Source organism: Triturus cristatus, chromosome 6, assembly GCF_964204655.1.
Source record: "Triturus cristatus chromosome 6, aTriCri1.1, whole genome shotgun sequence".
NCBI classification, from domain to species: Eukaryota; Metazoa; Chordata; class Amphibia; order Caudata; family Salamandridae; genus Triturus; species Triturus cristatus.
In genome coordinates, this window is record NC_140589.1 from 820,298,485 (window position 1) to 821,451,917 (window position 1,153,433).

At 44.4% G+C, this 1,153,433-nt stretch overlaps 1 protein-coding gene across 5 annotated transcripts; it reads right to left on the minus strand.

Moving 5' to 3' along the window:
• Positions 1–390,049: 390,049 nt before the first annotated feature.
• Positions 390,050–960,170, minus strand: RMDN2 (regulator of microtubule dynamics 2). 5 transcript variants are annotated; one of them, XM_085611419.1, is made up of 11 exons: positions 959,867–960,170; positions 942,588–943,056; positions 797,708–797,903; positions 773,161–773,263; positions 762,621–762,681; positions 619,697–619,772; positions 591,497–591,574; positions 459,829–459,927; positions 425,722–425,775; positions 425,538–425,618; positions 390,050–390,559 (listed from the first exon to the last, which is right to left on the minus strand). In XM_085611419.1, the coding sequence occupies exons 2-11, from the start codon at positions 943,040–943,042 to the stop codon at positions 390,506–390,508; spliced, it is 1,257 nt and encodes a 418-aa protein (XP_085467545.1). In that variant the 5' UTR covers positions 943,043–943,056; positions 959,867–960,170; the 3' UTR covers positions 390,050–390,505. The 5 variants fall into 5 exon arrangements, 4 of the variants coding, with proteins under 4 accessions (XP_085467545.1, XP_085467543.1, XP_085467546.1 ...); XM_085611417.1 differs by having other exon boundaries at positions 773,161–773,266; XM_085611420.1 differs by having other exon boundaries at positions 942,588–943,053; positions 959,867–959,972.
• Positions 960,171–1,153,433: the final 193,263 nt, after the last annotated feature.

Genomic DNA, 1,153,433 nt, shown 5'->3' on the forward strand with positions numbered 1-1,153,433 from the left:
GGAAACACTTACACCCATTAGCTGGAACCATACCGTGCAAAATTAGGTAGTTTCCCGCCACTATGTAAACTATGAAACAAAGTAGTATACACATTGAATGATGCCATAAGTATTGTCATCAGTGATGTCATCAATGCTGTCATTTGAGATGCATCAGTGATGTCATAAATGATGTCATAAAATATGTCATGGATGATGTCCTATGTGAGGTCATAAGTAGTGCATGGCGGGACTCAAGTTATAGTTAGCTCTGTTAGCTCTGTTAGCTCTGCTATTTTTATCGGACCATTTTCCCGTTCATCTATCGGAAGGATGCCATAGCCAGAGCTTTCCTCGATTGGCCGTTATATATTATTTGTGCAAATCAGCTTCCCGAGACAAGAGCAGCTATCGCCCCTGAACCTTGCTTATCACAGACTTTGCCTTTGTTAACATTTCAGAGCGAATTTCCTCGAATCATCTTGAGTGCATCCTTCAATTCATCCCGACGGAACCCGAGCATTCTCCAAATTTTCAGTACACGTTTAATTCATACGCTTCTATAAATAAGCTGATTTGATGTATTAAGAACTTCGACGGCCCGGTGGAGATCAGGACCGCTTTCCTTTAGCCAGTTATAGTCTGATCAGTTCCTCCCATTCTATACAGGTCCCATTACATCGTTAGTCCGTTTCATACGGTCTTTGTACGCCCTGAGGAAGGTGGTAGCCGAATTAGGGTGTGGTCACCGAAACGCGCGTCGGCGCATTTAATGAGGCCCTCCATTACAACTTCTTTTGTTTATTTCTTAAAGATTGAAATTATATTTGAAATTACATATATTATATAAAACAAAATATGTACGATTATGCACAGTATTGAATATCTATATACTGATTTTTGAATATTGAATTTTTTTGTATGTGGGACCTTTATGTTCATTTGAGGTTTTGTCGGTATAAGTGAGATGTATGTATTGATGGTGCTGTATGATATTGGTGTGAGTTTGAGAGTGTGTTGTGAATGACTTTGTATGGGACCTTGATCAATGTTGCTGTATATAAAACTTTTTGTCATTTTAATGTATTATTATAAATAGTGTCTATATGATTGCATTGGAACAGATCATTTTGACCGTGATATAACATGAAAAATAAAATCCAAGAATGAATATTTTCTTCTTTCGTGTTAAATGGTCTTTCCTTTGGTCCAGTCAGAGTGTCAATGCCTAAATAGACGATACGGTGTACATATTGAAATATATAGGTAGAGAAAGGTGTTTTTCTTGGTGAACTTTTTTTTTTCTTGGTGAGCTCTGCTAACTATAACTGGTGAATTTCTGTGTTTTTTTTTAGTTCAAAACGTTAATGTTGTTACTGACAAATTAACTTAATGATAAACATTACTTCAAACTTTGTTTTTTTCAGTGAATATATACATATATATGACCAAGGCAGCAATGCCGAAACGCATTACAGCTGATGTTTCTTTCGGGAAGGGGGGGGATGTTGGATATTACCTCTCAGCCTATAACTCAAAATCACAAAGGTATCCTACTACCCTCTCAACTGAGCCGTAGCTTAGCTTGATGCAAGTCCTTCTATTTGGAGAGTGTTTTTTTAAGGACCCTCACACACCCTATTTGTGTCATGCTTGATCATCAGGTCTCACCCTGGTCCCTATAAACCAGGGTAGGCTCAACTATATTGCAGGGAGCATTTTGAATGTTCCTCCCAACAGGGTCTTGAATTATAGATAAATATACTTAAACGACGTCCAAGTTTACCATTAATACTGAATGCTTTTGGTATGCTTAAAAACTCTCTCTTCTGGTGAATATTGCAGTGGAGGGGTTACTACCCCTGCACACTAGTAATTTGTTGGCATGTTTGAGTGCTTTCGAATGATCTCTATAGGTCCCGGGCTGTCATCTGGACTAAATTCTCAATTCCACAAGTGTTATTAGCTGTTACCTGCAGACTGGGTTGTCTCGTCTGTATTCACTAAGGTCTATGCCGTACATTCGACAACACACTACATGCAAGAACTGAAACATATCTACTTGCCTGTCTCCTGGTAAGTAGTGCATATAGTACTGCATGTAATCACCATGTTCATCAATGATTTAGAAGTCCAAAAAAGGAAATTAGTTCATTAAGAAGGATAATTTCAATATACAGACAATGGCTACATAAAACAAACACCACACGTTCCATGCCACAAAACACTTAGTAAAGGAGTCTTGAGTTTGAGAAGAAAGACGTTAATTGAAATTACAAACTCCGCAATTTGTCTTGTGATGTGAATTGCACTGCAAACACAAACATATTCTACTGCAATTGTGAATGGTGTGGACAGCCTTTACACACACACACACACACACACACACACACACACGCACACACACCTACACACACCTACACACAAACTAAAACAATGCCCTTTCAGGCTTAGAGTGCTGTGGCCCCTGACATAAGTGCTTCACTCTTATTAGAGCTCGTCAGAGAAGCATAGCTTTGTCCTGGCACACAGGGAGCCCCAATACAAGTTCAAAATTTGTCCTTTCAGTGTTAGAGTGCTGCATAAATTATGTTAAAATGAAGCGGGGAACCGTGGATAGTTCTCGAGTTTTAGTTGGAAAGCAACTCCTACAGTCTAAATGTTCTCACCTCAAATGTCTGTTTTTTAGCAGAGTTTTTAAGCACTGGATTACCACAGTGCCATCCATACTGACCTAAAAATGTGATGAAGCCCTTTGCCATTTTTGTGGCAAAGTCTTTAAGCATAGGAATAGCTAGAGCTATTGATTACAAGCTGAAAAATGACTTAATGCTTTTACCATTCCAGGCACAGTACTACAGTCCACACCAACCTGGAATGAATAACAGCAGCTCCAGCCACGTATTTTGCTGCTATTAAAATGTATGGTAGAAGCATAGCTTTGTCCAGGCACAATGGAGCACCCACTACAAGTCCAAACAATATCCATTCAGGCTTAGAATTCTGCATAAAGTATGCAAAAGAAATAGGGAACCCAGGGTAGTTCCCAAGTTTTAGGTACAGACCAAGTCCTTTGTATGGAATAAGCTACAAAACCACCAACACTTTAAATGTGCTCACCCCAAATGTCTATTTATCTAACATAGTGTTTAAACATTGGACTAGCCAGTGCCATCTATGCAGAGCTAGGAATATGACAACATCCTATGCCATTTTTCAGCAAAGTCTGTAAGCATAGAATTAGTTAGTGCTATCCAAACATATTTTTCCATACCAGGCACAGTATTACAGCTTTGGATTGGTAAAATACTGTCCTAACCAACTTTGCAGGTCTGCCACGCGGTGTTGAAAAAAAGTGGGGGTCCCAATAGTGACATCTCACATTTTAATTTGCATAGTAATCTTTGTTCCTTGATACAGAACATACAGCTGAAAGTATTTACCCCAAACTTGATGTGAAAGTGGAACTTTACTCAAGGAGGTCACTTTGCTTGGTTTGGTGCAAATCCACTCAGTAGCTTTTGAGTAAGTAGTATTAAAAAAGTGCCTTAGGCTAGATAGGAAGAGGAACCATTTTAGAGATATCTGGACTGCTAATTCACAGAGCCCCACAAGCCTGGTTGCATGGACCTCTACACATCCCAAAAAATAAAACAAATTCAAATCTAATTGGACAAAGGTGCTTAGTTTGTGTAATCCATTTTGGGTTCACAGATCCGCACCTGGATCCCTGAATCCAAAGCAATCTCAATGGGGGATGCAACTCTGAGAAACATGTTGCAGCCTTATTACAGGACACAGGGATTCAGACCCCATGTTCTGAAAATAAAATTGAACGGACACCTAAGGGGGCAGGATGATCACACCCTGGCCCCTCGCTCTAGGACCCATGCGAAGGTGCCCCAAAGAGATCCTCTCTGTCTTTAATTTCTAAAAGAAACATCTCCCACTGGGTAAGCAGATCCAGGGGCCAGATCCGTGGAACCCAGCGCCCAAACATATCTACAGAAGCTGGCAATAGAGCACAAATATGGTGCAAAGGGCATGGACAGCAAACCTGTGGTAGTGGCGGGTCTGTGTATCTGAAAATAGATCCATGAACCTCACAGTAGATCGAACATGCATACACATACCCGCACATTCTGTAACAGGATCTTTTAATGCTGAAAAATTTAAATATATAAAAAAGCAGAGCTCAGTCTAAGGCTTGGCTCTGAAGGTGACCCCAGTGCCCAGTGCCTTAGAGCAGAACGGATGCATGATCTGTCCAAAAGACCAGGCCCAGCTAACTTGCTGGGAGCAGCTGAGTGTGGCTGCCACCAGCAGGCTGGGGGAAGGGCCTGCCAGATGCCAGGCCCAATGGCTACCACAGCTGCACGAGGCTGATGGGTGCGTCCTGTGATGATGGATGCATTGGCATATGATGTTGTTTGTGTGGATGTTATGTTATATTAATTTATTATGCGCACAGCTACTCCAGCCAAGGAGTGTCCCGGCGCAGAGACAAGGAGAAACATAACACAACAGGAAAAAAAGACCTAAAATGGACAACTAAAACAAGAATGAATGAATTTTGGTGGGTGTTTTGCTGTATGATGTTAGCTATGTGTACGCATGACAGTGGGCATTCAGCAACTACACTGCAGTGCTACTGTGTAAAGCTCTCACATACCCCAGCAGCCCCTCTGTTTGTAACCTCCTCCCATGCCAGGGTTACCCAATGGTGGGGGCAGTGTATGCCCTTACTTTCTTGCTTCGCTCAGGTTGGGGGTGAGCCTGTTCTTTACTTACCTCACCTTGGTCAAGGGCATGGGTAGTGTGTGCTCCCATGCTCCACTCACCTTCAGCAGGGTGTGCTTTAAAAAATAATATTAAAAAAGAAGCACACTGCTCCTACTTGGCCTGCAGAACGCTGCGAACCGTGGAGATGTGGTTAACAAATATGTTTTTTAGCTATCTAATGTAGTGCCTTGCTATTCTATTTTATACATATCTCTCTCAGTCATGCCCTCTGTGAGATATTGGGTTTTTGGATTAGGGGAGTGTGAGCCCTTCTCATGCAACAACCACAATCCCTGTCAGGATGAGCCAGAAAAGTTACTAAATTAACCTGTCTTTAACCCCCTGGTATCTTGGCACAAAAGCAGTCAGGCTTAACTTAGAGGCAATGTGTAAAGATTTAGGTAGCACACAAACAGTAATAAAGTGAAAACACAACACAAGTAAAATCCCACACCAATTTAGAAAACAGAGTACAGTTTAACAAATAGTTTGAGACAAAAACGACAAAAATCCAATCAGTAGAACCGGTCAGTGAAATCTAAAAGTTTTGGGTAAGTATAACACCTACAAGCACAAACCGCCGCTTGCGGTTATCTGGTTATGCTAGACGATGGAAAGCCACAAGTTCAGTGCGACCTCAATGAAGCCCAGATAAAATACATGGACCAGGTCAGTCCTGCTGAAAAAGTTACCTTTTTGAAGTCTGGCGTGAATTGTGCAGTTCACGGTGGAGAACTAGCCGTTCACGACGATCAACAATGTAAAGCTATGGGGGGCCCAACACTTTGTGCTACTGCGTCCGCCAGCAATGACTGGCAATTCGAGATCTGCTCTTCGTGCTACAACATTGATAGTCCATTTTGACTACCAACGCAAAGCTCTAACAACAAAAAATTGATCTTTGAGCTACAGCGCATGGCACTCCATGGCTGCCCAAGAAGGGAGTCAAGAAGGCCTGGAGCCTGGAAACACAGTCCAAGCCACTACCAAAAAGAGGAAGCGCAAGGGGCGTAGGAAACCAGTTCTGGAAACTCCCACGGTCAAGGTTGAAGGGGCGTCTGAGGAGACCACCCTGGAGCCTATTGGGGAGGACATTGCAGCCTCGGGAGACTTCCTGAGCTTGCAGGATGGAAAGTTGAGGGTAGGCCCACCAGGGAGGAGTTCTTTAGATCTCAGAAGGAGTGCCCACCTCTAGAGGCTTGAGACAGCAAGCTGAGGCCCAGGTAGCTTGTGACACCTCTGGAGATCACCTTAGTTATTGAGAGAATTACCTCCTCTATAATGAGACTTAGGTTCCTGAACCTGGGTCAACTCATTTGTTGGAGTCCCCTACTGCTACAGAGCCTTCCTACTGGGTCTGGCTCATGTCATACCCCTGGCAGGACATCTGGGGCAGGACAAGATCTTTGCCATGCTTGTCCCCATTTTCATTGGGCCTCAATAAAGAAAGCCTCTGATGCATTCTGCAGGTCATGCACCACCTTCCAGGCCATTTGGAAAACATGGAAAAGGCTCATGCCTTCACTTGTTTCCTTACCTGTTATTGGCACCCCTGTGAAATTGTTGGACCCCTGGACCCTAAGACTACATTAGCCAACAGATGTATCCTGCTCTTGGTGGACCATGCCAGCAGATACTCAAGAGTCCATACCTCTGAGGTCTGTGACTGGACCTGCAATGGCCAGGGCCCTGATAGGGATTTGTAACTGAGTAGGGTTCCCCAAGGTTGTTGTGTCTGACAGCGACACCAATTTCATGTCTGATTACATGAAGTCTATATGGTATGAATGTGGGGTAACCTATAAGTTCTCCACACCCTATTACCCTCAGACAAATGGGATTGATGAGAGATTCAACAAGACCATCAAGGGCATCATTATGGGCCTGCCTGAACCCATGGAATGGATGTGGGATGTCCTTTTACCGTGCCTCCTTTTTTCCAACAAGAAAGTGCTACAGACGTTTAGACCATTTGAGCTCCTCTATGGCCAACCTGTTAGGGGAGCTCTCAGTTTAGCGAAGAAAGGGTGAGAACAGGCTCCCACAATGTCCCCCCAGGATGTAGTCAGCTACATGTAGACTCTTGAAAAAAAGCAGTGTTTTTGGAAAAAGACCTCTCAATATCTGGAAGCCAGCCACAAGGTGATGAAACTCTTGAATGACCAGACGGATCTCAGGGCCCAATATTTATACATGGTGTAAGCTTTGAAGTTTGAGAAACTTCTAGACTTCCTCCCACATCTGGTTCCAGAAGTTCCTTCCTTCCCCTGCCCAGGTTCCACAATGTCTGGGGTGACAAAAGGCTAGTGTGAAATCCTTTGTGATTGTACTGAGGCAGGTCCTTTGAGTGCAAGTATGGTAGGTGACAGCTCCTCCCCCATCTATCCTATCAGGATGGTCCATCCTGCTAATTCTCAGCCCCCCTTTGTGACACTATCTAAGAGGAATACATAAAAGGCCAACTGCATCCACACCTAGTCAAGTGACCCAGGAAACAGGCTGGAGGCACCAAATGGTTAAGACAAGATAAATGCCAACTATCTAAAAGTGGTATTTTCAGAATTGTGACTTAAGATCTTACTTTACCATTTAACTGAATTTTAAATTACAATTCTTTAGAGACCAAACATGACATTTCCACTCATTTTTAAGCAAAAGTCATCACTTATTAAATGTAATAAGATAACCCAATGTTATCCTATGAAAGAGGTACTCCTTGCAGTAGTCAAAAATGAATTAAAGCGTTTTTCACTACCAAGACATGCAAAACATAAAAGTACACGTCCAACTTTTAAAATACAATGCACCCTGCCCTATGGGCTGTTTAGAGCCTACCATAGGGGTGACATACGTAAAAAAAAAGGAAGGTTTAGGTCTGGCAAAAGGTTTATTTTGCCAGGCCAAAAACATGACAGTTTAAAACTGCACACAGGCTGCAATGGCAGGCTTGATACATGTTTTTAAAAGGCCTACTTAAGTAGGCGGCACAATAAGTGCTGCTGGCCCACCCGTAGCAATCAATTTACAGACCCTGGGTATAAGTAGTACCAATTTACTAGGGATTTATAAGTACATTAAATGTGCCAATTGGATGTAAGCCAATATTACCATGTATAAAAGAGTGAACACAATTCCTTTAGCGCTGGTTAGCAGTGGTAAATTGACAGAGTCCTGAAGCCAGCAAAAACTAATTTCAGGAAGAACAGGAGGGTAGAAGGCAAACAGTTTAGGGAAGACCACCTGAAGGCTGTCAGGTCTAACACCCTCATTCTGAGATTGCCGTTAGTAAGGGGTGGTAATACCAGGCCTGGTGTTACCGATTCCAGGTGGGATGATCATCCCACTTATCAGTGAAGTTTCACCCCAGAATGGAGAATAACATGCAGGATCCAGACTTACCAGTTTGATTCCTGGATGCGATTCCTGGATTTGGGAACCCTTTTAGGCACACATTTTTCAAGAAAGCACTTCATTTAAGAAGGTACAAGTCCTCAGCTAGTAAAACCCGTAATCGTGCAGGCCGGTAATTACACAAATGTATGTGGAATTACCACTCTGCACAATTTAGAATGAGGGGTTAAGTGCACATAATTTCTCACATTCTAAGAATACATTATGCTCGCATGTATTTGCTTGAGAACATGCAAGGTTTTCTCTGCACACATCAGATGAAAGGTATTACAATGTGGGCAGCTACAGGTTGTATTTTGTTATTGACAACTTGTTTACTCATACCGTTTTACAAGGCTTTCCTTTACTTCTGGAAGCAGGTGCAGACTGAGTGAAATTTTGCCAAAAGATGTGTAATAACAATGTCATTCTTCAAAAACACATGCACTAGCAAGCGCAGACGAATTGCAAAACATATTTCATGCTTGGTTGTTCTCACCAAAATAAATAGCCAAGCCTTTGTGTGTCAGAACTCTTTGAAGATGTTTTTGGTTGTGAGCTGCCAAGGAACCCAATTAAAAAAGCCAGGTAAAGTGTGAAACCTTTCAAGAAAGTATACCACAACAGACAGTTGTGGGATATCTTTGCAAGGCACATTAAGGTTGGATTGCTAAAATAGCCCTATGAGTATGTCACATAGAATACAAGAAACGTGAGATGGAAAACACAGGGGCATTTGAGTGTCATACTTAAATAACCTAAAGGCCTCGGAGCAATGTCTGATCCCCAGTTTCCTGCACAGCTGTACCAGCCAGTGGGACCTTGGCCTAAAAGTCCAGGCATTTAAGTTTCCTCCACATTCTGGCACACAGGACAGTCCCGAATGCGGTTGCCCAAACACTTAGTGGTGAACGATCGGAGCGGAAGTGCCCCTTGTCTGAATTGGAGGAATAGCTTCTTTGCAAGAAGTGGCTGGATGTCATCTAACGCCAATTCTAGCCTATATTGCAATTTAATTCCATGAATCCCAGGGCTAAGCGCCCAGGCAAATTCCTCCATAGCTGAATCAGTTTTAATTCTCTATAGTTCTCAGCGAGTACCTTTCTGGGGTCACAATGCTTGATTCTTCAGTAGAACTCCAAAGGTTTGCCCTCCCCAGGGCCTGGCAGGTGTTCCTTATATACGGCAACCATGGACATTTTCCCGCACCTTGTAGGCTCATAACTTCTCTGAACTCGTCCCTATATGGGGCAAGTTCAGGAGTGCTCCATAGTCGTCGCCAAAATAGGAGGGGTCTTAGCGCTACTTCATCCGCAATAGGGCTAATCCCAAGATCCATTCTAAGGGGAATTAGGGGGAACTAGAGGGGAGACACAGAAGTTGCCTGGCAAACGAGTTCTCTATAAGCGATAAGGGGATGGTAGAGCAGTGGCCCCATAGTTCTGCTCCATACAATGTAGCACCCATAGCCTGTGCCTTGTAAAGTTCTGCCGCAGGGCCTATTACTTCATGGGTGCACTTATTATACGCCTTTAGAATACCCCCAGAGGACTGGACCAGTTTTAAGCTAGCTTTCCTTATTTGGGTCCCCCAATCCATTTTCTCAGTTAGTACTCAGTACATACTTGGGTTTCTGGAGATTGATCTTCAGACCCCTGTTTTTACAAAAGACACTGAATGCATCAAGGACCCTTTGCATGCCCATGGGAGACTTCGAAAGCAAGAGGGTGTCGTCTGCGAACATCAGGGCGGGTATCTTATGGTTCGCTAACCTAGGGGAATCAATATCTATTCCTGCCATCAAAGACTCTATTAAGCCATTTAAAAAAAGAGAAAAAAGAGTAGGGCCAAGACCCAGCCTTGACGCACACCTTTCTCTACGGGGAAGGGGTCTGAAAGTTTTCTATTTTTACCATACCTTATTTGAGTGAAATTGCCTTGATGAAGGCATTTCATCTTGTGACAAAGGTAATCTGGAGCTCCGAATTCCATTAGTATTCCCACAATTTGTCCCTCGGAACTAGATTGAATGCGGATTTATGGTCCACGAATATAAGATAGAGGCTTCCACCCTCTATAGTCACAGTTTTCCAACCCCTTAAGAATGAGCTCTGCCTTACCCACTCAATGGTCAATCAATAGTGTCAATCTGTCAACCCGGTCAGTTAAAATATTAAGTTCATCCTTTACAATGGACCTGAATTGTGTTTGAAGGTCCATCACCAGGTTAGTCACCCAGGGTGGTTTGTTAATTTATGCGCTATTTGCTTTTTCTGCTTTGGACCCGAGGTAGTAGCAATTTTGTGTTTCCATTTTTTTTGCCGGAACCGGGGTTAGTGAAAGGCGCATTTCCGATTTCCGTAGCAACAACTCCAATTGCCCTATTGAAGTTGGTTGTAAAGGAGGTACAGTTTGAAGGGCGGCTGTAGTTCTTGTTTTACCCATAGCTGCTAGTGGCAATGGCTCAAAGTTTATTGAAGACTGAAAAGGAGTTGGCCAAGTTACTGCTTCCAAATGGTTCGTGTTAGGATGTTGCCCAGGGGGTACTTTAATGTTTGAATTATAACTATAGCTGGCCACAATTAAAAAGATACTCCCTATGACTTCTAAGAGTGGAAAAATACATATCAATTGGAGATAACACTTCCCTTGGGTGCACGGTCCATTATTGTTGATAGCCCAGGCAAGTCCGCTGTCAGAACCAAGAGGGGTGGCCCAGTCCAGTCTCGTACGGGCTCTGACGGGTGCAGATGGGCCCGCCCTTGGCCCGAGGTTCGGCCAGGCGCGGCCTGGGAATGCCCATGTGTGTCCCACGCTGCTGGAAGCCATGGCCGCTTTTGTGCACCTCCTGGCATTAAGCAACGCGTTGGTGCCTCCCCCGGCACTTGGAGTTGTGGGGAATGGAGTCCCCCTCACGGCTGCTGCAAGGTAGTGGCTGGCTGGCGGCAAAAAAGGAAGACAACACGGGCTCCCACGCTGTGGGAAGCCTTGGCCACTTTTTTGTGCCTCCTGGCGCGAAGCAATACGCTGATGCCTCCCCCGGCGCTTGGAGTTGTGGGGAATGAAGTCCCCCTCACTGCTGCTGCGAGGTAGTGGCTGGTGGCAAAAAAGGAAGACAACATGGCCTCCCACGCTGTAGGAAGCCCTGGTCGCATTTGTGCACCTCCTGGTGTGAAACAATTCGTTGGCGCTTCCCCCGGTGCTTGGAGTTGTGGAGAATGGGGTCCCCCTCACAGCTGCTGCAAGGTAGTGGCTGGCGGCAAAAAAAGAAGACAGCATGGGCTCCCGCGCTGATGCCCTGGCCGCTTTTGTGTGCCTCCTGGTGTGAAGCAGCGCTTTGGCACCGCCCCCGGCGCTTGGAGTTGTGGGGAATGGAGTCCCACTCACGGCTGCTGCAAGGTAGTGACTGGTGGCAAAAAAGGGACACAACACGGGCTCCCGTGCTATGGGAAGCCCTGGCCGCTTTTGTGCGCCTCCTGGTGCGAAGCAGCGCGTTGGCACCTCCCCCGGTGCTTGGAGTAGTGGGGAATGGAGTCCCCCTCATGGCTGCTGCAAGGTAGTGGCTGGTGGCAAAAAAAGAAAACAGCACGGGCTCCCACGCTGCGGGATGTCCTGGCCGCTTTTGTGCACCTCCTGGCGTGAAGCAACGCGTTGGTACCTCCCCCGGTGCTTGGAGTTGTGGGGAATGGAGTCCCCCTCACGGCTGCTGCAAGGTAGTGGCTGTTGGCAAAAAAGGAAGACAGCACAGGTTTCCATGCTGCGGGAAGCCCTAGCCAGTTTTGTGCGCCTCCTGGCGCGAAGCAACGCGTTGGTGCCTCCCCCGGTGCTTGGAGTTGTGGGGAATGGAGTCCCCGTCACAGCTGCTGCAAGGTAGTGGCTGGTGGCAAAAAAGGAAGACAACACGGGCTGTTGTTAAGGATTATGTGCCTTAGTTTTGCTCCAAGAGATCTGAATTAATAATGTTTATGTAAAACCAAACTAGATTGTATTCAGAGCATCAGATATTAATGTTGTTATTTTGTATAGCACTTACAGAACTGCTTGTTATATTCTTGTTCACGTAAATTTCTTTAGGAGACTAGGCCTCCCTGTTGTAATACAGTATCTCTACAGTTTAATATTGAGTGATTAATTCGAGCCTGATGGCTATAGATTCATGGTCCTCATTTGTGGCCAACTGACTGAGTTGTAAATGTATTGATCAAACAAGTGATGCTAACTCTCTTTCCCCTCAGTAAGACCCATGAATGTCTATCGGAGGACCAAGTTAGCAGGTAAATAAGCAGAGTTAATGATCCATCCAAGGAGTAAATTACAGGTGGAATAAAGTGAAAATTAGGGCCAAGTATTGCGGGGTATAAATCGGCTAGATCAAAGGGAAACAATTGAACCAAGCAAGTCAATTATTTATTTCTATAAAATCATATCATAAAACAAGGACATCGTCAGATTATGTTGTGACAAATTGTAAGAATAAAAATAGTGCTTGGTGCTCAGGGGATTTATGCAACGAAATACATGAAACTAAAGAATTGAATAAATGTGAGAAAATATACAACCATGTGAAAATGATTCTGTTGTGGAATTGTATTTCAATAAAGGAGTAACTACAACACAAACAAGAGTCATTCAACAATAATGGGCACAGTAGACAACGTTTCAACCCCATTACATAGTAGGGGCACCATCAGGATAGAGGCTTCTGACTGCCTGCAGAAAAGCTAAGAGAAAAGATGCCTATGATGAGTCATGGCTACTAGAACAAAGTATCCGTGGTCTTGATTAACAAAGTTAACTTATGTGACACTGAGAGCCACCGTTCACTGATCCTTAAATAAAGACAAGAGGTTGAAAACAGCTAGACCATTAAAGAATTGAGAACGCATGTGATATTGTTGAGGCAGGCACAAAGGCTACTTACAGAATAAAAGAATATCCTGGGATGAATTCCAATGGACCAGTTGGTAGTCATAAGGTAACAACTGGTAATACGGAATTAATTCAGTTAATTAACATCCTTACTAAGAAGCCAATAGCAAGGATGCTTCAGTGAATGAATCAACAAAGTATGGATAGACTGCCAAGGGTAGCTGATTTGGAAGACTATCTGCTGGAAATTATCATAAAGAGTCAAAAATAAATAAACCTTCCCACACAACACTCAGAAATAAAAGTGAGTGTATCACCACTACCTATAACATAAGGTTTCATGAACCCATCTTCACCTCCTGCCTAACCCTACTTACAAACTGAAGAAACGAGGCGGTTGTAGATTTGCAGTCTTTGCCCTTCACTTTTGAACCCTCTTCCTCTTAATATTAGATCTTGTACAAACTACCCTATATTCAGGAGACTCCTAAAAACCTGGCTGTTTTACCATGCATATGAATGACCAACTAAACAGTGGGCTATTCCTATGTTTTAGCGCCAAGAAACCGTTTGGTGTATGTGCGCTCTATAAATGTTTTTAACATAACATAACATGCAGAATGGAAAAGGTTCTTCTAATGTGCATATATAGAACAGTGTTGTGTTAAATTACTAGATTTAGGGAAACAGTCATTACAACACAGCTGTTACCTTGCATTGCCGTTACAACGCGGTCATTACCATGCATTTACCATTACAATGCATAACCCTCTCCACGCAGGATTTTACAATGCATATGCCTTTACAATGAATTTCGTTGTAAAGGCATATTCATTTTAAAAGTGAGTGATAGGTAAGTATATATATATATATATATATATATATATATATATATATATATATATATATATATATTCACTGAAAAAACCAAAGGTTTCACACACGTTATAGTTAGGAATTAGCATTTTAAAAACCTTGCAAATTCACTGAAAAAACCATAGGTTTCACACATGTTATAGTTAGCTGGACATTTCACTCGTGAAAAACCAATGAAATTCCCCCGTTATAGTTAGTTCAGCTAACTATAACTCGTGCCCCCGCAATGCACTGCTCATGACGTCACATATTACATCACTCATGACATGGTCAGTGACATCACTCATGACATCACTGATGACATCTCAAATGACATCACTGATGACATCATCCAGTGAATGTGTGTTTTTCTGAAAATTAAATATGTTTTATATATGTATATCTCACGGACGATGGAAGAATAAATGGGTATATAAGTGTCTAAATGGATGATTTCTTTTTGAAAAATTGATTGTATAACTGACTGATTAAGTGTATCTTAGTGAATACATGGCTTACTGAGTAATGTTTAAATATGTAAATATCTTTATCAGTCTCTCACTTTGTGTATAAGTGGCTGCATGGGTTGGTGAGTAGCTACATGGGTGTTTATATATGTTATTAGTTGGTTTTTTTAGTATTAGTGTGAGTGTGTGTATGGTTCGGTGGGGGGTATTACGTACTGCATAGGTACATGAATGAGTGACTCACTGTTTGTATGTGTTGAAGACAGCATGTCTGCAGGACTGTATGGGTGGATGAGTGTGTGCATGGGTGTGTTAGTGAGTGAATGACTGTCTCAATAGTGTCTCTATGAGTAACTACATATGTTTTAAACTAGTATATGTGACTATTGGTGTATATAACTGAGTATATGTGAGAGTGAGAGATTGAAAGAGTTCCTGTATGAATAAGTATGTGTTTCTATAAGTGATTGTTTAAAAGACTAAGTATGTGTAAGTTCCCGTAGAAGTAAGTGTGGTTGTGTGTGTATAAATGTATATGCAAGTAAATGTATGTTTCTTTCTTTATTTTCATGAGTGACTATGTGTGTCAGTAACTCTGTGGATGAGTGGCATTGTGTAACAGGATGTATAGGTGTATGAGTACATATGATGAGTGAGTACATGTATGAGTGACTGTATAGGACTGTTGGTGAATGAGTGGATGTGTATGTGGATCTTAGAATTACTCAAGAGGTTGTTGTAACTGGTATTGGTATGTCCATTGTTTTGAAAATTTTAGTCTCTATTTTTGAATGTGTGTATCAAAGGTTATATTAGGGTGAGAGGAGGTCTGCCACTCTGTCACAAGGATGATGTCATCAGTGATGTCATTTGAGATGTCATCAGTGATGTCATGAGTGATGTCACTGACCATGTCATGAGTGATGTAATATGTGACGTCATCAGCAGTGCATTGCGGGGGCGCGAGTTATAGTTAGCTGAACTAACTATAACGGGGGGAATTTCATTGGTTTTTCACGAGTGAAATGTCCAGCTAACTATAACATGTGTGAAACCTATGGTTTTTTCAGTGAATTTGCAAGGTTTTTAAAATGCTAATTCCTAACTATAACGTGTGTGAAACCTTTGGTTTTTTCAGTGAATTTGTACGGTTTTTTAAATGCTAATTTTTGTATGATTTAATTAAAAAAAAAAATTATATTAAAAATAAAATTCCTATGTATTCATTTATATATTATCTGTATCTTTTTTGTTTTTTTTGCTTTTTTTTAAAAAATTTCAATTAGAATAAAGTTAAACAGTTTTTTTATTTTTTGCAATTAATTTTTCTCCACTTTTTTTTTTTTAATATAAATTCTTGGAGTGCGCGCTCTGAGCGCGCTCCTAGTACAATTTCGTAAGTTTTTTATGAATACCGCCGTATGTTATCTACGTACGCAAATATACGTTATAGTGCACGCTGGGAGCGCGCACCCAGTACGTATGCATACGTACGTACGCATGCGTGCGTGCGTCCTACGCGCTCCACGCGGTTTACTTCCGCATACGCTAAAATTACGCGCAATAACGGTCGCGTATACGCGTGTTCAACGTATGCGCGTTACGTGCGCGCATATGACGTATGTACATGCGCTCTTACGCGTTCGCGCATGCGAAATCACAAGGTGCGCGCTCTGAGCTTGCTCAGTGCGCGCACCTCGGGTATGTGCATAATAAAACAGCACTTCTTATTGGTTATCATTACTTTCAGTTTCTGATTGTTTCAACACCACACCCAATCCCCTCATGGCAAGTCATGTGATCAAGAATCATCACTTTTGATTGGTTTGAAGTACTTTCAGTTCCAGATTCTTCCCAAACCACACCTACTCCCCTCATTATTAGTTCTGATTCCTTTGGAGAAGGAGCTATTCTGTTGTTGAGAGACAATGGCTGAACAGCAACCATCTTCAGACAGTGACCAGGACACTCTTGAGAGGCAGAGGAACAGGAAGCAGAAAGACAGCTTTATATGGCAGTTTTTCACTTTTCCAGAGGGACAAAAAAAGGTAAATGCACCTAAAGTTACATGTGTACTTTGTCAAAAAGTCTTGTCACGTGGGAATCCTAACAAGAAATATTGTTTTAGCATTCACACTATGTTGAGGCATGTTGACAAAATGCATCCAGTGACTTTTCGCCGAGCTTCTGGAGCAAACACTCCACCTGCTCTACCGACGACATCTGCAGCAGCTCAGCCGAGCACATCTTCTGCAGTGGTGCCTTTGCCTTCTTCCACACCTCTTTTTGGACCACCTTGTTTGGCTAGGTTGTCCACACGCTGCACTGATTGCGGTAAACTTATTTCTGTGGGTGAGACCAGTCTTGATCTCATTCAGAGAAAATTTGATGCCCATGAGTGCAAGTAGGCCATAGATGTTTTTTCTTTTTTTTCGTTTTTCTATTCCTGTTTCCCTCCATTAACTCAAGAGCTCTTTTAAGAGCCACTTATAAACTAAACCCCCCAAAAAATTTTTTGAGGGATTTATTTATTTATTTTTTTGAGGTGCGCGCACCCTGCGCGCACCCAAGGGTTTTTAAAAAAAATTGTTTTTTTTTTTTTTTAAATTTAATGTTCATAAAGAGGTGAAGAAATGGAAGCATGAAAAGGGAGGATTGAGTAATACTAATATTTTTCACTTTTTAAAAAAAAAAAAAAAAAAATTTCTAAAAAAAATTTTTTTAAAGTATTTTGCAAGGGAACAGAATTTTTTTTTTATTTTTTCTTTCCAGTTCTGCAAAAAAAGAAAAAAAGTATTAATATTCAATCATACATTACAAAAAGCATTACATGTTTTTACATATTTTACTAAGCAATTTTTTGCCCTTTTTTTGCTGTTTTCAGAATTTTTTATTTTTCACTTAAAATAGTGAAAACAATTGTATTCATCATTTAACAGCGGGCAAAAAAAAAAACAATCTGAAAGATTGCTTAAAAAAAGCCCTAAAACTTTCCTCACTAAAATATACCTTGTTAGAAATATTACATATATATTACAAGTACTTCTCTAGATGAATAAAAATTTTCTAGACAAACCGTCTTTAAACCTTGTCGCAAAAGCACACATGCCAAAATAATTTCTGTCAAAGGAGTCCACAATTGTTTTTATTACTTTTCCTTTAGGCCAAATAGTAATTTCAAAATCCTTTTTAAGTGATATCTTCAATTATAATCCTTTAAAAATACAAAAAATGCTTTCTTCAGATGCAGTTTTTAGTTTTCAAAATTTAGGTTTCAGAAAAATTAAGTAAGAATTGGGTAAATCATAAGGCAAACGTTGCTTGAAAATCAATTGGGAATCATTACACAGTGTCCAGCGTTTTTCACATTTAAGATAAACTGTGTAATGTCCAGAAGTTACAGTAGGTCCTTCATGAAAAATTATTGCAACTGTAACAAAAGTTTTTCCAGAACTTGATAATTGCTGTCCTGTAAACTTCTTTATTAAAGTGTCCAATTTTGAACCATCAGTTCTACAACGTTGCATCATTAAAATTACATACTGACCATATTTCTGTAAAAATAATGTAGAAAACATGTCTGATTTACATTCAGAACATTCCATGTTGTGATTGGCATCTTTAACTAATTTACTAAAAGTCACTGATTTACTTTGTGGTAATGGTAAAAATATGAACCTTTCTGAATCAACATTACTACTACATGTGTTCATACAGTTTTCACAGCAATGTTCCCATTTGTAAGAGACACCAAATAAGTTTTCTACTTCTACTCCTTCATCTTCTAGTACACTCAAAATATATATTAAGAATTCCTGAGCATCTTGCTGGACATTTTCTTTAAACTGTGTAGAACCACAACATACATCTAAAAGATTTCTAACATCAGTAGCACTTTCTATTTCAGTTTTATCATTACTCAGCTTCTCATAAAGGAGACTCAGCAGAGAACACAATCTTTTTCCATGATTTACTATTATCTGTTCTAGCAACTTTTCAAGATAAAATACAACATTCAGCACTACATTTGCATAGCAGTTGACACCAGAGCTATTTTCAAAATGGCAACCAACAACCTCTTCAACACTGTCCTTTTTCTTTTTCCTTGCTATCACATCACTGTCCTTTTTTTTTTGTTCTGTTCATCCACATTACAGATATTCTCAAATCTCCTTTTCCGACAAACAACATGTTTTTCAATCACAGGATACTGACCTAAATGAGGAGCATAGGTTCTTCTTAATCTGTTATACTCCTTTACACAGTTTGTATCAGCACTAACTTTTGAGTCATCAAAGTCTATCATAAATAAACCAGATAATGTTTTCACTCGTGACAAAGCAACATATGCCATACCTTCTTTGAACACAGTAGAAACAATGTTTACAAAAGCACTATCTACAGTTAATCCTTGAGACTTGTGAATAGTTACAGCATATGCTAGAGAAAACGGAAACTGCTTCCTACGTACATATAAGTCTTTCACAAGCATGAAACGAACTGAACAACGACAAATGTCTTTAACTTCTTCTATCTGATCAAATTTTATTTTTAAACATTCAATTCCATCTTTTTTTGGTAATTAATAAAACCCACAACTCTTCCCATAGCTCCATTCACTAAACCTTTTTCTACATCCAAATTTCTCCTTAAAATCACTCGACAATTCATGCAAACATATAGATTTTTTTCTAATCCAGTTGTTTTGGAAATATTCTTCTCTAGTGAATCCAATTTATTTTTCAGTTTGCATGTTAATGTAAAAGTAATTCTTTCATACTGAATTTTGTCCTCTGCTTCCATTTTCTTAATCTCTTCCTTTTCCAATTTCAAAGGTTCCTCATTGAATATTGAGCACTCACGTAGTGTTGGCATTAAGAAGATTACAATATTTTTTTCTGCAATGTTCTGGTATTTTTTCTCTACAACTATTTCTTCATTTGGAAATAAGTTATGTAGCAACCGACTCTGTAATGCTTTTTTGCCAACTTCTGTGAGTAGTCCAATTCTGATATCTTTCAGAATACTTGCATAATCTTCGTCGTTTGCTTGTCTCATATTGGTAGTGAGTTCTTTGTACTCAAAGAACGACCAAATATTCGCATTACCAATGCTTCCTAATGACTTTTTTGTGTCTTCATGTGTCACAGTATTAAACACTGGTTGTCCTTTAACTGGAGTAAGCTGTAGAAGATCCCCAAAAACTATAACATGTTTTCCACCAAATAACACATCATAGTCTGTCCTTAGAATTTGCTGCATTCTTAAATGCACAAAGGCAAGCATTAAGTTTGATACCATGCTCACCTCATCAATAATGAGAACTTGCATCTTCTTCAACACTCTTGAAACTTCGGGGCATGCTTCTCCAGTTAGCTTGTGGTATTCTATTTTGTTCTCATGCTCCACTGGTAACATTAGCAAGCGATGTAAGGTAATTCCTTTTATGTTATAGGCTGCTAACCCAGTTGGAGCAGTTACCACACAAGACAAATTTGAAGCTGTTTTTTGCTGTAGGTAGCTTCTGATGACTTTTATTAAGAAACTTCTACCAGTTCCAGCTTGTCCACTCACATACATCCTGATTGGTTCAAATGATGTGCATGAGCACTCCTTCTTTTCATGTAGTAATCCATGATCAATTTTTTTGATGACTTCTTCATAAATTTCTTTTTGTTCTTCATTCAGTTGTTGTTCCAGATTTAGTAAGTCGATTGAATCTTCCTGTGCTTGATTCATAGCCGTTTCTACTTCAGTCATGGCTACTGCAGCTTCATTTTCTATGATTGGTTGTCCTAGGGGATCTTGACTAAGTGTTACTGAACTTTGGCTGTCTTGAGAACTGTCTCTAGCTATCTAGCTACTTCAGCTGCAATTTTTGCTTCCTGTTCATTTTCTTCATTTAACATTTAGACATAAGTTGTGAAAGTACTGCATTCTATGCTGTCTTTGCTAGCATTAAAAGAATCTTCATAGCTTTGAAATTCTCCCAGTAGTTCGTCCTCTGAACGCCATGGTTTAAACAGCTGTAAAAGAGCCAAGTAGTAAAATTCCTTTTTGTCAGTAGTTTCGCAACTGAGCTTCCTGTGATTTATCAAACTTCCTTTTGTTTGCTTCACCAAACATCCTTCCTCACCAATGACTTTATATTTTCCATTGTTGATGTCTTCTGTGGCTTTCCGTGAATAAATGTAGTTCTGCAGCACTTCATAGAGACACATGTTCTCAAGATGATGACTTCTCTTTGGGAAATATGTGTCCAACATGTTTGATTTCAAAATATCTGTACTTTCTGGGTCATTCTCGGCCAAATATTCAATTTCTCCAACAGATTTCAGTACCCGATTTCTCATTCCTGCAAGGCCTAAGCTTACCCAAATTATTCTTCTGGATTTCGAGTAAAGACTTGCAGATGATAACCTATCTGAGCATTCGTAGGATCCAATTTCTCGATGCGATAACATCTTTAAACTGAAACTGTACAGCTTCTTACTGACAGTCTTCTCGTGAGAAATCTCTTCCCACATTTCCTTCAATTCTGTTTTCTCAGATTTAGTGATGTAAGATGTCACATACCGAGCAACAGCAATAGAATTGTCTGCCACATACTGAATATCCATGTTAGCATTCCACATGGATAAAATGACTGGGTTGAAGTCATTTATAAATTTTGACTCTTCATTTCTTTTTAGGTTGTAGGTATTTTTGGGAGATTTTCTGGTTATAGTATGTCGCACAGCTGACATAAAACTGTTGACTCTTCCTTTTGAAAGAACAGGTCTAGGAAATCCAAATCGACACTTTGTGTAGAATTTATCTTTCGTCTTGTACTTCCGTTGACAGTATTTTCCACACCGATGACTTTGGAAACGTAAAACTTGCTCTTTAAACTTTTTCTCTTCTGTGCTTTTAGGTATAGCACATGTTGCATATTCTTCAATGAAAGATAACACTGCTTCATCAGTATCTGCTCCAAACTTTGGGGCATCCTTGATCCACAACAGCATATGAATATGAGGAGCACCTCTTGCCTGGTACTCTTTTCTCCAAAAGAAATCCACTACTTCTCCAAGAGGTGGATTTTTTTTATTGCAGATGAAGGACATCATAGCCTCAAATCTATGATTGAAATATCTGCAAACATTAACTGGATCCAATGAGCACAGTTCTCCAGCTGTCTTGTATTCAATGTTTTTAATGTTTGAATTTGCCTCTCTTAGAAAATCCAGTAAATCATCCCAAGCGTACTCGGCACAGCTTAGGGTTAGAAACCATGTAGGAGTTCCTAAATTCCGTAACATGCATTTTAATTCACCATGGTGTCGGTACCAATATTCATTTGTCCCACGCTGACAAGCCATCAGATTGATCAGTTGTGTTTCCAAATGATCATCTCGGTGCTGCACTTTCTCCATAAAATCCTTAGCAGACACATTTTGTAAATATACTCCACTTTTTAAAATGTGATTTACTGCATAAGATAATGCAGACAAGTCGCTTTCAAATAAAAGATGGAACAAATAAGGAATACTTTGACGAAATCTTGGATCTTCTGCATATAGTCTTGTAGTCCGATACTCAGAAGCTGGAATCTGTTCTGGACGTTCATCGTATCGTCCTCCTTTTCCTGTAGGAAACAGTTGGGGAAAACATCGAGCTTCCAAGCTCTCCTCCCATACACTCACGGGAGTTCATTTTGCTTTCTTCATCTGAAACAGATCAATAGTGTCTCCCATAACTTCTTTTGAATGAAGAGGATGTATGCTAAAATGTTCATAAATTTCTTCTTCCTTTGACTTGTCCACTTTTTCAATTTGACCAGTTGGTGTTTCTGTGTCTTCTTGTAAATCTTCTTCTTCTTCTTCTATATAAATTGATTCATACCATTTATTATTTTTTTTCAAATACAAATTTGCTCTTTGTACTTTTCGTACATCCACCAGCTCTTGCCAAATCTTCTTATTCTTTGTAGGTACACCATTAACCAGAATTACTAATGGTTCAGTTTCCAAAGTATCTGCATCAATAGTTTCCATATTTATTTTCAAATCCAAGGGTAAATACACCACTCTTCCTTTTAAACCTCTCAGTAAATCAGAAGGAGGTAATTTACCAGTTTTGGGCTCCATACGTACTATGGTCTGAAACGGATGAACACATTGAATGAGTATAGACTCATATGTATTTAATTCAGAAAGTTCGGCAGGAATAGCATCCAATTCTAAATTATTATGTACAGCTCTGGTCGGCATTCTATTTTCTTCTAACGTATTATAACAGTATTTACAAATACGCTGATCTTCACCCAATTCAAAACAATTTTCAAGAAATATATATGTTGCAAAATCCTTCCACTTATAATTATCTTCATTTTCACTTTTTTTATACAGATCAACACTCCTTGTTTGAATTTTATAATGACTTCTGCGGCAACAAATACAAGTAATGTTTGGTCTTTCATTAGAGGTGATAGTAAATTTTGTCATTTCATCCTCAAAATTTTTAGTAATAATGAGTTCTACATTCTGTTCCTCATTTTCCTCATTTACTGTGTCCTTTTCTGCACTTTCTTGTTCTGGACCAAAGTAACAAAACTGAATCTCATCAGTAACCTTCACTACATCTGATACAGATCCACGGAACAGAGCATTATTTAACTCATTCAACTTTACTGCTGGACTTTTAGCAAAATACAATGTTCTCAAAAACTTTCTCATTTCAGTATGATGAACAGCCAGCATCCTAAAATGATGAAAAACACTTTTACACACTTTTCTAGATAGACAAGCCAGAGAATGTCCCTGCAAACCAGTATTTTCTCTCACTCTGCATGGATCTAGTGTTTGAAGCACATTCATCTTCTGTTTTACACTCTTTTTACTATATTCTCTTAGAAAGTCACGTAATTTATCAATAGATTCCTGACGCACAGTACAAATACTACTACAGTCCCAAGTGTACACTGGGGCTTTTGGACGTCTCCCCATAGCCTCAGCAGCCATTACTTCTTCCTCATTTCTTGGGACCATTTTCTCTTTTTGCATCACACAACCATCCTTAACTTCATATGCTCTACCATTGGTGTCAACTGCATGCAACAAACTATTACTTTGAAGATAACTCTCTTCATTAAAAAATGGTTCAGTACTTGAACTGTGTTTCCATTCTCCCAAGAACACTTTACAAAAGTTACTTTTTTTCACTTCTCTTTTCCTTTTGCTTTGTGACTTAATTGCATTCACTAATTTTTCTAATCTACGCATCCTATTCAAAATTAGAATAAAAAGTTTTCTTTTTATTTTCAAAGCCTTACTTACAACATTTTCTATAAAAAAAAATTCTTAATAAATTTTGTTTTTTTCTTATATTTTTTCACATCCTTTAGCAAATTTAACATCACTCTTCTATGAAACATTTTTCGACGAATGTTTTTAAAATCTAATTTTCGTGTTAAATCAGTTTGACATACTTCTGATTGTACATTAGATTTTTTTTTTGCTGTTGACTGTGTTGTTGCTTTGTACATAAAACTCTCTTTGTTTTACAGTTCTTTTTGCCATTTTTTTGTTTTTTGAAAATCTTTTTTAAGAAATCTCTGGTCTGCTTACCAGTAGACTTTTTCTTTTTGCCATCACCAGCTTCTCCTGCTATTTGTTTTTCCCAGTTTTGTCCAGATATACTTGTTGTTGCTTTTCTTTCCTTTTTCTTGTCCTTCAAGGCATTTTTTTTTGCACTGTTGCTCAGCAATACCTGCAAGGAACTAAAAAAAATCCTTTTTGTAATTATAATTTATTAAAATATGTTTTTTTACTTTTCATTTATTTCAAATGTTTTTCCATTTGTCTCTCATTTGTGATTTACTAATTTGTGCACAGTACTAACCACCACAGTTGAAAAAAAACAAGCTGCCCCTTTCCTGCAAGTGCATTTTTTAACAGAACAACTGCAACACAAATTATATCTGTGACCACAATTCCTGTGCGCACACAGCCTCATGGTGTGCTTCTAAGCAGAAAACAGAATTTGATTTGCAAATTCAAAGCACATTTACTACTCTGGTAGATCAAGTGATAATTGCTGTTACAGCCTTACACATTTTACCTGGAAAATCACAGAGGCAGAAAAGAGCACATTTCCTAACAGCTACTTCATACCATAAGTATCTGCAACCTGGGTGAGTGTTTAGAGTAGAGCAAAGAAAATGAGGCCTTGGTGACGTTGAATGTGTTTGCATTACACACAGACCTGAGTAGTACGCATGGGAGTGTTGGAGAAGCTGCTGCGTGTGTCCCAAGAGTGTGTTTCTGCAGACTATGTATTGTCAGCTGCAAGAGACATGAGCAAGGAGATTTCCAGAACTGCATGAAGACTACAGGGATGTACGTAACAGTGCATGTGTGCTAAGGGATAATTTGTGTAAACACAACAGGCTGCCCCTTTCCTGGGACTGCAATTCTTACTGAACAACAACTTCACAAACTAAATCTCTGCCCACAATTCCTGTGCGCACACAGACTCATGCTATGTTTTTTGGAACAAAACAGTGTCCCTGAATAGTACCAAATTACTGTTACAGCCTGACACATTTCCCTTATCATTTACAGAAGCAAAAAACAGCACATGTCCTAACAGCTCCTTAAGACCATGACCATGTGTTACAGGCTTGAGTGATTAGACTAGATCAATTTAAATGAGGCCTTCGTGACGTTGAATGTGTTTGGATTACACAGTGCTATCTGAAACAGCACACAGAGCTGAGTACTACACATGAGAGTGTTGGAGAAGCTGCTGCGTGTGTGCCAAGAGTGTGTTTCTGAACACTGTGTATTGTCTGGTGCAAGACAGATGAGCAAAGAGACTTCCAGAACTGCATGAAGACTGCAGGGATGTATGTAACAGTGCATGTGTGCTAAGGGATAATTTGTGTAAACACAACAGGCTGCCCCTTTCCTGGGTCTGCAATTCTTACTGAACAACAACTTCACAAATTAAATCTCTGCCCACAATTCCTGTGCACACACAGACTTATGCCATCATTTTGGGCACATAACACAGGCTGCCCCTTTCCTGGGACTGCAATTCTTACTGAAAAACAACTTCATAAATTAAATCTCTGCCCACAATTCCTGTGTGCACACAGACTCATATCGTCATTTTAGGCACATAACACAGGCTGCCCCTTTCCTGGGACTGCATTTCTTACTGAACAACATCTTCACAAATTAAATCTATGCCCACAATTCCTGTGCGCACACAGACTCATGCCATCATTTTACACACATAACACAGGCTGCCCTTTTCCTGGGACTGCATTTCTTACTGAACAACAAATTCATAAATTAAATCTCTGCCCACAATTCCTGTGTGCACACAGACTCATGCCATCTTTTTACGCACATAACACAGGCTGCCCCTTTCCTGGGACTGCATTTCTTACTGAACAACATCTTCACAAATTAAATCTCTGCCCACAATTCCTGTGCGCACACAGACTCATGCTATGTTTTTTGGAACAAAACAGTGTCCCTGAATAGTACCAAATTACTGTTACAGCCTGATACAATTCCCTTATCATTTACAGAAGCAGAAAACAGCACATGTCCTAACAGCTCCTTAAGACCATGACCATGTGTTACAGGGTGAGTGATTAGACTAGATCAATTTAAATGAGGCCTTGGTGACGTTGAATGTGTTTGCATTACACAGTGCTATCTGAAACAGCACACAGAGCTGAGTACTACACATGAGAGTGTTGGAGAAGCTGCTGCGTGTGTGCCAAGAGTGTGTTTCTGAACACTGTGTATTGTCTGGTGCAAGACAGATGAGCAAAGAGACTTCCGGAACTGCATGAAGACTGCAGGGATGTATGTAACAGTGCATGTGTGCTAAGGGATAATTTGTGTAAACACAACAGGCTGCCCCTTTCCTGGGACTGCATTTCTTACTGAACAACATCTTCACAAATTAAATCTCTGCCCACAATTCCTGTGCGCACACAGACTCATGCCATCATTTTACACACATAACACAGGCTGCCCCTTTCCTGGGACTGCATTTCTTACTGAACAACAAATTCATAAATTAAATCTCTGCCCACAATTCCTGTGTGCACACAGACTCATGCCATCTTTTTACGCACATAACACAGGCTGCCCCTTTCCTGGGACTGCATTTCTTACTGAACAACATCTTCACAAATTAAATCTCTGCCCACAATTCCTGTGCGCACACAGACTCATGCTATGTTTTTTGGAACAAAACAGTGTCCCTGAATAGTACCAAATTACTGTTACAGCCTGATACATTTCCCTTATCATTTACAGAAGCAGAAAACAGCACATGTCCTAACAGCTCCTTAAGACCATGACCATGTGTTACAGGGTGAGTGATTAGACTAGATCAATTTAAATGAGGCCTTGGTGACGTTGAATGTGTTTGCATTACACAGTGCTATCTGAAACAGCACACAGTGCTGAGTACTACACATGAGAGTGTTGGAGAAGCTGCTGCGTGTGTGCCAAGAGTGTGTTTCTGAACACTGTGTATTGTCTGGTGCAAGACAGATGAGCAAAGAGACTTCCAGAACTGCATGAAGACTGCAGGAATGTATGTAACAGTGCATGTGTGCTAAGGGATAATTTGTGTAAACACAACAGGCTGCCCCTTTCCTGGGACTGCATTTCTAACTGAACAACATCTTCACAAATTAAATCTCTGCCCACAATTCCTGTGCGCACACAGACACATGCTATCATTTTACGCACATAACACAGGCTGCCCCTTTCCTGGGACTGCATTTCTTACTGAACAACAACTTCATAAATGAAATCTCTGCCCACATTTCCTGTGTGCACACAGAGTCATGCCATCATTTTAGGCACATAACACAGGCTGCCCCTTTCCTGGGACTGCATTTCTTACTGAACAACAACTTCATAAATTAAATCTCTGCCCACATTTCCTGTGTGCACACAGAGTCATGCCATCATTTTAGGCACATAACACAGGCTGCCCCTTTCCTGGAACTGCATTTCTTACTGAACAACATCTTCACAAATTAAATCTCTGCCCACAATTGCTGTGTGCACACAGACTCATGCCATCATTTTAAGCACATAACACAGGCTGCCCCTTTCCTAGGACTGCATTTCTTACTGAACAACAACTTCACAAATTAAATCTCAGACAACAATTCCTATATACACACAGACTCATGCTGTGTTGGTAGGCACAAAACACAGGCTGCCCCTTTCCTGGGTTATCAATTCTTACAGAACTTTTGCTTTTTTCAAATGTGCTGCCATTTTCCTCTCTTTTCTTTCAAAGTGATTTCTGCTAAATGCTAACCATCACAATTAAAAAGAAGCTGTCCTTTTCTTTCAACTGCAAGTCTTACTTTTCAACAGCAACACAAATTAAATCTCTGTCAACAATTCTTCTCTGCACACAGACTCATGGTTTGATGGTAGGCACAAAACAGTATTCCTCATTGTTACCAGTACACATTAACTTATGGTGAAAACATACTCCATAATATTTTACATATTCAAAACAGTTAAATATCTCCCAAAACAGAAAATGTAAATCACAACTTTAAACAAATAATCACAATTCTTTTTTTTATATCTAAATTAACCACAAACACCCCCTCTCAAACTCATAACTCACCTTTAAAATTAGTTAGTTGTGAAAGAAATGTGGCAGTCACACAGCAGTTTATCAGACCAGAATCTCTGAGCTGAACACCTCTCTCCTCTCAGCAGAACCAGTTAATGGCACAGTTTCCCTCTCTTTTTTCACACATATACATGTTAATTTCAAATATCAGTGCTTCCCACATTTTTTCAAATGAAATCACACATTTCTATTGGTTGAAAACTTCAACCCCTTTCCAAATGTACCCTTCCCCCAACTTGACTTCTGCCTGCTACCATAGCAACAGGTCATGGAACACAGGTGTGAGCAGAGAGGTCAGAAGTTCAGCAGACAATGTTTCATTTCCAAAGAGCAAGAGTGCTTGACTTTTCAAACCTAACAGCAAATCCAAACTAATGTTCTTTGTTCACACATTTTTCTGAACCAATACAAAACATGCTTTTTAAAATTTAAACATACAGCCTAGTTTTTAGTGTAGAATGGTTTGAAACAGCCAATGAGTTCTTTTTATTAAAAAAAGTATGTGTGCCCCCATTTTTCAACTGTCTTTCATTTCTTTTTGCCTTTCTACTGAAAGACACCTTCTGAGTGCATCCAGATCTCCTTTGAAGATGTTCACAGTGTGGATTGTAGGTCACAGCTATGTCTTCTGGAGTGAAAAATTTGCAGAAAAAAGAGGTATGGTGAGAGACCTTGCTTTGCCAAATGTAGACATTAAATGGATTGGTCAGAGAGGGTTAAAGTGGCACCAATTAATGCCTTTGGTGAAAACCTTTCTACATCTCCCACAGCCTAACCTTATTATTGTGCACTGTGGTGGAAATGACCTAGGCACTTTAACTGGAGTAGGTCTGGAAATGCTTATTAAGGACACCTTTGTGCAATTGATGTCGCTTTTTCCACAAACTGCCTTTGTATATTGTAACATATGCCAAAGGCAAAAGTGGAACTGGTCCAACCAATTTTGTCCGCAGATTGACAAAGCAAGGAAGCACGTCAACAAATCTATTTCTGCTTTCCTCAGAGACTATGGTATGGGTTCTATATACCACAACAACTTGCGTTACAACATGCAAGACATTTATAGAGGAGATGGTGTACACTTCAATGATGAAGGGAACAGAGTCTTCCTCTTGAACTTTAGACTCTGCATCGGTACTTACTTGTAGGTACCAAAAAACACACAATAAACACAAGGGCTCTTTTTAGAGCCACCTTATATCTTTTTACTTAATTGCGAATTTTTAAAAAAAATTCGGGTGCGCGCTGGGTGCGCGCACTCGGCGATATTTTTTTTCAAAATATAAATCTTTTTTTTTGCCCTACAAGGTCCTACTGTGACCCCCTTACAATGCCTAGTGGGTCAATATCTCCCCACTCTGCCCCCTTTTCAAGTTCTCCCCCTTTGTTTTTCACCCCCTCTTTATGCGAGAGACAAAATGGCGGCCGCCGCTTCCTGATTTCCACCAATTCGAATGTTTACTGACATCTAACAACCAATCAGAAGTGCGCTCGCGATCGGCAAGGTGCGCGCACAGGACTTGCTCAGTGCACGCACGCTGCGCGCTTACAGATATATATATTGATTTAAATGCTAATTTCTCAGGAAATACTGAACAGATTTACACCAAACCTGCAAAAGGCACTTCATGGACCTTATGGCTACCTCTCTGCCAAATTTCACATAATTCTGTTCAGCCGTTCGGGCTGTAGCTGCGACTAAAGTCCCTATGGAAAAATGCATGGGGAAAACGCGTTTTGGGACCCCCCTTTTTTCTCGGCCCCCGCTTTACAAATCACCCTGAGACTTTCAGGGTAGGAGCTGAACGGAGCGCCCCATTAGTTTTGAAAATTTCGCGAGGATTCGTCAACCGGCGCCAAAGTTATTCAAAATAGAATTTTGAGATTTCCTATGGAAACACGGTCCTAACTATAACTACCTACTGGCGACCGCCAGTAGGTAATATATATATATTATATTATATATATATATATATAAGTAACTTAATTGAGATTAAACTCAAATATGTAAAGGAATTGACCAGATGGCGAGATCTAGGCCTAATTAGTAAGACAGAGTTTCTATTTCTGAAAGTTGACAATCCGGTGGTACCGATTTTATATTTGATTCCAAAGGTCCACAAGAACAAAGATACACCCCCAGGGAGACCTATTATTTCAGCGATTGGTAGCTTATTTGAACCAACCTCCAGATATCTTGACTTGTTTTTACAGACCTTCGTGAGGGCACTCCCCGCATACATACAAGATACAAGGGATTTTTTGAACAGTATAGCGAACTTAAAATGGAGTGAGTCATATTTATTGATCACTTTAGATGTGGTCAGTTTGTATACTAGTATCTCCCACGATGATGGCATAAGGGCAGTTAGACACTTTTTAAATCAAAGACCCATCAACATGTATCAACACACGAACATGCTGATTGAAATGTGCAGACTATGTCTCAGTAACAACCATTTCCTATTTTGTGGCGACACCTACAGGCAGTTACAAGGAACTGCGATGGGCACCTGCTTCGCCCCCAGCTATGCTAATTTGCATATGGGCTGGTGGGAGGAGCAGGTGCTCAAAGTTGAATACAACATTGAGTGGGATACCCATGTAATTAAGTGGATACGTTTCATAGACGATCTATTTATAATATGGGACGGCTCCAGTGAATCGGCACATGAGTTCATTGACCGAATCAATGTAAATAATCTTAATTTGAAATTTACTGAGCACATTAGCAATACGAGTGTCACTTATTTAGATTTGGAGGTATTTATCTCTCAAGGCGAAATACACACACAAACTTATCGTAAGCCAACTGCAGGCAATACGATATTGCATGCAGAGAGCTTTCATCCTCCAAGCCTTATAATGAGTATCCCTTATGCGGAAAATCTAAGGATGAAACGTAATTGTAGTGACACAGAATCTCTGGTAGAAGCTCAGGGAGCCCTAACTAGGAGATTTCTACAACGAGGATACACTCCTAAAATTTTGAATCAGGCTAAAGAAAAAGTAAATAAGATATGTAGAGAAACACTATTAAAACCAGATGAAGTGAAGGTAATTGAAAAGAAAAAACAAACACAAGACCAGATCAGAATGATTACGGGGTACAGTGCCTACCAGGCTAATGTGAGAGATAGCTTGTGTAGGCACTGGCACCTGATCAAACATGATCAGGTATTACATGACATTGTATCAAGAAGGCCTATGATAACCTTTAATAAAGCAAGGTCTATGAGAGAGGATTTATTCAAAATCAGTCCAAGTGTGGAAAAGGGAGGTAAAAACTGGTTACAAACTACCCCAGGTTTTCACAAATGCTTTAAGTGCAAGGCCTGTAAACATGGTAAAAATGAGAGACAAATAGTATCTCCTCTGTTGAGTAAGCCATGGAAGATAAGAACCTCACTGAACTGCAAAAGTGAATATGTTGTTTATGTACTACAATGTTCATGCCCGAAATTGTATGTTGGGAGCACCATACATATGGTTCATATTCGTATTCTTCAACATTTGAGAGCAGTGAAAAATAACGACAAAAATTATGTGGTAGCTCGCCACATTAATGAAGTACATAAGGGGAACTTAAATGACCTGATTTATTTTGCAATAGATCAAATCCCTAAAAATCTGAGAGGTGGCGATAGAGAGAAAAAGTTGCGCAAATTAGAGTCTAAGTACATACTCTTATTTAATACCAAAATTCCGAATGGTTTAAATATTGAGGAGGATTTGCATGTACATTTGATATGAAGAAATATTTTTTGTAATGACCCAATCTGTTCAATGATCCATTTCCTGACTTGAATTTTAGCAAATATTTTTTAATCAAAATATTTTTAACACCAAATAGTAAACACCTAGAAACAACATATAGGTCACACATTGGTTCAAATTGATTTAAGAATGAGCATGTATCATTATGTAAAACTAAAGTGGTACGCTGAGCCAGTTGATGACAATTTAAAATAAAAATCTTTTTTTCTAAATGTTAAAGCATGTGCCTACAACAAAACGGAATTGGAGCATATAAATATCTGCACTAGCAGAATTATTTATTGATTCATAAATACTTATGTCCCTTACAACTCCGTGGAGCTATACTATGATAATGATTATACTTATATTGATTATTATAGGCACTAAATCATCATTTTTATACATTTAGAAAATTTTATAAATATTTTAACCTGTAACAACCTTTCAAAAAAATCTCTTTTTTAATAGAAATGCTATTTTGCACAGAAATTAAAAATGTTGCACTATAAATCAGATGTACTGTAATGCACTTGCACTTTATTAATAATGACTCTGTCTAAATTGAATCTGTTTTTATTTAAAGGAATCATGGATTGAATATGACTGAATTTTTGGGCACTTGCCCGATACTCCGTTGCAAATGGACATTGTGACTGACTATATGAAAGAAAAATTAAGGCAATTCATAATATATCACAATTGATATTTGGAATTTTCTATTTATCCTAAAAGCATATTAGGAAATAGTGACTGATTGTATAAAGAAAAAGAAAAAAATGCAATTTTAAAAAAAATCTCAAATGAACTAAGTCTTATAATTTTATAGAGTATATTTTCTTATATATGTAATAGGGAATTCTAATTACTATATATGTGATTTATTAGTGATTTTAAACTAATGAATTATAAGTTGGTCTAACCAAATGCAAGTGATGTTATCGATTTATGCAGTCTTTTCACTATATCCATTGATTCAAACAAACCATGTGACCCTTTTTGTGTGTTTAAAATTGGTGTTTTTTATTGACTTCCCAGTGTGAGAAAGGCAAGTGTGCCGAAACGCGTCAAGCTGATTTAATAAACTTAAGCTGAATGGTGAAGCTCACCCAAGTGTCGGAGTCTGATTTCTGCGGTGGAATCGGAGGTGGTTTGAATATATATATATATATATATATATATATATATATATATATATATATATATATATGTATATATATATATGTATATATCCTACTAGCAGTCGCCAGTAGGTAGTTATAGTTAGGACTGAGTTTCCATAGAAAAAGCGTTTTTGTTTTCCCAATAACTTTGGTGCCGGTTGACGAAGCTTCGTGGGGTAATTCCACAAGCGGGGGGCTGAGAAAAAAGGGGGGTCCCTAAACGTGTTTTCCCCATGTAATTTTCCATAGGAAACTTTAGACACAGCTACAGCTTGAACTGCTGAACGGAATTACACCAAAAAGGTAGGTCTTTTTTCAGAAAGAGCCCTTTTTGTTAAATGGTGTAAATCCGTTCAGTAGTTCCTGAGAAATTTGTGAAAGAAAAAGTTTCGATATATAGGGACGCAGTAGATTCGCGAACCCTCCCGGGCACGAGCTTCATTCTCATTGGCTGCCAACACTCCAAATTGGGAACTGTTGGCAGCCATTTTGTGACTCGGTAGAACCGAGTCACAAGAAAACAGTAAAATAAATGTTTAAAAACAAGAAAAGGGGGCAGGGTAGAAACACTCTGACCCCATAGGCCTGTTCAGGGGGCCCCACAAGGACCCCCAAGGCCCAAAAAAGTATTTTTTTTTAAATATTTTTCGGCAGAATGCGAGATGTGGTGGCGAATCCCGCCGAATTTTTTTTAAAAATGAAGCCCCCGCTTGATTTAAATGAGGCCCCCGGGTGGGCCATGCCCCGGAGACCACCTCCTCCCCAGGGCTTTTAAACAAACAAAAATTAAACCTGTGTGGGGGGGCTTGAGCCCCCCCACATGCCCTGGGGACCACCATCTCCCCAGGGCATTAATAAAGTAAATTAGGGGGTCTGTTACGGACCCCCGAACCCCGGGGACCACCACCTACCCGGGGCTATGTAAATAAAGGGTGGGGGGCCGCTTGGTCCCCTTCCTGGAGCCCTTGGTGGCCCTGGGGACCGCCACCATACCGGGGCACACTGGAGTGCCTTTATGTCACAGTGAACTCACTAATCACTGTGACTCCTTTTAAATAATGGCAAAATTGCGGAACCCACTGTGGGTAAAATAATAGGCAGTCTAATAACCACAAGTCCCATGATGCACAGCAATCAAATCACGCTACTAAGCGGGCCGTGACTACTAAAGACACGATTACATGAGACTGTGAGAAAGCCGGAAATTAACTGCAAAACAGCCATCACACCCAAGAGGAAGGAGCGGACAGCTCTGAAACGCGTCGGTGAAAGGCTGTTAATTACGGATGAAATGCCACCTTCAAGCATGAAATAAAGTATGTTTTCATACCTGCTGCTGTCGAGTGCTTCTTCACTGCAGAGCACTTTGAAATACATAAATTACGCGACGGCTTCGGTCGTGGAAGGAGCACCACCTGGTTAAAGAGGATGGAGCCGGGGGCCGTCACAGCAGGAACTTTTCAAGTTGTGGAGACGACACAGCAGTGCGAAAAATATGAAGGGAAGCAGAGCATACCGGGGCACACTGGAGTGCCTTTATGTCACAGTGAACTCACTAATCACTGTGACTCCTTTTAAATAATGGCAAAATTGCGGAACCCACTGTGGGTAAAATAATAGGCAGTCTTATTGGTGCCGGTTGACGAAGCTTCGCGGGGTAATTCCACAAGCGGGGGGCTGAGAAAAAAGGGGGGGTCCCTAAACGTGTTTTCCCCATGTAATTTTCCATAGGAAACTTTAGACACAGCTACAGCTTGAACTGCTGAACGGAATTACACCAAAAAGGTAGGTCTTTTTTCAGAAAGAGCCCTTTTTGTTAAATGGTGTAAATCCGTTCAGTAGTTCCTGAGAAATTTGTGAAAGAAAAAGTTTCGATATATAGGGACGCAGTAGATTCGCGAACCCTCCCGGGCACGAGCTTCATTCTCATTGGCTGCCAACACTCCAAATTGGGAACTGTTGGCAGCCATTTTGTGACTCGGTAGAACCGAGTCACAAGAAAACAGTAAAATAAATGTTTAAAAACAAGAAAAGGGGGCAGGGTAGAAACACTCTGACCCCATAGGCCTGTTCAGGGGGCCCCACAAGGACCCCCAAGGCCCAAAAAAGTATTTTTTAAAAAATATTTTTCGGCAGAATGCGAGATGTGGTCGCGAATCCCGCCGAATTTTTTTTAAAAATGAAGCCCCCGCTTGATTTAAATGAGGCCCCCGGGTGGGCCATGCCCCGGAGACCACCTCCTCCCCAGGGCTTTTATACAAATAAAAATTAAACCTGTGTGGGGGGGGCTTGAGCCCCCCCACATGCGCTGGGGACCACCATCTCCCCGGGGCATTAATAAAGTAAATTAGGGGGTCTGTTACGGACCCCCGAACCCCGGGGACCACCACCTACCCGGGGCTATGTAAATAAAGGGAGGGGGGGCCGCTTGATCCCCTTCCTGGAGCCCTTGGTGGCCCTGGGGACCGCCACCCCCCAGGGCCGGCTCCTGCAGTGTCCTGGGGTGCCTACCCCCGGGACACTGCTGTTTGCTGTGACAGGGCGGGCGCATGGCTCCCGCCCTGTCATAGCAAACTTGCTTTGGATTTTGGAAGCAAGAGCAGGGAAACCTGCTCTCTCTTCCAAAATCCAAAGCAGATTGTTTTTCCACATGCGGAGGTGCATGTCAGCAGCTGCCCATGTGGAAAAGCAATGCCATCTCCCGCAGGAGGCGGGGAGCCGGCGGGACTGTGGGGGCATTGGGGCTCCCACCGCGGTCCCTAACCATGAGGCCAGGTCCCGGAAGATGGGGTCCCCTGGGCCCAAAATAGCCGGGGAGGGGGGTGGCAGTCCTCCCTCCTCTGTTTTTTTTTTAAACATAAAAAATGTATATTTGGGCATGCCCCGGGGGATGGGGTCCCCGGGGCGAATGTAAATTAATGAAAGTGGACGGTTTAAAAAAAAAATTGGGGTCCTGACCTTAGCGCGGTGCCCAGCGCGGCCCCCTGGTGTGAATGCGGGGGGTGTGCGGCTCCTAGCACGGCCTCTGGTGTGAATGCCATGGGTGTGCAGCACTCAGCGCGGCCCCTAGTGTGAACACGATGGGTGCGCGGCTCAAAGTCACACTGGGTGCGCGACTCCTAGCAAAAATAATTACGATTTTTAAATATAAACCTGGGTTATATGTTGGGTTATTGGGTGGCTCTAAAAAGAGCCCTTGTGTTTATTAGGAGTTTCTTGCAGCTACATGTAGGTGCGGATGCAGAGCTTTAGGGTGTTGAGAAACACTCTGTTCCCTTCATCAGTGAAGTGTACTCCGTCACTCCTGTAGATGCCCTCCATATGGGAACGTAGATTGTTTTTATATATGGAGCCCATTCTATGGTCTCTGAGGTAAGCAGAAACAGCTTTATCGACATTTATTCTAGCTTTCTGAATATGAGGACAAAATTGATTGGACAACTTCCATTTCTGTCTTTTTGGCATATGTTAGAGTATACAAAGACAGTTTTGGGGAAAAGCATCATCAATTCTGCAGGGGTGTCCTTCATTAGCATCTCCAGACCTACCCCAGTCAATGTGCCTAGGTCATTGCCACCAGAGTGCACAATCATGAGGTCAGGGGGTTGGAAATGCAAAAAGGTTTTAACCAAAGGCATCAATTGATGCCACTTTAATCTTCTCTGTCCAATCCATTTAACCCCTTCGCTGCTAGGCCTTCCCCCCCCCCCCCCCCCCCCCTGTGCTTAGCCTTTTTTTGGCTATCTGGGGTAGTGCGTGCTTAGGCCCCTGTACATTTTTGACCACATAAGGCATCCACGCCAAATTTTCGTCCTTTTCTTCCAACATCATGGGGATTGTAAAGATACCCAGGGTTTGTAGATTCCCCTGGAGGGGTCCCAGAAATTAGCCAAAATACAGCAAAATTTAATTTTTGGGGGGAAAAACGGGCTGCAATTGAAAGCGTCTGGGTTTTTCTCTGCAAATAGTATCAAAAAAGGGTTTGTGGGGCTGAACTCATCACTTTCCCAGCTTTTAGGGAATGGCAGACTTTTGTCAGAAAACCAACATTTTTTACACAGTTTTGGCATTTTTCTGGGACATAGCCTTTTTACTGCTATTTTTTGTGCTTTCAGCCTCCTTCCAGTTAATGGTAGAAATGGGTGTGAAAGCAATAATGGATCCTGGAAAGCTCTACATTTTAGAAAAGTAGATACAATTCTGAATTCAGCAAGGGGTCATTTGTGTAGAACCATCAAGGTTTCTTTATAGAAACTAACAGTTAAATATAGGAAAAATTGAAAATTAGTTGAAAAAAACAGACTTTTGTGTCAACGTTTTCACCTGTAACTTCTTCTAATTATGACAGCTCTTATACCGTTACATCCGCTGGACCTTCCTGGTTGTAGGGATATATAGGACTTGTAGGTTCACCAAGAACCCAACGAACCCAGAGTCAAAAACTGAGCAGCAATTTGCAATGGTTTTTTCTTATGTTCCGGGTATATAGCAATTATTGTGGGAAAATGTATACATGAAAAAATCGGTATGAAGGACACCTATGTATTTCTGAAATGGGAACAAATTATAGAGTTTAGAAACAGTACATATTTGCACATTTTCGAAATTGGGAATACTCATACTAGCATGAGAATTATCGGTCATTTTTCAAAATGACTTCTTTTTTACATAATGTCTTTCATTTGGAAGGCAGAAATGCATCAAAAATCAATAGCTAATAACAGTTGCTTTACAAATCTGAATTACCCTAAGTCTCCTGATAAAAATGGTACCTCACTTGTGTGGGTAGGCATAGTGCCCACGACAGGAAATGGCTCAAAACCCAACGTGAACACACCACATTTTGACAATGAAAATTTACCCTTTTTTTGTGAAGTGTCTAGCTGTAGTTTTTTAACACTAGCTCTGCCGGCACCTTAGGAAAGCTAGCAAACCTATAAATGTTTGAAAACTAGACACCCAGGGGAATCCAGGATGGGGTGACTTGACTGCCTCCCACCAGGTTCTGTTACCCACAATCCCTTGCAAACCTAAAAAATTGTTTAAAAAAACACATTTTCCCCACATTTCTGAGGTGGAAAGTTCTGGAATCTGTGTGGATCCACAAATTTCCACCCACCCCGCGTTCCCCAAAGTCTTCCGAGAAATATGGTACCTCACTTGTGTGGGTCGGCCTAGTGCCCGCGACAGGAAACGGTGCAAAACGCAATGTGGACACACCTCAATTTCGCAGTGAAAAATGACCCTTTTTTGGCAAAGTGCCTAGCTGTAGTTTTTTAACCCTAGCTCTGCCGGCACCTAGGGAAACCTACCAAACCTATACATTTTTGAAAACTAGACACCCAGGGGAATCCAGGAGGTGGTGACTTGACTGCCTCCCACCAGGTTCTGTTACCCAGAATCCCTTGCAAACCTAAAAAATTGACAAAAAAAACACATTTTCCCCACATTTCTGTGGTGGAAAGTTCTGGAATCTGCGTGGATCCACAAATTTTCACCCACCCCTTGTTCCCCAATGTCCTACGAGAAAAATGGTACCTCAATTGTGTGGGTCAGCCTAGTGTCCGTGACAGCAAATGGCGCAAAACACAACATGGTCACACCTCAATTCCGCAGTGATAAATGACCCTTTTTTGGCAAAGTGCCTAGCCGTAGTTTTTTAACCATAGGTCTGCTGGGACCTAGGAAAACCTAGCAAACCTATACATTTTTTAAACCTAGACACCCAGGGGAATCCAGAATGGGGTGACTTAGCTGCCTCCCACCAGGTTCTGTTACCCAGAATCCCTTGCAAACCTAAAAAAGTGTAAAAAAAACCACATTTTCCCCACATTTCTGTGGTGGAAAGTTCTGGAATCTGCGTGGATCCACAAATTCCCACCCACCCCGCGTTCCTCAAAGTCTTCCAAGAAAAATGGTACCTCACTTGTGTGGGTTGGCCTAGTGCCCGCGACAGGAAACGGTGCAAAACGCAAGGTGGTCACACCTCAATTTCGCAGGGAAACATGACCCTTTTTTGGCAAAGAGCGTAGCTGTAGTTTAACCCTAGCTCTGCCGGCACCTAGGGAAACCTAGCAAACCTATACATTTTTGAAAACTAGACACCCAGGGGAATCCAGGATTGGGTGACTTGACTACCTCCCACCAGGGTCTGTTACCCAGAATCCCTCGCAAACCTACAAAGTTGTCCAAAAAAACACAATTTCCCCACATTTCTGTGGTGGAAAGTTCTGGAATCTGCGTGGATCCACGAATTTTCACCCACCCTGCATTCCCCAAAGTCTTAAGAGAAAAATGTTACCTCACTTGTGTAGGTCGGCCTAGTGCCCGCGACAGGAATCGGCGCAAAACGCAACATGGTCACACCTCAATTTCGCAGTGAAAAATGACCCATTTTTGGCAAAGTGCCTAGCTGTATTTTTTTAACCCTAGCTCTGCCGGCACCTTGGGAAACCTAGCAATCCTATACATTTTTTAAAACTAGACTCCCAGGGGAATCCAGGATGGGGTTACTTGACTGCCTCCGACCAGTGTCTGTTACCCAGAATCCCTTGCAAACCTAAAGAATTGTCAAAAAAAAAACATTTTCCCCACATTTCTGTGGTGGAAAGTTCAGGAATCTGCGTGGATCCACAAATTCCCACCCACCCCGCGTTCCTCAAAGTCTTCCAAGAAAAATGGTACCTCACTTGTGTGGGTCGGCTTAGTGCCCGCGACAGGAAACGGTGCAAAACGCAACGTGGTCACACCTCAATTTCGCAGGGAAACATGACCCTTTTTTGGCAAAGTGCCTATCTGTAGTTTTCGTACTCAGCTCTGCCGGCACCTAGGGAAACCTAGCAAACCTATACGTTTTTGAAAACTAGACACCCAGGGGAATCCAGGATGGGGAGACTTGACTGCCTCCCAACAAGTTTTGTTACCCAGAATACCCTGCAAACCTAAAATATTGTCAAAAAACCCACATTTCTGTGGTGGAAAGTTCTGGAATCTGCGTGGATCCACAATTTTCCACCCACCCCGTGTTCCCCAAAGTCTTCCAAGAAAAATGGTACCTCACTTGTGTGGTTCAGCCTAGTGCCCACAACAGGAAATGGCGCAAAACGCAACGTGGTCACACCTCAATTTCGCTGTGAAAAATGACCCTTTTTTGGCAAAGAGCGTAGCTGTAGTTTTTTAACCCTAGCTCTGCCAGCACCTAGGGAAACCTAGCAAACCTATACATTTTTGAAAACTAGACACCCAGGGGAATCCAGGATTGCGTGACTTGACTGCCTCCCACCAGGGTCTGTTACCCAGATTCCCTCGCAAACCTAAACAATTGTCCAAAAAAACACAATTTCCCCACATTTCTATGGTGGAAAGTTCTGGAATCTGCGTGGATCCACGAATTTCCAACCACCCCGCATTTCCCAAAGTCTTAAGAGAAAAATGGTGCCTCACTTGTGCGGGTCGGCCTAGTGCCCACGACAGGAATCGGCGCAAAACGCAACATGGTCACACCTCAATTTCGCAGTGAAAAATGACCCTTTTTTGGCAAAGTGCCTAGCTGTAGTTTTTGAACCCTAGCTCTGCCGGCACCTTGGGAAACCTAGCAAACCTATACATTTTTTAAAACTAGACACCCAGGGGAATCCAGGATGGGGTTACTTGACTGCCTCCCACCAGTGTCTGTTACCCAGAATCCCTTGCAAACCTAAAGAATTGTCAAAAAAAAAACATTTTCCCCACATTTCTGTGGTGGAACGTTCTGGATTCTGCGTGGATCCACAAATTTCCACCAACCCCTCGTTCCCTAAAGACTTACAAGAAAAATGGTACCTCACTTGTGCGGGTAGCTCTAGTGCCCCCGACAGGAAACGGCACAAAATGTAACGTGGTCACACCTCAATTTCGCAGTGAAAAATGACCCTTTTTTTGGCAAAGTGCCTAGCTGTAGTTTGGGAAGTCTAGCTCTGCCGGCACCTAGGGAAACCTACCAAACCTATACATTTTTTTTAATTAGACACCCAGGGGAATCCAGGATGGGGTGACTATGACTGCCTCCCACCAGGGTCTGTTACCCAGAATCCCTTGCAAACCAAAAGAATTGTCAAAAAATAACATTTTCCCCACATTTCTGTGGTGGAAAGTTCTGGAATCTGCGTGGATTCACAAATTTCCACTCACCCCGCGTTTGCCAAAGTCTTACGAGAAAAATGGTACCTCACTTGTGTGGGTCAGCCTATTGCCCGTGACAGAAAACGGCGCAACACGCAACCTGGTCACACCTCAATTTCACAGTGAAAAATTACCCTTTTTTGGCAAAGTGCCTAGCTGTAGTTTGTGAACCCTAGCTGTGCCGGCACCTAGGGAAACCTAGCAAACCTATACATTTTTGAAAACTATACATCCAGGGGAATCCAGGATGGAGTGACTTGACTGCCTCCCACCAGGGTCTGTTACCCAGAATCCCTTGCAAACCTAGGAAATTGTAAAAAAAAACACATTTTCCCAACACTTCTGTGGTGGAAAGTTCTGGAATCTGCGTGGATCCACAAATTCCACCCATCCCGCGTTACCCAAAGTGTTATGAGAAAAATGGTACCTCACTTGTGTGGGTCGGCCTAGTGCCCGCGACAGGAAACGGTGCAAAACGCAACGTGGTCACACCTCAATTTTGCAGTGAAAAATGACCCTTTTTTGGCAAAGTGCCTAGCTGTAGTTTTTGAAAAATAGGTCTGCCGGCACCTAGGCAAACCTAGCAAACCTATACATTTTCCAAATATAGACACCCAGGGGAATCCAGGATGGGGTGACTTAGCTGCCTCCCACCAGGTTCTGTTACCCAGAATCCCTTGCAAACCTAATAAATTGTCCAAAAAACACATTTTCCCCACAATTCTGTAGTGGAAAGTTCTGGAATCTGCGTGGATCCACACATTTTTACCCACCCCACGTTCCCCAAAGTCTTACGAGAAAAATGGTACCTCACTTGTGTGGGTGGCCTAGTGCCTGCGACAGGAAACGGTGCAAAATGCAACGTGGTCACACCTCAATTTCGCAGTGAAAAATGAGCCTTTTTTGGCAAAGTGCCTAGCTGTAGTTTGTGAACCCTAGCTCTGCCGACACCTAGGGAAACCTAGCAAACCTATACATTTTTTAAAACTAGACACCCAGGGGAATCCAGGATGGGGTGTCTTGACTGCCTCCCACCAGGTTCTGTTACCCAGAATCCCTTACAAACCTAAAAAATTATCCAAAAAACTAAATATTCCCCACATTTCTGTGGTGGAACGTTCTGGAATCTGCGTGGATCCACAATTTTCCACCCACGCCGCGTTCCCCAAAGTCTTACGAGAAAAATGGTACCTCACTTGTGTGGGTTGGCCTAGTGCCCGCGACAAGAAACGGCGCAAAATGCAATGTGGTCACACCTCAATTTCGCAGTGAAAAATGACCCTTTTTTGGCAAAGTGCCTAGCTGTAGTTTGTGAACCCTAGCTTTGCCGGCACCTAGGAAAACCTACCAAACCCACACATTTCTGAAAACTAGACACCCGGGGGCTTCCAGGGAGGTATGGCTTGCGTGGATCCCCCAACATTTCCTTACCCAGATTCCCCTGCAAACCTCAATTTTAGCTGAGAAAATCACTTTTTTCACACATTTTTGTGTGGGAAAGTTGTGGCATCACCGGGCTCACACAGATTTTCCACCACCCAGCGTACCCCCAGGTCTCCCGGTAAAAATGGTGCCTCACTTGTGTGGGCGGCTCAAGTACCCGCGACAGACAAGGGACCAAAACGTCCCTAATAAAAATGTGCCCCAAAAAATCCCTGGCATTTAGTGGGCTTTTTGCCCCCCCCCCAGGGGGGCAGATTGGGGGCTACTGCCCCATTTCCCCCCCGGGGGGCAGGAAGTCTGTAATCTTTGCAGGGGCGGTGGTGGGGGCATGGTCATGCCCGTTTTGGGCTGCCCCACTCTAATTCAAATTTGCCCCACAATGCCCCCATCTGCCCCCCAGGGGGCTAAAAGTCCACTAGACGCCAGGGAGTTTTTTGGGCAAATTTTAACTAGGGTGGGGGCTGCCCAAAATGGGCATGCCAATGCCCCCACCCTAATAAAAATTTGCCAAAAAAATCCCTGGTGTCTACTGGGCTTTTTGCCGCCCAGGGGGCATAAAGGGGGGGCAGGAAGGCTGCCATTTTTGCAGGGGAGGGGGTGGGGGCATGGGCATGCCTGTTTTGGGCAGCCCCCACCCTAATTCAAATTTGCCTAAAAAAAATCCCTGATGACTAATGGGTTTTTTGCCCCCCCCGGGGTGCAGATTGGGGGCTACTGCCCCATCTGCCCCCCGGGGGGGCAGAAAGACTAATTTTGTGGCGGGGCATTGGCATGCCCGTTTTGGGCAGGCCCCACCCCTAATTAATACCCCATAAGAAAATCCCTGGTGTCTAGTGGGCTTTCTACCCCCCGGGGGGCAGAAAGGCTGTAGTGGTGGTGGGGGGTGGGGGCATTGGCATGCCCGTTTCGGGCAGCCCCCATCCCCCCAAAAATGGGGCAAAAACAAAATCCCTGGTGTTTAGTGGGATTTCTGCCCCCCCCCCCCCGGGGGGGCAAATTGGGGGCTACTGCCCCATCTGTCCCCCATGGGGGGCAGAAAGACTAATTTTGTGCCTGGGGGTGGGGGCATCGGCATGCCCGTTTTGGGCAGCCCCCACCCCTAATGAATAACTTATTATGAAATCCCTGGTGTCTAGTGGGCTTTCTACCCCCCGGGGACAGATTGGGGGCTACTGCCCCATCTACCCCCCAGGGAGGGCAGAAAGACTAATGGTGCCAAAAAATGTTTGGGGGAGCAAAGGCCCTTGCCCAAGGGGCCGGTCCCCCCTCCCTGGTGCATAGTGGGTGGATCCCTGCTTGGGGGTCGCCCTCCTGAGGCAATCCCCAAGCAGAGATCTACTAGGGAGGGGTACCATTGGAAAGGGGAGATTCTCCCCTTTCCAGCGATACCTCTCTTGAGTTTCTACGTGCTCAGGGGGCTGAGATAGCCCCCTGAGCACATAGAAACTGAAACTAAAATGAGCCTCTTGGCTCATTTCAGTTTCGGTTTCACTGAAATGACGTCAGTGCGACGTGCGCGCCGTTCGTCATTTCAAGGAAACCGGGGGGGGGGGGCCTCGGGAGTCAGCTCCCGAGGTTATTTTAGCTTAAAGGGAATCCCAACGCGATGTTTCATGGCGAGCTGGACTCATCATGAGCACACGACCACTGTGTGCCATGATGAGTCCAGCTCGTCATGAGCATCGTAGGGGTTAATGTCTACATTTTGCAAAGCTAGGTCTCTGTCAATACCTCTGTGTTCAGCATACCTTTTGCACCAGAATACATAGCTGTGCCCAACAATCCACACTGAAAGCATCTTGAAGGGATCTCTGTACGTAATCAAAAGATGTCTGTAGCTGAGGTAGTCAGTTGGTAGATTGAGAGATATCTAAAATGGTGGAGAAGATGCTGTTTTTAAGAAAGTAGAGATTTGATTGGCTGTTTAAGAAGATTATACATAAAAAATAGGGTGCATTTTACTTTGTTTAAAAAGCATGTTTCTTATTGGTTAGTAAAAAATGTTTGAAAGGTACAGCAGAAAGGATAAGGGCATGTTTTGCAAAGGCAACCACACTTGCTGTTCTTATTTGCAACATTCTTTGGTGAACTTGTGACCTATCAGTTAAGTTGAATGTTGCATGACCTGTTGCTATGGAAACTGGCATTAAGCAGAAAGGGTGAAGAAGTCAGTTGAAAAGGGTTATTATCTATGACCAATGGAAATGTGTTTTTCAATTTGAAAATCTCTGGGAAGGAATGTCATTTGTTGCTTATGTGTATTTCTATGGAAAAATAGAGAGAAATCTTGCCATTACTGGTTTCACCTTGCAGAGTCAGGTGATCTATATACACTGTGTGTAAAAAAAATCCTGTCTGAGTGTGTGAGATTTTTCATTCAACTGATTTATTTGAAAGGTGAGTTATATATTTTTGAGGTTTCTTTAAAATAGATTTGACATTATTGTAAAACTGTGTTGTTTGAAATACATTATTAGATGTACGGATGTATATTGAAATTCGTTTAATTGTACTTGAAGTTTCTTGGAAAAATAGTTTGTACAATAATATATATATTTTTAACTCTGTTCAAAGGATTAGCTGAATGATGCTTCATATTTTTAGATAGTTGTTTGAAGATGCAGTACAAATGTGTATTTTGGAAGATGGTCATATAAGGTGTAGTTTATTAGGCAGCATTTTTTCTTCTCTCTACAAAGGTATAGTTTAATGATACTACATAATTATAGATACTTTGGTAAAGATGCAGCACTCTCCTTGCAACACTCTAAATATCCAGTCACTATCCATGTACTTATGCAGTCCTCTAACCACCTCCACACTGCTGATTCACTCCTCCAATTACCCAGGTAGTACCCATGCAGTCCAGCAATCTCACTGTCACTCTCCGTGCACTCCTCCAATCATCCTGCCAGTACCATGTCCTTATCTAATCACTGTGCCAAAACCCAAGCACTTATAAATTCACCTTGCTGTCAACTTGCAGCACTCTAAGTATCCAGTCACTATCCATGTACTTGTACAATGACTCAGGCATTGACACATGCAGTGCTACATTCAAATGTGCACTATCCATGCAGTCCTCTAACCACCTCCACACTACTGATTCACTCCTCCAATTACCCAGGTAGTACCCATGCAGTCCAGCAATCACCATGACTCCCCGTGCACTCCTCCAATCACCCAGCCAGTACCATGTACTAATCCAATCACTCCGCCAAAACACAAGCACTTAAAAATTCACCATGCACTCACATTGCAGTACTCTAATCATCCAGTCAGTACCCATGTACTCATGCAATTACCCAGGCACTCATTCATGCACTTCTACATTCCTTTGACTGTTATCTATACAGTTTACTAATCTCACTGTTACTACCAATGCACTCCTCCAGTTACTCAGCCAGTCCCAGTCCTTATCCAATCACTCTGCCAAAACCCAACAACTTATAAATTCACCATGCACTCTCCTTGCAACACTCTAAGTATCCAGTCACTATCCATGTACTCTTGCAATGACCCAGGCACTAACACATGCAGTGCTACAAGCACATGTCCACTATCTATGCAGTCCTCTAACCACCTACACACTACTGATTCAGTCCTGCAATTACCCAGGTAGTACCCATGCAGTTCAGCAATCACACTGTTGCTTTCCGTGCACTTCTCCAATCATCCAGCCAGTACCTTGTCCTTATCTAATCACTGCACCAATACTCAAACACTTATAAATTCACCATGCACTCTCCTTGCAACACTCTAAGTATCCAGTCACTACGCATGTACTCATGCAATGACCCAGACACTAACACATGCAGTGCTGCAACAACATGTGCACTATCCATGCAGTCCTCTAACCAGTTATACACCACTTATTGACACATTCATTTTCCCAGGTAGTACCCGTACAGTCCAGCAATAACACTGTCACTTCCCGTGCACTCCTCCAGTCACCCAGCCAGTACCATATACTAATCCAATCACTCCGCCAATACCCAAGCACTTATAAATTCACCATACACTCTCCTTGCAGTACTGTAATCATCCAGTCACTACCCATGTACTCATGCAATGACCCAAGCACTAATCCATGCAGTGCTACAATCATATGTGCACTATCCATGCAGTCCTCTAACCACCTACACATTGCTCATTCACACCTTCATTATCCCAGGTACTACGCATGCAGTCCAGCAATCACATTATCACTCCCCGTGCACCTCTCCAGTCACTCAGCCAGTACCACATACTAATCCAATCAATCCACCAATACCCAAGCACTTATAAATTCACCATACACTCTCCTTGCAGTACTCTAATCATCCAGTCACTACCCATGTACTTATGCAATGACCCAGACACTAACACATGCAGTGCTACAATCACATGAGCACTATTCATGCATTCCTCTAACCACCTACACGCTGGTCATTCACACCTTCATTTTCCCAGGTAGTACGCATGCAGTCCAGCAATCACACTGTCACTACCAGTGCACTCCTCCAATCACCCAGCCAGTACTATGTACTTATCCAATCATTCCGTCAATACACAAGCACTTGCAAATTCATCATGCACTCTCTTTACGATACTCTAATCATCCAGTTAAATAGGCACTACTCATGCAGTCATACAATCACCCATGCTCTACCCATGCACTGTTTGAATCAATCAACATCTACAGATATACTCATGCAATCACCCACGCATTAGTTTACAGTTATTTCCCTTGTTTTAACCAGATAAGGTAGTTCTGAAAAGAACTCTTTTTTTTCTTCTTTTTTTGGTTTTATATTTTCTTTGTATTTTTTTAAACTATTTTGTATATTTTTTTGGTGTTTTTTTCAAAAACAGGCAAAACAAAAGAACTAAGGGGCATATGTATCAAACGATTTTTTAATCGCAAACGCTGCGATTCGCAAAATAACAGCGTTTGCGATTAAAAAATCGGTAATCGGGATGTATGAGCCAAATCCCATCGCAAAATTAAGGAATTGCTAATTTAGCGATTTCTTGATTTTGCGTAAGCATTTAAGAAATCGCAAATTGCGATTTCTTAAATGATATGTAAAAAGCACCCAAGTTGTGCGAATTATCCTTAAGAAATCGCAAATTACCACCAACTTCCAGTTGGTGGTAATTTGCGATTTCCTTTCAAAATGTACTTTTTTGAATTTTGCAAAGTGCCACGTGGCGCTCGTACATGCCCTTAGGGCATGTATTTGCGCCATATGCACACACATGCTCATTTCAGGGGTGCATCAGGGTGTCATCATGACACCCTTGCACCTTTGAAATTATTCTCAAATAGCGATTAGCAAATTGCGATTCGCTATTTGAGAATTACTTCCCATTCATTCCTATGGGTCTCCTGGCCCATAGAAATGAATGGGCAGGTATTCCTTAATTGCGATTTCGCAATTTGCTAATCGCAATTAAGGAATTTTAAGAAATCGCAAAAAGTTTGCAATTTTTTAAATACATCCCGTTTTGCAATTCTCAAATAGCGATTCTTTAAAAATCGCTATTTGAGAATCGCAAATGGTGATGTTGATACATATGCCCCTAAGTTTGAACTTTGGCAATTAAACAGTCATTGCAACAAAAAAAAAAATTAACTGTGGTGATTTCTTGTTGTAGAAACCACAGCATCTACGGATTGCTCCCCACAGCAAAGCACAGTGAGATTGTCAAATTCTGGACTAATGTCCGGGCCTCGAGATGAGGAGCTTGAGGCTCCTGAAGTGCTAGGACCAGCTCGCTGGTCATCCTGCTGCATTTGTTCTTGCGCACGTCGCAGTTGTTCCCGTGCAAATGGTCGAGGGTGAATTGTCTGCAGATGTTTGAACATACTAGATGTTCTGCAGGAGTATTTCTTATCACTCCCCCTCGAGAATACTCTTGAACAAAGAGTACAGCTGACCTTTCGCGCGTTCACTTTTTTTCACCAGGTGGAATAGTGAAAAATGTCCACACAATGCTTTCCTTCTTTTTCCTCAATGGAATGTCCAATTATTATTCTTCCGATGGAATATCCAGCACAAAAGAGTAAAAGAAGCCATTTCAATGTCAAAAGGAAAACACCAAAGAAATATACAAGAAAGCTAAAAAAACACAGCAGGTGTGTCTCCTGGGATGATGTATCTAGAATGAGAAAAATGGTTGTGGTCCTCCAACTTCCAGAATGGAAATCCTTATGAACCAATGAAATGCTTTTTTTAAAGTCATATGGGGGCCACGCACCCAGCACGCACCCAGCACGCACCCAGGGCGCACCCGACGTGACTTCGCAAAAGTATATTTAACAGTAATATAACTTTATTGCAATTAGAAATATATCATTTTCATTATTAGTTAACATAATCTCTTGGTCTAATATACATATTCAACTAGTATACATATAGTTTTCAACATAAATTTTTTTTCACAGAAGTCGCGCACCCAGCGCGACCGCACACGTTCATTACGTTACACAGGGTGGGGACCCGCACTTCCATCGCATAACAAACGCGCACATGAAGCGATCTCGTATGTATATGACGTTACATGGGGCCGGGCACCGCGCTCCCGTCGCTAACCAAATGCACATCCTTCATGACTTTGCCAATATGGCGGCTTGAATCCGCTCACCCTCTGAGATAGGTACACGATGGGTGCGCGACTCCACTTTTTCTCCCCCAAAAAATATTAATACGTAAGAAAACAGAAGAAATTATATAATTTTAGTTTAAAAAAATAACAAAAGCTATTTTTAGGATATTAAACTTACAAAATATCACACAAAATATCAAAATTACTAAACAAACCATAGGTTTCAGGGACGTTATAGTTAGAAATTAGCATTTAAAAAACCATTGAAATTCACTGAAAAAAACATAGGTTTCAGGCACATTATAGTTAGAAATTAGCATTTAAAAAACCTTAGAAATTAATTGAAAAAACCATAGGTTTCAGGCACGTTACAGTTGGTTGGACATTTCACTCGTACAAAACCAGAGAAATTCGGCCGTTATAGTTAGTTCAGCTAACTATAACTTGCGCCCCTGCAATGCACTGCTGATGATGTCACATATTACATCATTCATGACATGGTCAGTGACATCACTGATGACATCACTGATGACATCTCAAATGACATCACTGATGACATCATCCACGTGAAAATCTGATGCACCTCCTCACACTCTAATATAACCTTTGATGCACCCACTGTAAAATACAGACTACCATTTTCGAAACCATCGACACACCAATACCAGTTATTACATACGCACTCACTGATTCCTAGGTCCACACACACATCCACTCATTCACCCATACAATCACTCATAAATGCAGTCACTCATCAATACAACACTATCATATGCACTTGTATACCTATACAGACACTAACACACCACCACTCATCCAGAATTACTCACACACCTAGTCAGTCTTGTAAAATCAATCACACTTCCATTTACTGACCTATACAGTTGTACACACACCACATCACTTTTTCAAACAGATACTAACACATAGTATCGCTGATCCAAGTACACACTCATCCATACAACCACTCTCACAATCACTGACTCTCATGTATAGTCATTTATATACTCCAACTCTCACATACAATGCCTTTCACATATGCAGTTACTCACACATGTACCACTGAGACATCCATTCACTCATCAACACACCCATACACACACTCGCCCACCATACAGCTGTTTCCACATGCACTCTTGAACCCATACACCCAGTGAATCAATCACTCACACATCTATGCACAGAGTCACACACCTTCCACCCACCCACACACACACTCAGTGTCCCATACAAATACTCAGGCAACCAATCAAGAACCCATATAGACACTCATGTAGCTACTGACCAACCCAGGCAGCACCTTACACAACAACAAACAAACTGATACAGCCATTCACACAGTTTAGTCACTGACCCATGCATTCACTAAGACACATTTAATCACTCACTTATGCAGTCGGTCATGCACCTACTAAATCCTCCATCCAGACACTTATACACCCACTCATTCTTCAATACTCCTTGGCATATATATAGAACATATTTAAACTTTATACAAACACACAGTCACTGGATGATGTAATCACTGATGTCATTTGAGATGTCTCTTGAGATGTCATCAGTGATGTCATCAGTGATGTCACATGTCATGAATGATGCAATATGTGACATCATCAGCAGTGCATTGCAGGGGCGCGAGTTATAGTTAGCTGAACTAACTATAACGTCCGAATTTCTCTGTTTTTTTACGAGTGAAATGTCCAACTAACTATAACGGTATTGGAGGAAAGAGTATTTTTCGGATTTAGGAGTGGATCGGGGTATCGGGTGACAAGGTTATGTTTAGGGATTAGGGGTGAATACGAGTATTAGGTTTTAAGGGCATTTTTTTAATTTAGGGGTTGGTAAGGGTATTGGGTTATAAGGGCATTTTTAGAGTTATGGGCAGGTAAGAGTATTGGGTTGCAGGGTGTTTTTAGGGTTTAGAGGTGGGTTAGGGTCTTGGGTTGTAAGGGCATTTTTAGGGTTTAGGAGTGGGTAAGGGTATAGGGTGGTAAGGTTATTTTTAGTGTTTAGGGGTTGGTAGGGATATAGAATGGTAAACATATGTTAGGGTTTAGGGGTGGGTATAGGCATAGGATAGTAAAGGTATTGTTGAATGCTGGGTTGGGATGGTAGAGGTATAGAGTAGTAAGGGTTTTTAATAAAGATGGTGCTTGGGGAGTTCCCCCCAATAAAAATAACATTACATTTTTGATTTTAAAAATTGGGGGGTTTGGAGGGCCTCCCCCAATAAGATGTAGAAAAATATACACATATATGCACATATATACATATATTAAACTTACCTTATTTAAATTAATTTGCGTGGTAAAGGCAGAAGTGTGGTAGTTCTATGTGAAATAAAAAATGTGTGGTAAAAGCATGCATAGTAAGGTCATACAACCCTTCCAAGGTACTACATAACACTGACCCAGCATACCTCAACAGTCGCATCTGGTTTCGCAAACCTCCCAGACATCTCAGATCGTCCAGACTCCTACTTGCACAAATGTCATGCATACGGAAAACCAGATCTGGCCTTCTCCTAACACGCTCCTAAAGTATAGAATGACCTGCTACTACATATAGGAACCTCCTCTTCGCTTCAAGAAGTCTGCAAGAAGCTGAAGACCTGGCTTTTCGAATAGTCCCACTAGGCCCTAGGTGTGGCTAAACCCACACCTGCTCTGCCCCAGGATACCCTCCTGGTGATAGTGCACTCTACTAATCTGCGTAACTTAACATGCCAAATCCATTGAAATTATCATGAAAAGTGGAAGAAACCTTTAGGAAATCTGAACTGCTTGCTCTGTAAACTCATCACATCCACTTAAACTTCCCCTGACCCATTCTAAAGAATACTGAATACTATAACTTGACTTGAAACTTATTCCTCCATTTGCCAGTTGGTCTGTTTCACCTCCCATCACATTAATTAAATCTCTTGATCAGTTTTAAGGATTGTTGGATGCTTGGGTTTGACCTAAAACACATCCATCCAGCTAAATGTCAATTGGCATCTGCCTTGTGACGTCCTTCATAGCTCTGGGAATTTATAGCTCTTAATCTTGCCCCTGGATTTTAAGGGCAATAAGGATGCTTTTGGAGTTGTTTGCTTTCGTATTCCATTATTGAACTATTTTAACAATGAATGATGTCACCAATAAATCTTTGCAATGTTGTTAAATGCTTAGAAGTGTTACAGGGCCTCAGTACTCATAGAACACATTGGATGGTTTCTTTAACAGACTGTCTACTTCACCATTGCTGAGTAGTACACCAATTACACTTCTTCATTATTTTGTTAAATCCCTTCACGTATATTTTGCATCCATTTTCTTTGCATTACCCTTAGAATGACGCTGCTTATCATTCAAATTCCCTCTTATCCTTTTCAGTTTATAAAATCGGACTTGTCTATTTTGATGTTAGCATTAGTCTAATTGTTGGTTTGGCCATTGTGGCACTTTGTACCACGGGTAGGCAGATGTTATGGCATTAGTATTTAATAAATAGGGAGTTGTGCAGAAAGTTACATAACACATCATATTTCATGTCTCGGTGCAAGTAATCCTTCCATTGCTATGCATCTTGCATCAGGTCATGTTGGTGTAAGCACAGCATATTAGTCTACTAGTTTAGAAAGGGATACTGTTGATTGGTTATTATTAGAAATAGGGGTCTCTAGTTGGCTGTGGCTTACACACTGTTCAAGTAGGGACACTTCCTTCATGTCAGGGTAAGGGAGTTACAGACCCAAGACAACCCCTGTTCACCACCTTGGTAGCTTGGCACAAGCAGTCCGGTTTATCTCAGAGTCAATGTGTAAACATACAGTAACATTGTGAAAACACTATAAATGGACACCACACCAGTTTAGAAAAATAACAAATCTTTATCTAAACCAACAGGACCAAAATCACAAAAATCCAACATACACACAAGATTTCACTTTGAAAAGGTTTAAAACATTTAAATCTATATCAAAAAATGGATGCGTCACTTTTAGCACAAAGTATCTGGGATGCGTCAAAATCAAAGAAGAAAACAGGTGCAGGGGACGTGAGGCCCCGGGAAAGCAAAGTGATGCGTTGTTTCCTTACATGCAGAGAAAGTGCTGCATCATTCCTACGTGCAGGGAAGGTGACACGTCAGTTCCTTACTGCTATGCAAGGGAAGTGCTGCATCAGTTCTTTAATGTGAAAGGAGGTGATGCATCAGTTTCTTACTGCATGGGGAGGTGATGCGTTGGCTACTTACTGCGAGGGGAGGTGATGCATCGTTTCTCCAGACACGCAGACTCAGTTCATTACTGACGCCCAGCGCCAATGTTAACTTCTTGCACAGGTGCGATGCATGGAAAATCCAGACACGCTGACGGCGGTGCAAGATTGTGAAACAGGTGCTGCGTTGATTCTCCCAGTTGCGAACAGAGCATTGATCCTTCAGCCACAGTGTGACGATGCGTTGGTTTTTCGACCTCACTGCAAGCTTACGGTGGGAAAAACAGGTGCAGTAGGTTGCTGCCTGGTTTTTCCTCTTCTTTCTGCAGAGTAGTCCAGGGGCTGCTGGTGAAGTCTTTGATGGCCCTGAGACTTCCAACTGAAGGCAAGCATACACAAGCCATTGGAAAACCTTGATAACCAGGATACAAAAGCAAAGTCCAGTCCTTGTGCTTGTCCAAAACAGAAGGAGCAAAGAGTAGGCCAGCAGAACACTGCAACATGCTGAGTGGCAGTTCTCCTCCTACAGCTTCTCCTGCTCTTCTTCTTCGCAGACTCTCCTCAGAGTCCAGAAGTGTTCCAAAAATGTGGGGTTAGAGGTCCAATACTTATAACCCCTTTTGGTCTTTGAAGTAGGCATACTTCAAAGGATAGTCTTTGTGATGCACAGATCCAGCCTAGCCCTATCCTGGTTCCAGACACCCTACAGGGGGTGGAAATAGAATTTTGTGAGAGGACAGACACAGCCCAATTTATGTGTCAGTGACAGCTCCTCCCACTACTCTAGCTCAGGAAGGATCGTCAGTCTAGTGATGGACAATCAATATATGCAGGGCACACCTCAGCTCCCTTTGTGTGACTCTCTAGAATGAATGCACAAACAGTCCAACTGTTAGTCTGAACCAGATATTGATTCCACAGGCAGGCAGAGGCAGAGAGTAAAGCAAGAAAATGACCACTTTCTAAAAGTGGCATTTCCAACTACACAATTTAAAAACCAGATTTACTGAAGATTTGTTTTTACATCCTGTATTCAGGGAACCTAAACTCCAAATCTCCATCTCTTTCCAATGGAAAGTTACACTTGTAAGATGTTACAAAGCAGCTCCAGTGATAACCTATGAGAGAGATAGTTCTTGCAATAGTGAAAAATGATATTGGCAGTATTACACTATCAGGACATGTAATACACACCAGTACATGTCCTACCTTTCACAGACACTGCACCCTGCCCATGGAGCTACCTTGGGCCTACCTCAGGGGAGCCTTACATGTAGAAAAAGAGAAGGTTTGGGCCTGGCAAGTGGATGCACTTGCCAGGTCGACATGGAAGTTTACAACTGCATTTGCAGACACTGCAATGGCAGGCCTGAGACAGGTTTACAGGGCTACCCATGTGGGTGGCACAACCAGTGCTGCAAGCCCACTAGTAGCATTTGATTTACAGGCCCTGGGCACACACAGTGTGCTTTTCTAGGGACTTACCAGTGAATCAAATATTCCAATCATGGATAACCAAACATAATTACAATTGACACAATTTAACTTTAGCACTGTTCAGCAGTGGTAAAGTGCCTAGTGTACAAATACAAAAACCACAGTTGATGGACAGAATGCAGAACAATGTCATACATTCACCCCAGTACAGAGATCTGGGCCTAAATTCATCGTTTTTTTGCTCACCATGTACAAATACCAGCAAAAACGAAGTCAAGCATTCAGTCAAAAATACAGGAGGTAGGGGGCGTGGCTTCGTCGATGAGGGAAATGGCGGCGTGCTGAAAGAGCTCGGTCCTTCGGTTCACCAAAACCTGATAAATCCGCTCAATCCAGCCGTCCAAAGCAACTAACTCAGCAAATTGGCAGGCAGAATACTGTAGGTACTAAAGTACTGAAAATAAGCAGCAGCCTGAGGAGTCGCTGGCCGGCGTGCTGCAGCAGCGCTCGCCACAATATCGCAGGCGACCGGGCTCGAGTGGTGACTCCGACCGGGACGATAATAGGCAAGAAGAACCCCGGCACGTGGCGTGGTGGGACCAAGTCATTGTGCTAAGAAGCAGGCGAGTGCTGTATGAAGATGTACTGTGGATTGGAAGTGGCCCCGGGGCAGTGAGTGAAGAGCGGCTGACTGAGATCGTGGAAGTCGTAACCCGCCCCATAGCCCTTCTGCTGTTTTCAACTGGCGAGAACGACGCAGAACGGCAGGAGAAGAATCGGATTGAATGGTACACTTGAGTGGGGATGGATGGAGGGTCCGGAACCAGAGACTGCTACACCCGGACGTACTACGATCTGTAAAGTTACAGTTATAGGGTGTGAGTACTGAATTGGGATGGGAAGGGTGTGTGTGCATATGGGCACACGGCCTCAGAGGCCCTCAATACTCCAAACTGTCAATATGGCTGCGATGGGACTGACATACTTGTGTTGCCAAGGGAAGCAGGGTGGGGATCCGGAGTGGGAGCCTTAGGAGCTCTGCATCGACCCACCCCGCTTTTGATGGTTTTGTTAAGGGCGACAGGCACCCTGCGAGTTGGGGTGGTGGAAATTGTTGTACCCGCCAGCAGGGTAGCAGGGAGGGGGGTTGGAACAGGGTGGGGGATGTTAAGTTTTGTTTGGTTTTCTAGTTGTAAGGCCAGCTATTTCATGATACTTGGGCAGGATCATGGGTTGACAAAATTGGCGATTTACATAGTGAGATAACTAACACAGGGATGGATACACAGGAGGTGGTAATCAGCCGGGGATCAGCTCAGATACCTCACTGAGGGCAGCGGGCGGGCACACATGGAATTACTAACTTACGTATTTTATCTTGGTATGTGAATGGGCTAGGAAATCGTATCAAGCGTAGTATTGTGCTACAATATTTGCATCGACACTACCCGGGTATCGTGCTGCTTCAAGAGACGCATCTTAAGGGGCAGAGATATCGAGCACTAGATAGATATGGCTATAAATTGCTAGCACATGCTGGTTATACATCCGGCTCCCATGGAGTGGGGATATTGGTGAAGTTAGGTCTCCCGCTAGTAATAGACAAATTTGGCATGACCCATTGGGCTGATTTGTGGATCTCGCAGGGAACTGGAAGGGACAAGCTATAAATTTGATTCCCATTTACATCCCGCCAATGGCCCGCTCTGAGGCATTTACGGCGCTCGGAACTATGCTGGAGGGACTTCCCCCGGGCTTGTCAGTGCTGGGGGGAGACATGAACTCTACTATGGACCCGGGGCAAGACAGGGACACTCTGACACTAAGAGACAGAGGGATTGAACTGCTACAGGCCTTTACTGAAGCATTAGGGCTGATTGATTTCTGGTGGTTGCATAATCTGGGCATCCGACAGTATACCTTCTACTCCGCTGCCCATGGAAGCTACTCACGATTAGATCATATGATGACCCATCAAAGAGGGGAGGGGTGGTTCTCTAATGCACGGATAGGGCCGCGGGGTATATCGGATCATTCCCCTGTGGAAATAACGGTAAGAGGACCGTTCCGCCAATATACTCTGCCACCCAGACTAAACGCCTGTTTTTTTAAGAATAAAGATAATGCCCAAAAGGTAAAAGAATGAGCGCAGCTTTACTTTCAGGATAATGAAGTGTCAGTGGATTAGGCGGTATTCTTTGGGAAGCGTTTAAGCCTGTCATGAGGGGGCATGTCCAAGCCTGTATAGGTGCAGAAAACAAGGAAAGGAAAATGATTTGGGAAAGGTTAGAGACGGAAATACTAGAGATGAAAGCAATCTATTTGGCGGATGGGAGAACGGATAAGGATCTGGCACATCAATTAGATCTCCGGAGACATGAGTTGCAGGACATGGCAACTAATGCTGCACAGTCGGTTGCACTGGCGACACAGAAAAGAGTATATGATTTGGGGGTTAAAAACGTGAAAGAGAGAGAAATTGGGTGGCGGAAATAAAGGACAGCAGCGGGACTACACACTCAGCTGGGGAAGCCCTGGCACGAGTATTTGCCGACTATTATGAGGAGCTCTATAAATCGAAACCAGTTAGGTCGGCCCAAGACTGCTGTAAATTATTAGCAGAAATGCGCCTACCTACACTGACGGAGGAGGACAGGGACTCTATTGAAAGGGAGATAATGGAGGAAGAAATTATGGGTGCCATACAAGATTTGCAGGCGGGGAAGGCACCGGGACCTAATGGGTTACCCGTGGAACTTTTTAAGTGTACAGCTAACACTGTGGCCCCATATCTTTTAGCTTGGTTTAATGAGGCGAGACCGAGGATGTCTGCTGATTGACCAGCGGACAGCAACAATAGTTGTAATTCTCAAAGTTGGTAAACCTGCGGACCAATGCAGTTCGTACCGGCCGATATCACTGTTAAATCTAGAAGTTAAAATATTGGCCAAGGTCTTCGTGAACAGACTTCTGGTGCCCATTATGACTTTGTAAAAAAAATGTAAATGTAGTGCTTATATAGCGCACGTATCACTCCCAGGACCAGTCGGGCTTCATGCCCCGCCGAAGTACCAGGCTCAACTTGCGTCGATTGCATGGGGTGATGCAATTAGTAAAGACCAACCCGGGGGTGGAGGCTGCACTGTTGTCACTAGACACCCGCATGACATTTGATAGTATTGAGTGGAACTATTTGTTTGAAGTCCTTAAGAGATTTGGTTTCGGCCCTCCGTTCCTCTCATGGATCAAGCTACTATACACGCAGCCCCTGGCCAGAGTCCGTGTAAATGGTTCGGTGTCTCGCTCTTTCGCTCTACAGAAGGTTACAAGGCAGGGGTGCCCTATATCGCTGATCTTATTTTCACTGGTACTAGAACCACTGGCGACATGGTTCAGAGGTGATCCGGTAGTATCGGGTATATACGGGGGTGATCAGTGGGAAGAGAGAATTTTGTTATATGCAGACGATGTCCTCTTGTACACAACGAGACCACGGTTCACAATCAGCCGGTTACTCCAGATTTTCAAACTTTTTGAGGGATACTCTGGATACCAGATCAATTGGGATAAGTCCCTCCTATATATGTTGTCGAATGGGCCGCCACCACAGCTCGGTGCTGACTCCAAGCTCCAGATTAAAGATGGGTTCAAATATCTGGGCATACATACTGGAGGAAATTACCGATCTCCCTTATGAGAAGAGCGGTCCTCTTCAAGATGATGTCCTTACCACGATTATTGTATATAATACAAACACTCCCTGTCAGATACCGGACAAATTCTTCAGAGACGTGGATAGCGAGTTGAGAACGTTGTTATGGGACGTGGGGCGCACAGATCGCACTGGCCAAATTACAGAAGGGGGTATAAGAGGGAGGTTTAGCCATCCCAGACATTCAAAAGTATTATTGGGCGTCGCACCTAATGGTCATTAATGACTGAGCTTTTGCAGATAGGAATGACCCGGCTTACAAAGGGGACCACTGGGCGATGGGGGCCGACGGCTATTTAAGGGCACTGTATGGCCGGGAGAGAAATGGTGGAATGCCCCTGCACACTCAGTGTTGACAACATGAGCCAAGGCTAATCGGTTCCTGGGTTGAGCTGGCCGGCTGACGGAACAGACTCCTCTGTGGACTAGTGAAATGCTTCTGGAGGTGGGGCGATTACAGGGCTTCTCAAAATGGAAATTAATAAATATGATACGTCTGGGAGACGTGAGGCGGTGCTCAGAACTACAGATAGATTTTCAATTGGCACCCACGGAACACTATAAATACTTGCAATTGAAGCATGCGCTGGGCAGGTACCTCACACATGGGGATCAGATTTCTGAATATAGCCCACTAGAGGATAGGTTATTGCTGGACCCAATTCCGGAGAGAGCACTGTCCTGCACATATAAGAAAATATTAAACAATTCACCAGACTTACTGATAATGTAGCGGGAGGCGTGGAAATCCGAGGTGGGATTGCTAGAGGATGATGATTGGGCAGAGGTAGTGCAGAGTCCTAGGGAGGTGAAAATTCCGGGCACAATTTAGATTGGTCCAGCTTAGGATACTGCATAGGTCCTATTACACCAGCACACTTATGTTTAAGCTTGGGCGCATATTAATTGAGGAATGTCAGAGGGGGTGTACTCACATTCTTCCATATGTTGTGGGACTGCCCTATTATACTATTCGAAGAAGGTAGTTCTGATTATGTCAGAAGTAATACAACAGGAGGTCCCCCTGGACACCGGGTGGCATATATTGGGTGTTTCTGCGGAACAAATTTAGCCCAAATATCAAAGAATCTGGCTACAGATGGCTGCAATGGTCGCCAAGAGGAATATTGCAGGGGCATGGAGGGCAAGTCAGCCGCCAAAAGTGTCCCTATGGAAAAGAGATCTGGATTGGTGCTGTGCGGCGGAAAAGACAATCTAGGAGAGTCGGGGATGCCCCAGGAAAAGGGGGAAAGTTTGGCAGCAGTGGGAAGATTATAGGGGGTATGGGGAGGCATTGAATAGCTAGGTGGGGAGGGGGTGGGGAGGGCAATTTTACAGGGGATCGCCACTTGTATTAGTATTATTATAACATATCTATAAATTGCAAATTGTGAAAGTCACTGTGAAACATGCAATTCAATCTATGATTATGGAAATGTTTATGGATGCTGACACCTGGTTAATAAAAAGAAGTGAAAAAAAAATACAGGAGGTAGGGCAGGAAGACAGAGGAAACCATGCCAAGGATGCCAGGTCTAACAGTTAGTTACTGTGAATTAAGTAGCTTTCTTCAAATTGTGGCATTCCTCATACACTGCAAACCATGTCTTTGCTCTCATGTTCTGTCAAAGTACCCCCGCTGCTGATCATTGTGCAATTGCCCACATAGACAGTATCTTTGCAATGTGTTTCTTACAGATTCTTATTGCAAATTGCATCACCACATGCTGTCACCAGGCAGGGTTCTCCCAACAACATTTCATTTCTGGGTATTGGTCACTGGGATCTTTTAGTCTGCTCTTGTGTGCCAAGCCATTGTTACAGGCTGTCACGGTGCTCCTAAATCTATTTATTTGCATTTTTTTAAAACAACTTTGCAGCCATTAAAACACATGCTATAGGTTTAGGGGAGAAATACCTCTTCAAATTTCAAATATGAGGTATTTTTTTACTTTTGTCATATTACCGGTAAGGCATACTATTGCACTGGTATTAACAGATTAGGGTTTGATACAAGCACAGCTTTCTGCCTGACAAGAAAGTGTGTGTCATTTTTCAGTGCATGTTGGTGTGATCATGGCACACTATTCCTCTGGCATGCAGGTTGGCCTTGGCCGCTTTAATTGCCGGGCTTATTACTCTGCATTGGAAGTGGGTGACCCCAGATGCGCAAATGGCGCCACTGAGACGATAGGGACATACAAAATACACCTCCTAGAGTATGCCCACTGCAGCCACGACATCATGTTTAGTCACCACAAGTCCTGTGCTCAATCCCATCTCCCACAGGTATATACTGCGTGTTCCTAATAACAAGCATTGGCAAAGACAATAGGTCTCAGCTTTAAATAGCAGAGATTATGGCTTTCTCAAATCTGTAGCCACTAGTATGCAAGCACATGCATTTAGATTAATGTACATTCAGGGTCGGCAATTCTGGAATAGGTTTCCTGCAAAAGGAAATCCATTTCAAGTTGGCCGTCATATGTTGTGATGTATGTAATGCATGCATTACAATGCATGCATGCTTTGTTCCATAAGGCATTAAGAGGTGTTCCTCTTACATCACATACAAGTTTTTTAATGTCTACGGCTGAAGGTGCCTAAAGACATTACTAGAAGTCATGAGGTGATCATTACTGCCTCAGTATCAGGAAACAAGAAAAGTATAAAGCAAGTAGACCTCCTGTTTTTTAAGTTTAAGATAGCTTTATTAGCATAACTTCAACAAAAGGGGTACCATTTAAGGAATCATGTCAATAATCAATAATAATATAACATAATAATGGAGTTATATACAATGAATACATAAGCCAATATTACGAGAATATTGAAGATAAAAACATTATAGGTTAAACAAATCAAATATAACAGGGGAACTTTCTGAATAAAGAATATAGTACCATAATAAAATTACTTTTTATATTATAGAGTAAGAGGAGAGAGAGAGAAAAGGAAAAGAAAAAGAAAAAGAGAAGAATAGAGAGAAAACAAGATGTAAATGAAAGAGTGAAGTGAATAGCAACAAGAAAGAAAAAGAATAGTAAACTTAGTAATAATGAAAAATTCAAGTATTCATATTGTGGACGGCATCAGGTAACCAAATATTTATAGAAGAAAATAGTGAATAACAATAAGCAACAAGCTAAATAATCAGTGATAAATAATTAGTTCAGGGTGGTTAGAAGATAGAATAGCTACCTCACATCCTTACAGGAGGAGTAGAGAGATAAGTGGCCAGAGGTGACCAGAAAATGTCCTTCTGAAATAATTGAAGAGCCGATGATGTGGAGGCTCTGTCAAGCCTATGGCGATGACACAGTAAATTCCACCATCCACTAAAAGTAACTTGGGTGGCATCTTTCCAGTAAGTAATTATTTGAAAGGTGATTGTAATAAGAAAGTCTGCAAATGTACCTAGCTTAGGAGCACCAATCCAAATAGGTGAAGAAGAGCCTGAGAAAATTGACTAAATATCAAAGGGGACGTTTACAGAGCACATAATGGAAAACAGATTTGTTTCCAGAAGGAAAGAATATATGGGCAATTAAAAATACATGTACAAAAGTACCAAGAGTGCTAGTTTAGTTCCAACATGAATTTGATAGGCTAGGATTATATTTTCAAATAGAAGTAGGGGTCAGGATTAGTCCATGATAAAAAATAATATAATGTTTGTGTAGTGCTAGCATTACATGAAGTGTGATGTATTTTGCTCCAGATGGAGTTCCAGGTATGTCCTGAAAAAGAGCATTGTGGGTCTGGTTCCTATAAAATCTCTGTTTTGCTTTTGGGATGGTTTGGTATAGAGTAGTGAAGATTTTTGTATATATAAGAAGCCTTAAAAGGGAACTATAAAATAGATTGAGGAGCAGACAGAACAGATGTAGAGGAATTAACTTGTGAAAGAGAAGAAATGTGTTGTGTTAAAGAGGTCTGTAGTACTTCATACTTACAAATAGAAGCATATGAGAGAGCAAATTATGCTTGTAGTCCATGGGAGAGAAAAAGGAGCTTAACCTGAAGTACTCCGTTTGCAACACAATCTTTCCGAATAATTGTGCGATTTGATATCCTAATATGTTTATTATGCCATATTGAGGATTCTACAAAAGCATATAATGGTGTGAAAGATTTAGTAAAAATTGGAAAAAGGGTGCAGATGGAATGTGTAATGGTGGGTTATGCAAAAGAACGAGGTGGATGAGAAAAATAGGCAAGAGAATGATATGGCAAAGAAGAAAGCAAAGAATCTTCCAAAAGTCACCAAACTGATAGTGATTCACTAGTGGAATGAACATTTATCAAAAAAGACGAATGGTACTGACGCAAGTTAGGAAAATGTACCCCTCTCTCAGCCTCAGGTTTACACAGACATGCCATGGAGATTCGAGAATTACGTCCATTCCATAAACATTAACTAAGTAAACTATTGAGAGATTTAAAAAAATTAAGAGGAATTTTAAGAGGGAGCATAGATAAATAAAAGTTGAGGACAGAAAGCATCATCATTGTTATTGTATCAAACCTACCCCATCAAGATAAATACAATGGAAACCATTTCTCAGACATAAGGAGTATTTTTTGAAAGGGCGTTCTCTAAATTAATCTGAACAGTTTTATTAATAGAAGGAGAATATTTGATTCCTAAGCACGTAATAGAACTAGAAGTCCACTTAAAATCGGTTCCTGTAAATATCTCCTTTAGGCAAAATTTATTTAAGGGAAGGACCTCAGACTTCGTAAAATTTAACTTATAGCCAGAGACCTTTGAATAAATGTTCAAAAGATTTGTAAAGGCAGGAATCGAAGTTAAAGGATCTGAAACATATAAGGTAAAGTCATCAGCATAGGCTGTTAATTTGATCTCTGCATGTTTATGAACAAAGCCCCAAAAGAAGGAGGAATAATGTAAAAATGGTTCTAGGGATAGAATAAAAAGCAAAGGTGATGCGGGGCAACCTTGTCTGGTTCCGCGATGAAGAGGAAAATAGGAGGATTGAATACCATTTACAAATACAGAGGTAGAGGCGGAGGAGTAAAGAAGACTAATGCAGTGCAAAATTTTAAGGCCAAAACCATGCCATTTGAGAGCTCTGAACATAAAACACAAATCAACACGATCAAAGGCCTTGTACGCATCCAGTGTAATAGCGGCTATGGCAGTAGAACTCTTTGGTGCAGGGTGGATAATGTTAAGAAGGGCTCTGGAAATAACAGTCAAATATATACCCATAACAAATCCAGTCTGTTCAATTCCAATGAGATCTGGAATATATTGATAGAGTCTTATTGCTAACATTTTTGCAAAAATCTTGCAAACCACATTGATAAGAGATATGGGTCAATAGTAAGCACATGAAGAGAGGTCCTTAACTTTTTTGGGGATCAGGCATAGCATTGCTTAGAGAAATGTACCTCAGGCTTCGTTGTTGAAAGGAAAAGTATTCTACAAAGAAATGATATGAGGAAGTAAAATGTGAGAAAATGTTAAATCAAATTTAGTTGTAAACCCATCAGGACCAGGAGCTTTATCCATAGGTAATTTAGCTAAAGCAGATTTAATATCCACTAGAGAGATAACTGTATCCACCATGGAGAAATCTTGAGCAGAACAGGAAGGAAGAAAATCAAAGAAAGAGTCTATATCAGCATCATAAGGGGAGAGTTCTGGTGTATACAAATTCTGATAAAAATCTGTACAACAATTTAGGATTTTATCATCTTTGAAGTGATTGAACCCTTTGTTATCCACAATATTTGTTATTTTAGATGTTTGGGATTTAACTTTACGATAGTACGATAGTTCACTAACAATTTACCTGCTCTATTTTTTCCTCCATTTGGAATTAATTTTTAGAACCACATCCGAAGCCTACTCTGTAGATTGTTTATTAAAAGCCAGTTTGGCTTGGATAAGATGTTTAAGAGAAGTATCATAGTTAGAGGTATAATATTCATGTTATAACTTTTTAATAGATGAGAGTAAGAGTGCAGATTTCTGTAAAGACTTCTTCTTTTTGGCTGCAACAAAATCAATATGAACTCTAGCTGATGCCTTAAAGGCATTCCAGATACAATGAAAAAAAATCCAGAGCTATATTCAAATCAAAATAATCCTTCAAAAACATTTCAAAAGAATATACAAAAGTTTGGTCTTTCAAAAGATAGCTATTAAGGGTGCCATTTTTAGGTTTAGAAAAGACTGCAGAAACTACAAGATCAATATAAACCGGTGCGTCATCTGATATTAGGATAGATCCAATCTCAGCATGAAATAAAGCAGGGAGTAATTTAGAGGTTACAAAAACATAATCAATTCTGGACTTAGAATCATGCGCAGGGAGTGAAATATGAATTGTCTGGTTTGTAGATTCACCATCAATCTACCAGGCTTCAAGACTGTATTGCATTCTTGAATGTCTTTTGCATTCTATTGGGGACATATCGAACACAGTATTTTCTGTCAATAAAGGGATCCATAATTTGGTTACAATCACCACCCAAAATAAGATTAGTGTGTGAGATAGTGTATAAAATGTGAGATGTGTGTTCCCAAAATGGACTGTCTATTCCTGTGGAGCCATAAATGTTAAATAAAGAAATGGGGGTATTATTAACAATTGTATGGAGCAGAAGTCATCTGCCATTATCATCCATTTCCTCCTTTTCAATAGAAACAGATAATTATAGATTATAGTGCATAATGAGATACAATACCAAGCCACCGAACTGAGCAAACTGTATTACCGCAATGAAAAATAAATAAAACTAAAAAAGAGAAAAGATAGAGAGAGAGAGGAAAAAGACAAGAACTTGAAAATTGTTCATAGGAAAGGTGAGGATGGTAAGAAACCAAGTCAGATCAGGTGGCAGTATATTTATGGATGAGATTAAAAGTAGAAAGACAACATGGGGAATTGATAATGTACAGCTCCATTTCTTCAGTTTTGTTTTTGAAAAAAAGATATAAAAATGATGTCAAATGCCATTGAGAAGTGTAACATGATCAACACCATATTTATATTTAGTGTATTACACTAGGCCAACAGCCCCTGTCTCTCTCAGTACGACATGAGCAATGTGTATGAGGTGTGAAGCAACTTAGACAAGAGCCGAACGTGACAATGGGAGGTATGCACGGACCCAGGGAGGCAAGGGAGGGGGAGGGAGTGTTACGTTTGTTGATCTAAAGATAAGCAGGTCAGATATGTGCAAATCCTGTTATTGTAATGCTGTAAATGCATATAACACAAATGCCAATAAAATCTGTTTAAAAAAAAAACAGCCCCTGTCTCTGTTAGGGATTTAATCTTTTTTGTTCAATCTGATTTTTCTCATTTGATTATTAAATGGCGCTGAAATCTTAGGACATTGCTGGTACCATTACAGGAATTATGGGCAATAATGTGTCTGCAAGAACCGGCAAGGTTGAAAATCATTGGCCGTGGGTTGCACATCTTTGCAGTGAAGAAAGCGAGGTGCAAGAGTTGATCTCACAATAGTGACATCTGAAAAAGCAGACTTGCCCAAAGAGGAATCTGATAAATAGAGGGTGAATACTGGACGTCTAAGTGATGTTAAGTAATGGCTATGAGTAACTATGGTTGCTAAGAATCAGAATCATTTTGGTTTTCTTTTGCCGCTTCTTATTTTGGTATTTTCTTATTTACTCCATATGGTGTTATGGTGTTTAGTCGGCGATAGGAGGTACAAATAGAAGTGAAAAGGAGGTTGTTTGTAGGTTGGCAGGTGGGAGCAGCTATTCCTTGGTGATCCTTCATTACAGCTGGTATTGGGTTGTTTTTTCCATCAGGGGCAGGAAAAGATGCATTTAAAGTTTTATAAGCAGTAGGAACACACAAAAGAGGGGAGGGAGTTTGGGATGCGGCTTGGGCTGAGGGGTGGCGGTACAATGCAGAAAGTATAAAATGGAGACTAGGTGGGTTAAACACATGTTCAATATTGTTGCTTATTATTAGGTGTAAAGGATTTGGGCATTATGTTGAGAACAGTTAGGGAACAATTAGGTGATTCATAACAATTGCTTAAGCATGAGTCATAGTAAATTAACCATTTCTAGTGGTAATGTTGGAGGCATTAAAAGCTTCCATTAGTAAAGGTTAGTACATCAAACAATTTAGGGCGAACAAAGCAAACACAAAGCAACACTGCCCTGGGGTGGCAAAGAGAGCTAAAGAACGATGATGGATTCAACCAAGATCTGTGACTGGGGTGAGTGTCTGAAAAGTTTCAGTGCTCCGTCCATCATCTCCTTGTGTTTGCTTTGTTTGCCCTAAGTTGGCAGGGCAGGGTATGCCCAGACGTGGGTCCCTTGCTCACTTTGCCACTGGATTCAAGCTAGCCTGGTTGATGAGGGGTGTTACCCTGAAACGGTCCCAGGATGCTTGTATCTGGTCCAGGGAAAACCTGGCTTGGCAATTTGGGCTGGACTGTTCCCATGAGGCACAGGGTTAAGATTGATTTGCATATAGCTAAAGAACGATGATGGATTCAACTCAGATCTGGGACTGGGGGTGACTGTCTGAAAAGTTTCCGCGCTCACTCCATCATCTCCTTGTGTTTGAATACAAAATCAAAATCCTGCTTGGATCTTCAAATAGAGTAAAATTTGCCATGTGTTACTGTTTTTTAATATATGCAGATATGTGATTATTTAAAAATAAGTGGACCAGTTCCAAGCATGAACGAGTTGAACTGATTGAACTTCCGAAGCAATCAAACATGAAGGCTAAAATTCAACAGCTTTATGCCATTTTTCCTGATACTCTACAAGATTGCTTAGATTGTTTGGGCGTTACATGGTCAGACAATTGAGCTGTTATATCAGTAAAAATTGAATTTTGAAGACTAATAGCTTCTGGCTATAAAACGCTGTATGCTGCTAATCTGTGGTTTCAGCAATTTAGGATTACAAATATGCTATATTATACCCCTTTTTAGCTGTTGAAATGGAATTGTAGATCAGACACTAAACGTCATAGATGTGGCTCTGCTGAGTCAGATATGATTCATAATGTTTTCTGATTGTATTTGTTTGAAAGAATCTCACAGCAAGTGCAATGCAAGCAACCAAGTTTTAACTACTAAAAGTATTATGCTTGGTGAAGATTAGACTATTTCTGTCAAATAGGAATGCTCTGTCTTTAGGGCAATTGGATTATATGATGCTTTAAATTGGTTTAGCCCTGGTATTGAGAATTGGTGGACCTTGTGATATCATATGTTGGCAAAAGGCCCTACAGGTCACACACGGTTTGCTAAGAAGTGGGGTCCACTTGCAAATGCTTAAATGTCAATGATATTTAATAATTTGTCTATAAAACTTGTGTATTGCTAACAGTAATTGTTTTCATTTTCATTTTTTATGATTCTGTTGTTCATATTATTCATCTAAAATGTACTTGAGTTATAAATGTGTGAACACTCATTGTTTCTACAATTAAAAAAATGAAGTATTTAGTGTATTACAATGGCTGTAGTTTGTGTTCTGTTCAATATTTTGTGCTCATCCACATCAGTTTTAATTTTGTGGTGTGGCCCTTGACTCTTATCAAATGTGAAAATGATGTCCAATTACAGGATATACTGAATGTGCTGGGGACTTTTTGATTGAAGGTATGATTATAGTAATTTTTATTACCATATTCGTTGTCAATTTCACAAGTAGTGGAGTTGTTGAAATTTTGCCAAATCTCATCACCATTTACATGGTTATTCCAAATGGTATAACTGAAGACTGGACGTTCAGTAATGACTGAAGGTGTGGTTTAGATGTTTTGCTGACGCCTTTAAACATTCATGTAACATGCAGGAGAGTTACCTTAATTACAAGAGGGCAGGCAACATGAAAATTTGGGAATTATGAATGTCCCTGCAAATATTTCACATACAGAATATGCACCAGGGCAACTCATCTGCTGGGATGCCTTAAGACCACACAGAAGATGGTCTAATTTTTCATCACTATGAGAGTGGGAGGCATTTGACAGATGATAAGGATGTTTTCTGCTTAAATTTAGCCCGAAAGCAATATTTAACTGCATTGTTTTTTCTCTACTATTGTATGTAGACAGGTAAACACAGGAAATACCATGTTTTCTTGTCCATCTGATATGTTTTTTATGGGAATTTCACTGACTGCTACTGAGGGTGGTGCAGTCTTTGTACACAGATTAACTCTAAAGTGTCTTAATACATTCTCAGCTAAAACAATTTAAGAGAAGCACTTTAGAAAATCTCTTGAAATTGTAAATTGGAACACTCGAAGGGGCTCATTATGATGTCGGGCAGACACACCTATGTGTTCTGGAGTCGGCGGTTCCGACCTCACAATTTGGATGCAACCACCCTTTGGACAGTTGGATACATCAATTTCTCAATGGCAGCTTGTGGGGCGGGCGGAAAAGGCCCGCAGAACAAGCTGCAATTGAAAAATGGATGTTGATAAACATCCCTGCACTATGTGGCAGGCACCATGCGGTGCCTGCCACATAGTGCCGGGATGTTAATGGGGGTGGGATAGGTGCCCCCCAGGCCCCATAGTGGAGGCCGCAGAGGAACAGAGGCTCTGCTAGGGACCCCCAATGACACTTTCTGACAGCCTTCGCATGTCGAAAAAAGGCCGACATGGGAAGGCTGTCAGAAAGTGTTATCATAATTCAAATGGCGGAGCTGAGGCTGGCTCCGCAGTCATTAATTTACAGTCTATTTAATGCTTTTACTTAAAATACAATGTAAAATGTATTCTACTCTCAACAAACAATACAATACTGTTCCTAAATGTTAAAGGGAATGAATATGGTATGCAGTTAATAAGACAATACTTACTACTTTAAACCTGTGGCAGCTATTACTGACGTAGGCTGTTCAAGTATCAATATACTCAGTGCAAATCCAGATACATTGCCCTCCTCAAAGAATGGTGAGTGCTATTCTCTTCATCTCTCTTGGCTCCCCTTAACTGCTTCCAAAGGATAGTGATCAGGTAGAGTGTGACGTGTTCAAAAATATTCCTTGCAATGTCTCACCATGATGCTCCACCTTGTTTTTGTCTTCATAGTCCTCTCCAGTCCAGGTCAGCTGTTTGAGGACTGAGGGTGAGCTCCGTGGGGCTCCTGGTGGTCTGTCATCCACATGGCCCACTGTGTGGGTCCACAAATACTCTGCCTCCACCCATTTGCTGTGGTCTGTTGATGGATCAGGAGGTCACACTTCGCTGAAGCTGAACACAGTCAGGTGAACCTTCACCGGGGGATTTTCCTGCAGCCCGAATAAAAACCCACCACCCAAGAAAAAAAAATTATTATTCAGGGTCACTGTGGTGATCCAAATGGAGGTTGAAGTATCAGTCAGCTGTGGGAGCGCTAGGTGGCACCAGACCGACATGGCCGCACACCCGCGAGGCTCTCGCCAGCCGGGCGAACGAAATATCCTTAAGTCCATCCTGAGGCACGGAAACCCATTTCCCGTTGGGAAATATGAAACGGATCGAGTTTGGGCACGCTCGGTGAAAACTTGGAGCCGAATGGTACAGGCGCTCCGGAGTGAGGAGCGTTTCACTTATAGCAGGATGAGCAACGGAACCTCACTGGAAGGTGTGGCAGCGAGCGCGACCACGTGAGAACGGGGACTGGCTGAGGCCGGAGGTCCGCGAGGTTCAGGCGGTGGCGGAACGGGCCGTGGAGTGGTGGATTGGTGCCCTGGTGAAGCGGAGGCGACGCTGCAAAACCCTCGAGGACACTGTGGTGAGACGGCGGCAAGCGAGGGAGGAAAACTCATATTCAGATCCCGACGGCCCTCCGAGGCGGTGGAGAAGGCCGCGACCCGCCATTTCTAGGCACGTCATACGTGGGGTGGAGAGGCGGTGTTGGCCCTGGGTGAGCTGCATCCGCGGTGCCCCATTAACCTTTAGTGATCGTGCCCACGTGTAAGCACGCTGTCTGGATCTTCGATGACACGGTGCCCCACCGATTGCAAGGGAAGAGGGAGTTACCTGAGAGGCGGCCACATGTGCGCTATGTCATTCCTTTAGCTCGCAGGGGGGCCGACCTGTCGCTCATCTGGGACATTTAAATACTCTACATCCCCTCTGGCCATCTACTGAGAAGTGGGGTACGCACCGAGAGGCGCCACATACTATACGCTACTAAGGTGAAATTGCGGGTTCTGCTGGGAGAGGGAGCAGTCGGGGCGCTCCGAGCCTGAATTCCTGTGCCGGGGCCTGCCCTCCCTCCGCCGCCAACATGGGGAAAACTGACGCCAGGCAATCTAAGCTCCCTTTTGAGTCCCACAAGAAAAAATCCCGCGCCCCACCAACGGAAGATGGTGACTCTGATGGCGGTGATGACGCGGAGGTGGACTGGAAGGCGATCCTGCTCAATATGCAAACAAGTCTCACCTCAATAGACTCTAAGATAGACAACATGTCCAAACGTCTTGATTCTGTGGTGCATAGACTTGATCAGCAGGAGGAGAGAATGAAGGAAGCACAGCAGAGGGTCTATGGGTTGGAGGACGGGGCCGCGGCCAATGCCACCAAAGTGTCACAAATGGAGAGACTCTTAAAGGTAATCGCCGATAAGAACGAGGATTTAGAAGCGCGCTTGCGCCGAAACAATGTGCGCCTTATTGGTCTTGCCGAGTCCACCAATGTGGGCAAAATGGAACTCTTCATTGAGAAGCTACTGTCTGACCTCTTCAGCCTGGAGGCCTTCTCCCAGCAACTGGTGGTAGAGCGGGCCCATCGCTCTCTCGGCCCCAGGCCCATACCCGGTGCACCCCCTAGGCCTGTCATCATCAGATTCTTGAATTACAGGGACCGGGACACCCTACTACGCCTCGCCCGTGAAAAACAACCGGTTCAGTTTGAAAACACCACGCTCTCCTTCTATCCAGACTTCACACAGTCTGTGCAGGATGCACGACGCAAGTTTGCAGCAGTTAAAAAAAAAGCTCCTCCAGCATGGCATTCAATACTCTATGTTGTATCCGGCCAAGTTGCGTATAATCTACCAAAGCAAGCAGATCCTATTCCAAGACCCAGCACAAGTGGAACACTTTCTAAAAGAAAATGGACGGCTCCCTGGCACTACCCGGTCCCCTTCAGGGTGGGCCAGATCCTGCTCGCCTACCTCTGCATTGGACTGATGGGTGGATCTATTTTTTGTATCTTTTTGTATGGTGTTCTTCCTCACTCCACTCGTTTGTCTGTCTCTTTGCTGCTGGCAGAGATGGGTATACATTTTGGGTTAACTTGCTCTCCCAAGAGCTGTAAGGCCCCAGCAATTCAAGGGTTGCCATTATGCTTTCGCTACTATTCGCTCTGGCACTTCCCTCCCCATCCCGCACTGGCCGCTAGTTGCTGAAACTGGCGTGCAGCGGGTGCAATATTGGGGAGATGGAAGGCGGGTCTGGACCCCTTGGGTCCCCCACTATGGGTGTTCCCCTCTAGGGTGATGATTTGGTTTTTTGGGTTTGTGCGGGGAGGGAAGCATTCCCGACATGATTGGGATGTCGGTGTGGGTGGGGGGGGTATTTTTTGGGTATTGTATATGTTATTGTTGTGAATGGAAAGGACTGTGATGCGAATCACAACGCTGAATTAATCCCTAACATGGTCAGGGCAAAGGAAGCAATGGGACTGGCTGTTGACGGTGCCCACATTGATCAGTTGCATTGTCGTGGGGGACATGAGTCATGATGGCAACACTGATACTAACACGGGGGGACTGATCTCCACTCTTACTTGGAATGTTAGGGGACTGGGTGACCCCAGGAAGCGCAGACAGATAGTGAATGCTTTAGATAGACTAAATGTGCACATAGTATTCTTACAAGAGACCCACATGGACCCGCAGCGCAGGGGTAGCTTCGCTTCCAGATGGGCGGCACACTCTGTCTTCGCATCTTACTCTTCCTATGCTAGAGGTACTGCCATCCTGATTAAAAGAAATACCCCCTTTACTCCTTTGGGGGATGCTGTCGACCGGGAGGGGCGGTATTGTATAACGTGGGGCAGGATTGGTAATGAAACGATCACTCTGGCCTGTTCCTATGGTCCCAACTGCGATGACCCTAGCAGTTTCATCGCTCTCTGGAATAAGATACAGGACATAGGTTCGACTCATTTGGTATGGGGAGGGGATTTTAACGCAGTTATTAACCCAGTCGTAGATAGATCGAATCACTCTGCACATCATTACACTAACACGTACAGATATTTGCGGGACCTATGCGACCACCAAGACATCATAGACACTTGGCGGCACTTACACCCGACGGTGACGGAAGGCACACATTGGAATGTTGCACACGTCTTTTAGGCTAAACTAGACTACATCTTGATCTCCAGGGGGCTGGCCCCATCTTTGGTAGCGGCGCAACATGTGGGCCATACGTTCTCCGATCATTCCCCGGTCCTGGCTAAGTTCTGGTTACTGGACAAAGTGGGGAAACCACTCCCTTGGAGACTACAACCTAACATTCTACTAGACGAACTCTTTTGTACTGAATTGGGCCAAGAACTTGAGGAATTTCTACTGCATAATAAGGGGTCTGTGGATTGTATGGCAACTATGTGGGAGGCATTGAAAGTCACAGTGCGGGGTATCTGTATTTCCAAAAGCTCAGGAGTGCTGCGCGCGCTGCGTGACACATTACATAAACTGGGGCACACAATGCGCACGCTGGAAACCCGCCCGACTTCGCTTCTAACGTAGATGCACAACACCAATTCAGAACAGCCTTGACTGATTATAAATCCACTGCTGATAGAGAGGTTCACTTCCGAAGTAAGTATTTCATGGCTAGGGCATACGGAGAGGGAGAACGCCCGGGAAAGATTCTAGCGGGAGTTGTGAGGTCCCCTCAGCGGTCTAACTATGTTTTGGAGCTGGAGGGTGAAGGAGGGATACCGTTGCGCGACACACAATCGATCATGGCCGCCTTTACAGCTCACTATGCATCACTCTATACCACTACCAGAGAGGGCACCCTGGAAATGGATGAGTATTTGAGTGAGCTCACATTGGGATGGCTACCAGACTATCAATGAGAATTCTTGGCAGCGCCCATTGGCCTGGACGAGATCAGGGATGCAATAGGGCAGATGACATCCGGGAAGGCGCCAGGCCTGGACGGTCTGCCCATAGATTTTTACAAGGCTTTTATAGACCTACTGGCACCAGTGCTTCAAGAGGTTTTCCTGGAGGCACATGAGTCTGGTACACTCCCGTCGTCGATGCAGGAGGCCCTAATCACCTCCCTGCTGAAGCCGGGGAAACCCCTCAGTCCTGCGACTCCTACCGTCCCCTCACCCTCATCAACTGTGACGCTAAGATCTTGACTAAGGTACTGGCCAATCGCCTGAAGTTACTGATAGAGGGACTGGTGTTATCCGACCAGGCGGGATTTATTCCCGGCAGAGCCACCTCACATAACCTGCATACCCTTTTCTCGATCTTGCAAAATGTCGACCCTGGCTTACCAATGATGGCAGTCTTTTTAGACGCCACCAAAGCCTTTGACTCACTGGCGTGGGACTACCTCCTTTGTATACTACGCAACATGGGGCTACCCGTAGGATTTCTGAGGTGGATCACAACCCTTTATCATAAACCAGTAGCCAGGGTGAGTGGTAAACGCCGAATGTCCGAGGCCTTTTCGGTGTCGCGAGGCACTCGTCAGGGGTGCCCCCTGTCTCCCCTTTTATTCGCCCTGGCCATGGAACCTCTGGCGGCCAGGCTCCGTCAACACCACCGGGATAAGGCTCTGCGTTGCTTCCAGAGACAGGTCCTGATATCTTTTTACGCGGATGATATTACGCTATATGTAAGGGATCCATCCACCAATCTCAATCCTCTCTTGAGGGAATTCATTTGATTTGCTGTATTGTCTGGTATTCACATTAACTGGGGAAAATCTACTATACTCCCTCTTACTGTGGCGGCACAACCCTTCCCCCTTGATTATCCATTGCAGTGGTGCGACGGTGAAGTCAGATATCTCGGAATAATGACATCTCGGGACCGAGAGGAATTAATGCGGCTAAACTATGGCCATGCACTGGCCCATATTCAGACTTGTGTGACACGGTGGATCACGCTCCCTCTCTCCATGGCGGGACGAGCGTCCCTCATTAAGATGGTCATTCTCCCGAAACTCCTTTATTTGTTTTTAAACATCCCTTAGTACCCGGGCAAGCCCTTTTATAAAACCTTGCGTACCAAGCTCATTCGGCTGGTCTGGGGAGGTAAGCGACCTCGGCTGAGCTGGGATACCCTTACCCGTCCGTTTGCCCATGGAGGTATTGATTTACCGGATTTTTAGCTATATTATCACAGCGCGCAGGCCCACTTCGTCTATTATTGGATTCATCCCCCCCCTTTTATGCCCCAGGTGGCGGTTGAGCATTGGTTGGCAGATCCAGTCCCGCTTGAAGGGGCATTATTTAGTCAACCTGAGACACAAGCTGCATATCACACTCCTGTCTCCTGCTCCATTCTGGCCTGGCGTTATATTGCGCAAAAAGCCCAGACGACACTGGTCTACTCCCCATTGCTCCCACTAGCGTATCACCCTTCAATGCCCCTGCTGCAGGAACAATTGTTTAAAAATGTTATGGCCAAACTTAAAATTAAGACATGGGGGGACCTTTATCACGGGGGCGTTTTCGCTCCTTGGCGCATATGTTTGGGGACCTGACACCTACCTCCATGGACACATTTCTATATATCCATCTACGCAGTGGGATTCAGGCGGTGACTGAGACGTTTCCTGACGAACAACCCACATTGGATCCACTGCATCAGCTGCTCAAAGTGGATTCTCCAGCACACGCGGTCTCTAAACTATATCATTCACTGCACACCTCACTTGACTTTGGGCCTTGCAGAGCGTGCAGTAGATGGGAGGAAGAGCTGGGTACACTCATAGAAGACGCACTTTGGTGTTTCTGCTGCCAGCAAACGGAGCAGATCTCCTCCAGCAGTAGATTCAGGATTATTCACTATAAATTCCTGCATAGACTCTATTGCACTCCCGTTCAACTGCACAGATTCGGTCTCCGAGAGGATGACCTCTGCGTGCGCTGCCGCGTGACAACAGCGGATTTCTTGCATCTGGCCTGGGAATGCCCCGACATTGTGAAATACTGGCAGCGGGTATGCTCGGGCCTCTCTGAGATGATTGATACTCCACTGATTTCGTCTCCATTTCAGGCGCTATTGGGATATACCAAAACAATAAGGAGACCTTACCGCAGATTCATAACGGTTGCTCTTCTATTGGCGAAGAGGCGGGTGGCCTGTTGGTGGGGGAGGGGCAGAGCTCCAAAGTTTAAAGAATGGGTACAGGATATGTTACATTGTCAGGACACGCTGCTCAGATACTCAGAGCTTCTGCCTACTGTCTCTAAACCCGTGGATATTTGGGGTCCCCTAACAAGTTATCTCCTGGCACAGCCCATTGACAATAACGACGCCACCGTCGCGGCCATTATAGGATCCGCAACATAATTCTCGTGGAGACCACGGGTGATGGACAATAGTACTCCTGAAGCTTTGGGGTCTGGATTTGACACGTATTTCCATTAATTGTGATATAGTACTCATCTGAGTAAGGTTATGGATTCGTGAATTCTTGTGGATGGTATGTTTTGCTGTTGCTGGGGGGGAGGCCCGGTCTTACCCCGCAAGTCCAGGTTCAGACAGACTGTACTTTCTTAATATTGTCCTGACTCCCCCCCCCAATCTGTGAATACAGAGCTGGAATATTTTTCTGGACCCGCATGGTCTAAATATGATGATTATGGATCACTGTCAATGCTATGTATGCTGTTTGGAATTGCTGCACCTTGTAATGTCCGACTATGTTAAAGCTGTGCATGTTTATTGGAAAATGTATAAATAAAAATAAATAAATAAAAGTATCAGTCAGTTGTGGTGAATGATCTGTGTCTAGCTGCAAGTCTCCCAAAGTGTGTTGGTCTATTCTAATTAGTCAGCTAAATACAGTAACACATTTCTAAGCATCAAGCCATTACAGGCACTATGACTTCTTTGGGGGAAAATCACAGTATGTTATTTCAGTTTACATGTATGCATGGCCATTATAGGTACTACGACACAGGGGCACCAGGGTCACGCGGCCTAACCACACAGCCAAACTGTACAGATCTTTCTCCTGAATGCAGTAGGTAGGCTTTCCGTTTTTCGTCCTTCAACTCTTTGCAGCTTTTCTAGTTAGTCTCTCTGTGGGGTAATGGTACGTCCAGCACCTCTCCTCAGCAGTCAGTGAGCTCCTTAACTCAAGGGAGGATCAAAGCGGCACGTTCCTTGGTAGGCTGCTAAACGTCCATGTTCCTGTTCCCAAATCTGGCAAAGGAGAGTTGGCAGGAGTTGGCAGTTAGCAGCCCAAACCTTAGGGCACAGAAGAGTTTCCTTGTTTCACTTGCAGTGGGACTCTGGATTCTGGTTGCAGAGAAATCCTGGTACACTGGCTGGTGGTTTCTGCCCCATACTTACACCGAGCTTAAAGACAGAGTTTGTGTATTCTACAAGTCTAACTCTGGGACCAGTTTTCAGGCAGTTCCATAATTTTGTACATCCTCCCAAGACTGCCCCGCTACAGCCTTTGTCTTGTGGTGTCAGCAGGATGGTGGGGTGGAGCTGGGAGACCCCGAACAGGGACACCCACAACAAAGGCACTAAAAAGGGAGAGGCTCCCCACTTAACTTCCTCTCAATCTATTGTGGGTAACACTTCTAGGGAACAATGGAGCAGGAAAGGGCAGATGAATTTCCTTACAATTTAAAAGGATTATCTGTCTCCTCTCCTCCACACCCTAGATTTGGCCCACTGCAAAAGACCCTAGGTATGCTTTGGTGGAGCTCAGTGATTCTTGTAGATTTTAGGGGACTTGCTCAATTCACATTCTAATGTAACTATAAACTATACAAACGCCTGTCATCTATGTCCCACGTAGGTGGAGGACCCAGGTGGAGGGACTGACTGATCAATTTAAAACACAGAGGAAGTCTGTAAACATTCCCTGGCATATGACAGGTAACGTGGGGCTACCCCGCAGCTAAAATCTGTTGCTGTCATTACTGTTATTTTTCTAAAGTCAGATGAGTTGATGGTAGTCACACTCTAATAAAGGAGAGCCCACTTGGATTAATCCACCAAACTACAAGCCCCTACCCAGGGTTTCATTCTTTTTCTCACAAGGTACCCTCAGGCACACATGCAAGATTATTGTGCGCCCTGAGGTATAAATATAGAAAAAACAGAAGAAACTTACTATGGGGGCATCTCACATGCTTCAGCATGATACTATCAGTATTTCTGGTGGCATTGATCCACATGCTGGTGAACCTGATGGTGAAAACAGAGATGTCTCCATTTGTAGGTTATTCATCATGAAGTCCTCTTATTACACAGAAGATGTACTGGTAAAGGCAAAGGATCCATGCTTTTTTAGGTGGATCCTCTGTGTTATGAAGAGACACTTCTTATATTTCCAAAGTTAATAAGTGAGGGCTTTTACACTTGATACCTGAAAAGGAGTGTTATGTCCTAGAATGTAATAGCATGCTACACAGTTAGCTATGAGGGCCGTTTGCACTTGCAGGTTGACAATGAACACACCCTGGATGTTGGCCCAAAATAACATAGGAAATGGAAAAAGGAAACACATGCCCAGACTTTATAGAATTTTAAATGGGCATTCAACAAGATGGCAGAGTTGTGGGTAATTAGAACATAAATATGAGGGATATGTGAGATTAGAGTGACAGAGTGAGGAAATAATGGAAAGAATTGGAACATGTGGAGCCATTTCAATAGGGATACGAACTGCACATGAGTGACTCAAGACGCCCACACACATAGTACATGCACACATACAGATGAACAGAGATACTGGTAACACACTAAATGCAGCCAATTGGGTAGGAAACACACATACGAATTGAAGCCAGTTTGAAAATTGTGAGCAGTTATGTACATAATCCCCTTTTAATATCTCTATGCAATCAAGAGTAGTTGTATTTGAGCTGTGTATGTATTAAGATACCATCTTTGGATCTCTACCATCTACGCGGCCCTAAATTTCCCTTCTCTACTAAGATTCTCTGGGCTAACTTCAAACAGTGTTTCAGACGGGTAGGGGCACAGAAAATGCCTTTTTGGCATAATATACCAAATGCTATTAACAAAGTATTCTATGCCATCTTGTTCAAATAGGAACTTGTAATCAAATTAGATCTCTGAACATCTTCCTCAAGTGGATTTCCTCATTTTATCAGATCAATGTAAAAGGATTTAAAATGCGCTTCTACTTACAACTGGTCTCTAGTGGTATTTCAGAGGGGTTTTGTTCAGCTCCACCATGTTCAATTCATATGTGCACCCACTGGCTGACCCTATGCATAATGGACAACCATTTTTTCTCTTAAACAGATGTTCCTTAGATCCTAATCCAGTTGATGAAAACCTGGCTTCAAAGACTTTTACTTTGCTCAATGTCTCTACCTTAAATAAGGTGAGGGGGACTGTGTCTCCTTATGGTAGCACAGGCATACTAAACATATCCCATCATTCCTTTACTGTTTAATTAGTTGTTGTTTTTGTATTAACAAATTGTAAAATGATTTTGCAATTACCAATTCAAATTCATTAGTGGTATCTGTTATGTTATGTGTATTTGTAAAGTGGTTTAGGCCCCCCACTAAGGCCCTCTGAGGGACAGTTGGGGGGGAAAGGACCTACTAGTGCACCACAGGAGCTGTGTATGGGTAGTCCGCAGTATTCGCAGAGACCTTCTGGCTCCCCTTTCAGATCCTAATGAGCCCCCAAGCCTGTGGGTGTCCTAGGGTTGGACCAGGGTACCCATCAACAAAAATAAATTGTGGAAATTAATGGATTGCAGTGTCCTTTGGCTGCATTACGTGGCCTTGAGAAAGTTGAGAAACACTGTGACACACATGTTTTGATTTAAAAATGCTTCATTGTCAGTACTGCTTATGAACACTACAATGGTTATACATATAATGAATGCATTTGAATATGGTTATTCCCCCGTTAGTTTTAAAGGTGAGACAGCGGTGAATCACGACACATGGTATGGCAGTTTATTCATGTGGTTACACCCTGACAGAACCAGTAGGCCTGCCTCATATATTTTGATACCCCTTATATTGATGCTTTTGGTATAGCTGGTGGGGGCATTATGATTGGTTCAAGACCCATTAGGACTGTAGTGTGATATGATGGTGCCACCCAAGGTACGTCCATCTACCTGAATGTATATACTGTAATTTAATGCATAATATTTAGTGCGTGTTTGTGTGTGTAATAAAAGTACTTTTCATTTTTAAAAGAAAAAGCACTGACTGGAGAATAATGTATTGTATACTGTTGTGTGTCGGTGAATTGAGATTGTTAGCTTACTCCTCCTCCCCTTAGAAGCCTTGAACTGCTCTGCTTAACTTCTCTGAGAAAGTTAAGTACTACACTGGGGTACCTAGTTTCCAGTAAAGAGACAATTACAGATCTATTACTTGTGAAGGACTCACATTCTTTGTAATTAATGACCCAATTTCTTACATACCACAATAATTTATATGGCATACGTACAAGCCTTGGTTGCCTACCAACTAAAATCGGATTGTTATAACCAGCCTTTGTAACCTCTGTTCAACAGGACACACAGATGTGTATTAATGTACAATCTCCCCAGATATTAAATGTAGTCTGCTGAAATTGTACATGTTGTATTTTGGCTCTACTACATTGTGCCATGCCCGGGTGAACGTGTCACATGAAGTGTGTGTATATCACTGTGTTCACTGCTTTTAATACGGCAGGAGAAAAGGGAAACAAATCTCATGAAGCTTGATCCAAAAAAATTGTCAAGAATAACACATATTGTTTTTTGTATTTGATCTACTAAATTAGTTATTCCAGTATATTTTGTGGCTTTAAAAAAATGCTTAATTTGAGCCAGTGGTTTCCGGTGCTTGGCACTGGTACTTTATTGACAGCACGGACACAGTTATGACAGTCTGCCACATGGTGGCGTTGTTTCTCTAATTTTGTGATGAGCACAACAGTTGTTTAATAAGTCAATACACATTAAAACAACTAATACCTGCCACACAAAGCAATAGGAATAGCTTGGGCGGCAGGTATTAGTAATTGTTTATGTATATTAAAAGTCTAAAGCACTGGTGGGGGCAGTGGGTGGTGCAAGCTGCAGTAGCCTCCTTCCACTTATGCTTTTTTCTTTTTTACAAATTAAGCACTGCTTTACAGCTAAGATTATTAAATATGTTTCTGCATACTTTTACAAAAACCATATTCTGATTCTATTTCCGATCTCGCCAGTCTCGTGAGTCTCCTTATCTTCCGTGAATTCTCTTTTTTCACCTTTCTTTCTTTTGTACTATTATTTTAGTTATTTAATTGTGGTTCTATTCCCTCCTCATTTAAACCGAGCTACATCCGGTTCTCATTTTTACCAGTCTGTACATTTCATGATCACCTGCTTCCATCTCTTTTACTCTCACGTTTTCCTTCTTTATACTGTTTTAAGTCCCAAGCTTTTTTCTCTCTTTTCTACCTTTCTTTTTTTCTTCCTTCCATGCTTTTATTCTTTTTTTCTTGCGATAATCACTCTCTTTTTACCTGCTTGAGAAATCAGTTTGGGTGGACCCAATTCATATTTTCACACTGCCTTCCCTCTTTGAACCTGGTGGGAATGAGGCAAGGCACGCACGCATAAAAACACAATACAAACGATACATTCTGTTCTAAGAGGGACGAGATCACGTACACGGCAGGTTATCTAAGACACTTAGCTTTTGTAAGTGTGCCACTTGGACAGGCTGTGTGATTTGGTTTCCTGCGGGGTACTTTGCAGTATGGATGAGATCAGTAACCCTGTGCCAAAGGAAGAAACGGAATGGGCAGGTTGTAGCAGGTCCCAGGCCGGGTTCCCAAGACTTTAACTTCAAAGTAATTTGCCAACCGGAAAAAAGCTCTTACTGCAGATTATATCTGAGAATTTCTTCAGACACCTCAATCTCGTGCGTAAAAGAATGGAAAATGTATGAAAGCGATATGGTAAATATATTTCTCTTTGTTTAGGATTAGTAGGTGTAACGTTTCTTCTGCCATAAAAGGCTCAATTGAGCAAGCAACTGGATATTTCTTTGAAGTGCATTCCAAGTACTGCGAAGGTTTTAGGGATTTCATAAAATGATACAATTAAGTGAGGACTAAGAAGTTACAAAGGTCATAAAGTGAAACAGAAAGGGAGGACAAGAATATGTTTTTCTCGAAGGAAATTTGCGGAGTAATAATCCACTTTATGTGCATTTGCAATCTTCAGCTGAAGCAAACTTCACAAAAAGCAAAATCGGCTTTGAAAGGACCACCAAAACTAAGAAAATACGAAAACAGTATAAAACAAGCAATGAAAAAGCCAATTGGTCTGGTCTGTTATAAGCATGCACAGAGTGATGGTTGTGCCAGTGCTGTTTGCTTAGCAATCGTGCACAGCAAAAAATATATAAATAAGTGACATTCAGAATGGCTGCAGGTGCGTCAGCACGCATGCCATAAGAGGGGGTTGAGGTGGAGGGGGAAGGGGGGATATTGGAGCGCTTTTATTTCAATTTATTTTTAAAAAAAATAAAAAAAATCCAAGATGCTCAGTGGTGCATCAGCACTTACACACAGGGATGGCCATCTTGGAATGTTTTTTGTCATGAAGAAAACATTCCTTGATTGCAGCCCGTGTATACACATGCATGCGTATTCACGCTGACGCCCCAGGGCCATCTTGGTATTTTTTTATTGTTATACTTTATTTTAATTCACTGTTCCAAGATGGCTGACGGACATTTTTAAATGGCAATTGAAAAAGAAAATGCTGTGCATATTGAGAGCGGTGAGCGGCCCAAGGCCAGCGTGCAGTAGCCAGGCCCTTACAGTGAAGGTTAAAAAAAATTAAAAGCAGATGAAAAAGGAGATGAGTAGGAGAACCAGCAGTAATATGAAGAGCCTAATGGAAGGTAGTTCAGGGGTCGGTGGTGGGAGCAGGAAAAAAGAGCAGCAGTGAAAAGAGTAAAAATACAACTGAGGGTAGAAGACATGGAGCCAGGGGTGTGGAAGAAAAGCAAAGTGCTCCAACGGAGTGCTAAAATCTAAATCTACACAAAAATACTTTATTTCACATCAGAAGTGAAAATGGACAACTCAGCCAGCTAAAGCCGTCTGTGGTGGTTGCCAGTAGGTAGTTATAGTTAGGACCTAGTTTCCATAGGAAACTCATTTTTTGTTTTCCCAAGAACTTTGGCGCCGGTTGACAAATCTCCGTGAAATTTTCACAACTTATGGCCCGCTCCGGTCAGCTACTATCCTGAAAGTTTCGGGGTGATTCGCCAAGCGGGGGCTGAGAAAAAACGGGGTCCCAAAACGTGTTTTCTCCATGTTATTTCCCATAGGAAACTTTAGACACGACTACAGCCCGAACTGCTGAACGGAATTACACCAAATTTGGCAAACAGGTAGCCCTTGGATCAGAAAGAGACCTTTTTGTTAAATGGTGTAAATCCGTTCAGTAGCTCCTGAGAAATTAAAAAAATAGAGGTCAAAAAATCAATTTCCCATAGGAAAGTTTAGACACGGTTACAGCTCAAACTGCTAAACGGATAATACCCCAGATTTGGCAAATAGGTAGTGCTTGGTTCAGAAAGAGACCTTTTTTTAAATGGAGTAAATCCATTCAGTAGTTGCTGAGAAAATCAAAAAATAAAAGTTTTTATATATAGAGGAGCGGTGGATCCGCACACCCTCCCGACCACGAGCTTTATTCCAATTGGCTGTCAACATTCCAAACCAGGAAGTGTTGGCAGCCATCTTGTGACTCGGTAGAACCGAGTCAAAAGAAAACAGGGAAACAAAGGTGAAAAAAAGAAAAGGAGGCAGGGTAGAAACACCCTGACCCCCTGAGCCTGCTCAGGGGGTCCCACAGGTACCCTCAAGACCAAAAAAAGTATTTCAAAAAACAAAATCGGTGAGATTCGTGCAGCCAGGGTGAATTTCGGCCAAAAATAAAAAAACAACACGAAGCGCGGGCAACCGTGCTTCGTTTTAAGTTACCCAATGATACCTATTGCGTCATTACAATTATGGGAAATGAAGGAACGTTAAAGTGGGGGTTCATGGCCTGACTGCTGGGGTTACCTACATGGCTGTGACCTACAGGTTGCGCGAAGGTTTTACAAGCGAACACATTGCTGTCGCCTTTAGCTAATTCCAGGGTGGAGGGCCCAATGACGCTCCAACTCCCATGCCTGCTGCCACCTCCCCGCACCCGATCTTTGTGCTCCAATTCTGCGAGCATCTGAGACAACCTGTCAACACTGCGGTGATAAGTTCAGTAAATGCCACTGCAGCTTTTATGAGGCTCGAGGACCGCGTGCGCATGCCACTGGCAGCCCTCCTGGGAATTTTGTCAGGAGTAGAGGTGCTGCTGCTACGAAGTGTTAGGTGAGGGGGAGGGTGGGGGGTGCAGGGAGCAGTGGGCCTCATGAAGGACGAGGTGCCGTGGCACAAGGGAGAGGGTGAGGGAAATGAGGGGCAGCTGGCAGGGCTAATAGTATGATGAAATGGTTAAGATGCGTCAGGAAGTGATGGGTAGTTGGTGGAGGGTTAAGGGAAATCGTTACATTGTTTTCTGGGTATTTGTGTAACTCACCTTTCATCGACGGGCAAGGGGTGCTGTGTTGAGGAGGTGATTAAAGGGAACGCACAGGTGAAACTTGCAGCTTGCTGCGGTGGCGTTTCCCAGTGGATGGTGTGCCGCCGCGGTGTCTGTGGCATTATGGGATGTGCGGTGTAGCCCCCCCTGTGTCAGTCAGGGCTTCTCCCCCAGCAATTTGCCCTGATGTGAGGTACCCTCATGCCATACGTGAATGATCCAGCCGGCGGGATGGGTGCTCTCGGGGGTCCGAGTGCGAAGGCCGAGGCTGCCAACACACATGTGGCAGGGATGGGTGTGTTGTTTTTTTTTTTTTTTTTTTTTTTTTTTTTTTTGAAAAAGTTTTTATTGGACAATAATTCGGTTACAAGTACGGGCCTACAACCACCCGGGCCGGCCGCTAGGTACAGAAGGAAATCTACACATATCAAGGCTGCAATCAGTTCCCAGGGCGCTGCCCCGCAGTGGCTCCAGATAGTTCTCGAGGAACAGGAAGCGTAAGTCCAACAATCACAAAAACAAAAGGAAAAACAATAAAAAACAAAAGGCGAGTTATGAGGGAAACCAGTGCGGATCAGGCTCCCCCCGGGAAACTCCCGTCAGAACAATTGAGCAATCCGCTAAAGAGAGGAGTACCGGGAGGCCGGGGACGGAGGGGGGGGGAGGGGGTCAAGGGAGACGGACGTCCATATGTAGTTGTTCCAAAAGGCGCCAGGAGCCATCAAGGGTCAGGGGGACATGGCGATATCAGTGTCTACCAGGGGGGGCGTACAGATGCCTCCGCGATACGCGTTCCATTGCCCCCAAATGCTACCCCATGCCCCCGGCTTGCCACGGGCCACATACACAGTCTTCTCCCTAAACATACACCAGTCCATATTCTCCTTCCATACTGACACGGTGGGCGGCCGTTGAGCGCCCCAAAGTTGCGCTATATCCCTCTTGGCAATCATGTTCCCTAGGGCCGCCCACCGAGTCTGAGCCGCGCTGTAGTCATTGGGCTCCCACACATTCAGGACACAGCGACGCACCTCCGGCAGCAGCACAACCCCGGTGACCTGTCCCATAACCGTGTGGACCCGGCGCCAGTAGTCCGCCACCTCACGGCACTCCCAAAGGATATGAAGAAAGGTGGCGCTGAGCCCACAGCCTCGCTTACAGAGCCCGTCGCCGGAAAATCCCATCGAGACCAAGCGCGGACCCGTCACATACACCCGGTGGAGAATCTTGAGCTGTACCAACCGAAGACGAGCCGGAATGGCAACCTCCTTGGGGGACGACAGTGCAGACTGCCAATCTTCGTCGTCCAATTCCACCCCGTCCCCAGTCCAAGCCTCCCGAAGGCGAACAAGAAGGTCCGCCCGGTGATTGATTAATTTTTTATAAATTAAAGAAATAGTACTATCAGGGACATGTCCATCAAGTATGCGGTCCTCGAGGGGCGATGAAACAGGGATCTTGGTCCCCTCCCCGAAGACCGAGAGCAGGGCGTGCCGAACCTGGGCGTAGCGGAAGAACTCCCTGTCGGTCAGCTCGTATTCGGCCTGGAGCACCGCGAAAGTCTTTACCGCGCCCTTGTGCCACAGGTCTCCCACTTTGCTGATACCAATCGTGTCCCACTGGTCAAACCCCTTCGTGGTCCACAAGCTTCCCAGGCGGTCGGAAGCAAACAAGGGAGTAGCACATGTTAATCGCTCACTCCAGCCCATGGCCGCAGTGGCAGCCCTCCAGGTCCGCACCGCAATCTTAGTAGGACCCGTAAGAGTCCGGCCAGCCAGGCGGGAATAAAGTGCCCTGTTGTAGTTCCCGCCGGGAAGCAGGAACTTGTCCATCTCATACGCCGGATTCAAGCCGGGCGCATACGTGGCGTGGTTAATGGCAGATAGCTGCGAGGCCCAATAGTACCTGCGAATGTCAGGAAGCGCGATGCCCCCGTCATACCAGGGGAGAGTGAGCTTGGCAAGAGCAATACGCGCCCGCCCGTCCCACACCAGTCTCCTCTGCAGGCTCTCCACCTCCCGAAAATAGGCCACTGGGATAACATCGAAGGAGTTCTGGAGTGCATAGAGGAACCTGGGAAGGGACATCATTTTAAACAGCGCGGCCCGACCCAGCGGGGACAGGGGGAGCCTGCACCACCGGGCCGTGTCCTCCCGCAGCCGCCGAAGTGGACGCAGGAGATTCTGCTCATAGCGAGCCACCGGGTCCAGCGAAACGTATATCCCCAGGTACTTAAAGCCGCTCAGAGATATCTGAATCGGGAGCCGAGGCGGCAGGAGAGGAGGACCACCAGAGATGGGATAAACGCAGGATTTAGACCAATTGATCGTGAGACCCGAATTGTTCCCAAAGGAGGTCAGAACGTCAAAAAGGACGTTGAGTGACTGCCGCGGTGAGGTGAGATACAGGAGAATGTCGTCCGCATACAGCGAGACCCGATCTTCGAAGCCCGGGCCCCACCGGATCCCTCTAAGCGAGGGCTCCCAACGGAGCCAGGCAGCGAGTGGCTCCAGGGCGAGAGCAAAAAGCAACGGGGACAACGGGCACCCCTGCCTCGTGCCCCTGCCAAGGGCAAAGGGCCGAGAGACCCGCCCATTCACCACCACTTGAGCCATGGGTCCCGTGTAAAGGAGCCTCACCCAGCCAATAAATCCCTCTCCAAAGCCGAATTTATCCAAGACGGCCCAGAGGAATGGCCACTCAATAGTGTCAAAGGCCATCGTGGCATCCAAAGAAACCAGCACGGCCGGTTCGGAGAGGAACTCCGCCCTGGCAAGAGCACCGTGAAGACGCCGCAAGTTAAGAGCGGTGTTGCGGTGCGGGATAAAGCCGCATTGGTCCGGATGTATAAGGTCGCACACGACACTCAACAATCGATTGGCCAGGACTTTCGCCAGGATTTTAGGCTCCGCATTGAGCAGTGAAATAGGCCGGTAAGAAGTACAGCGGTCTCGCGGCTTGCCCTCCTTGGGGATAACGACTATGGTGGCCAAGCGCTGGTCGGCCGGAAGGGAACCCGCCGCAAGAGAGTCGCGAAACATGCGGCTGAGGAAGGGCGCAAGCTTATCAGGACGCAATTTGTATAGTTCAATGGGCAGACCGCTAGGACCCATCGCCTTGCCCGAGCGAAGGGAACGAATCGCGGTCGCTATTTCATCCGACGACAAGGGGGCGTCCAGCCGCTCTCGGTCCTCAACGGACAGGCCGGGCAGAGCAATATCTCTCAGTAAGAGGCGAGAGTCATCCTCATCCCTGTCAGTCACCGGGGAGTATACCGCCCGGAGGTGGTCGGCGAAACATTCCACAATCTCATCCGGCTCAGTCACACACACACCATCCGCAGCACGCAACTCGGGGACCACACGATTCACTCTCTCCTTTTTGTCCAGCCACGCAATCAACTTTCCCGCCTTGTCCCCCGCGTCATACAATCGGCCCTGCTGCTCCCTATACATAGTTTTGGCCGCGTCAGTGACCAGGGACCTATATTCGAACTGTTTCAGGCTAAGGGCATGTAGCCCGTCCGGAGTAACATTCGCCTCCAAGGCCGACTCCAGCCCCGAGATGTCAGTCTCAAGCTTCACCACCGCCTCGCTCCTAACCTTCTTGGCCACCACTATTTGGGCGAGGGCGTGTCCGCGTATCACAGTTTTAAAGGCTTCCCAAAGGGACAACGCAGACGACACCGACCCCTCGTTTTCACTGAAATATTGGTCCATGGCCTTAACCAGGCTGTCACGAGTCACAGGGTCCCGCAAGTACCAGGGGTTAATGGGCGCTATCCGCCCTGCGGACCGCGACCCGGTGTCAAAGAGAAGCCACAGCGGAGAGTGGTCGGAGATACCACGCGCCAGGTGTCTGACCTCTCGAATCCTACCAGTCTGCGCCGCGGGCATAAGGAAGTAGTCTAACCTGGAGAGACTCCCATGCGCCCCCGAATGAAAGGTGAACTGACACTGGGTCGGATGCATTAGTCTCCAACTATCCACCAAGCCGAAGGTCTCCAACATCCCACCCAGCCATGACTGGGCAGCGGGGAGGGTCCTTGGTGGGTGACGATCCAGTTCACCCGAAACCACAGAATTAAAGTCCCCGCCCATGAGCAGGAGGCCGTCCGGAAGGTCAAGCAGCATTCGACCCAAGTCAATAAAGGTGGAGTTCTGGAGGCCCGGGGGGACGTAGACTGAAACCAGGGTAAGGGGCTGCCCCTCCCACCTCCCAATCAAACACACATAGCGCCCTCTGTCATCCGAGACTATCCTCGTGATCTCCACCGGAAGGGAGGTTCGCAGGAGAATGCCCACCCCCCTGGAGCCAGTTGTGAAACCAGAATGGGCTACGAGGCGGTATCCCCCCCTGTTCATCGCATGGCAGACATTGCCGACCAAATGCGTCTCCTGGAGAAACACCACATCAGGAGTCAAACGACGCAAATATTGCAGTACAACACCCCGCTTAATACGGTCCCCCAACCCATTGACGTTCCATGACATAAGCCTCAACCCGTCTCCCCCCATCCCCTCCAATAGATCAAGAGGCCCCCAGCCCGCCGCACAGCTCCCAAATATGGACAAAAATCAATACCTCGCCCTGTAAACAAAAAACACACAACAAAACAACCCCTCTTCCCCCCCAACCCCACCCCAAGTCCAACTCCCCCCACCCTGCACCCCTGCGGGCCAAAGACCCCCCCCAACTTGCAGTGTGCCTGTCGCCCCACTAACCCCATTCTACAAAAAGACCCCGGAGGAGGAAAGGGACCCGAACCCGCCCGCACCCCTCACGGGTCCTGGTAAGACACAGTATGCAAGAGAGTAAGACCCAACTGTACAGTGCAAAACCGCAAAAGCAAGGACCAAATGTCAGTCTAAGGGGACCCGTCACCTGCGGTGCCCCCAGAGGGCCCGGGCCGGCCACCCCCGTCCGGCAGCGAGTCCAGCCAGTCACTTGCGGCCACAGGAGAGTCAAAAAAGGCTGTCCGCTCTCCATGCTCCACTCGTAGTTTCGCCGGGTAGATCATCGAATACTTCAGGCCCAGCTCGCGGAGACGGCGCTTCACCCCTTGGAATCCCATCCGCTGTTTCTGGACCAGTTGTGTGAAGTCCGGATAAAAATTGATGGTCGAGTTCTCGTAGCGGACCGGGCCACGGGTCCGTGAAGCCTGCAGAATAGCGTCGCGGTCCCTGTAGTGGAACAGTTTAGCCACGATAGGCCTCGGGGGGGCCCCCGGCTGCGGCCGGCCGCCCGGCACTCGATGGGCCCGCTCCACGGCGAAGAATCTGCTTAGGCCAGCCGGGGACAGCTGTTGCATGATAAGTTCCTCGACCACGAGGTCCACCGGGCGGCTGTCGGAGGACTCCGGTACACCAATGATGCGGATGTTGTTGCGTCGGGCCCGTCCCTCGAAGTCCTCAAGCCGCCGGGCCATATGGTCGTTGACCACTCTAATGTCCCCAAGCGCGGCCCGCAGATCCGACACCTCCGCACCCAGGGTGGAGGTCCGTGCATCAAGGGCCTGGACCCTCTCGTTAGTTTTGGAGAGGTCGGCCCGAATCAGGGTGACATCGATCGCGACAGTGTCGATCTTACGGGCCAGGGCCTCATATTGCGTCGCGATGGTTTCCCTGATGCCCTCGATGGCGCCCATAATGTCCTGCAGGGAAGGTTCCGCAGAGACGGTCGTGCCTCCCCCTGCAGCATCCGGGGAGAGGCCAGCAGCGCCAGGGGACCCCCTGCCCTGGGTGTAGCGGTCCATGTTGTTGCTCTGGACCGGCCCCCCGCGCAGAGAAGCCTTGGTCTTGCGCCCCTCCGGACCCCCTTTGCCCGCCATGTGAGCGCAGTCTCTCAATGGGACCTCCGATCAAGAGGTGTGCGGGCGCCAGCAAAAGGACCACAAACTGTCGGTGTAGGGGTCGGAGGCGTCAGGCCCACCAGTAGCAGAGGGAAGCAAGCCTCGGGCAGAGGCCCAGGAGGCACCTCGCCACCCTGAGCACGCACGCCAGCCGATCTCCTGAGGGCCAAAACCGAAACCGAAAGTGCTGAATCGGCAACTGGCACCGCGCTGAGGCCGCTGTTGTTCAATTGCAGCCCGGCCCCACGGGTCACCTTCACCCCGGCCACCTCCGTCGGGTGGGTCCCAAAAGTTCCGACGACGACAACTCAGGATTCCCAGGTCCGATTAGAGTTTTAACAAGAGATATAAGATCAGCTGGTCTTCATCTCCCAGATTCCATAAACCAAATCAGGATAGTCTCAGGATATATTCCGAGGAGCAGAAAGGGTCCGGGGAGCCCTGTGCTCACGCGACCATCTTGGATGCGCGCTAGGCTCCTCCCCGATGGGTGTGTTGTTGATGAGGCTATCAAGTAGAGGGTCTGTGGAGGGCAGCATGAATGGCTTAGTTGCAGATTTGGGGTGTGGGCGGCGGTCAATTGCACGCAGGGAGTGGCATTGTCGTTGCATGGATCTTCAAGTAAGTGCAGGAATGAGGAGACGGAATGAAATTGGGGGTCGTTGCTGAGCAGCTGGCCGTAGAAACTCGCAGGGTTTGGGGATGAAAGGAAGGCGACGCGAGAGTGACAAGGAGGTTACTTGGAGGATTAGGAGGTATGGGATGGTGGGGAGGGAAGCGGGGGCGATCAGATCGCGGGGAAGAGGAGAGGCATTATGGGTTGGGGTGAGAGTAGGAGTGCTGCAGGAGAGGGTGCGGGATGTGTAACTGTGCTGGACAAGTGGGACGTGTAACTCCAGGTGCACAGTACTTGAAACAAAAAGCTTGATGTGCACAGTCTTGGAGCAATGCCTTTCCAAGTGTACAGCATTTGGAAGGCATACTTGTATGTGAAGAGGACCTGGGGCGTGTGGAGAGCTCGGATGTATACATGTGTGCAGAGGACTTGGGAAGTGTTATTACGTATGCACAAAATGATTTGCATAAATAAATCGGGTGTGTGGTGACATGCACCTTTCAGATGATTCCATGTCGAGAGCACAGGGCATAAATACTATGGGCCTCATGTAGGTAGCCAAATACCGGTCGGTAACGGCCGATATTCGGTAAATATGCCGTTACCGACCGGTATTCAGACAAGTGAGATGTAGGAGTCCAAAAACCACTTTTCGGTAAATATGAGGCGGTAAATACCGATTCATATTTACCGAATTCCAAAATACCGAATCAGAGTTACCGAATACATAATTAACGATTCGGTAAACATGAAGTGGTAAATATGAAGTGGTAAAAATTAAAATGACATGTAGGAGCACTCGGTAATTAAGAAATCCAGGAAAATCGGTAAATAAGAGTCGGTAATTAACACGGATTGAAAGCAGGTGGTAACCATCAACAGTGCAGATAAGCAATCCCAAAATGCAACAGCGTGGACAACATGGCCGCTATGTACGTCATTGCAAGGCGCCTACGTCTACAGGCAGCAGGACTGAGGGTGTGGCGACGGGAGGAACAAATCTACAGACAGCGCATCACACTATTCCAGCTGACTGATGCAGAGATACATGAGAGGTACAGGCTACACCCCGAAACCATCATGGACTTAATCAGGGACCTACACCCACTCCTGGACCATCCAATAAGAAGGGCGCACGCCATACCCCCACATGTGCAGGTGCTCTGCAGCCTACATCTGTTGGCATCCGGCAGTTATCAGGTGGTGATAGCTGCGGTGGGTGGGGTATCCCAGAGTTGCCTGTCACGTTTCTTCAGGAAGTTCCTGGGTGCCATGATGCAGAGAATGCACCACTACATAAGCTTCCCAAACACACAGGCTGCACTGCAGAAAACAAAAACAGACTTATATCACATGGCACAGTTCCCCCATGTCATCGGCTGTATTGATGGTACACACATCCCAATCTGTCCACCAGCTGACACAGAGCACATCTACAGGAACAGGAAGTCCACCCACTCCATCAATGTGCAGGTGATCTGTGATGCAGGGAACATCATCACAGATATTGTTGCAAAGTTTCCTGGGAGCACCCACGACTCTTACATCTTCCAGAATAGTGGGATCTACACACGACTGAGTGCCGGAGAATTCGGAGAGGGATACCTGCTAGGTAAGTAACAGTGACGCCCCTTGAAACCTGCAAATCATAGTGTATAGAGGCATGTCACCGATGGTTCCCTTTTACTCATCCAGGCGACAGTGCATATGCATGCCGTTCATTCATCCTCACTCCCTACCTACACCCAGCAACCCAGAGTGAGAGACGATACAACGTGGCACACAAAACAACACGCAATGTGGTGGAGCGCACGTTTGGACTACTGAAGAGCAGGTTCCGCTGCCTGCACAAGAGCGGAGGCGCACGCCAGTACAAACCCATCACCTGCTGCAAGATCATTGCCACTTGTGCAATGCTGCACAACCTTGCCACGAAAAAAGGTACAGATGTGGAACTAACATATTTTGAGGACAACGAGGATGAGTCAGGCCAGCCAGAGGGCAACGCAGCTAGAGTGCCAACTGCAATCGATGGGAGAGAGAGACGGGCAGAGATCACATGCAACTATTTCTGAGTAAGTGAGGGGACACAGCGAGTTGTGAGAAGTCATGACGTAGTTTTAATGTGGCACCACGCCATGAACACATGAACAGGCCAATCTGGCAATATACCATCTATACAAGGAGTATGTCCAGGGTTACGTCACCCAATGGGAAGTGGCTAAGCAGGGCTACATCAATGTTTGCGCATACGCGCTGCAGTGGTGGATTGCACGGCCTGTGCATCCTCACTAGAGCCAACCCCAAGCCGCCTGCTGCTCCTGCGTGCTTCTGGGACGGGGGGTGTGATGCTGCTGCTGGTGTCGATGCTCTCCGCAGCATCCCCTGCAGCAGTTGTCGACGCCTGACTAGTCAATAGCACCCCTAGTGCACTTGTCACCTGCACCATCCCCCGAGACAGGTCGCTGCAGCACTGTGTTAGGCCCTCCTGCATCGTCACAGAGCGCCGGCACAGTAGAGAAGTCGCAGTTGCCAGACGGTTGAGTGCCCTGCTGGTAGTGTCCCTTCTCTGGCGTTCCCGGCGCCGTGCTTCGATGTCAGCATCTAATTTGCTGCACAACTGCTGGATTGACTGGGACATGTCCCGAATGCCCGCAGCCATGCCGCTAATGTTATTGTCCATGTTGACTAATGTTGTCTTCATCACCCGCATGTGCCTCTGGACTGACATGACTGCCTTGGATTGCAGGCGCTGTTGTTTCAACATTTGGCCCTCGAGCCCCAAGAAGACACCATGGCCGTCAGTGGGTGCTGGTGGACTCTGGACACGCGACCTGCGGCGCCCTCTTGCTCCCGTCTGTGCTGCCTGTGAGGTGTGGGGCACAGTGGCATGGCTCCCTTCCTGGGGCCCGGTGCGGTCTTCTGGGCCCATGCTGTCGTCTGACGAGGTGTCTAAGGCTCGTAGCCTGGCTGCTGGACGCCTCCTCATTCTCACACCTGCAAGCGGAGATGTGGCCGGTGATTCGAACATGAGTGGCGATGCTGGCTCTGGTTGTGGTGATGCTGGCTCTCGGTGAGGTGATGCTGGCTCTGGGTGCGGCGAGGCTGGCTGTGTGGGTGGTGCGGCTGCCAGTGGGCCTGCTCCCTGGTCTGAACTTGTGCTGGCTGGAGGTGATATTTGTGGCCGGTGTGCCGTCTCTCCTGCAGCATGCCCTGTCCTGCATGATGTCACATCTGTGGACAGAAATACAACATTGGCTCAGTGTCCCCGAAGGGCTGCATTGCAAGCGTCACAATAAATCATTTCACATTCCAATATGTCCTCTGTCTCCTTGTGCCTCGAGTGCGTGACATGCCTTGTTGCCCTGTAACATTTACGTCATGGTTAGTGTTGCCCTGACTACATCTCCCGGAATGCATTGCCTGTCTGCACTGACACGTGTGGACTGCAGTGTGATTCTCGTTTCACAATGGGGGATGTGGGATAGGGGTAGGGGGGGCTACATTGCTGTGCTTTCGTCTTACCTTGGTGTGTTGCGGCTCTGGCAGAGCTGTCGGCGTCCCCAAGGCCCACGACGCTCTCCTGCTCGATTGTGGCCGCCACCAGCTCCTCCAGTTCGGTGAGGGCAGGTGCCCTGTTGGTTCCACCTCCGGTCTGGCTGGCCTCCTTCTGGATGTCGCCCATCTTCCTCTTGGTTACAATCCTCAGGTCATACCAGCGCTTTTTGAGGACCTCAATGTCCCTGTGGGTCACTCCCACAGCATTGACCTGCGCCTGGATGGCCAGCCATATGTTGCGCTTTTCAGCCTCAGGCACTTGCAGGGATTGCCTTCCAAACAGCTTCTGGTGCTGCTTCACCACCTCCTCCACCAGCACCTGGAGTTCCTTGGGGCTGAATTTCAGCTTCCTCCTCCTTTCCCCTCCGTCTCTCTGTGTTCTCTGGCTGGACATGCTGTTCGTTTACCCGCTCGCACATGCAACGGCTCCCTGCCTCTCCTCTGCACTCCAAGCCTCTCCAGGGTCGGCTAATTATGTACACCTGCCTGGGTGTGGCCACTTCGGCTAATTATGTACACCTGCCTGGGTGTGGGCACTTCCTGGTTGGGTGGGCTGTCGTTGCACAGGATTAGCTGTTTCGTCAAGTCATGTGATTTTATTTACCGAATCCGTACATACCGATTCGGTATTTTCCGATTCGGTAAATACCACCTCGGTATTTTCCGATTCGGTAAATACCACCTCGGTATTTTCCGATTCGGTAAATACCACCTCGGTATTTACCGATTCGGTGAATTCCGATTCGTGATTACCGAATGTTACCGAATCGGTAACTGTTACCGAATTTTTACCTACATATAACTTACCGATTCTAATTTACCGATTCGGTACGGCTCGGTATTTAAGAACCGGTAAAATTTATTTACCTACATGAGGCCCTATATGTGCACGGCACAAGCTTCATGAAGTCCAATGTGTCGAGTATCTGGGGTGTGTAATGGGTGAACTTACAGGGGGAGTGAGTTGCCATGTGACAGCTGTATTTTGGGACATGTAAAGCCGGGTGCAAAGTACCTCGGTGCGTAACAAGAGTACTCGGGAAATAAGTTTCCATGTGAGCAGTACTGTGAGATATGTAAAGCTGTGTGCAGAGTACCTGGGGTGTGTAACAAGATATTATCTAGGCTGAGAGCTGCCGACTTTGCAACGAGGAATAGGTTTGATATCGGCGTTGCTCAACATATTGTGATCTTGGTCGGATGATTAATTTCCCAGGGTATTACAATAAGGAATTTGGTCTCGGGGGTGACGCAAGCGTGTGAGTGGGAGCTGCGAGGGGGAGGGTCATGAGGGCTCTCGTTTCTTTGGCTGAGGAAGATAAGAAAGGGTCTAGTTACAAGATTAAGGCAGGGAGCCTGGCTGCGCAGGAGGGGGGTGGGGTTTGCTGATAAGAATGGAGGGGGTCGGTGGAGAGTACATGGGGTGTGCCTCCCACATCTGGGGGGGTTGGCGGTGCCAGGCACTATAGGGCGCATCAACAAGAAATGATTTAGGCGCCATTTCTGAGAATGGCGAGAGTAAATTGCACACTGGGGGGCACAGTGGCACCAATTCGGCAATGGGAGAAACATTGGGGGGCACACTCGGGCAGAGGAGTGTGCTACAGTTGGTCAAGGTACCATACGGCAGCAAAAAGTTGGATGGGCTAGGGGTGCTGTGTTGAGGGGGTGATTATAGGGAGCGCGCAGGTGAAGCTTGCAGCTTGCCGCAGTGGTGTTTCCCAGTGGATGGTGTGCTGCCGCGGTGTCTCCGGCATTATGGGATGTGCGGTGTAGCCCCCCTGATTCTCCCCCCAGCAATTTGCCCTGACGTGAGGTACCCTCATGCCATACGTGAATGATCCAGCCAGCGGGATGGGTGCTCCTGGTGGTCCGGGTTCAAAGGCCGAGGCTGCCAAAAAATGATAGGGCGCGATTCACTCTCGGGGCCACCATCCCGGGGGGCCCTGCAGTCCCAGTCAATGGGGGGGGGGAATGAGAGTAACAAAGCGCCACCAGGTGGCACGGAAGGCCCAGGTCCGGGATGAGGGGGCGTTAATGAGTAACCTGGCGATACGCCCAGTGTTGAGGGGGAAGTTTAGGCTGCGCGCAGGTAAGGACACAGCTTCACCCAGTCGTGGTAGCACGTTGGCTCCTATTTTCAGCATAGCATCTCTATACACGCAAGAGATGCGGGAGTCTGTAGAGCGAATACGAGGACCAGAGAGTCTCCAGGGCACAATGCCAAGGTTCACTCATGTTGCTTACAGTGGAAACAGACGACTTGTGGACGGGTGCAGGCTCGGCGAGGGAGCCGAGCAAGTTCTACCGGTGCAGCACTAGTGCACGGATGGCGGCGGGGGGGCGTTATGGGTTGCTGAAGTAGGGAGTAGGGACAGAGACAAAGCACGCCAGGGCGAGGGGCGGGCACTAGGTGAGGCAGCTAGTGAACAGGCGGGCACGGGGCTGGCAACAGGGCTCATGGAGGGGCGGAGCCGTCCAAGTGAAGACATTTCAAGATAAGAACAGGGCGGGGGTGGCTACCATACATTAGGTGGTTCCTCACATCTAGTGGGGGAGTTTTGGGGCATATGGGGGATTGCAGTGCACCCAGACAGGGGTTTGTATGTCAGCCGCAGGGGAGCAATGTGCAGGAGGGGTGGGTGAGGTGTGAGGACAGTAGGGCATGGGGCACATTTGCACAGTGGTGAAGAGAGGGGGCTGAGGTGACGTGCGCAAACACGCCCTGTGGCGCGTTTTAAGTTAGGGAATTAATTCCCCTTCAATCCTGAGGCCAACTAGCCCAACAGGTGCCTCCTGTAAGTGCCACAGACCTGCGTTGCACAGAGGTGGTCCAGGTCACACCCCTTTTTACACCTCTCTGCAATGCAGCTCTGTGGCGCTTACAGGAGGTACCTGGTGGGCTAGTTGGACCCCAGGGACCCTCAGGATTCAAGGGGACTTAATCCCCCAACTTAAATCATGCCACGGGGCGCGTTTGCACAGTGGTGAAGGGAGGGGCGGGGCCTGAGGTAACATGAGTGCAAACATGCCCTGTGGTACGTTTTAAGTTGGGGAATTAATTCCCCTTCAATCCTGAGGGCCCCTGTGGGCCAACTAGCCCACCAGGAACCTCCAGTAAGCACCACAGACCTGCGTTGCAGAGAGGTGGTTCAGGTCACGCCCCTTTATACACCTCTCTGCAATGCAGCTCTGTGGCGCTTACTGGAGGTACCTGGTGGGCTAGTTGGACCCCAGGGACCCTCAGGATTCAAGGGGACTTAATCCCCCAACTTAAAACATGCCACGGGGTGTGTTTACACAATGGGGAAGGGAGGGGACGGAGCTTGAGGTGACGTGTGCAAACACGCCCTGTGGCGCGTTTTAAGTTGGGGAATTAATTCCCCTTCAATCCTGAGGGCCGATGGGGGCCAACTAGCCCACCAGGTACCTCCAGTAAGTGCTAGAGGCCTGCGTTGCAGAGAGGTTGTCCAGGCCACGCCGCTTTTTACATCTCTCTGCAGCTCAGCTCTGTGGCGCTTACTGGAGGTACCTGGTGGGCTAGTTGGACCCCAGGGACCCTCAGGATTCAAATGGACTTAATCCACCAATTTACACCGCGCCAGAGGGCGCGTTTGCAGAGTGGTGGAGAAAGGGGGCATGGCCTTTGTCTACCTCTCAGCAATCCCACTGCTTGGGGTTTACTGGAGGTAAAAGGTAGGTTAGTTGGCCCCTAAAGGACCCCAGCAGTGAAGGGGACTTCAATCCCCATCCAAGAGCGTGCCAGGGAGTGCGTTTGTAGAGTGGTGGGCAAAGTGGGCATGGCCTGGTACGAGTACTTACCAATGCTGCTGTGTGGGACTAACTGGAGGTAATAGTTTGGTAAGTTGGGCCCCAAGGATGTCCTCGGGGGCAACTACCCCTCTTGTTATCTCCAGTCAGTCCCACACAGTGGGATTGCTAAGACGTCTTCGGAGGCCATGGCCCCCTTTCTCTACCACTCTGCAAACGTGCCTCGTGGCAGACTACGGCATGGGGGATGAAGTCCAATTTAGTCCTGAGGGAGTTTGGGGGCCAACAATCCCTCCTGGTACCTCCTGTAAGTCCTACGCAGTGGAATTTTTGAGCGTTGGTTGGATGCCAAGCACCCTTTCTCCACCATTCTGCAAACGCGCCTACTAGTTAAAGTAGCATGTTTCTGCACCTCTGACTTAGAGGTAGTTTTAATCCCCCTGCCCTATTATGTACTAGGGCCTTACAGAGGAGGTCATGCTAATCACAGGGGTACCCAAAGGCATAGTGTTCCCTAGTGTATGTAGGTGGTTTCACTGTATTCTAAGTGTCTTTTAGCATAGCACTGGCTCTAGGCCTGGTTAGTCAGAGTCAGTTACCACCAGTATCCATCTGAAAAAGTTGTGGGCACAGGATGATTTTGCAACAAGACCTCTTTCTGCTCCTCTGTTGGTTCTTTCTACACATGTCTTGCTTCTTCCTGCACTTTTCTTCGTCTTTGTGGACCTCTGTTGCTTCTTTCTGCATTTCCTTTGCTTCTTTCTGTGCGTTTTTTCTTCTTTCTTCACATGTCCTACCTCTGTAGGCATAGTTAGAAACTAGCATTTAAAAAACCTTAGAAATTTACTTAAAAAACCATAGGTTTCAGGCACGTTAAAGTTAGAAATTAGCATTTAAAAAACCTTTGAAATTCACTGAAAAAAACATAGGTTTCAGGCACGTTATAGTTAGAAATTAGCATTTAAAAAACCTTTGAAATTCACTGAAAAAGCCAAAGGTTTCAGGCACGTTATAGTAAGAAATTAGCATTTAAAAAACCTTAGAAATTCACTGAAAAAAACATAGGTTTCAGGGGCATTGTAGTTAGTTGGACATTTCACTTGTACAAAACCAGTGAAATTCCCCCGTTATAGTTAGTTCAGCTAACTATAACTCGCGCCCCCGCAATGCAGTGCTGATGACGTCACATATTACATCACTCATGACATGGTCAGTGACATCACTGATGACATCACTAATGACATCTCAAATGACATCACTGATGACATCATCCATGTGATAATGTCATGCATCTTCTCACACCCTAATATAACTTTTGATACACCCACTCTAAATTACAGACTGCCATTCTCAAAACCATAGACACTCCAACACCAATAACTACATACCCACTCACTAATTCTTAGGTCTACACACATCCACTCACTCACCCGTACAGTCACTCATACTTATGGTCACTCAGTACAGGACTATCATATGCACTCATACACCTATATAGACACTCACACACCGCCACTCATCCATAGAGGTACTCACACACCTAGTCAGTCATGCAAATAATTAATCACACTCCCATTTACTCACCTATACAGTTATACACACACCACCTCACTTACTGATATAAATACTAGCACATTCTTATGGTCTTATACAATCACCGATAAAAGCACACACTCATCCATACAGCCACAATCACACACTCACTTATTTATTTAAATACGCTAACACACGTATATCCTGCCTTTCACATATGTAGTTACTCACACATGTACCACTGAGATATACATTCACTCACTAACACACCCATACACACACTCACCCACCCATACAGTCCATCACAGATGCACTCTTTAAACCATGCACTCAGTGAATCACTCACTCACACATCTATGCACAGAGTCACACACACCCCACCCACACAAACACTCAGGCACCCATACAGATACTCAGACAACCAATAAATAACTCATATAGACACTCATATAGCTATTCACAAACCCATGCACCCGCTTACACACCAGCAGACAGACAGATACAGACATTCACAGAGTTTAGTCACTAACACATGCAGTAAGATACGTTTAATCACTCACTTATAGAGTCAGTCACGCACCTACTAAATCATACATTCAGACACTTATACACCCACTAAATCTTCAATAGGCCTTTCCCTATATATATTAAACATATTTCAACTTTACAGAAACACACAGTCACTGGATGATGTCATCAGTGATGTAATTTGAGATGTCATCAGTGATGTCACTGACCATGTCATCAGTGATGTAATATGCGACGTCATCAGCAATGCATTGCGGGGCACAAATTATAGTTAGTTGAACTAAATATAATGGGGGAATTTCACTGGTTTTGTACGAGTGAAAGGTCCAACTAACTATAACGCCCCTGAAACCTATGTTTTTTTCAGCGAATATATATATATATATATATATATATATTCTCTCGTTTCCCTCGAGTATTCTTTGCCCCTCCTGACCGAGTGTTGCGTCATTGTTTGGACTCCTCAAGCCGAGTCCTATTTAATTATTCAAAAAGGATAACGATGCCATGTGCGATTTTTAAATTTTATTTCCTGCCGCCACCAAACGCGTTTCGACTGTAAACACCAGTGAGCAAGACTGTTTACAGTTGAAACGCGTTTGGTGGTGGCAGGAAATAAAATTTAAAAATCGCACATGGCGTCGTTATCGTTTTCGAATAATATATATATATATATATATATATATATATATATATATATATATATATATATTACTATGTAAACAACTATGGTAGCTCAAGAGAGATATCATTTTTTGGGAAAAAATCCTGTGCAGCACCTGAGCAACCAAAGTGTCATTATAGGGACCTTTACAGATGAACATTATAATATTCCCTACTTTAAACGATGTATAGAAGTACAGTCTCCTCTGAATACCTACCAAATGCCTGTCAGATAAATTCATCAAAGAAATGTTTTGAAGTCAAAGACTCAAAGTACCTCACTGCTAAAGAGAAAAGCCTATCATTGAGGGTTCACCAGAGTCTATACTATAGCCTTATAGCCCGCCGTAGCAGGCTATACCGGCTATTAAAGGCCCGCTGCAGCGTTAAAGGCCCGAGTCGAAGGAGAGGGACTTTAACAAGGCAGCGGGACTTTAATAGCCGGTATAGCCCTGCTACGAAGGGCTATAAGGCTATTAGAACATTCTGCCACTAGAGGGCAGAGTGTTCTAACAAATAAAACAAAGGCCTCTCGAAACTCGAAGGGATTTAAATCCCCTCGAGCTCCGAGAGGCCTTTGTAATGTTGCTCTGCGGGACTTTACCGGCCCGTAGCAGCATGGAGCACTCCATTGTCTACAATGGAGCTCCCAACATTCCAATGTTCTAATACCAGGTAATGACAAGTAACTGAACTACATTGAAATAACCTGCATGAAACGTTTAATTGGAATTTAGCTAGTGAAGTGGCAAATAAATCTCACAACTGAAAAAACATCAAATGGGTCAACATATGTCAATAAGGCCTTTCTTGCAAGTAATAATAGTATTATTAGTAGTAGTTAATTATATTAATCAATGATTATAATAAAACATACATTATCTCCACAGCCGTACTGGGAACCGAGGCCGGACTGGGAACCAAGCCCGGTCCTGGCAAACAGCTCGGCCTTCTGGGGGAGAGGGGGTGGGGGGGATTCGAGTTGGAAGCACCACTCCTGTCTCACGCTGCAGCTTTTGTTACAGGGGGTCGATATTGCATCTATGCTGCAAAATACAGCCCGGTAACAAAAATGGCCCCCCAGGGGTCAAAACCAGCCACCACACTGGCAGCCCACCACTTTCAAATCTGACTAAATTTGTGTGTTTCTATTTTGCGGCTACTGTCAGATCGTCTGCCCACTGCTTGGTAATAAATGTATCACAAATACTTTTTTTCCCAGCATGGCGGTTCGTTTGGCCCAATGTCTGTGTGTCAGGCAGATCATAGACTTATAGACTTTTCGGTAACTTGTGCAATTCTGAGTCTTTATATATAGCTCTCCTTAATTCTTCACATGATAGGTATTTTAATGAGGTTGGGTCAGCCATGGCACAATCGACAATATAGTTCACAGTACTTCTATAATGGAGTGTTACTAAAGATTTTAGGTCTAATTCCAATCTCATGATACAGTGATACGTTGCCGACTGTAGATGCAATAAATTGCGTACACATTTCAATAAGATTTTATCGAAATTGGAAATGGTCTTGTTGCTCCTTACCAGGGATACATACAATAGATATAGGACCAGTTTCATGTGTAGTGCTTTGAGCGACGGGTTAATCGCTTTTCCTCCAAACATATTCATGAATCTAAGCACCAACCTAGTAATCACTGGTTACTTTGATTTCCTATTGGCCTTGTGACTTGCCCAAGATAACATATTATCGAAGGTCACTCCAAGGTATTCAAAGTGGTTTACTACTTCAATTGATGATTCTCCTAGTACCCACACCCTAGCTTTTGTGTGATGTCCCAAGATCATGATTTTTGTTTTAGACAGATTGACGGTTAGTCTATTCTCCATAGTGTACAAGTGAAGTTGATTGAGTTGGTGTTGTAGTCCATTTGGCGTCTAGGACAGGATCACTAGGTCATCCACATATGCTAGATCTATTATTTTTGTACCTCCTAACTTTGGAGGAATACCCTGGTCAGCCTTTAGCATAAGTTTTGGGTCAGCAATACATAGGAAAAATAATAATGGGTCTAGCATACATCCTTGTCTAAGGTCGTTTTCAGTACAAAATGTAGGTGATAATGTATTGTCGGTTGATAGTTTTACCTGTATCCAAGTATCGGAGTGCAGTTTAAAGATAAGGTTCAAAAGGGTACAGTCTATATCCAATGCTATAAGTTTGTTGCATAGCTTTTGCCGATTAATCTTGTTGAATGCTGTGGAATAATCCACAAAGCAGTCATATAATGTTGTTTTCTGTATGCTGCTTTTTTCCTGAGTAAGGACAATGTTAAATGTTATCGACCGCTAGGCATCCTGAGCGAAAACCTGTTTGAGTTATAGGAATTAGTGATTAATCCTCTGCCCATAGCCTTAATTTATTTTGAAGGTGTTTAGCGAACAGTTTCCAATCAAAATCCAATAATGCAATTCATCTGCAACTAGTTGGATCTACTTTCGGCCCTCTTTTGTATATTGGATATGCAATTGCCGCCTCACAGGCAGATGGAACTTGCCCTGACTTGATTACATGTGAGAACAACTGTTCTAACAATGAGCTCCAATAGGTTATATTTAATTTGACCAGATCTATTGGTGTACCCTTGGGTCAAGCTGCTCTAGATGGACGAGAGCTTTCTATTAGGTTAGATATTTCTTCCTTCGTAATATCAGGCTATGTTCCAACATTTTTTAAAGGTGTATAGTGGCAGATAAATTTTGATTTGCACAAGGTTTTAATATGGGTTCCCCCATTTATCACTAGAGATAAACAAGTCGTCTGGCTGCTTATACAAAGTTGTACCATATCCTACATAGCCAGGTCCAATAAGCTCATTCATTTTGGGTTTAAATAGCATAAAATAGCTTTCCATAAGCGTTGTCCTCATTTTCGCACTTTATTTGTTGGTTTCTGTTCTTAAATTCCCTCTTTAATTTTTGCAACCTCAGATTACGATCCTTAGACTTGGGGAGTTTTAGCGTATGCTGCACCATATTACAATATGCTCTCTTATATTCTGTTAGTTGCTGCACATTAGTTGGAGTAAAAGTATATAATCGTGTTATTTTTAATTGAGTTGTCAAGATCGATAGTATATGCTTTAAAATGGATTGTCAGGTGTTCATCCAATCGTCTCCTGCTTCCAGTTGCAAGGCAGCTTTTTGAATGCGTGAAGACATAGTTCAACCCAGGTTAGATGCCTCATTCCAGATCAACTATTTTCCGTTAACAGAAATCATTCTATCGTTGTTTGCCGTAGTTTGTGCCTTCCACCAATCATATCTAATATTGATGACTAATATTTGCAGGTCACGATCACTCTCAGGCCTTTGTATGATTGTATATACTTTAAATAGGTGAAAATATGAATAATGTACGAATTAATAATCTATGATGGTTGAGGCTATGAGTCCATGGTAAGTTGGTGTCTCTGGCTGGTCTTCTGCCAGACTTCCGTTTAGTGCTCTGTATCCGGAGTCTACTAAAAGGTCATACATCATGCTAAATGGAACAGTGGAACCCTTTGATTTTTTTCTGTGATAGGAATTTTGGATGAGGGATGTTATGACTTAAATCTGGCTCTTCCATGATTTAACCCTGATTTGCAAGGGACAGTAGCGTTTTATTCAAGACCCCTAATACAATACCACATGTTTGACTGTGTGCATTACTAATTTGTTCCAATTCCTCAAGCATTTTCTGATGTCTATATCTTCTCATAAGCCCTGGGGGAAAGTAAATATTTATAATCAGCCATTTTGTAGCGAATTGGTTCGTTAAAAGGACTGCCAATATATACCCGAGGATGGTTTTATTTTTTTCACTTGTCATACAGAGTTTGTTGCTGATTGCTGTTGACAAACTGCCACTCGGTCTTCCAAAAGGATTCTTTTTTGCTCTAATTTTGAGCGTAGTATCATTTGAAATTGTTAAATTTGAGGATTGCCAGGTCTCCTAAAAAACAGGTTAAGCACTGTTCTTGAATGAAACTAGTAATTTTTGTCCCTGTCTTTGTCAATTGCTGTTCACACCCAGTGACATTCCACAATAAAATGGCGAATTCATAGCACCAAGCTTCACTTCTTTCCTGTTCATTAGTAGTACTGTTTGGTCGGATGTGGATGATACAGTATCCATCCATGGGTTCCCTGGTCCTAAGCCTGATCACACATTAGGATCTGTTTCCCTTGAAGTAATTTGTAATTCTTCAAATCTTATAACTTCCTCTGAACCTTTATATGGTTGTCCGATTGTCGCTGTTGATCTTTTGGTAATTTGGTTGCCTGTATGAGTTTCTTAACATACACGGGTATTTAGGTTTCTCTGGTTGCGTAACTGTAATTGCCCCAGTCTGCTAAGGTTTCTGATACAGACAGTATTTTTAACGCCACCTCTTGTAATGCCCATGTTGTTCTAGAGGTTTTGTATTCCGAGTTTATTTTCTGGCAAACATAGAATAAAACTGCTAGGAGACACTATGAGTCTAGATCTTTTGATTCATCAAAAGAGTTTAAAATCTTACGTATATTTTGACGATTTGATATATCATGCAGGCCTTCTGATTTGTAAAAGGGTGTAAAATCAATTATATATTTTTCTTGGTTGAGCATTGCTTCCTTATTTCGTGTCGGCTTGCTGTCCTGGCTGGAATCTCCATTTGCTGCTGTTTGCATCTCTTATGTTCCTGTTTGCTGTGAGCTCACAAAACCCTCTGTTTGATCATTTTCCATTTCTGTATAACTTTTAATTTCCATGGTAGTTTGCATGTAATTTGAGGTTGCTAAAGTTGGCGACCTAGGGTGCTTATCTTCAAAAAAAGTTGTTAGCCCAGCGAAACCTTCCATTATCAGCTACAATTACAAAGAGTTATCACTTGTAGATATAATTCGCTTTATCATTTGCTTGGATATTCAAACTAATAATGGGAAGCTGTACGTTATAGGTTGTACTATATAATAATTCGCTATACATTGCTTGTGGTACTATTTTTGCTGCACTAATGTTAGAAGTCATATTAGTTCAGATTTAGTGTATGAGGATTTGCTGTCTGAATCTGATTAGATATTGTGTCCCGAATTTTTGTTTTCTTTTTCAGTTATTGTACCTCTACCTGGTTCTTCCTTGGAATGTTGTTCTATTTGAGCTTGATTTATTACATTCATCTTGGTTGTCCTCTCAATGTTTGAAATGACATCTTGGTCAATAATGCTTCTTATCTGTTTCGGAATAGATTTTTATAAATATAGGGACATGTTCTCCTACTGCTGGTGGTGGTATGTCTACAATTTCTTGTTTAGAGCCTGTGTTGTTGTTGAGTTTTTTAAAGTTTTCAGTTGTCTCTTACTAAATAAAAGGCAAAGCTATCTTGATGTTCTGATGGAGCCCTATCACTTTGCATTTAGTTCGAGGAATCAGTTGTTACTGATGTTAATACTATCCTACTCATAAGGCACTCTCTCCGCTTTAGATTTTTAGGACCAGGTTGCTTATCTCATTATTTGTCTCTTTCATTTCATTGATCTTCTCCCTAATTGGAGATAGAGCATAATTCTTTCCGTGGCCATTTTTAGATTTTCTATTTTTTAGGAAGTAATTGTAGCAAATTGACGATATCATCCAGCCTCTCGAGGTTTTTTGATGTAGTAATTAATTCATTCCTATTCTGTTTAATTGACAATAGTATATTAGAGTTTTCTTTTATCAGTGCTAGTTCTCCTGCAATTTGATTAAGATAGTCAACCTGTTCTGTCAGGAGCAATGATTGCATTGTTAGGGTATCTGACATTTGCGACAGTGTGTTGCTAATTGCCCCCATCACATTCAACACACGAAATATAGGATTTGATGTCTTTATTCTCCTTATTCAGATATTTTATTCCTTGACTCACTTTCAGATGTTGACTTAAATCTGAATTGTTTTGTAAAGAGTTATTTTGTAGTACAATTGGGTAAATGTACTAAATGATACAATTCCAGCAACTGACCAGAAGTTAATGAAATGTTGAAGGACTCATACGAGATTTCAAATTGATCAGATTCTGGGTTAATGTCACCCCGTCCCCTAATGTGTTTGATTCCTCGCGACCATATATTCTCTGTTTCTGAATTTACCTTATAATTTCCTATGACTGTGTTTGCATGATACACTGATTTCCCATTATCCTCTTCAGCCACTCCATGTAGCACTAACAATGAAGAGCACTCTTGTCTGGCTTAAATCATATCCTCTTCCGATCCAGCAATATTATCTTGGGTAGTTTGCGTGCCTTCTATGATTTGGGGTAACACAGCTTAGGCCAGGGACGAGCCCAAGATTGCATCACTCCTTGATTCTCCTACTATGTCTACTCTGTCTAATGTATCTGGTGCACCTGTATTAAGCTTTTTCATCAGATCGTCCTTGTGTCTCCTCGTTTTCTTTTGATTTTAAGAACTTAGATTTTGCATAAGTTGTACCGAAATGTTAGCTGATCGGGTTTTCGTACTCTAGTTGTTCAAACAGGGTTATCTTAGCAGTAGAGATTTGTAGGTGAGAGTAAAATATACGCATTCACACTTTGGCTTGCTCCTTGATCCTTTGCATCCTTGTGTCACCTGACACTTGACCCCAGATTAAATAGGTGCTGCTCTTTATCGGTGCCGACCCCTTATTACCCCTATTTTCCAGATGACTTGGAATATTGAATATTGAAATTTTACACAGCAGGCAGAGGTACAGCCAAGAGAAACCATAAGGACTGTGAAAAGCTGTAGTTGTTCTCCAAGTTATTCTCCACCCCCCTGTTATTCCAAGAATAACAGTAGCAGCGGCAACAAGCAGGGCAGATACAGAAGCAGTCCAACCAAAGAAGCTGGCCCACCTTACCCGGTAATGTTCCCCTACTCCTCCTTAAGTATTTAAGCAATCATGGAAATACTTGTTCAGGAGTCAGAACACAACACACACAAAATACAAACAAGTGAGTATCGGCACAATGGCTCAATGGCTGAACAGCCAAGCAGCCCCAGTAGTCCAACAGCCTGAGCTTCATCCGATAGGCTCAATGGGGGCCAAGTAAGGTTTAAATAGAGGTGCAAAGCAACCATTAGCAAACCATTAGCAAACCAAATGACTGATTGATTGATTGATTGATTGATTGATCTCATAAGCGTATCAAAAAAAGTTGAGTAAAAGTCATGGACATTTTGTCTTTGACTCACATGTATTCCATGCATTCCATGAGTTTCCAGCACATGCTTGTGCAATCGATGTGACGCAATATACAATAAATGTGCACCTCGGAAGATGACTCCACAGCAGCGGGGGGGAGTAGGAACGATCCCTCTGATGCGCAAGCTGCACCGGTCTAATGCCAGTTGCCTCCGTGCAACACAGACAAAACCGCGACTCTAGCCTCCCCCTTTCTCACTCGCTGCTGCTGCCGGAGCATCTGCAATCCTTATAGGTCCTTATCCGCAGTTCCATCGCCTCTATCACCAACTTAAAATAACTCTGCCGTGGACCCCGTCGTGGGCCTGTGCTCCGACCCCCCTTGGCTCCCATCTCTGCTCCCATCTCCAACTACAGACTCTCTGCAATGTCCCGCCACATCCAGTTCCTTTCAAGTAACTATACTTTGATTATTGAAACCAGCCTTGGCAAAAATCAATTGTTCTGGGTTTAAAGTGGTAACCTATGCATTCAAAGATATCATAAAAATAAAAGGATGTTTATAGTTCAGGCTTGCTTATCTTTCATCCAGTCCTCTGTTTATTTCTTCCAAATGAAGGTTGTATGTATGGCAAGGGATCCTTCATTACAGTTTTTAGGTCTCGCTGAGCCCCAGCGCTTGCGCTGGCTCGAAGAGACATTTTGTATGTGGGCTCCAAAAAGTGCTACCAGGCCAGCCTAGAGGTACAGTGCATGTGCGCGGGCGCGCGCGCCGCGCTGACTTTCACTTTTGCGACCGCACGGCCGCTTTGATCGCGATCACGGCCAACTCGCGATCGCATGCCTATCTGGCTTTCTCGCGTTCGGCCACCAGGTTTGTTTACATTTGCTGAACCGTGCTCATCCCCTCCCCTACCCCCTCCCTTACCCCCTCCCTTCTCCTACTTCCTCGTTTCCTAAGGTGGTAGTTTTTGCTCCCAATCTAGTACGAAGAGGAATAAAAGGCAAACAAGCTGATTGTTTCTGTGATGTCTGACTTGAATGCCCTTGTGTACATGGTGCAACCCTTCACACACTGCCTCAGGGTCCCCAGTGCTGTAAGAAGGATGAAAAATGTGTAGGGGTCCGGGAGTTCTTAAAGGACTGCTGCCAAAGAAGCAGAACTAAGAATCCTTTATCAGGGGTGTGGCCCATGTAATCAAGGGCATGGCTTAAAACAGGCAACCTAAATCAAGTGTTTCATACAATGTGCTAATTGAAAGTATTTGGGTGCCTCTCTGTGTTTCTGATTATTGTATGCAGACATGTCATACCTAAAACTAGCTAGTCGTAATGGAGTTGAAAGTACTCTTTAGTTGTATCAGATAAATTAATGACAACAATATTGCTGTGACTATTACAATAGAAAATGTTTCTATTTTAAAAACATGAAAATATGAATTAGACATTAGCAAGGTCTGTGAAATGGGTAGTGGCCTTCGGAGTGTCTCATTCACTCCCACTCTCTCCTTCACACCACTTTCTTCTGCAGGCTCTCTCTCCGTTAGACACTTATGCTCTTTTAATCTCAACATCGCTCTGTAAGCTTCAATGTGCATATCTCACACTTTCCCACAATTACCACTGACACATAAGTGACGGTCGCTTTGTGCGCTCAGCATTAACAAGGATGGAATATTCATACAGCCTACACACCTCAATGACACACTGACCGGCAGTGCGAATAAGCTGCACTGCCTAATCCTAAAATGCAGAACTTTCAACTGTATGCCATCAAAAGCACCCACCCAAAACCTGAGCTCACCAAGACACCTGGAGGTGACTCCGTTCTAACTACTATTACAAAAGTTATGTTTCATGAAAACAAATTACAGAAACACAAAACGTCTGGAAAAAACAAACTCAGGAAATGAAATATTTAAGTAAAAGATGTGAAATTTAAACAGGGATTGCATCGATGACAAGGAAACCCTTAACGGTTTTTACAGTAATTGATGAAAAAGCAATCAGTCTTTTTGCCAGTAAAGTTAAATACATTAATGTAGAGCCCAGAATGGAACTGTTACAAAATCCGTTTATAATTGCTGTCAGGTCTGAGACCCAGCAGGACCTTGACGACTTAAAGCTGAGTGCCCTATAGGTTGAAAACCAGTGACACATAAACCATTATTTCCATGATTGATCCACATACCATCAGTAGAATGCAAAACATGGAGACTAATTTCAGCAACCAACTCAAATGGGAAACGAATAGGACGCATGCCTTTATTATTCTTCATAGTCAGTTATGATACCAAGATACAAATACTCTGATACAAGAAAGGATCATAAAAACATATATAGTTGACTATCTCAGAGACATCTAGAAGTCCTATGTGAGTGACCAACAAAATGTTCAGTTCCCTAAAAAAGCTATACGCCAGGGAAACCAATGGGGACCAGATACTACATAAAAGAACAAGCATTTGCAATGCAATAGGTCTCGTATTTATACGAGTTTGAGCTATTGGCATTGTAAATGACAGTGCCTTTTATTTATGTTTTAAAAAAACCAAACTTAAAGAAAAAGCATTGTCATTTACAATGCCAATAGCTCAAACTCGTATAAATGCGAGACCTATTGCATTGCAAATGCTTGTTTGTTTTGTTTTATGACCTATAAAAAAATGAAGGACTAGAAGGAAGGCCCCTTTGCAACCTGGTGTTCATTTGGCTTTGGAAGAAACATAGGACTGTACTGGCGGCGGCGGAGACTTCACTACAGCTAGCCTTTATTTTTTGGAAATGGAAAAAAAGAAGATAAAATAAAATGCATCAAATGTTGGCGGCATTCATGAGAAGGGAGAGGAGAACTGGCATGGGAAGGAGAAGCAGTGGCAGGCAGGGAGAACAAGGAGCACACAAAGGAAACAGCAATCGATGTGATGGAGGAACCAAAGGAAGTAATCGGTAAACGAGAATCACACAAGGTAAAATGTCAATGGATGGAGGAGGTGTTGGGCGTCTGAAGAAATAATGAGTGGGACACGTAGGAGGAGCTGGAGGGAGACAGCAAGAGTGGTCAGAGAGGTCTATAACTGTTAAGTAATCCTTCAAGTCAAGTCAAGTCAAGTCATCAACACTTCTATAGCGCAAACATATCACTCCGAAGAGTCTCATGGCGCTTGCAGCGGCTGGAAGCGGAGAAAGAATTGGACAAGATTACTGATCAAATAACCAGGTCTTGAGCTTATTTCGAAAACACCCTAGAATGGGGATGGATCGCAAGTCAGCAGGCAACTTGTTCCAGGAAAACGGAGCTAATTAAGAAAAGGATCTACCACCCTGCCTGGTGGTGTATATTCTGAAGGGGGTGAGCAGGGACTTAATACTCGACCGCAGTGCCCTCTGAGGCTTATACCAGCAGAGTTTTCTGGACCAGTATTGTGGTTTGTTCCCATACAGAAATTTATGGGTAAGGCATAAAACCTTAAAGAGAATGCGCTTTCTCACTGGAAGCCAGTGCAGAGCTCTAAGACATGGGGCAGAAGAGGTGCGTTGAGGGAGATTCAAAATCATTTTGGCCGCAATGTTTTGCAACGTCTGAAGTTTATTCAGAAAGGATACGTTTATGGACTGCAGGAGTGCATTACCGTAGTCCATTCGGTTAGTGATCAAACCCTGAAGCAACGGTTTTCTTGCTTCCAGGGGGATCCATTTAAAAACTCTCCGCAGTGTACGCAATATACCGAAACAGGAGCTGACAACATGATTAACCTGGGCCCTCATGGACAATTGATTGTCCATGTAAAAACCCAGGTTGCGGACCACCTCCTTGGGAACAGGACAGGCACCAAGGTCAACGGGCCACCATTCTGAGGACCAGTATTCTAACTCTTTCCCAAAAAGCATAATCTCCGACTTTGCACCATTCAGTTGAAGATGGTTGTCCTTCATCCACCTGTTGATATGGGACATACAGTTTTTGAAGCGTGTCATGGTTTCTTTTCGGTCAGGACCCAGTGTAACTATGATCTGAGTGTCATCATCATATTCTATATGACCTCAAATCCGTATGCTCTAATCACTGGGGCCAGAGGAGCCATATAAAGATTGAAAAGAGTGGGACTCAAAATAGAACCCTGCGGGACACCCATCGTGACAGGTCTAGTAGAGGAAGTACTGAGTCCGGACTGAACAGTGGTGCTACGGTCTGAGAGATAGCTTCTAAACCAATTCAAGGCCGTACCGCTGACACCAATCTCCCCCAGCCGATGTATTAGAATGCTGTGAGAGATGGTGTCGAATGCGGCCGACAGGTCAAGGAGTACGAGAATTACTGGTTATTGTCTATCCAAAGCCTGCCTGATATTATCAGTGACCTCGACCAGTGCCGTCTCCGTGCTGTGAGCCACTCTGAACCCTGATTGTGAGGGGTCTAATAACTCATGACTCTCCAGATAACCGACAAGTTGCTGATTAGCAAGAGATTCCAATACTTTCCCTAAATAGGGGAGTAAAGAGATCGGACGATAATTGGAGAAGAGGCTGGGATCGGCCGTGGGTTTTTTCAAAATAGGCTTCACGCAGGCAGTTTTCCAGCTTACAGGGAAAACAGCTTCTGATAATGATTTGTTAAATAGATCAGTAATATTGTCAACCAGAGCGGGGGAAATCGTTACAAGTAGTTTAGAGGAAATCAGATCGGTGGGGGAACCGGATTTTATCCTCTGTATAGTCTTAAGGACTGATCCTGGGTCAACCTCAATAAATTCCTCAAAAAGATGGGACGGAGCTAAAGGGACGTAGGGCTCATTGACTAAGTCCGAACTGGTGATATTGGAAGTCAAAGACTGATGGATGGTTAAGATTTTATCTTCCAAAAATTTAGAAAGAGAGTCCACCCAATGTGGTGAAACAGGTGCAGACGGCAAGTTCCTAGGGATGGTAAATTCTTTCAGGACCTTATAGAGCTCCTTGGTGGAATTGCCTACCTTATTTATCCTGTTAGTGAGGAACAGTTTTCTTGCCGTTTTGATTTCCAACATATAACTATGATGAACTTCTTTATACCTGGCGCGGTCCTCTAAGCATTTATTCTTACGCCATTTGCGTTCCGCTATACAACACATAGTCTTAGTGGCTCTAAGCTGGTCCGTAAACCAAGGGGCAGTTCTAATCTTGGTTTTTACCAACGTCAGCGGGGCGATAGTGTCCAGCACATTTAAAACTGCTTCCTCCAGTGAATCCAGCGTCTGGATTACCAATTGATCGGATCTTATTAGGTCACAGGGAAGATGTTCCAGGAAAAGAGGCAAGGTTACTTTATGCCAAGATTTCGCCAAGAGAGATCAATTTCCAGAGACTTGTTTTCCCTAGATATGTTGGGAATTAAAATTTTTAAAAGGCAGTGATCAGTCCATAATAATGGGATGGGAGATAATACAACTATTTCGGACCGATTAGTAAAAAGAAGATCCAGAGTATGGCCGGCCTTATGGGTGGGTTCATGCACCAGTTGAGTAAGGCCTAAAATACTCATATTGGAGATCAATTTTTCTGTGTCAGGGTTACCATATGCATCAATATGGTAATTGAAGTTCAATACAACCTTGTGCTGGAGGCTGCAAGATACGCCCGATGAGCCAATAGTATCAAGTGGCAGAGTATTTAATCATGTAAGCTGTGTAGAAAGTGCATGACTGGATAAAGGATTGGCTGGATATATGCATAAGCTGGTAAATGGAAGTTTATAAACAAACTTGGCAAGCCAGACATATAGCATCACACTCAGAACTCTATGATCGTCATACAGAAAAAAGCCTCAAGCTGTTGGGGAAGTTTCCCCTGGCAGGCAGAACTTAGGCTATAACAAGCATTTGCAATGCAATCGGTCTCGCCTTTGGGACCTTATATGTATTTAGCTATGCAGCCCATTAGCCCCGGGTGCTGAAACATCTACTGTTCTTTAACATGGAGTGAAAGTGAGCACCAAACTGCGTGACACGCCAGGATTGGGAACACATGGAGAGAAATATTCCCTTTCAGCAGGAAATGGTATAGTCCAAAGCCCTGTTTTTTAATATAAAATCAAGGCCTTCGGTTGTCATATCACTGAGAATACAAGATTTGAAAAAATATTATTGTCTACGGGTTCTCGCGGAAGACAATTTTTATGGGCTGGAATCTAGAGAATGCTAAAGTGATTCTGATATTTTACTGACTTCTGCTGGTTGTTTTCTATCAAGAAAGTTAAATAGAGGCAGTTTCCAGCAAAATAAAAATAATAATGTCCCTCAGCAGATTCTGGTTTTTTACTGACCTCTACTGGTCGTTTTCTATCGAGGCCATTAAATAGAGGCAGTTGAACAAACAGAAAGCAATTCTGGTATTTTACTGACCTCTACTGGTCGTTTTCTATCAAGACAGTTAAATAGAAGCAGTTGAACAGAAAAAAAAGTCCCTAAGCGGAAGCAGACAAGTCCTAGGGATGATCACCAGAGCCCACAAAATACATACACATATAAGTATATACAAAAGTATATACAAGAGGTCTCGAATGCTCGACCTAAAAAGGGAATCCCTCTTGTTTGAGCATCTGAAGGATTTCTTCCCTTTAGTGGGACAATGAGACATTCATATATTCAGCACTGGTGAGGTTGTGCTGTGGATGTCAATGTCTCGTTCTCCACACTAAAGTGGTCCATGTTCAAATGAAGAAATGTTTTAGCTCTTTGCTAAATGTTGAACTGGCATAGAGCTGTGCAGCACTGGATTGTATGAACCTGTTTTGCGTGAACCAAAGCATTGTGTTACAGTGCAAAAATGAGCAAGCAGAATCTAGCAAGAGATTTGTGCTTGGTAGGTATGTCTTCCAGTACAAATTTCTATTTGATTATAACCATACGGAGATAAACTATGTAAGTTATATATTTCCATAAAAATACAGTTACTTGTAGATCACTTGATTGTGCTTGGTTTCACTTGGGATTTCATAAAAAGCTTGGTCAGCTGATTTTAAATGACATGGCGTTTTGCTAAATTCTTTTGCACTGTTCTGTCATTTTCGTGCATCCTTTGCATATATTAAAATGGGTATTGGTCCTTTGTCGCTGTAAGAAATGCCTCTTTTTGCATGATCACCCACAATGTTTGGACTGATGCTGCTGGGTTTTCGGCTATGTAGCACTGGGGCCATGCTAGCAAGGCCCCAGTGCATGTGCTCTGACTCCTGAAACATGTACAATTGGCACATCCTTGATTGGCATATTTAACTTAACTGTAAATCTCTAGTATATTGTACCCGGTGTAAACAGGGCCTGTAAGTTAAATGTCACTAGTGGACTGCAGCACTTATTGTGCCAACAATGCAGTGACAAGATAAAACATGACCCTAGGGTTGCCACAGCAGCCTAGCTGGCCAGTTTTAAATACGCTAGTTCAATCTTTTAAAATTACTCTTTTAGCAGTCCTAAACCTTCCTTTTAAATAGGAGTAAGTCACTCACAAAGTAGGCCTTACTAGCCGGGTGCATAGTATTTAAAAGTAGGACAAATGTATTTAATGTTTTTGTTCAAACAGTGAAAAAGACCCCAACCCCGTTTTTCACAAAAGCAAGGCTGGCGGTGCCATATAAAACACCAGGTTACTTTATTACTCTTAATAAACTTCAGATTGGATTGGCACGAGCTAAAAAAATACTCCAAACACTAATTTTTAACCCATTTTTAACTCACTGTAAAACAAAATCCAACATAATGCTAAAGTTGAATTTTGTCTATTTCAGAAATAATGACATTAAAAAGTCACTATGTTCCTTCATCAAGCCTCTGGTAGCCTTGTCAGAGTTAATCCCCAACTGTCACCTGGAGGCCTGCTGGCACCCTTCAAGGAGGTGTAAATGGCTCCCAGAAAAGGGAACAAAAGGGCCTTGCGTGGGAGGTGTGACCTCCTATTTGCAGGGTACACTTGGGGATGCACCTACCAACCTCAGAAGCTTCAAAGGGGCATCTCCTGTCACAGGCAGATTTAATTCACACCTAGGCCTGACCATTCCATTACCCAGGTAGTCAGGCTGACACTAACCTCAGAACTGCTTTAAAGGGAAAGTGTCTAATTTCCTTAGACACGGCCCAGGAGTATGCCCAGAGCTCTGCCCAGGAGGCGAAAGGTTCTGCCATGTTGGATTTTGGCAGAGCAGTGAACTACGAGATTTAGAACTGGACCCACAGGAAATTATGTTTCCCTTGGAACATTTTCTACCCCACCTACAAGCCAGTGGCAGGCATAAATACTAGATACCTTCTTCAGAAGCCTTCTGGGATTGTGGAAGACAGAAGAAAGACTGCACCTGCTGGTGAACCTGTGGGAGAAATCACATGAGTTGGACCTGCTTCCACTTGCACCCACATGACAATCTACAGATGGTTCAGTTGGATAAAGCAATTTCTTTGTATACCAATAGCTAATATGTTGAAAGGAACACACAAAGATAATATTCCAGAGTTCAAATAATAATTTATTATTCTTTTGTATATGGCTGTCACAATAATCTTTTATTATCAACAAATAAACAAGGTACATTGGGAATGTAACTTTTTGTGAGTATGTGACAAGGGTGACAAGGTGATGTCATATGTGAAGGAAATTAAAGACAAGGGCAAATATACAGTCATACAAAAAGAAAAGGAATCGCTGTCCTATTACAACTTATCACTAACTCTCAGCCACCCTAGTACAGATCCTATTTCAATTTCAGGGGTGAGAAAAAAGTAGGACATGAGTTTAGTGTAGAGCGTCAACGTTTCGACCCAAAGGTGTGCGTTATTGAACCAACGTCACGGCGGGTCTTCTTCAGGACAGTAAAAACGAAGAAGGACAGCCAAATGTAGTGGTTCTTGTTCCCACTTTTGAACTCTTTGAAATGCAAATGGCAGCAATTACGCCAGAATCCACCATCCAGTTGGACTTTTTTCTTAGAGGACGGTTGTTTGTGTACAGACTCTCCTCAGTGAGACCACTATGCAGTCGTGGTTTAAGTATGATTAGATTCCATCATCCTGATTGGAATCTATTTCTTAGACACTTATGTGTAGCCAAAAGGGCTTTTCAGTAAAATATTCAGATTCACCATCCGGTTGAGCTCTTCTCACATATCCGTCAATGAATGACAACCCTGCGTTGTTTTTACTGTCCTGAAGAAGACCCGCCGTGATGTTGCTTCAATAATGCACACCTTTAGGTCGAAATAATTGGGTCGAATAATTATAACTATTTACTTCTGAACCTATACCCATACAAAACCCACAACCTGCATGTTAATTATTTTTTTTAATACAATTAACATAAATATTTATCAAATAAATAATTAGAAATAATTAGAAATTAACTATTAGAAAATTACAATTAACTTTCCACTCTATACAAAACACAGAACCTTCCACTCAAACTCAAAAAAAAATAATTATACTATTAACATAAATAATTATCATTTAAATAATTAATAATTAAAAGTTAATTATATATTAATTATTATTAATTTACTTGTCACCCTATCCCCATACAAAACTCACATTCCACCCTAAAACTTTAAAAAAAATATTAATTATAAAATTAACATAAAAAATTATCAATTAAATAATAAATATTAATTTAAAAATATTTATTTATTAATTATTATGAATTTACTTCCCACTGTATATACCGCTTTAAACCCCACTACCTGTACCTAAAACTTAACTAAAAAATATTAATTATACAAATAACATAAATAGCTATCAATTAAATCATTAATATTAATTATTAAAGAATTCTTAATTATTTTTCATTAATTTACTTCCCACCCTATTAACCCCAGAACCCGCTACGGTACTAAAAATAGCAAAAAACAATTACATTAAATTTAAAATCTATTAATTTACAAACCATATTAAAAAACTAACACTATTTAAACACATTTTTTAAAAGATATACAATTAACATATATGTTAAAATACACAAAACTAATCAGAAATCTATATTATTAACAACAATATTTTTAACAGCGGTATTACTTACCTTAAAATTGATATTCTTGTCCATGGTATTCTTGCTCACTATATTTCTGCGTCAAGATATTTCCAACTTGATCATTGTTTTTTTTTTTCCAAAATACTTTATTGATTTTCACAAGGTATACAGAAGGCATATATTCGGTCAAGCGATTGTGTCCAAATTTACATGTGTGTATGAGGCTTTATACGCCTTTATGGACACCATTAGCCCAACCAAGCGTCCATTGGTAGAAGAGAAAGGGACAGGCTAAGGAAGAGGAAAAGGAAAGAAGAACAAGTATTGAAGAGAGGATGGGGGGCACAGTTAGACGGTACATATTTTGATACGCAGGAGCATTATTGGCGACTTTACATACTTTGACGTACTGGTACACATAATAAAGAACAATTCGCTTACATACAATAATACAAGTGTAACGGCAGTGAGGTCACCGGTTATGTTCACTCTGGTGAGGGCTTGTTCATGGGGGTTCATAAGAGTCTAGAAACGCGTCCAAGGAATTCCACATCGCCTGGAGGACGGCTTCCAGGGGGAGTTTTGTAGTGCTATGCTGTCCGCCCCTCTGAGATGGATAATCCAGATTATCCAGCTCTTGTATGCAGTCTTGCTAGTGTCCTTCCAGTTGTCAAGAACCATTTTCACTGCCAAGGTAGGAGAAGGTCATAAAGGTCTTTGTCAGAATCACTTCTCAACTTGTGTTTATGCATGCCGTGGGCAAGTTGAAGGAGTCTCTGACCATAGTACACTGAAAAACACCACTTATGAGGGCAAATACTTTGTCCCAATATGATTTAAGTACAGTACACTGAAAGATAAGGTGGGTTAGATCCCCTGTCTCCTGATTACAGTTCCAGCATGTTGCATCCTTTCTAAGCCCTAGTGCAAATAACCGGGCCGGGGTCCAAAATGCCTTGTGTAGTAGCCAGTATTTGGTTTGGGAGAAAACCGGCGAGATCTTATTATGTGAGACGGATCTCCATATTGCGAGCCAGTCCTTTTCTTTTAGTGGCTCTGGGTTCAGTTGCCCCCAGAAGGCCATGACCTTACTATTGAGTCTAGAAGACTTTGGGCGGAGTAGTTTGTATATTTGCGAGACTTGGTGGGCCAGTTTGTTAATATTTGTCACAAATAAGGAGATTGACGGTTGGGCGGTAGGTAGTTTGGCTTTTGTGAGGGCGCTTTAATTTTTAAGAAGTTGTAGAACTCAATGTCCGCCAGGTCATACCTCGCCTAAAGGGCTGAGAATGTAATTGGGTATGTGTTGTCTTCTATTTGATGGGGGAAGAGTATCCCTTTCTTAATCCATGTGTCTAGGGTTAGGCTTTTGCCTTTGTATGTTATCTTGCTGTTGGCCCAGAGTGATTCCAGTTTAGACCCTTTCATTGCTATGTTCCAGCTTTTAATCAATTTTAAGTAGTGCTACTTTTGTGTTTTTAAAAATGGACTTGGAGGTAAGTGGGTATAATCTATTTGTTGTTAGAAGTGCAAGGGGACTTAGATTATTAAGAATGGCCCTCTCAACCTCTAGCCATGCCGGGGTGTAGCCTACAGGTGGGGTAATCCAGTATGAGCCTTGTTTCGCCAGGAAAGCCATCTGATATAGTCTGAAATCTGCTAATCTCTCCCAGTGTTTTTTCTAGTCTTAGTTTTTTGATGCTGATCCTTGCTTTTTTCCCCCGCCATAGGAATTTAGATATGAGGTTATCTATTTTGCGGAGGAAGTTGTCTGTAAGGAGGAGCGGAAGCATGCTGATGAGATAGTTAACCATCGGGGTGATCATCATTTTGATAGTCTTAATTCTGCCCCACCATGTAATGAATTTTGGTGACCAGGATTCCAGAAGCTTCTTTTTTTTCTCTAGTAGTGTTTTCTCGTTCTGGTGTAGGGTATCTATCATGTTGTTACCGAATTCAATGCCTAAGTATTTGATGTATCCTGTTTGCCATGTTAGCCCCGACTCTCCCAGAATATCTCTCGTGCAGTAGATGTTTAATGGTTTGAGTTCTGATTTACCTCTGTTGAGTTTGTACCCCGAGAGGCTGTAGTATTTAGTGATTGTGTCCATCAGGGCCTCGGTTGTTCTGTTACGATTAGTATGTCGTCTGCGTAGGCGGCAAGTTTTATTTGAACGCCATTGATGTCCACCCCTTTAATTTTAGTGTCTGCCTTGATGTCCCTGATAAGGGGTTCCAATGCTAGCAAGAACAGGGATGGGGATAGTGGGCAACCCTGTCTAGGACCTTGTTGTAGCTTGAAAAGTTCAGAGAGGGATCCATTAACGACAATACGGGCAGATGGGTTTCTATAGAGGGCCATAACCATACGTGTATAGTCCTCTCTAGGTTGAAAGATTGCATGCATCGTTCCAGGAAGGCCCAGGAAAAACCCTGTCGAAGGCCTTCTCGGCATCTAAGGTGATTGCTACTACCGGTTCAGCCTTAACGATAGCATGTTCTATGATGTGGCACAATAGGCGGGTGTTATCGTTAGACATGCGAGTGCGGAGGAAGCCTACTTGGGAGTTACTTATTAATTTTGGGAGAACTGAGTTGAGTCTGACCGCTAGGATCTTAGCGTATATTTTACAGTCAACATTCATCAGGGATATAGGCCTGTAATTTTTTGTTGAGAGATGGTCCTTCCCCTCCTCCGGAATGACTATTATGTTAGCTTCCATCATAGTAAGTGGCATGGACCCTTTAGTAGCTGTGTGGTTGAAAACTTGTTTCATGGTTGGTTTTAGTTAATCTAGAAAGGTTTTGTAAAAAGAGGTTGTGAACGCATCCGGGCCAGGGGCCTTGTTGTCTTTTAGGGATCTGACTGCCATTTCAATCTCTGTGTAACTAATTTCCTGTCCTAGCTTAGTTTTCTCTTCTCTATTTAGATGCGGCAATTCTAGTTTTTCGAGGTATTTGGTGCATTCTTCTAAGTTCAGCGGCTGTTCATTCTTTTAGAGTTCCTGATAGAACTCCTTGAAGGTTCTAAGGATGTCTTTGTGTTTGGTGTGTGACTAAAATCTTCGCTTGTCGTGGGTGCAGCATCATAGGTTGTATATTCACACGAGGTAGCAACTGAGGTAGACAATGAGGTAGATGATAAGGTAGCTAAAGAGGTTGGTATTGGTTAAGTTTCCTTAGTAGATGTTTTATTGGTGATGTTAGCAGAGGGCTTGGCCCGCCCAAAGGTGGTAGTTGCTGCCTCTTCATCCCGAGCCAGGGTCAGGAGACGATCTTCTCTTGCTAGAGACGGATTGGTAGGCTTCCATATCTTGAACTGTTGGACCTTCCAGAAAAGACGCAAGCTCCCCAGGGTCATTGAAGTAGTGCTGTCTACCTCCATCGGCTACCCTGAATTTGGTGGGACCAAAGATGGAGAACTGCCTATTTCTTCTTCTGAGTTTATCGCACAAGGCAAGGAATCCTTTCCTTGTGTCCACCGTGGTCTTTGAGTAGTCTTTTGTGAAGATGATCTTGCACCCATTCCATGTGATCTGGTGATTTTTCCATGCGTAGTTAAGGATAGCTTCTGTGTGTTGGGCCCTCAGCGGTTTGCAGATAATGGGTCGGGCAGCTTGTCTTGCCGAGGGATTAGAGATGGTTTTATAGGTGGGTACTCTGTGTGCACGGTCTAGTTCAAATTGGCGATCAAACTTTACATTGGTGAGTTTTGGAATGCAGTCCTCAAGGAAGATTAGGCATGAGCCTGCTGGGTCTTCCGCCCTTCCGGGACCCCCAGTATCCGGATGGTCCCTCTTCGATTTCGGTCTTCCAGTTCCGATGCTTGACGTTGTAGTGTTGAGGTAATTCTTGTTAGGGCCTTCACCTCTTGATTTGAGTTGATGGTGGTGTCCTAAATATCGCTGATTCTTTGTTCGGCCGCTGTTAGTCTGTTGTTCACTGTGTTCAGGTCAGCCCTGACAGCCGCAGTTTCAAGCTGAATAGCGTCAGTGGTTTTCTTTGTGGTTTTTGCTAGCTCGTGGACGTCCGATAGTTTTATTAATATCATGTCCAGGGTGCTGTTGAGGTCTGGCTTTATTTTGAGAGGTAAGTCTGAGATTGCCGGTTCCCCCTTGCTTTATTTTAGTTGTTGTTGTTGTTGTTGTAGCCTTGCTTCTCTGTCCGCCAAGCTTGCTTTCCTTGTGTTTTCCTTTTTATTTTTTGCTTCCTTAGTGGTTGCTTGGTTTCTCTCAATACCGCTACTGATCTTTCCCCCAGCTATTGTCTTCCTGTCCATGGTTGGGGCTTTCTTGCCGGTGTCCTTGCCCCCGAGTTCTCTGCGACGACACTTCTCACCCCTGCGTGACATGCACGTTTTGCTCTTGATGGGGAGTAACCCTACTGCTCTTCTACTCAAGGCAGGGCTCTCTGCAGAGACTTCGGTTGTGGTAGTTGTTTACAGCTAATAGTAACTGTTTGCAGTCAGAGTAGTGCCAGCTAACCCTTCGTTTGCACTGCCTGTGTTTCCCCCCCCCCAACTGTGGCAGCTTCCTTCCTTCCTCCTCTGGTGATAACAAGAGAGTGCAGGTGATCGCAGGTGATCGTGAACTGGGAAGACACAGGAGTGCACAGAATGCCTGTTTAGTGCTGCTTCGTTAGGGTCAGCCACCCCCAATGTTAGCTGGCCGGTGTTTAAACTCACCAATGTGGCAAAGCGGCGAATGCTCACAGCGGGAGCCCTTGTGCTTTTTCGCATTTGCGTTTTGTGTGGCGTCGGTGTGTTGCTCGTGTGAGCATGCATGGTCTGTTTTGCAGGAATCTGAAATTTTGAAAGACTGGTCTTACCAGAGCTGCTGCTGTGTTGACGGCGCCATTTTGTGATGCAGTCCCGCAGTACTGGGCTACTGTTTCACTTTCGGTTTCCTCCCTTTATCCTTAGACACACATCCTGAGTGATCTTGGTGGAGGGCCCCTGCAGTGGGAGGATTGCTCCTTCCGATCTCTGGATGTCAGTGTTTACCACACAGACCATGACACCTTGGAGGACAATTTGCCTAGGACAGTGTCCTCCCTATGAGCACAGGTTGCCTTCTGGAAGACCCTCCCACTCTCTGTAATAGAGCATATAACCCTAGCAGAAAATGGTGATGCTCCCCACCTGCTCTACACTTCTTTGCCACCCTCCCAATATTCCTGCTCCTTCTTCCTGCTCCGATTATTGTTCCGTGGTCTACACCGGATGCTTGGTTATCTTAGTTGGTATCACAGCAGATGAAGCTGGGCCATTGCTCAGCTCTAACTCCAGACAGAAGCAGGAGGCATGGGGGCTGCTAATTTTGAATTATCCTTCCTCATGTCCCAGTTGCAGTGGCTGGCTCGCTGGCTGGCAGGTCATGACCTAGGGGACACTGGGGCCGTTGCGCCCCCTGACCATGTGGGGGCTGCATGCCCTTTTGGTCCCTGAGAAAGGGCTCTGTGAACATTCCTGAAATTGGTGCAAGTGTCACTCCAGTGTCTCTTATGAGGTCACCGGCTCACAAGTATGACCCCTCCTTATTCTTCCTTTTTGGGCCTTCCGGGCCTCGCTGGGGCTCTCACTAGACAGGCTCTTCAAGCCTGGGATGCAGCTAGTAATCGACGCTTGGGGCCTTTTTTGCTAATGGTCAAGTCCTCTCTTTTTAAGAGCTGATGGAGCAATATGGACTACACCAGGGAGAGATTCTCACATATGGCCTTTTCCACAAACTACGGAGAGAGAAGTGGAGGGAGGAGGATTCTGAACCATCCACCAACACCCTGTTGGACAGTCTCCACACTTTACGAGACAGAAAACAGTTGGTGACCTTGCTCACAAGTGCCATGGTTGCACTCACACAGGTCCCCCTCCAAACACTCTGGGATACATGGGAAACATAGGGCCAGATTTAGATCTCGACTGACGGGTTACTCCTTCACAACGGTGAACGATATCCCATCCGCTTAAATATGAATCCCTTTATATCCTTTGGGATTTATATTTTGTAGACAGGATATCCATCACAGTTGTGACTGAGTAGCCCATGCGCTGAGATCTAAACCAGGCCCAGATATTGGTCTTGATCCTGCATGATAAGGAGGGGCAGAAGGCATCAACACATCCACATAAGGTCTTTCGCAATGCTAAGCTGCAATTAATTCACTCTTATATACTACATAGAGCATAGCTTTCACCACAGCGCATCCACCGCATCTTCCCGGATTCCATGTGCCCGCTGTCTGGCTCCAAAAGCTGAGCTCCGGCTCGTCTTATGGAACTGTACTCAGCTCACCGAGGCCCTACCCCCTCCCCAAGACCTCCAAACCTTGACTCATCCCCTCACCCCATACCTGTCCCAGTTAAGTTAGTGCCGTTTACTTGGGCACTTTTCAATAGCACTTCGGGTCTACTGTTATCCCAAGATTGTTGATTGTAATTATGCTGGCCCCACCTCTATGAACATGTTTCTGTCTCGGCAGCCTCATTATTTGTAGGCTGTAATCTGTACTGTTTTTGGTAAGGTATCCTAAGCTCATCTGCCTACTGGCAAACACTATACAGCATATGTGCCCTTTGTGTTTTGTATATGTTTGCAAAATCAATAGAAATAGCACAATAACCTCTACAAATCTGAGAAGGATCAGTTGTAAGCAGTGCAGTGTGTTTTCTATATAAAAATGTGAATGTGTAAGCTATCAAAAACTGATTTTTAAGCAATGTCCATCTACCAAGGTGCAAAACTGTTGCAAGCAGTGGTAACATGCAGCACACTCTTTAAAATTATGTTTACATGTTAGGTATTTTGCACTTCAAATGTGCAGACCAAAACAGTTTAAAATGTCAAAAGGACTTTTAAAAACATAACCTTACAGTTATGAACAGATAGCATGAGTAAAAGATCCAAGGCATTTCTCTCTGAAGGGTAACAGCCAGTGGTTTTCATGTGCACATGAAGTGGCTTCTCCCCTGTGTGAGAAAACTGAGCCTCCAGCTTCCAGAAAACTCCTCCACCCCTCAAATTCCATGCGTCAAACCATAATATAGTGCGAGCAAACCAATGCATGAAGCACATACTTCCTTATAAAACCCATTCAAACCAAGGTGCTGGAAATGACAAATAGTATTGCATTTGGAAAACCAAAAATATCGACCGGTATATTGTGCACACAAATCTGTAAGTGATTTTTTGGAAAACAGAATATTTTGTATACAAACTCTTATAGTGTGCTTGCAAACCAGTGTTAATTGTGGTAACCTTATAACTGTGCATGTCTGCTAGTATTGTATGCATTCAAATCAGTATGGCAAACGTACAACTAGCAGGTTATGCTTAAGAACAAGTACATCAAGTAAGCAAATTGAACAGTAGTGCCTTCAAACTAATGGGTTGTACATTTCATCCAGCATATTTGGCACACACATCAGTATATTACAAGAATTAAGCCATATATTATGTATATGAAACATGCAATTGTGTGTGGCAATGAGTAGGGTATACATAACAAAATCAATGTGGTATTCATGCAAACCAGTAGGATATGCAAGTGAACCAGTGCATCACATGTGTAAACAAACATATAAAGCTTTTAGACCAATAGGTTGTTCCTTACAACCAATTTATTACACTTACAAGTCAAGAGGGAGTCAATACAATATGAATGTGAGCTAAGCAATTATGCTTGTCAACCAGTACATTATGAATACAAACCAGCAATTAATGCTTTTAGACCAATAGGTTGAACATTTCAACCAATATATTGCGCACAGAAAACAGGATATTACAAAACTGAGTCAATATAGTATGTCTATGAACCAGTATATTACTGCACTCATGTTACTCTTGCAAAGCAGTACAAAATGCAAGTGAATCAGTGTGTTTTGCATACAGACAGTACATTAGGTGGACAAACCAATATATTTTGCATCTGAACCAATACATTACACATCTGTACCAGTGTGTTATTCAAGCACAGCAGTGGGGAATGCGAAGGAATTGGTTATGCATATAGACCAGTTATGAGGGCAAACAAATAGAGTATGTCTGCAAACCACTATATTGTTCAAACACACCATTGTAGTATCTCCACACCAGTATTTCCTGTGCACACACCAATGCACTCAGTGACTAGACACAGTAGTGTATTTTTCATATAAACCAGCATATTGAAACATAAACGTACATTTTGGGGCCTATTACGATGCCATTGTCAGTTTCTACTACGACCGGCTCGTAAAGATGCAGCCGGTCAGAATTGAAACTGGCCGGTCATTCTGGCTGGCAGTCAGGACCGGCTTGTAATCCCAGGGGACGGGCCTTTTCGCCCTTGGGATTACGATGCACAGTTTCCGACATGGTTTTCATGCCGACCTGTCCTACATAGAAACCATGTCCAAAAGCATGTTTGGGTGCCCCAGCAGGGCCCCCATTGTATGCGCAGCCTCCGGTTGGGGGCCAAGAGGGCATCTATGGTGACCTCCTGTTTATCACTGCACCCCATGGCAGGCACCTAGAGGTGCCTGGCATGGGGTGCAGGGATGATTAGAACCTCCCATTTCCCTATGGGAGCATCTATTACGGCCGGTTTACAGCCGTAATGCATGCACCCATAGGGAAATGTAGGAATGAGACCGAACAGTGTCCGGTCGCATTCTAATTAGGTGGTCGGGACCACCGACTAGGTATCGGTCAGTCCCAGGACCAAATCGGTGTCGGGCGGAAGCAATTCCACCCAACATCGAAATAGGCCCCTTTGCGTTAAAAAACCACACATCTTAAACCATTTGCTTTCTCACATAAATGTGCTTTCTTCATGATCCAATGGTTTGTTTTGTGTTAGCAAACATACTGACTCCTCAAACCAGTGTTACTGTATGCCTACCAGTATAATGCATGCAAACAAATAAAGCTTGTGTGAAACAATGCAGTAAACACAAAGGCACATCCAATATGGTGCTTTTTTAAACCAATCAATGTAGCTGCTATGTAAACCACTATGATTAACATAAACCAGTATGTGTTTTCACTGACAGTACCTTTGTAGATTTATAAAAATATAGCGGGACTAATCATGCTTTTCATAACCTTAAAGAATTCAAAAGCTTTCGGGAAGGTCACCTTACTCACAACTTATTGTGGCATGCTTCATCATAGGTGATCTATCCATGCCAGAGTAGGTAGGTACCACTCTGACAAACTCAACCAGTAATGATAAGTTATTCCTGGATTACGGCAGAGATCCAGATAAATCGCAAAAATCTCAGGTTAAACCCTCCGGAATTCCCTCTATTTATTGGGTATCCTGGGCATGGTTGTAAATTCAGGTAATTTTGGATATCTGTTGAGTTACAATGGTTTATCTATCCACAGAATCCTGTCAATGCTCTGGCTTATAAGTGCCTGTGGGACAACAGTCTTTTTCAGGGCTCTTAAACTCCCTGTCTTTATATTGCATTCATTCCTAGCATGCAGATGAGGCCTAAGGCTCTTCTACTTGTCTCTTTCGTTTGTTTGGACAGGCAGGCAGGGAATGCTAAACTATAAGTGGCAGCATTTACCACTTGATGAATGTGTGACTAGAGGACAAGTGCCCCATCTCGCTGACCAGAAACGATTGACTCAGCCCTAAAGTAGGGTGTTCAACTTGTAATAATGAATTTTGATTCGGCACCCAGAATTACTGAATGCGGAGTTAACAATCGTAACACCTTACCTGGAAATATCAGGTGCAGAGAAATATCTAGTAGTCCTTTTTCTTTATTGCAGCCCAGTATTTCTGGATGGGGATTCAACTCAAAGTTTTGAGTAGAGGTATTTCATCCACATTGACCAATACAGGTGAAATAGACTAATTTCCAATCTGGCCAAAAAGCAGAAATGCAAGCGCAATTTATTAAAAGACAAACAAAAAAGGTAGCAAACACAAAAGGAAAAGCCAGAGACTAAATAACTAAAAAGGGGATTGGCCTCCCTGGGTGTGCGTGGTTGTCTTTGTGTTCTATCACCTAGTATGAATGTACAAAATGCAGCCGCTCGGCTCATTATTGACATTCCCAAAAATTAGCCAGTCTCTCAGGAGCTTACAAGATTCCATTGGCTCTAGGTGAGGAAAATAATTCGGTTTAAGGTCTTGGTCCTTGCACACAAGGCCTTACACAATCTGGGCCATACAATTTCAGATCTAAATTTCAGTGGTACCCTCCTAGGCATGCCCTTCGTTCTGCCATGGGTAAGACAACTGCTGTGCCCAGAGCTCGCTGTCCAAGATGGGGTGGCAGATCTTTTTCTTTTGCCACAGCTAAACTTTGGAACACACTGCCTCACCAAATTATAGTAATTGACAGTGGCAACTCCTCCACTATGACAGAGGAGTGTTGCCCCCTGCTGGCTAGCTGAGGGAAAGGAAAAATAAAATGATAATAAAACAGTATTATTATAATTTTATTTATCCTCTGTCGGAGCCGAGTCTTTGGGGTCAGGGTCATGCGATGGCAGGCACGGAAGGGGAGGGTTGGGCAGCACTGCTGTCAGTGCGCATGACAATTTGGTTGGCTATCTTAGGACAACCAAACCGTCATGATCATTGACATCTCCCCAACTCGAGCTGCATTGCCCAGTGGAGAGAACAGCATTAGTAGGCTTCCAGTCCCCATTGGAGCAGAAAACAAGCCTGCTAAGGCCAATCCCAGTGCTTCTTTCATGCTGACCAGCATGAGATAAGCGCTGTGATTGGCCGTGGGGAGTCTGGGAGCCTCTGCATGTACACAGCTGGAAGGAGAAAAGCGGCAGAGCGGCAATCGGAGAGGGGCAAGTAAGTTATTTTATTTTTTTGGTTTATGTTGTCATCTGTCTGTCCATCCATTCCCCTCACCCAATACCTCTTCCTCAACCCCCATTCTGCCGCGAGACCAGCCATTACTGGTAATTGATCATCATCTGCTGTTTAGGAGAAGTCTTAAAAACTGACTCTGCATCTTGTTTATTTCGGTCGGGGGTGTTATCTTACTTTCCACTGTTTGGGTTTGAGCTTAGCACCTTCATGTATTTGTGCGCTTTATAAATTACTTTCCATTTCATTATGTGCTGCAAGTGTACCTTGGAGGCACCCACAATTCACGCGCCTGGCCCTGAATTTGCAGTGTTGGGTCTCTTTCACGAAGAAGGAACCGGTTTTCTTTCCACAGCACAAAGCGCACATCCTCAACAAGGTAATAACTCATAACTGAAGGGAAGCCTCAGGCCAGGAAACAGTTCACACCATGCATGCAAAAAGTCCATAAAATAAATGCAGCATAAGAGCAATGTACAAACTGGAAACACAAATTAATAAAAAGGGATGTACATTAAAAAGAATGACAGCGAAAACGAGGACAGGAAAGGATAAGGCATGTTAGGACAAACATTTGTAAGTAAATTGTGCCAAGTAAATGAGTAAGAGTAGTTACTGAGTAAAGAAATGAAGACACTAGCAAATATAGAAACGCTTTAAAAGTAGGCTAACTGTATATATATTTGTGTGTGTGTATATATATAAACATCTTGATATTGTTTTATAAATGATCAAATTTGAGGGTTTTTATCAAATGTATTTTATAATTTTAGAATGGTTTTTTAGCTACCCCCCCATTTATAATCAAATATCCTATGCAACTATTTGCAGTTTACACCTTTCTCAGCATATTTTGCACATAACTTTCATTTGTGTACTTCAACCCAAGCACTTTAAATAACTAATATTTGCACCTTATCACTGATCATGTATTTGTACATCTCTATCAGGCTACATAATGACAAGCAAATCACAAGTATCTCTTCTATATCGTTCAACACCAATCATCACGTGACTTTAAAATGCTGTATAAAAGGGTATTCAATATGGTTGTTACTTTATGTGATCAAGGCCACCTGGTGGCCGAAACGCGTAATGACATGCCTCGCCACCACTAACCTTGAATAAATCTTTATGAAGCACGTCTGGTGTCCGTGTGCTTTTCCTCCTCGCCCGCTGGGAAGTGGAAGGATGCGCCTGATATTCATATATATATATATATATATATATATATATATATATATATATCATAATCACCTTACGCTCCTGCAGCATAAGAAAGAGTCGCACTCAGGATTCCAAATCAGCGAAAAATATTTATTTGACTTTGACGCGTTTCAACAACCCAGTCTTTGTCAAAAAGTCATTCAGTGACCCGGAAGTGGGAATGGGCTTAAAACCACTTCCTTGAAAGTTACTAGACATAGAAAACAGTATGTATTACACTCAATACAATTGGCATATCCAACAGAAGACAGACTTTCAAAAAACTTTTAAGAAAACCCATACATTGGATCAAATTAATTCAAATGCACATACACAATTCATCAGAGTGTAATGAAATGAAAAATGCAATTTGTGTGTAAATAATAAAAAACACACTCACCAAAGTATCGCTTGGAGCACACAAAATTAAATGCCAAGTGGCAAAGATAGTCTGATTTTAAAACCATTTCTTTGTTTACATATTCATTACTGTTATCTTGTGTGCTATACACTAATGGTGCTGATGCTCCACTGGTCAATGAAGAAATCTGCCTCATTTTATTTGGCAAGTGCCAATGCTAGCAAATAAAGACCACACTTATGTCTAAAAAGGAAGGATCAAGCCACTCTATCCATCCCACTGCGGGTCTCTTAAAGTGAACAAAAAATCACATTAAGTGTACATCAAGAGCGATATAATCCAAAGGGATAAGGAAAAATTTAGGCCAATTCTACTGTGAATAGAGCAGCCGCTCATAACACAAATGGCCCAAAGGAATATGTATTGCTGTTATTACCAAAAAAGTATATAATCCATGTTGTCAGGACATGTGTGAGAAGAAAGTAAAGAAAGAGGGAGAGAGACAGGAACAAAATACACAAAAAAGAAAAAAAATATATATATATCCATTTGTGTTTGTTTTTGATTATAAGTGTTGTTATACAAGGGGGACCTCAACTAGACAAAAAATGTCAATATACCAATTACATCTATTACAGACAACAGAAATGTCAGCCTTTGTCTATATCAGCCACAGGATATAAATATATATATGATAATAATCCTGTTAGCCTAGATGTACATGAAGGTCCTCCTCGTGGTTAAGCCCTCCCGGGGTCTTACTGCACAGTTTAATGATGTATTCAGATTCTAGGCGTCTCAATTGTCGTTCCCGATCTCCACCTCTAGCATTCACAGGAACCCTGTCAATACCAAAAAATGTGATTTTAGTATTGATGTCCTTGATGTTCGCATGCATTATTGACAATGTTTCGCTATTGCATATGACATATCGCCATTTTTAACTGCACGCAAATGCTCCAAGATGCGTTTTTTCACAGGAAAAATAGTGCTGCCTATATATCGTAGGCCACAAATACAAGTTTTCACATAAACAACATATTCCGTGTTGCAGTTGATAAAATTACGTATTTTCCCCTGTTTGCCATATATATATTCACTGAAAAAACCATAGGTTTCAGGGGCGTTATATTTAGCTGAACATTTCCCTCGTACAAAACCCTAGAAATTCCCCTGTTACAGTTAGTTCAGCTAACTATAACTCACGCCCCTGCAATGCACTGCTGATGACGTCACATATTACATCACTCATGACATGGTCAGTGACATCACTGATGACATCACTGATGACATCTCAAATGACATCACTCTAAACTAGTCTTAAAAGTAATATATTTTTACATCTAATCCTATATTTCTTTTTAATTCAATTTCGCGGATGCGCGCTGGGTGCGTGCTGCGTACGCGCAGGGTGCGCGGATCCCATGTGACCTGCAAAAAAAGAGATTTGATTGGTTCATTACACTTCCTCTTCTAACTATTGAAAGACCCCACCCATTTCAATCATTCTTCTTTGACCTTCTTTAGAGCACCCTCTCCTTGGAGAGAAGAAGATTTTTTAGACTAAGTTTACACTTAGCTCTAACTTTTTTCAACCAAGAATGGCTTCAGGGCAGCAGGCATCACCTGCATCACCTCATACTTCTGAGGATGAATTTTTGCCGGAGGCACCACCCAAAAAACGTTTTTCTTCAGTGGTGTGGAAATTTTTTACTTTTCCCGAGGGGCAGAATAAGACCAATGCCACCTTGGTCACGTGCAAGATTTGCAAAAGAGTCCTATCGAGAGGGGATCCTAACAAGAAATACTCTTGCGGCACGGCAAGTATGATGAAGCACATGAGGACCCTTCATCCGAACAATCTTGCACGAGAAGAGTGCCAACGGATGAGAAACACTCCTGCTCCTGCGTCATCCACCTCATCGCAGCCGAGCACATCAAGAATGCATCCATCAGCCCAAACCTTGGACATCCGTCCTCAATTTCAATTTTTAAAAGTACTCTGCACTAAGTGCAATAAGACTTTGTGCTATGGTGAGCAGTCGATCGATCTGATCTGCCGCCGGCAAGAAAGTCACATTTGCTAGGTTTTTTTGTTTTTTTTATTGTTCCCTTAAGTTCATTGTTTGGTTTCTCCTGTTTTTTTGTTGTTTTTTTTTTTTGCAGAAAAACCAAAAAAAAATAAAAATTGTTCAGAAAACCCAAAAAAAATTATAAAAGAAGAAAGAAGAAAAAAATAAGTTCTTGTAAGAACTAACTTTCCTGGTTTAAAAAAAGAGCAAAATTTCTTTGTTAGTGTTAGTTTAGATGAATGTATGTGTAGTATGTAATTGACTGAATGAATGCATTAGTAGCGTATGGTGAATGTTTAAGTGCAGAACTATCAGGAAGTGCTGCAGCATCACACAGTAACCTCTTTAACTGCAGTGTGCTGTAGTACTTCCGAAGCACAGGGATGCAACATATGTACATAAATATGTTGCAAATCTATGCTTCTCTCTGCACGGCTGCTTAAACTGCAGCCATGTGGTGACACAGGCACCCTTGCACCATAGTGCAAGGATATCTGTGTCATGTGCTGTTTGTTTTTCTGCAGGAAGACACACCTTCCTGCACAAAAACAATGAGAAAATGCATTTTTCTTCTTCAATGTATGCTGAACATTTCAGCATGCATTGAAGATATAAAAATGTGGAGAAATTAAAACACTTCTCCTTGTGCTTTCCTACACCAATTTTAGAATGGTGCAGCATTCACACACATATCGAGATTTATGATCTCTGAAAAATCTAGACATGTGTCTTGTTCTATGAGTATTAAGTGCAATCATGTACAACAACACTTATAGAACACCCTTTCAACACAAAGTGGTGTGCATGATGAGGTTATATTTACATGGAGTATAAAAAGTGCACAGAGTGCCTTTTCCCCTCTTTGTAAATATAAAAGAGTATCTTGCACAATAACTATGTTACAAAAAGTGACATATTTCCGTTTTTAAATTTCCTTGCGAATGATAGAAGGTAAGCACAGAGTTTTGTCTGCAAAGATGTTCAAAGAAGAATGATTGAAATGATTGCGGTCCTTCAACAGCTAAAAAGGTGAAATATTATGAACCCCTAAAATCTCTTTTTTTGCAGGTCACATGATGTCTGATTATGGTCAGATTTCAAAACTACATAAACAGAGTGTTTTTAGAAACGTGTTTCAACTTTGTAGCTTCTTGCAGGCCTCTTCATTCTGCATATTGAGACTTAGTTAAACTTACCTTCACAGTAATAGGAATAAAAAATGGTATACATTTTTTTCTGTTTTTCATTCAAATATATATTCATATAAATTGCTTATTTTAAAATTTGGATCTGTGAAAGAAAAGGAAAAAAAATATATAACATGTAATAATACATTTTATACAACACATAATTTCCACAAAGTAATTTTTTTGCCTTTTTTGCTGTTCTCAGAATATATTAAATTTCACTAAAAATAGTGATTTCAATCATACTCCTCACTTAACAGCGGGCAAAAAAACACAATCTCAAAGATTGTTAAAAGAAAAACAACATGCCATTCTCAAAATAAAAATCAGAGAAATATAAAATGCACACAGCTAACAAAATTTTTTAACTTTAACTTACAAAAACTGTAAATGATGTCGCTATAAAATATTCACCAAATCTAAAGTTGAATTTTTGGAGGATGCACCACGCCCACAACGTTTTCCTTCAGTGATGGGGAATTTTTCTACTTTTCTCGAGGGGCAAACAAAGACCAATACCACCTTTCTCATGCACAAGATTTTCAAAAGAGTTCTGTTACGAGGGGATCCTAACAAAAAATACTCATGCGGCACAGCAATTATGATGAAACACCTAAGGACCCTTCATCCAAACAATCTTGCACGAGAAAAGTGCAAACAGATGAGAAACACTCCTGTTCTGTATCTGTAAAAAAGAATCACAAATAAATGTATTTTAATAACTTTCAAAATTATACTATTCCATTACTGTACAAACACATTTTATATAAATACTGACTAAGAAACTATGTCCCTGAACCACAAGTGTGACGATGGTTAAAACACTACATGCATAGTGCATATTACTTTGAAGCAGTTTATGCCCTAAAGCCTACCTCACTAAGGGCCTCATGTAGGAAGCCAAATACCGGTCGGTAACAGCCGATTTTCGGTAATTATACCGTTACCGACCGGTATTTTGGCTTTTGAGATGTAGGGGGAGAATTTCATGATTCGGTATTTACTGAATCGGTAAAATTACCGAATCGGTAATATTACCGATTCGGTAAATACCGAATCATGAAATGAGATGTAGGGGGAGTGTGTGGTGGGTGTGGGGATTCGTTATTTACCACCAACTAAAGGTTGGTGGTAAATGACGAATAGGTGAAAAAAAGCATTTTTGTGCATGTTTAAGTGTGCAATGTGGCAGACATACATGCCCTTAGGGCATGTATGTGCGCCACATGTGCACACATGGCCGAATCAGGGGTGCAACAGGGTGTCAATGTGACACCCTGCCACCCTTGCATGTGCTCCCCCATTACCGAATCGGTATTTACCGATTCGGTAATGAGGCATACCTTCCCATCAATGGGAAGGTATGCCTCATTACCGAATCGGTAAATACCGATTTGGTAGTTACCAAATTTTTCCGAATCGGTAATATTTACCGACTCATTACCTACATTGCATTTACCACTTCATAAATAACGAATCGGTATGATTCGGTATTTATGAAGTGGTAAATGCCAGCCCACCTACATAAGGCCCTAAGGGCCTCATGTAGGAAGCCAAATACCGGTCGGTAACGGCCGATTTTCGGTAATTATACCGTTACCGACCGGTATTTTGGCTTTTGAGATGTAGGGGGAGAATTTCATGATTCGGTATTTACCGAATCGGTAAATACCGAATCATGAAATGAGATGTAGGGGGAGTGTGTGGTGGGTGTGGGGATTCGTTATTACAATCAAGCGAAGGAAAATAAAACCGGGTGGGCTATGTTTAACGAGGTCCAGTATACAAGCCCTGAAGTAGTTATGCGAGAAGGGTATACCGTTCCTCCTAGTCTGGGGAGTTAGTGTGAAGAGTACACTTACCCCTAAGATTGAGACAAAGTGGGGGATAATGTCTAGACAGCCTGGGAGCTAATAGCATGTGATGGGTGGGGGAACCCACACTGGTGGAACTAAAACCCTCACACACCCAGCAAGCTAGGTGTCATGCTTCATCATCTGGGTTTTGCTCCTCGTCGGGTCGGCGCTGCAATTCCCAACGGGCTCCCAAAGATGGGGCTCTTTAGCGGAGATCTTTTGTTCCTTGCCGAAGGTGAGTGCAAGTGAGGGCCAGGTAAGTGTAGACGTTGGTGAGTGTATTCTAAAACAGGGTTGGTTAGTCTGAATAATGAATTTTATTCGGTCAGTAAACCACCCTATTAAAAACAAGATGAGTGGCGGTAGTCTGGACACAATGGGTCAAGGACTAACTCTGCTCTACTCAGATGGGATTCGTTATTTACCACCAACTAAAGGTTGGTGGTAAATGACGAATAGGTGAAAAAAAGCATTTTTGTGCACGTTTAAGTGTGCAATGTGGCAGACATACATGCCCTTAGGGCATGTATGTGCGCCACATGTGCACACATGGCCGAATCAGGGGTGCAACAGGGTGTCAATGTGACACCCTGCCACCCTGCCACCCTTGCATGTGCTCCCCCATTACCGAATCGGTATTTACCGATTCGGTAATGAGGCATACCTTCCCATCAATGGGAAGGTATGCCTCATTACCGAATCGGTAAATACCGATTCGGTAATTACCAAATTTTTCCGAATCGGTAATATTTACCGACTCATTACCTACATTGCATTTACCACTTCATAAATACCGAATCGGTATGATTCGGTATTTATGAAGTGGTAAATGCCAGCCCACCTACATAAGGCCCTTAAACTCTACATGCTAACTGACTAAATGATTACAGTACTATAAGGAGACACACTGGGTGAGTGACAGGGTGTTTGCTAGAAGAGTATGAATACTAACTAGGGAATTGAAGGTGTGAAACACAACTGGGTAGGTGATTAAAGGACTGCATCCATACTGCAAAGGCATTTAAAGCAGTCCATGTGCTAAGGCCTGGCTCACTGTATGACTACTTGGGTACTGACTGAATGATTAGAGTACAGCAAGGAGAGTGCCTAGGTGAATTTATAAGTGCTAGGCTTTTCGCACAGGGAATGGAATAGTACTTGGTACTGAATGGGTCACTAGAGGAGTGCAAAGGCAGTGCTGGACTGTATGGATACTGACTAGGAAATTGAAAGTGTGAAAGACAAGTGTCTAGGTGGTTAGAAGACTGCATGCATAGTGGATAGGGGTTTGAAGCAGTCCATGTGCTAAGGCCTGGGTCACTGGATGAGTACTTGGGTACTGACTGAATGATTAGAGTAATGCAAGGAGAGTGCCTGGGTGAATTTATTAGGGTTTGGCGCAGTGAATGGATTAGTACATGATGCTTAATAAGGTCACTAGAGGAGTGCAAGGGGAGTGACAGGCTGTTTGCTGGAAGTATATGGATACTGACTGGGGAATTGAAGGTGTGAAACACAAGTGTGTAGGTGGTTAGAGGACTGCATGCATAGTGGATAGGGGTTTGAAGAAGTCCATGTGCTAAGGCCTGGCTCAGTGCATGAATACTTAGGCAGTGACTGAATCATTAGAGTACTGGAAAGAGAGTGTCTTGGTGAATTTATAAGTGTTTGGGTTTTGGCACAGTGAATGGATTAGAACATGGTGTTGAATGGGTCACTAGAGGACTGCAAAGGGAGTGCCAGGGTGTTTCCTGGAAGTGTATGGATACTGACTAGGGAATTGAAGGTGTAAAAGACAACTGTATAGTATGTTAGAGCACTACATGCATACTGTATAGACATTTGAAGCATTCTATTTGGTACTTAGAAACTGACTAAATAATCAGACTACTTCTAGGACAGTGCTTAGGTAAAACTTTTAAATTTTCAGTTCCGCCACATTAAACAGAATAGTACATGGTACTGCACCTTAGTGTCAAACCCTGACTCATTTCATCAATGCATAAGCAAAGACTAGCTTCTAATGCTACTAAAACTTGACAACATGACAGGTTTTAAAAGAGTTATCTGCTAAAAAATACACGATGTTACCAAATGCTTCTCTCACAGTGGTTCCCAAATGCACACAGACTCACAGTGTGATTCTAGACAACAACCACTATACCTAGGAGTTTACCAAAAATCATTCACTACTGTGGAAGTGGTAAGGGAACTGCACACAATCTTCATATTTCAGGACTGCACTTTTGTGTCAAAGCCTGACTCATTTAATCAAAGCATAAGCAAAGACTGGCTTCTAATGCTACTAAAACTTGACAACATGACCAGTTTTAAAACAGTTATCTGTCAGCAAATACATGATGTTACCGAATGCTTCTCTCACAATCCTTACCCAAATGCACACAGACTCACAGTGTGATTTTAGACAATCAACACTATCCTAGGAGTTTACCAAAACTCATTCACTAGTCTAGAAGAGTTAATGGAACTGAACACAATCTACATATTTAAGTACAGCACATCAGTGTCAAAGCATGACTCATTTAATCAACGCATAAGCTAAGACTGGATTCTAATGCTACTAAAACTTCACAACATGACAGCTTTTTAAAAACTTATCTGTCAGCAAATACACGATGTTACCAAACACTTCTCTCACAGTGGTTCCCAAATGCACACAGACTCACAGTGTGATTCTAGACAAGCACCACTATCCCTAGGAGTTTACCAAAACTCATTCACTACAGTGGAAGTGGTAAGGGAACTGCACACAATCTACATATTTCACGACTGCACTTTAGTGTCAATGCCTGACTCATTTAATCAACGCATAAACAATGACTGGCTTCTAATGCTACTAAAACTTGAAAACATGACCGGTTTTAAAATAGTTATCTGTCAGCAAATACATGATGTTACCAAATGCTTCTCTCACAGTGCAGAAACATAACTCATTTCACAAATTCATAAACAATGACTGGTTTCTAATTCTACCAAAATATAAAAACTGCATAGTTAGCTGTCTACAAACACATGAAAAAAACAAATCCTTATCACAGAATGGTTTCTACATGCACACACATTGTCAATAAGATTGTAGAGAAAAAAAGTACTCCCTACACTTTAGCAGAAGAAGTACATTAGTCTGATTAAAATAAAAATAGTCTACATACATCCTCTCACAATTAAATAACTCACCTTTCAAGATGTTTTGTAGATTAAGAAGTTTAAGAGTCACACATCAGATATCAGTCACACACCAGATTTTCTTATACAGAATCTCTGCACTGTGCACCTGTCAGCAGAACCAAAGAATGGCAAAGTTTCCCTCTCATTTTCCACACATATACATGTAAACATCAAATCACATTCCTTCCCACGTAAATTCAAAAGCAAACACACATTTCTACTGGTTAAACATTTCAACCCTTTCCAAATGACATAAACTTCAACCCTTCCCCCAATCTGCCTTCTGCCCGTTACCATAGAAACAGGTCATGGAACACTGTACTGAGCACACAGGTCACAAGTTCAGCACACACAATGTTGCTAATCAAAACAGCAAGTGTGCTTGACTTCTCAACATATCAGCTTATCATATATAATGTTCCTTACAATCAGTTTTTGTTAACCAATAAGAATTATGCGTTTAAAAAACAGAAATATGCACCCTACCTTTCAGTGTAGAAGGTTGTCAAACAACCAATGATTTCTTGTCTTTTTTCAAAATTGCATCTTAGCCACCATTTTAGAAACATCTTACTTTCCAAACTGCCATTTCATTTACAGAGACCATCTGAGTGCATCCAGACCTCCTTACAAGATGCTTACAGTGTGGATTGTGGGACACAGCTACATTTTCTGGAGCCAAAGGTATTCAGAAAACAAAGGTATTCACAAAGACCTAGGTTTGCCAAATGTAGACATTAAATGGATTGGACAGAGAGGGTTAAAGTGGCACCAATTGATGCCATTGCTGAAATCCTTCATGCAAATCCAACACCCTGACCTCATAATAGTGCACTGTGGTGGCAATGACCTAGGCTCTTTGACTGGGTTAGGTCTGGAAATGCTTATGAAGGACACCTTTGCAGAACTGATTTCACTTTTCCCTAAAACTGCCTTTGTGTATTCTAACATATGCCAAAGGCAGAAATGGAACTGGTCCGATCATTTTTGTCCACAGATTGAGAAAGCTAGGAAACATGTGAATAAATCTGTTTCTGCTTTTCTCCGAGACTACAGAATGGGGTCCATTTACAATAACAATCTGCGCTTTCATATGCAAGAGATGTATAGGAGAGAAGAAGTACACTTTACTGATGAAGGAAACAGAGTCTTCCTCAACAACTTTAGACTCTGTATAGGTACTTACTTATAAGTACCAAAAACTCTCAGTGAACACAACGGCTCTTTTTAGAGCCACTCAAGAACAAAACAGTTAAGCTTAATCTTTATCTCCCAACAATTTAATTTTTTTTCCCTTGGATCTGCGAACCCATCCGCGAGAGAATCCGTGCATCCAACGCGATAGGATGCGCACATCGTGCGCGCATTTCGCCGTTTAAAAAAAAATAAAAAAAGGGGGGGGTCCTTCTGGGACCCCCTAAGCACCTCTAGAGGGTCAGAGTATTTCCACTCTGCCCCTTTACATGCTTTACACACTTTTTCCCCTTGCTTCTTCAGCCTCGCTTCTACCGAGGCAGAAAATGGCCGCCAACAGTTCCTGGCTTCAAATGTAGAGACACTCGACAGCCAATTAGCATTCAGCGCGCGATCGGGAGGGTGCGCTCTCGGTTCGGGGAGGGTGCGCGTACGGTGCGTGTACGGTCCGCGGATCCTCCGCGGCCATAGATATTTATGTACTTTTAACTCTAATTTTCTCAGGAACTACTGAACAGATTCACACCATTTATGCAAAAGGCACGAGTCTGAACTGAGGACTACCTCTTTGCCAAATTTGGTGTCATTCCGTTCAGCGGTTCAGGCTGTAGTTGCGACAACAGATCCTATGGGAAATTGCATGGGGAAAACACGTTTTGGAACCCCCCTTTTTTCTCGGCCCCCACGCGGTGCGGAGCTGGTCAAAAGTTTTGAAATTTCGCGAGGATTCGTCAACCGGCGCCAGACTTATTGGGAATAGAATGTTGCGGATTTCCTATGGAAAATAGGTCCTAACTATAACTATCTACTGGCGACTGCCAGTAGATAATATATGTATGTATATATGTATATATATCACCTACTGGCAGTCGCCAGCAGGTAGTTATAGTTAGGACCTAATTTTCATAGGAAAAGCGTTTTTTGTTTTCCCAATAACTTTGGCGCCAGTTGACGAATCTTCGCGAAATTTTCAAAACTAGTGGCCCGCTCCGGTCAGCTCCTGTCTTGAAAGTGTCAGGGTGATTTGACAAGCGGGGGCTGAGATAAAAGGGGGTCCCAAAATGTGTTTTCCCCATGTAATTTTCCATAGGAAACTTTAGACATGGCTACAACCCGAACTGCTGAACTAAATTTCACCAAATTTGGCAAAAAGGTAGCCCTTGGTTCAGAAAGAGCCCTTTTTAGGTCTCGCCTGACCCAGCGCATGCGCTGGTCTGGCGAGATTTATTGAGAGGGCTCCAAAAAGTGCTACCAGGCCAGCCTACAGCTACAGTGCATGTGCGCGGGCGCGCGCGCCACGCATTACCGCGATTATTTTCACTTTCGCGGCTGCACGGCCGCTTTGATGTTTGATCACGATCACGATCACTTTCGCGGCCACACAGCCGCTTGGCATAGCCAATAGGTCTCGCTTTTGGGACCTTATAAGTATTTAGTTATGCAACTGTTGCATGGCTAAACACTTATAAGGTCCCAAAGGCGAGACCTATTGGCTATGCCAATGCTTGTTGCTTAATGGTGTAAATCCGTTCAGTAGTTTTTGAGATATTAAATATATATATATACACTTTTATTTATATATATAAACAATGTATTTGTTGGGGAGACCCCCCACACTCCAAATTTACCTTAAATGCATGGTATAGGCATACGTTGTAAAAGAATATGCATTCTAAAACCATGCGCCGCAAAAAAAGTGTAGTAAAGGTACAACGTGGTGAAAACCTTCCAGGTGGCATATCACTATGGACAAACATAGATGTCCTGTTTCTGGACTCGAGAATACTAGGTCTTGAAACACCAGACCAGCAATTTCAAGATCAGTGAAACTTTATATTGCACCCGCCCCACACCCTCTTGCAATTAAGGGATACCAGATAATGCTCCCTCCAGCATTTCTTTGCCTTTCTGTGCATTCCCCCACCTCTCCTCAAAGTAAGAAGTACATGTCAGTGGTAAACTACCCATTACAGTGCTCTGAATCAGTAATGATATGAGTCAAAAGAATTTGGTATTTCTAAAGTTTGTGTAATTCTCACAATTACGGGGCAACACCTTGTTATTCGATGCGGGAATACTGACCAGAACTGGGAATTCTGTCCTCTCACGATCTTTGCACCAAATATGGAGCTATTGGTAATGAGGACCCTAACACACAGAGGGCCCAATTTTTAAATAGCTGAAAATATGCTCCAAACGTCGCTGTGGCCCTGACAGATAGGTTCCTACTACATACCAACTACATACCACCTGCCTTATGTAAATGATCTGGAGTCGTATCCCAGGCCTCACTCGGTGTTTCGTTCTCCATGGCTACCTTGCTAAGTTGGTACTATATAAATTCCCCTACACACATACACGAGGGGGTACATATTCCAGACTATTCCACCTTTCATTTTTTGAATCAAACTTCATATATTCCGTGCCACCAGTGCATGGGTTAACATTATGTACTTTACGTATAAATGCTAGAAGGGCGGCATTTCAATGTAACTAAATCGTAACATATATTGGTTTGACTCCAGCACAGGCTAGTGCCATCTTTTTTTTATACTTAACAGGACTAATGTAGCACTGAAAATAACATCGGAACATGAAATAGCATTTTGTTTCATTCCATAAATGCAATAAACTTCTATTGGCATAGGTATTATGTAACACTTTTGCCTTCTTGTTGCACACTGAATTAAAGTCAATTCAAGAACTATCGAACAATTTATTTGTTTGTCTTTTTTCTATGTTGGGACAGAAATATCCCCATGTATGTGCCCCTTCCCCATAGTGTCTAACTGCATGTATCCTGATTTTTGTGTGGCTGTGTAACCACACTAATGTAGCGTGTGCCCAGAGGCCTAGGTCTGCCATAGTAACGCAAGGTCCAGAACCTGTTCTATGACCTGGAGTGGTGCAACGTGCTCGCCCTCATAGCTGGCATAGGACTATTGTGCATATCCTAGATTTTTTAGATAAAGCAGTGGTGGCAGGAGACAGAGTTTTGTGAATCATTAGGTATGAGACCTTTTGTTCTATGTCAGAAGAGCACAATGGCGTAGCTAGACCATAGGCCTCCCGTGGCGGCGGCCCCATGCAAGAGCGGGGGGTGCAGGTGATTCTTGCATTTACCACCCACGACTGATGCAGTTAAGAACGGAAGGGGAGGCTGCCGCCCCCAAAATTCATGCAGTGTGATGCAGACCGGCCCCCCCTCCATCCCCTCTCCTTGCTATGCCACTGGAAGAGCATGTGGTCTACTGATACTATTCTTGTAAAATTCCTCGTTGCATCTATTTTGATGGCCCCTGGTTCAGCATGGCACAAGATGGAGGATGGACACAGCTCCACACAAGGTGACGTTTTTTGACCGCATTCCTCTGGCTGGAGTGTGAAGACCCAGACAATGAAGTGTAGGAGGATAGAAACAGAGTTAACTTGGAAATTCAATTAGGTCCTTCTTAGTAAAGGGCCACTGCTTAGTCCTTTCTGAGTGCCACGCGTTTGTATACCTCAAAGCGGGATAAGGACCCGCCGCTTCCCCGCTGCTCCTTGTCTCTGGTGTCAGCAGAAGGTCGGGAGCAGACGGCTGGTATGGTAGAAGACGGGCTGTGCTTAGAAGCCTCAGGAGGTGTTTTACAGCAAGGGAAAGGCCGCTCAGTCATCAGACCGTTGGAGACTGGGATAGCGCCAGCGGAATAGCGACAACAGTCCTTATCCTGATACGCACCAATTAACCCATTAATACTGACTGCTGCTTAACCTGTTGAATCATATTGAAGATCTTTAAATGTGTATTGCGTGATGTTAAATACGTTTTCCTGCTACCTTTAAAAGCAAAAGTAAGCGTAGTGCGGGCACAAGTGGAGGACAGTCAGCAGGGAAAGAAACGTAGTTTCGTACAGTACCTGGAGGATGGCATATAAAAAACGAAGGAGCCGAACAATATTTATGAAAAGGTTAGGAACAGAACAATCGCTGAGGAAAAGTAAAATGAGATCAGCACATATTGGAGCACTATCAAAATCCCATACAATTACAGACTTGTTTCCTCCCTCAGTATCAACATGCACCAAGCTAACCAATTTGGAAATTGAAGAAAAAGGAAAACAAAATGGTGTAGAGGAAAAAATGGAAAATAAGGAAAATCAACAGAAGGCTCAGACAGAGTCAAATGGAGGAAATAACCAGTTAGTCATTTCAACTCCAAATAACCCAATTAGACAACCTCATTCTGATCTTGGAAAAGGAATTCACATCCATGATTTTACACTACTGGATATAAGCATAAACCAAAACTCCCTACAAAAGTGAGGTTAAGTGCCCGAAAGAGACGCTGGAACTGTTCAACAGCACCCTAAGTAACCCTACAAACGCAGAAGAAAGTTTTTCTCACTCTCCAGTTTTTCCGTTTTTGTCTCCTGTCCAAATTGATTCTTCTTGTAAACAAGAAAATCTATCAGATGCCTTCTTTACCTTCCAAAAGATACTTGAATCAATTTTACTTCTCTTAGAGAAATCTACACTAAATATAAACCATCTACTAGAAATGCAGTCAATGGTGATGCAATATCTAGTGAATCACCAAATTAGCCTCCCTGGCGAAAACCTGCAACCTAAAACGAAGTTAAAGGAAGCGCTACATGTAGAAAAAATAACTCAAAACACAAAGGAAATAAATACTCTAAATAAGAAAACAAAAAATGTGACCTCAAAGTAGATAAATCAACTAGAAAGGTGAGAAAGGAATAGAAAGAAAATAAAAAGGAAAAGACAGAGATAATATACTCTCCACGGAAACTATTTAAGGAGGAAATAGTAAATCAAGAAAATAAAACAGCATTGACGAATGACTCAGGAGGGAATATTCTTCCAAATTACCCGATTTTTAATGTTAAAAAGAAATCAAATTATCAAGAACCAATCTTCAATAAAAAATCCCCGTATCAGAACGAACACAACGACTACAAAGAAAAAGAAAAGGTGCAAACGAAGAATTGCAAAGAAAAAAATGTGGGAAATAAAATTTAAGGGACCTGATAGCTTGATCAGTGACAAAAACATTGAAAGAACGAGTGACGGAAAGAGGGACACAAGTTCCATTAGATATACCCCAGAGTGTACTATCACAGAACTATCTACTGGTCATGATCCCTCACAGGAACTAAACCCTCTGGCACCTGAATTTAAAAATATTGGCTCAATCGAGAACAATGATTGGCTGCAGCAGCCTACAAGTAATAATAGCACATGAGTAGATCTGACACCACAAACTGATTTTTTGATTTTCCCAAATATCTTAGAGATAACCGACCTCTTTTCCACAATCCATTAAATAGGCAGAATATTTTGAAATTATTAAAAAGCCTCTCTTCCTTACCATCACTTACTTCAACGGAGATAAAATTAGTGGCATTCCCCGATAAGCTGGACAAAAGCAGAGCCCTAGTAGAATTCTTGTCTAACATGATCCCAGCCATCGTCGTGAAAGAAAGTGAAGAATTGCATTAAAAACAGTTGGACGTAATAATGGTAGGGAAAACAACAGCGTTAGAGACCCGAACAAGGTCTTAAATCAACTACCAGAATATAAAAATGCCAAAAGAACAAGGCAACTTGGGAAATCCGGATAAAATAATAATAAGTATCAAGGATGGAGGTAGACTGATATAGAATCAAGAAGATGATCAAAATCATTACATAAGTAACTCTCAAAATGATAATGCATGGTCATGGTTATCACACAACTTAAATGGGAACAAGCAAGATAAGTCTGCTAAACTTCCTGTTTAACAATAACTTCATTGTCATCTCATGGAATCTAGTGGGTCTAAATCAGGACAAAATATCTTGTGTGTTAGATACTCAACCTTCCATAGTCTGCCTACAGGAAACTTGGTTAGTAGACGACTTTGGACAAAAAAACTTCTTTGTCTTTAATACTCCAGCTATAAGGTCCAGACGGGTCCATGCAAAGGGAGGCTTGGCAATCCTGCTATTACAAGATCTAAACTGGGACTTTAAAATATTACATCTACCTAGTCCTAATGTTCAATGTCTTAAAATAAAACATCGAGATAAAAATCTTCATGTTCAGCCTATCCTTCTCTTTAATGTTTATGTTCCCCGGGGGTCTGAACACGATACAATACTTTTAAATGTATTTGATCAAATAGATAACTCCATAGGCTCAAATGAAAATATGCAGGTACTCCTAATGGGGGACTTCAATGCAAAAATCTCTTCTTCCTTACTCTATGCATTTCGGAATTCAGAACTTGAAGAATCGTGCTCCATTCCAGCGGCAATATTCCCAGATCATATTAGAGCAAATAAATGGGGAAAATTATATTGGAACAAATTAATGAATTCAACGGATTAATTTTAAATGGGAGAACGAGAGGAGATGTGCCAGGCTCATATACCCGAAAAGGTCCAACTGGGTTATCTATATTAGACTATGTCATCAGCAGCTATGATTTGTTTAATAACTTTTGCAGACTCTCTATAGAATTTGTCCAAAGCAGTGACCATGCAATACTTTGTCTTGAAATAGATCTCCACCTTCCACCAACTTCCACATGGTCCCTATCATCCGGTAGGGTGGAGGCATTAATTAAACCAAAGCCAGCTGGAATACTGTGGAGCAGCAAGAACCATAAGCAAATTTGTAATTAAATCAATAAGATGATGGAGTCCCATATGTATGAGTAAACCAAGAAGAGCGTTAAACACATCTCCTGTTTTGAAAGTTTAAAAACATCAATAGCTACAATTTTGGAAAATAAACCTCTTCCCAGCACAGTCAGCCCACTAAGGACAAATGACCCGACAATAAATCGTCTGTCTGAAAAACTAAATCAGTTGATTAGGTTACAATTTATGAACATCTCTAGGGCTAGGAAGGCCGAAATTTCCACCTTGAAAGGCTGAGCAGGAAAGAGAATAGAAACAAAATGGATAGATGTTGGGTGGACCTTCAAGAAGCTGTGCGTTCAAAAAATTCTAAAGCCTTTTGGGATATAGTTGCTGAAGCCAGTGGAAATAAAATACCACCGAGGGCTACGCCTGTCTCCCAAAAAGAATGGGCCATTTATTTTTCCAAATTATATGAGGAAAATATACCTTCTACGGACATCAGGAAATCCATATGCGATGAAGTCGACAGTGAGATCGACCCGCAGATAAAGCCAACTACTGATCAGCAAATTGCTATGTACATTAGGAAAGCAAGAGACACAGCAGCAATGGGACCAGACAGGATCTTGGTAAAGGTCATAAAAGAAAATATTGAAGGCTGGAGCAAATTCCTCGGCCCCCTATTTATGTACTGCTATCAGACTGGGAAAATTACGAACTCATGGAAAGGCAGCATAGTAGTTCCCCTTCTGGAAAAAGGTTCTCGCTTCTTGATGCCACAGGAAAAATATTTGCAGTCAGCATTTTGGAACATCTGAACAATGGGGCCAAATCAAGGGGGTAATACCTATGGTACAAGCAGGTTTTCATCAAAAACATTCTGTTATTGATAATATTGCTATCCTTCAAACTATTATTGATAAGTATGTGATTAATAAAGCCCAGGTTGTCTATAGCTCATTTGTAGATTTTTCAACTGCTTTTCACAAAGTAGAAAGGCCTTCCCTGTGGAGGAAATTACTGAAGTTAGGCGTACCTATAAGTTTGCTAAGAATAATAGTTGCACTTTATACAACCACATGATGTAAGGTACAAATGGGAGGAGATAGGGGCTTAACCCACGAGATATCCACGCAAAACGGCCTTAAACAAGGATGTTTACTTGCCCCCCTCCTTTTCTCACTATTCCTTCGTGATTTACCAGACTGTTTCCAAGAGGTAAACAATTTTCCACCACAATTATCATCGGAAAAAATACACCTCTTAATGTATGCCGATGATGTGGTTTTATTCGATCTAACCCCAATTGGACTGCAGGACAGCATGGTGGCTCTTTTTAATTATACTGAAAGTCACTCTTTAAAAATAAATATTTTAAAAACAAAAATAGTACCATTTAGGGGAAGAAAAAAAGCAATACCGTTTACCTTGAAACTAGGAGGAAGAATAGTAGAAATAGCATCTACTTACATCTATTTGAGGATTTTCTCTCAGTCCACCGGTACAGCCTCGCACTTTCAGCATATTGAACAAAAAAACGTATCCCACGCAAGTGCTATAAAGAAGTTCTACTAATCCATTTTTCAGCTCTCCTCAAAGTTTATCGAACAAAGATCACCCCAATCCTAACATATGGCTTAGAGGATATTCCAATAAACCGTTGGGGCTTTTTAAACCTCAGGGAGGGAAAACTTTTGCATATGCTTATGACTACAAGCCAAGCAACTCCGGTTCAGGCACTTTGTCTAGAATTAGGGGTGGTGAGTGCATACGCAAGAGCTATGGCAAATCTTGTAAGATGGGCATAGAATATACTCCATGCACCAGGCGGTAGTTTAAGAGCAATTTTACGTTAGGAGGGGCGTGGCTAGCAGCCGAAGAGAATGGCGGCTAGTTAGGAAAGCTCCTGCATCCCTGCCGTTTATCCTACACCATCCTGTGTCATCGAAAGCTGCAAGCCCACTCAGCGGGTGACCCACCGGCTATGCGATCCGCTGCTACCAACAACGAGGTGACTGGACTCTTCTGCGGCGAATAAAAAGTGAAACTCTCGCAGCCAGCGGCGCGGGCACCAACATGGCGGCGCTGTGACTCCCGATCGAAGAAACGTGGTCAGAGAAGGAGCCGTACGCCAGAGACTCCACTGGAGGCATACCTCAGCGCTGGACGTGGAAATTAGTTGCCTCGGTCGAAAAAAGCCGAGGAAAAATCGTGGAGCTGGAGCGGCTGACCAGAGGTAACGGAGCGGGCGCCGCGGAGTAGAGACTCCTACTTTAGGTCCTGGCTTTGGCGGCCTGCTGGGCCTGGGCCCGGCCTGATTAGTGCGTGTAACTGGTGACCGGAGAGACAGAGGCGAGACGCGCTGCACCAGAGTCTGCAGCAGAATAAGCATTGGTGGAAGATGACCGGACCATGCCGTCGCGGCGCCCCCCCCCCCCCTTCCCCCTCCTGCTGCATGGGGCAAAGATCCGACCTCCGACGCTAGCGCAGACTGCAGTGGTGGCCTAGACGGGGCCAGAGACCACACGCAAGTAAACAGTGGAGTGTGTACCCCCCCCGTGCACCTACTCATCACCTGCAATCACTGGATTGAGAAGCTGTGGCTTGAGACGAGACCTGTGGCAGACAAGCTGGACGGTTTGCGGCGGCGCTGCCGCCTGAATTGTTACTGGAAGTGGCATCCCCAGAGAGACCCAGGTATGGGTGGAAAGGGTGCAGAAGGTGGATAGTCAGAGACCTGACAGTTGATGCCCGAGGCCGCAACTATCCGAGGGGGAGTGTGATACAGATAGCGCAAGTGGACCTTCCCATGTACCTAGAGCGCCAATAGATCCCAGAACAAAGGGGCGAACTCCCAGGGTCGGCCTTGGTCCCTGTGCAGACTGAGTTGGAACTGTGACAGCAAGAGACCCAACTTCGCCCGGCTAGATGCCCTTGGGAAGACAAGGCAGCTGGTGCGCAGTAAGTAGAACCCCAAACGACGGGGTGTACTTGGACATCGTTGGTGCTTTTGACCAGAGAGACCACTTAAACACAGTTGGCATAAGAGGAGGAGCCCTGGGGAAACCTGACAGGCCAACGGCGAGATTGCATTACTCGCTGGGTAGGCGGCGGGGATTACCAGGCCTGTTCCTGATTCACTGCCCACTCACAAAAACTGCGGCGCAACTATGGCAACAGGCAGAGGTCCAAATGCTAATGCCCAAAACAAACTAGCTAAATTCGCCTGGGGCAAGTCCAGGGAGGACCGTGAAGTACAACACACGGAGATGCCAGGGGTGCAGGGAGCTCCCAAGCAGGTGTCGGAGCCCACGCTTCACGACGTCATGGAAGCCATAAGCGGAGTACGCACTTCCCTCGATTCAGTCACACTGGAAGTGTCCCTCATAAGGGCGTATTTTCGCAAAATGGATGAAAGGGGTGAAGGAACTCAAACTTATTGTGACATCACTGCAGACTGATACGTCCCAACTCCAAACACAGGTGGCGGAGCTGCAGAAGAGACAGGAGAGGATGGCGCAACAGCTGGATGAGTATGAGGGACGGGCCAGACGAAACAATACACGTATACTGGGTTTTCCAGAGCGGGCTAAGGGGCCAGCAGACGACCTCTATGTGGAAGATTTAATAACGACCCACCTAAAACCCAAGAGTCTGTCACAGTACTTTTCGATAGAAAGAGCACATCGGGTACCAGGGGGTAGGCCGGGGCCCCCCGGAGGCCCATCATAGCCCGTGTCTTCAACTATAGAGATAGAGATATCATATTGCAGACAGCACGATCTAACCCTCCACTTAAGATCGACAAAAACGAGGTCACGTTCTTCCCGGACTTTACGGCCAAGGTCCAGGCCCAGCGACTAAGCTTTCAGGTGGTGAAAAAAGAGCTTCGGGACCGCGAAGTAAAGTATGCCATGCTCTTTCCGGAGAAACTCAGAGTGGAATCTGACAGCAAGTCGTGGTTCTTCGCTTCGCCAGAAGAGGCGTGGGACTGGTTGGAGGGATGGTGTAGAGTGGGGGGCCACTGTCGAAACCGTAATGGAGGACCCAGGCCACACCGAGAGGACAACGGGTCTCCGCCGTTGGATGATCCCGCTGCCCCGAAAGGGAAAGAGACATTGCACAGCTAGAACCTTCACCCGAGGTCCGGATCGCACAAAGTTTGACAACATTGCAAGTACTGTAGCGGTGGTGAGACTGTTCCTACGAATTACTTAAAACTGTGGGTTACCCGGGGTTTTACCTTTACCTGTAAGACTACCAGTCATGAACATACATAGCTGAGAGGTGTGCTCCTTAGCCATCTTATTTCTAGGTAAGGCAGAAAGACTGCTATAGACAAGACGTATAGTGAAATTAGCGGGGATTGGGGCGTACTCAGCCCGCACCTTTCAGTATTTTTGGGAGGGGGAGAGGCACTCTGCCTAGTTGGGGATTGGGTAGTTTTAAATCCACGGGCAGGGAGGCAGGGAGGGGGTTTGGGGAGGAGGGGAGGGATAGGGGTTTGCCTTTGCAAGATTTGGTTGATTAGACACAGTAATAATTGTATATTGTCCCGTACCGATGTCATTGCTGGCTTCAGTTATGGGGGAGACGAGAAGGGTTGAGTTGCACTAGTTCAGCTTGTACCAAATGTAAACTACACACTACCATTGATCTGTCATATTGTGATTCTCCTTGTGCTAGATGATGGGGGATGAAATAGATTTGTCACTCTCTGTCCTTACCTGGAATGTGCATGGGATGGGGGATAAAATCAAACGTGGAATTGTTCAACAGTATCTGAAATGGCAGTCTCCGGATGTGGTGCTGCTACAGGAGACACTTCTGGTTGGGAACAAAAGTAAAGCCCTTACACGATTGGGGTACAAACTCCTAGTGCATGCTGATTACACCTCAGGCTCTCGGGGAATGGGTATTCTGGTTAAAAAGAACCTGGCTGTTATTGTACACCATACCTGGGAAAACCCCGGGGGTAGATTTGCCGTTTTAGAGGCCCAATGGGAGGGAAGAGCGCTCAACGAAATCTCACTGTATCTGCCGCCAGCACTAGGTAAGGAAGCTCTGGCAGATCTCGGCAAAATATGAACTGATCTACCTGTGGGCACTTTAATCCTAGGAGGGGACTATAATATGACCGTAGATGACACAATTGATAGACACCCAGAGCGGTCGGGGGTGAGACCAAATGTGCTAATGGCAGAATTTACCACAGCTATGGGCCTAACAGATGTAGGGCGTGCACTTCAACTGATTGAACCGCAATTCACCTATTTCTCCAACACACACAAGAGTTCATCCCGTATTGATTATTTCCTGACACATACTGCCTTGATAGGTAACTTTAGACACCCCCAGGTTTTGCCGAGAGGGATTTCAGATCAGTTCCCGCGTACTACTATTGTCCTCAACCCATGGTTGCTGAAAATACCAGACATCAAAGAGGAATTATGCACGCAAACCGGTAACTACTTTGAAGAGAATTTGGGTTCGGTCAATTCAGCACTCACTATATGTGAGGCATTCAAAGTGGTTTTGAAGGGGCAGGCCCTATCTCTAAAAACAGGCTACATCCAGAAAAAACATCGCCTAGTAGTTCAGTTGGAAGATGAGCTCAAACAACTGGAACTAGATCACACAAATGGGCCAACAGAAGACACGCAACATCGTCTTGCACTCAAACAGGAAAAATACAAACTCAAAGCTAGGGAACATATGATGGCCAAGCACTTTAATACACAACACAGACTGTATGAATTGGGTGATAGGGCCGGCAAAACATTGGCGTGGTTAGAGAGAAGAGAACAAGGGGAAAGATGGGTACCGAGGCTAACGCTACCAAATGGCGAGACGCTTACCCATCCCAGGGATATAGCGGAAGCATTTGCAGACCACTTAGAGGAAATATACTCCCCCTCTACCAATTACACAGCGGAAGATTCCCACCAATTCCTCTCTGACAGTGACTAACCAACACTCTCTGAGTCAGATAGAAACACTCTTGATGGTGACTTAACAGACGAAGAGATTCAGAAAGCCATTAGTCAAATCCGCTCTGGGAAAGCGATGGGGCCTAACGGCACTCCCATCGAGTTCCTGAAAGTAACGACCTCCCAAGTAGCCGCGCATCTGCGAGCTATGTATAACAAATGTTACAAGACTGGAAAACTGCCCAAAGACCAAAGTCTTGCCACCATAGTAGTTTTCTGTAAACCGGGGAAGCCCGGGGATAGGTGCGCCTCATACAGACCGATCTCGTTGATCAACGTAGAAGCTAAGATCTTAGCGAAAGTGCTTGCCACTAGACTAGATGCAGTTATCTCCTCCTTAGTCCACCCGGACCAATCTGGCTTTATGCCAGGTATGAACACGGCGCTTAATATCCGTCGTCTCCATAACGTGCTCGCACACAGAGAATACACGGAGGAAGACGCAGTGGTTCTTTCATTGGATGCCTCTATGGCGTTCGATTCTATAGAATGGCCGTACCTATTTGCGGTTCTGGCGAGGTTGGGATTTGGTCCGAAGTTTCTGGGCTGGGTGCAATTGCTTTATACGGATATATAGGGACAAATAAGAGTTAACAATTACACATCCCGTGCCTTCACACTGCGAAGGGGTACCCGGCAGGGCTGTCCTCTATCGCCTCATGCTAGAACCACTCGCTGCATGGATACGTCAGGATGTAATGGTAAGGTGGCTGAAATGGACGGAAGATCAGGAGGATCGAATATCATTATATGCTGATGATGTACTGTTATATTTTGCCTCCCCCTATAAATCCATACATGCTGTTTTGAACATCTTCACGAACTTTGGAAAGTATTCCGGTTATGCGATTAACTGGAGTAAAAAGTCGGTACTGTTTGTGCGTCGGGGATAGGTTCCTCGTCTTCCGGCGGATTGTATGATAGAAGTAACTAGGGATGGTTTCCGATATTTAGGAATCCGGCCCTGTTTCATAACCGTAAGTTGGCCCCTCTGCTAACCCGGTTGTGAGCAGATGTAAAAAAATGGCGGTCCCTGCCTCTGTCCCTAGTGGGCCACGCTGCCCTCTTTAAGATGCTGGCTCTCCCGCGGTTTTTATACATTCTCCAGAACTGTCCGAATCGTGTCCCAGATACATATTTCGCAGCGGTGGAGAGTGAAGTCTGTACACTGTTGTGGGACGGCAGGGCCCCTCGTGTGGCACTAAAAAAGTTAACGAAAGGGTGGAATGATGGGGCATAGCCCTCCCTGATCCTAAACTCTACTATTGGGCTTCGCAACTGGTAGTGGCGAACCACTGGATGTACCACCTCCCTCATGATCCGGCATATGTGCTGGACAGATATCAAACTGGCCGATCCAGTAGGAATCTGGCACCAGGTGAATTCACGCCTGGGCTGGGCAAATACCCTCACAAAAAAGACACGACTGTGGCAAGCCCAGAGACTAGACACTCTATGCCACCAATGAGGGTTCGACAAGTGGGACATGATCGGGATCTCAGTGGTGGGAGATTTGATTAAAAAGGGTTCTATTCTTAGTTTTGAGGAACTCCGGGGGCGTTATCAAATGGCACAAGGGGAACTGTTTCGGTACCTACAAATTAGACATGCCCTTACGGCGGTTATTTCAGACCACAAAGACATACCAGAATTGTCGCCGTTAGAGGATCGATCGCTAGATGGGCCATTACACTCAAAAGCCATATCTTTAACCTATAAAAAATTATGTAACAACTTGCCCGACACTTTTGAAAAACTTATAGAGCAGTTGTAAAGTGACCTGGGGCCTATCGATGATGACGACTGGCAAACAGTCCTGATGTCCCCTAGAGAAGCGGCTATCACTCTCTGCTTCCGACTGATTCAACTTAAGATTCTACATCGGTCCTATCTGACAGGGGTCACTCTGGCCAAAATAGGCGCCAGAACGGATGCGCTCTGTCTTAGGGGGTGCAAGCAAATAGCCACCTTTTACCACACAATCTGGGAATGCCCTGCTATAAAGCATATATGGGAGGGAGCTACAACTCGCTTTCAAACTGCATTGGGGAAGGAGTTAGCTCTTACACCGCAACTGGGCTTACTTAACATATGGACAGCCACAGACCTCACCTAAATTGAACAACAGATGGCAACATTAGGATATACATTAGTTAAGCGAGAGATAGCACGAAACTGGGGGGCGGCGGACCCACCATCCATCCATGTATTGGCGAAAGAGCTCGACAAATGTATGGTAGCGGAAAAGGAAGTATTTACAACATGCGGATGTCCTAAAAAGTGGGATAAGAAGTGGATGAAATGGAATGTATACCCGGGAAGTGTATGTATATCCCCAGTGGTGGAACTAGAAATGCGAAGAAGTAGAGACAGAGTTGTAACAGATTTGTAATTGTGACTTGTTCTCCCCTGATTCTGGTATAATGTGTTGGATAATTGTAAAAAACAATGAACGGTACAAATGATGTGATTATTGTTAAACTTAATAAAAAGATATTTAAAAAAATGTTACGTCAGGAAACTTTTAAGGCGGACTCGGGAGTATATACTTTTAAGGAAAATTTAGAGTTCGCTCTAGAAAACTTTCAATGCTCAGAAAGCCTTTTACAGAGCCGGTCCCCAGAACTTTTAAAGTTCTTTTTGAAAAAATCTACCCCAAGGCTGAGCTTCGAAATATATAAACTTTACTGTCATCAGTTATCGCACTACAAGGTGGCATTAGCTAATGTGGAGTATAAAGAGCACCCAAAATACTTGAATTTCACACTGGACCATAAGGTTAGGCGGTGCATTCTGATGTGAAGGCTGAGGATAAATTGGGGTGGCAATTTTAATAAAACAGGCAAATGTGATCTATTTAAGGGAGGGATCCAAGACTTGGCACATGTTTTATTTGTCTGTCCAAGTAGTAATCTGGTTGAGGCAGGTTCACGATTTTTAAGACCTGTCTGTACAAGACATAGTACTCTTAGAAATACGGATTTCATTGAGGTTTTAAGAAACCCTCCTGATGAATTTGTATGCTATAAAGTTTTTAAAAAAATGTAAAGTGTTATTTCCGTTATTTTAGAGATATACAAGTTATTTAGTTATATAATAATTAAGTTTGCTTATAAAGTTTTTATGATACATTGTAATATAAAGTGACTAGTAATTTGTATATGTTATTTTACTATATTGTGGATCTCAGATGAGGTCTAAAACAATAAAATTTCATTTAATTTCAGAGTGCCTCCTGATGGTAGACGGATGAAGACTGTCCTTTTGTCTGTCCCTTATTACTGCTTCAGAAAGGCTGATAACAGTCAGGTGCAGAAATCTCACAATTCATGTGCCTTTATTTAGGATCCTCGTGCTTGAACCAGCATCATTGCTGCCTGCTGTGAGAGCCATCACCGTGCACCAAGATGATGGCTCTCACAGCACATATTACTCAGTGACTATTAGATAAAATCAAGTTAATTAAACATAATCTGATTAACCAAGCAAATGCTGTGCTGATGTAGATGTTGCTACTCCTGCTGGACCTTCAACCCATGAACATATTATGGACCCTGTTGTTGGTGACCCAGACTTAACTAGTACTACTTGTAATGTCCAATTCTTTTCCTCTTTCAAACTTCACGGTTAAAGACTGATCCTCATTAATTGCAAACAGTAGATCATCTAGTTCACCAGGTGACCCAACACCTGGTCCTATTGGGAACGATTAAAAGATCAAGTGGCTCCCTAACTTACATCATCAATTCCCCATTATTAACCGGAATTTTTCCACAAAAATTCAAAAGGGCAATAGTCTGCCATCTATTAAATATGTGGGATCCAGCCACACCACGTTGTTCCAGTTCCAAGTTCTTCTTAACCAAGGAAGGGATTGTTTTCAGAGTACCCAGAGAGTTGCTGTGAGACCAGTACTGGTGTCTGCATTACAGCAATCTCCTAGAGGTGAGGAGACATCACCTGAAATCTGTACTTCTTGCTGGAGGAGCTGAGGGTTTGGCTAGTGCCTAGAAGCCTGCCTGCCTACTGAGACAGGAATGAAGAGTGTCTGGCCCTATAAGAGAAGAGACAGTCCAGGAGCAGAAGCTCTGCATGCTCACAGTATGATAAACACCAAGTACAAGCTGACTTTTAGTGACAACAAAATCAAGAGCGGCCCATGTTATGTGGAGTCTACCTATCTCCCTAAGTAGTTCCCCTAGGGAACTGTGCCATGCCATTCAAATAAGAAGCAGAATGATGTCATCCAGTGCCGTGCCAAATGCCAGAAAGTCTGGTGCAGCCACTGCCTGAAGTTAGACATGCCACAAGAAACACCCCAATCATCACCAATATGAAAGCCCTGATTTGGACCAGAGGCCACAAATACCTAGGTAATCACCCATTGCCGACCTGGGCCAGAGGCTACAACTGTAATGACGGGTACTCATCTTTTCCCGGCTTGGGAGTCCGGAACCTCCAAAGTGGTCTCCACTATCTTTGTCCTGAAGCATTGATCTCTGCCCAGCAGTCCACAATCAAAGTGAGGCTGTTGTCGCAGCCCACACTGTTGACGCTGCGGTAAGAATGGGTGTGCTGAATGTACCTCCAGTGTCTCTAGAGTTGCAGCTGCACCACACAGGTGAAGCAGGCTATAGCTGTGAACAGACTGAAAAACTGAGCATGCTGAAAACATCTGCCATATGAACATTAGAGTTTTGGCCATGTGAACTATGCCTATACAACAAACCAAGGAGCATAGACATTAGAAACTCCTAGAGAGAGGAGGAGGCACTGGAGGAGATGTAACGCCTCACTGGGTATCATAGATGAGAGTACAATCCTGTAGCTGTTCTCCATTTACCTGTTTGCAATTTTTTTCTGCTGTTAGAATAAAGCACTTTCCTTTTAACTAAAGTTAAGTACTGGGTTGGACATTATGATATTGTGTCTGTTCATTGAATATTGGGTCCTCAGCTCTTGTCCCCCACATTACCTACGTGAGAAAACTGTGACAGCTATCCTTCACAACCCTGACAGTCAAATGCAGAAAGGGTATACTTGTCCCAACGTGCAGAGCCATTAAGTAGGACAGACCTCAGGATCCCAGTGGAAAACGACTGCAACCACCACGGTTCTGGCTCAGTAGCCCCTGCCTATCCTGTGGCCCCAAACTGGATCTGACATTATATGTTCGTCTATCACTTATGTTTGATCATAAACCTTTCAGTTGTCCTTACCGTCTTTTACCTCCTGTTCCTTTTGGAGCATGACCAAGTCTGATTTGCTTATGGCAAAACCCTGCCCAAAATGGCCTAGTCAGCAAAAAACAATGATCTGGAATACAACCTCAAGTAATCATCAGCGGCTGAGATTATTTCAATCATTCCATCAGTCACTATTTTATTTCCTTGGTGCTATGCCCTAAATGTGACAATATAACCAGAAGTGAGTCCCATGATAGCTTTGTCATAGAAAACAAGCTGCGCCTAAACAATGAGGTCCAAAAAGGGTTGCTTGGACTCCCATTTGGACAAGTCCTGGCCAGGTACTTTGGGGTGGGCTGTTTCTATTGGAGTAGGATGGACCAGGACTTGAGTAATTACCAGTAATTACCATCACCACGTTTTCCTTGTGTTAGGAGTGAACCATCTACACAGAGGATTGAAATTTAAGGGTGGCCACTATGTTGATGTTTTGGGGTATAACCAGAAGTATTTTTAGGGAGTTAAGAAAGAGAAAAAGTAAGTTTAGGAGAAGGATGTCCTGAAACGGAATCATATTTCCGATAGGTGAAAATGGTCACAAGCTACACCTGAATATCCATAATGCATTAATTAAGAAACACTGCACATAGATTTTCCAGATTTTATATGGGGGCTAAGTACCAAGGAGGATACAAGGATATCCAAGTACCTGACTTATTTGGTTTTTCTAACCTTGTCTTCTATGAAATAACTGCGGTTCTCAGCAGAGGCCAGTTCAAAACAATAAATTACACTGCCAAACTGAATATAACAATAGCCCACAGTTAAGATTGCATTTTCTAAGGTAATTAACCTCAGTGTTTTTCACTGGACTTCAAAAATGTTAACATTCTGAATTGGCAGAATCAGGGAAACTTATTCAGAAGCCCTGGTTAGAATGACTGAGCCTCCCAGATTTTGAACCACATTTATTAAAGAGAATTGGAATGAAGACCAGGGCGTAGCTATCATTAGTGCAGTAGGGGCCAAGAATGTGAAAAACCATCTGCACCCCAAATTTTTTTTTAATACCCTTTAGGCGAGGATGAGGTTCCTTTTTTGCCGAAGGGCCCCTGACACTCTGCTATGTTAGTAAGATTGGTAAAACATATTATTTGAGTGGAAGGGTTATTAAGATCGAGAGGGATGTAATTAAAAGGTGGAAAGTGGGTTATATATGATTTTAAGTGAAGGATGATTTAAACATTTGAATTAAAACCGCTAATAAAGGTGTAAAAACATAATTTTACCTCTAAAATGATCAATCAGGGCTGAAGAATTTTAAAGGACTAACGCCTACTTCAGCGATGGAAATGTAGGTTGAGTGGTGTATGCGATGAGTGAAATAGTCAGAACTTGTCAAGTTAATAAAACATGGGCCCCTAAGACTCATCAACCCAAATGAAAACATTTTATTATTGGAGGCGTGCCAGCAGGTAGCTGGCTTACATCATAGTGGAACTGGTTTCCCAACATTGCAGCGACAAAAATACTTTTTTATGCATCTGGTGTCTCATGTAATAATGGAATGTTTTGGACTAGCAGTTGTTCATCTGACATTCAGCCTCAAATTCTAGTCACACATAATTTGGCTGTTGACATAAAGTCGAAAGAGTACTCATGAAGCGCATATTAAATTGAGCGGTTGTCATTTTTTTCAAAATGTTTACAAACGAATAATCTTAATGACAATTCACTGCCAGACTACTACAGATAAGAATAAGATGCCAGCTGTTAACTCATGCAGAATTGACAGCAAGCTTATTTTGGCACCTACTCTATTGTGAACTGAAACACAACTATGCAGTATCTGATTGAGGAACAACTTACCCATTGATAGGCAAACATTTCTGATGCCCAATTACCCCATCTCTTTCACATGGGCTTAGCTTCAACGGAGTGTATGGGGTGTGACACCCTCCAAATAAATACATTCTTGGTTTGGTAGTTGTACCTAGTGACCCTGAGTATAGTCTGCTGTGTCTGTGTCGGTTTTTCTTGTCATCCTGATTTAACTATGAAGTTTTAATTTGTTTCTTTTCGGATCAGGAACTTAAATATATTTAGTGACTGGTTTACCAAAAAAGTAGTAAATCGGCACCCACAGAAGTACTCCTTGAATGGAGCCAAGTTTCCTACTATTTAGAATTTACAAATATTGGCTTGGAAACCTACACCAGTCTAAGGTTTCCAAGTATTTTTTTTTTTAAACATACTTTTTTGATTACCTTGACAGCATATCCAGTGCAAGGAATACCATGGAGAGGTGGTCTTTTGTTTTTAAAACAGATACAACATATACATCGCATGAGTCTATCATACTGTGTTTGTACTATTTGGTAAGAAATGAAAGGCAAAAGGTTCCGATGACAACATAAGTTCCATATCATTGCAACTGTATCAGATAAAGTTACATTATAAAGCATATACATTTCCAATTAATGAGAACAACAATCTCAACCATATCGCTTCCCTCCCTAACCCTCCCAACCCATACTCCTGATCGGTCAATGCCTGAGATCCATAATAATTGGAGGAAGATGCTAGCAGTGTAGTTCAGAGGGGTCTGCAGTGCCCATAGGTCTTAGTGTATGGATCTGAGTCTTGTAACCTAATGGCGGATAATCGTAAAGCGACATTGTGTGTTACGGGGGTAGGGTACTTTGTGGGGGTAGTAAGTCAAGTAATTCGAACTTGTGTAGCATGAAATGGGTTGCTTCTGTAGGCCTTTCTTTTCCTCCCGCCAGGGAGCTGCACCCTCAGCTTTCCCCCACTGAATCATGTCCTCTTGCCAGCTGGACACCGCTGGGCACCTGAGGGATTTCCACCTCATGGTGAGGGCTCTTACTGCCAAGATGAGGGCTAGGTCTAAGAATCTCAGTCGTACCTTCTGTACTTTTGTACGTCTACGAAAGCCTATGAGACAGTTTAGGGTGTCATCCGGGATAGGAATTTGTGTGACTTTACCCAGAGACTCCTCTCCAGTAGTCCTGGAGATGGGGACAGGACCACAGCATATGTAGGAAGTCTGCCTCGTCTCCTTTACAACGGGGGCACTGCAGTGTTGAGCGTCAGGGAACATGCGATGAATCCTCCGGGGGTTGAGATACGACCTATGAAGGACCATCGTCTGAATAAACTTCAGTTTTGCATTACGGGACACTCTTTTTGGGTGTTCGAGCATGCATTTCCAAGCCTTGTCAGTAAGTTCCTCAGCAGAATCCTCGGACCACTGTGTTCAGAGGGACGCGAGTGTGGTTGCGACATGAGCCCGTATCCCCGTGTAGAGCCATCGGACCAAGTGTCCCCCGTTCCCCATGTAGTATAAGAGATGTACCAAGGTATGTTGTGATGGTTCACTGCGTTGTGGGGCCCATGTGTTCTTTATGTAATGGGATACAGCAGCGTGTAGTAGGTATAAGCGGGTTGGTGCACCCATAGCCTGAATAAAGGAATCGTGATCGAGCAAACTGCCATCCCCGAAGAATGCCCCGACGTCTTCCACTCCCGCCTCCACCCAATCATGGATTCTGGCCTTCGTAAGCTTACCCTGTGGTGTAGGAATGCCCAAAAGGGGGATGTTTGTCGAATAGGGAGTCGTCGAAGAGGCATATGACAACGCTCTCCTCCAGCATTGTAGAGCCATCTTCAATAGGGGAGGGCTGTTCACGGGCATTGTGGCCTTAGGTAAGAGCAGGGAGTGTAGCGCACCCCGGTCTAAATCCCTAAGTGTGTAACCAATTTCCTGTAAATTCCTCCCGGCTGTCCAGTAAGATAACCATTGGAGCTGACTAGCATAGTAGTAGGCCCTGAAATCAGGAACTCACAGGCCGCCACTCTGGGTCTCACGTTGAAGTTTCCGTAGGCTCACTCTTCTGCGGCCCGCAACCCAGATGAGGCCCACCAACATTATATTCAATGTATTAAAAATAGACTGTGGGACTACGACAGGTAAGTTCACAAAGTAGTATAATAGGCGAGGGAGCATCACCATCTTTGAGATGGCAATCCACCCCATCACCGACAACGTCAGAGAGGACCAAAAGGCCACACTGGCCGTTATTGCCCGTATTATGTTACCCTCAATTTGATCCGCCTGTGGTCTGTAAACTTCAATGCCTAAGTATTTAAAGGTGGTGGTGGCCACTGGTAAGGCGTATTCGCCAAACGGTAGATTTTTTGGGTGTGGTGTGTCCTGAAAAAACTAAGCTACAGATTTTCCCGGATTTATAGCCAGACCCGAGAGACGCTCAAAATTAGCAAAAGTATCGGGACTGGGAGTATTCTCAGCCGTCAGATCACGTGAATACAATAGGATGTTGTCTGCGTAAATGGAGATTAGGTGGGCTGTGTCATCAATGGGTATGCCGAGAGGGTCAGCTGATCGTCTAAGCGCTATTGCCAGCGATTCCAGCGCAAGGACGAATAGCAGGGGAGATAACGGGCATCCCTGCCTTGTACCCCTGTGGACTGTATATTGGTCTGAGATGTAACGGCCTGTACGGGCTCGGGCAGTGGGGGAGGTATACAGTAGGCGTACCCAGTTAAGGTATATGCCCGGGAACCCAAAGCGTTGTAGAGTCGCAAACATAAAATCCCAGGAGAGGGAATCAAAGGCTTGTCAAAGGTCTAGGGCTACGCATCCCGCGTGCTGGTAAGCGGGCGGGGTGGCCTGAATGACAAAATGTGGCCGCCTCGTGTTGAGAGACATGCTACAGCTCGGTAGGAATCCGCATTGGTCAGTATGTCTAAGTGTATTAAGGTAGGGCTGTGTACGGTTGGCGAGAGTCTTACTTAAAATGTTGTATTCGGTCGCTAGCAGGGAAAGAGGTCTATAATTGCACAAATCCAGGCTTTCACATCCTGGTTTGGGCAATGATGTGACCAACGCTTGCATGGTAGAATGCGGTAGATGGCCAGCCTCGAAGGCAGCCTTATACACCGACTCCAGCGTGGGGACCAGAGCCTCCGAGTACGTATGGTAGAATTCAATAGGCAGCCCGTCGATCCCAGGCGCTTTGTTACAATTCAGACCTTTTAATGCGGATCGAATTTCGTGTTGGGTTATGGGGCCATCTATTCCTTTTTGTATCACCTCTGAGAGTACCGGAATGGGAAGATCCTGCAAGAACTCTGTAATATAATGGATCTCATCCTGTGTGGGCACAGCGTAGAGTGTACTAAGATGCTCATAAAAGGCCATATTTATCTCTCGTTGGGTTTGGGCTATATGTCCATTAGGTGTGCGGATTTGAGTTATGATTGGTGGATCAGGCCTATCCCGTATTATGCATGCAAGCAGTTTACCAGACCTGTCTGCCTCTGAGTGTTTGCGCTGCAGGAATGCTCTGTGATTGATTGTCCGTAGTATCTCTAGTGTTTCCGCATGGTCAATACGGGCAGTCTGCAGTGCCTCTTTTTTTTCTGGGTCAGTTACTGCCCCCTTTTCCAGCGTGGTCATCTGTTGTTCGACCCTGAGTAAGTGTTGATGTGTCTCCTGTCGGGCCCCCACTAGCTGTCCTATCGATGCCCCCGTACCACCACTTATAGTGCATCCCATTCAATTAAATTAGATGAGGCCGTGTTCCAATTTTCAGCTAAATAATTAGTTATGGTGTTGGAAAGGGCTGTTCGAAACGTAGTATCCTCTAGTAATTGTGGGTGTAATTTCAAGGTGGGTACTGGAGTTGGTACATTACCCCAGTTAAGTGTGAGCTCTAGGGGGTTGTGGTCCGAAAAGGTTTTAGCTAGGTATGTGGACTGGCATACTTGTGTGGTAATGGAATTGGAGCAGAGGAATCTATCGATTCTGGTATGGAGACCATGCACCGGTGAATAAAATGAATATTCCTTATGAGTAGGGTGTAGACATCGCCATGCATCTGAAAGTGCCCATCCGTCTGCCCAGGTAGCAAACAGGTCAGCTAGTTTACTGGCGTTCGTGCCTTGTAGGAGGGGTGAGATCTGTCCAAGTTAGTGTCTAGAACCGCATTCAAGTCGCCTCCCAGCACCCAGGGGATACCTTCCCAGTCAGCCAGTGCCGCACCCAGTCTGTGCAGGAAGCGATCCTGATCAAAGTTAGGGGCATAAACACTGCCTAGAATCACTAGTGAACCGTCCAGTGTGCATTTCAACAGAATGTACCTCCCCTGGTCATCATCCAGGCCTTCTAGCTCGATGAATGGGACCCTGTGACGTATCCAAATGGTCGCTCCCCTAGCAAATGCCGAATAATTAGTGGAATATATCTGTCCCCTCCATTTTTTGCGTGTTTTTTGCATTTCCGAGTCAGTTAAATGGGATTATTGTAGGAAAACTATATGGGCTTTACGCCTGAGGAGATATGCATGTACCCTGTGTCTCTTCTGAATCGCCTCCAACCCGTGTACATTCCAAGTGGTTGGGTTGTAAGACCCTAAAGTATTAGCTGTTCTGGGCATGCAACTGTATGTGGGGTGGAGCTCCAAGTTACATGGAGCCAGCATACCGAGATCGACCAGGAGTCCCTTATCTCATGAACATTAACAAAACATGGCTCAGCACCCGAACTATGCTGGGCCCAACAACAAGTTACAATAATCATAGAACAGATGACGGTGCGTACGCTTATAGGGGGGTTGCTGCCGTCAGCCACGGTCATGTTTTACTATGAGGCCGGGTTCCTGGTGGCTCTACGGGACCCAGCAGGGGGAGTTATAATTAGACATGTCAAAGACAGTATTTCCACAGTAAATATTTTTAGGCAAGGTTTAGCCAGAGTCCTTGCAAAGCAGTGTCCGAGTCACATGCAGATATAGGCAATCCATGTATATAGCCCCAACAAGCAATCCATACCCTCCCTAATCACACACAGGTTATGACAGAATGACAATGTTCAAATGCAAAAGTGTGAAAAAAAAGGATACAGGGGGTGCCAGGAGTTGGAGCCCATCCAATCTGCAGATGCGTTCATAGAGTAGCAGTTCTAGCAGAGGCCCATGTTCCTCAAGTAGCCCTCTTCGCTTTCAATTATCAATTATGTCATCTGCTGCTCGGGTTGTAATGGTAGGGAATAGAGTTATACTGTGCTCAGAATCTGAATTCAGGGTGCTGTCCTCCGAGTCCGTGGGGACTTTGTTGGAGTCTTTTCAAAATGCCCCAGCAGCAGCAAGGGCCCCTTCCTGGTCACGACGTTGTTGTTCGCGTGATGGTCCATCGCCACCCATGCCCTGGTTGGAGGTCTGAGACCGGCGAGAGCTCAGTTTCGGGAGTTTGTCAGAGTTCTGCGAAAATGTGGCTGAACTGGTCGTAAATGACTTTCAGCCTAGCAGGGTATAAAAGTGTGTATTTGAGTTGTGCCTTCTGGAGCTTCTTTTTAACAGATTGGTATGAAGATCTCTACTTTTGTATCATGATGGTGTAGTCGGAGTACAACGAGATGTGGTGGTTTTCGAACTGAATCAGAGTTTTTTCTCTTGCTTTCTGCAGTAATTCATTGCGGTCCCTATAATTCACGATTTTCACTATTAGTGGACGAGGCGGTGCGCCTGGCCTGGGCGGTGCGGTCGGTATTCTATGCGCCCGTTCGACACAGTTCGACACAGAAGTACAGAGAGAGCCCTTCCTGCGCAATATGGTCTCTGAACCACGCTTCCATAAAGTCAGCCGCCTTCGCACCCTCACTGCGCTCCGGTAGGCCAATAACGGGTATGTTGTTGCGCCTATTCCTGCCCTCTGCATCTTCCACTCGATCTAGGAGGCCCGCCATCTGTTGTTGTAGTTGCTGTATGGTTGAAGAATTTTCTGCAACTCGAGGCTCCATATCTTCGAGGGATTGGCCGTGTTCCTTGACGGTGTCCGCCAGTTTCTTGTGGTCCGCCCTGAGTAACGTGAGGCCTGTGGTGAGCGTGCCAATCTGCATTTCCAGCGCTGCCCTGGAATCACGGATTTCTTTAAGAATTAAATCCAGTTTGTCAGGTGTACCCTCCATAGGCTCCGAGGAAGCTGCTCCTGGCGAGGAAGGTCGAGTGGAGAGCTCCCCCGTTGTGGAGGGGGGGCCCGTTCCTTGGTGGCCATCTAGTGTCTTCGCTTTGACTCTGCTCATGGTGCGAGTCTATAGTAGCGGCGCGGGGCAGCCTCTTCCGGGTAAGTGACTAGAATGACTGTCGGCGGGCCACCTTGTAGTTGTTACTTGTAGGTGTGTGGCCAGTCTTCCCCTTGGTAGGTCAACAAGTGTGTCAACGTCGGACCCTCGCAGCCTGAGAGGGAGCCAGGTGGCCAGGGCGCCCCATGGAGAAACCAGCAAAAAACACCCCCTCCTCACAGAGCGGTAGCCAGGGCCGACACACAAGAGGACCCCACTGTAGTAGGCAAAGTCAATTAGGCCAGCGTAGTGTTCAAGAACATATGGTAGTAGCCAATGTCTCAGGGAATACTACTTGTTTATGGTACCGACCGGATTCAGCAGGCCAGGCCCCTCCCCATATGTGCAGAGTATCGCAGCACCTGGCAAGGCTCCCCAGACCGCTCCGGCCGATATGAAGGCACTGTGTCCGTGACGCGGGCCTTATCTCAGGGCGCGCACACAAAGTCTCGGTAACCCAGCGAGGATCAACGACTTGCAGCGCAGGGCTCTTGCGGTGATGTTGCCCACCTTAGGAGGGGGGTAAGCCTGCAGCAATCAAGGGGTGGGACCAGCAGTAGGTTTTATTCTTGCCCCATGTTCAAATATTTTAGGTAATTTTGGGCATTAGACCGCAGGGGGGGTGGCCTCCAGCATCGCGCTCCGGCAGCGAGGTCCGCCACAAGGGTGAAACGTCTATGGCATAGCAGGCTAATGCGGGCGCTGTACCTCACCACAACAATCTCCTGCGGATCCACCAGGTGCTCCTCTGTCACCTCCCCCATCGCCGGGCTCCTCAGGGGCGGTACAGGTCTTAGGCCGCATGGCCGTCCGCAATCGCCTCGCTGTAACCGCCGCACGGCATGCCTGTTCACTCATGGCTTGTCGCTGCTTCTGTGTGGGCCACACCGGGTATATGGTGCCGAGCCGAGGCAGGGAGCATATGGCCGTTATAGTGCCAGGCCAGGATTTGCACTACTACCGATGTTTCCAGGCTGGTAGCGGGTCTCGCACAGCGGCGAGCTGGGCAGCCTGCGCCGTGCACGAGCCCGCGTCACACTGCAGATCCCGGCCTCAGGCCGTGCGCAGCGGTGAGTAGGCCTGATCTCCAAACCCCACCGTACCTCAGTCTTATGCGCCGTAGAAGGTATGTGGCTGTGCGGGGGACTCCAGCGCTTCAGTATTGATGCCCCAAGTCGACAATGGACCGGAGATTGCGGTGCAGGATAAGTTAATCCCCCCTAAGGGTCAGGAGCTCTAACGGGACCCGACCGCCATCTTAGGCAGCTAGCCACGCCCCTAAGTTTTGCAAGTATATTACTGGTATTAAAACACACAAAAAGTGATTGGACGAATGCTTACATATAGTCTACTGACAATCCCTCAGGTAGCATTCCAAACCATTGTTTTACGCCCACTGTGCCAGAGTAGCGTCAGACTTTACTGCCTCTAATCCAATTTCAAAATTTAGAGATGTCCACCAGCCAAGTGGACATCTCTACACAAAAGCTTTATGTGGGAGAACCGCCTCACCTCACCCGGCTGACTGCTCGGAGGAAGAGGCACCGCTCTATCCGTCGGTACCTCAGACCAGGCTGCGAACAGTCTGGGAGGACCTCCCAGACTGTTCGCAGCCTCGTCTGAGGTACCGACGGATAGAGCGGTGCCTCTTCCTCCGAGCAGTCAGCCGAGGCGGTTCTCCCACATAAAGCTGGGAAAGAAGAGGTGATTTCCACCTTCCTACTACTGGGTCCAGTCATCTGGTAGGGTGGCGATTGCCACAAGTCTTGTTGGACCAGTACATGCATAATCATTTGTCATAAGAGTTGTCTTATGTATGCACCTGCACTTTCTGCGTTTATTTTTGCAGTAGCCATTTTTTCGTTTATTCCTTACATTTGTCTAGGTCCTGAAGAAAGCCGGGTCGAGTGACCCTTCCGGCTGAAACATGTCGACCACAATTGCATCTAGTCAGGAATTAGTCTATATATCTTAAGACTATTAGGTGATTTTAGACATGACACTTGGACATATTCACAATAAACATAGTTTCTTGCCCCAGTAGTCATTTTTAACTAGCACACACACTAGAGCACTGCACACACATTTACATAAATTTCTTTGGAGTCCACATAGTTCGGATATACATCTGGTTAAGAGTCTCTACAGGAGTATCAGGGTCAGGTTTCCAGATGGGCCTGGTGGCTCAAAACTATGGCCGGTATCCTGCTCTCCTATAGGTCCAGATGACGAGGCTCCGCCATAAAGGGTGGGCTGATGGACTCTATAATCTTACCAATGTGTGAACAAACTATCTGATCTCCCAGATCTCTAATTTGAGTTTCTCTTTCACCAGTCTCAGTAGGTACCTGTTCCGTTTCATTAGACTGAGCATCTCTTGTTAGTTGTCAGGTTTATGAGACAAAAGGCTACTGAATTCCCAGCAACGTGTGAAACTATGAGGCTGCCAACGATCCAGAGATATACGAGAAGGCCATACACTGCTAGGATCAAACACAGTTTTATATCATATGTAGACTAGGGGTAAGTGATAAATTCCGCTCCGCTGGCAGAGTTGGGTGAGTTTTGGCCAAGTTCCAGCCAAACTCCGCCAACCGCTGCATAGAGGAGTTTTTTCTCACACGTGACTCACCAATGGTAAGTTGGGCGAGCGAGAATTGGTGTCCCCCAGCACAATTTTCGGGTGTTAGGACTGTACCCGGCGAGATTTTGCAGCTCGAGCAGAAAATCAGTGCAAGCGGCAGCAAAACCACGGCACGCCATGTGGTGTCCTGCACACTGGTTGTTCAGTGCGGAACAAGCTCCCAGCGATATAAATCAGCGCGATGTGCCAATTTCTGCCCGATCACAGAACTCGCGAAATCTTGCACAGATTTCATGTAATTCCTAGGGATTCCGCGGAGTGAAACTCTGCGAATTCCACCCACCCCTAATGTAGACACTACAATAAAGACCCGGTTCTCATTTTGTATATGATGTTCGATTTACAAATGACATCTTGGAAATATCCAAAATGCACACTCTAAACAATCATCCTTCAGCAATATTTACATGATTAGTGGTACCACTAAAGAAATATTGTGTTGTACAGTATTCCAAAAATTATTATAAGTCATGTGTTAGGTCATTTGCAGTGCATGGCAGGGCACGAGTAATGGTTTTTGCAGCTAACCATCTAGCCTATTTCGTGAATTTTCAGGTTGTTTTCATTGCCATGATTTTACTTTACTGTGTGTTTTTAAACTGAATTTCTGAGTTTTTGTATTCTTAAATATGTTCCTTGTGTTATGAGTAAATTTGGGTTTTACAACGTCAACCCCAGAAGCGTACATCTTTTGCCTGTGCTCAGTGGAGGTTGGAGCACATTGTCTTTCGCCAGACCATGTGCCCAACCAACTGAGTTACCAACCACCTGAGTTACCAACCACCCACTGCTGACTGTTTAACCAGGCCTTCTGCACAACCTCCTACATGGTCCACACCCCCCACCGTGCCTGGCCTTTGACCAGGCACAGCGGGGTTGCGATTTGGGCCTATTCTATAGCCATGTCAGTAGCCTGTATTTGCACATCACAGGAACAGCGAAAAGTGAGATGATACTAGCTCTTCAGTCACCTGCACCTTCAGTAATTCCCATGTACTCTGTTGAAAAAAGCACAGAAGAATATACATGAGAAAATGCAGCTCAAGATGTGTGCTGATGCCTTCGCCATTGGTTCCTGTTGGTCTTTAGGTAATCACTTCTGTTATTATGTTGTATGTCTGGAAAACCTAGAAATCAAAAACATTAAAAGTTCACCTAACTTTCTAACTCTATTGATGTTTACCTTGCTCTCTGTTGTTATCAGGCACATGCTCGTTGAAGCCCTCAATACGTTCGAAGAATAATTAAACCCTACTAAACTTAGAATAATTGTCGAGTCAGTTATTGAATGATGCATTGGTCACTCTGAAATGAGATGCTAACAAATGATAGTTTTCTCCCTTTACCTCTCATGCAGCTATAACGATCATCAATCTGGAGATAAATGTTTGAGTGGGCCCGAGCTCCATCTCTTACATCATACTCTATATAGTCTAAAGATCTGAGGGCCTGATTCACAAAAGTTAACTTACACTTTCAGGTAAGTTTACAATAGTTTGCTATTCACAAAGGGATTTATGAGTAGTATCTTTATGAGTGAGAAGTCTTTCCACATAAAAAGGTCAATGTTGTTATGTGCGGAGACTCCAATTTCGTAAACATTCTACTCGTTAATCCCTTTGTGAATAGCAAACAATCGTAAACTTACACAAAAGTATAAGTTTGCCTTTGTGAATTCGGCCCTCAATCTCTCTAGATGGGTTAACATATGCGGTAATTCTGTAGCTTATATATCCCTTGTGTTACCTGAGCTATAGACTTCTCTGAATCACATATTTTCTGTTCTAGTTCCAAAGTCTCCTTTGTGAGCACCTTTTTTGACCACACGTAATATTTTAATGCGTATTCCACTTTTGACTATCTCTAAGGCTACATGTTAGATATCTGTGTTCAGGGTCAGGCCTTCATTTTTAGCAAATTAATTGATTATAGAATCACTAACCATCTCTTGAAACTTCCTGTCTTGCACCACCATGAGTTGCAGTCTTGATGTCGGGATAGCCATTCTGGGCCTATCCCAGTCTGGAGTCATCAGGGATCTATGTTCTACCAGTAAACATTCTAAATATTCTGAGTTATATGCTTTGTGACCCAGACCAGGTGTGCACAAGATCATATCAAGACATGTGTGGAAAGCATGTGTGGAAGTGCAGTACGAGTACTGTCTTGCAATTGGGTGTATCTCCTGCTAAATATCTATGAGATTTCGGTGTTGCATCCAGCCGAAGAGGTGTGCTGAATTTTTCTGCGCCTATATCTTGTGTAGCAGGTGAAGCAATGTATTCATTGCCACAGTCACCTCCCCATATCTTCGGATTGTCAGCTCAATGTAGCCAGTTTGAAACTAGGGTTTCAATAAACTGTGGTTAATTTGTGTTTGGGGTGTATATGCTGGCCAATGGCTTTGCCTCACCATCTAGTGTACCTTCTGTTGACTGGGTATGAGTGTTTGATTGGTTCTGATGCTCTGTCCATCACCACCCCCTTTTGTACCGCTTTGTTCGCCATAAGTTGGCAGGGTATGCTCAGACGTGAGTCCCTTGCTCACTTTGCCACTGGATTCAAGCAAGCCTGGCTGAAGACAGCTGAAATGCCAGAAACCGGTCCTAGGAAGCTTGTTTCCGGTCCAGGGAAGGCATGGCTTGGCAGTTCGGGCTGGTCTGTTCCCATGGGGCACAGGGTCAGACTGATTTGCATATGGCCATGTCTGAACTGGGGTGGCAGAGTGGGCTAAAGAACGGTGATGGATCAAACCCAGATCTGTTGACTGGGTATGAGTGTTTGATTGGTTCTGATGCTCTGTCCATCACCACCCCCTTTTGTACCGCTTTGTTCGCCATAAGTTGGCAGGGTATGCTCAGACGTGAGTCCCTTGCTCACTTTGCCACTGGATTCAAGCAAGCCTGGCTGAAGACAGCTGAAATGCCAGAAACCGGTCCTAGGAAGCTTGCTTCCGGTCCAGGGAAGGCATGGCTTGGCAGTTCGGGCTGGTCTGTTCCCATGAGGCACAGGGTCAGACTGATTTGCATATGGCCATGTCTGAACTGGAGTGGAAGAGTGGGCTAAAGAACGGTGATGGATCAAACCCAGATCTGTTGACTGGGTATGAGTGTTTGATTGGTTCTGATGCTCTGTCCATCACCACCCCCTTTTGTACCGCTTTGTTCGCCATAAGTTGGCAGGGTATGCTCAGACGTGAGTCCCTTGCTCACTTTGCCACTGGATTCAAGCAAGCCTGGCTGAAGACAGCTGAAATGCCAGAAACCGGTCCTAGGAAGCTTGTTTCCGGTCCAGGGAAGGCATGGCTTGGCAGTTCGGGCTGGTCTGTTCCCATGAGGCACAGGGTCAGACTGATTTGCATATGGCCATGTCTGAACTGGGGTGGCAGAGTGGGCTAAAGAACAGTGATGGATCAAACCCAGATCTGTTGACTGGGTATGAGTGTTTGATTGGTTCTGATGCTCTGTCCATCACCACCCCCTTTTGTACCGCTTTGTTCGCCATAAGTTGGCAGGGTATGCTCAGACGTGAGTCCCTTGCTCACTTTGCCACTGGATTCAAGCAAGCCTGGCTGAAGACAGCTGAAATGCCAGAAACCGGTCCTAGGAAGCTTGTTTCCGGTCCAGGGAAGGCATGGCTTGGCAGTTCGGGCTGGTCTGTTCCCATGAGGCACAGGGTCAGACTGATTTGCATATGGCCATGTCTGAACTGGGGTGGCAGAGTGGGCTAAAGAACGGTGATGGATCAAACCCAGATCTGTTGACTGGGTATGAGTGTTTGATTGGTTCTGATGCTCTGTCCATCACCACCCCCTTTTGTACCGCTTTGTTCGCCATAAGTTGGCAGGGTATGCTCAGACGTGAGTCCCTTGCTCACTTTGCCACTGGATTCAAGCAAGCCTGGCTGAAGACAGCTGAAATGCCAGAAACCTGTCCTAGGAAGCTTGTTTCCGGTCCAGGGAAGGCATGGCTTGGCAGTTCGGGCTGGTCTGTTCCCATGAGGCACAGGGTCAGACTGATTTGCATATGGCCATGTCTGAACTGGGGTGGCAGAGTGGGCTAAAGAACGGTGATGGATCAAACCCAGATCTGTTGAATGGGTATGAGCGTTTGATTGGTTCTGATGCTCTGTCCATCACCACCCCCTTTTGTACCGCTTTGTTCGCCATAAGTTGGCAGGGTATGCTCAGACGTGAGTCCCTTGCTCACTTTGCCACTGGATTCAAGCAAGCCTGGCTGAAGACAGCTGAAATGCCAGAAACCGGTCCTAGGAAGCTTGTTTCCGGTCCAGGGAAGGCATGGCTTGGCAGTTCGGGCTGGTCTGTTCCCATGAGGCACAGGGTCAGACTGATTTGCATATGGCCATGTCTGAACTGGGGTGGCAGAGTGGGCTAAAGAACGGTGATGGATCAAACCCAGATCTGTTTACTGGGTATGAGTGTTTGATTGGTTCTGATGCTCTGTCCATCACCACCCCCTTTTGTACCGCTTTGTTCGCCATAAGTTGGCAGGGTATGCTCAGACGTGAGTCCCTTGCTCACTTTGCCACTGGATTCAAGCAAGCCTGGCTGAAGACAGCTGAAATGCCAGAAACCGGTCCTAGGAAGCTTGTTTCCGGTCCAGGGAAGGCATGGCTTGGGAGTTCGGGCTGGTCTGTTTCCATGAGGCACAGGGTCAGACTGATTTGCATATGGCCATGTCTGAACTGGGGTGGCAGAGTGGGCTAAAGAACGGTGATGGATCAAACCCAGATCTGTTGACTGGGTATGAGTGTTTGATTGGTTCTGATGCTCTGTCCATCACCACCCCCTTTTGTACCGCTTTGTTCGCCATAAGTTGGCAGGGTATGCTCAGACGTGAGTCCCTTGCTCACTTTGCCACTGGATTCAAGCAAGCCTGGCTGAAGACAGCTGAAATGCCAGAAACCGGTCCTAGGAAGCTTGTTTCCGGTCCAGGGAAGGCATGGCTTGGGAGTTCGGGCTGGTCTGTTTCCATGAGGCACAGGGTCAGACTGATTTGCATATGGCCATGTCTGAACTGGGGTGGCAGAGTGGGCTAAAGAACGGTGATGGATCAAACCCAGATCTGTTGACTGGGTATGAGTGTTTGATTGGTTCTGATGCTCTGTCCATCACCACCCCCTTTTGTACCGCTTTGTTCGCCATAAGTTGGCAGGGTATGCTCAGACGTGAGTCCCTTGCTCACTTTGCCACTGGATTCAAGCAAGCCTGGCTGAAGACAGCTGAAATGCCAGAAACCGGTCCTAGGAAGCTTGTTTCCGGTCCAGGGAAGGCATGGCTTGGCAGTTCGGGCTGGTCTGTTCCCATGAGGCACAGGGTCAGACTGATTTGCATATGGCCATGTCTGAACTGGGGTGGCAGAGTGGGCTAAAGAACGGTGATGGATCAAACCCAGATCTGTTTACTGGGTATGAGTGTTTGATTGGTTCTGATGCTCTGTCCATCACCACCCCCTTTTGTACAGCTTTGTTCGCCATAAGTTGGCAGGGTATGCTCAGACGTGAGTCCCTTGCTCACTTTGCCACTGGATTCAAGCAAGCCTGGCTGAAGACAGCTGAAATGCCAGAAACCGGTCCTAGGAAGCTTGTTTCCGGTCCAGGGAAGGCATGGCTTGGGAGTTCGGGCTGGTCTGTTTCCATGAGGCACAGGGTCAGACTGATTTGCATATGGCCATGTCTGAACTGGGGTGGCAGAGTGGGCTAAAGAACGGTGATGGATCAAACCCAGATCTGTTGACTGGGTATGAGTGTTTGATTGGTTCTGATGCTCTGTCCATCACCACCCCCTTTTGTACCGCTTTATATCTTGTGTAGTAGGTGAAGCAATGTATTCATTGCCACAGTCACCTCCCCATATCTTCGGATTGTCAGCTCAATGTAGCCAGTTTGAAACTAGGGTTTCAATAAACTGTGGTTAATTTGTGTTTGGGGTGTATATGCTGGCCAATGGCTTTGCCTCACCATCTAGTGTACCTTCTGTATTTGCAAATCTTTCCTTCATGCTTTGGTACTGTTTTATGTGCACATACAATACCCCAGGTGTTGTACAGATAAATTTCCTCTAGCATATCTAGAGTACGTTGTGACATATATTTGTCTACACCTTCTATGCAATTTAATGACCTTCTCCTTGTTGAGGTAGATTTCCTCTAGGTATACTTTTTGTTCACGTTGGTGCTTTAGGTAGGCATAAATCTTGTGTTGCTTGGTCAGCTAGCCATACCTCTCACTTTCAAGTGATGACGTTATATTTAGGCTGTTTAACCATGGTGTGATTTCATGAGGAACACGTTCTTTCTTGGCCCTCCAGGTACCAAATATTTCTCTTTCTATCTTGCTCTTCACAGTGTGCATTTTAATACCTTAAGGACATCCCCATTGCGACTGTGTTTGTCTGAGGGCAACGTGTGACGTGATTCTCCCCCTGCCCATATTTACTCATCATCAGCTCAACACAACATTACACAACTCCCTACTCCAGTACAAAGTCGTAATGAGAACTCAACTATTTTTAACACACATCCAACGTTCCTGCATTGCATGTTCTTGAGTGTCATCAGCCTACTTGGAGCATAAGGGGTACCAACATTGAGAGTTCTGCCTGAGCCCTGGCCCAAATTCCAATTATTCTATCTACGAAAGGATACAGAGTCTCAAACATTTTAAAAGTTTGGTTTGAAATCTTCTCACAACCAGTACACTTCTCAGTTTCTGCTGCATCAGAGGCCCAACTTCCTGCTGTGCCTAGACCATGTTCTCCACGGTCGTAGTGGTAATCAGGAGTTCGATCCTTTTCTTCTTCTTGGGGGCCAAATAACCATGTGCCTGGTGTTTCTGATGATGTCAGTTAGTCGCTTCCTGCAAGTATCATTATTGAGTCCTGCAACTGGAGACTTGTGCCATCTCGGCCGCTGCGTGTTTATTAGTTGGGCCTCTTGTTGCTTTAGACCTGTCTCTTCTTTGGGCCTTGGGCACCAATTTGATTTCCTTCTCTAGTTCTGGGAGATCCTTTTATCTGTATGTTTTCTTCCAGCCAAGTCCAAGCCTCCTGGACCTCAGTGAAGAAGTGTGTAGTGCTGTTGATCATAATTTTCAGATTCACTAAGAATACTAAAGCACGAGTTGCATTAACTTTGCTCATTCACAGTATAGTCCGGAAAAATTAGGACCATGATGTTTTTTCTGGACCTTAGCCCTTCTATCTAGCTATCTGGAGTATGTTGTACTGTTCCCTATAATTAAATAGCCTGGCTATTACTGGTCTAGGGGGAGGTCTTGGTAAATCTGGGAAGGCTGCTAAATGGAACATCCATGCTTCACCCATGAAACAGCTTTTCAAGGCAGAATAATGCAAGGCGGCCACCTGCGCTGCCTTACATTACTCAGATTTACCAAGCAACGCAGGGCCACACATGTAGCCAATTTAGTGGCTTGGACGAGAGTGAAGTCCCCCCTTATTATATTATCTGTGTCAGCTGAGGAAGTGATGAGACCAAGAGTTTTCAGGATTAATTGCTCCTGGTGGTCATTAGGTGTGTATAGGGTGGTGAGGGTGAATGTGTAGTAGTGTACTGATATCCTGAGGGAGAGTAGTCTCCATGGAAGCTTTGCTGGCTCTGCAAGACGAGGCCTCGGAATTTAGTGGCCAACGGGATTGCCACTCCTGCTCGTTTTGTGGGCCTGGACGAGAAAAACTGCCTGTTGAACCAGGAAGATCTCTTCTCTGTCGAGTCCTTCTTCAGGAGGTGTGTCTCCTGCAACAGGCATATATCACAGTCCAAGTCTCTGACAAGGGATAGGGCTGCCAGACGTTTGACCGGTCCATTCAATCATCAAACATTGAAGCTTAGGACCTTAACCATTTGTGTTGGGTAATGGTGACGGTGTGAACTTAAGGTGTGGGGGGGTGACCAACTTGGGGTTTAACATTATAACTGCACCGCTCCCTTCATGCAAACAAGAAGTACTCCTGGCTTGGGGGTGTGGTGCTGAGCGTCATAGTGAGTCAGGTGTAGGGAAACTATGTGCCCTCTGCCAACCTGATGCCAACCAATGATAACATACACCTGCAGCTTTGGGGCTAGTAGGGTATTTCAGTTTCTAAGTGATAAGTCAAAGGACCTAGTTATTGCAAATATCTTCCAATGCCTGGAGCCATATAGCTAGCCAATGTATTTTCAGCCCCCTTCCTTCCTCCCCTGGCCTTTTTTGTGGACCGGTTGTAATTCTAAATGTGGTGCTCTGGGGTAAGCAGTGGGGTTGAACAAAGTTAGCAGTTTTCGAGCTGTCTCTGCTGGGACCGATCTGGAACCTGACAACTTCTTGAGATTTGTAATATCTGTGTAGATAGAAAGCGCTTCACAGCAAAATATGTGTTTAAGGCACACATGGTATAATTAATGAGGATACTAATTGTGGTGCTGTCTCCCAGTGAAAAAGAGAACGAGAAAGGATGGGGAAAGGACCAAGATTAATAGTTGTTATTTGAAACAGCTGTAGCGGCATGGATGTGATAGTAAAGCCGTTGGTATCAACTAGGAAATGTTTATGTCAATTTATTAATTCAGAATTTTTGTTTACCACTACTTGTCTTAATGTCAGGGCAATATATGTTGCCCATATAAACAGTTGTACCCTATGTTAACTTCAATTAAAACACGCACTGGCAAAGCCAATAGGCCAAGCAGCCTTTTGATTTTGCCAATGTTTGTTTTGTTACTTCATTGCTTTTGCAAAACTTCATTGTTACGGTAGCTGCTGGACTTTCACCAATATAAAATGGCTAAAAACAAAAACATTTTTGGTATCCAAAAGCACACATTTTCACACTAGCCCTTTCCATAAGGTAACTACTTTTTGTGTGGATGAGCTCCCTGTGAAAGAACAGAATTCTGTCACTCAAAGTGGAGTTAGCCAATGGCTGAAGTGGGCTAAACAACTGCCCCATGATGTATGCGGCTGAGGCCCGAAGAAAAATGTAAAGGACACAGGAACAGGCCAATTGGTGAAGAGGGCTGTCTGAAAGCCCCTATAAATAAGTATATTACATATTGAATGTTAGTCAAATCAAAAAGTCTTGGTTAATGCCAGAACTCAAATTGTTTTTAAAACGTTTTCATAATATGTGGGTGTTTTTGGCAAATACTGAAAACAGAATATTAAACTGAAACACTGGGGAACATGGCGTTCTTCATCCAGAACCCCTACTAAGCTAATGAGAAACTCGTATTTAATTTAAAAGTGCTATTTGGCGTGAGTTGGATTCTGGGATAGGATCCGCGTGACAGGGAAACATAAATTGCATTAAATGACCATCAATCACAGTCATATTACCGCTGCCCCGTAACAAATGGCCACACATTCAGCACAATGAGCACGGCGATATTCCCAGGCAAATGCTAGGGTCTGTTGCTCGTAATTTGACAGCAGTTTCATCATGGCCGTGGGTTAAACTGCAGGAGCGAAAGGCAAACAACTTTAAAGGGATATTTTCCATCATGATCAATGGAGACCTCTGGCTTAGACTAAACCAAGCTCAAACAGGAAGTTCCGTGACATGCTTTAGCTGGAACACACGCAAAAGCAAACACAACTTTCCCCTCTCCTGCGACTTTGGAAAATAGTGTATTAGGGCCGGGATGCAATCTGTTTGCTCTCCCTGTACATTTCAGCTGATCTTTCCGAATGCATTAATGTTCTGTGCCGGGCCCAGCACTACAGCCATCTGCTGCTTCTGCTTGGCTTCCCCTTATTTCCATCTCTGAATCGGCTTGTGTTGGCATCTGGCTGTGTGACTTCTCCAGTGGCTTCCAGGTGTTCTGCGCTCACACGAAGGTGTTCTGTTTCATCCAGGGGAGCGGAAGCACTGAATGCAGCTACAGATTGCACGACTCGGCGGCTGTGTCACATAGAGTGAGCACTAGGGGCAGTATCACATACAGTGCCCCTGGGCGCAACCGGCGTTTGCGCCCACTTTACACACACTTGGGGCGTAACACAGGCCCCCGCAGCCCCCGCGGTGCGGGGGGGCCCAAGCTCCAGGGGGCCCCCTCTGCACAGCACTCGGTCTGCAGAGCTCCTGATTCAGCTCGGAGGGGGGCCCTCCATGTGCCTTGCAGGGAGGCCCCCTCGAGTTTCGTTACGCCAGTGACTTGGGGCACTTTGGTATTACAGAAGGGCTGGCGCATATAAAGCACCAGCGCTATCTTCAAGGGGGCGTCTCCTCATTTGTATTGGGGCGTGCCCCAGGCAAATGAGGGAATCCCTTTGCCTCTGTGCCCGTGCTGTATTACTGACGTGGCCGCCGAAGCACAGAAGCCCTCAGGGGGGTGCTTTGACAGTGCGCCCCCTGATGGCAGACCTCTGGCGGGGGAAAAGGGGTCCCATGGACCCCCTAGAAATCCCCTTGCAGGTGGGGGCAGTCACTGACTGCACACGCCTACAAGAGGTTCTCTAATCCCCTTTAAAAGTGCAGGCGGGTTGGCGTCTGCACTGCGAAGACGTGGAGCAGCTGTAAAGCATCCACTGCATTTTTCACCTGAATGCGCTGCCCTGGGGACAATGCAAGTTCCCAGCTGCCCTGGGAGCAGCGCATTAATCATACTAGGGTAAATTTTCATTGTTAACGCCGAGCGCTGCTTTTTAAAGGTGCGCCTGGCGCAAACTTTGAAAATGCGCTTTATGTGTAATGTTGCTCTGGGAGCGCTAAGTTAAGACTGAGGGCCAGATTTACTACATTTTCACGTAGCACAACAACGAAAGTTGCGCTAACCCTACTTTGCACTACTTTAGGGCTATTTTCCAACGTAAGTAAAGTTTTGTGCATCAAAGTAAATCTCAAATTACAATCTTCACCAGTTTGCATCATTTTTGTGATGCCAGTTCGACGAAAAATATTATTAAATCTGGCCTATTTTACAGGCTTAAACAGTGGTAAATGGTGGCTTGGCAAAGGAGCTTTCAAGGTACGTACTGCTTTTTGTTGGAAACACAGTAGTATGTGTTGAAATATCTAAATTAAAAAACCGAACATTACAAATAGCATACACAGAGCAATGTAAAAGCAATTCAAACATAACAAGGGACATCACAACAAAAGAATCAAAACAGAATGCAAATAAATAAATATATTAAATAAATAATCCATATTTGTGAAGCGTAAACATTTCACCCATTCAAGGCAAGACTAAGGGCCTCATGTACGTAGCCGAATACCGGTCGGTAACGGCCGATTTTTGGTAATTTTACCGTTACCGACCGGTATTTAGGCTTGTGACATGTAGGGGGCTCATTTCTGTATTCGGTAATTTACCGATTCGGTAAAATTACCTAATCGGTAATTTTACCGATTCGGTAAATTCCGAATACAGAAATGAGATGTAGGGGGAGTGTGTGGGTGTTGTTTGGAGTCGGTATTTACCACCAACTAATAGTTGGTGGTAAATAAAGTATGGATGTGTAAACGCATGTTATAGCGCTTAGAAGTGTGCACATGTGGCAGACATACATGCCCTTAGGGCATGTATGTCTGCCACATGTGCACACATGTCCGAATCAGGGGTGCAACAGGGTGTCAATGTGACACCCTGCCACCCTTGCATGTGCTCCCCCATTACCGAATCGGTATTTACCGATTCGGTAATGAGGCATACCTCATACCTTCCCATCAATGGGAAGGTATGCCTCATTACCGAATCGGTAAATACCGATTCCGTAATTACCGACTCACTCCGATTCGGTAACATTTACCGAATTTTTACCTACATACACTTTACCGATTCTTAAATACCGAATCGGTATGATTCGGTATTTTAGAATCGGTAAAGTGTATGCCACCTACATGAGGCCCTAAGTGAGCTATTGCCGAGAGTCACAGGATGCTGAGCTGGGCTGCCGCTGGCGATCGAGCCGTGCGCCCCACTCTCCGGAGTCAGCCGCTCTGACTGCTGTGCCACACCTCTCCAACTTCATAACCACAGGAAAATTACATTGCAACAATGTCGCACAAAAACACTGCAGTACATAGAGAAAGAGGTCCCGGTGAACCGGTACATGGGTGTGAGAGAGTGCAACAAATCTTATAATAATTTAGAAGCAAAAGATGAAGGAAATAAGTTATGTTCAATGTACAGTGTTGTTTAATCACACTGGACAAACAATGATTAGTAACATTCAATAATACAATTCAGAGAAAAACAGTGCTCCAGAGAGGGGAAGGAGGATGGTGAGGGTAATGTGATTGTAAGTGAGGATGAGGGAGTGAATACAACAAAGTCTGATTCTCAAAATATCTTATTTACAAAGTAAGAGGGCTCATATTTAGAGCCACATAATTTACACAATATCCAAACGTTAAATAGCCATGTTATATAGAGGTAACACAGTGAGAAATCGCTGTTGGTCAAACTGGCTAGGTTGTCAGATGTCGACGTTTCGACCCCAATAGATAGGTAGGTTGTTGTGTCCCTTACGGCGGGGTCTTCCTCAGGACAGGAGTGTTGTGGGGGGGAAAAAAAGGGGGGTATACCATGGGAAGGCCTGTAATTGTGGCCTGGAGGTGGTAGTAAGGGCGCGTAGGCTCCAAAGTGGCGAGTGAGACCAAAAACTTTTAGAGGGTATTAATCCCTGTAAGAATTAAAGGACCAATCATGAAAGATCATCTGGGTCTTGGAATTCGTGTAAATCTCATCAGTATAAGAAATTGGGCAAAGGTAGCTCCATAGGCAAACGTCTCGCTGCTCGTGAAAACGTCTTGTTCTGTGTGAAGGAGCACAAAAACACAGCAGCACAAAAAGAAGAGGATACATCACGACACAACAAAATGTCACACCTCCAATTTCCACACCATGGCCGGAAGAGAAGCTGTCCTAAGCAGGTGGGAAATGTGTCAGGATCTGAGCCAAGAAGAAGGAAGAACATGCCGAACTGGACCCAGTTTTCTCTTGCCTCATTGAGGGGAAATGACTTGTAATCAATGGATCTAGGTCTGGGACCAAAGGTTGGACACCAGCCCTCCAGTATCTTCACATCTATATCATGGGAACTTGTGTCCTAAGTGCTAATCAATAAGTGATTGCGACTCCAATGTAACATGCCTTATACGTTTTATGTTATTCTCTGACTGTTTGCTGATGAGTTAACTAACACAAGTGGACATTGCATAAATAAATTCACTGATAGCATATTGCTTTTCTACTTGGGGTAACATTATACACTGTATAATCTTTTAATGTTTGACCTTTAGATTCCTGTCGTAAATAACAACAGGCCCAAAAACATTCACACTGGGATTCAGGTATGTATTCGCCCAGGGTTTCCACCTTAGTGTGAAAAAATATGCAATAATGTGTACAAACTGTTTTTGCATCTCTTTTTGCATATGCCAACACCCAATTTCTCATTGTTGTACACATGCTGGAATTGAAAGGGTCCCATTACCCCAGAGTAGCTAGTAACAAGGAGAACAAATTATTTATCCTTATATTGTTGGAGAGAACTCCCTGATAAAAAATGCTGGAAAAGGAGGAGAGCTAATGTCAGGTCATGACTTTCCAGTTACAGCAGCTCTCTGAGGGGGCCATGTCCTGCCTACTTCCACAGTACCCCTCTTAAATCTAGATATAAAATTCCAAGACAGCAACTGATCCAACTTTTTATACTGCAATTTATTTTCAGTTGCAGAGCTTAAGACACCTTTTTGGGTCCTGCCCAGGGACTTGGGTAGTCAAGAAAGAAAAGATTGAAGCCATCCAGTGCATTGCGAACTCAGCCATAACCTCAAACCCCATTCTGCACCAGACTGTTTCCATGCAGCTGTCCTCTCCTCAGCAACATTATCAAGAAATGTCTTTGGAGATATTTGATGCCATTCTGTTTCAAAACCTACTGGGAATGCACTGGTACCTTTCCACAACGCATGGGTAGACTGGAGAGAAGGGTTGTCACCTTTCAGAGCAGTTACATCTTGAGAAATGTTCTTCATAGAAGGTAGCCCATCCATTGAAAGCCATGTATTGCTGTCCTACTCTTTATATCACAGGAAAAAAACATCCTGGTACTGGTAAAAGGTAACCCCAAAAACGATATTAATTGCCAGGATGTGCTTAGGACCAAGAAGGCACACACTCTTCCCCTACCCCCAGCTCTAGATGTCAGACTGACCTTGCTAAGTAAACCTTAATATTATATGGAAGAATTCATGCACACGTGACTGAAGAAAATCAGATACCCCACCAATACAGATGACCAATTCAAGAAAGTATTCACAAGACATTCCACTTCACCAACACAGACACCCATTTTCTTTAACACTCAGTAATACTCACAAGTTAATCTATAATGTTTCCAAATCAGGATTATAAATTTATGTGGAATACCACACTCCCAAAGCTTTTCTGTTGGACTTTTCACTCAGGAAAACCTTGTGAAATATGTGAGTGACAAAAGGTTGAATATTCAGGAGATAATTGCAGGGTTTAGTGCCATAATACAATTTTTAAACTTAATTCCCTATTTATGAGGGGTAGTCTCAGAGCAGCAATGCATTCCCTCACCTCAGAGTTACTGATCCTAAAAGTATTGGTCACTGTGGGTAGTGGGAATTCTGCATAGGTATTCGTAATAAACCTTTGATGTGAACCTAAGTAAACAAAAACCTGCCTCAACATTGTTTGGTTTGATTATCATCACCTCAGTGGTAGTGAAGGACTAATATCCTTAATAAATATGTCAGTCGATCAAGTCCAGGAGGCAAGGACCTGCATGAAGTTCACTCTAAAGAGAGTACACAGTCTTGTTCAGGTATACAGCTAGGACGAGTGGAAAACTACTGGGGATACAAGTATCAATGCCCCTTTGCCTTCAGTATGTGGCGTCCGCTTTCATTCTTTATTTGAGCACAGTTTCCAAGTGCATCCTTGACTATTTTGAACTTGGCTACCTGGTGGACATGCTAATGTGTCCTTCTCTTCCTAAGGATGCATATGCATCAAAGATTATATAGCTGGATGTCACTACTGTGTAGAGCAAAACCCAATTATCAGGCATCGTTCAGTCTTCTTCCTTGTCTAAATTATTTGTAGCATTGCAGACAATTGCAATATACTTTTTAATGGCTCTTTCTCTGTTGCCTGGTTAAACAAACATCTGGTTGGTAGCTGTTGTCACCCAGGTATACTGAGCGCGGAGTCAGGAGCGACATTTAGTGGGTATTTTATTGGCCCATCTATATGTGCTGGGGAACAGGACATGTGGGGTTAAAGCAAGGACAAAGAAGAACAACAAAACAGGAGGGTTCCTTTGACGTCAGTCCAGCCATTGTATAATGTGGATGTTCTTTCTTCCAATTCTCCTCGAAAGGGGGGGTTTGAGGTCTTGGGTTGTCTTCTTCTTCTTCTTATCAGGACGCCAGAAGAGGGGAGTGTGGCCCGGACCCTCGGCTGCGTTCGGCCGGGGTGGAAGGAGCGGATCCAGTCGAGGGCCTTGTCTTGGATCCCTGCGTTGTGGAGTCTGCGTATTAGGGTGCGGTGAGAGACTGTGTCGAACGCCACTGAGAGATCGAGGAGGATGAGGGTTGCTGTTTCTCTTTTGTCCAGTAAGGTATGGATGTCGTCTGTTGCGGCGGGTGGTTTCCATACTGTGGTTTTTTCTGAAGCCGGATTGGGAGGAGTCAAGGATGTTGTGCTCTTCGATGAATGTGGCCAGTTGGCTATTGATAGCTTTCTCGATGCCTTTCGCTGGGACCGGGAGCAGGGAGATGGGTTTGTAGTTTTTGAGGTCGGTGGGGTCTGCCGAGGGTTTTTTCAGGAGGGGGTTGATCTCAGCATGTTTCCAGTCTTCATGGAACAAGGTGGTTGCCAGGGAGCGGTTGATGGTGTGGCAGAGCTTGGGTGCGATGGTGTCGGTGGCTCTGTTGAAAATGTGATGAGTGCAGGGGTCCGTGGGGGCCCCGGAGTGGATTGACTTCATCGTCTTCAGTGTGTCTTCGGTGGTGAGGGTTGTCCAGTTGCTGATCGCTGGCTTCAGGGTGTCGGGGGTGGTTGGTGAGGGTTCAGTGTGTTGGTTGTCTTCGTCGAAGTTGTTGGAGATGCTCTTGATTTTGTGGTGGAAAAAGGTGCTGAGTTTGTCGCAGATGGTCTGGTGAGGGGGGATGTCGGTGGACTCGCTGGTGGGTTGGGCAAACTCCTTGATGATGTCGAAGAGTTCTTTGCTGTTGTGTGCATGAGTGGAGATTCTGTCTTCAATCGCTTTTTTCCTTGTTTTCCTGATGAGTTGGTGGTGAGCCTTGGTGGCGGCTCTGTAAAAAATGTAAAATGTAAATTGATACTTGTATAGCGCACTACTCACCCGCAAGGGTCTCAAGGCGCTTGTACGAATACCGCTGTGGAACCCATCCTGGCTTTCCCTGTGAGGTGTCCACTCCTGGGCACCCCCAAGGTGGAGGCCAAGCATCCTTAGCGTTGTGGGGGCCATTGTGGAGATTAAGCAAGCTATTGCCCAGAGTTGCAGATTGGGACTCCATGATTGGAATAGGCACCGAGGCAAGAATTGTCAGGTACGTGGAATTTTGAGCCCAAGACCCGCCGAGGAGGGGAATTGAACCCTGGTCCCGGGCCAGACCTCTGCATCAGGGTTTGCCGCTCTAACCATTGAGCCACACTTCTCCACTCTGAAGTTGTTAAGGGCTTCTGTGGGCTTCTGTGGATTTGGTGTTCCTCCAGGCCTTTTCGAGGCAGCGGCAGGTGCGGCAAGTGCGTCTGGACTCTTGAAGTTCGGTGGTGAACCATCTAGCTTTCTTGGTATGGGTGTTGTTGTTTTTCTTGAGGGGGCTATGGTGTTGGCACTGTCGGAGATCCATTTGTGCATGGCTCGGGCTGCGGTGTTGGCGTCGACGTTTTCCACGATGGTTGGGGTGAAGTTGCTGAGTGATGAGGTTAGCTGGTCGTCGGTGATTCTGGTCCAGTTTCTTTGTGGGAGCAGGTGCTGGTGTCTGTGGATGGTGGGTGTTCTGAAGGTGAAGTGGACATATCGATGGTCAGTCCATGGGAGTTCGGTGGTGTGGCTGAAGGTGATGGAGTTTCCTGTTGTGAAGAGGAGGTCGAAGGTGTGTCCTGCTGAGTGCGTGGGTTCGGTCACGATCTGGCAGAGTCCAATGTTGTGGAGGTTGTCCAGGAGGGATATCGTGCTGGGATCCAGTTGGTTGTCGAGGTGGAAGTTGAGGTCTCCCAGTAGGGTGTAGTTGGTGGACGCGATGGCATGCGGCGAGATGATGTCCATGATGGAGTTGTTGGAGATGTTGCGACTGAGCTCAGCGTATAGCGAAATCAGGTCTGTTAATGCGTCTCTCCTTTTCTTCGTGTTTTTCCAACCAGGTACGAACCTGATGCGGGACATCCTTTGTGGGGAGGTCAAAGTGGAAGGAACAAGGGAGCTGGCAAGACAGAGTCCTTGAAGCCGGGAAACAGGTAGGTGCAGGCAAAGAAGTTAAGGGAAGGGGAGGAGTGTGGACAGTATTTTAAAAAGGCTGCTTTAGAACATTCATAAAGGTCACATTCTAATTGTTGTATCATGGAACAGGTGCAGATAATTAACTTGATGAGGCTGTCTTCTAGAAGGTGTTTTAGAATGTTCACAAAGGTCACATTCTCATTGCTTATAGCAAGGAACATGTGCAAATGATTAACTTGATGAGGCTATCTTCTAGAAGGTGTTTTAGTATGTTCACAAAGGTTGCGTTCTAATTAATTATAGCAAGGAACAGGTGCAGGGAATTCATTTGACGAAGGCTGTCTTCAAGTTGAGGTCATCTATGCTGGTTGCTTAATGCTTATTCTGGTGGATTTTCTGGATGTTTCCGTGGTGCCAGAAACCTGACCTTGAATATGTATGGTAAACATTTGTAAAAGCTATTAAGCCTTTTCAAACAAATCGGGAACACCAGCTGCAGCTAGCTGTTACCAACAGCATGTAATATGGTCAAACGGCAGGGTACAAGAAGTTTGTTCATTCCAAGTGTTGGAAGGAATTATATGAGTCAGCCCGTTAGTCTAGAGTGGTGAGCTGTGGCAGGAATCCGGACACTGACAGAGGGACTCAATTCAGCTCAAAATTTTGGAAGACCTTCACAAAAACTTAGAAATCATACGTCACTGCGCCTCAAGCTATGACCCTCTGATTATGGCGAAACAGTACTCACCAACCAAGTATGGAACAGTACCTGACGTGTTTTTTATAGACTATGAAACTAAGTGGAAAGCATAACCTGTACTTCCCCTACACACCACTAAAGGCACCATCCCTTTGTCATGGTCACAAGTCTATATTAAAAGAATGATCCCCAAACTCATGTCTCTAACGTTTAGACATACATTCAAACCTTGAAAAAAGGTTTGGATCAGATTTTATCACATTTCCAAAAATCCAAGAAGAACAGAATATTCTCTGATTGATATTGAGTGCCTGCATGCCCTTAACTCTAAAATGCACATCCTGGTTGTCCACAATAAATAGCCAATTGAGTGTGTAGGCAAGAAACTTCTCATTGCCTCACTTAATGTTTTTAAATCAATAGTAATGGTATTGGCGTGATCCATGGAATGCAGACGATGAGTTAAAAAATGGCTGTAGGCTAGAGATAATTATCACTTCGGTCATTAAAACCTACAGTCCTACCATAATGGTATGCATCCACATTAATTTTTATAAAACCTTTAGGGTGTCTCATGTAAATACCTAAGCAATATGCTGCAAGAAGTGTGTGGAATTAGCAAAACGATAGGAGGAGAGAAAATGTTTTTGGAAAATATTTAAGGAGACCCAAGGATCATCCAGAAATATAATAAGAGGGAGAAAATATGTTGCCAAAAACACACATACATTTTGCCCATTTCTCTGGAATAATAGATTTGTTTCCTGGTTACCCCACACATCTAAGAAAAGTATGTGCTTTGGGTACATTTTAAATAGTTTATTTGGTCACTTTAGTCAACAATCTATACTTAAGGACAGAACCCAAAGCTAGTGTACTAAGGAAGGACTCATACATCAAGTCATCCATTCATCCAAGGCCAATGCCCAAAATTAGCTACACAAAGCAAATTGCTGCAGGCCAGTCTTCCTAGGCTCGTCTCCAAGGCCGGTCCTATGAGGTCATTGGCAGGACCCTAATCTCCTTATACCAGTGACCATAAGTCTGTTCCTAAAGGCCAGCAACTCAGGTCGTGATGCATGGACAACAATCGAAGATGTGGAGCAAGCAGTAAATCCAGACATCTAAGGGAGCTGAGCAGGCAGTGGACCAATCACGGCATTGAGCCATGCTATTATTGAGGAAAACAGCAAGCAAACTATCAGCTGATAAGCTGATATGCTAGTAAGATGTTTGGTTCAATAGATCTGCAAACGAAGTACCGATGTGTCTATGTGTATCCTACAGTCGCAAATCCAAATCCAGGTTGGGTCCTCTAAGGCTGTAATTCTTCTGAAGTCAATCAAATGAGTCAGGATATAATAACCGTGAGTGGCAAGGTCGAATAAATTGGGTCGCAAGTACTGTACAAAATTCAAAAGTTTTTGTTCTGGGTGAAACTCGCTCTGAATTTAGTACGGAAAATGATAGAGGTTAGTCTTAGATTATAAATAATCATTTTAACCTCTATGGCAGACACAACCTGGCCCAAATTGCATAAAAGTTGGCACGACGTTAGACACCAACCAAAATGGGGCACATCATTTTGTTACTCTCGTACTGATTGCATAATAAGACTTGGAGCAAAATAGACTTCTCCAATTTTCAGATGTGAAAGTTGGAACTAAGCTTATGCTAAAGTCTTCTTCAAAATGGCCTACCTGGGCCCTCATTACTAGGGGCCCAGGAAAATACTTGTTATTTGCTCTCCAGAATATCCATTCCGGGTACTCCAGTAAATCCGTGGTCAGGGGGAATACCAAGCATTGAGTTGCAAAAAGGTGCGATTATCGCTGGAAATCCAGCGATAAACGCACAGGGACAGGAGTTACCTTGTTGATAGGGCTGGGTGTTGATAGGGCTGGGTGGTCCCAGCCCTATAATCCACCACCCATTGGCTAACATTGCTTAGCGACATTTTCCTAGAAATATCTCTGTGTTACGCCCACTTTGCATTTCATTAGCGATGCAAAGCTGGGCATTGTTGTAACGGGCGCTAAGTCAGCAAAACACGCAATAGCGTGTCTTTGCTGATAAGACGATGAAATTATCGCCGCTTTTCGCCCGAAAACGGACGTAAAAGCGGCGATAATTTCATAGCGCCGCCTTGATGATATGCCCCAAAGTCGTTATGGTCTACTAGCACTTCTTCAAAGCTGGTCCTGTAGTTCAATGCAGAATGCCTGTACAGCGCCGTATTTAAATTAGAAAAAATATTGTTGTACTACTAACCTTAAATAAACAAATGACACTGATCCTATTCTGGATTCTATTGGCCATACTCAGAAAGCTCTTTCTTGATAACATTCCAACTGTACTGTCTTCATCGCAATTGAAGTATCTGAATTAATGGAAAAACGAAAACTCATAAACCACATTGGAGGAAACCAAATAATGGAAAACCAATTTTAAGGAAAGACAATTTTAAGGAAATACAAATAAATCAAAAATTAAAGGAAACATTTTAAAGGAAAGATAATTTTAAGGAAACATCTAAAATCAAACACTTGGGTGATGATTAGGGGTAGGGAGGGTTTTTAGGTTCAGTGATGGGTGGTGTATAGGGGCGACAAGGTGTTTTTAGGGTTCAGGGGCAATGATGTGCAGCAGTGGTGAGGGTTTTTTAGAGGTCAGACATGGGTTGAATTTTTGGTGGTGAGGGGTTTTTAGGGTTCCTAGATGAGTAGAGTTTAGAGGTGGTGAGGGGTTTTTAGGGGGCAAGGGATGGTTGGCTTGCAGTGGAGCTGAGGGCTTTTGGGATTTATGGGTGGGGGAGTTTAGGAGTGGTGAGTGTTTTTCGGGTTCAGTGATGGGTAGAGGCTTGGGGTGGGGAAGGGTTTTTAGTGTTCAAGACTAATCTGCAACCTCCCTTCACGCTCGCCTTCTGCTCCACTCCTCAGAAAGCTGCATTGGCTGCCTGTTGGGAAGTGTGTCATATTTAAACTCTGTATCTTGACACATAAAGCCCTCTTTAAGTTAAGACCAGCTAACTTGGCATACCTATTAAACCCTTATCTCCCGTCTAGATGCCTGAGCTCACCGGACAAATCTTTTTTGGTGATTCCTCGCATCCGTACCTCGAGATATATAGGGGGCAGATTGTTCTCCTATACTGCTCCATTTCAATGGAATAAGCTTCCTTTCGGCCTTCGCTCCTGCCCTGATTTCACTTTTTTCAAGAATGGGCTAAAGACCTGGCTATTTTAGACTGCCATCTTTTTCCTTGTGCAGCGCAGCACCGAGATGCTCCTTTAGGAGCAATTTGAGCACAATACTAAGGGGCTCATTAGTATGGCAGGCAGACTTTGTCCGCCCGCCATAGGCCTGGGAAATGGGACCACCCACTATGCATGCGGTGGTCCCGCATTGGGCATTAGGATGCCCCAGCCATACTGGCGGGCGCATCCCGCATTCCTGACATTGCGGCGGGCGGTGCTTTCAGCATCACCCTCCGCAATGTCAGAAATGCACGTTGAGCTATCCTGCGACATGCTCGCCTCAATAGGGACCAAATGGTCTATGACTCGCATCATATTATGGTGTTCCCAGACTACACGGATGCAGTCCAGTGGCAACGGCAATCCTTTACTGCGGCAAAGCAGAAACTCATGGCCTTGAACATCTCCTATGCCCTGCTCTTCCCGGCCAGACTTAAGGTGATTTTCCAGGATAAAACCTTTTTCTTTGCAACCCCGGAGGAGGTCTTCGCCTGGACGGATGAGCGGCGGACCCTCCGGCCGCATTCCCCAATACCTCTGGACTCAGATTCCTCCCAGAACTCGACCAGGGGAGGTCGGCAGGGCATGCAAAGAGAGAACAGACGTCGCAGATCGAGATCCAACTGGCGTGGCGAGAATTATCCGGAGGCCGCGGGACGGAACGGCCCCAGCTAAGTGTACATTGTTGGACTGATGGGGAGCGCTAATAATTGTATTGTGATAATAAATGGGCCAGTCAGGGGTGACGAATGTCATCATGTTCAATGTGGGGCAGCTACAGCTCCTCCCCACTAAAGTTGGGAATGTTGGGGGAGGTGGGGGTTGGGGGGATCCATTGGTGGGCAGTTCGTAAGTCATGTAATTGGGGCAGGCTTAGGACATCCGCCGCAACAGGTACTCCGGGGCTCCGGGTGTATGGGGGAGGGTGAGGGGGGGTTGGGAGGGTAGGGATGGGTTGTTTACAGTTTTGGGATTGTTGTTGTTTTGCGACATGCCACACACCTCAGCAGATCGGCCACACCCTGGGTTTAGATATAACTAATCCATACAAGCTCTTCAATGACACACACGTCCTCTAGCGTAGCGGGTTCCCCCCTGGCTGAACTTAAGATAGTTACATGGAGTGTTCGGAGGATGCTCGACAAGATCAAATGGAGTGTCGTGCTACGCTTGGCGAAGCAACAGGCGGTGGATATACTCTTAGTGCAAGAGACACATCTTCTGGGTAACAAAGCGCTGTGCCTTTCCCGGTTCGGATACTCTACGGGGTATCATTCTGGTTTTACTAGGGGGTCCCGGGGTATGGCGGTCCTGGTCCATGGTCGGGTGCCCCTGCAAATTGTTAAGAAGTGGGAGGATACGTCTGGTAGATACACGATAGTCACGGGAACGCTGCATGGGGAACGTATCACAATAGGCAGCGTGTACGCCCCCCCGCCTTTAGGCCAAACTCTGATTGACACTCTCACTAAGGTCTGGGCGGAGCTCCCTCTAGGCCTGACAATACTGGGTGGGGATTGGAATGATGTGATGACTTCGCAGGACAGGTGGCACGAGCACCCCACTGATGCGCCTCACTCCCGTACGAAAGTTCAGAATCTAGCACATACACTAGGCTGGGTGGATGCATGGAGGGCAATGCACAAGGAGGTGGGAGGTTACACCTTTGCATCTTAGGTACACGCCACATTCTCCCGATTAGATTATGTCTTTCTTCCCCACTCGTATGCATCCCGCATAAAGTCCGCGGAGATCTGGCCACGGGGCATCTCGGATCATTCCCCCCTTCAGGTGATCCTCCGCCTCCGGGTGAGCAAACCGCGGTTCCGCTGGCGGCTGTCCCCCTGGTCCCTAAAGGATCCAACGTACCAGGAAATGCTCGCCTCGACCATCGGGGATTATCTTGGGCGCAACGTGGGTTCGGTCCGAACGGCCGGGGGCGTATGGGAGGCCATGAAGCCAACACTGCGGGGGGTGGATATTAGCCATCGGGCGGCGTCAAAGGCGAACCGGCTTCGACACCTGCGGGAATTGGAAGAGAGTCAGTCGCAATTGCAGGTACAGGCTACCCAAGGAACGAACCCCGCGGTCCGGCGTAATATGTTTGCAGTCCAACAGCAAATCCAGGCCCTCCATACGGAGGCGGTCAAGGAGGCATGGCTGGCAACGCAACACAGAATCTATCATTGGGGAGATAAGTCGAGTAGGATGCTGCACAGACTGTGTCAGGCGCGTGCGTCCCCCACCCAGGTACCCGTGTTGCATTTCCCGGAGGGTTCCCAGCATTCCTCCCCGGAGGCGGTAACGCAGGCCTTCGCGGCCTTCTATACAGAATTATACGCCGAGAGGGAAGTCATTGCCCTGGAACTCATTGACGCGTTCTTCTCGGACATTCCCCCGGCTCGGCTGTCGGATGCGGTGCGCACCGAACTGGACAAACCTATCACGCTCGATGAGCTCCGGGCTGCTCTCGTGGCTATGCGACCGGGTCGGGCGCCGGGCCCCAATGGCTTTCCTATGGACTTCCTGAGACCCCACATGACGGAATTAGGCCCTCATGTCCTAGAGGTGCTACAGGAGGCCCATGACTCCCGAGCACTACCCCCAGACTGGAGACACGCCAAAATTGTTGTGTTTTTGAAGCCCGGTAGACCCCCGGAAGATCCTGGGTCTTATCTCTCTTAAACTTTGAGCCAAAATTGTTGGGGAAGGTCCTGGCGGACCGCCTACGCACCTGCATTGGAGACCTGGTCCACCCAGATCAATCCGGGTTTATGCCGCAACGAGCAACGCGCCACAACATCAGGCGTCTCCACAATGCCATCGCTGAGGCTCCGACACTTGGACGCCCGGCGGCGGTGATGTTGGCGGACATCGACCAAGCATTCGATACACTTAGCTGGACGTACCTGTTCAAGCTATTAAACGTCATAAACCTGGGGCCGCGATTCCAAACCTATGTTCGACTTTTGTACACGGACCTGACGGCGTCGGTCCGGGTCGCGGGACACCAGTCGACCTCGTTTCCGCTCCGCCGTGGCACCCGTCAAGGGTGTCCGCTTTCCCCCCTACTCTTCGCCCTCGCTATTGAACCCTTGGCGTCCTGGGTGCGCCGGGACGCGGTGATGCGGGGAATGGAGTGGTCCAGTGACTACATAGAAAAGATTGCACTATACGCTGATGACGCCCTTTTTTATATGACCGACCCCTGGGCATCGGGGCCGAGGGTCCTTCAAATTCTTCGTGTCTTCGGCGAGACGTCGAGACGTCGGGGCTCCGGGCTAATCCTGTTAAATCTATCCTATACCCGATCTGCGGTGACCAGGGTCGTACGGCCTGGGCGGACCAATTGGTTATGGCCACGGAAGGCTTCAAGTATCTAGGGGTGTACGTCACCAGGGACCAGACCACGGCGTGGACGAAAAATATAGCGCCGCTTCTCCCGATGGTGCGGGATGAGTCGACGATCTGGTCGCAGCTACCACTGTCTTTCTACGGACGCTCGACCATCTTTAAAATGGTGTCGCTGCCCCGTTTATTGTATCGGGTCCAGAATTATCCCCACCCAATTCCGCAGTCCTGGTTTGCTCTACTGAACGCGTTGTTGAATAGATTTTTGTGGCAGGGCGGGGCAGTGCGGGTGGCCTTGGCAACGTGCACCCAGTCGACCTTTTGTGAGGGTATAGCGGCGGCCGATGTCAGGGCATATTATTGGGCGGCGCAGCTACAGGTAATCAACGACTGGTGGTATCACCCCCCGGGAGATCCGGCTTATGCGGTGGAGCGCTTGACTATGTCCCACTCGTGGCTCCATTCTCTCCTGTACAGCGCCTCCTCGCTAGACGCGCATCCCCCGGCTTGCCGTACAGTGATCCAGGTGTGGCGGCGAGTGGTACGTTTAATGGGCTGGTGGGGATGCCTTACGAAGAGCACCCCCCTGTGGCAAGGCACGTACCTGCGGCAGACGGCGGCCTTGGCGGGCTTCCGCCGCTGGGACGACATTGGCATCTCCACCTTAGGGGATGTCATGCAAGGCATGGTACTCAAATCCTTTCAGCAGCTCCAGACCGACTTCGCCCTACACAAATCCCAATTCCATCGCTATCTGCAGTTGCGCCACACGCTATCCCCAGCCATTTGTTCATTGACCACACTCCCGGAATTTCATCCCTTGGAGGGTAGACTGTTAATGGGAAACCTCAGCCAGCATAAAATCCATCAGATATACCAGTCCCTAACGACACATGCTAAGACTACACTACACAATACGCGAGAGCGGTGGGAGGCTGATCTCCCAGACTTGACGGATGATGATTGGGCCGAGGCGCTGGCGAGTCCGCGTAGGGCGGCGGTTTCCACCAGATACCGTTTGATCCAATTTAAATAGTGCACCGGGTCTATTATACACGAGTTCGGCTATGGTGTATGGGAGTGATCCAGTCCCAGGCCTGCTTGCGCTGCCGTGCTGAGGAAGGAACGTTCCTACATACAGTGTGGACGTGTGGGGCGTTACAGGTCTTTTGGCAGGGGGTAGTGAATTGTTTGAGTGAGGTACTGGCCTGGACCCTTCCCTTAGAACCCCGTTTGATCTTACTCCATAGTACTGAGGACATAGGAGGGAATAGGTATAAGCGGCACTTATTGTTTCTAGGTCTCACCTTGGCCAAACGGGATGTGGCCCAGCACTGGAAGGATGATTCTCCCCCTAGACTGTCTCCTTGGAAGAAGGCGTTGGACCGCTGTATGATTGCGGAAATCGCGGTCTTTCAGGCCCGGGGGTGCCCAGCGAAACATGGGAAAATATGGTCCAGATGGGCTACATATAGAGGTATAGACCTGGCGTTGTTGGAACAGCCCGATATGGGAGACCCCATAGAAAGATTGCTGAGAACCACGTAGCACGACTCGCTTGCTGTGTCAAGGAGGTGTCTAAACCCTACAGTATTGTGGTAATTGTCATGTTGTGCAATGAGGAAGAAGAGGGTGTGGGCATGAGTTGGGAAGGGAGGGGGGTGTTAGGGGTCTGATGTTTGCAGACCAGGGAAGTGGGAGGAAATTGCAGTGAAGGGGTTTATGTGTTTCACACTATTACGAAGTCGCCTTTCTTGATTGACCCTTGCACTGTACAAAACAACAAAGTTTGTTGTTAAAAAAAAAAAGAAATGCATGTTGAGCACGTGCATGCACAAAGTGGTAGGTACCCCCCATGTACCCCCCTACCCCCCACAACGGGCCCCCAACTTCAAAGTCCGCATGCCTTTGAGTGGCAGCAACGCCGCCACGGAAAGGCTTCCCCCTGCCTGCATCCTGATATGGATGGCAGTGTCTAGTAGACACCGCCACCATATTAAACCCTTTTCTGCCCGGTCGACCGGGCGGAAAAGCAGCAGACGGTCTTCCCATCCACCGCGGTCCCCCCGCCATACTAATATGGCGGGGGGAAATGGGTGGCGGGCGGGGAAGGATGTAGGGAGGATCGACACCGCCATGTGGGCGGTGGCGATACACCCTACATCCTAATGGGCCCCTAAGTGTCCAAATAAATAAATAGGGTGGTGTGGGGTTTTAAGGGTTCAGGGACAGGTGGATTTTATGTGAAGAAAGCAATTTTAGGGTTCAGGGATAGGGGAGTTTAAGGGTGATGAGGAGCTTTAGAGGTCATGATTGGGTGGATTTCAGGGATGGTGTAGGTTTCTTTAGGGTTCAGGGACTTGTGTAGCTTACGGGTGTGACAGGATTTTACAGGATCAGGGATGAGTAGGGTATAATAGAATAAAGGGATTTTTAGGATTCAGAAATGGGTGGAGTTTAGGGGTAGTGATGGAGTTTAGGTTAAGAGATGTGTAGAGTTTAGGACTAGAAAGGTCTCTAAGGCTTCAGGGATAGGTGGAGTTTAGGAGTTAGAGATGGGTGGAATTTAGGTGCGGTGAGGGGGTTTTAGGATTCAGGGATTGGTGGAGTTTAGGGTTAGAAAGTGCTTTCAGGGTTCAGGGATCATTGGCATTTAGGAGTCAAGAAAGAGTGTAGTTAATGCATGGGGAGGCATTTTCAGGGAACTGAGATGGATGGTGTTTAAGGGTGGTGAGGGTTCAGCGGAATAAAAGCATCCAAAGTAATAGTTTGACAATATAAAAGATATAAATCTGAAATAAAGGATTGAAATAAATGCTTTCAACAAAAATGTTTCTGAAAGAAGGACCTGAAACCAGTTTATTTACACCATGAAAAATAATTGTACAGAAGCTAATTTCAGAAAAATAAGACATTGTTTAAATTGTTTTCTACGAAATGGCAAATGCCATTCATGCTGAAAACCTCCATTAAACCATTGAGGTGAAATTGTTTCTCAGTAAGGGTATCCCATTAAATTGTTTTTGTATAAAATCACATATAAGCCATCGCAATAGCTTCTTTTAGGATAGATTTTGACTTTACGCATAAACCTTTGGCAAAGTGCTAGTACGAGATTTCCAAGATGAGGCGGCCATTCCTTTTCTGTCCAATCCATGGAATAGTTAGTGTGCCAAATGTGGCTTTGTGTTAAACCCCAGGAAGATCACACCATGACTTAACAAGACAGTGAGGCCAAGATAGGTTTAAAGTTTCAACAGCAGCTCAGAAATATGCAGACAAAAGCACAGTCAAACCGTGGCCATGGTTGACCTCTAATAAACCTAGAATAACCATGGCTTGTTCATAAATATAAAAACAGGGTTTTAGACATGGGAAGATTCCCAGTAGATGCAATACATGGCAGGTAACGGCTGGAAAAGTGAAAGCTTTAATTTTACAGAGGTTAATGTTAAGGTTAAAATTCTTATATTAAAATTAGATGGGACAGGTGTTTATTTATTTATTAAATCACTTTTTCCAAAGGATTCATGCATAACTAAAAGGTGTAAAGGAAGAATAAATACAAAAGGTAACAGCAGTGAGGTTTAATCGTGATTATACAGTAACAAGGAAAGAGCAGATCTCAAAGAAAATGGAAGCTTCTTCCATAAATTAAGAGCTAACAATACAAATGAACGAAAATTACATGGTGAACAGGGAGGACAGGGCACAATGAGTAAACACAAAGCAGAAGAACATAAGGTTTGTAGATAATTATACAGACAAATGGGGAGAAAAGGCATGTAGAAGCAGTTAAAGGAAGACTCTTTAAAAGAGTCAAGTGTGATTTGGGGAAAAATGACCGCAGGAACGTAAAGAGAAAAAAAAGAGAAGTACAGGTATTATAAATGGACTATAGTGGATTAGTTGGATATTAAGGAAGGCCAATATATAGCAAGAACTGTAGTTAAATTTTGAAAGAACCAATGCTTGAATAACAACTTCAAAGAAGAAAATCTATGAGATGTATTCATTTTACAAATGGTATACAAATGGAAGTGAGAGCCTTGGCCACAGAAGACATCTGAAAAGCAATATAACAAGAGAATAGTTTTAAAAAATAGGTTGTGAGCAGTGGAGAAGAAAGGAAGCTGAGTCAGAGGAAAGAAAATAAATGGTTTGACAGGATAAGAGGAATCAGCCGAGAATTAAAGATTCTTTTTGTTTCTTCAAATTAATCTTAAGAAAATGAGAGGCCAGCCAGGACTCTACTGCCGAAAGGCAACTAGATACACATTGATGTATGAAGTAGGAGGGTAAAGAAAAATAAAATAAAATTTGTGAATCGTCAGCAGAGAAATAAGACTAAGGACAGCAGTTAAAAATAATAGAAAGCAAATTATAGCTATAAAGACAAAAGCAAGGTATCTAAAACGGTACCATTAGTAACCAAACAAAATCAGGAGGAACCAAACTGAACAGTGAAGAGAGCATAAAAAAGAATACATTTCTGCTATCAAAAAATACATGGGAGTAAAGAATTAGGCTGAAAGTTAAACCGATCATCAGGATTCAGAGATGGCGTCTTAGGAAAATAGAGTACAGTAATAGACTGGGATTAAGAACACAGTGAAAGATTAAAGAAAATAGTCAAATACAGCCAAGTGAGGGAAAACCAATTTTATAAGTGATGAGGCTAGATGATCAAAAGGCAAGCTAGTGGGGTTGTCCCTATAAAGCAGGGTCAAAACCTAAGTCTTAGGAACAGTCTGCAAATAGTTAAGTGAAGGACAAGAAGTGTAGAGATAGGAATCAGTACAGAGACTAACAGTAAAAGGCACAAGAAAAATAAAATGGAAAACATGCATTAATATTATGAGAATTTCAAAGTAAAGTATGAAGCAATATCTCCCACAGAACATTGAGAAGGATCAGAATGATAAAGAGAATAACAGTATGAAGCAGTCACCAAGGGACGTAGTCCCAATCTTGAAAAGGGGGTGAGGGGGAGAATCTTTGACAGACTTCAACTGTGAGACATAGATATCATGAATTGCCAGAAAACTGTGGATGAGGTCAACATGAGAGGACCAAAATTTCTTGTAATATACCCAACACTACAATAATTAGTCCATACCTCTCTTGAAAGGGTTAGTTACAGTTCCTGAAGATTGTCAGTAAATAACAACCAATTACTTTCCCCCAGATGCAATTTGTCTTTTTCTGTATTTCAGGTTTTTGCACAAAATGGCATACCTAAGAGAGTCTGAGACCAGCGTAAGTAAGCATTAGCTGGTTGCCCAAGTATAAAGTATAACTGGGAGCCTTACAGTAGCCTCTACAGTTTATTTATGGTATTTAATTGTTTGTCACCACTGGAGCAATTTTTACCCACTGGTTAAACATTGATCTACTGACTGCTGTTATTGGCTGATTAAGTTCTGAGTCTCTACTCTAACCTGCCTCTTTGAGTGAACCCTGGACTGCTTGACTTTGTTAGCCTGGGGGTCAGGTGCTAAACATGTGTTCTTGCTTTGCAGTTTTGGGGTACAACAGTCAGCTAAAGTCCAGCACCCATGATAAAACCCTCTCATTGCTACATTGTAAGCCTAGTAACTCTGATTGTCCATGGACTCCTGGAAAAATTCCCACAGCCCTATTTCCTACGTTTTACAAACAATTATACTTTTATCTGCTTTGTATTGATCAAAATATGAATTGTATGCTGTCAACAATCAAAGTACATATTTCTAGACATATCCAGGTTTACCTTCTAGTTATATCATTCTTAATGAAGTTATTTCCATTAAAAAAGCGATTCAACATGTTTGTCATTTTTACAATAAAACTGACATGTATTGTTAATTGTGTGGTGTAGAGTAGTCCCTGTGTCTCTAAAAGTTTTACATATTTCCATCCTCGGGAGTACTGGAGGAATCAATTATCCTACCAACAACATGTTCTGATCTGGGAGTGAAAGTTCTCCCCTAAGACAGCACACGGCTGTTATTCAGTCTCCCTAGCATTTGACATCTAAATTTACTGATACTGGTGGCACAGTCGATTCCTTTTATTGCAGCTATCTGTAGAATGGAACAGGCACCTGTGTTTAGCTCACTCTTAAATTGCCAAATGCTCTTTTCTCTTGGTTCTCTCCAATGGGGGGAGGGGGGGGGGGGGTTAAGGGCAGAGTGTGGTGTGATAACCAGAGATTTGTATTTGGTTATTAAAATCAATTAGAGACAAAAAGTGAAGATAGGGTTTAGTGGTCCCAAAGCAGCTTTGGGTGCTTGGGCCCATGAAATTGGGCCAGTCACTCAGTGCACCAGGGTTTTACGATTGAACTAAACAGAAGACTTACATAGTGTGGCACACTTCCCCTTGACATCCTCATCAGAGTACATCAATGTCAACTGAAGTAAAAAATCATGGCAGCAGCAAAGAAGAAAGACTCATTTGAAGGACACTTATTCACCCACTTGCAGGAACTTCCAGCAGCAACCCTCCAAAAGAGGAAGGTTTTTCAACCCATCACAACATTTTTTAAAGCTCATGACACAATATACTGATCGGGATTGTATTCACAATGCAGGAAGTGCTACATTATATCACTTACTTGGCAGACGTAAAAGAAATCCTTGGAATACAGGATGAAGCACACAACAACAACAGCAACAACATAGGGACTGCCTGAGATCATCTCATAGATCATGGCCTCAGAGGAAAAAATAGAGACTGGTATTGAAGAATACAAAGATGGACAAACCACCTTTGCAGGCTATAATTAGAAAGCAGAAAGCAGCTGTTCATGAGGCGATGGGTTTGAAGCAACCTTCATTGATGAAGTGCTGGGACACTTCTAAGGTCAAAGCAAAAAAAAGTGACTGAATCTATATGATATCTCTGATTGGTTGGTTCATTATTGGCTCTGAGAGAGGAAGAGGGGAGGGGTAGTGGTGGGGGTTCAGGGCAGAGAAGCCACATAGGGCTTCTTTCTCTTGGCCTTCTGGTATGCCCTCAAAATGCAGATTTGATCAGCGACTTCTATCCTCTATATCTTTGAGCTCTGTCTTCAGACCATCAATATCTTCTCTGAACTATGCATACACACTGTCAAGCTGATTGAAGTTGTCTTCCAGATCTGAAACCTTCTGCTCTGCTTGCTCCAGACAAGCATTGAACTGAGTCAGATTCTCGTTAATGACACACAGTTGTTCGTTGAATTCTTTGTTAGCTTGGTTTGGGCTGCTCACATCTCTCAAGGCCAGTTAATGCTCAATGTGGCACCTTGAAGCACTGATTGATCTGACTTTGTCCATGATTCAAAAAGTTGTTGAAGGTGGAGGACCTTACTAGGAGGCTCATTGCTCTGCAGACTGTTCAGATCAAGGTCGGGGACTTCTAGTGGATGTTCAACATCTGTGTATGGCAATGCCTCATAACGAGATGAGGTTTCAGAAATTGGGCCAAAACAGTTGATGGAACAACCGGGACTGGCTTGGATGGATGCGAAGAGTGAACAAAGATTGGACATTTAGCTTTCAGAGACTGTGCACTACACACTGAATTGGGCACTGGGCCATATCTGTAGCTAATGCTCATGTGTTGAGGTTATAGTGGCCATGACTTGTAATAAAAAAATTACTATTTCACTAGTGGGTGAGTCATTGCACTCCCCAATATCCTGAAGCAGCTGTTGTTTTAACCGCTGCGAGGTAGATATCCCCATTTCATCCATACTGCCGTCTGTTGCTAAAGTCTGTTCACTGACCTTGGGTTCTGATACATTGGGGTTAGAGACTGACTGAGATGATCCACCGATCATGGTTGTTGGCTCGGGTTCTGATGCACATCTGCCTGCTCTTGTAGTTGCGAGCCAATTATGCCAACTAGAAGCGTTTGAATCTTGAAGGGAATAGAGCATTATTTGGGCGAGGTGCTCTTCATTCCTAGTACCACTGCTATCGCTCCCAATCGCATGGAAGCCACTGCGTAAAAGCACTGCTTCTCCTAGGTTTTGGTGCATCACCACAGCATGTCCCCTATGAGTGTGAGGGAGCACGTAAAGGCTTCCTGAGGGCCGAAAACCATGCCCACCTCTAAATGAGACACTTCTGAAATCGCCAAAGGGGCCACAGGCCTAAGGAGAGATGCAAACAAACCACTTCTAAGAGCTCAACTTCTGCCTCCCGCTGTTGTCACTGAGCTCCCCGAATATTGTCCTGTACTTCAATCAAAATACTAGAAATCTAGTATTATGGCTATCTCTGCACTCGTAAAGATAGTCCCCCCTCATGATCAACACAAGTCTCAGAAGGCTCAAAAGTCGAGTAAAGTCAGTTGTGTGATAAAATAGCAGAATAAAGCGAAGCAGTGCACCCTTGTGAAAAGCTGACCTGGATCTTAGGTGTTTTCTCTCCATGCCGACCATACCACAGCAGGGGGAAAAAATAATGACCGGCAAATGCTCGCACCTCCAGCTCGCCTTGCTGCAGGAGATCGTGCCCCTAACTCCTCGCACTTCAAAGACTGCTTCCACTGCTGAGTATGGCTCAAGCTTGGGAGCTTGCACTCGACACAAGCTCACAGGTCCACCTCATTCCCCTGGACACTGCAGCAACACTCGCCGATTGTGCAAGCCTCTGTCATCAACTCTGCTGGTCAAAACGCCATACTTGGAACTGCTCACCCATGGAGCATGACAGAAGCTCCTTGCGACCCCAGCTGCTAACACTTCATGCCCATTGGCCTTTTTTTCTGTTGATGATCCATATGTAGTTCCAAAAGGTTTGATATGGGGGGGTGGGAACCTGTCCAGGTTTGGACAGGGACAGGTTTTGTCTATGGATATATAATAGGTGTAATAATTTGGGTATTCTTTTTAATAAGGGAGTTATTAATGGGGGGATGAGGATACTAGTAGCAATATTTCAGTGTTTCTATGTCTTATTTTTTCTGCAGCACTGACACGGAGTCCCACAGCACCTGATGTGCCCTTGAAGCAATGGTATGGCCATTCATATCACATTACTCCCTTATTATTGGGCTGGTCAGAGATTACAAGACTGGGAGAGATATACTTTGATGGCTCAGGACTTTATGCTACTTATCTGGAATCCCGGGATTTGAAGGAATACATTACACATTATAGGGTCCTCTCCTACATTAGGTGCAGTGGTCAGGGTTGGTGTTTTTGCAAGAGATGCAATTAACACTGTAGGAACATAACAAACTGGGTACGAAATGGTGGGGGTCAGCTCTTTTCTGCGATCTTCTCCTCATGTGCCGCGGGAGTCTTTATTTAGATAGATGAGTGGTTTGCCTATGGTGGTAAGGGAGGTGCTTGGAGACTTAAGGGCCGTTATCTCATGCTGGTGGGGAACTTGGATGGGGAGCCTGTTTGTTTACTCAATGTCTATGGTTCTAAAGTTGATGATGATGCTTTTATTCCACATCTACAGGAACTGACAGTACTGCATTTAGGGATCCATATGATCTGGGTGGGTGACTTTAATTGTGTCATGTCCCAGCGACTGGACCAGCACCCAATGAGAGACAGCACCCAACTAAAATCACCCTGCAACTTACTGACACTACCATACATATGGGGCTAGAAGACCCTTGGCAACTGAGAAATCCACAAGCTAGGAGCTACTTATACTTTTTGTGGCCCAATAGCTCATATAGTTGATAGGAGTACTTTTTTATCAGCCAAGAACATTAGTCTAGGTGCGAGGGTGTGACACAAGTGCCAACCTGAAGGCTGTGGGCACAGAGAGCCTTGATGTAGAGTTCGATGAACACCTTTGTTGCACTCTCACAAGATATTTTGAGGAGAACTTTGGGTCCACTGCCCACAGGGACACTGAGTCAGAGGCCATGAAGGTGGTAATATGAGGGGGTGCCTTCGTTCTTACAGTGGGAGTGGCTGGAAGGTTAGATCAAGAAACACAAATGGGGCATCAGCTGGGTGACTTGCAGGCAAGTCAACCTTTAACAGGAGAGTAGACAAAAGCTGTGGTGGACATAACGCGCTACTTGAACGAAGGATACCATAGACTTTATCAATGCACTCACAAACAGTTCCAACTGAGATTACACAGACGGAGGATAAAGCTGAAACCTCATTGGCCTGGTTCCTTCTGTAAAAAAATTATAAACTTTGCATTGCCACAGGGACTGATATTGCGGCTAGGGTGTCCCATAACCAGGCGGATATTAACAAGGTCTTTCAACAGCATCTCCAGCAGTTGTGCACTCAGAGAACAGTGCCAGATTGCCACCGGATAGCTGCATATTTGCAATCAACGAACTTGGTCAGCCTATAAAGTGAGGCTAGAGAGGAACTAGACCGCCCAACGACTAGTGAGAAACTCTGCACAGTTCTTAAGGACTTGCAGAACAGAAAACACCTGACCCAGATGGTCTGTCCCCTAGAGTTTTATTAGTGCCCCCCGGATTGTTGATAAACTCATGTAGGTGGTGGAGGAGACATTTGACGGACTTTTACCTCCATCGATGAGGGAGGCATTTGTGGTGCTGATCCCTAAGCCTAACAAGAACTCAACATGTTAAGTTCATACCGTCAGTTCTCCATGATTAACACTGGCACTAAATTTGAAGGTTTTATATAGCGCGAACAAGCCTCTTGCAAGTATCAGAGCGCTTTACAGGTCATAAGAAGGCAAGATATAGTATACAAAGACACAACCAATAAAAAAATACAGTGAATAGTCATAGAGGTCATGTGAATTTAGCCATGATGATAGCTTTCACTTCTCTTTTGAAGGAGGCAGTGGAAGGGTTCATTCTTGTTTCACTGGGCAAAGCGTTCCATATCCTCGGAGACATACCAGAGAAGGACCGGTTATACTTTTTTTTCTTGGCAAATCGTTGAGGTTGTAGGAGAAGAGTCTTGGCACTCTGGAGGCTCTGCGCTGCCCGCAGAGAGCACCAGTTTCTGAGCTAGGTATTGTGGGGCTTTGTGGTAGAGGGCCTTGTGCGTCAAACAAGCGATTTTTAGTTGAATTCTGGCTTCAAACGGTAGCCAGTTGAGGGCTGTCAGGTCTGGGGAAATGTGAGCGTTTCTCTTAGAACCTGTGATGAGTCTCGCAGCTGAGTTGATCGTGGATCTTAGCGGGGCTGTTGATGATCTTGGGAGGCCGCATAGGGTTACTGCTCCATATTCCACGCGGGGATTACTAGGGCTTGAACTGCTTGTTTGAAATTGTGTGCGGGCAGAAAGGGTTTTAGTTTTCGCAGGGTCTCTAGGTGGAAGTTGGCTCCTTTAGTTGAGGCGCTAATGTGTTTCTGCATCTTTAAGTTACTGTCTAGCGTTACCACTAGAGATTTCGCTGAGTCGACTATGAGCGGTTGTCCATTGAGAGCTTTTAGGTGCTTAATCCAGTCCAGGATAGTGTGAGTTTTGTTCGGGGGAGCGATTAAAAGGAATTCCGTTTTGAGGGAGTTAAGTTTCAGATGGTTTTCGGCCAACCACGTTTGGGTTTTTTGTAGTGTGGTGTTGAGCGATTTGATGTCCTCCAGTGAATGTATCTTGATGTATATTTGGGTGTCGTCTGCATACATGTGGAAGTGTATCTTGGTGTGGCTGAGAAGATCAGTAAGAGGTTCCATGAAAAGGTTGAACAAGGTGGGTGAGAGGGAGGAGCCTTGTGGGACTCCTAATGTGACTGGCATAGGGTTGGACAGGGATTGGTTGACCTTGAATCTTTGGGATCTATTTTGGAGGAAAGAGGCGAACCAGTTAAATACATTTCCAGATATTCCCATTCTGTGTTTCATGAGATCAAGCAGGTTGTCGTGTTTGACGGTGTCAAAAGCTGATGACAGGTCGAGTAGGATTAGTAGACAGGCTTCATTTTGGTCTAGGATTTTGAGAGCGTCGTCTAATACATGTGTCATGGCTGATTCGGTGCTGTGACCTGCTCTGAAGCCTGATTGAAATTGGTTCAACAAGTTGAATCGATCAATGTGACTGTTCAGCTTTGTGTTAACGCATTTTTCCAGGAGTTTAGCTAACATAGGGATATTAGATATCTGACGATAGTTATTAGGGTCCGAGGGGTCTGCAGTGGTTTTCTTTAGGATAGGTGAGACCTGCCCAGTTTTCAGGATGTCTGGAATGGAACCCTGAAGAAGGGAAGTGTTAATGATCTTGGTCCAGCTGGGTAGTAAGAGAGGAATGAAGTCTTTTAGGTAGTTCACAGGTAGCGGGTCAATGAAGTGATTGGAGGGCTTCAACGTGTTTAGCGTTTTTAATATGGAGTCTTCACAATAAGTGTCGAAGCGGGACCAAGTTGCATTGTTTTTTAGTTTAAATAATGGAAGGACATTAGCTAGGGCACCAGCCAGGGGCAGTGATGGGCTATTTTTCAAGTCCGAGATGGATATTAGGTCCTTGAGTAGATCAGATTTAATGGATTCTGTCTTAGAGGCGAAGAAGGAAGCAAATTCATCACAGTTGGGTAGAGAGAGTGGGCTGGCATTGAGGGCATTAGGTAGGCTCTTAGTTTGGGCTTTGAAAAGGTCGAATAGCTTTTTGGGGCGGTTCTTGGCTAGGTCTAGTTGAGACCTGAAGAAATCTGTTTTGGATTTTCTGATCTTTCTAAAATAGGCGTTTCTGGATGTCGTTAGAAATTTGAGGAGGTCAGTTGAGGGTGTGTCTCTCCAGCGTCGTTCAATTACTCTAAACGAGCGTCTGTCATCATTTAGCCTCCCATCATACCATGGTTTAGAGTCTTTTGAGGATGTTCTTTTCAGTTGCAATGGGGCCATTTTGTCTAGCAGGTTGTTCATGGAGTGAAAGTAGTGATTTGTCAGCCCCTGTACATCGGTCAGGTCTTCCGGGGAATGAAGAGGGTTTGAGTTAGCTAAGGATGAAAGGTCAGATCCGACGTTTTTCAGGTTTCTCTTCCAGATCTTAGTTCTCAGGGGTTGTGTAGGGAGTCGTTTAATGGTTTCTAGGACTTGGAAAGTAATGATGTGATGGTCAGACCAGTCGCATGGGAGTATCGAGTCGTGCTGTGTGGAGTCCGCTTTGGAGATAATTAGGTCAAGAGTTGCACCCTTGTCGTGTGTAGGGCTGTTGCATATTTGGTTTCGATTGAGGTCTGTGAGGAAGGCTTTGAGGATGTTAGCCCCAGGATCGTTCTGGTCGTCCCAGTGAAGGTTGAAGTCCCCCAAGAAAATTTGCTTAATATGTTGGTTGCCATTTGATACTAATATGACCTTGAAGTGTTCTATGAAAGTGAGGTTATCTCCCGGAGGATGGTAGAAGGTGTGTAAAGAGCATATTTGTTTGTTGTTGTTGGTGATGTTTAAGCATAGGTATTCGCAAGATGATATAGCGGGGGCATTGGAGTTGGTCACTGTTAGGCTGATCTGGTGTATGCAGGCTATTTCACCTCCTGGCCTGTCGGTTCTGTCTAGTCTGGTGATGTCATAGTTAGGTAATGTCCATTATGGGAGTAGATGTTTCATTTATCCATGTTTCTGTCAGGATCATAATGTCAGGTTCGTTCGTGATAAGTAGGTCAGCTATATCAGCTGCATGTCTGGAGGCGGACCTGCAGTTTAGGAGGATGCAGCTTAGACGTGGCTGGGTGATTACTGTGGTGGGTTCGGCTGTGATGGGGAATCTAGTGAGGTTATTTTCAACAATGCCTCTGGAATTGAGTCTGGAGGCTCTGTGTGTGTTGATCAGAATAGAATGAATTCGGGAGTCTGATTGAGGTCTAACTGGAAGTCCCGCGTTATGTGGAGGGTTGGGTAGCTCGTAAGATCGGGGGAGGGACCCTAGATCTAAGTCAGATAGAAGTTTTAACCCCCTGATAGGGCGGGATGTGGCATTAGGGTGTGGGACTGTGCTCCAAGGTGGAGACCCATGGGCTTGGGAGTTTACAGGAAGACGTTCAATGCGACTATAGATCTTGGGGTGTGGGGACGGACTGTATTCTTGTTTAGTACAAGTGGACTTGGTTTGTTGTAAGATAAGGTCTTGAAGGGTTCGGTTGTCCGATTTGACTTGTTGAAGGGCTGAAAATATCAGGTAAAGTCTGGTGTCAGGCGAGATCATTTCGTTATTGGATGGGTGGACAGAGGGAGTGGACGGTGAAGTAGTTTCTTTAGATATGGCTGTGTTAAGAGCCGTGGGGGTATGTGTGGGGTTGATGGGTCAATGGGAGGAGCTGTAAGAAGTGGAGCGGGGGAAGGGTGAGATATGGAGAGCAGGGTGAGTGGTTTGGGGGTGTGCGGGGAGTCAGTGCTGGGATCCGAGGGGGTGAAAGTGGGGCTGTTAAGCTGACGGGAGGTGCTGGGAGTAGAGGTGAGGGGGGAGGGTGAGATATGGAGAGCAGTGTGAGTGGTTTGTGGGGTGTCAGTGCTGGGATCCAAGGGGGTATAGGTGGGGCTGTTGCACTGAAGGGAGGTGCTGAGAGTAACGGTGAGGGGGAGGGAGGGGGAGAAAGTGCAGGGTGTGGGGGGATGGTGAGTGAATTGGCGATGTTATGGAGTGGGGTGGTTGTAAGGTGGAAAGTGTTGTTAGGTGGGTTGTCGTTGAGGTCTAGAGATAATGTTGTGGTGGATGGGGTCATCTGGGAGTTCTGACTTACTTCGAGAGCCGGATGGGAATTGAAGATGTCAGAGTGAGTGGAAGGGGAGGAGGGGTGTGTAAGAGTGACTCTATCCTTAATGAGTGGAAAAATATGATCGATCAAATTGAGGTTGTGGTTGGTGGATTGGATTAGGATGATACCATTATGATAGATAGTGACGGTGGCAGCAGCATTGAAGAATAAGGAGGGGAGGATAGATAAGGTGCAACCGTGCGCTGTTTTCTTCAAGTTAGAGACCTTAAAGAGAGCGAGAAAGGCTTTTCTCCATTGAGCTCTTCTTTTAGTGTAGAATATGGTGTCGTTCTTAATGAGCCCCTTGTTCACTGAGAAGTAAGGGTCAGAGATAGAGGTTTCTGGATGAGATTTTAATAAGTTGTGTTTGAAGCCTTTGGCTGCTTTTTTAGTGAGGTTAGGAGGGTATGTGATGGAGTAGGTGCATTTCCCGGTGCGCTCCATAGTGTAGGTGCAAGTAGATTAGCAGGGGTTAGACCTATGGGCAGAAGTCTAAGCAAGATGTTGCCCTTAAGGGGACAGTTAAACAGGGTTAAGCCAGAAGCTGACCTTTAGGGGGAAGAGAGACAGGGTAGTGAGGGATGCTGCCCTTACGGTGGGGAGGGTTTCGAGGCTGAGAGAGAAGCTGCGCTAGGCGAGGAGAAGGTAATAGGGTTTTGATAGATGTAGAATAGATGTAAAATAGTCCAGGATGGCTATAATGTTCACTGGCTAGCGTAGAGCTAGTGATGTAGTCCTTTGTCGATTTCAGGTTAAAGAGTCTCAGAATGGCAGTCCTTTTTCTATGTTAATTTGTAAAGTCCAGGATGGCTATATAGTTAACTGTCTAGCGTAGAGCTAGTAATGTAGTCTTTTTTCTATTTTAGTTAAAGAGTCTCAGAGTGTAGTCCTTTTTCTATTTTAGTTAAAGAGTCTCAGAATGGCGGTCCTTTTTCTATGTTAATTTGTTGCGGCCATTTTGAGAGCTCTGTGTAGGGTGCAATGAAGTCTTCTTTCTATTTCAGATGAACAGTAAACCAGTTGCGGCCATTTTAATATCTAATATTTGAAGAGGCAAACTTTGATATTTTCGTGTCTTGAGGCCCAGGTCCCGGGCGTGATCCCCAGAGTCAAAGCTGTTTGGTGATGTGCCATGTCCCACAGAAGGCCCACTGACCTCAACCCCCACCCTGAACCGGCATCCACCGCCGATGCCAGGCGAGGACCGGAGCTGTCTCGAGGGGAGAGCGGGAGGGGTCATCCTGAAAGCACCACTGCGCTGCAAAGAGACCGGGCGGGAGGAGGGGGGGATAGGGCGCTGCCCCGTTACCTTAATGCAGCCATGGTGAGAATGGGACCGCAGTGTCAATCGCGCTTGCTGTGCTCCTTCTTGCTGGCAAAAGTCTCCTGTGTCTCCAAGTGGTCTGCTCTGGAGCCTGCCCACCTTACGCAGCTCCACAGTCAGCGATGATCACTGCGCTGTTTCAGAACTCCTCCGCTCCCTCCAGGCAGTGTCTCGACCTCCCGAGTGCTCCCAGTGCAGCGCCTCATGGAAGCTCCAGAGCCCGTAGTCTTGAAGCAGCTCGAGAGTCCCACGACCAATGGGTGTTCAAGAGGTCCCTCGTTCGGTCGGAAGACGTGTTCAGTGGTCCAAGGACAGCCTCGACCGGTCGACAGTGAGGGGGGAGGCGTCCCGCACTCAGGAGCGCTCAGGTTCAACAAAAGTCTCCAGCCTAACGGAGGGGTTATCTTCCGATGGTGGATCACTCTTCGCCAGCCATGCTCCGCAAGTGCAATCCTGTGGGGACCGTCCGTGTTCATCAGACGCGACGACAATCACCCTGGTCACAGTCGTCTCTTCGTCTCGTCAGAAGGGGACGTCTCCCGAGCCCAGATCTCCGCAGTCTGCCCGGTTCAGCTTCGGTAAGTCCGGGTTCGGATCAAGATAATGTTCCTGTTACTCTTGAGATGCATTTCTTAGTTTGGTTACGAATGGGGGGGGGGGGTCTAATGGAGCTAAAAGTAGGGATATTTGGCAGATAGATCCCACAGCTAGGGGAGCTCTCCTAGTAAACTCCTCTCCCGTCGGCCATCTTCCTGTCAGGAGTTATGCAAATGTTAGTTATCAAAGATCAGATAGGTTGTATCCCACAAAGGAGAACAGTATTTAATCTTTGAAAACTGACACATGTAGAACGCACCTCACAGTGGTCGCTATCCTGCTGCCTCCCTAGATATTGAAAACGCATTCGATACAGTGAGCTGGGACTACATTTTCGTGGCCCTAAGAGGGATGAACTTTGGACTGGTGTCACAAAATGGATCAAAGTAGCATTTACTTGTCCTGGGGCTAGGATCCGCACGGAGGGATGGTGTCCCTTAAGTGGGAGCCTGAACGAGGCACACATCAGGGATGCTCATTGTCACCACTCCTGTTTGCTTTAGACTTTGAACAACTAGCCAACACTCTGTGTAGAGAGACGATGGACCGGGGAGTGTGTGTCTGCTTGGGACTCATGTGGTGTCTATGCAGAGGATACCTTGGTTTACAAGAGGAGCCTAGGTGGACTCAGTGCCATGCTACTATGGCACCTAGAGGAATTCAGTCAAGTGTCTGGATTGACTAATAACTGGAATAAATGTAGACTATTTCCTATGGATGTCCTTGCTGACACGCCAGAGGGGGATCTGCCTGACCTGAGGATGCTGTGTCAATCGAAATCATTGAAATACCTAGGAATACATGTGACTCATGCCCCCTCGGACGACCTCACGCTCAACATTAGGAACCTCTTAGATGGCCTAGAAAAGTCCATCCCATTCTGGAGGAAACTACCACTATCCCTTCAGGCAGGGTAGTAGTCAGTAAAAGGATCATATTCCCCAGATGCCTATGTAACTTCCATGGCAGGATGAGTCTTCTCCTGTGGTCGGTGTTCTGACAATTAGATCAGATGATTACTACATTCTTCTGGGTCGGAGGGCCCCCCAGGATAAAGCTGGACACACTAAAATTACCCTATGACATGAGAGGGACGGCTCTACCTGACGTAGAATGTTATTATATAGCGACGCAAGTGCAACACCACCCGTTTTGGTAAGCTGATATACCTACACAGGAGAAAAGGTTCCTTGAGGGCTGTTACCCCCAAAGGAAATTATAAGGGGCAGACCTAGAAATACAGCAAGCAGGGCAGGTGGTCCTATAGCTGGTATATATGCAGAATGATATGACATGATGTAATGTGAAGGTGGGAACATCTTTGTGTGAGCGCTGCTCCTGTTAGTTTGATGATATATAAAACAAATGAAAAGCTTTGTTTTAAAAAAAGAAGTAATTAAATTTAATTTGGATTTCAGTCTTGACGACAGAGAGATATTTTGCTACAAAGAGCTACACTACCCCTGCGTTATAGGCTTCCTTTAAAGCTGGGGCAACTAGACCATTAACCCTCTTTAAATAATATGAATAGTCAGCAAAAATTACAATGTCCTATATTTATAAGATGTTAAGTGAGCGGGCCGTGTGTTAAATGGAAGTTTTAGACAGCCTGCTGCAAAGAGCTGGGGATATCTTTATATGAAGAAGTGTGGCTGGACACATTACATGTATGCAAAAATGAGGGATTTGTAAAACAGCTTATACTTTCGCAGTAAAACTGTGTGTTTGTTGGTCAACATAAACATCCAAACTGTGCAAGAGTGATCCTTTGCACACCATCAGAATATGTTGGCCTTAGTCTTGCTAACTCACAGTGCACCACCTACTAACCTTGCAAGGTAACAGGTGGAATGTGTAACCTCAGAACTTGACAACACTGCATCCCCAAGGAAATCATGGAAACAGATCTAGAACATTTTCGTGTAGTAACTCATGCATATCCAAAGAGAGACATAAGAAATAGACATCATGGTGTTTCAATATTTATTGAAGCATTATGATTCTTGTGTAAAATATGTGCGCTGCAATAATCAATAGAAGGAAACTGAATAGCGTTATGAGCATTAAGAGAATGGTGAAGAAAAGAAACAATTCAACTGTTTTTCTGTTCCAGAGAATATATGCTTACATATAAGTACTATTATATTTTGCAGTCCTACCTAGCGCTACTTATCCTAGTCTGGCTAGGTTAGGTGAATCTGCCAGGATCCCTGTAGGGTAATCTAACTCCCCTGTTACCTGTAGGGGTAGGGTCATCAGGCAGCCCGTCTTGGTGGAGAGCCGGACATCATCCCTCGCAGGAGGTAAACAGGAAACAGCTGGGCTGGAATTCCGGCTTAGGGCGACCTCACAGTGCCAGCGAAATGCTCCTCTAACTAAACAAAGGAATGATTTAATTTATATAATAAACATCACACATGTTCCCATGCAGAATCAAACTCAGTCTACAATTATTGATTCTACCGTCAAAGCTGTTGCAGAGCAAACAATAACAAACAACATAATTTTGCTCATTGAACTTTAGCTTTCATGCACAATGTCCAAGGTTCTGATAACGTGCTATGAAAATGTGTTAATGTAAGCAGAGTTGTTTCATGGAACATTATCTGTACAAGCACGCAAGCAAAAAGTGTGTCAAGTGACAACATTCAAGAAAAGATGTCAAGTTTAAATGTGAGCATGTAAAATGGCTGTGTTTCTGCCCAAGCCTCAAGTGACCACATGACAGATTCCTCAAGCACACAAGATACTGGGGAAACACGAAAAAGTGGAATTATTCTTATGGTTGCTTTACACTCATTGGTGTTCCTTTCACATCTGCTATGGAACTACCACCAGCTAGAGAGGTTTGGAGGACGTTTCTCTACAATGTTACAAAAATGACAAATAGCAAGGTTCTCCCTCTTGGCTCTTGAAATATTTCTGAGCTGGTCACCGGAGAAGAAGCAGCAACCAGGAAATAGGTCAAAGAACCATCCTTTCTCCTATAGTTAGTAACTAAATAATTCATTCAGAGCAAATGGGAGACCCCTTCTCCACCTACTAAGATTGAATGATGTCACCGACTCTGGCAGGTTTTGGAAATGGAAAAGGCAGTATATAACATTGCATGTACAAAATATATTTTTGGTAAATTTTGGGACACACTGCTGACTTTCACTCCAAGGATGCCAGATTTCTCACATTGCCAAAAACCTTGAGGGAAGATCTGAGTGGTGATGGATGCAATCCATATGAAGTAATTTGCTTAGTTGCAAATATATTTTATCGTGGAAGGCATTTAAAGTTCTATTTTTTTATGCTATTTCGGGACAAAGGGACTTTTAAGTCCCGAAACATCGGAGAACAAGGGAACAGGAATTTTTTGTTCCATCTCTTGTTGGAATAATTGTCTCCAAACCCAATAAAAATGTATTGAGCCATTAAGAAGCAATCAACTCCTGTTAATTGCAACGTATGTTTCCTTTTACAGCTTCCTGAGTTAATAATGTGGCAGCAGTGCCCTCTAGAAAGAAAAGTCAGGGAGAGATTTCAGCACATGCTGATAAGGTTTAAAAGCCAAATATATTTACTCATTTAGTTGATTCTAAAGCACGGCTTTTGATGATTGCTGCTTCGTATGAGTAACCAAGATCCATCCTGCCCTGCGGTGTGCCCATGATGTGGCATACTATGTGAGACAAAGCCAATAGGTGAGATGTGGCATACTATGTGAGACAAAGCAAATAGGTGAGATGGTTGCTGGGATGGTTGCTGGGATGACATCACCCGGACGGGGATAAATGTGACGGAACAGAGGACTAAGTGTCAGAAATATTGTCAGGCCAAATACAGCCAATGTGATTTGGATGGCAAGTGCCCAAGTTCTTGTGTCGGGTTGCAAGAGTGTGAGCCCAAGCTACGCGCATGTAGCAATCCAACATAATTATAAACTAATCATGATAAATGTTATTTTTCAAGAACTCAAAAAAAATAAAGAACATCTGGTTATAATTCATTTCAGTCAGAATTGAAATGCTGTACATGAGTTTGGGAAGTAGTTAAACATAAATAAAAGCAGCAAGAATGCCATACTCCGCACAAAGTACACATATATTAAAAATATGGAAAAAAATAAAAATACATGTAAAGGTACACTGAACATTATAAATAAATATGTTAAATAACAAAGGCAATGACAGACAATTATGAAGAGATTGAGGGAATCCAATTCTGCTTTAATTGAGTGAAACACATATCAGTCTGAGTGGGTGATTTCTATATATTTCAGCAAAACTGGTTGATTGAGGTATCTAAATGTGCCTCAAATGCTCTCTGAGGAGTCACAGTATTCATCAGACAGACAGGATACATGAATAAGGTGAATATTTAAACTTCAGATGTATCAGAGGCTCAATAACTGATCTAGCAGAAGTATATGTAAATTAATATGTACGAATGAGCCTTTAGAGTGTAGTGATCAATAAGTCTATTGCTGTGTATCAATTAGTATTGGAAGAAGCATAAATACAATGTTCAGTTATGGATTAATGGATTTCTGGCACAGACAGTGCATTTATGCATATTTGTATTATTAAAGATAGTACTGTACTGCAGCTTGGTTGGAATATTATTGTTGTGAAAATATTTTAGTTGTCCTGAAATCTACAAAATAAGGTGCTGAGGTCTCGCATCATGCTCCTCTTGTTAGCTATGGTTTTTTTCAGCTTCCTCTCTCCGACTGACAATCATCCCAGACATTATCCTGATGTTCAACGGGTCGAATACCAGGTCCCATCACATAGTATTAGAAAATGTTTGCACAGAGACACCAACTGAAGGTGGCGGCACATTTCTGAAGCTCCATGCGCCAGCACCAGAGGTGGTCTCAGAAGAGCGGGTTCCCCAACATAGAACCGACTTTGCTGTTAGGTTGTTGTTCTGGAATTAAGCAGGATGCTGCTCTTTATTTTCTTTAGTGACGGGAAACTCGTAAAGCTTTTCTACGCGTCTTTCCCTTCATCTGCTGCCAACAATTTGTGGCGCGCTGAGACGCATCGCAGCATGACGCTTGTCTGAGCAATCTTTAATGAATTTGAAATATTGCAGCATGTCAGTAGGTGTCTGTCTTCTTAACTTTATGACCTCTTTCGGACTGCAGTTTTTATCTATTTGGAATGTTTCCTCTTTTTGAATGGCTTTATAAAGTTACACTGCCTTAATTGTGCCTGCATTTACTTCAGCAAGTATTTGACTATTTTCCACCCTGCCTATTCTTGCTAAGGTTTAAAATAACAGATTATGCTATGCTTTCAATTCATTTAATGTCTCCTCTGAGGAGAATAATATTCACATAGGGGCATATTTGAATGCACTGGTCAAGTTTGTTTTTACCATTTGAGATACTTCTCAGCTACTCACAATTGTCTTCTATATATGGGCAGATTACAAAATAAGAAGTACTTGGCAAGACTTTTTACAGGCAAGTCCCTTCAACTTTCAACTTCCCTTCACAATTACTTTAAAATGGAGAACGCTTCACCATACAAGAGTACTTGTGCCTCTTATTCCTCAGTCACACCTGCTATGGTTGTCTAGTCTAAAGGTGGCAAAGCATCAATCAAAAAGGCTTAAGAAAGATTCATCGTCCCCATCTAAGACTCCTCCTAAGGATTCTCTGGATTTGTTATTGGAAGAAATAGGAGCTTTGGGCCTCTTCATGGAAGAAACTAATGTTATACTACCAAATCTTTTGGACATATTGAATCTTATGGAGGAAAGTGTCTCTAATGAGGAACAACAAATTTGCGATTTCAAGGATACTCCTTCTGCGGTCAATCTTCTCCAGGAACAAGTAACTAGCTTAGGCAGACAGGTGAAGATTTAGAAAATCGCAACAGAAAAAACAACCTTTCCATTTATGGCCTACCTGAAGGCACAGAAAGAACAAATCCTATCTCTTTTCTCATAACTTCCCTACCGCAGGTTTTAAACCTGCCTTAAGCCCGTCACTTAAAATACAACGAGCTCATAGACTTGGACATTCTTCCTAAGTTCGGAACACCTATAGGAAACCTGGAGAAGTCATCTTGTATTTTGTAGAGGGCATGGAACTAATGCAGGTTATCTGAGCTGCCAGACAACTCAAACATATATCATGATCTGGTCATGATTTACTTTTCTCCCAAGACCATGCCAAGATTACTGCAGATCAACTAAAAGAGTTCTTCAGTATGCGACCGATGCTGCGCTCTCTTGGAGCTCACTTTGGGTTTTTTCACCCTTGTCTTTTCAAGATCACATATAATAATAGAACTACCAGCTAAATGCTTGGAGGGTACACCCGACCTTATGTACACAGGCCCATGGCAGAAGTTATTACACTGTACGTTCATTATGTGCATTGATGTGCTATAACTGTATGATAAAAGATAAAATGCAATAAAGATATTCAAACAAAAAAATAATAGAACTACCAGCTATGAGGATCCATCTTGTTTGAAAGAATTTCTTGCAAGTCAGAAAACAGAATAGGGATTTTACTGCATCACCTTATTTGCCGAAATAACGGTTTATGGTTTTGACTTTATGCTCTCTGGTTTTGTACTGGTTCTTCTTTTGAAGTATGCTAGATAGATGTGTTCCCATTATTATCTTTCAATTTTGAGTATTGGAAGCCTTCTCTGGATAGTATGTAATGGCTCCCTCTCACGAAAACACTTTTTTCCTTACAGGATTTATCTCATGTTATCTCATGTTCCTGTTCCTGTCTTCCATCATGTGTTTCATTGCCCTTCGCAGTGGTGGCCACCATATACAAAAAGTGGTGAGGCGGGGTAAGAAGGGTGGGGGGAGAGGGGGATGAAGGACTATAATAATATTGTTTTTAATTTAAAAGTTAAACTTACCAGCTGCCGGCCACCTCCCACGTTGCGCCTCAGTGCTGGGTTTTCCTTGTCCCAGCATACACTGTGACTATGTCACAGACTCCATGTCTAATCCCTGCGCTTCAGAGCAGCACAGGGATTTGCCTGAGTGGGCTGGAAAGATGCTCCGCTCAGATCAGGGAGTCTGTGGGGATTCTCTAACAAACCTAAGTGTGCATGTGTGTGTTTGGTCTGCCTGATATGGCTGGCCAAACACACATTCACACTTAGAGACTGCACATAGCACTCCTCCTACCCCTTCACATGCCCAAGCCCGCCCCTCCCAGCACACGCTGGCTGAGCCAGTGGCTTAAAAATAAAATTATAATGAAATATTGTTTTATTTTTGTGCTCCTGGCTCTGAGCATGTGGGGCGACGCATCCTCCGTCATTGCAGAGGAGCCACCCCTGGCTCTTTGTGTGCCTCCCATTCCTCTGGGGATTTGATGTCTCATCTTCTCATGTGGTCTCCCCTCATCCTCATCAACATTTCTCGTGGGTAGATTTATTCTTTTGTTATCTTCTTTTTCTTACACTTTTTTTTTCTGTTGGATTTGACCCTTTTCTATCCCTTTGAACTCTCCTTTTTAACTTTTTTGCTTTAATTTTCAATTCTTTCATTCATCGTTTATCTCCTTTGGACACGTAACCTTGTTTTCTCATTATTATTGATTTCATCATTTCTGAAAATGTGTATGATGCATTATATTCATTTTAAAGATTAGTCTGATTGTATCAATTGTACTGTTTCTTTGCAATGCTTTTAACAGTGGTTGCTTGGATCGTCAGGGGTTTAAACTCTCCTATCAAACATCAAATAATCCCAACACACTTGTCGAAACTTAGTGCTCAAATTGCCTTTTTGCAAGAATTCCATCTTAAAGAACAGGAATGTATGAAAATATATAGGGGAAGGATAGGCAATGTGTTTTTTGCCAGGTAATGGTAAAATAAATGGTGTTATCATTTCATCCCACAAATCTTTACAAGTCCAATCGCTCGCACAAGAATCAGATTCAGAAGGAAGGTGGTTATTGCTTAGATTATCTATTAACAAAGTTTGCATTGTTTTGTTACATGTGTATGGCCCTAATGTTCCTTACTGTCAGTTTTGAACTACTATTGCCCAAAAACTCTTACAACACTTGGACGATAATTTAATATTAGCAGGAGATTGTAATCACTGCGTTGATCCAATTTTAGACAGGCACTCATCAGGACACTATGTTCCCAACAAATCACAGAAAGCATTTGTACATACTATTAGTCAACGTCACTTGACAGATGCTTGGCGATTATGTAACTCTTCCCTGAGGGAATACACGCATTTTTCTCCAGTTCATCATACGCAATCTAGGATAGATCATATTTTTATTTCACATCACTTTACTCAATCTTTACACACTGTGGACATTGGGAAAATCCTAATTTCTGACCATGCTCCAGTTTCAATTCAACGTGACTTTTTACCTAAGCGCGATTATACTAAAAGGTGGAGATTCCACAGTTCCTTCCTGTTGGATACCAATTTCACCTCTTCTTTTATTTCATTTGTTTCAGGAATATTTTCACTTCGATGTTTCTGATACTATTCCCATTCATACCATTTGGAATGTTTTTAAAGCCACAGCCCTGAGTGTTATCATTCATTTTGTCTCTAAAAAAAGAAAACATCCCAAACTCATTATAAAAAATTACTTCAGAATATTAAATCTCTTGAACATACATATTACACCTCTCGTACACAGAATTCCTTGCAATAACTAATTAAACCAATGTTAATTCTTAACTACGTTTCTACTGACACAGCCTCATCTTAGCTATTTAAAAGTAGTGCCAAATTATACAGGGGCAAAATAAGTATGGTAAGTTGTTAGCAAATTATCTTGAAATTAGACAAAATAGACTATTTATTGAATCAATTATAGATGACACTGATCAGACTTACTCCATTGACTCAGACATTCTAGATCAATTTAGTACTTTTTGTACCAACCTTTACACACCTTGCATTCACCTTCAGACCAAGACATTTTTCAATAACTTTCCTCTGTTCAAAAAAACAGATTTTTCCCAAATAAATTTTACATCTTTGGAAAAAGAGATATCCTCTACAGAATTTCATCTTGCTATGATTTCCCATAAAAAAGAAAAAGCTCCAGGACCGGATGGTTTTACTGTGAAATGTGATATTCATTTTTTTAAATCCTCTTTAATGCAATCTTTTTCGGACTCCTCCATTTTTTCCTGATCTTTTCTTGAAGCTCTCATTTGCCTTATCCCGAAAGATGGAATTAGACAAAACAAACTTACTAATGGTTTTTCATATAACGCTCAACAAATGAAGTTGGCTGCATATGCAGATAACATTTTACTATTTATGTCAAATCCTCACTCTTCCCTTCCCGCTTTTTCAACTGAGGTTGCATTTTATGCTTTGGTTTCTGGATATAAATGAAATACTGACAAATGTGAAATTTTACCTTTAAACAGTTTACCTTTAAACATGACTTTTCTATCTCAAACTTTAAATGGCTACCTAACATGAGGAGTCTCCTAAGGCAAAGCTTACCCGGCTCAAATAGAGAATGTTATACACTTTTTTTTCAAATTCAAGCTAGTATAAGAAATGTTGTACCCCTTCAGATAGAGCGTATAAGAGAAATTGTGAAGGAATTGTTTAAACCTCGAAATGTGACAAGAAAGATTGGCAATTGGGTAAGGTGAATTTTAGGGATGTAGCAACTTCAAAGATAAAGCCTTCCACAAAAATGGTTGATAAAAGAGATCGGTACAAATCTTACCCAAGTGGAGTTGGAAGAAATATCTACTTTTGCCATATGCAGATATATCCTAGTGGTTAGTCTATTATTCGCCTCAAAACTGCACAGGTGGAACATGAGGATTTCTGATAGCATTGAATGGTTCCTCCTAATTCAGTAAGACTGTGCATTTCGGCAAGATATGTATCAAAATTATGGGGGACTGTGTCTGCTCATACCATCAGAATATATTGGCCTAGTTCCTAGATACCTCACAGTGCGCCATCTGGACCCCTAATCCTTACAGGGTACCTGATGGTGTCTGCAACCTCAGAACATGACGACCCTGATACTTCCAAGGAAATTGTGGAAACAGATCTACCCTTTCATGGTCAACTCAGGCATGCCCAAAGGGAGACACAAAAAGTGCACAAATTGGCATTGCAAACATTTATTGAAACAATTGGATTTTGTATAAAATATGTGTGCTGCAATGATTAGTAGAAGAAAACTAAGCATAGTAACTAGCATTACAAGAATGGTGAAAAGTATGAATAATTCAACCATTATAGCGATTGCATTATATATATTCAAGTTCAAATCTTTATTGCGTGATAAATTAAAATCATACAATGGGAAATCATCAATTACACAGCCATATTAAAAACAAGACTTCAGTTCCAAGGAACACATAAAACCATAGGCAAACAATAACCAACTATGGGAAAAAGAAAATACATAATATAGGCACATTTAATTCCTCCCTATTGCAAGTCAACGAGTCATATCTTAGTACAAAAGGGGCAAGTTACACTTAGTAAAATCATCAGTTATGTGCAAATTCTCCTGTGCAAATTAAATTTCCATTCCAGCCATTTTCAACTACCATGTTTACTATTCTCATTTGTGCAGTCCAAGGTGTTTATAGATAGGGCTGGGCTTTAAGGATCTTATACTCATTCACAATCATCCATTTATGTGCTCGCTTAGTAAATAGCCTTTTATCTTTCAGGAGTGACAGATGTTTTATTATTCCGTTAATCGTCTTTCTAAAGGATGTTGATGTTATAGTCATTTCCCAAATCTCATGTGCCCATAACTCTTTCAGTGCTGTTTGTAGATATTTCCAAAATTGTGAACTTTGATTTATCTGTATTTCTTGCCAAAGTAAGCAGCTCATTGGATTAAAAGTATTAGTTTTATTTGTTTCCATACCTTTGCATATTGACCCATCCTTGCAATTTGCTGATTGCATATTCCAATTTCTAATCTAATTTGTGCAGGTGATGTGTTAGCAGGGAGCCGAAACAGATACTTGAAAACTTTTGTAATAGCATTATTCAAGAGTACAGAGTCCTTGCCTCAAAGTGCTTCACTGCCATAGGTGAGACTGGGTAGCAATTTTGCTTTTATTACCTTTAGTAGTGTGAGATAGGTAGGCCCTCCCAAAGAACTAAGCAATGATCGAAAAGCCATAAGAAGGGAGTTACTTATTTTTGTCAGTTCTGTTTTATGTTGTAAAAATGAGCCCTTGTCATCAAACAGTACACCCAGGTATTTATAGGTTTTCACTTGTTCTAACGGTTGACTTTGCAAATACCATTCATATTTACTATGTTGCAGTGCCTTGTTATTAACTTCCATTACTTTAGTTTCTGCTTCATTTATTACCATGTTGTTCTCAATTGAGTACTTTGATATGTTATTTATAAGACGCTGTAGACCTCTCTTTGTTTGACTTAGCAGAACGTCATCGGCATATAATAGATTTGAAATACGTTTATCTGCCAATTTAGGTGGATGAGCCAACTCGTTATCTAGAGTTTCAGTTAAATTAGATAAAAATAAATTAAATAGGTATTGAATATATGGATAAATATAATTGTACTCTTACCTAGCACTTCCTATCCTAGAGAGAAAGGGTGGATGCAATTCTGCCAGATACCTTAGAGTAGTCTAACTCCCCATTTACCTACATGCATGTGTCATCTGGTAGCCAGTCTGGTGTAGAACAGGGACCGGGCAATCACGAGAATCCATAGAAAATCTCCTCTGCCGAACAAAGGATTGATATAGTTTATACAATAAAACTGGACCCGTTGGTTCTGTGCCTTAGCTCTGGTCCGACTGTCATTGTCGATTCTACCCAACTAGAACTGTCGCCGAACAAACAACAACTAGGACAGTTTGCGCAGTGTTTCCAGTCCCTGGACAGAATTTTCTAAGGTTGATAATGTGGCCACTACGAAATGTATTTATAAGCAAACCTTTCCCGAGTACACTATGTCGTATGGCCGCGCAAGCAAATGTGTGCTAAAAGTCATGGTTTAAAAATATGTCAACTTTAAACATGAACATGTAAAATGGAAATGTTTGTTTACATACCCTATTAAGCTCACAACACCAGCTGCAGTAGGGTGGACACATAAGAACACATAGTCTGTTGTTGTGTGATGTTACATGGGTTCTGGGAGAAGGTCATTCTGTTTATTCATGATGCTTTGGAACCCCAATATCCCTGACTTCAAAGGCTTTATTAGTTGTAGACATGTAGGCTTGAGGATGAGGAACTTGGATCCTGGCGGTTTATAGCAATGTTAATAGCTTGATCATTGATTATTAATAAGTGGAAATCAAATGAACCACCAGACATTCAGTAGTGGCTTAACAAAGTACTAGCAGTTTATAATAAGAAAAACCTATACACTAAAAGAATTGGAGGAGGGAAAACATCTCTTAATATCTGAAACTGTTTTAAGAACTATGAAGGATGTACGTTACTGTGATACATTTCTCTAATCTTGGATTGATAGTCAGACCAGCACCAAAACTGCTGATTTGTACTGATAAAGCTTACAGGTGTATTAGAAACGACTTTGCACTTGTAATAAAGAACCCTCCTAGTGAAATTTGGTAATGCACTTTACCTATGAAAGCATTTTTTCACTGATTATTGATTTTATGCAAATGAACTATGATCGAATAAAGGGAATATTGATATTGCTATGAAATAGATTCTCATATAAATTATGTGTATTAGGATATGGTGTGGCAAAGGGTATATGTTAGAAATGGCGATTTCTGGTTGGCTAGGGCTTGCGCCAAAGCCAGGCAGAAACCACCACTCTAGTCAGGGCTGGGGAGTTACACGCCAAAGATAACCCCTGCTCACCCCCTTGGTAGCTTGGCACGAGCAGACAGGCTTATCCCTGAGGCGATGTGTAAAGCGTTTGCGCGCGCACCCAGCAACAACACCCAAGGCCCACCACAAAGGAAACTCCACACAAGGTATTCTATAAAAATAGCCTTTGTATTATACACAACACATTAGATAAAAACACACACTCTACAATGTGCCAACAGGCACGGGCAGAATTTACAAGGGATTATATGTACAGGGGACAGGGCCACATGGACCGCTGTCCGGAATTAGCACTCTTAGAACATAGCACTTGGAACATAGGAAATAAAATTACTGTTGCACAAAATTACACCTAGCACACAACCAGTCACTACTGGTATCAGGTAAGTACCACCTACGCAACCCTAACCACCTTAGGACAGTATTGCGCAGGGAATCAGGACCTCACTAGCACCACCTGTACTAGGGAGAAAACAACCACCTAAGTATCACAATACCTGTAGGGGTCTAAGCACCTAAACACATGATGCATCACATTCAGAGGTGTAGAACAAGGGAAACACATGATGCATAAAATAACACATTCAGAGGTGTAGGAAAGGAACACTAGCGCAAAAACTCACATTAGCCACTATCTGTGGCAGTCCCCAGGCCAACTGGCCTGGTCGGGGCTAGGACGCCCTATGTCCAGAGAAGTTAGGGCACGGCTGCGCCAGCTGCGCCAGCCAAGCGCACAACCAAACGCAGAGGTCACAACCTAAACGTTGCAGCTGCCCACTAAGTGCTGGGCAGCTGGGAAAAGGAACGTGGGCACCACTCTTGCCCTCTGAACACAGGTCACAGTCACGTGGGGCCCCTCTGGGCTCTAAGAAAACACTTGTGGCCCCCTGAGCCTCCCAGGCTCTACACAAGAAATGCCCCTGAGCCTCGCAGGCTCTGATCGATAATGCGCTCCTTCGTTGGAGCCTCACGGGGCTCGTGGTCGCCAAGGAGATGCCCCCGGACTTCGGTGGAGCCTCGTGGGCTCTGAAAACAATAGGCTCCAAACAAACGATCTGGGGGACGTTGGAGCCCTCTAGGCTCTTTAACCTCTCTGCCCCCTTCGTTGGAGTCCCTCTCGGGGGACTGGTGAGCCTCGCAGGCTCGTGCAGCAAATGGGAGAGGGCGAACCCGGTTCCCCCCTCAGCCCCCACTCACCCGGGCTTCCCCGGACTGATCCGGTCTGGCGATGGGGACAGCTGCCAGGATCTCGCAGCGCTCCTACCTCCTCGGTGGCTGCGGGGCTCTCCTTTCTTGTCTGCCGCTTCTTTCTTGGGCAGAGTGCCTCGGGGCGCAGGGTAGGCTCCTGCCTGCTCCGGGGCTCTGATCAGCCGCGACGCTCGGTAGGAGGCGGGGTAGGCTCCCGCCCTCCTTCTTAAGTTCCGGTTGTCCCGGAGGCCCGCCCTCGGCCCGCCTGACTTCCGGCTGAAGCCCGGCTGCGGCGGTGATTTCTGGATTGCGGTGATGCGGGGTGGGCACCCGCGAAGGCTGGCAATACGGGGTGGCACCCGCGTTCGTTGTCAAGGCCAAAGGCACGCAATGAAGCGGGGTGGGCACCCGCTATGGAGGTAACAATGCCGGGTGGGCACCGGCTTCCAGAAATACAGCGCTCCTAGCGCTAGGGAGAAAACGTGAAAGCGCTCTGAGCGCTAAAAGGCAATTACAAGCGCTTCCAGGCGCTTGAGGGACAAATAAAGCGCTCCCAGCGCTTTGGCAAATTAAAGCGCTCCCAGGTGCTTTGGGGAGCAGGAAAGTACCAAAGTCCAGCAATGTTCTTCCCTGCATGCAGCAGGGCAGGGGTGGGGGGCAAGGCTGGACCCAGAGCCAGCTCACTGGGCCTCCAGGCAGGGAGGTAGTCCAGGTGGTGGTCCTCTGGTCCAGCAGCAGCAGCAGCCCCCCTCAGGTAAGATCCTGGCAGAGAACAGTTTCTGTGGGGACACAGCCCCATTTTTATACAGGCAAACCCTTTGTTCTGGGTTCATGGTGAGGGGGAAAACCAGTCGCAGCTGGTTGGGGAGCACCCTTGATGTGCTCAGCCCCTCATTCTATTCACTGGAAGGGCTAGGGTCGTCAGTCGCACCACAGGGGGCGGGGCCAGCATTGTGTTTGGAAAACCCTGTCCTATTCAGGACCCAGGTGGACTCCTCCCACCCATCTAGCTGCTGATCTCCCCATTCACCACTGGGTGACTCATCCTGACACTGGGGAATCCCTAGCCCGTCACATGACACGACCAGCCAATCACGCGACAGACACACTGCACACAGAAGTGCCCACTTCTAGAAGTGGCACTTCCACACTAGGTACATGCACGCCGCACACATCATCGCGCAGCATTCACTCCCACGAGTCCGCACATACCAAACTCGGGCCTGCACACCCCACGCATCAGGAACTACTAGGGACACATACATTCCCCATGCATTCCTATGGGAGGGCAGGCCTATCTCACCACATGCACTCAGCGCACGCACGCACTTTACCCTGGGACACAGGGAAAGTGCGCAGAAACCAAAAAATTTACCACACCAAGTCACCAATAAAAAGCCAAAAAGTCCAGGGGTGAACCTGCCAGAAGGGCCAAGTCCAACACAACCCCCTTCCAGCCAAAACGCAGGGCAGACCAATCACCACCGTGATGGACTTCCCTGCTTGGGGCGATAGAACACGGACGCGGGCCCGCAACTGCATGGACACCCTCCGGTTCTACGCCACGGTGAACCCATGGAATTCTTTTTAACACCACTGTCCGGACCAACTGGGCTACCCCACTGGTACTCCCAAGCTGTCCGCGGCCAAGACCAGGCCCTAGGCCACCCAGGTGCCACTGGTCTTTGCCTAACCACAGAGTGGGGGGTAGTAACCCCTGGCACATAGCGGCCATTCTCCACTCTTCCTCTCTGAAAGACAGGACTAGACTGCCACTGGTTCTCCAGCCTAGGGTCTACACCCTCAGGCGGACCAGGAGTCTCAGGGAAGGCTCTCCTCCCCCTACCTCTTCTCCTAGGGTTCCTCCTCCTCTGGCGAGGGGTACACCTAGAACGCCATTCCAACCCAGGGTTTAACCCCTCAGGTTGTACCGGGGGCAGAGGTGGGCTCTCCCACCCTCTGCACCCCCTTCCAGAACCCTGCTCCCTACCAACTGGGGCGGTACCTCTGGAAGAAGAACTGGTCGGGACGCTGATTACAGACGTCCCACCCTTCAGGTCAGGCTGATCCTGAACCTGGCCTCCCAACCTCCGGCCTAGAACCTTTGGTGGAATAATTGCCTGGCACTCCAGGACTTCTGGGGATTTCCACTCCATCCCCCTGAGGCTATCAAAGGACACATACGTCAAGCGACTGTCTGTCTGGCGCTGATCTCCCGTCCCCTGTCCACCTGACAGTGCGCGGAGATCCCCCAGAACAGAAGTGGTGCCACCCTGGTCACTACACGGGATCCTAGCCCAACTGGGTAGTCCCTGACCCACAGGCTCTTCCACTGGGAAACTCATCCCCCAATCACTCCTCACACTGGACTCCTGTACCCTCCCTACCGGAGCGGTACTGCCAGACTCTAGAACCACAGGAGCCCTGGTTACAGGTGCTCCAGGTCCTCTACTCACCAGGAGATCTCCCTCAAATGGGCTAACAGGCCAGCCTAGGTCCCCAACTTGGTGTTCCCTCATGGAACCATCCAAGTCCTGAGGCAGGGTTTCGTACGTCAGGGGACCCTCGGTCACCCTCTCACTCCTGCTCCACTGAGCCAGGCAGTGAGCCCCTACACCCTCCTCGCTATCCTGGGACCTAGCTGGGCTACACTGAGCCTCTTCCACCACGCTGGGCTGGAAGATACCTGACCCACTACTTTTGGAGTCACTCCCTAATGACTCTAGAGAACCTCTAGCCCTTTCCCAGCGCTCTGCCTCATCCGCAAGGTCAAATGGCTCAGACAATCCACACCCCAACAGGTGTTGGCGCAGCCCCGGCACACAACAACTGAGCAGGTGTTCTTTGAGAACCAGATCAAACAGTTTATCAAAATCAGTTTCTGCGGGAATTCTTATCCAATCAGCCAGTGCATCCTCACATTTATCCACAAACTCCTCCCAAGACTGGTGAGACAGTTTCCTACTGCCCCTGAATTTCAACCTTAACTCCTCCTCCTGGGGAACAGGTACCAGACTGGGGGAACTGGGACTGGGATTTCCTACACTGGAATCTATCTGGCTGCTACCACTGGACTCAACCCTCCCTGGGGAGCCCAGAAAATTAAAACTGTGCGCAGGGGATAGTCTACCCTCCAGAGCTACTTTGCCTCTGGTGGAGGCCCTCTCAGCCTCCTCTACCCTCTCCCGCGCCAAGACCCACTCAGTCTCTCGCTGTTGCTTCCTGGCCTCCAGCTGCGCCATAGCCTGAGCATGCTCTAACCTGAGCTTCTCTAACGCCAGCTGGTGCTCCCTTTCTTTCCTCCTATCTTCCCACTCCTCTGGGGACAGGGAAAGGGATGAGGCGCTGCCTCCTACGCTGGACCCAGCAAGGGACGCCCTACCTATGGGGTCCTCACTCTCTACTGGCGTCCAGGTATTGTCATCCTCTACCTCCTCTTCTGACTCTTCCTCTGTACAGTACCTTTCTAACTCCTGCCTCTGGCGCCAAGCTAGCTCATAGGGATCACAAGCAGGCTCCATTCTGGCGGACGTTATGGTAACAATTATACAGGGAACCTAGGGGTCTGAGTTTCACACAGGAGCACACAATTCACAAAAAGATTCAGCAAGCTCTCTAACCCAGAGAACTCACACTCACTTGCCTAGTGCCACTCACCACTCATCCACACACAACCCTCCCCTCGGACTGGTAAGGCAGTTTCTACCACCCCTGATTCCTCAACCTGACCACCACGTGACACAGGTACCAACTCTGGGCGCAGGGCGGGGGACAAATGTACTGGACACTATGACGCTGCCACCACTGGATCCCACCCTCTGGTGAATCCAGAAAACACAATGCACTAAGGGGGATGATCTACCCTCCCGAGCTAGGGACACCTAACTCACAGTGCACAAAACCACATTTCCAAAGAAATGACAATTAAAAACAAACTTTAAAACAATAATCCCTATACCATGTGATTTATCTAAATGCAGAGTTTTGTAGTGCGGCCAGTCGCCGCTGCGGTACAGCGCAAACGCAAGTCCAAATCCCACCGCTGATCACCAATGTTAGAAATGGCGATTTCTGGTTGGCTAGGGCTTGCGCCAAAGCCAGGCAGAAACCACCACTCTAGTCAGGGCTGGGGAGTTACACGCCAAAGATAACCCCTGCTCACCCCCTTGGTAGCTTGGCACGAGCAGACAGGCTTATCCCTGAGGCGATGTGTAAAGCGTTTGCGCGCGCACCCAGCAACAACACCCAAGGCCCACCACAAAGGAAACTCCACACAAGGTATTCTATAAAAATAGCCTTTGTATTATACACAACACATTAGATAAAAACACACACTCTACAATGTGCCAACAGGCACGGGCAGAATTTACAAGGGATTATATGTACAGGGGACAGGGCCACATGGACCGCTGTCCGGAATTAGCACTCTTAGAACATAGCACTTGGAACATAGGAAATAAAATTACTGTTGCACAAAATTACACCTAGCACACAACCAGTCACTACTGGTATCAGGTAAGTACCACCTACGCAACCCTAACCACCTTAGGACAGTATTGCGCAGGGAATCAGGACCTCACTAGCACCACCTGTACTAGGGAGAAAACAACCACCTAAGTATCACAATACCTGTAGGGGTCTAAGCACCTAAACACATGATGCATCACATTCAGAGGTGTAGAACAAGGGAAACACATGATGCATAAAATAACACATTCAGAGGTGTAGGAAAGGAACACTAGCGCAAAAACTCACATTAGCCACTATCTGTGGCAGTCCCCAGGCCAACTGGCCTGGTCGGGGCTAGGACGCCCTATGTCCAGAGAAGTTAGGGCACGGCTGCGCCAGCTGCGCCAGCCAAGCGCACAACCAAACGCAGAGGTCACAACCTAAACGTTGCAGCTGCCCACTAAGTGCTGGGCAGCTGGGAAAAGGAACGTGGGCACCACTCTTGCCCTCTGAACACAGGTCACAGTCACGTGGGGCCCCTCTGGGCTCTAAGAAAACACTTGTGGCCCCCTGAGCCTCCCAGGCTCTACACAAGAAATGCCCCTGAGCCTCGCAGGCTCTGATCGATAATGCGCTCCTTCGTTGGAGCCTCACGGGGCTCGTGGTCGCCAAGGAGATGCCCCCGGACTTCGGTGGAGCCTCGTGGGCTCTGAAAACAATAGGCTCCAAACAAACGATCTGGGGGACGTTGGAGCCCTCTAGGCTCTTTAACCTCTCTGCCCCCTTCGTTGGAGTCCCTCTCGGGGGACTGGTGAGCCTCGCAGGCTCGTGCAGCAAATGGGAGAGGGCGAACCCGGTTCCCCCCTCAGCCCCCACTCACCCGGGCTTCCCCGGACTGATCCGGTCTGGCGATGGGGACAGCTGCCAGGATCTCGCAGCGCTCCTACCTCCTCGGTGGCTGCGGGGCTCTCCTTTCTTGTCTGCCGCTTCTTTCTTGGGCAGAGTGCCTCGGGGCGCAGGGTAGGCTCCTGCCTGCTCCGGGGCTCTGATCAGCCGCGACGCTCGGTAGGAGGCGGGGTAGGCTCCCGCCCTCCTTCTTAAGTTCCGGTTGTCCCGGAGGCCCGCCCTCGGCCCGCCTGACTTCCGGCTGAAGCCCGGCTGCGGCGGTGATTTCTGGATTGCGGTGATGCGGGGTGGGCACCCGCGAAGGCTGGCAATACGGGGTGGCACCCGCGTTCGTTGTCAAGGCCAAAGGCACGCAATGAAGCGGGGTGGGCACCCGCTATGGAGGTAACAATGCCGGGTGGGCACCGGCTTCCAGAAATACAGCGCTCCTAGCGCTAGGGAGAAAACGTGAAAGCGCTCTGAGCGCTAAAAGGCAATTACAAGCGCTTCCAGGCGCTTGAGGGACAAATAAAGCGCTCCCAGCGCTTTGGCAAATTAAAGCGCTCCCAGGTGCTTTGGGGAGCAGGAAAGTACCAAAGTCCAGCAATGTTCTTCCCTGCATGCAGCAGGGCAGGGGTGGGGGCAAGGCTGGACCCAGAGCCAGCTCACTGGGCCTCCAGGCAGGGAGGTAGTCCAGGTGGCGGTCCTCTGGTCCAGCAGCAGCAGCAGCCCCCCTCAGGTAAGATCCTGGCAGAGAACAGTTTCTGTGGGGACACAGCCCCATTTTTATACAGGCAAACCCTTTGTTCTGGGTTCAGGGTGAGGGGGAAAACCAGTCGCAGCTGGTTGGGGAGCACCCTTGATGTGCTCAGCCCCTCATTCTATTCACTGGAAGGGCTAGGGTCGTCAGTCGCACCACAGGGGGCGGGGCCAGCATTGTGTTTGGAAAACCCTGTCCTATTCAGGACCCAGGTGGACTCCTCCCACCCATCTAGCTGCTGATCTCCCCATTCACCACTGGGTGACTCATCCTGACACTGGGGAATCCCTAGCCCGTCACATGACACGACCAGCCAATCACGCGACAGACACACTGCACACAGAAGTGCCCACTTCTAGAAGTGGCACTTCCACACTAGGTACATGCACGCCGCACACATCATCGCGCAGCATTCACTCCCACGAGTCCGCACATACCAAACTCGGGCCTGCACACCCCACGCATCAGGAACTACTAGGGACACATACATTCCCCATGCATTCCTATGGGAGGGCAGGCCTATCTCACCACATGCACTCAGCGCACGCACGCACTTTACCCTGGGACACAGGGAAAGTGCGCAGAAACCAAAAAATTTACCACACCAAGTCACCAATAAAAAGCCAAAAAGTCCAGGGGTGAACCTGCCAGAAGGGCCAAGTCCAACAGTATATTAATGCTACTATGGTACAGATTGCTGCACAAATTACATATCTAACGGTTCGGGCAGAGATTAGTTTTTCAGTCTGATATCTCTTATTGAAATATGTAAAGCCCTTTATTTGGCTACAGTATCAGTGCTAATTTGAGCCGTTTGTTTCTGGTGCACTTAATATCCAACACCGGCTCAAATGACAGTACTTCACCATGTGGCATTGTCTGTCTAATTTTGAGATGAGCACAACAAGAGTGTTTAATCCAATCTACAAAAAAAATTACAATTCAGACTATTCTGTGTCATTCTTATAGCTTTGGGTGGCCTGGAATAGTCGGCATTGTCACATTTGTAGGAGTGCGATGGTAAGTAGTTGCTTTGATACTGTTACTGGCAGCGCTCACAGGGGCAATAGGTGGTCAGTCTACAGTGGCCTCCTGAGAAGCACCTGTCACATATGTTTTTACACTTTAAGCACTACTGTATTCCGTTGTGTGTTAGTGTGTACTCTACTTTTCCTTTGCGAAGGATCAAAGGAGCAAAATGCGATGCAGCGCGCGCGCAACGAAATTCGTTTTATTTATTTAAATGTATACTTACCTCCGTTCATCCATATTCCGGTGTTTACATTTGTCCACCCTGCCCCTCCCCCGCCCCGCCTCACCGCCCCACGGAACTCCCTCCACGGACCGGTACTGGTCTCAACATGCTCAAACTAGCTTATATTTTCGAAAGAAGTTTGAAGAATTGCACATTTGAGAAGGCTACAGGTGATGAGTTGATGAATGCAAAATATATGTGCCAATATTATGAGATGATGCAGGAAAATTAAGATCCCATGACAAGCTTAGAGACACTTGGGCAGCTGAATTGGGTATTGAGGTCCCATGGGACTTTTGGGGAAATTGTTGAAATAATTAAACATGGTAATGAGATCTCACGGTATTCCATATAAGTACTTACATGATGTACAGACTATATTGTTCAGTGGATAACTTGTATAAAACTACAAAAAAATGGTACAAACCAAAAAACCTCAATCCAAACTAATAGATGCCCAGGCGCTCAACAAGCATGTGCACTCTGAGTCTTAATGAATATAGGGTGTTTTGGACAATATTGAAAACTTATTTCCTTACCATTACCGCTTCCTGTAGTGTCTTTGAATGGATTGAGACAACTGACTCCTCTCTATAAGTGAGGCTTTGTATTACATTTTGTTGCAAGGGTACACTCATGAAGAAGATCATAATTAGGTATGGTCTAGAGTACTTTAGATATTAGATGGAATACAGTAGTTGAACTGTGCAAACATCTTCTTTTTTTAAGTTTAAAAGAGAAGTTTATAGAATGTATGTAAAAGCACTACAGTCATAGAAATATGTATAGATACATCAATTGAAAAAAAAAAGAACAATAAAAAGAAGAAGGGAAAGGAAGAAGGGAATGTATTCATAAGTTAAATAAATTGCACTAATATCTGATTATAAATAACAGAAAAGCAATAAGATAAGATATGAATCAAATAGTAAATAATAGATAAAAAATAATGCAATTAAAGATGGAAGTCAGGGAGGTTTAAGTACTTCTTGTGCTGCAGGCAAAGATGCAAACCATCGTTTGGAAGAATAATCGAAAAACTATGTAATAGGTGTCCAAAGTTCTTGCCGTTTTAAAACAAGAGATATAGGTTGCATATAAGAAGTATCTAATCCACGATTATAACAGACTACATACCGCCATGCTTTAGAGGACAATTGTTTAGAGTGCTGCCAATGCTCAGTAACTTGTTGAAAAGCAATTGCTAATAGAAGGTCTACTATTTGCATGTTTATTTATTTATTTAAAGTTTTGTATAGCGCGAACATGACCCAGGTGGGTATCAGATAAAAAACAGTCATTAATAGTCAGTAGGAGCATAGCATCCAGAACAGCGCATTGTTCGTTTGAGGAGTTTGTTCAGTAGTTCAGATATTACTTCTTTTTTGAAGGCAAGGGTAGAAGGAATCAGTCTTGTTTCCACTGGAAGGGAGTTCCAGATCTCGGGGCGATGCCAGAGAATGAACGATTGTAGGTTTTAAGCTTATTAAATTTCTTGGGCTTGAGCAGCAAAGTGCCTGAGCTCCTTGTGGACCTGGACCCACTAGATAGCTCAAGCTTGTTAGTCAGGTATAGTGGGGTGTTGAAGTGTAGTGCTCTATGGGTCATACATGCAATCTTTAATTGTATCCTAGCTTCAAAGGGAAGCCAGTTGAGCGATTTCAAGTCAGGTGAAATGTGATTGGTCTTCTTAGAGCCCGTGATGAGTCTAGTGGCAGCATTAAGAGAGGCTCTGATAGGAGCTAGACTGAGTTTCGGCAAACCGCAGAGAGTGGCACTGCCGTATTCTAGCCTGGAGATGACCAGTGCTTGTACCGCCGCTTTAAAGTCATCATGTGAAAGGAATGGTTTGAGTTTTCTTAGGATGCAGAGTTGAAAGTTCGCTCCTTTAGTCGATGATCTGATGTGGCCTTGCATGTTTAGGTTTTTGTCAAGCACAACTCCCAGAGATTTAGTAGAGTGAACAATGTGAGGAATGCAGTTGAGGGCGGTGAGGTTACAAAGAGATTGTAGCACAGTGGGAGATTGTCTAACGGGTGCAATGAGGAGGAATTCCGTCTTGAGGGCGTTTAATTTGAGGTGGTTGGAAGTGACCCAGTTGAGGGTTTTGCTAAGGGTTCCTTTGAGCGATATGATGTCTTTGGGGGAGAGTTTTTCATGTAAAGTTGGGAGTCGTCAGCATACATGTGATATTGGATGTTGGAGGTTTTAAGAATTACAGTCAGAGGTTCCAGGAAGAGGTTGAAGAGGGTGGGGGAGAATGAGGATCCTTGGGGGACGCCAAGTGTGCAGGGACTCGGGTTGGAGAGAGATTGGTTGGATTTAACTCTTTGGGTTCTGTTGTCGAGGAAAGATGCGAACCATTTAAGGACCGTGCCTGAGAGCCCCATTCTGTGTACCAGTAGGAAAAGAACATTGTCTTGTTTGACAGTGTCAAAAGCCGATGAGAGATCGAGCAGAATTAAAAGGCAAGTTTCATTTTGGTCGAGTAAAGTGAGTGCGTCGTCAACGATGTGAGTGATGGCCGTTTTGGTACTCTGGCCACTGCGGAAACCCGATTAGAATAGGTTGAGAAGCTGGAATTGCTCAATGTATTTGCGAAGTTGTTCATGAACACATTTCTCCAGAAGTTTGGCCAGGGTCGGAATGTTTGTGATTGGTCGGTAGTTGTTCAGGTCATCAGGGTCAGCCAAGGGTTTTTTAAGAATAGGGAGCACCAGGCCCGCCTTCAAGCAGTCCGGTATCTTACCTTGAAGAAGTGAGGCGTTGATTATTTTGGACCAGAGTGGTGCAAGTGAGCCTATCATTTCTTTAAAGAAGTTGGGGGGATGGGGTCATTGTAGTGGTTGGAGGGTTTAAGGGTGGAGAGAATGTTGCAGATTGAAATGTCATTGAGGGGAGTGAAGTGACTCCATGAGGCATTGTTCTTGAGTGAGAGTACCTGATGCGGGGGCAGGAGAGTGGAGACAGGGTCGTAAGGAGGAGACACGAGAGTTAGCACAGCAGACCTTAGGTCTGATTCGATTTTGTTAGTCTTTTCAAGGAAGAATTCAGCCATCACATCGCAATTTGGTTGCGTGCGAGCTGTGAGCTGAGTTTGGGTAGTAGTGTTATTGGATTGAGATCTGATGAGCTCAAAAAGTCGTTTCGGGTGATTTTTGGCACTGTCCAGTTGGTGTTTGAAGAAGTTGGATTTCGTCGTTCTTATGAGTTTGTTGTATCTACTTCTTTGTGATCTATGAGATTTTAGAAGATCTGTGGAGGGAGAGGATCTCCACTTGAATTCAGCTAGTCTAAGACTGCATCTGTCAGCATTAAGTCTGTCATTGAACCACGGTTTGGAGTCTTTAATGGGAATTCTTTTTAGTTGAAGGGGAGCCGTATCGTTCAAGGCAGAAAGCATGGTGTTGTTATAATGGCCGGTAAGGTCGTGCTTGTCAATCATGTTGGAGGGCGGGGGAAGGGAGAGATTGCAGCGTTCTATGAGCTCATTAACGTTTGTGGTGTGAAGCGGTCTTTTCCACAGTTTAAGTTTGAGTGGCTGACCTGATTTGTGGTTCCAGCTTTCAGTTATCAGGAAGTTGATAAAATGATGGTCAGACCAGTCACAGGGGAGAATGGATTCGAGTTGAATGGAATTGTGGTTGGAGATGATGAGATCAAGTGTCAAGCCTAAGTTGTGGGTGGGGGTGTCGCAGAATTGGGTAAGAGACATGTCAGTAAGGAAATTTTTTAAGGTTGTGACAGCCTGATCGCATGGGTCATTCCAATGGAGATTGAAGTCACCAAGGAAGATCTGGGGGGAGTGTCTGTCGAGGTTGGAGGAGATGATTTCCATAACCTGTTCGATTAGAAGGAGGTTATCTCCTGGGGGGTGGTAGAAGATGTGAAGGCAGCATAAGGGTTTGAGAGTGCTGGTGATATCTATGCAGAGGTATTCGCAGGAGGAGAGATTGGCAGAAGGGGACTGTTTTGCTGAGAGAGAGTTGCAGAAGATGCAGGCAATGCCACCTCCCAATTTATTAGCTCAATCAAGTCTAATAATGTTGTGACTAGGAGGGACTAATAGGTCAATGATAGGGCCAGAGGAGTCGTTGAGCCACTTTTCTGTGAGGATAAGGAGGTCTAGGTCTTGGGCAAGGATGAGATCTGCCAGGTCAGTGGCATGTTTCACCGCTGATCTGCAGTTAATTAGCATGCTTTTCAGATGTGATTTGGGAAATGTGTCAGTGAGCGCGGGGTGTGTAGTGGGGATCTGCAAGAGTTTATAGGCGATAATGGTATTGGCGTTGAGCTTGGTCATTCTATGTGGGTTGGGCGAGATGGTTCGGATGGGTTCCGAATTACCGTGTTTAGGGAGTGTAGGGTTATGAACAATTCGAGGGGGTGTTAAGGAGCATAGAGCGGGGCCAGACATGGTCGAAGGAGGGGAGGTGTAATCGAGGAGGAGGGAGAGAATATCATCTTCAGAGTATAGAGAGGTATACTCAAGGAGTAGGGAAAGAATATCTGGTTCTGGATAAGGATTAAAGGATCTGGTAGATCGAGACGGAGCGTTAGGGTAGGGGGTGGTGTTCGAGATTAGGGCGGAGGGTTTCGGGCAGATTAAATGTGGGGACTCGAGTGTAGGCATGTTGGAGGAGAGTTGGTGGATCACACATGTGGACATTTTGGGAGAGAGATCATGGGCTAGCTCTTTTGTGGCCTTTATGAGTTTAAGGATGGCAGTTTTGAGAGTTAGCAGTTCATGGTTTATAGTCTTGAGTTTAGAAGCCGGATCGGAGTGAGGAATATGGGTCACGTTGAGGTGAGGTGAGGGATTTGTCAATGGGGAGGGTGAAGGGGAGATGGGGGAGGTGGACGGGAGGGGTGTGGGAAGTCCAGTAGAGGAGAGTTCCATTTCCGAGGTAATGGAGCATGAGGTGAGAGGACGATGTAGGGACCGGTTTCGGGTATGCTCAGACGTGAGTCCCGTGCTCTCCATGCCACTGGAATCAAGCAATCCTGGCTGAAGAGGGGTGAAACCCCGAAACCGGTCCTAGGATGATTGGTTCCAGTCCAGGGAGGGACCTGGCTTGGCAGTTCGGGCTGGACTGTTCCCATGAGGCACAGGGTCAAGACTGATTTGCATATGGCTGGGTTCAAACTGGAATGGCATGGTGAGCAAAAAAACGATGGATTTAGGCCCAGATCTTTGTACTGGGGTGAATGTATGACATTGTTCTGCATTCTGTCCATCAACTGTTGTTTTTGCATTTGTTACCCTGAGTGGGATGGGTATGCTCAGATGTTAGTCCCGTGCTCTCCATGCCACTGGAATCAAGCTATCCTGGCTGAATAGGGCTGAAACCCCGAAACCGGTCCTAGGATGCTTGGTTCCAGTCCAGGGAGGACCTGGCTTGGCAGTTCGGGCTGGACTGTTCCCATGAGGCACAGGGTCAAGACTGATTTGCATATGGCTGGGTTCAAACTGGAATGGCATGGTGAGCAAAAAAACGATGGATTTAGGCCCAGATCTCTGTACTGGGGTGAATGTATGACATTGTTCTGCATTCTGTCCATCAACTGTTGTTTTTGAGAAGTAGATGATAGGCCAAAGATTGTTAGAGCTTGTGAAAAAGAAATAAAAGTATAATTCTCATACAGTTGTTTGACTCAAATTAACCCTTTTGATCTCCAAGCTGGCCAGTTGATAGTCCCATTATTTATTTGTATAAAGTGATTTTCCTAAATTGTAGAATCTAAAAAAGTTTCCAAATCTGTAGGGTAGCATGGAGTAACAGAGATCAGTAATTTACAGGTGTGTCTAAAAATTAGGCTGGATATTCTTTGAGGTTTTTGAATAAAGACAATAAATTCACAAAGTAAGAAAGGAGAAATAAACTCTTGTTTTAAGTCTACCCATAATGAAGTGAATGAGGATGGAGACAAAATCGAATTTACAGATTGTTTTGATATAAATGCTTAATGGTAATTAGCAAAATCTGGGGAATTTACTCCTCCCTCTGCTTTAAGGTGCTTCAATGTAGATAATGACATACAAGGCTTTTTATCATTTTAGAGGAAAAAGGATAAAATAGAGTACATTTTCTAAAATGATTGAAGCAGAATATCTACCGGAATGTTAGAAATAGTAAAATGAATAATAGGGGCTACCATCATTTTAATGGTGTCTAACCTACCCCACCAAGATAAGTGTAGAGGATGCCATCTAGTTTTTAATGAACTAATCCTATGCATGCACACATCTAAATTGGTGGAGATTGAGGCAATAAGTTATTGAGTGAATTGAAGACCAAAGATTTATAATCATAGGTAATTAGCTCGATATTACTGATCCAGTCACCTTTTTGCCCATTTTAACGTTTTCCCATCTTCGGATTGTAACTTGCCGTTCTGGTGGGCTTTGGGCTTCTAGAGGGGTTTTGGGATGAACTGAATGCCAATTAAGGTGTTGCAGCAATTGCATTTGTTTTGTTTAAAAGCGGCAATTGCCCTGTACCTCACCAATTTGGGTTTCCAGTAGTGAAGTCTTGGGAAGTTAGGGCAGGGAATAGCTGTTTCAAGCATTTTTGCTAAATAGAAATTATCAAAAGTGTGTGCACCCGGTATAATATAAAATTTAGTAGGCGTCATTAGAAAGGCAGGCAGGTACTAGGCTTTCCAATCCAGAAGGGTCAAAACAACCTCTTTTTGACAAAGATGTTGCTTCTCTAGACTCATCCGTGACAGATTCTTATTCCAGATAAAGTTCTATTCTTGGGTAGTTCCCACCAAGACCCCTTCATCTAGCTCCTGCAAAAAGGCACCAAACCTCCTCTACCCCAAGGCTACTGAGTGAGCACTCGGTTTGTGTTATCCAGGGAGCTGCCCAACCAAGTCAAAGCTTCACTTAAGCGACAGGGTGCTAAGGGGAAGGAGCAGTCCACTGCAATGGACTGTGATTGAAAACTCTACACAAGGCAGATTTTGAATTATTAATCACATGAATTTGAACTTGCAGTTGGTGCAGGAGGGGTAGCAACCTCAGTGGGACATTAAGATCTCAAATATTTTCTATCCATCACCATTAAATATCTCTAAATTAGGGACTTCACAAGAAGAGAGATTAATCAGTAAGTATGGAGTAAGCTGTTAATCACTCTGTTTGCAGGCTACAAAATACAAATGCCCAAAGTCAAACAATTCCTGCCTCTCTTCAGGAAAGGCCCTGGCCACTCACAGAAAATCAGTACTGAGAGACATCTTGATGCTAAGAAAACCTCTGTGAGAATGTCTGGCAAAGTAAAGGTGCTCATTCATGGGGTGATGGAGGAGGACAGCCCCAACATGGTGGAAAAAAATCCACACTGGAAAGCAGGAACTCATCTGCTCTTTGCACTCTCCCTCCCCCTAGCCTAATGTGACTATTCTGCTAGCCCAAATGTTCTAGGATTCCAGAAAGGCTCCTCTCTCGAGAAATTAAACAGAAAAGTTTTAGATCTTCAGGAGAAAATATTTGTCAGGTCTTCCCAGACATTACGTTTGAGACACCAGAGAGAGTTCCGGCCTCTGAGATCGTATTTCAAGCCTCAAGGCATTCAGCTATTTTAATGCTGTCGACCAGACTCAAAGTTTTAGTAAATGGGTTCTCTAGAATATTTCATGAGCTAGTCAGTCTTCTACAATGTTTCATGTTCATTGCTTCTTCTCTTTTTTTGGGAAGGAGGATGACCATACAAGCTCCCGTACATAGGTGCAGACATCGCGCCAGAGAAAGGAGGGGCATCAATGCAATAGGCAGTAAATGCACAAAGGTTCAAGGGAAGGCTTTAGGGTGGGTGTTATGGTGGGCAGAGAGTGGAGAGGGATGTGGTGGGGAGAGGCGGAGGAGGGGGAGAGGCAGGGACCCGGCAGAGGTGGGCTCCCAAGGACCAGGTGGGGGGTTGGGAGACGCTGAACACCAGGGCAATCAGCAGTCTGTGGTAAAAAGGACAGTTCCGGGGTGAAACAATTTAATTTATGAAGCAGAGAGGTTGTTGTAATAAGGCTGTGATAGGGCAGGAAAGATGCCATAAACGGGGTGAAGAGATGTACATACTTAAAGAGCTACCCTCGCAGTTCTCTCTAAATTAAGTGTTATTCCTGTACATGTTAATGGGCTAAATAATTCAGAAAAACGGAAGGCAATTTTGAGGTGGCTCAACAAACAAAACCTGCCGTAGTCATCCTTCAGGAGACTCAAATTAGGAAGGATAAGACTCAAATTAGGAAGGATAAGAGTAAGTCATTTAAATGGGCTCCCTTCCAGTTTCTACAGCTCTCTTGTGCCTCAGCAACTTTCAAGGATGTTGCAAGATTGGCCAGTAAAAGGTCTGTAAGGAATATACTTAAAAACTCTTGGATGAAGCTCAGAGATGGATCATAGCAGAACGTCTAAGAGAGCAGGAACCCACCAAGCTAATCTCACTGTATGGATCAATCCTGAATGATCCAGGCCATATTGAAGAATTTAAACTTCAATTTGCCCAGTCCCCACCCAAGAGATATAACGGGGGGTTTCTATTCAATCCCACCTTTGGAGCAGGATTTAAGCCAACCAAAGAGAACCCAATTAAAACCAAAGGTAGGAAACGCCAGTAGCACATAAAAGGAAGAACTTGGTTTAAAATACCCATGGTGCATGCATAATCCTAAACAGTAACAATACACTTTCTTTTTGGCCCACTTTCAATCTGCCTCTATGATTGATTTTTCCCATATCAAAGTCTTACAGCCAAGTAACAATGTTGCATATGCCTACCTGTTTCTCTGATCACACAGCTGTCAGGTTAGAATTTCCCCTGCCATCAGTGGCTGCTTCATCATACAGGTGGTCGTTAAACAAATTCTTGCACTCAAGGGAAATATAGCCGGAAGAAATGGGGAACAGGGCTTAGGTCTTTTTTGGAGAAAACAAGGGCACCTCTTCTTTGGAGAATGTTTGTGAAACCTATAAAATAACATTAAGAGGTGAGATTATATCTTTTCAAAACACACTTAAAAGGAGCCAAAGTAGCCATTTTGAGAATTGCACAGTAGCCCTCCAGCTTGCAGAGGCCAGATTACACCCATTGAATGACAGACAGAGTTATCTAGACAGAGAGACAGCTAAGAAGATGCTCCAGGACTGTATGTCAGAAAAGGAAGGTATCAGCATGCAAAACTTCGGTCAACAACTTTAAGAGGAGGGAGAATTTAGTGGCAAATTACTAGCTCAGGGGACTCGGTCCTGAACAATTAGAAACAGCATTTTTAAACTTAGGAATCCCAAAACAGAGCTATGAAGGTATAAAGCCAAGCATTTGAGTATATATTTTTGAACACTATCAAAACATTTATGAGGAAAACTTAAATCCTTCAGATGAAGAAATCTCATGTTTCTTAGCCCAGCTCCATATGCCCTCAATCAATCAGAGGTGACTTCCAATCTTATTTATCCAGTTGAAAGGGGGAGGTAGTGAAAGTGACTAAAATGCTGCCCAGATGGTTATCCATTAAAGTGGTATCTTTATATGCTTAAACATCTAAAAGGTTCACCTTTGGAGCTTTTCAATCACATCCTTAAAGGAGGGGAATCCCCATCCTTATTTCTGAAAATGGTTCTGATATTCTTCCCCAAAAAAGATAAAACTCCTGATGATGTAGTCTTTTCACCCTGTTACTTTATTAAATATCGACTATCAACTTTTTTTGAAAAAAGCTCTAAGGCTATCTGGGGTAACAGCAAGATTGACAGAGGCAGATCAGAATGGTTTCATACCATCATGTATTCTGTATTCTAATACGCATTTTCTGTTAGAGGCAGTCGATTACGTCACTGAAAATAAGATACCTGCAGCATGCTGTTTTTGAACACCAAAAAAGCATTTGAGTTGGTGGGGTGGACGTTTTTGAGGAGATTAGATTTCCTGGCCAACTCACCAAGTCAATTTCCCAAATACATCACAGTTATTTAAATGGAAAACTATTTCTCTGATCAAGAACACACGAGGCACTAGGCAGAGGTGAATTCTATCGCCTCTGCTATTTGCGATCTTAAGAGAGCTCCTTGCAAGTGCCCTGAGGAGAAAAGAGGTAGATTAAGTCAGCTATCCCTCTATCCCCTAGACTTAAATTTATATGCTGATGATCTGGTGATATATCTCCACATGAACGCAGATGTAATTGGCAATCTTTTAGCCCTTCATGCATCTTTCTCAGTGCTAGCTTAGGATACAGTTAAGACTGACAAAACAGAAGTATTACTTTTTATTGTAGATTTACATCCATTGCCTCAATCTCTGAAAATGGATGTTCCATAAAGATCAAGTTTCAGAAAATCTGCAGGATTTATGTAGATTAAACTATACCAATGTTATGTGAAAGATTGAGTTTATGCTAGAGAAATAGCAAAACTTACCAAGCACGTTCGTAGGAAGGGTGGTGATGATTAAGATGCACATTTTACCTTATCAGAATTTCTGGTTCTCTGCAATCATGGGGCACTTATAAATCGAATTGTTTCACTAGGCTGAACACATAGATCAAAAGTCCTCAATTCTCGGAACAGGCTAACAACAGTTTTTCTCAGCTTGGACACCTGAGACTAATCCACTGCTCCTTCGGTTACAGCAGATTGATGGCAGTCATTAAATCCTGACTACATGCTGGGCACCTGAATTACCTTATTCTTCATGTCCATTGAAGCTTGCTTCTCCTTGAATTTTAGAAAATTCAAACTCTACGAAAGTTGACCTGAGCTCACTCAACTGGCTCAAAGTAAAGAAAGGATTTTTAATGATAGCCTGCTCTACATCTAAACCTTATCATGACCTAACCACAAACTACTTAACAGATAGAATCCAATATTACATCCAATAGCAGATATCCTAACATACTCTTTCCTCCAGCATCCAAGTCAAACCAGTAATTTAAAAATATATGCTTTGTACTCTATATAATTGTGCTTAACCTTATGAGAGATATGATTTCATTGGCTAGAGGGCAGCTTAAGAACATTACAACTATATAAATGAAATTCAAACATTATTGCCTGTAAATTAATGCCTACCCAATGGGATGATGGCCTTTCCTAGAAAGGCACACAATTGGCTCGAGTCAAAGCTATGCAGAGCTTATAGTCTGTTTATTTCATCTCCCAGACAGCACAGCTCTGGCGAAAGTGACACTGGAGTTTAATCTAACTGAACAAGCTATAGCACTGCAAGTTGCATTTGTGTCATTCTCCTCGAAGATGCGATCAGCTCCGCTTGACTCGATATAAACGATATAAAATGGCAAGCGATAACGAATGAGACCAGCCTTTGGAGTGCTTTCTTGAACAGAGAGCTGAAAGGGCTAAAATACATAGAGATCTGGAACAAAGGGCTGCTACTTTATCAAATAGGAAACTGGCAAGAAAGCATAGGCAAAGCCAATATGTCTCGCCTGTACAAGCTATTGGCTTCGGCAATGTGTTTTTGCCATGTTGTACACCAGCGTGGCTAGTGTTCAGCATGGCTAAAGAATAGTGGTGGGGAGTGTGCTAGAGTGGATTCAGGGGAGTAGAGTGTTGCAAACTGGATTTTGCTGGAGTAGAATGTCGTAGAGTAGAGTAGAGGGGAGTAGAGTTCAGTGGTTTTGTTGCAGAGAGTATAGTAGAGCGCAGTGTCATAGAGTGGAGTGGCATAGAGTGGAGTGGAGTAGAGTGTAATGAAAGACTGTAAAGAAAAGTGCCACACAAGCCAACAAATGGTAAGCAACGTGCGAGCTCCAAGCCCTATTGGTTAACAAAATTGTCTCACGGCTCGACTCTAAAAAGCAGGCAAAACTGATACCCTTCTACGATGCGCTAGGGCAAGCATGAAGCAAGAAGCCCCATCTTGATGGTCTTAAGATCGTATGAAATACAATTAAAACAAAAAAAAATGAAATTAACTCTATCATCAAAGCAAAAGAGGGATTTGGTAATACTCAGATTTGGGTTAATCCTGCTATGGTGCTATCGTTATGGGAGACCCAAAGGTGAAGCTGACTGCCCTTTTCGCTTTCGTGGAATGACAAAAGAAACTTTAATACATATTATCTGTTCGTGTGATCATCTTAACTCCCCTGAGAAGATTTTGACTTAAACTGATTTTATTAAACTGAATGGAAGATGCCCTCATAGGGTGTCTAAATGGATCAGACTCACAACTAATTGGTCGATTTCTTAAATATATGGCAGTGGCCAAAAAGTCACCATAAATAGACACACTATTCTATGACATCATCTTTGCTTTTGTTTGCAGAATGACGTAATGCAATTTTCTCTCCTCATTTTATATTTCTGTTTGTAAATTGTTTTATAAATCATCAACCTATTATTGCTATAGAAGAAAGACAACTTTTCAAACTTACTTGAATCAGAAAAAAACGTATCTTTCAGTGAAACTAATCATTTAAAATAAAAGGATGCAATTGTTGTATTCATGTAGTTGGTTTGCAGAAGCCCTGATTGTACAAATCATACTGCAAAATGATTCATTTTTAATGCTTATTATTTCTTTGACAGTATTGGCACAGAGTAGCAATAAGATATGGTATGGAATAATCCCAGTTGTTAGATTAGCTCAAGCATTTCCGCCATGTATATGTAGTTGTCTAAGTGATTCTGAACTCGCTGTCCATAGGCCTCAAGCTGCACCTCACTGAAGAGTCCCAATAATGCAGAAACCATTCTAGAATTACTCGTGTTTTCATACCCATGGAATATGCTGTAGCAGTCGGAGAAGAACAGCCCCCCATAAAGTGGGCGTAAAATTAATTTGCTTATGATTCACCCTTGTCAGTAATGGAACAAACTTTAAAAGACAATGGAATATATGTGCCCTAAATGATTAACAATAGTTTGGGTTAATTTGATCTCTTCCATCTATCACTTTTTGCCATCCAAATGAGTCCCCCTAAGTGGGATGGGTATGCTCCGATGTGGACCCAAGCTTTCTGTGCCACTGAATTCAATCTGTACCTTATTGATTGAGGTGCAACAAGGCCAAAACAAGTATTTGGTTGCATGTTTTCCTGGTGACCTGGTGTCGCGGCGTCAAATTCTAGATGGTTTCCACTTCTCATTTCCTAGCTTAGCTGACTTGCCCTGCTCTCTATCTGCATTCTGTTCTAGCTTACCATAGGTTTAAGCCTCAATCATTGACTCAGGCTGTGATTTGCACCACTCTTTTTGATCCTTCCAATTCCACCTTCTCCCTCTCAGTCATCGCCAGTGCACCTTCAGGTTTTGCAATGTCTTGCTTGAAGAATTTGATATGTGCCCCTCTCGTGCCCTCAAGTGCCCTTGGCTCTCGCCCTTCCATGTCTAGTCACTCACCTGACTAGACTGCAATGCTCCTGGGTTTCAGCTGGACAAGTAAGTCTCCCTGGAAAGGCGGGAGCACTCCTGTCTCCTATTGGACTATCCCATCATGGTGGGTATTCTCCACTGAACCCTTGAAGAAACCTCCTGCTCCATTTGGGAATTAGGGGAGGGATTCGAATTCCTCCTCAGCTTGGTGCGTTTTAATTTTTTTAAATTCTTCTTTATGCTCTCTCTCCTTTACTTTACCTGATTGCCTCCCTCGTGCTTTATTTACTAAGTGACTAAGTGAGCTGCCTCCCTTTCACACCCCTATCAATTTTTCAGATCAAATTATGTTTTTATTCCAGTGAACGTGTTCCAATTATTGCTAAGTGGTGCTTAACCTAGCTATACTGACCAGAGGTTTACACTATGTACCTGTCAGACAGCACTTAACTTGTAGCACGGATCCAGTTACAGAGATGTTTGCTTCCACACTCCACTGTCTCCACTACCAACCCAATAAAGCTGCAATGTGTTAGTTAGCAGTAGGCCTGGGGACATAAGATTGGTTAAGAAAGAGAAAACAGAGGCGTCAGATATTGTCACTCTGACTCATCAGTACTGCTGAACATGGACTTCAACTGGTCACAGTGGTTATCTCAAATAGATAAGAATATTAGTGCCTAAGAATTATGCTGTATATAATTCTATATGTATATACAGACAGCAGACCTACAGATTATCTGTATATCTCTGACCCTCTTGTGAAGTAGAACATTTTATATGTCTGAAAAATGAAAACACAGATAAGAGTTTGATTTCCTAAGTACATTGCAGCCTGCCCTTGTATAACCTCTTTTTTTTATACAAAATAATGGGGTAACCCTGTGTCCCTCAGAACCTGGGTATATGTATTATACGGATACAATGGTTCTGTCGGGGAATTACAATTGCTTTGGGATGTTCACAATATAAATGCATTACATGTAACATGTATCCATGATTTAGGAAAAGCAATGACACCACCCAAGCAATACTTTTGAATCGATATTTTTAAGAAAGAATAATGAATAATTAGGGCTACAAAAATACAATTGACAGAAATGTGAAGAAGAAGTGACATGTAAAGGTGAATACAAACGATACACTTAATACACTTAATATAACAAACACGATTGGGTAGAAGTAATTTTTGGAAGATTGAGTCCATATACTTGATCACATACGCATCCTGTTCATGTATGAATTGGTTTTGGAACTGAGACGTTGTGTGGACTCATGGTGTACGTCGACGTTTCGACCCTATGTTAGGCGCAAAATTTTAAAAAAGCGTCACGGCGGGTCTTCCTCGGGACGAAGGGGTAGAAGTGTAGCCCTGCGCAAAAATCAATCACTGCGCGTGCATTGGGCTTCTAATTAACGAAGGTCGGTATGAATTGACCTCCAGAGTGACACGGGTCATGAAAGTCTGGGAGGGTTGCCAGGTGATTAAATCCTTTAAAGCCAGTCGAGTAATTTTACATGATCTGGTGAAAAAGCATCTCTCCAGCTCTCAGTCCGAAGCAGCAGTGATTGATTTTTGCGCAGGGCTACACTTCTACCCCTTCGTCCCGAGGAAGACCCGCCGTGACGCTTTTTTAAAATTTTGCGCCTAACATAGGGTCGAAACGTCGACGTACACCATGAGTCCACACAACGTCTCAGTTCCAAAACCAATTCATACATGAACAGGATGCGTATGTGATCAAGTATATGGACTCAATCTTCCAAAAATTACTTCTACCCAATCGTGTTTGTTATATTAAGTGTATTAAGTGTATCGTTTGTATTCACCTTTACATGTCACTTCTTCTTCACATTTCTGTCAATTGTATTTTTGTAGCCCTAATTATTCATTATTCTTTCTTAAAAATATCGATTCAAAAGTATTGCTTGGGTGGTGTCATTGCTTTTCCTAAATCATGGATACATGTTACATGTAATGCATTTATATTGTGAACATCCCAAAGCAATTGTAATTCCCCGACAGAACCATTGTATCCGTATAATAAAAACTTGTATAACCTCTATCACACTTTCAACCCTTGATGTGTATAATATGACTTCTGTGAACTGAAATATACAGCATTAATCAGTATTCAGTATTGTGTTACCTTATGGATTACATTATTTACCCTCCTTGGAATTATCAATACCTTAAACACAATATGCATATTGTAAATATTGTAAAGTTCTTGCGTTAAAAAGAGCCTGTCCAATAACTTCTCTTAATATGGATCCAAATGCACTGGGAAAAATTAGTTTAGAAATCCTTATTAATTACAGCTAACTTTTTGTTTCTTGTTTGTGACTTATCAAGTGGAATAGTATCAGAAATCTTACTACGATTCCCGGGGATCGTGTCTTGTGTCACAGGGACACAGTCACATTTCTCAGACTCCATGATACAAGCTTATTGTGGGCCGGCCTTGGAGACATTTGCAGACCGCCCGGTGATGGCTGGGGAAATGAAGAAGTATAAAATCACAGGGGACTACAGAGCAGCACTTCCTTGGCAAAGTGAAAAGAGAAAAAACATTCTGGATGAGCTGGAATATTCTGAAAAAATCAGGAACATTCTAGAAGTAGCAGAAATGTTCTGGACCCTAGGAATGCCCCAAAACTGCTACGCCTCCCTTGTTTTTTCCTCTTTCTTCGTGTGCTGCATTCTGCAGCACATATAGAAAGAGGAAAACCCTCAAGGGATTGTTTTTGTGCAGGAAGGGACACCCTCTCTGCCCAACAGCAAGCTGACTGGCGGCATGTCCTGGGGCAGTATGCTGGGCTCTTTACCCTAACCCCCGGTCAGACACAATGGTGTACCCATGATTTGGACACTGGGGACAGCATTCCTGTTAAACATAAAATCTACAGACAGTCTGACCAAGTTAAGGAAAGCATCAGGGCTGAAGTCAGCAAGATGCTGGAGTTAGGAGTGATTGAGCCCTCTCACAGTCTTAATTGATAATCTGGCAGGTTATGGGATGAGGCAAATCGTATCCAAACCCACTCATCTAGCTGGACATACACTGGATGGGATTTTTACTAGTAATGAACATATTGAAGTAAAAGACGTACAGCCTATTCCTTGGTCGGACCATGTGGCAATTTATTTTAAGGTTAATCTAAACCTACCTGTTAACGGCCGGAGGGATTGCCCCCTGTTAGCAAAAGCTCGCCCATGGAAATGTATACAAAGTGACGAGCTAGTCAAAATTTTGACAAGTAGCTCCCCCTTTATGGAGGATAGTAATGGAGGAGCTACTAACTTTGATTTATGGATCAATCAGGCAGTAGATAAGTTGGCCCCAGAGAAAACAATACAACCTAGGAGACGACTAGTTACCTCGCCATGGTATACAGCAGAGAAATAGCTTTTTAAAATCAAATGTCGACGCCAGGAACGGATCTGGAGATCTGACTATAGTGCTGAGCACAGGAAGGAATATAGTAGGACCTTGGAGGAGTATAAATCTATAATAAAACAGGCCAAGACGGTGTATTTTACAAAAAAAATTCAAGAGGCCGTAAATTCCTCTAAGGAACTATTTAAAATAGTATCTACCCTAACTAAGAGTCCTTATGACACAATCTTTCTTCCAGATCAAACTTTATTGACAAACTGGCTCTTTTTTTTCAACAAAAGGTTCAAGTAGTCTATAATGAACTTCAAAATTTACCGGTAAATCTGGAAAAAGATAAAAGGAAATTAACTGAGGTCTCTGCAACCCTGAACTGTCTGTCCCAATTTTCTCCCCTAAGCGAAAAACAGGTCAGTGACCTATTAATTCAAATTAAGTCAGATTCACCTCTTGAACCTTGCTCCCCCCATATATTCTATTTGTCTCCTAAAGAGATACGTGCCTCTCTGGCTCCTCTCTTAAATGAGGTTATAAGATCTGGAGTCTTTCCTGTGAGATGGAAAAAGGCCTGTATAAGACCTATTCTTAAGAAAGACTCATTGGACCCTCAGGATATCAAACACTACCGTCCCATATCCTGTCTCCCTTTGCCATCTAAAATACTGGAGAAGGCCATGAACCAGGAGTTAATGGAATTTGTAGATCTAAATAGTTCCCTGGATTCTACGCAGCACGGTTTCAGATCACAACACACTACAGAATCTGCGTTAATAATGGCGACGGAGGAAATTCGCAGGGCAATGGACGGGGGTAGTAGAGCTGTCTTAATCTTACTCGATTTAACGGCAGCTTTTGACACCATAAACCACAGGGTCTTATTGGAAAGACTTAAAATTGTGAAATTAGAGACACCGCACTAGCTCTACTCCGGTCCTTTTTGGACTCCAGAGTACAACAAATTCATTGGGAAGGAATTCAATCTGAAGAGTTTTTTCTCTCATGTGGAGTCCCTCACGGATCCTCGTTATCCCCTACATTGTTTAATCTGTATGTGACGCCACTGGCAAAACTAATAAAAGATCAAGGTTTAAAATTGGTGTTGTATGCTGACGACACCCAGCTAGTGGTGTCTCTTACACAGAGTGTGGAACTTACAGCGGAGCGATTTAGAAATTGCCTCTCTAGTGTTATGAGCTGGATGAACATGAATTTTCTAAAGCTCAATACTGAGAAAACTGAGGTGATTGAATTTGGCCAAAAACCCTCTATCTGGAATCACACATGGTGGCCTCCAGAAACAGGCACCTGTCCAGTCCCGGCACAAAAAGTAAAAAATGTAGGTTTCCTATTTGACAAAGATCTAACACTCACTTCTCAAGTCAATCAGGTCACCTCGGCTTGTTTCTTTACGATCAAGGTCCTCCGAAAAATATTGCCTTTCATACCTTTTTCATTCAGAAAAACAGTAGTAGGAGCCTTAGTTTTATCTAGTATCGATTATTGCAATGCATTGTATGCCGGAATTGGAGAAAGACAGCTCTCCAAACTCCAGTCGTTGCAGAACACTGCTGTAAGAGTACTGTTAGATCTTCCGAAACACCATCCAACGTCAACTGGCATAAGGCTTCTTCACTGGCTCCCTGTACGTCGAAGGGTGCAGTTTAAGGCTCTATGCCTAGTACATAAAGCTGTAAACGGAGGAGGTCTAGAGGACATGAAATCTCTCTTTCCCCGTCATGTACCACCTCGTACATTAAGATCTGGCAGTCTAGGTCTGGTTTGCCTACCTAAGATCAAGAAGGCCCGATGGGGTGGCAAGGCTTTTTCATTTCAAGCAGCAAAACTGTGGAATTCTCTACCTACAGAGCTACGACTAGGAACAAATAAGACTCTGTTTAGAAAGGATTTAAAAACCTGGCTATTCACTAAATTCTAGACTGGATGTAGCTAATCTTTACCCTCATACAGCGCCAAGACGCCTCAGCAAAAGTGCGCTTAATAAATAATTCAGTCAGTCAGTCAGTCACAGTCCCTGGGTTAGCCCAGTGGTCTTACTCCCCAAGCCTCATCCCAAGGGTGGTAAACAAGAGCAGATGTTTTGTGTGGACCATAGACGTCTCGGTGCTGTCAGCAAGATAGATGCACACCCTATACCAAGAGCTGATTAATTGATTGACCAATTGGGGGAAGCCAAATTTCTCAGTACTTTTGATTTGTCATGTAGGCACTGGCAGAATGGTCTGACCCCAGTAGCATAAGAAAAGACAGCATTCCCGAAACCCAAATGGACATTTCCAGTTCACTGTTATGCCATTTGGGTTAAAGAGTGCCCCTGCCACCTTCAAAGGTTGGTGGATAAAGTGCTTGCCGGGTTGGAGACCTTTAGTGAAGCATATCTTGAGGATATTGCATCTATAGATCCCCTTAGTAGGATCATCTGATCCACCTTGGAAAGTTCCTTGAGGCTCTGCAAACTGCAGGCCTCATTATCAAGGCAAGTAATTGCCAGATAGGTCAGGGCACAGTTTATACTTGGGCCACCTTGTAGGTGGAGCCAAGTTCAACCTTTACAGCCCAAGATTCAGGCCATTCTGGACTGGGAGGCAACAACAACCCAGACCCAAGTCAAGGCATTCCTTGGCTTGACTGGGTCCTACAGGAGGTTTGTGAAGGGGTATGGTACCATAGTTGTACCCCTCACAGAACTTACCACCAAGAAGCAACCAAAGAAGGTAAACTGAACAGTGAGCTGTCAAAACACTTTTGATACCCTAAAGGAGGCAATGTACTCTGCGCCAATTCTCAAAGCTCCAGATTACTCCAGGCACTTCATAGTGCAGACTGATGCCTCAGTACACAGAATAGGAGTGGTCCTGTCCCAGACTAACGATGATGGCCATGACCAGCCTGTTGCTTCTATTAGCAGAAGGTTACTCCCAAAGGGACAGCAATGGAGAGCCATTGAGAGGGATGCCTTTGCTGTGTAATGATCATGAAAGAAGCTAAGACCACACCTATTTGGTACTCATTTCCTTGTATAAATTGACCACAGGCCACTCAGATGGCTGATGCAACTGAAAGGTAAAAACATCAAACTGCTGAGGTGGGCTTCATCTCCCTACAGCAAATGGTCTTTACAGTGGAGCACAGACCTAGGACTCATTATGCCAAATGCAGATGGCATTTTCAGGATTTTCCACCTAGACAATGAAGCCAATCTTGGGAAAGGTTAGTTTCATCCTCTTTCATTCGGGGGGGGGGGGGGTGTAGGAAAGGGCCCCTTTTTGACATCGTCACCCCCACTTTTTGCTTGGTATTTGATGCAATTTAGACTGAAGTGCACTGGGTACCTGCTAACCAGGTCCCAAGTGCCAATGTTCTTTCCCAAAAACAAGGTAAACTTTGCAATAGCTCCCCAATTGGCAAGAACTTTAGCACCCCTGTAAGTCCCTAGTAAATAGTACCCCTGATACCGAGGGCATGGGTACTAAAGTGGGTCTCTCAGTGCTGCAGCATGTATTGTGCCACCCTAAGGGGCCCACCACCAAATTCATGCCATTGGAGACTGCATTAAATGGTACACCCAAAAGTGAAAACAATGCATGGCACACACCCTGTGTGCCATGTCCACAGACACTGCATGACATATATGTATGTCACCCCTATAGCAGGCCTTACAGCCCTAAGGCAGGGTGTGTTATATTCCCTGTGAGGACATATCTGTTTGAGCATATATGCCCTGTGCTATTTAGTCCAATTACTGGATAGTACAAGTTAACAGATAAGCCATCTTGAATACATGTACTGGCCACAGGTCATTACCAGTTCCCCAGCTACAATATGGTTTCACTGAAACTTATGGCATTTAGTATCAAACACCTTGTCCTAATAAATCCATATTAATGCCAGTAGTGGATTTATTAAAACATGCATCCAGAGGGCACCTTAGAGGTATCCCCTGAAACCTACCAACCTTCAGTGTACTGGCTAACTGGTAGAGACCAGCCTGCCACCACAGACAATTTCAGTTTCAGTTAGAAAAGTGCAAAGTTAATTAAAACCATTACACTAATAATAAAGTCAGAAACATCGTTCAACAATATAATACAATTGCGTTAATTTGAACCCTTACACTAATAATAAAATCTGAAAAATGATTTAACAATAAAATATAATGTTTCCAAGCAGGCATATCATGAGCATCTTATCTGTCTCACTCATTACATTAAAGAAACCTTGAGGTCAGAATTAAAGTGCTAGAGTGCCCATGCACAGGTAGAATTCACTGTGCAAATTTATCATGGCCCATTTTCACAGAACAAACTTATTGTTTCTTAATGAAGTTCTTATTATGTTCCCATAATCAAAAGCCACAAGATGAAGAGGTCTAACTTTTCTAACCAGCCCCATGTCATAAAAGATAAGGGATCACAAATTGTAAAAAAGCTCAAATAATTATAATAGTGATAAATATCTGTGTTGAATAAGAGGAATCGTAAAATGAACTAACACTACACCGTCTCGCAGAGTTCCAGTTTTATTTCCGCTTTCTTTAAAAATTTCGTAAATTTACAGTTGAAGGATGTGTCCCTTACTTTAAAGCATGCAATCACAGCTTGCCTGCACGAGCTAATTCCTCACTGATTGAAGGGTGCCCTAAGCAAAGCCTTCCTCTTGTTCAGCAGGCCACGGCAAAGACAGGTTAGAAGGATAATATTCTCCTCCCCAGATGTGCACAGTCTACAGCTGACCTTTTTTGTGTGCCGAAGCCAGGGCCCAACATGGGCAAGACCTGGGAGTAGGCCAAAGCGATACCTAATAAAAAGATCTTTTTCTTTCTTGCCCACCCAGTCTCAAGATAGGGCTGAGGCTTGAGGTTTTTATATTCATTTATAATCACCCATGCATTAGATCTGACTGAAAGAGCCTTTTTATCTGTTATTACTGAGATTTTTTTCGTCCTACATGAGATCACTTTTTTAAATGCCTCTAGAGGCATTTGTCTTTCCCATAGTGTTCAGGATGCCAAGATCTTCCAGCACTCTGTCTAAATATTGCCTGGAAGGTGCACTTGTGCTGGTTTGAGCTTCTTCCCAAGGAGATTAGAAATGCTGGCTTTCAGTTGTTTATTGTATTCATTTCCATACTTTAATACAGCCTTCTTTCCTTGCAATGGTTTGATTCTGTAGGCCAAACTCAAGCTTAATCTGAGCTTGAGAGGCATATTAGGGAAGACGGAAAAGTGTCCTGAAAATTATCATGAATATCCCATTTGAAGTTGTTGCATCTCTCCCTCACAATGCCTCACTCCTATATCCTATACTCTGTAGAAATGTATCTGCTCATACTTTTAGCAGTGGCAGGTAACTGGGGCCATCTAACGATCACTGTAAAGTACGGAATGGGAAGGGAGCTGCGGAGAAGGATAAGGGCTCCTTCTCCGCAGATCCTGCCTTTGCTGCGGGAAGGAGCCTTTATCATCAAATATGATATCTGTAGGTTTTAACTGAGGATGATGTCCTTACAGATACCACTTGTACGTTTTCTGTGATTTTTTTTACTCACTTCCATAACATTTGTTTTCTTCTCATTTATCAGCATTCCATTAGCTATTAAATACTGAGATAGCTTGTCAATGAGTCGCTGTAAGCCTATTTTTGTTTGGTTTGAAGTATCACATCATCTGCACACAAGAAAAATGATATGCACATACCTCCTAGCTTAGGAGGATTTGCATTTATGCCATCGAGGCCAGAAGTGAGGTCTGCTAGGAAAAGTACACAGCCTTGCTTTAACCCCAGAAAAGTTGTAATTTTCCAAGACAGGAATGAGTCATTCCCAATCCTCACTCTCGTCCAGGTGTCTGAATAAAACAGCTGTATTGCTTTTAAGATACGTGCGGGATGCCCCAGAAAGACAGTTTGTGTCAAAGGAGGTTGCGCTGCACGTATGCCAACTTAAAATCCACTAAACAAAGATAAAGAGGTTGCTTTTTCAGATTTTACTTGTCCATATTTAGAGCAAAGAATAAATATTGGGTGCCAATTAGAGGGCACTGTTGAAAACTACTGCCAGTCTGTCTGCCCACAAGGCCGGGTTGGTTTTGTACAGTGCATTTGGTATTCCATTCGAATCTGAGGCCCATCTTGTCTGCTTTTTCAGATGGTCCCGCAGATTTGTTGTTCAGAAAAACTGATCATGGAGTCATCTGGGCATATCAGAAGTTTTATAGGAGTCGTACTAGTCCTTGCATTGCTTCTGGGTCCTGTGTCCTCTAGGGATGGATTAAAGTGCTTGATAAGGAAGTCAACCCAACCTGCTTTAGCTATGTTGATGGTCATATTTGTCGTTGGAGCCCTGTTCAAGTTGTTAACCATTTCCCAGAATCCCCTCAAGTTTTTCTTTTTACTAAGATAAAGTGCTTTAGCCCAGAGGTATAGTTTCTTTGCTTATTTCTCTTCCCAAATTGATCTCCAGTATATTTTGCTTAAAAGCTTCAGTTCGGATTGAATTTCACAATTCCCTGGCTTCCTCTCACTTAATCTCAGTAGTCTGTTAGGGTTCTTCCTTATCAAGGGACTAGAGGCAGATATGTTAATCCTATTTAAGTCTTGCATCTGCTCTTTAGTTTGAAACGTGCTAAGATATTTTTTTGAGGGTAAGTAGCCAAAAGTTTATACCTAAAAAGTGACCACATAGCAGTTTGATTGTGCGTATCCTTTTTAAAACATTGCTCTATGAGAGTAGAAGCAGTTGCCCCAATTGACTCTATTGTGCCATCCGGTCAACGTAACCTCCTGTAGTTTGTCATGTTTATACTCCCCGGTAAAAAATGTGCGTGCCTGTTGAGAGGGCATTTGGCATTGATCTCTATTATTTGTTGTCCAAGATCACTTTCTCCCATTTCAATAATCTGATGAAATAAAATTAGGCTGAGTAGTAATAGAGTTACCGCTGTATAATCTATTGCGGAACATACCCAAGATGAGTAATAAGACCATGCTGGGTGATTGTTTTGCTCGTATCTCCCATTCAGTAGTCTAAGCCCAAGAGACTCAAGGTCTTTTACCAGTGGCACCGCTTTTTCATCCCTGAGTCTGTTACTTTGGGTTCCACCAGACTGGCTTGAGACAATCCAGAGGAGATCCTGTTGTAATGTGTATTCATCAAAGGAAAAAGGTCAAAGCAGGTTCACATTAAAGTCCCCTGTAATTAAAATTTCCAGGTTCACTAGGTCTTTTAAGTAAGATGTTTACCAGTTTACATGGCATCGACTTCCTCGATCACGTGTCTGGGTGTCTGTAAAGAAAACTTATCGGGAGAGATCTCTTGATATCTGTATGCCACTTCTGTAATTTGACTACAAAGATGTTACGGCAGTCCACTTCCACCTGTTCACTGTGTATATTTAGAGATGCAGCTATGAAGATTGCCTCAGAATCCCCAAACCTCTTTGATTTTTGTACTGGAATGAAATAACCGATATAGCCTTCTATTGTGAACAGCTGCATTGCCCATGTTTCTTGCAAAAGAATGATTTAATATTCTCTCAGAAGGTTTAATGTGTTCTTAATATGGTTCCTAGTACAAACACCAGTAATGTTCCATGAGCACAATTTCAATTTCAGGGATTTGGTTGCATTCCGCACTGACGTTGGTCTGTGGGGGCTGCACATTAGCACGTCAGGATCGTCTGCCATCGTGTAAGGATGCTGTTAGCCAGTCTATGTTGAACTGACCAGCATTGTCATAGCATCTTGGAGACTGCAAGTTCTGCTGCAGCAATGTAGAGGATATTGTTTTGCCAATAGGGTTCATAAGGACGGAAAAAGGTTGATTGTGTCTTCTCTGTCTTGCTTCAGTGTAGTTTCATTCTGAATTATAAGAGGGTCGGAATAGCCTGAATGCTGAGGTATACTGATCTTAATTCCCCATTCAAGAAAATGCTCCTTCTCATGAAGGAACTTCCTGGCTAGCTGAGCAGTGGCCCAAGTCACAAGGCTTGACTCTTGTTTTCATTGGAGGCAGGATTTCAATAGATTCAATATCATTCGTTGACATCTTTGCAAGTGATGGATCTGACTTTTAAGATGTTACCACAATTAAGCATGTTGTGTCTCCTCCTGGACTGGTATTCTGGTGTGAAGACTATTTGGTTGCCCTCGATCCATGGGCCAGACAACTTGTCTCCACTGTTTGAACCGGAACTAGATGGGCCTGAGCCAGATTGTTCTTGAATCTGAGGAGGGTTTGGTAGCCTGGTCACCTGGTCAATAGGCTTGTGACAGCTACAGAGTCTTGGCGAGCAGGCAGACTTGCAGAAGCCTTGAAGGTAGCTGTTCTTTGTATTGCTATAAATTGAACCTGTCCTGTGTTGTTTGAAAGGGCTTCTAAGTTGTCCTTATTATTGGTCATAAGATGTTGACGTATTTGATCTGCCTCCTCTGACTCTCATCATGTGAACTCGAGGTCCCAGGGGAGCTTGGGGTTTCCAGGGCCAGGGTTTTCTCTAAAGTGAGGGCTGAAACCTCATCTAGAATTATGCTGCTTTGAGCAGTTTTTCCTGCTTTTTTTTAATCAAATAAAGGATAGGGTTTCCTTCTCTCCTGCAGTCCTTTGCTGTCTTGCTTTAACTCTTGCATTGGCTCTACCCTGTGATCAATTTCATTCTTAACTAATTTACTTGCAGGGGTACAGGTAATAGCTATTAGGTTAGCTTTAGTTTTGTTTCTGGCCTTGCATAGTTGTTCCTGTTTTTTTATCTTTAGTTCATCAAGTTGCTGCAGTGGAAATGGATGTGAATTTCAAAGTGAGGCCTCCCTTTTATTTATGCTCTCTATAACAGGACCACTTTTCTTCTCTGTTGGCACTGCAGGTTAATGGCCACTTTTCTCCTCTGTTGATCACCTTCTGCAGCAGTTGTACCTGTGCTTGTGTTATTAGAATCCTAAGGCCTGCCACTCTCCTGTAATGGTTGCACTATTGAAGGTTAATTGTTTTTCCAGATTTAGTTTTAAGTCTTCTATTAAGCTGGTAATGACCTCTGGAACGGTTGCAAGCTTGCTGATTATTGGTGCAAAGGTACAATCAAAGTTAATCACTTCCTCGTAATTCTTTGCCCAGATTATGAGATTATTTAGGTCGGCCAACTTTTGGTTGATTCCTGAAACTGATTTTGCCATAGTGTTAAGCAGGTCCATCTGGACGTTCATTTTGGTGGTTTGATATGTGAGGGCATCAAATGTTAACTGTGAAATAAGGTATCCCACACTGCCCCATGGTCTATTTTTCCCAGGGGGGCTTTGCTTTTGGTATTGCTCATTCTTATTACTTTCACGGCTATTATGCGCTATAGATAGCCCTACTTGAGATCCATTGTCTACTCACTTATTGGCTTAGTGAATTTATTATTAGCTTGGCACAGACTGTTCCAGCAGAAGGACTCCATCTCCTCTTGTAGATGTAGTTGATTGATCCTCCATTCTAATCTACTTAGACTTGTATCTACATGACACTGGTCATCTGCTATTTGTTCAGTTTGTAAGTATAATGGATTTGAAATAAGTTGCGGAGAGTCATTGGGGCTTAAATGACGCTGCTCCAGTTGTCCAGTCTCTGAGCAGAGTGTTTGTTCTTTTTCCTCCTGGAGCAGATGTGTTTCCAAACTATTTTGCCCTTTTTGGACGTTTACTCTGAACTCTATTGGCAGTAGAGCACCATTTTTCAGTTGTAAACTATGGGATTTTAAAGGTAAGGATGGTCTGGGAGAAATCGGTGGCAATGGTGACCTCAATGTAAGTAACTCTAGGTCACTTATAGATCCCCAACTTGTTTCCTTGTTCTCTTTCTTTTCCACCTGCGCTGAATTTAATGCATTGGCCATAGACCCCGTGCAGGACCCACTTTTACAGTTGAAGTCTAGAAGGGGACTAACCCCACTTATAGTTGGAGAAATTGGAGCAGAATGAGTGGTCGTGGCCTCAGAGATGAGAGGATAATCCCAATGGGGTCCTTTAAGAAGTCAAATTAGTGTGGCATTTTAGTGGATTTTTCAAACATTCGAGACACTAAGAGATTAAGGTCTGATTTTACCAGATCAGGTTTGCTTTAGAACTTTTTTATTACAGTCTGCAAGGATTGCAGTTTTATCTTCCTCCTAATGAGATGTTGTGACACTCTTTCTCGTCCCGACCACATGTTGATCCTGATCCTGCTCCCACAGTCTTGATTGAATTATCAGGCTGTCCTGAATTTCAGTCTAAGTAAATTAAGGTAAGAGGGCAAATGAAGGAAAAAAGGCAATTGAAGGGCTCATGGAACCTTTCACTTCACACTATATTAGACCGTAGGCAGCTGGTGCTTAAGCACTAACCAATTTGGCAAGTATGCAGAGATGCAGACAAATGATGAAGCAGGCTGCAGAGGCTAGGCAATTCTATTTAGAAAGTAACTGCTTAGAAGGTTTCTGGAGTCTGTAGAGCTGGGCAGTGTACGTGAGGCAAAAGGGGGGATGGGCAAGGTGCCAATGCGCGCACAGGCCGCACCTGTCGAACGCCGACCGCCTCCATGCTTTGCGCTGCCCCCACAGCATAGTGCTTTCTTAGGGGTAGATTTACAAGCCCCCTGTGCATATCTTACTGATCCATATTTACAGGACAGGAAAAGCCACCCTGAGTGGCTTTTCCTGTCCTTGTAAATATGGCCCCTTTACACACAGCCCTTTGCATGAAAGGGGCGTTCCATGGGTGTTGCTGTGGGTGTTCCCACGCAACACCCATGGAACGAGACATATTTCCAGATTTATGAGGAATCATAAATCTGGAAATGTGTGTGAATGCTACGCCTCCCCAGGGAAGGCATAGGGAGGCGCCACGAGGAGAAATGTTTTCATTTCTTCTCGTTTTTCCTTTTTCAATGCGTGCTGCATTTTACAGCATGCATTGAAAGAGGAAAATGCCTGTAGTGATTGTTTTAGTGCAGGAAGGTGCCCCTTCCTGCACAAAAACAATCTCCCCACGACGCAGGCATCCTTGCACCATGGTGCAAGGATGCCTGCACAGGCGCATGGCTGCAGTTTGTGCGCCAGCGTAGGGGGAAGCACAGAGATGCAACATTGTTGTAAATATGTCTCATCCCTGTGCTTTGAAAGTGACTCAGTGCAGCACAGCCAAATGGCTTGCGGAATGCACTGAGTCACTTTCATTGTAAATCTGCCCCTCAGTGTTCACAAACGTTAGCCCCCTGCAGAGTGCCTGTGTCCAGTGCACTAGTCCCACCCCAGACAAACAGGATTTCACTGCCTTTACTATATGCCAGTTATACACTACACTGCTACAACACTATTTATTTCCGACTGCCTACTCACCTTCTATGTCTGCTTGTTTACTTGTTGTCAGTTGGTTATCGATTACTCTGTAGTAGCATTTGCATTGGTGTTGTCAGCTGTTGTAGCTAGTTTACAGATAAAAGTTAATTCCAGCTCGCTTTAATTTCTTTTTTAGTATAAGGCTTTGGTACTCTCATCGTCAAGGAATTGTCTTGTGCCCTGAATTTTCCTGGAGATGTGCTGTGTGCTGTGGCTCCCTAAGTGCTCCACAGGCCACAGGACAAATCCGTGCTGGCAGTGCTGGTGATGCCTTCTACCCACATATATCACTGGCAGTGCTGCAGCAGCGGGAAGGCACGAGCACACCAGTCTCTGCTTCCTCCAGCGTCCTTCCCTGTTGCCCTTTGCAGAGGTAGCAGAGGATGTGGAAGTTCTCGAGAGCAGCGCACCTATGGGGGCTGGGAAGTCCACTGGAAGTCTACGGCTGCGCTGCCAAAAACGTGGGAGTACATCGGAGAAGCAAAGAGGCTTCTCACTGGTGCCTCCTTCACACTTGCAGGCAGTGGTGGAAGTGGGGAAAAAAAAGTAGGGGAACTGTGGGCGGAGAATCGAAGGGCGGAAATATCCCGAGAATGGGGTCAGTGGGCGGAGTTAGAGGTGTGGCCAGGATTGGCAAAACATCCCAATCTTTAGTATTTGTTTGGCATTTCACTGACCAGTTACAGCTTATTATGTTATGTAATTCAACCAATGGATACACATGATTATTTAACGATTAATATGAGTTATTGACATTAAAATAAATTCACAAAGTGGGATATGTTTCTAATCACAGAATGTCCCAAATATGCTTAAAAGTGGAAGCACAAGCCATTTGTTTCCGAGCCATGGAGTTTCTGTCGTCAGCAATATACACAGCGACAATCAATTTTACGTGTGTAAATCACTGTATAGAAAATGTTACATAAGACCAAGGACTACAAGGTGTAGGAGTCACATGATAACCATACTAGTAAGCAGTATTGTTTAATAGTGATTGATCTGGAGAAACACAAACTCAGAATTTAAAACTTAATACCATGATTGGGGGTTCTCTTTAATAATCATTATTGATTTCTATCCAAATGAACACTTTTTGCAAAATTACGATAATCAAAGACTTAGGGAAAAACCATAAAGCTCTAGTTTATACCTTGCAGTTTGTATGCAGCTCTTAGATGAAAGTTAATAGCTCACTGTTCTTTGTTAGGATTTTAACTTATAAACTGCAAGTAACAAAAGGATCTTACTGACAAAAGCAGTAACCCACTGACCTATTTACAATATGTGCACTTTGTGATGGGCATGGTACATTTTCTTTGCAGCAGGCACATTAACCCTCTGCGCTGTCTTTCCCTGAGTCAAAACTTCCACTACACAAAACTCCGATCTCTCTCTAGGAAGAAGTGATCATGACATTTTTATTATTGCCGAAAATTGCTGTAGGCCAGGAAGGAGGCAGCAAGTGCTTTTAAAACCATAATTTACAATGCCCCCACTCAAAGTCAGCACCCGTTGCAGTCACACCGGTCGCACCGCCCTAGAGTCGGCTCTTCTCAGGGGTCCTGTGACCTCAGTGACAGAGTCACTGTTGCTCTAGGGTCTGCTACTTCGTAGGCCTGCCCACAAGACTGGAGGTGAACTTCAGTATGGATTGTGGTGGGCAAGCCTTCAAGGTGAACCCACACTTGTCACTGCTCGGGTCCACCTACTGGTGCTAAGACACCAGGGCTTTTCCGGTTTTGCAGGGCCTTCTAAGGTCTAGCGTGGCAATGTGCTCCCTCAGGAGAGTAGTCTGGGGGACTGTTCATGAAGGCTGAACCTGGTTCTCTAGTTCTAAATTCGGCTGCTCTGCCCCCAGTGCTTCATCCACTCCCTCACTGAACACCATACTGCCCCACTGAGAGAAATTCACACTGCCTTCAACTACAATCCAATTTGATCTGCTATAAACAACTGGATGCGACTCATTTCAAATTACGCACTAGGCAAGAGCAATATGCTGCCTAAAGTAAAAAGTAACAACATCCTGGAAAAAGCAAACACTCATAGGGAATGAAAGATTAAATAAAGCATGTGAAATGTAAGCAGAAACAACATGGTGAACTTAACGCTTTTACATTTTTGCAGAAATCAACGAGTATTTTTGCCTGAAAACTACATGGCCCAGAAAGGACCCATTTCAATGTCCACTGCTTATATGCTTACAAGACGTAAGCAGTATGGTTTAAAAAGACCACAGGGCATATTATCAAGAACGGCGTTAAAAATTATCGCCGGTTTAGCGGCAGAAAACTGCGGCTAAAGCTGCGATATTGGGCTTGATAATATGCCCCTGAGAATTTCAATAGAAGCCCATGTTCTGGTGTGAACCTGGGCTTCTATTGGAATTCTCTATGGCATGATATCAAGCCCATTATTGCCGCTGTAGCGGCAATTTTCTGCCGCTGAACCGGCGATCATTTTAACGCCGTCCTTGATAATATGCCCCCCAATTCGTGAACACAATGCCGCCGTACACATTTTGTTTTCCAATCCACCCATCAACCAGGTATTGCAGTACCTTCAGATTTGGTGCACTTCCCCACCGGGGGGGAAATCAGCGCTTCACTGGCAAACTCAGTAAAGTGACGCCAATGTTTTTGGGGTTTGAATAAAACCAATCTGGCCACTTTAAGAACACTCCATCTTGTTTTTTTATTGATTTTTCATATTATGAACCTTTTATTTCCGAGGCTGCACTTTGGAATAGAAAAATGTAAAAATGGCATTTCCAGCAAAAGTTTTCTTTTCTGCATCCATTTTACAGCCGAACAAATGAACGACAGAAAGGAAGAGGGTGAGAACCATTTCTTGAGTCATGGTTTTCGGTAAGTGAGGAGGAGTTAGACAGACAGAGAGGGAATAGGAGTAAGAAAGAGGGTGGGTGGTGGGGGCAGCTGCCAACGGCAGAGCAGAAGTGGACACTGTCCTTGTCTCGTCTGGGCAGGAAGCAAGAGACGGAGACCTTTTCCTTCCCTGCTCCCCGCCCGTCCCCAAACAGCCACTAATGCCGAGCCCTCTCTATAGGCCTTGGATATTTCTTACGTCCCGGGACGCATGTTCAAAATAAAAAAGTAGGGGAACGGAAGCTATAGAATTAAAGAAGTAGGGGCACGCCGTGCCCTGCCGTTCCCGCCCACTTCGGCCACTGCTTGCAGGCCGGGCTACCAGCCAGCGCCGGGAGTACTCTGAGCAACTCCGAAGCAGTTTTGTGGTCCGACACGGGCTGCAACAGCTACAGGAGTCCCGGAAAACCCCGACTGCCTAATTAGGCACGAGCACACCAGCACTTCAGGGGCTGTCCATCCACCTAGTGTCCGATCCCCAATAGCCTCCCTGCTGCGTCCTCTGCTGCTGTACGGCACTTCACTGAGCCTGCGTACGCAACCACCTCTGCACATAGTCATGAATCATCAGAAAGCAAGTGGAAAACACACCAACCGCCACAGACAGGTTTTTGACCCCTGTAGTTGAGTGCCCAAGCTGGCTGAGGTCCGACATAATGCCTGCTCTGGCCGTAGGTGTTGTCACCTCCTCCAAGAAGGATTGCTAGTAATCAGCATATCAAAGCAGGAGACTTCAAAGGCCTCTGTCGCCTTTCATATGCGACCCCAAACTGCCCCCAGACTGGAGAAATGCCACCCCCTGCCCAGGGCCCATTTGGCACCAGGACCGAATTAGCTAGTCATGCGGTGTGTTCGCTATCAGTCTAGTTACACCCCTAGGGTGAGCTACCTGACATGAACATGAAAAATAGAATTCCACCATCTTGGTCAATTGTGAAATTTGATATGAATACAAAAGGAGGGTAGCTGTTCCTATTGAGAAAAGCTAAATAAAGGGGAAGCGCGGTTGGAATGTATTGTGTCATGCTTCATCATAGGGCTTTGCTACTCGTGGCTCCGGAGCTTCAATGCCCCACGGCCCTGCGAGAGGGCTGTTTGGTAAAGATCTTCTCTTATTGCCATTATGATGAGTGAGGGAATGTGGAGGTAGGGTGGTATGTATATTGGGGTGTATTTTAAAACTACCTAAGGGGTACCATTAGGTTTTAATCAGTGGTTCCCTTGGCAGGTCTAAAAACAAGAATGTGAGTGTTGTCAGAGGAATATTATGAACCGTGGTAGTCTCACAGTGTATCTACTAAGGTCGACATGTTACAAGGCTGAGTGGTCCAGGAGGGATCCATGGTGTTTCTTCAGGACCAACGGAAAAAATAACCCTACTCTACACCAAAGTGGGATATGTGACTGGGTTTAGAGGTAACCTTTAGAGATGGCTGAGGTTTGTTACACCTACATGTATGTAGATTCCCTAACTAGATCTCAAATTCCAACCTAAAAGAATAAAGAAATAGTATAAGAAAAGAGGTTCATGTGTATGTGAATCACATACCACAAATAATTTCTGGGAGTCCTGCTTAAGAAATATAGATGGAGACTCCCCATAGTCATGATTACTATATTTTTCAAATGCACAAAAACATGCTTGAAGAGCAGCTGTATCTCCTTTGTGAAGAGTGAATAAATTTACACTGCAAACCAGTCAAATTACATAGTCATGATAACAGGCACCATTATAACAAGACCGACAAATATACATATATATGTATGTCAATCATACACCCACGCAATATTATATCCCAGCTAAGGGTAGGGAAGGCATCTTACTCTGCTGGTGTTTTGGTAAATGCACCTTAGATCAGTGCAGAGAACCACGTCTTAATTGCGGCTCAATCTGCAAATACAAATAGGTTGGAGTAGTTAAAAAAGCAAGTAACATACCAGGAGAAGCCAGGGGCATGCTGCTATGATCGTAGTACTCACGTGGTCCTATGCAGATTTGCGTTTGTGACCTACCCCCTCTCTGCCCGTCTGGTGGTAGTGTGCAGGGTGGAGGATAGCTGCTTTTTTATCTATCAAGGATAGTCCACAGGTGTGGTGTGTTAGCAAATGCCCATCCCATAGCGAAGATCGCGGGAGGGAAGTATTACTCAGTGTGGCCATCTTGGCCGAGTTTTTGTTGTGTGAGGCGTACACTGTCTTCTTAAAAATAAATAGAAACAGACTGAGCCAAGCCAAGTGAGTCACAGGCGAAATCAGGGGATCGTCTGATCCTCTGTATAGTGGTGGGCGTCCCGGCTGCAATCGCCATGGTACGGATAATCTAGATCTCCGTACCTCCTTCACCTTTCAGGTGCTTTCTCATGACACAGCAAAGCGTGCGGAATAACCCAGTTTGTTAACACAGAACTGACAGATTAGACGGCGGCCATCTTGGTAGTCTTTGGCTCTGGTTAATTGCTGACACCTTCATTTGAAAAAATGAAAATGTTAATTGAAAATTAAAATACATTTAAACAATGTAGGTGGGTTTGAATTTTAGTGCAGGTATCGGTGTTAACTAAAGTTGCTAAATGGAACAGATGTCACCCAAACAATGTTGTGGTGTTGACCCAGGCTACCAAATGGAACCAATGTCTCCCACTCAATATTATGGGGCTGCCACTAGCAAAAAGTGGCCTTGCGAAGATATGTGCATCTCAATGGAAAGATCCATACTGCTTTGCACGAAAGTGAGGCGCAGTGGGCCGCAACATGTGCCCTTGAAGAGATATGTAAATCACAACAGCAAACCCAAAGTGCTCCGCATGAGATTGAGGGGCAGTGAGCACAGCCGGGTCTGTGCTAATATTGAAACGATATGGCAGCCATGAGTGCTTGTGGTTGCTGCGTAGTTATGAGTGCTGCATTTGCATATGGGGAGATAAGTTATAGATGTGTTAATCTTGTACACATTGATGTGTTGTGAAACGGTACCTTGCCCTAATGAAGGTTTGATGTTTGTCATGTAGGTGTCTGGAGGGAAGGGTTTAGAGAAGAATCATCCCTTTGTTGTATTCATATGTTGTTCTGAATAAGTTGCACATAGCATCATCTATTGCATTCATGCCACAGAATGTCATCATTAAGTCCACCGATGTGGGTCTTCAAGCAAAAGATCCAGCATTGTTCTCTGTCGAAGAAGGTTCGTTGATACTAACGATCAATGGCTTCCAAAATAGTCCACTTGAAATCATCTGGTGTATGGTTGATAGTAAGGAAATGCACAGACATCTTGGTAGTACCATGCTTGCTGCGCACGTTGCAGCAATGTTCCATTATCCTAGTCTTTATTGGTCTTGTAGTCATCCCTACATAACTTAGCGCACAGGGACATGTAATTAGGTATACACAGTTTTTGGTATTACAATTGGTGGGTCCCTTTTGTATCCATGTGTGTGTTTCGCCTAAGTGGATCTCCCTTGTAGCTTTTGTGAACGGGCATGCAACGCATGTTCCACACAGGTAATGTCCCGTTACTGGTGGGAGACCCCAGAGAGTGTCTTGGGTGTCACATGAGGGCTGGTATGAACTAGAAGGTCTTTCAGGTTCTGAGTCCATTTGAATGTGAATAGAGGGCATGGGATGCTGAGGGAGACGGACTGTAGTATCGACCAGTGTTTCCTGAGGATTTTCTGGATTTTATTTGAAGTAGGAGTGAAGGTGGGCACACAAGTGATCATGTCCTCTGGTGATTATTCCTTGCTCTTATGCACGCTTGAGTGAATATTTTGGGAGGATAGTCACATGAGTTTAAATTGGTGCTAATTTTTTTGGCCTGAATGTTGTACTCCTTCAGGGTGTCATAGTTACGTCATAGGCGGAAGATCTGAGAAGACAGTCACATGAGATCAAATTGGTACTTCCCTCACACAAGGGAAATGCCACCCCCTGCCCAAGGGCCATTTGGCACCAGGACAGATGGGAAAATTAGCTAGTCATCATGTGTGTTAACTATCAGGTTATTTACACCCCTAGGGTGAGCTACCTGAAGTGAACACAGAAAATAGAATTCCACCATCTTGGTTGTTGATGAAATTAGATATATTGGGTCAGGGATCCCACAGGAAGGGGTTATATAGGGAGTGTAGGCACCCCCAAGGTACTTAGCCCATTGGCTACTACCTTCTGCTTCCCTTAATGCCCCTAAATTAAGTATTTAGATGCACCTCTAACACCAGCAACTCAGATTCAACGGACACAAGAAGAAGAGGACAAGGGATAGCGAAGGAAGCAAAAACTGAGAACCAACTGCTGACTTTTTGGCACTAAGCCCTGCCTGCCTGCACCTGTCCCGACAATCACAACAAACCGACTCGTCTTGCCGCTGTGCATCTACCAAGAACCCCTATGTGCTGCCAGCACTTCACAACTTGAAAGCAATCTGCCTTGAAGAAGAGGAGCTACTCCCCTGTACCAAAGTCTGGTCCACCGTCCTGCTGCTCCCAGGTCTCACCAATGCAGTGGCTGGCCAGGAAGAGATTACTGTACTCCAGGAGGTCAGATCCGTCTCCCCACCAAGTGAGAAGAAACCAGGACCAACCGGAGCCGCACAGCACCAATACCCAAGCTACCAAACCACTTCCAGCAACCAAAGCCTGTTTGAATACAATCCGGACTCCAACGACTCCAAGACTGAGCAGCCATTGAGGGACATCAGCACCGTGTAGACCCACTTCAAGAGTGGCCCAGCTATGCTGTTTTTGTCCCCTCAACCGGTGAAGACCCATAACAGTGAGTGCCTGTGATGCACAAGCCCAGCTGACCTAACCACTCTGCACCCAAGTGCCCAGGCCTGGATTTTCAAGAACTGACTATGCTCCCTTGCTCCCAGAACCCTCACGAACTGGACCTCCTGTTGGGAGCTCCTGTACTTGTCCCCAAGGCCCCCACTGCAGCTTCTTTCTAGGTGCTCCCCCCTCTCCAACCCAACCAGCATCTCTACACCAGGGCACTCCAGGCCAGGTAAAGATTAACTCCTAGTGGTTCTTTGGACTTTGGCCTCCTACCACCTTAAGTCCTGAAGGGAATCCCCGTAAACCTATTGCAAGTAACTGTATGGAGTATATGCCTTTTTTTTTCAATAGAAAAGCAAAGCAGCATAAAGACGCATTAAAGTGAACGTTTTACTTAACTGTAAAAATCAATATCTCGATAAGTACTCTTTTGATCCCAAAGTTTTTGGTGTTGAAATTTAAATAAAATACATGTTATTTTTCTAAATTGGTTTTGTTACGTGTGCCTCTGTAAACCAAAATGGGTTACTTGGACTCTCCACACAGTGTACCTCGTTGTGTTGCACTCCATAGAGAGCCAGCTTCCTACAATCCGTAACAAACCAATACGGGTTACTTGGACTCTCTACACAGTGTACCTCGTTGTGTTGCACTCCATAGAGAGCCAGCTTCCTACAATCCGTAACAAAGGATGGACCGCGCCTTGGCTCCCAGACTCCCCCGCTGGTCACTTCGCAGGTGGCAGTCATTAAAGTCTGGACTGCCATCCACATCGTTAACCCCTATGAGAATCCCCCATCTCATTCCTCCCCTTCCCACCCCATTCCCTTGTCTAGTGTCGGACCTGACCATGTTCCTAGTACAGCTAGGTGAATGTCCACCGCTCCCATTTGTTTCTTCTCCACAGCCAAGTTGCAACCCCACCTTCAGATATAGAACAAGGTTTCACCCTGTTTGGATATGCTGCCCTTGCAGCACGTCCAGATTGTTGTCATGTAGCGTTTTCCTTACCCTCTCTCCTCGAGACCTGACCAGGGACACAATGTTGCCTCCCCCTGTTGCACACTGAGTATAGTTTGGGCTCACACACACTCTGTAGATGGCCCCAGGCGGAATGCCCCCGGGGAGGAAACACCTCACCTACATCATGGCCCCTCTAGCAGAAACTCATGTCCTGACCCTCAAGGTTAGGGGAATGCATACAGCGAAGAACACTATGCTGTCTACTCCTTTGCAAAAGGACAAAACTCCCAGATAATTTTCCCCCATGAAACACATCTCACACTGACAAAACTGCAGCGCTTGCGATAAAATTTTAGGGGTCACGTCATAACCACTATCTACTCCCCATATGCATGCAGCGCCTTTATCTGGATCCATCTCAGAGTCCCCTTTCAGGCCATCAACACTATAGTGGACAGGGAGGGACATTTTGCTAAAGTAGAGGGTCACCTCAATGGCTCCAGGGTCCTCATGGGCAGCATCTGTGCCCCAACACAAAGCACAAGACTATCACAAGCACTTGCACACAAAACGGGAACCCCTTGGATCCTGACAGGCGACTATAATTGTCCGCTGTTCGTTTCTCTGGATCGCTCCCGTCCTCCACTCCCCCAATCAATCCCCACACATATAAATTCCATCTTCAGAAGTGGATGCATGGAGGTCGATCTACCCTCACACAAGTGTGTGATGCTTCTATTTGACAGTACATGTCTTGTACGTATGCCTTGAACGCATCCTCATGTCAGTCATTGTTCTAGATTTTATAAGTCTGGCGGACTACCTGAACCGCATCCTGTCTGGCGACGGCACGTACGCGGTCGATCTGTCCTGGAACGCCCCGCCACCCCGGGTGTCCCTGAGGCGATTGCCCAAAGAGACATTGGAAGTTCTTTCCTTCCAAGACTCACACGGTAGACACATCACTCAATACTTCGAAAACGGTGGAACGGCCTCCTCGCGTGCGGTTGAGTTGGATGCCTTCAAGTTGGTCACTCGCTGGCATTGAATACAGGAGATATCAGGGGTCTGCAAGACACTCGACCAAGAGATAGCCAGGTCCTAATATCCATCGAGATATATGAAGGTCAAACAACTACCTCCATCCTTATGCAAGTCTGTACTGGCATCACTCCTGAAGCCCGATCAAGACCCGACTCTCCTCGCATCCTACTGCCCAATTACCATTTTGGGTATAGATTACAAGATCCTGGGGAAAATATTAGCCAAATGCTCTGCTCAGATCCTGCCAACCCTAGTCCACCCTGATCAAATGGCTTTGTCCCCAGGTGGAGAACCTCTCAAAATATATGCTGCCTCTTTCTTCTGATGGACCAAGCCCCCACCACTTTCCCTATGCAACATGCCTCATTCTAGATTTAGAAAAGGCTTTCAATACCCTGGGGTGGGACTGCCTCTTCCAGGTGCTGTCCACCCTGGGGGTTGGTGAGCGTCTCCGTGCATACACACAGCTGCTATATACAAACCTGACATTTAGAGTCCAGCTGGGCAGATTGATCTCCTCAGCATTCCCAGTGTAAAGGGACACTAGATAGGCCTGCCCCCTTCTCCCCTGGCTATGTGCCCTTGCAATCGAACCCCTAGCTGCTAGACTTCGACTGGAGGGGGAGGGCCTGGGGGACAACCCTAGATGGCACGACTCATGCGGTCTTCTTCTATGCAGATGACCTACTCCATTACATCTGGGACATCCGTGCAGACCTCTCCCCCATCTACACCACACTGCACTCTTTCGCACATTTAGCTGATCTACAGGTTAAGTGGACAAAGCTGTGCACATTCCACTTGGGTGGCTCTTTGCCCCCCATCAAGGTTTAGCTAGGGGAACATCGCTAGAGTGGAGGGGTGACACTGTCTGGTGCCTTGGGGTGCAGCTGTACCACTCTCCTGCTGACCTCTTCGCAACCTCAGGAGGACGTTCACAGCCTTGAAATCGCAGGTCCAATTTTGTAAAACACTCCCACTAGCCACGACAGGCAAAATGATTATCCTCCCCCGCCTCCTCTACTACTTCATCAACCTTCCCAATGTCCCCCGCAGTTTCCTTCAGGGCCTCAATAAACTGCTTGTGGAGCTTATCTGGGGCAATAAATGACACCCCATAGCACTGCAGAAACTGCAGCTGACTGTGGGAAAGAGGGGCCTCGGCACGCCCTTGTTCAAAGTTTTCTACCTGTGTCAATTTGCAAAAAGGGAGGCTCAGAAGGTTATGGAAGTTTTCAGGGTTGTCCCTTGTTTATTTCGAAAACACAAAGAAAAAGTAGCCGTTTGGCAGGGTTTAGGGTCCTTGACGGTCTGGTCGGGGATTGTCTTGTCGCTTTCCAGTACGTCTTTCTTCTCAGGGTGGCGGGAGGACTCAAAAACCAATGAAAAGAAAACAAAAGGAGCACATATTAGTGCGCATTCTCTCTGTAGCCTTTAGGGAAGGGAGTGAGGGAATCACCGTTTTATGGCTGAGTGCGGGAGGGAGAGAAACCACCACCAATGAGAGCTGGATAGCAGCGGGCAGGGTCTATGCGGCGGCGGTGTTCAAGAGCCTGTCGTTGCGTAGCTTTCTCCGCCCTTTTCTGGGGTTCCTAAACCCACCCGACTCCCGGATCCCCGGAGACGTGCATGCACCTGTTGTAGCCACGACCCTCCGGGGCCGTGGCTGGGCGATGTGTCCTCCTGAGCGTCCCGGCTCTCGTGTAGTCGGTCGTCCTCTGGCTCATCTCTCTCTGGGAACACCGGCCCTCCTCTTCTTCCTCCGTCGGAGTTCTTCCTGGTGCGTCTTTCCTCCTCCCGGGCGTTGCTGACATCTCTCTCCGCGTCACGAGTTGAAGATCTCTCTGTGGTTGGCGCGTCCGCCCTCCAGGGGGTGTGTCCTGCATCGGTAGGGAAATCCTTAAAGGGCCAGGTGTTCTTTTCTCCCTGACTGCTCTCATCCTCTGTTGTCGGTAGCTGTGGGGGAAAGAGGAGATCGCTAGCCCACAACGTCTTCTCTTTGTCCCTCCTAGAGGGTGAAGCCTGACACACCCGACCCCCAGAGTCTTCCCGATCGGGGAGGAGTGGATGTCGGGAAAGAAAGTCAGCGTTTGCGTTTTGGGTGCCTTTACGATGGAGAAGTCTAAAAGTAAACGGTTGAAATGAAAGGAACCACCTCATGACCCGCGGATTATTACTTTTATTCCTACAAATCCACACCAGAGGGGCGTGGTCAGTGTTAAGAAGGAATGGACGTCCTTCCAAGTAATACCGCAGTTTTTCTATGGCCCATTTAATGGCGAGGCATTCCTTTACAATAGTGGGGTATGCTTCCTCTCGAGGAAAGAGTCTCCTGCTGATAAATGCTCCTTGGCGTTCGAGACCGTCCTTTGCTGTCTAGGACAGGACAGCCCTGATACCAACATCGGATGCATCTCTTTGGACTATGAAAGGTAAGTTGTGGTTGGGTGACACAAGTACTGGTCCTTGAGTTATGGCGTCTTTCAGGTTTCTGAAAGCTGTCAAGGCTGCAGGAGGTGTTTGGGTTTGGAATCGGCTTGGCACACCCTTTTTTAGGAGGTCTGTGAGCGGGGCAGCTAACTCTGCATAGTGGGGAATAAACCGCCTATAATAACCAAGGAGTCCCAGAAACACCCTAACCTCTTTCTTTGTGGTTGGAAAAGGGACCTGTGTGATGGCTTTGATTTTTTCTTGTTGTAATTCGATGCACCCGTTTCCCAACAGATACCCCAGATACCTAACCTTAGAAAATCCCATTCTGGATTTACAGGAGTTTATGTGTAACCCGGCCTCTTGCCAGGCAGAGCATACTCGCTGACAATGTTGGAGGTGTTCTTTCCAGGATGAACTAAAGATAATGATGTCATCCAAATAGGCAGCGTAAAGCGCTTTAAGTGGCTGTAGTACTTTATTCATAAGACGTTGAAAGGTGGCTGGCGCACCGTGGAGCCCAAAAGGTAGTACAGTAAATTCAAAGAGACCGCCGACGGTGATAAAAGCGTTTTTTTCTTGGTCGCATTGGCGCAGGGGAACCTGCCAATAACCTTTGGTTAAATCTAGAGTGGTTATGTATTGTGCTTCTCCTAGTTGTTCAATCAGCTCATCCACCCGAGGTAAAGGATAAGCATCCAATTTGAAGATTGCATTGACTTGACGAAAATCGATGCAAAATCTGATGCTTCCGTCGGGTTTAGGCACTAGAACGATGGGAGAGGCCCAGTTGCTGTGTGAGGGCTGTATCACTCCCATTTTCAACATGTTCCTGATTTCGGAGGAGATAGCCTCTCGTCGTCCGGCGGGTATTCGGTAGGGTCGTAGCCGAACGGTTTGATTGGGAGGGGTTTCTATATGGTGTTCGACCAGGGATGTCCTTCCGGTTAGGTCTGAAAAGAGGGTCAAAAAGGGAAATAATGTGTCTAACAGCGACTCCGTCTGAGCGGTTGACAGGTCTTCATTTACTGTTAGCAGGTCTAGAGTGGTTGAGACGGCTGATTGGGAAGGGTTAGATGGTTGTTTACAGGAGGGGCGCCTATCCATTTCTTCAGAAGGTTAATGTGATAGGTCTGAGTACGGTGTTGGGTAAGCTGTAGGCTATAGGTGGTATTCCCTATTGTGTCTACTACTAGATAGGGACCGTCCCACTCCTTTCTTCCTTTACCTAGGGTCCCGGGTAACTTCACCAAGGCCCAATCACCGACTTGAAGGGTCCTCCATTTCTTTCCTCAATCGTATTGTTGTTTATGTTGGGTTTGGGCCTTTCTGAGGTTTGTCAGAGCCAGGTTCCTCAACTTGCCTAAACGGGTTTTGAGGTCCTGCGTGTAGTCGAGGACGGTGCTAGAGGTAGTTGTGTCCTTCTCCCAGGCTTCTTTGGTCATCCCTAAGAGTGTTCTAGGTTGTCTACCGTACAACATCTCGAAGGAGGAGCAACCCAGACTACTCTGCACCTGTCCTCGAACAACAAACAGGGCTAAGGGTAGGAGTCTGTCCCAGTGTTTCCCTTCTTCTGTTAACATTTTCCTTAATGTTAGTTTTAGGGTCCCATTATATCGCTCGACCAGGCCGTCGGTCTGGGGGTGGTAAACCGACGTACGTAACTGCTGGACATCCAATAGTTTACAAACCTGTGCCATGAGTGGAGAGACAAACGGGGTCCCTTGGTCTGTTAAGATCTGGCGAGGGAAACCCACCCGTGAGAAATATTCTAGAAGTCTATCGGCGATGACGGCCGTGGTAGGGGATTTCAGTGGAAAAGCCTCAGGAAATCGGGTACAGTAATCTACCAGTACCAAGACCTATTGGTAGCCCTTGCTGGATTTGGGTAGAGGACCGATGAGATCCATGCCTACTCGTTTGAATGGTTTTCCTATAATGGGAGGGGTTGGAGAGGGACAGCGGGAGGATTATAGGGATTTTTTTTCTGGCAGATTGGACATTCCTGGCAGTACCGCTTTATGTGCGCATAAATACCGGGCCAGTAAAAATGCCTTAACAGTGTTTGGGTAGTCTTCTGGGCTCCTGTGTGTCCCCCTAGGAGATGGGAGTGTGCAAAGAAACATATCTGTTCTCGGTATCGCTTCGGTACTAGAAGCTGGAGCTCCTCTTCCATACTCCCTATTCTGTATATCAGGCCATTGGTTATCTGGAAGTAAGGATACCTGAGATGAGTGGGGTCTTGTGGCAAGCGAACCTGTTGCCAGGCGTGATGTAGGGTGGGATCATTGAGTTGTGCCCAGTGGAAGCTTTTGTCCCCTTCCCAAGGCTCCTGGGTCAAAAGGGTTCTGGGGATTGCCTTGGTCGTAAAAGGTCTGCTAGATGAGGGGCTCCCTACTTTTGTCCGTAACAGGGATGGGAATCGGGGATTATCAGTACCTAAGATGAGCTCCTCCGGTAGGTTTGGAAGAACCCAAACAGTCACTTGAAGGATTGCCCTGTCCGAGCATTTTAGAGGCAACGTTGCAGAGGGATACACTTTCACATCCCCATGCACACATCGTATAAACACTTGTTTCCCCTGACGGACCTGCCCTGGTTGAACCAAGTCACCCCTGACCACAGACTGTCTACACCCAGAATCAAGAAGGGCATTAACGAGTCTGTGATTAAGGTAAAGACTTACATAAAAACAAGTCCTCAGTTCCTCGGGATACAGCAGATGGCGGGGAATATAGCTGACATCCATCGGTTCCTCAGTCCGTCTCTTTGGGCACGTACGGGAAATGTGGCCCCATTCCCCACACTCGAAACACTGAGGTCCTCTATTAATGGGGGCCTCATATCTAGGTTTTACTCGCTCAGGTTCTTTGATAGGGCGAAGGGGTTTTCGGGGTGCTGGTAAGGAACTTGATTGTTTCTCAACCTCCCACGAGGCCCCTCTGGTTTGTGCTCTGGAAAAGGAGGCCGCCATTTCAACAGCCTGTTCTGGGCTGAGGTTGTTATGTTGCCGAAGCCAACGCTGAGTGGGATATGGCAACGCCTCGATAAATTGTTCTAAATATATGGCGTTCATGACTTGTTCCTCTGTGTTTACCTCTGGTTTGAGCCACTTGTCTGCGGCAATCTTTAGTTTAAAGTATAGTGTCTTCACTGAATCTCCGGGGGACCCCCTTTCCTTTCGAAAGCGTAAGCGGTTTGTCTCAGCGTCGAGACCCAGGTGATCCAGTATAATGGCCTTGACTTCTTCGTAGGGGGTAACCCCAGCGGGGTTGGCCTCCTGGTATGCCGCCTGGGCGTCCCCTGTTAAGAGGGGTGCCAAAAAAACGGCCATTTGGCCACTGGCCAACCTGATGCCCTAGCTGCCCATTCAAAATTCAACAGGAAGGCGTCGGGATCCTCGCCCACCAAGTTTTTTTGTAGGGACAGAAGCCATAGTCCGGTTACTCTTTTGGGCTGTAGAGGGATGGGCTGCCTCCTCCCCAACCCGTAATATGGCCTCCATCTGTCCCTTCATGAGGTCTTTGAACATTTCGCGGTCTGCCTACGCAGATGTGAGTTGTCTTTCCACAACCCATTCCAGTTTTTTTTGACCCTCCATCATGTGTTGTATTAGGTTCTCCATTTCTGGGCTCCCAATGGAGGGTACGAAGACCGGGCAGAAACACCACTTGTCAACTTGCAAAAAGGGAGGCTCAGAAGGTTATGGAAGTTTTCAGGGTTGTCCCTTGTTTATTTCGAATACACAAAGAAAAAGTAGCCATTAGGCGGGGTTTAGGGTCCTTGACGGTCTGGTCGGGGATCGTCTCGTCTCTTTCCAGAACGTCTTTCTTCTCAGGGTGGCGGGAGGACTCAAAAACCAATGAAAAGAAAACAAAAGGAGCACGTATTACTGCACATTCTCTCTGTAGCCTTTAGGGAAGGGAGTGAGGGAATCACCGTCTTATGGCTGAGTGCGGGAGGGGGAGAAACCACCACCAATGAGAGCTGGATAGCAGCGGGCAGGGTCTATGCGGCGGCGGTGTTCAAGAGCCTGTCGTTGCGTAGCTTTCCCCGTCCTTCTCTGGGGTTCCTAAACCCACCCGACTCCCGGATCCCCGGAGATGTGCATGCACCTGTTGTAGCCACGACCCTCCGGGGCCGTGGCTGGGCGATGCGTCCTCCTGAGCGTCCTGGCTCTCGTGTAGTCGGTCGTCCTCTGGCGCGTCTCTCTCTGGGAACACCGGTCCTCCTCTTCTTCCTCCGTCGGAGTTCTTCCTGGTGCGTCTTTCCTCCTCCCGTGCGTTGCCGACATCTCTCTCCGCGTCACGAGTTGAAGATCTCTCTGTGGTTGGCGCGTCCACCCTCCAGGGGGTGTGTCCTGCATCGGTAGGGAAATCCTTAAAGGGCCAGGTGTTCTTTTCTCCCTGACTGCTCTCATCCTCTGTTGTCGGTAGCTGTGGGGGAAAGAGGAGATCGCTAGCCCACAACGTCTTCTCTTTGGCCCTCCTAGAGGGTGAAGCCTGACAACCTGGCAGCCCAGCTTCAATGGGTCCCGCGGTGGCTGGCTCAGCGTAATCTGGCTGAAACGCATGCAGGCATGTGCCCCTCACCCCCACAGAGCTTCAGAGTCTCCTACTGTTCAAGACAGCCCCCCTACACCAGCAATCACAATTAGTGATAATCACACATAAATGGATAAGGCTGGCACTAAATCTTACTCGCCACATCATCCGGTACGCTCCTGCCTTCCCCCTGCAGGACCTCCCACACCCTCCCAACTCTCACTCATCCAGAGACCTAACGCTCTGCATACCTGTTCCCTCACCACCATTGGCGACTTATTCCAAGATGGCCAACTTCTTACCATCAACCACCTAATCAATGATCTTTGCCATCCTCAGGGGTCAATACCTACTGTTCTACCAGATGCAGTACATGCTCCGTTCACAATGATCCATAGTTGATACCAAGCCTCCCACTCAGTCGGTCATACAGTGCCTACTAACCATAGGAACGGGACGCGGTCACGTGACATGACTTTGCAGGGCAATGCGGGAACATGCAGGGACCCAGTTAATGACACTTAGAGATGAATGGGAAACAGATTTTGAGTGAGCTCTCCACGACACTGAATGGGACAGAGCCCTTGAAATCCGGCACCCAATTTAAAAGTATGCAATTCACCATCCTACATAGCACCTGCCTAACACCACATCAGCTCAACCATTTCTTCCCTACTACCCGCCGGGGCTTCTTGCACTGCAAAGAGCTCTCGGCTAACCTACAGCATATGTTGTGATCCTGCCACACCCTTTCCACATATTGGTTGACAATCCACGCAACGTTCCACAAAGTAATGGAGCTCCCAGACATATGCACTTGGGAGGCCTGCGCACTGGGCATTTTCAAACATGGAAAGTGCATAGTGGTCAGTGTGCTCTTTGCTAGCCTCGCATTACTCATAGCCTTCACCGGTGATCAACCCAGCCCCCCGAGCTAGAGGCCCACTACGGGGCAATGCAGTGGTGGGGGAGGGCCGAGGTCGAGGCCTTTCACTTTGAAGAAGTTTGGTGTATACACAGGCACCCCATCTTCCCTGCATGATACGCCCTTCTTGACCTCTTCATCCAACTCACCCATGATGACATTTACTCCCTTGAACCCAGGTTTACGGCCTTTCACATGTCATACCCCGCTCCCCTCTCCTAACACTGCACCGCCCCTTTCCACCATAGCGGCTTTCTGTACACCTGAAATGACTATATATAACCCCTGAACAATCTATGTTCTTGTAGTTCTTTGGTTCAGTAACTACAGTAGTTTATCCCATACTCAATATTCCTCATCTGAGCCTCTAACACACTCCATCCGCCATCTTGTTTCCCTCCTCCCATTCTTTTCCTAGATCATCGACAGGACCATTTTCACTAGCTTACCAGGTACAATTCCACCAATCACCCATGCACTTCCTCCAATCCCAGTCAACGTTCCAAAAAGGTACACTGTTATCACCATTGTTCATCCTAGTTATATCTACTCCTTCACACTATGCATCACAACCTCTTCCAGTCAGTTTTGCCTGAATTAGGCTCCTCTGGCTTGTCCCTCTTCTGACTCTACTCCTCAGTCTTGGTTCATTATTAAAAACCACGCCCATATGCTCTACAAATAAAAAATACACTGGTGATGCACAGATGGATATACATTGGAGCAAGGGGTCTGCACGGATCTCACAAGTAATCAACACATAAAGGACATTTAAGAAAACTATCTGGGGAAGCAAATGATAATTATACTGACAGATCCGTTCTCACAAATATCGAATTAGAAATAAATAGTAATGACATCCTCAGATATCAAGGTTCTTACTCTATTGATGAATAATTGCAATAAAAATGATTGCTGCAAAAAGTTTACAATTCCTCACAGTGCCGTTTTGCACTTTCAAGTAAGTCACATTTTAAATATGCAACTCATGTAATCACCCTAGATTTATGGGACTTTTTGCATTTCAATGTCAGTTGCGGATTCTGCAAATCTAAAGTACTGCGGTGGAGGGGAGATGCTAGGGGAATAATATATTTTTTTTAAACGTACCTGGCGCTGACGCTGACGCGGCCAGTTACCTCAATGTTCCTTTCCTCCCGGAAATCACTGGGAAACAAATTATAGACTCCCCACCCAACCCAGACGCTGCTCTAATGCTATATTTTTTTGGTTTCAAAGACCTTCATTACAGCAATCCACAGCAGTACATCAACACGCCTACAACCACACGGGCCGGCTAAAGTTTCTACTACCCCCTTCGACCACCACTGATATTCACAGCCATATGACCGACAACCCGGAGGTCCGGAGGCGATGCCCTGCAGCATGTCATGCATACTATCTCTGCTTGCTGTTCATCAGTCCAAGGTCCATGAAGTTATTTTAGAGTCCCTATAATGCCCCCACCCTGTGTAAGAACAACGACAAACAATCTTGGGGTATTAGTATCCAAAAGTCTGATGCTAAACAGAAGGTCATGGTTGCTGTAGTTCCATTAGACGGCCAGCTGTAGCCACCAACAGACCGAGTTCTTCAGCCTAATGGGCCATAGGCCAGGGAGTAGCTCCCACCACAGAAGCCTCGAGAAGCAGCAGCAATAATGGGTTACATACCAATAGGATATTCCACAATCCTTGCAGCGCAGACCACGCCTCCCACCCCAGTGGTCCATCTAATACGTCCCAGCTGGTGACCATCTTACCAGGACCTCTCACCTCCACAACATCCACGGCAGCCCCCGCACTGTACATACCGACCATCAAACCCGAAATCATCCCCAGATCCACCAAAACTACAATGCATCCCTCAAGTAGGACCTCTCAGCAGTGTGCTCCACTCGTCACAAACCGACACATCAAGCCCAGCAGATCTCAAGCCAACTGCTCCTAACTTCGTGCTGTATGTGCAGGACTAGTCCCCGCCGTTTCCAGGTTTCCAACTCCATCTGACCCGGCATTAGCTACCAGGTATGCCCTGAACGGATCCCATATGTCTCTGGCCCTACTACTCATTGGCTGCGTGTCGGCGTATATTGTGTTTTGTTCTTGACAATATAGTAAATCGTCTATCCACTCCTTAAATTTCGGCGCACGGCCTCTCCCCCACCGACAAGCAACCCTTCGTTTCGCCAGCAAGAGTGCGATGTTCCCAAATTTCCGATGCACCTTGGGTATCTGCATAGTATATCCAAGTAGCATCATTAGCGGGTCTCGGTCAACCGTATCGCCCAACATAGCCGTAAGTGCTGTGTGAACCTGCGTCCAATACTCAGACACCCATGGACCCAGCCACGCCAAGTGCAAAAAACCGGCCCCCTCCGAGTGGCAACGTTCACATCTGTCGTTGTCCGATATACGAAACCGCAGCCGCCTAACAGGCGTGCAGTACAGTCTTTGCAAGAATTTATAATGGATGATCCGTAATCTGCAACTGGCCGAGATCTGCGAAGTTAGCTCGCAGCAATACGCCCACTGCGCCTCCGTTATGTGCCTGCCTATATCTTCTCTCCACTGCCTTAACGCTCTACACTCTCCACTTCCACTTTGCCCTCGGATACTCCGGTACAGGTGTGAGACCAAATGCCTACCATCCGAGGAAGTAAGCAAAACCTGCAAAGGCAATACTATGTCCGGTTCCTCCGGAAATTGCGGTATGATAGCCCTAAGCCCCTGCCGCAGCCGGGTATAATAAAAGACGTCCAGCGGTGTAGTCGGACAGCCCTGAAACCATTGGTCTTTCCTTTTGAACTTACCATTCAGAAATAAATCACCCCAGTATCGTATCTTCAACTTAGCCCACATCCCCCGAAACCCCCCTTCCTGCAGCAAGGACAGACTCGGGTGGTAAACCAACGGCAAAGTCGGTGCATATAAAAACTGAAGCGCGACCCTGCGCCGAATCCGTTGCCACGCATCTATCGTGCATGTCACCGTAGTAGCCGGTGTATCAATCACGCTCACCGGGCCTTGAAGCACGCCCCTCAACGGCAGAGGCCGAACTATCCAGTCCTCCACAGCCAGCTGTGGCATGAATGGCGTAGGTGCGAACCAATGGAAAGCAAACTGAGCCTGAGCACTCAGGTAATAGGCCAGAAAATCAGGGACATCAAATCCCCCAACAGCGTACGGTTGGGTAACAATCGACCACGCCAATCTAGGTTGCTTCCCAGCCCAGAACAATCTAATCATCTCTGAGCGTAGCGTCCGGAAGAAAAATGCCTCCGGGTAATACGGGACGTTCTGGAACAAATATAAACAAGCATTTGCAATGCAATAGGTCTCGCATTTACACAAGTTTATGCTATTGGCATTGTAAATGACATTGCCTTTTATTTATGTTGTAAAAACCAAAACATAAATAAAAGGCATTGCCATTTACAATGCCAATAGCTCAAACTTGCGTAAATGCGAGACCTATTGCATTGCAAATGCTTGTTCTTCATTATCACATCTGAGAGCACTGACAGATATGTACGTCCAGGGTAGGGGGTAAGCTGCACAAAAACCCTTCTGTTTTATTTAATAGCCCACAATTCTGCACCACCTACAATAGGAACATAGGCTACATTTAGGGTGTATATGACAACTGACTTGCCTATTGGTTAACTAAGGGCATTGTCATCGATTCAGTGCTGGTGAAGACATTTTCTAAATTCATATTTAAAAACTATCACTTCCAATAAGCACTCTTAAATGCGCTTTTATGATCTGTTGAAAAAAATGTGCTAAATATATTTGAGTGTTGAAGAGACTTTGGAATTTTTTTAGATGACTTTTTTGCACGTTGTACATGGCAAATATTTTCACGAACTCGGCTCGTGCACAGCTCTTGGGCCAGAGCTGCCCGTGGCTCGGCTCAGGCTTGGCTCTCTCAGTTAATTTGCCAACTCGGGCACATCTAGTTTTAGCCTTATCCCAGATACAGGTACCGAGGCTCCTACTCACAAACTGAGTGCAACAAAACTATGAATAAATTATAAAAAAAATGAAAGCCACCCCACTGCCGCACCCCTTACCGGACATTAAACTGAAGAAAGATTTCCACAGTGGTGACACGTGTACCCACGGCGACGCTGCAAAGTTCGGCTGCTTCGAAGACTTTCGTCCTGTGTGAATGTCTTTTATAGGTTCACAGCCGTAAAGAAGTCTAGGGCTGGGTCTGCTGAATGCTGGCGGTACTGACCCAGCCTGAATCGACCGGGGAAGCGTGTAGGTTTCCAAGGAATTTTTGTTCCATTTACTGCTGCGCTGTGAAAGGCGTTAAGGGAGGGGTTGTGTGGTGCCCGAGGAGGATTCTTAGATCTTAATCAGAAAAGCCTCACGCACGCACAGACAGACTTAGATAGAGTGGCACAGACATCCATGCCCATGCACTTTCAAAGAAATACACAAACCCGCACACTCAGCTAGAAGGGAATTCACACACAGAGGCGGCCAAAAAGATCACATTATGGACTTGGCCCATTTAGAGGTGCTGGCAATGGTAAAATCGACCGAAAATTATGTTTTCACTAAATGTAAACGCAGGTACGTAGCTTCAGATGGGCTGTATGGGGCGGGACACCCCCTTATGATTTCTCAGTCCGGTCATGCTGCTGAAAATAAAGATACACAATACCATCACAAAACACATGCCAGCAGGGGATGGGGAGGCGGTCAGGCCGGTGGCACCCACCTTCCTGTGCAACCGCAGCTGGCCGGTAAGGATCGCCAGCAGGGGAGGGTCAGGCTTGTTACACTCACGCACACATGCCAGCACGGGGTGTCATGCCGATCACGCACACATGCCAGCAGGGGGCGTTAGGCTCGTTCACACTCACGCCAGTTGGGGGCGTCAGGCTCGTTCACACTCACGCACGTGCCACAGGGGGGTGTCAGGCTCGTTAACACTCACGCACACATGCCAGCTGGGGGGGCGTGTCAGGCTCGTTCACACTCACACAAGCTAGCAGGGGTCTGCCGGGCTCGTTCACACTCACTCACACATGCCAGCAGGGGGGGTGTCAGGCTTGTTCACACTCACTCCCACATGCCAGCAGGGGGGTGCCAGGCTTGTTCACACTCACTCACACATGCCAGCAGGGGGGTGCCAGGCTCGTTCACACTCACTCACACAAGCCAGCAGGGGTGTGCCAGGCTCGTTCACACTCACTCACACATGCCAGCAGGGGGGTGTCAGGCTTGTTCACACTCACTCCCACATGCCAGCAGGGGGGTGTCAGGCTCGTTCACACTCACTCACACATGCCAGCACGGGGGTGTCAGGTTGATCACACGCACATGCCAGCAGGGGGTGTCAGGCCGATCACTCTCACATGCCAGCAGGGGGTGAGGAGGGTGTCTGCCGGGGGCACCCACCTTCCTGCGCAGCCGCAGCTGGCCGGCAAGGATCGCCAGCAGGAGCATTTTGAGCAGCAGAGCCGTGTGTTCTCCATCCTTGTGGCCGTACGAGGGCTGCTCTCTGCTGAGGGTCACCGAGCAGTGCGGGGCTACGCGGGGAAGATGCACAAGGTAGTCAAAGGGGGGAGGAAGGTGACTTAAAGGGCAGGGAGGAAGACAAGAGGGGGTCCAAGAGGAGGCAGGGAGAGAGCTGTGAGGGAGGAAGAGAGGGGGCCACAGTGGGCGGGAGAACCTGAGCGCGGGCTGAAACGTCGGAGGGAGGGAAAGTGAAAGCACGCCATGCGTGCGTTGAGGGAGACGAGTACGCGTGCACTGGCTGGGGGCGGCTGGTGCGTGTGTGTTTGTTGGTGCAGGACGCGTAGAACTCAGCGAGTCAGGCGCTGCTGGAGTTCAGCAGGTGAGAGCAGGCCGAGTCGGAGTCCAAGATGACCAGCGGGTCTTCCCTGGAGTACATGCCGGCCCAGCGACTGCGAAATGTTCGTCGTTGCTTTGAATTGCGCTTGCGTTAGTGGTTTGCCTACCAGGCACTAGGACCGGGGGCTCATGTCGATGTGTTTAGCTGCCCGGGGGCTGCCCCCAGGGTAGCCAGCAATGGGGGTGGCTGGCCCACTTTGGATTACACTCGGGCAAGACTGCCCCCGAGTTTTCTCTCCTCGCTTTCCCCTTCAGCCAGACCGGGTTTCCCGACGGCAGGGATCACAGATCCTTTATCCTGTTCCTGGGAGGGGAGGGGGCAACGGCCTAGGGGTGCAAGGCACACTGCACGCGTTGTGTAGAGCAACACAGCAGAATGGCTAGAGCGTGGGACTTTGAAGCTGGGGAACCCAGTTCGAGTCTCGGCACCGACCCTCAAACATCTGGTGATTCTGAGCAAATCGCCTAGCTCCCTGCGCATAAAAAGTTATTACGCTTGAATGAAGAAGGCAGTATAGGGCGCCCCAAGCACCAAACCTCCCGTTCACTTGGCACTATTAGCGGATGTAGCGCGGCATGTAGTATGGCGGAGCGCACATAAGGCTCGCACCTGTTTAAATGTACGCATTGAAATGGCGCGAGGGGCGCAAGCACTGCAGTTCGAGTGCTAGGTAATTACCGCAGCATGTGGGTACCAAGGTACGGGTGGCGCGGGTCCATCGTACCTCTCTGGTTTGGTGCTCGTATTTTTACCGCTGCGCCATAGCCATAGTTCAGCAATTGAGAGCGGGCCGAGTCGTAGTTCAAGATGCCCAGCAGGGTCTTCCCGGGAGTACATGCCGGCCCAGCCGGGGGCCCACAGGAGCCACAGCACGCGCATCTTGGCCATCATTCTACTGAGACCAGCGCTGCAGGGCCGGTCGAAGAGTTCACACAGAGAAGGCTGAGCGTGAGCTGAAACGCCGGAGGGAGGGAAAGCGAAAGCACGCCATGCGCGCGTTTAGGGACATGAGGCTGGTGAGGACTGAAGGGGGACAGGAGATGTGCACATCATGCGTGTTCACGTGCGCATACACAGGCTCCAATCCGCCGAGAGCCTGCGCGTGCCCATCTCCTGTCCCACTTCCGAGGCAAGTCAGCAACAATAGATCTCGCTGGCGACAGCGCTTCGCGCTGCGTTCGCCAGGCGAGACCTAAAAACGGGGCAATACCACCATTTTAATCAGGGAGGCTCTACCACCCATGGTAAAAGGCAAAGAAATCCAGCGCGTCACATCCTCCGACAGTTTAGTGATGGCAGTACCATAATTCAAGCGCAGCGTCTCCTCCTTAAGCATTGAGATCCGAATCCCCAGATAACGAAGATCCGAATCACACCATTCAATTGGAAAGTCCAATGCAAAGCGGACCACCGCGGGGGTCAGGGGAAAAAACTGCGACTTCCTCCAATTGATATGTATACCAGACAATCGGCCGAACACCAATAATTCTCTGAGCAACGGATTGAGGTTAAGTTGCGGATTCACCACATACAGCGTTAAATCATCCGCATAGAGTGACACATCAATTTGTCGATGGATACATTTAAAAGCACTGTGCTTGTGCAGCTGTCGGATACGGCATGCTAAGGGTTCAATCGCTATCGCGAACAGTAATGGGGACAATGGGCAACCCTGTCTGGTGCCTCTGGTTAACGAAATAGGATCCGACATCTCCCCATTGATTAGCACTCTCGCCTTTGGTTCAGTGTAAAGCAGCTTCACCCATGCCACAAATATCTTCGGGAACCCCATCCTATACAATATAGCGAACAAATAATTCCACTCAACCGAACCAAATGCCTTGGTGGCGTCAAGAAATATAGCAGCCACCGGCAGGTCAGGCGCTATGGTATGGATCAATGAGAATAGGGTTCTCAGATAATTGGCCGTAGACCTCCCCGGAACAAATCCAGACTGGTCTGGAAGAGCTATCTTGGACATGAGTAGAGAAAGACGAGTGGCCAGGACCTTCGCCAATATCTTATCGTCACAATTTAGCAAAGAGAGCGGTCTATACGCATCGCAATCCGTAGGGTCCTTGCCCGGCTTCAACAAAGAGGTAATCACCACCTCCCTCATTGACCCCGGCAGAATTCCAACCTCCCGAGACTCCTCATAGACCTCCTTGAGCACTGGGGCCATAATATCAATGTAACACTTATAAAATTCCGCCAGCAGCCCATCCAGGCCCGTCGCCTTACCATTATTCAGGGACATAATTGCTTCTCGGATTTCATCCAGTTCGAACGGGGCTCCAAGAAATTTCCCATGATCATCACTCAACCAACACAACGCCACATCATCCAGAAACCCTCCAAAATCAACCTCCCCAACGTTATGCGCCATGTATAACTCCTTATAATGTGCAGTGAATAGGCCCAAAATACTTTTCGTATCCTGATGTGTTACATCTTCCGATGTGTGGATTTCCAATATATGGTTAGTGCAACCCGGATGTCGAGTAATCTCTGCTAATGCGCGCCCCGGCCTCTCACTCTCACAATATCTGCGAGCCTGCCAGTATTTACCTCTGAATTTAGCCTCCCGATCCGCCTCCTTTTCGTATTGCGTAAGCCTCTCTCTAAATTCCCCATGACTTGGGCCAATCGGGTCCTGTACCATCCTAGTCTCCAGTTCCTTAAGTTCCGTCTCTAATTTCCTAAGCGCCCCGCGTATGTCCCTCAGTACCCCGAAGCTCTTTGAAATGTAGTATCCCCTGACCGTCACCTTAAACGCTTCCCAGATGGTCTCTACACTAGCAACCGAACCCTTGTTGCGAGGGAAAAACTCCGCAATCTCCTCTCCCAGCTCCGTTTTAAACAGCGGATCCAACAGGACCGTGGGTTGCATACGCCAAGGTGGGGCAGCCCTCCCATAGCCCGGGACCGCCACCTGAACCAGAACCGGACAATGATCCGAATATGACCGCGGCAGATGCTTCACTCCACCCAAGTCCGACAGTAACCCACGGGACAGAAAACAATAATCAAGTCTGGCCCACGTGTTCGCATACGTTGTAAAATGCGTACCCTCCCGAAGCCCAGCATGCACGAACCTCCAACTATCTATCAACCCTCCTTCCTCAAGGATACCCGCTAGAGCCTCCCGTGCATTTTTATTGTACTGGGGACCGCCATCAGACCTGTCCAGTTCCGGGGCCAGGGCAACATTGAAGTCCCCACCCCATATAATATGCATGGAGCCAGCGGTCAGTATCTCTCCCCACAGCTGCGTAAAAAAGGCGGGCGAATCCACGTTAGGACCGTAACAATTGACGATCGTGACTGTGTCAGTGCCGAGCCTGCCCCACAACACAACAAACCTGCCCTCTGAGTCGGTATGCTCCCCTAGTTTTACAAAAGGCACCGTTTTTTTTATCAAAATCGCAGCCCCCCTGGCATACCCTGAATACGAGGAGAAACTTCTACCGCCGCCCATTTACTGGCCAAGGCATAGGTTGGTCGGGGGCGAAGGTGCGTTTCCTGCAATAATGTACCTGATGCTGCTCTAAATAGGCCATCACCCGTCTACATTTTCTAGCGTCATTTAAACCTCGGACATTCCATGATAAGACTGTGACTTTCGCCATCCGTACTATATTAGCCATCAGTCCTCAACTCCCCACATCCCGATGAACCACCGACCAGGCAGCAAGGCCATTGTACCATGAACATGTGTGTCTAGCAATAGACACCACAGCAACCTCAGCAGTGGACCCACCCAAAGCATCAAAGCAGCATTCCAATAAGCTTCTGACACCTCCCTCCTCTGTGGACAAAAAACCCCACATAAATCACAAATCCCCCACCCCCATAACCAAACTCCCACCGCCGAACCCTTCAACAAACCCCAGAAACCCTCCCCCCTCCCACTGAAGCAAACCCCAACCTGCCAGCCATGTTCCCTCCCCGTCCCCCCCACCGTCGCCCCAACAACCAGGGCAAGTCACGTTCCCATATCCCAACAAAATTCTAGGGTATTTCCCTTCGGGGGTCATATCTAGGTGGCATCACTAATTCCCCCTCATCCGTGCCAAACCTACAATGTACTTGTAGTCTGACTTGATGACCCAGAGGGGGTGTCCGGCGCTATATTAATAGGCAGCTGGGGCACCCCATCAGCACCCAGCACCGACCATAGGCGAGAAAGAAAAAACCCACCACGTATATCCAGTGAACTTGCAAATAATTTGGGGTTATCAACATTCCCATCCAAGCCCCCCAGCTCCCACAATACGCAATAGATAAGCAAAATACGGAGTACAACGCTATGGAGGACTCGGATGAGGTCCCCAATCCCGTCTCCCATGCAAAGTACTCATTTATCCCCCTGGTACAGTATACGAACAATGTTCACCCCACTCACTGGTCACCATCCGCCATCTCCACGTTTGGCGCGTTCAGCTCATCGTCCGTCCCAGCCACAGTCCTGTGCGCTCGCTTGTATTGCTTGAGAAACTCCTCCACCTGCTGAGGGTTCGTAAAAAAATTTTGTCGTCCCTGGTACGTGACCCGCAGCCTAGCCGGGTAGAGTAAAGCGTAGTCCAGTTGCAAGTTCTGCAGTTTGGCCTTCACAGCTAGAAATTTCCTGCGCTCCTCTTGGACCATAGGAGTGAAATCCGGGTACAGAGTAAAGGAATTTCCATCATAAGACAGGGCGCGCGTGCTGCGCGCTGCCTTCAGGGCCGCGTCTCGATCCCGATAATTCAGAAGCCGGGCAATGATTGGCCTAGGGGTCGCACCCGGCTTCGGACGAGGGCCCAGGACACGATGCGCCCGTTCCACTATAAATTGGGAGGAAAAAACGTCAGGACCAATCGCCGCAAGCAACATCTTTTCTACGTACTACTCCATTTTGCCCACATTTGTCGTCTCCGGAATCCCTACTATGCGCACGTTATTGCGCCTGCTTCTTGCCTCCAAATCCTCGTTCTTGGCCGCGATAACTTGCAGTAGGTTATCCATCCTGGAGAGCTGTGAAGTGTGCTGTGTCACCGTGTCCTCCGAATCCGATATCCGCTGCTCGGCTCCCTTCAGGCGTTCCTCATGAGCATCCAATTTGTGCACCACCGCATCCATACGCGACGACATCCGATCTACTTTGTCAGCAATCGTCGCAAACCCCTGGCGCATCTCTCGTAGCACATCTTGTAGGTTAGCCGCCGCTTCCGGGGAATCCCCCGTAGCCCCACTCGCACCATCCGGGCCGCGCATCACCTCAACATCTTTGGTTGCCTTCTTGCTGGAATCAAACGTGAGCTTGGGCTGTCTCGCGTCCGTTCTGCCCATGTTGAACGGTAGACCGTGCAGTATAGCGCTCCAGGACAAGGGGCTCTCCAAGATGCCCCAGCCAGCAGACCCAAAACGTTACAGGCAGCCGGGGGTAGCAAGGGGGGGAGAGGACGCCCCGACGGAAGGCAGGCCCCCAGTGCGACCCCACTCCCAGGCCCACGCTCCTCAGGGCAGACATCGCCACTGTCACCAGTCGATGTCACCAGCGCTCGGGGGGTAGCGCACTCCTCCTTCACCAGCAATACGTGCAACTGGATTGCACCCGCCGCATCAGCAGTAATGGCGCCAAGTCCCACCAGTATCCCCCCAGCGTCAACAGCCAGCTTCAGCAGATCCTTGCACGCTCCTCACCACAAGAAAGCCACGTGCAGTCCGCCCGGCTCTTTAGACCTCTCCACAGAGTCCCATCCCAGGGCACAGAATCACAGTCGCCAGCACACTAGCCAGTCCGCGGACCGAGGCCCAAGGCTCCCTGCCACCACACATGTAAGTGCGCCAGGCCCGGTCGCGCCGCTCGGACCGTGGGATCTTCGTTACCTCAGTGCCGCTCCCGCTCAGTTCACTGCACTATGGGCTCCACGGTCCCAGTCCGAGGGCACCAGCCCCAACACAGCACTCCAACGTCGGCGGTGATAGGGGAAGAAGCCAACGAGTCCCCGATGCTCGCCGACCTGCAGAGCACCAGACCTCCGCGCAGCTGCGCCTCCCACACTCCGCCGATAGCTTCCTGCGGCAGCCTGGCCCCCGCGGCCCTCGGTCCCTCAGCCTCCGGCCCTGCGCTCGCACACAGTCCGCGTTGGGGGGGTGTAGCCCCTCCGCCCCCACCCCCAGCAGTGCCACCGCAAGAGGCTCAGCGCTCCGTACGCCACACCGGCGTGGCCCTTCCAGAGGCGTCCCGCTGCACCCCCCAGCCAATGGCCTGCTTCCGATGCCTCAGCCGCGGTCTCAACCAGGAGCGGCAGCCCGCCAGCATCTCCACGTCAGCCAGCCGCTCTGTCCGCCAGGGCTTTCGAGACGTCGTTCTCCCACTGCGGACCTGCAATACCGCTCACACTTGGACAGCCTGCACCGGGAGCCACACTCAGTCGCCGTGTGCGACTACAGCACCCACACCTGCCGTTTTAGGATAACGGAACGGATAAATGCCGCCGGACTGCCGGAGCCCTACACGAAGGCAGCCATTCGCTAGTGCGCCACCTAGCGCCCCCCTGCTCTAATGCTATATACCAAGCATGAGAGCAGCGCTTGGATTGGCCTGAGTAGGCTGGCCTGACGTTTGCTCAAGGCACAGGGAGCCTGTGCCTGTTCTCCACCCAGCCGTGCAACACACCTCGGTTGGAGAAATGTAAATGCGCATGTCGGTTTGGCCGACCTAAAACGGCCGGCCAAACTGACATTCACACTTACAGTACCCATCACTCCTCCTCACTGCCATGGCCTGACATCAACAGCCCGCCTCGCCCTAGATTCCATGGCTCAGTCAGTGAAAAATAAAATGATAATACTGTTTTATTATCATTTTTGCTGACTGACTCGGAGCAGTGGAGAGACCATCCTCCGCCATAATGGAGGAGCGCACCTGTTCAATGTGCTGTATTTTTTGCCTTCTGCTCGCCAAACTTTGACTACTTCAGGTTAGAGTTTGGGCTTCCTTCTGATTGCCCTCAGTTTTCCTCATGGAGGTAGTAACGGAAGCTACTGGTCCCATCTCCTCCAGCTTACAAGTTATGTTGTTGCACCTGAAGGCTTTGTCTGCTAAAAACAAAAAGTCCGGATGAAACACTGGCTAAAAAAACGAATACTGGTTTACATACACAATCCCCACATGATATTTCCCCCAACACACATCAGGTGCAGTATTTACATCCTCCCCCCGGAGTTACTGATGCCTCTAGTGTTGGTAACGCTAATCGGAGGTGGGATAAGGGCTGATTTACAGGCCACTTGTAAGATTTACAAACATTTTCACTGGGTTTGCGTTACAAAATTTAGTAAAACCTGTGCGCATTTTTTCCCATTTATTTTCTAGTTAGGTGCGTGACACAGGCCCCTCTAACCCCTGCAGATCAGGGGGGTGGAGGGGGTCCTAACTCTCCATGGGCCCTCAAATCCTTGAGGGGGCCACATTCAGCTCAATACAAATACCAATAAATATATGTAAGATATGAGAGACCCAGGGTCCCTTCTTCATATATTGCAGGGGGGCCCATCCTTTTGTGTTAAGCTCCTGTTTCCGGCGCAAAACTTACTTTGTCCTGGAAAGGTGCCTGAAAATAATGCAGAAGAGCACAAAGTTCTGCTTTACATTAATCTGCATCAAGAGGGCATTCCATCGGTGGTACATGGGCATTCCTGTGCAACCATCCATGGTTTTGATGCAAAGATAGGGCTTTTCACCAAAAATTAAGGCCACTTGAAAGTAGGAATTAAAAAGGAGAAATGCTTTTATTTCTCCTAACTTTCCCCGCTTTACACATGTGCTGCTCTTTACAGCTCACATCTGATGTGGAGAAAGTTTTAATGGTTGTCTAAGCATAGTATTTTCTACTGCAAAAAGCAGTGGTGGCTGCCATTTACCGAGGGCAGTGAGGTGTGGTGGGGGGAGGGGGAACGCAAAAAAAAAAGACTAAAAATAAAACACTTACCTTGAGGCGTGATGCGACGTCCTCCTCTACTGGTCAGCAATCTTCCACGGGACCCATCTAACTCCCCTAACCAATCCTGCCGCTCGTTTCACCAGCATAAGAGCAGCACCAGGATTGGTTGGAGTGGCCTCACTCAGCGCTCTCAGGAGCACTCGAGGCCTGTGCTTGCTCTAACCCAGCTGTCTAAGACAGCTAGGTTAAAGAACTTTGAAATGCACATGTCCCAAGACGGCCGGCCAGCCAAAGAGACATGCACATTTTAAAGGACATAGCTCCCTGCTGCTGCCACTCAACAGCATTGTTCCCGCCCCGTCCTATCACTCAGTTCAGGACGGGTCGGTTCCAGAAAAATAAAATGGTATTAATAAACGTTATTACCATTTTATTTTTCAGCTCTGGCCTGTGGGGCGACGCTCCTCTGCTCAAACGGAGGAGCCGCCCCTGTGCAAAGGTATATTTCCAGTACAAAATCTATGCTAGACTCAAGCAGACATCTTCGCACTATCGCGCAAAGGTGTATGGGTGGCAATCGGCAGGGTAATTGTGCACCAGCATTGGGAGAAGGCAGGATTGCGGCATATCTTGGTAGATATAACGCCTTCATGCTCTCTCCCTCCCGGTCACGCAACGTAGCACAGCAGCTTTGGGTGCTGCGCTGCGTGACAGTTTTGTAATTCTGGGCTTATGTGCATTAAGCAAATAAATATAGCAATCTAGGTATAACTTGGATGTGGCATATTGCGTGACATGTCAGAGGTATCTTTAGGACGCAAACCATCTAGGGAGCAGCCTGTCTACTGAGACTTTTTGGTAGTTATGCAACCTGTTATTAGTTACCAGAGACAGTTCAGTATGCACTGTGTGCCACACAAGGGATCACAGTTATTATTAAACTGCACATGCTGGTGTCCTAATCTCATGGTTTGATGAATTGACTTAGCGCCAAGAAGCTTCGCAATGGTCATAAACTTGACACAACAAACTGAAGGATATTATTCAATATATGCTTTAATTATGTTTAAAAATAGTACGCAGAGTGTTTTGCGTTTCTAATTCATACGTTCTTCTATGCAGGGAATTCATATCTTTCATAGCTACCTTGTGCGCCTAGAGTCCTTTATTTTAAAGATGAATATAATTACATACTCATTCCTTAGGCCAGTCCACAGAGGTTGGCGTGGAAAAGAATCCATATGCTTTTAATGCCAGACTGTGAGGTATCCAGGCAGGTGATCAGAGGGGAACCCCCTAACCTGCCCATAACTGATGATTTAAGAAGGCAGTAGCAGTACGTAATAAAAATATTTGCAAGGGAGCAAGCAGAGCATGTCGGTTATAACCTACAGAATTTTCACATTAGGGCTGTGGCTCTCTGCCCACAAAAATATTTGTTGAATGTTACTTGAGGGCTCCTACACTCACGAGGAGTTTCTCAGCATATGGCAGTCATTAAACGGCTGTTCCCAGATGTTGTATTTCTATGGGAGATTTGGATCAATGCACAATTCTATAATAAAAACCCAGTCCTCAAGGCCTAGAGTCAAATCATATGTAATATTTGTAGACAACAGTCAAAAGTGTATCCATAAAAACGCAGGTACTGCACAATAAAAATGTATTGGGATTAACTCAGTGGTATTGTGTGTTGACATGCTCCAATGGCACGCAGACATTTTGTTGTGGAGCAAGCAACAGATGTGTGCACAACATCTGCGGGAAAGGATACCCTGGTAACGTGACATCAGGCTCCCGCTTCCTGAGGCGGTAGCCATATTTCTCTACTTATCCATCAGCATTGCAGTCCACATCTGTAATGTATATGCACACACAATGAACTACTTGCGGCAAACATACACGCACACATTAAGGGCATTTCCTCGACTTCCAGTTAACGTAGATTGAATAAACCAAACCAAGTCTGTCCGCCTAACTTAAAACCAGAGACTATGTGTACTTCTGTAAATGTCTTTATATGTTTCTGCATCAGATCAGTAAATGCTTCTGTTCCACTGTCTAGACAGAACCTTGCAGAGGTTTCCCTTTCCCCAAGAATATCAATAAAATATGTTCAGAAATGCAAATATTTGAGGACCTTTGTGAACTTTATCTGGACCTCAGACGGTGAACAACAATCTTTCGGAGCCATTTGAACTATGTCTCTGGTGTACCTTCTCTGCTTAAGAGACACCCTGGCACAGATAGTGAGTTTGGAGGGTACTCTGCCCATCAGGGTAACAGAGGTCATTATGTCTGCTACCTTGATGGACAGACGACCGCCATATTTAGAGATCACCGCCAGCTCAGAGGTGATCTCTGTGCCTTCAGAGGCACCTCAGTGGTTCCCATGAACGTACAGAACGTTTGGTGCAGAGACACCGCTCTCCAAACCTTTTTGGTTTTCAAAAACAAACTCCCACTTTTGGTATTCAAAAGCAAAGAACTAATTACTCTCACATCCTGGGAGTCTTCTCCCAGGATATGGGATCAAGTTTTTTTTCTGTCGGGATGGGTCCGTTTTTTTCGTGCAGTAATGGACAGGAAAAAGAAACACAGCAGACTATCTGCTCTAAATAGGACGGGACGTCTGATGTCCTTAAACTGGGGTGGTGTAGTGAGCAAAAGAAAGATGGATTTAACCCAGATCTCTCGACCGGGAGTGAATGGTTGACTCGTTCAGCATTCCGTCCATCATTTGTTGCTGCGGCATTTTTCACCTTAAGTGGGATGGGTATGGCCAGATGTGGTTCCCTTGCTGCTGTGTCACTGGATTTAAGCTAGCCTGGCTGATGAGGGGTGCCACACTGAAACCAGTCCCAGGATGCTTTTTTCCAGTCCAGTTAGGACACGGCTTATCAGTTCAGGCTGGACTGTTCCATGAGGAGCAGGGTCAAGACTGATATGTATATGGATGGGTCCAAACTGGGGTGGAGTAGTAATACAAAGAACGATGGATTAAGCTCACATCTCTTGACTGGGGGTAAATGTTAAGTTTATTCAGCATTCTGTCCGTCATTTGTTGCGGCTTTGTCCTCACTCCAACGGCCCCTACACCATCAGTCTGTCTGAGTAAGATTTCTGAAGGCAGAGCCACCAACTAGGAAGAGGGTTTCTAAAGCAATTGTAGGTACCACAGGAAAGCTAAAATGGAAAAGGAAATATTTTTTTTGTGGTTTTTTTTAAATATTTTTTTTTTTTTTTTAATTGAAATTCTTGTGTCAGAGTTACAATTTAACAATAACATAAGTTGGCAGACAGAGAAAAAAGATAAAAATGGCATAAACAGAAAAAAAAGGGAAAATAATAATAATTGCATAAGTTGACAAGCAAGAAATTAGAAATACAGAGTAACATAAAAATTTTTTTTTACAAAATGCAGAACTCGACCATTAGTCAAAGTAAAGACTCCAAATTCTATTGAACTTCATAATCCCACCTATTCGCTGTGCATATCGCATTTCAGTCTTTCTAATATTCCTAATTTTTTGGAGCCAGGCATTAAAAAGGGGGACTTGGGTTGACTTCCAGTTCTGCAGCACCAATGACCTTGCCACTGCAATGAATAATAGTTTGACAATCTGTTCTGTCAAGCCAAGATCGGAATCGTATCCATACAATATTAATTTAGCATTATACGTAATCAGAATCCCGCAATACTTTTGCAAATATTCGAATATTTCATTCCAGAAAGGCATAATTTTAACACAGTAAGCTATAGTGTGGGACCAGTTTGCGGGAGTATATTGATGACATCTAAAACAGGTGGCAGTGGTATTAGTGAACATTTTAGCAATGGCAGCAGGAGTACGATACAGGAGCCATTTACTGAAGAATAGCATTCTTCTCCAATTAGATCCTCGAAGAACACTAAAATTCAGTTTATTAATACTTTTCCAGGTATTAATGGTAAGTACGTAATTCTCCTGTTCTTGCCATTTTTTAATTGCTTTTTGGCTAAGATCATCCTCAATATATTGTGCTAAGAAGCGTTTCCATACCCCTGGCTTCCGTGTCCTACAAGTCGTAAACAAATCATCCCATAGCTGATTGGAGGAACAAATGCTTACTGGCTCCACTTGTACCAACGTTTTAAAGATTGAAACATACGAGCCAAGTAACATGAAATTCCCTGGAATAATAAGTTGCATCTCTCCAGGTAGCAGCCATATCCCCTCCCTTAAGAAATCTGACAAAGAATGAAATCCCAGACGCGCCCATTGTAGTGCGATGTCAACTCCAATTTTCGTTTCCCCAAAAAAGGAGAGCATTTCTTAAGGGGGTTCTAATATTATATTGCGGGAGAGAATATCTTTTAAGAAAGACATCACGACGCTTGAAAAACCAAAGCGGTACAAAAGGGGGTGGTCACCACCCCCTTTTGTACCGCTTTGTTCGCCATAAGTTGGCAGGGAATGCTCAGACGTGAGTCCCTTGCTCACTTTGCCACTGGATTCAAGCAAGCCTGGCTGAAGACGGCTGAAATGCCAGAAACCGGTCCTAGGAAGCTTGTTTCCGGTCCAGGGAAGGCATGGCTTGGCAGTTCGGGCTGGACTGTTCCCATGAGGCACAGGGTCAGACTGATTTGCATATGGCCATGTCTGAACTGGGGTGGCAGAGTGGGCTAAAGAACGGTGATGGATCAAACCCAGATCTGTTGACTGGGTGTGAGTGTTTGATTGGTTCTGATGCTCCGTCCATCACCACCCCCTTTTGTACTGCTTTGTTCGCCATAAGTTGGCAGGGAATGCTCAGACGTGAGTCCCTTGCTCACTTTGCCACTGGATTCAAGCAAGCCTGGCTGAAGACGGCTGAAATGCCAGAAACCGGTCCTAGGAAGCTTGTTTCCGGTCCAGGGAAGGCATGGCTTGGCAGTTCGGGCTGGACTGTTCCCATGAGGCACAGGGTCAGACTGATTTGCATATGGCCATGTCTGAACTGGGGTGGCAGAGTGGGCTAAAGAACGGTGATGGATCAAACCCAGATCTGTTGACTGGGTGTGAGTGTTTGATTGGTTCTGATGCTCCGTCCATCACCACCCCCTTTTGTACCGCTTTGTTCGCCATAAGTTGGCAGGGAATGCTCAGACGTGAGTCCCTTGCTCACTTTGCCACTGGATTCAAGCAAGCCTGGCTGAAGACGGCTGAAATGCCAGAAACCGGTCCTAGGAAGCTTGTTTCCGGTCCAGGGAAGGCATGGCTTGGCAGTTCGGGCTGGACTGTTCCCATGAGGCACAGGGTCAGACTGATTTGCATATGGCCATGTCTGAACTGGGGTGGCAGAGTGGGCTAAAGAACGGTGATGGATCAAACCCAGATCTGTTGACTGGGTGTGAGTGTTTGATTGGTTCTGATGCTCCGTCCATCACCACCCCCTTTTGTACCACTTTGTTCGCCATAAGTTGGCAGGGAATGCTCAGACGTGAGTCCCTTGCTCACTTTGCCACTGGATTCAAGCAAGCCTGGCTGAAGACGGCTGAAATGCCAGAAACCGGTCCTAGGAAGCTTGTTTCCGGTCCAGGGAAGGCATGGCTTGGCAGTTCGGGCTGGACTGTTCCCATGAGGCACAGGGTCAGACTGATTTGCATATGGCCATGTCTGAACTGGGGTGGCAGAGTGGGCTAAAGAACGGTGATGGATCAAACCCAGATCTGTTGACTGGGTGTGGGTGTTTGGCTGGTTCTGATGCTCCGTCCATCACCACCCCCTTTTGTACCGCTTGAAAAACCAAAGCATCGTCTTGTATCGAGTAAGTTTCGGTAATTTGGGAATATGTAGCGGAGAAGGGATCTGAACCTCATGGCAAATTCTATCAAAGAAAAAATTAATAAACACAGTTGGGGTCTGCATTCCAGATTTGAACCGCTCTAAATATTGGGCAAAATATGCACTATAGTATTCTTTAACATTAGGTACGGCTACACCTCCCAATTCCGTATCGGCGTAAAGAATCCGCATTGCTATCCTAGGACTTTTTTTTGCCCATATAAAACCTGAAAACAGTGATTGCACTTTTGAGAAAAAGCCACTGGGCAAAAAACAGGGAATAGCAGAAAATAAAAAATTAAATAACGGAAGAATAGACATTTTTATGAGTGCCACCCGCCCCAGAATAGAAAATGGCAACAAGTCCCATCGACTAAATAAGGATTGAACCTTGCGTAGAAGAGGGTCAAAATTCAACCTAACTAAATCGGAAACCGAAACAGAATACATAACTCCTAAATACCGCTTCGGTCTTGAATTAATAGAGCCGAGTAAATCAGTATGTAGCTCAACCTCACTCCCACCACAACAAACTAATATTTCAGTTTTTTTTTTATTAATTCGGTAGCCACCCAGATGTTCGAATTCTTCAAAAAGCTGAAGAGCGGCAGTTTGAGATTGAATATCCGACTTGATCAGTAGCAAAATATCATCGGCATATAGTTTGATTTTTGCCATAGAAGGAATAGGAGGAGAGATATTTGCGGATTCACGAATAGCTGTGGCTAATGGTTCAATTAAGAATGCAAAGAGAATAGGGGACAAGGGGCAGCCTTGCCTGGTGCCCTGTTGAACCGATACTTTACCAACCATAACTGAATTAATAATTATGTTGGCTTTGGCACCCGTGTACATATTCTGAATTAAACTAATGATCTGTGGAGGAATACCAAAGTGCTTTAAAATAACAAATAAAGTAGTCCATACCACCAAATCAAAAGCTTTTTCCGCGTCTAATAATAGAATTAAAGCAGATATTTTGTTTGTCTGAAAATAGTCTAAAGCCTCAGTAAGAAAATGTGTATTAGTAGCTAATTGTCGGCCTGCCACGAAGCCATTCTGATCCAGGTGAATAAGATCCTTAGCAATATGATTAAAACGTATTGATAATAATTTAGTAAGGATCTTATAATCAGTATTGAGTAATGTGATTGGCCTACATGAGTTGGGATCTTTGGGATCTTTGCCTTTTTTGAGAAAACTAACAACTGTGCCCTCCCCGAAAGAATCTGGAACTTGCCCACCCATTAACATATAATTAACTAATTGTAATAATAAATCAGCAAAGGCACAAAAGAAAACCTTAAAAAATTCAGCGGGGAGGCCATCCGGGCCACAGGCCTTGCCAATTGGGAGGTTCTTTACCACTAATTCCAGCTCTGACTTTGAGAATAAGCGCATCATTGCTCCACTGTCTGCTTGGGATAGGGAAGGCATATCATATCTCGCCAAAAAATTAAAGAGCCTAGAATGGTCTATTTCCTGATGATGACTATATATCTGTTTATAGTGAGAGAGCATTATAGTACCAATGACATCGGGCTGTGATGTGTCTATCAAAGTGGTAGGAGACTTCAAAATACGAATTGAATTTGCAGCGGCTTGCTCCTTAGCCTGCCACGCAAGGAGTTTGCCTGAAAAATTACTCTCGTCGTAACTCCTTTGAGATTGTATAAGAAATTGCTGTTCACTCTGTGTAGCAAAAAGCGTGCTAAGTTCGCGTTTGGCCTCGTTTAATTTTTTTTGCGAGAGACTAGAAAAATTAGATTGTCGAAGCCGAGTTAGTGAGCAAATTCTTAGATAGAGTAAAGTCCTAGTTTGTTTTATAATACGCCATTCTTCTGCGTCTTTACCGATGATGATACCACGAATAAAGGCTTTTAGTGAGTCCCAAATGATATGTAGTGAAGCCGTGTATAGATTACGAGCAATGAAATCATCAATTTCCGATTTTAAAAAGGAAACCCAATTACTATCTTGTAGGTGCATTTTATTAAATATCCATCTCTTGGAGGGCCTAATTTCTTCACCTACTTTAAACTCGATTACCAGCATTGCGTGATCCGAAAAGCCATTATGCAAAAATTTCTGATATGAAAATTTAATGAACTAGAGGCCAAAAAAGAATCAATACGAGAGGAGGATCTATGTCTTCCCGACCAAGAAGTAAATTCTTGTTTATGAGGAAATTTTAATCGCCATGGATCACAGAGATCGAGTAAGGCGGAGTTCTTCATAATAGACCTTAATGACTTTGGTTTAGATTGTTTCTTTAAATAACCAGTAGAATCTAGTTTTATATCAATAAGAATATTAAAATCCCCGCCTATAACTATATCTCCTCTAACCAATAGTAGTGATTGAAATAACTCCTCGTAGATGGGGGCACGATCTTCCACTGGGGCATAATAGCTAACAAAGGTAATCGGCCTATTCCTGTCTTTTATTACGCAAGTAGCCCAACACCACCGCCCTGCTCCTCCATCTTCAAACTGAATAATTTCTGCACCTAAATTACGATTAATAAAAAGCGCAACTCCCCGTTGAGATTTTTGAGCACATGAGAACCCACGATATGAAGACCAATTTTTAAACATGGAAAAAGAGTTGATTTTATCCACGGAAATATGAGTTTCTTGCAGCATCACCACTGCTGGGCGCTCTGTTTTAATCCAAAGCTCGATAGTGCGCATTTTTTTTTTATTATTCAATCCATTAACATTGAAAGAAATAACTCTAACCCCTCCAATAGACATTAATTATTAAGAGTAACTTCTTGCTAACATATTTTTCAGCACAAACCACAAGAATTTCCATTTTCCATTTTTGCCCCCCACCACCCCTGCCCCACCCAGGTGCTCTCCCCTCCACCCAAGTGCTAGCCCCCCTAACCCTAGTCCCGTGGCCCTGTACTACACCTATATCTCCCTCCCACGCTGGCCACATGGCACTAACCCCTCTCATAAGGGCACCTTGGTGGTGCGCCCTGTTCCCCATGACCCCTAGTTCCCACCCGCAACCCCCCTCCCCCAATGCACAGAGAAAGGAGAAAAAGAAGTAAAAGAAGAAAAGAAAGGAAAGGAAAATCTTCAGTAGCCATTAAAGCAAATCAGATCGCAATCCAGCATTAGCCTAGCCCTGGACCAACTTATCAGGCATCTCACGTGCCTCATCAACATCAGTAAACAGGTAAAATTTACCCTTAATCAGAACTTTTAACTTTGATTGCTGTGCAATCGATGCTTGAGCACCTTTATCCTTAAATAGCTGGAGAATCTTTACAAAGTCTTTTCTCCGTCTAGCAGCAGCAGCTGACATGTCAGAGAAAATCCGACACTTGGTAGTAGGATTGACGTGAAATTGTCTTTGCTTGAAGGCCTGTGATAGGATCATTTCTTTAACCCGAACATCTGCAAAATTGACAATAATAGTTCGAGGAAACGGAGAGTTGGGGAATGGACGAGCTGGAACTCGATGCGCCCTAGTGATTGTTAAGTCACCCTTAAACTCAGGAACAACCTCTCGAGACAAAAAAGAAGAGATCCATTTCATCATATCCGTACCTGCGACAGTCTCAATATTCTCCGGTACGCCAACTATTCGAAGATTTGACCTTCTGTTATAATTTTCTAACTCGTCCAGCTTGGATTCGAAAGCTTTTGAAAATTTAGAAGCAGTGGTGATTTCTTTCTGCATAATCATCAGATTGTCCTCCACCCTGGAAATTCTGGTCTCAGACTCAAGCAATCGATTTGAGAATGAAGCCATCGAGTCTTCAATTTTGTCCAGACGCTTACATATTGCTTCCATTTCCATCTTTTGAGATTGCTTCATCTCTCGGATTTCTTGCAGAATCAAATTCAACATATCCTTAACTGAGATCTGAAAATCCCCAGTAGTCTCGGTGTCAATCCCCATGATCGAGCTCTGAGGCAAGGTAACTCCACTGGAGACAAACGTAGAAGTACAACTGGGGAGAGTGGAGAAATCTTTATCACTGAGAGATCTGGCTCCTGGGTCCAAGGGCGGAAGGTCTGTTAAGCTTGGACCACCAATTGAAGAAGAGTTTTCGATGGAGGGAATGATGATTGGAGAAGTAAAGAGGGTGGAACCCCCTGATAGTGCAACACGGGTACCAGCAGTATTAGTAGGGACAGATATTGCTCCTTTTCGCTGAAATAACGGGAATTGTTTAGAAGCCTTAAGAGCAGAGACTGACGTAAGGTCCTTAGACACCTGTGAATCGAGTAAGGCCACTGAATTAGAACTCGGAGTTGTCTCAGATACTTTGGCTTCTGAGCCCAGTAGAGGCATATCCATTCCCTCCAGAGATGGCACCATTACCTCCTTTACCACATTGACAGCGGATTTGCAAGGATTCTGGAGATGAACCTGAGTCGGACTGGTGCCCACGAGGCCGTCCTCACCTTCTCCGGAACTCTCAGAATTTTCAACAGAGGAGGTTTCTCTCTCCGCGACTGACCCAGCCCGCCTGGCCCTTTCGGAGTTTTCCTTTAATTGCTGGCGTCGTATTTTAGCCTTAGCCCTGGCCGTCAATTGCTTGCCCATTATTGAGACCGGTGACAACGTGATATCTCTTCAGCCTCCAATATAGCTGACAGAAATACTACGAGTTGTAATAGAAGCAAACCCAATCTAACAAAGATTGCTAGAACCGAGAGTTTAGCCCACACAGCGGCTGCAGCACAAGTTATTAGGCTGCGACAGCGGGGAAAACAGCTCAAATCGACTGGATTGACACCTCGCTCTGTCCGAGTAATAAGGTACGTAGGGAAAGTCAGCAATCAGCGCTTAAATCCCTGCTGTAGGAATGACTCCACATTTCCGTTTCCACAATCCATCACACAATGAATGCTGGGACTTGTAGTCTAAACATGCCGCCCATGCTTCAGCTATGACAAGCGACTGCAAAAGCCAACACCAATCTTCATGAAGAGGTGAATACAATGCTGAAAAAAACCTGCCACAGCGGCGGAGGCAGAGGAAATCTCTTACCAAAGTCAGTGAAAGTAACAGCATCAACAGCACTCCCTGAAAGAAGTATGAGCCTCAGCATTATTATGAGAGGCAGACCATCACGCCGATAGCTTCTGCGCAGAGACGAACTTCAGAGCAACTTCACTGCTGATTACAAGGGAACGGAACCAACGCAGAAATTCTCCTTAGAATAGCACAGGCCTCGACGTTGAGAGGAGAGAGAAAACTCTCTGACCGCCACCGCTGCTGCAAACGCCGCCATCCGCCATCAGCCGCATGAAGGGAGAGGGAGGGGCAAGGGAACCAGGTGCAGGTGCTACGTGGAGGCGTGGAACTCCACCGTAGCGAGGATAATAGTCGTTGGCATTATGGAAAAGGAAATATTGCACAAAAAAAATCAAGTACAATCACACCGACTTTTATGCTCATTCCTTAAGATTCTCCTTAAAAGACTGAAACCCTCAGCAATTCTCAAAATCAAACTATTTTATTTTCTTGCAATGGATCATAATTGGAATTTTATACTAACAAGGAGTGATAAATATAATAACTTCCATTGAAATAAGGAGATTAGTAACTAAAATGTATTAAACCAGGTCTGTCTACTTGTTCTCACTTAAAATGTTCCCTTCTCGTGAATTCAATTTCCTGGCGTCAACATTTGTGGCGGGATCAATCAAAATCAAATGCCAACTCTAGATTAAAGAGCTATTTTCAACGTTTTATAGCCTGGTTTTCTTAAAGCATCTGACTATAACATCTGATTGGCCTGTTAAATAGGGTGACTTGAGCATAAATCATCAATATGAATTTTTGTATTTTAACCATGCACCTTATTGCGTTGGACTCGGCTGAGCCAAGTTAGATTTTAATTTATGCAAGGTAGGCGTTCCGTGTGAAACGCCTACTGTAATACGCCGCAGTGGTATTTACACTTTTATTTTGCCACTTGGGGCCGCTGCGCTGCCATTGTGTCTCAATCCTTACGCCTGCTAAACCCAGACTTAGGGATGATGCATTGGCTGTGCCCAGGGGACCATGCCAGCTGTAGTGACTTGATTGCAATATGCAATCAAGTCACAAGGTAAGTGGGCCACAGAAAGTATGTGCACGTAATGTCACAATTTGTGACATTACGTGCTAATGTCACACATACAAGTGGGCACTATGCCCACTTGTATGCATCACATCCAGGTCCAATGCGCTTGAGCACAAGGTGACTTTGTCACCTTTTCACGCTCTAACACATTGGTTCTTATTCAATAGGCGATGCGTCAGTGAAAACTGACGCATTGCCTCTGTATTGTGATGCATTCCTGGAGTTGTATCGATTTTCCTACCAACTATGGCAATGAGCCAAAAAATCATGCAACATGGTGTGCCGTATTGTAAATACATCTATGGTGGCGCAAGGGTTTCTGCCGCAAGCGCATGTAAACTAACGCATTGCTGCTTTAACACAGTGATGTGTCCGTTTCTTGCAAATGAGGCCCTATATTTAAATGTCTTTTCATGTCATTCCAATGTGTCTTTGGTCACCACGAGAGATGCCCTGTCAAAGTAACAGCCCTCTCTATTAGGCAGGTTGCAAGATGATGATGCTCAAGGCAAGTTGAGTGTGTGTGTGCACAAGGCAAACGCAGCATGAGCTCACTTTGCACCACGTGGCATAGCCTGGTGTGATTGCGATAGGCTACCTCCTGCCACTGGAACAAACTTAGCGCTGTAGGTCCTAAACCTCAAACACAAGCAGATTTAACTGCAGCAGGGAGCGTACATGTTTAAATAATGTGCTTCAGCAGCGGATGCAGAAGAGAGAGGAGAAGTAATTAGAGCACCACACCAGGAAGCTAAGGATAAGTCAATGGAATCATCATACCACTCACTAGAGGCGGAAGACACTATGATAAGAGTAACTTAGGGGCCTATTAGTATGATGGGCGGTGGCACCACCACGATGGTGGCGGAAAATGCTTTGACCGCACGCCAGCAGCGGTCATCGCGGCCGCTATATTAGCATAGCCAAATATAGCCTATTTCCCGTCCGCCGCTGTGCGACGCGAACCGCAATCAAAGTGCGCCCGCCACCGCAGTGGTGGGAGCCAATGGAGACTCACTGCCATGCGGAATGACGTCTGGTCCGCCATACAAATCAGGATGCCCCAAACAGCCAGTCGCACCGCAGCAGAGAAACCGCCCAACCAGAGACGGCGGAAGCTCGACAGCGGAGCACGATACCAGATTCCCGGGCCCTTCCACCCAGCCCGACCGCCATGGATCCAGCTCTACACGTCTTCCCGGTGCTGTATCTAATACATCACCAGCAAATCATGGACCATCGCGGACGCCGCCACAGGTGCGTAATAACACAATCCCGCACACAACCACAACACACAACTCATGGGCTGATACAGGGTCCCTGTCCACACCAGACACACTGGTGGGGACAGGAACACATCCATAAGTGTACCCACACATGTCCTACCTGGCACCAAATCACCCCTCTGAATCCAGGTCACCAATCTACCGCGATCATTAAGTAATGTCCCGGTCACATCACCACAGCGGTGAAGACACAGAAAACCATGCGCACAATGCAGAAAGCAGGGCCAGGGCCAGGCATTGGCAGTGCACAAAGACCACAGGGCCACACCTCCACCCTCCACACACTAGGCCCCGCCCCAACATGAAGGAACATGCCATGTGCACCTCCTGTGCACCCCCATGCACAACAACAAGCTAGGTGAATCCATACCCTTCACCACACAACAAACAACTAGGGAGACAGTCACAGTAGGAGTGGCTGCAGAGGAACACACAGCACAGAAGCACAGGCCCAGGGCATCCCACACAACACCACACACATGACAAGAAAACTGAGTCCAAGCACAAAGGAAAACACACAGATAATGAACAACCACTCCACTGGACACACAGCCTGACAAGTCACACATACATACCCCACACTGACAAACAGCCACATAACAAAGACCACATACCAGCAGCAATGGAGCCCAACATATAGGAAAGCCAAAGTGAGGTGCACACAAATGGTAGGCCAAGGAGATAACCACCAAGCATATGTACATCATATGCAAGACAAGGAACAGAGAACAACACCCTTAGACCATCAAAGCACATATGGCTGGCACAGTGAGTGAAGTCAAACCACAGTCACCTCAGTGCAACAACTCAGGGAGACAGCAAGGCAACCCATGTATAGGCACAGGGATGAAAGCAAGGCCCTGAAGTCAAACTGTGAACAGCCACACATATGTATACAATTACTTCACAGGAGTATGCCAGCAGCACAACCCACAGGGCCCATTGACACACTCCATGACTGTCAAACCCAAGTAGGAATCTCCACACACCCCCCTCACACCTGCAGCACACAACACCAGTGTCAGACACACATAAGTGTGTAAATAATGCCCAGTCAATACACAGACAAACAATCACACTCCCTGGGGGTATCCACAAACATCACACATACACAGGGATGCCAGAACCAATGTCTGCACAAAAACAACAGCCAAAAACACACACAGAACCACAACAAGACCAGACATTATCTGTGCAGCAAAACTGTGGAGAGGCGATGGGAGCACAGACAGAACTGGAGTGCACAACCTCATCAGTCAGCAACAATGCACAGACAACATATCACAACACAGACAAGAAGTGCACCGTCACAGAACAACACATAGCAAACACAGCAGGACATCAGCGGATGCACACCAGGCAAGGACAAGGCAACATACACCCACAGCACTAGATGCACAACAAGCAGTGTGGGCACACAAAACATATCAGTCCCACACAGAGTAACACACCATGAACACCCACAACAACAATCAAAACAGCACACTGACAACATCACACTCAGGAAGTCAAGCAGTACCTCAGCATACACACATACATCCAACACAACACCCACAGATACACAAGTCTGGGACACAAAAGTGGAAACAACTTGACCAGAGGACTAGGCAGCACAAACAGTTGAACTGCATATGAGCAACCATGACTGCTAAACAGTACAAGAACATCACATATAACCAATTGGGAAAATGTCCTGAGTGGCACATTGCTCCTGGCCAAAGTTCTGCACCACAAAGCACAGTGTCACAGATGAAGTGATGGGGAGGCACACACACAGGCAAACAAAGGGGACAGCTGACATCAAAGTGAAGTGTTATGCACGTCAGTAGTGGACATAGTAGGAGTGTACCATACACAAATAGAGGGAGTGCAGACTCACAATGGGTAGGCATCTGAAGCACAGGGGATGGTATGACACCACACACAACATGCCATACTGGAGGCAATAAAGCACCATATGACAGCAATGCATGAGATAACACACCCACAATGTCAGCATGGATCATCAGGTCTGCACAGTGAGTACAAACAGTATCAAGACACATGGCTGCTCAACAAAACACAACACTGAATTGCCAGTCACACACACTGCATACTCACATTTGCAAAAAACAAGTAGGAGTCAGCCAGAACTGTAAGGACACACCAACACACTGCACAGTGCACAACATACAACTCGCACATGTGCACACAATCACAATCACAGGGCTGAACAATCCAAACAACAGGCAACCAACTCATGGAAGCGTGTAGTTGACAATGCAGGGGCACACACAAATCAACACTCCCGACAAAGTCACCCCCTTCACACTACACACTTCTTGACCACCCAAGTGCACACATTGAAAGTAACCAATGTGACTAGGATGACTGACCATCACAAGATGAGCATACACCTACACTACTGAGCACACATGAAAGCAAGAAAACACATACATGATGACCCTGGCCAGCCTGCCTGCAATCCTGTGGATAGAATCCCACTATGTGCTGGCAGTGCCCCCAAACCAGACATGTGTACAATATAGCCAACAAGAACAAAGAATGAATATGATAACGGTATGTAATCTAAAAACAACATCAGTGAACCCACAAATATCAGAGTCAGGAAGAACTGAAGTCCCTGTCACTCCTGTAAAAATAGAATAAGTGAGACAAGCCATTGGCTAAGTTAAAGTGGGACACAGAGCATGTGGCACAGTAAACCATATACAACACAGAAAAAACTTCATTTAGTAAGGACTCTGACAAAACTGACAACAGGAGCAACTGTCTTTATTCACATATTGCACAGATAGGCACCAAGATTAGAGAAGAGCAAGGCACAAAATGCACAGTATGTCCATGAGAAGCAGCACAGGCAAGGGGAAAACATCAAGGTCAATGGCCAGTCCAAGGTGCAGAGTATGTACATGAGAAGAGGCACAGGCAAGGGGAAAACAGCAAGGCCAGTGGCCAGTCCAAGGTGCAGAGTATGTCCATGAGAAGCTGCACAGGCAAGGGGAAAACAGCAAGGCCAGTGGCCAGTCCAAGGTGCAGAGTATGTCCATGAGAAGCTTCACTGGCAAGGGGAAAACAGCAGTGAACGACAAGGCTAGTGGGCAGGACAAAGTGCAGAGTGAGACCATGAGAAGCTGCACAGGCAAGGGGCACACAGCAGTAAATGAAAAGGCCAGTGGGCAGGACAAAGTGCAGAGTGAGTACATGAGAAGCTGCACAGGGAATGTGTACCCTGCCATGGTCAGCAACACAGTCAGGGGGGGTTACAATGGGCAGTACAGGCACCAATGTGGGAGAGAGAGGTGGGTGAGGGTGACTACCACTCAGACTTGGCTTTCAGTTGGACTGGGAGCTGGCTGTGTGTCGGGGACAGTTGGAGCACTTGACCAGGGAGATAGAGGCCCAGCTGAGGTAGAGCTATCAGTGGCTTGGGAAGCCAGAGGGCTGCTTGGACCAGGTGGTGTAGTGGCACGTGGAGGTGGAGTCATGCTGACGTGAGAGACAGTGTGGGTGGGAGATTGTGGAGGGGTGCCTTTCCACTTCTTGGGGATTTTAAATGGCTTCCCTGTTTTGGGATAAATGGGAAGTGGTGTGGACACAACAGGCACACTCACCACCAAAGTTGCATCAGGTGCATACACTGACCCTCCCTCTGGGGACGTGCTGGATCCAGCGGTACGCTTCGCCTGCCCTTGCCTTTGCCCCTCTATCCCCTGTTTCCCAGGTGTTCCCCCTTGAGTGCCCTCCTTTCCCTGCTTCACTGGGCTTGGAATGGGAGATGGGGTAGTGGGTGAATCTGCCTTTGAGCCCTTCTTATATGTATCAGTGGGCATGGAAACTCTCTGCTTGTCTTTGCAAGATGCTTTTGGGACAGGAGAGTCCTTGGCTAGGGATGCCTCTGAGGCATATGACCCTGAGGTCTGCTTCTTTGCTTTATGGGCCTTGGTGTCGGCTTTTGTCTTTGCACTCTGGGTGGCTTTAGATTTCTGTGGGAGTGGTGTCTGCGCCCTGGACCGCTTGGGCTGCTGCTGTGTGCTTAGTGCGCTGTATTGTGACCTTGACAATGGGACTGGAGCTGGACTACGAGATTGTGTCAGTTGAAGGGCTGCTGTCACTGCCGCGGACAAAGCCTGGACAGTCCGGTGCAGCCCACCCACGTCTGAATGTATGCCCTCCATGAAAGCAACCACCTATGACAATTTTTTGTCATGGTCTATGAAGGCATTGAGGAGAGCTGTCTCGCCCACACACAGCTGCGCAAAAGGTCCACAGACTCAGCACTGATGGCAGCAGGGAGGACAGGGGCAGGGACAGCAGTGCCTGGGGTGAAGGACACTCTTCCCTTCTTACTGGGGTGAACAGGGGCCGCACCAGAGGACGTGGCTGGGAGGGTGGGCACTGTTCGCTGTGTGGTGGAAGAGGAGGCAGAGTCCCCCTCCCCTGTGCCCGCCAACATGGAAGCATCACTGCTGGCATCAGATGAAGTTGAGCTTTGCGCCTCTGACTGTGATTCCTCCAGAAGACTCCTGTCCCCCTCCGATGCGCTGGTCACATCTGTGTCACTGTGCTCATGTGCAGCTGTTGTGCTTGATTCTCCACCACTGGTGTCCATCCCCTGTCCCTTCGTGACCACGGGAGATGCTGCATGAGAGAGAGAAGTAGGGTCAGTTCAGTGTCAGCAACATTACAAACATATGCAAGCAAAGCATCACTGAAGACGACTAAATCTACATGTTGCACACCACCCTGTGCAATGACATTGTGCTAACTCACTTTATTGACTCAAACAGTGCGTGTAAACAAGAAAACCAGGCATAAGTGAGCCATGTGATGACCACACAGCACAACAGCCTGCTGGTGGCTCCATTCAACCAGACACACAAATAGCTCAGAGCACACCTAGGGCCATGATGGGGGAAAGGATGAAGCCTACAACATGTTGCCACTGTCAGATCTGGATGGAGCAAGAGGGGACAACACAGATACAGACTACAACATGGCATTCCACATTGGACATGAGCCCATGCCATCCACCATGTTGTCCTTTGGGGCACAACTACTGTTGCACATTGGCGTCAGATGTCTACGCCTCACAAATCTGATGTCAGGCAATACACGCATTGATGAAAGCACACTCAGAACAGGCACACTGCTGTTCACTTCCATGGGATTTCCCAGACTACCCCAATGCAGACGATACCTGAAGCCCACGACTCAGAATGCAATGGAAATGCCCAGTACTCAAATTACATTAGGAAGTACAGGTAGGGCAAATGCATGACAGCTACACCCAGCACAGAGGCCACTCACAAGCCACTGCATCACACTACCAACATCACATAGGCCAGCGCTGGCACAGGCTGTGTACACATGCAGCCACTCACAGCCAAAGTCACCCTTCCCAGAATACTCACCCCTAGCTTGCTGCTGATGCTATTTCAAACGTGCATCCAGCTCAGGCTGTGTCACGGCCAAGATGCGGCCCATCAGTGGTGTCATGCTGCACCGTGCCAACCTGCCGGTGCGAGGGAGCAGCCCCAGGGTCATCTCCGCTACGTTCTTTGACAGCCGGCAGATGTCGTCCCACCTCTTGTGGCAGTGGGTGCGCCGTCGGTTTGAGACACCCAGAGCCCGCACCTTGGTCGTAATGGCGCTCCACACGGCCTTACGCTGGTGCACTTTGAGCTGCATGCATGGGAGACAATAGTGGGAAAACATCAGCAACACAGTGTTATGTAACAAAATCCCTCAGGACATTATTATGATAATGACTCATCCCAAATCCACAGATCTGTTTTTCTGAGACAAAAATGAATCTCCCATTCTACATCTGCATGGGACAAGCACATGTAAATGCATGCAGGTGTGAGGGGGGACACAGTATCTGCACATCTCATACACATGCAGGATGCTAGCACAGAAAGCCATGTGTAGTCTGCCCACATCTACTGTCCATATCTAGGTTGAGCAAGACATACATCACATATTAACATGTGTTTGGGGGTAGACTCACTGTGTCCAACACTGTGCAGCCCTCAAAGTCCTCGCCCTGTGACTAGCTCACTGTGTCATGGATGTCACATTGAGGGACATGATCTCACAAACCCACAACCTTCCCACGAGGCCTGTCGTGTGCAATATACAGGGCTGAGATGGCTCATTGCTGGAGTGCAATGAGATGAGACACGTATAACTCTGTAAGTTCTGTGATCTGCCCTTGACATTTTGGGCGGTGACTGTGCAGGCCATGTGGGCTCACACTGAGATGGACAACAGGGACCTACACAGTCATTCACATAAGCAATCACTGTCCTGACTCCTGCATTACCAACTTGCAGCGTCACTGTATGGCTGACAAGAAAACACACGTCCCTCAAATCTTGATGTGCAGGCAGGGAGACATATGGAATAGGGTAAACCCCCCTTTCCCCTGGAGAAAGCATGTTAGGCAGTGCATGACACACCCTCAGGCACATACTGCATCAGGCCAACTACATGTGTGCTCCCACTGCACTCTCACCCCACTGTTGAAGACTTAGCACTACAGGGGCACCATATAGCCTTGGGTACTGTGTGAGCACCTCGTCCACCAGGACATCCAGCTCCTCGCTGGTGAAGGGACTGGAACGGATCTTCTAAGTCAGCGGTCTCCAACCGGTCGATCAAGAGCTACCGGTAGCATGCCGAGGCCCCATGAGTAGCTCACGATGGCATTTTCAGTTTTTTAGCCCTATATAGTCTTTATCGTTTTTAGGCCTTTTTTTAAGAGTCGTTGCCCACCCTCACTCAAACCAGCTGCTCTGATAGGCCTAAGCTTAGCTGGGGCGGGCTGAAAAGGATGACGTTATTCGTATCTGAGTCATCGTAGTGGCCGTAGCCCATCCGCTCCCCCTGCCTTTAAGAGCCTGCCACCGCCCTTTTCATTGTGTGCAACGTGTGCACTGCTGGAATGGAGCTGCTCCCACTGCCTTTAGGAGCCTTGCACCGTGCTTACATCCTGTGCGACGTGCGCATTTCCGGTGCAGAGCAGCAGGGGCCGAAAAGCTTGTTGGCGTGCAAGTGGCATGGCACAGGCAGTACTGAACTGCTCCCGCTCTATCAGTGCCTGCACCACTTGCCTTTTCCAGTCCGACTCCGAGCCTTTCTGGAGGTAAGTCCTGTCTTGATTTATTCGCTGCACCATGGCCACTGAATTAATTGCTGAATAGGTGTTAGCTCCTGCACTAGTCTTTCTCAGCACCTGGCGCCAAAAATATTCTTGCCCAGAGCCACTGTCAATACGAGGAGAAGGTGTGCCGTGGAGAGGGTGAGGAGGGGAGAAGAGATTAATGATGCACTCGTGAATTAAAATATTTTGTGCAATGAGGAGTCAGACATGCCTCTCTGCACATGAACTGCTGGCTTCTAAAACAGGCAGACATGATGGCTGAATATTTGAAGTGCAGCAGAGAACAGGAGCTCTGTATGTGAGGTGAAGGGACAGATAAACACGAGTCTATGTGTGGTGTAGGGAACACACTGATACTGCAAATGTGGGGCACAGGGAAGGGGGCAATTAAGAAGCTGCACTTGAGGGGCTGGCACACATGATGATGACAAGCAGAGATGACACTGTGCATGTGAGGTGCATGGAAAAAACTTACATGACAGTGAATGTGACGTGCAGGTGCAGAGGCTGTACATGTGCAAAGCGGGGTGGCATACATGAGGCTGTGCATTTGAAGTACAAGGACAAGCTGGCATGATGCTCTGCATGTGAGGAGCAGGGAGCAAACAGAGTACTACATTTAAGATATGGGTAACGAACTTATGATATCGCATGTGAGATGCAGGGAGCAGGCACGCATGAGGCTGTGCATATGAGGTACATGGAACACCCTGTTTCTCCTGCTGTTCAATAAGTGTTGTACTCCAAGGTATTGTTTTTAAGAGCACATGAAACTCAATATGGAAGTACTGAGACACCTTCAGTACTAGCCTCCATCTTCCCATTCCAGGGATCAGAACCCCATACTCAGCTGCCCAGTCTAATCCGGGAAGAGCTTTTGTCTCATTTATAACAGCATCCAGGTGTTTTCCTTAACCCTATAACACTCTCTGCTTTGTTTGTGGCTCAACTGGAGGGTGTACTGCTTTAGTGTGAGGGTGAATTGTAATGTTTTATTAATCAAAGATGGAATGAGTACTATGGAATCATTGAAATAAAGCAGACTTTTTTTAAGCGTTTCATGTGCCCTAGAGTAAAATGTGCCACATGAACATATATTCTAGGGAACTCTAAGTATTTTGTTCAAACCACAGTATGGGCTCCAAAGAAATTAGACTTAAAGTCAATGAAGCTGGGTAAGCGGGGTACCTTGAAAAAATGCGCGCGTTGCTTCGCCTTTAGTAGCTCACGACGATTTTCACTGATCAGAAGTAGCTCTCACTACAGAAAAGGTTAGAGACCCCTATTCTAAGTCCTTGCCATCACTGTGGACATGAGACAGCAGCGGCGGTAGCAGCAGGTGAGGGGTCTCAGGCAGCAGTCTCTGGAGGCAGCGGCAGGTGATGGGTCTCAGGCAGCAGTCCCTGGAGGCAGCAGCAGGTGATGGGTCTCAGGCAGCAGTCCCTGGAGGCAGCAACAGGTGAGGGGTCTCAGGCAGCAGTACCTGGAGGCAGCAGCAGGTGATGGGTCTCAGGCAGCAGTCCCTGGAGACAACAGCAGGTGAAGAGTCTCAGGCAGCAGTCCCTGGAGGCAGCAGCAGGTGAGGGGTCTCAGGCAGCAGGCTCTGGGAGCAGTGAAAATGTGAAGCTCTCTCCCACACATATATATCCCCCTGGGGTCGTTTCAGTGGTGCTAAGGTGCTGCAATTGGTGTTCCAGGTCTGCCTTTTTCAAATTCATCCAATGACCGGCTCTGCGGTGGAGAGCACGCCTACTGCGATTTTCAAAATTGCATCATGCTACCGCGATTGCACTTCCCATTGGCTGTAAGGGCATGGTCCATGGCGGTGACACACCGCTGGTGCCAGGCGGTGGCTACAGGGATTTGGGTGCCATACATTGATATGGGTGGCCAGGATTTGGGTGGTGGAGCATGCCAACCGCCATTTAGCGATACATATGTACCTATCACTACCGCGATTGTGCTTCCCATTGGCTGTAAGGGCATGGTCCATGGCAGGGGCCAGGCGGGCACAACCGCGGTGGTGCATCTTTCAATTGCATTCAATGACCGGCCCCGCCGTGGCGGAGCACGCCTACCGCGATTTCCAAAATTGCATCATGCTACCGCGATTGCACTTCCCATTGGCTGTAAGGGCATGGTCCATGGCGGTGACACACCGCTGGTGCCAGGCGGTGGCTACAGGGATTTGGGTGCCATACATTGATATGGGTGGCCAGGATTTGGGTGGTGGAGCATGCCAACCGCCATTTAGCGATACATAGGTACCTATCACTACCGCGATTGTGTCATGGTCCATGGCGGTGACACACCGCAGGTGGCAGGTGGTAGCTACCGGAATTTGGGCACCAGGCATTGACATGAATGACCGGGATTTGGGTGGCGGAGCACGCCAAACGCCATTTGGCAATACATACATATCTATCACTACCGCGATTGTGTCTTGGGCATTGGCGGTGACACACCGTAGGTGCCAGGCGGTAGGTACCGGGATTTGGGGGTCATACATTGACATGAGTGACCGGGATTTGGGTGGCAGAGCATGCCAACCGCCATTTAGTGATACATATGTACCTATCCCTACCGCGAGTGTGTCTTGTGCATTGGTGGTGACACACCGCTGGTGCCAGGCGGTTGCTTCCGCGATATGGGCACCATACATCGAATATACTGGCTGTGATTTTGGTGGCGGAGAATGCCAACCGCCATTTGAAGCTATGTATATACCTATCCCTGCCGCGAGTGTGTCGTGTGCATTGGCGGTGACACAGCGCTGGTGCCAGGCGCTTGGACACACTAGTAACTCCTGAAGTGTATGTCCACATGTACATGTGGGTGATCTACATACTCAAGGATGTTAAGTACATCAGCACCACACTTGGCATACTGTACATTCTTATTCTTTGTCACTTGGGTATATGCCTTAGTGGATGTTTTGTCTACATGTCTGCCACCTGTTACCACAGTGACTTGTGTTGTTGTGTCTGGTATGTGCTCATGTTGTTAAGCCTGTCGTATGTGATTTTGTCACATGTATATTTCCACAATAGTGAGTTTGTTGATATTGGATTTGAGTTGTGTGGTGTGTTCCGTTGGTACTCACCAACGACCAGTGCATTTCCATTGTTCACATCCAGAATGCTGCGTTGGATGATGGACTGTAGGCAAAATTGGGGATGGTGCTCACTGCCTGGGAAGTTTGATATGGCATTTGTGAACAGTCAACGGTGGTCCACTATTGCCTGCACATTGATGGAATGGGTGTGCTTTGATTTGCAGTAATTGTGTGCAGTGTTGGTAGGTTGCACAAGTAGGACATGTGTGCAGTCAATTGCCACCAACACGAGTGTATGTGCCTGCTATGGCGAGGTAGCCTTGCTTGCTCACCAGCTTTTCCTGTGCAGTGTGGGTGAACTGAATGTGCTGGTGAATCAAGATGATGAGGTGGTGTGCAATTACATCCACTGGTGTCATGTGTCTGAGGCTGTTGTGCATTTGTAAGGCACCCAGTCTATTCATGCGCTGACTGGTTGGTATACTGGGGTGGGTTTGTCCTGGTAGTGTTGTAGGTTGGTGTATTGGCACTGTTGTGTCTCAAAGCAGCTGGATGATTATCTCCATGCATCTGTTGTAGTTCATATGTGTCTTTGGGCAGTGCTACCTTAGTACTGCATGTCATTGTTCAACATAAGAGCAGAATAAAAGTGGTCTACAGTCCCTGCTGATCACGTAACTTATCCACTTTTTGTGTGCCACATTGATAATCTGTCTGCTTGTTGAGAGTATTGTGCAGTGGTGTAATGGTGGCTTGCTACACGGGTACACATACTCTGCAAATGCTTTGCATTATCTGTCACTGTCAAACTTTGAATTGTAATTAGCAGCAGATATGGCCCGTCTACTGATGACAGTGGATATTAGCACATGCTTGTGAATATGTATGTGAATGTCTCTGAACTTGCGTGGATTTGAAGTGGCATTGAATCCAAAAACAGTCCTACTGAACTAGCCACATTGTGTTGTTAATGTGTCCCCTGTCATGATTGCACAAGAAGGTGTAGCAGGTACAGCAGCCACGTGGAAGCCAGCAGTGTCTCTGCTTCCCACATGTCCTGTATCATATACTCTCAGGGCTGGGTACACAAGAGCTTAAAATGTAACTATTAGCATTCACAGAGACAGTTTCCATATTGGTTCTACTCGCTGTGCAAATACAGAACAGGTGTACGACTATTTTGTCTCAGGATGGCACAACATCTTACTTGCGCTGTATGCTTTAAGTGATGCCAGTCAATGTTAGTGCTGTGACAGGAAAAATGTACGTTTTTGCGGCACATCTAATTGTGTGTTGCAATGACGTGTCCCCTTTCATCTCACCTAGGAGGCGACCTAATGTGTATCGTCCCTTCACCCTGCTGGCTGACATGGAGGATGATGATGTAATACCCTGATTCCGTCTGGACAGAACAAACCTACAAGACCTATGTGCAATGTTGGAGCCACACTTGTGTCCTCGCAGGACACATCCAACAGCACTCACAGCAACGTCAAGGTGATGGCGTTCCTGCATTTCTTGGCTAAAGGGTCATTCCAGAAAACGGTGGGCATTGCAGGGGGTATGTCTCAACCAACCTTCAGCATGGTGCTACGGGATGTCCTGTCGGCTATGATGCAATACAAGGACCGATTCATACATTTCCCTGGGAGGCAGGAATTGACGAATGTAAAGTGTGATTTGTATGCACTTGGACACATCCCTAATGTCGTTGGTGCAATAGACTGCACACATGTTGGCCTAGTTCCACCACAGGCATGGGCGCACATATAGAGGAATCAGAAGCATTTCCATTCCATCAATGTGCAAGTGGTGTGCCAGGCCTATATGACCATCTCACACGTCTGTGCCAAGTTTCCAGGATCAGCCCACGATTCCTACATCATGCGCAACAGCATTGTGCCCCAGCTGATGGTCAATCTCCTTCCAGAGCGGGCATAGATTGTGGGTGAGTACGCAGAGTCAAGTCGTGTGCTGTATGTGTGCTATGCTGTCCTCGGCCACAGTTAAGACACTCAATCTTTATGTGTATTTCACACTTAGGTGACTCTGCATATCCCAACGGCCCTTGGTTGCTGAGCCCATTACGCAATCCCAGGACACCAGCTGAAGTCCGCTACAACAATGCCCATGTCGGGTGGTGGAGCGAACATTTGGACTCCTGAAATCGCATTTTCACTGCCTGGACAAGACCGGAGGGGCTCTGCTGTACTCACCCAAAAAGGTGTGTCAGATAGTAGTAGCATGCTGCATGCTACACAACCTGGCCTTGCAGAAAGGAATCCCCTTGATCCTGGATAATGATGACCAGCCGCAGCCCCCACCTGCAAATCCACAAATGTCGAGTGACGAGGATAGTGGAGAGGAGGAAGGTGTCGACCTGCATCAGCAGCTCATCAACAACTACTTCACTTGTGACAATGTACAACGGGCCGTTGTTTGCTGATGTTGTGCTTGGTGAAAAGGTCTATGTGAGCTTTGTGACTGCAGCCTGTTGTTGAGTCAGTGCTGGCTGCAAATGTGTTGGGAACAGGGTAGTTTGGCACAGCTACTTGATGTCTATGTCGGTACTGTTGCTCATTGTAATGTGTGCAGATTGGAGTAACTTAATGACAAGTGTTGTGTGATGGTTGATAGGCCACCACCTGAGTAGCGACTAATGTTCTGTTGTGTTTTCCTAGGTCCCTTCAGCCTCTACTTGCTTGCAGAGAATCCCTGCTCCTGTGACATTGTAATCATGGGTAACATTGCACATACTGTGATAAACATGGAGCAGACACAACTACATTGGTGCGTGATTAGTGTTTATTTACAATGGGTATCTGTGAGAGGGAAGTGGTTATTTACATAAATGTGAATGGTGAATCAATGATTTGGCAGGGATGGTAGATGAGACAATCGAGTAAGCACCACATTGATGTGGTGACACAGTCCAACATGGCAGTATGTGTGAGGACAGTATACAAATTCAATGGCAGGGTGAGGAGGGGTGCCATCATGGCTGACTCCTTGACTGGCGTTTGGCAAGTGCTTTGCCACGGGATACTCCCAAGGATTTCTTCGGATGACCCCTTGATCTTTTGGTCGGGGGGGAACACAGGTGCAGGCTCATGGGAGTCTGAGGAGTCCCCCTCTCCGTGACCGCAGGGGAGGATGTGGAACTGTCATCCTGCGGGCCACCGGAGGGAGGTGGAGGTGTTGGTTGTGTTGGTTGTGCCGCAGGCCTGTCCCTCAGTACCGCCACTAGCTGGCCCAAGAGGTCCACGATTTGGCCCATGTGGCCCACGATTTGGCCCATGCGGTTGTCTATGGACCTCAGCAGCTGTTGTTGCTCACGGGCATCTTGCTGAGCCTGGCCCATTTGTCCCTGGGCCCGTTCCTAGTCCCCAAAGACTCTGGCGATGTTTGCCAGGGCCTCGGTCCCAGTGTCCTGTTGGCTTCGAGTACCACTTGGCCTCCCACCTGGCCTGCTGTCACGGACCTGTTGCCTCACCACTGTAGGCACCCGCCTACTCTACCTGACCACCGCAGTTATTGGGGTGGGCTGGTTATCCTCTGGGGCAGGGCGAGTGTTGCAGGCAGCAGTGGTAGTAGTGGTGGTGGTGGTGGTGGTGATGGTGGTGGTGGCGGCATAGGTCATTCCAGCAGGGGTCAGCGTTGATGTTGCTGGGGGGGGGGGGAGGGCAGTGGGGGCCAGGGACAGATTGCGCGCTGGCACACCAGATGGGCCGGCTTGGGACTCCACATTCTCAGTATCCTGGTAGTCCGCATCTGAGTGTCCATGTTCCGGGGGAGGAGACTGGCTGTGCAGGTTGAGGTTGTCGTCCTCTGCAGTCAGTTGTTTGTCACCTGTGGGACAGAGGGTAGATGGTCATTGACTTACACCCCTCAAGCTTGCTGTGTTTGATGTCCCTTATTCACATGTTATGCTACACACAGTTAAGTATTTCACACATTGAATGTCTGCACAGTGATGTGCGTCATGACATGATGTGGAGTTACATTCATTATTTTCCTCAGTGTGTGTGACATGTAATTGGATACCATGCCCCACGTGTAGGACAACTGGTGCAAATACAACTTGATGTGAAGCATCTTTGCTGATTACTCTGCTTGGCAGCCATTACATGTGCGCATGAACTAGCCATTGTCATATCATGCATACCTTTGTCATGTCCTGTGCTTGGATTTCTTTGTACAACAGACCATGCTTGTTTAGTTTTCCTATGGTCCTTCATGCTCAGCACCCATGGAAGTTACAGATGACATCCGAGCAGTGCATGTATGGGCCCGGATTTGCTTACACATGAGTTTTGAGGAGTCACAGTTCTGTTTCTGTCACAGTTACGTACGCTTAGCTGTCTGCATACTGTCAATTGATATTTTGTTTTGTTTCATTTTGGTGTGAAGTGAGGCCTTGTGTTGTCATATGGCTCAATGCTTTTGTTGAGGGATGGTGGGGTGCATGCACTGTCTGCTTACCTGTCCAGTTGTCATTTTTGGGGGGACTTTCTGACACATGCTAAGGGGGGGGTGGGGTGCTCCATCCTGCTGAGGGGGGTACAGGGTGGCCTGGTGGGAGTTGTGGAGCAGGCCACCCTACCCCACACAGCCCTCCCTGTGAAGGTGGCTACCTACCTGTTAGGTGAGGGTGAAGCAGACAATGGCTAACACATGCTTCTGGGTGTAGTGTAGTGCTCCATCCTGCTCAGGGGTGGGACAGGGGTGGCTGGTGGGAGTTGTAGTGCTGGGTCCCAAGACACATTCCCCCTCCCTGTGAAGATGGTTACCTACCTGTCGGGTGAGAATGAAGCAGACAATGGCTGACACATGCTTCTGGGTGTGTGTGGAATGTTCCATCCTGCTCAGGGGGGGGAACAGCGGGGCCTGGTGGGAGTTGTGGAGCAGGCCTCCCTACCCCAAACAGCCCTCCCTGTAAAGATGGCTACCTACCTGTTAGGTGAGGGTGAACCAGACAATGGCCTACATCTGCTTCGGGTGGGTGTGGAATGCTCCATCCTGCTGAGGGGGGGCAGGGGTAGCTGGTGTGAGTTGTGGAGCAGTCCTCCCTACCCCAAACAGCCCTCCCTGTGAAGATGACTACCTACCTGTTAGGTGAGGGTGAAGCAGACAATGGCTAACACATGCTTCTGGGTGGGGTGTAGTGCTCCATCCTGCTCAGGGGTGGGACAGGGGTGACTGGTGGGAGTTGTAGTGCTGGGTCCCAAGACACATTCCCCCTCCCTGTGAAGATGGTTGCCTACCTGTTAGGTGAGGGTGAAGCAGACAATGGCTGACACATGCTTCTGGGTGGGTGTGGAATGTTCCATCCTGCTCAGGGGGGCCTGGTGGGAGTTGTGGAGCAGGCCTCCCTAACCCAAACAGCCCTTCCTGTGAATATGGCTACCTACCTGTTAGGTGAGGGTGAAGCAGACAATGGCTAACACATGCTTCTGGGTGGGATGGAGTGCTCCATTCTGCTGAGGGGGGTGGCAGGGGTAGCTGGTGGGTGTTGTAGTGCTGGGTCCCAAGACACATTCCCCCTCCCTGGGAAGATGGCTATCTACCTGTTAGGTGAGGGTGAAGCAGACAATGGCTGACAGATGCTTCTGGGTGGGTGTGGAATGCTCCATCCTGCTCAGGGGGGACAGGGGGGGCTGGTGGGAGTTGTGGAGCAGGCCTCCCTACCCCAAACAGCTCTCCCTGTGAAGATGGCTACCTACTTGTTAGTTGAGGGTAAAGCAGACAATGGCTGAGACATGCTTCTGTGTGGGGTGGAGTGCTCCATCCTGCTCAGGGGTGGCTGGTGGGAGTTGTAGTGCTTGTTGGCTGGACACATACAACACAGTTGATGTTGGGTACCTTTGTGGTGAATCAGGTTGAGTGGAGGTTTCATCTGTGAGACCTGTGTTGGGTATTGTGGTGCAGAATAATGGACTTGGGCCTAGGAGGTGTAGCTTTGTAGTTGTGCAAGACAGTACATAGCAGTGTGATGGTATACATTTGTTAGTATTTACCAACCTCCACTCCCCCGGCTATTCCTTCAAGACTCTCTGGATGCAGTATGGCAAGCACCTTCTCCTCCCATGCAGAGTATGGTTTTGGTGGAATGGGAGGGCCTCTGCCAGTCCCCTCAGCCAGCTCACGGTTCTTGTCCCTCTTCTTCTTGACAACTCTCTTCAGGACTGCTTCTGTATTTCCTGCTTGTTGCGGGGGATGGTCCCTACTGCATTGACCTTGTTCGCTATCCTTACCCACATTTGGGTTCTGGTGGCTATTGGTGTCTGTTGGACCATGTTACCAAAGAGTTGTGGTTCAACTCTGATTATCTAATCTACCATGACTGTCAACTCTGTTTCTGTGAATTTTTGCATTTTCTGTGGTGCCGTGGTGTGTGCTGTGCTGATGTTTTGGGCTGCAGTTGTGAGGGAGGTGTGGGTGGTGTGTGTGTTGTGGTGGTGGTGTGATGTGTTCAGGTTTGCCTCTCCTTTGTGCTCTGGTGTTGGGCCCTTCATTTCTGTAGTTTTGCAAAGGATTGTGGTCAGGGAAGGGGCTAGTTTTATGCTCAGCTATGTGGGTGTGGCAAGTTAGTGTATTGCTGTCAGGTGTGTTGTGTGGGTTGTCCTGTGATTTGTTGGTTTGAATTTGCCATGGGGGTGTGTCATTGTGATGTTTTAGGTTAATTTGGGGGCAGGGCTAGTTTCCTGTGTGCATTTGGTGGCCTTATTGTGTGTTTTTGTATTCGGACGCCATTTATTTCACGGAGCCTCCGTAGCGATGGCTATGCTGCAGCCCTTCTGCCGGATATCACATTCATTACTGTTTGCGACCGCAGCGGTCGGATACAGCGGAACGTACCGTTGTGGAATCGGGGATATCATAATGTCAAGTCAGTTTCTCCGCGTGCCCGGCGGCGTTTTGTTTATTTTTCGCTGCAAATCTGACCATCGCGGTCGGATTTTCACCTGCTCCGCCGGTTACGGGCAGATTTTCAATGCCTCCTACCGCCGCGGTCAGAATATTTTGGCGGTTTATTATAATCTGACCGGCGTTTTTCCCGCTGGTCCGACGGGCGGTCTTTTCCCACTACCATGGCGGTCGGGATGGTTTTCAGACTGCCATCGTAATCGTAATCGGCCCTATTTATTTAGAAGTTTTATATAGCACTAGAGGTCACCTAGGTAACGTCAGAGGACTCATTTGCTATTCTTTAGTCCCTCCCATGCGGGTATTGGCTTTACTAGAAAGCTTGAAAGAAAAATTGGTATTCAAGGGTTTCCTGAACTGAATCTGTTTTAGTTCATGGGTGGGGCTAAAGCTGTTCCATAATTTCAAACCCTGCCCCTCCAATGATCCTCCGCCATATTTAAAACTCTTTTTGGGCCATTTTTGGATTAGATGTGCAGACAAGAAGCTGAACTCTGTGAATTAATAGTGGGAGACAATACCAATAAGAGACTACAAATGGCAAATTCAATCATAGCATTTGAGCGGCACACTGATTCTCACCAGCTCTTCCATTGGGGTATAGAGTAACATTGCATTTGTCGAACTTCTTCATCATTTTTAACAAAAAGCGCCACCTATCTCGCTGTGAGGGGTTCTCTAGGGCATCTCAGCTGATACATAGTCGCACTTCGCTTGTGCCTCCTTATTGGAACTGTGATAACAACCCTGACTTATTTTCGAAAGAGGCAATTAGTGGAGGTGTATTCACATGATTGAGAGGAGGTGAATGGGAATGAAAGTTTCTATTACTAAAGCTCCCTGGCACATGCAGTCAATGGTGGGTTTCATTAAGCTTTGGCATGCTCCACTGGGACTCCATGTATGAGCATAATCGCACATGGATAAGCCAAAAGGAAAATTGGCATAACCTACATACTGACTTCTTTAACTGAGATTACATGGGCGACTCACCCTCAGGCTTTATCAGCTATTTGGTGTAATCATGATTTTTGATCATATGCGTTGACTAGTAAGTCTATTTATGTTCCAACACTGACAAGAGTTTACATACAAAGGAGCTATGCAACTTTACAGGTTAAGTTATGCTGCACTATATACAAATGTGTATGCTTAAAGTGATGACTGACAGTAGCTTAGCACACTTGCAACAGAGACTCATTTCCAACATCCTGGTAATGGCACTGCTGCACGTTGTCACCTAAACTCACCTCTCGCCTCATGGCAAAGTTTTATTTAGACCTGCTTATGATAAAAATAATTTACATATCGAATAACACGCCTCAGTTTACCACACATTAATTCTACACATTTTCTAAATATTGCCCAAAGTTCAGTTTTTTTAGTTACTTATTCTCCTAAAATCCCACACCCTATAGCTCGTCCTAGATTATGAGAACGACGCCCTAATGAAATTCATCCTCCTGAAGAAAGCAGTAACAAAAACCCTAAGATCACTATGAGCTTATTAAAATCACAGTGCAAACCCGGACTAACTTTCTGGACTCTTAATATTTCACCAGGGACATCCTAGTAGTGTTACACATTGTTGCAACCACATGCATCCTGAATATGCCTTCTGATTGGGCATCCTTACAAAAAAACATAAAAGAAAGTAATTTACTCTCTCTTTTTCATCACACTGATCCCGAAATGTTATTATTCGGCATCAAAGTCACAGAATACACATTTTCATACTTTCAATAGGTATTCCATATTGACAGTGACTTGACCAAATATAGGAGTGTGGGCATAACCTGCACATAGACATTCATGACATCAGTGAAAAAATCTCAAGGCATCAAATGTCACATTCAGTGATTTGGTGCCAAGGTAAGGTGCCACCACATCCTGATGCCAATACAATAGCACAAGCATCCCAAGTAACACATTAGAGGTACCAGCAGGCGCGGCACGCTCAGGATTGTGGCAGCCTTCTTCAGGATCTCTTCCTGAAACAATTACTTGACACAATAACCATCTTATATCATGTCACCAAAACACACATTTTGGGCAATAACTCACAATAACGTCCACAGGTTTTTAGGGAGTTATCTTGTACCTAATAATCCTTAATCTTGGATCCTTTGGACAAGCAGCCTATTCAGCCCTTGGGCCATCCAATGGTATCTTAGAACTCTTGACACAATAAACGTCTGACAATACTTCTCCACGTCTAGGAACCACAACAAAGAGTGGAGGGGAGTCTCCTCACAAAGAATCACATTAGAGGAGTAGGAAGATGTTTCCCATTCAAACAGAAAGGACAGTCAGAGTCTCTTCCTTATTGTGTTGGTCAGACAAGAAAAACAGTGCAGGAACTAGAGTTTCCTTAATCTTTGCCTGGAGATAACTTTCTCTAGTCCTGGATACCAGCCAGAGCAGCTGACTCCGGAGCACGTGGCTCACGGTTCGATTCCCGGCGCTGGAGCAGCTCAGCATCATGTGATTCTGGGCAACAGCTCACTTAATCTCGCCAGGCAGCCCCTGGCACCTGGATACCCTTGGGGGTGATACGTTTGCACTCTACAAAATGTGGATATGTTCCCTAATACAACCCTCCTTCTCTGCACACCCACAAATGGATGTAACATCCATTCATCATTGCAACCAGAATGAGGTTTACTGCGTTTGTACAAAGCCTTGTTCTGACCACTGTCGAACAGTGGTGGAGGAAGGGTATCTAGGACAATTCAATCACGAGAGAAAATGCACCAGAGGCCCCATTAGGTAAGAAAGGCAGCCTTCGCTGCAATGTAGGTGGCCTCCCCCAGTCTTGGGCCCTGGTGCTGCTGCTAGGCTAAAACTTGTCTGGATGTTGCTTGTGTTCCCATTCAGAGAGGAAGCAGATCTGTCAACACACACGGTGCCTCCGTGTGTCACACGATATTTGCCCCCTTCACATGGCCTCATGAAGAGGTACCAATATCACACAGTGTAACACAAGGTTAGCTGGATCCTCCTGTCTTGAGTGGGTACCCAGCTTTTTAAAACTTTTTCAAAGGAGATAAGGGGGAGAGGGTTGTCATGCCTCAGAGGCTGTGCTCAGCACAAAGATCGTCCCACCAAAAACACTTTCCTCTTCACACAGTAAGAAATATTTAGTAGTTGGCAGGTTTGAGAATGTGGCCAGGCAGTTTGGGCTGGACTGCTCCTTTAGGAGTAGGACCAAAACTGATTTGCATATTGTTGCTCAGCATCTTGAGTGGTGCAGTAGGCAAAACATTGATGACTAAAACGTCAATCCAAGTGATTGTCTATTGGTAACAACTTGCAAGCTTTACATTAGTCACTGTTTGTTGTACCCTGATGTGACTGCTGCACTAATTATAGCTGCACACCCGCTTTAGACCACAGGTACTACCACAACACGCAGCCATGTACAGCAAACATCCACACCTATATCAGCTACCAACAACTCCATCAATTGTCTCCAAACTCTTTAAAAGTCTTAGAGGCTCAGAGAAGAAGACCACTGTCTACGTCTCACTGGGCCCTGTTGCCATCTAGAAAACGTCAGTGAATATTTGGCCTAATATTTGCCTTTGTTATGCACCTGTCGATGTACAGTTCCCATTTTCTGTTTCAATAGCCAACTTTCTTTAGTACACTCCTTTGGGGCAAAAGGCTTTCTACTACCACACCGTATGCCAGTCCTGTGATATTTGATTTGTAAACCCGTGGCTCAGATAAATCAAGGGAAGCCAGCACAACAATGACAAAAAGTGGACCAGAAAATCTTATTTTGCAATTCTTCATGGAAGATACTTTAAACCAACCTTTACAAAATGTACAAAAAATATGATTTCATTTGAGCTTAATGAATTAACAAAAACTCGTGCATCTGCTTCATTTGGATTCCTTCTAGCTCAATTTCCTCCAAACATGCATTTAGATACACTAAATGTGCCACAGCCCTAGGCAAAGTTAGCAAACAAACAATAAAACAATTAACTGTATTTCCTGCTTTCCTTACAACTTGCACAACAGACTTTCGGTATTAAGTATTGGTCAGTAGCAGAGATATGTGATATATATGAAATGAGGCAAATTTACAGAAATACAATAAAAGAGATTAAAGGAGACAGGCATGCAATTTAGAGCAGGCTATACTCAGAGACAGGAGGCTAGCAGAGCATAAAGGATAAGGAAAGGGTCATTTGAAAGAAAGATAAGAAAGTGAACAACCGAAAGCAACAGAAGAGATAGTTTTGGACTGTGGAGGTGGTCAGACTTACTATTCCCATTCCAACCGTAAGGACCATTTCGAAATTTTCCAGGGGTCAGATTTACCATTCCCCATCCAACATAAGCAACAGTAGGGAAAATGATGGATTTTGGAGGGGTCAGATTTATCATTACCACTCCTACCTGAGCAACAGTATAGAAAGTGTTGGACTTTGGCGAGACCACATTTACTATTCCCACTCCAAAGTAAGCAACATTAGGGTAATGTGGAACTTTGGAGGGGTCAGATTTACTTTTATCACTCCAGGGTAAGCGCCAGTAAGGAAAATGTTTGATTTAGGATGGCGCACATTTAGTAATCCCACATCTCCGCTCAGATCAACTTCATTTAGCGGCAGTCCCCAGAATCAGAAAGGCCCGATCAGGAGGTCGCCTGTTGTCCTACATTGCCCCGAGACTTTGGAACACCCTCCCTCTCTCCCTCCGCAAGGAAGCCAACCATCTGTCATTCAGGAAACAACTTAAGACCTGGCTATTTCCCTAATTCCATCTCCTCCTTGACCCTCTCCGCAGCGCTGCGATGCCTCCGGGTAGCCATGCGCTATATAAGAACATCTTCATTCATTCATCTAATTTATAAAAATAAATATGGATACGATAAACATAAAACATTTTAACAAATATAAAAAATATACATTATTATATAATTTATATCAATAATTAAGAAATTCAGTTACTAAATTAACAACTAAAATTTTATAAACAACTATATTAAAACATTTTACAAATTAGAAACATTTAAAAAATATTTAAAACTCTTCCCACCCGATTACCCTAAAAATATCACACCTACAAAAACTAATATAAATTAAATTTATTTATTTATTAATATGGTATTTGAAGAGCACGATATTCATCCACAGAGTCTATCACGGCGCTAGAAAGAATTAAACAATACACATTAATTAAAAAATAATAATAATACTATAAAATTAATAATTACAGAAAAGCCTAAAATATAATACAATGAATTAATATATACATTTTTAACACAATCAAATGATTTGCAAAAGCAATTATCTGACTAAACACATAATCAAAAAATGAATTACATTAAAAATATATCTATAATTAGCAATTAACATAATTTACATAATTAATAATCACATTATCAAATTTAAAGCTATAAATGAAATTATCTATAAACAATTAAAAAATAGATATAAGAATACTTCCCTTTACTTCCCTTCATAACGAACAACCCAAAAATAAATAGATGAAAAGAAAATAACATAATAAAAACCTTTAAATATATTGGCAAACAAAAAAATGAACTAGTTTAAAAATAATTAGACATATTTAACAGTAAAATAGTAATAATTTAAAACACAAAAACTAATAAAAGAAAATGTTTTTGAAAAAAGTTTTTATATACAACTATATTTAAAACATAATATAAAGTTCTTAAAAACGATATTCTTACCATCTATATTCTGGCCCACGATATGCTTGATTTCACTATATTTTTGACACAATATGTGTGTCGACTGCGGGGGGCCTTGGGCTTGGGATTCCAGACAGGCCAGTGGGATACCGGGGTGAGGGTGGCTCCTGGAAGCGTTGAGAGTATCTCAGTTAAGGAGGTAGAATCCGCGATTACTAGGCAGCTCCCTAATAATGCACCAGGCCTTGATAGGGTACCGGGTGACCTCTTTCGTTCCCAGCCAAAAATCTGGGCACCGTACCTGGCCGTATTGTTCAATGCGGTTCTCTTGGGAGCCAAGCTACCAGACACCGGGGCGGGGGCTGAGATCGTCCCCATTTTTAAGAAGGGCTGCCCTTTAGTGCCTTCAAATTGCAGGCCGATTAGTCTCTTGGATACCACCCAGAAACTAATGGGCCGGATTCTCCTGGATAGAATACTTGGGTGGGCGGATGAGCACGAAGTAATGACCACCCTTCAGGCCGGCTTTAGATCTGGGATCTCGACCCTGGACCAACTCTTTAGGCTGCAGGTCCTTTTCTGGAAGACAGTAAGTGTTGAGGGTGGCAGCCTCTACCTGGTCTTCGTAGACCTGCGGGCCGCTTTCGATCTTGTGCCCAGGGAGAGTTTATGGAGGGTCTTGAAAGAACTAGACCTCCCGCCCTATCTATTGGACGTCCTGAAGCGTTTCCATGCAGGGAACTATGCCCAGGTCAGGTGTGGGAAGAACGGGGAATTATCAGCCTGCTTCCCCGTAACCAGAGGCGTACGCCAGGGTTGCGCCCTGGCCCCTACGCTCTTTAGTCTGGACATAAATGGCCTGGTGGGTGAACTAGATAGCGTTAGGGATAGTGATGCCCCTTGGTTGGCGTCAGGTCGGGTGCCTGCTCTGATGTTCGCAGATGATACTTTATTGTTGTCTCGAACATCAACAGGCATCCAACGGGTCCTGAACGGTTTTGTATCATTCTGCGTCTCGCGGGGACTCAAGATTAATTTAGAGAAGACGAAGTTCATGATCTTTGGTCCCCCGAAACGCACCCGCCCTAGCCCTGTGTTAAATGGCACCCTTCTTGAAAGGGTGAGAACTTTTGTATACCTGGGCGTCACCCTGACTGAAGATTTCTGTTGGGGCCCCCAGGTAGCCAAATCTGCCCTGAGGCTTTCACAGATCGTAGGGGGTATTGGCAAGTTTCAGAGCACAACCCAATTCAAGCCAGTCTCCCCAGTGCTTATAATTTACGGCGCCCAAGCCAGACCTGCTGTAATGTATGGTGCAGAACTCTGGGACCATACGCGCACATCAAGCCTTCTTAGGGTTGAGCAGGCATTTATGAGGAATTTGATAGGTCTCCCCCAGAGTACCCCGCTCTTACCTTTGAGACTAGATCTATGTCTAGAGCTCATTTCAGAACTGTTAGCGGCTCGACCTTTCCTGTATTGGAGAAGGCTCTGGACAGTACCTGAGCTTGATGATTATAGAGCTGAGTTTTCTGCAGTTTGGGGGCGGTTGAAGAGCAAAAATATACCCTGGTTATCCCACATTAAAGCTGTTGCATACCAAATAGGTTTGCCCCAATTATGGGAGACCCCAGAGGAGAGTTGTCCAGCGGTGCGGAGAACTGAGCTGCTGGCCTCCCTGAGACAGTATAATTTAAGTTTGCTGTACTGCTCGTCAACTATGGGCAGGTTGTCTATAGAATTTCTGCAGGTAAAACTTGTGCCCAGGAGGGAGGAATTTCTGGATTTAATACAACCTCCCATGGCAAGAAAACTATACACACAATTAAGACATGGCTGTCTGCCGATTGGGGCATTGACTTGCAAATGGGCTGGACGAGAAGAGGGAATCTGCCCAGCTTGAAACAACAGCAAAGAAGATATGGTCCATGTTTTATTCTTCTGCCCTGCCTATAGTGCAATACGGAGATCCTGGTTGGCACCATTGTGCAGAAATCTGGGCCTAAAACAATGCGCTCAAGCCTGTAGAATTTTAAGATATGATACTTCACCTCCCATTGTGTTCTCTGTCTCTCGTTTTTTATATGGTATGTGGCGTAGAAGGTCTACTTTGATTAATTGTGTTAAATTGTGATTAATTGCAATGATTGCCATCCGCCATTTGATAACTTATTGTTTAATAATCTTTTAACTAAGGTTCTCAACTAATTATGTATTTTATCTTGTATGTACATATTTTATCTGTGCTTTTATGGTCTTTGACCGAAATAAAGTTATCAAAGAAAGAATATTTAGGAAACGATACAATGGTGGAACATGTTTAAATCAATAGCGGGTCAGCCCTGAAAAATTTGATGCAGTCAGCCCATGAGGCAGTCGCCTGGTGAAGGCACGGGGATGTCTGACCCTTGATGTAGACCGTTTATAGAGGATTCTGGTGTAGAGTGACTTGACAGCAGACATGGCTCTGGCACAGGAGGAAACTGAGGATACCAGCTTGCACTAGACGCACAGGGGCAATAGGCAGCTCTGTTAAGAGTGCATCCTTGTTCAGCTACATTTCACCACCCACAGACCCCGACTGAGGATATGATATAAGCACAGGAACTCCTCGATGATAGCAAACATTTTCGTTTCAAGGAGTCTGGTGTTCTTATTGGTTTTTAGATTTTACTGATTTTAATCTGTGTTTTGTATCTTAAGCATATTCAATTGTAGATGTACAGTTCTTTGGTTAAAATTGGTTGGCCACATTTATGAACTGGTGTGTTATGTAAATTGTTTTCTTTTTTTATGATGTATTATGCTTTATCTATTCTTTTATGGCTATGTGCCGAAATAAAGATTTTTACTACTACTAAAAAATCGCAAATGATTTGTGTAATACTGCAAGTTCCTGTGCAGTAGTTTCAGAGTGCTGAAAGAGCACTGTGCAGAGTATGGAACGTAAAGGCAGCAGTTATAGAATACGTTGCCATGTGAGACCAGGAAATATTTACAGCTAGCTCATAAAGTGATTTGTAATTACAAAGACCTCTAGCAGAACTAAGGCAGCCCCCAGGAATCCTGTCAATCGACCAGGAATGTATTACACTTGCTTTAGATTGCATACTCTCAACTCGTGCAGCTCAAACAGGGTTTTTCTTTTTTTATTACATTTTTTTTAGTTTCGGCGAACAATTTGAAATACAACACTGAACACTACACTTCACGCCAGACTCTATTAACAATCTACAGGTGAACTTAAGTACACTAGGCCTCCCTGCCTTAACATTTAACCCCATTGAGCCGTGGGCCAAATCGTAAGTCTTCAGCCCTCACAAACACGCATTTTCTTTGCCTCACAACAGTATCACAATGTGACGTTGTGCAGTATAAAGTGCTTACTGGAGGCATTTTGTCGTTTTCTGTGGTAACCGTCCCCATCCCCCGTTGATCACTGACATTGCACAGGTGTTTACGTTCCTCTTTGTGTTTAGTACCAGTATCTCTGTGACTGCCTTTTCCCCCCAGATCACGTAGCCAACACGAGTACTGCCAGGGAGTTCACCCGGGAGCTAGCCACATGAGCAACAAGGCTCGCTATTGAAGCAGGACGCGAGTATAAACTTTTTTATTCAAGCAATTCAACAGCTACATCTTCAGCTTGCCACCATCCACTTCCAGTACCCCACAGGGCTCTCCCAACATTCTATCAGAGCCTTCCTTGCAGGGTTCTAAGATAGAACCACCAGGATAAGGAGGGAGGGGGGTGAGTGGAACAAACCAAGTAGGAAGGATATAACACATCTTCCTTCCCAAAAGGAAAGGGGACCCAGAGAAGGCCAAGTGGAAAAGGGGAGGAGAGAGGAAGAAGGAAACACAATGGGGAAAAACACTGAAGCAGACCCAGCAACCCGTAAATATGAACAGGCGCTACTAGTAAAAGAAACCACAGAATTAAAACAATTTCCCCCTCAACACATTTTGTAATCCTTGTGCCAAACCGGTGAATTTCTGAGTCTTTGCCTTCTTCTTTTCTGCTCCTCCTCTAGCCTGCTACCATAAGCCTGTGCCTTGCTTACTTCATTGGTACCTGACCCCTCGGGACAAGCAGCAACTCTATCCATGCTCCACATTTTCCCATTTTCTAGTATGACCACATTATTCTTAACCTCTCTGATTTTCTCGGGAGGAAAGAATTTATCTCCTTTAGTACCTATGCCATGGGGTTTTTTAATCCACACCCATTGCCCTTTCTCAAGTGACTTGTTCCTGGTACCCCATTTCTTATCATACCACTCCTTGTATTTGTGTTGTTTGATTGCAACCCTCTTTCTGAAATCAACAGGATTGACCACCATTTCCTTTTTCTGAGGTAACCAGTTAGGAGATAACTTTGAGCCTGCCTTCCTCCCCCTCAACAACTCAAACGGGGAATAACCAGTGGCCAGGTTGGGTGTGGTATGGTATGACCACATCATGTCTCTAACAGCTGCCTCAATAGGCTTATCTGAAGTAGCTGCTAACTGAATGCACTCTTTTAACATCCTATTAGCTCTCTTCACCTTGCCATTGGCTTTAGGGCAATATAAAGGTGTACATATGTGAGCAATAGCCATGTTTGCTAGAAATTCCTTCATTTCGTCTGATGCAAACTGTACTCCATTATCTGTGACGATATTGGTAGGAATACCCTCTTTGGAAAACACCTCTGTTAAAAACTCAATGAGGGACTTTGTGTTTATCTTATTCACAAATTTATGTGTGATCCAGTTAGAATAATAATCGACCATAACCAAAAGATACACCTCCTGTGGACCCATCCCATGTAGGGGACCAGCGATGTCCAAACCCAGTTTGTTCCAAGGAACCTTAGGTACCTCCACTGGTCTCAGGGGAATACGCCTAGTAATTTTGGTTTTGTCACTCATTCTGCATGCCTCACATTCACCAACTTTCTCTTCCATCAATTGATCCAAGTGTGGGAACCAATAGATCTCAGTTTCGCCTTACACAGACTTTTCCCTAAATGTCCTTCATGCGAAAGATCTATAATGTGGTTCCTGAGACCACCCGGGGGAACCAACTTTCCTGACTTGAGTAGAAAGTTCCCCTCCACTGACAATTCCTCTCTTACATTCCAAAAGGGCTGTACTTCCTCAGGAAGTGTTTTGCATTTGTTTGGCCAACCCTTAGTCACAAAGTTTTTTACTGACTTAATAATGGTATCTTGCTCCATATGAAGATCCCATTGGGTTTGTGAAACCGCTTTTAGGGAAATATCCAAAATAACTTCTTTAGAATCTAGAACCCCCTCTTCTGACTCAATAGGAGACCTTGACAAAAAATCAGCCACATTATTCTGCGGACCTGGTATGTAAATCATTTTGAAATTAAAACCTTGGAGACCCAGCACCCATTTTGTAATTCGAGGAGTCATGTTCTCCATGTTTTTTTTTAGTGAAAATAGCCAGCAGTTGGTCCTTTTCCACAGTAGAGTAGTTTGACTCTGCTACTGTTAGTGTCCTAGAAGCGAATGCCACCACCTTCACTTTGTTGTCAAACCTTTGAGCAAGAGTGGCCCCTATTCCCTTACAGCTTACATCAGTTGAGATTAAAGTGTCCCTTGCCACATCAAAATTACCAATGAACGGGGCCGAGATTATAGACTCCTTTATGGTTCTGAAGGCATCTTCTTGTTCTTTTCCCCAAGTGAAAGTGGAATTCTTCTTTACTAAACTCCTAAGGGGTTGAGCCAAATTTGAAAAGTTCTTAATGTATTTTGACATAAATTCAGCCAAACCTAAAAATGACAAAATGTCCTCCTTACAAGGGGGAGTGGGCGCTTTTCTCACAGCTTCCACTAAATCAATTTTAGGCTTAATACCTTCCTCCGAAATTGTGTGCCCCAAATAGTCCACTGATGTTACACCCAATTTACACTTACTTTCTTTAGTAGTAAATCCTGCATCTCTCAACTTATTAAGTGCCATCCCCACATTTTTACCATGTTCATCCTCATTAGAACCATACACCAAAATGTCATTCTGAAAACACATTGTATTCTTATAATCTTTCAGAATGTGTTGCATAATCCTTTGGAACGCTGAGGCAGCGGACGCCAACCCAAATGGCATCCTCAAGAACTTGTAGTTGCCAAATGGAGTAGTGAAGGCCGTCAAAAGTTGAGAATCCGGGTGAAGATCGACTTGATGATAGGCCGATGAGAGGTCCAGCACACTGAAAAATTTTGCACCATGAATTGTGCTTAACATTTCATTTATCCTTGGTAAAGGATGTCTATCAACAAATATATTTGCATTTAAGTCCCTCAAATCCACACACAACCTGATACTCCCCCCCATTATCCTTGGTTGTGAGAACAATGGGTGCCAACCACTCTGAACTCTCCATTTCCTCGATCACCCCTTGAGTTACCAATTTTTGAAGTTCCACCTTTAAGGGCTCTCTCATGAGAAGTGGTATGGAACGAGTTTTATGCAACACAGGAACTGCTCCTTCTTTTAAAACACTTTTAAGCATGTCATTTTTTAATCTTCCCAGTTTTTCAGAAAACACTTCAGGGAACTCTTTAATGAGATTACCCCCAACCTCTGAGGGCTCTACTAGCATGACCTGTTCCTCATTGTTGGGATCTAAAGTGATACCCAAATCCTTCTGGTGCTTCCACCCTAAAAGACTCGACCCTTGATGTAGACCTTACCAACCGTGTGTCTCTCCTTAAAAGAAATTCTCATTCTCACCATGCCAACTAAGGGAATTGGTTCTTTGTTGTACCCTGAAGGACTGATTTCAGCACACTCTAACTTTATCTGTTTTCCATTAAACTTTTCCTTAAACACCTTCTCTTCAATGAGCGTGAATGGTGAACATGAGTCCGCATACATTTGGAATTTCTCACCATCAAGAATGTCACAAGAGGGATATTGTATATTCTCCCCAATATTCCCTTGGCCTATCTGAAAAATATACGTTTTTCCTTCAACTATCTCTGTCTCCGAACAACCAATTTCATGTACTTTTGGCATAAATGCTTTGCAAACCTTTGAGAAATGTCCCTTCTTATTACATTTCCTGCAAACAATATTCCTAGCTGGGCATTTCCAATTATTTGCTAAGTGATTGGGACTACCACATCTAAAACACAACAGACCCTCACTTACTTTTCCTGGAATTTCTTTTGATCTATCCCCCACTTTACAAACATTCTCCTCCGCTTGTGTAGACTTGGATTCCCCTTTCTCCCTACACTCACCAACCGATGCTCTCATCTCCTTCATGCACAAAGCTGTGTGTTCTAACCCTTTAGCAATGCTGATCGCTTCCTCTAGATCTGGGTTCCTTGTTAATAATTCTTCTTGAACTTTCATGTCATTTGTACACCTGACTAACTGGTCCCTGATGACCGAATCGGTAAGAGCACCAAATTCACAGGTGGCTGACATGTCTCTCAATACTGCCACATAATAAGAAACCTTCTCATCCTTCCTTTGACTCCTTTTAAAGAACTTGTGCCTCTCTAAGACCACATTTATTTTATGTTTGAAGTGCTCTTCCAATTTCCTTAATGTGTATTTATAAACATCACCTCCTACGTCTTCATCATCTGTCTCATCATCAATTAATGTCCTCAAAAACCTTCCTTCCCTGAACACCTAAATTGTGTAAAAGAATGTGCTGCTTCCTTACATTTGAAAAATTTCCCCCACCAATGGCAATAAGGTACGATTTAAAAATACCCTCCCATCTGTGCCGAGGTATGTCAGGTTCCCCTACTTCATTTAAGAATGCAGGTGGTTGACTCATGCCCGCTCCTGCCATATTTGCTTATAAAGTAAGCTTCCTTGCTTTAACCTCAAAACTCTCCCCAGATTATAGAATGCTTTTACCAAGACCAGGAGAAAAAAAGATTTTTTTTCAAAAAATGCGAAGAAAGGAAACCATCCTTAGAAAAAGATAATGAAAGTCAATACCTATGCCACAAATGTCAATCTGAAAAGGAAAGGGGTTATGTAAATCACCAAAATGAACTGTGAAAAATGCTTCTCCAAAATGCTTAAAAAAAAAAATCAACATTTTTCCTTCAGCGTTTCAAGAGCAACACATGAATGATACCTTGTGTGTTTCAATGAAAAATTGACATCACCACACGAAAATGTACATGCACTTAAAGACGATCCTTTTTTCCTGTCACTGCACTTCCTGTCATGAAGGACTTTACCCCTTCAATGAACTCCGTGTGATGAACTTCGCCAAATCTGTTTTTTCTAAATGTTAGCCGATTTCTTCCCAGCTGAAGAGTGAAGCCCCGCTTTCATAGTAATGACTTTTCCGACGAATCTGCCTCGTAACACCAAAATTTGTTTTACACGAAGACCACCATCTCCATCACAACGAAGAACGAAGGGAGAATTACTCCGAGATAACAGCATACGGAGCCTCCTACGGTCAAACGCCAACACTCCACACCGCTGCACCGCTGATAGCCCCCAAGAGAACACCGGGGATGTGCGACCACACCAGCCTCGCAAGCGGGACCGTAGACCTTTCACTTTCACACTGCGTACCTCCTCAGAACAGCGCCAGCACAGCTGCCTCCTCAAAAATTCCGTTCTTGACAGGAAACATCGCCGTCCACCACGCAAATCAGTCTGTCAGCAGAGAAAGCACCACAAGTACGTTGAATACGTTGAATGCTGAGGGACGACTCACCCTGCTTTATAATTCGTAAATCAGGATGGAGACAATCAATTCAGGAATAGTAGACTCACTTCATGAAAATGGAGTTACAGATGGTCGGCAAGACGAACATCACAGGGGAAGATGCAGCGCTGCCCCTGACACAGCATCCCGTAACTCGTCGCCAAAATGAAGTAATCACTGAAGCAGGACGTGAGTATAAACTTCTTTATTCAAGCAATTCAACAGCTACATCTTCAGCTTGCCACCATCCACTTCCAGTACCCCACAGGGCTCACCCAACATTCTATCAGAGCCTTCCTTGCAGGGTTCTAAGATAGAACCACCAGGATAAGGAGGGAGGGGTGAGTGGAACAAACCAAGTAGGAAGGATATAACACATACGTTATGCTGAAGTCAGTGTTAGTTGCACTTTTCTACGTCTGACAGGTGTTTAACTACGTCAACTCTAAAAAAAATAAAAAATAAAAATAAAAGGGATGCTTCTCTCCATTTTAGAAAACCTGAGTGTGTCTATTAAGGGGCTGGCATCGCATTACCCCGTGGAAGACTGATTCTTAGACCCAGTGACGTAATGAAAGTTGAGGGGGCCCCCCTACAAGGTATACAGAGGGGCCCCCGCTCTGGATTTAATTCAGAGCACTCAGGCCTGAGTACTGTGCTGAGAGGCCCCCTGCAGCTTGGGCCCCCCGCACTGCGGGGGCTGCGGGGGCCTGTGTTACACCCCTGCTTAGACCAGGGGTGTAACACAGCCCCTACTACGCTTCAGGAACCCAACCGTTTATGGAGGCTCCATTCCTTCAGGGGGCCCCCATTGAGGCCAAGATCAATGAATGTCTGTGAGACGTGGGAGACTCAGGCGCCCCTCATCACATTCTGCAGGGGGGACCCATCATTTTGCATTACGCCACTAGTTCAAAGTGCTGGTCATGGGAAATTTAGACTCCAATAGGTGCTGTGTGCAAAACATGGCACTGCCATGGATAGAGGGGGTTAGGGGTGGAGAGAGGGAACAGCAATCCAACAGTAACCCAGCAGGTTACTGTCCTCTCCAGAGACTTGAAACAGACTGTGAATTAGGTAGGCACAAAGGAGGCCTCTTCACCAGTAGAAAACAGCACTGCATTATTGTCAGAAAATATATTTGTATACACACTAATTACATGGATACCTAGGAAATGTGTTAGAGGACTGGGGAAAGCATTCTAGAGGGAGGCTGTATTTTTATAAGTAAAGTATTAGTGTGTTTATCCCATGCATGCATGTTGAGCAGGAAATGGATTGTCTAATGCCAAAGTCAGTGAGAAATGTAGGTGGTATATCTAAAGTGGGCTACTGAAGCTATGCAGGTAACCAAGTTGCTCTCTTCCTTTGCAGTACTTTCAACAATTCTACACTGGACCACTCATAGCTTAAGACCTTCTCTCACATGGAATTTATTCCAGGGTCAGCAGAGTAGCAGAAGCCTCCCCAGGCTTATTTGCTGCCCATGTCAGTAACTTTGCTACCCCAATGTCAGGGGTCACGAAGAGAGCGCCACGCACATGCAGCACATTAGACTCTATCAGCCATGTCTGCTCTAATCCACCTCTTGCTATTACCTAGCCCACTAACAGCTGGAAGCATTGGCAATACCAGTAGGTCTCACCACCTTCTTTGCATTAACATTGTTCTGACATTGCGACATTGCTGGGAACCATGTTTGAATGGTGATACTGCTAATCGGGAAATACTCCGAGGCTAAGGGCCCGATTTAGATCATGGCAGTCCTACCATCATCCCGCCACAGCAGCTGTCCCAAGTAATCCATCACGCTGACAGCGGTACACCTCCTCTATTTAGATGTATGCTGGCTGACTCTCCGTCCGTGTCGACAGAGTGTTTACCACTGCCGACCCTGCGGACTCCAGTGCTGGTGAATAGTACTCCATCGCCGTCGAGGTGGCAGGATTGCGCTGAGACGATTTAGATTTCACAGATGTAATGGCGGTCTTCTAGCGACAGGCTGAATCCGTTGCGGGACGGAGTCATAATTGGAATATTCCTGTTGCTGCAGGTTGGATGCTAGCATCACACACTTGATGCATTTTGCCTAATTGTTTGCACCTGCATACCACACTATAAAATACACTCCAATTCAGACCATGATCCTTTGCCATTCTACAGCACCACAGCATTTGAAAGGCAAAATTTGGTCACTGAATTCAGGTTATTTTGTTGCTTTTCTCAGTTTCTTACTGGTTTTTCTTCTTTCATGTATTTCCTTGTGGTTAATTAATTTGATTTCATCATATTTATTTGGATAATGCCAGGGTACAAAAATCTGTGATTCACTGAGGAAGAATTGTCAGCCATGGTGAATGAAATCATAAGAGTAAAGCCACAATTGTTTGGACCCCAAGTCAAAAATACACTATCTCAGAAAGGGAATATGTGGTCCAGAACAGGGAGATGTGGAATGACCTGCGGGGAAGAGTGCGGTCCCTGGCCTTGAAGCACCACCTGGAGGTGATGGTTTTCCCAGGCCCCTCTTACAACTCATGTCCTGGGAGAAGGTCTCACAGATCCTACTTGACAGGAATCCTAGTGGGGTGGAGACTGGTAAGTCACTGAACCTAAATGTCTTGTTTGCTTTTAAGTTAACTGTTGCAAATGTGTTCAGCATCATTTATTTTACATAGACACCTACATATATCAGTAACATCTCGTTTGTTTGAAAGTATTGAGTTGTATTGAAGATAACAGGTTTCAACAGCCATAACATTTCCGATGACGTTATGGCGCTTAGAAGTGTTTGTACTCCAAATAACAAATACCATATAGGTGTTTCACATAGTAAATTTCTGTTCTCCTTCTACTACAGATTTACACAAGGTATTTTCAAGTAACAATTTTGCAAGTGCTGTGAATGTTTCATTGAAATAACTACAACTACCATGATGCCTTGTTTCAGTTTTGTGAAAATAATATTGCCATTTAATTTTGATTGTTCTCCCTTTTCTATCATATTTTCACCTATGGTAAAGTGTTATTTATTGAACAATCTATATTTAATGCTCTCGTTTTAAAATTGTTTGTGTTGAGTTTTGTATGTTGTCCTTTTCTTGTCATAAAGTTGAATTGATGTCATTAGTTTTACAAATCAACGTTTGTTGGCTTTAAAATTTTAAGGCATGTAAAATTGCATCCTGAATAAAAGTAGCATATGCGAAAACTGAACTCTGCACTGTGTATATGATGACTAATGCTAAACATCTCCCTAAATTATGTGAATGTTTGTTTGATAGCCTGCTATGCTTTAGAATGATACATTTTACATTTCTCCTCTCTACTGTGTTGTGTTGAATGGTTGGTACATTTCATGTATACTTACTAAGTTATCCTGTTTCATTTCAGAACATCTTCTTACCTGTTTATTTGAAGTAGTTTTGTATAAAACAAACTGCTTGTGTAATGAAATACACTGTGTAATAATTACGTGTAATCCACGCTTTTACAAATATTATTTTTGCTACATTCATTATAATTCCAACATTCAGAGCACGTGGCTAAACGTGTGTCTCAGGATACCTTCAATCCAACCCAGGATCAAGTCTCCAGGGAGGACTCCACTCCTGAAAGTCTGGATGAAGAGGAGTGGGCTGGTCCATCTGGTCTGCCTGGGCAGAGGGCCCCAGTGAGTTTCCCTCAGCCCACATCTACACCTTCCACCCCAGCTATTACAACATCTCAGCAGACCGATATCTCCACTTTCTGTGTCCAAAGCAACATAACACTCATCTTGTGCCCCCTAGTCCATTTATAACCAGATGTGCTGGGATTTTCCTGCACCACCTTCCATTTTCTGGGGTCCAATCACATCTGCCTCAGCCTTAGAAAGGGAGGCCCTGTCACAAAGGGCAACACGTGCAGTCACCTCAGTCTCTGCAACTGTGGGTCCACCAGCCCCCTGCAGGAGCACACATTCATTCAGACCACCAGGAGAGAACGGCAAGACCCCCACCACCACCAAGAGACATCAAACTTAATTTCCTTCAGTGTGTTACTACCATTCACTCAGTGGACAATTTTCTGGTCACATTTACCTTTCGGTGGCCAGTTGTAGGTTGGACATTCAACTTCAAACAATTTTGGCTCAACAATTATGGTTTCATCTACCATGACTGACTTTTTCTTATTTTGTTTGTTTTTTTGGTTTACATCCACTTTTACTTTATTTGCTTTTGTTCAATGAAAGCAAAAACAAAAAACAAAGTCCAAGACTGGTGTTGTAGTTATTTTCTGTATTCATTCAATTGTTTGCCTTCCATCATACATTTCAAAATGTAAATAACGAAATGAATTGCAAGTAGGTAATGTTTCTCACTAATTTCTACCATGACAATTACATTTGAAATAGTGTTCTGTCAATTTTTATTAAATATAGCAAACCTTACATAAGACAGATACTTAGTGCCATTTTTACATTTCCAGTTCCACACCTTGCCAGCATGGAAGAAGGGGATATAATCAAAAGAATCAGATTCAGTTTTATGGCCACATGATCAGTCCAATACATTATTTCAGAATCTGCGCCAATGTCACAACCAACTTTAAGCGGTGTGCTATAAGAAGTTATTTCTAGAATGATGCGACACAGTAACATATTCATAAACTTAACACAAAATGTGCATTTGGACAATGTGAAGGGGGATGGCTATGCTTTTGGTTAACTACCACATGTGCTTAGAGTAAATTCAGCAAACATGCTGGCTTGGTGCCACCATTCAACAGAAAACAAGTCAAATGCAATCTTTAAAACTTCCATTCAATCACTGTGCAAGTTGTCTCAGTACCAGATATGCACACAAAGTATGTGTGTGTCTTCCACAGGAACAACCCATGGTCCCTTTGTACTTTGAAACAGCACCATTTAACTACAAATGTCACAACTGTGAAATGTCCAAACGAAGATGACATGGTGAAGATATCTAAATCAGATTAAAACAAAAAGATGAATAATGAAACATAATAGAATAGATACATTTCTAAGTCATCTTTTTGAAGACACCCTTTCCTAAAAGATGTCCAGCATATACTTTTTTCCTCATAACATCAATAACTGTTTTTTACAGTTAATGTGATAATATGTAAAGCGATACTTACACTAATGTGAAGAAGTCAGTGACATCCTGACGTAAGTCAACTTTTTCCTCCTCACCACTATCATCTTCATTTGACATTTCAGCATCCTCACCCGTTGGCTCTTCATGGTCCCCATCCTTTGAATGTTCCGTCTCAGGGCTATGTTGTGCAGTATGCAGCAGGCCATGGTGATTTGACACACCTTATCGGGTGAGTAGACTGGGGCTCCACCACTCTTGTCCAGAAAGCGAAATCTGGCCTTTAGAAGACCGAAAGCTGCTCTAATAGCCTCTGTGTTCTTCCATGGGCCTCATTGAAGCAGACTTCCTCTGGTATTGCTGGATTCCTCTGCGGTGCCAACAAGCATTGTCAGTTAGGATAAGCGCAGTCTCCTAAATAGAAAAAAAGAGAAGAGCCAAGATATCTAACACAATTTCAGATGATTTACCTTGAAATTACCCAAACAATCTTATTTCAGATTGTACATACCAACAATCCAAGCCCTCTCATGTCCAAGTCGTGACATTTGCAGGGGTTTGCTGCTGTTCCGTAGTACAAAGGAATCATGGACTGATCCAGAGAAAAGCGCACAGATACTTGTGATGTACAAATCAGCTAAGCAGACAACTTGCACATTGAATGGAAGCGCTTCCGATTCCTATTGACTTGCTCCCTGGCATGTGGTGGCACTAAGGCAATATGTTTGCCATCAACTGTACTAGTCACATGTGTTAGGCGACCCAAACCATAGAAATCACCCCTCACATTTGCAAAATCCTCATGTTGTGAAAACTGGATGAACTGTTGATGTGTCTTATTGTTTACAAAATAAGTTCTTGTAGCACACCACTGAAAATTGGTTGTGCCATTCCACAGTGTATTGGAATGATCTTGTGGCCACAAAATGTAATGCTGCTGTGAGTTTGGCAATTTATGTAATAGGTGTGGGATTTCTGTTGTGAGGCAGAAGACTGGGCTCCAGTAGATAACATAAATCCAGTATAGATGGCCATTCAATCGGAACTTTTTGATAATATCCCGTTCATCCATAGTGGCAAGGTCTGCAAATGGGTGGTACACTTGAGGCTGTCATCTCCTCACTCTCCCAGGGTTCAAATGGCTGCATTGGAAGAATTCTGGACATTTTGAAAAATTTTCCACATAAATTCTTTTTGATTATTAACACAAATGTAATGTCCTAATAATATATATGGTTTCACAACATATTTTAAGATTACAGTTTTTTTGCCATTTTTACTTCAAATGTCATTTTGTATCTGTCAATATTTTAAATATGAAAGAATGTGTAACTAATACATCTAATGTATTATTTGCATTCTTTTTTTTCAACCTAAATACCGTCAACGGAGGATTACACAACTATCACATTTAACCACAGTACACACTACATATAAATGTTTTGTTTTTTTAAATAACATAAGTGTCTTTCGAAGTTTGAATATGTAAACAAATTAGCCACTATTATGAATGGTGGTGATGCACTTAACAGTCACAAACACACTATTTGACCTTCTAAAATGGTGGAAGCCGTCAGGACATTTGTAAGCAGGCATCCAGGGCGGAAGTTAACCATGTAGTGGGTGTTCAACTCCACGACGGACACAGCCTTAGGCTAACATCTGTGAAAGCAACATACGAAGGTCAATGGCTGTGTCCGTCTACATGTACGTGGCGATTCAAATAAAATTCACTTGCCTCTTAACACTGCAACCTCCAAGACCTCCTCAACTTTTGTTACTGTTCGTGACCTCCGAGAGCAACTATGCCAGGTCGAGCAGGTGAGATGACCCCTGCCTTCTCACCAAAGGAGCTGGAGTTACAGGCACAGGCGGTCCTCTTCCTGTATGGCCAGTTCTATAGCTCACCAGAGGAACGAGTACATGTTTGAGATGTATATGTGAATCTGCCTAACTGTTTTTTTTCCTCCCATTAATATAGGCTACAATGTCTCTTTGAGTTCCAGAGTGAAGTGTAGTGATTGATGTGAAGTGTCATACGTTTTGATCCTTACATAGGAAAATGATGTTGGGGATTTGTAAGCACTTCACAATGTTAAAAACCAACAACGTTAGTATGTGTTGTGTGTTTAAAGCCCTAGTTTCTATTTGGCGTGTATGTAGAGAAATATCTATGTAGAAGTGTAAATTACATGTGAAATGTAGAAATCTTACCTCACGTAAATTATAAAACACATTATATATAGTCATTACAACTGTACATATATATGTTTTTCTGTACAAATCAAATGAAAATGATTTTAGCTATGTGTATTGTCCCACTTATCACTGAGCCTAGATCATGGGTTACAAACAGTTGATTGGGAGCTACCAGTAGCTCACAGACCCCATGAAAGTAGCACACAGTCTTGAGGTCAGTTATTAGATGGGCGCAACATCCCTTTTTATATAAAAGTTAAGGGAAGGCTATGTTTATTTGACATTATGATCTTCAGGCTACAGATAGCAGGGCCTGACAATGAGCTATCCTGGCTGAAGAGGGGTGAAACCCCGAAACCGGTCCTAGGATGCTTTATTCCGGTCCAGGGAAGACATGGCTTGGCAGTTCGGGCTGGACTGTTCCCATGAGGCACAGGGTCAAGACTGATTTGCATATGGCCATGTCTGAACTGGGGTGGCTTGGTGAGCAAAATAACGATGGATTAAACCCAAATTTGTGACTGGGGGTGAATGTTTTGCCAATGTGCAACATTCCGTCCATCATCTTGTGTGTTTTGATGTTCGCTCTATGTGGGAAGGGTATGCCCAGACGTGGGTCCCGTGCTCACTACGCCACTGGAGTCAAGCTATCCTGGCAAAAGAGGGGTGAAACCCCGAAACCGGTCATAGGATGCTTGATTCCAGTCCAGGAAAGACATGGCTTGGCAGCTCGGGCTGGACTGTTCCTATGAGGCACAGGGTCAAGACTCATTTGCATATGGCCATGTCTGAACTGGGGTGGCATGGTGAGCAAAATAACGATGGATTAAACCCAGATCTGGGGGTGAATGTTTTGCCAATGTGCCACACATCATCTTGTGTGTTTTGCAGTGCTTGGTCATAATCATGGACCAGGCTGGGACTGAATCACAGAGACAAACAACTGAAGCACTGAGGTATATCTGTCATAAAATATTTCCTTGTCAACTCAAATTGGGAGGTGTGAGCAAACATATGCCCCTAAATGCTTTTAAAAAGACAATTGAAATGAAGAGTTACACAAGTTCCTGAAATAACATTTAATTTCATTTTACTCCCACTTTGATGTGTTTCATGTCCAAACTGCAGGTCATTTACTCCCAGTGGCCATTATTCACTTTGCCTTAAGTATTTATGCAAGATATAGCCCTTTTTTACATGAGAGTTTTAAAGTGCAGAAAAATGTTCCATGATATGAAGTGTTTGGTAAAATATTTCTATGCACTTTTAAATTCCCCCAATTCAAAAGGACATACAACTGTATGTTTGTGTCATCCATGTAATGGTGCCACTTATGGAAAAACCTGTGTCCTATGATACAAGTACATACCCCACAGACGGTTACCCGCACAATTATTTCCCATTCATATGTGCATATGTTCATACATTCCCAAAGAGCACACTCTCACTGACACACATGGCAGCCCTTTCATAGTGCCCTCAGTCATAGTATTTTGTTCAAACCATATTATCTGGCTCTATGGACTTTAGGCATCAAGTCAAAGAAGCTGGCCGTGAGGGTGCCTGGTAACATAGCGCAAGTTGTTTAGCCTTCAGTAGTCCACAATATTTTGCACTGCCCTGAAGTAGCTCACATCACAGAAAATGTAGATACCCCCTTGGCCAGATGATGTCACTGGGTTGAAATAGTGAGTGTATTACATAATGAGGGTAGTCAACAGGTCACTACAAAAGTGTGTATTAATATAATTGTTTTGGTCAGCATGTGGAAATACACATGTTGTATGGTAATTTATGAGCTGTGCTTGTGATAGATGTAGTAAAATCTTGCTACATCAATACAGGCAAACATAAGATGACAGAACCATTTTTTTGCTTTCATTTCTTGTATCCATACAGGTCAACGCCCAACAGAAGCAGGATATCTGGAAGGCCATCACCAGGATGGTGTGGACCCTGGGGTTCTACATGTAGCGCAGCCTCCATTGCAGGAAGAGGTGGGAGGACCTACGACGCTGGACTAGAAAGTAAGCAGAAGTCCAGCTCGGGTAGTCCTCCCATCATGGAAAGTACTTGCACTGCACTCTGACTCCCCCTCCCCAAATGGCCTGCATTCTTGTGGGGGCCTATCGTCAGCTTCATGGGCAGTTGATACTCTGTCAGCTGTTCTTGAGTTGCTGGGAAAGAAAGAAAGAAAGAAAGAAAGAAAGAAAGAAAGAAAGAAAGAAAGAAAGAAAGAAAGAAAGAAAGAAAGAAAGAAAGAAAGAAAGAAAGAAAGAAAGAAAGAAAAGAGAATAGCCATTCTGAATGATCTGCAAGACCCATTTGTTTGATGTTATGGACCTCCAGCGAAGGAGATGATGTTGAAGTTTCCCTCCAACTGGAGCGGCATGGTCTTGCAGAACCAAACTAGAAATGCTTGGAGGCTGCAGCTGCCGGGGGCTGGGAAGCAGACTGCTTCTGGCTACCAATCCCATGAGTTCGGAATGTACCGTGTCCACATCCTCGCACAACTTGAGGAGTCCATTCCCACAAAAAGGGAGAAATGTAGAGGCCCAAGGATCTGGCATAGCACGATATTCCTTGAAGCGCTACAAAGCTGAATCTGCCTTCTCACCAAAGAGACGAGTCCCATCAAAAGGCACGTCCATGAGGTTAGCCTGGACATCACCAGAGAAGCCAGATGTTCTCAGCCAGATGTGGCGCCGTAAGGCCTCCATCGATGAAACCGAGGCCGTCATGTCTAAGCCACACCTAATGGTAAACTTTGCTGCATCTCTCCCAACCTTCACTGCCTGGGAGACCAAAGGCAGCACTTGCGCAACGTTTTCCCATAAGGTGTGCGAGAAACGGCCCAATAAGCATGCGGTGTTCACCGTCCGCAATGCAAGGCTTGTGGAAAAAAATGTAAACTTCCCAAGTGCGTCCAGCCTCTTGGATTCCGTATCCAGGAAGCAGAAGGGAACATACCAAAGGACGGTGAAGCCTGAACCACCAAGCTCTCAGGGGTGGGGTGTCGGCTGAGGAAACTTGGATCACCTGTTATAGGGCTATCGGGGTGAGCTATTGTCCTGTTCACAGGAGCCCTTGAGCTAGGCTTGGACCATGTGCATAGAAGGACATTGGTCAGTGCTTGATTAAAGGGCAAAAGGGGTTCGGACGAGAAAGACCCAGGTTGATGCTCTTCGGACAAGAGATTAATCTTCACCTGCACCGAGGGTAGCTCTAAGTTAAGGACCTACCCTGTCCTCACCACAACCTCCTCGGTAGCCACATTAGGTGGAGAGCATACCAGTATCTAGAGAGGTGCCCAGTTCACTGGCCTTCCCAACTTCCTTATACCAGTCCAGTTCCTCAGCCGGAGCATCCAACTGTATTTCTAAAGGGTCCAGAGACCCCTCCCATTCCTCTCCTAAGCCTGCAACCTCTTCAAAATGCCCAGGCAACAGCCTAGAACCTCTGGGCTCTGTCCACACCAGAGTCGACGTTGACCGACGTAGATCCGATTTCGAGTCATCGGGTATCAAAACGGGGCTGGCGCCGGAGGCATCAATTCAATCAATCAATCAATTAAAACTTTATTCGGATACAAATTTTGTGTCCATAAAAGTATACAAAGGTTAAAATCAAAATATTTTTAAACACTTAAAAAGAATTAATATAGGTTGAGAAAAAGTTCTTGTATGTGAATGAAAGAAACGCCAAGTATATAACACATTATTACTTTCAACTTGGATCCAAATCACGATCTGTCGTTTTTATAAATCATAATTTGCACGGTATTTAACACAAGCTTTTAAAAAACAGGCTATTGGGAAAATGCTATACTCAGTGTCCAAACATTGTAAGGCAAGAAGGGCCGGGCGACACTGGCGTAAGCCTATAAGTTTTACTAAAGGAATAATCCACTTCTTGCGAGGGAATTCGTAATAACTACAGAAAAAGACTACGTGCAGTGGCGATTGTTCTGATTGCCCATTACAAGGACAAGGAGTTAGGTTACTAGACCAATGTTTTGTCTTCGGGAAAGTTATCAGGCGATGGAAAGTATTAAACCGGAATCGTGTTAATAGATATTTTTCATAGGAATTAACACTGGATAGTAAATACGGCTGGATCCCAAATGAGACTTGTATCGAAGCAAGATGGAGGTTTGTGGGCTTTAAGATCTCAGTTGTTAAACGAAGCTCACGTAAATGAGATAAACACGCTTTTTTCAGTTTTTTGCGTGATACTTCAATTAAGGTCTCAGGGAACGTAAAAAAAGATTCCAGGTTTACGTCTCTCAAAAAGTTATGGACATATAGCAACCATGGGATGTTTTTCCAATTTTCCAAAGTAAGACAGTCAGAAATAAGCAGACGAGTCATTTTACATTCTATAGTTTCCCAGAGTCAATGCCATAAGAGAATTGGTTGGATAGCAATGAGATCAGAAATATAATCCTCCCCCAACTCCATATGGCAACCGTAAGTTGGCGAGCTTTTGGGGGAGCGGCCAAAAGGTACCGCAAAAAGCCATTTTCTACCTTTTGGATAATTTCCGTGTTGACATAACCCCAAACCACAGCCCCATACATTGCCGCTGAACGGCACTTAGCCCTATAGATCTGGATCAACTCCCGTGAGGGACGCTGGCCTAGTTTTTGCGCAAATGTGACCAAGGCTGTTGTAGTTCTAAGGAACCCCATCTTTCTGGCCAGAAGGGCTGGACCCCAACTAGAGGTATTGTCTATCAGAATACCTAAATAGGGGTAGGAAGTTGCGGTCTCCAGGATGGTATTATTTATCTGGATACTGCCGGAATGTTTGAGGCGTTTCCCCAGGTGCATGACAAACGTTTTCTTTGTTTACTTTTAGATCTAGGCTTGCCATGAACTCACAATATCTATCAAGAAGAAGTTGGAGTTGGCGTGGGGTCCTGGCCATGATCACCGCGTCATCCGCGTAAAGCAACGCGGGTATTGGACGGCGATCGATCATGGGCAGGTCCTGGCTTCCTACTAACATCGCAGCCTCCAAACCATTCGTATATAGATTGAAAAGAAAGGGTGCCAGTACGCATCCCTGTCTGACACCCTTAACTACTGGGAATAATGTTGTAACTTCCCCCCCAGACCGTACCGTACTTTTGCTGAAGCCCCTATATAGAGACTCTGAATGAAACTCACCAAGGGGGGATCAACCCCCATAGTCAGAAGGAGTTTCCAAAGTTTGCCATGGTAGACGCAATCGAAGGCCGCCGAAAGATCGACGTAAGCTAAATGCAACCTCCCCTTTTTCGCCCATACATATTTACCTATCAATAATGAAAGGTTTAATGCCTGCTCCACTGTCCCCAGTCCCTCTCGAAAACCATACTGGAGGTCAGAAACCACTTGGTTACTTTCAGCCCAGTCTTGAAGTCTTTTAAGAAGTAGCCGACCCATCACCTTGCCTGTGGAGTCCAAAAGAGAAATTAGGCGGTAACAGGCAGGGCTATTACGGTCGCCTTTCTTAAAAATGGGAAGAAGGATAGAAGTTGTCCAAGACTCTGGTGGGCCAATTTTAGTGGCTGCTTCAAAGACCTTTGTAAGAATAGGGGACCATAAATCTAAGTTGTTTTTGAATAGGTCGACGGGAACCCCGTCAGGACCTGGGGCTTTGCCACATTTAGAAGCTTGCAATGCCGTGAGTACCTCGACATGGTCAAAATGAAGGTTAGAGTTAGAGGAGAGGGATGGTCTTCTATAGTTTTGAGTAGCCAGCACCCCCAAACTTTCTAAGGGGAGCTCTGTCGAAGAATCCTCCAAAGTACCAAAGATCCTAGAAAAGCGATCAACCCAAGCTGCCTCACCCACTGCTACCTCAATCCGTGGGATCTGTCCTTGGTCGGTTAGGAAAGGTGTTCTTACTATTTTCCAGAAGGAGGCAGAATCCTTGAGGGAACAGCTCTGATGTAACTTAGCCCATAGTTCCTTCTTGATATCCACCTTACAGGATTTAAGTGCTTGCTTATAACATTTTCTTAATCTTATCACTTCCCCTTTGTCCCTTACGGAATTAGTCAGGGCTTTCTTCAGTAAGAGGTAGGCGCTCCTTGTTTCGGGATTAAACCATCCCTTTTTTGTTTGTTTAGCACCCTTAATTTTACGAAACAATTCTCTCTTAATTTCGGATGTAATAACAGAAAAGCTAGCCAGTACCTGATCAGGGACAGATTGGGAGTTTAAGCATACTTCGATATGTGGGAGTGTACGACTCAACACTGCTGAGGTAATCTTTTCAGCATCCACTTTATCCCATTTAATTACATACCCGTTCAGTTTATTTTCCCCTAATGTTTCTTGTGTTAGGAGAGTTCGCTTGCTGGGCAATTCTGGCGTGTCAGGAATAGTTATCATGAGAGTGTTAGGAAAGTGATCACTGCTAGGATCGGTACCTGTTCGAAAGCTTCGTAGCTGGTCCTTAGAAGCTTGTGATACCAAAACAAAGTCAATCAGACTAAATAGTCCCCTGCCATTAAACGTGGGAGTAAAAGAAACTGGGGGGGAGACAAGATCATTTGCAAAGCCGAGATCTAAATTAAATATTATCTCAGTCAAAGTGTTCCCTAGTTTGGTATGAGGAAAATGTGTTAAATTATAACCCAGATCATCAACAATACCACAATTGTTTGTAACGCCTCCCTTACAAAGATTTAAATTGAAGTCCCCACCCCAGACTATGCTAATACTAGTACTAGGATGTTTAAGTCGCTCCTCTGCTAAGAGTAGGGAAATGTTTTCCAGGACTGGGAGTATATCCTTTGATGTCAAGTTGTTATAAAAAATTAACTATGTAGAACACGTGTTTTACTAGGTATTAATTTAAGGATCTGGGAATAGGGATTGCTGTTAATGATTTTGGTATCAGTGATTAGGAGTTCATTTGAGAGATAGATTACCAAGCCACCTTTCGGTCTCCCACATAATGAAGGTTGGGCAAATGAATTAAAGGTTTTATATCCTTGCAGATGGATGGGAACAGTTAACCATGTTTCTTGCAAACAAATAATGTTATGTTCCCTAATGGTAGAGAGCCATGGTGGATGGTCTGCCTTAGAGCGCAAGCCGGCGACATTCCAGAATATTAATTTGAGGGATAGGTCTGGTTTAGCCGAACCTCCCCCAATTATGGTATCCTAGACAGGGAATTTCGTCATAGTCTTTGGAGAGCCTGGATCTAATTGAGAATTTGATATACCCTGCAATGAGGGTTGAAGCTCCTCCCTGGCCCTACTGGGGGATAGTAGTTGAAATACTTGGTTCTCTTTTCCAGAAAATGAACAAGTCGCACAGACTGAAAGCTGCGAAGATTGAACCAGTCAGTCATTTGCGTCCAGACCTGATGAATGGTCGAATCTATAGGGAGCTTGAAAGGGTTTAGGGCAATAGAATGGATTATAACCATTAGTGTTAAACAAACCGTTGTTGAGGCTGAACATAGGACGCTCGTTAGGGTAGCTAGAAAATAGTCCCAGATTAGGTGTAAGTTCTACTGCAGATCTTGGGTAGAAAAATATCAGATCACGTGTCATGATGCCCCCTGACCCAGTTTCCTGGAATTCACCTAGGATGTGTCTTACAGTTCTACAGTCTGAAAAATTAATGATAATAATGTCACCGGATAGGTTTTTCCTTCGACAGCCCAACCATGGCAATCGCCTAACATGAATAATTTCGCCATTCAAATACAAAGGGAGCGGACGATTTTGACAAAGCCAAAAAAGCACTTTGTTTTTCAGTTGGTAAAAATTTTCCGTCTTACCTTCCTCTAAGGGTGGAACACCTGTCAGAATGACTACATACGGAGCCGCTTCCGGGGGGAGGTCTACTAGCCTAGTCCTAGGCTCTCTCGTTACATCAAATTTTGAATGGGCATCTTGATCAGGGGCAAATCTTAGGTTTGTAGGGTTCCCACCCCCCTGTTTGATGTTCGCCCTGGGCTCAGATGCTAGACGTGATACGCGAGGCGCACTTAGCTGAGAAGATTTTGGGTTCGAAGGATTAATGCTCTTTACCCCTCCCTTTTGGGGGGGGGGGGGGGGAGATCGATTATTATTTATTACACATCTTTTTTCCACGGGGACAAAGGCAGGCTTTGATGAAACAGGTGTTAAGGATGGTGGTAACCCTTTCTTTAAGATGACGGATGTAGGGGTCGGTACTGCCGTTACTGTTGATGGAACACTGTTAAGTTAGACCTTATTTGCTACTGTGTTCTCCCTAAGTACTTGTTCTAGGGACCCTAATTGGAGAGTGATTCTATTCAATCTCTCTATAACTGGGAGGATAAGAGATCGTACTATTTGCTCGATAGACCCAGTAATATTGATAGTAGGGGTCTCCTTAGATAAAATGGGTTGAGGGGTAGGCAGGGTAGAAGTCATATGCAATTGCGGGGTGGATAGTACAGGGGTATTATCAGGATCAGGATTTTGGTTTGAAGTTTGAGTAGGCCTGCTTAATTTACCCCTTAGCGTTCTAGCTCCCCACTTTCTCCTTCTTTTTGTTGGCGGGGGACCTTGGCAAAGATCAAGATTGTACTTCCGAGTGTGTTTCTCTTTTTGGGCAATCTCTACCACAGGTGACGAGGTGGGCGCCCGGGACTCAATAGGCGAAGAGAGGTTACAAGAAGAGGTAGAGATAATGACACTTAATTCATTAATAGAGTCAGCAATAACGTCAGTAATGGAGTCTATTAGATTGGATCTGTCCCGGAGAAGCAATGGAGTGCTTTCAATACTAGAAGATTCACAAGCTGTTGGAATTATACGAGTCCCATCATGGACCGACATGCTTGGTTGAATTAAGTGCTGGGACGTGCGCTTGTTCTTAATAAGCTCAATCGAGCGGCGCCTGTCAGCTCGCCGCTCAGCGAGAGAGTCCTCCCTGTCTGTGTCCGGAATTGTCCTGATGACAAAATGGTCCAAGGTTCCTTTGATAGCCCTTTTTACCAAAGGGGTTTTACCCGTTACACTTATTGTTCGTGATGTTTAGAAAAAGGGACTGACAGACTGGAATAGGGGATATGGTAAGTAACCCACGGAGCCTTATGAGGAAATTTAACAGAGTAAAACGATTGGACTAGGTAAAAATGTTATGCGGGTACAAACACGGAATTTTGATAGGGCTTACTTGAGATGACCGTTTCAAGGATGACAGAGGGGGGGCCCAGCCAGGCCTTTTCTGGCCTAGGACGGCCGATGACCGACCGCCCGCCCTTTGCCCGGGATTAGCCCGCGCGCGGTCCCGCGACGCGGGGTGTGGTGTTGTATTTAAAGCGCCTCCGGGCGCTGGGCAGGTGACACTGCGTCCGGTGTGAGAGACCCGGGGAGCCTGGGTGATGTAGTCCTCACTCAACCTCCCTCCGCGCTGCGGCCACGGTATTTTCTCAAACGCGGCGGCGGGAGGGGGGGAGGGACAGTGCAGTGCAGCAGCAGCGAGATGACCAGGCTTCAGGATTCCAGCAGGGGCAGGGACAGCCCAAAAACGACAACAGGAGGCATCAACTTCGGGACAAGTGTAGGTCATTTTGGCCTGATCAATGAGTCTCACCAAGTGCCGAGACCGGAGCCATCAGCGTGGAGCCTGGTGGGGCCTCACCCGACCCCGGAGGACCCAAATGAGCACCAGAGGTTTTGGCCCGCTCAAAAGCACAGCGAATAGCCTCATAGAATTATTTCACTTGAGCGGGAGCCGCTCCGGCTGCTGGAAATGGGGGGGGGGGAAGGGGGGGAGAGTACAGAGTCGGACCCCGTAACGATTCTGTGGAACCGTGCCTTGAGTATCCATAGTCCTTACCTGTCTCGTTAAAGGATGGCAGACGAGGTGAAGTCGAAGTCCGTTTGGACAACTTCATTTTCTTCTTATGCCTCTTCCCAGAGTGTCCCGAGGACCTCGAGTGCAAAGAAAAGGACTAGGGGCTCCTGCAACGGCCCTTCAAACTTCTCTTGTTCAATAGGGACCAGGACATCCAACGAGCCATACTGGATGTCGACCACTGTGCCGCAAGGAGCTTCAAGGATTGCTCCTGCAAGGCCTTCGAAGCCATGGCCCGACAATCCAAGCCCGAAATCAAGTTGTGATTGTGCTCAAGATACTACAAACAGACCAGATGGGTGTTGGTTACCGACATGGCGTAGTGACAGCCGCCACACGGCTTGAAACCTACCCGTCCAGACATCATCCCTTGACACACAAGAAAATAATTCTCTCAACAAAATGTTGAAAAAAAAACTCTGTCAAAAAGAGACAGAGGGGTAGCTCTTCTCCGGATCAGCACTAACTTCCGCAGAAAGAAAGAACTGACACCGCGTGCCTGGGGGGTGCCTACATAGGAGACCGTGAAGTCACAACCGACGGTGCACCAGGGTACTGCTCATGCAAGAACTATCTGGATTAAGTCTGACACCAGGGAAAATTCAAAGGTAAGGAATCTGCAGCTAGAAGTCTCTTTCAGATAGCATAGGTATCTCATGTGTGATACATTGATAAGCTACGTCAGTGCAGAATACATATAATATTTTTTTTACAATCAACATATACTTAAGTTACTACTTTAAGTGTCACCCTTGTGAAATGCCCACACAAAGGAAACAGGTTTTCAGTTTGTACACATTTTGGTACAAAATTGCAGTATTTGTTGACACACAGTGATTGATATTTTACTTTTTGAGAATGAAAATAATGCATATTATAAGACCTTGTGAACACAATGTAAAAAGGTATTTTTGGTTTATATCCTTTTTGGTGACATAAGTTCACTATTCTTGGCAACACAGCTCAACCATTCAGAGGTGTTAAACAGTTCCTGGACAGACATCAAAATGGATAAGAGAGAAGATCATATATGATATAGGAGCTGTCATGGGGAATGACAAAACTGTCACCAAATGGTTTCTGGAAATGTAGCGTACATGCATGAGCTTATGCTAATGTAGAGCCAAAGACTGAAAGTCTTGAAGCAAGTGAAATATGAAAATGTGAAAACTTTTTTGTGATCGAAGTTCATGAGCAGTTCTGTTTACACAGCTTTAATAAAACTATAGTATAGGCAATTTCAGCATCATCAGTAGCAGGCAAAGGAGACATTGGCCACGGAGGCATGGAAGCAGCCTGCCACTGTGGTTTGGGTGCTGACACTGAGGGACGATGTGGCACAGAGATTGAGGGGAGGGCAATGGAGGCTGCCGGCTACACAACATCCTCTTTGGAGGCCTCCAAGAGTGAGCATTCGCTAGTGTGGTGGCAGACCCGACAGGAACTTTGCCAACTGCATCCTTGCCTGCCACCCAGAGTACCATCTCTACCCTCCCTCTTGCCCCCTGTTGACCAAACCTACCCCCTAAAAGCCTCCTCCCTGACTGCAGCCTCCCAACCTTGTGCCCCACCTCCCGCTCCTTACCCAGCCTAATTCCCTATTCCCAGACCTGTCCCAACCACATTCCCACCTTTACACACATCCACTTAACAGACACAAGCAGCACACCCACACAGAAACCCAAACACCACAAAAAACACAGGCAAACAACCAAACATATAGACAGCACACCCACATGCACATCGCACCAGCACTCAGACACCCCACTGCCAGCACACCTACAGACATCGCAACCACCACCACACCCATATGCACCACCAGCAGCACAACCACAAACATTGCAGCAACCACCACACCCACACGCACCACCCCCACTACCAGCACACCTACAAACACTACACCCACCAGCCCACCCACATGCACCACCAGCACACCCAGACACCACATCTACTGCCACACCCACATGCATCACCACCAGCACACCCACAGACACAGCACACACCACCACACCCACATGAATCACCACATCCAATGCACCACTTCCACACCCAGCACCTCCACAACACACCCATCCAGACACACACACACACATTAGAGTCCACACCTACAAAACAAAAACACCTACACTCAACCAATCAACAGACATCTAGGAAGCAAGACACACCCAAATGTGAACATACACCAGACCCACAGGCCAATTCACCCTCAAAAGACACATGCGCATAAGCCACTGCCACTACCTTTACCTCCCAAACCCAACTCCCTGCCAAACATAATACCAGTTTTCCCTGTGAGAGTTTGTTGTTTGCCCTTGCCCTAACCCCTTCCAAAGCCCAAACCACCCCAACCAAATGCAAAGCTTTCCCTTCCACACCCCAATCCACCCCTTCCACATTCCAACCCACCCCTCCCAACACATAAACCACCCCTACTAAAACCAAAAGTACCATTCCCAAAAGCAACCCCCCTCTCTAACCCAGGAGCACCACTTCCAAACACAACCCCCCTCCCAAATCCAAGAGCATCCCTCCCAAACCCAACCCCCAGTAAGATCTTTGAGGTGCCTACCCCACCCACTAGATGCCCCTTCCTGGGGAGGTTCCCGTTAACAGTGAATTTGAAGGCAAGCTTTATGCCACAGCACAACAGTGCACAGGACTTAGCTGATACTTTATGGACTGCAATTTGGCTTTGAGGGAATATTGAGACACATTTTTTGCAATAAGTCCATTATTTTGAGTTCACCAAATTAGTCCTGGCATTAATTTTCCTTTGCAATGGTTTCATTCCTAGCAATGCTTCTGACTAAAATGTAAAGTACTTTTTTTTTTACCATGATGGCAGGTTATACAACAGATTACTTAAATGTCTACTTTGTTAGGTACATACACTTGGTTAACATAGTACGTGATTGGAGCATTTGGCGTGCTCTTTTGCCATCAAAATGCTGGCCCCCACTCTTCCAGATGTTGTAGTTTCCTGAGGACAGACGTTTCTGCGGTCTAATACATCAACAGACTGGGTGGGACCAAGTCCCAGGTGTTAGTGGAGATTGCCAAAGAATTTTGGCACTACTGTCTTCAACATTACATTTCTGTGATTGCAGAATATCTCCCAGGCTGAGGCAATATAGTGGCGCACTGGAATTCTCGATATCTACTCCAATGTATCCCAGTCCAATTTACTCTATTCCACTCCAAATGAACTCAATCTACCCCACTCCAAACAACCATGCTAATCTACCCAACGTCCGCACTTCAATCTACCCCACTCAACATCCACTCCACTCTACGCCAGTCTACCCCACTCCACTCTACCCAACTCTAATCTACCCAACCCAACCTCACTACACGCCACTCTCTTGGACCTCGCCCGCAGATTCTGGGACTAATGCTTGGAGAACCAAGTCTCGTGATGGCAGAACACCTCCCACGAGTGTTCAATTGGCACTCCCATCACCTTCAGGACATGAGCCTTTGGCGTTTGCACCCACCGGTGTTTCAAGCCCTTCACAACAGATGGGGGTCTGTTATCGGTTGACCTCTTTGCTTCTTGTCTGGGTCCCCAACTCCCAGGATATTAAAGTTGAAGACCAGATCCAGAGGCAGTGGCCACGGATGACTTCCCGCAGGATTGGCAAGTCGAACAGGGTTATACCTTTCTCCCTTTCTCAATGATCAGCGCATGTGAGGAGACAGAAGGCAGATGTTGTCCTGGTGACTCCGTCATGGAAATCACAAGCATGTTTTTTTCCAATCCCTCTACCCCTATTTCCGGATCTCCTAAAGGATCCAGAGGGAGAATCCCCATCATCTGGTCATTCAAGGATCTCTGTTGCTTATGGCCTCGAGGATTACTGGGAACATTAGAAAGTCCCAGGCCTTTCGTGACAGGCTGCATCTCACTTCTCAAGAGCATGGGACGACAGCACTATCAAACGCTACAGGTCGGCGTGGTCTAGATGGTTGGGCTGGTGTCACCAGGGACATCAGGATCCGGTGGGGGCAGACATTGTCCATATTCTGAATTTCCTTGCTTCTCTGGTATCAGACGGCCTAGCCTACAGATCCATTAACACCTTTAGATCAGCAATTTAGGCAGGCCTTTTTCCGGTGGGTGACCATTCAGTTGGGGAACACCCCCTTGTATGTAAACTGTTGTGTGGCATCCGCCTATCCCTTTCTCCGGAGCTCAGATACTCTGCCCTATGGGATGTGAACACAGTCCTTAATATGTTTCTGTCTTGGGGATCAAACAAATACCTGTCGAGGAAGGAGCTCTCAGCTAAACCTCTCTGCTTGGTTTATTGCCAGCGAGTCTCAGATGTACTCGCTTTTGAGGCTTGAGCCGAGAGCAGGATAGCGCTTACACTGTTGTAGTAGAATTATCTGTTACGAGGCGATTGAATTCATTTCTGCTGTTTTTATTTTTTTAACTGTATTACTCACTCTTGCCTATTTGCACACCAGTCCCTGACTGTCAGTTTTTAAATGTGAGCTATTGCTAATCAATTGATGCTGCTAAAAACTTACTCGTAACCTTCTGTTAGTCCCGAACAGCTGCTCTTCCGGTGAAATCGGGCGCCTCCAACCTGCGGCGGCCATTTTGGGGAAGTCTGGTGGGCGGTCTAGTTTGCCAGGTAGACTATTTCTGTGGCACTGGCGCGGTCGCGCAGCGTCCACTCGCTCTTGAGGCTTGAGCCGAGAGCAGGATAGCGCTTACACTGTTGTAGTAGAATTATCTGTTACGAGGCGATTGAATTCATTTCTGCTGTTTTTATTTTTTTAACTGTATTACTCACTCTTGCCTATTTGCACACCAGTCCCTGACTGTCAGTTTTTAAATGTGAGCTATTGCTAATCAATTGTTGCTGCTAAAAACTTACTCGTAACCTTCTGCTAGTCCCGAACAGCTGCTCTTCCGGTGAAATCGGGCGCCTCCAACCTGCGGCGGCCATTTTGGGGAAGTCTGGTGGGCGGTCTAGTTTGCCAGGTAGACTATTTCTGTGGCACTGGCGCGGTTGCGCAGCGTCCACTCGCTTTTGAGGCTTGAGCCGAGAGCAGGATAGCGCTTACACTGTTGTAGTAGAATTATCTGTTACGAGGCGATTGAATTCATTTCTGCTGTTTTTATTTTTTTAACTGTATTACTCACTCTTGCCTATTTGCACACCAGTCCCTGACTGTCAGTTTTTAAATGTGAGCTATTGCTAATTAATTGATGCTGCTAAAAACTTACTCGTAACCTTCTGTTAGTCCCGAACAGCTGCTCTTCCGGTGAAATCGGGCGCCTCCAACCTGCGGCGGCCATTTTGGGGAAGTCTGGTGGGCGGTCTAGTTTGCCAGGTAGACTATTTCTGTGGCACTGGCGCGGTCGCGCAGCGTCCACTCGCTTTTGAGGCTTGAGCCGAGAGCAGGATAGCGCTTACACTGTTGTAGTAGAATTATCTGTTACGAGGCGATTGAATTCATTTCTGCTGTTTTTATTTTTTTAACTGTATTACTCACTCTTGCCTATTTGCACACCAGTCCCTGACTGTCAGTTTTTAAATGTGAGCTATTGCTAATCAATTGATGCTGCTAAAAACTTACTCGTAACCTTCTGTTAGTCCCGAACAGCTGCTCTTCCGGTGAAATCGGGCGCCTCCAACCTGCGGCGGCCATTTTGGGGAAGTCTGGTGGGCGGTCTAGTTTGCCAGGTAGACTATTTCTGTGGCACTGGCGCGGTTGCGCAGCGTCCACTCGCTTTTGAGGCTTGAGCCGAGAGCAGGATAGCGCTTACACTGTTGTAGTAGAATTATCTGTTACGAGGCGATTGAATTCATTTCTGCTGTTTTTATTTTTTTAACTGTATTACTCACTCTTGCCTATTTGCACACCAGTCCCTGACTGTCAGTTTTTAAATGTGAGCTATTGCTAATTAATTGATGCTGCTAAAAACTTACTCGTAACCTTCTGTTAGTCCCGAACAGCTGCTCTTCCGGTGAAATCGGGCGCCTCCAACCTGCGGCGGCCATTTTGGGGAAGTCTGGTGGGCGGTCTAGTTTGCCAGGTAGACTATTTCTGTGGCACTGGCGCGGTCGCGCAGCGGACGCGCGCATCGGCGCGCCGCTGGCGCGCCGAAGGCGCGCCTAAGGCAAGCCCGTCTGCGCCCGTCCGCGCTCGGACCGCGCTCAGTGCCAGAAATGCTGCCCGACCAACCCCCAGCTGAGCAGGTCCTGGACGAGAGATCAACTGCTCGCACTCTCTCAGCCTCATTGTGTAGCGCCTATGTGTTTTGCTCCTGACACCATATCACCCTTAGGCAAAGGATATACCAGATTTCACTGTGAGTCTTGTATGTATGAGCTAAATAGTGGTATCAGGAGGGAGGCCACTATCCATGAAAGGGAGGCATTGCGGTCTCAGGATGGCCCCCCACAAAATCTAAGGCACGGCCAGCAGATCAAGGCCGGTCTGATTAACTGTAGATCCCTCCCAAAACACGCTATGGATATTTGGCTTCTACTGGAGATTCACAAATGGGATATACTATTCTTGACAGAGACGTGGCTTAGAGATTGCTCAAACCCGGATATTTACTTAGCGGTTCCGTTGGGCTATAGATTGGTCAATGTAAATAGAGCAGACAATAGGTTAGGAGGAGGGCTTGCAATAATTCTAAGGGAAGAATGGGACATGACTCATATGAAAAGTGAAGGCCTGGGAGCCATCGAAGCCATGGTTTTTCACATCAAATTCTCCAATAGATCTTCGATGGCTGGTTTATTGATTTATAGACCCCCGAACACACTGGCCACCTACTGGACAGCGCTGTTTGACTGCATTGCCAACCTTTCCTTACGCTATTCTAACTTCACCGTGTTGGGTGATTTTAATGTACACATGGACAATGCAAGCTGCCCTCTAGCCAATCAATTAGAGGACTCCCTAAAGAGTTTGAATTTAGCGCAAAAAGTACTGTCCCCCACTCACTGTGCAGGCCATACCTTAGACCTTCTCTTCACCAATGATCCTCTTCTGAAGATGGAAGAATTGCTTCCCGTTACATGGTCTGACCATATGATGGTCCAGTTCAGGTTGAGTCTGAAGTGTGAGTGCAATTCCAGTAGGCCTGTGACAGAATATAGAAGAAATTGGAAGAAAATTACGCCTCAATCTATGAGGGATGAACTACTTAATTCCTCCCCCATATTGACGGGGAATCCTAACTTGGACACCTCCCTTATTAGTGCATGGATTACGGCAGCCTTAGATAAATCGGCTCCAATTAAGTCATGCAAAGTGGTCAGGAATAAACCATCAGCACCCTGGTTTAACATGGAGCTCCGGACTGAAAAGAGCCGCTGTAAGAGACTCGAGCGAGTCTGGAGGAAGAAATATGAATCTACTGCTAAAGTAGCATATAAGCAAGCCCTAAAAGAATTCCATACACTTAAAAGGAAGGTGATGAGAGAGTATATGGCTAATCAAATCCGGAATGCGGACAATCCAGCCAGAGAGATTTTCAAGATAGCAGAGGGCTTCCTGAAACCTCAGGTTTTAAAGAGCTCGATCCCACCCTCTTTGAACCTCTGTGAGGAATTGGCCGCCTTTTTTCAGGACAAAATTCTGACCATTTATTCCACTTTTCCCACAAATGAAAATCAGGTTATACCTCGAATTAGTACAGCAGATAACTGGTCAACTTTTTGCAGGTTTGAGAAGGCAGCCTCTCTGACGGAACTTTTGAAAATTAAGTCTGGCTCTCCCCTTGACCCGTGTCCAGCCAGAATTTTTAAACTTTTAGCACCTCTTCTGAATGACACCTTGAATGCATTGTGGAACTCCTCCTTGGAAACCGGTATCTTTCCATCTGATTGGAAAAAGGCATTGGTCCGCCCCATCCTGAAAAAAGAGGATGCCGACCCCTCGGAGCTGAAACACTTTAGACCTATTTCCCTATTGCCGGCCCCCGCTAAAGTCCTGGAAAAGGAAGTCCAGAGACAACTCTCTGACTTCCTCGAATCTAACAACCATTTACATGACTCACAATCTGGATTTAGGGCCGGCTACAGCACGGAAACCGCCCTACTGGAAGTTTCTGAATCCATACGTGAAACCCTTGATCAGGGTAGCTGTGCTATGCTGGTACTTTTGGACTTATCGGCTGCGTTTGACACGGTCTCCCACAAGATCCTCCTAAATAGACTATCTGGGATAGGAGTGACGGGGACCGTGTTGAGTTGGTTTCAATCTTTCCTGGAATGTAGGTCTCAACAGGTGGTTTTACACCCACATGTTTCTAGCTCTAGATCTTTGGCGCAAGGGGTGCCACAGGGCTCGGCATTAAGTCCGACGCTCTTTAATGTGTACCTTGCGCCCCTTGCTGAAATCATTGAGAACTGGGGCGTGCGAGTTGTCTCCTATGCTGACGACACACAGCTGATCTTCTCTTTCAAGGAATATGACGACACTGCTTTTACTAATTTCAAACAATGCCTACTAAACATCTCGACCTGGATGACCGAGAATTGTCTTAAACTAAATACGGATAAGACAGAGGTCTTATTTTTTAATCAACCTACCCCTCCACGGGCGGAACTGTGGTGGCCAGTAGAATTGAATCCACCCCCGATACCGGTTCCGGTGGCAAGGAACTTAGGGGTCAGATTTGACTCACAACTGTCTGGCAAGCCACAAATCACACATATCTCCTCTCTTTGTTTTTGGAGACTGAAAACACTTCGAAGATTTCTACGCTTCCTTCCTATGGACTGTAGGAAGGCAGTGGTACACGCCCTTATCACTTCCCAACTTGATTATGCCAACAGTCTCTACACTGGTCTCCCAGATTTCCTAATGAAAAGGGTGCAGCGTATCCAAAACGCTGCGGCCAGACTTTTGAGGAATGTGCCTTTACGATATCACATTTCGCCGCACTTGGAAAGCCTTCATTGGCTGCCAGTAGCGAAAAGAGTGCAGTTTAAAGCTATCGTGCTGGCTCATAAAGCCTTCAGAGGGGTAGGCCCTCGGTATCTGAAACAAAGACTGCAAAAATATCTTCCACCAAGAACGCTTAGATCCAGCAAACAAAATCTTTTGATTATCCCTAGGTTCAGAAAGTCGAGGACAGGTGGACGTGCGTTTTCAGTAAAAACGGCCATGTTATGGAACAATCTACCTAATGATCTCAGACTCATCGATAAGGAACTCCCGTTCAGAAAGGCCTTGAAAACCTGGCTATTCAGACTACCTTAGAGATCGGCTCTGGCTGCTCTCCTCTCAATTTCTTGCGCCTGTTGGACATTAGCGCCGGGACACTTCCGTTGGAAGTAGCTGTCGCGCTTTATAAATATATAATAATAATAATAATAATAATAATAAGAGCTCTGGATCTAACAGGTAGAGTTTTTATATCGGATGGGGTTACTTTCCATATCTCAAGGCATACAAAATGTAATTTCCGCATAGTTACCTATCCTCCCGTTCTAGAGTTTCCCAAAGGTATGTGTAGTAAGATGCATAAAGAGCTTTGAGATGATGACGGCGGATGCCTGTCCACACAGAGAGAGACAACTCCAGTTAGCCCTAAGGAAGCCATTCTTGGTAGTCTCTTCATCCACTATTTGCAGATGAGTCATGCAAGAGGCTGGCATAGATACCAAATTGTTCGGAGCTCACTCCGCCAGTGGGCTATGGCTTCAAAGGCGTTCTCCCCTGGAGGCCCTTTAGAGGATATCCTCAACGCAGCAGTCTGGTCTTCAGACTATCTTTAAGAGGTTTGATTTCAAACCAGTCCTCTCTCTGGCTTCACTGGTTGTGAATAAACTTTAAACAAGCGTAATCCTTGCCTCTGGTCCTGACATAGAATGTACAATGTCCTAGCTATCATAACGGAAAGTTTCAATTCCTAGTAAGGACACGAAGGCCAGGATTAACCCACATGGTTAATTTACTTCCACCCAGATATGGGAGAACTATGTAAGTATGTTTTATTCTCTTGATACTGATTCTGTATAAGAATTTCTTGTTGATACTGTGTAGTTTTCTGACCGAATATACTCCTAGTCATTAGCTTATATTGTTGGCTATAACCTTGGCTATAATCATATTCCAGATATGGTTCATATATCTCCATTCGTCTCCCTGGGATCTGATGGGTCAAAACGGGATTGAGAACGTCTGCAGTTCCAGGAAGAAAGAGGAAGAGGAGATAGTGATGAAGGACTATGGAGATATTGCAGAGCCAAATGATTGGCCATTGTTGAGGTTTGAACTATGACTTTTTCCCCAAGGGTTGTGGGAAACGAAGTCTGTTGTAAGGTTTTTCCAACGGCTGAGCAATAAAAGTGAAGAAAGAACAGCGTAATCCTCTCCTCCGTGTCTTTAATAGAATTGAAACTTTCTGTTACGATAGCTAGAAAGTTTTGCATTCTAGCAGTCACAATGCACTCCTTACAGCACACACAAAACCACATCTTAATATCAGCACTTGCCACATAAGAAAGTAGGAATGCATAAATTACTTGCAGGTAATCTTAATTACTCCAAATCCCAAGCTTCCTCATCATAATCCTTACCTGTTGAACAGTAAAGCCTACCTCATGAGACAGCTTCTTCCCCTAACAGTATCTCTGCGGAGTTTACCATTTGAGCCCTCCCCATCTCCTTTAAATAACAAGGCCAAAATTGGCACTTCCTGTACTATCAAGTTCTACTGCATTAAAGAAATGGTGAGATAGGAACATTTTAGGACTGTGATGAGGAAGTTAGGAATCAGGAGTAATAAATATTGCCAGTAGGTAAAAAACACAAGTTACTTACCTGTATACTGTGGTTCTCCAGTATTGATATCTTTTATAGATTCACTTGCTTGAATCTTCCCCGTCATCATGGTGGGTGTCCCACGGTAACAGTAAAATAGCAGAGCATAGGCCATAGGGTCTCCATCCCCTGCAGGGCCACCATACCTCAGATTTTGAGCACAAGAACAAGTAGAGGAACAATAGAAGTACGGAGGGTGACCCTGCAAGGGAGGGGGGTGATCTGCATGTGAATCTATAAAAAGATATCAATACTAGAGGACCACAGTGTACAGGTAAGTACCTTGTTTTTTCTACAGTATTGTATCTTTTATAGAAAGCAGTTATCAAAGGTCAACGGGTAAGGAGAATCATCCCACCATGTGACCCAAAGCAGAAAATATAAACAAAAGTCATAAAGTGCAGGCATTATAAACCTATATAAATATGTACCTAAATCAGAAGTATTCGAAAAGTATTAATCACTGATCATAAAATAATAGTATATGAAGAAATAGACACTAAGAAGTTCATACCTTATGCGAACAGGCATCGCACAACAGCTTGCCAAATCGCTACATCCGCCTTCTGCCATGCATCCAGGCAGTAATGCTTTGTGAAGGTATGGATGTTCGTCCATTTCTCAGCCTTAGAGATGTCAGGCAAGGACACTCCAGCAAACAGGGCCGAGGAAGCTGCCAACTTGCACGTGGAATGAGCTGTGACCTTGGTAGCCAGAGAGCGGCCAGCCCTCTAATGAGAGAAGAGTATAGTCGATGAGACCCAGCGAGCAATTGATGCCCTTGTCAAAGCCTGGCCCCTTGGTGGCAAAGAAGGCGATGAGCAACTGAGTAGATTTTTGGAAAGGCTGAGTCCTTTGCAAGTAGGACTTTAAACAACTTTTGATGTCCAGTGAATGTTGGGCTCTTTCAGCCGGCGAAGATGGCACAGGAAAGAAGGAGGGCAGAATCACTGGTTCATTTAGATGAAACGTGGAATAAAAGAAGGATTGATGCGAAGAATTATGCTATCCTGATGAAACCACAGGTTTCTAATGCATTAAAGGCCTGGATTTCACTTATGTGTCTAGCTGACCTGATGGCCAACAGGAAAACAACTTTCCACGAAAGGTATGTTAAATCACATTTGTGTAACAGTTCAAAAGGAGACCTCATAAGCTTTGACAGGACGAGGTTTAGTTACCATAGCACCAGAGGAGGTCGTATTGCAGGGTAGGTCCTAAAGAGACCCTTCATAAACTCCTTCACCAGCCTGGTAGATGACAAGTGACCAGAATGTCATCTGTATCCCGATATTGCCTCCAAGTGCACCCTGAAGGACGTATGCGCCAGGCCAGATCTTGTGAGACATAATGGGTAGGGCAAAACGTCCTTAGGAGGCGATGAGAGAGGATCACAAGAGTGCTTGACACACCATGAGCAAACTCATTTCCATTTGGCTGAGTAGCACTTGATTGTAGAAGGAGCTCGGGCTTTCTGCAGTACTGCTTGACATTCTTCAGAAATTACTAGCACTCCGAATTCTGTGTGATGGAATGGAATGGAATTGAATAAAGATTTGTATAGCGCAAACTGTCACCCTGGCGCTTCGGTTGAAGGATTGCTCACTATAACAGTAGAGACCAGTTGTCAATGAAGGGATCCATCATTCGCCCCTTGGAAAGGTTTTCAGCTCCTTCCTAAAACAGGTCAAAGAACTAGCCTGTCTAAGATTCTGGGGTAAATTATTCCAAAGACGCGCAGCGGCCACACTAAACGCTCTACCCCCCATCTTAACTTTTTGGAATTTGGTGGTTGTAATCAAATTTGTATTTGAGGAGTGACGATGCCTCCCAGGAGTATACCAAGTGAACATCTTCTGCAAGGAAGATGGACCCAGGTCATGTACTGCTTTGTGTACAATACAGAGAGATTTGAAACAAATTCTCCCCTTAATGGGCAGCCAATGTAGGTCTCTCACAGGCAAAGTCGTAGAGGACCTGCGTTGTCTATTTAGTACCAACTTGGCTGCTGTAGACTGGACTCTCTGCAGGCCCTGCAAAATATATTACGGTGCTCCCAAATACAGGGAGTTGCAGTAGTCCAGTCTACTCACGATGGTACTCCTTACTACAAGTGCGCGAGAATCCTCTGGTAGTAGCGGAAGGACCTTCCGAAGCATGCGTAGTAAAGAAAAACAGCACCCGCGGTTTTATTGGCCTGTGATTCCATTTGGAGATTGTCGTCCACCATGATCCCCAAATTACGCACCGTTTTAACAGGGATCAGGGGTTCATCCTCAGGGGTGAGCCTAAACTCCACCGGTATAGGTCGAGATATTCTGGTGGCTGGACAGTACACTACCTCTGTTTTCCCCCCATTGAACTGCAAGGAATTTTTTCTGAGCCAACTCGCGGTTTGGTGCATACACTCCTGGAAAATGTCCATGGATATTGCTTGTTTCCCCTCAAGGGAAAACACCAATTGGGTGTCATCCGCATAGTTGCCCAGATCAATTCCATACGATTTAATAATGGGGAATAGAGGGTGTAAATAGATGTTGAAAAGAACAGGGCTGATTGCCGAGCCCTGTGGCACCCCATAGAGTACCCGAGGCTTATCAGAAGTGAATGGGGGATTGATGTGGAGCCAAGATGAAAAGTGAAGTGTGTGAATTTGTGGATGAACCACTTTGCCCTGGTTCATGGAGAGGAGATTTTCCTTTGGCTGGAACAGAATTGGAGAGGACCCTGAGAGGTGATACAGCTCTGTGAACCAATAACGTCGCACCCACGCGGAGGCGATAAGGATGATGCAGCAGGGCTCCTGTTTGATCTTCTGCAGAACTTTTGGAAAAAAAAGGAAACAGAGGGAATACTTAAGCAAACGTTCCCTCCCAAGAGGAATGGAAGGCTTTTCTAGAGAACCTAGCTGAAGAAATCTGCTGGCGCAGAACCTGCATTTTCTGCTGAGACGCAGCAAACAGATCTATGGTTGGAAACCGTAAACGGCAAAAGACACCTTGCAGCTGATCCTCGTTTAGCTCCCACTCATGACATTGTTTGGTGCCTCTGTGGAGGGAGTCGGGCAATTCGTTTTGGACTCCTGGAACATGTTGAATTTGTATTGAGATCTCCTGGGCTATCAGCCATTCCCAGATCTGCTGAGCCAGGACTGAGAGGGCATGAGATATTGTCCCAACTTTTTTCAGTAGATAGAACATCGTGGTGGTGTTGTCCATGTGAATGAGGATCGACGATTTCCTGATCCTTGGCAAGAAAGCCCGGAGGCCCAGAAAGACTGCTTTCAGTTCCAACAGATTTATGTGACACTGCACTTCCTGAGGTGACCACTTTCATTGAATCTGCAATTCCTGTAGGCGGGCTCCCCATCCGTTTATGGAAGCGTCCAACGTCATTACCAACTTTGGTTTTGTCGTCAGGAAGGATAGACCTTGAGAAAGGTTGTCTATGACTGCCACCCAGGACATCGATGAGGTAATCTGTGGTGTGATTGAAACAATGTCTTCGAATGAGCCCTGAGATTGAGTCCAATGAGCCTGGAGAAGTCTCATCCGTAGGCGACAGTGTGGGATGCCATCATCCCTAGCATTGATTTGTACATCCTTACTGAAACACACTTTTTTGCGGATAGGCATTGCACTGTCTTTTGGACATGTGAACGCCTCTCTATCGTGGGGAAGGCCTTTGAAAGCGTGGTATACAGAGTTGCTCCTAGGAACACCAGTGACTTGGAAGGAATTAGAGGGGACTTTTCCCCGTTGAGTTTGAGGCCTAGGGAGCGAAAGAGCTAAAAACAGGCATTTGTAGATCTTCTGGCAGCTTGGAACGATGGAGCCTTGACCAACCAGCCATCAAGGTAAGGGAATATCTGTTGACCAGATCGCCAGAGAAAAGTTGCCACTGGCGCCAAGCCCCTGCTGAAGACTTTTGGACACAACTTTAACCTGAAGGGTAGCACTCTGAATTGGTAATAGCACCCTGCCACCTCAAACCTGAGAAAATGTTGATTCTTCAGATTTATGGAAATATGGAAACGAGTGTCTAGAAGATCGAGGGAGGATATATAAATCCCCGCATCACTGAGAAGCAAAATCTCCTGGAGAGACAATATCATGAATGGTTGACTTTTGATGAACTTGTTTAGCAATAGCGGTCCATTGTTTGCCTCTATTTTCCTGTCTTTTTCTTTATTAAAAAGAAATGAGAGTAGAAACCTAGATGTTGCTGACTGTGCAGCACTTCTTCCATTGCTTGCTTGGTGAGCAGCAATCTGATTTCCCTCTTGAGAACTTGCAGATGACGATGAGAAGTTCTTCACGGAGGTAAATCCAGAGGCTGTTGAGCAGATTCTAGGGTGTGACCATAGTGGAATACGTCTAACACCCATTTGTCAGAAGTAATGAGCTTCAATTGATTGGAGCAAGCGGGGCCAAATTGAAGAGGGGCTACGGTAGCAGGGTCCTGCGAATCCTCATTGCCTCTTGCTGGCTTCATGAGCTCTTTCTCCTGACTCTGGGCGCCGACATGCCAATGCTCTAGGGTAGGCTAGTGTTAAGGTTTGACGAAAGGACTACGCAGAGTACTGCAAACGAAATTTCTGCTGGTAATAGGGTTGAGAATGCTGCTGGAGTTGAGGTCGAGAGAGATATTGAACTCTACCTCTTTGCCGAAATGAAGAAAACGTCTTTTGCTGTAGATTCATCAGCGATTTTGCCGTATCCGTGTCTGACTTAATCGATTGCAGCGCGTCATCAATGTGTTTACCAAAAAGGAATTTGCAGTCGAATGGCATATCCAACACCTTATTCTGAACTTCAGGGTGAAATGTTGTAACCTTTAGCCACCCCTGCCGCCTCAACATCGCCGCTCCTGCCATCTGTCTGAAGGTGGTCAATGAGCTGTCTAGAGCCACATCAATGATCTCGGAACAGGCTCTCTCCCTTTCTGACAGAACATTCTTGTCCTTCGTATGATACTCCAACAAGGAAGAAATGTATCTCCCGAGGATAACCATGGCATTGGAGGCCCTGATGGCTGTGGCTTCCAATGCAGAGAACCTTTTGCCGATGTTGTCCAGACAGCGCACTTCCTTGTCAGGTGGAACTGCACATGGAGAAGGATTTTTAGATCTTCTTTGAGCAGTCTGCATAATAACTGAATCAGTCCAGAGGATGATCAATAAGGCATGCAGGAGAGACTTCTGGTGCCCTGTACTTTTTATCTAATTTCGGAACCACCGCAGGAATAGAGGCTATTAACTTGCCAAAACTAGTCTACGATGCGTATGGCCAGAGTGGAGTGTTGCACAGAAGGTTTAAAATCATATAAAATACACTCCAACTGCTTAGCCGGCATAGAGAGGTTGAAGCGCCTTGAAGCGCATTCCAGGAGAATGTGGAAGCACTCGATATCTGCAGGTGGAGAGTCGGCTATAGGTGGAGTAGGCGAGGGCAGAGTAGGAGTCACGTAATCATCCCATTCATCATGGACATACACATCCATGCTCCCCTTCTTCTAACTGCTGGTCATCACTGTCCTGCATCTGAACAGTAATTTCCAAAGGTGGAGGAACGTTCTTTATTCTTGGAGGCACAGCACGTGGCAGAGAATTCTGTGTAGGTGGTGGTTGCAGAGCAGATTTCGCCTCAGGAAATCGCTTATAGTAGTCATGAAGCATCATACGAAGGTCAGAGACCAATGAAATGGGAATATTGATGAAAGGCTCTTGCGCATTATCCTCCTGTTCTTCGCATGGGTAGTGCTCTTGAAATGCGCTGAGTGCTGGGGCGCCCTGCATCAGAGAAGGAATATTCACCCTCTAAATAAGCAGATGGTTCATCTAGCGCCTCATCCTTCAAGTCTCTGAGCTGTGAGGAGCTGTATGCAGGGCCATACGGACCACCATCCTCAAATTCCTGAAAATCCAAGCGACAAGGAGGCAAGGGAGATATTGTTGAAAAATCTTGTAGGAGTGAAAGTATTGCCTTTGAAAGCACAATGTCCTTTTCCCTCGTCGACGGTTTTTACGGAAACAGTATGACAGTACTTACATTCTCAGGGCTTGAGGTCAGGATACAGGCAGTAAAAGCATTCTTTATGTGGGTCCCAAGAATTCAGTCTGGACTTTTCACAAATCTTGCAGGACCTAAACAACACTTTTTTAGACTCGGAATAATAGGCACTCACACTCCTGGATTGTACCTCAGAAAAAGAGATGAAGCGAAGAAATGAACTGCAAGCTGGAAGTTCAAAAGGGCAAAGTAGAAACACTGTGACTGAGCAGAGCTCAGGAAGACTCCCTAACACGCGACGTGGAATAAGAAATCTGAGGTATGGTGGACCTGCAGGGTCTGAGGTCTATGCTCTGATTGGCTGAAATTTGGATGTTTAAAAACAATGGTAATAGGTTGCTAAAGGCTATAGATTTTCTTGGGCTATTAATTGTTAATAATAAAAATTATAATAAACAATCTCATTCGGCAGTAAGAACGCCGTAAAAAAATCGTTCATTAAAAACACTATTAAATTTATTAATGACATATTTCATCATACAGAATCTTACCAATGTCATTATCATTCAACTAGGAAACTGAACAAACCTTGGCTTAAAATTACTCTTAGAGATACCTAAAAACAGCACTATTCTTTACATAAGTTCCACATGCCATAAACACAATCCTAAAATCTTTCCTATACATTTAATTCGATCATTCCAGCCTGGTTTCACAATGTCCCTCCCTAGCTCAATCATATCTGGATTTTCTTGATCTTATCATTGCTCTTAGTAAATGAATAACCACACTCAGTGTACGAACATCTTGCATGAGCTGCAAATGTAAAAGAGCAATACGAGCTTGCCTAAACCCCATATCAGTCAAATACGGTTTAAGAAATTGATTTCTGGGCAGCGTAAAATATTTACATAAAAGGTTTAAATATAAAATATCTTGTGGAGACCTAATGTCGCAGCCACAGGGCCCTCTATACTCGGTACATACTACAAAACCAGGAGGAGAGGCAACTAAATGGTGAAACATATTCAGTCTAAAACAGGTAATTAAAAAACGCTCATGGGGGCTAGTTATTATGGAGAGGTAAGGCTCCATAACCGGCACTGATTTAACTAAAGCGTGGACTCTTACCATAGGCTTCAAGAGCTCCTTTCCTTCACGATCAGTGCTAGTTGTTTCAAAAAAATCAGTCTTTAATGAACGTTTTATCCTCCCTTTTCACGGTCTAATAACTTGAAAATATATCTGGTCTACCCAGGGTACTGAATGAATCTTTAATGCACCTTACCCAGGGAAGTTTTAATGCGTGATCCAAGGAGAGGCAATCCACGATTACTACTTGATTAAGAGAAGCCTCTTTGTTGGACCAAACATTCACCCAGCAGAGCAAAGGCATGACTGCAACTAAGTCTGTAATATATTTGACCCCCAATTCCTCGTGTACAGCATATGCAGGTGTTTCCTGTGACACTTTTAAAATCCTTTTTAGAAATTTATTTTGGCTGATTGATGAGTACAGGCCCCAGCTAGGCCCGCAGGACACAAGGGTTCGCTCTCCTGTAATGGAATCTATAAGGAAGTTGGCACGGAAACTGCAAAGTATAAAGACAGCATTTATTAACCCTTAAGGGTGGTCCTACAATCCACACAACACTCTTCAGTATTGCATAGAGTAGCACAAAGAACTTACGTACATGGTCCCCTTTTATACACAATAGAGGGGCTCATAAGTGGGTGGATACAACATGAGGCCGAAGAACATTACCATTTATGGTCATTTTCGATACTGAATCAATATGTGGGCGGAGCTAACACACTCCTTGAGCCCGCGAAAACATGGTCAAGCAAGGCTAACTGATAACAGATGTGGTCAAGTCTGGGCATGTACCAGATGGACAAAAGAGCTATTTATAGACTGTTACTAGACAGATTACAAGAGCAACTAACACAGAGGTTGGACTCTTCTCGTGGGGAACACGTGGAAGCATGACAATACAAAATGGAGTCCGAACTTCGGTCAACATAACAGAGAAAACATGATCTAGAGGAAGGGGATTAATGTCTTTAGTAAATGCTTAATCACATCGTTGTTTCAATTTACAACAGACGACCCTTTCAGCATTTACTGAAGACATCCGGTTTATTAGAATAATCATCATATATGTCAATTGTCATCATTTCTTCAACTTCTTTAGCTAGACGTTTCTGGTGAGCAACATCGGCAATAGCTTTCTTATCAGGGATACAGAATGATACGCATAGGGAGCAGAGCAAGGGACCACATTGAACACAGATACAGCACGAAAACAGAACTGCTACAATAATGCAGAGTCCAGTTAAAACCTTCCATCCCCAGGCAGTAATTAATGCCCAAAACCATCCAGAAAAGGACCAAGTGCCGTTTTCTGTATGGATTTCAGCTGCAATTTTATGTAGTTTGTTGATGGCATTATAAACTGATGGCGTATGATCAGGGATAAACACACAACAGCTACTTCCAATAATTTTACATGCTCCTCCTCTGTCAGCTAGCATAACGTCTAATACCATACGATTCTGCAATGCAACAATTCTAGTAATTTGCAATTCCTCCGTAAGATTCCCAAGAGCAGCAGCAGTCTGATTTGTCACAGCCTCTACCACTCTTGTTAATCTTCGGATCTTCCTACTGTTCAGGGCAGCTCCAACAAAGAAAAACAATCCTAAGTTAAAATCAATATACTGTTGCAGACTGGTATCAGTCTGATCTACATCATCAATTGATAAAGTACGTTTATACCTATTTACAGTCACATTATTCAATAATTTCAGATCCTTATGATAAGATGCGGGTGCTAAGAATACAGGAGGTAATAGAAATGATACATAGCATACCCCAGACCACCCAGCCGGTAGACGGTAATAACCTTTATTTCCACACACAAAGTACGTATTATGGGAGGCTAAAAAGGTACTATTGTTCAACCCATCAATGTTCAGAACAGTAATACAATCACTAACACCAACAGGAATAAAACCCACACTCTGGACACACAGGTCCGCTTGGGCTTGTGCTACTTGAATCACAAATTTGTCCTTTCCCACAGTGTCTCTTGTGTTCGTGAAGATGTAGGGAATGGATTCATTGTCCGGTCGGTACTCTTCCCACTCCCAAATTGTCCCATTCGCTTGCGGATACCCATTCTTATCTTGGTGACATTCTTTATTGAGTCTGAAGAGCAATCGTCCCACTGTCGGTTTCCGAGTGGCAAAAAGCAAAGTATACCATGCTCTACAAGAGCCATTATGAGAGAAAGGAAGTGGTATAAATGGCGTTCCTCCTTTCTTCTGATGGGCTGGCATCATCCCACATATCCAACAGTTCGTAGCGTTCGTAGCAACGTGGGTATGATGCAGCATCTGGATGAAAGTGTTATTCAAATAAGACTGTCGATGCTTCAACTCTTGATACGGTAATGTATAAAAGTAGTGCTCCTCAGGCACCGGAGTTGTCAACACAAGTATTTTCCGAGCGGGAGTTACATCCTCCACAAACCATGTGGTTATCCCAACAATAGCTACTGTCAACATGAACCCTAATGCACAAAAGATTTTCTTTTTCTCCATGTCAAAAAATAAAAACCCAATATCTTCCTGAAACTAAAAGTCTGTCAGAACTCTTCCCCTTGGGCAGCGGTCGATTTCTTCACCAGCGGGCCAAGACGGGTGTCGCTACACTAATGCAGGGCTGATCCCCCCCCCTTGCCTCATCGGCTCTCCGTTTCACTAACCCAAGGGCCGTTCTGACAGTATGTCCCGGTACTGGAGAACTCACTTCCTTGGTCGAAGATGATATCGCCTTCCTCCAGGAGTCGCGTGGTCCGGAAAGAGCTCCTCAGTGGCGTTTGGCTCCGCAGCACGGCCTGTCTCTGCAGCCAAGATTTCTCGTTGATCGGTCAGCACGGCAGGTTCCACCAATCCGGGCGGCACCTTCCTACAGTGCAGGGAATGGATCCAATTCTTTCTGTTGGAGACTCGCACAGCCGTCCTCGTTGCGAGGAGGACCTGCTCAGGACCCACCCATCTCGGTTCCAAGCTGTTTGTTCTGTCAAATATTTTCACCATCACGTGGTCACCAGGTCGAAGACCATGTCCTTCACCGGTGGACCGATCAGGGAGCGCCTCTCGGACCTGTTGATGAATAGAAACCAAGTTATCCGTTAACTGTGCCAGATAATCGTTCATCATTACACAAGGTACATCATACACAGCTTTAGGTTTTGGTGGACCCCAAATATTCATTGGGCGTCCAAAGACAGGCCCTTCAAGACATACTTTATAACATCCGCTACAAAGTGAGGCCCATTATCACTCCACAGAAGTCTACAGACGCCATATCGAGGGAAGAACTCTTTCAACAGCAGCTTCGCAGTAGTCATTGCAGTATTGTCTTTCGTAGGGTACGCTTCAACCCATTTACTGAAGGCGCAAACCACTACTAGAACATACTTCAAATTGTTACAGCGCTCAAGCTGGATGTAATCCATCTGCAAAACCTCGAAGGGTGCAGTGGGTGTCACGAATCCTCCTGCTGGAGTTCGAGTACCCTTTCCTGGGTTATACCTCAAGCAGATCATACAAGTCTGCACCACCCTCTTTGCCGTGCTAGCAATCTCTGGATGCTCCCAGACTTGGGTAAGCAATTTTACAATTGCGGAAGCTCCAACATGTGCTAGCCCATGTGCCATCTGAACCATAGGTTGTACAAAAGCCGTGGTTAATTTCCATCTATCCATCTGCTTATTTCTCCAACAGCCCTCGTCATCCAGTTCTCCCTCACTAGCCCATTGTTCCCGCTCTTTGTCAGAAGCGGCCCTTTGCATTTCCCGCACTTCCTCCTTCGCATCATGCCATCTTTCCACCCGTGACTTTACTACATACATGGCAGTAGCACCGGGCTGCATCGCAGTCTCCCGTGCTACTCGATCTGCTAACGCATTCCCTTCTCCAACTTTGTCAACTACTTTCCTATGGGCGCTACACTGAACGATGGCAATTTTCTTTGGGTATGTCAATGCAGTTAAAAGGTTGTGAACTAACTCTCCATGCATTATCTGTACTCCATGTGACGTTAAAAACCCTCTCTCCTTCCAGAGTAGGCCGAAGTCATGCGCTACTCCGAAGGCATAGCGGCTATCTGTATAGACATTCACACATAATCCTGTACTGAGCTCACATGCTCGTGTTAATGCTATCAGTTCCGCTGCTTGAGCTGATTTCTGTGGTATGCGTGCAGTCTCCACTATCGTTTGCAACGTGGTAATTGCATACGCTGCTGAAGTCGTACCATCTGGTAGCTTCAGACATGATCCGTCCACCCACAGTTCCCCATCTACATCTGGAAAGGGCGTATCCTGGAGATCAATACGACCCTTTGTTTGTTCCTCAGTCACGAGAATACAATCATGTGCTCTCCGCGCCTCAGGCTGGGTTTCGGGGTATGGCAACAATGTTGCCGGGTTTAACGTTACGCACCTTTTCAACGTAATATGAGGAGCCAAAAGCGTCAACTCATATCCCGTTAAGCGGGCACTGGTCAAATGCTGCGTCTTCGTTTGATTAAGCAGGGCATCGACAGCATGGGGGACTAATACTAACAGCTTATGAGATAACACAATTCCCTCACTTTGGCGTATTGACACAGCTGTCGCCGCAACCGAGCGAAAACACCCTGGTAATGCTCGGGCGACAGGATCAAGTACAGCCGAAAAGTATGCACAAGGGCGCTGCTTATCGCCGTGCATCTGCACTAAAACTGACAATGCACATCCATCTTTCTCATGCACATACAATGAAAAGGGTTTTGCATAATCAGGGGTCCCTAACACTGGTGCCGAACAAAGGGCCTGTCGTAGTTGCTGGAAAGCAGTATCACACTCATCTGATCAAGGGATTGGGATAGGCGTGTCCTTTGTCAAGAGGGCTAACAATGGTTTAGCTATATGTGAGAACCCCAATATCCATTGTCTACAAAAAGAAACAAGACCCAAAAATGCACGCACGTCCTTCTGCGTGGACGGTCTCGGTGTGTCCAAAATTACTTGGATACGATCCGGTGTGAGTGCACGTCCCTCCTTAGACAAAAGGTGACCCAAATAAGTCACCTTTGGTCTACAGAATTGCAACTTCTTCCTAGATACCTTATGATTGTGGGATGCTAAAAAGGAAAGTAAGGATAACGTACTTTTTTCACACAACTCCAGGGTGTCAGCCACCAGCAAGATGTCATCGACATATTGAATGAGGGCGACCCCCTCGAGCAGAACAAAGGAATCCAATTGTCTTTTCAAAGCCTGACTGTAAATGCTAGGGCTTTCTGTGTAGCCCTGGGGGATCCTACAAAAACGATAAGATCTATTATTTAATGTAAACCCAAAAAGATATCGGCTATCAGGGTGAATGGGAATGGAAAAGAAGGCATTCTTCAAATCGATCACTGAGAACATAGTCGCCGTAGGCGGGACCAAAGTAAGCAACGTCGTGATATCGGAAACCACTGGGTACTGAGGTATCACGATCTTGTTTACTTCTCTCAAATCAATTATAAACCGATAAACTCTGGCATCCGTGTCCTTTTTCAGTATGGGAAGAATCGGACTGTTACAGATGTTGTAGGGAACTTCCTCCACTACCCCTACCGCCATCAAATCCTGCACTATCTGTATGAGAGCCTCCTCGCCCTCCTGGGAAATACGGTACTGTGGGAGGCGTGGTAACACCGCCCCCTCCTGGACACTAATGTGGACCGGTGGAATCACCATTTGTCCCACATCAGTATCCGACGTTGCCCACAAAGCACGAGGGAGGGTAGCTAACAGCGCATCCTCTGACATCGCACACATCCGTTCAGACCGGGGGTAATTGTCATTCAATATTACCCGCACACCAGCAGGGGAGCAGCGGATCGTAGCCCTAAAATGCTTTAACATATCAAGGCCCATAATGTTGTCCGGTGTGTACGGGGCAAGCAGAAACGGACAGGGTGCAGAAAAAGAATCAACCTTAAACATGAGGGGCTGCGAAAGAGGGCTTCGGGAGAGTGTACCGTCAAACCCTACCGATGTGACCATTAAGCCGGATGGGGGAGCCCCCGGAACCAATTGCTTAGACAGCGCACTACGTGTCGCTCCTGTATCCACTAGGAACTGATCAGTAGAGCCCAAAACCTCAGCCGATACATAAGGACCCTTCTGATCGACCGGCACCTCAACTGATTCTAACCCCCATCCAACGCATTCCTATGCATGCTGAGAGTCATGGTACCCCGATCGGTCAATCCCCGACACTTGATACTGATGCTGGCGATCGAAAACATTTGATCTATCTCGGTGCTGCCCAGCAGAGTCAAAACGAGCCTGTTCGTTAGAACTCCCTCTAAAGTTCGAGAAACCCCCTCTACCTCGCGGGCCACCTTGAGTATGCTCCTGACGCAAAGCATGCAACACCGGGCAGTCCCTAGCCCAATGACCCGATTGCTTACAATACGCACATTGGTTCCTATTCAAATCAGATCGGCCCGAGGGAGGACCATAAAATCCTCCCCTACCTCTATTACTACCCCGTCGGGGCGGGCCATATACTTGTGCCAACATCACCTTTGTTTTTAAATCCTTCGATTTCTTTTCCTCCTGGCCCTTTGCTTCTTGCTCCTGACGCTCATAATACTGGGCGATAGTCAGGAGGGCCGTCGGTGTTGCGGAAGACCAAGAACTTTCACTCGCTTTCAAACGGGTCGCAACTGCCGGCAGCAGATTAGCCACATATTTATCCGCAAAAAGGTGGCGACCCGTATCATCAGTAAGCGACTGGCCACTAAAATCATGAAACGTCTCCTCGAAACGCGTAAAGAAGTCCGCAACTGACTCGTCAACTTTCTGTTTACATGAAGCTAACATATTCCAGTCAATCTTTTTAGGGGGGATAATTGTCTTCAACTTAGTCAGAATAGCAGCAGGGAGGTCTAAGATACTCTGGGGTGGTTTCTGCGCGGGCTTCCGTTCCCTATCCTCATCCTCAAGGTCAGACCACCGAGCCTTAAAGGCAACTATATCATCTACCTTTCGGACAGATCGCCACATATCCGGTGGTAGAATAAGGCCAAAGAACAGGTCTATATCTGCTAAGGTCATAACGCAAGAATTCAAGGCCCCCTCGACTTCTTCGTAGAAGGCCGCTGGATTCTTGCGGGGATCAGGCAACGCATTCTTTAAGGCCATAACATCAGCTCTATGCCAAGGAGTATAAACCCAATTATACACAAAATATCCCTTAGCATCGGCGGAGGTAATGTCCGAGCTAGTCCCCGCTCCTTTAGGAGGAACATACAAAGGCGCCGCCTCTCGCATTGGTTTAACATGTACTATGCCATCCTTATCTGACTGGGAGGTGGATGAGTGGCCTTCTGCTGTACACGGATCCGACTGCTTCACCTCCCCTGCTTGTTGGCGCGCTTTTCCTTTAAGGGCCAGCACCGCGTCCCGCAAAGCGAACAGCCGCCGAGCCGTGTCAGGAGCCTTAGAGGGAGAGAAAACACCATTATGCAATGCTTTAGCATCCAATGTCACATCATCAGGCTCAAAAACACTGGAATATTTCCGGTAAGCAGCAGTCACTTCATCAGCAAAGTGACCCAAAAAATACAATTTCTCTCTCTCCTGCCACGGCCCCCAAGTATGGAACAATTCATCCAGGGACACCTTGCCCTTAAGTGCACGGAAGGAAACTTGCCGAAGCTCAGCCATTTGCTCAGCCGACAGCATGGACCGCGTATCTACCTTACCCGGAACCGGGTCAGAATCTTGTGGCCTCGGAGCAGATGCGCCCACATAAGGGGGCGGAGAGCGATCTAGTAGATAAAAATCATCATCAATATTATTAAGGACAGGATAAAGTGGCTGCCGAACAGCATATTGACCCGAGACTTGCAGCCTACGCTCTTTCTCTTGTCTCTCCGTTTGTTCTTTGTCCTCCCGACGCCTCGCTTCCTGTGCTCGCACATGATCATTCTTCCGTTGTTCTTTATCAAACAGCGCTTTCTCACGCTTCTCTCGCTCACGCACTTCCTTCACCCACAACCGCACACACTCAAACATATCCTGCCGAGCACGCCGTTTACACATACACTGTTCCACATACTCAATCTTATGTATATCAAACGATCCATACAAAGGCCATCGCAACTCAGGATCTTTTTTAGTATATTTCCTCCATACTGTGCTGTACATTATAGAAGAAAGACCATGCTTCACATACATATCCCTATTAGGAGTCCCCTCTGGGGGAGCCGGAGCAGATTCCTCGAGGTTCAACCGGTTTCCAAAGCAGCAACACCACTTACGGAGTGCGCTAAAAGCAGGCATGCTCAGAAATAATGCAAAATATGCAATATTATAAAGAAAATGGCACTTAATCGTTGCGCCGTTCAGGGTTACACAGCTCCGGAGAAATCTCTCCACATTACCTGCCTATATGTGTTGCAACGCATATATTTTCACAAAGACAAATACAAAATATGACTAGTCATCACAAATCAAACTCAAATAGCCAGACCAGGCTTCAAAAAAAACTCGGAGCAAGTACCGTACAACGGTTCTTACCAATCAAGAGTCCAGATTCCAACTGCCAAGCTCCAAAATCGCCCAAACGGCTTTCACGGCAGGACCGACAGAAGAGGTCTCAGTCGAGGACCGGCGCCACCCAGACGGTCAGCTCGGAAGGGAAGGAAGAAAAACCTCGGGATGCCAGGGCTAAGACGCCGCTGGCAGTGATCACGTCCCTGGCCAAATTCCTCACCTTCGTCGCGACCAGTCCTTCGAGCATCCGAGTCGCCGATGAGCCCCACGTGACGGGCGCCAATTGATGAGTACAGGCCCCAGCTAGGCCCGCAGGACACAAGGGTTCGCTCTCCTGTAATGGAATCTATAAGGAAGTTGGCACGGAAACTGCAAAGTATAAAGACAGCATTTATTAACCCTTAAGGGTGGTCCTACAATCCACACAACACTCTTCAGTATTGCATAGAGTAGCACAAAGAACTTACGTACATGGTCCCCTTTTATACACAATAGAGGGGCTCATAAGTGGGTGGATACAACATGAGGCCGAAGAACATTACCATTTATGGTCATTTTCGATACTGAATCAATATGTGGGCGGAGCTAACACACTCCTTGAGCCCGCGAAAACATGGTCAAGCAAGGCTAACTGATAACAGATGTGGTCAAGTCTGGGCATGTACCAGATGGACAAAAGAGCTATTTATAGACTGTTACTAGGCAGATTACAAGAGCAACTAACACAGAGGTTGGACTCTTCTCGTGGGGAACACGTGGAAGCATGACAATACAAAATGGAGTCCGAACTTCGGTCAACATAACAGAGAAAACATGATCTAGAGGAAGGGGATTAATGTCTTTAGTAAATGCTTAATCACATCGTTGTTTCAATTTACAACATGATTTTTAATTTATTGGCTACCTTATAGCACCAGATCTCACTCCCGTGCAAGGCCTTTGAAATGCAAAATGATTGATATAATTTTAAAATCTCCCCCCAGGGACCATGTGCCTAACCTGTATGCATAATTTGCAATAGCACCCAGGGCTTTATTCATCAACTTTACCTTTTCCTCTTTCAAGTTATTCCATTTTAATTGATCATCAAATAAAACTCCCAGATATGTTTAAAAGTAGGGACTTTGGCTAAGCTAGCAGTGCCTGTCTTGTAGGTTTTTGTACTAGTCCCCCAGCACCCTATTTCCTTAACAAATGATTTAGTAAAATTGGGGGATAAGTCTAGCGTATTCATGACCACTTGTAATGCTCTCGGTGTTCGTACCCTAAGCACAGCATCGTCTGCATATACCAGGACTGGCAATGATCTAGTTCCTATTCTTGGGGTATCAGCGTGCAGTGAAATCAGGTGGGATTCTAGCCCATTAATATACAATGTAAATAAAAAAGGGGCAAGAATGCACCCTTGACGCACTCCTCTAGAACATCTAAAACTATCAGTGAGTCCCTGCCGTCCCGTGTAAAATGAACTACAGCTGTTGTATTGGCATAGAAAGACATTAAAACATTTATTATTGCCCCCTCGATGCCTATCTCATCTAATAGAGCCCACAATTTACTACGGTCCACTCTATCAAATGCTGCAGAAAGGTCCATACACCCCAAATACATAGAACCTTTTTTGGCAGTTGTGTATTTTGAGGTCGACAAATAGAGGTTCCGGCATTGTCCTACTGTTGATTTGCCTGTTCTGAAACCATATTGAGCATCTGAGATAATTCTGTTACTGTCTGCCCATTCAGACAGCCTATTTAATAAAACCCTACCCAAAACCTTGACAGTACAATCTATCAAAGCTGTAGGGCGGTAACACTGTGGGCTGTACCTATCATCTTTCTTAAACATGAGGACAATGACAGCGGAGAACCATGACTTAGGCATTGAATGTCGAAGCTGCTGCATTAGGTACCCTGGTCAAAATCAGAGCCCAGATGTCTAAATTGTTCCAAAACAGGTCCGGGTGATCCCATCCGGTCCTGGGGCCTAATTCCGTGACAGTCTGTCAATGGCTGTTTTAACCTCAGCCAACAGGAAGTTAACCTACTCAACGCCATGGAATGACACCAGGTCATCAATATCTTGATCAACGTCACCGTGATTATAGACCCCCTGGAAATGTACCTTCCATTCATACTGGGTTATTAGATAAACCATACTCGGTTTATCAGGATCAGAGAAACAAGGACTCTTGATGAACTTCCAAAAAAGAGTACTGTCCTTTAATTTGCTAGCTTGAACTAGCTCTTCCCAGGCCTGGTTCTGTAATAACAACCTCTACTGTTTTAGCACACTTTTATAATTTTTACTGGAACTAGCTACCCTGTCTTTATTACGGGGATTCTCTTTCAGGGCTGCTTTTAGCTTCCTTAGTCCCATAGAGCACCCACTATCAAACCATCTTGGGTTATTCGAGCAGGGAGGGCCTGCCGACACGGTTAACACCACCTACTGCCTGTGCAATGGTGACAAAGTAACAAAGTACCTCCTCATCTAAGGGGGTTGATTCGAGGCATGTCAATCTCTTTTTGCCGTAGTTTGAATAGGGAGCTGTTGAGAGCGTTAATGTCTACCTGCGACCACAGCAATCGCCTCCCCTGATCAGTTTAATTTATTCCCCCTATCCTACCATTGACCTGTGCTACACTGCAGACCTGTGCCCCTAGCATCACAGGGTTATGATCACTAAACGGACTCTCCAAAATGCTGGAGGACTGTACAATATGACCCATGGATGATAAAACAAAAATAAAATAAATAATTGTGGGGTGACCCCTTCCTTTATAAGAGGGTGGTTAAAAACGAATAAGGTTCCCAAGTACAGTGTAAACATTAAATCATACGTATTTAAAAGGGCATTTAACTCTCGACCATCTGGGGAATGCTCCATATGCCATTCCTCTGAAGTCTGGGAAAAGGGGGTTTCACTCGAGCTTAGACCAATATTGGGACACAGGTGGCAAAGTCACCAAGCAACACAAGATTGTCTTGTGCGAAATCATCACCTATTGATGGTTCCAGAAGCCCAGAAAACTCTGTCAAACTTGAGGGACCCTGAGTCTTATTTTTTGCATTATAAAAATTTACCAATATGAACCGCCATGTTCCCCCCACCCCTATCTTGATGCCCTGTGCCACTCTAGAGTTCCTCTTCAGCTGTTCCATATATGCTCCAATGTCAAATGCTGTAAAAATAATTAGACCCCCTTTTGCAAGTCCAGATGGTGCACTTCTGCTGGAAGAAAAAAATGTCTCATAACCTTCTAAGACGAATTTATTTTTCATCTCCCAAGTCTCCTGTAAGCATATGCTCTTATAGGAGGTTGTAAAATTAATCCATCTCTAATCTCCCAATTTGGAAGCTAGGCCTGCCACATTCCAAGATATCAAACTAATATTTCCCCCACAGTGGGCATTATATAATGTGGCACGGGCTGTCTCTCCCCCTCGAGTATCTATCTGGCAGGGAAGGATGATACTATCAGCAGGTTGAGCTAGAATGTCACTCACATGGTGTTCCCTGGGCATCATGTCCGGATTTTGCAATTCAATATGGGTTATCTGCGATGTACTTTGTGCTGTGTCCTCATCAAGGCAGTCCAAATCATTTAAATCTGAGAAAGCAGCATAAACATTTGGTGTTGTTACTAGACCCTCCCATACAGAATCCCCCCCCTTGCCCATAGGCAGGATTCTTCACTACCTAAAGGTAGAGGTTTGATATCTGAGGCATAGAAAGGAAACTCAGCAGAGTGTATTAAGATATTATGCGTCAATGCTGTGAATCTGAAAGATACAATCACGACATCAGCTCTGAAAGTTTTCTTCGACCGACCAATCCAGTCGACCCTTCTTGCCATCAGAATGTTAGTGTGATCTGAGACATTAAACCTGCTGTGTGTCCCTAGCCAATGAGCTACCTTATTGATCATGTTTTCTGTAGTGTCCATGTTATGTGTACCCAGCCCTTTAATCCTCACCAAAATCAGTGTAAGGGCAACACTCCAGTGGCAAGTCAATTATCGGCAGGCCTATACTGCTCTGTTTCACCTTTATTGGTATGATGCTCTCCCCTTCCTCCCAACTCCCCCAATTTCACTACTCCTAGTGGAGAAGTGTGGCTCAATGATTAGAGCGGCAGACCCTGATGCAGAGGTCTAGCCCGGGACCAGGGTTCAATTCCCTGCCTCGGCGGGTCTTGGGCTCAAAAATTCCACGGACCTGATAATTCTCGCCTCGGTGCCATTCCAATCATGGAGTCCCACTCTGCAACTCTGGGCAATAGCTTGCTTAATCTCCACAACGGCCCCCACAACGGCTAAGGATGTGTGGCCTCCACCTTGGGGGTGCCCAGGAGTGGACGCCTCACAGGGAAAGCCAGGATGGGTTCCACAGCGGTATTCGTACAAGCGCCTTGAGACCCTTGCGGGTGAGTAGTGCGCTATACAAGTATCAATTTACAATTTACTCCTATGGTGAAAAGAGTTACCATAGGGTATCATACTAGGGACCGGCACTTGACCCTGAAACCCTTTCTCTACAGGCAACTTCTTGTGTGTCCCTTCAGTTATATTACAAAGCGCCTGAGGTTGCGCCATTGGGGGAGGGGGTATCATGGACAAAGTTTTCAGCAAACGCTCCACTTTGTTAAATGTCTCCTTGGTCTCAGTTAAAACTTGGTCCCAGAGCTGCGATACCAAGTCAGTCAATCCGTCCGTGAAAATTTTCTTCAAGGTGCTCCAGAAGTCCCCCATATCTATCATGCTGGTCTATCTAGTTTGTACCACTGGCACCTCTCCTCTCCGCATTGGCTTGTTTCTCTTTTGTTTTACGGGGTCATTTAGGTACCGATGAAACGTCTAGCTCTGTCTCCGCCTTATTGCTAGCTGTAGGCAATTTAGAATGCTCTTCTCCCCCCTCTTGCAATATATCAAAGATAACCGAGGCTTGTGATTTGTCAGAGTCAATAGCCCGGGGGTCAAACCTGTCGTGTCAGCTACTTCTCCTGACGTGAGTACTGGTGCGGGAGGACCAATAGAGTCCATAGATAGTCTCCTCTCCGCTTTTTCTATTTCTTTTTAGATGGCCCCCACCGCTTTGCCCAATGGAGTCGATAGTAGCCCTCCTATTACTATTGGAATGATCAGTGTGTGCAGCCTTTCTTTAGATTCTACAAGAGATTTCTGCCGTATGAAATGAAAATGAGCCTCTACCTCCAAAACAATATTTGCAAAGTTTATGGTAATACACTGAGCATCGACATCGCTTTAGGCACTTATCCGCAATGCACTCCTCAGGTACTGTGTCCCTCCAGCTGAAGCCACCTCGCTGATGACCAATCAAGAGAATGGGCCCGGCCTCGTTCAGCCACGGATGGGCACAGACGGGCCAGCCCTTGCCCGGGCACGCCCGCTTGTGTCCCATTCTGCGGGAAGCCCCAGCACTTTTTCTGTGCCTCCGGGCGCAGGCAAGCGTCACGCTGGAGGCCGTCAGCTGCGGGAATGCTGGGAGTGGAGGTCCTCCCCTGCTGAACTGCTCTCAATGGGCTCCCGCAGTGACGGAAGCCCCAGCACCTTTTCTGCGCCTCCAGGCGCAGGCAAGCATCACGCTGGCGGACGTCAGCCACGGGAATGCTAGGAGTGGTGGTCCTTCCCTACCAAACTGCTCTCAACGGGCTCAATTTTAACTTTTATTACTACTCTTTTACTGTTACCGTGGGACTCCCACCATAACGACGGGGAAGATTCAAGCATGTGAATCTATAAAAGAGACAATATTGGAGAATTTATGTGTTACCTCCAGGTCCCTTCTTCCTAGTCAGGCCTTACTTGTTGAGGATATACCAAATGCATTTTTTTCTTTATAAATGAAAAACACAGACACTCTTCTTTTTTTCACGGGAAACAGAAGAAACATGTAATTTATTGCAATATATAAAATAATCTGAAATTAAACAAATACTTTGGATTCAGTTGAATCACACAGATCATACCTGCAATGTTTCACCAAAAGTGTTTTGCGATGATCAAGTAGCAGATAAACACATTTCATCAAAGAAACACATTTGAATTCTAGTGCTCAATTTACTGATATTATATATAACCCCTTCTTTTTTTTGTTTTATTGAAGACACCTAGAAAGATCTCAACATAGATGTAAGATTTCTAATGTCTGCCAATAAAAGTACATAGTTTTGAGTAGCAAGAAAGCATAGGGAAAACCCAATACTTCAGTCACAAACTGACTGTATTCATTCCACAGTCTTGGGTGGTGTTAAGATCCCGGCCCTGCTATTTACGATGACACCCTTCTGGTGTCAAAACCCCCCAAAGGCCTGAAACTATTGCTAGAAAGATTCAACTTATTTTGTACCATCAACGGGCTAGCAATAAATGCAGATAAAACCAAATTTATGGCTGTGCACCCACACTGACAAATTCAGGGAACAGTCAGACTAGAGGGAGTCAATCTAGAGAGTGTCTCAGACTTTGATTATTTGGGTATACGCCTTTCCAACACCAGCTCTTGGAACATCCAGATTGTTAAGAGTAGATTACTTCTTAACCACAGGACAGTATCCACGTTGATCTTTGCTCAGGAACACATCTTTCCATCCTATCTCCCCACTGTTGGAAATCTGGAGAGCCCAAGCCGTGGCTTCGGCCGCGTATGGCTCTGAACTATGGGGCTATAGCAATGTTAACCAGTTGGATATTGCTGAAAACAACTTTTTGAGAACCGCACTTAGACTCCCATAAGACACACCCCGGGTTTTTTAGAGTTGATGAAAATGTGTGCGCCCTATTGATGTCATAGTGAGACTGAAACCAATCTTATACTGGCTGAGATTATGGTTGGTCCCAGAGCTGGAATATTTTAGAAATGCACTGAACGATTTCCTTCTAATCCCAAGATGTGCCAACACTTTGTCGTGTCACAACGACATCAGGGAATCGATCACTGCACTGGGGGCCTCAGACCTTTGGCAACGCTCAGAGGGCATCTCTGCCTTCTCTGTAAAGGGGATCTGAGAGGCCTTCTGGACAAAAGAATGGAGGAAGTTATTGGAAACCACCGCCATTGGCAGTTGTGCTGATTCTTTGCTGAATCAAAAAATTGAGCCAAGGTTTGAAACCTTCTTGGATGAAATTGACCAGTCATTCACTACTTTATTTATCAAATTTACGGCTGGGTACCCTGCTACCTGCATCCTTTACCAGCAAATGGAGATCCCACCCAAGCGGCAGTGCTGTCTACTCGGTCTGTGACACAGCCCAGGAGACAGATGCCCACTTACTCTTTTTTTGCCCTGCATACACCAAACAGCGAAGGTTCTGGATTGTCCCCTTGTGCAGGCGCCTAGGACTAAGGCTACACAAACAAGCAATGCGCATATGCAGGTCAGATACGGGGTCCTGTGTTGTTTTCTCAATAGCTATATTTTTAGATTCAGTCTGGCCTACTTGCAGTAGGATACTTATGCAAACGCCAGAATCCAACCATTGAGCATATAAGTTGACTGTAATCATGACACCTTAGCTACAGCTGCACACCACCATTCGATGAACAACTAAATATAATCGTCGATGAATAGACTCACTTTTAACAAGATATTGATTTTACACAGCATCACCTCCAAATTTATGTTTAAAAGTGCAAAAGCTTTTATCCAGATTCTATTTAAACCTAAAAACCAAATACTTTTTACCATGGCATTGTCCCTTTGGGAAACTTCAGCTTTGAGTTTATTTAATCGTTTGTCATTCCAATGTGACTTTTATTTTATACTGCTTTAAGGGTCGTGACCGGATTTAAAAAAATAAAATAAAGACTATTAGCCTACGATTCAAAACTTCTTAAATGTCAAATATGCCAGATTTGAGATTAGATTCACTTGCACACCTCTTCCAGTTAGAACTATAGCTTCTGGGCTTCCTTGGCAGCAATGCCAATATTTTGTCAGCAATTTGTTAATAATTTGACAGTATTCTGCAAGAACATTTGAATCAAATATGAACTCTACCTGAAAAAATACATAAATTAAGTCATCAAAGCATGTTTTTACCCTAATGTTGTTGAAACAAGTTCTTCCTTTCATGTCCATCGCTCACTATGAAACTGTAGGAAACGTCATTGCTGCTAGTCTGAGGAAATTCTTGGATTTCGGTCTTCCAAAATGCTCAGTTGCACATTTACAGCAGGCTTGCACTACCGCAGGCAGGACTCGCCTCAATCAAGTTAAGCACCCCTGTATCAGTCCAACACATGCGCACCACCACCAGCTTTCCGAAGGGGAAACAGCACCACTGACAAGGACTGGAACACTGCTCTCATCACCTATCGACCCGAACACAGCAACATCCTACCCAAAGCATCAAGAATTTCAACAATTGGATCACCTCCTACACCGATTCCCTGGCCCAGAACAAACACAGCAATAAAAGAGCTAGATCCCAGGTTAGTTGGTACATGTAGTAACTCAGACTGATGAAAGGCCACTGCAAACAACTGGAGCTCAAATGGAGAATGAACCAGGGCAATTCAGACAAGAGCACATTTAAATCTGCCCTGAAGTGCTACCACCAAATGATCAAACCACTAAATGTGCCGCTCTAGTGGACCGCATCATTCCAGCACTAACAGAAGCAAAGAAAGCTTCACCATCGTGAAGGATTTCACCTCACCAGTGGCTGTTTCAAACTCAATCACCTCCTAGCAGGACCTCTGCAACAATCTCCCTCAATTCTTTAACAGCAAAATCTCCGACATTTACAGCAATTTCAGCCCGCACCCAGACCCAACAGACTTTTCCAAATGCCTCCCGATCTTATCCAAAGAACCAATACTAACAACATGGCTAGTCATCACTCCAGAAAAAAACGCCATCAAAATGAAGTCTACTCACTCAGGGGCCCCATCAGACCCCTGCCATCATCACATATATTCCTGAGGACTACAACCCAACAGTGCCATGCTCACAACCATTCAAAATGCCTTAACCTATTCCATGACCTCTGCAAACCCCCGGAAACATGCAACTGTCCTCCCATTGCTGACAAAACCCAACACTCGCCAACCACAGACCGATGTCTCGGAGACAATCATCAACGGCCTCAACACCGCTCAGGATTGGTTTCAGTGCCGACCACAGCATGGAAACTTTCCTCTTCGCCTTCATGGATGACATTGCATGGCTCTGGATGTAGAGGACACAAGGTCCCTCATCCTACTGGACCTCTCCGCAGTCTCACACGGTCTCCCAACCCATCCTCATCCAACACCTACACAACATCGGAATCCCAGGACATGTACTCCAATGGATCTGCTCCTTCCTGACTAGAGGGATACAGTCAGTCAGCCTGCACTGTATACCGCAGATGCCTGTGATCTCATCCGTCGAGTTCTGCAAAGATTCTACCTGAGCCCGACCCTTTTCAATGCTTACGAGCCTATAGCCAGTAGCATCCACTCTCATGACATCGTCTTCTCCTACGCTGTTGGGAAGTAGCACATACCAATTCATTGGTCTCAGCTGGGCTTTTGACATTGTATTCTACTTTGAAGACTTCTTCCTAAATTGGACTGAAAGGCATTTGATGTTATTTTGAAGGACCTGCAAGGATCCTCTACGGCCTCCTACACTAGATAACCATTCTAAGTCAGGGAGGGTGTACAACAGACCAGACTACTGTATCATCTATAAAGACAATGAATCGGATCTTGAGGATGTATTCTTTCTGGGCAGCTCATTCCAACTTATCTCAGTGCAATCCTGTCTCTGGAATCAGCAGTAATGGGAGCCTATTCTTTAGCTTCTTTTGAATTAACTTTATAGTCATGACTCCAGAATAAGTGGTAATTAAGATGACCCCCTTTGGGAAATATTGGAAGGATCCTGTCCAGGGCCAGGATTGGGGCCATCAGGAAGTACAAGCAGTTCTGTTGTCACGAGACCTACACCTGCGTACCTAAGTGAAGTTTAGTACCAAAAGCCTCCACATTACCCTTCCCGATCTCCGCACAATAAAGTATGACATCAGATGCAAAATAAACAATATATAAGTATAACCCAAATCAGCTTTAGCAAGTACCAGATGGCAATTCTTATAAGATCTCCAGTTTTCTAATTTGTTATTTCTTTCGCCTTCTATTCAGTTCCCTCTCTTTTATTATTTTTCTTTCTTCTCCCTTTCTTCACAGTTAATGGTTAGTTTAATAAAAGACAAAATATCGAAGAATCCTAATACTGCCCATAGATATCAGATGGACACAAACATTAGTAATGTTCCGGCACAGAACATCTGAACAACGTGCACACACAAGATAGTTGATACCTTCGCAAAATCACATTAACAGACAAATGAAGGCAACCATGGGAAGTGAGTGTCATTTGCTAATAGAGGTGACAGCAAACACACGGAGATAAAGTAAGCAAACGCCTGTATCTTTCTGAAGTTATGCATGCTACAAATGTAAACACAGCTTTAACCCACAAGTAGGTATGTCTTCTACTGTAACAACAGCAATGTCAATGCATCGTTTTCATATCATATGGCAAATGCGTAATTGTATGTTTGTATACATAAAAAAATCAGGATGTACAAGCCGTAGACGAGACTTTGCATGTAAGCAGTAACATTTTTGAGAAAAGACAGTGGAATCACATACTAGTGGAAATCTCAACAATTTTCAAACGTATGCACTGGAGGCCTACGCTGGACTTACTGGTCCTGCAATCATGTAGGCACATTAGTATTGATGGAACTACCTACAATAAGAGCTGTATGGACACAAGCACAATTGGAGGCCTGATCTCTACCACTTGCATTGAATCAAGAACAATGAATATGCCTATTCTATAAGGAAGGTGGGATGGAGAGTGGAAAGAGGACACAGAAGCAAGGTGTTCTGTGGCCCATTTGCTAAAGACAGCAGTTTCAAGTTAATACACATGTTCGATTGAGAATGTTTGCACGGACACAATTGTTATATCTCAACGTCTAATATAATTTGTTTGCAGGACAACCACTGGGGTGAGCCGATCGTCACAGTGTCAATTCTCGCACCCTCACTCACCCAATCACTAACTCACAAACCAGCCACACTGACTGGCTGTGCTGCATTTGTACTCCTAGTTACAGCAAATTATTTCTGAAATAAACAGTCAGGTCGACCAAGTGAAGAAGAAATATTACATTTTTCTAATAAAAATATCATCTTTATTGATTCAATTTTGTGTTATATTATTGCTTTATTTATCTCTGTAAGAAATATAAAATATACTTAAAGGCTATGATGTGCTTTCTTTTCCTTATTTACTTACACTGTAAAAGAAACATATAAAAATGTACAAGCGGCGATTACTGACTTTTACAGTTTTTCCATGGTTTTACTCTGCTACTTTTTGAAGACAGTCCTACAAATCTACAACGATTTATACTGATTCACAGATAATTCCCTAAACTCTCTATTACTGAGGTTAAATAGACATTTTTGTTTTTTACCAAATGATTAAAGAGTAGATAAAGATCTCAGCATGTACATGATTATTAATATAGTTGTATCCTAAACTTCAGGCGGTCATCAAATCAGCAAGCCTCTTGGACTCCATTCAACTGATTTTAATGACTTGATGTTAGAGAAGAGTTCTTGTTATTGCCTCAGTGTAGAAAGTAACGCCTCCAAATCTTTTTGAGATTCTTTATCCTACAAAATAAACATGAGCATCAGTATGGCACATCTGGAATTCAAACATTTTTACTCATAGGCCAGTAGCAACATTTGCTTAGAGTTAATTGGTACAAAAATATAGACTTTTGAGCACTATTTGCACACATAAGAGATATTTGTTTTTGCAAAGATTTTCCACACATACGTTAAATAGGAAACATATTTAATAACTGTGGTTGCACGAGTAAGTGAAAAACAGTTTATTAAATGGATACACACAAAACCTTTGCTGATCTACCGGTTTAATTTTTTATTTGATTATTTCCCTGTTGATTACTGAAAATGATTGTAAAAATGGAACTGTGGGACTATGTAAATATAAGAGATTAGAGTAAAATACGGAGTTAGGCATTACACGTTTACTAGTAACTTGTGTAAGATTATGACCACATGGTATGTATTATATATCACTCAGCTATATAGATTTCAAGCATTATCAAAGCCAACATGTCTGCCCCTCAAAAGCTGATAGAATGGTTATTAATTTTCTTTTACTGAAAGCATATGAAACAAAAAGAAAAACAAAAAACAAAAATAGAAAAAATGCTGCCACTTTAACATGGTAGCTATATGCTTGCAAAAAATATTTAACCATCCGATACAAATTCATTATAACTGCATATTCCTACCAGGCTGCAGTACATAGAACATATGTCGAAATGTTTTTTAATCGTAATGTACTATCCAGGAAAATTTGATTCTTCTTGGTATAAGAAAAGTAATCTTGCCTTTTGACTACTGTAACCAATAACAAAAGAAGAAATACAAAAATAAAAAAAGAATAACAGAAGTAAGGAAAAAAGCATTGGCAAAATAAAGTGTAGGCGGGTCACCAGCTTTGGCACAGAAATGCATTTCGTTTTAGGTGGATAGGAGGAAGTGATAAGGAAAGAAATGCTGTAACTTACAGAGCAAAAGATCAATTGGCTGAAGTGGGTTGACCCACAGCCTCGCAAAATGTGGATGACAGTGGACAGGCCAATAGATGAAGAGCGCAGATCCCAAATTTCCTTTAAAAAGAGGCCAAAAAAATATTAGAATCTTTCTCAAGGCCAGAATAAAAAAAAACACTGGCAAAGCCAAAAGGTCTGGCCCTGGAACCCTGGTGTGAGGGCTACTGGCGTTGTGAGAAACTGCTGATAGGCATTGTTATTTTGGGAATTTGTAGCTGTGAGGCACTCTAATAGCTCAGATACACGGCAGAGGTTTGTAAACCACTCATTGAAGATCATCCTTGAAGATACAGTGTTAGACCTGCCACCTTGGCGAGGGGCCCCCTTCCACTTTTTGCTGTCGCCCCATGTATTTTTGCTGGTGTTAGATGCTCAGGGCACTGTGCCACTGCTGTCCAGTGCCACAGTGCAAGTGCTCCCTATTGTAAATTGATGTATGAATTAGTGATTCCATGATTGGTTGGTTTGGGTTACATATCAGACCCTAGCACAGTGCACCAGGAGTGCCTAGGGCTGGTAATCCAAATACTGCTGGTGAGCTTGCAGCACTGGTTGTGCCATCCACAGAAGCAGCCTGTAAAAGTGTGTCTAAGGCCTGCCATTGCAGAGCCTGTGTGCAGTCTGGTACTGTCATGCTGACTGAGCAAGTGCACCCACTTGCCAGTCCCTAAACCTTCCCTTTTCTTCATATCAGACACCCCTATGTTAGGCCCAAGGGCAGGGTGCATTGAAAAGTATAAGGTAGGATATGCCCCGGTGTGTGTGGCATGTCCTAATAGTGAATTACTGTCATTTTCGTTTTTCACTATTGCAAGGCTACCTGTTCTCCATATGGGCAGTTTAGATTATTACATCTTATAATCTTAACTGAATCCGGGAACATGGTAGAAATTCGAATTTAGTATGCCTGAACTCAGAATGATAAAATACATATTTTAGTGGAGTTGGTTTTAACATTCAGTGTTTGAAAATACCACTTTTAGAAAGTAGGTATTTTCTTGCTTAACTGTCCAAGCCTGCCTCTGCTAGGTTGTGTATTGCTTGTCTGGAGTTTGAGTGACAGGGCTGGGGAAGTCCAGGAGACAGGGTGAGGTAGCCCAGTGGTGAATAGAGAGATCTGCATCTAGATGGGAAGAAGGAGTTGCATCTGGGACCTGAATAGGGCTGTGCCTTCCCTTCACAATGCAGGCTCCACCTCCTGTGGTGTGTCTGATGTCTCTGCCCTGCTCTCTGAAAGGGAAGAAGGAGTCATGTAAACAAAGTGCTCCAGGACTGACTAGAACCGGTTTGGACAAGGCAAAGGCCCTTCTGCTCACAGAGGACAAAGGATTTTGGGGTATGATCCCAAGAATTTAGATCACTTTTAGAACAAGAAGAAACCTTTACTGAGGAGAGACTATCCCTAAGCTGAAGTGCTGCTTGGGGGATTGGCCTGCAGTGGTTTGCCTGAGTGCTTATTTCAACTTGTAAGGATCTCCAAGGGCTTGAGAGAAGAGCTTGCCTCCTGCTGAAGTCTCAGGGACAACAGACTTCAACCACCAGCTCCCCAAGAGTTCTTTGGAAGTGCCTGCTGCTGTTTTGGGCCTTCTGAGGGACTGCATGTCGCAAGGAGCTGGAAGCGCGATTTAAGAGAAAGAAACGGGTCGCCGTCACGGCTGCTGCCGTCGTATCTTGGATGTCGCTGCTGTAGCTGTCGTATTGCACTGAATCAAGAGAAGCGTCTCGCAACGCCGAAGAAGCGTGTCGCCTGTGCAGCCGCTGGGCCTGTCACATCGCACCGCATCAAGAAAAGCGCCTCGCATCCACAGAGAAGCGTGCTGCCGTCGGAGCTGCTGTTGTCGCATCACGGAACAAGGGTGTCGCCGCTGCAGTTGTCGCATCGAGCGGAAGCGTCTTGCAACGTCGGAGAAGAGTGTCACCGCCAAAGCCGTTCTCGTAGCATCACTGGACAAGGGTGTCGCTGCTGCAGCTGATGCATCGAGCCGAAATCTCTCGCAACATCAGAGAAGCGTCCCGCATCAGGAAGATCTTCACGTCTATTTCTTTGCACCAAACTTTCATTGCATCAACATCGTTGCAACACTTTCGTTGCCCTGCGTGTCGCATCTAAAGGTACATTGACTTAAAGTGTTGCATTTAAGAACTAAAGAGAACTAAGCTAAATTCTACCATTTTAAAGTAACAGTATTGTGGATTTTTGTCGTTTATGGTCTTGTGGTAAATCTATATAAAGAATACTTATTTTTTTATATAAAACTGGTGTGGTGTCCATCTGTAGCGTTGTCGCTTGATTACTGTATGTGTTCACAAATACTTTACACAATGCCTCTGAGATAAGCCTGTCTGCTCGTGCCAAGCTACCAAGGGGGTGAGCAGGGGTTATTTTAGGAGTGTACCCCTTTACCCTGACTAGAGGCGAGGGTCCCTATTTGTCACAAGTACCTACCTGTGCCAACTAGAGACCCCCATTTCTAACATACAGACTAGTGAATATTGTCCCCAATCAATAAATCCAGCCACAAAACTTTGCCCTCACTATACTTTAATTCTTCTACAGTATCTAGTACTGACAGAAAGGTGGCATTGATCTTTTACATTGGGAATTGAGGGACGTGGTGTAGCAAAAGAATGAGTATGGTGATATTGCATTCTTATTGGAGAATCCACTGCCAGCAACATCAGCTCAGTGCAATCAGGAAGTCTGCAACGTGACTGGCAGAGGCCATTTAGCTTTGTGTAAAGTTGAACATTTACACTGTTTACTGTGTGCAAGATAAAGTCGAGCCCAAGCCTGTCCGAGGCACCGGGGTAAATGAGTATGAGGACTACGGCTCTAGTAACTAATTCAGCTTTTGCTCATGGCAGTACTAACAAGCCTTCTCCAATTTTAATGCTCACCCACGCAGTATTCTAACTGTTTGAGAGCCAAAGCTAGTACACTGAAAGAACACAATTTCACTGTGAAGATATGGATGTATAGTAAAGCACATAGTTGCCTCAGAGCCAGGGTGTCCCAGGTGTTGAATCCAGGAAGAGCAAAGGAAATAGATGGAAATCTAGAATAACCAAGTTTTTGATTGTTTCTTGAAAGCAACCCCAGAAGGGCTTTGACGAATATGCTGAGGTGGGTTTGTTTGAAGTACTGAGGCTTTGTCATGGTGAGAGTACGATAGTACAGACAGACAGCCTTGAAATTAGTTCTCTTGGCAAATGGAAGCTAATGCAAGGTGTTTAGAAATTGAGTGGAACCTGGGGTAAGAAAAGGGCTGCAGCATTTGTAACAGCTTGTAAGCATCAGAGGAGAGTCTTACTACTGCCTACGTAAAGAACACTTCCACAGTCTAGGAGAGAGATGATGATTTCATGGGCATATGTTTTCTGGGTAGCCGTAGAGGAAGGATTTTCCTGATGCACTGCCGACAACAAACAGCATGTGGCAAGGGATTTGATCCGGTGGTCTTATCATCCAACCAAATACCAACAGTTTTAACAGCTTGCTAAGGAATCTGTGGGGACTAAACATAGTTGATCACTAATGCAAGGACCAAAGGTTGAGCTGATTGCCCACAACCAGATCTTTGTATTTTCTCCACTCAATTTTACATAACTAAGGCCAAACCCCTTAGCCACCACTGACAGGAACATTTGAAACTGAAAAGAATTGGAGTGGAGGAGTCACTGGTAAGGGAGACAATAAGCTGGGCATCTTTGCATATGAAAAAAGGGGGAAACTGAAGGCATGAATTATTCCGGCCACAGGTTGGAGAAGAACATTGAAAAGGGTGGGGTCCACTGATGAACCCGATGGATCCCCCACATGTCAAAGAGTGGGTGGGAGATGAAGAAGGTTAAATAGAGACTTCAAAAGATTGGAAGAAAAGAAAACATTTTATAGTGGTTTTAGAAAAGCCTACTTTCAAAAGACTATTAGGTAGGGTATAGTGAGACAAAGTACTGAAAGCAGCTGTGAAATCCAGAAGGATAAGGGCAGGAGTGCCACCCTGCTCTAATATTTGGCGCATGTCCTCTGTGACTGTGAAAAGAAGTGACTCCGTACTGTGCACTGGACCGAAACCTGACTGGGAGGGATTTAAAAGATTCTGAATTCTGAGATGTGTGACAATTGTTTGTTTCAATATTTTTCCTGGGTTTTAGATAGGAGCGGGAGAAGAGAAATGGAGCACAGTTTCCTAATTGTGAGGGATCTAATGAAGGTTTCTTAAGAGGTGGAATCAATACTGCATATTTCCAGTCCTAAGGAACTGAGGCAGTTTCAATAATAGGATTAAGAAGCTTGCCTAAGAGAGGATAGATGGTCTAGGTACCTAAGGTCTGTGCATGAGAAGGGGCAGGATCTGGCAGAGAATCAGATTTAACAGTATTAATGAGACTAGCTAGAGAGATGTGGAGACCTATCCCTATTATGTGACTTGACCACAACTAATACTAAGAAGAAAATGTATATAATTCAGTATTAGGATTTCAAACCTACATTCATCAGGGTATCTTGCTTCTTCATAAATCCAGGCAAGCATTAAGGACTAAACCAGAGTGTTTTTGATGCAAGGAAAACACAATTATCCGATACCTGAGCAGCACCATTATTTTGATTACAATTCTATGACTTCTAATTTTAGACACTGTTTAGGATGAAAAATCAGTTAATGAACTAATAAATTAGGTACTTATATAGCACCGAGACACACCAACCTGGTTGGTGACATGCTTCATCATCGGGTTCCCACCAGAGAGACCGAATGCCTCCCTGGTGTGCTACGACGCCTGATTTACAGCGGAGCAGGTTTTTTTTTTGGGGGGGGGGGGGGTACAAGGATGTGAGTGTTTGTGAGTGATGTGAAATTTTTAAAGGTAATGGGTTTTTACCAAAAATGAATTTTAATGGTGGAAAAACCGGTGACCGTTAAAAGAAGTGTGACAGATGTTGGCTGGCTGGTTAGGTTGACCAGGACCATCCGATTTGGTAAAGTGAGTGAAAACAAATGGTCAACATGTTTCAGCTTATCTGTGCACGTTCGCTAAGCATTCTTCAGGACTGAAAAAACGTTCCATGGCGATATGCGCTCGCTAAGGCGCATCCTAACCTATGGAACTGTGTGAATGGTAAAACTCGCGGTTCTACCTCAGTGGACTTCCTGGGATTTCCTAGGCCACTAGACTCTGTAAAATAAATAAACATGACACACAAAGAAAGATGACACACAAAGAAATTGTACAATACATTCAATGGTCAATACTTTCAGTGCTATCAAGAAGATATCTGTGCTTAATAGCAAACTTGTGCTGATTACGAGAAGCGTTTATACATTATGACTATTTTGTTCATCTTCAAGCAATTGTATTCATTAGATGCAGCTACTCCGTAAATAAACGTCATTCCTTTTTAACGGAGGGATCAAAACTACAGAACAACATCACTGTAGTAAGTACAGCCCTCTAAATGAAGGCGATTACGTGCATTCATTAGCACGTAGAACTAACGTATGTAATGGAATCATTACTCCTGGTGCTCACCCGCCTTTTGAGGGATCCATCTACTGATCTTCGAGCTGAAATTGTGGATCTTGTAAAAGAGGCAGAATCTTTGGGTCACATTACCAAACATGAGGCGGATTTCCTCACCAATAGTAAGGGTACTATACCGTACTTTAAGACCCTTCCTAAAACACACAAAAACAGATCACCCCCACCGGGTAGACCCATCGTGTCGGGAATTGATTCTTTGCCGGAACCCTTGTCACACTACTGCGATTTTTTCCTGAAGCCCTTGATCCAGGCAACCAACACCTACCTTAAGGATACTAAGAGTCTACTGGCATTATTACAGGATATTGTGATTTTGGACGAGCCGTCATTCCTAGTCACAATGGATATAGAAAGTCTCTATACCTGTATACCACAGAATGATACCATTGAAGTTATCAAGACGACTCTAGAGGCATCCACATGGAATTACGTCACACCTAAGGAGTTCGTGGTTTCATGCGCCACCCTTGCACTCAAGAAAAACTTCTTTGAATACCAAGGAGAGCTTTATTTACAGTTGACGGGCACTTCGATAGACAGCACCTTTGCCCCTAGTGTGGCCGGGCTGTACGTTTTTGATTTTGAGTGCAAGCACATTTTGTCAGCAAGGAACCCTTTTGCTCCCTATGTATCCTTCTGGAGAAGATACATAGATGATGTTTTGATCATCTGGCAAGGCACCGAAAATGTACTTTTGGAGTTTTTCGATTGGGTTAATTACATGTGACCCCTACCTGAAGTTCACTCATTCTTATGATAAAAACGAGATCGTCTTCCTCGACGTGGTCATAACTAAAGCTGGTAACCACTTAGAGACCAGGACACATCATAAACCCACGGCCAAGAACAACCTTCTTCACTTCTCAAGCTACCATCCTCGTCCTTTTCGGGAGAATCTCCCTTTTGGCCAATATCTACGGCTTAGACGCAACTGTAGCGAGGTTCAGGACTTTAAAATACAGGCTGAAGACCAGACACTGAAGCTGCAGAATCGGGGTTACCCTGACAAGACCCTCAAAAAAAGCTGTAAGAGGGCAAGGAATCAAAACAGGGAAGCCCTTCTAGAACATAATCCGGTAAGACCTACTGAGACTCCTCCTTTGACGTGCGTAACCACATACAACGCAGTTTCCAATGCGGTCACGCTCGTGCATACATGTCCCAGAAAACTGGACAAGAATTACGATAGGACGATCCAAGGTATATGGGGCCTTCCCCCAGTAACGGGACATTTCCCCTGCGGGTCATGCAGTGTCTGTCATTTAACCTCCATGACGAAACAACTTCCTCTGGAATCTGGCAAACAATGGGTACAAAGGCTTTTGGGACCTTTTAAGTATTTAGTTATGCAACTGTTGCATGGCAAAACACTTATAAGGTCCCAAAGGCGAGACCTATTGGCTATGCCAATGCTTGTTTTCCATGTCACAGAAACTAAAGAAGAACTATTATGAACGTTCCTTTGCTTTTCTAAACATTGTTTTGACAGAGAAACAAAAGCTGAACTGAATTAAAAGCAAGGTTCCTTTCAATGTACAGCGACTTTTATTACAGAAACTTCCTTCCCTATATACACTGAATAAAATGGAGGCTTGGACCAATTAACACACAATATGCACTATTTCTCCAGCATTTTTTGCCCTAAGAGTAGGTAGTATATGCCACCGATAATGTTGATGATTACGCACAATGTTATGAATTTGTGAAAATTCAATGAAATTCCGAATAGCCATCTAATTGCCCTTCTGCAAAGAAAATTAGTGGTTCCCACACCTAACCATAAATTTACTATATTGGAATATTTGAGCAATCATAGACATTACGTGGTTATAAGCCTCAATAGTGAGTATAAACGTCACAGTCTTTCACAAGGGTAGGCAAGTGATTTTGCTACTCAGCCCTTATAGCGATTCCTTTATGAAGCGTCACAAGACTGAATATGGTATATTCATTTTCGAATTAACTATGCATTCCCGTTAATTTTGCTGATTCCTATTTGTTCGAGTAAAGAAAACATTTTGAAACAAGAATGACAATCATGGATAATCAAGCACATCTTAATTATATAAACAAGGTAGGTGATTTTAACACACTAACAAAATTGTGGTTGGCGCAGGCAAAGGCGAAAGATGTTGTTTTTCTTCAACTCTGTGTAAAGCGCCAAGTAATGGAAAGATTAATGATTCTTCCCTCATGCGAATGAATTGGCTTGATCTTCCGTGGTAAAAGCAATATGGCTTGCCAATATCAACAGTGAATGAAAAAGCTGCTCAAACTCTGTGTATGGTAAGCATACATATCATGCCTTACTCCCCTGTGCCTCCTTAGACCGTGTGAAATCTACTAACATTCTGCTACTCTCCTTGTTCTCAATTCATAAAAGTCAGTTCAGTTCTGAAGAGTTGGAAAGCTTTAGTAAATGTACTCCTACAATCAGTGCCGGAAGAAACCCTGTTGACGCCCCTAGGCAGTCGAAATTTCGGGTCCCCCCTCATGCACCAAATTTGTTTTTACAAACTGACAGCTGCCAGAAAATGCGCTTTTAAGAGACAAACTGTTATGTGAATCTCATGTCTCTGGGTTTATGTTCTTTTGTGTTGTTAATGGGTACATTACATTATTTTCTATATAGAGTATTTAATGTAAAGTTTTTGTTACTTTGAGTTGATTCATTTTTTTCCATCTTTTGGAAACAATATTTAAGAAAGCTCGATTGTAATTTTCTTTCAAGCTCAAATCAATATTATTTTGATCCGTTGTCGGGGGGCGCCAAAAAAGAGTGGGGCCCATAGGCCGGTGCCTACTTTGCCTATTTGGTAATCGCCACTGCCTATAACTGGAGCAGATTTCTGAATTGTATGGGATTAAAGACAATTCCGAATAGTATGCCTAGAAATTTACGACGGAGTTCCAGGGCACGTAAGAAGTTCACTGTCCCTGTTTGGGTCATGGCGCTGCTTTAAACAGGTTTGCCAAACAGGGACAGAGCACCTATTACAAGTAATGAACTGAGAACTCGTGCTGCTCTGAGGGAAGCACATCAGTGAAATACAGAGAGACTCAATCAGCTGCTCTATCTTCTCTGTGCAGGAGGCACATGCCCGCACTTGAAAGAGGAGACAGACCACCCTGTAGGTAGGTGTATTGAATGACTGCACTCACCTGCCGGGGAGATGACTGGGGTGTCCATGTGACCGGCCCCCGTCATCCCACTTTAGGGGCTGCATGCAGGGGGCGCTCTGACTGTGCACGATCTTTCTGTGGCACTCAGTCAGTGCACCGCCTGATGGTCTCTATGCCTCTGTGTCCACATCTATAACAAGGGAACGGACGCAGTGCAAAGTGTTTCCCTCGTATGCTAGTAAGGGAATGACCCCCGAAAATAGTGCTGGCGCTACACGTACACCGGCATCTATCTGCATTACAGAAGAATACGCACAAGCGTTTGCACTTTCTTTTGTAATACTACAGTGCCCTCTGGGCAAGGAAACCCATTGCGCCCTCAGGGCCCGGTTTGTAATATGGTCCCAGATAGCATAGAAAAACTAGGTAGAAAGCCACTTACAACTCTATCTTGGCAGCACCAGAGACATGAGCTGCCACTATCCAGTCTGCTTTTGCAGTTTTACTCAGTCCATACCACTTCACTGATTCAGTTCATACCACTTCACCGACACCTGCAAAAGCCCCAGCAGTAATTCATGTTTTGGGCAATTTACTTCTTGCCTGACCTCTCGAAGGCTAAGCTAGTAGGGTTGATGGGGCATCAAAGGAAGACCCAAGGGAACCCTTTCATCCACTAACTCAATGAGTTATTGTCAGACTTCATCTGTTGGTTACTATGATTAAAAGCTACAGGATGGACACACACATGACAGCAGTATTACATCTTTATCAACACTCAAAGCATTTGCAGAGCTCTCACATTTCCCAGTTGCATGAGTGGGAAGTGATCCAAACCAGGTATTTTTTCTTGTCGTATGATACTTACTTGTAATCTAGAATATGTAATGTGACAAACAGAACTGCAAGTACTGGAATGCAAAAAAAAAAGTCAGACTGGGTCCTCCATGGAACAGGGAAACTTGTGAGAGCTCTCCATAAGCACTACTAATTAATTGACAAAAAACATTTCTAAATGTACCAATCAAGCTTTGCTAACCTCTGTTTTAAAAAATTGTCACTAAGTCATTTACAAGCACAAATACCCTTGAATACAATCAAAAGATATGTGAACTTACAGTAGGCAAAAACATTTTACATTTTCTTTGTGATAATGTCGGTTTCCTTAGTTACTGTATAGCACTCAAAGTGTAAGAAGTTCACTTTAGAGCACTATTAAAAACTGAAAATGAAAATTATAGCTAAGGGTTCAATCTGCCTCCCTGACTGATAGTACACAAGTGTTATTATACATCACTACTGAAATCAATGTGATTATTTTTTATATATAATGGATAACATAAATATATAAATATAACTGCATAATAGAGCACTGATTCTAAAAGCGATCTCTTCATCCCTAAATGACTGAATGCTCATAAAAATCATGCATTTCTTTTCAAACTTCTCATGTTGCTTTGGAGTGTCACACAAACAAGTAGACAGGCACGAATGTGTGGTTAACTTACAAAAATGTGCATTGTTTACTGTGCATATATTTGTGTATATGTAGCAATGCTTGTATTTTGCCTTTGAATGGTAGTCATTTACCATGTATGTATGATAGCCCTGTGAGGAGGACTGAAGGCTTTACTTCACTTAAGTATTCTGCTATAAACAATAAAGTGATCCAAAGGTCTACAATGAACAAGTCAACAAAATTTCAACCCCAACAAAATATTTAAGAAGGGGTCTTCATCAGGCAGAACATCAATTCTGGTAAATAACAGAAACTTGCTTCATAATCAACAATAACTAACAGCAGAAAGAAAGAAATTAATAAAGCCTGAACAGGTATCACCTTCTTTATAAAGTCAAATGCATAGAAAAAAAACCTGTAGGCTTGTAAGTACTTTAAAACCAAACCCATGTCCCCAGTATACCAAATGTACTTGTCCCACTATTCAGGTGTTCCTTAAAAAGAATGCAACCCCTCTCCCACAGTTTAGGTGGCATGCTCCATCATCAGAGCTGCGCCCTTGTCAGCACTGAATTATGATAGGCAGGCTCATCCCACAAGCGTTTTTCCCATGATTTAATTGCCCTGGTTCCTTGGTTCACAGGAAAGTGCATTACGTGACCTATTTATATTTTCTAAATACATAACAATTCATGTTTTGACTATCCAGGCTATGACAATTTTCTACTTGTGATGGAAGCTTGCATTGCAGTTGCCTGTGTGGCACCTTTAGTTTGTTTATTAGAACATTTGCAATGCCGCTTCACATGCTGTGCATTTATTACATATTCGAGGAAAAGGGTGACTGTAGTGGACAATAAAGTGCCCGTTCGTTTATTGCATACAAACATCACCATTAGTGTGACTTTATGGCACCCACAAATATAATGCTTTTTATAGAACACGAGTAGTTCAAGGTAAGCTAAGTAGCTAGGAAGACAACTGTTCTTTTGTTGTGGAAATGTTTCTTTGAAAATGCTGCTGTTTGTCTGTACTTTTATGGATATGTTTTTGAATCCGAATAAAGTGTATATTGATTGATTGAAATGTTTTACAGCTCTGATAAACAAGTGCTGCCCTTTGTTTTTTTAGATAACAGAACCAAATTTAAAGGCTGGGGTGATCAGAGAGAAAAGGGTCACCCCATCACACCGGATAGTTTTTATATTTGAGAATCTACAAGACATGAATTAAGTTGACTGTAGCATTTTTGAAGGAATGTGGTGGTGAGAGTGGTTTGTGAGAAAAGCATCACTAGAGGCTTTTATTACAAAAAGGACAGTATAAAAAAGATTTTAACTTGATTCTCTCTCACTGGTAAGCAGCGTAAAGGTCCGAAATTGGGGGAGGCTTGACCTCTCTATAATTTATATTAATTTTTTTTTTTTATTGAAGTATCAATCCAGTCACCTTAGTCAAAGAAATACAATAAGATGTTAGAGGAATATAATGTGTGCAGAAAGAATCATACACAAAATCTTATCTATCCGGTATACTATGACTTCTCTTTTTAAACTACATAGGCGTTATGACTTTGGCAGTTTGAGTGAGAACCCCAGCAATGTAAGGAGGTTTGCCATTGTCTCAAGGTGGTCGGTAACTGACTGACTGAGGCAAGCCCATCTTCAACAGCCAGTCTTAGGAGTAAGGCAAGACTGGTACCCTGACCTCTTGAGATGGGCAGCGACCACCACCGTCATCTTTCTAAACACCAGAGGGACACTGGTGAGGCTGAAAGGGAGCACTGCAAACTGAAAACTCATGGTCACCTTGCAGATAGCGTCTGTGGGCCTGTAGGACATGGATATGAAAATAGGCGTCCTGCAGGCCCAACACCACCATCCAGTCTGCTGCATGCAGAGCAGCTAGAACTTGGATCAGAGTGAGCATCTTGAATTTACCCTTGGGCGGGAAGGCAGTGAGATGCAAAAATCGAGAATAGGTGTCCTTCTTCAGCACAAGGTAGTAGCAGGAATAACACAGTCCCCACTTCCAAGGCCAAATACTTACTATAGATCCTAGAGCCAAAGGAGACTAAACCGTCTGACACAAAACAGACAGATGATCCCCTGAAAGGAGCTGTGCTCAAGGTGGCAGATGTGGTTGGTCGACAAGGAATGGAAGGGAGTACCCCTTTTGGATGATTTAAACGATCTACCTGATGGATGTGATGCTCTTGCCACTCCTGGAGGGCATGGCAAACCCTGCCTCCTACAAGATGTTTGTGTGCCACTAAGGGTTAAATAAAAGAGGTTTTTAAGTTGTTGCTAGAGAGGCAGGGACTGCGACTGATGCTGGTTCTGATAGCCTAGTCATTGTCTGCTGGGGCCACAACCCATGACCATGAAAGGGCTGCAAGGCTTCCTGTGAATGCGACAGGACTTGATGTTCCTGATATACCATGCCCCGCATATCCCCGAAACGGGGAAAATTATTGGGGAGATTGTTGAACTGGTGCTGAAAGGCCCAAACAACATGCAGTGTCCTAGCTCTCTTTAAAATGCTCCAGGGCAGAGTCTGATTTTTCACTGAAAAGCAATCTATCAAAAGGCATGTCCATTAGGGATCTTAACCGTTTAGCATCACACTTGTCCCAATAGCCCATCCTAGACAATCAATGGTGTCTACCCTGATCATATGACAAACTTGGCTGCATCCCACCCATCCCGGATGGTTAGGGCCAAGAAAGCCCTAGTCTTCTGTAACTGTCGCTAAGATCTCACCAACCACGTTCCAGAATGCTTAGGTGAAGCATCCCAGTAGCAACTGGCGTTGACCGACTTCAGGGCAAGGCTGGTAGACAAAAACATCCTTTTAACAAACATTTCCATATCTTTGAACTTTTTCTGGAGGAGTAGGATTCACTATGCTGGTGGATCGTTGTGGCAAAGGATATACTTGCATTAGTTGCTGGTCCAAGGGAGGAATTTAATGCAGTATTGGGTGCGGTATCCAGTTCACTGGCATTTTGCAGGTCCACGTACAAGTTATCCTCATCATAGGGTACGGCAAAACATCCCCAATGCCCTCACTGTCATTTCTATATAGCTGGCTCTGGTTGAAGTATTAGTCAAAAGATTGGTGCAGGGTCTGCACATGACTCTGCAGTAATGGTATGGTTCCTGGGTCAGAAGAATTAAATATTGGCTGTTCCACATTAGGTTAAGGGCACGGCCTCAGTCAAATCATATTTGGCTTGGATACAAATACCACAATAGGTTGTTGCAACGATGTCCAAGGTGCCAGTGCAGATTTGGGCTCCAGACCCGAAGTTTGCACTGATGCTGGTGGGAAACTGGAAGACGGTTTGAGGGGTACATATGAGAACATCGGCAGTAACAGGACTAGAAGCCCCTGTGGATCCTTGAGCCTGAAGACATGCCAGAGGAAGCCGGAACCACACCGGAGGTGCACAGCATGGCCTCTCTAAAGTCGTCAATCTGCTGCGATGTCACTGATGGACCCGGAAATTGGAGGTGCATCGAGACCAAGGTTGGAATCGGCTCCTTGGTTGAATGCGAACAAGACCTAGAGGCACACCTTGTCTGGAGATGAAGAGAGGTGGGAAGGGACCAAGTCTCGGTTGAACTTCCTATGCTTCCTTTAGGATTTACCCAAAGACTCTGAACAGCATTAAGATCTATTGCAGGAACAACTTTGGGAGCTGCAGTCTCATCTTCGACCGGGAATGAGACCTGTGTTGAGTCTTGAGATGTTTTGTCATGTAGAGCTTCATCTTTGGTTCTTAAATGACTTTCAGATTCATCTGGACGCAGTCGTCACAGGCCTTGGAGTCATGCGCCAAACCCAAACACCAGAAGCACACCTCATGAGGATTTATCACAGACAACTGTTTGTGACTGTCCATATGTACTCTTAAGAGGTGACATTTTTCCATGCACATTGGAATTATTTAGTGAAAAAAATCACCGATAAAAAAATCTCTCGAAGAAAAAGAGGGGAGCTCAAGATCCATGTCTGAAGACATGGGTAAAAAAGAACAGAGTGTGTGCGCATAGGTGGAGCATTTAAATGGCTCTACTTCTGTAGCAAAACGAGGTCAGTACGGGGTTGCACCGCATCACCTGTTGGCATGTAAGAGCACTGCTTTTTAAGTTTCTGGATACAGTCTGGCACCTGAGGATATTCACAAGGTGAATAATCTGCAGTTAGAAATATCTATTTGAAGTAATATCTTTTTCTAAGACAAGATGGTGTTCTTTTATTGCATACAAAAGAAGATCAGTAAAAAAGATATGCAAAGCATCCATGCCTTGCATAAGTTTATCAGTAGGTCATTGCTCAATTAGTCAACAACACAACAAATTGCTGTTTGATAGGTGCAGTTTTCCTTTAAAGTGAGTTGCATGGAATATTCTGATTGTCTTGAGACATGCATTGGAATCAGTACTTTCTGACAACACAATATCTTGTTTTTTTCTGCTAGTCAGTGACAAATGTGGTAATAAACACATGTAAAAACTTCATTAGTGTCTCAAAAGGAGATTAGAAAGCCCAGTAGGCTCCAGGATCCGTGCCAGATTTTTCAGATATTCACACAAAATCAATTTACAAAAATTGAATCCAATCAGATAGAACCGACAGAGTGGTTATTCTGAAAATCTGGCATGGACCTAGCCATCCAGGACCTACGTTGGGCACTTCTTGGATATATTTCTGTGATGCTGTAAATGGACAGAGAGGAAATGTGGTAGCCTTTAGTGTAGTCTGGCTACTGGTGTTCGCAGGTTTGCTTTCAAAAAAGATTTGCTGTTTGATTGTTGACAGATTGGGCCCACTACAACAGGACTCGCCAACATCCAGAGAATTTCCAAGTATTTGTACGTGATGAATCTGAGTTCTAAAGGTACACAGGCGCCAATCTCGATTCCTGTTTTGCTAAAGTTAAGCAAAAACTTTGTGCATTTCATTACTGTCAAGAGCGAGATACCTGCAAGCCCAGGTGTAACTAAAGACGGCCAATTCCGGTTCATTTGATATTTCAAAGCTGCCAGGGAATTCGATGCAGTCTTCGGCCCGGTGTTTGACAAAAATAATTAATTCCATGTCACGTTACTAACTTCAAATTTCAAAACTCACTTGGCAGAGGGAAGGACAGGCTTCGAAAAACCCGCAAGGCAAGCCTTTCATAACGTGTTTCTTTTTTTTCTCATTCATGAACGGTAGAAATACATGCCACCCACATATATCAAAGGGTAAACACGGTATAAATAAATGATTAAAAACATCTTAAAGAAATCCGGAACTACTTTTTGTCGCCTGCTTAGTTGCAGCTGAAACTGGATAATACAAAGGATCAGTTATATCTCAGCTGTCATGGGCTTCCTTAATGCCTGCCAAAATAAAGCTTTTCACACATCCTCCTTGGCAAAACCGCAGCTTTGTGCATGTTTACAATCCACTGTTTAATATAATTTAAAGGAGCCATGCAGATATTTGAACAAAAGGCTAAACCAGACGGTAGTTTCTGATTTTTGTTCAGGCAGCCCAGAGGCCCAAGGATAGCGTCAGGGGCATGACCAGTGCTTAATATGAGCCAGTGGTTGCAGGTGGGGCCCACCAGCACTTACTTTTCGGGACCAGCACTTACTTTTCCTCATCAGACTTTGACCTTGAGCAAAAGAGTGAAAAACATAGACTGGGAAAAGGAGGAGAGAGTCAGAAAGATAGTGTGAAAGGGAGAAATCAGGAACCTGCACGAGTGAGGAGTGTTTGGCAGAGGTTTAAAGAGCCATGGGGTGTAATGAAGATCACACACACAGCACACTGACCTTTAATAGCGCCAGCCGCGTTCTTTTGAGCAAATCTTTGGGCCCCAGCACTTATTCTTTTTTAAATTAAACACTGCATGAGACAAGTGTAAGGAATCCATTACAAGTGTCAAAGGCAAACGACTAGTGTCGGGGACAACTGACTTGTGTGTCTTGGAAACAGTTTCTGTTGGGAAACATGGTGGAAATATCAAAGGCATGGTGTCGAGTATTTGGAGCTACCAGACAAGCGTCCAAGACATAGTGGACATTGCGAACATCTATAAACAGTGTAAATAGTAGAACACGTGTGGTGGGCACAATGGCAATCAATAGAAACCAGAGTCTGGGCAGAGTCCAAATGAGCCTCTGGCCGGGTGCTAGACTACGTTTTGCCAAAGAGCAGTAGATAAGAGCAACATGAGTGCACATTGGTGCAGCATTTGCGTCCAGGTTCAGCTCATTCCTATCTTTTGTACTATAGGATACTCTATGCATGTTATTGATATTGTCACATTCTTTTTTCTGAGACAGGCTAATGGCACATTCTGGGCATAAGTGTCTACACATTTTTGATAATTATGTCGTAAGAACTCTGGGAGTAATTGAGTAGAGATTCAGGAAACTCTTTAGCAAATGGTAGGCACGAGAAAAAATATATATCGAGTTCATTGTATGTATGGAATCATGTATGTGGGAAACTGCCAATCTGGGTATGACCGGTAGTACAGCCAACAGACATAAGAGGATTTAATGAGTACAATCCTGGCTCTTGTTTGAGTGCTTGGCCTCTGCAAAAATGCATGCAAGTGTACAATAAACAATTACGCTAAAATAGTAAAAAATAATGTTAATGTTCACAAATCACTTAAGTAAAGCAATAAAAATGTAAAAAAACAAATTTAACAAATATTAAAAAAATTGATACGAGTTTCAAACGTTATCGGGAAAAGAACACTTAACACAAACAAATGGTAAACAGAGTTGGATTTCAAATTCATGAAAAACAAGCATTAGAAAAACAGCCACCAGCAAAAAAAATAATATTAAGAAGTGGTGCATGAAGATGTAATGAAACCAAAACCCAAATGATAATTAAGAGTCATCTATTTTCCAAACTTAGGCTGCAAAGAGGCACAAATCAGGGATTGCTGTTACCTCACATTGTCAACTGAACTGTAGCACAAAAACCAAGGGAACGCATACAATTGAAATGGCTCTGGGCAAGAAAATGTAATGAAACCAAACTCCAACTGAAAAGGGCCATATATAGCTAGATGTGAAGAATTGATAGTGTATGTATAAAACAAGGGTGGCCCCTTTCACTTCATTGTGTGTAGAACTCTTTGCACAAATGCACACAAATTAAGCAGCTCTGGGTAAATCTACAAGAAAACAAAATAGCATTGTTTATTGATGACATCCTATGTTTTATGACTGACCCACTCAATGAACTGTTTGCTATTAAAATGTCCTGCCATTCTTTGAGAATGTATTATGATTTATGTTCAACGACTTCAAATTTATTATATTGAACATATCCAATTTATCCTAAAGGATACACTTAAAGGAGTCTAATTCTGAATTTAGTTTGTAAAATCAAGGATTTGGGTGTGCACAGCAATCGTCTGCATAAAACCCTTAACCAACAAAACACCCTAAATTTCTTACAGGATTTATATCCTGTTCTAGAACATGATCTCTTGCTTAAACAGGACCACATACATCAAGATGAATGTTCTAGCAAGAATGCAGTTCGCCATCTAAAACGCCTGTAACAGATCTGTTAGACATTATTCAAAACAAGACTTCTTCACTTTATAAAGAAACATAAGGAGCACAGGGTATCAATACGAGTTTTGTTAGGTTCTAAGATGAAAGGTGGACCATCGCCTTTGATATTGGGTGCTGTGATTTTAGTACACTCAAACCAGCAGCAGCAGTGTAGTGAAGGAACATCAGGCTGTTTTTCTCTTCCTCGTGAGCTGCAAAAGACATCCAGAGAGATGGAACGTAAATTCTCTCCAACACTTTCAGAAATCTAGAATGCCTTCACATATGGGGAGAAAGGCCTGAGGATGTGAGGGAAATGTGCATCGCCTGCACGCCTTTTTCCCATATTTAATAACTTTGATTTTACACCAGATGAAACAAAGATTAGAATGATGTATGGAAGGAAAACTGACAAAAGTATTTCAGATGCCCACAGACATACAACCCAAACGCTTCACTCAATGTAAAACAGACTTTTATTTGAGAGTGTTCTATATTAGTATATACTGACATTTATTTAATTGTCCAGTTTTGCAAAGCTTGCAGCTGCCCCAACTGGGGCGTCCTAGTGCTGGAACTTTCAACTGGATTGGAGCAAAAAGATTATCATCTAATGCTGGAACTACCATGTTTTCAGTTGCTTTCTGAAAGCAGATTCAGAGGGGCTGAGTAGGATGTAGAGACCTATTCCAGAGTTTGGGGTTCAGACACCTGAATGAAGGGCCAAATTGTCTCGAAAATCTTGATGCGAGGGACACGTGCAAGATGGAGACCCCAAGTGCGAAGATCGTAAGTAGGAATAAAGGGATGTAGAAAAAAACGTAGATAATAGGGGCCTCTATTGGAAACGTTTCTGTAGACAAAGCATGAAGATTTAAAGATTGTTCATTTTGCCACAGGAAGCCAATGAAGATATTTGAGCTGGGCTGAAATTGACTACTGTTAAGGGATGTGAAGCAAAAGTCGAGCAGCAGCATTCTGGATGATTGCATTTATTTTGAAAGTGATTTAGGGAGTCATAGATAAAGAGAATTTCCATAGTCCAGGTATGATATAATTAGCTCTTGGATTATCGATTTGCCAGTGTTTAGAGGTAGCAAAGGACAAATCTTTCTGAGAGTTCTCGGAATGCCAATCCACGAGGCAGCCACTTTAGTAATGTGACAGTTGAAAAAGAGTTTGGAATTAAACCATTGCATGATTTTTCTGTCACTGAATTAATCTTTCACTGGAACTCAAGATTGTTGAAAAGGGAAGTTCATGATTCTTGCTGCATACTGAAATTCAAGGTCCCACTTGGAATTATATATGGTCCTAGAAAACTCTGATAGTCGGGTTTAAACGTTTTACATTTCGAAGTGGCAAACAGACCTGCCCACTAGCTTTTCTGAAGAAGTCAGGAAAATCTAGCTTGAAGCCTTATTTTTTATTTAATGATACTTTTTATTGATGACAGAGTTGGTACAAAACAAACATCACTGCATTTTCTCATACAATTATCAACTTTGATACATAAGTTGTTCGATAAGTCATCACTTGGTTGCATACCATGTGGACCACTATTACCAATTTCAGTTTTTCTTCATTCTTCAAATAGGGGGCTTGAAGCCTTATTAACAGAATTGATAAATTGCCTTAGACGCTAACGTAAAAGCACACACAATAGAGTAAAACGAAGAAAAACGTGCCTTTATTAAACCTAAAAACGTTTGGGTGCAGAGTTAACATTAAGCTTGTTTTAAAAATGACACATACAAAATTAGTGCAAAACACAGTAGGCTTCCATTTCAATTGTATTTCCATTGCTAGGCCCTACTCTTCTTTCTATCTTTTCTTATTTTCTCTTTAATAAATAAATGGCTTTAAAGAAATGCTCACCCATGCACAAACGTTTATCAGATGACCGAAATGTGGCCTGTTTAGACTTGTCATTGCTGTAGAATGTGTTGACTTCGTAAAATGTATTTCTACTTTCCAAAGCTACATGCTCTCATTGTATTTAGATAGTTTAGCTTTCACATGCTTGTACAAAGCCGAATAGTATACTAAAACAATATTACTTACATGAAAACATGGACCCCATGATTTAACCAGGATGTTGCAAATAAAATGTTTCTGTCTTTAGAGTAGCTCATTGTTACGCAATGCTGAAGTTTCTCATGGGAACGCAAGGCCAATGTTACAAGTGCATGAATGTCTAGCAGCTAACTGATAAATTTAAGTAGTACTCTGTCGACATTGTGCATTTCTCAAGGGAAACAAAGGAAGAAGCTGTAGACCATCGGACAATTTCTCTTCACTGGCCCGAAATGATCTAACCCCGAAATGGATTGATACATGTGTTTTTGTGTTTTATAATAGTGCGCATTTCCTAGTTATGAGGGTCTCTCTCCTCTCAGATACACAGACTCTCTGACACTCTTCTACTGAGAGATTTGCTGTAAGCTACTGCTGACAGTTCTCTGTTACTCCCTACTTCGGTGGTGACTATTTCTGATTTATCTTTTTTCTTGCCTTTACGGGTGCAGGTGCCGCAGCACCTGTTGTTCGCATACAGAGCCTCGGCTGAGTCTTCGACTTCTAAAACGCTCCAATGATCTCGCTCTTTTCAAGAACTCGTCATGGGTTCTGGCTTAATTCTGAAATTATAAATTTATATTGAATAGGGACTAAATTCCTTTATGGAACACACTTGTTATCCATTGCATTAGTTGACTTTAACCATAACTTTTTACTTGATATTTCTGTAAACGGGTTTATCTGACTTACTAACTGAACATACTTGAGAAAACAATCTAGCAATCTGTTAACGAGAAATAAAGATTTTGAACCGATCCTAAACTCTCGTCATTGACTGAACTAATCAACTGTAATGGTGAAACTTGTTAAGATATTTTCGTTTTATGCTTCATTCTAAAACGGTGGCAAAGATTCATTCGCCTGAAGAACATAGCACAGAGCTGGAGTCCACATTGTAAGTTACGGGTTGAACTGATTAAATTAAATTGACTTCCGCGCTATAAGCAGTATAACACCTGGATAAGGTTTAAGTCATCTTGATACACACAAATGAAAGAACATTAATGTAATGTGTGAATTATATGGTTTTATGCCCTTCTACAACAAGCCCGCACATTTCCGAATGGGTCACGTTATATGCTGGATCAACTGTAGCCAACTAGATACAAAATCCCACATCTGGCAGGGTAGTATCACAGATCAGACTTACTGGAAGGAGGCCATGTCTTGCATATGGGATATCATGGGAAAGCAATCTACCTAAAACCTGCATGAGTTTGCCTGGAGATTGAGTCAGTAACCATTCTACTTGCTACATATGTGGCAAGAGCTGTGCTGAGAGATTACAATGATAATGAGCATTCAGAAGACGAAGCGCTCCTCGCCTGTCAGACAGCATGTTTATGGTTTGCATGCTCCACATGTGATTAAACATCCACGCTGCCTAGACTGGGCCGATGCTTCTGCACTCGCACCCACCCAGCACTCCATGATCCATGTGGAGCATCAGACATCATCTACAGTGGCGGACATGCGGAAATCAGCCACGGCACAGGATATCAAACTTGGGCTTATTTTTGTGACACACAATACCATGAATTTCAATAGAAGGGTGCAATATACACAGAAGAATGAATCACTACACTAGGCAATTTTCCGAGTGGTACAAACACAGAGAAACAGAAACCTATTCAAGGCATAACTAGCGTGGTCTGGGTAGTGACCTTCACATATTTTTGGTGCAAATTCAGTGCCTTTTTATGAACAGAATTTACACATAATAGAGGGCAAATTCTAATCATTAGCCACTGAAAATGTAGAACATTTTACATGTGCATTTGGAGAATTTCCAGATGTATTTTCAATTCACTTGTGTATGCTTATTGTCTACTTACTCATATTTAACTTCTGGACATTATCATGTGCACTCTTTAGCCACTTGCATAAAGCTATTCAGCAGATTAAATGGACTGATTGCAGAAATCAGCAAGGCTCCATTATAGGAATTGCCTTGCAAACATATAAATTATCCAGGGGTAGAAATACTGCTAGAAAATCTACGCTCACGGAGGAGCCAAGATGGCGACCGGGACGGCAGCGTAGACTCCCGGCTCCGTGAACCTCCGCATCCCGCACGGATATCCTGCCTGAGATCCTCAACCTGTGCTACGTGGTCGTGTTTCTGAAGGAGAGGGGCTCCCGACTGTGTGACTCCGAGGTTTCTAGCCGTGCTATCGCCGGAGAAAACTGCATCGGAACTTTACGGCCTGTGCGGCCCTGGAGCCGGGACATCGAGTGGACGCCGTGGCCGGGTGGCAGAGCGACAACAGCGGCCGGTGGTGACTGGGTGGAGTCGGCCCACCGGAGCGGTGCCAAACTCGGCCTACATTTCAGCGTGGTCGCTTCTACTGCCCAGTGTAGCTGACCGAGTGCATGACCGGGGGTGCAAATCTTAGATCCTCCGGTGACTGCCCCTGCCTTGCTGGTGAGCTGCCCGGCCGCCGTCCGTATCCTGCCCCGATCATTGCGGGCCGCCCCCGGATTTCTACGGGAGCTGGTCCGTGGTGGGGACGATTGTTGCTCGTGACCACGGATAGTTTTTTGCCTGCCCCCGGAACCCGGTCACCCGCGACGTGGACATCGCGACGCTTGTCCCGGGGTCCCGGCCCCGGTGAGGGTCGGGCATACTTGGCGGCCATCTTGGGTCGATGAAGCCTACCATCCTGTCCGCTGGGCCGCAGCGGGCCTGTGAGCGTACGATTTTTGGGAGTGTGGCGGCGAGATCACAGAGAGCTGAGCTGGGGTACGGCGACCTCCTCGAGGCTCTTGGTACTCTTCACTCCTCCTTGGTTCATGGTTTCGTGATCTTGGGGAGTAAGCTCGATGGTGTGGCGTCGGAGTTGGGGCAGTGGCGGCCCGCCTGTCCGCACGAACACAGAGTCTACCCACACTGCGCGCAGGAGGACGCTGTGGCGGCCACCCCTGAGGTTAGTACACGACTGGACGCCCCGGCCAGTGTGCTACAGTGTGTTCGACCTTCTGAGGGCCTGATCTGTCCCGGAGGCGTTGGACCTGAGTGGGATGTGGTGGCCTCATCCCGTGCATGCCCTCCTGCGACCCAGAGACAACTCCAGCAACGAATGTCTGCTTTGGCTGCTTCTGCCTTCCTGAACCTTGCGTGCAGTGCAGATCCTGGGGCAGCACTGGGAAGCCTGTTTCCTCACGCGGCGGACTGTGTTGATGCTCAGAGCCTTCCACCCCGCCTGTGTGCGTCGCTTTTCTGTCGTTGTTGGACATTCCTCTGCCTAGAAACATTGGGTATGGTGCTGGGTCGAGGGGTTGGCATGGGCAGAATTCCACAGAGTGGTCAGGGATGAGGCTGGCCCCTCGGGGGTGGTCGCCTAGTGGACGGGCGGGCTTGGGGTGGTGTGCTCTCCTGACATGGCTACTGGCACAATAGGTGCATAATGCTCCCCATCGTGGTTTGAGAAGATTGTTTTTGTGCTGTTCCTTGTTCACTTTAGGGGAACCTTACCGTGCAGGAGGGAGAAGCCGGGGGTCTGTTATGAAGGCCCTCCTCCAGTTTATAAATACTTTCTCTACCCCCCCGTCTGGTGGGGGTCCTTTCCTACTTCTTTTTCCCTATTCTTCTACATTTCGGGTCTGGTTCCAGGGCGACAGGCACACTGCTGGGGGGGGGGGCCGTACTCATCTGCAGAGGTGCAGGGTGGGGGGTTGGGGGAGGGGATTCTGTATTCTTTCATCTTTTTTTCCATGGCCTCCTTTTTCTTCTCTGATTCTTTTTGTTTTTCTTTTTCTGAGATCAGCGTGATACACCTCCTTTTGCTATGCCTCGTTGCCGTTCCATGTGTTCACAACTTCCGGGGTGTTCTTGGGGAGTTCTGGCGGGGGACTGCGGGCGCAACTGTACACTATGTTTTTCCCCATCCTGATGTTCTTGTGTTTGCGCCATTGACCGAATAGATTGCTGTAAATCGCTAACGTTCATTACTCTGCATATCCGTGATCGTTGTTTTAAAATTGCTTGTCACCTGATCTTCCTGCTTTGTTTCATCATAAAATGAAAACCTCTTTCTCCTGGTGCCCTACTTACGCTGTTCACTGTATTAGCAGTACGATTTTGCTCCCCGAAGTGCTGCCTGTGTTTATACTTGTCGTTATTGCTCTGATTGCTTAGCGGCCGGCCCCGGGGGGTTGTAGGCCCATACTTGTTCTTATTGAACTGTCAATAAAGGTTTTCAAAAAAAAAAAAAAAAAAAAAAAAAAGAAAATCTACGCTCACATTTTTTAGTAACTTTATTACTTTGGGCTATTCAAAAAATCTAAGTGTAAAGTTACTCATATGTGTAGACTCATGTTTCGACCCCCTGAATCAAGGAGTGGAGCCAAATATATGAATGTAAAGTTACTACTCTCAAAAAAGGGGCAGTAGTAAGTCCAGCACTGTGAATGGGCAACCAATGATACTGCAACACCCTCCCATAGAAAATAATGTAGGTAGGGACTTAACATAAACACCCTATAGGTAATAATATTAAATTAAATAGAATCATTAAAATAATAAATATAAATAAATATAATACTAACAAAATTATGTAAAAATAAGTTTTTATTTGTTTGAAAATATTTTAATTAAAAAAAATTAATTTAACAATTAATGTTACATTATTTATTACAATTTGTTTTAACCAATTCTATATGCCACTTTTAAAAACAATACAGAATAAAAAATAAAATGTTCTTACTTCAGGTGGGATTTTTGTTTATACATTTTTAAAAAGTAATTTCTATTTAATTTAATACATTTAAATTAATGTTTAAATAAAAATTAAATTAATAGTCCTGTAGCATTTCTGCTTTGTCTCTACATTTGAAATAAATGTACAAAACTAATTCACATTAATAATGAACATAAAAATATTTATACAAACTATTTTGCCAAGTTTAAGAAACTTACAATGTTCCTATACTTTACCATATGGGTATCTGTGCCAGGAATGTGGAGACTTCCAGAGGAAAGTATAAAGTAAATAAAACCCGTCCTTCCCCTACACGTCACTGCTTTAGTTATAAATATTTCCCATTTTCCAGCCACTCACCACTGTCCCTCCCGCATTAACTACTAAAATGTATACTTATGTGTGCGGCGACTCTGTAGTTGGGGCAGAGATCTCCAAACAGAAAAAGATAGTACAGGTAGAGGCATAGGCCTCTGCACATAGTTTTTGAATAGCATTTTGTAGTACATTTACAGTACTATTGGAGCACTACAAAATGTACTACAAAGTGCAGTTTGTGAATAGGCCCCATGTGACTTGTTCAAATGGAGGAGAAGCTGTGAAGAAGTTAAATATGGAGGCCTCTCTTGCCTTACAGCCTTTGAATAAACTGGCCCACTAAAAAGGACCAGAGGGACCTGTGAGAACAAAAGCATGGGCGAATGGACGGTATGCTGTGAAACACCTACATTTTAGCTGCTTCACAGCCTCATCTGTACATCAAAGGTAAAGGTCAATCACTTGGTTTTGCACATCATGATTTTAAACGGCCATCCAGATTTAAAAAAAGTATTTACTCAGTCCAGGTAACAATTACAGAAAGTTCCTTTGTTTGATGATGTATGCTTGGGTTTTGAGATCCATTGTGGCATCATTCACTGGATTGCACAGTAAGGAGTTGAGCAGAACCACACCTGTCAGTGAATGGACGTCACAAGCACCAAAGACTCATAGAGCTATTCGTTCTTTCTTTATAAAACTGGCAGTTTCATTGACCTTACCTAACATCAAGTAACCTTTGTAAAAATGTTTGCTGCAGCAGATAATCTCACATTAATAAACTCTATCTGGCTAGGACTAAAATCTACTCTATTCCCTTTTTCAATTTATTTTCATTGATATATGAATGGTATTTAGCACTAACACTATAAAAACCAAGTTCAAAACAGTAAGATGGCAGCTTAAATTATTTTAAATTATGGAGATGATCTACTTAAGATTTTTATTGTCTTGGCGTATGGTCCTGCTCTTTAGGGAGAACATGTAAAATCACAAGGGGAAGACTATGGGTATATTCTTACCCATGAAACCCACATTCTCTGCGCTACATAATTATATTCAAGCCATGTATATTCTTTCAGTTGGCTTGGTACCATTCTAATGGGAACATAGACACCTACTGCCTGTCTGTAGACGCTATAACCGTATTGATTGAAAGAGAACCGCTCCAATGAATCCATGTTAAGCTGTTATAACTAGGTGACAAGATAACACATCTTCACACATAGCATTGTAGTGAGAATGTTTATAAACCTATAAAAGGGCCAGCGAAATGGTTCAGAACAGAAAATTAGCCTTAACTGGATCGATCTCTCTAGAAGACCGCCCCACTCAAGATGATATAGAATGCAAAACCACTACCAATCCAAAATGGTTAGCCCAAAGGTTCAAGTGGACTAATTATGTTACCCCAACATGTACATAGAATAGTATAACTTATGCACCTCTCTCTGGGTGTGTAGAAATAGGAAGGTATCACCTATAATTCAATCCATACTTTCAGTACACCTGTAAGTCTGGTGTAAGTAGTGTATGATATTATGTCTTTGGAAAACCGAACATAAGCAATATAATGAGAACCTTAAAAAGAAAGAGAGCATGGATATCAGCCTCAATAGAGAGAGGCATACATGAGTAGCTTATTGCTTCATTCTATAATCCAGATAGGAATCTGGGACTAGGAGAGACACGGTGGAGACTATATGGAAAGACCTTAAACCCTGAGGATAGATATTGATGTGGTATGAAAGAGATCAGAAGACTGAAATAAAGAAGTATGGTCTGAGACCTTGGTCGAGCCCAAAATGCGCTGGGTCTACTTCTGTAGGCCAGGGGAAGTTCACAGGGTGACAGTGGTGCCTGGTGAGCATGTATTTTTCATTTTACAGGACAGAAGTGTCAGGGAGCAAGCATCAAGTAATGGCTGGAGTTGTAGCAGAATTAGCAGATATTCTGTCAGCATCAGTAGAAGCAAAGTACACCCATTGCACAGCTGCAACTTCTGCAGAGTGTGTAAGGACAAAAGGGGGTGGTGATGGATGGAGCATCAGAACCAATCAAACACTCACACCCAGTCAACAGATCTGGGTTTGATCCATCACCGTTCTTTAGCCCACTCTGCCACCCCAGTTCAGACATGGCCATATGCAAATCAGTCTGACCCTGTGCCTCATGGGAACAGTCCAGCCCGAACTGCCAAGCCATGCCTTCCCTGGACCGGAAACAAGCTTCCTAGGACCGGTTTCTGGCATTTCAGCCGTCTTCAGCCAGGCTTGCTTGAATCCAGTGGCAAAGTGAGCAAGGGACTCACGTCTGAGCATACCCTGCCAACTTATGGCCAACAAAGCGGTACAAAAGGGGGTGGTGATGGACGGAGCATCAGAACCAATCAAACACTCATACCCAGTCAACAGATCTGGGTTTGATCCATCACCGTTCTTTAGCCCACTCTGCCACCCCAGTTCAGCCATGGCCATATGCAAATCAGTCTGACCCTGTGCCTCATGGGAACAGTCCAGCCCGAACTGCCAAGCCATGCCTTCCCTGGACCGGAAACAAGCTTCCTAGGACCGGTTTCTGGCATTTCAGCCGTCTTCAGCCAGGCTTGCTTAAATCCAGTGGCAAAGTGAGCAAGGGACTCACGTCTGAGCATACCCTGCCAACTTATGGCCAACAAAGCGGTACAAAAGGGGGTGGTGATGAACGGAGCATCAGAACCAATCAAACACTCACACCCACTCAACAGATCTGGGTTTGATCCATCACCGTTCTTTAGCCCACTCTGCCACCCCAGTTCAGACATGGCCATATGCAAATCAGTCTGACCCTGTGCCTCATGGGAACAGTCCAGCCCGAACTGCCAAGCCATGCCTTCCCTGGACCGGAAACAAGCTTCCTAGGACCGGTTTCTGGCATTTCAGCCGTCTTCAGCCAGGCTTGCTTGAATCCAGTGGCAAAGTGAGCAAGGGACTCACGTCTGAGCATACCCTGCCAACTTATGGCCAACAAAGCGGTACAAAAGGGGGTGGTGATGGACGGAGCATCAGAACCAATCAAACACTCACACCCAGTCAACAGATCTGGGTTTGATCCATCACCGTTCTTTAGCCCACTCTGCCACCCCAGTTCAGACATGGCCATATGCAAATCAGTCTGACCCTATGCCTCATGGGAACAGTCAAGCAAGAACTGCCAAGCCATGCCTTCCCTGGACCGGAAACAAGCTTCCTAGGACCGGTTTCTGGCATTTCAGCCGTCTTCAGCCAGGCTTGTGTGTAAGGACAGCACAATTAGGATCCTGATAGATAGGTGCAGACTGTAACCCTTTTCTGTGAATGTATGTTGTTACAATGTGTGGTGTTACTAAGCGGTAGGTAACAACGCGTTCGTTACAACGACCGCGTTGTTACCACGCGTGGCATTACATCGCAAATCGTTTCAATGACTTGCGCTAGATGGCGTGCTGGACTTAGGAATAGTATAAATTACTATTCCTACTCCAGTTAGCACAACAGAAGGGAAGGTGCTGGATTTAAAATCCAACACATTCCCTGGTGTTGTACGCCACCTAGCGCAAGTTGCTGAAACGACTTGCGATGTAATACCACGCATGGTAACAACACGGTCGTTGTAACAACCGCGTTGTTATCAGCCCGCATGGTATTGCCAGCGTTGTAAACGCCGTCTCCCCTTTTCTGCAAAGCGGGGGTGGGGGAGAGTATCGTCCACTGTGAGTGTCTAAGCATATGACTCCAGTGCAGCTTCTTATAGAAAGGGAGATGCGGGGCAAAGAAGGGGGCAGAAAACACACCAAAGGTAGAATTAATAGTTCATTTATTCATTTTGTATTAAAACTTAGCCTGAAATGTCATCAGCAGAAGCATCAACACTTATTCATACGTAAAATAGACACTGTCTGGCTTTGGTTCCAGATGTTTGTTCACACTTGAGGGCAAAAGACATCTTGGGCACAGAATGGCTCAGTTAGCCACCTCAAGATAAGGGAGAAGTTTTACGCGTTGGAAGTGACGTGCGCGGTGCCTATATAGGCGCCAACCCAGCGCGGTGACGTCAGTTCTTTTCGTGACTTTCCACGCAAGGAGTGCATGGCCACGAAGAACACGGACCACTGGTGTGGAAAACTAGGGTCCTAAAAGGGGAAGCTCAGTCCTTAGAGATCCATTCGGAGAATGGAGAGGATGGGTTGGTAGGTATAGAATCTGCGGCTAGATAAAGTCTCTACCAGTTAAGGCATTACAGAAAGTAAGTAACTTGCTCATATGATAGAGACTTTTAGCCACAGATTCTTTACCTTAGAATGGTTACCAAAGCAATACCTCCTCGGAGGTGGGTCTGCAAAACCGTTTAACAGTAAAAAGTCCTGCAGGACCGAATGAGCAAAGTGTCCGCCCCGATTGACCTGACTGTCCAGGCAGTAGTGCTTCATGAACGTGTGCAGAGAAGCCCACATTGCTACCTGGCAGATGTCCAGGACCGGAACTTCGCATTCTAACGCAGTGGTTGCAGCCTTTGCTCTGGTGGAATGAGCAGGCAAACCCTCAGGGTGTTGCTTCTTGGTCAGTGCATAACAGATTGTAATGCAGAGCACGATCTATTGGAAGATGGTCCATTTCTTCACAGTCTTCCTCTTCTTCGCTCCAATATACCGGACGAAGAGTTGGTCATCCACCAGTAACTCTTTCGTGCGGTCAATGTAGAATGGCAACGCTCTTTTTGGGTCCATCAGTGGAGTCGCTTCTTTTCCTTCGAGGGATATGGCAGGCGCAAATGGGAGGGTGGGTGATGGACTGGCCTACATGAAAGGGATTGACAACTTTCGGTAGGAAGGAAGTTTTAATTCTAAGAACCAGCTTGTCTGGGAAGATATTTAGGAACGGAGGGCTTAGATGACAAAGCCTGGAGCTCACTGACCCACCGGGCAGATGTTATTGTCACTAAGAAGGCAGTCTCGATGGTAAGGATCCCAAGAGGACAGTTGTGCAGTGGTTCAAGAGGAGCACACATCAGAAAAGTAAGTACCAGATTGAGGTCCCATTGAGGCATGAGGAACGTTGAAGGTGGGAACATGTGCTGAAGACCTTTCAAAACCCTATTAACAACAGGAAATGTGTACAGGGATGGCTGATCAGGCAACTGCAGAAAGGTTGAGATGGCAGAAAGATAGCCCTTTAAAGTACCCAAAGCAGAGCCCTGCGGGATAACAGAAAGAATAAATAGGACTTGAGAAAGCAGAACAGAAAGATGGTCAACCGGTTTGTCTGCACACCATGTGCCACAAACAGGCCCCAATGGCAGGCGTATACTGTCTTGGTGGAGGAATGCCTGGCTGGCAGGAGAACATTGCAGAATTCAGGCGGAAGGCCGAAAGTTGTCAACTGTTGCAGCTCAATCTCCACGCATGAAGGCAGAGGGTTGCAAGTTTCGGGTGGAGAACCCGTCCCTGCTGCTGTGACCGACAATCCTCTTGAATGGGCAGTCTGAGTTGAGAACTGATGGCCATGCTCAACATCTCGGGATACCAATCTCTTCGAGCCCAGTACGGAGCCACAAGGATGACTTGGGGCACGGTTGTTCCTAATCTTCTTGAGATCTATGGGCAGGAGTGGTATGGGTGGAAAGACATACAGAAAGCTTGAGCCCCACTCGAAACAAACCTCCCCCCCCCTCCTCCCCCGAAGCAAGAGCCACCTTGGAAACTCCAGCACAAAAAAGTGAGAAGTGGAACATGTGAATTAATCTCAGCATCAGGTAATTCCTTGAAGCGCATAACAGTTCATCCATTTTTGCCCAACAGGCCACCTTAGACAGGAATGAACCCTATGCAAATCAGCCTCGGTCCAGCTCCAGTAAGACCAGTGGAGTCCAAACTGCCAAGCCACTTCCCCTCTGAATGGGTACAAAAGCAACCCCAGCATAGTTTACCTCTTGTCGGAGAGGTGTAGCTTGAGTCCTGTGGCTCAGTGAGCACTTGTGTACATACATCAGACTCAGGGTGTCACACTGTTTTCATCAGTGTGATGAAGAATGAGAGACATCACTGTCACCACTTAGAAATGAAAGAAACAAAAGACAAAAACAACTGCTGTGTTTTCAATTTGAAGCCTGTTTTGAAAAAAACTTCCTTTCGACATGAAAAATCAATGGGCGTCACTTGTACAGACAGTGCTGTGGGTGAATCGCCACCTCATCTTTCTGTTCTGTACTATCTGCAGTGCATGTGTTAACTTGCAGAGTGAGGGAGCACAAGTGTGCATAGCACACAAAACAATTACATATTTTTCACATTCAGAGAGATCAGCTCTGAGCCTGGCACCTGAGCAGAATCAAGTAGTGTGCCTTCATGATATGGACCAAGATTGTTTGGAACATTAGACTAGGTTAGCATGGATAGATAGGAGGTGTCTTAGGGGCGATGCTGAATGTCCCTAGAAAACACCTCATTACACAAAGTTATCATTCAATTTTCTATTAAGGTATTATCAACCATTGGGAAAGTTATTAAATATATGTACAATCAACTCTCTCTGGCGTGTCTGAGAAGGCTTGTCGCACTAGATATGGGTTTAAGAAATGGCACATATTTATCAGAAATGTAATAGGCTTACTCTTGGGTGGGTGACGTCCCTCCCTTAATCTCTCCCTGATCTTCCCTAAACCCCTCTTACTAATCCCTAATCACATTCACTTTAGTAGTAAGCCTGCCTCCTTTTCCCACCTACTTTCCTCTGTCCTTCCCCTATTTACTACTAAAATCTATCCTAAAATCTATACTAACATATACAGAAAGTCTACAGTCAGGGTGGAGAACTCCACACATATAAGTATAGGCAAAACTTACACTTCGTAGTGCATTTTGTAGTACTGCAAAAACATACTACTAAGTGCAGTTTGTGAATCAGGCCCCATGTCTTTTGAAAGAAAGTTAGGCAAAAACCTTTTTCTTTTTCCTTTGAGAATCTTGAAAAACACTAATGGCTGTCAATTGTTTTCCAGGTGGTACTGTAACCTAAGGGACCAGGGCACATTGCCATTAACAGTCCAAACATGACCTACTGGGACCCCGTTCTCTAGAGATGGGTGTAGACTGCAACAAAAATGAGTGACATGCATCTGGAATCAGTACAACTTTTCACAGTCAGAAGAATTGGATCACACACTGGGGGTATAATGTCAGTATGCCTACTAGTCTTTCAAGAGCAAAAGAGATGAAAATAAAGGCTCCTACCAGTAAAGGACCTGTCAGGCACATTGCAGGCTCACACTCATAGCAGGTGACATTTGGAGCATCTTGACCCAGATGATGCTTTTCTGTAGACCTTGGTTTCCTCTTGAGCAGCAGAGCTGAGCCAACCCCCTTTATATGTGGGCCCAAATGAGTTTACAGAGAAATCTTCACGAAGATCTTCCAGTGAGATAGTCCTTGAGTAGACCTTCCAGTTTATTAAGTCGGCTCCTCCTGCCCAATAGACTGTCCGATCTCAGCAACAAGACAACTCTGTAGGCTTCCTGAACTTATGGCCTGTCTGGAGGGAGAAAAGCAACCAGGCAGAGGTTCCACTTCTGTTCAGGGTGTCTCTGGGTCCAACATTGGTCTGCAGGCCTCCTTGGTGTCCAGATGACAACAGAAGAATCAAGCAGGGACTGAGGTGTTCAGTATTTATACCTGTCTCGTGCTCAAACATGGACAGCAGAGCCAACTAGTGGGTCTGAAACATTTCAAAGTTTGTATGCTCCTCCAATCCTGGAGAAACACTCTTTCGTTGATGCTGTCCAGATTTTGTTCGTATCTGAGCCAAAGTCCCCAGTCAAACTAGTTTTGACTGGAATATTTGCTACGTGGACTGGGCTCTGACTTCGGCCTAAATCTGATCCTGCTACTATCAGAGAAAGGCACAAAACAAGAAATGAGGGATCGATGTATACTGTTCTCTCTTCTCAACCCCCACCTCCAAGCCACCAGGTACTAGAGATTTCAGGCAGTGAACACGCAGGAGCCATGTCCGAGAGGGAATAGCCTGTTTACAGAAAGGAGACCACCATTTTGTGCACACATCCTTCACACATAATGGAACTGACATAACGAAGGCAAGAGTCCCAAGTTACAGACTGGACGGACCTTTACTGGTGAGCGGGCACAGGCAATCTTCCCTCCGAGGTACAGGTAAAATGATTGTGCCCTTGGGCTAGAATCATCCTACCACCACTACCAGCGACCGCACAGGCTATGTTCAGGGGGCTTTATTCATCTTCACTCAAAAACAAAGACCACTTTGGGTTTCACTCAGAAAACAAAAAACAAAACAGGATTGAGTGTGTCTTGCATGCTGGCATGATCCTTGAGCTCGCTGTAAGAAAAACATAGTGTCGTCCAAAAACATGCAAGGGCAGGGCGGGCGGGCCAGCATTACCAAGCCAGGCAGGGCACTTTCTTCCCACTGAACCCTCCTTGTGCCGGGTTTTCCAAGTGCTCCAGCGAGAAGGTCCCTTTTGTTCCTTAAAAATGTTAAAATGTTCTATTTCTGTGGTGCGATTTTGCACAACACCTAGAACTGGGCCACAGATTCTTAGCAATTGATCCCCGAACTTTCTAAAAAATATAAAACAGATGATTATTCCTATCTGCCTAGGCGCATGTCGTTGGAAAGTGAGCTGAAGTAGGGACCGCCAAACATTCATCATTTACGTTCAGTAATATGATTAACTATTCGGTTTTAAGAGACACACTAAATGAACACAAATGTCCACGTCTAAAATCTAGATTCAAGTTCCTCCTGAGGTATTGTGAAGATCCGCATTCTCTTTACAATGCTATATATTGTTTTAAAAAATATTGTGTAAACAAAAGGAATATATCTTTTATAAACTACCCATGTCTACATAAGCAAGCGGAAAAGATAGGCGATCTGTTTATATCCTCATTGCAAAGGCAATAAAATGGAAATTAAATTGCACTTATAAAAGATTAAACAACCCTTTGTTGATTTGTTCAATCTAAGTCCACCACGTAAAGTTTAGACCCTCTTTAAAAAACTGACTGTGTGAAGAAGCGGCTAGTTTTCCAAATATCCAAACAGCAACTTGAGACATGAAAATAAATATACGGGAGTAAACGGTGTACGTGGGTGTCTTCCGGTACACATGACAGAGAGGACGGACATTTATTTCAGTACTCACCTCATTGGTCACCGATACAATCGCTGATGCAGCGTCACAATACTTGAGTGCCTGGTTATTCAGTCCAAGGTCTCTATAGCACTGAAATAAATGTGAGATATATAAAAGAAAACTCAATTGTACACGGAACACATCAGTAATAAGCGATGGAAAGCACACAGAAAGAACAATGTGTTATAGTTACCTTTGCTAAATACACATAATTGGATTTGGAATATGAAGGCCGCATTTCTTCAACCTGGTGAAAAAAACATACAAGAAATTAAAGAAATGTCTCCAGAAAATCGACACGACTTGCTATAGTCAATTTAACTGACTTTACATCTTATTGCATGGATGCAATTTGTTTTTCATATCGGGGGTGGCTCAAATAAAATGCGCCTTCCCGTTTAAGTTCCCATAGGAACTCTTGCTCATAGTAATGGCATGCATTGTTATTGGGCCACATTTATATTCATTGTGGCAAGGCACAAATATATGCAAGAATAGAGTATATATTAAATTCTCAAATGCTCTTAACGTATAATAAATCCCTTTCCATTGTATATATGAAATATTGAAATATGTTTTAGTTTAACAGCAGCTCAATACATAAATGAAGGAATTGCTTCATATTAGTTTAAATGCTACACACCATAAAGTGCTTAAAATGCTAGGGTTTTGCAGTGTGAAATCACAATATTTTCTTTTGGAGGACATTACCCACATACAACAGAATTTCGAAGTGGAGAGGTTGTAATTTCCCTAGTACAATATGCTTATATTGATCCTCAAGATCTAAATTATTAACAAAGAATGAGTTCATCACAATAAATAACAGAAACAAGACCTTTTCTAGCAACATATAATGCTAATCGTGCATAAACTCTGTGCGACAAAGAACAGTGCTGTAAAATTGGGTTACTGATTGAGGGGTGTGAAACCCTACTCAAGCAGCAACCACAATCCTTGATGGGGTGAAGTCACAAGCCAACTCTAAATTAACCTACGCACTTTTAAGGGTTTAAGTGAAAATAGTGCCAAAAAAGCTTAAAGTGCCACTTGCGGCTATCTGGTCATGTGAAACCGGGAGAAAGTCATAAGTTGAGGCCGACCGCAATGGAGCATGGGTCGTATACAGGGACCAGGTTAGTCCCATGGAAAAGCTATCTTCTCTAACCAGCGCACAGAGTCTCATTCACGGTGGAGAAAGCCACGAGGAGCAGGGAAATGTCGCAGATGGTCATTGATGCAACGCGAAGAGCAGGCCTGGCAGCACGGATGGGCGGAGCTGTAGTGTGAAGATCCTGTTGTCGTCACAAAAGTTGGGCCAGTACTTCGCGAAGGCTCTCTATGTGAGTGATTGATGTTGCAGTGCGATGGGTCGAGCTGACGGAACTTTGCCTTGGCGGGTTGTGTGAGTGACAAGGTTTCAGCACCAACGGCCCCACTCACGGTCGCGAAGAGCCCAAAAACTTCAATTCAACCTCTCTGAAGCCGCACCAAGAGTCCATAACCTAAGGAGCATCAGTTGGGGATCAGGGCCCTGCTCCAGCTTGTTTCGGGTGCTAGTTCAGGTGGTTGTGAGCCTGTTATGTTCCTATGGCTCTAAACAGCAGGCTAGCAGACTAGCCCTTGAAATCACTCTGGGAGTCCTCAGTGCAGTTGAAGGTCCCAATCACTCTGATTCAGGCAGGAGGGAAGCAGGGCAGTAGTCCAGCAGAGTGACAGTCCTTTCAGCAGCAATACAGTCCTTCTTCCTGGCAGAGTTTCCCACAGATCCAGAAGTGCACTGAAGAGTTGGTGTTGGATGTCCAATATTTATACTTGCCTCTTCATTTGAAGTTGGAGAAGCCTCTAGAGGCTTCCCTTTGAAGTCTACAGGCTTCCTGTCTTCCCTGTACTGGCTCCAGACTAACTGTAGGGGGTGTGCAGCCATTTGTGTGGCAGCAGGACCCAGCCTATTCAAGTGTAAGTAGGGCAGTACCCAGCTCTGTCAACCTGCAAGTGATGGGCCATCCAGGCACACCTAAGAGCTCTATTCTGTCTGGCTGCCTAGGAGAATACAAAAAGCCCAACTATCGGCTACACACAGTCATGTGACCCAGAGACAGGCTGCAGGCACCAAATGGATAAGGCAGGAAAATGCCAACTTTCTAAGAGAAAAGAAGACTAGAGCGAAATGCCCCAGACAGGTACTGCACTACAATAAACACTCACAAATGAGTGTAAGACATTGTATACATCACTTATTCAGAATAGATAGATTTATACACAATAGAAAACAATGTTGTTCAATTACAACTGAAATGAACAAAACAATCCAAAGTGGAAACAGACTCCTTCTTGCTGAAGTAGTGTTTAATCACAATACTTCTGAGGGCTCCAAAAATTCAAGACAGTGCAGAATAATCCAAATCATGTATCAAAACAATGTACTGAGGCTTGAGATTCGTTCCCAATGCATTTCGGGTGAATCTATCACCCTTCTTCAGGGGATATCTACGAACAAAATGAAATACATTTATTCACTATACATATCATTCTGGTAAAGGCATAAAGATAAATTGAGATCTGGAGGGGCTGAGTGCCACAGAGGGATTAGCAATACTGCGATATAAGGTAGATTAGTAGAAAATGCAGATTCGTAACCAGTGGTTAAAAAAACAGATAGTGGGAGAATGGCCGTACAAGCAAATGCGTAGGGAGCTAGAAAGCTTCAAGCCACCGTAGTGTGCGATTAACCAAACCCCGTGAGTGCTGTATTAACAAAACCTGCTCTACCTCAAGATAAACGAAAGGATGTCAATCTGAGGAAACAAAAGGATGTCAATCTGAGGAACCAAACGGGTAAAATCTTCAAACTACCTGTGAAATAAACAGGAAAATAAGTTTCCAGTTTAATGAAGTTGTAACAAACATACTGCCAGCTTCATCTGACGAAAGTACAAGCACTCACCGGGCGTATTATAACGCTGTAGTACTCAACTGACGATAAAGACGCTAATCATACATGTCGAGGTGTACGGCAAAAAAGGATGATTGTTGATGGTTATATCATTGCCTAAAAGCGGAAAAAACAAGGAACTATGTTGTTAAGTCTCTACAGTGCCTGACTACAAGCGTTTAAAAATATGCGTGAGAAAGCCTCAAGCTGAAATTCTGCCTATCGATTATGCCTGATGTTAAAGCATTTACCTGTGTGCTCGGGCTACCAGTGGACGCGGTCATACCGAAAATGCTCTTGCGAGCACTGAAAGCATGCCGCTGTTTAAATTGCGTAGCCGCCGGTGCTGGCGAACCAGAGCCGGTGTCATAAACACCAATGAAGGACTCGTGTAAAGGCTAGGCGTGGGGCGCGGCCATCTTACAATGGAAAAGTGTACTAGAAAAGTGTACTTATGAATTTAAAAGTATCAGCCAAATAGTGTCAAAGAGTGTTAATATAGCGTGAAAAATGGTTAAAGAAGAAAAAAGATATACAAGCACTTAAAGGAAAACAGCAACCAAAACATTACTGATTGTTTACTAGACGCGGTAAACGATCTTGTCAAAACAAGATATACAATCACCATGAATTAACGTAAAAGATGTTGCACAAATTACATGGCTTGTTGATACTAGTACAATAGTAGTAAACTCGTCCTAGTGTAAGTCAATGAAGTTACTAAGAACTCCAATAAAAAAATTACAAAATCATTCGGGTACACATCAATAGAACACTATTCAAAATGCTGTTCCTGACAAGATCATTACAGAGATAACAAAATTGACACCGAAGTAGTAAACTCTATCACATACAACATTAATTCCTTGCAGGTAAACAGTATCGTTAAAGCAGGTTGCTCAAGCTCTATAAATAAACATCAAAAGAGTGACAAGAGTTACATTGCTTGTAAATGCAAATACTGTAATAGAAAACTCATCCACGTGCAATTATGCCCAAGTTCAGTGGGGTTTCAAGAGCTGTTTGAGTACACATCAAAAATTAAGTAAGGGATGGTAAATGAATTGTGCACAAGAACTGTTGTTTCACAACGTCAACACGGAGATGATGAATGGACAAGGTTAATGCGAGTGTAGTAAGCTCAACCACATTCATTCATGCCAATATAATCAGTTTTAACACAAAGTTCTAATGTATTAACAACACTTATGCATAACAGGAAGCATGACTTAAAGTGGCCTGAGTGTAAACACTTACTAATACGATGACGACTCAACAATATAAATGCAAAGTGTCTTGAGGCCATGACTAATACAACATGAATGATTATAACACACAGTTAAACAATGCAGTTGAATTATACAAAAGTGAAGACTTGCTAATTAGACTGAACCTCGTGACTTGTGTGGGAGTAAATAAAAGTGGTAATCACAAAAAGTATAACAAGGTAGGTGAAAAAACTAAACCTGCGCCTAGCTGTCGGTCCGCACTCCCAATGTTACAGAAATACCATAAAAAGCATGCAAATTCGATTTTGTCGTTCAAACCTTTGGGGCTCAAAGTATTCAAAAAACGAATCCAGAAAGACTCCCTTTGGGTGATGAACTTGGTCATGTCACGATCGTTGTGAATTTGTACAACTTCTAACACACTAAATCTCAATTGCGCTATGGAGTGATGTGTGTCGCACCAGTGGCTTGCTAGTGGTGAGCTCAATGTTCTAGTACAAATTCTACTCTTGTGCTCTGTGATTCGAGTACGTAGAGACCTTTCGGTCTTTCCTACATAATACAAGCCACAAGGGCATTGTATGGCGTATATAACATTTTGTGTGTTACAGTTCGCTGTGAAGTGAAACTTGATTTGTTTACCCGACCAGGGGTGCGACATAGACGTACCTGTAATGACATTATTACAGTGGGAAGAATTGTAACACTTTAACATGCCCTTCGGTACCTGAATGTCTTGAGATTGGCGTTTCTTCAAAAGTTCCTTAAGATTATTGGAACGTTTATAGGCAAAGATCGGAGGATCTTTGAAAAGGTTCCCAAAATCTGGTTCTGTTTGGAGTAAGTCCCATCTGCTCAGTATGATTCTTTTGATGGCAGGCGAGTGGGTTGAGAATTTTGACACAAAAACCTCCTGGGTTTGAGGCCTTTTCAAACGTTTGTCCAGTAATGAAGATCTAGAGACCTGCTCTAATCGTGTCACAGAGGCTTCCACTATTGCACTCGGATACCCACGTGTCAGAAACTGTTGCTTGGTTTCTTCAGGAGTTGTGTGTAGTTGAGAAGTGTCTGAAGTAATGCGCTTGATTCTGGAAAATTGCGAGTATGGTAAATGTCTCTTCAATGATTCAGGATGAAAACTACTGTAAAGTAGCGTGTTGTTGCGGTCTGTCATTTTTTTAAACAGTTTAGTGGTAATTTTGTTAGACTTTAATTCAATGTGTACATCCAAAAATGAAATAGAATGACTGTCTAGTGTGTGTGTAAACTGGATCCTGGGATTACGTTCGTTCAACGAACCAAGTTTGGCCTCTAAATTTGCCTGTCACCATGCCACATGATGAAAATATCGTCTATATAGCGACGATACATGATTAAATGGTCAGTTTACTCAGTGTCACTCAAAATATGTTCTTGTTCGAACTTCATCATGAAGATGTTCGCATAGCTGGGTGCTCCCGCAAAACCCATGGATGTACCATGTGTTTGTAAGAAGTATTTGTCATGCCATTTAAAGTAACTATGGAACAGGCAGAAATGTAGCAATTCAAGAAGAAAAACTTTATTAGCTGATGTTTCTCCCATTTGCAGCAAAGCCCATTCAATGGCTTCAATACCTTCAACATGGGGGATCGAGGTGTATAAGGATACAATTGTATCTAAATTCTCAACCCACTCGCCTGCCATCAAAAGAATCATACTGAACAGATGGGACTTACTCCAAACAGAACCAGATTTTGGGAACCTTTTCAAAGATCCTCCGATCTTTGCCTATAAACGTTCCAATAATCTTAAGGAACTTTTGAAGAAACGCGAATCTCAAGACATTCCGGTACCGAAGGGCATCTTAAAGTGTTACAATTGTTCCCACTGTAATAATGTCATTACAGATACGTCTATGTCGCACCCCTGGTCGGGTAAACAAATCAAGTTTCACTTCACAGCGAACTGTAACACACAAAATGTTATTTACGCCATACGATGCCCTTGTGGCTTGTATTATGTAGGAAAGACCGAAAGGTCTCTATGTACTCGAATCACAGAGCACCAGAGTAGAATTCGTACTAGAACATTGAGCTCTCACTAGCAAGCCACTGGTGCCACACACATCACTCCATAGCGCAATTGAGATTTAGTGTGTTAGAAGTTGTACAAATTCACAACGATCGTGACATGACCAAGTTCATCACCCAAAAGGAGTCTATCTGGATTCGTTTTTTGAATACTTTGAGCCCCAAAGGTTTGAACGACAAAATCGAATTTGCATGCTTTTTATAGTATTTCTGTAACATTGGGAGTTCGGACCGACAGCTAGGCGCAGGTTTAGTTTTTTCACCTACCTTGTTATACTTTTTGTGATTACCACTTTTATTTACTCCCACACAAGTCACGAGGTTCAGTCTAATTAGCAAGTCTTCACTTTTGTATAATTCAACTGCATTGTTTAACTGTGTGTTATAATCATTCATGTTGTATTAGTCATGGCCTCAAGACACTTTGCATTTATATTGTTGAGTCGTCATCGTATTAGTAAGTGTTTACACTCAGGCCACTTTAATTCATGCTTCCTGTTATGCATAAGTGTTGTTTATACATTAGAACTTTGTGTTGAAACTGATTATATTCATGAATGAATATGGTTGAGCTTACTTCTCTCGCATTAACCTTGTCCATTCATCATCTCCGTGTTAACGCTGTGAAACAACAGTTCTTGTGCACAATTCGTTTACCATCCCTTACTTAATTTTTGATGTGTACTCAAACAGCTCTTGAAACCCCACTGAACTTGGGCATAATTGCACGTGGATGAGTTTTCTATTACAGTATTTGCATTTACAAGCAATGTAACTCGTCACTCTTTTGATGTTTATTTATAGAGCTTGAGCAACCAGCTTTAACAATACTGTTTAACGTGTTTACCTGCAACGAATTAATGTTGTATATGATAGAGTTTACTACTTCGGTGTCAATTTTGTTATCTCTGTAATGATCTTGTCAGGAACAGCATTTTGAATAGTGTTCTATTGATGTGTACCCGAATGATTTTGTAATTTTTTTATTGGAGTTCTTAGTAACTTTATTGATTTACACTAGGACGAGTTTACTACTATTGTACTAGTATCAACAAGCCATGTAATTTGTGCAACATCTTTTACGTTAATTCATGGCGATTGTATATCTTGTTTTGACGAGATCGTTTACCGCGTCTAGTAAACAATCCGCAATTTTTTGGTTGCTGTTTTTCTTTAAGTGCTTGTATATCTTTTTTCTTCTTTAACCATTTTTCACGCTATATTAACACTCTTTGACACTATTTGGCTGGTACTTTTAAATTCATAAGTACACTTTTCTAGTACACTTTTCCATTGTAAGATGGCCGCGCCCCACGCCCAGCCTTTGCACGAGTCCTTCATTGGTGTTTATGACACCAGCTCTGGTTCGCCAGCACCGGCGGCAAAGCAATTTAAACAGTGGCATGCTTTCAGTGCTCGCAAGAGCATTTCCGGTATGACCGCGTTCACTGGTAGCCCGAGCACACAGGTAAATGCTTTAACATCAGGCATAATCGATAGGCAGAATTTCAGCTTGAGGCTTTCTCACGCATATTTTTAAACGCTTGTAGGCAGGCACTGTAGAGACTTAACAACATAGTTCCTTGTTTTTTCTGCTTTTAGGCAATGATATAACCATCAACAATCATCCTTTTTTGCTGTACACCTCGACATGTATGATTAGTGTCTTCAGTGCACGCGACTTTATCGTCAGTTGAGTACTACAGCGTTCTAATACGGCCGGTGAGTGGTTGTACTTTCGTCAGATGAAGCTGGCAGTATGTTTGTTACAACTTCATTAAACTGGAAACTTATTTTCCTGTTTATTTCACAGGTAGTTTGAAGATTCTACCCGTTTGGTTCCTCAGAATAACATCCTTTCGTTTATCTTGAGGTAGAGCAGGTTTTGTTAATACAGCACTCACGGGGTTTGGTTAATCGCACACTACGGTGACTTGAAGCTTTCCAGCTCCCTACGCATTTGCTTGTACGGCCATTCTCCCACTATCTGTTTTTTTAACCACTGGTTACGAATCTGCATTTTCTAATAATCTACCTTATATCGCAGTATTGCTAATCCCTCTGTGGCACTCAGCCCCTCCAGATCTCAATTTATCTTTATGCCTTTACCAGAATGATATGTATAGTGAATACATTTATTTCATTTTGTTCGTAGATATCCCCTGAAGAAGGGTGATAGATTCACCCGAAATGCATTGGGAACGAATCTCAAGCCTCAGTACATTGTTTTGATACATGATTTGGATTATTCTGCTCTGTCTTGAATTTTTGGAGCCCTCAGAAGTATTGTGATTAAACACTACTTCAGCAAGAAGGAGTCTGTTTTCACTTTGGATTGTTTTGTTTATTTCAGTTGTAATTGAACAACATTGTTTTCTATTGTGTATAAATCCATCTATTCTGAATAAGTGATGTATACAATGTCTTACACTCATTTTTGAGTGTTTATTGTAGTGCAGTACCTGTCTGGGGCATTTCGCTCCAGTCTTCTTTTCATTTTGAATTTGATGGGTGGGTGGAACCACCTCAGGTACAGCACACCAAGCTTCATTCAGTTTATGTTTACAGCGTTTACAAGATAAATTAGGTAAACTTGAGTGCACGCCAGCTGTTTTTCTTTACCAACTTTCTAAGAGAGACATTTTCAAAATTGTAATTCAAAATCCGACTTTACCGTAAGATAGGATTTTTCATCACAACTCTAAAGACCTGTTTATCTGTTCCCATTCAAACATTATAGCTTATTAAATGTAATAAGGTAACCCCAGTGTTATCCAATGGAAGACACAGGCCTTGCAGTACTGAAAAAGGAATTAAAGACTTTTTTTTACTACCGGAACATGTAAAACTTGAAGGTCAAGGCCCAACTTTTTAAATACACTGCTCCTTGCCCTCTGGGCTGTCCAGGATCTACTCAAGGGGTGACACATATGGATTATGGATTAAAAAGGAAGGTTTGGGCCTGGCAAAAGGTTTATTTTGCCAGCTCGAAATGTCAGTTTAAAACTGCACCCACACGCTCTGCAATGGCAGATCTGAGACACGCTTAAAGGTCTTCTTGAGTTGGTGGTGCAATCAGTGCTGCAGACCCACTAGTAGCATTTAATTTACAGGTTCTAGGTACTCGTAGTACCACTTTAATAGGGACTTAAATGTGAATTAAATATTGCAATCGGAGATAAGTTAATGTTACCATTTTTGTAAGGAGTAAGCACATGCACTTTAGCACTGGTTTGCAGTGATAAAGTGAGCAGAGTCCTCAGGCCAGCAAAAACGATAACAGCAACAAATAGAAGAGGATGGCAGAAATTTGTGGGAAATCCCACTCTAAGGCTCACAGGTCTAAGAAGTACAAACCAGGAAGCCATGTGTTGAGGTGCAATGGTGATTTGAGGTTTGCTGACCAGACATAGTAACAAACATTTGCATGTCTTATTTGATGGGGGGGGATCTGAAAAACAAACCATTCTCTTGGAGTGCAAAGCCTCTAGCTAGGGATGCTATCACTTAATGAAGGGGCAATGAAGTGAACATACTTTTAGACTACTTTCATTGTAGAGAGGTAATGTTCAATTAGAGTACCCCATAATCAAAACTCACAGAACAGAAAGTAAATAATTAAGATAAAATAGAGTAATGTATCCCAAGAATTTATAAATAGCAACAGTCTTACTTTTAGTGTAATACAATTCTTTGTTTAAATACTCTCTCATGAAGATTCTTAATTTCTTTAAGGCTCAAGCAATACGGGATACCCTTTTGGATAGAGGAATCTAAAAAGTCTAAATCAGAGAAAAGCATTCTCCAAGACTGAATGGCCTAACCCGGTTTTCACCAGAGCACCGACCTCCGGACAGCAGGTAATGGGAAATGTATTCAAGAATAAAATATTCACAACATACATTTCGCCTGGACTGACCCTTTTCCAGGCAGATGAGTCAGGAGGACACTCTGACTGTTAGTTTTCTGATCTAAATTGGGGATGTACTGAAATTTCCCCTGTTCCTTGTAGATTTACATTGTTTTGGATGACTTGGACGGTTTTACCTTTCATCATGGATTTATAATGCTTCTGACAAAAGTTTTACTCAGGGGCGGCTCCTTAACTAAGGTGCAGGAGCGTCGCCTCAGTGCCTTTCAGCGTGGCAAAAAAGGAACAATAAGATAACACAATGTTATTATAATTTTATTTTTCTGTGCTGGGGCAGTTTTGTGGGGCGGGCCTAGGTTGCGCAGGAGGGAGGAGTGGTGGCAACTTCCTAAGTGCGCATGAATGTTTGGCCGGCTCTATGGGGCTGGGCAAACATTCATGCGCACTTTGCATGTTCTCCACCCTGGCTACATTACAGCCTGAGTGGAGAACATGCCCAGGCTCCCATTCCCCATCTGAACGCTGAACCACAGCAATCAGACCAATCACAACACTGCATTGCAGTGTTGTGAATGGCTTAGGGGAGCCTATCCTGCTTCCTAGTTGAACAGAAGCCAGGAAGAGTACAGAGAGGACAGAAGAGAGTTGGCAGCCGGGCAGCTGGCTGGCCAGCAGGTAAGTGATCTCCCCTTCCCCCCTCCAAGCCCCACTACTGCTTCGCGGAACAGCCACGACTGGTTTTACTTGTAATTTTGTGAAGAAACCCATTAAGATAATAAATGTGATAAACTATCCCACTTGTGTAAAAAGTTTCATTATTATTGTTGCAGGTGATGCGTATATCTGTATTTACAAGAATATCTATACACTAGGAAGTGTAACTAATGGGCTGTGAGAGCACCTGATGCTGGGCTCTGTTCTCCTTTTATGCCCTCATTTTGTCTATAAATTAAAAAGCTGCATTAGATTCTGCGATTCCTAAGAACGTTGTAAATTGTTTTATTTGAAGATTTTGCAACAGTGGCAATGGTAACTTTATCATAACATGACTTCTATCTTGCTAGTGGGTTTCAGAGTGATAGTGGTCTGTACTTTACAGTACATTTGGGTAGGAAAGAGCCATGTCTTCACTGCCGTTCTGAAATACACGTTTTTAGCATTGGCTCGTATACTGGCTAGTCCTAAATTCCATAATTAAGCTGCTTGGACACTGAAAGATGTGCTTACTATGATTGTCTTCTTTTACGGTGGTACAATTATTAGGGTGCTAGATTACTAGTATATCTATTAAGCTTCATTTGTAGGAAAATCAGTACCCTTCCGTTGATTGATTTGTGAGGATTGCAGAGTATATTTTGAAATTGGACCTTCTCGCAAAAAGAAACAAAGGAGGGACTTCAGCACAGGATGTGGCCTTTAAAGATTTTATAGAAAATGTTTCTTGCGGATTCAATCTGGATTCATTGGAGGATTCTCGTAACTGAAGGTGGCACTCCAGGGCATACACTATTTGCATAATCTTGTTGTGATATTGGGTAAGTAGTTATCTGGTTCTTGTTTAAGAATCCAAAATGTTGAAAAATACACCATGATGTCCTTATGGTATTAAATGTAGATTTGGTTGCTTTCCACTACATATTTTATTAGAGACAAACTACTATTGGTTTATTCGCCTGAATAAAGAAACCTTTCCTGTAAAAACACAGAATAGTTTGTAACAAAAAATGTATTGGCTGAGAATTCATTTTCATCAAGTGAATTCTTCCAACATTTGTTAAATGAAGACAGGCCTAATCCCAAAACTGTTTAGCTGTCCTTTGTGACAGCAGTTTATAAATGTAACATATATGTAGGTCTTCGAATGTATATGAATGTGTATTGGCGGGCACATTCCAAGGTATCTCATACGTGATTCAATATCATGTCTCTTCAATTCCATAAGAATATCATGTCATGAAGCCTGACATAGAATTACCTCACTGTTTACAGTGTTGATCGAGTAGCCTGATACTTTTGAAACATTTACAATTTAGCTCAAGTCTGACTTAGACCAGCTTGGTTTGCTGCCAAGTAGAAAGCGTTGCTGCCTGTGTAGAGATGTATATAAAGAGCACAGTGTAGCTAAATTCTGTCTCAGACAAACAAACTCATGATAAATTCCACCTTGTGCTCTATAAATATAATAAATAAAAGGAGGGGAATGGCATCCCAGCCTTATTCCATAGTGGTGCAACCTGTCCGATTATCATTAACTATTATTCGGGCCATGACCCATGATAAAGAAATGCAGTTGAGTTAATGCAGTGGGACAGTAATTCCATTGCCTTGATAACAAACAAGACATACCTTTAAAATGTAACTTGACCATTGACCTTGACAAGTAAACATTTGCTATATGACAGGAGTTCTTGACTGAATGCCTAAGAGTGCCTCCAAGGAAGATAGGAACTTACAGATTACAGGCAGAATGCATACTGAACTCACCCACAAAGGGCCCCGGGGCATAATAGGCATTTGCACCCACTTTGCACACCCCCAGGCCACTTTGGTATTACAGAAGGGGCCACAGAAGCTTGTGCGTCCCCTTCTTTAATATCGATAGGGCTGGCGCATATAAAGTGCAAGGGGGCGTTCCCTCAAATGGATGGGGCTGTGCCCCATGCAAATGAGGGACTCCCCTTGCCTCTGCGCCCTCGCCTTATTACAGATGCGGGCGCCGAGGCAAAGAAACTCTCAGGAGGTGCACTGTCAGTGGGCCCCTTTAGAGCAGCCCTCTGGAAGGGAGAAAGGGGGTCCTATGGACCCCTCTATACATCCCCTTGCAGGCGGGTGCAGTCACTGACTGCATCTGCCTACAAGGGGATCTCTAATCCCCTTTGAGAGTGAAGGAGGGTTGCCCCCTGCACTGTGAAAACACAGAGCGGCTTTAAAGCAGTCGCTCTGTTGTTTACATGACTGTGTTGCCCTTTGGGCAGCGAATTCACCATAATCCAGCGCATTTTCCTGGATTGAGCCGGGCGCACCTTTTGAAAGGTATGCCTAGCGCAATCCAGGGAAATGTTTTGTATCTGTAATATGGCCCCTGGTTGCTTAAGAGTGCATAATAGGGTCAGGCGTTTATCACATGACAAATGCACAGGATGGTTAACAGTTATGATATTGAAGATGCCGTAGACCTAATATGGAATCAAGTAAGTCTTGATTCAGAGCCCACAACCGCACCTCCTACATCACTGGTGTCCTCAAAGAACTCCCAGACTGTTCATTAAAACATCAACAACACCAGAAGCTGAACGTGGAGCTTGAACACATCCAAGTCGATTTACACACAACACGACAGTGCCATGAGGAACAAAGGGAATACAAAGCTTAATGACTTACATCACCATTACATCAGTGCTTATTAAGTGAAGGTCTACTTTCACAATGGATGTAAATATACACACATATACATATGTATATACTTATATAGATATAGCACAGACCCTGGTGGACCCTACCATCCACATGAAAAGCCGTCCATGGAAGCCCTATCAATAAAATAGTGACTACACAACTCCGCTTATTCTTAAATTTTCTGCAACATCTCACTCTTATGTACAGTGATGTTTACAGTTCCATGTTTGAAACACATCTTTGAACCTCGCCCATCTCACCAAACTCCTCCCAAACACGTTGTACTACATCCAAGACACTTCCAACTATGAGCTCTGAAAAGGTGCACTGGAACGCAATTGATATTAGATTTCTTCATGGCATCATCAGGGGGATGAAGAGCTAGTCAAATGCTAGAATACAAAACTATATGTGTACTACGGGAAAACTAGATTGCCCTCCAAGAGACTGTCAGGGATGCTACAAGTTCCATTGGCAGCAATGTGATTGCTCTATTTGACATCACTCTTTTGCTAAACTAGTTACCAATAATCTTCATCTTTGTAGATTATCCATTGATTGTCAGTAACAAACTGAACATAATGGTTCCAAAACCAAGGTCCAACTCCAGTATTTAAGACAAAGGAGATGAAGAATGCATCCTGGTAAGTCTTGGAGGAGAAGATGATACTGGAGGCTGCAAAAATGTAGAAGACCCTTGTAACTTCTTTTGTGTGTTATACTAGGGATATGAATGAGGGTTGACTGGAGATTTTTGGTACCAATCAAGCGGACTCAAAGTAAGAGAGGAGAAGAGATGCTCTTGGCTGTCCGTCTGAGGGATTTAAAATCAAATATGTTCAACTCCACAACAAGGGAGGAGACATGACTGTTAGAGCAGCATGGTTTGATCACCCTGAACTGGGTGGGCTAAGGAGTGAAAGTTTAAGGTAGTTGGACAAGCCTGAACACCCCTGCAGCAGCTGTAGACTTCAACATTGTCATAAGACCTAATGTTTGCCACTCCGATGAGCTACTTATGATCACACCAAAACCTTGGGCTATCCTTAATGACTGAAAAAGGCCTGAAGTATAGAGAATGCAGGTTTCTTATTGGAACTGGAGAGTCCTGTCTGATTCCATTAACAAGTCCAATACCATGTTCCACTGACTTATCTCTGGTTTTCCACCACTAGAGGATAAGATTCGGTGTTTCTTCAATTACTAATCATGTACCTTTGTTCCACACCTGCTGATAATAATGTCTCAAGGAATATGGTGCAACACAGAGTCAGCAGAATCTCACCACAGGATCATGGAGGCCAGTGTGAGGGATGGATGTGTTTGGCACATAAAACACACATGCTTGCGTGTACAAGGAAGTGTGTGATAAGACTCAATTGTAGAAAAAATAATAAAAAAGAGAGCACCATGAAAAGGAAAAAATGGTGGACAGCTCAATAACTGCTGCCGTAATACAGAGAATGCAGTTTGAAGCACAAAGGGTTTAGTATGTGCAAGAATATCAATGCCAAATGAGTCTTAACTTAACTTTTATGATGCTGTGTGTAAACGCGAAGACAGATCGCATTTGCTAAGAACATCTTAAACGTGTAGCTTGTGCTAGCCTAAATGCAGATAAGGATTTTCCAAGCAAGATATGCTGATGGAGGCTCCCTTTTCCCTAGCTAGTGATAGGAACATTTCCTGAAAGAACAGAGAACCATGACGTATATGAGTATATACATCATTGATAAGAATGGAAGCTTCTGTTAGGAAGTTTGGAACACTGAACTGGTTAAAAGGGATAGAAGGAGGACACATGAGAATGTGCCCTAGTCATAAATGGACATCGAACATCTACTTCACATGGACAAATAGCCACAACGCCAGAGCTTGAAGCCAACCAGGCTGAACACATCAAAGTCTTCCAATTGATTAAATGAGACTGATGGCCATATTATTAGCTATTAAAGGCTATATCACCTGACATATTTTGATGCAGGGAAGTGCGTACCGCCAAGCAGCCCAAACACTGCTCCTAAGCCGTCTACTGGGCGTGCAAGCCAGTATAGGCCTTCAGAACTGCCAGTGGCACGTAAGAGACATCACCTTTATAGTTTGCACTTTCATATTCATGATGGTTTACTCTTTGAATTTAGGTAACTGTTATGGGATATCATCTAGGCTTTTACAATAATGCTGTTACTCAATTAATTATTGCTACTATAAAATAATTACATAATAAATGCATTGTTGTTAGTGTTTTTGCTGTTTTCTACATCGCTGTTGCCATTTGTCTACGTTCAAAATAACATGTTGTGTTAATTGTTGCTATCTGAGCACGCTTGTCCAAGACACAAATACAAATAATTTACTATTGTACATCCAAGTGAGAAAAGGAGATTGTTGTAGGTGTACCAAAAGTGCACAGCAGTTACAGTTTTACGAGTTCAAGAAGAAGGATGAGTTTGCAACCAATCCATTCTAGTACACCAAAGATAGTCCCAAATTGGGCAGAAAAACAAAACCTGAAATAGGAGAAGAAAGTGAGCCATATGGAATGCAGAAAAAAAGATAAGCCCAGAGGAAACTGAAAGCATATTTAATGATTACCTGAGGGAGTCATCACAGTGGAACTCAGTCGGACGGTACTACAGAGATATCGAATGCATCATTTTACACAATTCATACTACTCTTTACTGGACTGGTTTCGTCATTGGCAAATAATTCAAAATCAACTAAGCTCTTATCAGAAGCGTACAGTTTAGGAGCCCAAAACTCACATGGATAGCCTACATTTAGATGGAGGCCTTGCAATTGATTTAGAATACTTTAAACCCAAATAAATTAATTCATCATACTCCATCCATGTTAGAACTGCCGCTCACAGGATCAGAATCATGAGCAGTGCATGATAGACTGCTTTGTTTACTGCCAATACCAGTGACTCGAAGGGAACAACAGTGTCCATGATGATCCTCAAATTCTGCACCATCACCAGTAAGCTGCTGTCACGTGATCAGAATAGGTCTAGGAAGAAACACCACCATTTACATGCTCACGTTTTTTAAGTTGCCTAAGATCCTGCAAACCAACATGATATATCTCCAACTCTACACCAAGATGGGCAGCCTGATGACACTTACCCACATGTAACAGGGAGTTAGTCCACCCTGGCAGGGATTTGGCAGATCACCCACCCTAGGCAAAACTAGGTTAGGTAGCGCTAGGAATGAGTACAACTATACACAGCACTTATGTCCCTGCATATATACACTGTCTTAGCACAATAGTAGAAATGTTCATCCTTTTCACTGTTCTTGTGACGCTAATTAGGCTAATCTGTTTCATTCTAATTATTGCAGCACATTTATTTTATGGAAGAATCACAACGCCTCAATAAATATTGAAAAGCCTTGCTGAGTGTTTCTTGTGTACTACTTTGGGTAAGCATGAGAGCCCAAACGAAAGGTTCTAGATCTGTGACCACGATTTCCTTGGGGTTGCACACACATTTGTTGCGCTGAAAGGTTAGGGGTACAGATGGTGCACTGTGGCTAGCTGGGACATAGGCCAATATATCCTGAGGGTGTGCACAGAATCAGTCTGGCACAATCCTGACGTTTATGTTGTCCAACAAACGCACAGTTTTACAAAGGGAGGTACAAGCTGTACGACACTGCCAGATGAGCTTAGCTGAGGAGGCCAGGTGGATGAAAGGGCCCCCAGTCTTGTGTGTTTTTACAGTACATTAATATCATTGTCAGTGTATACCCATTTAACAGAAGTCAGTTGTCTTACATTCAAAAGCGGATCCTGACAAATAGGTAGCAATCTTATTTTAATCTCCTGCAACACCATGAATAGACAGCTAAGTCTTTGTGTTGAATGGCTACATTGCTGACACCAAGGAGCAAAGTCATGGGCCTGAGCCAAAGGCAACATATAAGCATTAAGGGTCTTATTTAGAGTTTTGCGTAGTGGGACATCAGTTGTATTTAGAGTGCCATTGATACCATTGCACTCTTAATATAGCATATGAGACATTCACCACTTTTTAGGTTGGCCTCAATCCAACCAACTGTAAATAAGGCCCTAAATCTGGCTATGGAATCACAGCAGACCTGTAAAAAAATTACATCACTACTGTAATAAGTTACTAAACTTGAACTGTGATATCACAATACCTCCTGGTAGCAGATGGTGGAAGGGAGGTCAGTGAGTAGAATAAGTAGTAATGCCCGATACTGAAGGCTATTCCCTTTGTTAAAAGCCCTCTATCCAAGTTCTAACGAGGCTGAGGCCCATTAATAGCTGGTACAGTCCATAGCAGGCGGCCTATAATGTCACTTAAATATTCTAGCAACTAAAGGAATAATGTTCTAAAATTGTTCAAGGAGAAACAGAAAGACAAGTATTAGAATGTTGGAGCAGGAGGGACCTGATAGGATCTGAAAGCCATAGGACTCTTTGGTGAATTTCAATATTCTTATAAGGAGTGGTAGAAGATACTTGATCCCATGTATATTGCAGAAAAAACAGCAGGCCTCCTAAGATACAACACAGTTTATAGCTTCTAAACCTGAATTATAACTGTTGTATTTATTTTAGTGTCCTTGCAAAGGCTCAGGCAAATCATGAATATCTCTATATGACAAATCACCCAGACAGGTGTCAAAGTGTCAGAGAAGACAATCTCCTCGAACCACCTAGTTCTTGCAAGTTGTTGCCACTCATGTAATGAACTAACAGTATGGAGCAGCTCTACGAATGGATCCCCAATTTTCCCACAAAAATCAGCATTAGATGCTGAAACCCCCACTACAGGCTTAACAGTGTTTTGAATGCCAACAATTCTGGATAAAAGTATGCCATTTTAAAGCAATATGAGCTGGAACCAGAGGGGCACAAAGGGTTAAGCCAGAATGTTCATGACATACAATATTGTTTGCAGTCCAACTGACAACCCTTTCAGTGGCGGCTCCTACACTTAGGCGGAGAAGCATCGCCCTGCAAGAAAAATAAAATGATAATAACAGTTATTATCATTTTATCTTTCATTATTGGCTATGTAAAGCCTGTGCGGATGGAGAGGGGCTGCGCTTTACGCAGAGCAGGCGGAGGAGTGGTGACACTCTCCTAAGTGCGCATGAGGGTTTGGCCAGCCGTCTTGGGCTGGCCAAACCGCCATGCGGACTTGGCATGTTCTCCACCGGGCTGTGTTGTGCAGCCTGTTGGAGGACATGCCCAGGCATCCATTCCCTGACTGAGCGCCGAACCACAGCACTCAGGTTAATCACAACGTTGCACAGCAGCATTGTGATGGGCCAGGGGAGTCGGGAGCCTGGGTGCTTCCAGGTTCATCGATCTGTAGAGGACGAGGACGGTGAAAAGCGGCTGCCAGTAAGGTGTTTTTTTTTCTTTGCCCCTTTTATTGTTTCTGAGGTACAGATTTTATCCAGCGGCATTGGCACAAAGTCACTTTGGTGGTCTGCCATAATTAGAGGCGGGTGTAATTTGCTGTACCGCAATTACGTAAAATGATAGCAAAATTATGCAAGATTACGGGGAATTACGCAAGGAGCAAAACTAAGCATTTAGTGCTATTTTCTTGGGGCAAAATGCACCCTTGTATCCAAAATGAACAAGGGGATGCATTTTGCGCTAAGAAAATAGTGCTAAGTGCAACAAACAACAGCAGCCAGAAGCCACTCACTAAGTTTGTTGCTGCTGTGTCTTGAGGGAGGACGTTTGTGCCAAACTACTCATAATTAGGCAAATTAATGTAATCACGTAATTTTCAGTAAATTTGCATCAAAAGAGTAACGCAAAATTACCAATATTACTCCAGCATAATTACAATTTCACCCATGCCTAGTCACAATGAACCTAATGAATGCTGAATTTGTGAAAGAAAATTAAAGTTTCCTAAAACTTTCAATATTGCTTAAAGGCCTGCCAGGCAATAACCTACCCCTTACTGGTCATATGATGGTGCTGAGTTCAACACACTTCCTATGACCGTAATGCTAGCATTTTCTAACCTCAGTTCATTAAGTTCAAGTTTGCAACACTCCATGCTTCACACTCACAATGACATTCTGGGGCACGAATTTTATTGGGTCTAGTTGGATTCCCTTTTGACTTCCATGGTCATTACTTTTAACAACAGACGTCAGTCAGTGTTAGATCACCGGATCAGTCTACTTCCTGAATGATACATATCCACAAGTAAAACTATTCAAAACAGTGTTTTCTTATTTTTGACCAAGACGTAGTGCATTTTTCATGGTGACGAAGGGATTTTTCAAAAAGGGGGAAGTGGAACATGCTACACACCAAGCATGCCGTGCAAATATTAAAGGTGGATTCCCACATGACAATGTGAGTAAGAAGGCGTTGTAGACTCATTTCCAGAAAACTATGCAACGCCCCTATCATCATTGCCTCATTCTACAAAAATGTAATCTTGCTTGTCAAATTTTGCAAGAGCTCTTGGGAATCTGTTCATTTAGTTTATTTAAGAAGGCGGCAGTAAACGGTCAGTGTGGACTGATTTACAAATATATTTTTAAAGTTCTAAATCTACACCTCTTATGTTACACCTCACGATTTGCATGCATTTCTGACTATTCGATGAAGCACCACAAATCCAAGATTATGCATGGAAAACAAGGCGTATAACTTACAGAAGGTAAGTACTGCGAATATGCAAATCAGATATCTCCATATTTTTTCTTCTCCGTCTGAATTTTCTTTCAGACAGAGAAACTTCTTCCTCTGCACTCCCGTTAAATATAGGGGTGCTCCCGACTGCTTCATAATCTTGAATATAGCTTTACTACAAAGATTTTCCGGTCTGACAGCACAGTTGTCTCAGGACCAATTGTAACCAAATATTTTAAAATATGCTTAGAGTGAGTTTTGGTTTCACCCAGATAAATATTCTTCTTTCATCTCAGTCTACTGGCTGTCTGGCGTACCAATCCACCTTTCAAAAAGTGCTTCCACTTGAATACAGGAGGTACTATTTTACATGTCAAACATACACTCAATACTCCAGCTGTTGTCCGCATTTAATTTTTTTGTCACCGTTACGCCTTCCATACAGAAAACAATACTTTTTGCTCCTGATTTTCCTCAGCATTCACAATGCCAATAGACCAGGCTTAAATGTAATTAACAGCATATGGGAATGCACAACATGCAAACGTTATGTAAATTGTGTTTATATGCTTTGGCACACTCTATTAACATACTTCGGCATATTACATCCAGGCCTACTGTCTCTGCAACGCTCTCTACGTCGGAATCGACAAGAAACTCCTTTGCAAATTCCAGACTGTGCAGAACTCCGCAGCCTGACTGATCCTCGACATCCCCCATCCCAGTCACATCACCCAACACCTCTGCGAGCTCCACTGGCTGCAAGTCAAAAGAAGAATAACCTTCAAACACCTCACCCAGGCATACAAGACCCTTCACAACACTGGACACGCAGCCGCCTCTCCTTCCACACACCCCAAAGACACCTCCGATCCGCCCAGCTCTCTTTGGCCACCGTTCAATGTATCAAGAGACCAGAAAGGGAGGAAAGTCCTTCTCCTGCCTTGCAGCCAAAGCCAATGTAACCTATGTAAGTGCGCCCACTACTTCCAGCAGTATCAGCGTACAGTGGGCGCAGAACAGGAAAGAGCGGAGGCAACATCATATTCTCCCAGCATACGGATTGTAGGGTGCAGGAAGGAGGAGGGCGCGGCGAGCTGAGTCCGTGGAAGTAGGGAACCCCTGTGGGCAGCTGACATCCAAGTTTCAGCATATCGACCTTGGGCGATTGAATCACCCTTAACAAGGAGCGGTTAGCATTCAACATTCCATACACATGATTCCGTAATTTACATACGGACTACCCACCATTTGGGGGCAGTGACCAGACCATACCTACTTATATAGATTGCCCCTTCCTTCCCCTGTCCTGATGAAGACCCTTCAGCTCAGGTTGTGAATTGCCCTCATTGTACCAGGGTCGAAGCTTCAACATCCACCCCCCACGTGGGCCTTAACCCCTTCCTTACCCCAGTCCGCCCTTTCCACAGATAATGTTTCTATGTGCACCTCGTTTAAAAAAAAATATGAACAATATCGGAAACAACCTGTATGAGGCAGGCCCTAATAAGGAACTTTTCTGAATACAAACTATAGCCGTTCCTCGTTTTTAAAATGTATTTGCAACTAAGCCTACCTTGTATGTAATTTTAAATCCCCTCTTCTCTCTACTTTATCTGTCCAACACATGAGCACATCCTTTTTCCCTCCCTCTTTGGAGCAACCTTTATATTGATTGAATATCAGATTTATTGAATATCACAATTTATTCAGTTAAGGAGTATCTGTGAATAAAACAGCTCTCCTTGAATCAATTTGTGCATTGTATTTGTTGAGGGTGTGCTTATTTTATCTATTTTCTTTTGTGGCATTTGTAAGTACTATATGACCATATGCAATTATAATGTGTCTTTCAAACCATAAATATTGAACAATTCGATTTGTATATAAATTGGTCCAGGACCTACTGTTTGGCTATACCGATCGATACCCAGGTCCGTGGACTGTTCATGGGTTACCCCATTATGATATAATGGCACACTAAAACACTGTTCTTCTCCAGCTGATGTATTCTTGAAGCTGTATCACATTTTAAGAGTTTCACTAATTCAGTTTTATGGTCTGGCTTGACAGCGCAGCTATCTCTAGATCATTTTGTGAGAATCACCAGGAGAGGCGCTTTGGCTCCACCCACATGGAAGAATCCAGGACTACAGGTTTTGATTGGGTAGACGTTGTGTGCTTCCACAATGAAAGTGGTTGCCCTCCACACAGCTATGATCATTTTTGTTTATTTAACCAGCTGCCTGAGCTTGAATTTTCAGGGGCACACCCATGACATTGTGATGCTATTAAAGTGCCTTAGATAACTAGAATTAGGCATTTTCTGTTTTTCTCTGGCAGCAGCACAGATCGGAGGAGGGCAGTCAAGGTGCATGGAATTTTAGTTCTGGCTTGACATCATAAGCGAGACCTATTGACAATGCTTGTTATTTTATGTGAGCATCCTATATATTTAACTTTCTTTGTATTTAAAATTCCGATTTGCACTGGATAGAAAGAAGGACTGTTCATAACATTTCATGTACTTTGTCAATGGCCTAAAAGCCCTAGTGAAACGGGGCAATATGCCTACAAGTCCTGCCCTCCAGTATCTCAATCTGAGTTCAGTTGAACTAGTCAGTAGTTTCAGGATTGCAGAGCCACTGATTGACACTGGTTATTGTTGGCAATACTAGATGCATAACAGCACATGTTAATGATTTCATTATGGCATTTCCAATTACTATCTCTGTTCTTTTAATGGCTAATTCTTAGATTAAAGGCAGCTGCCATATGTTGTTGTGTGTTGAACTGCCCAAGGAAACTGGCTTGGCGAAGGCTTTGATTGCACATTTGCTGTTTCACTTAGGATCCTGAGGGACACTGTGAGATGCTCATCAATCCCTCACCAGTGCCTAAAAAACGCACACAAATTTGGTGAAACCACCAACATGTGGATGGCGAAATTGAACAAACTTGAAGTGTTCAAGTAGTCAGTGCTAAAGCTGTGAAAAAAATAAATAAGTGCAGACCCCTGATGTTTTTCTTAGAAGCGCCCCGCCAAAGCTGCTGAATGTCAGGGTTGCTGAATACCAAGGTTGCCTAGCTTTTATTCCACCATACCATTGTGCCCTGGCCCTGTGTGACATACAACTAAAGACTCCATAGTGTGCATCTCTTAAAGAGTGGTAGAGGGTCAGAGGGAGCGCAGGGTATTGGAGATGCATGAACAGACACCTTACGTCTAGAAAGGACACATTTTATAAAACAGATGAGTAAAGGTAAGGACGGACTACATGCCCCATAAGGCTGCAGGACTCTCACAAGAGTTGACTAAGGTGGCGGCCATCTTGGAGCACAAAGTACGAGTTCCTCATGGTGTACAGCCTCCTTGTTAGGCAATAGCAATACATAGTTGCTACAGCTAGGACTTTTTGTTAGAATCCATTTATCTGTTTTTCCATGAAGTAAACAAGGATATGTAGAACCACAGAGTTATCATGCAACAAACTCTATAATACTAGTTTATTTCAAGGGGATTCATACATAACGGTTAGAAACTCTTAGCACTTGTTTGTTTCACAAACATCATCAATAGGATACAAGCTCTATTTGAACTACTGCAACTTCAACAGGAGTATAGTAGCATAGAGGTATTGTTTTATGATATGCTGATATCAAACATAGTTAATACATATATGACTAGGATTTGAAACTACACATGCAATACTAAAACATATTTTCATGATACAGTTTATCTTTCCATCATGATTGCAAACCAAGCACGAAATGTTATTTCCTAATTCTGAACATAGCGTCGCTGGTAAGCAACCTTATTGTAATCCTGGTGGGTATTGAGTTACTGTATTAAAACGTTTTAGTATATCACCTCAAAAGAAAGGGAAAGTTTCAAACTGTAATAGACAGCAGAAATATAGGTGCCTCACAGGTAACACATCAAGTTAAGATATCATTGTTCAAACTGTAGTAAAGATCTCCATTTCCTGTTAGATATCAACGCTACAATAGTGCAAATTAGCCCAGCTGCGTGATGAGGTGCAAGATGATATACAGTGTCTCTGTTTGTCTCTCGCCCCATTCACCTTTCTCCATGCCAACTGTACAACTCCACAATATTGTTGGGGAAGTGACTGAGTTTGGCGAACTGTGGCAAATAACCTTGCTCCTATCGGATTTGAAATTCCAGGTTAGTGCATCCTGACACTACCATACACTCACTATCTCCTTATCGTCCCTGCTTTCTCCACTTGTCACTCTTTTTCAATGTTTATCTTCCTCCTCCTTTTTTCATTTTCTCCCTTTCTCTTTCTTGCTCTGGGTAAAATCTGTTGACGAAAAATAAGTTCTGGTCAGCAAAAATTAGTGCCATGCCCCACCACTGCACAAATTAAACAATGCTCCATATTTTATTAAGAGATGTCCCACTAAACTCTAGAAGTCTGGCAGGACTAATATTTCGGAGGGCTCTAGGGGGGGGATAGTGTTGCGACTTGAATTCTCACTATGCATCATTTCCCATAGTTGCCTGATCCCTGCTGCTCAGGCAGTATGGATGTGATGTTGTGGAATTCTGGAGTGCTTGGTGAGGTAATCAAATGCTGGAGGAGCCTGGTGTGGTTGAGAAAGTGCCAGTTGGAATGTGTGGGATGAGCAGCAGGAGGCCGCTCCTGGTGGGGCTAAACTACTGAAATTTACCATCTTAACCTGTAACTAAGCTTATTAAACCTATTTATAACCTATGCTGTGGCTACCTGGACCTCCCTTGGATTGCAACAATGGCGATGAATTGAAGTAAGAACCGGCGTGTTGTGGAAGATAGGCTGTATTTTAAGCTGCTGAAGAAACTGGAACTAAGGAACCTTAAGCTTGAAGGAAAAGGAACGCCTTAGTTAGCCCCACCAGTGTCCTTGATCACCTGGACAGCCTTCCTAGGGCGTTTGAACTTACTGACATCAAGGGACTGATTAAACGTGCCTGCTTTGCTCTGATGTATGCTTAAACCTTTGTCAATAAGTGTGAGCACACAAGGAGCTACTAAAGTTCGTGGATCAGCAAGAGCAACTGGCAGCATATATTTCTGAAGTAACCAGCAGCGTTTTTAGTATTGGTCAACGCAGCGTGCAGCAACATTTGTGGGATACTTATTCCATGGGGACATGCTATGTAGCAGTGTTTCTCTGGAAGGGATTGTGGTGAATTGGCAGCGCTGACCGTGCCGTTATAACTGTGCTTTTCCTGCCAAAGGGAAGATGGCGGTTTGTGTGCTGGTGCATTTGTTTGAACTGGAATTACACCTTAAGGTGATTCCGTGAACTGGAATGGATACACGGTTGTTGGTAAATTCACTTTCAAACGTACTCACCGCAACGGCTTGGCTTGAGCGGCAGATCTACATGATGGCCACGTGTTGGGTGCTTGTGGCAACTTCGCAGTTCCTATATTCATCTTTCAGTGACGCGCACTATCTTGTGTACGTCACTCTGGAGGGTACTGTCCCTCTCTAAATGGGGGCACATGCGTTGTATGTGCGCATGACGTGCAACCTTAGCCATGATCCCTGATTGCTGTGATGCCATCGCAGGCAACATGAGTTGTCATCTGTGAGGAGGGCGCCGTTTATTTTGAGGTGTTGCTTCATCTTGGACTCCGTGCACTGCGGTGCTTTGGCTGAAGGCACTATTCTGTGTCCCTATGTGTGACCTTGGGAGGCTGGCGATCGGAATGTGTTGGTCAGTGTGGTGGCAACAAAAGGAAGCTCGTCAGCAATTATTCAGCGTTGGTGCGGACTTCTGATGAGAGATCGTTCACAGGAGTAAAATACTTTCTTTCTGCTTCCGATGGTATGTGTCAATGCTGTTTTATTTTTAGAGCCGTGTACTTGGAATGTGTGTGGTTTGTTAAGGAGTTCTTTGGGTTTTATTACATTATATTCTGGTTGTTGTGTTGGGGATGGGAGAGCCCCTCTTAACTTGATGTTCATGTGTGCCATGCTGATTTTCTTGCTTTAGTGGATGGTATATGCTGGTCTGTATTTTCTACATATACTGCATGCCGATATTGCATGCTGAGTGGTTGTTTATTTATTCTATTATAAAGTCCTGCCTATGTGTATTTTGCCATGCTTGTGGGGGTGCCTAGAGTTTTTACCCTGTTAATGTAAGCTATGTAGCATGTCCTATACTGAAGGATTATAGAGTTGTGTACTCTGGCATTGGGTCGGGTAGCCTAGTATGCTTTGCTTGAGACGTATGGTCCTGTCAAGTGTGCGGAAAAATTGCGGTAGTGTACCCTAGTACTGACTTGTAGGGTCGTGTACCCTAGTGCTGCATTGGAGGGTTGTGTACCCTAGTGCTGTGCTGTAGTGTCATGTACCCTAGATCTGTGTTGTAGGGTCGTGTACCCTAGAACTGCGTTGTAGGGTTGTGTACCCAAGTACTGTCTTGAAGGGTCATGTACCCTAGTACCGTGTTGTTGGGTTATGTAACCTAGTAGTGTGTTGTAGGGTCATGGATCCTAGTACTGTGTTGTAGGTTCGTGGAACCTAGTACTGTGCTGGAGGGTCTTGTACCCTAGTGATGTGTTGAAGGGTTGTGTACCCTAGTGATATGTTGAAGGGTCGTGTGCCCTGGATGGTGTGTACATGGTACCCTCTGTTGTGTGCAGAAGGGGGGTGAGTGAGGGTGTTTTGCCGCATAGTACTACATTGATGTAATTGTAATATTGTATGACTGCCTCTTTATTCTTTTAGTCCTGTATTCTACTACATTGATGTAATTATGCTCTTGTAGGACCTTCTCTTTATTCTTCCAGCCCTGCATTCTACTATGTTGTTGTAATTGTAATGTCATAGGACTTGTGTGTTCTTTCCTTTTGTTTTAATTATATTATTAATTGTTTTCCCTAAGGGAAGAAGCTGTGTTGTGACTTGAATTTCCATTATGCATCCTTTCCCTTAGTTACCTGTTCCCTGCATCTCAGCTTGTATGGATGTGATGTGGAATGCTTGGCAAGGTAAAGGAATGCTGGAGTGCCTGGTGCGGTTGAGAGAGTGTCAGTTGGAGTGCATTGGCTGAGCAGCAAGGAGACCGCTCCTGGTGGGGCTAAATTATTTATCTGAAATGTACTATCTTAACCTGCAACTAAGCTTAATAAACCTTCTACTTGTAACCTAGCCTATGGCTACCTGGACTTCCTTTGAATTGCAACAGATAGCACTTCTGATGGTACCCTCACTGACATAATGAATGTTGCATTCTGGGGCAGCACGCTCTGTGTACTTGGAAGCCTTAGCACTGGAGCTCCACTTTGGTGAGGTGTAGGATCCAGTCTCGTTGGGGTTTCTCTGTAAGTCTCCTGCAAAATTAACTCCAAAGTATTAGCACTGTCCTCTTTACTCTCCTCCTCAGTATCGCTTATAAAACCAGTAAATGGATGCTTAATGGTGCAGAAGGACCTAAGAGTCACTGTCACACATGATGGAAGTTTGAATCCTGTAGAACTCAAATCTGGGCTGATGAGAGAAAGAGATTCCCTCTCTCTTTAGTCTTTCTCTTGTACAGCGTAAGGTCTCCTTTCAAAGTCTTTTGAGGTAAAGTCAAACAAAGAACGCACAGGACGAGACAGGATACGTCAGTAAATTAAACATTTTTTTTGATCACCGCTCATCTCAATACAACATAAAGTGCACATACATAGACAAATGATTTGAAGAATTAAAATAAAATGCAATAAAAAAAAAAAAAAAAAAAATATATATATATATATATATATATATATATATATATATATATATAGGAAGAAAGAGTTTGCCCCTAGGTGGACAAGCACTCGCAAGAAGGCATCCGCTCACCCGCAGGCAGTTTCCAGGACACAGCCCTCACTCTTCTCTGCCGCTCGACGCATTTCGGGCCAACGCCCTTCCTCATGAGCAGCTTGTATTCCAATGACGGCCAACGCAACATTACCAGTACATTCCCTCTTTTATTTCATTTCCATCTGACAGCAGTTCATGGCAAAAGCTGGCAAAGCATTATGGGACTGTTAGTGTAAATTACAACCCACGTGGGCCGCTGCCGTTAATGAAACATTAAAAGTTCTCCAAAGGGAAACAAAGTGTCCCGAATCACCGCCTGTATCATATTCAAAGCACCTCCTGCGCCGTTCGTACTGTCATTAAGCAGCACCAGCCCCGCTGTGATTCCGCGGTGGTGCTCGTCCGTGACCGGGCAGGCCACATTATATTGGAAGAAAGAGTTTGCCCCTAGGTGGACAAGCACTTGCAAGAAGGCATCCGCTCACCCACAGGCAGTTTCCAGGACACAGCCCTCACTCTTCTCTGCCGCTCGACGTGTTTCGGGCCAACGCCCTTCCTCATGAGCAGCTTGTATTCCAATGACGGCCAACGCAACATTACCAGTACATTCCCTCTTTTATTTCATTTCCATCTGACAGCAGTTCATGGCAAAAGCTGGCAAAGCATTATGGGACTGGTAGTGTAAATTACAACCCACGTGGGCCGCTGCCGTTAATGAAACATTAAAAGTTCTCCAAAGGGAAACAAAGTGTCCCGAATCACCGCCTGTATCATATTCAAAGCACCTCCTGCGCCGTTCGTACTGTCATTAAGCAGCACCAGCCCGCTGTGATTCCGCGGTGGTGCTCGTCCGTGACCGGGCAGGCCACATTATATTGGAAGAAAGAGTTTGCCCCTAGGTGGACAAGCACTTGCAAGAAGGCATCCGCTCACCCACAGGCAGTTTCCAGGACACAGCCCTCACTCTTCTCTGCCGCTCGACGCGTTTCGGGCCAACGCCCTTCCTCATGAGCAGCTTGTATTCCAATGACGGCCAACGCAACATTACCAGTACATTCCCTCTTTTATTTCATTTCCATCTGACAGCAGTTCATGGCAAAAGCTGGCAAAGCATTATGGGACTGGTAGTGTAAATTACAACCCACGTGGGCCGCTGCCGTTCATGAAACATTAAAAGTTCTCCAAAGGGAAACAAAGTGTCCCGAATCACCGCCTGTATCATATTCAAAGCACCTCCTGCGCCGTTCGTACTGTCATTAAGCAGCACCAGCCCCGCTGTGATTCCGCAGTGGTGCTCGTCCGTGACCGGGCAGGCCACATTATATTGGAAGAAACAGTTTGCCCCTAGGTGGACAAGCACTCGCAAGAAGGCATCCGCTCACCCACAGGCAGTTTCCAGGACACAGCCCTCACTCTTCTCTGCCGCTCGACGCGTTTCGGGCCAACGCCCTCCCTCATGAGCAGCTTGTATTCCAATGACGGCCAACGCAACATTACCAGTACATTCCCTCTTTTATTTCATTTCCATCTGACAGCAGTTCATGGCAAAAGCTGGCAAAGCATTATGGGACCGGTCACGGACGAGCACCACCGCGGAATCACAGCGGGGCTGGTGCTGCTTAATGACAGTACGAACGGCGCAGGAGGTGCTTTGAATATGATACAGGCGGTGATTCGGGACACTTTGTTTCCCTTTGGAGAACTTTTAATGTTTCATTAACGGCAGCGGCCCACGTGGGTTGTAATTTACACTACCAGTCCCATAATGCTTTGCCAGCTTTTGCCATGAACTGCTGTCAGATGGAAATGAAATAAAAGAGGGAATGTACTGGTAATGTTGCGTTGGCCGTCATTGGAATACAAGCTGCTCATGAGGAAGGGCGTTGGCCCGAAACGCGTCGAGCGGCAGAGAAGAGTGAGGGCTGTGTCCTGGAAACTGCCTGTGGGTGAGCGGATGCCTTCTTGCGAGTGCTTGTCCACCTAGGGGCAAACTCTTTCTTCCAATATAATGTGGCCTGCCCGGTCACGGACGAGCACCACCGCGGAATCACAGCGGGGCTGGTGCTGCTTAATGACAGTACGAACGGCGCAGGAGGTGCTTTGAATATGATACAGGCGGTGATTCGGGACACTTTGTTTCCCTTTGGAGAACTTTTAATGTTTCATTAACGGCAGCGGCCCACGTGGGTTGTAATTTACACTACCAGTCCCATAATGCTTTGCCAGCTTTTGCCATGAACTGCTGTCAGATGGAAATGAAATAAAAGAGGGAATGTACTGGTAATGTTGCGTTGCCGTCATTGGAATACAAGCTGCTCATGAGGAAGGGCGTTGGCCCGAAACGCGTCGAGCGGCAGAGAAGAGTGAGGGCTGTGTCCTGGAAACTGCCTGTGGGTGAGCGGATGCCTTCTTGCGAGTGCTTGTCCATCTAGGGGCAAACTCTTTCTTCCAATATAATGTGGCCTGCCCGGTCACGGACGAGCACCACCGCGGAATCACAGCGGGGCTGGTGCTGCTTAATGACAGTACGAACGGCGCAGGAGGTGCTTTGAATATGATACAGGCGGTGATTCGGGACACTTTGTTTCCCTTTGGAGAACTTTTAATGTTTCATTAACGGCAGCGGCCCACGTGGGTTGTAATTTACACTACCAGTCCCATAATGCTTTGGCAGCTTTTGCCATGAACTGCTGTCAGATGGAAATGAAATAAAAGAGGGGATGTACTGGTAATGTTGCGTTGGCCGTCATTGGAATACAAGCTGCTCATGAGGAAGGGCGTTGGCCCGAAACGCGTCGAGCGGCAGAGAAGAGTGAGGGCTGTGTCCTGGAACCTGCCTGTGGGTGAGCAGATGCCTTCTTGCGAGTGCTTGTCCACCTAGGGGCAAACTCTTTCTTCCAATATAATGTGGCCTGCCCGGTCACGGACGAGCACCACCGCGGAATCACAGCGGGGCTGGTGCTGCTTAATGATAGTACGAACGGCGCAGGTGCTTTGAATATGATACAGGCGGTGATTCGGGACACTTTGTTTCCCTTTGGAGAACTTTTAATGTTTCATTAACGGCAGCGGCCCACGTGGGTTGTAATTTACACTACCAGTCCCATAATGCTTTGCCAGCTTTTGCCATGAACTGCTGTCAGATGGAAATGAAATAAAAGAGGGAATGTACTGGTAATGTTGCGTTGGCCGTCATTGGAATACAAGCTGCTCATGAGGAAGGGCGTTGGCCCGAAACGCGTCGAGCGGCAGAGAAGAGTGAGGGCTGTGTCCTGGAAACTGCCTGTGGGTGAGCGGATGCCTTCTTGCGAGTGCTTGTCCACCTAGGGGCAAACTCTTTCTTCCAATATAATGTGGCCTGCCCGGTCACGGACGAGCACCACCGCGGAATCACAGCGGGGCTGGTGCTGCTTAATGACAGTACGAACGGCGCAGGTGGTGCTTTGAATATGATACAGGCGGTGATTCGGGACACTTTGTTTCCCTTTGGAGAACTTTTAATGTTTCATTAACGGCAGCGGCCCACGTGGGTTGTAATTTACACTACCAGTCCCATAATGCTTTGCCAGCTTTTGCCATGAACTGCTGTCAGATGGAAATGAAATAAAAGAGGGAATGTACTGGTAATGTTGCGTTGGCCGTCATTGGAATACAAGCTGCTCATGAGGAAGGGCGTTGGCCCGAAACGCGTCGAGCGGCAGAGAAGAGTGAGGGCTGTGTCCTGGAAACTGCCTGTGGGTGAGCGGATGCCTTCTTGCGAGTGCTTGTCCACCTAGGGGCAAACTCTTTCTTCCAATATAATGTGGCCTGCCCGGTCACGGACGAGCACCATAGCGGAATCACAGCGGGGCTGGTGCTGCTTAATGACAGTACGAACGGCGCAGGAGGTGCTTTGAATATGATACAGGCGGTGATTCAGGACACTTTGTTTCCCTTTGGAGAACTTTTAATGTTTCATTAACGGCAGCGGCCCACGTGGGTTGTAATTTACACTACCAGTCCCATAATGCTTTGCCAGCTTTTGCCATGAACTGCTGTCAGATGGAAATGAAATAAAAGAGGGAATGTACTGGTAATGTTGCGTTGGCCGTCATTGGAATACAAGCTGCTCATGAGGAAGGGCGTTGGCCCGAAACGCGTCGAGCGGCAGAGAAGAGTGAGGGCTGTGTCCTGGAAACTGCCTGTGGGTGAGCGGATGCCTTCTTGCGAGTGCTTGTCCACCTAGGGGCAAACTCTTTCTTCCAATATATATATATATATATAGCCTAGAAATGATCACTTACGCCAACTGAACAACTTGAAGCATCCCATAATTCCCGCCAACACCCCACAGCAAGACACCAGCGAATACGTTGCCACGTGAGCCGCATCACATTCTATGTCCCTCCAGCCTAATGGTGTCCTCTGTCTGCCTATTGCAGCCATAGGATCTGAATGCTTATCCAGTTGTAGGTGTGCTTGCTTCAGAAGTACCCGCATAGCATGGGTTACACGTGGCCTTGGTGGAAACCTCCCAGTCATGCCACTAGCGCTGCAGTGAGAGATCACTGTTAATACAGTTAATTTCTTGGCACAGACCAGGCTCGATTTTATAGACTGTATGAGCATATGTGATATTGGTTACGAAACACTTAAGAGAATCACATATTTTAATGAGACACAGGGATGTGGCGATTATAAATACAGAATTTTATTTGTAAGTATATTCATTGTCTTATGCTGCAGAACCAGTTTGGGGTGGTTCTCCTTTCAAATGTTTTTCCCAGGCTACTTTAGACTCAGCCTTTGTTTAGTGATGCTTCTCACAGCAGAGCGGTCTCTGGCCTGAAGCACCCACAACCAAGGCATAAAAAGGTGTGAGGTTTCTGTGCTTAGTTGTCAGCAGCCCAAATGAAAGTGTAATCAATGAGAGCAAAAGCCTGGGCCTCACCTAAAGAGTCCCCTTTACCTTGCAAACAGACTCTTTAGTCACACCCATCACCCCTACCTTTAACAAAAGAGCAGTGCTTCAGAAAGTCTAATCAGCAGCCCATTGCTAACAAAGTCTCCATCAAATTTCTAAAGGGAGCCCTGTCCCCTTCTCACCTCACTCGAGAAGGATCTCGATCCTACAGCCATGGATATGCAGATAATACACTTTCACTGTCTGGGGGAGATGTCCTCGCCCTACATCTTGTACCATGCTAAACAGGGGGTGCGAAAAAAACACCAGATCATCACACTTGAGGATTGACATCAGGATACATCCATCCCAGCACTTGCAGAGTCTCCTTTTCAATTATTTGTGATTCAACGCCTCATCTCGCCAGGGTTAGTAAGCGCTATATAAATGCAATTACAATACAATACAATGGTGGAGATCTTATTCCCATGTAAGAAAGATGTTTTATGAACGTGAAGTTAGACATTTAAGAACCAAGGAGCGCTATGGCTGAAGCAAAGAATTCCATGGAGTTTTGCATCAATGGCAAATGTACACCTCAGTATCAGTGACACTGATGTTAAATGTTAATTGGTTGGGTGAACTAGTTGCTGATAAGGGAGGAATCATTACAAAAACCAATATCACTGGAGTCTTAAAGTCTAATGGCCTGAGTCACGTGTTATTTGTGCATTGAAGTTGAATTGGGATGTTAAAATACAATGATTGAAAACGCGCAGAAATTGAGAAAGGCAAAATAAAATTGGGAATCACACTACCAAGAACTCCCTTCCCGCCGAAATCTAGAATTAGATCTAGATGAGTAAATAAGCACAATAAAAGTCAACAAAATAAGATATTGCAATATGTCGCGATTAACTTCATGATTGGGCAAATTTTGATGTACACTCTTCTTTAGAAAGTCGATCCTATGTAAGATGGTGCTTTTGATATTTCTAAAGAAAGATGCTTCAGCTCGCTTCACACTTTACCTGGTATTGTTAACCAGATATTGTACTCAAAGGGAGTAATTTCTACACATATGGGGCTTTTTGCAACTGCTGTTGATGCCGTTCTACTCTAAACTTAACCAAACTGACTATTGATCAGGATGCTTGATGCTTGTGCTAGCTATCAAGCAGGTTTTCAAAAAAGAAAGTTTGAAAAAGAAGTATCTAATGTTACATTATCTAAGTTAATTGCCGTGTGATGTAACTTCATATGATACCATCAGGATCAAAAAGCAAGTGTGGTTATTACCTCTACCTTCACGATTGTGGTGAAACGTCCCCACTAAATACAGAAGAGTAATAGAAATTAAATGAAAACTTAATCTACTCCAGAACAATACAAGAAACAAAATAATTCCACAATAAACATTCATTACAAACAAGGAAAGCAAGATATTTACCTTAATAAAATTCTGTAGAGCCTCCTGGATTGTGGCTGATGGTGGGTTCCCAAACAAGGTAGCAGCAACTTTCCTCTCAATCCAAGTCAACTGGGCAACCTGTTGTAAAATAAACAACCACATATATGTTCAGACAGCATGACAGCAAACAACCAATGTACTATAACATGTGGATTATCTTTCAGTCATACTTAAGCCTATGGACGTTTTGCTAGAGAAAACCATGTTTTATTGTGTAATAGGTTCAAAAATAGGTAAGGAATTGAAAGAGCATATAGTAAAATAGTGTAAGAGAAAAGAAAAAGGCTGGAGAGAAAATATACATGTGTTAAACTTATCCCCCTGATTAGCACCCAACGTTTTTGGACTACGATGTTTAATTGTGTACATTCCAGTGACATTCTTGAGTTATTTAGTTTGAGAAAACACAATTTTGCTAAAAGTAAAGCTAAATCCATACCAACATAGCACACAATACGGTTATGGACTCGTTCATTTATGCAGTCATTCTTTAGCTACTCTTTATTGTCCAGCGTCTTTGTGTTAAACTTGAAATCTAAAGAACTAACTTCTAAATTCCCCAATAACGGTTGGTAACAAAAGGGATTAGGCAAACCCAACCCAACATGTAGAGTAGCTCTTGCTTGATCTAATTAAATGTACAAAGGTAAACAATCCTGTTTTTAAACAAAACTGAAAGTCGGTACTTCAGTGAAATCAATGGGGCGGTTTAGTCAACCTTTAAAGCTGGTGGTCAGAAAGAAGCCGAAAAAGGATTTGGTGAAAAATGCTGCAATTGGGGTACAGCTTTCACAAGTAAATCATTCAAATAAGTGGTAGATGCAAAAAGATTTGAAAGGCTGTAATCAGGTGTTGAAGTTTTTTATAACCTGTGAGTAGATCTAACACTGAAGAAATTGAAATTAATGTCTCGCACAATGAATCAGAGAGACTTACTGTACTGAGATGTACTGGCACATAAAAGGAAGCATAGTTAACGTAGAAGAAGCATCATTACCTGGAATATGTGATGTTATGTTATGGAATGGAGAATTGTAGAACACACTCCCACCCGAGAGGGGTATCCTGGCTCTGAGTTGATGAGAGTCTAGCCAAACCTAGGAACTAGTGAGGAGACTCAAAAAGCCAAGTCTTCAGCTTGTTGCAGAATTGAAGAAGTGAGGAGGAGGCTTTTATGTGCAGGTGGTTCCACGCTTTAGGAGTTATGTGGGAGAAGGCTCAATTGCCAAATCTGGTTTTCCCCATATGTGGAATCTGTGCAAGTAGGAGTCTGGATGAGCGGTGGTGTCTGGAAGATTTATAAAACCAGGTTTCATTGTGGAGGTATGCTGGGACATTGTTATGTAGTTCCTTGAAAATGTGGGTGAGGAGTTTGAATTCTGCTCGAATGTGTACAGGGAGCCAGTGGAGCTCCCTCTGGTGTGGTGTGATGCGAGTGCGGCGTGGGAGGTTGAAAGTGATGTGGCCAAATCACGAGTTCTAAATGGTCTGCAGTCATCTGGTGTGATTTTTGTTGATCCCGGGATAGAGGGTGTTCCCATAGTCCAGCTTACTTGTGATGAGGGCATGCATTACGGTTTTCCAGGTGCTAATTGTGAGCAATTTAAAAATCTTCCTCAACACCTTCAGCTTATGGAAGTATGAGGCAGTGACTGCTCTGACTTGAGTGGTCATGTTGAGTTTGCTGTCGACGACAATAGAAAGGTTGTTGATATGGGTGAAAAGGGGTGTGTGTCATTCCTAGCTCTGATGGCCACTAGATGGAGTTCCACTATGAAGTGCTCTTCTTGAAGATCACAATTTCAATATTCTTGGTGTACAGCTTCAGACAGCTGGTTATCATCCAGTGGGTGATTTCAGTCATGTAGGCATTGAACTTTATCTGGTTACCGGGCGTCTTGTCTGTGAGGGAGAGAGGGAGCTGCGTGTCATCACTGTCGATAAAGTGGTTGATGTCATGAGAAAGGATGATGCTGGCTAGAAGGGTCATGTATCCATTGAAGAGGGTTGGGCTCAAGGAGGATCCTTGCTTAACTTCGCACATGAGGTCGTGGGTGTCCAAGGTGTATGGTGCCAGGCTGACTGACTAGGTCCTTCCAGTCAGGAAGGAGTAAATCCATACAGAGTATTTGTTGTGTAGGAGTCAGATGGGGTGGGAGACTGTGTCAAGCACTGAGGACAAGGTCCAGGGTGATGAGGGCTGCCATGTCTCCTCTGTCCAAAGTCATGCGGATGTCATCAGAGGCGGCCATGAGGACAACCTTTGTGCTGCGGTTGGGTCTGAAACCAGACTGAGTGGTGTCAGGAGCTTGGTGGTCATTGAGGTATTCTGTGAGGCGTCTGCAGATGATTTTCTCATTAGGTGGGAATGGTAGCGGGCAGATCGGTCTGTAGTTGGAGACAGTAGAGAGTTTCTACAGCAATGGGAGGACAGGTACATGTGGGAAGGTCGCAGAAGAGATGGAGGCATTCAGAATGGGTGTGAGCAATGGCACTGATGCGTTGCGGTCATCTGGAGTAACTGATTGCAATGTGATCGTTACAAAAGTTTGACTTCCAATATTCTTGCTGAAGATGTGTCTGTATCCTTCTATCCTTTACTTTACAATGTGAACACCCCAGTGCGTGACCTTTGCACAGATTGTCTTCATGACTGTCCCATCCTTCATTTTATTTTCTGAAGAGACGACAAGCAAGATTTTTGGCCACTTTGAAAGAAACAAGATCACTAAACGCTGGCAAGAGAATGGTCCAAGTTGATGAAATGCAGCTGCCCTTCACCTGAAGATGTTAAAAGTTACATTTTTACCTTCCAGAGGACTGAACCCCCATTGGATCAGGGTGTCTATTAGTCTTGTTAGTTTAGGAAGCGTTGCCTAAATGTTTTGTGACAAGTTTGATGCATTGAAATGGCATGTTTAAGACACATGACTAGGCGTCCATCCTGCCTTCAACCAGGCCTATCTTTATATGACACTGCTATAGGACACTGCTTTACAACATTTTTTCAAAACGAATAGCCTGCTGTTTCTAATGCATTCTTTAAATTGCTTTTGTGGTCACACGGTCAGCTTTCAGAAGCATATTGACTGTACATTTTTTTTCAGGGAGAAGTTTCAAGACAGAAGAAATCTTAGTGCACAATTCCCTGTGTTACCCCACCACTAATTCCATGGTACTAACAAACAAGTTACTTACCTTCAGTAATACATTATCTGATAGAGACTATATCTAGCTGCAGATTCCATACCTTAGAATTTCCCAGGCGTCAAACTCAATCCGGAAGAGATTTCGTGAGCACCACCCCTGCGTGCCAGTAGGTGCCGTAGTTCGGCTCCATTTGCGTTGTCCATGCCGGAAGTGACGTCAGTTGCACCTATATAGGAGCCACCTAGGCGCCCTGATGTCAGTTTCTTTTCATGACTTTCCATGCCAGAAGTGCGGAGCCATAAAGAACACTGACCAATGGTGTGGAAAACTAAGGCCCTGAAACGGATCAGCCCTGTCTTTAGAAAGCTGTTCGCAGACCAGGGAGGATGGGCAAGTCGGTAGGGATTCCGCAGCTACATATAGAGGCCGATTATGACCCTGGCGGATACACCGCCAGCCTGCTGCGGCGGCGGTCGGAACACGCCGCAAAGTCGGTGGCATCCCGACCTTGGCATTACAACATTACCGTGGGGATGACAGTGTGTCAGCGGTGCAGTCATGGTGGCGGGCTGCTGTGGCTCTAGGAAAGAGCCTGTAGCCTATGTCAGCTATGTTGCAATGCCCTTGGGCGGTGGGGTGCACTGTGTCCCTGCAGCATGGTTTGCAGGAGAAACAGTGTGTGCAACAATGTCAATGGCATGGGGGCAAACACAGTGCCACCGGTAACATGTCTCCAGGGCACATGTGCCCTGGAGACATGTTTGCACCCCAAAACCTGCCTTTCCACCGACCTTTTCATGGAAGTTTCCCTGCCATGAAAAGGTCGGACGAAAGGCAAGTCGTGATTAGCTCAGCGGTGAATATTCCGGGACGCTTCTATGGGCAGCCACTAACACTGCTGCTGCCGCCGTGGTAGCAGGCATGTTGGTTGTGGATGCAGTCTTGCGACAGTCTGCCCACCCTGCTCATGTTCCACCAGTGAGACCGCCAGGGTAGTGGGCAGTCGGACCTCCAAAATGCAACAGCAGTTCAAAGACCACCAAGGTCCTAATCGGGCCCATAGTCTCTACCTAATAAGGCATTACCGAAGAGACTTCTGGCAGCGGATTTCTTACCTTAGAATAGATACCCAAGCAATACTATTCAAGGTGGTGGGTTTGCGGACCAATTTCACACAAGAAATTCCCACAGGACCGAAAGTGCAAAGTGCCCATCGGACCCGACTGTCTAGACAGTAATCTTTGGGGAACATCTGCAGGGAAGCCTACGTTGCTGCCTGGCAGATAGCCAGGACCAGAACTCTGCGCGCTAACGTAGTGGTCGCAGCTTTAGCTCTGGTAGAATGAGCTTACAAACCTTCTAGACATTGCTTCTTGGCCGATGGTTAGCATATTTGGTTTCAGAGCACAACCTTTCTGGAGAGGGTCTGCTTCTGCTCAGCCCAACCCTTCTTCGCAGCAACATATTCCACGAAGATTTGATCAGCCACCCGGAACTCTCATGTGCAGTCAAGGCAGAACAGTGCTCTGTTTGGGTCCAGAGTCGCTACTCTTGCTTAGAGGGATGTGGAGGAGCATCAAAGGTAAGCAGGGAGATTCATTGGCCTACGTGAAATGGGCGGGCCACTTTTGGTAGAACGGAGGCCCTCATGTGAAGCACCAGTTTGTCAGACTAGACTGAGAAGTAAGGCAGCGTCCTGAAGCTCCTCAGTCACTCTACCTGCAGATGTAATAGATGTAATAGACACAAGAAGACTGTTTTAATCATCAGAAGTCTGAGGGGACAATTATAGAGAGGCTCAAAAGGAGCACATATTAAGAAGGTTAAGACCAGATTAAGGTTCCACTGAGGCATAATAAATGATGAAGGAGGGAAGAGATGAACAAGACCATTTAGGAACCTGTGTACAATAGGGGATTTGAACAAAGAGGGTTGGCCCGGCAGCTCCAAAAAAGCAAAAGAGCCGACAGATAGCCCATAAGAGTGCCCAAAGCAGAGCCCAGCTGGGCAAGGGAAAGAATGAAGAGTAAGACTTTAGAAAGGGGATCAATGTATTTTTCTGCACACCATGCCATAAAATGTTTGCAACCGCAGGAGTATATCACCTTGGAGGAGGGACGCCTGTCTGTCAAGATGACATTACAGACTTCGAGAGGAGGGTTGAAAGCTGTCAACTGTCGCCGCTCAATCTTCACGCCTGAAGGTGGAGACTGGACAGGTTCGAGTGGAGAACCCTCCCCTGCTGCAGTGACAGAAGATCCTCCCAAAGGGGCAGCCTGATTGAAGGATCTATGGCAATGCTCAGTAGCTCAGAATACCAGTCTATTCGCGCCCAGTCCGGAGCCACAAGTATGACTTGGGCCCGATCGTTCTGGAGAACTCTGGGCAGGAGTGGTGTAGGCAGAAAGGCAAACAGGAGGCCTGGGCTTCATTCGGGGCCAAAAGCATTCCGAGCGGGAGCCATCTTGGAAACTCAAACACGGAACACTACTGACATTGCACGCTCTTGATGGAGGTGAACAGATCTAACCAAGGATCTCCCCCTAATAGGACAGACCTTGCGCCACCTCCAGACAAACACTCCATTTGTGATCTGCTAGGCATCGACGGCTGAGCTTGTCCACTCTGGCATTCAGGGAACCTGCCAGGTGTTGAACCACCAGGGTTATGCCCTGCTGTTCCAGCCATTTTTACGATCAATCATACCAGATCATATTCTACTACAACAGCCATCTTGCAGTGTACACATGTATCAGCCCCAATTGCCTACATTTGATACAAGATAACAACAGATAAATTGGCCAGGCTGAATATTAATTATTATATGGGGAATTTTGAAACCAAACTATCATGGATCTCTCCTTGCCAGGGAAACCTTACAGTAAACACAGAACAAAGTCCACAATAGTACACAATCAAAAGACAACATAGATTGCGAAGCCCAGAAGCTATATCAGTGCGGCTCAAAGACTAGGGGCCTGATTACGATCTTGGTGGACAGGGTTACTCCATCACAAACCTGAGGGATATCCTGTCCGCTGTATTACAAGTCTATTATATCCTATGGAACTTGTAATACAGTGAATGGGATATCCGTCACATTTGTGACGGAGTATCCAAACCGCCAAGATCGTATAAGGACCTATATCTAGATTCATCCCTACAAGTTGGTGGATTCACATTGCCTTCTCTCCTGGCTGGATCATGCAACATGCTTTCTGGCTTCTGTGGTGTTCCCATTTAGTAGTGTTGGGTTGCAGTTTAGAAGGGATATTTGTGCACAAGTGCACCATTTAAAGAGATATCTCTGTGGAACCCCAGGGTTTTTGATGGATGAGGTTGAATCAGAAGATGTGCCCATAAGTTAATAAATCTGATAGCACTTACAAGACTGTGTGTATGTCTCATTATATTATCCAGCTGCACCGCCTGCATTACTGATATCTAAAATATAACAAAGATGTGCTCAGTGGTTTTGATTGCTTCTTGCATGGAGACTTCAAGAGTGATTGGGATGGATTTTTGTGGTCTAATAGTTCATTTTTTAGTATGTCCAAACTTCATCTTTAGAATGGAGACTGCAGCCGAATGAATTTTGACTCCCCTGGAAAGGGAAATTCATCTGAGTGCACTTGAATGTTTAAACAGTTCAATGTGTTGTTTGTCAGCACAGAATACACTTGCGTTGTCTAAAGCAGGGTTCATTCGCATTGCTTGCTGAAGGGGAAGTTATTCCAGGTGGAGTTCCAGGCAGCTGTAGGATATTTTGAAATTGCTGTCGGCTGGTACCGTCAGTGAGGATTCCCTTGGAATGAAATGCCTCAGTGGTTGGACCTAGAATTATGGAGCATGATTGGGAAATTACATTCCAGGCACCCTTCTTACAATGTGGAAAAGTTTAATTCATCCTCAGTAGATCTATTATTGTGCTGAGGAGAGGTCCTGTTTTTCCAGCATATGAGGTAGGGAAGAATTCAATGAACTGGCACCGTGCTTGATGAACACATGTCCTTTCTGCTGAAGCAAAGCTCATGTGGACCCCTGGAAGGGGGATTAGTGTTGTGTTTGACCAGTAGCAATGCATCGTGCAATAACAGGGTATATGGATGGGACTCTTGTTGGTTATAGCTGCAGGAGGATTTGGTAAGAACATTCAAAACCAAAAAGTGGCTTGTGGGTCTTGAAACTAAATGTACATTTCTCACTTCCCTCAAACGTTTCTTATGACTGTTCAAAGAAGGGAAGGCTGAGATAAAGGATGGGATAATGCTTAAAAACATACCAGTAATGAGTATGAAATCCTAAGCGATATATGGATATATGCATGTGATTACTATTTATCTTTGGTTTGCTTTTTAAGATTTGGGGAAGTAGAGAAAAAGTGTATTTTGAGAGACTTGGGCATAATCAACTTTAAAAAGCACTTTCATAACTTTTATTGGTGGTAATTGATCTTGGAGAGAGCTGTCTAGGGTGTCTCTCAAGTTCTTGATTTGCTGCTACCAAGGATCTACTGAAATGAGAGAACATCAATTTAGTCTGAGTGTCTGAGTTCCTTAAGGCATGATACGCCTTCAAGATCCCAGTTTTTACTGAACATTAATGCTTCTCTCCATACCAATGACCTCAGGACACATGACTTGGAGAAAGTCATTTTTTATTGGATGATTTAAGATCATGTGACTATGTAATTATAACCACACAGAAATGTTGCCATTCACTTTGGCTAGCAGTAAGCCCCATTCACTATTCAGTAAGAGGACTTAGAATTAGGTTTAAAGCTATATCAAAAGCACTCCATATCAGAACGCTAAGTTCGCACTCTAGACAGGTATTTTTTCTGCTTGAGACTTGCAGCTATTGGAGGCTCCAAATAAAGCATAGTGTGATTCCAAAAAGAAATGTGATGTGGCCAGAGAAGTACTAAATAGAGAGGTGCCGCTGATGGTGAGGGAGCAGAAGTAAGAGTGGTAAAGAGAAGAAGCGGATATAGGAGGAAGAGTTGTAGAGGAAGCTATGACAGACGAGAGAGCAGAGGTGGCAGGGAAGAAAAGGACAAGAGAGAGACATTTAGAGGAAAGAAAAGAGGGTGGGGTAAGAAAGGAGTAGGGGACATTTAAAAAAAAAGGGTAGTTAGATGGTAGGTTATAGGGTTGGTGGGACAGGTGGGATAATGTGAACGTTTTGCACAGGTGAAGCCCTCTGTCAACCTTTGGAGCACTGATCCCATTCCAGCGGAGTCCAGGAGATTGCATAGACAGTGTTTATAATTGCCTCTTGTTAGAAATGGGGTCTCTAGTTGGAAGTGGCTTGCACCCTGTCCAAGTAGAGACTATTCCTTCTAGTCAGGGTAAAGGGGTTACACCTAAAATATCCCCTGCTCAGATCCTTTGGTAGCTTGGCACGAGCAGTCATGCTTATCCCAGAGGCAAAGTGTCAAGCATTTGCACATAACACACAGTAATAGAGTGAAAACACTACAAAATAACACCATAACAGTTTTAGAAAAATGGGCAATATTTATCTGTGTAAAACAAGACTAAAACAATTCAAATCCAACATACATAAATTAAAATATGAATTTTGTAAGAATCAGCTTAAATAACAGTTCCTCTAAGTCGATAGCTCCATCTGGGGCTATTGTGGCATTGTGAACAACAAATCTAACAGTTTAGGCCGTCCATGAGGAGCGCGGGCCAGCTACAGTGTCGGGAAGACCTGAATTTAGTACCTTGGAAATGCAGGGTGTCATAGACCTCATGACGAGATCGGAAGATGTGGCATGTGTAGAAGTCGAACCCTTGAAGTCACACTCATGGAAGATCAAACTCTATGAGGGTGAAGTCAGGATCGCTGAGGTCGGCTGGGCAGTGGGGTGGCATCATTGCTGAAGCGCTGTTGTCGGTAGACCCAATGGTTGTGATGCGAAACAGGGTGATGCGTCGTGCGGTGCCCATATGTCACGGTGCAAGCAGCGGCGTCGGTTGATGAGTCTGATGTCGAGTGAGCTGATGTCAGTAGACCAGGGCTGCGGTGTGGGACGCGACGATGCTTCGTGTACTCCATGAGCGGTGTCCACAGGCCACGGTGCAGGCAGCAGCGTTAATGTCAGCGTGGAGTGTCGTCGTTGGTGATACCAGGGCTGTGGTGTGAAGCAAGGTGATGCGAAGTGCGCTGCTTACACATCACGATGCAAGCAGCAGCTCAATATGGCATCAGTGAGACCAGGATTACGTTGTGAAGCAGGCGATGCTTCATGCGGTGCAGTCAGGTCACGATGCAAGCAGCAGCGCCAGTGACGGCATCAAAGTTCCTTTTATTTCTGTTACAGCACGAACACACAGTTTCCAGTATAAGCAGATTAAGTCAAAGTCTTCAATGTTCCTGAGCCTTCGAACAGGAGGCAAGCTCTACCTCAAACCCTTGGAGAAACAAACAGCAGGATAAAGAAAGTTCAGTTCAGTCCAGTCCTTTGACTGCCTAAGAAAGAAGCAGTGCATAGCAGGCCAACACAGCAAAGCACGCAGTAATGTGGTAGTCTCTCCTGACAGCATTTCCAGCCCTTCTTTGCAGATTCCTTAGTCCAGAGTATTGTAAAGTTCTGGAGTCAAAGCTCCAATACTTATTCAGGGATGTGAAATTCCTATAGCCCGACGCCCGGGACATATTGTTTGGGGTCAAGGGCAACAAGTTTCCATGTGTATTTTGTCCTTGGGACAAGTAGGCCCAACCCCCTACATCACAAACCCTTTGACTGCCAGTTTATAGACCCACATGATGGATCAGGGAAAGCATTGCCTGCAGTTAAGGTAATATTTGTTTCCATGTTTTAACGCTGTTCAAACTTGTATTTATGGTTCATAAATTCAAAACCTTTATTATTAGGGTGAGCAATCTAAGTACATGTTGTAAGCTCAGACTACTACTGACAGTGGTTAAAGTATAAAAATGGGTGCACACGCTTTCATTGTTTAGCACTATGAGGCTATGCATACTGCTCCCAGAATGCTCTGATTAGATGCAAATATATGGAGACGCTTGAAAGCAAGATTGATTATTCTTACCTTTCAAGATAAAATGTTCACAAAAAAAGCAAAAACATTTAGCTAAACTACTGTAACATTTTAGTTAGCGTTTTTCTGCAGCATCATTTAGTAAAATGTGTTGATGCATGCTAGTATTTCCCAAAAATATTCATAATGGAAAAATCACTGTAACCAGTTTTAATAAGATTATTGGAAACAAAAATAAACAAGCATTGGTAAAGCCAATTGGTCTGAAATTGTTGGTCAGTCTTTTGGTTTTATCAAACATGTTTTTTGTAAAACCTTATTGGTGTGGGTGCTGCTGGGCCCTCATCATTATAACAAACATTGGCAAAAGCAAAAATTGTTTCGGTCTCAAAAAGCACACACTGCCACAATCGTTCCTGGCACTGAATAAAACGACTGTCAATTTTGCTCCTTGTGAAATAACAGAATGCTTTCATTCACAGTGAAGCTAGCCAACTGACAAGAGAGAGACATTTTAATAAACACAACACAACATGTCATGGTTAACGCCAGACTTATTGGGGGCCAATTATTAAGTAAAGTCCCAAAACTGCACTTATGTCCTTGCATTAAGTGCAGATATACGACTTTCCTGAATTCACAAGACTTTACAGAAGTAGGCCAAGAAATAGTACTCCTAGAAAATATTTGTGAACTGCATTTTAGCATGAGCAAATATGCATGTGTAGATTTGCTCATGCGAAAATCCGAGTGTTTGCAAGTTTACTTCCCCTCCAACCACTTTTTTCCCAACCCAGGAAGAAGTTTTATGTCCGCCATTGTCAGGAGTAAATATCCAAACTTTCTCAGTATGGGAAAAGATTAGAGAAGAGTTGGTGAAAACCCTTAAAACATGCAAGTTAGTAGGTTTGCACAGACTCAAAAGGGCATTCCAACCCTGAAACTGTTGCTTAACTTCAGCGCCAGTATGTAGATCTGCGGAAACGTGGCAACATAAGGGAATTGCTAGTATTCATACCCTGCTATGGAAGGAGCCCCGGCATATTCAGAGAGGCTATTTCGGAGCTCTTATGTAAGGGTATTGCTGCCATAATTTGACCCCATATTACATGGCACAAAAGGGACAAGTGGATTTTGTTACAGGACAAGTAGATTTATGAAGTAACCTGCCCAATGGACAAGTAGATATTTTATTAAATTCCACACCCCTGCTTATACCAGTTTTGGTCTTTGAAGTAGGCAACCTTCAAAGAAAAGTCCTTGCTGTGCACAGAACCTGGCCCTTACCTGGTCTGCCCCCAGACACACTACAGCGGGTGGAGACAGCATTGTGTGAGGACAGGCACAGCCCTATTCAGGTGCCAGTGACAACTCCTCCCACCACTCTAACTCAGGAAGGCCCATCAACCGGGTGATGAGCCATCAGAATGTTCAGGGCACATCTCAGATCCCTTTGTGCAACTATCTAGATAGAGTGTATGCAGGAATGTCCAGCTGGCAGGCAACCCAGTTGTGGATTCCAGTTGTGGATTCCCCTTGCAGGCACAGAATGGTTAAGCAAGAAAATGCCCACTTTTTAAAAGTGGCATTTTCAAACACGCCATTTAAAAACAATCTTCATGGTGAGAGTAGGCATCTCAAACTCTAACTTCCTATCGTCTTCCAATGGGGATCTGCACTTGGAAAGGTGTGTCCAGGCAGACCCCATGTCAACCTATAAAAAAAATGGGACAGCCTTGTATTAGTGAAAAACGAAATGCACAGTATTTCACTATCAGAACATGGAAAAACACATCACTACATGTCCTACCTTTTAGGTACACTGCACCCTGTCCACAGTATGGCATATGCTGGTGCCTGTACTGTTTCTCAATGTGTCTTATTAAGAACAGAGACCCAGGGGTGCGTATGCCACTCAAATGGTAAGCGCCAATGCAGTGATCGCTCAAAACGGCCGCGTACTAAGTCTCGCGCGTGGTTCACATATGGACCAATATGCCATACCAAGTGAACCACCAGTTATCATAGAGTCAATCAAATATGAAGCTACCTTAGAGCTGGAATCTTGCTCCTTTGTGGATTAGATCGCTATTGGCGACACTATTGTACCGCACTTTAGCCCTATGAGTTAGATGCAGTGTTTATCCTCTCACCTTTACTGGTATCCTAAAGAAGCATCAGTGATTTTTTATGATTCTATAGACATAAAAGGGTAATCATGATGAAGGTGGATAGAATTCATAATCTCCACTGAAACGTGCGTTGACCTGGTTGTAGTGACATCCCAGCTTGCAACACAATCGCGGATATCTTATGAAGTGTACTCTCCGTGACTTCCATCGGTGTATGTCATTTTAGGCTGGGTTAGTCATGTATGTGATGTGCGAGTGTTAATGTGGCGAGAGGTGAGGATGGTTGTGTGGTCGATTCAGGGAATATATATCATGTTTCAATATACAGGCACCTTTTACAAACTTGACAATGTATTAAAACAAATGTGCCATGTATCTATATACTGAATAATTGCACATATTAAATTTTTGTGGCTTCAGTAATATGTTTTTAACTTTTTTCCAATCAGAGAGATTTTTTAAACCTCAAAAAACACCTACAGGAATGCCATGAAGGAATAACACCAACGCATAAGAGTCACCAAGCGGATGTTTATCAAGTACAAAATCCTCACAAACGCAAATAATGCAAAAGAACTCTTCAACGTTCACCAAACCCCACAGCGAAGCCATGGATGTCACACCATCCCAGGACCTCTGCGATAAGCTCAGCTCCTACTTCCACCGGAAAATCAAGGCCCTCTACGACAACTTCAGTGGACGCACTCCAGACACCACCCCCATCTCCACCACCGACAACCAGCCGACCATCACCACCTGGAAACCTGCTACCACTGAAGACACCACCACGACCATGAAGAACAACCACTCAGGAGACCCCAGTTTCCTACCCACCGCACATCTACCACAGAGTCGCCGCAGCCGCCATAGCACCCAAACTAGGCCGGACCATTAACGCCTCCCTCAAATCCGGCATCTTCCTTGATGACTGGAAGGGGGCAGAGGTCAAGCCACTCCTCAAGAAACCCTTGGCCGACCCGACGGACCTGAAAAACTACCGGCCCATCTCTCTCATTCCCTTAACAGCCAGTCACAGAGAGATTCATCAACGCCCAGCTGACCACCTGCATCGAAGAGAACGCCATCCTCAACTCCTCCCAGTCTGGATTTCGCAGCAACCCCAGAACCGAGACGGCCCTCCTCGCCGCCACCGATGACATCCGCATGCTACTCGACCAGGGCCACACCGTGGCCCTCATCCTACTAGACCTCTACGCAGCCTTCGACATGATCTCACACTGCACGCTCTCAGCCAGACTCCACGACGCTGGTATAGGAGGAACCGCCCTGGACTGGATCCGCTCCTTTCTCACCGGCAGGATCCAAAGAATCAGACTCCCACCATTCCTCTCCAAATCCACAGAGATCAACTGCAGAGTACCCGAGGATCCTCGCTCAGCCACACGCTCTTCAACATGGACATGGCCCGCTCGCAGCCATAGTCAGACAGCATTGGCTCAGCATAGTATCCTACGACGATGACACCCAGCTCATCCTCTACCTCATGGAAAATCCAGAAGACACCAGACTCTGCTTCCAGGAAGGAATAAAGGACGTCACAGCCTAGATGAACGACAGCTGCCTGAAGCTCAACTCAGAGAAGCCAGAGGTCCTTACCCTTGGACCCTCCCCCACTGCCTGGGACAACACCTGGTGGCCTTCCGCCCTCGGAAACCCTCTCACTCCAAAAGACTACGCCCAAAACCTCGGCATCATCCTAGACTCCTCCCTCTCATTGACCCGCCAGATCAACGCCGTCGCCTCGACCTGCTTCAACGCCCTCCGCATCCTCTGCAAGACCTTCAAGTGGATCCCCCCGAATGCATAAAGAACGTCACCCACGCACTCATAACCAGCAGACTGGACTAGGGCAATGCCCTCTACGCCGGAATCAACAGAAGCCTGCTACACAAGCTCCAAACCATCCAGAACACTGCAGCCAGACTCGTCCTCGGAACCCCACGACACAAACACATGACCCAGCACCTACGAGACCTCCACTGGCTCCTCGTCGAGAATAGAGTAACCTTCAAGCTACTCACCCACACCTTCAAATCACTCCACAACATCAGACCCAAATACCTCAATGAGACAGTATCCTTCCACATACCCAGAAGGAACCTTCGCTCCGCCGACTTCATCCTGGCAGAGACCCCACACATCCGCAGAACCAGAGCAGGTGGAAGAACCTTCTCCTACAACGCAGCAAAGGCTTGGAACGAGCTCCCAGTCAACATCAGATGCTCCCCTACTCTGCACACCTTCAGGAAGAACCTCAAGACCTGGCTCTTCGACTGATCTGGAGCAGTCAGGTTTCACTTAGAAGCAATGTATAGAGTATTTATGCAAACCTTAGAGAGTTATAAAGTGAAAACACAACACAAGAAAAATGTAGACAAATTGGATACATTTAATAAATAAAATATGACCAAAACGACAGAAATCTAATCAGTAGAACTGAAGGTTTGCAACTATAAAGGTTTAAGCAACAGATTTCACAGAAGGAGCTCAACTTATGCAAGCCAAGTGTCCAGGACCCGCAGAGGCATCTCTTGGGGATCAGGAACTCTCTCCAACAGTGGCATCAGGGCTAAGGCAGGTCCAGTTGCATATCCAAGCAGAGCTAGTTGCAGGAAGTCAGCTGGGTAGTTGCAGGGAGGCCAGGAGAGCTTGGTGTGTCCCTGTAGCCCAGAACAGGAGGTCAGGAAACTGACCCTTGGAGTCACTAGGGTAGCCTGGGATGAAGAGAGCAGGTCCAATCTTCATTCGCACAGAGCAGGGTATGCCTCAAGTAGTAGGGCAGTCCACAGGGGAACAAGACAAGACTCAAGCAGCAGGGCAGTCCTCTGGAAAATAAGGCAGGCTTCAAGCAGCAAGGCAGTGCTCTGGGGAACAAGGCAAGCCTCAAGCAGCAGGGAAGTACTCTGGCTAACAAGGTAAGCTTCAAGCAGCAGGGCAGTCCTCAAGGGAACAAGCCAATCCTTCCTCCGTAATTTATGCAGGCCCAGGAGTGTTCTGAAGTGCGGCTCTGGGGGTCCAATATTTATATCTGGTGTCAACCTTTGAATTGAGAGATGTCTAGGTCTTTCTGCTATATGGTTCAGGAATTACCTCCTTTCCCCGTCAGGCTCCAAGAGGACTAGGGTAACAAAAGACTAGTGTCAATTTGTTTGTGAGTGTGCTACAGCAGGCCATTTAAAATGTAAGTGGGGAAGCGGGCAGCTCTGCTCCTCTCATCAGGCAGGATGGTCCATTCTGCCATCATCTGATCCCGGTTTGTCTCACTGTCTGGAACAAATACACAAAGGGAAACTGCCAACTACACCTACTCATGTGACCCAGGAAACAGACTGCAGGCACCAAATGGCTAGGACAAGAAAATGCCAACTTTCTAAAAGTGGTATTTTCAGAATTAGTAACCTAAAATCGGTCTTTACCATTATGGAGGAATTTAAATTACAATTCTTTTGAGACCAAACAAAACATTTCTACCTGTTCCCAATCCAATGTTAGCGCTTATTAAATGTAATACGGTAACCCAATGTAATCCTATGGGAGAGGTAAGCCTTATAGTAGTGAAAACGAATTTAATAGAAATGTAAAACTTAAAAGCACATGTCCAACATTTTAAAAACATTGCATCCTACCCTGAAGGCTGTCTAGTGCCTCCCTTAGGGGTGACGTATATGTAATGAAATGGAAGGTTCAGGCCTGGCAAAGAGGTTACTTTGCCAAGTTCAATTGGTAGTTTAAAAGTGCACAGAGGCTGCAATGGCAGGCTGAGACATGTTTTGAAGGGCTACTTAAGTGGGTGGCACAATAGGAGCTGAATACCCACTAAGTAGCAATTAAATTATAGGTCCTGAATACATGCAGTACCACTGTAAGTAAATTAAATTAGCCAATTGGGTGTAAGCAAATTTTACCATGTTCAGAGGAGAGAGTACTAGCACTTTAAAAATGGTTAGCAGTGGTCAAATGCACAGAGACCTAAGGGCAACAAAAACTAATTTCATCAAACAGGACTGGAGAAGGCAAAACATTTGTTGGGGGGGCCACACCATAGGCTGACAGGTCAAACAGTGATTTATTTTTTGTGAGGGCCTAGCAGCTCTTGCACACTGCTATCAGGTCAGTCGCGCATCTTAATGTGTGCAGCATCTTGGGCACTCACAAACATTTGCCCAGGGGCCACAAAGTACGGTTTGTGATGTGACCGAGGGCTGCACGGATGCCAGCAGGGTAGCGGTAGGGAAACTGGGTGGGCCAGGGATTGTTTAATGCGGTTCAAAGACACGTTAAATGAACGGGCAAACATTTATTTGCAGGTTAATAAATGCTTGCCCATTTATTTAACGGTCAAGAGGGCCGCAAGCGGCCCCGTGCCATACTTTGAGTATCACTGAGCAAACGTATGTTTTTTTAACGTTCCAAAATGACTGTCATGCTGCTTTTAAAATGCATTATTGGTATGAATGGTCATCTGCATTGAGAACACACTCATTGGCAAGGCTATGCCCCGACTTATTCTCTTTGCCAATGCTTATTTTTAGGGCTAATGATCTTTGAGCTAATCTTGGTAGGATGGCATTTCTGCTCAAAATCTAAGTAGTAGGTCAAGTCAAATAATATAGAATCCAGAAATAAATCAACCTACAAATAAAATACAGGTTAACATCTGATCAATCCAAAACATCATGATACTTTTTCCTCTATTGGCTTGGACTGCCCTGGCAGGGTAAGGAAACAACTGCAATAGCACTTGGGAAGGCCCAGAGAGCACTGGCAAAGCCTCATGCGTCATTCCTGTCCAGATGAAGTAGCTGAGATTTCTTTGGAATACCCAGTTGTTAAATATATTTAGCAAGATCTTTACTTGGAACTCACCAAAATAGCACCTGTCACTTCTAATGAATAACTGCACAAACAGCAACTCTAACTGTATTTCTCAAATATCAAATCCTGTGCCATGCGTGACTTCATCGTGCTCTGGGGATACTGGGAGTAGTGCTGACAGGGATTCAGCATAAGCAATAGAGGGCCTTGCTAGGGTTTTTACCTTCCTTCACAAAATTACCCCTGTTTGCAGGGGAACATTCTGCTGATACTTTCAAATGAAAGTGTGCATTTACCAGAGGACATATGAATATACTGTTTGTGCCTTCTGCAGAAAAATATTTTGTTTAATCACATACTGTGAATATTTTAATAGTGATCTTTAACCATAATATCAGGGGCCGTATTACAGATAGTGCGCCTGCTTTTTGCGCCAACCGGACACTATGATATTACACAAGGGCCCGCAGATGCTTGTGCAGACCCTATTGAAATGTTGAAAGCTTAGGCACACATATAGCACCAGTGCTATCCGAATGTATGACATTACTACGCCAGCTATTACTACGCAGTAGGTTACAACGACTGCGTTGTTATCACGTGTGGCTTTACATCGCTTGTCATTTCTATGGCGCGCTGGATTTAGGAATAGTATAAATTACTATTCCTACTCCAGTTAGCGCAGCAGCAGGGAATGTGTTGGACTTAAATTCCAACACATTTCCTGGTGTTGCACACCACCTAGCGCAAGTCGTAGAATCGACTTGCGTTGTAAAGCCAAGTGTGGTAACAACGCGGTCGTTGTAATGACCGCATTGTTACCTACCTGCGTTGTAACAGCAGCGTTATAAACGCTGTTTCCCGTGCTATCCTTTTGGCCCTTTGCCATATTATGGATGCGGGCATTCATGGCAAACATGCCCCTAGGAGCCGCACTGTCAGTGCGCCCCCTGAAGCTGCCCTCTGGACCCCCACACATTCCCCTGTAGGCAGGTACAATGACTCACTGAAACCGCCTGTAGGTGGATCTCTAATCCCTCTTTAAGTGTAGGCAGTTTGCCGCTTGAACACAGAGACACGGAGTGGCTTTGAAGCAGTAGCTCTGTATTTCATTGAATGCGCTGCTTCCAGTGGCATTCGTCATAATATGGCGCACCTTTCCTGTTTGTGCCACCTTGTTTTAAAGGTGCACCATGGCGCAAACAGAGAAAGTGCACCCTATTTGTAATATGGGCCCAGATAGTTTAGTTTTTATTTTAATGTGTACATTTTATGATACCAGATCCACATATTTCCATCCTGTCACTACTGTGTGCTCCTTAACCCCTCATAAGGTTTTAAAGGCACAGTGAAGCAATAAGAGTTGATGTAAAGAAGTCAATGACATTGCCTTTTTTGTAAATATATTGATTTTAAACATACAACTCATCACAGTACATGCTGCATTATACAAACTACACAGCAGTAGGCACATTTCCACTTTATCACAGAAGATACAAGGGGAGGCATTGGATTGTCCAGCAATGCTAACTCAACCCCACCCATATGTAGTCCATGTACATCAAGACCTATGTCAGACAATGACATTGTTATGCCAAGGCACTTGCCTACGCCACCTTTTGCTGGGGAGCGCTCAATGTAGAAAGAACATTTTGCCTTATAGGTTTTTGTAGCATGTTTCAAGAGGCACAGGTTAAAAATGGGCGAGAGGGTTCCACAAAATACACCAGGCCCATGGCATTAAAATTAATTTTTAGATAATCAGTCTAGAACCAATAACGTATTTTATGCGCTGGACTTTCAAATTACAAGAAAAAGCAATGCATTGTTCACTTGAATCAAAGCAACTGTTATGAGACAACAAACATTTTCAATTCTATATGTGAAGCCAAAAGATAAGAAATTAGAAAAAAGCTAAACAATTAAGAATCTAACCTGAATCTAAAACAGCATTAGCAAGAACCATTGTTTATCTGGATATGAGTGATCAGAAGTCTTTCTAAGCAAGTTCTCCAGATTGTATGACCTGCCCGAATACCCAGTGCTCTCATTAACACAAATTTAGACTGGCTCAACCTGCAGTCAAAAGGTTGCCTGATGACCGACTGCTGGCCATTTATTATCAGGAAGGGAGTTTCATAGAAGCACGAAAAAGGAAATACATCATCACTCCTGCATTAAGGCTTGAAATCTAAATATTTATACAGCAGAGGCGGCTTCAGATGACAAAAGGAATTGACAATCTTCCAATAGTAATTTTTTCCATAAACCACATTGTAAAATTCTGAACAACATCCATGGAAGCACAAATATTTCATACAAGTTAATAGCCACTCTAGTTAGAGCTTTTGTAAAGTGCTGAACACAGATAGGCATCTCAGATGGCTTCATAGAGAATGGGATACATTTTAATTTAAACTGATAATAGGAAGTATCAAGGTCGTTGTGATGCATATATGTTTGGAGTTAGGTGTTATCATTTCAGAGTGAAATGGAGGGAAAGTCAGGTGCTGTGATACGTCCAGGTAGATTCATATGAAGACCTTCTGAATACTGACTGAGGCCACTTGGTGTAAAAAACTACTTGGAAAAGAAGCAGTGGACAAAGCTAATGTTGAGTATTCACCAGCTTATGGGCTGGCCGGTGACAAAACCTGCTGTTGGTGTCACACCAGCGGACTTTATGCAGAGAAGGTAGACTTCATGGGTTTATGTGGCAGGGTGATCAAATACATGGATCAGTTCTGCCTTCTTTTAGCAATGGTCAATCAAACAACTTGACTTCCTAGTCGGTCATACTGATATCAAATTTGAATTGAACTTCAATTATCAATATTTCAGCAGTTTAGTGTGTGCCCTCCATTTCTTTTTAATGGGGTGTGCTAACAATCACACTTTTTGAACTCATTTTCTGAGGGAAGATATTTTCATGAAATGGCTTCCTGTCGGCTGAGGCCAAAATACTACTGGATAGAGAAGCTTGCAGAAATGTCCAAAAGAAGAGGGTTCTTTTCAGGTAAAAATTACCTGTTGAGCATACCTACTCAGTGGAAAACTATCGCTTAAATAATAAAGCAGAACTTTCTTTAATAACTTTAATATCTCACTTCTTCATTGGACGTTATAAAAAAAGAAGTGGATTAAGATAAATAGGATCTAGGTTTTCTCACCTTAAAACACAGACCTGTATTTTAACCTGGAAAGATAGATAGTAGGCACACAAATATTACTGAAGGGAGTTAATATTCTTTTAAATGAAATCCACTCGCTAAAAACATTTTTATCACAAATTAAATTTATGATGTAATTTTACATATTTTCATTGACAAACTTCACACTGTATGTTGTTAAATAGTTTTATTTGTTTATGTTATGGTGCGTGTATTTTATGTAAAAGATATAAAAAGAAAGCTTATTCTTTCCTGAATCAAAAAAGGCAGCAGAACGTTGCTTACAAATTACATGATTTTTTGCCGTCATCAACAGTCCTAGGCATGATCTTCAAGTATAAAAAAGATAAAATTCCTGTAAAGGTTTGAGTAAGCAGTCACGCTGAAAAATATATAGTGGTTTCAAATCCAGGTCCGCACATTCTACTTAAACGTTTTGAGAATAGGCAGCCCGTTGAAAAATTATATAGTGGGTTTCAAATCCAGGTCTGCACATTCCATTTAACAAATATTTTGAGACAAGACAGCCCAATTGCCCCTTATAATATACATAGGCCCTCATTATGATGTCGGGTGACCGCCATAGACAGGCGGTCAGTGGGGGTCCGCCTGACATCTAGGGCAAAGGCCCGACTGCCAGATTGCGATATTGGCGGTTGGAGCGCAGAGGGCAGGGGGAAAGACTACCGTCTCCGAAAGGCTTAAGGAGCCCATTGGGGCCGCGGTCAGACAGTAATACCTACAATGAAGGCGGTGCATGCGCAGGCACCGCGCTAGGGATTACAATGTCCATTTCCCACAGCCTTTTCACGCCGGTCCCACTGCCATGGAAAGGCTGTCTGAAAGGGACTTTGGGGGCCCCCTGCAGGGCCCCTGTCCCCAGTGGGCACCCTATGTGGCTAGAGGGGCACATGTGGTGCCCCCCTCCCCAAAACATCCATGCACCGCATGGTGTCTGGCACACAGTGCATGGATGTTTGCAAACATGCCTTTTACTACTGTGGCTTGTTCTGCAGTCCTTTTCTGGGCCACAGCACAACCCACAGTAGTAAAAGGCACGTTTGCAACTGCCTACACGGCGGTCTCATCATAATACGGCAGTGGAACCACTAACTACTTGTCGGCCGATCTCCAGCCTGCTGCAATCGGACGCTCGTCCAACCTCCATCATAATGAGGACCTTAATGAGGTTCGGCCAAGTTTGAGCCTTATAAATCTGCATTTCCTCCAAAGGAAATTCTTCCCTAATAAATACCATTATTGCCTTACCGTAATTCAAAATTTGAGAACATTTGTCAAAGTTTACTGTACAGCAGATGACAAATAATAAGATGCCTACCCCAAGTGACAACAATGTTCTTCAGACACATTAGCATAACTCTGGAAAATTCTCCAATCAAGAAATTCTTAGCAAGTCTTAATCTCTCAATCGTCAGACAATTTGCAATGATACAATACTACTGCATCACGTGTTGACCTCCTCAAATGACTTTACTACTTCTTACAGACTCCATATGCCTGGTGCCATATGTTAGATGCCGTAAGTCTCTTCTGTTCATCAGCAACAGTTACGACAAAGTTAGTAGACCTCAATAGTGAAAAGCAGATGTTGAAACAAATAGGCATTTAAAGGAGCATTGTTATTCCACTATTTTAATGCCTGAAGACAGTTCTTTTTTTATATTGAATCTCACCGATTACCATGTCAGGGAACGGTTTTGGTACTGGAAACCCGCTCTAATGAATCCTGGAGGTATTAGAAATTGGACTATCCCTTCTTAGCCTCTTTTAGCAATGGTTGCATATAGCTTTGCTAACTGAATTTTGTACATATTTATAATTTTACGATTATGCACATGGTTACCTTGTGGGAGAGCTTATGCATGAGTTGGTTTTAATGACAGGCAGGGATAAAGGCAATAAAGCTGATTGGGTCATTGGGGAAAGCTATGTCAGATTGATCTGTTTATTATGCAGAGACTGTTGGTCTGACTTAACTATCAAAAGCACACGATGGCACTAATGGGCCTTTAAAGGTGGACTGTTAATCCAGTGTATTGAAAATTGTAGATAGATATTTTGTATTTTATCACAAAGAATCTCACAGATTCGGTTTTAGGCAAGGGTACTGGTGTTGGCTTCTCCCTCAAACACTTGGGGTAGAAGATTTGCTAGACCCTTTTAGAGGGGATTGTATATTTTGTGGCAACTGTAATTTTGAACATATCTGTAATATCTTTTTATGCATAGTATTTAGGAGGGTGTGTGTGTATTAAAGTGCTTTTCAAGTCTAGCCTGACAGCTTCAGCTGTCTGCCAGGCTCTTGCAATTATGGAAATCACATAGATATACTTTCATAGTGGGATTTTGGGTCATCTGCCTCCAGCCATTGTCCTCGTCATATTTTATTTGCATTCTGTTTCCACCCATGACAATATATAAAGGGAAATCAGGCAGTTTTCCCAAAGGAATCATTAACTCATATAATTTGCTTGTTTACTAGGACGGGGCTTTAAGGTGCCAAAATGTTACAGTGGCCAGGTGTTTGCCCCTTGTGGTTTGTTTGTTACATTATTCGTCGCCATTGCACTTTGCTTTGAATTGTTGTCACAAGAAAAACCATGATTAATATAATATGCTTTTCCCAGATCTTTATACTGCACAAGACCATCTTTTTATCCTCTTCTACATTCATTTGAATAGTTTATAGGTGCCAATTAATAAGTGGGTAGGATTCTTCTGTTAACCCTGCTTTCTTATGCTCAATACCCAATTCCCACCTTGCATATCTGGTACATCCCTGTCTATTCACTAGCATGTAGCATGAGCCACTTAGTCGTCCCACTTCAGTCATTGGCCAATGACAGCATTTTGACTGATCGTAGCTGCATATTTACCTGAAATTAAGTGACTTCAGTACTGTTGGGCCGGTCCTGAGTTTTGGACGTCCTCTTTTTATAGGTTTCCTTTAATTTCTTTCATTCTCCTTTTTTATTGTTTTTTTTCTGATTGCCTGGCAGTTCCCTAGACGGTGCTGACGAGCCACACTTTTGCCACATCCTGCATGGCCATGAGAAAATTCGATTTTCAATCGAGATGAAATCGACCCGCCATTTTGTGCACCGCGGCCATCTTGTGTTGCCCCCACTCAGGCAGCACGGCGAACAAAGTCTATTCTGCTTTTTCTGCAGCTTCATGTCAAAATAAGCCTTCTGCCTCTATTTGCAAAACTGGTGTTAGGACTGGCCGAGTACACTAATCCCAGTCTGGTTTTTCTAATCCCAGTCTCAACTATCTGTTGGTTCACACTATTCTCTTCTAACTTTATCTTATCATCTGGCCTTCACTGTCCTCTGCTAGCATTCTCTCGTTTCACAACTGTCCTCCAACACACACAAACGTATCTCGCCACCTGCAAGTTAGTTGCAGAACTGTTAATGAATTAGTTTGAGGGAGGGGTGACAAACACAGTTGGAGGAGAGGTTTCTTCGAGCCATCTGATACTTTGTTTTCAAACCTTTCCTATTGGTTCTGTCCTGTTTTCCAACTTTTCTTATTGGCTCTTTCTTTCACATATGTGGTATATAAGATTGTGCGCCACGGAGTGAAGTGGCAGTCTCCTTAGAACCTATCTTGTGTACTTCTGGGATAACTGTACTAGCTGCAGCTAATAAATCTGATCTTCTAACGCCTAAGAGAGTGTCCCCGGAGATTAAGGCGTACCCTGCGCCGCCAGGCCCAAAAGGTTCTGGTTCTTCAGCCACTGCTTCTAAACTGATTGGCTGCACTGGACTGGTATTGTCCAAAGTGAATCACTGCATTAAAATTCCATGATAGTCAAAATGTTTAGAAGCAACAAGTCAGTGTTTTCAGTACTACAACGATACACTATGCAGAATACCAATTCAAGGTGGTGACACAATGTGATAGTTACTGGGTGGCCATCTTTGAATCGATGTATATTGTCTATTGCTGTTTTACCATTCCAAGATTGTGGAGCCATTCCTTCCAAATTCTAACCTATCTAATCTTCAGGAGACTATTCAAGAATTGGCTCTTTCCTACATAACCACCAAACTCAAACTTAGTGTACAGCATACCGCTGTGTTAGAACATATTCATAATTTGATTATGTGTATGTATCTACATATGTGTATTTCTTTGTACAAATATGTATATTAACTATGGGTTTTAAAATATATATTCTTTAGGTCTGCTTAAGATATATATATATTTATTATCTACTGGCGGTCGCCAGTATATAGTTATAGTTAGGACTACTGAAAATTCTATTTTAAATAACTTTGGCGCCGGTTGACGAATCCTCGCAAAAATTTTCAAAACTAATGGGGCACTCCGCTCAGCTCCTACCCTGAAAGTTCCGGGGTGATTCGTCAAGCGGGGGCTGAGAAATAAAGGGGGTCCCAAAACGCGTTTTCCCCATGCATTTTCCCATAGGACCTTTAGTCGAAGGTACAGCCCGAACGGCTGAACAGAATTACTTGAAATTTGGCAAAGAGGTAGTCCTCAGGTCAGGCATGTGCCTTTTGCATATATGGTGTCAATATGCTCAGTAGTTCCTGAGAAAATTGCAGTTAAAAGCACATAAATATCTATAGCCGCGCCGGGCGCGAGCGTAATTCTGATTGGTGGATTCATGTCAGTCAACATTCGAATCGATCGAAATCAGGAAGTGTCGACCGCCATTTTGTGTGTGACAGTGAAAAAGAAAGGTGGAGAACGTGAAAAGGGGGCAGGGTACAGAGTTCCTGACCCCCTAGCTTTTGTCAGGGGGTCAATGAAGGGTGAAAAAAACATTATTTTTTATTTATTTTTAAATCGCAGGGTGCGCGCATGGTGCGCACACAGTACGCGCACCGTCGCGAGGTGCGCGCACGGCGGAATCATAAAAAAAATAGAATTAAAAATCAAATTTAAGTGTTTAGATGTTAGGTGGCTCTAAAAAGAGCCGTTGTGTTAATTGAGGGACAGAGGAAAAAAAAGACATGGCAAAAATTATAGGGTGCCGCACGTGTGCTGCTGTATCTTGCTCTCTATTAGCGGAATGCTGGTGTCCGCATACGAGAGAAGAGCATTGCACGCATTGCACCGTATATGCACCCTCTTAAACAGAGGGTGTATATCCAGAGGAACCGAACCAGGTGAAGCTGCCGCCGCAGATGAAGTGCTCGGCTGAGCTGCCGATGATATGCTCGGCTGAGCTGCTGCGGATGTGCTCGGCTGAGCTGCTGGAGGGTTTTCTCTAGCAGCTCGAGCATAAGCCACAGGATGTACATCTCTAACGTGCCTGATCATAGTGAAGATACTAAAAGAGTATTTCTTTTTAGGATCTCCTCTTGATAAGACATGATCACAAAGAGTGCAGGTGACTTTTGGAGCATTCACCTTCTTCTGCCTCTGTGGAAATGTAAAAAATTGCCATATAAAGAGTCTTTCTGTTTCCTCTGTCTCTGCCTCACAAGGGTCTCCTGCTCACTCCCAGAAGAAGACTGCTGCTCTGTCATTCTCAAGTACTGGATTGCTGGAAAAGCTGCCCAGCTCCTTCTCCCAGGGAATCAGAAGTAATAATGAGGGGAGTGGGTGTGGTGTTGGAAGTTTCTGGAGCTGAAACTATTATAAACCAATGGAAAGTGTTGTTTCTAAATCACATGACTTGCCGTGCGCGCACGGTGCACGCAGGTGCGCACATGGAGCACGCATGCATGCGCGTACGTAGCACGCGCGCATGTGTGTACGGAGCATGCACGCATGGAGCACGCACACATGCGCGTACGCGCACGCACACATGCGCGTACGGAGCACGCGCGCATGCGCGTACGGAGCACGCACGACGTACGCATGCGCACGTACGCATGCGCACACGGAGTACGTACGCATGCGTGCACTGTGCGCGCACCGTGCGTGCATCGTGCGCGCACGGATAAAAACCCTTAAAAAAAATACTTTTTTTTTTAAAGTGTTTATAAGTTTATAGAAGATATTAACTATGCTGTTCAACTCTATCCAAATAAAAAAAAATTAAAAAATGAGCCATTCCATATTACAGGATAAAGTTAATCTATAACTATATATATAGGTAGCTTATTGTAAAATAAATATTTAAAAAATATAAAAATACATTCATAAATTAGCATTTAAAAAACCTTGCAAATTCACTTAAAAAACCATAGGTTTCACACACGTTATAGTTAGGAATTAGCATTTAAAAAACCTTGCAAATTCACTGAAAAAACCATAGGTTTAACACATGTTGTAGTTAGCTGGACATTTCACTCGTAAAAAACCAATGAAATTCCCCCGTTATAGTTCGTTCAGCTAACTATAACTCGCGCGCCCGCAATCCACTGCTGATGACGTCATATTACATCACTCATGACATGGTCAGTGACATCACTCATGACATCACTGATGACATCTCAAATGACATCACTCATGACATCACTGATGATGTCATCCATGTGATAAATTACCACATCTTCTCACATCTTCTCACACCCTAATATAACCTTTGATACACCGAGTTCCATTCTCAAAACCACACATACTGCAATACCAATAACTACATAGCCACTTATTAACTCTTAGGTCTACATACACCTCCACTCATTCACCTGTACAGTCACTCATACTTACAGTCACAACATACAAAACTATCATATGCATTTATACACCTATATAGACACTCACACACTACCAATCATCCATAGAGGTACTCTCACACCTACTCAGTCATGCAAATAATCACACTCCCATTTACTCACCTATGTGGTTATACACACTCAAGTTCACTTACTCATAAAAATAGTATCACATTCTTACGCTCTTATAGAATCATTGATGCAAGCACACACTCATCCATACAGTCACTCTCACAATCACACACTCTCACATCTACCCACTTATATACTCTTACACGCACATATACTGCCTTTCACATATGTAGTTAGTCACAAATGTACCACTGAGATATACATTCAATCCCTAACACACCCATACATACACTCACTCAACCATACAGTCCATCACAGATGCACTCTTAAAACCATGCACCCATAGCATCACCCACTCACACATCTATGCATAGAGTCACACACACCCTACCCACACAAACACTCAGGAACCCATACAGATACTCAGACAAGCAATCAATAACTCATATAGACACTCATATAGGTATTCACAAAACCATGCAGCCACTTATACACCAACATACAGAAACATACAGACATTTACACAGTTTAGTCACTACTCTGCAGTAAGATACATTTAATGACTCACTTATAGAGTTAGTTACGCACCACAGAAAATCATCCATTTACACACTTGTACACCCACTCATTCTTCAACAGGCCTTTCCCTATATATAGTAAACATATTAAAATTGTTAAGAAACACATACTCAATGGATGATGTTATCAGTGATGTCATGAACGATGTCATTTGAGATGTCATCAGTGATGTCATGAGTGATGTCACTGACCATGTCATGAGTGATCTAATATGTGACGTCATCAGCAGTGGATTGCGGGCGCGCGAGTTATAGTTAGCTGAACTAACTATAACAGGGGAATTTCATTGGTTTTTTACGAGTGAAATGTCCAGCTAACTATAACATGTGTTAAACCTATGGTTTTTTCAGTGAATATATATATATATATATATATATATATATATATATAGATATATATATATATATAGATAGATGGATAGATAGATAGATAGAAAAATATATATATATATTTTTCTATCTATCAACAAAAGGCTCCTTCCAGGCAGCTGACACCCTAGGAGGGTGGTGCACACGCCAGCGGAGCACGCTGGCAATAATCCATACGAAAATGTTTACAAATACGTGCGCTCTAAGGTACAGAAACAGTCACCATCCAAGTACGTAAACAACCAGGTTTATTCCACCACAACGCGTTTCAACTGCATCCGCATTCCTGATCACGTGTACTTCAGTGCACAAAACATAGAAAGTATCTTATAGCATCAGACGACTAGCGCAACAACATAAACATAGGACAAGGCAAAATAGCTCATGCATTTGGCGGCCATGTTGGAGTGTTGAAACAAGAAAATAAATGTTTCAGCAAACAGTCGTATTGCAGTTACATCAAATAAATAACTACACACAAATAGAAAAGGAAATCCACTTTAGAACGTGTTATACTTGATGCTGTATATATAATGTTGCCAAAATCTGCTATGTGCGTACTAAGTAAATATTGCCAACACCGCTATATACAAGTGAAAAGAAAAAAAAAAGAATTAAATACAATCAGACCAATGTCCTAATCAGCGATAAATGTACAGTCCTACTGTAAATTGCTTGGTGCATTATGTTAGACCCAAACGTGAGAGAGTGAAATGGCCATGTGTATACACAAATGCCATGTCTTTATGCACGTGAGGACGTTGCAGAGTAGTATGACAAATGTCCTAACTCTACGGTAATGACGTATTGTAGAGATGTGAGTAACTCCAGAGACAAAACAAGGTATAGCAAGATTAGCATAGTGCTAAACACAATATGAAGCGTATGATGCCTCTGAAGTCTCAGATTAGATGTACCAAAGTGGGTTAACAAAATAGTGTAGCAAGTGCACCCATCCCATTGGTGTAAACAGTTCAAACTTTCTGACTTATGAAGAGAACAGAACAGACCAGTATCGTAGATATATCAAGTCGTGTTGCCCCGTCAGATGCTAATGAATATGTCAAAATAAGTGATCCCACAAGTGACAATCGAAAAAAAGGTTAGAGGACCTGTGTAAGTGAATAGGTTCCTTCCTTCTCTCCTGCAAACAAACAAAACAAACAACGAGTTAAAATACGATGCAAAAAATGTCACATCATAACAAGTAGTTTCTTATGTACAGTATATAGGATGAGGAGACTCAAAATCAACAATCAAATTAATGAAGGGAGTTAGAACTGTGGAAGTGAACTAGCATGAATATCAGTCACTGACACAACGGCGAAAGAACATAGCAAAGAGCAAACACAAAGTGAAGAGAAAGTTCTGGATAGAGAATCATGGCAAAAAACAAAACTATTCTTCCTTAAGATGTACGGAAAGCTCTTCATCCTTATTGAGGCCCCAGGAAGCCATAGTCTGCAAGTCCACAATGTATCTTGACTCTGCCTGAGCTTGACAACCCTGTTGCCTCCTCTGTGATCCAGCCGGATCTGTTCTAAAATGAAATATTCCAGTAATGAAGAGTTCGAAAAATGTTTGCCCTGATAGTGTCGTGCTACCAGATATTTCAGATCCTTGTTTGTGATAGCACGTTTGTGTTCAAGGATTCTCTTTTTAGAAATTGAGTTATCTTTCTGCTACCTGTACCATGTGCAAATTCTTTGCGAAAACTGCTGGTTGAACATGCCTTGCAGTGACCGCAAGGGAAGAAACTTTAAGATCATGCATGCCCGTTTCTAACATGCAGTACCACATTTGTGGTCTATGTAATGGAATGTCCATGCAAATTACATTACATAGGGAGCACTACACTCATGGCGAAAAAGAGAATCCTTGAACACAAACGTGCTATCACAAACAAGAATCCTAAATATCCGGGAGCACGACACTATCAGGACAAACATTTTTCGAACTCTTCATTACTGGAATATTTCATCAGCAAGAGAAAGAGCAAACTGAAGGATGTTGGATAAATGAGCCCTCAAAGGGTCAATAGACTTCTCTCCGCACCAAAGAACAAATTTAGACCACCTATAAGAATAGATAGATTTAGTGGAATGACGTCTGGCAGACAATATTACATCTACCACATCAGGCGGGAGAGAAAAATAATTCAGGTTGCCCCGTTCAATCTCCAGGCATGAAGGTGCAAGCTCTGGAGGTGGAGGTGTAGAACCTGCCCCTCCGACTGCGAGAGGAGGTCAGCCCTGAGAGGGATACGGAGCGGAGGACACGAGGAGAGGTGGTGAAGATCTGTGTACCACACCCTTCTTGGCCAATCCGCGGTGATCAATATGACTTGGGCCCGAACTTGGCGAATCTTCCTCAGAACCTGAGGCATCAAGGGTATGGGAGGAAACCCGTAAAGGAGATGTGAGTCCCACCTCAACTGAAACGCGTCCCCCAACGCTCCCTGCATCGGATACTGGAGACTGCAGTATGACGGGCAGTGAGCATTCTCGTGAGTGGCAAACAGGTCCACACGAGGAGTTCCCCACGTCCGGAAGACGTGACGAACCACCTCCGGATGGAGCCTCCACTCATGGTCGGCGGATAACTGCCAACTGAGACTGTCTGCACGCACGTTCAGAACCCCGGCCAGATGATTTGCCATCAGACAAATCTGATGCTCCTGAACCCAGGACCAGAGACGCAGAGTCTCTCTGCAGAGACAATGCGACCCCACTCCTCCCTGCTTGTTGACATACCACATCGCGGTAGTGTTGTCCGTCAGAACTAGAAACCGACTGACCACGAAGGGAAGGGAGGAAGGCCTTGAGTGACAAACGTATCGCCCGCAACTCCAAAAGGTTGATGTGAAGCAACCTTTCCTCTGGAGACCAAAGACCCTTGATCTCCAGATCTCCCAGATGTGCACCCCACCCTAAAGTGGATGCATCCGTTATTACTGTTGCCACCGATGGAGGAAGATGGAAGGGCTTTCCTTGGGACAGATTGCCCTCCACGCTCCACCAAGACAGATCCCCTGCAACTTCTCCGGAGATCCTGGCTGACTCCCTGAGATCTCCGTTGTGCTGATACCACTGCCTGCGGAGGCACAACTGGAGCGCCCTCATGTGCCAGCGTGCATGGTTGACCAACAGAATGCAGGAAGCAAACAGACCGAGCAGACGAAGGACCTTCAGGACTGGTACGACCGCTCCATTGTAAAAGAAGGGAATCATTAACTGAATGTTGAGAATCCTTTGAGGAGGAGGGAATGCCCAACACGCAGTAGTGTCCAGTACCGCCCCTATGAACAGGCTGCGCTGAGAGGGCACCAGGTGAGATTTGGGTACGTTTATCGAGAAACCCAAATTGTACAACAGCTGGGTTGTAACTTGCAGATGATGAAGCACCTTCTCCGGCGACTCCGCTTTGATTAGCCAGTCGTCCAGATAGGGAAAAACTGGAATCCCCGATCTTCTGAGATGGGCTGCCACCACCGCCATCACCTTGGTGAAGACTCGAGGTGCAGTAGTAAGACCAAACGGAAGGACCGCAAACTGATAATGTTGCGACCCTACCGTAAAACTGAGAAACTTCCTGTGCGACTTTAGGATGGGGATGTGGAAATACGCATCCTGCAAGTCAATCGACACCATCCAGTCCTCCTGTTGCAGCGCTTGAAGAACCTGAGCAAGGGTGAGCATCTTGAACTTCTCCTGCTTCAGAAAAAGGTTCAAGATCCTGAGGTCCAGGATTGGACGTAGCCTGCCATACTTTTTCGGAATCAGGAAATACCGGAAGTAGCATCCTTGACCCCTCTCCTGCTCTGGAACCACCTCTATCGCACCTTTTTTTTAGTAACGTAAGGACTTCCTCCTGCAGGAGAAGAAGGTGGTCCTTCGAGCAAGCACCTTGGCAAGGAGGGTAATTCGGAGGGAATTCCCGAAAGGGAAGAGCGTACCCATTTTCTACAAGATCTAGAACCCAAAGGTCTGTAGTGAAAATGGGTAAGCCGGCCCCCCACAGGACCAACATGATCCAGAATGGTGGATCTAGGGCTACTTTTCAGTGGTGGGAGGGAGGGAGGAAGAGGAAGAAAGCTGCCGACCTCGAGCACGACCTCTGATCCTGCCCCTGTAGTTCTTATACAGGGTATTCTGTTCTGCTGCTGCTGCTGGGGCTGCCTGTAGGTCCGAAAGGACGACCTCCCAAAGCCTCTGTATGTCCTATAAGAAGAACCCCTAGGCTGTGTCTGCAGACCCAGAGATTTGGCCGTGGCTTTGCTTTCCCTGATTCTTTCCAAGGCCGCATCAGCCTTTTTACCAAACATCCCAGAACCGTCAAAAGGCAGGTCCAGAAGCGTTGCCTGCACATCAGGGGAGAACTCAGATGATTTCAGCCACGCACTCCTCCTTGTGGCGACTGAGGAGCCCATAATTCTGGCGACAGAGTCCGCAGTGTCCAGGCCACTCTGGATAACCTGACGCGCAGCCGCCTGAGTGTCTGACAGCACTTCATTAAATTTCTGCCTGTCCTCCTCAGATAACTTAGGAGCCAGCTGTTTAGCAGAATCCATGAGAGTGTGGATATAATGGCCCAAGAGACAGGTGGCATTTGTTGACTTTAAGGCCATACTCGCCGAGGAGAAAACTTTCTTGGCCGACTGGTCGAGCTTTTTAGAGTCCCTGTCACTAGGAACTTGTGGAAGGGCCCCGGAAGACCTCTTTGAGCAGGCAGCCTGAACCACCAGACTTTCCGGAGAAGGATGGGAAGTAAGAAAGTCTGGATCACCTCGAGCCGCCCTGTACCTTCTAGCTACAGTCTTAGAAACCGCAGGAGCTGAAAAGGGCTTTCGCCATACCTCCATGACTGGTTCAGTGATGGCCTCATTAAATGGAAGTAAAGGCTCTGTCACGGTGGAGGGAGAATGCAAAACCTCAGTAAGGATGTTAGGTTTGAATTCAGCAGTTGGTAGCTGTAAATCCAAAAGCTCCGCTGCTTTCCTAATGACCGTGTGGTAAGGAGCCACATCTTTAGATGGAATATCAGCTGGAGGAGTAATCTCCCATTCTGGTGACAAATCTAGGCCACTAGCCTCCTTCAATTCCTCAAACAAGTCATCAGACTCCATAAGCTCACCCTCTTCCATCTCTTCAACCTGGTACCCTTGCTTCTCCACAACCCTTTGTGCTTCTCGCCTGGACCTAATCCTCAGGACTGGCATCGGCGGCGCTGCAACCGACTCAGACGGAGCCGAAGCCGGCGTCGAACACGGATCCGGAGGAGCAGCCGGAGTCGAACGAGGTCGAGCTGGAGCCGGAGAAGATGGAAGCGGCGTCGATGTCCTCGGCGCCGGGAAATGCCAAGACGGCGTCGCTGGGAAAAAAGGCATAAATGGAGCCTGAGCGTAGGCTTGAGGAACCCCCAGATTAAAAGCCATTGGACCCATGGGACCCGAAGGTGCTCCAGAGGGGTACATCGCTCTCGTGAAGACGCCATACATTGCATTTAAATAATGCGATGGGTCTCGTCCCGCGCCTGAAAAGGGGGGATAAGGCTCAGATTGAGGCATAACCGGACTCGGGCCAATCGGCGCCGACGGTGGAGCCAGCGGAGTCGACGACTCATCAGGAGCCGGAACTTCTTCAACCGGAGCCGGAGAATGCGTTGGCGATGGAGCCGGAGAGTGCTCCGGTGAAGCCGCAGGCGAGGTCAGGCAAACAGGAGAAGCAGGATTTGAGACAGGAGAGGGAGAAACATAGTCCTTACAACGTCAAGTAGGCGAAATCGATCTCGGAGCCGTTTCCTTATCTGAACGGCGTCGAGAGCCATGCCTCTTCTTCTTTTTATGCTTCTTGGACTTAGAAGCATGACCCGACTTCGACTTCGACCCCGAACTCGATCTGGAGTGTCTTCGAACTCTCTTCTCTTTTTTCATCCTTGCTATAAACAACTTAGCTTCTCTTTCTTTTAAGGCCTAAGGATTCATCTTGCGGCAGCAAGAGCATCCCTCGACGTCATGATCCGACGACAGACACCAGGCACAGTCCTCGTGTGGATCCGTGATGGACATGTGCTTACCGCACTCTCTACACGGCTTGAATCCAGACTTCTTCGTCGAAATCTTTGAACAAGAAGCAAGAGGAAAGAGAATCACCAGCAGAAACACAAAGTAACTAGCCAAAGCTACGGAGAGTCCCAGAAAACCGTTAGCGTCGACAGCACGGAAAAAAGGGAACAGACGTCATCAAGCCGACGAGGTCCTCTTATGGATCCAGTGACGTCAGCGGAGCCGCGAGCGGAGCCGTGCTTCTGTGACGTCGTTCTCGTCGGCATGGAGAGCTACAAAAGTTTCCGAATGTTGCTGGCGCAGGGGATATTCACAAGGTGAGGAATCCACTGGCAGATGTATCCATCAGAATAGTTCTGTTTTTTCGCCATGATTCTCTATCCAGAACTTTCTCTTCACTTTGTGTTTGCTCTTTGCTATGTTCTTTCGCCGTTGTGTCAGTGACTGATATTCATGCTAGTTCACTTCCACAGTTCTAACTCCCTTCATTAATTTGAAAGTTGATTTTGAGTCTCCTCATCCTATATACTGTGCATAAGAAACTACTGGTTATGATGTGACATTTTTTGCATCGTATTTTAACTCGTTGTTTGTTTTGTTTCTTTGCAGGAGAGAAGGAAGGAACCTATTCACTTACACAGGTCCTCTAACCTTTTCTTCGATTGTCACTTGTGGGATCACTTATTTTGAAATATTCATTAACATCTGACGGGGCAACACGACTTGATATATCTACGATACTGGTCTGTTCTGTTCTCTTCATAAGTCAGAAAGTTTGAACTGTTTACACCAATGGGACGGGGGCACTTGCTACACTATTTTGTTAACCCACTTTGGTACATCTAATCTGAGACTTCAGAGGCACCATACACCTCAAATTGTGTTTAGCACAATGCTAATTCTGCTATACCTGGTTTTGTCTCTGGAGTTACTCACATCTGGACAATACGTAATTACCGTAAAGTTAGTACATTTGTCATATTACTCTGCTACGTCCTCACGTGTATAAAGACATGGCATTTGTGTATACACATGGCCATTTCACTCTCTGACATTTGGGTCTAACATAATGCACCAAGCAATTTACAGTAGGACTGTACATTTATCGCTGATTAGGACATTGGTCTGATTGTAATTATTTTTATTTTTTTATTTTTACACTTGTATTTAGCGGTGTTGGCAATATTTACTTAGTGCGCACATAGCAGATTTTGGCAACATTATATATACAGTATCAAGTATAACACGTTCTAAAGTGGATTTCTTTTTCTATATGAGTGTAGTTATTTATTTGATGCAACTGCAATGCGACTGTTTGCCGAAACATTAATTTTCTTGTTTCAACACTCCAACATGGCCACCAAATGCATGAGCTATTTTGCCTTGTCCTATGTTTATGTTGTTGCGCCAGTCGGCTGATGCTATAAGATTCTTTCTATGTTTTGTGCACTGAAGTAAACGTGATCAAGGCTTCGGATGCAGTTGAAACGCGTTGTGGTGGAATAAACCTGGTTGTTTACGTACTTGGATGGTGACTGTTTCTGTACCCGAGAACACACATATTTGTGGAAATTTTCATATAAAATATATATATATATATATATATATAATATTCTATGCTTAACATGTTTATAGGTCACTGCATAGTTTTCATATGTTATTTGATAAGTTGCTTATGGGTCCCTGTTTTATTCATCTATCACAATATGTAAATATCATCATGACTATTTTATCTACAAGTTCTTCACTACTGAAATATTGGTGAGAAGATCAAATAAAAAATAAAAATCCCAGATTACCAAATAGGCAAAGTATGCACCGGCCTATGGGCCCCACTCCTTTTAGGGGTCCGCGACAACGGATAAAAATAATATTGATTTGATCTTGAAAGAAAATTACAATCAATCTTTCTTAAATTGTTTCCAAAAGATACAAAAAAATGAATCAACTCAAAGAAACAAAACTTTTACATTAAAACACTCTATAGATAAAATACTGTATTAATGTAATGTAGTGGTTTATTACAATTATTGCTTGGTTGGTAAAATTAAAAAAGTATAAGGAGATAATTTGCAAGGGGGCCCCCGAAATTTCGACTGCTTAGGGGCCTCCACAAGGTTTAATCCAGCACTGAATATTATCTCCATGTACAGCAACACTTGAAAGTCTGAGTTTGTACAATACAACTTTAAATCTCGACATATTACCTTCCTTATACATGTATACCCTTTCTATGTAGTTATGCATCTATTTATTTATTACTTTACTCCTACTGAAGAAGAAAATAAACACCTTTGACTCCCTCCAATGCACTACTCTGTCTCGCCCTAAACCTCTCTCAATATATCCTCTACCTCCACACTTCGACTCATCGCAAACCTCATTCTACTACTATGATCTCCAAAATAAACCTTTTTAGACTCTTCCCCTCTCCATCCCTCCTTGGCTCAACCTGAAAGCTCATTTTACTACTATGATCTCCCAAACAACCCTTTCTAAATTCTTCCCTTACGTATCCCTCCTTTGACTCTTCCAAAACCTATTTTTCCCTCTCGATTTCCCTAATCCCTTTCTAGAAACTCTTCTCTCCTCCATCTCTCCTTTTACTCATCCCAGACTTCATCTTTCAACTATGATCTCCCAAATAACACTTTCTAGACTCCTGCCTCTTCTATTCCTCCATTATCCTATTCAATCAAATTAACAGACTCACATGTCCAGCGCTCAAATGAGCACATATTTCTGTATACTAATCCACCACTAATCCTTTTTCTGTTCTGGAGTACTGTGCTACTCACCAAAAAGCGCTTTGATGCCTCATATAGGGTAGTAAGCGCTATAAAAGTGCAACAACAAATGTTGTTAGAATGTTGGAACTGAAAAGTATGCCCTATGCACGATACCATAACAAGATTGCCATCCACTGCTCATTTAAATTTTTTAATTATTTTTCTATTTCAAGCATCTGCCGGCCACAATACTTTAACGTATCTTGCAAAAATGTTGAGTTTGATAGCATGTTTTTACTGTAGATGGATGCATGAATGGATGCATGATGCCAGGATGCGTGACGGAGAGCATTTATGATGGGTTAATGGGATTCTAAGCTCACCAGAGACTTAGGAGGTGTTTCCGGTAATCGCCAGACCTACTGACATTGCCAATGGTTTTTCTTCTCTGCCTACGGTGGTGACATATATTAAACACACTTTAATATTCTCTTACATACCATCATACTATTTTCTTGGCAATGTAAACCCATCTCATTGTAATGACGGAAGCTTACTACATATTTGTGTAGATTTTTTTTTAAATGTTGTTATTTCTTTCTATACATTATGTGCTAGTTATCATTGCATTTTTATATCCTAGGACCAGACACTGCATTTCTATCTAATGTAGCATCCTTTTGTATCCCTAATCTGTAATATATACTTTTACTTGAATCCTTACTTTATTTTGCCTTGGTAATTAATAATAGTTTTGTCAACAGTTTGCTCCTATCCATAACGATTGCATATACTTTTGTTTAATCAGCAAGGTACACTGAAGCTATTCAGGTCGCTATATAAATCATCAGAATAAAATAAAGTTGGGGCAATGCTAAGAAACACGATTAAATAAGAACGCTGTCCTATGTTAACGCACAGTGGCCCAGAGGGCATATGATTTAAAGGTAACTGCTGGTAATGTGTGAATATTTTGTAAGGAAAAGTAGACTGCTACTGCTTGGCTCAGTATTTTTACAAGTTACTGAATGCATTTCTGATGCTATTTCCACTATTCGAAGTGTCGGTTCTAATGGCTAAGCCAAGATACGCTAACATGTTCCCTTCTTGGAATATACATTTATTTGAGAAAGGGCTGGGATTTTGGCCTTGATGCAAAAGAGCTCACCTTTTAAATGCAGGCTTGATGCATTTGTTCCAAAAGTGCCTTTTAATGTATAATGGTTCTCTTTGTATTTGAACAATATCTTATTTTCTTGAAAATGTGAACTATCAGCCTGACATCTGTGGCACATTAACAACAAAACCCGATTATTTAAATCTTTATGCAAATGTTTGGACACGTTACAGATTGCCTACTGAATAGGATCTGCACCAGTTGTAATTGTGAAAAGAAAGCAGGGTTAATTTTACCTGCTAATAAAACAGGTGTAATATTTGGTGGTTCATTTTAGGGATGTGAATTTAAATGTTTTCAGAGCAATCTGACTCAATGCACACTGACGGCACAAGCGGTTAAGAGGTGACAAACTGACAGCAAATAGCTTTCATCTCCTCGTTTTTATCATTAAAAAGGTATTTCTCTGTGATAAAAGATGGCCTGCGCTTTTCGTAATGAAAGGTGGGCAATTTTCAACAGGCAGAAACCTTGATTATTCATAGAAACCACTTAGAATTAAAAAAACAGTAAATAACACAAGACACGTTATTTCAAATAAGACTGTTTTCTCGCAGCAGTCACCTTACTGTGGATCTTCAAAGCATTATTAATACATAATAGAATACATTTGAGGCAACAAAACATATTTGCGAATTAACAGGCCAATTCTTATGACTGACTTCATATCTTTACCTGTTTTTTACACATCTTGTAATTAATTATCAAAAAAGTGGGCTTTGCGTCAGCCTCCTTTAGCTAGTGGCTTGTTTGGTTCGGCCTTATTCCAAAGCATGTGGTGCATTGTTTTCAGCACGTGGTAGGGCCTAATTGTTGGTCATTCTGCACCACATCCAAATGTTTATTTGAAGTATGACCCAAATAAGCCCGTAGATGCTCTATAATATGCACCATTGCAACTTTGTTTTAGGAAAACACCTTTTAGTACCAAAAAGCTAAATGATTTCCTTAAAAAAAAAATAACACTTTATTATTTACTATATAGCGTTTATATAATTTTTTATGACAGGTTTGGTGAGAGACACCCACTGATTCTGCTTGCAACATTATCGAGGTTTGAACATCGCCTGTCCTCAAGGTGTGTGTGCATCTTTCAGGCTAGCCAGCATTCAGTGCTCTCCTCTCAGTCTTCCAAGATACTTCCACTTTTTCCATCAGAGATCAGAAGTGAGAGCTTTTCCAGCCCGTTCCTGGAAGCCCACTTAGGTCAGTCATTAAAGGCTTCAGCACTCTTCTGTCACTGCAGAAATGCAGAGGTTTGGAAAGTGTTGTCTGCTAGCTAACTCTTTTCCACCTACTAATCCTGTGTCCCCTAATCTCCTTCCTCGCAGCCCTCTTCTATGCCTGTAAGACTCGCCCCATGCCACTCGACCTAGCTGCTCCCATACAACTCTAAACAGTAGGCTTCAGAAGGAAAGCCAGCCCCATATCTACGGTGACAGCTGCTCCCGCCCTTCAAAGTTTGCTCTGCCACATTCTGAATTTGCTGCTGCACAACTTTTGCCTTAGCTTCTGACGGAAACTAAAACTATGAGTCAGACCTGCCAACCTGAGGAAAATGTTACGTGTGAGGAGGGGGCGGGGCCTTAAGCCCAGAAGTACCTAAAACGCCCTTTTGACCTCACTCTGCTCCCAACCCCTCTAACAAACAAGCATTGGCATAGCCAATAGGTCTCGCCTTTAGGACCTTATAAGTATTAAGTTATGTAGCACAATATCCTTGGTGCAACAACATGAACTGTTGTATAGCTAAACACTTATAAGGTCGCAAACGCAAGACCTATTGGCTATGCCAATGCTTATTCTAAATGGCCAGAAATTGGTTTTGTAATAAAAGATGATGCCCACGGTGTTGTCAACTTCCTAGATGAAATTTTCTTGAGAGAAGGATTGACAAGGGGAAACAATTCACGTCAGAGGTTTTCCAATCGTATCTAACTAGAAACAAGATAAGACATAAGACGACGTCTGTTTGCTATGCTGCTGGTAATGGTGCAGTTGAGCGCTTTAATACAGTTATTAAGGGCAATATCCAGTTGGCCAAGAATAACAACCTGGTATGGAAAAAAGAAATTCTAAAAACATTGTGGGCCTATCGCATAACACCTTGCAGTTGCACGGGTCACAGTCCATTTGAGCTCATGAGGCGCAGAACTCCCATGTTAAAAGACAATGTGGGGTGGTTGTCGGCTGCAAGGAGAGTGGACTGGTCTGCAAGCCAGGTGAAGTGTAGGCTTGAGGAGGCACAGGCAAATTGTAAGAAACGTTTTGACAGGAAACATAGCAGCAAAGAAGTACATTTAATGGTTGGAGACATGGTAAGGGTTAAAAGGAGTGGTCACACGAACAAAGCAGAGAACAGGTTCTCAAAACCCCTCTCCGTGATCAAAATCTTTTGCAACTCAGCCCTTCTCATTGATGTTAGAATGTGGCCTTTTTCAGCACTGTCCTTGTGTAAACAACCCAAGACAATGGTGTCTAGTTCAGGACATGACAGCTCTGTTAGTGATTTGCACAGGTCTATTCATAACAACTCTTTCAACTCCGGAAGAGAGTACGTAAGTGATTCTTATAATGAGGTTGAAGGTGAATGGTTGCAACCCAATGTTGACGTGCAATTAATCTCCAACCTGCTCAGAAACAAGTACGGACTCCACTTCTGTGCACGAGCGATACCAGTAGAGTGGGGCGACGTGTTGTTCCACCCATAACGCTTTCTATGTACAAGTTTGGTATGCTATTATTAACAAATGGATTTGTACCCCTTTTTGCATCCTTTTCCCCCTTCCCCCACCCCCTCCCTCTTCCTTACGCACTTTGAAAAGGGGACACCGTCCCCTTTTCCCTTCTTCTCGTCATCAGCTGTCCCTTCTAGAATGTTGATACTGACGATGAATGAAGCGTTTGGACGTGTTCCCGGAGCACTTGACCTGAGAATACCTGTGTTGGTCATTGAATAAAGCTTTTCCTACTGAACTTTTTCCGAGTACGGCATTTACTTAACAGGAGTGTGATCTCTTGCGCTAGAACAACGACAAATGGAGCCGAATTTCCAGATTAAAAAATTGGGATACACGAGATATTGGGGTTCAGTTGTGTGGGTTCGGTTCCCACACAACTGCTTTGGGTTTATAGCAAATAATATTTGCAGGTGTTCATAAACCCACGCATTGCCATTTTAGTTTAAGCTTAACGATGAACACCAAAGAAAAATTAATTCATAATAGGCGCCTTACAAATTCTAGCAATATATAAATAGTAAACTGAGTGAATTAGTTCTTCCCAAAGTTTATTTGGTTCAATCCTAGGACCCGCGAAGCACTACTGAACAGCCTGCCCAGCCAGCCGTATCCCTGGAAGCGGTGAAAGATGAAGGGACAAACCATCCCCTTAAAACTAAAGATAGGAGCAAAGAGGGGGATACGTCACAAGCACCGTCCTCGTGACAGCGGTGTGCTAAGCTAGTCGGTTATGCACTGGAAGGAGTGGTGCAGGAGACTCCTTGAGGCGACGGCGATGCACTCAGGGATCATGATGCAGTATACAGGCCGTGTGGCTCTCGCCCGCGGAAGTCTGCCTAGCACAGACTTCATGAAGAAATGCTGGAAGCAGCAACAGGAAGCGACGCACTCCGGAGTCGTGATGCAATGTGCGGGCAGGATGGCTCTCATAGGCGGAAGTCTGCCCACCAACACCTGTTCTGTTTTCATGGGGGACAGGGGTGTTTCAGCTTTGTCAGTTCTGATTTCGCCCGCTAATCGGGGGCAAAAGTAATCCAGTGAATAGTTGGACCCGTCAACAGACGGCAGCCGGGACACGTAACAGGTATATTCTATGATAAATGTACATCTGCCAAGAAGAGAGGAGCAGAGTTTCCGGCCTTTTTTCTGCATGGTTAATGCGAAAGGGAAGCCGGTGCACTGCTCTCAGGTCGACAATCGCTTATCAAGTAATCCCATTTCATAGGTGCTACTTTCGCTCATCCTAGTTTTTTTAGTCAGCGCACTTTCAGTTCTGCGATTTCTCTGTCCATACTTATTATAACAAGCACGGTCCGCTTTCACTTTCATCCGTCGTGAAAGATTTCTTCTCTTTATGGGGCCATGTGTTTTGAAACACATGGCCCCATAAAGATAAGAAAGCTTTCACGGCAGAAGGAATGCAGACGAGCCCGTCCAAATGGGACGGCTCAGAAAGCCGAACGAAAACGTCACCAACACCTCTTTTCCAATGACTGGCCACCGTTTAGCATAAACGGTGACGCCGGCCAATGGAAAAGAGGGGCGGGGCTTAATGCCCTTTACAGAAAATACCCCAAATCATTAAATCTCGCCAGCGAGACTGCGCATGTACGCAGCCCACGCCAGTCGAGACCTAAAAAAAGCCTTACTGAGGCTGGTACCGATGTCATGGGGTGTTTTCACACCCCTTAATAACCGTCGGCAGTTCATCGCCTCAGAAAACAGCTGAAATCGCCTATCTACACTTTGTTTTCAGCTCGTTTTCCCTGAAGCCACGTGATATCGGCTCCTCACCGGGTGATGAAAGTCCCTATTGTGTGTCACACTAACAGGTCTGATGTTACACCATCAACACAGAAAAACGCACAGACAAATAGCCAGCAGCAAGAATCATGTTCTACTACCGTCTACTTAGTAAAGCAATATTTTGGCTCGTAATGCAAATTTTTTCTATTGAACAGATACTGAAACCCTGAAACGCAGTCACAAGGCACAGGCCTCGGAATGGCCTTTATCCTAGAGCTTTTATTGGAAACGTGTTTTGCTACATTTTCCTCTAATGACTCTGACAACTCCCAACAATGGTCTTCAAACTGAGGGGGTGGGCGACGGCTGACTGAGGCACGAGGCAGGACTGAAGTTTGCTGCACCAAATTGAATGGTTTGCAAATGGCCCCACATCATGTAACGTAACACTGCTTTGAACCCATATTTCTAATGTTAAACGAATATTTGCAAGCCCCATACTGCCAGGACTTGCAGAAGATGCCACCGCTGACACGGGGCAACTTGCCAGATATGCAAATGTCTCCAAAGGCCATTAGCAGCTTGCCAATGAACTTGGCAAAACTTACTTTTTAAAGAGATAGCTCTACAACATAGCAATCAATACATCTCAAATGTGTTAATGTAAGAAATATAAAAAGCAAAAACATCCATTTTTTTTTTTAAATCAAAAGTTCCTTAAACATGATGGCTAGAAATTATCACTCCCTCACTTTCAATATATTTTTTAATTTACACAATGTAGTTGTTTAGTTATCTCCTTCAGAAAGCATGACCTCTGATCTCACATGAAATTCTGACTCACTTCCATTGCTTTAAACTACATATGTCCAATGTGATGCAGTGTGGAGAACCACATTGGTGGTTGACAGACTGCAGAAATCAGTGCAGGGCTTTCCCACTGATGAGAGAGCAAAAGACCACTGTAGCAGGTATGGATTTCTGCTACAAGACAGACCCTCATACCAGAAGGTTCTCCAGCAAACACTGCAGCCAACCTTAAGAAGTCTGCCTGGAATATTCCAGTACTCTTGTAGTCACAGAAAGAGTCAAGGCAGTCTTAGACAGTTTTAAAAAGTTGTGTGGCCTGTAGTAATGATAGCAAAGCTTTCTAAGACATGGACACAGGAAAAGCCATATTGTGGGGTCCCAGAGGCAAAGTAATAAATGGCAGTGGGCATGTCTGTCAAGGGAATTTAAGCTGATAAAGTACAAAAGTAAAAGGCAGTAGCTATATTTATAACGACAAACAAAGGGTTATGAGAGCCTTTATAGCAGCAGACATTTTAGATAAGGTTGCTCGTAGGACTCACCAGACAAGAAACCCGGATTAATAAGAGTAACAATGTGACAACCCATTTAGAGAATCTTTCACCTGCTGAAATATAAAGCTCACCAGAAATGTAAAATCAGAAGGCACCCAGAGAGGCAGCCCTCCTAGGACTAACCAAGATAGGGTACATGTGCACTGCAGAACCAGGATTCAAGATCATAACAAGCATTTACAATGCAATAGGTCTCGCAACTGCAAATTTTGGAGCTATTGGCATTGTAAATGGCAATGCCTTTTAAAAAATTAAAAGCCATTGGTATTTACAATACCAAAAGCAACACCTATTGCATTGCATAGCGCGTGTCCGTTACTTACCATATCTCTTAAGTAGGGATGGTGCCGTGCAGGTGAGAGCTGCAGGGTTGAAATTTAAAATTTCAGAGACCACGAAAAATCTAGGATTTAACATATTTACATGTTCATTCGTAATGCACTCAATAAGATATGCAAGAAACATGTTAATGTTTAATTATGATATTGCAATTGACTATCTGCACTTCTACTGATAAACACACACACACACACACACACACACACACACACACACAAGGCATGTCACATCTAGTGTACTGAAAAGAAGACGCAAGTGATAGAGAGGGAGAGACAGAATTATGCAGAGAGAAAAACAGGGTGTGGGAGAGAGAGAAAAAGACAGAGAAAGTGAAAAAGAGACAGACAGAGAGAGAAAGACAGATAGAGTGAGGTAGATACAGACAGAAAGAAAGAGAGAGAAAAAAAGCAGAGAGAAAAAGACAGCGAGAGAGAAGGAGAAAAGAAAACAGATAGAGAAGAAGGGAGCAAGCGAGAGGCTGCGATAAAAAGAGAGCAGTGTGAAATAAATATGTCAAAAGATAGAAAAAGTAGCCCAAAATGAATGGTCTCCTGTCAAACCCGTGGCTGACAGAGCAGGTCAGAAGCTTCACCATGGCTTTGTGGCGTGTGATGGCCCTGGAAGCCCTCTAGGGGAGCCACAGACTGTAGTGAAGGGTATCATTACCTACAAGGGACAGGAGGCGTGTCTGCAGTGTACAAGGACTGAGTCTAGTGTGTCAGTGCCTGCAGGGATTGGCAGAGTATGTCCCAGTGAGGTGGTTGGTAGTAAGTCATCACTGAGAGGCAGGACTGCTGCATGTGGTGAGAGTGTGGTGGCCGAGTGATGGTCCTTCAGGAGGAACTTGGCCTGGGAGGGGCCTCTCAAGGGGTGTGGTATTGGAAGAACCCCTAATCAAGTGCAGGAAGGGATGGGTCCCCGCTACAAAACCTTCTCCTATACCCAGGGTTGAGTCACCACTTCCACAGATCAGACTCCGCCCCTTGGTCTGGGACAATATTAGACTTTGGGCGCAGGACAGGACACATCGCTGGCGAGGGGTTTGTAGGCATGCTCTAAAATGCAGTGACACTTGCCACTCATTGTAAGGCTGTTTGCAAACGTCGATTTTTTTCACTTTTCATTTTCCCGTTTCTGCATTTCAGTGTTAAACTGTTTCTGATGAAGTGGAACCTTTGCCCAGACAGTGTTATTAACATATAAAAATGAAAAAATACTGTAACCAGATATACCACATATTCTGCCTTTCCTTGCCACATTATGTAGTCAATTATACCGCACAATTTGATCCTTTCCTGTCGCCCTGCTTGAGAGGTCAGATTATATCTTGCTCACACAACCAACCAATCACGTGGGAGTTTTGAGTCCACAAGCATAATGAGCTTCTGGGCAGTTAAAAGGCATGATGGGACCCGCGGTATAGAGGCAGCTAGATGTGGAGAACAAGGGGTTACACCAGGAAGCAATCCAAAATGTTGTCTGAAGCTGCAGAACAGGTGCACATGTGACCCAAATGCACCCGTCAAAATCGGAAACGGTGACTTAGCATGGCCAACAGGCATCATCCTGTGACCAGGCAACAAGCAAAATGCTCCGCTCACCACATCACACCCTCTACTAGACTGACGAGGAGCCCCTTCCTGTCCCCTCTACGTCACAAATAACATCCTCGTGACCTCGTCTACGAGTCTGGCACAAACAGGGTACCAATAGGAGGCCCGTTGTAGTGTGTAGCTACTGCGGGCACTTTGTATCCTCGTGCTGTCTCTATGATGTCTCGCTCTTTCATATGTGTTCTTTCAAAAAGGATTCCACGATCGGACGCTGCACGGCGTGTTCCAGGGTTCTGAGAACGTTAATCAGTTGTCGGGAATCCTGGTGTGCGGTGGGAGTGTCTGGTTGTGGGTGCTGCATTTTCAGGAATAAACTTCATCCTTCTTACATTGAAAAAGCCTCCAGTCGTTCATACTACATTTGGCGACGAGTGGACGAAGCTACGCGCCTCGTTGAGCCTCACTCTCTTCGCTCCTCCACACCACTTCTTCAAGCAGAAGACCACAGGCGGTTCCTGTTTCCTCCACTATGTCTCCCCGACGAACAGGATTTTAAACAAGTAATGGAAGTTGCTAGATGACGTCATGTTCCTCGGCATTGGTCTGCCCACTTTCCATCACCTAGCAACGGGAGCAAAACATCGATGTTCATAGACGTTCTCCGACGCAGCTTCCTGACGCCGCAAGGACTAGACGCAAGCGTCATTACATAGGCGGCCATCTTGGCTTCCTCTTGTTGCCTCGTAACACACCGCCGCAATTATCCGTGCTACGCAACGCTGCAAAAGACGCATCCTGCGCAGGTCACAGGTAGGATCTAGCCTGCACGCTTTCGCGGTGACAGGCACACCTTCTTCGCTTCATTGTAAAAATGACAGCACTTGTAGAATAATCCAGCCTGCACGATTTAGCAGTGACAGGCACACCTTTTGGCTTCATTTCAAACTTTACAGTTCTTGTCTCCTTCTGAGCCTTCTGCTTCGTTGATAGGCTCGCCCTTTTTAGCTATTTTATGCTGAATTTAAATGTGGCCTGCCCTGTGAAAATCGCTGACAGTCTCATCTATGAACCATTTATTTACTGCTTATTACCATTTTGTTTATGTCTTCATGTTAACTATGTGGAAAATGTTGTTTTAACCACAACTTTATTACAGTTATTCTTCATAGTTTCTTGGCTCATTCAATCCTCATTAATGGCTACTTCTCAACAATATGCGCAACCTCCTCCCTTTTTACAACAGCCTGGAAAACCCAGTATTCCATGGCGTCAATGGGTAAAAGCTTTCGAAAACCATATCGTTGCCATTGATGCTGTCAAGTTTTCTCCGGAACGTAAAGTTGCAATTTTGTACGGTTGTTTAGGTCTTGCTGCACAACATGTCTTCGAGAATTTACCTAAATTTCCTACACCTAGTGGAAAAGCAGGTGATGCTGAGCATTGGAATTCTTACATGGAAGCATTATCTCGCCTAGCAAGACATTGTGTTGAAGAGTCAAATATAATGCTTGAAAGACAACGTCTTTAGGAGAAAACAACGTGAAGATGAAACAGTTGAAGAATACATCGCGCAGTTGCGAGTCTTAGCCTCGACTTGTGAATTTGAGGCGGATCCTGACATTTATATTAGTGATCAATTTGTCTTCGCTTGCTATTCTAGGAACATTCAAGAACGCCTCCTCAATTGCAGAAAACACTCCAAGAAGCAATAGATATTGCCAAGAGCATTGAGAGGTCCATCATCACATCCAAAGTTCTTCAAAATGATCAATCTCTCAACTCTGTTAAAACTCCTGCGCAAGACATTGTTAATTCTGTTAATGCTGTAATTACAAACAAACCATTTTCAAGGCTCATGTAGATCTTCTAAAACACCTACCAGAGTCAAAAGTATTGAATATTCTGAAACTGTTGATGATAGTACAGATCATTTTCAAGATATGATTGTATCCATTGAGTGTAACTCTGTTTTTGCTCCTCATTTTGTCAAAGGCCCTATAGGGACCGCAATTCCCATCATGGCAGATTCTGGATCACCAATAACTATCTTATCAGATGTCATGTTTCTTGAGAAATGGCAAGGATCCATTTCCTTATTTCAAACTGACGTCAACCCCAAAGCTTTTGGCGAGTTTGAGATAGACATGCTAGGCTACTTCAATTCAAGAATAGAATGTTTAGGAAGGTCCATATTTACAAAGGTATATGTTGCACTTAGGGGACGCAACATCATTGGCAGGCAAGACCTTGCCAAAATGGGTTTACGTCTTGTTCCCGGCTCTGATAACCCAATCACTCTTGGTGATCCTCCCCAAGGCTACAGTCCTACTGGGTCTAGAAATGATCCACACCTTAAAACTGATTACTTATGTTTCACTGACCACACCTCTGACCTTAAAAAAGTTCTGGAAAAATTTCCCAGACTCTTTTCTAATAAATTGGGGACTGTCAAAGGTTTCCAACACCAGATTAGACTTAAGCCACACGCTCAACCCTTTGTCCATAAGGTGCGTCCTTTGCCCCTTAGTGCGAAGGATGAACTCAAGTCAGTCCTCAAATCTTTGTGTGATGATGGTGTTATTGCTCCTTCTGACTCCTCAGAGTGGGTTTCCCCCATCGTCATTGTCCGAAAAAAATCTGGAGAGATCAGATTATGTGCGGACTTGCGCACCTTGAATAAAACCAACTTGATTGACTGCCACCCCCTTCCCAAAATTCATGAACAACTTGCCAACTTGGGGGGAGCTAAAAAAAACAATTTGATTGACCTGCGTTCAGCCTACCATCAGATACCTTTAACTGCAGATTCCCAAGAGTTCACCACGTTCATCACACCATTCGGGGTTTACAAGTACCTCAAGTGCCTCCACGGCCAGTGTTTTCCAGAAGATTATGGATAATCTTTTTCAAAACATGCCGGGGGTCCAGGCCTACCAAGATGATGTTTTGGTTTTTTCTGACAACTAGGAATCACACTTGGCCAATTTGTCTTCTGTTTTGACCAGGTTAGATGAGGCAGGCATGACAATTAGAGCTGACAAATGTAGATTTGCTATGCAGCAATTGGATTATTTGGGTCATACCTTGTCTCCAGAAGGAATTAAACCCAAAGTATCTCTCATTAAAGCCATCAGCCACGCTACTCCCCACAAAGACTCACTTCGATCGTTCTTGGGCCTAGCAGAATAATACGCCCGTTTTGTCAAAGGATATGCACAAACGGTTGAGCCATTGCATGCCCTTTTGCGGAAAGGCTCCAAGTTCGATTGGTCTGAAGAAGTTTCTTCTTCATTTGATCAAGTTAAAAAGCTCATTGTCGAAGCACCTGCCCTGCATCCCTTTCATGACTCTTCAAAGTGTTTTATAATGGTGGCTGCCAGTCTCACAGGATTGGGGGCTGTTCTTGGCCAATGGGTGTCAGGAAAAGAGCACACTATTGCTTTTTCATCAAGAATGCTTAAACCATCTGAGACCCATTACAGCACCATTGAACGCGAATCTCTTGCATGTGTTTGGGCTAGGTTAAAAAATTACATTTGGGGGGCGTGAATTTGAACTGTTTTCGGATCACAAACCCCTTACGCAGCTACTCAATGGTAATGGACTTGGTAAAGCTTCAGCCAGGCTTGTTAGACTACCTTTGAAGTTACAGGAATTTCACTTCTCCATAAATCATATTTCTGGAGGGAGAAACTTCAGAGCTGATTGCCTTTCACGTATGGCTTTTCATGATCTTTTCAGAAATTGAGGATTTAGAAGACACAGAATGTGTGGTTGCTGCTCTAGATGCTGTTCAATTATGTCCCAGCATTACTGAACAATCCTGGTTGGAAGCACATAACAAGGATGAAAACCTAAAACTTGTAACTGATTATATTGTTAAGGGTTGGCCAGAAAATAGGAAACTTTCCAATGAGTTGAATGCCTTCGCCATGGTTGCATCTGAATTATCCCTGGTTAACAGCGTGGTAATGAGACACGATTCTTTTGTTCCCCCGTCCAGTCTCAGAAATGACATCATTAAATGTGCGCACCAAGGTCATCTTGGAATTTCAAAGACTTCATAACTCATTAAGTCACACTATTGGTGGCCATCCCTAGAATCTCAGGTCAAGTTTTATGTTGATTTATGCCCTGAATGTCTTTTATCTGACAAAAAAATGGAAAGTTATGAACACACCTTTACATCCTGTTCCTTTTCCCACTAATCCTTGGGATAAAGTTGGTTATTTACTGTAGAAGGCTCACCTTCTGTTATAGTAACAGACAATGGCACCCATTTCATTTCAGAGAAGTTTAGTTCATTCTTAACTGGGCGTGATGTCAAACATTATAAGGTCGCTCTATATTCACCAACCTCGAATGGTTTGGTGGAAAGGGCAAACAGGTTAGTTAAGAATGCCATTGAAACAGCCATTTCCTCTCATCAAGATGTACAAGATTTCCTTGAAGCCAAGCTGTGGTCTTATAATATTTCTCCTTATTGTACCACAGGTGTTTCCCCATTTTCCCTTTTAAGGGGAAGGACTGCTCACACCAGTTTGTGTCTTAATTGGTTACTTAACAAGAACAACAAGAGCACTGATGGCAATCAAGACTTGGCATCCAAAGTTTTACAAAAACAAAATCTCATGAAGTCTGTGCATGACTCTGCAAAACATTTCTACATGCTAGAATTGAAAGTTGGTGATTGGGTTCTCATCAAAAATCCCAAAAGAATAGCGAAAGGTTTATCAAAATTCTCCCCACCGGTACAAATCACCGGTGTCAGCAGAGGCTCAGCTTTACTTGGCCTTAAGGGATGGTGGAACAAGAGATCGCTGGTACACCTTTCTGATTCACAGGCTTGTTCCTTACTTAACTTAACCAAACAGGAATTTGAGCATTGTGACTGGTCTTATTGGTTACATGATCCAGCATCTGATGTTGAAAGCTCCTCCACATTTCGGAGTCCCGTTGTACATTCTAGCCCAGTACGTGCTTCTGCCCCCGACACTCTTGTGACCACTGCTGACACCTATTCCTTACCACCGGAAGCGGGAGTTCGTTGTAGAAAATTACCTTCCAAGTTGAATGATTATGTTTTGTCATGATTTTATATTTCATGATAATTTTGTTTGCTCAATCTTCTTTAATAGCTTTTGTATCACCTCTTATCAATGTTCTTTGTTTATGTTTTTGCCTCTTCACTTTATTCCTTGTGGAGAGGGAGAAGTTGTAGTGTGTAGCTACTGCGGGCACTTTGCATCCTCGTGCTGATACTCCAGCTTGAGGATGTCTCGCTCTCTCATATGCGTTCTTTCAAAAAGGATTCCACGATTGGGCGCTGCACGGCGTGTTCCAGGGTTCTGCCAACGTTAATCAGTTGTCGGGAATCCTGGTGTGCGGCGGGAGCGTCTGGTTGTGGGTGCTGCATTTTCAAGAATAAACTTCATCCTTTTTACATTGAAAAAGCCTCCATTCGTTCATACTACACCCGTGCCCCCTGCCCATGTGTAAAAAAACACAAATAACATCACCTTGTTTCAAATAACTGGTGCTCATGTAAAGCGCTCCAATCCTTGGGCACCAGGCAGTTTGCGCTATATGAAACTGCAGAAAAGGGGAGGGGGGAATCCATGACATCGGCTGTATTTGTTTTATTCTGCTTATCCTATCCCCTCCTCTCTAAACAAAACTGTAGGTCGGTTTTCAGACTGATCCATCGCCCCCTCCCCATCACCAAGAGCTTACCCCGCTAGACGTCAATGGGACAAGGAAACAATGCAGCCTGCAGGCCTTAAACGAACGCACGACCCTCGAGAGGCGGTACTTGGGCGTGCCCTTGGTGGGACATCCCAGCGGCCAGCAGAGGGGGCGCGCGAGAGGACTCCAAGGCTATGCCTGGTTATAAGACTACTAGTCCATTTAAACATCAATTACAATTAAATAGGAATCGAATTACGACGTAAAGGAGCGTCACCTCGAAGCACTGACAGCGGGGAGCCTCTCAGAAGAAACACTCGTGAAAGAAAGAGTGCCCCTCCTTAGGCCGGGTTCGAGGCACAAACAAAGAAACCCTCATATGCAATAGAAATGAAGCGGTGACTTACGCAGTAACATCCAGGTCGGACATAAAACACCCTGGCAATCCAGCAAAGCTCTCAAGTGTCACAAATTCATGTAAGAAGAGCTCAGCAAGCCGGATAGAGCTCTTTAAATTCAGGGTTCAGTTTTCTAAATGACGTCATACAAGAGGGATTTCAAGTCCCAGAATGGAAAGAGGTGCATCTGCACAGGAGCACCTGGACACACGTCGATCTACAAATATGGCGTTTTGGAAACAATAAGAAACACATTTCTCTCTAGAGCACGGTGAGAAGTGGGTGTGAGGGGTCAAAGGTGGAGTCCTAGAGCCGCTTTTGCATCACCCCGTTATGAGTAATCGAAACAACTCTTTACAGTGGTCCCACGAGTCCCTATGTAGTAATAAAAAATAAAAAAACGTATTCAACCAATGTTTACCTTACCTCAAAAGATCTGCTCCTGGGAAATCCAGTTATGCGCAGCGAGCTGCTGGGCGACCACGGCTTTCCACGCTCCAGAGGCTCCAGAGAGTCAAACATCCATCCCCGAATTTAAAATAAACAAGCGCTCGCCACTGAGTGAAGGCAGCCGCTTGTTTATATTTGCATAGCGCTTTCACATTCACTTTAAGTGAAAGTGCGATGCAAAAATAAACACGCGGCTGAGTAAAAACAGATGGCTCCCTAAAGATAAGAAATTGCTTTGCGACAGCCGCAAAGCAGATAATCCTGTCCGTATGGGCTGGACGAAAAGGGGAAAGGGCGGCAACAAAAATACCTAATTTCCAATAGCAGGCCACCGTTTAGCATAAACGGTGACGCCAGCCAATGAAAATGAGGGGCGGGGCTTCAAGCCCTCTTCAGAAATCTCCTCTCTAACTATATGTCTCGAGACCTAAAAAGCATAAGTCTAGGTCTCAAGCAGAGAGAAAGCCTAAAGAAACTTGCCATCTTCAGTGAGGCCTCTGGCACATGTATGAAGCTTAGACGCTATTGATAGGACAATTGATGGGGAAAGACATTAAAGAATTGCTCAGGGAGCTTACAAACACACAGAAGAGACTACCAGGGTCGCATTACACCACATGCAGTGCATTTTCCTTCATTGCGCCAGGCACACCTTTAAAAAGGTGCGCCTGGCGCAATGAAGGAAAAATGCACTGCATTATGGGGAGTGCACTGACCCCAGGGCAGCCTCGAACTCGTGCTGCACGGGGTGGGGGGGGGCGCGCATTCACGTCAAATACGGAGTAGCTGCTTTACAGCCGCTCCATGTATTCACAGTGCAGGAGGAATCCCGCCTGCACTTTTAAAGGGGAATAGAGATCCCCTTACAGGTAGGTGCAGTCAGGGGATGTCTGAGGGGGTCCATAGGATTCCCTTTACCCCCTGCAGAGGGCTACTGAGGCGCACTGACAGTGCACCACCTTTTAGGTGCTGCACTGTCAGTGTGCCTCCTGAGGGCTTCTTTGCCTCTGTGCTCACGTCAGTAATACGGCACGGGCGCAGAGGCAAAGGGATTCCCTCATTTGCATGGAGCATGCTCCCATGTAAATGAGGGAACGTCCCACTGAAGATAGCCCTGGCGGTTTGTGTGCGCTAGCGCTATTGGTATTATAGAAGGGGCTGCACAAGAGCCTGCGGCCCCTTCTGTAATACCAAAGTACCCCGGGACGTGTAAAGCTGATGCAATCCCCGGTTGTGCTCCCGGGGCACTTTAAGTAATACGGCCCCAGATGTATTAAATGAAGAAACTGAGAAAACATAGGCTATGAGAGAGATACTAGAGGGACTACGACAGGGAGGCCAGAATAAAGAGCAGAGACTACTACAGAGAGCATTGGTATCTTTCATATTTTCACATGCTTGAATCATTTTTTCGCTGTCATGCTAGGAATCTTGGGTAATCTGAAATAGTAGTAAACAGTATTAAAATGGCCATAGTTCTTAACAATGTTTCTTTACTAGTACATCCAACTGCATTTGAAACAATATGAACTTCAGCCAATTAAGTGGTAGTGCTCTCCTACTCCTCTTAGAAGATGCCACAGCTCAGGTTTCATAGCACAAAGTGTGAGTAGAGAATATAATAAATGATCTTCTGACCGGGGAGGAGGGAAGCTCTGCATATGAATCTATGAAAGATACCAACTCTGGAGAACTGGTTTTACAGAAAAGTAACTAATTTCTTCTCCAGCATTGTATCTTTCATATATTCACATGCTAGAGCAGAATAGCTAGCAGTACATAACAATCATAATAAATATAATAAGGTGCTGGATTGTTCCCGTTTGTAAAAATTTGGGGCTCACGCATTGTATGCATGCCTATCGAATTTTTAAAACAGATTTAATTACCGTAATGGTTTGTGCTGTGTCATCATTTCTGGCAGCCATGTGGAGGAAAAGAAGGATTTGCGATATCCCTGCTTGAAACTATATCCTCCCATTATATTATATTATAGTGTCATAGTTGCCATGACGAGGTTCCCCGCCGAAATAATTGGTTTATGTATATTCCTATTACATTTCAACTATCATTCAATGATGCATGGTCTTGTCTATATGCACTAATTTGATCGTTTTTTAATGCTAACTGTATGGATACTTTTATGACTATTGTCGAAATAAAGTTGATGATGATGATGAAATATAATAAAGCAGGAATCAGGCTCACCTTCAATTAAAGAGATTACGGAGGATAATCTGTCCTGCTGGTGAGTCAGCTTTTGTGTTCACATCATGACAGTACTATTTTTTGAACGTGTACCTGCTCTTCTAAGGAGCTGCCTGGTAGAGGTTTTGCAGATGCACACTAGACTACAGTGTTGCAGTCTTCGCCACGCTCCTGGTGGAATGTGCCCTCGCTCATCCCTGGAGTTGATACTTCACCTTGTCACAGAAGTTGATGTAGGCCAGTAGCCAACAAACTAGTCTCTGGCCGAAGGATACAAACACTTAGTCAGAAGATCAAATGTCTTTCATCTTGTCCATGTAAAACTTGATGCATCTGTGACCATCAAGTGAGTACACTGACTCTTCAACTGATGAAGTGGGGTTTGGGAAACAGCACCATAGAATGACAGGCTCTTTCAGGTGGGAATCAAAAGGGACCTTGGATGTAAACGTCAGATTGGTCCGTAAAAATGACCTTGACCTTAGTAAAGCTGAGAAAGGCTTCTTTCACTGTAAATGCATACATTTCCCATTCTGCGGGTGCAGATGTAAGCAACAAGAGAAGCGCTGTCTTCCATGAAATGAACGGTAGATGTGCTCTGTGGATCGGCTCAAAAGGCAGCAGAATGAGCTGGCGGAGGAAAGTATTAACCTCCCAGGCTAGTGATAAGTGCAGTATAGGAAGAAATATTCTGAAAAGCCCCTTCATAAATTGTTTTAGTATTCTCTTTGATAAAAGAGTGGTTGAATTATCTTCTGTTCTTTTGAACTATGAGATTGCTGTCAGATGGACTTGTACTGATAAGTCCCTCTTAGCTAGGTTTAGCAAATATGGAAGTATCATCATGGAGTGGTATCCCCCTGGTTCTGCACAAGACAGAGAAACGCTTCCATTTGGTGCGATACATTCTTGTGGTAGCTGGCACCTCGGCTTCCACCAGGATGTTTCTGCATTCTGCTGTGAGATCTAGATGACCAAACTCTAGGTTGTCTGGCACTATGCTGTCAGGCTCAACAAATGAAGGTTGTGGTGCCTAATTTCTCTCTTGTGCCAGGAGAGGTGATTGGGGTGCATCTGCAATGGTATTGATGGGTATACAGATAGGTTCAAGAGCACGGTGTACTCCGTACTGACGAGGCCAGACTGGGGTAATGAGAATCAGGGTACAATGTTCTGCCTTTGCTTTACTGTGCACCAGGGGAAATGGCGGAAAGATGTACATCAATACGCTGAACGATTTGATTGAAAAGGTAATACCCCTGGACCATGTTTGCTAAAACCTGCTGGTGTAACTCTAGCATTTCTTGTTGTTCTGGGTGGCAAACAAGTACATTGCGGGGCGACCCCATATGTGGATGAAGTAGTTCACTTGATCTTGGTGAAGCTCGTATTCATGACAGTTGGATAGTGTTTGATTGAGTTTGTCCGCCTGGTGGTTTCAAAATCCAGGGAGAATATCAATGGGAATGTCCAGTCCCAAATCATCTCTGCCTCTTCCAACACAGCAAGGAGCCTTGTTCTCCCCTGTTTGTTGATGTAAAGCATTGATGTGGTGTTGTCTGTTCTTATGATGACCACTTGTCTTGCCTGAATCGAATGTCAGTAGGCCAAGTTTTATGGCCCAGAACTTGATATGTAGCTGCTTTTCTGTATCTGACCATGGGTCTTTGGTTGCTATTTCCTGCATGTAAGCTCCCTTTCACGTCTCTCGTGCACAATACAGGGACTGACAGCAGCAGGTAAAGCAGGCACGTCTTTATTCTCCCTCTTACACTTCTGTACTACCCTCCTTTCCCTTTCCGATCCCTTGTTTCCTGTTCCTGTCATGCCTGTCCCTAGTGACGCGGCACCAGGTCAGGCATGATGACACTACATCTCTCCCCCCCCCCCCCTTTTTTCAAATTTTCGATTCTTACTTGCTCAGAGTTCTTCGATAAACCGGGTAGGTCACATGATAGTCCTCTGCGATCGACATGAGGCGTCGCCCTTCTCTTGACTCTCTCGGACTCACTGCGATTACAGGTTCTTCCTGATCTTCAGCTTCTCGACTTGAACCACCCATGTCACATTCTGGTTCCTCTGCTCGGGTGTACACTGCAGGATTACACTTCTTGAAATGCGACACATTTCGTGTGGTTCTCTTAGTCTCAGATGCGGCTGTGATCATAGTTCCTTTCCGTCTCGTCACTTATAAAGGTTGGGCACAGTAACGACTGTCAGCCTTTGCGTTTTGTTCTTGCTTGACTAGCACCCAATCTCCTTCTTGAATGTCAGACACCTAGGCATGTCTGCGACCGTCCGCATACTCTTTCATTTTAACCTTCTTGATTTTGTCAAGACTCACTAATGTTTCGTGATCCGAGGTTGATGACTTTGAATGTATAGCGACGTCTGCAGTTGGGATTCTGGTGCCTGGAGCTCTTCCGAGCATCAGAGTAGCTGGACACTTGTTAGTGGTGCTATGTGGCGTGGTTCTGTATGCTCATAGTACCTCGTTGAGTGCCGGTTGAATGTCACGTTGGGTCAGTTCAGCTTCCTGTATGGTTTTCTTTACGGTGGCCATGAACCTTTCAACCATCCCATTGGCTTGAGGCCACATGGGAGTGATCTTTCTAGGTCGAAAGTTCAGGTGTCTTGCGAACTCTGCGAAGTCATGTCCGTTGAATGGTGGGCCATTGTCCGTTTTCACTACTGTGGGAATTCCCCACGCAGCAAATGCTTTGTCGATGACAGGTATAACAACGGGTGCTCTTGTGCATGAGACTGGCTGTGCAATAGGGAACCTGGAATATTCATCCATGATGACCATAATGTACTTCCCGGACTTCAATGGACCAAAGAAGTCAATCGCCACACGCTGTCTGGGAGGTCAGACATTTGAAGCGGGTGTGGTGGTTCTTCTCGCCCTACTAGTTGGCATTGAGGGCAGTCTTGGAGTGTGGTTTCTACCATTTGGTCAAGGGACGGGAACCAGACTCGCTCCCGCAGCGCTTTCTTCGTTGCCACCACACCTCTGTGTCCTTCATGAGCTAGGTTGACAGTTCCTTGTCTCAGTTGTTGGGGAATAACAATTTCCTGTCTCTTAGTAGCAGTCCATTAGCGCTGATTATGAGATCGTCTTTGACATGTCTGAATGACTCAAGTTCTTGCATGTTGACAGTTGTGTCACTTGGTGTGTTCTCCAGATGTCTCCACGAGTTCGTGCGAATACGATGCATTATGTTCTGGCACGTGGCGTCCTTAGCAGTGGCTTCTATGATGGCTTCTAGTGGGACACCAGGCGGTCTTGCCTGATGAATGACAAAATAAAGATATTCTTCTGTCAACGAGCATCTTGTTCATGTTCAAATCTGGGGGTGTCGCAACATGTAGTCTGCTGGGTTCTACGCCTTCCCCGGTTTGTGAACAATGGTGTACGTATATTCTTGAAGGCGAATACCTTACCGTTCAATCCGTGGTGGCATCTTTGCTCGGGGATTTCCGAAGATCGTTATGAGGGCCTGGTGATCGGTGATTAATGTGAAGTGCTTCCCATAGATGACGAGATGGAAGTGCTCACATGCCCACACAACTGCCAGACTCTCTTTTTCGGGGTGAGAGAAGGCCCTCTCAGTGTTGGTGAGGCTACGACTAACATACGCTATGATGTGTCGTTGTTGTCCTTCATCATTTTGGGCTAGGATAGCTCCAAGTCCCACAGGGTTGCATCGACTGTGATTTCTGTCTTCTTGCTATGGTTGAATTAAGTAAGGTTGATGGCGGAACTCACTGCTGTCTTGATTTGGTTGAATGCTCGCTCGCAGTTGGTGGACCACTGAAAGATGTGGCCTTGTTTGGCGAGTTCTCGCAGGGGATAACTGATGGTGGCGTAGTCCTTAATGTAACGAGCACAGTAGCTAGCCATGCACAGGAAGGATCGTACATCACTGACATCTCGGGGACATGGCGTGTCGGATAATGCGGATACTTTTTCAGGATCGGGTCGCATTCCGTCGAGGGAAAAAATGTGACCGTAGAATTTTAATGTAGACTTGTGAAATTTGCATTTGTCACGATTGAACATGAGGCTGGCATTTAGAAGGGCATGACATACTTGATCAAGAGCCTTGTCGTGTTTCTTGCGAGTTCCACCGAACACCAAGATATCATCACTGTAGTTGAATGAGTTTGGAATGTGCTGGATGACTCGCCGCACTGCCTCTTGAAACATTACCGCTGCCAAGGAAATTCCAAAGTTGAGACACTTGTACCTAAAGAGCCCTTGGTGCGTGGTGAAAGTGGTGATGTACCGGGACTTTTCATTGAGCTCAAGCTGATGATACCCTTTGTTTGGGTCTAATTTTGAAAAGACCTTGGCTCAGTTCAGGCGAGTGATCATGACGCTGATGTGGGGTCCCGGATGCCGCTCACGTTCGATAGCCGTATTTGGAGTTCGCATGTCCACGCAGAGACGCACTTTGTTTTCTACTCCTCATTTGGGTACGACCACCACTGGTGATATCCACTGAGCGGGTCCAGTTGATCTCTCTATGATGTCTGCTCTCAGTATATCCTGCAGCTCTTTGTCCACCGCCAGCTGAATGTGAAACGGTACTTTCTGGTGGTGTTGGGCCACTGGTGTCACTTGTTCATTTATATGCAGCCAAACTTTCAAGTGAGCTAATTGTCCTAGTCCAGAGAACAGTTTTGGAAATTTGCTGATGTCAGGCGTGTCATCAACTTTGTACAGAATTTCCACTAATTTCAGGCTCTCCGCTGTTGGTAGGCTGAGAAGACAGTCAGCCGATTCAGGGCCTTATATGATGTGAATTTGCGCATGAACGGTTCAGTCTTCATATGTCAGAGATGTACGGAATTGTCTTGGGCATGGCAGCGGTACTTTGGACAGCCACGTGTAAATGTGCACAGTGGCCGGTTGCAATTTAGGTTTTGGATTCATCCTCTTGTACTCGGTCATGCATATGTAATTGAGTGACGTCAAAACTACAGAAGAGGGACCCTGATAAGGTTAATTGAGTGAGGAAGTAACCAGGGAAATAATAACTATCAAAAAACAACAAGACTTCCTTCACATATATAATTCAATATTAGGCAATAAGTCCATAATATTACTCAAACCCACAGACCCAGAGTATAATAAAAACTAAATTAATTTATTTAAAATAATATCATTTTCATAACATTCAATTTTTTCCTTTTTGTTATATATAGTACAAAGTAAGTGACAAGGATAAAATACAATACATCCTAACCCAGCACACAACGTGAGTACGAGATAATGAATGAAAAGAGCATGGTGGGACCAAAGTCAACATAGAAAGAAACAACCATTTTACAAAACAATAAATAACAAGACCTCAAACATTGTACATAGACAATTATACAAATAACACAGAGAAGAGCGCCGACGCGCGTTTCGGAGATCCCATATGACTCAAAAGGCTCCTTCTTCAGGGCACATCATATAAGTTTTCTTTGAAAAACATATCATATATTCAAGTTCCAGTATCATTCAGTTATGGTGCCGGGATTCAATCAAATATAAAAACTGTTGGTTTTTAGAAGGGTCCAGGCCTGGATTTATAACCCTGGGTAGTTCCAGCCAAAAAGAAGCTCCTATAAATCAATCAATTGTAAAGAGTAGGGCACTGAACAGAGAGATATTAAAAGGTATTCAAATAAACAAGAAGAAAGACGGTCCAACTGGGCACAATATGTTGGCAAATACCCAGTATTAAATGAATAAAGGCAATTGGAATGAAAACAATGGAATATGTCGTAACGTAGACTATGAATACGAAGGTCAATGCAATGGAGTTAAAAGGTTGATGGCCAGAGCAGAAGGTAATACTAATTGGAGTCTCGGTCTCTATAATTAGAATTGTTATGGCGGCGTTCAAGCAATGGAAGGTGTTTAAATTCCTGCTACGTTACTACGCGCTAACGAGCTAGTGGCCAGAACCAAGGGTGAATATTACTCGGAGTCTCGGTCGCTGTAATATCGGTTATTGAGGCGGCGTTCAATGTAATTGAGTGATGCTCCAGTGTCTAGAACAAACTTTGCGGGGTGATTTCCCATTTGAATGTGCAGCCTGGTGTATTTCTTTAGTCCGTCAGGGTCCGCTACCATGCACACATACTGATCGCTGTCTTGGGATATGGGAGTGAGGGCTGACGATTCCCTTGCTGACGATCGTTGGGATCGATAGGAGAAGTGTGACCGAGTACTGGATCTTGATGAGCTAGCTGATCGATCCCTTTTCTCTCTGACTGCTCTTGCGTGATGACGAGGCCTCGGGTTTCGTTTGGCCGGCGTAGACTCCTTGCGATACGTTTGGCACACTGTTTCGAAATGATTGTCTTTCACACAGTGGTGGCACTGTTGTCCCATGGCCGGGCATGGGCCTGTGTGAGGAAAATCTTGGCCTCAGCGATAGCACTGCAAAGGTTGTCTCCGGGTGTTACTGTTCTTGTTTCTGCTGCAAGCTTGGCTCGTGGGTTTCAAGGGTTCCCGATGATCCGACTGGTGCCGTGAGTCTATCTGAGAGTGTAATTGAAAAGCTTGTTCATGTTTCTCTGCCTTGCCTGCTTCCATTTTTTTTGCGTGTTCTTCAGCTTGGTCATTTATTCGCGTGAGATCTTCGATGTCATCTAGTGAGTATTGTTTCTTCAGCAGGCGACGGCGCAGAGATTTGGACTGGCACCCTTCTATGATTCGTAGGCGAAGTGCATCTTCAGTAGTCAAGTTGTCAAATTCACAGTATCGAGCTAGATGTTAAAGGCGTGTAATGAAATCACCCATCGCTTCATCTTTTTCTTGGGATGCTAAGTTGAAGGTGTAACGTTCGTAATCCAGATTTCGCTTGTGGATGAATTTTCTGTTTAGTGCCTCTCTTACATCTGGATAGGAAGCGGATGTGGCCGATGGTAGTTCTTTGATAATTTGTCCCATGTTTTTGCCCACCAGATTACGCAAGGCGATAAGTTGTTGGTTGGGTTCATTGACCCTCGATCCTTTCATGAAGTCCTCGAAGTCTTCCAACCAACTTTGCCATCTAGGGCCCATGCTATTTCTAGATGTTAGTGTCAGGGGTTCTGGAGGGCACAGGAAAGACACCCCCAGCAGCACTGGACCGGGCTGTGCGATTTGCGCGGGACCTGGTTGCGCATTCTGTGAGGAGTCTGGGGGCGTAGACATGATGGCGTGCAAACGACTCTGTTTGCTCTTCCCGACTCAGCAGTGTGTTTGAGCAGCGTCTGGTGATGTGAGGGTGCAGTGGGCAACAGTGACGCTCAGGAATATCCACATTTCACTCTCTGGGCAGAGGTAGTGCTGCTTTCTTCTTTACCTGACTTTAAGATGGCTGCCAGAATGGTGGCAGGGTCTTTCCAATGCTGTGGGCCTGACTTCAATATGGCCGCCGAGCAGGACAGACGTGTGCAGGCTGCAGGCACGTGGAGCTAAGACTTACCCAAACTAGATGTGGCACTTGCAAATCTAGCTTTCTGGCGTTAGTGAACGCTTTAGGCGGCTGCCAGTGTGGGCCATAGCGTCATAACTGGCAGGTACCCGACTCCGAAGAGGTTCCCCTCACAGCAGGCGTTCGCATCTTCGAAGAAAGCAACACGGCCTCACAGCAGGTGACGTGGTGCGTCGTTTGAGTGTGCAGGTTGGGGGCCCGTTCGCATCCCACCCTTGTTGCCAGTTTTCACTTCTCTCGTGCACAATAAAGACACGGACAGCAGCAGGTAAAGCAGGCGCGTCTTTATTCTCCTCCTACACTTCTGTACTCTCCTCCTTTCCCTTTCAGGTCCCTTGCTTCCTGTCCCTGTCATGCTTGGCACTAGCGATGCAGCGCCAGGTCAGGCAAGATGACACTACACTCCCAAACCCTCCATAGAAGCATCTCTCATGAACACCAGTCTGTCTAAAAATGGGTGGAAAGGAAGTACTGTGTTGAGATTCGTAGGGAAATGCCACCAGTATTTTGTAAATCAAACCATACTGTACCACGTGTGGTGAGCTTGCTTCCATTGGCTGTCCAGTTCTTAATGGACGGGTGTCATCGGAAGCCTGCAATAGGGTATAAGACCTAAGTATAATGACATCAGGCCCAGTGGAGATTTGTACTGATTCACTGTGACACCGACCACTTGCTGCAGAAAGTCCTTGCCATGGGACAAATCTTTACTGGTCTTTCTGCTGAGGAGACAGCTTTCCCCAGTTGCGTGTCAAGCATCTCTTTTCCGAAGTGAAAGTTTTGTGGAGGACCTGTCGGTGTTTAGTGTTAGTCCTAGCCTGGGAAAAAGAGCGATCAGGCGGTCGTAAAATCCTGTGCCGCTTCTCTTGATGGAGCCTTGATGAGCCAGTCTTCCAAGTACAGGTACACTTGGTGATCATGTCATCTGAGGAAGACAGCAACTGGCGCTAAGCATTTGATAAATACCCGAAGTGCTGAGACGTGCTGACTTGAGGCCCAAAGGAAAATTGAATTGATAGTGCTGTCACGCAACTTAAAAGCGGAGTATTTCCTGTGCATCAAGTGTACAGTGATATGGAAATACGCAGCTTGAAGATTCAGGAAGGACAGGCAATCTTTCGCCTGAATCATCAGGATGTCTTCTGGAGCACAACCCTGTGAAAAGACCTTTTCAGGAATTTGTTTAGTTCTCTGGAGGTCTATAATCGGCCTGCATGGCCCAGTTTTCTTTATTAAAAAGAATCTGGAGTAAAACCCCTGGTTTCTCAAGGACCTTAGAACCGACTCTATTTCACCCACTAAGGATGAGGAGGAGAATGACCTGTTGTAGCTGCCTCAAGTGAAGATGATGTTCTTTCTTTGACGGGTACACAGGTGGTTTCTGTAGTAACTCCAACGTGTGTCCTGGACTATATTCGCTGGAGTGTGCACTGTACCTTCACTTATCGCCCAGAATGGCGACTGTGAGAGTACATTGCTCACCCGCTCACTTCAATAATCGGGCAGCGAAGGGACTCTTTGTCGGCAGCGTACAAGAAACAGCAGCAGCGTTTAAGCACTTGGAAAAGGCGAGGGCTGACTAGGCCGTGCCGCCATTATGGGGGTCGCACCAGTCCCCGGCCACCAGAAGGGAGGGAGGCCGCGTCAGCGAGTGACGCGGCACTCCCCCCCCCCCCCCCCCCCCCGCAGCAACCAATGAATGAAGTGGTTGTTGTGCGCCGGAAGCACTCCAAACCCTCCTTAGAAGCATCTCTCATGAACACCAGTCTGTCTAAAAATGGGTGGAAAGGAAGCACTGTGTTGAGATTCGTAGGGAAATGCCACCAGTATTTTGTAAATCAAACCATACTGTACCACGTGTGGTGAGCTTGCTTCCATTGGCTGTCCAGTTCTTAATGGACGGGTGTCATCGGAAGCCTGCAATAGGGTATAAGACCTAAGTATAATGACATCAGGCCCAGTGGAGATTTGTACTGATTTACTGTCACACCGACCACTTGCTGCAGAAAGTCCTTGCCATGGGACAAATCTTTACTGGTCTTTCTGCTGAGGAGACAGCTTTCCCCAGTTGCGTGTCAAGCATCTCTTTTACGAAGTGAAAGTTTTGTGGAGGACCTGTCGGTGTTTAGTGTTAGTCCTAGCCTGGGAAAAAGAGCGATCAGGCGGTCGTAAAATCCTGTGCCGCTTCTCTTGATGGAGCCTTGATGAGCCAGTCTTCCAAGTACAGGTACACTTGGTGATCATGTCATCTGAGGAAGACAGCAACTGGCGCTAAGCATTTGATAAATACCCGAAGTGCTGAGACTTGCTGACTTGAGGCCCAAAGGAAAAGCATTGAATTGATAGTGCTGTCACGCAACTTAAAAGCGGAGTATTTCCTGTGCATCAAGTGTACAGTGATATGGAAATACGCAGCTTGAAGATTCAGGAAGGACAGGCAATCTTTCGCCTGAATCATCAGGATGTCTTCTGGAGCACAACCCTGTGAAAAGACCTTTTCAGGAATTTGTTTAGTTCTCTGGAGGTCTATAATCGGCCTGCATGGCCCAGTTTTCTTTATTAAAAAGAATCTGGAGTAAAACCCCTGGTTTCTCAAGGACCTTAGAACCGACTCTATTTCACCCACTAAGGATGAGGAGGAGAATGACCTGTTGTAGCTGCCTCAAGTGAAGATGATGTTCTTTCTTTGATGGGTACACAGGTGGTTTCTGTAGTAACTCCAACGTGTGTCCTGGACTATATTCGCTGGAGTGTGCACTGTACCTTCACTTAGCGCCCAGAATGGCGACTGTGAGAGTACATTGCTCACCCGCTCACTTCAATAATCGGGCAGCGAAGGGACTCTTTGTCGGCAGCGTACAAGAAACAGCAGCAGCGTTTAAGCACTTGGAAAAGGCGAGGGCTGACTAGGCCGTGCCGCCATTATGGGGGTCGCACCGGTCCCCGGCCACCAGAAGGGAGGGAGGCCGCGTCAGCGAGTGACGCGGCACTCCCCCCCCCCCTCCCGCAGCAACCAATGAATGAAGTGGTTGTTGTGCGCCGGAAGCACTCCAGTGCTTCCGGCGCAGAAACGTCCAGCTTGCGAACCAGGCTGACCGGTCTCAGCCGGTCGGCCTGGGCGCCCTCTTTAAAAAGAGGTGGTGGGGAGCAGAACAGTCTCTTGTTCTTGCTCCCCACAGATAGAGTCACCGGGCCGTAGCTGCATCGACAGTGTGAAGATTTTGGTGCGGTCGCAAGCCGCCTCTCGTCGGCGTACCTCGCGCGCCGGAGCACCGGGGTTTGCAGACAGGTCTGTTTTGGGAGTGGTCATCGATGCTCTTCCAAAGGATACGGCGCAGCATAATTAGCGCGGAAGACAGCTCGAGCACACGAAGCCTGTATCGGCATCGGCGGAGAGCATTGTGAGGCAGTAAGCGCGGCGGTTCGCGGGGGGGGGGGGGTGTTGGTCATCGCTGCGAGGCACCTTTTAGTTTGTCCCGTAATTAGCGCGGGAGACAGCGCATCGCCCACACACTTTGACCAACTCGGTATTTAGTCTGGCCTGCTTGTAATAGAACGTGGAGCATACGTCTGGTCTTGTGTGTGCCCCTCCCGAATAGACCGGTGCCGCGCTCATCGTTTGGCGGATAAAATACAGTATTGAGAGTCACTGTGGCCTAATGGTTAAGGACTCTTACTCTCAAGCTTACAGCTTCAATTCCCAGTGATTCTGTTCAGTTAGATCTCTTTAAGTTTGAATCTGGGGGAAAGGCGAGTCTGGCCTGATGCTTAAGGTCTAGACTCGTACTCTGATTAGGTGTGCAATCCCTGATCTAGCACTGTTACTGTGTGCTCAGTCTAAAGTGTAGACAATGGTATTTCCTCTGTAAGGTTGGGGGATATTTAAAAGGAGTCTGTTTTCCAAGTGGCTATTTTCTTGAATATTTCTTTATAAACACGTTAAGAACACTATGTGCAGCGGGTCTTCTCTTCCTTAACTCGCACGGTTGATTTGAGGCACTGTCGTTCTCAGTCCCCTGGTTTCCCAGATTAGAAGGGGGGGGGGGAGAGGCAACGCATTCAGTAGGCATTTAATCCCTTAAGTTTCAAGGCACTGTTACTCAGTGTGTAAGGTGGGCTGTAGGATTTGTCTGCAGGTAAGAAAAGTTTTAATACTTTGAAATTACCTTTTGCCAGTTTACTAGTTGGACGTGCGCACTCTTAGGGTTGCTTGGGGTCTGGGGCGCAGTACATAGGAGCGCTAACACTAGGGGGAGGTTAACAAACTAGCAGGACTTCGCGCAGCGCAACTGGCTTTATTTGTGTTTCCACAGCTCCAGCATTACGGGGAGGACAAGACGGTACCAAGTTCCAAAGAATTTGCTGGTGGTAATTGAAGGGACACGTTTGGGCGGCACCGGCTAGCCAGCATCTCATTGCTTCTGGGAGCCACAGAGGGTTTGAGCGGGCGGCTCACCTGAGCTTACTGGGTTAGCCAGTAGGTCGTGGCTCTGGTTGCGTGGGTGTAAAGGTTGGCTGGTGGCTGCTGCTTCCACAGGTAAGGGGTGACACAGTCACCTATCTGGGGCTACGGTTACGCGAGCAGGCAGGTCCCATATAAGTTTTACATCTGTTAGCCATGGCCCCTCCGGTCCGGCGGCACGAGAAGCGATCGCGCACGGACGTCCTGCTGGAGGCTTTAATGCAGCAAGTCCAGGTCATGGGGCAGACTCTCAACAGGTTGCAGGATAAGGTGGAAGGGCCTGATGTGCCAGAAGGGAGGGGTAGGCGGCCTATTGTACCACCAAGACACTACTCCCCGCCACTGCCAAAGAGGTACAGGCGCAAGCCAGGTGGGAAAGGGGCAGCAGTCCCACCCAGAAGTGAGCCTGCACCCGCGACAAGCCCCCAGGGTGAAGGGGGCGCAGGTGACCCAGTCCCACCAGCGGACACGCCGGGCCCCGTGGGCGAAGGGGGCCCAAGGGATGCTGTGCCAGTGGGACCCATTGTTGAACCCACTCTTCCCCCGGTGGATGGGACGGGCGGAGCAAACCCGGCAGAACCAGACATAGCCGCCAACTTAGCAGTAGTCCTGCCCTGGCTGGAGATGGTAGGGAACTGGTCTCACGCCGCAGGGGCGACAACGGGCGGGGGGGATGCCATTGAAAGGGCAAAGAAATTGATGGCTGAACTAGGAAAGGGGAGGCCAGGCGAGGTGCCGGCAGTACCGGCAGGGGGTGCAGCACCCGTTGCCACAGCACCAGTCCCCGGTGGCGAGGTGCCGGCAGTACCGGCAGGGGGGGCAGCACCTGTTGCCACAGCACCAGTTCCCGGTGGCGAAAGGTGTCCGGGAGATAAGCAGCGACGCGAAGAATACAGACGTGGGCAAGACGGCTGATGCAGCAGCACCAGCAGGTACGAGGGCAACACTACCTCCACTAAGTTTGGGGGAGCTGCGCTTCGGGAGGGAGCAGTTGGGGCGGCATCTGTCAAAGGAGACTAAGGAAAGGATCTGGAGGAGGGAATACGTTAGCATGTTTTCCCTCTTGATTGATGAGGCAGACAGGGAAGAGGCAAAAAGGAGCAAGGAATGGACACACTACAAGGAATGGTCCAATATAGTCCTGAAATACAGAGTTGAAGAGAACTTGGCCAATTGGATACAGGGTTTCACTATAGTCATGGCTGTCATGTTAGAGCGTTTCCCAGAGGTTGGATCTGAGATGGCGTGTTATCAGAATAGGATCACAGTCGCCCATGCTACACAAGGTGGGGATGGGTGGAAAGAGTATGACAAGGAGTTTAGAAGGGCAAAAGCGCAGGATCCAACCCTAAGATGGAGCCAGACGGACATGTTTATTCATCTGAGACATTTGGTGGAGGGCGCAGTTGAGAATGGGCGGGGGCAGGTACCCGACGCAGTGCGGTCTCAGCCCTTTAAGACAGGCCCCACAGGTAACACGGGGGGGTTCACGGGAAAGGCAGGGAGCAATGGAAAAAAAGGCTTCTGTTTTGACTTTAACAAACGGACCTGCAGTAGAGCACCAGGCACATGTAGGTTCAAACATTCCTGTGGTTACTGTGGTAATGCATTCCACCCAGAGTCCAGGTGTCACAAAAAGTCCAGGGGCAGAGGGGGAAAGAAGCAAGAATAGCAGCCTACTACTAGGGAAGGCTATTTCTCCTATTAACATTAGCACTATGATACCTTGGTTGGAATCTTACAATTGCCCCGAGGCAGCCAGGACGATCAGAGAGGGGTTTGTGGAAGGTTTCAAGATACCAGCCCTGGGTTACAACGGGGTGGCGCACTGCCGGAACCAGCTGTCAGTGAGGTCCAATGTAGGCATAGCGACAGCAAAAATCCTTAAGGAAGTGAGCCTGGGTAGGGTGGCCGGGCCTTTTGATGACGTCCCAATGAAGGATTTTGTGTGCTCCCCTCTAGGTGTAGTACCTAAGAAAGCGCCAGGTGTATTCAGACTGATTCACAATCTTTCTGCACCAAGGGGCAGTTCAGTGAACAATGCCATCTCTGACACACTTTGTAGCGTGAAATATGCATCTTTCGACCAAGCGGTAGACATGCTTAGGTCTTTGGGTCAGGGGCCTTTGCTGGCAAAAGCTGACATTAAGTCTGCATTTAGATTGCTACCAGTGCACCCTGCAGATTTTCTCTTACTGGGTTTCCAGTTCCAGGGGAAGTATTATGTCGACAAATGCATGCCAATGGGTTGCTCAATGTCCTGCGCCTATTTTGAGAAATGTAGCTCGTTTTTGGAATGGGCATTCAGACGGGTGTCAGGGCATCGCTGGGTGCTGCACTACCTGGACGATTTTCTGTTTCTGGGGGCGCTACAATCTGGGGAGTGCAGGTCAGCATTGTCAAAATTCTGTGCATTAATGCAGGAGTTCGGTGTGCCTTTGACGCCTGGCAAAACAGTGGACCCAAGCACAACAATCGAATTCTTGGGGATTGAATTCGATTCTGTCCACGGGCTCTCGAGGTTACACGCTGACAAAGTCAATGATTTCGAGGCGGCTTTGCAGCACTGCCTCAAGAAAGAGAAGGTTACATTGCATCAGCTACAGCAGGTGGTAGGGCAATTGAATTTTGCACTACGCATAATCCCAATGGTGCGCCCTTTCTCTCGCTCTATCGCGCATGCAATGTCAGGCCTCAGGGAGAAGCATCACCACACTAGGCTGTCCGGCGAGGTCAGGCAGGACATGTTGATTTGGAAAACATTTTTGCGCGATTTCAATGGGAAAGTGGTGTGGCCCAGCCCACCTAAGTCCAACCCGGAGTTGGGCCTCATGACTGACGCTGCAGGTAGCGAGGGTTTCGGGGCCATCCTGGGGCGCGAATGGGTAGCTCAGCGTTGGCCAGACTGGTGGAGGGAATCTGGAATCACCACGATCATAAGTTTCTTAGAGCTTTTTCCAATTCTAGTGGCACGGACTGTGTGGGCGGAAGTTTTATAAAATCAGTCTGTGATATTCTGGTCCGACAACATGGCAGTAGTAGACTGCGTGAATAGCCAAACAGCTAAATGTAGCATGATGCTGCGGTTGTTGAAGGAGATTGTGTTGCACTGCATGAAATTGAATGTCCTTTTTAAAGCTAAACACGTGCCAGGTATTCTGAACCACACGGCTGACGCATTGTCTCGTTTTAAAATGCAGGCTTTCAGGTCACATATTCCAGAGGCAGCAGTGCACCCATCACCTTTCCCAGAACAGCTCTGGCAGCTTGGTGCCCCCAAGTATCGAACCTCGTGGCAGCGAGCCTAGCACCCAGAACCAGGAGTGCCTACGAAGGGGCGTTTGGGTCTTTTTGCTTGTTCTTGGGGGAACAGTGGGAGCACAAATGGCATGACCATGAATCAGTAGTTGAATACCTGGTGTTCCTGAGGGAACAGGGGCGCACGGTTGCAGGGACAAGAAGGCATATCTCAGCCATATCATTTTTAGCAAAGATGAAAGGAAAGGGGGATCCCACAAAGAACTTCATAGTACGCCAGGCGCTGAAAGGGTGGCAACGCTTGCAGGGAGGGCAGCCGGATGTCAGAAGGCCCATAGGTTTAGAAACACTAGGGAAGCTATTGGGGGCTCTGCAGCGGGTTTGCACTACCTCAGACGAAGTGATCTTGTTTCAAGCTGCATTCTGCATTGCATTTTACTGCGCTTTTAGGGGAAGCGAGCTAGTCACAAAGAATAAGGAAGATTGGCTGGGGGGCCTGCAAATGGGACACGTTAGCATAAAGAAGGATTCAGTGCTGATTTCCATCCGGAAATCAAAAACCGATCAAGAGGGTAAGGGAGAGAGCATAGTATTACACAGGGCAGGGAACACACCATGCTGCCCGGTCTACAGGCTTGAGGTTTTTATGGCCCAACAGGCACGCACTCAGGGAGGGCCTCTCCTGATACATGGGGACGGGACACCACTCACGGTATTTCAGTTCAGGAAAGTCATGCTCCTAGCGTTGAAGAGTGCCGGGCTAGACCCTGCCGACTTCGGGACTCATTAGTTTAGGATAGGAGCAGCCACCGAGGCAGCAGCAAGAGGGCTGGGGGACGAGCGTCTCAAAAGGATCGATAGGTGGTCCTCTATCTGTTTCAAGAGATATGTGCGGCTGCACATGCTCTAATACGGTGTGACTGTGCAACTTTTAGGTGCACAATGGGGTTTTGCACTTTCTCCCTGTTACTCAGGGAAAGGGGTGTTTCAGTGTCGCTATTTGATAGGCGCTAGAAGCCGTTTCGTGGAATTTTGTGTGTTTCATGCCAGCATGGCAAGGCACTTACCTCTGTCCCCCCTTTTGTTTCATCGTCATTTGCAGTTTCTTCATCCTGTGACTCAGGAGAGGAGCCTGGACTCTTTCGCACTCACAGAACGCAAGAGCAAGCAGTAGTACGGCGGGCGCCGAGTTGCAGACAAACAACAAACATGGTGGCGCAAGTTCACTCTTCGCACCAGGAGGATCAACATGTGTGGATGATAGGGCACTCATATGTTCGCCGTTTGAAGAATTTCTGTTCGGGAGCAACCAAGACTAGGGCCACTCAGCTAGGGATAAACTTATCCTTTTTCGGTCAGGGTGGCTTGTGCGTAGGTCAATTCAGGGAGTTGGTGAACCGAGCTTTGAAAACAAGTACGGGACCACCGGCAATCTGGATCCTGCACTTGGGGAGTAACGACTTGGCCCGATTAGGCAGGAGAGTTCTAGTGGAGGATCTCTTCACAGAAGTTGGGTGGCTAGCAAGGCAGTGTCCCCAGTCGATAATAGCGTGGTCACACATGATTCCCAGGTCGCAATGGAGGGGGGGGCGAGTCAGTTAGAGCGTTGAATTACGCGGTAAAGCGGATCAACAACAAATTTGACAAACTATTTAGGCCCCCTAGACTAGCGTGGTCACACATGATTCCCAGGTCGCAATGGAGGGGGGGCGAGTCAGTTAGAGCGTTGAATTACGCGGTAAAGCGGATCAACAACAAATTTGACAAACTATTTAGGCCCCCTAGACTAGGGTCCATAGGACACAGATACATCAAGGGGGAACATTTTTTTCTGCAGTACGGGGTGCACCTCTCACATAAAGGGAGTCAGGCTTTCATGGAGGACATCCTAGCTTGGGTGGAGAGCGTAAGGCGCATTACATGACCTTCCTAGTGGGTGAGGGGGAGACCAGGTAGTCGGGCAACTACGCTGGCCTGTGGCGGTAAGGTCATGATTGGTAAGCATAGTCTTCGGTCCTCAACGGTCAGCACCATATAACTCCAGGGGGTAGTGACAGCCGGTAGGTAGGCTGTCTGGGCCGGGGGAGTCATCCTTCCCAGTGGGCCAGGGGCCACCCCCGCACGCGCATTAAGGCGCCATTATGCAGAAGTCTGCAGCCCCCCGTAATGGAGTGTAAGGCACAGGGCGTGGGGGGGCCCGGGGGAAAGTATCCATCCGATAAGCTGTAACCCCCTGCGCAACCTTATTAGTACACGGGGACCGGGGGAGCTGCCGGTCATTGACTTTGCCGTAGGCTCTAGATGGGACACGCAGAAAGTAAATACATGCATTGATAGATTTACGGTAGGAGTGTCTTGTGTATTAGACTGTGTTAAGGTTAGCCGTGGAATATCTATCAAAATGTATCTGTACTTTCTGCGTAAAGTTTCTGTATATAATGTTTTTATTTGTTTGTTAGTGTTTATATATAATACAGCCGGGGGGTGGGGGGTGGGGGGCGAGGGGGGTTACTCCCGCCTAATCCAAAAAGTAAAACTATCTGTGTGGTCTCCAAAGTGTTATGCTGAAGGGGAGGGAAATGCCATCCATAACCCCAGTGTCTGTAGTTAGAGTAGGGGACATGGGTAAGTACCAGACCATATGGAGTAATGATGATAAACAGCAACCGGCCCCACCTCAACAGCCCAGAGGGGTTACAGGTGCTCAGAGGGATCGGGGCTAGCCTCTCACTCTGAAAGCATGGACGGATTATTGGGAATCAGTCAGCCAGGATGGAGATTGCTGACGTGAGTAGGGGCCTGTGGTGTGGGCGTCTCCTGCCTGGGGGCGGATGAGAATGGTACTACTTCTGGAGTTCGTAGACTAGCCATGGTGTGTCTCCCCAGGAGCCCAGTGACGTCTTCACTTACAAATTATTATATGAAGCCCATTGTGTGGCAATTTAATATTTCCCTTGTCAACTGTACACTGACTAATGTAATGTACTCCCAAGCGTCTGATCCGCAATAAACAAGAAACGAGTGCTGCAAATAAGCACTGCTTTCACGGAGAGGCAATCCGATATTTTTTTTCAGAACACTCGTGTTTTCATTGCCATAATGAATAACATATTGCAGAATTTGCACATACTTGCGTGAAGAACTGTTTGGGTTTTGCCGAGAGCAACTATGTTTGTCTTCATTAAAAACATGGAATTATTAACATAGGTAGACCCCAGTAGTGTTGAGTCCTGGCTCCCCTCCTGAAAATAACCTCTTCACCGTGTGCCACTGCAGCACTGTGTGCTCCTGGTCAGCTTCTTCTACAAGCCTGGTTCACCCAGTAACACTAGCACACGGTGTGCTCTTGGACATTCCCCACAACACAAGCTCACTGCAGACCCTTTACTGATACCATGTACTCTTAATCAGCAAGGAACTCACAGTTAAAAACGAATGCATCCTCCTTGGCCGTGCCGCTTTGTTCAAAATGATGTCTCTCCCCCGTTTCCTCTATGCCCTGCAGAATACCCTTGACTTGGTCCCGGCCAGCTACTTCCGTGAGGTCGAAAGCCACCAGCGCGCGCTATTGTGGGAAGGGCGTCCGCGTATAGCGATTGCTAAGTTGACGCTCCCGTGGTACGACGGTGGTATCGCGCTTCCAGACATTCGACGTTATTATTGGGCTACCCAGTTGAGCGCGATTAACCATGGTGTATATGGTCCGGCGCTGAGCCCCGGCTTCGCCATGGACCGATGGTTGCTGCGTGGGGGCAATTACCACAGAGCGTTGTACTCGAAGTCGTCGGACTTAACCCTTACGGGGCCCACCAGGGTGGCCGTACATGTGTGGAAGGTGGCGACGGATTCACTGGGCTGGAGGGGTAAGCTTACCCTTGCCACCCCTCTGTTTGACTCCGATATTCTGGGAAAGCTTTGGCATACAAAAGGGTTTGCGAAGTGGGACCTGATCGGTATATCCAGGGTTGGAGACCTTTTGGTTAAGGGTAGGATAAAGTCATTCGAGGAGCTGCAGAAGGAATATGAGCTAGGGAACTCGGAGTTCTTCCGCTACGCCCAGGTGTGCCACGCCTTGCGGTCAGTCCTGGTAGAAGGGGAGAAGGTGCCTGAGTCCTCCCCGTTAGAGGACCGGATCCTGGATGGCCATATGCCAGAGAGTACGATCTCGCTCATTTATAAGAAACTTATTAATGTTCGGGCGGATCTTCTTCTAGGGTTGCGCGACCAATGGATCAGGGATGGCCTTGAACTGGATGACGAGGATTGGCAGTATGCAGTTCTTCTCCCAAAGAGGTCGCGATCCCCGCGCGCCTGCGGCTGGTGCAGCTTAAAATACTCCATAGGGTCTACGTGACGGGGCCTAGGCTGGTTCATATGGGTTTCTCTGAGGAGGGCTTATGTAAGAGAGGCTGTGGTATGGTGGGCACCTTCCTACATATTATTTGGGAATGCGGTGTGATCATGGAGTTTTGGAGGCGAGTTCACGAGGTGATGGGGGAGGTGACGGGCATCGTCATGCAGCCTGAGGCGCGGTGCTGTCTCCTGAATGTTTGGGGTCCTACTGGCCACGACGCGGCACAGACTCAATGGGTGACCCTAGGGAATATGGTAGCCAAGCGCGACATCGCACGTCTGTGAGGCTCTAATAGGCCACCTACATTGACAGCGTGGACGGAAAACATGGATTGGAGCATGTTTAGGGAAAAGACAGTGTATTGTGCTCGAGGGCGCCCTCGGAAATGGCACTCTGTATGGGGGCGATGGAACTAGTACAGAGGGGGCATATGCCTGCCCCCAGACCCGGACCCGCCCGAGGAGCAGCTCTCCCCTTAGCCCTTTTTTCCGGCTTTGACCTCCTTGCTGATATGTGTTTGTCCTCTTGAGTCCCTGAATTCCCCTCCTTTCCCTTACTATAAACCTGTGTCTGTTGGACGAAATGGGGCTCGCTCCCCCTGATGGGAACCCTTTTGGTGCTTATAGTAATTATCGCCTTGCTTGTGTTTTGGTTTGGATTTGTGTTTATTTAAAACAGAACCTTTGACTACCCTGTCAGTGAAATGTGGACGCTCGTATGTGTTGTGTTTCTAAAGCTGCCGTACCTCCGGGCTGTTGGCTGAATAGCTGTGTCACTGATTTGCAAAATAAAGGTTTTGGAAAAAAAAAAAAAACGAATGCATACATGCATCATATGCCTGTAGGGACAATCGAAAGTCCTGAAAGTGTATGAATTTCCTTGTGTACCACAGGATGCACCTGAATTTAAACTTGTGCCTCATTTTCCGTATTTGGGCAAGAAAATGTGCACATCTCGAGGCGATTCAGTTTGCATCTCGTGCTACACAAGAAAATTCATACATTTTACACTTTCACTTGCCAACACATGAATATAATGAAAGAATGCACTCGCTTTCCACTGTTTGTGAGATGCACACTGGCCCAAGAGCACAAGGTGCTTCAGTACTGACAAGGGAGGAGTCAGGCTTGTGGATGAAGCTACCAAGGGACAATGCACCAGTGGCACAGGGTGAGCCAGGCCAGCAGAGGACGCTGCCCAGGAGAACATGGTGTGCCACATGGCGATCGTATTGGTGTAATATTAGTAAAACATTAGCAGCTTTGACCGATGTTGCCGCTATTGAACTAACTCTCTGGCCCAAATTGTCAATTTGTTGGCCATCTCCCCCCCAGAGGAGCTTATGATGATGTGATCGGGTTCTTCGATATGTAATGCGCTACTGATGTTATAACAGAGTAGAGTTTCGGTAACCCGTAAGGCAGGCATGGGCTGGATCCAGAGCTCTGTACTTCTTCTCTAGACATGGAACCACTGCCTGAACCTTAGCTGGCGTCCTCATTCATCTTAACCTTTAAACCAGAGTCCAGTAGAGGTATGGATTGTGTGGATTTGCGTGGCTGTTCCTTAAAATAATCAAGTAAGCATTGCTACTAACTCCCCTGAAGGCAGTGAGTGGGAGGTTGAACTTTTTAGCTGCTCTCTCCATCAGAGCATGACACCGGGGCTGTGTCGTACGGAGGGGAATCTGGTTAGGTGGGCAATTTATTGCTTTCCTTGGCAAGATGTAGTCATCCCATTCTGGATCACATCCGTCATCTCCTTCTGGGAGTTCTCCTTCCTACATATCTGAAAACACAGAATCTGATAAGTCTTCATCCCCCATGTCTTTAGCAGTTGGCAGGACCAGTGGTTGGTTGACAACTCTGGGGATATTTCCATTGCGTAGCCTTACGGCTTGAGCGGTCGACCTCGAGCTGGGGAACCGGGTTCAAGTCTCAGCAAGGACGCTCAACTTGCTGTGATTCTGGGCAAATCACTTAATGTCCCTGTGCCTAACAAAAACAAATGTGTTCATCTGTAACGAAACTGGTGCTGATGTAAAGCGCTCGGATACCTGATATCTTTGGGTTGAGTTTGTGCTATATAAAAAAAAAAAAAAAAAAAAATTGCGGGTGGGTTGGAGGAGGAGGCGTGAGTGGTGGCGGTAAAGTAGGCACAGGAGGTAGCGTGGGTGGGGCAGGAGTAGGTTGCCCTCTCGGTTGCTAAGGAGGTAACCTTTAAAAAGTTTCCATGTTTTGTTGCAAAGTTGACAAAAATGTTGCAGGCACCTGCATGACCTCCGGTTGTCTGCCACAATGAGGGGGTCCATAGTAGTGAGGCGGGTTGTCAACTACAAAGGTTTGGGGTTGATACTACATGATAATTTTCCTCTTCATCTAAAGCTTTGTCCTCAAACTCCAGGACATAGCACACACTGAGCGGAGTCTGACTGTAGGCATACCTGTGTATCTTTGTATCTCTGGGTCATTCACAGGAGCACTCCCTAGTTACAGACAATGTATGCAGGAATATTTTATAATGCCCAAACGTTTAAACAAAACACTGTCCATGGCCACTCTTAGGTTTACTGGCACTGACTCCTAATCGATTGATAGGTGGCAACCCTACATGCAGCGCCGGCTCTTTGTTCCTAGCCAAATCATTGAGACATCAGAGTAAAGAGCAAGAGCTACAAGGACGTTGAATGCTTAATGAGTACGACAGAGTCCTTTCCTGCTAATTTGGTACTAAATATCCCAGCAGCCCTAGCGCTTCGATCCAACAAGGATTTGGACACGAATAAAGAGCAGTAGTTGCAGGAGTGTCCTACAATGGCAGCGTCCAGCATCCTCCTTTGTGGGGAAACAAAAGAGCAGCCAGTGTGCATGTACTACAATCAGGAGAAGCTCTGCTTTTAGGCTGTTTCCATCCGCAAACAGCGAAAACCAGCCCGGTTAGTCAATGGTTGAAGCCAGACGGAAAAGCCAGTAGCCGAAGGAGCTGTCCAAAAGCCCATTCTGAATATGTATGTTTAGGGGGGGTAGGTAGTATGTGGCTGGTGTGTGGTGTGAAGCAGTCCTTAGGGGATCTAAACAGTACTCCATGAGCATCTTTTCTTTTAGTCCTTTTCTCTTTCTGGGTTGAATTTCGCAAACAATAATTAAATACGTCAGAAGACATTAGTGTGATCACAACTTAAAACACTATGGTCAGTAAAATGTGTAGCTCCAGGCAGCATATGTGCCTGGCTCACTAATTTGATTAACGTTCTGATCTTAATTCAAATTCTGGTTCTGTCAACAGTCTTCTCAAAACGCAACAGGCACTTCCTCTCTGGCATCTCACCAGCTTACTTGTGAGAACAAAGGGCTGTTCATCAAAACATTGTTCCAAAGACTCCGGTGGCAAACAGGGACTCACGCTGCGACCAGATGGACCGCACGTTGTTTCACACACCATCTGCTCGACCCTGCTAGCTACAACTGCAAGCAGTAAAGTTGAGGACACTTGGTTCAGGGCACAAGACCCTAAGTGGTATCTGTGCACTGTCGGAATTAAACATAATACATAATTACATAAGTAATAAGGTGAACTGACCATTAACCGTGGTCCTGTGGAGGTCTCCGAGAAAAGTGGAGAGAGGGTTAACGAGGGTCAAGACAAGAGAGGTCAAAAGACTGAAAATATCTCGGACTATCAATGACTTAGGCAGGGGTAGTGATGCTACAAAAAGGGTCTTTGTTTTGTTTACTTAAAAGGAACCACTCTTGTGTGATTTTGGCCAGACTCTAAGTAAAGAGAATCTGCATTAGTATAGCAGAACTTTCTTGGAATTGCTGCTTCGAGGGGAGCAGAACTTTTTCTCATCATCGACCACAACTTTCGGCATCATCCTTGTAGCAAACATTTCATGATGCTACAATTCAGAAAGTTGACCTAATATAGAAAATAAACTCTAGGGCCTGGTAGTCTTGCTTAATAGCGGTTTCTACACCGTAAAGGCTAATTGTTTCATTTTATGTCAGCTTCAGCTGTCTCATCAACCTCATGTAATAATAATTTAAAAAAATAAAGCATACATGCATACAGCGGGGACCTTTAGGTCAGCCATCTTCATCCACTGGCCTGTTCGACTGTTATTCACATTTTGCTTCCAGCCACGACAGCATACAGCAGAGGGCGATGGATCCACCCCCTTCAGCAGTTGTCTCTCTTGCTCCATAAGTGATGGTACTTGCTTCATCACATATGTACATTTGTCTACGCATAAATGCACTTCAGTGCTAGGACTGGTGGGCCAATATTTTTCTTTACCGACTTTATTTGCCTTTTTTATATTCTATATTCTGAGCCACCTTTGTGTGTTTAAATTATGTCTTCAGGTTACAGTAATTCAAAGTCAATAGTAGTACCTTTTATCTGCACCAAAAAGAATACTTTTTCTGCAACGTGTATTAAAACTAAAAAGAGTTTTAATACTAGTTTGAAGTGCATCTGCCTGCTAGGAAACAACCATACTGTTGTTCTATTCAATGTATATGCAATTGCTAATATGTTTACGTTAAAATATTTTTCTGCATGCTGATAGCTGCCATGTTTAAACAGTGGCTTGTTTTCCTTTTTATTCTTTTGGTTTTTTATGGCATTTGCTTGCATTAAATAACGCAAATTAACCAGTGCACTAGCTTCCCAAGGCCAGACCTATTGGTTTTGTCAGTGCTTGTTTAGATTGATATTAGGCCAAGAATGAAATGCGAGGGAGCGTGTGCTGTTAAATTTATTATAATCTGGTATGTATGTTGGTTTCTTTGTAATGGCACATAAATGCAACAAACACAGTATAAGTAAGCATCCTGCATAACTCAACAAAAGAATACATGTAACAGCAGTGTCTCAACAACACAGGAAAATTCAGGATGGAGGGCAGGAAAGTGGTTGAGCAACAGGAGTTCCTGCTCAAAGTATTGGGGAAAAGCACCAAAAGGTTTGCGGGGGGCAAGATGGAGAGTGCAACACAGGAACACGGGCAGGGAGAAGCACACGTGGAAGGCAACAACACAGGGAGCAACGGAAGAAGCACACGAGGAAAACAGTAACATAGAGCGCAAGGGGGAAGAGAAGCACACCTGGGATACAGCTGGAAACCATATGGAATTCTCTTGAATGCTTAAGCAAAAAAAAAAAAAAAAAAAAGTTCCCTCAAAATAAGCAGTGTAAGGATACAAGTAAAGAGACACAAGTTAAGGGACCATACTCCAGTGGAAGGACAACCAAGATAGACAAGGCAAGCCATTGAATAAAAAGCAAGCAAATGAGTGTGACAATAAGGCCAACTAATGATAGTAAGTTCTTGCTAAGTGGACAATAGGTCTTTTTTTAGCCAGGCACTATGCACTGTCTTGTAGGTTAGACCTAAAAGGTAAAAAACGCCCTATTGCAAGTTCGCCCTAACCCTATAGAACATGATTAAGGAGCTTTTGCCAAAGAAATGATGACATCACGCTTTTTACCTAGGAGAAACGCAAAAAATTATGGAGAGTACAAGAAATAGTAGGCAGACAACCAACAGACTGTAGATTTCCAAATTTTTGTAAAATGGTCCAGATAATGTTTGAAAAATACGCTTTTTGCATACTGTAAATTCATCAATTAACCCTTTGCTTGCCTTACAGTTTCTGGCCCCAAAGAGCCCAGTCTCACAGTAGGTAAAGTATCTCCTAGAAGTTACTTCAATCACTGATGCGTCTCATTAAGGAACAAGGAGGTCCTCCGTCTAGAGGACAGCTCTTCAGAATTGTGGGTAATGGGGTCTTTGACATGAAACATGACAAAGACCATTAGGATGGGGTGAGTCTCTGGGTTTGTAATCACGGTGATCAGCACGACTACAATACAATGGCAATTTCATACCAGTTCTTACATAAACTACATGGTCTCCCTATGACCAGACCACACAGCCATATTTGCAGTACCAAAAACTTCACTGTTTTTGATTTGAATGCTCCCACCTGCAGAGTCTGGACCTGCAGGTGCATGGAGATAGCTAACATACTGTTTTTGAGGAGAGCAATCAACCAAATATTACATAGGACTTGCGAAACATATTGTAACCGCCAACTAATTTTTTTTTTTTTTTTTTTATATATTTTTTATTTTCTCTCAAAAACAAAGAAAAATAACAACAAATATAAGCACAGTTTTAACTTACGTTGAGTACCCATTAATAGTTACAATGCTTTCAATAATTTCTATTATATAAATTCCAGCACTTCCACCAAGTTATTTCAATACTTTGTTTAAGCAGTGCGGGACTTTTGTCTCTCCTTCCATTTACTTAATGGCTCCCAAGTCCTTCTCCCCAAACATCTTCCTCTCCTTCCTTTCCGAACAGAGATATTTTCCTCCATATTATGTACATACAACGTATTTGACAACCAAGTTTGAAATTTTGGGGGATTCTTATCCAACCAAGCCCTAGCTATTGTCAATCTGTAAACGGCCATTATAGCAAACAGGAATTCTGCATGCTCCTGCTCTCCTTCTGCCACTCCTAACATGATCCAAGATGGTGAGAGAGAGATCCCTATACCCAAGGACCTTGCAAGGAACCCCTCTATCTCTTTAATCAAAATTTGAAGTTGGGGACATGTTGCAAAGATATGTATGCTATCTGCCTCTAACGCATCACATCGAGGGCAGTTAATTCCTACAGTCCCACCCCATCTTGCTATCCTTGCTGGCGTAAAATAGAGAAAATATAATGTTTTATAGTGCTGAGACTGCAAAGGGGCTGAGCTTAATATTGTACGTCCATAATTCAGAGATTCCAAAAACAAATTGCTTTTAACTCCTATTTTATCTACCCATTTTGTGCTAAATTTCTCTAAATCATCCTGATTTTCTTTCAACAATATTGCATAAAACGATCTTATCGTACAGTCCCCCATCAGCTTGATTTTCTCCATTATTTCTATCTTGGTAAAGCCTGCAGGACCTCCCACTTTGTTTCTGAAAAAACTTCTAATCTGTAAATACTTGAAAAAACCCCTGTTATCTAGGTTATATAGAGCTCGCAGATCTGAGAATTGCATAAAACCATCATTAGAGAGCAAGTCTCCTATTTGCGTAATCCCCCTTGTTGCCCACTCCGCCATTTTCTGATCAGCAAATATCTCCGCTGGGAGTGATCTGTTATTGCATATGGACACATATCTGTTATACCTCCCCAACTTGACTTTTTTTAAGAAAGCATTCCATACCACGACAGCCGCCTTAACAGTTTTAAACCTGGTTCTCTTGAAATAGCTAGAATCTATACAATTTAAAAAACAGTTGTAGGTATTTGCCCCTAACACAACTGCATAAATCTCAGTAGACATCTTATGCATTCTTACATCATCAATATTCCCCCCAATTAATCCTTGTATATATTGCAAGACAGTTGCCATATAATATAAACGAAAATCTGGTGCTCCCCATCCCCCCTTTTCCCTAGGCAGTGTCATGAACCTATAGGCCCTCCGGGTCTTACCATGTGCCCAGATAAACCTACTACATATGGCCTCTAGGCCCTTAAACCAGTTGGCTTCAAACAACAAGGGTATAGCCCTGAAAAAATATAAAAATTTAGGTAAAATCAACATCTTAATGATGTTTGTACAGCCTACCAATGACAAGTGCAGGTTATTCATTTTTTCCAGCTCCTTTTTAACTTGAGCTGTTAAAGGTGCGATATTGATTTTAACGATCTTATCTACTTCCGCTGTAATCTGGACCCCCAGATAGTTTGCCACTCCCACCACTCTATCATCATTACACATTACCCACTGATTTTTAACTATCTGAGTTTTCTCTTTGTTCAGGCTATATCCTGAGAACTGCCCAAATCGCACAGCTTCTTCTTCGATTACCCTGATAGCGTCCGAGGGGTTTGTCGTCAGGACGGCCACGTCGTCAGCGTATGCTAGCGTTTTAAGTCTACAACCGTTTAATATTAGCGGTGGAATCAGAACATTTCTTTCCAATTTTCGTATATAGGGATCTAGATAAAGAGCAAAAAGTAAGGGCGAAGAGGGGCAACCCTGCCTTGTTCCTCTCTGGATATAGACTGCGGATGTTTGTCCTCTATTAACTCTTATCTTGGCCGTCGGGTTTATATATAGGGTCTGTAGAGCTTTAATAAATCCTACCCCTATACCATTCCATCTCAGAGCTTCCCACATATATCTCCACGAAACCCTGTCGAATGCCTTCTCAGCATCTAGGAACAGGGCTGCCATGGGGTCTTCTAAAATGCTTGCTGCATCAAATGCCGTAATTACTTGTCTAGTATGTTGAGTTGTCCCTTTACCCGGGATAAATCCATGCTGAGAAGGAATTACCAGTGATTCGACTACCCTAGACAACCTTTTCGCCAAGATTTTAGAAAACACCTTAATGTCTGCGTTCATTAAAGTAATAGGACGATACGACCCCGGGATGTCTGGGGGTTTACCCTTCTTTAGTATTACGATGATGTCTGCCCCACCCCAGGACTCTGGTACAGACTCACCCTTTTGTGCCAGCAGCATAACATTAAACATTTCTTTTATAAGAGAGGGTTGAAAGGTCTTGTAGAATTCTATCGGAATCTGATCCGGGCCAGCTGCCTTCCCTGATGGTAGATCCCTCATAGCCTCAACCAGTTCCTTCAGCTGCAGTATCTCCTCCAGCCCTTTCTTATCCTCCTCTGCTAGCCCCAAGGGCTCTATCTCGCTTAAATAAGTCCTTATAGCCTCCACATTCTCTCGACCATCCTTTGTATAGAGCTCTGTATAAAATTGCTTGAAGACCCCTCGGATCTGTTCAACTTCCTTCACCCTAATTCCCTGAGAATTTTTAATCTCCTTTATATCAGCCATCCCGACCCTTTGCCTAGCACGCACAGCCAATATGTGACCAACTCTTTCACTTAGTTCGTATACCTTTTCCTTATTTACCAGGTACTTCTCTACTGTTTCCTTCCCCATCTCCTCCATAGCTTCGGCTTTAAGCGCAGCTATTTTCAATAAGATCTGGTCAATTGGGGAGTGTGTATGTAAAGCTGTAATAAGTGCTTCCTCTGCTTTAGTGATTGATTTATTAATTTGCTCAGCTTTTACCTTCAAAATTCTTTGTTCCTTAATTACATAACTCAAGGTTTCGCCTCTTATTCCAGCTTTAAAAGCATCCCACACTATCCCTGGTGTTGAGGTACCCCTATTTATCTCCCAATATTCTTTGATCCAGTTACTCAATCTTTCCCTATACCGCTGATCCTGTAGCAACTTTCTATCAAATGTCCATTGTCTTAGCTCTTTATTTCTCCTTTGCCCAATTGCTACGGTTAGGACTAATGGGCTATGGTCTGAGATGATCCTTGGTTCCCTATCTATTCTTGCATAATCCAGCAGTCCTCTTGTAATTAAAAAATAATCCAACCTAACCATTATCTGATGAGGGGCTGAAAAGAAGGTACTCCCATCTAGATTTGGATGACATTTTATCCAAGGGTCTTCCAACAAATTATGTATCGCCATATCTGCTAAGGCTCTATACGTCCTCCTTTTCCTCCCCACGTACTTTCTACCGAGATCTAAAAAACTACTGTCTGGATCGTGCAAGTTCAGGTCACCACAGAGTATAATGGGCTCCGGCCATTGTGCTAATTCTGTATCTAAAAATTAAAAAATATCCGGATCATCTCCTGTAGAGCCATAGACCGAGACAATCGTGATTGTCTCCCCCCTAAAACTTATCTCCGCTATAGCCCATCTACCCCACTGATCCTCTTTCTTTCTCTTAACCAGCGTATCCTGACTCCTACCTAGAATTGCCACCCCTCTCGTCTTTGTATTTTGGTTCGTTTTTGCCAGCGTGTTATAGCCAAGCTGATCCAATAAGTAAGCCTTAGTGCCTTCAATATGTGTTTCTTGCAGGCACACTAAATCGAGATTTAGCCATTTTAACAGGGCAGCTGTCCTAAGCCTTTTATTTAGCTCGTTTAAACCACAGATATTTATTGAGGCTATCCTACATGTCATTGTGATTCAAAATTTTTACCCTCTGTAAGTATGCATGCCTGCCATTTTTCATCAAACCTCAGTGTTTCCTTACCTACGTTTCTATTTACTAGTATACTGTACCCCCTACCTCGCCAACCTTCACTACCTTTACTGTGCTTAAAACCACCGCCTGAGTGCATGAGTTTCCCCTTCCCCACCACCTCCCCCTTTCCCCCCTCTTCCCCCCTCCCCTTTGGATCCCCACCCCCCTTGCAACAGGCAAATAGGTCAATCCTGACCTATGTGTGTCCCCTATAGTCTGTAGTGTCGCTACTCTCTCCTATCCTAGTCTCTCATGTACTTATACCTATGTGTGTTTTGGGGATTTTCCCTTACTATGTCTTTGAAGGGCCATTTGGTGGTGTTACCACTGGAGTATTCCCTCTACTTTCCTTTCCTCTTTCCAACTCCGTGATCTCCGTCAAGTATTCTCCTGCTTTTATCTCAGACGTGAATACCTTGGTGTACCCCTTCCTAATGACTTTCAATCTTGCTGGGAACAGCAAATAAGCTTCTGCAGCTTGCTTTTGGAAGGGTGCTATCATCTGCCTTAGCTTCCATCTTCTTTCCACAGTGACGTGGCAGAAGTCTGGCCTGGCAAAAAATGCATTCCCGTCGGCTAACTTTCTTGCATCTGGTCTAGCTTTATCAATTATTTCTTGCCTCGCCAAGTAATTCCCTAGAAAGACCAGCATTGCTCTTGGCAATGCATTCTCCTGAGCCCCTCGATTCTTCCTTACAAACAAAGGATATCTATGGGCTCTTTGCACTTCTAGATCCCAATGCCATTTTGATTCTGGAAAGGCTTCTTTTAGCACCTTAATTACATAACCTCTCGGGTCCTGTCCTTCCCGCCCTTCCGCAAGTCCCAAGAGTCTTACATTGTTCCGCCTTTGGCGGTTTTCGAAATCTTCTAGTTTCCATTGGAGGTCTTCCACTACTTTCCCTTGTTCCGTTTTAAAAGACTGCCAATCTGCTACCTCATCTTCTACTCTGCCAGTCCTTTCCTCCACCTGGGTAACTCTCTCCTCAACCTCTTCATATTTTCTATTTACTCTTCTCAGTGAGGCTTGTAGCTTTTTTGTGTCTCTTTTTGCCCTTCGACTTTCTGCTCTGGCCTCTGATTGCATCTGCTTCAGAGTTCCAAACAACAATTCAAGGGTTACGTTCTGAGGCTCTGGTCTCCCAGAAGTATCTCCTTCTCCCTGCTCTTTTTCCAGGTAAGACGCTGAAGTAGCAGAGTAGTCCCATGACAGTTTTTTATCCATACTGCTTCTAGACCCTCCACCGTCTCTTCTATATCCCGATCTCCTTTTCTTCTGGGTCACCAGCTCGGTGGAATCCTTGCTTGTATCTGATTCAGCAGTGTGGTCTGAACAACTCTGCTCCTCCTCATTCTCGGGCTCACTAATATCTGTTGTATCCGAGCCCTCATTTACTGAAAAGAATTCAGGGGAACCACCCCTCAAATCTCTATCTTCTCTACCACCCTTAACGCTGTCCCGATCATATCCAAAGTCTTGATGCCCCTCGAGGCTCTGGGTGCTCCCCCACCTTAGGCCTGTAGGTTTAATCAGCCCTGCTTCCACGTTTGCCAAAGCGTCTAACATTTGGGCATTGTTCAGCCTTTCCATCTGGTCTAGCACTTTACAATCTTCATCCGTTTTCTGCTCTCCCCCCTTGCTCACCTTCTTCTCTCCGGTACTCGGCACCGCTTGATGCGTGATGTTTTCTACCGGATTCAGAGGTTGCCCAGCAACCAGGATAGCAGCGTCTGCGTCCTCGCGGTCTGCTGTTTCTCCGACGCCCGCGTTCAGCGGAATTGACAGCCGCAGGGGTCCTCCTAGTGTACCGGGCTGCTGCGAATCCTCCACTTGCTTCTGAGGCGGCGGGGCTACTTTTGACGCGAAGGATTCAGGTAACTACCTGAGACAATGTGATTGAGACAGAGGAAGTACTGGACGGTGCCTGGGGGCAAGATGGCCGCTGTAGCTCTGTAGAGGAAAGTCGCTAACCTACCTCTCTCCTATCTTAAATGCTATCGGACTTCTGACAACGGGGATGCAGATTTTTGGTGGACTCCTTTCTAAATTCTCGGAGCGAGCATTCAGGTCAGGCCTACTGAACAGAATCCTAAACAAGGCGAGGAAAACCTTCCCTGGTTACTGGGGGAGTATAACTAACAGCGTGAAGTCTTCGCTTAGAATATCGCAAAGAAACTTGGACAAGGACAGGGACAAGGAGAAAGCCAAAGAGAAAGCGGCAGTAACTGGGCCATCCGAAGGTTCACTGAAAAGAGAGGAAAACCGCCTTGGAGCGATTTCAAAAGTACCGGCACCAGCACTGGCTACTGTTGTTAAAAGACAAACGGAGCAATTCAATCGCACCACAAAGAGTGCCTTGAGAGGGAGAAAAACCGAAAGACAGGAAAAACAAGAAAGGAGAACGGAGCCAAAACCGGAGACCCGCTCAGTAGCTAGCAAAGCAGCGAGGGAGCTGGCACTCGAGCCGGGAGGGGAAACACAGCGATTACAAATTCCGACATCGAAAGAACAGATGCGACAGTAACCGCCAACTAATTTGTGTCTACCTCTCACAACTCCCCTCCTCCATCACGCTGCTAGGCGCTACGTTCCATGACAATACAATAACATCTCTCGGGTCACTCACACACGACACCAAGACACTTTCCAAGTTGGATGACAACAAATAGAAACAATACTGGCAAAATATGCATTCCTCCACAGTGTTGTGTGCTTGCAGTCCTATAAAGCACTCCGGCACCGTCAAATCGCGTATGAAGTGCTATACACAATAACAACCTAACAGCATTTCTTGGCCAGCTAGGGAACATATCTGCATGTGCCCCCACATCACAGTGCACTTTGTCAAATGCAGACTTGGATCGGGAACGTATGACTCCACTTCATGGGTGTTAGACGACGGAATAAGGTGTTATTTCAAAATAACATTTAAAGTACCATGCCAGACCCTGAACCTTTCTGGTTCGACGCATGACAATGCCTTTTCCAGATGTGCTGCATTTAAAATATGTCACTTATAGCACAATGACTCAAAATAGCATTAGCTCCCAACACTACAGGTGAATCGGAGTTGCTGGGGGGTTTGCACAAAATGTTGGCCAAGTGCGAGGGAGGAAAGGAAAGAGAGTGTCGGGTCTTCGGGGCACTGGCAGTAAACCCAACGCAGCTGTTTTTGGTTATCTCCCTAGACATAAGGAACTTGTAAAATAACTAAATGGCTGCTAGATTTCTGTGACGAGTTCGTCACTGCACGCAAAAGACATTCTGCATGAGGCCCTCTTCCATGCAGAGAGATTTATTTTTATAAAAAGAAATAACTTAACAGATCTACAAATAACATTCTTAAAAAAAATACCTGTAGTCTCTGGTTGTTCAAATTAAGTATTTTGTAAACTAAACGAACAATATATATATTCTACATCACCTACTGGCGGTAACCAGTAGGTAGTTATAGTTAGGACTTTGTTTCCACAGGAAGAGTGTTGTTTGTTTTGTCAATAACTTTGGCGTAGTTGGACTACTACTACACTTACTCCAGCAGTGGTCTTGAAAGTTTTGTGGTAATCCGTCAAGCATGGGCCAAGAAAAAGGGGGGTCCTAAAACGCATTTTCCCCATGTTAATTCCCATAGGAACTTTAGACATAGCTACAGCCCTAACTGCTGAACAGAACAACACCAAATTTAACAGAAAGGTAAATATTGGTCAAGGGAAGTGCCTTTTTCGGATTTGGTGTAAATCCGTTGAGTAGTTGCGGAGTTATTAAAAGAAATTCAAATTTGTATGTATAGGAACGCAAAGGCTCCGCGAACCCTCTCGATCTTGTGCTGAGATCTGATTCGCTGCCATCTTGGGACATGGCAGTAAACCCAAAGCAGCTGCTTTCGGTCCTCTCCCTAGACATGAGGAACTTGTAAAATAACTAAATGGTTGCTAGATTTCTGTAAAGAGTTCGTCACTGCACTCAAAAGACATTCTGCACTCAAAAGACATTCTGCATGAGGCCCGCTTCCATGCAGAGAGATTTATTTTTGCAATAAAACGAAATAACTGAACAGATCTACAAATTACATTCTTAAAAAAATACCTGTAGTCTCTGGTTGTTCAAATTAAGTATTTTGTAAACTATAAAAACGATATATATATATATATATATATATATATATATATATATATATATATATATATATTTTACCTACTGGCGGTTGCCAGTAGGTAGTCATAGTTAGAACCTAGTTTCCATAGGAAAAGCATTTTTTGATTTGCTAATGACTTTGGTGTCGTTTGATGAATGTTCACAAAATTCTCCAAAAAAGGTCTATCCAGGTCAGGGCCTGTCCTGAAAGTTTGGGGGTGATTCCGCAAGCGGGGGCTGAGAAAAAAGGGGGATCCCAAAAAGTGTTTTCTCCATGTTAATTTCCATAGGAAATTTTATAACAGGCTACAGCCCGAACTGCTGAGCGGAATGACACTAAATTTGGCAAAAAGGTGAAGCTTGGTTCAGAAAGTAACCTTTTTTTAAATGGTGTAAATCCGTTCAGTAGTTGCTGAGAAATTCAAAAAATGAAAGTCAAAAAATCAATTTCCCATAGGAAACTTTAGCCAAGGCTACAGCCCGAACTGCTGAACAGAATTACACCAAATTTGGCAAAAACGTAGTGCTTCATTCAGAAAGCGTCTTTTTTTTTAAATTGGTGTAAATCCCTTCAGTAGTTGATGAGAAATTTAAAAAAATAAAAGTTTCGATATCAGGGGCAGCGGTGGGTTCGCGCACCCTCCCGACCATGCGCTTCACTGTGATTGGCTGCCACGACCACGAGCCTCACTGCGATTGGCTGCCAACCCTCCAAACCAGGAAGTGTTGGCAGCCATCTTGTGACTCGATAGAACCGAGTCACAAGAAAACAATTGAAAAAAGATTACAAGAGAAGAAAAGGGGCCAGGGTAGAAATACACTGACACCCTGGTCCTGCTAAGGGGTTCCCATAAGGTCCCCCAGGGCCAAAAAAAAAGCATTTTTTAAAAATAATTTAGGCGGAATTCGCGCTCGGGTCGCGTATCCCAATGAAATTATTTTAAAAAATGAAGTGCGGGCTCCCGCGCTTTATTTAAATGAGGCCCCCGGGTGGGCCAGGTCCCAGAGGCATTGCCAAATGTATAATTTATAATTGCAGGGGCCCACAGGGGTCCCCGCAGCCCCGGGGACCGCAAACTCCCAGGGCTTGTTATTTAAAGTGTGGGGGGCCTCCAAGGCCCCCCCCAAGCCCCCGGGACCACTACCCCCGGGGCTTTTCTTAAATATTCACAGGGGAAACACGGCCCCCCCCACTGCTGCGGGGACCGCCACCCCCCTGCAGTTTAAAAAAAATAAACCACAGGGCTGCGTTGCAGAGATAAGATCCGAGGCAACGCCCCTTTTTACACCTCTCTGCAACGCAGCTCTGTGGCGCTTACTGCAGGTACCTGGTGGGCTAGTTAGACCCCAGGGACCCTCAGGATTAAAGGGGATTTAATCCCCCAACTTAAAAAGCGCAACAGGGCGCGTTTGCACACTTGTCACATCAGGCCCCGCACCCTCTCTGCACCACTGTGCAAACGCGCCCTGTGGCACATTTTAAGTTTGGGGATTAATTCCCCTTCAATCCTGAGGGTCCCTGGGAGCCAACTAGCCCTCCAGGTGCCTCCAGTAAGTGCCACAGGGCTGTGATGCAGAGAGGTGGTCCGAAGCCATGGCCCTTTTTACACCTCTCTGCAACGCAGCTCTGTGGAGCTTACTGGAGATACCTGGTTGGCTAGTTGGATCCCAGGGACCTTCAGGATTTAAGGGGACTTAATCCCCAACTTAAAATGAGGCACGTGGCGCATTTGCACAGTGGTGAAGGCAGGGGGCGGGGCTTGATGTGACAAGTGTTCAGACGCACTCCTGAGCACTACTGATACAGTCCAGCCATGTCCTTATCTAGTCACTACTAGTCACATGTACTCATGCAATGACCCAGGCACTAACACATGCACTGCTACAATCCCCTGAGCATTACTGATGCAGTCCAGCCATCTCCTTGTCACTACCCATGCACTCCTCCAATCACCCCGCCAGTTCCATGTCCTTATCTAATCACTCTGCCAAAACCCAAGCACTTATAAATTGCACAATGCACTTTACTTGCAGTACTCTAATCATCCAGTCACTACCCACGTATCATGCAATGACCCAGACACTAACTCATGGCAAATACAGAGGAGGTCATGCTAATCACAGGGGTACCCCAACGCATAGCGTTCCCTAGTGTATGTAGGTGTTTTCACTGTATTATAAGTGTCTTTGTATTATAAGTGTCTTTTAGCATAGCACTGGCTCGAGGCCTGGTTAGTCAGAGTCAGTTACCACCAGTACCCGTCAGCAAAACGCTGGGGACACAGGAGGACTTTCTGGACTTTTGTTGCCTCTTTCTGCATTTGTCTTACTTCTTTCTGCGCTTTTCTTCCTCTTTCTTCACATGTCCTACCTTTTTAGGCATAGTTAGAAATTAGCATTTAAAAAAACCTTTGAAATTCACTGAAAAAAACACAGGTTTCAGGGACGTTATAGTTAGTTGGACATTTCACTCGTACAAAACCAGAGAAATTTGGCCGTTATAGTTAGTAGAGCTAACTATTACTCGCGCCCCCGCAATGTACTGCTGATGACGTCACATATTACATCACTCATGACATGGTCAGTGACATCACTGATGACATCTCAAATGACATCATTGATGACATCACAGATGACATCATCCATGTGACAATCTGATGCACCTCCCTCCACCCTAATATGATCTTTGATACACCCACTATAAAATACACACTACCATTTTCGAAACCATAGACATACCAATACCAGTTACTACATACACACTCACTGAATCTTAGGTCTACACACACATCCACTCATTCACCCATACAGTAAGTCATACATGCAGTCACTCATCAATACAACACTATCATAGGCACTCATGCACCTATACATACACTGAGATACCGCCACTCATCCATAGACTTACTCACACACCTACTCAGTCATGCAAAGAATCAATAACACCCATTTACTCACCTATAGTTATACATAGACCACCTCACTTATTTATACAAATGCTAACACATACTTACTCTCTTATACAATCACGGATACAAGCACACACTCATCCATACAGCCACTCTCACAATTACTCACTCCCACATATATTAATTTATATACTGCAACACTAACATATACTGCCTTTCTCATATGTAGTTACTCACACATATACCCCTGAGACATCCATTCACTCACCAACACACCCATACACACACTCACTTACCCATACAGCACTTCACAGATGCACTGTTGCACCCATACCCCCAGTGAATCAGCCACTCACACATTTATGCACAGAGTCACCCACCCCCCACCCACTCACACAGACACTCAGGCACCCATACAGATACTCAGACAACCAATCAATAACCCATATAGACAGTCATGTAGTTACTCACCAACCCATGCAGCTGCTTATACACCAACTGACAGACTGATACACACATTTAAACACTTTACTCACTAACCCATGCATTCAGTGAGATATGCTTAATCAGTCACTTATATAATTAGTCACGCACCTACTAAATCATCCATTCAGACACTAATATACCCACTGATTCTTCAATACACCTCGGTATATATATATATATATATATATATATATATATATATATATATATACACACATACATATAAACATATTTAAACTTTAAAGAACACACACATTCACTGGATGATGTCATCAATGATGTCACTGACCATGTCATGAGTGATGTAATATGTGACGTCATCAGCAGTACATTGCGGGGCGCGAGTTATAGTTAGCTCTACTAACTAGAACGGCCGAATTTCTCTGGTTTTTGTACGAGTGAAATGTCCAACTAACTACAAACGTCCCTGAAACCTGTGGTTTTTTCAGTGAATTTCCAAGGTTTTTTAAATGCTAATTTCTAACTATAACGTCCCTGAAACCTATGGTTTTTTCAGTGAATTTCAAAGGTTTTTTTAAATGATACTTTCTAACTATAACGTGCCTGAAACCTATGGTTTTTTCAGTGACTATATATATATATATTACATTACCTACTGGCGGTAACCAGTAGGTAATTATAGTTAGGACTTCGTTTCCACAGGAAGAGTGTTGTTTGTTTTGTTAATAACTTTGGCGTAGTTGGACTACTACTACGCTTACTCCAGCAGTGGTCTTGAAAGTTTTGTGGTAATCCGTGAAGCATGGGCTAAGAAAAAGGGGGGTCCCAAAACGCGTTTTCCCCATGTTAACTCCCACAGGAACTTTAGACACAGCTACAGCCCTAACTGCTGAACAGAATAACACCAAATTTAGCAGAAAGGTAAATATTGGTCAAGGGAAGTGCCTTTTTCTGATTTGGTGTAAATCCGTTCAGTAGTTGCGGAGTTATTAAAAGAAATTCAAATTTGTATATATAGGGACGAAAAGGCTCCGTGAACCCTCTCGATCTCGTGCTGAGATCGGATTGGCTGCCATCTTGGGACTTTGCTTGAGCCAAGTTCCACAAACATAAAAAAAGAATTAGTGGGCATGGTACCCTGACCCCCTAGGCCTCTTGGAGGCAATGGCAAAAAATCTTTTTTTTATTTTTTTGTCAGGAGTCGCACTGGATCCGTGGCTCTTGCCAAAAATGCAGTCTCCTGCACTTCTGAAATCTTCAGCTCTCGGGTGGACCAGATCAAAGGGAATTAACACATATACATTTGTGAGGGGTGCCGGTGCAGCATTCCCCACGCGCCGGGGCCCACCAACTCCAGGGCCCGCTCCTGCTATGTCACGGAGTGCCCACCCCTGGGACATAGCTGTTTGCTGTGGCTTAGCGGGAGCTTTAACCGCTCCCACCAAGTCACAGCAAACACTCCGCTTTCAGGAAGTGAGGGCTGTGAAAATGTTCTCATTTGCTGGAAGCGGAGCATTTGTCTGTTTCTCTGCCCGCTGTCAAGTGAGCAGGGAAACAGATAAATTGCTGCTAAACATGCAGCTCCCTGTGTCTGAAAGCAATGCCGGGTCCCGCAGGGGGCAGGGAGCTGACAGGGACCGAGGGGGACATCAGGCTCCCTCTGTGGTTCCAATACAGACTAGGTGCCCTGGGGGCACACAGGAAACCATGGCAGGGCCCGGCAGATGGGGTCCCTGCAGCGGTAATGTGCCAGAGGACGGGGGCTGCGCAGCCCTTCTATCCATTTCCAAATGGCTGGGCCCCGAGGGATGGAGTCTCCGGGGCCAAAATCAGCCCAGGGAGGGGGCTACGTGGCCCCCTCTCCCCTATTGCATATATAATTTTTTTTAAAAGGCCGGGCCCTGGGTGATGGGGTCTCAACAGCCAAAATTGGCTTGGGGAAGGGGTCCACACGACCCCATACCTATTAACTTTTTTTTTTAAAGGCCAGGCCTTGGTGGGTGGGGTCCCTGGGGCTGAAATTGCCCCCTCCCCTAATGAAAATTAGATTTAATAAAAAGGACAGGCCCCTTGGGATGGGGTCCCGGGCTAAAATCAGCCCAAGGAGGGAGGCCCCATCCCCTAATAAAAAGTGAGTGGGTGTATGAATGTCTGTATGAGTGAGTCACCAGGTGTGTAAGTGGCTGTATGGGTGGGTGAGTGGCTGTTTGAGTGAGTGTTTGGTTAAGTGAGTTGGTATGTGAGTGGTTGTATTGGAGAGCGAGTGTCTGTGAAACCTGTGTGGATGAGTGACTGGTTGTATGAGTAGCTGTATGGGGAGGGAATGGTTGTGTGAGTGGTGTGTGAGTGGCTCTATGTATGAGTGAGTGGTTGTGCGAGTACTTGAATGGGTATGTGAGTAATAGTGTGGGTGTGAGTGGGCGTACAAGGTTGTATGGGGTGTGAGTGGTTTTCTGGATGATGTCATCAGTGATGCCATCAGCGATGTCACTGACCATGTCATGATGTAATATGTGAGGTCATAAACTGTGCATTGCGGGGGAGTAAGTTATAGTTAACTATAACTCTACAACAATCCACTGTACACTATTCCACTGTATGCCACTCCATTGTACGCCAATACACTCTACACTATTCCACTACACTCTACCCCACTCCAGTCTAAGTCAGTCCACTATTCCACTACACGCCACTCCATTCTACGACAATGCACTATACGGTATTACACTGCACATCACTCTATTCTATGCCACTCCACTCTATTTCACGGTATGCCACTTCAGTGCGCACCACTCCACTCTATGCCTCTCCACTCTATGCTATTCCACTGCACACCAGTACACTGTACCTCACTCCACTCTACAACACTCCATTGTACACCACTTCATTCTCTACCATTTCACTCTATGCTATTACACTATGTCACCCCACTCTACTACTACCCCACTCCAATCTATCCCACTCTACTCTATGCTACAACACTGTATGCCACTTCACTCTAGGACAATCCACTGTAAGCTATTACACTATACATCACCCCACTGTAGGCCAATCCACTCTACCCTATTCCACTGGAAGACACTCCCTTCTACTGTACGCTACTCCAGTGTATGTCACTACTCTGCACGCCACGAACACTCAATATTATTCTAGTCTACGCCACTCTACGCTACTCCACTGTACAATATTTCACTGTATGCCACTACAGTCTACCCTACTACACTCTACCCCGCTCCACTCTACAACACTCCACTGTATGGTATTCCACCTTACAACACTCCACTCTATGCCACTCCACTCCACTCCACTCCTCTCAAATCTACACTTTTCCACTGTATGCCACTTCAGTGTACGCCACTCCACTTTAAGTTAATCCTCTGTATGCCACTCCACTCTATTCCACTGTAAGCCAATGCAGTTTAACACACTCCACTGTACGCCACTGCACTGTACACCACTACACTGTAAGCCAATCCACTCTACACTGTTCCACTGCACACAACTCCACCGTATTCCAGTCAACTCTAGAACACTCAATTCTACACCACTCCATTCTATGCCACTCCACTGTACACCCCTCCACTCTACACTATTCCACTGTACACAAATTCACTGTAACACACTGCACTGTACACCAATGCAATGTACACCACTACACTTTACACTAATCCACTCTACACTATTACACTGTATGCAACTTCACTGTATGGGACTCCATGCTATGCTATTCCACTTATGCCTCTTCACTGTACTCCACTCCAATATACGGTATTCCACTCTACATCACTTCACTGCACGCACTGTATGCCACTCTACTATACGCCACACCACTTTATACCACTACACTCTCCACCACTACACTCCATGTCACTTCAGTCTAAACCACTGCATAAGATGCTAGTCCCTCTATATGCTACTCCCCTCTATCCTATTCCACTGTATGCTATTCCACTGTATGGCACTACACTCTACGACACTTCACTATACGCTAGTTCACTCAATGCCATTCCACGACACTCCACACTATGCTATTATACTGTATGCCATTACACTTCACCGCACTACACTGTACACCGCTCCAATCTATGCCAGTGCACTCTACGCTACTACACTGTAAACTATTCCACTCTACCATACTACACTCTAAGCCATTCCACTCTTGACACTCCACTGTACGCTATTCTATTGTACGCCACTTCACTCTACAACACTCCACTCTATGCTATTACACTCTACGCCACTCAATATACACCACTCCACTGTACCGCACTGCACTGGAACACACTCCACTCTATGCCACTGTACCACATTCCACTCCACAAAACTATACTCTATCACAACAAACGATATAACACTCTCCTCTACTGTACCACACTCCACATAACACTAAAATGTTATTCATTTCAATTACTTAATTCGAATAAAAACACATCCATTAAAGATCAAATCAAATTTCAGTATACAAAATGCACAATTGCATCATAATAGCAGATGTAAATTCAAATACATTAAAATATTGTTCATAAAGTGCACATCGTATTGTGGGCACGCACAGCAGTTTTCAGAAAAGCCCCTACTCGGGAGACCAATTCATCATCTTCCAGGAGAAGGATAGATCTGTATGCAACTTCAAGTTGGACAGGTGAATTATTATTTTTTAAATGGTATTAAAAACCATTCAACTAAAACAAACTTAAAATACACAAACATTAAAAAATTTCAGTTATTGTTATACCGTAAATTTACAATTTAGTTTCAGCTTTACATTTATATTTATATAAATGTATTTAATCTTTAGCTACAAACAAAATATAAAATACACAAAAATCTCACTTTCTAAACTTATACCTTCAATTTATAATTTACGCAATACCTTCAAATTATTATAACTCGTGCACCTCCATACACAGTGTATTCAACACGGTAGCCACACCACATTGACTATAACTGCCGCCTTCCCCATGTACTGCTTTTACCCTTTTATATTCTTTAACCCTTTCCGTGCTTGTGACGGAGCGGTTCCGTCATGTGCGACGGTCGCGCTGTGCGCATGACGGAACCGCTCCGTCACGGCCCCGCCCGCGCACGGAACCTTCAGCGTGGCGCGGAAATCCGCGCCGCGCTGAAGGGGTTAAACTATACCATCTAAAATAATATTATTTATAATAAGAGTTATGACATCGCAATTCATATATTTTGTGATAACACTGTGCATGGTAGAGTGGCGAGTTATAGTTAATGCAGTGTGGCTACTGAGTTGAATACACTGTGTATGGAGGTGCGCTAGTTATAATAATTTGAAGCTGTGGCGTACATTATAAATTAACGGTAAAAGTATAAGCTTAGAAATTGAAATGTTTGTGTACTTTACTTTCTGTTTGTAGCTAAAGAATAGATAATGTTATATGAATGCTAAGGTGGTGCATACATTATACATTTAAGGTATAACTGAAGAATTTCTGTTTCTCCATTTAAAGTATACTAAAGTAAGTTGGTATAAAAAAAATAAAAATTTTCCAACTATAACCTTTGCTTAATTCATCAAAAATATATATATAGATGTGTATGCCTTCATTGAAAGCCTCCACCTTCAAGTCTTGTTGCGGCTGCACTGTCTTTCTGCTATGACCTGTGACCCAACACCTACCTTCCCACCCCCAATCACCACTACCGTTATGCAGAGATTTCCTGGAGCGGATGCTCCGAGGGTCAGCGCTAAATGATAATGATCCTACTGACTTCAGCCTCACCTGCTGATGAAGTTTCTCCTTTGAAATTACTTTGGTGTTGGCCCGGCCCTTTATTTCGAGAGGGGTTTTTAGGCCTACGGTAGTTGTTGAACTTGACTGTGCCTGGCTCCAACATGGCCTCTCTGCTAAACCGTAGATGCACAAATGGGAAAAACAAGACTCGAATTACCATCCACAATAGCATAGTATTCACTGGAGAGGACAGAGTATATGTACAGACCTCAAGCGCAGAGACAAATGCAAAATGCCATTTTATTTCAAGTTCACTAAGACACATTGCCTGCTATGTCTCTGTTCATATACAGGTAGAAGTTAGCATTGCCATTTTTCTCTGTGTAGTATTTTATTGCGTGTGTAGAAAAGAATACATTTTCCTTAAGATAAAGTACTGGCGGATCAATTATTTATGTATACTTAGGCCCCACCTTCAAATTACTATAAGTTGCGCACCTCCGTACACTGTCTTGTCACCTCATTCGCCACACTACATTAACTATTACTTGTTCCTTCACCATGCACTAGTTATACTCTTGCATATTACATAAATTAAAGCATCTGAAATCAGAGGATTGATAACACTTACGACATCTGAAATCACATAATTTGTCGGAATACAGTGCATGGAAGAATGGTGAGTTATAGTTAATGGAGTTTGACGAGTGAGGTGACAAGACAGTGTGGAGGTGCGCCACTTATAGTAATTCAAAAGTGGTGCGCAGGTATAAATGTAAGTAATTTAAAAGTGGTGCGTAATTATAAATATAAGTTAGGACTATGACTTCTAGTAATTTTAAAGTGGTGAGTAAATCATAAATTTAAGTTATAATTATAACTTTGGAGTTTCTAATGTTTGTGTAGTTTAAGTTGGGTTTGTGTACAAAGAAGAAATAACGTTTTCCTAACTGTAACTTATCCTTAACCTTTGTTTTCTCATAGAATTTCAATTGTTTTTAATGTATTATTTTTTTAATGGTCCAGTTTACTGTTGTCGAGTGGAGTGTCATTAAGTGGACTGCGATCAAGACAGTGAAGGATATTGTTGTAAAGTGCAATTTTGTCTAGTATAGTGTCGTAGAGTAGGGAGAGTGGTGTGTAGTAGATTGTACTAAGGTACACTGGAGTGGCGTAGACTGGAGTGGCATAGAGCGGGGTGGCCTACAGTGGCGTGGCATAGAGTGAAGTGGGATAGAGTAGAGTGACGTTCTGTGGAGTGGCGTATTAAGGAATAGCACGTAGTAGAGTATACATACAGTGCACACGGCATACAGTGGAAAGGTGTAGAGTGAAGTGGTATGGATTGGGATAGCATACAGTGCTGCCGTGGAGTTGCATAGAGTAGAGTGCTTAGGCGTATAGTGTAGTGGTGTGCAGTGTAGTGAAATAGTGTTGTAGAGTGTAGTGGCATACATTGGACTAACTATACTGGAATGGCAAACAGTGGGGTGTGGTAGAGTGAAGTGACATACAGTGGACTAGCGTAGAGTGGAGTGGAGTTGTGTACAATGGAGTGTTTTAGAGTAGTGTGAGGTACAGTATAGTATAGTGTCGTAAAGTTGAATAGCGTAGAGTGGACTCTTGTAGAGTGGAGTGGCGTACAGCGAGAGGCATGCAGGAGAATAGTGTACACAGGAGTAGGGTAAACTCAAGTGGCGTAGAGTGTAGTTGTGTAGAGTAGAAAAGCGTAGAGTGCAGTGGTGTACAGTGGAGTAGCATAGAGTGGAGTGCCGTACAGTGAAGTAGCATACAGTGGAGTAGTTTTGAGTGGAATAACGGTGATTTTAGTAGCATTAGGTCTAGTGACGTACAGTGGAGTGGCATGTAATGAAGTGGTTACACAGTGGAATATCCTAGAATTTAGAACCATAGAGTGTAGTGACGAAAAGTGGAGTGACGTTTAATTGAGTGGTGTAGAATGTAGAGTTGTACAGTGTAATAGCATATAGTAGATTGTGGTAGAGTAGAGTGGCGTGTACTTTTGTTCAGTAGAGTGGAGTGGCACACAGTGGAATAACTTAGAATGCAGTGGTGTACCATGAAGTGGTGCAGAGTGGAATGGAATAGAGTGGAGTAACGTAGAGTGTAGTGTTGTACAGCGGAGATGCGTAAAGTGGAGGGGCATAGACTGGAGTGTGATAGAATACAGTGGCGTACACTATAATAGCACAGAGTAGAATAGACTACAGTGGAGTGGTATACAGTGGATCAGCGTATGGTGTAGTGGCGAATAGTGACTGAAGTGGAGTGCCGAACAGTGGAGTGGCATAAAGTGGAATAGCGGAGTGGAGTGGCATAAAGTGAAGTGTTAGAGTGAAGTGTCATAGAGTGGGGTGGCGTACAGTGGAGTGTGTTAATTGAATCAGGCGTAGTGTGAAACTGTGAACGAACGTAAATGTTATGTGGCAGGAATATATATCATGATGTGTAAATGTTAAATGTTGGTAGTACATGTAAATAGTGCAAGTAGTGATAACCTTATAAGTTGTAAAAAATATATATTGTGTCCCGGTATACCACAGTAAGTTTGCAGTATGCCACGGTACATGAGGCTGAGAAGTGGTTATGTGATTGGCTAATGGCTGTGTTTACCAAATTAAAAGGCAGCCATGTAGTTTTTATCACATTTGTGCTGTCTTCTGCGCTCTGCGTTTCGAGAGGTCCTTGGTTAGGGTCTTACATATATGTAAGTATTAGGTTTTATTGTTGTTCAATACCTATTACCACTTGAAGTAGTAATAGGTAGATATTTTTATTTGTAAATTTCTATATATTTTTATAGCAGTCTAGGGTGCACTGCCCTTATTTTTTTATTTTTTTTTAAGAACTGCGGTAATTTGTAGGTATTAACGTGCTACTCCATATACTTTTTTGTGCATATTTAAATATGTAAAAAATAAACTTTAGTACACTAGATTTGTAAAATATGTTGTATTACAGTGTATTTCTAATTATTTAACACTTTTGTTTTTGGTACTGCAGAACTCCAGAGGTAGCACCGAGGTACTCCTCATTTTATTTTTTAAATATATAGAAACTTATAAATATGATTTCCTACCTATTACCACTTTAGTAAAGTGGTAACAGATAGGGGAAAAATACCAAACCTAATACTTACCTAGATCTGAAGGCGTAACGCAGACCACAGGCAAACTGTACACAACATGGCTTCCTTTAACTTTTCTAAAAGCAGTCATTAGCCAATCACCTAATGACTTGTCACCGATATGTACAGCTGTCCTGCCGCGAAATACTGTGAAAGTTTGCGAAAATACCTCAACAACATATATCACTAAATTAAAATGCTTTATAACTTTAAAAAAAATACTTACTCTACTTACCTGTAGTACCTAAAAGAATCATCTGCGCACCATAATGTGTAATCCTGACAAATTTCATTTAAATCCGTTCAGCCATTTTCATGCTACGTGATATACAAACATCCATGTAAAATCATTGGATTCCAAGTGAGTTTTGGGACCCCGTTTTTTTCTTTGCAGGCCCTTTGACCAAACGCTGCAAAACTTTCAATCCTCCACCAATCTAATGGGTGCAATAGGTCTTAAAATGTTTGCGGATATTTGTCAAACAGGTGCAAAGTTACTAAGGGACAAAAATCGTAGTAATTCCTATCTATGGCTATGACTACAGAATGGCTACCGACACAGACACACACACACACATACGTTACAGAGACGTTATAGTTAGGCTCAGATTTCACTCATTCAAAACCATTTCACTTCAGCAGTTATAGTTACCTGAGCTAACAATAACTTACGCCCCCGCAATGCACTGCTGATGCCCTCACGTATTACATAACTCATGACAGGGTCAGTGACATCACTGATGACATCATCAAGTGAGCTTAAGGGCTTTCTAAGAGTTTATGAGTGTCAAACATAGATACTAACCTACTACAAAAGTTAGATTAGTAGACTAGTAGTACTACTAACGAGTGATCCTAAATCTAACATATGTGATCTGAGTGGTTGTGTGCCTGTCTGTATTAGTGTGTGAGTGGCTGCCTGTGTGGATGTGTGAGTACATACATGAGCGGATGTATAGATGAGTGAGTGAGTTTTTGCCTAGCTTTGTGGGTGTGTAAGTGGTTGTATAGGTGTGTGAGTAGGTGTCCGAGTGGTTGTATGGGTGAGGGTGTGTGAGTGTTTTTGTGGGTGTGGGAGTGGCTCTGTGGGTGTGTGAGTGGCTGTATGGGTGTATAAGTGGGTGTGGGAGTAGCTGCGGGAGTGAGTGGCTGTCTGAATGGCTGTATGGGTGTGTGAGTGTTGTATGGGTGTGTGAGTGGGTATGTGAGTGGCTGTATGAGTGTGTCAGTGTTTGTATGGGTGAGTGAGTGGCTGTACTAGGTGGCTATATGGGTGGGTGAGTGACTGACTGTTTAGGTGGGTGACTGGGTGTCTGAATGGCTGTATGAGTGGGTGACTGGGTGTGTAAGTGGGTGTATGGGTAAGTGAGTGGCTGTTTGAGTGGGTGCTTGGTTAAGTGAGTTGGTGTGAATTACTGTATTGGAGAGTGAGTGTGAATGGCTGTATGGGTCAGTGAGCAGATATGGGAGTGCTTGTATGGACGGGTGAATGAGTGTGTGAGTGCTTGCATCATTGAGTGGGTGGCTGTGTTGAGAGGCTGCATGAGTGAGAAGGGCTGTATAGACGAAGTCTGAGCGTGAGTAGCTGTATGGCTGAGTGCGTGGCTGTGTGGGTGTATAAGTGGCTGTATGGGTGAGTGAATGGTTGTGTGAGTGGCTGTATGAGTGAGTGGATGGGTGTGTGAGTGTCTCTATGGAGGAGTGAGTTGTTGTGTGAGAACTTGTATGGGTATGTGAGTGGTTGTGTGGGTGTATGAGAGGCTGTATAGTGGTGTGAGTACGTGAGTGTGTGGTTCCATGGATGATGATGTAATATGTGAGGTTATAAGCGGGGGACTAAGTTATAGTTAGCTCAGGTTACTATTACTGGTGAATTTCAATGGTTTTGTACGAGTTGAATGTGAGCTTAATTACAATGTACCTGTAAACGTTTTTTTCAGTGAAGTTCTTAGGTTTTTTTAATTCGATTTCCTAACTGTAACAACCCTGTAATCTTTGGGGTTTTTTGTCAGAAAATCTGTAAGGTTTTTATAGCGTTAAGTAAGATGCCCATTGCAATGCACAGTGGGGGGGGATTGAACGCATGGTCTGGCACTTTGCTTACCCCACCCAAACTTGCTGCTCCTGTCCCCCTCCTCCTTGCCATCCATGGTCGAAGTCCATGACCCTGCTCCCTCATTACAACTGTGTGTGGCCACTGTTCTGAGAGCCCTAAACAGTTAGCTTGCTGCTCCATCTACCTCCTCATCCTCCCTACCCTCTGTTGTCTGAGTTCATGCTCCAACCCCCTTCCTCCTGCCCTGCTGCCTCTGCCCTTCATTTAGCTTGATGTTACTGCTCACTCCTCCTGCCCACTGTTCCCCAATTCTATACCCCATCATTGCCTTCCTGCTTAGCCTCTGTGCTTAGCTTGTTGCCCCTACTCTCCTTCCCCCTGCCCTCCAATGTCTGTGTGCATGGCCCTGGTCCCTCCTTTCTGCCCACTATATTCCATGGACCCGTCACCCTCATATTTACTCTGAGAGTTCGGTATATCTGCCTCTGCCCCTCCCAACTGCCTAGCATGGTCAGATGGCGCCTCCACCCTGCCTGTCCAAGTGCCATGCCCCAACTCCTCCCTCCTGACCTCTATGGTCCATTTTGCTACCACTCCCTTCTGCCTACCGTGCTCTATTGTGCTGCAACTGCTCCTCCTGTCTGGCCTGCGTGGTCTATTGTAAAACCCCTTACCTGCCCTTGTTTCTCTGTGTGCAAACCCAACCCCTCCATTCTATTCTATATGGTCCTTTATGCATGCCCCTGCTGCCTCTCTATTGCCCGCCATGGCAGTTGTGCTGTCACTAACCCTCCCGCTTGCCATGGAGGGTCTTCTGTGCTGCCACAGCCCTTCTCACCTGCCCTGTGTGGTAAGCTTGCTGCCCCTGACCACCTCCCACATTCTTTCTGTGGTCTGTGTGTATTCCAATATAGCTTCACTGTTGCCCTCCATGGTGTTGTGCTTCCAGTGCCCAACCCGCTTGCCCTCCCTAGTCAGTTTGATGCTCCTGCCCCCTTGCCACCTGCCCTCTGTTTTCCATGTGCCGACCCCTATACGCTCCCTCCGGTCTAGTCTGGTCCGCCGCCGTACCCCAGCCTCCTCCCTTCTGCCCTTCATAGTTGGTTATGCTGCAACTGTCCCTCCTGTCTGTCCGGTATGGTTAGCTTGCTGCCCCTTGCCTCTTCCCTCTCTGCTCTCTATTATCCATTTGCATGGCCCTGTCCCCTCCCTATTGCTTTCCATGGTCGGTTGTGCTGCATTGCTGTCCTGCTTGCCCTGTGTGGTGTATTATGCTGCTGCATCCCCTGACGCCTGCCCTGTAAGGTCAGTTTTGTGCCCCTGCCCATCTCTCCACTGCCTGTTCTTAAACGAGTCCATGTCCCTACCCCATTCCTCCTGCCATCCTTGATCCAATGTACCTTACTTGCCAACGTTTGGAACTTGGTAAGATGGAAATTTTGAAAAAAACATCTGGGTAAGTAATGCTCTCCATTGACTTACATCGAAAGAGAGGCAATTTTAGGCAGGAGACAAATAAAATAGAGACCTTTCGGGCTTAAAAACATCAGGAGTCTCCGAACTGAATTAGGTCTGTTGGAATGTATGGTTGTACTGCCACTGCCTCTTCCTTCTGCTATCAATGGTCTTTTATATTGCCAGTCTCTCTTTCTTGTACTGCCTGTTTGGTTTGTTGCTCCTAGCCCCCTTTCCCCTGCCCTCTATGGTCCGTTGTGCTGCCACTGCCCCTTCCACCTGCACAGCGTCATCAACTTGTTGCCTCTGAAGACAATGAAGGAAATCTGAAAGCTGCGTATGCACCGCTGGAAGTGTTGTGGAAGCTTCATGGTTGCAAGGAGTGTTTTCTGCGCAGGTTGCAGAGCTTATAGAGCTGACACGAGCGTGCACCATTTCAGAACAGCTACAAGTTACAACTTACATTGATAGTCAGTATGGCTTTGGAGTCGTACATGAATTTGGGCAATTGTGGGCACAGCGTGGGTTTAAGACATCCTCTGGTTCACCCATTAGAAATGGGGAATGCATGAGGAACCTTTTGCAGTCCCGACAATTGCCTGCCCAAATTGCTGTTGTGAAATGTGTTGCTCACAAACAAGGTACCGACTGTGTTACAGTCAGCAACTATTATGCATATAAGATGGCGAGATATTATGCCCTGAATGCGCACACCTTTAATGAGGAGGTTTGAAAAACACATCCAACGTCACAGATTGTACTTTGATGTTGCAAGCATTAGACACATGGAAGGTTAGGAAGCTACAGGATGAAGTGAAGGAAGCAGAACAGCAGGGTTGGGTGCGAGCAGATTGCGCCAAGAGGGACGATGATGTATGGATTTACGTTGATGGCAGACCTGTATTGCCTGACAGCTTATTTTCACTAATGGCAAGGCACTACAATGGTCCTGCACATGTTGGGAGAGATGCAATGATGTGTTTGTTCCAACAGGTGTGGTACAATCCCAGATTTAGAGCAACTGAAGAGACACTATGTCATTGGTGCATAATATGTCAGCAACAAAACACAAGAAGAAGAACACTGGTTGTCATGAGTCACACAGTTAAATCAGCAGGTCCTTTCAGCCGGATGCTAATGGACTTCATAGAGATGCCCCTTTGCAATGGTTCAAGATATGTTTTGGTCATTGTATGCATTTTCTCAAAATGGGTTGACGCTTATCCTACTTGTAGAAATGATAGTCTCACTGTGCCAAAATTGTTATGAAGGGAGCTGATTCCATGATTCGGATTTCCACCTTCTCTGGAGTCAGACCGTGGAACTAATTTTAACAATGAGGTTAAAAAAAATTGTGGGCAGCACTACAGGCTGAGCACAAGCTTCAATGAAGTTACCAACTGGAGGCTTCCGGGTTGGTGGAACATTGAAATCCAGACTGGAGAAAGTGTGCACTTCTACATCTCTGAAGTGGCAAGGTGCACTGTCTTTGTGTTGATGAGTTTGAGAAGTACTCCAGATACGAGGACAGGATTACCACTTCAAAAAGTGGCCATGAGACGTGTGATGAAGCTGCCAGCTCTTCCCACTTACGCATTAAACAACTACAATGAAGACTTATTTTCGGAGTTTTCAAATAGCGACAAAGTACTTTTAAATAATTTGCTATCTTTATTTTTTTTATCCAGTGGATCACTTTATTATGTGTTACACTTAAGGGTGAGGATGTGGTGTTACGGCAGGAGCTGCAGACTTTGCAACTGGGGAACCAGGTATGAGTTTTGGCGTTAGCTCGACATCCTGTGATTCTGGGCAAATCAATTAATCTGTCCATGCCTAAAACCAAAAATGAATGTGTGCCTGTGTAACATAACAGATGTTTATGTAAAGCACTCCTATACTTTCGGGTGAAGTCTGTGCTATATACAACTGCAAAAGAACAAAATAATTAAGTGTTTTGCACACTTCCATCATTGGGCTATACTTAGGCTACATTTGGGTGATATTTGTGCTATATTTGGGCTCTTTTTTCTCTGGTGGCCACCTTGTGAGACTTATTTGTTATGAAGCTCCCTACTTTCATCATTTACTACAGTATCCCCAGTAGAAAATGCTTTCAGTTTTCTACTTAGATTCCATCGAGATGGCGTTCAGATGTGTAACACGTTTGGCATAAATTCAGAATATTCGCACTCTAGTTGCTCATTAGAACACTGTAGTAAAGCTGCTGATCAACAGGGAGTTAACTGGTAGTCTGTTGCTGGTGTTCAAAGTGCATGTTTCAGTCTGCATGCCAGAATGTTTTAATGAAATGAAAGGAGGAAGTTATTTGAAAACTCACTTAAAATGTGTCCAAATCTTTCTTACTACAACACAAACTATATAATTTTTATAAAAAACTAAACCCCCTCATTGTGTTCCTTTCTAACCTAAATGTTTTAAGTTTTGCTAGTTTAATTCAATCAACACGGTTTCAGGAGTGCCATACTTTTGTCATAGGTAATACTGTTCGGGCTCTAGCTGTTCTTTAAAACCAGTGTTTGATCTGTAAAAGATTAAGTGCCAGGGCCCTTCTCAGGAGGCCACTCCAGCCTTCACCACCCATTGCCCCTGCCACACCTAAACATCGCACAGCTACAAATGAGACAATTCAGACTATTTCAGGCCATACAAAGGGATACAAATGGCGTGAGAGGCTAGTATAATTCATTTTAAATGTGAATTGACTTAATAAACAAGGGTGCTCTGCTCCTTTCAAGATTAAACAGACAGCGCCACCATGTAGGGGACTGTCACTAGTGCCAGTACTGACAATATAAGAGTGGTGTCAAGCACCGAAAACCATTGGCACAAGTTAAGCACCGTTTATAACACTCTGGGAGGCTGCAGTAGAACACAAGGGAATCAACTGACAGGCTGCTCCTGATAGAAGTACATGTTTTTACCAAGAATGTCAGACTTCATTTTCATATGGCTGAGAAAAATAGCGTGAATTTACAGAAAATATGCTAATTATAGCTTCTAGAGCATCTTCCATAACCTCTGTGGAAACATCATGAGACAACTGTTTTCTCTTAAGCATGATTCATGACATCCCAGCAGAAGGCTTTTCCACTGGGTAAAATCACCTTAGAACACACCACAATTCCTAAAATTAGTATGGTACCATGAACAAATGATTTATGTTGTAACTAAAATCTGTTATCACCCTTTATACGTTTTTTTAGTGACCCTCAAAACCTGCCATTCACTACAATGCATTTCAATGGGGTGCTATCATGTATATTGGTCCCAAGATGGCTGCCAACACTTCCTGGAGGAAGTGTTGGAAGCCAATAAGATTCCACCATGAGATCTGTGCTTAGGCTCCGCCCAGATATACCAATTTCGTTTTCCTATATTATCTAAAACTACTGACAAGGTTAACCCCAAGAGTTGGCATGTTGCTATGTTGATATCGCAAATACACCTAGCGGAGCGCGCTCCGACAGAATGACACGCTGATGTTTCTAGTAGCACATACATTACTTGTTACACCACTTGCATATGATGTAAAGACTTTAATAATCTGGTATATGTCGTACTGAAGCGAGTGATAGATGTGCACTTCTGTCATTGAAAATTGTTGTAATCCACGTAAAAACCTAATAAAATAAAAATTATATATTATATATATATATATATATATATATATATATATATATATATATATATAATCTACTGGCAGTCGCCGGTAGATAGTTATAGTTAGGACCGTGTTTCCATAGGAAATCTCAAAATTCTATTTTGAATAACTTTGGCGCCGGTTGATGAATCCTCGCGAAATTTTCAAAACTAATGGGCGCTCCGCTCAGCTCATACCCTGAAAGTCTCGTGGCTGATTCGTCAAGCGGGGGCCGAGAAAAAAGGGGGGTCCCAAAACGCGTTTTCCCCATGCATTTTTCCATAGAACCTTTAGTCGAAGGTACAGCCCGAACGGCTGAATAGAATTACTTGAAATTTGGCAGAGAAGTAGTCCTCAGGTCAGGGAAGTGCCTTTTGCAGGTTTGGTGTCAATCTGTTCAGTAGTTCCTGAGAAAATAGCATTTAAAAGCATATAAATATCTATAAGCGCGTACCGTGCGCGCACCGTAAGCGTCCGGTGCGCGCACCCTAACGTGCGCAAGCGAAATTCTGATTGGTTGTTATATGTCTGTAAACATTCGAATCGGTCGAAATCAGGAAGTGTCGGCCGCCATTTTGTCTGTCACACTGAAAAGGAAAGGAGGATAACGTGAAAAGGGGGCAGGGTAGGGAGTTTCTGACCCCCTAGCGTTTGTCAGGGGGTCACAGTGGGACCCCGAAGGGCCAAAAAAAAGATTTTAATTTTTTTTAAAAATTCGCGAGGTGCGCCTACCTAAAAAAAGATTAAAAAAAGAAGATTAAGTGTTTAGATATTAGGTGGCTCTAAAAAGAGCCATTGTGTTTATAGAGTGTTTTTTGGTACCTACAAGTAAGTACCGATGCAGAGTCTAAAGTTCAAGAGGAAGACTCTGTTCCCTTCATCATTGAAATGTACACCGTCTCCTCTATAAATGTCTTGCATATTGTAATGCAAGTTGTTGTGGTATATAGAACCCATACCATAGTCTCTGAGGAAAGCAGAAATAGACTTATTGACGTGCTTTCTTGCTTTGTCAATCTGCGGACAATGTTGGTTGGACCAGTTCCACTTTTGCCTTTGGCATATATTAGAATATACAAAGGCAGTTTGTGGAAAAAGTGACATCAATTGCAGAAAGGTGTCCTTAATAAGCATTTCCAGACCTACCCCAGTTAAAGTGCCTAGGTCATTTCCACCACAGTGCACAATAATAAGGTTAGGCTGTGGGAGATGTAGAAAGGTTTTCACCAAAGGCATTAATTGGTGCCACTTTAACCCTCTCTGACCAATCCATTTAATGTCTACATTTGGCAAAGCAAGATCTTTCACAATACCTCTGTTTTCTGCAAACTTTTCACTCCAGAAGACATAGCTGTGACCTATAATCCACACTGTGAACATCTTCCAAGGAGATCTGGATGCACTCAGAAGGTGTCTTTCAGTAGAATGGTAATATGAAAAGAAAGATAGTTGTAAAATGGAGGCTTACATACTTTTTTTAAAATAAAAAGAAATCATTGGCTGTTTCAGACCATTCAACACTAAAAACTAGGCTGTATGTTTAAATTTTAAAAAGCATGTTTTGTATTGGTTCAGAAAAATGTGTTCCCACAGAACATTAGTTTGGATTTGCTGTTAGGTTTGAAAAGTCAAGCACTCTTGCTCTTTGGATTTGAAACATTGTGTGCTGAACTTCTGACCTCTCTGCTCACACCAGTGTTCCATGAGCTGTTGCTATGGTAGCAGGCAGAAGTCATGTTGGGGGAAGAGATCATTTGAAAAAGGGTTGAAATTTGCAACCAATAGAAATGTGTGATTTCATTTGAAAAAATGTGGGAAACACTGTGATTTGAAGTTAACATGTATATGTGTGAAAAAAAGAGGGAAAGATTGCCATTTACTGGTTCTGCTGAGAGGTGTACAGTTCAGAGATTCTGGCTCTGATAATCTGCTGTGTGAGTGGCACATTTCTTTCTCAACTAACTACTTTTAAAGGTGAGTTATGAATTTAAGAGGGGATGTATGTGGTGTAGTTGGATATAAATAATATAAATGAGATATTATGGAGTATGTCTTCACCATAAGTTAAGGTGTACTGGTATCACCCAGAAATACAGTTTTGTGCCTAGAATCACACCATGAGTCTGTGTGCACACAGGAATTCTTCTCAGAGATTTAATCCGTGTTGCTCTTGCTCTGTTAGACTTGCACTTGCAGGAAAGGGGCAGCTTGTTTTCTTGAACTGAGATGGTTAGCATTCAGCAGAAATCACTTTCTCACAAATGAGAGGCAAATGAAAAAAACATTTGAAATTAGCAAGGAACATTTTCCTACCACTTTAAAAGTTGTGTTTTACATTTTATGTTAAGGAAGATATTTAAGTGCCTTGAACTTGAAATATATTATGGAGTATGTCTTCACCATAAGTTAAGGTGCACTGGTATCACCCAGAAATAATGCTTTGTGTCTAGAATCACACCATGAGTCTGTCTGCACACAGGAATTCTTCTCAGAGATTTAAATCGTGTTGCTCTTGCTCTGTTAGCCTTGCACTCGCAGGAAAGGGGCAGCTTGTTTTCAAGAATTGTGATGGCTAGCATTCAGCAGAAATCATTTTCTCACAAATGAGAGGCAAATGCAAACGCATTTGAAAATAGCATGGTAAAATTTCCTTCCACTTTTAAAGTTGTGTTTTACATTTTATGTTAAGGAAGATATTTAAGTGCCTTGAACTTGAAAGATATTATGGAGTATGTCTTCACCATAAGATAAGGTGTACTGGTATCACCCAGAAATACTGTTTTGTGCCTAGAATCACACCATGAGTCTGTCTGTACACAGGAATTTTTCACAGAGATTTAATTCGTGTTGCTCTTGCTCTGTTAGACTTGCACTCGCAGGAAAGGGGCAGCTTGTTTTCAGGAACTGTGATGGTTAGCATTCAGCAGAAATCACTTTCTCAAAAATGAGAGGCAAATGCTAACACATTTGAAAATAGCATGGTAAAATTTTCTTCCATTTTTAAAGTTGTGTTTTACATTTTATGTTAAGGAAGATATTTAAGTGCCTTGAACTTGAAAGATATTATGGCGTATGTCTTCACCATAAGTTAAGGTGTACTGGTATCACCCAGAAATACTGTTTTGTGCCTAGAATCACACCATGAGTCTGTCTGTACACAGGAATTTTTCACAGAGATTTAATTTGTGTTGCTCTTGCTCTGTTAGACTTGCACTCGCTTGAAAGGGGCAGCTTGTTTTCAAGAACTGTGATGGTTAGCATTCAGCAGAAATCACTTTCTCACAAATGAGAGGCAAATGCTAACACATTTGAAATTAGCATGGTACATTTTCCTACCACTTTAAAAGTTGTGTTTTACATTTTATGTTAAGGAAGATATTTAAGTGCCTTGAACTTGAAAGATATTATGGAGTATGTCTTCACCATAAGTTAAGGTGTACTGGTATCACCCAGAAATAATGCTCTGTGTCTAGAATCACACCATGAGCCTGTCTGCACACAGGAATTCTTCTCAGAGATTTAATTTGTGTTGCTCTTGCTCTGTTAGCGTTGCATTCGCAGGAAAGTAATAGTTTGTTGTATGCAGTTGACACCAATGGTCGAGCTTATGAAGTTAAAGATGGTTGTGTAATGGAAAAGGAGAAAATGGTTCCAAGAAATGAGGAAGAAGTGTTAGCTGATGAGGTTATGGGGAGACGTCCTAAAGCCCCAGTGTACACTTGGAATTGTAGTAGTATTTGCACTGTGCGACAGGAATCTATTGATAAATTACGTGACTTCCTAAGAGAATATAGTAAAAAGAGTGTTAAACAGAAGATTAAGGTGCTTCAAAGACTAGACCCATGCAGAGAGAGAGAATACTGGTTTGCAAGGACATTCTCTTGCTTGTCTATCTAGGAAAGTTTGCCAAAGTGTTTTTCACCATTTTCGGAAGCTGTCTGTTCATCATACTGAAATGAGAAAGTTTGTGAGAACATTGTATTTTGCTAAAAGTCCAGCACTAAAGTTAAATGAGTTGAATAGTGCTCTGTTCCATGGATCTGTATCAGATGTAGTGAAGGTTACTGATGATATTCAGTTTTGTTACTTTGGTCCAGAGAAAGAAAGTGCAGGAAATGACACAGTTATTGAGGAAAATGTGGAAGAGAATGTAGAACTCACTGTTAGCAAATTTTGTCATTTCATCTTCAAAATTTTTACTATCATCTCTAATGAAAGACCAAATATTACTTGTATTTGTTGCCGGAGAAGCCATTATAAAATTCAAACAAGAAATGTTGATCTGTATAAAAAAAGTGAAAATGAAGATAATTATAAGTGGAAGGATTTTGCAACATATATATTTCTGGAAAATAGTTTTGATTTGCGTGAAGATCAGCGTATTTGTAAATAATGTTATAACAAGTTAGAAGAAAATAGAATGCCAGCCAGAGCTGTACATAATAATTTAGAATTGGTTGATATTCCTGCAGAACTTTCTGATTTAAATACGTATGAGTCTATACTCATTCAATGTGTCCATCCGTTTCAGACCATAGTGCGTATGGAGCCAAAAACAGGTAAATTACCTCCTTCGGATTTACAAAGAGGTTTAAAAGTCAGAGTTGTCTATTTGCCATTGGATTTGAAAACAAATATGGAAACAATTGATGCAGATAGATTGGAAACTGAACCATTAGTTATTCTGGTTAATGGAGTACCAACAAAGAATAAGAAAATTTGGCAGGAGCTGGTAGATGTACGAAAAGTACAAAGAGCAAATTTATATTTGAAAAGAAATAATAAATGGTATGAAACAATTTATATGGATGAAGATGAAGAAGTTTTACTACCAGACTCAGGAATACCAGCTGGGCAAATTGAAAAAGTGGATAAGTCAAAAGAAGAAGAAATTTATGAACATTTCAGCATACATCCTCTTCATTCTAAAGAAGTTATGGGAAACACTATTGATCTGTTTCAGATGAAAAAAGCACAAGGAACTCCCGTGAGTGTATGGGAGGAGAGCTTGGAAGCTCGTTGTTTTCCCCAGCTGTTTCCTACAGGAAAAGGTGGACGATATGATGAACGTCCAGTACAGATTCCTGCTTCTGAGTATCGGACTACAAGGTTATATGCAGTAGATCCAAGATTTCGTCAAAGTATTCCATATTTGTTCCATCTTTTATTTAAAAGTGACTTGTCTGCACTATCTTATGCAGTAAATCACATTTTAAAAACTGGAGTATATCTACATAATGTGTCTGCAAAGGATTTTATGAACAAAGTGCAACCGCGAGATGATCATTTGGAATCTCAATTGATTAATTTGATGGCTTGTCAGCGTGGGACTAATGAATATTGGTACCGATGCCATGGAGAATTGAAATGTATGTTACGGAATTTAGGAACTCCTACATGGTTCCTTACCCTAAGCTGTGCTGAGTACGCTTGGGATGATTTACTGGATTTTCTTCGAGAGGCAAATTCAAATATTAAAAACATCCAATACAAGACAGCATGAGAATTGTGCTCATTAGATCCGGTTAATGTTTGCAGATATTTCAATCATAGATTTGAGGCTATGATGTCCTTCATCTGCAATAAAAAAAATCCACCTCTTGGAGAAGTTGTGGATTTCTTTTGGAGAAAAGAGTATCAGGCAAGAGGTGCTCCTCATATTCATATGCTGTTGTGGATCAAGGATGCCCCAAAATTTGGAACAGATTCTGATGATGCAGTTTTATCTTTCATTGAAGAATATGCAACATGTGCTATACCTAAAAGCACAGAAGAAAAAAACTTAAAAGAGCAAGTTTTACGTTTCCAAAGACATCGGTGTGGAAAATACTGTCGACGAAAGTACAAGAGTAAAGATAAATTCTACACAAAATGTCGATTTGGATTTCCACAACCTGTTCTTTCAAAAGGAAGAGTAAACAGTTTTATGTCAGCTGTGCGACATACTATTACAAGAAACTCGCCCAAGAATACCTACAACCTAAGAAGAAAAGAAGAGTCAAAATATATAAATGACTACAACCCAGTCATTTTATCCATGTGGAATGCTAACATGGATATACAGTATGTAGCTGACAATTCTATTGCTGTTGCTCGGTATGTCACATCTTACATCACTAAATCTGAGAAAACGGAATTGAAAGAAATGTGGGAAGAGATTTCTCACGAGAAGACTGTCAGTAAAAAGCTATACAGTTTCAGTTTAAAGATGTTATCGCATCGAGAAATTGGATCCTATGAATGCTCAGATAGGTTATCATCTGCAAGTCTGTACTCCAAATCTAGAAGAAGAATTTGGGTAAGTTTAGGCCTTGCAGGAATGAGAAATCGGGTACTGAAATCTGTTCGACAAATTGAATATTTAGCAGAGTACGAACCTGAAAGTAGAGACATTTTAAGAACAAACATGTTGGACACATATTACCCACAAAGAAGTCATCATCTTGAGAACATGTGTCTATATGAAGTGCTGCAGAACTACATTTATAAACGGAATACCACAGAAGACATCAACAATGGAAAATATAAAGTCACTGGTGAGGAAGGATGTTTGGTAAAACAAACAAAAGGAAGTTTGATTAATCACTGGAAGCTGAGTTGTGACACTACTGACAAAAAGGAATTTTACTACTTGGCACTTTTCAGCTGTTTAAACCATGGCATTCAGAGGACGAACTACTTGGAGATTTTCAGAGCTATGAAGATTCCTTTAATGCTTGCAAAGATAGCATAGAATGCAGTACTTTCTCAACTTATGTTCAAATGTTAAATGAAGAAAGAAGCAACAATTGCAGCTGAAGTAGCTAGAGACAGTTCTCAAGACAGTCAAAGTTCTAGGACGTTCAGTCAAGATCCTCTAGGACAACCAATCGTAGAAAATGAAGCTGCAATAGCCATGACTGAAGTCGAAACAGCTATGAATCAAGCTCAGGAAGATTTAATAAACTTACCAAATATGGAACAACAACTGAATGATGAACAACAACAAATTTATGAGGAAGTCAGAAAAAAAATTGATCACGGATTACTACATGAAAATAAAGAGTGCTCATGCACATCGTTTCAACCAATCAGAATGTATGTGAGTGGACAAGCCAGAACTGGAAAAAGTTTCTCGATTAAAGTAATTAGAAGCTACCTACAGCAAAAAACAGATTCAACTTTGTCTTGTATTGTTGCTGCTCCAACTGGGTTAGCAGCATATAACATAAAAGGAATTACCCTCCATCGTTTGCTAATGTTACCAGTAGAGCACGAGAACAAAATACAATACCACAAGCTAACAGGAGAAGCATGTTTTGAAGTTGCAAGAGTATTGAAAAAAATGAAAGTTCTCATCATTGATGAGGTAAGCATGGTATCAAACTTAATGCTTGTCTTTGTGCATTTAAGAATGCAGCAAATTCTAAAGACAAACTATGACGTGCTATTTGGAGGAAAACATGTTCTAGTTTTTGGGGATCTTCTGCAGCTTACTCCAGTTAAAGGACAAGCAGTATTTCAAACCCTTACACATGAAGACACGAAAAAGTCATTAGGAAGTATAGGTAATGTGAATATTTGGACATACTTTGAGTATAAAGAACTCATTACCAATATGCGTCAAGCCAATGATGAGGATTATGCAAGTATTCTCAAAGATATCAGAATTGGACTACTCACAGAACATGGCAGAAAAGCTTTACAGAGTCGATTGCTATGTAATGTGTTTCCAAAAGAACAAATAGTTCCAGAGAAAATATACAAGAACATTGCTGGAAAAAATACTGTAATCTGCTTAATGACAACACTACATGAATGCTCTATATTTAATCAAGAACTTTTGAAATTGGAAAATGAAGAGATTGTCAAACTTGAAGCTGTGGATAAAATACAACATGAAGGAATAAATATTATATTGACAAACAAATTGACAAGTAAATTGGATTCTCTAGAGAAAAACATCTCGAAAACAGCCGGTTTAGAAAAGAATCTTTATGTATGTATGAACTGTCGAGTAATTTGGATGTAGAGAAAGGTTTAGTGAACGGAGCTATGGGTAAAGTTGTGGGTTTTGTTAATTACAAGAAAAAAGTTGTTATTGAATTTTTAAAAATAAAATTTGATCAGATTGAAGAGGTTAAAGACATTTGTCGTTGTTCAGTTCGTTTCTTGCTTGTGAAAGACTTATATGTACGTAGGAAGCAGTTTCCGTTTTCTCTAGCATATGCAGTAACTATTCACAAATCTCAAGGATCAACTGTAGATAGTGCATTTGTAAACATTTGATCTACTGTGTTTAAAGAAGGTATGGCATATGTTGCTTTGTCACGCGTGAAAAAAATATCTGGTTTATTCATGATAGACTTTGATGACTCAAAAGTAAGTGCTGATGCAAACTGTGTAAAGGAGTATAATAGATTAAGAAGAAGCTATGCTCCTCATTTAGGTCAGTATCCTGTGTTTAAAAAACGTGTTGTTTGTCGGAAAAGGAGATTTGAGAATATCTGTAATGAGGATGTACAGAAGAGAAAACAAAAAGAGAGTGATGTGACTGCAAGCAAAACGAAAAAGGACAGTGTTGAAGAGGTTGTTGGTTGTCATTTTGAAAATAGCTCTGGTGTCAACTGCTACGCAAATGTAGTGCTCAATGTTGTATTTTATCTTCAAATTTTGCAAGAGCAGATAATACTAAATCATGAAAAAAGATTCTGTTCTCTGCTGAGTCTCCTTTATGAGAAGCTGAGTAATGATAAAACTAAAATAGAAAGTGCTTCTGATGTTAGAAATCTTTTAGATGAATGTTCTGGATGTACACAGTTTACACAAGATGTCCAGCAAGATGCACAGGAATTCTTGATGTATATGCTTATGGTACTGGAAGATGAAGGGGCAGAAATAGAAAATATATCAGGTGTCTCATATAAATGGGAACATTGTTGTGAAAACTGTATGAACACATGCAGCAGTAATGTTGATTCAGAAAGGTTCATATATTTAACATTACCAGAGAGTAAAACAGTGACTTTCAGTAAATTAGTTAAAGATGCAAATCACAACATGGAATGTTCTCAATGTAAATCAGACATGTTATCAACGTTATTTTTACATAAATATGGACAGTATGTAATTTTAATGATGCAACGTTGTAGAGCAGATGGAACTAAAATGGACACTTTACTAAAGAAGTTTGTAGGAAATCAATTATCAATACCAGGTAAAACTTTTGTTGCAGTTGCAATTATTTTTCATGATGGACCTTCTATAACTTCTGGTCATTACACAGTTTATGTTAAATGTGAAAAAGGATGGACACTGTGTAATGATTCTCAATTGATTTTCAAGCAACGTTTGCCTTATGATTTACCAAATTGTTACTTAATTTTTCTAAAACCAAAATTTTAGATACAAATTCCAGCATCTGAAGAAACCATTATTTCAATTTTATAGGTTTAACATTGGATATTTCACTTACAAAGGATTTTAAAATTACCATTTGGCCTCAAGGAAAGGTAAAGGTAACAATTGTGGACTTGTTTGACAGATATTATTTTGGTGTACGTGCTTAAGCTGCAAGACTTACAGACGTTATTTATTGCAAATAGTTATCGTTCTTAGAACGCGCACCCTAAAAAAAATCAACAAAAAGATTTAAAAAACAAGTTTTTGTGTTTAGATTTTAGTTGGCTCTAAAAAGAGCCCTTGTGTTAATGTAGGGACAGAGGAAGGGAAAAACGAACAAAATGAAAAAAACTATGGCCTGGTGCATGAGTCCTCCTCTAATTTCCTCTCAATGAGATCAATACTGGTCTCACCCAGAGAAATGAGAGTATGACAGTCCATGCACCGTGTATACAGCTGCCCAAAAGAAGGGCGTATATCCAGAGGTGTAGAAGTAGGAGAAGGCACCACCGCAAAAGAAGTGCTCGGCTGAGCTGCCAATGGTGTGCTCGGCTGAGCTGTTGCGGATGTGCTCGGATGAGCTGCGGATGTGCTCGGATGAGCTGCTGGTGGGTTTTCACTAACAGCTCGAGCAAAAGTCGCAGGATGCACTTTTTCAACGTGCCTTAACATTGTGTGAATACTAAAAGAGTATTTCTTATTAGCATTTCCACGTGATAAGGTCCGGTGACAAAGAATGCAGGTGACGTTTGGTGCATTCACCTTCTTTTGGCCTTCTGGAAAAGTGAAAAACTGCCATATGAAGGAGTCTTTCTGCTTCCTCGGACTCTGTCTCACAAGAGTATCCTGTTCACTCTCAGAAGATGGCTGCTGCTCTGCCATTGTATCTCAAAAACAGATTAGCTCCTGATCCTAGTGAATCAGAAGTAATAATGAGGGGAGTGGGTGTGGTTTTGGAAGAATCTGGAACTGAAACTACTTTGAACCAATGAAAAGTGTTGTTTTTTAATCACATGACTTGAGGTGCGCGCTCGGTGCGCGCACGGCGGAGCAAGTACGCATGCGCGTACGAGTACGCACGCATGCGCGTAGTATTACGCGCGTACGTAGCGTGCATATGAAGCACGCGCATGCACGTATGTATTACGCGCGTACTACGCGCGCATAACAAAAACGCGCGCATGCGCGAACGTACTACGCGCGCATGCACGTACGAATTACGCGCGCATGCGCGAACTCCGCGCGCGTAGTACGCGCGCATGCGCGAACATACCGCGCAGAGCACGCACGACGTATGCATGCGTACGTTTTTCGTGTACGCATGCGTACGTTATCTACGTACGCATGCGTACTTAGTGCACGCACCGAGCGCGCACTATGACGTACGCATGCGTACGTAGATAACGTACGCATGCGTACACGAAAAATGTACGCATGCGTACTGGGTGCGCACACCGAGCGCGCACGGTAAAAAAAAAACGTTTAAAAAAAATAATGAATTCAAATATATATAAGTTAATAGAAGATATTAACTATGCTGTTCAACTTTATCCAAATTCAAAAAAAAAGCTGAGCCCTTCCAAATTAAAGGATACAGAAAATCTATAAATATATACATAGGTAACTTGTTGTAAAAGAAATATATAAAAAATATAATAAAAAATTCAAAAATTCGCATTTAAAAAAACCTTTGAAATTCACTGAAAAACCATAGGTTTCACACACGTTACAGTTAGGAAGTAGCATTTAAAAAACCTTGCAAATTCACTGAAAAAACCATAGGTTTCACACACGTTATATTTAGGAATTAGCATTTTAAAAACCTTGCAAATTCACTGAAAAAACCATAGGTTTCACACTTGTTATAGTTAGCTGGACATTTCACTCGTAAAAAACCAATGAGACAAGCAATCAATAACTCATATAGACACTCTGAAATTTTGAGTCGGTGTATCAAAGGTTATATTAGGGTGTGAAAAGATGTGGTATTTTACGACATGGATGACGTCATCAGTGATGTCACCAGTGATGTCATTTGAGATGTCATCAGTGATGTCATGAGTGATGTCACTGACCCTGTCATGAGTGATGTAATATGTGACGTCATCAGCAGTGAAATGTCCAGCTAACTATAACAAGAGTGAAACCTATGGTTTTTTCAGTGAATATATATATATATATATATATATATTACCTACTGGCGGTCGCCAGTAGGTAGTTATAGTTAGGACCACGTTTCCATAGGAAAACCTCAACATTCTATTTTGAATAACTTTGGCGCCGGTCGACGAATCCTCGCGAATTTCTCAAAATAGGTGGGGCGCTACGCTCCGCTCCTACCCTGAAAGTCTCGGGGGGATTCGTCAAGCGGGGGCTGAGATAAAAGGGGGGTCCCAAAACGCGTTTTTCCCATGCATTTTTCCATAGGACCTTTAGAACGAGCTACAGCCCGAACGGCTGAACAGAATTACTAGAAATTTGGCAGAGAGGTAGTCCCTAGGTCAAGGAAGTGCCTTTTGTAGGTTTGGTGTAAATCTGTTCAGTAGATTCTGAGAAAATAGCCTTTAAATCAATATATATATCTGAGCCCGCTTACGGTACGCTTACCGTACGCTTACCGTACGCTTACCGTAAGCTTACGGTGGCGTGCGCGAGCGCGATTCTGATTGGCTCTTAGATCTTAGTAAACATTCGAATCGGCCGAAACCAGGAAGCGGCGTCCGCCATTTTGTCTCTCGCACTGAGTGTTGTTTATCAAACATGATGGCCAAAAACATGTTACGGGGCTGTTTTGACAACTCCCTCCCACATAGTCATGTTGAGGGAGTCCCCAAACATCCCCCAAGAGCAAAAACGGTTTTATTTTTTTTTCGGCAATTTCGCGGGGTACGCTTACCGTACGCTTACCGTACGCTTACCGTAAGCTTACCGTACGCTTACGGTAAAAAAATAAAAATAAAAAAAACACTATCCACACTTACCCCACCCCCTGTGCTTTTGGTGGCCGCAGGCCACCAAATGTGCAGGGCTTATTAATAGAGAAAAAAAACGTAATTTTGGCAACATGAAATTATAAAATCGAAATAAAAAAAACACTATCCACATTGACCTCACCCCCTGTGCTTTTGGTGGCCGAAGGCCACCAAATGTACAGGGCTTATTAAAGTTGATAAAAACCGTGCACGGAACGAACTGCGTTAAGTGGGCGCGCACGCCACAAATGGCGTAAAGTAACTTAGCATTTAAAAAACCGTACAAATTCACTGAAAAAACCATAGGTTTCACACACGTTATAGTTAGGAAATAGCATTTAAAAAACCTTGCTAATTCACTGAAAAAACCATAGGTTTCACACATGTTATAGTTAGCTGGACATTTTACTGATAAAAAACCAATGAAATTCCCCCGTTATAGTTACTGTAGGCAACTATAACTCACGCGACCGTAATCCTCTGCTGATGACATATGTGTCTTTATGAAAAAAAAATATTTGTAATATATGTATAGCTAAAATTTAATGGAAGAAGATATGGGCAAATAAGTGTCTAAATACAGTATTAGCATCAGCAGAGGATTGCGGTCGCGTGAGTTATAGTTGCCTACAGTAACTATAACGGGGGAATTTCATTGGTTTTTTATCAGTAAAATGTCCAGCTAACTATAACATGTGTGAAACCTATGGTTTTTTCAGTGAATATATATATATATATATCTATATATATATATATATATATATATATATATGGATGCCGAACTGTATGTGCACCTCTGAAACACTCGAACTGATTATTCATGATGGGCCTTTTTTGTACATAACCTTCACTGTTGATCTAAATTGTAAATTGTTACTTGTACTCACTGCATCTCTTATGCCCCTCCATTCATCTTTTCACCACTGCTGACATAGGATATGTGAATTTTTCTTTGTAATAATTGGAATCAGTCTTTAGACAACATCAGGCCGGAATTATTATAATTTCCTGACAACTAATTGACTTTGCTATTCAACACTATTCCATACTTTATGAGAATTAATTTAACTTAGGAAGTCGTAAGTTAGAGGTTAAAAACTATCAGATAATCACTAATCTCGTAGATACTCATCATTTAGCAGGATCTTATCATTAACATTTGTTAAATTGGGGAGGAGCCTAGTGCGCAACCAAGATGGCCGCGTAGGTGCGAGGCTCCCGAGGACCTCCGCGACCTCCTATCACTATCCTGAACATATCCTGTCCCAGATGAGGGGACTGTGTTGGTGAGCCCGAGCTGAGGTGGCGCCCGTTTTCCGCTTCCAAATCGGACCTCGGACACCAACTTTAACACCGATTGAGGTTTGCGGCCTTCTCCTAGCCGAACCCCGGATTTGCGTTGTGGGGCGATCCAGTGACGAAGTGAATAACAGCGGCGGACAGGGCTTGGTGGCTCGCGTAACCCGCACTTTCACTTTCGTACCCTCCTTGCTGTCTATGCGAGGTTGGGTCACGGGGCTTTGTGTGCTGGTGTGGCCTCGCTGGGGGACCCTGCCTGCCCGCCGGCTGTGATCCGCCCCGCAGATCTGGGGTGGCACCCCCCCGGAGCCCGTGGACCGGCTTGCCCGCCCTTCACGACGTGGCTGGTGCGATCGGGAGACTGGGACCATGGCCACGAAACAAGATGGCGATCGGGCAAAGGTAAAATCGACCCGGCGTGGCGCAGCCCATCAGTCCAACAGCATGGATCGCTATACCCTCCAGAAGGGATCTCCTGAGGTGCCACGCAAGTCCCCTGAGGGCCCTACTGATGCCCCCGATCTGCCCACGGATCTGACTCTGCGGGATGTCATGGGCGCCATCGCCGAGATGAAGGCCTCTGTGGGCCAGCGTTTTGACACACTGGCGCAGAAGATCGACTCGGTCCTCGTAGATGTTGGCCTGATAAGGGCCGATCTCTCCAAGACCAACGACCGAGTCGATTCTTTGGCCCACACCGCATCGGGCCTTACGACAGATGTGGCGGCCCTGCAAACGGAGGTGCGCCGGCTTGCTCGGGCGAGTGCGCTGATGGATCGTCGCCTGGAGGACTCCGAGAGTCGGGCCCGGCGTAACAACATCCGTATCATCGGGGTGCCTGAGGGACGTGAGGAAGCGGCGGCGGACCTTTTCGTGGAAGACCTGATCGTTACCCATCTCCAGCCACGGGGGCTGAGTAAATTCTTTGCTGTGGAGAGGGCCCACAGGGTTCCCGGGGGAAGGCCTAAGGTCGGAGCCGCTCCGAGACCTCTCATCGCCCGGATTTTTAATTTTCGGGACAGAGACGCTATCCTGCAATCCTCCAGACTACAGGGACCGATTAGACTTGATAATATGGACATTAATTTTTATCCTGATTTCACCCCTGCGGTCCAGAAGCAGGGACTGAGCTTCCTTGGTGTCAAGCGCCGTCTTCGGGACCTAAATCTCAAGTACGCCATGCTCTTCCCAGCTAAGCTGCGAGTGGAGGTGGAAGGTCGCACACACTTTTTTGATCGTCCCGAAGCGGCCGGGGACTGGCTGGATACTCTGTCTGGAGATCGGGGTGGCGGGGGGGGAGCGGCCGGGGGAGAGGGCTCGCCGGATCAAGACTGAGGGACTAATATTAGGCCTCGCTCGGGACAAAAATGATGCCACTTTTGACTATACGTCGGATTGCTTATGTTCCCCTCCTATGGAGGTTGTGTGGGGTCTCTTGGGGGTTCTCCCTCCTCCTCTGGGGGTCTAGTTAGTTTAACTATCTATGGGGCGACAGGCACACTGCACGTTGGGGGGGCTGTCTGGGCTCATGCAGGGGTGCAGGGAGGGGGGAGTTTTGTTGGGGTGGGTGGGCAGGGATGGGGCGTTGTTCGTTATTATCACAAGGCAACCCTTTTTTTGTGTAGGCTCTACTGTGCTCTCGGGGGTACGAATGATGGTTTTTGTGTATGATGGGGGGTAGGGAATTAACTTTGTTGTCTTGGAACGTCAATGGACTGGGGGACAGGATCAAACGAGGTGTGGTCCTACAGTATCTGAAGCGACTCTCGCCTGATGTGGTCTTCCTGCAGGAGACACACCTTATTGGCAATTCCTTCTGCGCCATGAATCGGCGTGGCTACCGCCTCGTGGCCCATTCGGGCTTCACGTCAGGCTCGAGGGGTGTGGGTATCATGGTAAAGAACTCGCTCCCGTTAGAAATTGATGAGGTGCTCCACGACGACAGGGGACGTTACACTGTCTTGGTGGGGAGAATGGAGGGCAAAGTGGTTGTCTTTGTGTCAGTGTACGTCCCACCGGGGCTGCAGTCGACCACCTTTGCAGATCTGGGGCGCCTCCTCCTTGGCCTTCCGGGGGGGCTTCTGGTGGTGGGGGGGGGACTTCAACGCGGTGGTTTCTGGGACCGTGGATCGTCACCCCCCTAGGGACCTCCCCCGGGCACAGGCGTGGCTATCCGGCCTCTTGGATACACTGGGATTGGTGGACTGCTGGGGCTTAAAAAATCCCACGCAGCTGCAATACACTTTCCACTCGGGGGCCCATGGTAGTCTCTCACGGCTTGATTATGTCCTTGTCCCGGCGGCCCATGTCGGGAGGGTGGGGGAGGTGCGCCATTTGGCACGGGGTATCTCGGACCACTCCCCGCTATTGTTGCATTTTGATGTCTTTCCGAGGGCTGAGAGCAGGGTGGTCCCAATCAATTCCTGGTACCTGCGCGACCCCACCATTCGCGCTGACTTGATTAAATCCCTCCAGCGCTATTTTGAGGAGAATGTGGGGTCGGTGCCTTCAGCTATCTCCCTGTGGGAGGCCTTCAAAACAGTACTGAGAGGGGAGGCCCTATCCCTTATTTCCCACGCCCGGAGGCGCGAGCGGGAGGAGGTGACCCGGGTGGAGGCTGAAATAGCTGAGCGGGAGGGTAATCTAGATGATGGGGTGACGGATGCTGCATTGCATGTCCTCCAGCTCAAACAGGCGGCTTATAGGGCCCTCGTTACGGAGGCGGCCAGGGGCCTCAGTAGAGAGCAACAGGGGCGACTGTATGATGTGGGTGATAAGGCTGGTAAACTGATAGCGTGGTTGGATAAAAAGGAGAGAGCGAATCGTGTGGTCCCGCTGATTGAGAAAACGAATGGTGTGTGTGTAACTGAGCCAGAAGAAATTGTCTCCTGTTTCGCGGAGTATTTCCGCGAGGTGTATTCCCCGGTCTCTTCTTGCTCGGAAGAGGATTCCCGTGCTCTGCTCCGGGATATCGCGCTGCCTTCCCTGTCCGGGGAGGACAGGGTGTCGCTGGACGCCGCTCCCACCTCCGACGAAATCGCCCTCGCCATACGCTCGGTCGCTTCTGGCAAGGCCATGGGCCCGAATGGTATCCCTATCGAGCTGTATAAGCTGCGACCGGATACATTGGCACCTCACCTCCGCGCAATGTTCCTCGCGGCCCACTCGCTGGGCTCCCTCCCGCTTGACCAGCGTCTGGCTACAATCATGGTGATCCACAAGGAAGGGAGACCTCGGGATCGGGTTACTTCTTATCGGCCTATCTCACTACTGAATATGGAGCCCAAAATTCTCGCTAAGGTACTCGCCAATCGGCTGGTCGGTGTGGTGGGAGATCTGGTTCATCAGGACCAGTCTGGCTTCATTCCCCATCGCAATACAGCCCTTAATCTGCGGCGTTTGCATGGGGTGCTTGCGCGCGTCCCATTCATACGGGAACCGGCCATTTTGGCGTCCTTAGACGCCACCATGGCGTTTGACACGCTTGAGTGGCCATACATCTGGGCGATGCTTGCTAAGTTCGGGTTTGGCCCAGGATTCATCAGTTGGGTCAAATTGTTGTATGCGGGCCCATTGGCACAGGTGGTCGTGAAAGGAAGAGTATCGGCCCCGTTTGAGCTGGGCCGGGGCACGCGGCAGGGCTGTCCCCTGTCGCCGCTTCTTTTTGCGCTTGCCTTGGAGCCCCTGGCGGAGTGGCTGCGGTGGGAGCCTTCCATCCGTGGTCTCCGTTGGACCCCCGAGTATGAGGACCGCGTATCCCTATACGCTGATGACATCCTTCTGTACCTAGCCTCCCCACGCAAATCACTTATAGTCCTAGTTGATGTTTTACACTCGTTTGGTCGTAACTCCGGTCTCGTCATCAATTGGGCTAAATCGTGTGTGTATGTTCTCTCTGGGGAGGCTCCTATTCTCCCGCGGGGCTGTCCGATCCAGATCGCCCCGCAGGGATTTCGGTACCTGGGTGTCTTCATTACTCTGGACCCGGAGGCCCGGTATGAACGGAATCTGCTTCCCCCCCTCCAGCGTTTGCGGGTAGATGTCGCACGCTGGCGGCGCCTGCCGCTTTCGCCGCTCGGCCGGGCGGCACTGTTCAAGATGATGTCTCTGCCGCGTTTTCTGTACGCTCTGCAGAACACTATGGACTTGGTCCCGGCGCGCTACTTCCGTGAGGTGGAGAGTCTGCAGCGCCGCCTGTTCTGGGACGGGAGGCCGCGTATTGCTCTGGCTAAGCTGACGCTCCCATGGTTTGACGGGGGGATTGCCCTCCCGGATATTAAACGGTACTATTGGGCCTCCCAGCTCGCTGCCATTAACCATGGCCTCTACGGGCCCGCCTTAAACCCGGCATTTGAAATGGACAAGATGCTCCTGCCAGGTGGCGATTACAATCGAGCGCTCTACTCTAGCGCGCCCGACGCTCGTCTGACGGGCCCCACGCGTGTCATGGTGCAAGTCTGGCACGCGGCCAATGCAGCTATGGGGTGGAAGGACCGTCTGACCCGGGCGTCACCACTATACGCGTCTGAACGGTTGGGTTCCCTGTGGACCTCTAAGGGCTTTGAGAAGTGGGACATAATAGGTATCAGTAAAGTGGGGGATCTTTGGACGAGGGGAGGATTTAAAACGTTCGATATGCTGCAGACGGAATTCCAGTTGCAGGGCAGTGAATACTTCCGGTATTTGCAGGTCCGTCATGCGCTGGGCTCCGTCTTCTCGGACGTTGCCTCCATCCCGGAATATTCCCCCCTGGAAGATAGAGTGCTGGATGGGCACGTCCCGGACAGCACGATCTCACTTATATACAAAAAGCTGATAAACGACCGCTCGGGCCTGTTGACTGCCCTTCGTGCGGCTTGGGTTGCCGACGGGCTGGAGTTGGACGACGAGGACTGGACCTCCGCGGTGGCCTCCCCGAAGGAGGTGGCCATACCGGCTCGCCTTCGCTTCGTCCAGCTCAAGATACTCCACCGGGTCTACATGACGGGGCCAAAGCTTCTGCGTATGGGCTATGCCGGAGATGGGTTATGTAAGCGTGGGTGTGGTGCTTTGGGGACCTTTATGCATATTTTGTGGGAGTGCCCGGAGGTAGAGGGGTTCTGGCCTGGTGTACATGAGGTGCTGCGTCTGGTTACGCATGTGGCGCTGTTGCCTGAAGCGAGGAGATGCCTGTTGAATGTGTGGGAACCGACTGATTACTCAGCGCCGCAGACGTGGTGGGTGACTCTGGGATATATGGTAGCCAAGCGTGATATTGCTCAACTGTGGGGATCCCAGAGGCCCCCGAAGGTCTCGGCCTGGAAAGAACACATGGACTGGTGCATGTTTCGCGAAAAAGTGGTGTATGTGGCGAGGGGTAAGCCTGGGACATGGGTGAAAGTATGGGGCCCCTGGAACGCCTACCGAGGGGGTATCTGCGCGCCACCGCTGTTGCCTGATCCCTCGCCAGCCCCATCCCCTTAGCCGACTCATTCCCCCGCTGCCGGGCATTGGGTTCCCCCAGTCCTCGCTTTGCTCTCTTCCCCCTCTTCACACTTCTGTGTATAGTTGGGATCCCCCCTCTTGGGGAGCACGTGCTGCTATTTTTGATTGTGGGTTGCCTTGTGGGTGTGGTTTTAATTTTTGTTGTTCTTAATTTAAAATGAAACCGCATAATGGGGCCTGGATGATGTGGTTTTTGACATTGTTATCTACTGAGAAATGCTCCTCCTGTAATACCACGTGTTCCATAAATGTATGTCGTATGTTCCTACCATTGCTAGCGGCCGGCCGGAAGGTTGTGGGCCCATACTTGTATACTTTTAAGACCTGTAATAAACGGTTTCAAAAAAAAAAAAAAAAAAAAACATTTGTTCAATTCGTAATTAATTACTTATTGTCTAAGGTACTTTACCGTGATCTTGACTTATTTCAAATTCCAATTGTTATACATTACATGAAATGATTGTTTAAAATTTCCCTACATTGTCAGCAGTCACCATGGTGGACCAACTATTGTAGTTTTTTTATCTAAATCTTGTTTTACTTTAAAATGATATAATACGATCATCGATGCATTTCTCGTCTAGTAAGTCTTTACTTTCTACTATTTTTTGTAATGTTTCCTTTAAAAAGACACTCTGGACACTGAGACTCTATGGTCCAGTTGAAGGCCGAGTGCCGAAACGCGTCGACCGTCTCCTATGCGTGTTCATTGATGTGTACCTGAAAATAAACACTAATCGAGCGTTCTCTGTGGTGCCGTGCTTTCCTTGATGCGACGAACCCCAGGGCTTGAGGGTGAAGCGAGAGAAAAGTTTTGTTTCATATATATATATATATATAATATATATATATATATATATATATAACTACTGAACGGATTTACACCAAATAACAAAAAGTGTGATCCCAGGAACACAAACTACCGTTCTGCCTAATTTGGTGTAATTCCGTTCAGCGGTTCGGCTGCAGGCATGGCTAAAGACTCTATGGGAATTCACATTGGAAACACACTTTTTTTTTTACCCCCCACTCCTTTTTCTCAACCCCACTTGAAGGATCATCCCGAAAAATTCCATGCACAACTAGAAACATCCGGGCACCTTTTTGGGAGAAATTCCATGAAGATTCGCCAAACAACGCGAAAGATATAGGCAAGTCAAAAAATGCTTTCCTACTACCTCCTGGCAACCGCCAGTAGGATGTGTGTATGTATGTATATATTATTATTAGGTGTGGCTTTGAATACCTGACAAAATGATCTAAAATAAAAGGATTATAATCACTAAATCCGGGAGTGCGACCTTAATTCCTTCTGTCAGAATGATTTGGAGAATATATATATATATACATATATATATATATATATATATATATATATATATATATATATAATATATCTATATAATTATCTTTGTTTCGCTAACAACTTTGGCACTGCTTCATTGAAAGATTGGCGCTGATCCATCTTGCAGGTATGTATATTATATATATAATTCTATTGCTTTTCTAAAAATGTAATTTACCGATTGCCAAATAGATATATATATATAAAGTATTTTTTTCATGTTCACTAAATCACGTGACACAATGAGTTGAGAAAAAATGTTTTTAAAAAATGCGGGGGATGAGTCTCGTCATGTGAACAAGCCCACCTGTTGAGCGAAACGCGTCATCCACCATGCAGAAGCGCCTTTTTAAATAAAGAAAGGAATCACGCACTAACCTGGAGTCCGTGGCCCATTTTCGTTTCGATTGTGGAGCAAGTTGTGGGAACTCTGCTGTATCTCATATATGCTGTATCTCATATATGTGTATATTATATATATATATATATATATATATATATATATATATATATATATATATATATATATATATATATATATATATATTCACTTAAAAAACCATAGGTTTCACACATGTTATAGTTAGGTGGATATTTCACTCGTAAAAAACCAATGAAATTCCCCCGTTATAGTTAGTTCAGATAACTATAACTCGCGCGACCGCCACTCTATCACAAGGATGATGTCATCAGTGATGTCATGAGTGATGCCACTGACCATTTCATGAGTGATGTAATATGTGACGTCATGAGCAGTGGATTGCGGGCGCGCGAGTTATAGTTATCTGAACTAACGGGGGAATTTCATTGGTTTTTTACGAGTGAAATATCCACCTAACTATAACATGTGTGAAACCTATGGTTTTTAAGTGAATTTGCAAGGTTTTTTAAATGCTAATTCCTAACTATAACGTGTGTGAAACCTATGGTTTTTTCAGTGAATTTGTACGGTTTTTTAAATGCTGATTTATTTATGTATTATTATTTTTTTTATATATTTATTTTACAATAAACTACGTTTTTTTTTGGTTTTCACCGTGCGCGCACCCCCGCGAAAAAAAAAAAATATATATATATATACATATTTTTTTTTTGGTTTTTCACCGTGCGCGCACGGTGCGCGCACCCCCGCGATTTTTAAAATTATTATTTTTATTTTTTTTCTGCCTTCGGGGTCCTTCAGGGACCCCCTGACAAAGGCTAGGGGGCCAGGAACTCTCTACCCTGCCCCCTTTTCACGTTCGCCACCTTCCTTTTTCACTCTCGCACTGAAAACAAACAAAATGGCGGCCGACACTTCCTGATTTCGACCGATTCGAACGTTGACTATCATGTAACCACCAATCAGAATTACGCTTGCGCACGTTAGGATGCTCGCACGGTGCGCGCTTATAGATATTGATATGCTTTTAAATGCTATTTTCTCAGGAAATACTGAACAGATTGACACCAGACCTGCAAAAGGCACTTCCTTGACCTTATGGTCTGCCAAATTTCAAGTAATTCTGTTCAGCCGTTCGGGCTGTAGCTGTATCTAAAGGTCCTATGGAAAAATGCATGGGGAAAACGCGTTTTGGGACCCCCCTTTTTTCTTGGCCCCCGCTTGACGAATCACCCCGAGACTTTCAGGGTAGGAGCTGAACGGAGCGCCCCATTAGTTTTGAAAATTTCGCGAGGATTCGTCAACCGGCACCAAAGTTATTCAAAATAGAATTTTGAGATTTCCTATGGAAACACGGTCCTAACTATAACTATCTACTGGCGACCGCCAGTAGATATATATATATATATATATATATATATATATATATATATAATTATTTTTGTTTCATTAACAACTTTGGCACTGCTTCATTGAAAGATTGGCGCTGATCCATCTTGCAGGTATGTAATATATAATGGGGAAACCCTGTATTCTCAGAATTTGGGTAAGTAATCAGCAAAGTCACATTGTTTAAACATTATACACAGAAGCTGCATATGGATCTCCTTCTCCACATAAATTATTATCCACCAAATGACCAACAATGTTCATAGTTTGTTTCAAAATGTGTCCATGATATGTATTATCCAATACATTCACATTCCTTTACTGTAACAATACATCTATGTTCAGGCAGGATGTTCTTGTGCAACAACTGACAAATAAAGTGCTCGTGCAGTGGAAAACAAAACACTCTAAAAAGTAATTTTTCAAATATTTGGCAAGTTTCGTAGATTAAACCCTGTTTACCGGGTCACTGTCATTCAGCAATGTGTAAGTAGTACAAGCAGTATCTTCTAAAGCATCAAAGTTTCAACCTCTGTAGTCCATAGATGCTACTATCCACATCCAATTGATGTCTTCCTCCGGACCAGACCACAATATAGGACACCTTGATCCTCCTGACAGAAACTTCCCCCCCTCCCTTCCCCAAGTAGCATAGAGAATTCAGTTAATCAATGTTTTAGAAATAAGACCAAATTTGGCAAAAACTTAGGACTTTACTCAGAAAGCATGCTTTTTGTGATTTGGTGTAAATCCATTCAACCATTTTTGAGGAATGATGGTTGGTCCTGTGGTACTGAAACTGTTAAAAAAAAAAAAAAAAAAAAAAAAAAAAAAAAAAAACATATAGGGCCTTCTGATTTCGGTCCCAGTACCACTGAAACAAACAATGATTGCCTGGCTGCAACTCTGAGAAAAATTTTGCAGAGACCATTACAGGTGTCGCAGACTCGGTCCCTGTGTCTTGAAACTTTTTCAAAAAAGGGTATAAGCGGGCAGGGTAGGGACACACTGGCATCCAGTTACTTGGGAGGGTGGGGCGACCAGAGGGCCTCTCCAAGATCAAAATAAAAAAATTATTTCAGGCCACTGGTAACACAGTACACAGTGAGGCCCTACAATGAGGGACAGTGGGAGTACCACAGGAGCTGCTGTACTAGCTTCCTCTCCATGGTACCACTTTAATGCGCAAGCTTCACTGCTGAAGCTTGCACAGTAGCGCGGTACCATGGGGTGAAATTTGTGTGGTGGGTACTGCAGAAGAACGTGATACACAAAAAATAATTTAAAAAGAAAAGAGAAAGCGGGTTGAAGGCCCTTGGGGTTGGGGGCGGGGCCTGTGATGTCATCAATGATGTCATTTAATACGCTATGAGTGATGCAATATGTGAATTCATATGGAATGCATGGCAGGGGTGCAAGTTATAGTTAGCTTTGTAAATTATACCATGTATATTTGATGTTTTTCAGTGAATAACAGGTAACTTTGAAAATATTTCCCACATATCACAGCATTTTGTGCAATCAAAGAACTAAAGCATAATACAATTTACATATATTCATTCAATTGTATAGGACACCACACAGGTACAGATTTTCTAAGATTTCAATTATAATGTGAATTTTAAAAATAAAAAACAGTGCATGGAAAAAGTAAAGGAAAATGCAACATCAGTGAGAGTATTGCAATATGATTAGAGGTGGATATTATCTACAAAATGGTAAAAAAACAAAGCGTTTCAAGGTACATATTACTCTTTGGGGATTCAACAGAATTATCAGCTTACCGCATAGCACCAGCGCCCAAGCAAGTAGTATAAAAATGGATCATGGGGCCTCAGCTCAATTGCTTTGTCTAAATGCTCCTGAAAGGCAAACACAATTTATCATTAAAAACAATGCTCAACAAGGGTTACCTCCACCAACTCCCCCATAAAATAATATACAATTTGCTACCTACTGTGGAGGAAAATTGCAATTCTATTAAGGACACAGAGGGGAGTATTCTGCTACACTTTTTCCACTTTACTCTCCAACAGCACTCCTTTATAACATATTATACCAAGACTACGTTTCCCATATGTACTCGGGATAAATAACAGTACATCTCCCTTTTTAAGATGATCTGCAACTTCCTGTACTGTCTCTTTCTTTGTGTGACAAAAGATGAATCCATACATTCATCTTATTCTTTGGTTTTTTTTGTTTGCTTAAATAAGTATATTATTACCATCCTTACCATCTATAATTCCGTCCAAGTTTGAAAATCAACTCTCACTTAGCCGGTACAAATTATACACTTAAACATATTACATGCACAGTAAATGAATCCTATCTCGACCTAGCCATGTTACCCTTAATTATCCCCATATTCCTTGTTCAGTGCAGGAATCTGATTATTCCATAAAACCGAGGGTGGGATAATCCACGCCTGCGTGTCCTTAATAGAACTAAAACGTTCCTTCAATATAGCTAGAAAATGTTACATTCTATGTCAGGACAAAAGGTGAGGATTATACCTAGCTAAAGCTTACTTATTGTCAGCGAGGACAAGCCCTCCACCGGTTTAAAGCAAAACTTCTTAGAAATGCAATCTGAAGAGCAGTCTGCTGAGTGTATTATATCTTCTAATCTTACTCCTAAATACCTTTGACGCCTTACCACGCTAACCTGAATAGGCCCCAAACATATTCACATCAATACCTGCTTCCTGCATTAGCCAGCACACCTAGATGCACACTCGAGATGAGATCACAGTAAACTTTTACCTCAAAGATGTCAGCAGCTGTGTTTCTCCAGAAAGCAGAACCTTTTCTGTAATATTTTCATATGCTTTTATGCATTCAACCACACAGCTTTTTGTCTCTTAAAGCCGGATAGAAAATAGTTCTGCTATTAGATTTTGTCTCTCTGGTTACATTAAAAGGTAACCCCAGCCAAAGTGAACATTGTCTCACAAATGTCCAAAGCCCCTGTATCCGACTCTCTTCTTTATGAAACCAGACACAAAAGCACAGCCAACTTCTTGAAATGTACTTCAAATACTCATTTTGCTGCTGGGATCAACACCCTAATTACATCCAGTCCTGCAATATCTTGATCCCAAAGTGCAGAGATACCCAAATACCCCTGAGCAATTTCCTGACCATGGTGTGTCCAACCAGGAGGAATGTGCCCTTCTGAAATAACAGGGAGAAAACTGTTTACTGAGATGTAGACTGTCGTTCTGAGGGTTATTCTGACAAGAAATTCAAGAAACGAACAAGCTCGGATCCCACATGATCAAAACCTCTTTGTACACACCAATCATCCCACTGTTTCCAAGCGGATCTGTATCTAGATTGTATTCTCTGCCCAAGCTTTCCCGATAAGCTCTTCAGGTTATCGCGATAATCCTGGGATTTTCCATCTATACCTGTAAATCTTCACACCATGAGAGATAAACGCCCTTTTTCCATCATCAGGTGAGGGTTCCTCTGCAGAACATTCTGATAACAGGGTAGCTGAATTGGCGAATCACAAGAAAGTTCCATCCAAACTGGATATATCTGACCTTTGCATTGCCTCTTGGCCTTGGTAAATACCCTTGTTTTCATAGTAAATAGCGTAAAGGCATATCCTTTTTCCAGGCTTCAATCCTGAAGGAAAGCGTCCATGGCTGTGTTCTCTGGATAGATTCCAATATTGGGAACTTTCATACATAATGCGCTGCTGCAATTCCAGCTAATTATGAACACTATCAAGACTTAGAAGTCCGGATAGGATATCAGAAACATCAAGCATGGTTTGGTGGACAGTTACCCTATGTAGTTCAAAACATTAGAATGGACCCATAAGCAATGACTTGGCAACCTGTCCAATATTGGCTGGATATTGGCTGGAAATTGGCTGGATAAACAACAACCAGATGTAGCAAATTTGCCGTTTGCAGAGGTAAGCCAGTCACTGACTCAGGTCGTAGCCGTGTAGAGGCAACTTCAACGGTATGCCCTACAATTTATTGCTATGGGAGTCTGAGCTCCTGGTCCTGCACAACATGTTCTTCCCACGGTGCAGGGGATTAGGCCATAGACTTAAAAGTTATGATGTAAAAATCAACCAGTTAGAAGCAGTCTATCCTCATAAGACACCCTAGGAGAGACATAGGACTTGAACTATATGTTTTCCATTTGGTAAAGTACCACTCATGGAAGAGTGCATCACTTGGGCAACGATATTTGCAAGTATTTACAGTAATTCGAATGGCCCACCTACATAGCGGTGCTTCCGGAGGTGCTAAAATAGATGCAAACTGAGAATGGGCCTGCATGTGCTCTTGATTTAGGTATGAAATTAATGGGTTATTTTCGGGACAGTCAAGTCTCTTTGATAGTTCTCACTATTATTTCTGGAGAAGCTGCAGTTTTGGGAGTACACCAGTGGTTGGCAGCAATTCCCCTTCATGATCGGGAAAGGGAACTTCCAAAAATTACATAAGCTCAGATCTCTGCAAGCCATCGTACCTAAGGCTCGCTGGCAATAAAAACATACTTCAAAGCAAAGAATGCGAAAGAGTTCTGGTAAGGAAAAGTCTGCACCGGAGGCTAAGAAAAAGCAGAAAGCAAAAAAAAAAAAAAAAAAAAAAAAGTTCTGTAGCTCTCTCAACACAAGGATCTGATAGGGGTGGATATAATTTGAGAGACTGTGATACAATTAAAAAGCCTGATCGGTATAAGTATCCTGATCGCTGCCTTAATTGTTCCTTTCGTAACTCTGCAGACAGTAAAAGGGCAGAAAGGAGTGGATGGACTATCACAGGAAAGACGGCTACGTTAAGTAAAAAATGAATCAGGACATGAAAATAAAGTTAAAATAAAAAAGGAAGAGAAAAATTTAGACTCAAAGACTTACTTTGGGAAAAGGAAAGCGGCCAGTTTAGGAAACAAGCATTGGTAATGTATTAGTTTTGCTTATGTAATGAATAAAGAGATGTTATCTTCAATCTTCGTCTGGGAGAAGGAAAGAGTTCCCTGACAGATAACACGGGAGTGGAGAGGATGTGGTACAGCGGCCAGAGCTGCTGATTTGAGAGCTGGGGATCCCGGTTCGACTCTCGGCAGCGCCACGCAACATCCTGTGATTCTATGCAAATCACTTATCTCTCCGGATGATGAATTGTTATATAAATATGCTGCAATAGTAAAGGCAAAACTTTATGAAAATATAATTCCACCAAAGCGGATGTGAACAGTATTTCAGCTGCAGGAAACTGATAAGAGAAGCAGATGGGGGAACAAGCATTGGTAAATGCAGGAAAATATGCTACAGCCAATAGAAATGAAGGAAATGTAAGTGGCACGCACATGAACCAATGAGAAGCCAGGAAAGAGAAATGGCAGAATGTAATTCCCTTTAAAGTTTATATTAAAAACAATAGGTTTCTCAAAACACAGGCAAGCGCTGTGCAGGCGAAACTTAAAAAGAGAAAGTAGTCAAAACTTCTACAATAGAGGCCAAACCACAAGGCTTGAAACAGCTATTTATGAAACTGGAGAGATTAAGAAAGGCTGAACTCTCCAGATGGTGGGATCTCACTACATTGAAAAAATATATAGAGATCAGACAAGTCTCGAGAGGGTTGAGAGTCATCATTTTTCCAACTTTCGAGGACCTAGATCCTGATCTCTTACAAGAGTGGAAAAATCTTATCTCATCATTTGGCATGATGGATCTTTTGATCCGTCATGCAGAAAGAAAGAGAGACAAACTATTGGAGGAGATTGAACAAGTAGAGGAGGAGATTAAAAGGCTGAATTTGGAAGAGGCTACTGAAAAAGACTTTAAAATATTGAGAGAAATACTAAGTACACATCAAACTTATATACGGTATAAGAAAATTCGCAAATTGAAAAGGGATGAAAACGACTACAGGAATGGTCGCATTTTCACTTTTGCAAAGAAATTTTATGAACTCAGACCTAGAGCTGGGACTAAGGATTTGGACAAAAAGAGACTGGACACTGAAGTTACAACCAGCGAGTCAGATCTTTCTAGCATTGCCAGTGACATCAGCGACATTAGAAATGATGGTATCTCCATCACAGGGTCTAACAACACTACTTCTGGTACCTCTTCCTCTTTTTTATCAGAACTAGAGAGGTACAGGAAGGGCACCAAATTAGGTGTCAACAATCTGAGATCGGCAGGAAGACAAGGACCAGGCGGGGGGGACGGAAAAACAAACACAGAAAAAAGCAAAAGGATCACGAGATCGGTGTCACGTGTGCAAAAGAAATGAGTGCCGGTATGGGGTCCCGGGATGTTGTTGCAACACTTTGTACTGATAACCCTGTTCTTGATTCAAGGGATGATGTTTCTATTATCAATCACTCTAAACAATCATTGATTAATACTTTTCTTAGCCTAAAAAGACCCAGCATTGACTCAAGAAGCCCCGGATTCTGGTTCTTATTTACCGCCGTGATGGTAGGTAAGAATAAACGCTGTAACTAGACACTCCCTTCAACTTGTAATTATTCTGCACACAACTACCCTTGTAAATAAATACACCTGATCAGTACTCGTGTTCTTTATATTTAGATATCATGAGTCCTTCGTAGAAAAACTTATTCACCCTGATGAAGACCTCCCATAGAAGAAGCACCACGCAGAAGGTCGAAACGCGTTGGTAATCTTACGGTGGAGGCGAGCCTTAAAGAACCCAGATAGAACCATTGTCAAATTACTTTTGACCAACCTCCATAGAAAAAATCCCTCTTAACGACAGGGCTTTGGATCTGGTTTCCATATTATGAGGCTACCTCCTCTTTTCTTTGGCACTAAATATAAGACGTTCGTACTGTGAGGACTCTATGACAAAGAGTCCCCGTACCTCTACTGAAAGAAAAACGTAGGACTGTTTGCATGTATTTTCACTCACCGAGCCTTATGAATATAAATGTATAAGTACTGTCCATTTGTTTTTTCATTTTGTGTCTAGCTGTAAGTTTGTACAGATGTAAATATTGTCTGTTTGTCCTTGTATTGTACCGATTGTTACAGATGTATGTCAAATTGTTTGAAACATTTATTCTAACGTCCAAGCAGGTGTTGCACAGGAACTTGCTTTGTATTTAATTACTGTCCAGGGATAAATAAAAAATCCAACTGGCTAACACAAGTATGTCATATTGATGGTGTCAGAGGTACTCGTATTTTTCACTTTAGTATTAGATTCCAACCTCTGTACTCCTTAATAGAATCATTCCCCTGTATGTTTATCGGTCCTAGGGTAGGCACTAGCCTACGAGGGAAAGATCTTTAGGATTTAATTCAAGGGCAGATAGCAGTAGCCCATAGGAAGGAAGTAGTATCCTTCCCTTATAAAGAGAGTATTCAAGACTTTCCAGTTGGTTACCTGTGCAACTTTCCAGTAACAACCAGAAGTATACCAATCATTCTTTCATATGTTTTTGCTGCTCCTTCACTTTTTGAACACAAATAAACTTTTAGTATTAACCACCAGATTTCCGATAGTAGAGACTAATGTTCGAGTTAAAAACCTTGAGTATCGGAGAGGAAGAAATTGAGGAACTACTGAAGCGACCGTCTAAACTGAATCCAAATAGCAACCAGGCTACGTCAGGTCAACAGTCAGACCTAGATAAAATTACTCGTTTAAAAAAGAAACAGGTACGCACAGCCCTACACGGTGAGGTACTATTAGAACATCTAAAAGCAGGGACCATACCTGCTGGCCTCCAGGTTAAAAATGTTCCAGTGATCTTTGTAGATCAACCAGAATATCTCGAAGGGTTTAGCCACATAGGCACCAAATGTTCCAGAGATTGGATGTTTCATTCCATCAAGACAGCAGAGAGACTCTCCCAAGTAGAACTTGAACAAATCAAAGAATTAGAGGAAGAATTTAGAACCAATGCAGCAGTGCAGAATGCACAAGCACTTCTGATCAAAATTGGAAAAGAAAACGAAATCTTCAAAAAGAACACAGAAGATTTGAAAAGATCTAAACTTCAGAAAGATATTAGCTATTTTTCAGAAAAAAAGACCTATCCCTACTTAGATCCTGAGTACTACAAGCAACAGTCAAACCTGGGTATGCTTCGTACCTACGGAGGGAGAAGCAAAAGGCAGTATATTACTTTCTCTGATGCTTCGTCATACTCAGACAATTCAAGCGATTCCGAACCTTCTACAAGTAACAGAGACAACGAATCAAGACAGTACTTCCAACCAAGACCTTTTTTAGGGAGAGGCCCAAGACGACCAACAGGACGGTCCAGATCAACACAGTGGTACAATCGACCGCCACAGCCCCAACAGTATCAGGGGGAGATCACAACTCGGAGAAGAGTCTACAGGTGGTAGAAGAAGAAAAGAATTCTATTTACAATCTCTCCACACGTACCCTCTCCCAAGAGGAAACATCACTGCTTCAAAGAGGACTATCATTTATTCCCACTGTCAGACCCGATATTGGCCAAATGAAATTAGAGCTATTACAACTCTTCAGGAAGATGAGGTTGAAGGTCTTCTTCTTTGACAAGGAAGAGACCATTGTAACCAACTACTCCGGTCTCAAGAATCCCTCCACTTTCCTTCCAATGTCAGATCTTATGCCAATCGAGTTACTCACTTTTGAAAAAAATGTCATGCGAGATCTGAATACTTTGGACCAAAAGAGGATCTACACTAAATGGAATCGGAGTAGGAATGAGAAAGCAGCATTGGGTACATTAATGTGCGATGAAGATATTATCATCAAGCCCGCTGATAAGGGCGGAGCCATTGTGATTCTTCCCCGAGTCAAATACGAATCTGAAGTGGAACGACAATTGACTCAAGAAGATCACTATAAAAGTTCTGATGTAGACTTCGTACATTTGATTAAACAGAAACTCATTCCCCTACTAGAATTTGGGGAAAAAGAAGGCTGGCTGTCTAAAAAAGAAGCTCAATACCTGATTAATCATAATCCGAGAACACCACTATTATACATCCTGCCAAAAATCCATAAGAACCTTGAGAATCCTCCCGGAAGACCAATCATCTCAGGAGTGAACTCCATCCTTGAAAGACCTGCAAAATACGTTGATACGTTCTTGAAACCGCTGGTGAGAGAGACTGTCAGCTACATTAAAGACACCATGCAAGCAATCACACTTTTGGAAGGTAAACCCTTTGATGAGCAAGAAGAATATCTGGTCACACTTGATATTGTTAGTTTGTACACTAACATCCCACAGTCAGAGGGGTTGGAGGCAATCGAATTCTTCTTGGAAAAACGTGAATGCCCCCACAATGTTCCTACTAGCTTCATACGGCAGATGGCAGAAATCTGTTTGAAATACAATTTCTTTACCTTCAATGGAACCCAATTTGTGCAAATCAAAGGAGCCGCGATGGGATGTCCATTTGCACCGGAAATGTCCATTATGTTTATGGCCTTATTCGAAGACAGGTGGATATATTCCAACAATCCATACGATGGCCACATTAAAATGTGGTATCGTTACATTGATGACGTTTTTATGCTTTGGCGTGGCTCGAAAGAACAACTTCTGGACTTTAATTGGATTAATCACAGAAACAGCGATATTCAATTCACGCTGAATTACAATAAAACGGAGATGAATTGCCTAGATCTAATGATAATAAACGAAGAAGGAAGTATATATACGACCTTGTACAAGAAGGAAACAGATAGAAATACCATACTTCATTTCTCTAGTTTCCATCAACGCAACCTTAGAGAAAATGTACCCTTCAGTCAGTTCTTAAGAATTAAACGCAACTGCAAGAAGAAGGATGATTATTTTGAAAATGCCAACGCCCTTAAGGTGAAACTAATTGCCAGGAATTACCCGAAGAAGCTCCTGAAAAGAGCCATGAAGAGAGCTTGGTATGGTCCCAGAGAAACATTGTTAACACCCAAAGCACGAGAGGATGACCTCCCCCTTGTGTGTGTTACCACTTTTTCAGGCTGCACCAATGATATGAAAAAAATAGTACAAAAGAACTGGTCGACCGTTAAATCCTTGGTCCCGTTACAATCACTCCCAATCTTTGCACTTAAGAAAACCCAAAGTCTAAAAGACAAACTAGTACATGCGAATACAGAAAAGAAGAAAAATACTCAATCTATCCGCACAATGCTTTCCCTACCACCGATTAAAGGTCATCGTAAATGTGATAACTGTTCCTCATGTGACAGCACAATAGAAGGCTCTCTCTTTACTTATGGTAACAAATTTGTGAAACATGAAGCATTTACGAACTGCAACACACATAATGTAATCTATGGTGCTATTTGCCCCTGTCCGAAACTATATGTAGGCAAAACAACCCAAGCTATTACAGCTCGTATGACCCAACATCGCTCTAGAATTAGATGCAAAATCATGAACGCACCTATGGTCTCACACGGTCTAGAGTGTCAGCACAGTCCAAGTGACATCAAATGGACCGTGCTAAAACATGTGTTTGGAGGTAATATAGATAGCCTTCTGTCTAGATTTGAAGCTAAAACTATAATGTATCTGAATACAATCGACAATGGCCTGAACGAGCTCAGTGAGATTAATCACTGGGTATGACCGCTGCTCCGAGTTAGTTCCTCTTTCTGCCCTGTCCTACCTTTTATTCTTGTATGAGGGGGGCTAGAACTGGTTTTAAGGTATCTTTCTGTATTTTTTATTAGATTTGTCGACTATCATTGAGTGCTATGCAATTATGAAGGTACATTACCATGTTTAAACACCTTTTGACCATTGGTGTTATTGATTTATTTTTTCATGACAATTTGTTACCATGCTTCGCGAGATTTATGCTGATCAATTCCAGTTTTACTCGATGTGTTGGTTAGATGTCAATATGCAAGCGTGTGGCACTCGTCGCTGAGTACACTATACCTTAAATTTGCTATGAGTAGCGTTGATCTCCATAGTAACTGTGGGGTCTCTCGCTGTGTCCCTGTAGTCCCTCCCCGCGGTTACTTAACCCGGAAATACTTGGTAGTTCCTTCCGAGGTCACGCTAAGGCCACACCCACATTGTGAAATTAGGTGAACGGCTGTAACTGTGGCAGTTGATCTCCGCCTGCACCTATGCCGGAGGAATAGAAACCGAGACGCGCTGCGCCCTCCCCGCGAGGTATCAATACACAGCCCCAATTAACTTGGAGTTTCGGCCAGGACAACACACGAACCCCCGTTCACTGAACGAAAGGTAATTCATCCTTGATGTCTCCTGCATGATTGTTGACCACGCGATATGGGCTCCGAGAGGGTCACCCGTACCGATTTGAGCAGTTGCTCACCACAGAGAGGTGGCAGGTTTTAACATGCTTTCCCCCCCCTTAGTATTCGGTAAGCACTTAATTCACCTCTCCGTTTTGGAACACCCTAAAAACGATTCGGTTACAATGTGTGCCCATTCAATCACCTCGTTTTCAGCATAACACTTCAAATTAGGTGCCCACCCGTCACCATGGTCTGTTTCCTCTCACCCAGCACCAGCATGATGGTCTCAAAATTCTTCCTTTGAATTTCATCTTTCTATCTGGCTAGATAGTAAAGCAACATTAGGAATATATTTTTTTTAGTGATCAGATTTTTTCCTTTCTTCCTTCCCCCCCCCCTCCTCACTTTTCTTAGCCTAAAAAGACCCAGCATTGACTCAAGAAGCCCCGGATTCTGGTTCTTATTTACCGCCGTGATGGTAGGTAAGAATAAACGCTGTAACTAGACACTCCCTTCAACTTGTAATTATTCTGCACACAACTACCCTTGTAAATAAATACACCTGATCAGTACTCGTGTTCTTTATATTTAGATATCACGAGTCCTTCGTAGAAAAACTCATTCACCCTGATGAAGACCGCCATAGAAGAAGCGCCACGCAGAAGGTCGAAACGCGTTGGTAATCTTACGGTGGAGGCGAGCCTTAAAGAACCCAGATAGAACCATTGTCAAATTACTTTTGACCAACCTCCATAGAAAAAATCCCTCTTAACGACAGGGCTTTGGATCTGGTGTCCATATTATGAGGCTACCTCCTCTTTTCTTTGGCACTAAATAAAAGACGTTCGTACTGTGAGGACTCTATGACAAAGAGTCCCCGTACCTCTACTGAAAGAAAAACGTAGGACTGTTTGCATGTATTTTCACTCACCGAGCCTTATGAATATAAATGTATAAGTACTGTCCATTTGTTTTTTCATTTTGTGTCTAGCTGTAAGTTTGTACAGATGTAAATATTGTCTATTTGTACTTGTATTGTACCGATTGTTACAGATGTATGTCAAATTGTTTGAAACATTTATTCTAACGTCCAAGCAGGTGTTGCACAGGAACCAAAAGTCTTGATGAAAGAGTTTAAATAGTCTTGCTTTGTATTTAATTACTGTCCAGGGATAAATAAAAAATCCAACTGGCTAACACAAGTATGTCATATTGATGGTGTCAGAGGTACTCGTATTTTTCACTTGTATTAGATTCCAACCTCCTTAATAGAATCATTCCCCTGTATGTTTATCGATTGTTTCTTTAAGGCAGTCACAACCGATCTATATAAATTGGAGGACAAATTACATCGCTCCCCAGGCAAATTTAGGGACAATCTTACCAAAAAAGAGAGGAATGCTCTCCTTCAAATTAAAGGTTACTCACATGTGACGATCGGGGAAGCCGACAAAGGGGGCAATATTGTCCTAATGGACAATGAGTACTATCTAAGTGAAATTGACAGCCAACTATCGGACATCAAAGCTTATACTAAGATCATCCACAACCCCATGAAAAAGATTAACATCTTGATTGAAAAAACACTAAGATATTGGCTCAATGCTGGGCTGCTCTCTGACATTGAATTCAAATACTTGTTCAATGTGACGCCTAGAACAGCATATATCTATACCCTGCCCAAGATTCATAAAAACATCACAGCGCCAACAGGTAGGCCAATTATCTCCGGTATAGGAGGGCCCACTGAGCATATATCTGAATACATAGACATTTACTTACAACCTATTGTACGTCAGTTACCAGCATTTATTGAGGATACGAAAGATCTCCTCAACAAATTAGAACATTTTTCGTGGACCGATGATCTTACTCTTGTCACATTGGATGTCAATGCACTATACACCAGCATTCCATTGGACAAAGGCATGGAAGCATTAACATACTTTCTTTCCAAATGGGATGCAACTTTGTATGATCACACTAGAATGGTCCTGGAACTTACTAAACTAACCTTAGAGAATAACTATTTCAAACACCTTGACACATGGTATTGACAACATTCAGGAATCACAATGGGGGCGAAATTTTCTGCTTCATTTGCGAATATCTATATGGGCTTCTATGAATTACAACACATTTGGAGGATATGTCCATCTCATTTGACCAACCATATTGTATATTGGGGTCGGTTCATTGACGACATCCTACTCATATGGGGGGTGACATGAAAGATCTGAAGGATTTCATTTGCCATCTGAATACCAATGATTTCAATCTCAGTTTTACCTATAATTTTAGTAAGACTGAAATTGACTTTTTGGATGTTACACCCTATGTTGATAATGGGATTTTGGAGACAAAACTGTTCCGTAAAAACACTGCATGTAACTCTGTTTTACATGCAAGTAGTGCTCACCCTGCCTCCCAAATTCGGGCCATCCCATTTGGGGAGATGACACGCTTGAGGAGAAATTGCAGTACAGAACAAAATTTTCAAAAGGAGCTGACTAGCCTTAAAGAACGATTCACGATTAGGGGATATGACAGGCTAACTCTTGACAAAGCACACACCAGAATAAATAGAACAAAACGATCCAATTTCCTTAAGAACAATAAGAGGATCAAGGACAATTCACCAACAAGACAAATTGCTTTGATTACGCAATTTCATACACACAGTAATGAAATATATCGAACTCTTCAAAAACATTGGCATCTTCTAAAACTTGATCGTGATTTGGTTCCATACCTTAGGAACAAACCCCACATTACATATGTGAGAGGGAGGACATTTAAAAACATCCTTAACCAAACACCACAGACAAAAATACAATCGACAGGCACTTGGTTACCTGCAAAACCAAATGGTTTCTTCAAATGCTCTATGTGCAATGTATGCCAATTCGCACAAGACAAGACCACGAGCTTTAGTTACAACACTGGGCATGTATACAACATCAATCACTTCATCAATTGTAATACCAAATACGTTGTTTACTGTATTGTGTGTCAATGCAATATGATTTATGTTGGTAGCACTATAAGACCATTAAAAGAGCGTGTTCAAGAACACATTAGAGCTATCAAGAACAACAATGGCAATTACCCTTTGGCAGTACATTATAATACTGTACATAGGTCATCAGAGGTACTGCACATTCAATTTCATGCTATTGATACAATTGTTGATGATCCCCGGGGAGGAAACAAAATCTTGGCTCTAAGAAAATTGGAATCTAAATGGCTCATTAGATTAAGATCTGTTGATCAGGGACTTAACATCGATAGAGAATTGCATGTTTTTTTAAAAGACTGATTTCAATGTGGTATGATGGCTATATAATTACGATTTATATTGAGATTGCAAAATGATAATGTTTGATCTTTTTCAAAATGTTGGCTTTTCTGATGTAATCTAAGGCATTCCTGTTTATGCTCTGGACACACCTATTGGTGGATACACAATTTGGATGTACCGTATAGTAATTTGTTCTTTGGTGCATCTTGGTAAATCTATTAAGGGGTGCCTACTGTATTACATCTAACATAGTAAGCATCCGGTTGCATAACCTGACATTTGGGTCCTGCATGGTTTTTAAACTAATCTTCCTTGCCTTCTTTCCTTTTCTTTTCACTTTTTCTTTTCCTTTCTCCCTTTCCTCTGACATAGAACACCAATGTATGCAGTAATTAAGATACACACTTGCTGTCCTTGCTTTACGAATAATCAATGTGTCTTACAGAATCATGTGGCTTAAACTGTTTTAAACTCAACAATTCGGTTTACGGGAAGTTACATATGTGGTTGATTAATTTTTACATTTATCTGCTATTTGCTTAAATATTAGAAGTGGTTCTGGACAATAGGCATATAGTTTTGTGAGAAACTCGTAACCGCAATAGTGAGGGTTTTTTACGTACAACTCGTGGACATTTCAAGATGGCGCCCGTGATTTTGGCAGCAGTCCTTCTTTTATGTTCATGTATTCTATTCCGTGACGTTTCGTTCTCGCGATACAGTCCAGGTATTTGTATGATGGCGGCCAGTTGTTGCATTTGGCATTCCCAAATAGCGTTATCAGGCGTGGGTTAATATACTTGTTACTGGCTATACGGTAAGAGGACGTGCGATACGATAGAGAATTGCACATTGGCTTTGTGACTCAAATATATTTTAGGATTTCTCGTTACATGGGACGCATTGCCACGAGATTACTAGGTGGCATTATATGCATTGTTTGTTTTAAAACAGTTTGTCACAATCTTTACATTTATATGTAGTTCTAATAGGGGTCGGTCTTTTTTCAGGTTGTTTACTGACCGGTCACACCTTATTTAAGTGTGATTATAGATGCAAGATTGGATTACAGCCAAGAGTTTAAATAACACTGCTACAAAATTGCTTTGGGTGAGTGCTTACTGTACTGATGTTTCAGATGAACTTTTTTGAATTATAATCTCTAGCCAAGGGGTTAGCACTCGATGAACAGGGTGTGCTGGTGATATTGCAAAAGTAGATATCGTTCCCATTCAAGGTGGATACATTGGGAATTGGACATATAAGATAGCTCTTTCTCCTGAAGCAAATCTTATATATTCTGGAGGTTGTGTAAGTACACTGCACCTTTAGGTTATTTTCGAGATTTTGTACATCATTCATACATCCTTGTTACTATCAGGGTGGTATTATTGATGCAATTTTGGGCGGATGTATTAAGGACATGGAGTATTGCTGAGTGATATTAGGTAATTATGTTTCCATTTACACAGCAATGCTATAAATAACTCCTAGGCTGCACGTTATACCACAGTTTTATTATTGAACTAATTTTTTATAAAATTCCTTTTACTCGTACATGATACTTGAATCGTGTCTATACAATTGTTTTACATAGTCATTTATATACCTTTTTTTACCAGATTTCATGTGACGTTTGCTTATACATTTTGGAGATGTCTTATTGATTTGATATCTCGTTATTGACATCATGCTTTGAAGTTTGGAAGCAATTAACCAACCATTAGGTGGGTCTCTATTGTATACCCTCGTTCCATATTGTTATAATTCACTTCATATTAGGATATGTCGTATACTCACATTGTACGTTGATCCGGGACAGCACAGACAATAATTTTGGGTGGAGTACTAGGCATTTCTATATATATTTCTTTAATATCATAGGACTCAATTAATGGGTCTTTATGATAGATTCCGACCTTTCTATTATATAACACATCATTATTGGATCACTACACTCTGGAGTTTGGTAGTCACTACTTTGGGTGACAGATTTGGTTCACTGATTTTCGCATTTGAGCACTCTAACTGTTTTTGGATATCTTTCTTCACTATTGGTGAGATATTTTCTGCTCTCTTTTTTGTTTGGTTTTAGAACAACATTTGAGATGTGTTTGCTAATTCTAAATATTGTTTTCTGTAAGTTTCATCACAGTGCTTATGCACTTATTTCTATGTCCACAGCCTTGAGAAAGTCACTGTGCATATCAAGCACGGAAGAAACACGTGTTGGCTGCTTTGGATATTGGATGGCTATTTCGGATACTGAATATGGGTTTCAAAACCAATAAAAAGAACATCTGTTTGAGGCTTTGACGAGTACTTTATCCTATCCAGTGGAACTGTGGAATATTTTGAGTCCTCCAAGAACTTTTCTGGAATTGTTTATCTACTTATCAAACATATTGGTCTACGTATAATGTGTTGTTTTCAGACCTACTATACTTTAGAAAAGGGTGTGCGTTATTAGCTGGTCTCTTTTTGAAACTTAAAAAGAGGTCTGCCCTGAAAACTATGCAAACTTCTGTGGAACAGGACTTGGGCAAAAGTGACAATAGTACACCAGGCTCCTAAGGAGCATCTGGTAGTGAATTGTGGGACGCTTATCTTAGCTACAGACTCCAACATCTAGTCTGCATTAAAGGAAGGTGGCAGAAGGAGGAGTGACCCGCACTCACTGCAGCAATAGCACTATAAAAGCATTTCAACACACCCTTGTGAGGGTGGTTTCTTTTATCAAAGGAATCCATCACCCAGCCTGCTTTAGGGGAAGGAGGAGGAGTGGCCCTCACTCACCACAGCAGTAGTGCTATGAAAGCGCTATAGCACACTGCTGTGCAGGGCGTAAATCTTATCTATGGACTCCAACATCCATGCTGCACTGAGCTAAGGTGTAGAAGACATGGGTCTTCACTCACCACAGAAGTAGCGCTATAAAAACACTTCAGCACACAGCTGCACGGGACACACATGGGGCACTCAGGGGAAGACTGGACCCATCTACGCCTGTCAGAGCCTGGATGAGGCTGGGCGGGGATGGGCGGGCCCTCTGGGCCCCTTGGCATTCACAGAATCTCCTCTAGGATAAGGACAGCAATGGGGAAAAGAAAAATCAATGGCTGGCAACCACTCTGGTAAGAAGTCAACATTGTCCTCTTCAACTGTAAACCTCCTCTCAAATGCTATGTGCTTCCTGAAACCGGTCCTAGGATGCTTGTTTCCAGTTTGAAACCGGTCCTAGGATGCTTGTTTCCAGTCCAGGGAGGACCTGGCTTGGCAGTTCGGGCTGGACTGTTCCCATGAGGCACAGGGTCAAGACTGATTTGCATATGGATAGGTTCAAACTGGAATGGCATGGTGAGCAAAACAACGATGGATTTAGGCCCAGATCTCTGTACAGGGGTGAATATATGACATTGTTCTGCATTCTGTTCATCAACTGTTGTTTTTGCATTTGTCACCCCGAGTGGGACAGGTATGCTCAGACGTGAGTCCCGTGCTCTCAATGCCACTGGAATCAAGCTATCCTGGCTGATGAGGGCTGAAAGCCCGAAACCGGTCCTAGGATGCTTGTTTCCAGTCCAGGGAGGACCTGGATTGGCAGTTCGGGCTGGACTGTTCCCATAGGGCACAGGGTCGAGACTGATTTGCATATGGCTAGGTTCAAGCTGGAATGGCATGGTGAGCAAAGAAACTATGGATTTAGTACTAGATCTCTGAACTGGGGTGAATGTATGACATGGTTCTGCATTCTGTCCATCAACTGTTGTTTTTGTATGTGCGTAATAGAGAACAAAATGTTTACTGTAGAACGCTCAGAAGCTCAAAAACAGGCCTCTGTGGGAGTGACCATTGAAATCGCAGCAGTATCTTGTCCCAGCTCGGGTGTAAAGGAGGGAAGTAATAACAGGCCTGATGGCGCTTGGAAAATTACAGTGTTTCTACTGCTCTACTGACAATACCAAAAGACACAGTGCTGTCACAGACAATCGATGTTTCAAGATCACCCCCTGCAAAGTAAACAAGCATTTGCAATGCAATAGTTCTTGCACTTGCGAGAGTTTAAGCTATTGGCATTGTAAATGACAGTGCCTTTTATTTATCTGTTTTGATAATTAACACATAAATAAAAGGCATTGTCATTTACACTGCCAATAGTTCAAACTCTTGTAAATGAGAGACATATTTCAATTCAAAGCAGCGGCCAACATTGTCCCTAGCTGCTTAGAAAGTGAAAGCATGCAAGGTGCGCTGAATGTTGCAGGAAAGCTTGTCGTGACTGCAGTAGGAGAAACTCATTATAGAAAACAGTGCTTATAGACTAAATAAGACATACCGTGTAACAACAGAAGTAAAAGGGTCAGTCCTCATGGGAGGTTACAAATGAAGACAAGGTGGTACAAAGGAAGGACTAACAAGCCTATTAACGAATCAAAAGACAGCTTTTACGAAGGACAATGACACAAGCCAATGAAAAATTTGGGTAGAAAGTGGGCTAGGCTTCAAGTCCATACTGCGCAGGATCGACCTAAATAGGAAAACTACTCGAACCTCATGTCAAAAAACTAAACATAACTCTATTGCTCTTCTTTCCCCTTTAGAGTCTAGGATGGTACCTATGAACGCCATTAATAAGCTAGATCGAATATCGGCAGGTTCTTCAAATTTAAATAATTAGTAGACTAATTTTGGAGAACTCTGTTAAGAAAATGTTTAACTGTCCAAACTGGCCCGAGATGGAACAATTTTTGGGCAACCTGTCTAAATTACCTATATCACAGATATCACTTGATTATAAGAGCACTTCAACTTTTGATTTAGATCATATGGAGGGGGGGGACAGAATGGCCAAATTGACATTTGTGGGCAAGTTAGTACACTTTTTCCGGGGGGGAATTACTAGAGGTTGGGGGAAATTAGCCCAGTCATACAGAGTCAGGGAAATAAAGATCAAAATACTTTCCAAGCTAGAGCTTACAAGAAAACTACCCCTGTAAGCACTCCCTTACAACTGACATCTGAGGCAATCTGCTATGTGATTTTTCTAAAGAACATCCCTCCATTACACCTATTACAAAATGCGGATCCTGATTAGCTCAAGCAAAAAGGCACATATTGGCTGCACAAGCAGTTTGGGAATACACGTTGTTGATGAAATTTTAATGACAAGAAGAGCACTGTGAGTGGTCAGAGGATGTAAACAGGCCAACGGGATTACATAGTAATTGATTTTCAGGATGCAAGGCTTGTAGGAAATCTCTTGAGGAGACTTGAGTATGTTACCCTTTTCCGCAGCCGAATTATGGCCTGCCCCCTAGGGTTCTTTGATAGGCTAGCGGAGTACATAATTTGAGTTACAGATTAGTTTACGCAGGCTTTATTGGCCCACAACATTCATATTGCTATTCGGTAACAATCGATAATAGATTTTATTCCTCAATAAGGATATCATTTATGTGGAACATACTTCTAGTGATAAATATCAAATGGTAATGCCACTTATCTCACACCTCACAGCAAGTTTCCCTGAGGAAGAGAATGTAATTGATAGCAAAAGTAACATGGGGGAAATGCTAGGGAGGCTGGGATTCATTTTATATTTTATATTGTGAACACTCAAAACCAGCTTAAAAATCCTGATTCGATTGGCTTTATTAAGCAATAAACCGTATCTATTTACAAGACACATGGGCACTTGACGTCCATTATATTGATAGTTAAATTTCTCACTTCCTTCCTGCAATCAGGTCCAGTTTTGGTAGAGCCAATGGAGGGTTATTGATTCAGATTTATGTGTTATCACGTACAAAATAGTGAGGACAAGTCTGGACTCACCAACTTCCAAATGTTAAAGGGAAGAGGTGGTCACAAAATTCCAGTGATACATTTCTATAATAATGCATTTAAAAACAAAATATACAACCTATATACAACTTGAAGAAATCCCTAGAGTCTTGGCATGAGACTAAAAAGGACAATTCATCGATTCTATAGGCTGGAGACTTTAATGCCCTTTAATGCTGGCTCTGCCTGAGGGCTACATGGTCCAACATATGAAGAAATATCACATTCTAGCCATGATCCACAAGGCGACGCACTGAACAATATTTTAATGAAATACAATTTGTCCTATAGTTTCGATTTTTGTTTGAGCCCCCTTATTATAGCACTAACCTATAAAGGCAGAGAGCATAATAGCAATGAATGATTTTAATCTTTTAGTAACAATGGCCCTTTTGTTACTAACTTCATAGTACTGGAACTAGTTTTAATTACCACCATTCATTTAACCTCCTTATTCAATCAGGGGAAGCCCTCAACACCGCATGCAAGAACCTAACCTATGGAAGCGAATAAGAATGAAGACGATCTACTTAAATAGGAATGGGTTAATCCTGGCCTTTTGCTAACACACGGACTTAGTATGAGATTAGGTGACATTTTATGCTGTCTGGATGATACAGCAGTCCCAGTGACCGTAATGAATTCATATAACTCTTTGTGTTTGACTATTAAAGATTATCTGACTTCCAACTAGAGATGAGGAGCAAACAATTAACATGGTGGTTGGATAGTTCCTGTTCATGTGCGCATAAAAATCTGATCTGAAGAGCAGGCCCTGTAATTTGGAAGATGTAAGAGCTTGTAGATTGTATTGCAAGGCTGCTACTAGAGACAGGAAATTAAATATAAGAGAGCAAGCTTGGGATAACTTGCAGGACGTGAGCGTTGAGAATTGTGCATTCTAGAAGATTATTAACCCCAATTTCATTAAAGATACAGATGTTTATTCATTGTCTGTAACCATATCAGCGAGGAGATGAGAGTCTCATTTTGTGGACTTTTACTCCTCTTTCAAGAATGAGGAAAATGATACAGGAGGAAACTGTTTTCCTCGCTGAGTTTGGTGGTGGATGAAATTATTGGGACAAGAAGGAAAAGCCTGAGGTTAAAGACTCTTGGTTCAGACGGAGTACCTACGGATTTCTTTAAGCAAAATATTTATTCGTATGCATTGGCCCTGCCAAATGTCATCTATAATGGTTTTAAGAATAGTCTCCCTTTGTCAGGTTCAACCTCCATCATATTGCTCGTTTTTAACAAAGGATAGCAGAGATAATGCAAAATACTGCCGTCCCATCTATCTTCTGGATTCTATAGGTAAAATAATTGTGGTGATGCAGAGGTTAGAAATTTGGGCAGAGGATGATTATATCTTTTGGGATACACAATATGGTTTCTGGAGGGGCATGGGGGCAATAGAACAGTGTCTGACCTATTACTTACTGCTTATCAATATACACAGTTACAAAGGAAGTGGCTCTCCATGCTGCATACATGGATTTAAGTTCTACATTTGGTTGTGTCTGTCCTTCCGAAATTGTGGACAACCATGACTTCCATGGACATTGTAGATATATTTTTAAGAACCCTTTATGCAAATAAATGCAACAGTGAGTATTAGATATGAACTGAATGGAGAATGCTAAGATCCCACCAAAATTCAAAGAGGAGTACAGCCGAGGTGCATACTGGCATTATTCTTATTCACTATATATAGATAAACAATTTAGATAAGTGCCTCTTGTCAAAGCGATGTCGTTATGCCCCACAGATTGGAAAACGATACATCCTAGCAGTATTATATACCAAAGATGCAATGCACATTGCTAGAACGGCCAATGGGCGCAAAACACTTCTAGATGCCTGTGCTATAGTTATGGAACAATGGCTCTAAGAACGAACGCAAAAAAGAAATTTGTGAGGTTACACAATCCTAAGACTACGAAAACCAGAGTCTATTATATTAAAGACTTCCGTCTTCAAATGGTAATAACATTTACGCATCTGGGCATACCATTAGACTCTCCATTAAACTAGAAACAGCTTCAGAGCATTAGGATGATGCATTAGGAGTTCAATTGAGTTGGTATTCAGATTTGTTTAAAAAATAAGGGTAAAACTGATGAAACAATAAATAGCGGTGACAACATATGGAGCCACAATTTGGGGATACTCAAATTGTATGGATTTACAAAGAGTAGAGAATGCATTAACCATAAGAATGTTATCTGTGCCTTCAAGCTGGTCTAATTATGTTTGCCACGAAGTATTGTATATAGGCTTCTTGGAAGATTTATTAAACCTTAGGCCTTATTATTGTGGATCCCAACTTAAGCAAAATCAGAAATGATATTCAATCGCTTGGTAATACATAATTACCAAAGAATGGATTATGCAGTTAAAATATGTTGGATAAAATATGTAAAAAACATATGTAATAGAACTGGGAGATCTGAAATATTTACACCACCACAAAATATCCGCACCAAAGACAGAGAAATTGTAAATTCCCTATATTATAAGATCTGTAAAGCTGAGAGAGATCTTAGAATGAGTGAAACCATCTGTTAGCACCAATCTATCACTATCAACTACAGCTAATATGGAGTCGCATCAATATCTTACTGATAACTCCCAACATAGATATCTTCTAACACACTTCAGATTTTGGATAGCATATCATTTGGTTGGATGTCCATGTGATCATGATTCACCACATTTGCTAATGCAGTTTGTGTTGTTTTGTAAATGTTATAAAACATGAAGAAAACGGTATTTGGCCCACCTACACTAGAAGCAGTAACCAAAGCAAGTAACCCTAGTGTACATGCGCTACAGCTGCTCTTGGTGCAGTGGGCCACTTATTTAAATGGTACTGAAGTAAAGTTTGAATATAACCCTACACTTTGCATGCAACACAAATAAAGGATTCCATAAACACTGAATATTTCACTTATATGAGTAAAAGAGTGTGTTCTACATGCATGGCCCCCCCACAGACTATAATATTCCGCAGCTTGTGGTGTAATGCATAGCGTTTTTGAAGATGGTGACTTCAGGGGGGGGGGGGGGGGGAGAGAAACACACAGAAACACACACACACACACACACACGCACACACACACACACACAACCACACACTGGTATAAACAAAGGGCGTTTGTTGATATGTATATGTTCAGTGGTTTAGCTATATGTAAGCATTGTAAATATTGTATTTGTTTGTATATATATACGTCTAAAAACAAAAGAGTTTCTAAAAAAAGTGGGGTATAAAATAAATATACTTACACCTACAAAAAAGTCACTCATATACTTTTTGTTTTCATTGGAATCGCCGTTGACTTGGTTATAAAATAAAGTAACATAGGTTTTGTTGGAGAAAAAATATTACTCTAGGGAAGAGATAATTTATCTATCTTTTCACCTAAATTTATGTGATAGTATTAATAATAAGATGTGCATCCGGATTATGCACCACTTGTAGCTTGTTGAGTGAGGAGGCATATATATTCAGATAGAGCGCATTGCAGCAATAGAGTCTGGAGGAGATTAAAGCAATGGTCACTGAGTGACACAATCCAACTGGAATAAAATACCTTCCTAAGAGTCCTGATAATGTGAAAGCAGGTACTCGTGACACGATTGATCTGTAAGTCAAAATTCAGGGAAGAGTAGAAGATTACTCCAAGATTTTTGGCCACTTTAACCGGCGTAGGTGAAGGGCCACATTCCTCAGGCCACCAACAGCAGGACCAGATGGATTCCTGTGCACCAAACACCAGCACCTCTGTTTTTTCCAGGTTCAGTTTAAGAAAATGTTATTTCATCCAGATGTTTACCTTGGTCATGCAGAGATTTAACTTGTTAGCTACTGAGGGAAAGTTGCCAGAGGTGGATACAATAATCTGGGTGTTGTCAGCATATGAGAATACTTGAAAACTGCATGAACATATTAGTTCAGCAAGAGGAGGGATGTAAAGATTAAAAAGAGGGGCCACTCAATGAAGACCCCTGAGGGACCCCACAGGGAAGGCAACAGGCTTTAGATTTAAAGCCCCACCAACTGACAACGGGCACCCTGTTGGTGCGAAAGGAATGACAGAGATTGAGGGCTTCCTTTCGACACTGGCCTGATGAAGCGGTTGAACCAGGTGCATGGGTGAGAGGGTGTCAAAGGCTGCCTACAACTCTACTGGCACCAAGACAGACGCCCCACCCTGATCCACCGGGTGTCTTATACTCTCTGTAGCGGCCACCAGTGCAGTTTCTGTGCTGTGACCACTTCTGAAGCCATTTTGTGAAGGGTCCAGAAAGTCAAATGACTCAATGAGCTTCACTAATTCCTGATTAAGGCCTAGGATGGCCGGCCAAGCACACATGTGCATGTATGAGTGCACAGTATTCCTCCCTGCCTCGGCCCCACCCTATACGTATTGTACTGCAGGGCTCAGAATAAATAATTTGATAATATTGTCTTCTTATTTTTTTATTGTCTGCTGGCACGGACTGTGGGAGGATGCTCTTCCGCCATTACGGGTGAGCCGCCCCTGTAATTTACTCCCTGTCTAATTTGCATTATCCCACATATGTCGTCTTATTTGTTGGTAGTGAATGACCAAAGACTGCACTGAATTTACTTTTTCATTCTACTCTATCGTATTTTAATCTCCAGTAATAGCCTTTATTCTCATGTTAGCGCCTGCAAAATATCATGTGCCAAAATACACTAAGGTTCATGGCAGCTAGCCCGCAGAGACTGCCAAAAAGTGTTCTGAGAAAATAAACACTGCTCAGCACATATCAGCGTTCTCTAGTTACCAACCAAAGACGGACTGAAAATATTACTTTCACAGTGTAGTATTTAAAGTCAAGCTTATCCGCAGTCTCAGGCCACTTAACCTCCCCGCCACCCACTAATGAACGCCGGGACTCCCAACCTAAGCAAATTCTATTATTTGAAACACAAAACAATACACAAAAAATACAAAGACAAGAATACACCAAACAAATTCTCAAATAGAAAAAAAAATTACATCTTCGATCTACCTTCTTTAATTGCATACACTTTATTATTTTAATGTCATTTAATTTTGAAAACAGTCACGGACCTCGTGAGTAGGCCTCATGGACCCTCAGGAGTCCTCGGACCACAGGTTAAGAACCACTGACCTAAATAAAAGTGTGATAGTAAAAATTTAATTATCTTATCACTGATTGCAAGAGAAAAAGATTTTGTAGCACCTCCCCCTCAGTGCAGGTGCAAGCTAAGACAAACCATCAACGCACACCTTTCACATTGGTCCATAGGTGCCAGGTTATATGTGGGGCTTAGGTCCCACCAATAATTTTATGATACAAGTCCAAGAGTTGGCTAAGACCTGTCAGCCAGTCTACTTTATTTCGCCAGTATTAAAAAAACGGCATAAAAAGTATACAATATACAGTATTGCAAAAAAAATCCATTAATCAAATTACAAACACAATATGCATTTTAAAATAAAAGAACTTAAAAACATACTAAAAGCTATTATCAGATTTCCCAACATCACGGTTTTTGCTTTCTCTTTTTTAACGCATACTGCAAGAATAAGGCCAAGACCTGTCACAATGTTTACTGAGTGGACATAAGTTAGGTTCATGTATTGCCATACGCTTGCTTTATGAAAGACACAGTATGAAAGAGCGTGCAGCGTTTCTGAAGAGACTGAGATAGGATGTCAAAGAGGCTTTTATAGCTGAAATTTAAATCCATCTTTCATTCCACCCAAGCACAATAACAATCAAGGTGGAACATTCACTTTACTTGCTGAAAAATGTCCGTTTTAAATGAATCAAGCAAGTGCTCCCCTTGTTTTCAAAATGTCACTTTGACTCATTCAGCTGTCAACTCCTCAATACGTGGAAACAGTGGCAGCCTGCTTGGTTCGCAGGTGGTGAGGCAGGCGCGCGCACGGGGGGGGGGGGGTTGAACTCACGAGGGGGTGTGGGGGGCAACGGTAACTAATAAAAGAAACATTTACCTTGCCATGCCAGTCCCGCGTCTCTGCTCCTGCTCTCCGAGGCAGAGGAAGCACAGAGAGGCTCCTGACCAATCACAACTCTGCAATGCAGCACTGTGATTGGTTTTAAGCATCCTGGTTCGACGCACAACCAGGGAATGGGCACCTTGGCTTGTTCTCCATGCAGGATGTAATGCAGCCTGCATGGAGAACGGGGAAAGTGCTCGTGAGTGGTTTGGGCGCCGACCAAACAGTCAATGCGCACTTAGGAGTGGGCAAATCACTTCTCCTCTGCCCTGCTGCGAGAGCAGAGCAGGCCCGCCCACCCACCCACAAAGCAACAGGAAACATAAAATGATAATAACTTAAAGTTATTATAATTTTAGATTTTCTTTGCAGTGTACTGCTTAAAAGCAGTGGGGCGACGCTCCTCCGCCATAGCACGGGAGCCACCCCTGCGTGGAAAATAAGCATGTGACATACAGTAGGTATACAGTAGTAGAAATAACTTAAGCGCTCTATTCAGATTTCCATTTGGGATGATATCTAGTTTATTGTTTTTAATAGACCTCTAAAAGTCAGGTAACCTCTTCAAGGCACCAATGAAAACACAACATGATCCTAGACGTCTGAGATTCTTGTATGTGATCCACATATAAAAATATGCACTGTAAACCGTATACTTACTTGCATTTGTTCTACACATTACTATGTGTTTACCTCACCTATGACAGACCTTCCAATGATGTTTTGACATCAATGCACATTCCCTACGCTAACTATTGCCCACAGATTCTTTTCTGGGAATTGGTCCCTGCTTTCAGGGTTCAAGGGATAGCAGGCTTCAGTATCTGGCACAGGTGTTGCTCCAAATGGATGAAAAAAAGGTGCTTATGTATTGTTCTCGAGTCAGGGTGTGTCCTTTCATTCCCAGTGATTTCCGTGGAGCATCATGCACTTGAGTAAGGGCATGTTAGAGACATGCTCAGAATTTTGCATCAATGGAACTACTAATATCGCCTGGGCCCCAACAATAATATGCTGATCTTGGCTCCCATTTTTCGGTCTACTGTAGATTCACTTTGCTCTGATCACAAACACACTTTTCTAATCAAATGTGATGTTGCTTGGCCTGCCAGTTTCAGCTGCACTGTTCCTAGTAGAGCAGAACCATGGCCGATTTGCATAAGCCTGTCTGAAGTGGTAGCGTGAGCAAAAAGTGATGGATTTGTTATAATCTTCACATAATTTCTTTTTTGGGTGTCTCCTTTTTTAGATTATATATGTTCACTAATTTAGGTTCATGTTTTAAACGCAAATGCACAATTATCAATGTTGTTAAAGTATTTGTTTCTGTGCAATGTGATAACTCAACTTGATTCAATATATTCATGTTTTACCATGACTTGAACTTTTCCACTCATTGAGTTAAATAAATCATGACCAATGGTTCATAGAAATGTATATCATAATTTCTCAGTTGTTTTTCAATATTAAGCAGTTTCACAGAATATAAGGAGATGAAAGGTTAGAGGGGCTCCCAAACCCCATCCGTTATTGGGGTGTAAAGTTTTGAGAGGGAGACTCGAATTCTGGTCTTAGCCCAAATTAGAGACGTTAGGAGTGACTTTAGGGCTCAGATTGATTTGCCGGGCAATGGGAAGGGCCTACAAATAAATACAGCACTTTAGAGAGCAGCAGCATCTTAGATATGGCCATGCGTCCCATGGGGGAAAGTGGCAGTTCCGTCCAGAACGCCAAGGAAGAGCGGGCGTTGGCTATCACCCTGCCCAGGTTGCCGTTTATTAAATCCTATTGCGAGTGATACACTTGTACCCCTAGATACTTGAAGGAGTCGCAGGACCACGTAAGTGGAGCGTGTGGCAGATCAGTCCTTAGTTCTGGGGACAGAGGCATCATATGGAATAGAAGGGACCTATTGGGAGCCCCCAATTATGAGCATTATTATGTAGCCACACAGCTGCAGTAGCTGATGCGGTGGTTGGCAGGCCACAACACACGGAACTGGGACGCAGGGCATCGGGCCTACGCCAAACTACGGTATTAGCGTGGCTGCTCGGATCTGAGACATCGATCCCGAAGAAGACAGGAAACATATCAATGTCTACTGCCCGCAGCTGCTGGATTCATAATCTACAAATAGGGCAACCGCCGTCTACCTATGCCCCCGAGATATCACTAGGGGTACTTGCCCCACTGCCAGAGTTCTTTGCCTGGAGACGGTGGACTGGTCCAAGGCCGGGATAGCCACATGGGGCAACTTGCTCGTTGACTCGACCTTATGGGAGTTTTTGACCCTCGTGGACGACTATGGCATACCCCCAGGCTCCTTCTTGATGTATGCATCCCACACCCACCAATTATATATGACACGGGGCAACACACATGACAAACCTAAGGTATCCAGATTACCCCAGGCATTACTAACACATGGCACAGGCAAACGGGCAATTGCCATGCTATTTAACCCTGAGATCAGACACTGTGTCCCCCTTAACAGCGCTTATAGACTACTTTCAACAAAATTGATTTAAATACACACAATTTGACTACCTCCATCACACATACCTCACCCCTCACGGGCTGGCACGAATGTACACAAACTCCTCCAACATTTGTCCACGATGCCACAACCCTGACGCCATGTTTATACATATGGTGTGGGCATGCCCCCAACTGTCATGCCCCCAACTGTCATCATACAGGAATGCAGTGGCTGATACACTCTCCGAGGCCACGGGCATGAAGATCACAGCACAAGGTCCACACTTCTTGCTGGGCATCACCAAACGCAACATGCAACACAAAACACTCAACAAATTCCTTGACTTGGCGCTGGGTCTAGCCAAAAGGAGGCTGGCTCAGTCCTGGATGTCGAGCTCAGCACCCCATATGCACTCGTGGCTCCTAGAACTTCGCGGAGCACTAGTGGCCGAACACGAGCTGTTCCGCTGCAACATTCTAGGCCGCTTAACCACCAACCACGCCCCCAGACTGGAAAAGGTACCTTACATTTATTGACTCAAGACTTAAATCTCCAGTTAAAATGTCAAATTGTCAGCATGGGTAATCAACTTTAGAACGAACAGTGGCTCTCAATTGTAAGCTATAGGCCATGTCACATATACAGTCTAACAAAACAGCTACTTGAAGTCCCATAACCAAAAAATAATTGGAACACGAAGGCAACTTTGTAACTATCTGCAAAAACCCATGGGCTTGCCATACAGCCTCTACAAGCAATGGCAGAGAGTAAAAACACAGGAATGTCAATGGCTTAAGGTTGGTGACCCAAAACCTACTGTATCTCTATACATGTAATAATGCATTTTTGAAGAATTGATGATAGGAGATCCAACTGTCTTTAACCAGACCTACAAAGACAAATACTTTCCTTTGAAAGATGTTAAAAAATGAGACCATTGCAAAGGTTATGGTCATTGCCATTTAGTGGAAAGGAGTGAAATGCGTGAGCAAGCTGTACAGAGGGCAAATCAATGACGCAGCCAGCACCCTACATCATGTAGAACTTCACAAGAAGAGCAATTAAATAAGCACTTCACGTTAAAATGTACAATACCTTGAAGAGATAGCCATTCTTGATTTTATTCTGTACGCTCTCATATTCGGACAAATAACCACACATGATGGCGAACCTGAAAAATGGAAACAAATATTATGTCAATATTAAACCAATCAAATGTATCCTACAATCTAACCAGAAACGTTTTTTGAAATCACACGTTACCATTGGTCAGTTATGTCATGTTCTCCACAAGCTGCTTCACTGTAAATATTTGCATCGTGCGCTGGCCCCTTAATAGACAGGCTGACCAAACACAACTCAAGCAGAAACATGATTTAATAACAAGCAGACATCCCGAATACCCCAGGGCAGAAAAAAATGGACAAACAGGTTGGCATAGCCAATTGTGCTCTAAATAAAGACATACTTTTACCGTGGTGCTTTCTTCCACAGCCTTCCATCTTTGTGGCAATGTATATAATGGGTACTACTATTGTCAATCTATTGAGATGGGTGAAAGATAGGTCCAGCCAGTATCACATTTATGGACTCACACAGATCTTGTAAGGAGACAAATTTACTTGCTCAGGTATTTGGTCAGGTTGTAATTTAAAATCAGCAAATACTCTAATGAAATAAGTTGCCAGGGCCATACTTGACAGCAAGCTTTGTTTCACCCCAGAAACCTTCCACTCAAATTTAGCTATAAGCACAACCTCAACATAATGTCAACAGATTCTAAAGAGTGACTGACTGAGCCTAGCAACATGTCCCTCTGTTGCAGTGGAGGCTGGATGTGCGCGAATGGACGTCGGTAGCTCTTTCTGGGATGCTTGAAGTGAAAGAATAATCAGTCTCTGACGGAAGTCATGGGGTGGGGAGGGGGGGGGGTTTCAGGTCCTCGAGGGCACCTACTTTTATTCTGCAGTTTTCTATAGCCAGAACCTGACCTAATGGCATTTGAGCGCTTTACAGAAATACTAAAACAAGTTACATTAAAGGTAAAAAAAAAAAAAAAAAAAAAGATAATTGATCACCAATGCGCCTAAAGGATTACATGCAATGGGTTGCTAAAACAAACCTTAAAGTTTGGAATTCTACTCAAGACCTTATGCATTGCATTTAAGGCTGTTCACGGATTAGTCCTAGCCTTCCCCGCTGAACAAGTGCCAAGGCATTTTTCAAACCAGTACTCGCGCTCACCATCAGCACATTTCTTGACAGTGCCTTCATTTGCTAAAAGCTAGACAAGAAGGGCACAGCTTTTCAGTTTGTTCACATAAACCATTGATCACTCTTCCTGTCTCACTTCCAGATTCAACAGATCTGCTCTGCTTCAGACTCTCCTTAAAGACCTGGCTCTTTAAAGGAGTCTTGTCACTTTAATTGCAAGGAGTCTGATGCAGTCAGCGCCAAGAAACCAATGGTAACCTAGCGCTTACCCCCTTCCCCCATGAGCACATGCTCAGAAAAGGATGTCATAATGATAAGGCAACTCCAGTTTACATGCCAGACTACCAGTTAAAGGTATACATATCTCATGGATATTCAACGATCACAGACATACAGAGCCCTGTTGGGGTTCACTAATGTGGGCAGTGGTCATGATCTAAGATAGGTGAATCAAAGTACATCTAATCTCGGGGGGAGAAGTAGCGCTTAGGGTCTGCAAATGCAGCACTGCATGCCATCTGCAAAATGAACAAAGCTATTTTGTTAGTGGTTATATTTTATTCCTATCTTAGGTATTAATAACATGTATATTTCCAACAGTAAGACCAACCTATTCATAGAAAGATAAAAAATATCTGCTCATACGCAGCATTGCTTCGGTGCGTCATGCATTCCCAGTCTCTTTGGCTCTACCCACGAGGAAAGAGGGTTAATGCTGTGCCCACATTGAAGTTCTTTTAAAATGTGATCCTGTCGAACATCTGTGATGGTTCAAATACAGATTTAGCATCAAAGGTCCTGTTACGTACAGCGTTATACTAGTGCAAAACATCATGAGTGAATACATTTTGAGTGTTCCATATTAGCATGTGGAGCAAAACAGGATTGCCCCCTAAGCAGAGAAATGCATTAGGGTAAATAATTTGAGAAAACTGATAGGTGTAATGTTTGCAATGTTTAATAATAGGTAATGAAGTTACTCTATTGTTCTAGCCTTTTGTACTGAAATTGCTGCTGAAGTTCTATGGCCTTTTGGAAGAAAATTGTCTGTCCCAATAACTCAACCTTATCTTCCATTTAGTTGCACAAAAAAGAGTTTTAAAAAAAAGGTGAAGTAAAATGTAGAGATTTACAGTAACAATATATTTTTGTACTGAAGGTCAAAAGTCTGATTTCAAGACGGACAATTGATTCAAAGTGGACAAAATAAGTAGACCTGAGCTAAGGGTGAATAGCTGTAATTTTCAGCACTGCAAAACCGTGGTATAAAAACACTACATACAAACTGTGCTACTATCTTACACATTAATAGCAGTATTTGCTTGATGGGAATTGTTGGACCTAACATCCTTGGCGTGGTTTTCTCCCAACTTTCTGCCTTCCATCCTGTTGTTTGTGCTGACATGTTTGCTGGCCTAAGGACTCTGGGCACTACACCACTGCTACAGTGCTCGTGCTCTCGCCACTATACATGGTGAAATTGGCTTACACCCAATTGCCACATTTAATTTCCTTGTAAGTCCCTAGTGGAGTGGTACTACCTGAATCCAGGACCTGTAAATTAAATGCTACTATTGGGCCTGCAACATTTATTATTCCACCCAGTTAAGTAGCCTTTTCAAGCATGTCTCAGGTCTGCGATTGCAGCCTATGTGTGCAGTTTTAGACTGCCATTTCGACCTGGCAAACTAACGTTTTGCCAGGCCTAAACCTTCCTTTTTGAAACATATACTCACCCCTAGGGTAGGCCCTAAACAATCAAAAGGGCACAGTGCAGTGTATTTAAAACGTTGGACATGTACTTTTAACTTTTTCATGTCTTGGTAGTACTCTTAAATTAGTTTTCCAATACTGCAAGGCCTACATCTCAGTTTAATGCTATATGTGTGCTGCATGAATACTTTGCTAAATTGCCTCTAAGTTAATCCTGACTGCGTTTGTGGCAAGTTACCAGAGGGTTAAGCACAGGTTAATTTGGGGTTTGCTCGTGTTTCACCCTGACAAGAATTGTGGTTGCTGCTTAGCTTGGGTTTCACCCCTCTCAACCAGTAACATAGTTTCCTACAGGAATTATCATTGAAGTATTCACTTGCCAATTTCTAATATTCACCTATGTTCATTCCCACATTTACCAGTCCTTGTTATCATTTTTCTCGTGAAACCTAATTATTTTGCTGTCACTGATCGCTGCCTATTTACACGGTGTCTATCTATTTATATATGTCCGTATAGACCACTTTTTCACCATGTCTCTGTGCACTTGTTACATGTTCTATTCTCCTGACTTTCCAAAATGACACCTCTTACAAAACAACGCTGACGGTTGAGTTGATTTCCTCGCGCCCTGGGTGATAAAAACAGGCACATTCAACGTGCGGGTAAATGTTAAATCCTATTCCTCATTTATCCACGTTAGGTACCTGTATCATGCCCCTCATACAACCCCAATTATACATAGTACTAGTTTTAGCTAGAACGGATAATTCCATATTGCCAACAAAATGCATATCTGGCATTTTTATTTTAATGAGAAAATCCATTTTGTGAGATTTTTCAGTGAATGCGGACATTTCAGAGCTGGCCTTTGAAGAAGCTGCCATTTTTCATGGACTTGTCTGTTGATTTATTTTTTGCCTGATCTGCCTGGGACTGCCACAGGGAAGCAGAGGGTGACAGGAACCAAGCAAGCAGTCTGGATTCTCTAGCAGAGAACGGTTGGAACTTCAGTCTCCTCTCGCTCGCAAACACTGACTCTTCCACTCCTGGGTGGAGCAAAGATGGTGTACCCAGCTCAGTTGGCAATGGCTGCGGATCAGCAGCTCTCTGGTGATGTGGTAGGTCACTATGCTAACTTTAGACTGGAGTTTCTACCGGCTGCCATAGCTTACTCACTGCAATCGCACTGCTGACATGGAGATGAGATGACATCTCCTTGGGGGTAGAGTTATGGGAGTGGTGTCTTTGCGGAATGCCTTGACAATGTAATGGGCTGAGGCTACAGGAAGAGACTCTCCTGCCTGGCTTCCCAGCCCACTCAAGGGCAGTATGACTGTACAGAAAGAGGAGCAGAGGCAAATCAGCAGCCTCCTTTACTTCACTAGATGCAGAGACCATTAAGCACACATTGCTGTGGCCATCTTGTATGACTGGGACCAGCCATTATGCCCCATCACGCCGGGCCAGCTGCTAAACAGAATGCAGAGACTGCAGCGCAGCAGAACAGAATACTGTGGGCAATATCTGTGGCAGGGGTAGGACTGGTGTCTTCAGGAACTGGAAGCATAAGAATTAGAAATCTCCTTACTATGGAGTGCATGGAGGGTGAAGCATCCATACACTGCGAAGGACACACTCTGTAGGCAGAGACACACACCGCAAATGCTGCACATTTAAAGGCTGAGTTGCCAAAGTGAGGAAGAAGAACGCAAAGGTGGAGCAAAAGCATCTCTTAATAGAGATTTTATGACTCTTTTTGAAGGAGGTTTTTATAATTTTTATGATTACATGAGCTCTGGCTAACAGCTAAAGCTGGAGGTATTCACACAAGGATTTTACACACACACATGCACGCACAAAAAAATCTCAGACTCCTAAGAAAGATCCAGCCCTGTTGACCGCCAATTTTTAAAACCCTAGGACACCTAACAAACATTATGTGGCTCCACTATTGATTGATGATGTGCTTGGCTATTCATTGTGAAGTGAATATGTTGAGCAAACAATTAACAAAAAACTTTATCCATGGCCTTTTTCTGCTGGGGAACAATCAATGAGGATGAACTAATGCGCCTTCTCAGTAGTAATGAAAAGTGACATCGCTACTGTAATGTGCTGTGGTCGGCTGATAATTGCTTTTAAATGTGATAACGAGCTATGTCTGCTTATTGCACTTAACATATTTTAGCACCACAAGCGACAAGCATCGTGGAGCTGGACTATTACTTTTAAGTTGCAGGAAAGGGTAGGTGCATAGGAGCGAGAGGGTCTGTTTTATATCACTTTATAATGCTTAATAAATATCATGTTTTACACATACCAGGATAGGCTTGTATACGCTTGTCAGGGTCTGAAATAAAGTTATATTTCACTTGCTCATAATCTTTTATTAGGGAAACTATAAAAAAATAACACCCAATAATAACAATGTTCCTACGATCATGCGGATTTCCTGCTCTGAAAGTGCTCAGAGCTTCAGGGCTAATATATAGTCTCCATTTTAAAACAAAAAAAGATGCAATAAAGGGAGGCTGCTGTAAGGACCTCCCAGATCAACTGTCCTTCCCATGAAACAGGTGCCTTGAAGTAAGCCAAATAACTCAATGAGTTGGCTGCCATTATCAACAAACTCTTCTACTTAAGGACCTTAGTCTGCACTCAAGCGATCACAGATACATTTCGGGTAGCTTCTTCAGCTGGAAAAAAAATTCATGGGGAAAAAAGTTGTTGAAGTCTCCCATTGAGCCTCAATCGCTCCTAGGCTTTTTATGAAGTCAGTAAGGCAACGGGCACCTCTGCAGACTTTGCAACGCTTGTTGTACTCTGGAACCAAGAGCACGACGATTCACTCGGCACTTTATTGATCAAATGCCCGTAAACTATAACAGGTCCTGGGTGAATCGCCCAGATGGGATAAGGCAGTTCGGGAGCCACACACTTCTGTTTTTAAAGCCCTGCAGTGCAGGGTGACACACAAAACTACAGTACCGCATATTCACTATAATTTGCAAAACACTGTAGGAACAGCAACCCCAAACAGGGCTAGGGTGTTTGTTTTCATAACCCCTTGATCCATCCGGCAGAGCGGAAACAGACTACAATTTGGGACAGTAGACTTTTTTTTTAATTTAAGAAAATAGAGACAACGGTCAGCTCTTTATATATATGCTACGTATATCAGAACGTGCATGAATTTCTAGGGCAGAGTAGTTCAGGACAACTACTCCAGCAAAACCTTTAAATAGGCTAACCTGGCTGCAGAAGCACTGTATATACAAGTTGCTCCTAGGAGTCATAACCTCATGGAGGGACTAAGAAAAAAAAAAAAAAAGAGGGCTGAGGGGAAGGCAGGTAAAATGGCACCTGTGCCTACCTTCATCGTTCTGACACAAAGCATCAAAGACGCGGTCAAATCCTAGTACAAGAGGAAGAACGCAAAAAAGGCATACCCCGCCCCCCCAAACTTTTGCAGAGGTATGTATGGTCAACATTTGAAGGGACCAATGGCAAGGGAAAAATAAAGAGGAGGCCGAGCAAACAGCTTAGCATAGGGCACAGAATAAATACTGCAAGCAGCACAATTGGCTCATTCCTACAAAAGTCTGATAGCTTGGCCAGTGTGTCATACCAGGCAGAGGTCAATAGCACGGCTGGGGGAATGTACATGCAACTAGTCATGGGGCACCGAGGAGAGCGCCACGGGATCAAACCAAGCTGTCAGATAATAGGAAACCCGACAAAAGCCTGGCTGGGGGAAGGACACCGATCCCTACTCATGTAGCACCAATCCTGGTGTAAGGCAATTGCTGCCCCAGGTGACACTCACCCAACAGCAATGGAAATACAGTATGTGACAGGATCACTGGTGCAGCCACCGATGGTAGAAAGATCCATGGGTTTCAGCAAGCCTAATACCCATGTCAGTAAAACAAGAGGATATGGAGGAAATAACTGGCATATTTTTACTATGTGAAGTATAACTGAAGGATTTGATTTGCTAAATCATGATAAGAAAGAAGACAGAAAAAATGGAAGCGGTTGAGGAAAGAAAGAAATACTGAGAATTGGCCAGATGCTTTTTGAGTGATGGCATGTAGAATTGTTGAGAAATTTGCCCAGTGTTCTGCAGACCTTTGCTGCTACTTGCTGGAGGTATGACAAAGATGAATGCTCCTGGATACCGACCTGCCGCTTTAGGCATGTATACAACACATGTGGGAGGGAAGCATCTAGCAACAGAATGCAAAAAAGAGAAACAGAGAACAGTAAGGAAGGAACACACCAAGAAGTGAAACAACAGACACTGTCGACAGTGTCACAACACAATGACTAGCAAACAGTTATGTAAGAAGGAAAGAGAGAATACTTTTACTTTAGAACACACCAGTGAACAAACAAAGGCTCAGACAGCACCCAAATAGGTACCATAGGTCCATGGCATGCTTTGAGAAGGGCTTTATCATACCCTACGAAGGTCCAGCAATGGATAGGGTGAGCTTAACCCTAGAGTCTGCTCAAGAACATCCTAGCGTGGTCAGAGAAAAGATCAAGAAAGAGCCACAGCTGGGCAGGGTAGAGGGCCCATTTACAGAACCCCCATTACCAAACGCTATAGTGTCCAGCTGGTTTGTGGTCTTCAAAAAGGAACTGGGCTAGTTCAGGTTAATGAACACTTATTCTTTCATGTGGGTCTCAGTAACTCACTGTCTGAACCACAACCAATGCTGTAGGTTTTCTTTTTTTTTACAGTACATATGATGATGCAGTGAATTTGGTGAGTTCGGTTGTTAAAGGGGCACTGATGGCAAAAGTCGGTATAGAGTTGGCATTCTGGCTATTAATGGTGCACATAAATAGCTTCAACCTGCTGGGTTTCAAATTTGAGGGCAAATACTTCTCTGATAAATGTTTGCCAATGGGTGTCTTAATTCAAGTGCATGCTTTGACTTGTTCAGCACTTTTCTGGCATATGCCCTAAAAAAACATGAGCAGCCGGAGGGAAAGGTGCTAAACGACCGGGATTACTTCCTACTGGTAGAGAAGCCAGGCAGATAGCAATGCCACAGCCTGTTAGACACCTTCCCAAAATGACAGAGGATGGGGGCCCTGTGGCGAGAATAAAATGCGGAGAAGCCTAGTAACCAAATTGTTATTGAAATCTAACAGAGGGGGCGCAGGCTACCATAAAACAAAACAAAAAAGTCAAGGCGCTGAACCTGTAAATCGACAATCTGGGGGGGAAGAGAAAGGCACTCTAGGAGAAATATAGGAACTCTTAGGAAAATTGAACTTTGTAGCAAGGTACAATCAGAACGTCTAAGACAGATCAAAAGGGGAGGGTCCGATTGGTCAATTTGACATGTTTGGCAACCCTGAAATACTGGTGTGGCTGAGAAGAGGCTATCTGAACTTTCACCCTGCTGGGGGACCCTCACTCTTTCTACAAGCAGATGGTTACTTGCTCGGTAGGTTTCAGTTTGCAGAGGTCATACATAAAGGCCAGCATCAAGCTGGCCATCTGACATGCATATTCTTTTACAATGGGGGCAGCTCCTACAGGGGCTAGATTGGACATGGGTGAAGTAGGTGTCATTCAATTAGGCAGGTGGGAGTCTAAGCATATAACACCTATATTAGAATAAAAAACAAGCAATTAAAATCCAAACATCCAACAGTCTTGTCATTTTGATAGGTGGCGTCAACAGTAAATGTAGGACAGTTTGGTTTGGTGGGCTTCTGTTTATTTCAAGGGCCCAGAAATGGATTACAAAAGGACAGGCATAGCAGAAGCTGCTAAAAATGTGGATAACCTCATATTCAAGCATGAACTGGGAACAGCTCGCCCACATAATAGAGAAGCTAATGGTTGAGATGGACAGACCTGACATACTCGACATAGCGATGAGCACGTTTTTCACGAGCATGAGATTTGACTTCATTAGGCATGGTTTGATTAATCTGAAGGAACCTGGATTCTACGACAAGTATTGTTCCATCTCTCAGGAGCGGGCATGAAATTGTCCATGAGCAACATTATGGATGCCAACAGAGCTAGCACGGTGCCAATGATGTTCAAACATCAAATGGGGAATTGTAAATGGGTGATAACCCTTTGGCAGTGTGGAGGAAAAGACAGCGAGTTAAAAAAGAAGCTTAGGTCCAAGCAGCCTGAAGGGTATGGAATTGTACTTTTCAGGCTCTGGGATGCTAAATGGCAAGGTCAGCAGGGTGAAAGGAAAGAGGCACCCAGCAATGCAGACACAGTGCTTGCTGTCCAAAGTTGACCAAGGGACCATAACTAGGAAGCAAATAGTTGGTAGCAAGTTAAAGCCAAGAAACTGCAGGGTCCCCAAAAGGGAAAAACTATAGAATTGGTGAACAAGGATTGGACATTTGTAATTACATATAAGCATGATAAAGTTGATTTTCATGTTTGAAAATGATTTTCTGTCTGCGAACGGTAGTTGATCTAATGTATGTATCAATAAATTGTAGCCAAGAAGCCTGGGCTGGGAACGCAAGGTGACGCTGGCCACCCCGCTGTGGGACTCGGAACTGCTCAGAAATCTTTGGTCCTCTAGAGGCTTCGACAAGTGGGACCTTATAGGTATTTAAAAAATTGGCGACCTCTGGGTGAAGGGGGAGGTTAAGTCGTTTCCCGCCTTGCAACAGGAGTATGATCTAGCCCCTACGGAATACTTTTGGTACATGCAGGTGCGGCATACACTGCAGTCGTGTCTCCAGAAGGGAGTAACCCCTCCGGAATCCTCCCCCTTGCCAACGAAGGCCATCTCGCTTACATAAAAAAGGTTAGTGAAACACTCCGGCGAACCCCTCCTAAAGATACGGGAAAAATGGGAAAGGGACGGCATCATACTCGACGATGAAGATTGGGCGATAGCTGTCACCTCACCACGAGAAGTGGCCATAGCAGCCAGACTGAGGCTGGTGCAGCTAAAGATTCTACACCGTATTTACATCACGGGCCGGGTCTAGTGCGTATGGGAAGAGCAGTGGATAGTACATGTAGAAGGGGCTGTGACTCTGAAGGAACATTCCTCCATATATTATGGGAATGCACACACATACAGAGATACTGGAGAAAGGTACATGAAGTAATGAGCGAGGTGCTCACACACAACATCACTTTGGAAGCTAAAAGGTGCCTCCTAAATGTGTGGGAACCCAGCGACCTAAATCGCACACGTATCACCTGGGTCAAGTTGGGGTTGATCATAGCGAAACGTAATATTGCACAGAAGTGGGGGGCAACACAGGCACCTACGGTGTCGATTTGGAAGAGAGATATGGACTGGTGTATGTTTTGTGAAAAGACTGTATATGTAGCCAAGGGATGTCCGAGGAAGTGGATTCGCCTTTGGCAGGACTGGAATGAACATAGAGAAAACATCTGTACTTCACCCATAATATCAGCTCACAATGAACAAATATAGACAAGAGAATAAAATTCATCTGAATCTAACATGCATGTAGACATGGACTTTACGAATGTGTGGAGGAAAGAGAATGTAATGTGATTTGTACTGTGATTTGCTTTGTGACGTTGATTCAATTTGTTAATAAAAAGATTTATTAAAAAAAAGAAAAATTGTAGCCAAACTACTGTACACTTAAAATCTCAGAACTGTATGCTGGTTGGTAAAAATATGACTGGGTTGCCTGACTGTTCAGGTTATCTGTCTTCTTTCAATGTCTTCAATGTCTGCATAGTACACAGACTACCTTCTGTTACAAGGGTCATATGTGTGTGTATGTATAATATATATATATATATATATATATTCACTGAAAAAACCATAGGTTTCACACATGTTATAGTTAGCGGAAATTTTACTGATAAAAAACCAATGAAATTGCCCCGTTATAGTTAGTGCTGGCAACTATAACTCACGCGACCGCAATCCTCTGCTGATGCTAATACTGTATTTAGACACTTATTTGCCCATGTCTTCTTCCATACATTTTTAGCTATACATATATTACAAATATTTTTTTTTATAAAGACACATATGTCATCAGCAGAAGATTGCGGTCGCGTGAGTTATAGTTGCCAGCACTAACTATAACGGGGCAATTTCATTGGTTTTTTATCAGTAAAATTTCCGCTAACTATAACATGTGTGAAACCTATGGTTTTTTCAGTGAATTTGCAAGGTTTTTTAAATGCTAATTCCTAACTATAACGTGTGTGAAACCTATGGTTTTTTCAGTGAATTTGTACGGTTTTTTAAATGCTAAGTTACTTTACGCCATTCGAGGCGTGCGCGCCCACTTAACGCAGTGCGTTCCGTGCACGGTTTTTATCAACTTTAATAAGCCCTGTACATTTGGTGGCCTTCGGCCACCAAAAGCACAGGGGGTGGGGTAAATGTGGATAGTGTTTTTTTTATTTCGATTTTATAATTTCATGTTGCCAAAATATAGTTTTTTTACTGATGTAATAAGCCCTGTACATTTGGTGGCTTACGGCCACCAAAAGCACAGGGGGTGGGGTAAGTGTGGATAGTGTTTTTTTTATTTCTATTTTTTACCGTACGCTTACGGTAAGCGTACGGTAAGCGTACTCGGCGAAATTGCCGAAAAAAAAATAAAACCGTTTTTGCTCTTGGGGGATGTTTGGGGACTCCCTCAACATAACTATGTGGGAGGGAGTTGTCAAAACAGCCCCGTAACATGTTTTTGGGCATCATGTTTGATAAATAACACTCAGTGCGAGAGACAAAATGGCGGACGCCGCTTCCTGGTTTCGGCCGATTCGAATGTTTACTAAGATCTAAGAGCCAATCAAAATCGCGCTCGCGCACGCCACCGTACGCGTACGGTAAGCGTACGGTAAGCGTACCGTAAGCGGGCTCAGATATATATATTGATTTAAAGGCTATTTTCTCAGAATCTACTGAACAGATTTACACCAAACCTACAAAAGGCACTTCCTTGACATAGGGACTACCTCTCTGCCAAATTTCTAGTAATTCTGTTCAGCCGTTCGGGCTGTAGCTCTGTCTAAAGGTCCTATGGAAAAATGCATGGGAAAAACGCGTTTTGGGACCCCCCTTTTATCTCAGCCCCCGCTTGACGAATCCCCCCGAGACTTTCAGGGTAGGAGCGGAGCGTAGCGCCCCACCTATTTTGAGAAATTCGCGAGGATTCATCGACCGGCGCCAAAGTTATTCAAAATAGAATGTTGCGGATTTCCTATGGAAAAGGGGTCCTAACTATAACTACCTACTGGCGACCGCCAGTAGGTAATATATATATATATATATATATATATATACATACATACATACATATATATATATACACACATATATATATATATACACACATATATATATATACACACACATATATATATACACACACATTATATATATATATATAGCCGCTCCCAGTTCCACAGAGAAGCAAAGCACTCATAGGCAGGTGCAGACTTTACGGGTGTGAACCCCGCAACAATATCTCGCTCCACTCCTTTTTTTCCAAAGGAAATGTCGCACTCGCGGAGCGTTTTCAACACAATTTTAATCGGATAGCCGAATGACCAGAAACAGACGCGTTTCGGCGAGATGCCTTTCTCGATGTCACTAGCACATCAGAAACGCCATGTTTTTCAACATTACCTTAATCAACAACATGAAGAAAGGACTAACATGATATCTCTAACACCAGCGCCATTTGTAATGGATACGTATACTGGTCTATCACATCTTGCAATATATTTACAGATGATTCTACGATGTTGTTACTGCAATGTGCATGGTCTATATAGACACTCTATTGCACCTTCGCTGTATATAACAGTTTTGCGAGTACACAATATCATTCATTATGCCGTGGATCGGCTCATATCCTTTCTATACATGTGTTTCATACAGGCTGTCATTTTGCTCAAACTTTTAAAATTTCTTATCATTTGTCGCGTTATTATAATTCATATCTCAGACATATTTCAAAAATTGCAACATGATTTCTTCTCATCCAATAATGTAATCATCTACAGTTTTTGCTGCGATGTTGTTTACACAATTTTTCAAGATTTTCGCAATTTACACCATTTTGACAATTTTCACACAGTTTTCGGAGTTGATTCGGCTGGGCTTCAATACAAAATATCAATAAATTTCCAGCTAAATACCCGGTAGATACTTCTTTGATGTGACACCAAGACAATCAGATCATGAACCTATGTGTACAGACAATTCCTCTCCACTATTTAAACCACGCGGAGACTTAGTGAGTAAATCTATGATGAAGCGTGGCTCGAGTCTACGCAATTTCCTTACTCTGTCCCCCCCACGGACGTTGATCGGAACACAATCCAATCCATAAAACTGTAGCAAGTTACGATTACTTTGATGTTTTTCAGCAAAGTGACGTGCCACAGGATACATCTGGTCATTTTTATCAATAGCCCTCAGGTGTTCTAGAATTCTAATCTTCAGTTGATGAATGGTGCTACCTATGTACCGTGGCCCACATGGGCATACCAGACAGTAAGCAGCTTATGGAGTGCTGCATATTATGAATTTAGTGATCCTCTTTGTCAGTCCTATGTCAGTGATAGTGTACGTTAAGACTCTTTTACTATTAGCGCAGGCTTTGCATCTGCTGCATGGATAGAAGCCCATCATTTCTCTCAAAGTACCCCCTTTCTGTGGTTGTTTATCTAAATGGCTTCTCACCAGCATATCACGAAGTGACCTTGCTTTTCTAAATGTCACTAGTGGAAATGGAGGAATGTCTTCACATATAGTGCTGTCAGTTTTTAATATATGCCAGTTCTTTTTAAGCATGTTTTTTAAATGATTAGCTTCTGCCGAATAGGGGGTAATCATCTGAAATTTACCCTTATCGGTCACCGCTTTATCCTTCTCTTTGAGCAAATTCTCTCTTGGAATTCCTCTAACCTTTTGCAGTGTTTTGTAGTGCCATACGGTTGTACCCCCTAGCACTAAATCTAGCTATGCTTTCTGAGGCTGATCTCTCGAAATCTACTTCTTTAGTGCTATTCCTTTTTATCCTAAGTAGCTCGCCATACGGTATACTGTTGACGAGCTTGGGGGGATGGCTGCTAGTGGCAAATAGTACTGAGTTTCCAGCAGTGGATTTTCGATACAGGGCTGACTGGATTTTACCATCTTCAACAAACACCTTAAGGTCTAGATAGTCCACTGCCACCGGACTAACCGTACCCATAAAGTGTAAGTTTATGTCCTTCTGATTTAGAAGATCAATATATCTTTGAGCCGACTCCGTCGTACCCTGCCACACGATAAAAAGATAGTCGATATATCGATACCACTCAACAACCTTACCATACTCCCCATCGCTATGGTAGGTTCTGGGCACCCGCTCCTCCCACAAGCCAACGAACAAGTTCGCATAGCTGGGGGCAAAGCAGGTGCCCATCACCGTACCAGACAGTTGTTTATAATGTTGATCTTCAAATAGAAAAATGTTGTTCCTCAGACAGAACTCCATGAATTCTATTAACATTTGGCTATGTTCGGAGTATCTCAGTTGACGTTTTTCCAGGTAAAATCTGACAGCTTTCACCCCATCTTCATGGCAAATACAGGTATATAGACTTGTAATGTCTAGTACCATGAGTTGGTAAGTGGAATCCCATTTCACAAACATGATCTTGTTCAGAAAGTCTTTAGTGTCCTTCACATAAGAATCTAACTGGGCAACAAAAGGAAATAAGAAATGATCAATGAAAGTTGATAAATTTTCTGTCAATCCTTTAAGGGATGAAAAAATTGGCCTGCCAGGCGGATGTCGACTGTCTTTATGTAGCTTCGGAATGTGGTAAAAAGTGGGGATCACCGGATTGGAACTTCGTAAAAACAAATGTTCCTCTGGTCCCAACATCAGTCTCTTATACCATTTGCTAATGAGTTTATCATAATCCTTAATGCTATTTTGGTACACATCTCCAGTTATTTTTTGATAACATTTGGGATTAGATAATTGGCGTATGGCTTCATTGCAATACTGGTCTCTGGTTTGCAACACCACATTCCCCCCCTTATCCGAGGGTTTTATGATGATTGATGGATCCTGCATCAAGTTTTGTAGTGCCAATTGTTCAGATTTGGACAGATTACTGGGAGATGATTTGATGATGTTTTTAAATCTGAATTTCAAAAGATCATTGATCATGGTTTCAGAAAACACGTCTATGGCATCTGGTGGCATTTGAGGGTTGAAGAGTGATTTTCGTTTGAACGGGCTTTAATCTCGTTCTTGATCAACACCTATATTTATTGCTCTTTGTGCCATGTCTTCAAATTGTGTTGGAGTATCCTCGATTCCCAACCTGAGGTTTTCCAGAAGTTCTATTGCTGGTAGGTCTTTTCCAGTTAATACATCAGTGACTGTCAATCTATACTCCAACACAATTTGAAGACATGGCACAAAGAGCAAATGCCACCAGATGCCATAGACGTGTTTTCTGAAACCATGATCAATGATCTTTTGAAATTCAGATTTAAAAACATCATGTGGTGTTGCAAACCAGAGACCAGTATTGCAATGATACCGGACACCACCGGCTCAAATTAAGCACTGGATTCATACAGTGTAGAAAAGCATTTTTTATTAACTAGGCAACTCTTCAACTCCTTTGTAAATTTAAGGAGGGTTATTGCATTTCTGATACGTTCCAGATCCTGCGAGCATTGTTGTAGAAGGCTTTTCTTCTGTTTTCTTCTTTTTGTTTTCAATCTGGAGATGTATTGGCTTCTACTGTAGAGCTGTCCACTCGGGATAGGTTAGTCCTTGGCCAATTATGCGGCAGTGTCAATTCTGGTGGCATTTTATGGGATGGAGTTGGTCTTGAAGGTCTTGAAGGTTTGGAGGGGGAGTTGGTGTAGTCTGTTCTTGGTTAGGGTGATTTGGTCAAATTCTAATGTCTTTGAAGAGATGATCTTAAGCACACAGAATGCCGTTCAGGGGTCAATACGGTCTCATGAAGGATATTAGAGCTGACTGTCGCTCTATCAAGGTGAGAGAGGGTTGTTCTGAAAGCATATCCATGGAGGGCAGGGTTCACTTTCATCAAGAGGGAGCCATATTCGATTAATTTTGTTTGTTATCTTTTTTGAGGGAGAACTTGGTGTTGACGATGAATACTAGTAGAGTTGGGAATCAGCTGAAGGCCCCACAAGGGGAGAAGCTGGTACAAGTTCGTATTGGAGATCAAGGCTTAAGTCTGTGGTTCAGTATTGGCTTAGTTGCATTTTAGCTAGGCATTGTACAGTAGATCCTGAATCAGAATAAGGCAATTTCTGAGTCGAGGAATGTTGTGAGGAGTGGCGATTTACACTTGTTTTCAGTGTACTGATGGATCTTGATGTTGTTGCTGGCAAACATAATTCCATTGTAGAAATTGAGGATGATAGGAGATGAGTAATTTCTGGGCCCTTGAAGTTCCTGTTTGGACAAACTGGTGACAGTTGGCTAGGTAGGAGATGAACCCCTGCAGCACTGGGTCAGAACAGACCAAAACAGTCGCCATTCAACTCCCAAACCAGAAGAGCAAGAACAACCTTCTCCTTCAGTACAACTAATCCATCTTTTGGATGCACTGCTGCACAGAGACTGCTACCATTCAAGAAGTCAACAATGCCCTGTAATCACTAAAATGAATAAACCCTGCCTCTTAGTCCTACTCAGCATCTCCACAGGCTTTGACACACTATGCCACCAAGCACAGAACCACAAACTGCAGCACGTGGAAAATACCTTTTCGCATGAACGCTATTTGAGCAACAAGCACTAATGACTATGGAAAGTAACAAGCATCAACGACCCCAAAGATCAATGAGGATCAGTAGCCTCAGATAACAAGCATTGGCATAGCCAACAGGTCTCGCTTTTGGGACCTTATAAGCATTTAGTTATACAGCACAATATCCTTTGTGCAATATTATCAACTGTTGCATGGCTAAAAACTTATAAGGTTCCAAAGGCGAGACCTATTTGCTATGCTAACGGTTTTTTTGTTATGGGGGGCATAATCTTTGGCCTGAGGATAGCGCCAGAGGCGCCGGCTGTATGGATTGATAATTATTGTTCTTAAAAAAATTGCCCTGTGGGGGCGACGCAAGTGAGGGTGGGTGAGGGGTCGCGAGTGAGGGGGGCAGGTGAGGGGGGCGCAGGTGAGGTGCCAGCCGGGAAAAGGGTGGCTTGGTCCAGCCCCGCTTTCATGCTCCAGTAACGAGGCCTTTGGCGTGGGAGACAAGGCAGGGGACGGAGATAGAGCGTCGGAGTGAAAACAGAGAACAATACCGGCGGTGCTGGCCATAACGTCATCTCACTGATGGCAGTGGGGATATGAGAGAGAGAGGAGCTGAACAGCAGAGGGATGGAAATACAGACAGGGGTAACGGAAGGAGAACAAGGGGAGACAAGGCAGGGGGCAGAGATAGAACAACGGGGAGTGAAAACAGAGAACAGTACCGGCGGTGCTGGTCATAACGTCATCTCACTGAAGGCAGTGGGGATATGTGCAGCCACGGGAGCTGCGTGGGGAAGTGACATGAATCAATCAGCCGACAGAGACTCATGCGGGCGCACGCGAGTGGTGCGCGGTGATGGGTGAAGGTACCACGCTGGGGGAAATGAGAAAAAAAAAGCACACGGCGGCGAAAGTGATCGTGATGCACTTAATGACCCATGACGGAGGAAAGACAGATGGCGGCTGCACGCGTGCACGCCCGCGTAACTGCAAGCTTGAGGCCAGCAAAAGCCTTGGGTAGCACTTTCAGAACCCACTTACTAAATGTCAAGGAGCGCATGCGCTGGCTCAGGTGAGACCTAAAAATGAGCTTTAGTGATCTCAAATAGTATAAGCATCAAGGATCCCAGACTCCCAAGCAACAATTTCCTACAGCAAAATAATTATTAATGGCCCCAGCTAGGCACACAACGCCCATTGGGCTCAAAGGCTTCAACCCCCACCGTTGTGTGTGTGTTTCAGCCCAGGCTGAGACAGCTTCCCAGGCACACACGAAGACAGTTTATTTATTTTTAAATTCTATTTATTCACGAAGACAGTTTTTGAGCTATTGTGGTCTGGCGTTTGTCTCACTTCAGCCGCACCACAGGTCTTTAAAAGACCATTTACTTGTTAACAAGGCTTTGTTGTGCTTTCACCCCTTCTTAGAGCCCCTGCATCTTCACTCTGCTGATTGCTGGAAGAATTAGCATGCAACACCTGCAGCTAAACTGTCCCCAAGACTGGGGATCTTGCGGATTTCTGGTCATGGCAGCAGCAATTCTGCACCCATTGCTTGAGTGATGGTGGCATATCATGCTCCTGCCCCTCTACCCTACAAATACTAATTGCAGCTCACACCACTGCCCTTGTTTCACAGGACAGGAGTTCGCGTACAACAGCTTCAATGGTATGCTTCCATGACCAGTACTGCTGGGTCTGGACTCACGTCTAAAAGTCAGGATACTGATGAGTGGAAGACAGCCGTGGAAACTGTTGAGGGGGAGGCTCCAGTCCCATAACACTAAGGTTACTATGAAGAGTTGTGGCGAGGAACCATTAAGATGCAGGGATCCAGTAATAATGGACAACGTCTCACGGTTTATAATTACTGAACATTTCAGGGAACAAAGCAAAAAAAGTAGGACCCCGTTCCCGATTTGGACACATGTATCTACTGCACCAGTGTGTGTTGGTGCAGAATCAATAATCCATACATCAAGAATGACAGTCACAACAACAACTGGCTGCTAATGTTGGGTGATCAATGTATGAATGCCACATATGACAATGGGTAAGGAAGCTGAATTACTGTACCTCTCTACGTGTAATGGGTGCTGATGATGTAGCTCTGGGAAACAGATTAAAGCTTTCGTCAAACAGGCCTAAAGTGATATATTTAGAGGTTGTGTGTTCAGTTAGACGAGAGCAAAACTTTGGAATATATTTTTTTTTTTCGAAACTAAACTGATTGTGCACAATTTTTCTGCTTACTAAATAGAAACCGTAGTTAAATTTTTTTCCTTAAACATCACCACATCTTTTACATTTGACAAGGAAAGAAAAATGTATTTACCCCATTGTTCCCTGCAAACATAGCAAAAGAAATTTCCTAAACCAGTTCGCTTATTTATTTATTTTTATGCTTTGGTTCCTTGTCATAGACCATCTCTCCAAGCTATGTGATTTTCCGCGTAGATTATTCTACACTGGGAATTACAGATACCACATAGATGGTAATTCCAGGATAGAGAATTACTGGGCCATGATAAACTGTCCTTTGAGAATGTGACATAATTCATAATTATGTAAAAGGTGACGTGGCTTTTGCAGCTGTGGCTTGATATGTCTGGTAGACCCCTAAAATCAAATAAATAAAATTTGCCGGATTTAAAAACATTAGTTTATTTTTTCATTGAAGCACAATAAAAACTACAAGATCAGTCCGCTCTATTTTTTTGTTCTGGTGCATAGTTTATATAACTCGAGTTAATTTATAAAACAACCCAGTTTTCCCCAATCTGCGAAGAGCAACAAAAGTGCAAACCGAATTTGTCCTATTTTTTCAAGCAAATTCGTTTTCAAAATATGCAGCACGCGATAAGAGAAGCCCGTTTATATTTAAAATAATGTCCTTTACTTTGAAATCCCTTATTTCTGTTCATTACTGAAAAAGACAAGGAGGTAGTCCCGAAAACAACAGCCTTCTGCTTTTTGAGAAAAAAACACACTGGCAGGTTGTTGAAACAAATAGGCACAGTAGCTGCATTGCGTGAGGGTGAGGAACAACTGTCAAACAGTCTGTGGGGAATTAGCCCTTGATCAAGGTACAGTGAAAGGAATCCAGCTAATCCCCGGCGCTCTGCTCTGATGCAGCAGCAGGGCGCGACCATTCTCAAGGGGGGTGGAGGGCAGACAGCAACAGGAAGGGTAAGGAGGGTTCAGGTACCTACGCAGCAGTGGGGGAGGGGGCTTTGCCTTCAGCAACAGTTACGTAAACTGTCAAACTCGTTTCCCTTTTGTGTGCCCCCTCGCCCCCCTTCTCCCTTTTTTGTACTGCGTGGCGTTAATCTCCTCAACTCGGCATACCATAACTAAACGGATTGAAGCTGCAAAAGAAAACAACGAGAAGTGAACAGTCCTCCCAGATCCCAGAGATTGTGCATGACTGCGTGACAGGAAGGGGGAGAAGCGAGCCAAACTGAGATTTGGAGAACGAGATTTATTCGCAATTAAATATGTGGTTTCGAGACATTCCCGTGAGTTATTCCGACAAGCAACAGCGACTGAAAAAGAGTTCAACAGAATGAATAATGATTTGGAATTTATGGAGAGTGCGGTTCGCAGGCACAGTGTTTGGGAAGCAAATGAACCCATTTTCTTGGCCCCCTCTGGTTCACATTTATTTAAGGATATCATATTAGCCTTTTCCAGCAAACGTTATTTATGAAAACCCTAAGTAGGTGTTCTATATAAATGTGCATGTACTCTTGGACAAAGGCCGCATAATGCACTCCAATAAATGGCATGAGCATGGAAATAGTTTACTGCACTATAAATGGTATCTTCTGGAGAGAAAAACGTAAATGTAATAAAAAAGTGACATTCTTCAACTACTTTTTTGTCTTGTATTCACTGTTTGACACTTGAAATACCATAACCTATGTAACTTTGTTTAATTCCATGGCATAACCTCTCGGCCATTTTTAGGTCTCGCCTGAGACAGCGCTTTAGCGCTGCTCTGGCGAGAGCTATAGAAAACGGGGATCTGGAAGTGCAAACAGTGCTTTTCAGGCCCCCCACTAAAGTGCATGTGCGCCGGGCGCGCGCACCATTTGGCAGCCTGCCTGTACATTTCGGCGGGCGCTTTGATGTTCTCAGTGAGCTGCGCGGCCACTGCGAACATCAAAGCGCCCGCAAAATGATTACTTTCACTTTAACGTTCGCACCTACTTGGCAGACTGGTTCTCTGTTGCTCTTTCCTCATCTGCTCTCTCTCCTCAGAGTCCGTCCCTCCCCCTGTTGCAGCAGCTGGCATTACACGGGGGAGGGTGGCTCTTCGTGCCTACCAAAAAACAAGCATTGGCATAGCCAATAGGTCTCGCTTTTGAGACCTTATAAGTATTTAGTTATGCAACCGTTGCATAGTTAAACACTTATAAGGTCCCAAAAGTGAGACCTATTGGCTATGCCAATGCTTGTTATCTCCTTATGAACCATTGTAAGAACTTTCAAAATGCATCAGGCTCTTGCACGGAGATTATACATTCACCAAGAGCAAGGAATCAAACATACTATGTCTTTCGTCTAATGCCGAACCAACTATATGAAGAAAGAATGTTAGCTCACGACTCCCAGAGAAGTTCACATTGCAAGCAAAAAAAATCTGTAAACTACTACTGGGGTATACTGGAGTGAGAGTAAGGCGAGGTAAAGTCTTGGATGAAATATAATTGCAATTATTTAGTTAAAGACCGTATCATAGGTTTTTTGAATTTTCAGAACACCCATTACATAACATGTTTTTTTTTTTGCCTGCTAGACATGTTGGAACTCAATTTGCGTTCATTACAATCACAATGCATCTTAATTACTGTCGACCCTTATCATCGGTCCTCAAGGATCCGAGAAGTCTATACATACTACAACTGGATTTTCCTAATAAAGCAGATTGGTGGAAGTAAATAGAAACAAATGTTTTAAATTTTCCATCACTAGTTTCTTTTTCCCATAACAATATTTCAGACTTCTCGCTAACCTAGTCCTTTAAATTCTCTTGTAAAGTACATCCCAGTCAAATGTCTCCTTCTAAGCGTTGATGAAAGTAACCCAACTACAAAGCGAAACACATATTGGCTGTTACAAAGATGAGATGTCTTTGTACAGAAATATTTGATTGATCATTTTGGACTAAAAGAAGAATACATATGGAAGAGAACTAAACAACAAACATAAAGACCATCACTGTCTGAAGTCACACATTTTCTCATTGTTATTTGCCTTTAGGTAATTCTGACTTAACGCCATTTAATGCTTAGATATTTTGATATTCCCCACCACCCTAAAATGTGTAGAGGAAGGGTATGTACTAATCAGGTGTGTACTTCACTAGGAGTAGTTAGCACCAACGCAAAGCTCTTTTCTTTAGTTCCAAACACCCAGACATTATCTTTTTCACCTACGCAATATTTTGGCTCTCAAAATATGGGTCATGATATATTGCTTTGCTGCCCTAGGTACATCCGCATCATTTTAAAAGTCTGAATTGGAACAAAGAAACACTAGACATCAGAAGAGAATAAGCACACAATATTATGTAATTCAAAAGTATCCTACTCTAAAAACTCACAAACATAATTTAAACTTTGTTTGCAAACTTTTAGGTACTTTAAGTACATCAAACTTTTGTTTTCTAAAGTGAATAGATTTTAATGAGAACAATGATCTGGCACAGCATGTCTGAAATGAAGAATTTATAGAAACCACAACAGCTTTTCTCTTTGGTTCCGCTGAGATATGAAGAATTAATGTTGGAAATGATGGGTCTTCGTGGGCTATATGGATCACAAAAAGAATGTATGGAACGGGAATGCAATGCATGGAGGTTTTTTTTTTATCAACCCAGTCACTGTGGATTGTGTTTATTAAATACAAGATTTTCCTTTTAGGAACTCAATACAGTAAGTCTAAATACGTTGAAAATAATAACATTTCTCATATCTGCACCCTGATTTCTTTACAATAGTTACATTAATCAAACTGAAGAAGCAGAAGTAAAAGAAGAAGGTGTGAAGTCCTTTTTTACCCCTAGGCCTTTCGTTTCGTGGGCAGGAGAAAAGGAGGAGTATGGGGTGAAAGGCAATCAGGCTGCTGCGAGGGAGAAGACAGTAAACGGAAGAGGAAGTCTAGCAGCACCATTGACCCACCAGAGAAGCCACTGTGATGGACTACAGATAGTTGAAGCAATGTGCTACAGATATTGTAGGTAAAATCGTTGGTATTTAAAAAAGTTACAGAAGTTGTGTCTGGCAGTTCTGTAAAATGTAAACAGAAAACCAAAGGTGTGTGTCAGGCCTCGTTTATAGTGTCATGGAGAAGGCAGGGGCTGCTTGCGCCGAACCTAGGTGATTGAGGTCATTTACCACTGGTGTCCTGGGGTCCGTCCTACTGTGTGGCTCTGCAAACTGGGACAACTACATCCTTTCTGCATTAACGAGCAGTCAGAGGCATCTCAGGGAGGTGGTGGGGGGTGCACGAGCTCAGAACTCCACAGTCAAACAACTGACAGAATAATGCTTTGTCCAGCATATTGATTATCTTACTAGAAAAGTACTTTAATAACACAAAAAGTAACGCTACACAGTTCAATGGGGCTCAGCTACGGGCCTGTGATTCCAACTACGATTCTTAAGTAAGCGTTTAGCACACCTCTGGAGCCCTCTTCCCATTCTCTGAGCGTCTCTAGAGTCTATGGGACTGATACCTAAGTGTAGACATAGATTAGTCAAAGGTGCAGTTCACAAAGTCTGTACTCTTGCGAAGTATTTCGTAGTTCACTTCAACAGTTCGTATAAAAAACAGGGGTGCATAAGTAACAGTCAATGTTTCTGCACGCCTACTAGAGTATTTTACATGTGAGGCCCGTTCGTTATCTGTTGTCTAAGCTGTGGTCGTGCAGCACTTACAGGTGTTCTCCTGGCAAGTTCTTTCAGTGCCAGCTCTGCAGACATGGGACAGCAGCTGCTTAATAAGGAGCTCTGGTAGAGGCAGGTGAGCAAAACGGCAAGCCTGCTCCTAGGCACCTGTCCTGGCAGATGTGGCCTCTGGGCCGGTATCAGATGGATGCTTGTTGTGGGCAATTGTGACCCCATGCCGGTATCATATGGGGTTCTTGTCTGGCATGAGCGGCTTCAGGTCCAGGATCAGACTTCAGTGGCAGTTCCTACACCAAATTTGCTCGGAGTCAGGCAATAGCAGCACTAGCCCTGCGTGGATTGCAGGGGTGCTGGACAGCACATGATTACATCTTGGGCTTGATATGTGTTCGCCGTCCACCGCTTTGTGTTGGGAAACCCCACAACATAGGTCGGCTTTGGCTTCGATCCCAAGGCAGCCAGCAACTTCTGGGTAGCATGCCGTAGAACACAGCTGGCTTCACCTACTGGACAGTTCCTCCTCCTCCTACAGGACCAGGCACTCTCCTCCTCTATCTCTCTATTTCTCTCTGTGAGCAGGGTGGCAGGTTGCTGGGCAATAAGCAGACCTTCCAATTCTCCAGCAAGCTGCACAGACTTCATGTGATGTCAATTTATCTCTGGAACACTGGCCATCATGCAGCAACCAGCCCAGCTCAAATAGCAGCTCTTTGATAGCTCTTCAGAGGACTCCCTCCATTGGTCAAGAAGAATTTGCAATTGAAAATGAAGTAGGGTAGCTTGCTTTCCATTTATATGCACATTTTTCAGACAGGGGACTATGACCCACTGTCTAAGGTTTCAGAACAACTTGCGGTGCGCCTCTTTCAAACAACTTTTGAGCATACTAATGGCTCTCATAGAAGTAGTACAAGGGGCTGGTTCACAGTAGTAGTGTCCAGTACAAGGACAGGAGGAAGTGAGAGATCTCTGCACCTCGCTGTCATTAGCCTTTCTGAAGCAGTAATCAGGGTCATAATAACCGACAGGCCCTGCATAGAAACCTGCTCACTCTGAACAACTGAAACTGCAGTAACATTTTTCGCCCCTAAAATTAACAAACCACAGTGCTCAGGAAGAACTAAACAGCAGCCTTTTGCTAACAAGGCCCTCGATTAAATTCCTATAGGCAGCCCCATCTCCATCCCGCACATTTCAGTATCTGGATCTCCAGCCACATTAATGTCAATATATTTCCACTAACTGGGGAAACTGAATACCCTCTATCTTGAGACACGCTAAACATGGGGCCATCCTAAATGGATCCCACTGGTCCCAGTATCCGGACTCACAACATACTCAGTCTTAATAACATACCCGTTCTACACATGCACTGCAAATACATGCATTTGACAGAATCAGATATGCTGCACATTAAACTTGCTTGAACGCAATCATGAAGTGGATTATAGCTGTCCTTGGAAAGGGCAGCGAAGGGAGCGTCCAACATCAAAATCATTATGTTAGTGAAATTCCAGTTAATGTCAAAGGATCCATGGGTTACCCATTATTATTGCAGAGCCCAACATTTATGTCTTTACTGAATAGAACCTCCCCATTATGCAGTTAGATCCATCAGTCACTTTAAAAAGGAGTATTAGGTAGCAATTAATGCCAGGCCACATGACAGCTCCTATATTTTGGGAACCCCATATCAATAAATAAAATCAGCTACTCTCACTGAAATGTGCTCGGGAAATCACGAGAAATTGATTAATGACTGGTGGCCCCATACCCTTCTGGAAAGCACTGGGTAAGTCTATGTTCTAAACGGAGAGGAACCGTGATCCGATTTGCTTCACATAACTGGTATCGTCTGAAGTGCTGGGAAGGAAAATGGACAGACACCAAAGGTGCACCAGATCACAATATCTGCAATATAAACAACCTCTGGGGTGTAACCACTCCCAGAGACCCAAGGTATGGACCATATATCCTTTGAATAATGCAATTCTACATAGTAAGGTGGACACCAGGGTATGAATGCAACTGACACCAGAACAAACAGACCCACAGCAGTGAGCCTTTAGAGTACAAGGAGAGGGAGCCAGCTCAGGTTACAGGGATGGCACTGTTTGTGTTAAATTAAATAATAGAAAAAGTATGTTGGAGAAAAGGCTGCAGGTGGCAGGGCAGTGTGCTGCGGACTGGCTTGGAGTCCATGAAGTTCGACATCTGTACCAAGTGCTGGCTAAGGATCATGGTCTGAATTATTCTGCTGGGGACAAAATAAGGGATCAGTAAAGTTATTTTGGTAGTGAGTCCAAACAATATCCATCCAAGACTTAATAGAGGACCATGTGTTGAGAGCATCTGTTCTCTGATCACTGTGGCACATATACAAATGGAACAATAGCAAAATATATCATTGAAACCCACCATAAATTAAAAAATGCCTCAAAAAAGAAATAAATAACCTAAGGTAATGGAAGTGATTAACCAAAGTCTTCCGCCTGCATGGACACTGCCACAAGGTACCAAATGATTGCTTTCACATTTCTCAAAGACTTCGATTTCCTTTTGATTGGCCTTCTCTTTCATTATGTAGTTCTTAGGGTAGCAACTTATAACCTACAAGACATTCAGTACACATGATGACCCTGTGCACCTGCTCAGGCCTATCCTGGAATTTAACCAGCACAGTGGTTATTGGCCTACCCTGGCCTCCCAAGATACTCTGTTTAGACTCACCCAGTGGATGTGCATTTGTTTAACACAGGATAAGTGGAAACTTTCAGGCAATTCTCAACGCCTTTGTAATATCTCTCTCACACTTTTTTATCTCACTTTCTTTCTACTGGCTGCTTTTGGTTGCATGCTCCCGCCTCCATTGGAAAGCAAACTTTGTTATCACACATTTAATTATTTATCTCAGCCACACATTCCACAGACAAAGCAATTGTGTTGAATGGTAGTGTATTGCAGCAATCAGTTTGAATTGCTTTTGTCAGTATGTGCAGCAAAACTACTGGCTTCGCCAAAGCTTGTTTTAGTATGAGGTATGGCAGATGTAAAGAACGCACAGGAAAAAAGTTTAGCCTAAGCTGTGGTTTTTTAGAACTGTGGAAGAAAATCATATATCTCAATTATATGCAAAATATATCTAGGAAGGAATTAATGCCCTCGTGTGTGTGCCTGGACAGATTCCTATTATTACAATCTTTATTAAACAATTGGCTAATAAACGGAAATCAAATTGCAGTGGGATTGACAAGGCTGTAGGGAATACTAGTTCCTCTGTCCGCCATCTCTGAAGACCGTCCCAGCAGGACAGCTTGATGCTCTGGGGATAGTAGGCAATGTTAACCGTCAGAAACTGCTTTCAAAGCATTTTACTATAAATGTTTATTCGCCATTTGTGATCCTATGCTATTCTTCATACATAAAACGTTATCTGTATTTAATATATGAAAGACACTTTACCTGTGTTCACAACTATATTTCTGATATTCACCAATGCCAAGCTGCTCCAAATTTTCTTGTTCACCTGGTTCGGCCATTAAGCAAATGAAGTCAAAATATCACTCAAACTTCAAGCAAACATCTCCAAAGAAACATTCTAAATGCGTGTGGCTAGGGTGGATGTTAGCAGAAGAAGTGAACGTCGAAGAACCGTTTAATTTTTCTCTACACTCGACGGCCCCTTAAAATGGGGCAAATAGTCAAACTTCTGTTACTCATTACCCAGTCAGGTCTTTCACAGTAGAGTGGTCCCAACTATCAATCGGGCACGAAATTAAGCCAAACTTCCCGAGAACGTTCTTCAGGGTCACTGTCCAGGTTCTGGTTCTAGCTGACTAGATGAAGGCAATCAATGCCTTAAATGTCTCCGTGCCCACCCACCAACACCAATATTCCAATAAAGAACATTATCCCCACAACTGTGTCTCACTAGAGCACTGCAGAAATAGGAGCACATCTCTTCCCACTTGGTGGAAGTACACTGGCTACCACCCCCAAACACGCATCATGTTCAAGACCTGTTGCATCACCTACAAAGCAGTGAGGAGGAGTCCAACGCTAACTGGCATGAAACCAAACACCTTCAAAGGGCAATGCAACACAAGAAAGCAAGACAGTGCCACACTGGAAATCTTGGCCAGCTAAAAGAAGAAAAAGCTAAAAAACAAGCCACCTGAAGCTAAACAGCCATACTTCTGTGTATCAGGGTTGCCACAACCCTCCTGTGGTTCCGAATCAGCTGATGGCCCATCTCCTCAAGGAAAGCCTCATATAGCATTAAAAGAGAGGTTGCCACCTCCCGCAAGTACCTCGACCCAACACAAAATAGTCACAACTTACCTCCGCACTCTCCAAGGTATGTCACAGTCCCAAATTGTATCACCACCCACATTTATACACACTGCTCCGCTACAAGCGAACCCGCTTTCTGATTTATAAATTTATAAATACTAACCCATACATTCACGTGCACCTTGAAGCATACGTGTCTGATTCAGTGATCAGCCAGGAGCACCATAAACTTGCAGACACAATATGATTATTTATGACAGAACAAAGTAACTTCAGGCCACAGATTACAGGAAAGAAATCGTGCACCCGAATCAATTCGATGAATTATACAAACATTTGTAACCTTAGAGGATTCCTGTTAGCCGAACAACAACTCTCAGCAACATGGGGGAAGCTGCTCTCTAAAGTGACAGTGTAAAGGAGACAAGATGGCTCAAAGAGTTAAAAACGTGCAGCTGCTTGCTTGTACACTACAGGCATTACAAAGAATCCAAGCAAGGCAGCCTTAGCCTTCCATCATTCTGATGTCGGTATATGGCGCACTACTAAACTGCGTATCTATGTATACAAGTATGTGTGTATGTTTGTATATATGCATGTATGTAAGGTACAGATAAAGAGTAAATCAAGAGTGAAGGGAGCACTGCACAACAAAGGAGAATAGACGAGGCATTGTCCAGCACCCTGAAATTCGGGCGCAGGACAACCAAGAGAGAAGAAGCCCAATGAGACAAGGGAGGGGTGGGGGTGGGAGAGGATACGCGATAGACGAACTCTTCACTCAAGGTCAGATAACTGGAGATGAAAACAAGGATTAGGTGCTGCTTGAAACAGCCTTTAGTTCCTTCCAAAAGCAAATGATTAACAGAGGTTCTCGCATCAAGGGCGCGTTGGTGGTCTAGAACCCGTGTACTTAGCTGTAGATGTTGTAGATTACTTGCTAATCTCCAATCTATCAAAGTTGCTGCAATGGGTGCTATGAAGCCCACCAAAGATCTTCATCTGACCTGCCAGGTATGTTGGGGTGTCTGAGCTTCAAGTAATAGTAGTACCTGTTAATTACAGGGCTTAGAGACAGCAGTACACTATAAAGCGCTATATAAAATAAATAATAATAGTAGCAGTTAATATTGCTACTATCCCGGAGAGTATCGTAAAGAGCTATAATCAGAACAGCCTGTAACCATCATTAAAACTAACTTCCCCACTCTACTCATGGCGAAGAAGTGCGAAAATCTTCAATGACTGTGTGATCCTGGTTTATCCTAAAAACCACCCCCAAAATAAATACATTAAAAGGATTTACTAGCTTATATGTTATGACAGACGGTATTATCTTAAGATCAAGTACATATAAGATGTTGACCCGTAAGGGCCTGATTCACAAAGGCACTACTAAAAAGTCATAACTTACTCAATTTAAAGTTTTGGCCTGCTTGTGTAAGTTTGTTGATGAATTACCACCACCTCCACTGACACATAATCTATGCAGGTGAAATGTATGCACCGAGTAAAAGCCCGCAACCTTCAGGAAATGTTTGATATTTACAAATATCTTTGGTGTTTACCTATTGCTGTAGCCATACTCATCTGTTTCTTAGTAATGCACAGGACAAGGTAATTTAAACCTCTCACTTTTATTGGTGCTGGAGTCTTGCAAGATATGGCCACCTTCCTACAAGGATCTTGTGAAATCTGAAAAGATCTGTCCTGGTTACTCTACCTTTGAATACACTTAAGCTGTTTCGTTTGCATTTAAATTATATGTTTCAAAATATATGTTCCCTAAAACAGGTGCATTTAGGACGGAATAATCTTTTTTCGAATCACCTGGTATTTCTGGACCAGGTTTGCAGCCGCTATCGGCGACACCGAGTAAATGGCTGAAACAGGCAATAGTGATGGGTTATATTAAAGAAAATGACTTACTTTCAGGTTCAGTATGGAGAGAACAACCAGAGGTAGCTTTACCTCCTGGGCCGTTCACAAAGATGCCTCAATGAAAGGTGTGTAAGACAGCCACTTGGTCGTCCGCACACACCTTCTTTAATCATTACCATCTCCAGTTAGGAGGTGGAGTTTCTACTGTTTTTGGGGAAACGGTTTTATATAATTCCGAAGATTATGTTTTTGAACTATGATCACTTCAGCATGATTTAGGATGTTGGTGTATTTTCTGATTGCTTTTACTGCTTGGTTATGATCTCACAAGGTAATGAGTGGGACGAGGAAGATGGACGAAGAATGAATGGCCCGTTTAGTTAGTCCTAATCTTCAATACTCTCAGATCAGTTCTTCCTCATCAGAGTCCGTCATTTGTTAATGTTATGTTAATAAGAGCTTGTAAAGCGCACGGTCACCATAAGGTTTCATGGCGCTGATCGTTAAGTGTGTCACGGCGAGACGAGCTATGCGTAGGTTTGCGCAAACAGCCAGGTCTTGAGAGCCTTTCTAAACCCCATCAGGTTATCCTGCATCCTGATATCCAATGGTAAAGAGTTCCAGAAACTCGGGGCAAGGTAGGAGAACCTGCACCCTCCCTGGCGTTTGAGTTTGATGACAGGGATAGTTAGTAGTCTAAGATGGGCAGACCGTAGATTATGACGTGGGACATGTTTTACAATCAAATGACTGATGAATTTGGGGCTGCTGCAGTACAAGGCCTTGAAAATCAAGCATCCGGTCTTAAAAGCTGCACATTGGGCAATGGGTAGCCAGTGCAATTTGGCTAGCAGGGGGCTGGCCGATTGCCATTTAGGTTGTTTGAATATCAATCTCGCTGCCTAGTTCTGTACTATTTGTAGACGTTTAAGTAGGAACATAGGCAGACCGAGATAGATGGAGTTAGAGAAGTCGAGACGCGATAGTACGAGGGCTATCACAGCCTGAATGAGGGCCGAGGGAGTCAGCAAATGGGCAATTTTTCTTATTTTCCTAAATTGGAAAACACAGGAGGAGACTACTGTCCCCACCTGTCCCCTGAGCGAGAGGTCGGAATTTAGAGTGACTCCTAGGCTTTTCACTGAAGAAGAGGGAGTGGGGGGTGGTCCAAGATCAGTAGGCCAGAAGTGTGGGCCCCAAGCGATCTCGCTCTTTCACGGCAAGACTAATTCTGTCTTGCTGGGGTTGAGCTTACGATGGTTAAGGTTCATGCATCGCTGGATGTGGAGCATAGTAGCTTGGAATTCCAGGGCAGAGTCCGGGGAATCCAATGTAAAGACGAGTTGAAGATCATACGCATAATTGAAGGTGGTCATCTTCCTGTTTTTTAAGGAGTTGATCAAGGGCTTTAGGTAAAGATTAAATAGGTGGGGGGAGAGGGAAGAACCCTGGGGGACACAGCAAGAGGTGGCGATCTTAGGAGCAGTAAAAGGGCCAAGTCGGACCGCTTGTGTTCTGCCATCGAGGAAGGACTTAATCCAGCTGAATGCAGAACCTTGTATGCCGGCCTGTTCGACACGGGCCAACAGGATGTTATGGTCGACCGTGTCGAAAGCGGCCTACAGATCCAGGAGTACCAGGGCCTGAGGGACGCCCTTATCTGCGTTTGCTCTCAAGGTATCCAGTACTGCGAGGATAACTGACTCAGTTGAATGAGCGGGTTTAAAACCAGCTTGATTAGGCTCTAGGTGTTCAGACTGTTCGACAAAATTAGAGAGGGACCTAACGACGTGGGCCTCAAGAATTTTGGCCAGAAAGGGAAGAAGGGAGTAGTAGTTGGAGAGATTCAGTGGGTCAGCCCCTGGTTTTTTTAGTAGAGGGACCACTATCGCGTTCTTGAAGGCAGTGGGAACCTTACCTTGGAGAAGAGACTCGTTAAGGAAGGGAAGCACGCTATGAGGAAGGGTGGACAAGGCGTCCTTTAGAATGTGTGGAGGGCAGCAATCATTAGGGGAGCCAGATTTGACACGAACCAACAAATCTGAAAGAGTCTGGGGGCTTATGGCAGGGAATTGATCCATGATAATTGGGTTTGTTGGCTAGGTGACCAGGTTTTCCATACAGAGGGTAGTGGGAATGCTGGCTTTGATAATGGATATTTTATCCAGGAAGTAGGTATTCAGAGAGTTATAAAAATCTTGAGTAGGTATCTGATTGGGATGGGTTCTTTCTGTATTGCAGAGGTCATTAACTATGGTGAAGATTTCTTTCGGTTTGTTATGGGCGTTTAGTATTCTGGCCGAAAAGTAAGTCGCTTTGGCTTCCGGTATAGCTCTTTTATAGTCTTTGCGAGCTAAAGAGAACTGTCATTTTTCCTCCGTGGAGTATTTTAGCCTCCATTTTCTTTCTTTCTGACGCAGCTCGAGTTTTTTTTTTTTTAACTCGGTGGAGAACCATTTATGAGCATCTATGTGTCGAGTGTGTGTGAATTTGGTGAGTGGGGCATGGGTATCGCAAGCCTTTAATAGCCATTCCGAGATGTTATCATCCATGGTGTTAACGTCTGGGTTGAAGGTGGGTACCGACCTGGCTAAGGTGTCGGTGAATCCCAATTTGTCAATGGACCTCCATTTCCTATTCATGCCTCTGCCAGTTAAGGGAGTCTTAGTCTTAGAATTAGTGGTAACTGTAAAATTGATTAGCTGATGGTCAGACCATATGCAAGGTGAGATAGTAGGCGCTGATAGTGTAAGGTTTGAGGACCAAATTTGGTCCAGGGTGTGTCCTTTTACATGGGTGGGAGAGGATACGTGTTGAACGAGGTTCAGGTTGGGGAATAATTCCGATAACTCTGCAGCATGTGGCCCACCCAGGGCGTCGTTGAACCAGTAGTTCAGCTCACCTATAAGCATGACACTTGCGTAATTCGTGACAAGGTTGGCCATTTGTTCGCTCAAGGAGAGCGGAAAGACAGGCATAGCCTGAGGGGATCGGTAGATTAGCACGAAAATGATAGAGCCAGTCGTGGCATCTAGTTTGATAACTAAGTTCTCCACCTCAGGGAGGGCAAGAGGAGTAAGAGAGGTAAACTTGTGGTCTTTGTGAATGATAGCGGCAACTCCGCCACCGTTTTTACCCGGGGGCCGATTTGCAGCTAGGATGTAGTATTCCGAGGGAAGTACCGCTAGAATGTCTGGCGCAGAATCCTGGGGAAGCCAGGTTTCTGTGATCAAAAGGACATCTGGTTTATCAAAGGTGAGCAGCAAGAAGATGTCTAGCTGGTGTTTAACCAAGGAGCGAGTATTGAGATAGAAGATGCGCAGAGCGGTCTGATTTGTAGTTTTGGAAGTAACAATAAAAGGATGATGGGGGCATGGGGTGAGGGGAGCCGCATGGTGGCACTGTTCTGAATATATGCTGTTTTCTCTGATGCGATTGTAAGTAATCCGATTGAGGGGGGAGCGACGATTGGCTAATGATCGAAGTGTCCCGGAAGAGTATTTAATAATTTGGCCATAATTTGTGGCCCCTGGTCCCAGCCGGGCGCGGACGGGCTTGCCTTTGGCGTGCCTTCGGAGCGCCGCCGGCACGCCTGCTGCGCACGTCCGCTGCGCTTCCGCGCTGAGGCGAGCATTTGTGCCAGGGCCCCACCTCTGGCTCCGCCTCCTTATGGCCGATTGGCTAAAGACCTGGGGAGGGGAGTGACAGAGGAGATTTACGCCGAGTGAGCTGGTACAGATACAAGTGAGGCTAAAAATATCTTTTTTAAGCAGTTCTAGAGAACACAGTTCACAATTTTTAAAAATTCTACACAGCGCGCTACTCGCAGCAGGTCCGCGCGAAAATACAAACAATTGCCCGCTTCCGCGCTGAGGCGGGCTTTTGTGCCTGGGCCCCGCCTCTGGCTCAGCCTCCTTACGGTCGATTGGCTAAAGGCCTGGGGAGGGGAGTGACAGAGGAGATTTACGCCCAGTGAGCTGGCACAGATACAAGTGAGGCTAAAAAATATCTTTTTTAAGCAGTTCTAGAGAATACAGTTCCCAATTTTTTTTTTTTTTTAATTCTACACAGCGCGCTACTCGCAGCAGGTCCGCGCGACAATACAAACAATTGCCCTCCTCTTGACCCTTGCGCACTTAGGAATCACGAAGATTGCTAAAATGCACACCGTTCGCTTTTCAGTAATTTTGACACAATGATTATAATGCTGGCGTGCTGGCTTGTTACAGCGATCCGTCCCTTTGGCACGGTTGTAGACTTCCATAACCAGGCTGGTGCAACATCTCGTACCAGACACAAGCCGCTACAGCCAAACTCGCAAAGTTTGCAATGATTTCAAACAATTTGCTCCAGTTCATCCTTTTGTATTCCATTTCATTCCAATTTTTAAACATGGTTACCACGTTTTAAGCAGATGCTGCGTGATTCACCCACAGGTGCACTCTATTAACTCAAAAGGTGCCGGGACCGGTCACTCAAGTGGCGTTTCGGGTGTGGAGCCGGGCTCTGATTCATATTGGCTGGTGGGGTAGGCTTACCCGGGAGACCCCGTTGTGGCAGAACGGGCTCCTCCCTCAGTTGGCGACCCTCTCTGGATTCAGGGACTGGGACAGAATTGGTGTCTCTACGTTGGGATCGGTGGTCCAGGGCTGTGTGATGAAATCCTTTGAGGTCTTACAGCTTGAGTATCAAATGCCACGGACGCAGTTCTTTAAATACCTCCAGCTGCGCCACGCCCTCGCCCCTAGACTGGAGGGTCTCCAATCCATTCCTGAATACAGTCCCCTTGAGGCCCAGGTGTTTATGGGGGATCTCCAGGAGAAGAAAGTTTCTAAAATATATCGGTCCTTGGTGATTCATGGGGCCCCATCCCTGCAGGGTCTGCGGGAACGGTGGGAGACGGATGTCGGGCCGTTGGACGAGACGGACTGGAGGGAGGCGCTGGCCTCCCCCCGTGAGGCTTGTATAGCGATCCGCCTGCGTCTCGTCCAATTTCGGTATTTGCACAGGACCTATTACACGCGACAGCGGCTGTGGCGGGCGGGTCTTATTGCCTCCCCGGACTGCCTTAGGTGTGGGCGGGAGGTGGGTTCTTTGGTGTACACGGTCTGGCACTGCCCTGCAGTGTATAGGTTTTGGGGGAAGAGTGTTGGTGTGCTTATCCGAAGTGTTGGGCTGGGATCTCCCTGTGGACCCCCGATTGGCGTTGCTCCATGTTATGGCTGATATTGGGGCAATATCTATAAGCGCCACTTGCTGCTTCTGGGCCTAACGACAGCCAAGCGGGATCTAGCCCGTGCGTGGAAGGCCCCGGTGGCTCCCTCTCTCAATGTTTGGAAACGGGGTCTGGATTTCAATATGGGTCTGGAGCTACCGATCTTTAGGGCGCGTGGGTGCCCTCGGAAACACTTCAAGATTTGGAAGTGGTGGGCCGATTATAGGGGCATTTTCCTTGCACCGGTCCCTGAGGATGGAGATTTGGGGCCTCCTTGAATGCCATGCGTGGTACGGCATACTAACTGTGTGGTGATGGTTCTGGTGGTGTCTGGCGGTGGTGCGGTCGGGGGGAGGGGGTTGGGCGTTGGGAAGGGAGGGGGGGGGGGGGGTTTCTTGATCAATGCCGTATGAATAGCTCTTCATTGTTCCTCTATACGACAAAATGTCAAGTGTTGTTGCTATTTACTATGTGGCAGTTTTCCCTGGTTTGTCAGGGGCCTGCAGCCCTTGCCTACTTGATTAATAAAAAGTGTTGTTAAAAAAAAAAAAAGGTGCCGGGAACTTTAAACAAAGCACATGACCATGCCAAACAAATGAAACAGAAGAAAGGTTTATATCCAATGCCAATGCGTACAATACACCAGAAATTGGTCGTTCACGTATGCCTGTTGGAGTAAGATATTTCCCTTCATGGTATTTACAGGAAGTATTTGCAACATAAAAAGATGATGGACGGAAAGTTGAACATCGTCAAACATTCATCCTCAGTCACAGATCTGGGTTTAATCCTTTGTTATTTTGCTCCCCATGCCATTCTAGTTTGGACCCAGCTATATGCAAATCAGTCTTGACCCTGCTCCCCATGGAAACAGTCCAACCCGAATTGCCAGGCCAGGTCCTCCCTGTACCGGATAACAAGCATCCTGGGACAGGTTTCGGGGTATCACCCCTCATCAGCCAGGCTAGCTTGAGGGAGTATTATCACTTCTTCTATAAGGTTTTAGTACAGGAAGGGGAGGTTGGCCATCCTTGTAGTATTATTTTGGTTTTACTTGGTTAGGAAACCAATTTCTTTCGTCAGAGATGAAATCTCCCCCAGTAAGGACTAGGACCAGGGAGAACAAGGAACTAATGAGGTGTAGCTTGAGGATCTAGGCACAGCAAGGAAGGGTCCACTTCTGGACTGTCTTTCATGTAAGGCAGGAAGCATTGAACTGCAAGCATCCTGGTTTAAGGAGCTGGTATTGTACCATTCCTTCTATAAAGTGGTTACAATGCTGGCTCACCAGATGTAACCTGGCGGCATCATGGATTAGGGCCTGCAGGGAGCAAGAATGGTTCTTCCAAAACTGTAAGGATAGAATTTCAGGAAGCAAGGCCAGGACTAGAACCAGGGACAGCTGAACAGATCGTAGAGCGATCCACTGAGATTCTAGAAGATGTTGATAGTGCCGGATTAAACCCGGTGAAGGCCTCTAGGCAGTCAAAATGTCATCCCCCCCCCCCCTCTCAAATTATCTCCTAATACCTTATTAATTTCAACAATTTAAATAAACCAATTTTATCACACAAAACAAAACGTTAACAATTACTGTTATTAAACAAAAAAATGTGTTTTCGTTTTTTAATAAAACCAACAAAACTTTAAATATTTACTTTCCTCAATTTGTTTGTGGTGACACCTTTCAGGCTATTTTAGAAAACTACCTTTTGCAAGACGTCGTAGGCAGTGGCGTCTTTTTTTTTTTTTTTTTTTTTTTTTAAAAAACCTTTATTTTCAAAAGTGAGGACACAGCTATTCAGCCGACAACCCGGAGGTTCGGCAGCATCGATATATAGAAACAGAGATGCGTCCCCAGTAGCGTGACAGGAGAAGTGCAAAGGTTCAATTTTAAGTAAACACAAAACACACAACAAACCCCAGCAGGCAGTGGCGTCTTTAATGTAAAGTTTTCGTTTCTTTGTGTTGATTAATTTATTATCTTTTGGAAACAATTTAAGAAAGCTTGATTGCAATTTTCTTTCAAGATCAAATCAATATTATTTTGATCTGCTGTTGCGGGGCCCGAAAAGGAGTGGTGTACATAGGCCGGTGCCTACTTTGCCTTTTTGGTAATCGGAAACTGGATGTTGAGGACCCACAAGTGCCAAGTCCACTTTGTAGATCCTGGACTCATCAATACTTTATTGGCTCCCTATTCTTTTTAAAGCTGAACGCTAAATTTTGGGGTTATTACTTTTACCTTTCCACTCACTTTCCCGTGCTTTGACTGTGTCAATAACAAACAGTAGGGGCCAAAAATGCCTATCTTGAACAAACAAATACTGTGCACGCTGGCGATCAACACAAGAGTATACGCTTTCGCCACAAACATGCCAAAATACCAATGATGTCACCAGCAGAGCACATCATTTATTTATTTTTTACCTGTACAGTCAGCTGGATTCTAGTTCGGTAAGGGTAGCTCATTCCCTAACTACAGGCATACATTGCTCTTTCGTGTTTCATTTAGATGCTGATCAGCCAAATACACGCTTGGGTGAAAAAGGAAATGCATAGACATGTTATTTGAACGTCTTACCAGACAAATATTTCCTTTTATCATCTACAGAAGCACATTTGAAGTGTGAAATAAGGAAAGGCCCAAGCTAAAGTTTTTTTTTTAATTAACCTGTCATCTAGCAGATACGTAGCAGAGGTTGTACAGCACACTATAGCCATCTAGTGGCTATTTAAGTAACTAGGTCGTTCACTTTCAGATTCACATTGTATTGCCATGAAACTGCATATGGAAGATTACAAACGGTGCGATGTACGTACTTTCTGGAGCGATTTTAATGGAGTGTGTAATTAAAGTTTCAATATAGGCGAGAACAGAAATTTGTGCACATAACACTATGCATTATTTAAGGAAAAAATGCAAGCGAGAGCAGGACACCACCGAGCACAAAGCATGGGTCCAGTCAATTTTCTGTAACAGACATGGCCCTGTCAAACATTCCAGACATTTGCTAAAGCCACAGATTAATCCGTAAAAAACGAAATCCACTTCTAAATCCTAAATGTTTCTGCCCACTGGTGCGATCATTGGTAATCACTCACACTGGGCTGAGAAAATTCTACCCTGACATGACTTCCTAATACTCAATTGGCTGAGTGCTGTCACTTTCTCGGTTAGTGGGGTCTCCTGTGGGTACTGAAAGGTGGCCTTTAAAGTCACATATGTGGAAGGAAATTGAAAAAAGGTTTATTTTACTTTGATAGTTTTTGGAGATTGTATCGCTCCGTCATAGATAGACCCTTTAAACTACAAAGCAGAGTCTTCCATAATACCCTTATAAGCAATAGACCTAAAGACCTCTCTCTCTCAACATAATTCATAGTACACGTTCTTGCACTCAATATTTACCTGCCACAAAAACCTGAATGCACAATCAACAACACACAATGTTACTTAGTAGATACGTCTTTCTCAAACTAGATCAGTCATTAGAGATACCATAGTACAGCCCACTACCCACCAAAGCTACAGGCAGCTACTAGAAGAGTACAACACTCGCTACTCAGAAGAGGTCCCTCTGAGTCAAACCTGCGACAGACAACCACCAGTTGACATGGGTCCGGCGAGGAGCCAAAGGACCGAATGCCCACACAGCGAAGCACCACGCAGAGACGCCCCACAACACCCCACAACACACTCAAATGGGTTAAGCTGTAAGGTCACGAGGCCCACCCCCTATGGCTCAACACTTCAAGGATTACACTGATCCTCCAAACCATGTACACACACACCAAAGCCGACTCAGGAAAAAAGCCCCCTAGGTGGGAATCCATGGCTTTATGAATCACAAATACAGACCATACTTTGCATAAGTGGCAAGACACCAGGCAATTGGCGAATGTTGTGATATTTAAATACCCATAAATAAAGAATGGCATCGGCCAAGAGACAGTTTTAACTGATTCATCAGCCTCATGTAATGAGACCTATTTCTAAATAAAAAATATATATGCATACGTAGAGGGCCTTTGGATCAGCCCTCTTCATTCCCTGGTCTTTTCTTCTGTCATTCACATTTTGCTTTCTCCTACCAAAGTACAGAGCTCAGGACAGTGGGTCAGTCCGCTTCAGTTACTAGCTCTTTTACATAATGAGTGGCTGTATTTTTCCTAATAACATGCGGATATGCTCATAAAAAAGATGTGCACTTAAGTGCTATGGGTGACGGGCCAATAATTTACACTGCTAATGTACTTTTCCCATTCTTTATTTACATTTAGTCCGGCTTGTGTGTTTACATGATGTCTACAAGTTACAGTATTTCAAAGCCAAGAGTAGCTTTTCTTTGTGTCAATAAAAATAACGAGTTTCTGTCATGAACACTAAAACTGCAAACTGTTTCTATACCTGTTCTCAGTATAACTATCTAATAGAAAATATGTGACGAATACTTTCAGGTGGAAGCATGTTTGCTTTCTTCTTTGTATGTTTTAAGGCATATGTTTGCAATAAAACATGTGTAACCATCATACCAGCTGCCCAAAGCCTGGTGTATTCGCTTTGCCAATGCTTGTTTTACTTTGAAATCCAGCATATAAATACTTGAGTTTGTACACATCACATAGCAAAAAGAGAGAATAGCAACCGAATAGTAATACAAGGACAAACAACGAGATCAAAGACAAATTATGGATAGGTAAAAAATATACAGTCAGAACATAATCATCTTGCATTCGTCTACTGTAAGTCTACATTTTACTGTACTTAGGACGAAATACATTTTGTAACAATTTCTCAGAGTAATTGCAATATCCAAGCTTAATTAATAGAGTTTCTCAAATCTTCGTCATCCGGTCCAGAAACAAGGTGCTTTCTTAGCCTTTTAGATCCTTGCAATAATATTTCTGCCTATGGCTACAGTATGCAGAAGTTACTTTACCTGCTTATGTCCGTAGAAAATAATGAAGGAGCCAGGAATCAAACCTTCGTTTAGCATCTCAATAGGCAGATCACGTACACTTTGGTGGGCAGCCAGCCAGGTCAGCAGAGGCTCTGGCCTCTGCTCCACTGACGGAAGACCACCGGCCATGGAATAGAAATCCACCAGGGGCGCAACTAGATCTGAAGTTTGGGGGTGGCTAACACTTGCGGCAACGGTTCAGGACAAGCACTTCCAGAACTGGGGTCAGAGCTAACCTCATTGCCATTATATGAGGATATTATTATATGTGCATTTTAAACATATTGGACAAACCTGATATTGTAACAAACATATTTTTTTGCAGATTTGACACTGTTCCTAAGCTTCAACTCATTGCGAGTCCAAACAAATGCTCCTGACCCATTGTTGGCTGAAGGTACAGTTTTAGTTTACCCAATGAGATGGTGTAAAATATTCATGAGTAAGGCTGTCTTTATGTATAGGCAACAAAATATGAGGCTTAGTAGCAGTGCTTAATTTGAGCCGGTAGTTGCAGGTGGAGCACACCGGCCTTAGCTTTCAGGGTCCCATACATATTTTCCTCATCAGACTTTGTTACAGACAAAGAGAGAGAAAAGCACAAAAGGGAGACAGAAGAAGATGGCAAAACAATGACAAAGTAAAAAAGCAAAGATGAATAATAATCTGCAAGAGCGAGATAGAAGGGCAGGGAGTGCCCAGTGGTAGATGAAAGTGGCACACAGTAGATTCACGTCTAGGCAGTCGTGGTATTCAGCTCTCACGGCATTTGAAATTTCAGGTTACAGGCTCCTGACCAGGACTTTGGGCCCCAGCATTTATTATTTTACAAATTAAGGACTGCTTAGCGGGTTACCACTCGTTACGCTGGGATGTGTGAATGGTAAGTAACAGATTCAATTCCCAAAATAGCATTCCTTCTTTCTTAGTTAATTGTGTGCAATGAGTTGGTAATATTGCTTCCTGTAAATGCAGTCACACACCTGTGCAATGCTAAATAAATATCGAATAGATATTGTTACCATGCCACATTGACCAGTTCCCGTATATGTAGCATATTGAGCCACATACATGCAGGAATGCACCAGGCTGTTATTGACGAGCTGGCAAAAAAGTTGCCAAATAGGGAGTATTATGGGCAGAGGTGCCAGCATCGATGGTAGAAGTCTAGCTAGAATACAGATACAAACGTATTTGTTTAGGAAGATTTGCTCCTATTCCCTATGGAGATGAAAAGAATCAAAGGCAAGGAAGACGTCAAGGATAGGTGTTCTGGCTCTCCAGTTGAATCCATTGCAGTGTTTAAATTAGGTGTTCCCCAACCTTTTTTGTAATAAGAGATATTTATGTTCAATGAACATACTCCTGAGTTACTAACCTTATTAGATATGTGATAATAACCACATCAAACAAGATTACATTAATGGCCACCATATGCAAGATTATCAGCGGTGATCACCTCAGTGCATTGGACACAGTTGTCAGCTGTAATGTAAAAAAAATGCTTTGTCAAAGTGGACTGCCTCTCCATGGGTAATGCATAACAGCCATAGCTGCAATGCCACTGGCACCAAATTATTAATATTTGTAGTAGTCTCCTCAACACCGTTTGATTTTTATCACTCAAATATCAGCTTTATATATTTTTGAAATTCAAACTTTTTTCCCCAAACATCAGCCTTTGAATTAAAAAAAAAATGTTTTTTTTGAGAATACATACTTTTCAATCTTGGTATGGATATATTAATTCAGCCAAGCAAAAGCTTCTTATTTAGTTCATTGGGATGCACACAGGAGAGCTACTTGCAGGTAGCCGGAGAGCTACTAGTAGCTCACAAGCTACTCGTTGAAGAAGCCTGGTTCAAATCATCCTGTGGAAGTCATTGCTGCTTTTGTGCACAGCCAAACACAAATCTGTTTTTGTAACATGAGAAAAGGTTACTTTCTTCGATGAATGTAGATATTTGTCTTGAAGCTGATCTTTCAATCTTTTTGCCTAGGACCGATTGATTATTGACCATAAGTTAGAAGGAGCCTTTGTTTGAGGGCCTCTTTGTATTAGGGAGTTCTTTTGAGAATAGACATTTAGCTGAGGAGTTGTTGATATTTCTGGCAGGATATTCTTGCATATATGAGCAGCACATGGGTCTGCCGGTGATTATGCTGGCCTACAAGCTTTTGCAGCCTTGATGAAGTCCTGTGTGGTCACAAGGCGAAAGGTGAACTGTGATTGTTTTCATGATTTGTTTTCTAGTAAACTGCACAGCACTGCTGGGATTGTGACCGAGAGGGAAGCAGGAGGTCTATAATTATTTGGAGGGTTGGAAGAAATGCAGGTGTGCCAGGCACACAGCAAGGGCAATGTTGAGGCCTTCGACTGCACTGCCAAGGCATCGGGATGTCCTAAGGTATTGCCACTTCAGGTAATGTGGTTGGAGGACCCTTTTCCTGTGAATTCTTCTCACAGGTCTGTTTTTGTGACCTTGAGACCCATCATCAGCTCTCCCTGTTCAGATCTCCTATCTTATGTTAAGGAGTCTTAGCCACTGTCTACTCGTCAGGCCACAGGTCATCTTTCCAGGATATAGGGCATGTTACCTCGAAGCAAGACCACCATCAGACATTCCTGGCCCCAGTCAGGTTTTCCTGCTACCTTCTCCTGAGTTGTTCTTCAGATGAAAAGAAAATTAAAAATCCATGCTGCTCACCATTTAAAGGTTGAGAAGTGGCTAGTCCTGTAGGTGTGTGCTGTACAGACATGGGCAATTCTTGAAAAAAATATATATTTAGTTCACCAATTACACACTGAGACACAAATATTCATATGTTTATAATCCATGCAATTACACATTTAACGTAGTCTACTAAACATGTACGGAGTAAACAAACCATAAGAGAGCCCATACTAATTTAGCAAAAATAATGTTGCATGAATATGCTCTCCTAGAAAGGATACATATTACGAAAGGATACATATTCCGACAGGATAACTGTGCACTACCTAGCTCCCTTTAGTCACTGTTATCCACTTATTAAGATTTCAATGAGTCAAAGGCACCATGGGTGCAGATAGGAACTGTGCAAGATTATTGGCAATAAATGTCATCAATGAGATTTTGAATAAAGCAGAGAGTTATAAAACCACTGCACTGATTACAGTTAATAACTAATATTCTGCAACCATTGACTTAACTCCATGGATCAGTCTGGAAATGTTATAATACTCGTATAGTGTTGTGACGCACTTATATGTAAGTGGTGGGGTGGGATACTTCCCCCAAAGTTTAGCGAGCAATATGAGTAAACAGACTTCTTGTAGGTGGTTTCAGGGAGAGTGGGCTTTTCCCCTGAGGATATTTTGAAACTTTTAGGGTAACATTTTCTAAAATGCCACAGACCCTTAAAGGTCATTCATGGAATATTCCAGTACTTTTATGGTGCACCGGGAAAGCCTGGCCTTTCCTAGGAGCAGATCCCATGTTTTTTCAAATTTCATAAATCAGAAATTACTTCCACTATACCAAGGTACGCATTTTTTCATGGGTGATCCCCTCGTGCCAAGGAGTACATACAATATGACAAGGCCATAAATTTGCCATGCACACTTCAGCCATAGTCATGGGTACCGCTAAAATTCCATCCAGTATACAAGGGTCAGCATTTCGCCACTGACACCCCCTATAAAACAAGTATATGATGTCTAATGACAATAATTACCTCAAATATCAGTGCTTGCATTTTGCTATGGGTCCACCCCATGTGCTAAGAACTACAAGCATCATGTCAGGTCCTTTGGCCAAGTGTGGTGGCGCATATTCTGTGGTCCCGCCACTGAGTATGGCAAGGCTAGCGGCTTTCTCAGTTAGACGTTCGAGTCTCCACAGCCAATCATGGTGTCTTAAAAGAAACATGTCAGGGCCTGCAGTTTCCCATAGGTAACAGCTCCCATCCATGTGCTATTAGTGTCCTTGTCCATAAAGCAAGAATAACCTCGTTTTGCCAGACCAGCAGCACACTTGCAAACATAACACACATACACTCACACACAAACATACTCGCAAACACATTCTTTCACACGCTCATTTTCACACACACACTCATTCTCACTAGATCTCTTGCACTTTCATATGTCTGTACTCTGTTACACTCACTCATACTTACACACACACATACACACTGCCAATAACACTCCCATTAGTCAATCTGCTTTTATTGTTAGAAAAGCTTGTCCTGCTGCTTCTGCTATACCGGTCTTATTTGTTAGTGAAGCTTATTAAAAGCATGTTCTCTGTAAACTATCAGAAAAAAAATATATACTTCCTTGTCAATGTTTGTTACCAGTTTGATGTGAATGAAAACTGCATTTCTTGAAAATAGCTGTACAGGGCTTATATTTGGTTTCACATGTGGATCAAGCACTTACAGTACTGGAAACTAACTAATCCACTTTCTAACATGTACCATCACTGCATCTAATTGCTCTTATCAAATGCTTGACTTCTTCGACAACCATGGATTTTATCCAGTAACACTTTGCAAATTGAGATTTTCAGACCGAATTTACGGCTGAAGGTGTTACACAATCCTCAATCCAGCACCATACTCCAAAGCCTCAACCAAAGTTTCCCTCTGCGTGCCATCCCACATCCTCAGTCCACTCTACCGTCTTGCACCAGCCCAGTTGTTGCTGATGGAATTAAGTAGGTATCTAGTACTACAGAAAGATCATGTATTTTATGGGTGCCTTTGTAGAATTATGTGTATATTCATGAGAATTGTGTAATTTTTATATGTACAGCATAAGAGGTGGCTCAAGTAAGTGAGGGGTGATGGTGAATAGTGTGAGTGAATGCAGTGAGTGGTGCAAATGTAGGGTGGAAAATGTGCCGATGTGAGTGTAGGGTGAGCTGCATGAATGCAATGTGAGAGGAGGACCCATGTGAATGGCAGATGAGGGGAGTGCTTGGAGAGTGAGAGGATCGATTGCAGGGTGGTGTGAGTGGTGTAAATGCAGGGTGAGTGGTGAACCTGTGTGTGAGTGCAGGGTGAGCAACAAGAGTGAAGGGTGAGCTGTGAGAGTGACTGGTGGGTGCATGGTGAGAGGAGCTAGTGCAGGGTGGTGTGTCCCTGTGAGTTACTACTGTGCCTAAGGGCAGCCAGGGTGAACAGAGTGCCTTTGTGAGGGCAGGCCGAGAGGTGTGTCCGTGTGAGTGCAGGGTGGGAGGAGGGAGTGCAGGGCGAATGGTGTGACTCCAGGATGAGTGATGCGCCTGTCTACATGGTGTGAGTGCAGGGTGAGTGGTGTGCCAATGTGAGTGAAGAGTGAGCTGTGTGAGTGACAGGAGTGACTATGTGTGTGTACGGTGAGCCATGTGTCAGTGTGAGAGTAAGGTGAGAGGAGTGACTGCAGGGTGAGTGATGAGACCATATGTGTTTGGGTGTGGGTTAATGTGCATAGTGGGAGAAAAGAATACACGGTGAGTGATCTGCTTGTTTGAGTGAGAATGCAGGATGTGCAGTGAGAGTGACAGGTGAGTGAAGTGTCACATAAGTGCAGGGTGAGCAGTGTGCTCGTGTGAGCGCAGGGTAAGGGGTGGATGAATGGTGTGAATGCAGGGTAACAGCGTGAGTGCATGGTGAGTATGAAAGTGAAGGGTGAGTGATGAGAATGAGGAGTGATTTGTCTAAATGCAGGATGTATTAGACACTTGGAGTAACTCAACAGGCGGAGTATGGTTTCAGATACAAGTTAAACTATTGGAATTATGACTTCAATTAGGGATTGAGGAAATAAATAATTTGCTGATCCTGCAAAAAACTTTGTCTCGTGATTAGGGTGCCAGCTGACTGGATTTCTACAAGCACCACTGGTATTTTCATGTCAGGGTAGGTACAAAAATAAGCAAAATCACAGAAAGCCGGTATTTTTAGCCTGTCTCTTTACATACTTCAAATATTAGTTATAAATAGAAAGTACTTTTAAATGCGTTCTAGAGCTGCATTAATGATCCATGACTAATAACTAAAGGAAGCACGTAATCACCGCCACTGTTTCCTGCCTGAGGGAGGGGAGCGGAGCAGGGACTTCAAGCTCTAGGATCCCCTGTGGCCTCAGACCGACGCCGGCATTTTGCACCAGGAGGCATGCTTAAAATCATCACCGGGGCAAAACCCGGGTCAAGGGCAGGCCCGTCGAAGACAGGTGGAGGCTGGGCTGGGCCTCCCCTCTGACAGGCTCCATCTACTAAGCTGAACAGAGGTGAGTGTGGGAATTTCACAACATGGGGAAACGTACCATAACAAGCTCCCGCCCCTGCACCTCCACAGACTGCATGTTAGAAAGAGCAGTTAACATTGACGCATCTGAGATCGAGCTAACAGGCTATCCTTGGGACTGACAGCTCCACGGACAGCTCTTTTTGCAGGGGAAGGACAAAACGATTGTATTAGCCCCCCCCCCCCCCGACGCGGAATTTACTGCGCAGCACCGCTAGGCACTCACCAATTCTGGGCAGTGGCCGCTACACGGAAAGTAACCGGGGTAATGAGGGCAATGGGGCCTTTGAGGATCTTCCAGCAGTGGCCTGCAACAAGGACATTGCACCAAACATGGATGTCTCCCCAAACCCAGTAATCACAGGGGCAAAAAGGAAAAGAAAACTGGCTAAACCCACCAGTTCCAAGAGGAAACAACCCCCCGTTTAAAACAACAACGCACTGCCCTGAGCTCATGGATCCAAGGCACGGTAACCCCTGTGACCTCAGTCAATGCAGAGACTGCTGATGTCAATGTCGATTTAATTTTATCTGAAACATCAAACCATTCCACCTACACTCAGAGCCTACAGCAGCTCCTTCAACTCACGTAGACTTGGTGACGCTTCAATCGACATTATAGTGGACACTGTATATGAGTGCATTAGAGACCTTGTGGACAAGGATTTCACTGCACTTAGGAAATGCTTAGATCGTTTGGAGTCATTGACAGATAAATTAAATTCACACACCAATATCTTCAAATCAACTGTCAATCAAGGGATGGTCTCAGACTTGCAGTCCCTTAGAGCAGTGAATTTGAATCAACAATGGCAAACCCCGACACCTATGCCTCTTCCTTCTATTAGCACCTGTGATACGTGTAACAAAGCTAAGGATTGTTCTTCATCCAAACTCATTCCTGCCCCAAAAAATTCACTAACCATAGGGTGTACTAATAGTCCAAACGCTCTTACTCGCCCAGTTAATCATGCTGTCACCGCAAACCACACAAATAAAGCCACTTCAGGGTGTAACACTCCACTATCGAAACCATGCCAGCGGGACGTCTGCTGAGGCCAGTAGAAGTTCTTAGCCTACCACCAGCAGCATGTCCCTACGTCTTAGCCTTAGCAGGTGTTCCCCCCCCCCCCAAGAAAAAAATCAGACTGAGACTTGGGACCAACTGTGAAACAAAAGCGCGGATTGGTTTGTCAAACACAAAGGGCTTGGGGTGGCAAACATCAGTGACATTATAATGGTGCACAGGGTAGGGTGGGTTGGACCCTCACCAAAGAATATTGAGGGCGACTGTGTTGTCATTAATTTCCAATGACCATCACTTGTAAGGTCGATTTTGATGACACAGGAGCTCAACAACACTATTCCAACTCTTATCTGGTCACTACCCCTAGGCTTTTTCTATAAACCAACCCCGGGGCCAAACATCTTTGCCATTCCCCCGCATACAATGCATAACAGGTTTTCTGCTCTGTCTGGTTTGGACAGCCTGGATTGACGGTTGCCCATTCCAACATTAGTTGAGCCCGTCCCCACCAGACCCACGCCCAATTCCCTAGGACATGACCTCTCAGAACCACATGACCCAAACCTACACATCCTAAGCAGGAACGTTGCCAGCTTGGCTTCTAAATTAAGCTCTGAAGATTGGGTAAATATAGTCCAAAAATATGACATCCTCGTGATTCAAGAAACCTGGGCCACAAGGGATTTATATCTAGAAGGGTTTGTATGTTTCAACATCACTGTACCTGTTCCCAAAGTCGGCCGCCCATCTGGCGGACTTTCCATCTGGGTCAAGATTTCTTCAGGCGATAGTGCTAAGAATATTGCTACACATAACGATAATTTTCAAGCCCTGATCTACACACGGGCCTCAATTTGCTTGATCAACTTTTATAATAATTACTTTTTAACTTTAACAAATATGAATTTTATTAATCTGTTTAATTTGATTTCCTATTTACAAAGCCAAAAGGCGTCCCACAATTTAGCTGGAATCTGCCTAGGAGGAGACTTTAACGGCAGGATCCCTAGGGAAAACGAATGAGTTACTGTTTCCTTGGCTTATGTGCACCCAGGGGGACAGAACTGTTAGATCACTTGTCTAACCATAATTTATTAAATATGTTGGAAATTGCGGCTGTATATTATAATAATTGTTCAATACCCACATACAGGGGTTGTGGCTGCACCTCTACCATTGACTATGTTTTTATATCTGCCTCACTAGAAGATGTCTTATCAAAGGCTGAGGTTTTATATACTGTGCAGGGCGACCACAACCCAATTTCAATTAGATTTTGTCAAAGAGCCTGCGGCTAGTAATTTATCGCCCTCGACTGACAACTTGAGAGTGATTATGGAAAGGCATCGATAACAACAATCTGTTTACTAAAGTGATAACAGCGCACCAATCACTCATTGATATTTGTCTGTCATCTATTGACCCCAACCCAGAGGCCACTAACGCTTTCAGCCATCTATGTGTTGGCATTAAACGACTGATCTCTAGGCCTGCATTAGACCAGAGCCCAAGATGGTTCAACAATGCTGCTCGCGAGCAAATAAAGAGCATCGCGCAGCACTCGCAGCGACACCAAGGGACGCAATTCTTGTCAAGTCTCTGAAGCTACACTACAAACAAGTGGCCAGGTAACGAAACGATGAGATCCTAAAAGAACGCTGGGACAACCTTGCCTGTGCCGCTAGACTTAACAAGGGAAACGTTTTTTGGGCAGCAGTTAAAGATATGAGGTCTATGGGTCTTACACTCAACCCCTTAAGTTGTAATATAACCAGTAAAGCCTGGGAAGCCCATTTTTCTAAGATTTATGCAGCCCCATCCCAGAGTGAGGACCTTTTAAACTTTCATGTTGCTTCGTGGATTTCAATATCAGTGTCAGAAGTCGAGGACGCCATTCATCAAAGCTCAGGTAATAAGGCCCCCGGCCCCGACGGGCTTTCCATTGACCTTATCAAGCATAAACCAGAATTCTGGGTGCCCCTTTTACTTAATGTTTTTAATAATTTAACAAATACTTTTATTCCTAGCACATGGTCTACCAGCATTATCGTTCTGATTTTTAAAAAAGGAGACCGATCCAACCCTAGTTGTTACAGACAGATCTCCCTGATTGACAATTCTTTGAAGATACTTGGGAGGATCCTGTTCAACAAAATCAGGTCTTGGGCAGAGGGGGAACATATTTTGAATAAGTGCCAGCTAGGTTTTAGAAGTAAATTGGGAACCGTGGAACAGTGCCTAAATCTTAATTTGATTGTCGGCAAATAGACTATAGCTCGAGGTCGCCCGTTTACCTGGCTTTTATGGACCTCACCTCAGCCTTTGACTTTGTCAACAGGTTACGCTTGTGGTCTTTTAAAATATGGGTTGAATGAGGTTTTAGTTCATTTCTTAGCTTATTTGCACAGGGATTTGAAGGCACGGGTGAGGATCGGTAAGGACGGGGAGGTTTCAGGGGATATCAATATTGGTGGAGGGGTAAGGCAGGGGTGCGTATTGGCCCCTCTCCTATTTATTTTATACATCAATGATCTACATAACGCACGATCCGAACTTACTGACGTCGTGAGAATTAATGGTAAAACACTCCCCACCCTACTGTATGCAGATGATGCGGTCCTAATGGGCCAAACACCGAATGCATTACGCACTTCAGTTAGGGGTTTTGTAGATTTTACGGCCGATTTAGATCTTTGCACTAATTTTTAAAATCGTTCATAATGACCTGTGGCCCTAAAAAGCACCTCATTAATTCTATCACCTCAGGATCAGAATGCCTGTTACACACTTGCACTTTCCCATATTTGGGCCTAGTATTTTCCAGGAATGGCTCTTGGGCAGCTCATGTCGCACATAGTAGAAGTAAATTTCTAAAGGCCACTAATTCTATTCTGAGCATCCCGCAACCCAAAAGAGCTGAGGTAGTGCTATCTATAACCAAAATGTATAAAAACACAGTGCATTCCCACTGCAACATATGGAGCAGAAGTCTGGGGCTTTACATAATGGAGTAGTATGCAGGGAGAGGAAAATAGATTCTGCCGGAAACTTTTAGGGGCCCCAATTTCCTCTTCACATTTTGTTTGCCATAAGGAATTAAAATTGTTTTATATCGAAGATTATATTAGGGCTCGCCCTGCCATATTTTGGCTAAAAGTTTTGCAAAACCCGGCAGCAACTTTGACGAGAGACATAATAGCAGACTGCCTTAAATGTGATAAGGGTGGAGACATACCTTGACTTGCCGCTGTCAGAAAAAGTTTGATTCTTTTTTGTTGAAACACTTTTTATTGTTTTCATAGCAACAGCTCAGTACAAACCCCGCTTCCTCCACGGTCAAAGAATGTTTTACACATACAGAGTTACCAGCCAATAGCCGGGAGAATGAGCTTCCAGCCCATACAGGCCCTCCCCCCTCCCTCCCCACCCCATGTCAGTGTGCCTCCTGTCTTTCGCCTCACTCCTGATGTGCCCCCTCCCTGCCATAAATCAGACATGGGTGCCCGCCCTCCACTAGAGAACCATGGCTTTCCCTCACGCTTAGCCACACCCTCGTTTCCAGCGCTCCCTACTACTCCCTTCCTACTCCCCATTCACCACCTCCTCCTGCCCGCCAGATGTGTCCCCCTCTGTCCCGTTGCTAGCCATCAGCCCCTGCAGTTCCACCACCAGCGCCTCCCACGCCCGGGCCGTCGCCAACGCCTTTTCGTCATCCCGCCGAAGAGCTAATTGCAGCCGGAGCGCACCCTCAGCCCCCGCCCAACGCACGAAGGCCGCCCTCCATCTCAAGAAGCTAGGCCCCGTCCTGGACTTCCAGTGCATAGTCAGTTCCCTCTTGGCCATTATCAATCCTAAGTCGTAAAACTTGCTAGTGACCTTCGTCCGGCGGGTGTGCGGGAACCAAAGCAGTAAACAGGCCCCCAGGTCCGGGTCAATAACACGGTCCGTCACCTGATTTAGGCAATCCATGACCTCTGCCCAATAATCACCCAGCTGAACGCAGGACCAAAACATGTGCCGAAAATCAGCGCCCTCTCTTCCGCACCGCGGGCATTGCGAGTGTGCACCCCCAAAAAATTGCAATATTTTAACCGGCGTCAAATATGCCCTGTGCAACGTGAAAAATTGAACCAACTGGAACCGGGCATTGCGCGTTCCCTTCCAGGCCCGCCGCACCAGCGTGGTCCAGGTAGTCTCGGGGAGCGGTTTCTCAAGGTCCAATTCCCACTTGCCCTCAAGGCGGCAAGGGGCGGTAGGCCTTCCGACGACAGTCTGCGGTAGAGGCAAGTAATGGCCTTGGACGTCCCCGCCGCCATCACTACATATTGGCAACCCGCAGCGACCGGTGGCTCCGAGAGCCCCGCATTCCAGTGCCGCTGAAGGCTCGCCACCAGGGCCGCGTGAAGTAAAAAGTCCCCACGTGGGAGCCCATAGGAGTCCTGCAACTCCTGGAAAGGCAGCAGCACCCCCTCCCGGAATAAGTCGCCCACCATCTGCACGCCCAACTCCTCCCAAACAGCCAGCCCAGACCAATCGCCTCCATGCGGGAACGCCGTACACATTCCCAAAGGGATCTCCGGGGCGTAGGGGCGAGTTATCGCCGCCCTCCTCTGGCACCGGTTCCAACACAGCCGGAGTGTACGCTCCTCCAACGTGAGCAGGGCAAGGTCCAGCCTCTGCTGCAAGACTATGAAGGCTAGCACATGCCGCGGAATAAACCTTCCCTGTGGGCCCTCCGGGCCCCGGTATTCCCTGGCAACCGCCTGCGTAAGCCACTGGAGTTGGGCCGCCAGATAGTACCATTCGAAATCCGGGACTGCCAGGCCCCCTTCCGCCCTCGGCCGCCGCAGGGTGGTCAACGCCACCCGCCTTCTCCCTGAGCCCCAAATGAAGCCCGTGGACATCGCCCTGAGCCGTTGGAAGTACGACGCAGGCACCCATATAGGTAGGGTGCGAAAGAAATAGAGGAGTCGTGGCAACGCCACCATCTTCAACAGCGCCACCCTCCCGGCGCACGAAAGCGGGAGCGTACTCCAGAAACTCATGCTACCCCGCAATCCGCGAATGGCTCTGCCAATATTCCCCTCCAACAAGTCCGGCTGGGTGTGGTAGATATTAACCCCCAAATATCGCAGGCAGCCCCCTTCCCATCGGACCAGACCCAGTGACTGGGGGGCCCGGCCGCCCGGTACCAGCGGGAACAAGCATGTCTTGCCCCAGTTGACCTTGAGCCCAGATAGGCGTCCAAAGGCTTCCAACAAGGCAGTCGCCCCACTCAGTGCTCCCTCGGCATCCGCCAGAAACATCAACAGATCGTCAGCATACAGAGAGATATAGTGGGCATCCCCCCTCAAGTGAACGCCTGCATAGGAACGCCCCAGTCGGGCATGCGCTGCCAACGGTTCAATAGCCAGGGCGAACAACAAGGGGGAGAGCGAGCAACCCTGCCTCGTTCCCCTCCGCACCGGGTAAGAGGCCGAAATAGTAACCCCCGTCTTCACCCGGGCCGTGGCCTCGTTATAGAGCAAGGTGGTCCAGCGCACAAAGCCGTCTCCCAGGCCAAAAGCCCGCAGCACTCGGTATAAATAGGGCCACTCTACACTATCTAAGGCCTTTTCGATATCGACCGACAGTGTGCAGGGGTCTGGATATATGTCCCGGTCGAGCTCCATCACCCGCAGCAAACGTCGCACCGACGTGGCCGTGTTACGTCGAGGGATAAAGCCCGCCTGATCCGGATGGATCAAGGCGGTCATATGAGCCAACAGGCGCGACGCCAAAATTTTGCTCAGGATTTTGTAGTCCACCGTCAACATGGAGAGCGGGCGGTACGCCGTGCATGCGCCAGCCTCCCCTCCCGGCTTCAACAGGGGCACCACAATAGCCTCTCGAGCGGAGGCCGGTAAGCGCCCAAGTCGCCAAGCCTCTCCGTAAAGGACTTGCAGCTGTGGCGCTAGCAAATCTGGGTAAGCCGCATAGAACTCAATGGGCAACCCGTCCACTCCCGGGGTCTTTCGCCTGGCCATGTGCTTAACCGCTGCACGAATCTCACCCAGGGTTATAGCACCCCCGAGGTCCTTCTCGCTCTCCGGGTCCAGCCGGGGTAGGCGAGCCGCCACCATAAACTCAGCCAAGCCGTCAGGTTCCCCCTGCATGGTGCTGTCATACAGCCTTGCATAATAACTGGCAAACTGCCTATTGATCTCCGCCTGAGAATAGACCGGGACCCCCCCTGCCTCGACCAGAGATAGTATAGGGGTACCACGGGCCGTCGGGGACGCCAACCATGCCAGAAGAGACCCCACCTTATCTCGTTCCGCATGCGCCCGGGTAAGGTAGTCCTTATGATCAAAGCAGCGAAGCTTCTCTACACACACCGCCACGCCTTCACGTGCCTCCACGACCGCAGGCAGCTCGCCCTCCCCCGCCTGATGCGCGCGCTCAGCCGTCCGCAGTTGGGCCTCCGCCCCCGCTACCTCCTTCAGCAAGGTCTTCCGCACGCCAGCGGTGGATGATATACAAACTCCCCGGACCACTGCCTTGAACGCATCCCATTCCGTCGCCCGGGTCGACGCCGTATCCGCGTTAGTCCTAAAGTACTGCTCTATGCAGCCGCTAACCTCAGCCCGGAAAACCGGGTCCTCCAGCAACAAGGGGTTTAAGCGCCATGTGGGTATCGCCTGCCGCTGTCTAGACCACTGCAGCACCCCCATGCAAGGGTTATGGTCCAAGATGGTTTTAGCCAAGTACTCACTGTGTCGCATCAGAGTCTGGGCATCCGGGGAACACAATATGCTGTCCAAGCGGACATACAACTCGTGGGGGACGGAGTAGAAGGAGTAATCCCTATCCCTCGGGTGATGCGTCCGCCACGTGTCTACCAACCCCCATGTGTCCTGCCAAGCGCGCCTACTATTAGCCACCCTACGGACCACCGATTGTGCCAGGGGCGGGTGAGACCTATCCAGCTCAACATCAGCCACTGAATTAAAATCCCCCCCCAACACCACCGTCCCCGTCAAATAGGCCGCGAGCTGCCCCGACAGTCTGGAGAAGAAGGCGGCCTGGTCTACATTAGGGGCATACACACTACATAAGGCCATGTCCCTCCCATCTAGTCGCCCCTGCACTGCTACAAACCTGCCCTCCGGGTCTACCAGTGTCGCCAGCGGCTGAAAAGGGACTCCCGCCCTAACCCATATCAGGGCCCCTCGGGCAAACTTTGAGAAGGTAGTATAGAATAATTGGCCTCGCCAGCGCCGCTGCAACGCCTTCCCCTCGTCGCGATCTAAATGGGTTTCTTGGAGGAAGGCCACCTGGATCCCTCTCCGCACCAGGTAGGCATGGACTTTATATCTCCTCCCCATAGAGGTGAGCCCCCTCACATTCCAGGTCAGGACTCGCAGTTCAGGTGGGGTCCCCATCCCATCGCCTTACCAACCACTCTTCTCCAACCCTCCGAGGCACACTGACATTCCCCTGAAACCCCACAACTCCCCAACTCCCCACACGCCCTCCCCTCCCCAGAACAGGTGCTAAACTGCAGTTACCCATCCAAATACCACCCCAAACAATATCTAACACTCTGGTAGCCACCAGCGTCTCACAATTTCCGTGAGGGTGAGGTGGTGGCTCTGCGCCAGACGGGCCGGTCGACTGTCCCCTGCTGTGCATCCGCGCCCAGTCTCTGCAATTCCCCCCCGGTGTTCCTCGCCCCCTCAAATCTCCCGCTCTCCAGCTCCCCACTCCAGGGCCCCCCAGCAACGATCCCCGGTCCGCAAGGCATCAGCAGTTACCGATCACACTCCCAACCCCGCAAAGCCCGGTCTGGGCCCTCCACCCCACATACATACAGCTCCCGCTCTGCGCCTCTTACTGCACCCGGGGAAGTCCCAGTTCCTTCAAGCGTCCAGCAGTTCATCTGCCGTCCCTGGGGTCACGTCCGGTAGCAGCTCCGCATCCTCTCCGGGGCCATCCGACAGGGAGGCCTCCGAGCCCCTCTTGGAGCCCGAGTCATCACTGGGCTGGGAGGCCGCGGCCCCCGATATCACAGAGACCGCCTGCAACGCAGCCCGCCGCTCCAGCGCCGTCTGAGACGCTCCTGGTGATCGGACCCCTGTTGTCCGTGTCCTGTTGCGCCTGCTGCGGCGGGCCCTCGCTCGGGTCCCCGACGGTCCCTCCTCGTCCTCATGCGCCGCTGCTCCCGTTCGGGCCGATTCGAACCAGCTCCAGGCCGCCCCGGGGTCCGTAAAGAAGGACGTCTTTCCGTCCAGCACCACTCTGAGGCGAGCCGGGAACAGTAAGGAGTACTGCAGGCCCTCGTCCCGTAGCGCCTTTTTCACCGCCTGAAAGGAGGAGCGCCTGCGCTGGACCTCCATGGGATAATCCGGATAGATTGATACCGGGACATTCTCCACTTGATAGGGGCCCATGGATCTCGCCTTCTGGAGAATGATATCGCGGTCCCTGTAGTGCAGCAGCCGAGCCACCACCGGCCTGGGAGGTCGGCCCGGATCCGGGGGCCGTGCCGGGACCCTGTGCGCCCTCTCCAGGGTGTAAAACTGCGTCAGTCCTCCCGGCGCCACCACCTCCTTCAGCCAGGTCTCCAGATAAGCCAGCATGTCCCCTCCTTCAATCTTTTCAGGCAGGCCCACCACACGGATGTTGTTGCGGCGATTGCGTCCCTCCGCATCCTCTGCCCTCTTCTCTAGGACCGCCACCCTCCTGAGAAGGTCCGCCGACTGGGCCTCCAATGCCTTCTGCGCCGGAGCTGCCAAATCCAACGCGTCCTCCGTTTGCTTGACCCTATCCACCAGCTTCCTGTGATCCGTGCGCAGCAGTCCCAGATCAGAGGACACCTGCGCAATGTCCGTCTGCAGCGCCGTCTGGGTATCTGCTATGGCCTGCAGGATTTGTTCCATCTGACGCTGCTGGAGCCCCGCCGCAGGGTCTACGCGAGTCCCGCCATCCCGGCCACCAGCCGAGTCGCCCACGGAGTCCGCCGGATTCGCTCCCGGCTTGGGCCGTGGTTTGCCCATGTTCCCAGGTCAGGGAGCCCACCAGGGGGCCGCGAGGCTGATACCCACCAGAGCCAGGCCTCAGCCCAGTGGTCACGGCAGGTCTCTTCTCCGACCACGAGGCACCACACCCTCCTGCTCCGAACCGCCGATGTCGTGCTCCCTGAGGGGCCCCAGCGTGGGGGACCCGCTCCACTCCTCCAAGCCTGTCGTCCCTGCAGCGCGGCGTAACAGCCGCAGGCACCCCCGTCGGCCGCAGTCTTAGCTCCTCACTGCGCCCCCGAGGCAAAGTCCGCCCATCCGTTCGGCCCGGTCGGCAGTCCAAGACCCGGCCGACCACCTTCACAATGGCCTGCGTGGCGCCGGTCCTCCCGCTCCTGGCCAGCTATCAGCGCCTCCGGGGGTTCCGCAGCCCCGCCGTCACCAGGGTCGCCGCCCCACCTCAGGCCGCCTTCAGCTCCTCGGGGCACCCCACCTCCGTCAGGCCGCTCTCAGCACCTCGGAGCACACCTCCTCCTCCAGGTAGCCGCCGCGTCCGTTTCCAGCGGTGCAAGGGCTAGCAGCAGCTGGGCTCTCCCCTTGGGTAGGTTCCGACCCGGTCTGGCCACCGCTTCGCTGGGGCCGCCACTTCCGGTGTCCGCGGCCGGTCGCGCTGCACTTCCGGGCGGGTCCCACGAAACTGTGGGCCCCGGCTGCTCCGCTGCTCTCAGGCCGCCCAAGATGGCCGGCGGCTACTCGCGGCCGCCGCTACTCTCAGCGCGGCGCCAGCCCTCGGCGCCGCGCTCCGCTCCGCCGCGCCGTGGTCAGGGACCGGAGCACTCAAGGCTGCCCTCCAGGCGTCTGGAACACCGGGGCTGCAAGTTGAACAGGATTTTTGGCTGGGCTGGATGCGGAGCTCTCTGCTCACGCGTCCATGCCCGTCGGCAGCCAAGCCACGCCTCAGAAAAAGTTTGATCAGCATGAATCTCGAGCACATTTTTCTAAACCCAAGTGATGTGGAGGGAATGAACAAAAAGACCCTCCAGGAGGCTCTATATGAACAATGCAGCATTACAACAGATGCCATAGAGTTCTCGAAATCGTCAGTTGCAAGGTATATGTCTTTGCTGGACGCTAACAGCCCCCCATCACATCTGCCATCCAGCTATATTTTAAAGAATATAGGTCGCTGGGAGAGAAGTTTGCTCTTTCGCCTTAGGGCTGGCACCTTAAAATACTCACTCTGCTTCCCTATAGGCTTTAATATCAATCTTGAGCAAACGCCTTACCCTTGTGGCACCCGCAGCAACCAATCAATGCTACACTTTTTATTTTTCTGCAATTTTTATCTAAAATACCCTAAACAATTCTTGATCCCTTTCTTTAAGGCAACTGCCATCACTGACTAGAGAATAGCCTATTTGGAAATTCTTAAGCTTAAGAGGGATGGTTTGATTTTTTGTGTAAGCTCTTTTTTGAGAACGGCTGCTCATTCACTTGCCTTAATGAGCATCCCGTAACTAATCTTATGTTGTTATTCGACATGATTCAAACACTTATGGGATGATGTTCGGCAAGAAACTGCTGCTTTGAATATTATATTCCTCTTTTTTAGCTTATATTTGATTGCATCTTATTATACTATGCTGCTAACTGTTTACATTTGATTGCACTTTATTATCTTATGCTGCTATTTGTTGAATATTTGAATGCACTTTATTATATTATGCTGCTACCCGTTAAGGGCCATACCGTGTTCCAGTGCCGTTTATGACGTTGCTGTTCTGCATATCATGTCCTTTTTTATAACATATGTATTTTTATTGATGTTCTTTGATATAGACTATACGCCTCCACTTGCCTACTGCTTTTATACTGTGCATTGTTTTTAAATGTATGTACTTTTGCTGGAATTTTAGGTCTGTGCTTTTATGGATATTTCATATCCAAATAAAGATTTATTGAATAAAGTAAACAAAGACAGAAAAGTCATGTTACAAACAAATACACATACAATTTGATTAAACCCCATTTCATTTCATGCCCCATTCCTTTGCAGACTCTTTAAACAACAATGGTATTTTGCTCTTGAAAAGGTGGCAACCCTACTCGTGATATGCCTTTTCAAAAAACGCATTCTCACGAAATGCATTCTGTCATTGTGGCAGTAGAAGTAAAATACAAATGTACGGAATAGGCAGAGTGGCGGCCCAGAGGGTACTAGAACCAATGAAAAGGGAAGAAAAAGCCTCCATAAGCAGTTCCCAAAGGCATGTAAATGTTCGTTTAAAGACCTGTGAAATACTCTGGTGAAGCTGAGATAAGACGTCAGGCACTGCCCAGGCGAGCCCACAGAAGCTCAAGAACTGTGTGTGTTCTTGAAGGTGCAGCACATTATGCAAGATGCATTTAACATTCATCCCAAACTTCAAGTTCCATTTAATTTCATCACAACCTTAGTTTTAAACAACCATCCGTCGCTCCCACAACACCTTCAGTATTATGGCTTGCCTTTGTGTAAGTGTTCAGCAGTACCCTGAGTTAATCATACTTTGATCTCTAATAAGAAATCGAGTGCCTTAAATCGAGATCTTAAAACATGGTTATTTAACCAATAGGGTAGCTCTGTCTTCTTGCGCGTGTCCGATGGCGCCGGGAAACCTCCGGGTAGCTGTGCGCCTTAGAAATTTAATAATAGTAATAATAATACATGCCCTTCTGTTCTATTTGGGTTGAATACCTCATTATTCTAAGATTTATAGCTTTGCAAATATTCTCCAATGTCACAGAAACCTAACCCTCCAAGCTTTATGGATACTTTAATCACCCTTGGAAAAAATCCTGGGGCGCTCCCCGCCACACCTTTCTGAATCTGCTTGAATGTATCCCTATAAATAGAGAACACATGAAGTTTGGAACACGTATTTAAGGCTTAGCACTACATTTGTTTTATGACGGTAACTTAGCGCAGTCATATGTAAAGGTGCTTTCAACCATGCAAGTTTCCGGAAGTGCCTTAAGGAACGGAATATTTGAGCTTCACACAGCTTGCTTCCACGAGTGATGTTTCACCAAAACATATATTTCACCAAAGCAGAAGGCTCTTTAGCCAGAACAAACACAAGGGTTGGCATTGGGCACATCCATCTCAACCTTTGGCGAAATTTGAAACAAGTCAACTGTACCCCATTTACCAAAACTCTGGCCATGGGAAACTGCGCTTTAAATCATTTTATAACTTATCGCCGGACAACTTCATCTAATATTAGAGCCGCAAAGACAGAGCTTTGATCATCAAATATAAACTGGAAAAGACACATCATCAAGAAACCTACTCCTATGCTCCAATGTCCAAGAAACCTATACCTTCTGTGTACAGGAATTTGTGAATGTTCCGAAACAGTGTTCCTTTATCTCTCCCCATATTTGAGGAGCATCCTTCACATTGTAGCAGCATTATCAGTTCCAAGCTTGGTCTCTTGACCTTCAAGGCTTTGGCCATCAAACTATAGTCTTTAAGAACAAGAAAGGCTGTCTAGGGTTTGTTAACCAACAGAGTGTGCAATTGTCTCCTATTTTTCAGAAGGTCCTTAAATCCGCTCTAGGTCGTGTTTGCTTGTGAGCTTCATCTCTTTGTTTAGTTCCTGTTCAAGTGTAGATTATAGTAGACACATCAACACTTGATCTGCTGTGGTAAGCCCTAACAATTTGCCACTCACCATCACTTTCAAAGTACATCACGATACAGGCCTGGATATCACTGGTGTATCATTTATTAGATCTACTGTAATAACACCTCCTCTCTCTCTATCTGTATCAATGGAAAATATTATTTTTATTTTTCCAGTTTCCGAGGGTAATATCTTTCCCTAACATTGTGTTAAGAGGCAAAGATCTGACAAATGTATATGTCATGAGGTTCCTCGGAAGAGCACTCAGAATTATTGCATTTTCATAATGTTAAAGTTTTACGTGATGTACGAATGCTGATTTGGTAAAATCCATCCTCAAACTGCTGGACAAATTAGTAGCGGAAGATAGTGTCCATCTACTACAAAGCCAGGCCAGGACCTATTGTCTGAATGCTTCAACCAGGACATCTTGTGGGAGTGCCCAATAAAGATACATTGAATTGTATTCAGTGAGAAAGATACCTTGTTTGCCTGGACTTCGCCGTGGGCTGTTCCCTGCACCTGTGGTGTTTTTCTTCTGCCGCAGCTCCTCGCCGGACCCGCTCCGCGGGTCCCGCTTCGCGGTGAGGAGAGAGGCGCCTTGAGCCTAGAGGGGCTCTGATCTTGGACACCGGACTCTGGGCTTTGGCAGGCAAGTACAGGGCTGCGAGCGGACCCGCAGGGACTCCAACTCCCAGGAGCCCCTGCGTGAGGTCAACCCACAACACCTGGGTCGCTCTCCCTGACTGCCACGCCCCCGCCCTAGCACTTGAAAGCAGCCCCCTTCCTGATCGACGTGGGATACCTTGTTTGCCTGGACTTCGCCGTGGGCTGTTCCCTGCACCTGTGGTGTTTTTCTTCTGCCGCAGCTCCTCGCCGGACCCGCTCCGCGGGTCCCGCTTCGCGGTGAGGAGAGAGGCGCCTTGAGCATAGAGGGGCTCTGATCTTGGACACCGGACTCTGGGCTTTGGCAGGCAAGTACAGGGCTGCGAGCGGACCCGCAGGGACTCCAACTCCCAGGAGCCCCTGCGTGAGGTCAACCCACAACACCTGGGTCGCTCTCCCTGACTGCCACGCCCCCGCCCTAGCACTTGAAAGCAGCCCCCTTCCTGATCGACGTGGGATACCTTGTTTGCCTGGACTTCGCCGTGGGCTGTTCCCTGCACCTGTGGTGTTTTTCTTCTGCCGCAGCTTCTCGCCGGACCCGCTCCGCGGGTCCCGCTTCGCGGTGAGGAGAGAGGCGCCTTGAGCATAGAGGGGCTCTGATCTTGGACACCGGACTCTGGGCTTTGGCAGGCAAGTACAGGGCTGCGAGCGGACCCGCAGGGACTCCAACTCCCAGGAGCCCCTGCGTGAGGTCAACCCACAACACCTGGGTCGCTCTCCCTGACTGCCACGCCCCCCTCCCCACCTCCTTCTCTTTTATTTTTGCACTGGGATCTCGCTGCGTGGGAGCGCGCGGGAGGGCGCCGGGAGAAGCCCGGGACAAGGGCGGGGCCGTCTGTGGCCGTCGTAGGCCGGGCTGGGCCTACCCTCTTGGTTCTGCCGTTTGCCATCAAGTCCCTAGCACAACAAGCTGATAAATTGCCCCATAGCTATCATCACACTCTAAGATACCATGCCGTCCCCGGTAAAGGAAAGTACCCCCATAAGGCAGGCAGGAACAAAAAATATGACCTTAGAGAATTGCTTTCCTCGGGCGGGGGGAGATGGGGACAAGGAGAACATATTAAGCCGGCTCAGAGCTGAGCGGAGACGCTCTATAGATAATTTGAAAGGTAGATCTCTAGGAGACTATCCTCCCACACCTAGCGAAGACTTGACACTAAACGAAGATGTTCCGATCCTGCTTAGGGATGTTACAAAAACGCCCCCAGTGGTACTTATGAGCTCAACCCCAGTGAGTAGCACAAGCCCAAGTAGGGGGGACGATTGACTTAATTTCTCAACCGCCCCCAGCATCAAAGTCTAGGAAAGCCAAACCTAAAATAGCTGTAGCACAAGGGGTTTTTGGGCCCCCACCAAACAAACTTAGGAGGAAGTCGAGGGGTGCCCAGGCTAAAAACAAACCAAAGATCCCTCATTCTGATTTTGGGAAGTCATCCAAACCCTCCATATCAACTGTGACAACGGTGGCTGACTTACATTCTAAACCCGCTGCACAGGATGGTGTGGCTCCCGTCCTGACTAAAGAGACGGCTAGCAACATTGTTAATGCCCCCCTCTCTGTTGCTCCGCTGGGTAATTTGGAATTCCTGCTTAGGTTACTTTTGTTACCAATTAGTGAAAGCATCAAAAAAGTGGAAATCAGACTAACCATTCTTGAGGCTACACTAAGCAGTATGAAAAATCCGGCCAATTCTCATGAGAGGGCTCCTAAACCTATTGCCACCCCAACAGCTCCAAAAAGTGTTATGCATCTTGCTCCCTCACAGGTTGCAACTGCGGCCGCCCCACCACAAACCCAGAGGAATAACCCTGCCCCAAATAAGCCACCTAACCCCATAGGACCTATACCCCCTGCAAATGCTGTTCCCCCGGTACAGCCCCCAGATAGTGTTGCACCGACTCCACTAATGAAGCTTCCCCCCAGGCCACGTAGACCCAATTTACCACCAGAGGCGAATGACTTTACAGTAGTCATGGCGGGCGTCCCACCACTAGAGGCAGGTGAAGCCGAGGATTTCTGTGCTCTGAAAAGTAGGGTGATTAAGTGGCTAAATTTGAATAGACCCTTACCCGTACACTTAAGCAATGAGATCATAATGGTCAGAAGGGTGCCTTGGATAGGGAGAACACGCAAATCCATCATAGGGGATTGCATATTGGTGAGCTTCAGGGATGCTGGAACAGTTGCTCACATATGCCAGGGAAAGAATAGATCACAGGTAACAACAGTTCAAACACTTCATGTGTCTTTCTTCTTTCCCCCCACCCCAGCCCCTGTACACGTGACCCGTTCATATGACAACTGGGAAAGGGTGGGTCGAAGGGGTGTTCATCACGAGTTCAATCCCAGGCCATTATTTAGCCGCCCAGAGCTACCCTTCCATACATTCAATCGGTTCCACTGCCTGGATGGTCTTGAGGGGGTAGATTGACAAAGAGATAATGGTATATGGGGTATAGGGGGTAGAGGGGTTCCAAATGCTGAGTGGGAGAAGCACAGCCCCGAGGCAAAACAAAAGTCATCAAGTTGCGCCCGGAGTTATGTGCTGGATGAACCTAGGGTTGTAGATATTGCATGTATAGGTGACGCACAGGGACCGGAATTGGGAAAACAAGTGCGAGAATCACCTGGTGGGTCACAGGGAGGAGGGGTCCAGGGGGGTGAGGCACTAAAAATCATCTCATGGAATATAGCTGGCCTGGCTAGGAAATTTAATAACAAAGAGTGGCTTGACTATATCAGAAAATTCCATGTAATTTGTCTGCAGGAGACCTGGGCCCAGGAGAATAATTTCCACCTGCAAGGGTATAAGTGTTTTTTTGTTCCTGCTCAAAAATCAAGATCAGGGAGAGCCATGGGAGGTTTAGCTATTTATATAGATCTGAGCCTTCCGGGAAGTTACACTTGCCTTGATTGGAATTCCCACAGGATTCAGGCAGTCAGGTTCACTGGGAAAGGTCTTAGATTTGTTGCAGTAAACCTTTATAACAACGAGATAGCGGGATCTAACATCTCTCTTGTTACTGAATTAGATAATAGGTTGGGCCAGGTCATAACAGGCCAAAAAAATGGGCAGCCACATGGGTTGGTGGTTATGGGAGATTATAATTGCCACTTGTGCCCGGTACTGGTCCAAATAAGCACAGATTGGTCCCGATGCCCTATGGAGAAGGGACCGCATTTCTCTCATACGCCGTTGGGCTCAGCTTTCAGAATGTTACGGTTTAAATATGACCTTGAACACACCATTAATATGGTAGGGATGCAGGAGGATGGCACACTCCCCCCCACATTTAAGGGTAGAGGATGCTCTTCCTTCATAGATTACATTCTGGTCTCAAGGTCCTTAATTAATAAGACAACTAGTGTAGGGATCGAATGGAGTGGCTTTAGTGACCATAACCCTCTTGTTTTGGAGCTGCAGTATATGGTGGGTCTAAGTATTAGAGTTCAACGCACCTTCACTGAGAGAGCAACAGACCAAGGCAGGAGACTAAAATGGGCTAAAATAGACGGGGAAAAGTTCTACAAGGGCCTGGTGGACGCAGGCATACTTGCTATTAATGATTGTTTGGACACAGAAGTCCGCGGACCGAGGATAATGGAAGCTTTCGACAAGATCGCTAATCTGGTCGATGGTTTGCTAAAGACTAGTGTCCCATTTAAGAACCACGGGAATCCCCGATGGTTCGACAAAGACTGCTCTAAAGCTTTGAGGGAGCTGAAAAGCTGCCTTAAAACTAAACCAAGGGTCCCCCACAAAGTTAAGGTGTGCAGAGAAATTTATAAAAAGGAAATTAAGAGGAGGAAACTTGCCTTGCAGGCGGAAGCATGGGCAGATTTACGAGAAGCGGGGGAAAGAAAGGACCTAGCAGGCTTTTGGAAAATAATTAATAACCCAACTTTCCAGGAAAAAGATACCCCGGATATAGGGGCCAATATTCTCCCAGAGCAGTGGGTCAACCACTATAGGGGCCTGTACAATCATGAGCCTGGTTCTACTGTAGACCTACCGGCCATTCCAACTGAGGCTCCACTGGCAGAATTCTCCATTAAGGAGATCATTGCAGGGATTGAGGGCCTGACCAAAAATAAAGCTCCGGGGCCTGATGGAATCCCCCCTGATCTGTTTTTGAGTAACATCGAACTCTGGGCTCCCCTAATGACAAGGGTTATTAATACTGCTATCATCTGTGGCCTGCCCCCGTCTTGGTCCACGGCAGTAATTGTGCCGATTTTCAAAAAGGGCAACAGGGATGACCCAAAGTGCTACCGCCCGATCTCCCTGATTGATGTGTCAGCAAAACTTTTGGGGAGGGCAATTCTTAATAGACTGTCCGAGTGGACCGAGGAAAAAAACATCTTCTCGGACACTCAATACGGATTTAGGGCAGGGAGGTCCACTAGTGACCAGTGCCTGAACCTTTATTTGCTGACTGCCAAGTATACCATGGCTAGTGATGAATCCATTTACATGGGTTTCATGGATCTGGCAGCAACATTCGATCACGTCAATAGGGAAAAATTGTGGGGCATGATGCTTAGTATGGGGATAGAGAGTGGTCTAATTAATATATTGAGGGAACTGCACAGTGACACCACCGCCAAAGTCCGCTTTAATAGGGAGGGGGGGCTGACTAGTTCTTTTCCCTGTAAGAGTGGAGTCCGACAAGGCTGCATTCTTGCTCCCTTTTTGTTTTCCCTTTATATTAATAATTTGGAGCAGTTTCTGTTGGGTCTGAAGGCAGATTGCCCAAGGGTTGGGTCGCGTCATATTCCTGTTCTGCTTTATGCAGATGACGCGGTACTGATCGCACGGACACCAAGGAGCCTACAAATCCTGATTGATGGTTTTGTTAGGTTCATGAGTGCCTTGGACCTTTCTGTAAATCTGAGTAAATCCTATGTGCTCCTGGCGGGGAAAAAAACCACCTCTAAATTTACATACAAAATAGGGAGCCACATTGTGGAAGAGGTCAAAACGTTTCCATACCTTGGTGTAACATTCGATGGTGCCCTGCGGTTTGATACCCTGGTGGAGGAACGTTGTGGTAAAATGATTGCATCTAACGGGGCAATCGCTAGCTATGGCAGGAGGCTAGGAAGATGGTCCCCGGAACAGGTGATAAATCTGTACAGCTCAGTATCATGCTCCAAGGTAATTTACGGGGCAGAAGTATGGGGCTTTGTCAATACCACTAGTATCCAACGTGAAGAAAATAAATATCTGAAATCACTCTTGAGGGTACCACAAAGTACTGCTGGTTTGATTGCCCATAGGGAGCTAGGGAGACCATATATAGAAGATTTGATAAAATTGAGGCCTATTATCGCTTGGTTAAAAATCTGGTACAATCCTGATGCGACACTTAGTAGAGAAATCTTATTGGACTGCCTAAAAAGGGACAAGTGTATGCGCATCCCCTGGCTCCTTTATGTGAAGAATACCCTGGAGGAGCTATGTTTTGGGAACCTCTTTACTCATCCTGTAACTATTGTAGCCCAGAATAAACTGCATGTAGGGAGAATTTTTCTAGAGCGGAAAAACCTACGCAGAGATGAGGCTGAAGGGTGTAAAAAGACAGTGAGGGCCCATCACCTAGTGAAGAGCGTGGAAGGTATGGAGCCATACTTGTTCCTCATGTACAATGCACAGGATAGGTTCCTGATGTGCCGTTTCAGATTGAACCTTCTCCCATTTATGTTGGCATCACCAGCGGGGTTTGCTACATCAATAGAACAGAAGGGGCCCTGCGGCTGCGACAACAGGTCTCCGCAAGACTCCCTTCATTTTGTTCTACTCTGCCCCTTTTACTCAATGCCCAGACGCAGATACCTTGTAAATATTTTGAAAAATGCTAATTTGGTCCACGCTAGGGAGGCACTTGTATTCTTACAGAAAGCTGAGGAACCCCAAACACTGTGTAGTATTATTAACTTTATCAAGGTAGCACTTCGTTTAAGGCTTACTAGAGGAGAAGACTGAAATGTTTTTACTTTAACTTTTAAGTGTTAAATATGGCTATATTGTTGTATTTATGTTTTGTTAATTCACTGTACAAAGAACCCTGAAATGTTTAATGACTTTTTAACATGTAAATATGAGTGTGCTTTTATGGTGTTTGTTAATCACCGAATAAAGATTCTTTGACTTGACTTGACTTGACAGTGAGAAAGAGCTCGAAAATAACCATAACAGAAATGGCACTTCAGTCCACAACAATGTACCTGTGTTAACCTGTGACTAATTCCGGATGTGTATAATTTGATGGTCAACAGAACAGCGTATTGTAGTACAGAAAGCAAAGTAAATCTTGGAAGTACTTGTCTCTTCAGGCCCACCCTTGCTCTTTGAACAATTTCAAACTTCTGAAATGAGGCCGACAGCCAAATGTTTAGAAAAACTGCAAAAGAGATAGAAAATGCTGGCAGGAACAAAGATTACACATAAATGTATTCAGCTGGCCCGCTTGGCATGGTTTGCCCTTCACATTCCACGCTGCGACATCGAATATACTTTGAAAAGTCAAGTGTGCTTCTAGAAAATGCTAGCCCACCGCGCAACGCTATACGGAAAATGACTGACACTGAATTCCAGAGGGAAGGGGAGAGCATGGGAACAGAATCGCATGGAAACATGGGAATGAATCTCCCCTACCTGGTGGAGACCACCCAGGCGCCTTCCTTTTTGGTGTTGATATTTTTCGTTCTTGGTTAGAAGGCAGCTGGATTTTATTATTCAAACCCCGGAGCTGTTATTCCACGCACGAGGGCACATTTTTCGAGGCGTAAGGCCGATGCACTTGCAATGGGAATCCATGACGCAGCGGGAATTCCCCTTGGAATGCAAGGGCAGTATTTTTCTCTCAGCAGCACGCATATTCGGAAACAAGGGGCTCACTCTCAGCTCGCTTGTTTCACATGTACAGGTGCTCCTGTGGAGATGAATTATATAAAAACTGTCATAATAACTAAAACGTTCCGAGCGGCATTAGTATATGTAAACAAAACAAGCACACATTTTCAGAATGTCTGTAACTGATGCTACGGTTTCCAAAATAAAGAGCTGATTCTGAGTGAGACCGATTGAATATTTTTCCTACCCGAATAATCCCTGAATAAAGTCACTGAATGCGTTCTTTAATCAGTCAGGCTACACTATACCACTTTAGGTAGGACTAACGCCAGGAGCTGGTTCCACAGAACCCTACACACAGCTACATGACTTACAGGTCCCAAAGTTCACGTGTTCTCTTAAACAATAAAGCCATGCCCTCTACCATTCACATAACGTCAAAGGAAAGGCCTGCCCAACAAGTATTATGAATGGTTAGGATCAGTGCTTTACTTGTGCGGGTGGTGGGCTCTAGCACTCGTTTTTGGAAACTGGACTTTACATTTTCATCATTAGATTTTGACCTACAACATGAAAGAGAAACAGAAAAAGAAAGGAAGAAAAAGAATGACAAAAGTGAGAACGCAAGGGTGATCTCGAACGTGCATGAATGAGATAGACAGAAATAGAAGGTTGGTGAAAGAAAGAGGCTTGTGGTAAATGGACGAGCAGGGCAACCGTTTGATTCAGTAATACCGGCATTTGTCAGAGGGCGCCTACAAAATACTTTAGGTATTTTATTTATTTATACAAGTTAAAAACTGGCTAAGATATCAATTTTTAGGTCTGGCATTAGCCACAACCTTTTGATTTTACTAAAATGTTATGTATAGTATACTTACTTAAATGGGCTTTCAGCCAGGTCTCTTCATCTATTAGTCTCTTGTTGTGTCATTCACATTTTGCTTCCGCCCACTACAGCATACAACTGTGGCAATGGGTTAACCTACTTCAGCACTGGCTAACTTCACTTTGAGAGGTAGCATTTTGCTCTTTCTCAAGGAGAATATCAGCACACAAGGTTATTATCTTCAAAGCAAGTGTTTTTACTTTATAACTACTTTAGTGTTTGTTGCCTTTATGTTTCGCACCCATGGTGAAAGCAGGACCTTTCTACTAGATGTTAGCACAGGCCACATTCCATGCTCTATCAGTTCCTGTCTCCTGCTAATGCTGTTCTAAACTCCTTATGAAGTGTCCTTTGTTTATCTAATGGTATTTCACAGAATTACTGATTGCGTCCATTTGAAACTGTTCAGTGTTAAGTTATTTTCTTTTTCACTATGCATGTAGTACAAAAACTGAAAGCTTCATTACTATACACAAGTTACGAGTGGACAATTCTTCAAAACACATTTATTTTTTACTCAATTTCACCAATGGTTCTTTAATAAACATTGCCCAGGTAGAAAATTAGCCTTTATCATGTTTAATTTGCTGCACTTGTAATACTTTTTTAAATTTATTTCCTTCATTCTATGTATCTTTTGTCCTTCTTTTTCCTTTTTTCGCTCCATCATTCCTTCTTTCTTTCCATGCTTCGTTCTTTCATCTTCCCTTCCTTATTACTTTTCATCTTTCATTCCTTTTTCTCTAATTCTTTCTTCCCTTCTTTCTCTTCTCTTTTTCTGTCTTTCTTTCCATTGTTCCTTCTGCGGTTCCTTCCTTTTCCACCTTTCCTTCCTTCTTTCTTTCAATCTTTCCTTGCTTCTTTCTTTCCTGCTTTGTTTTTTGTTCTTTCTTTTCTTTTGTTCCATTCTTTTTTGCTTTCCTTGTTTCTTTCAATTCTTACATGCTTTCCTTACTTCTATCACTTCATTCTTGCTTTCCCAATTTCTATGAATTCGTTCTTGCTTGCCTTCTTTCTTAATTTGTTCTTGATTTCCTTCTTTCATGCTTTCTTTCCTTCTTGCCTTTTGGTTTTTCTTTAAACTTCTTGCCTTCCTACTTGCCCTTTCTTTCTTGTCTTCTTTCTTTCTTTCAGTGCCTTTCTTTCCTTTCCTTTTCTTCCTTCCTTTCTTTCCTTTTCTTTCTTTAAGGCAAGAGCCTGGCAGCCAAAGGCATAATGATTGGCTTCATTATTAGCTGAGGCCTGTTGATTTTACTACAATTATGTATATTACATAATTATTTATAGGGGTTTTCAGCAACGCTTTAGCCACTTGTTTGTAGTTCTGTCATTCACATTTATCTCCAACCCACTGATGCACACATCAAGGGGAAATGCGTCAGCCCCCTTCAGCCACTGGCATGCTGTCCTTTCACAATGAGCACACCCACACACATCCACACACACAGTGCCAGGGAGTACTGCGGTAATGTGTTCCTTTTTGAGACCAAAAAACATTTCAGTCTTTAGACCATGGTTATTTTTTGATTGACTAACACCAAGCAGCTTCGAACAATACAGTTTTGCAAAAACCTTGACAAAAGGAAACAAGAACTGCCAAAAGGCTGGCAGACAATGCCAGGCCTATTGGCTTTGCCAATGCTTTTTAGGCCTGGCGTGAGTCAATACCTTTTGTTTCTCAGAAAATAAATCTTACAAAATGCATACCTTTGTACATATGTACAGAGGCTTTCAGCCACCATTCTTTAACTATTCGTATTGTGTAGCGTTATTGAACTTTTTTTTCCTCCCTCCAAAGTAAACAGCATAGGGCGATGGGTCAGCCCACTTCAGACAATGCCCGCCCTCGCTGTGAGTGATTGCATTTTTCCTTTCACGGCGTGGGCATCCCCACATTAAGTAGTGCACTTCAGTGACAGGGCTCAGGAAAACATATTTCCTTTTCTTAATACTTTTTTCCAGTCGCCAAGACAGCACCTCCTCCCACATTTCCCCCTGCCTTGCGTGCATGCATCAGATGTACAAGTAATGGATCAGCTGGAATGATTCCACTTTTCTTTAGCTTATGCAGTTTTTTCGAGTGCACACTAAAAAATGCCAGTTCTTGTGGCTGATAACTAGGTGCGTCACATAACTATCTCTCTCTTCATTCTAGTTTTGATGCAAGCATTTTGAGGCTGTATGTTGTTTCAAAAACCTGAAATCCCCTGGCTGACAAAAGGATAGAAACAATTTCAGCAGAAATTGGCAAATCTGCATTTATGAGGGTTATAAATGTCACTTTGAAATACAGAGAACACTATTTTATGGTGGGAGTAACCGAGCAAGATTAAAGAAATGCATCCGGTAAAGGAAGTCAAACACAGTGATTCCTTCTAGAATGAGATCAGATTTTGTTTGGTTGCCGATTTCTTTGCTTTTAAAAGCACTGCAGGAGAAGCAGTTTGAAATATGCTGGAAGATAAGGAAACTGCGATTGTTTACAACACACAGTCTTTGGGCCCCTTAGCTGTTCACCGTTGAGGAACGCCAGACTCACCATGTGGGTGCATGGTAATGTCAGTGCTCCACTCCAAGTGCCTGATGCTTCTGCACTCAATGAACAAGAAGCCAGTGGATTTTCCAGTTTGGATACTAGTCACCATGGCTAGGGGTAATGTTACGGTCTGGCGGCCGGCAACAACTGGCATTGCTGAATGTGAGAGGACTGTAGAGATAGCTGTGTGACAAAGAGAGCAGAGGCATATACAGTACTACTGCTAAAGACACCATCTTTCAATTAAGCTACTTTGTAAAAAAAAATAAAAAAATAAAAAATATATATCTATATATCTTTTGACTTTCTCTTGTTCCGTCTCCTTTTTCTCTCTCAATATCTCCTTTCCCCCGGTTATCTCACTTTCCCCAAACGGTTACATCTGATCTCTCTGCTATCCTTCAACTCTCTCTCTTCAGTTCCCCCTCTCTCTCTTTTACACGTCAGCAATTCTCCCCAACACTCATTCCCTTACTGCACATCTATTGTGCGCTTGTTCTCTTTTCTCTCTGCCGCTTGCCAATTCTTTCCGTTCTTTCTCACTGTCTCCGTACCATGCTTCTTACTTGTTCATTACACCCCTTGCCCTTATCCTGTGACCCCGCGTCACGTCCTTATGTCATTCTCTCCCGTCCTTTCTTTGAATAATTTTCCAAGTTCTCTCACCTATTACTGCTTTCTTTCATTGTGTCTCACCCCATTGGCCTCGCCTCCTCACCCTCTTTTTCAGTGTGCCCCAATTCTTTTTAAATCTGAGACTTGCATCTCACTTGCCTAACCACCCCTTATTTCACTCCCCACAATCAGCCCCTCTATTACTGTGTATGTCACTTTCACTCTCTGGCAGTCTTTGTCTGCTATTCCTACAGAAGTTTTTTTCTCTCTTTCTTTCACTCTTCTGTATTTCTTCCCATATATCTTTTCGCTGTATTTCTCTGCCTGCTGCTTTGATTCACAACTTCTCATTTTTAGCTCGCCTCTTTTTTATATCCTCTCTTCTTTCACTTCGACCTCTCTCCTTTCCTTTTTGTTCTCCCTCCTTGTCCCATTCTGTCAAGACTTGGTTGCAGTACGTGGCTCAAATTTCTGGAATTTCCATTAATGCCAAAGATGGCTCGCACTAGGGCTGCAGACCCCACTTTCTTTGAGGGTTTCTCCCGTCTCTACCCTGGCCACAAGCTCTCACATCATGCACGCTCCCTTCTAGTGCCCTTTCCTTTTATATATTGTCCCGGTTATGTGCTATTTCTGTTCTATTTTTCTTCACTCGCCATGTCCTCCTCTCCTGATCTTCGTCTCTTATGTGGTCTGCCATCCTTGGATCTGCCCAGTCCATTCTTAGCTATCATATGTTCTCTTTCTCACCCTGTGCTCTTGTATCTTCTTTGGTCTTCTAAAACCTGTGTGCTCCTATTCTTTTTCCATTATGTTGTGTAGTCTCTCCCTTTCTGTTCCATCTTTAGGCCCATAATGCCGCATCCAGCGCTCTCCCATTCATCAATCATGTCCTGCGCCTCCAGCTGGCATTCTCGTACCCCGTGCTCTCCCATCTAGTGCCATTTCCCATCATGCGCCATTCAAATTCTGTGTTCTCCACTTGTGTGTTCTTCTATCATGTGTTCTGCCCATCCTGTTCTCTTCCAAGCACTGCGATATTCTGTCATGCAATTTTCAATTGTATGCTCTCTATTTCCATTGTCTTCCATACTGCCCGTTCCTTCTCGCGCCCCAATACTGTGCCCTCTCTTTCTATGCACTGTAATCCTTTGTTTCCCTTAATGTCCACTCTCCCAGCCTAATCTGTGCCCCCTCATGCCTCATTCCATGCTCCCTGATCCTATGACTTTCCAATGTGTTCTCTCTCTCTTGATATGCTTCATCCATCCTGTGCTCCTTTCCATCCAGTCCTCTTCCATCCAGTGCTCCATCATCCTTTACTCACTCATCCTCAGCTCCTTATCACATACATTCAACTGTTCTAGCCTACTTGTTCTCTACTTCATCCATCCCACATTCAGCTTGTGCTTTCTCGTCCACTGTGCTCATCCATCCCTGTAAGCTCTCTCTCGTGTGGCTGAATTCTCCAATTCTATGCTACTAACACTGTGCTGTTCTTCTGCATGATCTCCCCAACCTCTGTGTCATATCTTTCCTGCATTTATCCATCTTGTTCTCTTCCACTTGTGCTCGCTTCAACTGCCATTCACCCATTATTCCATCTTGTGCTCTCACCATGTTTTTGTTCTATTAGCTCTCATCCTGTGCTCTCCCTTCTCTGTTCTTTCGGATTCCGGGGTCTCGTCCATCCTGTCCTCCTCCAAGGACTGTATGACCCCTTCCATAATATACCATTTCTCATCCTCGGATCCCAGGCTCCATGCTCTCACCCATCTGTGCACTTTCCTCATCTATAATCTCTTACATCCAGCACTTTTTCTCTCTTCTAACCCCATATTTTATTCTCTCCCGTCCTCTACTTCACTCTTTCAATGTTCAACCATTTGGTCTTTGTCCCAGTCTGCACGCTTTGATTTTTGCACGTAACCAATACTCTTCTTTCTCAGCTTTGTGATTTGTGTCCACAAGCCCCCCCTCCCATCCTCTCCTCTCCTATACGTTGTATGCTTTTCACCACTCTGTGCCATATGTCATTCTGGGTCCTCTCCCATCCTCTGGTCTTATATTCTGTTCGCTCCTATCATGGGTACTTTCCCGTCTCTCTTGCCAATGCTCTGGCAAGACCCATTGGTTTTGTCAATGCTTTTTACGTATTGCAAAGACACCTTAGTTGTCTTGCGTGATTAAGTAGTCTGGAGGGGGAAATGAAGCTTATCCTACTTCAGTCACTGATACATGTACGTGTCATTCACCACATTCGTTCATTCTTTCTAACTGCTATTCATCAGGTATGTCGTTTTGTCTCTGCTGGTCATTTCGGGGGTGTTGCTGTGAGATAAGTACACACAGGGAGGGACATCTACTTTTATTGCCTCCAAGGAGTTGTACATCTATTTGTTGTCTTGGGAACATCTACAATGTTCAGCATACGAGGCATACAAGTAAGACCCAACACATTTATTATGTTTTTTTCTTAACATGAATGCAATCCAATACAACCTAGCGAGGTCCCTTTTTCTGGTTCGCTCTGCCATTAGGAGCTTGGAGCACAGTTTAGTAGTAGCGCTTTAACTTCACAATCTACTTTTACTGAGCATTTCTGAATGGTGTATTGAAACAAGTTTACACAGCAGACTATAAAATGTGTCTCATTAATCAAGATTTTTTTTTTTAAATCTTACTTTGACAAACGTATACAGTAGCAGACATGCAATCTATCTAGACTGTTAACACTTTCATCTGGAGGCTCTTGAAACCCACAGTCAGCAGAAACTTCTATGTCACTCATATCGAAGAAATTCAGCCCAGCATAATGGAAATAGGGTTCACAGGATCTTTGGAGAGTAATTTGTTCAGAATATATGCTTTTTTTTAGAACTGATATATTATACAACCCAAATGGCTGTCCTAACCTCAATTTCAGAACAATACTTCAGAAAACAAGCTATGGCGAAGCAAATAGGTCTTGCTTTTATGATGCGCGTGCCAAGTCGTTGATTTTGACAATGCTTGTTTGTACATCACTGTTAAAAAAGTAAAATAATTGCACATCTTATAGCATCCCAAAACTGAAGATTGCTGGTGTTTGAACGAAGAGCGGACTTTATTAGGTGTTTTTTTTGTTTGATCTCCTGCATTCCACCTACTACATGAAAAGCCCAGTGAGTACCGGATATGGTTCTATCTTAAGAGGTGAAGGCATTGCACTTCTGTAGGAAAAAGATAGGAATGTTCAGGGCTTAAAAATCATGATGAGGAAAATTGGACTCAAAATGAGATGAGGAATGCTAATATTTATGTATTTAGTCTCAATCAATAGATGTATATGGCACAACAAAGCCCAACAGTTTTTAGAGCAATTTACATTGAACATCAAGAATTGGGATGGATTATCATAATTAAGAACTAAAAGTACTTTAGAAAATGATTTAGTGTACTAGTCTGCACCCTACTATCCCACTATGCCATTCTGAATAGATGACATTCTTGCTACAGCACCATCTCTTGGAAAGTCAATTGAAGGAGTGGGCGGAGTTTAGCCCCGTCCAAGATGGCCACCTCCCAATAACCCACTTCAGCTGTCTGGAGCCTTGCGCCAAAAGTCACAGCAACGGGACGACTGACACCACCGAAAGTGTTGAACCTCGCCACTAGGAACCATAGAGCACCTATGCAGCCTGAAATTCGAAGGCATTTCTTCCCTGGAGTCCTGTACCGAGGCAAAAACGGCGGGTGCTCCACAACACCTGCATCCAACTGCACCGCGGCTCACCATCAGCCCTTCTTGTCTACCCTTCAGTGGCTAACCCCAGTGGCAACATGAACAGACCCACGCTGGAGGGACATGCAGAGCCCCCTTGTGCCTCTCTGTTCTGCTGAGCTACCTATCTGGCGGGGAAGGTGAGGCGCCGGCCCATAGCTTGCGAGGGCCCGGTGCTGCCAGTGGCAAACAGAGGGGGTGTAGGGGGTGGCACCCCTGCTAGTGGAGTTGGCAGCCAAAACAGGAGTGCAGTTCCAGACAATTAGAGACTTAGTCCAGCTGTGGTGACGTATATTTGCACTCTCACCACCCCCCTCGTGCGGCTGAGGGTCCACGCTCCTGTGCACCAGAGGAGCCCAACCTCCTTTCCTCTCGCAGCCTACTTTGCCTGAGATCAAAGCATCGGATGCAGTAGAAGCCACCCATGCCGGCTGCCGTAGCAACCTACCCCGGACACGGATTTGCCTCGTAGAGGTGCACCGGAGCTAGAGCTATACACCTATGAACACCTATACATCACTGATCTGCTGTAACCCATCAATGACAGCTCATCATTTCTGCCCTGTGTCGACTGTCTACATTTCCATTCCTCCAGTGCTAACCGGGGGACCCTGAAAATTCAGCCAGGAAACAATGCTATGGAGTGGTGTGCTCTGGGCCTCCTGTCCTTCCACTTTGCTTGCCATTTGAGGAAGGATGACATCAGTGGCATAACGGAAGTTCAAGGGCCCCCCCTGCAATATACACGGAGGGGCCCCCCTCCGGATTTATTCCGAAGCGCACAGGCAGAAGTACTGTGCCGAGGGGGCCCCCTGCATCTCGGGGCCCCCCTGCATCTCGGGGCCCCCCGCCCCGGGGGGGCCTGTGTTACGCCCCTGGAGAGTCTATGTGGCAGAGAGGCCAATGCTCGGGTATACGGATGCAGCCTGTTCCTCCACATCCCTGCCTCCCACTCGGGTGAAGGTGATTTTGGGCTCTACAGCTGTCACACTGCCTGTGTACTCCTGTACTTATGGTTCCGCTGTGTACTGCTAGGGATCTCCTACATACTCTCTGGCCACTGTGAATGGGAGTACTGGACTCACATCCGGCCCGCTCTGGCTCCCACTGACCCCGATATCAAAGGAGAAGCCGATAACAAATTTGATCCGATGTCAAAGGAGAAGGTGACACAACAACTTCTCTTTACAGAAGTAGTAGCTGTATGTACCTGCTTGTTTTTGTTTTTTTCACCCTGAACAATTGCTTTTCCTGACTTCTCCTACTCCTATAAAGCACTCTGATACCTCCGGGTCTAGCCAGCACTACATAAAACCTTTCAAATAAAATAAAATAAAATAAAATAAATAAACTTGGCATGAAGAGCTCTGTCCCACCCACCTCTGGTACAACGGGGAGAGCTGCAAACAATCCACCCCATGGCAGCCTTCCCAGGACCTGGGCTAATATCCTCCCCCCCCCCCCCCCCCCCCTCCCCAACTGTTGCATTTTTCGCCTGCTTCTAGCAGTTGAAATAGTGCAGCAGAAAATAAACGAATGTGCAGGTTATTCCCAGTTACCAGACTAATAATTTTGTAATGGTCACATTTTGATACAGGGGTACTGGCTGGAATTGGAGATTATGGCTCACTTCATCCGTGTGCCAAAATCGCATTGATTGTGATAGGAAAGCACTTTTTAGGAGCACAAAAGCTCTATCTGATAGTGTGTACCACGACTTTTAAATCTTCAAGTACGGACCATAAACCTAACCATAATATATAACTTAACACTCACAGCAAAAACACTAATGTTATATGAGAAACACATGTGCAGATCTGCTATTTAAAAAAAATCACATGAATCTTTTAACTCCTCATGCTGTCAATCTGCACAGCTTTGGTCACGACAATCTTGATTGACAGCACAGAAAGTGAACTAAAAAGAGAACTATTTTCTGTATTTTAAATGTTTTTCAAAACAAAAACAGACAGGTTAACACATCCTCTTCCATCTGGATTTAGTTGTAAAAATCTATTTAAAAAAAAAAACATGAATCTTAAATCTACCACATCTTGCTTAACATGTTCAACTCACAGTGAATTCCAAACCAACAGAGCTGCATCCCGTCTAAACCCCTAACATTGCCAAATATATATTTTTAACAATTTCCCACTGTAGTGATGGAATTGCATCTGCTCTACGTAAGATCCCATTTTACACTGAGCGCAAAAATCTGAGGATATATACTAATACAGATCTAGCAAGGCTGCTGCATACCTCCCCTGGATTAAGAGGTACGGTGAAAAAAATGTCGCTAATTGAGTGAACGTATGTTTTTCTAGATTTATATATATGTTGTTACTACCACCCTTTGGCTGTTTTTTCCTCTATTTACATGAGTCATGTGTTAATTCCGCAATACATGTCCAGTAATCATATAGCATGTCTGGATGACTGATGGTTGCTGAATGCCATGAGAACTCCTCAGAACAAGTACAATGGAAGACTGCAAAATGCACATTCCTGTGGGTTGCTCCTCTTCCACCACTTAAAAAACATCCAAACATGTTACCATAGTTGATGCATAGAAAGGCAAACTTCACAGCTGGATCTCATATTCAGTGTGGGATTAAACTATTCTGATACTGATCATTCCAAATACTGTAGATCTATGCAGTCACTGACAGGTCTAACACTTTCTGCTACACCAATGCGCAGATGCAGGTACACCTTTGCCACAACACTTCAACACACAACACTTCCCAAGTGTACTATACAGTACTCGCTTTCTAACCACCAAACTACAATCTAATGTTCCTTTTTGGCATTTAATTCACACGAGCGTGAAGAGAAAATGTACACTAGATGCACAATCCCGGTCCTCATGCATAACATCAAAACACAACCCACAGAGGCCACATGTCAGTTACACCTCTTCCACAGAGCAGCGCGAGACCAGGCTGCAAATGCGCTTCGTTACCGCGCCAGGGGCACGAGGTGCTATATAAATGCAATTACGATATACATGTCTGGTGTGGTGTCAAAGCAGAATCCAAAAATGACGGCTTCGCTAAGAGCGAGGAGGGAAAGTGAATCTGCTAATTTCTGGGGGATTTTTATGAGGGATGACTAAATGCATGTGAAGAGGAAATATATATTTCTCAATAAAGTATCTGTGCGCGCAGCCATCTGGCAAGCGCTCCTTTCTTGACAACATTTCTGGAGGCCTGCCAGGCCGGTGGTCAAATCATGACATTTGCTTTTCCGATTCTCCTGCCGAGACCTGCAACCCAGAGAGCCTGTCAAGGCATAACACTGAATAGCGTGCTCTACGCAGCCATTAAATAACACTTTTGAGCTCGCGGTAGGGAGAACCAGGCATGTCCTTGAGCACGTGCTGGAAGGAACCGCGCCAAAGAGCACGTGCCTTCGGGGCTTTGGAAAGGAGACTGCAACATCCGTAAATTTAGTCCAATGCCCCGCAGTGCGCTATTGTAATTACACAATGTCCGGTGAGGAAAGGGAACTTCTGATTTTAATTAAAAATGAAATGTAAATTATAAACATTTGTGTCCCTAAATATCCGATGACACCGGTTATGAGGCTTCCTGGAAGAAAAGCAAGCAGTGAAGACTCAAGTCCATCTGGAAATGCCGGGGTCGACATTGTGCAAAATGTCTCCGCCAATCACATGGGCAGGTTAAGGCAGATTAGTGTTGCGTTGCGGTTATTGTATGTTAGGTCAGTGTTGTGTATTGAGATGTTGTGTTATGTCATGGACAACAGAGCAATGTCAGAGGCGATGACGCCCTCAATGTGTTCTGAAGAAGTCTGTTATAATTTCCCCATCACCACTGACCAGTGTTATAAACTATATTATCAAATCTGTTTCTGCGTACACTCTTTAGTGATGCAGCATATTCACTAATAGTCCACGGGCGCCCATCCAAACATGTAAAGCGCTCCCACTACCTCGGGTGATGACTCCCAGAATATAAAGTAACATAAATAGATATAGATAAAATAATCTATCGTCTGCCATGGATTATACAGCAATAAGACTCTGGTGAGCTGGATTCACATTGTTTTTTTTTTTTTTTTTTTTTTTTTTAAAAACCTTTATTCGTGCATCTTAAAAGAACAAATACGGGCCTACAACCGTCAGGCCGGCCACGATACAATGAAGCACTGATACCCACATTAAATCCCCCGTGCGTCAACAGTCAGGATTAACAACAAGTTATGGATCACATGCTGGAGATATCTTTGACACCCGGGGAAGGAGAAGTGAAGGTTAATTTTAAGGTTTTTAGATAATTTTATCAAGAAAAAAGTCAATGAAGGATAGGAACAAAGGAGACTCGAGTCCGCAAGATAGCCTCACCACACGGGAGAGCAGCAACAGCAGTAAGAACAACAATTGAAGTAAAAACTCAAACAGTGAGGCGGTGCAGAAATATAAAAGGATAGTCACATGAGCAAGTACGCACCCCTCCGGAGCCGCCCCCACTCGATCCACCCCACACCCGGACCCCGAATCGAAGAAAGTAGAACGCAGAGACATAAAGGAAAAAAGGCCCATAGAACTAATTAAGAACAGAGTATTACCCCCCCACCCTACACCAATGCGGAGGCTACGGCCTACCCCCCCCCCAGCATAGTGCCTGTCGCCCAATGAACCCGAAATATAGAGGAGAAAGAAAGTAGGAATAGAGGAAAGAAAGTAAGAAAACAGAAAAGAAGGCGGGGAGGAGCCCACGGGACACCAGAGCGCCCCAAACCATCAGCCAATCATGGCCCCCACACACTGAGAGCCCACTACGCCAAAAAACGGCATGCGAAGATACCATGGCACCACAGTGTAAGCGAAGGGATACAAGTTGCAACAGTGCGCGCATAACATACATACAGTTCCAGTCCCAGGCCAGCCCGTCCATAAACCATGACAATAGAAATCAGTCTAGCCCTGGCCCGATCGCGGGCTTGGGATTAAACCAGCCCCTGCATGAAGGCCCCGTGTCCCGAACAAACAAAAACAAGATGGTCGCTTGTGAAAGGATGGTGAAGTAGGATCACGAAATGGCCGCCGCCCATCGATTAAGGTCCCTCTTTGCACCACATAAAATCCAAACCTGGCAAGTAAGGTACAGGAGTTCCACAAAAAGTCAGCAGTGGGCCACCGCGAACGGTTACTCGAAGCCGTTAGGCATCTCTCAACAGGATAGTCCAGTGGACGCGGTGAGGCGGGCAACAATGAAGCAGGCAGCCATGACCAGGGGGACAAAGCATCCGCAGTTGAGGTGTAGAGCGGTGTACCCTGGGCGCCGGGAGCGCCAGGTGAAGGCACCAGTGTAACACAGTCACACACCGCCGTTGCGTCCCCGCAAGCGGACAAAAGCACCGGGAGACCCACGCCCTGTAGATGGCACACAGTGCGCTCACGACCCGCGGCCGACAGTATGGGGTCAAACCGCTCACTCAGCGCCTGCAGGCCAGCGCACATCTGTAGTTGGAAGTCCCGCAGGGCAGCCAGAACGGAGCCGCATGTAAGCGGAGGCTGGGCCCCCACAGCGGCAGCAATCCGGGACGGCACCATGGAGCTGGTGTCCGGAAGAGGGGGGGCGAAGTGGGCAGCAGGCGAGACCGGAGTATCGCCCCCCAGCCGCAAGCAGGCACTAAACGCCATGTTTTGCCGCTATACGGTGCAATGGCCGGGGGGGGGGTCGTAGCAAGGAGTCAATTCCCCTCAGGTCTACGCCGCAACGGGAAAGGCCAACAGTCGCTTCTCTTCTCGCAGGTTCCCTCCGCCGCTGGCTAGGCAATAGGTGAAGGGGGCAGCTGCCTCCCACAGCGCGGTCCTCAGAGCGGGGCAGGGGACCCGCCGCACCGGGGCCCACCCCACAGCTCCAGCCCGTCCGGCACAGGGTGCAGAAGGTGTCCGGCCGTCCCTCTCCGGGCTCGTCCGGCAACGATCCGTGGTGCGAGGTGAAATCGGGACCGCGGGGCTCAGGTTAGCGCTAGCTGGTCCGGCAACTGCGGAGCTTCCAGGGGGCCAGCAAAGGCCGTAATGGCGCAGGGTTTCAGTGCAGAGGACAAAAGCACCCAGAACTCGGGCATCCGGGCGGGCTGTGACTCCGGGAAAGCGGCAGCGCGGTCAGCGCGTCTTCGCACACGTTGCACCTCGAAAATCGGCGAGGATGGGCATCAGGATAGTAGTCCGAGGCCACGGACCGACGGAGCCGGGCGCTCAAGCGTCTGCTCCGGTCGCCATCTTGGCTCCTCCCCTGGATTCACATTGTTCAAGTCACAATCAAACGTATGGAAAATTTATTTTTGGCAGCTTTAGCAAACAAACTGATTAGTCAAGTAGTTAGCAAAATTGTACTATGTGATATAATTGAAAGATCGTACACAGGAGCCAACCTTCATGTCCCTTAGAAATGCATCGGAGTCAGATTTTTAAGGGCAGCCCTAAAACAGGTTAAAGGTTAATGCTGGCCATCACATCACCCTGATCCTGTTACACAAGCACAAAAAGCAAACAACCTTCCGTAGAGGCCTGGAAAGAGACAACAGGGATCATGGAAAACAAGAGGGGCGTCAGACCATAGGTAATATTACTGAAGTAGATTCCCTCATCCTCTGTTTCCCCGAGGTGAGAACCTTCAGTGGGGTCTTAACACTGCACTACAAATCTCAGCATGTTTCAGCTTTTTGATAGATGCGAAGATTGAATTTTGGTACCACCAAAAGTTTTTGTTCAGTAGATAATAATTTTCCATCTTTACTCAAATTTAATTAACAAAACTGCAATTGTCAAAACACAGCCTGTGTGACATACACTCATACCTATAGCAGCCCCTTTGCATTAATGACATACTGTGTTTTATTAATTTTATATATTAACGGTTTAACAGCTTACCTAGCCTCTTCCCCCACAGACATACCTAGAATTGCAGGCTTCCCAGTCCCTGCTTCGTTATATGCAGGCAATGGGGAACAACCTTTACAACGCAACTTTTACAACGCACTACACTTACAACGCATTTTTTACAACGCACAATCCATTACAACGCATGACATTACAACGCATGACACTACAACGCATTTTTAAAAACTACCTTTACAACGCATTCCATTACAACGCATACTACCATTACAACGCATACCATTACAACGCATAATATAGTAATTTTTACCCCTATACTATCCAAAACTTACCCTACTGTTGCACCCCCTGGAGTTAGAATAGTAATTTTTACCCCTATACTATCCAACACTTACCCTACTGTTGCACCCCCTGGAGTTAGAATAGTAATTTTTACCCCTATACTATCCAACACTTACCCTACTGTTGCACCCCCTGGAGTTAGAATAGTAATTTTTACCCCTATACTATCCAACACTTACCCTACTGTTGCACCCCCTGGAGTTAGAATAGTAATTTTTACCCCTATACTATCCAACATTTACCCTACTGTTGCACCCCCTGGAGTTAGAATAGTAATTTTTACCCCTATACTATCCAACACTTACCCTACTGTTGCACCCCCTGGAGTTAGAATAGTAATGTTTACCCCTATACTATCCAACACTTACCCTACTGTTGCACCCCCTGGAGTTAGAATAGTAATTTTTACCCCTATACTATCCAACACTTACCCTACTGTTGCACCCCCTGGAGTTAGAATAGTAATTTTTACCCCTATACTATCCAACACTTTCCCTACTGTTGCACCCCCTGGAGTTAGAATAGTAATTTTTACCCCTATACTATCCAACATTTACCCTACTGTTGCACCCCCTGGAGTTAGAATAGTAATTTTTAACCCTATACTATCCAACACTTACCCTACTGTTGCACCCCCTGGAGTTAGAATAGTAATTTTTACCCCTATACTATCTAATACTTACCTTAAATGCAATTTAATATTATGCGTTGTAATGGTATGCGTTGTAAAGGTAGTATGCGTTGTAATGGAAATGCGTTGTAAAGGTAGTTTTTAAAAATGCGTTGTAGTGTCCTGCGTTGTAATGTCATGCGTTGTAATGGATTGTGCGTTGTAAAAAATGCGTTGTAAGTGCATGCGTTGTAAAAGTGTGCGTTGTAACGACATACATCCGCAGGCAATGCAGTATTGTTGGCCCTTCCCCAAAAGCCCTGAGACACCAGGTGGATTGTTTTGTTTCCTTTATGCATAAGCAGAAACTTAATACTAATTGTTCTAAATCGCACATCATGTCCTGCGGCCCAGGCAAACTAAGACTAAATAAAATCAGTATTAAAGGGCATGTTCTGACATCCATTGAGATTTTTGTTTACCTGGGATTAAATGTTAGTTCCTCAGGGTCATGGAATCCCCATTGTGCTCAAGTTTGTACTAAGTTAAGCAAAATTGCAGGTACAGTAAGCAACATCATCAGACCATAAATTAGGGGGACACTGTCTTCACCTTTGAAAGTGTTTAATTCCCAATGTATTAGTGCGGCTACTAACGGAGCAGGAGTAAGTGTGGCTCCATTCAGGCAGAGGAAAATCGCAATCTCCGAAGGCTTTTAAGTGCACCCCTATCCACCTCCACCCTCATCATGCACTTCGAGCTAAACCAGGGTTATATTGAGGATACGATTTAGATGGCGCCAATTTTACTATAAGTTGGCATCTGATCGAACCCAGCTCAGATCAAACTCTGTAAGGACATTATATCTGACTGCATGACATTGGGCAAGGCTTCTTCTATACCATGAGCTATTTACTTGACACTTTCGGGTCCCTCGGCATACCCTGGTGGTACTCTGAACCCAGCTGCATTCCAAATAACACCAAGTCCGAGGTGAAATCACTATTTAGGGACCACCGAGTAAACATTAGGTTAAAATCTGAGCTTTCTAAACCCTTGGTGTTGCAATATTACAATCTCTTTTATAATGACGACTCCCCACTGTATTTGGCCCTCGAGATGACCAGATGGGAGCAGTCCTTACGTTTTCGATTTCGAGCTGGGACAATCCACTGGTCTCTCTTTTTTAAACATTCTTTAGATCCTGTAGGCAATAAAGTCTCCTGTTGTCCCTGTGATTATCACACTGTCCAATATTTGTTGCACTTTATGTTTTTCTGCAATTTGCACAGTATAGCATGATAGCACTTTTTGATTCCCCTATCAAGGAGGCTAGGCCTTCTCTGCTGCATTCCGGCTCTCCTTCACCTACAATCCTTGCGCTCCCCTGAAATTGTTTTTTCTATTTGTGCCTGCCTGAAGGCAGCGATTTGGACTAGACACACTATGTTGGGATAGCCCGACAGAACTTTATGCGCAGTGCGGTTCACTGAACTAGAAGCAAAGGGCTTATTTAACGCAGGATAGTAGGAGAACATGGCAGACCCTATCTGAGATCTCTGTCCCCTCTTTATCCCGCCCTGCTTGGTATTTTATTTGCAGCTTCTATCCTCTATTTTGTGTTAGTGTTCTGCAATTGAGATTCTGTTTTCGTATCCTAGGTTCCCTTTTAAAATTTTCGATGTCTGATGTATTCTCCGATATATCACTTTTGAAATTCTGAATGCCCCCTGTGCATTTTAACTTCATGTTTATTTTAATTCTGCTTGTGTATTCATAGCTACATGCAATAATCCTGCTTAATTATAGGGTGTTGCTGCCCAGCTTGTTTGGATATCGGATGTATTAACTGTCGTGTTTGTCCTGTATCTTAACAGTTAAACACTTTTAAAATATTCCTCATTATACAATTATTTTAAACTTCTATGTGTGTTTACAGTTGTGTGAAATATTTTATGTACTTGCATGGTCTATTGTTCTTTAGACCGAATAAAGGTTTATTGGTTGATTTACATACTGTCAAAGTAATGTCTACACAGGGGTAATAACAGATGTTGTTTATCTTTCAATATTTCATAATTTCACATGCTTTTGAAAAATTTACAGTTGCAGGATGCAAATCTTTTGTGCATTAATCTCTTTGCAGTACATAGCCTAGAACATCAAGTGCGCTTTGCGTAGGATAAGCCTTCCCTTGGTTCAAGGTGCAACAGTATTCTGTGATATAAAGTCTATACGACAGATCCTCAAAGGTTATTGCATTAATTGATGGTCAAAATACCAAACTATATGGAGTATGAAGAAATAAACATTTAATAATCAGGTCTCATTTGTATAATGAAAATCACGAAAATGTTCACAACTAATTAATGGAATGAACTTTGAAGAATGATGTTATAGACTTCATGTCATTGAATAGTGTTGTGCCGTAGACCAATCATAGAGTTACCCTGGGCAAGGACGTGAGTCCAGAGTACGGAGATGACTCAAGGCTGCACATTTCATTTACAGAAATGTGAAAAGATTTTGTATGCACATTTGAAGAGTAATTGGTTAAATTTCAAGTGTGACTAATTAAATTAGCCTTTCTAAAGAAGTGGAATGGTGCACCCGAAAATGTAGTAGTCCACAAATCCTCAGTTGTGTTTTAAAAAATAGTTTTTATCCTTCCTTCAATTCATATTTATAAAATTCCCATACAAATGGGCATCCAGCCAAAGAGTTTCGTTCAAAAATGATTTTGAACTTCGTCAGGGATGTAAATAACATACAAAGAACACAACTAAGAAACCACACACTGACATAAATTGGTACAAACAATATTTGTAATGTCAAAAAAGGCCTAACAAATTAATGTACAACAAGGCAAGAAACAGTATATTTATTCCATTATCCCAGAATAAAATACTTTACAGGCACTGGTGTGCAGGAAAAACCTCACGAATAAACAAAAAACAAGGGGGAGGAGCTGCTCAAGTTACTCAGCCTATAATATCCCTTTAAGATTAAATAACACAGAAGAGAGGAATACATTTCAAAAAAACTTGTTATATGATTGTACAATGTTTGGTAAATGTTAACCATACCCAACATCGTCATATCATATTTCTAATACTGCTTGATAGTGCTTATAGCAATAAAACACTTCCTACATAACACTTCATCGCCCCCATATATGGGTAAACTTGAACATACCTTAAATATATTAATATTCTTTATACTCCTGGTACGGAGATTACTGGAAGCAATCCACAAAATTAATAGGCCAGATCAGACAAAAACAATAACTGAATGATCCCAATTTCCATAAGAAGGATCCACCAGAAACATATTCCACTGGTCCATTAATATGTGCGGAAATAGTGTCCCTTGCATGATACCTGAAAAGATTTTATTAGTTTTAGTCAAATCAAATCACCTTGAAAGCACCCAAGAGTGTTTCAAAAGCACTATATCATATTTGTGCAAAACACCCTATATCATATTTAAGTAATACCTAGAATGTGTAGCCCAAATATATTCATGTACGCGTTTGGGTAGCCAAAAAGAACAACGATGCCCAACAGCATGCAGATGCCTGCATTGTAACATCTATGGTCCTCATGCAAAACACACTATCCTTACACAAATGGCAAACAATGTTCATGTTGAATATGCTACTTACCAGTATGCATCTGTTCTTGGCATGTAGGGCTGCTGACATTCATATCTGTGCATAGATCGCCGCCTAGTGTTGGGTCCGGATGATTGCACATTGTTGTCCTGGAAGAGTCTTCGAAGTATCCTGAGATGGGTGACTCCTCCCCTGGACCACAGTGCGCATGGGCATCCTCTCCATCCCCAGATTGTTTTTCGCCATTGTGGCAGTGATGGAGTAGATACAGGAAGTGATGACCATGCTATACAGTAATTCTGAGAGCTGCAGCTGCGACAGGCGCCGGGGAGGAGGGTGGGCGATATGAATGTCAGCAGCCCTACATGCCAAGAACAGATGCATACTGGTAAGTAGCATATTCAGTTCGAGGCATGTGGGCTGCTGAATTCATATCTGTGCATAGAATACACAGCAGTACCTCCTATTAGCGGCGGCTACCCGTGCCAGCTGCAGCAGTCTGAAAAAGAGTTTTGAGAACAGCCTGTCCTACAGCTGCCTGCTGTTTTGAGTGTACATCTACACAGTAGTGTTTGGTAAATGTATGTATAGTGGACCATGTCGCTGCTCTACATATTTCTTGTAAAGGAATGTTTCCCAGGAAAGCCATGGACGCCCCTAACTTCCGTGTTGAGTGGGCTCGTGGTGGAATCGTTAATGTGCGTTTAGCTTTTTGATAACAAATTTGGATACATTTAACAATCCATCTGGCTATACCTGTTTTGGAAATGGCGTTGCCTTTGTGTTGTGGAGAGAAGGCAACGAAGAGTTGTTTAGTCTTCTGTAGGTGAGTAGGGTCTGCTATCCTATGGTCACCCCAAATTTTTGCTTTTTGCTTCACTGGTTTTTGACATATTGAGGCTGTGGGCCTGCCAATCAGACCCCCAGCCTGCTGTTCTCTCTACTAAATTTACACTATGCACCATAGGTGCATAACCAATTGGAAGTGGATCACCCTGTGAGCCCCTGTACCAGTGTACACTAGGTACCCAGGGCATTGGGGTATCTAAGGCCTACCAGGGGCTGAAGCATGTATTGTGCCACCCCTGGCCTGGCCTAACAAATTTGACACAACTGGCTGATCACTCAGCTGGGGTAAGTTGGTGTAACCACCTCTTACTTAGGTGTAGTATACCTATACCTAACCTTAAATGGAACACATGGTAACCTATCAGCCACTCCTACAGCAGGCCTTGACAATCCTGAAGGCAGAGTGCTTGGTTCCATGTGAGATGGTGCTCTGGCATGAGCTGAGCCGGTCTGCAGTGGTCGGAACCCCTTCCTTCTACTGTTTCCAGATATCGTCATACCATATACTCTTAAGTGCATTATGAACCTCGCGGTTAAATGCTATCTTTGGTTTGGCTTTATCAAAACATGTCGAGTAAGGTGTCATACGAATTGGAATACTAACCCCTCGCCAATTCTGGCGACGGAGTTAGCATTCCACCCTTCTAGAGGGACACGACATGTACAGTACCTGAAACCCGGGTAAAATCAGACATAGCCTCAGCTCCACAAAATGGATGCTGCCACCACAGACACAAGTCTGCCCTCCTGCTGCTGGGAGTCCTTCCAGCTTGGGAGGTGTGGACAAAGGGTTTCCTGCCAGGGGAGGTGCGTGCACCACCCCAGACAGGATTTTGTGTATTGGTCAGGTAGGGCTTGAAAGGAACCAGACATGCCTGAGGCTCACAAGGAGCCTCGGTGCATATGCCAGTTCAAACCGGTCCTGGGGCACACCAGCCCTGGACCTGGGGCGAGCTGGACAAAGGATTGGGGGTGTAACCACCCCCCTTCCTGGTCCCACCCATACGGAGTGACCTAGCAGGTAGTCCGGCCCCTAGAATCCGAATAAAGGTAGGAGCTGTGTCCTAAGACTTTAGACATCCTGGAATCAACTTAACTACACGAAGAAGACGGGAACTTCGACGCTCTGCCGCACAGAGGACTGAAGTCAATCTCCCCTGTGGTCAGGGAGTGACCACCTTGCTAACGCAAGCACCATCCAGCGAATCAACGTCTGCTTTGCCGCCGCCTCCTGCCGGAGCCCGAGCCCAGAGACTGACAAGACCTGGACCTCTAGACCTCTCACCGCCCGATCCACAGTCCCTGAAAAGAAGGAACCCGTGGAGGCACCGAGATACGTGGAGCCAGCCATCTTGAAAAGACCACGACAAGCTGCAAGCGCGACAACCGAGGCTCCCTCCAAGTTGTGCTTTGGGATCTGAGAAGCCCAACATACGAGCAGCATCTGCACCAACGGTGAGCCCTCCAGCATCTCCACGATCGGCGTGGGGCCCCTCTGCATTTTGCCACTCGACGCGCCTAACCGGTTGCTTGCCCGCTGGCTAGTGGCCATCTTGGCGACGAACTTCAAGAACTACACCGCTGGTCTGGTTGCTCCAGACTGGCCCTTGCTCCCCTCCAAAGGAGCAGCCCCTCTGACCTTGCTGGTCAGAACTATCAGCTTATTTCGTTTTCCACAACAATTGCTTTTGCCAAGGCTTGTTTGCTTCGATCAAGTCGCCGACTCCGCCGACAGCGAGAGCCTGCGTGGGACAGCTTGTGAACCGGCTCCTGGACGTCGTCGACCTTCAGGGACCACGTGGCTGCAGAGACAAGCTGCACCTTCCCTCCTGTTTGCACCCGACATCGCCTGGTACCCACCTGGTGCCACGCTGGTCACTGGCTAGTGACTGTGAACACTGTCCCCTCTGCTTACAGGTCTTCTACAACTCCGATCCACCCTTGGATCCACCACATCTCTTCTGGACCGACCGCCTGCAGCATCTTGGTCTTCAGGCTCCATTGAACAGATAGAAGAAACCCGACGCACTTCGAGACCTATGCACCCGCTTCCTGTGGGTGAGGTAAAGCTGGCACTCCGGTGCCCAAGTGTAGAGTAACATCTCTAGTGTCGGTGTTTCCAATCTTGAGTTCATAGTCCATCCGGAAGATCCTTTTTGCAGTAACTTTGTAACTTTTACGCACCCATTGAAAACCTATGGGAGCACGCGTGTGACTATTTGCTCTGCACACGCAACCCGTGGACCTCCTGGTCACTAACTAAAGTTAGCTTCTTGTAGGCCCAGCGATTCTAGAGGCCCTAGGCCTTTTCCCTTTCCTGTTCGTGGTACTTATACCACTATTTTAGTATATGGTTCGAGTGGCCACCAGGGCCTATCCATATAAAGTGCAACTTCTGTGTATTCTAACGTATTCTTGTTTAACGATTTGTGCTCCTGTGCTCATAAAGAGTCTAGGGGATACTTTGAGAAATAAATACATATATATTTTCAATATATATCTGTGTGGTGTCCTTTCATTGGTATAAAGGGGGGTTACATTTGGTAAAACAGCCTGCTTAACACGTTTCACGAGTTTAGCCTCAAAGACTGCTTAGCCTACGCTACCACTAGGGCAGCTAGTCTGAAAAGGTTGACTTACAACCTCACCATAAGGGTTGCTTGGCATGGTACAAGGTGGTCACTTTAACTAGTGAACATCATATACCAGGCCAACTTCTCACATCTTCCTAAAGGCTTTAGTCCTGTCAATATAGTACATGAGGGCCCTTTTTACATCTAGTGTGTGGAGCATCCTTTCAGCGACATTTTGTGGGTTCTGAAAGAAAACAGGCAGTTCAATGGTTTGGTTCATGTGGAACTGCGATATTACTTTAGGCATGAATTTGGGGTTGGTACGTAGTACGACCCGGTTTGCGTGAACTTGTATAAATGGCTCCTGAATGGTTAGTGCCTGGAGTTCACTAACTCTTCTTAAGGAAGTGATGGCAACCAGGAAAGCCACTTTCCAGGTGAGGAATTGAATCTCACAAGAATGGAGAGGTTCAAAGGGTGGACCCATTAGTCTGGTGAGGACCAAGTTGAGGTTCCACACCGGTGCGGGGGGGTGCCTTGGAGGAATCACCCGTTTAAGTCCTTCCAAGAAGGCTTTAATGGCAGGCACTCTGAATAAAGAGAGGTGCTGCCTGTTTTGGAGATAGGCTGCTATTGCTGTTAAATGGACACGTATTGAGGTGTATGCCAGATTGCATCGGTATAGGTGTAATAGATAGCAGATTATGTTCTGAATAGATGCGTCTAGCGGGTTAATGCGATTGTTGTTGCAATAAATGACAAACTTCTTCCATTTGGCTGCATAGCAAGCTCTGGTAGTGGGTCTCCTAGCTTCCTTGATGATCTCCATACAGTCAGGTGGCAGGTTTAGGTAGCCAAACTCTAGGACTTCAGGAGCCAGATTGCCAGGTTCAGCTGTTGCGGATCTGGGTGCTGAATTTCTCCATGGTTCTGCGTCAAAAGCGCGGGTTTGATCCGCAGCCTTTGATGCGGCACCACGGAAAGTTCCAGAAAGGTGGTGTACCATGGCTGGCGAGCCCATGTTGGAGCAACCAGGATGAGTGTCAGTGAGTGCTGTCGCAGTTTGCGTGCCACCAGCGGTATCAGTGGCGCTGGGGGAAAAGCGTACGCAAATCTGCCGGACCAGTTCATCCATATCGCATTGCCCTGCGACTGTGGATGTGGGAACCTGGCGGCAAAGCTTTGGCATTTTGCGTTTTCCCTTGTGGCGAATAGGTCTATCTCTGGATGACCCCACTGCTGGAAGTACGGTTGGAGTACTGATGGGTGTAACTCCCACTCGTGCATTTGGTGGCTGTGTCTGCTGAGCAGATCCGCCATCTGGTTGTTTTTGCCTGGGAGGTGTTCCGCCATGAGGAATATGTTCCTCTGAATGGCCCACTTCCACATGCTCTGAGCCAGATGAGACAACTGTGGAGAGTGTGTTCCTCCTTGTTTCTGTATGTAGTACATGGCAGTCATGTTGTCCGTCCGGATCAACACGACCTTGTCGCACAGGTGTACTTTGAATGCTTTCATCGCCAGGAAGATTGCCATCAGTTCCAGAAGGTTGATGTGCATCTTCTTTTGTTGTGTAGTCCATAGTCCCTGCACTGTGTAATTGAGTACATGAGCTCCCCATCCCTGGAGAGACGCGTCCGCTGTCAGTATTATTTGTGGAACAGGCTCTTGGAACGGTTTTGTGGATTCCACCAATGCAGAGAGTTGTATGCCCGACCTCTCACCAACACTAGGTCTTTCAATTGTCCTTGAGCCTGATTCCACTGACGTGCTAAGCAATCCTGAAGCGGGCATATATGTAGTCTCGCGTGTGGGACTATGAAGATGCAGGAGGCCATCATGCCTATCAACTGCATGAACACTCGCGCCGGAAGGGAGTGTTGAGGTTTGAATTTTGAGATCAGCAATTGCATGCTGTTGATTCTCACTAAAGTTGGCTGAGCTGTGGCAGCCAGAGTGTTGATTGTCGCGCCTAAGTACTGTTGTACGTGCGCAGGTTGGAGACTTGATTTTGGGTAATTTAGTGAGAATCCCAGATCGTGAAGAAGGTGAATGGTGTGGGACATGTGGGTGGCACATTGTTGTGCCGACTTGGCCTGAACTAGCCAGTCGTCCAAATAAGGGAAGACGTGAATATTTTGTCTTCGCAGATGCGCTGCCACTGTTGCCAGGCACTTGGTAAAGACCCTGGGTGCTGTTGTTACTCCGAAGGGGAGAACTTTGAACTGATAGTGATTCCCTTAAATAGTGAATCTGAGGTATTTCCTGTGTGAAGGGTGTATTGGTATGTGGAAGTATGCATCCTTCAAGTCTAGCGTAGCTAGGAAATCCCCTTGACTGAGTAGTGGGAGAACCTGTTGGAGGGTGAGCATATGGAAATGCTCCGATAGTATATATAGGTTTAGGGGTCGCAGGTCTAGGATAGGTCTGAGCGAGCCGTCCTTTTTTGGGATTAAGAAGTACAGAGAGTACAACCCTGTGCCCTGCTGGGCGATGGGCACTACTTCTATGGCCCCTTTTGCGAGCATAGCAAGCACTTCTTGCTGGAGTAAATCTAAGTGTTCGGCTGACATAGGACGGTGCTTTGGTGGTATGTTGGGTGGAGTGGAAGTTAGTTCCAGACAGTACCCATGTTGAATGATGTCCCTGACCCACCTGTCCGTGGTGATGGTCTTGCATGCGGACAGGAACAGCTGGAGTCGTCCCCCGACAGGTGTTAGGTGGTCGGGGGGTAGGGAGAGGGCGTCACTGTTTGTTCTTTGGGGAGGACCTGGTGTTGCCATATCCACGTCCCCTGCCCTTGGTGCTGGATCCACGATATCCACCCCTGTTGTTTTTGTCGTAGGTGGTTTGTGTGCCACCTTTAGCATACTGTTGTTGTGACCCCTGACCCCTTGACGTTCCCCTATTTCCAGTGCGACGAAAGGAGCCACTATGAAATTGTTGGGTTTGTAGCGCCCCCATAGATTTGGCAGTATCTGTGTCTTTTTTTATTTTCTCTAGGGTAGTGTCAACGTCTGGGCCAAATAAAAATTCCGTGTTAACAGGTAAGTTGAGGATATTGTTTTGGATCTCGGGTTTGAAGCCTGAGATGCGTAACCAGGCATGGTGTCGCAGCATGACACTTGTGTTTATTACCCTGGCCGCTGTGTCAGCTGCGTCTAGGGCGCATTTTATGGACGCATTAGTGAGGCGTTGTCCTTCTCTAATAAGGAGTTCGGCTGACTCTTTATATTCCTCTGGTAGATGTTGGAGCAGTGACTCTAGCGTGTCATAATGTGACCTGTCATAACGTGCCAGGAGTGCCTGTGTATTGGCAATGCGCAGGATATTGGCTGCTTGCGCTGCAACACGTTTGCCCGATGTTTCAAGGACCTTTGACTCTTTGTCTGGGGGAGGAGCCTCACCAGTTGTCTGTGAGTGGGCTCTTTTGCGAGCGTTGGCAACCACCATAGAGTCTAATGGCAACTGACCCCTAATGTATTTAGGGTCACCAGGTGCAGGCTTATATTTCTTTTCAATCCTGGGGTTTAACACCCGGGCCCTGGTGGTGTCCTTGAAAATGTCTTTGGCAGGCTTGAGAACCCCTTTAAGCATGGGCAGAGTCTTGACAGTCCTTTCTGAAGATGCGAAAGTGTCAAGCAGGAAGTCCTCCTCAATGGCGTCAGAATGTAGCTCCACCCCATGATGAGCAGCAGCCCGTTCGATAAGGGCATTAAATGCGGCCGTGTCCTCTGTAGGAGACGTTTTAATATTATAGAGTTGCGCATCCTGAGCATGTGGCATGACACTTTGGTCTGTGGGGTCATCCCATGCCTGATCAGGATCTTGTGTTTCATCGGGATCTGCGTCCCCGGGGTAGATGGTATCGTCCCCACCATATTCCTGCATCGGGTCCGATTCAGAAGGGGTAGGAGAAAAGGACTGCGGATCTAGTTGGAGGGGATGGAAGTGTTCTTGTAGAACTGGTTCCTGCTCCGCCGGTAGCTTGCGTTTAAGAGGGATTTTGTATGGCACCTCTTCCCTGACTGGCGTGATTTTGCGCTTGTGTAGCATTAGCCTGCCAGTGTCGGCGTCGATAAATTGTGGCCCTGAAGAGTCTTGTTCTGTTAGGCCAGAGGTGGTGGACTGTGTGTGGAGGACAGGTGTCCGAATTTGAAAGAGTTTCGGTGCCGACGTCGGTGGCAGCCCAAAGGTAATGTTGGTGGGCTCCGAGTGCACTCTACAGGGTGAGGCAGTGTCGGGACCCGAGGTAGAGTGGAGGGCTACCCGGTCCCGGATGCGTTGTAGAGATGCAGAGACCTGCTGCACAGCAAACTGAGATGGTGGTTTGGTGGGTATCTTGGTAGGAGGCATGGAGGCCGACCCCGACTTTTTTGTTGGAAGGGGGTCACTGGTCTGTAGGGAGGCATCGATAGTCGAGGACTTCTTCGGCATCGGTGCTTTAGGCGTCGACGTAGCCGAGGCGGCCATTTTGACTGCGGAGGTTACAGGCTTCGGTGTCGGCGCCGAAGGTGCCGGTGCCTTGTGGTGCCTGAGGGCGCGCTTCTTTTGTGCGTCGACCGCGTCTGTTGCGGTGAGCTCGGCGCCGAAGTCTCTCTGTACGCGTTCGGAGCCGACGACTTTTTTCGGCGTCGGCGCCGGGGCAGTGGACTGTTTCGATGCCTTTGATCCGACCACCACCAGTTTCGCTTTCGGTTTTGAAGGGACTGGAGCGATGGATGTGTTTGGGTTTAACAACCCGGTCGTCTTTGGTAACGGTGGCTCTTGCATAGTTTTCGATGCCGGGCCGGAAGGCGGGGCCGAGGAACAATGGATTAGGTCTTGGGTAAGGCCCGAAGGCGATCCCTCGACCGGAGCCTGACGACGATGTACAATTTCGGCCTCCGTTTCGACGGATTGGCCTAGCTCCTCGGGAGAGCTGTCTTCTTCAGCCCCGTAGGCTTCGTCGAAGTCCCCTACCTCGTCGACGGCTTCTTCACGTTGAAAGAGCTCTTCGTCATCGTCGTCCGATCGGGAACCATGCTCTGAAGCGGGGCTAGATACTATTTCTTCCACGCTCTCAGCGTCCTCGTCCTCGGTGCTGAATATGTTGGTGGGTGCGGGCGCTGCCTGCTGCGCCTCGAGCCTCGCTGCCCGTCGGTTCCGTAGAGTTTTCTTGGATCGGAACCGCGCGCAGGCCATGCATTTCGATTCGTCGTGATCCGACGAGAGACATTTATTACAGACTGGGTGGACGTCGATGTGAGGGTACTTGGCGTGGCACAACGGACACCTCTTGAACGGAGTTCTCGATTCCATCGTCGATCGAGCGTCGAAGTTTGGAACAATTCGGTCCGAAAGTCGGAAGAGGGTGTGGAGCACTAGAACTAGTAGTCGACACCGAACGGTAACTGTACCGACGAAAACTATAGGCCTTTTGGCCTAAAACTAAGTATTCCGAAGTTGAGCTAAGATAGTTGCATCCGAACCCAATGGCGAAAAAAACAATCTGGGGATGGAGAGGATGCCCATGCGCACTGTGGTCCAGAGGAGGAGTCACCCATCTCAGGATACTTCGAAGACTCTTCCAGGACAACAATGTGCAATCATCCGGACCCAACACTAGGCGGCGATCTATGCACAGATATGAATTCAGCAGCCCACATGCCTCGAACACTCATATTACACATTAATCCCAAATACTGATATGTCGATAGAGATGCCAATTGTAGTAGACTCAATCAATAAACCAACTTCCCCAAACATCAAACGTCTTCTGCCGTTTAACTGTCAACATTATAAAGGCCCATCAGGAATGAATTCTGCTGGGATAACTTTGTCTATTTACACAATCCCAGGAGGTCTCAATCCGTAGGACACACATTATCACAGCCTTCTCATGTCTTAGCACAATGTAAATGCCCGCTGCAACTCCATATATTTGCAGTTACCGAGAGACCAAAAAATGTCCCAGTTCACGTTACATACATACTCGTAACCCTCCAGTGTAAGCAGGACATATATTCCTCCATGTATTCACAATTAACAAACCCAAAACAGACACACCCGTATTTGTGGGCCCATCATAAGGAAGGCCACTCACAACACTGGACACATTTAACACATGGTCACTCTTCTACACCCTTTACAATCACCAAGGGCAAACATGCAGATTGGGTCACCACACAGGGAAGCGAACATGATAATATGCGAATACAATGATACCGCCGTATCCTCCCATCAAAAGTATAATAACGATAACAGAATTAAACCCACCACATATTTACTCTTATTAAATGAGATCACTGCCTGTCCCTTTCCGCATAACACGAAGCTCGCCCTCACCCGAGTCCATATCAAACATGTCCCTCCATGCTGTTACTGGAGCATTTGCCCCGAGAAACGGCACCCTATAAATTCAAAAAGTGATACGATACTTGCGCCTGATCAGTCACACCAGATTCTTAACGTCGTACATCAAATTACCCAAAGACATTAAAAAAAGGCAGAAAACACAGCGGCCGTATTGATGTGGGGGAAAAAGAAAAGCAACATCAATGTTGGAAAATTACATAAAATATAATAACGTAATCCAAGACCATCAAGAACCAAAGAAGGAAACATAACGACCTTCTTTTATCTTTTTAGACTCCTCCTTTCCTTATTCCTTATCTTTTCCCTATATCTATTACGTCCACATAAAATCACCTAATGCAAGAAATATGTAGAATTGCTCTTCAGGGTAACATCTATGTGTATAACACGAGGAGAAGATATACATCAAAAAGACAACCACAATCACATCACATGGGTCTGGATATAATATAAAATAGCATAAGATAAAAAGGAGTGTCCAGTATTGCAACGTATATAACAATCAATAGAAAGAAACATCCTGGTGCACCATAACAAGTAAAGACATCACCAAAGGGTGCTCCATTGATTAATGAAAATTATTGTTTACAGAAGTTCAAAGAACTAGCGCATCTCTCCAATATGGCAAGTTGTAATAACCAATAAGAATCCCTCCGAACCCTGTTCCCAATATAGAAGCAAATAGCTTCTAGCCATAGATCCTGAATATCATTCTTTTGTATTATGGGAACAAAATATCAACGTTACTGAATTTTATCTAAGGGAAAAACATAACAGGTTAGTAAAAGTTACTACTCTAATCTTAACCCATAAAAAGTATGGAATTCATGGTCTGTATGAAATCCCTCAGTGGTGGCTGTTAAACGACATATCCATTTGGCCTCGGTTTATCTCAAGAGAAGCTCCTTGTCACCACCACGTGGGTTTTCAATAATGGGGTCAATCATAAAAAAAAAAAAAAAACTTGAATCACTTGGATGAGCAAACCTACAATGGTCAGTCATAGGATATCTAATATCACCATTTCTTAGTGCTCTGCAGTGTTCTTGTATGCACAACTTAAGGTGCTGCCTACATAGATCATATCACAATTGCAACCGATCACATATACAACAAAACGTGTGTTGCAATCGATGAAATATTTTACGCTATACACTTGAGATGAACTGAATCCGGTTTTGTTTTTGCCATGTGCGCATATATTAGAGTCGTTACAGGTTTAAAAACTTCATGGTTTGGAAGGTATAGAACTCCCAGTCCATTGTGTAGTGGTTATATAGCTGGTACACAGGGAGTCCCTCAACGTGCGTCCCCCTCCTGTACACCGCCCTAGAATTTCTATCAATCTCACTGCATAGTGCAGGAGTCTCCAGTAAAAGTTGCCAGTGTTTACGCAAGACTCTGAAGATCTTATCACTATGTACCAAGTATTTGGTAATGAAAAGCAACTTCTCCTGTCTTGTCCCTCATACATTCCTTCTGTTTTCAGTTCTGGCCTCCTTTTTTTTTTTTTTAAACACAGTTTTATATAGCGCGAACTTGACCCGATACCGGGTTTCAGAGCGCTTTACAAAGCACCAGTTGCGTTACATGAGGAAACATTCATTTTTGTTAGGCACGGGGAGATTAAGTGATTAGCCCAGAATCACAGGATGTTCAGCGTCATTGCCGAGACTCGAACCCAGATGCCCAGATTCGAGGTCAACCGCCTTAGCCGTTACGCCAACTCCTCTCCCCTTCAGAGTATATTCTCTCGATACCTGACAAACCTTTCTCTCTGCCAATGCCAAATCCTTGGCATCATATCCTCTGTTCATAAAACGGGTCTAGGTGTCTGCTATGTTTTATCTGAACATGGTGTCCTCACTACAATTCCACCTGACATGGACCATTTCACAATACAGAATGTTCCTAATGACAGACGTTGCATGTGCACTTGGCGCATGTAATATACTATTACATGTTGTTTCCTTACCGAACATGGTGTCATGGGTCACACCATCTCTTATATAGAATTGAAGGTTCAAAAAATCAATTCTCTCTCTATGGTGGCTCATTGTTAGTTTAATATTGTAAAGATAGTCAATAAGGTATGACAGGGGGGCGTGGCCAGGCGCCGAGTGGAATGGCCGCCTGATCCCGGAGCTCCGCCGGGGCTGTTGGTGTCCCCTGTAAATCCGCCACATATCCGCGCTGGGAGATCGACTGTGAGGTCCCCCCCAGCTCCCCCTGGCCCAGTGCCCACCTGGTGGCTCAGCTGACTCCTGCGGACGCCGCACGGCTCTGGGAAACGGCCGCGACGGGCGGCGGCAATCCGGCGCTTCTCCTCTGGAGCTCCGTTGACGCTCCTGGCACCACCCGAGGCCCCGGCTTGGGCCTAGACAGCGACGCGCCCGGAGGGGCGCTGGCGAGGAGGGGAGTGAACCCGCCGCGGCGGCGGACCGCTGCTGGACCCTTGGCGCCCGTCTGCACTGGTGGCAGGATTCCGACGCCCTGAGGGCGGGTGCGCTCTCGCAGCGGGGGCCGCAGCTGAAAGGATGCCCATGGTCGGGAGAGAGGCGGCTGCATCGTGCCTGGCCGCCGGCGGAACGAAGTGAGGGCCCGGCTGGGGCCGCAGCTGTGAGGTGCCCTGCGTAGCTCGCCAGGTGAGGGCCCGCAATTGTGGCTGGGGACTAGCTGACCGTTCTGTGTGTGGCGACGCGACTCGCGCCCGGCGACTGGACTGCTCGTTTGCGGCGAGGGCCTCCTTCCCCGTGCTGGTCCCTGGAGGGGGCCTGGGAGCCGCGGACGCGCCGCACGAGCCGGATTGGAGCTGGCACGAACCAGACAGCATTCAAGGGCTGCGGCAGGCGGGGGCACAGTCGGCCCACGAGCTATCCGATACGCCATGCGGCCTAAAGGCGGCACCACGACCCAGACCAACAAACTGGACCAGTACACCGTAGCCAAGGCGCCGCCGCAGCTGTAAGGGGCCGCAAAGGAGGCCGCAGGACCGGGAGAACCCTCCTTGACGTCCATTATGGCCGCAATCCAATCCCTGGGGGCAAATTTGGAGACCAAAATGGACAAAATCACGATAGAGGTAAACCTGCTCCGAGCCGACCTGGGGAAAACCGCGGACCGGTCCAAGGCAAACGAGGTGGACATAAAGGCCCTGCAGGATTCGGAAAAGCGGCTCGAGGGCAGGGTGAATGACCTTGTGCATCAACATCGGCGGATGGCCCAGCGGCTCGACGACCAGGAAGGTAGGGCCCGGAGAAGCAACATCCGCGTCGTAGGTGTGGTGGAAGGCCTTGAAGGGGACTGCATGGAGCTCTTTCTAGAGGAACTGATCCTTAGGCACCTGAAACCCAAGCGCCTCTCGAAGCTCTTCACAATCGAGCGGGCGCACAGGGCCCCGATCCCGCGACCCAGACCTGGGGCCCCACCACGGACGATTATAGCCAAAATACTGAATTTCCGAGACCGGGATGCAATCCTCCAGGCGGCGAGACAGCACGGTGATCTACAGTATGAGGGGGCCACGGTCCGCTTCTTTCCTGATTTCACGCTACAGGTCCAGCGGGAAAGGCGTTCCTTTCAAGGGGTCAAGGCGGCGTTACGAGATCGTGGGATCCGGTACATGATGTTCTTTCCCGCCAAATTGAAGATTATGACTGGTGGCAGATCCCTCTTCTTCACCTCGCCGGCTGCGGTGCAGGAGTGGCTGGATGCGGACGCGACGGCGGAGGCTTCCCGGCGGGACGACGATCGACGGCGGAGCACCGGGCACCCCTCCCCGGGGTCAGCTGCAGAACGTGCGGAGGGTGGTGAGCTGAGTCAGCGGTCCTGGCGTTCCAGGTCAAACAGTCCCCGTTGGGACTCACCCAGGGACGGTGCAGGGCGATGAGACCACGAGAGCTGAGAGAAGACGCCGGACTGTAAAGTATACCATGGGGTTCCTTTGAAGGTGGTAGTTGCTGGGCCACGAGACATTATGCCTGCCTGCCCACTTTCGGGGCTGGCTCCAGTTTAGGAGGAGCGCTGTGGCCTGAGGGGTGGCACAAACTGGGACACCACGGACAGGCGGCTAGGAGGAGGCTGGCCCACGAACTTCCCTAGTCGAGTTTCCCGGTGGTCCACCGGGGCAGGGTTGGGCGACAGGCGCTCTGCTAATTGGGGTGGTGGGTAGTTCAAAGCCCACGGAGCAGGGGGCAGGGAGGGGGGGTTTGTTTATGCACGGAGGGGTAGGGATGTTGGGGTTGGATTCGAAGGGGAGGGAGTGGATTGCACTGTTTGCCAGGGCTGTTCTATTTGATATTCGGTGCAATTGTGGGGTGGGAACCAGGGAGGGGTGGGAATTGGGGATCCTCTACGGTCACACGAACTATGTCAGCAAGTACGCAGCCGGGGTAGTGGGACGGAGCACCCTGACAAGGCACGGCTATGGCTAGGAGATGGGAAAAAAGTTTGAAGGTCCTTAGTTGGAACGTTAATGGTTTGGGGGACAGACTCAAACGCACTATAGTCATGCAATTTCTCAAACGGCACCAACCGGATGTGGTGTTCATGCAAGAAACGCACTTGATGGGGAACGTATGTCATGCCCTGAATAGATGTGGTTATGTTCTAGCAGCACACTCCGGTTTCACCTCCGGATCGCTGGGGGTGGGGATACTATTGCGTTGCTCGTTGCCCCTCCACATAGATCTCACCAAGACTGACCCGCAGGGCCGCTTCACGGCTATATCGGGGCGGTGGGAAGGCCGTACGATTAACCTACTCTCAGTATATGTCCCGCCAGGCCTCCAGGCCCAGGCCTTCGCAGACCTGGGCACACTTCTCCTTTCACTTCCAGAGGGTCAGCTAGTACTGGGAGGGGACTTCAATGCAGTGGCCTCAGGATCCCGAGATAGGCAGCCCCCCAGAGACCTGCCCCAGGGGCAAGGGTGGCTGGCGGACTTTCTTGAGGCCTTCGGGCTCACGGATGTCTGGCGCCTGCTCCATCCCACCGACAGCCAATTTACGTTTTTCTCAGGGGCGCATCACTCGTTCCCACGACTGGACTACATCCTCACCCTGCTGCAACAGGACATGGTGGTGCTCGAGGCAGAGCTCCTCCCTAGAGGCATTTCTGATCACTCACCGGTCCGAACACATATCACATTTGGGAGCGGTCGGGAGGGCTGCATAGCCCCAATAAACGCCTGGCATCTGAAACATGAGGTCACCAGGAAGCACATCTCCACCTCCATCTCACGCTACTTCGAGGAAAACGCTGGGTCGGTCGACTCCCCGGTCACCCTTTGGGAGGCATTTAAACCTGTGGTGAGGCGCTCTCGGCCATAGCGGCCAGACGGCGGGAGCGGTGCCAGCAGGTCGCGACACTGGAGGCAGATTTGGAGGTCCTGGAGAGGGAGGCGCCGGCAAGCGGCGACCGGGAGGTCAGACACACAATGCAATTAAAGGCGGCTGACTACAAAGCATTAGTGACCCAAGAAGCTCAGACTGTGACTAGGCACCGGCTGGGTAGAATATACGACCAGGGCGACAAAGCCAGGAAGCTTATTGCCTGGCTCGAAAGGAAACAACGGGCCGGCAGGGTGGTGCCTGAGCTATGCACCGAGTCCGGGAGAGCGATTACAGAGCCCCGGGAAATAGTCAAACAGTTTGCCACGCATTACCAGCGGGTCTACCAGCGTGAGTCGGATCGGCCGGAGGAGGACTCCGTGGACCTCCTTACCGACATACTCATGCCCACCTTATCGGATGCAGACCGTGAGGCCCTGGATGGCCCGATCACCGAGACCGAGCTGCAGCGAGCGATAGGGGACCTCCGCCCGGGTAAGGCGCTCGGCCCCAATGGCATCCCACTAGAGATTTACAAGCTCCAGCCGGATGTCACTAGTAAGCACTTGAAACTCATGTTCGATCACAGCAGGGCAGTGGGAAAGCTGCCCCGGGATCAGCGTATAGCAACTATAGTGGCAATACCAAAAGAAGGTAAACCCAGAGACTCCTGTGCGTCCTACAGGCCGATTTCGCTTCTTAACGCGGAGCCCAAGATACTGGCGAAGACGCTGGCCAATAGGCTTAAGTCGGTGCTCCCTTCACTGGTCCATCCCAACCAGTCGGGGTTCATGCCCCACCGCAACACGGCCCTCAATATCAGGCGACTGAATGGGGTATTGGGGCAGCGCCACAGACTGCAGGAGGACGCGGTGGTGGTCTCTTTGGACGCCACCATGGCATTCGACACCCTGGAGTGGCCGTATATGTTCGCGGTCCTGCGCAAACTAGGCTTTGGGCCTCAATTCATAGCGTGGGTGCGGCTGCTATACACTGAACCCCTGGCGCAGGTGCTGGTAAACAACAAGCTGTCCGAAGTTTTCACGCTGGAACGGGGGACACGGCAGGGCTGTCCCCTCTCTCCTCTTCTTTTCGCCCTCTCCCTGGAACCACTATGGCCTGGATAAGGCAGGATGCCGCATTAAAGGGCATAGCATGGGCGGAGGGGTGGGAGGATAGAATATCCCTATACGCTGATGACATACTCCTTTATCTCTCCAGGCCGCGAGGGTCGATAATAGTGGCACTCGACATTCTGGCTAGTTTCGGTCGCAATTCCGGATTCCGGGTCAATTGGGCCAAATCACATCTATACGTCCTGCGTGGGAACCCTCCGAGGCTCCCGGACACTTGTCCTATTACGGTGGCAGAGGACGGGTTTAAGTACCTGGGTGTCTACATCACCGCTGATAAGGCCAAGCTATACGAGCACAATCTCAAGCCGCCATTGCAGCGGCTCCAAAGAGAGGCTAAATCCTGGCAGCACCTGCCACTGTCCTTGCTGGGCCGGGCAGCCCTGTTTAAGATGCTAGCGCTTCCTCGGTTCCTATATGCGCTGCAAAACTACCCGGACCTGGTCCCGAACAGCTACTTCGCGGCCATCGAGGCCGCTCTCCGCGACCTCCTCTGGGCCGGGGCGCCCCGAATCTCGCTGGCTAAGCTCACCCTGGGGTGGTACGATGGCGGTATAGCCCTTCCCGACATCCGTAAGTATTATTGGTCGGCCCATTTATCCGCAATAAACCACGGGACGTATGGGGACGGGAACGACCCAGCCTACGGCATGGATAGATGGCTGCTTCCCGGGGGGAACTACGAAATAGCGCTTTACTCGAGACGAGGTCTACGTAGAATTACCGGACCCACGCTCCATTCGGTACAGATTTGGCGCACCGCGCAGAAGAAGCTCGGCTGGTCGGGAATCCTGACAATGGCCACACCACTTTGGGCCTCCGAAATATTGGGCAATCTGGGACGCACCAAGGGGTTCCGAAACTGGGACCTAATTGGCATCTCTCAAATTAAGGACATCTGGGGCCCTACAGGGATCCGCACGTTTGCGCAAATGCGAGAAACATATGAACTGGCGCAAACCGAATACTTTAGGTATTTGCAGGTGCGTCACTCCCTACAGTCGAACATCCCCCCTGAGACCAAACTACCGCCAGCTTCCCCGCTTGAGGACAGGCTGCTAGACGGACACCTCCCGGAACACGCCATATCCCTCACCTACAAAAAACTTATTAACAATCCCCCCGATATGCTTATCCCCCTCAGAGACAAATGGGTGGCCGAAGGCCTAGAGATAGATGATGAGGAGTGGCTTTATGCCTTGGCTTCCCCGCGTGAGGTCGCGATATCATCCCGACTGCGGCTTATCCAATTGAAGATTTTACATAGAGTATACATCTCCTGTACGAGACTTCACGCGCTGGGGAGTGCGGACACAGCGCTCTGTAGGAGGGGATGTGGTGGCACAGGTACCTTCTTTCATGTGCTGTGGGGCTGCCCGAAGGTTCAGAGGTACTGGCGAAGGGTGGTGCGGTGTATGGAGGAGGTGTGGGAGGTGGAAATTCGCCTGGAGGCTAAGAGGTGCCTCCTCAATATATGGGAGCCAACGGACCTGCCACCAAAGGGGAGGCTCTGGGTGACGCTCGGGCAAATGGTGGCGAAGAGGAACATAGCTAGACTCTGGGGAAGGTCTATTCCGCCCACATTGTCAGACTGGAACAGAGACATGGACTGGTGCATGCTGCAGGAAAAGACCGTCTATGTGGCGAGAGGGTGCCCCCGTAAGTGGGTCGAGGTGTGGTCCAAGTGGAATGATTTCAGAGGGGGCATTTGTGTGCCTCCATCTGTCGAGCAGGCAGACCCCGGGGATGTGTAATATACCACTGCTCTTGACGCTCCGAGGGCTAAGATAGTGATGCGTAGGTCGCACCACCGGGAAGTGAAAGGTATACGGTGCGTACAGTGTGGACCGTTAGTTGAAAAGGGTGGGGGGGGGGGGGGGGGGAGTTTTGACTGTTAGATACATTTATGCCTGTTGGGGAACATGCTTGTGTTGAAAAGTGGTTCTAAGAGAAACTAAGACCTATGTCCTTCTTCCCTACAATTTGATACACTTGTTTATTAACGCCGCCGTACCCCCGGGTTGACGGCACAGGGCTGTGTTATTTGGCTACACATACAAGATTACTTCCGCTGCCGGTCTTTAAAAAAAAAAAAAAAAGGTATGACAAATAATTGTGCAATGCCTCAGTTGAGGCAGCCCATAGACAGATAATGTTGTCAATGTAGCTCCACCGGAAACTATATATTAAGTCCAGGGGGAGGCATCTTTGCCCCAGGCATGCTCTGTCTCAAACCAGCCCATAAATAGGCCGCCATAAGAGGGAGCAAACCGGGAACCCATAGCTGAACCCTGTAGTTGATTATACCAGCGGCCATCATGAATAAAGTAATTTCTAGACAGTATGATGTCAATCACATACAGTATCATATGTTCAACATGATCCGCCCCAACCGGAAAAAGATAGCACTGCAAGCAACCCAAAATACTTATGTATACATGTGTACAAGCTGGTTACATCTTGTGTCACAAATTGTAGGTCCTCAGACCAAGACAAGTTGTTAAATTTGGTGAGAATATCCTTACCATCCTTTATATAAGAGGGTAAATTAATCACATATGTTTGTAATTTGATGTCTGCAAACTCAAGACAGTCTCTCCATAGGGGACCTAACCCCTGAAATGATGGGTCTCCCTGGGGGGAAGGAACCCCCTTTATAGACCCTAGGCAGGACGTAAATACATGCAGATATCGCTTTTCCAACCAACATATAACGATATTCATCATCAGATAATAAACATGTCTTTCTATTCTTCCACTTCATATTGATGAATATCGTAAATTCATTAATGGGATTAGATTTAATACAACCATAACATTGGCGATCATTTAACTGACAGTTAACCTCAATCATATAGTCACCTTTATTCATGATGACTACACGTCCGCCTTTGTCAGCTTCCCGAATTGCAATGCTGGTATCATTTTGCAAACTAAGGAGAGCTTGCCTCTACTCATACAAAAGATTAAACTGCAGTAGCGGACCAAATTAGAGAGGGGTGTTCAAAAGATGTGACTCACTTGTCACCCTCTCATTAAATTCATCAATATTCTGATGGTATGATGTCGGGGAATAATCTTCAACCTTGGCCTAAGTCTACTTTCCACATCAAGACTCTCCACTATATCAAGATCACACAATAGTGAATCCATTTCTCTAACTTCATAACTTTCAATAGAAAGAAGACACTGTAAATCTGGTTCATCAGAAAATACAATGTTTCGTTGGAGTCCACTTGGCAACACAAACATCAGACTTCTTTGGTAGCTGGAAAAATACTAATTTAATTTCAAAGCTCTTGTGAATTTAAACAAATCAATGTGCACATCAACCACATCCCCATTTTGTGTAGGGCAACAATTCAAACCTTTCTGAAAGAAACTTGTCTCATTCTCATCCAACATTCTGCCTGGCAAGTTTATAACTTCCAGACAGTTATGTATACTATCATCAGTTGGAATATCTAGGTTGAAACCTTCCATATTCTGAGCAACACCATTTGAGGGGGCCATCCCAATTATCTCTTCTTGGATCGGGTCTGAACCCCATTTTTTCTACCCGTTTTTCCTTCCCACCTCCTTCCACCCCTTCTGGTTGTTTTACTTCCTTTTTGAATTGTTTGTTGCTCATTCAGAGTATCTCCAGCTTCTTTGAAAGGAGGATGCTCCTTACCCTAAAGGGTTTTCAGATACCAAGTGACTAGAGGTTGTACTACTTTTTGCAGCAATAGAACTTCTGCTAGCTGATTGGAGTTCCTCACTCTCCTCCCTAGCTCTCTTCTTGTCTTCAATTGAGTTGACATTATCTAACTTTTTCGCAAAAGTATATATACAACCCTCACTGTAGTCTTGATCTCTCTTTTTTTTTGTCTTTCAGGTATTGTTGGTGTTTTCTTTAACCTTATTCAAGATGTCGTAGTTTTTTTTTCAATTAACTCCTTACATTCCATTGTCTTAATCGCTTTTTCAAGAATTCCTATTTCAGATTGTAATTTAGTCCCCTTGACACTGGCATGTTTTATTAGTATGCGCATCATTATGCATGATGCACCTCCAAATTACTCCCCATTTCCCCTGGGAGTTACTCACTAAGATCTTCAAAAGTGGGGAATATCAGAACACGTAATCATCTTGGTATTTTGTTATTGTCCACATACTGTTGTAAGGTAACCCCATTCCACCAAATGTGTCAATTCCTGTTTTTTCAAACGTTCGAAATTTAAATAAGTTAGAGCGTATTCCTCCATTGCGTTGATCCTTTGGCAACAAAACTATTTCCAAACAGATCTCCTGCCAATTCCTCTCTTTGGTCATTAACTCTCACCATTTTTGTCCTAGTAGAGTTTATATAAATTCAGTTACGGGTAGTGAGTGCAGTATTGTCCAAAAACTAAAGTATAAACAACAAAATACCTATGGCGGACTCAAATAACCACACTTCACATAATGTCCCAACCTAGTATAATCCGGTGCACATCTTTTTCGGTACGTGCCGTCGTTAGGTACCGCTGCCAAGCAGAAATTGAATTTATAAAGAAGTGGAATGGTGTACCCGGAAATGTAGTAGTCCACAAATCAGTTATGTTTTAAAAAATATTTTTTATTCTTCTTTCAATTGATATTCATAAAATTCCCATACAAATAGCTAACCAAGTGAACACGTTTTGTTCAAAAATGATTTTTAACTTCATCGGGCTGTAAATAATAGACAAGGAACACAAATGAGAAACCACATACTGATATAAATTGGTACAGCTAGCCTCAAACAGGGATGATTCTTAGTGCCACCAGGGACGAGGACATATTAAGTGTGGATTTATGAAAAATACCAAAGCTTGAGAATCATAGTATTTTTTAGTTTAATTTTCTAAAAATTGTTTATTATTTAATTTGTTCCGCATTCCGTTCATCATTTGTGTGTCTTTTGCTTTGTCGCTCTAAGTGCATCGGGCATGCCCAGACATGGGTACTGGGCTCACTGTGCCACTGGATTCAAGCAAGCCTGGCTGATGAGGGGCGATACCCCGATACAGGTCCCAGGATGCTTGTTTCTGGTCCAGAGAGGACCTGGCTTGGCAGTTCGGGCTGGACTGTTGCCACGAAGAACAGGGTCAAGATTGATTTGCATACATCTGAGACTAAACTGGGGTGGCATGGTGAGCAAAAGAAAAATGGATTCAACCCCGATCTCTTGACTGGGGGTGAATGTTTGATTTGTTCAGCATTCCATCCATCATCTGTTCTTTTTGCATTTGTCGCCCTAAGTGGGAAGGATATGATCAGATGTGGGTACAGTGCTCACTAATCCACCAGATTCAAGTTAGCCTGGCTAATGGGGGGGTGATAACCCGAAACCGGTCCCAGGATGCTTGTTTCTGGTCCAGGGAGAACCTGGCCTGGCAGTTCGAATTTGACTGTTCCAAGGGGGAGCACGGTCAAGACTGACTTGCAAATGGCTGGGTCAAAACTGGAAAAACAACCGATTTAACCCATATCTGTGACTGGAGGTGAATGTTTGATTTGTTCAGCATTCCGTCCATCATCTGTTCTCTCTGTAACTCAGCCAGTAGGCAATGGCGCAGGGAGACCCATACATCCCTAAGTCAACATATCTCAGGAGCAACTCTGCATACAATTTTAACTGTTCATTACAGTACAGTAGGTCTGATATCCACAGCTTGCATGTTGGCGCTCTGCCACTAGCCCAATGATGGACCACCTGTAGTTTAGCAAACAGTAGTGCCAAGGTATCAAGTTTTCTGGTCGACTGTGGGAAGGGCACCTCCCACCCCAGCACTGCAATGTAGTGAGTACAGCTTCCTGGCATGTCGATCATCTTTGACTCAGACACCTCCCCACAGAATCCCTTCACTCTGGGGTAGTCCCACACTATTATCACACCTAAGGTACCTGAGCACTATAGGAAACAAGTCAATATTGTCCTGGATGTAAAAGTAGTAGCCTAAAGGGTCATAAAAGATATTTGAGAGGTCACCTCATTCATAACTTATAATGGCATGCTTCATCATCATCCACCTCTCACACTGGAGTAGAACAATGCCACTCCAATGGACTCAACCAAAGGAAAATGGGAGTTCTTAGACATTACTTTACAAGACAAATCAGCTGACCACCATTCAAGGTTAAAAAGAGCTAGGGGTATATCCAAAGAAAGTTCCTTTATTGCAGGGTACCCATGATGTAGGTTAAAATCAGAATTGTGGTATAAAGGAAGAACATGATGGTTCACCTACCCATTCGAAAATACAAACATGTTTCAACCTATTATGGGTGCCAGTGAAGGTCACAGGGTCTTCATCTGGGTCAAAGAAGTCCCTATCTATGTTACACATGAGTTACATGCAGTACAATTGAGACTATGTTCTTATACCAGCAGATTGTCCATTAGGACATTAACCTGCAGGGTTAGACAAGGCCCAAGATTAAAAAATTAAGGCAAAAGGCTATCATAAAACACATATGTTGTATCATAAGATAAACACGCATTGCCAGAATTAAAAAGCTTGGTTTCAGTCTTGTGCCAAGTCATGGCATGCATTCATGCTTAACACTCACTGCTTGATGAACACTGCAATTTTTAGAGGAGTGTGGAGTCTGTGAACAAAAAGAAATAGAAATACTATCAAGTGAAGCGTAGTGTGCTTACATGCTGATGGTGTGCTCAGTCGAATGCCTCTCAGTTATCACTTACCCAAGTTTATTAGACTAAGGGCTTTATGGATAAGAAGGGGGGGGGGGGAGGGGTTCTCATCTGCAGTCACACACTAGTCACATGATAGATAATTGAAAATGATGGGTCATTCCGACCTAAAATGTCTAATCTGGTAAAAACATAATAAACAAAATGCATACATATTCCGTCAGTAAAGTTCAATGGCTACCTCTAGTGCAGAGGTACTCAAACATTCTAGGATCGCAGTATGGGAGAGACCATATTCTTTGACAAGCAATTGTCGAAGGGCGTACCCACCATATATCATTGGGCATACCCACAGACATACATACATAGAAGACACAAAGCTGAGCGATCCGCTGCGGGAAGTCCCACACCAGCCTGACACCTTTTGCACCGTAAGCCTTACCCCAATACCCCATCGCCACATGGCAAGTGGGGTATAATATGAAAGAATCGAAAGTGAATAAGACAGAGTCTGCTACATGGTGGATGCATCAGTTTGAGAGCAACTGCATTCCCACACTGCATCGGTTAGTGAACCTAGTAAGTCCTCACCCCATTTCACTCTGAACGGTACTTTGCACATTTAGGCAACAGCCTGCAAGGCACTGTAAAGGGACAAACCCAGGTCGCTTGAGATTTACATTTGTCCCAAGCACGTAGAGTATAATGAATCGTGTTAATTCCTGCCAGTTGCTTAAGGAATTTCCGGGACAGCACATTGGTCAATGGGGATAAGGCTATTACGGTCATCTCCACTGCCAGGTGGGCAATGTAACAATGAGAGTGATACCAATTGTATGCTAATTGGGGATGTATACACAAATAATACAGTTGGGAGAGTCATTAGTTATTATGCAAAACTAGGCTGCTTACCGCCCAAACCAGCCTCACCAGCAATTATTTCAGTGCTTGATAACAGTGATTTAGTGATGGGGGCTGTAATATTTGTGAAGTAGTATGAAAACTTTGGGAGTGTCACCATTTTAGTAAGACCAATACAGCACGCCAGTGTAATTTAATCCACCTTGTTATCTGTTCCCCCAGGTTTCTGATTGCAGCTCTGTAATTAGCATTGTGCACCTCATCTTTTTTACTCCCGATCCATATTACCAAGTACTTAATTGGGCCTTCACACCATTTTAGCAGGAAATCTGTATTGATCCTCTAGTGGAAAGACTGCGTACTTACTCCAGTTTATGGACGTGCATGCTACCTTACCAAAACCTTAAAAAATCCCCTAACGGTGGGGCTGAGACTCTTGTGTGGGCCCCTCATATACAGTCATTTCATCTGCATATAAACGCATTGATATTTGTCAGAGCTGAACTTAAGTGCGTACTCTGACTAATGTTGTCGTAATTTTGTGGGTAGTGGTTTAAGTGCGAGTGCATATCAAAATGGGGAGAGGGGACAGCTCTCACAAGCGCCCCTAGCTATGTGTATCGGAGGCAACCTCCCTCCATGTATACAGAGCCTGGTTACTGGGTTAATGTACAATTGTCTCATCCAGCCCAAGAATGAACTCAGCATGCCCACACAGGACAGCACGGTCAGCACGTTTCTCCACTCTTAAGAGTCGAAAGCTTTGGTGGCGTTCAAAAAGTCTGCCACAGCATCCGTCTCAGAGTCTAGTTGGTGTAGCATGGCAAACAGAGTTCACAAATTATGTGATGCTGAGAACCCTGGTACAAAACCTACCTAGACTGGCAGGGCCAGGCTGGGTAATATGGGAACAGCCTATTGGCTATGATTTTTGCTAGTATTTCGACATTGCGATTAATAAGTGCATGTATCGAATCTTTCTGGTTTCTTCCCTGACTTATGAAAGGTGATCAAAGGAGCCTCAGAAGGACACCTATTGTGAGAACTTCTTCAAACACAGCCAGAAAATGTAGGGCCACCTGATTTGAGAACTCCTTGTAAAGCCTGGACTGGAACCCATCTGTGTCTGGTGCTTCAACAAATAGCAGCCCTTTTATTATCACCTTAACTTCATCTGGTGTGATGGGTCGGGAAAGGAGCATTCTCAGTGCATCTGTAGGCATGTTATAGCTATATCCTTTAGGTAAGCATTCATTTGTGCGGTTGAGGTATTGCACTGCAACAAGTAAAGATCTTTATAACATTTGGAAAAAGTCCCCCATATTTCCTCTATTTCATATTTATAGTTATCTGTGTCTGCTTTGCATACAACGCTTTTAGCTGCCCCTTGTTGTTCGATAATATTAGCTAGTGTCTTGCCTGGACGCTCATGCCCCAGAAAGCGTGCGCCTTTGGATATTTGCCCAGATATCAAGCTTCTCTTTGCCTTCATTGTATTCTGTAACTCTAGATCCAAATAACTTGCTAGTGTTCTTTCTTCCCTCCGATTAGAGGACGGTTTCCTAGCTGTTTTTATCTCCGACTCCAGTCAGGTTAATTGACTACGAATGGATTTTAATGCACCATGCTGCTTCGCAATGTACTGTCCCCCTCATCACCACTTTGAATGCTTTCCATATTGTTGGCATACGGTCTACTAAACCTATATTATTAGTAAAGTAGTCACAATTTCTTTTCTAATCTCATCTCTAAACAATATAACAGTGCTCTCAGAGACAGTCTCCAAAAGGGTTTGTTGCCTTGCAATCCTGGGATCCTTAATGTGGGAATAACTGGGAAGAGATCTAAAAATGCTTTCGCAAGGCGGTCAAAGTATCTTGTCCAAGCACTCACATCACAAGAGAACAACATTTAACATCTCAGCTTGTGTTAGAAACCTAATCCGCGGTATCAGAAGACGCGTGTGAAATCACATTTCCCCCTGGCCCAGTGGCAGATTTAAAAGTAATAGCAGTGCATTACAGATACCACAATAGAAGGTAAGGAATGGTGACAAACTTAGCGACACCAAAAGCAAAAAGCTAATACTTACGCCCAGAATAGGTCTTCAGTGGGCTCAAAGATATTTAAAATGGTGTAAATATTATCAAACTGTTAAAGAGTCTACCAGCGCAGCAATATATCAATTCTATCGACATAGAGTTTGTCGAATTTGCGCTATGCTGTGCCTTCCTGAAATCAGAATTTACGCTAGTAAGCTGGAGCACAAGAAAGACAGCATTTGAGGTTTTTGCAATGAGAGATATCTTCGGAAGTTGAGGAATCAACACCACTAAATATTCAGAGGAGCTGTAGCCCTCACTTTCACTGAATAAAGACCAAGTAAATCCTGTCCATGGTAAATCATCACGACACATTAGATCCACTCCCTATTCTATCCTGAGAAATCCAATAGGGAAAATAAGTCATCAAAGAAGACACATCCAGATTACACTGAAGCGCAATTTCCAGCATGGAGGATCTGAAAAATTACTGGAGCTGGCTACCGTTAGCACTTCATGCTCATCTCCCAATATGAAATACGGCCAAGGTACAGGAACCAGCCAGTGAGGAACAAAATCTAAAATTATTACTACTATGTTCCTGGAATCTGGCCTTTTTGCCAAATCGGTCATGAAAACAAAAGATTACAAAATTCTAGAAAGATTTCATATCATCCTAGTCCAAGGAACTTTGTCCCTACATATCTTACTTATAGGATACATTGAATGTAATACTTTTACCACTAAAGTTAAAGAAAAAGTGTGCCCTAAGGGTGGACTAACAACCTGTGTTTCCTCAGTTCTGAACATAAAGCTACTCAACTATGACTGAATGTGTCATGGATATTCGCAGCAAAACTGGAGTGCTGGTCATTAGAGCTTAGTAGCCCATAATCATTTTAAATATATACATACATCCAGCAGTAAAGGAAAAGCTTGAAGTCATTGCCAAACTACAATAGTTACCGATTGACCTTAAAGCTGAATACAACAAAGCCAAGTTCATACTTTCAGGTGACTTTAATTAAAATGTTTTCCCTTACCTCCTAAACATGATCAAATGGTAGTGCAAGACCATAGGTGGGAGGTTCCAGTTTGGCTAGCGCTCCATGCTGAAGGTGTAATAAAGCCGGTGAAATTATTTTGGTAACATGAATTGCAGTTGGTTTACAAGGAGTAAATGGAATATTCCCAGAAGACCAACCACCTGCACACACGTAAATCACTGCCAATAATAGTTTTGATTTTACCTTGGCCTAGCCTCCACTGTGCAAGCTCACTGCTTTTTGCTAAATTGACTCCCCTTCAGAAAGTACCCATCTCCCAAAGTCGATATGACTACACACCAGGATCCCATTTCTTTCTGAGGCAAATAGTCTGATAACTCATCCTTCTCTGACAATGTAAGAAGAATAAAATGGGATGGTTCGCAATCCAACAATATCATGTCACAATGTACTGAATTACTGGTGACAGAACAAAACTTGGCAAGCAACCCTGTCCGTGCTTGGGAGTTATTCACAGAAAAACTCTTAATGATGTACCAGAATTCTACCAGCAAAAAAAAAAGCTCAACAGTTTTGCCCAAAGAAAAACAAACCAAAACGGTTCACGCATCAGCTCAAACTGATGGGAAAAAAAAGAACCAAGAACACAGAGCTCTGAAGAACATCCAAAGTAATCCATCCCAAGTAGTAAAAGTCTGGAAGCGCTGGCAACAATATAAGAAAGCGATCTGGTTAGCATAAACGATTTTCAATAACCAATTTTGAGCAAAGTTTCTGTAAGCAAGTAGAAACAAAGTGAATCAAGAGAATTTTGGAAAACGATCAACAATTAAGAAAGAGAAATATATAATGCATATAATAACAACATCAACAAGTCAGCCTGGGTACATTATCTTACCACTCAGTACCACAAGAGCACAACATTGGTGTGTGGAAAGATGATTCACACTCATCTAATAATATCAACTCCCAATTGGCAGGCAAAATCCCAAGGATCGGGTGCAGCCCACTCACGGAACAGAAAGATACTGACAGAAGGAGCAATGCTGCAATACAACTGCAAAAACGAATACAAAAAAGTAGGATAGAGGGAGCCCTGGGCCTAAAAAGGCTACCACAGCCACTCTTTCAAACCAATCCAGCATTCTGGACAAAAACCTAACCCCGATATTTAACTTTAGTCTGGGAAATAAACAGATACCTGATTCACGGCACGGGGCAATCCTTCATCCTATTTGCAAAGGAGGCTGTAATTTGATTTCAGTCAACTACCGACTAATCGCTCTTCTTGATAACAAGGTGAAATACTTCACCAAGCTACTATTACTTGACCTCAGTTGATGGACAGAGGAAGGTTCTCTAATCCCCCTCAATCAGATGGGCTTTAGATGAGGAATGGGCACACTTTCAAAGCTGAAAGCAGTAACCATGAAGATAAACATATTTTTAAAAACAAATTGAACATGGCATTCTTGCTTCTTGGATTTTAAGGCCACGTTTGATTGCGTAGATAGAACAAAGCTGTGGAAAAAAATTACAGATTGGAAGATACTAGCAAAGCTTCTTAAAGGAATTCAACAGCTATACATGGATACATGGATGCGGGTCAAAATTTACGACGGACTGATGTCTCAACCATCAGCCTAAAACAGGGTTGTTTGTTGGCACCTGCATTATGTAACATCTTTATAGCTGACTTGCCAATTGAGCTGGATAAAACCGATCTCAACCACCAAAACTGAGAGAAAGACCCCTGACATCCAGATTGTAAGCTGACAACGTTCTAATGGTGAACAGAACCAAAGTGGGTCCCAAAGGCTTGTGTGAGAGCACCAAAAACAATAATCTTGAAATCAACATCAAGAAAACTAAAGTGGTCCCAATCAACAAAATGTCTAAGAAATGTGGTCCCTGTTTTGTTTTTTAATAGCCACAGACTGCTCCAGCAGTCCGAATACAAATACTTAGGAATAATCATCGACTCATGGGGAACCTTCATGGCACACAAAGATCAAATAAAATCTAAAGCTGGTGCATTGGTTTCAGTCTTCCTCTCCGTGTATAAAGCACTGTGCGCACCAACTCTATCGCTGATGTAGGTGGTTATTAGTCGAAAATTACTGCTCACCATCTTGTACAGGTGTGGACCATTGTGAGGATGCAAAAAATAAATTACTTGAAACAATAAATGTAAACATCGAAAGGTATATTTTCTGGCTACCTGCAATGTATCTCCAGTGCAAGTCAGATAAGACTTTGGTGTCACCAAACAAACCATTACAAGACAAAGAACGTTTCTGAAAATGTGCTTTAAGTTAAGAGCTTCAAGACAGTGTGTTATGTTTTGTCTTAGCTTTTGGTTGTCAAAGTTGGGAATTTTCCTTCATCATAACTCATGGAACATTTACTGGATCATTCGGAGGTTCTGAGGGGCGCAGTTATCGATGGAACCGAGCTGGGTTGACGCTGGTGGTTCCAGTATTCCTTATCTTGATGAATAAACCTCAACTTATCTTTATTGGAGTATGGCTGATTCTTATGGAGTATGATCTTAACACAGGGATCACCAGATCACCTGCTCTGGGCTTAACCATCCAACACAGTCAAGAAATCGACATATAGGGAATACTTATAAGAATGCTTGAAAAGTCTACATATTATCAATCTCTGGAATTTATCAGTGTCACTAGGTGAGTTCACATAAAAGCATTGAAAAGCTGTCATATATCCAAGATAAGATTATCATGGCAAAGCGGTCTACTCTTATCGCGCCCCAGCTTGTCAGTCATACTTGGACTGTTGTCATTCCAAGCTCACAAAAATAAGTTAATGGCTCATCGTTTGGGTGACTTCCCTATCTTGGATTTTGCCCCTAAATGGTCTGTTCCAGGCAACAATAAACATGTAAACAAAACAAAAGTAGCAAACCATCATACACATGATCTGTGTATACCCTACCCTTCATACAGAATGTAGCAAGAGCCTTTTAACCGAATGGGGGTGGAGACCTGTAGACAAGCAGTTATCAGATATTTTAATGGGAAAAATACCAGCCTAACTACCCACGTCCTCAAGTTTTTGACAAAGGCTGAGAATTAATTTCACGTTATGAACGGATGATCCATGTTCCTTCCATTCAAGGTTTAATTGACCATGGTTCTTTTTTACCATTCATTTTAAGTTGAGTATGGTGTTATTATTAACTTGGTTCACTAAATAAGGACATTCATGCCGTTTTTAGGTCTCGCCTGACCCAGCGCATGTGCTGGTCTGGCGAGACTTTTTGAGAGGCCTCCAAAAAGTGCTACCAGGCAAGCCTAGAGCTACAGTGCGCGGGCGCGCGCGCCACGCTTGACCGCGATTACTTTCACTTTCGCAGCAGCAGGGCCGCTTTGATGTTTGATCGCGATCACTTTCGCGGCCCCACGGCCGCTTGGCATAGCCAATAGGTCTCGCTTTTGGGACCTTATAAGTATTTAGTTATGCAACTGTTGCATGGCTAAACACTTTTAAGGTCCCAAAGGCGAGACCTATTGGCTATGCCAATGCTTGCTTAATGTTGCTATATACATGCAATGGTTTTAATTAACTTTGTATGAATAAAATATTTTAATCTATAGTACCAGTCTTGCATTATGGGGGTTATTTAGAACCAGGATATTCTAAGTAATGAAGGAGCATTGCCTTCTCGTTGGATCATCTTCCATAAATAACAGGTATCACGTGTATTAAAAAAAGTTATCTAGAGGGCTGAATGGTGCAACCATGAAATATCTTAAAGTCCTCAATGACTCTGAATGGCTTAGCTGTAAATATTTTGCAGATTGTTCATAGAACGCTCCCAAATAGCCTCCCACCACCCAAGCTGGCTCTATCCAACTTATGAGCAAATTCATAGTCCCTCCTTGTGTCTTACTATTGCTCTCCCCAAACAGCAACAAAATGAAAGAAAAAACGTTTCATTAATAATGAGCAAAACTAAATACAAGTTTATATCTGGGGATACCATTGGTGCTCGGTCGTACTCCACAACCTGTAAATGGGGTGGCCAGAAGCATCAACTGTAATGCAACATCTTAGCCATGTTTCCAACATTTTGTTACATAGATTACCTTGCCCCACAATTGAGGGCTAATGGTTAACACTGAATTATCAACCCAAATCGGTCAGGTTATGTGCCTGACCTTTGGCCCATTTCAGAGGAAGCGTTGCTCCTCAGCCACTTCCCTATAGCGTTACTTTTCTATACAATGGTCTTAAATTTTACTGTATGCCCTATTATAAAACTAGAACCAAAGTGTAGTGGTAAGTTCTATTCAATGCCACCCCCCACTCTATGTGCTATTCTCAGCCTCCCCGGGTAGAGCATTGCCTATGTTAACTCTAGCTGTTTTAATCTTTTCTTCGGAGTTGTGTATGCTCTTTTTACCCCCTAAACTGCCAAAGTAAAATCAGGATAAAGGGATACACATCTACTTTTGTAATGAAGATCTCTCTTTTCTCTTGGAAGTTTCAGTGTCTGGTCTCGGTCTTTGAAACTAACTAAATAAACAATTATAAGTCTGGCGCTCCACTCGGGGGGGCTAGGGGCCGAAGACCGGTGCACCATCTTCACTATCAATAGCCTGGAAAACTTATTCTCACTAAATAGAAAGGTTGGAATTTTTTTTAAAGAGGTTTTCCATTTTGCTGATGCCCTTTGATGTGAGTATGTCCAGTATGCAGAGGTTATTCCTTCTAGATCTGGCTTCCAAGTCGTAATTTTTCTCTTTAATGATGGAAAGTACCTTGTCCACATTTAGTCATTTTTCTAGCTTTGCCTTTAGCTCATCTTCTACGTCAATATGCACTGCTCAGCTGTCAACAGCCTCCCCACCTGTTTGTCAAACTTTAGGGCCATAGTGTCTATCCTCTGGTGGAGTGCATCAATTATGCAGTCTAATGACAAAAGGTTTAGTTGCCTGCTGATCACAAGTGTTTTCAAGTCTTGGTCCCCTTCTCTGCAAAGTTGGCCAGTTGCATCCATCTTGTCTTGGCTGCTGCCCAACCCCAACAATAAGTTGGCCTGCTTAGTCTTAAATAGCAGCTTGCCTTTTTCGGTGTTATATTTGCCCATTTAGAGGATAGAGACTGGGTTTCGGGTGTGGGGCTGGAGTATGTATAATCAACGTTGTTAATCAGGGATTTGCATGTGTACTAATACCTATGCAGTGGTTTACCCAGCTGCTAGAATACAACCCACACCGCCCTGGGAGCAAGGAGAGTCCCCGGATTATTTTGAAAGGGAACCAGATAGGCAGGTGCTCTATGCATGCCATTCTGAAGCACAAACTAATTGCGAAGTAGACTGCAGGGAAGTCAGTGAATTTTTTAAAAATTATTTGGATCTCATGCACATTACTTTTCTTCCAGTAGACCCCAACCCAGTATCTACTAGCAGTGAACCCAAACAGCTACCGCTCTGCTGAGCTTCAAGTATTCACACGACTCCTCTTAACATTGTCCTTTCTCTTCTTGTGAAAAGCCTATGAAAACCAATTCGGCCACTGAGGGAACGCCCACTGCCTTCCCCTACTCCAGCTCTCTGCACACAGCGTACTCAGCCCTCAGCTCCCACCCACATTGCACAAGCAGTGTGGCTGCGATCTTTGGGCACCTGTTTGCCCTTTCAGGGACACTGAGGACCACACAACAATCACTGCTTATGCCCAGTGCATCATACGCCCATCTCTGGGGCTCTCTGTGGTCTCTGCACATTCACTGACCCTCATTAGAGCCGGGACAGCACTCAGCATTACAGTGGCAGCCATCTTGAAGCCGCTTCATGCTCAAGATCGGGCCAATTCTCAGGACTCAAAGTGGGTTTTTTCAACATCAACATCATCTGGGGCAGTTATCCTTTTTATTTACTGTTTCTCCAGGGTCTTAGATGGCCCAGATCCGCGGATGATGACGGAGAGTGGCCTCTGGGATGAGGAGTATCACAAACAGGTGGCGATCTTTGATTACAGCTCTGTGTGTGCCCCCCGCCCACCTCCGTTGAGAACCATAGTTAGAGTAAAGTAGCTTTTCATTCAAGTGAAAATTAATGAAAACATGGAAAAACTTTCCAGCAGTAGGGTCGAATTTCATGCATGGTCTGTCCTTATGATTCAGGACCCAATCCTCAACAACTGCCTAACACTAGCATAAAATGTTTACAAAGAAATAATTGTGTACAAAGGAGCCGTTTACAGTTGAGAATTGGTAGAGCAAAAGTGCATATTTATTATATTTCTCTGGGCTGGGGTGTAGATCTCTCTTAGTCATGAATGACATTCTAGCACAGAACAGTAGTTTTTAGAGGATCTATTCAGATTCCTGCAAAGTGATTAAGGGAGAAACAGAGAGGAAGACATATAGAAGAGAAAGTGAAAAAAGAAGGACAGAAAGGAGACCAATGAGAGTGATAAAGGACAATAGAGGAAACGATAAAGGACAAAATGGAATATGTGAAGGGCTTATTAAGTGAAGAAATAATAAAAGGAACGTGAGACAAAGCATAGATGCCTTTCAGAAAACTGAAATAGTTCTGAACAGAATTTCAAGTAGACAAACTAACAAATGACATACTTACTTGTTAGTCCAGTTCTCTAACGTTGGAATCTTTCATATATTCAAGGGAATCACTGGCAATTTTAAATAGCAGTAAACTGTCTTAAAACGGCCACTGATCTCAACAACTATCTTTGTTTATTAGCTCATTCACCTCATTTGAAACAATTCGCACTGCAGCCATTTAAGGTGGAAGTGCTAAGCTCTCGTATTCCCCCTAAAGGCCTACTGTTCAGACAGGATCAACACAGCCCCTCAGTGATATTGAAGTCGCACAGGCAAGACCATCATTTGATGCCCATCACCAGAGCCATTCGAACTTGTGCCTCACGCCAACTGCCACGTATAAAAAGCGTGTGCAGATAAAAGTCAGAAAGCCAGCCGGTCACTGCACCGAGGATCACCCCCCAGTCCTTTCAGGCACAGGAACGGCAAAGCAAATCCCCCGACGAGAGGAGACACACAGGAATAGCTGATGGAGTATTATGCAGAAGGGGAGGAGCAAGGCACATCTGCCCCCTTACACAGATCGTCGCCAGTGATACGAAGAAGAAGAAATCACAAAGGTGAGTGTAGAGTCCTTTATTCCTCACTCCTCTCTCCACCAGCCAACATCTCTGTCACCAACATTCTAATGTCCCCTTCAGGGACTTGGAACAAACCATTTACGGTAGGGGTGATTCGGGGTTATACCAATTATAGATCTACTGGACATTAACATGGCATGGCTTGGAAAACACATCGTAACACCTTCCATAGCTCAGATTTCATAGCACAAAGTGTCAGTAGATTACATAATAAATGCGCCTCTGGCCGGTAAGGAGGGAGGGTAGATGCCAATGCTGGAGAACTGAAGTTTAAGGTAATTAATTTCTTCTCCAGCATTAGATCTTTCATATAGTCACATGCTTGAATAAGAATAGTAAGCAGTGCATATCAATAATGACAAATCAGGAAGCAGACTCACTTTAATGAAGAGGTTTGAAAAGAACGGTCTATCCCACTGCTGAATGGGCTGCTACATTCACATTCAGGCAGTAGAGCTTTGTGACATTTCCCTCCTCCCCCAGGTAGTCACACAGCAGATTTCCTGCTACAGCCTATCAGCACATAGTGCTGCAGTCATTGATGGGTTCCTGGCGGAATGCACCCTCACTCTTCACTGGAGGGGACGCTTCGTCTTGTCGTGGCAAAAGGTGAAGCAGGCTGACATTCAAAATGCTATTCGCCTTTTAGACAGGGGCCTCATTATCCCTGGAAAGCCACAGGACACAAATAGTTGGTCAGAAGAGCAAATGTCTTTAGTCTTGTCCATATGAACTTGATGCACCGACGCTTATGAAGTGAGTGTAATGATTTTTTGGGCGACATTGTAGGATTTGGGACGAGCACAGAATAACAGATACATTCAGATGGAAGTCAGTAGGGATTAGGTATGAATTTAGATGGGTCCATAGGATGAAATTGTCCTTTGTAAGTAGAGAAAAGTTCTTTCCCTGTGCATGCTTGCATCTCTCCCACTGTGCGTGCCGATGTAAGCGCCAAGAGAAGAATTGCTTTCCAGGAAATTAATTCTAGATGCGTTGCGGTGTGAATTAGCTGACTCAGGACAGTGTTAAGCTCCCAGGGTACTGTTGGGCGCTGTTCAGGAAGAAATGCTCTGTAAAGTTCCTTCATAAATTGCTTTATAATTCTCTATTAGAAAAGAGTGGTTGTATTGTCTTTCATTCTTCAAAAACATGAGATTGCTGCCAAATGGACTCGTACTGATGAGTATTTAATTTTTTGGCTTTGCACCAGATAGAAACGCTTCCACTTGGCGTTCTATATCTTCGTGGCTGCTGGCTCCCGGGCTTACACCAGGATCTTACTGCATCCTGCTATCAGATCCAAAAACCCAAACTCTAGCTCATCAGGTACCATGCGGTCAGGCTTAATGACTGGAGGTCATGGTGGAGTATCTCTCTACTGTACTTGGAGAGGAGGCTGGAGTGCAACTTTAATTAAACTGCTGGGAGTACAGATAGATTCAGGAGCTCAGTTTATCAATATTGGTGTGGCCAGGCGGAGCAAAGAGATTCAGAGTACAATGTTCTGCCTTTGCTTTCCTTAACACTCTGCAAGTACGGCCCCCGCCCCTATGAAAATACCTCTCCCTAGAAATTTGCTCAGAGTGAGGACTATGGGTGGAGCGGTAAGGAATCTGCATATCGTTAGAGTCTCCACCAGATAAGGCGTTATCGAAGGTAAGTAACTTGTTCATCTGACAGACTTCTATCTGGAGATTCCTTACCTTAGAGTAGATACCAAAGCAATACCTCCACGAAGGTGGGTCTGTAAAACAATTTCACACTAAAATGTCCTGTTGGAACGAGTGAGCACAGTGCTCGACCCAAGGGACCCGAGTGTGTAGGCAGCAGTGTTTTCTGAACATGTGCAGAGAGGACCATGTCGCTGCCTGGCATATGTCCAGGACCGGGACTCCACGTGCTAACGCAGTGGTTGCAGCCTTGGCTTTGATAGAATGAGCAGACAAGCCCTCAGGGGGTTGCGTCTTAGCCAATGTGTAGCATATCTTAATGCAGAGTACAATCCATCGAGGGATGGTCTGCTTGTGCACGGCCTTTCCCTTCTTAGCTTCGACATTCCCCACGAAGAGTTGGTCATCCACCCAAAACAATCTTGTGTGGTCATGGTAGAATGACAATGCTCTTTTTGGGTCCAGTTGGTGGACCTGCTCCTTCTCTTTAGAGGGATGTGGCGGAGTGTAAAAAGTAGGCAGGGTGATAGACTGACCTACATGAAAAGGAGTAACCACCACTTTCGACAGAAGGAAGGCTGTGGTGCAAAGAACCAGTCTGAGTAGATGTTCAGGGTTGGAGGCTCGCCCGCATCTCCAGTAGGTTGATGTGAAGTTTGGATTCTGCCAGAGACCAGAGGCCTTTGATCTCCAGCTTTCCCAGTTGGCCGACCCAGCCCACGAGTGAGACATCTGTCACCACTGAGATCTTTTTGGGCAAGGGAGAGGGGCCTGCCGCTCGTTTGTTAACCACCACTGCAGATCTTTTGCCGTTCCCTCTGAGATCTGGACCATGTCGGAGAGATTCTCCTGATGCTGCCCCTACAGGAACATCAGGTTTCATTGCAGGGCCCACATATGCCAACGGGCATTTGTCACAAGCAGGATCCAAGATTCCATGAGTCCCAGCAACCTCAGAGTCAGTCCTACTGAAATCCAGGATAGAGGCTGAAACATCGATATCATCGCCTGAATATCGCAGACTCGCGGTTCTGGGGATAGACCCGAAACTGCACCATGACCAGAGCAGCTCAGATGAAAGAGAGCATCTGAGAGGGAGTCAGGTGTGACTTCGGCATGTTGATAGGAAACCCCAGCATATGCAAGAGGTCCGCCATAGTTAGAAGGTGGGAGACGACTGCCTGGGGCAAGCCATCCTGAAAACAGCCAGTCCTCGTAATAGTGGAAGACTGGAACCCCTGATCTCCGCAGATGAGCTGCAACCACCACCATCACCTTAGAAAACACCTGAGGGACACTGGTAAGGCCAGAGGAAAGCAAAGTAAACTGAAAGTGCTTGTGGCCCACCATGAACCACAGGAATAAAGAAGTATGTGTCCTGCAAGTGCATACCATACAGTCTCCCGGTTCCAGGGAAGAAAGCACTTGAGCGAAAATGAGCATTTTGAACTTTTCCTTCTTGAGTAAGAAATTGAGAGGGCACAGGTCTAGGATAGGACAAAGGCCTCTGTCTTTCTTGGGCACCAGAAAGTAGTGGGAATAGCAACCAAGACCTACTTCTGGCATCAGCACCCTCTTTATAGCTCAGCTGGCCAAAAGAGCCATCACTTCTTGGGGGAGCAAGTTAAGATGGTCCTCCATCAGCCTGTCACAAGCAGGTGTCATGGATGGAGGGATAGTCACGAAGGGGAGGGAGTAGCCCCTTCTCATAATTTGAAGAACCCATCATTCTTATGTTATAAACCTCCAGCGGGACAGGTGATGGCATCCCGTGCCTCCCACTGGGTGCCCAGGATGGTAAGAGGGTAAACTATAAGGGTTTGGAGGCTGCAGCTGTCTAGGGGGATGGGGTTTAGACTGGCATAAACTCTGGCTGCCCAATCCACGGTGTCTGGTAAGCTTACACATTGCGGTGTCTGGGAGGCAGCCGAAAGCCCCTTCCATGGCCACGAAAGGAGTGAAAGGTAAAAAATATTAAAAACCTCTAGTTGTAAAATTAAAAACATAATCTACATTGCTAATTACTTTCCAACAACACCAAATACAATGTACTGGCATATGGACTTTTGGCAGATTTTTTTTTTATATATCATCAGATGAAATATGCATAGGAAAGTATCATACTGAAGAGACATGTTTTAATTTCATGTGAACAAAAACCACAAAAGAACAAATCTCAAAATTTGGATAAACCCACCATAGGGAGAAAATACAGTACAGTACTACAAATCAAATCATTTTAGGCCAGGAAATACGAAACATTAAAGAAAGTGGGTCATATACTTGTGGGCATTATATAAAGGAGGACTTATCTCACAGACTTCCTCACACCCTAAAAGATTTAGTTGCAAAACAACCGAAAAGGCACCACAAATTATCAATTCAATTACTTGTTCAAAATCTGACTTCAAACTAAACAATTCATTTAAGCACCCACAATCAAATTAACGATTACCTTGTATTGTTTGCAGGTTGCACAATGACAAAAGTGCTGTCATTCATACTTCCATTTTCTTGGAAAAGCAAATAGATGTGTTCAGTGACACTGTAAGGCCACTGTCAAAGAAACCGCTCTGTCCATAAAGTCGGTTGTGTCCAGTCCACATAAGACCGTAAACTTAGCTGCATCTCTCCCATTAGCAACGGCCTGGGAGAGTATGGTTCGGGCCTTCTCCAGGAACCATGGGCAGCACTTGTACAACTGAATCCTATAGGGCATGGGAGTAACGACGCAAAGGGCACACAGTGTACACAGACCGCGTTGCCAGGCTGGTGGAGAAAACATTCTTGCCTAAGGTGTCCAGCCTCCTGGATCCCCTATCAGGTGGGGCAGTAGGGAATGCACCAGGATTTACATTTGAGGTTGAGGCTTCGATCACCAAGCTGCCAGGGGTAGGGTCTGTGTGAGGTAATTTGGGTTCCCTGAGGCGGGCCGATGGTGGTGGGCAATAGTCCTGTTCACAGAGCCTCTGTGCTGGGATTTGACCAGGTCCCAAGCAGGATGCCTATAAAGGCTTCATTAAATGAGAGAAACAGTTCTGAGGGGGTCATTTTCTGGCCGAAGCACATCTAAGACGTTTGTCTTGACTACCACTGAGGGCAGGCTAAGGCCCAGGATCTTGTCCACACTGCAAATGACGCTCCCTCCGCTGTATACATGGGATGGGGAGAAAGCAAACCAGTATCTGGAGAAGTGTCCAGTCCACTGGCATCGGCCAAGTCATCACACCAGCCCACATTTGGGTCTAAAGGCTAGTATTCTTCTCGGTTTAGTGACCCCTCCCAAATCCTGCCACAGTACTAGCCCATTGGAAGAGGGCTCAGACTCCAGTCAGCGCCGGAGTCAAACGATACACCTCCGGGCTCCGTTTTGTCAAACAGAATTGGGAGCACCGGAGCGTCAGCATCAGGACCTGCGCTGGGGAACAGGTAAAGGTAGTAAGATCAGCGCTGGTCCGAATCCATCGATGGATTCAAGGGGCCTGACTGGTGCCAGGGAAGGAGCCACTGGTGTGAATCCAGTAGGGGCGCTCCCAAACATGCGGGGCTCAAATGAGCACCGGCGGGAGCGGGCAGCTCAAATATGAGGCGCATGGCCTAAAAAAAACTCTTGAAGTTGAGAGGGGGTCGCTCCTGGAAACTCTGGAAGGTGAGAAGCCAGCCCAGGCGCTGGCTCAACTGCGGAGCAATGCCTTGAATTATGACGCTCCCTCGTCTCATCTGACCTCTTTGACTTCTTACTCTTCTTCTTGCAATGGGACTTACCAAGTGACCAAACAATTTCGAGGGCAATGAAGATCTTGGGCTCCACGGCTGATTCTGGGACCTTCCTCTCGAACAGGATCGAGACCATGGTGGCACCGCACGTCGAGCCACCAGGAGCTTGAAGAACCGCTCCCTCAAGGTCTTCGGAATCATCGAGCGACAGTTGATGCAGGTCTTCAAGTCATGGTCGCTTTGGGGCACCAGAGGCAAACAAAGTACAGGACCGACATCGATTGGTGACAGGCGCCACAGAGCATGAAGCTGGCCTTCCTAGAAGGCATTCCTGCCACACCAGGAAAAGTCTCTCTCATAAGACTTCAACAAAAGTCGAAAAAAGGCTAGTCAACCAGTGACTAAGGAGCGCTCTCTCTGGATCTGCACTGACTGGCACGAAAAGAAAAGAACTGACATCAGAAGGCTGAGATGGCAACTATATACCCACCGCACATGTCTCTTCCGGTGCGGATGATGACGATGATACCATACAAAGCCAAACTATGCTATCTACCAGCGCACAGGGGTACTTCTCCTTAAAAATATCCAGATCCAATCTGATGCCTGGGCATAATTCTGGGGTAAGGAATCTGCAGAAAATCTCTAGCAGATGTTGCCACCATGGAACCAACTCTATGGCCCAAATTATCTATGAACCTGTCTTACCTATCAGTGGGTGCAGACAATGGCGTGACAGGGTTCTTTGATCTGCTTTCAGACGCAGACATGCTAACAGAGCCTAGTTTGGAATGGCTGTTAAAGCTGATAGGGGGCCTTTGTGGGGCCCTGTACTCCTTTTCTAAGCAGGGTGCCACCGATAAACTGTGGCTAGTGTTTTAATCAAATTTAGGTCTTCAGACCAAATAAAGTCCAGTATAGGTATGGGCCTAACCCATTGCCATCGTTTAGGAAGCACTGCTGTGCCACCAAGATCTTGGGGAGATTTATTTTTGCTGTTCTTTCCATCAGTGCATAGAAAAGGGGCGATATAGACCACAGGTGAGTCATCTGCTTTTGGTATGATATAATCATCTATCTCTTCATTTCCATCATCCGGTAGATTTCCCTCTTCCTCCCAATCAAAATACAATGAGTCCTTGGCACCCATATCCTTAGGAGTTGAAAGGACCAGTGGTGAAGTGACCACCCTTGAAGGCTAGGCTGTTGGAGGTGAAGAGGATGGAGGTGGCAGAGGAGGAGGTGGTAGTGGAGGTAGTGGTGGTGGTAGTGAAGGGGGAGGCAGAGTGGGCATAGGTTGTCCAGTTGCTGAGGAAGCTGTCTTTGAAAAGTGCTGTCTGTTGTAAGGTTGACAAAAATACAACAGGCACCTACATTATCTCAGAGTCTGTATAGCAAAAATGAGGTGGAAAGGACTAAGGATGGTTACCAGCTACGAATGTCTGTGGTTAACAGTCATACTACTGGTAAGGATTCTGTTCGTTCAAGGATTCGTCCTCAAACTTCAGGATGTAACAGACATCCAATAGAACGGGACTATTAGCAGGCTCAGAGGTGTGCTGGCAGTTCTGAAATCTCTTTCTAATTCAGAATCAAAAAAGTGGGTGGGAAGGCTTGCTGTCACTATAATAGGTGAAAAAGGACTTGTCTAGAGAAGACAAGTCGTGGACAGCGCCGTAGACAAGATCGACATTGTAGATGATGAAGTAAGTGTCATCGTGGCAGGAGTAGAGACATCCTTGTGTTGTCATTGGCAATGGTCTTGAGCTCAATGATGATCTCTTCATATAAGTCGCCTATACCTGCCACATAGGTGACAATGGGAGTGTAGTTGACAATGGTGCTCGTTTTCTTCGTCGTCAACGATAATGACATGAAACCAAGATGAGGGGGCATCCCCTTCCTCTATTTCTAATACATAGAGGGCGGACCTCCTCTTTCAATTTCTTTATGGTCTTTGAAGGAAAGATTTGAAAATGTTGCAGCGTGAAGCCTTGTGTGCTAAATACAAGCAATAAATGCATTGTTTATGTGGGTCATCAGTGTACATATTTTTCTGACCACTGAGAGAACAAGATCTGAAAAGAGATTTTTTTCCTCTCTATCAGTCCTGATGATAGTTGGGAGACAGGAAATGTCTCTCTCGTTCAGAAAAATGGTGACTTCCCAGAAAAATCACTCCAAAAACAACTTAGGTTATGAGGCTGGCTAAATTCCAGGGTAGATCAGAAGACTGTCAGGATAAGGTCAGTGAAGGTTAGAGCGGAGCCCTTCTCAGAGCCTCCCTCACACACGACGTAGAGTAGAAATCTGGACTATGGTGGCCTCTAGGTGGAGTAGGAGAGCTTACCATTTCCATATCATTGGCCAAAGTTTGGATTGTTTCAAATGACGTGGATGTTCTGAGAACAGCGAATCTTACACGTTCCCTGGGTCACCAAGAAGTGTAGTGAAACAAATAGTAAAGAATGTGGGTAACCTATTCTACTCATATTCACCGCCTCCCACACTTCAAATACATAGAGTAGTAAAGGGTACAAACTTTCAAATGGTCATGATGCGTCTTCCCCATCACACAAATTAAAATAGCGGTGCAATTTAGCAAGGCTGCAAAATGATGGTACAGAATACCACCCATTAAAATCAATAAAATGGTAAGGCACCAGAAAAGGATTTGTTCTAAATTTCAGGATTAAACTCAAAAGCCCTCATTTACACATGCGTTTTCTATGGAAAATATGTGGGGGAAAATGTGCTCGGCCTTCACATTTTTTCCTCATATTTTAACCATGTCCGCTCTGTCGCTGAAGAGGAGGTGACATCTCCCCTAAAAATGTGGCCAATTTGAGGGAAAGAATGCCAACATGTATGTAGAAAGGACACTCCCTGCCGTTTGTCTACTCATTTTTCACTTCACATCTGTTTAGGATGCAGGAAGTAAGCCCTGTGCAATTTGTGGGTGCGCATACTTTATCCACCAGTTGGAAGGAGATAGTTGTGCATCAGAAGTGATGTCTATTTTCTGGGTAGAATGTTAATGCACAAAAAAATGTAAGCTTTTTTTTAAGGGCACACTGGCTCAAAATCAGGAAAGCAAACTTCTGACAATTAATTAGAGTCCCAGAACATAAAAGTACAGCGGATATCTTCAGCACATTAAGGCCTTCACAAGAGTAAAACTCTGGGCTGTAAAATCACTTATTTCAAAAGCAGCCTTCAAAGCCCCAGAGCATAGAAACTGCTGTGTTTTTGTGCACTTGTCTTTTTATATTAATAAAAAGATGCAATGCCAACACGGTTGTGCACACATTCACCACTAGAAGTCAGTGTAAAGCAGGATGCGCAAAAAGGACTGTAGGGAAAGTGAATTTTGAAATTGTTAAGTAGATTTTCGTATGAGGTAATACATACATGTTAGAAATGGGATCTCTGGTTGGCTAAGGCTTGTGCCAAAGCCAGGCAGAGACCACCACTCTAGTCAGGGCAAGGGAGTTACACGCCAAAGATAACCCCTGCTCACCCCCTTGGTAGCTTGGCACGAGCAGTCAGGCTTATCCCGGTGGCGATGTGTAAAGCATTTGCGCAACACACACAGCAACAACATACTAGGCACACCACAAAAGGAACTCCACACAAGGTTATATATAAAAATAGCCTTTGTATTATCATAACACATTAGAATGGCACTGTGCCAACTGGCACTGGGCAATATTTACAGGGGATTATTTACACATGATAGGGCCACGTGGGCCACTGTCAGACTCATCACTTGGTAAAAATAGTAAAGTAAGAACATCTCATAAACGTAGACCACAACCAGTAATTACTGGTAAACACTATACTCAGCATCATCCTGTAACATAAATCATATCATGTACAGTACCACATTAGACGAGAAATATATTCTGCGCCAACCTCATAAGCCTAAACATAGTAGACCATAATTTCCTAAACATAACTCGCATTAGGAAATAAACTTACTAACATGAACCGCAGTGGGGAATAACTCATACCTACACCACAGTAGAGAATAAAGACTAAAACATAACACCGTATGTAAAACTTCATAATCACAAAACACATTTAGAGCCATAACTCAGGGTGCGTAAATCATACTACATACATTACATTTCCTAGCACCCTATATAAATCACATTAGGGCCTAGCGCCCTACAAACCTAATAGTACCCTTGGCCAATTGGCCATGTCTAAGGGGCTCAAATGCCCTATGTCCAAAAGTCAGGGCGCGCAGCCTATGCAGCGCAAGTCAGGAGTGCGCACTTTGCGCAGGCCTAAATGTAGCAGCTGGCACTAAGTGCTACGCAGCTGTGAAGATATGGGGCAAAGGAGTGCGTCTCACTCCTAACTTCAACATGTCCCCTAAAGCAAAGAAAGACCTAAACGGTACAGCTGCCCACTACTTGCTGGGCAGCTGGGAAGAGTCAAATGAGGCTTGGGCTCTCATTGGGCCCTTCGAATCAATATGCAAAAGGTTGCAGCTGCCCTCCATCAGGCGGGGCAGCTGTAGAACTGGGGAAGCACGGGCCCCTCTAATCAACAAATATGCCAAACGTTTGAGCCACACGGGGCTCTGAAAGTAAACAAATAATGCCCCCAAGCACTGTGACCCTCAGGGGCCCCTAAACTATGGGGCCCTCGTTTGAGCAAACACATGCCCCTCTGGCCCTTAACGCCAATATGTCCAAGATGTGGCAGCTGCCCTCTAGTCATCGGGGCAGCTGGAGATTAAAATACGGGCCTCGCACCACGGTGCCCTCTGGCCCCTACGGGGCTTTGAAATAACTTGCCCCAAGTTGGAGCGGCCCTCTGGCAGGCGGGGCCGCTCGAGACAGGTCCGACACTGTGCCTCGATCAGGCACCAACAATAGCACACACGGAGCCCCCCAGCCATTTTAACTCACCAGGCTGCTCTCTTTGGCTCTGGCGTAGGACTCCTCTCCAGTGTGGCGGGGCTCTCCTCTCCACATGTGGAGGCTCCGTCTTCTCCATGGCATCGCGGGGCTCCCTCGGCTCACGGGAGCCCCTCCTGGCCGCAGACTTCTCACCGCCTTCACCTGGGCCCTTTCCTAGGGCTCAGGACTTCTTCTTTGCTTCGCCGGGTCCCCTCTCTCGGGACCGGGGCTTCGACATGGGCGGGCAGGCTCCGGACGTCTTCCTGCTTCCGTCCGCGAAGCCCCGCCCACAGTCAGGCGGACGCGCCTGCTTTTGGTTCGCGGCTGGGGGGCACGGCGGTGATTTTTCCTCGGTGGCAAGAGGGGTAGGCTGCCTCGCAATTAAAAATATAAAGTGGGGTGGGCACCAGCTCAATTAATTACACAAGCGGGGTGGGCACCCACTAAAAGGCAAATACTGCGCGGTGGGCACCCGCAGTTAAATATAGAAATAAGCGGGATGGGCACCCGCTAAATCGGCATCAAGGGGGGGAATCCCTATGCTGGGGATTCCCTCTTCCTCCTTATGCAGCGCAGCGCTGCCAAGGCCCACATGTTCCTCCTTCTTGGGGGAAGATAGTTCTTCCCAGGCGCTAGGGGCAACAGAAAGTCCTGGATAAAAAGAATAGATCCCAGCAAGGAAAGTCCTTAGAAGTGAAGGGCAATGCAGGGCCCAGGGAGGCAAGCCCTCATGTTAGCCCCCCCTGGGCCCCAGCAGAAGCACGCCCGGCAGGAACAGCACACTAAGAACTGAACAATTTCATGGTGTCACAGCCCCTATATTTATACCAAGAAATCCCATTGTGTCACAGCACAGGGCCTGGGGATACCAGTCAGAACTGGTTTAGGGGAGCTGTGGAGCACTTTGTTTTGCTCAGCTCCTCTCTCCTTTGTCACGTGGGGGCTCAGGGATTAAACGCACCACAGGGGGCGGAGCCAGCATTGTGGAGGGAAGGCACAGTTCTATTCAGGTCCCAGGTGCAACTCCTCCCTCCCATCTGCATGCAGATCTCTCTATTTACCACTGGGCAGACTCACCCTGGCTCCTGGAATTCCCCAGCCCTCTCAGCTCCTGTCAATCACAAGCCAGACATGCACTCCACATCAGGCAGGCAGACACATAGCACACAGAAATGCCAACTTCTAAAAGTGGCATTTCTCCACCAGTCACCATAAATCTGCGCACACCATTGCGCAGCATTTATCCTCACGAGTTCATACATAACAAACTCGCCCCTGCACGCCTCTCATACCAGTAATTACCATGGACACACATATCCCCCATGCATTCCTATGGGAGGGCAGGGCAATCTCACCACACGCACTCGGAGAGCGCACGCACTTTACACTGGGCGACAGTGCTAAAGTGCGCATAGGCCTAAAATCACTACCACCATGTCAGAGCTTAAAGCAAAAAGTACAGGGGTGAACCTGCCAAAAAGGGCCAAGTCCAACAATACATGTATATTTGCTCATGTGAAAATGCAAGGACATGTACTTGTGAGCGCACATTTGCATTTTTTTTTTTGTAGAATTTGGTCGCAAATTTATTTTCATGCTGCCCATAATGGTTTTACACTCATTCTCCATTATTAGTCTTTTTTATATTGGCACGCGTCAAACATATCTTACTAAATTATACCCCAGAGAAATTATATTTAAAGTTGTAAGATACTTTAGCAAAACAGTTGCTTTCAAACTGCGATGTTGTGTGTACATTTCATTTTGAAAGCAAATTATCACCATCTTCCCTTTGTTCTGATGCATGTATGTGCATATAATCACTGAGCATTTTATGAGCATTACAAATGACGTCACAAGTTACATTTTGCAGACATGTATACACATGTCGATACTTGGATCACTGTCAGTAAAGCAAGCTGAGCTCACAGATCACTGCATTCCTTTAGAGTGCTTGTGGTAATAGCAAAGGCTTCAGTATTGATCAATCACATACAAACTTGATCACCATATACATATGGATTCTAATCTTGCATTTAGTGACAGATAATCGTTTAACACATCCATATTATGATGCTGTACACTGGCAGTTTAAGGGGCTGTGCTTCAGAAGGTTGAACCTACGTGTTGAGTGGACATGGACTTGTCCTTGACTAAAAATATGCTGTGGGCATCTGCAACAGAATTCCCGACCCCTGCAAAGTATCCGGTCATGTGAAATCAGAAACACTGCATGGCCGGATAGGCTTCTGATGCTAGGACCAGTTGACCTTGGACATCATCATGCAACACCTATGAGGCTCAAGTCTGATCTCACTCTGACTAGCCAGCACACAAAAAATCAATTGGCTAAAACATGGCACAAGTCTTTAGCTAAAAGAACAAAAAGAACAATTGATGGACAGAATGCAGAACAATGTCATACATTCACCCCAGTACAGAGATCTGGGCCTGAATCTATCGTTTTTTTGCTCACCATGCCATTCAAGTTTGGACCCAGCCCTATGCAAATCAGTCTTGACCCTGCGCCCAATGGGAACAGTACAGGATATGGCTACAGGTCACAAATAAGCGAACCTGAGAGGACCTTCACATTATAGTTTATGTAGAGATCCACTTTCTTCATTCTAGCATTTTACTGCAAACAAGCAACTGGCCATGCTTAAGCAGCCCTGATCCATGTGTAATCACTTGCAGGCCGTAGACAAAACTATATCATCCCAATGATACAAGGATAAGAACGCCATTACTTGTATTTAATAAGTCTTGTCTAACTTAATTCTATTAACCAAGCTTTGTTTGATATATACCAAAAGAAGCCCCAAAGTGACATGATTAGTCAGTTTCCTTTTGGGAGATGTGGGATTCCAATTGGTCAAACTGAGCATAATGCTAAGATCAATGCTTTGATTATTTAATTCCCGTTGAATTGGATGTATAAATTGCTTAATCTCCATTCTACCTAAATATTGTATCTCTCAAGGTTCACAGCTCAAAACAGGCACGTATCCCAACCTTGTAGGGAATTCCAGTTGTTTTAGCATGGGAATCTTATCTTATCATTTGCATATGCAAAATAGTATGCGTGGACAGCACATGCAATAAACTGGTTTTACCATGCGCCATTTCCCTAACCCCAGAACAAAAAGAACAGCAAATATTTAGATCATTATTTCTTTGGCCTCTCAGGTGATTCTGACAAAGAAAGTACACCAATCACTGTTAATGTATAGTAGTTCTGAGAGTGGGCAACTCCCACAAGAGAACTGAACCCATCCACCTCATTCCACATCTCCCAAAGAGCTGCCCAGATGGTAGAGTTTTTGAGACCCTCTGGTGACACAGAGATGTACTGGTCTTCAACACCCAGTGAAGACTGTTGGCTCCTCCAGCTCAAAATCAGAAAAGCGTTTAGGAAATCTACATCAACAGTTTCAAACAAAATTCTCTTTTGCGGTTGGCCTATTAAGTGTGTTTAAATGGTTGGCGGTATCCTGTTTTAGCAAGACTTTGTTTGCTGATGACATCACGTGCCCGATAACAGATTCAAATGACTCCTCATCTTCCTCTGAATGTACTGCAGCTATTTGATGGCCTCTCAGGGCTTAAAAGGACGTATTTAGAATCTGAAGCCATCATTATTGCACAACGAAGTTGCGTTCCAAGAAAAGCTGTATGATTTCCTTGGTATGCAACAGCAGGTTAGATATCTTGCCATAATTCTGGTTATGTCATTCAAAAATCTACATATACTTATTTCCAAGTATGTTGAATGCAATGCATCAGGACTTCAAGAGCTAGATAAAATATATATGAGATATCATCGTTGGCCATAATACATTGGGTAAAAATTAATTAGATGCTGAGACCACTTTTGTGTTTTAGTTACGATTGTGTTTGACACTATCAAAAACAACAGGACGGAATCTTTCAGCTTATTAGGGCTAGTAATATGCCAACAGTACTTTTTAGCAAGTCCAAATATCTGATAACATATCTTTGCTGTGGAATTGAAGCCAGCATTAACAGGACCAGTGACAGCATACAAACATTAGATTGTGATGGAACTGGAACCAGTGGTAGCCCCTTTAAGAAATCTTGATGGTTGATTAATAAGAGAAGCTCATGATGGAGGAAAAGGATATTCAGATCAGTTTTCGCCCTTTGGATTTGGGGCAAAGCAGTTAGAAAACGTAAGATCACTATTTTCCATTTTCCCATATGTTGACCACTTTAAACGAGGATTACATCTTCAATTCTAGATAGATACAATAACGGATTATTCAGCTGCAGTATGAAAACAGTTCACCTGGGGACTATTTCCATGCAAGGAGGTATTTCGTTTGACGATACCTTACATTTCATTATATCCAGCTGAGTTGCTGGAAATACAAAAAAAATTATCGGAATTTAACAAGAAATTGAAATATGTTCCATTACACAGACTCTAAGAAAGCCTTTAACAAAAAAAAAACCCTGGACTCAAGCACACATTATTTCTATACCCATGTATGTGTCAGGGTGGTGGCTCTACTACTGTGTAATTAAATGCTACACAAAGAGTGGGGAGATTGAAATGCAGGCATAGATTGCTTTGTGGGTTTTGAGGAATTCACACACTCTACTCTTATCCGTCCACATCTTGGAAATGGTAAGCAATTTGCACCAGAAAACAGTTGTAAAATCTGTGACTGACGCAGCTTTCCATGAGTACTACTGGCCATGTATTTGAATTGCTAAATGTAGTTATTCTGCACCCTTTTGAAAGAGTACTAAAATCAGTGTAGATTTGCAACTTTTTGCTGTAGGTCCACTGGCTCGGAAATCGCAAAGCATTTTGCACACTTGATTTGAACTAGTTGTACAGGTTTGTAAATGTAAAAATCCCAATCCTGATTTGCAAAAACCATGATTGGTGGAGTTTTACATCAGTTAGGTACAACTTACAAATGTGGAAATTCCATCAGTATAGCGGAAATACTGCAAGTGTCCTGTATTACTGATTTACTTATTTACTGTAAGGTTTAGAGTGCGGATGTGGCCATTTCTGGGTGGACTGCTTTGAAAAAGTAGGCAAACAAACAGAACTCTTAAGGCTGTTTTTATTTATCTGCCCCTTGTGAGTAGGTTTGCAATGTGAAACAGAAGCAAATTTGTTAGTTTCAAAGTTAGGACCAAATACGTTTCCAGAGTCAACTGTTATGAATACACAACCTATTTAATTCAATATACAAAAATGACTTTTTCCAAAAGAAAACAGGATTTTGAAATCAAGAAAAAAAGAAGATACTTCCACATGTAGAATCTTCACCTAGTGGACATTCCCCATGTGTAAATATTTAGCATTGGGGTAAGCCAAGAAATCTGTGACTGCCATTAATGAATTCCCTCTTCAAACCAGTCCACAAGTCAATATTGTACTCCAAAATTAGGAGTAATCCTAAACAAACAAAAATGTTACGTTTTTACTCAGGGCATTTTAAATCAAGCCTTCTAGATAGAAAACATATTGAGCTTTCTCGTCCTGTCAATTACATGGTGCAGATAGAGTATGAACTTCAGACCGGAAGATATTTTTGTAGTCTGTGCATGGAACCCTAAAAGACCTATGCTGAAGATTATTCTGCGATATTAGGGGCCTGAGCACTGTATGCTACTTTTGCAGAAGCTTTAGCTAGAAGTGAGAGGGTCTCAGATGAACTATTGATGTAACCATATGTTATGAAGATGGTTGTATGGGATTTCATAGAAGAAATCATTCTTAGAATAATACGTTATGGAAACCATTACAAGTAAATTGCTTTATTTAAACGTTCAAGACAAATGTTATTTAACATTTTGTAGAAAGACATTCAGAGAATGTTTTTTTTCTTAGGAAATTGCTGTTTATGTGCATATATCTTTAGATTGGTAAATTCCATTAATCTATCAAATGGGTTCTCTATATTGGGTTTTCTTCAAGGTTTGCATGGATCATTCATTTTCCCTTCACTCCACTTCTCACATCCTGCCACTGGTCGAGATTTCAGAGTTTTAAATTGATATTTTGTAAGGTTATGCTCAAACTCCCACTCTCTCTTCCCACTGACCCACACCTTGACTTTTTGAGAGGGCTTAAAAAAATGCTACCATGGCCGGCCTAGAGCTACAGTGCATGTGCGCGGGCGCGCGCCGCGCTTGATCGCGATCACTTCACTTTCGCGGCCGCATGGCCGCTTTGATGTTCTCTGTGAGCCAATGCTGGTTTCCAATGGGCCTTGCGCACGTAGCCTCTTGCCTATATATCTTTTGGGCATACATTTGATATCAGTGTCCCTTCACCCGCCTCTCAATTCGCAGTCTCGCTGTACTGACAGCTTTTGTGTGGGAGGACGCGAGGCTTCACGGCTATATATGTTTTTTTGTGTGATTAACGCAGAGGCGCCGTCAGAACAATAAACGAGTGGATTAACAAAGGCAAGCAACAGCCGCACACTGGAATTCTCCCGAGGAAGCTCCCTCCCCTGAATATATATTTTTATTTCACAACGCATTATGAGGTCCCTGGCTTCCTTGCTTGTATTTCCAAGGCAACTGCACAGGAAAGTGTTTCCGCGTCTCGCCAACCTTGTTTTTTATTCAAATGCCCAGATTAACAAGCATTGGCATAGCCAATAGTTCTCGCCTTTGGACCTTATAAGTGTTTAGCCATGCAACAGTTGATGTTGTTGCACCAAGGATATTGTGCTGGATAACTAAACACTTATAAGGTCCCAAAGGCGAGACCTATTGGCTATGCCAATGCTTGTTTCTCCCTGCTGCCTACTCCTTCCTCCCTCTCACCTTGGTTTAAAAAGTAGTTTCGTTCTCCTCCTAAATGCTTATCTTTTTTCCACTTTTCTTGTGCTCCTCCCAGGGTCTGACTAGGACAGAAAATAGGGCCAGGCATCAAAATACAAGTGTCCCCTATTAGTGAATTAGAGAACTAAACAGTTTTGAACTTGTAAAGGCACGCTGTATAGGTGTTTTGCAAGGTATGGAAGACTACACAAATATGAGCTTGCTGCAGGCAATGTTTGTGGTAATATCAGGGAAATCAACAGTAAAACCCGGCCCAGCAGGCCATAAAACAAGTCCACAAGCGGCCAAAAAACGGCCCACACACTGACCTGTCAGATCAGCCAGTCAGGCACTGCCCGATTGCCGTAAAGACCAGTCCTACCCTGGCTCCTCACACGCCTAGGCGTATTCCTCCACTTAACCCCATTGACACCATAGGCCCTTGTCTCCTCCCGTTTTTTCTGCTTTAATATTAAAAATATGTACTCTAACTATAATTTGTTATTGTGTCCTGATTTCGTGTTGTTAAATGGTGTTCTCGGTTTTTAGTCCATTAATATGAATTTATTTTTAGTTGTTAGTTGTTTGTTATTTTATTTTTTAACCAAATTGTACTTTTATTATTTTTTACCACTGAGTGAGTTTTCGTTTTTTGGGTTCTCACAAAAGGGTTACTAATCTTGGTTTCTATGAATTGACAGGACACAATAAGGATACTGTAAGTCACAAATCAGTTCCTTGATCTAACTGAGAAATGTGATAGAAGATCGAGTCCCTAGAGGTCCCAGAACTCTTTGTGGCTTGCAGTATCATTTGTAAGTATAATATAGGGGACTTTAGACCTTTTAATGCATGTGGTATTATCATCACCATTCCCTTCTATCCTCTTAAAGCCTGTACTTGGTATTTTGCTTACTCTGAGGCAAGCTATCACCCATTTGCAAATAAACAGAACAAATGCACAATCTGTGCTTTTAAAATAAAGGCCACACTTGTTGTTTGTAATTTGTTCCAAGCAAAGTTGTTAAGCAGTTCGATGCAAGTGAAAATTGTGAAGCCATCTTTGAGGTTAAAATGTACTTGAACATGAAGGCATATTCCTAATCTCTAATCCTGAGCTATAGCAGTGCGTTAAATGAAGAAACCACCCAGCCTTTGCTCTAACAGCTAATGATTGTGAACTTTCGTGAAAATAATTTAAAATGGGATTTGAAAGCTACTCATTGAATTGTTTTGGTGGCACTTAGTGTGCTGTGTAAGCGTAATAAGCAATGTTAACATCACTACTCAGCTACACCATGGGCCAGATTCCCATCTTGTTTGGAAAGGATACCGACTGACTCGGTTCCGGAATGCTTTCCGTACGACTCAGATCAGGGGAGTCCGACCTAATAAGTACAATGCATTTGGATCCGATTCAGTCGGACTCCCATTGGCTTTAATAGGAGCCTTTGTTCCGAACGTGAACACAGGCTACCATTGAATAAAGGGGTGGTTGCGGAAAATTGTGCACCCTGTGGCGGGCACCCCATGGTGCCTGCCACACAGAGCATGGTTAAGAAGTGGGGACTCATTGGTACCCCCACGGGCCCGATTCGGTGGGCCCTAGGTGAAGGGGGCCTGCTAGGAGCCCCAAAAGACCGATACCAGCAGCCGTTTTGTTCCGGGCAAACCAAATCAGAAAGGCTGTCCGAATCAGTCATCGTACGCACTCATTCGGAACCCAAGTCCATAGAGCTTTACGAATCGGCTCTGGAAAGGCTTGTCCTGTCCGAATGCCTTCCGGAACCGATTCAGTCATCCCTAATGGTTTCTAGGCATCGTACTTGGTCGTTTGGAACTGGGAACGAGTCGGTTGGAAACAAGGGCTCTGGATCGTTTTCGGCAAAGGCGAATCAGATTCGGAGCCCTTCCGACCGAGATCAGAATAGGGCCCTATATGTTTACAGGAGAGCTCACAGGAAAGCAGCTATATAATTAACTTTTTCCAGGTGACAGGTGAAGTCACAAAATAGTTTTACAATGAAATTAGGTTCACGTTTTCCAACCCATATTGGATGTTTCCTCAAATCCTAATGAAATATCCGGTGTTACAATGGATACAGATATTATGAGATACCTCCCTGGGCATGAATGCAAAATATTTGATCCACTGAAGAAAAATACTTGCCACAACACTAGAAGAGTAGTGTAAAAGAAAGAGCAAGCCTAAATGTCAAATAGAGTTAGCAGTGAAGAAAACAAACGACTGGGTCATGGCAGATTACTCTAGAGAAGTCCTCAAATAATGCACCATGCAGAACACGTATCATTAGGTTGTTAGATAGTCCAACTTTAATTTCAAAAGCTCTGGGAAAGTACCACTAAAACATTGCACTGTGCAAAAAATAAGGAAAAAGGTAGGGTACAGGCAATTACACCATTTTATACCTTCTGTAAAACAAAATGGAGCAAAGTGTTATGGAGAAAACTAATTCCAAGCAATTTGTGCTGAATTACATAATAATACATGTAGAAAACAAATGTTCTTCGTTGTTCAAATGCAAAATAGAAGAGTAAGTTTAAAACAAAATCACTTATTTTTATAGCATGAGTAGCAAAAAACAGGCAAAAAAATGTTTGTTCCAAAGTTTGAAAATAGAAGGTCTATTTGGCCATCCCCAGAACCAATTCTATCGATATTTACTACTCAGACCATACCTTGCTTGCACAGACATACTGCCTGACCTCAATGCCCTGAAGGTCAAACTCACATCTGGAATTTCAAGCAGAAATAAAGTCGCCAAAGTATACAGATTACTAATATTAAATGCACCTGACACTTTTCACATTCTCCTCAAGCCTGAAAAGGAGATCTGGGCCACACAGAGGATACAGACTGACAATGTGCCCTTCCAGCACCACAGGAGGTTGACATATAATCTAGGTATAAACATATCAAATTCAAATACTTGCATAGAATCTACTATTCTAGGCATGTCCATGGCGCATGCGTTGAGACTCCCCTCCTACATGACTAAGATGCCACACAGAGAAAGGACACTTCCTACACCCGCTTCAAAGATGTAGAATTATCCAGGCCTTCTGGAAAGGAGTGGAATGAGTGCTTGCTGTGGTACTAGAATGTCATGTTACCCTTATCCCACACACTGTGCTATTGAAAAGCCTAAAAGAATTGGGTCTCAGGAGGTATGAGAAGGTCTTTTAGGGTTGAGGCTAGTACTTGCAAAAAGTCTCACTGTACAGCGTCAGAGACAGGAGAAGCCTCCCAGTCAACATTAGCGGAGGTACCTGGATACCAATAAAAACACCATAAGATATAGGACAAGTGTTCACAATGTAGAGACTTTGTGGGAAATGTCAATCATAATCTGTAGTGATAAATGTATGAAGATAGATGTCAGGGTCCTTAGGTCACAGCTACTATTACCATGCCTCAAGCACTGCAAGTCTTGCGATTATGTCTTTATTGGTTTATGTTTTCTCTGAAAATGACAATAAAATATGGTATAAAAAGAAAAAAAGTAATTCGACGGCTGTTAATTCTTTATCAACATCAAAATGACACATCTAAAATAATTTAAGACGCAAAAAGTGTATTATATATGGTTAACAATGTTAACATAGTCTGCGTTCTTAAAGCAACTATGACACCTCGAGCACCCACATCCGGAAATGCTCGTAACAGGGAAACGGGGACATACGCACATATACACGGACACGACAACTCGGGACGATTTCCTTACGTTTCCGACATGACTGGATCGCACCCACATACAATGCAGTACCTGGGCAACGTTCTCTCCTCATCACTTTGCTCCCATAACCGTATCACAATACAACAGGGCCCCGTCAGTCAGCACTCTGCACGAGCAGTATATTATGCACATATATACATACAACATATATAGAATATATAGAATAGGCACACTAGCACGGTGGTATCAAATTTGGAAGTTTTCTATGTTTCTTCTCTTTTCTCTTTGGCATGGAATTCCAATATAGCTAAGTACAGTACTATCTGTTGCTAATCTTTGAAGTGACTTATGCTTCCAATGTTCGGGAGACAAACTGAATGCAGCACTTTGCCCCCCCACCTAGAGGGCACAACCATGCAAATGAAGATGTATTATGTTTTGTACTTCATTATGACGTATATAAAGCTGTATGATGTGCTGGATAGAAAACGAATAAAGATTATTTAAAAAAACAAAAATAAAAAAAAACATAGTCCGCATTCTCAGATTGTGCCTTGGCTGAAATTCAGTCTATGACAGGGATCGTAAAGCCATCTGTTTCCTTTATTCAACATCGCACATGTAAAAAATATTACCTGGTGTTTTTTTCTGCAATACGGTCCTTAGCTCTCCTAAGGGAACTTTGCAACTTGTGTTCCTATTGCTACAAATGAACTTTCATGTATTTAAAGCCACTATCGAATTAAGCCGAAAAATCAAAGCCACCTTGATGGAAGACATCCAGCTTTCACGATTATAACCACACACCAATGATCTGTGCATTTGGAAACATTTCCTCACGGTGATGGGGGATTCTCCAGATATTAGCACTCAAGTAGGTAAAAACGCAGTATGCGTGCATAACTCCGCCCACTTTACTCTGCTAGCTTACATGCTCTCAGACTCTGATATGCAATAAATTAAAAAGTAAAAGGTCCAGGCATTATATTTCCGAGTCACAATGGGCAGCAGGCAGAACAAGAAGTTGTTTGCTGTGGACTGCATGCTGCCCGCTACCTTGATAAATTCTAAATATATCCAATGTATCCTTGCACCACGAAGTCAGTTTACGACACGGAAAACGATGATATTTGGTCTTTTCTAACGAAGCAGGCAGTCATATTTGTCAAGTATACGATAAAATTGCATGACAAAAACAGAAGGATGCGCTGGAGAACTCATACCAACTTCAACAAAAACAGATTCCCACAAATCACAATGATCATCTTTGCAGCTATTACCAAAATTTAGCAATAGTAGCGTTTTTCAGCAGCCAGTGTTTTCTTTTACCTGCTAAATGTTGCTTGCAATTCAACAGAAAACGAAGGCAACGGGAGCACCACATAACATACAGATAGTGGAGCCTTCTTTAGGGGCACTGGATATCCTGTGATCAATGGAATATGGTTCAGCCTTTGAAGATCATCAGAAAACATGGGCATATTGACACTTTAGCACAAACACTTACCACTGGTGGCAGTCTGCACTTAGCGGATCCAGTTCAATGGCCTTTTCTGCTATTATCTTTCCTGCAACATAATTTGGTATAAATTAATTGGATGGAAGAGCTCACCTCTACAAAGCAGATCAGAAGAAAATAAAGGAGTCATGCAGTATGTTTAGATACATTTAAATACTGATCATAGGTTTGGTTGGTTGATTTTCAGAGATTTCTGGTTCCTTCAAGAGGAACTGGACTTTACAAAGTGGTTGGACATATGTCTTGTGTTTCTGCTTTCCAGTTCTCTCTTTCTGGTGCTAATCACCTGTATTTTAAGCAGTTGAGCAGGAGTAACTGATACTATGCTGCTATCACGGATGGACTGATTTTGTTAAGAAGGCTCTCGAATGCCATGGGCAACTCTCACAATCACATGCAGGCACCTACGAGAGAAAGCAGAAGAAGAAGAAGCAGAAGAAAAAGAAGAAGCAGAAGAAGTAGAGGAAGAAAGGAAAGATAAGCAGAAGAGGATGAAGGAGATGAACCAGAAGAAGAAAAGGGAGGTGGCGGTACCCCATGCACATCACAGGATGAGTGACTATCTGGAATACTATTGTAAGCTAAGGAACTGGTGGGAGCAATTAGGAAAGAAAGTGGAAAAAATGAGAATTGCTGCCGTGTAGCGGTCTCGAGATGTTTGGGGTGCTTTTCATCTCTCAGTGCTGCTTCTCTTTACGCCCAAGCGTACCTCATTTGAAGGCTTCGCACAACCTGACTGCTATTTAATGACAAGTGTTATTGGATGAACTTGCAGCATTGTAAGTAAGCAGTGAAGTCAGATTTAGGCACTCAAAAATACAACATTTGATCTGAATTCACTTAGTGTGTACATAGGCATGTATTGATGTAAGTATGTGGAACAAACTCAGCTACAGGTAGCAGTGTGGTGTACAGGACCAAAAGCAATAAAAACAGCCAGAGGTGTTATCAGGGCAGAGGGAAAAGGACCGCTCGGGGAGGAGCAAGGCCTTGGGAGGAGCATATTTGTAGTAATGTTCTCAGAAGACATGTGTCTTCATGTTTTTTCCCGAAATGAAGGAGGGCTGCAGTGGATCTGAAGTTGTTCCAGCTCAGGGGTGCATAGATAGAGAAGGGCTCTTCCCTGCTTTTTAATTATTTTGCATTACTCCGACTCAAATCATGTGATGTCATGGCTGCAGGTGCATTAGCACAGTAGGTGACTGAGCACATTGGGATCACATTTCTAGATAATGCAGCTGGTCTTGAAGAAGGTGCATGGGAATAGTAGAAGCCGGTGGAGTTCCCTAATGGGGTCAGGAATGATGTAGCCAAGTTCATTCAGCCCCCTCGTGAGATGTGCTGCAGTACAGGCAACGCTGCCATCACATGATTAGAGTAGTGCCATGAAGGTTTGTCAGCCTACACACAAGAAACCTGAGGTATCAACTAGACCGAAATGTGTTCAGATATTTTGTAAGAAGAGCAGAGTTAACACTGTAGCAAATCTGCCTTGATGTGTAACTTTTTAATGAATTCAGATTAACATTTTAAGAGGGAAATACAGTACTATGCTGAGAAGACAAATGTTTTATAAACACAGCTGCATGTGCTTGCTTGGAGCTGAATTCACAATGGAGCATGAGCTGGGAGGAAGGAACTTTGTAGTATCACTTACAGAGAGAAGTCAGACCGGAGTGCTTGAGAAAGTCATAATTGTAGCCCTTCTGATGTACGTGTAGCAGAGAGAGTTTACTGATAAGGTATACGGCAACACAGCTTGAGCAATGGTTATGATTAAGTCAGATGCTAGATAATGTAGCGTTTTGAGAAAGTTAGCAAGGGTGTGGAAGGTTAGATCATAAGGACGTTAGGTGCCACAACGATTGAACCTCCAAATTATACATACAGGACCCTTGAGAGCTGATGAACACGTTACTTACTTTCGGTAAAGCCTTATATGGTAGAGACTATCTAGCCGCAGATTCCTGATCTTAGAATAATCACCAGACATCAGACTGGATCCGGATTTGTTTTTGTGAGCAGTACCCCCTGCGTGCCGATAGGGGATGTCACGCAGTGCCACGTGGGATCGTCTGCGTCGTCTGCATTGGAAGCGACGTGCACGGTGCCAATACAGGCGCAACCCCAGCGTGCGGACAGTTTCTTTTCACGACTTTCTATGCCAGAAGCACGGAGCCACCAAGAACACTGACCACTAGGGTGTGAAGCAAGGGTCCTTAACAGCCCTTCACTCTGAATCCAATCGCCGTGAGGATGGGTGGGTTGGTATGGAATCTGTGACTAAATAACTGTCTCTCCCAGATGAGGTGTTATCAAAGGTAAGTAACTTGGCCATCTGTTTGAGACAACTACGCCACCGAATGGCGCGCAGGGGTACATCTCACGAAAAAGTTCTGGATCCAGTCTGATGCCTGGGGATTATTCGTATGTAAAAAACTTGCAGCTAGAAGTCTCTCTCAGATTTTTTTATAGATATTTAAGGCTGTGCTTTATGTATGGGCCAAAGCATCAGACATTACCCTCCTACTCTTCTGAGCCTGGCCAGGCATTAGAGTGACCACTTTTTTGCATTATTCGTTCCATATTTTATTCCTCTTGCAGAATGTACTTCAATTATCCATCCATCCAAACATCAGCAGAGGTTATTGCCAACATCTACAGTTGCGTTGCTGGGGAAATCGATGATCTTTTGATACTAACAAAGCAGCCTCAGCTAGAGGTAGTAACTGGGCTGGCCCCGTAGATATACATTTGCAACTGTTTTGTAAATTACGAGAGTTCTTTTATGTAGAATCTCGTTGCCTGGGCAAGAGGCCCAAACCTCCTACCTGGTATAACCAGCAATATAGATCAACAAGAGTGGCGCTGTCATCTGCCATTAAGCAGCAAGTTGGTCCCAAGATACAGGAGACTAGAATGATTCTAAAGGTAGCATCCAGAGGCCAAGAGAGAGTGGGAACACCTGTTGGGTGCTGTAAAAAGGAGGGATTCTCGCTCCTTTTGAAATATTATTGCTACTGGCACCATGGAGGGTAGCCCCCCGATTGAAAATCATACACCCATGGCAACTTGGGTTGAGCATTTGTATAATCCTTCCAAGACTCTAGTCCAGCATCTGCCCGTCAACCCTCTACTTCCTGCATCAGTGCTATTATAAGAATAGTTCTGAATCTGCCTCTCGTCCTGCCATAAATGATTCCCCTGACTGCCTAGATATTACTGATAAAGAAGTAATTGCGGGAATTAACAAAATTGTTCCCCAAAAGGTTCCCAGAGATCTCTTCCTAGGTAGACCTGATGTGTTGGGGCCCTATTTTTCTTTTATTTTTAGTAAGATAATGGGGGCGCTTCCATTCCCCCCAACTTGAGCTGGGGCAGAGATTATTCCAATCTTCAACAAGCATTTGCAATGCAATGGGTCTTGCATTAGTAAAATTTGGAGGTGTTGGCTTTGAAAATTAGTATGTTTTTTAATTTTTGTTTCTGCAATAATAAATAGACTTCTTATAGGCAAAGCAACCTATTAATAATTTACAGAAATGCAAAAAGATAGAGTAATGCGGATGTAGTGAGCCGGTGGCTGTACCCTGCGGATGTAGTGAACCGGTATCTGTACCCTGCGGATGTAGTGAACCGGTATCTGTACCCTGCGGATGTAGTGAACCGGTGTCTGTAACCTGCGGATGTAGTGAACTGGGTAGCTATACCCTGCGGATGTAGTAAGCCGGGTGGCTGTGCTCTGTGGATGTAGTGAGCCGGTGGCTGTGCCCTGCGGATGTAATGAGCCGGGTGGCTGTACCCTGCGGATGTAGGGAGCCGGGTGGCTGTACCCTGCGGATGTAGGGAGCCGGGTGGCTGTACCCTGCGGATGTAGGGAGCCGGGTGGCTGTACCCTGCGGATGTAGGGAGCCGGGTGGCTGTACCCTGCGGACGTAGGGAGCCGGGTGGCTGTACCTTGTGGATGTAGGGAGCCGGGTGGCTGTACCCTGCGGATGTAGGGAGCCGGGTGGCTGTACCCTGCAGATGAAGTGAGCTGGGTGGCTGTGCTCTGTGGACGTAGCGAGCCGGTGGTTTTACCCTGTGGCTGCTGTAGTGAGCCAGTGGCTTTACCCTGCGGCTGCTGTGGTGAGCCGGTGGCTTTACCCTGCAGCTGTATAGTGAGCCGGTGGCTGTACTGTACCCTGCGGCTGCTGTAGTGAGCCAGTGGCTGTACCCTGAGAGCCGCTTGGCTGTGCCCTCCGGCTGGAGCCCGTGTCGAACAGGGCCACCCGCGCTCTTGCGGGAGCTTGGGGTGAGTCGGTCGTCTGAGCCCTGCAGGTAGAGATGGCCGTATTACGCAGGGGGATGAGATTAGCGCACGGTAAACACACACTCGCCAGCGGCTCCTGCTGCCCGGGCAGGATCCGATCAGATTTCCCATGAGGAGATTACAAACTTTGGGTGTATTTGTTTAGGATTCCACGAGTGAAACTTTCTTTTACTGGGCGCACTGAGATCAAACCAATGGTGGTTTCAGGTGAGAGGCCACATAGTGGAGGGGGTGGAGTTGCGCTTTTACTGGGACAGACATTTTGTATTGCTGTAAAAATACAGAATTACCCTTTCCGATTGCCTTTCTCTTTATACTCAGCAGAAAGTAAATGGGAGTGATAATCTTTACTTCAGTCCATAGTAAATATAGATATCTGCACTGGGTGAAACTTGTAGGAAAGTTATTTGAGCTAATGTTCTTGTGTTTAAAATTAATTACATAGATTTTTTTCTCTTTAAATAAACTATTATCGCCGTGTATTTTTCTTAAATAATGTTAATGCTTGTGAAAGAATTGACCGGCAAAGGATGTCAAATACAGTTTAGGCTGTTTCACGATGTGTTTTCTCAGTTTGTGCAGGGTTGTTTTTATTTAATTTACATGACCTGGAGCGAGGGTTCATAATTAGAGAAGGGATACAAATGCTGCAGGAAACTAGCAGATTGGCCCACTGACTTAATTCATAATTGCACGCCCCCTTTAGTGGAACACACAGGCCGAGTCCAATTTTTTAAATATTTTAGGAACATTTTGAGCCCACCCACGTTGCATTTTTGAAGCGAGTGTACTGAAAACGGCTTTATAATTGAGTGAGTTAACCAGTCACCACCGAGATTGCAGCCTAGATGGCGGAGTTGCAGATAACAAGCTTGAAAGCGGCTGGCGTGCGCGTGCAGGCCCCAGTCATGGGTTGATCCTCCAGGAGCAGCAGTACACATGGAGCTATAAATAGGAACTGTCGGCCTCGGATCCTGCCACAGGATGTGAACCTGTGGAAATATGCCACCTGTAGTGTCCTGGAAGTGGACACTAGGACCTGGGGATGGGCGATGGCCAGGAAGGTCATCGGACACCACATCCGGACGGGGGGCGTGGACACAGGCACAACGAGGGCAAGGGGACAGCAGGAAGGTCAGCAGACATGCGATCTGTATGCCAAGTAAATAAATAAAGAAGTATGAACGCTTACCTGTGTGTCGTGATCCTTTACTGTGGAGCGACACGACAACTGGCCGACGAGGGCGGGATCGGCGTCGCGGCGACTGACGGAGCCCACCCGGTTGTGACGATTGATTCGGAGCCAGGAGCCCACCCTGGTCCGGAGTGCCGGCTGGAAAACATCGATGCCACCCGGTCGCGAGTCGCGACGACGAACTTGGAGCCTGGAGCCCACCCTGGTCCGGAGTGCCAGCGGAGAGAAGAATAGATGCGGGAGCCCACCCCGGCACTAAGAAACTGAAGTAAGCGGAGCGTGCGAGGAGCGAGGCGGTTGAAGAGCTGAGGGAGATAAGAATCTCGCGCGCGTGAGTTCGACGAACTCTCGCGAGAAGAGGCGGCTATCTTGAAGTCAGGCAAAACGAGCCACTAGGCTTTCAAGCTAGACGGCGGCCATTTTTAAGTCAGACAATAGTGAAAAAGCCTGAAAAACAAAGAAAAAAAAAAGCAAAAAAGAAGAAACAAAGGGCAAAGAAGGTACAATAAAGGAAAAATAACAAAGAGAAGCACATAAACTTCATTTGAGGACATCCTTTTTTTTTTTTTTTTAATAAATAAATAAAAAGAAAAAGGGAACAATGATTACAGCAGAATCGGAAAGCAAACGAATAACGAGAAACAGTTCACACTTCAAAGGTCTAAAGGAAGAACTGGACGAAGAGCAAGCATCAGGCACCGAAGAGACTAAGAAACTGGAGCGCTATGGAATGGGTCCAGCAGGCAACACAGGGCCAAAAGAAGACAGAGAACTGGAGACAAGTCCGAGAAGAGACATAACGAGACCAAAGAGACTGATAGAAGAAATGTGATACATCTCTCTGGGTACCATTCCATGTGTCGCATCTGTACATATCACCTTACATTACAAATAACTATAGCTCGTCAAGATGTCGCATGTCTGAGAGTTGGCTAGTATTGGTCATCACATTTGTGTGACAAAGGGGGGAGATGTAGTGTCCTGGAAGTGTACACTAGGACCTGGGGATGGGCGATGGCCAGGAAGGTTATCGGACACCACATCCGGTCGGGGGGCGTGGACACAGGCACAACGAGGGCAAGGGGACAGCAGGAAGGTCAGCGGACATGCGATCTGTATGCCAAGTATATAAATAAAGAAGTACGAACGTTTACCTGTGTGTCGTGATCCTTTACTGTGGAGCGACACGACACCATCTGCCTCTGCATGGAGGCTTCACGGCGCTTGATGTGGGCGTGGACCTGTGCGTTGAACCCTTACCCCGGTGCGCGGAAAGTACAGAGGAAATCAGTGCATGGGATGGGCCTGGGATCTCCCACAGAACTGTAACACTAACACGACTGCCCTACACACACAGACACACACACAGGGAAAGGCTCGCGGATTCCAGCAAACCAGGAAAGACAGCCGAAGGCGGAATCTGAAATCACAGACAATCAGATCAGGCGGCTTCAGAGAGACTATTCAAAAGCGATTAAGTGTTGTACATGAAACAGGCGGGGCACGCGGTCTGTGAACCCGTTCTTGTGCATCGGTGCGAGCCATGGTGACTGAACGGCTGCTGCTGTAGTACCTTGTACGTCTTGCAACCTCTGCGTTAGCAAACCCTCCCCCCACATACACACCACCCCCAGCCCCCACCCGATGAAAACACGAGATAACAGGGACATGTAAGGACTGCTGTGATCTAATTGACACGTCTGCATTTTGAGTGTTTAATTTGTAAAAGTGCAAATTTCAAATACAAAACCGATATAATCTGAATATACAGTATCGACAATGTGTGAGTCCAGGTCGCCTTGCAGCGTCCGGTGTCTTTAAAGAGTCCAAATAAATTACTTTTTGTGTTGACATGTTCACAATGTAATCTGATGTCTAACGACCAGAGGGCGGGACTGCAGAGAAAGCCACGGTATAGCGTCCAACCTGCTCACTATTTAGGAAGTAATAAATTACATGCAGTTCTTAAAAAGTCTGACAGCGACCCTCTGTGTGGACGAGTTCAGGGTCGTCTGACGTGGCATACACGTTCTGGTTGGATTGTCTCGATATGTGGCCGGTGCTTGGCCGGTGCTGTGGATGAAATGCGGAGCCCATCAAACACTCTGGAGTGGTAGTAGCACCTCACAGTGCTCGCATCCAAGAGCATGGTAGGCAGTTCTCATCGAGGAGTCTTAGAATGGGGCGCTCCTCGGGATAAAATGCGGAGCCCCTCATGCGCTGGGGTAGTTATAGTAGTACACCGCGGTGCTGGCGTCGGAGCCGCAATAATAACAAGCAGCAGGGAAAGCGATCGCTATTGGAAAACAAAGAAGCCCGCGAGTGGTGCACGCGTGCCACAATAAGCCATGTGCTTTCAATTATCGCACCTGTGTCTGGGCACGATAATTGAAAACAGATGTCGGCTGTGCGGGTAACAGACACCAATAGCCAATGGGCGGAGCGACGCGACCGCCTTTGGCCTATTGCGTGCTGCCTTTGTGAAAAACACGCACGCAAAGGCCAATAGCGTGGCCTAAAGGGAAAGCACACGCACGAGCGTGTGCAAATCCTAGCTTGATTTTGAAACCTCGTACAAGAGGTCTTTCGCTGCGCGAGCAGTTCTACACACTGCACCGCTAGGTGCGAGACCTAACAGGGGAACCCAGGGCACCCCGTCCGATTATAAGCCCAATAACCTACTTGATCTTACTCAAAAACGTTTTTGAAATGTTGTGCTGAACAGGCTTCTAGAATGGATGACTGAGACCCAGGCAATATCACCCTTACAGGGCGGGTTTAGAGAAGTGATCAGTACACTAGATCAGGTCCTTCGGTTTCAGCTTCTTTATTGGGAATATGTTTTATTAGGGCAGGAACAGCTTTATGTATTATTTGTTTGATCTCAGATCAGCTTTCAACCTGGTTTTCTACTCCAAGTTATGGCAGGTGATGGAGAATTTGGGGGTACCACATTATTTGTTGAATATGCACTTACATGAAACTATTTTTGCCCAAATAAGATGTAGCCAGATGGTGAATTGACTGAGCCCTTTTCTGTTCAAAGGGGGGTGAGACAGGGGTGTGTCCTTGCCCCAATCCTCTTTTCGCTTTTTATCAACAACCTAGCAACTTTTTTGGACTGTGGTGGTTCTGATGCTCTGTCCCTCGCAAACACCACGATACTGGCCCTGTTTTCGGACGATATGCTGCTTATCTCGAAATCTCCCGTGGGTCTCCAAAAGATCTTGGACACATTTGTTTCCTTTTGTGCTCCTAAAAAGCCTAGAAATAAACATCACTAAAACTAAGCTTATACAATACCACACATTCAAACCCGCTCTTAGATGGACCCAATCTTTAATTGCCAAGCACATGTCTCCACTTTTTATGCAGCAGAGCTCTGGGGGCATAGGGATGTGTCTACTCTGAGGCTTGTTGAAAATAGTTTCCTGCAAGAGTTGACTGGTCTCCCTATAAGTTCCTGTTGCTTTCCCTAAGGCTAGACATGGGGCAAAAAAAAGCTAATGTATGAGGTTGGTTTAAGGCTTATATTATACTGGAAGAGATTCTGGTCCACTTCAGAGCTGGCTTCTTATCAGGTAGTGTTGCACGAGATTCTCTGCAGTGCGGGCGCAATCGATATTCCATGGCTTAAGCATGTTAGGGCAACCCTCTCAAATATTGGACTTGGCCACCTTTGGGATGACCCTTATGAGTGCAGTGTAACATCTAAGGCCCAAATAAAGATTGCTTATTGGTAAAATAATCTAAATCTGCTGCATGCTCAGGCACACTTTGGAACCTTGACTACCGGTTTTCTTCAATAGAAAGGCAACTATGATCTGGAGAACTTTTTGGATGACACTGAGCGGGCAACTGCAAGGAAACTCTATATGCAGTTCATATATGGGTCACTTCCACTTCTTTCCTTTACAGCTAGGGGAGGGGGGGGGGGGTGAATCAAGGCCTTGGTGGGTGATTCAAGGCCCTCTCTCCAGCAATGCGCTTCATGTCTTTTAGCGAGTGAAACACTTGAGCATGTTTTATTTTTGGCCGGCCTATTGAGGTCCTAGGAATCTGTACAACCGACCATTGTGTCGCAACCCAGGGTTTATGATGTGCAGAGTGGTACTGAGAATTCTGAAATGTGACACTAGGCGGTGTGTAGTATTTACAGGCTCACAGTATTTGTTGGCGATGTGGAGGATCAGGCAATCTAAACTAAAAATAATAGCATTGATTAGTACTACTCATGTTGTAAATCATTAGATCACTGCAAGTACCTGCTGCGTGACTACCTCTATTGTTTTATATTAATTTTTAATGCATTTTTTTTATAATGTATTTATTCTAATTTTATGTATTTATTTAACTGCAATTTTAATTGTTTGTACTTTGATGGCATATTGCCGAATAAAATGATTGATTGATTTTTACTTTATTTACATTATAGCATGTTAAGAAATGTTTGTTATACCTTTTTCTTGGTTTGGTTTCTTGCATTATGCCAGAGGGTCAAACATTATGCCAGGGGGTCAAACACTGCATTGCGATGAAAACAACTCTGTGCTGAGCTGGTTGCACACCAGTGTTGACATCACATGTGGTGCACAATAAAAGACAACCGGCATATAGGATGCCTTCGAGGAGGTCCAGTGTAACATCTGCGAGATTGTGCAGAAGGACAGATTTTTGAATGCAGAGGTGTTCCCTGCATATTTATGAATACCCAATGGTGGCTCGCAGAGGTAACGCTGTGTGGTGAAGAGGCAGAGCTGGGTGGGGTAGGTAGTGGAGTCCGACATACGATGGCAAATGTGAACGTAAATTAATAAATAAATATCTGCTGTTGTATGTCAGACTCCACTACCCCCGACCCAGCCCCGCCTCACCGCCCCACAGCGTTACCTCTGCGAGCCGCCACTGTGAGTACCACAAGAGTGTTGACTTTTCTGCGACTAGATTTCACACCGAACAGACACTTCCACTACACTTTGATCTCAAACGTGGCCTTCTAATGATAAACATTACACCCTTACCATTAGCAGCATAATTCTTCTTTTCTTCAACATCTGTGGTCATTTCGTACATATCACCATGAGCTCGTGCCAGTCGCCAAAGATACTTAACTTCATTTCCATACTGCTGAGAGAAAAAACGATTCATTATTGTATGTGGTTTAATTAAAATAACAACACATTTGTCCGAAAACAACTGATGCATTTATTTCCAGGCATAACCTTTGCAGTAAACTCACATGCCATCAAATATGTCCCCATCCCCAAGAGTCTGAAACTGTATCTCACTTGATAACAAAAAAGTGTTCAGCATTCTTAGGGCTGTCGCAAGTTTTCTGTGGGAACAGGGGGAAAGTTAAGGTTTGACTGGCACTTCCACAGTTATGCCTCTTTAGTATTGTGATCTCTGAAACTAAAGAGAATCAGAACATTTCATGACCAGGTCAATCAAAAGGAGGGTTGTGGTGGTACTCCCCAGGTGATTTTCGGCTGTCAAATATGACATGAACTTTGCTGGCAACATTAATTCAAAGGGGAACAGGAAAAGACAAATCAAGGGCATTTATATGCGATTATTAATTGGCATGATCAAAAAAGCCATGTGGGTTAATTAGCAACAGAAGTTTACATTCTAAAAACAGTTCATACATAACTGTTTTAATGTACTGCGACATCTCAATACAAGATGTCCAGCTGGATTCTTTAGCAGTGGATACTCCCCTTTGCTGCTTACATTCAACAATATGAAAGAGACATTGGGGCACAGTAAATACTCTGCATCATATTCCATACCTGCACATCTTATTTCAATGAAAATGTGGTGTCCTCAAAAAGAATTGCAGCAGGTGTTATACAACAGCCATCAGGAGGGTGACTAAAGAAATATGAGAAGAAAAACAAGCATTCGCATAGCCAATAGGTCTTACAATAGGTCTCACCTTTGGGACCTTATAAGTGTTTAGCCATGCAACCCTTGATGTTGTTGCACCAAGGATAATCTTTCACAGAAGGGAACCCCTTTCTACATTTGGCTGTAGGCAGTTTGTGGCTCTCCGTGACTCAAAGAATCCCTTAGGGAGCAATAGTTGTTCAACATTTCTCAGTTGTCGAAAGACACTGTGTCCCACAGGGCCTCTATGCCCATGCATTTGTAATTTGAAATGCATACAATGGTAAAGGCATTACGTAATTTGCCTGTAGCCATACCCCATGGATGTAGACTCACCAAAATGCCAAGGATAGTGGAAGTGACATCATATACCCTTTGACCATAATGATGTCACAGAAAGTGACATCATCTGACCTTTGACTCGTGCATTGTCCCAAGAAGTGATATCACAAAACCTTAATCGTGATGACATCACATTAATTAACACTGATGAAGTTACATAATTGCACAATTAATATATATTCTTCTAGTGGAGAACAACGGGTGGGGGTTTCTCTTCCCTGAGAATTTATTTTAAATGGGCTTTAATAGAGCATTTTAATGCACAATTTTCACATAAATTTGCTAAAAAGCCATAGGCTCTAAAAGACACTCACTAAATATTCAAGTCCTTTCATGGTGTGCCAAGCTCATGAATTCAGACAGTCCCTATGAGTTCACCCAATTATGTTTTTGAAATGTTCTATGGCTACCCCCCTATGTCACAAATTACCTCCATTGCTAGGATCAGCATTTTGTCATGGTGGTCTCTTTCGCCCAAACATTACATACATTATGCCAATGCCAGAATGTTCTTAATGCTGCTTCTCTTGCACTATGAGGTCCCTTAGGTCAAAGCCTATGCTTAATATGTCAAAGACCACATTTTGTCATAGATGGCTCAATACAACAGTCAATGAAAGACACTACTGTGCCAGGATGTAAAAACAGATCTAGTTTTTATGACATACAATACAGGAAGGTGTTTTGATTTCATGCAATTTTTAGCCACATTTGTTATTTTTTGATGACACTTATACATACTGAAAAGAGTTACCATGGTCTGTGTTTGCATATTTTCACACATTTGATTTTGCTATGACCGTGCTCTTTATTTCAGTTCGGCATGACAGGAATGACAGGACGTACCCAGTGGTTCGAGAGTGGACCCCACCTCTAAGTCACTAGGTAAGATCTATCAAAGAATTCACAGCTAAATTATAAACATTATTATGTGTCCAACACTCATACTGTGCTGCCTCTTTTACTTTTATGTATCAAAATGAGCATGTTCTAACTGTCTTTATTATCACTTTCAGTAAGACGGTGCCCATAAACAAGCACGGATCATCGCAATCCTGGTCGCCTTGACCACATGGGGGCCAGTATATTTACACTTTTTATTTATCACGAATTGTTGCAGAGTGACATTAGAACTTTAAGGTCCTGACAAATGCCCTGGTATCCTTGTATGGGAAGATAGTTGGGCAGAAACATGTTGACCCCAATAGGACTATGATATATTAATCCCTAGTCCTCTTTTTGAAGTCTATACCATAGGCCACTCAATAAAGTCTATTTGGACCTCTGGAGATAATCGCTGGTATTTGCAATCTGCCGCTCACCACCCCTTCACCATCGCTCATTCTTACAAAACACCCCATCTCCTCCCCTTTGGGGAGTTGTAGCCCACACTATGGACCTTGCAGTCCAAGTGTGAGAAGGGAACCCAATGATGAAGCATGTCACCTTCGGGTGAGTGAGGGTTCTTGCGCGAAAAAGGTTTATTTTCTGGCAGCAGTGATACATACGATCACGGGCAAAAACACAAGATTAAATTCCGATACATGAGGGAAAGTTTTTTTTTTTTTTTTTTTTTTTTTTTTTTAAAGCTTAATTTATAAAGTTCAAACATTACAGACAATTGCATGGTATTCAGGAGCATAAAAATCAGCACAGTATCCATGACATAATCTGACACAGTTGCCGCTTGTTATTTTTATTTATTTATTTATTTTTTTGGCCCGTTTTTGTTTCCAGGTACAGCACATCAGTATATCCGACAAAGTCCAGCCCACGCCCCCAAGGGATACTTCAACGGTAACCTCCCCCGTCATCGCAACCCCGTGCTAATGCAGTGTAAGCTATGCAGTTTCAAGTGGATCAGTTCCTACCCGCACCTCCCTCCCCCCAACCTCCCTCCCCAGACACACTCCCCTCTCCGCTCACCTCTGTGGTGCCACCTTGTGGATGTGCAAGTAAATAGCCCTTCAGCGGCCCCCAAATATCTCTGGGTTTAGAGGCGCCCGGCAGCAGGTCTGCATATGTGCCGAGCTGCTCCTGACAATATATCAAATCACCCAACCACACTTTGAATTTCGGCGCTCTCCCTCTGCCCCAGCGACACGCCACTCGCCGCTTTGCCAGCAGCAGCGCCAGCGCTACATACTTGCGGTGCACAGCTTTCAATGGTTTGACATAGCCCAGTACTGCCAGCAGGGGCGTGGGTTCGATATGCTCGTTTATCATCAAAGCTAAGGCCTCAAAAACCTCCTTCCAGTAAGCATGGACACCCGGATATTCCCAGGCCAAGTGTAGGAAATCCGCATTCGGTGCTCTGCACCTTTCACAGTTGTCCGCCGTTCTCAACTTGTAGCGGCACAATCTGGCCGGCGTGTAATATAGTCTATGCAAAAATTTACAATGCACAATGCGCAGTCGGCTGCTAGCCGAAACCTGTTCCGTCTGCAACGCGCAGTACTCCCACTGCTCATCTGTCAGTGCGGTTTCTAACTCCGCATCCCATCACACACGGGCCGGGGCGGAGGATATTTGCCTCTGTGTGTGAACAGTATTGTATATTAACGAGACCAAGCGTTTCGCCGTCGCGCTCTTAAGTATTAATTGTAAGGGCGCAAGCTCAGGGGGCTCGTCCGGGAAGCCAGGGGTAAGAGATCGGACACCGTGCCGAAGGCGGATATATAAAAACGCATCGAGCGGAGTACTCGGTAATTCCCGAAGCATGTGCTCGAACGTCCGAAATTGACCACTGTGGTAAAGATCCCCCCATGTTGTAATGTGCACTCGTTCCGCAAATCTGCGGAACACCGTTTCCTGAAGCAGGAGCATTTTGGGGTGGTAGTGTTGCAGATTGGGGGGTACAAAATCTCCCTACTTCCACGGATAGAGTAATTTCACAGTTACACGCACATACACTCACCATACACTAGGGCCCATTTCACTAACATACACTCAAATACTCCACCAGCACTGAACCTGTGGAAAGAAAACTCCTAAACACCCCACATCTACACTGAGGTCGATAAGACCTAGTTATTGTAATTGTCCTGAGTCATAATCTAAACAATCTATACAACAATAATCAAATAGAGTACTCAATAATTGACAAGAAATAATCACCAACACCGTATTTAAAATTATGATTCTTTATCTAAATTAGTCAAAAGAAATTAATCAGAGTAAATCATTTTCTCATAATTACCTATTCTAGCTAAATGTCAGAATGGGTCATCAGGACAAGTCTCTCAGTAGAAATCTCCCGAGTCACCGTCCTCACAGCATCGATCCTCACCAACGCAGGTTTGAGAAGAAGTGGCAAAGTGGCCTCCCACCCTCTCTAGGCTAACAATATTTATAATGAAACTTGCAATATTATAGAAACATTAAATGTTCTACACGTCCGCCGAACCACTGAGCAGAGCGAGCAGGAAAGGATGTAGCATCGCTACATTTGGAAAATCTCCGCTCAGAAAAAAAATCACAAAAATAAAAAGACAGAACAGGAACTAAAAAATGTATCTTTCAACATCCACATTTCCTCGGAACTAACACGATGACTTCAGAGTCCATCCAGTTCATTCTTTATGGCTCCTTTGTCCTCCAAGGTTATTCAAACATTTCTTGGTTCTTGGAGACTTGCCCAGCACTACTGCTGTCCTCACGGAAAATTTTAACCAGGCGAAGACTGTGGTCAGATGATTCAACCATATTCAGCAAGGCCCTCTCATCACAAATCTCTCACTCGAGGCCAGGCTGCAAACGGCGGACATTTTATGCTAGGCCAAAATGGACCATCTTAATTAAAAGAGACAAAAACAACGTTACCACAGCATAGTGATTAAACAGTGTTAACCCCACTAATACCCTTATGTGTATGTAATTATCTAGCTTTTGCAACACAGAAAAGCATTAGTTCAAAAGCGTTTCGTGCTTTAAAATAAACAGCACTCAGCAAAGTTTATTTAATAAAACATGCACATTTATTAAATAGCAATACGAAAGCATTCCCTCGTGTCGGTTGTCTTCTCATTAGTTCATGTTGATAAGTTTAAACATATACACAAAACAAATAATTAGTGATTGATAATTAGTAATTTTAATTATGACAAATAGACAAACCAGAGCTTAAAAACCCAATAGATTTTCATCAGAAAATCCTGCTCCAGCAATCCCCCCTTTGGTGATTTTATCACCAAATAACCCAAAAAAAATAAAAATTAGTGAAATTTAGTCCCATTTTAGGAGAAATTGGAAATGTCTTTTTCCTCCTTACACAACACTACACACCAGACACTCTTTCATCATCCCTCTTTGTTTCTAAATAAACACTCTCCCTTAATTCTTCTAATTCAATTTCTTGTGGTTCTCTTTTCAACCTTTTATTTCTCTTTTCATTGTTTCTTTTAATTAATTTCTTTTCCCCTCCCCTGTTTTTACAACACAAACACACCAATCTCAATATCAATAAAGCAACAATTATACAAGTTAAAGGAAACAATATCTTACCTATAATAGTACTACCTATTTTTGCAATAAAACTCTTAACAGCAACTATTTTATTAGCTATTTTAGTCCAAATACTTTCAGCTTCAAGTGGTACTAATTCTTCATGCAAATCAGTAATATTTTTGATATAGACCTTCAGGTCTTTGCTTTCGTCTGGAATGTAAGTGCAACAATGTTGAACTTTCAGCATTCCACAAACTCCACCCTCCTTAGCCAATAGAATATCAAGAGCAAGTCTATTTTGCATAGACATGGCACGTACGGCAATTAGTTCCGTATTCACCAAAAGAAACCCTCCAGCGGTATTTGTCGATAAGCGATCCACCACTGTTGACAGTTTCCGAATCCCATAAGCATTCAAAGAAATTCCCACTGCTGGAATTAAAGCTCCAAAAATGTCACCCACTATTTCAGACCAAGTTTCCCTCTTGAAGCGCATTAGTAAATTAATATGTTCTACATCTTCTATTCTATTCTATCTATATGAAAGATCTTTGGAAAAACCAGGCCCACATAACACGTGCCATACCAATGGTCAGGCAACTTGTAATAAGCCTTGTTCCCACAAACATAATACACTCCTGGAAAAATTGTATCTTCTCCACCTCTGAAACCCCATCCTGTTGCAATGAAGTATGTATCATGACATTCACTAGTCCCAACAAAATATGTATCATATTGGGATTTCCCTCTTGTAATGCACAGCTTACCCTTCTGTGGTGCATCTAAAGCTAAAGTTGGACTAGCTCCATTTCTCAATTCTTTTCCCATCTCAATGTCCCAAATTGTCTCACTCACTTTGTATTTCCCTGCCTTTTCATGCATACTCAATCTCCTTTCCTCCACCATGTTTAGGAAAGCTTTCTCCTCTTCTTCCAAACTGCAAGTTAAATTATTCTTACAAATGTAATCTAATGTTAATTCTTCTTTCTCAATAAACATCTCACCAAAAATGTTAGCTTCTTTAGCTGGATTCAGCTCTTTGTTCATTGGCAAGTGCCCAAAAATACTATCTTTGTTAGACATCTTATAATCTATTTTCCCTAACAGATAAAAAACACTACTTAATACACTACAAGAAATTCCATACATAGCTGGTAAATGGTGATAAGTAACACCCTCTGAAACGGATGCAGGTAATTGCATACAAACATAGCAATCCCTAACTTCCATTGTTTTCACATATTCGTATAACAACTTTGAAAAAACATTACTAGAAAAATCATTAATTGACCTATCTTTATGCATGTAAGTATTACTAATTCTAGTTGGAACTACTTTTTGCGAACTCTTCTCTGCATTTGTCTCATTCTCAGTATGTATTTCAAATGTACCTATTGAAACTCTAAATGTAACTAATAAAGCTAAAACACCCCATAGTAGCATTAATAATCCAGTACAGCAGCAGCACATACTACACCATCTTCTTAAGAAGGCACATCTACTTTGATTATTCTCTATGTTAGCCATTTTACTACTTTGACCTTGTCTTTTGACTTAGCCTCTACTACTCCACTACTGTAATTTCTCGAACTTTGGATTACTTCAGACAGCTGAATTTCAGACTTTCCTTCTCACTTTTCTCCAAGTGATTTCTTCAGTTCACTCAATTTGGATATTCATCATTTTTCACTCCTTCTTCTTCAGCAACATCAAATTGTATCAGATCATCAACAACATCCTGTGCATCCGACTCTTCTCCAATGTCAGTCAGGATAACTTTTAAGATTCCAACAGATTTTTCCTTTTCCTCAACCACTTTTCTCAAGATCCCCTCCGGATTGTCTCGATTCACTGTTTCTTCTTCTCCTTCTTCAGACAGTGCCACATAAGGCCATTCCGGTGATCTGTACTTTTGGTTGGGTCTTCTAATTCTCTTTATCTCCTCAGGTTCTCTTGACTCCTTTTGCTCTTTCCTCTTTACTTCGTTTTGACTCGACACTTCATTCACTTGTTCAGCTTTCGATGTATTCCCTCTTATCAGTCTGTATCTCAGCCTCTTTACTCTGTTGTTAGGCCAAAAATCTCCTCTTACAACCTTTTTCGGTCTCGTTTCTGTATTATTTCTTTCTCCAATCCAAGTTCTCTTTCTCAGAACTCGACCTTCTGATTTTCCATTCTCACTTTCATCTGATTCTGTTTCAAATGCTTCTTGTTCTTCAGCAGTTTTCTTTCGCTCCACAGTCTTTTTCACCACTATTTGAGACTTCCCTACTTCTTTCCCTCCTCGGGTCTCCGACACGCAATCTTCTTGCTGTCTACTTGTCCCTTCACCTAGCTTGTCAAGAATGTTCCCTACACCTCCTCGGGGGTCTTCTGCAATCTGTCCCTCTCTATCTTCTTCTGACTCTACTTCTTCAGGTATAATCTCAAGTGGTTCTTCAATCTCCTCCTCCTCTGATTCAGGAGTAATTTCTGTGGAACTGCTCTTTTCTTTTCTTTTTCCTCCACTGCTTTTTGGAACTTCAGGCTCTCTTTCAGAATCTGATCTCCTTTCTGAGATTCTCAATGGTTCTCTTGAAGCCTTTTCTGCTTCTTTTCCTGAACTTTGATTTTTTCTCACTGGTTCTGGGTCTTCATCATCACTGGAATCTGACTCTTCAAAATACTCTCTACCAGTCCCAACTTTTGGATTTGGAACTCTCAGAGTATGACTCGCATGTACCCAGTTTTTCACACCAGCACACTTCACTGCAGTTGTCGTAGTTAGAATGACTTGTCTTGGTCTTCCCCACCTTGGAACCAAGCAATTTCTTCTTCTGTGAACTTTAATCCTCACCCAGTCTCCTGGACTCAGATCATGAGCTTGCTTCTTCTCAAGTGTGGTAGCTTCTTCTCCAATCTGGTGAAACACAGAATGAACTGCGTCAGCCAGGCCTTTACAGTAATCCAAAATCATGTCATCAGTTATTGTCATCAACTTATTGACAGGTACATATGCATGTCGCATTGCACGTCCCATTATGATTTCGTGCGGACTTAAACCAGTAGTTCTATCTGGAGTAGATCTAATAGTCATTAGCACTAGAGGCAAGACATCCGGCCATTTCATACCAGTGGCTAAACACATCTTACCAATCCTGTTCTTGATTGTGCCATTTATCTGCTCAACAACACCAGAAGCCTCTGGTCTGTATGCACAATGTAGCTTCTGCTGTATGCTTAATGCTTCACAAATCAAACTCATGAGTTCATTATAGAAGTGTCCACCTCTATCAGACTCAATCGTTACCGGAAATCCGTACCTAGGAATCAACTCTCTTAACAGTAACTTTGCCACTGTTACTCCATCATTTCTCCTAGTCGGATAGGCCTCAACCCATCTTGAAAACAAACAGACTACCACTAGTACATACCTCAGTCTGTTCACTTGGGGCATTTCAATGAAATCAATCTGCATTCTTGTAAAAGGACCTCCTTCTCTGCCTATTGTTCCTAGACTCACCACTGTCTTTTTCCCAGTGTTAAATTGCTGGCAAATCAAACATCTTTGACAGGTACTCTCTGCAATTGTCCTGAACTTTGCATTGTACCAGGTTTGTTTAAAAGACCTGATCATCGAATCCCTTCCCAAATGTCCCTGGCCATGATACATCCTTGCCATTGCTGACAGCATGGAGTTCGGCATTACTGGTCTGCCATCTCTATAGACCCAAACATGGTCTGTCTCTCTTGGGGCACAACCTGCCTTGATCCAATCTTTCTTTTCTTCCTCCTCTGCCTCATCCAGCAACTGTTTCACTTCATCCCACATCTCTAAGACATTAGTAAACATCACAGAACAAAAAGACATTTCACCTTCTCGTTCCCGATTAATTGATTGGTTATTTTTGGCACAATATTGAGCAATGTCATTTGCATATCGGTTGCCAACTGTCACAAAATCATCTCCTTGTCCATGAGCAGCAAATTTCACAACTGCTAATTCTTTAGGCAGCTGTATCGCCTCAAGTAATTTCCCAATCACTTCAGCATTCTTTATTGGAGTCCCACTCGACGTCAAAAAACCTCTTTGCAGCCAAAGTTGGCCAAAGTCATGCACAACTCCAAATCCATACTGACTATCAGTCATCACAGTCACTCTCAAATCTTTCCCAATTTCACAAGCTTTTGTCAAAGCCACTAATTCAGCAACTTGCGCAGATTTCACTCCTTTCAATGATGATGCTTCCATTACTTCTGAAACCTTACACACTGCATATGCTGCACATAGCACACCCTCATCATTCCTCAGGCATGATCCATCCACAAACAACACATGATCACTCTCATGCAAGGGAAGATCCCTTATGTCTGGTCTCGGTTTTGTACAGTAATCAAGCACATCCAAACAATTGTGATCATCTTCTGTTTTCACACCCACATTTTCAATATCCGGCAACAATGTCGCTGGATTCACATTCACACATCTCTCCAAAGTTACATTTGATGCTCCCAGAATGACTTTCTCATATTTAGTCAACCGACTATGTGACATGTACTGAGTTCTGCTTCTTGTCAAAAGAATTGCCACATTATGAGGTACGAATACCCTTACAGGATATCCCATTATGATTCCCTCACTCTGTTCTAGGCTTCTGCATGTCGCAGCCACAGATTTCAGACAACCTGGTAAACCTACAGCTACAGGGTCAAGTGTCGATGAGAAGTACGCAATAGGCCTTCTCAGTAATCCATGCTTCTGAATTAACACTGAAAGTGCACATCCATTTCTCTCACTACAGTACAATTCAAACTCCTTTTCATAGTCTGGCATACCCAAAGCAGGGGCTTCACACATTCTGCTTTTCAACTCTTCAAATGCTGCCATTTGTTCTCCATCTAATTCCAATGGGTCTGTCATCTCACTTTTTGTCAGCTTAATCAGTGGCTTTGCTATCAGCGAAAAATTAATTATCCACGGACGACAATAACCCACCATTCCCAGGAACATGCTCACTTCCCTCTGGGTATTTGGGGCCTTCATTTCCCTGATAATTTTGATCCTGTCATCAGTCACTTTTCTCAGACCTTTTTCAATATTGTGTCCAAGATAATGCACCTCTTTCTTGCAGAACTGCAATTTGGCTGGAGATACTTTTAACCCTCCATCTGCCAGATGATTCAGTAAAGCTATAGTATCTACTTCACAAGCTTCACGTGTCTTTGATGGCACAAGTAGGTCATCAATATACTGCACTAGTACTGAGTTTTCAGGCATGATCAAACTCTCCAATGACTTTTTCAATAACTGATTGAATATTGAAGGACTCTCTGTATACCCCTGTGGGATACGACACCATGCTAAAATACGCTGGCCAAATCTAAATGCAAAAATCGGCTGGCTGTCATGATGCAATGGAATTGAAAAGAAAGCATGACACAAATCAATCACTGTATACCACTCAGCATCATGTGGAATCTAATACAAAATCACTGATGGATTTGGCACAATAGGACAACATGCCACCACAATTTGATTAACTTTTCTCAAATCTTGTACAATCCTGAACTTCCCATTAGGTTTCTTTAGCCCCATTATCGGTGAATTACACGGACTACTCAGTAGTTCTCTCAGAACTCCCTGCTGAATCATTTTCTCAATTATAGGAGTTATTCCCTCAATTATTTCTGGTGTCATTTTGTACTGAGGAATGTTAGGATAAGTAATTCCCTCTTTCACTGAAATTTTCACAGGATCTACATTATTCATCAATCCCACATCCTCTCCAGTAAAATCCCAAACTGTCCTTTTCACTGTGTCTCTCAGTTCTTGAGGCAAATCTTCCGGATCAAACACAGCATATGCACCAATTAACTCACTCTCTCTATTTTCTAGAGTCATTCGGTACAAAACATCCTCATCTGGCGTTTCAAAAGCTATTCCATCCGGTGTACAAAAAATTGTACAATTCATTTTACAAAGTAGATCCCTACCTAACAGGTTCACTGGACTAGTGTCACAGACGATAAATCTGTGCATGTCTGAAAATTTCCCTATTTGTACTCTTACTGGTTCAGTAAGACGTGTCCTTATTTGTGTATTGGCTACACCAAAGATTTCTAATATCTGTTGACCTGACAGTTGATCTTGTCGCACCTGTGTCTACCAAAAAAGTAACACCTTCTTCATTTATTTTTCCATCCACAAATGGTCCTGCCTGGTCTATTTCTAGAGTTGCACCAAGTATGCACTCTTCCTCCTCTCTTCGGCACCGTCAATAATCACCCTCAGACTCACTCCCTTCATTCTTTAACAAGTACTGTTGTACCTGGTTAGAACGCCTTGGTTTGTTTACCTGCTCATCATTGTAGAATCCCGAATCCGGATTATACTTTTGTGATCCTCTATTCTGCGGCAAGGGCGGTTTTGGCTCTTGACTCTGCTGTCTCACAACTTTCTGTTGTTGCTGCTGTTGATTATTCCCTTCGTTCTGCACCTGTTGATTTAAGGATTTTCCCTCATTATTCACTAATGGTGGATTGGTACACTCAGATCTCCAATGTCCCAGTTGGCCACAGTTGTGACATGGGAACTTTTTTTTAGCTTCCTCAAGATTCCCCTTTCCTTTCCCTGCATACCTAGGTCTATTCCCTGCATTATTTCCTGCATTATTCGCCTGTTCCACCAACTGTGCTTCCTGTCTTTCCGCAACTTTCACTTGTGCCCACATTGCTTTCTCTTTCAGCTTTCTCTGTTTTGCTTCAATCTCATCACTGAAGTATTTTGCATGTCTCAGAATCTCATCTATTTTCTTACTCTGCCAATCCACAGTATGCTCACGAATTCTTTCACTAATCTCAGGTCTCAGGCCATATACAAATCTGTATACAAAATGACTCAAATCCTTGTCACCCCGGTGTTCATCTCCACTGAATTGTTTAAATGCCAGTATCAGCCTCTCGTAAAAAGCATGAACTGATTCTTTTGCTTCCTGATGTGTTCGATCTATTTTAACCCAGTCTGTTTCTTTTGGAGGTACTTTATTTTTCAGGTATACGATCACCTGCTCATACTTTCTCATTACTTCTGGATCTGGTGCTCCTGTTCTCTGATCTCTTGGATATTCCTCAGTAGGCCAACTCACAACTATTTTACACTCAGCCCACAAGTCTGCTGGAACAATTATATCAAACAGACTATTCAGGTCAATCCACAGCACTTTTGACAATTTCACAAACCTGTCTACCTGCCTATACCACTCGACGGGCTTTTCTCTCAATCGAGGGAAATCATTCGTAAATGATAAAATATCCTGTCTGGTCCATGGAACATGTACATATCCTCCTCCAGGTATTTCTCTCATAGGATAAGTATCCACTGGTTTCTCTTTTTCTCTCACAGGAAATGCTGAATAAGTCCTATCCCCTGATTCTTCTCTCTTTTTGTACCACCTATCCTTCCACTTCTCAACATCACCCCATTTTCGCAATAAAGCGATCATCTCTTTAATCTGTCCTGTTCTACCAGTACCATTCAAATTTTCAATATCTTTATCTGTGAAATCCATCCTGTAAGACTTCTGCAAAACTTTCACTTTATCAATGTCAACTCCATAGTCATTTGCTATTGCTCTTAATCTGTCATGTGTATTTCTCGCTCTCCACGTGATATTTTTACACATAAACAACAATTCACCATTATGATGATTTTTTAGAATTTCTGTTGGAACTGTCCCTGCAACAAGCTCTTCTAATTCTACACGTAACCTAGCAACATCAATTGCTTGTGAATCTTTATCCCTCTTTTGAAGAACTTTCATCCATTCATTCAAATCTTCAGCTGTTATTTCATTAGATTTTCTCACTGGAACCACTTTCTTCTGCGGTTCTAAAATTGGCATCCCTGAACAACTAGCTTCACCAGCATCCAGTCCTGAATTAGACTGTACCTCTAATCCTTCACTACATGTGTCATGTCTGAATTTTCCTGCCCTTTTTCCTGAATCTCCTGAAGGACCAGCCAAACTTGTCAATCTATTCCCAACATATGGAATCACCAAACCATTCTCACCCGTCCTCTGCTTATCAAAAACAGGCATAACCGGACCTATAGTTACGGGCACCGTAACAGCGTCTAGATTCTTTGTCAGCTCTTTGATCTTTTCAGTCAATTCCGATGTAGTTCTGGCTAATTCTCTCGTATTTTCGCCACTGCTTCTATTCTCTCTTTCCTTGAAAGGATTACCACTTCTTAACTCAGGTGTCACATTTTCTGTCTCAATGATACGGACTGTATCTCTTATCGGAGAAACAACTGGTGTACTCTCTTCTGGTTCCGGTCTGTATGGAGGTGGTCTTTTGTAAATCATGTCATTGAAAACCTCATCCTCATATTCATTAACTCCATATCTTCTCACTTCTGCCTCAGGAACCCTTTCTGTTCCCTCTTCAACTGTTCTCATAGGATATAATCCCTCTGACATACTAGCATCTCGCCATCTCGTCATTGGATCATGATGAGTTTCACGACCATGTCTCCTCCCGAACATGTACCTATAGTTGCCTCCAGACCTCCGTTTCTCTCGCTCATGCACTTCCTCTTCCCATTCCACTAAAGCCTCGAACTGTGTCGGCCTTGGTCTTGGGTCAAGACATAACATCTTTTCCCGTAAATTTTTCAACACGGCCAGATTAAATGAACCATGTTCTGGAAATGCTAAAACTCCATCTTCCTTGGTATACCTAACCCAATTATCCAACCATATACAGGTATGATATCCATATCTCGCAGCCATGAAGGATGCAGGCGTTTTCGATGGAGGTAACAATTCACCCTCTCTCGTTTTAACATCTTTATCCTTGTTGAACCAATTTTTAATCTTTCTGAACAAAGATTTTTTCTTTTTCTCTTCTTGGTAATACATTTTAACGTTTACCAAAACTCTCTAATCCCTTCCGTAATACAACTGCACAATATGATTTTTTAACCAATAACAGCGCGACTCACACTAACGCACCAATCCTGGAGCGTTTACGTCACTAGAATAGCTCTACCAATCCTTGCGCGGCTCACACCAACGCACCAATCTCAGCGCGAGCACTATTCTGATCTAATATCCAATCAGAGCGCGGTCTGTTTGACGTCAGCAGTCGCTGCAGTCGCTTCTGTCTCCTGTCTCTTGTCACTCGTCTACCCCTCCTTTACAAAATTTCTCAGTAGACTCCGTGTCAAATTTCTACAAAATCTATTAGTTACAACATATAAACATCTCCATTGTCTGCTTCGCTAACCACAGAATAGTAAAGAAAATCTATTTCACAAGAATCCCGTTGACACAGTAGTACATCCCTCTACTCTGCCCTTCTAACATACATTCATTAATTGTTTCCTCTAGGACTTATCCAAAGAGTCTTACAATCAACTAAATATATGAGCATTCACGCACATTCATACAAGAAAATATATAGTACATACACACAGAATCCTGCTTTTCCCGAGAACAGCGAACAATCTGCTCTACTACAGAATTATAACACACATTAACCAAGCAGCTTACCTCTGCCCAGTTTCTCAAACAAGCTCAGAGAATACCTATTACTTCTCCCGCGATAAGCTTTAACGGCGAACCTTACGGATCCCTGGGACTTAAGACCAGAGTTTCACAGATAACCTTCACTACCATACACACTCCTTATATACCAGAAATATCTCTAATAGTAACATACGACAATGTCACTGATTCCGAATCCAGACAATGTGACGCGCAACTTCGATTGTCACACGTTTTCTTTTCCTGCATACATACAGGACCAACAATCCCGTCTTTCCCGAGAGCAGCATATACTTCCCTCTGCCCTACTACGGAACTGCTACTAGCTCCCAAGTTCCAGAAGCACTACATATAACTCAACATGACGACTCCAACATATAGTATTAGTACATATACCAACATCAATCAATAATCAATAAGCTAATGTACAAGCAATCTAATCAGATCAAGACAATCATCAATAACCATCCTCACTCTGCTACCAGGAAATTGTTGCAGATTGGGGTGTACAAAATCTCCCTACTTCCACGGATAGAGTAATTTCACAGTTACACGCACATACACTCACCATACACTAGGGCCCATTTCACTAACATACACTCAAATACTCCACCAGCACTGAACCTGTGGAAAGAAAACTCCTAAACACCCCACATCTACACTGAGGTCGATAAGACCTAGTTATTGTAATTGTCCTGAGTCATAATCTAAACAATCTATACAACAATAATCAAATAGAGTACTCAATAATTGACAAGAAATAATCACCAACACCGTATTTAAAATTATGATTCTTTATCTAAATTAGTCAAAAGAAATTAATCAGAGTAAATCATTTTCTCATAATTACCTATTCTAGCTAAATGTCAGAATGGGTCATCAGGACAAGTCTCTCAGTAGAAATCTCCCGAGTCACCGTCCTCACAGCATCGATCCTCACCAACGCAGGTTTGAGAAGAAGTGGCAAAGTGGCCTCCCACCCTCTCTAGGCTAACAATATTTATAATGAAACTTGCAATATTATAGAAACATTAAATGTTCTACACGTCCGCCGAACCACTGAGCAGAGCGAGCAGGAAAGGATGTAGCATCGCTACATTTGGAAAATCTCCGCTCAGAAAAAAATCACAAAAATAAAAAGACAGAACAGGAACTGAAAAATGTATCTTTCAACATACACATTTCCTCGGAACTAACACGATGACTTCAGAGTCCATCCAGTTCATTCTTTATGGCTCCTTTGTCCTCCAAGGTTATTCAAACATTTCTTGGTTCTTGGAGACTTGCCCAGCACTACTGCTGTCCTCACGGAAAATTTTAACCAGGCGAAGACTGTGGTCAGATGATTCAACCATATTCAGCAAGGCCCTCTCATCACAAATCTCTCACTCGAGGCCAGGCTGCAAACGGCGGGCATTTTATGCTAGGACAAAATGGACCATCTTAATTAAAAGAGACAAAAACAACGTTACCACAGCATAGTGATTAAACAGTGTTAACCCCACTAATACCCTTATGTGTATGTAATTATCTAGCTTTTGCAACACAGAAAAGCATTAGTTCAAAAGCGTTTCGTGCTTTAAAATAAACAGCACTCAGCAACGTTTATTTAATAAAACATGCACATTTATTAAATAGCAATACGAAAGCATTCCCTCGTGTCGGTTTTCTTCTCATTAGTTCATGTTGATAAGTTTAAACATATACACAAAACAAATAATTAGTGATTAATAATTAGTAATTTTAATTATGACAAATAGACAAACCAGAGCTTAAAAACCCAATAGATTTTCATCAGAAAATCCTGCTCCAGCAGTAGACGAGTGGCAACAACAAGGAGTAGAGCATAGGAGCATCCAGCATGCCACAGATACGCTGCCACGCTGCCACGGTGCAGGCAATTGTCGTCGTCGGCAGCTCCCTGCCCGTATGCACATCATACAGTGCTCCGTCTATCGGGATGGGATGAGCCAACCAGTGCTCCGCCGCGACTTGCGGCATATATCGCGGCTGGCGCACCCAGAAATATGCATAGTGTGTCTGTGCACTAAGATAGTATAATTCAAGATTGGGTACACCGAAGCCTCCCTGTGAGTACGGCCTAACCAGTACATCCCACTGTAGCCGTGAGTGTTTGCCCCCCCACACCAGGCGTATCAACTCAGATCTCAACATTTTAAAAAAGTGATTACCGGGATAGAATGGTATATTTAGGAATAGATACAGCAGCTGGGGCAAAATCCCCATTTTAATCAAGGATGCACGCCCCGCCATCGAGAGCGGGAGAGAGGTCCAACGAGTCACGCATTCTTCAATGCGCATCTAAGTCGTGCCGTAATTGAGACGCATGAGCGCATCCCTGTCTCTCGAGACCGTAATGCCCAGGTATCGCACCTCATCCTCGCACCACTCCAGGGTATAGTCCATCGGGAATCGAGTCCCGGCGGCTGTCAAGGGGAAGACACAAGACTTACACCAATTGATTTGGATCCCGGAGAGTCTCCCGAACACAAACTCGCGGAGGATCGGATTCAAGTTGACGTGTGGCTCTCGAACATACAAAGTGATGTCATCCGCGTACAGGGAGATTAATATGTGTTTCAAGTTGCAGCGCAACGCCTTATCTCGGTGATGTTGTTGCAGTTTAGCCGCTAAAGGCTCAACTGCTAATGCAAAGAGTAAAGGGGACAGAGGGCACCCCTGTCGGGTGCCCCTCATAACCGAGAAGGATCGAGACACGCGCCCATTGACGAGCACCTTAGCCATTGGCATGCAGTACAGCAACCTGATCCAAGAAAGGAAAAGAGGTGGAAAGCCCATACGTAACATCACCCCAAACATTTAGTCCCACTCAAGGGAGTCGAAAGCCTTCGTGGCATCCAGAAACACTGCCGCCAGAGGCAATTCAGGCGCAACTTTGATCAATACCGAAAAAAGGGTGCGTAGGTTATGAGAGGTTGCGCGGCCAGGCACGAACCTCGATTGGTCAGGGAGAACCAAAGCCTCCATTAATAAGTTAAGCCGGTTGGCAATTAATTTGGCCAGTATTTTAACGTCGCAATTAAGGAGTGACAATGGGCGATATGAGTCGCACAAATGCGGCTCCTTCCCAGGTTTCAATATGGAAATGATCAGGGCCTCCCGCATAGACGGTGGGAGGTACCCAACCTCCAGGGCGTCTTTATAAACTTCGCGCAAAATGGGGGCCATTTGATCTATGTACAGTTTATAGAATTCTACCGGTATGCCATCGGTGCCAGTGGCTTTTCCAGATTGAAGCTGCATTATGGCCTCCCGCACCTCATCCAATTGAAATGGGGTGCAAAGGAACTCCCGCTGCCCATCGCTCAGCCACCCGAGCGCCACGATGGCCAGGTAACTATCCAGGTCTAGCTCGCCGACCCTCTGTGTGGTATACAGTTGCTCATAATGTGTGGCAAATGCATTGAGGATGTTCGCCGTGTCTCTGTACACTTCCTCCCCTGGGCCCGCGAGCTCCAGCACTAGGGAGGAGTATCGTGGTTTCCGGATCACGTCCGCTAGCGCCCTGCCCGGCCTCTCTCCCTCCCCATACTGCCGAGCCGTCCAATATTTACCCCTAAAGCGCGTCTCTCGTTGCGCCTCTGCCATATACTCAGTGAGCCTTTCTCGAAACTTGAGCCGGGTAGCGCCATCCGGGCACATGGCCAATCTCGTCTCCAAATCTTTCAGGTCATTATCCAGCCTCCTCAGTGTGCCAACGATATATTTTAGCACACCCGCTCCCTTAGATATACAATATCCCCTGAGCGTGACCTTGAAGGCTTCCCAAACGGTCTCAACATGCTCGACCGATCCCTTATTTCGAACAAAAAAATCATTCACCTCCTCCCCTAACCCGTTCTGAAAAACCGGGTCCAGCAAAATAGAGGCACGCAGTCTCCAGCTATTGCGCGGGGGACCGTAATCCACCGATGCCAGGGTAAGTCGAACTGGGGCGTGGTCGGAATAAGTACGCGCCAGGTGCTGCACCCGTGCTATAGCGGGCCCCAGGCCACGGGACACGAAGACATAATCCAACCGCGCCCAGGACGCCGCTTGTTCCGTAAAATGTGCACCCTCCTTTGTGTGTGGGTGTAAGTTCCGCCAAGCATCTAATAACTGATAAGTGCAGAGTATATCGTGGAGGGCCGCCCGGGTGTAATGATGCGAGGCAGGGTTGGATCTATCGTTCCCTGGGTCACAGGTGACATTAAAATCCCCTCCCCAGATAACATGATTAGAGCCTACCGCAAATATCTTATTCCACAAAGCAGAATAAAAGTCGGGGGTATCCACATTAGGGCCATAACAGCAAGCCAGGGTGACAGAGTCAGAGCCCAGCCGGCCCCAGACTATGCAGTATCTCCCCTGCTCGTCCCAGGCAGCGCCCGCCAGCTGAAACGGGGTGCGTTCCTTTATGAGAACAGCGGTGCCCCGAGCATAAGTGGAGTAAGAGGAAAAGATTCGGTGTTCTGCCCATCTACTGGCGAATGTATTGGGGCTCCGGGGGCTAAAATGTGTCTCCTGTAGCATAGCAATATGTACCTGATGCCGGTCAAGATAGGCTAGTATCTGTCGTTTTTTGCGGGCATCTCCCAACCCCCGAACATTCCAAGTAATGATGTTCAGTTTGTCCACCACCCCATCCGACATAAGTATACATGTTCAATAATAATCAACAAGGTTCGAGCCCACCAAGCACAAAGCAGCAACCGGAAACACATACAGTACCACAGTGCAAGTTGTGCCATACTCTCGGGTCTGTCAGCAAGTACCGTGCTCAATATAACTGATCGCAATCTGTTCCCAACTGGACGGAACAAGCAAGTCTGATAATCGCCCTGTGAACAACCTCCCCCCACCCACTGAAGCATCCCCAACTTGCCAGAAGTATTCACCCACCCTCTTATCCCTCCCCAACAATATACAGAACAACAACAAAAAAAAACAAATCAAGAAACCCACAGAAAAAATCCAGTAAGGCAGTGACCAACCCGCATGGCCCAGCCCATGCAGTATGCCACCACAGGGGGTTACCCATGGGGGATCGCTTAGGTGGCTGCACTATCACTCCCCGCTCTGCCGGTCCACCGTGTATGGTAAGGCCCAGACACAGGCGGAGCCGAGAGTGCCCAGCCTGTCAAATACCATTCTTTAGAGTGATCAAGTAGGCGAACAGTACACAAGCCACCCAACAAATATCCACCCCACTTATTAACACCAGTTACCACACTGTCCGCAACCTAGTCCAATGCAAATAGTTCCTGAAACAGAAAAATCAGTAAATAGTAAAGGAAAGGAAGCAATACTATAGTTACTGTGTGCCAGCATCCGCCCCCGATGGTGATGAGGGCCGCAATGCAGCAGCAGTGTCCGCTCCGCGTCCAGTCCGCTTCAGGTGCTTAAGAAAATCCTCCACCTGCTGTGGCGACGTAAAGAACCGCTGCTGGCCCTGATGAGTTACTCGAAGACGTGCAGGGTACAACAGCGCATAGTCTATTTGAGCCTGCCGCAGTTTGGACATGACCGCCGTGAACTTGCGACGTTCCTCCTGAACCAGCGGAGTAAAATCCGGGTAGACTGTAAAACTGTTGCCGTCATATGACAGTTGCTTTTTGCTTCTCGCTATCCGTAAAGTAGCATCACAGTCCCGGTAATTTAAGAGTCGCGCTATGATGGGGCGAGGCGCCCTCCCGGGAGGCAGCCGCGGGCCAAGTGCACGGTGCGCCCTCTTGACAATGAATTGCCCCGAGAGAGCATCCGCCCCGATAGAGGTCAACAACATCTTCTCCACATAGTCCTCCATCCTCCCCGTATTGGTGGACTCTGGAATACCCATGACGCGGATATTGTTGCGCCGGCTACGCGCATGCAAGTCCTCATTCTTCGCAGCCACCAACTTCAGCAATTTCTCCATGCGATTGACCTGCGTGGTGACCCGAGCAGAAGTGTCCTCAGTGTCCGAGATACGTCTCTCAGCTTCTTTGAGACGATCTTCGTGGCCGTCCAGCTTGTGTGTGATAGCATCTATGCGCGAGGACATCCCGTCCATCTTGTCCGCTATAGTAGCGAAGCCCTGCCGGACCTCCAGCAGTATGCTCTGTACATCAGCAGCCGTCGCGGGCCCCTCACTCCGAGTCCCCCCCTCAGCGCTCAGTTCCTGATCATCCTGCGAGGTGCGCATGTTTTTCTTGGTCGTCGCAAAAGTCAGCTTGGGCTGTCTGGCATCCGACTTCCCCATGTCGTCACCACGATGTTGCTAACCCGTCAAAGCTGTCCCAGCCACCGTCGTGGCCGTCCTAGGGGGCCCGGACGGGGTCCACAAGTAGCACGCCCAGAGTCACCCAGGAGAAAGGTCACCTCGAACCTCTCACAGCCCGCAGCGTCTCCCCCTAGCCCCGCAGGGTCACTCAGAGCAAGAAGCTCAAGGGTTTTACGGAGGGCCCATCAGCATCTCAGGGGCCACAGCGCATCCTCCAACACAGTGCTCCACAAACAGCCTTCCGTATCTCCAGCGGCCCGAAGGGGTCCAGGACTCACCGCGCACCAGATAGGAAGCACACAGGCCCGCACCACAGACAGGAGCGACCCAAACAGACAAAGCAGGACCCCCTCAATTCCGCCTGCAGGCTCCTCAGTCCTCGCAACGCCAAACAGGTCCAGGCAGCGCTCCAGGCAGCCCAACCACTGTCCGTTCCCGCGGGCTAAAGCAGCCGCTCCGCTGCTCAGCACACCTCACTGCTCCGCTTGCGGTAGGCATCGCCTTCGCCGGTACTTCGCCCGCAGGGCAGCGCTTCTCCCCGCAGCTGTCTCCGCCATCACCGCCGCCGGCCCCTCGGCAGGGGGGTAATTCTTGCGCAATCAGGGAGCAGGCCAACAGTGCCCCCCCCTACAGCACTCACCAAGAGCCGGGGGAGCCTCCGCCGTCGCCGCTCCTCCCAGGTCTCACCTCTAGGATCCAGGGGCGCGGTGGGCGGCAGGGTCAGGCCGTCGCCCCAAGTCTCTCCCTCCGTCGCCGTATTTTCACCGCTTTTACCTCGAATCCCCAGTCAGGGTCCCGGCAGGCCGCATCCCAGCACACGTTACACCAGGAGGCAGGGGGCCAGGTCCGTCCGCGTTGGTCCCGGCTCCCGACTCGCACTCTCAGGCCCAGGCGCCTCGTGCACAACACCGGTCTCGCGTACTCTCGCAGGCCGGGAGAGGGCTCCGCATCTTTTTACTCTCCAGTCCGGTTCAAAGTTTGCCGCAGTATAACTCGGGCAGCACTGCTCCAATTAAGTCGCTTTCCTCACCGAGGCTGCAGCAGTGGATGCGCACCCCACAGCCACCTTTTTGTTCCGTTTCACCACTCCAAGAAGGATAATTAAGCGGAGAAATGTGCTGGGCTGCAGGAGCCTCACAGTAGTGCGGCCATTCTGCTCGTGCGCCACCTAGTGCCCCCCATACACGAGAGAAAGTTGCTCCTCTGTACACACAACCAAACGTACTTTGAGTTTTTTGGCCCAATGACCCTGCCACAGTTGTCTTCCCATATGCCAATAATTTCCTCCAATGTGCCATTGCAAACAAATTGCCACAGGTGCCAACTATGCCAAGAATTTCCTCCAGGAGGCCAGCACTGGCAATTTGTCATGAGTGCTCCATGCCAAAATGAACCTAGGGAGTGCCAGCGGTAGGATTTTGCCAAGGGTATCCCATATGCAAGTATTGCCTCCAGTATTTCAGTACCAACCTTGTGTCAAGGGTGCTTCTATAAGCCAAGAAACATGCCAGGAACAACAGCGGATCTGCAAGCATAGCAACACATGCTCACTTACATTCACTTATTCTCACTCATTCTAGCATGAGCACTGACTTGCACTCATTCATTTTCATCTACTCTTGTGCACTCACCCTGAATCACTCACTCGCCCTCACTCACTCTTACTCGGTCTCACTTATACTTCCTTATTTTGACACACACATACACACATCCATGATCCCATATACAAACATACATGCTAACACATACACATGCACTCACCCAAACTCACTCTCACCCACATGCATACACGCAACATACACTAAAACCCTTTTATTTTTCTTATCTGAGGCGCCAGCAAAGGTCCAGATCCTATAGCTCCACTTTTTATAACACTAATAGTAAATATTAAACTATTAATCACTATTAATGTAATACAAATGAGCAAAAAACGAAGTTAGAGCCTGACTCTGATAATGTGATACACCCCTGTGTTCTTGGCACTGATTTTGCCACCTCTGAAGCCAGGGGTCGAAAGGCAGTGCCAGGGGTACCAAGGTGTCGCAACTGCGACCCCTGGCGACCCCTAAATGGCGCACAAGCCATATTCCCATAAAATTATTGAAGTTGCAGTGTAGTAGAATGACAAACTCTGGGTACTGATATTAAGAATAGGGCCCTGGTGGCGGTGGTGGTACCTACTGTTGATAAGTGCAAGTGGAGAACGCGCACTTGTGAAGAGGAGGAATGCGGTATGAACAGATGTATGCTGCAGGAGCCATACTAAAATCGGGAATGTTTTTTTGACCAGCCTTATTTGACACACCCGTGAACAGGTAAGTCCATATTTGTGCTTGCGCTGGTTCTACACTGTAGTACCAAAATATAGTTGTCAAAATATTGGCTGTCATTAATATCACGTCCCAAATATTATCTATGTAATATCACCCAATTGAAGTTAATAAAAAATATACACCCAATGGTACAATATTTTTGTAAACAATATTTACGACACAATTTTTATATCCGAAGATATTTATGTGTATGGCACTTTGACATGCAAACTGGTGTGTATGCAGGAACATCCGGCGATCATGCTCCACTAAGTCAGGTAGTGGAAAGCCTACTATGCGCCAATTACAAAACTGCACAAACCATTTTTAGCCATATTTGCTCTGTGACCCTAAGACCTGGTGAGCAAATGATATTTGATTAATGCCAAACGTTTGAAAATCCTGACAAAAAACTAAAATCCTTTAGATCAAGAGATATCTGAGGCACCTCTGCGCTGGCATGACACTTTAAACACAACTGATCCCAATAAAATATTTAATTAGCATTTTCGTGTCAAGACGGCTTTTCTTCATACCCCCCTCACCCACCGGAAGAACATTTCCCCCTTACACCAGCCGAACTGCCTATATAAATAATCTAGTGCTTTACCCAAACCACTGATGTCCCATCATGCCTTACAACTGCATATTCCACAGTTCATACTCCATGCAAATCACACTATATAAATCACACCGCTGCCCGCCAGGCTATCTCAGCATTATATAAATATAGTGAATTAAATAAAATAAATGCCGTACACGATACCTTATCTTCTTTCCCAAGCAGCATTTTGTAACCTTCTTGTTTCTCAGTCTCAGAGCCATCATGCAAGCTGTCTGCACGCTGGATATCATGAATGAGTTCCGCCTCTTGTTCAGATACCTGGGATCCTGCTGTGAGAGGAACTCTTCTCTTTTCATCCTCTGATTCTTGTTCTGTGTCGGTATGAGCAGTAATGTACCTGCCAAAACAGAGATCTTTTTGTAATAACAGAAACATAGTTGAGACAAAATTATTTCATGGTTATATACACAGGACAAAAGTCATCTTCTGAAACTCGGATTTGGCATGTCAAAGTTAGACAAACAAGTAAAAAAAATGTATACTACCTTAAAACCTAATATACCTTTTCACTAATGTATCTAAACTAAAATTTGTGTTCTGTGCAGATAAAGAACACGGCAAAGAGAACGTTAAAACAACCTTTAAATAATGACAAATGTATAAACCAACTTTGAACTATAATAAATACAGAAATGAAAGAAAGCAAGTTAATTAAGACCAAGAGGATTTCTACAATGGAAGTGCACGGGCAGCTAAAAGTGGCTTTAAGTGGAAAGAGGCAGGTTTTCTTAGCAGGAGTGATGCAACTTGCTGCACAGACATGTTCCTGGATTCAATTTGAGGAAGGGGACCAATGAAAGAGCAGACAAATGATAGAGACATTAAGCCAGCAAAACTGGCCCAAGACTGTTGAATTGTAGCCGAAATAAAAAAAAACACATACAATGAACTGAACTTTGTGAGCTCTTCAACCTACAATATGCATGTGAAACCACACAGTGAACTCTTGGCTGTTCAGGAAGACCTATTAGGTGGTCCAGATTCAGACTAAAAGGGAAGATTCCCAAAATCACTAGACTTACAATTTGTACTAAACAGTGCCTTACTTAGAAATCCGAGAAGAGGCATGAGAATCAATTGCACACATGGTGACCGGAGGTTATGGCTCAGGTACTGAGAGGCGTGTGATGGGTAGGTCATACTGCTAGCCAAACAATGGGGGACTTAAGATTTCAGAGAAGACTAAAGGAGAATTGGAATGAATATAACTTAGGGCCAGATCTAGAGTTTGCGGATTGGTTACTCAGTCACAAATGTTACGGATATCTCGACCGCCTTATTACAAGTATCATAAGCTAAACTGCACTTGAAATAACTCTAAATCCGCCTATTATGTGTTAAACAGACTGGGAATATTCAGTGTAATATAGACTAATGCCTCCTAGCTTACTAATCATGAAAAGTTACTCCTTTGATGTCAATAAATCCGACATGCACTATGATATTCTGTAATAGCCCACTTTTGGAAGGATAAAAGTCTTTAATCTTTAAAAGAGGCATACAATGTATTGGATTTCCAACGAAACGCAAAGCAGCCTTCAGCGGTCTCTCATTATACAATTTCAATGCAATTCTAGACTACAGTCTGTCAGCATTTCTTTATTTTTTTGACAAGTTAAGGCTGGTAACAATAAACACTACTTGTGTTTCTATTCCCTACCACTGGGTCTAGCACAGAGTAAAGACTGAGGAGAGCGGATAAGGAGTTGCGGTAACAGAAGAAAATAATTGGCTGAATGAACCAATGAATTGCAGGTCACAGAGAAGCCATGTTACGTCAATGGGTGAAAATGGAATCCATATTCAGCATCCATGATTATACAATCTTATTAAATATAAGGAAGGAAAGAGGGTCATAGATTGAATCTGTCTAAATAATAATGGGGTGATCCCATCGCTGAATAACAGAAGACTATACATTTCGGTACTTGGATATAAACAGGCAACAAGTAAACAATAACACTGCACAGCTGTGCTTAAAGACTGCTGAGGGACATATGAAAAAAAAACTACATTTATGAAACAGCAGAGACAACAGGAGACCGAATACAACATAACAACTGAAGAGGTCAATGGGTTTTTAAAAGTATCAACTCTTTCAAGTGCTCAGTGGCGAGAGGGGTGAAATCGCAGCCCAGAGGAAACGGGATCAGAGAGAGCGCAACCCCTGGGCACAGACGTAGCACATAAAGATAAAGGTACTGAGAGTGCACAGCAGAAGGTGGGCATAGATAGCACAGCAGAAGAGGTACAGAGAGACCCTAAGGTGGGAAGCGTAGAGAGTGCGGCAGGGGTACAGAACAAGAAGAGGGATGAAAACTCAAAATAAAACTAAGGAAACTATTGTTTCAAATTCTTGTCCTGAGAAAAAAGGAAATTTAGGAGCCAAAATGGAGACACTTCAGACCGTCATTCTTAGTTTATTCTGAAGAAAATAACTGTCAATTCCATCATTTAAACATGTGTAGGAGGCTGGCCTAGTATATGGTGCACACTTATTTAAGCGAAGCACCTTGCCCTAATCCAGACAACCCTTATGGTTATTTTAGTGATCTTACACAACCATAGAAAGCTCTTTAAGTGGTAACTGTGGAGAGCAGCCTTCAGGCTTATCCAGAAGGAACGTCAAGCAACTTGTTTTTACCAGATCTAATCATGTAGTGTAGGTTACATGAAAAAGAACTACACAATGTATATATAAAAATAGTTCTATTTATTACACAACACTCACTAGCACATTGGTATATCTCCTACCCGGAGATATCAACCCAAATACACAAAAATACTTCAACTGCAAATAGGTAAGTAAGTACAATACACAGTGGTATCCAGGTAAAGACCAAACCATATACTGTAAAGTGGAATGCGAACTGTGACCAAAGTCGGGACTTGGACCAGGAAACTCAGAAGGCATGGGGACACAAGAAAACACCAAAGTTAAGTACCCAGGAACCCACGGAGGCTGTGTGCAGAGTGGAAGCACAGCAGCGTATTCAATAGTAGTCAATGGGAAAGTTGTGGTTGCAGTTTTGAAGAAGAAGTACCTTTCCCAGTGGACCCTGAAGAAACCCCATGGTAGACAGAAGGTTGGAGTGTCACCCCACCCGTGGACACCCCAGGAACCAGGATACCTTCACCAGGGAAGCCTGGTGCGTAGGTGCAAAGTGACGTCGGAAACGCCGTAGACCACAATGGAGGACTTCAGTAAAGATGCCACTGGCGAAGACTGTGCAAGAGTCCGGTGGAATCCAAGGGTGGATTCTTGAAGAGAAGAACCGGCAAGCAGAGGGGACAGAGTCTATGCCACTTGGAGGTGACCCGGAGGCACGGAAGAGCAATGCCTTACGATGTTGGAAGATGCATGAGTGATGATGGTGACCTTGTCGCTGCAGCTGTGAGGGCCAGTCGACAGACAGGAGCTGTCCCACATCGGAAGTTGAGAACCAGGAGGGGGGCAGTGTCCGGCGGGAGCACCAACAAGCTTTGGCAGCTGCAACAGGCATGGAAAACGAAGAAGGAGCAACATGGGGATCAGCAAGGACCAAGGGATAGAGTCCGAGCTGGCCCGTTAGCAAGCAGGGGATCCCACTGAAGCAGGAGAAGACCCTCAAGAGGACCCACAGGCCAAGGGCACAGGAGTCGCAAGAGGGCCTCGAGCAGTTCACCAAAGATGAGGGCCCACGGTGCAGAGGATGCAGTGAGGATGATGATCTTGACAGGAAGAGGTGTTGGGGGCTGGAGCTTCTTGTAGCCCGAAGATCTGTGAAGTGCAGAGCCCACAAACCTCGGCAATAGCAAGTCGACGCGGTGCACAGGGGTTCTGTAGAGCAGTTCCGATGAGGGATACTAGCCTCGAAATTGCAGAGAGGGCAGGTCAGACCTCGAGGGAGTTGCAGAACCACCACCTGTGTTACTGAGCCTTTCGAAGTCCATGGGATGTCAGGAGCAGCAGACCGGTCAGCTTCGTTGCGGTGCTTGCAAATGCAGGGGAGTGACTGATTACTTTGGGTGTCCTTGATGCCCACATGTCTGTTAAAGATCCTGGATGGACACAGACACAAACAAAAAAGAAGACTTGTAGAACAGTGAGACCAGGAGCAGCAGGAGTCTTCTGTGATGCAGTCTCGGTTCCAGGCGAAGTCCAAGTGTCCAGACGGTCAAAGAGTGACACGGTTTCAGGTTTGAGTTTTGTCCCATGACAAATCTGAGGACCCACCCACAGGTAAGCCCTTCAATACCAGAGGAATGGGGTTAGGACAACTCAGGGGTCCCTCCCAGAGGAGGGGCTGGATACTCCCATGTCTTTTGTCCAGTTTTACGCCAGAACGGGAGCCAAGGGCTCTCTGACCTGGCTCAAACCGGAGTATGCATGGAGGGAACCAGATGTACCCTTCAAAGCAGTCTGGTGGCGCTGGCAAGCGCCCCCAACCCAGCCCAATAAACTAAGTCCTGTCTGTGAGGTGGTCACACCTCCCTCTGACAGGAAACCCATTGTTCTACCTTCCCCTGCTCGATCTCAGCTCAGCAGCAGGAGGGCAGAATCGTGGCTGGGGTCAGCAGCAGCACTAGCTTGCTGGCAGACCCTGGAAGGCTGTTACCGGCAGTAATGGGGGTTTCCCGGAGGAGCCCTCCAGTGCATGGAATCATACCTCCAACACCAGTAACAGTATTGGGGTATGATTCCAACCTGTTTGATACCAAACATGCCAGGTTCGGCACACCCACAGTATAGTTAGCCACTGCATAATGTGTATCAAAATGGCTGACCCCACTTACAAAGCCTGGAGAATGAACAACGGGGTTTGTAAGGGTGTCCTGCTCATGCAGAGGGCACCCACATACTTTAACCTAGCATCCTGCCTTCAGGATTGAAAGACCTGCCTTAGGGCTGCTGACTCATAGGTTTCAGGTGTAGTGACTTCAGATATAAGAAAAATTATATCTGTCGTAAGTGGGGCTAGCACCAACTTACACAGACTACAATGGCAGGCCTGTAGTCCCAGTTTGAGTCGTCTCTCATGGGTGGCACAATGCATGCTGCAGCCCATGGGAGCCCCTGGTGTACCTATGCCCTGGGTACCTCAGTACCATATACTAGGGACTTATAGGGGTACACCAGTAGCCAACTGGGGTGGTACAAAAGTACTTACCAAGGGAGGAAGCACAGTGACTGGGGTCTTGATTAGCAGGATCTCAGTCAGACTAGTCACAAAAACATACTGACACCAGCAAACAGTGGCTGTACCATGAACTACTAATTTCCTACAACATGTGAGACTAAACTAGAGCTCTGTCACGTAAATAAAAAAAAATTGAATAATGTTAATTGATAGCTGAAAAACCTGGGTTTGGGGTATCTTGCAGAATGTCAGTTTTAGATTGTACAAGTTAAGTGGTTTCTCTGTGATCAAGCTGGATCTACTGAAGACAGTGGTAAATTTCAATAGTAAATTATTAACTATTTCACTAACGAACTCAACTTTAAAGAACTTTAGGTTCAATTTAACAATTGATAAATTGGCGGTATGTAAACTCCATCGCAACGGTAATGGAGTATACTTACAGCCAATAGAAAGGGCTGCCTGCTCCATTTAAATGCATACAGACCTTCAGTTTGGCCACGGTGGAGAATACTCCGTCTCTGCCATGGCCAAACTTCTTTGACGACCCCGGGGAGTAAGGGCCGTCGGAAAATTGCGACAAGTCTGCCTGCCCAATTAGGATGGGCGGACATGTAGTCATTTTCTACTATTTCTTCCCGCCAGGTAAAACATGGTGATAAGTAGCAGTAAAATCGTTATTATGCTCCTTCTGCCATGGGAGAAGACTCCCATTGCAAAGGGAGAATTTTTTTTTCTTTTCAAAAAGAAAATACCAAGAAAAAAGGATTACTCTGTGCTTCAGGGCTGCGCTCCTGCTGCCACAGCCCCGTAGCACAGAGTACAATACATTCAGGGCCGGCTTTAGCGCTGGTGAGGCCCAGTGCGACAATCTCACTACCACCCGGGCAAAAGTGCCCATCATCTCTTCTTAGCCCCTCTTTCAAATACATTTAATTTGTTTTAAAGCGCTGGTAAAGGCTGGCGTTCCTATTGCACTCACCCTGACCCTAGAAACCTGTCAATAGTACAGGGAGAATGGGTGGGTATCTAAGGAATCTGCGGCTAGATCATATAAGGCGTTACCAAAGGTAAGTAACTTGTCCATCTGATAGAGACATCTAGCCACAGATTCCTTACCTATGTATAGATACCCAGGTAATACCGTCCCCGGAGAAGGTACTGTGAATACGTTTACTACCAGGAAATCCTGCAGGCCAGAGTGGCCAAAAAGGCCATACCTGTAGACTAAACTGTCCAGGCAGTACTGCTTGGTGAATTTGTTAAGAGATGCCTATGTTGCTGCCTGTTGAGGACTGGAATTACACACTGCAACGCCATGGTAGCAGCCTTAGCTCTAATGGAATGAGCTCTTAATCCTTCAGGAGGCAGCTGTTTTGCCAGAGCATAACAAATTTTGCTGTAGAGGACAACCCATCGCATGATAGTCCTCTTCTGCACCGCAAAACCTTTCTTTGTTGCAGCGTACCCCACAAAGAGTTGGTCATCCACTCGGAACTCTTTTGTGCAGTCACGGTAGAAAGACAACGCTCTTTTTGGGTCCAGATGCTGGAGTCGCTCTTCTTCTTTAGAGGGGTACGGAGGAGCATAGAAAGTGGGTAAGGTGACAGATTGCCCCAAATGAAATGGAGTTAGAAAGAGGCCCTAGTGTCAAGCACCAACCTATCAGGGAAGAAGGTCAGGTAAGGAGGCTTGGATGACGGAGCCTGCAATTTGCTCATCCTCCTGGCTGAAGTGATTGCCACTAAAAAGGCTGTTTTGATAGTATACAACCGGAGGGGGCAATTATGCAGAGGTTAAAATGGAGCACCCATTAGTAAGGTGAGAACCAAATTCAGGTCCCACTGGGGCATAATAAAGGGGGAAGGAGGGAACATATGTACAAGGCCCTTGAGAAATCCATTTACAATGGGAGATTTAAATAATGAGGGTTGGTCTGGGAGCTTTAGGAAGGCAGACATGGCCAAAAGATACCCTTAGAGAGTGCCCAGTAGAGAGCTTTACTTGGCAAGGGTCAAAATAAAAAGCTTGGCAAGGGTCAAAATAAAAAGCAAAAGTTGAGAAAGGGAAGCAGAGAGAGGATGAATATACTTTTCTGTACAATATTTTAAAAATGTATTCGCATTGCCTACACGTTCTTGGTGGAGGGCCGCCTGGCCGCCAAAATAACACTGCAAACTTCAAGAGGAAGGTTAAATGCCATCCACCCTTTTAAAGCTGGGAAGGAGACGGGAGAACCACAACAGTCTGGAATCACAAATTCCAATGGCACCTTCCTGGATCTCTCCCTAGAACTTTGCAGTAATCACTGTCTGAAATCCTAAGATGTAAGTCTGACTACCCTGAGGATCCAGGCACCCTAAGCTTTTTAGGTCTCTGGCTCTCATGATCAACTCAGTATTAAACCACATTTGAAACACATCGCTATCCACCGGCACTTTTCCAGATATATAGAAACATGCATTCCTACTACCCCTTTTGAAAAAACTGAATGCTGACCCTACAGAACTTGGTAATTAGCGCCCAATCTCACTACTGCCAGCACCTGCAAAAATGCTGAAAAAAACGGTGCAATGACAACTCGCCAATTTAATAGATGCACACGACAACCTGCGTGACACTCGGTCCGGATTTCGGACGGGATATATCCAATTCAGCTGGACTATGCAAACAGTATGTGCCTAGGGCTGCCTTCTTACCTGATCAATAGACTTCAGATGGTACAGAATGCAGCAGCGAGATTAATTCGATGGGTCCCATTCCGTCATCATATCTTCCCTCATATCAGACAACTTCATTGGCTCCCTGTTGTTAAAAGGATAGAGGGCAAGTCCCTGACCCTGGCCTTTCGTGCCCTGCATGACAGAGGACCAAGATATCTCAGGCGCAGGCTATGCCCAGATCAACAAAAACGCACACTGAGATCCAACTCCTAGCACCTGCTTTGTGTACCTCGTTCTGCTAAGTCCCGAATGGGAGGCAGGTCCTTCACAGTGAGGACTGCCAAGCTGTGAACTCCTTGCTCTTTCGTATGCGCTTGATTGAATCAAAACTCGTGCTCAGGAAGATCTTGAAGACCTGGCTTTTTAGTCAAGACTAGCTCCTCTGTTGGACCTGATCCTCACTTGCATCTACCACTAAGCGCCGGGACACCTCTACATGAGGTAGCAGTTGCGCTCTACAAATGCCAGTATTATTATTATAGTTATCAACTGCTGCCGCTTAATCTCCATGCAAGAAGGTATAGAGTTGACCGGTTCGGGTGGAGGATTCTCCTCTGTTGCTGAGCCAGAAGATCCTCTTGAAGGGGCAGCCTGATCAGAGGATCGATGCTCAATTGGAGAAGCTCGGGATACCAGACTCTCCATGCCCAGTCCGGAGCCACAAGAAAGACTTGGGCCCGGTTGCTCCTGATCTTCTTGAGCACTCTGGACAGGAGTGGTATGGGCAGAAAGACATATAGGAGGCCTGAGATCCACTAGAGACGAAAAGTGTCTATGAGTGAAAGCCGCCTTGGAAACTCCAGCACGCAAATTTGCTGACTTTGCACGTTCTCAGCAGAGGCGAACAGATCTAACCAAGATTCTATTCACTGTTGAAAGAGACCTTGCGCCACCTCCAAATTGGAGAAGTCTTTTGCTATCCACTAGGCATCGAAGGCTGAGTTTGTCCGCCTTGGCGTTTAGAGAACCTGTCAGATGTTGAACCACCAGGGACATGCCCTGATGTTCCAGCCATGTCCAGAGATGCAGGACCTCTTGACAAAGGGTCCACGACCCCGCCCCACCCTGTTTGTTGCAGAACCACATGGGGTGGTGGTGTCCGGTAACACTTGAAAAAGCTTTCCTTTGGCTGAAGGAAGTAAGGCTTTCAGTGCCAAGCGAATCGCTCGGAGCTCCAGCATGTTGATGTGGAGTCCGGATTCTGCCATAGACCAGAGTCCTTTGATCTCCACTTCTCCCATACGGCCGCCCCATCCTAGGAGTGACACATCTAAGGTCTGATTGGGGAAGCGAGAGTGATCTGCCTCTGACCCAATCATGCTCGGTCAGCCACCACTGCAAGTCTTATGCAGTTCCCTCAGATATGTGGACCATGTCGGAGAGATTACTCTGATGCTGCACCCCCTGGACCTTCAGGTCTCACTGTAGAGCCCGCATATGTCATCTAGCATGAGTCACTAGCAGGATTCAGGAGGCCATGAGGCCCAGCAGCCTCAGAGTCATTCTCACCGAAATCCAGGATAGAGGCTGAGACATCGGTATCATAGCGTGAATATCCTGGACTCGCCGCTCGGGAGTTTAGGCCCAAAACTTCAGTGCCCAGAACAGCTCTGATGAAAGGGAGCGTCTGAGAGGGAGTCGGGTATAATTTAGGCACACTGATGGTGAACCCCAGCGAATGCAGGAGGTTCATCGTAGTCTGGAAGTGGGAGACGATAGCCTTGGGCTAACTTGCCTTTAACAGCCAGTCATCGAGATAGGGGAAAGACTGGCACCCCTGATCTGCACAGATGAGCTGCGACCAATGCCATCCCCTTGGGGAACACCAGAGAGGGCGCTGATAAGCCAAAAGGGAGCACAGTGAACTGAAAATGCTTGTGGCCCACAGTAAGTCGCAGGTAGTGCTGATGGGCAGGCAGGACAGGGATATGAACATAGGCGTCCTGCAAGTCCAACGCTACCATCCAGTCTCTTGGGTCCAGGGCAGACCAGACCTGAGCCAGAGTAAGCATCTTGAACTTTTCCTTTTTGGGGAAGTAGTTGAGGGCTTGCAGATCTAGGATAGGACAAAGACCTTGGTCCTTTTTCAGGACCTGAAAGTAGCAGGAATAACAACCACATCCTACTTCTGGCGCTGGAACCCTTTCTATGGCTCCGTTGGCCAAGAGAGTCATGACTTCCCCAGTACGCAAAATCAAGTGATCCTCTGCCAGCTGGTCGAAAGTTGGAGGCATGGTGCGATGGGTTGCCCCGAAAGCGAGGGAGAAGCCCTTTCGGACTACTAGGAGAACCCACGTGGCCAAAGTGATGTTCTGCCAGTGGTGGAGGTGATGGCTGACCCTGCCACCAACTGGCTGCCCATGATTTTGAAGGGTTGGACTAGGAAGGTTGGGAGGCTGAGGCTGCAGGGGGCGTGGTGGACTGACCCGACCGCTGGCTGCACGACCCATGGAGTCGGAACGAGCCTCGGCCATGCTGATGTTGCTGAACCTGCGTGGCTCTGTGGCTGGAAACCCCTTCTGTAGCCACGAAAGGGGCGAAAGGCAGACTGGGACGAGTGGCCACTGAGAGGCCCATGACTTGGCCATAGCCCGTGAGTCCTTAAAGTGATTCAGCGCCATGTCTGCCTAGTCTCCGAAGAGATGGATGCCATCAAAAGGCATGTCCATGCGAGATCCCTGGACATACCCCTGAAAAGCCAGAAACCTCAAACAGGCGTGGCATTGAACAACCACCGTCAATAAAATCGCTTTGCCCAGTCAGTCGGACATGTCGACACCACAACGGATGACGAACTTTGCTGCATCGCTCCTGATACCATTTGGGAGAGGATAGTCAGCACTTGCGCAACTATTTCACACAAGGAATGAGAATAACGTGCCAATAAGCATGCAGTGTTCACCTACCACAATGCACGGCTGATGGAAGAAAATATTTTCTTACCCCACTTGTTAAACCTCTTGGATTCCCTGTCAGGGGGTCCAGAAGGGAACGTGCTGTGGAAAGTAGAGAATTGGACCACCAAGCTCTTGTGGGTAGGGTGGTTGGTGAGGAAATTTGGGTTGGCAGGCGCAGCGCGATGGCGGCAGGCGATTGTCCTATTCACATGAGCCCCTGTGCTGGGCTCGGACCAGGTTCCCCTTAGGACATCAGTTAAGGCCTAATTGAAGGGCAGCAAGGGTTCAGAGGAGGAGACACCAGGCTGCAGGACCTCTGTCAAGATATTTGTCTTGACTGCCACTGAAGGGAGCTGAAGGTCCAGGACCTCTGCTGCCCTTTGCACCACCGTATCAAATGACGCTCCCTTCTCCATAGCAACAGTAGGAGGAAAAAGCAGGTCTACATCTGGAGAGGTATCTGAACTGCTGGCCTCACGCAATTCCTTATACCAATCCATATCTATATACGGTTGGACTTGTAAAGGGTCCAGAGACCCCTCCCAATCTTCCTCCATTCTTAGCCCCTTCAGAATAGGGCTGAGGAAACAACCTATAACTCAAGGGCTCTGCCAGCGCCAGTAGGCACCAATACGGCTCTGGGTTGTCGGGGATGAGAATAGTGCTGGTGGCGCCGGTGGGCACCAGTTGCGTCAGGAGCTTCGGTTTCCAGACCGGCGCCGGGGAAGGTAGCGGTGGCAAGCCCGGCTTTGGCCCGGATTCAATGACGAATCCATGGGGTCATTGGCACTGAGGCCAAAGACGCTGACGCAGAAACAGATGGCATCCCATCTGAGCCTCCGGGGCCCAAAGGTGGTGCCTCTATAGGTGACACAGACATCACAAGGATGCAGACGATGTCATGCGGAGCAAATCAAAGCCACCTACTAGCGCGCAGGGGTACGGCTCGAAGACAAATCTTCGAGATCCAGTCTGACAGCTGGGAAATTTAAATGTAAGAAATCGGCGGCTTGAAGTCTATCAGATAAAAAATATATAATTTGAAGGATGGCTTTGCTGCAATTGCTTCCTGTGAACTGAAGCACTGCACTAATCCCTCTCTGAGATTGTGGCAAGCACAGCATGTCTCTTACTCCCAGCCCAACTAAGACTGAAGTACCTCGGAGTGGGAAAATTAGGAACGTTCTTATTTGTTGTATTTCTAAAAATCTTTGTTGATTACTGGCATTGTATCTCAACACTTCTACTTTGCAACAATTTTACCTGCCAACATTGGTCGATCCAGAGACAAATATATAAAGCAAGGATGTGCTGAATAAGCAGCGGCGGCCCATCGTTAAGAGCACAGACCCCACCTTTTGCACTGCATGAGGAGTGTCGCTCAGGTTGAGCAACGATCAGCCTAACCGATACTCTTCACGTTCAGGTCAGGCAGCCAAGTACTGTACATGCCCTAAATGCGCACATGCCTGGCAGCCTGCACCAAGCTTTGCCTGGCTTATTTCACAGCCGCCAGGGCGAGATCACATCAGCCCGGCAAAGTACTTTAAGACCCTCACCCTCATGGACGAGGGGGAGCATCACTAACAGCCTCAGACCTGGGCACATCAGTTTTACGCCCAGCAGTGACTAGGGCTGAGTGTCTAACCAGACGCCTCATCACAAAGTGGGGTCAGCAACTCTCACTGACCCCATCAAACTCTATGAAGAGGTAGGAAAGGCACTCCTCTCATTAACTGACCCATGACAAGGTTAATGCCAAAAGGGAGTCGCTGTTCCTACTTAAGAGGCAGGAAAAGGAAAAGGAAAAAGACACAGAAAGTACTCTAGTCGTGTGCTACTCTATCTATGGGGGACAGTGTGTCCGCATCTTAAGGCCCTCGCACATCCCGAAAGATGTCATGCTTCATCATTGGGCATGACAAGGTTAGCCAGTGAGAGGAGGCAGCTGGATCATCTTGTTTTCCCTTCCCTCCCCCAAAGCATCCAGCTCCTTATGGTGCCTTCTGCTTCCTCCCCTACCCACCAGCAGCTGGACCTGCCGTCACCCGGTAAGTACTGTTTTTTAAAGGCTGAATCCGTGCATGCATGTATGAATGAATATATGTTAATGTCTGCATGCATGCTGTGAATGGGTGTGTGTGCGCATGTATGTGCTTGTGAAGTGTGTGCATGTGTGTGTGTGTGTGACCACCACTACCTTACACTATGGACCGCCACTGCGTATAAATATTGTCATTCGTACAGGCTGTATTCTGTAGATGGTGAACGGCACAGAAAGCACCAATTCCTCAGAGGTACAGCAGCAGTAAGAGATCCACTCTGATGCTCTGGCTTGCAAAGAGCTTACGCAGCACTTTTGGCATTGTGTCATGTGCAGAAATCTGTATTCGAATCGGTCTATTGCAGAGATGGCGACATGGGTCCAGCTACACAAGCTCTTCTCATTTGCAAGTTAGGAGGAGGGAGCTCAGAGGCATCTATCTGCCTCAGGTTCTTGGCTGCCCCATGCCACACATGATATAGGCTTCGCTCATGGAAGACTGGGGCTCCTGGCTTTGGGTCTCACTGGCCCACTGGAGAGCGCAGCATGGCCAATACTGTTTAAATGGTCTTTGACAAGCTCTTCCCTATGCCACCTCAGCTCTTTCCTCCAGTCCGGTCTTGACTGCCGCGGACTGGGGGATAGCACTGAAGCATATCTGAAACTTAACAAGTCGACCCCTTATGTATTTGCTGATCACTGCATGCTCGCCCACTGTTTTCCCCAACAAGATTTTTCTTTAAGGACCACTGACTCAGTTGAGGAACGCAGGCTGTTTAGAAAAAAATTCAAATTTGGGAATGCAAACAAAGGAATGTTGGTCTCTGTTCCTTGCAGACCACCATCTGTGTGTTTGTAGCCAGTTACAAATAGCATCCTGCCTAATTAATTAATATTCGTTAGGCAACTCATGCTGCAACCCCATACGACTGGAGATTTTGCAAGGTGACCTATTTGTACTTAGTTCACATTTCAAAATCAGAGGCAGATCACAAAACGTCTGGCACTATTTATTCCCACTTTTTTTAATCAAGCTTCTTAGTACATCAGACCCAGAATGTCCAGAAAAAGTCAATTACAAATATAATAAAATGTTACAAACCACTAGAAACAAATGTTTATTAGGAATACTGAAAGGAATATGATTAACTTCACAATAGGTTGTAGGTATATTAAAGGTTTACTTTCTAGACCCAGCTTAAGTGTGTGGCCATACAGCAATAATGTTTTTTTAAAAAAACCAACATTCGGAAAGAATTCCTTACTGGATTGGATTCAAGGTCTATGCCGAGTTTGAAAGTGACCTAGTCGCCATACAGCAGAGGTGAAGAAGCGCGCTGGGAAGAGTTACTTTTACACTGAGTTTTAAGCGTATACATTTTCTTTAGCTAGCAATATCTTTAAGAGCAAACTTAGTCCTGGAAGCAGGCACTAACGCCAGACAGCGTCCCCCGAATCAAAGAATTCAAGACATCCCCATATTCTATAAAGTGATATTTGTCAGCAACTGTAGGGAGGATTGTCAAATTCTACTTCCCTAAAACCCCAGGACAAGATCAATGCCAACTTCAGCCTTACAAATATTGGTGAATATGCAAATGGCTTGCACACACCTGGTAGTCAGAGGTAAAACTCTATTAACAAATTGCAAAACCCCACATGAGAGCTGCCCATTGGAATCAATTTGTTTCCCTCTCAACTTCTATGTGAGCCTTGTCATCAAATTTCCACAGACCTTTGAGGACTTTCTAATAAAGGCTAAAGGCTTTGGATCTGACATATCCACAAACACACTCAACTAGAGTGGGCGGGGGACGCACAGGTGACAGGCTGTGCTTCTTCGGGTCTGGTATTAAACTTTCATTAGACAAACTTTAACTGTAGTTTCTAAGCCATTCAGGGTATGTTAAATTGGCATCAGGACCAGTTAAAAGGATAAGTCTGTAATCCTTAAAGGCTCTTCTGCAAAGATATTGTTAGGATACGTTGTAAACTGGCAAAGCATATGACAAACAATATGACCACAGCATGATAAAACACAGTGTTAGCTTGAGATCCTGGTGGGTAGGAGGATTAGACAAAACAAATTGGGTGAAACAAATCAAATCCCTAATGTAATCACCTACCAGGTACAAAGCAATTTCAGGAGGCAATGTAGCACAATGTTAGGAATACTTAAGTCTATAGGAACCACACTTGTACAGCAGAGTCGAAAAGAACAATGCACATCTAGGTCTTCCTGGAAAGAGTAGTAGGTGCCTGCTGCAGGGCGCGAGTGTAACACTGGCTGTTTTTCAACACTTCAGATTGCAGTTTGAGAACCCTTGCTATAAAATCCAAACCAGGCTATTCCTGTTTATGACATAATCGGCCAATTGCCGTCAAATTATGTGCGGATGGCATGAAAGGCAGCTCCAGTTTCACATTGTCCTGCTACTAAGTGTGTTAAAAACTGATTTTAACAAGTAAATGTAATACAGTATGAGTGAACTGAATGCACAAGCATCCTTTCAAGGCTCTACTTTTTCGGAATGATGCGTTTTGTTTCCGTCCCCAGCCTGTGTCAGCAAAATGCACTGGTGACGTGTTAAGCCCTTAGCAATGGAGCCTAGTGAATCACTAAGTAACGCAGGAAATCACTTTGTTTACTTATTCATTTATATATGTTCAATCTCTAAAACGCTATACTCCAGACAAGAGTATTAGAGGGCTCACAATCGAAGAAAACTAGTGATACACTACAGAATTATGGCGTCGGTACCATACTACAAAACTACCTATCATAAAGCAAAGCAAAAGTGTAAGAATGCCCAGAAGCTGGGAGGAAAGAAGACGGCCTGTATATGCAGTCGTATGGAGTGCTCGTTTGGAAATGGAAAAAAAAGTACCTCGAAGGGAGTAGCCACTGGAAAGACACTGGCAAGTAACAAGTTGGCAGTGACCGGAAGCCTTACTGTGGCCAAGCGCCATGCCACAGCATGGACGGCAGAGCAGGAAGTGAAAGCAGATGGCGTGCAGACATGTGCTGGCCAATCAGAACCATGTAAATTAGAGCGACATTGGAATTAACGAACGGCAAGTTCACTTAAGTACTGTGCAGACAAAACCTTCTAGAGCGTCTCCCATTAACAGCCAATGAGAAGTGAAGACAAAATCAAGAAGATAGAACTATGTCCATCTCCAATTAGGCTAGAACACCTCTTCCCTGGCAAAAGATGCTGTTGTCCATCCACGCTAATCAGGCAGTTCCATTGCTGCTTACACATGCACCAACAAACTCAATTTAAGTTACTGGGAAGCATGTAAACACAGTCTATCATGGACATGGAGAACAAAACTGTAGACCTCAAGTTTGGAGTATGCCCTGAAAACATCCAGGAGCATTGAGCACATAAATGGTAACCCCAAAAGTGGAATTTTAGGTAACAGCAATAAAGCAAGACCAGAATTTTCCAACCCAATATTGGGCATTTAACAGATTTAATAGTGAAACAACCAATAGTGAGTCATCACGCAAGCTCCATCACTAGTTGCCTGAGTAAAACAGTCTGTAAGGGACCCAGGATATGTTCTACCTCTAAGAACTTATTGACATTCACAGACCGATGAATCTACCAATCAGAAGATTGGTTTCGTTGCCATCTCATACATAGTGCAAGTAGTCTTTCCAGCTCGTCTCCTTGCAATGGTGTGGAGTCTGTGATCCTGAAAGACCGCTTTAAACCACGTGCTTGTGTCAAACTTGAATGACCTATGTAGAGTAGCTCTGGTCACAGATATCCTTATTTTCTTAGCAAAAAAATCATCCCGCATCTATAGTGATAGCTTTATAAACACTTCTACACCCCCATAAACATGTCTCCCAGGATCACATACAGAATAGCAAACTTGAACGTGTGTCCTCAGAAAGATGGTCCAGGGACATGATTAGCAAAGGTCAAAATATCAAAATGTTGACATAAACACAATATGTTCATGAATGTAACATGGTATGCAAGCACACTTCCCTTAACATGTTTTACCTTAATCACTCACACATATCTTGCCACATATCAGAAAGAAACAATTAGTGAATAACTGCTGCACTGTTTAGTTACCCTACTAGTGTCACTTTGCCTTGTGAGTTAATGATATTGCTAATTCACTTTGTTCAGGAGAGGGTGTGCGAAGAGATTTTTCTTAGAAAAGCAGGTCAAAGATCATTAACCGAGATTGTTAATGGCCACAACTACCAAAACTCTCTAACTATTTTGGAATTTTTCGTACTCAAGCCCTGTACGTCAAATAATAGCATCCAGAGGGGCATTCTATAAAAGACATGTGCCCGAAGCTACATATCATGTGTGTGCAACCATTAGTCAGTCATGTCTTTTTAACTAACAACATTTTGTACTGGGCTTATGCAATTCAATGCTGGTGAGTGTACTGGTAGAAATGGCCTGGTTGTGGTCTCGCCCAGCCCATGGGGGATACTTGGCAGCTCTGAGTGTGCTGATGACTAGTATGGGACTAAAGTATGCTGATTTTCTCTCTGAAAGTTTTTCCCTGCACATGTGGTACTTTACCATTACGGAGGAGCTTAATACAAGTAATATCTGTTAACTAGGATATAAGAATATAAAAAATGTCATTAGAGTTAAGCTGGTAAATTTATATTGTAAGGGACTTCAAAAACTGCAACAAGGTAAGTTTTATAGGAGCAGCTTGGCACACAATGCAACTGGCTTACAAAGTGGTCGCTTTTTCTAACCTCCCCCTGTAATGGATTAGGTGGGCAGAAATACCCAAGCCTGGCTACTTAGTATTACATGACGTATGAAGCAACTAAATAGGTTAAACTGAATCTTCCTACTTACCTTTTTTAACACAATAAATTCATGTCAATTTTTACATCTCACTTATCAATTAGCTAGAATTCAAGATTAGTATTTACTGTACTGTATTGTACTAATCTGGACTTGCAACATAGCTGCAACAAGGAACAAGTATTGACAAAGCCAATAGGTTTTGCCTATGCGAAGTCTATTGGGTTTGTCAATTAATTTTTACATTTCACGTAGAAATCAATTAATTTTAGAATACAAATTGCTGAACTGCTCAGAGAACTATTGCTCACTCTAAGAAGAGGGTGCTGTAGACTAACAAACATTGAAGCATAAGCTTAACCTCTCCACAAAATTGATGTCAATACACATACATATGACATTAAAAGGTGTTTATGCTCTTAATCATTATGGATATCTAGGACGCCTTCAACTCACTGAACTCTCATGCCAGCTCAGCAAATATATGCCTGCTTCTTTTAGTGGAAGTTGCTCATGGTGGGTGCAATAGAAATTGATAGGTGTGTTTCTCACATGAGCCCGGGAGCAGCATGTTTCCGTCAGCCATCACATCACGCCCCTGGTGTGAACTCGATAAAATAAAATTCCAACTCATGTGTTACTGTGGGTTTCAGGCAGCAACTGTGCCATCACCTTTGCTGTTCGATGACTGCGAGAAGCCGTGAGTAATGAGGCAACGATTCACTCTAGGGCACTTGGTTGAGAAGGAAAAGCTGCACAAGTGTGTGATGGGAGGAGAGTGGAGGCCTTGCTGCATACTCAGCCACACGAACAGTCTGTCTGTTGTCAGCCAATCAGGCTACAACCAGGCGCTAGCAGCACCTCACACTAAAAATATACACAGCCCACTGAACGGGACAACCCCACGCGAGTCCGCGCAGACCCTGAATATCGCATGTGACTCCCACTGAGCACTGTGCAAGAATGGGCAATACAAAAACATCTATCACAAAGTATGCTTCCAATGTGGTATCTGTGGGAACAGAAGGGACGCTAGCAGTTAATTCTGTGCAGGAGGATGTCACCTCGGCTTGTGGGAGCAGCAACAATGGACGACTAAGCAACATGAGGTCAGTGCGTGGGAGGTGCTAACAACGATGTGGGAAGAGCACCAAAGAGGAGAGGAGATGGCCTGCAGATGCACTATGGCATGCTTGATACCAAATTCTTTTAAAAAGTACCTTCCGAAGTGCGTAGCGAGTGGAGGGACACTAGCCTCTGGCCAGTGACCGGAAGCTGTACTTGGGCCATGCTCCATTGAATGAACAGGCAAAGCAGCATCAGGAAGACATTAAAAGTGAAAGCAGACAACTTGCTGACCAATCAGGAGAATGGAAATTAGAGCGACGTGGATTTCAACAAATGGTAAGTAATGGGTGGGTTCTAAGGCTCTTTTAAGATTTTTTGGGGGAATACCAGAGATTTCACAAGCACAGAGCAAGCGCTGCGTAGGCGAAACCTAATAAATGTCGTTATAGTGGGATGGGGACTGAGTCACTACCTAATTTTTTGGAGGATCTGCCCTGGACTGATTACACATAGAAAATATTATTTACAAACCAAGTTTACCTCCTATCCATAAAAGATTGTCCACCTCCTATCTCTTCAAGGTTATACTATACCTGTGTTATGAGATTCATCATTTGGCTAACTCACATCCTGAAATAATGAATGTAACGGATTTGCTTTTACAAATGTACATGAATGTACTTATGAATTATCTGTTTTTATTCAGTTAGTCACGTTTTTGAATATTTTAACTATCATATTGAGTAAGCGATATTAACATTTATTTATCGAGTATACAATAAACTATTAAATGCTTACTAAAAGGAGGAAGAGGGAAAAGGGGCAAGAGACGTAAAAACCATAACAGTTGTAAGGACAAGGTGAATTCAGAAATGGAATGGGGAAGGGCTAGTTTGAGATAAAATGAGGAAAGTAAATGTTTTTCATGTACTATCAAAATGTTTAGCGCATAATTAGTTTGTGCAGTAACAGGGAAGAGCAGCTGTATGTCGAAAATGTCAATGTTTGCACAACTCAAAATATTTTTGCTAAGCTTCATTTGACCCGCAATGATGCTAAGGTTTGCGACTTGCATTATGTGCTTTACTTCAGTCAGTCAAAAGTCTAAAGTCTTTATTCGGTTTAAGTGCAAACCATAAAAGCATACTACATAACATGATATATAAAAGCAGTTGAAGGTACATAATTCATTTTGAACAATCAATAGCTCCTAAAACCCTATAAAAAACATCCAATTGGACAATTAAAAAACAGTTCCATTGTAAAAACGATAAAAAGAGGATATATATATTATAATTATACATTCATTTCCTCAAAAATCTAATAACTGCTGATAAAAAATTTGCAATGTTAAAAGTTTCCCAAAAGTCAGTTAGCATTTGGAGGTAGAGAAGGGCAGGTCTCACCTGCACAAAGCCTTTGTTTTTTAAGATAGGGAGTATAAAACGTTTCCTGATGTCAATGAAGTGTTCACAGAAAAAAAGGAAATGTGTGATATCTTGTTGTGAGAAATTATCACAGGTACAAGGGCCAAGATCCTCTACCCTTTTCCATCCTTTCTGTTCTCCAATAAGTAGATGCAATTGGTTAAGTCTAAATCTGGTCAATAAAAAACGGTGATTATTATTTGTGACGTATCCCAAGTATGGTTCCATGAATGGTGTTGTTTTACATAGCTGGTGAGCCCTTACAGTTACCTTTAACAACTCACTCTCTTCCCTATCCATGGTGGCTATACGCAAATACATTTCCTTACACCATTTTATATCTCCTTTCACTAGAGCTTCTGGTGATTGATATAATTCTGGGCGGCCCAACTTTATTGCCAGTCTCTGGATGTATTTAAGCCAGGGTATACATAGCCCATGGTCAAGTGACATACAATCTTTCATAATGATACGGTTAAGCAGTAGGTCGGGATTTAACCAGATGCCTATCCATTTCAGTAATGGTGCCACAGCAATAGAATCTTCCACAAAGCCAATTCCAAGCTCCTGATGGGTATTGTAATTGGCAGTTGATTTCGGGACAGATAGGAGATTTTTTTAAAACCTATCTTCAACAATCTGTATGTTCTTTACATTCTTTATGCCCCATAACTCGGCCCCATACATAGCTAGAGAGAAACACTTGGCTCTGTATATTTGGATAAGGGCCTTCATTGGCCTGGCTCCTAGCTTTCTGGCAAAACCCAATACGGCCAGAGTCGCTCTGGTTAATACGATTTTTTTCGATGTAATTTGGGTTACCCAGGATCCTTGGTCATCAAAAAGTACGCCCAGGTATGGGAATGACGACACCCTAGTTAGTGTATGCCCCTCACAGTTAAAGGTTTTAGCCTTTAAGGATTTTTGTCCAATGGCCATTACATGCGATTTTGAGAAGTGGACGCTTAGATCCAATGCCTTCATAAAACCCGCAAACGAGTCTAACAATAATTGAAGACCCACTGCCGTTCTTGCAAGTAAGGCGGCATCGTCCGCATATAAAAGTGCGGGGATCAGGCATTTCCCTGCACGCGGAATATCTTTACATGAAGCAATTAGGGCATTGTCTAGATTATTTATGTATAGGGTAAAGAGCAGGGGTGACAGAATGCACCCCTGTCTGACTCCATTGGATATAGGTATATCTTCCGTACAATTGCCCTGTTGATCGTACCTGACCGTGGCCGATAAATCCCTATGCAGGTCAGCTAAGAAGTAGACTATGTTTTTGTCTACTCCATAGGATAGAAGCAAGGACCACAGTTTTGACCTGTTTACACGGTCAAAGGCCGAGGACAGGTCCATAAAGGCTACCAATAATGCTCCATTCTTAGTCACCGTATATTTACCTATTAGTAGTTGCAAGTTCAGGCATTGATCTATAGTACCCATCCCTTTTCTGAAGCCGTACTGGGCCATAGAGAGTGTTCCAGATTCCTCTAGCCAGCCAATCAGTTGGCCAAGGACCACCCTACCCAGTACTTTCACAGAAGAATCTATTAGGGATATCGGGCGGTAGCAACTCGGGTCACCTCTATCGCCCTTTTTGTATATGGGTATAATAACCGATCGCGCCCACGTAGAGGGCAGACCCAAATGGCAGGCATTAACAAAGACATTGAATAAGATCTTAGACCAGGTTTTTACGTCTGATTTAAAAAGGTCTGCCGGGACTCCATCGGGTCCCGGAGCCTTATTACTTGTCATTTGCATAATGGCATGTGTGACTTCCAGTTCTGTGAAGGTCAAAGAATATTTCTCCCAATTTAGAATTGGGCCTTCCAGCATCCCGTTTCCATCATACACCTGTTTAAAGTGACTGTGCCATTTTTTTTCCTGGATACCACAGTCAAGCTCACTATTACTTTTATCCTGAAAAAAGGGCTTGTTAACCACAGTCCAGAATTTAGCACTGTTCTTAATTACGTCTATTGATAAAAGCTCATTCCACGCTTCCTCCCGGATTTCATTTTTACGCTTACTTTGTGCCTTTTTGTAAACATTTCTGAGGGCAACAATTTCCGCTTTGTCAGGCGGCACGGCTTTGAGCGCTACCATCAACTTCCGTTGGGCTATTGAGCAATTGTGATCAAACCATTTTTCCCCGTTTCTGGAAAAATGGTTCTAAGGCTCTTTTAAGATTTTTGGGGGGAATACCAGAGATTTCACAAGCACAGAGCAAGCGCTGTGTAGGCGAAACCTAATAAATGTCGTTTTAGTGGGATGGGGACTGAGTCACTACCTAATTTTTTGGAGGATCTGCCCTGGACTGATTACACATAGAAAATATTATTTACAAACCAAGTTTACCTCCTATCCATAAAAGATTGTCCACCTCCTATCTCTTCAAGGTTATACTATACCTGTGTTATGAGATTCATCATTTGGCTAACTCACATCCTGAAATAATGAATGTAACGGATTTGCTTTTACAAATGTACATTAATGTACTTATGAATTATCTGTTTTTATTCAGTTAGTCATGTTTTTGAATATTTTAACTATCATATTGAGTAAGCGATATTAACATTTATTAATCGAGTATTCAATAAACTATTAAATGCTTACTAAAAGGAGGAAGAGGGAAAAGGGGCAAGAGACATAAAAACCATAACAGTTGTAAGGACAAGGTGAATTCAGAAATGGAATGGGGAAGGGCTTGTTTGAGATAAAATGAGGAAAGTAAATGTTTTTCATGTACTATCAAAATGTTTAGCGCATAATTAGTTTGTGCAGTAACCGGGAAGAGCAGCTGTATGTCGAAAATGTCAATGTTTGCACAACTCAAAATATTTTTGCTATGCTTCATTTGACCCGCAATGATGTTAAGGTCTGCGACTTGCATTACGTGCTTTACTTGTTTTCAGTGGTGCACACGGAAAACCACGTGGCATCTGCAGTCTGACAGCTGGGATGAAGTTTAAAAAGGAAGGATGTACAATTGATTTTTATTGTAAGCAAAACACAGAACGCCCGAAGTTAGATAAAGCAAGCAGCACTGAGAAAGTAGATCAGGAATTCGGAAAAGAAGATTGCATGTTGTTACATGATACAATAAACCTCGCATTTACAAGCTTTTCTTCGGCACGTCAAACACCTCCCAGGGTTTAAAACTATTTGAGTTACTCATGGGAAGTGAAGTCGCATAACAAGCCCATTAGTGACAGCTGAAGGAAATGTTTTCTTTTCTAAGAACTGCGCTTTTTCAAGGCCTCTACACAAGACATAACAACCCTAAATTATTGCAAAATGGGTTTGGCCTAGGGGCCATCTAAAGTGTAAGGTCGAACCCATGTCAAGAGGCAAGGGGAGTCATGGAAACTCAAAGTTACTATGTCGGATTAAACCAACACAATCTGGAAACGATCAAATACAAAACAAAATAGAGTTTCTAATAAATTAAAGGTCCACTAATGTTCCCCTCTCTCTCTAGACTATTCAGTTAATCAATGAAACTCACATTCAAAACAAGGCAAGGAAATGCGACTTTCATAGAAAATGCGTTAAATCTCAAGTCCATTATAACGAGTGGGTATGTTTTATAGCCAAGGAGGAAGCATGGAAGAATAACAACACGCTTAAAGACGTTCATAAATAACATGGTATTTTTAAATGTGCAGCTGTGAGCCAATGCAAGCACAGAAAACAAACTGCACCACTCAATCACCAAAGTGACTGTGTTAAAATCAAACTAGAAGTTGAAGAGAAAGGACCAACTCTTGCAAGAGAATGCTCATGCCAAAAATGATTTCCTGACGCACATCAAACTCACCCCCTGGGCTGGTTACAGGTGAACATGTGAGCACAAGCGTTTGCGCACATGTACAAGCTGGTAATGTGAAACAACAGACTTGCGCAAAGGGACCCCTTAGGGAGTGGTGCTGACCTGGTGTAGGCTTCATACTATGAGCGGGTATTCATAGTGTAGGTATGTAGTGCTTACTCAAAGTCTGTGGTGCGTAAATAAATTACACATTACGGCTAATATTTACATAAACGTAGTGTTTTTCCACACTTAGGCCTACAGGGTCCAGTAAGGTAGAAATCCTGGGGTAAACATACATCCAAAATATAGATTTACAGTTCCTTTCATCATATCTACATCCCGTATGGCACTTTAAGACTTTTCATAGTTCCTGGGCTCAACTCATAATCAGATTCCAAGCCTTTGTCTCCCATACTGGGCCAAGTTAATTGCACTACAGGCCAGCAGGAGGATCATTGGCCTCCCCACACAATAGAGCCATTAACAGTGCTTTACACAGTTCCTGGGAAGGGAACTGGTGGGGAGGATATCTGCATCTGCTAATTAACTCCTCACACCGCACCTAGACTGGGAAAGCCAAAGCCTACTGAAACAAAGGAGGAAGGCCAGAACTCTGGAGCAAAAAACACAGATGGGGCTCATCCTTGAAGTTTTGGAGGGAAGGAATCAGGCAGCTGTACGAGTTTGACGTAGAGCTGAGACTCCCAGGAGAGATCTTTTTTTTAAGACTACTTGAAGGCGCCATCTTAAAAAGTTAAAGTTATATATCGGTCGCACTCCTTCGTTTAACTTTCAATTGCTGTGTATTCCTTTCACTATGTTTTCGGTGCTGTGGGATCTTCTCCCCAGATCAAGAGGGATGTGGCTTGAAACTGAATTCTGATTCCTTCACCAGTGGAAGGTGTATCCCAGTATGCACTCTTTCGACTTCAAACTGTAATAAATTAATCCACAAATGTCTGTTGATCAATAAACTGTTTTATTTCACAGTCTCCAATTGATTTTGTTACTTCAAAAAATATTCATTAGATTCATAATTCAGGTTTGTTTAGAACCTCTTCATATGGATGAACTCCCATATTGTAAACATGATCCCATGTTGTAAATATAAATATTTGGGTTACAGGGATGAATCCCAATGCATTTCGGGGTCTCCCTTCGTCAGGGGATACTCCCTATAAACAAAATAACCATGTATTAATGATATACGCGCCAGAATGTAACGAGAACAAAAGCTGATTTCATAACAACAGAGCCAAAGTTTTTACGTGAACAATAACCAATTGCCACAGATCTAGTGAGGTGTGTACACAAATGATATCCGATTAAGTGAACGTGAATTACTGAAGCCTAACCGGTGGCCGATATGGCGTGAACTATAAAACGAATTAAAAACATGTGAAGTGAAACTCTACGAAGTGCCGGTAAATGGTTATTGCCGTGTGCCTACGTATGTATCATAACCACGGGTCCAGTGAGATTTCTTTAAGAAATGTGCCGGAAATTAATACAAGAGCCTGTCAAAGATTACGATGTGAAAAACTGGTCATGCCTGCGTAAGTGACTCTTACGTCCATTAAACTGATTGATGTTAAAAAATCCTATCGTGTAGTATCTAATACGCGCCACTGCGGTGCATACCTGTTCAAACCCGTCTCTCGTTCGTAGAGATTCCGCGTTCCGTAACCGTTGGGATCAGCTGTATTCCTCGTGTGCCCCGGAAGTAAATATGTGCGTGCGAGAGAAGGTCGTGCAAGATATAGAAGAAAGACTAGAACCCAAACTTAGTGATACGGGTGAATGTCTACAGCGTGTAAATGTGATGGCTCAAAAAATGTTTGCTAAATTAAAAAACAATAAACGAGAAAATACTATCATCAGAAAATACATTCCAAATTTGAATTAAAAATTAAATGCAGTCTGTTATTCACATATGCACACCTGCACATTGATAAGTAGTTACAGATAACAATTATATTCCACCCGATCATTCAGACCCTTCGGGTGTAGTGAATCCAATGTGAAAATCCAATATAGTTCTCTTTGCAACAGAAATTTCTTGTTGTCTCTGCCCGTTTGTAATGGCACCTGTTCCAAAATTAGGAATCGAAGTTGACTGATGTTGTGTGATAATCTGTTGAAATGTGTGGCAATGACCGATTTAGGATTGTTGATTCTTATGTTACTTTTATGCTCTGTCAAACGGGTTTTAATTTTTCGTTCCGTTTTTCCCACATAGGACAACCCACATGGGCACTTAGTTTTTGAAACACAAAAAACAAAATAGAGAAGATACACACAAGGGAACCATTCCATGTTTGAATTGTGGCAGCTGCAACAACATAATTAAAGGTACTACATTGACTCATCCAACGCAAGGAACTCCCATCAAATTGCATGTGACAGCGACATGTGACTCCAGTTTTGTTGTGTACTTACTTAAGTGCCCATGTGGGTTGTCCTATGTGGGATTCACTACACCCGAAGGGTCTGAACGCGGAATCTCTACGAACGAGAGACGGGTTTGAACAGGTATGCACCGCAGTGGCGCGTATTAGATACTACACGATAGGATTTTTTAACATCAATCAGTTTAATGGATGTAAGAGTCACTTACGCAGGCATGACCAGTTTTTCACATCGTAATCTTTGACAGGCTCTTGTATTAATTTCCGGCACATTTCTTAAAGAAATCTCACTGGACCCGTGGTTATGATACATACGTAGGCACACGGCAATAACCATTTACCGGCACTTCGTAGAGTTTCACTTCACATGTTTTTAATTCGTTTTATAGTTCACGCCATATCGGCCACCGGTTAGGCTTCAGTAATTCACGTTCACTTAATCGGATATCATTTGTGTACACACCTCACTAGATCTGTGGCAATTGGTTATTGTTCACGTAAAAACTTTGGCTCTGTTGTTATGAAATCAGCTTTTGTTCTCGTTACATTCTGGCGCGTATATCATTAATACATGGTTATTTTGTTTATAGGGAGTATCCCCTGACGAAGGGAGACCCCGAAATGCATTGGGATTCATCCCTGTAACCCAAATATTTATATTTACAACATGGGATCATGTTTACAATATGGGAGTTCATCCATATGAAGAGGTTCTAAACAAACCTGAATTATGAATCTAATGAATATTTTTTGAAGTAACAAAATCAATTGGAGACTGTGAAATAAAACAGTTTATTGATCAACAGACATTTGTGGATTAATTTATTACAGTTTGAAGTCGAAAGAGTGCATACTGGGATACACCTTCCACTGGTGAAGGAATCAGAATTCAGCCATCTTAAAAAGTGCCAGCATGCCATGTAGGAGGGCAGGAGCAGAGGTGGAGTGATGATGTGGCACCCAAGGATTGTTCAGGTGTGCATACCTTTTAAAACGTTCCACCCCCACTTAAAAATCTCGTAACAATGGAGAGATTTTTGAGTATCCTTAAGCGATGATGGGAAAATAATTCCTAGTTGGAATGACAAGCCACTTGATGCCAATGCAACTATGGACCTCAGCTGGTCCCAATGACTTGGGTGGGTTTCACTAGTTGTGCTGGCCCCTGTATGCACCCTGAGGAACAGGTGTAGGAATCGGCCCCTTTAGAGGCCCGAAGGCCTGAAGAAAGTGCTTCTGGTGTCCAGGGCTGGACACAAACAGCAAACCGAGTGCATAATTGTACAAATTGGCCTTATGGGGCCCTACACAATAGTCATCTAAAGTTCAGTGCACCAGGGGGAGTGAGTGGGAAAGGCGGACGTAGTGCACCACTGCAGAATTCAACGAATCCACAAGGCAGGACCAAGCCCCCACGGGGGCGGTGCATCTTCATCAAATGGAATCTGGATGGGGAGAGGGCATGTGTGGGGCCTCCTTCCCGACATCTCTACCTGCTCTTGGGACCCCATCCTTCAGGGCATGTCGCAATTCAAGAGTTCAGGGCGACCCCATCCCGAGACAGAAGAAGACAGTCAGAGCTGGGCATGTAGTCCACTACCCTTGCCCATGTCTGGGGTGGAGGTGTAACTGGGCACGCAGGCAGAATAACTCTTACCCATAGTTAGGACGAGCAGAAGAAAACAGAGCTGATCCCGCCTCTGGATGAGAGCAAAAGAGACAGTGTTTGCTCCTGCCCAAGGCAGAAGCAGCATAGAGTGTTGCCGGTTCCCTCAATGCATTAGCCAAAGCATGGGGGAACCAGTAGGGGCTTCCGGAACTCCCAGCAGCCACCAATTGGAAAACAATGCCTGGAGGTGCCCACAGGGCACTCATAAACTAGCAAAGAAATGACACACGAGGCCGCTCCAAAGCCAAATTAAAGAGGGATCATAAATGTGCATTTCTTTGCTCATACTGTCCCAGGATGGGCGGGGACACAATCCATGGTTCTCTTGGATGTTGTGGGGCTGCTAGGAGCATAGCAGCCCTCACAAGAGTCACTCCACAAGTTGTGGGGGATATCACCCTATGTTGCGTTCATGATCCCAGGAGATCTTTGGCATTGATATGAAGCACGCCTGGAGCTGGAGCTCTTGCATGACAAAAGTAAAAGAAAGACTCTGGGACACATATTAGTAAATGTAATGCTTTAATGACAATGGTAATGGTTGATAATGCAAGGTATTACCGTATAATGAATGCTACTGAATGTTGGTACTACCTCCATTGACCTAAATATTAGGTTATAACACGTATTGCAAATTGGTATCCTCCTTGATTTCAATGGGGTTGTGATGGTTACAAATAACATGTTCTCTGCTTTTACTGATATAGTGGCACTGTAACAAAGCCAGCAGGCCAGCCTTATTAATAATGACACCCCACTATATTGTGATATTGCATCTAACTTAGGTGGGGAGTATTTTTGCTATAGGATTCAGGAACAAATAGAGATATAAATTGATATGGGTGTGTCACCAAATGTATTTCCATCTACCCAACCATGCATATTTGTATCTTAATGCATAGTATTTGGTAATGTGTAGAGTTTATGCACTTTTCCTTTTTAAAAGAAATCACACTGCCTGTACACTGGTTTATTGAGTGTTGTTATATACAAGCGAGCTGGGGTTACCAGTCCACACCATCTTCCCTAAGTAGACCTTGGGGCTGCCCTGACAGAGCCAAGTGATACAATGGAGTATTTATTTCATAATAAAGAGAAACATTGCAGACTTATCACTTGTGACGGACTCACGTCCTTAACAACTCATGGCCAAAATTCTTACATTGTTAATCTGTTCGTTTTCTGATGTTTTGCAATGAATCTTTGACATGTAGTGCCTTTCAATGTTTGTCTGTGCTGTGGTATCAGTATAAACATGTGGGTGGGTTGGTATATGTGAATATGTGTACATACATTAACTTGAATAATCACTGTATGGCATATTGCCAGTTCAGGTTTTGATGTATCAAATGGAAACGGTTTTATAACTGTGTTTCCCAAGCACTATGTTTCTCTGCTATGTATATATTGAGCGTCTATCACACTTGACTTTCATCGATTTATATAGTATCACAAGCCGCTCTGCATGGAGTATGGACCTCGGCTCTTGGTACCTTTTGAAATTGTGTTTTCCTTGCTTTGAAGTACTCTGACCATCCTTTGTGGATGTTGACCTCACTATTTTAAAACAAGATTCTAATGTGGACTCTAAGCAGTCTAACCCTTTCTACAATAAAGATATTCGAATCCTTCGCTGTGCAAAAGAGTTGTTTGCAGTCAGGTGCACTGAGCCAATCTCATTCCTTTTTATTTGGTGGGAATTATTCAAGGTAGCAAATGCTGGGACACAGGACTGGATGGCACAGCAGATGTGACTCAACATTAAAATTCTCAATCTACTGGGATTGGACTCACTGTTCCTTACAGTACAACTTTGGGGTACAGTGCCATAAAAGGGTAACGTTATAACGAGAAGGCCACGGCCCATGTACTGTTTAACGTATGAACTGTCAGAAACGGTCATCTTACACAGTAAGCAATCCTGTGCAACCACGTGAGCCATCACAAAGCACTTAAGAATAAAAATTAAGGGTAAGAATGCACCCTTTCCCTTACGACATCAGAGTTGTGCTTCCTGTTATACTGGACGTAATAAATCTCTCCATCACCACTGGCCAAGTTCCACCCTCTTAGAAACATGCCATGGTGAAAGCTTTATTGAAAAAGCCAAGCCTAAATCCTGATGCCTTGAGCAACTATCATCCTATTTCTTTGCTGCCTATAGTCTGTAAGGTCTTGGAAAAGTATGTCAATTCGATTCTTTCCGACTTTTTAGAAACTCATAGGGCCATATGTAGGTAGCTAAATACCGTTCGGTAACGGCCGAAATTCGGTAAATATCCCGTTACCGACCGGTATTTAGTCAAGTGAGATGTAGGAGGCCAAAAACCAATTTTCGGTAAATATGAAGCGGTAAATACCGATTTCATATTTACAGATTTCTAAAATACCGATTCATATTTACCGAATACATATTTTCCGATTCGGTAAATATGAAGTGGTAATTATGAAGTGGTAAATATGAAGTGGTAAATATGAAGTGGTAAATATGAAGTGGTAAAACGGAAAAAGACATGTAGGTAAATTCGGTAATTAAGAAATCCATGAAATTCGGTAATTAAGAGTCGGTAATTAACACAGATTGAAAGCAGGTGGTAAGCATCAACAGTGCATATAAGCAATCCCAAAATGCAACAGCGTGGACAACATGGCCGCTCTGTATGTCATTGCAAGGCGCCTACGTCTACAGGCAGCAGGTCTGAGGATTTGGAGACGGGAGGAACGCATCTACAGACAGCGCATCACACTCTTTCAACAGACTGACGCAGAGATACATGAAAGGTACAGGCTACACCCACAAACCATCATGGACCTGATAAGGGACCTGCACCCACTCCTGGACCAGCCAACAAGAAGGGCGCATGCCATACCACCACATGTGCAGGTGCTCTGCAGCCTACATCTACTCGCATCTGGCAGTTACCAGGGGGTGATAGCTGCGGTGGGCGGTGTATCCCAGAGTTGCCTGTCCCGTTTCTTCAGGAAGTTCCTGGATGCCATGATGCAGAGAATGCACCACTACATCAGCTTCCCAAACACACAGGCTGAACTGCAGAAAACTAAAACTGACTTTTATCACATGGCACAGTTCCCCCATGTCATTGGCTGTATTGATGGCACACACATCCCAATCTGCCCACCAGCTGCCACTGAGCACAGCTACAGGAACAGAAAGTCCACCCACTCCATCAATGTGCAGGTAATCTGCGATGCAGGGAACATCATCACTGATATTGTTGCGAAGTTTCCTGGGAGCACCCACGACTCCTACATCTTCCAGAACAGTGGGATCTACACACGACTGCTTGCCGGAGAATTTGGAGAGGGATACCTGCTAGGTAAGTAACAGTGACGCCCCATGAAACTTGCAAATCATAGTGTATTGAGGCATGTGACTGATGGTTCCCTTTTACTCACCTAGGCGACAGTGCATATGCCGTGCGGTCATTCATCCTCACTCCCTACCTACACCCATCAACCCAGAGTGAGCGACGATATAACGTGGCACACAAATCTACACGCAACGTGGTGGAGCGCACGTTTGGACTATTGAAAAGCAGGTTCCGCTGCCTCCACAAGAGCAGAGGCGCACGCCAGTACACACCCATCATCTGTTGCAAGATCATTGCCACTTGTGCAATGCTGCACAACCTTGCCACGAAGAGAGGTACAGAGGTGGAACTAGCAGATTTTGAGGACAATGAGGATGAGTCAGGTCAGCCAGAGGCCAACGCAGCTGGAGTGCCAACAGCAACAGATGGGGGAGAGAGACGGGCAGAGATCACATGCAACTATTTCTGAGTAAGTAAGGGGACACAGCCAGTTGTTGGATGTCATGACGTAGTTTAATAATGCGGCACTACGCCACAACACCAAGAATATGCCATTCTGGCAACATTGCGTAATTACAAGTAGTAAGTCCAGGGTTACGTCACCCAATTGTCTTTGGCTATGCGGTGCTGCATTAATGTTTGCGGCCACGCGCTACAGTGTGGGATGGCACGGATTGAGCCTCCTCACTAGTGCCAGCCCCATGCCGCCTGCTGCTCCTGCGTGTATCTGGGACCGGGGGTGTTATGCTGCTCCTGCTGCTGGTGTCGATGCTTTCCGCAGCATCCCCTGCACCAGTTGTGGCCGCCTGACTTGTCAATAGCACCTCAAGTGCACTGGTGACCTGCACCATCCCCCTAGACACTTCGCTGGTGCAGTGTGTCAGGCCCTCCTGCATAGACACAGAGCGCCGGCAGAGTAGTGAAGTGGCAGTTGCCAGCCGGTTGAGTGCCCTGGTGTGACTGTCTCTCCTCTGCCGTTCCCGGCGCCGTGCAGCTCTGTCTGCATCATATTTGCTGCACAACAGCTTGATGGACTGGGACATGTCCCGAATGCCCGCTGCCATGTCACTCATCCCCACCGCCATTGCGCTGATGTTCCTGTCCATGTTGACAAAAGTGGTTTTCAGTCCCCGCATATGCCGCTGAACTGACATAACTGCCTTTGTTTGTAGGCGCTGTTGCTTCAACATGCTGCCCTCGAGCCCCGAGAAGACCCCATGGCTGTCAACGTCTGCTGGTGGACTCTGCACCCGCGACCTGCGGCGCCGTCTTGCACCCGTGTGTTCTCCCTGTGAGGTGGAGGGCACAGTGGCATGGCTCCCATCCTGGGGCATAGTCTTTGGCTCCGGTCCCCTGCTGTCGTCAGATGAGGTCTCTAACGCTCGCAACCTGGCAGCAGCACGCCTCCTCGACCTCACAAATGCAGGCGGTGATGTGGCCGGTGACTCAAGCATGAGTGGCGATGCTGGCTGCGGTAGAGGTGATGCTGGCTGTGGTAGAGGTGATGCTGGCTGTGGTAGAGGTGATGCGGGCTGTGGTAGTGGTGATGCGGGCTGTGGTGGTGGTGATGCTGGCTGTGGTGGTGGTGATGCTGGCTGTGGCAATGCTCCCTGGGCAGAACTTGTGCTGGCCAGAGCTGACCTGTCTTGCCGGTGTGCCCTCTCTCCTGTAGCATGTGCAGTCCTGCGCAATGTTACATCTGTGGACAGAAATGCAACATCAGCTCAGTGTACCTGAAGCCCTGCATTGCTAGCATCACAATACATTTATGTAACACTCTCACATTGTCCTCTGCCTGCTTTTGGCTAATGTGTGTACCTTGCATTGTTGTTCTGTGCTATTCAGTTCATGGTTGGGGTTTCCCTGACTACATCTCCCATAATGCATTGCCTGTCTGCACTAACACATGGACTGGAGTGGGATACTCATTTCACAATGGGGGATGTGGGATAGGGGTAGGGGGGGGGCTACATTGCTGTGCATTCGTCTTACCTTGTTGGGTGGCGGCTCTGGCAGAGCTGTCGGCATCCCCAAGCCCCACGACGCTCTCGTGCTCTATTGTGGCCTCCACCAGCTCCTCCAGTTCGGTGAGGGCAGGTGCCCTGTTAATTCCACCTCCTGTCCGGCTGGCCTCCTTCTGTAGTTCCCCCATCTTCCTCTTTGTGACGATCCTCAGGTCGTACCAGCGCTTTTTAAGTACCTCAATGTCCCTGGGGGTCACTCCAACAGCATTGACCTGCGCCTGGATTCCCAGCCATATATTGCGCTTCTCTGACTCTGGCACTTGCAGGGACTGCCTCCCAAACAGCTTCTGGTGCTGCTTCACCACCTCCTCCACTAGCACCTGGAGTTCCCTGGGGCTGAATTTCTGCTTCCTCCTCCTTTCCCCTCCATCTCTCTGTGTCCTCTGGCTGGACATTGTGATTTTGAGCTGCACAATCAGGCACTGGCTCCCTGCCTCTCCTCTGCACTCCCAGCCTCTCCAGGGTCTGTTGATTGTGTGCACCTGCCTGGGTGTGGCCACTTCCTGGTTGGGTGGGGTGTGGTTGCACAGGATTGGCTGTTTCATCCAGTCATGTGTTTTCGTTTTTCCGATTCGGTAAATACCGATTCGGTATTTACTGATTCGGTAAATACCACTTCGGAATTTACCGATTCGGTAAATACACCTCGGTATTTACCGATTCGGAAAATTCTGATTCTTGAATACCGAATGTTACCGATTCGGTAATTATTACCGAATTATTACCTACATATAACTTACCGATTCATAAATACCGATTCGGTAAAGTTCGGTATTTAAGAATCGGTAAATTATATTTACCTACATGAGGCCCATAGTCTTTTGCACTATTCTAAGACCGGTTTTCATCCTAAACATGGAACTGAAACCGCACTCTTCGCCGTAGTCGAAGAATCGAAAAAAATAACTGACCAGGGAGAAGCAGTAGCCATCATCCTCTTTGACCTTAGCTCTGCATTTGATATGGTTAACTTTAACATTCTACTTAAGAGACTTAGGACTGCCGGTTTGTGAGGTGGAGCCATTTCCTGGATTCAATCCTACCTAAATGGTACAACATTCCAGGTCTTCGCAGGAGAAACAATCTCAAGATTTCTATCTCTCAGTTGTGGATTACCTCAGGGATTGTCTCTGAGCCCTACTCTATTTAACGTGTATATGAGACCGCTTGCCAATATTATCCTGCCATATGGGATCAAAATTGTCACATACGCAGATGATACTCAGTTGGTAGTACCCCTAAACCACCCTCAGAAGTCTCCCTCTGATCTGGAATCCTGTTTGGAGAAGGTGGCAACTTGGATGCAACACTCGTGTCTAGGGTTCAATGGAGAAAAAAAAACGAAATAATGCTTCTGGGCAACTTGCCTAACATTGATCTCAATCTTGCATGGCCAACCTGCCTTGGACCCACCCCTAACCACCAAGTCCAAGATAAAAAGCCTGGGCTTCTGGCTCTACAAATCACTCAAATTTGAGCAGCAAGCAGTGAAAGTGACGGGAGCCTGCTATGGTATTCTTAGAATGCTGTGGAAAGTTCTACCTCGCCTCCCTGTGGGAGCCAGGAGAATTATGTTCCAGGCCTTGGTTCTCTCTCGCCTGGATTACGGTAACTCCATGTATATGGGAGCATCTAAATCCACAACAAGGAAACTTAAAGTTGTACAGAACAGTGCCGTTCGGCTGCTGCTTGACATTCCCAGAATCAATCGGCTAAGCCAGGTCTGAAGACCTTACACTGGATGCCCATCCTTGAGAGAATAACATTTAAATACCTCTGCGTAGCCCACAAGACTCTCCTGGGGAAAGGCCCTTCTATTAATAAGTCCCTTATCACCTTCTACCACCTAAGGAAACTCCTCCGCTCTGCAAGTCTGAGCTTAGCCGCCATCCCTAAAATCCGAAGGATGAGGAGTGGGGGTAGTTCATTTTCCTACAAAATAGCTAGGCTTTGGAATGCCCTTTCCCTGCACTTGCGTGCAGAGACTCACCATCTACCTTTCCGAAAGCACCCTAAAACCTAGCTGTTCCAGAATACTAGCCTGTGAGCCATCACACCTTCCCCCCCTGTTCTGCTGCCAGCGCTGGGATGCCTAAGGGTAGCTATGCGCTTAATAAATGTTAATTAATAATAATAATTCACAAAGTGTGCATAGCAAATTCGGACTGGCAGCTGCAATGCACTGGCTTGGCATGTGCAAAATGGTTCAGAGAGTCTGGCCCATAACTATTTCTGTGTACAAACAGCTCATTAAAAAAACACAGTAAATGAGATATAGTTCTGGCTCAAACAAACAAAACCACAAAAATTCACCAGTTATGGTAAATAATTCTCACAACACACACAATAACTGACGTTGTGTGCCATGTTAAACTCTTGCTAGACTGCCTACTTTTATAGTTCTATTGGCATATGGGTGTTTTGTGCATGGTGGATGGATGGCCTTCCAGTGTTAATCATGACACATAGTTCCATAGACTCTGGAATCCAGTGGCGTAACAAAACTTTAGGGAGACCCCCTGCTAAGTACATGGAGGGCCCCCCACGCTCCGGACCCAGTCAGGAGCTCTAAGGCCAGGCAACCCTGCCGCCAGTGCTGGAGGGGGCCCTTTGGAGCTCAGGGCCCCCCTGCACCGCGGGGACTATTGTTATACCACTGCTGGAACCTTTCATCCCATTCCACTGTGCTTTTGTTAGCATGACAAATGTCATCCAGCTGCTAAAAATAATACGGCGATCCTGCACACTGTTCGCAAACATCCATTCAGAATATTAGCTTTCTAGGCCCTAAACCTCGCACAAACACACTCTAAAGAGTTAGTGCTCCACATGCTAACATCCAATTAGGCTTGGATTGTATGTAAAATGTAGGTATTATCAGGAAAGCCCTGCCATGCAACAGTATTCACACTTTTCATATTTTATGAAGGAATCAAAAACTGAATCTGTGAAACTTATCCTTGGAATTCTATAGCAAATTAATTTTTTCTGATCACATTTTCATGTGTACTTGCAGATACAAAAACCCCTGACCAAGCGCAATTTCAATAACTAAACATTTTTTCTCTTTAGGGAAACAATTTTTCCTCATGAAGAAACATACTTCGCATCGTTTTTGCCCTGATTACACCCCATTTTTTCACTACTCCTGGTGGTTACTGACTTGGAAAGTGCCCTGGTCTCTGGTAACCAGGCCCCGGGCCAGTGCTCTGTCCTCTAAAGGTGAAGGGTAAATGGTATAATTATAAGTCCAGAAAAGGTTGGAGACCGCTGTGGTAGGGCATGTAGGTTTAGAGACACCGCTGGGCGCAATACACTTAAGCGTGCACTGTTGTGGTGTCTGGTTTCATTTTAAAGCCAGGCCTGCCATGCAGCCTGGTTTTAAATTACAACTATATCCAAATTTTACTTTGGAATTAAAAGTACTTCCAAAGTCCCAAACTACCTTTTTATTACTTATATCACTTATATGTCACCCCTAAGGTCTTCCCTAGGTGCTCCAACAGTACCGTAGGGTGCATTGTTATAAAAAAGCGGGGACAATATGAAAGATGTTTTAGATTCCCTAAGTAAGGTAAAAAACAGCCAAAGTTGTTTTCCCCTATTGTTGTGCTGCTAGCCCCGAGTGGAACGGGTATGCTCAGACATGAGTCCCGTGCTCTCCATGCCACTGGAATCAAGCTATCCTGGCTGAAGAGGGGTGAACCCCCGAAACTGGTCCTAGAATGCTTGTTTCCAGTCTCGGGAGGACCTGGCCTGGCAGTTCGGGCTGGACTGTTCCCAAGGGGCACAGGGTCAAGACTGATCTGCATATGGCCGGGTCCAAACTGGAATGGCATGGTTAGCTAAAAAACGATGGTTATAGGCCCAGATCTCTGTTCTGGGGTGAATGTATGACATAGCTCTGCATTCTGTCCATCAATTGTTCTTTTTGCATTTGTCACCCCGAGTGGGACGAGTATGCTCAGACGTGAGTCCCGTGCTCTCCATGCCACTGGAATCAAGCTATCCTGGCTGAAGAGGGGTGAACCCGCGAAACTGGTCCTAGGATGCTTGTTTCCAGTCTAGGGAGGACCTGGCCTGGCAGTTCGGGCTGGACTGTTCCCATGGGGCACAGGGTCAAGACTGATTTGCATATGGCTGGGTCCTAACTGGAATGGCATGGTGAGCTAAAAAACGATGGATTTAGGCCCAGATCTCTGTACTGGGGTGAATGTATGATATTGTTCTGCATTCTGTCCATCAATAGTTCTTTTTGCACATAGCCCAATAGGCAAACATGGATGATATTTATTAAACATAATAGTCTATCTTTGCTTTGGAATTAGCTAGCAATATCATTTAAATATCAAATTCATGTTCACATTAAGTCAAACAACTTGCCAAGGTTAGATTTAATGCAATTATTACAGAAAAGTAGTTTTACAACTTACTATCCTGAAGTTACCTAAAGCAGCCCAGTAGCAGCCTCTTCTGATTGGCCAGCCTTTGACCGCTTGAGCCAAGCTGCTACCTGAGTAGGTGTGAAAAGATCTGGGGCTAAAACAATACAGCAACTTGGAAGGAGGAGATTTACTTCCTGGAAAAGCCAGGGAGAGGAAGGGGGGGGAAGAGGGGCTGGGGAGATAAGCTGGACTTTGAAGGCAGGAGAACAGATGGCATAGGACCTAGGTCAACCTCCACTTCCTTGATCCCCACCCTGAAGGGAGCCCCTAATTAGATTAGGAGAGAAGCTGGGAGGGGAGTGTAATCAGATACCAGCCACACATTTGGGTTGGGTTACGCAGACACACACACATACCAAGGAGAGATTTTTTTCCATTTTGAGTTTTGGCAAACAGTGCATTCTAGGTCAAAAATATGCCGCACTTCACAGGAAGTGGTCATAGAAGAGGGAGGTAACTTTACTCCTATTGGTTGAGGTCACCCCGCCAGCCCAGAATAGAGTATAAATATGAGAGAGCTGCAGGAGAGCCTCAGAACAGTGCCCGGAACATCAAAATAAGGACAGGCCTGCTGGATCCTTGGGCTGCACTGCAGACGGCCAGCACTCCACAAAGAAAGAAATGTGCCTGACTTAAAGGAAAAGGAGTGAGCTCCCTGATCAGCAACTGGTATAACAGAGCTGGAAGAAGTCCCCTGCAAAGCCAAAGAGAGGAATACCCCAGCTGACCAGTTGCAACTGGATTTTTCCTAGATTGTGCAGGTGTAGTGTGAGAAATGGAGTCGTAGCCACTAAGAGGCAATCCACAGTCTCCGAACCCTTTTCTGGAGCTACTGGACCCTTATTTTCCCCAAAGGATCTCAGAAATAACCAGATCTCAAAGTTTGAAAACTCTCTGCATAGTTTTGCAGAAAAGCTTCTGGAGGAGACTGGCTCGACGTAGAGAGTCAAGGCGCCGATGTCGACTGGACGATCATATCGACCTTGCTGGATTGTCCTGCTGAAAAGCTCCAGGCAGAGCCCAGCTTGATGCCAAGACGACCGCTTTGAGACCATCCTCGCTGTCGATGCTGAATGATCCGACGCCTGTCTTTTCACTGAGCCGCCAAGTTGAAGTAGGCTGCCGCCGTCAACTCTAACTCTAGATCCGAGAAGCTTGAGGATCCGCTAACTGGCCCGTTGATGAGAGAAAAGCTTTAATAAAAAGACTAAGTCAGAAAGTAAAATCTTTGGTTTTTTTAAAATGTTTTAATTTTTACGCTTGTAACAGAAAAAAGCAATACAGTCATGTTTAACATGTGCCAATATCCTCGGATACATGTTGATAGTACATACAAACACAGTAATCTGTGATGAGCAAATCTTAGCGCAACCAGACATACAATTGATGTAAGAGAGTACATTTAGGGCACAGGCATACATCTCTGAAACCGTTTGTGTCTACCTGGCGGTCAGGCCAGGTGTTGGACTGGGATTGTGATCCGCAGAACCCAGCCCATAGTAGGTTCTCCATCATCCCCAAATCTTGTAGAACTTACGGGGACAACCTCTGCTGCGGTATGTCACCTTCTCTGCTGCTGAGAAGAGGTCCATCCCCCTTTCCCACTCGTGTATGGCGGGCACCTCTGGCACACCCCAGTACTTAGTCACATCTCTTTTTGCCACCACTAGGCCCGGTATGTTAAAAAGGAGCCTGAAGCACAGATCAACAAAGTTCAGAATCCACAACAATACAAACCTTACACTGACTGTTCAAAGGACTTGGGGTTGTCGGTGTAAGTACATAAGACCTTCAGGCCTATTTAGATCTGATCATGTTTATTTTCTGTTCGAGACCGAACCAAAAATTTTTTTAAAATACCCCCACACCCTGGGAGAAAACTCACAGGGTACCAGGATCATTAAGATTTTGTTTTCCAATAGTTGGTTGCAAAGCCATATGAAACATGGTGGGTACTCAGCAAACCTTCATTGCCTTTAGTGGAACAATTATGGCCGCAGAGATCTCTAAATATGGCAGATAGGAGGTTGCTTGGGTAACTAAAAATGAGGATCTATTTACCTTAATCTAATTTGTAGGAAGATACAGCATACAATACAAATACATGTGTGGTTTAGTCATATACAAGGCATTTCATGTAGTATTTTTAATGTTTTAAAATGTGTACCAGTCTTATCACACTACAAAAAGGGAAGCATATCTTTGGGTATCTTTGACCAGCATACAGACACAGCTGTCAGTGTTCCATCCTAAGCTTGGACTCCTTAGATATTCTTTGCATCACTTACATGGTGCACTGCTCAACTATTGTATCAACCCTGAACTGTACTAAATGCTGCTAAACAGAAGTTGCAAACCAAAAAAATACATGTCACATAATAAAGTTGTACGGTTAACTTTTAATTAACATGCCATTGTGGTACTGGTCTGGAAATAAACATTGTTTGATTACAATCCAAAAATGACTTGGAGAAAGCAAAGACATTTCTTTTTTGTATTGAAAACCTTACTAAGAGCATTACTATTGGCTCACTGATGTTCACTTAGATCGTTCTCACCCACCCTTGCCTCAATCTGCGATACATCGGGTGGCTAGAAGTAGGCGGGACTGGCAGACTGCGTGGGGGTTGGTGGACACATGGAGGGAGCATCATCCACTGGAGAGGGACTACTCCTTTTATTCTACCCCACATGAGTTGCATGTGCGCCTGGATGGCATATTATGCTCTCCGGGCATACAGACTCTGACTCGCCATAGCGAATACTTGGCGAAAACCATATCGGACCACAACCCTTGTCTGGTTATAGCGCAATGGAGTAGACAACGTCAGACGATACCCACCTGGTGCCTGAATCTGCGGGCGTTGGAGGACTCGGTCTTCCACGCGGAAGTCCAGGCCGGCATCGAGAATTATTTCACAGAGAACACGGGGACAGCGTCCGAGAGGGCATGGGAATGGGACTCGTTCAAGGCGGTCATCCGAGGGATATGTATTTCCTCCACGTCTGGGGTCCGGAAAACGTTATTAGGAGACATAGAGAAGGCGGAGACCACGCTGCGCATTACGGAGAGAGCACAGCATTCGGGGGGGGGGCATCTCAGGATGAGGCGGTCGCGGCGCGCGAACGCGTAGCAGTGCAGGTAGAGCGGCTCCGCTGTTTTGATTATAAGGAGTACCTCACTAGGGCGCATGCGGAGCGGAACAAAGTCGGGTCGCTTTTGGCCTGGTTGGCGAACCCGGGGGTGCGCGGCTCTCCCATATCGCTGACCACCGGGGAGGGGGTAACAGTATACTCTCAGAGGGAGATTAATGGTCAGTTCTTGGCATATTATGCTGCCCTCTACACTAACACCATGCACGACGCGCCTGGGGAACTGGAGGACTTCCTGACAACGGCCCGATTACCGAAACTGGACCCCACCCTTGAGGAGGCGCTGGGGGGGGGGGGACATCTCGCTCGATGAGATTCGTGCGGCAATCAAACATATGGCGCGCAAGAAAACCCCGGGCACAGATGGGCTCCCCGTGGAGTTCTATGTGGAGTATGTGGACTTACTTGCCCCACAGCTGCAGTCAGTCTACCGGGAGGCCTGGAAGGAGGGTCGGCTGCCCGCCTCAACGCGCGAGGCGCTGATTATACCGCTCCTGAAGAAGGGAGGGGACCCGAGTGCCAGGACAGCGTATCGTCCACTCTCTATGCTCACCGTAGACTATAAGATCCTGAGCAAAATCTTGGCCACGCGATTGCTGGCACATATGCCCTCCTTGATACACCCTGATCAGGCTGGGTTCATCCCTCGACGGAACACGTCGGCGTGTATCCGGAGACTGCTGCGGGTTATGGAAGTGGACTGTCTGGATTACCCGGCCGCTTTAACGCTGTCGGTTGACATGGAGAAGGCCTTCGATAGTGTGGAGTGGCCTTACCTGTTTAGGGTCTTGCAGGAGTTTGGCCTGGGGGATGGGTTCGTGCGCTGGACGCGGTTGCTCTACGCTAATTCGGTGGCTAGGGTGCGAACGGGGACCACGATCTCGGCTCCCTATCCCGTAAGGAGGGGAACGAGGCAGGGTTGCTCGTTATCGCCTTTGTTGTTTGCCCTGGCGGTTGAGCCCCTGGCGGCCCACGCACGACTGGGACGCGCATACGCTGGGCTGCTACTGCGGGGGGAAACCCACTATATTTCCCTCTACGCAGATGATTTATTGCTTTTCCTGGCTGACGCGGAGGGGGACCTCCATGGCGCCAAGGCACTACTGAAGGAATTCGGATACTTATCGGGCCTGAAAGTCAACTGGGGCAAGACTTGTGTGTACCCTGTCACACAGTGGGAGCGGACCCCCCCCCCCAGCCTGGGGTCAATCCGCTGTGAGGCTAGCTGTTTGCCGTACCTGGGGGTGCATATCTACCGCACCCAACAAGATCTGTTGGAAGGGAATGTGGGGAGGGCGATCAAGGGCCTGGCGGGCAGTATTGGATACTGGAGCACCCTCCCACTCTCGGTAGCGGGGCGGGTAGCGCTACTGAAGATGGTGGCGCTCCCACGACTGTTGTATTTCTTCCGTACGCTCCCCATTTGGGTGCCGGTGTCGCTCTTCCGCAAGCTCACAGCCATGATCACGGGCTTTATCTGGGGATCTGGCAGGCGACGGGTGGCGCTGGCCACACTGCGGCGGCCCAGAGCCGAGGGAGGGCTTGCTGTGCCCGACTTCGAGTGGTATTATTTGGCTGCCCAGCTGCAATATCTCACACAGGCAGTGGCTAGGGAGTTTAGAGGCCCCGAAGGCCCACAGGGCAGGGTGATCCCGCGACACGTCCTTTCTTTTATTGTCTTTCAGCAGTGACTCGAGTTGTCGCAACTAACGCTGGAGGAGCGAACGCTCCGGTTGTGTTGGAACCGCAGCCTGCGCAGGGTCGGCACTGTTCACCCATACGCCCCGGAGATCCCGTTGGGTATGTGCACGGCCCTCCCCCATGGCGGGGATTGGTCGGGGCTGGCCCACTGGGAAGACCTGGGGATACAGATGGTGGGGGATCTCTACCTAAACGGAGTGCTTCAGCCGTTCCAGGGACTGCAGGATTCCTTCGGGATCCCGAGTGGAGACTATCTGCTCCACGCGGCCCTGGTGGCAGCGCTACAAAGGCACTGGAATGCGGGACTCTCTGAACCGCAGACGGCCGCTGGCTGTCAGTATGTGGTCATGGCGGCGGGCACAGTCAAGGCCATTACATGCCTATATCAGAGAATGGCGACGGAACACCTAGCCCCTTTGAGTGCGCTGAAGGATAAATGGGAGCTGGACATCGGGAAACCTATCCCGGACTTGACGTGGCCCACTCTGCAGAGACGGGCCTGGAAGAGCACACGTAATGCCCGGTTTCAATTGGTGCAGTACTTTATCTTGCATAGAGCATATCTGACGCCAGCTAAATTATTTCAATATTTTGGGGGTCCCACTCCGCGGTGCCCTCGCTGTGGGGAGGTGGGGGCTGACTTTAAACACATGTTTTGGTCGTGTGGCGTCCTAAGCTGCTACTGGGGGGAGGTCATCGACTGCTTGACCCAAGTGACGGGGCGGGACTTGGGGGTGGAAATGGGAGTCTGTTTGCTGCTATGGTTTCCCCACACACGACGCACGAAAGTCACGAGCAAGTTTTGCGACTTAGGGCTGGTGGTGGCTAAAAGAGAAATTACCCTACACTGGAAATCGAGCACGGGTCCCAGCTTCGCGAGGTGGAGAGCTGCCTTCACCAAATGGGCGGGTAGCGAGAGCACGCTCAGGCTGCAACTAGCGCTGAGGGGCAATGATGAAAAGGTGTTAGCCATGGCACATGCATGGGAAGCGCTGGTGGTTGACCTCCGAGGGTGGGGCACAGAAGCGGAGGAGGACACCGACGCACTGGAGCAGCAGGTAGCAGCGTAGCTGGGGAGAGGCTGCTGATGGATCTTGCATGAGGACGGGAGGGCTTCCCTTCTCCTTTCCGCTCAGCGCCTGACCATGGGGTTGGGGGCTAGTCCGCGGCCGCTAACACGGCTAATTGTGAGATAGCATTATCCCGGTACCTGGGGCTCTGGCACACTGACATGTGGGTGGGGGGAGGGAACATTTGCGTTGGGGAGTGTTGGAGGACAGTGCATTGGTAGTGGGAAGTGGTCTACACTGTACTATGCAATGGTGTCCGATACTGGGAGACGACCAAGGATTTGATGGTTATTGCAGATGGCAATTGTGATTGAGTGATGCAATAAAAATTGTTTTTGCAAAAAAAAAAAAAAAAAAAAAAAGAGCATTACTATTGGAAAGCAATGTCCTTGAAGTGAAAGCTACCTTTGTAGGTGTCAATCAGGGTAGAAGTATTTTATGTTTCATATTTATATGCACAGTCACCACATGTAACAAATGATCTGTTTTCTGTTTTAAATGCTCTGGTTAAAGGTTATGCTTTGTTGTTTTTTAATGCAATGGTTTTAATTGATCATGCAAATAAATACAACTATTATTATAAGTAATTAGTTTTATTTCAACCTATAACAATGGATTTACCTTTTCTTATTAAGAACAGACTGTATCTGAAGCTTGTTCTTTGATTTAAGGAAAAGAAATAAAAAATAAAAATAAAGAATAGACTGCTGTATCAGACTACTGTGATATAGAAACAGACACGTACATGACATACAACTTGACATTTTTCTATAATCAACCAGAATAGGAGATTCAGAACAGAACTTGAAGATTTAAAAAAAAAAAAAAGATTTCTTAGCACACTGGTGCTGAATCACCAACTTGTAATGGGCAGGAAGTAGACTACTTTTCAACCATAATTAATGTATTGCATCTGGAGAAATAGGTCACCATATATTTGTATGCTGGTATGGTATCAAGTGCCAGCTGTGTGGCCTGTGGTGGGACACTGCCCCCAGGAGCAAATGTTGGCCCAATTGATGATGTCGATGCCTCTGCAGCATCATGCTCCATCTCCACTCTCGCCAGTAGCCTTTGATGGATAGACAATATGTGCTTCCACATGCTTGTGTTCCAGTGCGAATAGTTTTTTCCTGTCCCTTGTGAGAATTCTTTCTTACAAATCTCAAATGTAACAATTTTTGCTGCTACTTTCTCTTCCCTTGAAGGTATTGTGAAAAATGTCCACGATGATGATTCTTTCTTAGCTGATGAGCTTTTCTCCTCCTTCCTCTCCTGGAGAGCGCTCTCTTCTCCTGGTGCCATTATCTTCAATTCCCTTATGCAAATGACATAACACAGAGGGCCTAACACAAACTAACTTCACAGACAAGAGTTAAGCCCAACTGGGGATGAACTGATGATAAAAGGGTGGGACTTCATGAAAATGGAGGAAGAGAGAAATTTCAACCAATCAGAAGTCTTTCATGGGTGTGTCATAGGTCTTGCAGTAGTCCTGCAATACTCCTGCGGAACTACCACAGGATCACAAAACATAAGAACAAGGCAAATGTTACACAAAAACACTCCAGAGATCTTCATTATTTTACCCAATTAAAAAAGTTCTAGGCTCAAAGTTAAATAGAAATCAGTCTTTCATACCATACAGAACTTTTTTTTGTAAAGTTTTTAACCAGCCCGCTGAACTTAAGCAAAGCCCAGAACAAGAAGTAAAACCAACATGGAACTCCTGCGGCACCCTACCAATGGTTTGAGAGTCCCATGGGAGTACCGCGGGACTGATGGAATGTAAAACAAGCATTGGCATAGCCAATAGGTCTCGCTTTTGGGACCTTATAAGTATTTAGTTATGCAGCACAATATCCTTGGTGCAACAACATCAACTGTTGAATGGCTAAACACTTAGACGGTCCCAAAGGCGAGACCTATTGGCTATGCCAATGCTTGTTTCGCATTTGTCACCCAGAGTGGGACGGATATGCCCAGACTTGGGTCCCGCGCTCTCCATGCCACTGGAGTCAAGCTAGTCTAGCTGATGAGGGGTTATACCCTGAAACCGGTCCTAGGATGCTTGTTTCCAGTGCAGGGAGGACCTGGCCTGGCAGTTTGGGCTGGACTGTTCCCATGGGGAACAGGGTCAAGACTGATTTGTATATGACTCTATCTAAACTGGAATGGCATGGTGAGCAAAAAAACGATGGATTTAGGCCCAGATCTCTGTACAGGGGTGAATATATGACATTGTTCAGCATTCTGTCCATCAATTGTTTTTGCATTCATTTGCATGGAGCCACACCTCCTTCAGATCATGCTTGGCTACATGTAGGTTGGCACAATCTGTGCTACAGAAGGGGCCGCAAAAGCATTTGTAGCCCCTTCTTTAATACCAAAGTGTCCCATATGCACAAAAAGCAGACACACGCCTGTTAAACCCCTGAAGCACATGTATAATATTTCCTCAGATGTTTATCAAGACTAACAGTAAATTTAGCACACAACAAAAACCTGGTGAATTCTCAATACAAGGTCCTATAAAATGTTTTGCTGAGAAGTTTAGGTAAGCAGTTACCTCTACAAAAGCTCTATTTCAGTCTCTGAAGAAAATGTGAGCCCCACAGCACAGAGTAAGCCCACAAAATGTACTCCTAACTGGTGTTATACCATCCAAGGACACTTCTAGGATGGAACCAAACAAATCAAAATTGGGATTCCAGCCACAGAACTGAAGCAAGAGGCATTAGTGAGTCCAGGACGTAGGGGACAACACTTAACTACTTTCCTCTATAGAGTCTTTTCTTTTGATGAAACGCTACTCGTAATACCTAGGGTTGTCGAACAATGCTAAAGCAGCTGTCCACTTTTGTAAAAGAAATCGTAATGAGCTCTTTAGGGAAGGCATCATTCCAACACTCCTGAAGAAGTCTTGACTTACGCTCTGTTCTGAAAAAATACCAGGCTTAGAAATTGAGATTCCTTCCAACTATCACCCCAGGTGGAGAGGAGTTCTCCTAACGGCTAGCGAGGTCGACCTTGAATCTGTGTAACTGTGTTCGAGTCTCGGCAATGAAGCTGAACATCCTGTGATTCTGGGCAAATCACTTAATCTCCCCGTGCCAATCCAATAAAAAAAAAAAAGCATTTGCAATGCAATAGGTCTCGCATTTGAGAGAGTTTAATCTATTGCCATTGTAAATGACAATGCCTTTTATTTATGTTTTGAAAACCAACACGCAAATAAAAGGCATTGCCATTTACAATGCCAATAGCTCAGACTCTCACAACTGCGAGACCTATTGCACTGCAAATGCATGTGTATAGTAGAAATTTACAATAGAAGGGTCAAATTTTGAGTGCAATTGATGCAACTGCTTCACAGAAGACAGCTAATGATTTTTCTCCCACTTTCCAGGGTCCATTCATTCTTCCTTTTATTATTCCAACCTTATTTATTGTTTATCTAGTCCTCACCCACATGCTTACTGAAGAATCAATTGAGGATTCTCCCTGACTTTCTCAAGAGGGGAAGCTGCACATAAATACATTCATGACCCCTTACACGAGTTACATAGAAAAATATGCTATTGAATACTTGAAATGGTGCAGTTCTCGTCTTGAAAGAGGGTTTTTCAAAGAACATTAAACACATAGCCCTGACAGATTCTACCTTAGCCTTCTGAATAGGCTTCCTGGCAGTTCAGCCACCCAAGCTGTGCACAGGTATCACTATTCTCACAAGTGTACCTAAGCAATGTATCAAAATTGTAAATCGTTGTTAATGTTTATCAACTTTTCAATGTTTTCCAACTGTAAACAGGTAGCAGTTTCCAAATTTAAAGAGGCAATTATAATGCCCAACTGTGACCAAGCAAGATTTCCAAGTTAGAAATTGCTAAAAGTGTTTCCCAACTGACGAGCATTAGTATTACCCAACTGCAAGGAGGGCAATGTTGCCCAACATCAACTGTGTGTCATTTCTCAATTATACTAAAGCACTAACGTTTTCCAACTATAAAGGAGTCTTGTTTACCCAATGGGAGGCCTACATTTAATATTTCGCAGCTATTAATCAATCTCTATCAGAGAACAATATCCCAAGGAGGTTGACGAACACAAATTCCATACTGTAACCAGGTAACACAATGTAACAAAAATGTAATAAGACAAGGAATGTTTATGACAAGTCTAACAAACATTGGCAAAGCCAATAGGTTTTGCCCATGCAAAATCTACTGGCTCTGTCAATATTATTTTGCAGCAACATGGCTTAAAGTAAAAAATGTTTTAAAAAGCACTATGATGAGGTCAATGCTGGCTGCATCATAGCTCTTTTCCCCCCATTAAGTCATGGCCACGCTGCTGTGCAACATTTAACAGAGAAGGGGGCCTACGGGGGTCAAGCAACACGATAAACACATCGGAGGGCAGGAAGAGGTGCCTAAACACATCAGAGAGTGGGAGAATAAACAACAGCAGTGGGTGGATAAAAACAGCGGAGGACAGTGAGGTGGTAGGGGACACATGAGTGGAGTGAAGGGGGGGGAGAGGGGGACTGCGGTGAATCTTTATATTTCTTTGTAAAGCCGCAATCGTGTGACATGCTTAGACTGTACGGAGTGTATTACCCTAACTTGGTCTGTGCGGACCTAGGTTAATTGGTATTGTGGCACACACTGCACTGCTATTGAAAGAAAGGAATCTCGGCCAGGAAAAGGCGCAAAACTACCTATATCTTGTCTCCCCAGTAACAGCGCATCCCATGGTGCAGTGGTGTATGCATATCACACAGATGCAGCTTTACAAAGAAATATAAAGTTTTACGGCAGCATTCTTGAAACAATGGTCATAAAAAGTGCAAAAGCAAACAGTATTTGTCAATGTAAACCTCAAACTTCACACAAAAGCTGTCGGGCTTCCAGTGTCCTCCTCATCCTGAATGATGGGGGGCGGCGGGGGGGGAGGGGTCAATGGCATAGCGTAGGCAGGAGGAGAGTGGGGGTTGATTTTAAGGACAATGGTGGGTGAGTAGGTTTAAAAACAACAGAGCGTGAGGGGGTTCAAAACAACAGCTGGGAAAGTGGTTGAAACGGGGGGGTGCATGAAACAACGCAGAGAGGGAGGAGGGGGCGGTGGTTGAAACAACGGATACCCAGGGGAAGGAAGGGGGAGCGGGGTAAAAACAATGGATGAGCACAGCTGCAAAATAAACATGCACTCGCTAAAAGACCTAGTTTAGTAGCTCCAGGAATGAAGGAAGCGGACGAAGATTTCAACAAGCATTGGCCGTAAAAGTAACGCTGCCGTTGAAATGCTGGCTCACTGAAAGCAGCAAAGCGGCCTCGAAAGTGGAAGTGATCGCGATCAACTGCGGCAAGTGACGTGCTTTATGAGCATGACGAGGAAATCCATATGGCGCCACTGCTCGTAAGCGCGCGCTTGCGCCCATGCACGCAAGCTGTTGGCCGGCGGTAGCATTTTTTGAAGCCCTTAGTAAAGGTCTCGCCGGACCAGCGCATGCGCTGGGTCTGGCGAGACCTAAAAAATTATAATAATAACACCCTTCAAGAAACAACAGACTGATCATTAAAAAGAAAAAATGAAGGTTAAATGGTAAATTGATAAGTAACTCTCCTAAAAACATTTTACTTTTCGTTAACAAAAAACTGAAATTCACTGAAAAAACAAAGGTTAAAGTTAAGTTATAGGTAGGCTTAGTTATAACTTGTAATATCTCACTTTACCAATAAAAAACACGGACACTCACAGAAAAAAAACAAAGGTTAAAATTATGTTATAGTTATGTGTAGAGAAAAGACCTTCACGGAAGCAAAAAAAACTAAAAAACTAGAAATTCACTGAAACAAAGGTTTAAGCAACGTTATAGTTAGGCGAAATGTCATAACGTGACTATTTCAACCCAAGAAAATATTAAGATTTGCCAGTTATAGTTTAGCAAGCTAATTATAACTTGTGCCCCTGCCATGCACTGCTTATGATCTCATGCATCTAACATCTAAGCAATTATTCCACAACCAGAGTATGAAAACAATAATGGGTTATTTTAATCCCACAAAGCTGCATCTAAAATACCTACTGTTCACCAAGCACAGCATTGGTGTAAGGATCTTAGGAGCATAAGGCAAAGGGGCATTTTGCAATTGGGTAGTTCTTAATATTCAGCAACAGGGAGTCCCTAGCCCAGCAATTCTTAGCCTGGTGTCACTGATACCTACATAGGGGGTTTGTGACTGTTTGAAAAATGAAATAATATTAGCAGAATAATAAAAGTATATATACATAAAACAAACGTTGGAATTTTTAAAATGCTCAGTAAACCTGAAGGAATTTGAAATTGGAGGCTTAACATTAAGTTGGTATCTTTAGCTTGATTAGAGGGAGCAGTGCAAGTATAGCAAACAGGGTCTAGTATAGACAATTGGTGGCCTCAACTGAAGTACCGTTATTCGCAAACAAACAGAGAAGATCCTTCAGAACCAAAAAAGACAAAGTGATATGATGGTGTCTAGCCTATTGCTTTGTCTTTTAGAAACAAAATCATATTGTGAAAAGCGCCAACCTGCTAAAATATTTTATAATGTAATTGTTTGATGTATACTTGTTTTCTCAATATCCTGCTGCAAAGGACCTGGAGTTGTGTGAGTGAATATTTCCTAACAATAAGGTAGCATCTGTTGGCTTAATTACAAAATGGCCACTAGTCAGAGCATAGACAGCTTAGGCAAGACGTAAAAGTTGACAGTGCTCGGAGTCCATCTCTTAAGTTATTTATGTGGGGAAGAGAGATCAGGGTACAACACAACATTATCTGTCGCCAGGTGAGGACTTTAAGACATCAGGCCTCCATGCCAGCTGCTAAGTTGCTTTGAATACTGCCAGTAGGTTATGGTGAAAAGGCAAATACATTTACCTTACAATACCTCCTTGACACGGACGACTGCACAAGTTGGATCAGCATATCTTCCTGACACTAGACTCTCAAGAATTAAGCTGAAACCTATTGGATGCAGACAGAAATTAGCCAGACAGGTGGGTGCAGTATCCTTTACTGCACTAGATGAATTACCTAAGCCTGGATTGTTTGGATAAAATTTATGAGATTAGTAAAATGCAGCAAACGTGTCTGAAGTTGTGTGAATACTTTCAAAGTTACTACCTTGTCTGCGTAGGGGAGTGTCTGAGAAGTGCCAGGAGCGTGGAAGCATATTAGATCAACAAACAAAGACTTCTACACATCGTTGCATAACTTTCCATTGTGTAATACATGCAAAATTTGCATACATAACTCCAACACATTAAATATCCACACGCATATGTAGCTTTGTGACCTGAAAGTACTGTTCTTACCCATGAGTTTAACACTATCTGTCAATGAAGGTGTATTATTAAGTAACGGCCCATGGAGCACAACTGAATGGAAAGAATTACTAATAGAAATGAAGCAGAAAGACTCAGTGGATTTACGGATGACCAGACCAAGAGAGCGATATAGAAGTATTTTTTTTAAACATGTGTTTATTGAGATCAAGGCATAGCAGTAAAGTTAAATTAAAGTCTGAGTAGTATCAGACCATACAACTTCCAGTACAAACCAAAGCAGTATAAATGTATCATTGTACCTACACAAGAAATAACATTGCATATCATCTCTACTAAACATCATTAATCTACTAACAAAAAACAAGCAGCGAGTGGGGGCAACAATAGACTACCAAGCAATATATATGTATTATTAAGAGTCCAGGTTACACCAGCTATGTAGAGCTTTGGCTAAAAAGTAGCCATAACATACGGAAGAGCAGATGTATTTGAGATGAACTCACGAACCAAATTGTTAATAAAGTAAACTCACTGACAGATAATCAAAACACATGTACAAAATGATAGAACGAAGGTCCAGATTATTGTTGATGTCCAGCCAGGATTACATTTTTTGTTAAAGTGAGATTATAAAATGCTTCCCACTCTGTGACATGGTGGACCGCCATGACTCAGAGAAATTTGACAGATCACCCGTATTTGTAAATTCAGGCACATTCCCAAGAAAAAGCTTAAGTACCCTCTCCTTTTTTGAATAGTGCACCTTTGGTCAGTGAGACCACCCTAAAGAACATCCAAAGATTTCAGTACCTCAGTACTGCCACTCTTCAGCTGATTGTCAATAAAGCCTTCACAAAACTAGAGCTCACCCAAGCTAAAACTACAATATCGGCCCCACAGTGAGAGAAAACAACTCGCAGAGAGAAGAAATGGAATTACACCACAAAAGAAAGAGAACTTGCATCAAGGAGCACGGAACATACTGACAGACCCCAATTCAAAGTCTTACGCCAGTCACCATTTTATTAAATTTTTGAAGGTCAACTCAACTACTGAAACGTCTTCTGTGTCTCAGGTAGAATTCAAACAGTTACAGCTCTGAGCAGTAGGTGAAGCACAGCAGCCGGGATGGCAGGCAGGATTCTCTAGGTCTGATGGGAGCTTCACACTCTTTGAGGTGTCTAACACTTGCAGTTAAATAGAGCATTCTACCTTTGCTAGCAGGCATGCTTCAAATGTTACACTGCCCCTTGGATCTGGGACTTCTATTTGATATTTTCACAGAAACTCTGAGACACCCTTGCTTCACTCATGGCAGTTCTTGATGCTTCAGATTTATGGCCTATTGTGCCCAATGAGTAATGATCATCTCCACAACATTAGGATTCTTGTTCACTCTTTAACTAATTTTTTAATTATCAACATCATTTCTCTACTACTCTCCCACACTGCCACCTTGTGTTGTAAGATATATGCTATTTTTGTGAATATTGGCTGCCTCCATAGAAAAATAACTGTACGGTTCACAGATTTGTGCATGTAATTTAATGGAAATTATCACTTTTTGTGAAACAGAAAATGTTTAAAACTACACTACACCTATGTCAAAGAAAATCCTCGATGTTTTGTACATATGCCTAAAGCTAAAACAGTAGATTCTGAAGGGGGGCGGGCGGACCCAAGTCGGGCTGCAAGATGACCACTCACAAGAGAGGCTCTGCCAGCCGGATTCTTAAATCCTGCAACATGCTTGACACAGCAGGCTCGTTATACCCCTTCTGACAGTGTGGCAGCTGCAGGAAGCCTTACTGCACCAGATTGGCTGAATCTGATCCCACGCCTGCCTGTGTCCTCCGTGGGCCTCTGAGCCCCGAGTCTGCTCGTGCCCCCCAGGTGAAAGGATGACCGAGGGTGTGGCATGGGCTGGACCAGTGACACTCGGACCACCGCATGTCAAGCCGCTGGACACCCACAAAACCAGACTGGACCATCTCGAAAAATCGAGCCTCAGATTAACAAAATGCTCAAGCTGACTCCAAAGAGCATAAGCTGAGCTTGGACAAGTTTCTAGAACTGATCAAAGCTAAAAGTGAGGATCTTGAAGCAAGATTGAGGCACAATAATCCCAGAACCATAGGAATTCCGGAGTCCACTGGAATTACCAAGATGGAAGAATTTGTGGAAACCCTGCTGCGTAAGCTTTTCGGGGATGCCCTGTCCCCAGACTTTGTTGGGACCTCACCCCCACCCAGCCACATCAGCATGCCCCATTATTAAATTACTAAATTAAAAAGTCAGAGACACAGTTACGCCTCGCTTGTGAACGTCACTCTATACGCCCCCAGGGAAATTACTTATCCTTTGACCCAGCCATTACGCTGGACTTCATGCCTGTCAAGAAGTTGCTTCAGAGGGCCTAAATCCCTTATGCCCTCCTGTATCCTGGCGAGTTGCGCATCTCACATAAAGGGAAACCACATTTCTATATGGACGCCAAATCAGCCCTCAAATTTGCAAAGCATGTTACCCTGCAACAGTGCTCTCTCTGTACTTCGACACATCATGTAGAGGGCAATTATCTCAACCATAATGATTAAAGGGGAATACCTGCACAGGCTACACCTCAACTGCTTTATTCGCCCAAACCTCCCACAGATGTTTGGCCATGTTCCTGTTTGCACTCATCCATGGGCCTCTCCAAAGAAGCTTGCCAATACTTGTCACTGCTACACTCTCTGTGTCACATCACTAGGGACTGACCTCATTCGGCAGGGGTGTATGTTCTGTTCTACTTCGCCCTCATGGATGTTTTCCAGACGGGATGTAATGACTGTTGTGGGTTGTCAGAGATGGGGGAGGGATAACATTGCGTGAGGGTTGGTGTGGGAGGAGGGAAGGTTGGATTATTGCACTGTGAACATGTTGGCTTGTTTTTCTTATGTCCTTTCTGGCCCCTCAGGCAATACACCAATACACACACAACGTACAGCACTCTCAACATTGAATGGAGGAATGCCCTTTACATCATATAGACTAGCGGCACCTTACTGTGACAAAATGCCTCACTTGGAATATCTGTGGTATTAACGGCCACAGAAAAGCTCGCCTATTACACGCCTATTTAGCCCTCAATCGCATAGATATCTGCTTTCTCCAGGAATTACATCTCACCTCATGCACTGCTCCAGGGTTGCGCGCCAAATGGTGGGGCGAAACGCACACCCTCTGTATTCCAACTATGCTAGATGGGTTGCCATTTCAATTTGCATAAGCCTTGCTTGGCGCCTCACCAACTCCCTCGTATACAAAGAAGGCCACTAGCTCATATTAGCAGGAACTCTACACAGACAGACAGTGATTCTTGTCGCCGTATATGGTCTAGATACAGACGCCCTGGAGTTTTTCTCCGAGCTATGGAGGCTGGCAGTTGGCATGGGCCCTGAGGATAAACTCTGGGGTGTGGACTTCAACATAGCGCTGAATGACTAGCTAGATCGCTCTGGGTCCTCTCGACAACCACATGCCAGTGCGGCATCGGCTCTCAATATACTCATACATAATGGCCACTTGCAGGATGTGTGGCCACTTGCAGGATGTGTGGAGACAATCACATGGGGGAGCGCGGGAGGGCTCCTACTTCACGTCGCACTACAATGCATGGCCAAGAATAGATTTCTGTCTGCTGTCCAAGGATGTCCAGATGTGGGGCCTGAGAGTAACACACCTGCTATGCACTATCTCTGATCATGCCTCTGTACTTTTAGAATTAACCTTCTCTTGTCTTCTTTCCCCAGGGATGCTGCGAGACGCAGAGTCCGGTGAGGAGGTCCATACAGAGATAGTCACTTATTTTGTGCACAAGGGCTCGGTGAGCTCCCCGTCCATGTTATGGGAGGCATTTAAGGCTGTGATACGTGGTGTTTATATTGCCAAACAATCTGGTGTCCTGAGGGCCATATACAAACAGCTGGCCAGGTTAAAGAACGATATACAGGGTTTGGAGTCAGAGTATTTTCAGACTAATGACGTTACTAAGCTGGCTACGATCTGAGAAAAAATATCTGAATATCCAGAGAAGGCAGCCCGCGAAACTAGCTACCTTGGTCGCAACACTCAGGCCTGGCATTATGGGGAAGGAGACTGCCCGGGTAGAACACTGGCAGTCTTGCTTTGCCAGCAACATGCCTCCCCATACGTGGTATAACTGCTAGATGAAAACTCTATAATTCAAGACACTTCTAAAGGCCTCCTAAATACGATGTCCTCCTTTTACTCCCAGCTATATACAGATACCCTGTAACACAACCAGACCGAACTAATACACTATTTAGACACTAATCCACTACTACGGTTAGATGGAGCTCACAGGGAGTACCTTGACTATCCCATCACTATAGAGGAAATACTACAGGCAATAAAATGGCTTCTACAGGGGCAAAGCACCTTGGCTTGACGGCCTGACTTCTGACTTCTATAAAGAATTTAAATCCCTCCTAGCTCCCCACCTCTTGGCTATGTTTGAGGACTCCATGAGGCAGGCTTCCTGCCCCCCACGCTAAGAGGCAATTATTGTATCCCTACTCAAGCCAGACAAGCCAGCAGCTCGATGAGACTCATACAGACCACTGTCCATCGTCCATGTTGACAACAAAATTCTCGCCAAGATTCTGGCATACCACCTCTTGCTTTTACTGCCATACACAGGGCGCAAAGACCAATCCGGATTCATTCCTGTGCGCTCTACTTCCGATAACCTCCAAACTATATTTGCAGTCATGCACCATCTTGATCCCAAGGTCTCCGCAGTAGCTGCTCTACTTGACACCACTAAGGAGTTGGCCTACTTCTTTCCACTTGGACTCAGTCCTCCCTTGAGTCACTGTATTTACCATTTATACACTTCCTACAGCACATGTCCGTCTCAATGGCCTGATCTCAGACCAATTCCCGATCACCAGTGGCACATGACAGGGCTTCCCGCTATCACCACTGATATTTGCGATAGCAATGGAGTCCCTAGCCGCCAGACTCCGACAACACCATGCCGACAGGCGAATAAATAGGCTTTACATCACGGGGATTAATCGTTTCAATGTATGCAGATGATATTACTCTATACACTTGCACCTCGCACGAGAACCTTGCACAAATTACACGCAAGGTTGTCCACTTCGGTGGATTCTCCAGTGTACACATAAATCAGGCTAAGTCTACACATGTCCCTCTCACCAACAACACACAACCTTTTTAGAAGCGTGGCCCACCCTATGAGACAGACTGTCCCATGGGGTTGGCCTCCAACCAGGGCCAATAGATGGGTGTCTGGCTGAGTCAGGATCAGGGGGAGATTTGGAAAGCAAACTACGGTCATGCAATTGGGTGGCTAGAAGACCGAATTCCTCTCTGGTCTAAATTACCACTAATTAGTTGGTCGGATTGCCATTGTAAAAATAGCGGTACTTCCCAAATTTCTATACCTCTTTCTGAACATTCCAATCCCACTCACAGTTCAATTTCTGCGGTGCTTGCGGTCTGATTTAGCAGCATTGGTCTGGGCTGGAGGGCAACCCTGCATCTCTTGGGAATACTCACCGTCACTCTATGCACTAAACACCCTGGCACAATTTTTACATTATTGGATATACCCTACACCCAACCAGCGGCACACTGCAGTCGAAAAAGATCGTGGAGATCCATGGCCTTTATCCACGGCATTGTATACTCCTTACAAAGCCCATGGGTGAAGATTGACCCTGTGGCATGTGTGCACTTGCCATGAGATGGCCTTGGAAAATGGGTGGGACTAACTTTTAGATATGCAACTTCTATCCTCTTGGCTGCAACCCCCTAATGCTGCCGCTGCAAGACAAGGACGCTCAACTGCGGGCAATTCGAAAGAACATAAACTTCTCAGATTTATACCAGAAAGGTACATTTCTGCGGTCCTTTGATGCCCCTACACGTCAACACCCGCTACACTGGACCTTCTCCTGCACTATCAAATCAGGCCATCTTCCGAAATATTTATGACACTTTCCCTGCCCAACCGCCGACACACCAGGCATTATAACACATGATCACCACACTACCTCCTTGCAACTAGATTACTTGCCTTTACAACACCATACAATCCTCCCGCCCGCCACGACTCCAAGAGTCCATACTGCCTGAGAAACTGATATTAGTTCTCCACTGTCAGATTCTCAGTGGTCATTTTGCTGTGGGCAACTAGAATTACTTTCACCAAATTACAGATTGCACCTGATGCATTGTGGCTGGTGGCCCTGTCCCGGAATATTGGAAAGGTGCTACGGTTATCCCCGTATTGAGCAAAGGTGACATTCATAGCTTTCCAAATATAGACTGATAAGTCTCATTGACTGTATCCCAAAAATCGTCTGTCAATGTGTTTTAGCTAGAATTCAAACCTGGATGTTAGACAAGTTAATACTTCGTCCCCTCCAGGCAGGTTTCTGATCTAGAATTTCAACTATAGACCAGGCTCTGTGGTTTTTGATGATATATTGGTGCTCAGTTCTTATAGGGCATCTTATATGTTTCCTTTGTCGATTTACGTGCAGCTTTTGACCTGGTTCCACATCCCAAGTTGTGGCAGCCACTTAGCAACATGAAGATGACTGCAAATCTATTGTCCCTGGTTGTTCGCTTACACAAGGGGAACCTTGCTCGAATATGATGGGGGAAACAGGATGAGCTCACTGACAAGATTACAGTAGATAGGGGTGTACGACAGGGCTGCGTTTTGGGCCCCTATGTTATTTGTGCTATATATAAATGGCATAGTCCCCTTCCTATCAGAAATTTACCCTGATGCTCCCTCCTTGGCGCACGTAAAAACGCAAATACTACTTTTCGTTGAGGACATCCTATTAGTCTGTAAGACACTGAGCAGGCTCCAGAAGCTCCTGGTGCGCTTTGATGAGTTTTGCGCTGAAAAGGGTTTGGAGATCAATATGGCTAAAACTAAACTAATGAAGCTTAAATCCCACAAATCTGACAAAAAGAGGCTACATCTGGGAGGTGAACCGCTCGAATCTGTCCACAATTTCACTAAACTGGGGTAAACATTTAGTAGCTCTATGGCGTGTAACTTGCATTTGTACAATGCTGCTTTAAAACGTAAACTACGGGAGCAATTCTTAAAGATTATAAAAAATCTTTTAATAAGCCAATTCTGCCTTCCATTCTGCTATACGAAACCAGGGCCTTAGGGTCAGCCTTGTATGGGGCAGAACTTTGGGTCCATACCAACATAAACATGCTGACAATAACTGAGAACAAATTAATTTGGAAACTGGTGTCACTACCTGTCAGTACACCTTTGACTCCATTACGTATGGATTTGGGCCTACGGAATTTACAAGACAAAACCAGACTACTTCCATTGTTATACTGGAGGCAGCTGTGGGCCACCCCAGAGCTAGAGCATTACGTTCTAGCACTCCAGGATGTTCTTGTAGCAGCCGCTGCCCACTCTGCAAAAATCCCTTGGCTCAAGTTCATTGAAGAGATGCTGGAGTCCATTGGGGCCCCAGAACTATGGACCAATGATGCCACGATTACCTTTCCCTCTAAACAAGTTCTCAAAAAGCTATATTGGTCAGCGGTTGATGCCAAAGCAGCTGCAAGGGCAGACTTCCCTGTACTATTGTCAAAGTTTCTCGACTTTAAGTCCACATACAGATACGAGCTCTATTGGGACAAGGTCACTGCTCCCTCCATTAGGAAATTGTATTTTCAATTTAGAGCAGGCACACTTCCCCCGAGAGCCTTCACAAAGAGTTAGACAAGGAAGGCTACTGATGCCTGCCCTTCATGCCAAAAAGAGGTAGAGAGGTTTGCACACGTTCTTTTCGCTTGCCCAGCTTATGCTAAACCACATAAGCTTTGGTTAGACCCCATCTGTAAGCCACTATCTCAGCACAGCCATCTTGTTGCTCTTCGCATAATGAGGTCAGACTTTAGACCCTATACGCCACTTCTCTAGCAAAATTTCTGGGGGCCATATGGCTACTACGCCGGAAATTTCTACTGCTTTTGCAAACCTAGTAGCAGTTGTTTTGTGCCGCCTCTGGTTTTTATGAAATCATAAATAAGGACATCTTTGTATATTCGTATTTGACTTTTAGGTATTTCTTATTATGTACGAGCAGGCATCTTGAAAAATCAACTTGACCTGTTTTTTTTTAATCTATGAATTTTAGCTAGGTGTATGTCTGTATTTGTACTTGTACTTTTATGGCATTGGTAGCCGAAATAAAGGTAGCTGACCTGATACATTTTTGCACCTCCTACATACCACCCCGTTACAGCTATTTAAAATGGGCCAAGCCTCCAACCCCCAAAGCCTCTGATGCACCGTACCCTAGGCCTCCTTCCTACTTTTGGCATGGCAGTGCCCTGATGTGGCAACATTCTGGGAAGAAGTCTTTCGGCTATACACGCAATCACTGGGCCCGATCTCCTTGCATTCTCCTGATTGGGCGGCTGGGTTATGTTAAGGATATTCCAGGTGCAGAACGTAAGCTCACAGCCGCGTTGCTTGTTCTTGGAAAATGCAGGATGGCCATGAACTGGGACAGACGTCCAGTCCCTATAACAGATGTCTGGCTGAAAGAAGCAACATACTGCTTTGAGCAATAATCCCACTTCTGGGACCGGATGCCACTGCAGGCCCGGCCCAAAGATACTTGGGAACCTCTACTAGCCTACCTACTCACTTACATGCCAGCACAATCCCCTCCTGCAATCACATACCCTGTGCTCCCCGCGTCGCCTGACAATTAACCCCATTCAATTTACAGATCATGCTGGGCCTGAACAACCCTCCACCCCAAGGCCTCTGGTTTGCTCACAAGCTTCCCTATTGCCCTAGTTAAACCACAATCCATGGGCAGTCCCATGGTTCAGACTCTGATGCGTATTCTTAACCAAATCCAATTGCTCATACGTGTTGTATTGTTGTACACATCTCACCATTTTCATGCTGTCATACAATGAATCTTATCGCTTACCCCTTGTGTCCACCCCTGCTCCTCTCTCCCTAACCACCCTGTACTTATTTCGTTTTTTGTACCTTTGTGATCCTTCTGTGTATTACTGTTTTTTACTTTGTGGAGTTTATTGTAAGCTGTATCACCATAAGGAAGGTCAATAAAAACAAGTTTAAAAAAAAGCTAAACCAGTAGATTGCTTGCAAGTGGAAAACTCATGCTATGTTGTTAGGTTTGAGTTGCAAAGGCACAGTCATTATTTTTCTTTTTTCCTCTCTCTAGAAAATAATTTTCCAGGAGAAAACCATTTATCAATGCCCAAAGAAAACAAGAGACCCCCACTATCATGGAAATTTCCACAGTCTCTCTATCTTCCCAACAATACACCATATATAAATGATACCAATGGAGTAACTACTTAGTCGACAATCTAGACAGTGCTTTGGCCTTGCAAGGGTATGGAAAGAGATATGTAAAGACCAGTACAACAAGATCCATTACAGCAGATTTTCCCTAGTCGTAACTTCCATCTGCGGACACCTCCTAAACAGAACCATGCAAAAAGATTTGAGTGTTGGACCCCATGTATTTATATGTCAACGCATTACATTTTTATGTTCCTATATTTTTAAGAAAAAAGGGATATCCAATGCCTTTGCAATTAAATTCTACCCCTACCTCACAGATTTTATGGAGAAGAACTGAGATGATTCATATAACTGAATTTTGAATAAAACATACCAGGATGTGGGTGGAAATTTGCCAGAATGGGATGCTTCGGTCTATCAAAAAATTTAAGTTTACACCTGTTTACACCAGAAAACCCGAGACCACTGAATCATTAAAACTGCATGACAGCTGAATGACTGTTTCCTAAAATGATAACGAGGCATTTAACTTGTCTGATGATTGGGTTTGTTTAAACAGGTAAACTTGCAAATCAAATACGGCGATATTTAACTAGCTTAAGGGGTGTACTTAGCAACTTTATAGCGTCCTACCCGCCTGCAACTCAAAGGCACGTCAGTGAAGGAGTTCTGAATTCTTAAATGATCTAGCCACCTCAGGCAGAATAAAGAACGCTTTGTGTAATTGCTTGAGCACTGGCCTGACATAAATATTCAACATAAGTTGAAATGACAACGGTTGATTTACTGTATTACAGGCTCTTTGCAACTTTATGCATATAGCCAAGTGCATAAAGTAAAGGCACTCGCTTTTTTACTCATAATATTTCCAAGTTTGTTAACCCCTTAATTGCTGCTCAAACATCCCCCCCCCCCCCCCCCCCCCCGCGCCCCCTCAGTGCTAAGCCCTGTTTTGGCTATTTGGGGTAGTTGGTGCTTTGGTTTGCATAACTTTTTCCACATAAGGTAACCACACAAAATATGCCTCCTTTTTTCTCAACATCCAGGGGATTCTAAAGGTACCCAGGGTTTGTGGATTCCCCCAGAGGGCATCGATAAAATAGGAAAACTATAGTTACAATTTGACTTTTAGCGGAAAAATAGGAAACAAGTGCTCCAGATAAAAGTGTCTGCTTTGTGTTTTCCTAAAAATGGCATCAATGAACAGTTTGCTGTGCTAAAGTCCCCATCTTCCCAGTTTTCAGGAACATGCAGAACTGAATAAAAAAAATATTTTTTAAATCCACAGTTTTGGCATTTTTCAAATAGGCAGCCTATTTTTCCTATTCTTTGTGCTCTCAACCTGCTTTCAGCTTGTGGTGGAAACCAGTATGAAACATATGGGTGATCCATGAAAACTATAGATTTCGAAAAAAAAGACAAAATTCTGAATTCAGCAAGGGGTCAAAAGTGTAAATCCCTCTAGGGTTTCCAAAGAAATTAACTGTTGAAATAAACAAATATTGAAAATGAGTAGGAAAAACAGCCATTTGTGACGTTTTCATCTGCAACTTTGTCATTATTGCCGATTTACAGAAGCAATATACCAGAACATTTGCTAGACCCTTCTGGTTGTGAGGATATTTAGGGTTTGTAGATTCTCCAAGAACACAAAGTACCCAGAACCAATAACTGAGCTGCAACATTTAATGGTTTTATCTGTGTACTGAGCACAGACCAATCATATGGTGAAATATAGAGGGAGAAATTGGTATTAAGGAAACCTATGCCTTTCTGAAATGGGCACAAGATATGGAGTTTAAGAGCAGTAGTTATTTGTACATCTCTGAATTTTTGGGTACCCATATTAGCATATGATTTAGAGGGTATTTTTTTTACAGGTCTACCGTTCTATGCTCCCACATATCTTCAGATGACAAGCATTTGCAGTGCAATAGGTCTCGCATTCATAAGAGCTTGAGCTATTGGCATTGTAAATGACACTGCCTTTTAATTATGTGTTGATTTTAAAAAACATAAATAAAAGGCATTGTCATTTACAATGACAATATCTTAAACTCTCGCAAATAGGGGACACACCCCATTCTTTAGACGATCTGGGTCTAAAGAAAGGTCTGCGGTTGCTATTAAAGTGAAAGTGCGGTGTGGGGCACTCTTGCAAAAAAAATGCATTTTGTTTGTCATTGCAATAGTGACGAAAAAAACACATGTGGGCGTGTTTGCAGCGGGCAGAGGGGGCAAGGAACGGAGCATATTTCAAACTTATAGTGCTGAGTTAGTAAAAAACAGTTTATGCAAATTAACAGCGCCCGCTTCACACAGCGTCTGTGCAGGGGGTTGGGGGCATAGTTATAGCCGAAATCCATTAGGTGAAAGCGCGCACAGCACGCTGCAAATAACCCCCCCCCAAAACATCCGCCATGGCTAAAGCTGGCATGCGCTCTTTAATTACCCTTAAAGAAAATAGTGCTCACCGACTAGATAAAGCAGACTGTGTAAGACCACAAGTAAAAATTCCAGGGACGTTACAAATGCAGACAAGGCAGTACCAAGGAGGGACTAGCAAGCCTATTCACGAATGAAAAGCAATGATTTTCAAAGGACTGTAACAGGAGCCAATTGAAAAGATGGGTGGGGAAATGGGCTGGGCTTTTATTTCATTCCTCAATACAGCATGGCCCGTAGAGCAGCGCATGCGCTGCCCAGGCGGGACATATATGGTACTTCACTTGTGTGGGTAGGCCCATTGCCCATGACAGAAAACAGGCCAAAATGCAACATTGATACGTCAAATTTTTCCACTCAAAACTGACCAGTTTTTGCAAAGTGGGTAGCTATGGGTTTTGGGCCCTAGCTCAAAAGGAACCTAGAGAAACCTAGCAAACTTGATTTTTTTTTAAACTAGACACATGGGGGAGTCTGGGTGGGGTGGCTTGCATGGCTCTCACCAAGTGTGTTTTTTTACCCAGAATCCCTTGCAGACCTAAAACTTTGACTTGAAAAAAAAACACATCCTCCTCACATTTCTGTGATGGAAAGTTCTGGAATCTGTGAGGAGCCACAAATTTCCTACCACCCTCAGTTGCAACATGTCCCCCGATAAGAACGGTACCTCACTTGTGTGGGTGGGCCAAGAGACCATGACAAAAAAGGCTCTAAAGCACTACATTGAAGATAAGCAATAGGGGTAGCTGCGCTATATGGGGCTGCGCTGTGCCCCCACCCACGCAAGCCTACGAACCACTGAAATCTTTGAAAACTACACCACTAGGAGATTCCAGGATGATGTGCCTTGCGTGGATCCCGTGAGGTTTTCTTACCCACAATGCCCTACACACCTCAAACTTTGCCAGAAATCACACAATTCCCTTTCATTTCAGTGATGGAAAGTACCGGAATTAGGAAGAATTGCTACCACCCAGTGTTACCAGGCTAGCGTTAAAAACTCTGTGCCACGTGTGTGATTTGGTCAAGCGCCTACAACAGGAACAGATCAAACCAAGGCCAATGGGAGTCCTTGCGAGGGGACTCACATTGTCCTCGGTTTGATTCTTTATGTTGCATGCAGTAGTCCCAGCCACACAAGCGGTACAGAATTTTTAGCAGCACAAGTGGGGTAATGCTGGGTGGTAGGAATTTTATGGATTCTCTGGATTCTGGAAGAGTCCATCACAGAAATGCATGGAAAAGTTGTGATTGTAGGCAAATTTTGAAGTTTGTAGGGTATTGTGGGTAAGAAAACAATGTGATCCATGTAAGATCACCAACCTGATCTCTCACGGATGTCTACTTTTTAAAAATGTGTGGGTTTGGTATGTTTCCCTAAGTGGTGACTGTGCCTGGCCCCAGTTAACGCAGCTACCTCTATTGACAAATCAGGTTAGTTTTTTGACAGGAAATGCTGATGTTTCCACATTATGTTTTGGGTCTTTTCCTGTTGTGGACACTAGACGTTTACAGAACAGAAATGTAAGGAAAACTAGTGATTTTAGGCTGAGTTTGAGGTATGCACAGCACTGTGGGTAAGAAATGGTCATGGGATACATGCAAATCATACCACCTTGGACTCCCCGCGATGTCTAGTTTTCCAAATTGTCTGGGTGAGGTGGTTTTCTCCAAGTGGCGGCCTACCCAAGCTCAAAAAGTACAGCCATACACCATGGCAAGTTGGAAGATATTGGGATTTGGTCACACTCTCCTTGGCTTATATGGAAAAATAACACCCAATAGAATTAAATGTCCTCTCTCATGCCTGTGGGATGGGATGTTATAGACCCAAGGAGAGCAGAAAGACTGTTGAGGCTTTAGGAGTGGGGTGAGACCTGATGTCAGAATGGACTAGACCCACCCCACTATTATATAAAAACATAAATAAATAAATAGTCCTGTCATCCACTGGGCTTTCTGCCCCCCAGAGGGAAAATTGGGGGCAAACCCCCAGACTATCACCGGGAGAGAAGCAGGAAGATTGGTTTATCCCTTTTCGGATGGGGTGTGGCCAATGACAGAGTGCAATGCCTGTGCCCCTTTCTTTTGCCCCAAATGTAAAATGCCTGGTGTCTAGTGGGCCTTCCATCCTTGGGGAGAGGGCAGATTTGAGGGCAACCTCCCTAATTGAGACAAACTTTCTATCTGCGCCAGGTGAGGGGAGAAAAAGGCTATTGTCCCTTCTGGGGCAGGGGTATGGCTTGATGCAAGGGTAGGCCGTCGTCTCCTTTTGTTTGTTTTGGTGCCATTTTGAATTCCCTGATGTTTAGAGGACTTTCCGTCTCCCACAGAAACAAACTGGGGGCAAAGCACCAGTCAGAAGATGGTCTTTCCTCTTTTGGGTTGGGGGTGTGGCCAATGCCAGAGTGCAACACTTCCTCCCTTGTTTTTCCCCAAATGCAAAATTGCAAAATGCCTGGTGTCTAGTGGGCTTTCTATCTCCCAGGAGGGGAAATTTGGGGCAACATCCCCAATTGGGACACACTTCCTATCTGTCCCTGGGTAGGAAGGGGGGCAGAGAGACACTATTGCCTTTTCTGGGGCAGGGGTATGGTCCGATGCTAGGGTACGCTGAAACCTCATTTTGATTGTTTTGGTGCCAATTTGAAATCCATAGTGTTTAGAATGCTTTCTGTCACTCAGGGGGAGGGGTGGGACAGATTGGGAGTGGATACCCCTATCCATTCACCAAGGGGGTGAGGGAGAAAGTCTATTGGGTCCATGGGTGGGGAGAGTACCAGTCGATGCCCAAGGAGGACCCTCCACCCCAAAACAATACTGACAAAATTCTGTAGTACCTATTGTATAGAGGGTTTTCTGCCCCCTGGGGAAGCAGATTGAAGGTTATTGTCCCCAACCACTCAAGTGGGGGGGTGTCAGAAAGACTGCTAAGCCCACTTTTGGGGTGTGGGCCAGTGTCATGCCCATGGTGGGCGGTCCCCACCCCTATGTTTTCTTCCCTGGTGTCTAGGGGCTTTTCTACCTCCAGGGGGCAGATTGGGGGTAATCACCTCCCCTCCACCATGGGGGAGGGGCAGAAAGACTGCCTGTGTCATTTCTGGGGCAGGGTATGGCCATGCCAATGGTGGGCAGCCTCTGACCCTATGTTTATTATTTTTAAATATACCCTGTTGTCTAGTGGGCGTTCGGCCCCTTCCCAAGGAGAGATCGGGGGTAATCACCCCCATACACCCTCCTGGAAAGCCAGAAAGACAGTTGCCATGTCTATTGGGGGTGGGGGCATGGCCATGGTCTGGTGTCCAACCCCACTCCCTATAGTCTTACAAAAAATATACCTGGTGTCTAGTGAGCTTTCTGCCCCCCAGGGTAATAAATGGGTGTAATCACCCAATACACCCCCCGGGGGCACAAAGATGGTGCACCTTTTTTTTTGGTGGAGGCATGGACGAAGAATCTAAAAAAACTACCAAGGAATTCAAAGATTCCATCTTGACTACAAAAATTGAGAAATTTAAGAAAGATTAGGCGCGCTTCTCAATGGAGAATGTGTACCCATATATTGGTGACAACTATGTACCACCCGAGTTCAACAAGAAAGGCAAACGCTACGGATCAAACTATTCATCTTCAGGCACGGACGAGTGATCTAGTGACTCCGACTCATCTAATCAACCAGTACAATCAAACAGAAATCAGGGTCGTGGTAGGAGATCTTACCAGAGAGGTGAACCGTTTGCCCCCCTACAGACACAGTGGTGGCCCCCTGGACCAGGGGGTTACTCTAATCCGCCTTTCCCTCCACAGGCTCTGCCTTTTCAAACCCATCCTCAATTCTACACTAACCAGCCTTTTTAGGGTATGGCCGAGGGCGTTCCAGAGGAAGACGAAGAAACCAACAGGCCCAGGCGCACTGGAGCCCTCCACCATCACGAAGGAACACACGCAGCAAGAAAAAAGTGACACCACAACCAGGGACGAGCACGGAAGCAGTTTAGTGGTCAATCTCTGTAATCGTGTCCCTAGTTTTGGAGGAGATCCCTACCAGACACAAAATGTGAACTTGCACATTTCTTCAGGAAGGTACGCCTTCAATTTTTCTTTAAAGAGAGAGATACCACTAATGTGGAAATAGAGACAACCAACACAGGTCTAAAGGTTCGCTCTACCTTCAATCCCCCTGTTCATTCAGTCCCACCTCAAGTTCTGACGTTTGAGGAGAAAGCGGTAACTAATGATGTCACCTCCCTGTACACTTCTCAAAATCCGTATTTTCACAATCTGCCAACAAATGAGAGGAGGGGCCTACAAACTTTGGCAGGAGATATGTTGATTACCATCAAGCCGGCTGACAAAGGCGGACCATTGCCGTAATGGATACACCATCATACCGCGCTGAATGTCTGAGTCAATTGGGAGACATTCGCTTCTACCAACCTCTGAGATCTGATCCTACACAGAGAATTGTACGTGAGATCAATAGCCTTGTGGAAGAAGCAAAGACCGAGGGTTGGATCACGACCAATGAAGCAAATTTCCTGACTACTTTGCATCCCGTGATGCTGTATTTTTATGCATTGCCTAAGATACATAAACCCCAAAGACCACCACCGGGAAGCCCTATTATCTCAGGCATAGGGTCTTTACTAGAACCCTTGTCCACTTTTGTGGACCATTTCCAATGCCAGATTGTCAGTGAGATGTCCACTTATCTTAAAGACACAACTGATATTCTCATGATGATACCAGAGATTGAATTCAATAATACTACTGATTATTTGGTCAGTTTTGATGTTGAGTCTTTATATACGTGCATCCCCCAAGATGAGACCTTGGATGCCATCAGACTGCTTCTTGACAATCGGGATCTAGACTCCATCACTACTGTGAACTTCATTATGGATGCGCTAGGGTGGCAATAAAAGGGAATTTTTTCAAATTCGAAGATACCATCTATTTACAAACATCTGGGTCCTCAATGGGCAGTATTTTTGCGCCTAGTCTGGCCAATCTCTATGTTCATCTGTTCGAACAGGAACATGTATTAAACACTGACAATCCTTTCTATGAGCAAATTAGGACATGGAAAAGGTATATTGACGATGTTTTTGTGGTATGGAGAGGAGAAGAAAATGCCATCTATGATTTCCAGGCGTGGCCTAATTCTAGGAACGCCTTTTTCTACTTTACAGTAGAGTTTAACAAGGACAGCTTGCCTTTCCTTGATTTAAGGATTTTCTCTACTGCAGCTGGTCTACAGAGTGAACTATATAGGAAACCTATGGCCCGTAACTCACTACTATTATATAGTAGTTATAATCCTAAATCACTCCGTGATAATTTGCCATATGGGCAATTTGTCCGTGTCAGACGAAATTCCTCTACTAAAGAGAAATTTGTTGAACACATAAAATCACTCTCCTTACAATTGAAAGAACGGAAATACCCTAGAAAACTGGTACGCCAGTCCATGAAACGTGCGTCCAATAACAACCGGGAGGCACTTCTGGGAACTAGAGCACTAAAGCCCAATACACCTAGACTAACATGCGTTAATACATTCAGTACGTTGTCGAATGGTATCCAGAAAAGCATACGCAAACACTGCCGCATCCTGAACATTGGTAATCAAACAATACCTCCACCTTTATTTGCGTTCCCATATCAGAGACAGTCTGGTACACACACGACCAGTTAGGAAGAATACGATACTCTCCACTCAAGAGACTCTGTGGAACTTGTCACCAGTGCAAGGTCACTTCCCATGTGGGTCATGTGCTGCATGTCCCCAAACCAGACACACAACCATGATAGATATAGCGATAGATAGACCATGGTCCCAAGTCAAGCATACTAACTGTATTAGCGACAAACTTATCTACTTGATTGCATGCCCATGCCAGCTCCAGTATGTAGGGATGACTACCCGAAAGGTTAAACTTTGCATCTCAGAACATAAGAGCACTATTAGGTGCAGTAAACGGTCTACTAAGCTTACTAATCATTTTGTAACCTATAAACATACAGCTGATGAACTACGCTGGACGGTGTTAGAGCAACCTTATTCCTGCTCACATAACAGATGTGACAAAATTCCCTTTTCATAAGGACCAACGTTGGGTTTTCAAGCTACAGAGCGACAGCAAGGGGCTCAACTTGCTTGAAAACGTGCAAACTATATTACCCATGAGTCTTCATGAGCATTGCGTAGTTCTGCCACGTCATCATTGTTAGCCTTGTGGTCAATTTCCTCTTCAGGTGACCGCGTCATTACGTATAAAGTAATATCCTTGTTCCTCCCTCAGTGTCTCCGCTCGCAGCTCCAAGAAGTACGGGGTACAGACGGAGAGGTAAGGCCCACATGACGATTCCTTGTTATAGCCAATGTGTCATTCGATCGCATTTCGCTGCATGCTCGCTCTGTGCAGATGGACACTTTTAATCTCTATATGCGTGTCCCGGGTAGCTTTCTGCTCCAGGGGAGTGTTCATCGCTAGCCTGTTATCTTGCTTCTAACTAAGCACTATTTACATGCAGCCGCGGTTTGTGTTTAATCTGCAAGTCATCTAATGATTACATACTTATGATTTTAGACGTGTGGACTCCTCTAATTGACATAGAGAGCAGTCTGATCCCACGCTTTGCCAACGTTTGTATGAAAATCCGTACGTCATTATTGTTCTGAACAGTATGTGACCAGTTTCTTATCTCTTTAGTTTAGAAAGGATACTCCCTACATCTGCTTATTGTTTAGCTCACAGATTTTGTATCCTGCAACATTTTTGATAATTGGTATTCTCAGTACGCGTTTCTAAAAAAAAAATGTTAACACTGTTCTTTGACATTACCATAAGAATTCATGTAGACCTTTTTCCAAATGATAAGTTCTAACAAAGACATTTTTTGAAGATATTGTATGTTGGTGCAGACAGTCTAGATTACTTGATAGGGTCTGGTTTCTGTAAATTGTACTTTTTAGTTTTCTTCTTTTTTCTAGAGCGGTACCTCACGTCCTGAGCTGTTGCCAGGTGAGGTGAGGTCTATTACTCGTATCTTAAGGGTAAGTTTATTTTGAAAAATGTTTTTTGATACTATAATGGTAAATAGTTGAGTAAATGAGTACATTTGACTCACTCATATCTACAATTAGGACACAAGTATATGATGTTTTCTATCTCTTCTCTACACAGGTTGACCAGTACACCATGTTCCTCCAGCAGAGACACTTGGTGTAGTAGGCTTTATCTGTTTAATTTTTTCAGTTACACTTTTATATGCACTACGCAGCAGCTCATAATATCTAGGTCCTGAGGAAGCCTAGACACTTGTTAGATCATGACAGCTGAAAAATGTAGACTGATTTCCCCACTGGACATTTGCAGTTACGTCAAAACTGCACCAGCACTGTTTTTAAGCGTTTTAGGTTATACTTCACATTTCCCCCCTTTTATTGCACTGCCCTCCTCACTCACATAATATACGTAGCTCTACATCTTTCAGATTTTAGCATATCTTAATAAGTAACAACATTTAAAACATCCCTGTGCTCCTCTCTCACAGTGAGGGGTTTGTAGCCCTCGGCTGCACTAGGAGTTACAGCCGGGATGAGATCCCAGAGAACGAAGCATGTCACTTCGGTGAGTGATGGGATTCCGTACTTAAGTTAGGACTTTCCTGTGTAGGTTGAGCCTTCTTTTACTTGTAGTATAGATGCTACAGCGTTTCATGTAGCTCTTCAGACCCACGGATAACACGGTTTTGTACATACCCATTGCAGCTCCCACCACTATATTTTCATTTAAAAAACATACCCTGGTGTTTAGTGGGCTTTCTGCACCACACCCCGGGAGGAGAAGATATGAGAGTATTGCCCCATCTGGTGGCAGAAAGGCTGAACATTTGGAGGCAGGGCTGGGGGAGCACAAGCCCTTGCCTAAGAGGACGCTCAGCCTATCCCTGGTGGCTAGTGGGTGGGTCCCTGCTTGGGGCTTACAATCCTGTGGCGATCCCCATGCAGGGATCCACTGGGAAGAGGTACCATTGAAAAGGAGCAAGTCTCCCTTTTACAAAAATACCTCTACCAAAAGAATCAGTGCTTGGAGGCTGCGATATGCCCACAAGCACTTATTCAGTGAAAGTTAACAAGGTCTTCAGCTTGTTTCACTTTTACATTAGGAGTGGAATGATGATCAGTGCGCAGGGCGCTCTGACGTCATTACAAACCCCCCCCCAAAAAGCTGAGGCTGCTCGGGAAGCTCTTCTTGAGCAGCCCGAGTGATTGGGGGAAAAACAGAAAGCCTCTCGGGCAAAGCATAATTGGGCCTTCCTAACCCTTCCCAATGTCAGCCAATGGGTGACAGATACACAAGGAGAGACTGCAGCTGTCGGCCGCACTTAAGGCGTTAACAACAGGAATTATTAATACGTTGAAAAGATCAAAACATATGCAGAATAGTGGATATTTTACAATTTAGATGGATGCGTTCAACCAAAGAGCCCAATCATGTTATTGAAAAAGGGTGGAGCTTGCATGACATCAGACCAGGAAGTAGAAAGGCTTGTTTTTTGAAGGAGTATTTGCCCCCACCTGGCATGGGGTACCTAGCATCCCACCACTAACAAAATGTCATTGCACAACACCTCCCCTTCGTTCCTCTCCTGCCACATGTATATAAATATATGTGCAGACCAGCAATTCGGGGTTGGAAGCCAATAGGTCCCACGTATGAGAGCTATTGGCAATGTTTTTCGCCATTCTGTACAGCAGCACTGATGCAGTGTAGCTAAAACTAATTTTAATAAGCATTTGCAAAAACGGCATATATGTTCAAGACGTTGGGACGATATTCTGGTCCCTCTGAGGAAATGTTTACAATGTTTCTAAGTCCTTGAAATGCCAATAGTTGCTTAGAAATTAATTTAAAAAAAAAAAACGAGTCACAAGAAAACAATTTAAAGAATTATTTAAAAAACAAGAAAAGGGGGCAGGGTACAAACACCCTGACCCCCTAGGCTGCTCAGGGGCTCCCACAAGGACCCCCATGGCCAAAAAAAGCATTAAAAAAATATATATATATAAAATCGGCCGAATTTGCGCTGGGTGCGCGAATCGGGACGAAAAATAAAATAAAAAATGAAGCGCGGGCTCCAGCACTTTGTTTTCTATAAGCCCAGGGTGGGACAGGTCCCGGGGGCAATGTGCAATAAATTCCCCGGGGCCACCTCCCCGGGGCTTGTAAAAAAAATGCATGGGGAGCTCCTGCCCCCCCACCCACGCTGCCCCGGGGGTGGCCACCTCCCCGGGGCATTCATCATTATGGACGGGGGGGGCCTCACGTGGCCCCCCCAAGCCGAAGGGACCACCACCTCCCTGGGGCTTACATAAAAATAAAAAAGTATGGGGGGGCTCCTTCCCCCCAAACTGCCACGGGGACCACCACCTACCCATGGTACTAATTATTTAAATATGGGGGTCCGTTGCGGACCCCCAGACCCCGGGGACCACCACCTCCCCACAGCTTTAAACTGTTGGGTGGGGGGGCCGCACAGCCCCCCTCCCAGAGCCCTCCTTGGCCCTGGGAACTGCCACCCCCCAGGGCCGGCTCCTGCAATGTCCCGGGGTGCCCACTCCTGGGACATTGCCGTTTTCTATGGATGGGCGGGAGCATGGCTCCCGCCCTGCCATAGCAAACACTGCTTTGCTTCATGGAAGCGAGAGCAGGAAACCTGCTCTTGCTTCCATGGAGCAAAGCAGAATTGTTTTTGGGCAAGGGGAGCAGCATGTTAGCAGCTGCCATGCCCAAAAGCAATGCCGGCTCCTGCAGGAGACTGGGAGCCAGCTTGGACAGTGGAGGCATTGGGGCTAATGTCACGGTCCCCATCAAGGGGGCCAGGCCACAGGGATGAGATCCCCAGGGCCAAAAGTGCCCCAGGGAAGGGGGCCCCCCTCCCAAATAAAATTAGAAACATTTTTTTTTTTAAAAGAGGCATACCCCGGGGGATTGGGTACCCGGGGCAGATAAAGGCCTCAGGAGGGGAGCCACACATCCCAGTCCATTAAAAATTTAAATATATGTATATGTGGCCATGCCCTGGGGGATGGGGTCCCCGGGGCCCAAAAAAGATTGAAATAAGGGGGCCACACAGCCCCCATTCTAACAATTTTTTTTTTTCTTTCTTAAAAGCCGGGATCTCGCCGGAGGCCCCACTCCCTCCCTGCACCACTATGCAAACGCGTTCCCTGGGACGTTTTAAGTTGGGGAATTAAGTACCCTTGAATACGGAGGTACCCTGGGGGCCAACTAGCCTACCAGATACCTCCTGCAAGCGCCACACAGCTGGATTGCAGAGAGGTGGTCCAAGGCCACACCCTTTTTTACACCACTCGTCTCTTAGCACATTGCTGGTGGGGCGATGAGGTCCTCTTGTGTCCTGAGGACCTCAGGACACAAGGGGACTTCATCCCCCGAGCAGCAGTGCACTAGGAGGCGCATTTGCAGAGTGGTGTATAAAGGGGGTGTGACCTCAGGCCACTCTCAGCAATCCAGCTATGTGGCACTTACTGGAGGTACCTGGTGGGCTAGATGGCCCCCAGGCACCCTCAGGAAGGAAGGGGAGTTAATACCCCAACTTCGAACATGCCAGGAGGCGTGTTTAGAGAGTGGTGGACAAAGGGGGCGTGGCCTGTGTCCACCTATCAACAATCCCACTATATGGGGCATACTGGAGGTATCAGGTAGGCTAGCTGGCCCCTAAGGACCCCCAGCAGCGAAGGGGACTTTAATCCCCATCAAAGAGCATGCCAGGGAGTGCGTTTAGAGAGTGGTGTGGAAAGGGGGCGTGGCCTGCTATGACAACTTAGCAATCCCACTGTGTGGGACTTACTGGAGGTAATAAGAGGGGTAGTTGGTACCCAAGGTTGTCATTGGGGGCCAACTACCTCTCCTATTACCTCCACTAGGTCCCACACAGTGGGATTGCCAAGAGGTCTTTGGAGGCCACGCCCCTCCACTCTGCAAATGCGCCTCCGGGCACAGTACTGGTTAGGGGATGAAGTACACTTTACTCCAGAGGGACTTTGGGGGCCAAGAAGCCCTCCTGGTATCTCCTGTAAGTCCTACGCAGCTGAATTCCCGAGCGCTGGTCGGAGGCCAAGACCCCTTTCTGCACTATTCTGCAAACACGGCTACTACGTTATAATTAGAAATTAGCATTTAAAAAACCTTTGAAATTCACTTTAGAAAACCATAGGTTTCAGAGACGTTATAGTTAGAAATTAGCATTTAAAAAAACCATTGAAATTCACTGAAAAGCCATAGGTTTCAGGGACGTTATAGTTAGGAATTAGCATTTACACAATCCTTTGAAATTCGGTTGCTATAGTTAGTTGAGCTAACTATAACTCGCACCCCCGCAATGCACTTCTGATGATGTCACATATTACATCATTCATGACATGGTCAGTGACATCACTGATGACCTCACTGATGACATCACTGATGACATCATCCAGTGACTGTGTGAATGAGTGGTGTATAAGTGTCTGAATGGATGATTTAGTAGGTGCTTGACTGACTGTAAGTGAGTGATTAAATGCGTCTTACTGAATGCATGGGTTAGTGACTAAACTGTGTGTATGCCTGTATCAGTTTGACAGTTGGTGTGTAAGCGGCTGCATGAGTTGGTGAGTAGCTAAATGAGTGTCTACATGGGTTATAGATTGGTTGTCCGAGTATCTGTATGGGTGCCTGAATGTCTGTGTGGGTGGGTGGTGGGTGTGTGACTCTGTCCATAGATGTGTGAGTTGGTGATGCACTGGGTGTATGGGTTCAAGAGTGCATCTGTATGGGTTCAAGAGTGCATCTGTGAAGGGCTGTATGGGCGGGTGAGTGTGTGTATGGGTGTGTTGGTGAGTGAATGGATGTCTCAGTGGTACATTTGTGAGTAACTACATATGTGAAAGGCAGTATATCTGAGTGTTGGAGTATATAAATGACTACATGTGAGAGTGAGTGATTGTGACAGTGGCTGTATGGATGAGGGTGTGCTTGTATCAGTGATTGTATAAGAGTAAGTATGTGTTAGTATCTGTATGAATAAGTGAGGTGGTGTGTGTATAACTGTATAGGTGAGTAAATGGGTGTGTGATTGATTCTTTGCATGATTGACTAGGTGTGTGAGTAACTCTATGGATGAGTGGTGGTGTGTGTGTGTGTCTCTCTGTGTAGGAGTGCAAATTATAGTGCTGTATTGAGGAGTGACTGCATGGGTGAAAGAGAGGATGTGTGTGTAGACCTATGAATCAGTGAGTGGGTGTGTACTAGCTGGGATTGGTGTGTCTATGGTTTCGAAAATGGCAGTCTGTATTTTAGAGTGGGTTTATCAAAGGTTATATTAGGGTGTGAGGAGGTGCATCAGATTATCACATGGATGACGTGGATGATGTCATCAGTGATGTCATTTGAGATGTCATCAGTGATGTCACTGACCATGTCATGAGTTATGTAATATGTGACGTCATCAGCAGTGCATTGCGGAGGCGCGAGTTATAGTTAGCTCAACTAACTATAACGGCCTAATTTCACAGTTTTTTAGAATGCTAATTTCTAACTATAACGTCCCTGAAACCTATAGTTTTTTCAGTGAATTTCAAAGGTTTTTTAAATGATAATTTCTAACTACAACGTCCCTGAAACATATGTTTTTTTCAGTGAAAATATAAATATAAGTAGTATTTTTATTTGCAGTACAATAGGTCTCGCATATGCGAGAGTTTGAGCTATTAGCATTGTAAATGGCAATGCTTTTTATTTACCAACAAGCGGTGCGGATCAGAGCAGAAATGACAGGCTGTGTTCTTTTGACATAGATTAAAACCCAAGCTTTATGCTTTGATTAATTGACTTCGCCAAGGCTTATTTGTTCTATGCTTTGTTTACCTTTTTGGGAAATTCAGCAATTTTTAATTATTGATATTTAACCTCATGGTAATCTCCCCCCTTGCCTTAATTTTTGAGCTCTTTATGGGTTCTGACTGACATCATGTGAGCCCCATTTCTTAGTATGGGGATTCTTTCCTTTATGGAATGAGCTGTATGGACATAATAATATGATCTGCACTAACTATATTTTTCTATTATCAATTCTGTAACCTGGTTTAGATTTGACTAATGAATAGAGAATCAGAGAAAACTAAGCTTTAATTAGAAAATAAAACCCTTTTAAAACTGCTCAAACCTCTCATCATTGACAGAACATTAAATATTTGACAGTTGACAATATACATGATCTGTACGTTCTGTTTTAGCTCCATTCAAAAAATGGTGGCAAATGACCATTCAGCCTGGATTTCGAGGGGCCAAGCTGTAAGTTTGGGCACTATCAAAGCCAACAGATGGTAAGCAATGGGAAGTGTCCAAGCTCTTGTTGTATGCAATAATCTTGCAAGCCAGAGCTCATGCAGTGCATGCGCTGTCGCAGGAATGGCCTAAAAAGTTCTTTCGTTTCCTGCTACCCTTCCTACCAAACAGTTGCCAAACTGCTAAATTGATTATGTGGGACAGTTCCTTGAATTCACACACTGAACATCTTAATGGCTCATCTCTAACACTTTTCACCACTCCAAGACAAGCACTATGTCCACATAATATTGTTCATACTTGAAGCCACTCCATTGTTTGCAATATGTTGCCCTGAAATGGGCAAACATTGTGGAAACTACTGAAAAATGTTAGAAAAATGCATATAACACAAAAGATTTTAGGTTTCTTCTTTTAAATACATAAATTATGGGAAAATGTACTACCTTTGGGAACAAGTACCTTATTCAAGATTGGTTACCAACATTTCCAATTCAACAAGCACACTCTGCTTAGGTCCTTAGCCACTGACACACAGTCCATCTCATGCCCAACATGTACACTCTGGTTTAGAACGTGCTTGACAAAAGGTATCTAACGACATCTCCTAGCCAATAGACATGCGATAGGTTATGACATGCCTGATATAAGTATCCAAGGACATCCCCTACCCAACATGCACCACACTCGGGTGAATGTCCATCCCCACGTATTCACGGTTACATTCTGCTATATTGCACATGGGCTGTTAGTCCAACATCGCTCCAAAAAGTGCTTTCTTTGGAAATATTTCCACAAAACATATTACATGCACATACAATTCAAGTTGTCTTAAATGATAGCTACAGGGGCAGTGATTAATTTATTTCAGTTCAGTACTCCCTCGTTCAATGCCCCCATGCTCTATTTAATTTATCTTCAGTTCGCTCTCTTTTCCATAATATTTTCTAACTTTCTCCCCATAGGTCACATTCTCTTGTTCACTGTGATTCTATGTCAGGACCGGATCGCTGTTTATTAACAAACATTTCACAGCAGCCAATTAAATTTCAATAAACGAAAAACTACATTTCCCAATATGCTACTCATGACATAAACAGTACATCAATCAGACCACGACATCTCCAATATAATGAGCTGACACCATTTCCATTCCACTTTCTTTGCTGCTTCGCTCAAAGATAAGTACCGATTTATTTTATGATGTACATGCTAATAAGTGTTTTTACTGTACTGCACTTGCAGTACACGCACTGCGCGCCCTTAGGGCTTACTGCCGCTTCACTTGCACCCAACGTGGGTGCTTAGGAGGCTGGAAGCAGAGCACTTGTTGCTTGGACGATTGTCCTATTTTTAGCTCGTGCCCATGTGCTACTCGCAGCAGGATACTATAGTTTATTGGATGGTGTGAGCCATGCTGCCTCGCAAGTAAAGAGCCTTTCCCTCCGTGCCACTAAATACTGCTGGAGGGCCTGAAAAATGCTTCCCTACGCTTGTGTGGGCAAGATGCACATTTATACAGGCTTTGCCTGAGGGGCATCAGTACCGGAGGGCCCTGCCCAAGGCTTTTCTTACACCTGAATGGGGCAAGTGCACAGTAACAAGCGTTGCCTGAGGGCAGTATAAGTGGGTATTACTTATTTTGCCGCCTTGTGGCCTCACTTGTTGTTGCCAGAATTCATGGGCTGACCCCCCCCCCCCCCCCCCCCCCCTTCCGAGGGTCAATCCCTAGATTACTGTGGACCCTACCTCCCAGGCGACTCGCACGCTCCAGGTTCCCAACGTGTATCGGGCCCAGGGAGTGATGTGTCGCTTAATAGGAGTGAGCCCAACTCCGTTCAGTACACAAGGTGAACAATGGTCACCGGCCCGACACCCCCACGCCAGGGCAAGTCTTTGGCTTCTGGCTCTCCTGAAGGGCTTGAGACATCATCTGTTTCAACACGTCTCCTCCGACATTTTCCCTCTGCCCATGGCCTGACTAAGGTCACCTCTCCCACTTGGTGTTTCACCCCTTGGTGGTCCCCTAGCTTGTCTCCCTCATGGCCAACTACCACACCGCTTCAGACGGTTTACAAAATCTTGAGGGAGGGCTCAGTCAGGCAAATATTCTGGCAGAAGCCTTGGTAGGTTCCATGACCCAACCCCCTAATGTAGCCCTGGCAGAAGTACTCCACCTGTTTCCCCACTATTTTACGCAGTATGCTGGATGAAGGCAAGGTTCAGTTCCTATCCCAAATTATTTACCCTTTACCCCACATTCTTCCCCCCACCCCCATTAGTGGTTTTTCCGCCTCCCTGACCTTTCCACACATAGATTGGGACAGCTTTCCCTCTCTTTTCCCCAACTCAGTATCACATACAAGGGAACCTGAGTACCAATCTCACTCTGCTGCCTTTCATGCCCTTTCTATTCTGGACACCTTCCTGGACTTCCATCCTGACCATGCCCATGATGGGAGCATCCAAGACAAAATCCCCTCAGAATACGTGGTCAAGTTCGACCCCAATTTGGTCTACTCTTGACAACTCCCACTGTAAAAGATGCTGGAGATGGCAGTTCTCACCAAAAGCACAAATAATCTGGTGGATCTTGACGTTCTTACTAGATGGGCCCAAAGCACATTTTGTCTGGTAGACAACGCCTGTTGTGTACGATCTATAGAACACAGACTATCGGGCCTAAACAGTCTGACCCCTCCACAGACAGACCCTTCGGCTAGAGGAACATTACCAGCGTTACCCGGTCATCATTCAGGTCCATAGAATGTGGTAAAGCCACTCACTCTCAAGAAACCCTCTATCGCTACGGGTGAAATTCCTTTTGACTAGGGGGCAACGAAAATCTCGGAGTAGCTTTCAAGGTAAGCTGGATTCAACTTTCTTACTGTCCTAGGGACAGATCAGTTATTACTTTCCCACAGTGGATTCCTTTATTTTCGGTCTGTGGGTCCTAACAACAAGTCAGAAGAAGCCTGTCGATGGAGGCAAAACATTTCCTCTCGTACGTAAATTCGGGAAGGTACTCTTTAATTAGACAGTGGCTTATCTCTCTTACATACACGTTTTCCCTCATTATATTCTATGACGCAAGGTAATTATGCTACCCTGCAACAAGTCTTATCCATGGATTATGGGTACTAACTTCAGGCGTCCGCTACTATTCAGGAATCAGCAAGTCTGTTTATCCGCCTTCTCTGCAATTCTGGGCACGGTGACTCTGATCCACCTTTCTAGCTGACAAATTCAACTTCTTTAGGACATAGTGTCTGGTTCATTGGAGGGAACCTCTGGTTATCTCCCTCTTAGAGCATACGTTTCTGCTCACTTTGATGGTAGCTCAATGCGCCCCGCGTCACTAGATCAACAAGGCAATTTGCTCCCATATCCACAATTACTAGTACCCTTTATGGTTTTAACTAGGTTCATATGTCCTCGGGCCGGCCCCAGCGCACCCTCTCGATCCATCCCCATAACGGGCCAAGTCAACATATAAAATTCCTTTCATCATCGAAAGGAGTAACTCGCTGAACCATTCATCTTGTCTTCATAGGGTGAGTTTGGGCTAGAATACGGGCCGTGTATGTCTACCGGACAACGATCATCCTTTTTTGTTCATATGAAGGCCAATTTAGGACTCAGAGGTTGATGAGTGGTGGTGAAATACCTCATTTGGAAGGTCCTTTTCAGAGCTCATGTAATTGTCTAGACACGTTAGGTAGCCTATGTGAGAGTTCCGTGTTCCCATTGTCTGTTGGGGACCCTTTCTAGAGTGGAGATCATCTCCAATGTTGTCTGAGTAACAAACAGAGGGAAACTAAGTCTCGACTGCTAACAGGGTGCAGGTCAGTTTGACATTATGGCCTGTATTTGTTCATCCCACAGTGACATCAGCCTTTCAACCGTGTCGGTGCAGCGTTATACCAGTCGGGAGTGCAAGTTTTCTACGGGATTCCAGGGGTCGAACTCCGGTTTCCATGTGGTTAAAGCAATATGATGTAACAGAAATGTCCAACTTGGGGATCTGAATGACATACACTGATTCCTTCAATGGAGGAAGGTCTTCTCGGGGAGAGACGGCCTATGATACTACACAATTGGAGGAGTTTCCCAGCTTCATGCTTTTCGCACAATTCTTCATCTTTCTGAGAGTAGCATCACACACTTGGTCTTCTCGAAAAATTGATAATATTTATTCAGATGGGAAATACTCGGTTTCAGTTTGATCTCCGATCCGTTTGAGAGTTCACTAAGCTCGGATTTTTTTCCTTTGGATTCGGCTCTACTATGACCAGCTCCTAACGCATTTCTGGAGATTTTTCCCTCCCACTCTTTTTAGATCACAACTATGCAAATTGTAGTCAGATTCTATCCACATGCGATATGGTTTTTGGTGTCATGTTATCGGTATGCAACTCTGACAAGTCTTTCTTCCTTTCTGTGGAGATAGAGAAGTTTGCGATCTTCTTGTAGCTTCTAGAATCAGGCGTGGGGTTTCTTTCCCTTTCAGCAGGATCTGTCATCTGAGATACCAATGGTGTTACAGGGTTCCTTCTGAGATACTTTCCCATCTTGGTTAATCCAATGAACCATTCCAGCATAACGATCATTCCATTAAGTGGTCTATTTATTAAGTTGCGCTAAATCAGGGTCCCCACTGGACCTCATTCCTGCGAAAGTAGTCTTCACTCTGTCCAAACAACTAGCAGGCCAAATTTGCTCTATTCTAAACAGCTATCCAATCCCCCTGGATTGGATAGCTGTGCAGATCCTCCCAATTAGAAAAAATCCTAGAATCTCTACGGAAGACGTAACTAACTACCACCCCATTTCTCTTCTTCCCCTTCACACCAAAATCTTGGAAAAACACATTAATAAACACCTTTCAGACTTCGCTGAATCCACTAACTGCTTGGACCCCTCCCAATCGGGATTCCGTCCCAGATATTGCACAGAATCCGCACTGGTGGCAGTCACGGACAACATCAGGATGTTGCTGGATAATGGTCAAGCGGTGCTTTTGGTGCTGCTTGACCTTTCCGCGGCATTCAAAACTATCTCCCACCAGACTCTAATTAGAAGACTGGGCAAAATAGGCATCACCGAAAATGCACTAAAATGGTTGTCCAACTTTCTGTCCAACAGAATTCAGACCGTTAACCTAGGCCCATTCCACTCACTGACTACCAGGGTGACCAAGGGAGTACCACAGGGCTCATGTCTGAGCCTCACCTTGTTTAACATTTACGTTACACTCTTGGTGAGACTTCTGAGTAAATTGGGATTTATCCCCATATCCTACGCTGATGACACCCAACTACTCCTCTCATTTGACACATCCAACTCCAATATTCAGAACACCTTTGCTGAAGGAATGAAGGCCATAGCAGAGTGGATGAAAGCCAATTTTCTTCAACTTAATGTTACTAAGTCGGAGATAATGCTATTTGGGAAGCCACTGTGAAATGGTCCCCAAGCTGGTGGCCAGAGGAATTAGGTCCTACCCCATGTCCCAAACAGGTGGTAAAAAACCTTGGAGTTCAGTTGGACCACAAACTCACACTGGGAGATCATGCTTCTTCCACCGTTGGAGCTTGTTTCCATAGCCTCAGCATGCTCAGAAGAGTCTTCCCCTTCTTGCCACTATCAACCAGGAAAACCTTGATCCAGGCTCTAATCTTAAGCCGCTTGAACTACTGTAATACGCTGCTGATTTCAGCCAATGAAAGTTCCTTAAACAGACTTCAAGTGGTTCAGAACACCGCGTCCCGACTGGTGACCAATGCCCCCCCTAGAACCGCTTCACTCCCTTTGCTTCAAAAACTACACTGGCTGCCAATACGGAAAAGGATCAAATTTAAGATCTGCTGTATGGCATACAAAGCTGTAAACAGCCTAGGCCCCAGCTACCTAAATGATAAATTTGCTAAATATGTTCCCTCCAGACCCCTCCGCTCCGGAGCCAAAGCCCTGCTCCAAGTCCCGTGCTTTAAAAAATCCCGCTAAGGTGGTAAGGCCTTTTACCATCTGGCCCCACACTACTGGAACGAACTCCCCATTTACATGCGTCAATGCACGGATTACCTGGCATTCGGAAAATTGTTGAAAATTTGCTGTTCTGATCGTCCCCCATCAGCTCATTTAGGCGGCCCTAGCACGGAGATACCCTTATGGGGTGATTCGGGTGCCCTATAAGCAAATAAATACATTTTCCCTACAGTGTGTGGACGATTAAGCATTGGTCTCTTCAGGTAAATTGGTTTTATTTTCCAAGAAATGGTGCACCCTTATTGTTTCCAGAGGGTTAAAGTTTCCTCTGAATCAGCATACTCGTTCGTTCACCATAACACCACACAGTGCTTTCTGATGGTTAGCACACCAAGCAAACTGGTTTCGCTAAAACAGACGATGACCTCTCAGTTGAGCTTGTTCAGTCACAGGGAATATGGTCTACACAATCAATCTGGATTTCATATAAAAGGATATCACTTAGACCATGTTGTGCATTACTGGTGGTATTTTTCAGAATTTCTGTTACTTTGAGAGGATTCTGGATGTGATTTAATGGATATTATAACAGCTTTGAACAATCATAATCCAAAGCCTCTGGTCCGGACATAGAGTATAAGGATTTCTACCTAACACGTCAAGAATTTTCTCTTCTATTAAGGACTCGGGGTGAAGATTATCCCACCCTCAATTGTTAATAGTGTCTATTCGTGCTGAAGGGTTAAATTGTTTAAATCATCCCACCCTCATGTATTTAAAGTACTCATAAGTGATGTTATTTTAATCATACATGGCCTCGGATATTTTGTACGGATATAGTTTCATGTAGATTTTCCTCTACATTGTATTGATATCGTGTATTAAGATTATGATTTTCGCATGCAATGTTTTGATTTCAGATAATCAGATATTTATACTCAGTATTTTTTACCCTATCTGCCATTAGATGTTACATTGTTTTCTATCTCTGCTTTGAACAGCTTCTGACCGGAAGTGCAGACAGCTGATCAAGCAAAAGGTTCAGAGTTCAGTTCTCTCCAAGATACTGTTGACCTTTGGGATGAACAGAGTTCTTCGGTTCTGAGCAGTAACCAGATTAATCAGGCCCCAGCAGGTTGTTCCTGGGTTCTAGTCACAGTTGCAGATGTGCTGGTATAAACATTGGTTTTAGTTCTTCAGTCAAATGGATGGTCGGACTTCCAGTTCATACGGTTCCAAGCAGAAGACGGATTATTCACGTTCCTATTGGTCCATTCTAGGTTCTGGTTACAGTTCCGGAAAAGAGTTCGGCAAAGGTTCCTCAGTCGAAGGGACAGTTGAGTTATTCCACTTTTCAAGATTACAACAAAGAAAGTTTATGGACTGTTCGCCGTCGCTGGCAAAGAAAGAGGAATGGAAATGGTGTTTGGTCATTATATCGGCAGGGTCAAGGTCTGACTGGTGTACTGTTAATGTCATGAGTAGCATATTGGGAAATGTAGTTTTTTCTTTTACTGACATCTAATTGGCTGCTGTGAAAAGTTTGTTAATAAACAGCGAAGAAAGAGAAAGGATAATTTGCTCGCCTCAGAGTCCTTAATAGAATTGAAAATTCTTGACGCATTAGCTAGAAACATATTTTATTCTTCATACCTTTGCTTCCACTACTACCCCCAGTGGCTTACATTTACTTTAGTGCTCTCTGATTTATCCTCAATGTCATCAGATAGGGCAGATCCTTTTCTTTCCTTGCCTCTAAACTGTGGAATGATCTTCCCCTGTTTGTAGAAAAACCCGTACAGAAATTATTTTCAAAAAGCAGTTAAAGACCTTTTTTTAAATTTAGTTTTATAATGGAATTTTTCTTGACAGTTTCTTTCTGTTTGCATTCTGTTTGGTTGAGTGCCAGTTGTCACTTACTCTTCTTTGAAGCAGCTGTGCGCTGTTCAAATGGCTTTATTATTATCATCTCTTGTCAGTGCAGCCTGTCTTGTCCTCAAAGCAGCCTAGCTGTTCTTATCATCCTGCTCTGCCTTGCCCCGCAGTGTATGGTGTCTTTCAGTTTTTTCAGTGTTTCTCGCTTTTGCCTTCAATCCAATCAGTTGTGTAGCAATAGAACCATGGGCACTAGTATTACCAAGAAAACTAGACCTGTGATCCCCTGTTAGTACATGATAACTGTAGCAGGGGTGCAATGGGTACCCCTTGCCCTGGGCCCCGATAACATTGCACCTGTTGCATCAATGATATCTACTGACCTCAAAATTCGTTTTTCAGTATCCTTTCTCTTGCCTTCAGAGCTATCTCTCATCTTATCAGTGCAACCTTGTTCATTCCCTTAATGCCGTCTCTCAGTGCTTCCCTTTCAGTCTGCAGAGTCGTCCTTCTTTTCTTACGTCTGGCCAGAGACAGCTTTAGATGTCCACCAAAGCTCATGAGAGGAACAAAAAAGACATACAGAGGATTATTAAGTCAGCTCCATACTGACCCAGGTTGTTTAGGGTTAGCCCATTTTGTCGTTGTCTGATGATAATTTAATTCACGTTCTGGATCATCTCACAGGAATATTTCCTCTGTACCAACATGGCTGCTTTTTGGCCATTAGTTTATAACTTTGATTCACTTAATTACATTGGCCATTAAGCACGTGAATCAACCTTAGCAGTGGTTTCCACTGTAATGCACAGTTGGTGATGAAGTCCATGAACTGTAATGGAAGCAGCCGAAGGTCCTGGATTCTAATAAGAGCTAGAGGTGCTCTTCTACCAGCGGATCCAACTCTTCATCCATGACATAATGATAAGCAAGGCAGTGCTCACCAGGGCGGGGGTGGGCGAAGCTTAGGCTGTCAGTTGACCATTTCATCTGCACAGGGCAGCAGCTCACCTGTGACGCTGTCCTCTGGGGAGACAGCAAGCGCAGAACCTCATGTCACTTCCACCCTACCATAAAAAGTAAGCAAAGCAGTGGAGAGTCAGTTTCAAATGACAATCTCCAGGGCCCCATGGCAGTTGGAGGGAGTGTACATCTTCGGGTACCATCCTGCTGTAGCAATGCGCATACACCCAGGCACACTGGGAGAAGAAAAGCAAGCAGCCCACGAGTCTCATCTCCATTGGGAGAGAGATCAAGTGGTTGTCGGTGAAGATCAGATCAAATCTCGCAAGTCACAACTGCATTGCTGCACCTAACCCAGGTTCAACCTCTGCACAGAGTCACTCTGAGACTGAAATGGTGTTGTGTATCACTTTAGAGCAGAGACCGGTTTGTGTATGTAACTGTGCCACTTCTTCACTATGATACTCTTGGGGTCATGACTGAAAATCAGAAACTCGGTCTTACATTAAGCTTTAAATCAGCAAAAGGTCACCCAATTCTGTATATCGACGTACACTCTTTGATGGAGTTTAAAGATACATTATTGTGTTGATTTTTACATACATAACCATATCAATAGCGTTTTGGTGGAACAATAGGCCACGACATTTAAGAACTTTCGCTAATGATTCCAGGCACTGGTCAAACAGGTTGAGGGCTAGTAATGAGCATTGTGGGATGCCAAGTAGAGTTTGATTTATCTGCTTCTCTCTCAGTCCATATAGATTGAACAGGAAATAACTTATTCGGCAAGCTTTGTGTAATGAAGGTAAATTAGTCCAGTAGCCGAGACGTAGCTCAATGAAGGTTTATTGATGCAGTTCTTAGGTGGTATTGAAGATAGATATAGATCATAAAGCGAACCCCACCAGGAGCAGCTTCCTTGCTGCTCAGCCCATACTCTCAACTGACACTCCACAACCAGGCATCCCAACATTCCATTACCTCACCATGCACACCAACATTTCAAAACATCCTCACTGGCTGAGCAGCAAGGGCAAAGAAGCAGGAAATATGCATGGCACAGGAAACAAGATACAACACATCTTCCCCCTTTACAAATCAGCAACAAAGTGATAAAACCAGAAGTAGGCATAGAACTAGCATAAGTAACATTGATGTGAACATGCTGCCAACAACGGAATGTAAACTAGACAGCACACAGCATTTCATGGGAAGGCAATCAATAAATACATAAGATGAACTTAAAATGAAACACTATTATAAGGAAGGAGAAGACAATGCAAAGATAAGAGAATAATGACATGGCACACATCTTCCCCTTTTTTGGAGCAAAACATAAGACAATGCAGGATACAAACCCTGGTTTATAAAAGATGAAAAATGTCATATTAAAGGCTGAAGGAGAACAAGATATAGCAAAAAAACACTTAAATGAGGAAGAAAAAAAATGAGAATAAAGCCTAATTCTCACCTAACGCGCAGCAATATAAACACACACAGAAATACGAACACAGGTCAAAACGTCCAGAGTACACCATTACACACCAGTTGGCCACACAAGCATGTATGATAAACAGCGAACACCAAAATGAAAAGTAACGAACAACCAGAAAAGACAAAGATACTCCCAACAAAAGAAACCAAGCAGGAATCTCCTACACAGACAGCAAAAAGAAAAGGGTGAAAAATGCACCCACTAGGAGTACTAACAACAACTGCAAACCACAAGGTACTCCCAATAAAAGAGACCAAAGAGGAAACTCCAACACGCACAAATAAAGAGGGGTGAAAAATACACCTGCTGGAAGTACCTACAATAATAAAATTTGAGGAGAAACCTCAAATGCCAGACTATCCACGCACAAAACTTTTGCGCAGAGGTAGAATAGAAACTGACAGAAAAAAATAAAAATCACAGCAAAAGATCCCAAGCACAGGAACATTGTAAACAAATGCTGTAAAAAAAATGTAATGCAAATGTAGGTGACAAATCCACACACATTAAATTGCACAGGAGTGTAAGGTCACATAGCTAGAAAACTATAACACATACCTCAACTAGAGGAAATTACCTACGGAAACTCGTAAGTAAAGTACTGTAAAATTAAGAATAATGCAAGGAAAACACAGATGACGAGTCCACACAAAGAATAGCAAAGGTGGAATGTCATATAGCGAAAGCTATTATAAAGCATACCTCAATCAGGAAAAATTCTCTGAACTAAACTTGTAAATAAATACTCCAATGTAAAATATCATGCAAGAAGAATGTAGGTGACGTGGAAAGTCACATAGCCAAAAGACAATCATAAATCATAAACAGTGAAGAATTCCCATACGGAACTTGTGAGTAAAGTAAGATTGCATCAATTAAATACGATGTGCATCTTCACGAAGAAAGTAAGAAAAGCACCAAGCAAATACAGGTTAGCAATGTTGTTCACAAGTAACACATTCCAAACATGTGTAGAATTGGATAAACTTTCAAGATAAGAAGAATGTAGTAAAATGAACTGATAACAACATGTACAGAACATGTTACAAAATCATGGTAAAACCAAACAGTAAAACATTGGAAACATAAAGAAAGCAACTTGAAAGAACTCGTATATCTCGCTGGTGAGCGATTCCTCACCCGAAGTTCGTCTCAAATCCAGGTACATTAAGGTGTTTTGAAGAGTCCAGTTTAGAAGAAAGTAGGAAGTTCGGAATCAGGACAGGGAACACCACGCGGGCTCCAACTTGAATCTTCATGAAGAAACGAAGACACATCCGAGCACATAGTAAGTAAGGAGATAGGACAGTCGAAGTCAAATGGAGGAGGAGCAAAAGTGTTCTTCAATCTCATGATGACTTTGACACAAGAAAAGAACGCGGTTGGCAGAGCGCATGGTATGCTGAAAGCTGCCTCTGGTTTGAAGGAACACGGCAAACACAAAATGGCAGCACGCACTGGATGGCTCCCGGCATCACCAAGCAGGTAACACATTCCACAGCAAGCGTAGAAGACGTCATATAAGAGTGAAGGAAGGAAAATCAAGGCTGCCTCTGTGTGCACCCGAGACATATTTGAAAAACCGTGGTAGAGGCGGTTAAACTGCCAAAAAAAAGCGCAACACGGAGGAAATGTACAAATTGAAAATAATAAATAAAGTACTTATAGCCAAGGTCCCAAACACCAGCATCAGTCCCTCCCGCGCAAATAAAACTACTGGATGACTGAATATGCCAATAACTTATTCGACTTTGAGATACCAATAAGTCGAACCGGCAAAAAAGAGCCGAAGGCGTTGGTAAGATGCTGCACAGAAGAGGCAGGTCAATAGAGCCGAGGGGCTGGTACGATGCTGCACAACAGTAGCAGGTCACCTCGGCAGAAAGGTAATCAAAAGTTGAGGGCAGGCAGCTAGGTAAATCCGTCAGGAAGGCAGGTCTTCACCGTAATGACAGCAGTAGGGAAAAGTAGATAAAGGAGAAGCAGAAAGAGGTAGAAACTTGTCACTAATCTGGGAACTACACTTCAGAACGCTATCCCAAGGTGAAAAGACAGGAACCACTGTCGCAAAGGAGCAGGAGAATGAGCAGGAAAGTAGAGCAAGGACTGGCATACTAAGGTTGGGGCGACCGGTGAAAAGGTCACTGGTGGGGCTCAGGGGTGCCAGTATGCTTTAAAGTTAGTAGCTTGTAGTTTCAAGAGATTCTTTACTTTGTAGTTTCTTCAGAATATAAAATGTGTAATCCATAGGATGGTACTCTTTCCAGATCGTCGCCAAATGTAATGAAGGTAAATTAGTCCAGTAGCCGAGATGTAGATCAATGAAGAAGGTTTATTGATGCAGTTCTTAGGTGGTATTGAAGATAGATATAGATCATAAAGCGAGCCCCACCAGGAGCAGCTTCCTTGCTGCTCAGCCCATACTCTCAACTGATACTCCACAACCAGGCATCCCAACATTCCATTACCTCACCATGCACACTAACATTCCAACACATCCTCACTGGCTGAGCAGCAAGGGTAAAGAAGCAGGAAAGATGCATTGCACAGGAAACAAGATACATCACTTTGTTGGAGGGGGTCGGAGGGTAGCCTAATTGTAAATTAAACTACTTCAGAGTTTCAGTGGTGAAGAGGTTAAATGCTCTCCAGCTATCCAATTGGATTTTTTGCTTTAGATTTCCACCTTCATTGTAATACATCTTTCCTGAAGATGCAATTCCATCTTAAAAGACTTTGATTTCTTCCACAAAAAAGTACGCCAGTTCAGTGCTTTAATAATCTGGGATCTGGAACGTTTTAGAAGAAAGTTTTAAGAAGCCGAAGAGTTTTCTGGTGAGATTTGTAAATTTTCTTGCTTGCGAAAGCAAAAAGGGGACAGCAAGGACAAACCATAGAGCACCGAATTCCATTTACAAATTGCTGGGACCCACCCACGTTTATCTTTAGATAGAAATGACGGTGGAGGAAGTTCAAACGAGAACCACCATCCTAGTCTTCAAGTTATATCCAAATCTCTGTGTTTACCCACCCTTGGTCTTGGGAAGCCACAGCACAGCGAGTCAGAGCTGTGAATGGGGTAGATGAAAGAAAGCTCCAAGGCAATAAACAGGGAATCGTTTGAAACAACTTTTTTATTCACTGTTGACATGTTCTCTTTGCTGAAGAGGAGCAAATTAAGAATCCAGAAGCAAAATACATTAAAGAACTTTGTAAGGAAGGGAAGGAGCATTTATTGACCAGTCGAGCGGTTTTGATGCGATATCCGATAGATGATGAAATATATGAAGAATACCTTGGTCCACACAAGTGGAATGGGGTAGAATCGAGTGGGATAGATTGGCGTAGAGTGGAGTGGGGGTAAAGTGGGGTAGACTAGAATGGGGTGGAGTGGGGTAGATTGGAGTGGAAAAGTTGGGTACATTAGCATGGTACACTTGGGTGGGGTAGATTGAATTGGGGTAGACTGGTGTGGAGAGTGGTAGATTGTGGAGTGAGGTAGATTGGAGTGGAGAAGATTGTGATAGATTAGAGTTGGTAGATTGGAGTAGAGGACATAGGAGTAGGATAGATCGGAGTAGAATGGAGTGGGATATACTGGGGTAGATTTAAATAGAGCAGGGTAGGTTGGGAAAGAATAGAGTGGGGTGGATTGGGTGGGGTAGCTTGGAGTGGGGTAGACTGGAGCAAAGGCGGGTAGAGTGGAGTGAGGTGGATTGGGGGTCGATCCGAGTGGAGTGGGGAATACTGGTTTAGAGTGGAATGGAGTGGAATAGATTAGATCATAGTGGAGTGGACTGGGGAAGACTAGAATGGAGTGGGGTAGATTGGGTTAGAGTGGGGTAGATTGAAGTGAGGTAGACTGGAGTGGGTGGGGTAGACTTGAGTGGGTGGGGGAGATTGGAGTGGGTGGGTAAATTGGAGTGGGGTAGATTGGAGTGGAGTAGATTGTAGCAGACTGGGGTGGGGTGAGGTAGATTGAGGTACACTGGAGTTGGATAGATTGGAGTGGGATAGAGAGGGGTAAAGTGTGGAGTGGCATGTTGTGTTGAGGAGTGAGTGGCGTAGTTTGGAGCGGCTTGGAGTCGAGTGCCGGGCGTGTCGTACAGTGTCTAGGAGTGGAGGTCATCAATACACTCGGGGGCAATACACTTGGGAGTTTTAAGGACCTGCGTGAGCTAACTCTTCACCAAATTAATATCACACAAGAAAAGAGCCACGGGTCCGGATTCAAAGGAGGTTAATAAACTGTTTGGATATAATCTGTCGTGGCAGACAAGAGAAGCCAAATACGACTGGTTCAGTATTACACTTTTGATTTATTCACGTATTTTTCATGTTTTTTCACGTATTTGAACTCATTCCATGCAGTAGCTGAATACAACTGACCATGAAGAAGGCTGCGACACTATCTAGGTCCCTCTGGCTGAAACATGTTAGTCTAGCGATCTACACATTTTGTCTCTAATGTTGGCAATTGTGTTACCAGCTCCTCACTGCTTTTAATCCCGACACTGGGAAGCCGAATAAAGTTAATATAGCTAACCCTGTAGCCAGTTTTAACTCTTGCATCAAAGCACTCCTTTTACACACACACTAAGCTCACATAGGGGTTTAGTACACCCCGCCTGACTCAATAAAAACATCCCTGAGCTCCTCCCTCGTAGGGAGGGGGCTGTAGCCCATGCAAAGACTAGGTCTTTCGCGTGAGGAGGCACCCCTATGATGAGGCATGACACCTCTGGTGTGTGAGGGGAATCGTCCTGAAAAGGGAAACCTCTCGTCTGCCATGACAGATTATATCCAAACAGTTTATTACCTCCTTTGAACCCGGACCCGTGACTCTTTTCTTGTGTGATATCTAGGAGTGGAGGGCCATAGAGTGGAGTGGAGTGGAGTGGCATGTCAGAGTGGAGTGGCGTAGAGTGGAGTGGCGTAAAATGGAGTGGCGTGGCATAGAGTGGAAGGGCATAGAGTGGAGTGGATTGGCATAGTGTGGAGCATGCATGGTGTGGAAGCGCACGGCCATTACAGACAACACATTTTCAATTAAAATAACCATTACATTTGCCCCAAAATACGGTTTCACTGTACACAAACGATGATGTGTGCAAATGTCATCACCTAGTGTATTGATGTGTTTTGATCGTATTCAAATATTTGTTTCAAACACACTTCAGAATTACAAAACAAATGTGCTTCTTTGGTACTAATTCTGATATATTCTGAACCATAAGCACAGTTCATTACTTTTTTTGCTGTGCAATATTATTAAAAAAAACTTTCTAAACTCTTTCCTCTTCTATGAATACTCATTAGGATCGTCACATAAATTCTCTCACCTTGAAGTCAGAGAAGAGAGAGCTTGACATTTTACCTCCGTCTTTGAATGCACAGTAAACGTGACAAGATAAGAACAAGATTTAAAAGCTTGTGTACAGAAAGTGAGTTTGTGGAAGAATACAGTAAACAAGGTTTGAGCAACGGGAGGGACAAACTCAAGCTGGACAGCCTGGCGCAAATAAAGTCAGCAAGTAGAAAGTCAGAAAATGTGAGTAACAAACTACAAAGCCAATGGTAAACAACGGGAGGGAATGTATTCCTAGGTTAGCTTTCTGAATGTCTCCAAGATGTCTTTAGCATGTTCGACCTAAAAAATGATGTCCGTGATCAGTCATTCGTGGGTGGTGCTGTGCAGACTGTTGAGTGGGTGAGTGCAAAAGCCAGACAAAGTGTAGATGAATGCATGTTTAGATGAGTTAGTGGATGGGTGAGTGGATGCAAGGATGAATGATTGAGTGAGTCTATGAATTAATATGTATTTGTAAATGTCTGGAGGGATGAATCAGTGAGTGACTATATGGACAGATGGATGGATCAATAAATGAGTTGATGGATGTATAAGTGAATGAGTAAGATGATGAGCAATTGAATGGTCGGCCACAGTTCTGCTGGTTGTGGAATGCGATCCTCCACTCCGCTGCCCATTCATAAATGCACTCATCCACTGACTTTTACATTTATCCATCCACAATCAGCAACATTCACTCACCCACGTCACCCCACCATTTAGTGACTCGCCCATCTATACAACCCCCCCTCCCGCCCCCACAGATACTTGTCCAATTCCCAAGTACTGTCACTAATAAAAAGTCAGGCATACTGGCCTGGCCACTTGTTTTTCCATACGTCTAAAATTCCTTCCCCAGTTTGCTCTCTTTTTTTCCCTGTGTGGATTCCAATTGTTTTCACAGTGCTCCTGACCTCCATTTTTCTGAGCAGTGCCTCCTCTATTTTCATCAAAACTGTATGCCTACTTTTGACACTGTTTCTCCTCTGCCTTTTCCTCCTACACTTTCTCAAAAGTGATCAACCTTAGGATCTGTTCCCACTCCTCATATTCTCTCCCTCGTACTCTCTGCTCTCCAGTTTTTCTCTGCTTTCAGTCGGGATCTTACTGTTTTCCTTCTCATTACCTCTCAGATATTCATCTGCCCATTTCTATTTGCTCCGTAATCTGTTTATATCAATATCATATTTCCCTTTATCAGCCTCTTCAGTGTCTGTTTGGCACTCTCTTTTTTCCTTATCCCTGAGCACCTCTCTCTTTCTTAGATCGTCTCTTCGTCTTCTCCTCTTTCACTCTGCTTCTCCCAACAAGTCAACCAAATGTATAACTTTTTGCTCCTTTCTTTATCCAGTCTTTCTCCCAGTTTATCATCTTGCATGCCTATAGTGTTGGTTTATACAGCTTGTTCTTCAGTGTTTCTTGCTTAATTCTCTCCGGTCCCTACGCACCCGTTCTATTTCTTTTCCTCTCTCCAGTGTGGGTCTTTCTTCTAGATCTACTGCTTTTTCCTTTTTACAAGGTTTTCTAGTTGTTTGGTGTCTTGTATTTCTCTTCCTCATTCCTTTCCCCCCCCATCTTCTCTACAGATTCTATCCCATTCCAGATCCAGTTTATCACTTTCATATCCTTCTTTCTTAGCATCTCTTGAAGGCCTCTACTCTCCAGTCTCTCGTCTATTCACTCTTCTCTCATTTCACTGTTGCTTGTTCACCGTGCTTATCTCAAACTTTTCCTTCTCTGTAGCTTTCTAAATTTCTACTCATTTCTCCACTGTAACACCCTAACACCTGTTTTGGTCAAGGATTGCAATAAAAAGGTAAAATAAATAAACAGATTCTGCCATTTTTCTTCAGTATTTCCTCCGGTCTCCTGCCTCTCCAGTGTCTTTTCCATTTTTCCCATCCTTATTTGGCAGGAGCAGTGAACTGGGGCTAGGAGTTTGATGAACCCTATACACCCTAATTATGGTTATCTTTTACTATACAACTACAGGGTAGGATGTCCATTTTCTATTGTCTGCATTAAGGCCCATGGAACTGAGCCGCTCCACTGTTTTTCTTGCCCCACTCCAATGTCTCTCTCTTCCTCGCTTTCTCTCCAGTGTTTCTCCCCTCTCCAGTGTACCTCTTATACTTCATCTCCTCTCCCCACCTGTATGCTCTCTCTAATTTTATGATTCCCCTGCTCTCTGGTCTCTATTGACTGCGGAGGACTAGGAGCCCCTGCGGTGCTGCTTAGCTGTGCAAACTTCAACATACATTACATGCCCCTGGGCTGTGATGGAGGTGCTTGGGCATAACATGTCTGAAACAGGCCTTGGAAAATCTACTCGCCCACTCGCTATGCTGAGCCAAATTTCATCTGGTCGAGCTATTTTTAAGACTCACTAGTTCATTCTGGCCAGTGAACTTCAGCTGGAAAGGAAGATGCCTTTAAATCTTGTTTTTATCTTGACACATTTGATGTCTGTTCAAGGTCCAAAGTCAGGGTTTTTTTAACTAGTGGATGCTTATCTAATCCTGGAAAATGTGGTTTACTTTTCCTTTATCTTTGCTTTCTGTTACTACAGTTAGAGGATTTTATAAAGAGAGCTGTCTGACAATCATTGTGAAATAAAAGGCTGTAGAGGGTCAGTTTTTTTCTAACACAAAACATATAAATAGCTTGTAAATGAATAGTATAAATATTTCAAAATATATCAGGATTCACGAAAGCAGTTTTTGGTAATTCAGAAGTGTGATGCAAACAAAGATTTAAACAGGAACAAAACAAATCAGAACACTTTATTTGGTGATGTTCAAATGACAAATATTTGCAGAAATTATTGCTTGTACACTTTAGTTTTATCAGTAAAACCGCATGTCAGTGGAACATTTTGTGGCCATTTCAATGGAAAATGTGCTGACTGCAAAAGGACAGTGTCCTTCCATTTCATGCTTTAGTTCTATTTATTAAAAGTGATAGTGTTTAAGCATAAATTGCGAAAGATTCCTGCCCCCGCCTTAATGGAAATGCTGTTAGTGAACTAAGAGGCATGTCAGGGGTCATGTGTATCATATATGAAGCTAGAGTTGTATTATATATAGAGAAAAAGTTGAATCTATTAAATCAAAATAAAAAGGTTTTTTCTTTTTTTTTTTAAACTGCAGACATGCTGAATTTACATATTTGAAGGTGCTTTCAGATGTGATAATAAAGAAATTGGCGGCTTAGTGAATTGAAATATTTTCCCAGTTTATCACATAATCTGAAATCAGTTTCTGAGTCGAGAGCATTATAGTTAGGTTGAGTAGATTATTTAAGTCACTAGACCGGCAGGTCTGGTTACATTTTTATGATTTATCGAGGTCTGTGATGGTGAAAGGAAAAGAAAAGGTGCTCCAGAGAGAGGCTACAAAGAGGGGGGGGGCAAAAATTGAGCGACCCCCAGCCATTTTACACAGCAGAAATGTCCTGTGAAGGGATTGTGCAGATGGCAGTTTACAAAAGAAAGTCGATGACCCAACCGCATCTTATACAAAAACAACAGTTGATGGACAGAATGCAGAACAATGTCATACATTCACTCCAGTACAGAGATCTGGGCCTAAATCCATCGTTTTTTGCTCACCATGCCATTCCAGTTTGAACCCAGCCATATGCAAATCTGTCTTCACCCTGTGCCTCACTCATGGGAAAAGTCCAGCCCGAACTGTCAAGCCAGGTCCTCCCTGGACTGGAAACAAGCATCCTAGGACCGGTTTTGGGGTTTCAACCCTCTTCAGCCAGGATAGCTTGATTCTAGTGGCATGGAGAGCATGAGACCCACGTCTGGGCATACCCGTCCCACTCGGGGTGACAATTGCAAAAACAACAGTTGATGGACAGAATGCAGAACAATGTCATACATTTACCCCAGTACAGAGATCAGGGCCTAAATCCAACTGGGGTGGCATGGTAAGCAAAAGAATGATAGATTTAACCCAGATCTCTTGACTGGGGGTGAATGTTTTGATTTGTTCTGAATTCCGTCCATCAATTGTGTGTCTTTTGGTTTCTCGCCCTAAGTACGCCAGGTATGCCTAGACGTGGGTCCTGGGCTCACTGTGCCACTGGAATCAAGCTATCCTGGATGAAGAGGGGTGAAACCCCAAAACCGGTCCTAGGATGCTTGTTTCCGGTCCAGGGAGGACCTGGCTCGGCAGTTCGGGCTGGACTGTTCCCATGAGGCACAGGGTCAAGACTGATTTGCATATGGCCAGGTCTAAACTGGGGTGGCATGGTGAGCAAAAGAATGATGGATTTAACCCAGATCTCTTGACTGGGGGTGAATGTTTTGATTTGTTCTGCATTCCGTCCATCAATTGTGTGTCTTTTGCTTTCCCAACCATATCTTAAGCACAAACAATTACTTACGACTTGTATCGTGCATTCTGTAATAGTTCTCAAATGCGTGATGTTTTACTCTGTTTGCTAGGATGAGTATAATAGCATGAGTTAGTGTCACGTGAGCCAGGTCTGATTATGGCTGCTCACTTTTAAAATCTCTCTTCATCCTTTGGGCTCAATACTCTATTGAGTCTGCCACCAAGACGTTCTTCTAACAAGGGCAGCAGAACTTAGGGTTAGTTGGGTGGGACGCGAAAAGGGTAATGGGGAAGAACGAAGGACAAAATCAGGAGGCCAAAGGAGCAGAGATGCGGCTTTGGAACTGGGGAACCGGGTTCGAGTCCGGCCTCGACTCAAGAGCCTGTGATTCGAGGTAAATAACTTAATCTCCTCGGGTCTAAATAAAAATGTGTAAATTAATCTGGGGCTCACGTAATGGGCTCTAATTGCCTTGGGCCATGGTTGCGCACTCTAAAACTGTGCAAAAACATGAATAAGCACAACGGAAACAAAGGGAAGTATGTTGGACCTCTTCCTTCGGCCAGAAAAGATGTATGAAACCATTTCTACCCTGGAAACTACAGTTCCAATCCCTGAAGGGGCATTGTGCTTAGTAAAAATTCTCCGTGCTGTGTACACTAAAAATCACTTGTAATAAAACAATCGATATAAACGCAACCAGATTCGGTGCTCCTCTCTCTGACGGATAGTGCAGTTAAGGAGTGTGGAGAGAGAGAGACCATCTCATTGGGAAAACTATGGTTCCCGGTTAAGTAAATGTACTTATATTAAGCTAGAAATAATATGTATGCCAAAGGACAAATGAGTTCACAGACAGAGCTTGTAAGTGAGACAGTATCCTTGTTTGCACTGCTCTGTGGCAAATTCTCACGCCTGGCACAGGACTTAACGGCAGAGTCCAACTTGTACATGAGATGTGAACAATCAAGATGCATCTTGAAAGTGTTAGGAAATACAACGGTGTCGAAAAGAAACAGGAAGGGCAACACGCAAGTCTGCACAGCTTCAGAGCCTGCAGATTGCTTGATTATGGTTTATAACAGTGTTGGCCGCTTCCTCCTTGGTGTTCAAGGGACCAGTATGAGCAAATCTAGCGTTTCATGCAACCACAAAAGTACTTTTTGACGCAAAACAGGGCCTCCTCAGGTTCCACCTACGAGTTTGATTACATGTAATCCCCATAATTTACACAATTTAAAATGCTTCCAACTGGGAGGAACAGTATACACTTGCAGAAGATTAAAAAACAAAACTCAATTCCAGACATTTGTACCCTCTCAAAATCAGTATTATGGACTCTGGCAAGCTTATTCTGTATTATAAAAATTGCTCTATGTTTTTCCTTCACCGATGTTATCTTAATCGTGATTTATATTGCGAATTCAGATTACCAAAAGGAATGGTTACAGTTCTACCAACCCCAACTGATGGGCTCTGACCACTTAAAAAATGGGCAGCTACTTCGATCCACACTCTCATTACAGCAGTGTTGTATTGTACAGCAGCATTTTATGGCGATTACTACTCATATGTTTAATGAGCTGCTGCCATTTAAAGCCCCTTTATTTGGGGAGGTAAAATAGCATTCAGTAACAAGCATTGAAAATGCAATAGGTCTCCCCTTTGATTAAATTAAAGCCATTTGCTTTGCTAATGGTATTGTAGAGCAAAGCAAATTACTTTAACTTAATAAAAGGCGAGACCTATTGCATTTTTAATGCTTTTTAACTTGTGTTACCGAAATAGGGCCAGACTTGAAAGGGAATTTCATTCTCCTGTTTGTAACAAACATAAATCCCCTAATGATTTTATGATGGTAATGGGTCAGGGAAGAGCTTCAGAATATCCACAGACCAGTAAGTTTGTTAGCAACCACACACTTCCTAGCCCGCCATTTGCAAAGCGAAGACTCGTGGCGCCACGTCTGGGAGGGTCTCCTTTGTTAAAATCCATTTGTGGCTAGTGGAGCGCAAAGGACACCCCCCCATAGCACTGTGAAGTGATGTGAGGTTCACTTTCACTGCACCGCGGGGGTAAGATGGGAGTTGAGCCAAAGCAGCTGAGAGTTTCCAAAAAACACCCTCCCTCCCATAGGAGGCGGGAACTTCGTTGTAAAGTGAGGGGCAATGCGGCAAGTTACATAGCGCCATGAGAGAGTTGAGGCTAAGCTTCGATTGTTCCAGACAGAACTCGAGCGCGGCTCCAGCTCAAAAATGAAATTATTGCACTGCGCCACTTCGAGATACTTCATGGCACAGCAAAGCAGTGACAAATCTGCCCCCTTTATCCTTTGCATGTAGTACTTCTAACCGCACTTTTGCTGTTTCTGAGGGTGCTACACTACAAGTATTATTACAGCCAAATGAATCTGTCCCGCAGGTAATGTCTTCAGTAGAAGGTAATGCCCTGCGAGGATTGGAACTTGCGCCCGATACAACACAACGGGCCTTAGCAAGAAGTTTTTAACCCACTGTGGCATTTTGTGTTTCTATAGGTATTGTCAGTAGTGCAGAGAAACTGTTTACAGATTGTTCTTACCAAACCTAATTAGCAGTAGCTACGAGCGGTTATTGGACAGTGCCATAGCAACTCTTTGCACAGTAGCATATCCAGAAAATTGACAAATGCTGAATGTCATGTTCTAAATGGAAGCTATTTTCGGCACTTAAAATTATTTTTATTTTTTTTTAACTGCGACTTAGTCGTACATATTCATATTGGTGCAACATTAATGGAACAGAGACCAGGGGACAAGTTTGCTCATTACCATGCCAGCACACGAAAATAACATGATGTGGGAAACCCCAAGGCAGAGCTAGATTTTAGTGGGCTCTAACTTCCTCTTCTAATAATAATAATAATACGGCATTCAAATACGTGAACATAGTTCTAAGGATGGGAATTTTCCAAATTCAGCATCTCCTAGCCGAGGAGAATACATCATGCCCTTCACTGCTCTCCGACTAGAAAAAAAAAACAAGCGCGGCCCGTCATGGGACGGACAGAAGATGTGCAGTGTATCATGCCGCCAGCAAAGCATCCAATCCCCCGTGCACATCTTCTGTCTCATTTGTCTCCCCGCGTGCACACTGGAATCGTATCGATTCCAAATCGGCCTCTGCATGGCAGAGCAGCGCATGCACTGCTTTCGCCAGGCCGAGACCTAAAAACGAATACCTTTGGGTGCAGTACTACACCCCCTTTCCAAGATCTGTACCTCTCAATCAGAACTAGATAATACCACATCCTGAAATGCTGATTTGGGTGCAAACTCTTGCACTTTTGGTCTGTCCTCTGTTACATCTGCCTCTCTCTCATTGCAGGATAGCATGCAGAAGTGGGGCAGCATATGGTGGAGGGTCGGAGAAATTAAGCTGCAGGTGTCCTTGATCTTGGTCTTTCCTTGAGTGCTCTTAGGCTGTTGATGAGTGGGGATCCAAGCAAGATAGCATTTTGCTGTTAGACTGCTCTCCATTCACACAGAATAAGGACGTTTTTCAGGTCATTTCAGCCTATTTGGTACTATCTAGTAAAGGCACACTAAAGATGCTGCTTTACCTCACTATATGGAAGTGCCAGCCTTTGTCTTTGGTTCCAGAGGGAGATGGAATGGCACTTCCAAGATCTGAACTATACAGCGAGTTGCTTCCCCCTCAGAGCCGCCCTAAAAACTTTTGGAGCCTGTATCAGAATTACCTTGCTGGTAAGGAATGAACATTTCCTGAAATTCAGCTTCCTCCTAGTAGTATGGGGCGTGCTGCCAGGGATGCCTGGGCACTACACTTCAATTTTTACTTCGGGCCCTTGCTAGGTAAGAGAGGTCTACATGCGGTCCAGAGAGTACTGTTCCAATGCTGTTCCCATTAGACAACCTAGCATTTGGAAGTAATGGTGGCCAAGAACTGGTTGGATGATGATCCGCTTGATTGGCATACTGTTCCCCTGAATGTATAACCCCACGGATCTGTATTCTGATATCCGAAATGTCACCTGATCTATACGTATGTACACTGTGACTGTCTTTCTCATTTTCCAATTTAATTTTGTTTGGTTTGTACTATCCATTTTTGGCAAAAACCAATACATAAATTAAAAAAAATAAAGAAGGAATGGCACTTCCAAGGTCTGTGGACAATACTGGAAAGTCATTAAAATCACACCGAAGAACAAATACTTCCGATTTTATTGCTGCCTAGGAAAAAATGGAGCATATTATTCAACACAGTTAATGTAATCGGAGCTCATAAGAAAAAAAACGTGTCCTCAGAGTGCAAAATGATACCTCAAATGCCATCTGATAAGCAAACATAAATCATTATTCGAAGACCTTTGTGTACATTGATAACATTGTGTCTTCCTTGGAACGACACTTGATACTCGCTAAGTGGAAAACAGAACAAAGCATACAATTGTACAGAAACTCAATGCCATTTGATATTTTTTTCAGTTTATCAAGTGTCACATAGTGGGCTTTCTCAGTTAAATAATCTGTCCTCTTTTCCTAACCTACCCCACAAACAATATGAAGGAGTCAGTTTACAAAATCTTTACAATATTTAAGTACAACTTAATGACACTGTTATACCTTGGTGTGGTTTCCCCCGACTTTTTGCCTTCTGACCTCTTTTTTTTGGTGACTATCTGTTTGCTGGCCCTAGGAATGGGAGTTCTTTATTAGTGCTAAAGTGCATGTACTCCTTACTTTAAACATGGCGGCAACATTGGCTTTATCCACAATTGGGATATTTGATTTACTTATACGTCCCTTGTAAAGTGCACTACTTTTGCCCAGGGCCTGTAAATCAAGTGCTACGAGTGGACTTTAAGTACTAATAGTGTCACCCACTTGAGTAGCCTTTAAACATATCTCAGGCCTGCCACTGCAGGGCTTGTGTGTGTGATTTTAAACTGCCATTTCGACCTGGCAAGTTAACCTACTTGCCAGGCCCAAACCTTCCTTTTTTAGGTCTCGCCTGAGCCAGCGCGCATGTGCTGCTGCTCTGCGAGACTTCTAGTAAGGACTTCCATCTCACACATCTTTTCCTCATGTTTTTTTTTTCCAGCCAAGCATTTCATTGGCCATTTGCGTAAGGCTTCCACAAAACAAAGCACGCAAATGGCCAAAGGCTCGAGTATGTCCCGCCTCGCCTCAAAACTTTAGCTCACATGGCCTATGGGTCTCGGGAGCGTGCAGGGTGCCATCTGTTCTGGCACAGGTTTCGATGGCAGCTGCATTCCTTACAGCGCACGCACCACTCCCGGGCTGTTTTTTTTTCCACGTTTGCAAAACTGCTTGAAAGACAGACGGAGATCGCATCGGCACAGCTCTTCCTTGCCACGAGGTAAAGAAGCCCTCTTGTTTATAGGACTTGTGCCCTGGTAAAGCCGCTCATATGTTGAAGGGGATGGTACTTTGGGAAGAACATATGAGATGAGGTTAGGGATTTTAACGTGTTAGATACATTTAGTAAAGCGACACTCTTGTCAGCTCAGACTTCTCACATTAAAGGTGACTTTCACACTACTTAGAATACTCCTTTGCCTGTAGCATAAGAAACATCCTCGTCTGTGGTCTGGCTTCGGCTGCATACCGCTTGAAAGGAATAAACAACTGAGCTGAAAGAAGCAGTTTTCGGCACTGCGGCCGAGAGTTCCGACAGCACGGCCATCTCGCCCTGACAGGAGACCAAGAACATGTTGCTATTCCCGGCACCGAGACCCCACCAAGTGCGTCACGGGCGACACCCAGCCTCGCTTCTCACGAACAAGCCCTCCAGATAAGTCAACAATGTTTGAACAAGACATGCTTTCAGCGGCTCGGCTCTTTGTATCGGCCACATTAACACATTCCTTCCCACCTTTACCCCTCCCTTCAAACTCTTGAGTCAAAGGGCGCTATTTCCACGATTGTTTCTTCTTCGATCTTCAATGCATTTCAATTTAGTTCTCAAATGTAGAGTAAAGCACAGAGCTAGCTGAGTGTTTGTTAAACTTTAAAATTAGTTCCGATTCCCCAGAAAGTGCCTAGAAGCATTGACCTCTGCATTCCGGGACAGTATCACAGTGTATCTGCGTGTCTCAGTGAGATTCTGAATGATTGTGTGTGGTTTGCGAGCGTGTGCTGCTGCCTCTCTGCATGTGTGTCTGTCTGTGTGGGTTTGCGTGTGGAGGAGGCTGTGTAACTGCCAAATGGTCCTTTCAGAGCACAGCCGCGGGACCTTCCTTTGTTGTTCCAAATCTGGATCACACAGAACCCAGGGGTTCTTGTGCAATAAGTTGTAATAATTTCAGCGAAAAGCCTGGGCAGCTGTTTGTTTTACGTTCAGTCTGTGGTGCCTTGTTTACGCCCCACCCCCTCAAGCAAAACACTTAAAATGGCCCAAAGGAAAGGCCTATTGGCTATGCCAATGCTTGTTATTACATATAGGTCACCCCTGAGGTAGGCCCTGGTCAGCCGTAAGGGTGAGCAGTGTATCTAAAAAGTAGGACATGTACTTTTATGTTTACATGTCCTGGTAGAGAAATACTCAAACTAATTTTTTCCCTACTGCAAGGCCTATCTCTCCCATAGGATGACATTGGGATTGCCTTATTATATTTTATACGTGTAACTGCCCATTGGGAAGAGACAGAAAACCCACATTTGGTTTCTCCGGACTCACAATTTAAAAAGACAACTGATCGTGAAGTTGGTATTTAAATTGCAGTTTTGAAAATGCCATATTCATTTGGTCCCTTGTGCCTGTCTCTGGAATACACATCTGGGGTGGGTGAAGATGGCTTCCTGCTTCCCCTCTAGAAAGCCACATACTAATGAAGTGTAGATGTGACTGAGTAGCCATAAGAATGTTGATGGGTCATCCGGAGCAGAATGGGAGGGAGCAGCTGACACTTTACACCCAAAAGGCCTGTGTCCTGTCTCAACACAAAGGAATGCATACTCTCCTGGAGTAATTCTGAAGCCAGGGCAGGAAACACGGGGTCTTGTGCACTTCAAAGCATCTCCTTGAAGTCTCCCTACTGCAAAGGCCCAACAGGGTAGAAGTACTGAACTTCTGACACCACCAAATCAGAAAACGTCTGAAACTGAGGATATTCTACTAGGGAGAAGGACTGCTGTGCAGCCAAGAGGGACTGCTACTTTGCTGAAGTGCTTTGTGGTGTTGGCCTGCTGCTTCTTATAGTGGATTGAGAAGGACTAGACCTGCATGTCTATATCCCGTACTCAAGTACTCTTCAAGGGCTTGTTAGCTTAAATCCAGTTTCTGAAGTCTATGGGATATCAAAGACTTCGCCTTCATCTTCAACTCAGCACCTAGACCTTTCTTGCTGCAAGTCTTACTCTGCCAAGTGGTGCCAATTCAGAGTGGGGATCATCGACAGACACATCTCGGGCTGTGACAAGGATTAAGATACGTCTCAGCGGGCCATGCATAGGTATTGTAGCCAGCCTATTTGCTTCGAAGCACAACTTTTGCAGTTAATCTTTAAAAATTCCCATCTCGACTTCTACTCATTAGTTTTTGTCCATTTCGTCTTGTTTTACTCAAAAATATTCTCTATTTTACTAAACTGGTGTGGAGTCTCTTTGTGGTGCATTACTGTGTGTTGCGTGCACAAATACTTTACACATTGCTTCTTATGTTAAGCCTGACTGCTCTGTGCCAAGCAACCAGAGGGTGAGCACAAGTTATTTTAAAGTGTTTCTGACTTACCCTGACTATGATTGTGGTTCCTGCTTGGACAAGGTGCATGTCTCTGCCAACCAAAACCCAGTTTCTAACAGACACAAATAAGCACTTTGCAAAATTCCACTGGAAAAAATCAAAGACTCAGGATTTGTGGAATTTTAAGTTACAAAAAAGCAAATTATGAATATGAAAATGTAGACAGTATAGAAAATACCCCAATTACAGGTTTATTGTTAGTTAGGGGATTGTGGGTGTTCCAATGAGAGCCCCAATGATCAGGCTGACAGCTGTGATTTCTGTTCCAGTTGTAATCTGCTGCATTGGTGCAAATGTAGAGCAGTATATGGTACCTGCTTTGAGAAGGTTGCACAGGTTTCTGCTTGTGTCACCATCTAGATTAATATGTCCAACCCACAGTGAATATTCATAGTGCTTTGTGTTTGGGAAACACAATAGGAGAAATCCAAACACTGGCTTTCATAAACCCTTTCCCCTCACACTCCACATACACCAGTACATTTGGGAATGGAAATGCAATTCTACAACTCCTGGTCTACTGTAATGAAAGAGAGGAGAAAAATATTTCCTCCTGTAGAAAAAGAAAACCTACACTGGATACCCATCCGCAAATTTCACTTGGGAGAAAATCCGTATTACTAAAGTTTACACAATGGATTACACCAAGAAGTTGACGAAAATCGGGATTCCCTGGAGTAATTTGGGATCCTTTGTCCATCCATTCAAACTGGAAAACATGATCCAAACGTAGGAGTTATCCTATTGGAGACTATTACTTACTTTGCTAGTGCTTTGTGAGTGGTGTTTCAAGGCAATTGTGCTCATTGTTAGCATTGTATGCTTGGCCATATTTGTAAAACAATGGTCTGCATCTTAAGGTAATCAAATATATTCTTCTTCATTAGGGAACTAGAGTTACAAATAGAAACTAACAAAGGCAATATAATATATTCTTTTTTTTTTTTCAAATAAAGGTCCCTACGTGACCATTGGAAGGATATACAACTACAAAGACAGCAGAATGATGTGTGGAATCTGTGGATCCCCTATGCGCCAACAGCCCTTTATTCTTTAAAAGTCAATAAAATGTTTGCCGTTCTATTGACGTACTGTATCTTCTGCTCTTAGAGAGCTGTGGCGCTATATTTATTTGCTGAAGAAATTTTAGCACTTCAAACATAAATGATGTTCATAGAATCAAGTACTACGCAAGGACATTGAAGTACTGGTCATTACATTAATGTAGACTGGGAACATTTGATGATTTGAGAAGTAAGAAAATAAAGTAAGACAAATTAAGACAATAAAAAGTAGTAGTACATTAAGGAAAACTTCTATAGCACTGGTGCTCACAAACATTTTCTCTGGAACAAATAATTATGGTCTCGATGTGACAGAGGGTTGCATTGATGCAGGTGAGCAGTGTGACGAGCAGTGGAGAATTATAGCCATGCAGGGAGACTAAGGGTCACAGATCACAAATTTGGGGTTTCAGCCCATATCACCTTGCTGTAAAATAGATTTTTAGTCTTCTCAATTCGTAGGTCGTTGAGTAGGGCTGGCTGGCAGCCCATGAGCTGTAAAGGGTTTTAAAACTGGATTGTCTCACATTTATCATGTTGTTTGCGTAAATGTATTTTTAAAATGTGTTTTGTTATTAAGGGCCTAATTTAGATGTTGGCGGGTGTTTCTCAGATGGTGTAAATTGCTCCCTTCACCTTGACAGAGGTGCCACCCACCAAATTGAGAAATGACTGGCAAGGCAAGCAGGTTGTCATTTCTTAAAGCATTGGCAGAAACCACCGACACAGCAGTTCCAGTCAATGCATTCTGAAGTTTGGTGCACAACTCTGTCAACATGATGGAGCATTGCACCAAACTGGTTTCTTTTTGACTTTTAAAAATACGCAGCCTTTCAAGCCTGTCTCAGGCCTGCCACTGCAAGTGCCTGTGAATGCAGTTTACTGCAAACCTTCACATTTAAAACACCTGGCCAAACCGTAAACTCCCTTTTTATTAGATGCAAGTCATCCCTAAGGTAGGCCGTCGTTAGCCCATAGGGCAGTGTCCTGTGTATGTAAAAGGTAGAAATTGCACTGGTAGGTTGTGCATGTCCTAGTAGTGACAAACACCCAAATTCGTTTTTTACTACTGTGAGGCCTACTCCTGTCATAGGTTAACATTAACATTGTGAATTTTTCTTAATACACATAGAAGCTATAATACTGATTAGAAAGGAGTAGCTCCATCATGTTTTATATCTGTGGAATTGTAATGATAAATTTTCTTTACTGGTAAAGTTGGATTTAACATTACTATGCCACTTTTAGAAAGTGGGCTTTTCACTGCTGGGACTGCTCTGTGTGTGCCTGCAGCCTGTATCCAATACACAGCTGGAGTGGGTGAAAGCCACACTTTGTGCATTTCCTTTAGACAGGCACAAAGACAGGGTGGGTAGGGGTGCCAGAAACCTTATCCTAGGCAGTTAGATGGGAAGGGAACTGACACTTACACCTGAATAGGTAGTGTCCTGTTTCCCATACAAAGGGCTAATTACCCCCCTACTGATAGTCTGGGGCCAGGGCTAGGAAGAAAGGGCCTGTGTGCATTTCAAAGCCCTATCGTTAAAGTCACCCTCACTTCAAAGGCAACATTTGGTATAATTACTGGGGCTCTAACCCTACCTAGTACACTGCTCTGATGAACTGCTTTTCTGCTTTGCTGTGCTGTGCTGTGCTGCCTACTAATCTCAGCCCTGCTGAAAAAAAGTGGTGGCAACGAATAACAATTCCTTCATTTAGACAGTGGTATGGTGATCGTCCTGAAGGACTAATGAATCTTAGGCAATCGATATATAAAATGTAGGACTTGAAACTCTTCAGAAAATACGTCATATCATCCCGATTAAGACTGAAAAAAATCTAACTATTTTTGCATCAGATTCTCCAGTTTAGATCACAAAAACATGGATAGCAATTTTTACCATTAAATTGCTTTTCAGTCACATTATATACATTTTTTATCCGAAATAATGCTCCTAGCCTTTTCTCTGGGTCTGCATCAGTGGACAGGTCTTTGCACTACATGTCTTTAAGTGTAAAGTGGCAAATCATTTCTCTGGGGTGCCGATAAAAAGGCATAAGGCCACTTGTTAGTAATTCAATCACCACCAACAATCAGCTACCCATAGCCAAGTGATGGGGCAGTAGTCAGTCAGTCAAAATTACTTTATTCGGTTTCATAACAAAAACCATAAAAGCATATAAATATATACATACAATATAAATAACATTTAACATTAAAACACTACGAATGAATTAAAAAGGCATACAAGGTAGTGGTTACAATTCATGAATTACCCAAATAATGATTATGTCCAAGAAATTTTCTTCCTTAATCTCATTGAGGTTGCTAAAAATTTGGCAATATTAAAGATCTCCCACGTTGATCCCAGCAATTGTAAATATAAAAGGGCAGGTTTAACTTGCCTAAAACCTTTCTCCTTAATAAGGGGGATGATATGTTTTTTACGAATGGGAGCCAAGTATTTACAAAAGAAGATAAAGTGCACTGTATCTTTAAGGGAAAAACCGTCACAAGAACAGATTCCCAAATCCTTCTCCCTTGACCACCCTGGGGAATCGGTGAGCAAAAGATGAAATTTGTTCAGTCTGAACCTGGTAAGTAAAAAACGATGATTCATGTTATTAACAGTGACCAGGTAGGGTTCAATACTGTTTGAGGTGATTAATAACTGATGAGCCCTGACTGAAGGTTTAAGTAACTCCTTATCTTCTCTTTCTAAGGTTATCCGATTTTTATATTCAACTTTCACCCATTTTAAATCCCCCTTAGTTAGACTGCCAGGAGCATCAAATAATTCTGGACGACCTAGTTCTCTTGATAAATTCTTAACATAGTTTATCCAGGGGATGGAGGTACCATACTCAAGAGATAAACAATCCTTTAAAATTGCGTGATTTAATTCCAAATCAGGGTTTAGCCAGGTTGTAATCCATTTTAACATGGGCGCTAGAGCAATACGGTCCACAAGGTGGTCTAACCCGCATTCCTGATGAACAATAAAGGCAGGGGTTGACTGAGGAAGAGATAAAATAGATTTTAAGAATTTGTCCTCAACTATTTGAAGAATTTTTACATCTTTAATTCCCCATAATTCTGCCCCATACGTTGCTATAGAAAGACATTTAGCAACATAAATGTTCAAAATGGCCTGCATAGGCTTCACCCCCAATTTGCGGGCAAAGTCTAATACAGCTAAGGTAGATCTAACAAAAGTATTACGCTTAGCCGCTAATTGCGGAGACCAGTTAAGACTATCATCAAAGATAACCCCCAAATAGGGAAATCTACTGACGCGGGATAAAACATGCCCTTCGCAATACAAGCTCTTAGCTTTTTTTACTTTACACCCCATAATCATAACATGAGATTTGGAAAAATTCACGCTGAGATCAAGTGCTTTCATAAAATTTGCAAATGAGTCCAGCAACCGTTGCAGACCCACAGGAGTACGTGCTAGCAAGGCGGCATCATCGGCATATAATAATGCCGGAATAGAAAATTTGCCAGCTCTAGGAATGTCCTTGCACGATTTAGTCAAAACAGCACCTAGATCATTAATATATAAAGTAAAAAGCAGGGGGGCTAGAATACAGCCCTGTCTAACACCATTTGAAATTCCAATCCTACTAGTACAGTTGCCCAGGCGGTCATATCTAACAGTGGCGGTGAGATCCCTATGTAAATCAGCCAGGAAAAATACAATGTTTTCATCAATGCCACACTTAAGAAGCAGATCCCATAGCTTTGACCGGTTTACTCGGTCAAAGGCCGAGGACAGGTCCATAAAGGCAAGATATAATTTCCCTTTTTTGGCAATAGTGTATTTGCCTATTAATAAATATAGGTTCAGACTTTGATCTATAGTACCTCGGCCTGCTCTGAACCCATATTGTAGGCAAGATAGGGTCTCATTATCCTCCAACCACGCAGATAGTCTCCCCAAAACTACACGCCCAAGGACTTTGACTGCAGAATCGATGAGGGAGATAGGGCGGTAACAACTAGGATCCCCCCTGCAACCTTTTTTAAAAATGGGTATAATCACGGATTCCGACCAAGTATCCGGGATGCCTGAAACACAAATCCTATTAAAAACATTCATTAAAACCACAGACCAAGTCTCAAGGTCAGTTTTATAAAGATCCACCGGAACCCCATCCGGGCCCGGGGCTTTGTTGCTTGTCATCTTTTCAATGGCCTCGACTACCTCGGTCTTAGAAACCGTTAAAGTATATTGATTTACAACGGAGGAGGATGGGGGCTGTGCCCCATTTCTAACCCCTTCATAGACTGACTTAAAATGGGTACACCACAAATCTTCCCCTATTCCGCAATCTAATTGGCCGTTACAAGCGTCGCTAAAATAGGGTTTATTCACCACAGACCAGAACTTTGCACTATTTCTAAGAACATCCACGGAAGCTAGTTCCGCCCAGGCCTCCTCTCTAATCTCTTGCTTTCTAGTTTTCAAAGCTTTATCATAATCTTTCCTCAGCATAGCAATAATCGGCCTGTTGATAGGTTTACAACGTAAAGCAGCCTTCAGTAGTCACCCTTTAATATAGACAATGGTATTTTTCAAGTGTATCCCCGATCCAATAGAGCTTTTGGAGGAGCTCTTGCAAAGGATGCAAGATGTTGGGTTCACTTGGAAAAAGCACAGTGTCAAACCAGAAAATGTTAAACAAGGGCAAGATGGAAAAGCCTTTTGGTTAGGGGGCTTGATTCACAAACGAATGCATGGTAAACATATTTTTACTGGGGGCAATTCAAAAATGCCTTTGTGAGTGTGTGAAGTAGAACTACATGAGTACTACTTCACATTTTCATAAATGCCATTGTGAATAGGGCAAGAAATAACCAAGTCCCTATTATGAAAAGTGCAAAGAGGGCTCAGCCCTTTCTATATGTACTATATGTATATAAACAGTCACTAAATATTCAATTTTCTTTTTAGGAAAAATCACAAACGTACCTAAGCATACATGAAGTGGTACTACAGAAGTAGTTCTTAACATACTACTAAATGCTTTTGTGAATTTGGCCCAATATGTATAGATTTATGAACTTTAATGTATGAACATCTGCAGAGGTCTACGTTTTCAAGGCTTACTGTAGTGGGATGTCTGGGGTGGCAATGAATACAGTTTTCCACAGGAGGGTGGCACACTGACTGGCGCACACCTACAACAGTTCTCTCCCAGTGTATCATCGCATATCCTGCAGAACAGTTTGCTTATAATGCTCATTGTATTTGCGGATCAGGTCTGTTAGACCTGGCATCCTTGGAATGGTTTCAACTAACTTTCTGCGTTCAGACATCGAGTTTTTGCTGGCCTAAGGATTCTGCACACTTTATCACTGCCAACCAGTGGGAAAATGTTTGTGCAACATTGGCTTATTCACAATTGGCATATTTACTTATAAGCTCCATGTAATGTGCACGACCTGTATAAATTATTGCTACAACAGGGTCTGCAGCACTGATTGTGCCACCCACTTCAGTAGCCCTTTAACATGTATCAGGCCTGCCTTTGCAGAGCCTGTGCATGCAGTTTTAAACTGTCATGTGAACCTGGGTCCGTATTACGTATGCAGCTCACTTTTCCTGGTTAGTGCTTGGTGCACCGTTCAAAAGGTGTGCCTAACGCTAACCAGGAAAATGTGCTGCATCATAGTACGTGCGCTACTCCCAGGGCAGTCCCAAACTTGCGCTAACCCCAGGGCGCACATTCAGGTGAAAAACGGAGCGGATGCTATGAAGCCGGTCTGTATTTCACAGTGCAGGCGGCAACCTACATGCATTTTTAGGGGTATTAGAGACTCCCTTACAGGCGGGTGCAGCGAGTGGGTGCACCCATCTCCAAGGAGATGTCTGGGGGGGGGGGGGCCTTTTGCCCCTCCAGATGGCTGCTACGTGGGGGCACTGACAGTGTGCCACCTTTTAGGTTTCGCACTGTTTGTGCGCCTCCCGACAGCTTCTTTGCCTCTGCCTCTGTAATACAGCGCAAGCACAGAGGCAAAGGGATTCCATCATTTGCATGGTGCCACGCGACCACGCAAATGGGGAAACACCCTCTGATGATAGAACTGGAGCTTTATGTGTGCCAGTGCGATTAGTTGTATAAAATGGGACGCACTCTGGCAGGTTAAACCTCTTGGAAGGCCCAACTCTTCCTGTTTAATAAGTATAAGTCACCCTTAGGGTAGGCCCTAAACAGCCCAGACACAGAGTGCATTGTATTTAAAAAGCAGGACATGCATTATTTAAGTTTTACTTGTCCTGGTAGTGAAAAACTCTTAAATTCAGTTTTTCACTACTGCAAGGACTGTCTCTCCCATAGGATAACACAGGAGTCCCCAACCTTTTCTGTAGTGAGAGCGATTTCTGATCAATGAAAATCATTGTGAGCTAGTAAAGGCCACGCCCAGCTTCATTGACTTTAAGGCTAATTTCTTTGGAGCCCATACTGTGGTTTGAACAAAATACTTAGATTCCCTAGAAATACTCCTGTGAGTGAGACACACTCTTTATGTATGGGCCCTGGCCAGAGGATCTCCAGCTAAATAGTGAGGACTTAATACAGGGCGCCTTGAAGCTGAAGGAAGAGAATCTCCCCCCTCAAACACACCTTTTATCTCAGCGTGCAAAATAGCAGCCGAATAAGTGCAACCAGTGCCCTCAAACACAGACACATGACAGTCACTCTCAGACCACACGCCAAACACAAGTTTACAATAGCGGCAAAGCAAGGCAAATATACCCTTAAATCAGCTTGGCTGTAAAAATCAGTGCAGCAGAGTCACTGTGATGTCTCAAGCTAAAAAGAACTGCGCAATAGCCTTGGTAATGAAACTGTTGCACAGAAAGACACTTTATCCCGGCAGCTGTCTACCAGCGGTGGAACAGTTAAGACTTCATGCCATGACATTTGGATTACTTTATTAACTTATATTCTCGCAGATATGTGGTTATTAACGGATTCATCAATTCATTCACCCCCTGTGACGTCAGATGATATCCAAAAGCCACCCTCAGACCCTCAACAGCCTCTTACTGACTTCTGAGGGGAAAGAGAAAGGGTGAAGTGCGTAGGCCAGGATGTGGTGTTATGGCCACTGCTGCTGGATTTGGAGCCGGGATACCAGATTCAATCCTTGGCGCTGGCTCAATATCCTGTGCTTCTGTGCAAAGCACTTAATATCTCCGTGCCTAGAAAAATTAATATTAACTTGTGGAATATAACTGATGCCTACTTAAACCACTCCAATACCTTAAGACTGAGTTTGAGCTATAGAAATCTGCAAAAATATAAAAATAAACCACATAACGTTTCCAGGGCTCCAGGTCCTCGTTTAATTTCTTTTCTGGCTAAGTGACCCCTAAAAAGCTATAGCAAGAGCAGGGTCAGGTGTAGCAGCTGCGACCTCGGGCTACTTCTAATTGACACCTATGAAACTCCTCTGCCACAAAGGCAGCTCTTGGGGCAATCGTATCCTACCCACAAGTCTAGTGTAGGGTAGCCTAAGGAACAAGAGCCGCTCATTGAATTTGCCAAGGCTTCCCAAATGGGGACACTTTAACCCTGTCTGCAGGTGTGCCCCTCCATTCGTCTCAGCGGTGTCCAGGAGCAGGAAGCACACTGCCTGATCATGAATCTGCTGAGCTGAGCCCAGCTACTGGACACCACCGGATCTGGTGCTGAACACAGTTAACCTGTCTTTTGGAACTTAACAAAATGTCACAAAGACTAAGATCACCACGGTGGCAGCAGTCAATCAAAGATCACATAAAGGCAATGAGCAAGGGTTTCCAGCTAGGATAAAGAGAGGATCTCCCCAGCTGCTCGAGTCCAGCGCACCACCAAACCACCTCCCCCCTTTGTGCTTCCCGAGGACCTTTCTCTTCAGCTTAAACCTGGTTCCCGAGTGCTCCGAAAGCCATCTACCCCCTGCTAGCATAGACCCTGCCAACCGACTCGCAGCTAGCTGCTTCTTGTGCATAGAACAGCATCCATTCTAGGTTCTAGTGAAGACTCTCTGTTCCATAGTAGGTCATGGTAATATCATCCACAGATATCTGTTCCAAATGCCAATTCAAGCCAGTCCTTACCGATCGATCTGCTGCTTCTCAAGCAGATCAAAGACACGGTGGCACCCTGAAAAAAGCAGGTGGTGCGAGGACTGGTATGGAAGCAGTCAATACTGCCTGTACCATGGCACTTACACGCTTCCAAGCTTTCCGGCCCCTGCTGCTCCGCACCTGCACACGTCACATAGTATGAAGGTGCAGTGCCAGACTGCGAAAGGCAGGTGGCGCTGCAATGCTGTGCTCTTCAGCCCACCCCAACCCAGCTATGCTCAGATAAGCCTATCAGAGCAGCTGGTTTGGGTGACGGCGAGCAACAACTATTAAAAAAAAAAGCCGAAAATGTTAAGACATGCAAGCTAATTACAGGGCCTCGGCAGAGCAACCAGTAGCTCACGATCGACCTGATGGAGACCCCTGGGATAACATCACAGTTACCTTATAACATTTTATAAGAGTAATTGCCAAATGCCAAGAGATAACCTATTCAAGTTTGGTGTCTCTGGAATCACAATTTAAAAGAAAGGGTCTGTGTGCACTTTAGACCCTTCTTTGAAGTCACCCCTACTTCAAAGGCACAACTTGGTATATGTATTGGGGCTCGGACCCTACTAAGACAGTACACTGCTCTGGAAGAACGGCTTTTCTGCTTTGCTGATCTCAGCCCTGCTGAGGACAAGGACTGGACCCATCTTACTTGAACCCAGAGTGACACCAAGGGCTTGCTGGCTTAGGGTCATCAAAGACTTCCTTTAACCTGGTAGCAGCACCTGGACTCTTTCCTCTATGAGTCCTGCCCTGCCAAGTGGTGACAAGCCAGTCCTGGGCCCTTCAAAGGTGGTGTCTGTTGTGTTGATCCAATAAAACGGACGCATCGGCGTTTTTGCACCGATCGGAACCGACAGATTGAACTTCCTGCGTCGACATGGCTGCCATCCAACATCACATCGATGGACTTCGCAGCTCAACGATGACACATCATCAGGGTTTTGTCGACAAAGCCTTTATCGACTGTGGGGATCGGAACCGACGTATAACCTGCAACCTAACTTATGGTGAAGTCGATTTTAAATTGCAATTCTTAAAATGCCACTTTTAAAAAGTTGACATTTTCTTGCTTCAGCCATTTAGTGCCTGCTTCCTGTCTCCTGTCACGTCTGAGGTGGGGTGACAGCAGTGATTTGTGCATTCCTCCTAAACAGCCACACACAATGGGAGCTTAGGTGTGACTTGATAGGCCATCCTGGCTGGATAGGAGGGCGGGAGGAGCTGGATACTGCCTTACTTACACCTGAATAAGCGGTGTCCTTTTCCCACACAAAGGGCTACATATCCTTCTGTAGTGGGTCTGGAGCCATGGCAGGAAAGCTGGGCACTTTAAAGGCTTCTCTTTGAATCCCCCTCCCCCACTTCAGTGGCACCAATTGGATAGATACTGGACCTCAGATGCCACCATTTCAGTACACTTCTGGACCTGTGGATAATCTGCCAGGAAGGACTGCTGTGTTGCTGAAAGGACTGCCACTCTATTGGACATTTGCTTTGATGTGCCGATTCGCTGCCCTCTTCCCTGGGTGAGAAGGACTGAACCTTCATTTCCTGAACGCAGAACCCAAAGTGACTCCAAGGGCTAGTAGGCTGACCTCCTGATCTGATGCCTCAGAGACATAACAGTCTTCCAACAACCTTGCATCTGCACCTGGACTCTGCCATCTGTGAGTCTGTCCTACCAAGTGGTGCCACTCCAGTCCTGGACCCTTGGAAGTGGGCCTAAGGTGTTTACTAGCAGACTCAATGCATCTTCTCTGCTGAGCAGCGCATCCTCCAAATGACCCGACGCATCTCCTCAGCTGAGCGGCACACCCTCGAGCACAGCCGACACATCGCTGCTATTCCGTGGATTGGGCCCGGCACAGAAGATCAGGCATCGCCCTCACGGCTATTCGGAACCGATACATGGCCAACGGCTCGGTGCCTCTCCGACCCAGCTCCTCGCATTTCCCGTCAACAGCAGTTCACCAACAACGTCGACCTCTGCTTTGCAGCTTCGAAGCTCCTCGGAACTGATGCATTGACTCAGCTGCATGCCGCATCCTCAACACCCGGACTTCGTATCACAAACCCCGTCTAGGATCCTTGATGCCAACCCATAGGGCCTTGTACTGAAGCCTCGCTGCATCTCAGACCCACGCATCACTTCAACTGCACTACGCTCCTTGCCTCAGATCCACACAACGCTCTGCAACCAGGATTTAGGGTACTTTATTCAGCTACCCTGATTTGGCCCCTGTACCCGGCCTGCGCTCGGCCTGAATTTGAAACTTTGTCCCAGTCCAGGCAGGGGTGTTGAATTTAATAAAATATCTAACTGTCCATGAGGCAGATTGCTTAATAAATTGCGACAAATTCTGGCAGAAATCTCATTATCTAAGAGCTCTGATATAGCCTCTTTGATTATGCCAGGGCTCATACTATAGTAGTGTTTGAATACTTGCAATCCCCTCATGTTGCCACGTTTCCGCAGATCTACATACTGGAGCTGAAGCTAGTGGTAAGCAATAGCTCCAGAGTTAGAATGCCCTTTTGAGTCTGTGCAAACCACAAATGTGCATGTTTTAAGGGTTTTCAACAACTCTTCTCCAATCTTTTCCCGTACTGAGAAGTGTTGATAATTTACTCCTGGCAATGGCAGACGTAAACCTTCTTCCAGAGTTGTGAAAAAATGTGATTGGAGGGAAAGTGAACTTGCCGACACTGATTATTCAGGGCTGGACTGGGAAGCAAAACCGGCCCTGGCAAAGTGCTCACCCCCCTGCAGCCGAGCTCTTTGTAAGGGTCGGTTTTCGGCCGACTTTGTTACAGAGCCGATTTTGCAGCTAAAAACGGCCCTGTAACAAAAGCGACCCCCAGGGGCCCAAAACCGCCCCCCACCCCTGCGGTCCACTGGGGGATTGCCCGGTGCCTGCTACGGCCAGTTCGGCCCTGTGATTATTACATGAGCAATCCTCCTCCCTCCTCCAACACGTTACTAAATAATGATTTTGAAAGTAAAGAATCATCAATCTTGCTTTCAAGCTTCTGCAAATATTTGCATCAAATCAGAAAGCTTTCTGGGACCATTATACATAGCTGCATATTGCTAAACCTTCAAAACGTGTGTACACATTTTTATACTAGAACGACTGTCAGTAGTGCAGTCATAGCTTACAACTTTTACTTAGAGCGCTCACCCTAATAATAAAGGCTTTCAATTAATGAACTATAAACACAAGTTTGAACAGCATTAACATCTGGACAAAAGTATTACCTTAACTGCAGACAGTGCCCTTCCCTGATCCATAATGTGGTAGTGCAAACTGACAGCCAAAGGGTTTGTGCTGCAGGGGGTTCATCCTACTTGTCCCAAGGACAAAATACACATGAAAACTTGTTGCCCTTGACCCCAAACAATATGTCCTGGGCGTCGGGATATAGGAATTCCACATCCCTGATGGTCCAGCACAACAAGATATTCCTTGTTGCTGGTTTGTGCTTTTTGGCGCTATTTTAACTTAAAACTTTGAAATTCAATATCTCTAGTTCCCCAATTGGATTGTTGTCATTTTGGTCTTGTTTTATTTATTAAACTATATACTATTTTTGTACACCTGGTGTGGGGTCTATTTGTGTGGTGTTTTCACTGTTTTACTTATACTTAACACAATGGTTTCCAGTTAAGCCTGACTGCTCTGTGCCAAGCTACCAGAGAATAAGCACAGGTTAATTTGGGGGTTGCCTGTGCCTTATACTGACTATGATCGTGGTTTCTACTTGACCAGGGCTCAGACCCCAGTCAACCAAAAACCCAATTTCTGAAAATGTCAAATGCAGTCAGTGCTGAATATCCCTTTACACAAGTAGGTTTCATACTTGTTGGTACCAAGGAGAAAATAAAAAAGTATCTGTGGAAATGCTGGACTTGCTGCTTTAGTTCCTATGGTCAGGTATGTTACAAGTGCTTAAGTGGCAATGGGTCATACAATCAATCAGTCGGAATTTGTACAGCGCTTCTTATCACCCTGGAGGATATCCAGGCGCTAGGGATGGTGAGAGTTAGTTGAAGAGTCAGGTCAAGTTGTTCCCGAAGTCAGCAAGTGAGGGGGATGTATGAAGTAGGAGTGGGAAGTAGTTCCAGGATTTGGCAGCGAGGTAGGAAAAAGAATGACGTCCACAGCGGCTCCGCCGGATGCGGAGTATGTGTGCGAGGGTGCGAGAGGCGGATCGGAGTGGTCTGGTCAGTTGGTGGAAGGTCAAGCAGTGGATGATGATGGAGTCCACGTTGTGGAGGGCCTTGTAGGCGTGAGTCAGCAGCTGGTATCTCTTCTGGACGGGGAGCCAGTGGAGGCTTTTGAGGTGGGGGGTGATGCAGGTCTGTTTGGGGAGGTTAAGGCTGAGTCTGGCTGAGGCGTCCTGTATTGTCTGTAGTCGTTTGAGGAGGTGGAAGGTGGCTCCGGCATAGAGTGCATTTCCATAGTCCAGTAAGTTGGTGACGAGGGCCTAACTCGCTGTCTTCCTGGTGCTTGCTGGGATCCACATGAAAATCTTACGAAGCATGCGGAGAGTGTGAAAGGAGGATGAGGCTACTGCGTTGGCCTGGTGCTGCATGGAAAGGTCGCTGTCCAGGATGAAGCAGAGATTACGGGAGTAGTTGGTGGGAGTATCATCATCATCACCAAATCCTAAAGTGGGGAGCAACTTGCATCAAACTTCAACAGAAGGGTTGCACACTCATTGGCAAGCTTTCAAAAGTCCTTCCCACGAGCATCTTTACATCTTTCATATTTCTTAGTATTTGATGGCCACTTCAAGGCCAGCCGGTGCTGAATAGATGTTTACACACCAATTTGTCATCCTTACGTTACGCGTCAAAAGAGAACACTGTCTGTGGGACTTCATGACTTGCTAATTCTGCCCTTAGTACCGAAAATTCACAAGCAATGGCAAAGCCACTAGGCCTCACCTCAGAGATCTATAAAAAATAAGAACGATGCACAACCGCTTTTTATTTTAAATGTTCAATGGGGTCTGGTTAGCGGGTCAGTGAGGGCAGGGGGCAGCAGCATGGGGAGGGGATGAGGGAGAAGGAAATGACTGAAGGAGAGAGACATTGAGGAGAGCCAGGGGCACAGAAGCATATGGACTACCAGGAGCAACATGGGGATGGGACAGAAGCATAACTGAACAAGAGTAACTTGGGGGAGGGGCACAAAAGCACATAGGCGAGAAAAGGCTTCATAAGCGCGGGTGAGAGAGAGAGCAACGACGGAAGCTAAGAGAAGCACAAGTGAGACAGCTCAAAAACACATGGAATGCTTCAACAAAAGAAAAAAAAGTAGCTCCCAAAACATGAGCAGTGAATGGAGACAAGTACTTTGGCCATGCTCCAGGTAAGAGACAAGCACAAGAAGAGGAAGTGAAGCCGGCACACTATAACGAATGAAAAGCAAGCAAATTAGAGTGACAATGAAGCCAACCAATAGTAACCAATGGGGGGGGGTGGTCACTGCCTCTGACAACTTTAAGCCAACAAAATGTCTTGAAAGTGCAGCTGTCTCAGGCTAGACCTAAAAAGAAACAAATGTGTCCAAAGAGATTTTGATATGTTTGAATCTTGTACATTTTGCCCATCCTCATCTCTGTGCAAAGTGCTGTAAATCCGATTAAGCACTCATATGAAACAGATAGATCAAAGTGTGTAAGATGTACTATCCAACCTTTCACAAAAGAAATGTTAATACAGTAGATATTTTTGCTATCACACATGTTTGTCGTGAGCCACAAAGCAAATAAGTACAGATGTTCACTGCAATGTACACCAACAGACCAGAACAAAATAAACAAAGCGTTTTACAGAAGGTAGCGTCTCCCTGGGATTAGTACATGCCTAACTTTGTGATCTGAGAGCTATGCAAGAACTTGCGTGCTATAATAAAATCCCTCTGTGATTTCAGACTGTGGAAGAACATTGGCATAAGATTTGCTCACTTCTTTAAGACAGTCTGCTGACGCCATCTATTGCATGAGAGCAGGTAATACATATAGTGTTAAGTGGGAGAAGATAAAAAAAAATAAAGTCAAATTCGTTGGAGGAAAAAGTTAATCATTTAACATGAGATTAGGGCTTGAACATATGTTTTGTAAAAATGGACAGAGAAAAACGTAGAAAGTATTCTTTTTATCATTTGTGCTCACATCAGATCATTCTTAAAAACAATCATCAGGATAAGCAAACAATTACCTATGACCTACGGTGAAACTAACTGGCACACATATCCACAGTTAAACAGTTTTTAAAATGTATTGGTCGCAGCAGTAATGTGTACAAACATCAGACATACGTTTCTGGCAGTCATCCAGAGGGAGTGAGATGATTGCTCAAATGAAGGTGGCAGGTCTCATGTTTGTCTGGAAAAGAATTTCTGGTGGGATCACTGGGTGTCACACTTTGGGTAGGACGTAGTTCTCTAGTGTTGGAGTTGTTGAATGTTCTATGTGATAAGTTAGCAGTTCCTAGCTTTGTACAGGTGAAGAGGAGGAGGTCATGATGAGAGAGCGAGAGAGCGCGAGGGCGAGAGCGAGAATGAATATCCTTCTGTAGTTATAACAGTGAGAAACCCCCTATTGCAACTGTACACTACCGCATCTTAACTAAGCATTTCCATTAGGAATTGGGAGCATGGCAAACTGTACTGGCCAGTGTTCAGGGTTGGGAGAAAACAAGGAGTGCACTACACCTCTATGCATCGATCATACAGTAAACCTCGCTTATAGTTAATACATCCTTATATGTTATCATTACTCCATGCTTAACATACGTGGTCAGGTTAATGTAATCAACATTCACATACTGTTAGCCAATAAATCCGATCAGCGCCTAATAGGTAAATAAATAAATAGTAAATATATGTGAAGAGGACCAACGTTTTTCTGCTGAATGCCAGGGTTGCAAAACACCAAGGCTGTCTAGTTTAAATTTCACTTCTTCCTTTTCTTCCACCAGCTTTCTACACTTCTGCCTCTTTGCTTCACTATTTTGGGTTCTTCTTCGTCCCACTTTCTCCCCTTTGTCACTGTTTTCCTATCTTTCGCTTACTCCCCCTTTTCTCCTTACCTCTTAGTCAAAGTCTGATGTTGAAAAATAAGCTGCAGTACCTAAAAATTAGACCAGCTCTGGCAACCAACATCACAAATTACCCCTACATATCATCTCATATGTTCACTGTCTGGAGAGAACTGTGAAAGCGCCTCTCTCCTCCAGCTCTCACCTATGTCGTAAAATATTTTCTCGCTACTCTTTATTCAAAAAAATAAAACATTCAAATACGTTTCGATTTCTAATTCGCCAGAATATCAATTTTACTAACGGAGTGTAGGAAAATTTCTTTTTTTGCATCATCACCCCACCTTTTTGCTAGATTTTACTGCTGGTTTTTGGACTCTGAACACTAGGTCACTGCTGACTAGTGATCAGTGTATGTGAGCTGATCATCAAACCATGTCAAAACGAGCTATACTCCGAACTGGCATATTTAACTTACCGAGTCTGTGGCAAAGTGTACCCAGAGCCTGAAAGTTAAATGTCACTAGTGGACTGCAGCATTCATGGTGACACCACTAGAGTGATAGTGCAAACATGACTGCAGTCCTACCACTATATCCTGTCTGTGCAGTTTTAAAACTGCAATTTGGATCTGCCAAAATAACCCCTTTGGACAGGAGTATACCTCCCTTTTGAATCTTAATAAGCCACCGCTAAGTAGGCCATAAATACCCATAAGGCAGGGTGCACTGAATTTAAAACTAGGCCATGTAATAGTTTAATGTGAAACTTATCCTAAAAGCCATGTTCACTGTAGCAGGGTAAGCTGTTGCATAGAAAATAATTGGGATACAATATTACATTTAATAATGGTAACTTCGCCCATAAGACAGCTACAAAGTTCATTCTTAGCCTTTTTAAAATATTTATTACAACCCTAATTCATTGGTAAATTCTGATATGTATTGAATAGTTTACAAAAATTACTTTTAAAAAGTCACCTGGATAGTCACTTTGTTGAGGTGTGAACTTGCTCCTGGAGCGGAGATCAAGCCCTTGGGTGTTGGGACGTGTTTTGTTCCTGGATCAGGAATGGTCTAGGGAAACCATCTGGGCAGTGGGATATGAGTTCCCCCTAGAATCCGTTTTAAGTGACCACAGAGGAGGGGTTGCTAATTCCCCTGGCCGCAACGCTTGGGTGGGCACAGGAGCTCTGCACAACGGAGGGATGGTTCAGTCCTGTTGGACTTTGGTAGAGAGGGGCACTAAGAAATTGTTTGCAATAGAGCACACAGCAACTGCTGTAAAGGAGGGTAGGTTTACCCCTGGGAATTACTTACCTATTGGTTAGGGAGGGGCAGGAGTCCCCTCCACTCACAGAATAGTGCCAGGCATAAATGTGGCACCCCTGGGAGCCCTTTTAAGAACACTACTTGACCTGTGGAGGATAGAAGAAAGATTGCACCTGCTGTTGAGATCTCTGAAAAGACCTGAGAGGCTGGATCTGATACCACCTGTTCCCAGGGAAAAGAAGTGGACTCCAAGAGTCAGCTGGTTGACCCCCCTCTTAAGCTACAGGGACACAACAAGGTGCTAAAAGCCCTTTTCCAACTGGACCTGCCCTGGAGCATGCTGGTGGCTTCTGCTGGAGTGACTTTTAAACCACAAGTGCTGTGTCTGAGGTCCCGCAACCCTGGCTGTGGCATCAATACTTTTTAACTCCAAAGTCCTCCAGAGGACCTTGACAAACTTGCCAAGTCAGTCCGACTACAGTGTGTTGCCATTTGACAAAGATTTAGGTTGTTCCTGCTTGGTACTTTTCCGGAGCATGGAATCAGTTTCAGCAAGATGCCACAGAGAGGCAATTCAGCCTCTTGGAGCCCTGTTCAGCTATGGCTTTCAGCCTTGCCCCATTGGAGGAATCAGAGCTGCTCCAAAAATGTGTGAAGGCAGAAATCTTCATCTGGCAAAGGCACCAAAAGTATCCAGCCAACAAGGGAGCTTCCTTGGTCTCAAATTTAGAATTTTTCCTGCTCTGAGCTTTCCCACCAAAAGTCAAAAGCTTCACCAGGACCTCATCCAATTGCTATCTAGCTTCAGGGAGCCCTTTCTGGTCACCGCTTGCTACCTTGCCCCACTTAGGATTTTGGACTTCCATTTCAGATACTTATTCAGTAGGTAAAATCTGACAGGAATGAACCTGGTTTTTGTATTTGACCCGTGCTACACAACGGTCAGCCTGAACTCGAGCCAGGTCACGGTCAAGCCCAGCCAGATGACAGTGATTAATACTTCATGCTTTTTGAGGCTATTTTCATTTAAAACACATAACTCCAGTTCCAGTTAATGGATTTTTGTCATTTTGGTGTCATTCTGTTCAATAAAGTATTTTCTATTTTTATAATAGAGTGGGATTATATTTTGTGGTTTTAACTTTTTAACAGTTTGGTACTTCTACATGCTTTGCACATTTTCTTAAAATAAGCCCGTCTGCTCTGCTCCATAGCTACCAGGAGACTGAGCTCAGCCTTCAATTACTGAAACCATTACTGGACTTAACATGTGTAGTGATGTTATCATTACATGAGGTGGACTACCATCCACGCCCACTTATAATCCACTTTCTCACACTGATTAACCCATAACTTGAGTCCTAACCAGTTTAACTCATCTTTTCCATGTGCTACAGAATTTCCATCATGCTTAATCCACTCCTTAAGGATTAGCTTCTAAATTGCATTAAAAAAAAGTATGTGCTATGCAAACGTTTAAATATATATCAATAAAATGAGTTCAAAAAAAGGATTTGCGTCTTATTTCTTTACTGGAATAGCAATTGTCCAAATGTTCTAAAGCAGTGGTTCCCAACCTGTGGTCTGAAGATCCTTGGGGATCTGCAAAGCCTTGTCAGGGGTCCGCGACTACTTAGAAAATTAATTAATATTAACAGATTAATAAAGTGTATATAAATAAAGAAGATAAATGTACAATTGCAAATTTTAAAATATTTTGTAAATGTGAAAGAATTTGAAATAAAAATGAAATTAGTATCCTCAGATTGATTTGTGGGTGCAGGGCAGGTGCACCAAACAGAATATAGTATGGACGATGAGTGACCTTAATTGAATTTAGAAAAGCTACAACCTTTATGTAAAAATTGTCATCATTCATGTATTTGTTTGATTAATGCGGTTTTCAATATTTTTTGTGTATTGCTTTGCGGCTCAAACCATCAACAATGCTTAGGCCGTGGTCCCCGGCTTCAAGTAATGACTAAGTGGGGGGTCTCCGGATTCCGATGATGATTAAGTGGGGGTTCCCAGAAGTCAAATGGTTGAGAACCACTGTTCTAAAGTATTTAATATTTATGACAAGCAGACACATTGCCCAAGTCAATTTCTGAAATGTAACTGCTGACTGCGCTCATATTTTTCTTTTTTAACCTTGCCAATATCCTTTTAAGAAGGGATTATGGCGAGGAAAGGAACACCTCTATGCACTGAATGAGCAGAGAAAAACATAGCTGCCAACTAAAAGAAATGGTGCACTGCATATGTGCATTTTTTTTTTTTTTAGGTAAAGTTGCTGAAAATGGGTGCATTCAAGAATGTAATACTTTTGACCCGCCACGGCTAAAGGATATATTTAACATGGCCTTATTTGAGAGGATAACTTGAGGTTATTTGACCACATGTCAAAATTTGAAGCGGTCTGGGGTAGATTCTATGAACCTTAACCCCTTCCGCGCGTCGGAAGTTCGGGAGCCGTCTGACGTCACGGTGGAAGTGTGCGTTGGACGGCTCCTGGCTGTCTGAGCACCCACCCACGGGGGAAGCGCAGGCGCTCCCCCCATGGGCCACCCTTTATGGTGCCCCCACCGGGGATGGCAGGGGAAGCCCTTCCCCTGCCTCCCCCGCTCCCCCTCTGCGTCATCTAATAACGTCAGCGCGCGAGGCGCGCCGACATCATTAGGCGATTCCCAACGCGCTGGAAGCCATTTGTTTCCAGTGCGTCGGGAAGAGAGGAGGTAAGTTTCTCCTTGTGGGGGGGGGGGGGAGAATTTAAAAAAAGAGGCATCAGGGGAAAGGAAAGGGTTTTCCTTTCCCCCGATGCCTCTTTTGAGCATCCCTGCTGGAATGTCCACTAAACACCAGGATTTTATTTCTTTTAATGTAAAAACTGATTACTGGTTTGGGGGAGCGGTCCCTTAGGTCGCCCCTCTGTTTGGGGGCAATATGTTTTGGTTGTGTCTGCCCCCCTAGGGGGCAGATTGCGCCTTTTTAAAAAATTAAAGTGGCCCACTAGACCACCGGGAGTGGCCCCTTGGGCAAGGCTCGCTCCCCCTTGGGGGAATTGTTTTTGGCTGTCTGACTCCTGGGGAGGGCGGCAGGTCTCGCCATTTTTATTTATTTAGTGGCCCACTAAACCACCAGGGATTAATTTGTGGGGAGAGGTCCCTTGGGCAGGGGTTGCCCCCCCTTGGGAGCATTGTTTTTGGCTGTCTGCGTCCCCCTAGGGGGGCAGATCTCGCCATTTTTTATTTAGTGGCCCACTAGACCACCAGAGATTAATATGTGGGGAGTGGCCCCTTGGGCAAGGGTCGCTCCCCCTTGGGGGCAATGTTTGTGGCTGGGGGGGCAGATCTCTCCATTTTTTTTTTTTATAGTGGCCCACTAGACCCCCCCGGGATTTATTTGTGGGGAGTGGCCCCTTGGGCTACGGTCTCTCCCCTTTGGAGAGCAATAATTCGGCTGATTTCTTTTTTATATGGCCACTAGGCCACCAGGGATTTTTTTTTTGTTATGTTGGGGAGTGGTCCCTTGGGCAAGGGTCACTCGCCTTTATGGGAGAATGATTGAGGCCATTTCTGCCCTCTTTGGGTGGCAGATCAGCAGTATGTTTTTATGCCCATCTGACCCCAAGGGGGGCAGAAGCCACTAGACACCAGGGTTTTTTTAATTTTGGTGTTGGGGAGTGGCCTCTTTGGCGAGGGTTGCTCCCCTTTTACGGGGGTGAATATTTCATTTATGCTCTTAGACCCACCTACCCCTTAGCTTGGTTGGTGGATTGTGGGTGGACTGGTGCATTATTTGCATATGAGATTGTAATTTTTTTCTCCTTTTAATCTAGTGTAAAGCTCTTGATTCTGGTTTGCGGTTTTGGCAGTGGTTGTTCTGCAGTTTTGCGTAATTGCATTTATTTGGTAAGAAAAACAATTTTGTTGTGTTTACTCCAAATGAGTATTATTGTCATGCATTAATTAATTTTTTTGTAAGTGGTGTCATAATGGCAGCATATTTAGTTAGTGTTCTGAACATGAAACTCTTTGCGATGTGTTTTGCATTGTTTTAGCGGGATATTGTTGATCCTTACTGTGTCTGGGCAGAGTAGGTGGTGGCGAGTCTAGCTACTTCTGTCAAGTAAGTGGTATATTTTTGCAGTATATAGGTCTTTGTGATAAAGACACATTTTGTTTATTGCTCATTTTACAAAGTTTTTGTTGTTGTTGACTTGTTTGACAAGTTACCTTTGTTTGTTAGGATTATGGCTAGCCGTAGAATTACTGCTCAGCAGGTGGTTGGTATGCTTTTTGAATCTTCCTCTGAGCAGGATTATGAGACTGAGGGAGAGGAGGCAGTGCAAGATTCTGGCAGTGAGTTTTCTGTCCACGAGGAATCATCTGATGATGAAGCTACTCTTAGTGCAGATGAAGCTACTCTCAGTGCGGATGAAGTGTCTGTTTTAGAGGAGGACACTGATGTGTTGATGGTGCCGCAAGAGACATTGATATTGCAGACTGAGGCTGTAAGGCTTCTTACTGGAACTGCTGGACTCTGGGTTGATCCAAACATGGTGCAGCAGGTGTTGCCTGCTTATAGTGGTGATGCAGGGTGAAGAGTGGATTTTGATTTTGTTTTTGCCTATACAGTTTTTTCAGTTGTTCATGGATGATGTATTTTTGGCTGAGATTGTTGAGCAAACTAATTTGAACAGTTTTTGAGGGACAACAGTGCCAGACTTAGGCCCCACTCCAGAGCTACCCGGTGGACTCCCACAAATCTGGATGAGATGTATAAGTTTTTGGGTTTGACTTTTTTGATGGGCTTGATAAGGAAGCCGTCCATGGCTTCATATTGGTCTACCAGTGCCTTGATGGCAGCGGCCATATTTCCTGCAATTTTGAGTCGTGATCGGTATTTACTTTTGCTTCAGATGCTGCATTTTGTTGATAATGCTTTGGCGTTGCCACGAGATCACCCTGACTGTGACCGTCTTTTTATGATTCCGCCTGTTCTTGATCACTTTGTGGATTGATTTTCAAGTATCTATACTTCAGGGAAAGAAATAGCTTTTGATGAGTCTTTGGTCCTGTTCAAGGGCCATTTGGTTTTTAGGCAGTACATTCCTAGCAAGAGGGCACGTTATGGAATTACGATGTATATGTTGTCTGAGAGTAGGACAGGATAGGTCTATAATTTCTGTGTGTACACTGATAGGGATTCCACTATTTACCCCCCTGGTTGTCCGTCCACTTTTGGAGTTTCAGAGAAAGTTGTGTGGGATCTTGCTAGAGGACTGTTTAACAGAGGCCACCATTTGTACCTTCATACCTTCTACACTGCTTTGCAATTGTTTAAGGAACTGTTTAAAGTTGACACTTTTGCTTGTGGTACAATCCGCTCTAACCGTAAAGGTTACCCAAAAGAGCTTGTTTGCAAAAAGCTTCAGAGGGGACAGTGCAGTGCCTTGCGTAGTGAGGAACTGCTAGCTGTGAAATTTGTGGACAGGAGGGATGTGTACATGCTGACTACCATTCATGATGAGAGTACTTCACCTGTGACTGTTAGGGGTCAAGTTGCTGAAGTGCGCAAACCTGTGTGCATTGTAGACTACAATAAGTACATGGGTGGTGCTGATAAGAGTAGATCAGAGGTTGGAACCTTACACTGCTGTTCGTAAGGCTTACATTTGGTATAAGAAGTTGGCCATCCATCTCTTCAATTAAGCAACTTTCAATGCTTTTGCTGTGTTCGAGGAGTGTTCTCCTGCGTCAAAGATTAATTTTGTCATGGGTGTCCAATGCAGAATTGGCTAAAAACGTATTTACACAGAAATATAGCGCTTAGAATTCTCGGTGCTATACCCTTAATCCCTATGTTTTGAGCTCTTCCCAGTCACAGGCCCTTGCCCCATCCACACAAGTGAGGTATCATTTTACACAGGAGACTGAGGGAAACGCTGTGGGGTAGGACATTTGTACCAGCACGGGGATTCCACCCAAAAATATGTGGATTTTTTTTTCCAGCTAAATTTGAGGTTTGCAGGGCATTCTGGGTAGGGAAAAGTTGGGGGACCCACGCAAGCCATACCTCGCTGGACCCCCCCGGGTGTCTAGTTTTCAGAAATGTGTGGGTTTGATAGGTTTACCTAGAAGGCCGCCGAGACCGGGGCCAAAAACTCATGGGACCACTCTTGCAAAACCAGGTTGTTTTGCGATGGGTAATTTTGAGGTCGCCTCAAAAGGTTTTGGGCCCTTGCCTGTCGTGGGTACTTGACCCACCCACGTGAGTGAGGTACCATTTATATCGGGAGACCTGGGGGAAATCCACCCAGATTCCAGAACTTTCCACTACAGAAATGTGAGAAAAAGGTGCTTTTTTTTTTAACACATCTTTAGGTTTGCAAGGGATCCTGGCGACCGGAACCTGGTGAGACCCAGTCAAGTCACCCCATCCTGGATTCCCCTGGGTGTCTAGTTTCCAAAAATGTATAGGTTTGCTAGGTTTCCCTAGGTGCCGGCAGAGCTAGGGGCAAAAAACTACAGCTAGGCACTTTGCAAAAAAAGGGTCAATTTTCACTGTGAAAATGTGGTGTGTCCACGTTGCGTTTTGGGCAGTTTCCTGTGGCGGGCACAAGGCCTACCCACACAAGTGAGGTACCATTTGTATCGGGAGACTTATGGTAACACAGAGTTGTAAAGCAACTGTTATACCTATTGACTGTCGATGCATTTCTGCCTTCCAAATGAAAGACAACGTGTAAAAAAGAAGTCATTTTGAAAAATGACCTATAATTCTCATGCTAGTATGGGTTCTCACAATTTCGGAAATGTGCAAATAACTACTGTTTCTAAACTCTATATTTTGTTCCAATCTCAGAAATACATAGGTGTCTTTCAGAACGAACCTATGTATATATTTTCCCAAATTAATTGCTATATACCCGGTACATAATGAAAAACCATTGCAAGACGCTGGTCAGTTATTGGCTCTGGGTTCGTCAGGTTTTAGCCATATTTTGGCTAATTTCTGGGTCCTCTCAAGGGGAATCCACAAACCCAGGGTACCTTTAGAATCCCCATGATGTTGGAAGAACAGGACGCAAATTTGGCGTGGATACCTTATGTGGTCAAAAGGCTACAGGGGCCTAAGCGCGAATTATCCCAAATAGCCAAAACAAAACAAAAAAAAAACCTTAGCACAGGGGAAAAGGCCTAGCAGCGAAGGGGTTAAGATAAGTCCTGGCAGACTCTGCTTTACTTTGGTTATTTACACTTTATGCTCGATATTATTTCATTTCCTGTAGACCATGTGATGTTATTAGGGACACTAGCTGATAGAGGTGCACATCGCTTGTTTCCCGCTATCCCTTGTAATTATCAGTGATTGGCAATTAAACGTTTTTGTCAAACTAATCTTGGCAATTTTTTATATATCCAGAATGGGTTTCTATACAATAAGGAGCGCATTTCTTTAAGAAAAATTATTTTTTTCTAGCTGTTTTTTGCCTTATTTACTTAACTTCTTTAACTTGGTAGGGACCAGGGTAAAGCCGGCCCCCCTTTCATAGTTAATTGTAAAAGGAGAGCAGGGGGAAGACAACACTTTGTTCCCTTGGTCAGTTGTAGTCTGCTTGGCATCTGCCTAGTGGGAGGCGGAGCTGGCAGAAGAACGAATGTGGTGTGGTTGAGGAGGAGGGGGACCATTTATTTCCCAAAACACATCCCTAGCTGGGACACCAAAAACCTTAAAGGACAGAAGAGTGCTGTAATATTGAGGTTTACTCAGAATAGTGCACTGCGGAATAGTGTGCAGGAAGGCAAGCAGGATGTATTACAAAAGTGGGGATAGGTGCCCCTTGGAACTTTGTTTTAATTGGTCAGAGTGTATCCAGAGGTCACCCTTCCCACTGGCTAGTAAATCCACAAAGTGGAACCTCATCCACGGTTCATCAGACACTTTATGGACATGTTCCATACCAAAGAGGACTGGACCACATGTCTCAGATCTGTGTGGAGAACTAAGGGACTGGACACGCTCCCAAATATACTCGGGACTGACAAGTGAATTCCAAGGATCAGTTTGATGACATCACATCCGGTGTGGCTACAGGGACATAAGCAGTAAACTGCCTTTTTGTGGAGTTCCTAGCTGACCAGTAGCAACTAGACCTGGACTGGACATGCTGGTGGGCTCTGCTGGAAGGACTCCTGGCCTCTAAGTGCGGTCACTGAGGTCTTGGGAGCCTTAAAATTTACCAAAAGGAGCTGCTTCAGAAAGTCTGAAAAGTTGGAACTAAGGAGTGTTGCACTTGACCTGCTCTGTAGGCACAGCCCCAAACGTTTTGCCTACACCCCTTCTGTTTTCTGAACCCATTTGTGTTGGCCTTTAGGACTTTGTGCATGTTACCTCTGCTAACCAGTGCTAGCGTGCTTGTGCTCTCTCCTTTAAACATGGTAAAATTGGTTTACACCGAATTGGCACATTTAGTTCACTTATAGGTCCCTAGTAAAAATGGTACTACATGTACCAAGGGAAAGTAAATTAAATGCTACTAGTGGGCCTGCAGCACTTGCTGTGTCACCCACTTAAGCAGCCCCTTAAAATATCTCAGGTCTGCCATGGGCAGTTTTAGACTGCCATTTTGACCTGGCCAAATAAACCTTTTGCCATTCCTAAAGTTTCCTCTTTAATACATATTAGTCACCCCTAAGGTCGGCCACAAACAATCCACAGGGCAGGGTGCAGTGTATTTAAAAAGTTGAACACTCACATTTTTCACATCCTGGTAATAAATCGTTTTTCACTACTGGTAGGCCTACCATACTACTAGGATAACACTGGGTTACCTTATTACATTTTAGCTAACTTTTAATTGGGAACTGGTAGAAATGTCAAGTTTAGTCTCAAATTAACTGTAATTTAAATCCCTCTTTAATGGTGAAGTTAGATTTTAAGTCACAATTCCGAAAATGCCGCTTTTAGAAAATTGCAAAAGGAACAAATGATGGACGGAATGCTGAACAATGCAAACATTCACCCCCAGTCACATGGATCTGCGTTTAATCCATCGTTCTTTTGTTCACCATGCCACCTCAGTTTGGACCCAGGCTATGCAAATCGTCTTAACCGATTTGCAAATGGCTGGGTTTAAACTGGAATGGCATGAAGAGCAAAGAAAACTATGGATTTAGGCTCGGATCTCTGTTTTGGGGTCAATGTTTGACATTGTTAGGCATTCTGTCCATCAATTGTTCTTTTAGCACTTTTAGAAAATTAGCATTTTCTTGTCCTAACCATTTGGTGCCTGAAGCCTGTATCCTGGGTCATGTGACAGAGTAGTTGGCAGTTGTACTTTATGTATTCCTCGCAGACAGTGGTGAGGCAAAGGGGGACTAGGTGCTGTGAGGCTGGGCCATCCGGTTATGCTGTGAGAGGCGAAGCTATTCCCTGCTCCACTTACATTTCAAAGGAGCTGTATCAGTATACACACACACACACATAACAAACTTCACACTAGTCTTTTGTCACCCCAGGCCCCTTGGAACTTGGGCTGGGGAAGTAATTGTCACCCCAGGCCCCTTGGAACTTGGGCTGGGGAAGTAAGGAAATTACAGGAGGGGGGAGGGGCAGTGGGGGGGGTCTTCCACTTCAAAGCTGGCACCAGATATAAATATTGGACTTTCAAATGAATACTTTAGTACATTCCTGCACCTGTGGACACTACAGAAGATGGACAGCCCTGCTGCCATAGGACTGCCTTGCTGCTGGAGGAGATCCCTTTCTCTCCTAGAATGAAGACTGCACCTGCTCTCTTCATTGCAAACTGAGTGTCTCCAAGGGTCAGCTGGCCGACTTGTTCTGAGCGACAGAGACACAGCAGGCCAGAGAGGCCTCCATGTAATAGCCTAGCTGACCTGTTGCACTGGGCCTGCAACTGGACCTGAGCTCTACAGGCCGCTGCTGGAGTGCGTCACTGATCCCCAAGACGTGCCTTTCCAGATCCTTAACCTTTAGCAGGCATAGGAGAGCACTACTCTTGTCCTATTTGAAGGCTACATCAAATACGGCAAAAAGCGACGCAATGTCCCATAAAGCCTTGCCACACAGCCTCAAGGTCCATCGAAATCAATGCAGAGCAATGCAAACCCACCCAAAGCCTCACCGCATAGCTGAAAGATTCATTGGATCCGACACCAGTCCTGCAAAGTCTCGGAACATAGATACAAGCTTCATCAGAACTCCCACCAAGGAACGCAAAGTCATGCAAATCCATGCTGCACAGCCTCTTCAGAACAGACACGGTACGACGCAAAGCTTTGTAAAGCCACACTGCGGAAACTTCGCATCAAGGACATAAGGTTTAATCCTCCGCAGGGCCGAACTTGAAATTGTACTTGGCCTGCGCTCCACTGCGGTCGGCCTGAACGTTTGACTTTGTCCCAGTCCAGTGTGACTAGATACCCTCAGTTGGCGCTTCATGCCTTTTGGCGCTTCTTTCACCGAAACCTTTAAACTTCAATATCTCCAGTTCTATTGATTTTGTCATTTTGGTCTCAAATTATTTGTTAGTACACAATCTTTTGTTTCTTATTTGCTTTGTGATTTTTCTTCTGTTGTGTTTTCACTTTATTACTGTTTGCATGCGGCGTAAATACTTTACACATTGCTCCTAAGTTAAACCGGACTTCTTTTGAGTCAAGCTACTAAAGGGCTTAGCACAGGTTGATTTTGTGACTTTTATGGTTCACCTTGACAAGGATTGTGGCTGTTGCTTTAGAAGGGTATTCACCCCTTCAATCAAAAACCCAATTTCTCACACACAGCTTCCATGGGACCTTGTATCAAAATGGCACTTTTTTTTTTTTTAGAGGACTTCATCGGATACAACTTCCAGGATTGCCCCACTTCCATTCTAGCAACCAAGGGTCTGATTTAACCTTTGATGGACGGTATTCTGTCAAATTCAGAGATGACCACTGGCAAAGTGGTCATCACTGTACAGTGAAAGGAACCGTAATCATGGTGGTTCCTTTCAATGTTTTTAAGGTTTTCTAGAGTCCTGCCAAATTGTTTCCTAATAAAAAACCTCTCAAAGCGGGAGTGAGTTTTTGAAGAAAAAAACCACTAAGGACCCTCACAACCTGGGTTGTTACCCAAGGTGTGGTGGTCATTATCCTTTTTTGCTGTCCTTCACAGGTTGATTTTTCCTGGCTGTCACTGACAGGGAAAAAATACATTACACCATTCAACCTAGAGGTTGGCGTAATGTCCTTATTCTGACAGCCCTTACTCTGTTGAGCTGCCAGAAGACGCAATCAGTTGATTGAGCCAACAGGGACCCCATTGAAAGAATACAAAAGGCCTATCCATCTCAAAATGAGGCAGGCAGTCTGAGAGTTTGGCAGGCAGTGTCCTCTATGGCATTTGCGACGGAGTCCCCTGTTCACGAAACTCTAAATCATACCCTAATTCAGAAGATAATATCTTTGACTGGGACAACCCACTGGTCTATCCGTGTGTTGGACCTGACAAGATTTTGGACTCAATACTTGGGATGGACTCACCTCTTCCTCAGCTAATAACCTATTTTCTTTCAGCCTCCCAATGTAGTCTGTGACCCCACACCATCCTGGATGTTGATATAATGGATGGTAGAGGTGTTGACTGACAATATCTGAATGGCACTCCCTTTAATGGAAGGGAGAAATCTCTTCTTTGCAAGATAGACCGCCATCATCTTAAAAATATTTATGTAAATGTGCTACTCTGATGTGCACAAAAGGCCTAACAATATCAGGCGAGCAGATGAGCACCTCATCCCAGCAAGGCGGTGCCCAGGACCACAGTAGATTGAGCCTGCGGAGGTCTGAAATGAAAACCCACCAAGAGGTTCATCCCCCCAGTGCAAATCTTGACGAACAAAGTGGGAAACCAGCACCTGAGCCATGAGACGTTCCTGATGCTGAAGCATCTGTGAACTCAAGCAGCTCTAATTGAACTCTGTCATTTGATGATTGGTCAAATTTGGATGCATAAGGCTTAAGGACAGGCAGTCACAAGATCTGCTGAAATGAGATCTGAGCTGGAGTTAGAATCCTCTGAACCAACTCCATAATATTGGCGATCGACTGAGGGTCGTGTTCACTACGACCCCTTAGGAGATCAGTTTCAGTTTCTGTGTATGAGGGAAGTGACCCTTTTGGTCTTTGATGATTGCCAGAATTAATTTGGGGACCAGGCCACATCACAACTGGGGTTACTCGGCCACAACTCTGGTGTTGGGGTATTCTACCATGGACTCTCGGAGACCTGACTTACTATGACACTGCAAACTGGATGCCAAGTAGATCCGTCCCACATCTGACTCTCAGGGTAGTCAGGGCAAGCAGTCAAAGGCTACTCGAGGATAGTTCCTTGAGTAGGTTTTGCAGTAGTGTAGGGCCAATGACTCAAACAGTCTAACAATAGACACAATAAGTACTGTCCAGCCCTCTGCTTACTCTGAAAAAAAAAAAAGAGATGTACTTTAATAATATACCAAAAATTACACAGTGATATTAATCAGCTACACAATTCCAAAACAGGTGCTATGGGGTTCTAAACCCACAAAAATTCAGTATATAACGTACTGTAATCTGGTACAAGAAGCTTCCCTGGTTCTGTGTCTCATGGGCTACTCCATATAGGTTTGTCTAAACGTTCTACAGGGCAATTCAGTGCCATACGAGTAACCATCCGAAGCAGAGGGCTCCACAGTTAATGTTCAAGTTGATGCAAATCACCTTACTTGAGGAATTGTGCGCTTGGAACACACAGGCAAGCAGTGACTGGTAAGTAGGGAATGTGCAAGCGGTTGTATTTGCAGCTCCTAAAAGTGTGAGCTGTTAACCCGCCTCCTTTGATTCTGGGTTTTGGTACTAGAGTATAGTGGCTTCATGCAGGAGCAGCGCAGGTCAGAAAGCACACTAAGATCTGTAACCAACAGAAATCCTCACACTGGGGCAGTCTCTGGTGTTCTGCAGCAATGCTCGATGTCTCGGCAGAGTTAGTACCAGTTCTCTAGCAGAGGACATGTATGCCACAATTGTCCTGGCTTCTTTTTAAACAACAAGGGGGACCCAAATAATGTCTGCCTGGGACCTTGGGAATCAGTTATTCTAAGCAACAATGGTCCCTAGGAAAGGGTGAACAAAACTGATAAATACAGACCCAGTCAGTGCTGTATTGGTTAAACGTGTCCAGCCGGACAGAGGTTCAATGTTTAATTTTTCAGCAATTCTTGGAGATATGTACAAGCCAATATACTGAGAGTGGGACATAAGCCTGCATTCCACTACAGAAACGTAGAAACATACAAAACATATAGTCTGGGAAACATTTAAGCAAGGCTCAGGCAACGCTCTCGGTTTGTTCTCAGGAGAAAAATTCACAGTTATAGGTAAACAAATCGCAAGGAACACCTCTGCATGACAAATAGTAACTTCATAGTGTATGTATGAGGTGTTTTAGGGTGTCGACGGCGTTTCGATCCAGGAGACAAATGTGTGGATCATCTTCAGGGCATTAAATAAGCATGTCTGAATTATAGGTGCCTTAAATTACGTGGATTTATACGTCGGTGAGTAAGGGTAGCGGGAATGTCCTCAATGGGAGTGGCGGAGGTAGGAGGTCGCGATGTAAAGTTAGGAATTTAGCGTGATCCATCAATTGTTGAATCAGAAAAAGAGCCACGGGAGTGTGCTCTGTGGGCGCGATGGCCTTTAGCCGTAGGTTACGGCGTGATGTCTCAGGGGATAAATGTCCGTAGATGCGGCCCCGCATCCAAACACACTTTCTACTAAAGGCACTACTTCTTTGGCCCCTTTCTTCAGGAAGGTAAGGACTCCCACCTTCAAAATTTAGATGTGTGCCTGACAGCATGTCCTAGTAGAAAAATGGTATCCAGAGGGGAGGGACAGCTTGGTATTGGTGATAAAAATCCCCAAGAACCCCCACCTTCACCAAAGGAGCGGTATAGCTGCAGGAGTGTCTGGATGAGTTGAAAAGTTACCTTCAGCTGAAACTGGTCTGCCCTGGGGTAGCCTCAAAACTTTATATATTGTTAAAGTAATTGTCTCCTTGGGAGACTAAGTCCAGCATGTAAGTGGTAGGTCAGCTGTTTTTGAAGCATTCAAGGGATGAGTCGGCATTCTCTCCAAATACATGCTCACCATTTAAAGGCATGTACACAAGTGTGATTTAGACATCCCCACAAAATCTCGCAAACAGCATCTCAGCTTGCGGATGCAGATTGACAACCATGCTCATGGACCAAGCAACGTCGTCCACAGAAAACCGGCCACACATCCTAAATCTGTTTGGATGCATCCAAAATGTGATTGAAAAGGTCTGTAAATCTCTTTTGCATGTGGTCTGGTCAGCTGATCAGTGTACATTTTTGTCAACTCTGACTAGGCATGAACATATCAGAATATACGTTGCCTAGTGAGAAACGAGGGTGAGCCTAGCAGAACTGGTAAGTGCACAAAGTTTCTACGATTCCCTGTCAGGATGTGCCATGGTGGAAGCATTCAGATTTTGCTCTGAGGAGGAAGTTTGGGCCACCAGATTTTGTTGGCAAGGGTGAGAAGAAAAAAAGTGGGGGGTCACAAAGACTAGCCCTATGTTATCTGGCTATCGGTCTGTGGGCTGTTTGAGATGAAAAGGTTTTTGCCATACAGCCAGAAAGAGATCTAAGAGCACCTCAATGAATGGCAGCAACAGCTCAAAAATCAGACGACGAGGGTGGCAAGGTCTCAGTCAAAATTTAAAAGTTCGCCTCCACAGAGGTCATGCTCAGTTGCAAGGCTTCAGCTGCTTTTCAAAACCACCATTTTCTATCTACCTGCAAATTCTTCCTCTCTTAAATCTCTTCTAGACTGGAACTGAAAAAGCTGAAATAGTTCTTCTGCACCAACAAGTGGCATCACGGCTCCAAGTCGACTGACACCTCCCTAGATGTGATGCCTCCAGCTGGCCCATAAAATCTAATTTAAACTTTTGCGGACCCAGTGGTGCCTGGAGGAGACTTAGAATGTGTAGAATCGGCAGCTTAGATGTATTTTTTGGTAGATCTTTTGCTTACTTAAATTTGGCTGCTGAATGGCCCAATGATGCGGATAGAGAAAATATACAAATCCGCCATGATGACAATCTCACTGCCCTTATCTTCCTGTGACCGAATTATTTTTCATTTCAATTGGAAATAATTGGTATTGATACGGTATCTGTTTATGTTGTTTGCCTTATAAACTATTTCATGATATATTTTGACCTGCGCTTCCTTGAAATGTCGACTTTACCCCATTAGTTTACATTAAGGTTGAAATTGCAATTGGGATTATCAGATTTGATTTTGTGCCACAGGAGCTTTTAGTTCTTGCTCAGATTTGCTGTATAACTTAGCCTGCATTCCTTTCTCATGATTTCTTGCATCTTCAGAAAGGTGAAATGTATTGTTGAGATTGCTGCTTCAAAGTGATCAGTAGACTCCACACAGGCACTGAACAGAACTTTAGTTGTTCAAGTTTAAAATTAGGTTAGGAGCCCAGTTGCTGCTTATTTTCTCTCACTTGCAAAGTGCCACAAGTTTTCAGGATGTCACAATTTTTATATCAGGGAGCTCAATTATATTTTAAAGTTTGGTTGAGAGTGAAAGATATTGCTTGTATTAGTGAAGTCTCATAGAGTAAGCTTTTTATGTGGGGGATATCCACAGGTACTTCAGACTACTTTCACTTATGTGTAGGCACCACATTACTCCCTGCTTTTAGAACAGTGTAGTGTTTGCAGCAAAAATGTGTTAAAAACTTTAGAGGCCCATTGTATGAGTTAGTTAAGGGAAGATTATTTTCTCTAATCATTTTGGTCAGAGGCAATCTTTTCTTTGAATGCTACCCAGCGCTGCCAAGTTCCCCAGATCCAAGCATGATGCACTGCTCCAGTCCAGGTTTTTTCTTTGAATTCTGAAGCTTGTACTCCTGTTTACTTCATTATAAAACAGGACTACAAATCCCAGATTTCAAAGGAAACAACCTGGATTGGAACAACACATCCCGCTGGGACTTGGAAAACTTGACAGCTATGGCTACCCCCAACAAGAGACCACTGAAACAGTGTTAAATTCAGATAGGTAGCTAACCACTGAATCCTAAAACAATATACAGGAGCATTCCAACAATGTGTTTAAACAAGACTGCTTGAGGACAAATAACCAGAAAAGTCAGGCCATAAGTCCAAGGCCATGTAATATTTTTTTGTCTTGTTTTAAGCCAGATGATGGCTTTCCGAAAGGTAAACATGTTAGAGGCGCTTCTTTATTATGCAGGTATCAATGGCCAGGAAGGAAGAGCTATGGAACTGAAATGCAGTGCTAAAACAAAGTCTACAAATGCGGACAATAAAAAAAAGAAGAGTACTTAAGATACTCATAGGTTTACAATAATTACTGTCACAAGGAAGCTGATAAGAAGTAGGGAATAAGTAGAGGGTTAAGCCCTAGGTGGGATCAGAATAATGATGCCAAAAAAGAATTCAGTAATGCAAGTAAGGTATCAAAAGTGAATTTGAGAAATGAGATGTATTGTAACTACCACTAGGTCATCACAAAATGCCTAGATACTGGTAGTGGAAATGTTGGCAAGATCAAGTTGAAGAAAAGAAACAAACCTACCTTGTCCCAGTTCAGTGAACTGACTGAGGTCAAGAGGAGAAGTGTTATATTGTTGTCTTGATGAACTGACTAACATGGAATGCGTCCTGGTGGCACTGCAGGTTAACAATGGTTTGAAACACAAATTAAATTGTCAGTGAGAGGTTAGCAATAAATTTGCTCTTGATTGCTAAGACTAAGTGATGAAGCAAGTTCAAAGTTGATCGCTAGGCTGACAACAAAGTAAGTGATAGAGAGATGCAGGGGAGTTGCTCTAGGAGTGACCTTAATAAACTAATGAATTTGCGGATGATACCTAAGAAGGGTATAATAATGCACAGAACAGTAAGGAGTACACTTAGAAAATGAAGTAGTGGAATGGGAGTTTGATTTCGAATCGGACTGCTCTCCTTAACAGCCGCAGGTGATCTACTTAAGAGGTTCTTGTCTGTATTTTTGTGAACGAAATAGGATGGTGTAAAAGTGTGTGCACTGGTAACCACCGGGGTATATTTAGTTAAAGTGATGTAATCAAATGCTTCTGTACTCTTCATGCTTGTTTATAAAGTCTAGCTCTTATAGACAGTCTTTGACCAGGAAAAAAGAAGGTTCATTATTTACATTGCATTCATTTACTGCATATTTATTTTAAAATATCACTCATGGGTCATAATTGTGAATGTGGTCATAAGCTACGAGGAGTCCCTTCATATGAAACTGCGTGACTGCTATTCTGAGTCATAAAGCTGGTCCTTGCCTCTGAAAAGAACAAGGACATTTCATTATTAATAGGAAAACACTGTCTTTTCTGTTTTAAGGAATATTCTGGATGGGAAAAAACTAAAATGAAAGCAGGGCATTTTACCAGGAATTGCTATGTTTAAGAACCAGAGCAGTGTGTGTTTGGCTGTGGTACTTAGGGTGCAAGTACAACCCTTCAACACAAGCGTTTTAGAAGTCACAGTTAGCTTTTCTGAAAGAAGTATGTAATTGTTTTAGTTACATGTTTTATTGAAAAACTGGCTCCAGGACAATAGAGGAAGGGGGTAATTTGGGTGTGGCTGTGTCGTAAGCTGCATGCTTTCAAATTTACAGTTTGCAAATTTACATTGTAAAAATGTGAACAATCTTGTAAAAGTGAGATTTGAATAGGTCCAGCTTCATCCATCCAAGTAACGAATCCAAAACTACAGACACACTTTTTTCTGCTTCTGGTAACTTAATCTATGTCACAAAAATAATTCTTCAATTTTTGTAAACACATATGTTAGTATCTCTTGTCTTTTTCAAATTCAATAGTGTATTCCTGATGTTGGCGTCACTCACTCCGCTGATTACCAGAAACAAACCAACCAATGTAACTAATACACAAAACAGTGTATTCAAAAACTTTGGGGTGTTTATCTAGAAAAAGTATTTGTGTACTTTGTGTACCCAATATAAAACAGGTAATTACTGGTAGAAACGCTTTACAACAGCTATTATCAAGACAGGGAACACGTTTCCTCTAAATTTGTGAGCGGACATAAATATTTTTACATTTCGAAAAACTACTATACATTTTGGTTGCATCCAGCGGAATAGTGTCATGCTATGTCCACTCTTCTAATTAAAGAGCACCAAAAATCTCTAGTGAATCGGAACTCGAACCACCCAAACACAAAGAGGTCTAGTGGGATGTATGGGTCCAATATAAGATAATCCAAATGTAGGTACTACCTAGAGCTTCATGCAGGACCAACCCTAATGAAACTAAAATGAGAGATGCACATGATAAGCAATGGTTTCAAAACAATATATGATATTGTATATGTGGACACGAGATTAGAACTGTAATGCCTGTGAAGCGCCAATGTTGATTTTCTCGTGCCGGACAAAAACAAATAAGACTAAATAGAAAAATAAATATCCATATAAAGAAATACCCAGAGTGCATCTATATGTTCATCATTGTCCTTTTTTTCACAATTCTTTTTTGTGGAAGTTTCGAACCACAATAAAAACAGATCTAATACGGCAAACGAGAGAAACCTTCCACAATACTGAGTTATGTTACATTAGTGTTGGGTAGACCATTCCACATCTAAGAATCTGCAGGTCAAAAATAAACATGCAGAACCATTCAACCTGCCACAGCAAGGCTAACCATTCACAAAAATCCATAACTTTTATTAACCAATCAAGGTTGTCTATTATTCAGAGGTTCAACAATGTATTTAACATCTTAGCCCATACAGCCAACTCCTCAGTGGTTTGTCATTGTTCACGAGTCTCCCTTCATATTCACTACTGTCAAACTGTGTGCTGAGGAAAGATGTAGTTAATTACCACATATATTATCACTAGTTTTAAATTCAGTGAACATGAATATACATATGAAAGTAAAAGGCCATGGAGCCTCTAAAGGTAAATCCTTTAGTAACTGTACGAGTTTGCAGCCAGTGCAAATCCTTAATTACATCTTCTCTAAGTCATTTGTTAACTGTTATTTCACGCTGTATGTGAAACCAAGGTCAGTAATGGCTGAAAACCTATGAACCCATGGTGCCTGTTAGATGCTCATTGGCCGCTGGAGTACTTCCTCATGCTCAGGATATGTTGTACGCTATTGAATTTGAGAACGGTTTACCTACATTGAAGAAGCCAAGTCCATTCTCGCTAGAAAGCATACTTAATGGGTAGCTCCCAATTTACATTAATCTCTGTCGCCACTTAAGAGTGAAATTAATTGTGACCTTAAACTTCAATTTTCTTTAATGACTAACCCCATTTTATGGATGCTGTTTTCAATCAGAAAATAACTTTCTGGTGGAAAACAGCTACTTTCTGGTGGAAAACAGCTTGAAGCAAGCCAAGTGTCCAAGTCCGTTCTCCTCTACCATACACCACTAAGGGATATTGCCCCCTGCAGGATTGCTGTGTATATGAAAGTAGCAGGCTGGAGTTGTGGCAAGGATTCTCCTGTGGCTTTAAAAAGTTTTGTTTCGATATTGAACGGAAACAATTTTCCAGACATAACATGATTTTGTATATAAAGCACAGGTACTAGCATGTTCCTTTATCAAGCACAGCAAATCCTGGATACTGGCTACTGATCTTAAACACATCATATAAAAGAATGAAGAGTGAATGTGGGTGTTGCAGGGCTTCAGCAAATCTTTTCAAGTAGGAAGTTTTTCTATTGTTCATAAAAAGGCCTATAAATGGCTTTGGGGAATTTCATTAAAAACAGTTAGTAAAGCAAATAGGTCTCGCCTATGAGAGCTATTGGCTTTACCAATATTTTGCATCCATGCTGTACAGCAGTGCCCATGCTTTGCAGTGTGGCTACAACTAATTTTAAAAAGCACTATGATACAGCGAGGGCTAATGAGCTTTTATATTTTTCAAATGTGCATTTACGCTGGATGCATAATAGTCCTTTTTTCATTATTATTTTTTTGCCATGCTGCACAGCAGCTACGCTGCTATAAAGCATTACTACAAATCATTGTCAAAGACGGCAACGTCCATGCTGTAGGACATGAACAAAAGGCAATTGCACAGCCAATAGTATCAAAGGCACAACTTATCGGCTTTCACAAAGCTTGTTAGGTTTCGGAACAACACTCCTATGATTCTGAGCAAATCAGTTAACCTTCCCATGGATGAAATGGAAAAAAAATATGACATTTGGCAAAAAGTCCTACCACATAAAGAAAGCAATTTCGCCCATGTAGATGTCTTAGTGAAAATTCATTTGGAAGCAGACATCTGTTGTCACAATAAAAGCATAAAACAACTGTTGTCTCAATAAACATCCATTTCAATGGAGAAAAAGGTTTCTTTAAAGGTCATGTGGCAAGGTAAAATATTTCTACAAATGACTAGGAGTTTCTACAGGGATCACAGTGTGATCAGCGGAAAGAAAGCAATCATGCAATAAGTAGTTGGTTAATGCTCAAGAGGAAGCAAAGCCAGCATGCGCTGGCCAATTGGTAGGCAGCAAATAGGAGCGACAATGAAGCCAACAAACGTTAAGCAACGGGCGTGCTGCAAGCCCCTTCTTGTAAACAATATCTCTTGCAAGTGAGAGTGCATGCAGTGGATTTACTTGTCGCAGGCAAGACCAAACACTTGCTATTGGTATTTTCTTCCCTTTTCAATGGGCAAACAAGTCACGTGAGGGGGTAGATGCCCTTTAACAACTTCAACTCTGGGTGCCACTGCAAAGATATGCATTTTGTCAATTATAATACTACTGTACAGACGGAGTCTAACTAACAGTACAGAGTGAGTCCAACTAACAAGAAGGTGTCATAAGCACCTACTTAACCATCATTTGAAAGACAGCGATATTTTTTATTAACTCCTAATTAACTCAGGTACTCCTCCTTTTCTAGTAGAAACAATTATATAGCATTTGACACGGTGACACTGAAACAGTGCACATTTTTCTATATAGAAAATATGATTCATTGAAGAATTCTAATTCCAAATTGGGAAGCTCAACAATCGTAGAATTTGGTGAAAGGGTTGTCCTACTTGAATAGGTGCATGAAGCCAAGGGAACAGGAGCAGCAAAGAGACATTCTTATAATAATATAATCAAGTAATCTAACTCAGCATGCCACAGACCAACACTTAGCAGTTACTGTCAAGATCGGTGTAAGTATTAGGATGTGAATAAAATCCTTTTCTACAACCAATATGCTAGTAATAATGAGAAGACACCAGATCTAAAATCACCCATGCTAGAACGCAAAAGAGAATATTATTCAGCTGTGTAGTATGTCCTGCAGTTTTAGCCAAAACCTCATGGTACCATGTGCCAATGCTCTTCAGTAGTGAAGTGTGGGAGTCCACGCACATCTAACTTAGAAATTCATATGTGTCCCAGTTGACCATCCTACTTGCTTCAACTGTGTATTCCATTGGACCTCAGGCCAAAAGCTATACAGATGAGCTAGAAATGTGCTGGTAAAGGATGGCTTGTTGCAGAAAGGGGTGAGGTGACGGCGAACTAAAAACCTGGTGAGGAATTTATCCTTTCTCTTGTATCTAGATCCATGTGTGAGAGAAGTCAAAATTAAAGAACTAAATGAAGGATAAAGATAGCACAAGGGTGCAAATAGCATCAAAAGAAATCCATTTACTTTTGTAGTTTTGAGTAATATGCAGGTTATTAAGCTTTTTGCATAATGGACACATCAAAGCACCGTTAGATATTGTGGGTGCTAAATGTTGAAAGTCTGGGTTCTACTCAAAGGACACTTATTTGGAGCTTCTTTTTGAATCAGGTGGGCGAAGCGAGTGAGACAACTTGCTGCCTACTAAAGGGGAGTGGGTCGAGTCATGCTCTGGAGTGCTACCCACTAAAGCATCATCTGAATAGATCAGTTTTAAGTTCCTTCCTTGACATCAAATGCTTAACTGTGACATCAGATATAAGCTATTCCTTGAACTCTGCCTGTTCTGCTAGTGAGCTCCTTATGCTTAATGCTAGAAAGGCAGTAGAGAGTGGGTAGAGGATTGTCATTAAAAAAAAACCTTGACAAATGCTTCCTCTCTCTCTTTGCGCACAAGTGCAGTGTATTTGAAAGGCGTAAAAAGTTAACAACACTTTTGAGCAGACTAAATTTAGGATGGAAATCGCAATTAAAAGTACATAAAATAGGCTTTTTCTTAAGAGGGCAGCTCACGAAGTCTAAACTTTGTAACTCAATGTGTCATGAAAGGATGTTAGGTTTGTATTCTCAGAAGGATAATCTGCTTCACAAAAATGCTCCAAATTGTGTTTGAACTGTATTAAGAAGTATAGGTAACTTCTAGAATAGTTCAAATTGCTAATGCATGTGTCAACAAGAAAATTGAACAATTAGGCAATGTACATCGACACGCTAAAAGAAGATATGTGGGACCTGTTTCCCAGGATTTTCTTCTTAGCAAATTAGAAGATGCTGCGGGCATGAAAGATTATCACACGCTATCTGAAACTGTATCAGTGAAGTGTTGCCTGCAGTACCTTCAATATATACTTGATTAAATTCGAGATGCACATGATGTTCCAGACATTTCCAGATTTGACGGGGAGTAAACTTTTTGAAATGTATATAAAAATGCACACTGATCCCATGCATCATATGATCTTCAGTAAGTCTAAGTAAATAGAGCTCAGAAGGCATGGATTTGAGTCCAAGCTGAAAATGTGGATTTTGAAATTAATGTACTCTAGCAATCCTTCAAATTTTCAAACAGAAAAAGACCGCTGTCAGCAGGAGTGTTTAAAAGAAACAAATGTTTTCTGACATGGCAATCAAGCTTAAAATTAAACAAATAACAAATACCTTGTTTTAAAAAACAGGGAAGAATACAGTGAAAAGGAGCAAAATCTGATGTAGTACATCTGTTGTGATCCAGAACGATGCTAGCTTTTAGCAAAAGATGGGGTCACTAGATTGACTCACTGTGGACCTGAGTGACAAAGCTGCAAATGCAAAAGGGAGATATTTGATCAGCAAATTTCCAACTTTAAGGGAAGTCAGAAAGATTACAAAGACCTCGCCTTGAAGACCACACCATTTGAAGGCTTCAACTATTCACTCAGGAAAGTGAAGCATTTACTATTTGCACCAGGTAGAAAGTTCTTAAACATGAGGTTGAACTTTTTTTTTATTTCCCCACAGATTTTGCAAGAATCCCTACAATCGCTTCTTCCTGTCCATTCTCTCAAGGCTTAACCTGCATACTGTTTAAGCAGTGACCTGAGCCTTTTTAGATTGACAACTTATATAACATTAGTAGAGACTTACCCTCCTTCACTTTCTGCCTCTTCAGAGCTATGGAGTTCTGTTGAACCTCTCGACGAGTCAAGTTTTTTCCTTTTGGATGCTTTATGGAGTGGGCTGATTCGGCGAGAATCTGGTTTCCCCCTGAGCTCATCACGGATTTGGTCCTCTAGCTTTGGAATGCTCTCTTTCAGACATTTGACCTCATTCTTCAGTTCTTCAACACTCATCAACAAACAGTTCAGCTTGTCCAGCATCTGCAGCTGTCTTCCTTGAAAAGCCACTATAGCACCTTGGTTGTTCTGGACTGTGGCATGGGGTGGGGCTGACTGCAGTTTGTTCGACAAAGACAGAAAGTTTGATAACAGAATGGTAGATCCTGGATTTCGACTCTTTTTGTACCACACAATGGCCAAGCTGATCCCTGCAGCTCCAGCCAACAATCCCGCTATCAATTCTTTACTGTCGGCACGGGCCATATCTCCCTCTGCTTCTGAAATAACAGAAAAAAAAGAATAAGAAAAAGAAAGGCAAATGATATCAGAATTTAAATTAAGAGACTAGACCCTTCTATTTACAATCTAATCTAAATGTGATAAAAACGTACAGCACTTGGTTCACAAACACATGTTAAAAAGTGTCAGGGTTCAAAGAAAGCCAAAAACTTTTAGGAAGAGACAGGGAGTGGATTAGACTAGCCGATAGGGAGCTGGGCTAGTCATGGCTTAATCTGAATTGGGGAGAGAATGTAGCCTAACGGGTAGGGCAGTTAACCTCTGAGCTGAGGAACCGGGTTCGAATCTCGGCAGGGATGCTCAACATTCTGTGATACTTGGCAAATCACTTAATCTCCCCGTGCCTAACAAAAATGAATGTGTCCGTCCGTAGCGTAACTGGTGCTCATGTAAAGCGCCTGACACCTTCGAGTCTAGGTAGCACTATAGAAAACTCGACACAAAAAATGGCTTATTATATCCCTTCTGCTTTGACACTTCGGTTCTGCAGACATTCTATGCTGACAAGATTGGGACACATCATTGCAGAATGACGTGCTTCAGGAAAATAAGGTGGTTCAACTACACAAACTGGAAAGGATGTTAATTCCTGGAGCAAAGATGGCACTGCGAGAGCTGGCCACATTGGGGACAGCCCTCATAGAGGTAGTTGTCATGAAAAGATTAACATAAGGAGCACAATCATAAGCATGACATTACTTCTCAGAATTGTTTCGCCCAGAGATAGAATTTCTGAGAAAAAGGGTTTGTGGATCTCGATATCGTCACCTTACAGAAAAAGCCCTTTATTTTGCTGTTTTAAAAAACGCAAACCTGGCCCAAGAGCATTAGAACATTTTACAATATCAACAGATTACAATATACAAGGTCAGATTCCTTTTTGATGTTTTTAGGCATGTGGATATTATGTGAATTGCCCAGAATCACAGGCGGATGGGCTGAAGCTGAGACTCGAACCTGGTCCCCTAGTAAGCAGATCTAACGTTAATGCACATCTCCTCAATCGTTGAACTCGTTGAACACAAAAATTACTTGTCAGTTTTGATACATCTGCTTTGAAAACACTGGTTGGGTTTTATTTTTTGTCATTTTACTCGAGTATTTGACGCTGTTAGAGTTTCATTTGGTAATTTTACAACTATGATTTTGAATATAATAGTGCCACATTCCATCGATCTATCCAACCAGTTGAGGTAGCTGACTTGGAGGTTTTTTATTTGATTTTCAAAATGTACCATTCTGCTAATAGTTGAACATTCCCTTCAAATAACTAATACCCCAAGAGTATAATAGATACCTTATTGCCTCGAATGTCAATTACGTTTCCTTTTCTTAAGTATTTACAAAATATATTTATATAAAAAAAAGAAACTATGTAGCTAATATACAACCAGGCGTAGGATCAGTGACTGAAAGTTGTTTGTTCTAAAGATGGAAACAGACCTAGCTATTTATTGTTGGAAAACAAGCGCTGCTAGTTTTTTTCTGGTTATAGGCTGAGGTAATTTTGGGCTGCTCTGTTGAAGCAACTCCTGATCAGCAGATCCCACATTTCTACTGGGTCTTCTTGTCATTTACCTATTTTATTGGGTGCAGTTTATATTGGTTGGGAAAGCGTTGTAAATAAACTGTGGTGGAAGTCCAGTTACCCGTCCACAGCCGTTCTGAGAGAAAGTAAAAATGTATGAATCATACATTTTAAGATTTGTGTAAGTTCCCAACTTTCTGGTGTCACAAAAATCCCCAGTTACACTATACACTTGAAATATTTGATTCCCATTTGTAATCCTCTACATTTATTCATGAGGACTACCACCAAGGAGTACAGTCTTGGCTCTATGATATACCCTTTCTACACAGAAGAATAAGTAAGGCTTGCTACAAAAAAGGAAAACAACAAATCTTTTGTTAAATCAGACAGAATAGAGAATGCAAAAATGTGTATGATACAATAGAATTATCACCATAGTGTTTCTGGACCCAGGTTCCAAATTTGCACCCCGCAATAAAATGTGTCTGTCACTGTGATATGTCACATCAAGGAAAATAAGGTGTTCACACTGGAATACTCCCAAGGGGAGGAGGAACTAATACATGCTTTGATCAAGGAAATCACTGAGGGTACTGTAACTTCAGGCAAACCGAAAGAAAAAGCACCTACATTTCCTGCTCAAATAGAATAGGAAGTAAACTAATGCTCATAGGCTCTGTTCAAAAATCATATAGTACCACAAGTTCTGACGTATACCTGAGGTTGACTCTCAGTATTGAAGCCATCTCTATTTAAAGACAACAAAAAATATGAGGATCATTCGTAAGCTATTTTAGAGAAAAGTTCACTCAACTTAATACTTTGAATAGCCTTAGTACTAGAACAAGTCTCATCAAAAATTGACAACGAAATTCAACAATTAAAATGAGGAATACTAACCCCTGTTCAACATAAAGTATATAAACTGAAAGAATATACTTGAGAAACTAAGGAAGGAAAACGTACAAGGTTTCAAAGGGACAAATGACGGCAACAAAAACACTGGGGTGTACAAATGAGCATTAGTGTACACCAAAACTGTTCATAACAAAGTTGCATACACTTCATCAGGAGAATCTAGAAATTCAGAAATTGAGACCACAAACAAAACAGAAAGGCTCATCAATACAAAAGAACAGTGGCACTGTACATAGCAGTCTCCATTGGATGCTTCGAAAAATACAGAAAATACTAATGCCACAGATATATATTGAAACACAAGAAGAAAGGTTGAGAGGGGAAAGGAATAAAAAACCAACTTTCTCAGGCAAAAGGAAAGAGTGTTTATACACAAGTCTTGCTGAAAATGCTTTATCAAAATAGGGATTAGGAAGAGAATGATGAAGAGTCACTTCAATGTCTGATAATCAACAAATCACAGCAAACTTTTATGAACCCTGAGAAAATAGTCCTTGAGAAAGAGATGCCATGCACACTGACATACATCATTTTACAGATAAATCCGTATATTTAAATTCAACAATTAATGCAATGCCTCAGAGTAAAAAATGTTTTAAACACTTCAGAAGAGACTACCAGGAAACAAGAACCTCTGTAGACTACACATAAAGAGGAACCAAAGTAAAAAGAGCTCAAATTGATATCAAAAGTAATGCGCCCTAGAAGTCACAATCTTTTTGAAGGCATTTGAAAGGTTGGTCCTAAATAAGCTAAAGCCACTGAACCACAGGGTCACATTAAATATGAAATAAACACAATGAAGGACAGAACTGTCATAAATAACTCATTGGACAAAGAGAACATCATCATGCCCAGGGCTGACAAAAACAGGGCATTAGTTCTCATTGATAGAGACTGTTATATTAAGAAGTTACCTTGAAATTGAAGGAGAGGGGGCTCTATAAACCAAAAGGATGGAGCACCCAAAAACCATAAAGTTTAAGAAAAATATTCCCTTTGGATACACTCAATATTCAACAATACACATTCATACCATCATAGTATACTCAACATGTTTCACTCACTAATGGTTTAAGCACTTTTACTTTAATAACATGATCAAATGCCTTAATGTATAAAGTCGCTTGATAAAATTCATTTATTTTTTTAAATGTTTAATTATCAATAATAAAATAATTGTGATAACATTTAGCGGTGATTTATAAGTGCTTAAACCATTAGTGAGTGAAACATGTTGAGTATACTATGATGGTATGAATGTGTATTGTTGAATATGGAGTGTATCCAAACGGAAATTTTTTCTTAAATATTAAGAAGTTAGACAAACACTTAGACAAGCCACATACATGCTTATCATTACGGAAAAATCCCACTTTGATCAACGAAAACACTTGTCAGAATAATAGAAAAGGCTATAGAGCAGGCTTCTCCAATGAATAGCTCTTGAGCTACCAGTAGCTCTCCAGCAACCTATAAGTCGCTCTCCTCTCTGCAGCCCGCCCAGCATACTGATTTAGAAGCTTTTGGCTGGCTGAATTAATATATGTAGCAACTTTGAAAAGTGTGTATTGAAGACGAAAATGTATGTGCATTCAGAATTCATAAGGTGATGTTTGGAGAAAAATGATGGAATGTTCAAAATATATTTGCAACTGATTTTTCAGTGATAAATCAGGCAGCCTTGGGGAGACATTACTAATAATACTACTTTTTTTTCTTGCAGGCAACTGTGCCGGATTCATTAAGATGAGTCCTGCTGGTAAATCTAGCATATGGTGGGTGCTAATGTACTACTGTCTGCCGTGGTCACTATTAAAACACTAATAATATTAGCAGCTCGGGTGATTTTCATTTAACATAAGGAGGTCTTATTTCAGAAAAGGCTGAACGTCTGGCGACTGCCGCTTTAGATAAACAGTGGAGCAACAAAAATACAGAGAGATACCGAAAGCAAGTATTTCCAAAGATGCTGCACACCTAGTAAGGTACATAAAAATCTAGCAAATACTCCAATGATTATTTACAGTTTAGCACTAATTCCATTCATGAACCGCTGAAGTCATATTTAAATAGTTTCTTATAAAAAATAAAAAAAAATAGTTTCTTATAGATGTTGGTGACGATCAGGCCATCATGTTTAAAGACCACAAGTGTTTTATTCTGAAAAATTAGTGGTTTGCAAAAAAGAACGGATACATAGTCGTACAGATTGCACATTAGATGTAAACACACTCTTGACGTCCATTCTGCACTCGATGGACTAGAGGCAGTGGACTAGGCATCGAGTAGGAAATGAAGGGCCTGCTACACATCAATTTTTCCATGAGTGGAGGCCAATATTTCCTGTAATTAACTTGAACATGCCCAAGTAGTACATCCTATATTGGGAAAACGGAGAGGAAAATAAACCTAGTCTGAAGGAAAGTAAAAACAACATAATACTACATGACACAAAATCAGCAACAGCATCACAAATTAGAAACAAGCATTGGCAATGCCAACAGGTCTCGCTTTAAATGAATGTTGTATGGCAATGTGAAGCACTACTAGTAGAAGGCATAGGAATTGATACATATTTGTGTAGGAGCATAGAAATGTAGAATAATACTGGCGTAGGTTAAAAGATCAGGCGACAGTTGCTCTGTCAAATCCAGACCTAAAAATCCATTTAGGTTAATGACTTTCTTCCTCCCATCTGTGCTTCTGCCAGACAAGAACACCATAAATGTTCTAGTTATCTAAGATACTTTAATAGGATTCCAATGTTTGACCTGCTCTGCGATGAGTAACAACGTTTGTTGCATGAAGTTATTACAATGAGTGCAATTGTTGCACTTTCTAATTCCTAGAACACCGGTGCTGACACTATTTGTTTTTGAGGACAACGATTCTTTGAGGTTGAGACTTCGTGTAAAAGCAAATAATGGTTGATTTGTAAATAAGCCCTTTTTTGTGGAAGCATACAATTTCTACCCAATCACAACATGTGCTCCTGGCTCCCAACAAGTGGGTGGAGCCAAAGCCACTTTCCTGGTGGTTCTCACATAATTGTCTGGTGTCAAAAAGAAGAGCTATGAAAAAGGCAATTAGATACACAATAGTCAACTTGACTTAACGACAAATACTAACTTTTCTTTGAGAAAAATCCATAGGACATAAAAGATAAACTACAAGGTTATGGGTAGATTTGTACCACACTGGGAGGAATAAGGGGTTAATGGTAAGGAGAAAATGGTAGTATTGACTGGTTATGAAGATACCGTTTGCTCAGAGAAGGAATGCTTGTGACAAAGTACACAGGTAATGCACCAATGTCAACTCAATGAGTCCACGCACAGGATAACGGGTTGTAAATGACATTTTATATTTGATGGTATAACAAGCTAATGAATTCTCCATCCTTGTTTTTAGCTTTGAAAACATTCATATACTTCCTGATGACTAATGTATTTTGGGATTTTAAGTGACACATAGATCTGAAGTGAAATGCAATATTCGGATTAAATGATACTAAATACAAAGTAAGGAAGAAAAAATGTATGGATTTAGTCTAACAGTTGAAATGTATTTGTAATTGAGAAAAAACACACCAGTATTGAATGGAACATGAATTCACCAGATTGTGTTTAACGAGACAGAGACCAGGAAGCATGCTGCACATAGGGTCTGATGCCACCTCTCCATGCCCCCAAACTAGATGCACTCTACAAGTGGAAAAGGTGCCCGCAGACAACCCCTAAGCTCAGGTCTCCTCTTGTTTTGCTCTCATAATATCCACCCTTAGTTCTTGCCATGAGATGTTATCTTTTGGAGCCCCTAGTGTCTTCCGCAAACCTCAAGTCGTTGTTCCCAGCTGCCCAGTTTCTCTCTTAGATAAATGAAAATAAGTTTGCAACTGCACACCAAAAGGTACAAATAACTTTGAGTAAAGTTGCAAGTTTTGTGAAAAAAAGTGTGTCTTACTGGTGTGTGCTACACAGTGTAAGAGGGCTGCCAGTCCCTCGTGTGAACATGAATGTGTGGGGTTGTTCAAGCAAAGTAGCCTGAAGTGAACCGTGTGCACAGCAGGTCGGTGGTAAGCTAACTAAACAAAATGTCTACCAAAAGTATTTCAAGCTTTCATACACGATATGAGACAGTTGCTACCGACGATATTTTTCTGATCTGGTTTCATACCAGAGAATCCTTGGAAAATAACATCAAGACACTGAACACCAGAAATAGCAGAATACAATTTACGCACAACATCAATACCAAGGATTTGCCCTTTCTAGATGTATTGGTTGAAAACAGCGATCAAGGGATCAACACCAGAGTTTTTGTTAAACCTAATGACCGGAACACACTGCTTTTCCAAAGCTTTCATTCACCACAGTTAATTCAGAATTGAGCTTTCTCCCAAATGTTACGCATCAAAAGAATTTCCTCCTCACCAGAAGCATATATCCATGACATGAATCGCATTAAAACTAGATTTTTAAATCGAGGTTACCCTGTGGAGTGTATAACCAAAGCTGAATCACGCATTTCTAAAATTGATCGCAACGACTTATTAATCAGCAAACCCAAAACTACCACTAATCGCATTGTTTTTGTTTCCAAATTTTCCACAAGATCTGGAAGTATCAAAAAAACGATCATAGTGGGAGGAGCCTAGCGCGAGACCAAGATGGCTGCGTGAGCACAGAGCTCCCGCGACCCTCGTTCCCTCCGGCAACTATCCTGAAAAAATCATGTGTCAAATATCCGGAATATTGGAGATGAACCATTGCTGAGGCGAGCGTCATTGTCCGGACTGAAATTGTACACCGGAGACCGAAGTTGTGACAAGTGGAAGTTCGCGGCCTATCCCCGGGAGGTGCCCGGGTCTCGCGTTGGCATGGGCCCGGACACTAATTGAACAACAGCGGTCGTGTGTGGTGCAGAGCATCGGATGGGGGCTGTTTTCACTTTCACTTTCGTTTTCTTCTACAACTGCGTGCCTTGGCCCGCGAGTGTCTTGGACAACAGTCGCCTGTAGCTCGGCCTGCACATGCATGGGCCTGAATCGGGGTCCCGGATCCAGCGGACCTCGTGCCAATTGTGTGGCTGAGCGGCCTGTCTTTGACGCGGACTGTTCCGGTGTTGAGGATGTCGGCCAAATCGGAAGCCGACAAACAGAAGCCCAAGAATACCAGGCAGGGGGGCTACACTCAAACAAACAATATGGATCGCTATGCCCAGCAAAAGGGATCGCCAAGCGGACCGGGGAAGCCACAGGAATTACCGAGAGACGGCTCGGTCCCCGCACCGGAATTGACACTGCAAGACATCATGGGCGCCATTCAGGAGATGAAGTCCTCTATTGGGCAACAGTTTGAGACCCTGGCACACAAAGTGGACACTATCTCAGTTGACGTTAATTTGCTCTAGCCTCACGGGGGACGTCTCTGATCTGCAAATAGAGGTCCGCACTCTGAGGACTACCAATGACCTCTTTGCCCGCAAGATGGAGGATTTTGAAGGCCGGGCGAGGCGCAATAACGTGCGCATTGTTGGCGTTCCGGAGAAATCGGAGGAGCAATCAGCGGACTTGTTTGTTGAGGACTTGGTGGTTAATCATTTGGCGCCTAAGGGCCTCAGCAAGTTCTTTGCGGTCGAGCGGGCCCACCGAGTTCCGGGTGGGAGGCCCAAGGTGGGAGCCCCACCGAGACCGATCATCGCCAGGATCTTCAATTTCAGGGACCGCGATGCCATTCTGCAGGCGTCACGAGTGTCCGGACCAGTCACTTTCCAGAACACTGCAGTGAGTTTTTATCCTGACTTCACCCAGGCTGTGCAGAAGCAACGGCAGAGTTTCCTGGGGGTTAAGAGGAGGCTACGTGAGATGGGCCTGAAGTATGCCATGCTCTTCCCAGCCAAGTTGCGCGTCGAGTACGAAGAGCGAACCTTTTTCTTTGGCTTGCCAGACGAGGTTGGGGAATGGCTCGACACATTGCCTCAGCGGCGGACTAGCGGGGATCATGCTGGAGGAGCGGAAGGTGGTCATGTCGCAACAGAGTGAGGACTCCGGTGATTGAATATTCTGGCTAAGCTCAGGACAGTGGTTCGCTGATTTGTTTTCATTGCTAGCTATTGTCCGGGGGTGGCGAGGGTACAATGGGATCTCTTTCCTCCTACGGGGTTTCTTCTTGTAGATTAGCTTTTGCTAGGGCGACAGGCACACTGCAAGTTGGGGGGGCTTTTTAGGCTTACGCAGGGGTGCAGGGTGGGGGGTGGTATGGGTTTGTTGGAGTGTTTGTTGTTGTTTTTCATTTAGCAAGGTATCGCAATGCAAGTCTCGTGTGCTGCTCTCTGGGGGGGGCGGGGGTCTCTTGCCATTCTGTGATGGGGGTAGGGGTTTGAATATACTTAGTTGGAATGTTAATGGCTTGGGGGATCGTATTAAGCGGGGGATTGTTTTGCAATTTCTGAAGAGGTGCTCTCCTGACATAGTTTTGCTGCAGGAGACGCACCTGATAGGCAACACGTGTCATGCTCTCAATAGAAAGGGTTATAAATTTGTTGCGCACTCTGGGTTTTCCTCGGGATCTCGGGGGGCTGGAATACTCGTTAGGACCTCGCTGCCGCTTGAGATTGATTCTACTACTGTCGATGAGAGGGGGCACTTTGTGGCTGTTGCGGGGAGGTGGGAGGGCAGGACACTGGTTTTGGTTTCTGTTTATGTCCCTCCTGGCCTGCAGACCGCCACATTTGCTGAATTGGGGAAGGCTATGCTGGATCTCCCCGAGGGCGTGTTGTTGGTGGGTGGTGACTTTAATGCAGTTGGTTCCGGATTATTAGACAGACATCCGCCAAGGGACCCCGGGGGGGCGCAGAGATGGCTCCCGGATTTTATTGATACACTAGGTCTGGTTGACTGCTGGAGGCTGCTGCACCCCGCTCAGCGGCAGTACACTTTTCACTCTGGGGCACACGGCAGTCTCTCTAGAATAGATTATGTTCTCACCTTGGCTGCCCAAGCTTCCTTGGTGTCCGAGGCTAGGCACATGGCTAGGGGCATCTCCGATCATTCGCCGGTGTGGATTTGTATGGATTTTGGCCGTGGAGCGGCAGGTAGGGTGGCTCCGATTAACCCCTGGTATTTCCGTGACCCTAGGACTCGTAGCGCGTGGCTGAAAGCGGTCGATCTCTACTTTTCGGAGAATCTTGGCTCGGTTACCTCCGCGGTGTCTTTGTGGGAAGCGTTTAAAACAGTACTGAGAGGGGAGGCCCTCTCCTTGATAGCGGATGTCAAACATCGGAGAGATGCGGAGGTGGCGCAGATCGAGGCTGAGATAGTGGTATTAGAGTCAGTCCTGGAAGACGAGGTTATGGCGGAAACACTGCATAAGTTGAGATTAAAACAGTCTGAATATAAAGCACTGGTGACAAACGCGGCTAAGGTTCTTAGCAGGGAACAACAAGGGCGATTGTATGATGTAGGTGACAAGGCTGGGAAATTAATAGCGTGGTTAGACAGAAAAGAACGAGTGAATAGAGTTGTGCCAGAAATAGTGACGGTCGGCGGGGATATTGTCACAGAACCCGACGGGATAGTCCAGTGTTTCGCGGACCACTTCCGCATGGTCTATACGTCCGTGTCGGACAAGCCGGAGGAAGACTCGCACGAACTGCTGCGAGATATTGCCCTGCCTTGTCTATCCGACGTAGACAGGGAAGACCTTGATGGTAACATCACCGCGGATGAGGTTGCAGTTGCTATCCGCTCGCTACACCCGGGCAAGGCCTCGGGCCCGAATGGCTTGCCGATCGAGTTGTATAAACTCAGGCCGGATAAGATTGCTCCGCATTTGCGAGATATGTTTGTAGAGGCGCGGGAGCATGGGTGTCTCCCATTTGACCAACGTCTGGCGACAATAGTGGTTATACACAAAGATGGCAAGCCCCGGAACAGATGTGGATCGTATAGGCCGATCTCCCTACTCAACGCTGAGCCAAAAATCGTCGCCAAACTGTTGGCTAACCGTTTGATCAGGGTCATTGGGGACTTGATCCACCCGGACCAATCCGGGTTTATCCCACACCGCAACACTGCGTTGAACCTCAGGCGACTCCATGGTGTGCTCGTGAGGGTTGGGACGCTGCGGGAGTCGGCCATCGTGGCGTCACTTGATGCCACGATGGCTTTCGACACTGTGGAATGGCCGTATCTGTGGGCAGCGCTCACAAAATTTGGCTTCGGACCGGGTTTTATAGGCTGGATTAGGCTACTCTATGAGGAACCTTTGGCTAAAATCGCGGTGAACGGTAGGGCGTCATCTCCGTTCGAGCTTGGGAGGGGCACCCGGCAGGGTTGTCCTCTGTCGCCACTATTGTTCGCCCTCGCCCTTGAGCCGCTGGCGGCATGGATTAGATGGCAGCCAGACATAAAAGGGATCCGATGGTCACCAGACCACGAGGACCGCATTTCTTTGTATGCAGACGACATTTTGTTATACTTGACCTCACCTAGGAAATCCCTCATAGTGGTCTGTGACGTCTTGAATTCTTTTGGTAGAAACTCGGGTCTCGCCATTAATTGGGGAAAGTCGCATCTATATGTTCTCAGTGGAGACACCCCTATCGTCCCGCGGAATTGCTCCATCCAGATCGCCCAGCAGGGCTTTCTGTACTTGGGGATATAGATTTCCACCGATCCCTCTGTCCGATACGAGAAGAACCTACTCCCTCCGTTGTCACGTTTGAGACGGGACGTTGCGGGTTTGAGGCGGCTGCCGCTCTCCCTCCTAGGCCGCGCCGCATTGTTAAAAATGATGTCTCTTCCCCGATTTCTCTATGCCCTACAGAACATCCTAGAGTTAGTTCCGGCCTGTTATTTTTGTGAGGTGGAGAGCCTCCAGCGCTCGCTGTTATGGGACGGTCAACCGCGTATAGCTATTGCAAAGTTGACCCTTCCATGGTATGACGGGGGGATTGCACTCCCTGACATCAGAAGATTTTATTGGGCTACCCAATTGGGAGCGATTAACCACGGTGTTATGGTCCGGCGTTGAACCCTGGGTTTGCTATGGATCGGTGGTTGTTGCGCGGGGGTAATTATCTTAGGGCGCTGTATTCCAAATCACTGGATGGGTCCCTCACGGGACCAACCAAGACGGCAGTGCATGTGTGGAAGGCGGTTACAAACTCGTTGGGCTGGAAGGACAGACTTACCCAGGCTACTCCGCTTTTCGAATCCGATATATTGGGGAAATCATGGCACACGAAAGGGTTTGAGAAGTGGGACCTAATTGGGATTTCTAGAGTTGGGGATTTGCTGACTAAGGGTAAGGTGAAATCGTTTGAGATGCTGCAGACGGAGTACGAATTAGGGGGTACTGAATACTTTCGATATGCCCAGGTGCGTCACGCTCTGCTATCTGTCTGTGCCGAGGGGGAGGTCGTGCCTGAGTCTTCTCCTTTGGAGGATCGGATTCTGGATGGTCATATGCTGGAGAGTACAATCTCCTTGATTTACAAGAAGCTTGTAAATGTTCGGACCGACCTCCTCCTTGATGTGCGAGAACAATGGACTAGGGATGGTCTCGAGCTGGACGATGAGGACTGGCAATATGCCATCTCCTCTCCGAAGGAGGTTGCGATCCCGGCTAGACTGCGGCTGGTGCAGCTTAAGATACTTCACAGGGTTAATGTCACGGGGCCCCGCCTGATTCATATGGGTTTCTCTGATGATGGCTTATGCAAGAGAGGCTGTGGGATGTTGGGCACCTTTCTACACATTATTTGGGAGTGTGGGGAGATCGTAGAGTTCTGGAAACAAATTCACGACGTGATGGAAGAGGTCACGGGTATCGCACTCTTCCCGGAGGCAAGACGATGCCTATTGAATGTCTGGGGTCCCACCGACTATGATGCCGCTCAGACCCAATGGGTGACCCTGGGGAATATGGTGGCGAAGCGAGATATTGCGCAGCTGTGGGGATCCCAGAGACCTCCCACCTTGGTAACATGGATGGAAAATATGGACTGGGGCATGTTCCGGGAGAAAACGGTGTACAGTGTCCGAGGTCGCCCTAAGAAATGGCATAAGATATGGGGGCAATGGAACCATTATAGGGGAGATATTTGTGTGCCCCCGGTTACTGAGATGCTCGATGTGCAACTTTCCCCCTAGCTCTACTCCCAACTTTGGACGTAAAACTGTTCATAACCTGGAGTCCGTACCTCTGCTTTCCCCTCACTTCTTTGGCGGGGTGTACTGCTCCGCTGATGGGAGTGGGACCTCGCCCCAGCTGAGAACTAGCGCATGCTTATTATATGCTCTGCCTTGCTTGTGTTTTTATTTTTTGGTTTACATTAAAACTAAACCTTTGTTACTCCTGATGTATAGCTATGGACCTTCCTACGTATTGTTCTCATCGTGCTGCCGGACCTCCGGGATGTCGGCTGAATAGCTGTGTACCATGTTGACGTAAATAAAGGTTTTTAAAAAAAAATAAAAAAATCATAAAAATATGGGAACTGTTACAAAAAGAACCAGATTTCGGCAATTTATTTACAAATCAACCATTATTTGCTTTTACACGTAGTCTCAACCTCAAAGAATCGTTGTCCTTAAAAACAAATAGTGTCAGCACCGGTGTTCTAGGAATTAGAAAGTGCAACAATTGCACTCATTGTAATAACTTCATGCAACAAACGTTGTTACTCATCGCAGAGCAGGTCAAAAATTGTCGTTACGTCACACTTCGGATTGCAACACCACCAACGTTATATACTGTATAAAATGCCCGTTTGGGCTCCTGTATATTGATACAACTGAAAGAAAAATTAAAATCAGAATAGGAGAGAATAAAAGTATGATTCGCACTAAGAATACCAATTCTAATTTGGTGGTCCACTGATTACAACATCACTCAAGTGCGATTCCTTGTTCTAGAAAAAGTACAATGCAGAGAAGGGCATGATCCTAGCCAGCTCCTATCTCAAAAAGAAGTACTGTGGATCCAAAAATTGTAATACCATGAAATCCTTTGGATTGAACGATAAATTAGATCTCAGTTGCTTCCTTTAAACTACCATCTCGCTTAGCACCTAGCAAGTTTCAGGTTTTTCTCTGAGTGCCCCATCACAGACAGTTTCCCTGCCACTCCAACAAGCCAACAGTATCCAGTCGTACCTTCAGAAACTTATTGTGAGCGCATTATTACACATTATTTTTAGCACCCAGACACGTGTTGTATTTACGTCTAGGTCACACACCTTTTATGTTTATACTGTCGCTACATTTCATTTGTGTATATTTATGTTTATGGCTGTCATGTAATGTATTTACACATGCATATGCTTGTTGATAATAAATGCAGATAAATAGGTGATGTTCAGACGCCTTATGTGCAGCATTGTGTCATGGTTTTCTTGTTTCCTTCAGTGTCATCAGCTTTATGCTCTGTTTATGGGGGGTGGTTTTCCGCATGTCGATGTCGACACAGTCTGTTCACTCAGGTTATGTATTTCTTTTATATTTGGCCCGCAGTCTTTTGGGGTCCTGATGTTTACATTTTGGAGAGTTTACTTTCGATATTAGAATATGTCTATATTTCTCTTGCGCACTCTAGTATCGTTCTAATATGGCCGCTGTAGTTTCATGGTAACACGCTCTTGCGTTGTAACCATGTGACCGGCTTCAGCACTGACGCGCTAGCTTTATCGGCAGCTGAAAGCAGGTTCAGCATTTGTTACACTTCTGTTCTTGATTGTGGGGACTGCTTTTTTCGTTACTTGCTTGGAGTTCAGGTCAGTTTTATTCGTGAATTCTTTGCTTGGCTTTTCGTTTATTTTCGGCATTTGCACCGTACTTAGCTGGTTCCACTGTTTTTACAGGTGGCTCATATTGCTTTCTATCAAGATTCATGACAAGGTACTTCCCTTTTTTCATTCAATTTTCAGTGCACTTGTTATACTGTTGGTGTATGTGCCCTCATACTACTTTTCATGTGCTTAGGAGGTTGCGGTGAGTGGCAGAAGCGGAGTGTACTGGAACTTTACGAGGTTGCCAATAAGTGTAATTTTTGTTCATTTGTACTACAATGACACGGGGTGTAGGTGTTTCTCTGCATTGACGTAGTGACTGACCACAGGTTTCTATCGTGTGTTGCATTTATGGACACGTTGGCTTGAAATTTACTTTGGCTTCTTGGTGCTTTTGATTGGACCTCTATGGTTGTTCTGTACTTTTTCTGTACTCTCTCTGTATTTGCCGCCATTTATATGTAGTTCAGATCACTACGTGGGTCTACTCTTTTCATTGCAGCACAGATGGGTGTCGCTGGACAAGATGGCTTGATTTGTTGTTGTATCATTGTTCCAACAACCATAACACCACAAAATGTTTATGTTTTTACTTTCAGTGGCCCCTGAGAAAGGGACATTAAGGTCCCGAAATGCATTGGGCCGAAGGTCATCAATTGCCATCTCCTTCAAGCTATTGTAATAATGTTATGATTGTGTAATTACTTTGGATGTACGAGTTATCATGATGCAATGATTACTGTACTGAATTCAATAAGATATTGAGAAAATCCTTCATCTCCTAAAATGGAATGAATATTCATGGTGATATCATGTTTCAAATACTGTTTTTGTCATATCGTGTATGAAAGCTTGAAATACTCTTGGTAGACATTTTGTTTAGTTAGTTTACCCCGACCTGCTGTGCACAAGGTTCACTTCAGGCTACTTAGCTTGAAAAACCCCACACGCCCATTTTCTCTCTGCCACATATAACAACTATCCATGCATTCCAAAGGACCTAGCAGCCAGAAAGCATACCTGTTGCAGATACTCTCTATACTGGCCTTGCCCACAATCTCTACATTTAACTGCCATCAGTTGCCCATTGCTTTTGTGCCCCAGACGTTTCCCATCAACATCTGCACTCTGTAAGTGCCAGAGGCAGCCCCTTGTACTCCCAATTACCAATCGACCTCCAAGAGCCCCTTTTTAAATGTCTACTCAATCTGTGCCCCAGCTGCTCCAGCTCTGTGCTCATTCCCGTTACCTTCTTTGTATGCACCCAGTCATGTTCCCATATAATTTGCCCCATACAAGTGTCACAATGGTATTGTGTCCCATCAATTGCCTTATGCATCTTTCTCTTCCTTATATCGCCCAGCTGTAATTTGACTCTCCACACTCCCCTTTGCTGCTTCTGAGCTACCCTATTCACTATTCTAATGAGAACTCTGGAAAATGCTTCTATCTCTACTGATCAGATAATGAACATGAGCCACAGTCTTTGCTAAGAGCTGTTTCTCTCATGGGAACTAGTCGCTACCGTAACAAGAGGCTCTTCTCCCCTGCCACTCTACATCAGGATAAGCAATCTGAAAAAAGCATTTATTTAGCCAGCGCCCGCTAAATAAAGGCATCATTCACACTATTCACATGGTTCATTGGCTCACAATATCTGCTTTTGAGACAGCTGCTGGATGCACAATTACGTGTTTCTGCTATTTTTCTGCCCCTGTCTAAACAGCAGAAAGTGCATACTATTCGGCCAACTTCAGTTAATACAGATGTAACCATTTAATTGCTACAAACGACTATTGCAAAAACGTTTCAACAGATTCTCCAGCGATTGATAATATATATTTAATTATTATTCTGCTAAGTCTTTAAAACTTTACATTTTTCAGAATAAATGGCAATTAAATGGGGACATACTAGCTAAAAAAAAATAGGGGCTACACTACCTAAGCGCCATCTAAAACAGGATTAGTTACTCATGAAACAAACTCCACTGTCCATTTAAGGAGCATGAGCCACACCATTTGTAAACATTGAGGAATGAGGAATCATGGAACAAGTGAAGGGTGAGAATCCTGCATTTAACGAGGTCTCTTTTAGGTGCTGTTAAATGCAAACTCCACATGTTAAGTACAAGATTCTGTATCCGTAACCATAGACACCCAGGTTAAAACCACAAGTGTGGTCTCTAGAGGCTACCGTTAGTATTTCTATACTGTACTGTAAAGGGGGCTAGTTAGGTTTACTCTTTTTCTACCGCAACTGTCCATACATCTTTTTAAATCAGGAGAGCATCAAGGGTTGCGCACACTTGGTACACGTTTTGTAACACCTTCCATAGTACACAATTAGCACTGTGATTGTCCTTCCCTTGACGTTTATTGGCGGAGCTTCCCAGCATTCCCATACCTTCTCATTGTATACTGTAATGCCTTCTCATTCTCTCTCTCTCCGATAAGAACATCTTGCAAGTAGAGACGCCATCCTACCACCTAGTTTGTAGTTAACGAGCCGTTGCACAATCCTAATGAAGGAAAAAGACTTACCTTACAGCTAAGAAACCGTCAGTAGTCCTTTCATCTATTCAGGGACTGTCAGCACTCTTGCAGACCCAGGAACAGAAGTACGTGGTGTGACGCGGACGCCGGCGCACTGACGTCACACGCCGATTCGCTGTTGACACTAGTGAGATTCTTCGGACCTCGTCTCGGCTCCTGGTCCCTAGTCGAATTCCACGAGGGTACTACGGCGGACGGACCTCAGGACAGGAGCCGAGTAGAGCATACCTTAGAAGCTTGGAGGAGCGGGCAACGAGGCTGTAGGCGATGCCCTATGGCCGCGGTTGTCTCCCAGCAGGCGGGGAAGCTGCCGGCGTTGGGGCTTGCACGCACGCCTTCTTTAGTTCAGTGGGCGGGATCGGCAGGGCACAGGTGTGCCCCTACTCTTTATATATTAGAATCTGCCCCCCTACTTTTTTTTTCAAAAATGCGTCCCCAGACAGCAGAAATAGCCAATGCCTATAGATAAGGCTCGGCTGTTCGGGGACGGGCGGGTGCCTTTTTCTGACACTTTTCTATTTCATAGCGCATCCTCGGACCGTAGTAACAAGCATTTGCAATGCAAAAGATCTCGCATTTACGAGAGTTTGAGCTATTGGCATTGTAATGGCAATTCCTTTTATTTATGTGCTGATTTTTAAAACATAAATGAAAGGCATTGTCATTTACAATGCCAATAGCTTAAAATCTCACAAATGCGAGACCAATTGCGTTGCAAATGCTTGTTTCGTTTCTTTAACCATGCTGCTCGGACAGAATGGGGAACCAGAAGCAGCCCTGGCAAACATTCCACCAACCTCACTCCCTGCGTCTCCTTGGACCGTCTCTTTAGTTCCGTCCACTCTCTCCTCTCTCACCCCTCTCTGATTGCCTTCTCTCTACCTTGCCTCCACTTGCCTACTACAATTAACTTCAGGAAGCTGGGGAAAGTGATGGCAGTATCAGGAACAGCCCCAGCATTCAAAACCGCCCCCTAGGGCTCCTGGCCCCCCACCCCCTCCCCAGGAATGCCCGGTGAAATAAAAAGTTTGTCAGGCCTGGCATGCTGTACAGGATGGCTAAACAACAGTGGCAAACCCAATCGGTCCCAAAGGTGAGACCTATTGCCTTTGCCAAAGCTTGTTTGAATCCCCTTTGTTTTCTCTAATCTGGCGCCCCAGCCAAGGTCGTTCTTGGGGCGTGGGTCGGACCTCTTCCAGGCAGTGAATAACACCCTGGCTCCCGGGGCTAACCTCACTTCTGAAGGAAAAAAACCAGCAAAGACGCCTTCCAAATCCCCAGAGCCTGTTTGATGCAATTGTGCAAAGCAACCCCGGTCCCTTCTTCTGTCACGTGTGGGTGGGGCGGTTGGAGTGGGACCTGAAAGATCTTGGGCCCCTCCCCAACCCGCCCTTGCCACCCCACCCACCCCATGTATGCTGGCGCCTCTCTGCCAGAGGCGTAGTTATCACTAGCGCAGCAGGTGCAGTGACACCGGTGTGTGATCGGCCCGCAGTATCAGTGTGACTGATTTATAATACTCAGGCATTGGGGTGTGGGGTTGGGATCCTCCTGCCGACCACCAGGGCTCCCGGCACCGCCTCTGCTTGCTGCCTTGGACAGCCCGTCCCGGTCATGTGTCACTGGCCCTAAGCTCGCAGAAGAGCGAGTCCCCACCTAGCACATGTCGAGGATCAGACATGCATCAAGCGGCGGCTCCCCGAGGCCGCAAACAGCCCGACCAGGAGGCTGCACTGATGGCTTTGGCACCCGGCACTCATTCCTTGGGAAGTGGTTCCTTCCAAAAAGGTTTTGTGGAGCAGAAAAACGTATTACTTCACAGCCCGAGGGGGGGAGGGGCAGAGGCAGGGGAAGGAGAGATGGACAGGAGCAGTGATGAAGGGGAAAGCCGGGAGTGGACGAGGACGCAGGGAGTAGGGACAGATACTACTTAACCTCTCACAGAGCACCCTGAAACCACAACAGCGAGGAGACAGGGGGAAGAGGGGACACGGGGAGGAGGGGGGCGGTGGAATGAACTGGAAGAGGAGGAAGAAAGAGACTGCACGGGCGTCATCTGTCTCTATAGACAAAGGCATCTTATCCATGCAGTTCCCATTCAGAGATTTCAGGCCTCTCAGCTGACACTTCTCATCACAACTAATCATTATAATTTGTCTCTAACTCACACATCTCATTGAGGCGGTTCAGCTTTATCAAACCTCAGGCTCTGCAGCAATCAGGGGTCACCGCTACCTGCTGCTGTCAGTGTTCATTACTCCCTGCCGCTGTCTAATGTTCACAACTCCCTGCAGCAATCAGAGGTCACCACTCCCTGCTGCTGTCAGTGTTCACACTCCCTGCAGCTGTCTGTGTTCCCTACTCCCTGCTGCTGTCAGTGGTCACTGCTCCCTGCAGCAATCAGGGGTCACCGCTCCCTGCTATGCCAGACATCCTTAACAAAATTAACTGTAGGAGGTCTTTGGTTACAGTCCTACCAGAGGTGATAACGAGAGACCGGCATCAGCAGAACCGCAGACACTCTCAGCAGAGGTTATGAAAAATCAAGCGCACTTTTTTGGTGCAAAAGTGATTCACTTTGCTGATTTACGAAAAAGCAGCTATTTGAAAAGAAGCGCCTGTTTCAATTACACGCCCACCCTTCGCCTCTTCCCGCCTATGTTATGAGTGCTTACAGCTTTCCATGGAGACTGCATCGCACGTGCACTGTGCAGTCAACCTCTTTGGGTGAAGGTGGTTCCCGGTGATCTCCCCACAACCAAACACTCATTAGAGTACCGAAGGAACAGACGTATACAAGGGACACAGTGGGGTTGTTGAGCCAGGAATTCACTGGAACCGAGAAGGCTAAAAATGTCAACGTGACGTTTCAACACATTCCAGTGAGGAAAGGAACAAACGGACCGTTTGTTTTTCCGAAGATTTCACCGATTCCTAGAAATTTTTTCGCGTGACTGATGGAAACTGAGGGAACACAGACATAGTAATGAACACACACTCAGACACAGGAAAAGAGACACACAGAAGCACACAACATTTCAGGGCAGGCAAGTGAGATATTTTAAACAATAATAATCGGAAGAATGTATTTTCCCTGCATGTTCCCCACTGACCTTTATTGAAGCAGAAGCAATCTTACTGAATAGGGTCAATTGCACACATGCCAACATTTTAAACAAGGCAGAGCAACGCGGTCCCGAAAGTGAAAGAGGACTGCGCTGCAGCCGATCTCTTGTCTTTATGGGGCCATATGTTTGAAACACATGGCTCCATAAAGATAAGAAAAGCCTTTACTACAAATGTAAAGCAACCGAGCCAGTCCAACTGGGACGGCTCTAAAAGAGAAAAGTGTACGTCACTAGACGCTCTTTTCCAATGGCTGGCCACCATTTAGCATAAACGGTGACGCCAGCCAATGGAAAAGAGGGGCGGGGCTTAAAGCCCACTAGAGAGATCTACCCTAACTCATTAAATCTCGTCAGCGAGACTGCGCATGTCTACGCCAGGCGAGACCTAAAAAATGTTCAAAATAGGAAAAATAACTAAAGCAAGACAGAGTGGTCTCAAAGGAACCAGCTTGGTTTTATTCACACCCAAACACACTAGTGCCACTTTAAAGAGTTTGCCAGTGAAGCGCTACTTTATTCTTTGTTTGAACAATACTGTTTTCCCGTGTGGCAGGGTTTTAAGTGGATCGGGTCCAGATTACAAAACAGGCGCTGAGACTGGTACACTATCGGGCTCCTGGTTTTTGCCCTCGCCCTGGGAGTTAAAAAAATATCTTCACTCGGGAGTGCTATCAGCCATCACCAGCCTTGGGTGTAATCTTGGCAAGACTCCTTTGTTATGCTTGCTAAGAAGGGGCTAATAAGATAGGAGCACCTCCTAGTGATCTGAAAGTGCACGCTGTGGGGAGTGGTGAAGGGCAGAGCTCAGGCTCTGCATTTATCAGGTCTGCAGTGATAAAGCTGACGCATGGGCCTCTGCTAAGTCCTACCAGCCAGTATGCTTAAGCTGTGGAATCAGGGCGCCTCTCAGGTCAGCGTAATTAAATGATACCTCTTTCTCAAGCAGTGCAGTAGATGAGGGACAGCACCCTAAACCCTCTTGGTGGATCACAAGTGATCCCACTAGTACACTACGTCTCGAACTACGCACATGCTAACATTCAGTACACATAGAAAATCAGTATACAATGGTCATAAACAATATATCTTGAGCTCTTCCAAAATAATTTTTTAAATCGTAGTTCTATATTGTTCTTCGTTTCTTTAATTATAGATTTTGCCCAGCCAACACGTGTTGCGTCATGGGGAATACTCCCATTTGACTTCTTCAGGGCTAGAAAGGAACAATCAAATACAAGGAATCAGTCCTTCCCCTAATATTCTCCAAACATTGAAGTTCAACAGGTACAAAACTCAACCAATAGTGCACATATTGTGACTTTCCCATTCAGAATCAAACCCCCTGTTACCAGCTAAACTGGTATCCTCCATTGAACACTGATGTTTAACACGTCTTATTGTCATTGTAGTGATGGGATAGAGGTTACATGCACTCTCGTATTATCATATACATATAGTTTGGATATCTGATTAACATACATATTAACATATTAGATTGCAATTAAACATCTCATACATCAGTGTGAGAAAACCAGAAGGTGCATGTCTAATATTATTATGACACCCTTGCATCTGAATTATGGTGACTATTCATGTTTATATTTATGACATAGCATATCATGGGTGACGTGAATTCAGTCCAAAAACCATGTACTACCTGTCCGCAAAAGGCACGATTCTTGTATGCTCAATTAAAGGATATAAAATCAATAATTCTTGTGTCATAACAGAAAACGTTGGGAGTTGTGTTATTATTCAAGAGAACCAGAGAAGACGGTCTGGTGAGTAATACACTGACCTCCCTGCCGGTTCTAATTCCGTCCCAGCTACTGTGTAGTTATCTCTTCTTCACGTCTAAATAAACAGAACTTGATTTGACGGATCTGTAATAATACAGAGCATTATACTCTATATCAATCCTAACGAGTTTACTATTCATAATTAGACACAAACTTATTTCATTAAGAGGCAAATTCTTACCTCTATTTGACATTCTCTGTGTCGAGATAAACGCTTCTTGTATAAGGACTCCTCGCAAAAGTCAGTGTCCTTGTGCACTAAGTAATACGATTCCTATTTTTGACAATGAAAGTAAAGATTACAATTTAATCATGTATCCAGACAAAAAATCTATCCTGCTTAACTTATCTCCCATCTGCAAAACCTAAATGGTCTAGTGGGAATTCTTACCAAAGCGAATACGCTTCCAACCTTATCTGTCTTCACGAGCGCCGTTAATGACCCGGAAGTAATTCACTTAGAACCTTCAGGTCTATAAAATGAAATCCACTCCCAAGACTAGACCGTCAACCCAACATATGTGGGTTAATGTTACACCATTTCCTGGTATCATATTGTATATCTTCGACCGACATAAAATTACATGGTAATTATATTCGAGATGAAATTCGCTCTTAGATTATTATTTATCCCACACTAGTCCAAATGCTTACAATTAATATGAACTAGTGCGTTTTACTCTCGGTCACTTCCTGAGTATACAGGTAACATCACACCTCCTGCCCGTTTGAAATTTACTAAGAATTACCATCAAACACAAATATATGATAATATTATTAAGGGCAGAGTCAACTATTAATCTGTCATTCACAGATTTATGATCATCAGTAATATAACCATGAGCCTACGAAAACCACCTTAGAAGGTTAAATCAAACAACCCTATGTTGTCATGATTATAATTCTCAGCAACTATTATATTGATATATTCAAGCCAAAAAATAAAATTACAACTAAAAGAAAAAATTGGGAAGATATAAACAATTTCCCTTTCCATATAATCATGAATGTCTCCAGTGGTCCACACGGGGGATTAAAATTATATGAGCTGCAATTCGCAAGATAAAAGAAATTTTAGTACAAAAAAATGTACAGGGCGGTGACTAAGTTTATCCACACTTCCGTATGCATGTAAATGACATAGTATATGTGTCTCAAAATATAATGCATCTCAATACGACAATGTATACAATAGGGTCATTGATGCCAATCCATGTAGAGCATTACCTAGATCAATCATAAAAATATGAAACATCATATGAGAACATCAAATCTAATACTTTTTCATGTTGTCAATTAGTCTTCACATTATTTAAAACAAATTTGTTTGTAATTGTTACTCCTTTGGTTATTCTACCCTATAAGACCATCAGATTTAATACTACTTCATATTGTCAATTAATCTTAACATTTTACCACAAAATATATTAGTGATAACACCCGTTCGGTTGAGTTTTGTACCTGTTGAACTTCAATGTTTGGAGAATATTAGGGGAAGGACTGATTCCTTGTATTTGATTGTTCCTTTATCCCCTGAAGAAGTCAAGTGGGAGTATTCCCCACGACGAAACATGTGTTGGCTGGGCAAATGTTGGGCAAAATCTATAATTAAAGAAACGAAGAACAATATAGAACTACGATTGAAAAAATTATTTTGGAAGAGCTCAAGATATATTGTTTATGAACATTGTACACTGATTTTCTATGTGTACTGAATGTTAGCATGTGCGTAGTTCGAGACATAAAGTCCTACCAGCCTCTAAACGTTTTTTCAAGGCCACAATAAATAAAAGTAAGCATTTTACAAAGAGTTATTTAAGTTTCTGATGGAGTGGTATAGTCACTTCACTGTATCATAATTACAGAATTGAAGCATTTTCAGCATTATTTACTACAAAGTCATTGTTTATACTCATTGATTTTATGCAGCTAACAGCTACTGATAAAGACAGTAGTCTGGGCTTGATTTAAATGCATGCCAGTGGTTCTATTATATATCTGGATACAACTACAGAAAGAGGCCGCAAAATACAAGTCGGACAGCAGAGATTTTTATCTCAAATATTTAAGCAACGGCCTTTATTACCTAGGTTACTCCCCTTTAAGAGACCCCCAGTTTTCTAACCCACTGAAAGCCATGCTGAGGGGGAATGAAAGTGCCCCTTTCCTGGAGGTACTTCAATACCCGATTGATGCGTGGAGTGGAAAACGTTTAATGTTATCCTTTTCAGCTGTTTTCTTTATTTTAGTTTATAAAGTGTGTTCCACAGTTTTGTGTTCACAGATGTGGTCTTTTTCAACCATACTGCTTAGTTTTGTAAGGATATAACCAATGGACATTGAAACTTGTCCCTTCAGGGCTCTGTAACCATATCCTTAACTTTTCAGGCAAAAACACTCTGATTTCTGAATGAGTGTAAAAGCATTAAGGTAACCCTGCTTACATTTCACATGCCTTACTCAATGCTGCACTCCCTATTAGTGTTTGCTTTTTCCAGATGTTATTACTTTTTTTTTCAGGCAGCATATTGCTCTTGCCTAGTGCATAATTTGGATTGAGTTGCATCCAGAAGTTTATAACGGGGCACAATTGGGTTGCAGTTGAAGACAGTGTGATTTTCTCTCAGTGGGGCAGTATGGTGTTCAGCGAGGGAGAGGCACTATGGCAAAGCTGCCGAATTTGGATCTGGAGAAACAGGTTCAGCCTTTATTACTAATCCACTATACTACTATCCTGAGGGAGCTATTTCCATGCTAGACCTTTCGAAGGCCCAGCTAGACCTTAGAAGCCCTGGCGTCTTGGCACCAGCAGGTGGACCCTAAAGGTGGCAAGTGTGGGTTAACCTTGAAGGTCTGTTCACCACAATCCATACTAGAGGTAATCTCCAGTCTTGTGGGAGGCCTGTGAAGCAGCACACCGTAGAGTGACAGTGACTCTGTCGCTGATGGCACAGAACCCTTGAGGCCAGTCTGCCTCACCCATTGGTACCTCCATTTGTATTGTTTCAACAGTAGTAGTTCAACTTACCAGAGATAGGCAATGCAGGACTCGCATGCACACCAAAATAAGTTCACAAACTTCACGGTCTCTCTGCTTCATGCACAAGCACTTTTAACATGTGCTGCCTGCTTTGGGGGCGCTGGAATTATGCAGCAATGAAGGACAAAATTATGTTGCAGTGTTAACTAAATTATGCAGCAAAAAAAGGCTGCTGCGTAAAGTGGTATATTTTCTGATACTTTATTATTTTTATATATTTACATATACTAACAGTCTCTGCAACAATTTTGCCTCATTAGTTACAGTGTACCATACAAATGTAGCAGTGAGAAAGGTGACCAGTCAAGGGACATCCACTTCGCAGCATCACAAGACACGTTTTTGTCGTAAGCTCTGATCCTTTTGAGCTACTTTTTTTTACTTAACTTTGTCCAATTGTGCAGCAGATGATGTATAATGTGGCAAATATGGCAGAGGAAGCAAAAGACACACAATTGATGGACGGAATGCAGAACAAATCAAAACATTCACACCCCAGTCAAGAGATCTGGGTTAAATCCATCATTCTTTTGCTCACCATGCCACCCAATCAGCCCTGACCCTGTGCCTCATGGGAACAGTCCAGCCCGAACTGCTAAGCCAGGTCCTCCCTGGACCGGAAACAAGCATCCTAGGACCGGTTTCTGGCTAATCAGTCGTCATCAGACAGGCTAGCTTGAATACAGTGGCAAAGTGAGCAAGGGACCCACGTCTGGGCATACCCTGCCAACTTAGGGCTGATGACGACTGATTAGCCAGAAACCGGTCCCAGGATGCTTCTTTCCGGTCCAGGGAAGACATTGCTTGGCAATTCGGGCTGGACTGTTCCCATGAAGCACAGGGTCAGACTGATTTGCATATGGCCATGTCTGAACTGGGGTGGCGGAGTGAGCTAAAGAATGATGATGGATTACACCCAGATCAGTTGACTGGGGGTGAGTGCTTGCATTGTTCAATACCCCGTCCATCTACCCTTTTGGTTTTGCAAATATGGCAGAGCCATAATTATGTGGAAAACATCTGCCAACTAGGATATTTTGCCATTCATGTTTGAATTGCGCTTATGGAAAAAGGGAAAAGTGCTGATGACAGAAACTGCATGGTTTAGAGACACATGTCTTGTGAGTACACTTTAAAGTGTATTTGGGACATTCTGTGATTAGAAACCTATCCCACTTTGTGAGTGTATTTTAACGTCAATAACTCATATTACACCTTAAATAAGCATGTGTATCCACTGATTGAATTAAATAATGTAAAGACCTGTAACTGATCAGTGAAATGCCTAACAAGTATAAAAAAATTGGGATGTTTTTCTCTATCTGGCCATGCCTCTGACTCTGCCCATTGACCCAATTCTCAGGTTATTCCTGCCATCTGATTCTCTGCCTACAGTTCCCCTACTTTTTCCCCCCCACTTCGACAACTGCTTCAGTTGCCTCATTCCCCTAATCTTGTTAACAACGTCTTCTGGGCGCCCACTGTCGTCTCATCTTAATATTAAAAGGAATTGGAGTAAGTTTGCATTGATTGCTTTGAGGCCCGGTGCTACGTACAGTTGAGGAGGCAGAGCTGAGAATTATCCTACCACCTTTTGCACGAAAAACCATCCGTACAGAAGCAGTTTTAAAACATTGTAATCTAGAGTGAGTAACAGCCCTACTGTTTTGGAAGGGGATGTGGTCGCCGCTTTTAGAGAGTGGTGCAAGTGTTTTTTATGTGTGCCGTTGTGGCCTCTGGTGTGGTCTTCGAGTCGGCGTTGTGGACGGTGAAGGTGAGGTGGTGCTGAAGTGCTTTTCCAGAGTAAGAGGCCAACCAGTGCCCCTGGAGATCTAAGAGAGCCCGTACTAGCCTCTCACCATGACAGCAAGAAAATTGAGATCTAGCCGAATACTCCCCTCAAGACTTTGCCAAAAAACAAAATCTAATCCATTGAGAAATAAAGCACTGCACCTGGGAGCTTTAAATGGGAATGGAATAATATTAACATATTTATAAAAACTCTCTGAAGAGACCCCCCCATTTTAGCTCAGTCCTCATGCAGACAAACGATGGCGTGCCACAAATTGTAGATTATGGAGGAGCATGGGAGAATTCTATTGAGCTAAGCCAGGAACAGCATAAGAGGGAGGAAAATGAATTCAGAAGAGAGCAACCTCCTATGTGTTCTACCGTAGCAAAAACTCAGGATCCACAGGGCTCCGTAGTAATGGACTATACACTACTGGACTTTTCGCCTGTTACAATGGACGAGGAAGTAAAAAATAAAGAATCAGTACTATTGCATGAGGCATCCAAAGAATCTAAAAAAAATCACTGGAGATGTTTTCTAGCACTCAAAGTCATATAGTTGATTATATTCTGAACTGGCCCTCGGGAAATTATAACAACTGCATTAGCCCCCGTGCCTTGACATACTTTTATCCTAGATCCCTGGTGTTCCCCCCAACCCACACTAGCGAACAGGTTGCACCTTATCCAAAGATCCCTATAGCACCCACCACTAGGCATTCTGTATTTGACCCCCAAGGGTGGAACATTGTTCCCCCTAGAGTTAATAGAAATACCTACTGGAGAATGGACCACATGAGACCCTTTACCCCTCTAGAGATAGGGAATAGGTTCGACGTGTTTGCCGGTATGGATGATTGTGATTGAAGTTCACAGTCCATGTTGGGTACACGGGGTAGCGCAGGAGCTGCCAGACTAGTGGGTAGTGATCTTGAGGCTCATGGAGAGGCCACTGGTTCCGACGTTGGGAACGAGGTTCCACCCGTTCCCAATAGACTTGTTATTAGTAAGACCCCAACTACCATTCACTCATTGTCCTTGGGGTGTAGATGTGTTAGTTGTCAACCTTTAAACTCACTAGATCGTATTGAAGTTACCATCGACCCTATCTTAAGTGTGTCGGGTGGTAACAAGGGGGTTATCCCTGTTAAGCCTATTAGAGGTAAGGAGGTTTTACACTTGATATCTTGGAATGTGGCCGGGTTGCAAAAAAAGATGGCTCTTCCAGAATGGAACAACTTTATTGAAAAGTTTGATGTATGTTTGTTCCAAGAAACGTGGAGCCTGCTCCCCGTCCACAAATCTGGCTATGCAACCTTTTGGTTACCTGCTTACAGTTGTGGGAAGGGCAGACCTGCAGGTGGTTTACACGTATGGGCAAAAACTGAATTGAATTGGGACGTCTCTACCCATGAATTAGCAAGTAGGGACATTCAACACCTTTCATTTGCAGGCCAAAAGAAGGACAGCAGGATTGATTTATTTAATATCTACTCTAGAGGGACCCCGGGAGACAAAACCCCATGTACTTTTACGACTCTAGAACAGGCACTAGCTAACTGTCCCCCATCCTCTAAAATTCTTGTGGGTGGTGACTTTAATTGTACATTTGAACCCCTTAGTGGGGACGATCCCTTGGGTACAGAAGATGAGGACTCCAGCTGGTCTATTCCTGCTTTGTCACTAGCCCCAATCAAAAAATGGTCATCTAAGGCAATACAGATTAATGCCCTCACTGTGGAATATAACCTAAGAGCTCTAAATGGTAGGTCACCTTCTGACCGGGACGGAGCAATGATCTTCAATAGGCTTAGTGGCCCGTCCAGAATTGATTATATTTTACTGGATGTCACTTTGTGGCGTGACCTAATAGATATGGAGGTGGTCCCATCGCAGGATAGTGATCACAACTCCCTATGTATGGAGCTAAGGTGGGGTAATCTAAAAGGAGATTTGAAGAGTGCCCCCTTGAGGCTAACAAGTGAGGTGGTCCCTTATAATGGTAACCGTAGGTTGAAATGGGACAAGGTCCATTTACAGACTGACAACCTGGTGAGGATTAGGGCGCATATAGAACAGCTGACTGTAGAGTTGGCGGGACTTGATTCGGGAACAGGTAGAGCCCAGGAGCCCCTTTTCGCCCTGGTCTATAAGAATGCTATTGAGGAAGTTGGTAAATACTTTCTAATCCAGGGTAAAAGTGGCAGATTGAGTAAAAAACCGCCCAAAACCAGTAATCCATGGTACTCTGACCAGTGTAAGGTAAAAAGGAAGGAGTTAACCGTTGCCTTACGCAGAAAGAATCAGTTGCTGGTCAGAGTAGCCAGGAAGGAGTATGCGAAGGAAATGGTGCGGGCTAAAAGAGAGTGGGAGGAACAATACTGGCAGGACCTCAAATGTGCATCTAGTAGGAAGGATGCATCGCTTTTTTGGGATCTGATTAATAAGGCCAGGCAGCGCACCAAGCCACCATTAGTTAATCATATAACCAGTCAACAATGGTATTCGCATTTTTCTGCTCTGTATGGTGGAGGGGAGGAGATGAGCCCTTCTCTTTCCCATTCAGTCAGTAGGGTCTCTCCCTTACAGTTGCTCGAAGAGCCATTTTTGGCCTCTGAGGTAGTATCTGCTGTTCGACATCTGACTCCGAAGAAGGCCCCGATGGAATCCCGGGAGATATTCTCCTGGAAGAACCCGCAGCCTGGGCCAAACTTATTGCCTTAATAATGAATTTGATCTCCAAGGGACACCCAGTGCCAGATTCGTGGAAGGGAGCAGAGGTGATAACCGTGTATAAAAAGGGTGCCAGAGATGACCCTGCCAATTACAGACCGATCAGTCTGATTGACGTGATCCAGAAAGTGGTTGGCAGGGTCATTATCCTGCGGGTGGGTGCCTGGATGGAAGAGGAGCACGTTCTTTCTCATTTCCAAGCCGGCTTTCGTCAAAAGGTGGGCACGATGGACCAGGTCTTCCGTTTTTTTGCGAACTATTGGAAGTCTGTGACCATCAACAATGGTAGTCTCTACCTGGCCTTCATAGATCTCAGGATGGCGTTCGACTTGGTCCCTCGAGCAAGGCTTTGGGACATTCTAGAGAAGAAGGGCTTCCCAGGACCACTCTTGGATTTTATTGTGAGGCTTCATGATGGGAACTACGCGAGGATCAGATGGGGCACCCAGGGACAACTGACTGAGAGGGTGCCCGTGAGGAGGGGAGTTCGCCAGGGATGTGTTATGGCACCAACCCTGTTCTCTCTCTTTGTGAATGGTGTGGTGGACCATCTGAGAGAGGAACCGGCAGATGCGCCCTCCCTGGCAGGGGAAAAAACACCTACCCTACTCTTTGCGGATGATACCATTTTGATCTCTAAATCCCCAGCAGGCCTCCAAAAGCTCCTGAATCGTTTTAGTGTGTTTTGTAGTGACAGAGGTCTTACCATCAATACCTCTAAAACTAAGCTTATGGCCCTTTCACCATCTAAGAGATTCAGGAATAATGGCGAGTTATTGGAGATGGTAGACTCCTTTGATTATTTGGGTGTCAGGGTAAATAGTCAGATGAGTTGGAGTCACCATCTGGCCAAAATGTCACTAAATTTTAAGAGTCTCAGGGACGGTCTTGAGAGAACAGCGGGAGTCATTGAGTAAACCCGTGGCACCAACTCTCGCAATTTACGAGGGCCAAGTATTACCATACGCCCTATATGGTTCCGAACTATGGGGGTTCGAGAACATATCGGAGCTAATTACCTCAGAAAATAAATTTTTGAGAGACTTGGTAGCTTTACCTGCTTCCACTCCGTTAATTCCATTACGTCTTGCCATGGGTAGGCGTCCCCTCAAAGACTTAGTGCGCCTTCGCCCATTACTTTTTTGGGTTCGATTGAGAAGGACCGGGGAGCTTAAAAATTTTGCAGCTGTTTTAGATGAACTTATTCTGCTTAACACAGGCAATAGGATCAAATGGCTGAGTAATTTGAGGCAGTTGGTTGTGCAACTGGGCTTGAGTGACACATGGAAGAGCCAAACACCGCCTCCCAAGCTAGTCATTAAGAAGCTGTACTGGGACTGGGTTCAGATGGAGGATACACGTAGAGGTGAAGGGGGTATACTCACAGAGCGGTTCTTGGAGTTTAAATGGTTCAGGTTACTCGAACCGCTCCTCGATTTCATAGAGAAACCCCTGGACAGATCACTCTACCTAAAAGCCAGGTTTGGGATTCTCCCAGTAAATGTCTTCACCTCCGGGTGGAATAACCAAAGAGGTACAGTGAAGGCTTGCCCGGGTTGTGCAGCCCCTAGCGAGTCCGTGGCGCACCTCTTATTTGCCTGCCCCGCCTACAGGGTGCCCAGGAGGATATGGCTAAAACCTTTATGCAAGGGGATGGGTTTAAGATGTCATAAAATGGCCCTGCGGGTTCTTTGCACCGACACGACCTCTTCAGCCATGGTGTGTGGAGTAGCAAAATTCCTTGGTAGTGATGGGCTGATACGTATGAGAAGAACCAAGCCCTGCATTATTCAACCCACTGGCTAGAGGGTTCCTGGACATGAAGTATTAATGGTATTTGTTAGCTGCTTATGCACACTTTCATTAATCTGGTTATTGTGCATATATGATGTTGTACGTATAGTAAGGCCGGTGGGTTCTTGTTAGTATTTTATTAGTATTGTATTGTATACTTTCATGATGAAATTGTTATATGGGAATTAGTAGAAATATTTAAATGGTCTTTGTATATAGATGTTAAATCGTGTGCCCGGTCTTGATCAGACTAAAACGCTGCTAAGTTTTGATTTATACTTAGCAGTGATCAGCTTGTTACAAGTGATTTGACACCGGGCTACTTTTAATCGATACTGCCATTGATTATTGTGCTTTTTTTCACATGAAATGTTTTTAAGATGTTCTCTTTTATGGCTGGTACTCAGCCGAATAAAGAATATTGGATCATATAGTCTTCATCTTTCTCAAATATATCAGTGTCCCCTGATTTGGTATTGAACCCACCTAGTCATATGACATCAGATTATGTGTGTCCCAAACTCTTTCATACATCTTGAATGTGTTGTGGCATCAATTTTATCCTTACTTGAAATTACAATGCTTATCTCTGATTATATATTTTATCAGTGATACTTAAGGAATTGCCATTGAAAGTAGCTGAAGGGAGCAGTGCTATGTGTGTTAAAAGCCATGTTATATGCTACATTAGGGAAATGGGAGTCCAAACAACGAGTCCTGAAAAGGAATGTGAAATAGTGGACATTAAGGCTGGGTTACCAGAGGACTTATCCCAGCTTAAATCTTCCCTCGGAAAACAGGATGTCAAGCCACAAGGACTCTGTAAAAGACGTCATGTCCATACCACTCACATGCGTCACTACTTACAGTACCCTGTCCAATGCAATGAAGAAAGTCGTCATGAAACACTGGCGAATTATTAACAGCAACAACCGGAGATGGGAAAAACCTTTATTCTCTTTCAAACGAGCACAAAGCCTGCGGAACAGCCTGGTACATACACGCCCTATCACCCAAACAAACACTGCTCAAAGATCCATTACAGAAGCTTGGGGTCTTCCTAAGATTACTGGCCATTTCCCGTGCTCGGACTGCAGTATATGTCACTTGACCTCCCACACTACCTGTCTGAATCTGGAACCAGGCAAGGTCTGGACCCAAACAGGACATACCAATTGCAACACACCTAATGTCGTCTACCTGATCACTTGTCCTTGCGGTCTACGCTATGTAGGGATGACCACTAGGAAAGTGAAACTCCGTATCTGCGAACATCGGAGCAACATTAGATGTAAGCGAGTCACTACGAAACTAAGTGAACACTTTCTGTCTGCCAACCATACCACTAATGACCTACACTGGACGATAATTGAAGAGATCACGACACGCAGAAACACTCAGAAAATCCTTTTTGAGAAGGAACAAAGATGGGTGTATCGTCTGGGCACCAACCTCGTGGGTCTTAATGATAATATACCCTGGGTTAACATACTCTAAGCATGGACTCATGATTACATTACTTACTATGTATTACTAGTCCGCTTAGACCCTTTTTTGAATTTGCCCTGATCTTAGTCGGTCTCTTTCTGGTGGTCCCACTACATATCTATCAAGTACATAGTTCCTCTTTGGCCCTTACTGTGTTGGACCCCTTTACACGATCAGCCAAACCTTACTATTTTGGGCTTCCCTGAAATTACATGCAACGTTTCGCGCACAGTCGGTTTCCCATTTTGGCATTGACATCTCTGTAATACTGGAGCACTTAGCTTATGCTCGATCACTTCCCCGTCTGCGCGCGTGGACTCTGCATTTCACCAATTTTTATCCACCCAGGCTCAAATTCTTAATGACGCCTGCATGTAAAATGTTCGTTCGCTCAATACCGCATAAAGTTTTTCCTGATGACAGCGTCAAGGGAATTAGCGGTCGAGCCTCCCTGGCGAACTTTTTCTCCTCTTATCCTATTGGCTGGGGCCCAGCCAATCACTGCACAGCTCTGGGGGATTTGCCCTATCACAGACAGGCTTACTTCTATTCCCCTACCCATTCCTTCTGTTTATATCTGCCTTGCTCCAGGTCTCTTCACTTCCTGGACCCGGCGGCTTGAGGCTTTGCAGGTTCCTAACGGGTGCCGAGCAGCGAGGGCGTAAGTGTACTTCCCGCACCCCGTCTCCTTATTGTTTTCTGTTCTCTACGGCCACAGTTCTGGTTACCCAGCCGCTCGTGGCCTTTTCCTTTCTTTTCCTTCCCTCTCTAGGGTGTGCCATTTTGTTCGCACCCCCACCCCGGGATCCCTGAGGCGACGAACGGTCTGGCCTCATAGTAAGAACCTTTTTCCATACTCTTGCATCTTTGCCTCCTAGAAATGATGCACGGGCCACGTCCAATGAGTTCCCGGCCCTCTTTTGATTTAGATTCTCGCGTAGCATTTAGGCTCCACGTGTGTTTCGATATACAGTACTAGTCACGTTATTCAGGTGAAGTCCGGTGTACTTCCCTGACACTAGTACCTGGATAATCCTAGAGCACGGATAGCACAACTTTTTGCACCTGAGGTACTGATTACTGGCACAGTCCCATCCATGCACTATGTTTTGTGCCTGTAGCTACGGCGCCTTATAATGAATTGACCACGCACATTTACAATTCTTTTATGTTTTGTCCTGTGTTTGTATGTCTTTTCTCATTATAGAGTAAACTCGTTTCTCTCCACCTCGATTCCACTTGGCGGATTTTGAATTGTTTATTTATACTTTTTCACATAATAGCCCACGGTAGGGTGAACCTTAGTGCGTTCATACCACCGGGGCTCTCACACTCCCACTCTGGTCCTGATGAAAGCCTGTGAAACACACCTGAAGGCAGAAACATGTTGACCGCCATGGAGTGAATCCGGTCTGTTATTTTTTTGACCCTCACTCCTTTTTAATCTCTCCCAATTAGCAAAACTATTAAATTATATATTTTTTTGACTCAATTGGGTATTTTAAATTCACTGTCACCTCACAAAATCCCGCTCCGCAGTAACCTGGCGTTGCAGCACACTGGGATGGCACTCGGCCATACCCAGTGGAGCCCGATGATGAAGCATGTCACCAACCAGGTTGGTGAGTGAGGGCTTTCATACTTAACCTGTATTACCTCCCTAGGTCTGTGTTCCTCCCTATAACGTTTTGGGAAGGTTCCGACCCTGGAGACCCGTGCCTTTTGGATGGTAAGTGCCTTGTAGACACTACACTGACTTTGTTGTTTTGGAACTTTTCCCTTGAGGGGACTAGTCGTGTTTTTACCCTTCCTCTTCTGTTGTTGATTGACATTTTGGCAGCGCACAGCTGTGAGAGCTTTTTTGTTCTCCCTTATTTGAAGGGGGCTTTCTTTATTTATCTTTATCGTTTCCCTGAAGTTAACAATATGGCTACTCTCGGTCTCACCTTCTCTGACTCTGAGGTCGATGCTATTTTAGCACGTCCCTCCCTATTTGCAGATCCCACAATCTCACAGACGGTCACATATGCCAGTGAATGGGAACAACTCTCAGAACTAAAGAAAACCCGTATACGTACTATATTACATGGGACTATCTTAACGGAATACTTGAGGACGAATACAGCCCCTAGGGGCTTACTAGTTACCAATGCGCCCCGCATCTTCCTTGAGGATGCCACCTTTAGAAAAGAGTGGGCCATGATTGCATGGCACTGCACTCGAGACTGGCTCGTCTTGATTATAAAAACAGCAGTACGACTATCAGAGGCAATCATGATTGAAATCACCCAAACAGAGACACAATTCAAGGCCACCTTAACGGGGTTCAAAAAACGGCTAGATGAACTCAATAAAGACATTAATGAATATAAGGAGAATCTGACCCAAAGCAAGGTGAACCAATTTCCAAAAGATCTGAAAAAGTTCGAATTTAACAAAGCCTATCCTTACGCAGACCCCTCCTTTGTGGCAGTGCGTAAAACCGAGACCTACACCTATGGCTCTGATGATGACTCATCGAACAGAAGCGGCTCGAGCAATAATAGTTTCAGACAGGCGAGGAGAGGCAGACAAAGGGGTAGAACACGCCCCCCCTTCAATCAATCACCTTGGTTGAATTTCCCTCCCCAACAAGGTATCATGGGGACACATCCAATGCAGTTCCACTACCCATTCAACCCACAAATGGGCTGGAACCCCGCGTACACGGCTCCAATGTATCCACAAAACCATTTTACACGACCTCCTTTTTTAGAGAGAGGCCAAAGAGGCAAGGGGCGGCGGAGAGGACCCAACCAAAGGGTCCATTGGATACAAGACGACCCGGTGGCAATCACACCAGGAGCAAACAACCACAGGATCAGACGATCGCAGGCCCGAGCACCTCAACAGCTTAATAGTCAACCTATCTGACAAGATCCTAACTACCCATGAGACGGCAATACTGGAAAAGGGATTGGGTTTTGTTCCATCCGCCCGTCCCGACAAATTTCGCCTCCATTGCGAACTCTCGGCTTTCTTTAGAAAATTAAAATTGAAAGCCTTTTTTGAGGAACACACCTCAGAGTCAGTTGATTCTGATGTAGGTGACACACCACTGCGACCTAAATCAACGTTCATACCTCCCCCACACACCATACCAGTGGAAATTGTAACCTTTGAACGTGCTGTTTGTACTGAGATTGAGAATATGGATATCCCCCCTATTTTTAAGAATCTCAGAGCCGATGAATTCAGAGCCATCAACTCTTTACGCCAGGATCCGAATCTTACCATCAAACCGGCTGACAAGGGCGGAGCAGTGGTCCTGATGAATACTGCTGATTACGATCATGAGTGCCGTAGACTCCTCAGTGATCGCAAGAATTACACACCTCTTCCTAGCGACCCCTCTAATGATCTTAAAAACCAGATCGAGAGGATAGTCGAAGAAGCACTCACAGAAGACATCATCACCAGACCAGAAGCACGATTCCTCACCGAGAGCCAGGGTACTATTCCATATTTCTACACACTCCCCAAAATTCACAAGGGCAGACTTCCTCCCCCTGGACGCCATATTGTGTCAGGGATTGGCTCTCTTCTGGAACCATTATCACGGTTCTGCGACCATTTCCTCAAGCCCCTGGTCCAACAATCATCCACGTATCTCAAGGATACCAAGGACCTGCTTAAACTACTGAACAACATTCAATGTTCTGAGGACACGGTCTTGGTCACATTGGACATTGAGAGCTTGTACACCAGTATCCCCCAGGATGAGACCATCCGGGTCCTGGGGGAATCTCTCAATTCCCACCCTTGGGAACACAGGACATCTAAGAACTTCATTATCCAATGTGCAACTCTGGCCTTGAAAAGGAACTTTTTTGAATATCAGGGACACCTGTACCTGCAATCCACGGGTACTTCCATGGGGAGTACCTTCGCTCCGAGTGTAGCACGATTGTATGTGTACGATTTCGAACAGAAATTCATTCTCCCTGATTCCAATCCTCATCTATCCTCCATAGGCCTATGGAGACGCTATATAGATGACGTGCTTCTCATCTGGCACGGCGATATCAACGCCCTCAAAACCTTCTTCCAGTGGGTTAACACCTTGGATCCCAACTTAAGATTTACGTACACCTATGACCTTCATGAAGTCGCATTTCTCGATGTTGTGATCACTAAGAAACTTGGATCTCTTCACACGAAGACACACTATAAACCTACGTCCAGAAATAACCTTCTCGAGTTTACGAGCTTCCATCCTCATGCATTGAGGGAGAATCTGCCTTACGGGCAATTCCTCCGCCTCCGGCGGAACTGTACCTCTTTGGGAGATTTTAAGGCTCAATCCAGTGACCTAACTTCTAAAATGACAGCCAGAGGGTATCCCCTCCCTCTTCTCTCCAAAAGTTATAAACGGGCCAGAAATCAACCTAGAGAAGTTCTTCTAGAGGACTCTGTAAAAGACGTCATGTCCATACCACTCACATGCGTCACTACTTACAGTACCCTGTCCAATGCAATGAAGAAAGTCGTCATGAAACACTGGCGAATTATTAACAGCAACAACCGGAGATGGGAAAAACCTTTATTCTCTTTCAAACGAGCACAAAGCCTGCGGAACAGCCTGGTACATACACGCCCTATCACCCAAACAAACACTGCTCAAAGATCCATTACAGAAGCTTGGGGTCTTCCTAAGATTACTGGCCATTTCCCGTGCTCGGACTGCAGTATATGTCACTTGACCTCCCACACTACCTGTCTGAATCTGGAACCAGGCAAGGTCTGGACCCAAACAGGACATACCAATTGCAACACACCTAATGTCGTCTACCTGATCACTTGTCCTTGCGGTCTACGCTATGTAGGGATGACCACTAGGAAAGTGAAACTCCGTATCTGCGAACATCGGAGCAACATTAGATGTAAGCGAGTCACTACGAAACTAAGTGAACACTTTCTGTCTGCCAACCATACCACTAATGACCTACACTGGATGATAATTGAAGAGATCACGACACGCAGAAACACTCAGAAAATCCTTTTTGAGAAGGAACAAAGATGGGTGTATCGTCTGGGCACCAACCTCGTGGGTCTTAATGATAATATACCCTGGGTTAACATACTCTAAGCATGGACTCATGATTACATTACTTACTATGTATTACTAGTCCGCTTAGACCCTTTTTTGAATTTGCCCTGATCTTAGTCGGTCTCTTTCTGGTGGTCCCACTACATATCTATCAAGTACATAGTTCCTCTTTGGCCCTTACTGTGTTGGACCCCTTTACACGATCAGCCAAACCTTACTATTTTGGGCTTCCCTGAAATTACATGCAACGTTTCGCGCACAGTCGGTTTCCCATTTTGGCATTGACATCTCTGTAATACTGGAGCACTTAGCTTATGCTCGATCACTTCCCCGTCTGCGCGCGTGGACTCTGCATTTCACCAATTTTTATCCACCCAGGCTCAAATTCTTAATGACGCCTGCATGTAAAATGTTCGTTCGCTCAATACCGCATAAAGTTTTTCCTGATGACAGCGTCAAGGGAATTAGCGGTCGAGCCTCCCTGGCGAACTTTTTCTCCTCTTATCCTATTGGCTGGGGCCCAGCCAACCACTGCACAGCTCTGGGGGATTTGCCCTATCACAGACGGGCTTACTTCTATTTCCCTACCCATTCCTTCTGTTTATATCTGCCTCGCTCCAGGTCTCTTCACTTCCTGGACCCGGCGGCTTGAGGCTTTGCAGGTTCCTAACGGGTGCCGAGCAGCGAGGGCGTAAGTGTACTTCCCGCACCCCGTCTCCTTATTGTTTTCTGTTCTCTACGGCCACAGTTCTGGTTACCCAGCCGCTCGTGGCCTTTTCCTTTCTTTTCCTTCCCTCTCTAGGGTGTGCCATTTTGTTCGCACCCCCACCCCGGGATCCCTGAGGCGACGAACGGTCTGGCCTCATAGTAAGAACCTTTTTCCATACTCTTGCATCTTTGCCTCCTAGAAATGATGCACGGGCCACGTCCAATGAGTTCCTGGCCCTCTTTTGATTTAGATTCTCACGTAGCATTTAGGCTCCACGTGTGTTTCGATATACAGTACTAGTCACGTTATTCAGGTGAAGTCCGGTGTACTTCACTGACACTAGTACCTGGATAATCCTAGAGCACGGATAGCACAACTTTTTGCACCTGAGGTACTGATTACTGGCACAGTCCCATCCATGCACTATGTTTTGTGCCTGTAGCTACGGCGCCTTATAATGAATTGACCATGCACATTTACAATTCTTTTATGTTTTGTCTTGTGTTTGTATGTCTTTTCTCATTATAGAGTAAACTCGTTTCTCTCCACCTCGATACCACTTGGCGGATTTTGAATTGTTTATTTATACTTTTTCACATAATAGCCCACGGTAGGGTGAACCTTAGTGCGTTCATACCACCGGGGCTCTCCCACTCCCACTCTGGTCCTGATGAGAGCCTGTGAAACACACCTGAAGGCAGAAACATGTTGACCGCCATGGAGTGAATCCGGTCTGTTATTTTTTTGACCCTCACTCCTTTTTAATCTCTCCCAATTAGTAAAACTATTAAATTATATATTTTTTTGACTCAATTGGGTATTTTAAATTCACTGTCACCTCACAAAATCCCGCTCCGCAGTAACCTGGCGTTGCAGCACACTGGGATGGCACTCGGCCATACCCAGTGGAGCCCGATGATGAAGCATGTCACCAACCAGGTTGGTGAGTGAGGGCTTTCATACTTAACCTGTATTACCCCCCTAGGTCTGTGTTCCTCCCTATAACGTTTTGGGAAGGTTCCGACCCTGGAGACCCGTGCCTTTTGGATGGTAAGTGCCTTGTAGACACTACACTGACTTTGTTGTTTTGGAACTTGTATTGTATACTTTCATGATGAAATTGTTATATGGGAATTAGTAGAAATATTTAAATGGTCTTTGTATATAGATGTTAAATTGTGTGCCCGGTTTTGATCAGACTAAAACGCTGCTAAGTTTTGATTTATACTTAGCAGTGATCAGCTTGTTACAAGTGATTTGACACCGGGCTACTTTTAATCGATACTGCCATTGATTATTGTGCTTTTTTTCACATGAAATGTTTTTAAGATGTTCTCTTTTATGGCTGGTACTCAGCCGAATAAAGAATATTGGATCATATAGTCTTCATCTTTCTCAAATATGTCAGTGTCCCCTGATTTGGTATTGAACCCACCTAGTCATATGACATCAGATTATGTGTGGCCCAAACTCTTTCATACATCTTGAATGTGTTGTGGCATCAATTTTATCCTTACTTGAAATTACAATGCTTATCTCTGATTATATATTTTATCAGTGATACTTAAGGAATTGCCATTGAACGTAGCTGAAGGGAGCAGTGCTATGTGTGTTAAAAGCCATGTTATATGCTACATTAGGGAAATGGGAGTCCAAACAACGAGTCCTGAAAAGGAATGTGAAATAGTGGACATTAAGGCTGGGTTACCAGAGGACTTATCCCAGCTTAAATCTTCCCTCGGAAAACAGGATGTCAAGCCACAAGGGTATTGGTGTGGGGTAAGACCATCCAGATCTAACACAAGAAAAGGAGTATTTTTTCAATCTTTCAAAAAGAATAGAATAGGAAGAAGTTAGAAGCCGTCAGCAAACAAGACATGAAAAAGAGAAAAGGGAAAATTCTTAGGTTGAAAAAGAAATGAGCAATGAGGATTACATTTCCAGCAGAGGTATCACAAGAAGTGGCCTCTGCTGGGCAACTAGCTGTAGTAGAAGGCACCATGGATGCCCAGGTTGGATTAATGCCCTCAGCGGAGATCCCCATTCCAAATGTTGTGGTGGGGCGATAGGTGATTTGTGTGCTGAATTGGAACAGTTCTGCCTAGAAAGGAGGGCACAGGCGCTTCATAAGGCTGGTTCCCTTTTAAATGTGGACGCAGAGCCCTTTAGGCCGGAAGTAGAACAAAGATGGGTGAGGGCTCAGCAGTTAGACGCTATGAGGAAGTAGATTGGGTTGTGCAATTGGTAGACATTTTTGCAGACATGGGATGTCTTTTTAATAGATCATATTTCTTATCTCTTTTTGAATTAATTCCATGATTATCAAAAATATCTTCTAAGGATATTTCTTTGGTGGTCATCCCCAAGGCAGGCGAGGTGGTAGCTTCTTGGCAATGTGCCTGGGTTTATTTTTATTCCCGAATCGTGGCGAATGAACTCCGAAGGTCTGGCTTTGATGTATATGATTGACTTATTTATAGTCCCGTCCCCTCTCTGTAGTGTTAGCAACTCAGGAGAAGATCCAGTGGGCAAGTAGAGGCCCTGTATTGTATCAACCCAAGTATGTGTAGTGCTAGAGGCACTCTTGTGGTCTGACACCCTGTGATGACCTTTGACTACTATTATTTTAATTGACTTTAGTGTGTTATTTTATCCTAGCCTGAATTTACAATGTCCTGCATATGCCTTGCTTCTCTTACAGGTTTATTTCTTGTAATCTTGCTGTCTTTCAGTAGGAGCTGTCACGGAGTAGGACAGCCTTGCCAAGAACAGAGCGTGTGGGATGTACATTTGAAAGCGTGAGAGGGAGAGGTGTGGAATGTACTTTTTGATCTCGAAGTGCAGTGTAGTGGGCAGTGATGCACACATGTGCTCGGTGTTGTTCATTGAGAGATGAAGTATGTGATGCAATAAGACAGTGAGAGATGAAGTATGTGAATCTATAAGCAGTTGTGCACAATTCTGCATTGTGTTGCGTTGGCTTTGACATGGCATCATGTCATCCTGAATCCTGACTCTGCTTTACTTGAGCTTTATCTGCGTGCACAGCAGCACTTGCATGTTGTTTGGGTTAATCACGTTCAAGGATTGTTTTTGTGAGAGATTGTTTAATGTACCCGGAAGGCTTTGTGATCTTCGTCAAGATAACGGTTGGAACATGCGAGATTTGGAGAAGGGGACGTGGGAACTCCTTCTTGCCATGGGAATGCTTGCTTGGAAGCTGGCCAGTTCTGGTAAGATTCCTCTAGCGCGGGGGGAGGTCTCTCCCGAACTTTCTAGTGTTTTTTGAGATTATAAAGCTGAGGGTTGTTGACTTAGAAACCGGGAGTTTGGAATCCGAACAGAGAGGGACGCGTCTACTTCGGAGCGTGGAACCCTGGTTGCTGAGGCTCTCAACCACGGCTGTTTAACTTCCCTAGTCAGGAGTGGTCTGAGATGCAGTTTTTGCACCAGGTGAAGTATTGAGTTTTGACAAGTGCCATTGTGATGCGTGGTTCCAGTGGCTGTGGTCATTTGAAGTATTGAGTTTTGGTTATTGCCATTGTGATGTTTGACCAGTGGCTTTGATCATTTGAGGTGTTTTCTTTGTGATGTGTGAGTGAATTGAGGTGCACATTCAAAGTAATCATTTGATGTATATATATCTTTTTGATCTCTTGCAGCACATCCCAGTATCTTTGCTTGAGTCTTATCTCATATTATTTGCTGCTTGTTTATTAATCAGAATAATTCATGCATTTAGGTTATTATTGCTTGCATATTAACATATATATCTCTACATATATTTTAATGTTGTGCATTTGGCATCTGGGAACATCTTTCTGTTAGAGAGCATTGTGTAAAATAAAACCCCAAGCCTTATTCTTAGGCTTTCCTGTTTTCAGTTTCTATTTGTGGTACATTCTGGTGGTTTTTTTTCAGTTTTTTCAGTACCTTAAAAAACAGTGGTTATCAGTGCAGAGACTGGTACCTTAAGCTCCAACATATGGGGGGAGCTATTTTGACATCAAAAATCTTTGGCCAGAGACTACTTACTCGAATCACTTCAAGTTTTGGGCCTGATCGACTTTTGGGAAACTCCAACAGACCACCTGTCCTTCAAAAAAATCGCAAAAAAAATCGGCGCGCATCATCTCAGCAATTGAAGACAAGAATGATTTATCGAAAAGAGCGCATGACTGGATAATGCTGGGTGATTACGGGCCAGTTCAACCACAAGCATGCATGAAAATAAAAATCAAAGAAAGGTTTCTGAAACTACGCTTTGGAGTAATCCCTATAATCCCACATTTGCCACCCTGGGAGAGGAATAACTTCTCAGAGCAGTGCCGACTGTGCAACACTGGCAAGGAGGACATTGTTCATGTGATCTGCATTTGCCCTAAACTAAATGACTTAAGGCATAACTTACTATGTCCATCCTTTAAGCAGTATGGCACGCGGACTTGTAGACAAGCTGTAAAACTGTGTTTTAACCCGAAATATACCAAACTGAACTGCCAGGTTGTAAAGTTTTTTGATTTAACGCGAAAAAGACTTAAGAGTACTTGATGATAATTAAAAAACTTTTTCAATTGATCTTAAATAAATTTCTTTTAAAAAAAATAATTTTTTAGGTATGTATTGATGAATTTTCAAATACTTTTTTTTTTCTTCTTCTTTTTTTCGATGTTTTATGATATTTTGTAAAGATTTTAATTAATCATGTGCAAATAAACAATTACAATTACAGTGGTTATCAGTGGTTACACATTTTTGCGCCATTAAAAACAACAGAAACAGTGTATTTCCGGTGTTTATGGAATTTTAATTTAATTTTAATTATTGCTTGCTTTCTGCACTGATAGTGCATGTGTATAGGTAGCACGTGCACAGGGTATATGAGGACCAAATACATTTTTGCTGCACCAGAATGGACTACTAAGTCAATAGCATACTTCATTAACTCTGAAGATTGTAAAGATGCTTTTGGCATACCATCAGGCAAGTGACAAGGATCTCTTACAGGGACGCACTTCAGCTCAGGTATCGATTTTGACAGGCCATCATACAATTTGTTCATATACGTAGCTGAATTACTGCAAGTACAAACAATATCACTCCAATCTTTATTAAACTTGGTAGGAACTTTTTTCAGCAGCATTCTAATTGACACTGTGTTCCATGTTTACCAAACACCTGGTGTCATGTTTTCACCACTATCTCAGATGCTTGGTGACAACATTCTTTTCACATATACCTGTCACTGCATCTTGCATTGAATGTTTAAAAACTGGGGTGGCTGGCAATCCACTTACGATCAATACTGACTCACTAGAAAAGGGGGCTGATGTATCAAAGGATTTCACAGATTCTCTGTCTATGGGTAAAAGTGATGCTACATATTAGGAAAGATTCTATTGAAACCAGCCATTTTACCTATCAGTGAAATCAAATGTAGCCAAAATTTCAAATATTATTTTGATATTTCCCGATTCTCTACAGTTTATAAAATAACTAAATAAGATCTAAAACATGCTTCCAAACACTGCATCTTTAGACCAAAGACCAAAAAACTAAAAATAGCAGAAGGAAGAAGAGACAATGTTTTAGTGACATCCCTAAACAACAAAACTCAAGCAGACTAATGTTAGCTCAGACTTTCTTGATACTACCTGTATAATAAAGTTACATTGTATCCCTTCAAGACAAAATAAAAATGACTCTTTCACTCATCTTTTCCTTTCTTTGAATGGCACTTAGTTTGTGATTGCAAAGGTGTTTTTTCAGTGTTTATTTGATTACACCGGTGATGGCTGTTTTCCTTACGGTGGGGTTTTATCAGTTATTATAGGTTGAAACCTAAAACCAGATAGCCTACTTATTCTAAAAGAGAGAGAGTCCTTGCATTTTGTAAAATAAAACCCTTTTCTAAAGGTGCTGTATTATGACTCCTGCTTCGTTGAGTATTGAGCCACCGGTTGGGAGCTGTATTATCTGAGAGGCAAAAGCAAGACAGTATGTCTCCTTGTTTGGGGGTCCAGGGGCCTGTAAGCTTGTTCAGTATGAAAATATTTACATCGTGAAATCTGAAAAAACAGTAAAATAAAACAATAATGCTTGGGAATAGATTGCTGGGGCATTAAATGAGAAAAAGGTGTTTTCTAGGCCCATATTTTTTAGTTCCTGATGATATTGGGGTAAATTTGGTTTCATTGAATATTACAGCCCTGAAAAGGAATCTAGAATCATTGCGCAGGGTTATAGAGGATAACAATTCTATGATCATCGCATTGCAGGAGACTTGGGAGGAGCACGAGGTGATGATGAGTGATTATAAAGTGTTAAGTACCGGTGCAGGTAAGAGCACGTTTGGTCGGCCCGTTGGAGGGCTTGCAGTAATGATTGGTGTAAAATATGAGATTGAGGGGACTATGTTATTTCAAGGATATACAATTTTCCAAACAGTTTTAGTGTCTGGAATATTACATCCTAAGCAGGGTACAAAGGAGACAAAAGGCTGCACAGATTTCATTTTAATTAATTGTTCTTTTCACCCTAATAAAATATTGGATAACCAGTTGAAGGAGCTTGTAGACTTGATAGATAGGGTGAGTTTAAATTCCACAAAGGTTCCCATCTTGATGATGAGAGATTTTGATGCTAACATTTCTTTTAACTTTAAAGGATGAGTTTCATAGGGAGAAAGAAAACAGCCTGTGAATCCCACATCAGCACCAGAGCGATGGGAGAGGGAGAACATTTGGTCTGTTGCTTGACAGTTTAAATTGAACTACTGTGAATGGCAGATGAGTAGGGGATCAGCCTGCTCAGTGTAACTTTGACAATGGTAAAGTGGCTACATTATTAGACTATGTCATGATCTCTACTGAAAGTTTCGATTTGATAAAGGACCTTGTTGTAGGGGGTTTAACAAGTAGCGATCATAAACCAATAATTCTTACTCTGCAAAGGGATGTATGTTTAAGAGATAAGCTGCAAAATACTTCTGCAGTATATAGGTCGAATAAATGCAGGCTTATTTGGACAATAGAATTACATAAGAAAATAAGGGAAGCTTATAAAGGAGGTGGGGTAAACAGGGAGTATTTAATTAGAGGCTACAAGTAAACTCATTGGAAAAAGATTAGAAGAAATGCTTGGAAAGAGAGTAAATGGATTAACGCAGTAGCTTCATTGAGAGGTGGAAATACAGAGGGTTTTTGGACCATAGTCAATAGAGTGCTGGGGGTGACAAAAAGTATTGTAGAAGCCCCAGTACTCGAAGAAACTTGGGTAAACTACTTATCGTAGTTGTATAAAGTTACAGAGGCCCGGGACAGATGGGGTAGGTTCGTGGGTAGGTTGAGCAAGGGGAAGAGGTTTGCCACTGGGTTCTATCAATTATGAAGATAGAAACCATCATAAAAGGGCCAAAATGTTTGAAGGCCCAGGGTCCGGATGGTCTCTCCTCCGATATCATCAAAATTGGTTCAAAATTGTGTGCTTAAGTATTAGCACCGGTTTACGGAGCTATAATAAACAGACAGGGTATTCCAGCAACCTGGAAAGGTAGTTTAAGGGTGCCCCTCTTTAAAAAAGGGAAATAGGACCTACCGTCAAGTAATCATATGATCACGCTACTTGATATTCCCAGTAAGATGTATGCAAAACACCTCCTAGGGTTGTTAGAGAATTGGGTAAGCAAAGCTAATATTCTCCAGAGTGTCCAGATTGGGTTTCGAAAAGGTTATTTAACAATGGACGACGGTCTTATATTAAACCTTTTACCCGAAAAATATGCCTTTAAGAAAAAGCCACCTTTGTACTTGTCATATATTGATTTGTCAACAGCATTCAACGCAATTAATAGACACTTTAAAAGAGAAAGTTGGACTGTCCATCAGATCTTCTAAAACTGATTATCCAAGTACATGAAGGCTCATGGACCAGAGTGGAATTGGAGGGGGGGAAATGTTGCATTATCAAGAAAAACAGATACCCTAATGAATTAAGGCATGGGGGTATGCTGGCCCCACTTCTGTATTATATCTAGATATAATACTATCTATCTATCTATCTATCTATCTATCTATCTATCTATCTATCTATCTATCTATCTATCTATCTATCTATCTATCTATCTATCTATCTATCTATCTATCTATCTATCTATCTATCTATCTCTCGGACGCTATGGTAGGGTTAAGTGCGTTCAAGCATTTCTGCCAAAACTTGGAAATGATGCCATCCCAGTAATGTTTTATGCCGATGATACAGTTTTATTGGATCTGATGCTGGTTGGCCTGCAGAGACATTTGGATGCATTTGTTGAGTTTAGCAGGTCCAACATTTTGAAAATAAATATGGTTAATATGGTTTTTCTTTTACGAAAGGGAGGGGAGAGAAGATAAGGCCTAAGTGGTGGCTAAATGGTGTTCTAGTAGAGGAGGTAAAAGAATATCTCTATATTGGCCTTCTTTTTAGATACACTCTTAAGTTTCCGCCGCATATAGATATTCAGGGTTAAGGCCATTGCAGGAGCATAAATCCATCAAAGTGCTCAGAGAGTCATACAATGCAAACATAGTGAGTTTGCTGCTCTCTGGGTGTGAGGTATTTCCCATCAGATTTGCAAGAAGAATGCAAATCATCGAAATAAATGTCTGGAAGAAATAGTTGGGCCTACCCAGAGGAATTGTAAACCGTGCACTGAGACTTGAATTGGGCGTAACAAATGCCCTATCTAAGTATAAGCAACAGCTCCTTGGTTATTGGCTTGGTCTTCTTAAAGCGGGAGAAGGTTTCTTCACGCAAATTATCAAATCCAGCCTGCAGGAAAAGTATGCCGACAGGTGGGTGGCTAACTTACTGGATATTAAGGCTTCGCTAGATGTTACAGTAGGGGAGAAACTCCAAGGGCTGTCTATTACACAGCAAAAGTAAATAGTAAATCATTTAGTTAAGGAGGGCTCTAAGAGTGATTTAGAAGATGTGTGTAAGAAAGATAACCTGCACCATATAAAGGATGTAAGGTAACGGGGGAATTTCCAATCTGATTTGCGGGATATAAAGAGCACACACATAAGGAGGTGGTCATTAAAGGTTAGATTGGGGCAAGTACCAGCTTTCATATGGTGGAAGCTGGTCCAGCAACCCAGGATGGAGAAAGCCATGTGTCCCTTCTGTTTAAGAGGACCATTGAACTTTTTGCATTTACTTATAATCTGCTCCTGTTCTGCAGCAAATAGAAGAACATTGTTGCTACAGACCTTTAGATTGACTCAGATTGGACATCTAAGGGATCTCCTTCAATTAAATTTAGGATGTGATAATATACCTGTGTGTTACGCAGTTGGGGAATTCTTGGCTGTTCAGGATCAGATAATTAAGAAAAAAGTCTTGCTGCACTAGGGAGATGGAATGGGTATGTGAAAGTTGTTATGTTTTAGTTATACCCTTAAATATAAAAAAAAGGGTTGTGTGAGGAAAGGTAATTTTTCCTAATAGAAATGGACCATGCACTTTGTTGTGTAACCTGGCACATAGGAAAAATTGCTCACTATACATTCATAAGTGATTATTTTGAGTATAGAAAACTCTAATATCTGTTTTATTTAAGGGAATTTGGTTTAGAGAGGACTGTTGAATTACAATTTCTCTCCTATTGCCATGTAATTATCTTTTTAATATAAGAAACTGTTCTTTGTACTTGGTTATTGTTTTATCTAATGTTTTGATTACTCGCCTAAGAGATAAAAAAATATGTGCATCCATAAAAGGATTGCATTAGTTTACACCGTACTGGATTGTATTTTGTACACAGATAATGTTAACCCTCTATGGAAATAACATGGAAGAAATGTTAGCATGGTAGGGGGTTAAGGTTTGTCATTTTATTATGAAAAGGGAGAGATTTTAATGTTTTTAGACATAGTAGGGTCAGAGTTGAAACGAGTACTTGTTGATTTTAAATGTTTGTAGGTGGGCGAGTAATATAGTTGTATATTAGTACAAAAAATTTCTTAGTTGAAAAGTATACGTTTTCAAATATGAAGATGCATATGAACTGTTTGTATGGGCTTTTTAGGCATGATATCAAACTGAATTAGCTCTTTTTAGATTTCTTCTCTTTCAGAATTTCCAATTAAAAAAGCGTCTATTAGACTCAATTTTGATACGTTAGCTTTGGACGCTGGTCTTTGTATTCCAGCTAAAAATCCAACTGAATTTCAACCAAATTCAATAGCTGTCATAATAGGTGGATAGCAAATCCAAGAATGTAGTTTATTAGATGTGCTGGCCAAATACTATCATTCCATTGACTGGATCTATTAGAAACCTCTTTGTGTCGGATTGACTATGCTGCTGTCTACAACACCTATTGTTACCAAATCTACAAAATGCACTTAGAGCGGGTACGGGCTAGATACAGAGGTGTATACTCTCTCACCTCATGCTATTGGCTGTATCCTTCCATATTCCAAGAAGTTCTTCCATTGGAATACATGAGGGATGATTAAAGTTTTCCTAGCCTTGGTGTCAGAAAGGCTAGATTTTTCTTAAAGACACAAGTCAAAATATCCTCCACAATTAGGGTATTTCCGTTGCACTATTTCTATCCATCACCCACCTCCCGTCATTATGAGAAAAGGATGCGAACATCAAGTTTGCACTCGAGGGCCAGGGGTGTTGACCAGAATAGGGAAATCCCATTAGAGAACAGGTTCACAACTCTGTGTGGGTTGGACGAAAATGATGGACTTGGCTCACTCCAATTAAGTTCCACCCCCGCGCCCAGAGGAGACAGAGTAAGTCCCATATCCCAATTCAGCCCGTAGGCAGGCAGAATCCCTTTCTAAAAGTTGTGAGCTGGAATAGTTCTGGGCTAAGAGCTAAAAAGGACGATACTAGGTGGTTGAAGGCTGTAGTTGGGAACCACATTGTGGCTATGCAGAAAACATGGGACACGGATAACTTTTTACTTAGATGGCTTATCGTCTTTCCATAAGACAGCGCCACCTTCACTCTCGATTACAGCAAAGGGTGACTTACTTTAGTGTCCCTCAAAATCCTGTGTGTCTCTGCCCTGGTGGATACAGGATCTCATAACCTGTTGCCAGATGAGCTGGTTTTTAAGAACACCCTGCCCTTGCTGGTGGTTAATTTGTATAATTCATTTTGAGGAGAGAACCAATAGAACATCTACCATCCTTAAAGTGCCTCTTGGAAGGCTATGGGGAAAAACAGACCTTGCCATTGTTTTGTTCCTAATCTTAAGACGATTTTAGTATACATTTGTGTCAATGAGGCTGTGTCCTAGACAATGGGTTTACTGGTGGCAGCCCTCATTGAACACATTTTGAAAACCCTATGCAGGATGACCTGCTGGAGGATATTATCGACAGCATTAATTTGTTCTGCATTGAGCAGACGGGGGAGGGTGAAGTCATTCCATCATTCACGGGAAGGGGTTGTCTTCTAGTATTGGTTTCTTTATATTATCAGCCCCTTGGCCTCTCAAGTTTAGCGTATGAGGGCAGAATGGATTAACTTCAGCAACCATAATCCCGTAATTTTGGACTTGGCTTGGGGATTAGTAGGAAAATAAGAAATAGGACCCTTAAACCTTGCTATCATTCCCAAGGACCAGGCACAGAGGTTAAAATGGGAAAGGGTAATCCTTGAAACTTTTCTAGAGAATCTTTAGTCTGCAAATGCCATAGATCTTGCCTTGTGCATGAAAAAGTCACATGGAATGATGAAGTCTTGGTGGCCTTTATTAGGCTTTGTGGACGGATATCAGCAAATCTTATGACTTTTGTTAAAACAATGTAAGTCCAGTACGAAGGGAAGACCTGGCTCTTGTTTATGTTTGTGACTGGAATCGCAGGTATCACTTCGGATACCGGTGGACTTCAGGTATTGACTTCGATGTTCTTTGTTGCCACTGATACTTTCAAGTACTTTTTTATGGGTTGGTTCCCCTGGAGTTGAACATTTTCTTTTTGCACTGTTGTTTTTCTCTTGAATTGCTTATTTATTCAATAATACAAAATATTACTGCACCACCATTTTTCCTTGTAATGCTTGGTGATCCCCCATGCATTGGTAGAAATGGAAGAAGGTATTCAGTCATTATGCAAGGGTCTGCAGTACCTCGCTCAGTGCTGGATGAAAGATGTTGTTACTGATGCACTATTGGGATCCTGACCACAAGGATGTGTTTGAATACCTTCCTGACTTATCTGATAGTGACCTGGCAAACTTTAAAGAATATGAAATCTGTTTTAAAAAACTGGACTTGCATTATCTCCCTAAATTAAGCATCATTCTCGAGAGCTGTCACTTTGGAAAGAGAATGCAACGTCTGAGGGTCCCTTTGAGATAGTTCAGGTTAATGATGAACTGGTCAGAATACTATTCAACACAGGTGCTAGGGTGACGCAAATACTGAAGATTTTCTATGAACAAAGTTTAAAAGGGGAGGTAATACAATTAAAACAGGACATATAACCAAAGGGGTATGGCGTGAGGCAATTGAATAGCTAGGATATATTTGGGGAACAATCGAATTCAAGGACAGAATCATACCAGGGAAGATATACATCTCCATCAAAGGGCATTTACTTATTAGTTGTATTTACCGGAGGGACCTATTTGTGTATCTTGATCCTAATGAGAACCCCTCCATCAGGGTTAAAGATGTTCCTGCAATCAGTTGTGTTTCTGAAGGATGCAGTAATTTAGTGAGTTCCTTCATGTGTTCGTAGACGATCTAGGGTGTCTCAAAGACTATGTGCACTTATACACAAATCTGTTGCCCAACCCGAGGTGGTTAAAGTGAGAAATGTTCCTTTTCTAGTGATAGACAGCAGGAGGAAAGGAGGAAAGAGTTGGATAAACTGACCAATAGTGTAATTATTCGAGAAGTTGAAGCCAGAGAATGGCTGGAACCAGTGGTAATGGCCCAGAATGTGAATCGAGAGGCCAGGCTATGTGTGGACTATAGAGCAGCCAACAAATCAGTGGTAGTGGGTCACTATCCCCTTCCAAATATCAACAAGATGTTGTGTTCCCTTCATGGTGCCATACATTTTTCATCACTTAACCACAGCATACCACCAGATCAAATAACAACCCTAATCCCATGAGTTGGCAACTTTTCTGACGCCAAATGGCACCTTCAAGATTTTTTAGTATGAAATTTGGACTAATGTTCAGAGCCTTAGTTTTTAGGTCTCGGCTCGAAGGCTGCGCTTGCGCAGTCTCGATCCGAGATTTAATGACTTGGAGAAGAGGGGCTTGAACCCGCCCCTCTTCTCCCCTGTTCTCCATTGGCTGGCCTCTTCAATGCTGGCCAGCCATTGGAGAAGAGGTCCGTCACTCCAAACAGGCCCCGTCCTTTTCGGATTCGGGGGCGTGTTTTTTTCAAGAAGTCTAATTATCTCCTCCAGCCAATGGCTGGAGGAGAGAAAAGAAAAACACGGCCTGAATCCGAAATCGCCGCTGCCTTTCTCCGAGGCATTTCTGGCTGACCTCGGAGAAAGGCGGTGGTGTCTTCCGGTGCCCTCGGCTTGTTTATTTATTTTTTGGAGGCAAAGATTAAGGAAGTAGTTCAGAATCAGATGTTGATATGAAGTCGAGACTCGGACCTGCTTCTCCAACTACACAACTCTGACTTTAACGATACATCATCTTACGATGCTATGATTATAAAGTATAAGCTATTTAATCTCCCCAAATAGACCACCATATCACACTGCTCGTTAACCTGGCCAATAACATCACTCACGCAATCGCTTTTTGTCATTGTACACGTAACTAGTTAAACAATCAAGTTCCCCCCTTTAGTTTTGTTCACACAACTCCCCGTTATCGCACAGACGACAGACGCTCAAGTGGGCGGGGCTGCGTGCGACAGACAGCAGCGGTGGCGCTCCTCGAGAAGAGCGTGGAGAGGCGTGGCTCGCGGCGGAGGGCTGCGCTGGGGGGGAGGGCAGGGGTGGGGCCAGGGAAGGCTGTAAGTTGTGTGCGTGCCGGGCACCCTGGCCGCACTACCCTGTGAATGCATTCCCCGGGCTCGAGGGGCAAGCAGGAGCCTGGCGGCAGCCCCAGCAGAGTTGCGGCCCATACTGTCACCCCTAAACAGTTGTCGTCACCAGTGCCCCGGGAAGCACCGCTGCACAAGCGCGGCCTGCGGCACCTCTCGTACCCTCTGCTGGCTGTCTTCGCGTTACTGCGATTCCTCGCTCTGCAAGTGGGATTGTTGTGCGCCTGGTGCTGGCAAAGAATCGCCCCGGGCACGGTGGCTTGCGGCACTCAAGGGCCCGAGCAGGAGCGACAGGCAGAGCGCGTACGGGCGGCTCACCGACAGGCCTTCGAATGCATCTCGCAGGGTCTGCGCATCGACGAGGAGCGCAAAGGTGAGAGGGCGGGTGGGTTGCGTTGTCATCATAACTTATGCTGATTGATTCTACGACCGATTTGTTTATACTGCGCTGCCTCATTACCTGCTTCGCCAGCTGAGAACATATTCACGTGGATGTTTTTGCTTTCCAGGTGACGCGAACATTTGACACCGCCCTAGGGGTGTGTGTGTTTATGCGAGACCCGAGATGCGTAGTGTACTTCATTCGGATGTGGGATGTGATTTAATTCATTTAATTATTTAATGTAGCGCGGACATTTACCTGAAGGTGTCAGAGCTCTGTACAATAGAACCAGTACATTACAGGAAAGAAATGTTACAAAATAGAACATTACAAAAATAAACAGGAAATTAGAAGAGGTAGGATAAGAGCATAGAAGGCAAGAACACAATATCAAACACAGCAAGCTAGGGTGAGGAATGTACAAGAAAATATTACAAATTTACAATGATGAACTAACTTCCTAGAGGGGTCTGAGAATGAAGGTATTAGTTCTGAAAGTGTCTTTGGAAGAGAAGTGTTAGTATCACCGAGTTCAATGATGCTTAGTTTACTGACCTCGAAAGGATTGATGGCTGAGTAGGCCTTGCTGGTATTTGTAACGTGCAGATCAATTCATTTTCGTTAACTAGTATGTAACTTACTGAGTCCTCCTGCAGCTGCAAAAATCCACCTACAAGGTAAGTAGCTTACATTAAGGAAGTAGCAGTGTGAGCGAATTAGATGTTCTCAGACTTTGATTGCGTAGCCATGGAGCAATGCTTATACTTGAAGAGGTTTATTTATAAGACACAATGCTTGAAATTGAATGTGCTCTTCGCTATGGAACCGATACAGCGATTGCAGGAGAAACATGGTCAGGTTTTTTGTTTCAGGATCAACATCAGTCTGGGATTTTTTGTTCGGTTACTTGTGGAGACTTTCTTTCGAGTTTTCGATACTCAGAAGACTTGGGCCCTTCCTCGAAGCTGGGAATGTTCGGTTTCCCGTGGGAGTCCGGAGCTGGGGTGCGGTGCCGCCTCCTCTGTCAGCCGCAGACCGGGCTGCATGCGCGTGCGTGACCCGTCCTCAGCTCTGTAGTCATCATTACTTTCATTCGGGGAAAAGTAAAACTACTTCAGAAGGTGTAGTTCTTCTGAAAGACTTTACTAGCTTGTAAAGGTTTACTCCTACAATATATTGAGTGTGAAAAAACCACAAACGTTGAAGAGTATTCTGCCTCACACTTTTTTTCAGGCATTGAATAAATCATAACAGTGATTCTAACTGATAGGAAAGAATTAAAGACATATACGCTGATGAAAACCATAGAGGACAAGCATTTACAATGCAACGGTCTCGGCAATGTTAAAGTTAGAGCTATTGGCATTGCTCATGACAATGCCGTTTCTTTAAATGTTTTAAAAACAAAAACATAAACAAAAATAATGTCATGAGCAATGCCAATAGCTCTAACTTTACCAATGCCGAGACCATTGCATTGTAAATACTTGTTCAGAGGGCAATGGAGAAGACACTAAAGGTATATAGAGAGTGAAAGTCTACCAGGACGATGTGCTGAAATTTGGGACTCCCCTAGATGACCATAATAGATTATGTGAGGAATGAGGAAGGTTACAAAAGAGTGGGTTGACAATGAAACCAGAGAAATGCAAGTTCAATGTGTCTGATATAGAGTATCTAGGACACTTGGTAACAGTGTCTGGTATTAGACCTAAAGGTGGGCTTGTGGATGCCGTCAAGAACTTGCCTTCTCCTCAGTGTAAGGAGGAGTTGGTAAAGTCTCTTGGTATTGCAGAATATTACAGCAAGTTTGTTTCCCGGTTTGCAGAAAAAACTGACTGCATGAGAGGTTTATTGAGAGAAGGCAAAGAGTTCATCTGGTGCCAGCTATGCGAATCCGCAAATGGGCTGATGCACTTCAAGAATTTGAGCTTGGTTCATCATATGTTCCAGGTGCGAGCAATTTACTGGCAGTTTGCTTTTCAATTATGTGTCAGACGCATGATGAGGATGGTCCAAGAACTGATGAATACTTTGGTGGGGAAGAGTACGAGGAAGAAGTGAATGTGTGCCTGATCACTTATGGTATAGTGCAGGAAGAAGAGTGGTCGAAAGAACTAGGGGAAGAAGTTGCATTGCAGAACGCCACTGGAGTGGTATTAGGAGGTTGGTGCAATAAGATCGATGTTCAAGGGTACTGGGAAGTGAAGGATGAATTGGTCAGGGAAGACTGGATATTGATCAGAGGGAGTAAACTAGGGCCAGCAATAGATTTGATGGTTGAAAGAGAGGTGAGGAACTGTAAAGAGTAGATGCAGAGTGGCAAAGTGTTGAAATGCAGGACACAACCCTTGGCCAAAGGAGAACAAGCCTCTGGCCCTTGGGTGGACATAGCATGGAAACCCTTGGTCCAATCAAAGTAAAATTGTATAACAAGTATGTGCTAGTATGCACTGAAATGATTTCACAATGGCTGGATGTAAAAATAGTAAAATCTGTAGAGGAACTCTCGAGGACAAGGGGCAATAAACATGAAAGGGCAGCCTGAAACCAATGGCGAAGTGGAACACTTTATTGCGTAGTGAGCCAGGAACCAGCATTGTACGCCTCACTGCAGTACCTCAAGCTGCTCCTAGAGGTCCCTAGTGAGCAAGGCACCAGAACTGCATTTCAAGGTGCAGTTCCGCAAGCTGCTCCTAGAGATCCCTAGTGAGTAAGGCATCAGCACTGCATGTCTAGTTGCAGTATCACAAGTTGCTTCTAGAGGTCCCTAGTGAGCACCATAAACTTTTGGTCACATATGGTACTGCACCATGCAGAAGATATGGTAAATCCACCCTACCAATAATGCATTGCATGCAAGACAGTACCACGAGTACATTCAAATAGCTATGTCCATATATACAATTAGTAGCTTTGAAATGTGACTAAAGAATTATATTTATTCCGGATTAGGTTGTACACTGTGTGGAGATGATGAAGAGAAATTTATAAAAGGTCTAATGTAAATGTGAGATGTGCTAGCGAGTAAAGTAACCACTGCCAACCTAGTTTAGGACCAAGTGAGTGTCTTGTCTGAAGGCCTTTAAAAAAATAGTGCTTTGAGGCAGTAATTGAAACCAAGAGCGTAACAACACATGTAATATGCGGTGTCCTCATGGGAGGTTACAAGAAGAGACAAGGCGGTACTAAGGAGGGACTACTAAGCCTGATGACCAATGAAAACCCCCCATTTACAAAGGACTGGGACAGGAGCCAATTAAAATGATGGGCGGAAAGTAGGCGAAGCTTTATGCACATATCCTGAATACAGCATGTCTCAAAGAGACGGCGCAAGCGCTGCCTTGGCGAGACCTAAAAACAGGATGAGGAAAGGGCGGGACTTCCTTTTGTAGGTTAGTATAAGGGAAGAGGACGTTGGCCATCCTGGAGGTAGGATGGGAACACCTAAACCAATGTTTTTGCTTGAAATGTTCTAGGGAAAAATTATTGCTTTTTCAGTAATTACTGTAGCGAGGAAGATAAGGTAAGGATGTAATATAAAATAAATTTGAGATAAATATACAAGGTACTTCTCTTTTACTGCAAACAGTAAGAAAGTAGAACTTGTTTGCAGGCAAAATTATTAAAGGTACAGTTCATTATATATTGTTCTTCTACCGCTTGTTTCCACAACATCATGCGAATTGTAGTTTTTATGTCTGGTCTACTATTCAAATAAAGCAAGTAGAACGTATCCGGTCTAGTCCTAAAATCAATTTCTTTGTTATATGAACGTATTCTTTTCAAAAGATCACCAACACGTGTGTTAAAAGCCATTTTCATGATTCGCCACCAACATGTGTGTTTCAAGCCCAAAATTACCCATGGGGGTTTTACAGAAGTTGTAATTATGAAAAAAAAACATGAATTTCAGCTTTCTTTTACCACCATTACCATTCCTTTTGCTGCTGTCTATGCATTCGTTTTTTCCATAAAAACGACACATCCCAATCATCAATGTTAGCAGGACTGTAAATATAGGAGGGTTTAAATAGAACACGTGGGGCATGAGGCACAGATCGAAAACGCTGACTTGAGCCAGTAAATATTTCATGTTGGAGTTTCTGTGCTGCAACTTTAAACTTGTCTATCATGATACAGCACTTTAAAAAGTGCTCTCTGTGGAGTAATGAGCTGGTCAATTGCTGTGGATATCGCAGCCTAAAGTACTTTCTAGAGAGCATGGACAAGACTAGTTCGACTGCAGGGCATAGAGTGAATGAATCCCGGATTAGGGTGGAGCTAGCCTGCAAGAGGTCAAACATGGCAGTTTGGGGGAGTCTTTTTGAGGACAGCTGCAAGCTGCTTACATGAACAGCTGCAACAATGATGTAATAAAACATTTTTAAGTAACAAAACAAATTTCTTGCTAAAAAAAATGACAAAAATTATCAAAATTTTTCAATCTACATACATCTATAGGATATCATTTTGATACGGAGAAAAGCACGTTTCCTAATTAGAGCAGTAAAAAGTGTGCTTTAAATGACAGTATTTCTAAAGAGAATAAAATGCAATTATCTCAAAAAAACCTTGCTTTTCTGTGGCTTTATTTTTTACGCAAGTATTACTATATTGCTTTTCAATCCTCCCTTCTAAAATGGCCTCATGTTGTTCTAGCACCAGTGAGCTCTTCCAGAGCCTGTCTCCCTTCAATCAGTTGTTTTGGCTGTGTTGGTTACTAAGAGTTGCCGGCGCGCATGCTTCCCCCCTTCTCTGGACAGTTTGCAGGGCGAACTGTCAAAACACCAGCAACACTGAGGGGTGCATGTACCTTGACGTCAGGTCGGAGGAGAGAGGATGAAGATGTAAAGTAGCACCTGCCAAGCACGGCGGGCACTGCACATCTCAGACACTAGTGGAATCGAGCAGTTGTATCAAGATGAGGATGCTTTTGCGCTCGACGGGGACCAAATAGTCTCTGCCATCAGGCACAGAGTAAACCGCCAAACTATGACAAACATTCCTGCCTGTAGTTATCAATCGACCTTCAAGAAGCGCAAAGACACATTTTTGTGCATTTCTCTGTTTCTTGTTCTTTAAAATAATAATAAACCTCTGCCTGTTTCAGTTAAGTGTAGATTCTGCCATACCTATCCTCCTGTACTTGATTTAAACTGTGTGGTGTTCGTTGATATGGTGTCCAGCAAAGAAGTAGCCCATGTCTTTTGTGGCACCTTCACCCAGTCGTTGTCAGTAGTTATTCTAACAGGAGAATGACCCTTTTTTTGCACCAACCATGTCTGTCTCGAATAAACTGTCAGAAGCTCTCACCAGTGTGGTGTATGCTGGCTATATTTGTTCAGGGTGTCTGTGTGGGATTATTTTATTGTCATGTCATTTTATTTATATAGTGCTTACTATCCTTGAGGCATTGAAGCACTCTGTGACAAGTATCACTCTTCTCTGGAACTCGACATAAGTGGTCAATCCAGAGTTTTTTGTTGGTTTTAGATGTTAGTTTTGTTCTGTCAAGGAACACGGTCCTTACGGTTGCTCCATTATTTTGTGGTAGATTATATTGATAGTACGTTGGTGTGATCATTAATGGAGCCAGATGTAAGTTAACAATAGTTTGTGTGGTGAATACATAGGTTAGGAAAGTCTAAGTATTGTTAGGTTGCAGGGATGTGGATTCAAAGACGGAGAAGTTCTGATCTGTGAAATGAGGTGTGGGCAATTTGCATAAATACAACAATAGAGAAAAAGGAAGGCAGTTATGCGTTGTAAAGTAGGCAATACTTAAAGAGGGGAGGCATGCAGAGGATTGAAGATAAGGTGTGGGTCATTCAACAGAAAGAAATGATAGGAAACCAACTGATAGTTTTAAGTACATTTTTTTCATGCAGAGTTTCAAGATTATAGTGGGAGGAGAAATTTTGAGATAACATGCAATATGAGCATTTAAAACTGTAGAAAGAAACCACATTATTTGGATGTGAGAAAATGTCATGTTTTTCAGCATTTCTCTAGCATATACTGCTCCTATATGAGGTGCTGAAGCGTTTATCCCCACGGATAGCACACTACAGCAAAGGTTATTTTTCTTTTTTTGATCCTATGTGGAAAGTGTTTCTGTGTCCTTTGTGATGACCACTGAGGTGACATTTTTTTGTTATGGGATGCAGTGATTGGCGATATGATTACCATGAAGCATGTGACCGTTTAAAGATAGTAAATTACAAAAAACATAATTCAAGCACCTTTTATTCTTATGTCCTTGGAACTTGCCACTACGCCCTACACTTCAGAACTTCAAAATTCACCCACTGTGAAACAGAAACCAACCTGTATTTTCAAATGATGTTAAAGCAATGTGCAAATGAGGCAGGTGTTCTTATTCTGTAAGGCAGTGGTTCCCAAACTTTTTCATCCTGCGGCTCCCTTGACCTTTAGGCCATTGGCCACGGCTCCCCACTATGCTCCTTTTGTTTAATGGGAGTGTATACCCAGCCTCAGGGGTCATCCATTTTTCTCCCTGAAAATAATTGGTATGAAGCCGATGAAGGTATTATAATCATAGATGTGGGGCTCACTCCTGGGAACCAAATGGAGGGGAGAAGGGCGGGGGACGAAAAAAATAATTCTCATCTGCACCTTTCGCGAGGTTGCTAGGTGTAAGAGTGCCGCTATTATGTGTTTCATAATTTGTGGCAGTATAGCACATTGGATATGTGTAGAATGAAGGGGCAGATGGCTGCACTTTACTAAACCAGGGGCACTTGGATCATGCAGAGGGCAGGGCAAAGCGGCCCTTAAATTTCTTGGATGCACTGGAAGACCTGGAATACGCTCTGGGGGATCTTTGGCATGCATTGGATTTGATAGTCTATGATTAGCACTGCCAGCCCAGAAATGTGCACTGAAGGCCCTGTGAGATGTACTGGCAGATCTGGAATGTGCATTGGCAGCATTATGATGTGCATGGGCAGCCCTGGATCTGGAGCAGGCTTCTCCCTGCTGCCTTAGTACTTAAAGCTTTACTGTTATGATTATTGTTGTGCTCCTGTCCTACTATCAGTGTCCCACCATGCCCTGTTTACTAAACTGCACAATAAGTGTTGCTACATCATTTCCACTGAGTTTACAGAGCAGGTTACTTCGGAGAGTTGAAGATCAACTTCTGTATTCTTGGGAGCACAGCTCTACCTGCAGCAAGGCCAACCCAGGACCAACAGAGGCATGATTGGAGAGGCTGATTTCAATGCTGGAACCTATATTATGATTCAATAAGTAAACTGCACTGAATTAATTAATGTACATTTCAATTTACGATGCGTCTGCAGCCCATTTGTATTGCGTCATTCTAGTCTGGGAGGCACACAAAACCCGGCTTGTTCAAACAGGACATTCAAAGCAGTGACATATATAAGAAAAAATTGTCCATGGACTATTGGGGTGACACTGTGCAAACTTTAACAAGAGGTTTGGTTCAAAACAATCTGTGGAGCACATGGGGAGGGAGGTGCTGGATGTGTCGGAGTGCCCAGGACTTGATGGAAGATTGAAAGGCAATCACTGTCCTTGCACAGCCCCACTGTGTTTAAAATGTGCAAAATAGAAAATGATAAAAGCAAAGTACAATAGTAAAAGGCATGTCAGGAAATGGAGATCAATGAGTGGGTGGTGGGGCCTGTAGCCAGAGGGAAGCACACACTACTTGGTCTGTGCAAGGAGGACATGGATAAAACTAATAGCAAATGTCATGTTAATGACGAATAACAGCAGACATAAACAAGTGTTGTGCTCAAACCATAAATCTGGGAAGCACATGCACACCATTTGCATTCTAATCCAGGGGTAGTCTATCCAAAATGGCTATGACCCACTGGCTTTGCACAGCTCTTAGCAGCTGAATCATAAACCTACTGAGATTTTTCTATAATATTTGTAAATTGGATAACACTGCTAGTGGCCACAAGTTTTCACCCGCCTGCTTTTGCATGCAGTGCTGCACCAGAGTTGGCTTCCAGGCGCTGTGAATTATTATTTTCAAGGGGCCGTTGTGTGTAAAAGCAGGCTTTCTGCAAATATTTCCTTTTACTTTTAGAGTTTAGGACGTTTTATTTCCTCCGTCTTAAGGTACACCTCCGAGTCTCATTCCAGGCTCACTGACCTAAATCCCGGCACCCCCATCTACCTGGTTGCAGACCTTGTGTGACCCACTCAGGCCCGTCCCCCTCCCCAGAAAGGCTCTGCCTGAACTGCTAATCAAGGTGCTGCAGCACTTGCACTTTTCCGGCCTCCAGAACTCCTGCTTTTGAACTGCAAGAATAAACCTCCATGGTTCACAAATCCTTGTGTGCAGCATCCTGACCTGCACCCCCGGTATTACACTTATTGTCTATCAGTCAGTGGTTACTAAACTGTGTGCTTGGTGCACATCTTTTTGCGGCGCCCCTGACAAGTTTTGATGGTGCACTGGGGTGCCGCGGCGCACAGATTGGAAACCACTGCTGTAAGGGTTCAGGCGTATTCTTGTAGTTATTAACATAATTTCTGGTCACAATATAAATTATTTCCTGCTATGTGAAAGAATTCTCGATTAATCTTTCTCCAGAAAAAATAGTTCTAAATGAAGTACTTCTCAATATGAAGTCGAGGACGGTCACCCAAACATCTGCAGAGTATTGTTATAGTTATTATTTTATTACAAGAACTGAAGCTCCTATTATGCAGTCGTTGCGTGCTTTTGTTTCTATAGCAGCCAAGCAAGAAACCACGTTACCCGGAAAACCAAAGAAAAAAACTACAGAACGACATCATAATGTAAACACCAATAGGACATCTAGTAACCTGATAATTATGTTGACTGTGAACAAGTCCTTTTTTCTTGAAGCGAGAAGTTAAACAGGTAAGGATATAAACAAAGATCTGGATAAAATGTAAATAACATGATTATCAAGTCCATGAAACAGTCCGTTAAGAGATGAGGATCATCCAAGCCACTAGGGGTAGAAGTCCATGACGATGCTCTAAGAAAGGCTACCACCGGTCTGAGAATCTTGGTGAAGCATCAAGGGACTGTGAACAGGCCGAAGGGAAGTACTATGTAACGATAAAAATAATTTTCCCATTGAAACTGGAGTTACTTCCTGTGAGAAGAATGAATAGAGACAGTAAGATAAGCGTCCTGAAGGTCCAGTCTGACCAACCAATCATCTTGAACTTGAATGAGAATATCTCTGAGATGTAGGATGGTTTCTTTTTTGAAGTGATGATACACTACAAGGTTGTTGAATATTTTTAGGTTTAGGAAAAATCGAAAAATGCTGTTCCTTTTGTGAACAAGAAAAATAGTGCTGAGGAAACCCGTAGGATCGAATGAAATTTATCTATAGATTATTTAGAAAGAAGGGACTGCATTTCTTGTATACGTGGTTCTTTTGCACTTTTGAGAAGAGGAGAGGAAGAGGGAGATGAAATTGAACTGGAGGTTGATAAAAACTCTGAGGTACCGCTGAACTGACTGAATTACCCAGGGATCTGTGGTGAGAGAAAACCATGAATTGAGGAACAGAGCCAGTCTGCCTCCCACGGGAGGAAGGCAAGAACTGGAAACACTTACAAGAATACTGCTCTTCTTTGTTCCTGTAGCCTTTGGACTAGTAGCATTCTGCGCTGCAGGGGTAGAATTGAACCCTATATCAGGAGTATGAGTCGGATTGATTTTGCTGGTTGAAGGAGCCTCTGTTGTAAAGCGAATCCCACCTTTGCCGTCTCTGGCGAAAACCAGAGGGGAAAAAATATTCTTTAGAGAAAGCTGAGCTTTGTCCATGGTGGCAAAGATAGAAACAAATGTGCTAACTCTTTGATGAAAGAGTCTCTGAATGACAATCCTTTGGCCGAAGGACCTTCCTCCTTAGAGGCCAGAGAACCCAGTTTAGGGTAAATCTTTAGTGACAAACGTTTCCGTCTTTCCAGAGAAATATGCACATTAGCATTGCTTAGAATGCAAATAGCCCTTGGGCACAATTGGAGAGAGTTTAAAAATCAATAAGAGTGCCATCCATCTTGGCCTCCTCTGCTATGTCTAAAATCCCAGTGAGAGGCCCCACCAAATCCAGCATCCAGTCCTAGCAGTTAGACAAGGATCCAGAGCGAGGAAACAGGAGAATGAGGCCTTGAGGAAACTCAGCCAAGAAGGGGGGGGGGGAGAAATGGCAGCAGGAAGCAGCAGCAGTAACAGCTGACAGGAGACCTCCCATATTGAAAGCGAACAACCGCTATGGCCCCTGCAGAGCAATAGAACAACTCGCATGAAAGATTAAAAAATATATATAAAGCAATTGAATAAATAAGCATACACTAATGCATAGCAACTTAAGAAAGGCAAAATAGAGTACTTGACTGCGAGCAGCAAGAAAAGAGGACTTGTTCGCAGTCAGCATAATTATTAGGTTACTCAATGTCTTATTGGGGTTTACATTGTGATGTCATTCTGTAGTTTTTCTCTTTGGTTTTCTAGATAACATAGTTTCTTGCTTGGGAGCTGTATAAATAAAAGCAAGAAAAGACTGCATATAAGGAGCCGCTGGTCTTGTAATAAAATGAATAATAACTATTATAACAATACTCTGCAGATGTTTGGGTGACCATTCTCTATTACATATTGAGCAGTACTTCATTTAGAACTATTTTTTTCTGGAGAAAGATTTATTGAGAAGTATTTTACACAACAGGAAATAATATTGTGATCAGAAAGTATGTTAATAACTGCAATATATACCTGAGACCTTACAGAATAAGAACACCTGCCTCATTTGCACATTGCTTTAACATCATTTGAAAAAACAGGTTGGTTTCTGTTTCGCAGTGGGTGAAAGCTGAAGTACATTTCCATAGGGCGCAGTGGCAAGTTCCAAGGGCCTGAGCATAAAAGGTGCTTGAATTGGGTTTTTTGAAATTTACTATCATTAAACGGTCACATGTTTCAGGATAACCATACCCCCGATCGTTGCGTCCCACAACAAAAAAACCCTCACCTCAGTGGTCCACATAGGATCAAATCAAAGAAAAAACACTTTGTCAGTGTGCTATCCGTGTGGATAAACAAGTCAGCACCTCATATAGGAGCAGTATGCGATAGAGATATGCTGCAACACATGGTATTTTCTCACATCCTAATAATGGGTTTCTTTCTACAGTTTTAAATCCTCATATTGCATGTTATCTCATAAATCCGCCTCCCACTATAATCCTAAAACTCTGCATAAAAACTTCTACTTGACCTAAAACCATTAGTTGGTTTCCTCTCATTTTTATGTTGATTGACTAACACCCTTTCTTCAATTCTCTGCATGCCTCCCCTCTTTAAGTATAGCCTACTTTACATCGCATAACTTCCTTCGTTATTCTCCATTATTGTATTTTCCAAATTGCCCACACTTTATTTCACAGCTCAGAACTTCTCCGTCTTTAAAACCACAACCCGGCAACCTAACAATACCTAGACTTCTATAGCATATCTATTCACCACACAAACTATTGTGAGCTCACATCTACCCTCATTAATGATCAGATCAAACTTCAATGAAGTTAATCTACCACAAAATAATGGAGCAAACATAAGGACCGGGCTCCTTGACAGCATGCGACTAACATCTATAACCAACAATAAAACCCTGGATTAACCACTAATGTTGAGTTCCATAGAAGATTGATAATCGTCACAGAGTGCATGAATGCCTCAAGGATAGTAAGCGCTTTATGAATAAAATTACATGAAAATACAATAATCTCACACGTTGACACCCTGAATAAATATAGCCAGCATGCATACTACTGCTGAGAGCTTCTGACCATTTATTCGAGACAGACTTGGAAGGTGCAAAAAAAAAAGGGCATACCCCTTTTAGAATAACTACTGACAAAGTCTGGGTGAAGGTGCCACATAAGACATGGGCTACTTTTCACCTGGACAGCATATCAACGAACATCAAAATTAAGTAAACTGATTGGCAAGTAGGGAAGGTATGTCGGGTTCTTCACTTAACTGAAACAGGCAGAGGTTTATTTTTTATTTTTTTTTAAGAACAAAAAACTGAGAAATGCACAAAAATGTGTCTTTGCTGTTCCCGAAGGTCTGCTCATAACTAGAGGCACTGCCAGGCATGTTTGTCACATTTTAGCGGTTTACTCTGTGCCTGATGGCAGAGACTATCTCGTCCCCGTTCAACACAAATGTTTCCTCACCTTGATACTACTGTTCGATTCCACTGGTGTCTAAGACATGCAGCCTGTGCAGTGCCCGCTGTACTTGGCGCAGTTGCTGCTTTACATCGTCACCGTCTCCGACCTGATGTCAAGATGCATGCACCCTTCAGTGTTGCTGGTGTTTTCCTCTCATTTTTCTGTTGATTGACTAACACCCTTTCTTCAATTCTCTGCATGCCTCCCCTCTTTAAGTATAGCCTACCTTACATCGCAGAACTTTCTTTGTTATTCTCCATTATTGTATTTTTCAAATTGCCCACACTTTATTTAACAGCTCAGAACTTCTCCATCTTTAAAACCACAACCCGGCAACCTAACAATACCTAGACTTCTATAGCCTATCAATTCACCACACAAACTATTATCAACTCACATCTACCCTCATTAATGATCACATCAAACTTCAATGAATTTAATCTACCACAAAATAATGGAGCAAACATAAGGACCGGGCTCCTTGACAGCATGCGACTAACATCTATAGCCCTGCAAACTGTCCTGAGAAGGTGGTTGAGCATGTGTGCCAGTGACTCTGAGCACCCCATGAAACCAAAACAACTGATTGAAGGGAGACAGGCTGCGGAAGAGCTCACTGGTGCTAGAACAACATGTGGCCGTTTTAGAAAGGAGGACTGAAAAGCAATATAGCAATACTTGCACAAAAAATAAAGACACAAAAAAATCAAGGTTTTCTGGAGATAATTGCATTTTATACACTTTAGAAATACTATAATTTAAAGCACATTTCTTACTGCTCTAATTAGGAAGCGTGCTTTTGTCTGTATTAAAATTATATCTCTATGGATGTATGTAGGTTGGAAAGGTTCAATAATGTTTGACCATTTTAGCAAGAAATGTGTTTTCTTAGTTAAAACATTTGCATTACATCACTGTTGCAGCTATTCGTGCAAGCAGCTTGCATCTTTTTTCAAACGGACTCCCAAAGGCTTCCATGTTTGACTTCTTGCAGGCTAGCTCCACCCTAATCCAGGATTCATTCACTCTATGCCCTGCAGTCAAACTCGTCTTCACCACGCTCTTTAGAAAGTGCTGTAGGCTGCGATATCCACGCCAATCAACCAGCTCATTACTCCAATGAGAACATTTTCTAAAGTGCTGTATCATAATAAGTGAGTTTAAAGTTGCAGCACAGGAGAAGCCTTGAAACTCCAACATGAAATATTTATTGGCTCAAGTCCCTTGTGTTCTCTTTAAACCCTCCTATATGTGCAGTCCTGCTAACATTGATTGGGAATATGTCTTTTTTATGGGAAAAAAATGAATGCATAGACAGCAGCGAAAGGAATGGACATACGGGCACGGTGGTAACAGGAGGCTGAAAGTCATGATTGTTTCTTTTCTCTGTTCATTTGCTCGAAAGTGTATCCATAATCAGTACATATTTCTGTCAAATGCTGATTAAATGTACATAATAGGAGGTATTTCCATATGAATACCCCTCCACAAAAACAAAATACCACCTTTTTTCTCCCAAACAAATAACTAAAACACTGTTTCCTGCTTCTATTCACTCGCTCGAATACACATATGTCAATAGTGCATATTTCTGTCAAGTGCTGATTAGATGTACATAATGAGAGGCATTGCCATGTTAATGACCCCCCCCTAAACATAATGCTGCCTTCACACTCTCCTCAAAAAACTAAACCAACTGCTTTTTCATACTATGCTCAATTAGGTTGATATCCTGTTCTACAAACTCTATGTGTACTATAACGCCTATATTTTGCTGATGGTGAATAATGATTGAGAAAATTATGTATATTTCCGTCCACCTTGAGTCCATTTATTCAAATGGTTGTTTTTCGCCTCTGTGTCGATAAAATTGTACACCATTTGCCATTTCTGTTTACAACTTTTCTTATTTTCCCTTTTAATCCCACTTTTACACATCATCTATTTTCACGGGTGCTAAATTATTATTCCTTTTTCGCTTGCGTATCCCCTACTGTAACTGATCTTTCTACTCTACACTCCCTATCTTTTCCTTACACTATATTTTTCTCCCCGATCCCCATCTGTACACTTTGATGATATGTCCACCTTGTGGTATCTCCCTTCTGTTTTCTCATTTATATGTACACTCACTTTTACAACCAGCCTTGAGAAAGCCCTGGCCAGCAGGCCCTTGGGCGAAACACGTGTCGGTTGCTCTTTGCTTTTTCACTTGTCTTCAAATATAGAAGAAAATACCATGATAACTGAGTACTCTACTTCCTGTATCTACCATGCTCAATACGGAATTTGGGATTCAATTACTCTGCAGATCTATATGATTATGAGGACACAAACCAATCACATACGTGAATACAGGTCTTGCGATATCGTCTCACCTGTTGTGTGGTCAATTTATTAAGGGCATTAGGGGACCTGCACTTCAAGCAATCTGGCAGTGCCTTAAGCAGGACGAAAATGGTTAGGAGAAGTCTCTAAAAGATGTATTGCGAAAAAAGTGTTAACTAAGAATTTCTTCAAGGAGGCGTGGTCTATAAAATAAAGGGTGGGGCTTAAAAAATTATGTAAACTAAAATCCTGTTATTCACAGAGCATGCCCCCTGACCAGTATTTAGAATGCTCTTTGTGTGTTTCTGTTATTGCTCCCAGGTGTCATACAACAACCAACACATACCTGAAGCAAGCAAGACCTATTAACGGTGTTAGATTAATGACCAATGTTGTCAATAATTAGAATTGAAAATACTTCCATTCTGAAAACATGAGACTGAATTAAAGGTCTGTAGAAGGGGTAGTGGCCTGCGGAATGTCTCACTCACTCTGTTCTCCCCACCACCCCACTTTTTTCTGCATTCTTTGAATGCTAGACCCATAGGCCTCTTTTCCTTTACACCCTTCAGAAATCCTCCATCTGGATATCTTGCACTTCAGTTCTTTCCTCTACTGTACCGTCTTTTCACTGTCTCGTACACATACTTGCTTTAATTTCCACCACTTCACCATTCCCTTCCCCCACACTCATACAACCCACCCATTCACCCATATGCACTGAACTTTTTATTTCCTTTGGCATTGCCCATATTTGTCAGCTTTATACCTCTTTCATACAATTTTGCACAATTACAATTGGCACATATGCGATCATCGCTCTGTGCACCCTGCAACTGGCTTTACAATGTATTCCAAGCCGAAAGGGTTTTGATCTCTCATCTTTTTCATGAGAACTAAGAGAAATGAGCTGTGGTGCACCATGAGGATCAGATCTATCCTACCTGTAACTTTTCAAATGACTCCTTCATGAAGCAGCTTTTTTTTTTATATGTACACTGCTGCCACACAGCCTGCATTAGGTTATAACATTCATACCATTAACATCTGTGTGTAGTCATAAAGTGCTGGTGAGTATACTTTAACTTTTTGAATCATAATCCAAAAAGTAGAACTCTTGCTCACCACCACAGATGTCTCCTGCTGAAGTAATATTGCTTGATCTCAGATCCTGACTCTTATCACCTAAGGCAGACAAGATTGTTTGTAATTTGGGTCTCCACATCAGACTGTCCCTGGTGACCCAGGTGGTCAACATCTGTTTCGTATAGCTGGAAATCCTCAGAACAAATCTTTCTATTTAGCAAAACCTTGGTTCATACGAGACCTGAATATCTTGATACTATATTTGATTTAGCTAGCAGTCCCATTGAAGAAGTTGACCCTTCTCCAGCTAGTGCAAGATTCTGCTACCTGGCTGATTTATAGGATGTTAAGAAGGAAAATGTCTCTTCAGTGGTCAGATGTCTACCTTGGATCACTATTCACAGCAGGACATGTCTTGACAATAGTACATAAAGCCATATAGCAGAACGCTGATATTTTTGGCCTCTAAATTCGAGTAGTCCATTCCAAATTGACCATTACTCTCCTTGAGTCAGTCTCTTTTTGTGAATCCTAATTCTAAATTGGCGACCTATGGTGACGGGTTATTTTCTGTTTCTGCTTCAACATAGTGCAACATCATGCCAATACCCTTATAAGTTCATCCCAATTTGATCCACTTTAGAAAGTTATTGAGAACCTGGTTAATTTCTAATTTTATTATTAGTTTTCATTACAGTGCTGGGTTGTGTTTTACTGTGTTCTCATGCATTCCATCTTTAAGTTGTTGAGTTTTAATCAAAACAAAGTAACCCAGTGAGCAAGCACTTTAGAAAAGAAATGTAACGTAACTTACAAGGCACACTGCTATAGAACATCACTGGGGAGTCTATTGACCTACCTTGCTGCCTGAGGTCATGCTGCTACTGTTGCTATGTGACATCAGCATGCTTTTCAGTCAGCTACCAATATGTCTTCCAAGTAGCCCTCTGATGTGTTGTTGCTGGAGCTTCATGCACCACTTTAGTTTGTTACATGTCACTCAGCCCCTGGCTCCCTCCACATCCACAACAATGTGTCTCTTGGAAGCCATGTGCCTCTCTTCCCTCAAAGGCATCAATCTGAGTTCATGTGCAACAAGAAGATAAAGATAGCACCCGTTACATGAGGGGCTCACAAGACTAAAATGACACACTACAGACAAGGCAATTAATGAGCTGTTTCCAAGGTTGAGCAGGAACTGCTTGTGCACTAAACATTAGAGTTTTCAACTCACTCGTTTATTTAAGGGACAATTCTCCCATACAGTCACCATTCTACCAGCCAGTTTGATGCCACTAATGCCTTTTGAAATGGTGTACTCCCCATCCTCATACATCAAGATGGTGGCTGTGGGTGATGAGGTAGAAAAACTAATTTTCAGACATCAGGGGCAAAAACACTACAGCTAACTCTTGCTGCTATTTAACCTCACAGGTGAGCAAGTGCACTGGATCTTGCTCATACTACCAGCAACTTATCAAACTGATGAGTTTCAATTTCACATGCAGTTTGTCCCAGGACACCTCCAGCTATAAGAAATTCACCTTGTGGCTAGCCAACAAGGTGCAAAAGGATTCATTGATGTTGGACATGGCATCTCTTGGAGCTAGCCAGCATCAGGGTTGGTGAATTCAGGACACAAGTTCAGATCCAGTCCAACAAATGATAAATCCTGCCTGGCTTGGAGAAGGTTAATCATTTAGCAAGAGTATGTTTCTCCTCATATGTGGCACAAAACATAAACTGAAGCAAGGACAAATCTCCATAGAAGGACCATTAATTAATACAAATAGATGTGCTTGACATGGCTAAGAAGGAAAAGGAAGGATGCATCTGTATCATTAATTGTTGACAAGGAAGTTCACATCCATGGCTGACCAATTACCACTGGTGAGAGTAATGCCATGGATGACATTCTAAGTGGTTCTCCTAGCCCCCCAACCATTTTGTACTCAAGCAAATATATATGCTTATGGTGGCTCATCACCTCTTTCAGTCTCAGGAGAAGTCATCACCAACATTACTCACAAATAGGATAGCATCAGTGATTGCTTCTACATCCCCAAAGCAAAAGGTGGTAGGTTCCATGCTACTGGACTGTTGAATCTCGCCAGCTTATCATGCCTGAATTCAAACTAGAAGATATGCTTTGTCAATTTCAAGAACATTTCTAAGACAAGACTTGTCTAATAGAAGAGCATCAAATTACACATTTATAAGTGCAGCACAGAGCATGGCACGATGATACCAGCAAACCCCATTCTTTCTGGGCTGTCAGATAGAAGCAGATCTTGACTTGCTGAAATAAGTTGTAATTTTGCAAATATTTGAAGCCCCCCAACACCCTGTGTCTCCTCTCTAGTTTATTCCCAAAGGCCAATCAGGAGAAGTCAGCATTAGTATGGGTATGCACCTGCCTAACAAAACGATAAAGAGAGACGGGCATATCATCCCCACGGACGATGATCTAGTATCTGAGGTGAATAGACCAAGCTTTCCCAAGATCCCCCTTAATGGTGGATATCACCAGCTGCCACTGGAGGAATCCTTAAGGTATATGAGCTGCCTTCCACTGGATGAATCATCAAGGTACATTACCACTTTTTAGACTCTGACGCCAGAAGCGCTGAAGTTGTGGAATTTCAAGAGCTGCAGAAGTTTTCAAACACTACATCTGAACACAATGATGCCTAAGGGCTGTTCCTTCTTTAATTTCAACATTTTGGACTGATTTCACATGACAGCAAGTGTCTGAAGACCACCATCAGCTTATTTGGCCACTACTACTTATTTGAAGACCTGGCCCCTGTTTACATAATTGTTTCCTTTAGGACCCGTGGCTTCAAGTAAAGTCAAACCTGAACTTGTTACTGCCATATTACAAAGTGTGCCCTGCAATACCTGTTTGTTCACAAAGGGAAGCTGCACAGCGTATATCTTTTTTTTTTTTTTTTTAATTTTTTTTATTGTTGAAACTGAAGGTGTCAAGCAACATTAAAGTTAAGACAGACAGTATCACGTTACAAAAAACCAAAAACATCTCAGATACAGTGAATCAAGATCTTTGTACAGTAACAAAAACAATTAGAAGATGACCTGAATGAAAAGAGAGTCAAAAAAAAGTTTTCCCAAATTTTTTCGAATTTTCTCCCCCCTCCAATCCTCGCTGCATAGTTACGCTCGCTAATCTTAACTCTTTGCATTTTACGCAGCCATTCATAGAAAGATGGACTCTGAGTAGATCGCCAATTCTGAAGAAGCAATGATCTTGCCACTGCCATGCAGATAAACAGGAGTTTAGTATGTGAAACAGAAATATTTAAATTCTGGTCCAAACCGTGCAGCATCAAATTGGAATTAAAAGATATCTGGATATGCAAAATAGAAGATAAAAAAGCAAAAATATCTCTCCAGAACTCTTTGATCATGCTACATTCAACTATGACGTGTGTCCAGTTAGCGGGGGCAAAATTTTGACAACGAAAACAGATCGGTGCGTAATTACTAAACATTTTGGCAATTACTGCCGGGGTATAGTAGAGGAGCCATTTCCCAAAAAATATCGTTCTACGCCAATTGGCTCCCCGTAAAATGGAGAAATTATATTTATTAATAGTCCGCCACGTCGATACGGATAAAACCTGCTTTTCGTGTTCCCACCATTTTTGGACTGCTTTCGATTCTAAATCGTCTTGTTTAGTCTGAGCAAGATGACGTTTCCATTCACCAGGTTTCCTAATTAAAGTAGTATTAAACAGGAGATCGTTGTTAAAAGGGGAAATCTGAGTAAAGGAGGTAGGGGCAAACGACATTAAAAGTTTATAAATTAGATCATAAGACCCGGCTAACAAAAAGTTACCTGAAAGTAGTAGGCGCATCTCGGGCGGAGTTAACCACCTAGAGTGATGTAAAAAATCGCCTACTGTACTAAAGCCGGCTTTAGACCAATAGCCCATTAAATGCGGGCTTACCACCTGTCCTCTTGAGGAAAGTAAATTAATCAGTAAAGAGGAGGTATTAAAGAGAGAAATAGAGTATCGACTAATCAAAGCCTTGCGCTTCATAAAGAACCAAGCAATTATTTTATACCTAACCAATTTTGGAGATTTAGGTATTTGAAGAGGGGAAGATATTTGACTCTCTGAAAAAATTAAATCGAAAAAAAACTAATATAATAATTTGGAGTCGGGGAAGGGACCTTGAGACGAGTTAAGTACTGAGCAAAATATGCGTAGTAATAGTCTCTAATGTTTGGAAGTGCCAGACCGCCATTATCTAAACCCTCGTAAAGGGTAGTCAACGCAATCCGGGGCTTTTTATATGACCACAAAAAACTGCGCAGCGTATATCGATATCGACAGAAACACTTTACTAAAACAGTTTCCTCTAATTTATAATGGTATATCAGTAACTATTGATTAAGAAGTTTCATGCTGTTTTTGAAATAACATCTGGTCTAAATATAGTGAAGGAGTGTTGTTCTCTAATAGCGACAGTTAGAACACTGAGCAGGGCTTTGCAAATGCTTACAGTGGAAAGAGTTCATTGGACATTTTAATGCTTTGGCCTTTCTTGAGCCTTTCACCCTTTTTGCCAACAAAAAGCGTTTCAACGCTACATTATTTGATGGGTCATTATCAGGACAAGAAGATTGTTGCAAGTACAATGTGAATCCGGAAAACTATAAAATAATGTGAGGTAGAAACATATTATAAGTATTGCTACTGGGTTGGACTTTGTTTCCTATGCTTACAGGCACATGCATCAAGCACAAAACCGGTCGCAAACGGGCAGATTCTCAGAATCTGCCCCTTTGCGACCGGTATTTTGGCATTTGGGATGCATCATCCCAAATGCACAAATCGCTATTTAAGGAATCTCAAAATAGTGATTCCTTAAATAGCGATTGCATTTAAGGAATCCCTAATTGAGATTCCTTAAATGCAATGCATTACAGTTTTAAAAATAGCGATTTCGCTATTAGCGTGAGCAAATTACCATGAAGCTGGACTTCATGGTAATTTGCGAAAACTTAGAAAAATGCACTTATTTGCATTTTTCTAAGTTTCATGTTGTGCACACACATGCCCTTAGAGCATGTGTGTATGCAACATATGTGCAGAGTTAACAATCATGGGTGCAATAGGGTGTCATTTTGACACCCTTGCACCATCGAAATTGCGGGAGCAATTTGCGAGTACCTACTGGTACTCGCAAATTGTTCCCGCAATCTCTAATTCATTCCTATGGGCCTGGAGGCCCATAGGAATGAATGGGAAGACATTCCTTAATTGCGACTCGCAATTTGCTAGTCGCAATTAAGGAATTTGTGGGAATCGCTATTTCTTTAGTGATTCCTACATGCATAGGGTTTTGCTATTCCTTAATTGCGATTCCTTAATAATCGCAATTAAGGAATCGCAAAACCCTATGATGATGCATGTGCCTGTTAGTGTTTTAAGCCTAGCATTTTGTGTCAACTCAAGACTTCCCATACTCCTGTATTCTTATCCCTCAATGTCATTCCTTATGGCTGAATAGTTCATATCTTGTTTGTTTGTTTTAATGTTTCATATTGTGGTCTCCAGAATTAAGTGTGTTACATTGCTACTGTTGCCACTCCTTTACAATGTTCCAGCCTGCAACTGGGTAATCCTCCATTCAAAGCATATTCTGTTTTTAATTGGATTACGGTAATCTTCACAATTGTTTATCTAAGATAGATTGCAAATGATATTATATACTTACTCCACACTACATACCCTAGACGCTTTGTAAAATGGCTTTGCTTTGCTTTTCCCTTCAAAATAAGTAGCAAAGGTGTGGTTTACGTTTTTAAACCATATAGTAGTGAAATGGAGATACTGCTATGTTGGCGCCTCAAGGTACGGCTTGACACAGTATAATTGAAACTTAACAATTGTTTTTGGACCACACTAGTGGTGGCCAGATCACTGTGTATTTTGTTTTATCCCAGTGACTGAAACAGGTGGGGTTACGGTAAAGAGCTATGTTTTGTTTATCTACATACGCACTAGTTCACCATGTTGCTTTTCCCAGCAGCAATAGAGGAAGTCTATAGAAAGTCTTTTTCTTCTGACAAGTGTTCTCTCATTTCCTATAACTCCTGCAAAGGATCAGGATAAGACAGTGGCTACAGGTGAAGCCTCGTGGTATGTCAGGGGCATACATAGGGATCACAGATCAGATTTCTTGGTGGCAATTTTGTGCTTTTTATACATTGTACCAGTTATGATTCCACAATCTGCCCAGGCTTAGAACTTGCAACGTCCAAGCCTTCCAGAGCATTCCATTTGCCCTCTCTGGTGTTTTGTTAGACTGTGGCCTGAATGGATGCAAGAGCAGATAAATCCTCACTTTATGATTTTGCTACAAATGCTGTCCCATTGTCTGAGTGAAAACCACCAATTGCTACTATCACTACTAAACACAACAAAACTTCTGCGACTATGAGCTGTAGCGTCACATGGTGGCCAAACACAGATGAGTCTTGAGAAAGTATCCACGCCAAACAATATATTTGTACTGGTTGATGGGAGTTTGAGGTCTTATATAGTATAATTGTATGCCCTTGAAAGGCAGTGCAGTCTTAATGAGAGGAGTCTGTGGTGGCCCCACAATGGACAATAGCTTTATAGGCTGACAAAACCGATACATCTTTTTGAGTCTGCTGGGAAATTAAGGCCAGCAGTATCTGTTGGAGTAGTGTTTGTGGTTGTAGCTGCACCCAGGTGAACCAGGGATCAGTCATTTGTGCGCAGCATTATGAGCTCCTCGCACATTGATTCATTACTGATGAGCACTATTGGACTGCTGTCCTTTCCCTCATTATTTATATGTATCAACAAAAAAGGTCTCTTGGAGAAATTGACAAAATAAAATATCTCACACTCCGCTTTGCTCACAATCACACACTCCTCGATACTATTCTAAAAAGGGGGACCCAAAAGGCCATTATAAAAATTCATTTAATGAGACAGTCAATAAAAACAATTGTACAATTATTAAAACTCACACATTTAGAATACAGTCTAAAAAACAATGCAAATGTCAAATAGATTATTGGGCATCATTTTGCTAAAACATTATATCAAGAGAAACAGCAACCAAGACATACATATTTGTCCTTGCATATATGTTAATTTGAAGGAATCAAATTAACGCCCCTTGTTTTTATCTAGTTAAATTTGAGGAACAATGAAATATAATTGAAATCATGTCTAACTGCTTTCATTCTATTGATTCCTTCAAATTAACATATATTCAATGATAAATATGTATGTCTTGGTTGCTCTCTTTCTTGATATAATATTTTAGTAAATTTGTGTGCAATAATCTATTTGAAATTTAGATTGTTTTTTAGATTGTATTCTAAATATATTGCAAATTAAAGACTCAATGACATCCCTGCAAGTACCATACACATATTGTGTTGTATTACAGCACGGAAATATACAGGCTGCAGAAAAATTCACAAATGCGGTATCACCTATATAAGGGAAGGGTTTGAATTCCTAGCCACAATATTAGTGGCTTTCAATTATTTGCAGGCATTACCAGGCTCCGCCTACATCATCTGCATCATCATATTTCAGAGTCTCCTGATTAGTTTTTTAACAGAGCAGTATTTTTTTGTCAGTAGGAACATTTGCACATTTTTAGGCTTGCTGGTCTTGCTACACCTATGTGTAAAAGTGCCAATTTAAGCAAATGGCAGTGTGCTTGCTGGAACTGGGTACACCGTACCCTTAATCTAGAAAGCAAAACTACATGTCATAGAATTCAATTCACTGTAACAAAAAAAAGTCACTACTGGATGGTGTTACACATGGCTTGGAGGCACCAGAGTAAGCAAAGCAACATTCTATGAGAACAAGTTCCAAAATAGGTTTTCAGGTCACACAACATTTTTATGCAATGTACTTTTCAGTTTACTTCAGTATGTGTTGCTTCCTTTCAATATATGAATCCTTATTTCAGAAAGATTTATTGTAATGTTAGCCGCTTAAAGGACAATTAGTGTGACTTTATACTGTTGAGTGGTGTTATGTCATGACATCTGTTTATGTTGTGGTAGCTCAGTAGGCCCCTCCCCTGAAGTGGAGAGTATCTGTAAGCTGGATGTCTCTAGTTTGAATCCTGGTAGGGCCTATTCTGCCTTTTATCCATCTGAGGTCAATAAAATTAGTATTATTGCTATAAGTTTAATTCCTTCTATGCGAGAAAGGTAGATGTGTGTTGAGCGTCAAAGACCAGTGAGATAGCTCCAAAGCAGACTTGTGTGTTGTTTGTATGACACTTTCACATACATGGCAACAGGGCCAATGGGAGACTCACGATTGTTAAGTCCAAAATGGCTTTATTTTAGCTGACTCCCGACTAAAATCTCCACAGCTTCAGTGTAAGTTGATGGGGAAAATGTATTCCACACATTTCTTATTTTCACAATCTCCATCTTTCTAGGTTCAAAATGTTGGCATGCATGCCTTCGGCCCGTCCTGACTTTGTATCCTTGTGTACTTCACATTGTTAGTGATGGAGCAGGTTTTCGCAAAAAGAAACCTGCTCGAATTGACACCCCCATAATACAGACTAATAGTTTGCAGTGAAGATTAACGTACACATCACATGAACACGAGGGAACTGCTTTTGCACATGCATGCACTAATGTGAGAATAATGCATGAAACTTAAAACCATATTTACGTAGGGCTTTGAAAGAAATGAGAAATAATGCATGACTAGTCCGTAATTTACACCTTTTCATATCTTGCTTTAAGAATAATAAATAATGCCGCTTTCTGCTTAAGCTTCTGCTAGGAAAACAATAACAAGGAATAGTGCAAAGGTGGGTGGTAAAACAGTTTAAAGTGCATTTCTGCGTAATTAATGAATGTTTATGTTTCTTTGCCATTAGTGAGCCGAAATGATCCACCATTATTCTTAAGTTAGCCTGATAGAGGAGGAGCTGGAGTGAGAGCGAAAAATGTCTTGACAGAGCATCCAGAAGTGCTGTGTGCTGCAAAGAAGGGACAAGAGTTCAAGGATACCCAGCACTAGATGCATTGTCCGACTGCCAAAGGATGTCACTGACCGTGGGACTTAAGACTGTTTCTGTGAACATTGGTGAAAAAGATGTGCGAAAATGTTGAAAATGTATCATATACTAAATCGTGTGAAAGAGTCAGTTATTAGGTAATGGGAAAGGATGTAGGACTATGTTCATGTACAATTTATGAAAAAAGTCACAGTGGTGTGACAGATCACCTCCCAAATCCACCAATGAACTGTTGAGTTTCGGGAAATGTTTCAACTGATGTGGGACGGACAAGTAGGTTTTAGGGTATAACTGGAGTGCCTTTAGGGGTGTGGTTTAGCTTTAGCCTTAACCAGAGTTTGCCTTTCAGATAGCTGTTCGAGAGGGGTGATGCGTCGCTGTTCGTCGGTTTGCAGAGAGGCCTAGCTGTTCCTGCCCTTGTCCCTCTCCTGGATTCCGAATCATTGTTCCCTGACTCTAGCTCAGGGGACCCCCCTCCAGCTCCTCGGCCAAGGAGGTGGTATTTCACAGATCCTTTGGGTTTGTATTATTCTGACTCGTACTTTGCATAATAATTTGTATTTTTGTCTCTGAAACTTATGTCTCTTCATCTATCCACTCAGATGAAAGTATACTGTTTCGCATTATTTTGCTGAAACTGATGTCTCTTAATCCATCCACTCCTTCATGCGCATTATTGAATTGATGATGAGGCTGACACTGTTTGCATATGCCGATGTTGTTCTCTCACTTTCTTTTGTGAATTTCATTGTTTGCACTGCGGCTGAATGCAGATGAGCATAATATTTTTAATTGAATATGAGATAAAGTGTTAATTAATCTTACCAAGAGTCTGTGATTATTTTGTCGAATAGTTAGTTAGTTAGATAAAGTGCTATCATTACCATCAACTTCTCAACTAATTTGTCCATCGACCAAGAGGAAAGAGAGTTCATACATGGTATTAGTTATGTATCTAGAGATATTTTAATGAACCTATAAAAGAAACACATTTTCACATCATTAAAACTTGACCCCCTGCGCATCAGGGATTTGGGTGAATGTGTCTGGGCAATTTGTGTAATATCGAGTATTGATCCATGATTAGGTGTCGCGCTGGATCACTTTTCTGGTAGCAGAGGACGGTTTAATTATTGATTAGTTTGGTAATGATTTTTGATTATATGTTCTTAACATGAAAAGTTAGTGTTGTGTTCTATGTTGTCTGGAAGTTCGGGTACGGAGCTACGTGAGGAATCCCGGGAATGGAAATTAGACTGAAATAAGCGGAAGAAGAGTGTGGATAAAGAAAATCACACTGTCTGTTGTAATAATGCCACAGCTGCGGAGGGCTGTAGGTGTTATAGTAGGGACTATTTCGTATAAAAGTAGCGTGATTCAAATAGCGAAGGGTCCACTTCTGAAACTCTAGCCTTATCCCTAGGGGAGTATTAAGACCTCTTTTTACACCAAAAAGTCCTCTTGAGAAACTTTGGCCTTATCCCTAGAGGAGTATTAAGTCCACCTGTAGTTTGTTTGAAAAGGTAAAATAGTGCTGGCCATTGTTTTATTTGAAGTGAAGGAATTTCTCTTTGAGAAGTAAAAACTATCTCTTTATTGGAACAAACAAGGTAGCGTTGTTTTATGTTGTTACTAATGGACATTTCCTAAGAAAAACTTTGGAAAAATATTGCAATATTATTTTGTAAAGTGATGGTCAGTAGCAGGAATAATACTGAGGTCAGAAAAAGCCACGCTGGCATTGGTCAGGCAGCGGGCGTGTACTAAGCTCTGATTGGTTTGTTGGTGTGAGCCGCGCTGGTATTGGACGAGATAGCAGAAACGTAAAGAGCTGTGATTGGACGGTTGGTGTGAGTCTCGCTGTTTTTGGGTGAGAACTGACAAATAGAATAAGCAGAAATATGGAAAGGTTTCCTTGTTTTTTTTTTGCTGAGACATATTAGCGTAAAGAGTCAGGAAAATGAAGCTGCTTAAGAAAATAAAGAATTCCTTTAAAAAGAATAAACCAATTGTGACTAGCGAGGGAATTCCTATTCCACCTCCAAGAACGCCGGCTTCTTGTATGATGTTGGAGCGAGGATACGTGTATGTGGTTAGAGAATTGGATGGAATATACAAAAGATGATGGTGTTATAGCTTTTCCCCAGTATGGTATGTTTAATTTAAGGATATTGCACAATTTGAGAAATCGAATGAATTCACTAAAGCCAGTTTGCAATTTTCTAAAGCGGGGAACAAAAAGCAGCCCTTTGCCCTCGGAACGCAAAGATCTGTCAGGATGGTAAGGTATACGTTTTTCAGCTAGATAACTAGGGCTACAGCCATAAAGTGCCTTGTGGGCTAAGCAGCAGATTTTAAATGTAATTCTCTGGCGATGGGAAGCCAATGCAGCTGCTTCAACAATGGCCTGGAAGATGTTCTGGGAGGCATGTTGAGAGCGAGGCAAGCTGCCGTATTCTGGATCACCTGCATTCTCTTCAAAAGAGATTCATTAGCTGTAACAAGGAGAGCGTTGCTGTAGTCGAGATGACTTACAACTAAAGCCTGAATCAGGGTTCTGGGGACTGATAAAGGGAGTATCTGGAACACTCTGTGAAGAAGACTCTGTATGGTAGCAGGTGCCAGAGGTGGCCATGACTTGGTCCCTCATAGACAAAGAGTGATCCAGTCGGACCCCCAGGTTTTTAGCCATAGGCTTTGGGCTGGGAGCACAGCCCAGCGCGGCGGGCCACCAGTCTAGAGACCAGGTTTTCTGAGCGGTGCCAAACAGCAGAATCTTGGTCTTAGCAGCATACAGCTGGAGGCAGTTATCAGTCATCCACCCAGCTATTGCTAACATGCCCTTGGTGAAGAGACGTTTGGTTGAGTCTTTATCATTATCAAAAGATAAAAGCAGTTGTGTATCGTCTGCATAGGAATGGGGGGGGTAAACCAATGGTCTCAGATGATTTTTCCAAGGGGGGCCACATACACATTAAACAGGGTGGCGCTAAGGCAGGAGCCCTTGGGTACTCCTTTGGTGAGCTACGGAGTGCCTTTATAGATCTGAAGTCAGCTTTCAATCTTGTGCATCGCAACACGCTCTGGCAGGTACTGAAGGATATGGTGATGCCTTTAGAAATCTTAACATTAGTTTTTCTCCTCTACGAGGACAACCATGCCAGGGTGCGATGGGATGATCAGGGTCAAGTTACTGATCCTATTAAAATTAGCAGGGGCACCCGCCAAGGCTTAGTCCTGGCCCCAACGCTATTTTCTTTATATATCAACCAAGTAGTTGACCATCTATCCAGGACCCCAGCAGATGTACCAACGCTAGGTCAGGAGAAAATCGTAACACATCTATTTGCGGAGGATCCCCTCCTTGTCTCAAAAACACCTGGGGGCCTCCAGATGTTACTGAATCAATTCAAGGCTTTTTGCGAGGGGAGAGGCCTAGAGATTAATGCAACCAAGACAAAGCTTATGATGCTGAACCCCCATAAATCATAAAAAGGGTGTCTAACCCTAAACAACATTCCATTAGAAAGGGTGAATAGCTTTGAATAATTGGGGATTAAATTGATCGAAGATATGTCCTGGAAGCAACACCTGATTAAGGCAAACTTAAAGTTTAAGCAAATAATTGGGTCCGTAAGGAAAAAACACTGCAGTTTGCACACTAAACCTGTGCACCTGCCCTAGAGATTTACAAAAGCAAGGGCTTGAGCTGTGCCCTTTATGGGCCAAGCTGTGGGGTTTCAAAAGACTGACCGATCTAACCATGGCTGAGAACAAGTTTCTAAGGAACTTAGTGTCACTTCCCCCAAGCACACCACTACATCCTCCCAAACTTGACTTGGGCTTTAAATCCATTAAAGACCTAGGCAAAACTCTGCACGCTGCTCTTTTGGTAGAGTTTAGTTTTGACCCCTGAACTGTCCTCTTATGCTTAAGCTTTAGATTAAGTTTGCACTTTGGATATATTTAAGAAGATACGTTGGATCAGACACATCAAAAGTCCACTTGATAGTATTAGGGTAAAGGGCCAGTGGGGTAGCACTAATCGCCTAGGGCCGTCCACAAAGAACCAAGTAAAGCTATGTATTGGGACTGGGTATCCCAGAACGAAATTAGGAACAGCAAGTTGTGCAGGCTAACTGTGGAATTCGTTGATTTTAAATTGTTATGTTCTTTGGAAGGCTATATCGACCTTATACAGCTACCATCCGATAGAAAGCTATATTTTCAATTTTGGCATGAATCACTCCCCTTGAACTCTTTCACATGTTCCTGGTCGTATAATACAGCTCAGAGCAAGGGCTCTCCATGCTGCTCTGCTCCCAACAAATCAACCTCCCATGTTCTCTTTGGTTGTTAAGCATATTCTGGCCCTAGAAGAAGATGATTAACACCTATCTGTAAACAGCTGGGAACCAGAGAACACGATGTGGCCTCGTGCATGCTAAAATCTGATGCAAGACCTTTGTTTGCCTGTGCGCTTGCAACATTTATGGGCCAAATGCAGGGAATTAAAAGGAAGGCCCAAAAGCTAAATTAACCATCTCACCCACTAGGTCCAACAGTAGGAACCCCATTAGGCTAATCTAGCAACACCGGCAGGGATGCTGCATATGTGTATGCGAAGAGTAGATAATATAGTGTGTCCCATTGCCTCGGACATTAGGTCCCCACAGACTGTTGATGTTTTTATCCCATCAACCAAATGCAGATTTTTTAGTTTGTATAGCATTTATATGGTTCATATCCTTGTGTAAGAAGTTTTATGAATTGATTTAATATCTTCAACAAAACAAAATTTCATATGTAAATATTACAAGAAATGCATTTATGCACTCTGAACTTTTATGGTCTGATGACCGAAATAACGTTTATTGATTAATGCACGCACTGATTCTCCCATCACAGACCAATTAGTGTGGTGTACCAACAATCACAACGTGCAGGGAAAGCTATTGGCTAATGATCCTAGTCTGAAGGAGGCAATTGCCACAGCAGAAGCTATAGAGAACAAGTCCATGTGGGTTTGGGAATTTTGTGACAGTCAAACTCCTGATACTGGTAATCAGATTGACGGGATGTAAGATGAATATGACATGGAGGGTATTGGATTGTCGGTTAAGTAGGTAAAGAATGAGACAAAGTTTGCTCTGAGGAATGGTGATAATATGGAGGGACAATTCAAGTGCTACAGATGGGCACCTCTAAAGTAACCAGGGGCGCTATTGAAGAAATGCTATTTATTGGAAATGCGGGAAAAGAGGCCATTATTCCAAAGTATGTAGAAGTGGCAAAGTGCATGCAGTAGATAATTTAAGAAGGGTGATTGTAACTGTGAAAGATAATGAAGACCTAGACAGTGATTCTTTTACCATGTCTGGGGATAAAATAAAGGTTGTTGGCAAGAAATTCACAGTTTTGATGTGTTTAGGTTCACCATACACCATGTTTGGGGGACAAATTTGGAACAGGTGTTTTAGTGGGGAACAACATCAAGTTATTACCATCTGATGTCCATCCGGTGGGGTATTTTGGAGCTAGGATTGATGATTTTGAATTGCACAGTAATGAGGATCCGATAAAAGATAGAGAAACTGTGGGCAAGGGCTATGTTTAGTGACAGTCTACTGGGTTGGCAACACCTAGGGCATATGGGCATATTTCTCATACCAAACTCTCCTGAACCCATTTTATTGGTGTCCAACAACGGGAATGAGTTTGAGATTGTTCGCAAGTTTCCAGATTTGTTTGAGAAAGAATTAGGGTTGCTGCATGGATTCGAACATAAGAGTGTGCTCTAGAGGAATGCCTTACAATGTTTGTTTGATTAAGGAAAGTACTGAATTTGATGATTGACCCACTTAAGGCTGAACACTAGAGATTGTTAGATTTGGGGATCACTGAAGAAATTGAGTCCTTGGAATGGTTGTCTCTGCTGATTCTTGTGCCCAGGGATGGTAGAAAAAGCATAAGAATGTGCGTGAACCTTCAAGGTCCCAACAAACATATTTGGGTGGATCGCTAACCTTTCCCAATATCACTGAAATGCCAGGAGCACTTAAGGGAGCTAAGTTGTATAGTATAATGACTTAGCTTCAGCATATCATCAAGTACTACTTCATGCTGAATCTAGGCATCTCTGTTAGCTTGTAACTCCTTTAGGTGCCTACAGGTTCCTAATAGTACCTTTTGGTGCCTTCAGCAGGTGCATGTTTTCAAAGAGGGATGAAAAGGGTCTTGGTGGGGAGTGGCCAAGCGTCGGACCAAGATGGCCGCCTGAGACCTCGGCTCCGTCGAGACCGTCTCCCTGACCCGAATATCCTGTCCTTGATCTTGCCTCTCTAGGTCCCTAAACTGTAGCTGAAGGCAAGCGGAGCCGATTGGTGTGACTCTGACCCCTGAGCGTCGCCCGGGACCGGAGATACGAGGCCCCGTCTGATTGGGCCTAGACAGCTATTGCAAGCCGGAGGCTGGAGTGCTGAGGCTGCCGGTGAGACGTGAGGAGGGGTCGGCTGCTCAGGCCTGAAGGCGCCGCTCTGCGTGACATCTGCGGTGCTGGTGGCATCGCCATACCCTGTTGCGGCACCATCGATCGCAATAATAGCGGCATAGTAGGACTCCCCCCCCCCCTAAGATTGCTTGTGGGGGTGGCAGCTCCCGCTGAAATACACCGGAGAACGGAGCAGCGGCCCGGCGGGACCGGCGCTTTACTGACCTGCCCGCAGTGCATGTGTGGACTGCCCCTCGCTTTGCTCCAGCGGTCCTGCGGTGTCTGTCGACGGGGTTTGCTCGGAGGCTGGGATGTGTCATTGCCTGCAAACACCCGTTGGCTTCCCTGCTGCCGTTTTGCTGTGCTGTTTCGGGGCCCCGGTGCAGAGCAACAATTGCAGAGCCCTTCATGTGACCCGGGGTCCATTGGAGCTGTTTACTTGGATATGCGGCCGCTGAAGTGACGCAATTAAGGCAAGTCGTCGCATCGTGTGGGTGAACACGTGCGGTTGTCCTCGCTTCCCTGCTGAGGGCCCCCTCCAGTATGCTGAGGCTGCCTCCCTGGATCTGCATATCACTTACCCTGGTCTGATCGACAACCGCAGTGGCACAGTGGCTTCCAGAGGTGAGGAGTATAGTTGCTAGCTAACCAGCTAGATATAGCTGCACAGTGCGGACGTATCTCCTGCGCCTATTACACCCGGTCCTGATACTCGCTATACACGGCCGGCTCAAGCACAGAGGCCCTCCCATCATTGCTGCACCTCCCCATGCCCGTGGCGAGGGACTCAGTCCAGACGTAGCCGGGGTGTCTAGGGGCACGGAGGAACAATGGCAAGTAAACCAGAAAGAGATAAGTACCCTGCCAGGGGTCCCAAGGGCACAAGGCAAGTCAGAACAAACAAACTGGACTGATACACGCTACCCAAGGGCTCGCCGACAGACCTGCGCCATAGTCCTAAGGTGGTGGAAGACTCCGCGAGTTCCTCCTCAAACCTGACATTGAAGGACGTCGAAGGGGTTAAATCATCTTTAGAATATAAAATAGACACTATTTCCATTGAAGTGAACCTCATTCGGGCTGACCTTACGAAAATGAATGAGAAAGTCAAATTCCTGGATATAAAGACGGCCAGTTTGACAGATGACGTTTCTCAGCTCCAACAAGAAGTGCGGGATCTTAAATCCTTCTGTGAGACGGCCGAACGTAAGCTGGATGATTACGAGGGACGGTCTAGGCACAACATCGTCCACATCTTGGGAGTGCCTGAAAAGTCAGAGGTACCAGCGTCAGACCTGTTCGTCGAAGACCTCATCTTAAACCACCTCAAACCTAAGGGACTGGGAAAATTCTTCACCATAGAACGCGCACACAGAGTCCTGGGTGGGCGACCTAAGCCTGGCGCACCTCCGCGCCCCTTAATAGCTCGTGTCCTAAATTTCAGGGACAGGGACGCTATTCTGCAGTATGCATGGTCTGCGCCCCCTCTGTGCTACGAGAATGCCACCCTCTCCTTTTTCCCGGACTTTACACAACTGGTGCAGAGGCAACGTAGAACGTTCATGGCCGTCAAGAAGAAACTCAGAGACAAGGGACTTAAATACGCCATGATGTTCCCGGCCCGTCCCCGTGTTGAAGCTGGGGGAAGGGCATGGTTTTTTGATAATCCAGAGGTGGCCTCGGACTGGCTGGACAATTGAAACATCGGTGGCCCCGGAGGAAGGAGCGGGGGCGAAGATCAAGAGTTGCAGGACCAAGAGTGAGAATTGATGGGTGCCCTTGTCGTCCACATGCACACACTCTGTAATGGGGTCCATGATGCCCCACAGCTGGACATAAACTCACCGCGTTTCATGGTGCACCAGTGAAGCCCAACATGGACCTAATGGGGACACTTGACTCACTTTGGGTTTGGGGGCGGGGAAATGGAGTGTTGGCTTTCCTCCTCTTTTCTACCTTTAGTTATTTTCTAGTATTAGAAATTGGGTGACAGGCACTCTGCCAGTTTGTAATTGGCAGTTCTAAGTCCAGAGGGCAGGGAAGCGGGGAGGGGTGTTGGTGGCTGGGGGGTTTGCGGGGGGGTGGGTTTCACTGTTCATTTTTTCCATTGACGCATAATTACAGGCACAGCGAAGGCACAAAAGACTCACTATGGTTTTAATGAACACACACTGGGGAAAAAGCATTAAAATATTAAGCTGGAATGGCAATGGGCTGGGGGATAAAATGAAGCGGAGTGTAGTCCTGCAATATATCAGGAAGCAGGGACCGGATGTCATGCTACTTCAAGAAACGCACCTTATGGGTCACTCCTGTAGGGCAATGAACCGGTACGGTTACAAGCTAGCTGCACATGCAGGATTTACGACTGGCTCCAGAGGGGTGGGCATTATGGTTAGGAACGCGTTCCTTCTTGGTGTAGACTCCACTTGGACCGATGACAGGGGTCGTTATGTAGGCATATCTGGCTCCTGGGAGGGACGGACCCTCACACTGTTCTCTATTTATATCCCACCCGGCCTCCAATCGACTACATTCCAAGACCTCCGTATACTATTCTCTCGCTGCCGGAGGGACTGTTGGTGTTGGGGGGCCACTTTAACTCAGTAAGCTCGGGGGAACTTGAACGACATCCCCCTCGCGCATTGGGGCCCTCTTCCCGTGGATTGCCAACTCCTTGAGGCCATGGGATTAATTGATACCTGGCACACACTCAACCCAGAAACAAAGCAATACACATTCCACACTGTGGCCCACCACAGCTTTTCCCGCCTTGATTCCATCCTGGTTCCCAGCTCTCAAACATCACACATCCGGGAGGTCCGCCACTTAGCTAGAGGCATCTCCGAACATTTGCCACTTTGGGCTCACTTTCTCCTAGACCACAGGTGGGTGGGTCGTATCACCCCCATCAACCCTTGGCACCTTCGTAACCCTAAAATACGCAAAGGCCTCCTAGCCTCAACGGATAGCTACTTCGCAGAAAATGTGTGCACCGTGACCTCTAGCCAAACACTCTGGGAAGCAGCATTTAAAACGGTGATCAGAGGGGAAGCCCTGTCCTTAATATCAGGTCACAAACGAGAGCAGCAGAAAGCGGTGTCTGACATAGAAACTGACATCCATCGGCTTGAGGGAGAACTGGTGGAGCGAGACTCTACAGAGACGCTCCACCTACTGCGGCTTAAGCAGTCTGAATATAAAGCTCTTGTCACAGATGCAGCTCGAACTCTGGGTCAGGAAAAGCTTGGAAGCATTTATGACTTGGGAAACAAGGCAGGAAAATTGATAGCTTGGCTGGATAAGCGAGAATGGGCAAGTAGACTGGTCCCGATCCTCCACGATGCCTTTAACACTAACATAGTAGAACCCCAAGACAATTTGCCGCACATTTCGAAGCAGTTTACAGGGCGGGGACACCCTATGCCGAAGTAGATTCCACCGAACTACTAAGAGATATTACCTTGCCCACCCTCACCTCGACTGATAAACAACTAATGGATAGTTCTCTGACTGCAGATGAAATCGCCCAGGCCATTAGATCGCTTGAATCCGGAAAGGCCTCTGGTCCTAATGGGATACCCATAGAATTATATAAACTCTGTCCGGACAAAATATCACCTTACCTTAAAGCCATGTTCGAGGAAAGTGGGGAGTTGGGGGAACTTCCGCTGGATCAAAGCATAGCTAACATTGTTGTAATCCACAAAGAAGGCAAACCAAAAACAGACTGTGCATCATATCGGCCCATTTCTCTTCTCAATGCTGAGCCGAAAATCCTCGCAACGGTTCTTGCTAATCGCCTAGTTAAGGTCATATCAACTCTCATACACCCAGATCAATCGGGCTTTATCTCACGCCGGAATACGGCATTAAACCTTCGCCGTGTTCACGGGGTGCTTGGCAGAGCAGATACGAAACGCGAACCAGCGGTCTTGGTTTCCCTGGACGCTATTATGGCGTTTGATATGGTTGAGTGGCCTTATCTTTTCGCTGTACTCCAGAAGCTAAGGTTCGGTCCAGAATTCATAGGTTGGGTCCACCTCCTTTATACGGCACCACTGACGAAGGTTGTCGTCAACAATAAGCAATCGGACACCTTCACTCTGAGTCGGGGCACCCGTCAGGGTTGCCCGCTCTCCCCCTTTTTATTTGCCCTGGCACTAGAGCCGCTTGCGGCCTGGATCCGACAGGATCTAACGATCCGAGGATTCCACTGATCAGCAGATTGAGAAGACCAGATATCACTTTACGCCGCTGACATCCTACTCTACCTAACCAACCCTCGGAAATCTTTAATTGACTGATTGGACATTTTGGCAGTGTTTGGGAGATACTCCGGATTCAAAATTAATTGGGCTAAATCGCACTTGTATCCCCTTTATGTGGGAATACCTGCCTTGCCCTCCAACTGCCCAATCCAAATTAGTACATCGGGGTTCAAATACTTAGGGATATTCGTATCCATGAATCCTATACTCAGATATAACCATAATCTCCTTCCCCCTCTCCATCGTCTGCAGCAAGACATCGCCAGTTGGAGAACTCTCCCTTTGTCCCTTTAGAGAGGGCAGCTCTTTTTAAAATGATGCCCCTCCCCCACTTCCTCTATGTCTTACAAAACTCACTAGAAGCAGTCCCCCCCGCTTATTTTAATGAAGTGGAACGACTCCAGAGGTAACTTCTGTGGAATGGACCGCCGCGCATAGCTTTCAGTAAATTGTATGACGGAGGTACCGCCCTTCCTGACATTAAGAAATATTATTGGGCCGCCCATCTGGCCGCCATCAACCATTGCACCTATGGAACCCCTGATGACCCTGGCTATCGAATGGATAGATGGTTGCTCCCGGGCGGGAACTACAATAGAACACTATATTCCAAGCCAGCTCGACCTGCACTATCTGGCCCCACCGGGCATTCAATAACAGTCTAGCGCACTGCCACCAGATCACTGGGTTGGGAGGGTAAATTGACACTGGCCACCCCCTTATGGGACTCCGCGAAGCTGGGACACCTATGGCAGACAAAGGGATTCGATAGGTGGGATATGATTGGCATCTCTCGTGTCCAAGACATGTGGGAAAAGGGTGACATTAAAACGTTCGCCTCCCTGCAAGAGCAGCATGACCTGGCCGATTCAGAGCACTTTCGCTACAGACAAATACGAGATGCCCTGAGCTCAGCCTTCCCCACAGGTTCTCCCCCCCCCCCTGCCCCCCCCCCCCGAGTCCTCTCCACTGGAAAATAGTATATTAGATGGACACCTCCCTGAGAAGTCTATCTCTTTGATTTACAATAAGTTCATCCATAACATGGAAGACCGTCTCACACAGCTCCGACAAAAATGGACGGCGGATGGTATTGAACTGGACAACGAAGACTGGCAGGAGGCTGTGTCATCTCCCAGGGTGGTGGCTATCCCTGCAAGACTGCGACTGGTCCAACTTAAAATCCTACACAGAATATACATGACGGGACCTAGACTAGTATTGATGGGAAGGGCGCCCTCGGGGGACTGTCGTAGGCGGTGTGGCCAGCTGGGCACATTCCTGCACATCATCTGGGAATGCTCACTTGTCCAGTCCTACTGGAGGGAGATTCATGGAGTGGTGGGGGCGGTCTTGGGAATTCCCCTGCTCCCAGAGGTGCGTAGGTGTTTGCTCAACATATGGAAGCCCACTGACTTGAACGCACGCCAAACACACTTGGTTTTATGGTGGCTAAAAGGAACAGAACCCAGGCTTGGGGGGCAGCCGCCCCTCCAACTCTGAAAGACTGGAAGACCAACATGGACTGGTGCATGTTCCGTGAAAAGACTGTGTATGTGGCCCAAGGCCAGGAAGTGGTCCCGGATATGGGGGCCCTGGAATCGCTACAGAGGTAACATTTGTACCCCACCATTGCAACTAGCCCTTGATGACATGCATTCTCCTTCATTTGTCCCATAGTGTGCGTGGTGCTCTGTCGTTGCTACCTTTGTATGTGCCTGATTGAACTATCTACAGTATTGTAATGTGCCCTATTTTCTATTTGAAGTCAATGACTGTTAATAAAAAGAGTTTAAAAAAAAAAAAAGGGTCTTGGAAGGGATAGCACAGATTCTCCTCTCCATGTCGACATGTTAGTGTTTGGAAAGAGGGAGAATATTCATGACAGAACTCTGGAGTGCATACTTAACAAATTAAAACCTTCAGGTCTCAGGTTTAACTTTGAAGAAAAACAGATGCAAGTTTGGTGTTACTTCTGCCACATACTTAGGACTTATCTTTCCACTCTATGATGGATTTGCATTCCTCTGCTCTTCTCAGAGAAGATGAAGAAAACACTTTCTCCTCTCCATCAACAATTTGAGATAACACTGCTGCCAATCCCTTAAAACCGGCACCAGAGCTTAGAATAGTTCTTTTGCATGTGTCAAAATGTCCCAAGTTTGGTAGTTTACCAATGGACGATTTAGCCTAACAGAAGGCCTCCTCACATTCATTTATCCAATTGAAAATGTAAAAACAACAGTTGATGGACAGAAAGCAGAACAATGCAGAACATTCATCCCAGTACAGAGATCTGGGCCTAAATCCATCGTTTTTTTTTTGTTTGTTTTGCTCACCATGCCATTCCAGTTTGAACCCAGCCATATGCAAATCAGTCTTGACCCTGTGCCTCATGGGAACAGTCCAGCCCGAACTGCCAAGCCCTGTCCTCCCTGGACTAGAACCAAGCATCCTAGGACCGGTTTCGGGGTTTCACCCCTCTTCAGCCAGGATAGCTTGATTCCAGTGGCATGGAGAGCACGGGACTCACGTCTAAGCATACCCGTCCCACTCGGGGTAACAAATGCAAAAACAACAGTTGATAGACAGAATGCAGAACAATGTCATACATTCACCCTAGTACAGAGATCTGGGCCTAAATCCATAGTTTTGAATTAAACCCAGATCTGTGACTGGGGGTGAATGTTTTGCCAATGTGCAACATTCCGTCCATCATCTTGTGTGTTTTGCTGTTCGCCCTATGTGGGAAGGGTATGCCCAGACGTGGGTCCCGTGCTCACTACGCCACTGGAGTCAAGCTATCCTGGCTGAAGACGGCTGAAATGCCAGAAACCGGTCCTAGGATGCTTGATTCCGGTCCAGGGAAGACATGGCTTGGCAGTTCGGGCTGGACTGTTCCCATGAGGCACAGGGTCAAGACTGATTTGCATATGGCCATGTCTGAACTGGGGTGGTCGTGGTGAGCAAAATAATGATGGATTAAACCCAGATCTGTGACTGGGGGTGAATGTTTTGCCAATGTGCAACATTCCGTCCATCATCTTGTGTGTTTTGCAATTGAAAATGTACCCCTTTTAAATAAAATTGTTCAGTGGTTCAACAGCACGTTCAAAATTGGTGATGGTTTTGAGCAAAACTCCACCAATCCTAAAACTGACCTAATTTGAGCACGATCACTTGGAGTGGGAGCATCAGTAATACTCCTGGCTAACTTCAATTTTGGGCTTTTATACCTTCACCAGTTCACACAGCATAGTGCATTTGTTGAAGAGCTTATAACTAATATTTTGGGGAGATGTATAGCCTTACGGCTAGGGCAGTCGACCTCGAAGCTGAGGAACCGGGTTCGAGTCTCGGCAACGATGCTCAACATCCTGTGATTCTGGGCAAATCTCTCCATGCCTAACAAACATGAATGTGTCCATCTGTAACGAAACTGGTGCTCATGTAAAGCATTCTGATACCCGATGTCTCAGGTCTAGTTCGCACTATATAAAACTCAACAAAAATTAAACAATTAAAAACAATTGCTAACTCCATTTACATCAATATTAGTTAAAAGGCTATAATTTCATCAATTCAAACAGGTACACACGCATATCAAGAAAAGCATGGGCCAGTCCTCTGTTACTATAAGGTTGACATCAACTATGTATTTATATTGTAGTCGGAAACAAAGTATCAATTTGAGTGAAATATTGATCAACCAACCCAAAGGCTTGACGGTATCACAGTCACTGCCAGTACTGAACAAGTGAAAATCTATTATCCGAATGTAAAATATTGATTAAGATTCAAAAGCTTTGCTCCATCCTAACTGTCAATGAGCTGGACAGACATAATATACTGCACTGTTTAAATTTCTATCCATGGTCTTTATAAAACATCTGTCCTATTCACAACTACTCAGAATCAGATAAATGATCCCAGATGATGAACTTTATGAGCAAGAAAGAAACAGCAAGTGTCAACATTTTTGAGAGAGGAACATCTAGGGAGCATATTAGAAATGCAACTTAAAACGTAAAGAAATTGAAATCCAATGTCCTGAAAATTAAACAGAAACAAGAGACATATCATTTAATCTATATTTCCAAATATTTGGTTGAACCCGATTGCATAAAAAACTATTAACTAACATTGGAAGATTTTGCAAGTGACACCATAATTAATTCTTACTACCTACTGTATGCAAGAGATCATCAACCTCAAAAAAATAACTTCTTCTGTTACATGTGTGTAAAAGGATGCCCAAAGTCATATTGAAACATAAACGTGTGCATGAAAGAAGACTAAAGCAATATAGGCGCATGCGTTGCTGTTTTCTCATGATTTAATAATGCCCTTGCTAACCGCAGAATTGAGTAACCTGCAGCCATTTGTATGCCTAAATTATATCAACATGTTTAGTTCTCTCACCTCTGACGTACCCAGCCTCAATTCCATGCCTGGCACCACGACATGAGGATTCTCAATTAAGCTAGCTCAGCATTTGATATCTCCACTGTTCTATGTCTTTCCAAAGTACTTTTTAGGTCTCGCGCCCAGCGTTGCAGTGTGCAGCACTGCTCGCGCAGCGCAAGACTTTATGTAATCAGTAAAAAGGGCTTTGGAAAGCTGACCACACGCTCGTGCGTGTGGTTTTGTTTTCCTTGCAGGCTATTGGGCATTGCGTGCGTCTTTCTAACAAAGACAGCATGCAATTGGGCAAATGCGGGAGCATGTCCCGCATTTGCCCCGCCCACGACCTATTGGTGTCTGTTACCCGCACGGCCGACATCTGTTTTGCATTATCGTGCCCAGACTCGTACGCCATAATGCAAAACAGATGGCCTGCTCCCTCAAAACACAAGCGCGCGCACTCTCGCGCACCACTCATTTGTTTTAGAATTGCGGCAGGATGATGTGCGCAGCCGGGACAATGGTATCTTATTAAGCACAACTAGACCCTCCGTTTGGCGCCCCTCTGTGTCCGCAGTTGCTCTGTCATCACAGAAAACAAGTGGTGATTAACAATATGTAGGCATATCTTCATTATTGGGAGCCACAGAGGATAAAAGCATACGGTGGGCTACGGGTTTGGGGCATAAACTTCCCTCTCTCACGCATTGGTCTCCTATATATTCCGCAGTCCATGCTGAATTACGCCGTGTGGCTGACACATATATTTTGCTGTGTTCTACGTTCTCTCTGGCAGCCATCCAGCACGGATGTACTTTGTATTATTGTATTTTACTAGCTGCCTGTCCCCCTCCCCCAACCACCTCTCCTTTCTTCCTGCATCCTCCCCCGTCTTCCTTGCTTGCATCCCGAACCCTTACCCTGGTCTCTTTCTCCATTCTTTACCACGCTCGCCTCATTTACCCTCTCTCCTTCCTTCGGCCATCTGTCCTCCCGCCCCGCCAATTTTGCCCCCATCGGTGCTGCCACCCCCCTTCCGCCCACCCTGAATCTTTTCTGCCTCTTTCAGTTTCCAGTTGCTGGGAGATTTCTGTGCCGCCAGCATCCAATCTGCGGCGGCGGACGGAGCACTGCAGAGCCCCTCCCCCTCAGGAACATTTATTTCTCCAAGTATTTATAGCTCTAAATTGAACACCCCCCTCCCTTGTGCTACCGTTGGTCCAAGGACACCGTGTCCCCCAACCCTGCCCTGTCATTGGCTGCCTGGCTCCCCGGGGACCCGGTACAGGTGAGGATCGACCCTCGGGACCGAGCAGCAGCTGCTCCGCGAATACAGGCCAAGAACAAATCTGGAGTCTAAAGGCGACTTACGAGCACTAGGCGCTGTAAAAGAAAATGCAAAAAATAAAGAGAAACTATAAGATTATGCAGTGTATAATCCTCACCGAGATGGTGCCTCTGACCATACATCTTGCTATCGCCTCTCGCCATTCCTGGGCTCACGTCCCCAGCTCCTAAATTTCCCTCATTATCCGCCCCCTCCCAATACCCCAACTACCCCAATATCCGCAATCTCAATACATCCTTGCCTATTTACTCTCTACTCATCACCCACCGGTGTCCTGGTCTATACCTCCCACCCCCACCCTTTTAATAAATAACTTTCTCAGCCCCAACCCTCACATGTCTTATGGGTGCCCAGGGGCTCTCTGGCTCCATGTCACAGGCACAGGGGCACCCCGTTTCAATTGCTTGTCTCTGCATTTACAAATCAGTGCATTGTGGGAATTGTAATCTTGGTTGCTTTTAAATGTGCCAATTTGAGCAACACTGGGTAACAATTTTATGTGAAAGCAAAATCCAGGGGAGCGCTCGGGGGCGCCGGACCAGCATGGCCGCTCAGCGGTAAGGCTCCGGGCGCCCGGCCCCGTTACTCCTTACCTGATCCGCCCCGAGCTGCCCTGGCCGATCTCTTGTGGGCGCATTGGGGCACGGACCGGACCCGCGTCCCTGGGTCCGAGTTTGGAGAGATCCTGTCCTCCCCAGGTGCCGCCAGACGACTTAGAGGCGGGCCCGGGGTGAGGACACAGTGAGCCCGGAGCGGAGACCCGGGCAGGCAACTACTCGAGCCCGCGGCGCCCACGAGGTGCCTGGGCCCGGGGACGCCGGTGGCTGGAGAGAGGCGTTCGCAGCTGCAGTCGTGGGGGGCTTTCCCCCCCTCACGAGGCGAGAGATGCTCCTACCAGAGGTGCCCGGCGGAGCTTGTGGGGGCGTGGATCTGGCCCCGGGGGGATGCCTGGTGCCGGAAGGTGGCTGGTGAGTGCGGCGCTGCGGAGGCGAACGGTAGGGCCATCGGAGCTGTGCGGGGGGCCTGGAAGTGGCCTGGGGGGGGGCCGGCTTGCCTTCTTCTTTCCCCTCTTTCCTGCCGGTGCTGCTTCTTCTGGAGGTGCTCGTCCCGGCCTGTGGAGGGCCGTTGAGTGGCGCGGGGCTGTCTCCTGTGATCGGGCCGCGGGCCGGCGGTCAGGGTGTCCGGCTCCTTTTCCCTTCCTCCGCCTACATCCCGCACCGCGTGGACACCCGTGTGGGGTGATTGGGCACTGAGGCTTCACTGAGTACAGCGGCAATTTGGCACTAGCTGCGGGTTGCAGCGGGTGGCGGCGTACCACCCTGGGTTCCGACAGGCCGCGGATCGGTGGCGGTCCCTGAGGGCTAATCGGCTGCCGTGTCGAGCAGCGCGCCGGGAGGTGATCTACGGGGGCTCGCGGCGACTGGTCCAACCAGGCGAGTGGGGGCCCCGACCGTGCGCTCTCCCTCCTGTCGTCCGCTTCCCCGGCCCTGGTGGGGTCGCCGGGGGTCCCCTGCGTTGCTCGCTGGCTGGCTCGGCCGTCCCCCATTGACCGGAGCGGGGCCATCATGGGCAAGGACAGGGCCTCCAAACCGACGCCCGCGGCCACCCAAACCAGGATTGATCAATTTACGACCTCTGAAAGAGGGACGGGCCCGACCGGGGAGGCGGCATCGACCCCCACTACGGATCTGGCTACCATCTTGCAGGCCATCAATGCGTCCCGATCCTCCCTGGAAGGTATGGTAGGGGAGGTCAAGGTCGATGTTGCCCTCCTCCGGCAGGATTTGCGTAACGCCACCACCCGCATCTCTGAGGCTGAATCGAGAATATCGACAGCTGAGGACGATATCCGTCAGCTACAGGACCAGGTACGGGAGCTGACCACCCACTCTAGGGAGCTGCATCGCCGGGCTGAGGATGCAGAAAACCGAGCCCAGCGCAGCAACCTCCGCCTGGTGGGATTTCCGGAGGGGGCTGAGTCGGGCCGGGCGGATGATTTTCTGGAGCGCTGGTTTAAATCCTGGATGCCTGCAGACAGCCTGTCAGCTTGGTTTGTTGTGGAGAGGGCCCACCGCTCCCTGGCTCCCAGGCCTCCAGGTGCGCCCCCCCGCCCCTCTAACTAAAGATCCTTAACTTCAGAGACCAAGGGCCTGTGCGACGGGTGGAGGGTTTGGCACCCACAGGCTCGCCAGTATACCCACATCTCGGCGGCGCACCATTCACATGCCTGAATTGACTTAATCTTCGTCCCGTCTACCGAATGCGCGGGGGTTCAGGACGCCCGCATTCTTCCTAGGGGCGTCTCGGACCACTCGCCGCTGCTTCTGGCCCTCGGCCCGCCTCCCTTTTCCGCCCGCCCGGTGTGGCGCCTGAACGCCTGGTTCCTTCAGGACAAAGACTTTCGGAAAGCGGTGGGAGAGTAGATTTCTAGCTACTATCACCATAACGTAGGTTCTGTTTCTTCCTCGGCCGTCCTTTGGGAAGCCGGCAAGGCAACTATTAGAGGGGCTGCCAGGGGGCTCGTGCAGCAACAGCGCTGGAGACACCTCCAGCAGCTCACGGCGTGTGAAGCACAGGCCTTGGAGCTTGAGCGGGACCAGGGGACGTTGAGTGATGCCACGCGGGCGCGGTGGTTGCCCTTTCTGCGGGACGAGATACGCATGGACTCCATGGAGGCGGCGAAAACTCTTTGGCGCTCCTCAGTGGCTCGGGTATACGGTTGGGGGGATAAGAACGGTACGCTTCTCCACCGGCTGGCCACGTACCCCCGGGCAAACCGGATTATTCCTGCCATTGTGGGCTCTACCGGCGAGACTCACACAGTCTCAGTAGCAGTGGCATAGTCCTTTGCCGATTATTACTCCACACTGTACCGGGCTCGGGCGCCAGGGATCTCCCTTGTGGAGCTGTTGGGGGCAAGTGGAGTGGATCTGGAGCGCTTGGGACGGGAGGCTGGTGAGACCCTTGATTTGCCTTTCACGCTGCAAGAAATCGACGAAGCAATCAGTTACCTGGCTCCCGGGAAGACCCCGGGTCCGGACGGCTTCCCACAGGAATATTACGCCCACTACTGTGAAACCCTTGCTCCGCAGCTTCTGGACCTCTATGCAGAGGTGAGGGAGAAAGGTTTGTTCCAACTGGAGACGGACACGGCTACGATAGTCGTTCTCTCCAAGACACAGCCCCCATCACAGTCCTGCTCGGACTATCGGCCGATATCTCTCATCAATACCGAGATTAAGCTATACGCTACCATCCTTGCGCAACGGCTGTGCCCGCATCTTATTTCCCTGGTCCACCCGGACCAGTGTGGATTTATACGGAACCGAGGGACTCAGCACTGCCTGCATCTCACCATGGCTCACCGGGGGCGCCTCTCTCCTTTCCTGGCCCTGCTGCTGGTCGACTTTGAAAAGGCCTTTGACTCGGTGGGGTGGGTTTATCTCGGAGAGGTCCTGGAGAGGATGGGGTTCGGTCCCCAGTTTAGCGCCATGGTCCGGGTCTTATACGCGGCTCCACATGCCCGAGTGTTGGTGAAGGGGGCTCTATCCCGCCCGTTCCCCATTGGGCGGGGGACGCGACAGGGTTGCCCGCTCTCGCCCCTCCTCTTTGCCCTGGCAATGGAACCCCTGGCCATTCTGGTCCGGTCGGACCCTCCTCTCCGTGGGTGGGACTGGCCGGGGATGGCTCCTGATAAGATAGCTCTGTACGCGGATGATGTCCTTCTTTATCTCTCCGACCCGGCTGTCTCCGGTCCTCTTGTTCGTCGGATTCCATGTAATTCAGAATACTGGTTTTGGAAGAGAGCCCTTGCAAAAAGTTTCAGACTAAACAGGGCACATTATCATCAGAAAAGGAAGCTAATTTGATAGTGCAATTAAAAATAATTTGGCCAAAAATGTTACTAGAATGATATGACAAAAATGTTTATATTGCAATACAAAACTATGATCCACACATAAGGAAGAGTACAGGATATAAAGTGAGAAATTTAACATTACCAGAAAGAGATAAATTGTTTGGATTTATTTGAACTCTGACCACAATGAAGACGATGAAGGTGGTTGCACACTCACCTAACAATTGATTAATTTCTTGTAAATCTGTTACAGCATATTCTAATGGATGAAGTTTTCCTAACGTGAGATAAATCTCTCAGGGTTTCTTTAAAGGTAATTTGAAATACACAACGGTCTCCAACAAGGGTGTATATTGGCTCTAACCTTTTTTGAATTGTATTTGGTAGATCTACAATCAGCCTAAAGCAAATTCATTCTTTTTCTCCAAAGATTGGGGGAGCACACATTCCCTGTTTATTGTATGCCGATTACCTGATATTATCAGACTTCAGTGGAATGGTATTACAAAGGAAACATAAGTCCCTCAAAACCTATTGTAAAATAAATTAGCTAACTGTAAATGTGAATAAAACTAAAATAGGGATCTTTAGAAAATAGCACATACATTTCACTTGGCACCAAGGAGATAACAAAGTAGAGGAAGTGACTGTATATAAGTACCTAGACTGAAATTCACAAAGATTTTAAAGTGGGGTAGACACCTTGACTCTTTGGAAGACACAACCATGCTGTCTTTGGGAAGATAAGCTAAATGTAGTTCAGAGTTCAGTAGTTATTCCCTGAATTTGCTATTACCTTTCTATTAGGTTGAGATAGCCCTTTGCCTTTTTATGGATCAGAAGTATTGTGTGCTGTGCTAAATGTTTCCTCGGAGTCCCTAGCGAGTGGCAGCTTCAAATGGATTTTAAATTTGCCTCCTGGAACAATGATATAGACAGTAAGGAGCAAATTAAATTTTGCCTCCTGGTCCGAAATGGCAGCTGTGAATATGCTGATATTTGTTTCTCAATAGATTCATTAATAGTGCTTATTTCAATAAAATCTCATAGATATCCTGGCAAGAGAGACGTAATGATCATCTAAACAAATACACAGAACACCATCTTCTGTTGGGAGTAATAGATTTATGGGAACCTTTCCCAACTTAAGCAGCCTGAATAAATCTGCTCTACATGTTACTATTAAAAAAGATATTGACCATCTAACAAAAACACACCAATTGCCTTAAAATTAGCATCATTAGGGAATAAAAATCTTTTTTCCTCATACTGATTGCCTACCTGGCTGTTGTTTAAGAACAGAGGTACTGAAATTCAGTTTTGTATACAATGCAATATTTGCAGTACCAGAATTGCATTCAAGAATAACAGTTGAAGTTAAAAAGGAGTAATGTATGGCATAACATTCTAAACATACATATACTCATATTTTGTTAGATTGTTCTTTATTTTTAGAGTTACTAAAAAGTTATTAAACTCTTTATTTTACAAAGTATACTCATTACTATAATACTACTTAGCAATAAACCTTTGAGCTAATATGAACTTTTTAGACATTGTGATTGGTTTAGAATGTTTTTAACTGCTGTTAAAAAATTGTCTGTACAAAGTTAAACTGGACTTTATTAGCTGGCAATTCATATTGTAGTTTAACAGACAATACTATCTCAATAAATGTATGAGTGAAAAAAGACAGAGGTTTGTGTTATATTTTCTTGCTTTTTAGGGAACATGGTTAGCTCCTGAAACAGCAATACAATTAAGTGAGCTTTACAGTTGAAATCATAGGTAAAAGCAAATAATTGGAGACCAAAAGACAATAAAAGTATTGCGGTGAAAGTGCATTGAGATTATTTGAGTTTTTATTGAAGATTCAAATTTGATTGACATTGGATGAAAGTAGTAACTTTAGAAGGGGCTAGTATCAGTGCAGCAAGGGTTTTATACAAAGCTACAGCTGTGGTCTGATCTGTGTTTCAACAGCTTGGCGGTCTGTTTTCCAGTGTTGCTGTCTGCAGATCTTTTTCTCAGGTAAATGTTATACATGGTAAGTATAAGAAATTGGGTTATTAGTTGAAGGGGCTTAGAGCCTACTTGGAGAATAAACACAATCCTTGTCAGGTTGAACCACAAAAGTCACTAAATAAACCAATACTTAACACTCTAGTAGCTTGCCACAAAGGAGTGAGGCTTAACTTAGATGCAGTGTGTTAAGTATTTATGCAGCACTCAAACAGTAATAAAGTGAGAACACAACACAAGAAAAATCCCAAATGAATTAATAGAGTAACATTTAATAAATAAAATGACACCAAAAGGTCAAAAATCCAATCAGGAGAACTGAAGTTATGAACTTTTAAACATTTTCGATAAGCATAGCACCTTGAAGTTTAAAGTGCCACTCTGGGTCATATGCTGTGCTAGGCCAAGTCAAAATCATAAATTCAGGCCAACTGCAATGAAGCGCAGATGAGGTTCAGAGAACAGGTTTGTTCCAGTGTAGATGTTACCTTCTCCTAGCAGGAGTTGGGGCCTCGAGCATGTCCATTTCTGCCTGAGGAGCAGTCATTGCTTGAGCTTCAAGTTGGTAGCCGAAGTGGGCGGTCATGGTTTAGCATGAACAGCAGGTCACCATCAGAACTTGTCCTCAATAGAATGATGTTCTAATATATTATTTTGAAATGTAATACTTCTCTTTTTGAATAAAATATTTGTTTTGTATTTTTATAATCGTTGTGGTTGACATTGCTTCTTGACTCCCCACTGTAATACAGTGGAAATATTATATGTCACAATGCTGATGACAAAAGTATTGCCTGACATAATATTGTATACAGAAATGTGGCATAATTGGTTGTAAATTGTCTAATATTAGTTCATCTGGGGCAATAGTTTGGTAACTGATATTTTGGACACAATATTTTTATCAGATTATATTTAGCCCACAATATTATGGCACCATGCACCCCTCCCAGGGCTCCCAGTTCAGGCATCCAGGTAAAGAGTGCACATGATAAGGATCTCTTCCCTCTTTGGTGTTGGAAAAGACCTACAAGCAGGAATACCAAATGTTTTGCCCCTCATTGACCCTAAAAGTTAATGCATTCAAATACATTTTTTCTGCAGGTTTACACAATCTCCCCTGCATCAGAGGGCGGCACCTTCACCGCTTATGGACGGGCCCTATTGTCTTTTTACTCAGCGGGATATGAATTTGCCTCCATGGGTCCTGGGTAATGCACCATAGACCCTCTATTGATATGCCGGAATGTCCCTCAGTTGTGCTTTCACTGCTCCTGTCTGGCCCCCAGAGATTCTTAAGAGAGGTGTACATCATAATCCTTCAGTTGCACCTCCCAACCCTTTCACAGTATACACCTTAGTGGCTGTTCAAATAAAAGGCACTGTGTCACTCCTAAAATGCCCTCCAAAGCGTAAAATATGTGTTCCGAGTTGCTGTGAAGTAACATGTGATGAAAAATGTTCCACTTAAACAACCACAATGATGACAGAACATTGGAGGATGAGATTTTAAGATGCTGAAACCCATCTGCAATTGTGATGTAGCTGCAAGACTCGCAACTGTAATATAGCATTAGAGAGGAATGAATATTAAAGACAATTTATTAACATTAGTGCTGGTTTGTTAGAGTAGCCACTAAACTGGCATTTGGATTGAAGTCTGCTGCCAGGGGGGTGATGGCGAATACAGGGCGTGGAGATGGCTAATACAGGGCGTGGAGAGGGCGGTGTTAACATGTTATACTGACTGTCCTAGTACCATAGCAATAAACCCACTGTAGAGGGTAATCGGGGAGTGTCCGTATGAGCTGTTTTAGCCCAATGTAGATAAGCTATAAATATATTAGTACATTCTACCCATTGAGGGTAGAAAGTTCATGGGTAAAAAGAGATAAACAAAAATACAAACATTGGACTGTTGTAGCAGAAGGCTTATCCCAGCCTCTATTGGCCCTGAGCATTGTCTTTACTTGAGCTCCCAACATTCCAATGTTCTGCTTGATTGTTTTGCTTTATGAATATTTATTTGCTTACAGCCCAACACTATATTCCCTTCTCTGCTGAGCTTGAATTGGAGTAAAATACATGAGTTGAATGCATCAACAGAATGATATAAATAACAAAATGCATGAATTTGGAATGTGGAAACCTGCAATTATGAGGTAATTATGAAAAATAGGCTTAATGTAGTGGGAGAACAGGAAGAATAGGAGTACAATTAAAGCCATTTGTTTGTGGTGTGCCTACAACCCAGGTTTTTGGGTACAAGACCTTGTCAACAACCTCCTGTGCTTCATGCAGGAGGAGAAAATAAAAGGTTCATCATCAGTGCAACAGAAGATAAGAGCAGAGAAGACAGACTCAACTGTCAGCGCAACATAGAAGAGGGGCAAGGAGGGGTTCTGTTGTCAGTGCAACAAAAGATCGGAGCAGAGAAGCCAGGCTCAGTTGTCCCTGCAACAGGTCTGAAGAGTACAGAGCGCGTCTGCTGTCAGTGTAACAGAGGATAGGAGCAGAGACGCCACACTCAACTGTCAGTGCAATGGGTGAAATGAGTGCAGAGGGCTTCTGCTGTCAGTGTAACAGAGGATAGGAGCAGAGATGCCACACTCAACTGTCAGTGCAATGGGTGAAATGAGTACAGAGGGCTTCTGCTGTCTGTGTAACAGAGGATAGGAGCAGAGACGCCAGACTCAACTGTCAGTGCAATGGGTGAAATGAGTACAGAGGGCTTCTGCTGTCAGTGTAACAGAGGATAGGAGCAGTGACGCCACACTCAACTATCAGTGCAATGGGTGAAATGAGTACAGAGGGCTTCTGCTGTCAGTGTAACAGAGGATAGGAGCAGAGACGCCAGACTCAACTGTCAGTGCAATGGGTGAAATGAGTACAGAGGGCTTCTGCTGTCTGTGTAACAGAGGATAGGAGCAGAGACGCCAGACTCAACTGTCAGTGCAATGGGTGAAATGAGTACAGAGGGCTTCTGCTGTCTGTGTAACAGAGGATAGGAGCAGAGACGCCAGACTCAACTGTCAGTGCAATGGGTGAAATGAGTACAGAGGGCTTCTGCTGTCAGTGTAACAGAGGATAGGAGCAGAGACGCCACACTCAACTGTCAGTGCAATGGGTGAAATGAGTGCAGAGGGCTTCTGCTGTCAGTGTAACAGAGGATAGGAGCAGAGACGCCACACTCAACTGTCAGTGCAATGGGCGAAATGAGTGCAGAGGGCTTCTGCTGTCAGTGTAACAGAGGATAGGAGCAGAGACGCCAGACTCAACTGTCAGTGCAATGGGTGAAATGAGTACAGAGGGCTTCTGCTGTCAGTGTAACAGAGGATAGGAGCAGAGACGCCACACTCAACTGTCAGTGCAATGGGTGAAATGAGTACAGAGGGCTTCTGCTGTCTGTGTAACAGAGGATAGGAGCAGAGACGCCAGACTCAACTGTCAGTGCAATGGGTGAAATGAGTACAGAGGGCTTCTGCTGTCAGTGTAACAGAGGATAGGAGCAGTGACGCCACACTCAACTATCAGTGCAATGGGTGAAATGAGTACAGAGGGCTTCTGCTGTCAGTGTAACAGAGGATAGGAGCAGAGACGCCAGACTCAACTGTCAGTGCAATGGGTGAAATGAGTACAGAGGGCTTCTGCTGTCTGTGTAACAGAGGATAGGAGCAGTGACGCCACACTCAACTATCAGTGCAATGGGTGAAATGAGTACAGAGGGCTTCTGCTGTCAGTGTAACAGAGGATAGGAGCAGAGACGCCAGACTCAACTGTCAGTGCAATGGGTGAAATGAGTACAGAGGGCTTCTGCTGTCAGTGTAACAGAGGATAGGGGCAGAGACGCCACACTCAACTGTCAGTGGAATGGGTGAAATGAGTACAGAGGGCTTCTGCTGTCTGTGTAACAGAGGATAGGAGCAGAGACGCCAGACTCAACTGTCAGTGCAATGGGTGAAATGAGTACAGAGGGCTTCTGCTGTCTGTGTAACAGAGGATAGGAGCAGAGACGCCAGACTCAACTGTCAGTGCAATGGGTGAAATGAGTACAGAGGGCTTCTGCTGTCAGTGTAACAGAGGATAGGAGCAGAGACGCCAGACTCAACTGTCAGTGCAATGGGTGAAATGAGTACAGAGGGCTTCTGCTGTCTGTGTAACAGAGGATAGGAGCAGAGACGCCACACTCAACTATCAGTGCAATGGGTGAAATGAGTACAGAGGGCTTCTGCTGTCAGTGTAACAGAGGATAGGAGCAGAGACGCCAGACTCAACTGTCAGTGCAATGGGTGAAATGAGTACAGAGGGCTTCTGCTGTCTGTGTAACAGAGGATAGGAGCAGAGACGCCACACTCAACTGTCAGTGCAATAGGTGAAATGAGTACAGAGGGCTTCTGCTGTCTGTGTAACAGAGGATAGGAGCAGAGACGCCAGACTCAACTGTCAGTGCAATGGGTGAAATGAGTACAGAGGGCTTCTGCTGTCAGTGTAACAGAGGATAGGAGCAGTGACGCCACACTCAACTATCAGTGCAATGGGTGAAATGAGTACAGAGGGCTTCTGCTGTCAGTCTAACAGAGGATAGGAGCAGAGACGCCAGACTCAACTGTCAGTGCAATGGGTGAAATGAGTACAGAGGGCTTCTGCTGTCTGTGTAACAGAGGATAGGAGCAGAGACGCCAGACTCAACTGTCAGTGCAATGGGTGAAATGAGTACAGAGGGCTTCTGCTGTCAGTGTAACAGAGGATAGGAGCAGAGACGCCACACTCAACTGTCAGTGCAATGGGTGAAATGAGTACAGAGGGCTTCTGCTGTCAGTGTAACAGAGGATAGGAGCAGAGACGCCACACTCAACTGTCAGTGCAATGGGTGAAATGAGTACAGAGGGCTTCTGCTGTCAGTGTAACAGAGGATAGGAGCAGAGACGCCAGACTCAACTGTCAGTGCAATGGGTGAAATGAGTACAGAGGGCTTCTGCTGTCAGTGTAACAGAGGATAGGAGCAGAGACGCCAGACTCAACTGTCAGTGCAATGGGTGAAATGAGTACAGAGGGCTTCTGCTGTCTGTGTAACAGAGGATAGGAGCAGAGACGCCAGACTCAACTGTCAGTGCAATGGGTGAAATGAGTACAGAGGGCTTCTGCTGTCTGTGTAACAGAGGATAGGAGCAGAGACGCCAGACTCAACTGTCAGTGCAATGGGTGAAATGAGTACAGAGGGCTTCTGCTGTCTGTGTAACAGAGGATAGGAGCAGTGACGCCACACTCAACTATCAGTGCAATGGGTGAAATGAGTACAGAGGGCTTCTGCTGTCAGTGTAACAGAGGATAGGAGCAGTGACGCCACACTCAACTATCAGTGCAATGGGTGAAATGAGTACAGAGGGCTTCTGCTGTCTGTGTAACAGAGGATAGGAGCAGAGACGCCACACTCAACTGTCAGTGCAATGGGTGAAATGAGTACAGAGGGCTTCTGCTGTCTGTGTAACAGAGGATAGGAGCAGAGACGCCAGACTCAACTGTCAGTGCAATGGGCGAAATGAGTGCAGAGGGCTTCTGCTGTCAGTGTAACAGAGGATAGGAGCAGAGACGCCAGACTCAACTGTCAGTGCAATGGGTGAAATGAGTACAGAGGGCTTCTGCTGTCAGTGTAACAGAGGATAGGAGCAGAGACGCCAGACTCAACTGTCAGTGCAATGGGTGAAATGAGTACAGAGGGCTTCTGCTGTCAGTGTAACAGAGGATAGGAGCAGAGACGCCACACTCAACTGTCAGTGCAATGGGTGAAATGAGTACAGAGGGCTTCTGCTGTCAGTGTAACAGAGGATAGGAGCAGAGACGCCAGACTCAACTGTCAGTGCAATGGGTGAAATGAGTACAGAGGGCTTCTGCTGTCAGTGTAACAGAGGATAGGAGCAGAGACGCCAGACTCAACTGTCAGTGCAATGGGTGAAATGAGTACAGAGGGCTTCTGCTGTCTGTGTAACAGAGGATAGGAGCAGAGACGCCACACTCAACTATCAGTGCAATGGGTGAAATGAGTACAGAGGGCTTCTGCTGTCTGTGTAACAGAGGATAGGAGCAGAGACGCCACACTCAACTGTCAGTGCAATGGGTGAAATGAGTACAGAGGGCTTCTGCTGTCTGTGTAACAGAGGATAGGAGCAGAGACGCCACACTCAACTGTCAGTGCAATGGGTGAAATGAGTACAGAGGGCTTCTGCTGTCAGTGCAAAAGAGGATAGGAGCAGAAAAGTCAGGCTCAATTATCAACGCAAATGGTGAGAAGAGCACAGAGGGCTTCTGCTGTCAGTACAACAGAGAAATAGAGCAGAGAAGCTAAGCTCAACTGTCAGCACAGCGGCCGAGAGAAGCAAAGAGGGTTTTTGCTGTCAGTGTGACAAAGGAGAGGAGCAAAGAAGCCAGGCTCAGCTGTTAACGCAACGGGTAAGAAGAGCACAGCTTAGAGGTTCTGCTGCCAGTGTGACATACGATAGTAGCAGAGAAGCCAGGCTCGGTTGTCAGGGCAAGAAGAGCACAGAGAGATTCTGTTGTCAGTGCGACAGAGGATAGGAGCGGAGAAGCCAGGCTCAGCTGTCAGCGCAACAGACAAGAAGAGCACAGAGGGGTTCTGCTTTCAGTGCCATAGATTTCATTTTGGAGCATGGAAATATTGTAGATCCGTGCAACATTGGAGAAAAGATGTCTGAAAGGCTAGGCTCCTTCCCTGTATCACAGATACAATGATTACCATGTAATACAAGCTGTGGCTAGGTTGTAAACAGGCAATGCAGACTGCCTGTGAGCCTCTAGGAGTGCAGGGATGCAACGTTTTTCTTAGGAGCTCTTTTCCCCGCTGACAAATAGTAGAGTTACTAAATATCAAGGCTACTTTTTCCTAATTGCACCTAATGACCCTTTCTTCCACCACCGTTCCTTTCCTATCTCTTTATCTCATGTTTTAGGTCTCACCTAGGCAGGGCATGCACTGTCTCTAGAGATGTTGCATCTACTCTGTGGGCTTCAAGCGCGCCCATCGTTTTTTATTTGTTCTTTGGTGTACTGCTCTGAAATCCTTGCTTTGCAGTGGTGCGTTGCTTTTAATTGACCCTGCTTTTGGTATTTCGTCCCCGTCCAAGGAGCACGCCCCTATTACATGTAGGCTTGCCCTTCTGTGCTTGTAGGTTTGTTGAATTGCACTATTATTTTTTTCAGTTTGCTTCTGCCCCTGTGTGTCAGCTTTTCTTCCTTTACACGTTTACCCATCCAGATTGCAGTGTGTTTTAAATGTCAGCTTTTTTCCCCCTGTAAGCGTTCATCCCTCCCATTTGCATAGTGTTAATAAACTTGCATAGTTTTATTTATGTTTTTTATAGTGTCATGTCTCTAAATTTTTGCATTTAAACAGGCTTTTTTAAATGGACTGGACAGATCACCTAATCTCCCCTTTGTCTAAAAACATGAATGTGACCTTATGTAGTGTAACTGTTGCTTGTGCAAAGCGATCTCCTACCTCCAGGCCGAGTTCTCACCATATAACTTAAAAAAAAGAAGAACACGCAGAGGTGGTGTGAAGCGTAAATTTCGTAGAAAATATTAACAAGGACTTAATATTACATTCACTTTCATTCTCATTAAAAATCGGATTAAAATACAGTTTGCATGGACTTCGAACTCTTGTAAATATGAGAAAGCATGGACATGGGCGGTAAGGCTCAATGTCTCTGGTCACGTGATCAGAACTAAACAGCAGAGCTTCGCTCGTGCCTCCGCGCACCACTTGTAAACAGAGTTACAGAGAGAGGGAAAACGTCAACCGAATGTACGATTAATTACAAGACCCCTTGGAACTACCGAAAAAGACGCAGACGAGAAGACATGGATTTTCTTCCAAATTTCTCGAAAGAAAAATGGTCTCTGCTTGCTATCTTGTTGACGCTACTGTATCTGTAAGTGTTGCACCGCACACCTCTGGATTGTCTGTACTAGAGTGGCACCTACAGTTTAAAATCAATCTGTCTCAATTACACCATCGCTGCTGTGTTTCAGCCATGATAAGCGTAGGCTGTGGCATGATGTCATAAATGCTATAACATGTATTGTATACAAATACGTAATCCTGTGCAGGTCATCTGCAGCAAAAAATCCATAAGTGAGTATACAGTAAGGAAAACATAGGTTGCTGTCTGCTATACAGTAGATACTTTGCAAGTCTGTATTTTTGGAGAAAATGTGAATGCTCTTGCTAGAGATGTCCTAGCCTGTGACATCCTACTGCTACCCTCCTGATTTTCAGGAAATAGAATCCTTGCCAAGTCATTTCCACACCGTGACTATGCCGTGCAACAGGCATCAACAACACACTTCCCTCTGTGTGGTTTGGAAAGAAAAGGTTTTGTATGTTGAGGCTGGCCATGACAATGCATAAGTAATACAAGGAGTGCTTTTTGTTGTCTCGGATGTTAGATCTGTGTAAGTCGAGCTCGGCTGTGTTGTGTAACAAAGCAGCAGCTCTGACAGCTGACTAGGGTATGGCCCAGAGCTGCGCAACTTGATGTCTCAGACATTAAGGTGATGGGTGAAATCATAGGCAAAATCATAGACATTGATGTAAAACTATAGGCTCTACCAGCGGTCGACGTGCATTTAAAAATTATGAGAACTATGATGCTGCATGCAGAGGGGACAGGGTCAGTGACAATGGGGTTGGGGTCAAAGGCATGGCTAAAAAAACAGAAAACATTCTGTACATTTTTTGCTCTTCCACTGTCGGGTAGCTACATAAAAAACACATGAAGATTAAAGGGGAAAACAAATATAAAAGATGTCACTCAGTGGGAAATGCACTATGCTCCATTATGAAATCGTTATTAGTTAATGCACTGAAGAGGTCTGTGTGCAACCAGAGAGCCACAGAATTCAATCTTGGTTGGTGCATTGGGTAATAGTGACTTGTGTATTTTTAGTGCTACAAGGTCAGAACCTGTGACAGAAAGCACTAGGAATATGTAAATCAGTAATTTAATCTTGCATGACTCTCAGTATGAGATTGAATGCTACAAAATGTGCAAAATGTTTAAGATAAAATGGTGCTTCCAAAATATAGATTTTAGTAATACCCAGATTTTACGGAATGCTATGTTTTACATTACTGTCCCTTCAACACCTCCAGGCTTAGTAAGCGCTATATAAATACAATTGCAATTAAAAGCAGTCACTTCACAGCTCAGTTAACTCTTTCCACTACCGCTCAAAAATAATGCATCTTTGTTGTTACAAAACTTTGAGTGATTTGAACAATTAAAGCCAGTACCAGCTCCCAAGCATTCTTTATTTTTCAGATTACCCTTCGCATTTGCAGAATTAATACATTATGCACATTTGCATTTCTTTCAGTCAAACAGGCACCCTGGCAGCAAGGCTTGTTTAGCTGTCTGTCAGGCTTCAGTTTCACAGCACAAAAACAACACTCCCTTCTTATTTATTCCCCATCGCCTTCATATACCATCAGTACCCTTTCACAACATCCTACCAGGTACACACTAGCCATTGCACACATAATCCCACCTCTTGGAGACACCAACAGTACATACTTACAACACCCTTCACCCAAAGATGGCATCCTGCATTCACCACTGATGTCATGAGTCATGCTGTATCTAGCACCCACTGAAAACCATCAACCACGGTCAACCTTGTGGGTTTTTATTTTTTTTATTTTTTTATTTTGTTGCATATTTATACAGCGCGAACTCGACCCGAAGGTATTGGAGCGCTTTACATAGCACCGTATTTACATTACACATTCAGGCACGGGGAGATTAAGTGATGCTCCAGAGTCTTCTGACCTGGCTGAGTATGCAGTATGAGGGACCTATCAATAATTCTTGGTACCCATAGACAGCATCCACTAACATCACCCATCCTCTCACTGGTCTCACTGCATGGCTAAACAATTATAAGGTCCAAAAGGCGAGAACGATTGGCTATGTCAATGATTGTTTCATCCTTGCTTTCTCCCTATCTCACCGCTTTTCTCATTCTTTCTCTCTCTGACTCTTGGTGAAATTCTGGCAATGGAAAATAAGTTTTGGTCCGAAAGAGGGGTCCGGTGCCGCCTACCTGCCTTCACTGGCACAAATTAAGCACTGGCTAATTTACACATTTGCCTCAGGTCAAACATATTGCGATTTCTTACTACTTTTTCCTAAAAGTCACAGAAAGGAAATGTAATGGGTATAATTTGCTTTTCATCTTTTCTCTATTTTTCCCTTTGTCAGGTATGGTTTGCTCTCCACTGCGCAGGGTATCTGTTTCCATGTTACTCAACCTCTTGAATGAACCTCTGGCTTTCAGTTTGTCCTAGAATGATTTTCTTTCTCCTGACGTCAATTGCTCTTTCCAGCTTCCTTGAATTGATGTTTCAGGGCCGAAAACATTACGGTATGATAACAAAACGACATGTATTCATGACCTTCGGCAATGTGGTGTGCCGTGCCAATGTTTCAACATTTCAGTTGCGAAACAGGCTCTTAAAGTGATATTTTGTTTTACTCATTTGAGGTGGAAACTGCAGAACGAAGATGGAAAAAGATAAAAGAATAATTCTTTTTGTGAGCTGCAAATGTGTACAGCAAAGCATAAAATTCGAGGCTTGCACAGTTATTTTTTTTTCCCTTTTCATCTTACACTTTGCAGTTTTTCTTTTTTTCGTTGACTTTCAGTTGTGAATTTTCTGAGATTTCTGGAGAACTGAAAAACACATCCCTCAATTATATGTCATACAAAGTTCAGCAGTTCTAAAAATGTGGGAGTACACTAAGTTGTAATTTTTATTTTGAACTTTGTCTGTGTTTAATCTGTTTTTATTTCTATGTTTACTCGTAGTAGAAAATAACTCACAAAATTCACCGCTATTACCTTTTCTCAAGTCACCGCAGTGCTAGCTTCTTCCTCTGTCAGCCTTTGCCAGCTTCACACACTTTCTCCCAGTGCCACACAACTCCTCAGACCAGCTGCTCACACTGCATACTAATACTTGCTTCTAACATTGCCCTGGGAGCACTGAGCATCAAACCTGCCACGTAGTTTATACTCCATGGCCAATCCAATGGGTTCCAACCTGTGTGCCACAGGTGATTTTCTGTATTTACAAAAGAGTTAAAATAATGCCTTAATGTATAGCTTCCCATATCCATTCATTGTCTTTCGAAGCGTTTCAAGTTACACGTTTACTCATTGAGAAGCCCCACCCCGAAACACTCCACGTGGGATCATTATATTAATATCTGGACTTTGAGAATAACCCTATCCCTAAAAATCCTGCTGGTGTTCCTATTAGGTATTCATTTACTCTCATTGTTAGGAGGAAGTTCAGTCGCCAATAGCTCTGAACTAATTGTAGCCTTTAGCACCAATCTGCCACCACATTGTACAGACACCGAAGATAATCCACCTTCAATAATTTGTCCTGACAGGCAGAAATCCCAAGGAGATTTTGCTAAATGCTCTAGAGAGTTTGGTTTTGTCCCCCCTAAACGATTTATGCATCGATCAGGTTGCCAACATGCAGGAGAACTGTATACCTCTGCTGTGCCCTTCAGAAAACTGTGGCTTACAAAAGAGCCTACAGGCAGCTCTAAACAGTTTATGCGTAACAACATCTTCCTCCATGACCATCTTCCTAAAGTCGAGAATCCCACAACCATAGACTTGCATCCAACTCTGATACTAGATCTGGGAATGATGGAAAAATTGCTCACCCATTTCAAACATCTACTCAATCCAACCACCAAGCTATCTCTTTCCAGGTATGGTAATCTATAGCAAAAGAGTCTGCGTAGGACATACCTCTTTGTAAATGTTTTTTTTTAGACATTGCATGGCTCGATAATAAAGCAGGCCTAGAAAAATTGCCTGAATCAAGGCGCACTTCCTGAAGACTCTAAATCAAACTCAACTTCTTCTCGATTGTATTGAATTTCAACTTTAGGAGTAGCAACAACTCCTTTTCTAAATCCACCAAGAACCCCAGGGATGCCATTCTTAAGAGGGGCGCTAAGTCTGAATTTTCCCAATTTACTACAGATCCCGAAACCTGACTTCCTTCTTTTGCTACGTGGCCGATCCTGATCCAGGAATATCATGTTGTACAGATATACCACCATTCGGTGACTCTGTGCCCTGTATGTTACTGCTAGCAGCCATGCCAAGTGTCACTCATCAAATGTTAGACTAAGTCAGATCATTGACTTGTACCACCTCCCCACAAAACACCTTTTATCATGAAATTCAGTGCTCATCTGAACTCAGCTGTTATATTCATGATCTATTGAAAATAATTTGCAGGCGTACACTGGAGACGTCTGGCACAGTTTGCACATTGTTGTTGCTGCTTGGCTGAATCTCTTGCATCAGAGGTGATTGTCACAAGGTGAGACGAGGTGAATGTCGCAATTCAGAGCCCAGTGTCTCTCCCTGCTCCCACTGTGAAAGTGCTGAGCCCTGCTGGATCTTGGCCAGCTGATCTGAATGAGGCAGAGATACCTCTATGAAAGACAGTATAGGAGGATAACAAGCAGGCAATAGAAAGCGTACCTGGTTTTCTTTACCTCTGATTATCCTGCATTGCTTTACCATGACAGCGCATCAAAACTGCAGTCAACTTATATTTGTAGACGTTCGCATGCTCCACCTACCATATCTAAACTATATGGTCATGTTTCAGTGTCTCCAGATTAATTATTAAAAGAGCAGCAAGATTTTTTTCAATTAGAACTTTTGCATGATTGATACCTGGGGGGTGGGATGACACCTACATGTAAAGCTGCCTTTTAAGTTAATGAGAGTTTTCATGCTGAGGCAGGTATAATATACCTTTAATGTGGAAAGCAAAACTACATGTCTCAGAAGGCAAATCAATGTCTGGAAAAACGTCAGGACTGCCTGATGGTACACATGCTGGGTTCACCAGAACAAGCAACTCAAATTGATATTACATTACTGCAAATACTGACTGAAAAGATTTAATAGCAGGTTTTCGGGGTACACAGCATTTTTATACAATTTACATTGCACTTTATTTCTGAATTTGTTCCTTCTTCTCAATTTAGCAATGTCTATTTTAGAGAGATTTATTCTCTTGCTAGCCATTTAAGTGGGATTTGGGGTGACTGCATACCAGTTGCATGGTTTGATTTCTTACTATCGATTTATAAGGTAGCTCAGTAGGTTGATCCTCTGCTGTGGAGAATTGTCTGTAAACTGGAGGTCTCAGGTTTGAATCCTGGTAGTGCCTAATCTGCATTTTATCCATCGGAAGTCAATAGAATTTGTACTATTGCAATCATTTTAATTCTTTCTCTGATGGTAATGGAAATGTGCGTGTTAGGGTGTGGGTGAAGGCAAAGGCGAGAGGCAAGCCAATGATATAGCTTCGAAGCAGTTGTGTGTTTTGTTTGAATAATATTTGGTCCCATCCTGGCTTTTTATCCATGTGCAATTCACAATGTTAGCCTTTTAGAGGCAGTTTATAGACCAATATGATGACCATTATAAAGGTCAATAGGAGTTTATAGACCACTATTTTGCAGAAAGGGCAGTGGCAACTGACACAGAACAAAACAGTGGGGCGGGTGGAGGGGGCCAGAGGGGACCAGCAGGAAGCACGTGGGAGGAGCGCACGGCGGGAGGGTTAACGATAAAATGACATAAAAAAAACACTTACCTGGCTCTGCCAGCCGCCTTGCGTTCCTCTGCTGCGATTCCTGGTCCCAGCAGCCCCTGGGACAGCATCACGACTCCCATCCAATCCCTGCGCTGCTCTCAAGCATGAGAGCAGTGTGGGGATTGGCCTGAGCTGGCTGGATCAACGCTCGCTCAGGCATAGGGAGTCTGTGCTGTTTCTCCAACCCGGCTGTACAATGCAGCCGGGTTGGAGAAACCTAAGTGCGCATGTCAGTTTGGCCGGCCTGAAACGGACTGCTAAACCAACATGCGCACTTACAAGTGCACATACCACTCCTCCTCCTCCCTCCCATTGACCTGTCCCTCCCCTCTCTGCACACGCTGGCTCAGAGGCAGCAGCTAAAAAACATAAAACAATAGTAAGGTATCATTTTATTTTTCAGCTGCTGTCTCTGAGCTAGTGGGGCGACGCTGCTCCATCATTGCAGAGGAACCGCCGCTGAGAAGGGGTCATTCCTGTGCATGTTCTCATTGCACAAAGATAAAAGTTGTATTCCATTCGTGATTGTCACTTGGAAACCTGGAAATGTCACACGTAAGTAAATTAAAATCAGGCAGCTATGCTCTGGACAGTAGGGAAGAGAAACTGACCAGGACGTACTTAATCGAACACTGGTCCGCATAGGAAGGGAAACCTGTAGGCAAGACTGACAGTGCAGTGTCTGAGGAAAGGAACAAAAGAAAAACTTGTTGGTTAAATCAGTGGTTACGTGTGAAAATAGCAAAAATATGCCAATTGAAAACGTACTTAAGCAGGTGGGAAAATAGCAACAATACACCAATTGAAAACACACATGACATAGCAGCAAGAAAAGAAGCCGGAAGTATAAAAAAGCCTTTATTTACAGGCTAGAAAGGGTTCATTATAAGTGTTTCATTTTCCTTCTAGAACATACAGCATTGTGGGTTATATTGTCACTCTTTGAAAAATGTGTCTGCTATTACATAAATGAGCGAGGAAAGACTGCATAATGGAACCTTTTTTGAAACTTTTCCCTGTGGCCGGGCTTTGCTCCGCTGCCCTCCCTGTGGGATTTCGCTTTGGCCGGGCTAGCTCCGCTGTCCCTCCCTGTGAGCTTCTCCGTGTGGCCGGGCTGCGCTCCGCTGCTCGCAGAACTCAGGACTTCATCCCCCAGCAGCCCCGCAGGCATTGAGGACGCCGACGATGCTGCTAACGAACGCCAGGAGGCGCATAAAGATCGGGGCGGGGCCGAGGCCCGTGTGGAACCTTTTTTGAAACTTTTCCCTGTGGCCGGGCTTTGCTCGGCTGCCATCCCTGTGGGATTTCGCTTTGGCCGGGCTGTGCTCCACTGTCCCTCCTTGTGAGTTTCTCCGTGTGGCCGGGCTGCGCTCTGCTGCTCGCAGAACTCAGGACTTCATCCCCCAGCAGCCCCGCAGGCATTGAGGACGCCGATGACGCTGCTAACGAGCGCCAGGAGGCGCATAAAGATCGGGGCGGGGCGAGGCCCGTGTGGAACCTTTTTTGAAACTTTTCCCTGTGGCCGGGATTTGCTCCGCTGCCCTCCCTGTGGGATTTCGCTTTGGCCGGGCTGTGCTCCGCTGTCCCTCCCTGTGAGCTTCTCCGTGTGGCCGGGCTGCGCTCCGCTGCTCGCTGCTCGCAGAACTCAGGACTTCATCCCCCAGCAGCCCCGCAGGCATTGAGGACGCCGACGACGCTGCTAACGAGCGCCAGGAGGCGCATAAAGATCGGGGCGGAACCTCGTCCCGTGGGACGCGCGCGGGCGCGCCGGGCTAAGCCCGCGCAAAGGGCGGGTCATCTGTGGCCATCAGGGGCCAGAGGAGGACAGGCTGGGCCAGCCCCATGACATTTCCAGCAGGACACAGGACTCAAATTATCGCTAAGTGAGCCACAAGGTATTGATTGACTCGACTAGTTGTCTAGTGTTATCTATTTGCTGACTATAGTGTGGCATCATTCTCTTCCTATTAAAAGTAAACCTTCTTCCCGCCACATGGCCAAATGTATTGCTAATTCTAAAGGGGGGGGTGGGGCAGGGGGTGTAGGGACATTGGATGCTTTTCTTAAATGGGCAGAATCAGTTGTGGCCAAGGAGATAGAACTTGTTGAGAGGAGGTTATCACTTGATCCACTAGGCCAAAACCCAAATCCGACACCAATTATAGAATTAATAGGAGGCATCCAGACTCCCCTTCAATCCCCTCAAGTATTAATTACACCCTCTAGTGACGTCGTGACATCAGTGTTACATACGACTAACATTTCCTGTACACCTATACCCAGTCCCCCTCCTTCACCTCCTAACACAAGCACTAGGCAGTCACGGGCTGCACTCGACACTAGAGCTAAAGATCTGTTGGGGAAGCGGAAGGCGAATAGTGCTCCAAAGGGAAGTAGGTAAAATGCGAAACAAGCTAGAAAAAAAAATTCTACACTCGGGCTGGGTAGTCAAATAGAAAGTTCAACGATTCAGGAAAACCACCCTAAGACTCAAGGAAGGGGTAATTTAATTACACGTGTAACAGATAATTCTATGGAGGGTAATATATTGTCAGAATTTATAGGGAATATGGAGGAGCGCCTAAAGGCACTTATCAACCCAGTGATGGACAAACTTGACTCAATCGATTGTAGATCAAAAGTCCTTGAAAGACACGTATTAAGTCAACAGGGGCCTACGATTGGGACAAAACTGACAGAAGCACGCTTCACCAGTGCTCCCACACCCATATATGCAGCCACTAGTTCGAGTGAACCCATAGAACCTATAGTCGCTCAGGCGACACAACGAACAAACATCTCAACTTCAGTTAGTGGAGTTAAGCTTGGTTGTGGGGGACCTAGGGGTAGTTTACATCATACAGGTTACATTTCCCCGAAAGAAACTAGTCTTCATCTCCCCCCAGAGGCGTGCCCGTATTCCATCATTATGGCAAACGTCCCCAAAACCTTTGATGGCAAAGAGGAACATTGGTCTACTCTTAAAAATAAAGTACTCCACTTTTTGAATAACAGAACAGTGTTAGGCGAACATCTTTTTAACAACTTTAAGATGGTAAGAAGGGTGGACTGGGTGGGCAAGACTAGGAAGGGTATGAGGGAGACTGTGTTGTTGTGAGTTTTGGATCCCCCCAATTGGTAGATCATATTCTGAGGCAGGCAGGATCATTAAGGATACATCAAGATCGCATCAGCATACTACCATTGGGGTTTTTCTACCCACCTAGTAATACTGCCGCGACTAGCAGGAGAGACCATGTCATTCGGGTTGACCCTTATATTAGTTTCACACCAGTGAGCAACAGATTTGAGGTTCTTAGCTCACTGGATATTAACGACTGACTCCTGCACGGACAAGATCAGGACTTACGAGGAATTAATACAGCTAATCCACATAGAGTGAGTCTAGCATCTGGAATAGGTCCACATGATACAATTCCCCCTGTTTTGACAGACAACACTCTGATAAATGGACTAACCAATATTAATAGTCCGATGCAAGAGGTTCTCCAATTAGGGGGTAAAATAAGTGGAGGCCCACAGGATGTTGAATTAAATGGTACCCAAAATAGGGATGTTGATTCGGCTTTCTCATCATTGGTCTCCTGGAATGTGGCGGGATTTAGAAATAAGGCAGCGTCATCAGACTGGTTAACCTTTCTTGATAACAAGGACCTAATACTATTCCAGGAAACCTGGTTGAATGCAATAGATTTTAGACCAGGAAACCTTAGTTTTAACGTTCCTGCTATTCCTAGCCCCCGTGGTAGAGCAAAGGAGGCACTCTTAACTTGGGTCAGACAAGATAGCAGGTATAATGTTAATCAATTGGACTCAAAAAGCAGCGACATATTATTAATTCAAGTTCAGTGTCCTGGATCTAAGGACCTTTTTGTTTTTAATGTTTATGCAAGAGGGATGCCGGGGGGCAAGTCTTCAAACACTGTTGAAGAACTAGATGTACTCCTTGAGATATATTGCAAAAAGGGTAATATTATAGTTGCGGGCGATTTCAACTGCTGTTTCGAACCTCTAGACAGTAATGATGTTGATCTTACCCTAGAAGAAGACCGTACATGGAATATTCCCCAGTTGACACTTTTGCCTATTAAAAAATGGACAGAGGCCGCACTTCAGTTAAAGGTCCTATGTGTCGGACAGGGGCTACGAGCAATCAATGGTAGATCTGCTTCTGATAAACATGGAGCTTTTACGTTTAGTAATGGTCTACGAAAAAGTCGCATTGACTATATACTCATCAATAAAGAGAACTGGCCCAGTATCAAGGACATGATGGTAGTGGGAAGGGTTGAAAGTGATCATGACCCCTTACTTCTATCATTTAACTTATTTAATTCTTACAGTCAGGAGGTTACTCCTGTAAAGGCTGACATTGTCCTATCAAATGATACAAGACGCATTAAATGGGCAAATTGTTTAAGGAATGAGAGTCAGATAATAACCATGAGGGATTTGACCACCACGGCGACAAATGCCCTACAAAACTGTATTACTCAAGAGGAGGCTATTGCTAATGTCAACCTGATTCATACAAACTTTTTAAATCAACTTAGGGTTTTTTTGACTAAAAAGGCTTATACCAAACCTAAAAGACTATTTAGAAAGGAGGATCAATGGAACGGGAAGTCGTGTAGGGCTGCGTACCAGGCCTTGACTGAGGCAGTGAAATCCAAAGATAGAGATCGTGTTAAGAGTGCCTGTGTTGTTTACAAAAAAGCCCAATACGATGCCAAACATGCATGGGACAAGGATTATTGGAGGGACCTTCATTCTGCCAGCAAAGAACGAACATTGTGTACCTTTTGGGATATGGTCAAGTGGGGCAGGGGGATACAAAGGGAAGAACCAATAAACTATGTCTCGCCTAACCTCTGGGTTTCGCATTACGCATCCCAGTTTGCATCCTTTGAAACGGTTGGCGAGATTAGTAAAGATCCCACCCCCCTTAATAAGGATATAATCCCCTTAAACTTCGAGATAATCGAGGTGAGAAAGGCACTGAATACCATCCCCAGGGGTAGAGCACCAGGACTGGCTCCGTCCCAGCTGATTTGTTTATCCACGATAAGGAGCTTTGGGCACCATACATCCAATGTCTAGCTAACGGTATCGCCAATGGATCACCCATACCGAATACCTGGAAGGGCGCTGAGATCATACCGATCTACAAAAAGGGGGAGCGCTCAGATCCAGGAAATTATAGGCCCATAAGCTTGATTGACTGCATACAGAAGGTGGTCGCAAGGCTTGTCCTGCAGAGAATCCAAGGGTGGATTGAAGAGGAGGAAGTATTGGCACCACTTCAGGCAGGATTTCGCAGTCACACAAGCACCATAGACCAAGTTTTTAGGTTTCTTTTAATTTATTGGCGGGTGGTTTTGTTGGGGGAGGGTATGTTATTTGCGGCTTTTGTTGACCTCAAATCAGTGTTTGACTTGGTTCCACGAGCAAAAATGTGGGCCGTTTTCGAAGATCAAGGCATGCCACTTGACATCTTGATCTTTTTAATGAAGCTCCACGAGGACAATTATGCCCAAGTTAGATGGAACCAATCGGGCAGTGTAACAGATAAGTTTCCCATCGCTAGGGGAGTACGCCAAGGGTGCGTATTAGCCCCGACCCTTTTTTCATTATACATCAACAGGGTGATCAACTACTTCGAGCAACACCCTACCGACGCTCCCAAGCTGGATGGTAAGTTGATCCCCCTGTTGATGTTTGCAGATGATACTCTATTAATCTCAAAGACACAACAGGGTTTACAAAAAGCCATTGATGTACTCGAAGTCTTCTGCAAGGACCATGGGCTTATAGTAAATGTAAGTAAGACCCAGTTCATGGTCCTTCATAAGTCTAAATATATAAGAGGAAATGTGCAAATGAACGGAGTCAAACTAGAACAGACTAAGGTTTTTTCGTACCTGGGTACAGCCCTTGCATCAAAGCTAGATTGGAAACCGCACACTACCCAGCTGGTTATAAGGCACGCTCAGCTAACTGGAGCACTATAAAAAGAGCTTCACCTCTCATATACCAGGCCAATAATACCAGCACTTAAAATTTAGGATGTAAAGATAGGAACAGCGATTCTTTACGGGGCGGAATTGTGGGGATTCAGTAACCTTACCCTGCTGACTAGGGCCCAAAATAAGTTCCTACGAGTAATCACAGGTCTTCCTATATCAACCCCGCTGTTCCCCCGCTTTTATGATCTAGGTGTCAAACGTTTGGAGGATATGGCCCGATATAGACCAGTGGCATACTGGAGGAGAATGTGGGTCACCCCAGACCTCTCACAGTATGCTCGGGCATTTATGGATGTCAGAGGAGCAGATAAGGCGCAAAAAATCCCCTGGATGCGGGAGGTTAAGGCAATTTACTCTGCCATGGGCCTAGCCAGTCTTTGGGAAGACCCAACAGCACACACTTTTCCCCCTAGGAAAATCTTAAGAGATCTATACTGTAGTATGGTTTCAGTGAAAAGATTTGGTTCATGTATTGGTCCGTCACTAACTGCAGATTTTATGGAACTTAAAGACGCCTGTGTTTGAAAGCTATTGGGACTGTATTACTGTTGTGGAGGACAGAAAGAGATACCATCAATTTAGAGTGGGCACACTACCTATTAATTCCTTCGTTGCTAAATGGAGAAAAGGCCTTGACCCTAGTTGTCCTTTCTGTCCTACACAACGGGAAAGTACTGGGCATATTTTATTTATTTGTCCAGAGTATAAAGATCCCAGGCGGTCCTGGCTTAAACCTATTTGTTTACAGCTGGGCCTTCGGGCAGGTGGAGAGGCTTTACGGGTTCTTAAAACGAACACCTCCCAACCTGTGACTATTGCTGTTGCAAAATTCCTTCATTGGATGTGGATAATCCGTGCACGCAAATTACGCTTCTTGTGAATATTTCAGATTTCACTTGTATAGCCCCTTTTTATATCATAAGCCTTTTAAACATTTTAAATGTTTTAATTATAATGAGATGTGTATTTATAACTTTCTGGTGTGGCTTTTAAACAATATTATGAAATCTTTTACTTTACATCCCTCGTGAAAGAACCCCTTTTCTCTTTTAAAATTGGCAAATATTTTAATGATGTCTTTTATGATTGAAAATCGAAATAAAGACTTTGAAATTGAAATTGACTGCATAATAGAGTCTCTCCTCTTGCACAAGAAAGGTAATTTATATTGTACATATGTCATTCTTCCTGGAGTACTGTGGCCAAGTGCCGAGCTTCAACGGCTTTTAACTTAATGGGCATGGCTCCCTGGCACCTCAGACCCACACGCAAGCCACATCTCCTTGTCAATAGATGCTATGACACTTGACCCCTGAGGAAAGGGCCTCCTCGGCTCAGTGGAACCATTCACATCATGTGTTGGCGGTAGACCTGTCAGACATTAGGAGTTTGATTTTTCTTCGATTTTGGGAGACAAGAGTCGATTGGCCCCAGTTGTTTCAGTAGAACTGGGAAGAAATTTAGGGGAGGCAGGTATCTGTCATTTTGACTTTCTGTAGTACATTCACCACTTAAATAAGCTTTGCTGGAAAATATTATTCTGAGACAGCAACTTGGTCACACTGTACTAAAATGAATACAAGAAAAATGCAAAAACCTATATTTGATTAACTTAGGGGTTTATGTCAATCCTGACTGAGTCCATCTTTTAAAGCAAGCCTTGGTAAAGCAATCGGTCTCGCATTTGTGAAAGTTCGAGCTATTGGCGTTGTAAATCATATTGTTTTTAACTAGAGGACTAAGAATGAGCAATTACCACTGGGAAGAGAGGCACAGCTGCAGTACTGTCCAGAGGACTTAGAATGAGGAATTACCGATGAGACCAGAGAAGCAGGTAGCATCACTGTCTATAGGACTTAGAATGAGGAATTTACAACTGGAAAAGAAAAGCAGCTAGCAGCACTGTCTAGAGGACATAGAATGAGAAATTACTGACAGTACCAAAGAAGCAGGTGCAGCACTGCTTAGGGGACTAAGAAAGAGGAATTACCACTGGGACCAGAGAAGCAGCTAGTAGCACTGCCTAGAGGACTATGAATGAGGAATTATCACTGTGACCAGAGACATAACTGAAGCACTGCCTAGAGGATTGAGAATGGGGGAATTGCCGACAAGACCAGAGAAGTAGCTACAGCACTGGATAGAGGACTTTTAGAATGATAAATTACTGATGAGACTAGAGATACAGTTAGCAGCACTGTCTAGAGGACTGAAAGTGTTATTACTGACATGACGAGAGTAGCAGATAGCAGCACTGTCTGGAAGACCTAGAATGAGGAATTAACTCTGGGACCAGAGAAGCTGCATTGCCTAGACGACTTAGCGTGAGTAATTACCAATGGGACCAGAGAATCAGCTAGCACCACTGTCTAAAGAACTTCGAATGAGGAATTAGCGGCGGAACCAGAGAAGCAGCTAGCGGCACTCCGTACAGGACTAAGAATGAGGAATTACCACTGGGAGCAGAAAACCAGCTAGCAGTACTGTAGAGAGGACTATGAATGAGGAATTACAACTGTGAACAGAGACAAACCTGCAGCATTGCCAAGAGGACTTAGAATGGGGAATTACTACTGTGACCAGAGACACAGCTGCAGCACTGTCTAGGTGAATTAGAATCAAGAATTACCAACGGGACTAGAGAAGCAGTTAGCAGCACTGTCTAGAGAACTTAGAATGAGGAATTACTGACGGGACCAGAGAACAAACTAGCACCACTGTCTAGAGAACTAAGAATGAGGAATTACCACCTCTGAGGCGGTCTTCGTATGGTCGGATGAGCGCCCAAAGCTCCGAGCGAACACTCTATCTGCCATAGACTCAGACTCCTCTTGCAGCTCTCGCACTCAGCGGCCACACCGCAACAAGTCCCAGAAGCGGCGGGGTCTGGGGTCAGACAGAGTGTCACCGAGCCCTGAGCGACTGCCATGATTGATTCGTACTGCTCCACACTCCAAATGGTGATTTGTAAGACACTGCATATGGTTGAATATATATCAGTAATGTCGTTCTCTGGGTGGGCGTGAGACCTTGACCACGGGCTGTTAAGCCTAGGGCGTCTTGCACTCCCTGTTTGCTTAGGATTATAGGGCAGGGTGGGATCCTTTGGAGTGAAATCTGGGGGCCCCCGTTGGGGGTCCGCTGCTCTTTGCACCGCGACAGATGCTCCTTGTTTTTGGTAGTGTCGGGTGGGGGGTTATCCCTTTGGATACGTTGTTTTATAAGGTTTATATGTTTTTGTACATGCAGGCGGTGGGATAATTTTCATATTGTCTTTCTTGCAGATCTCCTAGCTCTATTCAACTTTTACTTCGACTCTAATGACACCCGGTGATGAAAACCCTCTCGGGGACCTAACGGTGGTATCTTGGAATGTGCGGGGGCTACTGAATAAGGTAAAACGTGGGGCTGTTCTACGACAGGCAAAGAGGTATGGGGCAGACATCCTGCTTCTACACTAAACCCATTTAATGGGAACGAAAGCCCTGTGCCTCGCTCGCTTCGGTTTCTGTTCCATCTACCACGCAGGGTTCAAAAGGGGCTCCATGGGGGTGGCGGTTCTTATCCATCGCAGAGTTCAGTTTAAATACATTGCACATAGGGCAGATCCTGGCGGCCGATTCCTTTTCGTCACAGGTACGATCTGTGGTGAACAGATCACTATTGGTGGTATTTATGCCCCCCCACCATTAGGCGCTACTTTTATTGAAAAATTACTGGGGGTCTGGGGTTCCCTTCAGACTGGTTTGACCCTGATGGGGGGTGACTGGAATGATACCATGGGGCCATTAGACCGCAAGCGCATCCTCGACTCCCCTCAACCATTGGATCCAACCAAATTGTACACTCTGGCATCGACAATGGACTGGGCTGACATAGGGCGCGAATTCCACCCTATTGAGCATGATTACACATATCTCTGGACGGTCCATGGGTCACAGTCCTGACTAGATTACTTTCTTGTCCCCCGGGTTTTTCTTCATAGATTCTCGCAGATGCAACATCGACCCCGCGGTCTGTCTGACCATTCCCTGGTCACAATGCAATTCCACACGTGCTCCCACAGGCCCCCATTCCACTGGAGAATGTCACCTTGGCACCTCCGCAGTCCGGCCTATCACGATATGCTTAATACAGAGATTACTACCTATCTAGCCAACAACAGCCCCTCTGCTCCCTCGAGCACTACCCTCTGGGAAGCCCTTAAGCCGACGTCCGGGGCTACAAAATTAGCTATCGCACACAAGTGAAACGTACGCGCCGCGAACAGCTCGATGCCCTAGAAATGCACCAGGCGTCCCTATCTTCCCAACTCAGTGCCAATCCCTGCCGCATCATTCACCGCAATTTAGTCCTCGCACAACAAGAACTGCGTCAATATCTGCTGGGCGAAGCCAAAGAGATCTGGGAGGCATCGCAACATCGGATATATCAGTGGGGGGATAAGTCCAGTAAAATGCTCCACAGATTGTGCCAAGCAGATGGCGCTCTGGCCGTCACACCCACTATTCGTGGTTCAGACGGGTCCTTACACATGTCGCCGGCGGGGGTAGCGGAAGAATTTGCAAAACACTTTACATCCCTATGCGCCCGGAAGGAGCAGATCTCTGCTGAACTTATAGCGGAGTTCCTTGTGGACATTCCACCTCGCAGACTCCCTGACTCTGCCCGGGAGCATCTGGAGACTCCAAGAACACTAGAAGAATTGACTGGCGCCCTCAGTGTGATCCAGCCGGGTCGCGCCCCGGGTCCCAACGGGTTCCCCATGGAATTCCTTTGATCCCATTTGCCTCTCTTTGGGCCTCATTTATTGGCGACCATTGTGGGCGCATCTGACCTGGCAAGGCTACCAAGGGACTGGCGTCACGTGGAGATAGTGCTATTTCTCAAACCTGGCCGACCCCCTGAGGACCCATCTCCCTATCGCCCCTTCTCCCTTATAAATTTTGAACCCATATTATTAGGGAAAGTCTTGGCCGACCCCCTTAGGGGGTGTATTACCGATTTGATTCACCCCGATCAGTCGGGCTTCATGCTGCAGAGGGCCTCTAGACATAACATCAGAAGAGTCCATAACGCCATCGCTGCGGCTCCCGCTTTAGGCTGTCCTGCTGCCCTACTGCTAGCCGATATCGACAAAGCATTCAACTCACTAAGTTGGGTCTACCTTTTTCAACTGCTCGAGGCAATCAACTTTGGACCTCGTTTCTTGGCTTATATACGCCTGCTGTATATGGACTTGACGGCATCAGTTCGAATTGCGGGACACCGCTCTCGCCCCTTTCCGATCCAGAGGGGTACCCGCCAGGGTTGCCCACTGTCTCCATAGTTGTTCGCCCTGGCGGTCGAGCCAGAAGCGACCCGGTGCTCAGGGGATTCGATTGGTCCCGCTCAAGATCGGATTGTATAGCATTATATGCTGATGACAGACCCTGTATATTAGAAATTCTTAGGGTATTTGGGGGCACCACCGGCCTCCACGCTAATCCAGCTAAATCCATCCTCTTCCCAGTGTGGACATCAAGGCCGTGAATCGTGGGCCGCGCAGCTGTCCCGGGCCACAGAAGGGTTCAAATATCTGGATTTCTTCATTTCCCGTGCCCCAAGATTTCATGGACACATAATATCACCCCATTGTTGATCAGCCTCAAAAACGAAACAATATGGTCTGTTTTTTCTTTATCCCTCTATGGGCGCTCAGCCATCTTTAAGATAGTTTCCCTGCCTCGGATCTTATATCGCCTCCAAAATTCCCCTATCCTATCCCTCGTGCGTGGTTTGCTCAAGTAAACGCAACACAAAACAATTTCCTTTGGGGCAGTGGAGCTGTTCGTGTGGTGCTCCGCACCTGCGCACAATCCACGTATTGTGGGGGGATCGCGGCTGCTGACATTTATTCATATTCAATCAATCAATCAGGGTACTTGTAAAGCGCGCTACTTACCCGTGAGGGTCTCAAGGCGCTGAGGGGTGGGGGGGGGGGTGCCGCTACTGTTCGAAGAGCCAGGTCTTGAGGAGTCTTCTGAAGGCGAGTAGGTCTTGGGTCTGTCGTAGGTGGGTTGGGAGGGTGTTCCTGGTTTTGGCGGCGAGGTAAGAGAAGGATCTGCTGCCGGCGGTCGTACGTTGGATGCGGGGGACATCTGCGAGGGCGAGGTTGGCGGAGCGGAGCTGGCAGATGGGGGTGTAGAAGCTGAGTCTGCTGTTCAGGTAGGCTGGTCCGGCGTTGTGGAGTGCTTTGTGTGCGTGGGTGAGGAGCTTGAAGGTGATCCTCTTGTCGATGGGGAGCCAGTGCAGGTCTCTCAGGACGGGGGTGATGTGGCCGCGGCGGGGGGCGTTGACGATCAGTCGCGTGGAGGCGTTTTGGATGCGTTGTAGTCGCCGTTGGTGTTTGGCTGGGATTGCTGCGTAGAGTGCGTTGCCATAGTCCAGTCTGCTGCTGACGAGGGCCTGTGTCACTGTTCTTCTTGTTTCGGTCCGGATCCATTTTTAGATCCGGCGGAGCATGCGTAGGGTGTTGTAGCAGGAGGAGGAGACGGCGTTGACTTGCTTGGACATGGAGAGGGAGGAGTCGAGGACGAATCCTAGGTTGCGTGCGTGGTCGGTTGGTGTCAGTGCTGTCCCCAGAGCGGTCGGCCACCAGGAGTCGTCCCAGGCTGAGGGGGTGGGTCCGAGGATGAGGACCTCCGTCTTGTCCGAGTTCAGTTTCAGATGGTTGCTCCTCATCCAGTCGGCGATGGCCTTCATGCCCTCGTAAATGTTGGTTTTGGCAGTGTGAGGGTCCTTGGTGAGGGAGAGGATGAGCTGGGTGTCGTCAGCGTAGGAGATGATGTTGAGGTTGTGGTGGCAGGCCATCACGTTGCATCTCACATCTTCGTAATCAATGAATTATGGTATAATTCTCCCACCGATCCGGCTTATGCTATAGAACACGCCGCGATGGAACAAGTCTCCCTACTTCACTTATCTTATCGCTTCTTCTCATTGAGTCACGCTTCCAGCTCCCAACAACGCGCAGGCGTCTGCAGACAGAATTCCCAGCAAGGAAATTCAGGGGGGGAGCTGGTGGTGAAGTCTTGTATCCCCAAGACTTCAGTAGGAGGCAAGCACAGTTCAAGCCCTTGGAGATTCTTCTTCAAGATGATGAAAGTTCAATAAAAGTTCCTTCTCCTTTCCTTGGCAACAAAGAAACCACAGCAGGCCAACCCCAGAAAATAGCACACTGGCATAGGGACAGTCAAACTCCTGCAGATTCCCTGGTTCTTCTCCTTGGCAAAAAGTCCGACTTGATTCCCAGAAGTAATCTAAAGTCTTGGGGTCTGGGCCCCAATATTTATACTAGTAAATCCTTTGTCCTCTGAGGGCAGATGGTGCCAGTACCTAGCCAAAACCAGTTCTCTGCAGCTTTCTGGCAGGAGGTGGAGACAGTATTGTTGAAAGCAGACTTGGCCCAGGTAGCTGAAAGGAAATCTCCTCCTCCTACTTTCTATTCTATGAAGGCTGGGGGCACTGAAAGGAAATCTCCGCCCCCCCCCCCTCCACTCTCTATGCAGCCAAGTCCTATTCAGCCCAGCCCTGACTCATCAGACTGCTGGAGCCCAAGCCCTCCTGTCACTCACAAACCAGACATGCAATACACAACCTAGCAGAGGCAGGCTGGTTGGTTAGGTAAGAAAAAACTTACTTTCTAAAAGTGGTATTTTCAAACACAGAATGTTAAAACCAACTTCACTAAAAGATGTATTTTATCATTCTGAGTTCAGGCATACTAAATTCGTTTTTCTACCATTTTCCCTGGGTCAGTTAGGATTATAAGATGTTATAATCAAACTGCCCATGTTGGCCTATGGGGACAGGTAGCCTTGCAATAGTGAAAAACGGAATTGGCTGCAATTCACTATCAGGACATGTCACACACACCAGGGCATGTCCTACCTTTTACTTGTAATGCACCCTGCCCTTGGGCCTACCTTAGGGGTGGCTAACATGTAGAAAAGGGAAGGTTTAGGGACTGGTAAGTGGGTACACTTACCAAGTCGACATGGCAGTACTAGACTGCACACAGGCTCTGCAATAGCACACCTGAGACACACTTTACAAGCTGCTTTTGTGGGTGGCACAATCAGTGCTGCAAGCCCACTAGCAGCATTTTATCTACAGGCCCTGGGCACACATGGTGCACTCTACTAGGGTCTGACAGGTAAATCAAATAAGCCAATCATGGAGTCACTAATCCATTACAACAATTTACAATATGGAGCACTTGCACTGTGGCACTGAATAGCAGTGGCACAGTGCCCAAAGCATGTAACCAGCAAAAACATATACAAAACAGAGGAGACTACAGCAAAAAATGGAAGGGAGACTCACGCCAATGGTACCAGGTCTAACGCTGCACATAAATAAGAGTGCACAAACAGAAAACAAAAAATATACATTCATTCACTCCTAATTAAACTAAGTAAAGTGTTGCATCTGGAATAAGGGTATTGCATACATGTTAAACAAACCCAAAAATAAAGGAAGATTATGAGAACAAAAATGGAGTCTGCAATGAAACTGAACATGACACAAACAGTGGCCACATTTACAAAATGTGAAGTGTTAACAAATAATGTTTGACATCAGCTAATAGGCTTCGAATTAGCATATGAAAGTTGTTTTAAATAAAACGGAAAAAGGATTTTATCTACAAAAAGTGCACGTTAACAAATAATGTTTGTCATCGGCTAATAGGCTTAACATTAGCATGTGAAAATTGTTTTAAATAAAACGAAAAAAAGGATTTTATCTACAAAAAGTACACACTATACTATATGTTAGTCAAAACAGTGGCATTAGCGTATAATACATCACACACATTGTGCATATGGTTAGGTAACTAACGAGACCAAAAATAAATATTCTTTACAAAATGCTGCAGCCTGTACAAAAAAGAAAATAGTGTGCAAACAAAAAAGGTAAAAAGCCTTTAAAGAAAGGATACACGTAATAGGCCAATTCTCCAGGGGAGGAGCGAGAACTGAAAATGTGGGACAAATAAAGGCCATAAACCAAACAAAAGCAAGCTTTTACAAACTACACACATTTGAACGATTCACCAGAGAGGGGATGAATTAAATCCCACATACCGAACACAGCATGCCTCGCAGAGCAATGCCTGCACTGCCTAGGCTCGACCTAAACACTTTTGTGCACGCTTGAAGGGAGTATTTGATTGGAGCAGATTTTTTATTTGAAATAGACACTGATCAGACACTGTGAAAACAGGCTGTGGGGAGAAAGTAGGAATCATTTTCTTGACCAGTATCTGAGAATTCATGACTGTCCAGTGGGTGTGCGACAGTCTTGAGTATACAACATTAGCATCATTCAGTTTTGCACGGATTATGATTGTACTTAACATGGATGCAAGACAGAGTGGACATACATGAGGGTTTTTTCAGGTGGTGTACTTTGAAAAAGCTATCTTTGACTGTCACCACATGCTGATTTTCATGATAGGGTTGTTGTTGGAATTCTAAGATAGGTGTGCAAACCTGGATGCTGTACAAAATGGGTGAATGGAGATGGTGGTTGAATACATGCAGGATGTGATAATGGCATGTAAGAGGAGTACAGTTGCTAAACTAGGTTTCAAGTCATACTCACTGTAGGAGGCTGGCTCAGAATATAGTGTCCACCTGTGGTGAGGCACTGTGCACTGAATCCAGGGAACCCTTAGTGAGAGTGCTTAAATCCCTGAAAACCAGAGCTCTCAAGAGGTAGCTGTGGAGAGCAGCTAAGGCGTATTCAGGCGGGTGTAAAGCAAGTGTATTTACCTCTATAGTCAGTCAGCAAGCTTACACATAAGAAAGAACCACACCAGGTGTGTCAAAAATATGTTGAATTTATCAGTACACACTAGACACTAACTCGGTATATCTCCTACCCGGAGATATCAAATACCCATAAAGAAAACTTCAGAAATAGATAGGTAGCATTAGAAAACACATAGGGCACAACTGGGGGGTCAAACCATATACTAAAATAGTGGAATTTGAAATGGGTACCAAAACGGGGCTAATACTCAGGGATGGAGGACCCCAGGGAAAGGAAGGAACCACCTAAGATGAGTAGCCAGGGACCCCAAGGCACCCGGATGCAGAGTGGCTACACCAGGTCAGACGTCAATAGAGTAACATGGAGTAAGTTGCAGTTGGGTTTTTACGGTTCTGGGACCCTTCCCAAAGGAACCACTTGGATAAAGAAAGGTTGGCGAGTCACCCCACCCATGGATACCCAGGAAACCCGGATACCTACACAGACCAGGCGATGATGCAGGAGCACAGAGCTGCCCAAAAGCTGTCCCATACCGATCGACAACTGCAGGAAGGTCAGTGGCCGGCAGGACCACAAACAAGCCTTGGTAAGCTCAAACAACCGTTGATGGGAGAAGGTGCGGTGTGGCTGACCAGCAAGGTCTATGGGACTAACCCAGCAAGGGTAAGTCAGAGCTGTCCCTCAGCATGCAAGAGAGCCAGGAGGAATCGATGAAGCCTCCTCGAGGACCCTCTGGCAGCGGGCACAGAGAGTTACAGGAAAGCCTAAACAGCGAACACAGGAGATGAAGGCTCACGATGCAGAGGATGCAGGCAGGACATCATTCTTGGAGCTGTGTAATGCTGAAGACTGGGGCTTCTTGGAGCTGGAAGTGCTTTTGTGAAGAGAGTCAACAAGCCTTGGCAACGGAAAACAGACGTGATTCACAGGGAGGTGGTCCACGTCGGCTGGATAGGGATTACAGTCGGCAAAGATGCAGGGAAGACTGGCCTGGCCGATGGAGAGCCAACAAATAACCACCTGTGTTGCAGAGCTGAGCGATGTCCATGGGACAACAGGATTAGCAAACCGCTGGTTGACCTAGAGGTGCCTGCGGATGCAGGTAAGTGACTTCTTCACTTCAAGGGAAATGCCTTCTGGCTTGGGTGCAGGCTTAGTCCTTGGTGACTCGGAGGATGCACAGCCATGGAGTTGCAGAACTTGAAGAAGCGCAGGAACAAAGATGCAGCTGGAATCTTCCCATGGAGAGCAGTCTTGTCGTGAGTCCTGGCTTGAAGAACAGCAGAGTTTCAGTGTCCACCAGCAGAAGAGTTTTTGAACAGACTTCAGACAACATTCAGTCAGATCTTGAAGTTGTTGTTGGGACGGATCTAAGGACTCACCCTCGGATGAGCCCTTAATTAACCAGAAAAAGGGCAAGGACTTCTTCTGCCGTCACCCACCTATCGGGGGGGGTCAGGGAGCTACTCAGCTGGCTTAGCCTTAGTTGAATTTAGGCACCCAGGGGCCTAAATTCAACATGGTACAACCAAGTGGCCATCTGGAGGAGCTCTGGGCACCTTCCTAGGAAGGAGCTGGACAGGGGGGTGGACACTCCCCTGTCCTTTTGTGCCAGAGCGGGAGCCTAGGGCTCCTGAACTTGGCAATACTGGTTTATGCAAGGAGGGTAGCAAATGTGCCCTTCAAAGCAGTCTAGCAGCACTCAGAAGCGCCCCCACCCTACCTAATGCTAAAGGATACGTGGTCACAACTCTGCTTTGCAAGAAATCCATTTTTCAGCTTCCCCTGCCCGAGTTAAGCTCATCAACATGGGGCAGAACACTTTCTAGGGTTAGCAGCAGCGCGGGCTCGCAGGCAGACGCTGTAAAGCTACGGAGGTAAGTATTGGGGGGTCCTCTAAGGAGCCCCCCAGTACATGGAATCATGCAACTAACACTGGATTCAGTGTAGTTGCATGATTCCAACATGTTTATATCCAAACATGACCAGGTTCAGAGCAGCCATTATGTAGGTGGACATCTCAACTTGCCAGGGTCCACTACTTACCTTAAAATGGCTGTGCCACACTTACAAAGCCTAAATAATGGAGTCCGGAGTTTGTAGGGGTAACTCCGCTCATGCAGGGGTAACCACATACTTAAATCCATGCACCCGGCCCTTGGACTGAAGGGCCTACTTTAGTGGTGACTTATAGGTTAGAAGTGCAGTGACCGGGATGTTAGGGAAACCTCATATCAAAAGTGAAAGGTGCAAGCACCATTTCACGCAGACTGCAATGACAACTGAGCAGACACAGTTTACATGGATTCCCATAGGTGGCCTAACACTTATTGTAGCCCATGGGAGACCCCTTGGGTTCACATACCCTGGGTACCTCAGTACCATATACTAGGCACTTATAATGGTACCCCAGTATGCCAACTGTGTAGTGTACAAAGTTCTTACCATATAATTTAGTGGAGAGAGCACTTCCACTGGGGTCCTGGTTAGCAGGATCCCAGTGAACCACAGTCAAAACACACTAACACCAAGCAAAAAGTGGAGGTCTATGCCAGAAAGTTCCTATTTTCCTGTACTCACTCATCCCTTTTATGAGGGTGTCTAGTTGTTTGGATGTCGAGCAATGGACTTTGTGATAGATTTGAATGTCATCTGCCGAAGGTGAGCAAGGATAGTCCTTTGTCTCTAAAAGGGTTTGCCATGGGAGCATTAAGAGATTGAAGAGTTTGAGAAAAAGAAGAGGTTTGAAGGATACAAGAAAGGGTTGAACTATTCTTGAGTGGATTTATTGACTATTGGTTGTTCTGAGTCTAGAGATGAGGGTGTTGAGGGTGATAGCATTAAATTCATCACAATTGTCAACAGGGATGGGGAGTCTCGGAATATTGTTCGGTGCATTGGGCTAATGTGTGTCAGATGCTTTAATGAGTTAATGTTCTGCCCTGTTCCACAAATAGAATCCCTCATGTTCTTTCAGGAAAAGTTGGACGTATGGTTTATCATCTATCGAAGAGACAAGCAGGCAGCAAAGGCAGAAGGGAAGGCAGAGGACTATGAGTGAAAATTGCAAAGGTTCAGCCCTTCCTGTCACAGAGACTATTACCTCCTCTTCCCCTTCCTTGTCCCACTACTTACTCCAGGTGCGAATGCATCCATTCGTCCTTTCCCCTTTCACAACTTCAAAGCTGTCTTCGGTTTCCATTAAAAGTATTGAGAGATACCCATAAAACCTCTCACTACTCACAGTACTTTCGGTTACTTTCTGTGCCCTAGTCATTCCTGATGGGTTTAGGGCAGTTTTACCGAGGTTTCCTCTATACTTTTTGTATGCGGCCCCTTTAAAGTATTTTATTTGTGACTAATTTTAAAGTATGGTATTTTTGACATAGGAATCTTAGGGGCATATTTACAAACCTCTATTGCCACTATAACTTCACTTTTAGTGACGTTGTGGTTGGCGATAGGAGCGTCGCCTTATTTACAAGGCAGCGTTAAGCCACTTAACGTGGCTTAACGCTGCCTTGTAAATAAGGCACCCTTTCACGCTGTAAGTGTGTGAAAGGGGAGGGCAATGGGTGTTGCGGTGGGCGTCCCACTGCAACACTCATTGATTTTGATCTGCCCCTATTTACAAAGGTGGCGTAAATAGGAGGCAGCGCCAAAATTAAGCCCAGAGAAAACGTGGTCTTAAACAGGCGAAACAAGGAGAAATGCTTTATTTCTCCTAGTTTTTTTCGGTTTCCATGTGTGCTGCGTTGTGCAGCACACATAGAAACAGCAAATTGCCATTGATTGTTTATGTGTAGGAATGTGACCCTTCCTGCACATAAACAATAAAAAAATGACGTTTTGCAACTTCTATGTGTGCTGCATTAAGCAGCACATATAAAAGTTACAAAACGTTGTTTAAAGATTGTTTATGTGCAGGAAGGAAAACCTTCCCGCACATAAACAATCTTCCCTTTAATGCAGACACCCTTGCAACATGGTGCAAGGGTGCCTGCGTTGGCGTTAATCTGCTAAATTTAGGGCCAGCGCAGGGGGAAACACAGGCCGAACCCCATTGTTTTAAATATGGTGCAGCCCTGTGTTTCTGAAGTGGCAGAATGAGGCGTTAATATCGGTTAATGATCAAGTGGTTGAATTTGAATTCAGTGTGCACTATACAAAATAATACATCACAAAATTAACTGTATCATCAGCATCATCATGCTACTTCTCATTTAGTTTTTACACGATTCTTCTTATGATTCATTTACATTCATGAACATACACAGAATTAAATACCATGTTACACACACAAGCTTCAATATGTACACAAAAATGATTAAACAGAACAATGAAACGATCTCAATCTTCGTGCCATCATTTCGGGACTTGGTCCCTTCTGCAGGGGTGATTCAGAAAAAGAAAATTAAACAATGTACAAGGATTGATCTCTTGCTTTGATCTCAAAGTAAACTAATGATTTACACATGTAGGACAACTATTGTGTGCATTCCAGACCAGTGATGAGTGAACACCATACATTTGTGTTACTCTCAAGCCCATTCAATAGTACTGATGAAGTGGAGAAAAGGCGCAACGTCGCACTCAGTCACTTCTTTGTAAATATGTCCCAAGGTACGTCACCACTGTAGGGCTATTCACCCAAGTGAATAAAAAAAGGTATAGGTGAGACCTTACTTCAAAGTTTAGGAGGGTGAGTATGCCTTAGACCTTGTACCCAGCCCAATATGGAGCCACAGTTCTGATCGCTTCAAGAATGTATGGTCACCCAACCACTGGGCGAACGCATGATGGGCACAGGCGAGACTAATGCAACAGCACTCTTTTTCTCTCTATATCATAGTTGGGCAATTAGGAAAGTTTAGCTATCACTCTAGGCCACAGCTTGGCATATAAGTGAACCCACAATGCCAGTACATAATGTTTTGGTGCTTTTATTGCACATAATGAAGTTTGCACAACCTGCCTCAGGCATATTACCCCACTCTGAAAATACTGGTGAATGCCAATTGTGTTTTGTCCTCCCTGAACTTCATGAGAGGATGTGTAGCAGAAGGGAACATGTATATAATGCCATATGAAGGTCCTGTTTTTCAAAGCATGTACTTCTGCATATTTGAGCATAAATGAGTCTTTCCATGAGGCTGACCCAGCATACTAGATCTTGTTCTCAACATAGAAGCTAAGGATTTCTACATGTATTTCTGTTTCCTTGCTTTTTCAGTGTAGTGCAGCTTGAGTTCCTAAACACAAACTGCTCCTTTTGGAGTCACGGCATACTCAGTCGCCTATAGGAGTTTCTCTCTATTGTAATGGGCAGCTGAGTGATAAGAAAGTGTTTGAACATAGCACAGAGGCTATAACCCAAGTAGCTTAAATGCAAAGCTGGAAGCTTTCCACTCACACATTTTGGATTTTGTTATAACCCTAAAAGGGCAGGCAGGGATGTTGGAATATCCAGTCAGATAGAGTATTCAGTTGTGGGGCTCTGATCTTGCTGCCCTTCAGAAATAAAGATACATAAAGGCCAAAGAGGTAAAAAAGCATTTGGATGTGTTTGTTCTAGATAGAGGATTAGGACTAAACTTCTCCTTTGAAACAGGGTCAGTCTTATTTCCATTTGGTTGGTTTTCTGCCTTTAACACTGTGCAATATGCCAAACACCTTATAATGCACAGATTCCCAACGTTTGGATTTTGTTTTATTGGCTTTCTCTGGCACACATGATGGCAAAGCTCTTGAATACGATTCCAGATATTTTGCTTCAATGCTATGTTCACTAACAATGGATAAGTACTGTCATGGCACAGGATTTAAAAGTAGTTTTTTTGTTTCCTGGCACAGGATTTATACAGGTTATTTTTCTTCTGGGACACAGTGCAACAGATAAGGCCTTATTACGATGATGGTCGGACGCACGTCTGACGGACATAGTTTCTGAATGGAAACCGCCCGACTAGTAGTAAGAGGTTCCATCCGACAAATTAGGATGCAACCGCACATGATGTTGTGGCCGTAAAAGGGCCGCAGCACAAGCCACATTGAAAAAATGTATGTTTTCAGACATCCATGCACCGTGTGCCAGGCACACGGGGAATGGATGTTTGGGGGTGCACCACAGATGCCCCAGGCCTCATAGCAGAGGTTGGGGGGACAGGGGCCCTGCCAGGGGCCCCAAAAGTCAGTTGCCGACAGTCTTTCTTTGGCAGCCCGGACGGCCATAGCAAGGCTGTCTGAAAGGGACATCGTAATCCTCACGGTGGAGCCTTAGCAGGCACCGCCCCATTGTAGGGTATTAAATTCCGACTGACTGTTGGACAGGCTACTGGAGCCCGTCGGAATCGTTGGTCGGTCCCTCCGCCTGCTGCCTCCGACCGCAGCTCATCATATTGTGGCTGTTGGACCGCAGCACCAGATGTTGGTCGGATCACAATTGATGGCCTGTGGGTTGCGATCCGATCGACATTGTAATGAGGCCCATAGTGTAAGAAAATTCCTCTTTTTAATGATCCCTCCCAATTGCTTTATTTTACTGATGCTGTTGATGTTTGGACTCTGTCTACTGGGACCCTGCTAATCAGGCCCCCCTTTGCTCTGACCCCTAACAATTTGTTGAACTGATTAAAAAAGCCTGGTTTCCACATTTAACTTTCCTTTAAGTCCCTAGTACTTGGTATTCAGTGTGCCCAGGGTCACTAGTGGACTGCAGCATCTATTGTGCCACCAGAAAAGTGACAATATAAACAATATCCCAGGGTCAGAAGGTCTCGAAGTGGAGGACGGTCTTTTGGCTTTAACGTGGCCATGCTGTGGAATGCTCTCCCTTTGGCTTTGCATTCCATGAATAATTAGCTGAGCTTCCAAAAACCCCTGAAGACTTGACTCTTTAGCAACTGATTGTCAGGTATTGCTTCTGTTTTATGTGTAGTGGCTTTATGTGTCTGCCAGCACTGGGATACCTTTGGGTCACCATGGGCCTCATGTAGGTAGCGAAATACCGGTCGGTAACGGCCGATTTTCGGTAAATATGCCGTTACCGACCGGTATTCAGACAAGTAAGATGTAGGAGTCCAAAAACCACTGTTCGGTAAATATGAGGCGGTAAATACCGATTCATAGTTACCGAATACATAATCAACGAATCGGTAAATATGAAGTGGTAAATATGAAGTGGTAAAAATCAAAATGACATGTAGGAGCACTCGGTAATTAAGAAAACCAAGAAAATCGGTAAATAAGAGTCGGTAATTAACACGGATTGAAAGCAGGTGGTAACCAACAACAGTGCAGCTAAGCAATCCCAAAATGCAACAGCGTGGACACCCTGGCAGCTATGTACGTCATTGCAAGGCGCCTACGTCTACAGGCAGCAGGACTGAGGGTTTGGCGACGGAAGGAACGCATCCACAGACAGCGCATCACACTATTCCAGCTGACTGATGCAGAGATACATGAGAGGCACAGGCTACACCCCGAAACCATCATGGACTCAATCAGGGACCCGCACCCACTCCTGGACCAGCCAATAAGAAGGGCGCACGCCATACCCCCACATGTGCAGGTGCTCTGCAGCCCACATCTGCTGGCATCCGGCATTTCTCAGGTGGTGACAGCTGCGGTGGGTGGTGTATCCCAGAGTTGCCTGTCCCGTTCCTTCCGGAATTTCTACCACCATTATATTGGCTGCATTGATGGGACACACATCCCACTCTGTCCACCAGCTGACACAGAGCACATCTACAGGATCAGGAAGTCCACCCACTCCATCAATGTGCATACCGAATGGAATGATGTTGTGAATGGTCCCGTGGGTGGCAGAACCAAAAGGTGCGCGTATGCTATTTACAACGAGGTCTGCAAGTTGTCGCACAGTGAGGCGGCTTCCAGACTGAGAGCTATTGACCAAGCAAACATGGAGAAGGCCTAAGCCGTTATAGATATTAGCTCTAGCACTCTCACTTCTAGGATTCATACATGAGACAATAGGCACATGCAAGTACACGGCGCTTGCAATGTACAAGTCCCGATTTTGGCGTGCGTCCTACGAGGTATCCCAGTGCCTGTGATTACACCTTCTTTCACTGTGCTTGCAAACGGTATTCATTTAATTATGATTAATGAAGTTTGCTGCGGGATGTGAGTGGTAATCCCGTACATAACTGTCTCGCATGAAGTTGTCTGCTGCTATACTGTTCTTATTCCACCCCCGCATGGGCGGCGGGATGTTTCCATCTGGCCTTCGATTCCAACCTTGAAAGCAGAGTCCAACAAGTTGAGCAGAATAGAGCGCCATTGTCCCACAAAGAGGTGCCTTTGACTTCCTCTCGTGAAATATTTGTCCTTCACGTTGCTACTACGCGCACTGAGGAACAGGCGCCTCTGAATACTGACCTCCCCCTGCATTTCGGCTCTTTGATCCAAAGTATTATCAATGCCTCGTCCACGACCGGCCTGGCTCATTTTTTTTAACATGTGGGGCTCGGGTCTCGTGACCTCTTTCCAAACTATTTTTGGTGTAATTCCGGCATTTGTTCATTCACTGTTCTCGAGCATCTTTGGAGGTGTTCCGCTGCTTCTGGCGCTGGTGGCAGGTGTGCTGCTTTTACTCTTCATACTCCGGAATGGCTGCTCCTTCTGTGCCACACGAGCACCTGTCCCGTCTGCATCTTCTTCGTGATAGGATGCTTGACTTCTATGGTACTTTGCCATTGGCGACTTTGAGCCTGGCTTATGGATTATCCTTCAGGTATTCCTACTTCACCTGCGTACAACCTGTATTACACTGCCTGGATTGTCCCTTTGAATGGCCTCTGGATTTGTGCTTGACCAACATGGTGTCTCCGGTGCCGGATTTCGATCGACTGATGCGGCCCTTAGTGTCTCACGAGTTGTCCTGTTCTGGTGTCCGGATCATGGCGTGTGGAGCGGCGCATGGTATCCTGGGTAATTGGGACATCTCAGCGGCAGCCTACGACTTCTTGTCCATGAGCTATTTGGAGGAACATTCCGGGTGCCCTCTGATTGTGCTGGAGGCTCCGTTGGTTGGAGAACACGTATGTTCCTTTACTTTACTCAATTGGATGGCTGAGACTTTTAGTGGCCCTGGAAACGATTGCTTGTTGGAAGCCGTGGCCACATATGCTGCCTATACATTCATGGATTAACTGGATTGTCGTCCATTGCGCCTGTGCTACTGGACAGCACCCTGGCGCAACATTTATTTCTTTTATTTCTCGTGTTTCTCTTCCTGATGGTCTGCTTGAGTTTTTTACTATACTTGCATTGTGTTTTTTGGAATTGTATGCTGCAATTAATTGGACTGTAGGACTTTGGCGCTGCATTGGTTACGCCCTGTTCTGCTCTGACGAAACTGAACTCTGCGTTCTCTCTTTTCTTGCCTATTACATATTGCTTCGCTCAAGGGGGCGTGTAGTGAGTTCTCCCTGAATACGTACATGCATTGTTCAGTTGGCATAACCACGTTGAATGTTATGTAGCCATATTTGTGTCTTTGCACACGACACTGCGTTTACATGTTCTTTCTTGAATAAACTGCTGACTCGAGACTTCCTTCAGACGAGTGCATTCTGTTGTTCCCATCCCAAGCTCTGCGCAGCGACCTTGGTCTGTACATGCTGTGACACACAGTCTGGAATGTTACACAATGCATGTTTTCCACTCTTGGTTGTTCGACCCACGATTTAGCCATGGCACACGCGCAGCTGCACATACCTGACAGTTGGTGCTTTTCATTGCTCAGCCATCATGTTTATTATTCAGACCGAAGACGAGCCTTCCTGCGAGGAGACTCCTGATGCTCCTGTGATGTGATTTCACTAAGCTGATCTTTGTGGTATGGGGTCCCCTATTCAAGCCTGAGAGACCTTCTGTAATGACATGATTGTGATATTGGCTACTTAGTTAAGGGAAGGTGGTAGTATCCTCGGTATTTTCCGATTCGCTAAATACCACCTCGGTATTTACCGATTCGGTGGATACCACCTCGGTATTTACCGATTCGGTGGATTCCACCTCGGTATTTACCGATTCGGTGAATTCCGATTCGTATTTACCGACTGTTACCGAATCGGTAACTGTTACCGAATTTTTACCTACATATAACTTACCGGTTCTAATTTACCGATTCGGTACGGCTCGGTATTTAAGAACCGGTAAAATTTATTTACCTACATGAGGCCCCATATGCTTTATAAATCATAGCATTGCATAGCATAGCATGTCTTCAAGCGTGCCCCTGCAGACTGTGTGAAGTTTTGAAATTGCAAATTCGCCCTGGCAAAATAAACCCTTTCCCAGGCCTAAATCGTCTTTTTTAATACTTATAAATCACCTCTAAGGTAGACTCTAAATGCCCATAGGGCATGGTGCATGATATTTAAAAAACAGGGCATGCGTACTTATGTGTTCTATCTCCGGGCAGTGAAAAATCTCAAAAAAACGTTTTTCACTGTGTCCCAAAGAAAAGCACTGGATTATATCACAACACCTTATAATGCATATCTTCATTTTGAGAATAGCTTGAATAATGATTTAAGGATTCAAATTACTTGTAATTTAAAATCCAATCTAAAGTGGAAGTCAGGTTTTAAATTATTTTTGTTTGCTAAAATGCTGCTTTTAGAAAGTTTCCATTTCGCTGCCTAACCCAAATGTGCCTTTCTGCCAGTGTTCAGTGTCACTTGACTGTAAGTGGCCTTCTTTGGATGAGATATATATTGCTAATAGACAGTGGACAAAGACCTTGGGTGTGGAGAGATGTTTTCCCTCTGACAAGATGGCCATCTGGGCTGTGCCCAGGAACTTAATTACACTTCAAAAGGTGCCTACCCTATCACATCCAGATGTAACTCACTCCTAGGCCTGCCCCCTGCATTGTCCTGCAAGCCTGCCAGTCACCAATTCCAGTGGCAAAAATGCTGCCCCAGAACCTATTTTGAATCCCCACATGGGTGGGATGGGGGAAGAAAGGTCCTACCATATTGTCTATTGTCTTTAGGTATAGAGGGGCATTGTGCCTGTATAAATCCTGTGCCAGTCTACAGTACAACACAGGAAGTGCTGTAAAAGTGGATTAGGGCACCCCCTGGGAACTTTTACCCCATTGGTTAGAGAGTGGCCGGGAGTTTCCCCCACTCACAAGCTGGCACTGGGCATAAATGTGGCATCCTCTGTAACCCCTTTGGAACACCTCTGGCCCTATGGAAGACAGAAGAAAGCCTGCACCTGCTGTTGAACCCATGGAGAGAGACCTTAATAGCTGGACCTGCTCCCACTTGCACCCGGGACCCCAGAAGAGAATCCAAGGGTCAGTTAGCCGACCTGCTGTGTGAACTAAAGGGACACAACAAGTTTTCAGAGGACTTTGCTGATTCCCAGCCGCCAACACCCTACAGGACCTGACCTGTTACTCTCTGCTGGCCTCTGCAAGAGTGAGTCCTGACCCCCAGGTTTTGTCCTCAAGGTCATTGACCCTTGGCATAGTCAGAGTGCAGTTCTCCTTGCCTAACAGATGGTTTCAGCAGAGCGGCACGGATCCACACAGAACTGTATCGCGCAACTCCTCACTGAAGGCTTTAAAGGATCCAATGCTGAGTGATGCAGAGCCAAACCACACAGTCCTCGCATTGAAGTCAGAATGTAAACGCAGGACAAACCTGGTCTCCATCGTGGTTGGCCTGAATTAGTGACTCTGTCCTGGTTCGGTGCAACTTGATATCCACAGTTAGTGATTTGTGCTTTTTGGCACTAAAACTGAATTTATACTTTAAAAAATCCTATCTCCAGATCCCTTATTGGATATTTGTAATTTTGGTATCTATTTGCCATTCAAAATGTCCTCTATTATAATGAATTGGAGTGGGATTTTAACAGTTTTGGTACTGACCAATGCTTCACACATTTCTTCACAAATAAGCCTGTCTGCTCTGTGCTACCGCTCCCAAGGGTTGAGCTCATGTTTAAATTATTGAGACCTAACTGGACCTAGTACAGAATGGTATATGTGGGAGAGAGGTTTTCCCCAGTTACTTTTAGGTCCAAGAGGGGGGAAAAGGAACAAATATGTGAGGTCACTGCCTCTTAACCAACCTTTCACTCTTTTTTTCTGGTAAGTACTCTCAATAGTTTAAATATCAGTACATCAGTAATTCCCCATAAATGGACTATTGAGAGTACTTACCAGAAAAAAAGAGTGAAAGGTCGGTTAAGAGGCAGTAACCTCACCTAGTACAGAATGGTGACATTATTACTTCCAACTCATAATCCACATTCTGACAGATACTATTTCTGTAGTGGCAAAAAACACACCAGCCAATGCTGTAGACAATTCACTTTTTTATAAGCTCAGAAATGTCTCAAAACTGTTTCTAAATCCTAAACTTTTTAAGCAAAATGTTTAGGAATTGTTTTTTATTCTGTCCTTTGGGAGCTGCACATATACCCTGAGGTTTCCTTAAAATGCCTTTCATGTTAGTTAATGTGCTAATCGTACCTTGACAGATCTCTGGGATACAAGGGACTGTTGTGCAGGTTCTTGTTGGTAAAATGTATTTTAACCAATTGGGAATAAAAGGTCTGAAAGCAGCAAGAACACTTGGAGACTGACATCTGGGGAGATCCTTTATCTGACACCACAAGTCCAGGTACCTGAGTGCTCCTGTGCTAGTTGCTGTCCATCCTAATGCTAAAGCTGAACCAGATCAGAATGTGCCTCAAGGAAAGTATAGTCGAAAAATGTCTTTCTTGCAGAGGTACTTCTCCAAACATTTCTGGTGAAGATGATAATAGATGCCTCTCCTTTCTCTTTCTAATTATTAAATTATAATTGTGCTTGTCTGATGAATCACAAGTCAGGTAAGAAAGTGGACCGTTCCGATGAGCTGTTCAGGAGGCTCTTGTTGGGCCTTGCAGTGCTTTGTTTCAGTTCCAATGATGCTTGCAGCTGTGCGGTGAGGCTTTGTGTCATGCCGGATGTGGTGAAACTTTCAGTTATGCTAGGAGGAGCTCTCTCTGGCAAGCAGCCAACTACACCTAGTCATGTGACCCAGGAACAGGCTGCAGGTACCAAATGGTTAGAACAAGAAAATGCCAACTTTCTAACAGTATATATGAGCTGGTTCATATACTCCGAAGGGATTGAGGTTGTATTGCTAATCGTTGTTTATGAGTGCAACAGGGTATCACTTTCTGATCCAAAAATTTATCTGAATTACAGTAAAGAAGCACCCCCCAGGGGGTAGCATCCCTTGAATGCACTACTAGGTTCCCTTTGAGAAGTGATCCAATGTTGTTCCAAATTCAAGAATCATCGTTTTTTGATTCTTTCGTTTATCAAACATGAAATTGGAGCCATTCCATGTAAAAGCAATTAATGCATCAATTCATTTGAGCAAATCTTGCTGCTTGCATGATCCCAATGCATTTTGGGCTAGAAAAGGCCTTCATATGACACACTTACTTTCCGTAGATCACTTTCACATTAATTTTTGGTATTAGCCGACCTGTTGAGTTTGACACAATACTTTTATTGGAGGTTTCTTTTATCAGTGTTATTCTTGATTTTTATTTTTGACGTATAGTGATGCACTTCTCTTCTTTTATGCATGCTGTAATTTAAGTGAACATTTTTCTTTCATTCATCTTCTGTCGATTTTAGTTTGTGACAGATTATTTGGTATAGGAGCACAACGGTGATAGCTTCACTAAATTCATACCTACCAGCCTGTTTTCACTCCACTCTATTACATTTCAGATTCAATTTACCCTGATGAAGGGCTTTTCTAGCCCGAAATGCACTGGGATCACGCAAGCAGCAAGATTTGCTCAAATGAAATGATGCATTAATTGCTTTTACATGGAATAGCTCCAATTTCATGTTTCTACCTGTTCCCAAAAAACAATATCACTTATTAAATATATATGGTAACTCAATGTTCTCCTCTGGTAAAGGTAGGCCTCAGAGTAGAAGAAAACAAAGTTGTCAGGAAATGTAAAAATAAAATGTACATGTCAGAATTTTTAAATACAATGCACCCTGTTGCATGGGCTGTTTAGGGCCTACCTTAAGGGGTGACTTAAATATATTAAAAGGTGAGTTCTAGGCCTAGCGAGGGCTTTATTTTGCTAGGTCGAATTGTCAGTTTAAAACTGCACAGGCCGGAGACATGTTAAAAAAGGCTACTTTAGTGGGCGATGCATTAAGTACTGCAGGCCCACTAGTAGCATTTAATTTATCAGCCCTGGGTGTATGTTGTATCACTTTAATAGGGACTTAAAAGTAAATTATAGATTCCAGCTGAGTGTAAGCTAATTTTACCATGTTTCAAGAAGAGGGCACAAGCACTGGTTAGCAGTGGTAAAGTGCACAAAGTCCTAAAAGCCAACAAAAACGGGTTCATAAAGCAGGAGGGGTGAAGGAAAACAGTTTGGGGGTGACCCTGCAAAGAGGGCCAAGTCGAACAACTGTCATCACCCACAATACATAAACACACTGATATGTCTCACACACATGGACATTCACCTTTACATAGACACCCATTCTCACTCATACAGCATCACACACTCTTCTGCGGTCCCTCACTGGAAGTTTCCACAATCCAACCAATGTAAGTTAGAGTTGCAAGGCTGAAGGTCTTAACAATTGACACTCATGCAGAACCTCTTCCACTGGAAAGACCCACAATCTGCTCATGGCAGCCTACACCCAACTACTTGCTGCAGCGCCAAGATTCTCAGGAATTGATGAACCTGTGCCAGACTAAAACTATGTAACATATGGAATAATGAACACAGTAAAACATCCTAAAAGTGAAGCTGAGGTATGAGCTACCCCCTCACAATAGACATCCACTGCAGTTATGAAGTTTCTGTGTGGCTTGTCTTCAGAAAAATGGCACATCAGCTTAATGATACCTCCGGGTCTAGCCAGCGCAATATAAAACTCTGCAAATAAATAAATAATATACACAAAATAGTAGCACAATCTAACGAACGAGACTTTGAGACCTGGAACTCGATTCTTTGAAATATTTAGTAGAATAAAATTGTTCTCACATGTACAAAACACGAAACAAAACAGGATTAATAGTAGTAGCAATGCATTATGAGCTTTTAAAAGTGACAAGTATCAAAAGAGTGGAGTCACCTTTTTTTGAAAAGCAATTAGACCAAGTAAAATGTACTGGCTAGCAGATGGCAATTGAATCTGAACATTGCGGTAAATTTTGTTTTTACTTGTCAGAGTTATTCACATAAAGACTTTTGGAAAATAACAGTGATATTCAAAGCCAGGCACTCTAGGCCTCTCCTGGCCCCTTGTCCTGTCCTTAAAGGCATCTACTTTTTTTTCTCCTCGCTTAAGTACGCAGTAGTTTGTGGACTACCAAAGGCATCACTTGTTTACTAACCATGTTGTGATGAACAACTTCAATTAATAAAGATGGTATTACTGCTTCCAGGGACTAATGCTGGAAGACTTTAAAAAGTTGTAGGAATATTGACAAAACTAGCTTAAAATATTTCCGCGGATTATTTGTCTGTCCAAGGCTTCCGTTCTTTTTGGGGGGTTACTTCACACTTCCTGGTCAGACTCTGCCTGAAAAATGTGTATATTTGTTTCTTTGTATTTTGTTTTGAGCATTTGTTTTTTTTTTTTGGGCTGTTGTACTTTTGTGTTCAATAACTGCATTGAGCTCTGCTGTGGCTGTTGATTTGACTGCTTGCTGTATTGTACACGGTTTGTGTTACGTTACTGTGTCATGTTGTGTTTGTTACTGTAGAGATGCCGATAAATGCTGCTTCATGACCCCTGCTGTCAGACAACTGTTTCCAAGAAGTTGAACGAGGTTGATTGTTGGAGGATGGTCCAGTACACAATAGGACCACTTGGTGGCAGTAACTAGCAACTTAAGAAAATGCCTTAAAATGTATTTATATTTATAACTCTCGAGTCATGGCATTTATTTGTGTGACACTTCTGTCGAATTCATCCTTATTTACGTTTTGTTCACCCTAATCACATTAATAACCATTTGTCTTGTTTTGTGGAGAAATTAGGCTGAGCCAGTATATTTCAACTTGTGTTTATTCGATAGATCAACGCTTACACTTGGATACTTGAAGTATTTAAATGCTACAAGTAGATTTGTACAATAAAATATACTCATTTAATAACACTAGCAATTTAAAATGTGCACATTTTGTACACCTCTATAGTAGAAATTGGTTAGGTAATCTTCCGTTCAACCCACAATGGCCAGATTTAAATGAGTTTAATCTGCCCCGAGGTGGGTATATGCCAATACCACAACCGGATCTGCAGCTGCTGTCTAAAACGTTTTTGGGTGATCCGTTGAGCGGAGATTGAGAAAAAAGGGAGGGTCCTAAAACATGTTTTCCCCATGTTAGTTATCATAGGGATTTTGAACACGACTACATCCCGAACCATTGGAGTGGGGCTGCCAGACACCACCACTGGTGGGACACTTGGGACTGCCACCCCTCCCCCCAGCTCAACTGATACCCCGGGAGCCCCTTAGAGGATGGCCTGCCGGTACAGACTAGGCTCTGGGACTGGATTTCTGGCAACTTGGGCCTCAGCCACCCCACTCCCTCTACTCAGAGACAGGACATGGAAATCCTCACCCATCCCACTACATTGGGACCTAGCTAGGTCACTACCAACCTCCCCACCCTGGTTGGGAAAACCGGAGCCACCTCCTTTAAGATCACTCCCAAAAGCTTCTTCAGAACCCTCTGGAATCAACCAAAAGTTCTGCCTCTAGTGACCCTGGGGTCAGAGAACTTACACTCCACTGGGTGTTGGCATAGCTCTAGAATGCAGGGACTGAACATAGGCTCGCCAACAATTGAATCACACAGCCCCACACAGGAGTTAACAAGCTACCCTTCACTTCACCATCCAGTGCCTTGCAAAAGTACCTCACATCACCCTCCTGAGACTGGTAAGACACTGTCTGACTGTTTCTACCTCTCAACCCACACACTTCTGGGTGGTCTCCACATACATGTACCAGGCTGGGCTTAATTTGTGCCGGTGCTTTCTGGTGCTTAGCACCGGCACTTATTTCCCAGGCCCTGCCTTATAGAATTTTTCACCCCTCGGCAATGGGCCCAGTAATTATTGCTTGCCTGTGGTGCACGTTCCCTGTTCTACTCCTAGTCATGAGTGAAAAGGCTGTTGCTACTGTGGATTAAACTGCGCAGCAGTGCAAGACTGATTGACCTTCTCTCTGGCTCATCCATCCAGTTATGCACACTTTGAGGTCTCCCAGCTGCACTGTCTGAGAGCCGGAGGCAAGAGAGAAAGCAGCTCCCTTTTCTTAGATAGTGCTTGAATTACGTGTCCCAGTCAATCTAGATGCCCCTTTCAGGTTTTTAGGTCTCGGCTAGCGTAGGCTGCGCAGACATGTGCAGTCTCGCTGGCGAGATTTTATGTTTTTGGGTAGCTTTCACTAGCGGGGTTTAAGCCCCGCCCCTCTTTTCCATTAGCTGGTGTCACCGTTTATGCTAAACGGTGGCCAGCCATTGAAAAAGAGCTTCCAGTGACGTACACTCTTCTCTTTTAGAGCCGTCCCAGTTGGACTGGCTCATCTGACTTTCTGCTGGCGTAAAAGGTTTCTTATCTTCTTTATGGGGCCAAACACATGGCCCCATAAAGACAAGAAACCTTTTAGCAGGCGAGGCCGTCCAAGTGGGATGGCAGAAAAAGGCGACGAAAACGTCATGGCGAGCGCTTGTTATTTTCTTACTGTCACGCGCTATGTCACTGTAATCCATGATTTATCTGCAGGGAGTCCTTCTATGCCACACACAAGCACCTTCATGGCATTTTGTGCCACAGCAGTCATTCCTAAACTTCTCTAGCCTCCTTGCGTGGAGACAGTACAAGCAATTTCCGGGCGAGTAAGATCCGCAGAGCCGTGTTTTTTGTCTCGCAGTTTTATATAGCTCAAATTCAACCTGGAGGTACCAGGGCGCTTTACAGGAGCACCAGCTGTTCCAGACGGGCACATCCATGTTTTGTTAGGCGCGGGGAGATGAAGTGATTTGCCCAGAATCACAAGAGGTTGAGCCGCAGAGACTCAAACCTGGTTACCCAGCTTCGAGGTCATATGCTCTAACCGTTAGGCCACATCTTAATGAGTCCAGTCTGCAGGGACAGGGGCCCCTGTCCTTACACTCCAGAGTGTGTCACTCATGGGCGTGTCACTCTTAAGTTTGTCAGTCCTGTGTGTCTCTCCTGAGGTTATCACTCCTGTATGTATCACTACTGGGTGTGTCATTACTGAGGGTCTCACTCCTGAGTGTGTCACTGGGGCGTGGGGGAGAGCAAACAACCCCGTACTGGTCACCGGGTTTTATTTGTATGCCGATGCTTGTTTAAACCCGAGATGCGCTTGGTGGGCGCTATACCCCGACCTTGTCACGTGAGAGCTTGTGTCTCACTCTACGCCAACCAGCAGGAAGTGCGTGAATCTTCTGGGAGAGAGAGGCACTTATGGAGGGGAGATCGTGCATCCCCCATGAGCACGAGAGTACCTCTGAGGCACGTGACAGTGAGTGCATGTGTGAGGGTGTGTGAGATCCGCAGAGCCGTGTTTTTTGTCTTGCAGTTTTATATAGCTCGAACTCGACCCGGAGGTATCATGGCGCCTTACACGAGCACCAGCTGTTCCAGATGGGCACATCCATGTTTTGTTAGGCGTGGGGAGATGAAGTGATTTGCCCAGAATCGCAAGAGGTTGAGCTGCAGAGACTTGAACCTGGTAACCCAGCTTCGAGGTCATTCGCTCTAACAGTTATGCCACATCTTAATGAGTCCAGCCTGCAGGGACAGGGGCCCATGTACTTACACTCCAGAGTGTGTCACTCTTAAGTTTGTCAGTCCTGTGTGTCTCCCCTGAGGTTATCACTCATGGATGTATCACTACCGGGTGTGTCATTACTGGGTGTGTCATTACTGAGGGTGTCACTCCTGAGTGTGTCACTGGGGCGTGGGGTAGAGCAAACCACCCTGTACTGGTCACTGTGTTCTATTTGTATGACAATGCTTGTTTAAACCCGAGTTGCGCTTGGTGGGTGCTATACCCTGACTTTGTCACGTGAGAGCGTGTGTCTCACTCTTCGCCAACCAGCAGGAAGTGTGTGAATCTTCTCGGAGCGAGGGCTACATATGTAGGGGAAGAGGGTGTATCCCCAACGAGCACGAGAGTACCTCTGAGGCATGTGACAGTGAACGCACGTGTGAGGGCATGTAAGGTCCGCAGAGCCGTGTTTTTTGTCTTGCAGTTTTATATAGCTCAAACTCAACCCGGTGGTATCATGGCGCTTTACATGAGCACCAGCTGTTGCAGACGGGCACATCCATGTTTTGTTAGGCTTGGGGAGATGAAGTGATTTGCCCATAATCACAAGAGGTTGAGCCGCAGAGACTCGATCCTGGTTACCCAGCTTTGAGGTCGTACGCTCTAATCGTTAGGCCACATCTTAATGAGTCCAGCCTGCAGGGACAGGGGCCCATGTACTTACACTCCAGAGTGTATCACTCCTGGGCGTGTCACTCTTAAGTTTGTCAGTCCTGTGTGTCTCTCCTGAGGTTATCACTCATGGATGTATCACTACCGGGTGTGTCATTACTGGGTGTGTCATTACTGAGGGTGTCACTCCTGAGTGTGTCACTGGGGCGTGGGGTAGAGCAAACAACCTCGTAACTGGTCACCATGTTCTATATGTATGATGATGCTTGTTTAAACCCGAGATGCACTTAGTGGGCGCTATACCCTGACTTTGTCACGTGAGAGCTTGTGTCTCACTCTTCACCAACCAGCAGAAAGTGCGTGAATCTTCTCGGAGTGAGGGCTACATATGGAGGGGGAGAGTGCATCCCCCACGAGCACGAGAGCATCTCTGAGGCCCGTGACAGTGAGTGCACGTGTGAGAGCTTGTGAGATCCGCTGAGCCGTGTTTTTTGTCTTTTAGGTTTATATAGCTCGAATTCAACCCGGAGGTATCAGGGCGCTTTACACGAGCACCAGCTGTTCCAGACGGGCACATCTATGTTTTGTTAGGCGTGGGGAGATGAAGTGATTTGCCCAGAATCACAAGAGGTTGAGCCGCAGAGACTCGAACCTGGTTACCGAACATCGAGGTCGTATGCTCTAGCCGTTAGGCCACATCTTATTGAATCTAGCCTGCAGGGACAGGGTCCCCTGTACTTACACTCCAGAGCGTGTCACTCCTGGGCGTGTCACTCTTAAGTTTGTCAGTCCTGTGTGTCTCTCCTGAGGTTATCACTCCTGAATGTAGCACTTCTGGGTGTGTCATTACTGAGGGTGTCACTCCTGAGTGTGTCTCTGGGGTGTGGGGGAGAGCAAACAACCCTGTACTGGTCACCATGTTCTATTTGTATGCCGATGCTTATTTAAACCCAAGATGCGCTTGGTGGGCGCTATACCCCGACCTTTCTACGTGAGAGCTTGTGTCTCACTCTTCGCCAACCAGCAGGAAGTGCGTGAATCTTCTGGGAGTGAGGGGCACTTATGGAGGGGAGAGAGTGTATCCCCCACGAGCACGATAGTACCTCTGAGGCACGTGACAGTGAGTGCACGTGTGAGGGCGTGTAAGATCTGCAGAGCCTTGTTTTTTGTCATGCAGTTTTATATAGCTCGAACTCAACCCAGAGGTATCATGGTGCTTTACACGAGCATCAGCTGTTCCAGATGGGCACATCCATGTTTTGTTAGGCATGGGGAGATGAAGTAATTTGCCCAGAATCACAAGAGGTTGAGCCGCAGAGACTCGAACCTGGTAACCCAGCTTCGAGGTCATTCGCTCTAACAGTTAGGCCACATCTTAATGAGTCCAGCCTGCAGGGACAGGGTCCCCTGTACTTACACTCCAGATTGTGTTACTCCTGGGTGTGTCACTATTAGTTTTTCAGTCCTGTGTGTCTCTCCTGAGGTTATCACTCCTGGATGTAGCACTACTGGGTGTGTCATTACTGAGGGTGTCACTCCTGAGTGTGTCTCTGGGGTGTGGGGGAGAGCAAACAACCCTGTACTGGTCACCATGTTCTATTTGTATGCCGATGCTTGTTTAAACCCGAGAGGCGCTTGGTGGGCGCTATACCCCAACCTTGTCACGTGAAAGCTTGTGTCTCACTCTTCGCCAACCAGCAGGAAGTGCGTGAATCTTCTGGGAGAGAGAGACACTTATGGAGGGGAGAGAGTACATCCCCCATGAGCACGAGAGTACCTCTGAGGCACGTGACAGTGAGTGCATGTGTGAGTGCGTGTAAGATCCGCAGAGCCGTGTTTTTTGTCTTGCAGTTTTATATAGCTCCAACTCGACCCAGAGGTATCATAGCGCTTTACATGAGCACCAGCTGTTCCAGATGGGCACATCCATGTTTTGTTAGGTGTGGGGAGATGAAGTGATTTGCCTAGAATCACAAGAGGTTGAGCTGCAGAGACTCGAACCTGGTTACCCAGCTTCGAGGTTGTACGCTCTAACCGTTAGGCCACATCTTAATGAGTCCAGCCTGCAGGGACAGGGGCCCATGTACTTACACTCCAGAGTGTGTCACTCTTAAGTTTGTCAGTCCTGTGTGTCTCTCCTGAGGTTATCACTCATGGATGTATTACTACCGGGTGTGTCATTACTGGGTGTGTCATTACTGAGGGTGTTACTCCTGAGTGTGTCACTGGGGCGTGGGGTAGAGCAAACAACCCCGTACTGGTCACCGTGTTCTATTGGTATGACGATGCTTGTTTAAACCCGAGTTGCGCTTGGTGGGCGCTATACCCTGACTTTGTCACGGGAGAGCTTGTGTCTCACTCTTCACCAACCAGCAGGAAGTGCGTGAATCTTCTCGGAGCAAGGGCTACATATGGAGGGGGAGAGTGCATCCCCCATGAACATGAGAGCATCTCTGAGGCCCGTGACAGTGAGTGCACGTGTGAGGGTGTGTGAGATCCGCAGAGCCGTGTTTTTTGTCTTGTAGGTTTATATAGCTCGAACTCAACCCGGAGGTATCAGGGCTCTTTACACGAGCGCCAGCTGTTCCAGACAGGCACATCCATGTTTTTTTAGGCGTGGGGAGATTAAGTGATTTGCCCAGAATCACAAGAGGTTGAGTCGCAGAGTCTCGAACCTGGTTACCAAGCTTCGAGGTCGTACGCTCTAGCCGTTAGGCCACATCTTATTGAGTCTAGCCTGCAGGGACAGGGTCCCCTGTACTTACACTCCAGAGCGTGTCACTCCTGGGCGTGTCACTCTTAAGTTTGTCAGTCCTGTGTGTCTCTCCTGAGGTTATCACTCCTGGATGTATCCCTACTGGGTGTGTCACGTGAGAGCTTGTGTCTCACTCTTCGCTAACCAGCAGGAAGTGCTTGAATCTTCTGGGAGCGAGAGGCACTTATGGAGGGGAGAGGGTGTATCCCCCACGAGCACGAAAGTACCTCTGAGGCACCTGACAGTGAGTGCACGTGCGAGGGCATGTAAGGTCCGCAGAGCCGTGTTTTTTGTCTTGCAGTTTTATATAGCTCGAACTTAACCCGGTGGTATCATGGCGCTTTACACGAGCACCAGCTGTTGCAGACGGGCACATCCATGTTTTGTTAGGCGTGGGGAGATGAAGTGATTTGCCCAGAATCACAAGAGGTTGAGCCGCAGAGACTTGGACCTGGTTACCCAGCTTTGAGGTCGTACGCTCTAATCGTTAGGCCACATCTTAATGAGTCCAGCCTGCAGGGACAGGGGCCCATGTACTTACACTCCAGAGTGTGTCACTCCTGGGCGTGTCACTCTTAAGTTTGTCAGTCCTATGTGTCTCTCCTGAGGTTATTACTCCTGGATGTATCACTACTGGGTGTCATTACTGAGGGTGTCACTCCTGAGTGTGTCACTGGGGCGTGGGGGACAGCAAACAACCCCGTACCGGTCACCATGTTCTATTTGTATGCCGATGCTTGTTTAACCCTGAGAGGCACACTTCACACGTACTGTAATGTACAAACTACGCACAATCCGTCATGCTCAGTCTTCTGAATGAAAGGCAGCTACCGTTGAATAAATAAACACTGATCGTGTCTCCCAGCTGTTTCACATGCAGACCCCACAGAGGGCAGTGCTTCAACGCGCACCCTCCGAGCTTTGTAACACTCACTTGCAGCCTCCGACTCTGTACACCTCCAGAGCCACACACCTATTCCTATGTGTACCTCTCCTCTGTCCTCGGCCACAAGCTTTCTCAGCGTACTGAAACTCCCCTGGATGTCTAGCTGCTCTTTACTCCTCTTGGCGCTATGTCATATTCTACAGGAGCAGGCGCAGTGCTGGGTGGTGAACAAGGGAGGGCACCTCATTTCCTCACAGCTGTGATCGGTAGCAATCTGAGTATGTCAGGCATGTGAGGGGGGGCACCGACCACCAAAAAATACAATATTTCTGTTTTTAATGCAAGCCTGCAGCTGTTCCACAACTACAACGTGTCAACAACACCGGTAGTCATAGGCGCACTGTTGACACATTCCTTAGTGTGCACACCACGCGCACACTTGACACGTACTGTAGTGTACACACCACACACACACTTGACACGTAATGTAATGTACAAGCTATGCACAATCCGTCACGATCAGTCTTTTGAATGAAAGGCAGCTACCGTTGAATAAATAAGCACTGATCGTGTCTCCGAAGTCCGCGCTCGGCATTACTCCCAGTGAGGACTCTAGAATCTTCCTTTCAGAAACTGTTCCTAAGCTCGAAACTGCATTAAAGCTTTGCAAGATTTGGCTCCCTCTAACCCACGGCTCTTACCTTCATTAGGTACGCCTTCTGTGTTGTGTACCGTTCCCATTGTACCCTTCACACTTTGTAGCACACGGTGTAGACAAGTGTATTCATAGACAAGTGTAGATACTTTCTAAACAAAAGGGGTCATATGTGGTTCGGCGAGGTGGCAAACCCTCTGCAAGGGTTAACTGGTCAGCTTTCAGTTGACGATTGCTGCATTCAGGTGTTAAACTGGTACTAATGAGGTGAGGCTTTGCTCATACATTATTAGTAGTTGTTAAACTGTCAAAAAACTGAAATATTACTGCTACATATTGTGCCACATTATGTTACATATTCGACTTTCCTTGCTGCATAATTATGTCAACCTTATTCTTCACTGCCACTTAATTCTAGTGGCCGTGCTATAGTGCTTTATAGTGTTTAATTAGCTGATGTAAGAAATACCTCATGGGCAGATATTTCTATTGTTCTGGTGTCAATCTGGCACTGACCAGATGTGGCAACAACACCTTGTCACAGCCTGGAGTGCTGGTCCATTGGCAGAACCCCCAATCTGAAGCGAGAATAAACAGTATACATGGGTGGCGGGTCATTATATCCAAATAAGTTTTTCTGCCCCAATAGATTTTGTTTCCAACTATCGCTATCATGTACTGCTAGTAACTGCGGCCTCCGTGGTGGTTCTTTCTGGCTTATCTGTACGTCATAGAAATTTTCACCATTCAGAAATAAATAAATCTAAAGTGAAAGTTGAAAGAAATGAAGGGCGACAGCAGCTCAAGTATTTAGGATTAACAAGTCAGGATTCACGGTGTTACAGTTCGTATAAAGCGCACAACAGGAAGCAGCTACGGATAGGTCACATTATAGTACTTGGTGTCATGTGACACAGAGCGCCACCCTCTAACACAAATGTCACCTGATAAGTAATGTAAACCCTTCTCCCCACCATAATAACAAAAAGATGCAACCAGGTCTGGACTGGCCCAAAAGCAGCAGCAAATGCTGCTCAGTGTGCACATTCACCCTGCCAATAACAAGGATTACTGCCTTCACTATTGAAAAACATAGCCAATAGGTCTCGCCTTTGGGCCCTTATAAATATTTAGTTATGCAGCACAATATCCTTGGTTCTACAACATCAACCGTTGCATGGCTAAACATTTATAAGGTCCTGAAGGCGAGACCTATTGGCTATGCCAATGCTTGTTTATTGTAGAGGGGAGTGGCTTCAGGATTGGATGGGAGGCCTGCCTCGGTGCAAATAAAACTCCGTAGACACGTGCACAATCAGGAAATGACAGGCAGCGCGAAGGTGGAAGCATCCACAGTCTCACCAATCACAGCGCAGCTTCATCATTAAGGCACATAGGTATTTGATATGTTTTTAGGTCTCGGCTGCGAAAGGCTGCGCTTGCGCAGTCTCGCTCCGAGATTTAATGAGTTTGAGTGACTTTGAGAAGAGGGGCTTGCACCCGCCCCTCTTCTCTCCTGTTCTCCATTGGCTGGCCTCTTAAATGCTGGCCAGCCACTGGAGGAGGGGGAACCACCTTTACAACGCAACTTTTACAACGCTATGCTATTACAACGCATTTTTTACAACGCAAAAACTTTTACAACGCATGCTTTTACAACGCATGCTATTATATGGTAAGTACTTTTACAACGCATATACCTTTACAACGCATTATTTGAAAATGCCTTTACAACGCATGCATTTACAACGCATGCATTTACAACGCAAGATGTTATATGGTAAGTACTTTTACAACGCATATACTATTACAACGCATTTTTTAATATTGGTATTTTAATTAAAATAAATACATATCGTATAATTATTTGTTATAAAAAAATTGTATTTGAAATAAAGTGAGTTGTTTATCAAAATATTAATACTTTAGTATTTTGTCTAGTAGAAATGTTTTGTTGGATAGTTAAATTAATACTTGAGTATTTTAATATTAATACTTGAGTATTTTGTCTAGTAGGAATGTTTTGTTGGGTAGTTAAATTAATACTTGAGTATTTTAATATTATTTCTTGATACTTAATACTTGAGTATTTTGTTTACTAGGAATGTTTTGTTGGATAGTTAAATTAATACTTGAGTATTTCTGAAAATGGAATGATTGTTTTTATATTTAATTTGATACATATTATAGTGAATAGTGAGTATTTTTAAAGTTAAATAAATAATTGAGAATTATTCTAAATTGAAAGAGTATTTAATATATTTTTTCTAAAAAATAAGAGTGAGTAAATAAATTTTAATAGTTGAGTATTTTTTAAATATTAATGTGTAATTCTTAAATTAATTTAGTTCATTGGTTTTTTCAAATTAAGAAACAGCATATTTTAAATTTAATTTATTTAAAGTTTGTGAGTACTTTTTAAAAATATTAATACTACAGTATCTATCAAAAATTTAAGAAATAAGTTATGTAAATACTAAAGTATTTATAAGTTCAAAAAATAGAGAACATTGTTTTTAAAAAAAGGAAGAGTACTTTTGGATTATTTATTATAAAAGTTAGATAAATTTATTAAAAATAATTAAAAATATAATAATATTTGAAATATTAAAAGAGTAATAAAAAATGCATTTTAAAAACAGTAAAAGTTCAAAACAAAAAAAAAAAAAAAGTAATTACTTACTTTTTAAAAAAAATTCCCACGCTTTTCCATTGAAGTCTATGAGTGTCTTTGTCCTTTATTTATTTTGGCAGCATCAGAATATACAACCCGCGGAACAAGAAAAGAAGGATCAGAAAGTGAAGAAAGAGAAAGTTTTGAAAGGAAAAGACAATAGAGTCGAGGTAAGGAACATATTTAGTGAATTTACATTTAATTAGTTATAAATTTGAAAGTTAAATAACTATTTAAAAAATAATGACAGGAAACAATTTTTGTTTTCACATTTTTTATTTATTGAAAAATCATGAAAAAATAAACCATATTTTTAATGAATTTTGCAATGTAAGTAACATTTTTGAAACAAAACATAAATATTTTATTAACATTTATAAACATTTATTTACAGGTTAGTTAAATAAAGTAGTCCGCTTTAAATTTAGATGCACGCGATGACGTAATGACGTGAGCGTCGACGTAATACGCCATTTTGCAGAGCATCGGAGGAGGAAGCAGCAGGAAGCTGATCTGCGGCCAGGTAGGAAATATTTTCATTTGTAATTGTAGAATAAACCTTTAAAAGGGATACATATATAGTGAGGAAAGAATAAGGGGAGGTTGCGGGAAAACTAATTGATTACTTTATTGTTTTTAAACATGTCCACATTAATGTCATTAATGTATGCCTATGTCGGGTCGCTAAAAGTTATTTATTTTGTTTAAAAAAGTATGTAACTGTTAAAAAATTAAAAGTTACTGTTCAGAAAGTTGATTTGTTTATTTAGGAAGTAACAAAAGTAATGTCGATCTTCATTTCGAACTGCAAAAAAGTTGCGTACTTTCAAATTTTGAAAAATAACGATTGTTATAAAAATGATGATTAAGCTGCAAAGTGCATTTCGGAATATGGTTTGAATTGTAGATTTTACATATGTTTCATTTTTGGAGATTAGTTTTGAAGGTAATTAAATTGGATTTTTTCGGTAATTTAATTAATGGAGTTCCGATGTCGAACAATAGTTCAAATACTATGGGACAGTAAATTTGTAGACATTGGTAGTTTTTGCTTGAAATGAAGATTTGTTTTAAAAAAAAATAACCCGACTTGTTTGTTTGAAAAATTTTTTAGAAAATACCTTGGTATGCCAATTGTAATTTGAAAATTAGTAAAATTTAAAGCAAAGCAGGAAAGTAAGTAATTACATTATTTTAAAAAGAAAGAATGTTAGAAAGATTTTCCAGGTAGTCTATAGCCACACACAACGAAAATTGTTGTAGAATTGCCAATAGTCTCTCAGACATTTCCCTTGTTTTGACTGTTACTCGTGGGTTTAGACTACCTGCGAGTGTTTGGGCTATTCTCATTTCTTGGAAACTTTGCTCCTTCTTCAAAGTTTCCAAAAATGAGTAGAAGTTAGGATGTGGTTTACCAATTGTATGGTTGAAGGAGTTATGCCATCCCTCAATGGCATTGTTTGTTTTTGCTTCTCCCTCTAAACAACTCGTGTAGCAGTTCCACCACTCCACATGGAATCGTGGCTTCCTCCTGCGACCCGATCTGCTTAGGTGTCCAATCCATGTGTCCTCAAAATAATTTAGAATGGGTGCCAATTTTTCTTCGTTACTCGTATAATAAACAGATTCTATAATTGCAGTGTAGTACTCGTCCACACTATCGGGAGGAACAAAACAAAGTGCAGTTAATTTTTTTAGTTCAAATTGTAGTTTGCTATCCCGAGAATATTCTGCAACTAGGGATGTTTTCTGTAATTTACGCCAAAATGCCTGCGAAAAATGGAAAAAACATCCCTGAATTTGGGTATCCGTGTACGTTTTAGTGATCACATTGATCATACTCAATTCAAAATCAATAATTATTTTTCGAGGACTTGAAGATGTTTTACTTTTAATCACTGATAAAAGTTCAGTGTATGTTGCAGAAGTCTTATCAGGTAGCAAACTATAAACTAAGGGAATTACACTATTGTTAATTTTAGCATGTATAGTGTAAATTTGAGTGAAAGGATGGGGTGTACTTTTAAACGTCCCATCCATCATCCAAATTTCACTAGTTTCTAACTTAGCAAGGTTACGTGGGGTACTAAAAATTAAAATACGTTTCTGAGGGTTTTCGTTGTCATGCAGAAGGAAAGGTTCATCAGAAAAAGAAATAGAAAGATCATGAGGAATTCTAATGTCAGATAAAGTATGTGGTGTAGATAATTGAATGTTACTTGCCTGCTTTTGTCTCTGAATAATTCTTCTCAAATTAGGTATTATAGGCATGTTACTAGCAACATGACTGGGGAAATGCTGTGCAACCTCTCTTAAAATTGATCCTGTGGAATCATTGGAGGTGCTTGCAATAGCTTTCATCTCGTTTATTGTTTCTCTAATTTCTACATCCATTGCAGAGGCAGAGTGGTTATGTTCTGTGGTTTTCACAACCAAATTATCAACAGTAACCGCTCTGCCACTGCAATGGGTAGTGTAGTATTGCACACACCTCCAATGATTTCTAGTTAAACTTATTCTTTCCTTACTATATATGTATCCACCATGGTTTAACAAATTTTTGCCCTTCCTGGATTTAATAAAGTTGGCAGCTCCCAGGCTAGACATTATCTGAAAAGAGGAGAAAAGACACAAAAATTAGCCTGAATAAATTTATGATTTACCTAAAACATAACATTTACACCATCCTAAACATTCCCTACTGCTGCACCTTCCTGGAGTTAGAATAGTAAATTGCACCCCTACACCCTCCAACACTTTCCCTACTGATGCACCTTCCTGGAGTTAGAATAGTAAATTGCACCCCTACACCATCCAACACTTTCCCTCCTGCTGCACCTTTCTGGAGTTAGAATAGTAAATTGAACCCCAACACCATCCAACACTTTCCCTACTGATGCACCTTCCTGGAGTTAGAATAGTAAATTGCACCCCAACACCATCCAACACTTTCCCTACTGATGCACCTTCCTGGAGTTAGAATAGTAAATTGCACCCCTACACCATCCAACACATTCCCTACTGATGCACCTTCCTGGAGTTAGAATAGTAAATTGCACCCCTACACCAGCCAACACTTTCCCTACTGATGCACCTTCCTGGAGTTAGAATAGTAAATTTCACCCCTACACCATCCAACACTTTCCCTACTGCTGCACCTTCCTGGAGTTAGAATAGTAAATTGCACCCCTACACCATCAAACACTTTCCCTACTGATGCACCTTCCTGGAGTTAGAATAGTAAATTGCACCCCTACATCATCCAACACTTTCCCTACTGATGCACCTTCCTGGAGTTAGAATAGTAAATTGCACCCCAACACCATCCAACACTTTCCCTACTGATGCACCTTCCTGGAGTTAGAATAGTAAATTGCACCCCTACACCAGCCAACACTTTCCCTACTGATACACCTTCCTGGAGTTAGAATAGTAAATTGCACCCCTACACCATCCAACACTTTCCCTACTGCTGCACCTTCCTGGAGTTAGAATAGTAAATTGCACCCCTACACCATCAAACACATTCCCTACTGATGCATCTTCCTGGAGTTAGAATAGTAAATTGCACCCCTACATCATCCAACACTTTCCCTACTGATGCACCTTCCTGGAGTTAGAATAGTAAATTGCACCCCAACACCATCCAACACATTCCCTACTGCTGCACCTTCCTGGAGTTAGAATAGTAAATTGCACCCCAACACCATCCAACACATTCCCTACTGATGCACCTTCCTGGAGTTAGAATAGTAAATTGCACCCCAACACCATCCAACACATTCCCTACTGCTGCACCTTCCTGGAGTTAGAATAGTAAATTGCACCCCTACACCATCCAACACTTTCCCTACTGCTGCACCTTCCTGGAGTTAGAATACTAAATTGCACCCCTACACCCTCCAACACATTCCCTACTGCTGCACCTTCCTGGAGTTAGAATAGTAAATTGCACCCCAACACCCTCCAACACTTTCCCTACTGCTGCACCTTCCTGGAGTTAGAATAGTAAATTGCACCCCTACACTATCCAACACTTTCCCTACTGATGCACCTTCCTGGAGTTAGAATAGTAAATTGCACCCCAACACCATCCAACACATTCCCTACTGATGCACCTTCCTGGAGTTAGAATAGTAAATTGTTACCCCTACACCATCCAACACTTTCCCTACTGATGCACCTTCCTGGAGTTAGAATAGTAATTGTTACCCCTACAGCATGGTACATATTTAGAACTGGTGCACCTTAGAATGTTGGATAAAATTACCTTTTTATTTCGAATTTGCTTTTCTTGCTGACTTTTCTTAATTGGGAATGGCGTGTAGGCAGCAGTAGACACTTATGAGGTGATTGGATTTGGAATGGAAAAATAAATGTCTGGAAAAGTGAAAAAAGAAAAGAATGAGAAAACTGAACGATGTTGAGAAATGCGATTTTACAATAATTTTTGTAAACTTGTATATTTGTTATAAGTTGCAGTAGAGAACACTTTCCCTAATGCTACACCTTCTTTAGTCATGAAATAAAATTCTGAATTCTGCAAATGTAACCATAATTAAATTGTTTTTTTTTTCAACATTAGCAATGAGATAGCTAGTCTAATATATTGAAGGTTAAGAAACCATCATGAAAATCAATACCTTGTTTTGTAGAACTTGCTTTTCTGGATGAGGCTTCGGAGGATGATTTGGTCTGTTGGTTCTAGATTTAACGTGTGTGGTGGAAAGAATCTTTCTGTAAGGAATCAAATTGTTGTCTTTTGAAAAAAAAGAGGATAAAAAAAAAAATTAACGTTGGTTTGAAATTTAAAATCTGAGTATATTTAAATTAATAATGACATACAATATAACTAATACTACATGACACTGTACTAACCAATGCACCTTCCTGTAGTTGAAATAGAGATATGTACCCCTACACTATAAAAAAATCTCCCTAATGTTGCACCTTCCTGGAGAAGAAATAGTATATTGTTACTCTAAACTATCCATTATTTTACTAATTTGGTACGTTAGAGGAGTAATAATTGCAAAAAGAAGGTTTAAAAATGTATAGTAAAAATAATACTGAAAAGGTAACATACCTTTTTCTGTTATTGCTTGTTTTCGTGCCTTTAAGCTAATGCTTGCAGCAGGATAAACTTTTTTTTTGGTACAGATGTACTCTGTGGAAAAAAAAACTTGAATAAATTAATGTTCCTTAGCCAACGTTGGTTGTTAAGAAAATAAATTTTAACAACAATTTGATATATGACAAAGGAGTATGAGTAACAATTGGTGAAAGAAAACATATTACACATTTAATGCATTTTTTGCAAAAAAAAAAAAAGGTTAATCCGATACTATCACTAAATTACTATAATGCAGAATATTCGAGGACTTTGAATAGAAATAGTTGCCCTAGTAATATGAATCGCTTTTTCAGATGTAGTACCCAACTGAAGTCTTATTAGTAATTGTTACTCCTGCTTCATGCTATTTTTTCGTTTATGATGTAGTGAGATTGAGGTTTAAAAACAAAACACCATTGCCATACATCACTTTAGGTAATTTTTAAAAATATGTTTTACAATTAAAACCATTACAAATAAATTACATTTACCTTCACATAGTCAGTCGTTTACGTGGTGGTGATGCTCAATTAGGTACACCTGTTGTTGAATCTCAATATTTTCCGAGTTTCTGTTTTTGGAAAATAAAATACTTGTTTTAAGTTGGTGTGTATTTTTAGTAATAATAAATTAGAAACAGTACATTTTAAAAGTTATTATTAAGAATTTTATTTAAAATTTTTTTTGGGTTAAGAAAATATATTTTCCTCAAAACCAACGTTTAAAATTATTATAATGACTTACTAGTAGTTGCTCTATTGTAATGCTTTTACGAATGAATTCCGTGCTCTCTCTGAGGAGGTCGCAGTGGAGGTGACAGAGGGTCAGCTTTTCACGTCTGGTCTCTCTGCTAGTTGATAATCAACTGAGTGCAAAATGGTGTCTTCCTTGTATTTATAAGTTTTACTCTGTGTCACTATTAATTTTTTTAAAAACTGCGTTCGTTGTGTTTTTTTAAATGCTTTGTTTTACTGTGGAAAATGATAATTTAAAAATGCTTTTTAAAAAATATTGTTTTCATTCATTTGCTCCGTTTTGGCATCCATTTTGGAACATGTCTTTTGGTATTGTTTACATAGAAACTGTGGTAGGACAAGTTTTACAAGTGAGATGGTTAAAATGGCGCCTATGTGTATGTGTGTTTTACTCTGTTTACTTACTTTCCGATTTATTCATGATAAAAATTGTGTTAGTACTGTTGTTTTAACTATCGTTCTTTTTGTTAATCTTTGACATGTGTGAAAACGGAATTTATTTGGGCATTTTGAGTATTAATTTTAATACTCGAGTATTAATTTTAATACTCGAGTACTAATTTGGTTAAGCATTTCAGTAGATTTACGCTCAGTTGTTCTCCACATTTTAATACACTTCCCCACCCTAAAACCCCTAATTTCCCTGCATCCCGTGCCAGATTTTATTGTACTTTTAATTTAATTTAAAAAAAAAAAATCGCGTTGTAATGGTATGCGTTGTAATAGATTTCGTTGTAACAGCACTTTTCAGTATTTTAATAGGTTTTGCGTTGTAAGAGTATTCGTTGTAAAGTAATGCGTTGTAGTAGTACTTGCGGTGTAAAAAATGCGTTGTAAAGGTATGCGTTGTAATAGCATGCGTTGTAACGTCATACATCCCTGGAGAAGAGGTTCAGTCACTCCGTTGAAGCCCCGTCCTTTTCGGATCGGGGGGCGTGTTTTTTGCGAGAAGTCTCAGGGAGGAGACAACAGCAAAACACGCCCCCCAATCCGAAAAGGACACTCCCTTTCTCCGAGGCATTTTCTGCTGTGCCTCGGAGAAAGGCGGTGGTGTCCCGGCGTCCGGACGCATTTGTTAATTGCCAGGTCGCGATCTTCTCATTAGGTGCGTGCTTGTTGTTGTATTTTGTCAAGCTGGACATTAAGGTCTATTTATATTTTAGACATTTTTATATGTGCGTATGTATAGCCTCACGACTGCCTCTACGTAACTAGCGCGTAGGACATATCGTCAGTGGCGTGGAGCGAAGACTGCTCCGTTGATTGGTTTATTTTGCTCGCAATTTTTGTTTTTGATTGGCCGCAAATGTTACAGCTTATCCTCAGTGGTTGCCTTCTTCAGTGCGGTACATGATTGGCTGTTAAGATTTGCGGGGCGGGCGGACTCGCCCTCATACCGCCTCTTTTTTTGCAGGAGATAATCGTTCGGATCCCCGTCTTCTCTTTCCTTGGCTACGGCAGGAGGGGTCGAAAGAAGCCCCCGGCAGCGGCACCACCACCACCATCAGGGTAACCAACATGTCCGAGTTCGACGAGTTTGAGCGGTTACGTGGACCGGATAGCGATAGTTCCTTGAAGGTATGTGGTCTGAAAACATTGGGTTGTGTTTATAATGCATTTAATGCCACTGAGGCAAATTGCGTTTTGAGATGAGCACCGAGGTTTACTGTGGAAACCGGATGAAGGCACGACTACTCTTTACATTAGTCTGGCAAAGCAGTACGGTTGCTGGTGCGCTCTCTGATTGGCGTATTTTATGCAAGGCAGTTTGTCAGAGAACTTCGGTCATTACGACCATCTAAGTGCAGCGAAGTACAAAACAGTGTATTTACAAGCGCATGTATTGCCATAATTATTTCTACAGATCAATGTTAACTGACGGATTAAAATATATCCACTTCATAAACGGGTAAAATTGGGACGTAGGGTGGCGAGTTAGCCGAATAAGAAGCTCGCACATAATAGAACCCTACGAAGGTTACTTAAAAGTGCAAGCGTGTATTTTGTAATGATACATAGTTGGGAGCATAGCGTTAACGCGTTACAAGTGCAACGTCCGAATTCCTATTAGGTGGATCCATCAGCTAGACTGACCGCTACAAACTGATTTATAAAAAAAAACAATTCATTGATAAGTCTTCATGCAGGTAGAAAAAAACTTGGACAGAATTACACGGCGATTACTCACGCGTTGGACCTCATAGGCAGATGTAAGCAAGTGCGTTTAGTGCAAGGGGTACCATATTGCATACATATTCGGAAAACCAATGGGAGCCTCTTAAGTTCATCCGACCTACCTCATCTTGCTCATAGTCCCCACGTTGCTTTTTGTTTGAAACTAAATCATTGTTTTCACTTTATAGAACGTGACAAGGAGAACCGTCACAGGAAACGAAGTCATAGTCGCTCTAGGAGCCGTGATCGAAAGCGTCGTAGCCGCAGTAGGGATAGGCGTGGCAGAGACCAGCGTATCGGCTCCCGGGACCGAAGACGTCGCAGGTATGGGGCTGCCGTTCGTTGGCTTAGACCAGTGAAAGGGTGGGACCACCGTGTTTATTTCCATATCTTTTATAAGTCAGTTACATACTTTTTTTGGTCAGTAAACATTCACATACTTGCTTTGCCATAAATCTTGTGCATTCTACCTGTGCGTTTTAATTGCTTTGTTAAAGACTGCTTATTGCTTTGTGATGTATGTTGTGTGACTGACAATGGGAAATTTATTAATCAATCGTTTTACTCCTTATCGATTTTTGTCTAGGGATAACCTTGTAGAACACATACAGCCTTCGTTTGATAAGAGGTTAGCATACCAATTCCGGGCTCCTGACATAGTTGGGTGCTTTCACAAATTTCGCTATTTCTGTCTCAGCCACTGCAAGTCTTTATTCTTTCTCCTGTTCACAGCAGGTCTCCCAGGCATGAGAAGAAAAAGAAGATCCGCAAGTACTGGGATGTCCCACCTCCTGGGTTTGAACACATCACACCAATGCAGTATAAAGCCATGCAAGGTATATATCTTAACGAGCATTCCACACCAACATACCAAATCGCTTGTTGTATAGATGTACGTGCATGTATGTACACTACCACAATTAGCTAGTTCCCTTTAGGCATCTATTGGATGTCGTCATTGGTGGGCTTTAGTATGTGTCTATGGATGTAACGTTGAAGCATATTTGCAGTTCAATTGGGCTCCTTAAACCCTCCCCTAGCAAACCGCAACTCGGTGGTCGAGTGTCTGTGTATATATACACACTGTACAGACATACACACAAGCAACTGGAGCAATCCTCTGGTATTCATTTTGTATTCACGCTACACCCATGTTTTGTGTATGAACCCTTTTGATATTTGGAAAAAAACTTGCTTCTCTTGGTCCATAGTCTTTTACTTTATAACAGGTTTTCTCTTGTCTTGCTTCCTTCGGCGAATCGTATCCACCTCTGGTACAGGGATAGTGTTTGTTTTGAACAGCTCTCCTTCCGACCATGACCCCAGATGGACTGGCCGTGACCCCTACCCCTGTGCCCGTCGTCGGCAGCCAGATGACCAGGCAGGCCCGCCGACTCTACGTTGGAAATATCCCCTTCGGAATCACTGAGGTACCCGTGGTTTCCCTATGCCGTCCTCCGTTCTCTCCTACCGAGAAGCTTTGTGTGCAGTAGGTGTATAGTAAAGATTGCATTGGAACCTGGTCACAAAACTAACTACCTTTTTCCCCCATTTTCAGCTCCTCGTATCTTATATTTGAGGTTTTGTGGCCGTTCAGTTAGTTCAACCAGGATTCTGTCCGTGTTTCACTCTCCTCTAGCGGTGCATGTTTCAGATGAACAGATTAATTATTTCTGCCCCAGAATTTGATGGGTATAGACACGAGTAAATGGAATCTTCTTTGGAATCCAAGCTGTTGCATTTTAATTAAGCTTGGTGCACTGAAGCTCTATTATTGTGTCCTTTTGTTTGAACCCGCTGCCACCTGTTGGAATCGAGCTGTGCAACTCCGCAGCTGCTTTCAGCTTTTACACCTCAACTCTCTGTAAACTATTTCTGTGTAATGGCAGCCGTTCAAATAATAAAACCGCCATGGCTAGATTGTCAAGGCTTCATTCACTGAGGGAGTCTTACCACCACCTTTAAAAGTTGTGCAAGATAGATTAAACAGAAAAGCTCTGATCGTAAATAGTGTGCATAACATAGAAAATGTACTTTCAGTAGGTCAAGAGGCAGTCTGTCGGGGCAATTGAGTGCAAATACCTCTGCACAATAAGAGGACGTAGGGATTCAGGATTTAACAGAGTATATATTTAATCGTGCAGTAAATTTTAGGGGGTGATGATGTTACTGCTAGACTGCCTGGACGGTTCCCTTTGATCTAGGCTTCTAAACTGGTTGTGGGTTGGTTTGCATCTCTCCCGCCCATGGTGGCTTGTGAGGGTGGGTGTTAGTTGTTCCTTTTCGTGGTCACCTGGAAATAACCATGTAATGGACTGACTGCATCAGGATAACCCATTCCAAAATTACATGGCTGACTAATGTGTTTATTTGACCATAAGCTTCTTTTGCAGCTAGCGATCAAAGGTCAATTGGTGTTAGATTTTTATTTAAAAATGGAAAGTATACAAATAAAATTGACTCCCGCTTAATAAAAACAAAGATCAAAGAGTTGTTTCCATTTCTTTTTTAAGTGAATTGTGGGGCTGAAATGCCTTCGTAGCAAAATAAGTTGGCTGCCATCGTCCAAGGCAAGTAGGAGCATCTAGATTTTAAGCCTGCTCTTTGCTATATATTATTTCAGCGGGTTGGTGCCACATAAACCCTATATCATGTTTGTGTTATTTTGTGTTTCCTTCTTCATTTTCTGCCTCCTCTGCAGGAAGCCATGATGGATTTCTTCAACGCCCAGATGCGCCTTGGAGGTCTGACGCAGGCCCCTGGAAAACCTGTGCTGGCTGTCCAAATAAACCAAGACAAAAACTTTGCTTTCCTGGAGGTGAGATTCTAATTCGTGATATATTCTACGTTTTAGTCTCTTTACTTTCACACCCACCCCTGCCACATAAGCGATCTCGGCATGGTTTTATAGAAGGTGCACTTTTCGAAAGGGGGTTGGGGCTGCATGTGACTTCATTCATGCCTGTATCACAGTGGCCTTAGTTGCCTCTTTACTAATGATGGGCTCCAGCATAACTTCGATACTGGAATGTTCTACTCCTATTTTTGATCCATCTCGCTCTTTCTGGGCGTGAGGATTTCTGTAGAACAGCAAGAAGCATCCATCTCTATTTTACTGCCTGTGGTGGTAAAGATCCCGTAGGAATCATTTGTGGGGAATCGCACATTGCCCAATTTGCTTCTCCAATACCTTTCCTAGTAATGTAGCTTTTTTTATTTTTGACAGATTTTAATTGTCAAGTTACACATTTATAGCAGGGCTCTACCCCAGAGGCAACTGCACAAAGAATAGCCTGACTTTGCCATTATCATCTTAAGATCCAGGAAAATGAAGAGCCATAAAAAATAAAATCAACCCCCCCCCTCCCACCCCAGATCGCCCTGAACATCCATGCTTAGGCAGAACCATTATGATAGTACAACGGTCTATCCATTGGAATTCCAAACCACACCGTACCCCCCTGAATCCTACCAGTGGTAGAGGAATCATGTCAGTTGGGGGTCCCTTGCCACCGAGACCGGCTCCAGCAGCAGTCCACGATAGTCAGCCCACCTCTTCCAGATCTTAAAGTGTTTGTGTGAGCACCCCCTGGCAATGAAGATGGGTTTCTCCAGGCCCATACAGAAGTCCAATCCATTTTCCACCAGTCTACTGAGGGGGCCCTCGGTGCCTTCCATGCCCTTGCTATATCCCTTTTCGCCAAAGTAAGGCCTAACTGCAGTAAGTGCCGTCTGTGAATGTTATATCCTATCCCCTCCATGACATGCAACAGAGCAAGTTTTGGCGAGCTGGGGAGATCCTAACCCAGTAGTAATGTAGATTTTGAGAATGACTTGAGTTGGTATTGAATGGGAGAGAGGGCGGGAAGAGACAAGGAGTGATGCACTACTAGTAAGACGCCCCTAGAGGAGTCCTCTGGGAAGCCGTGAGTTTTGAGAAGGTAAACAGCCACTCCCCCTACAGTCCTCATCAAAGCGTGCAGCCAGTGCCTGCTGGTGGTGTACATTTCCACTGTCCATCCTACGCAGCACCCTCAGCAGCTCCTGCACGCTTTATCTTTAGTGGTGAAGTTCTCTTTTTATTTCCTTCTGATGTTGGCATTTAACTCCTTCGTTTCTCGAGCCTTAAACACTGTTAAATGCTGATTTATTGCTAATCTCGTCACAGGTGCTGGAAGGTTTGTGGAAGCCACTGTGTGTGTGGCTCTGTGTGTGTGGCTCTGTGTGTGTGGCTCTGTGTGTGTGTGGCTGTGTGTGTGTGTGGCTCTGTGTGTGTGTGTGGCTCTGTGTGTGGGTTGCTTTATGTGAGTGGCTCCGTGTGTGTGGGTGGCTCTTTGTGGGGCTCTGTGTGTGAGTGCAAATGCAAAAGGTCTCGCATTTGAGAGTGATTAAGCTATTGACATTGTAAATAATGCCGTTTCTTTAAATGTTTTAAAAACAAACATGAACAAAAATATTGTCATGAGCAATGCCAATAGCTCTAACTTTACCAATGCCGAGACCATTGCATTGTAAATGCTTTTTCTGGTTTATATCCAGTAATGCTTCTTCCTCCATTCGAAATTGCTTGCAAATGCGTGCGTGCTCCGACACCTGTTAGCTTATTAAAGCAAAGAAGTTGTCATCGGTGTCATCTCTAACTTGTGAACACAGGCGAAGCCTCACCTTTCCTTGACCTGAAATAAAGTCTTCGTACCAAGGGAAAAGGAAACTTGCAGCAAGAGGTAAAAGAATATATTTTATGGAAAACATGCACGCTGATCGCTCATGTTATTTTATGGCCTAGACATGCACTTTGTTTGTTTAACCATACTGATTACTTTCTTTATGAAGGCATTTCGCATCTAAAAATATTGAAGCATCATTCTGTCGGGCGCTTAGCTAGTGGATGCAGAAAGGTGCTTGGGAAAGAGAGTGGTGCATGAAGTAGTTAGGTGTAAATTTAAAGGACGGGCTTTGAAGGAAAGTATGTACCAGGTCATTATGAAAGTAGACTTACTTATTTCAATTTTAACCAGGATGGAGAAGTACATGCATGGTTTATCTGGATGATGGCACTATGTGTTTCCATTTCCCTATATAGAGGTGTCACATGGCTTTTCTTCCAGGTGGCCACAAATCTTTTCATTTCATTTTGTATGTCTATGCCCTCATCAAAACCATCATCTGACAAATGATTGAATCTTAGCATTTTACATGAATGTATTTAAAGCAAAGCTTATTTTGGTTTTATTATATAATTTATGTGTCTGGTTGCAACTTAACTATTTCACCTCTCATTATTTATCCGCTAAGCCAGTGAGGCAGGCAACTATGTGTGCAAAAAGAAAAAGTACTACGTTGGTCACTGTACAAATTTGACAAATTATTTACTTATGCGCATGAGATAATTTTCACCAATGGAAAAAATATAAAGACACACTCAACCTTAAGAAGTACAATCGGAATTGCTTTTAAAACATATATTTCCAGCCTATAGTTTTCTCAAAATATTCTGTAAAAAACTAAGTTCTGCTCTATTCTCGGATATTTACCTTGCTTCGCCCTCTCAATTTGGGATAATTATTTAACAACACCACTGCGCCGAATTACACTGTATTTGTATGGTCTGTCTTTTATTTCTCACATCCCACTATATTGATGGACCACCATCTTGGCTTCTGGAATCTGAAAGTGCTGAGTGCTTTTGATCCGGTCACATTTCTTCTTTCCTCTGATTATGGAGGCAGAGGATGCTCTTTGTCTTTGACACTCAGTGTGCTGTAGGTCCGACCCGAGGGAAGCTGAAAAACGTCACTCTCCAATCTCACTAGGCGCTTTTCCCATCTGGGGCCAAATACCGATGCATACATTAAAACACAATGGATTTGTACATTTCAGATTTATATTCTACGCACATGCATTTCTGTGGGGTGTTTATCTAGCTCTAAGTGGGCTAGATATGAACAAGGCGCTGTACAGAGACCGGTGTACAGACAGGGAGTACATCACACAGGCTCAAAGTTACAGTACAGAGGAAAGGGTACAGAAACGAAGAGGGGGTGGGCAGTGGCATAGCAAGGCTGCCATGGGTCCTAATGCTAGCAAAGAAAATGAGGCCTAAATGTTCCTGTTGGGCAGTAAAAACAGCAATAATTGGAGTTCAGAGGGGCCCTCACAGCCACCTCATTTGCTGTACAATTGACAGCCCACGCCCCTGGGGTCCTCAAAGAGTATGTCTCAAAAGATGATAAAAGCCTTAAAACAACAGAGTGCTGAAAGTCACAGGTGAAGAAGGCATGCTGCTCTATTGATATAAAAGGTTTACGGCAAAGAGCTTTAGATCCCACAAAAGGTGAAAGATTCCGTCAAATGTTACCGACCATCAAAATATCTATCAATTGTTAAAATTGTTGTTTCCCATTTGCAGTAGTGGACCCCCTTTTCCCCTGCTTTTACCCCCCTCTTTCCCTTCTCATTCTTCCACCTTGCTTACATTAATTTGTCCACTGGCTTTAACGCCATCGCCTTTTGGACATGTAGCTCATGATACCCATAAACCAGGGGCATAGCTTGGTCAGGAAGATTGGCGGGGTGAGCTTCTGGTTTCCCAACAATCACACTGGCATATAATGTAAAAACACAATATACAGAAAGCAGGGTGCATGAGAGGGTCTAAGGGGCAGTGGAGAAGGAAAGGAATGTGGACTGGTAGGGGTACTAAGTGAGATAAATTACAATAATTTGTAAAATGTTTTTGAAGAGATTCAAAACAGAGAGAGTGAGAGGGTGTGTGTGTGCGTTTTTGTCTGGGTGTATGTAACAATTCTTGATGAAATGTTTGATCTCAGGGTCATAAATTTAAATCTTGGTGTGGCCACTCAGCCTTTCATCTTTCTGAGATGGATAAAATTAGTGCCTTTGAGTTGGATAACAAAAGACACACAATCGATGGATGGAATGCAGAAAAAATCAACACTTTCACCCCCAGTCAGGAGATCTGGGTTAAATCCATCATTCTTTTGCTCACCATGCCACCCCAGTTTAGATAACAGCATTTTGAATTTGGTTGCAAGGCCTCCTCTGGCTAACGTGTGATTTACAAACATACATGGTGTGTTAAGGACACAGAAATGTAATTTAATATTTGTATTTCGCTCAATTTATTTGCAATATTACTCGGTCATTATTTCCTCTGTTCCTCCTTGACCCAGTACCCTTCATGCTTGTATCCATCCCCTCACTTCCTTTCTTTCCTTCTTCTCATCTTTTTCTTTTTCTCTTCCTCAGCACCTCAAGCCATGCCTCCTTTCTTCTTTCCATTTTTGCTTCCTTACATCCTCATTCATTCCCCACCCTTCCTGCTTTGGTGCATATCTTCTTTCTTCCTCCATATGTTCCTTACTTTCTTTTTTCTTGATCCTACATTCGTCCCTTCTTTAATTTCTTCCTCTCTTATCCTCAAATCTTCCTTCTGCTTGTCTTTCTCCAATCCTTTATTCTTTCTATTCTTCCTTCACACATAGTTTACTTCCTTTCTCCCTCTATCCCTTAATTTCTTCCTTTCACATTATTTTCGTATTTCCCCCATCTCTCATCCATTACCTATTTATTTCCTCACTCCTTTACTCCCTGTCCTACCTGCATTTGTTGCTGCCTTCTTCAATGTATTCCTTCCTTCAACTTTTCCTTTCTTTTAAACAACACTGTACAAGCTCATTCTCTTCAGTTTGCCAAGTTGTCTCAAGTCTTCAAATGACTTTTCCTAAAGCTGCATTTTGAGATGTACTCACAGTTGCTAATTTGAGTTCACTTTTGAATTGTTTTCATAGGCTTACCATATGTTATGTTATATTGATTTGTAATCACCTTAAAGGGTATCCATCCGCTTGGGCAGGTGTGTAGATGTGAGGTCCCCGTGGTGCATATATGAAGAGCCAAGTGTTCAGCATCTTGCGAAACTCAAGAAGTGAGGAGAAGGCTCTGATGTGTTGAGGCTTGTGGATGTGGGTGGAACTAATAAAGGAAATGGGTGGAGCCAGTAGAGGAAGTGGGCAGAGTCGGGGAAAGTGGGGGTGGCCTCCTAAAAATAGATCTGAGCACCAGCACTTAATATTTTACAAAAATAGATCTGGGCACCAGCACTTAATATTTTACAAATTAAGAACTGATACCAGGGCTTCTACAATGGGGGACCCCTCTCCCTGCACCTCTCATCTATATTCAGTAGAGTGTCCCTCCCTGTCTCTACTCTTACAAGACTTTCAGGAACTGACATGCCCAAGGTTTCTCTGCCTTCTGCGCCTACCTGAGATAGCCCTACAGCCACAAACAGACCAATCTTAAGCAACAACTGATGTCATTTTATATGTATCATAGATTGGAAGTGGGTGGAGGGAGGGAGGGGTGGGCAGGCTAGGGGATTGTTCGCCGAATTATTACTTGCATAAACATGATTGTTTCGCTTAGTGGCTTCTCGAACCTTCAAAAGGTTGGAATGGCTGATAGCGGCACTGTTTTTCTTAGGAGACACCAATAAAAGAATTGAACCATAGAGTGTCCCTCCCACCACTAGTGAAATGACCCCTGTGATAGTTCAATAGAAACAACAGAAGAGTAACTGTTTAATTACTAGGGAAACATAGACAATAAAACAGAACAGGAAAAACAAAAATTATTTTTTAAAAGAACCCTCACTCACCAACCTGGTTGGTAACATGCTTCATCATAGGGTTCCCACCAGAGAGGCCCAGTGCCTCTCTGGTGTGCTACAACGCCTGAATTACAGCGGAGCAGATTTTTTTTGGGGGAAGTGAGTGTGATAAGTGGTGCAAGTATTAAAAGGTGGCTTGTTTTAACCAAAAAACTATATATTCCAGGCAAACCAACAACCGTTAAAAGCAAGTGAAACGGACGTAGACTGGCTGGTTAGGATAACCAGAGTTGTCCGATTTAATAAAATGAGTGAAGAGGAATGGTCAACATGTTTCAGCTTACCATTGCGGATTCACTAAGCATTCATCAGGACCGAAAGTGATTCCACGGCGGAATGCGCACGCTAAGGCGCACCCTAACCTGTGGAACCGTGTTGGTGGTAAAACTTACGGTATTACCAATGTGGCCTCCTGGGATTTCCTAGTCCACTAGACTCTGCAAAAGAAATGAACAGGACACACATAAAATTGTAAATACAAGTCGGTGGTCAACTGTTTATCAAGCATTCGGTGGGTGCAGAATACTTTGATAATCCAGTGCTGTGGTTGGGAAGAATTATAATTAAAATAGTACCGCTAATGCCCCTATCTCAGGCACCCGTGTTCATTGTTTTACAGCCGCTCCCAATATAATAGTATCGTGGAGGGGTCCAGCTACAGGATAAAGCCTGTAGTTTATATTGCCCTTTGAGGGTAGGCAATGTCAAGCAATTGCCTATTTTAAGCTCTATGGTACCTTCGACATGAAAAGTGTTTGTTGAAGCGTACTCGTGAATAAATGCACTATCATATAACCGGTGCACTGGGAATGTGTGGCAAGCGCTCGGGCATATACACGTGCATGAATAAAAACACAGTAGCATGAAAAAACTTATAGGCTTACTAGAAAACGGAATACGTTTTACTTCATGCGTCCGGGAGGGGGGATAAATGTGCTGATAGTATCTGAAACAAGGGGCACGATATGATTAAAAATAGCAAGTCAAACCCAAGGTGGGCTGCTAGTAGATCACTAAACCCATGTACACTTACTTCTATGCTCACACACTCCCGCGGGGAACCTCACGCTGTCCTCCTCGGCCCGAATATTGCCGTGTATCGGCAAGATCAGGTAGAAGAGCCGGTTAGCAATCACGTGACTCCAGAACGGAGCATATGACGCGCTACATCTCAGTCACGTAGTGCCAAACGACTTGAATGCACCGCATTGAGGGCTGTTGAAAATCTTTATTGATCCACTTGGACAAACGTGGTTGATGTTAAATCGTGTGCAGGGAGGCTAAAAGTTCTTTGCCTAAAAATGTTGAATCAACTCAAAACAAGGACACAGGAATTCATATTGTTTGTATATAATCGACCTATGTCCTTGCAAGCAAAAACGGGGGGCGAAGGGAGTGGGGGGGGGGGTTGTTTTTTTGCTCTGGATGTTGGTCATCAATTTCAGTTTTTAAGTGTTCTTATTGTGGTGCGTTTAATTGATATAAACCTGCCAAACCCTCCATTTCGATTATATGAAAGTATCTAAGGGGGTGCATTTTATTCTCACAGAGGCTGGATGACTATCGCACAAAGGAATATATTTGATGTTCAGAAGGGAGGTAACTATATTAACGTTTAAGGACTGAGCCCCACGGAATATTATCATTGAGTCTTGTACGATGCGTGGACAAACAATAAATCCACCGCTGCTCCTTTTCAAAGAGTGTCTGCTGCGTGTTGAGGCCTGCTCTAAGTTGCTCGGTGATGGTCCACCTCGGATCGTTTCTGGTGTGACTCAAGAGCAGGAAGTGGTCCGTAAGTTTTGTGCTGTTCTTGCGGCAACGAATCATACTTCAGTGTTCGCCTATTCGTTGCTTGATTTTCCGTGCCGTCATGCCCACATACTTGTGCCCGCACGGGCAGGTGATCAGGTATACCACATCAGTGGAATTACAGTTCGTGTGGGATCTCTGTGACCATTGTTTTCCAGGTTCCAACGAGAGTTGTTTCATGGTAGAGGTTAGGTGGCAAACACTGCATGACCCACATGGGAATTGAACTGTCACTGGAGGTAAGCCTGATGCATTGAGAACCGTCTGGTCCGCTTCTTTGTCCTGTGCTCTGGGGCGTGTATGTACAAGAGTGTTCTTAATGCTTCTTGCTCTCTTATAGGAGAACAGAGGTTTCTCCCATTTATGATTGTTGCTCTCCAGAATTTTCCAGTGTTTATTTATGGATTTATTGACCACATTGGAGGCTGCATTGTAAGTGGTCACGCAGGTGATAGGTGTAGTCTCCATGGAACTTGTCACATTATCTTCCAAGAGTGCTTCCCTATTCTGATTACGGGCCCTCTTGCAGCTCTTTTTCAGAATCCTTTCTGGATATCCTCGATCCTTCAATTTCAAAGTGAGTTCTTGTGCCTGGGTTTTAAAAACCGAGACCTCACTGCAGTTCAGTCGTAGCCGCAAATATTGCCCAAATGGAAGGTTTTCTCGCAACGGGCGGGGATGGTAACTGGAAAAATGCAGCAGGTTATTTTTGGCCGTTGGTTTAGGGTGCGTCCTGGTCTGCAATTGATTGCCAACTTTTGTGATGACCACATCAAGGAAGACCATTTTGTCTTCTTTGTAGGAATGGGTAAACTTAAGGTTAGGGTCACACGTGTTGATCCACCCGAAGAACTCCAGTAGGGTATTTTCAGTGCCTTTCCAGATGATAAGCACATCATCTATGTACCTTTTCCAAAAGGATACATAGGACATATATGGATTTTGTGCTGATAGGATGTGTTTGCACTCAAAATCATACACGTACAGTCCGGCCACACTTGGGGCGAATGTACTGCCCATAGAAGCGCCCGTCGACTGTAAGTAGAGCTCTCCCTTGTATTTGAAAAAGTTTTTCTTAAGTGCAAGGGTTGCACAAGCCACCACAAATTCTCTGGGTGTAACATAATCCCAAGTGCTAGTCTCCAGTGTTGCCTCGATGACTCGGATGGTGTCATCCTGTGGTATGCAGGTATAGAGGCTTTCTATATCCAGTGTGACCAGGAATGATGGTTCATCTGAAATTTCGATGTCCTGTAGTAGTGCAAGTAGGCTCTTCGTGTCCTTCAGGTAAGTAATTGTTACCTGGATCAATGGTTTAAGAAAGAAATCACAGTAGCGTGATAGGGGTTCTAGTAAGGACCCGATGCCCGACACAATCGGTCGGCCTGGCGGTGGTGTTCTGTTTTTATGGGTTTTGGGCAAAGTGTAGAAATATGGTATGATGCCCTTACTAGTAGTGAGGAAAGTAGCCTCATGTTTAGTAATATAGCCCTGTGTTTCAGCCTCATTCACTAGATCAAAGATTGTAGCCCCGAGTTCTGCCGTTGGATCCGTGGTCAGGCGGGTATAACTGACCTGATCATTAAGGAGGCGTCTACATTCCGTATCGTAGGCCTCGGCGTCCTGTATCACGACTCCCCCGCCTTTATCGGCTGATTTTATCACGATGCTAGATAGTTCCCCAAGACACCTCAGGGACACTGCACACCACTGGAGCTACCTCATAAACCTGACCACCTGGTGTATGTCAACCCCCTCCTTCAAGTCAGGCGCCACATCTCTGGGTTTGTGTACATCTCCCTCAGCATTAGATATCATGGTTTTGCTGCCATCATCTGAGCTGGACTCTGCCCTCATGGCTTCCACCTCCAGCCCAGTCATGCACAGTTCATGAGCTACACACACTTCTATTTCTTGGGCAAAGGCGCTCTTGGCCTCAGCCCTCCTGTGTTCCTGGTCAAACTCTATCAGTCTCTGCTCAGCAGCTAGAAGGCATTCATCTCTGTTTCTCCCTCACTTTCAGAGAGGCCCTCCTCCTCAGTACAATCTGGTAGTGTTGCTGAAAAAATGGTTGCCTCATAGCAGTACAGGGCTGCCTCAAAATCCCTCCTTGTGGATCTTCTCTCCAAAGGCAACCCCCTTTCCTTGTAAAAGGCTTTTAGCTCCTTCTTCATGTAGATGTACAGGTGCACGGCATCGGACATGTAGTCACAAGGACCTCCCAAACAACAGTACCTTGTAAATGAAGTCTATGGGCGATGCATGGTGTCATGGAGGTGAGGCATTGGTGCCGAGGCAAAGCCGGTTCCCTGGTTGCCACGGGGGAGTCGAGGTGTCAAGTTCGTGTGGATGCAAGGTGATGCGTCAAATCCAGGACAGGGGAAGTTAGGCATGTCGGAGGTGAGGCATCGGTTCCGGTGAGGCGATACGAAGTTGAAGAGTTTCTGAAGTCCCCCTAGATGGTTATCGGCTCCACAATAACAGGAAGCGAGTGCTGGCGGTGATGGTGTGAGCTCTGGTCTCGTGAAAGCCGATAACTGCAGGCGTCGGAAGGCATTGGAGCTGTGGTGCAGGCGGGGTGGTGCGTCGTGCACTTCACGAGCAGTGCCCCTGGTCTCGGTGCAGGTTGCGGCATCACTGGCAGCAGCTCTGACAGCGTCTGAGTTGGATTTTTTGCTTTGCAGCACCAACCACTCAATTCTCGGGCCCATGAACCGAAATTGGCACCCTTTTGAATGCAGGAGTCAACAGAGGAGTCCAGGTTCTGGTCAGTGGGTTGCAGGCAAAGCCTTTGTGGCCCTAAGATTTTAGATCAGGAGACCAGCACCCACAGGCCCTTGGAGATTCTTCTACAAGCAGATTCATTGCAAAGTTCCAGTCTTTGCCCTCTCCTTGTCAGAAGCAGCAACTGCAGGCCAACCCAGAAAAGCCCACACAGCAAAGGGGCAATACTCCTTCTTACAGCTCTCCATCTCTTCTCCTTGGCAGAGGTCCCTCTTGAGTCCAGAAGTGATCTACTTCTCTGTGGTTTAAGGTCCAATACTTATACCCTATTTTCTCTTTGTTCTCTTTGTGGCAAGGGTAGCTGAGTCCAGTCCAATACAGTCCTGTCCTCTCTGGTGCAGCATGACCACAGGAGGTGGAGATAGCTTTGTGCAAAGGAGACACAGACTATTCAGGTGCAAGTGAAACTCCTCCTTCCACTCTAAATGCAGCCAAGGTCTACTCAGCCCTGCTATGAGTCACCCATAAGGGCAAGACACACCTCAACTCCCATTGTGGCTGTCTACAGTGAATGCACATCCCCAGCACCTGTCACTCAAAAATCAGACAGTCAATACACAAACCAGCAGAGGCACACAGGATGGTTAAACAAGAAAAAGCCATATTTCTAAAAGTGGCCTTTTCAAATGCATAATTTAAAAACCATCTTCCTAAAAAGATGTATTAGTAAATCCTGAGTTCAGAGAACCTACACTCCATTTATCTATCTGGTCCCAATTGAAAGTTATACTTGTAAGATGTTACAAGGTTACTCCCATGTTAGCTGATGGGACAGATAGCCTTTCAATAGTGAAAAACGAAATTGGCAGTATTTCAATATTTGGACATTTAAAACACACCAGCACATGTCATACCTTTTACATAGAACACACCAAATTCTTGAAAAGAAGGGGGTCCAAGGGTATATATTTTTAAAGACCTGCAAGAAATAATGATCAACACAATACATTTCTTGGGTCTGGTACATTTTTAAAGTAACAAAGCAGCAAAAGAAAAGATACAAGAGGGAAGAAGAAGAGCAATAGAGGTGTCTCTTGGATAGAAATCTAATAGGGGAAGAAATCCCTTTTAGGACGAATGCCCTCACTCACCAAAAGGTGACATGCTTCATCATCTGGGCTTTCTCCTCCCAGTGGGAAATCCTAGTCCCACTGAGGGCTACAACCTCCTCTCTAAGAGGAGGGAGCTCTGGGATGTTTTGATATTTAAGCCTCAAAAAAGGATGCTAAAATCCCAAATGTGAAGGATGGTGATGTGGGGGTGCAGCGCGATAAATCAAAAATAGAGAAAATGTGAATCTAAAACTGCCTAGTGCAGATGAAAAGAAAACTTTATTAGCTCATCTGTACTGACAGATCTAAAACGCAGTGTTTCAGCAGTATATAATTAAACTGCTAGAATGGAATGGTCGACATGTTTCAGCCACTTAACTTCTAACAAGTAAGTATTGGCTTTCTTCAGGACCAGTAACAACGCTGCTGCAATAAGTGAAAAAAACAATACAAAATGTATACTTAGTAAAGAACAGTGATCCAAGTCCAGCGTCGGTATCACTGGAACTTGTCTAAACAAAGAAAGAGACACAGAGAAAACAGTTACTCTTCAATCAACCAGAACTTAGAAACTTTTCTTTTCCTTCACGAGGATGACACACTCATCAATCCCCAATTGCAATTCGGGTATGCAAACAATTTCACTCACCCGTATAGTGGGACAAGTGAGCCCACCTCAACCTGGTCACAAACTCAGGAAGGGGAGCCCCGCTCTGTAAATTAAACAGAGAAACCAAATTGTGGTAAATCAGCCAAGCTGAATTCCAAAACAAAAAAAGAAAGAAGAGGGTAAGGCCGTCTCAAACCAAATTACTAGAGTGAAAATCACTATAACGAGATGCATAAGTGACTTCTTGTCTTTGTTTGGCAAGGGATAAATAATAGCTCTCATAGTCGAATCCATTAGTGCTATGTATGTATTATGCCATGTGATCCAAAGACTGCACCAATGGCATCTGTCTCATGCTTATCCAATAAACCACACTAGCACTTACGACTTCTCAGCATATATAAATGTCCCCGTTTTGTCATATCCTCAGTCTTGCGACTAGAGCTACATCGAGATAAACATTATTTCAATGGCAATATACACATCAAGACATTAGTCCCCAATGTATTAGACATGCGTATGACTCTCAAAGAGTTCATCTAGAGGGGCGCCGTATGAACAGAAACAAGGGGAGCCCCAAACAAAATAACCCTATCTGCTTCGGTTTTATGTCATTCTACACCTCAATATAATCAAGTCCCCATGTAGGAGCCCACTTACCTCTCCGTCGGTACTCCGTTGCGGAATGGATTTGTGACCGGAGGTACCGACGGGAGCAGCTCCGTGTGTTAAATAACCGCATTTCCCTGAATCAGGTGCTTGTGAAGGACCCCAAGGTTGTTCATTGGAAATGCCTGTACGAGTTAACACGCATGCGCTGCAAATCGGTGTTAGGATGCAGCGCATGCGCTTTTGTTGTGCAAAAAAAGGGAGTATTGACAAAAACTTTAATAAGCTGACCGATAGTTGTAAAAAAGACAATGATGCCAGAGTGCCCATTAGTAAAACATAAGCGGAATGCCTAAGGTAATAGTGCAGTGTATAGTTCTAAATGCCATAGTCAACAGACATGTAGAATAACCAGTCTTATCAGGTATTAATATTCTTAATGATTTAGAAACCCCTGATCTATGATTAAGCAAAGATGAACAAAGCTGGGAAATGGTTGTAGGGCAGAAATGTTAAAAAGAAATGTTAAAAAAGACTTGTTATGTCAACCATATTATACAAGGAAACTGAAGTATGAACCTCAGAGGATTAAATGTGATGTATTCCTTTCACTGTAGTGCTCATAATGAAAGCCAAGGAATGTCCTCGTTTAGTCCTGTAGTATCGCTCTTGATACGAAATACCCAACGTTGTTCTCTTCTGAACAGAAATTTTGAGATGTCTGTGACATGTAGAGGTATTGTAGGTTGTTCAAGTATAGTCCATCTAAGTTCATCAGCTGGATGGTTAGAATCCAGGAAGTGATTAGTCATCTTAGTAGATCTTCTCTTGCACCGAATGGTGCTTTTGTGTTCCAAAATTCGCATTTTTGCCTTGCGTGTGGTCATACCCACATAACGCAATTCGCATGGGCAAGTGATAAGGTAAATAACCTTTTCACTGTTGCAATTTGTATGTTTATTCAGCAACCATGGTTTCGGGGTACCGATATCTACTTCCGTCATATGAGTAGTCTGAGGGCAAGCAGCACACGAGCCACAAGGGTAGTGCCCCACCACAGGTGGTAAGCCCCAAAGGGATGTTTGTCCAGAATTTTTTTGCTTTATTCTCGGTCTGGTATGCACAATTTGATCCTTGATATTGGGACTTCTCTTGAAAGCAAATAAAGGTGGGGGCACACTCTTTGCACCAATATTGAGGATTTTCCAATTTTTTAGAATGCTTTTCTTAATCTTATTGGAGTAGCTGCAGAAAGTGTTGACACATGTAAGCCTATCTAGTTCTTCTTTGGGGCCAGCTACTTCAATCAAGGATTCTCTGTTATTGTTGGCAGCTCTTTTGCGTGAACGCTGAATTAGATGACGTGGGTAGTTCTTTTCTTTCAACTGGTCACTCAAAATTTTAGCATGCTCGTTGTATTTATCTATAGTGGAGCAGTTCCTCCTTATCCTGAGAAACTGCCCGAAGGGCAAGTTCTCGCGTAAGGATTTCGGATGGAAGCTACCAAAAGACAATAGTGAATTGCGAGCGGTAGGCTTCCTATAGAGTTCTGTGCCTAGACCTCCTCTCTCTGGAAAGATACGAATATCCAAAAAGGATAAGCTAGTCTTTGAATATTCCATAGTAAAATTCAGAAAGTTATTTTTAGAGTTCAACCAAGCAAAAAAAGATTGGATGGTTTGTGGAGTACCTCTCCAGATGACAAAAACGTCATCAATGTATCTCTTTCAAGCCCGTATATGACCTATATACGGATTATCCTCATGTAGCACAATAGACTGTTCGAAAGCATGTACATAAAGATTGGCCAGACTTGGGGCAAAAATGCTGCCCATAGATGTACCCGATGTCTGCAGGTAAATATCATCCTCAAATTTAAAGAAGTTCTCTTTCATGGCCAATCGAGCACACTTCATTATGAAATGAACCAGAGTTATACTTTCAGATGGTTTAGATGTCAACAGAGACTCTACGGTCTCCTTTTACATACACTACACTCTGCCTATAGGGGTACCTTACATGTAAGAAAAGGGAAGGTGGGGGCCTGGCAAGTTGGTGCACTTGCCAGGTCAACATGGCAGTCACAAACCACGCGTTCAGACACTACAGGAGTAGGTCTAAGATAGGTCTGAGATAGATTTACAGGGCTACTCTTGTGGGTGGCACAACCAGTGCTGCAGGCCCACTAGTAGCATTTGATTTACAGGCCCTGGCATACTCAGTGCTCTTTACTAGGGACTTACAAGCAAATCAAATATGACAATCATGGATAACCAATTATAATCAAAATGTACACAGAGAGCATATTCACTTTAGCACTGATTAGCTGTGGTAAAGTGCCCAGTGTCCTCAAACCAACAAAAACAGGTCAGGAAAAATAGGAGAAAAAAGCAAAAAAAACTTGGGAATAGCCCTGCAAAAAGGCTGTTTTCAACAAGATGCCAGAGTGGATCTGGCTGTGCAGACACTCAAGCTATGTGCTGAACTCAGTGTTCAGGAGCCCCCTGTGCGCACAAGGACCCCTTTTCCACTTTGATTGTGCACAGTCATCAGTACGTTCTCAACGCTGCTCTCAATACAAATTTAATAACAATAAGATAAAGGGACTAAACAATTGTAAACATTAAATATTCTGTGCGCAGAAAAAAAAACACATCTAGTGATTGCAAATCCAAATATGTAAGTAGTATTCACACCACCACAGCCAATTTGTGAATCTCTTGGTTGAGATCCCGCATTACAGTGGTTAGTATTTGTAGTGTTCATGGCCTCTCACCGTGATCTTTGGAGTCCAGGAGTGAGGGTAATATGAACCCCAAGAACGTTGACCTAACATTTCGAACTACTTCACTCCTTGTTTGAATGAAAAGCTGCTCCAACTCAGTCCCTGCCTCAGTGTGTCTGTTTAAGGCTGCAGGGTGGCCTTCCCTATAAGGCCTATGACAAAGAAGAGTACGAATCGGAGTAATGGAGATTACCGGTAAGCACTCGAACATGCCTTGTTAACCTGCTGCAGCCTCTGAACTCCAAAGAATTCAGTCACCGCCAAGACACTCCTTGGAGTAGCAGCTGCCCTTTACAAATACCCCCACATAGACATAGACTCCTTTGAAGCGAGCTTTGCACCTCCAATCCCTGGCATGACCCATCTACTCAAGAGGTTGATCATGCCAACCATATGCAGAGGTCCTCTGCTGGTTCCCTGCAACCCAGGATGTGGTACAGGAACGAAGGAGCAATGATCCACAGGAATGGCATTTCCCGTCAGTCCGCGTCCATCTGGAGAAGTCCAGGGTCCCAAGGTGAAGAATAGCTCATTCAGAGCAACAGGATGGGAAATGAGCGACCTGAGAGCCAGCACAGCTATTATTAACTGCCAAGAAAAAAAAACATGGCTGTGCTTAAATGCGATCGAAACATTTTCCGTTTATATGTTCTCTCTTTGATTTTACAAATAGAATTGAAAAATAAACAAAAGATACTTCAGCCTAGGTATCCTAAATTTCATTTTTAGCATTTAAATATCCAGCTGTGGTGTTCCAATGGAGCCGTGGGCTCTAATTAAGGAAAGGAAATTATCCCACTGAATATTTTATTGCAAAAAACTGCCACTAATTGGATGAGGTGGGTGTTTCACACCTCTGGACCATGGTGCCACTGCACCTGCAGCGCAATTCTTAGACCCGACCCTGATATCCAGTGCTGAAAATTAATTAGCCGAAGAGTCTCAGCATGCAAAACAGCAATTTTTGCTGAATATGGATAAATAAAAAATAGCATACTTTATTTTTCATTTCTCCATATTGTGCAAAAAATGCTAGAAAGTGCAAGAAAATTCCTCTGTAAAATTCAGCTAGTAGCCCAAGTATAATTGGACTAGCATCCTCCTTTTTCACAATGCTTGACTACTAACTGCCCTTTTAGGCTGGTGAATTGACATTTATCAGTTACTGTGTCAATTTCACTCGTCCAATCTCAGTAATAGTATCTTTTTTTTTTAATGCAAGGTATCCAATACTGCATCCCGGAAGCCGCCCTTGTTTCACGTTCACATATGTTTCACTCAGAAGTAACGCATAGGAACGCAGCAGTCTGAACCATGTTTTTTTTCTGGACTGTGTACACAAGATGTAGAATTGAGATACATTTTACAAACTAACAATAGCATCAATTCAGCATTCTTTCAAACCCGCCAATTTTCATGATTAAAAAATATAAACAAGGGGCCAATTAGTATGACAGACAAAAGGGCAAGTTATTGTTTTCAGGAACTCGGAAGTGTATTTGCTGTAAGCAGCAATTAAGCATATCCGGGTGGTGTGAACAACATCTCCTGTCCACGGACGTGTTTTACGCACATGCACTTCCTACATTTGTGTATTTTAAGGCTGCACTGCACGCAGAGGTGGGCACGGCAGCTCTCACTCAGCACCACGTTTTCCGACTGCCTACGCATACGTGGCTCGGCAGTGTTACAACCTGAACGTCAATTCACGCTAATGCCTAGGACAGCGGAAGTGACATCCCTTACCTTTTCATCTTGACATATAACAGGCGTGACCCCTTTCTTCACCCTTAGCCCACCAATAATAGCCCGTTTGCAGCCAAGGGGCACAGGCACAGTTTAAAAATTAAAGAACGCAAACAGCTCAACAAAACGTGTCTGTTTTCTATTCCTACTGCTTCGTAGCCCCTGAAAGACGAGGGATAACATGGGAAGCGTCAATGGTGCCAAAGGGCAAGAGTGGGCACCCACGCTACCCCTGGGCACCCTCAGTTGATGTTCACGGGTTACAAGGTCTCTTTATCTTAGCCTTTAACCTCTCCCTCCCCGAGAACCTTCTCCATCTCTCGATACAGAATAAAAGGAGAAGAGAGCCCTATTATCCGCCTTGAATAAGATGCGCACTTAAGTCCTCAGTATTTTTATTTTTTGCATCTTTTATATAGCGCGAACTCGACCCGAAGGTATTGGAGCGCTGTACATGAGCACCGTATTTACATTACATATTTAAGCACGGGGAAATTAAGTGATTTGCCCAGAATCACAGGATGTGGACGCGACCCCGAGGCTCGAACCCTGGTTTCCAGCACCAAAGGTGGCAGTCTAGCCGACGGACCATATCCTCTCCCCCATTGGATGAGTTTGAGTTGCCTGGAGCTGTACCTCAGGGGATACTACTCCGGGCCACTGCAGGTTTAGCGGGGTCTCCCGGCCACAACATTATAGGACTTTTCAGCTTTAGGCTCGACAATTACGGGCCCAGAGACATCGGTCCTGGAACCATCCATCAGTGGAGCTGGGGGCTTGAGGCACCTGCTGTGCCCAGTTCCTGTCAACCTGCATATTTCAGCGCGAGGGAGAAGAAGAAACTCATCTCAGCTGAATACAAATAGTACATTTCCTCCTGTCGGCCCTGACTCTTTTTGCCTGGCCCTGGGCATGAGAACAAGCATTTGCAATGCAACAAGTCTCGCATTAGGTAGGTTAGTGCTATTAGTGAGTTTCTGGTGAAAGTGCTAAAAGGCATGAGTGTGTGCTGCGAAAAGCGTGTGTAACAAAATAATGTATTAAGGGCAGGATTTAAGGTGCAGTAGCTAGTGAGCAAATCGAGAATATGGTACTATGGGGGGTAATGGGGTAATGTGTATTTCGGGTCAGCGGCTTAAAACTACTACAGCGTTTGTTTATACCCATATAACCTTTTGACCAGCAGTAGAAGAAATGTAAAACGAGAGACAACACGGGGGAGGTAAAAAGCGAGTGAAGGGCGAACGGGAATCCATGTGGTAAGGCGCTGCAAGATGGTGCGAAAGATAACATTTAGAAATCAGTCTTTGAGGCAGCAGAAAAGGGCTGGAGGGCATGTGTTTAAGCCGACTGTTTATAGCTGCGTCGGCGTGTGACTAGCACCAATCGAGTGGAGGGAGGAGGGGCTGGACCGAGGAGAGGAAGTGAGCGCGCAAGGTAGACAAAAATCTGTGGATTAAGGCCCCCCAAATTATACAGAGATATGGGGGAAAAAAGGTACTGTAATGCATGTGTATGTGCCGCGAACAGTTTGTAAGACAAATTTAGGTAGTAAGGGCAAATACACGCGGCAAGAGCGTATTAGTAAATGGGTTGTGGGACGCTGTGGGATAATGCTGTGCGCAAGATTAATGCGGTAGCACAGTGTGGAGATGCAAAACTGTGCACATGCTATGTGTATAATGCATTGCTTTTTGGGTAGCGGCTTGAAACCCTTACACCGTTTGCTAATAGTTACATTAAAATGTAACCATCACGGGCACAGACTGGAGGGAGGAAGGAGTGGATGGTAGGGAAGGAGCAAACGAAGGGCGATTGAAAGTATGTGCGGGAAGCTGTTTTAAATGAATGTGTGAGGCACATAAAAAACTGCATGGGCATTCGTCGGGGCCGTGTAAAGTACATAAGTCCCAATTATTTATTATGCCCAAAGTCGAAAGTGCAGAAGCGTATTAGCAAATGGGTAGAACGCTCGTACATGGGGGAATGCTATGTTGTAAGAGTATTGTTTTAACTGTCGGTAGTTGAAGATGTCTGCTTGTGTAGTGACCAACAGCAACATATAATAAAGGGGCGACGGGTCCAACGGTGAAAGAAAGGCAGCAAGGAGTGAACAGAAGTACCCTGTGAGGTAATATTTGATTTGCATTAGCTGCTTAAAAGCAGTAGCGGCACAGAACACCAACGATTTGTATCCCATATTTTGCCGCTACAAGAAGAGAGCACACGCAGGGAGCGCAGTTGTAAATCACACAGACGCATGGAGGTGTATACCATGCGTATATACAGCGGTGGGAATACAAAAGTAGCGGAGGGCGAAGGGCATACATTTAAATAGGAGCAGGAAATGCAAAATAAAGGAGAAGCGAGGAGTAAAGAAAGTGAAAGCGGGGAGTAAAGAAAGTGAAAACGCGCCATGTGCACGTTCTGCTAAGATGCTGTAATTACACAAAATGCCTAGGGAACTCTGCAGAATGCAAAGCAAAGCAGCGCGCCGTGCTTGTACAGCATACGCATGCATATCTCTTGTCCGGGCGCATGCACATGCCCCGTCCGGGCAGGCATGCCGAACGAAGACAGGGAGGGAACAAAACATGCTTCCTTCCTGTCCAGGCGCGTGCACATGCCCTGTCTGGGCAGGCACGCCGAACAAAGACAGGGAGGGAGCAAAACTTGCTTCCCTCCCAAAAAAAAGCATGCATTTGGAAGACGTGCCTATAAGAAGCATGGGTGGAGCTTCCACCCTCGCTTCGCAAGCCAAAGCCACGGCAATAAAGCTCGTCGGGAGCAAGCAGCGCATGCGCTGCGTCGCTAGGCGAGACCTAAAAAAGGACCCAGAGCATTTACTACCTTCTCCAAGCAGGTGGTAAATGTTCCCAGATTTGGGCCTGTTGTTGGCTGTCAGCATTGCACCCACCCGATGAACTTTGAATCACTTTGCCATTTTCAAAATCAAATCACGTGTAAGATTTTGTTCAAGTTATAATATTTTTTGAAAACAGTTTTATGGTAAGAGAGAATATTTACCTATGAAACATGAGATATCCATTGTTCAAATCGAAAATTTCAAATTTAAGATAGCTGTCTCCCTCAAAGTGGGCAGAAACAGACTCTCCTTTCAGACTACTTGAGTTTCCCCAGGTTAATGGTGAAGAACCTGGTGAGTGTAGATGGCGGTCAGTACCCCAGCCCTGGAGTTTAAACAAATCTCCCGGTTGCCGCTAGTGTAGGATCCTATTCTTCTGGTCAGAAAATCATGGCATATTAAGTGGAAGTTGCTGTCCCATCTTTATACCCAAATTACAGAATATCCTTGTGTATTCCAGTAGTTCAGTTCTGTGGCTGGTTCTGGGCTGCTCTGGCCTTTTACTATTTCCACTCAGACTGTTCCAGCCAGTGTTTTTGTTACAAGTGTGAGCAGGGAAGCAATGGAGCTGAGATTAACTTCTCAGGAGCAACCCGAAACAAGAGAAGAATAGCAAGGGGAGCTTCCCCACACCTATGAATGTTTGTGGGGTACCCTCATACAGAGACAGTGGGCCAGGAATGGGCAGAGGGGAACTCCCTATCCTCAAAGGGCCCCCCTGTCTCCTTCCTTAACACCATAACACTCCTCAGTCTGACCCACTACAAAGTAGCTCTGGAATGTTTTAGGGAAGCCCTGCTGGCTCTCCCTCAAAGATTCATCATAGATAACATTACAATATGCCTTAAAGAAAATGGATCCCGGTGTGACCACAGCCATGTGCATCACATGCTCTCCTCATGCATCCTTTTCGAATCTCATCATTCATGTTACACATGGTTGTGCGAAGCGCCCAGGTAACTGGCAGAACAATTTAAAAATACAGGCGAGGCTGCTCCTCTTAGCATGCAGCAGGTAAAAAGTCCCGCCCTTCTGCTATAATCATTTCACTGCCACCACTGTCAGTTCTCTACAGCCTAGAGAGGTGATAGCAGTCACACTCACTAAAAGAAGAGCGGTCTTGATCAGCCCCTCCGAACACAGATCGCTGCTCTGAGTCTCACCCCATTTCATGGAAAAGCATCAGTGCACATGCATAATCATTGAGTTTTCTGAGGTTGGGGTAAAACACTACTGGTTGCTATGGAGGAATTAGAGGAGGAGGCACAGGCTCTCTAGAGCTATGCAAGGGACATTTTCCATCCTAAAACAGGTGCATTAATACTGGTCAGTGGTTGTGCTGTGGTCTGCGAATCTCCAAGAGGACTGCTAATCCCATCAGGGTAAAGATTCAGAGCCAATCCTACAGAGAGCACAACTTCATCTCACAGTTTAGGCATCACTTCCCAGCCAGAGCTTTTTCCCCACCAAGGGCACCAAAATATTGAGATGAGTCCTTGGAACTCCTTTTGGATACACCACATGAAGATCAGTGACTGAGGGGATCTGAGCTCCATCAAAGCCAGACCAGGAGTCTGCACCAGGGGAAATGCACAGTATCACCGCAGTATTAAATCCACTCGCAGGCTCTGGACTTCGCACCAAACAGTGGATGGGCTCGAACTCTGCCTATAGACGGACTTTGGTGAGAACAGCACGTTCTATTCTAAAACGGCACGGGGCTTTTAACTTTTAATCTTTCATCTGTTACTTACAGGACTGCGAGGACCAGGGTGCACTCTTCACTGCTGATCACCTGCACCTGGTTCCTCTTCCCGCTCCTCCCCCGGCCACTACATCACGCCTCGCGGCCCCCGCTTCGCGGGAGCCGCTCGCAGGCTCTGGACTTCGCACCAAACAGTGGATGGGCTCGAACTCTGCCTATAGACGGACTTTGGTGAGAACAGCACGTTCTATTCTAAAACGGCACGGGGCTTTTAACTTTTAATCTTTCATCTGTTACTTACGGGACTGCGAGGACCAGGGTGCACTCTTCATTGCTGATCACCTGCACCTGGTTCCTCTTCCCGCTCCTCCCCCGGCCTATTTAACCCCCTCCTGTTCTCGCGTTAGCGGGACGCGTGCGGGGCGTAGTCCGGGGCGAAGCCCGGGCCCGTTGTAGCCCGTTTGAGACCGAGAGAGACCGGACCGGGCCACCCCTTTTTCATCCACGGACTAAGCCGTATGTGTACATTTTAAGCTATCTGATTGCATTTGCTCTTAATCACCCTTTATACTGTCCTGCGGAGGGTACATTGTCGCTCTATTATTACAACTTACTCACTGTGTTACATCTTAATTGAGTATGGCATCCAAAGAGGGTAGGAACCATGTGACCAAAGGCAACCTCACTGGCACATTAGACCAATTTATAGTAAGAGCTAATTCGGTGATTGATCAGGGTATTGTTCTCATGGAGCGCAGAGTTTCGCAGGATCTGGCCCTAGCAAGAAGATCTTCTCTGGGCCTCCTTGCATCTGCGCGCGCCCCAAATGGTACTGGTGCGAGCAATACTATCCTCCCTCTGACTCAATTTGTTGATGATACCTCAACTAGTGAACTCTCGAGTGATAATGACCTCACGATCAATTCAAGAATTATATCCCCCCCAGTGACTAGGCAAGGACCGATCTTGCGCAAAAAAAGGGTTACCAAGGAAGGGTTGACATCAAAAGCCAAGCCCAAAGCGATTAGGCAAGTTAGTACCAAGTCAGGGGGAGCTAAATCTGCACAACGAGGTGTCGGTGCAGCCCCAGAGGCTGACTCAGTGGTCAGAGAAGGACAGGGCAGTCGCACCCCCCCTCCAGCTTCGATTTCTTCTAAGTCCCCTGGGGATCCCCCTGCTCAGGTACCCGCTTCACCCACATTTATGCCACAGCCACCCGGGGACGCAATACCTCCGCAGCAATTAGATCTATTGCTGCGCACCTTATTGGGACCGCTGGAATCTAGGTTGGAGGGTATGGTGACCCTTCTTACTAAGCTCGAACAACAAATTAAGGGTCTAACTGAGGGTGTTAATAACAAAGTACTCCCCCCATGCCTCTGTAAATGTCGCTGTACCACTACGGCTGGGGTTTTACCAGTCCCTACGGCTCAATGTACAGCCTCACGGCCACCAACCTTCCCAACAGCTACATCACTGGCAGCTCCAGCTACCTCTCACATTCCCTCACAAGCACATCATGAAGCTAGGCCCCCCACTGACCACCATATAGATAGCAACATCCTGGGAGAGGCCCCTTTGGCTAATAACAGTGACAATGCGAGGACAGTGAGGAAGCGAACTCAGGTTGAGGCTACCAGGTCTATTTCTAGATTAGACCTGCCTCCGGAAGCAAGTCCCTACCTGGTTGTTCTTACAGGGGTCCCCGAAATTAATGACCATAGCACTGAGGAGTTCTCCAACCTGAAAAATAAGGCAATTCACTGGCTTACCAATCATAGGCCCTTGCCACCGCATGTTAGTTGCGAGATCATTATGGTTAGAAGGGTGGGGTGGGTGGGGCACACTCCTAAAAACATAACTGGCGATTGTGTCATAGTTAATTTCCGGGACGCCAGGACAGCAGATTATATCTGCAATTGGGAAACACCCCGTTCAGACACTAAAATCGGGGTGCGTCCCCTCTCCTACTTTTACCCAAATGATCAATTGAGGTCAGAAGAAAGTGGCTGGACCCTCATCTCGTATCCGCTAAGGGGAGGTGGTGGGAAATTAAGACAAGTCCCCTCTGACCCAAAATGGGCCTATCCCGTCTGTTCAAACAGGTTTAGCTGTCTTGACCAGGTTGACTGACTGGCTAGGTTCAATCATATAGCTCAGGGTTCTTTGGGGGGCAGTATTTTAGGCTCAGAGCCCACTGAGTTGCCTAGGGAAAGGAGATTGTCCCCTGGTAACAAGGGGTGCACCTCTATTACAGTGGGGACTAGTATCAGTAATAGTATCAGCATCCCCCAAGTGTACTCTACACAGCCTTCTGTTCCCCTCCAATCGCCAGTCACTTTCCATAGTGCCAGTTCCATCCCTATTGGGGAAATTGATCCCCACCAGCAGAGTAGCTCCTCCCCTCTACCAGACCCCTCACTTCATCACCCGTGTCTTCCTCAGTGTATGAACTTATTATCATGGAATGTGGCAGGCCTAAAAAATAAGCTAGCATGTCCTGCATGGGGCTCTTTTGTGGACACTGCTGATGTGATTTTACTGCAGGAGACCTGGGCCAGGGAGGAGGTTCATAGAGTCGGGTTCGTGACTTTTAACATCGCAGCTCGTTGGGGAGGTAAGGGCCGCCCTTCTGGTGGTCTGACAACATGGATCGGCGTACACCTGGGCTGCAGGGTGGATTTGATTCAGACTCATTCGGACGATATTCTATGCGTCCTACTGACCTGGCCTAACTTACACAAACTGGCAGTTGTGAATGTATATTCACGTCCTACTGCTATGGCTAAGGAATCTAACACCGTAGGGGAACTATCGTCCTTTCTTGAATCCTTAAACCGTGACATTCACTGTCTGATTGCAGGAGACTTCAATTGCCATTATGAGCCCCTCCAAGGGCTGAGTGAGGGGGCACTGCTGGATGAAGATGAGTTCTGGGGCATCCCGCAGTGTAGGTCCACTTATGCAAAGGCATGGACCCCATTGGCCATGCAGATTATGACTCTAACTTTGCAATATTCAGTCAGGGCGGTTAATGGTCGGATGCCCTCAGATATTCCCTCCAAATGTACCTATAATAAAAAAGATCAGGAATCCCACTTAGACTACGTCATGGTTCAGACCAGGATGTGGTCTAAGATTGTGGATCTGGAGGTTGTGAATAGAACGGACAGCGATCATAACGCCCTGCTGTTGAAAATGGAATTGCCCATATCTGCTAAAGCCCACATGGAACCAACCGCCGACCCAGGCCTGGTTCTTACTAACAACAGGAGGAGGGTAAAGTGGGCAACCCTGCGTGAAAGGAGGGATGTACTACCAAGCCTATACTCATCCATTCTTCCCCTGCTCAAAATGGCAAGTGACATCTGGGCTCAAGGGTGGTCCTCGGACAATTCTGTAAGCCTGCTCACTGTTCATCGGGATCTGGTTGATACCCTTGCAGGCATTTTAAATCCTATCGCTCCCCCCAGGCAACCCAGGACCATCTCCTCATCATGGTATAATGCCACATGCAGGAGAGCTAAATCTGATTTGATTAACGCCATCAAAATTGGCAGTGATAAGCTAATGATCCGCTCACTCAGGACTGCCCACAAACAAGTATTAAAACAGGTAAAAATAGATTGGGATTGGGAGAGATGGGAAAATTTATCATCTGCTCTTGCTAACAAGGAACCGAGTAGATTCTGGGCTATTGTGAACTCAGGGTGTGCGGAACCCCGCAATGCAATTGAAGTTAACCTTGATCCGGGGGTGTGGGAATCCCACTTTAAATCTCTATATGCAGCCACCTCTGATTTAGACCTTCTGCCCTTTCACTTACCCTCTACTGGGGATGCCGAAGTTTTGGAATTCTCCGTAGAGGATGTTACCATTGCCATAGGAAAACTGGCAACGGGCAAAGCACCTGGCATAGATAAGCTACCCGGGGATATGTTCAAAGAACAGCCTAAGATATGGGCGCCGTACTTATGTGCACTTTTCAACTCAATTTTGTACGGTGCAGAGGTTCCGGGCTCGTGGTTGGGAGCGGAAATTATACCTATATATAAAAATGGTTCTCCCCTGCTCCCCGTCAATTACAGGCCCATTAGTCTCATTGACGTCCCACAAAAAATAATGACAAGACTTATTTTAGATCGCTTGCAGGACTGGATCAATGAGAATGAAATCCTTTCTCCTTATCAGGCTGGCTTTAGAAGCAAAATATCTACCATGGACCAGATCTTCCGTTTAGTAATGCTGTATTGGAAGACTGTGGTAATAGAGGGTGGCAGCCTCCACATGGTATTTGTTGACTTACGCTCTGCGTTTGATACTGTTCCTAGGGGTAAACTTTGGGCTGTTTTACGTGACTTGGGTGTACCCAATTCCCTATTGGGAATATTGGTGAGGTTGCATACTCAGAACTTTGCTCAGGTCAGGTGTGCAAGAGGAGGTGTATTGTCCGCCAGGTTCGCCGTGAACAAGGGAGTCACGCAAGGGTGTGTCCTGGCCCCTACCTTGTTCTGTATATATGTTAATGGACTGATAGCCAGTCTGGATGCAGTTCCTAACAACGATGCACCCAGGCTGGCAGGCAGGAAAGTAGCAGCTATAATGTTCGCTGATGACACCCTGCTCCTATCTAAGTCACCAATGGGTATCCAACGTATATTGGAAGGATTCAATAACTTCTGTAGTGAACATGGTCTACAGATTAATGTAGATAAGACCAAATACATGATTTTTAATCCTCCGTTACACACCAGACCACCCCCTACCCTAGATTCGGTTGCGCTCGAGAGAGTTCACACTTTCCAATACCTAGGTGTCACACTAAGTGAAAAACTCTCCTGGGGCCCACACCTTGCCAAATCACAACTCAAACTGACCCAAATAGCAGGGGGAATATTAAAAATGACAAATGCCTCCACTTACAAACCCATTAGCCCTAGTCTTGAAATCTATAAAATGAGGGCCAGAGCGGCTGCATTATATGGAGGGGAACTTTGGGGGTATGCCGTTAGACCTGGACTGATTAAATCTGAGAACAACTTTCTGAGGCAGTTGCTCTCGCTCCCCCAAAGCACACCTCTATTACCGCTGAGGCTCGACTTGGGTATATTTCCCATCCAGGAGGAATTAGCCATCAAACCCCTCAGGTTTTGGAGGAGGATTTGGCTGACCCCCGAGCTTGAGCAGTACAAAACTGAGCTGCAAGAAATACTGAGATTAGGCAGGGTAGCGCATATACCTTGGCTTTCTTACATTAAAGACGAACTCATGAAATTGGGTCTTGCAGACATGTGGGTGAATCCAGCAACAGCCTGTAGCGAGATCTCAGGGAACCTATTCACAGAGTTACACAGATCTCGATGTTCTAATGCATGGCTCCACGACTCACAGAATGGTACCATGGTAAAATCATTCATAGAGATTAAATCCGTATACTCATTCGAAGATTTTCTGGATGTCATTTTCCCTGTTATGGCTAGGAAGCTATACATACAATGGAGGTTTGGTGCACTCCCCTTAGCGTGTCTAACCAGCAAATGGTCCCCGTCCAGGTCCTCACACTGTCTTGGCTGTGGCATGAATAAAGAGGACGAATGCCATATTCTTTTTTTCTGTCCTCTCTACAGTAGAGCAAGGAAGAATTGGATTGTACCCATTTGTAGGAATCTAGGATTTAGGAAGTGCTCAGACGCATTAAGGGTTTTTAAAACTGATACCGCAGGACATATTGTGTTTGCTCTTGCTAAGTATCTGCATGCTATCTGGATTAAAAGGAGTTTTATATTATCAAATAGTGCCTAGTAGCCTGGGCTCATATTTGCTTATGTAATTCCAGTTATTGCTGCAATAATGTACTCTAACAGTGACTTTCATTCCTGCTTTGCATTTGCCTATGTTATCTTAGACGTTGCTTCAATATTGTAATTTTAATGTATATAGTATTTTATGTGTTCTTTTATGGCTGAAATATTGCCGAAATAAAGATTCAATTGATTGATTGATTGATTAAATCCACATTACCAGCCTCCAGGTAGGACTGTCGCCTGGTACCAGCCACCTTTCTCCCGATTCACCTCGTGCCACTCCTCCATTAGGGTCCTCCGCAATCCCTAAAACCAGTTCCCCATCTCCAGTCTTTGTGTACTCCAACCCCCTCGAGAAGGTTCCTGTAGGCTCCCACCTTCCCTGAATTAGTACTCCATTACCAACATTCATAAACCCCTAGTACCAGTTGCCCCGCCCTTCCCCTTTCAATGCCAGCTTCTGTGCACCCCTTACCTTCTCTAGCACCAGTACCTAATTACGAGTTTCGCTGAAGGCCTCAGATCGTGGGGTACATATAAAAGCTTTCAGAATCTCAAAAGTCTTTTCTTCCGCTAAGAATTTACCAATTTACTTTTTTTACATGCAAAATAAGGACTTGCAAAACTCTAATAAAAAATAGAATTAATTTCAAGGCATTTGTTTTCTCTTTTTCTTTCTTTGTACACAGCCCTATCCACTCTGCGCCTGGAAACTTAATATTCACCCTGACATCGTGGTAAAGATGGGGCGCATGAACAGCAGGAGCCATGAGAGCTGCTTTTTTCATTTTATTTTACAGATTGCTTTTATTTTCTGACATGAGGCAATTCTTGCCCTTTATCAACTCAAGCTGTGCAGAAGTGATTCAAGTGGTATTTGATGACAGATGAGCAGCACCCCTCTGATCTAGGAGGAAGCTGCCATCCAGTTATTTCTTTGACCTCTGCTGTGTGTACCCTGCATCGCCTTTGTACACCCTGACTCCAAGGCAGGGAAGCTCTGCGCTGAAAGTAAAGAAACGGAGCTGCATGCGTTATGTGAAGTGTTAGTTTTATATCGAATTTCTTGAAGAAACAATCGCAGCTGAACAACTTTTACATGAATAAACTTCAAATGCGACTTCCTGACCTTTAACCTCATTCCACTCCACCAGTCCTTCTCAGTTTGCCTCGCTGGTGACCGGAAATGAACAAGGGGGTGTTGTTATTTTTAAGTCTTGCCTGGAGATAGCTTTAGCTGTGCGCTCAGCCTCATATTTTCCCAAAATATCATAATAAAAATACATGCATATATGCAAACACACAGGGGCTTTCAGTAAGCCCCCTCCATCTACTGCTCTGTTCAAATGTCATTCACGTGTTGGACAACCCCACCACAGTAAAGAGCATGGGGCAATGGGTTAGCCCACTTTACCCACTGGCTGCCTGGCACTGTGAGAGATGGGATGGTTTCTAATCACATTGTATTGTATTGTAATTGCATTTATATAGCGATTACTACTCCTGACGAGGCGTCAAATCGCTTTTTCGTCGAGTAGCACCCTACTCCGGAACATCTAAAGGATTAGTGTTGAATTAGTATAGTGAAAAATCCAAGTAATTTGAGTGGTGGATATTAGTCAGTTATTTGGAATGAGAAGTATAGCAGAGGGATAGAAGAGGGAAAAGATTTGCCTTTATATAGCGCTTGCTACCCCTGATGGGATGTTGAAGCACTTTTTTGGCAAGTAGCACGTACTTCGGAACCCATAAAGAATTAGTGTTGAATTAGTATAGTGAAAAATGAAAGTAATTTGAGTGGTGAATATTAGTCAGTTATTTGGATTGAGAAGGATAGCGGAGGGGCAGAAGAGGGAAAAAAGGTTTGCATTTATATAGTGCTTGCTACCCCTGATGGGGTTTTGAAGTGTTTTTTTTCGGCAAGTAGCACGCTACTCCGGAACCCATAAAGGATTAGGGGTGAATTAGTATAATTGATTATGAAAGTAATTTGAGTGGTGGATATGTTAGTCAGTTATTTGGATTGAGAAGGGTAGCAGAGGGATAGAAGTGGGAAAGAGGTTTGCATTTATATAGCGCTTGCTACCACTGATGAGGTGATGTCGCTTTTTTGGCGGGTAGCACACTACTCTGGAACCTATAAAGGATTAAAACAGTGAAATATGAATGGACATGTTACTCTGATTGAAAAGGATAGTGGAGGGATAGAAGAGGGAAGGATTTAGAGTTTTTTTGTTTGTTTGATTTGGAGGTCATAGCAGTAGAAGGAGGATTGGGATGAGTTAAAGGGATGCGAAGGGGAAGAGTCAGAGGGAAGGGTTTAGAAAGGCTTGTTTTGGGGGGTCGGTAGAGTAAAAGAGGTATGAGATGATGCAAGGAGGGGTAGAGTAGGGAAGAGTCTAGAAAGGGTTATTTTGGGTATCATAGTAGTGGTATGGGGTTTGAGATGAATGAGAGTGTGGCGGTAGAGGATATATTGATAGAGGTATAGGGTGAGGAATAGGGTATTGCATTGGAAAAAGTAGTAGAAAGAGGTTTGAGATGAGTCAGAAAGTTGATGTAGAGGATATATTGAGAGAGTTATGGGGTGAGAAATAGCTAAGTGCATTGGATATGCTGAATTATCAGAAATTAATAAATATATAGCTCCAAGTACATGGAAGGTATATAGATGTATAAAGGAAGTAAGTGTATGTAGATTAAAGCTACATTAAATAAATTCTGGATTTCAAGTGTTGTTGTACTTAAAAATCTATTTGTTTTAAAACATAATTATTCTACACGTTTACACAAAGCAATACTTATATAGAGGTACATATCTATAGTACAAATAAATGCTTATATAGAGAGGGATATGCTGTATATTTCTGTTTGCATATGGTGCTTATGTAGGAAGAGCCAATTCTTGAGTAGTTTTCTGAAAATAAGGTGGTTGTCTGTGGATCTTATGTTGGAGTAAAGAGTTCCCTAGTTTGGCTGCTTGAACAGAGAAGGATGTGCCACCCACGTTTTTTTTTGTTGTAACTTGGAATTTTGAGGTGAGGTGCCACTCTAGAGCGGAGGTTCCTTTGTTGAAGGTGTTTGGTGATGTTATTCTTTCTGTTCCATGTATCACTTTGTGGGCGATACAAAGCAGCTTGAACGTGGATTTTCTGGCATCCGGCAACCAATGCAGGGCTTTCAAGGCAAGGGAGATATGGTCTTGTGGTTTGATATGTAAAAGTAGTCTGGCAGCCGAGTACTGAATCCGGTGTTGTCTTTTCATGGTCGTTAAAGGTGGTCCGTGGTGTTATCGAGTTTGGACAGAACAAGGGAGATGGTAGCCTGGACCCTGTGTGGAAATCCCAAATGGGGGAAGATTTGTCGCAGAGTTTTTATAGCAACAAAGCTTCATCTTGCTAGTTTGTCCACTTGGGTATTCATCGATAGCTTGGAGTCCATGGTCATTCCAAGGTTTCTTACTTACTTCGATACTTTAGGCAGTGATCCCAATTCATCATGCCAGGCGACAAGTGGGTCATAATGTTTCCAATCGCCACACTTGAGTATTTCCATTATGGAAGACTTCAATTTGAGATGGCTCCACGTCATCCATTGATCCATGGCTCTAAAACAACTGAAAATTGGCAAGTTTCCAATGTCTTTATGTCATTCCAGGTGAAGGAGTATTTGCATGTCATCTGCATAGTTATAGCATGTGAGGTGAATTTAATTGAGCAGTACTGGTAATGGCTTTTTGTAGATGTTGAAAATCATGTGTGAGAGGATAAAGCCTTGAGGGACCCCTGCTTCCAACGCCAAAAAAGGACTACTCCTCAGTGCCGGGGCCAGTGCAACATGTTTGCTGGACACTGCTTCTTTTTGTATAATTTTTATATTTTTGGCTTTTTTGTTTGCCCATTGCATATTTTTAAAGAAGAATGTTAAAATAATTACACACTTGCCAAAGGCACTGACTTTGTCAGTGCCTGTTGTATACAGTATCCTAAAACATAAGGTGAACAAAGGCCCACAAAGTATAAGGTAGAGCCTCGAAGTACAATGCTATGCATCTAATAAGTTTAAATAAAGTGTTGAAAATAGGAAAGTTGAGGCACTGCCAAATGTCACCTAGAAAATAAATACCGCGACCACCTCACTCCAGGCCATTGCGGATACTGTCTGCAGTCCTGTACTTTTTACCTACAAATCATTATTTCCGGGTGTATTTGTCTGATTAGGTCAAAGAGAGTAAAGCAAGACAACATTCAGAATGCATTGGGCTATCATACAAAAGTACAGTACTGATCACCCTTTACCTAAAATCTCTATTCAAAAACTGGCTGATTTCTGGTGCAGGTCGCAGAGTTCACTGATTGCTCATCCCTTGGCTACCTAATCTGTCTTACTGTTAAAAAAAAGTTATCATGAGGCTCATGGAGCTTGACACAGTGAGGCATTTATGCCCTCAAAAGCTGGGTCGACTGCTAGCTTTACACTGAAGAGAGATAGGAGCCAGCAGAAAAGCTTCTCTGTGTCTGACCGTCTGACGTATTCATGCACAAAGACAGAATAAAAGTAACACATTTTGGATCATTTTGACATACAACTGGTCTTTTCCTGTTGTTATGATAAGTCAGGCCCTGTGATTAGTGAAGTAAATTAAAACTAGCATACAAATTCTTTTGGACATTCACAGAAAGTGTCTACGTGTTATAGATCACATCATAATATGTGAATAATTGTTGCGCTAGCTACCTATAATAAAGCCGCAAGTTACACGATATACATGCCATAATGTTCCTAAATGAACTATGCATTTATATTCATACATGTGTGTATATACATGAATGAATAAATGAAATGCAATTGGGGGCAACTAAACAGAGAAGCACAAAGCTTAGCCCACTCCATGGAAGTTCATGTTTTCTTCAAATCTCCCCATGCTGCTTCCCCCTCACACAGTGACAGCTCCTCCTCCAATGCGGCGGATTGTCACCCCACTGCTTTGCAGCAGTGAAAGAAAGGAAAAATAAAATGTTAATAACTCGAGGTTATCATTTTATTTTTTGCTGCTGCCAGCAGCTTTGCGGGTGGGGCTGCTCAAATGACAGAGGAGCAGGGAAGAAGTGGTTTGCCCACTTCAAGTGCGCATGACTGCTTGGACGGCACTGTCATGCACACTTTGCATGTTTTCCATGCAGGCTTCATTACAGCCTGCGTGGAGAACATGCCAAGACTCCCAGCCCCTGTCTGAGCACCCAACCCCGGCGCTCAGACCAACCACAAGACTGCATTGCATCGTTGTGATTGGCTCAGGGGAGCCTCAGCCTGGGTGCTTCGTGTTTGGAAGACTGTCCAATATAGAAGACGGCTGGGCGACGGCGGAGTGGCGCGGCAAGGGGGTGAGTTATTTCCTTCTTTTTTCACTCCCACTTACCACCCCACCCATGATTGGTGCCAACCGCTCCTGCCCTCACACCCCTGCTTCCACCAGTATTCCGAATATTGCTTACCACCTCGTCTGTCAGTGCACAGCAGCAGGTATATTTTTTACCAGCTATGACTAAATGTCAGACTTTGTAATGCTGGTTTTCTTTTATCTCACACATTCCACATGTTGCTTCAAAGCCAAGGCCATTGCAAAGAAAGGCAGCATTTATGCTTTTGGGGGAGGGCCAGGCTGCTGCTCTTATTTAGCTTAAATTGAGGCAGAAGAATTACTATAGAAATGTTTTCTCCCATAGGCCCATACATCTGTTTCTTAGGCTGTTGCAGAGCACTAAATGGCTAGAGCATTTGTTTCAGGTCCTAGTCGGTTGAAAAGTTACTGGCAAGCATTCCTTTAAAGTCTGACTCTTCCTCATGCAGCTGTTATGTTCTTTTAACTTCCAGCAGCAAATCATCTGTTATTTTGAAGTTGGACCACTTGCAATAGCCTTTTAAAGTTGTATTCAGAGTTTTCTGTGCAAAACTGGAAAAATAAACAATGCTTTTTATAAAGTTTAAAAATATTGAACTCAATGTTGTTTCGAGATACCTTAAGATAAGAATTCACTTTTCCTCCATTATTTCAATGTATTTCTTACTTTTTTAAAGCTATGCTTCACAAATTGAGACCTATTAGCTTTGCCAATGCTTGTTAATGAGGAGACAGCAAACCGGCTAATACCACTAGATGGTGCCAGAAGCTGGATGTGTTGTATTTGTTCTTTTTCTGTAGCAGATGTTTTTAAAAATTGTAATCTAAGTCCTGAGGTCTTCGCTTCAGTTTGCTTACCCAACCCCAATAAAACACTTGATGGAGGTGTTTTGTTAACATTGTTTTGATAAGAGTACTACACATGTAGAAGTCATAACTGCACATAGTCACACTCAGGAATAGTAGCCCACTTCTATTGTGCTAGCACAGTTTGTGCATTTAATATACCATCATATTTGAGACTGGGAACCTTTCCAGCCATTTGGCCCTCATTGCACTTAAGGATCCAGAAAATATCAGACACAACAACTTGTTTACATATAATTGTTCTTCAAAATCTCAGCCACAATTTCCACAGCTTCATCTGTTATTCAAAAAGTTTGTCAGTAAGTGTCAACTCCATGGATCGGTTTGATGCTCAAATGGGTCCACCTCTCAATCGTCCCACCTTCTGAAGCTGTGATAGCACAGACGGTTGGAGGGATTAAGCGAGGGAAGGAAAGAATGGGGACTGCCGGGAGGGAGACCCATAAAATAACAAAAACAAAACAACATAAGATGAAGTAATTAATACCACTATGCTTATTAATACCATCTAACACGTGTTACTATTTTATGGATCTATAAATACCTGTAAAAGAAAATAATGCTGAGCTGTATCTCACTCCAGTAGGAGAGTGCCTTCCATTATCTGAAAGCTCTCTCTCTTCTCTCAAACTTTGTCTAAGAATAAAAACACATTTAGTGATATGGCTTACACAATCTTGAAACCATTCACACATACACACTCCTGTTTACCCACCACAAATACCAAACGATCTTGCATCACAGGGGGGGTTGAGTCAAGTCACACCACATTTCCCTGCTATGAAAAGGAAACAAAAAGCATTATGCTGCATGGATAACCACATTAAGAGTATTCTTTTTGAAGTTAGTAACTTTTCCTTTTCCTGGGCACCCTGTGAATGATATACGGTTAAGGGGTATGTACGAAGTAAGGTTTAATTGCTCCAGTTCAAGAAATAAGGGAAACGATGACAGCGTCACCCTTACCGCCCCTTGCTGACTCCTGAATAGGTTTCACTCTGCTCTGGCACGTCTGTCTCGGCACAAAATACGTAGCAAGTGATGATCACCGGAGGGGTTCTTTAAACATCTGGTTCACGGGGTTCTCACGTGTGCGTCTGCTATGATTACCCAGGGCCGCTGGGAGTTGTAGTGGTGCAGATCAGAGCTTCCAAATCCCCTCTACTTCCACGGACGGAGTGATCTCGCAGTCACACACGCACACACACATCACATGCTGGTGGGGCCCATTACACCAACATTCATCCTACCACTCTTATCCGTGCCTTGTATAAGGGAAACACACCTTTAGATACCTATCCGATCTGCCTGTACTTTGAGGTCAATGCGACCAGCTTAGTTGCTTGTAAATCTAGCGAAGAACATTTCATAGAATACACAAATAAATTCAATAAACATGACAAGAAATAACCACCCGAGACAGAAATTCAAACAATTTGTTCATTTATCTAAAATTTCAGGAAAAGCCAATTAAATGCAAATTCATTTTCTCATATTTACCTATTCTGTCTAAATGTCAGATCCTAAGTCAGAACCGGTCCTCTGTAGAAAAATTAGAGTTTTCTGCCGTCATGTAGAGTCATCGTCCTCTCCGTCAGCATAGGGACCTCGCATCATCAGCTCGGGAAGAAGTGGCGCTAGACCTCTCTAGTCTACTATTATTTATACTAAAATGTTCATTCTATAAAGTTACATTTCTTTATTCAGAACGGATGAATGGCGGAAATAATGTCATCTTGGTACTTTTTCGATATTATGCGAGATTTTCTCACGCATAGAGTGTCCCAACTAACGAATAGCAGAATTGAATGTTCATGACCAATTTGATACTTTCACGGATGTCTCTATTAGGTGAATTTGTTTCAATAGTGAGTTCATACCAAGTTCGTATCAACTTTTCTGTCTTCCAGGGGCTCTTGGCAGATGTCCCGGACTTGTCATCATGCTTATGGCTTTTCAGTTCATCAGGGGTGCAAGGTCACAGGCAGAGCGAAGCCTTTTTGTGAATTTCCATCTACTCGAGTGCAGGCTGCGGGTGGTGGCCATTTTGTAGTAGGCCACATCAGTCAACTTAAGCAAAAATAAACATAAAACAGAATTACTGCACGGAAATGATTATACAGTGTTATTCCCCTGCTAATACCCTTATGTGTATGTATTTATCTAGCCATTTGCGACATCAAAAGCCATTAGTGCATATTAATTTAAGCGCAAAACACAATAACATCACATAAGCAACATCGTTTTCTGTTAGTTTGCTCACCAACCTAGTTCACTTATTATTTAGCCATGCAATAGCATTCCCACGTGTAATTCTCTTGTTAATAAGGTTGATTAGACAACATTCGACAAACTTTTAATAATTAATAATTAATCAGTAGTACTTTTAGTTATAACATGCGAAATTGAAACAGGTATTTGATTTAAAAGTAAAAACCCTGCTCCATCAATCCCCCCTTTGGTGATATCTGATCACCATAAAAATCAAAAACCCCAAAAATCAATTTAGTTTCCCTTTTTGGAAAGATTCGAAATATCTTCTTGTTCTTGTTCATGTTTTTAAACCCTAGTTTCCATCTCATCTTCCTTTTTAGTTTCTATATACATGCTTTCTCTTAGCTCTTCTAACTCTATTTCTTGTGGATCTCTTTCTGGTTTCTTTTGTCTTCTTTTAATTTCTTTTGTATTTTTCTTTTTATTTCTTCTATATCTACAACACATACATCCTAATCTAAGGATCAATAGTGCAACGATTACACAGGTTAATGGAAATAATATCTTACCAAATATGGTACTACCTATCTTGGCTACAAAATTCTTAATAGCAATCATCTTATTAGCCATTTTAGTCCAGATACTTTCAGCTTCCAGTGGTACTAATTCTTCATGCAAATCAGTAATATTTTTGATATAGACTTTTAGATCTTTATTTTCGTCAGGAATGTAAGTGCAACAATGTTGAACTTTCAGCATTCCACAGACTCCACCCTCTTTTGCCAAAAGAATATCAAGGGCAAGTCGATTTTGCATTGCCATAGCGCGCAAAGCAACCATTTCTGTATTAACCAAAGAAAGCCTCCAGCGGTGATTGTTGACAAACGATCCACCACTGTTGACAGCTTCCGAATGCCAAATGCATTCAAAGAAATTCCCACTGCTGGAATTAAAGCTCCAAAAATATCTCCTACAATTTCTGTCCATGTTTCTCTTCTATAGCATGTTAATGTGTTAGAATGTTCAGCATCATCTACTCTATCCATGTGAAAAATCTTTGGAAAGACCAGGCCAACATAACATGTACCAAACCAATGGTCAGGCAAACGGTAATAAGCCTTGTTCCCACAAATATAATACACTCCCGGGAAAACTGGATCTTCTCCTCCTCTAAATCCCCATCCGGTTGCAATAAAGTATGTATCATGGCACTCACTTGTCCCTATGAAATAATAATCATACTGGGATCTCTTCCTGGTAATGCACAGTTTTCCTTTCTGTGGGGCATCTATAGCCATAGTTGGACTGGCTCCATTTTTCAGCTCCTTTTCTTTCTCAATATCCCACATTGTGTCACTCATTTTATGCCCTTCTGCTTTCTTGTGCATGTTCAACCTTCTTCTCTCAACCATGTCTAGAAAATTCTTCTCTTCTCCTTTCAAACTGCAAGTTAAATTGTTTCTAAAAACATATTCTAAGGTTAATTCTTTGGTTTCTAAAAAAATCTCACCTAAAGTGTTAGCTTCTTTTGCAGGATTCAGTGCTTTATTCATAGGCAACTGCCCAAGAATATTATCTACATTAGACATATTATAATCTAATTTCCCTAACTGGTAAAATATACTAATCAACACACTACAGGAAATTCCGTACGTAGCCGGAAGATGATGATAAGTCACTCCTTCTGAAACAGAGGCAGGTAATTGCATGCAGACGTAGCAATCCCTTACTTCCATTGTCTTTACGTACTCATACAACAATTTTGAAAAAACATTGCTAGAAAAATCGTTAATTGACCTATCTTTATGTATATGTACATTACTAGTTCTAGTTGGTACTACCTTTAATGGACTCTTCCCTATATTAGTCTTGTTCTCAGTATAACCTTCTAAAGTGTCTATAGTGACTTTAAATGAAATCAATAGAGCAAGCACGCTCCAAAGCAGCATTAATAAACCTGTACAGCAGCAGCACATTTTGCACCATCTTTTCAGAAAGGTACATCTACTTTTATTTTCAGTGTTAGCCATTTTGTTAATTTGACCGTGTCTTTTGACTTAGCCTCTTCTACTCCTCTACTGAACTTTTAAGGGCAGCAAGTACCCAACTGATTATTACAATCTACTAATTTTAGTATTTCTTTTTCTTCTCTTCTCCAAGTGATTCTCCTTGGATTTACTCAATTTGGATTTTCATCACTTTTCACTGTCTCTTCATCATCATCAAACTGTATCAGGTCCTGAACATCCGTCTCTTCTCCAATATCGGACAAGATAACTCTCAGGATTCCCACAGCTTCTTCTTCAGCAACCTCTTTCAGTAAAGCCTCCTCTGGACTTCCTTGGCTGTCCGCCTCTTCTCCTTCTTCAGGCAGTGCCACATACGTCCATTCCGGTGACTTGTACCTCTGGTTTGGTTTTCTTACTCTTTTAGTTCTCTCAGGTATCTCTGTTTCCTCTTCTTTGGTAGGATTTTGACTTGACACTTCGTTCACTTGTTCAGCTCTCGAAGAGTTAACTCGTGTCAGTCTATACCTCAGCCTCTTTATCTTATTTGGCCAAAGATCTCCTTTAGCATTTCTCTTTTGTTTTCCTTCTTTATTGTTTCTTTCTCCAAGCCAAGTTCTCTTTCTCAGAACTCGTCCTCCATGTATTTCATTGTCACTTTCATCAGACTCTGTTTCGATTACCTCTTGTACATCAACAGCTTTCTTTTCTCCAACAACTTCCTTTTCTCCAACAGTCTCTTTTTCCACCAATTGAGATTTCCCTACTTCTGTCCCTCCTCGGGTCTCCGACACGCAATCTTCTTGCTGTCTACTTGTCCCTTCACCTAGCTTGTTGTAGATGTTCCCTACACCTCCTCGGGGTTTTTCCGCAATCTGTCCCTCACTGTCTTTGTCTGTCCCTTTTCCTTCAATATTTATCTCAGGTGGAACTTGTCCAATTTCCTCATGTGATTCAGGTATCTCTTCTGTTGGAATGTTCTTTTCTTTTCTTTCTTTCTTTTTGTGTTGGTCACTGTCAATTGGAACCTCAGGCAATTCCTCTGAGTCTGAACTTGCTTCTGCAGTTTGCACTGTTTTCTTCAGAACCTCTTCTGGTGGGATGAAAATTTCTCTTGACTCACTTTCCCCACTTTCAGGATTCATTTTCCTTCTTACTGCCTCGCTGTCTGCATCATCACTGGAATCTGATTCTTCAAAGTATTCTTTTCCAGTGCCGTCTCTTGGATTTGGAACTCTCAGTGTGTGGCTTGCATGTATCCAATTTTTCACACCAGCGCACTTCACAGCAGTCGTTGTGGTCAAAATGACTTGTCTTGGCCTTCCCCACCTTGGAACCAGGCAATTCCTTCTTCTGTGGACTTTTATTCTTACCCAGTCCCCTGGGCTCAGATCATGGGCTGGTTTCTTTTCAAGTGTGGTGGCGTCTTCTCCAACCTAGTGAAATACAGAATGAACTGCGTCAACCAGGCCTTTACAGTAATCCAAAATCATGTCATCAGCTTGTTCACTGGTACATATGCATGCCTCATAGCACGTCCCATGATAATTTCATGTGGACTCAAACCTGTTGTTCTGTCTGGAGTAGACCTAATGGTCATCAGGACTAGAGGCAAGACATCGGGCCATTTCATTCCTGTGGCTAAGCACATTTTGCCAATTCTGTTTTTGATGGTACCATTCATCTGCTCAACTACGCCAGAAGCCTCTGGTCTGTAAGCACAATGCAGCTTCTGCTGTACACTCAATGCTTCACAAATTAGACCCATGATTTCATTATAAAAATGTCCTCCTCTGTCTGATTCAATGGTTACTGGGAACCCGTACCTTGGGATGAACTCTCTTAACAGTAATTTGGCCACTGTTATCCCATCATTTCTTCTGATTGGGTACGCCTCCAACCACATGGAGAACAAACAGTCCACCACCAGAACATACCTCAATCTGTTGACTGGGGGCATTTCAATGAAGTCTATCTGCATTCTTGTGAAGGGTCCTCCCTCCCTGCCTATTGTTCCTAGGCTCACCACTGTTTTCTTTCCAGGATTGCATTGTTGACATATCAGACATCTCTGGCAGAGACTTTCTGCTATCAGTCTGAACTTTGGACTGTACCAGGTTTGCTTAAAGGCTCTTATCATAGCATCCCTCCCCAGATGTCCTTGGCCATGATACATCCTTGCCATTGTTGACAACATGCTGTTTGGCATGACTGGCCTTCCATCCCTATAGACCCACACATGATCTTTTTCCCTAGGTGCACAACCTGCTTTCACCCAATCTCTCATTTCTTCATCTCCTGCCTCATCCTGCAGCTGTTTTACTTCCTCCCATGTCCCCACTGCATTAGTAAACATTAATGAACAAGAAGACATTTCCCGTTCTTTACTCCTGTTAATTGAGTGATTGTTTCTTGCACAATATTGTGCTATGTCATTGGCAAACTTGTTACCCACTGTTACAAAATCATCACCATGACCATGAGAAGCACATTTTACAACTGCTAGTTCTTTAGGCAGCTGTATCGCCTCTAGCAGTTTTCCAACCACTTCAGCATTCTTTATAGTAGTTCCACTTGAGGTCAGGAAACCTCTTTGTAGCCATAGCTGGCCAAAATCATGGACAACTCCAAAGCCATACTGGCTGTCAGTCATCACAGTCACTCTCACACTTCTCCCAATCTTGCATGCTTTTGTCAGTGCCACCAATTCTGCCACCTGAGCGGATTTAACTCCTTTCAAGGGTGATGCTTCCACAACTTCTGAGACTTTACACACAGCATATGCAGCACTCAACACTCCTTCATCTGTTCTCAGACAAGATCCATCCACAAACAACACATGATCACTTTCAGGCCGTGGCAGATCTCTTATGTCTGGCCTTGGCTTTGTACAGTAATCAAGTACATCCAGGCAATCATGATCAACATCATTTCTCACACCCACACATTCAGCATCAGGCAACAGTGTCGCTGGATTCACATTCACATTCACACATCTCTCCAGACTTACATTAGTTGCACCAAGAATGACTTTCTCATATTTAGTCAGCCGACTATGAGACATGAACTGTGTCCGGCTCCTTGTTAAAAGGATAGCCACATCATGAGGTACGAATACCCTTACAGGATATCCCATTATGATTCCTTCACTTTGTTCCAGACTTTTGCAGGTAGCAGCTACTGCTTTCAGGCAACCTGGCAAACCCACAGCTACTGGGTCAAGAGTTGCTGAGAAATAGGCAATTGGCCTCCTCAGACGTCCATGTTTCTGGATTAACACTGAAAGTGCACATCCATTTCTCTCACTACAGTACAGCTCAAATTCCTTCTCATAATCAGGCATTCCTAGGGCAGGAGCCTCACAAAGTCTGTCCTTTAGCTCTCTGAATGCAGCCATTTCCTCTGGGTTTAGCTCTAATGGGTCTTTCACCTCACTTTTGGTCAATTTAATCAAGGGTTTGGCAATCAGGCAAAAATTACTTATCCACTGACGACAGTAACCCACCATTCCCAGGAACATTCTCACCTCTCTTTGTGTCATTGGGGCTCTCATTCCCCTAATGATTTTGATTCTGTCAATAGTCACTTTTCTCAGGCCTTTCTCAATGTTATGTCCTAAATACTGGACTTCTTTCTTGCAGAATTGCAATTTGGCTGGAGATACTTTTAATCCTCCATCTGCCAAATGATTCAGTAAAGCAAAAGTGTCTACTTCACAGGCTTCACGTGTTTTTGATGCCACCAATAGGTCATCAATATACTAGACCAAAACTGAATTTTCAGGCATTGTCAGACTTTCCAGAGATTTCTTTAGCAATTGATTAAATATTGAAGGGCTCTCTGTATACCCCTGTGGAATTCGGCACCATGCCAAAATCCGTTCTCCAAATCTAAAAGAAAATATTGGCTGGCTGTCATGATGCAATGGAATTGAAAAGAAAGCATGACACAAATCAATTACCATATACCATTCTGCATCATGGGGAATCTGATACAAAATTACTGATGGATTTGGCACAATAGGACAACATGGCACAACAATCTTGTTAATTTTTCTCAAATCCTGTACTATTCTGAACTTTCCATTAGGTTTCTTCAGTCCCATTATCGGTGAATTACATGGGCTGCTCAATATTTCTCTCAACACCCCTTGCTGGATCATCTTTTCAATTAAGGGTGTTATTCCTTCAATTATTTCAGGTGTCAATCTGTATTGTGGTATGTTTGGGTAAACCACTCCCTCTTTCACAGTAATCTTTACTGGATCTACATTTCTCATCAGACCCACATCTTCTCCAGTAAAATCCCAAACTGCTGCTTTCACTGTCTGTTTCAATTCTGGGGGTAATGCATCTGGATTAAATATTGCATATGTTCCCAAAGCCTCACATTCTCTATTGTCCATGGTCATTCTGTATAGAACATCCTCATCAGGTGTTTCAAAAGTTATTCCATCTGGAGTACAGAAAATAGTGCAATTCATCTTGCACAGCAGATCCATGCCTAGCAAGTTTACAGGACTTGTGTCACACACCACGAATCGGTGCATATCTGAAAATTTCCCTATTCTAACCCTTACTGGTTCAGTAAGTAGAGTCTTAATCTGTGTGTTGGACACACCAACCACTTGGATTGCTTCATCCGAGAGAGGAAGATTCTTTATATCAGCTGACCTGACAGTTGATCTTGTGGCCCCAGTGTCAACTAGGAACGTGATACTTTCACCATTGATTTTCCCATCTACAAAAGGCCCTGCCTGGTCTATTTCTAGAGTTGCGCCAAGTACTCACTCCTCCTCCTCTCTTCGGCACCGTCAGAAGTCTCCCTCAGAGTCACTTCCCTCATTTTTCAACCAGTACTGTGAAACTGCGCTTGCGCGTTTTGGTTTGATTACCTGCTCTTCATCGTAGAACCCCGATTCCTGGCTGTACTTCTGGGATCCTTTTCTCTGCGGCAAGGGTGGTTTTGGCACCTGATTCTGCTGCTTATCAGCTTTCTGCTGTTGCCGATGCTGACCACACCCCTCACTCTGCACCTGTGAATTCAATGATGAATTATCGTCATTAGTAGACAGTGGATTCTTACACTCGGATTTCCAGTGCCCTAATTTTCCACAGTTGTGACACGGGAACTTCTTTTTGGCCTATTCTATGTTCCCTTTCCCTTTTCCTGGAACAAACTTGGGTTTATTTCCTGGGTTATTTGCTTGTTCAATCAATTGAGCTTCCTGTCTTTCTGCGACTTTCACCTGTGCCCACATTGCCTTTTCTTTTAACTTCCTCTGGTTTGCCTCAATCTCATCACTGAAGTATTTTGCATGTCTCAGAATCTCATCAGTTTTTTTACTCTGCCAGTCTACGGTGTGC

Coding starts and splice junctions, on each gene's coding strand:
- RMDN2 (XM_085611417.1), bottom strand. CDS start 943,042: ATGGCCCGTGCCGACAGTAAAGAATTGATAGCGGGATTGTTGGCTGGA. Junction 797,904..942,587: donor GAGGCAGAAAGTGAAGGAGG/GTAAGTCTCTAC, acceptor CTGTTTTGGCAG/GTACATTACTGCTCATACCG. Junction 762,682..773,160: donor GAAGAATTATGCTGCTAATG/GTAAGGGTGTAA, acceptor ATTATGTTGCAG/GAAAGATAATAGCAGAAAAG.